At 42.4% G+C, this 1102496-nt stretch overlaps 27 protein-coding genes, 1 long non-coding RNA gene and 2 pseudogenes across 100 annotated transcripts; 17 read left to right on the top strand and 13 right to left on the bottom strand.

Annotated features, from left to right (window-relative positions):
• Positions 1 to 35005: 35005 nt before the first annotated feature.
• ATP2A2 (ATPase sarcoplasmic/endoplasmic reticulum Ca2+ transporting 2) lies at positions 35006 to 112611 on the top strand. 2 transcript variants are annotated; one of them, XR_012155176.2, is made up of 21 exons: positions 35006 to 35338; positions 36346 to 36363; positions 36464 to 36546; positions 46665 to 46769; positions 57643 to 57781; positions 75554 to 75634; positions 81352 to 81437; positions 83607 to 84071; positions 87460 to 87548; positions 92133 to 92235; positions 93304 to 93435; positions 93529 to 93651; positions 93860 to 94078; positions 95115 to 95450; positions 97635 to 97855; positions 99014 to 99216; positions 100415 to 100500; positions 100941 to 101074; positions 102185 to 102302; positions 102472 to 104026; positions 111495 to 112611. XR_012155176.2 is itself a non-coding variant. In XM_073313693.2 (20 exons), exons 1-20 carry the CDS (start codon positions 35221 to 35223, stop codon positions 102739 to 102741), a joined length of 3129 nt encoding a protein of 1042 aa, XP_073169794.1. In that variant the 5' UTR covers positions 35006 to 35220; the 3' UTR covers positions 102742 to 104126. The 2 variants fall into 2 exon arrangements, 1 of the variants encoding a protein (XP_073169794.1); XM_073313693.2 differs by lacking the exon at positions 111495 to 112611 and having other exon boundaries at positions 102472 to 104126.
• Positions 112612 to 124337: 11726 nt separating this feature from the next.
• Positions 124338 to 137102, bottom strand: ANAPC7 (anaphase promoting complex subunit 7). Of its 4 annotated transcripts, none has more exons than XM_073313694.2 (11): positions 136867 to 137102; positions 135739 to 135925; positions 135207 to 135326; positions 133566 to 133677; positions 133142 to 133295; positions 131610 to 131752; positions 130885 to 131002; positions 130245 to 130441; positions 129690 to 129914; positions 129069 to 129219; positions 124338 to 127609 (listed from the first exon to the last, which is right to left on the bottom strand). In XM_073313694.2, exons 1-11 carry the CDS (start codon positions 137091 to 137093, stop codon positions 127420 to 127422), a joined length of 1824 nt encoding a protein of 607 aa, XP_073169795.1. In that variant the 5' UTR covers positions 137094 to 137102; the 3' UTR covers positions 124338 to 127419. The 4 variants fall into 4 exon arrangements, with proteins under 4 accessions (XP_073169795.1, XP_073169796.1, XP_078705131.1 ...); XM_073313695.1 differs by lacking the exon at positions 136867 to 137102 and adding an exon at positions 136160 to 136690; XM_078849005.1 differs by lacking the exon at positions 136867 to 137102 and adding an exon at positions 136422 to 136690.
• Positions 137103 to 139896: 2794 nt separating this feature from the next.
• Positions 139897 to 151039, bottom strand: ARPC3 (actin related protein 2/3 complex subunit 3). Its single transcript, XM_073313699.1, has 7 exons — positions 150915 to 151039; positions 149342 to 149441; positions 146969 to 147045; positions 146597 to 146665; positions 143916 to 144042; positions 141372 to 141466; positions 139897 to 140168 (listed from the first exon to the last, which is right to left on the bottom strand). The coding sequence occupies exons 1-7, from the start codon at positions 150918 to 150920 to the stop codon at positions 140106 to 140108; spliced, it is 537 nt and encodes a 178-aa protein (XP_073169800.1). The 5' UTR covers positions 150921 to 151039; the 3' UTR covers positions 139897 to 140105.
• A 1401-nt stretch (positions 151040 to 152440) lies between these two features.
• GPN3 (GPN-loop GTPase 3) lies at positions 152441 to 163262 on the bottom strand. The gene is made up of 8 exons (XM_073313698.2): positions 163071 to 163262; positions 162453 to 162561; positions 161627 to 161794; positions 161162 to 161286; positions 159581 to 159696; positions 158610 to 158706; positions 157582 to 157710; positions 152441 to 156543 (listed from the first exon to the last, which is right to left on the bottom strand). The coding sequence occupies exons 1-8, from the start codon at positions 163116 to 163118 to the stop codon at positions 156481 to 156483; spliced, it is 855 nt and encodes a 284-aa protein (XP_073169799.1). The 5' UTR covers positions 163119 to 163262; the 3' UTR covers positions 152441 to 156480.
• A 2379-nt stretch (positions 163263 to 165641) lies between these two features.
• DENR (density regulated re-initiation and release factor) lies at positions 165642 to 178042 on the top strand. The gene is made up of 8 exons (XM_073313666.2): positions 165642 to 165815; positions 169940 to 170054; positions 172560 to 172579; positions 173380 to 173464; positions 174323 to 174406; positions 175537 to 175653; positions 176839 to 176978; positions 177753 to 178042. The coding sequence occupies exons 2-8, from the start codon at positions 169949 to 169951 to the stop codon at positions 177795 to 177797; spliced, it is 597 nt and encodes a 198-aa protein (XP_073169767.1). The 5' UTR covers positions 165642 to 165815; positions 169940 to 169948; the 3' UTR covers positions 177798 to 178042.
• A 3307-nt stretch (positions 178043 to 181349) lies between these two features.
• CCDC62 (coiled-coil domain containing 62) lies at positions 181350 to 202355 on the top strand. 9 transcript variants are annotated; one of them, XM_073313657.1, is made up of 14 exons: positions 181350 to 181437; positions 182542 to 182702; positions 184106 to 184298; positions 185742 to 185908; positions 187203 to 187304; positions 187650 to 187821; positions 187900 to 188001; positions 189228 to 189316; positions 190473 to 190573; positions 191936 to 192706; positions 196517 to 196697; positions 198287 to 198418; positions 199719 to 199811; positions 201545 to 202355. In XM_073313657.1, exons 2-13 carry the CDS (start codon positions 182667 to 182669, stop codon positions 199803 to 199805), a joined length of 2133 nt encoding a protein of 710 aa, XP_073169758.1. In that variant the 5' UTR covers positions 181350 to 181437; positions 182542 to 182666; the 3' UTR covers positions 199806 to 199811; positions 201545 to 202355. The 9 variants fall into 9 exon arrangements, with proteins under 9 accessions (XP_073169758.1, XP_073169761.1, XP_073169763.1 ...); XM_073313662.1 differs by lacking the exon at positions 181350 to 181437 and adding an exon at positions 181464 to 181796 and having other exon boundaries at positions 184093 to 184298; XM_073313656.1 differs by lacking the exon at positions 181350 to 181437 and adding an exon at positions 181465 to 181796.
• A 3309-nt stretch (positions 202356 to 205664) lies between these two features.
• Positions 205665 to 264551, top strand: HIP1R (huntingtin interacting protein 1 related). Its single transcript, XM_073313582.2, has 32 exons — positions 205665 to 206008; positions 232756 to 232819; positions 233567 to 233709; positions 235514 to 235570; positions 236420 to 236500; positions 236745 to 236821; positions 238478 to 238539; positions 240272 to 240412; positions 242366 to 242423; positions 242535 to 242610; positions 243559 to 243717; positions 244230 to 244288; positions 244371 to 244443; positions 244958 to 245141; positions 245580 to 245668; positions 246187 to 246303; positions 247212 to 247313; positions 248727 to 248921; positions 249882 to 250029; positions 250888 to 250974; positions 252019 to 252126; positions 253556 to 253692; positions 255519 to 255629; positions 255885 to 255943; positions 256372 to 256402; positions 256532 to 256594; positions 257260 to 257360; positions 258126 to 258231; positions 259324 to 259447; positions 260557 to 260618; positions 261212 to 261415; positions 262045 to 264551. The coding sequence occupies exons 1-32, from the start codon at positions 205916 to 205918 to the stop codon at positions 262093 to 262095; spliced, it is 3222 nt and encodes a 1073-aa protein (XP_073169683.1). The 5' UTR covers positions 205665 to 205915; the 3' UTR covers positions 262096 to 264551.
• A 975-nt stretch (positions 264552 to 265526) lies between these two features.
• On the bottom strand, positions 265527 to 294887 carry VPS37B (VPS37B subunit of ESCRT-I). Its single transcript, XM_073313583.2, has 4 exons — positions 294709 to 294887; positions 277732 to 277903; positions 276239 to 276321; positions 265527 to 274688 (listed from the first exon to the last, which is right to left on the bottom strand). The coding sequence occupies exons 1-4, from the start codon at positions 294811 to 294813 to the stop codon at positions 274185 to 274187; spliced, it is 864 nt and encodes a 287-aa protein (XP_073169684.1). The 5' UTR covers positions 294814 to 294887; the 3' UTR covers positions 265527 to 274184.
• Positions 294888 to 305998: 11111 nt separating this feature from the next.
• Positions 305999 to 340601, bottom strand: ABCB9 (ATP binding cassette subfamily B member 9). 7 transcript variants are annotated; one of them, XM_078848921.1, is made up of 13 exons: positions 340511 to 340601; positions 334048 to 336063; positions 331465 to 332148; positions 331053 to 331167; positions 329753 to 329883; positions 328294 to 328499; positions 325670 to 325867; positions 321730 to 321858; positions 319296 to 319484; positions 316386 to 316559; positions 314390 to 314549; positions 311395 to 311531; positions 305999 to 308125 (listed from the first exon to the last, which is right to left on the bottom strand). In XM_078848921.1, the coding sequence occupies exons 3-13, from the start codon at positions 332060 to 332062 to the stop codon at positions 307826 to 307828; spliced, it is 2337 nt and encodes a 778-aa protein (XP_078705047.1). In that variant the 5' UTR covers positions 332063 to 332148; positions 334048 to 336063; positions 340511 to 340601; the 3' UTR covers positions 305999 to 307825. The 7 variants fall into 7 exon arrangements, with proteins under 7 accessions (XP_078705047.1, XP_073168594.2, XP_073168589.2 ...); XM_073312493.2 differs by having other exon boundaries at positions 334048 to 334321; XM_073312488.2 differs by lacking the exon at positions 340511 to 340601 and having other exon boundaries at positions 334048 to 334321; positions 334727 to 337821.
• Positions 340602 to 357139: 16538 nt separating this feature from the next.
• Positions 357140 to 367254, top strand: OGFOD2 (2-oxoglutarate and iron dependent oxygenase domain containing 2). Of its 3 annotated transcripts, none has more exons than XM_073313014.2 (7): positions 357140 to 357397; positions 359290 to 359346; positions 360988 to 361098; positions 362327 to 362426; positions 363503 to 363627; positions 365336 to 365593; positions 366545 to 367254. In XM_073313014.2, exons 1-7 carry the CDS (start codon positions 357236 to 357238, stop codon positions 366818 to 366820), a joined length of 1089 nt encoding a protein of 362 aa, XP_073169115.2. In that variant the 5' UTR covers positions 357140 to 357235; the 3' UTR covers positions 366821 to 367254. The 3 variants fall into 3 exon arrangements, with proteins under 3 accessions (XP_073169115.2, XP_073169117.2, XP_073169118.2); XM_073313016.2 differs by lacking the exon at positions 357140 to 357397 and adding an exon at positions 357449 to 357739; XM_073313017.2 differs by lacking the exon at positions 357140 to 357397 and adding an exon at positions 357752 to 358119.
• Positions 367255 to 371004: 3750 nt separating this feature from the next.
• On the top strand, positions 371005 to 405753 carry ARL6IP4 (ARF like GTPase 6 interacting protein 4). 10 transcript variants are annotated; one of them, XR_012155076.2, is made up of 9 exons: positions 371005 to 371087; positions 374084 to 374289; positions 374913 to 375236; positions 376999 to 377116; positions 379765 to 379834; positions 380167 to 380252; positions 381959 to 382124; positions 399881 to 400151; positions 405284 to 405753. XR_012155076.2 is itself a non-coding variant. In XM_073313019.2 (7 exons), the coding sequence occupies exons 2-6, from the start codon at positions 374097 to 374099 to the stop codon at positions 380221 to 380223; spliced, it is 762 nt and encodes a 253-aa protein (XP_073169120.1). In that variant the 5' UTR covers positions 371005 to 371087; positions 374084 to 374096; the 3' UTR covers positions 380224 to 380252; positions 399881 to 401693. The 10 variants fall into 10 exon arrangements, 4 of the variants coding, with proteins under 4 accessions (XP_073169120.1, XP_073169123.1, XP_073169119.1 ...); XR_012155075.2 differs by lacking the exon at positions 405284 to 405753 and adding an exon at positions 401062 to 401391; XR_012155074.2 differs by lacking the exon at positions 405284 to 405753 and having other exon boundaries at positions 399881 to 401694.
• On the bottom strand, positions 382689 to 608279 carry PITPNM2 (phosphatidylinositol transfer protein membrane associated 2). Of its 8 annotated transcripts, none has more exons than XM_073313000.2 (27): positions 607951 to 608279; positions 586759 to 586858; positions 494497 to 494670; positions 457237 to 457451; positions 456131 to 456252; positions 454128 to 454361; positions 443765 to 444094; positions 437927 to 438022; positions 431417 to 431518; positions 430222 to 430292; positions 428700 to 428944; positions 427990 to 428179; positions 426903 to 427022; positions 425666 to 425877; positions 418065 to 418240; positions 417437 to 417607; positions 416195 to 416344; positions 407666 to 407830; positions 403379 to 403591; positions 400383 to 400531; positions 395557 to 395673; positions 394294 to 394410; positions 393853 to 394001; positions 391860 to 392009; positions 391570 to 391753; positions 388002 to 388142; positions 382689 to 387350 (listed from the first exon to the last, which is right to left on the bottom strand). In XM_073313000.2, the coding sequence occupies exons 3-27, from the start codon at positions 494572 to 494574 to the stop codon at positions 387006 to 387008; spliced, it is 4242 nt and encodes a 1413-aa protein (XP_073169101.1). In that variant the 5' UTR covers positions 494575 to 494670; positions 586759 to 586858; positions 607951 to 608279; the 3' UTR covers positions 382689 to 387005. The 8 variants fall into 8 exon arrangements, with proteins under 8 accessions (XP_073169101.1, XP_073169104.1, XP_073169107.1 ...); XM_073313003.2 differs by having other exon boundaries at positions 388014 to 388142; XM_073313006.2 differs by lacking the exon at positions 403379 to 403591 and having other exon boundaries at positions 388014 to 388142.
• LOC140899012 (U2 spliceosomal RNA) lies at positions 472984 to 473142 on the top strand (annotated as a pseudogene).
• A 5639-nt stretch (positions 608280 to 613918) lies between the features above and the next one.
• MPHOSPH9 (M-phase phosphoprotein 9) lies at positions 613919 to 656392 on the bottom strand. Of its 4 annotated transcripts, XM_073313008.2 has the most exons (24): positions 656131 to 656387; positions 652357 to 652495; positions 649395 to 649548; positions 645744 to 645833; positions 642126 to 642649; positions 640444 to 640570; positions 636930 to 637014; positions 635722 to 635828; positions 634026 to 634148; positions 632917 to 633368; positions 631566 to 631724; positions 631392 to 631479; positions 630165 to 630380; positions 627437 to 627484; positions 626809 to 626873; positions 623550 to 623651; positions 621763 to 621900; positions 620767 to 620942; positions 619635 to 619799; positions 619163 to 619283; positions 618176 to 618279; positions 616989 to 617239; positions 615736 to 615804; positions 613919 to 614577 (listed from the first exon to the last, which is right to left on the bottom strand). In XM_073313008.2, exons 2-24 carry the CDS (start codon positions 652461 to 652463, stop codon positions 614476 to 614478), a joined length of 3573 nt encoding a protein of 1190 aa, XP_073169109.1. In that variant the 5' UTR covers positions 652464 to 652495; positions 656131 to 656387; the 3' UTR covers positions 613919 to 614475. The 4 variants fall into 4 exon arrangements, with proteins under 4 accessions (XP_073169109.1, XP_073169112.1, XP_073169113.1 ...); XM_073313011.2 differs by lacking the exon at positions 631566 to 631724 and having other exon boundaries at positions 656131 to 656392; XM_073313012.2 differs by lacking the exon at positions 652357 to 652495 and having other exon boundaries at positions 656131 to 656383.
• A 168-nt stretch (positions 656393 to 656560) lies between these two features.
• MTRFR (mitochondrial translation release factor in rescue) lies at positions 656561 to 664671 on the top strand. Its single transcript, XM_073313023.1, is given in 4 exon segments — positions 656561 to 656608; positions 656611 to 656673; positions 662896 to 663213; positions 664459 to 664671. Coding segments are annotated over 4 exon segments (627 nt in total). The 5' UTR covers positions 656561 to 656575.
• A 766-nt stretch (positions 664672 to 665437) lies between these two features.
• LOC140898733 (E3 SUMO-protein ligase ZBED1-like) lies at positions 665438 to 667168 on the top strand (annotated as a pseudogene).
• Positions 667169 to 668527: 1359 nt separating this feature from the next.
• Positions 668528 to 702568, bottom strand: CDK2AP1 (cyclin dependent kinase 2 associated protein 1). Of its 3 annotated transcripts, none has more exons than XM_073312997.2 (4): positions 702092 to 702568; positions 673069 to 673175; positions 671921 to 672047; positions 668528 to 669087 (listed from the first exon to the last, which is right to left on the bottom strand). In XM_073312997.2, exons 1-4 carry the CDS (start codon positions 702402 to 702404, stop codon positions 669020 to 669022), a joined length of 615 nt encoding a protein of 204 aa, XP_073169098.1. In that variant the 5' UTR covers positions 702405 to 702568; the 3' UTR covers positions 668528 to 669019. The 3 variants fall into 3 exon arrangements, with proteins under 3 accessions (XP_073169098.1, XP_073169099.1, XP_073169100.1); XM_073312998.1 differs by lacking the exon at positions 702092 to 702568 and adding an exon at positions 686133 to 686361; XM_073312999.2 differs by lacking the exon at positions 702092 to 702568 and adding an exon at positions 684758 to 685567.
• A 10812-nt stretch (positions 702569 to 713380) lies between these two features.
• On the bottom strand, positions 713381 to 756709 carry SBNO1 (strawberry notch homolog 1). Of its 10 annotated transcripts, XM_078848904.1 has the most exons (35): positions 756457 to 756709; positions 754749 to 754783; positions 751250 to 751278; positions 747648 to 747734; positions 746412 to 746545; positions 745651 to 745755; positions 744394 to 744703; positions 741747 to 741847; positions 740094 to 740190; positions 737545 to 737705; positions 737232 to 737365; positions 736985 to 737075; positions 734349 to 734510; positions 733498 to 733633; positions 733313 to 733418; positions 731753 to 731906; positions 730407 to 730589; positions 730032 to 730129; positions 729717 to 729868; positions 729112 to 729309; positions 728579 to 728749; positions 728300 to 728469; positions 726767 to 726898; positions 723774 to 723909; positions 722904 to 723016; positions 722730 to 722801; positions 722026 to 722125; positions 721180 to 721254; positions 720698 to 720844; positions 720515 to 720609; positions 720166 to 720258; positions 719271 to 719408; positions 718276 to 718352; positions 717183 to 717376; positions 713381 to 715373 (listed from the first exon to the last, which is right to left on the bottom strand). In XM_078848904.1, the coding sequence occupies exons 5-35, from the start codon at positions 746541 to 746543 to the stop codon at positions 715231 to 715233; spliced, it is 4176 nt and encodes a 1391-aa protein (XP_078705030.1). In that variant the 5' UTR covers positions 746544 to 746545; positions 747648 to 747734; positions 751250 to 751278; positions 754749 to 754783; positions 756457 to 756709; the 3' UTR covers positions 713381 to 715230. The 10 variants fall into 10 exon arrangements, with proteins under 10 accessions (XP_078705030.1, XP_078705031.1, XP_078705034.1 ...); XM_078848905.1 differs by lacking the exons at positions 754749 to 754783; positions 756457 to 756709 and adding an exon at positions 751962 to 752022; XM_078848908.1 differs by lacking the exons at positions 747648 to 747734; positions 751250 to 751278; positions 754749 to 754783 and adding an exon at positions 753740 to 753802.
• On the top strand, positions 756627 to 758020 carry LOC140898738 (uncharacterized). Of its 2 annotated transcripts, none has more exons than XR_012155080.2 (2): positions 756627 to 756897; positions 757895 to 758020. It is a non-coding gene; the product is annotated as an uncharacterized LOC140898738 (long non-coding RNA). The 2 variants fall into 2 exon arrangements; XR_012155081.2 differs by having other exon boundaries at positions 756627 to 756918.
• A 7253-nt stretch (positions 758021 to 765273) lies between these two features.
• Positions 765274 to 777285, top strand: KMT5A (lysine methyltransferase 5A). Of its 9 annotated transcripts, none has more exons than XR_012155001.2 (8): positions 765274 to 765717; positions 766330 to 766427; positions 769248 to 769404; positions 771537 to 771756; positions 772564 to 772651; positions 773095 to 773154; positions 773743 to 773960; positions 774128 to 774160. XR_012155001.2 is itself a non-coding variant. In XM_073312334.2 (8 exons), exons 1-8 carry the CDS (start codon positions 765312 to 765314, stop codon positions 775751 to 775753), a joined length of 1431 nt encoding a protein of 476 aa, XP_073168435.1. In that variant the 5' UTR covers positions 765274 to 765311; the 3' UTR covers positions 775754 to 777285. The 9 variants fall into 9 exon arrangements, 8 of the variants coding, with proteins under 8 accessions (XP_073168435.1, XP_073168439.1, XP_073168436.1 ...); XM_073312334.2 differs by lacking the exon at positions 773743 to 773960 and adding an exon at positions 775543 to 777285 and having other exon boundaries at positions 774128 to 774318; XM_073312338.2 differs by having other exon boundaries at positions 773895 to 773960; positions 774128 to 774211.
• Positions 777286 to 782880: 5595 nt separating this feature from the next.
• Positions 782881 to 791802, bottom strand: RILPL2 (Rab interacting lysosomal protein like 2). The gene is made up of 4 exons (XM_073313180.2): positions 790175 to 791802; positions 788942 to 789093; positions 785397 to 785507; positions 782881 to 783724 (listed from the first exon to the last, which is right to left on the bottom strand). The coding sequence occupies exons 1-4, from the start codon at positions 790511 to 790513 to the stop codon at positions 783694 to 783696; spliced, it is 633 nt and encodes a 210-aa protein (XP_073169281.1). The 5' UTR covers positions 790514 to 791802; the 3' UTR covers positions 782881 to 783693.
• A 619-nt stretch (positions 791803 to 792421) lies between these two features.
• SNRNP35 (small nuclear ribonucleoprotein U11/U12 subunit 35) lies at positions 792422 to 795809 on the top strand. Its single transcript, XM_073313179.2, has 2 exons — positions 792422 to 792584; positions 793608 to 795809. The coding sequence occupies exon 2, from the start codon at positions 793611 to 793613 to the stop codon at positions 794418 to 794420; it is 810 nt and encodes a 269-aa protein (XP_073169280.1). The 5' UTR covers positions 792422 to 792584; positions 793608 to 793610; the 3' UTR covers positions 794421 to 795809.
• Positions 795810 to 802969: 7160 nt separating this feature from the next.
• On the bottom strand, positions 802970 to 843164 carry RILPL1 (Rab interacting lysosomal protein like 1). 4 transcript variants are annotated; one of them, XM_073313178.1, is made up of 8 exons: positions 842494 to 842575; positions 838772 to 838854; positions 838037 to 838187; positions 830607 to 830725; positions 828952 to 829170; positions 817951 to 818123; positions 816005 to 816097; positions 802970 to 803837 (listed from the first exon to the last, which is right to left on the bottom strand). In XM_073313178.1, exons 3-8 carry the CDS (start codon positions 838095 to 838097, stop codon positions 803693 to 803695), a joined length of 810 nt encoding a protein of 269 aa, XP_073169279.1. In that variant the 5' UTR covers positions 838098 to 838187; positions 838772 to 838854; positions 842494 to 842575; the 3' UTR covers positions 802970 to 803692. The 4 variants fall into 4 exon arrangements, with proteins under 4 accessions (XP_073169279.1, XP_073169276.1, XP_073169277.1 ...); XM_073313176.2 differs by lacking the exon at positions 838772 to 838854 and adding an exon at positions 806188 to 806275 and having other exon boundaries at positions 803750 to 803837; positions 842494 to 843164; XM_073313175.2 differs by lacking the exon at positions 838772 to 838854 and having other exon boundaries at positions 842494 to 842996.
• An 11055-nt stretch (positions 843165 to 854219) lies between these two features.
• TMED2 (transmembrane p24 trafficking protein 2) lies at positions 854220 to 862225 on the top strand. 2 transcript variants are annotated; one of them, XM_073313181.2, is made up of 5 exons: positions 854220 to 854476; positions 856710 to 856902; positions 857343 to 857363; positions 859531 to 859638; positions 861473 to 862225. In XM_073313181.2, the coding sequence occupies exons 1-5, from the start codon at positions 854297 to 854299 to the stop codon at positions 861595 to 861597; spliced, it is 627 nt and encodes a 208-aa protein (XP_073169282.1). In that variant the 5' UTR covers positions 854220 to 854296; the 3' UTR covers positions 861598 to 862225. The 2 variants fall into 2 exon arrangements, with proteins under 2 accessions (XP_073169282.1, XP_073169283.1); XM_073313182.2 differs by lacking the exon at positions 857343 to 857363 and having other exon boundaries at positions 854227 to 854476.
• Positions 862226 to 865284: 3059 nt separating this feature from the next.
• On the top strand, positions 865285 to 882919 carry DDX55 (DEAD-box helicase 55). Of its 3 annotated transcripts, none has more exons than XM_073313396.2 (14): positions 865285 to 865442; positions 866535 to 866585; positions 866675 to 866761; positions 867460 to 867551; positions 867637 to 867699; positions 870123 to 870272; positions 871301 to 871490; positions 872287 to 872369; positions 873734 to 873865; positions 874855 to 874947; positions 875714 to 875828; positions 876414 to 876582; positions 877816 to 878108; positions 879813 to 882919. In XM_073313396.2, the coding sequence occupies exons 1-14, from the start codon at positions 865335 to 865337 to the stop codon at positions 879972 to 879974; spliced, it is 1788 nt and encodes a 595-aa protein (XP_073169497.1). In that variant the 5' UTR covers positions 865285 to 865334; the 3' UTR covers positions 879975 to 882919. The 3 variants fall into 3 exon arrangements, with proteins under 3 accessions (XP_073169497.1, XP_073169499.1, XP_073169498.1); XM_073313397.2 differs by lacking the exon at positions 865285 to 865442 and adding an exon at positions 865600 to 865787; XM_073313398.2 differs by lacking the exon at positions 873734 to 873865.
• Positions 880614 to 889557, bottom strand: EIF2B1 (eukaryotic translation initiation factor 2B subunit alpha). The gene is made up of 9 exons (XM_073313403.2): positions 889395 to 889557; positions 889024 to 889125; positions 887283 to 887419; positions 887065 to 887181; positions 886346 to 886458; positions 884428 to 884496; positions 882996 to 883071; positions 881407 to 881532; positions 880614 to 880786 (listed from the first exon to the last, which is right to left on the bottom strand). The coding sequence occupies exons 1-9, from the start codon at positions 889405 to 889407 to the stop codon at positions 880631 to 880633; spliced, it is 909 nt and encodes a 302-aa protein (XP_073169504.1). The 5' UTR covers positions 889408 to 889557; the 3' UTR covers positions 880614 to 880630.
• On the top strand, positions 886597 to 899420 carry GTF2H3 (general transcription factor IIH subunit 3). Of its 4 annotated transcripts, XM_073313399.2 has the most exons (13): positions 886602 to 889691; positions 890737 to 890816; positions 891815 to 891921; positions 892551 to 892714; positions 893407 to 893469; positions 893795 to 893824; positions 894887 to 894915; positions 895009 to 895083; positions 895587 to 895640; positions 896546 to 896614; positions 897760 to 897895; positions 897991 to 898027; positions 898119 to 899419. In XM_073313399.2, exons 1-13 carry the CDS (start codon positions 889682 to 889684, stop codon positions 898186 to 898188), a joined length of 924 nt encoding a protein of 307 aa, XP_073169500.1. In that variant the 5' UTR covers positions 886602 to 889681; the 3' UTR covers positions 898189 to 899419. The 4 variants fall into 4 exon arrangements, with proteins under 4 accessions (XP_073169501.1, XP_073169503.1, XP_073169500.1 ...); XM_073313400.2 differs by lacking the exon at positions 896546 to 896614 and having other exon boundaries at positions 886597 to 889691; positions 898119 to 899420; XM_073313402.2 differs by lacking the exon at positions 890737 to 890816 and having other exon boundaries at positions 886600 to 889691.
• A 3770-nt stretch (positions 899421 to 903190) lies between these two features.
• Positions 903191 to 954755, top strand: LOC140898888 (V-type proton ATPase 116 kDa subunit a 2). Its single transcript, XM_073313414.1, has 38 exons — positions 903191 to 903357; positions 904691 to 904804; positions 906025 to 906101; positions 907535 to 907730; positions 908876 to 908976; positions 909505 to 909701; positions 909984 to 910107; positions 910751 to 910886; positions 911960 to 912025; positions 913845 to 913973; positions 914494 to 914571; positions 915537 to 915614; positions 916139 to 916250; positions 917213 to 917316; positions 917864 to 918020; positions 919198 to 919323; positions 920278 to 920366; positions 921200 to 921297; positions 925474 to 925620; positions 928158 to 928236; positions 929855 to 929952; positions 932532 to 932669; positions 933194 to 933294; positions 934231 to 934357; positions 935217 to 935299; positions 936604 to 936697; positions 938979 to 939191; positions 939944 to 940094; positions 941029 to 941168; positions 943702 to 943859; positions 946031 to 946121; positions 947085 to 947203; positions 947985 to 948195; positions 948893 to 949012; positions 950354 to 950473; positions 951937 to 952054; positions 953364 to 953535; positions 954653 to 954755. Exons 1-38 carry the CDS (start codon positions 903264 to 903266, stop codon positions 954753 to 954755), a joined length of 4659 nt encoding a protein of 1552 aa, XP_073169515.1. The 5' UTR covers positions 903191 to 903263.
• Positions 954756 to 958370: 3615 nt separating this feature from the next.
• DNAH10 (dynein axonemal heavy chain 10) lies at positions 958371 to 1060505 on the top strand. Its single transcript, XM_078848986.1, has 77 exons — positions 958371 to 958635; positions 960735 to 960836; positions 967292 to 967407; positions 969975 to 970206; positions 971683 to 971840; positions 975856 to 976086; positions 977065 to 977255; positions 977769 to 977967; positions 979498 to 979692; positions 980375 to 980545; positions 983767 to 983943; positions 984348 to 984524; positions 985404 to 985573; positions 987503 to 987654; positions 988115 to 988279; positions 989026 to 989233; positions 990639 to 990795; positions 991789 to 992265; positions 992553 to 992711; positions 993718 to 993834; positions 993915 to 994017; positions 994258 to 994436; positions 995086 to 995297; positions 996852 to 997008; positions 997803 to 998036; positions 998144 to 998266; positions 998813 to 999046; positions 999558 to 999781; positions 1002671 to 1002940; positions 1003018 to 1003201; positions 1003953 to 1004087; positions 1004498 to 1004650; positions 1005075 to 1005263; positions 1005369 to 1005515; positions 1006543 to 1006734; positions 1007143 to 1007261; positions 1007464 to 1007622; positions 1009058 to 1009193; positions 1009332 to 1009454; positions 1011278 to 1011412; positions 1011786 to 1012002; positions 1013115 to 1013234; positions 1015552 to 1015697; positions 1016227 to 1016379; positions 1017229 to 1017489; positions 1018725 to 1018897; positions 1020455 to 1020548; positions 1023964 to 1024131; positions 1025465 to 1025653; positions 1026337 to 1026508; positions 1028319 to 1028522; positions 1029209 to 1029289; positions 1031301 to 1031498; positions 1032216 to 1032377; positions 1033073 to 1033247; positions 1034928 to 1035109; positions 1035962 to 1036098; positions 1037030 to 1037247; positions 1037972 to 1038193; positions 1039834 to 1039981; positions 1041032 to 1041311; positions 1042242 to 1042471; positions 1043580 to 1043853; positions 1044377 to 1044481; positions 1045158 to 1045312; positions 1046321 to 1046475; positions 1048390 to 1048573; positions 1049516 to 1049716; positions 1050808 to 1051017; positions 1051396 to 1051491; positions 1052197 to 1052368; positions 1052717 to 1052848; positions 1053133 to 1053344; positions 1053438 to 1053605; positions 1053942 to 1054122; positions 1055384 to 1055529; positions 1056029 to 1060505. The coding sequence occupies exons 1-77, from the start codon at positions 958410 to 958412 to the stop codon at positions 1056173 to 1056175; spliced, it is 13656 nt and encodes a 4551-aa protein (XP_078705112.1). The 5' UTR covers positions 958371 to 958409; the 3' UTR covers positions 1056176 to 1060505.
• CCDC92 (coiled-coil domain containing 92) lies at positions 1057689 to 1081388 on the bottom strand. Of its 5 annotated transcripts, none has more exons than XM_073313066.1 (4): positions 1081281 to 1081388; positions 1062094 to 1062239; positions 1060607 to 1060648; positions 1057689 to 1059450 (listed from the first exon to the last, which is right to left on the bottom strand). In XM_073313066.1, exons 2-4 carry the CDS (start codon positions 1062221 to 1062223, stop codon positions 1058675 to 1058677), a joined length of 948 nt encoding a protein of 315 aa, XP_073169167.1. In that variant the 5' UTR covers positions 1062224 to 1062239; positions 1081281 to 1081388; the 3' UTR covers positions 1057689 to 1058674. The 5 variants fall into 5 exon arrangements, with proteins under 5 accessions (XP_073169167.1, XP_078705072.1, XP_073169173.1 ...); XM_078848946.1 differs by lacking the exon at positions 1081281 to 1081388 and adding an exon at positions 1081075 to 1081158; XM_073313072.2 differs by lacking the exon at positions 1081281 to 1081388 and adding an exon at positions 1079746 to 1079773.
• Positions 1081389 to 1102496: the final 21108 nt, after the last annotated feature.

Raw genomic sequence — 1102496 nt, 5'->3', positions numbered from 1 at the left:
TAAAAAGCAAGGTTATGTGCCAAGGCCTGTGTACATCTACTCTGGGACAGATCACTTGCTTTTCTTTCCTCAGTTGGCCAGTCTTACAGTTGTATCCGTAAATCTTGGTTGCATCCACTCAGTTAGGAGATTTAAACATTTTTGCACTTAATTTTATATCCAGTCAATACATTTGCATTTGTTTGTTAGTTTGTTGTTTCAGCCTAACCGTGTGTTATGAAGAAGTAGTAGCTTACTACAGTAATAATGCAGTTCATGGACTTTAAGATCAGAGGAGACCATCACGATCATCTAGTCTGACTTCCTGCTGGCTGCAGGCCACAGAACCTCACCCACCCACTCCTGTAATAGATCCCTAACCTCTGGCTGAGTTACTGAAGTCCTCAAATCATGATTTAAGGATTTCAAGTTACAGAGAATCCACTGTTTTACTGTTGTGAACTAAGTTCCCTGTAAGCTGTGTGGCCACATGGCCATGCAGCAGGCTCTCAAAGGCCATGCAGGTGGGGAGAGGTGCCCCTTCCCTGGCCCAGCCCAGGGCCACCGGAGCTGCCAGGGAGAGGAGCCCCTCTCCCAGCCCGGCCCAGCCCAGGCCTGCCGGAGCTGCCAGGGAGAAGAGCCCCCAGCCCAGGCCCATCAGAATTGTTGCGGCTGGGGAGAGGAGTCCCTCCCCTGGCCCAGCCCAGACACACCGGAGCTGCCAGGGAGAGGAGCCCCTCCCCTGGTCCAGCCTGGCCCGGCCCAGCCCAGCCCAGCCCCACTGGAACTACTCCGACTGGGGAGGGGCTTCTCTCATCCAGTGCTGAGCTGCTGCGGTGAGAGAGGGCTGGGGGGGTCCTCTCTCCCTGCCGCAGCTCTGGGCTGCCTGCACCCCAAACACTTCATCCCCAGCCCCACCCCAGAGCCTTCACCCCTAACTAGAGCCCTCATCTCCTGCACCCAACCCTGAGCCCCCTCCCACACCCCAATCCCCTCATCCCTGGCCCCACCACAGACCCCGCACCCCCACTCAGAGCCCTCGCACCCCTCCGCACTCCAACACTCTCTGCCCCAGCCTTGAACACTCTCCCACACTCTGAACCCCTCAGCCCCATCTCTACCACACATCACCTCCCTATTGGAGCACATAACAAAATTGGCACCTCCTCTTCTGAGCATTTTGTGCGGAGCGCCTAAGTCTTCTAAGAGGCACCTAAGCCACTTGGATTCACTAAGCAGAGCTAGGTGCCTCCCTACAGCATGGATTTAGGCACCTAGAGCAGAGAGAGGGCAAGGGCTTAACACACATCCTTCTCTTTGGCTTCTCCTATTGGCTAGTTTAGGCAGCTTCCTGCCTAGCATTCTGGCTTTTGTGGATAGCATTTTTCAGAGTCTGTCTCCCCCCATTCATTCTACAAGGAGCCTAACTCAGGCTTTGTGGACAACAGTGTTGTTCCTGTGATTTTCTAGGCACCTAAAAGCTAGGCGTCATGATGCTCAGCATTGCAATGCCTAAGTCCCTTCGGGGCTCCCACCTATGAACACTAGCCACAATTAATTGGACCTGTAAACATGGCAGCTGTTTTTAAATCAAGGTGCGTATACATGAGTATCCATGTGTGTGCTTGCATGTACTACTCACTAAGTTAGCTCAAAATCAATAATATTTGGCACTTATACAGGACCAAGCCTATGAACAACCATGTGAGATAGGTAAGTAAAAATTATTAACTTTATTTGTAGATAGGTAAATAAAGGCACAAAGAGATTAAGTAATTTATCCAGCTTCACAAAGTGAGTCAGAGGTATAACCAGGAATAGAATCCAGTACCAATGAGTCCTAACTTCTAGTATCCTGGTCTGACCTTTAGGCCGCCTACCACTCCATAAAAGGTAAATAATTTTAAAGGCTGACTCATCATCTGCAGATTAACAGGATGATACTTAATTTGGTAAAAACTTTCTATTGACTCCAATTACAAACTCAGACAAATATTAATATTAAGCCAATTTTTAACGGCATTGAGACTAAATCGTAACATTTGTGGAAGGAACATCAGTGCATAAGATATCACATCAGAACTACCTGCAGTGCTTTATATAGTAAAGCTATTTATTCAATTGCATGCAAAGACACCTGCTAGTTTTAGGCCAACCTCCTGGAGCCCTTACAAATTTAAGCAATTCTTATTTGTGACAATAATCCCACTGACGTCAACCAGACGATGGGCCTGATTCTCATTGTCACTAAGGCCCATGCATGCTCCCAGAGCAGTGTAAAGGTACCTAAAGCTGGGTATGAATTATACTTCCCTCACTTTAAGACTTCTTTAAACTGCTAAGCCTTAATCAGAAGCACTCTCTGTTCGTACAGGAACTATGCCTGTGAGTAAGGTTTGTAGAATTAGGCCTCTTTTTTGTAAAGGATGTATTTAACTTTATGGGACAGACAGTATTTTTGAGAGGAGTGTCTGTCCTGTGTACATTTCCATTCTTCTGTGAACATCTAACCGGTGCCATAGCTGAAGTGCACTAATTAAATAAGCAAGAGCAAATAGTAGCTAATCAACTGCAAAATCAACAGCAGAACTGACTTTTCCTGAAACCCTTCATTCCCTGCATTATTTGGTACTGTCTTTTCAAATGCTAAAGGAGTGTAATAGAAAAAGAGAAAACAAAAAGGGAAATTGGGTGGTTCAGAGCACTGGTAAAGGGACATGGAATTCCATTTTTGGTTTGTTTCCCTAGTCTGGAGTGACCAAAAGCTGTTATCTTCTAAGGCCTCCTTAGTGGGCCAAATGTGATTAATTTGGTGGTGTTCCGCCCTTTCCTGTGGCAGACCCTATCACAAAATCAACAGTACAATTGACACTAAAGGTCATACTCCGCTCTTATTTACATGGGCACAATCCAGGTTAGCCCCACTGAACTCAGTGGAGCTACCTTGTATGTACATTGGTGTTAAGAGCAGAATATGGCCTTAACTAGGAACTGTAAGTCTGACCCTGCAAACGTGCTACTGGTAGAGCTAGTCAGGTTTTTCTATTCTCCCTGTGGAAAATTTTGATGAAACCAAACAAAAATTTCTATATTTTTTTTTAGTTTATAACAAACAAAAAATATAACAATTTTTAGCCACAAACTCCAAGTTTTTGGTTTTCAACTGAAAATTTTTGATTTTTTTTTTTGGCCCAATGTTGACATTTTCCACTGAAAGCAGATACTTTCCCTGAAAATGTATGTTTACTGGAAAATCCGTTTTGATGGTAATGTTTTGACCAGCCCTCACTACAAGGCGTAAAGCTTATTACTGAGAGTAATTCCCCTAAAACAAGTGAAATTCAGAGCAGTAGGCCGTGATGTTTGTAGGATTGTGCCTTATGCAGAATGGGCATGGAGACTGAAGGCTTATCTACAATAGGGATTTTTGCTCCAATACAGGCTTAGCAGAGCAACCATCCAATGCAGACACTCTGCACAGGGTTCAGAGTAGCAGCCGTGTTAGTCTGTATTCGCAAAAAGAAAAGGAGGACTTGTGGCACCTTAGAGACTAACCAATTTATTTGAGCATGAGCTTTCGTGAGCTACAGCTCACTTCATCGGATGCATACCGTGGAAACTGCAGCAGACATTATATACACACAGAGATCATGAAACAATACCTCCTCCCACCCCACTGTCCTGCTGGTAATAGCTTATCTAAAGTGATCATGAAGTTGGGCCATTTCCAGCACAAATCCAGGTTTTCTCACCCTCCACCCCCCCACACACAAACTCACTCTCCTGCTGGTAATAGCCCATCCAAAGTGACCACTCTCTTCATAACTGCACTGGTGCAGTCACCCTTGGTTTGAAATTGAGGTGATATGTACTGGTGCAGTCACCTTTACGCAGATGCAAAAAAGGAAAAGAAAAAGAAAAGAGAGAGGTGAGCACACCTAACCTGGAACATTATACCTACCCACAAATAATCTGAATGAAATGAACACCACCGAGGTTGTTGTATTATTCAGGATTGAAGCATGCAGAACGTTTTGCAAATCTCTTTTAAACAAGAAATAATTTTTTAAAATGGCATGCAAATAAATCCTGCTTCATTATGTCTCAAACATCTGATAAGTTTATGTATAAACACGTGATTGATTTATGCATGAAAATAACATGCTTTTGACATACACCTTTTCAGTGTTTACAGTGCCCTGTGGTGAAGGACTCATGCACACTGGTCTATTTCTCTCTGATAAATATTTTCATCAACCTGAGGTTTATCATTAGAGTTTAATAATACACATACACATCCCCAAGCCACTGATGATAATATAATTAGAATATAAGAATGGCCATAGTGGTCAGACCAATGGTCCATCCAGTCCAGTATGCTGCCAACAGTGGCCAGTGCCAGAAGCTTCAGAGGGAATGAACAGAACAGGGCAATTATCTGGCAGTCAGAGGCTTAGGGACATCCAGAGCATGGAGCGGTGTCCCTGACCATCTTGGCTAATAGCCATTGATGGACCTAACCTCCATGAACTTATCTAATTATTTTTTGAACCCAGTTATAGTTTTGGCCTTCACATCACCTGGCAATGAGTTCCACAGGTTGACTGTGCTCTGTTTGAAGAAGGACTTCCTTTTGTTTGTTTTAAACCTGCTGCCTATTAATTTAATCAGGTGACCCCTAGTGCTTGTGTTATGTGAAGTATAAAAAGCATAATGCTTTTAAACCCACAAAATGTCCTGGGCAAATGAGAATTTGTATTCATAAGAAATATTACAATATTTTAATGAGAATGTAAAGTAGCCATAATTTTGTTCTGTGATCAAAGGGACTGATTCTCCTTTCAGTTACGGTGAATTATATAAATCAGAACTAAAGCCTTTGAAGTCAGTGTGGTCACACTGATGTAAATGAGAGAAGGCCCAAATAATCTATAATCAGATCATCAGCTGGTAACACCATCAATCTCCAGAATGACCTGAGCTGCCACCATTCTCCAGCTACAAAAAGAAGGATATATCACATTCTTGAAAGTGACTGAAAAATGTGGGGGGGGGGGAGAAAAACGATAATACAGTTGTACCTCTGTTTTCCTTGGCAGTAATCTAATTCCCTCATATGTTACCCACTCAAGAATCTGATTATGACCTAGTCAAACAGAAGAGCAATGATATTATTGCTTAAATAACATGAGAACAATTTTATTGTTTTTTATTGTGTTTTGAAGAAAAAACCAGGTGCTCTAGGAGTGTGTTTTTAAGGTTATACAATCAGGCTGACCTTTCTTGAAATCACTTCCTACAAGCCAAGATTCAAAATAATGTCTTACATCAATCTACTTTTAGAAGGACTGTATTGAATCAGTATTGAAGTTTATACATAACATGTCCCTGTAATACCCATACATATTAAGCTTTTATCTTTAATGTTACTTGCCTTTTAAGGTCTTGATGCTTTTGGAAGAATGCAGAGTGGTGCAGGGTGCTTCTAGTGTTTATTTTCCATTAGTCTACCTATAAATGTAATGCACAACATCTGTCTTTAATATTTCATATCAACTTGCCTATTAAAGTAAAAGAAAATGTTTCTCTTTTAGTAACTTACGCTTGAAATTAAAGTGGTTTGCATAGAAATTCTACTCTGATTTAGAATATCTGCCTAATTCACTAGATGGTGTTGATGACTTTTAGGACAGATGAAACGGAAAATCTTAGTGGCACAAAATAAGGACATACTAATTTTCTTTAAATGGACACTTTCAAATTCTATTATATTTACAGTATAACCTCAGAGTTACAAACACCTTGGGAATAGAAGTTGTAACTCTGAAATGTTCATAACTCTGAACAAAATGTTATAGTTGTTCTTTCAAGAGTTTGACATTGACTTAAAACAGCTTTGAAACTTTACTATGCAGAAGAAAAATGCATATCTTAATTTAAATGAAACAAGCACAGAAACAGTTTCCTTACCTTGTCACATCTTTTTTTTAACTTTCCCTTTATTTTTTTCAGTAATTTACACTTAACGCAGTACTGTGCTGTATAGTATTTGCTTTTTTTGGTGATCTCTGCTGCCTGATTGCGTACTTCTGGTTCCAAATAAGGTATATCGTTGACTGCTCAATTTGTAAGTCTGGTGTTCATAACTCTGAGGTTCTACTATATTAATGTACCTCAGTAACCTGTTGAGCCATGCAGGGTCCTTAAGAACCAAAGGCCCTTGCCCCAATTTTAGGCCTTTTTACTCCCGTTCTATGGTTTATGTTCTGCCAAATGTCATAGTAAAGAGAACCAAATGTAAGTGTCTAACTGAAGTTCTTTCTCAAGTCTAACTCAGCCAAAATATGTTAGAGTTAACAGTTGGGTTTGCTCTTAAATTGTAGAGAAGTTGCAACTTGGAGCATTGATATCTTTTTTGACTCAATAACTACAAACAGCATTAATTTCTCTGAACACTTGCAAACCATCTTGCAATGTCACTTATGGTGAGAGAGACAATAATTGGGAGCTAGTAAGCCCATATATCTTTCCATGATTTCTTATGTATTTTGTTTGAACTTCTTGACTGTTTACCAACCCAGAATAAGTTGCTTTTGTGATCTTGCTTGTTGTTTTCAGTACTGTCAGGCACAGAGGGTTCAGCGGACATGATGTGATATACTCCCTTCAGGACAGGTCTGGCTTCATGCACTGTACCATGGTATGTAATTCCATCTCTGACATGGTGGTTGGAGAGGAATAGAGTCCATGTAAGAATTACTCCTTCAGATTCCAGCCAGGATGATAATCAGGACAGGATTATGCCTCTGTCTAGTTGGTCTGGATGTCTAGATGCAAAAGAAATAGTGGAAGTTGGAAAAGAAGAGGATTTGGGGTGGGGGGGGTGAATGAGGAGGTTGAGTTTACAGCAATGAAGCTTACTTTGGCAGCTTTCCAAAAATAAAGCAAGGCAAATGTGTCATGATAATGACAGGCAGCTTGATAAGCGTGGTATGATTAGAGAAGCAAAGTCACAAGAAATCCATGATCATGTCATGAGCACAGAACAATCTTTTTTTTTAAAAGTTTCAGAGTAGCAGCCATGTTAGTCTGTATTCACAAAAAGAAAAGGAGGACTTGTGGCACCTTAGAGACTAACAAATTTATTTGAGCATAAGCTTTCGTGAGCTACAGCATCTGATGAAGTGAGCTGTAGCTCACAAAAGCTTATGCTGAAATAAATTTGTTAGTCTCTAAGGTGCCACAAGTCCTCCTTTTCTTTTTAAAAAAGAGCATTCCTCATTAAAAAGGTAAAGCTAGTTAAAACACGCAGTCAGAACAGGAATGTGTGTATGATCTCAACCAGGAAGTGCTTGCACATGGAATAGATTAATTTGGTACACTGAAAAGATTTATTTGCCACTAGATTAAATGTTTTATTCTCCAATGAAGGTATGTCCATGGATGCATGATCAGAGATTTGGCCAAGGAACTTAACACATCTTTCTTTAGATTCTCCTAGATGTGTCTCATTAGGGAAAAAAGATGTGTTTTTAACAACCATTAGTTTATGTGTTAAAATCCTATTGTTGACAGGTAAGTTGTAGGTTTAACGTCTGTTGGTTGATCAAGATAAACCCTAGTCTCCCTTACAGGGTTGACCTCTCTCAGTTAACACATATTAAAATTAAAATTGCCCTGTCTATACTTTGTTTTTAACATGTGTTAGTTAACATGTGAAAACGCCCTTTTCTACAGAAGAAAAGGCCCTAGTGTGAAGATAGAAAGGGAGAGAACTGAAGTATTTCTCATTGCCTCAACATGGTCCTAAACCCCACAGGTTTTGGACCTAACACAGCTGTGTAAAGTAGCTCTGAGACCTCTCATACATCCAGCTCCAGCTCCTTTGCTTTAGAAAAATGATGGTTGGAAGACAGATCTTATTAAAGAAATTAGACCTTCAGCGGGTCCCTCCTATTTCATCATACAGACCTACCTCCTCATAGGGCATATTCTAGAATGTGGTTACGGTTCAATTGAAGGAGCACTATAGCTGAAGGGCACTCCAAACTGGGATACTAATCAAAATGATTAATAAAAGATTTCTTGTTTCCTCTTTTTCTTTCAATTTTGAGTTCTTCTCCTCTTTACTTCCTGCTAGTGACAGATAGAGAAAAGAAAAAACAGGGAAGACATTTTCTTTTCTCTGTCTTAAATTATCCATCTAACATATCCACCATTTCTGACCACCCTATGTAAACAAAGGATTGACCAGGGTGGGGTTATGATGACCTTGTAAACTGGAGTAATAGTAATAGGATGAAATTTAATAGTGAGAAGTGCAAGGTCATGCATTTAGGGATTAATAAGAATTTTTGTTATAAACTGGGGACCCATCATTTGGAAGTAACAGAGGAGGAGAAGGACCTCGGAGTATTGGTTGATCACAGGATGACTATGAGCCACTAATGTCATATGGCCATGAAAAAAGCTAATACAGTCTTGGGATGCATCAGGCGAGGTATTTCCAGTAGAGATAAGGAGGTGTTAGTACCGTTATACAAGGCACTGGTGAGCTTGGCTTGTTTAGCCTAACCAAAAGAAGGCTGGGAGGAGATATGATTGCTCTCTATAAATATATCACGGGGATAAATACCACAGAGGGAGAAGAATTATTTAAGCTCAGTACCAATGTGGACACAAGAACAAATGGATATAAACTGGCCATCAGGAAGTTTAGACTTGAAATTAGAGGAAGGTTTCTAACCATCAGAGTGAAGTTCTGGAACAGCCTTCCAAGGGAAGCAGTGGGGGCAAAAGACATATCTGGCTTCAAGATTAAGCTTGATAAGTTTATGGGAGGGATGATATGATGGGATAGCCTAATTTTGGTAATTAATTGATCTTCAACTATTAGCGGTAGATATGCCCAATGGCTTGTGATTGGATGTTAGATAGGGTGGGATCTGAGTTACTACAGAGAATTCTTTCCTGGGTGTCTGGCTGGTGAGTCTTGCCCACATGCTCAGGGTTCAGCTGATTGCCATATTTGGGGTCAGGAAGGAATTTTCCTCCAGGGCAGATTGGCAGAGGCCCTGGGGGTTTTTCGCCTTCCTCTGCAGTGTGGGGCACGGGTCACTTGCTGGAGGATTCTCTCCACCTCGAAGTCTTTAAAGCACAATTTGAGGACTTCAATAGCTCAGACATAGGTTAGAGGTTTGTTACAGGAGTCGGTGGGTGAGATTCTGTCGCCTGCGTTGTGCAGGAGGTCAGACTACACTATCATAATGGTCCCCTCTGACCTTAAAGTCTATGATTCTATGAATAAGTATCTAAAATTGTCAGAGCTATAAAAAGTTCAAGTAAACACATATTTGTACTTCCATAGCTTTTGTCATCTATGGATTTCAAGGTGCTTTACAAACATTTGTTATCTCAACACCACTCTAAGAGCTCATTTACAGATGGACTTATTCAAGAAAAGCTAGTCCTGAATAATTCCACATGTGGACACTCTTGTTTCAGGACAAAAGTGCCTTGCTCCTGTTTAGTTGTTAAGCTACATGAACAAGGAAAATCTTGTTCCAGAATAAGAGTGTCCACACATGGAGTTGTTCAGGACTAGCTTCTTCTGAATAGTTGTTCCTGAATAACTCCATCTGTAGACAAGTCCCATGGTACGGGTAGGTTACCATTTTTATGCCCATGTTAGAGAGAGGGAAACAGTTATGGAAAGATCTAGAGTATGTCTTCACTGCAGAGGTAACTCAAGTTACCTGCACGTGAGTAACTCCTCTCGAGTTCGCCTAGTTTCAGTGTAACCTTCAAACTTGCTGTGTCTGCACTGGTGCTGCTGCACTCGTGCGTCTGTGTGGTGCTAGGCCAACTTGGGTTAAAAGCACGATCCCACTGGAGTTAAGGGTTTCTGTGTATGAAGGGACAATACTCAAGTCATAATCTGAGTTAACTTTGCCACGAAGACAAGCTTTTAGTGACTTACTGACAAGAGGACACTGTCAGTAGCAGACTGAGGAACAGAACCCAGCAGTAATGCCTTTCCGTTCCCTTCTCTCACCATCAGATCACATACCCTCCCAATGTACAGGTCATTACAATTTCAGAACTCTTTTCCTATCAGGAATTGGTTGGGGGAACTCTATTCAATCCCAATATCCTGAAGTGACAGTTCTGAATAGCTCCAGATCTGTGAGCAGAAGGAAAACAGCTTGCAACAGATGGGCAAACGGGTTAAGATACAGGGGAAAAAGTGGATATTTCATACTGTAACCAAATAACCTAAATGGGGAAAATGTCAAAGGAAAAATGCATCTTCCATCTGTTCAAGACACAGACCTTATTTTTAGTTTGAGGCATTTTCTATTGTAGTGAGATTGCCTTGCAACCTCTCACATGTAAGACATTAAACTATGTTGAGTTTATCATATCACCAACTGCAGTAGTCAATAGATACCGAATATAAACTTGGGTGTATACTTTCTCCAAGTCAATGCCTCAGTAATATCTTTAAACATAATAGTCCCTGCTTTTTGGCTTGATTTTTCATGGGGAGGGAGACAGAACATTTTGTGTTTGCTTATCTTCTACAGTGATGAAACAGGAGGAGCACCACAATGCGAAACCAAATCTACTGCTATTAATAAAACATTGCTTCCCAACCACAGAGAAGTAACTTGTTTATTTACCTAAGCTAGAGAGATGCCTTTCTCTCTGACCTTTCCACAACCTCTGTGTCTCAGCTAGGAGCAGATTTCTCAGACCTGGGCACCTTTTTGGATAAACTAAATTTCAAAGAAAAAATAACAGATCTAAGGCTGTGTCCTGAGGAATGTGGAATGTCACACTGAACATCAATATTCAGAAGAAAACCAGCCACTAATAGAGTCCATGATCAGCTTTCATCACTTGAAGTTGTTACTGTGCCCTGCACAGGGATTACTTAACCTCTCAGGGCCGATTTGCACTCCTTACTGACCACAGCCATACAGATTCTTCTTGCAGAATCAAAAGGCGAAGAAGGCTTTTTACTGTGTGTGGAATAAAGGGGAAGATTGGGTGAGGAGGATTTCCTTGCCTCTGGTGGTATTCATTCCCATCTATGATTCTCCTAAAGCATTCCTACTGGAGTAAGGAGGGAAAAAAGGAGCTTTGAAAAAAGGAGACTAAGGGGGGATATGATATAGGTATATAAAATCATGAGTGGTGTGGAGGAAGTGAATAAGGAAAAGTTATTTACTTGTTCCCATATTATAAGAACTAGGGGCCACCAAATGAAATTAATGGGCAGCAGGTTTAAAACAAATAAAAGGAAGTTCTTCTTCACACAGCGCACAGTCAACCTGCTGAACTCCTTGCCTGAGGAGCTTGTGAAGGCTAGGACTATAACAGGGTTTAAAAGAGAACTAGATAAATTCATGACATTTAAGTCCATTAATGGCTATTAGCCAGGATGGGTAAGGAATGGTGTCCTTAGCCTCTGTTTGTCAGAGGGTGGAGATGGATGGTGGGAGAGAGATCACTTGATCATTACCGGTTAGGTTCACTCCCTCTGGGGCACCTGGCACTGGCCACTGTCGGCAGACAGGATACTGGGCTGGATGGACCATTGGTCTGACCCAGTAAGGCTATTCTTATGTTCCTAGAGACATGATTTTTATCCCTGACTCATAAAGAGATTGTTTGACTTGGACGGCACTCCAAAACAAATTATATTCAAAATATTTCTCCAAAGGAGGCGACACCAAGCCCCATTAAAAGGCATCATTCTCACTAACACCTGCAGTTCATTCAGTTTGAACTCAGGCCAATCTATTCTACAGAAGTTCCAGTTGTTTAACTAGATCTAAACCAGTGCAAACCATAATGTAGATGTACTTAAATTTGTTAAACCGTCATTTAAATTGGTTTGGCTTAATTTGGTAATTTGCCAATGCCAGTTAAATTGATTTAAGTAAGGATTAATAGCCTCTAAAACAGCACTCACTGCTTTGCATGCTCAGTTGTTTGCATCTACAACTGCAAGAGAAAACTGGGAAATTAGGGCTTGTTTGTTTGCACAAAACATATTGGTACAATTTTAGAAGTTGGGTGGAGCCTGACTGGAAATTTGGAACATGGGGCAAATCTTTCTTTCTATGGACAAATTTCAAAGGGCATTACAAATCACCACAGTGATTTGGGAGGGAAGTGGAGGTGGAAGGGGGCGGGTTGGGGAGTGGATCTATAATTATATGGCTACAACAACAAAATTCCTAAGTGGCAGATGGGAAGCCCAATGGCTGAGGAGTCTACTGTGGTCCAGAGGTTGTTATAATGGCCACAGTGTGGCTACGCAGCTGCTCCTTGAGATTTGTCAAAGGAGTATCCCCACGCTGAGCCTTTTTATTCAGGTTGTATGCCAGAACTAGGTTTTGGTCCACAATGATGAATGTGATCTCACACACTGAATTTTCCATTGTAAAACTGGTTCTTTAGCAGAAGATGCCCAAACTGGGAAGCATATGGGAAGCTCCAGGATAAAGATGAGGGTTGACAATTCCACTCCTTCAACACAGTGGAACTTTCTACTATTCTAGGATAAAGCTCATCTGTGAAGGAGACAGAGCTTCCTCCAGGGCCAGTGCAAGATCAGGTGACTAGATCAGGGCCAGTGCAAGGCACACTTCTTCAACCTGCCTTTGCTAACATAAACATATAGTAGCATATACACCCCCACCCCAAATCCTACCAAAACAAAACACGGCACTGCAAATGTAAGTCTCACCCTCAGGAATGGATGAATGAAAGAATGAACCACACATGCCAGATGTGTATGCACTTAATGCACTACTGGAAGGACTGAGGGTAGAATAGAATAGAATGTGGATTTTCCTGGTTAGGATTTTGTGGTCTCAAAAAAAACCCAACTTGCTGCTCAGAGACTTTCTGGTGGCCTCTTGGCTGCCTCAAGCCCCAACCATGTGTTCATCTGGTATTGTGCCCACTCACAAGTTGTTCAGAACATTGAACTAGCTGGCAAGTGCCAGACAGAGATGATGCTTTTAGACAGAATAAGAACACTTGTGACGTAAACAGGCTCTAAATCGAGAGGGGGTGGATTAAGAATTAAATAGGGCACAGATCCAGCAAAATGTCAACATTCCCCCATGTCTGCTACCTGCACAAACTTCTCCAGCCAGCCCCTTCCCCTCCTCCTACTTCTGAGCTCATGATCTTCCTTCCAAGTGAGACTGCCCAGTGTACCTCAGCTCACAAAGAGTTATGACTGACTTTCTGAATGGGTTCTTTGGTTTAGCTGAAAATAATTACATGATTTTCTTTTGAAGGAGGTTGTAACTTTTTAACTGCACCTGGATTGAAACCTGAACATTTTATTTTTGGTCACAACAAAATGGGACAAACTCCTGGTACATTTCCAGTGAAGTTAGTAGAGTTATCTCCTGGCTGAATTTGGCCCAACATGCCTAAAGCATCCTTCGGGATTGTTCAGTTCTAAATATTAGGCAACTGGAAGCACTTGCAGTTGCCAAGTGTTGTGATGTTTGGCACTGGCACGTGGAGCATCCCAATGGATTTTTGAAATGAGCCAGGTCCGTTCTTAATAGATCTTATCGTTGTTTTCTTGGCTATTGCCAGGGCTATGAACTTCTGGATTAACTCCGAAAAGCCTGGGAACAAGCCATGTTTCAGTGTTGTCAAAATGTGTTGCTCAAGTCAGAGGAAAATTAATCTAGTGTCCTCAGTTTAGCATCTACAGATACGAGGAGGAAAGCATACAGTTCTTAAAACAAATAATTTGTTACCTAAGGATTTCCTGAATTTTTCTGCTTTATTTATACTATGTTCTGGCCTTTTTTAAAACCATTGTTTAAGTTCCAATATTATTTATGGAAGCCAGGCTGTTGCTGTTTCCAGATCTTACCACAAAAAATCATGTCACAGTTTCAATACCTGGTTTAAAACTCTGTCTCAAATTAATCAGCTAAAAAGGAAAAACATGCTATGGGTATTTACCCCTCTCCTACCAAATACTGAGCTGTGGACCAGATCCTCCACCCCAAGTCTCACAGCACAAAGGAGACAGAAATTTGTCCTAGAGGGGAAACTGAAGATTCCCCCAATACAGGGGAATCTTTGGCTAGTGTAGAGCTAATTATGCTTTCTTACCACCCACTACTGCATGGAGGACTAGAGGGGATGGGACCCAGTGGTTAGTGCTCCAGCTGATCCTCAGCTGGCATAGTAGTCCATATGAGACCACTGCAGCCAGCATAATTTGGAACTCCTTTAGGTGGCTCTAAGCTATCTGGCGGAAAACTTCAGCCTCCAGCCAGGCCATCATCAAGAGAGCAAAAAGGTGGGTTAGACTTTCCTTCCTTCCATTGTGCTAAGCTAATCCATAGGTCTGCTGAGGATTGAATCTTTTATTTTAATGTGGTGTAATATCATCACTGTGCAATTAAACCAGAAAGGTCCTGGTTCACTACTGCCTCACATCTTGGGCAGTCATTTACACCTGCACAATTAGGTGTAAAATGCCACTATTCAGATTTCATAGTGAATTACATCAAGGTGCAAGGCAGCGGAGAATCAGGTCCAGAGAAAGTAACCCACTGCTCCTATCTCTATATACAGCTTCACTTGCATGAGACCCAAAACATAAAACACTTCCTGCATGGAGATCCTCTATGAATCCTAACTAAGCTGTGCAGAATTTGAAGTGTGTTTTCTTAGGCTTTGTGAAAGGTCACTAAATAGCCAAAATGCATATTCCTCTTTGGTCTATGTTGTAGTAATTGAGTCTTTGAATCTGGAGAGGCGGTCAGTTTATTAACTCATCACAGACTCCTGGGTCCTCAAAGCATCTCTGTTGTGAACACTTAGATATAACCAAATCAAAGTGTAATCCTTATAGACAAACAGGACCTGATTCTCCACAGCCCTACACCTTGTGTTGCCTTTCACTACAGCACAAAGTGAGTGCAGAATGGTAATATTTTACACCCACTTTGCACAAGTCTGACCATGCAAAGTGCAAGGCAGTGCAGAATCAGGCTTACAATATTTACGTAACTGCTTTCTCATCTACCACTATGTGTCAGTTATGATGTTAACAACTGCACAGTATAAATACATGGATCCTTAACTGGGAGAGGGGAAAGGGAGCAGTAACAATAAATAGCATATTTAAAGCTGTGCTCAGTTGCTCCTTTCAATGCAGTCCCTCATCCTGCTACACGTATAGCTCACTGGAGGCAAATGTGGTCAATACATCCTTTCAACGTGGCTTTTCAAGTTTTTTTACAGTTATTGCAGCAGATGGGATGCCTTCTGGTGCTCCCCAGTCAATAAAAACTTGACAACCGCCTCAAGAGAATCCAAATGACCCAGCCTCAGTATATATAGCGTGGACCTTTGAGAACTTCCACTCTCTGGGCTGGACCTACCAGAATCATGCTATCAAAACAGAATGGCAATAATTTACATCCACTTTGGACTGGAGTAAATGACTACACAAGGTGCAGTGCAATGGAGAATCTGCCCCCGGACTCTATTCCTGGCTCCCACTGACTTGATGCAGGACCATGGATAAGTCACTTAACTTCTGTGTCCTATCTGTAACAGAGATAATACTTACTAGAGATTAGTCTGAACTGGAACACTAGACCCCATGCCCTGGTGAACCAAACACAGAATTGGATTGGAATTGAACTGAGACACTAGATTTAACCACACCCACTAAACTCCAGGGTCATTTGAATTCTGCGCCAAATTTTGCAATTTGGATCCATCTCTATTCTTTATCTACCCCCATAAGCTTGTGAAGCTTAATTAATGTTTGTAGAGTCCCTTGAGATTCACTGATGAGAGGTGCTATAGATGTGCAAAGTGTTACTATTTTAACAAACCCATGTTTCCCCGGATTGAACCTTATACACTGATGATCTTTTATAAACACTTACTTCAATATGTAAAAATAATACTATTAAGGTTGCAAAGTCAGGCACTCAAAAGTTAGAAAATGCCAGAATTGAGGCTGGGATCCTTTGGAAAAAACAGTATGTGATCATGTACATAAAGACTGTATCATAATACAGATGCACGGGGAGCCAAATTAAGGTTGCATAGGCAACCTTAATTCTGGTGTTTCCTAACTTTTTACTGCTTGACTTTGCAACCCTAATAATGTACTTCCTGCATCTTTCTTTGTGTGTAATATAGATATAGTGCCACATTCAACCCTGATATAACTCCAGTGAAATCAATAGATTTATACCAGGTATAAATTTGGTCCATAATATCTAGTTTCTCCTCATGTCACTATAACTGGTTCCTCTATCTTATTACCTATGACCAAAATTTTCATAATAAGCCACTGATTTGGGGTGTATCAATTTTGGATAATGACATTAAAACAATCTGGGCACCCAAAACTCCAACTGATCTCACTAGGAGCTCACAGGTACATTCTCAACACCTCTGAAATCAGGCCCAAGATGTCTGAAGTTGGGCACCCAAAAACTGAAGCATCCAAAATTAGAGGTCACTTTATTACATTCTAACATTAACAGAGACCATTCCATTACATGACCTTTTGTACTTTAATAGGCCACATATTTCTGAAAAAATGTTTCTCACCATTTTGAATAGGTTGTCCTTTTTCAGTGTATTTTTGCCCCCAAAATGCAACTTTCTGGGGTTTTTATCTGTTTTACTGTTAGAACCTACAACACTAATATATCTGTAATTTAGGTCTACTTGGTTTCTCGATAATCCAAAGGTTGGGAGAAGGAGTCGACCACAGCTAAATGGAGTCTGGATGCATCAAGAAACTTCAAACTTGCCCAACTCTATTTCTTCAAGCACCACCTCACAAGTCCCTGAGATGGACTATCTGACTGTCCTCAGATAAAGGGAGGCATGCACTCACTCCTACCTGCACATGGGGCTTGTATCTAGGTGCTCTAATAGTTCTTTCTTCATCTGCCACAAAGTGGGGAGCTCTAGATTTATGGTTGATGGAAGAAACATTTTATTATTAATTTTCATTCCTCATAATTGGCATTTTTTCAGAGGGACTGTAATGCAGAATATTTTCAGAAAGACTGTAATGCAGAGCCAAATCTTTTCTTGTAGACAAAGAGGTAGATCGAGCAGTGTTTTTTTTAGCAGGAACACAGCCAGTTTGTTCCAGTACAACAGAACATAGACAGGGTCCACAGAGAAGAGAAAGAGGGTAATCCCATGAATTGAAAGATGTTCTTAACATAGAAAAAGAAGACGGGGAAGGCTGAGACCCACTAATTCACCTTCTACTTGTGGATCACATGGATATGGGATATATCCATCTGATCCCGAACAGATTATCTTGATTTAGTTCTCCACAGGAAGGAGGGAAATCCAAATTCCCTGCCAATATGTCCAGGGGCAAAATTCCTTCCTGTCAACAACCATCATACACTGAGGAAAGTACATGTGTGATTTCCACTCTATTCTTATTCTGAGTTACAAATGTGGTTATAATCTGAACTTTCTGCTCCTGTTTCTTTAATATAAAAGTTCTGCAATAATAATGATACTTTTCCCTTCTCTACTGCATGCCATCCATGGATCTCAAAGAGGTTTGCAAACAAAGAATAAGCATCACAATGCCCCTGTGAAGTAAATATTGTCCCAATTTAACTCAAGGAGAAACTGAGGCACAGAGTGACTGATTTGTCAAATATCTGTGGCAAAGCTGAGAAGAGAACAGAGATCTCTTAACTCTGTCTTGTGTATTAACCACTAAACCTTGATCCCTCTTTCTAGTACGACATGAATGTACTCTCCTTTGAAAACCATATAAAAGAGCATACAGCACACTAAACATTAACTTACATCATTTTAGAGAACTAATCTATCATCACCTCAGATCAATCAAGTCACAGAAAACACATTTTCAAGATGCCAAGAGAACATTTAAGCTTTTGGCACTAGATGCTGGGATTTCCCAATGCTTAATTCTAGGACAAAACATATGAGTACTTAGTATCAGGAAATCCTGACTGCCAGTGTTGAGAGGTTAATGAGATAATTGTTTACATTAGCTGTTTATTACTCCAGTATCACTTCCTCACAATATTAATGGGTTATTTAATCCAGGAAGGTCAGTGAATGACTCTTTAATACCTTCCAAAACCCTTTGCAACAGTCTTGCTATTTTTTAAAATGAGTCTTATCAGTAAAGAACCGGTTCTACAGCTATAGGCTTCCACTGACCCTCATCCTGAAAACTTCATATGTCACTGTAAATTCCCGGAGATATCCCCCACTGGTTCCTGACCACAACCACTAAGTAGAGACTGCCCCAGAGAGTTAATTCACAATTGGCACTGAGACCAATGTGTGCTGGGCCAGGACTTTGGGATTTTAGTTATTGCTGTGTGAACACCCATGCAGTATAGATATGAGCAATAAATATCATATTTATGTATGTCACTATTAAATCTCAGTACCTTAATGTAAGGAGTGCCCAGAAACCTGAGACATAACATCCATCAACTTGAGAGGGAGATTCAGTTACATCAGTTCACAGGGGTTTGCACGAAGAGCCTATTCAGTATTGATCCACTACATCACTTGCAAATGGCATGATAGGAAGAATTAAGACCTAAACTGCATGAAAAAGTCAGATAAAAACATGCAGGGTATAGTGTAAACTGACATAGGCCCCAATCCTGAAAGCTGCTCTCCACAGGTAGACCCTTACAGCCATGGGGAGCCCCACTGAAATCAATGGGGCGCTGTATGTCTACAAGGATCAGCTTGCACAAAGCCGCTTGCATGACTGGGGCCATCGGCAGAATGGGCATGTAAACTGGCACAGCACTGGAAATCCTGGTATAGGCCCAGGATTTAACTTAGTGGGTAGTGGAATGTACAAACATGGCGCAGAGATAAGACTGGGGAATTAGGCTGCTGGCAACTAGCAGATGAGAGCTGATTGAATACAACAGATTGAGCTTTCACAACTGGACAGACGGGCAACAGACATTTAAATGGAATATTAACAGTTTTTTTGCTCCTAATTATTTCCAAACCTGTCGCTCATGCACACTCAGTATGAAGTGTATTTTGGCCCCAGTTAATTATTTTCTATTTTTATATGATCCCAGCTAAGAGAAAGCTAAATGGTTTGTTGGGAGTTTCAGCCTATTTTAAATTGTCTTCATTGTTTTTTTAACACTCAGTTTTCTTCAAACTGCCACTATTTAAAAAATAAATAAACTTCCCATACAAATGTTTACTTCTCCCCATCCCATGTAGAATTTAACCTCAAAAATTAAAGTGGCCTGAGGTCCAGAATGAGTAATATTCAGTCCTGGACCAGTGACAGCTGCAAAGCCCAATATCTCATGACATTGTAAAGCTAAAAATGGAAACTTTATGCCATCTGAAACGGGAGATTCCTATCTTCCCAATGAGACTTGTTTCTAGCCCTGCAAGGTCCTAAGATATCAGAGACTTTAAATCTATTACACTTTTATTATAGAAAAGCTTTTTTAGAAGTTTATAAAATTTTATTAGTTATAGATTTTCTTTACCACTGAACCTCATGCAGCTGGACTCATAATAACAAAAACACCTGGTCTGTAGCTGGAGGGATTAAAAAATTATCAATGAAAAATTTAAATCTCTCTAAAATATCTATTTTTTCTATAAAATGTGTGGTATGTACTTATTACATTATGTATGGTATAGATTGTATCGGTACACATATGCGATGACCTGCATAAATCATTTGTAGATTCCCCATGAATCAATAATGGAACCACCCCAGAATGATGCAGTTAAAATCTTTTTACCACACCTGTATTCCTTTATATAACAAGATTTGGCCCTGTGACATCCCCTCTGTATAAAGCACTGGAATGGGATTCAGTAATTCTGGATTTTATTATAGCGCATGCAACCAGTGGTCCCAATCCAACAAAAGACAAGCAAAGTTAAGCACATGCTTAAGTACTTTGCTGGATCATGGCCAATTACATCAGTGTCATTTCAATCAGAATCAATGGAAATTGCACTGGTCTGGCTGAGAGGATAATTTGGGCCTTAAATTCTCTGTGCCTTGTTTTCCCTGACTGTAAAATGCAGACAATATTACTTATTTGTTCTCAGTGTACCTGTGAAAATAATTGCTTTTAAAGAACTTTGAAACATTTCAGAGTAGCAGCCGTGTTAGTCTGTATCTGCAAAAAGAAAAGGAGGACTTGTGGCACCTTAGAGACTGACAAATTTATTTGAGCATAAGCTCACGAAAGCTTATGCTCAAATAAATTTGTTAGTCTCTAAGGTGCCACAAGTCCTCCTTTTTTAAAGAACTTTGAGATACTTGGATGAGGAAAAAATCAGAGAAAATAAAAAATGTTTCAGATATGTAAAAATAATCCTGACTCATGATTTGTTGAAAATAGTGATGATAAGATGATAGATTTCTATAAAAAGAAAAGGAGTACTTGTGGCACCTTAGAGACTAACCAATTTATTTGAGGATAAGCTTTCGTGAGCTACAGCTCACTTATGCTCAGATAAATTGGTTAGTCTCTAAGGTGCCACAAGTACTCCTTTTCTTTTTGCGAATACAGACTAACACGGCTGTTACTCTGAAACCTAGATTTCTATAATTTATCTTCTCAGAAGTCAATAGTAGAGAGATCTACAGCAATGCCAACTAATCTGACTGCATATGCAATGAGTATATCCTGACTGGCTGCAGCTATTAGTCATGTCTGAAAAGGTGAATAATAAGGCCTGGTTTTCCCCCTTAATCTCTAAGTATATCTCCCATTCAAAATGTTTTCTTAAGCAGAATAAATGTTATACTTTTGAAATTCATGACTATAATGGAAAAATGTGCAGATTTTTCTGATGAAAACATCCAAACATTTACAAAAATGCAGCTACAGACCCCCTATGTAATTTAGTATTTAACGAAGTAGTTATTGTCATTCAAACAATTTTGACCTAGGTTGTGTAGAACCCTTGTACCAGAGCTTAGCATAGTTCATGCAGATGGACAACATCATGATATTCAACCAGGCTGTGAGGATAGCAAAAGCCAATGATTCTGTTGGTAGATAGCATGATGTTTGTACAGCATCTAGAACAATAGAGTCCTGGTCCATGGCTAGAGCTCCTAGGTGCTATGACAATAATCATAATAATAATAATAATAATTAATAATAATAATGAGATTCAAGTTGGCCTGCAGGAAATAGCCACACTGATGTGAGATATTAGTATATTCTTAACATACAGAGAAAGACCAGCCTCTTGCAGCAGGAGATCAGTGAGTCTGCTCCAGGTATCCCCAGAAAGCAGAGTTCCTTGAGGATGCAGTGATGATGCACAGGCCAAGATCCATAAAGTGTAAACCTCAAAAGATGTTGTGTGCCATGGCCCTTATTAAAAATGACATTTCCAGGAACTGAAGTTCTGGGTTCTAGAACCCCAAACCTGGGCCAAGTCACTTAAAGGTGACCTGGAAACGAAAAAATAATTGGACTCATACCCCTTTTTTGGTTCTTTATGACGTATAAAGAGGGTTGGGAAGTTGATTTTGTTGTTGTATTTTAAAAGATATATTTTTCTGCTTGTTTTTACATTAGCAATTCTAGTTTTATCCACTCTGGAAGAATCTATGACAACTGGAGAACTAGTGAAATGATGACTTTGCAAGAGCAAAGACAGTGAAAATAAAGCAATTAGGAGAGGAAGGAATTATCAGTCAGACTTTTAAAAACGCTTTGTTTCTTGTTTGTTTTTGTTAATACCTACTTAACTTCAATGACAAGTGTACTGCAGAAAGAAGTCTTTACTATTTTTCACTCAACTTCTGTTAATATTGTATGTGAGAGCACACAATAAACAAACACCAAGACAATCAAGAGGTCCTCCAGCAAAACAGGTGGAAGATCAGACTTGACTTACCTGGTATTTCAAAGGAAAAAAAGCAAGCTTAATATTTTTAATATCCTTTGTAGGTTATATTTCAGTCTAAATTGTCTTCTCAGTGACTTTGGTGCAATTCCCACATAAGTCAAAAGAAGTTGCACCAAGGTAATTGAGGGGTTTATCAGCCTTTTATGTCCTTTTATGTCCTCTTCACACAAGGCAGAAATAATATATCCTTCCTTTGAGAAATCCCCAGGACCAAGGGATGCTTGGACCAAGAAACATAATCATCACGATGGACCCTGGAGCAACCTATTTTTGATATTCACCACAACAGAACTCAATATCTGCGTATTATTCCTTTGTTATCAAGACAGGAAGAAAATCCTCTGAAGAGAGGATGGAATTTAAACAAGAATGTTAAATAATTATAATAATTGAATTGATTCTTTCTTAATTCAAAATAGCAGAAAATGAAATTACCAGCACTGCCTTTGCCCAGCACTTGTATCCAAAGGAAGAGCTGCAGGCCAGTTATTTGGATGGCTCAGAAGGAATTAAAATGGACAGAAACAGTAACAAGACATGATTCAAAACAAATCACACAGAAGGAAATAAAGGAAAGACTTAACAGAAGAAGGCCATGCTTTTGGGTGACAATCACAACTCCTTAAGCAAAGAATGATCGACATTTTGCAGCTAAGTGATCCCATCAAAGAGTCTGCCTTTCTAGGAAGTATATTGCCACCTAGCATCTAGATAGGTGAATAGTAAACACATGTATGTGGTGTCTTTTAAGATACCAGTCACTCTTAAAAGACCAAATTCTTGGAATTGGAAATGGAGCACAACTTGAGTAAATGGGCTTTGTTCTGCATAAAAATGTTACAATGCTGAGGGATGGAAACTTCCCTCTCTCCCGCTAACCAGGGTGTCTGTGCCAGGCAGAAGTTGTTACTATGGAAGTACTACAAGATATGAGTGGACTAAGGAATGAATCTCACTGTAATCTTAATCTCCATGGTGAGTCATACAGAATAGCTGTGCAAGGGGCATTCAAGTTTTGAGATACTTTGGGGGCCTATAGACCCAAGTAGCATATCTCAGGATTTGGCTCAGCATCTGATGGAGACCAGTAGTGAGTATGTCATTGAGAAAACTTTTCTGGTGGAAGATAAGTATCCCTCACAGTCTCTAAGAGAACTTCTTTAAGGAAATATAAGTGATTGCTACACCTTGGGCTGTGCGTGGTCTGATGAAACTAGTACCTGAACCTGCTTGTTTCTGGATGGATAAAGCTAAGCCATGAGTGTCATTCAACAAAAAATACTGGGAGTGTTCTGTACTGTAAGTATGAAGTGGCTCGTACTCGCATCACATACTCCAGCTCTTGTGAACAGGTGCTGTAGGACAAGTCTTTATCATCCATAATGAAGGGAATTTCATTGTTTCTTTCTTTTTGTTCTTTTCTTTCCTGTTTACATAATGTGAAAACCCTGTGATGTGCAAAATAGTCACATTTGGGCATAGTATATGAACTCAACATATTGCCCTAAGGCTTGTGCCTGAAGGAAAGTCAACTTTGCCGATAGATGACTGAACATGAAGAAGCGAAGTCAGAAATGCGAGGAACTTGTTTACATGGCTAAATGTGAAAATAGATGGGGGTTATTAGGTTGATAAAAATAGCATTATGAGGTAGATGTAGATGTAAAATGATACCAAATCAGAATGGTGATGATTTACATTCACTTTTCACCGATGTCAATAACTACATGAGTACTGCACTAGTCTAGTGCTGTCACTAGACTCCCCAAGTGGAAAGCAGGATAAGCCCACAGCAACAGCCAATGCAGCTGAGTCAGCCTGCTGCACCCAGACAATGGGTGGGACTTCCAAGATGCTCTGGAGAAATCCTGTCTATTCTAGCTGACATGGCCAAAATTCCTCTTGGGGTACCCAGTGCTCCTTCTTCACTCCCTGTGTGGCCAAATGAAGCTACAATCTGGCCCTAATTTTGCAGCTCGTCTCAACAGGTGAAGAGTTAAGCGTCGTAAGCCTTCCTGGTGCAGTGGAACATACAGATAGCAAGATCTGTCTTTTGGGAGTTGTTTTCCAAGAGAGACAGAATAGCTTTTCCTAGGAAGACAAAAAGAAAAGGAGTACTTGTGGCACCTTAGAGACTAACCAATTTATTTGAGCATAAGCTTTTGTGAGCTACAGCTCACTTCATCGGATGCATACTGTGGAAAGTGTAGAAGATCTTTTTATACACACAAAGCATGAAAAAATACCTCCCCCCACCCCACTCTCCTGCTGGTAATAGCTTATCTAAAGTGATCACTCTCCTTACAATGTGTATGATAATCAAGTTGGGCCATTTCCAGCACAAATCCAGGTTTTCTCCCCCCTCCCCTCCCACAAACCCACTCTCCTGTTGGTAATAGCTTATCTAAAGTGACCACTCTCCTTACAATGTGTATGATAATCAAGGTGGGCCATTTCCAGCACAAATGCAGGGTTTAACAAGAACGTCTGGGGGGGGGGGAGTAGGAAAAAACAAGGGGAAATATGTTACCTTGCATAATGACTTAGTCATTTCCAGTCTCTATTCAAGCCTAAGTTAATTGTATCCAATTAACATACATACACATTGTAAGGAGAGCGGTCACTTTAGATAAGCTATTACCAACAGGGGGAGAGTGGGTTTGTGTGTGGGGGGGAGAAAACCTGGATTTGTGCTGGAAATGGCCCAACTTGATTATCATACACATTGTAAGGAGAGTGATCACTTTAGATAAGCTATTACCAGCAGGAGAGTGGGGTGGGGGGAGGTATTTTTTCATGCTTTGTGTGTATAAAAAGATCTTCTACACTTTCCACAGTATGCATCCGATGAAGTGAGCTGTAGCTCACGAAAGCTTATGCTCATAAATGCTTATGCTCATAAATAAATTGGTTAGTCTCTAAGGTGCCACAAGTACTCCTTTTCTTTTTGCGAATACAGACTAACACGGCTGTTACTCTGAAACCTGGGAAGACAGGCTGTCTGAATAGATCAGTAGCTTACAGCCAGGTGCACTTTCCATTTCAGCCAGAAATATGAAACATATCTCTGAACTTCCAGTCAGGATAAACCAGGACAATGTTTCCTAAGGCCTCTTGCTTTGTGTTTCCACATACAGGAAAACAAGACCTATTTTCTCTGCAATGAAGCAAATTCTACTCCTTCCTGCATTTTGCAATTCCATTGAAGTCAGTGATGTTGCACAGATGTAACCAGGAGCAGAATTTTGCATTGTCAGTTTACTCACATGCTTCTTCCACTACATATAATAGAATGAGATCATTGAATATCTCCATCCCCTTCAGCTTTTAATTTAATCATCCTGTACGATCTCTCCATATTTATCTGTCTGTCTGCCTATCAACATAATGTCTGTGAAGGCTATAGTGGACATACTCATATCAGCTCCTTTCATTAATAAAAACTGTCAACACTTGAAGAAGGAGCCATAATAATCTAGAAGGAGTCTGCATCTGCCATGCATTTGGACTTGTTATTTTGCCCATTTTAAAGGTAATTCATTATCTAGCTTGTTCACTTTTTCTAAGAGCTGTACAGTTACAGTACAAATGCACTCTGAAAATTTCCCATCTGAATTTTGTACGGATATCAGAGATATACAAAGATATACATGATACATCCAGAATGAGTGTCTAGGGAAATCACAGAACACCTCATTTCCATTACACTGTTGTACATTAATTATTTAGAAAATCTTTAACTCTGTTGATTATCTATTTTAAATGTATCTTGGGTCAGGATTAACTTGTGAAATATATGTTCTCTTGGCCTTGTCTGCATTCAGACTAAAAGCATTCTAGCAACAACTTGGTAGATTGGTGGTTGCTCAAACATGTTTTTTTAGCATAGTTTGCCTTACCATCATGGACAAGAATATTTTTTTGAAAACCATACAGTGAATGTATTACAAAACCATGCTTTAGAGTATTTAGGGTGAATGGTGAAGGCACAGGATGAAAAGCCAAGAGACCCAGTTTCTATTTCCAGTTCTGCCATAGATTGTGTGACCTTAGAGAAGTCACTTCATCTCTCTGTACCTCAGTTTCCCTTCTGTAAAATGGGGATGATAATAGTAGTAATCACCTTCACAGGGGTGTTGTGTAGCTTAATTAATTAAGGTTTGTAAAGTGCTTTGAGATCCTTGAGTAAAAGGCACTATGAATGCAAAGTATTTAGTATTTATATTATCATATTATAGCAATCTTACTAGCGTGGGTCTAATTTAAAAAAAAAGACTGTCTACAATAGGAAAACCATACTAGAATACTTCTAGTAACAAGAATGTTATTCGCATGGTTTCAACCCCAGTGTGGACAAAGCCTAGAGTTCTCAGACTAAGTGATTGTAGGTGGTGAAAATTGATGTCTTTTCAATAATGTTTTCTGACCTAGGAGTTACAAGTGGCTCCAGGAAAAGCTAAATTCAAGAGTTTTACAAGTGCCTCCAAAAAGAGTTAGGTATGACCCAACAGTGTGTTTTCCTCAAAAGATCTGAAAAAAGCAGGAGTAAGATAGTCTTTTGCAAACATAGATTCCTAAAATAGAAAGGGTACTGAAGGTCAGAATTCCAGTTAGGACCTAACTTCCATTGACATAGATTGGAACTATGCACAAGCAAAAGAAAAAAACATGTCCTATAGTCTGGAAGCCCTGAGCTCTGACAGATTCATGTTAAGAATTTTGTTCTTATGGGGACCAAAAACTTCTGCTGGTCACGTATAAGATGAAAGCCCCTGCAACCACCACTTGTTATGAAGCACCTATAATAGATTATAGTAGAAGGTAGAAAAAAAGTAGAAAATGGAAGCACAGAAGATCAAGGAATCAGTTTTTCCACTGAAGAAAGATGCCCTTAGGCTCGGCCTAGGAAGTTACATTATTAGAGGGGCATAGCAGCCCAACAGTTCCTTATTATTTTCTGACCTGAATCAAAATAGTTTGGAGACAGGTGCAATGCCCCCTGGAAAGACAGGGGAGGGTGACAGACATGAAGTAAGTGTGTCCATTAATCTTACTACAGAAATGTTCCCTTTTGAGAGCAAAAATCATGTGTTTCATTAAGCGTCAATAATTCTAGCAAGGATCTTTGATGGATCAAATTGTTAGAATTTAATTATCAAACCAAAAAGAACATTTGTGCTGTGATCTCTGACAAATTCTATCTTATTTCAGGGGAGGGTGAATGGAATAAAGCAGGATTTTTATCTTTTGCATAATTTTGTATTAAAGTATTTTAAAAATAGCCTGGAAGGTTTAATTAATAAATTCTGTTGCTAATAAAAGAGACTGTTTGATGACATAGGAGGATTTTGTCTACATGTGAAAACCCAAGAATGTCACTTAATTATGGATTTCATGATGCTGGTAAATAAATATGTATGAGTTTGGAGAAAATACTCCACAAAGTCCATATAAAATTATTCCAACTAGTGTCGTGCTACAACAATATAAAATAATAATAAATAATAATAATAATGTGCCATTAGTTCCCAATGAATGACTGAAAATTATGCAATCTCCAGTGCATAGAAAGGCTTTTAGATCCTGCATTTTGCTGTTTGCCTACATTAAGGGTATCTGCAAGTCCTTCTTTTGACCTGGAAAGCTCACAAGCAGTTTGAGTTTCCCATCTGATTTTCCCTATTAGGCCATTCTTTGTGGAGTGGGTTTGCTTGTTGTGTAGTACCATAAGACTATGACTGTAACCTCTGACTGGGGTAGACAGTTGCTTGACAAATCTTTTTAAGGGTAAGCAATTTTAGGTGGTTCCTTATACCCAAGGATCTACCCTTGAAAGGCTCAAATCTCTCTTACTACACAAAGTCTGTTTGCCAGAAGCTGGGAATGGGCAACACGGGATGGATCACTTGGTGATTACCTGTTCTGTTCATTCCCTCTGGGGCACCTGGCATTGGCCACTGTTGGAAGACAGGATACTCAGCTAGATGGACATTTGGTCTGACCCAGTATGGCCATTCTTATGTCCTTATGTCTGAGTAAACAGGCTGTATGCTCAACTGCTCTACAGGGGGTAAGGAGACAGAAACTTGCCATCCCAGAGCCACTCTCTGGCTGCTACAGCCACACAGGGACTACTGTAATCACCCCTATGAAGAAGCAGTTTGGCTGATAGATCTGTGAAGTCTCTCTTGGCTTGTCATAACTCCCTCTCCATGCTATCGTGGATGGAGCCGCACAAAGCATAGCCCAGAGAACATAGCCCCCGCATGAGTTCGCTCCTCCTTCACTTACAGTGGAATTGCATTGGATCTGCTGCCTTTTAAGCCCTCCACACCATATCTCCGTCTTGGATTTCTAGGATTTGCCCTTACCCTTCTAGGAATGGTACTAACTCATCTTAATGGGATGACTGTGCAAAGAACAAGATTTGCCCTATCTGTTTAAGAGATTCTGCTGTCCTGGTAAGGAATTCTGCACCATGTAATATAATAGCATTTCTATTAATAACATTGGTACAAACAACAAGAAATCCCCCAGAATAATATAATCTAAAGTTTTAATAATATAACAACAAACTGAAGTGGTTTGTGTGCATGTCTGTGTCCGCACTGGAAATGAGAACTGTTCAGCTGAGTATTACAGGCCCCACTGATAACAGCTAAAATAGTCTCTTTCAGCTTAAGTGGTAGTAGCCCCTGTTTCTGGAGTATGATGATCTAAGTTCTATTCCCCTTGTTGCCATGAAGTTCTATTGGGCTATGGTATGCAGCACCGTGACAAGTATGACATTCTAAATGGCCACGAAGTTTTTACAAAAATAATACTTTGCAGTTCTATAATCCCTTCCAATCAAGATCTCAAATCACTTTATAAACATGAATGAAGCCTCATACATCCCTACCAGGTAGGTAGGTATCACTACCCCTGTTTTATAGATTGTTAAACTAAGGCACAGAGGTGCTAAGGGGGAGCTTTTCAAAGGCACAAATGAGTTAGATGCCTATCTAATGAGAGTTAGGCACCTAACTGCCATTTGTGCCTTTGATAATCTTCTCATAAGTGATTTACCCCAATTCACATGGAAAGTTCTTGGCAGAGCCAAGAACAGAACTCAGATCTCCTGAGCCTTCCTTAGTCCTGAGTTTTTATCAAAAGACCATCCTACCCTCCATGGGCCAGTTTCTGGAGCTGTTGCACATTTTAAAGATAGCAATCAAGCTGATTTCCCTTTAAGAGAAATGACATGACCGCAAAGCAAGGGCAAAATTCTCTTCTCAGATGTGTGTGACAGGTCTCGGCTCCTATATGTGCAGATCTCCCTTTGACATCAGTGTTAGAATAGACAACAAGATTTTTCCAAAGAGGAACGCTGAGGTGGCTATGGCAGCTATTCCAATGGAGTCTTCGGTGACAAGCCACAAAAATAAATTAAGAAACCTATTGAGCCTGATTCTGATCCCTTACTCCCAGGTTCACTGATATTGGAATCTGGCCAACTGTCTCTCTTCTACTTACACTGTCAAGGAGGGAGACAGCTGCTAAGTGTAGGAACAATGATCCAGTTCTAGAAATCTCCTGACTGCAACTCTATCCTTTGTATTCACAGTCTTTGGGTCTCTGTGGTAGTGAAATCCTACCAGCTGCTGATCCAAGAATACGCACTGCCTACCAATAAAAATTATAAAGAAAGAAGTCAACTAACTTAATTATTCAAATTCAAAATCACATTTAATCACTGATAATTTTTCTACTGGGTTTATATAACTGTTTCATCTTAATATTTTAAGCATTTTGCTGTTTAAGCTATAAGCTACTTAAAGGGAGAGAAAAAAAATCCTTGACATATTCCATGAAATCAAAGAGCAAGCTAACTGGAAAAAAATAGTTACTATATTTAAACTGTATTATCCTATCAGAGAACTGCAGTTCTCAAACCATTCCACTTTGGTAAAGCATTTTTGTGGCATTTTAATATGTTTTGCAGATTTTAAGAGACTGTAACTGTACAACATTTTTAATAACAGTAATTTAAGAGGAATAAAGTAGTACAGTGTGGGGTCAATGCCCTTGTTTTTCACTCACTTGACTTTGAATCTAACCCACTAAACAAGTGAGATGAGTTTGGTGGTCTCTACCGAGGCTCTAGTGGGCAATTAGCCAGTCTGCAAAAATCATCACATAACTGGCATAGTTTAACACAGTGGTAAAACACTGCCTATGTCTGCTTAGGAGAGGCCCAGCCTAAAATAGAAAGGGTATTGCAGGTCATGATTCAGGTGCATTGGCTGAGCTCACTAGGGATTTGTGTAGTACCCTCCTGCTTTATGCTTAGCTCCAGCCAAAGCTATTAGTCTCTTTATTTGACATTTGAGCACCACAATGCACAATGGTTTTATGTATGGAAAGTACCATCCTTAATATAACCAGCAACATCACTGCAACTCTGCCTTGCAGCAATGTGGATGCGTGAATTTCAAGGGCCAGATCATGCAGTCCTCACTCAGGCCAAATTCCCATTTACTTAAATTAGTAAAGACTGCAGGAGTAGTTTTTGTGTTGCTGCCCTATTCCTAGGCTTCTTCTCCTAATATATAACCGTAAAAAAGATAGTGGGAAAAATTCATGCATGGTGTACTTCCATTAAATCAATGGAATTTCAACAAGGGTTAACAGCACATTTAGTTGTGTTCCTTTTTAAGGTATCACTCTGACTACACACTTTAACTTCACTTTTTGTACATGGTGAAATAAATCAGTTTCCCTTTACCTTCTAGATGGACGGTGTTTTGCTCTGCACCTGCTGGATGAATTAATCCGCTTGAAATCTTCACGTTTGCACTGCTTAGGGAGCGCTTAGGTGCCTCTCCACCGACTTGGGCTAAGATCATCTTCTACCATGTGAGGGGGATACATTTCTTGGGAAACTTCATGAGGTCCCAAAGTATCATCCTTTCAGAAGCTGCACCTCAAATGTGCAGCTATCCCAGGATCTCCATGGATTTGGGGTGATCTGCACAGACAGCCCCTCCATACTATTCTCTGGAACCCCCGGTGCTATTTGTTCCCTTGCCACATGTGTACCTTGCCCATCCCCCACACATGTAAAGGGGAAGACAGAGGGTGAATAGATTGGAAAGTTGGTCATTAAAGCTGCAGTGAACCACATTGAATTCAGTAGCTTTAGAGAAAGAGGATGACACACACAGCCACCATCAACCCATTCATGCCTCCCAAAACTCACAGAGCCCCAACAGCACACAGTTTGCACCATGGAACTTCCATTGGATCAAAGGAAGGCAGTATGAGGTGATGCCACTTGGGCTTTATTGTCAGTTTTACATATATCTGTTTCCCAAAGGTGCAAAAGAAATGGGGGCAGGGGACGAGGGGGAACGTCCTGCAGTCATGTTGAATGAGGGATATCAACAGGACAGGTTAGGGTGAGCAAATTATACTTGAAACTAGTGAGTCCTACAAGATTCAGCATCACCTAGCAGGGCTAACACCTGTTAACAGGTATGGTCCTCAGGAGCCCACTGCTATCCTGTTATACTGCCCTTGCCATGTTTCAGGTTCATTAACAGATGCTCACATGAGCTTTTTGGAGAAACAAACACACAAAAGGTAGTCTTATAACTATGTGTAGAGTTATTTAACAGGGAGGAATCATTATGAAGTATGATCTGATTTTATTTTTAATATTTGTTTATTGGGGACATTGTCACTGATGTTATCTTTTATTGGCTCACTTGAAAGGGAGGTAAGAAAATGAAGTGCAATCTTGTCAGAGGCTTTGAAGTGTTTCTGATGTGTGAAGGTGAGTGTTACATGTTTGTGTGTATATAGTGTTTGAGTGTACCTGTCATTTGTGTGTATATATATGACAGGTACACTCAACACACCAGATATATATAGTACTATATATAGAAAGTATTTGTGGTCTGCGCCATGTGTCAGATTGATATATGCTGGCATGCTGTGTTGGTGTGAGGTGTATTGTGTTGGTGAATTGGTCAGTGTGTTATGTGTGTCCCAGTTTGGAGTGTGTTTACACATGTGGTTGGTTTCACTGGTGTGTGTCAGTATGAGCTGTGTATATCATTAATTGTTTGTATCACTCCTTATCATGTATGCACATAACATTGGGAGCATATGTTGTGGTGTGTTTGGGTTCTATGTTGAATACAGGTGCGTTGGCCTGTATCACGTATGTGCATGTGTGTATCAATTGATATTGAATGGTGGAGTTTGTATCAGTTAGGTCTGTGTCATGTGTTGGTCAGTGTGTGTGTGTGTGTATTGGTGTAGGGTGCCGGTGCTGTGTGCTTTTTTTGTGTGTGCTGGTAAGTGTCAAGTGCATGTGTCAAGTGCATTGTGTTTTATGTATTTGTCTTGGCTGGTGTCATGTGTGCATAAAAAAATTGAGGCAAGTAATAAAGAACTGAATACAAGACAAAAAGTAAATTGTCAAGTTGACACATTCTATATCTCCCTGGACACTGTCTATTTACATTGAAAGCTTTTTGGGGAACAGCTACACTTCTGCAAACAATCTGGCACATTTCAGCATAGATGTAATGGCTAGAGGAAATGAGGGTGACATATCCCTTGCAACTTTTTATTCTCATGTTGACTTCTCCCTCAATGTGGCTGCAGGACTGAGGTATTTTCAGTGCAGGTCCCATACAACCTTTCTTATGTGGTTGCATCTCTGCACTTTGGGTGCTTCAGAATTAATAAATAATACTGTATTAGTGATGGTGCACATATTGTCTAAATTGGTGTAGAGTATGTGTGTACAACGTGCTGGTGTCAACTTGTGTGTAGCAGTTTTATGTATACACGTATGAGTCAATATATATGTACGTTATATTGGTTGGTGCTGAGTACTTGTAGGGTGTGTACATTGTGTGTGGTTGTGTGTTGTTCGGCATGTAAATTCACACTGTCAATATTGTGCGTCATTCATGGTATGTCTATACTGCAATCACCGGTTGTAATTGTAGCTTGTGTAGACATATCTGAGCCAGATTTAACTAGCTAGCTTGGATACCAGAGCAATGAACATGTGGCAGTGGAGGTTAGCCGCTGAATAATTACCCAGGGTTCTGTGCAAGCCTGTCCAGACCACGCTGAAGCCTGTGCGGCTGCAACTTCACTGCCCTTGATACCTGAGCTAGCTAGACTGAAGCTAGCTCACGTATGACTACACAAGCTGCAATCACACCCCGTGATTGCATTGTAGACATACCCCCAGATCAGCTGGAGTTGGTGTGCGTCAGTCAATGTCCTGTATTAAATGTTACTTGAAGTTTGTGAATTATGATGTGGTGTGGGTATCACTGTTGCCAGTTAGAGGTTGGTTGGTGGGTGTTGGTCATTGATATTGTGCATGAGATAGTTGGTGAGTGTTAGTTGGTGACACGTTGCACATGTGTGTCAGTTTTTAGGTCAGTCATTGTTATGTGTGTACATGTGAGCCACTGCGTGCATTAGTGTTGGGATGGGAATCGAGGCTCTGAAAGGGGTGTTGAGTGGGTCAGTGGGGACCTAGTTAATGTTGCGATAATGGCTGGGGAGAATCAAACTGGTGATGGGTTGGGAGCAGGGAGACACTTTTCCATCACACCTCCCTCTTTGCTCCACTGGTCCCCTTTCTCTCACCTGTGTTGCGCTCCACCCGAGCTGGGGATCCTGTCAGGATGGGAGCAGCCCACCCCCAACGTGCTGGGGCGGGGGGCAGCCAGAACAGGGGAGAGCCCCTGCGCCGGGTCGGGGGCCTGACAGAACAGGGGGCAGCTCCCTGCACTGGGCTGGGGGGAGCCTGTCAGGACGCAGGGGCCCGTCAAGACAAGGGGCAGCCCCCCCCATGCTGAGGGCCTGACAGAACAGGGGGCAGCCCACCCCTGCCGTGCTGGGGGGAGCTGTCAGCACAGGGGCCTGTCAGGACAGGGGGCAGCAGCCCCGTCCTACTCCCCGCTGGGGTCCGAGTCCAGTCAGAACAGGGGCATCCCGCACACCGTGCTGTGGGGCTGTCAGGCCAAGCCCCCCGTGCCGGGTCCCGGGTCCTATCAGGACATGAGGCCAGGACAGCCTTCCACCCGCCCCGACCGTAGTGAGGTTCACGTCAGGGCAGGGAGCTGCCCGGGGGTCACGCCGGGGCAGGCCGCCAGCCCACTGGAGGCTGCTCCCGCCTCACAGAGCAGTGGTCAAACGACGTTTCTCCACCCAGACCTTCTCTCCTGCGCCCGCCCGCATACGTGTACCAGCGGCGTGGAGTACGGCGCTCCGCAGAGTCGCGGCGCGGGCGGGCCCCTTTGCTTGTCGCGTTTCGGATCCGGGTTCGTGCGGGCGGGGCTGCTCCCTCCTCCCCGCTCCCTGCTCCCGGCCAATGAGCGGCGTCCACATGCTGCGGCCGCGAGAGGGGCAGCGGCGAGCTGGCTCCGATAAATTCTATTAGAGCAGCCGCCGCTGGCTCAGCTCGCGCTGGGGCGGGAACGGAGCAGGAGGCAAGCAGGGCACCGGCTAGCCGGAGACAGCGGCCTAGGCTACACCGCCCGGTGGAGAGCGCCGGGAGCGGATCCCACCCCGCCGGGCAATTCACGCTCTTCCCTAGAGGGACGAGTGGGCACGACCCCCAGGGCAGCTACGCCCCCAGAGGAGACAGGGCATTTCATACCCCTCAGAGGAGAGCGGGGGGTGATAAATTACTTTATTCCCCCTCGTAGCGGCGAAAGGGACAGTTACTCTCCGGCTGAGGAGACAAGAGGACCGCTCAATTCCCTCCACGCGCGCCCCACGGTGCCGGTGGGGGCGGTTGTTCGCCTAGCACCCCCCGCAGTACCTCTCGGAGCGGGGTGAGGGCAGGCACTGGCCTGACGTCTGAGAGAAGGGGGGGTGACTTTGTCTCGTGGGCCCCACACGGCTGCCGGAGAAGGGGGGGTGCAGCGGAGCCCCTGCTCTAGCTCCGTGAGAGGAAGGGGGGCGGGCGTGTTCCCGAGGGGGTGGGAGGGGGTGGGGGCGAGTCCCCCGCCAGTACGCAGCGAAGGGGGGGGGGCGTGCAGGTGCCGTGACCGGAGGGGAGCGCTCCTCGGATCCCTATTGTTGTCTAGGTCTATGGTGAGAATCACCCGGGGGCGGTTGGGGACCCATAGGGGGAGAGAGCGAGGCACCGAGCGGGCTGAGTGGAGGGTTTGCTGCTGTTCCTGCTGCTGCTGAGAAGAAGGAAGCGGGGGAGAGACACCATTTGCCGGCCCGGCCATGGAGAACGCTCACACCAAGACGGTGGAGGAAGTTTTGGCTTATTTCGGCGTGAACGAGAGCACTGGGCTCAGCCTGGAGCAAGTCAAGAAGCTCAAGGAGAGATGGGGCGCCAACGGTAGGTGAAGCAACCCCCCACGCCAGCCGCTGCCGGGGGGATGCTGCTGCGTGCTGGGATCCTCTTTCTCCCTCTCATCCTCCCTAGGGCCCTGTTTCAAGGCCTAACCTATGTGTGCAAAGCCGGCATCTGACTCAGGACCCGGAATAGGAGCGAGGGAGAGAGAAGATGGCTGACTTGAACTCCACCTCGTGGGTTTCTTTTATACCCTAAGCGGTCAGGGCTGCTTAAGCAAGGAGGGTGCCACCTCCGTTTCCTTTTACCTTGATGGGAAATAAGCTTCTATCATTAAAGAAAGCACATTATTTTTTTTAAAGAGCCCCTTTTATTATGTACTTGACCTTCATTTTCTTCGCTATTTCCAACCCTCCCACGCAAACCTCGTTCTTTTTCTTTTGAAAGAAGGTGGGCTTTTTTGGCTTAAAAAAATTGTTCAGAAAACAATGGGGCAGAGCTTTATTTTTATAGCTTTCTTTTGTGCCAATTGTATTGCAGAAACGGCTTACAGAGAGGAGTAATAAATAGCAGATGGGGAGACAGCAATTCCTAAATAGAAAGATGAGATTGTGAAGTATTTGGCTATACATCTTATGGTTTGGTAAAGTGGATGTAGAGGGAAATCAGTGTTCTGCTGGAGTCTGAAAAACGTTTGAAGCTTGTGATCCTTTGTATGCAGCAGCACCAGAAGTAACAGAGCAGGCATGAGTGATGACTTGGCTGAATTGTAACCTTAGTAGATTGCTGCTAAAATGTATTTGACATAAACTGTGGAATTAGCAAGGCCCGTTCCAATTCTTGTTGAAAGGAGGCACTTTAATTGCATTACTCAGCATTGCCTTAAAATCTGAATTTCATATATACATAAAATCGGGTAGAATTTAATTTTGTAGCATTTTAGCTAGCTCAGAAATGATCTTTAATTATGGATGCTTTAGTGTGGCTAATGTAGTTCTCTAACCGTCTTTTCTCTTTGACATGCTCCTTGGGAAAACCTATGCTTCCTGCAGAATTGCCAGCTGAAGAAGGTAAGCAAGCTTGTACAATCTTCTAATATTTTTTTATCCATACTTCACATCTTTCTGTGGATATGTAAGATGCAATATGTCTGCCTTTTATATCTTGCAGGAAAATCCTTACTTGAGCTTGTGATTGAACAATTTGAAGACTTATTAGTTAGAATTTTGTTGCTGGCAGCCTGTATATCTTTTGTAAGTATAAAATGTTTGGGTTTTTTTCAGACTTTTCCCACATGGACCAAATGAGACTACTGTACATTATTTATATATATGGACAGGGTTATTCCTTAAGTTATTTTCTTGCTTGCACTAGTTCTTTTTATGATGTGAAAAAATAAATTGCATGCAGAGTCTTAAATTGGTTATCTCGCTAAGGTTAACTTTTGCATGTTTTAGGCATTAATTTTCCATATTCACTTCATGTATGGTTTATATAATTCTCTTCTTTCTTGAATACAATTAAACTAGACACACAGAGACCTATAAAAAGCACACCTATAATCTATCATATTTTTTTGTATACCTACTTGAGTTGGGATTTCCCAACCCTTCTTTTTTTTCGTTGGCTTTTAAAACCAACCTCCATTATGAGTTTAACTGGTCATTCTTTTTGCTTTTGAGTTAATCCTTATCAAGCTAAATGAATGATCACTGGAAGTGGTTTTTGGATACAATGCAAACTGTAAATAGAATTTGCATGAGGAATATTTCAGTTGCCTTCCCTCCCTGATAATAGCAAGGTGACAGTTGTTGCTTTTGACAGTGACAAGAATGATGACAGCAGTGATGGCACCATTGTTGACCAAATTTGGTAACTGACCTTTGGATAGTCTTTCTGTAAAGTGGACCCCTCGTCTTGCATACAGGATTGAAAGGACAAGAAACACTAAATGACTCTGGTTTTTGTTTTGTTTTTAATTTATGTTTAATTGGATAGTTTCTTTATGCAGTGTGTATAGGATATATGGTTGCTAAGGAACTGGAGAAATGAATTGAAGACTAAGCACAGGAGGAAGGTGATGGGTCTGTTTTTGACAAGTTGGAGAACAGAATGATTGCTTTCTATTTATTTAAAAAAAAAAAGTGCAGAACATTAGAGATTGTTAGTGAAGTCTACCAAACAGACTTACTTCCACCTAAAGAATTGTAGCTTAACTCTGTCCAGAAAAACAGGCATTAGTCTTTTATAAGCTAAAAATAAAAAAATGGATTTTGTACTGATTTTCTAGTGTTCTTTCCATCTACCAAAGTTAAACTGATCATGACTATAGACTCAAGCAAATGATCAATCTTAAACTAAGACTATTCTTAAAAAAAAAAAAGAGGATGGTTCTCATCTGTTATGCCTGATGCAGGATACTGCGTTGTTGATTCTGGGCCAGTGAAGGCTTCTGATATCACAAAACTGACACTCAGTTTCAAAGAAGAGGGCCTCCGTTTTGGTATGTGTGTGTATATAATTGCCAGCTGGCCAGAGATTGGCATTGAGCTTGCCTGTGGAGACACACATTCTAGTCACTTTGATATGTCCTGGGAGAAAAATGGCTGGCAGTAGCAATTTTAAGAAATGGGTGAACATCTAGTTTTTCGGCAGGGGTTAGCATTTTGTAAAGGGTCTGAAAGTTGCATCCCTCATGAGGGTAGAGGGGGAAAGAATGATAGTAATAAAGGGTAGTGGCATTTTATAGTGCATGAGTTACTATTTCTAGAAATTTACATCCCACTTAATTTCCAACCAAATGGGTGAAGGTAAAGATCAAATTCAGCAAATTGGAAATTGTCTAGTGTGCTGACTCCATATTCAACACTGTGCTAAACTGACAGGTCAAATAATGTACATGACCAAATGTACTTTGCTAGTATGTTTACTGAACTTATTAAACAATTAGACTAGCCTCCATTTTCCAGTTTACTGAAATTATTCTGCCTAAATTAGGCAGTCAGTGTAATACAGGGTACACTACTGGGATATCTGGGTTCTCTCCTCGGTTCTACCACTGACCTGTTCGGACCTTGGGCAACTCAGTTCAGTTTTCTATGCCTCAAGTTTCCTCAGCTTTAAAAACGGGGATAATACTTATCCTCCTTCTTGAAAAACACGTTAAGCCCCTGGCTTGAAAATCATTAGCTAAAATAGAAATGCTGCTAATAATTTTTATTGGAGTTATTCTATGAGCAGTTCACTCTTGTTTTTGTTTGCTTTTGGGTTTTGAATTCGGATCAAAGATAACTTGTAATTTCTTCTGTTTTTTCACTTGCAGCTTGACATTTACTCTTTATAAAAGCTATATTAGACTTTCATTTAGTTCTGGTAATTTCAAGCAACTGTGCTAAGCTCGTACAAACATAGAAATATATTTGTTTCTATAAAATATTCAAGGTGATCGACATAATTTAAACTCCGATATTAGTTCTGAAAGCACTCATTTTCAGTTATATAGCAAGTGTGAAGCTTGTGGCCCATAACTGCCATCCAGAGAAATTTAAATGTTACATGGAAAGATAAATTGTGTATACAGCTGAGGTAAAATTAACCTTTAGCATTGGATTGCTGTATCATAAGGATGATTTAGCATAATTTATAATGTGTAATCATTGATAACTGGATTGGCTAAATCTTGAAAAGTTAATGAGGCTTTGTAATACTACAAAGACCACTACTTCAATAATATATGTGTAAATCACCAGATTTTTTTTTAAGATTACAAGGAGCGTACACAGAGCATATTAATTGATGTTTAGTTTTAAAATGAGGTGCATCAGGGTTGCTTTGGTCTTAAGTTAATGTGTAGGGCTTTGCTTTTTGGGATGTAATAATATAATTGGGGGGGTTGTTTTTAGCAATTTTTGAGCTATATCTATAAATCTCCAAAAATTTGATGGGGGGGGCACTTTCTCTTTGCATATAGAGTTCTGGGATGAGTAATCTGTTTGTGATGTTCCATATTGCTCTTTAACATAATACTGTATCAAACACCACTACTTTAAAACGCACTTGGGAACTTCTATTGCGCACAAGCAGAGTCTACATGAACCAATTAATATGCAACACATTAATGTGCTTTAGGAATCATGCCTTTGTAGTCTGCATTTCTGCTCCATGTAGGCAAGCCCTTAGATGCAAGGAACCATTTCTGGTGTTTTTCCAATGATTAGTGGGTAAACACAAATTTGTTTCTTGTGTTGGGGATGCTTTAGCAGTGTCTTTCGGTTAAAACTGAAAATCAGAAGCCCTGGTTATGTATAGTTTAATCTTTGGCAGCACTATAGGGCTTCTTTTGAAGTTAATGGATTTCAGCAGGAGTAAGAACAGAACCAAATTACACAAACTTGGATTCTGTGTTCCCAGTGACCCTAAAATATTTTCTGTAATCTTGTTGATCTGGGAGACTGTTACGACTATAGTAGTTGGATAACATAAGGCCTTGTATAGCAGTAGCAATAAGTATAGTTAAGGTTGCATAATATCTGCTGTTCTAATCCTTGTTTTCAGTTTGTAACTTTATGAAACTTTCACCTCAGCTGAAATTTTATGGACCTGGTCTTTGTCCAAAAATTAAATGTTCAGAAAGTTTTTGTAACAAAATTCTTCTTCCCTCACACATGTACTCAAAGGCATTAGAAGAATATACTTTGTAAAGACTTTTTTTGTTGTTTTAAATCTGAAGATTCTTGTTTGAATTGCATTAGTGCTGAATCACCTTAGAAGTTGAGTGTTGGAATTGGGCATGGAAATAGTCCTGATTGTGAAGTGTGTTTGAGTGTTCTGGTGAAAATCGGTATTGAGTTGGGTCTTTGAAAATCACACTGCCTTCAATGAGGCCTGGCAGGACATGTGTGCATAGCTAAATTACTTGCGCAGTAAAAACCGTAATGATGGCAACTTTTAATTGCGGCAGAGCTCCAGAGAAGCATTTGTTCATTCACTGCTCATCTTGTAAGGTTAAAAACAGCACAACTCCTAAGGTTCACCTGGTAGACCTTGCAAGGTAGATGGGATAGTGGGTTCCTTATGAAATATTTTCTTCTTTGAAGAGTGTATATTATATATTGCACATGTATGTGCATGCACACATTCCATTTTAAAACTCTATATATTAAGGTTGCATGTGTAAGCACTCAAGTAAGGAATTGAGAAAGTTAAGCTTGCCTATGACACCTTGCCTCTGCACCTTTATGTAGGTGCATTACATACCTTTTCTTCAATATCGTACAGTAACATTAGTGGTTTTCAAATTGTAGTTTGTACATCAACTGGTGGTATGTGTGCTGCAGTCAGGTAGTACACAGGGTGCTGTACAGTATTAACATCATAACCCGTTATATCTGTACTGATTTAAATTACTAAGATGGTATGCCAAGTACTTGAGCTGTATATGTGGTATGCTAGATCTCAAAGTCAGAGAATTGCTGTTCTACAGCCTTAGATGCACATACTTTTGTAACATTTCATTCTTGTATTCGTAGACCATTTTCATTGTCATATGCCTCCAGTATATCTCTAATGACTTAAAATACATGTCTTGGAGAGAAGAAAAGTTAAGTTATACTCTTGATCCTATAAAGGACTCTATAGGCATGAACCCTTCCTAAAATGTCTTATCAGAATTTTCTGTGCAAGGACTTTAGGGTTGTCCTAAAACATCCTGGGAACAACCTGACTCTTAGATCTGGAATAGTAATGACTACACGTTGCATAAGATAGGGATAGTGGTGGTATATTACACTGGCATTCTGTCAGCAAAATTCAGATTATGCAATGTCACCTAAAAGATCACCTGATGGGGAAAGATCGCAGAGATTTAAGAAGTAATTTATGTAGCTTTTAAAAATGTTCCCTTGTAGTAGGGTGCTATATAGCTAGGTAAGAACTTAAATTGCCAGATGCTTCTGTTTTTAGTTCTGCTACCATCAAGTATATAGCAAAGCAGTTGTATATTCAGAAACACTGAAATACTTGAGGTAGTTGCAGTCTGTTAACTCAATAACACCTCAATTTCCCTGTATAATCATCATTGAGTTTTATTTTTCAGTAACAATTAGCAAGGAGAGTTTTGATCTCATCATGAGTAATGGAACTAAATTTGGGAGAAATGAAAGAATCTTAATCTCTGGTTGGCAATTCCTTTGTGCTTGAAATAATTTCTTGTTAAGACCCTTAAAAAGGGATATTTTATTTGTTTAATTTTAAATTTAAACATGTCCTATCCAGTATAATAGACACATTTGCATAAAAACATGCATTTTTAACAGAGTCTAAACTGTACTCTAGAGAAATACAAAAAGGATAATGGGAGTCTGCACTGTTGGTTTGTCCAAAATATTCTAAATGTTAAAAATCTCAGTGGCCTGGGAGAACAAGCTTTTTATTCCAGGAAGATTGCACAGGTATAAGAACCCACTTTAATTGGTCTAAGACCTTTTATTGGTAGGATAACATTTGATTTTCATATTTTGCCTCTAAGCTGCCATTCTTAAGTAAAAAAACCTGCCTCTTGGTCACTGACAACATAATCTAGTTTGTCTAATGGATCATAGGTATAATCTCCCGAGCAATGGATTTCATCCCAGAACTTCCACTCTTTGTATACTGTATTCTATTTTTGTTGTCTTCAGAATGCTGTTCCCTCCATCTTTCCTAATAACATGATTGTCTCAAATGACTAATCTCTGTGCTCTGGTATAAAAATTATTGAAACAGTGAGGCTTTTTTAGGAGTACAAATACTTGCATAGTATTATTAATTTAATTCTGGTTTTTCTAACACTTTTGACCATTCTGTTTATTGCTGGCTAGCTTACTGGTGCAGCCTCTCTGCTTCTTTTAGTGACCCTGAGCCACAAGCACTCCTTGCTTGTCGTTGCATGTGTAATTTTTAGTCTTTGTGTATGTTTCTACTTTTAAAAGTCGCATGGCCCCATCCTTGTTAAACTTTGCTTAAGAGACTTCTGCCAACAGTTAAACCAATTAAATACAGCTTGAGCAATCAAATGAAATATTGTTGAATCAGAGTTGCCCTCTAGATTTGTTCTCGCCATTTAGGTGTCAGGGGAGCATTTGTATTAGATATTTCCCTTAGTCTCTGGACTTCCTTTCCACTTAAACAAAAAAAATGCAAAAGCACATTTTGCTTTTCTTTGCTTTTTAGCCTCTTAGGTATACAGAGAATTTTTTTTAGTTGAATTTTCTAATTTTATCAACAGTATTGTCTTAAAACAGTACCATGGTGGTTGATCTTAATCATGTTCGTGGTTATGAATGCTACAAAGATTTGATTACCAGATTTCTGTCAGTAAGGGGTCATTATATCACTGGACCCTTCAGTCTTTTTTATTTATTTATTTTAAATTGAATATCCCATGTGTTGTAAGACTCTGAGGTTTGCTGATGGAACTATTTGCCACTATAGCAAGGCATTTGTATAGTGCCTAGCACAAAGGTGTCCTGGTCTGTGACTAGGACCCTTAGGCAATACAATAAAACAAGTAATAAATAATTATGGATTCTATTATTTGCCAAACTTTGGTTTCTGTTGTTCCTCTATTTAGTAAAGCAAAAAAGATGTTGGTAATCTTTTTTTAGAAACCTAATGTGTTGCTATTTATCTGTTCATCCCTGTTCATTTGCTAGTGCTTATTAAATCTAGGCTACTATACAGTTGTTGTATCAAATGTACATGAAGTTATTTTGACATTCTCCCACAACCTGTTGTGACAAAAGATCAGACACTTGCAATTGAATGACTCCTGTTGTAACTTTGCACAGGTACAGTCACTAGAGTCGTCTTGACATACAGTAACTCCTCACTTAAAGTCGTCCTGCTTAACGTTGTTTCGTTGTTACATTGCTGATCAATTAGGGAACATGCTTGTTTAAAGTGTGCCTTTATAAGGTCGCTTGGCAGCTGCCTGTTTGTCCACTGCTTGCAGGAAGAGTATCCCGTTGCAGCTAGCTGGGAGCTTGGAACCAGGGTGGACCAGCAGCCCCCCATCAGCTCCGGTTCCCTTAAGTTCCCTGTGCAGCAGCCACCCAGCAGGCTATCATTTGCCCACAGTTCAGCTGTCCCTCCCCCCACTGCAATGTGCTGCTCCTGCCCTCTGCCTTGGAGTTGCTCTCCAGAGCCTCCTGCTTGCTGCGGGGAGAAGAGAAAGGGGGGGGGATAATGTCAGGGTGTCCCCCTGCACCCTGCTTACCCCATCTCCATAGAGCAGGGGGGACACATGACAGGGCTCAGGAGGGAGGGAACTTCCTGGCAGCAGTTGCTGTGTCTCAGCTTGCTGATTAACTTAACAAGGTAGTGTACTGTACTTAAGAGTGGCAGTGTACTTAAAGGGGAAATGCGCATCTCTCTCTCACACACTCACACAGTGTGTCTCTTTCTGTCTGCCATGCTGTCTCCCTTCCCTCCATTCATGCTGTCTTGTAGAGTGTGAGGCTACATTAACAACAATGAGTTAACCCTTGAGGGCTCAGCCAAGTGCTAGTTCATCATTTAGCAGTAAGGCATTCCCTGGGCAATATCCCACCCTCTGACTCCTCCACCTCAACCAAGCTTCACAATCATCGCTGTGTACAGTATTAAATTGTTTGTTTAGAACTTATAGTGTGTGTGTGTGTGTATATGTGTATGTATATATATAAATGGAGGGGGGGTTAGGTTCCAGGGAAAAAAATTTTTATCCCCAAAAAAAAAAAATCCCTGGAACGTAACCCCCCATTTAAAATAATTCTTATGGGGAAATTGGATTCGCTTAACATCGTTTTGCTTGTAGTCGCATTTTTCAGGAACATAACTACAGCATTAAGTGAGGAGTTACTGTATAGGAAAATTTTCTCATTTTTAGACCCCAAGAATTATTCTGCTAACAAGTCTCTTGTTAATTGTAGTTCGAATTAATAGGAACACTTAAATTTTACCCTTGTCAAATGTTTTTGAAAGGTTCATGTTTTGGGAACCGCAGTTGTTGGGCTTCTAAAACATCTTAAGGATTTTGATCTGGCTCTCGGCTTGATTTATGGTATTAGTACACCTGTGGTTAAGACTTAAAACAAGCTGTCACATTTGCTCTCTTATGATCTCTGTCTGAATTTCGGCTGGTCTCTTAGAGCAGAGGTTGGGGTAGGCCCACCTGGGGGTGTGGAATGTGTTCGGGGGGGGGGGGGGGGAGGGGAAGGAGGAGGAAGAGAGGCTTTAGAGAGGTGAAAAAAGTACTGCATACGTTTTACCCATAGCAATGGATAACTAGCAAAGCTGATTCCTCCAGACGTACCGGGTCCTCTGATGGCACTGTGCATTTGACTGTAGATGGCGCTGTGCATTTTGATGGATTTCTGTTAAGCTTGCACAGCATTATACAACATCATTGCCATCTGTATCTTAATCTGTTTGCTACGACATGGTGTGCACATTTAATTGTAAGCATCGGTCACAAGCGCAATTTTGCTTTTGCTCTTATTACAATGGGTCGTTGGCTTTGTTTGAATCAATGTCTTACTGTTAATATTGAATGAGAGTTGCATGGTGGTTTTTTTTTTTAATTTTTGTTTTTTTAATCAATATATGTACTTGTGTGGCGGGGCTGCTTAAACTACTACAGACACAAAAAAGGGGGGGCCACAATCAAATAAATGTGAGAACCACTGTCTTAGATACTTGATATTGAGCATCAGTGTACTGATACTGAGCCTAACACAATGCTGCCTTGCCTGTCACGATATTGGACATTTCCTCTATCCTAATAAAATCTGCTCTCATATTGGTCTTGCTTGGTGGTTCAGATTGTTTCTGTTCAAGGCTCTTGTGCTGTTGCTCCTTCATCCTTTTTAACATCCTGGAGTGTTTCACAATTGAGCAGTAGTTCTAGTGCAGCATGATAGCAGAATGATGGTGTCTTTAGTAACTGCTTGCTTTTTGGCCTATTTGGTAAGGTGCTTCTGAGTTGGTCAGTGACTCATACTGGTGTTGCCTGACTAGTGGCACTAATTATTTCTACACATTATTCCCATTTATTGTCATTTAACAGGCTTCCTGTTGCTCAACATGTTGCTTAAAGAATTAGACTGTCTCCTCAGTTATTGCAGAATTTTGCCTGAACTTATTCAGTGAATAGGCCTTTTCCATATGTTCCTGAAGTGCTTGAGACTAGTAAATGACAAAAGTCTAAAGAATCCCCAGACTTCATCTGAAGCCTTACAAGTATAGAATCATTAGGTGCCTTGTCCTCCTGCTTGGGAATGTATTAAAGCTGAGCTGAGGAAAAAGCCACATTGTTAGATCTTTACATAGACCTCCCCAAGTTGATTTAGCTCCCACCCCCACTTTTTAATTAAGAGTTTTTTGCTTCCGTGATCTGCCATTTTAATGTGACTGTTGGGTACCCTGACTGGAAAGCTTAAGAGGAGCACTATAGGCAGGCATCTAAGTTCCCTCTAAACTGCATGGCTGTGCAGCAGGCTATCAAGGGCTGCGCAGCAGGGGAGAGGCGTCTTTAGAATAAGTATTAGTATTAGTAGAAAATCCCCACCACAAACTGATATTTACAAATGGGGGGACAACTATTCGTTGATATCGTCAGTCGATGGCATGGTTCTGTGCCAGAATACAAACCAGTGGCCAGTCAGGAAAAAAGTCCAATCAGATTATAAGTATAAAGTTGCAGTAATCTTTTAAATATGTAAATACCTTGCAGTGCCTGTTACAAAAGTGCCATGTGATGCCTTTTCTCACTTTCAGGTGGCATTGTAAGTAAGAAGCGGGCAGCACTATCTCCCATAAATGTAAACAAACGTTTCTTAGTGATTGGCTGAACAAAAAGTAGGACTGAGTGGACTTGTAGGCTCTAAAGTTTTACATTTTGTTTTTGAGTGTAGTTTATGTTAAAAAAAATCTGCATTTGTAAGTTGATCTTTCACGATAAAGAGATCACGCTACAGTACTTGTATGAGGTGAATTGAAATACTTTCATTTATCACTAACAGTGCAAATATTTGGAATAAAAATAATATAAAGTGTGCACTGTATACTTTGTATTGTGTTTGTAATTGAAATCATTGTATTTGAAAATGTAGAAAAACATCCCAAAATATTTAATAAACTTCAATTGGTATTCTGTTGTTTAGCATGCAATTAAAACCACAATTGGGATTAATTTTTTTTAAAACATAATTAAATTTTTTGCATTAATCAAATGAGTTAACTACAATTTAATCTACAGCCCTAGTGATAACGTCATAGATATTTCTGTGAAAATTCTACCACTCCATGTTTTGTGTATCTGTTGTATTTAGATTAACTGTGATTTCTCTTGCAGGTTTTGGCCTGGTTTGAAGAAGGTGAAGAAACAATCACAGCATTTGTAGAACCTTTTGTAATCTTACTTATATTAGTTGCTAATGCAATTGTGGGTGTGTGGCAGGTAAGCAAACATTTTTGTAATACCAAACCTCAGAAACCCTTTAGGCTCTTGATTAGTAGCAGTAGATGTTTGTACAGTACAGATTTTATAAGTAGTATAGGCATATACTAAAAGTACTATATACATTGTTAACATTAAATTACTTGGAACCAAAATCATAACGTGAATTCTGTCCTGAAGTGTTGACCCAAAGCAAAAATGGAAGCTACAGAAATGTTAAACACATGGGTAGACTAAAACACACAACACAGAATACCTTATGGATGTGTTTGGCCATAGTCTTGCTTTCTGTATCTTTCAGCACTTTAGGAAAGAGGTTGTTCGTAGTAGAAACCATTCATTAAATTGATTCTGTTCTTGAATATTTTTTATTTGCTGTTGAAACAAATATTAATCACTTCAAAACCAGATAGCAAAACTAAAATCTTTAAAGTTGCAGTTGAATAAAGGATGGGGAAATTGTGTAACTAGCTTTTTGTAGCTGTCTTTCATTGAGAAAATGTTAGCTTTACTATGAAGCTCCTGTAATGTGTGTGCTAGTCCATATGGGTGACTACAGTATAACATGTTTTCCATCTTACACTGCTCATGGCAAAACAGCTTAAAAACTAAAGAAATTACTTTAAATCTTTGAATAGTTATTGGTTACTTACAGTGGTTCAGACTGGAATTCTGACTCCTAAAATCCTTTACAGTTTGCTTTATGACATTGCCAGTGGAGGTGGGTTGGATTAGGAAAAGAAGCCTTAATGACAAGGAGAATGTGGGGGGGGCAAGTGGGAGGAGAATGTATGCGAATACTGATGGCTGAAGGTGGCAGTGAATTAGTAAGGGACAGAATATTTTTAAAGAGGAGACTGTTATAGCTAAAATGAAATATTAAGTACAGAGGGTTTGATAAATTAGTTAACAGGAGCTTTACATTTATTTAAAGTGTTTGTTTACTCTTGCTAAATAATGGGATTACATTTTATTATGAAATCCTATTTTCAGATGATAAAACATGAATGTTATCCATGCAGAAACTTGACTGGAAGTTCCATCTGAAAATATACTAGAATTTCAAATAGAAACTTAAAATTGGTTCGGAACTTTAATTACAGACATGAACAACTTTTTTGAGACTTCAAAGGGTCTTTTTACAATAAAGACCTACCATTTTGTGCAGCTCAATCTAAAACCTGATAAGGTAAAAAGCCTTTCTTTCCAGGAATAAGATGTTTTTTCAAAATAAAGTTTAATTGCTGTTGACAGTTCTGAGCCTGCTTATGATAGAAGAAACCATGCTGTAAAATAAACTTTGTTACTGGCATTTTGGTGATGAAGACTTTACAATCACATCCTACTTCAATATTGGCTTAATCATAAATTTTAATATTTTTTAAAAAGTATTTAAATATTTTGCTCTAAAGTGACTTGTGATTAAGCCAACATAAAAACAACATAGAGATTTCAGTCTTGCCAGTTGATTACCACATTGCCAGTGACAAAAATACTTTTTTTTTTTTTTTTTACAGCAAGATGATTACTGTCCTGTAGACTTAGAAATAGCAGTAATTAATCTTTGTTTTTCAAAATAAGATTATCTATGTCAAGAAACAAATACCTTGCGTTACCTTATTTTATCAGCTTTGAGCCTATTTGCCTAACCAAAATGGATGCAGTTCTCTAAAATATTTAAGGAGTACTTGTGGCACCTTAGAGACTAACCAATTTATTTGAGCATGAGCTTTCGTGAGCTACAGCTCACTTCATCAGATGCTGTAGCTCACGAAAGCTCATGCTCAAATAAATTGGTTAGTCTCTAAGGTGCCACAAGTACTCCTTTTCTTTTTGCGAATACACACTAACACGGCTGTTACTCTGAAACCTAAAATATTTAGTATGTCTTTTGGTACGTCACTGATGTAATGGTGTGTAGAATCTAAAAAACAGAGCATAAAACATATCTTGTTTCAGTTATTTGATCTAAGTATTTTAGTACTTCTTGACTTGCCCACACCCAGTATTTTGGGTGTTAAAGCAGCTTGTGCTGTGATGTCACTTTAAAAATGGAATCTAAATACCAAGTGACTGAAGTTTCTACTTGTAAAGATAGTATTAGCACCTTATGAGAACTTGGAACACACAGAATAAGAAAATGCTACAAAGTGGTGTTGTTTTTGTTTTGTTTTAACTTAGTTTGGTAATTGTGGAGCAGTTAGAATTGTTACATGTACAACATACCTGATTCAAACCCACAAAAGAAAGGAAACGAAAAATTAAGTCATCAAACAGGACATACCCTCTTTACCACAGGAAAGCCTTACTAAAACTACAGTATACCACTAACCACACATCACAGCTTTAACTCTGACCCCCTCAACCTTTCCTTCTCCACATGCCCTTTTCCTAAACTACCCTTTCCTAATAGTATTACTTGTGGAGGTTTGCTGTGGTGTTGTATTGTCATGGGGTAGTGTAGTAAAGAGTGTGGTGGAACGATGGCATCCATAGCAGAGTCAAGGCTGAGGGGTATGGTAGCTGCAGTTATGGTAAAATGTGTGCGTGTGGACGAAGAAGCTATGTTCTGTTAGGTGGCTTAATTTTTCCTTTCTTTTATGGGTTTGAGTGAGGTTTACGTGTGTAACAACCCTAACTACTTCACAACAGTTTTGTATATTATCTTCCCAGTTCTCTAATGTTTTAGTGGGGGCTTGGTATTGGACAAAAGTGGGAGGTGGTTTTTATGGGGTGGGTGTAAAATGCAGCTGCTGACAGATTTTTATGCACCAATAGCTGCTGCACCAGTATCCTCACATGCCAGGAGCTATACATAAATTCTCTGTTGGCAACTGTTCGTGCTTAAACATTTGCTTAGTATGAACTGCCAGAAGTCACCTGAAATTAGAACTGGCTGGAAGAAGGGAATCCCTTTCAGGGGGGAGTTAAGTCCTCCCAAATCTGGACAAAATGTTGAAACTGACATTTTTTTATGGAAAGGAATTTAAAGAAAAACAATTTTTTGGTTTCCCAGCTGCCCCCCCAATAAAGCTTTTGTCAATTTCACTTACGGGAGCTGTGGGAAGGTGGAGCCCTGGTAGTGCTCTTCCTCTCCATCTCTGAGCTAGCCTGCCAGGAAAGTGAAATTGACAATTGCTGTCCTAAGTGGGCAGCCAGGGAACAGTTACTTCCATTTTCCCAGTCAAAAAATCAATTTCCTTTATAAAATCAATTTATTTGTGGGAAAACTCTGATTTTTGTGCAAAGTACATTTTTTATCAGCAAATATTCTGGCAAAAATTTTGACCAGCAGTATCTGAAATCCAAACTTTTTTCCATAGAAAAACTACATTCTACCAGATCTACTCAGGACCAACCCCTCTAACAAATTTTGTGTAGATACATAACGTTAGAGATCAGTTGACAATTGATGGTGTACTATGAAGGAAAAAACTCAGCCAGAACCACATTTCAAAATTTTTCTATTTAAGAGTATATATTATGAAGGAAAACCAAAACTACATAGACAATACAAAGGGCCTAAATATTAACCCTATATGAAATGTCATACTAAAAGGCTAGTGGCTTTTAGAGGAAAAACAAGATGTTTATGATCCACCTCAAGGTCATTTTAGAACAGTGGTGGCTAAGTTGCAGCCTGCGGGCTGCATGTGGCCGATCAGGGTAATCCATTGCTGGGCTGCGATACAGTGTTTACATAGACCGTCGGCATTATGGCCTCCCGCATTTCCCAGTGGCCATGGTTCACAACTCCCAGCCAATGGGAGTTGCAGGAAGCAGCAGCCAGCATGTTCCTGTAGCCTGCGCCGCTTTCTGCCGCTCCCATTGACCAGGAACGGTGAACCACTGCCACTGGGAGCTGAGGGCAGCTGTGCCTGCTGACAGTCAATGTAAACACTGTCTCGTGACCCGCCAGCAGATTACCCTGATGGGCCGCAGGTTGCCCACCACTGTTTTAGAACTTAACCTATCTATGGAGTCACCACCAGAGTGCTTCCATAATATAGTAGCTTAAAGCCCATGCAGTTGGACAGGTTTGGGACTTGGACTAGGTAAACTATTATCTAAGCAGTTTTTCTCATACAACCAATGAAATTGTTGCATGAAAACAAGATGTAGAGCGAAGTTGGGGATTGGTGGTTACCTCAGATATCACAATGATTTGGGACTCTTAGGCATATATCTGTGCCATGCTTACTTTAGCTGTATACCACACAGGTATAATTCATGAAGTCAAAATGGCTGAGAACTTAAAAATTGGGCTCTAACAGACTGCAAAACTTAGTGATTCAACCTATTGATATTCTGAACAAAGAACTTTCAGTCATGATTGTAGCAGTTTCCATCGCTTCACACTGACTCATATTCTAGACTGCCAATCCTGGAATCTTATTGTATGGATATTTGCTATCTGCATACTATTAAATATACAAGATTAAGTTTTATTATCTGATTCAGTGATCTTTCTAAATATAAAGAGTAATGTGAATCTGTATTCCATACTACGATGAAAACCTGAATCTTCACATTTGTATTTAGTAAAAAATACGGGTCCACTACACACAGTATGCATTTCTAAATTTGGTGTGTTGCTTCTCTGAAGTTAAGTAGGCAGTATTGTTTTACTTGGATTCAAATAGCCATACTAGTTTACTTTTTATTATCTAATTTTTATTTGGTTTTGATTTTAAGGCTTTGATGTGGAGATTTGAGTAGTTACAATTTCAAATTAATGGTAATAGCTGACTAATCTAAACTTTCAGGGTTTTTAACTAATGTCCAAATTTTAGTTGTAGATAATCAAATTTAACAGAGGCAAAAAACTTGACTTCTTAACCAGGGATTTCAGTTGGCAGCACAATTCTAATTTTCTGGTTAAATGCTGCCCAAAGCAATTTATCATCTTAAATTACAAATGGGTAAACTTTTATTGGGTACTTTTTTTATTTTAGAGGCATGCTCTTAATAATATAAAAATATTCAACACATTACTTTGCAGCTGAAAATGTTCAGGAATTCAGTGATTTTGACAGTTGAAGGGAAATATTGTATGGTGACATGCAAATGCTGCTGCAGATTTTACCTTTCATCCTTCAAACTTTTCCCTGCTAGATTAATTCTAAAGTTTTATAAAACCTACGTAGTTCAAATATTTTACAACTTTGAAGAGACACTGTAGTCAGCATGTCTCAGAAAATGCATAGTCTCATGTGTTGTACTGTAGCTATTTTTGTGATGTCAGATTTTTCAAAAATTTTAATATCACAGGTGTCTCAGTTGAATACATGAGTTATCTGATGTGGCATACTTATGTGGAACATACCAATAGAGCAGTTGTTTACACCTTTTCCTCTCACTCTCAAAGCTGAAGTGATGTTAGTGACATAGTACTTGTTGTTTTTGGAAGCTTTGTTCAAGTTTGTCAAAATCTAGGGTCTTTACTACTTTAATAACTAAGTTATCCAATTAGGTTTGTATAGGCACTGTACATCAAGGTAGACCAAATTCCTGCCACAAAGAACTTACAGTCCTAAAAGAGTTTTTTTCCTAAAAAAAAAAAATAAAAACAATTGCAAGGAATATAAAAGCTCTTCTTCTGGTGTTGGATTGGAATAAATTAATACTTAATGTTGGTTTAAAACTCTCCCCAACTAAAGCTAGTGAAGATGGGGGAATAAAGTTTACTGCAGGTTAGCAAGGCAACCATATTTATGCTTTGGGTTTTACCCCACTCTCGAATGAATGCACAAGTCTAATTTAGCAAGAGAAAAAGCTAATGTGTAAAATACCCTTGTTTATTGAAGCCTCCCTAATAGACCAGCTTTTTTCTGTTAGTATACATTGCAGCAAAGACTTTGCTGTTAACTACTCACCTGGAAAGCAAGTATGACAAAATTAATTCAAAGAAAAAGATCCAAAGTGTATAATGGGCACTCAGCTGAAGGCTGTAGATCAGAAACCTTCTGATTTCCATGCTGAAAGAATCAAAGGCATTCTTTGAACCATTTAGATAAATTTAAATGGTTACACTTGTGTGCTGATTTGTTTAAAGCTATTAAAACCCCAAGAGGCTTGCACTGAAGTCAGTGCACCTACATAATGCCTTTTGACTTAGATTTGTGAATAACTTGTACATTTGGAGAATTGTCCAAGAAAAATTTAAATTCTCTTAAATTCATATAATAAGATTTAAAATAGCTCTCCATCATGAGAGCGTTTACTCTAATGGAAAACAGCCAGGAAATTATAAACGGTTTGTCATTGCTGGTATATTCAAACTTTTCTTGCTGTGGCTTTTTTTTTAAATAAATAAAACTCTTGTGAATATCAAGTCTTTACATATATAGTTCAGTAGATATGTCCACTGAAATTAATGGAATGTGTGAGTAAATCCACTGCACTGCTTTGAAAAACTAAGCCTTCAAAGTTAAGATTGTAAGATCCTGCCCATTATCAGCCTGACTGTGTCACCACAACCTCCTAACAAAAAAGAAAACAACCTCTTCTGATCTGCTTTCTCTATAAAATTACTTTCCTCTAATCCCTACCAAAAATAGCATTTTTGGAAAATCAGTTAATATTTACAGATGACTTTTTAATTCACTCAATGCAAAAAACTTTTCAGTTAGAGCAGAACTATGAATGTATTAACTTCTGTGTGGCAGAGTAAATATTACAAACTCTGCGTCCTCTGCCTAATCTAAACCTTCTAAAATAAAATCAAACGCGCTTTCATGTGAAGAAATTGTCTTTAAAATATTTTTCACACTAAAATATGATGTCTCATCAGAGCCTCTGAGTTCTTGTTCTTGGCAGTTGGTATCTTTACACCTACATACCTCCCACTTTAATTTAAAAAAAAAAAAAAGTGTAGGATACATTATGACAGTCATTGTGCCACCTTCCTCCTCCCCTTCAATCCCCGCTCTTGACTGCAGTAGCTCCTTGCAGCAGCATCACTGGAAGAAGGTGACAGTCCCTCAACCTCCCATACCTGCTAAGGAAATAGTCCCTGTGAGTAAGGCAGTGGTCAGGATGGAAAGAGCTGTGTCCTGCAGGTACTCTTGTATGCTGAAAAGTGAGAATGGGGAGGGCTATGGAAGTTGCTTCATCAGAGCAGCTCCTTTGTCTTGGAGTAAATCCCAGTGAGGCTAATGTGGTTCTTCCGTGCAGAATCTCCATACCTCTCCTCCCAGTGTGGTCCTGAAATACTAGAATCTTCATCCCCATCCATGAAAAGGCAAGTGACAGAATAATCAACGCACATGCAATTGTAAGAGGGGGATAGGTAGTGATATCTTCTGACCAGCCGTGGTACTGGTACTTTCTATCCAGTAAGCTCAAGAGAAGGCCACTTTGAACTGCCCCCTGTCCCAAGTAAACCAGAAGGGAGAGTTGAAGAGGAGAGCTTTTTGAAAGTGAGCAGACTTTCAGAGTGATATAATGGAATTTTGATGAGAGGGAGCTGTTGTATTTTAGGGCTGAAACTTTCAAAGGTGCCTAATTGAAATTGGACATCCAATTCTTGTAATTTTAATGGTAACAGGGTCTCCAGATCTCTTAAGTAGTTTTGAAAATCTCTGCCTTGGCTTCCGCTTTTTGTTGGCAATTTATAGGGAAGCTAAAAATCCTCACTTACCCTTTAGGTGGGGTAAGGGTTACGGGGCGCATTTTTTGCCTTGCCTTTTTTTGTCCTTAAGGTCACAAGTGGGGAGCAAGAGAAGACTGCTATCCTCCATAAAAGTAGTTTGTTGCTTCTGCTAGATGCCATTTATAGGGGTAACTGGACTTTCAGCAACTTAATTTTTAAAAAGAACAACTTTGTGTACATTATATCTCTTGGAAATTCAATAAATATTTTCTTCCCCTTTGGAAAATTACTGCTGTGGGTAGGTGGATTATAATACTGTATTATTGATATGAATATTTACTCTAGAGGAATAACATTTGCAGTTTAACTTCAAGATTTCTTTTTCCAGTGCGTGTTTCTATGGTTTCTAGGTGCTAAAAGTCCAAAACCAGAAATCATTGGATCTGTTTGAGACCAAGATAAAGTCAGTGTAGGAAAAAACTTCATATGTGGGTGTGTCCTCTAAAGTCTGGCTTCCTGCTTCTCCATGTCTTCCTCCCCCACAAGCATTCTCCTCAAATGCAGAGAAAATTAATTGGTGGTGGATATCTTTTTCTCTGGAAGATGGAGGGATTATACTATATAATATATTTTAAAAGATTAAAAATGTTTATACTTTTTAGTGCCTGTATCTGATTCTAGGTGATTCATCTATTCAAAACCATTCATTTCATACAGTTTTAAAATCTACAATATACTCACTTACATGCACATATAATAAAAAGTATCCTATCCTAATGCAATAATCCCTACATCAAAACTTTTACTTGGTGATAGGGTGAAAAATTCAAAAAGTAAATGAACTTGTGCAGTCAGGAAAAACTGCAAAAAGATTGAGTTTTTAAAAGAGCAGAATAAAAAAGTAATTAAATAGCTTTAATTCATTATCTAATATTTGAACATTGTAATTCAACACAAAAAAAGAAATATGAGAGAATAACCTATCCTGGGTGTATTGGGTATAAAGAGATGTGACTTACCCAGTACTATGTTCTTCTTTGGAAGAAACTTTACATGTTTAAATTAATCTGTCTTTAATCAATTTCAAAAACATTTCCTCTTTCAGCCTTTAAAGTTTTTAAATAATACTAATGGAGAATCCAGGCAGGAGCTCTGTCTTGACTCTCATGAATCTCTGTCTTGTTCTCTTTTTTTTGTTTTGTGGGTGATGGAGATGCAATTGTTGACATACTAAACAAACATTCTGGATATTTCAGAGAGAACCAGTTTGGAGAAATGGATTTAAACTTTTGAAGGGCTGACTTTAGACCGTGAAGTAAAATTTCTTTTTGGCAATTTCAAATATTAGATTGGGGGGGAGGCTTGTTTTTCTGATGTGGCATTTATTTATGTCTGATGACCCATGGATCTTGTTCTCTAAGATGGAATTAATTTATTGAGCTGCTAACTCTGAAGACTGCATTAACTAAGATCTCCTATCAGATAGCTTCTATATTTGATTTGATAATTCTAATTTCTTTGGCCCTCAAATTTAATAAGGTCATTGAAATTTAGCAGACCTCAGGGCCTAATGGAAATTAAGATTCCAGTTACCTATCTGTATATGCAGAGTAACCTATACTAATGAGCAAGAGCTTAAATTCTGCTCTTCATCTAGTGGAGAGGAGAAATGCCATGGGTTTAGGCCATACTCCCCAGCTTCCTTATACCTAAGGTAGCTCGTAGCTGCTAGTATTTATGGCGTCCCCATCTCTTCCCCCTGCCAGTTATTTCACAACATTCACCAGATCAGCTGATGTAATGTGTGTAGTTTAAGATGTTTTGTTGCCTGCTGGAACTGGTACTACACAGAGACCTGGCCCTGAGCAATCAGTTATGTGTTACCTGCTGAAAAATTAGGCTCTAATGGCTCATGGTTTGAATTTCCAAAGATAATTGTCTGCCTTTATACAGTTTTGACATCTACTAGACTAGAGAACCTTTGGCAGCTGGTGTAAGTCTGGAAAAGTTTTGTATACGTAAAATGCATCCTCTTAAAATTTCTATACTCAACAGACTTAAAATGTCTGTACTAATATTGTTCTTAATTTCTCATCACAGTACTTCCCTGGTGGTAACAGCAGTAAATAAGCTGGTGGTGTTTTACTGGTTGGGTCATCTAAACTAGACAATACTATGTTTAAGGTGTTAGTGATCGATCTGTGCTACTGCTACCTCACTGCTATTTTCAGTGCACTAGGTTGGTCAAATCCAGGACATGTATATCTACTGAAGCTGGGAATTGCACCTCCCAGCTGCATTGTAGACATACCCATAGATGCTTTAAGAAAATAATAAAGTTTAAGGTCCAATCTGCTGTAACTCATTCTTAGCTTAATTATGGAAAGAAGATTCACGTTTGTGTTTTTGTGTATCGATGCTAAAAATAGTTACAATTTCTGTTTGTACTCTTAAGTGCGTTGCCTTCTTTTCTGGAGCTCTAGCTTTGGCACTATATCTGGGAAGTTGTAGGTACTTTGTTGGCAAGTAATGGGTGTGAAATGTCATGTAGTATCCTTACTTTACAAGTGCAAAGAAAAGAGCTTTTGGACAATAGTTATTTCCAAGCTAGATAACAAAGGAGCTGCTGTAAGTGGATATGTCCATGCCTCTTAATCTGACATGGTTCAAATGTGGCATAAAGACATAAAGGAGGGATACAAGAACAGTATTGGAGGAAGTTTAATGATTGGGTCTTTTTCACTATCTTAATTTCTATCAATAACTAGTGAAAACACCAGACTGATGTGGGATGGAGATATATTTGACTCTCAAAGGAGGTGTTCTATTTAGCAAAGCACAGCTGAACTAGGGTACAACCATTTAGTTTTAATAGATGTTTCTGCTGGAGTGTTGCTTTGCATCAAAACATAACTGTATGATCCCTTAAACTATAGTTCGTGTGAGCTCCAGCTACCAAAACATAATGGACGTTCTGGAGAGGTAACTGCAAATTTTAAGGCAATGGCTTCTAGATCTTTAAAGGCTCACTAATATCTGAATTCTATTGTCGTGCTTTCCAGACTGCAACTTCACCTTGAAGTTGCAACCACATAATGGGGTAGGTCGAATAATTATCTTCTATGTGAATGAACACTGAATAACTGAGTAAGTAGTATTCATGTAGTGCTATATGTAGAAAACTAGAAGGTGACTATTCTAGCTGTCAGAATTGGCAGGACCTCTAGCTTTTAAAACCTCACATCTTATTTTTCCTTTTTTCCTTTCCCACCCCTCCAGGAAAGAAATGCTGAAAACGCTATTGAAGCTCTTAAAGAATATGAACCTGAAATGGGCAAAGTATATCGACAAGACAGAAAAAGTGTACAAAGGATTAAAGCAAGAGACATTGTCCCTGGTGATATTGTGGAAGTAGCTGGTGAGATACCTTTTATTAATAATACAGGTTACATATGTCTAAAAGGCCTTGGTTAATTTTAATAGTTTGAGGCCCTGGGTGGGATTTTTAAAAAATGCAAGTTAGGCACCTCATTTATGCATTATTGAAAATTCAAGCTCCTCCTTTCATCTGTAATTACCTTACATTAAATGAGTATTTTTATCTTTGAATTGTCTTAAGTTACTATTACCTTCTAAATTGGTAGACAATAGTAGGAAGGACATCTTTTGCTTTAACTGGATTACAGATTTTTAGTATCTGTTATTTTTCCTTTTTGTTTGTATTTTTCACACAGCAATGGGGACAGGGAAAAAACCAAAACCAAAAACACAATGTGCAAAGTAAACTTAACAAAACCAAATTTTTCTTTAATCTTCCCAATGTCACCATGTTAAATGTTATTTTTAATAGTTGGTAATTTTCAATTTTTTTAATTGAGCATCCTTTTTAATGATTAAAAAAATGCCTGTAATAAAGCAAGATGGCTTCTATTGAAACACTGGTATTCAACTTCTAATCTTTCATCACTTCCTAAAAAATACAAGTAACATTCTCTTATACTTTGGAGAGACTGACATCTTGTAAGTGAAAATACATTGTTGTCTACTCCTAACTGGACTATCAGTGGTGGTTTCTTTCTTTTTTTCCCCCTTTGTTTTAAGGATTTTGCTACTTAGTTTCTGCGAAAAATTCATAGGTGGATCTTGTTGAAAATATGTCACAAATGGTTGTATTCACAATTTTGTAGGCCTTACTGGCAGTCAGATGGCTATCCTTTAAAATAATTTAAGCTGTACATCAATTTTTCTTCTGATCTTTCCTCCTACTTTGGATTTAGTTATTAGAGTAGCCATCCAGAGGAGAGATAACTATGTATCCTTAAAGTTGACTATCCTGCTATTTTTTAATATGCAGGGAAAGTATGCTCTCAAACTGAAGTAAGCATTGGCTCTTGGCCCAGGTTTTACTCATTCAGAAACTTTAAAATTCCTTAGCCCTGTCCTGAGCTTGTCTTGTACATGGTAGCATGCAGTTATAGTGACCTTAGTTAACAGTAATTGATGTTTCTTGGGTATGCTGGAATCCTCAGTCTTTAAGTGCTGTCTTTCTTTCTGAGACCCTATCACTGTTGATGGTTGACATTTTCGGTGCCTCTATTTGGGAGACACCCATATACCAGCCAAGTGTAAGATCATCTTCTCCTTCAAGAACAGATCTCATAAAAACAGTACCCCATCTACCTCCATGTCTTAGTCACCAAAATATTGAGGGATACAGACATTTCTTACATTTTGTGGTAGGCAGAGACCATTATCAGTATTGTGTCCTACCCTTCAGCCTCTCCGCCATGCCAAGGATCTTATCAAAATCCTCTCCGCTGTCACAACCCATCTTCGCCAGATGAGAGTACAGTTTTTCCCTACCTGGACAATTGGGTCCTGAAAGGTTACTTGTTCCTTGAGATATAAAGAGCAACTTGCATAAACCTATTGCTGTTGTACTCAGTGGGACCTCTGCCTCAATACTGAAAAGTCTACTTTCACTCCAGTTCAATTAATAGATTTTTATCGGGGTCACTCAGGACTCCTCCACCACATCAGAGCATACTTGTCCCTGGACAAATTTGCCACTATGTCCAGCCTCATCTCAACAATACTACAGAGCCCACAAACCAGAATATGGGCATGAACTTTCTACACCTCACCCTACCCCCCCAACAGACAAGGTCTATCCAAGGAGTATTTGTACTTCTGAGGGTCATTGGTTCTTTAAACTGGTAGAAGGCTCCACAAAAGGTGTGTGTGGGAGTTCTGTTCTTGGAGTCTCCTCCCACAAAGGTACTTGCTACAGACATCTCTCTGATAGGCCAGGGGACACACTTCCAAAACCTTTCAAGTCAGGGCAGATAGATCCTTCAGGAGGTAATCTTCCATATTGGTTTATTGTAACGAACCACTTGTCAGCACTTCCGACCCATCATAAGGGACCACCCAATCAGAATAATGCTGGACGACAGAGCAGCAACATAATAGATCAGCCTTCATGGAGGGGCAAGATCCCGGTCCTTTTGCACTAAATCCATAAAACTATGGAAGTAGTACATATCACGCTGCATACAGATCTCAGTAGTTTATCTACCAGGACTATAGAACACAGAGGCGGACTTCCTTGGCAGGTTTTTCAGCATCAACCATAAGTGTGAGCTGAATAATGAGGTATTCCAAGAGAGGTCTTACCTGGGGTCATATACAGATGGATCTCTTTGTGACATCATCCAATGTGGAGTACAGAGGCTTCTGCTCAAGAGGAGGGCATGATCACAACTCGATGGGAGATGCCCTGGTCATTCCTTGGCCTCGCATATTGCTGTACACTTCTCCCCAACTCCCTTCCTGCTCAAAGTTCTGAAGAAATTGAAACACCATCGTGGCCAGGACAGGTATGGTTCCCAGGGCAGGTTCGCATGTCTCTGTGACTCCACTCTCTCCATCTTCTCCTGACAGCAAATCTTCTCACTCAGGAATCAGGATCCATCACCATCCAAACTTCAGTGCTTCACCTCAAGGCGTAGATACTATATGGCTCTCTGGTATAGAGCAAGACTGCTCCCGAGGTACAGACGGTATTGCTTCATAGCAGAAAACCCTTGACAAGGAAAACTTACCTGCAGAAATGGAAACTCTTCCAGACTTGGTACAGTCCCTGATCTGTGCCGCCTCTAGTCTAATGCACGTTCTCAATTACCTGTTCAATTTAAAAATCATGGGATTATTGCAGAGTTTCACCTAGCTGCCATCACAGCTTTTCACTCCCCCATTGAGAGGTTTCGGTCTTCACCACTACCTCCCCCCCCCAACCACTATGAGGGATATCAAAGGCTTGTTCAACCTCTTCCCACATGTTAAGGAACCAGTTCTGCCATGGGACCTAAACTTAGTCCTCAATGTGCTGAGGAAATTCCTCATTTGAACCAATGAGGAACTGTTCCCTCCTTCATATATCCCTTAAGACCTCATTCCTCATAACCATCAACTCTGCCAGGAGGGTGGGGGATCTTGGAGTCTTTAGGACTTCACCCAGGCTTTTCATCTCATTTGCAGAATGTATGAAAGGACAGACTGTCTCAACCAAAAAACTGTTCAAATGTACCTTCTACAGTAACTGGAGTCCTTTGAGATGTGTCCCTGTGGGTGCCCCACTTCCTGCCTGCCTTCCTTTCTGCCTTGGAGTCTTTCACTGAACTTTTGTGGTTGAGAGAATTAACCTGGTGGCAGGTCTGCCTGCTCTCTATATACCCTCATATCTGAGCACAAGGATGTCTGGGATGCAGGGACAGACCCCCAGACACTACTGAGAATATCTCCAATCTCGAATGCACAGGCACGCACCTCCATGATGTGGAGTACCTATAGGGACACTTGGCCAAAAGCAGATATAAACATCAATTGCTGATTATATTAACTGCTTTAATAAACTATGAAGTGGCATACTGTCTATGCATTTCAGTTAGTGTCACACTTCTCTTATGTCACTTTCTGTAATTTCTGGTGTTCTACAGTCACACTCTGACTTAAACAGAGGCTTTTTTGCTGTTAACCTCCTATTTTACAAACTAATTGGGAATGAAAAGTTCATGAAGTTGAACATCTCAAAATTAGTGGGTATGGTGCAGAAGTGGCAATATGGTGCACTGCAAACTGACTTCCATTTCATTGACGTCATCGGAACATGAAAGAATGTTGATTTGTTCTTTGACACTGCTTTCCCGTTTTTTTAACTTTCATTAGGAAAAGTGATTTGTATAACTGGTCGTTCGTAAGATGGGTATTTGTAAAATCAAGGTTCTTCTATATGTATTTGTTTCAACAGCAAAAAGTCGCTGATTTTAATTGTTTTGTCTCGGGGGGGCACACAAAAGTGATGTAGGCTTTGGGGCTAGAAGCTTACTGCAGCAATTTTGGACCTGACTTGAAGTGCCAGAAATAGAATAGTAATCTCCGAAAGCAATTTGCTTTGTCAGGGGGACACATTACTTCGGTATTATACTATAAAGAATTATTAATAGAATTGCAAGTGGATAATCAGCCTGAGGGTATGTATTGTAGTTTGGCGCATCCAATTATAGGGAAATACTGACTGATTTAACTGTATTGCCAATTCACTGGAGTGCAGGTGAAACTGAATTGCTTGTTTTCAACTGAGCAACTTTTGTAAAATGGAGAAGACAGAGGGATCATATTACTTGACTCTCTTTTTGTCCCTGTGAGGGGGGACTCTCTGAAACTACACATGGAACACCTGAGGAGCCAGCAGGCTTTCTACAGCACTACAAGATCTCCTTTCTGTGCCTCATTGACTCTAGTGGGGGATTTCTCTTAATAGAAGGCAGTAGTTGCTCGATTTTTGCAGTTGGAACAAAATTAACTTTTCCGAATATGCCAACTGCTTGAGAATTCTTAAGGCCATAAACATGTTATAGTATGAAAGTATATATTGGTGGTTAAAGTGACAGACACTGATGTGCAACTTGAATTAAAAACAAAATGTTAAACTGTGCAATAATTAGTTTTATTCTAATTGTGGTCTAACTGATTCATCTAACGTTTGCAGGAAGGTTCACATCAGTTACAGGAAACAGACATCATTACAGGACACCAGAGTTATGGGAATGTTCTGAATGCATTAGACATAAAAAAAAAAAAAAAAGGCAAATAGTTTTGTACTTGTCCACTCTTCTCATGACATTTTGAGGTTTGTTGAAGATATATTTAAACAAAGGCATGCATCATCCAACTCTGACTACTCTGAGCATTTCGAACTTGAAGTGAAAGTAGTCTTGCTAAACTTGATGTTGCTTGTTTTCTTGGCAATGATTGATGCACTCATACTCTGTTTGTTACAAAAATCTGTCTAGAGATGTGAGGCTGGGCTGTAAGTGAAGCTCTCATTCAAGCCAAAATATCACAAATAATGGGAGTATGACAACTAGCCTTTTTTGAATCTCTTCTGTAGTGGAGGATGGACTAGAGCTTTTAAAGACCTTGCTTTCAAAAGACATGTGTGTGCACATCATGCATTTGCAAGCCTAGTTCATGTACACAGTTGCCACAAATGTGCAAATTGGGTTTTGTGGGCATAACCAGCTATGCAGTTAGGTTCATCTTGTCTAAAAGCATGCCTACTCAGTGACTCTGCTCTTGATAGGAGTTGCTGAGTGCTAGGCTCCCTTGAAAATCCAGCCCCACTTATGGAGGCTGCGCTCTTCTGAAAATCTAGCCATAATTGGCTAAATTTGTAATTGCAGGTGCAAACTAAGTGCTCAAGTACATACTCTTGCAATTGCAGTTGTGTGCCTGAACTGTTATACTTCTAGAGACCTATTTTTGCAGTAAACATGTTTATCAGAAAATATGGTCACTAAATTATTTGAGGCTTTTGCATGTATTCATGATACAAGATTACTGTGGTGAATGTTTGGGTAGGAGGTTGTCTTTTATATGGGAGGGTTTGATGGTGGGGTCTAGGTTTTGGTTTTTTTTCCTTTGTTTTTGCATATGCTGTCCCTTATAGTACAATTTAATCTACCCAATCAAGAATAGCAGATTGGATACTAAGTAACGTTTTAAAGCACTGATTTAAGGTGCTAGTTAACTTGAGTCCTTTTTTGTTTCTTATAATAGCTTTATTCCAACCTTTGATACCTAAATAAACATAATTTAACTTCAGAAGCATGTTTCCCCCCCCCCCCAACAATAAAAGCAAAGGGCATGATATAATTCAGAGTTTAGGAGTAGGATCATCTTTTTAAAAATTATAATCTATTCAATTTGTGTGTGTCACTTATGAGCATAATTGCACTAACTAGGCATAATTCGACCACTATTTCACATTGTTTATAGTTGCACATAATATTGATATTTGGCTTTTTATACATTGACGATCATTAAAAAGGAACTTAAAGAAGTGAGCTGGGAGAGTCAAGTACAGTAGCTGCAAATGTCAACAAATGTGATACCTTACTGCAGCTACTGAATAGCATGCATGTACAGGTACCAGCGGGAATACTGTTTTGTTGTGGTTTTTTTTTTAAAGTTTTTTTTTGTGCCCCGTTACTGTAGAAAACTCATGTTAAGCTTATTGGTAGTTGTTTACAGAACAGCATATTCAAATATTAGGAAACGTTTTAAAATTTAGTCACTTGTCGTATGATTATATTTACATCTGATTTGCAGAACAGTCCTCTTATAGATTGTGACTTAAGTACTCTGTTGGCCTCTCAACGTGTCATATTTTAAACTAAATGAACATCTAGGCATTAGATTCTGTGAACAGACTTTTTTGAGTAATACTGCTTTCAGCTGCTTTCCTTGGATATTAGCAAAAATTATTGAATACATTTTGAATTCAGGTGACTGCAGTAGTTATAATGAACATCCAAGATCTCTCCCCTTAGGACACAGGCTTAATACAAAAAGCTGTAAGAATAAATGCTTCAGCATAAATGAATTCAGATATGTAAGCTATATATTCTGTACTTTTTAAATGGCAGAAAACAATGCATTAAATTGTTTCAAACAAGGGAAAGCTCCTGGATGGGTAGAGAAGGGTAATATAATATACCATAGTGTCAAGACTTGGAGGTGAGAGAAACTGTCTGCATGCCTCTGTCTCAAGTGTAAGAGTATTTGGATGGCCTTTGACATGGTGTTTGCAAAAAGATGACCATGTAGGGAAGTGACCGAGCACTTCATACTGGGATACATATCTGGGCATGAAATTCTAGGCAGCGTGCCAATGACATTTGTGTGTCCAGGCAAGTGTCTCTCACCATTGAGTGGCGTAAATAACCAGGTGGTAGGTTTCGCTCTTATGTCAGTGGCATCTAAATTCGAGATACTTTCTGTAGGTTTTGACTAGCCCTACAATATCTTTCTGTCAAGAGGAGTTCTGACAGTTAGTTTGTATTTGGGCGTAACTTAGAAGTCTTGTCAGGAAGCTGTAGATTAAAATACCATTTTAAAAAAAAAAAGCTAAATACTTAATTTTCTGTATGAGAATGATTTGAAAAGAATTTTGTAGTACTGAGGTGTTTAAATGAACTGTTCTCTAGTGAAGTTTGTTGTGGGCTAGAAGGTTACCCTAAAGACAATGAATGATAGATTACGTGAAATAGACACACCTAGAAATAGATGATCGAGGAGCCAACTTCTTTACAATCATTGGGGAGGATGAAGAGGTCACTTACCTTTTCTTGTAATTTTTTTCTATATTGGTGGATTTCTGGAGTCACCTGGGTGTAAGTTTACAGTAGCTGAAATAGATGTTTGGTTTCTGATGAGAAGAGAGGGGGCTGAGACTATTTAATATCCTTTCAAAGTGAAATAAAGTGAGCTAAAAAAAAGGAAGGCAGCTGATTAAGTAAACTTAGAGGCTAAGTGAAGATGCTCTTGGCAGGTGAAACAGTGGAGCCCATGACCCACATGTTTATCTGGTTGAAGCCTCTATAAACATTAATTTTTTAAAGCAGTATCTGTTTCATGAAAACTACATCTTTCAGACATGGTTAAGCAGAGTTAGTGGAAAAAAGGCATAATTTTGTGAGACTGGATGCATTTATATGGGAGCCTTTTAAAAGCTCATTAAAAATAATACAATTTTATCTTGCTCTATTATCATAGTAACTGTATATCAGATATCTGGAGGACTGAGTTAATGTGTTTGGGACATATGCCTTAAGGTTTATTCACTGACTTCTGGTGGGCACAGTTCTCAGTACTCTAGTGTTGAAAATAAACTTGGTGTAGCTTAGTAACCAAAAGTTGATGAACAGAACAAATATCCAGATGTTATCCTCAAATGGCTTTTTAACTTTACTGCTCTGCTATAGAACTTGTTGGTTTTAAGACAGTCAAGCTTCCTGGAAATTGCATCCTTCTTACTGCGTAATTGCTGTCCATTTTAATAGACTAAAGTTTTTTGTTTTATTCAAAATGTTAAAATTAGTTTGGTTTCACTATGCCAAGTGATCATTCTAATGTTTAACAGGTGCATTTTGATACAACTACTTCAGTTGTTAGAGTTTGGGGTCCATCTGAGCAGTATCCTCCCAGAGGCTGCTCCGTGACTGCAGGAGCACAGTAGTCCCAGCCACCTCTTTTTGGTATGACCAGTGGACATCCACAGTGTTGCAAATCCACTCACGTCAAAGCCCCTGCATTCTCTCATGCATGGAGTCCTTGTGGTGTAGTCAGTCTGTCCATCTTCTTCCCCCACTTTTTGCTTAACAGATCCCTCTGTTTGCTGTTGGGGATGAGCAGGTTTTAGCCCTCAAAACTTATAGCAGAATCAGTGAAATGGTTGATGTTCTTATTCAGCTCTCTTAATCTTTTATCAAAATAAAGTGGACTATACAGAGAATACTACCGTGATGCATTGTATTTCTGTGCAACAAACATACCTTATCTATCTGTTCCAGCATATTAAACCAATCTTAATATTTAAATTAATCTTTAAGAAATGGCTATAAACTTGAATTGTATAGAAGTCCAATATTTTAAAAAGCAATTTCTAAAAATATCTATTCTGGAACAAATCAAATTACATTCTGCTATCTCAAATACTCAATTAGTGTGTTAACTCTTGAAAACTGATTACTGATTGTAGTGTATGTACTATTTAGTGTATGTTTTAAAGTGTGTTGTAAAAATGCCTGCTGTAATGAGTTCTCCTAAAAGCAGTCTCTAACCGGCTTTCCAGATGCATTCAACTGTAGTAATATGAAACAAATCCACCAATCTTTGTACAGTTGAGGGTATTTGGGAAAAGATTTGCAGTTCACCTTTTAATATTAGGGGTGCAAATAATCTAGGCTTTTGTGATAGAGCAGTTTGTTATAGCATTGGGGTTTTTCTTAAACCATTTATCTTACTTCCATAGAGCACTGATCTTAAGTCAAATACTTATTCTCAGAAGCTAAATATCTCTAAAATTGCAGACAATGAATACCCATAGTTGTCTGCACACCCTTCAACAGGGAATTTTGGCTGTGTCAAAGGCTGTTCTAATATTTATGGGGCTGTTTTGAGACATGGGGTTTGAACCTAACCTCATCGTACACTCTCGCTGAAATCAGTTGAATTGTATGAGATTGAAGCCATCCAGAAAGATTAGTGTCACTTCTAACACACATTCTTTAAGAATTTATAAAGGGAATATTGAATTTATATGCATTTTCTCGGTCTTGCAGCATTTCCCTTGTGAATTACTGAACTATTAAACAGAGCTAGAGAGAATGAGGCTGACTGATGAGATTCAGAACTTACCTGCTCTCGTATACCCTGAATAGAACTGAAGCTTCAACAGGGCACAAACAATACTAAACAAAATTCTTGAAAATCAAGGTAACTCTTAATACCATAGTGCCCTGGTACATTTTATTAGGGTGAAGAAAACTTGCTGTTCAAAACTAGAGTACACTGATAAAATATCAGTTGTTTACCTTTCATTTTCTGAACACATACAGTACTTTGCTAATAGATGTAACTACTGTTTGCTGCTGCTTCAGTACTGAGTTGTGCCAGTGTCATCCATTTATCTGGTCTGGCATAAGGTGAATCCGAATTGTTCTCCCCTTCCTTACTCTGTACTTTAGAGAAAATTAAGAGGTGACTTGTTTAGCCTATAACTACCTCCATGGGTAACAGAAATTTGATAATAGAAGGCTCTTCACTTTAGCAGACAAAAGTATAACAAGATCCAATAGCTGGAAACTGTTTCTTATTTGCAGTCTGAATGATCTAGATTCAAATTTTTCACTGAAATAGTCAGTAACTATTGAAACAACTCACCAATGGTGAAGAAAGGGGATTCTCCTTCACTGGAAAATTGAACTAGAGTATGTCTTTTAGGAAAAAAAATCCAGTCTCGATTTACAAACAGGAATTAATTCTGAGAAGCCCTCTGGGCGGTATACAGACGGTCAGACTAGATGACCACAGTGGTCCCTTCTGGCCTGATGCTCCTGAACAAACAAGCTGCTCTTCTGTCACTAGGCTATATTGATTGCTTTGGGGTTCCAGGTAACTTATAGGTGCGTTCTACCTTTGTTCCTTTCCCAAAAATCCCATCCCTTTTATATTAAAACACATACTCAAATATCATAATCAGACTTCTCTATGTATTGTATAAGTTTAATTGTAGTATAATTTATAAATAACACCGGTACAAAGCCAGTACAGATGGTACATTGAATATTATCATAAATGTAATAGAGCACCTACCTCTATATCTCTCAAACATATGATGTTTTTTATTTGTCTGCGTGGGTAGTAATTGCAAGCAATATTAGCATAGTTAGAACTGAAGGGACTGTCATTGTTCATTTTTATCATCTTCCTTCCTTCCTTCCCCAAAAGACCACATTTTTGGTGGGCTTATTACTTGATCATAAATAGTCCAGGTTAAGTCTTGATATTCCCTCTGCTCAGACCTTGCGTATTCATGAATGACTTTTCCCCTCGTTCATAAGAAGAAGAATTAAGTTCAGCCTCTTGTGAAAGGTTATTGTACAATAGTGGGCAAACTTAAGTTTTCTTGTTATGACAGTTTCTGCACTTTAATAGCATTCATTATTCTGTGTATAGGAAATATTTTGCAAACAGCTAGAATATGCAAACATGAGAAACTGAAGCTGTTCCCTGTAGCATGTAGGCATAGAATTGCTTTTATGCAGTAAAGACCATGAAGATTTTTTTACTTCTAAAAGCTTTAAAGATCCCCACATACATTCTATTATTGGCAGTTTTAGATGAAAACCTGTAAGAGGGACCAATTTTTTTTAATTGATACCATGGGCACTTAAACTGTCAGAATTAATATGGACCTAGAATTGTTAACACTGAGTATAAATAAAAAAAAGAAATATTTATGATGGTACTTGGCATATTTGAACTTCTCTGCAGAGACTGAAATGACTAAACTATTTACACTTAGCATTGTAAATAAGATATGTTCTTTTCAAAAGGCGTCTTTATTCCATAATGAAATCAGTGTTGCTGCAAGTTCAGGGATTCAGTATGCTATTTTGTCATTAGTGCACTCAAACTAACCGACCATTCAACTTTGAGGATTTGTGGGATTTTTTTTTTTTAATGTTGTGTGAAGTACGGAGGCATGCAAACCTTGACTCTCTTCTTGGCAAGCTTTCGTTTCAGGGGTAAGGGACATCTGGTTAATTGAACACATTAACAGCTCTGATGATGTATCTTAAAATTCACTAATGTGTTTGAAGATTGTCTCAATACATAAAACAACTTCTTTCTTGGGGGCCATTATGTTTTGTAATGGTGAAATGGCTGTTCCTAAGGCGTTCTGAATGTCCAATCCCTTTTCACTGTAAACCAACACTAAAAATAGAATGTCTGTCTGTTTAAAATATGCAGGATTTGGGAGTTAAGCAGGCTCCCCCACAGTCTAGTGAAAGTTTATTAGCTTGACTCCGCCTAACTCAGTGTGCACCCCAAAAGTGTAATGTGGGTCTGGAATTCAAACTACAGTTCAAAGTGTTAATATTACTTTTTTGGCCCCATCTATATTGAACTTTAAACCTGTTCAGACTAACTGTTAAATACATGGTTTGCTAGGTGATATTCTAGCTTAAAATGCTATTAGTCTCTGGTTTGAATAGACTGGAATTGGGAACTTTTTTTTATCCAAAGCATTGCATCAATGAAAAGAGTTTTTTCTGGGTAGAACATGAAAGTGTGGTGGTAGTGGGAACCCTCGACTGATGGGATATATAGCTCTTCAGTGTTGGTTTTACTGTAATCCAAATTCATAATGACCTACAGACGTTACAGTTAGTCATCTGGCCTATGTCTAATTGATTTGTGGTTTTAGTCCAGTTCTCAGAGGAGCCGTCACATTGACTGTGAACAAATATGCCAATTCTGAATGTTTGTGGAAACTGGAAAATCCTTCTCTTCCCACAGGTTGGTTCCTCAGGTTGAGGTACATTGGTGGGGACGTCAGTACACTCAATTGTGTTGTGCGTAGAGACATTCGCTCTCTAAGATGGCCAACCTGGCATCTTTAAGTTGTGTTAGTTGCGTACATCTTTTAATTGGTTGTTAAACAACACCCAAGACCTTTGGGGTTAAGGCTAAAAAACTTTGGGGATGTATCATGGTAAAATTCTATGTCCTGATTTGAAAATGTCTCTCAATGTAATAATGCTGCAGTTTTCAACCAGTATGGGCCTGACTGAAATTAATGGAATGTCTCCCATTTGACTTACAGGCTGCAATCCCATATCATTTATCTGTGATCATCCCCAAAGTACCTAGATATTGCAATTGATTATAGTTGTTACTGTTTATAGAGTCAACACTTTTTCTTCTGTCTCATAGAAAGTCCCTTCTCTAGGATCTCAAAATCAGAGATCCCAAGCCTACAAACACTTGTGTATGTTTAATTTGAAACATTAGTAGTCCCATTGACTATAATGCTTAAAGTTACATTTGTGTAAATCTTTGCAGTACAAGGCCCAAAGTTAATCAGACTATACACAGACCAAGCAAATGGAGGAATGAGGATGAGATGCAAAACAAATTAAGTAACCTGAAAACCAGTTTTAAACTTGGGAATAAAATACATCGAAAGCAAAATAGATGGCACTAGAAAAGGCAATCTTACCTTAATGAACTGAAATACTCAGTAGTTTCAGGTACTTACAAGTTAGAACCAGATTCTGATTAAAGCTCCAGGATCTGCATATCTGATGAATCAGTATTTTTAGTTGCAATATGAATTTGAAATTTAAAGTTGGCACAAAAGTTTTTTGTATTTAAATCTGAATGTCCTAAATTGTCCACTTCAGTTCAAAATACATCCACACTCAAATTGAGTTTAGAGCAGTACTTAAACCTCTTATTATTTTGGCTAATGATATGTAATAAAGAATCTGTTTTTAAAAACATATCAGGATTTATATTAAAACTTTACTGAAAAATATTTCATTTTTTTGGTGGCACAAAGAGGAATAAAGATTTCTGAGCAAAATCCTGCTTTCTTTACTTATAGAACCCATTTTTAAGTCAGTGGGACTGCTTGTATGAGGCAGAGAAGCAGGATTTGGGCCAATATCTATAAAGAAATGATGCATAAATCAGGGCACTGTCTAAAACCCCTATCTCTAGGACTAGGTAATCTTTCAGTCCTCAAGAGTGAGGCATTGTAATCCTACAATCTACTTTTGGAACTAAAAACCACACACAAGTGTAATTCTGTTTTGTCCCGTCCGTCCGTCCCCCCCCCGGGGTGGGGTGTGAGATAATCAAGTTAAATTTTAATAGTGGCTTTAGATGTTTGGAGGAAATATAGTGGAATTCCTCTCTCACAAACACTAAGCCTAGCCATTTCTATGGTATCTCACTTTGTGGCAGTTCTGTAGCAGCCAAAAACTGTTCCAAATATTTTAGTGTTCAGGTTCTTGTTGGCTTGCTTCAACCCTAGTTTGTGGCCTAGGGATATATCTTGGTCCTTCTGAAATACTTTTATGGTTTCTATGGATGATCTGAAACCAGCTGAAATATTAGAACTTGGTTTCTTTCCAGTGTTGAATGATATAGAGGATGGAAGCTACCAATGACGGAGACATTGTGTATACTAGACTTTTTTGCCAAAAAATTTCTTGTGATTACTACCAGAGTTTCAGTTGCACTGGTGGTAGTGTTCCATCAGTGCTCCAGGTGGCTACCAGTGTCTTAACCATCCTGTTGACTAGAACAGCTCAGAGGCAATGCCTTAAAAGCTTAATTTTATCATAAAAAGGTTTTGCATTAGTGTCATTATGTAAACTGGTTCGAACCTTGATTGTGGCCTTCACTGAAAGAAAGTGAGAATGGGTGAGTGGGAAATGCAGTCTTGTAACTTGTATGGGGCTGTCCATCGGACTAATTTTGTGTAAACTGCAATACATACTTAGAGATGTGACTGTGGTCTTAAAATGCAACAAGCTTTGAATCACTTCTGCTTGTAATCCAAACTTCCTATGTGACTGGCCATACAGGTGGATTCGAATAGATGGAGGAATGGACACCGGATTAGGAATTGAAGTCCTCTGAGTTTTAATGCTGGCTCTGCTACTACTGGGCTATGGCCTAGAGCAAGTTGCTCGTCTTTGTGCCTCCATTTTCCTGTCTGTAAAATGGCAATAATACTTACCTATCCCATGTGGATGTGTGCAGATTCCAAGTTCTGCACCATCTGTCATCAAAGAGCTATGTCAATTCTGTGTAATTTTTAAAATCTGTTAGCTTATTTGCAGAATAGAAAAGTTTGTGCTCTAAAGGAAGAGGAAGAATTGGAGGTTTAGGTTGTGACTATAGAGGAGGAAACCAAATTCTTCTAAATCTATGTACTGTATTGTGGCACTAGTATAACCTCAATGTTTGTGTATATGGTGTCTGTCTTAAATTTATTTGGACAGGCTGGCAAACTATAGAACAACAAAATGAATGTTAACTTGGTCACAATATCTTTTGCCTAAAACAATTGTTAGTGACTAGAAGTAAATATTAATTTCATGGATTATCAGGTCATTGGATATCATTAATCTAGCGGACAAAAGCTCTATCCTGAAGTTTAAATTTCATCAACTTTCTGCTTTCCATGACCAGTTTGCTGAACAATTTATAGAACTTCAAAAGCAGTAGATAAAGACACTTACTTAAGTATATTTTTCTAAATGTTCTTTTCAATTAAAAGAAAATGTGCGGTCTTGTTTTTTGTTTGTTTTTTAAGTGCTGCTTTAGGTGGTTATGTGTACACAGAAAGTCACTGTAAAGTTCTGGGTAAAGAGATCCAGTCTTCTAATATAGCCTTGTCAAATGTATTGGTACACTTGAGATACTAGTAGATGCTCAGCTGTTGAAAGTACAGCAATAGTGTGCGCATACAGATTGACAAGACCTGTACCACATTGTACTGAGGTATTAGCCTTCTGTTCTTGTGGAATTGTGATAGCTGAAAACCAGCTGCTATCATATGTCTACATATAAACCTCATCACGACATCCGGGGAGCATATTCAAATAGTTTTCCCATTTTTGGCCTTGGTCATTGTTTGTCTAATGCTATTTTCTCTCACTGCTCAAGGGCACTGTAGCTTAGATTAGTTTTCACATGCAATAATGGTACAAAATGGAAAATGAATTTAGCTGTTTATTGGCCTTTTTCATACAAAGATGTGATGGACATTTTGTAAATTAGTGTAGTTCTTCTGTTTGTCACCTGAAAGGAGAATTTTCCAATTAGTGTTATTTTTATCCTAGTGAGCAATCATGGAGAATATGGCACAGAATTCTTTTTTTTTTTTTAAATTGGCTTTTTACAGTTAAAAATAGTGTTCGTTTAATCCTCCTCCTCAGATCCCACTTCTCTCCACCACGGCCTTTCTGCTTATTAACTGGTATACACTGAATAAGGTTGTAACATTCTTGCTGGCTTATTTACACTGTTACTCTCTTTATGTTCACTATTGCTTCTAGTTGCATAAGCAGTTCCTGCAGGAATTGCAGCTTGCTTTTTTTTACTGCAGGGACATACTAGAGAGGGACTGTTGTAATGAATCCATCCACTGACAAGATCAGTTCTTACTAGCTACTGATCAAAGCATTCAGATTCTTTGTTTCCTTCAGAACTTGTATGCTTTATTTCACAATAATTGAAATTAGAGACTTTCCACACTAAGAATAGAAATGACTTTATACAGGGATTATACTAACCAATTAGAAATTGTTAGGTGCAGCATATAAAGAGATTAACAAGTTTCAACCAGCTTATTTGCCTCCACAAACCAATTTCTTGGGCTGATTCACCAAATGGTGGTGGTGACAGAGCAGCAGTTCATTTTGCTGTGACTTGAAAACCAGGAATAGCAGAATAAGAGGGAGTAGAAAGGGGAATGAATTTGGGATTAAAAAACCCACTGAAGATGCTGGAGAGGGGAAAAAAAACAATTAAGGTGCTAGAGAACAGCCAGCTACATAGCTCTGGGCACATGCTTATTACTCTGTAGCATCTTCAGGAGCATCTTCTCTACTTACTGTCCTCTCCAACTACATTTTTAGAAAACTGTTCCTGGCATTAGATGAAAAGGATTTTCTCAAATGTTTTCATTAATATCTAGTAGGTAGAATATATAAGGTCAATACCAGGACAGAAAATATCTAATGTGAATGTCATCACAATTGGGGATTCAGAACTTGGTATCTTAATGGTTAGCTGATCGTATTGTTTTGAGGCTATGGAAAAATTAAGCCAATATACTATTCAAATGTAAAATTGACCTCTGCACTGTATGACATTGTTTAGAACAGTGGTTCCCAAACTGGGGTTCATAGAATGTTACAGGGTGTTCGCCAGAAAAATTTCACTAATGGCAGCCAGAGGACCCCAAGCATTGGAGGCAGCAGGTGGGACCCAGTTGCAGGGCAAACAGCCCGAGCCCCAGGGAGAGTAGGGTGGGGCAGTTGGGGCTGGCAGCCTGAGCCCTGCCCCTGTGAGTGGGGGAGCCGGCAGCCCGAGCACCAGGGAGAGTGGGGCCGGACAGTTTGGGCTGGCAGCCCGAGCCCTGCCCCCATCACTGGGGGAGCCGGCTGCCCGAACCTGAACCCCAGCCCTCCACGCAGGGCCGGCAGCCTGAGCCCCAGGGAGAGTGGGGCTGGGCAGTTGGGGCTGGCAGCCCGAGCCCTGCCCCTGTCAGTGGGGGATCTGGCAGCCCCAACCCCAGCCCTCCGCGTGGGGCTGGCAGCCCCAACCCCAGGAAGAGCAGGGCCGGGCAGTTGGGGCTGGCAGTCCAAGCCCTGGTGGTCAGCGGGACCTGCAGCCCGAGCTCAGTTGACAGGGGCGGTCAGCGGGGTCCAGCAGCAGGAACCCCATAGAGTGTGGAGGAAATTTAAACTTAAATCCCTGGAAATATTAATTTTTTAGGAGGGGGTTCACGAGATTTCACAATTTAGTAAAAGGGGTTCTCAGGCTGTTAAAGTTTGGGAACCACTGGTTTAGAATATAGCATTAGAACTTCGCAATGGCTAGCACATTTCTAGAAGTGCATTACATTCACAGTTGGTCCCTAACAAGTGGGTACTGCAGCCTTTGTATTGAAGGAAAATATTTGAAGTTAACTTTGAAAATTCTCTGTATTTTTCCCATCTTTGGATAGCTGAGGACTAACTTTAGCTATTTTTTTTTGTGCCAAATAGGATTTTGCGTAAAAGAATTTCTAGAGAGGGGAAATTCAAAGCCAGTAGCCAATATCGGTGCCTGGAAACCACAGTAGTTTGTGGATTTTTTGATACATGGAAAAGATTTGAAATGTATATTCTCCAGTTGCTTCTAGTAGGCCATGCTCTGTCCATGTTACCTCAAGGTGTTCTGAGAAGTGACTTCATGGAAACATAAAATGTTTTCATTTCTGTTTTTCAGAGACTTGTAAACTTGTACCAGACAGACTTATTTATTAGTGCTTATACAGGTCTGAATTATTTTAGCAGCTCAAAGTGAATTTTATAACACTTTTGTAAAGAATATTGCAACTTACAAACGCTATAGGAAATGCTGATAGTATCATTAACTGAACACTTACTCAGCAGTTACCCAGCAAACATCTAAAAAGTTAATGATATAGTGTGATTGCGTATAAATCATCACTGAATAACTAAATTTTCTAACTTTTGTTTTGAATCCATAGTTGGTGACAAGGTTCCTGCTGATATAAGAATTACTTCTATCAAATCTACAACTCTAAGGGTAGACCAATCAATTCTGACAGGTAGGCTGTATCATTTTTGAGTTATGTACATATATGTTTGGAATTGGTTTTGATTCACTGTCTCTTTGAAAAGTCCACTGGAAACTAGGCCCAAGTCGCTTAAGTAATGTGGTTTGCTTGGTGACTGTATCACAATGGCTAATGATCCTGTTGAACAATATGATCTTGCAATCTCATATTGCAATGATGAACATATACTACTAAATACTAGATTATATAGGCTCAATTTGTGGGAGATTAACGAGTTTTCTTCTTTATGGGGTTTCTGAAGTTTTATTGGGATTGCTGACAGATGCATTTATGTAAAATGAAACTACATCAGAGAGGATACCATAATTAGGGCTATTGATTTGTGGCCAATTATCTATAAAAATATGAAGTACTGGGTTATACTAGCAATTGCTTTGTGCAGATGCAAAATCTGCGGATATACCTCCACTGCTACAATGATCAACACCCCGCAACACATAACACAGCTTTCAAGATCTATGGGTCCTACACATACTTATCACAATGTGTGATGTACTTTATCCAGTGCACTAAATGCCCCAGTAGCAGTTAGGTGGGTGAAACCAGACAATTATTATATTCTCAAATGAACTCACACAGGAAAACAATAAAAGACAAAAACACCCTATCACCTGTGGGTGAACATTTCTCACAAAGCAATCACTGTATCTGACCTATCCTCAAAGGAAACCTGCAAAATGCTTTCAAAAGACAAGCCTGGGATCTTAAATTCATAACTTTACTAGACAGTAAAAGTCATGAACTGAACAGACACACTGTTGTAATAAGCCATAAATCCAATCTGTAACCTGTTAACACCCTGCCCCCCCTTTCCTCTGGAGGAGTGTTAATAGGTCACTTCACCTTGAATGTTTCCTTGAGGTCTGTTAATTACTTATGCTAAACAATCTGTTCAAACCTTGTATTTAGCAGTGATACTTTATGCAAGGGTTTCCCAGACCTGAAGAAAAGCTCCATGTGTAAGCTCAAAAGCTTTTGTCTCTGTCCAACAGTAGTTGGTCCAATAAGATATTCCCTCATCCACCTTGTCTCACTAGCAATTGTTTGCCATTTATGGAGTTTGTGCAGACCAAGTGATCAAGCATTTTCTGTGTATTACCCAGATATAAGTAACAATTTTTTTAAAAGATAAGGAAGCTCATAATAAATGAAGTACATTATGCAACATGTGACACTGTAGTACTCTTAAATAGTGAGTCTCTGCCAAACATCAGTTTTCCTCTTTTATAAAAGGAAATTTGAATTTATATTTGACTTCAGGGGCCTGTCTTGTGCATGGTTTAACAAAATTGTCTTATTGAACTTATGATAGCAAGCAAACATACAAAAATTCAGAAAAATGTGATCAAACACCCTGAGTTCTGAAGATCCTATCACTTGTTTACACCTCTCCTTTTATGGCTACACTGTGGTCAAAACCCTTTGTTTGAGGTAGGGGGAGTTTTACATATAGATTAACTTTTTAAGACTTTATTAGCCAGATTGACCTAGGACAACGAGAAGCAGAAACTGGGGCTTAGTAGAACCTCTTGCTTAAGTTGTCTTCAAGAGACCCTATGTTTCAATAAAATGAATTTTTCCTGTCTGGGTGAATTTCAGACTACTGTGGTGTTTTCTTTTCTGGGTTTCTAATTTAGCAGAGCAGCCAGACTAAGAAATTTCACCCTGGTCAGGGAGATGAAGGGGAGTGTCTTAATTCAGTGGTACTGTAGTGTGTTTCTTCAGGATTCACACAAAGTGAGAAGCTCCTCCTCATTGTCCCAGCTGTCAGCCTTGTAACTGAAAGGGAAAGTGGTAAGCTTGGAAGTGCTGAAAGCTACGTAAACTAACTCTTTCAAAACTTGCTTTGATACTCAGTCCAAACAGTGGCTTGTAAAGATGTTTTTTCATTTTGAAAATGTGTACTGAACAAACCTTATATAGTAGGCTATAATCTGCTATTAATATGGCCCTGGAATCCAGATATTACACTCTACCACCTGAGGCTTGTGATAAACCAGAGTTAACACCTTTAAATCACAGGTAACTCACTAAATGCAGCAGCAACATGTGGCTTTTATGAGAGAGATTGACCTTGCAAAGAAGTGCATTCGGCCATGTGTAGATTTCAAGAACATACTGTCTAACTAAGGACACTGTACTCCTCCAAACCTTCCCTCCTCCCCCACGAAAGTACTGATTGCGTTCTGTGCTCTTACGCACCCTTAAAACTGCTTTAAAGTACTTGAAAACATACAAATTCTAATCTATAGCTTTTGTGGATTCATTTAAAAGTATTAAGTGGATAGAGGGGGGAAAGGAGGCTAGGGTGTTTCTGGCAGATGCCTAGACATCTGGACATGAGCTCTACTTGTCCATAGTCCATTCAAGGATGTGTAAAAATGATTGATTGGGTTGTCTTCTCTCAATAGCAGTTAATGATCAGACAAATTAATAGTCGGTCATTGTTTTTATTTTGGATTTCAGTTTTACCATGTTGTAAACCTAATGTCCCTCTTAATCCTTCCTCAATATTCATCGCTTCATTATCTAGGCCTCTGAAGTGGCTATCATCCTCTGAGGCTGTAATGTTTTTCTCTAGGCTGTTCCTTTTCCTCCTCACTCCCAACAAAGATGATAGGCTCTTTATGCTCAAGGACAAAGTCCTGGGCTATAATGAATAGCATTGGGCAGCCTGATAGTTTTGATTTGTAACACCATTAAGGGGGAGGGGAGAAGGGTACATCCTGGAATATAAATTGGCCCTTCCACTTATCTCTAACATATTTTATTTGATCAGTTTCTCAAATTTGAAGGCAACTAATAAAACTTCATACAGAAATTTGAAAATATGGACATTAGCCAGTCTGAAATATGGCGTAACACAAAGTTACTGTAATGCTAAACTGGCCTCTGAAATTTGGATGACTTTTTTCAGAAAACTCATTCTCCCTAATTATCATATTCCACCCAAAATAAATATAGAAAGAAAATGAAAGCTTTTTTTAAAAACAAAATATTAATAGTGTCAATCCTTAAAATGATCTGTTTATTTTAAGAGAAAGCAGGGAGCTAAAGAGCCTCACTTAAACTCTAAATGTTACTTAAAATCTAGTGGTACTTATTCCAAAAATATGAATAGCTTGCGTTATGTATGCTTTTTTAATGTGAATTCTCATGTCACTGAAGTAGACAGTATTCTATCTGTCTGTCTGGCTTTTGATTATATTCATCAGTCCAGTTAGTTTCCTGATGCCTTACAGGGAATTATTCTTAATTTTACAGAATTTTATATCAGAACAGCAGGCAAGAAATTTCAGTTAGTAGATCTTAGTTGAATCACTTTTGCAGTGTCCAAATTCAGTGTATACTTTTGATTTAAGGAAAAAACAAATGAATTTATTTATAAAGAGACCAACTGTTGCTCTTTCATAAGTAGAGGATTTATCTTAGAAATAAGATGCTAAATGTAACTACAAACCTCTCGTCATGAGGAAACTGTTCAGTACCTAAGTTTAGTTTATCATCTAGAATTTCTGGGCAGGAGATCAAAATGTACCTTTCAAAGATGGTAATGAATAATACAGTAGATTTATATGCCCTTTTCTAGTTGGTGTCTTAGATTTTTTCTTTGAAATTTTACATAGGCAAGAATAAGGTCAGATTAGACTGAACTGCTCTTGTTAAGAGAACCAGCAGAAAAGTGCATTCTTTACTGAACTTACAGAACCTTTAGGGCTAGGAGACTAGGAAGAGGAATTGAAGGAAAGAGAATGGACCTTAATCTAACAGTATCCTGTGTAGACTCCTACCTTCGAATGGAATTAATTTCTTATCAATATTTCCAGACTCCATCTGAAAAATCTTTTCTGGTAGTATTTGTTGTGTAAAACCCACATCAGGCATGGGGTCTGAATGTTTTATAATCTTAAAAATGGATGCTCCCCTGAAGGAAAACCTTGAACTCACTTGAGTATAAAATCTTTTCACTTCTAAAACAAAGTTTAAAAAATAAAATCAAAAGGAAAATATAACCAGCTCTATCTTTTGAACTGTCCTAGAGATAGAAACAAATGCATATCCGTGCTGCTTACGTGTGTGTGTGTGTGTGTGTGTGTGTGAGATATGTAGCAACCAACCCCAGCGCTCTCTCTCTCTCACACCCAATCTATAATATGGGAGATTACTTCATTACTGGCTTCTACCCTATGTTTACATCTTATTTGAAAATTATGCTTCTTGTTCAGTTTTCAGCAAACACACTATTACAATGTTTAAGTTGAGAGAACACTAAGACTGCAAATCTGTTTTAGTAGCATAAGCTGATCTAAGAATTTTCCAAAAACATGTAAAATAATAAATTACATGATTCAGCACGAACTTGGAATAGATACAAGGATAAGTGAGACCCAAAGATTCCTTGCTACAGTCCTGCATAACATAGGAAGAATTATTATTAAATTCTGAGTAAGATCCCAAGTCTTGTCCATACATCGCATAAGAAAACTACATCACATCCAGTGCTTGCTGTTGAGTAAGCTGATGTCATTGGTGCCCTCCAAATTATCAGGAAATATCTTTAAATCTTTTTATAGAGGACACTGAAATCTGTGCCTCTTGATTGTCAGTGACCAAATGTTAATATCAGGATAATCCAATAATGGACCACAAACAGAAACCTGAAATTCACATTTTAAATCTCCTTGATAAAGTTTTCTTAAACTTAATTTAGTAATAAGAAAAGTGACTCAAACCACTTGATTATCAAAGTTTAAGAGCAAGAGAGCATAAGGATCTTATGATTTTTAAATTTTAAGGAGGCAAACTCTTAATTTCTGCAATGATCAGGTTATTTTGTTCTGTTCTTCAAACCTTTGATCAACAGCTTTCCTCCCATTGATTTTAATGTGGCACAATCCCACTAACATCTGTTGCTTACAGAACAGGAACCTTTCCATTGCTAGGTGAACATGTAGATAAAAGTCAGTATATTCATATTTCAGCATTTGTATTTTTGCTTTGAGAAAACTATCTCTGATTTTTAATTTTTCCAACTAAGGGAGCGAATGTTATGCAATCTGCTACCAATTGTCAGACATCCAATGAATATGGTAGACTCCTGTCCAATGACAAAGCAGTGATAAGATCTAATTCTGTAAACAATAACATGATGGTCACTATTTAAAAGCGTAGAGGCAGCAGAAGTAAATACAATTCTACTGTACAGGAAATGCCATATAGCAAACAGTTTGAATTTGTTTACTGCCTTTTGGGAGGCAAAATACATGTGTTTTTATTTATTTATACACACACACCCCACACACACCCCACACACACCCCACACACACCCCACACACACCCCACACACACCCCACACCCACCCCACACCCACCCCACACCCACCCCACACCCACCCCACACCCACCCCACACCCACCCCACACCCACCCCTTTGTTCACGGTGTTAGCCAAGTTGTGCATTAATATCTGGTGCCCTAGGAATGACTTAATGCAAGATGGGATCTACAGTTGACATACCATTAAAACTTCATTGAAATGCTATAAGAAAAGTATATGCAAGTGCCATGACACAATATAAATACGGTATAAATTTACACTCCTTAAAATTGTATTTCCTATTAGATCAGTTTACAAGTAAAGTTAAAATTATACATAAAAATTCCCATTAACACTATAACCTTTATTTAGGTGAATCTGTATCTGTCATTAAGCATACTGATCCTGTTCCTGATCCTCGTGCTGTGAACCAAGACAAGAAGAACATGCTTTTCTCTGTAAGTAATATTTTTTAAAGTTATGACAGTTAGTGACTTACAGCAATATAGAACTTACTAAATGAACATTTGTGGAGCTTTTTAAGTCTTAGAACTTCAAGAGTTATGTAGGTTAAAGAACACTATAAATAATATGTACATGCTACCTTGCTGTACTCTACCAAACATAAACTGCTGGCTGCAGTCAAGCTCATCAGATTGATTAGAAACCCAGAGGAAATCCTGTCTGCTTTATTAAAATGAATCCTTAAGGAAAGGGTTTCTCAATCCAAATAAACTCGAGAAATGTAACTTCTACTTTGGTGCAGAATCTTAAGAACTAGCAATATTTCATAAAGAGGAATGATTTGAATTGAGCTTCCCTAATTTGTATATTGCGTCTGAATATTCAGTGAGAACTAGAAGCTTAATTTTAGTCTATGCGCCATTTCATTGCTTCATACAGACTGAAAAAAAAATTTGAATGCTTTAGGATGCTTAAGTATTAATTAGTAAATGAATGATTATTAGGTTATTGGTAAACTTTGCTTTTCAAGGTCTGATTCTGCCATTCTTACTCTCACTGAATATATTCATGAGGGCACCCATGTGAGCCCAGGAATATTCAGCGTGTGTACCAGGTGGCAGAAGTGGGCTCATAGTTAGCAAAATATGAAATTCTTTCCTTGCAGTTTAAGGGTGAAAGCTACCATGGCTGTAAGCCCATTGACTTGAGTGGAGTTGTTGCTTACCCAAGGACTGAATTTGGACATAGGTCTTAGAAGAATTTTGTCATGCTGCATGTTATGAGTCAATATTAAGAGATCTCCACTGGCCCATCCTTTAAGGAAAGTCTGCATATCTGGATTTATTGGGGAATGTTAAACTTAAAGAGAAATGTAGCTGAAACAAACTCCAAGCAGTCTGGACTTAGTAAGGTGGTTCTTATGAAATATAGAAAAATAGATATTGTAGGTATAAATGGCTAGTCTGGACATAAAAGTAGTTTTTGATTCACAAATCTTAAGTAGTTTTAAAATGCTAACATGGTTAAGGGTGGCAACATGTTTTAGTCTTGCCTACTTAAGGTTTTAGGACTTATTGAAGTTTCATGTAACACGTCAAAGTTTTTGTGCAAAGAATTTTTTCACTCACTTCCTACCTGCTGTTTTAATCTTCTTTCCTAACTTACGAAACAGTAAGGAAGCCACTCTGGTGCTAAGAGCACATTTGATTTACTGATGATCTCTTGATAAAGGTGACATTGCTGACATTAACTCTTATAACATTTTCACTCTGTATTTCCAATACTGTACTGCATGAACTAGATCTTACATTTACATGATAGTGATAGCAATTAATGTTTGTAGTAGGCTTTTTGTAGGTGTCTGTCTATCTTGTACTCAGAGCAGGTAGCAGTGAAAGCATTGGGGAATCTAGCTTAATTTTACTAGCAACTTGTCTAGAATCAAGCAGTGAACAGTTTAAAAATTAGAAAAGCAGGTGTTTTTCAAACTGATAGGATAATATATATATATACAGGTCTCATGCATTCCTCTCCTCATTTTTCCTTTTTCCACCACAGAGACTGTTTTGGCTTGTCTGTTTTTAGCTAAAAAACATCAAATTGTTATTAATGGAAAGCTCATTGACTACACAGTACTTTGGGTTTACTTTTAGTTTCAAGCTTAAATGAAAATCAGTAACTTTTTTAAAAATCCTACTTACTGGAAAAATTGTTACATGAAATGACTAAGATTTCTATAACTAAAAGAGTAAAAATTCTTCAGTTTATCCATTTTACTTCATACTGTGTTACTATTACTTACATAGTTAGCTTCCCCTTTTGTTTTATTTGGATCTTCCACAGGGTAATAAGGAACATAAATATTGGTAAGGGTACTCGTGCCCCTCTAAGGACTAATGTATACCACCTTACTGACCTCACAAAGAATGGCTGTCCAAATAGAATCCAAAATAACTTCTGAAGAACTGATAACAGTGAAATATGTGAACCACGTGAGCATTGCATCTTAAATTAGCCAAAATCAGAGAACAAACTTTCAAATAGAACTTAATGTCTTAGCAGAAAAGGTTATCTGTGAATCTGGTATGTAACAGGCCTACTTCAATGTTGTCACAGAACGACTTATGAATCTTTTTTCCCTTCTTTTTTCGATCCCAATTTAGGGTACTAACATTGCTGCTGGTAAAGCTATGGGAGTGGTTGTAGCAACAGGAGTGAACACTGAAATTGGCAAAATTCGTGATGAGATGGTAGCTACTGAACAAGAGAGAACACCACTCCAACAGAAACTGGATGAGTTTGGAGAGCAGCTGTCCAAAGTCATCTCACTCATTTGCATTGCTGTCTGGATAATCAACATAGGTCACTTCAATGATCCAGTTCATGGTGGCTCCTGGATTCGCGGCGCTATCTACTACTTTAAAATTGCTGTTGCTCTTGCTGTTGCTGCTATCCCTGAGGGTCTGCCTGCTGTTATTACCACATGCTTGGCCCTAGGAACCCGCAGAATGGCCAAGAAGAATGCTATTGTTAGAAGTCTGCCATCTGTTGAAACGCTGGGTTGCACATCTGTTATTTGTTCTGATAAGACTGGTACTCTCACAACCAACCAGATGTCAGTTTGCAGGGTATGGTGGATTGATTAATTTAGTCTGCATTTCCTCCTCTCCCCCCCCCCCCCCGGTTCTCTTATTAAACATTGTCTAAATTCTATTCCTATATGAAACAATGTGATCAGCTTTGCTTAGATGCCGTCAAAATCTTATTTTATTTGCTACAGTACTATTCCACTTTCAGTTCAGCGTTCCACCACATAATATTTAAGATTTTCATCTTTTCTGTATTTAGTTATGGCCAAAAATAGCTGTACCCGCACTTGATGGAACATTTTTCATTTGCAAATACCTTTAACTGTCTTATGCCACACAGTTTTAAAAACAGGGCCATTTTCCTTAGGACTATCTGTCCACAGGTCCAGAAGTATAGAACAGGTATATCAGAAGGAAAGTGAATAGATATCTTGCTTTATGAAGGTAGGCACTTGGAGACCTTCATAGAGTGAGAGAACGCTACAGACTATGAAGTGTTCAATATTATTTTACTGTCTTTGACTGTACGCTGTTGTTCCTTTTGATTTACTTCATACTGGGCATCATTGCTCCCAACCTTGTACTGACTCTCAAATGTCCACTCTAGCAGATAGTCAAAGAAGTGAAAAAAGGAAAGAGGCACCATCAGTGGGAGTATGACCAAATTACAGCAACTTCCATGTCCTATTAAACTGTCCCCTTCACCCCCCTTTCTAACTTTCACCTCAATTCTGTAATTCATCAGCTCTTCCTCATTGAGGTTGTCTGCACTAGCAAAAATGGGGTCCATAATTCACCCCATTGCAACTCCAAAGGTGGAAGCTGTTATGTAATAGATGGGGCTTAGGTGGGGACAGGAGTTTTCACCACCATATAGCATCAGATCCTATGAAAGGATGTACCTCCCTCTGTTTATCCCATCTTCTCTAGCTTTATACTTGCAATAATGCAGAGATTTGAAATATTCAGGTATGCTGTATTGTAAGATTAATTTGGTAGACCAGAATTCAGATCTGAGATGCCTTCAGATATGAAAATAATCATGTACTGACTCAATTGCCAGTGTCACTTTTGATACTAGACATAGGAGAGTAAAGCAACTGACTGATTTTGTTCTTCAAAAAATAGTTTCTAATGTTGATTTAAAGTAGTATACCATAACTGCGTACTATTGTGCTGCATGTTCCGTTTCCAATCTTTCGTGCAGCCCTGCCACTTGGAATTCTGAACAGGAATTTTCTGGAAACTGTATTTTCCAAGTTGATACATTTCTGATTCAGATGAAGATTTCTTTTCTTGAAGGGTAGTTAAGTGATTATCAGATATTAGAGCTACTGTGCTGGCTATGTTACATGACCTCAAATACTGTTCAAAATTACTGTACCAGACCAGAATTTTAAATGTATAAATGTGCTATTAAAGATTTGGGGAAGCCCCCCCAAACCCCCAAAAACCCAGAAACTCTTAAACATTATTCTCTTTATTTATTCTCACTTGATTAATGGCAGGTTTTTCTTCTTTCCTTTTTAACCAGATTGCTAGTCCTACACAGAGTTAAGTGTTGTTGTAGTGTTCCGACCTAAGAGAGACAAAGCAGCTGCTCATTAGTATTCTGCAGGAGGTTACTTGCAGTGGTATTGCATAACTGCCCAAACCTTTATAGGGATCATTTCATCACTCAGGTGCCAAAAAGCAGAGCGCTTCCTTGTTCAAGAACATCCAGATACTTTCAAATTCATTTATAAAGTTTTTTTTTGGAATGCAACATTGGTCCTTTCTTATATTTAGAAGGCTTGGTGTTTTGGATCCTATGCACCATGATTCATTCATGTTTTCAGAAGCGTCAAATCATTAAAATTTTGCAACTGAAACTCGTTTGCCATACTTTAATGTAGACAAGTGGTACAGCTACATCTGGCTTCACTTAAGGAGGCACTGTGCATAGCTTTTCAAGAAGCCTTTGACATGGTAATTCCATGTGAGATTTATATCTTCTATATAGTGTGCTGTTGCTGAATTGTAGCCTGTAAATGTTTGTAGGAATTTAAAGGTTTGTATGACAAAGATTTAGGACAAGAGTTACTGTCTCTTCAGTCTGATGCAGTTTCATATTCTCTGGAGAGACTTTTAAATTCACCCACCTGTCTGCCTTCTGAATTTTAACTATTTTGTATAATTTTCAGCCATCATAAAGAGCAGTTATTGACTCTCTTGTTATTAAGACTTCAGTTTTTTCTACCCATGGGATTAGAGGCTTAAAGTAAAAGTGAGGCATTACCGAAACATGACTGACTGCTTTACTGTTTTTAATCTAAAAAGTTAATGTCCTGTTTCTCTGTCATATATGTAACAGCATGACTTTGTGGGAATGTTGTGACTGGTTCATATAATGGTGCCAATTATGTAATATATTCTATAACCAATTACAATCACATTGCTATACTATTCCCACCATGACCACTCTGTCAGCTGGATAGTTTATCAAAAGGCATTTGTCATTTTGGAATATCAGAACTTCAGGCATTAGATTTTTGACCCCTTGTCTGATTTTGGTTCAGCCTGTGGCTCATCTGCTGTGGAAACAGAGGACTAAAGGATGAAGATGACTGAGTCGGGGGGAGTGTCTGCATCCCTCAAATACTAGTTTATTCTCTATTTTAGAAATTATACTCCATTGTATGTTGCAGGGGTACTTGAGCTATTTGAATGCCCTCCAACACAGTAATACACTGAAAACAAATTTCTTTAGTAAAAAACTAAAGATAGGAATGCTCTTACTCAAAGGCTCATAGGAAAAGGTCACTTCCCTGGAGTCAGACATTACCTACATTCTCTTGGTCTCTGATATCTAGAAGCAGACTTTACTGCTCTGAAGTACTTTGTGATTCTGTCTTACCTGATATGGTCTGTACAGATAAATCCATTCCGGACTTTCAATTGTTTGTTTTTCTTGCCTTGGGACTACTGTGCTTTTAACAGATTCATAGAAAATTGGTATCTGGATTTATGTTCCTGAAGCCTAGGAACATACCGCCAGAAAGATCTTCTGCTAGAATTAGAATTACCCCCTGGGCACATGACTAGGTTAGGCAGTTCAAGCTGAGCCAGTCACTTTTAGCCCTTTTGATCAACTTGCTCCACTGTTACCACAGTTGATGGACTAACAATCCTGACTTGCATAACAATAGTGTTACATGCACACATGGTTAAATATCTGGAGCAAATAAAAATTATGTAGTCAAGGATGAATTTTAAAATAGGTATCCTTTTTGCCTGTTTCTTAGCTTTTCTGTGAACTGACTGCTCCTTCTTAAATTTTGACTTGTGTGTATATATAATGTGACAAATTCAAACTGATTTTAGTCCATTTAACTTTAGTGTCCTGATTATACTAATTTAATATTTTAAAACACTTTTTTTCTTACAGATATTCATCCTGGAAAAAGTAGAAGGAGATACCTGTTTCCTGAATGAATTTACTGTAACAGGGTCAACATATGCTCCCATGGGAGAAGTGTAAGTACCTCATTCATGTTAAATGTCTGCCAATTTATCCATTGGTTGTACATGTACAGACTGATCGGCAGCTCAGTACATTGAAGTATCTGATAACATTTGTTAATGTATCAAAGTTTCTCAACCATTGTGTATATAAATTTGAGGTTAGAGATGACCTGTTTTAGCCTAGAATAGAACTTCCTAAAAGGAAGTTAAACTCTGCAAAGCCTAAATCTAATGAAGCATCTTTAAAATATAAATTTTTTTTTTTTTTTTACATTGTTCACTTGACAACTGATCTTCCAGAAATGAAGAATTAGGGTTGTGGGATTTATCTTGTTGAAAGCTTTTTAGATTTACGGTTTTTTGAAAGATTTTCATAGTTTAATAAGTATCTCTCAATGATGCTGCATGGGACCTACATTCCCATTCCTTTATGGAAATTATAGTCGCCTGTTTAAACCTAGATCTTAAATTCTTGTAATCTCTCTCAAATAGTATTGCCTCCTATGAGGACAGTTGAAAATTCATTGACTCTTTGGGTTGCACTCTGTTCTGGAATTCACCTTTTTTCAAGCCAAAATTGAATAGATGCTCAGGACATGCAATACCCTTTGAACTTTGTAGATCAGTGCTTAAGGATTGGTCCCTTACTTTGTATCTACAGTAGCTTTGGTTTTTATCTAAAGTTGTACGCTGTGAACCAGTGTTTCTCATCAACTTGTCCGTGGACTGGCTCTGGTCCCTGAGATCTCCCTGACACAGTTTAGGAAAGCAGCAAGCCTGTCCCTGTAACCTTATCAAAAAGGTTAAGAAACACTGCTCTAAATCACTGGCTTTTTTGAAAAGGTGAATAGCTTTATTGTCTCTAGTGGAAATATTAATAAACCTAAAGTTACACTACTAGGATGGAGATTTTTTTTTTTTGTTTTTCATCCTTACAATTCTGAGAATCCTAGGATCGTACCCCAGAGAGAAAATATCTTTCAGCAGAGAAGTTGAAAAAAGGAGCTGTGATAAATAACTCCTTCTTGGGGGGACGGGGTATGCTTTTTTGGATATATTTTAATTGATGAGGATTTTTTTACAAAATTTCCCTATGCAACGAGGTGAAATATATACTTCACCGTTTGAGGTTTGGCATACGTTGCTCCAAAAAGTCAATAGGTTTTAGCAATGTCCGTAGTGATAACCCTCACAGCAGTAAATAGAGTTTTCAATATTTAGAATGCTTAATTCTGTATATTTTATTTTTTGTTTAAAAGTTAATTGCAAATAAGACTTTGAATTTCCATGTCAAGAAATAGGTTATTTTGGGCCATCCGAAAGACTTTGTAGCAATTTCCTTTTTATATAAGGAATCTTCAGGTACATGTCTATTTACATTTACCCAATACCAGTCAGTGAATATGGAATGTTAACATAAATTGACTGATGTCAGGACTTATTAATAAAATAAAATATATATAGTCATCATTCAAGTAAACAAAATGTGGGAGTCCTTGAGAAAGCTCAGGTAGGATACTGTGCTTGTGCATTTCATAGTTCTACAGTATGTCACCTTGCCATAAAAAAAAATTCTGATAGTTGAATCTGCAGGTCCTTACTGCAGATTGATAATCTTCATCTTTGCTTGGAGAGGATTTTGTCATTCAGTCCACTGGGTTTTTTGTTTGCTTGTTTGTGGGGGTGTATGGTTTATAACCATTTGGAACAATAACTGACTTCACCTTGAATTTAAAATATTTTTAAAGCAAATAATTCTCCAGGACATCAAAATAATATCATTCCTATGTAAGTTAAGAAATAGTTTTTTGGGTGGTGGGTTTAAGGGCTAGGAAACCATTTTTTTCCATTTAGGTGAATGGAAGGAGGCACCTAAAGTCTTGGTACTTCATGAAGTTTCTCTAACTCAGGAAACACATTAGCGCTTTCTGAAAGCTGAAAAACTTTATAAAAATAAATGCATTGAGAGTATGAATTCAAAAGCATATAAGTTTTCTGTTGGAACAGTAGAACCAGTTTTTCTAATGAAATTGACTATGGAGCTGAAATATTAAAATGTAATAAGAAAAGGAGTACTTGTGGCACATTAGAGACTAACCAATTTATTAGAGCATAAGCTTTCGTGAGCTACAGCTCACTTCATCAGATGCATATCACGGCTGTTACTCTGAAACCTGTCATTAAAATGTAATACTCCTCTTGTCTCTGTTTGCCCCGTACCATTTCTGAAGAAACCTTATTCTGTACACTTTACTCTGCAGCAGTGTATATGACCTATGCACACCTTCACTATCCTGGAGGGAGTGATCACGCCAAAAACTGTCACTTTGACTCTGAACTTTAAATTTCTCTCTTTGAAATCTCCTTCACTAATGTAAGAGCCTAAAGTCAAAAGTGAGGAATTTAAAGTGCCCTAGACTCTGCATAGAGGCTACTTGTGCACACCATGACTGAGTCTCAGAAACACAGGGAAGAGTAAGGCAAGAAAAAAACAGTGCTGTTAAATGATAAGGTTCCAGAGGTTATCCAAACAAGTTATCCTCAGAAAATAGAAATCCTACCCAAATGAAGACATTAGAAAAGAGCATAACCTATGACAGGTAAAATGTGAGATGAAAATTAAGAGGGCTGAGAGAATTTGAAGTAATTAATAACACACATTCTTGTTGTATCTATACTAAATTCCCTATATTTTTATATCTTTGCCCGTAGCTGTAACTTAATATACAAAATATTTAACAAGGAATGACCCTTTACATTTAGATTCTATATATTTTACTTTATTTATTTAAGATTACTGTTTTTCAAATATGCACTTCTGGTTATTTATACGGTATACAGCAACAGGTTCCAGTATTTGTATAATTTATAGTACTACAAAATAACACTGGAAAAAAGCTTGCTATGTAGCTCGATTTGCTGTATGTTTACAAGATACGTTGTACAGACACTCCCCAGGTTACGGAAGACCCGATTTACGCAAATCCACACTTATGGGAAAAGTTCTATAAGCTAGAAATAGAAGTTGTTTTTTTGTTTTTTGGTTTTTTTTTTGTTTGCGCGTAATGGTCAGGTATACGTTTCCGACTTACGCAAAATTTGAGTTACGCAAAGCGTTCCGGAATGGAACAATTGCGTAAGTCAAGGAGCATCTGTACTATGTATCAGTAGTCTGTTTTCGAACTGAAGTACACAGCAGAAAAATGGACCCATGCTGATGGACAGCTTCTGTTTAGGGGGTAGACCGTATTCACTGGCTTATTTAAAAAAAAAAAAAAAAAAAAGTACCAGCAGCAGTTGTCATAATGGTTCGATTATTTCATGCTAACCAGAGGTATGCTAATGTTCTATAACATAAGTCTCTATAAGTAATACCATTCTAATGTGAATATCTAAGTGTGAAAAGTAAAGAGGGGATGTAGCTCTAATATATGGAATTAACATTTGCAAAATGTAATCTTATTAATGTCATATACCACTATGAAACTGTTTAAGCAGGTGCTAATGTTCATAATCAGGAGTGGGTCACTCCTGGAAAACAAATAATAATTTTCTCTCTACTGGAAACTAGAGAGAGAAAAGAGAATAGTCTTATGACTAAAGAACTGACAAGAGTGAGTCACAGTCCAATCTGTGTTCTGTTCCTAGCACTGCTATAGATTTCCTATGTTACCTCCTACAAATCACTTAAAACTCAGGTCCTCTATTTTCTTGCTGTAAAATGGGGATAATACTTGTAAAGGTAAATCCATTAATCTATATGAGGGGTTTAGATACTCCGAAAGCCATAATAAAACCTGTTAATAAAAATAATCATCCTCTTTTCCCACACTTGCTTATCTCCTTTTCAAACGCTCACCTTTTTTACTTTTTACTCTTTTTGCCCCTAAGCTTCAAATCTAGCACCCTCTCTTCTCCTTGAAGTTCTTCCCTAAAACAGTACTTCCAGGAATCCTTCCAACACTTGTTTTCATCAATACTCCCACACCTTCTTTTATCTGAACTTTTGATCCATAGCTGTTCTTGTCTTTGGTCTTGTTTGTCTTAAGCTGTGAACTCTTAGACCCATTCCTTGCTCCTATCTTATTTAGCACCATAAATGTAGATTGTATCTTAAAAACTGAGTGACACAGGGAAGAAACAACAACAACAAAAATCTGCTGCCATAGTTCCCACAAGAGCTCACATAAAATGGTGAAATATGTCTCTAAAACGTAAGTCCTTGTTGAAGAGGGGAGCACAAAGTAAAATCCAGAAATTTGTATCCATACTCCTTATTTAAAGCCCAGTTTAAAGGTACAGTGCTCCCATTTTTTAGCTCTACCTTGCATTTTGCGGGATAGAATGTTTCTTTGAAACAAATTCTGTAGTGCCACGTCTTATAGCTCAGAAAGAACCTCACCTTTAGAATCTTCACTAAACACTGAATTTGCATCGTTTTCTATCGTTTGGTATATTGAGGGATTAACTAAGGAAGAAATGGGTGAAATGTAAGAGCATAGATAAATGGCTCAGTAACTTTTCACTCCAGTCCTTGTATGTATGTTTTGTTTTTGTTTGTTTGTTTTTTATTTATTTATTTATTTATTTTGACAGGCATAAAGATGACAAACTTGTTAAATGTCATCAGTATGATGGCCTTGTAGAACTAGCAACGATCTGTGCACTTTGTAATGATTCTTCTTTGGATTACAATGAGGCAAGTCAATCTTTTTTACAATACAAGAGGAAACCAGAATGAAGTTAAATGCTTGTTTTTATCTAATTTTACTTTGTATCTTTCCCCAAAGTTGGGAGGTGCCTCACATTTTTGAGCAAACTCTCAGGGTGTTAGTGACTTTCTAGTCTATTTCCCTGTAAAGCACAATGTTATAACCACTATTCTTTTGGTTAAGGGAGACCACGTAGTCCCTTAAGAACCAGTTAATACTACTCCTTATTTGGCTAGAGAGGACATTGTTAAGCAACTTGAGTCAAAAGAGTGAGACTAATTTGTAACTCAGACCTGTCTCCTCCTCAGCAATGTAGAAAGCACTGCTGCTAGGCTTTCCTGCTTGTCCTAAATCACTATCTTGAAATGATAAATTGCAAATATAAATTAGGAAAATACAGTAAAAACTTTGTTATCCAGCATGCTGGGAGAATGGGGGGTACTGGTAACCAGATTCTCCCCCCCACACACTTATTTAAGCTTAACTAAGAGGTAGAGGGAGTTTGGGTGTGGGAGGGATGCTGGATCTGGATGGCACTCTCCTTGGGCAGCTCCCCACAAGCGGCGAAATGTCCCTCCCGCTCCTAGGTGAAGGCGCGGCTAGACAGGCCAATGGGAGCTGCAGAGCCAGCGCTCGAGATGGGGCGGGGCAGTGTGCAGAGCTGCCTAACTCCCTAACTGGGAGTTCTTTCAACTCCCAGTTAGGGACCCTGCCAGCCCCGCACTAACCAGAGTATAAACCGGACTGTAAACTGAACTTCCAATGAAGATCAGAAATGCTGGTTTATAGAGCTTTCCAGTTGGTAAAGTGCTGGATAACAGCTTTTACTGTAGCAAAAACAGTTTTCCTTTTAAGATGAGGATAAAAGGTTGGTGAAATCTGACATTTTGGAGAAACTTATTTCTTTGTATGTTTTTTTATTATGAACTGCAACAAGATCTGTTAAGTATGGTTTCCATTCATTGTGTCACTTGAAATTTCACTGTGGTGACTTGGCAAAGGCCAACGTTTTTATAGCAGTAATAATAATTCTCAATTTTTTAAATGACTTGAAGGCTAAGGCAGTGTATGAAAAGGTTGGAGAAGCTACAGAGACTGCACTCAGCTGCCTGGTTGAGAAGATGAATGTATTCGACACAGAATTAAAAGGGCTCTCCAGAATTGAACGTGCAACTGCTTGCAACTCGGTCAGTACTTCCAGAATACTGTAAACAGTATGTGATTTCAGTTATGTTGTTTGTTGCAATCTGAATGCAATGTTGTTAATGTCTTCTTTATAGGTCATAAAACAACTCATGAAGAAAGAGTTCACTCTGGAATTCTCAAGGGACAGAAAGTCCATGTCTGTCTACTGTACTCCAAACAAACCGAGCCGGACATCCATGAGCAAGATGTTTGTCAAGGCAAGTTCAGCATATGAGAAGTATAGTTTTGAAATGGCTACAAAGCAACATGACTCTTGAAGTTGTGCCTAGACTAATTGTAGCTGAACCATGAGCATAAATGTGCGACTAATGTTATCAGTTTTGGAGATGGACTGCTTTCTTATCTTGTGTGAAATGGTTCTGTGATGGAGAGCAAAGTTGCTCATTTCTTGCTTTGCTCCTGTAGGGTGCTCCTGAAGGTGTACTTGACAGGTGTACTCATGTTCGTGTTGGAAGCACTAAAGTACTATTAACTCCAGGAATTAAGCAGAAGATCATGTCTCTCATTCGAGAGTGGGGTACTGGTAGAGACACATTGCGTTGCTTGGCTTTAGCAACACATGACAATCCACCAAGAAGAGAAGAAATGAACCTTGAGGAGTCTGCAAACTTTATTAATTATGAGGTTAGTTTAGTAAAAAGCTTGACTCTCTCCTTTGTTTCAACAGTTTTTCTGTAAGAGTAGTGACGTCTATTAAGATTGAGTTAATTGCCTGTCCTGCAAACTCACCTTGAAATCTGAGGGTCAAGCTGGGTTCTTTCCCTTCTCTTGTATTTTCATTAGTAAAGATTCTGCCCTCAACTATCCGAACAACTCCATTATATTTCAATACAATTACATGTATAACTAGAACTTCATTTTTGAAGACAGTGGAAGTTGCAGATTATTTGGCTTGGAGAATCTCTTGCTAGCAGTAAGCATGAGAAGGAAAGACTAGACTCTGAGTGCAGGTGGAATCTGCAAGGCTGGCAATTAAATCACCTTTTAACTTGTGAACTGAGCACACTTAGAGCTGAAGGCAAAGAGAGATGATACATTTGGAAATGCAGAATGCCATTTTTATAGTCACTTCTCAGGGTAGGACCACACTTTAAGTTGCTCCATATGCTTAACCCATTGAGACTCTTCTCAGCGTTATGTTTCAGAACCAGAGGATGCTGCATAACATGCTGCACTAGCACAAAGTCAGGATTACAGAGACAAAACTTCCCAGTTCTGTTTCAGTTCCTTTCCTTCGTCAGTGTCTCTTGTAGTCTGCTTTTCAAAATGGTCTGGATTCAGACCATAGTACGAGAAATGAATATTTGAGGCAAGATACCATGAAGACTGAGTATGCTGAAATACAGAGATGAGTCTGGAAGAGCCCCATAAGTGGGGAAAAAAATCTGACTTGATATGCATGGCATACTTGTTGAACCTTGTCACATACTAGTTTTGAACAGTGAGGGAGGGTTGGTGGGGGGTGGCATGCAAGTTTATAGAGGCCTAAATTAAGTATAAAATTGTTGGATACTGTAGGATAAAAATGCTATTTTCCTTTTATAAACTAATGTTTGAGCTACTTTGGCTTGTGGTGAAAATTATTTGTGTACTGTCCTATCAAAGAAATAAAAGCATCTCCTAATATTTTGTGCTAAAGCTCAATGTCCTCTTGTCTCAGACCAATTTGACCTTTGTTGGCTGTGTGGGTATGCTGGATCCCCCAAGAACTGAAGTAGCCTCATCCATAAAGTTGTGTAAGAAAGCTGGTATTCGTGTTATTATGATTACTGGTGACAATAAGGGCACAGCAGTAGCCATCTGTCGTCGTATTGGTATCTTTGGAGAAGATGAGGATGTTTCTTCAAAAGCTTTTACTGGACGTGAGTTTGATGAACTTTCCCCAGCTGTCCAGAGAGATGCTTGCCTACATGCTCGTTGCTTTGCCCGTGTAGAGCCTTCCCATAAGTCTAAGATTGTTGAATTCCTCCAGTCTTTCGATGAGATCACGGCAATGGTAAGTAATTAGAAGATTGCATGGCTTGTAAGAGATTTTACTTTTAAAACAAATTATATCCCATCAAACTAATGCCTAAATCTGACAAATTTCAGTTACTTTTTTTAACCCTGGCAATTACAGGCTGGTAAGCCTGACTTCAGTACCAGGCAAGCTGGTTGAAACTATAATAAAGAACAAAATTGTCAGACACATAGGTGAACATAATTTGTTGGGGAATAGTCAACATGGTTTTTTTAAAGGGAAATCATGCCTCACCAATCTACTAGAATTCTTTGATGGGGTCAACAAGCATGTGGACAAGGGGGATCCAGTGTATTTAGATTTTCAGAAAGCCTTTGACAAGATCCCTCACCAAAGGCTTTTAAGTAAAGTAAGCAGTCATGGGAGGGAAGGTTCTCTCATGGATTGATAACTAGTTAAAAGATAGGAAACAAAGGGTTGGAATAAATGGTCAGTTTTCAGAATGGAGACAGGTAAATGGTGGTGTCCCTTAGGGGTTGTACTGGGCCCAGTCCTATTTAACATATTCTTAACTGATCTGGAAAAAGGGGTAAACAGTGAGGTGGCAAAATTTGTAGATACAAAATTACTCAAGATGGTTAAGTCCAGTCAGACTGCGAAGAGCTACAAAGGATCTCTCAAAGCGAACAAATGTTGGGAATCATTAAGAAAGAGAGATAAGACAGAAAATATCATATTGCCTCTATATAAATCCATGGTACACCTACATCTTGAATACTGCATGCTGATTTGGTCACCCCATCTCAAAAAGGATATACTGGAATTGGAAAAAGGCGACAAAAACTATTAGGGGTATGGAACAGTTGCCATATGAGGAGTGCTTAAGACTGGGACTTTTCAGCTTGGAAAAGAGATGACTAACTGAGGATATGATAGAGGTCTATAAAATCATGACTGGTGTGGAGAAAGTAAATAAGGAAGTGTTATTTACTCCTCCTCATAACACAAGAACTAGGGGCCACCAAATGAACTTAATAGGCAGCAGGTTTAAAACAAAGTATTTTTTCACACCATGTACAGTCAACCTGTGGAACTCCTTGCCAGTGGATGTTGTGAAGGTCAGGACTATAACAGAGTTCAAAAAAGAACTAGATAAATTCATGGGCCATCAATGGCTGTTAGCCAGGATGGGCGGGGATGATGGATGCCAGAAGTGGGGAATGGCTGTCAGGGATGGATCCACTTGATGATTATCTGTTCTGTTCATTCCCCCTGGGACACCTGGCATTGGCCACTGTCGGAAGACAGGATACTGGGCTAGAAGGACCTTTGGTCTGACCCAGTGTGGCCACTCTTATGCTCTTAACCTTGGAGATGGAGGGACCATCCCTTGTATTTTTCCTAGTACAATGGGTAAAATAATCGCAAGTATTGGCTCATGGGAAAAAAATTTAGCCTGAAAAATTGGAATCAGTTTTAGTGATAGCTTTAATCAATTGCTCTTTCCATTTTTAGGAATGTTGTTCAGCAGTGCATTGTTCAGAAAATTACTTCAAAAATAATGTATCATGTGGGCATAATTCAGCATCAGAAATATCTTACTGGTTCACACCAAAACCTTGACAAAATATGGTACTTGTAACTTACCAGTTGGTAAAACTGGGCTTTTTACTTCCCCGCAAGCATCTGAGCACATCTCTGATCTCTTAGGGAGATGGCAGTGCCTTTGATTTATAGCCCCAAGAGGTGGAAAATCAGCAAACTGTCTTTTGGTTTGGGCACTTAAGTGTATGGCCTGAAGAACTAAGATAGTTGATCTCAGAGTCAATTTTGTTAGACAAGCAAGGAATATTGTGTAATGGATTGTGGATGTATGGGTGGAGTAAATGGAGAGGTTTCTCTTGAACCCAGTTTCCTTGCACTTCAGCAATCAATGTCTCAACTAGTTACATTGTGTGTGTATTGTAATGTTCACATGTTGATTACAGGCATAATCGGAATAAGAGCACTGGAAACACTGTTGCTACTCAGGTCATCTTCTGTGTCTGTCAGTTCAATCAAGTTTAAACTTCCTCTCCTTCACCTTAAAGTCCCATCTCAATTCTGCACCTCCTTATTCACCCACTTTAGTTTTTTGCCTGCCCCCCCCCCCCCGTGTAAAATCCTCTTCCAGTAGCTGCATATAAGTTCCCATGTTTTCTATTAAACTTTGTATTTTAGACTGGTGATGGTGTAAATGATGCCCCTGCACTAAAGAAAGCAGAAATTGGGATTGCTATGGGGTCAGGTACTGCAGTAGCTAAAACTGCTTCTGAAATGGTATTGGCTGATGACAACTTCTCAACCATCGTAGCTGCTGTGGAAGAAGGGCGTGCAATCTACAACAACATGAAACAGTTTATCCGTTATCTCATCTCTTCGAATGTTGGAGAAGTTGTTTGGTAAGTTTTAAGAAGTGGTTGTTTTAATTTTGCGCTTCTGTAATGGAAGCTGGTCAATTTTAACTTCTAAATATTGCCAGATGCTATTTGGGGAACAGGTTTATTAGAAGTAATAACTGTGTTTAAAAGAGAGGAGCATTGCAACGCATATAAATACTTCACTGTTTTGAGAAACTTCTATTCAGATGTTAAATATTTCAAAGAAATAATTAATATTTCTCAAATTCTAGTTTTGAGACTGTAATGTCCACTAATATTGGTCCTTAATGCTTCATTGTGGCAAGACTCCTATGAAACAGACAAATCCCCATTCTACAGTTGGGAAATCTAACACAAAAGTTGACTCTTTCCCAAGACCACAGAGTGAGTTGGTGGCAGAGCCAGGAATAGAGCCCAGATCTCCCGAGTCCCATTTTTGTATTTAAGCCATAAGACTCTCCTTTTTCTGAGGGCTTAATGTAGTCCAGGTTTTATTTTAACTCTGATTTTGAATAGTGTAAAGTTCTCCTTCTGGTGGTGGTTGCTACAGATCCCTACTCCTGTAGATCTACTCTAAACCATGCTGACTCAAAGCCATAAAGGGAGGTTGCATGTATTCAAGGACTGGAGGATATCCAGTTCAATGGAACCTTGCCCCTCAGTTGTAGAATTACAGTACTTCTACAACAGTTGCAGGCTTTTAGGGAGGCACTGCAAGCCTCCCTTTATAGATGGCTTCAGGAAGTGGCTCCACTAGGGGAAAACTGCTTTTTAATGCTCCATCAGGTCCATTTGTTTTGCCACACAACTCAGAGACCATAGATCTGTAGAAGCAATATCCTCCAAGCACTCCAGAAAGCAGCCTAGTGCTTTGTGAGGGTTACTCCGGTAGAGAGTAATAAAACTCCTCAGTCTACCAAAACGAAATGCACGTACTTCAGAACTTTAAACATTATTCAATTATTGTTGGCTATAAAATGGCATGTACATTCCTAGCTATCTCAGTGTGAATATTTAGCTTCCAATATTAAATAGATGTTGCAATGAGAGACAGCATAAATTTTCCTTGCCATTTACTAAGGAACAGAATTATTTAACTACTAATCTACGATTACTTTATTTATAATATGTTCTGTTTAACATGGCCAAGGACAATTTTGTACTTGTTCCTTTTTGTAGTATCTTCTTGACTGCTGCTCTGGGTTTCCCTGAAGCTTTAATTCCCGTCCAGCTGTTATGGGTAAATCTTGTAACAGATGGTCTCCCTGCCACTGCTCTGGGCTTCAATCCTCCTGATTTGGACATAATGGATAAGCCGCCCCGTAATCCTAAAGAGCCCTTAATCAGTGGATGGCTCTTCTTCCGTTACCTGGCTATTGGATGTGAGTAGCTCACTAGCTTTTCTTTTCAACTGTTTGTGCATGCGGAATGACTTACAGTAACTTGATTTGGAACTTACATGGTCTTCAGTTATGTTTTAGGGCCTTGAAGGCTAGCACAGTGTACTGCTGAACTAGCATACTCCCTTCCATCTTTGTTCCAAGATGGTCACTTTTTTCATTGTTGATCAGTTATTCAACAGATGTACCAATATTTTTAGTACATCTCCTGTAGTCCTAGTGCCCTTGTTTTAAGTCTTATTGGTATCGGGCAAAGCAGTGCATGTATGGGCTCCTTAATACTGTCACATCATGTGTTACTGCTGGTTCAAACTTAAACCTTTTATAATCCGATCTCAGAATGTAGGAATTATTGTTACATTGGCTCAGACCTGAGGCCCGTCTAGTCCAATATCCTGTCTATGGCAGTGCCCAGTGCTACATGCTTCACAGGAAGGAACCCCGCAATAGACATATGTGCTCAAGCTAAATTAGGATTCTCTGTCCAGAACACTTGTTTCCACCTAGCTAGCACATGCTCTCCTCTCCTACAACATTCACTTCCCCTTCCTGTGACCCATTCCAATCTCTCCTTCTCCTCTCCACATACCCTCTTCCAGCTGAGGACAGGTTGGGATTGCTACTTAACTGTCTTCAGAGGTTGAGAAATGCAAGATGCTTGTTGACTTAGTAATGAAGAAGCCAGATCTGGAGTAGAAGGCTACCCACCTGGTATCTAGAACCTTTTTTCAATCAGCAAATGACAATGGTTTGGCCAAATCTGTCATGAACAGCTAACCAAATTGTTCTGCAGCACGTTCATATTTGCACTTTGTCTCTGTAGAACAGAGTTAATTACTCATACTTTTTTTTATTGGAAAGTGAGAAGTCAGGATTTATTTTCTGCTAAAGATATTAAATGTTTACTGATCACTTTCCAGAGCCATGACCATAGTTGAATTCTCTGTATGCCTTAAATTACCATAAACACATAAGATCTTTACAGTTGGACAGATGCCAATTACAGTGACGTGGCCATTTAAAAGCAGATTCCTTCTACAGGAAATGGGCAAAGGCTACTCTGTGTCTGTCTGTGCGCCCAAGTGATGGTAGAGGCGGAAGTTCAAGTGAGGTTAACAAGACCATGTCATATGTACAATTCGTAATATAGAAAACCAAGTTATCTTTTTTTTTCTTTAAGGTTACGTTGGAGCTGCGACAGTGGGTGCTGCTGCGTGGTGGTTCATTGCTGCTGATGGTGGCCCAAGAGTTACCTATTACCAGCTGGTATTATTCAGTTTAATTTACTTTAAAAAGCCTGCAAAAATATATAAACTCCTACTGAGTGTAATATAATATGTTGTTACTTACTGTATGCTCTACATTTTCATTTCAAAGAATAGCTGCAGAAGAACCGTCTTTAATTGTATTTAATAATCCTGCTTATTCAGAGTTTATAGCTATAAAAAGCTGAAAGAATACCAGACTTTCTCTAAACAGTTTTTGAAGGACCATAAGTGTCTTTTATGGGAAGATTTCTATACATATCAAATTAATGTGAATTGTTTGAATGAGATGAAGTCAAAAGTAATTCTTCCTGATGTTGGCCTCTACAGGCACAGGCTTGTATAATCCTAGTGCTGCACCATTCCACTTTAATTTTTTTGTAAATAGGTAATCATCACTGTTGGAAATAATGAGTGCTTGCTTGTTTTATTCTGTTGTAGAGTCATTTCCTGCAGTGCAATGAGGACAACCCAGATTTCACAGATGTAGACTGTGTGGTCTTTGAGTCGCCATATCCAATGACAATGGCACTTTCTGTTCTGGTCACCATAGAGATGTGTAATGCTCTCAACAGGTTAGTTATGTCTGAAGTAGAAAGCTGAGATTCACTTGGAGCTCTTTGCCTGAAATTATAAAGTTTTATATAGCATGTGTCCTTTCTTAATGCATGGACAGTTCAAGTAATAGACAACAGTGAGGCAATGGTGAATTCCTGAGTTTGTATATTGAAGGCCAGAGGATCGTTTTTCCTAGATCACATTTGAGATCTTACCCTATAAGCAAAGTGGTATCATTTTAAATCCTTCAATTCACTCTTGGGACTTTGGTATTAGACTGCTAGAATATTTTCCACTATTTAATTTAAGACTCCTCAATCAGATTATCCCTCATATTTCTACTATAAAGTGATATCAAGGAGACCTAAAATAAGACTGTTTAAATATATGGGAAATAGTTTTTCCTGCCCTAAGGGAGCATGCCTCAGCTAATTAATACTAAATTATAAATGGAAACCTCTAAATAGCACAATATGCCAAGGGTATTTGAACAAATTGGAGGTCAGTTAAATTTAAAAAATACATCGTAACTTGAAACTTAAGGATGGTGCATTAGTTCTACATTTAAAATACTCTACATCTGAGATTTCTCTTCCTAAACTCCTATATTGCAGCACAAAAACCTCCTCTGATATAGCCAAAACTTACATAGATTGAACCTGCACAGAAAACGGATTTAAACAAGAGTGTTAGCATTTGTTAGATACGTTAAATAGTACAAGTATATTAAAATGGGCCTAATTGTAATCCTATATAAACTCTGTGCTAATTGAGATGGACAGTAATTTTAATTTAAAATGCAGTGTAATATTCAAAGCCGTGGAACCCTGTTAGCTCTTCGAAGTACATAGTATATTGCTATTTTACACCATTAGTCTAATAAACTTGTTAGAGTTTAGTAGCATTGTGTAACATCTTTTTATTTAATACAGCAACTAGTTACTTTAAAAACAGCCTTTAATAATCTGAACACTGATTAATGACCAAAAGTGTCAGCAGCCCCCTAACTGTCTTGTTCTTAAATACTCTTACCTCACAGGCACAGAATTATGGCCTGCTAAGATGCCTAATGTGCCTTGTTGTATGTCCTATTCTGATGTCTTACGTATGCATTGTTTCTGTTACAGTTTATCAGAAAACCAGTCCTTAATGAGGATGCCTCCATGGGAAAATATCTGGCTTGTGGGTTCTATTTGCTTGTCCATGTCACTCCATTTTCTTATCCTTTATGTAGAACCACTGCCGGTAAGTAAACTTGTTAATTGGGTGCAAGCTATGTGAAGAGACAAGAGTGGCAAAACTACTTGCCTGTAATGATGTCTTAAATTTCAAAAAAGAAAAAACACTGAGATTTTTTATTTATTTATTTAGCGTGTATAAGTAAAAGGATCTAATATTGGCTTCTCTTCCACAGCTAATCTTCCAAATCACACCTCTGAATGTGACACAGTGGCTGATGGTGTTGAAAATCTCAGTACCTGTAATTCTGCTGGATGAGACACTTAAGTTTGCGGCCCGTAACTACCTGGAACCTGGTAAAGATTGCGAGAAGCCTGCCACCAAACCATGTTCTTTATCAGCATGCACCGAAGGGATTTCGTGGCCATTTGTGCTCATTACTATGCCCTTGCTTATCTGGCTTTACAGTACAGACACTAACTTTAGTGATATGTTCTGGTCTTGACTGACATAGTGATGATTTTACATAAAGATGTTTAACTTAATCAATTTTTTATGGTTTAAAGCAACTGTCGATTTCTGCTGAATTTTCACATGAACATATTTGCCGGTGATGGAGGTTTCATACTTTAGATTTTGTGTTTTTGCTTTTTCTGACTCCAGTGGGGGCAATATTTTCCTCTTTTATACACAACTAAAGTGTCCATTGACATGTACAGAGAACTAACACTATTTTATGCAAATATTTTTTTGTAGATGAAAAGCATGTACAGTGTTCTGTTTAATAGTCTATTCATCCTTGTAAAAAAAACAAAACAAAACTTTTTTTTGAGCCAGCGGACACTATCAAACTAAATTGGTAGCAGATTTTAGGGAGTGAATGTGTTTTCTAAAACTAAAAAAGCATGCAACTGTCTGTCTTTTGCATGATCATCTGAACTTAAGTTGATGTCAGTTTATTTTTTATTCATAAGCCGATTTTTCTGCACTGGGCAGAGAGTACTGCTACCTCAGTCAGTTTGTTTTGTTTTGTTTTTTGCCCCTCCTTGTGCCCCCTCATCTTAGGTTCCTGACTATCTTGTTTACACCAGTCTTTGTAAGAGGTAGAGTATGACTATTCATGCTTGTGCAGAAAATATAATTCCAGGTGGAACCTGCTGGGTTCTTCTGCCATCCCTTCAACACACGTAGTATTTTAAGGTTATTTATTTAAATGTCTAATGTATTTTATTGTAACAAACCTTGTTTTGCCAGTGTTGCCCACTTTACCGAGGGGGGGAGAGGGGGCACTACTTCAGTCTAGTTTAAACTTTTAAATGGACAAAGAAAATTCTATTTCTTTTTTTTAACTCTAAAAGATGGCTTAAGTTCCGTTTTTAATACCTTATTTACGTGTGTCAGATGTTTTTCAGTCTCTTAGATCAGGGCTTTTGTAATGTGACCTGGAAAAAATAACTTGCACTGCATAGTTAGAAATTGGATTTCTTACACTTTTAGTTAGGGCATTGATCAGTTACACATTTTATGAGTTACTCTGCTGGCCTTGTTCTAGCCTGACTTAGAGAAATAACAAGCTCGTGTGTGTTTTTGTAAAATCTGTAAATAGCACATGACCAAATGAACATATTGTATAGAACTATTTTTATTTTAATGTGGCACTAACCAGCTTCATTATATTATGATAAATGTTAGAGCATGTTTTCAAATTCAGTCCTGTATCAATGTGTAAGTCATTAACCGTCCTAACTGTGGTGTTTTTCTCCAATGCCTTCCAACATTCATCGACTAAAGTGAGTATTTCTCTTCCATTTCACCATCCCAGTGGTGACTTGCTGTAAAATGGCATATGCTGTATACATGTCAAAGAATAAATAGTAATTTCCTTCATTCCATGCTGCGTCTTGTCGGACTCTGCTGTGCTACATTATTATCACCATTTTAGACTATGCATCCTATAGTATGAGGCCCAAATTATTGAAGCAAGTTGCTTTACATTCAGGATCACAGTGCTTTTCGGGACCAGCAGCTTCAGTGCAGCAAGAAATTAGAGCTCTTGCCCCATTTTTACCCCATACTTAGGTCAAGTCAACTGTAAGCTTTTTCAAACCCATTGACAGCTGCTGTCTAAATTTGATAACCAAGCATTAATGCAAAATATATTGATGCTTATGATCAAACAATGCTTTTTTTATTCTGAAGACATACACCCACCACAGAAAATGTGAAATGCTGCTTCCAAGCAGACTGTATCCATTCCAATTATGTTCTCAGGTACCTAGCGTGCTCACTTTGTAACAGAACAATCCATTTATTGTTTCCATTGAATGGAAATGCTTTCTTTGTACAATGTTCATGTGAAAAGACAAAAAGGAACATTCCTGTTAACCTCAGCCAGATTAGTGCGGAGCCCTTGAGAGCAGCATGGGGGGCAGAGTGGCTTTGTAAAATGGCAGACAGTGTGTTGGTTTAAATCTGTTGAAAAGTAGTGCCCAACTGCTATTAAACTTACTTTGTTGAAGGTACCTGATCCATTAAATCAAGGCACCAAAGAACTCTTGAGCTGCTCCAGAGGGACATGGAGAATGTCGGTTCCAGGCTTTCACTTGGCTTCAGATACAGAAGCTCAAATGTCCCCAAAATACAATAAATATAAAACAAAACCTCTCTGAAATCACAGCACGAGTCCCACCTATTTGTTGTCCCTCCTATATGCAGACCAAGGGCTTGTCTACAGCGTGGCAACGTGCATCAGAGGGTATAAATTGCAGAGCGCTCTGTACTGTTACACGCTTAACTGCCAGCGTAGACCTTGCTGACGTCCTCAGAGTTTCCTAGTGCACAATGATTAGGGCCCTACCAAACTCCCAGCCTTGAAAAACATGTCCTGGACCATGAAATCTGATCTTTAGTGTGCTTTTACCTTATGCTGTACAGATTTCACAGGGGAGGTCTCTCTCAAATTGGGGGTCCTGACCCAAAAAGGAGTTGCAGGGGGGTTGCAAGGTTATTTTAGGGCGGTCATGGTATTGCCACCCTTACTCCTGCTCTGCGGCCTTGACAGCGGTGGCTGTTGGCCAGGTTCCCAGCTCTGAAGGCAGCGCCGCAGCAGCACAGAAGGAAGGCTGTCAGTACTATACCCAGGCCACCCGTACTTCTGCGCTGCTCTCTTCAGAAGTGGGCGTCCAGAGAGTGGTAGCTGCTGACTGGGAGCCCAGCTCTGAAGGCACAGCCGTCGCCAGCAGCCGCGCAGAGGTAAGGATGACCTGGTATTTCCACCTTTACTGCTGCCTGCAGAGCTGGGCCCTCAAAGGTGGCAGTACTGTACCAGGCCATCCGTACTTCTGCGCGGCTACTGGCGGCGGCTCTGCCTTCGGAGCTGGGCTCCCAGTCAGCAGCCACTGCTCTGGCCGCCCAGCTCTGAAGGCAGCACCGCTGCCAGCAGTAGCGTGGGTAGGAGTACTACAACTCCCCCTACGATACTCTTGTGGCCTGCCCCCTCACAACTCCTTTTTGGGTCAGGATCTCTACACCGGCATGAAATTTCAGATTTAAATAGCTGAAATGAAATTTTATGATTTTTTTAAAATCCTATGATCAAGAAATTGACCAAAATGGACCATGAACTTGGTAGGGCCTTAGCAATGATGTAGTCCTGTTTGAAATCGTACTAGTTAACATGCGCTAGGAACCTTTAAGGTGTGTCAGCAGAGGGTACATAGGGCAGTTAGACTGCAGCACTGTAGAGCACTCTACAGTTTACACTCTTCTGGTGTGCTCTGGTATGCCCTGTAGACACAGCTTCAGTGTGCCAGCAAAGCCTCTTCTTTTTAGTGTCAGTGGCTCACTGTGGGGTGTTACATCAGATCAGTGTCATCTGGTAGGAGAGTACAGGTCCCTGAACACTTAACTAATGTACTTTTTAGTTTGGGGCTGAATGCCCTTAGTGTGGCTGATGGAAGGATCTCTCCTTGCAGTGGGATGCACATCCTTCCCAAGAACTAGTGACTTACACTGCCCCCTGGATGTAGTTGTAAACCTAGAATGCCTTACCAGGACTCATGATTCAGAAGGGAGTAGTTGCTTCTTGGAAGACAGGGAACAATTTCCACAGCAACTTCCCTAATATAGGAGATGATATTCTCTGGATTGTGCCTTTAAGGCACACACTGTCACTAAAACCACTAATATGGACTGCCTTCTTATAATTAAAACTACAATTAATTAACTCCATTTGCTAAAGTTGAACTTGATGTTATAAAGGTATTTAGTTATAAAGACAGGGCCTGTTTCCAGAAATGTTATCTGCACCCAGAGCTTCAGGGGGAGCTATAGGTTTTAAACCTTTGGAATGTCAGATCCACAAATCCTGGAACAAGGGGCACACAAAATCCAAGCATTTTAAGTACAAGCCAGTGGCAGTGGGTTGTGGTTACATGTGTAACTTCAGGAATACTATCGATATTAAAACTTTGCTTTTGGGACTTTTCCATCTATTTCACTAAACCATCCGCTGAGCACATGACTTGCTTTTACAGAAATTAATAGGCCATGAAATTGTTCTGATCACTTAAAACTAAATCCATTTGAGGTTTGTGTGTGTGTGTTTTGGTGTGGGGGGGTAACAACATTTAAGATTTTCTGTAGTGTCAGCATCTTTAATATTTAGATGTTAATAGCAAAACTTGCCTTTTTCCTTTAAATATTGTGAATTTAAATAGTGCACCAACAGTGAACATTTTAAGGGCTGCAAAGATTGTCCAGTTCAAAACAAGGACTTTGAAAGGTTGGTTTGGTGGTTGTTTTTTGGAAGCTTCTGTCTCTGAAGCAGACCACCCACCATCTTAAGGGAGTTTTATGCATCTCCAAGGACCAACTTGCATGATTTTAGAACCAGAAACCCTGCTGCTGCACAGAGATCATATAAAACTAGGCACTTAAGGATGAAGGCAGGAAATCTGGATTGCAGGCTGAACAGAGGGGAAAAAAGCTGGGTAGACTTGAACTTTTTCTTTAAACCTGAGGCTCTAGCAATATAACTGTTAGGGACATCTAAAGTTGGAGCATGCAAGCACAATTCAATGAGTAGTAAGCATTAATTGTGAAAAATTATACTTGAGGCAAGTGCAGATTCTACCCCATCTCTGCTATTTCAAAGGCAGCTGCTATTAAAGCCTAAAGAATCTTACCCTCTATCCTTCCAAGAGTTGTCACCAGAGATGGACTTAAGCTGCTTGAGGCCTAGACCTGCCAAGCTTCAAGGTCCATCAGACTGATTCTTCTTTCTGCCGGATGAACGTTTGCCTTCATCCTCCTGAATGAGCCAGCTCAAGCAGATGCCCAACTTGGAGCTACTGTATGTCTCTACAGCCTCTGACCCTGGGCTTCAATTTTTAAGATGCTTCCTTAATCCACACTTGACAATGCAATCTTTAAAATAACTTTTGAGCAGCCTGAAATAACAGGATGGCTCAAAGCTGCTTGAATGCTGAATTAGAAAGAGAGACTTTAAGATACCATAGTGAACTATCCTGACCCACTGGCAGCCCAATTTCCCTTTGCAAGTGTTGCACAGGGAGCAAAAGTGTAGCGTAAGGAATCAGTGAGGAAGAAAGGAGGGACTCGCGTGACTACAGTGTTCCTCTCTAGCTAACTATAAAGTAGGGCTGTCAGGTGATTAAAAAAATTAATCACAATTCATTGCACTGTTAAACAGAATAAATATTTTTGGGTGTTTCCTACATTTTCAAATATATTGATTTCAATTACCACACAATACAAAGTGTACAGTGCTCATATGATATTTGTATTATATTTTTCAATTCACCTCCTACGAATACTGTAGTGCAATCTCTTTAGCATGAAGTGCAACTTATAAAGGTAGAATTATGTACAAAAAATAACTGCATTAAAAAATAAAACAATGTAAAACTTTAGCACCTACAAGTCAACTCAGTCCTACTTCTTCAGCCCATCGCTCAAACAAGTTTGTGTACATTTGCAAGGAGATAATGCTGCCCGCTTCTTGTTCAGGTTACCTGAAAGAGAGAACAGGCGTTCTCCTGGCACTGTTGTAGCTGGTGTTGCAAGATATTTACGTGCCAGATGCACTAAAGATTCATTTGTCCCTTCATGCTCCAACCACCATCGGGGGATATGCATCCATGCCGATGACGGCTTCTGCTCAATAACGATCCAAAGCAGTGCACACTGACGCATATTCATTTTCATCATGAGTCAGATGCCACGAGCAGAAGGTTGATTTTCTTTTTTGGTGGTTCGGTCCTATAGTTTCTGCACTGGAGTGTTGCTCTTTTTAGACTTCTGAAAGCATGCTCCATAACTCATCCCTCTCAGATTTTGGAAGGCACTTCAGATTCTTAAACCTTGGGTTGTGTGCTGTAGCTATTTTTAGAAATCTGACATTGGTACCTTCTTTGCATTTTGTCAGATCTGCAGTGTTCTTAAAAATGAACATGTACTAGGTCATCATCCAAGAGTGTTATAACATGAAATATATGGCAGAATGCAGGTAAAACAGAGCAGGAGACATAGAATTCTCCCCCAAGGAGTTCAGTCACAAATTTAATTAACACATTTTTTAATGAGCGTCATCAGCATTAAAGCATGTCCTCCGGAATGGTGGCCAAAGCATGATGTATGAATGGAAATATGAATGTTTAGCATATCTGGCACATAAATACCTTGCAATGCCAGTTACAAAAGTGCCATGCAAACACCTGTTCTCACTTTCAGGTGACATAAATAAGAAGCCAGCAGCATTATGTCCCATAAATGTAAACAAACTTGTTTGTCTTAGCAATTGGCTGAACAAGGAGGAGGACTGAGTGGGCTTGTAGGTGCTAAAGTTTTACATTTTGTTTTGGAGTGCAGTTATGTAACAATCTACATTTGTAAATTGCACTTTCATGATAGAGATTGCACTACAGTACTTGCATGAGGTGAATTGAAAAATACTATTTCTTTTTTACAGTGCAAATATTTGTAATAAAAATATAAAGTGAGCACTGTACACTTTGTATTGTGTTGTAATTAAAATCAATATTTGAAAATGTAGAAAAACGTCCAAAATATTTAATAAACTTCAATTGGTATTCTATTGTTTAACAGTGAGATTAAGAGTGATTAATCAATTAATTTTTTTGAGTTAATCGCATGAGTTAACTGCGATGAATTGACAGCCCTACTAAAAAGCAGCATTGATATGCTTGGATCTTGTCTCTAGCCGAAAGAATCATGCTAGACCTGCAGGAAGAGAAGTGGAAAGGGTTCTGACAACCACAACGGAATAGCTTAGGCAAAACTCTGAGAAGTAATGCAACTTAAAGTAGAATTTCTTGCCAAAATTTAAACTTTCATATTAAAAGAATTCCTTTTGAGTCCCAACTACCTGGGTTATCTTGGGGGAGCAGATCAACTGCACGTTTATTTTTCTGGAAGAGAAATTTCCACATTCTTTCTAACTGAATTTGGTAGATTTTGTAGTGGGGAGAGGGAAGGAAATAGGTACAGGTCTGTGAAGTGTTCACTCACAAGGGATCCATTTAACATATTTCATAATCCCATATACAAATATCTTGTTGACGCTTGTTAGTAGTTAGCTGCAAAGTAACTTGCATTTCCCCTTTCCAGGCTCTGCACGGGTGTTTCTTTGAACACTTCTGTGCTTTTTGATTCTGCTTCCATTTTCCTTTTCACACTTCTGAGCTTTCTCCATTGTCAGCTACTGTACCCTGGGTTCCTTAATGCTCTCCTTTGGTAATCTTAATTTTTTTGATCCCTGATGCATGAGGGGCATAGGGGAACCTAGGCTTGTAGCAGGCCAGGTGAAAGACAGCTGGATGAAAGATGTGCCTTTCTAAGGCTTATGCTGGAAAAAAGTTCATCAAAATCTGAAAGCAACCCCTTTGGTTAGGACAAGAGTACCCTCTGTGGGATGCTGAAAATCTTACTTAATGCTGCTTCTAGCTAGAGGGAAGATGCATCCGAACAAGTCACTTCACCAGCATCTAGTCTAGGGCTACTCTGATGTCTTGATAGTGTGGACTCTTCTCACTATTTCCTTTCAATAATATAGGCTATCCAAAGAGCGATTCCTGACCATATTTAAATGGGTGCTTTATTTTACCTACACAAATGCAAGATGAATGGTATCTGATTACTTTACTCCTAACACTTCAGGAGACCAAATGTGGAAGATACTGTATAAAACAATTCCATTTACAAAAATTGCTATATGGCTAATGTTTGTCGGATGGCTGTTGCATAAAAATGTAAATGTAAGAAAATGAGGTTTTAATCTGTGGTGATAAAATGCAGTACAGCAGTCCTCTAGCTTCTTCCAAGAACACAGCTGATAAGTGGTATATAATGGCAAACAGCTCAAACAAGAAGGATGGTGGAATTTGCTGAGATGGGAGGGGGAAAGAGGTAAATCTGATACAAAATTGTCTGTTTCTCTTGCACTAGTCTCATTTACCTTTTGCACTTCTAACCATTGTTTCCCTAATCTCTGCTAATCACAGCTTTAATTGCATTAATATGAAGCATACTCTGAAAAATCTTAGCAGCATAACCTATAATGTACAGGGGCTAAGTGCAGTCATAAGAACTCTGTAGGGAATTAGAGTATATACAGGGTAAAGCAGTCATTTTATCACAAACCCTCTTGCCTATATAGTTTAATGACTTCTTCCAGAATTAGTTGCATAACCTGGATAATTAAAGGGACATTTTGGTCAACTTTGAGCCAAAGCTTACTTAAAAAAAATATAATTTCAAAAAGTTGCTAGAGACATTTCCATGACAAACTTTAAAAACAAAAAAAAAACAACTTTAAAATTCATGCAGGGGTGGGTTCAGATATTAAAACCTTAAGTCAGTGCATAAGAACCTGAAAGTGAAAAGAGCCTTGTCTATTTCCATTGGCTAGACAGAGAAATAAAAACTACATGAAAGTAAATTAGGTTTTAATTATTTCACCTTCAATCTTTTGGTGACAAATGCTGGCTCTCTTGAAGTCCATGGGAGCTTTGTCACAGATTTCAATAAGGCCAGGATTTCACTCAAGGTGTTTAAGCTTAGGTTTTTTAAACCTGACAGTGTCCTTTCAATTAAAACATCAGTTATCCAACTTAACATTCTCTCTTCTCTCACTATTGATCTTACAAGTCTTGCTTTTATAATGATATAGCATTAGTCATCCTTTCACTAACTGATGCCTTTTTCTTTCCTTTTCAGCAATGCTGGAGTAATCACTTCCTAAACAATTTTGCAGAAATGTAAGGTTGTTTTGTTGCGTGCATGTGTCTTACCAACACATCTGGCAAAACCTCTGCATGTATCATGTAAAAAACAACAAAAACCTGCTTTCCCTAAAACAAAACTCATTGTGTGCTCTGTGGAGGAAATGTGTGGTACCATTAGGGCTTCAGTTATACAAATGTACAAATGTGCAATATAGCTTAACAAATCAGGAAAAAACTCTCCAGAGAAGTTTGGTTTCTTTGCTGCATGGAGAAGACTGTTTATTCTTAAACATTAGGCCAAAAGTAAGGATCTGTCAGCCAAGTTTCCATATTTCTCTGTATAAAATGTATAATAAACTAATGCATGCCTTCAGTTGTAAGTAGCCAAATCTTTCTGTATTGTATCATCTAAACATACTACTTTATGAACAGCTATGTACAATATGCTATACTATTTATAAATTCAGTAAAAAAATACTGATGTTGAATGTTTAAACTGTAAGCCTCCAGTTCATAACTTCAGATTTTTTATTTTTTGTGTGCAAAGATACCTCTCTTGCACTAATGTAACTTATTTAATTAAATCTAAAAGCAGTAGACAGATGTTGGTGCAATACAAGTGTTTGTGTGATGCATTTCTCTAAAAAAACCAAAGTGTCAGTTATAACAACTGCATGTGACCTTTAGAAGTTGTTAATAAGATCAATTGTCTATTTCAATGCTGACAGGAATAAGCATCACACCCAATTTCATTGTTCAGGTAAATAAATTTATTCTACAATACCTACTTGGCGTGTTATTTGATGCACTTTGTTTTCTGCAGGTATAAGTGTACATACTTCAGCACTGTCTTATACTAATGCCAGGATGACAATTACTAGCAGCAACAGCATTGCAATCTTTCCTACTAGAACTATGCAGATGCCAGCTGCTCTTCCTGCAGTATTGACCTCCTCGCTGGTGTGATTTTTTTTTTTCCCTCTGTGCAGGGGCTAGTGTGTAGTTAAGGGACACTGTCGAGTACTTTGATCACTTAATTTTTTTAAATGCTCTCCATTGTTTGTAAAAACCCTCTGAGAAACTTCAAAATAAATGTTTTTCCCAATGAATTTTTTACTTGTTGGTCCTTTTCTATCTTGCAAATAAGGATTATCCTTGGCCACTAATATTCCCCATGATCCACAGATTAAGGCCAAAAGGGTTCCTTGTGATCAATTGTACTTGCCCTCTAGCCACCAGCTGACTCTATGACCTATGAAACTCTTGCCTCAGCCAGCTGGATTCCTAGCTTCAATTTGTGTGCTCACACCAGCCATTATCTCAACTAGTCTTGGCCTCCACCAAACTAGGATTCAAGGCTATTAAAGAATCTAGCTCTCCCAAAATGTCCTAGAATGGCCTGCTGCCAAGACAACAAACCAGGCAACATTAGAAAGACCAAGGGGTAAAGGGAGAGTGTTTCCTTCTCTAAGGCAGTTTCCAAAATGAGCTTCAGTAACCTTTTAAATGTAATGCCCCCTAATCTCCATTGCTTGACACTCCAGCCCATCACTAGCAAGGCTAAACAAATGTGATTTTTATTATTTGGGATTTTTCAGTTCAAACAGTGCAGTGTTTAAAGCTTTACAACCCTGAGATCACACTGTTCCAATAATACTTGTTATAAAATTCTGCAAAACTCTTGGGTACATTTTTAATACATAGGGAGACTTTGAAATAAATTGTTAGCAGTCCCTCTGCTTATGGAAATATTTCCTACTATGGTAGTGTTGTTGTCAGTACATTGAGCACTATAATTCCAGTTCCTGGAGTTAGAAAACTGACAGTTCATCCCTCAGCTCTAATCTACAAACTGTCTGTCTTCACTCTCCTCTCCTGTATAAACTAATTTCAGAGCACACAGATATATCATTGCATCTAATAGATGCTTCCAAGTTGCTACATTTCTAATACATTGCAGTTACACAATGCCTTTCAATCAAGGATCCCCAAAGGTGAAACTAAAGCTAACTGGCTAGATTACTTGGTTAAGGTAACTCAAGATCTGACTGCTGTCTTGGCTGGACTAACTCCCAGGCTGATGTTAAACTCTAGATTGTTTCTTCCTTACCACTTAGTTCCAAAGACAAGGATCACAGTTTGTTAAATAAAAACGGCTGTAAGTGACATACGTGTGGTACCCCAGTGAGATGTATCCATTCAGGACTACCATCCCTGGATGGCTTGGACAGGACTGATCAGTAGGTGAGACGTGGCAGTCCCTTTTTACACCTGGGCCCTCTGACTAGTACCACACATAGACAGGACACACTTGAAAAGCTAGTTGCCAGTACTACAACGGGTGCCGCACACAAGAAGTCCTTATACTGAAGACAGCTGGTTCAAAATCTACACTGCTATTGTTATGGCAAGTTACATTCCAAACATCACATCAACATTCTTACAGACAGACACCAATCTGCTGACCAGAACAAGATTGTCAAACTTTTAAAATTAAATGCTTTTAAAACAAGTTAAAAATAAATGTTAGCTGTAGCCCTCATACTTTGAGTCCCATGTATTTTTAACTAGCTCTAACTCACGAAAAGTTATTCATATAAATGCAGAGAATGCACTGACACGTGCTATCAAAAGGCTAGCGAGGCGGCTGGATGCCTAGCACTCAGAGCCACAGTGAGCATGGTAAAAGATGCTTACATAACTCAGCCTGACTCATTCCAATAGTTGATCCCACCACATGCTGCCACTGGGCTGGGTTTTGGTCACATGAGACACAATAGAAGCTGAGCAATAATTAACTGTAAAACAGTCTGAAGGGGGTGAAGTTCATCTCAGTGCAAAGATCACACCACACTATATCCTAAGGGCTGAACAGCAGCCTGGTGTGTCCTCTCCACAGGGGTGAGTTTCACTTTATAGCACTGGCTCTCAACCAGGGGAACCTGTACCCCTGGGGTATGCAGAGATCTTCCAGGGAGCACATCAATTCATCTAGATACTTGCCTCATTTTTTCAACAGGCTACACAAAAAGCACTAACAAAGTCACTACAAACTAAAATGTCATACAATTAGTTATTTATATGGCTCTACATACTATACACTGAAATGTCAGTGCAGTATTTATATTCCAATTTTACAATTATATAGTAAAAATGAGAAAGTCAGCAATTTTTCAGAAACAGTGGGGCTATGACACTTTTGTATTTCTATGTCTGATTTTGCAAGCAAGTTGTTTTTTAGTGAGGTGAAACTTGAGGGTATGTAAGACAAAGACAGCTGAAAGGGGTAGAGTAGTCTGGAAAGGTTAAGAGTCACTGCTTTATAGAACTGAAAGTCACACGTGAACCTTGGATTGGGGGGCAGAGGGGAGGAGGAGGTAAAGTTTAGAGATTGTCTCAGGCCTCAGCCAACCAAAATGCAGCCAGAATTTCCCTGGAAAGTTGAAGGGAGGAGAGAGGCAGGAGGAAGCAGTACTCCCCTTTGGTGTGTTTAGCTTTGGTCAGGGTCTTAAACAAATTAGAAATCTTTAGCATTTTACCTATATTAACCGTTAAGTAGGACGCAAGAAAATCTAGCCCTGCTATATCAGCCTGGCCCAATGCAGGGTCCCCCATACATTACATCAGACTGCCTTACAGAGCAAAGATTCACCGTCTCTGATTATCAAGTGCCTACTACCATAGCATTTAAACCCCAAATAAGGTCTTCTCCAAATTATTTGCTCCCTGTGCTAGTTTCAGTCAAGGCTCTGTCCTCAGGCAACACTAGCAGTAATGTGGAACTGCCCCTTTCCGTTGGCATGAGGACTTTTGGAGAAACGATAACCAGCAGTTAAAACTAGAGCTTGGGGAAGTTCTTTTTTGGACAATTTGCGTAACGACATTTTTTGGCAACTAGACAAGCTGGGTGAGGTCATCATCGCTTCTGCTGGTGACAGAGACGAGCTTTATTGCAGGTCAGTAGCTCAAAAGCTTGTCTCTTTCACCAACAGAAGTTGGTTCAATAAAATATGACCTTACCCACCCCGTCTCTTGAATATCCAGGGTCCAACATGGCTTATACCACTGCAAATGAAAAATGCAGTTGTCAACCAAAACTACTCATGAATTCTACACAAATTCACCAGATATTTTCATCCAAAAATGTGGGAGAAGGGCTAGATTCAGAAGGGGAGTTACATGCCATTCACAAAACTGAGGCGAGGTGGTGGGGGTGCCCCCCTTCTATTCCAGTGGCTGGAGCACTCACCCCAGAGATGGGAGACCTGAGTTCAAGTCCCCATCGGTGTGAGCTGGAGCAAGGAGTTTTATTTGGGTTTTCCACAGCCTGGGGGAGTGCTCTAACCAACGGCCACACAGTCCTTAGGGGCAGGTCTCAGTCTCTCCTGTTGAAGCGGTTTGGTGTTGTATAAATAAATATTAATTGTAACAGCAACAGGAACCAGTGTATCCCCATCCACACAAGTGCCCTGCCACCAGGTTATAGTCTCTCTTAGTCCCCAATTAACTATTTCTATGGAACAGAACGGTTTCCACAGCAGTGATTAAGAACCCCACCCTAGACTACATTACAGCCCAGTGGGTAGGACACTCACTTGCAATAGGTAGTTCAAGTCCCTGCTCCCAAGGAGGCAGAGTGGGAATTTGAAGCTGAGTCTCCTACGTCCCTGGTCAGGAGCAGTATTGCAGTAGGACAGACAGGCAACACCTTCACTTGGACATGCCAGTCACAAAACTCAGAGTGTTCTTTGCTTTTCATACCAAACAAGAGAGGTTATTAAAAATGCCTGAAAACAAAAAGTGGAAAATCACTTTTGTTCTGACGTGCTGAGAAAAGCCAAAACGTTTTAATTGTGTGCCAATCTAATAATTTTTTTTCCAGTGCAGCCAGCAAACTGAAAAAATGATTCTTCACACAGCTTTAGTTAAGACCACAGAGGGGAGTCAAGGATTCTGACTAGAAAACTTGCACACAAGAGTTATTTGGACAAAAGGGACAGGTTCAAGACTGGCCACAGGGGAGATTAAATAAACCAAGTAGGTCACATCCGTAAGCCTGCTGAAAGTGATCTCATGCTTTGCTGGAGTTCACCTTAAAAAGAAGGGCTACAGCGTGTTCTATTTTAACACCCCATGCCAGCAAGATCTGTGCCGCACTGTGTCCTGGTTTGCTACTGCAGGAACAAACTGCAAAAGTAGTGCCAGATTCTGTCTCCTCTAGTCCTGTCCATTCCATGCTTGTGTCCAGGTAAGAGTTAGAACGGGGAAGGGGAACTGAATAGATCAGGGGATTTGGAACAGAACACTGGAGCTCTTCCCCCTCTAACTTGCCAGCTCAAACAAAGCCTGTCTTGGTACCGATCAGATGTTACCACGGAACCATAGGGCTGCTTAGCTGCCTTTGTGACATTAACATGGGAAGGTACAGCCAGTTCAGCTAACAGGTGCCTGCACCATAAATTGGCTCCCTTGGTATCAGTCTCTGTAGAGCTGCCGAGGATTGAACAAGTTGCGGTGACAGAACTATCCTCCCCTGCCCCCGACCAGAGTAGTTCAAGGTTAAAGGACAATAGCAGGAGAAAGTAGGGGAAGCTGGCATAGCCACAGCCTCTTTGGACCTGCTCTAAACAGAGGAGTTTTCCTTTCTGTAAAGGTAGTTCTCGGGAAGGCGAAGCTGCCCTCTGGAGCTGGTTAAAGGGCTGAATTTGAGAGAATTTTATTCTACTGCCTTTAGAAGCATAACAGCTGAGCCTGAGGGGCGGAAAGCTCATTGTACAGGCAACCTGAGCTCCTATGTCACATGTGCATAGGTCACAACTGTGAGCCTGCAGGAGTCATCTGTGCCCCTGTAAATTCAGGGCATAACTCTGAATGATGGACAGATAGGCCATTGCCAACAAAATGCTTCACATTGTCCAGTTCATTATAGTCTGTCTCTCTCTCGGGTTAGTTACTGGAGGCAAGTTGAGAGGCAACCCTAATAAATGGAAAACAAATTTGGGAACCACAACAAAAGCCGTAAGCCGCATGCTGTTGACGCAGGTGGCAGGCTCACTTTTTCCTACACAATGAAGTCAAAGAATATTGCTTAATAATGGAGCAAGATAATATCACAGGCAAGCCATAAAACACGCAGCAAGCTGGTGCTTTAGTATCCAAGTCATACAAATTCAACACGTTCGGATGGCAGAAGAGGGAACATGTCAGTCTCGCTCCTGTGCCCTGCCCAGCAATCATTGGGGCAGGACGCCCTCCACAGAGTTTATAAACTTTGAAGAACATTTTTTTTCCACGTGAATTGCATGCTGGTAAAAATCTCCAGATTACTGCTCCTAGTCCCTAAACACACCCACACACATAGGGAGCCTCCCCTGACCTCCATCTCTCTCTCAAACGTGCCTCCACCCTGACCAGGAAGGACTACCTCCGGTGGGAGCGAATAGTTCATTGGACATTGCCCTACTGAACCCTGGCACTAACCCAGCCATGGGGGTGGAGTTCTTTAACTTCCCAGGGAGTCCTGCCAAAGATTCTGTTTTGCCACATTTCCACTAGCAATTTTAGTACTGCATTTTTACAGTGGTCTCCTTGTTGTGGATGCAATTTAATTTTGGGCCTAAATTACAGGCACAAGTCTTACAATTAAGAAATCTCAGTCTCTGATTTGTGTGCACAATAGGCTGCTTTCGATATCTCAGTGGGAGGGTGTGCACCCATAATGATTGGCAGGGACAAAGCTACAATTGCACTTCATTGCAGACATAAACCTATGCCCACAAGAAAGGGGGCAGGTATTAGAAGCCTGGCCCTTAATCCAGAAGGCAGTGAATTACTGTGGGCAGATTTTTCTGCATTCACTTTTTGATCTTTCCTTGAGATCCAGTGACCTTTGCCCCTCCTAGTGCAGAAGAGTTTAGTGTAACCAGTGTCTTTACAAGCTATACATTGAGAGCCTCTATGCTTCAGTTTACAATACCAGCACTGGGCTCAAGCTATCGGCGTTTAAAAATTGCCCTAGCCCTTGCTCCTTGTACACACCTTGGGAGGTTTGTTATTAAAAGGTGCTAAACAAAGACTGCTTGTAGGTAAGGGAAGTAGCAATTCCAAAGCCCAAACTCCCCTTGTGTAAATGCGTCGTGGAAATCTTTCACTGTGCAAAAGAAATCTATCTGATCAGTGAAAAATTCCCTGCAGTTCAGACTCAGTCAACTTGTCAATACCTGGAGCAATAGGAGGTGCATAAAAATGAGGCCAAGTTTCCAAAGCTCCCAGATCCTGTTACAGCTTGTCCTCTAAGTTATAAATTTGCTGCAGCAGAACTATGGAGCTTTGCTTTAAGAGGCTGCACAATTACCAGCCACACCCAGGTGTTACATCACTCAGGCTCTGAAATAATGCAACAAAAGGCGAGGTGCACATGACTGAGCAGGCCCTGGAAATTCTGGGGTGTGAGTGGCTCAGAAACATTTCCCACTTAAATCATTTAACACTGAACCTCAGGGCCCATTTGAAGCAAACGTACACAGTGCTAGAGCTGAACAGACCTGACTTTCGGGGTGTGAAAGCCAGAGCCAAGTCTATACCTTTCCAAGTTCGGCGTGATTGGAGTGTTTCTGATTGGGCCCATTATAAAGGTAAGTTGGGCCAATAGACCTTGAACCCAACACCAAAGATAAATTTAGCCAATAAACTTGATTCATTGCTACCCTTCTCCTCCGGATTTCGGACCTTCACTGAAGTAAAGTAGAGGTTAATGTATTTACCTTAGTTTTTGTCAATTTAGCACCTGTGAAGAGCAGCACCTAGACAGCCTGGCAGCCTGAGGCTCTCTATCTACAGACCTGGTGCAGCATGGGGAGCTGCAGGGAGCATCTCCAGAGGGGAAAAGGATAATTCAATCTCTATGGTCTATTCAGCCCACAGCCTCTCTGAGGAGACTGCCAGCACATAGGGCAATTAGTGCCAGTGGGAGGACGACAGAGATTTGGACTAGAAGCTGGCCTAAGAACCCACCAACTCATTTCACAGACTGCCAAAGAGCTACTAGGCCTGGATTTGACCCTATAGCATCCAGCTGGAGGGTTCTATATCCCATCTCCAGTCTTTTCAGCCATCCAGTCCCAAAACACCACAACCAGTGTGAGGAGAAATGGATGACCCATGGCAACCTTTCAGGCTGACACCACTTCTGATCACCCCTTACCCTGCCACAATGAAATCTGGGCCTAGCTTGCTGCAGCATTTCCCGTGGGGAGAGCAACAAGTGCATTGAGGGTTGTTCAGTTGCAAATCCTGGAGTGTTGACAGTTTGGAGTATCCCAATCTCTCTACTGCTTGCTGGTGATGAGTGCAACCAACCCATGACGAGGGGAAGTTACACAGAGCAGAGGAAAAGGGGGAGTGGCTGCATCAGTGGGGAGCGATACCTCAATTGGGTTAATACTTACCTGCCCAGACATTTATCATCATAGTACCCTTCTGAGGCACCCACGCCCCATGACAACCACCATTATCTGGTCTTGTGGCCATCCTCGATAATATAACACAAAGCTATCCGTTAGTGGCATGTGTTATACAGCCCTGGGCTAGAGCGCTCATCACTGGTCTACAATGAGAATGGACTGGGCGGAGGTAGGTCACTCCCTTTTCCTTCTCCCCAGAGTGAGCATGGATCGAAGGCTCTTTGCCTGTGAGAGGGAATGTTTCGTTTCACATAATGGCCACATGCCCAAGAACACGATTTCCTATATGAGGCCAAGAATTCTAGTAGCAACAGCAGGGTTAGCCATCGTAAATGTCTCTTCCCCTATGTAAGGCCAGATGATGGATGATGTACCTTCTACTATGGAAAGGTTTTCTGAATTTACAGTCTGAACAGTAAATCACCAGGACTAAAACTAGGTTAATAGCTCACCCTGCTTCCTGCAGTCCTTTCCAAATGATGCTGCTGCCAGAAACAGTCTGGCAGCAATCAGGATGCAGCAGAAGAAGGGTTAAACCGGTCTGTCTCTCTCTCTCATGCACACACTCTCCCAGCATTCCCAGGGTTTGAGTGTTATTGGCAGAAGCATCCCAGTATGGAGATAAGCAAAGAAAATAAATCAGCATTGCCATTGGAGCAAGAGAAGAGTTAACATTCGACAATCTTCAAGCCACACCTGGCAGGCTAGATGTATTTATTGCTTTTTCACAGATGGGGAAACTAAGTCCAGAGGCTAGGTACCACCTTCAGTCACAGAACAGGTATGTGGCAGACCTGGGTTACAGTTCAGCCCACACATTGGACTACTTTGACTTTAAATGGAGACAAGGGGGGGGGGAGAAGCATAGTCAAAACTTTACAAACTTTAGCAGTGTGACATTCTCCTCTACAGAACAATCTTTGCAAGATTAATTGGAACTAGCTTCCCACACACCTATTAAAAACCCTACTGCAGAGCTGGAGAAAGGATCAGAGTACCATCTCCACATTCTGTTCTGCAGTTGATAATAGTTCTGGGCATTCAGTCAGCAGCAGGTCTGGAATTCAGATCCAGCTGTTCCAGGCCAGTTAGCACCTGCATTAATGGGTAATACCCAGAGTTATACCAGGGCTTATAGCTTCAATAAGCCTCCACCACCACCAGAGGGGCAACAGTCACTTCAACAGGCCTGACATGCTGGCAAGTAGATGTCACTGATACACACACACACACTTGGGCCAAGTTCAGCTTGGATCTTACACAACTCCATTGACTAGCGGATTGGTAGAGATAATTATGTGCCCTTAGATACTACAATCTTGTGCTCAGAAAAGAGAGCCCAACAGAGGTTAAGCCATGTTATCCCTCCAACCCAGTTTGACTATATATTGATAAAGGACCTTGTCAAGATTTGTAAGATGAAAAAATACTCAAGAGCAATTTCTTACCAGTTTTCCGATAAAAATTTGCAAAGCCCTTCTAATCTGCAGCTGGAACTACACTGACTGCAGTTTACACACAAGGAGGATATATGTTTGCAGTACTTTTCCTTGCTCTGAGAGCACAGTGCTGAAGTTTACAGGAACATTGCTGGGCTCTATCTTGCTCCTGAGTTATCAACTTCACCTCCTCAGCCAATCGAGTGTCTCAAGGGAAACTCTACCTACATTAAAAGAAAAGGAGGACTTGTGGCACCTTAGAGACTAACCAATTTGAGCATAAGCTTCCGTGAGCTACAGCTGAATGCATCCGATGAAGTGAGCTGTAGCTCACGAAAGCTTATGCTCAAATAAATTGGTTAGTCTCTAAGGTGCCATAAGTCCTCCTTTTCTTTTTGCAGATACAGACTAACACGGCTGCTACTCTGAAATCTACCTACATTATATGCTGAACGCTGGGAGGAAAAAAAAAAAATTAAATAGTTCAAATGAAAAGATGGCATTGTCACAGGCAGCATGGCAATGTACTGTACCTCAAGCCAAATTAGGAAGAGGGCCTTGGGTTGATACAGGCAGCATGAAGTTCTCGAATCAGCTGCCAACATAAGTATCTCACTTGTGCCAACTGTTAAGCTCTTCTCAGCTGGGAGCGTTTCAAGTTTCTAAACCCCAGTGAGCAAAGCAGAGCGCTGCTGCTACCTCCTGGTCAGGCCAGCTTTGATGTAAATAGGACTTTTTGTTCTTTGGCTCTATTTTAAGATTTAGATCAAGTCCTTATCTCAGGACAGGCTATTTTTCCTCTTCCCCCCCATGCTAGACACATTCTAACGCTCACTGGGGGCCTAGAATGCACAGCTGACAAAGTGGAAGAGTTCAAGACATTATCAGGGCAGAGTTTGAAACACAAGGTCATTGCTTCCTTTCATGCCACACACTGACCAAACAAACCTCTTACACTCTGCAAGAAAAATCACCTCCAGGACATCTTATTCAAAAGAAGTTATTCAATTCCTCTTTTTCTTTATAGAGAAGTGTTACTGCCTGTGAAAGGACTGACACTTATGGAGCACAAAGTCCTTTCAGTTCCACATATCGGGTACAACCGGGACAGTAGCAGAGCAAGCTCCAAACAGCATTCTACCAGCATTCCTCATTTCTTTGAGAGCACAACCTGGGGAGAATAAGATGGGCTTGGGAGAAGGAAGTTTGGTCTCGAAACCGTTTCAGTCCTTGGTCTCTCATGAGCTTACTAATGAAGCAGGGGAGCAGTTTTAATAGAGGATTTCACAATGTAAACATCTGTCAGTGGCTAACCTCACAAACTTCCAACACTAAAGCATTAGTGTTGAGGCTAGTGACAGAAGTAGAAGGGTCAGTACATCAAGTCCAAGTGCACAGACCTCCTAGACTCCCTATTTTATTACTATCAGGTATGTTAACAATAAGGGGAAGGATATGGACTAGCCAAAAACAATTCTATACATTTGAAATGCTTTTACAAACTGTCCCCATGCCTTTCTCCAACATTAACCTCTCTCATGCTTTTTACTGTGGGCTTCCACTATGCCCCAAACACATACCAGTTACCCCTCTCCCTTCTGGCAATAGCCAAACTGCAACTGACATTCTTAGTCTCCCATTTTCACAGCTGCACTAGTAAGTGCAACAGTTCGCCCACATCCAATTGGTGTTCTGGTACAGCATTGCCTCGATCTGCTCTGAGCAAGCGTAGGCCTGGTCTACACACACAGTTGTTCCAATTTAACTAAAGGCATGCTAAACTGATGAAAACAATGACATTAAACTGATTTAAATTTGGTTTATAGCTGGTTAGTTTGTGTTGGTAAATTTATAAACTCAAGTTAAGTGTCCACACAGGGGTTGGCACCAACAGATTTGAAATAAATTGTTGCAATTTAGGTTTTGACAAGGTGATTAAAATACTCCCACACTACAGCTACACACAAGGCCAGCGCAGATAGAGCTGATGGGATTCCCTTTGAGGCCACATCTAGGAGTTTTTGTGTAACAAAAACACTGCTACTACTCTGGCTGATTTAAACTTCAATGTCAGCTCCAGAGAGTCATGAAAAGGGAAGGCTCTAACCATCACTAAGTGAAACAAGCCTATGGAAGAAGCTGATTATTAAGGAGAAAGCTCCTAATCTGGAATGACAGGAAAGGAAGGGTAGAAAGAATATGACACTTTAATTGGGTAAACAGCACTTACATAGCACCTTATGGTTTTCTAATCATTGTATAATCTTTGCTTAAAATTCTCACATCCTTGTGCAGTAGGGAAATAAGCACTATCCCCGTTTTACAGACAGGGAAGTTTGGCAAGAGGTTCAGTAACTTGCTGCAGGACAGCTGTTATCTGGCAGCTCCAGGACTGCCCAATTCCTCCAACACACATTGCCTTAAGGTGCTGGCAAAACAGATTTGTAATGGTTACAGGACTTTGGGGGGAGCTGTAGGATTGAAGGAACTTTGGTCTCCTCACATCATAGCAGGGTCTTTCCACCATAGTAAAAGCTGAAGTTAATGAAGTTTGTGATTTAATGTCAAACAGCAAGGAAGTTAAGCAAATACGCAGATTTTGTCTTTGCCCTTTACCAGAGACTATCTACTCTTTCAGACCACCTGCAATTAATAATCTACCATTTGTACTGCAAAAAGCAGTTGGGTAGCTATGACATTCCAACCTCACCTATGAATTGCATCATGTTAGGGAGTTTACATCACGCTCTTGATATAGGTTGAGCTTTAGTTTTGGGTTTCATTATCTCTTTGAGCGTACACATCAAAAGATTAAGGTACAGAATGAGGACAACTACTTGTTATGGGCTAATTGCATTAGCTATATTCCCTAAACTATGAACCAACCACAGGATTCAGGAGCACAAGGTAGTAAAAACAGCTCATATTCTAAAATTAGATTGTTAATGAAGGGTCTTTAATAGACCAAGAATCCCCTTAGAATTGAGACAAACATTAAAATACTCTTTAAAATAATTCCATATCCAGCCACAGTACACTCATTAGCAAAAGCATACATGATATGATCAGTACAGCTCTAACATTATTACATACATGGATAGAGGTACCCATTACTGCAGAATCTGGCTGAGCTTTCTATAGTTTAGATAATGAACAAAGCACTCTCTCTCAAAAAACATACCACAATAAAACCGGGGCCATATTCTTGGACATTGATATTGTTTTATTCTTGGATGTAAAAAGGTGTCTAAATTAAGCTTTCCACAGCTGCCCATAAAGGAAATCTACAAGAAAGTTTCTTACAGCAGAAACTCTTCTTGAAATTTGGCCTCTATTCTTGTCAAAGAGACTGTCTTAACGGAAGTCTTACCCAATAACAATTTGCTTGCATACGGATACTAAGATCTTACTTTGAAATTAGCAAAAGTGCATTACAATTTTACCTCTCCCTAACATTTAATTGGGTTCTATCATTTACCAACGGGATTAGGGCTGGGCCTTGGGTGAAATGAAAGAAGGACCACCCTGCAGGAGCTGGTTTATGCTACTACAGGATAAAGGTTTTCAAAACTCTTCATCATTCATAGCCCTTGCTGTAGTGATTCAATAGTTAGGCTACCTCTAACCAAAGAGAGTGATCTAAGGTGAGAAAACTAACAGGCTTTCCTACCTGCAAACACACTGAACCATTCTATGACTGGGCTCTAGACTTCAGGTTTCTTGTGCCACGTCAACTTTGCTTTAGAGGAAAAGAAGTGTTGCAATGCATGGTGCTAACACAGCTGGAAGCTATAAGAACAGCTCTGATTAGGGGCATTTGAATGAGTCATTTGAAGTAAAAACCCTCAGCTGAGCAGCTGCCAATTTAAAACGTACACCATGTGTCTCCCACATACTCTCGTCAGCTTTTAAACACACAATGCCTTTTTGCTTTACTTCCTAAGGGAGCATTTAATACTTGTAATCTGATCTTCACAACTAGGGTCTGACATACAATTAAGAGACTTGAAACAGCCAACCTAGGTTAACCTTCAGAAGCAGCACCGATTTTGAGGCTTATTGCACAGAAAGGAAGAAATGGACAGATTGCAAAAGGAACAGTTTGGTTTTTACAGTTTCCTTCTGTAAAGAAGGAACAACATGCAAGGAGTTTAAACTTATCACCGTCCACTGCTGAATGACAAACAGCTGAATTCTTCATGAAGTAGACTAGAGCCAGGAAGGGACTGATCACAATCTCAGAGAGCAGATACCTAAATATGATTTGTTTTTAAGTTTAAATGTAGCCCATTTGGATTGCACAGTGTTTAGTGAAATGAGATAATAAGACTTCTTAATTAAGACCATCAATAATAGGACAGTAAGGCAGGCTATCTGCTTGCTTATTTTTCAGTTACTTTAGTGCAAATCAATTGACACCAGAGAAAAGCTAGTGGTTTCCCCCACCCTCAAACATAGCTAAAAGATTAGAAAGAGGAGACTATCCATTATGGGTAGCTGTCTGGCTATGTACAGGAAGAAGCTGTTCAGACTCTGTAATGCTTACACATGTTAAAAATTCCAAAACCAACAGGCTACAATATGTGTTCTAGGACTAAGTGTCCCCTCCTTTTAATATGTATTTTTATTTATGATTTTGGGACTGAAGATATTTCATGTATTTTATTCTTGTATGTGCTATGCTACTATAGTTAGTGAAAAGCTTGTTTTCTATTGTGTGTGTCAAGTATTTGCTCTAGAGTATCAAAAAATTCCAATACAAAAAACTGTCAACCTCTGCTTCAGCTGCTATGACAGCACTGAAGAGTACAATAGATTTGAGCAGCCACAGGCAGAATTACAAGGCTATGCATGATCATGGCCTGAAGACAATGTGAACTATAGCACCACTAGAAAGCGTTATAAAGACATATGTTTTAGCAAGAAGCAAGTAAATCAAGAGTGAAACACTAGGACAAGGGTAGTTCTTTTGCAAAATTTAAGTGCCACAGAAATAGTTTTGTTTGGTTTTCTGGTTTCAGTGAAAGATTTACTTTTAATAAGAGATGCCCACTGTGAGAATTTCTACCATGGACAACTCACTATAGTTTTAGTAGGTGATAGCACGAGATTCTATTTTCAATAGGTAAAGCTAAATTGTACATGTAAAATATAAAGAAAGCCAAGACAGCCATTCTAATTTAAAATTTCTACTAGTGATGCAATGGAGAAGTTAATTTTTTTTAAACTGACAGTGCCACACACAGGATATGAAGCGGCTTTATGTCACTACTGTTGTAATGCCTTTTAGTAACTTACCTAAATAAAACTGAACTCTATTTAGAAGAAAATGTTCACATATAGGCTAAGTAATTATAGGGCTTTGTATGGATTGGGGAAATTACTATAATTCTAACATCGTACTATTCTTCGTACCTAGAAACTGATTAGTTACAAAGTATCCTATAAGTCAAGGTTGCCGGAGATAAAATTCCACCTTTAAAGTTAGTGCAATGCCTTACATCAAACAGGTTAATTGGCTGAAGAGAGAGGAAAAATTGCTCCTTTCAAATACATAAAAGTGACTCCTACAAGCTTCCGCAAGAAATCATGCACGAGCCCAGACAAAAGAATAAAGCCTTTCACAAAGGAATAAAAAACTCTTGTATTTACATCTATAGCTAAGGATCAAGACTACTTAGTTTTGAACCCAATTTTGACATTTTAGTCACTAGCAATAGGTATATTATATGAAATGCTTTATATTCAAGATCCTAGCTTTAGCAAGAAAAGACTAAACGACTCTTACAAATAATCTCCAGCATAGTTCAGCTCAATCTTGTAATTGATAAATAGGAAGCATCACAAAAATGAACAGAACTGTGATGCAGAGAACTATTAAATGGTTTCAGAGTCGGTTGTTTTATAAAGTCCACTTTGTTAATACAAAAATTGCAGGTGACGTTCTTCCTTCAGAGAACAATGGACCTCATGGCAGATTCAAGAACTGAAACCCATATCAGTTTAAGTAAAATCTTCACTGCATGCCAAACCATTGTTCTTGATCTGCCCACTGTGCTGCTTCACTATCACTGCCCTCCAAATCCCCTTCTTCTCCACTTCCCTCCATGTCATCCACATCCTCCTCCTGGGTTGCATCTGTTGGACTCTCCTCTTTTTCCATTTTCTGCATTCCTTCTAAAGACTTCTGATCATTGGGATCCAAGCTGGGGGAGAAAAAAAGGATTAACTCAAACTTAAGGCAGTAAACATTAGAAAAAAGAAAAGGAGTACTTGTGGCACCTTAGAGACTAACCAATTTATTTGAGCGTAAGCTTTTGTGAGCTACAGCTCACTTCATCGGATGCTCACGAAAGCTTATGCTCAAATAAATTGGTTAGTCTCTAAGATGCCACAAGTACTCCTTTTCTTTTTGCGAATACAGACTAACACGGCTGCTACTCTGAAACCCAAACATTAGAAATATGTCTAATCAAAACATCTCCATCTTGCTTCCCCCACTTCCTGTTTACTGCTACTGATATTTAAACTCAAAGATGTTGCAACTTTACCTCAGACTGACGCAATAACCATTTGACAAAAGATGAAAGCGCACACTTAACACCAATTACATCATCTATATACAAATTCCTAACCTTTGAGAATGCACTTGTCTGAACTCCATGAGCCTCCCAACGAAGCTTACACAATTCTTCTAGGAAACACTAACTAAAGCAGCAGAAGACAGATAAATGCAATTTAAGCGACTAGCACTAAAAACACTGTTTCCCCCACCTCCATCCAGGCAAAAATAGCCAACCTACCAGACCTTACAGTTTACTGTGTGTATAACAAGGTCTTGCAGTCAAGATAGGTATTTAACTTTTAAAAATACAGAGAACATAAGATTTTTTATTAGGAAATATGGCATCTTATTCTGAAACATGCTAAATTTTACCCAAGTTTGAAATAATTCTTTTCTATTTGAGTTTGAGGGACCTGTTTTATTGTAAGAAGAAACGTTGATTCAGTTGAATTCAAAACCTTTCCATTTGAACTTAGTTAATCCCTTACATTTATATAGCACCTTCCAGCCTAAAGGTGGAGCCCAAGGTGCCTGACAGAGTATAGAACAGTTTAAGAAATTATAAACAAATCCATGCCTTAATCCTTCTTATTGGTCTAGCAATTGACTGCCTGGTAACATACTTAACATTAACACAAGTTTACGATCGTAAATTTTTGTCCTTGAGACTTTGAATTGGGAATTGCATTACATAAGACACAGAGTAAGACATGGTCTCCACTAGAAAAATCAAGTTGTCTTAACTATATTCCTCAGGTGGTGTGAAAAATGCACAGCCCTGAGCGGCGTAGTTAAGCTGACCTAATCCCTGTGTAGACAGTGGTAAGCTGATTGAAGAACCCCTCACATGTCAGCATCGGTAGTGTCTACACTGAAGTACTACAACAGTACAGCTAGAGCAGTGCAGTTGTGCCACTGTAGACAATCCCAAATTCACTGATAAGATGGTATGTGCTGGGAGGGGAGAAATCAAACAAACTAACCCACTGCCCCCCACACAAAAAGTGACTGAAGATGTGCCACTAAGCCATCTTTCAGCAGCCATGCAATTTTTAGTTTCTAAGAAGCATACAGCAAACTCAAGTGTCTACAAGTTTTACCTTAGGGCAATACTGTACTGGTCCATGGCTTCTTGATATTCACTGACTGCTACAAGAAAGTCACCCAGTATTCGATGCAGAACACAGTCACTCTGATTGGCCAGTGCATTCCTCAACAAAGCTATTCCATCTTCATATTTCTGTTCTCTACCTGTTGACACGCAGAGCTACAGCTCTATTAATGGTTTAGATAGATCTTCCACAAAATAACTTTAATATGTAATACACTAATCACAATCTTCATCTTTATTCCTAAAACCATCTGCAGTTGGTGATGATTAAATCTTCTAAAATGTAGTTCTTGCTCTTAGTGTTATATTTTAAACCAAATCAATGCACACATGATCATCTCTTAAATAATTAGCAAGTTATAATTTCTTCCATCTGAAGTATTACTATAGGGCCAATCATGGTAATATCTAAGCAATTCATATCTTATGGCATCCTGTGATTTCTCTTTTACACAGAACTGATTAGTCTTTGGCCGTAACATTTGTATAGTGTTTTTCATATTAGCGACTTTGTGGAACACTCACTTTCATGTAAGAAATTATTCAAATAAACTGGACAAGGAAGAGACATCTCAAAAGAAAAAAAAAAAAAAAAAAAAAAAAAACTTACTAAGAAGCTCTGCTTTTTTTACCACAGCTTTAATGTAATCTGGTCTCTGTGTCAGTGCCTTATCTAATAAGGTTTTTGCTTTCTCTTGTGTGACTGGATCTTCAAGACAGACTGTTGCTAACAGAGTAAGCGTCTGTGCATTTGCTCCCAGGGTTTTGTACACATTGTTAGCCATAACCATTGCTTCACGGATACTGTTGGATGCCAGATAACAATCAATGAGACCTGAAGACCAAAAAGAAGAAAATATTTACACACTGGCACACTACAGGGACTCTATCAGAATTTAAAAAGCATGCTTCTCCGTACATCAAATTCAGCTATTTTTGTTTAACAAGCACGCATTTAATGTCTAATATTTCCCCCTCTTCTCCCTATTTCCAGCTCTATTTAGTGGGTTTTTCAATATAATTAATTAACCTACTAGGTAATAAGCAATATTACTTCACCTGCAGGGAACTCTGGGAGGCAATTTATACTCTTCCTATACCATGACAACATCGTACACCAGAGCCCTATCAAAGTTGTATACAATAGTCATTGTACTTTACTTGCCTTCATAACAGTCAAGCCTGCAAGGTGCAAGGCGTATTGCTTCTCGGAAATGTATAATTGCCTCTTGTACTCGTCCCATATTTCTAAGAGCAGCCCCTTTCAGCAGCAAAGCTTGAACACTATTACTATTCAGCTGAATAGCTTTGGCTCCTAAATACAAGGCCCGGGAGTATCGCTTACTGTAGAAACTGTGACACCTACAAAAAGAAGAGCAATGGTGGTAAGTGTGCACTACCAAAAGTCATTCATGGAAAGCTGAAAAGAAAAGGAACTGATGGATTTACAGTATGCAAAGTTACTTTAAAAGACATTAACAAAATAGGATGCTTATTAGCCTTTAACAAAATTGGTGATTCAGGTACTTAGTTACAGCAACATTGGTTATCTGATAGACCCAACAACTCCAAGGTGTTTAACTACAGCCAGAAAAGGATTGAAAAATGTAATATGTATTTCTAGCAAGATATTTTAAAGTTAGACCAAGAACTAAATGTTTAAACAGAACAGCAGACTCACAAAATAAGTACAGCTTCCAAACTAATGAAACCTGAACACATTGCCCCAAACACGTTCAAGCTCCTAACACAGGTTAGCTAAGGAGCCCAGGGATGCGAGGAAGTGAAAAGTAAGTGGAAGTTACCCTGACACCACCCACGGTTCTGCATGCTGATCAGAAATATTGAAAAGACGGCAGCCCAAGTTCTCCACATCCTCCAGTCGACCATCACGTGCCAGTAAGTAGCCATATACGTCCATTCCTAAAAATGAAATACTTTGGGATCAGTTGTATTATTGCTGAGCTCCTAATTATGAAACTTAAAAGCTTTATGAAGATTTAAGGTCATAATGGAACTTGACCATAAGAGCCAGTGATTTCACAGCACTTGTATTGTAGCTACTCCTAGATCATACATGCTCTGGGACTAAGTTTGAGCACCAGACTCTGCACTTTCACCATAAAGGTGGAGGAGGAATCAAGAAACACAGGTATAAAATGAGAGCATGAAGAATTCTAGACAGCTTCCAATGAAGACATAGTTCATTTAGAAGGAAAAACAGAACACACCAGTTTCTTAAACTAAATTTATTAGTACTATGTTCCTCTTTGGAAAGCCTGATGTACAGCTATACTAACTTCTTGAAGTACTGTAATTTTTAACGAGATGTAAGACAAACACCCACTTTCTATTATGACTGCCACCAACTGCTTCTGGGTATGGACAGAAACTATGCACCTGCTGTGCTGATAAATATTTATGTAGCTGTTAAGTCTTTAGTGGAATGTGAACTGGATGCACCTGCTGTGCTAGTGACATTCAAGGGTTTAGCATGCTGGGGCAACTTTGAGAATTTACAATTACCTACCTTTTATCAGATAAGGATCCAGCATTTGTGCCTGCTCAAATTTCAGAATCGAGTTTTTATTATCTCCAGCTCGGAAATACAGGTCTGCTAAGCTACCCAATAGATCCACATTATCCCTCAGTAAAGACTTTTTCTCTAACGAGCTTTAAGAGAAAAGAAATGCCATTTAAACTAGCATCTTGTTATGTACTGGTTGAATGCTAAAACACTCTTTGGAACCTGTAAATTATTTCTCAAATACACCTGTAAAATTATGATTTTAAAATGTCATTCATTTAAAGACCTACAGTTACCACAAAATGTGGTATCACTCTTTACTGAGTGACCACACACCCACCATTTGAACATTCATCCAAAAAACTACTTGATGACATACATACAACTTACATTGCTCCTTGAAGGCTGCCAAACTGGGAGAGCGAGACAGTTCTTAAGCAAGGACCCTGTACTGAAGATATCTTGCTGCCAGCCCCGAAGTTTGATGCCAGAAATTAATAGCTGCACCCTAGATAATCTTCCCTGGCATGATAAACTGGGCAGGGGGGGGTCTCAAATACTGAGGTCTTAGACCCATCCAGGGCTTTACAGATAATCACCAGCAAGTTGAGCTGCACCCACAAGCAAGGTAGCTAGTTCACACCATTAACCCCAGGCAATGATCATTTAGGAGATAGGCACTAGGAATCTATATCAGCTGGACTTCAAACGCAGCTTCAAGTAAAGCACAATGCAACCGACATCCGAAAGGAAATATGTTTTTTTAAATGTAATGCCCTAGTTAAGTTTATCTGCACTGACTGAAACTTGTAGCTTTTATAAGAGCATCTGAGCAAAGAAATTGTACCAACAGCACAGCATCATCATGGGGTTCTCAGTTTCCATTCAAGTTCTAGAAATGTATAGTTAAGTCACAAAAACTTTAAAACTAGTTTCCAGCAGTCAGTTTTCAAAAGTAGCTGCACTGGTGTTTTCAGTCACAAAAAGATTGTAATTTAAGAAGCTTCTTTTCAATCCTGTAAATTAAAACAAGTTCGTATTTTAAAATTAAGCACTCTACTCTAAGGAGACTCAAGGCACCTTCTCTTCCCCATGAAAGTGTGTATAGCCTTTGCAGAACTATTTACTTTAACTGGGGCTTTCTTCACAGAATACCCAGATCTTGCAGAGATCTCAGACATTATTTAATTTATATGCTGTGGTACAATCCAAGACCAGTACGGAAAAATGTCATGATTTTTTAAGTTTGTCAGAACCTTAACATTTATCATAAAAATGGATAGCAAGTCTAAAAATATTGTTACGCTTTCTGTTTTAAAGTTTTCCAAATCAAGATTTTTCCTCAATCAGGAAAAAATCTTTAATATTATGTTCAGCATCTGACAAAATCCAAGCAATGTTTACAGATCAACTGCATGGTCCTCAAACAGCACAAAATAGGCATCATGCTGTGCCAAGCAGCATGTTTAAATCTATCACAACACTATGTGAAGTAGTGACTCAGGAACAGTAATTTAATTCACCTTGATTCTTACCAGATGGTGTTGATTGCTCTAGTATTATCTCCAGTGTGCACAAATGCATATGCTTTGATCCACACTGAAAGCCAGTCCAAGTTAGGGATGCTTTGAATAACATTCATCGTCATGGAAGCCACTTCTGCCCCTTTTACTGAAAGTGACAGCAAACCTATTCAGAAAAATACACTAGTCAAATCCAAGTATCCAATACAGTGTCATACAAATTCATTAAAATGTCTAAAAACAGAGAATCCCATGCCTTTGAATTTATACAGGCAGTTAGCTACAATGCTCCTGTACAACCTGTAGATTGCATGCAGTCTGTACTATATGCAAATGAGCTAGTTTACTAATATGTCTTACATATCTCATATTTTAGTGATAATGTTGCTTGATGTAATTTTTAATATTAGATACTTGGTGGGGAAAAAGTCTCTACCTAGTATGGCATCGAGTGCTAATGGACACTGTCTCAGCACTTCTTTGTAACTGGTAACAGATGAGCGTTCTTGACCTGCCTTCTTGTACAAATTTGCCAACATCATGTTAATCTGTAATCAAAAAAATCTGATTGTGAGAACAATCCAATCAAGAGTTATTAAAAGCAGAGTTCCTCACCAAAAAGTCATGTTTTCGTTATCAAGCATAGCCCCATCTTCCCAGCTCTCTGTACAGAGAATAGTTATGAGCCCTGCTTCTTAAGTCATCAACTCCTATAAAATGATAAGTGTTTCTCATTTCTGATTCAGAATACAGAAAAGTGGAGATATCCTAATATTATACACTAGTGTAGTGCCTCTGGGAATCTCAAAATGGTTTATGAACACTCATTCAAAAGATGGGCAAGTGTTTACGTAAGTAGAAGTGATGTCTGCAAAGGCCTATATATTACCTTATCGCTTCCTTTTACTTGCTCTCTCCACATACCAGTGGAAGTCTACCAGAGCAGTTGTATTTGGGAGGTGAAGAGTAGGTTTGCATTTAGATTCTGACTGAATTCACAGCTCATGAAAGGGCAGAAGTGGCTTGAGCAAACTTCCCCCCTCAATGCAGCTAGCTGTTCTAGTGCTTAAGCATTTTTGGTTTATTGGTTTGCAGGGGTAGAAGGCTGCTTTTCTTTTCCTCAATTTTCTTCCTTTTCTGTACAGCAAGCCTTGCTAAAGGTAGAACACCTTGCGGTTACCACTCGCTGGCCAAGATGGCATGCTGCTAACATGCAAGTTGTTATGCATGACGTGTAAATGGCCTAAGAGATTACCTAGATGACAGAACCAGCAAGCAAAGTCTCAGTAGTGTTCAGTGCCAAAAATACTAAGTGTCCTAAACATTAGCACTATGTAAATAATTAAAAAGTGCGAGAAGAATCTTAAGGAAAAAAAGAGTTCTCTCTTAAGAGACTCCCATTGGTAGAGTGACAATACAAGGGGACTGTTTTCAAGAACCGTCCATTGTTTTACTACCTCTGGTGGTAGCACCGGTGGGAGTATTAGCATAGTCAGAGCTAAGGCATTTTTATCACTTTTGTCTAGAGCAGCAGCTACTCTTTCCCAGAATTATAAAAACCTAGTTCTGCTACCTTCCAAAAACCTCAGAGTAGTCAGCTGGGGAGAGTAGAATTTTGCATAGCTAACAGAGACTTCAATCCTAAATAGGTTACGTATACATGCTCTCAATAGCTTATCAGCACATGTCAAGGTGTCTCTTGTTCCTCACGCGTAGGGAAGATTTTGTAATTCCCACTAGCATTAATAAAATTGCCCAGGTAATTTTCACAGAAATTACCTGTTAAAGACATCCAAAAACATTTAGCTCCCATTAGTTTGGTGAAATCTTTCAAACAAACAAAGAAACTCCATTTAGAGACTACCTGGTTTTAAAGAAGATATGCTTACTAAACTCAGATAATTTAGAAGTGTTTAGCCAGTGTTTCCAAATAACTCATTTAAATACTATAAGCACAAATGTCAAGGTTGAATCGTTTTACCGCTATATACTACATCTTCATTCTTGAGCAAATATGATTATATAACTTCAAAAACACCTAAACTACTGTTTGCCACAAATCAATTCCAGAACCTACCTTGGGGGTTCTCTGTCTTGAAGGAATTCCATCTAGTATAGCAATAGCATCTTTATCTTGCTTCAACATTGTGTAGCATTCAGCCATCTTGTATTTCACTTCAATTTCAGATGGCAGACACTAAAATAAAATTGATCACTAAAATGTAATCTCTCTCAAATGTTGTTCTAACTAAATAAAAACCAGAGTCTAAATTACTAAAATCTTATGAAAGGCTTGTATTTCCATTAACAAAGTCAAGATATAAAATGTAAAGATGACAGTAGGTTGTACTTTTATAATGCAGACTATTTTCTCTCTTGTTAATGAAAACTACAAATTAAATGGGCATTCTCTCTGACATTTGAGACCAAGTTAAGTTTTTCATTAGAAAGTAGCAGTCAGACACATTTTCAAAATTAAATAGCCACAAAATTCAGGCTTCTTTGTTGTGGTAATTTTGTAGTCCACCGCTACAAAATTAATTCACCAATACTTCATTTTACAGGGAGAATAAGAGTTATATGCAGTATGTTACTCTAGTTCCAAATACCTGACTTTGTGGAGTGGCTGCAGCATTCCCAGTAGAGGGTCTTACTTTTGAAGTTTTACTTAATGCTTTCTTCTGCTGCAAGGCCATTGTATACTTACTTACAGCATTCCTATATTCCTTGTCATGGAAGAGGGAATCTGCATGATATACAAGAAGCTGGTACTTTTGTGATGGCGAGAATAACTCACTAGAAGAGATTAAAAAAAGATATAAGCTTAAACTGGCTGATTACATAATAGGAGCAAAACTGTTAAATGCTATATTTTCAGTATTAGTGATTAAATCCCCTAGCTGTGCCTGAAATCTGGAAGAACTAAGAGTGCAATATTTGTACCCTTAAAAGATAAGCACAACTACAAGCAAGTTCCATCTTAAACACAGTAGCCCCAATTAGAACATCTGTTGGATAGTTGTTGATCACCTGTTAAGACCTTACAATGGGAACTGTTGTTAACCATCCTCTGCAACAGGCAGATTTGAGAGCCAAGAACTCAGTTTTAGGACCGTATTTTAATTTTTGTCAGTAACAATTATGATTCACAAACTACACTGAACACGAACGATGCACTGTAGCTTAAGTGCTGAAAGACGCTATGTCCGCTATCATCACTGTCAACAGGAGGAGAATGATGTGGGTGGCAGATCCTCAGGGATGATCCATCAGAAAGTGACGGGCAAGTCACCTTGTCTCTCGATTGCCCCGCCTGGGAAGCTGAAACTCTTAGCATCTATAGGGCTTTTCATACGCACACCTCAGCGTGCCTCATCCCGGAGCACACTGCTGGTCGCCTTTTACACAGCGGGGAACTGCGACGGCGAGAAACGACGGGGCCTGCTAATGATCCCACAGCAAGCCGTATGGCAGAGCCAGGGACAGACCACAAGCAGCTGCAGCCCCGATCTGCTCCCCCAGGACCTTCTCCCACGGGGGCTCCCGCAGGGCCCCACGAAGCGCTCAGCTCCTTATTTCATCCCCCTCCCCCCGGTCACCCCACAGAACCCCCCAGCCTCCTGCGTCAACCCCCGAGCCTCCCCCCCCCCCCACGCCACGCCAGGGGCGCCCTGGCCTCAGCCCCAAAGCCCCGGTCTCTTGCCGCCCCCACAGAGCCCCCTGCCGGCGGCACGCACGGGTTGTTGCCGCTCATGGTGAGCAGGAGCCCGCTGAGGAGCCGCACGTTGGAGTGGAGCCCGGCAGCCGCCATCTCCCGCACATGCTCCACCACGCTCATCCTGGAGGCCGGAGTGGAACGCGGGGCGCCGGCCGGGGCTGGGGTCGGAAGAGACAGCGGCTCCTCAGCCCGCGGCGACTCCAAAATGGCGGCGCCTAGGGGTCCTCGCAGGCAGGAGTCCATCATACCGCTCTAGCTGGCCCTCCCTCACGCCTCAGTTTAAAAACCTCTCCGTCGGGACCCCATGGAAATCCGCCCAGGTGCCAGCCTCGCCGCTCCTCCACCATTAAAATCGCTGCCGCTGAAGGTATAGGACACAAAGCGATGACATGTTCCAGCAGGCACCAAAATAGTCGCCCCCGCAGCTGAAACACACTCTACGCATGCGCCGCGGCTGTCTCGGCCACTCAGGGCCTCGTGTTGCCGAGGCGACGCGAGCGCTGGGCCCGCGGGCAGGTTGCGGGGCTCAGTCGCTGTGGAAGGGATGGAGCGGGCCCCTGGTGCCCTGGGCGGGCCCCGTGCAGCGGCCTCGCTCTTACGGTATCGATGGGCAGTGGGTGTTGTAGCAAATTAACCACGAAGTGACGTCACGGTGACTGTGGTGCCACGGTTCACACACGGGTCGGCTTCGCATTCCGTCACGAAACCCGCTCCCTGTTCCGATTCGCGGCGTTTGTTGGTTTTTCTCCCCTTTTGCTCCGTTGTGCGTTATTGTGGCCTCCCGTGCTTTTTGTACACTTAACACAGACAAACAGTACAATATTATCAGCCTTATTCTGTTCCTTCTGTAGCCACAACTCCCTCTGAAGTCAACGAGCCGGCTCTGTAAGGAATGCAGGATTAATGTCTGCTACACTTGGAGATGAAGAAGTTGTTAAAGTAACATGTTCATTTTACTCAATGTATGGGGGAAGTAAGTGCGATGTTACCACATAAGAAAAGGACAGTTCTGTAGGAGAACAAATTAGGTGCAGGCATCTCAGATGGTACTCCAAAAAATATAAACGGTTTCTTTCTTTTAAAATGAAGCATGCTTTTCATAATATTCTAACAACAGTATTTTCAAGTTTTTGTATTTCTTCCCTTTATACAGTATGGGTTTGATCCTGCAGTCCTTAGATGAACAGTCTCATCAATCAGGATGAGATTTAGGATTAATGCTGAGAGGCTGCTGAGTCCCTATTAAGGCTTTGCTCCTCAAGCTATAGGTTTAAAAACTGTTTGTTTGTTGGCTCTTTTTAAATAAATATTCAGAACATCTCTTCTTCTCTCCTTCCAACTAAATTGTTGGGCCTGACCTACCTTCTAGGCAGAGCAGCTAAGTTTTGCACAGCTTCAGGTTTTACTTTCATATTTCGGGGTGGGGCAGCTCCAGTCAGACCAATGGGGTCATGCGTGGGGGGGGAGAGGGGGGCAACTTCCATGCCTGCTTAAGGCTCGCAGTTTGGGGGGCAACGCTCCTCCCTGGGGCCCAGGGCCAACACCAGCCTTGGCGACCCCACTTTGAGGTCCTGATCCAGTTTGAGAACCCCTGCACCTAGTGTGAACAAGTCTATTTCCCCTCATGTTCCACATGTACACAGTCAAACCAGGAACTTATGCACTCCACTCTAGCCCTCAGAAACAGTGAGAGGGCAGAGGAGAGCCAAGGATACTGAATTGAACCTCGGGTGGTGTGAGGGGGTAGGAGCGTCAGGAGATCGTGAAGCAGACTCCTCTACTGTGCTCCTGTTTCTCATTAGCTCTCCCTGTCCCCTTCCAAATTCCCTTTCCAACCTATGCATGTGTCCCAACCATTCAGCTCCTTGTGCTGTTCCCTCACCCTTCCATAACCTGTCCCCCCTTCTCTGCCCCTCCCTGTTCCTTCCAGTAGGATACCAAATGTAGTCAGCCAGCCAACTCCTCCCCACCACCCAGATACCCCATGCTAAGCTTAGAGACCTGCAATTCTTTTGCCACAGCAGCACCCTGGTGGCAAAGAGGAGATCCTTTGAGGGTGGAGGGGATTTCCTGCAGCCCTGCCAGATGTGGGGCATTCCAGCAGAGATGGAGGAAGGGGCATGTGTATATTGAAGAGGAGAGGGGAACTGAGAGAGACACACAACACGTGGCTGCCATGTAAAATGTCCCTTTAACATCAAATCGAATTCCACATCTATATCACCAGTTACTATAATGCACCTTTCTAGTCACTGTGACAGCTTGCAGTCCATATTAGAATTACACCTTGTTCCACAGGGTGATATTATAGACACAGTAATCATTCTAGCAACATATTATCGTTTTTACTTAGGCAAAAGTCTCATTAAAGGGAGTGTAGCCTGAACAAACTTCAGGATCAGGCCCCATGTATCTTTAATTTTGTTTCCAATCAAGAAGAGAGACTTCTCAATGCAAGGCTGGCATTCTAGAGTGAGAAGTAGCATGGACTGGTGCCTAAGGTACTGGACTAGAATGCAGGGTGACATTCTGGCCTCATTCCCTGGAGTCAGGATTTCACCCTGGGATTCTACTTCCTGCTCCACTACGGACTTCCTACATGACCTTGGGCAAGTCACTTCACCCACCTGTGCTTCTTTCCCCTCTTACCCCATAGGTGTCTCGTCTATTTACATTGTGAGCTTTTCAGGCCAGAGAACATTTCTGACTATGAGTCTGTACAGTGCCTAGCATAATGGAGCCCCCGTCTCCATTTGGGTCTCTAGGCACTACTATATAAATAAAGTGTTGATTTTTGTTAAAGCTATCTACATACATAAGAGATAAAGCAGTTACCACTTGAAATGTAAGCTAAGTTTATTGATACAGTAAAATTCACTGTGCTTTACAATACAACATGAGTGGCCTATTGTCCAGGGACAAAGATATCAGTACTCTATCCAGTAGAGTACTTAGATGCTCCATTACACATCTCTCTTTAGGCTTAAGTCAAATCTTATTTTATACGTACCCACCAATAAATAAAGCAGCGTTGATCTGAAACAGCATGTTAGAAATAATTTTTTATTAAGCACCAGCTTAACATCATTTGTGTACAGTATTCAAATGGCTTTCTGTTCCATCTTCCCCCGCAGATTGACAGCTTTTCCTCATAAGCACTTATTCTTCCTTGGTATAAAATGTATATGAAACAAAGGCAGAATATTTATACATCTTGCTGCAAAATGCTTAACATTGTGACTGTATCTCATTGCCTCTTCATTGCCCAGGTCCTGACAGACTCTTATTCATGAACTGCCTCTTCACGAAGCAGATCCACCACTGAGGGAAAGAAATACAGTGGGATCAGAAGATATACTGTAGCAATTTCCAGGTAAGACATTTGAGGCAAAACAAAATAGGATTTAAAACCAACTCAGATGTAATGGACCTGATCCTGCATTAGTTGCACATCCAATTTTCTCCACTGGCTTCGACTGGAATTTTAGGTGTGCAGGAAAGGCAGGATTAGACCCAAAGTGTGGATTAAGTCAAGACACTGTAGAATAAGGTTGCAGTACCAGACTCATAGTTAAGGCTGAGGTGATCATTCCGATCTAAGCTTTTATTTTCCATTGGTTATAAAAAAACAAACTGATTAAGGGTCTCATTCTTGATCTCAGTCCAACTTTTTTTACAAACATTTAAGAAGTCATTTCAGTCACTTCTGAATTAAGTGAACATAAAAAAACCCACACAATATCTACTTTAAAAATTTATTCTCTTGCACTTGACTCAAAAGCAGATGAACTCAAGACTGTGGATATGGTATGTAGCTGAGTCCTCAGTGACTTGTAGGCAATAATTCTAAAAAATAAATTGGCTTAATCATTGTAAAGTTACTCTTACTTATGTGCAAATGTCTACCTAGCCAGTCAGGAACTGATGTATCAATTAGATATTTTTGCTACTCATATCTGTAGCAAAGGGCTTTCCCAAATAGGAGTGATCATATCAGACCCAACTTGAATGATGCTGAGTATTCTAAATGCCTGCTGAATTCAGTGCAAGGAATTGAGGGTTCTCAGCTCCCAGGAGGTGCTCATGACTTCATAGGATTGGACCAACAAGTGGGGACTGTTACAGCCCTGCTCTTTAACAGGATGCCTCTACCTATGCAACCTAAATGGCACTTGCTGCCATATCACATTACAGATGTTTGTCTAAATCGCTTTTCACTATTCCACTATCCCTTTAAGTCTCAGGATTCTTGCTTAACAGGTTCTCCCCCATCTCTCCCTGTTGTTTTTCCTTTTTCCCCTTTGTTGCCCTACCGCATTCCATAGCTATCCTTTCAACTCCTTGGTCTACACCTGACACACCTTTTAAATAGCAAACCAAGCCATGTTTGACACGATTTACTACATTATTTCTGGAGTTAACATTTTTAAGAAGGAGCATGCCTCAAGCATCCACCAATCAGAAAAGAAAAACAGCCTGTAATTGGGATAAATAATCACCCAGTCATTGAGGACGGCATCTTACCTTGCTAGGCTTGTCACTTTGGGGATCAAACACCTTTTCGCAAAGCCTAAGACCTGTTTCTTGTCTCAGCTGTTGCAAGTAGGCCCTCATCACCTCTAAAACAGAGCACATACCAATACAGAGTGAAATACACAGGGTTAGAACCAGGTCAGATTCTATCCAGCCAACTGTCTCACTGTGTGACCTTAGGCAAATCACTTAGGGTGGGATCCACAAAGGTACTTAGGTGTTGTAACACTGAGCGCTGTGATGCCTAACTTTCAGGTGCCTAGAAAACCACAGGAACAACACTGCAATCCAAAAAGCCCGCGTTAGGCGCCTAGCCTCCTCTACAGTGAATGGTCAGAGAAAGGAGTCTTAACAAATGTGATCCACAACAGCCACCATGCTAGGCAGGGAGCCATCTAAGCTAGCCAATGGGAGATACTGACCTGAAAGGTGTGGGCTAAACCCTGCCTCTCTCTCAGGTGCCTAAGTCTGGGATGCAGGGTAGTACCTAGGTCTGCTAGCGATCCACAAACCAGTGGAAGATAGGCACTTGGTCACCTACGCTGCATGGAGGACCCAAAACAAGACAAGGGGGGGGGCAGAAACTTTCCCTATAACTTTTATTCTAGTGGTTAGAACGCTCATCTGAAAGGTGGCAGGTCCCTGTTCAAATTCCTTCTCCCCCTCAGAAAGAGGAGAGACTTCAACCACATCCTGGGTGAGTACCCGCTCCACTAGGCCAAAGGTTATAAGGGAGGTCTTCCTCCTTCTCCTCCCCCAACCTCAGGTATTTTGTTTGAACTCGCCTGGGGGGCCTGATCCGGTACTGGTGCTCAGAGGCTGCCTACCAGATGGGGCCCCCATATCAGACACAGGCAGCCGAACGCCTGTCTTTCCCAGTTGGTGAATCGCTCTGGGTCTGTGGTGTCCGGATGCCTATCATGAGGCAGTAATGTGTCTGGCTGGAGAAAAAGAAAAAGAAAAAACCCCCACTTAGGGCAGGTCTACACTTAAAACGCTGCAGTGGCACAGCTGTACCGCTTCAGTGAAGATGCTACTACACCAAAAGAAGAGCTTCTCATCTCTGCATAGGAGGTGCTAGCTATGTCAACGGGAGGCAGTGAACACAGCGCTTTCTACACATGGGGTTAGGTCGGTATAACTGTTGCTCGGGGGGTGTGGATTTTTCACACCTCTGAGCGACACAGTTATACTGATGTAAGTTGATAGAGCAGATGCACCCTTAGGTGCTGAGTTTAGGGACCTACGAGGCTTGGTGGCAGCCAACTGGGAGTTTTATGGATTGCAGCGGTGCCTAAAAATGGGAGTTTTAGATGCCTAAGAACCTTTGTGGATCCCACCCTTAGCCTCCCTCTTGCTCGGTTTTTCCTCTGCCACAAAATGGGATAACAGTATTTACCTATTCAAAGGACTGTTGGGAGACTTAATTCATTAGTGTCTGGAAAGTGCTTTGAGATCCTCAGATGAAGGTGTTACAGAAGTGCCATGTATTATTATTCCTCAAATGGTTTTAACTGCTCAGTTTGAGAGAATTGAGAACATTTCTATGCATTGGAACTCATGTCAGTATTCTAGGAAAACATCTGCCTTCAAAAGTCAACGCAGTAGTATGATTGCACCTTGCTTTTCTGTTGTTAATATGTTTCCATTACAATTTTAATTGAAGATCACATATGAGATCTCTGTAAGCGTTTCTTTAGCTATAATCTGAACGCTACCAATTATTGCTCTTCTGCTTTGCTTAGCTGTGTTAGAATCAAAATGCATAGAAAGGAGCATTGTGGATTTCCACATTTATAGTCACTCCGTGACTGCAAGAGTAAATTTGCTCAATTTACAAGTGAAAAAGGTAACTCAACCTGGGATCTTTCTGGTTCATGCATTAGCAGTAAAGATTTTACAGGTTATGTCCAGCCTGCAATTACACCTCTGCATGTCTATGATCTTCTGTGGGACTGTCCAAGCATAAGGTCACAAGGGAGGTCTTCCTCCTTCTGTCACAAGGTCGGTGAGGTAATATCTTTTATTGGACCAACTTCTGTTGGTGAGAGAGACAAGCTTTCAAGATTACCCAGACCTGAAGAACAGCTCTTTTTAAGTTTGAAAGCTTGTCTCTCTCACTAAAAGATGTTGGTCCAATAGAAGATATTACCTCACCCGTCTTGTCGCTCTAATATCCTGGGACCAACATGGCTACAACAACACTGCGTACAAGCATAAGAGCAGAATTTGGCCCTATAAATGAAACTAAGCTAGCTATTCACCGTTGATAGAGCTAGAAGAGGGTCCAGCTCCCTCCTTCTTAGCTCTGTTGGCTCTACAGAGCTAGTAGAAGTGAAAAGTAGACACAGCCTATTTTTGTTTCTAAAGTCAGCAGATTTGAATCCAGATACACACAGGAGGCAGAACCATCAATTAAGAAGGTGCTGTTTTACATAGTAATTTTTCTGGCCTTAGCCACAAAATTAATCCAGGCTGTGAACTGCAGGCCAAAGCATGGCTTTAAGAGACACTTTTGGCTACTTTTATTCTTACCGTCCTCCTGTTTGTTGCCAGGTTTGGCATAGAGGGCATTGAGTGGAAAGCCCGGCTCGCCAGGGATTGGGAAGTTAGTGATTCCTAACGTGTACATTTCCTTCTCTCCTTGGCCTTTCGAATTACACTGGAAGAACCAAACAAGAGAAATCAATCACAAAACAAAAACAAAACACACACAAGCTGGTGCAGCCAAAATGTTATATTGATACATATCAGGGCTTCCCTGGTAGGAGAAAGTACTGAGGAGTCCTTCTGTATCTAATTAAATGAGAAAGGTCTTTATAGAGTATTGAGCCCCTGTACATTTGCTTCTATATAAAGAGGCTTTCTGGAATATCTGTGGCTCTGGCAGTTGGGACTGATGATTGATCCACCTGCAGTTTTTGGTGAGGGGGTTTGGGTTTTTTTGCGTTTTGTTTTAAACACTAACATAGTTATACCTGTACAACCCCTACTCCTTGGGGAATTCTGCTGCACTGCGCATGCACAGAATTCATGTCCCCCACAGATTTCTTTGCTTCCCCACAGAAAAATGATTTTCTGATGGGGAAGCAAAGGGAAGCCACAAAAGCAGTAATACAACCTTCCCTAGCAGTATGTTTTGGGTGCCCAGGGCAGCTGGCAGAGAGGTAAATCACTGTGGGGCAGGAGGTGAGACTGGGGAAGACCCAGCTGGTGGCTCCTACCCTGCGCCAGGCTCAGCTGCAAGTCCTGGCTGGGCTGGACAGGACTTCCTCTTCCCCTGCACAGCATCTAGGACTGGGTCAGACCCACCCCCAGAATTCTCCCCAGGCTGCAGGAAGCTCTGCAAACACCCCACCCATCGCTCTTCAGCTACCGGTGGAGGGATCACTGTATGGGGAGCTGTTTCCCAATCCCCCCAACCCCTTTGCAGCCAGACCCCCTCATACCCAGACCCTTCTGCTGAGCCTCACACACCCAGAACCTCCCCCCGCCAAGCCCCACTCCCTCTGCACCTGGACTATCCCGACGAGCCACCCACACCCGAATCCCCACCCCACTGAGCCCCAACCAGTTGCACCTGGATCCCCACCCTACTGAGCCCCAACCAGTTGCACCTGGATCCCCACCCCACTGAGCCCCACTCCCCCAACATCTGGACCCCCCACTGAACCACCCACACCTAGACCCCCTTGCCAAGCTCTATCCCCCCGACACCCAGACCTTGCCCCACTGAGCCCCAAACACTTTCACCTGGACCCCCCTGCAGAGTCCCATAACTGTTGCACCCAGAACCCCCACAACATGCCCCTGTGCATCCAGATCACCTCCCGTACCCAGATTGCCCCACACAGAACCCTCTCAACCCACACATGGATGCCCCCACACTTGGATCCTGCCAGGCTGAGCCTGTCTGCACACACCTGGTGCACCTGGCATGGAGGGGCAGGGCCCTGGAGTGTTTCTGGGGCAGGCCCAGTCCTTGCGCTGTCAGGGTTGGGTGCAGCCTCACTGCTGAGCCATGTCCCAGGTGGGGAGCTACAGAGTGATCTCCTACTTCTGTGCAGCCAGTGGCCTGTGCGCCCCAATACCATGCTGGAGCCCCCACATTTATTTGACAAATAAAATTTGCAGAATTTTAAAATATTTTAAAATATGCGCAGAATTTTTATTTTTTGGTGCAGAATGCCCTCAGGAGTAAACCCCTAGTGTGGACACAGTTATACTGGGATAAAGGTGCCTTACACCAGTATAGCTTATTTCCCTTCCTGTATAGGACCGGCTATACTGGAGTAAGCACTCGTATACCTGTATACCTGGGTCCACACTTGGCGGTTTGAACCCCTTTAGCTGTAGCAGTATAGTTAAAACAGTACAACTTGTGTGCATAGACAAGCCTTAAAATGTAATAAAGTAGCCAAATTCTTCTTCAGACATGAATGCACAACCCCCACCAGCTTCACTGGTATTGTGCATAGATATAATCAAAGGTCAAATGGGACACGCAGTAGGAAGAGAAAGTTAAAGAGCCTAGAGATTTAGGTAAGGGAAAGATTACGGTGATCTTGAATTGGGTGCTTTCAGATTTGAGGAGTGGGTGGGGAGCAGATGATGGAAAAGCTGGTAGAGGCTGATGACTAACAGTGGTATTTGGATAGGTGGGGAGGGACAGAAAGAGGCAAGAAGCAGAGAGGCCAGAAAGATGAAGATTATACAGTACTTCATGCTGCCTTTCATCCTGGCTACACCCCGGAAAAAGGGAGTGAGGAAAGAATTTTAAAAAAATAAAATAAGGTTTACAATGGAAATGCTGACAGGAGCTAAAACCATAGCAGTGCTGGCAGGCCCTGCTATAAACATACTGTCCAGGTGAGAATATTACAGACCCAAGAATTATCAACAGTACTGGGGGACGGAGGGCCTGGGAACAGTAAGAGGAGCACAGCGCTGGGTGTCAGGAATTCCTGCCGCTCTCTCACTATGGCCTTGGGCACGTCACTTACCCCTTTTTACACAGAGGTTAAAACTTAACTGCTTCAGAGATAGGGTGTGAGGGCCCAAGTTGTACAGTGCTTTGAAGCATTATGTTCTAAACAACACCATTTTTGCCTATCTGGGTTTCCACACTGCCTTGGCAAATCAGCAAAACTGGCACATTTTTGTTGCCATTTATTGTATTTTCTTCCTTCAGCTTAAATTCAACTACATTTTATTACCTTTTGCAGCTTTTTTAAGCATTCGGAAATGTAGAGAGTTATGTAGATCAAGGTTCTGTCAGCCTCATTCTGCAAAATAAAAGGAAGCAGAAGCCACAGCCATTTGTCAGCAGCTGTAAAAACGATCACATGTTCAGCCTATGGCTTCTCACAAAAGAGAGGCATTGACAGTACAGGAGACATTTCCCTTACTTAAAAAATAGTTTTAACTAGAAAAACGGTTTCTTTCATTATATACTACATACAAAATATACAAATTCTCAGAAACTTTAAGCTTATTGCCGTGAAGTAGTTCTACATTTCGACAGGGTACCAGACTCCAATAACTATTCTGTGCACAGAGTTTTAATATCTTAAATCATCATTTCTTACCTTAATTTCATAATTCTTGAAGAAGACATTTGCTTTGAAGTAGTAGATGGCTTCATCTATAATATCTGTGTCCTTTGCTAGCAAGAAAGGTAGGAAACGGGAAAATTAGGCAGCGCTTAAATATCACTAGCCATTAAAGATGGAAACAGATGAGCAATATTTGCTGAGACCTACAGCAAATAATACCACTATCTTTCATTTCACTCATTTGCAAAAACAATCATTCTTACAAAAAACAAAGCCACAGTGGTTTCGTGCCAGTTCCCAGCAAAGATTTAATAGGAAAGTAAGTGCTGTGGTAATATTCCATATGACCACGGCCTCATTACTTGCACACAGCAGCATGTAGTACAAGACACTTACTATAAGATGAAGTATCAATGAATTCAAGCTATACACTTGTCAAAATAAATTTTACAATCAAGCAGTTTTGATATTTTTACAATCATAATGGCTCACTCCATTATGGACAATAATCCAGTGATTCTCAATAGGTCTCCCAGTCATTAGTGGGAAATAACGAGGGTTCTGTTGTCATTAAAATGCCTTTTGAGACGAGTTCTGGAAAAATAAACTCCTCTGAAATACAACAGAAAATTAAAAAAAAAAAACCCTCACTTTCCTCTTTAAAAATGCACAGAGCAAATGATCTCATAACATTACATTCAGCAGGCTCTGGGCTTCCTTAATAGAGCTGTAAAATCATCTGAATCGACATGCATCTGTTGAAGTGAGCTGTAGCTTATGCTCAAAAACAAAAGCTTACACTCAAATAAATTTGTTAGTCTCTAAGGTGCCACAAGTACTCCTTTTCTTTTTGCGGATACAGACTAACATAGCTGCTACTCTGAAACCTGAATTGAATGTTTTCCCATTTCAAATTCAAATGTTGTAATGCTGCCAGGTGGTCATGAGACATTGTGAAAGACTTTACAGGAGGAAAAATATGGAAGCAGTATGCAATTATTATAACAGGCTCTAGGTAATGCCCCACCACCATTTTAAAACCTACTGAAACCCACAACCCACAGTTCTGAATCTTGATGGCTGCATGATGCAGCAGGAACTAGCCTGAAAATAGTGAATTTAGGCTTAATTTAAAAAAAAACAAAAAACCAAGAGAATTATGGAATGTAATTAAAACTACAACAAGGTTTCCTTAGTGGTTATAAGCTTATGCACTCTGGAGGCATTAAAGAGAAAACAAATCAAATGTGTTCACCATTGAAGGTAACACCAGGAGATACCACATTATTATTTATTATGGTAACACCTGGAAGCCCCAGTCAAGATCAGGGCAAATGTTTGATCACATCACGTTGTTCACTCTTCTTGCGTGTTATACCCCTTTCCCCTGCCCTTCATCTGTCCTGTCTGCTTAGACTGCAAGCTCTTGGGACTGTGGATTCAGTGTTTGTGTCTAGCACTATGGGACCCTGATCTTGGCTGGTTCCTAGACACTACTGTAATAAACACAATTAACAATAATGGCTCCATTCCACTAGATGTTGTGTAAACGCATATGAAAATATGGTCCCTGCTTCAAAAAGCTTACACACTAAGACCCCCATCGGGTCTGTGTAGGCAGACCTTTGCACCTATTGGGAGGCTAATTAAAATCAATGGGGCTCCACATGCATGCATGTGGATACAATTACAGGACTGGTGTCTTTGATTGCAAGTGACATATGAAGACCCAAGATGATAAAATGCCTAACAGAAGCAAGGGCTAGAGACAGAATATTATTTGGAGCTGGATAAAGCAACTCCCAGAGGCAGAAGGAGGGGAAACCAAGATGGAGTGAAAAGAAAAAACACAATTCAGAAGCAATAAAGCTACAAATAAGTTTGTACAAGAGTTACAGAAAGGGGAGAATTTCACAAGACAGTATTGAGTAGAGTTTGAAATCAGCTTAACAGGCTGTTTTTACACAGCAATTGAGAGAGACACATCATAAAAATTGGATCAGAGGATTCCTCTTCCTGAAGAGGCATTCAGAAGCTTGGATGAGGAAAGGTAAATTTTCCTTGTGCTGTGCTATGCTATTTATCTGGGAAAAGCAAACCCCAATGCAACTGCATCAACAATCATCTGAGAGCCATTTTCCTCCATCACCAGGAAGTGCCCCTGTTTCTAATCTGTCCCTTTTCTCCTCACTCTGAAAACTGGACACACACAAACTATTCAAAAGTCTCAGTTATATAATGTTTATACAACAGTCCTCTAACCATCTCCAGATCACCGATGTGAAACATCCATCAAAGAGTTGCCTAATGCTGCATTTTAGACTGGCTTTGAATGGACTGCAAAATAAAATAAATAAATAAATGTGAATATGGAAACAGTGCTTTTAAAGAGCGTTGGGAACCTACTTTCCCTTGGAGCTGGTCCTTTGAACTGACTTCTAATGGGTAACAAAGCCATGTTCCCAATTAACTTGATATCAGAGTCCATTAAAGTGGAGTGATAAGCCTGCAACAAAGAGGAAGGCTGATTGTGAGCGATAAAAAGAAAATAGGCATTTTTCTCCCCTGAAAGAACAAAGTTACACAAACTTCCCCCACATCTCCTCCAAACGACGGCTGCGCAGTTTATCCAGTTAACAATGATCCAGCAGCCATACCTTGCGTAAGTCCAGTGCTATTTTCTCACCTAGCTAATCAGGCCTAAGGAACGTTCTGGGGGGGAAAAGCTCATACCATGGAACTGCCATAGGCATAGTCTCACCAGGGGCAATAATGGTGAATGCTATAATGTAGACCAGGTGCATGGTTGTGTTTCATCACCATGTTGTCTAACTCAGAGCAGGTCTAAATGACTTGGTGGTAAAAATGCGCAGATCCTTCTCTATTTCCACTCCCAGTGAAGCTTAAACAGTGGATACTTTCCAAAAAAGTGTCAATGCACACACCTTAAGAGTCATATTATACTTTGGTGCATAAGCTTTTTCTTGACAATTGCAATATGAGCCAATGCTGTATAAAGGAGGCTTATTCCAAAATATACATGCACTTAAAATATATGTTTAAGATTCTCTAAAACCCCGGTGCTGCGGGGGGGTTGTTGCTTTGTTGTAGGGTTTTTAAATATTTTAATATAAAAATAAATTTTCACTTATAATTTCCCTATCTTATGAAACAAGAGTTTTTTTTCTTAATTTTTAAAAGAGTTTTAGTCACTGGAAAGGCTCACATGGTCCCTAGGTTTTGTAGTGGACTGGGGGGGATGGGGGAGGGGGCTTGAGTGAGGGCAATGATCATATATTCCTACTCTATTTCAGTATGATGCTAAGTGATGCAAGACAACAGTCCCAAGACAACAATTCTTTCAGTCTTAAGAATGCTGTGTAAAGAAAGTTACACAAGCTAAACTGGGGTGAAGTTGCAATATAAAGGCCTCAATGGTGCTACTGGCTCTCCGAGCACAGAAGACCCCTTCCTCCGCAGAGAGGCCCCACTTAAATCAACAAGGGCCTGACCACTCAATCTAATTGTAGAATCACAACCAAGTGATTTTGCATCCACAAGCCTATATGAAGCAAAATCCTTTGCACTGACCATTATTAGTGCTCTGGGGTTTTCAATGTCACTGACTATTGCCATAAAAGGAAGTTTCCCTTTTTTTCCAGTCGCGGTGACACTTCCCCCAGCAGCCGCTACAGTTTCACTCAGCTTCTTCCTATTTCTACACAGCGACAGAAACCCAGACATGTTGTTACATTTAATAATCGACCCGATTCCTTTAAACCGCACTGGGCTGCAGACTGCGAAGGGGGAAGAAGCAATTTATCACCCCGCGGCCTAGCATCCGCATAGCACTTTCCTGCCCTTCCCTGGCTAGCAGCAACCCAGAGCCACTGCCTGTTCTCAGTGGGCAGCAGGTTGCAACAGAAGCCAACACCAGAAGCCGGTGCATTGCAGAACTGCACGCGCCCCTTTCCCTTACCGGCATCTTTGGTGGCGACGGTTCAGTTTCACAGGAGACAGAGCAGGAAGCTGCTCGAGCCAGCAATGCAGGGCTTGCAAAAGAGGCAGCGCTTCCTGTCCCACCCAGGGCTGCTGCAAGCAGGAAGTGACTGGGCGGAGGGCAAGAGCTGGCCAGCAGAGGGAGTCAGAGCACTAAGGAGACACCTGAGCCTTTATGGGTAGAGACCCTGTATGTGCCCAACATACACCTAGGGGAGGATGCTTTTAACAGAGACCAATTTTCCCTTGGAGTCACCATCAGAACTTTGTCACCCGCACCTTCCTATCTGCTGGCCTTGGCAAATAAAAATCATCCTGAGTTCACAGCGACTCGGCTCCTGGAAGGGGCTCTGGCAAGATTCTCACATTCTAAATGCAATGGACCAAATTCTTCCCCGATGTAACATCACTGAAATGAACAGGCTTCAGACCCCTGAGCTCTGCTTGCGCTGCTCCAGATGGATTTGTTATTACCAGGGGCCTGCAAGCCTGGGAGTGAACTGAGCCCACAACATTTTAAAGAGAGATTCAGAGAGGGCAGCTCCACCAGTGCAAAGCACAACTCTCCTTGTCTGCACTAAGGTTTGCACTGTGCAGCTAAGTTGGTTCCTGGCTGCTGATTGCTGAATTCAAAGTACAGACATGTATAGACTGGGGCCCCAGTCCTGCATCAGCTCCAAATAGAAGCAAAAAGTCGCACCCCAAAATCATGAGATTGACTCAAAAATCATGATTTTTTAAAAATAACATTTAGTGCTTTTGTTTTCCTTTTGGGTTTTGAGCTCAGAAGGTTCAGCTTTTCTCCACCATCATGATGGTTAGAAACTTACTTTTTAAAAAATGGAAGTTGGGATTCTTACAGTCACTTAACTCCAGGAGCTGGGGTATTAAGAAAAACACCAAGTATCATGAGCCTCATGATAAAATCATGAGAGCTGGCACCACTGTGGATGCAAAGCCCCACTTGTGAGACTCCCAGTGCCAGATCAGGGCCTAAATCCCTGCCTGAATGTTTCATTTGTTCTAATAGAAACCCAAAGGGGGAAGATACATCAATGGCACTTTCTCTTTTACTTAGCAAGAGAACAAACATGTTCTTTGAAGACATTACTCACTTAAAACCAATGCAGAAATGGCACATCTTCAGGGTATTGTTTGAGACCAGGTTTTGTAGAAACGATTTCAATTTTCTAGCAATGTTTTGTTACCCTGCTGTTATTTGTTCCTGTTTGGACCACTCTGTGCAATCCTTAACCAGACACCAACCACTACCTAGATTATTTTTCTTTTTGAAGTGCAGTTCTCCCTTCTCCCTGCAATGATGCCACCCCCGCAGAAGACTTGAGGGGGTTGCACTCTCCCCCAGACAGAGATGATTTGCTCCTGAGATTCACCCCACCATTACCAGATTTGTCCCCCTTTGGACTTTCCCTGCAAGCCTGCTCTTGCTATCACCATCTTAGACAGATTCCTTGTTTGAAAGCAGAGGGCAGATCAACAACCAGATAAATTTATGGCTTTATTTTACCAAACTGAGAACAACCCCGCAGACTGAGAGTAAATTATACCTGTTGATGTAAAAAAACAAACCTAGAAACTGTGCTCAGCTGGTACTATACACTCAGGCTTACGTAGTTAAAATATCGACAGGCCTCACAGCTGCTCAGCCTTAAGTGTGGAACCCATTTCTTTGATTTGGTTTTTCCTTAATGAGGTATTCTCACACACAACCACATATAAACTAATCACGATACTTCTACAGATTGGGAAGGGAGACATTGTTTTCTATTTAAATAAATGAGTGATGCTCTGATATTATGGTGATAGGGACCATTATCAGTGCCTAGATACATACATTCTCCAATGTTAGGCATTTAATGAATGCAAAGCTCTATTAGAAAGTATTTGTACTTCACAGATTCAAACTTCCAGGGAGACGTTCATCTCAGTGGTTTAGAAATTCTGGGCATCTGGGCATGTTTCTATACCGTTTTCCTTTATAGTAAAGTGCTGTATTTTTCACCAAGGAATCCCTGGAGAAGATGGTGATTCAACACTTTGTATCAAACTGAGCACGTCAATGACATGCTCACTAGGTTCAAGAATAGGGATTTTAAATTCTATTGCAATCCTTTGAAAAGGCAAATTAAAAATACAGTCTTCAGCCAAAATATTTTTCTTGGTCCAGCTTTTAACGTGATACAGATGAGTCTGGCATTTATTCAAAAAATAAATCTACTTCATGCCTCATCAAAAGTCTCTGCAAGCAATCTAGTTTCTTAAGATTAAAGAAAAGGGAGTTTATGGGGACTTTGTCAGGTGTTTACATGTGATCAGCAGAAAAACCTAAGCAGAAACACAGATGAATATAAATATGGTGTTGTATTAGATGATCTAATTATCTCTTAAGGAAAGTGACAGAAAGCTCATCATTTGAACCATTTAGAACTCCAGAAGCAGATATTGAGACATAGTCACAAGATATGATCTAAATACAATCCTAAATTAAAGCATTAAACAATTATTTCCATAAAGATATTTTTAAGTATTTGTGATTAAAAATGTATGATGTGCAATGTTAATAAATGGATCACTACAAAGAATATAATTTAATAATGCTCGCATATAAAAAGCTAACAAATATTTGATAAGCCTATCAGTTAAATCCAAGAGTAGACTTGTATGACTTGCATACAATTAACACTTAGGGCCAAATCCTCCAAAGATACATGAGTAATTTACTCATGAGACGTCAGTGGGACTGCTTCCATATGCATGAAGTTACTTAAGGGTTAATATGCAAACAGGATTTTATGTCTGTACAAAAGCACCAAAGGTTTTATTGTATAAGTTTAATACAAGTTCCACTGAAATATGAATTATCTATGGAGAGAAACATTAGACACAATACAGTTGCCTTATTTGCTACCAAATTCTTGCCTGGACAGCATGCCCTCTGAAATTATTATTGGTAGATAATATGGACAACCCTGTATAATTCTTGGCAATTTTAATCTAATTTAGAAATGCTTTTCTTTCTTAAGTGGGCATCACTGTGTTTAAGTTTTATCAGCAGAAAAGTTACTTTAAGTAGCACATGAGAGGATTTTATTTTTTTCCTGTTCATGGAATCTTAGCTGGAGTAGGTTGCCTGAAAGCATGTATCATCACACAGAGCCAAATCCTGCAACACTTATTCAAGCAGTTCTCCCACCGAAGTCCATGAGAGTTTTGCCTCTAAAGACTGATTTGGTCCTTAGTGCATTGAAATAAGGTAATCAAAGGAGCAATATATAAATGAGCGTGCCCTGGCAACACATCACTTGTTGACAATATAATAGCGGTACAAGGGAAAGCACATGTATTTTAAAAGAAAACCAGCAATTACTCTACTTCTCCTCCTCAACTGAATTTTTAAAATGTCCTCTTGGAAGCATGAAGAATATAGGTGAAACCCTGTCTCTGTTGAAGTCAATAGCACAACTCCCAGTGACTTCAATAGGGTTAGGATTCCACTCTCTCTTCCTTTTTCAATTGTCCTTTTACAGTTGTCACATCCAATTCTCATTAATTCATCTGAATTTAGCTTGTTTGCTTTTATTTCTTTCTTTCTTTATAATCCAATGAGTCAAATATGTGAACACAGGCATTTTACCACCACTGTGATTACTGATGAAATGCCTATGTTTATGTAAACCACACATATGAAATGTTTATCAACATGCGTTTAGGCTGGCTGCATTATTCACGAGTGATAGTGTCACAAATGAGTTTTACAAGTCATTCCAAACAAGTGTCAAACCTTTATACCACACCGTATGACTGGTCATTCTGTATATGGCACATGTTGTACAACTCTTCAGGGTTTGCAGGGAGAGAAAAAAAATGACCTTAAAATCATGTCACTGTACTTTCAGGTCAAATATTTCACGATGAATCACAAACAGGTAGAAGTGATGTTGTGTCCCATTGCAAAGAGTTTGTTACCTCCAGTAGTGTAAAGCTTACTACCTGTGATAGGATCAAAATCCACTATCTCCAAGCTATGACTTTTCTGCTGCTAAGGGACGGGATTCACGTGCTGCAACCCAAACCAGTGTAATTAATTTTGGAGGAAAAAGTTATATCTCCCTGCGTTTGTTTTGTTGATTTTAAAGTGACAGCTCTTTGAAGCTGCTCAACAATTTGGAATGCTAGAAATAGTCCCTGGGGAGACAGATTAGCGGGCAGAATACAGATGAGGGAAGGATGAACTTTGTTACGTGAATATCACTACCATTCTCTCTGGTGTGCATATATGACCGTGGAGCAGTCATGTGACCGTCACATTTTTTTTTTTTTACACGCTTCGTCAAACAGTGTCAGACCTAAACAACCTAAGAGTGCCCCTTTAAAATATACCATGCAAGTGTTCTAGTCTGAAAGTTATGCTAAAATGAGGCAAAAACTCCTAAAATCAACAAATCTTCCAACTAGAAATCCCAAGGAAGTTAGAAGGATAAACAAGGGAATTGTTGGTTTTCCTGTACATACAATTTATTAAACATTGTGATAGTCAAGGAATGAAATATAAACATCTGAAAAAGTATTTTTTCATATTTAAATATTGTACAGAGTACTACAGCAATAGCCCCAGTTTCCTTCAAAGAACAGCTTTTCACACCTTTCTGAACAGTTGTGTGAATCTGAAGTATTAACTCAACGCTTAAAAGTCAGATTTCTCTTTCAGAGAACTTGCCATTGGCTAAGGATTTCAAAACATCTCTTGGAGGATAGATGGACACTGCCAGGTTGCATAGGTCTATGATGTAGGTTGTTTAAAATGAAATTAAATAATTGGTGAGCAGATTAACAAAAACCTAATGGACCAAATTCATACGTGGTATAACCAGGTACAATTGCATTGACTTCAAGAGAGCTACATCAATTTATAACAGGTATGAATTTGGTGATTGATATATCAATCACAACATTTTCATGAGATTTAAAAAAACATGTTATTGGGGGCTTTTAAACATTTTTCTGCAGTGCTGGGAACCAAAACCCAACAACACTAAATTAATACACAACTAACCAGAAAGTGAAAATGACTACTCCACCTTTAGTTGTCTAAGATGAATGAAATACAAAATATGAGCCAACAGCATAAAAAAATGGTAAATAAACTAGATTTTTTTAAAACTTTCTCCCTACTAATAAGCTACTAGTAATGGGGTAAGAAAAAAATATATCTGATTTTTATTTTGACAGTGCCCCTCTACAACCACCAGATTTTTCAAGCAATCTAGCATTTAAAGAAGAAATGTAATCATCTGCATGGAATTTAACTTATTGTGACTGTGGCTAAATATTTTATATACAATAACGACAGTTATTTCTTAAAGTAATAATGTGGAAATGCATGACTGGCTTCCTCTATCCAGTTATTCAAGTTTTAGTTTTGATATTTAAAAAAAAACAACACACAAATATTCAGAGAAGGATTCCTTAATTTGGCATATTTTACAACCAGGCTATTTTCTCTCTTCTTTTGGTATATACACCCTTTACTCATCCAGTTGGTCTTGAAAATATTCATCTAAGGTAGCAGGTTTATCTTCTTCATTTTCCTGCCACAAAATAAACGAAGTAAATATTGGTTCAATTTTTTTCTATGGTTACATCTATTCTATGGCATTTCTATTGCAACAGGAATCACAACATTCCTTAAAACAGGTAACAAGGAATACCAAGAAGCAATCTGGTTTCTGCAGTCCTTTTAGATACTATAGATCCAAGGATTAGAGTGTAACAAATCTGAATCCAGGCATACTGTATATTTTGTTACAGTGTGTATGGTAACACCCATTGTTTCATGTTCACTGTGTATATAAAATCTCCCCACTGTATTTTCCACTGCATGCGTCCGATGAAGTGAGCTGTAGCTCACGAAAGCTTATGCTCAAATAAATTTGTTAGTCTCTAAGGTGCCATAAGTACTCCTTTTCTTTTTGCGGATACAGAGTAACATGGCTGCTACTCTGAAACCTGTATATTTAAAGAGTACTGAACAACTGAATTTCAAAATGGAATAAGAAGGGCAGATATTTATTTCTTCAGGATTCATGAATATCTGAATAGTAATAAAACTAAGTATGGCTTTGATCTGAGTTTAATGCATCTGTCTCATTAGAGTCTATATTTTAGATATTATTCTATAGCTCAAACAAAAGGTATGGGCTTGATGCAGAAATTGTTGGGTGGGATCCTTTGGCCAGTGTCATGCAAGAAGTCAAACTAGAAGATCCCAAGGGTCACTTCCGGCTTTAAAATCTAGGATTCCATTAATTTGAAACCTAGTTTGATGAATAATGCAGCCCACAGAATGCATTTTTCAAACTTGCAGAACTATGCCAAGAGAGCTTTTCCGTACCCATCCATTTTCATTGCAGAGGTTAAATGTCACAGTTAATTCATAAACTAAACTCTGCCCTGCTCAGTGCTGAAAATGCTGGCCAGCTCCTCTTCTGCTGCACAAATCCTTCTCGGCAGTGTTAGTGCCCATGTTTCAAAGTAACACCAACCCTCTTAAACTCAAAGAATTACATTTAATTGGTTGGGTTGAGTTTTTTTTAAACTTTACATTTTAAAAGACAAAAGGGCTTTACCTTTGGTTCTTTAAATTCTAGATCTTCCCCGTACTGAATGGCGAAGTCTATGTGCTGCAGCACAATATTTATGCTTTCCTCATCAGAGTGATCATAAGGTAAAAATCGAACCATGCTGTAGTCATCAATCTGCAGGAAGGTTTTCAAAAGTATGACTCTTAGAGGATGTGTTAAATAAATAATAAAGAACACTCAATACTTCAAACAACAAGCATTAATCCACACGAACTCTAACAAGACAGGTATGCTAATAGATCAGTTGCTTTACCGATGGGGAAAGCAAGATAAAAGGCCACATAGCAAACCAGTGACAGAGTCAAGATTAGAATTCTGGAGCTCCTGGCTGCCTGTCCTCAGTTCAATCCACTACACTGCTTACACATCAGGATCACTTAGATGTTATCTTGACTATATGCTTAACTTATGAGAGAGTCTGAGTTTCAGTCTAGCATCCAGTGATGGTGAGAGACTAGGCTTAAAAAATCCAATTTGTCAGCATTTTCACTCATAAATCTGAGAATTCCCTAGGTCAGTGGTCTCCAATGTGGGGTCCCCGGACCTTTCGGGGTTCACCATGCATTATTCGGGGGTCAGTCCCTGAAGCTAAGGCTGGAATGCACCAAAATAGCATTCTGGCACTCTTGCAGCATGGAGGATGCCATTTTGTTCTCAAAATAGCATCCTCTGCACAGTGTAACCTCCCATGCAGTGTGTGAGAGAGGTCACGCTGGCAGGTGTGTTCCAGGAGCACTGAAAACGGAAGGGGTTGAGGACATTTAGGGTTGGATGCTAAAGAGGTCCTTGATGGAAAAAAGTTTGGGAACCACTGCTCTAGTTCCCAGCAATACTAGTAAATCAGTTGTATCACAACATCATTTTTGAGAAAGATCTAAATATTTTAGAAACTATAAAAAATAAGCGTGTTTAGAAAAATTAACCCTGATACTGTAATGTTTATAAATCATAAAGGATTGAATTTCAAAAAGTATATTGCACCAGTTAGGATAAAACACCAACATATCACTTACCAATCCACATATAGCTTTAGTCAGTTTCTTAAACATTGTGCTTTTTAGTATATTTGCAGAATCTTCGATCACAGAATACATATCGGGATCTAAATACCTGAAAAAAGTATTTGTTAACATTAGAAAAACATCTGTCAAGACTTTGAATAATGCATGGTACCTTCAAATCATTGCCACCATTGCTTGTGGTTTTGTACTTTTAATTAATTAATTTTAGGCGGGAACATATTTGCAGATGCTATTTTAAAAATAGAGTTTTCTTACATGTATAAACATGGCTTACAAGATTATGATTTCTAGTACCAAACTCACTGAAGTTTTAATTTTCTACTTATAGGTTAGATGAATATTTAAGTATTAGGGGGTAGCCGTGTTAGTCTGTATCCATAAAAACAACGAGGAGCCTGGTGGCACCTTAAAAGACTAGCAGATTTATTTGGGCATAAGCTTTTGTGAGTAAAAAACCCACTTCTTCAGATGCAACAGATTTATTTAGGCTAAAGAAGTGGGTTTTTCACCCATAAAAGCTCTATGAATATTTAAAACATTTTTGGAGAGACTATGGGAGAAATGTAGCTCTTGGTATTTGCATATAAAGAAAAGGGACTATATTTTCATTGCTATAAACAGTTACAATATGATGAAGCAGGAGGACCTCTAATTTAGGATTTGAACTACATAGGCAAAATCCTCTGTAAATGAATTCAGAAGGATCTTACATTTCTTCAAGACAATTCTCTATCCATGTGTATACACACATGGATACAGAAGATCATCCAACAAAGTTAGCTGCAAATTATCAGAGGCTACATGGTAAATGTCTCAACAATTTAACTCCTCCATCTGGCTTCCGCTCTCCACAAGCTGTCCCCAGAGATTCCATTTTCACTTTGGGAGGACATAAGATTGAATTTGTCCTGAATCTTGCCTCATGATGTCAAAACACAGAATACATATTTTTCAAAACTTACTTTTCAATTTCCGTTTTAGCTTTCTTGCTCAACAAATCCATTTTGGTCATGATGTTGATCTGTGGAATCTCTAACGATATCATTGCACTGAGGGCTGCCAAGACACCAGAAATAAACTGACAAAATAAGAAAAGTGACTAAATTAAATACAGACACACAAATATACAGCAATAACTTAAGAATTTTTAAAAGGTACCCAGTAAACACTGCAGTAAATATACTGCTACTGCATTGCAACAATGCACTAAACTTCATGATATAAGGAAGCAGGTAGTGATGCTGCCCTCATAGAGCTTTGGTGTCGCAACAAAACCGTAACAACCCCACCTTCCCCAGGTCTAGAATTTTTGAAATAGTTAATAAATGATGAGCACAGGTGTATGCTCTAAATGTTATTTATTTTTAAAAGGGCAAGCTCCTTTGTAAAGCACTTTAATACCTTCTGTCTGAAGTGCAGAATGTAAGTGGTATCCTAAGGACTTGAAAAAAATATAGCAGACACCTTCTAACCAGGATAAAACGACCCTTACTCCTCTAAGCCCCACATATAAAGTGACTATACTATGCTCTCTCCTTTTCCTTCCCTAGGATAGATAATTCTGTGTGTTTCCTCTTTTTCTTCTCTTTTCCTACACCCATTAGCCCTCTTTTCCTGCTTTGTATTCTTAGCCTCCTTCCCTATACTTTGGCTACATCTACACTATAAGCTAGGGATGTGATTCCCTTGCTCACATACACACGCTCACCCTAGTTCTCATCAAGCTAGCATGACTATGAACAGAGGCACAGCTGAACAGTGCCAAGTCTAAACCCACCTAAAATTGGTGAGTATGCACTCGGCATGGCTCAGCCATGTCTCCGCTGCTGCTACCTGTGCTACTGAGTTTACACTGCTATTTATACTGGCGTTAACTTGGGGAGAGCTAGCGCGAGTACGTGTACATGAGCAGGGGAATCACATCCTTAGCTTGTAGCGTAGAGATAGCCAGTGTCTCCACTCCCCAATCTCACTTCCCCCCCATTCTGCACTATACCTTTTTAACTTACCCTGTCAGTCTTTTCCACCCAACCCTATGCATCTCCACACAGCTCACCACTACACCCTCATTTACCGGAACTGGATATTTTTACCAGAGAGGCAAAACTAGCTACAGATACATATGAAACATAGGAGACATTTGTTTGTCCAAGAACATTGCCAGGTCAGAAGCCAACCCACTCCTGGAGGGGCAGGGGTTCGATTCCTATCTCGGTGTGTCCCTGAACCTTACTTCCAGAGCCTCATTTTTCCAAGTGCCAATTTTCCTCATTTTACAGGTTAAGCAAGTGACAGTGTCACACTACAAGCAATATGAGATCCGGGAAAAAAGACCCAGAATGCCTGACTCCCACTTCCCGCCCCACCCCCGAACCATTAGGCCATAAACAATATTCAGGTTTACAGAAATGTAACAATGGAGAGTTCCAGATAGGTGAAAAAAACATTATGATTGCTTTTGAATATAGTTATTCACTTCCCCAGATTAATTGTTCTTCTATAAATTATAAACTTCATTGTTACAATCGATTTAAAACGGATACCTTAAAAGATTCCACCATAAACTGAGAATCAACAAGAAAAACTCCACAGACACGGAATTCCCACTGCTGCAGCTGCTCCACCAGCTGTTTCATCACTGGCAAATGAGTATAGAGTTCAATCTGACCTAGGACACATCCATAATTAGTATGTAGGAATGTAAAGCTAATGCAGAGACAGTGCCAGTATGTTATAATGATATTTGATTATGAACTAACAGATAGACATGGGATATTGCTATTAAAATGAGTGAAATCTAGCACAGAATGTGTGATCTTTCTTTTTAGAGAATTCTACTTGATCTTGGATAGATTTATATCAAAATAATAAGTGACTTTTTGGCACTGAACAACACAACAGTACAAAAAAGACTTTATCTGCAAATTAGCATTACAAGCAAAAATCATCTAAGAGTTACACATCAGATAAGAAAAAATGAGGGCACCAGAGTACAGAATTTTGTTTACCTGGGCAATCAAAGAGTATGTAGTCATCCTCCACATGGCCAAGACAATCCTCAAGCCAGTCAAAGTTATTGGCAAAGTATTCCATGCAAAATACTAAACCACCATTGGGGCCAAACCTTAAGGAGTCATCTTCCATAACATCATCCACTTCAATTAATTCTCGAATGTCTACAATAAAAGATGCATGTTGTGTGTGTTTGTTTTTTCAACACTGGGTACATACGTTCCAGAGGTAAATTCCTACAACAAATGTAATTCTCAAAACAAACATGACCAACTAAATTTGTTTCAGGTGCTATACCAGCTCCCCCATCCCCACAAGCCTTTTCACAATTTTTGTGATTTTACAGTCACAAATTCCTACTTTTTTGTTTAAAAGGGTTTTTCTTTTCCCTTTTGCCATGTGAGAAACCCCTCAAACAAACAAGAGAAACTCACTGAATATACAGGGGAAACAGTAAAGCTGACTATTTCTAAGAAGTTTGTTAAATACTGCTGTAGATTCAGGAAGAGTATTTTTGTAGGTCCTACTAATACAGTCTCCAAATGCCTAAAATATGTATATATTGCTTCTTGACTTAGATTTAAAAAACAAACGAACAAACAGATTTAGATTCTGGAGAACGCTGTCAATAAAACCAGAACAGCTTTGATATCAAGACAGGTTAAAGTTAGACAACTAAATCTGTAAGTATCTTATTAAAAGGTAAGAAAACTCAATCTTCAAGCCTGATTCATCCTGAGTAAGAAGTGTTATATTCTTTACCTGTTTTCTGCAGTTCTGAGAGTATGGGAAATTAAGAAAGTGATCCCAAGCACAACTCACCAGCCATCAGAGGATAATTGAAGAATTCTGCTGCAGGGTCTAGGTTAACAACTTGCACAGAGCGGTTTATGGCTGCACAATGCTGGACCATGGTGGAACAGTAAGTGCTCTGCAATTTAAATAGAAACCTTAGTACACAGCTGAAAGTACCTAAAAGGTGTTGCAATTTTACACCTGAAAGGAGAGGCAACTGTATAGCAGTCAGAGCAAGGGTCTGGGAATCAGAACTCCCAGGTTCCACTCCCAACTCTGCCTGTCTTGCTGCGTATGTTGGAAAGTTACTGCCCCTCTATGCCTCAGTTTTCCTGGCTGTGAAATAGGGATAATACCTCCACTGTATAGCACCTTCCAGTCCTCAGAAGGAGCGATGCAAGTGCAATGCAAAGGGTTATTTGTAGGCTACTTCAAAGTATTATTTTATCTGAAGAGCCACCACCGCTTTACATCATTTTAAATTGCAACAATCTCCGACAATGGCACATGGCAACTTCCACTTCAGTTACCCCAAACCCCGTTACACCCATGCCCCCAATTACCCCAACTACCCCTTACCCCCACACTCCCCAGTTACACCCCCAAATACCCCACCGGTACAAGGCAGGGAGGGGCCGGTCTCACCTTCCCACTGCCCGCCGGACCCATGACCAGCTGAGCGAAGCGAGGCATGCCTGCCTGCTCCGTTCCCCGAGCCCAGCGCAACGCAGAGACAGCGACCGAGCGGCAGGAATTGGCTACTCCGCGATCCCGTAGCGTGGCGGACAGACGCTATACACACACGCAGTTCCTAGTGTACGGAGACACGCAGGGCTCAAGCTTCCTGCAGAGTCTGAATCGCGCTGCTCAGCCCAGTTCGCCCCTGCGGAGGAGCCCGAGGCCCGCTGAACTGATACCTTTGCTGGCAGAGAGGGATAGTTTGGTGACGTGCCTGGAAGGTGAAACAGCCCAGGCCTTTATGGCTGTTGGCAGAGCCAGCCTTAGCCTCTGAGCTCCTGGGTCCCCGGCTTGTGCTCAGCCCAGTGAGTCACAGGTTTGTTCAGCAAATGTCAGTGTAAACTGACTGCACAGCACTGTATGCTGGATTTGTGCTGGAAATGGCCCACCTTGATTATCATACACATTGTAAGGAGAGTGATCACTTTAGATAAGCTATTAGCAGCAGGAGAGTAGGGTGGGGGGAGAGAAAACCTTTTGTAGTGATAAACACCCATTTTTTTACGGTTTGTGTGTATAAAAACATCTTCTGTATTTTCCACAGTATGTATCCGATGAAGTGAGCTGTAGCTCACGAAAGCTTATGCTCAAATAAATTGGTAAGTCTCTAAGGTGCCACAAGTCCTCCTTTTCTTTTTGCGAATACAGACTAACACGGCTGTTACTCTGAAACCTATGCGAGACTGTACATCCCCCTAACTGGGAGTCACTGAACATCTACAGCCCAGGGCCACAGGGGATAGAGAGCAGGGGATTTCACCAGGTTCCTCTTATCAATATATCACTAAGTGGTTCCAGTAACTGTGTTATACTGGGGGTATTTGAATGTAGAGAATGGGCCAAATCCCATGGGCTGAGACTCATTGGCTTCAGCAGGACTGCTCACACGAGTTAGGCGAGCCGGATTTGGCTCAGTGTTTTGCCTTCCTTTGATGAATTTCTGATACATCCTTTGGGGAGCTCTCCATACCTGTCTTCTATATACACACTTGGGACCCAATCCCACAAGGTTTTACTCATCTAAGTAGTTTGTACAATGAAGCGAATTGCCTGGGTAAGGAATATTCGTGTGAGTAAAGATTTACAAGATCAGGACCCCTAAAACAGACACCTTGACTAGGAAGATCCTTATAGCCTCCTTTGTTCCCATTGGCAATTCTGCTGGGAGCTGGGTCTGCCATCTACCACCCTCCCTTTTAGCTCACGTGCACACTGCTACCGGAGGGAGCTCACTGAATAATCTAGCACGCCAAGCAAGCTTACCTCTGCCCCTTAACCACGCCCCACCCCGGCACATGCTATACATCTCTCCTATAAAAGAGAGTCAGAGATATACCTTAGTACAGTGGTCTGGTGACGCAGTTGAAGAAAATTGTTGATGTCCACGACCCAACAGAGCTGAGGCTGAGGGGCTTGGGGTGTGGGACGGGCTCTGGGCTGAGGCAGGGGGTTGGGGTGCGGGACGGGGTCAGGGCTCTGGACTGGGGGTACAGGAGGAGACTCCAGGTTTGGGGTGGTCTCAGGACTGGGGTAGGGGATTGGGGTGTGGGGCTGGGGCACAGGCTTACTTGCGGTGGCTCCCAATCAGTGGCACAGCGGGGGTGCTAAGGCAGATTTCTGCTTGTCCTGGCACCATGGACCAGGCTGTGCCCTGGCAGCAGCCAGCAGGTCTGGCTCCTAGGCAGAGGTACGCAAACGGCTCTCCTCTCCGCAGCTCTTGCCTGCAGGCACTGCCCCCCAGCTCCCATTGGCCAGGAACTGGCCATTGGGAGTGCAGAGCTGGTGCTCAGGGCAGGGGCTGTGCGCTGATTCCAGTGGCCCCCCACCTGGGAGCGGGACCTGCTGCTGGCCGCTTCCAGGGTGCTGTGTGGAATCAGAACAGGTATGGACTAGCCTTGCCTTAGCTAGACAGCACTGCCAAGGGGACTTTTAACGGCTTTGGGAAAGTCACTTCACCAGCCCCTGCCTCCTTCTGTAAAATGAGGATGACGATAATTTACCTGCTTCAAAAAAAGTGTATTGAGACCTGTGGACATAACGTGCCAGAGAGAAGTTTTTGTGTATTGTTTACTATGGCAACACTCTGCTTGACTTTTAAAAGTCTGAGTGGGTCAGACTGTAGTTATCCACACTCACAAGGGAACAGGAAGGTGCAGAGATCACAGGTATGCTGATCCTGTAGGGTGCTAGATCCCACTCTTACCCAAGGTGGGGGGCACAGCACACATCCCTTCTCCCGCCTTGCGGTGCCAATAGACCCAGCACTGAAAGAAGCGCCCCCAGCTGACTCTCTCTGGTATCAACAATTGTCTCCCCTCCAGGTGCCGAACCTAGAGAATGCACCTTAGCCTCCTACACCGCCCCCACCCAAGTTCACTCTACGGAGGCCCTAGTAGCTCAGTAACTTCCCATGGCGAGCGTCTCACCCCCACGTCGCCCCCTCCAAAACCAGGCTCCTCCCTTCCTTAACGTCACACAGAGCGAAGCTTGGCGGCGCCTCTCCCTCGAGCTCTCGCGATAAAGCGGCGGCGGCGCCCCGGGACGTTCTCGCGGTGCTGGTCGGGAAGCTGCATGTGCTGTTGGGGTCGGAGGCAGCAGCAGGAGGAGGAGCCGCCCCCTCCCCCCAAGACTGCGGCGTGAGGGGCCAACCGGGTAATGAGCCCTGCGAGGCGCGGGGGCTTCCCGCTGGGCCCTTCCCCCGGTCTGCACCGCACTCCTTCCTACCCCGCCCGATATCCGGCACCCTTCCCCGTCTGACCCCCCTCACCCCGTCAGACACCCCTCACCCCCCCGGCACCCCTTACTCCGTCTGACCCCTCTCCGCACCCCTCACCCCGTCAGACACCCCTCACCCCCCCGGCACCCCTTACTCCGTCTGACCCCTCTCCGCACCCCGTCAGACACCCCTCACCCTCCCGGCACCCCTCACTCCGTCTGACCCCTCCCGGCACCCCTCACTCCGTCTGACCCCTCTCCGCACCCCTCACCCCGTCAGACACCCCTCACCCCCCCGGCACCCATTACTCCGTCTGACCCCTCTCCGCACCCCTCACCCCGTCAGACACCCCTCACCCCCCCGGCACCCCTTACTCCGTCTGACCCCTCTCCGCACCCCGTCAGACACCCCTCACCTCCCCGGCACCCCTTACTCCGTCTGACCCCTCTCCGCACCCCGTCAGACACCCCTCACCCTCCCGGCACCCCTCACTCCGTCTGACCCCTCTCCGCACCCCTCACCCCGTCAGACACCCCTCACCCCCCCGGCACCCATTACTCCGTCTGATCCCTCTCCGCACCCCTCACCCCGTCAGACACCCCTCACCCCCCCGGCACCCCTTACTCCGTCTGACCCCTCTCCGCACCCCTCACCCCGTCAGACACCCCTCACCCTCCCGGCACCCCTTACTCCGTCTGACCCCTCTCCGCACCCCGTCAGACACCCCTCACCCTCCCGGCACCCCTCACTCCGTCTGACCCCTCCCGGCACCCCTCACTCCGTCTGACCCCTCTCCGCACCCCTCACCCCGTCAGACACCCCTCACCCCCCCGGCACCCATTACTCCGTCTGACCCCTCTCCGCACCCCTCACCCCGTCAGACACCCCTCACCCTCCCGGCACCCCTTACTCCGTCTGACCCCTCTCCGCACCCCTCACCCCGTCAGACACCCCTCACCCCCCCGGCACCCCTTACTCCGTCTGACCCCTCTCCGCACCCCTCACCCCGTCAGACACCCCTCACCCCCCCGGCACCCCTTACTCCGTCTGACCCCTCTCCGCACCCCTCACCCCGTCAGACACCCCTCACCCCCCCGGCACCCATTACTCCGTCTGACCCCTCTCCGCACCCCTCACCCCGTCAGACACCCCTCACCCTCCCGGCACCCCTTACTCCGTCTGACCCCTCTCCGCACCCCTCACCCCGTCAGACACCCCTCACCCCCCCGGCACCCCTTACTCCGTCTGACCCCTCTCCGCACCCCTCACCCCGTCAGACACCCCTCACCCCCCCGGCACCCCTTACTCCGTCTGACCCCTCTCCGCACCCCTCACCCCGTCAGACACCCCTCACCCTCCCGGCACCCCTTACTCCGTCTGACCCCTCTCCGCACCCCTCACCCCGTCAGACACCCCTCACCCTCCCGGCACCCCTTACTCCGTCTGACCCCTCTCCGCACCCCTCACCCCGTCAGACACCCCTCACCCCCCCGGCACCCCTTACTCCGTCTGACCCCTCTCCGCACCCCTCACCCCGTCAGACACCCCTCACCCTCCCGGCACCCCTTACTCCGTCTGACCCCTCTCCGCACCCCTCACCCCGTCAGACACCCCTCACCCCCCCGGCACCCCTTACTCCGTCTGACCCCTCTCCGCACCCCTCACCCCGTCAGACACCCCTCACCCTCCCGGCACCCCTTACTCCGTCTGACCCCTCTCCGCACCCCTCACCCCGTCAGACACCCCTCACCCTCCCGGCACCCCTTACTCCGTCTGACCCCTCTCCGCACCCCTCACCCCGTCAGACACCCCTCACCCCCCCGGCACCCCTTACTCCGTCTGACCCCTCTCCGCACCCCTCACCCCGTCAGACACCCCTCACCCCCCCGGCACCCCTTACTCCGTCTGACCCCTCTCCGCACCCCTCACCCCGTCAGACACCCCTCACCCTCCCGGCACCCCTTACTCCGTCTGACCCCTCTCCGCACCCCTCACCCCGTCAGACACCCCTCACCCTCCCGGCACCCCTTACTCCGTCTGACCCCTCTCCGCACCCCTCACCCCGTCAGACACCCCTCACCCCCCCGGCACCCCTTACTCCGTCTGACCCCTCTCCGCACCCCTCACCCCGTCAGACACCCCTCACCCTCCCGGCACCCCTTACTCCGTCTGACCCCTCTCCGCACCCCTCACCCCGTCAGACACCCCTCACCCCCCCGGCACCCCTTACTCCGTCTGACCCCTCTCCGCACCCCTCACCCCGTCAGACACCCCTCACCTCCCCGGCACCCCTTACTCCGTCTGACCCCTCTCCGCACCCCTCACCCCGTCAGACACCCCTCACCTCCCCGGCACCCCTTACTCCGTCTGACCCCTCTCCGCACCCCTCACCCCGTCAGACACCCCTCACCCTCCCGGCACCCCTTACTCCGTCTGACCCCTCTCCGCACCCCTCACCCCGTCAGACACCCCTCACCCTCCCGGCACCCCTTACTCCGTCTGACCCCTCTCTGCACCCCTTACTCCGTCTGACCCCTCTGAGGCACCCCTCACTCCCTCTGAGGCACCCCTCACTCCCTCTGAGGCACCCCTCACTCCCTCTGAGGCACCCCTCACTCCCTCTGACACCTCCCCCCACCACCCGGACTCCTCCCCATCAGGCACCGCTCGCTCCCTCTGACCCACCCGGCATCCCTCCTCACCCTGACTTCCTGTGAACCCCCCCCCCCCCCCGCACCACTTCCCTTCAGACGCCTCTGATCACCTCCTCCCGAGACCCCTCCCCTTCAGACACCCCTCTTACCTCCTCCTGGGACCCCTCCCCTTCAGACACCCCTCACCCCCACCAGCACCCCTCCCCTTCCCCCACCACCTCTCACTCCCTCTGACCCCTCCTCGCACCCCTCCCTTTCAGACACCCGTCACTCCCTCTGACCCCTCCCCTTCAGATACTCCTCACTCCCTTCAGACACCCCCCCGACACCCCTCCCTCTGAGACATCCCTTGCTTCCCTCCCTCTGACCCCCCCGGCACCTCCTCCCCACCCTGACTCTCACCCCTCCAGCATCCCTCTCCACCCTGACTTCCTGTGAGCCCCCAGCACCTTTGCCCCTTCAGATGCTCTTCACCCCCAGCCCCTTCCCACGCTGGTTCTATCTAACACTCCCCCTCCCCCTAGCACTCTCCACCACTGCCAGGTCTCCCCCCCCCGACTCCATCTCCACCCCCACCTTCATCTGATCTGATCCTGCTTCTGCCCTGTCAGTACCTGACCCTCGGTACTCTGCATCCTGATCTCTCTGATCCTCCCTCTACTGGCACTCCTCACCCCCCCACATTGGTTTGATCTCCCAAGTATGGCTCATCCTGTTTGCTTAGGGTGACCAGATAGCAAGTGTGAAAAATTGGGACAGGGTAGGGGGTAATAGGTGCCTATATAAGACAAAGCCCCGAATATTGGGACTGCTCCTATAAAATCAGGATATCGGGTCACCCTATGTCTGCTCCACCCTCCCTGGCATGTTCCACATTTCCACCAACGCGCCCAGGCCCCACATTGTTTTTCACTGCCCCTCTGACCCATATGCCTTCAATTCCTTCATGTTTCCTACAAGCACCCCAACATTTGTCCCAATCCCTCTAATGCTGACTATAACCACTCCATCTCTTGATGTACCTATAGTCCCCTCAACGCACCCACTATTATCTCAACTGTCACAGCACAACACCCCACATCTCACTTCACTCCACCCCAATCTGCATGTTTCACTTCCATACCCCTCCTTTATATGCTGTGTATCTATGTCCCTCCTTATATTTCATTCTCTGTGCACCCACAACCTCATGACACCGAGTCCCCATATGTTGTTTCTTGTCCCATTCCACTCTTTCCAATTGCTCCCTCCCCCATCCTTGTAGCTACATGAGCTTTAATCTCTGAGCCTCTGCAGCCCTCTAAAATGGGCACATTAGGGAAGATGACTTACTCTTCATCCTCCTATATTTCAGCAATTTAAAATAAGAATTTGTAGTTTATGTTTTTTCCTCTTGTGGCCTGCAGGTTTGTGAGATGGCAACGGATACAGCTGAGTCCACAGTCCCTGACTACAAAGGAGACCTAAGGAGCAACGCCAGGTCAGATGCAGACTATCCCCTCCGGGTCCTCTACTGTGGAGGCAAGTGCTGAGGAGGCACTTACATATGATGCCTCTGGTGCTGTATAAATGATGATAGCTCAGTGCAGGTGATGATAGAGAGATCCACTTCCAAGTCATAAGTCTCAGCTTGCAGAACTGGGGGAAGGGTCTGCTTTTTGCACTGTGCAGTCTCCTCTCTGTAATGCTTCATGCTACAGATATGTGTGTTTACTCTTAACCTAGCATTGGTATTCAAAGTATTGTTACCTGGTGTTTACCGAGAGCATTTGTGACGGTACTTTGAATTTGTGGTGGGTTAAACAGGACTTCTCAATTGGTATGGCTTCCTATTCAAGAAGAAGGAGTTGCTCTCTTAAATTAATGGGCATCACTCTTGGATTGTATACGCTTCTGGGCTGAGACCTTTTCTGTACAGAGTAAAGTGCCTATTGCAAAGCAGCTCTGATCCTGACTGGGGCATCTAGGTATTACTGTAATACTAGTAATAAAACTAGAACTAAGGGAAGGAAATTCTCTGTACAGTTGGGTCTGCCTGCTTTATCCACTGTTATATGAGATCAGAGTCAAATATTATGGCCAGATTTAAAAAGGAACTGAATAATTTTGAGTTTGTTTATACATATAATTAGCTCATCTTAATTAGTTAGTCTCTTACTCCACCTTTTCATATTTTCTCTGTGTGTGTGTGTATTTATATATATATATATATATATATATATATATACACACACACAGAAAACATGGAAAGGTGGAGTAAGAGACTAATTAAGATGAGCTATTTTTTATATATAGTGTATGTGTATGTATGTGTATACTACTTACTATATGTTCCATTCTATGCATCTGATGAAGTGGGCTTTAGCCCACGAAAGCTCATGCTCAAATAAATTTGTTAGTCTCTCAGGTGCCACAAGTACTCCTGTTCTTTTTGCAGATACAGACTAACACGGCTGCTACTCTGCTATATATATAATATAGATAAATTAAAATTAATTTAAAAAAAATAACCTAGTTGGCTAGGTATATTTTGGGTCTCTACCCTTCTCCTTGGATATTGGCTTCTCTTTGGGGCAGCAAAATTAAATAGATGATCCAGTAATCTCCTGTGGCAAATATCATCTGCCTCAAGGAGAAGTTGTGTCTCCGTATTTGCCTGAAAGATCTGGGCACCCTCTGCTCGCTCTTCTCCCTGGGCATAGAAATTACTCTCATGCTGAGCCTTGATTCTAATGCATAGTGTCTGAACAAATGACTAGTAAGAGAAAACTGAAACTCTGGTTGACCTCAACAAAATAAACATCATTTTTTGCGGCAAGGGCTTGGTGGTTATTTCACTGGCCTTTCATCCTCTGGATCTTGGGTTTAAAAGACGATTTAGTTCTGTAGCACTACAGATGTGTTTGACTTAACAGGAAAAAGCCCTGTTGAGGTGTTTCCATTTCAAGTAAATCTAAATGATGTCTAAATCTGGACTTTAGTCACAAATCAAAATGTGTTGGACTTCTTAGTTTTCACTCCTCTTGGAGTACCTCACAGAATCACTTCCTAGCTTGGCACAGCTCAGGAGGGCCAGAATTGCAATACTAGGTTGCTTCATGCTAGAGTGGCATTCTTATTGCTAAGCAAGTGAGAAGATTCAAAGTTGTGGTCACTCTGTGCACTCTTCAGTTAAGCAAGTTTTTTGTCCTCACGTGCAAACTTCCTGGCTTTTATCTTTTTATGTTACAGCCTCATAATATAGCTATAGGATTTTATATGTAAAGTATCAGATATTAAAGGCTATTAAAAATTGTAGTTGAGACACCAACTGTTCGACTGCAGTAGCTCCAAGAGATCCAACCTCGCAATTCTTGATTCTGTATTATGCAGACACCGACGTTATTACTTATTAGTATTAAGAGTGCATATGAAGAAAATGCATGGTGTGTATTCTTGAAAGCTGTGTATTATGATGGGCTCAAGGGGCAAACACCCACTGGATCACTTTGTCCATCCCTCTTGCTAGGGCAGGTTTGGTCTCTACAATGCATTGTGGTCTGCCTTTCCTGAAGTTTGAATTTAGGGCATTCAGGCTCAGACAAATGCATTGCCTTAGTGTAAAATAGATGCAGAATTATAGAATATAGATTGTGTATTCACAGTGGCATCTTCATTTTGTTGTTTCTGCATGTCCAGTACTAGGACTATAGGTAGGCAGCATGATCCAGTAGTAAAGAAAGGTAACCACTAGAATGTAATGGATAGGGAAAAACAATAGTGAGAATATTTTGGAGAGTTGATAAGACAGAGTATACTTTCTCTTGTTTTTAGGATATGATTTAGCAGAGAGGTACAACATTTTGGTACTTTTTCAGAACTCAGGGCTGGGTGCTGAGTTGCTAACAGAGCAATGTGGTTAATGGATGTCAACTTAATGGCATAAAAAGTCACCCAAAGATTAAAATGACAGATTGTTCTTGATATGAAATATTAATGGGTGAAGAATTTAAATTTCTTAATAATCTCCTTCTTTTCCTTCCCCAGTCTGTTCATTGCCAACAGAGGTGAGTTCATTTCACATTTGGATTTATTCTCCCTCCTCCAACCTGGTCCTCCATGTACCAACTATGGGGATTTTTGCTGCCCTTCTCTGCTTGCTATACTTCAACCTTTAAAGTTCTATGCTGCAGCCACTATCTGGCTGAAGAAGAATGTGCAGAGCTCCCTTGGAACCAGTCAGTGTTGATCTAGGAGACACCATTGAGCTATACAGGACGACTTTCCTCCAGCCTCCTGGGTAGCAAACGACAGTCTTCATAGTTTGTCTTGCCCAGCCCCTGTTGGTCTGAAGAATTGAACATGTCTCCTGTAAGGTGGTGCAGAGCACAGTCACTAATCAATTAGTCTGATCATAGAATATCGGGGTTGGAAGGAACCTCAGGAGGTCATCTAGTCCAACCCTGTGCTCAAAGCAGGACCAATCCCCAATTTTTGCCCCAGATCCCTAAATGGCCCCCTCAAGGATTGAACTCACAACCCTGGGTTTAGCAGGCCAATGCTCAAACCACTGAGCTATCCCTCCCCCCATGATCCTATGTTACTTGCTTCTGCTTTTTTTCCTGCACCCCATCCAAACTACTCCATAAATCCTGCTTATACACCAGCTCCATTTCACTCCATAATCCAGACCTAAAACTTTACTGCCAGTTAACAAATCAACTGAAGTGCATGTCCCCAAGCAAAATGAAGAAACAGCTTGCATTTTATCTTGCTGCTAATTTGCCTGTTAATCAGATTCTCACTGTGTATTAGTGGTATATTTTGTAATTTCTCAGATAATTTATATGTGGCCTTTCCCCACTAGTACTGTGAATACATGCCTGATGTGGCTAAATGCAGACAATGGTTAGAGAAGAATTTTCCAAATGAATTTGCAAAACTTACTGTAGGTAAGAATCTTTCTGTATTTTTCCAGTTAATCAGGGCTTGTGACCTAAAGACAGAGGGTTGCATGTGTAAACAAAACCCTACATCCTGTGAGAATTATATATTATGGTACACTGCTGAAATTGAACATTCTACTTCTGTCCATTCTCTGATCCATGTAATTGTACTGTAATAATCTTTACCACCCTACTATTCATCTCCCTTCTCTGGTCATGTCAAGTCTAAAATTTAGATTAAGCTGCTTAAGGGAGGTGGTATGATGTTTTACAGCTTCTGTGAAGGCCTTGTATACTTTTGGGTGCTGTAAAAGAATAAAAAGCTTGACAACATGTGAGAATACGCTATATTCTGTCAAATAATGTTTAACATGACACATACAGCTTCCTCCCAGGGCTACACGGAAATTTCCTATTGTATCCAGTCATCTGTTCAGTTAAGATTACATCTAGAATTGCTATTAACTTGACTGGTGAGTGAGTTCAATGTTAAACTACCCATAGGTGGAAAAGTAATAAATGCTATCTATTGGGATTCTAAACAAGAAGTATTACTGGTGAAAATAAATGTTTAGAGTGGAACACTAATGACAATGTTGATACTAATCTCTCTCCTAAAAACTATTATATGGAGAGGCTACTTTGGAAAGAATGTAGCCTGAGGCTAAGGTTTCTTAATGTTTGATGTCTTATTTGTGCAAATGTGGTGATATAATGCCATGCACAAAACAAATGTCTGCAGATCGGATACTGCATTGATAGAATACGCATTAAAGTAACATCTTACTAAGCCTGAGAATCACTTTGCAGATGCAATATGTGGGAGTCCTACTTATTAAACTTTTATTTTTTTTATGTAATAAGAAAATTCACCAAAACAGGAGACTGGATTTGGAGAAGGTCAAGGAACAGCAGGAGAAGAGGAGGAGAAGAAAAAGCAAAAGAGAGGCAAGGTCTAAATAGCTGATTGTGGTATTAATCTAGCCCATAAACTTAGAACCTGTCTTACATATGCAGTTTGTAGAATCTTTGTCTACTTTGGGACAGTGCACTCTAGCACAACTTCTCAACCTCTTGGATCATTTTATAAAACTAATTTATTAGCTTTTGAGGTAATGGTGCACAGAACAAATCCTGTATGTGAATATTCCTGCAAATTGGTGCAGATATATGGTGCACAGTGCTGAGAATGTCAGGCAGCCTGGCAAGAGTCAAGGTAGTAACGATACCAAATGCATATAAAAGATGCAAATTGTATTTCCTGGTCATTCAGATCATTGCTATGTCATCCAAAGGGCCCAGTCAACACTGGGGCTCCCTTGTGCTGGGTGCTGTACAAAGATGTACATGGCTGACGGCCTCTGGCCCAAATAACTTGGTCTAAAGGCTCCGTGTGTCTGCGTGAGATAAAAGGGCTTCAGTAAAGCTGAAAAAACAGGAAAATTTGTAGTCATGTATTAGACTGCAGGGTTGACTAAATCCACTGTGAGTACTAGGATAGTGAAAATGTTACCTGCTTATAACTATTAAAGGTTTGCTGTAAATGCTGCATTTTAATACAGGAATTAACTCTCTCTGATTGGCTAGGTGTGTGTGTATATAGTACACAAAACTATTTTAACACTGAGTACTGAAGTCCGGTTTCCTGCATCTGTAATGTTTTAATCCTTCTCAGACTTAATGTCCTTTGGTCAATACTGTTATAAGTAGGAATAAGAAATAAAAATTAATGTTTCACCCTTAGCTGACCGTGTATTAATGGTTCTTGTAATATTGTAACTTTATGGCATGATTAAGACAACTGTGAGAGATGCTATATTATCAATATAGCTACAACAACGCTGCAATGTTGTAGCTATATTGATATAACATATTAGGCAACATATGTAATGTTTATTATAATTTAAGTGTTGTATGGGAATGTATAGCTTTACAAATGGAGGTAAGGGTGATAAGCAACTTTTTCAAAATTACTAAGTGAAAATTTTTTTGCATATTTCAGGTTGTTTTTCTAACGTGCAAGCGCAGTATATGAAATGATTACTTAGATACTGATTTAATTTTGTCCTATCTCAAAGGTGGAAGGGGTCAGATAAAACAGAAGAAGAAGACTGTACCACAGAAAGTTACAATAGCTAAAATTCCTAGAGCAAAGAAGAAATATGTCACAAGAGTGTGTGGCCTTGCAACTTTTGGTGAGTTTGCCAAATGAACACTTCATTAGTCTAACTGCATTTGCTTTTGACCATTGAGTTATATTAACTCAACATTTTTGTTGGTTCATATTAGCAGGAAAAGTTTCAGCAACAAACTTCTTTTGACAGGTTTCAGAGTGGTAGCCGTGTTAGTCTGTTTCAGCAAAAACAATGAGGAGTCCTTGTGGCACCTTAGAGACTAACACATTTTGTTTGGGCATAAGCTTTCGTGGGCTAGAACCCACTTCATCAGATGCATGGAGTAGAAAATACAGTAGCAGATATATTTATACATAGTACATGAAAAGATGGGAGTTGCCTTACCAGGTGGGGGGTCAGTCTAATGAGACAATTCAATTAACAGTAGAATACCAAGGGAGGAAAAATCACTTTTGTAGTGGTAATGAGGGTGGCCCATTTCAAACAGTTGACAAGAAGGTGTGAGTAACAGTAGGGGGAAATTAGTATGGTAAAATTAGGTTTTGCAATGACTCATCCACTCCCAGTCTTTAGTCAGGCCTAATTTGATGGTGTCCAGTTTGCAAATTAATTCCAGTTCTGTAGTTCATGTAGGTGAACTGAACTTTGACTTTGTCCTCACCCACAACTATTTCAGATTTGGGGACAATTTATACCTTCAAGTCAGTGGGACCGCTATGGTAGCCCACAAAAGCTTATGCCCAAATAAATTTGTTAAACTTCTTTTGAGTCACTTTCTCTTCCTGCTTCTGATTTCACTCTACTGTCCTGCTATTTCTGTGCTCCTGTCTCTGCTTCTCCAGACCCCTCTCTCCTTAAAAATCAACTTCAAGCAATTTTTTTTCATCTCTAACCAGAGTTATTTGAGATGAGTTCTGCACAGTCCCACTTTTGGGATGCCCCAACCATGCAGCATTGCTTCATCCCAAGAGTGGGAACTTGTAGCGACCACTCAGAGAAGAAATATTAGAGAAAATTAAAATGTCCTCTGAAAAGTTATGCCAAATTCAGAGAATAAATGGTCCTGAAATGTTACACACTTACAGATCTGCTTTAACTAGAAACCTTGGCACAACCTTAACTATGATGAAACTAGTTGCTACTGATATCTTCCTAATTAAATCCAGGTTTAAATTTTGTATGTTTAAGCTAGAGAAGACCTTATGATACTGTCTTTAATTCTATAAATTTCTTCTATGTAAACAGAAATTGATCTGAAGGAAGCACAAAGGTTTTTTGCTCAGAAATTCTCTTGCGGTGCCTCAGTAACAGGAGAAGATGAAATCATAATTCAGGGGGACTTTACAGATGACATTATTGATGTAATCCAGGAGAAGTGGCCTGAGGTAAATGTGACTGATTTTTATCACGTCAGTCATGAAATTACTAGTTAAGTCATAAGGCTGTAGCCCATGCTCTTCTGATATGATTCTGAAAATTGTTTTAGTTTTTCATTTCCATCCTGGACACAAGTAGAAATGTAAGATGCCAAACTAAGAGGGCCAGTGGTCTACCTTGATATGTCCACTCCTAAACAGTACCTAATCCTTCATAAGAACCTGACACCCAAATATCCGTTTATCTTCCAAAAAATTACATAATCTGCTGCTAGGTGCTTGGATACTACAGTGATGAAAGACACAAATATCTCAATAGATATAAACATCTCCATGACTTCTTCCACTCTGTTCCTTGTATGTGGAATGTTTCCCCAACAAATCAAGTTCCTTCTCAACCATATGTCTGTTGCTACCTATGAGAAATTAGTTAATGTTTAAGTAGTTGGACTGAGATTCAGATGGTTCAGAAGTGGTTTGAGTTCTATTGATGTAATTATAACCAGACATTTTTATTGGCTTGTATCTGTCTCTCTCTCCTGCCATTGTATATTGACCATTTGTTGGTGCCCATTATGCAATGGATTCTGTGACTGGCCTTGTTGATTTCAGTGGGGCTCTATGGACCCAGAGATCCATTCACGTAAAATTCATCACAGGGTGAGAGCCTTAAATGGGAAGCTCGTCAGAGAGTGACTTTCTGTAAAGAACCTAGCACAGCAGGGCATAGTGAGGAATGCACACTTTTTTCCGCCCACTTAAAGTAATATCTGTTTGTTGTAGGTGGATGATGACAGCATTGAAGATCTTGGAGAAGTGAAGAAGTGATTTTGAAAGACTGCCTTTATTTAAATACATGGTTATAATTGACAGAGCCAAAGCCAGGCTTCTAAATGCATTTACTCTGCAGTAAACTGTAGGGTGTCCTTACCCATGGCATTATCACCATTCTATATAGGCTGCTTGGTTTGTTTTTGTTGTGACTTTTTTGCCAAAGTTCAACTGGGGGTTCTATCATGCTCATGCATGAAGGTAGGGATTTAATTAAATAAAGTTGTTCCTCACTTACCGAGGTTATTGTCTCTTTACAGCTGTTTTTATTTTTGTAACAGAATTTAAAGAGTTTTAAGACCTGATTCAGTAAAAATTAGGGCTGTCAAGCGATTAAAAAAATTAATCGCGATTAATTGCACTGTTAAAACAATAATAGAATACCATGTATTTAAATATTTTTGGATGTTCTCTACATTTTCAAATATTGATTTCAATTACAACTCGGAATACAAAGTGTACAGTGCTCACTTTATATTTTTATTACAAATACTTGCACTGTAAAAAACAAAAGAAATAATATTTTTCAGTTCACCTAATACAAGTACTGTCTCTTTATCATGAAAGTTGAACTTACAAATGTAGAATTATGTACAAAAAAAACCTGCATTCAAAAATATTTAAAACTTTAGAGCCTACAAGTCCAATCACTCAGACAAACAAGCAAGTTTGTTTACATTTGCAGGAGATAATGCTGCCTGCTTCTTGTTCACAATATCACCTGAAAGTGAGAACAGGTGTTCTCATGGCACTGTAACTGGTGTCGCAAGATATTTACATGCCAGATGTGCTAAAGAGTCATATGTCCCTTCATGCTTCAACCACCATTCTAGAGGACATGCATCCATGCTGATGACTGGTTCTGCTTGATAACAATCCAAAGCAGAACAGACCAACACATGTTCATTTTAATCATCTGAGTCAGATGCCACCAGCAGAAGGTTGATTTTCCTTTTTGGTGGTTTGGGGTCTGTAGTTTCCGCATTGGAGTGTTGCTCTTTTTAGACTTCTGAAAGCATGCTCCACAACTCATCCCTCTCAGATTTGGGAAGGCACTTCAGATTCTTAGACCTTGGGTCAAGAGCTGTAGCTATCTTTGGAAATCTCACATTGGTACCTTCTTTGTGTTTTGTCAAAACTGCAGTGAAAGTGTTCTTAAAATGAACAAGTCCTAAGTCGTCACCTGAGACTACTATAACATGAAATATATGGCAAAATGCAGGTAAAATAGAGCTGTAGACATACAATTCTCCCCCATGGAGTTCAGTCACAAAATTAACGCGTTATTTTTTTTTTAACAAGTGTCCTCAGCATGAAGCATGTCCTCTGGAATAGTGGTTGAAGCATAAAAGGGTATATGACACTCTCTAGCACATGTGGCATGTAAATACCTTGTGACGCCGGTTACAAAAGTCCCATATGAACGCCTGTTTTCACTTTCTGTAAATTGTAAATAAGTGGGCAGCATTACCTCCTGTAAATATAGACAAACAAGTTTGTCTTCATGATTGGCTGAACAAGAAGTAGGACTGAGTGGATTTGTAGGGTCTAAAGTTTTGCATTGTTTTGTTTTTGAGTGCAGTTATGTAACCAAAAAAATCTACATTTGTAAATTGTACTTTAATGGTAAAGATTGCACTACAGTACTTGTATGAGGTGAACTGAAAAATACTGTTTTTACAGTGCAAATATTTGTAATAACATAAGTAAGCAGAGTACACTCTCTATTCTGTGTTGTAATTGAAATCAATATATTTGAAAATGTAGAAAAAAATCCAAAAATATTTAATAAATTTCAATTGGTATTCTATTAAGTGTGATCATGAGTTAACTGCAATTAATTGACAGCCTAGTAAAACTGTATTCTCACTTGACCCTTCCCCCTTCCCCCCTTTTTAGATGATCCAAGTGGAAATCAGTTTGATGCACTTACACTTGTGTAACTCCTCTGACTTTAGTGGAGTTATTTAAATTGGTGTAAATTAAAAGTGAGATCAGAAATGGGCCTCAAGTTCCCAAGATCTGTTAATAGTTTCATATTAAAAGGGTTGATAGAGCAAGGAGCACTGAAAGAATGTAGGACAAGCTTTTTGCAACAAATACTGTAAGATAAGATTTGCATGACTCCTACCAGTCTCATGCTATACTGGCTCATATGGTTAGTTCACTTAATACGTACGAGTCTGGAATAAACAGTATCTGGAAATCTGACTTCTGGTTTGCTGCTAGTATAAAACTGATAGAGTTCAAACCAGGCCTATATGCTTAAAGATAAATGTTTGCTGAATTTAAATACAGTGCTAATTAAGAAACTGAATATTAGGAAAAAGTATTGTGAATAAATGTGTCAACCTGGCTGAACAACACACCCTAGCTCTTTTTTTCAGCTTTATACTATGAAACTGTAACTAGTTATGTCAATCATGTAATAAAGATAATTCATCTTTTAGAAAGACTTCAACTGATTTCTTAGTAGTATTATAATGTAACTGGCTTGAGAGAAATTCAAATTGTGGTTAAACCAAACCACCTCTAGGCCTAGGGCCCAAATTTCTTCAATGTAGGCATTATATTGATGTTGAAAGATATTGTTTCATCTGATTGTAGCCACACCTTTGTGACAAATAACTAAGTAACTTCATACCAAAGACTTTTCCTGCTAAATGTTTTAGCAGAGGTAGTCTGTAAATTGATGGGCCAGAACTGATGTTGGTACTTGAGTATTACGAAATTTCTCTTTGCAACTGTTACGTTCAAATTTTTAATAAAGGGGTGCTACTGTGATGACTTGCAATATATATACAGTAGCAGCTAAAGCTTCTCTGATAAAGTGGTTTTAAATACACCTAACTTCAGTCATCACAGCATATAAACTGATTAATTAAAACAATCTTATGCCCTGTATCTGACAAGCAACAACTGCCCTAAGATGTTCAGGATATTAGTCACCTTCATAGAAACACCCCTTCTTGTGGCACCTGCATCTACGTGCCAGGTTTTGTTAGATATGTCTTATGAATTCAGTTTCAAGCATATATGTTTTCTGTAATTTCACCTATTACACTACTGCATGACAGCAGAAAAGCTCAATCGTTCTAAATCCCTAAAGTGTATTAAAGTACAATAATTTTATCATGACAAGTTTCATGTAATCATAAAATTAGATAAAATGAAGTGCCCTTAGACTGCACAGAAGTACTTATAAGTGCACATAAGTAGCCACTTATACAGTACTTCTAAAAACTAAATACACTTCCTCTTCAAGCTGTGCAAAAACCAGATATTTCAACACTCTCTCCCCCTCCGCACTAACGAAGGGCAGAAATGGAGTAACTAACCCACTCCGTTCCCGTTCTCCAGGGCAAAAGAGTCTGCGTGTCCCCGAAAGGGGGAGAGCTGCACCCCCAGTAGCTGCCGAGCCAAGGGGCGGTCGCCGGCCGGGCAATTAACGCCTATTGGGGGGGGGGGGCTGGAAAAGTGGCCGGCAGGGGGCGGCCGTACCCTGGCCCCGCCCCGCTTCAGCGCTCCTTGGAGCCGGAGTTCCGAAACCCTCCCGCCCCGAGCTGGCGCGGAGAAGGTGGCGCTTGCTCGCGACCCAACGGCTTTAACCGCTCGCGCGGCGTTCGAACTGCTCCAGGTAACAGGTCCAGCGCGTGAGCCGAGTGACGCAACCCGATAGGTGGGGCTAATGGAGGCCGGAGGGAGGGGTCTGTGGGCCGGCTGAGGCGGGAGAGCTGCGATGGAGGCATCAGTTAAGCTAAGCGGGATCGCGGGGGATTCAGCCCCTGGATGGGAGACCACACGTCGGTTGAGGTCTGCGGCTTTGTGTGCTTCAGCTGACGATGGAGTGCAGCCAGGAGCTGCAAAACACGGCACGACCCGGCTGTGGAACTAGAGCCGGCGGGGAGCGGGATTAGGGTTTCCGATCGGCTGGGGCGGGGCCCTAAACTGGAGAGCTCAGGACTGGAGCGGCTGCACAGCGCGGACACCGACATGGTATAAAACTCGCCAGGTGCCCCCGATGCTTTCCCAGCAAGGTGGCGACCCTGCCCAGCAGCCTCCGAACGGGGGGCGCCTCTCGGGGAGGGGGCTGAGCTCCCAGCGGTTCCCTCGGATAACGGGCTACAGGCTCTGGACCGACCGCACGGAGCTCGGCGGCGGGCGCGGGTTTCCAAGCCGGGCTCCGGCGCGGCCAGGGGGCGCCCGGGCCTCCCCGCGCCTGAGGAGCAGCCCTGAGGGCGACTTGGGACGGAAGCGCTGCCGCGGGATGGCCAGGCGGCTCCCATCGGCCTGTGGGAGGCGGCAGCGCGAGCTTGGCCTGAGCCCCCGGGGGAGCGTTTCCCCTCAGCCCGCCTGGCACCCCCAGCTCTGGGGCTGAGCCCTTAGTGCCGGGGGAGGGGGGCGGCGAGTAGCCCCTTCAGTCCCGCTGCCCCTGCGGGGAGGCTGGGGTTCTAGACCTTGAAGTGTGATTTAGAGAGGAGAATGGAGGCCTGGCAAACTACCGGCAGGGAAGTGGTGCCAGGGACGGGAAGAGAGTTAAGGGTCCCTGTGCTACAGGACAGAGTTTATTGGCAGCCCGTAAACAGAGGTCTCTTACCTAGTGACAGGTTTCAGAGCGGTAGCTGTTAGTCTGTATCAGCAAAAACAAGAGGAGCCTCTTTTATGTTTCCTCTGTTTCACTGGATGACTTCAGAGTATGCTTATACCAGTATTCATTGATGTACTTTTTAAACTCTTTTAGCGACCTCATTGTACAAACATACCTGCCCACCACGACCTACAACGCTTCAAACTGAAACTTAAAATTGTAGAAAATATTTATCCAGACCCATTAGTAAGTGGTGAACACCTGATCGCAGAATACCTATGAATTCATCATTACCTCTCTCAGCTTCACCCCAGGTAAAAAAAACCAAACAAACAACACTTTAAATATGTAGCATATATACAAAAAGAAAAGGAGGACTTGTGGCACCTTAGAGACTAACCAATTTATTTGAGCATGAGCTTTCGTGAGCTACAGCTCACTCCATCGGATGCATAAAGTGGAAAATGAAGTGATCGCTCTCCTTACAATGTGTATGATAATCAAGGTGCTGGAAATGGCGAGTGAGTGTGATCACTTTAGATAAGCTATTACCAGCAGGAGAGTGGGGGGTGGGGGGAGAGAGAACCTTTTGGAGTGATAAGCTCCCATTTTTTCATGGTCTGTGTGTATAAAACATCCTCACTGCATTTTCCACTTTATGCATCCGATGGAGTGAGCTGTAGCTCACGAAAGCTTATGCTCAAATAAATTGGTTAGTCTCTAAGCTGCCACAAGTACTCCTTTTCTTTTTGCAAATAGAGACTAACACGGGTGCTACTCTGAAACGTAGCATATATAGTTTAACAGGAAAGCATTCATTGAAGTGCAGAGAGCTTCAATCAAAATGCTAGGTATTAGCTTTTCTTCAAGTCGTACGTCAAAGTAAGTTGGAGAATAGAATAAAGCATGCTCTCCTACTTTATACATCTTTGTAAAAAGAAACATTGTAATCTGCTCTAATTTAATGTTAGTAGAATCCTGGAAACCTGTAACGGTACAGCAAGCTGAATATCTCTGGGGATTGTTGTGTAGATTTAGGCCCTGGTCTTACAGACACTTACAATTTTTGTATAATTTCTTCAAGGAGATATCCTTAATTTTACTATCAGGAATAAAATTAAGCGTGTGTGTAAATGTTTGCAGGATTGAGGCCTGAGGTGGTATCAGAGGCTGAACTGTTGTTTTAAGTTACTTTATTCTTCATCAGATAGTTATCAAGAGTTAATAAATGTCAGTGTAACCAAATAAAAGAAATAAGGTTTGAATACTCCCCCCAAAATGCTAAACTATTTGTGTATTTATCAAAGTGTAAACAAGAAATCTCGGATTATCTGATTTCAGATGTGAAAAGATGTTTAATTTTAGATTAAATTTAAAGATGCTAACTAATTAGCGGGTGATTATTGCCACATTATCGATTCTTCTTTTAATGTTGGAATTTGGTTATTAAAAGTAAATTACTATTTAGCTTTAAGAGTAGGCTTTAATTGAGCTATAAAAATGCAATTTCTTTCTGATTTTTATATTGAAATTTAGGAAGACTCTAGTGCTCTCCTTGGGTTTATTTTTGGTGATTTTAAATGGCTTATTGAAATGTTTGTTTTAAAAATACAAGTAGCCACCTCACAGCATTATATAATGACATAACATGTTAATTAGATAGTTTTGTGATTAATTTCTTGTTGCTTGTATATGATGGAGCAGTTTCTTTCTGTAGAATCCTCGCACAGACCTTGAGAGCAGCACCATTCAGAAACAGAGGAAAGAACTCCAGCTGTTAATAGCAGAACTGAAAGATCGTGATAAGGAGCTCAATGACATGGTTGCAGTGCATCAGAGACAGCTACTAGCCTGGGAAGATGATCGACAAAAAATACTGACTCTGGCAGAACGATGCAGCAAGCTAGAAAGTAAGTACTGTACAATGTAAGGCCCTGGTCCTGTCAGCAGATTCTTATGGGTAGATGTTTGTGCCCTTGCAGAGCCCCCTCTGTGTGTAATAATGTTACAGCATGTAAAGGATGTTTTTGATTTTGATTTTTTTTTTCCATCTTTCCAAATGTAGTTGTCAGTATTCTTTCAGAGACAACAACTTCCTCAGTGGTACTAAAATGGTCTGATTATTGATTGGAAGGAGATGGACCTGATAATTTGATGATCTTTTCCTTCTCAAACCACATGCTGATTCCATGAATCCTTACTAATGAAAAGTATCATTTAAAAAAATTGCATCATAAAATATGTAGGAAAAAGCACATAATGTTGTAAATCATATCTTAGGAGTATTGTTTTAATGTAGCAATAAACTATAGCAGAGTGTCCTTAACTTGGCTATTTGGGATTTTTTTTTTTTTCTGAACCTCTCTTGTTTTTTAAACATTCCCTGGATTATTTGGATTTTACCATCTCCCTTTCTGTCCCACAGAAATCTAGCTGCTCTTCCTATGATATCCTTATAATTTAACAGCCACTTTTAACCTGATTATAAAAATTATTTGGTCTATGGAGTATTGTGGAGTTTAATTTTCAAGTCACATCCTGCTACTGAAAGGTCAATCTGGTTGAGGTGCCCCTTAAATTGTGACTGTCACTTTTTGTTGTTCATCCCTTTGCTGTCCCCTTATCCTCAGTGGTGTGTCTTCTTCTGTCAGCCCCACAGGGTACTTATTTTTTACCTCTTTCCTCACTAACTTTTTCCTCTACATTCTCTGAACATTAAGGGTGTAGGGATTTTTGTGTTATTTTAACAATGAGATTTTAGCTCTGTACCATCAGGAATTAGTGCACAGCTGTGACATCATCAGGAAGCCACTGCCAGCCAATCAGAATGAGACTTTGGGTGATCTGTCCCCTCAGCCATGTTTAAATGGTATCTCACAACAGAATGAATATTCCATGTGTCTTAGATTACCATGGAAATACTAGAATGTCATGGAGGGAAGGATCTCTTTAGAGCTTATTGAAAGATGATTTGTGTTAGAAACTCTGAAAGCAGCAAGATCCTTTGCACTTCTGAAAGAAACTATTACCTGAAAACAGTTATAATTTTTTGTTTTAAGGACTGTAAATTTACTTCATTATTATAACCTTTTAACCTGTGTAGAATTTATATAAAATACATATTGATAACTCTCTGCAAACTCAAAAATGTACAATTGAGTAGGGAGGAAATATGTCAGGTAAAAATCAATACGTCTACTTCAGGATTATGCCACTGTGCATCCATTTCTAGAAATTAACACAGCATTTTAAAGTACAAAAAACATGTAAAGTACTTCTACTTTTTAAAAGATGGTATGCGAAACATCATTTAAACTATTTGCTCACATTAGATACCTGATCTCTTTCCTCAGATGAACTACACAAAAGAAATGAGATGATAAGAACACTAACACAAAGATTAAAGCTCTTAGAATCTCAGCAGAATGATCGTAGGACAACACTTGAAAATACTCAACAGAAGCTTCAGGAGCTGTCTCAAAAAGCAACAGATACAACTCTTCATTGTCAGGCCCTGGAGGTAGGTATTGGTTGTGTTCATGCAACTCCCACTGAAGTCTGCAGGTATTTTCTGTATATAAGGACTGCAGATTTAGGCTTCTATATTGTTCTTGTCTTTGGGTCAAATAACACTAGGTTAAGGTATTACTCTAACAAGGTTTTGTGATTGCGGTCTCTATTTGATTGGTTTCTGGGGAGCGCCACTTACCAGTGAGGGGATGCCAAAACTGCAGCCATTAAACTGACCAACTGCAGTACTTGCCATTTTATTATGAACAGTTTTAGAAAGCCATTGCTATAAATTTAACTTGCTATCATGAATTATAAAATCTTGTCATCAGTTTAAAGATATGTAAGTAATTAAAACTGCAGATTTTTTTAAGGTCTTTTTGTTCATTTGGGAATTATAACTTTATCTATCTAAAACACAATTTAAAAATACTATTACAATATAGTTCAGTAATACTTTGCATTTTCTATGTCCTCTCTTACCTGATGATCTTTTAAACATTAAGTGTCACACAAGCTCTATAAGGCTGGTAGGTGGTAGCATAACCATTTTACAGCTGGATAAGAAGAGGCACGGATTGGGTAAGAGGCTTGGCTGTGATCATATGAAAGAGCTGGGAATAGTACCCAGGAGTTCTAACTCCTAATGCCCTGTTCTAACCAATAGACTATAATACAGAATGGGATATCCATAAGTTTAGCTCTGATATATACTAGCTGAACAATGCAGAGCTGCCTCTGCTGTCTCTTGTTTTATCCCCTCATTCTCTGTTCCCTTCTTGATCTAGAACTCTTTGGAATAGTGTTTCCCAAACTTGGTGTTTCAATACTTAGGAATTTCTGAACCTTGCTGTTAATTCTTTTTTTTTTTTTTTAAAGGTAAGAACAAAAACAAAGTGAGCTGTTAATGGTATTAAGATTTTTTTTTTTTAAAGAGTCCTATTTTATCCATCCAAAACTTGTTGCTATTTAAATAGTGATTTATGTCTTCAAAGCCATTTATAAATTCTTTCACCACCCCTCTTCATTTTACAGATGGATAATCTAATGCACAGAGAGGAGATATGACTTGTCAAAAGTAAGAGTGTAAATTGGAGGACAACCAGGATTAGAATTTAGGAACAACTGGCTCCCAAGCCCCAGTTTCTACTCTCTAAACTATGTTGCCTCCCTCTTGACATTTATTTAAAGTTGTGCATATATTTATCAGAAGAAAGAGCCCTTTGATGTTGAATTACTGAAAGTTTATTTAGTAACAGTGTAACTAGTCACTAGTTGATACTTTTTTCCTTCCTATTTATTAGGAGAAAAATCAAAGTCTCAACTGTTCAGTGTTGGAGCTGTCTGCTAAAATAGGCCAGTTACAAGCTAGAGAACAGGAACTCATTACGATGCTAAAGCTAAAGGTAACATCTATCATCTTCTCACTGCATGCCAAAGTATCTGAACAAAACTCCAATGCCATTACCTAATGTGGTGTGATCAGATTGCTGGATGGTTGACTTGACTGAAAGTGGAAAAATCTTCAACAAACCAGAAACCCATGTATTCAGAAAGTATAGTGGACTTCTGTAAACACATTTCTGATTGTCCAGAGTTCAGAGCAAGTCGTCTTCAATTCAGCATGAGACTGTTAGTAGAGTGGGAAGCTTTCACTATTGCCTCAGCATCTACCAGGCAAAATGAGAAGAACTAGAAAAGAAGATAAAAGAAAAAATATTTAAGTATGTTTTATTTTCTTATTTTTGTAGGACAAAGATATACTTGAAGCAACCAATCACATTACTGAATTTACGTCTAAATTTAAAAAGTTGGAAAGTGCATTGCGTGCAGCTAAGATGGGGGAATCCAGTATCAATAAAGAAAAGCAGGATTTCAAACTGAGACTGAAACAACTAACATTTGAAATGAATAAATTAAAAGGTAAGTAATATAACTGACACCTCCTCCACTGTAAATCTGAGTGTATACCTTTCACTCAAGAACACACTTTATTTTAAGATGACCTCAGTGAAAAGACAAAAGAAAATAATGAACAGCGGGAAGAAATCATACGCCTCAAACAAGAAAACAACTACCTGAAGAATGAGCTCGTACTTAATGGTGAGTGAAGGGCTTTAGTGCCCAATTCTTGATGAATCAGAGGTTTTCAGATTGTGGTCTTTGCAACACTTGCTGGTGGTCTAGAGAGAGCTATCTCATTGTATCCTTCCCTTTATTGGCCCCTGTTAAATTATATTAAAAGAAACTAAAAGTATATTCATAGTATTGCTTTTCTACTAAATCAATTTATGTAGTTGCCACAGGGATCTTATGTGAGCATGAATGGGAGGGAAGGTGGTTATTTGGATTGTGAATGGGGGGGATAGGTGGTACAGGGGTCAGTCTCTGTGTTAGTGTTTGAGAACCTCTGATATAATGTATTAGTAACATAGGTAAACATGAGTGACATTTTTCCCCTTCTTTCACCACTGCATAGAAAATGGTGAAACAATTAAAAACAAAAAAATGACTCTTAAACCTAGAGCTAATAAAAAGACAAGAGTCTGCAACATGGCTGAGGCTGAGCTTGTGAGGTGCTGAATACCTTCAGCTTCTACCATTAGCAGTAAACAAATGTTGGAAAGGAGGGAGAGTGTTCATTTGGCTGCTATTCTCCCATAATGAACTCTCTTGGTTTAAAATGCCCTAACATGAAGACCTGAATAGCAAAAAGGAGTGAGTGTATGTCTTGGCATGTGCACTTTGCATTTGTGTGTAGATATTGCTGTTACTGCAGCAAAATAGTACTAAGAGAATGGCAAATTGCTGCTCTTCCATACTTCAAAATGTACAATGGAGGTTGAAAAGACTAAATAAGAGATTCTATCCCCTGTTGCGGGGAGCTTTAAGCCAGTGACCTCCCCCATCTCATCTGCACCAAGCATTGACCCCTTGTGTTTAAAACCATACTTGCAGCTGTTTCCCCCACACAGACACAAAGTTGGAATTTATTTCTGAGTTTGCTTTTTCATAAAGGAATCTTAAAAATATAACAACAAAGATAAGCCAGTGAGTGATGGTAATATGAAATGTATTTTAAAAATATTGCTAAAAGTTGGGTGCATGTTGAGGTGAAAAACCATACCTGAATGTTTTATTTAGTTGGCCCATGAGTTATAGAAAGAGGTGTCTGTCTTGTTCATGAAAAAGCATTGTGTTGATCTTGAGACTTTTTAGGTTAATATTACTTTTTATGACATTCTCTCTTGTGTGTATTTGAGATTTCTCTTGGCTGTATTTCGTTTTGCACTTTGATTTCTATGGGGAAAATAATTGTTTTAAAACAGTTGAGAAAGCAAATAGACAAGATCAGCTTCTTCAATCTGCCAAGTCTAAACAAGTCCGGACCAACACAGAACTGTCCAATTTGCGGCAGGTATGATCCTCATTGCATTTCTTTTCTGTGTTTATGAAGGCAGTTTTCAGTAATAACATTTGTCTATATAGAACTATATACAAATAAATAGAATTAACAGTTCAATTAAGTAATAAATTTTGTTCACTATTGCTAAATCATGGACCCACTGTAGATCTTGAGCTGCTTATGACTAGTAACCTATGGTATAAATCCCTATTTTTTACATACTGATTATAGTAAGTAATGGTTAGAGCACTGATTTATGTCAAAATGTTTGGTGTTGTGACAAATAAGTTCCATACCCACACAGACTTAGGCATGTGCTCAGCTTCACCCAGTGGGAGGAGTCCCACCTTCCCAGTGTAAAGTTAAGCACATGCATGAGTTTTTGCAGAATTGGGGCCTGAGTCTAGGGGGGAAAATGACCATGAATTAAAATAAACAACTTTACCAAATATGCATTGCTTTGATATTTAATAAGATACATTTTCAGAATAACTTGTCATTATCTGTGGAATTAAATTGTAAAAATTTTGGGCCTTGTTTTCTGAGCACCCACACTTCCTATTAAAGCAAATGGGAGCTGTGAGTGTTCTGCACCTTGGAAAATCAGATCCTTTACGACTGAAGTGAATTCACTTGGTATTAAGGGGCACTGTGCTAGATGTGCTGTCCTTTTTCAGAAGAGAGTTAAAGCCAATGTCCTGATGACTTGGAATCTTTAAATGATCACATGGCACTTTTTGTAAGTGTAGCAGTGTTTAGTCTGTGTGTGTTTTGACCATAATCCAACTCTGGTAACTTTTATTCTGTCTATACGATTTCCACATAGTATTAATTGAATATAGTGTTCTGTACTTCTTGCCTTACAGTGTTGTGTGGTATTGTCCTATTTTGCTAAGCAGCTACTGTTTTTTTTCAATCAGGGATGGCTGCATTTTTAATAGGGTTTAAAGTAATTCCTAGGTAGAACCAAATCTTACATTCCCATTCCCCCCAAACTTCCATTGGAAATGCAGGATCAGACTTTTTTTTTTCTGTTTGAATATCAGTGTTCGATTGTAAAATGCTCTGGAGATCTTTTGAGATGAAAAGCAGTATATTAAAGTAAGATGGCATAATATTCCTTGTTCTTCAGCGTTTCACTAACTGTTTTATCACTGTCTGGAAGTAGATCTATGTAAAACAGCAGCATGATCTGCAATTTCTTCATTTCAACTTGGAGAGTTCTCAAGAATTGTGGCAGAAACACAAGGGGGAGGCACACGAAACAAAGTAAGCTTGGTGATGTGGCTTTCATAATTGTTTAAGGAGAGAATCAATCATGTATGACACATTTAGTATTCTAAAAAAATGTATAATACTTCAACACTTTTATACATTAAAATATGACACCTCTGGCCTGTGAGCCACAAATATGCAATACTGTTCTCATGTAGTTTTCGGTTATGTGGTCAAGAGACATAGTGTATGTTAGTCACAGACTAGAGCATCGGCTGAGTCAGACAACTACTACTACTGTGTAAGAAATAAAATTTTATAAAATCAAATTAGAGTAAACATAACAAATCTAGTCATAAACGTTTCTAGTAAAATAAGCCATAGTAAAAATTACTATTATTCACTATACTATCTCTTTATGCCTGCTTAATCGTTCTACCTTGTAACATTTCTTTAATGAATTTGATCCCTACTAGTGTTTCAGATTAAGTGCCTGTCAGGCTTCTGGGGCTTCCTTGTTTTTTTGTTTTTGTTTTTAATTAGTCAACATTAAGTTACTGTGCCTACAAAAAAGTAGCTGGGAGCACTTTAGATGAGTATTCTTCTAGTGGATGTACCTTACGCTATTCTTAGCCACATACTTTTAGCTGCATGCTTTTCCTCAAAAACGGTGTAGAATTCAAACAACTATTTTTTTTACACCAAATGACTTTTATTCCTAATGCCTGTTGTTTGTACATGTGGTTACATGTACAGTATAAAGCTTATATTTTCTCTCACCTTTAATATTTTTTGTTATTTATATTGAATGTTAGCAGTGGTTCTCAACCTGTGGTCTGCAGACCCCCGGTCTGCAGACTATATCTAAGATTTTTCAAAGGGGTCTGGCACCTCCATTTGAAATTTTTTCAGGTGTCCACGGATGAAAAATTTTTGTTGACCACTGTCCTAGATTAAACTTTCCTTGTTTCCCAGCATGAATTCAATCCTTAGACTGATACGTTGGTGTCCATTTCTCTCTCTTTTGTGAAACTGCTAAAGAGCGGTCTGGAGATATGGAGCATCATGAAACTGGCCTATTAATAGAGTGTCTAATTTTTAAAAATTCAAATGGCTTTTGTTTTCAGTCTGGAAAATCAGAGCACAATTTATAGATTCAAGTAGAATTCCTACAGTATATAATATGGGTAAAATATAAAAAGACTCTCTGTTCCTGATCCTGCAATGTACAATGCATGGATTGATAGCCCCTCCAGTGTGTCAGTGGGGTTCTGTGTGGGCACAGCTCTTTGCCTTTGTATTGTATATCTAGCACAGGATGAAGCCACAATCCTACAAAGTATGGTTTATTACCAAATACAATTCAAATATTAAATGCAGTATTTATAACTAGAGTTCTTTATCATGCCATTGTAGTATCGGTTTGGTATTATCAGACCTTGAAAGTAGCAACGAAAAAGACACAGTTAGCAGTGAAGGCACTCAGAAGATACCTAAGGAATATGGGACTACACAAACTCAGAAATGCAGTCTAAAAAAAATCTGTAATATGTGTGAAGCAAAGAATAGCCAGCTAATTAATGTGTCAGACATGGAGGAAAGTACCTTGGCTCACTTAAATCAGCTTCAGAAAATCTGTAAAGGTTTATCACATGGACAAAAGACTTTGTTTATGGAAGATGAAAAGCAGAATGCTTCAGTAAGCACAGATGAACTAGACAGCAGAACTGTATCTGATAGAAACAGTATGAGGTCTGTGGAAGGCAGGGAAACATCTCAAACTTCACAAGATGTATTTCTAAGCAGAGACCAACAAAACTTCAGAGCATCTTTACCTATACACGAGCATTGGCTCAACTTCAGTCCTCATTTAGATTCATTGAATTGCTGGCATCCTGGGTCAAAGCAGTCTGACAGAACTGATATTGAATGTAATGATCAGACAGAGACAGTGGGAATTTCATGTGACCGAAAAAGCAGAGCGTCTCCTGGTACACTTCCCATAGATGAATCTGGCTTCTGTACTCTTAACTCCATCATAGATAAAGCTGCATGTTATAAGCCACTAACAGATCTGGAATGGATGCAGATTTTCAGACCCATAGAAGGAGATGGAAATGTGTGGTGCAGAGCAATTTGCAACTGTCTCAAGACTGCACATGGAATAAAAAGTACCAGCTTAAAAAGGTTATGTATTGTTACATTTGAAAACCCAAATCTATAGATACAGCTATAATTATGTAGAGGCAAGTGGGATGGAGAATGAGTTTCTGCATATTAAGAAGTTTTAAAGAAATACTGGTATATTTTGCAGGCTTTGGGAGCCCCCTAAGGAAACATTTATGTACGTAGTGTTATGCTGACAATAGGCAAGGAAATTCAAAGCTCTGACTATTCTGATGGATATACCATGACAGCAGCTGTTCACTGAAGAGCACTTCGCTTCAGTTTCCCTCCTAGATTGCTTAATTTTTTTCAGTTATCAACATTATTATACAAGGACGTAATCCTTTGGATCACTTTACAAAGAATTCATCCCTGTTCCCACTTAGCTCTCCACTAGACACAGAAGAGGCCCATTTCTTCAGCTGGTGCAAATTAGCTAGCACAATTGATTGCAATAGATTTACACTGATTTACACTAGTTGAGGATCTTGCCCAGAGACTATTTTCCAACATCCAATTATATGAACTTTATGTAGGGGCACGTTTAAAGTACTGACTCTTCCTTGTTTGTTTAAAACAATACAACAACAAAAGTTGTATAGGTCCATCTCCGTTCAGGGACAAAAGCTTGATGAATAGGCATCCGTTTGAAATGGAATGCTGTTCCAGAGCATTCCCACATAGCTTAGTTTTTGCACTTGTAAACCAGCTTTTTCATTTGGTTAGAGTTACTTTGTACTGTCCATAAATCATCTCTCCCCCTCTACTCCCCTTTCTTCTACCTCCTCCATCCCACCCACCCCAAAAACCTTGCACCCTTTCCTAGAAACCCTACACTCCCATTCCAGTGAATTCCTGTTTGAGAATTAGTTATAAACTTTGTTAACTTAATCACTTTGCCTCTGCCCCCCAAAAGTCTCACTTGGGAACATTCAACCTTGGTAGTGCAGGGAAGAGTAGATGTCACTTCCTTCTGCCAGTGAAGGCCACTCTACCTTGCATGGGATTTGCTCTGTGAGGTGCTTCTACTGTTGCCTCCTGTGAGGATTTTTCTTCATAGGAGCCCAACTGATGGAAGATGTGCTGTCCTGGCCACATCCATTTCCCAGCCAGTGCTATCCTCTTTTGGAATCTGCACTATGCTTATTCGCTCCTTGGATGAGGGGAAGTTGAAGGTACCTTTTGCCACAAACCCGCTCAGTGTGAATTTACTGTTGCTTGGGCTCTTTGCTAGGGTTTGCACTCTTATCCAGGGCTTGACTCTTGATTCTGTAGTCTCTTGGTGATAGCTTAATTGGGTATTCAGTCGGCAAAGGAGGGTGCTTCCCTTGTCAGTCCATCTGACATTTTGGCATGAGTCATTGCCGTTTTTGTAATAACTGTCGAGGGATCTTAACTCAGCTGATGAATTGCCATATTTTTATCATGAGAGATTGTGAAATTTTATATTGATGGCATAATCTCTATTTTATATACTACAGTGACTCTTTCTGTTGTACTAACAGTTGCTGCATTTTGTTTAATGGACGTGAATGTGGGTTATATTTTTGAAGTTGGAGCACGAAACTGGCTGATCACTGTAGTGTTGCTGGCCTGCACTCCATTTGGTTTGAACAAGGCCCATTTGTATCTTGAACCAAACCACTCATGCCAAATTCAAGCCTGTTCATTTCCTTTTTCCATTCCGCACTCTGTCGTCTTCAAAGCTGGATCACTGTGTGGCGTGACCTCCTAAACCAAGAGTGGTAGGCCCTCAACTTCTCCTCATTCATATCCCTCCTAAAGGCTCACAAATGTTAGTACATGTCAATCAAATGCACTCTGGACCGTACCATTTTATAAGTGGGTAACTAAAATTAAACAAAACAGTTCTGAGAACCTCTTCCTTTGTGTCTTCCAAAGCATCTTTTTTAGATTGTAAATTCTTTGGGATAGGGAATGTCTGTATTGGCCCTGTAAAGTGTGGTGCTTAATGGTGGTCCTTAATGAATGTCGGGTTGCATGTAAAAATGCATTTGGTATTTGGTAATTCCCTATAGATGCAGAAATGTGTCCAAAAAGGTGCTTTTGCTTATTAGAGAGGGAGGATCATAGGAAAACATGCTGAGAGATGGTCAATTCTTAATTTTTAACTTTTTAAAATAAAAATAACACACAACATTTAAAAAGCTCCATTAAAGTGAAATTGATTCATTTAGCAGCTGGAAATAAACAAGTCGTTGCACAGCTAGAAACTACTAGTAAACCCCTGAACACACATGTAAACAACTGCGAATAAGCTGCAGACTACACTAGGCATTCTGTGTAAGCAGACCACAGGATGCAGGTGATCCTATTTATTGTTTAGAATCATTGCAACTTGCTGGCTTTCTAGCAATTATCCCAGTTCAGTGTCTCTAACATCTATTTAGAGCACTAGTACAGTGCGTTTCCTGTGCTGCCATATGTGAATAGACTGATTTCTGGTTGGCTGAAGTTTTTATTATTTTTTGGAAAACATCTAATTAGTATTAGTAAGTGGCTGGTCAAACTACAGAGCAGTCAGAGAGGTTGGCATAGATTCCATGTGGTGTATTGCGACAAGATGTTTATCTTCTTGAAGTAGTTTTCCCCCTATCCTTGAGCAATATTCTTATCAAGGGTAGAAAGTAAAATTAATTTTTATTAGAGAAAGAAAGAAAATGTGTAACATTCAGTTCCTTGGTGGGCATATTTTGGGAGTTCCTATTGTTGAACTGAAAGTAAGTGTGCTAGAGAGGGCTTTGTGATGCTATGGTTGAGTATCCTGATAGTAGTGGGTCAGTGTACTTGGACACTGGTATTGTGTTGGGTGTGACTATTACCTTAACTTACAATTCAATTGCTTTTTTAATATGTGGTGGTGTGAAGAAATATACTTGAACAACCTGAACCCTAAATTAATCTTTTTTTTTTTTTTTTTTTTTTTTTTGTATGCGGAATTATGTATAGGTTGAAGTCCTTTGGCATAAAAAAGCTTTACATACATATTAAAATATTAGCGATATCAACTTTGGAATTTTCTCTCTTCTGAGTATACTACCTGGTCTAAAGTTCAGCAGAGAAAGCTGAAGGTATAAAGAGATAATGCTGTATGTGAAGTCCCAGGCTGAACAGGTCTTGCATGCTGTTGGGTGTGTGTCCAAAGGTCAGGCCTGATCCTACACTGCCTGATGTTTACCTCCTGACATCTGAAACAATACACCTTTAGCTCCACACTCTGAAACCCTATCCAGGCAGTTGAGTTTTAGCTGTAGTTACAATTTTATGAAAAATAGTATTTAAATTCTGTCCCCCCTACCCACTCTCACCAAAAAAATCCAGTGTAGTGAAGGGTGGGAGGAAGCTGACCAGTGATGTCCAAAGTGCGCAAATAACTTTTAAACTCTTAATATTTTTGCTTTAATATTTAAAGCTACATTTTTAGACTTGTTTAAAGGAGGTTTTCAATAAGGGAATAGGTGGAGTCAGAGTATGAAAGCATGGGGTGCTGCCTTCATTTAGATATTTTGAGGAACCTTGATACTTTTTGTGCTGTCGTTTAAGGTAAACATGCTAAGCATATGGTAGTATATCTGCTTCTTCATGAAAGTATTTCAGGATTCCTCTCTTGTATTCAGAAAATAAGGCTGGATCCATCAAAGCACTTAAGCATGTAAATAACTTTAAGAGAGTAATGTCATTAACTTAGTTAGTCATGTGCTTGACTGCTTTGCTAGATCAAGGCCTAAGTGTATTTATATTGTATTATGACTTTTCTTAGTGAATTTACTGGTGATATTGTTTCAGAAAATATCTTAATTATATTGACAGTGAAGAACGTGTGGATCTGAATTCCTTTTACTCGGACTTTCCCTGTTGTTTGACGTCCACACAGAAGAGAGATGGGCCCCAGAAATGTGAGAAATTCTTCGATGCAGACCTCCCTTCAGAGATCAATAACTTATCAGTGATTCAGTCAGCAAATAAGTGCACCAGTCCTACTATCAACTATGTCAGTATCTAGCTTCATAATGTGGTACATTTAGTTTTAGGATGGCTAAAGTTAGAGTGAATTTACTTTCACAAAAGAGTGAGTTTGCGTCTGGTTTTTATTCTGTCTCCCTTCTATATATGAAGTAAATTAGACTTTTTAAAAGGGTTTTAAAGTGTATAGTCAAGTCACAAATCATGTTTAAAAAACCTGATTTATTTTTTTTACACTGAGTTATAGATTATTAAAACTGGAATCACTTTAAAAATCTCACTTGCTTGTCATGTCTTTGCCTTTTAAAAATATTTTAAAATAATAATTAATTTCACTTCCAGTTTCCCACCATGAGTTAGCATGATATTGCAATATTTAGGTCGCAAATGATGCAGGGCAAATGATGCTGGCCTTATTAATGGTGCCAGCATAGGGGGCAAAGCCAGAGGGTCTCCCCTTTGCATCAGGGGACCAGGTAATAGCAAGCATGCTTGCATAGCGCTAGTCACCATTACTCAATCCCAGTAAATCTTGGGATCTGAGATTAACTGGGTGTTACTATTAGAGGTTGATGGGCAGAGGTTGTTCCTTTGTTCTGCTTGCTGACTGGAAACTTCCCTCCTTCCCATCTCTCTATTCGTATTCTTCTTAGTCATTACAATATTGCTGTTGCGTGGTTATAATCTGCTTTTGCACTGTCTTGATTCCACTTGTTGCCAGTCTGTGTTTGCTTTTTGGGTTGTGCAGGTTGGATTTATTTATAGATTGCAGGAAATGTTGAGCAGATTTCTATTTGCACCTTTTGTGGGTTTTGTTCTGTCCACTGATGAGGATTGCAACTCAAGTTTGATCCTAGGAGCAGGAGGTTAGTTCACCATTCCCACATAGGAGACTTCAAATCAGTCATTAAAACTATTGGGGCAGGCATGAATTGTCTCTTGGTCCCTCTCTGATATGGTATATCCCCAAATTCCCATTCTTTACATTATTAGGCATCAACCCACCATTCTGTTTCAGTATCATTTGGGTCTGTGGGAACCCCGTTGTGTGAGGAAAATGAGCAATAACCCAGCACAGCACCTTTTGTGGTGTCATTTAGGCTAACTGAAGACCTAATAGGCCTAGGATTAGGATCTGGGCCTAAGAATTAAGCATGCCTCTCTAAATCTGGAGATATGCTGCTTGTCTATAAGTATAGAAATGGGGGAAGATCACATTTTCAGTTACCACCAGCTGTCTCTCCTTTCAGCAGCTGCCAGGACAAGTTGCTTTATTGAAGCTAGTAAGAAATTTGCTGCCTTTTCATCTATTTGAAACACTAGCTTTTGTTTCGTCACTGGCACCTGTCTTTAACAGTAATGGAGTGTGTATGTGTATATGCATAGCAAGATGCAAGCTGTTACCCTGCACAGACCTTTCAATGGAAACGTTAGCATTTAAATTTGTAACCATTACAGATTCTGGAATGGCATTGTATGGTACAATGTATTTTCAAAGTTAGGTTTTTTTTTGTTTTTTTTAAATAATGCCCAGTGGTAATTCTTCACATTTGCAATCAGTGAACATGTTTTAAAATGATCATTTAATAACTTTGGTTCAATTTCTGTTTCTTCTAGGACTCCTGTTCACCAACAAGTAAGCTCCAGCGTTTGCTGGCTGAGTCTCGACAGATGGTTGCTGATCTGGAGCTTAGCACGCTGCTCCACATTAACCCTTGTTGCAGTCCCAACAGCAGCAGTGTTAATATGGTATTTATCACTTTCATATGGCTAGATTTAGAATGTTGGGAAGAGTTACTGTGAACATTCTTTTCCTTTTGTTTGGCTTGTAATATGACATAGACAATGCACTCTTAACACTTTACCGATGGGAAAATGATTGGATATTTATGATAGTGTCTGAGCTAAACTTGGCTCAGTCTTGCACCCCTCTGTCTTCATATGATCAGGACAGAATTTGGCTTATGTGTCTAAACACAGAGAAGGAAGTTGTTGTTTTGGAGCAAGTTGTGGCAGGACAGCAGATAATGAACATAATTCTGATCTTAACTCATCCTTTTCTTATGCTTCGTATCGTTTGCCGGGAGGAAGGTGATATCAGAGATTTAATGTGTGGTATATATGATCTGTTCTGGTACAGGCATAAATACTCATTTTTAATAGGTTAATTTCTTTAGTTCTTTCATTACAAGATTAAAGATAATGTATTAAGTCTCAATGGAAGTGCATGAAAATAATCTGTATGCAGTTATCACAAAAGTAGAACTTATCAGTGTGCCCTATTAGGAAGATTCTGTACACAGAATATTGATATATTAAACTTTGAAGTATGAGCTGTCTTCAAATATGAAGATGAAAACTTCGATCTAGTTTCAAAATAGTTTTTAAAAACCATATTTAACAGGGTTTATCTAATCTACACTGGCCAACTAATTTGGTTTGAAACTGAGTTCACTGAGGCTGTTTTTAAATTGGGCTTTATACCATTTAAAGCTTGATTTTAAAGGATCCAACATAAGCCTTTGGCAGGTGTACGTTTGTCCCTGCTGGGTTATGCTCTCTCTTAATTTTAGTTATTTTCTGCTATCAGCTGGGGGGACAGTTATAGATGGATTATAATGATTGAGATTATTTTATTATTCTAGGTGTAAATGAAACTCTTCCCCTACCTCTTTGCCTTATGTACTCATCATCACATTTCAAATCTCATCTGAAAATTTATTTTTCTCCCTAGCCTATACCTATTAATTTCACGCTCCTGCTACAATTTTATTTTTACATCATAACTGTATTTTTTTGCATGAAAGACAATGCTATTTTGTAGAGACTATTAGGTGCTGTCTTAGTGGTAGATTGCTCAGTTAGGGCAGATAAATGCATATGCATATCCCTACTTCTCGGGTGAAAAGAAAAAGGTGGGAAAGAATGAGATGAGTTGGAGAGCACATAATTACTTTTCTCCAGTTTTGAACTCAGCAGCTGCATCAATTTTTATGATCTACTATGACATTCTTAAGTCTGTACTTAATCTTTTTATTTTGTATTATAGACAACAGAACTTACAGAAGCTCTTTGCAAAGCGCAGCTGCCAGCTATGGAAGAAAGTGAGACAAAACTTTCGCTGTTTTCTTTATGATCTTGAGTAAGTCTTCTTTTTTATTTTGTAATGTTTACAAATGCAGCAATAATATGTATTCTTTTACTTAAGATGGGCCTAGTACAAAGCTCTAAGTGCATCTACAATAAAACCCATATACATGAGACATATAGCAGCAAACCGATGTTAGCTAATGCAGCCAGTAACTCCTCAGACATCTCCCTCCAAAAACCCTTGGGCAGTTAAGCCTTGCAACTAAAGCCCTGATCCTGCAATTCAGTCCATGTATGTGATGGTCTGTGCCGCACAGAACCCCACTTAAATTAGTGGATCTCTGGGAGGGCACAGCAATTCTTTCCATGTGCAGCAGATTACAGGATGAAGGCCTGAAGCATTACTGGACCAAAGAAGTGGGGAGTGAATTCTGGAGTCAGGGGTCCTTTACTGAGAATGTTTTGTCCCCAGCTCCGAGAACTGCAAATCTATAGATGGTCATATGGAGCTGACCTCAAGCCTCAAGGAAATAAGGCTGACTCTAAAGTATTATTTGATAGTGTTTTTGTTGTTCCACGCCTCCCCCACCCCGCCAAAAAAAAATTCCCACTGTCCAGCACCACCAATTGGTGTAGACAAGGGACTACTAGTGTAGACAAGGGACTTGCAGCCAGCAATTTAAGCGCCATGTTGTCTAGACCTATTCTGAGCAGGGTGAGATGACATGGTTAAATGCTGCTTGGGTATGAATCAGAGTTAGTAACAAAGGAAAAATGCTGAATTAAAAAAAGCCCACGATAGATGCAGCCAAAGATGTATAGAATCTTTAAGCCATTGTGGGCTTTATATATCAATACCAACAGCCTGACTTGCATCTGGAAACCAGTCAGGCATGGAGTGCTGATGTGATATGCTCAGAGGCAACGCACTGCAAAATGCTGAGCAGCCTGAGCCTGATCCAGCAGAGCACTAAGAGACTGTTTAACTTTAAGCTTGCGAGTGATCTCATTTACTTCAGCCAAGAGAGAACTGAAGAAAGGCACTTGTCCACAATCACTCACTGCAAATCCTTAACAAATACTCCTAGAGACTGTTGCATAGTTCCTATTTAAACTCCCTTAAAAATTGATATAAATGAATCCAAAACAATCATCACAAAGTTTATAGCAGACCAGAAATAACTTTTAATGTATGTTTGTACATTTTTATTTAAAGGCATAATCAATTAATGTTAACTGCTTTGAAATCCTTAGCTGGAAGGTGCTCTGTCTTAATTTCCTATTTAATTGCCAAAGCTCTGGCCATCTTGGGCTTCATCAGTCTGTCATTTTTCCTCTAGAAAAGAGAGAATAATTTGGAGGGAGTCTAAAAGCCCTAAAACAGGTGAAAGCAATGAGAAAAATGATACTCTAAGCTCTTGGTAGCTATGGCATGCACCCCGGTTTGTAAATCCTGACTCTCGGGATTACATAGGGGAAAGAGGAGTAGTCCTTGTGCAATGAGAATTGCAGACCTGTTAAGTGTTTACACAGAAATGAAAAGAATCTATGTAGCGATTAACATCCAGTCATGTCCCTGCGGGAGACTGCTCATATGCACTTCACTCTATAAAATAACCTTTTTTTTTTTCCCCTTGACATTTCATGTCTTTACTGGTATTTCTATTTCTATTATGCCATGGAAAAAAAAATTTAGAGTCGTAGTTTCAGTTTGTACTATTAGTAGTAGTAGTTGTCACTTTTCAATATGTTTTTAACTGAGTTTTCCCCCCCTCCTTTAACTAGATTCCTTGCATGTTCTCTGGAAGAAACAAAGATGACATCCAGACTATCTGGCAGGAACAAAGACGATGTTGTTGTCCTTATTAATTAAAATACATTTTGAGAACTGAAGATCATTACCACATTTCCGCTACAATGGACAGTTACTAAACATTTTGGCTCTACCTCTCATGAATGTTTAAAAATTTTGCAAGTGCCAAAAAGATGTGACCGTATTCTAGAATGTATTCTATGTTTGTGAATAATAACTTAGAATTATGCTAAGATGAAAAACTGCTTTTTTTTATAGATCAGTACTCAGGTTAAATGCTAGGGTTTGTTTTTTTTTTTAAGTAATATAAAATGCATAATTCTTTACTCCATGAAGATGAGTATTTTTTAAAATATAGAACTATTATTATTACTACTTCCGTAGTTGTGCATAAATATTTGGTATTTACAGTGTATAACAGCAGAGTGTTCACTCTGTTTTAGTTCCGGACATTTTGCCATGTAAATAGATATGAATAATGTTTATAAGAAGTTGTTAATTAGTGAAGTAACAAGGATATACCTCCTACATTGCTGAAATTTATGAGACCCTTCATCCACAAGATGGGCAAAATAACTCTCCCCAGTCATGGGCTTGATATGGATGTTGATATGGATGTTTTTAGCAGTATATGACATGGATTTAATGTGTAGTCTTTTTAAATATTTTAACTATGCCTTTTGTATCTGTGATCTATTGGAAAAGTGGAAATGATCCATTATTGCATTTGAAAATATTTTTAACAAAAAAAGGCCATACAACCTAATAAATTCCATTTTTTCACTTCTGAATCTCTTCCTTACATCTTAGTTTTATGACATATAACCAGTTATTGACCACGAATGTACTAGGTCTCAAATTTAGCATCACAGCTCCTATCATGTATAAACCCTGGCTTGCTCTGTGGCACTGGTGGGAGGGAGGGATCCCTGCTCTGAGATTTGCATGACAAGAACTAGTATAAAACAAACTTTCAAAGTAATTTTTAAAGCAGCTGAGACTCAAATTCCCTACCTGCTAATGAGCACTGCGGTTAATATTCTCAAGGACTACTATTAAGTGTAGCATTGGAGTGCATACATGGTAAGATCATGATGCTAGCACTAAGGCCTGGTCTATCCTCCGTCTTTACACCAATTTAACTAAATTGGTACATTTAAAAAAGCTATTTTAAATTAAATCAGTGCAATCTCCTACTGTGGATGCATTTATCAGTTTAAAAGTATTCATATCTAACCAACTCAAGCTAAATAATATAAACTCTTTGAAACTTGTACATGTGTTCATACCAGAGGGGTTGTACTGATTTTCTTTTAATTAAATCAATACATAAAACTGAGTTTAGTTAAGGTGCAAAAACTGTGTAGGCAAGTATAAGAGTTAGTATCTTGGTCATATGCATGCTTTATTAGTGCTGCTGTATTTGTTTGGATTCATGTCTGGCATACTCACACACACCACTGTGTCTTAATCTTGTTCTGAATATGGTTTTCTTTAGGCATGAGATGATTTGGAAGATTGCAACTCTCAAACTGAAAGAGAGGTGAAATACTTGAGTGAATTTATTCATGAACTAACACACCTGCAAAACAAACAGATCATGCTCTGAGGCTTTCTATGGAGATTCAAACTAAATCAACTACCTAACAATAGGTTTCAGAGTAGCAGCCGTGTTAGTCTGTATTTGCAAAAAGAAAAGGAGTACTTGTGGCACCTTAAAGACTAACCAATTTATGCAACTCTTTGAACCTGCATCCGATGAAGTGAGCTGTAGCTCACGAAAGCTTATGCTCAAATAAATTAGTTAGTCTCTAAGGTGCCACAAGTACTCTTTTTCTTTTTTACCTAACAATAGGGATCTTTGGAAACATATACTATTAAAGGAAATTAGACTTTTATTTAACTGCTTTCAGATAGAGTGTAGGTGTTTCCAGCTACTTGGCCTTTCTAATTAGAGGTCTGAGAAACAGAAGAAGATAGCAATGAGCTTTTTGAACTAATTTATACGTTTTCTGTTAATGTAGTTTTGTATAGAGAAACAAGCTTGATTTTAAAATAAAACAAAAACACGCCTGGATTCAGGAAAAAGCTTCATCAAATAGAAAACCTGGAGAGAGTTAACAATTACACAGTACAGACAGAAAAATTAACATAATTGTCTCAAATATTTTCCTTTTCCCTTAACAGATAAACTGGAACTCTGCTAATTAGGGCAAATCCTGCTAAAGCCCTGAACGTAAAGTATCTCAACTCCTAAAGAAAGCTGGTATTTAGATGTCTATATTCAAATATCTTACAACACATAACTACGCTATTCTTGAACTAATCACAACAGATCATGGTTTCAAATAATTACTTTTTTTTTTTCTGTATGCATTTAGTTTTGGTGACTAATCTTATGAGAAAACGTGTATAGGATCATTCCAATTCAAATACTTTGTTCTATCTATAAATGTTGTAATAGCTTAATATATTATCAGTTAATTTACTCAGCAATTTTTCTATTATAGCTCACTTACAGCGCTTAAATGAACTAGTCTGCTGCAGGAAAAAAATCAATGTCTTAGGTAATGAAGAACTTTTAGTGAAACAAAAGAATAAGAAAAATTCCTCTTTTAACTCACTTCAGCTGAGCTGCCTATGAAACACTGCCAGTTGTTAAGACAAGTAGTAAGTTTGTATTAGTGTACATCTAGTCTATGTGAAAATGTGTTTGTGTTATTGATATCTCATTCTCCCAATCCCCCACTATTACCCTTTTGTTTGCCTCCCATACCTGTTAGATGTTGTGTTTAATCAAACTCTTTAGCAGAGGGACTCTTTTATGACGTGTTTGTACACTGCCTATCACATGGGGCCCTGATCACTGTTTGCATGCTCTATATGCTACAGTAGTATAAATATTTATATAGCTGCATACACAATCAAAGAATCCTAAATGACATCCACATGAATAGTACAGCAGCATTTAAGTTTTTCAAAAAGAATGGAAAAAGTGCAGTTTAAAGAACAAAATCTATTCAGGTGTGCCTGCAAAGGTTTTTTGGTTTTTACCAAAGCACAGGTTCTATGATGCATTACTATGCGCTGTAAAAGTGATTTAGTACCTTTTATATAGAGATGGGGGCAAGCACAAAAGTAGCCAAAGAATTTGATGGGTTTGAAATCAAACAGCAGTGGCTTCTTAAGCTTTTTCAGTGTGGCCCACTTCTTACTAGACAGAGCATCAAGACCATTCCATTGTTTGTCCTTGTCTGCATTTGCAATTAACTGTTCAGCAGTGATTCAGTTACTGTTTGTTGGTAGACAGGCTTCTGTGCACATGTGTCAAAATTGAAATGAACCACCTATACTTTTATTCATTACAACATTTTGTTAAAACCTTCAGACTTAAAATGATCTCTTGGTGTAATCAGTGTGGTAAGCTGTCCATCAGTATGCTCCAAGTAAGAGGATTCTATTGTATTTATAAGATCACTTTAGCTATTTTTGAGTTACACAAATAGAGACAAAATTGGCTTTAGGATAAACAGGGTGTACTACGGACTAGGGGAGGGTTGGAGTACTAATGCTTATCTTCTGTTTTAATAACAATTTGACATAAGTGAAGGTGGAGTGCTAAATGTTTAGAAACCTGCTTCCTGACCCAAAACCTTCTCCTGAAGTCAAGGAGGTTTGTCACTGATTTAAAGTAGATCAGGATTTGGGCCTCATTGCATAATTCACTCTAAGGAAATCAGAACAGTTACTGCAGTCTCCCTATGAACTCTGTATTACCCTAGTGGGGAAGAGGAGTAATTAAATACAAACAATCCTAGTTAGTAAACAGGCACTGATCCCCCTCAGCCTTTCCCCCTTGGTATCATTTCAGGATCTTCCACTACCCTGCCTTGGGCAGAAAGGGATGCTTCATTTCATACCCTGACTGTGATTCTAGAATTCAGACTAAGGCTGGGCCTAGGGGCTGCAGTGGGTGGAGGGAGAGATGGAGACACTACTTTGCAGGGGAGCCGCCGCTGCCTGGGCAAAGCAGGGGAGGATGCTGCCCGAGGAGGGAGGCGCGCAGCAGCTGCTGGTTGTGAGTGGCTGCCTGGGAGTTGAGAAGGGAGGATTCCCTCGCCTCTGAGTGGCTGCTGCTGCCCCAGCAGTGGCCCGGCCCGCCCGCTGGGGGCGCCCTTGCGCTCCCCGGCTGCCGTCTCGCCGGGATGCGAGCAGTTGCGAGGCTGAGTGTCTGGCCGCCGTGGCTGCGGGAGCAGAAGGTTCCGCGCTTCAGCCCTTAGCGGAGCGAGCCGCCGCTTCTCCCTGCCGCCCAGCGGGCTCCCCTGCCCGGCAGCAGCAGCAGCATGAACACCATCAAGAACGTGCCGGCCCGGGTGCTGAGCCGCCGGCCCGGGCACAGCCTGGAGGCGGAGCGGGAGCAGTTTGACAAGACACAGGCGAGGAGGGGACGGCACCGGGGCAGGAGGAGGGTGCTGCATGGCGCGGGGGCAGGGTCCACCCTGCACAGTTGGCGGGGGGGGGCAGCGGGATGGTAGCCGAGCGGGAGGGGGGAGCATGCAGCCCGCCTGCTGGGGGGACGCGGGGAGAGGAGCATCTCTAGGGCGGGGGGCGGCGTAAGGTGGAGGCGGGTCTGTGCTGGGGAAGGGGCGAGAGCGGGGTCCCGCCAAAGAACACCCCAGCGAGGGGGTGAGCAGCCGGTGGAGTTTGTTACAGGAAGTAAATCCATAAAGGGCTTGTGGGTTCACTGAGTTGTGCTGGACTCTGACAGAGAAAAGGGGGGTGGGGGGGTGTCAGTGGTTTATGGGATCTCCACTGCTTCTTCCCAGGGCAGGCCTGGGCTCTTTACGGCTCTGGGGACTTGTCGTCCCCTGGCTCAGGCATTTTATCTCTGGCTCTTTGCTCTTTAATTTTCGTGAATAAAATTCATTAAGTTTAAGACCAAGGGGGGGAAAAAAAGCAGACACATCTGGATGTGAAATGCCCCCTGTTGATTGCATCGATGCAATGTACACTTCCTGTAATAAGGAAACTGTGGCCTGTCTAAATCACAGACACCTTCAACCTTCTTCATTGGCTGGGCCAGCTGCCAACTCGGTTCTTTCCTTTTAGGGACTAAGGGGTGTAGTATGTGTTTGGGTGGGTGTCAAGAAGTGGTATTAGGAAAGATCTGATCAGGCTGGTTTGTTTTGTACAGGTAAAAGTGAATCAGTCTTACTACATTTCTCTCATTTCCTCTGCCTATAAGGGTTTTGTTTTGTTTTTTTAAAGAAACGTGTTGCAATGATTGTACTCTTTTTAGTTGTCCTAGTATATCCTGTTTGACACAGTTACAGAAGCCTGATGCAGGAGCAAACCTGTTTTTCTTTTCATGGGCAAAACAGGTCCATTATTATCTAGGAATCTGTGAGGTGAAAAGTTTCACATATAATTGACTCTGATAATGTTATGTGTATATTAAAACATACACCCTCTTGTTTAAATATCTGTGGTGTGGATTATTTTTAACTTTCTTTAGTATACCTGTTTCTCTGAAAATGAACGTGACTGTTTTTCTAGCAAATGGAAAAAATTGGCTTTTCCATGTGTTGTATACCTTTATAATAGATTTTAAAAATCAGGTGTAGAAATGTCTGTGGGTCTTAAGTTTTGGGAGTTAAAATATGGTATCAAGACGCTTTGAAATAACCTAAAATACAGATATTTAAAGAGGAGACTGAGGAATACAGAATTTGTGGGATGGTTGTTCATTTTATTATTATTTTTATTTGGCGTTCAAGCCCTTCCATAATTGAAAGTCTGTGTTACATTTTTTTAGGAGGCATAAGCAATTAACTGTTGTTTTCACATGGAATAGATAACTCAATTGTCAATTGGCATGAAGGTTAAAATAAGAATGTAGTCAAATAGTTTTCCACAATTTAATAACTTTAGGGAGATTTAAATGACTGTAATTTCTAATTCAGGTGTTTGCTAATATAATACACTAAATAGGCTAATCAAAATTCAGTATCTTGGCTAAATATCAAATACCAAATTATAAGCAAAGATGGAATAGATTCTCCATTAAACTGAAACAGAGACATCTGGAACAGATATTGTACAATAACACATTTTCAAAATATATTTTGACACTATCAATTTTTAGAAAGTTTTGAGGTTTGTATAGAAGTGTTTTACACTAAGATCTTAATTCTGCAAACACTTGCACGTACCCAGAAGAAGTAATTATTCTTTTATGTTCAAATATTTCTATGTAATAATATATTAAAGTAAAATATGTCTGTGCACTTCTAGATAGACTCATGGTGCTGCAAGGAAAAACCTCCTTTTTGTTCATGTTTATAAAGTAGTTTCTAATAAGTAGATCTCACTCTGTATTTTGAAAGGCTGAATAGAGAGGATACTGCCCCTGCTTCTAGCTTTATTTATTAAGTCTGATTTCAGTTCTTTGTAGGACATACTGACGATGAGGCAGCCATATTTCTATGGCTGACTAGATGTATTAGGTCACTTCCTCAAACAGCAAGTGAACTTAAATTCAAGCAATAGTCATGTGAAATAACAGCATTAATTGAGATCACGTCATTTTTCTACACTACTCAGCTCCCTTGCAGCAAAATTGAATAATCTCTCCTAATTTGGCCCACAAGATTGTGGAGTCTTTTCTACTTAGTCATGCAATTCCTATGCATGTGTATTTGGTTGTTTGGGGGAGTCTTAGTTTGGGAGGAGGGGCAGTGAATAAGTTACATAGGGTGCCTAAGGCATGATAAAATAAGTCTAAGCCAGTTTATCCAAGAGTTGTATATTGTGAGTTCACTGACATACCAGATACACAATTGCTGAAGTAATTGGTTTTATAGTTTTTCTTTGCTTCTTTCTTACCTGTGTATAAAATATGCACACAGGGTCTGCTTTTTTTCTTTTTCTTTTTCAAAGGTGTTAAGCACCTGCAGATCTCACTGACTTCAAATGGGTGCCCTGCATTCCTGAACATCAAGCCTCTAGCTCTTGAATTGCCTGAGACTGGTGCTGCAGGACTATCCCCTTTTAAATGATTGCACTAAAGAACAGTAATAAACCTTTAAGAAAAGGTTTTTTTCCCCACAGTGTTATCTTCTGTTTGAACACTCCAAATATTGGCAAGTTATTGAATAGAAAGTTTTATAACTCCGGGCTGATGGACATGAGGGTCCTGCAATCCTTTGGAATTCAGTGGTGCTGCTGAAGGTTAAAGGCATAGCAGCAACAAAGAATGCTGAACAAGTACTCTATCAACACAGAGTGCAGGCCAGGTAAACATGCTGCAAGCTGTTCTTTGCTGCCCTTCAAATGACTTTAAGTCTTGCAGTGATAACCTTTTTTAAAATAGAGGTGGTAAAGTCTGTTTGTCCTGGTCCCATATTATCTGCTGTAGATCACAGGCTGTTCTTGTGCATAGACTTAAAAACAAAAACCCAGGTCTGTTTCACTCATGACACTAGTGTAGGATGGACTCTGGGATTGAAAAGTTAAGTACATTAAGTTGACCCATTTGGCTATTGGCAAAGTGTAATAGAAGCAGATTCACGCCAGGTGCCAAAGCAAATGGAGGAGAGAGAAGAGGAAGAATAAAAATAGACATAGTTGACTGTCTTTTAAAAGGACAAAACACTTCTTCACCCAGAAGACAGCTAGAAATAAACACCTGTTTTTCTGATCGCTTACATGCAAGCGACTGCTATAGTTGCCCTAGAGATGTTATGTGCTCTCACATGAAAGGCATAGTGGCCTGCAGCACTGTGAATGGGAGCGCCGGTTGCTCAGGAATATCTTTCTATTTTGATATGGTCACCCTATGGAAAAAAGTGAAATATTTTGAAATGGATAACGCTGAACAAGTTTTTCATCTCTAATTTCTACTGCTATCACATACTGCAAACAGACTCTTATGTCTTGTGGCAATTCTAATGTTTAGTGCATGAAAATTTTCCCTTCCGCTCCCTACTATAAGAATATCTCAAGTGATCATTTGTTTCCCATCTTCTCCTGACAAAAGGGGCAGATAAGTTTCTTCTTGGAATAATACAAAGGGCATCTCCTGTGGCTTACAGTTGAAAGGCTGTGGGGGACCAAGTCTTTAACTCAACCTGCTAATTCAAACACCTGATCGCTTCTCCTGTCACATAGCTGTTGTCCCAGATGTTCTGAGTTCTTCCTCTCTGCAGAGGGACGGAATCTCACTCCATGTTGCCCTGTCCCACTGGCTAACTAATATGCCCACACTACAGTAATGGGAGCCATATATAGGTATCCAGGTTAGCTAGAACAAAGTGAATGAAAACAGGCCGAGTCTCAGTTTCCTTGTAAACACCACCAAACAGTATAAAAAATTGCTGACTTTACTGCTGCTTTATGTTCCTCTTTTTCAGTTTGTCCAGCTGTGCTGGGAAAGGCAGGTAGCTGATTAATGCCTTCCTGAAGTGCATTCTGTAGTATAACTGGCATTTACTGAGGAAACTCAGGCTGTCTTTTTGTTGGGAGAACCAAACTTGCAGTTCAGGTTCCCTTTGGACAAGTCAATATAGAAATTTGACAGGCTCTTACTTTAGAGAGAATCAAGGTGGGTGAGGTACTATATTTTATTGGACCAACTTCTGTTGGTGAGAGAGGCACCCACTTTGTGTCTTTATTATGGGACCAACACGGCTAGAATAGCACTGCAAGCAAAGTTCTTACTTTGTTAGATTTACCTGCTATTGTTACCAGTAACCCCTCTGAACAACTGAAAGGAGACTAGGGAGGAAATATTTCTCTATACTTTTTCAGTTTGCTTTGTGCATTTATCACATTGGGTGTAATTATTGTCAGTTTTTCCCATAGTCTCTGTGTGGGTCTTTCACGCAGCCACAGAAGGTAGAGAAATTTTTCTAAAATAGGAAAATAGAATTGCAAAAGCATGAATATCGTCAAGAGGTTAGTGTCCAAAACTAGTGTAACTTATTTGTTTTATATTGGGAAGATTTCAGATTGATATCTTTTTAAATTAAGTCTTGATCATGCACCTATTTATCTGTCCAAGACCAAATTTCTTAACATCTGGGCAAGTTAGATTGTTTAATATAAACAAATATCTCTCAAGAGCTTTCACTTTCATGAGCCTCATAGAAGAGTACAGAGTGTCACTTTTAGCGCTGTACATAACTAGGGTTTGGTGGGTGGGTGGGTATTCTAAAACAAGGTGTTTTTTTTTAATTTTTCAGCTCAAACTAAAATTATTTAAAAAAAAATTGGCAAATTGAAAAGTAAAAAAAAACATTGTTTCAGATAAAACTAAACAGTTTGTTCAACCTGAAACTAAACATTTTGTTTTGTTGAATTTTTTAAAACGTGTTTTAAATAAAATGGAAAGCAATTTTGAAATAAGTCATTATGAATCAGAAAAAATGTCTTGATTTTTTTTTTCTGATTTTATTTTAGGACTTTGACTGAAACAATTCAGCGAAATTGACTCGAATTCACAAAATGTTTGTCAACCCAAATCTGCATTTATCATCCGAAGGAAAAAAAAAAATTTTTAGCTGAAAAATTTCATCCAGCTCCCATAATTAGTGCCACAAACAGTCCAAATAGAAGTGAGAGGTTTTATTAAAGTTGTGGGTGCACCTTTAAATGTATTTGTGCTATAAATTACTGTGTGCCTGGGCTAGCTGGGGCAGGTGCCTGAATCAGTTCAATACATTTTAGTGAATTCCTGGCTAATAACAGTATGCCTTGTATGAAACAGACCTCTTTTCTTTTTGTACCATCCAAAGACACCTTTAATGTAAGACGGATTCTAATGACTGAGTTGTTGTACATTTTTGAAACCAACATCACTTTAAAAAACCCTTCAAAGTAGTCGTAAATTATATTGATGGGCATTTTCAATTTAATTAGAGCAGCCCCTTTGGTTGATACAAAGACAATAAGAGTGTATCACATTGAGGTCCAACTGATACCAGTGCAGAATGAGCACTATTCTCTGATGTATCACAGCTTTGTGATGGTGGTATCTTTACTGTGTGGTTGCTTAGGGCAATCTGTTGTACTTCACTGAAGAATATTGTTGTAAGAGTTGGCACTTCAGCCAAGAGACTGAAACTAACTTTACAAGTAGTTTCTATTTCCAAATAAAGCATCCCTCACCTGGAACGGTTCCCCTCCCATAGCCACCTTTATGCATCTAAAAAGACTTCCTCATCCACTCAGCCCAGCTGGGAGCAGATGCCAAGGGGGAGATGACACCATCCCAAAGGAAGTGATGCTTGTTGACATGCAGTCACAAAGAGGCCTGATTGTACATTCCATTCCCAAACAAGAATCGCCATTGAGCAAAGCAGGGCAATGCCTATCCACATTGCCTCATGACTGCCTCTGAATAAGCCTGACCTCTTCTTGAGTCACTTCCTTTGGAATGGTGTCAGTTTGCCTTGCCATCTGCTCCTGGCTGGGCTGGGTGACTGAGGAAGCCTGCTCAGAAGCAGGAAACCTTCTCTAGAGTATGGCACACCGTACCAGCTGAGGGACACTCAATTAATAGAACAAGTTGTCGGGAGCCATTGGAGAAAGGAGTATGATGGATTCAAGAAACATTTACTGGCCAACACCTTTTCTTGGCAGTAACCCTTGTGGAACTGTCTAGGGCTATTGTTGGAATACGTGATTGGAGAGCTTTAAAATCCTTATTCTGTGTTCACACTTTCATTTGGGTATTACAGCCTGATCCTGAGCTGCTGGGAGCTCTTAATTCCTGTTCTCAAAGTCAGTCGATTTTGACCATCAGCACCTTGCAGGATTGAGACTCCTCCTCCCCTCCCCCACACATGCTTGAGCACTCTTTGGAACTAGGAGCCAAATTGTGGCACAGCATGAAAATTGCTTCAGAATGACTGCAGTCCGGTTTCTGATCACCAGTAGCTTCATGCCCCCTCCAGCTTATCTTTCCCCATGTAGATCGTTTATAGAAATGTGAATAATCCTTTCTTTCATGCTGCTTGTTTTGCTACTTGTGTGTCTGTGTGGGTGCGTATATAAAATGTTCATTTAAATTATTTAAGCATGATTTAATAGGAACACTGGTCTTAAATTCTGTTGTGTCCCCTAACTCTACATTTTGGGGCTGAATTTACCCAGACCGTGTCCCTGTAAGCATACATACTGGAGGTGTTAGTGAATCCATGACAGATACAGGCATAGAACCCAGGAGCTGTAAAGTGTAGCTTGGAATAAAATCCTGCTGGGTTTTGCATTCCTTAGGCATTCAAAGATAAACATCTCCACCAGAAGATTCAAAGATCAAATGAACCAGGCAGATGCCCAGAATACAATGTATATTTCCACTTGGTATCACTTTCATATTGCATTTGGTTTGTTTAGAAGGCGGGGAAATGTTAGGAGGACACTTATCCTTTTAAATAGCCATTGGGAATTAGGCCAATTTGACAAGCCTTGGACCAATTACAGTAAAAGGTTTACAGTGCGCTGTTCTGCTACCAAAAATAAACCACAAGGGTGGCCTTACAGAGAGCATTATGCGCTGTCATGCAGGAGACTTGGTCCCACCTCTGTGATGGGGAAGATGGTGGCACTTTAGCATCACTGCCTCGTGCAAGACAGTTGGAAGAGCATTGGGTGGAAGTATCTAGCAGTAATTAATGTGGCCTGAAATGAAAGAGTGGGTGAAACACCAGTCTCTATCAGCCGGACTGTGTAATCATCAGGTTTAGTCACTGTATTGGTACGTAAGGGTTTTGAGTAGGAGACTATAGTCTGGCCTAATGGGGAAAAAAATCTGGCCACTTGTTGTCCCTTCATAACTCATCAAAAGTCCTGATTCTGGAAATAAATATAGGCAGGGTAGGTGGGTCTGGCTCCAATGAACTATGTATTCAGTGAACTGGAGTGCAGGTTACAGCTCAAGAAAGACATTGAAATGGTCTTAGTTATTCTTTCTCCCATAACATCATTTCAACCTACTTTGCCCTGCTAGACCATCTGCCATCCAAGTATCTCTCAAAGTGCTTTATAAAGACTAAAGCATGAAAAATGTCTGACGCAGGTATTTATTCTCCCCATTTCTCAGCTGGAGGAACTGAGGTGATTTCTTGCCCAGATGCACGCAGAAAATCTGTGGTAGAGTTGGGAGTAGAACCCAGGTGTCTTGACTCCTAGTGCTGTTGTAATGCCTACAGACCCTGGTTGGCGACAGGCGGGATTGAACCTGGGACCTCTGGAGCTTAGTGCATGAGCCTCTACGGCATGAGTTAAAAGCCAACTGTCTGTTAGCTAAGGCTGTAGAGCAAACTTCATATATAAAAAATCACACTCTTCCCGCCCCCGCACCCACCAGGACAGAAAACCACACCCAGGAGGTGTGTGGGTTACACTCTGCCTTACCCCAAGTCTTTCCTTCTAATATTACTTGATGTATAGTTGTGTCCAAAGTCACTAGAGCATTCACCCTGCCTCTCTATCTTCTTGGAGCACACAGGATACCAAGAGACTGTGAGGACCATTGCTGACTCTGTTGCATCTTGGTTATGCCTGGAACACAAGAGCCAATTTTCCTACATTCTGCACCATAAGTCTAGAGATACTGAAAATGGAGGATGTGGAATTATATGCATGAGGTTCATATATACAAGGTTCAGTGATATGATACAGCCCCCAATACTCTAAATTTTGGTCAAATATTTCCTACTTGGGCTCCAAACAAATCCCACTTTCATCTCTGTACATCTTGTTCTGTCAGACTGAGTGGCTTCCCTTGGGGGCCATTCTACCTAAGCACCATTCACCATCCCAGAGTAGCGGGAGTTTAAATGAGCAGCAGTGAAAGAGTTAATCATATTCATATTTAAATGGTCTCCACCGAGCTATGGAGCTAACATCCCAGTCAGATGAATGGGAGACAGTTCAGAACGTTCAGCGCTATTGCAAGGTTATACTCATAGGCATAAAAAATAAGAGTCTAAATTCAGTCAAAACAAATGGGGTCACTATGTCTGGCATGCCATACGATATTGGCTCAGGCAGAGCCTGACTGGCTCTAGAAATGCTAGAATGGGTACCGTCTGCTCTGTCGTATAGTCACTTCAGCATCTTTTTTTTAATTGCATAAAGGGATCCTTTAAAGAGTTGAGCAATCAGAGTTTGAACACCTATCGACCTCGGGATGTTTTTCCAATGAAGATCAGTCTAGGAATTGCCAGTCCTTACCACAATCCTCAGGAAAAATGAAGGGTGAGCCTTGGACTGGGTGATCATGAGTGTGAATGCGTCAAGGTGGATATTCCAACTGACCTATTTCAAAGACATCCTCCAATCCCTGTGTAGTCTGACTTTCCCAAGGCAGCTCAGTGAGTAATGGCCTCTTGCCATGGAAATTAGACATTGACAAGGGGATTGGCAGTACATCCAGATTTGATGATTTACGTCCAGTGGAGAACTGGGACTGAAGAGTCAGAAGGATGAATCTTGGCTGAACACAAGCGACTAGAACTCTGACCCTGCATTATTAGTAAATAGACAGGCATGCGCAGTTGGAGGGCGAGATCCACAGCTGGGGTAAATCAGACACTGAGATTTAAATTTAATAATGACAATTTAATAATACTAATTCCTAGCTTTTATATTGTGTGCTTCCGCCATAGATCTCAAAGCACTTCACAAAGGAGGTCAGTATCATCCCCATTTTACAAATGGGAAACTGAGGCACGGAGAGGCGACATGTCGTACCCAAGGTCACTAGCAGCCCAATAGCAGAGCTGGGAAGAGAACCCAGGTCTCCTGAGTCCCAGTGCAGTATTCTGTCCACAAAACAACACTGCCTCTTTCTACCAGCCGAGGGTCTGGCCCTCCATTTTTAATGCTTTTGTCTCCAGTCCACTTGAATAATTACAAATATTTCTTCTCTTGCTCTAAAGCATCTTAATTGATTCAGAGCTTTGACCTTTATAACTTGGGTTATAAGCCTGAGTGACTGTAAAATAAATGTAACACATGGATAATAGATCACTATTGACATTATAGTTCTGTACATAGACTTCAGTTTTTGTACCTCTTATGAGTAAGTTTTAAAAAAAAGCCAACAGCACTCCACAGAGTGGAAGGCTCGGGGAATTAGTAATAAAATACACAGCCTCTCCCCTCAGGTCCTTGGTCTGAAGCATCCGATGAAGTGAGCTGTAGCTCACGAAAGCTCATGCTCAAATAAATTGGTTAGTCTCTAAGGTGCCACAAGTCCTCCTTTTCTTTCACTACAATCTGAAGCTCACTATAGTCTGACACCTTCTTAGTGAGTTGCATCAAGAAGGTTTGCGTGTTTATGTTCCCAAGAGTCAGGTGTCCACATCCCAGTTAGCATCATGGTCTCAGCAGAGAGAGACCAAAGGCAGAGTGGATTTTGGAAGCTGAACTCCGCTTCTCACTGCTGTGGTCTCCCCATAGCCAGGGTGATGCACGTTGAGAGTAGCGTAGTTTGTGTGGCTACTCGCTATGTTCTACCAGTTCTGTGGACAGTAGGTTCCCAAGTTGTCAGTGTGGCCTCATGACAAGCAGTTCAATTATCTTCAACTTTAAATCAAAATCTATATAGTGAGGACTTTGAAGCAGGGAATCGATGGCCTGGGAAATGCGAGGTTCCCTAGTAATGTCATGTCAAAAGGAGAGAGGATTGACACATCAGAACGCCAAATGAAATCCTCTTCCACCCATATCTCTAGACTGAGTAATCTGAGAAGCCAGGATAAACTCCTCAGTTGATTCAGACTAGTGCCCAGCTTGGTAAATATCACCTCCCTTTCCGTTACAGTCTTGCTAAGGCAATGCATCTGGAAGAACAAGCGGCTACCGTTGCTACAGCTGCTTCCTGTGTTCTGGCTCAAGGAGGCTTCTCTGGCCAGCTTTCCTTAGAGCTTATCTACAACTGGAAATTACCAAGATAGCTGTTCTGGAATGACTCCATGACCCCGCTTACTCTGGAATAAGAGTGTGCATTCAGGGTCTCCTTTGGAAGACGTTATTCCAGAATAGCTATTTCAGTAAAGTTTCAAGTGTGGAGAGGTCCTTAATGCCCAGGCCCTGAGGTCTCACACTGCCCTTTGGTTTCAGAGTAACAGCCTTGTTAGTCTGTATTCGCAAAAAGAAAAGGAGTACCTGTGGCACCTTAGAGACTAACCAATTTATTTGAGCATGAGCTTTCGTGAGTTACAGCTCACTTCATCGGATGCATCCGATGAAGTGAGCTGTAGCTCACGAAAGCTCATGCTCAAATAAATTGGTTAGTCTCTAAGGTGCCACAAGTACTGCCCTTTGGGGCACTTTCCCCAGCCTGGCTGCAAAGTTGCACTAAATGCCAATCTCTGGTTATCCCTGCTACAGCGTAGAGTGGAAGCAGGAAGCCAGATGACCTGGAATCCTACTCAACTGCCTTTGGGGCTGGAGCCATCTCATGTGTCCCTGTGCCTTAATTAGTGGAGGCAGCATGACTGTTTGTCAATAGTGCTTGAATGAGTCTCTGTCTCATTGCCTTGTGGTCAGAGCCAATACCTCACATGTTCATCAGGGCTGGGCGACTTCCTGGACAGACAGAAGAGTGGTTGCTCAGGTCTTGAATCGAAGCAGAGAACGCAGCTTCCCTGGTTTAAAGCCTATAAATAAAGGAATGAGTTCACTGAACTGGGGAAAAGGGAAGTTCCTCACTGGTCAACATTTGCCAATCTAGCCCTGGGGCTAGCTCCTGCCTCCCTTGGTGTAAATAGAGCAGCCCATGGTCCATTATTAGTCATGGAGTTGCAGGTCCCAGAGGGACATGGTGTCATCAATGACAGCTGCTTGTGGGATGGGAGTCTCATCCTTGCTAGGGAGTAACTAGAAGGGTTCAGTGAGTTCCTTTTTAAAAAATGTATCCGCATCCTTGCGAATTGCCCTGGGCGCCATATACTCCCAGGGCCAAAGGTAGCTGTACTGTGAGCAGACAATGGCATAACTTCCTCCCTCCCTCAAATACCTGCTGGTCACCAAAAGAGGTGTCGGCCCTAGCACGTGTACAGGGTGTGTACAATGACCTGCTTGTCTATGCTGGCTAGAGACTGCTGCATTACATCCATCTCAGAGCTCTTCTCTGCTTCATTCCACGTTAGTTGTAAAGCAGCCTTACTATCAACCCCAGGACTGTTCTATTTAGTTTCTTTTTAAAAGAGAGTGAATTTAAAACTTGTAAAAAGAAAAGGAGTACTTGTGGCACCTTAGAGACTAACCAATTTATTTGAGCATGAGCTTTCGTGAGCTACAGAAGTGAGCTGTAGCTCACGAAAGCTCATGCTCAAATAAATTGCTTAGCCCCTAAGGTGCCACAAGTACTCCTTTTCTTTTTGTGAATACAGACTAACGCAGCTGTTACTCTGAGACCTTTAAAACTTGTGAAATTGATAGCCCTGGTGACCAAAGTTCCCTCTGTCACGCTGTCTGGAGTAGCTCACAACTTTGAGTGCCCACCTCAGGGCAGACACCCCAAACTGGGGTTATGTTCTATAACTGGATTTCACCAAGCCAGTAACTAACTGGATCACTATTCCAGTCTTACCATGGAGTCACAGGCAGTCCTCTTAGACTCTCCAGCCTATCTTGCCACCCACACAATCTGGATTTTGTGATAATGATCACTTAAACCAAAAATCACACCAGATCAGGTTTCTCCCAGTGTTACCCCAGATAAATTGGTATTCCAGATCTTACACCAAAGACAACATTGCCAGCCAATTCTATAGTTAACTATAGGTTTACCAGCTAAGAAAAGGAAATGAGAGTTATTGAGAGGTTAAAGCAGGTAAAATATATTAACAGGTGAGTCACAGTTTGTAAGTCCAAATGGTGGCAGGGATGTAATAAACTGCCAGTTTCCCAAGAAAAATTTCAAGGTGCCCAGAGGTGTCTCTGGGGATCTCTGCTTTGTATTTGGCCCACTACCCTGTAAGAGTCCAAACAATCTGAGATAAAGGATCTTTGAATCCATATTTATATCTTCTCACAGAAGATAAGCTGACAGTCTCTTTACCCAGTTTTGCTTTTTCTTTGATGATGAGGGGTGAGGAATGCACTTTGAGTCTCTGACCTCAGGTCACCACACACAGTGGCTGTTTGCTTTGAAATTAGCACCTTCTCTGATAAAGTCCTTCATTAGCCTTCCCCAAGTCACCTTTGATGTCTGATGAGTTATTTAGTTACAGGGGTATTTCCAATGGAAATGTTAGCTATTACATTATAATGGCAACAGATACGTGAAAACAACAGAAGTAACATTCCACTAGTTTTCATGAAGCTTAAACACCTGAATACACTCTTACATTTACACTCATTTTGACCTATACTAATACATAAGTGAATTGGCCCGAATACACTCTAGCATGACCAGGTCAGCCAGCATCACACACACTATCCACACAACTGGTATAGGATGGGCAGTACAAGCTTCCTTGAAGTGAGCACCCCCAGAAGTGAGAGTTTAAGTCTCTGTCTCCATGCCTGTTTAATCCTTACCCTCTCATCACACTGCCAGCAAAGATACCAGTTAGTGGTCAGTGAGGCAGTGATTTATGACATGGACACCTGTCCATTGGAAACTGCATTGAGACCCACCAAATTAAAACCACATTAGCACTGAATAGCCATCCATCAGTAGGCATTGTAGATCAGTGCTGGCCTAGGCTTACCTGCAGCACCTGAGCATAATTATTTGGAACTAGACTCCAGCTGTGGAACCACTGTCTTCCTTCATTGGCATGTGGGAGAGACTTAGATTTTAGCAATAGCTAAAGAAGTGATTTTTCTTGAACTCTTGGCTAAAGGGGAAAGCCTTTAGCGTATAGCGAGGGTGATCGATGTGTTTCCATGTCCGGTTTATTTAGTGATGTGAATTCTTACATCTAAATGAAACTCTCATATCAAAAAGTCAGTGAATGGATTCCATCAATCAGTGCAGAAGAAATGGCGTTTCTGGCTAGGACGTTTTTACATCACCTTTCCTCTACTCAAAATTACTAAGATCCAAAAGGATCTAACTTCTATTAAGAATCACTTGTTAAAAGTTGTTGCTTAAAACAGGCTTCTCTAGTTCTTCAGTGCTAATACTTTGAGCCTTACTTACAGAATTAGAAATGAGCTCAGTCTTCTGAGTAATAAAAAAAGAAAAATCATAATCATGCTCTAGTCTTATGAAAGACTGCCTGGGACACAGAGCCAACTCTCAGTGGAAGAGAACTGAAAAGCAAGCTCCCATCCCCCAGAGAAATTAAAACACAACAACTCCGCCCATGGGATCATAAAGGGCTCAAATCCTGCTCTCTTGTTTGTATACATGCATAGGCCCATTGACTTTCTCCTAATGCTTGGCTTCTCAGCAAAGAGGCTACTTATGGGAGTGAGTCACATGATTGTGCAATGAGACACAGAACTGATCTCATCCTCTCTATTCAGTATTGCAGGGTTGTCATAAATATAAAGGGAAGGGTAAACCCCTTTGAAATCCCTCCTGGCCAGGGGAAAGCTCCTCTCACCTGTAAAGGGTTAAGAAGCTAAAGGTAACCTCACTGGCACCTGACCAAAATGACCAATGAGGAGACAAGATACTTTCAAAAGCTGGGAGGAGGGAGAGAAACAAAGGGTCTGTGTCTGTCTGTATGCTGGTTTCTGCCAGGGATAGACCAGGAATGGAGCCTTAGAACTTTTAGTAAGTAATCTAGCTAGGTATGTGTTAGATTATGATTTCTTTAAATGGCTGAGAAAAGAATTGTGCTGAATAGAATAACTATTTCTGTCTGTGTATCTTTTTTGTAACTTAAGGTTTTGCCTAGAGGGGTTCTCTATGTTTTTGAATCTAATTACCCTGTAAGATATCTACCATCCTGATTTTACAGGGGGGATTTCTTTATTTCTATTTACTTCTATTTTTTATTAAAAGTCTTCTTGTAAAACACTGAATGCTTTTTCATTGTTCTCAGATCCAAGGGTTTGGGTCTGTAGTCACCTAGGCAAATTGGTGAGGCTTTTTACCAAACCTTGTCCAGGAAGTGGGGTGCAAGGTTTTGGGAAGTATTTTGGGGGGAAGGACGCGTCCAAACAGCTCTTCCCCAAGGTACAAAATATTACACCCGTTATCCTTGGACTGGCCGCTACCACCACCAAACTAATACTGGTTACTGGGGAAGAGCTGTTTGGATGCGTCCTTCCCCACAGCCTTCCCTACCCAGCCCGCCATATCGTTTCGCAACCCCAATGTGGCCCTCGGGCCAAAAAGTTTGCCCACCCCTGCCTTAGAGACTAACACATTTATTTGGGCGTAAGCTTTCGGGGACTGGCTACAGCAGGCTCTTGCAGAGATGGTTTTATGGAGGTGGAAAAACAGGTAGACCTTGAGCCCTTGGGTCTAAAAGACAGGCATGTTCTCATGGGAACACTACAGCACACTGTAATAATAATTAGATCTTTTCAGTGGCTCTTAAAGCACATCACAAAGGTTCTCAGTACCATTATCCCATTTTTACAGATGGGGAGATAAAGGCACAGAGAAGGGAAGCAACTTGCCCAGGGTCACCCAGCTGGCTAGTGGCCAAGCTGGGCATAGACCTTCATTTTCCTGAGTCCCAGTCCCATGCTCTATCCACTAGGCTACACTGTCTCCTTGTATCTGGAAGGGTTCCTAACACACTTCCTCCAGGCACACGGTAAACCACCTGTGTGGATATTATGAGACTTTACTGGCTGAATAAACCTAGGAAGAATGAAAATAAAATCCTTAGTGCCTGTTTGATCAGCACAGAAACATTGCTTCCTGCTGGCATAGGAATTGCTGATTTCTTGCATCAGTCTGTATCCTGCATTGTAAGTCTTGTTTTTATTAATAAACCATCCTTAATCAGATCATGACAGTTGGTGTATCTAAAATTAATTCCCAGTGACATTTGGTCACTTGCAAACCCCCATACTAAGAGCTAGAGTTTAAGGGGGCCTGAGCCTGCAATGTACTGCGAGGTGCTAACACCCTCTGTTCCGATAGGACTGAAATGGGGTTGAGGGTGCTCAGCCCTGTGAAAGATTAGGCCCTGGGTTAGCAGCTCTGTGAGGTACCTGTGAGTGCATTTTGCTATGCGTTTCAGACTGATCAACTTTAGGGGTTAAGAGGATTAGATCAAATTATTGGCTTAGCTACTTTACTACAATTACAGCCCAAATGTCAGTTTAAACCCACAGGACTTCATTAAATACACTGAAAATAAATCCTGCATCTCTTCTCTCCAAGCCCATAACCTGCCCCTACAGTAGATCCTTCCAGCCACGCAGGCTTGAGTGTGTCTGCACTGTACTGCTGAGCCTCAAATAATTAAGATCTTCTGCAAAAGTAAATTCCATGCTGAGCAAATAACCTGACAGACCTTTCTATAACCACACGCACTGGGCCTCAGACACCGCATCTACCTGTGTTTGGGGGAGCGGGGATTAATTCAAGTGGCCTCCAATAATGAGGGTGGCTGCCACCAGTGCTAAAATTTGTGGAAGTCTATTTTCATGCTTCTAGCCTACATTCGAGAGGGACAGTCAGGCTTCCTGACCTATTTTTTGTGTCACAGCCGCAGCATTGCATTGTATGAAGGAACAACTATTTGAGCAGACTGAGTTTAGGGCCTCCCTAAACCTAATATCATTGGGGTTCCCCTGACTCCTGAAGCCAGACCAATCCCAAACATCACACCTCCTCCCCATTTGGATGCACATGCAGACTGATCAGGTATAATCTGTTTAATTCCTACATTCATTCATTGCTACAGTCTGAATTGGGGTCTGGATCTTACTCAGGGGGATGGGCTCTGAGCGAATAGTTCTTCCGTTCTAAATTCTCCAACTGCTTCACTTCGGTAACTTTACACCTCCTCCTAATTTATCAGTGTTCAATAACTGTGCTCTCCTGCTCAGCTGGACGCAGCACCCACTACTTCAGATGTCTACTGGAGCCATTCTCCTCCTCACCAGTTCCTATTGGAAATAACTGCTGCCCATCTGTTTCTGCCACATGGCCACCGGCAGAACCCCAGAAATGAACAAACATCTAATGTCCAAGCGACTAATTCCTAGAGCCTTTGCTAGCTGGAGGCTCCCGACTAATTCCTAGAGCCTTTGCTAGCTGGAGGCTCCCGACTAATTCCTAGAGCCTTTGCTACCTGGAGGCTCACGACTGATTCCTAGAGCCTTTGCTAGCTGGAGGCATGAGCCTGACAAGTGCTAAATGAACAGGTGTCCTTGCCACGGGGGCTGACACTGATTGGAGGCTATGCCAGCAGCCGTAGAGGAGGGGCCAATCGTGGAGACTGAATACATGTCAGCGGAGCCCGTATTACTCTGCTCCTGTGCTGCACCTGAGAACGTCCGCTTCCAGGGCTGTTGAAACAGGGGAAAGAAACAATAGACAGTCTCTGCCCCCTGGAGAAGGCCTTGGCCCTGGAATGCTCTACTAAAGAAACCCAAAACTAACAAACAAAGCTGGTAATGGAGTCCTCAGCTTGTCAGACAGTGCGGCGGAAACTCCAAACAATTTACACGACCTTCTAAAATGGGTCAGCCTCAATGGGTTTTTTTTATAGCTGCATTAATAAGACTGGGTAATGCACCACACTGTTTCAGAGGCATTGGTTAGGAAGAGAAGTCATTAAATTGCTTGGTAACGGACACAACACCCCTACCCGGGGTAAGTTATCCCTGAAGCTTGCACACTGTTTGATGCTATGAAAAGCAAAGCAACTGGCAGATGCCAGTACAGTGTCTCTGTGAGACAACTCACTGAAGGGGCCTTAAGGCAAGTAGGAGACCATAAAAAGTCTTGCTCGGAGGGCTGGTATCTTTAGCATCAGAGAAGTCCGCATGTGTGTACACAAATTAAAATTGTAGAAGGAAGGCGCCGGTTGCTACTCCACTGGTTTTCAAAGTGCTGTCAAAGTATTAACCACTTAATACCAGCAGCTGGTTCTTGCACTCAGCTACAGCCTAGCTGAAGGCCTAATCCTGAAGGGTGCTGAGCGCCCTTTACTACCCATTTAAACCAGCACCTCCTGACTGCGCTCAGTTCCATTTTTAAGTGCAAACATGGATGATGAAGTGCAGTTTCTCAAAGCTAATGCTGACAAATCAAAGACAGCAGTGATCTAAGTTAAAATGTGTTGCCATTAGTGCCTACAGATGATGTGACGTTAATTGGCATTGGGCATTTATCTGGGTCTGTATAGATCTCCCCATTTTAGTAGCTGAAACAGAAGCTGCTTATTTACATCAGTTTTTTCTAGATGTGACCGTCCACTGGATTTTTGCTGTGCTCCAAAGGGAGTGGGGGATGGAACTGAAAAGTGTATTACAATCCCCAATGCACGACTCAGAAAGGCCTTTTAATAGCTCTGTAATTAACACCTGCAAAGGAGTCCCATTCTGCAGAAGAAAGATGCCGTTTCCCTGGTCAAGGAAAGCGAACTCACCCTCTCCTCCATCATGGAGGAAATCTTAACTCCAACCTTTGCCCGACAGTGGAGTTTCAGGTGTAGAGTCCAGTAAGCATCAGATCCAAGCGAACAACTAGACGTGTATGAAACGGCTGCATTATGTACGTGCTGATCGATAGGAAGCAAATCTTTTTTTTTTCTTTTAAATGCCAATTGTCTAAGATGTACAGCTGCATGATGGATGGCAGAAGCATGGGAGAAGCAGGGAATGAATTAAAAGGAGGACCACTTGCATGATGGGGTAAAGATGGCATTTCCTAAGCAGCCTCTCTCTCTCTCTCTCTCTCTCTCTCTCTGCCCAAATGTCTGGGCAGAGAATTATATCCTGGCCTCCAGCTTCAGGAGGAGTTTTGCAGAATGCATGTGAAAGCCTGAGTTGTACATCCCTGCCAGAGAAAGGGTGCTTGAGGAAAGCCACCAAAAAATAAAGTTCTCATTCACATGCTGACATTCCAGCTCTGATCACCAGGTTGACACTTTTCCAGAACTTCCTTGCTGCATACAACAGCCTGGTGCATCCCTAGCCTCTCATATATAGATCCTTCCATTATTCACACCTGTTCCCTTTAAAAACAAGCTCTTGTTAATTTTGCTGGTCACTCGTTGTGTGCATAGAAACTAGGTCACGGGAGAGAGAGTGAGATGAATTTGATACCTTCCCTTGCCCGGTGTGGAGGGAAGTAAGGTAGGTAGCTTGCTTGTGCTCTGTTTAACTCCTGCCATGCCATGCAGCTTTTCTCTGAGCAACAGTCCTGCACGGGGATGGATAGGACGGGTTGGTTTTGTAGAGAAGCAGTTATTCTACTGCAGTAGCACCCAGGGTCTCCAGTGAGGATTGGGGCCCATTTTGCTAGGCACTTTACAAACTGGTCCCTGCCCAAAGGAGCTTCTGACCCAGACCCATGTTAAAATGGTTATCCCACTCTGGACTGGGTCATAGATAACCAATGTGCTACTGAAGAGATTCTCTACTAGTGTTTCTATAAAGTCTCCCTGTTTCAGTACTGAATTCCTGTGCTTGCAATAAAGGCCAGTTCTTTTCCAGGCCTCTCTCTCCGGTGGAGATTCTAGCCCTGTTTGTCACTACAGAAGTGAGACTTGCGAGCTTGACAGAGCAGAATGTAATGAAGCCTCATTGCAGGCCGAAATGCCAATAATTGAATGAATCAAGGCGTTGGTCTCCCCAGGTGTGCCAGACATTTAAGGGCCAATGAGTTTAGAAATGATTATAAATAGCATGTAACCTATTAAATGCTTATCATGAAGTTGTGATTTCCCCCCAGCATCCTATGAAATGTAACAGAGTCTCACTATGCTCAGGACTGAGATGTGTTGTGTAAAGCTTTCGCTCAGGGGCTCTGGGAGTGCCACCTAGGCGTAATGTATGCTGAAGCTGAGCTTTGTTCAGTGCCTACTCTGAGCTTGCCCTGTTAAGTTTCCTTGCTGGCTGGCTCTGTGGTATTTGCACTGGCATCTGCTCATTAAACACACAGCCGTGTGTTTCTGTTCTGGAGATGGGTGACTGCCTAGGCAGGGCATGTCATGCTCCAGTGAACTCTCTTCCTCAGCCTGTCACTTGGACAAAGAGCTGAGTTTAGTAGGTGTAGTAACTTCAACTCCAGAGGGGCCGTGGCTTCTGGAGCTGGGTCTGAGCCAGCCCCATTCCCTCCCCACCTTCACAGCCAGACACCTCCCCTTTTTGGGTGGGTTCCAATACAAATCTGGACCTATCTTTGCAGTTGAGGCCCTCTGTCTGCCTTCCTAAAGCTGAGTAGGAAGATAAGCTATTAAATTAAATATCCTTGGTGGCTTGAACAAGCCAAGTTGAATCCTTAGCTGAAGTGCTTCCTTAGGAGTCCTGGACAGCTGGGTTTTAAGTGCCCCATTGCTAACCTCTCTGTTTCTAAATCAGTTAATGAATGTCTGTGTCCTGGGCGTGCCTGTCTAAGGAGGAGCTGAGCAGCAGCCTTTAATGGTCCTGTTCTGAAGGAGGACATGGGAGAGAAGCGGGGAGTCAGTGGTCAAATGAGCTTGTTTACGCAACACATCTCACCTTTATATCAGTTGTGGGGGCAGGGGGGATGCGGCCTCCTCCTGACATGGAACAATCCTGTGACAATCTGGACACTTCCCTAGTGAGCTACTTAACTTGGAGACGGGCCCTGACCCGAATGCCCCTGGACTCCGGTAAAATTCAGATCTTTGTGGTTGACTCTCATTTCGCTATTGGGCTGAACCAAAACCTCAGATCCAGAAACCCCCGAAAGTTGGGGAAGTTCTGATCTGGATCCAAACACTGTGGCTCATGCCTATCTGCTGAGCTGGCTCATTACTCTGGTCAATGTGGTGGAAGGATTGGGTTATACAATTGATATTTCCTTCCACATCAGACGTCCCAGTATGTCTGCCTGGGGCATTTGACTCATACGTCCATCCTGACTGCATTCTGGGCTCCCTCTGCTGCTCTTTGCTCTCACCTCTGGAGTCCTGCATGGCCCACTCCACTCCTGGGAGTAGCTGGACAACGCTACAGGCTCCACTGTCACCAGGACCCTGAGGAGTACCTGCCTGGTGTCCTCAAGCAGAGTCCAGGCCTTAGGCTGTTCAGCCTCGGCTGGGAGTAGAGAGGGAAAGGCCCTTCCCTGCCTCTTGGTTCTCTAAGGTGGGCAGGCCTTGGAGCCTGGCCTTTCCTGCTGGAATTGAACCCCTTGTCTCCCTGCTCTGGTGTGGAGTATGCACACCCCACTGTGTTCTCCAAGAGAGATGGATGGGAAAACAAGTGGCTGGATGGATGGAGTGTAACCCAGGGCATGCAGAAGGGGTGCTGGGAAGGCATCTGCCGCCTGCTTGTCGAAGTAGTGTCTGCAGCCTTGAGGTGGTGGAGGATTCATCTGTGCCCCTCGATAACCAGAGAGCAATAGCAATGTAGCCCTGTCCTGTAATGACAAATGGCCTCCACCACCTTCAGACGGTCAGAAGATATGGCCACTCCCCTTGCCCTAGTAGCCATTCCTTCCCTGCCTCAGGACACACACACTGTAATTCACTCTGCTTAGGCCTGCCAGTCGACAACTCCATGTTGGGCTGCCACATGCTGCACGTCTCCTGAGCACTCCTGTCACTGTGCCCTCCACTGACTACTACTGTTTGCTGCTGGGCCTAATCCACAGGCCTCAGAGTCACCTCTATGACCCACTAAGACAGCTGTGTTTATTGAGAACGCAGGAAGCAGGATGAAACGTTCACAGACCAGGCGTTCTTGGTGCTGCATCCTACCCTGTGGTTTTGAGGACTTCAATAGCACAGATATAGGTGTGAGGTTTTTTGCAGGAGTGGTGGGTGAAATTCTGTGGCCTGCGTTGTGCAGGAGGTCAGACTAGATGATCATAATGGTCCCTTCTGACCTAAATGTCTATGAATCTATATCCTGACAGGAGACTGGAATGAGCTCTAGTCCATCCGGCTTCTTGCCCTTTTGCAAAAGCTTTCCCCCTCGTGCCCAGATACTGTGGTGATGGGTACAGCACAAGAACTTGAATAGAACAAAACAGCTGGGCAGGAGGCAAACTCAGTTTCACTGGCTGAACTCCAGGATGACGAGCAGAATCCATTCTGATCCCTTTTTGTGCTGTGGTCTGCCCCTAGATACTAAGATAATTGGTGTCTATTAAAAACTTATATGAGAGAGATTTCCTCTTTTCTAGAAAAATAAACAGAGGTCCACCTTTTCTCCTTCAAAAGGATACCTTTTTGGTGTGTGCTCTGTAAGCAGAGAGATTCTCACTGTCTTGTCTTATGGTATGTGTACTCTTAAAGGCACTGGGATGAGAGGGTCATACCTATGTCCATGTCAATTTTCAGTGTAGAGCAGCCCTTCAACTCACTGGTTGCGTTGTATAGTGCGTGTTTGAAAGATCAGAGGCTGGGTTTCTCAGTCATTAGCAAAGAGCATTTTATAATCAAGAAAGAAAAGAAGTACTTGTGGCATTTTAGAGACTACTCTTAGTCCTCCTTTTCTTTTTGCGAATACAGACTAACACGGCTGCTACTCTGAAACGTTTTATAATCCAGGTTTCACAGGCAGGATGGAGTAGTGCATAGTGATACCGGACAAAGCAAAGCACAACTGTTTTCACTAAATGGAATATGTACAAATGAGATGTCTAGGATGACCATAACATCCAGGGATTTTTTTTTAATTGTATATGGAAGTCTTACAGGTTGTTGTACCATTAAACATGAGGAACAATTAACCAGTAGTATATCATTCTGAGTAGCGATGTCTTCATTTATTTATACAGTTCAGCTGCAGCACTGGTTCTTCAAATGTAAATGAATTGATGGCACAATAGACTTCTGTATGAAATGAGGTCAGGCATGTAGAAATTGAATGAGGACTCTGCATGGTGGGAGCTGTGGGACAATAATAACTTCAAACACCATATGTTTCCTGGAGACCCTCAAACGTGCAGATCCAACCGTACGGGGTGCGGAATATAACGTCACAGACTTACAGGTAGAGCCAGCTTTGGAGATGAATTCTGTTCCCCCTGGGAGGAAATTGTGTGCCCTGTGAGGGACATACAAAGATTAGTATTAGCAAGCCTCTAAAAGCATCCGAACAGTCAACTTGAATCTTCTCTTGGGTTCTGCAGCCTTTTGGGGAAGCTGGCCCATATTTGGGGTTTTTAACTAAGCTTGTTTAACCCGCTAGTCAGGGTCTGTGTGTGTACTTCTCCGCCCTCTGTGCCCCCTCCACAGGGGATACAGGTCTGTTATAGCACTTGGCTTGAAGGTCTGTTTTTTACCTCGAGCTGTAGACTCATGCTTTTAGCTCTGGAGTTCCCTGCTTCAGTTCCCAGGGTTGGCCAATATGGCACCCATCACATGACTGAGGTTCTTCTGGGATGTGAACTGTTGTGGGAAAGCATGGGGTGAGTTTCCTCCATCCAGAGGGGGTGTGTGACCCATGTCTGTTGCACATCTCCCTCTGTAGAGATGCGAAGGGTCTCATCTCTCTAGCTGAGCAGTAAGGTCACGTGCCACCTCTCAATGTATCACATTTGTCCTGTGGTTTTCTGGTTCTCCTTTCTGCATCATGTAATGGCCACTTTAGAGATCGAGTGTTTCTATGTGTTGTAGCAGGGCTACTCTCCTCTCTCAGTGCATTCTCCCAGCCCCCATTACAAGTAAGAGGCGGTGTGTGTGTCGGGGGCAGGGAGGTAGGGCTGTGTGTGTTGGGGGCAGGGAGGGTGTGTTTGTGTAGGCTTGGAGTGTGGTTTTAGGACTCTTAGAGCAGACTTTCTCTTACAACACTGATGTGAGAAACTTAAAGGTTGTCTTCACTGCAGAGTTAATTTGGACTTTTCCTTGGTTATTAACCCCTAGCCCCGCTCCTGTTCACACATAATGCTCTCTTACCTGAGTCTGGTGGTCCTTTTGAACCAGACTAGCTCGCCTGCCCTGGATTATAGGCTAACACTCAAATGCTGGTTACACTTGAGCTGGTAATCTGACAGCTGTGTGGTGAGGACACAGGCTAACCCATTTGAGAGCTGATATTCCTCCAGTGCCTTCCCGCAGTTCACCTCCCCACCCCGTGTGCCCAGAAAGATAGACACGTTCTCCCACAAGTCGCTGGGAAAGAATCACAGAGCTACCCACCTTACTACAGTGCTAAGAACCATGAGCTCTGACCCCAGAAATCCTAGGGCCTTGCACAGTGAGCGCAATGCCAGTGTGGACACAGTAATTCGAGTCTGGTTGGCAGCGTGGCCACTCGCACCCAGGCTAGACTTGAGCACAGATCACCTGACTGAACTCTGAGGGAAGACATGGCCTAAGGCTAGAAGCCAGTTAACAAGGACAGATCTTATCAGGTGTCTCTCCATGTCCTAGAAGTCATTGCCCCAGTTCACACAAACAAAAGTTCTTGTTGTCCATTTCAGCAGAGCCTAGAGACACAGAGGCTGCCCCCGTTCGGTCTCTCCAGGGCGGGAGAGAATCCAGTTGGTGGGATATTGCGGTGAAGCCTGTAGAGCTGCTCTTCCCGCACTTATATCTTGTCAGCCCCCAAATCTGCAGCACATTGAAATGTTTAACGTTGGGAGGCTGAGAAATAGGGTTTAGGACCAAACTAAATAGCTCAAGAAATGCTGTTCAGGGGGTGGGGTTGTGAGTGGGGCACTGGACTGAGCCTTGGCTTTGACTAGATTTCTCAAAGCTATGCTGAGTGTTTCAGGCTTTGCAGTGGATGGTGCATCTGATGCTTCTCCTGACAAGTGTTTCACCTCTTCATCTTGTTAGCCAGATTGCCCATTCACATTCCTTCTTCCCCAGACACAAAATAACCTTTTGCCTTTGCAGGGCAAAGGGCTGGAGAATGCAGTGTGTGTTGAGATGCCACTCTCTCATTTTGGGATCCTAGCTCAAGTTGTAGGTGTCTTGACGCTAGATCAATGCACCTCCTTTCCTGAAAATCCATCCGTGGTGCAAAACCACAGCCTAGCATTTACTGTTGTGTTGAAGCTCTGAGGCAACAGGCAGAAACTCCCAGAGTAAACAGGAGGAAACTCTGATAAGAATCAAAGTTACAGGAATGTTTTCAATCTGGCCGTTTGATTGCTGCTCTATTTATGACTAGAAAGCTTGTTCTTTATGTGATCCGCCCCTTAGGATCATAATGCATTTAAACTGCAACTCTCCCCTGACAATGTAAAATTGGCATCTTAATATTCACCAAGCCTACTCCTGGTGAGTCTTCAGTATCCTGTCTGCATACTGTGGATGGTATAACAAGGCTTTACCTCTGTTAGCCCTGCAAAGTTAATGTAGCATTGAGAGAGAGCAGGAGTCTGTTCTGGTATATGCACCATTGGGAAGATTGTTCACCAAGATCTAATTACAGGGTTGGGCGGTTACACCTATACAAATCCACTGAAGACAATGTGGACACAGATATGGTTGAGGCTGGAATTCAGCCTGCTGACCCTTTTATTGGTCATGCAAGAAGGAAGAAAGCCCAGGTTGCATGCTCGGACCCGTGGATGAGTTGCAGGACTAGGAATTAGGGGGGGAAAATCTTTAGTTGTAGACTGAGTATATCTTGATTTGGAGTCACTGAGACCCAGTGCAAATGGATGGCATTGTTTATAGGGTCAGTCTTCAGAGTAGAACTGTGTGATTTAGATTGGGGCATGATGAAAGTGTTTAGACCCTAAAGGTGTAGTTTATCCACCTAATAAAGATTGGTTTCAGAGGAACAGCCGTGTTAGTCTGTATTCGCAAAAAGAAAAGGAGTACTTGTGGCACCTTAGAGACTAACCAATTTATTTGAGCATGAGCTTTCGTGAGCTACAGCTCACTTCATCAGATGTTTACCGTGGAAACTGCAGCAGATAAAGTCTGCTGCAGTTTCCACGGTAAACATCTGATGAAGTGAGCTGTAGCTCACGAAAGCTCATGCTCAAATAAATTGGTTAGTCTCTAAGGTGCCACAAGTACTCCTTTTCTTTTTGCTAATAAAGATTGCAATCAGCATCACTCTCATAGCATTTTGCTGCTACTTTCATCATGTTGCCCTGTACTTTGAGTTCTTTTGAATGGGTGTGACAGAGGCTAATCCCATATTTATTTGTGGCCTCTTTTCTAAATTTTAGGAGTTCAAACTACAAAAGGAGGTCTGACGAGAGATTGATTTAAGGAGACATAAAGGCAAATGCCATCAAAGCTGTGAAAAGAAGAGCTTTGTGTAGCTCGAAAGCTTGTCTCTTTCACCAACAGAAGGTGATCCAATAAAATATCACCTACTGTGTGAAAAGAAATAAACATTTCAAAGGCTTGTTATGGTTAGATAAACAGCTCTGAAATTGGCATTTTGCTGTTATGCGTGTTTGCTCTGTAGACACCTCTCTGAGTTATTGCTGAGAAAATGCAGTCTGTGTATTTACTATGATCATAGCAGCCATGGTTGCTCTCGTCAACTTGACTCCCAAATTCAAAAGCTAGAATCTCTCTGGTCGGTGATGTACAAGGCAAGACTTAAGATGGTTGTCAGATACAAAGACAAGGCTGTATTGCTAGCAGGTACAAAAGAAATCATTTGATAGATGTCCTGAGCAATTCTTGACATCAAGTCATTGATAAAGGGAACACTGAGAACTTAGTGCTTGGATGTCAAGGCATGAGGCGTCTTGGGCTTCAGGTTTGAGAGACTAGCTTTTCAGACTGTAACCAAGGAACTCATTAAACGTGAGACCATACAGGAGTCTGAGCACTGGGTTGGGAGCCGGGAGCTGCTGAGTTCTAATCCTGGCTCTATCACTTAACATGGCCTGGGCCTTCGGACAAGTCACTTGCCTGCTCTGACCTTCCATCTCTCCATCTGTACAGTGGGGTGAGGATACTCCTTGCCCAGAGATAGTCTAAGGCTGAATAGTTGGAATGCAGGCTGTATAAACTGAGAGCATTATCAAATGCTCCATATGGCCAGGCAGTGCCTACTGAATGACAAGAAGGATCCAGAAACAGACCTGGTGCCTGAGTTTTTTATGGACTAACAATGTTTGGCAGTAAAGGATTGTGCTGATTCTGCCTCTGACATCTCCTCTTTTCTCCCCGCACAGGCTATGAGCATTAGCAAAGCCATCAATACACAAGAAGCGCCTGTGAAAGAGAAACATGTCCGCAGTATCCTTTTCCTTTGCAATGACGGTGACCCCTGCTTCTCATAGCCCAGTACTGTGGCCAGGTTTCAAAAGGAGCTTTGTAATCTCATGGTCAGATTTCCCTACACATCATCACACAATTCTCAATGAGATCTCATACTTCAGGGTGTCTTTCTTTTAATTGCCCCGGAGATCAGAAAGGAATTTGCCAATAGATAATGGGGTATTTTGGGGAGTGGGGCAGGTGGGGAGGAGATTTGCCTTCCTTTGAGTCATAGGTTGCAGCTGGGGGTAGGACACTGGACTTGACAGACCACTGGTTTGATGTGGGATGGCGTGTTGTATGTTCCAGTGTCTTTGCTGCGATCAGTAAATGTGCAGCACCAGGAGAAACATAACACAAAATAATTTTCAAACACTTGCTGACAAAGAGCAGGAGCTGGGTACAAAGTGGGGTGAGGCAGTTCTGCTCTTTCCGTTGCTTGCAGGGACATGGGGCTGTACTTGGATGTCCCACTGCTGGCAACACAGTCCATTCCCAGGCCATCATTTTGGTGTGCCGTCACACCAGAGTCCAGCTTGAGGCCTTTTGTAAAAAGTAAATGTAACATAAATTGGTGATTAGTCACCCGAACCCTGACTCTTTTGATGAGGCGAGAGTCGTAATGAGAAGCTGATTGCAATAAAGAAAACACAGATAATGAGCGTGTCAGATTGGAATGGCTGCCGTGAGTTTCTAGCTGTTCAATTAGCCTTGACGTCTGGAAAGGAATTATCTTGGGAACTCACCATGAGAAAGGAGCATTTACTTTCTGGTCCTACGCTATTGGCCTCCCCCTGCCCAGCAGCTCCATCCTCAGCTGGAAGTTCTGCCATGTTATGCACAAAGTCCTGAGAGATGGCCATCCCAATGTAAGTAGCTCCTTCCCTTCCGCTTAATAATCGTGTACTGTGCATTCATAGAGTGTGTCTCATCCGTAGCTTTCAAAGCCCGTCATAAAGGAGGCTCCCGCTTCCTGTTCCCCATCTGGCAGAGAGGGAAACTGAGGCACAGAAAGATGAAGTGACTTGCCTGAGGGCACGTGGCAAGTCAGTGGGAGATCCAGTAGTAGAACCCAGGACTCTTGGCTCCCAGTTGGTGGGGCTGTAGGGTAGACTCTGAGCATGTAGGAGAGGGTGACCGCTGCTCTCTGCTGCCTCTTGCTTGCTGATGGGAGGGAAATACTTCCCCAACTTCACCAACCTGGTGGAAAGATCCTGGAGAGGCATTTAAAAAGTCAGAGGGAAGAGAGGTATCGGAATAGGAGAAAGTGTGTCTGGCTGGCCCAGCAACATTTTACGATCTGGGCAGCAGGTGCAAGGTCTTCCGTGCTTAAGGAAGCCTTCGTGGGCTGCAGCATTTACTGGTGTGTTTCTGCTGCTGAACTCCCTTCATTTCCTCTGCTGTGTATTAACACACTCCTCCAGTGAGGATCATTAATGTTCACCTCACATATATTCCAGAGCTCTCCTCCCTCGCTGCTCCATGCGCCGCTTCCTGGAGATCGGCGCCTGGCCCTCCAGCGAATACAAGGCTACAATTCACTGGCGAGGCCTGGCTGCGATCAGCTGTGCCATCTGTGAATGCCGAGGGCCTTACTGGGGTCTCCTGTTCCAGTACCACCCCTCTGTTTTTAACGTTTAATGCAAGGGGTTTGGGACACAGCAGTGAGCTCGGGGAGGCTTCTTCCTGTCAGCTTGTAGACTAACCACAGAGGCTGATACAGACATTAGTGTTAGGCTGATTGTGTTGAGAGAGAGTCGAGCTTTGGGTTTTAAATACATAGATCACTAGCTCAGCACTTGGATACCAAGGTGAAAGGCACCTAGGAAAAGCCTTAGCTAGATAACAATTTAGTGAAGCTTCTAAAAATGTTAATTTTCACTACATTCAATTTAGTAAATACTGAGTAAAGCAGTCACCCAACTTAATGATTATACATAGGCACTTGCCTAGTGCTTTTAACCTGTAGATTTCAAAGCACTTCTTGAAAGTGGGTGTCATTTTTCTTGCCTCATAGTTGGGAAAACTGAGTCACAGTGAGTTTGTGACTGGCCCAAAGTCACAGAAGCAGAAGGGGGACTAACACCTGGTCTCCTGACTCCTAGTTCCCTACTCTAATTACTTAAGCTTATGCTCAAATAAATTGGTTAGTCTCTAAGGTGCCACAAGTACTCCTTTTCTTTTTGCGAATACAGACTAACATGGCTGTTACTCTGAAACTACTAGATCTGCTTCCCAAAATGCAACATTGTGTTTAAAGTGCTCTGTTCTAACACGTCCTTTAAGAATGTACACATCTCTTCTTGAACAGCCCCATTGTTTTTAGACTGAAACTTCAGCTCAGTCTCCACCTTCTGTGGACAAATGGGATCCATTTCTGGTTTCTGCTAGAGTACCAGGAACCATTAGATCAATCCCTCCATTCAAAAATCTTGTTGCCACTTTGAACCAGTTAAAATTTCCCCTTGGAATTTCCTTGTGTTGCTTCCTTGCAATAGGTCAGTAAAGGGGGAACTGACAAATCCAGATATGTACGGTGCAACAGACGGGGTTGTAGACTGAAGCTTGGGTGGGGCAGTTCAGGTCAGGCTTGTCTTGATCCTCTTTTTTCCCCCGCCCCCATACTCTTAAGCACACAGGTTGCATATCTGATCCCTCTGCCTTTTCCCCCAGGTTCTTCAAGACTGTCAAAGATATCGGAGTAATATCCGAGAGACAGGAGACCTGTGGGTGAGTTTCAGCAATGGACTGTGCTGGCCACTGAAAGCCTTGCATTGAAACGGGGGTAGAGCTGTCAGGCCTTTGGTGAAGTGCAGGGCGGGAGGGTGTTTGTTGGTGAATGCTTTGTTTCTGAGTGGGGTGTTGAAGGTTTCTGTGTTATGATAAGAAGGCTTTTGGGTGGTAGTTGGATACTATGGAAATCATTAACCATCACCTTAACGCCCAGCTGTAATCCCTAAGTAGCAAGGATCTGTTGAAGTGTGGCCATCTTGAGTGAATGGAGCGCAGGAGCTTTGTGTTACACAGCAACTCTAGGGGAGTTTAGGACAGGAGGTGGGAGAGACTGTTGCATCTAACTGACACTGCAAAGGGGGGTAGGAGGGGATGGGAGAGGGTAGATAGGCAATTACATTTATAGCCTAAACTGGAATTTGTCCATATTCTTCTCGTGTTTGGATCATGAATAAAAGGAAAGTCTTTTCCACCTTCGTCAGGGGACTGGAAGTGATTTACCCTTTGGAACTGAGCCAGCGATTTCTTCTTCCTGATGGGACTAGCAATGTGGTTCTGTGTTTGTGAATGAGAGCTGTATTTAGAGGCGTGTGAGGTCCCACCCTACTATGCCCACAATTACATTTTTCTTCCTGGTCCTTTGGAGGCCAGATCCTCGGGTGGCAGAAATCAGTGGCACTCCTTTGACTTTAGTGGAGCTGTGCCTACTTATACCAAGGGAAAGTCTGGGCCAGAGTTTGGAGACACTCCTCTCTTTGATGGCTGGGTCCTGTTCAGCTGGGTGGGAAGATGAATGTTTAGTGTCACCCAGAAGTTTTATAACGTTTCCCTGATATTCCTTGGCAGGGGCACTTGCACGACAGATATGGGCAGCTTGTGAATATTTATACCAAACTTCTACTCACCAAGATATCCTTTCACCTAAAGGTAATTCCATCTTCCCCCCTACCCCCCCTCTGAAATTTTGACAGATTTTTGCTACAAGCTGTTGTTCTTTTTCTCTTATTTGTTGAATTCACACTGTTCTGAGAGCGGGTGTGAATATTAGATTAGGAAGAGCCATGATTCAGCAGGGATCTTAGCCTGAAATGTACCTATGTGTCTGGAGTGGAGGTGTGGGACCTGCCATAAAAAAATGCTACTGAATTCATGAAGACTTTTCTTTTTGAAGCATCGTGACTTTCCCCCAGGCCTAGAAGTGACGGATGAGGTGCTAGAAAAGGCTGCTGGGACAGATGTGAATAACATGTAAGTTTCCTTTTAGGTATTTAAAACCTTCTACAAAGCATGACTCTCTTTGTCCTGAGCACCATTAATGTAAATGGTGCATCCTGCTAATGAAGTACCCCACATTAAAGTTCACGGTGCTCTGTGTGGGAGACAGAGGCCAGCTTATTTTATTAGATTAATATAGCCACAAAATGCATCATAAATCTGAGTGAGGCAAACAGCGTCTTTGCACAGAAGCACCTTTGCGGAGTGCTGCGTGAGCTGTGGGTGAGACTGTTGTTTATCGTTTATAAGTGGCAAGATGGTGCTGAGTGTAAAGGTAAGTGCACGCTGATGATACTCCTCCTGCAGGGAACTTCAGCCTGTAACCACATCAGCCGACCCTTCCAGCCATGGGCCAAAGTGCAAATAAGCAAAGGCCTGATTTTCAGAGGACCCGAGTACCTGCAGCTCTCATTGGAGTCCTGGGTGTTCGACACCTCTGAAAAGCGGGCCCCAAAGTTCTGTCACCTTCGCAGCACATCAGGAAACAGTCAGATCTGTTAGATTCTTTCCAAAGGGAGGTGGTGGAAGCCCCTTTCCTTGGCTCTTAAGACTGGACAGAGCTGTGGAGAAAACCCTGTCAGGAACAAGCTGGGTTGGGAGGGTTTGCCTAGATGGCCCAATAGGGACATTCCATCTATCTACCTCTGACTTCTGTGATCCCGATACCAAAGTCCATCTGTTAAGGAGATGGCAGCCAGGACCCCATGGTAAGAATGCCCAGATAGCTGCTTCCCAGAAGTCCCTAGGGGTCAATGGCTGACTTTCTCTTATTCTGAGTGCACCAGAATGCAACGAAAAATAGCCCAGTGGCTCCACTCCCAACCTCATCCCATTCTGTTTGGGAACCCTCAGAAAGTGACTTGCATACTGTAAGGAGGGAGCTGACCCTGTTGCATAGCAGGGGGTCTGATAGTCCAATCCACAAGCAGGATGGGGTAAGGGGGGAGAATCTGCTTCTCCCTCCGTGGACCTGTTGGCGCTCTGCAGCGTCTTGGGTCCTAATGGCAATGTCTAAAGGTGATAATAGAACAGGATTGTGCACCGATGCTGGGGGAAAGAGATGACAACGTTCTATGGTCCTGGCCCCAAACATGCACCTTCCGCTGCGTTACCACCGTGGTTGATAGCCTTTACTGTAGAGTGCTTTAGTATTTTTTGACGAAAGGGCACCCAGTGCCATAGTAATAACTGCTCCTCCAGGGATGAGGGAGGAAGAAAGTTTTGTGTGTAAGCACTGCAGGAATGCAATGACAAAACTGCAGTACTAAACATAAGACAGCACCCTACAGTCATGGCCCCCACACACAGTGGGAACCCAATGCAAGTATATTGCTTTGCACTGTTACTGCAGTATTACCAAGGGTATATCTAGTACTGTAGTAATCCTCTCACTTGCTGAGTGGCAGTTAGGTTTGTATTTATAGCCTGCTTGCTACCCCTGCCACCGTGTGCCGATGGTAAAAATAAATGACTGGAGCTGTGGTCTGAACAGTGCAGCTGACAGTGTTGTGAAGGTGTCTTACAATACTGTGCTGTACAGTACATCAGCATCTTTTTAAATAAGGGTTTCTATGTTGATCCTGACCTTGCTCTTCGTGTAACATGATGGGGGGGATTTTGTTTTTTCAGCTTTCAGCTCACAGTCGAGATGTTTGATTACATGGACTGTGAACTCAGACTCACAGAGTCAGGTAAGCAATGTGAAGCCGTCCCCTACTGTTTGGGGTATTTTCTCCAGGCCCCAGGCTGATAGATGTTAGGTTCTCATCTCAGTCAGTAATCTAGTTAAAATCTAGTCTTTCCTCATCTAATAATGAGATGCACAGGTTTTTAAAGTAGTCTTTCAGCTTTGTTTGCTTATAACCACAGCTGTCTAAACAGGCTAATTTGGGGAAGATATTTAACAATCTGACTGCTTGTAGCAAACCCATATTGGCTCTGAACGATCACAAACCATGTGCAGTAGTGCTGGGAAAGGATGTATTTTTATTGCTCATTGATACAGAGATGTTAATTACATGCATTACACAAGGCTTTTATTCCCATAAACCGGAGACTGCAGTCAGTAATGTATTCTTTTTAAATATTCATTTCCCTTTCTGAAATGTCCTCTTTGAAAGCTGAAGGACTCGGCCTGTGGAAACAGCAAGGCTGCTTTTAGTTACTTGACTAGTCTCATTCTGAAAGAATTTTTGATGATTTAAAATTTTTGTTTTTTATTTTTTTAACCAGCCAGGAACATGCAGCTGGAGAGGGGGCAGGAAACGTAATATATTCTAATGGTCTTCACTTCCCGAGTGACTAAAACACTTGATTCTCTTACTGTCTCCTCCAAGATGGCTGGGGGGGGATTAAAACTGCCATTTTATAGTCACAAATACTTGAATCTGAACACAGAGGAGGTGGAAGTTGAATATTCTGTAAAAGAAATGAATAATTTTCTGACCATTGATGACATGGAGTTACAAAATCGACAATAATGGCAATCCAGTTTCATGGTCAGGGCGTGAGACAATTCCAGCATGGAGCAGGAGGGAATCTTATACCCCCTTTGTCGTCATCACCCTTCACAATTGCTTACCTGCCCCCTCTTCCTTTTGTAGCATCAAGTATTGGCTGCTGCTTGAGGCGAGATATCTGAGCAGGTGGATCAGTGTGTGACAGAACAGGTGTCTTACATTGAGAATAAAAGCTAGGGAAGTTCCGCCCATCTCGGTCTCAGTCTCTTTAACCTCAAGTGCTCGGTGCCAGCCAGCCCCTGGAGAGAACCCAGGTAGTTCATAAGTGACTCTGACTAGCAGGAAGAACTCTGAAAGTTCTGATCACAAGGAGGGCGGCTGCTTTGCCCCACTGGTGTAGTTTAGCTGCACTGGCCTTGCATGTGAACCAAGAGTTCATTCCACTTGTGGTAGGTAGAGACATGGACTTCGTAGTTAATTATAAAGCTTTGTAATCCCGGTAGCACGCTCCACTCCACCCAATGGAAGTTAAGTAAACAAAGACAGTAGGGCTCCAGCTGCAGGCTCAGTCAGGGTTCCCGTATGCTGCTTCCCCAGAATGAAACCAAGTCTGTACCTATCTGATCCAAGATCTCGTTAGCCACCCCAGCTGCACTGAACTGGCTTTTAACTTGTCTCACTGTAACCTGACACTGGGTAAAGACTTCATTTGTGCAGGTCTCGCCCTCTGGTCCCGATTCTGCCCAGTAGCAGTAGATAGACGCAGGCAGGAGTTGTCTGTGATCGGCCCAGTATTAGAAGCCAGATCTCCTGTGTCCCAGGAGGCCGTTCTTCCTCTCTTGGGAGCAGCCTGTCAGTGAGACCCTTCCATCCTACCTGAACATGCCCCCGGGCAGCCTGTATTTAACTGCACCTCTTACCAGATGAAACCCTTGCAGAGTCCTAACCCCGTTTCCTCCTGCAGTTCTCAGACAGCTCAACACCGCCATGGCTGTGTCTCAGATGTCGTCTGTTCAGTGCAGGCTGGCTCCTCTCATCCAGGTGATCCAGGACTGCAGCCACCTCTATCACTACACTGTCCAGTTAATGTTCAAGCTCCACGCATGTGAGTCACCCCCCCCCCCCCCCCGCATGTGATTTCTTGAAGCTCTGCCCCTCTGGCGTCTGAACTCACGGTCGCGTCTGCCACTTGCAGCCACCACTGCACCTGCGGCAGTTCAGCTTCCCTGGGTGCCGGGTTAAAGCCATTAGCAGGTGCCAACCTGCAACAACTTCCTGTTTATACCACTGAGCTGGCTTTATCTGTGGCACTGAAATGTCTTCAGTAGCTTGGCACCCTTCACCTCACGACAGTGATAAACACTTTCAGGCCCCTGCTCCCTCCTCCGCCCCAGGCTTTCTGACTGTGCCGGACACTGTGTGGCTTAATATCTAATTCAGTGCACTACCCACGGGACAGGGGAGCCATGCGGCTGTGTAAGCAGAGGACATGGGTAACTGGGTGCAATTCTGTGGAGGTCAGACTAGGTGAGCTAACGGTCCCTTCTGCTCTTGGAATCTATGAATCTGTTCTTTCAATATCCAGTTGTTTCAGGGCCTGTCCATTGTGAGACCAGACCCAGGCTGGCTGACAGCCAAGGTGTTAGCAGGGCTCTCGCATGAATTTTCTGGCTGGTGGGGACAGGCACTTCTAGCAATGGCTGCATTTAAAAATGGTGCTAGGTTGGAGCGGACTCCGGTCCGTGCATGCTGCTGGTTGTCACTGAGTGTTGGTAGGTGATTGCTAATATACAATTCCTTACATGAGCCATTAATCTATCCTTTTATCCCCGTGTCTTGGTGCCAGCTACACTATTAAACCCCAAGTGTTGGCTTAAGATAACTAATGTGAGCCATGTGCATGGTGCCCCATGGTGCATTTTGCAAACGTCTCCCTTCATGATGGTCTCTCACCTGAGGCCATTTGCTTGATTTCAGGGGTCAAGCTTCACTTTCCTCTTGCTGGAAGAGTTAAAGCAGGGATCTGCATGTGACAGTGCTGAGCTGAGCAGTAATTCCTATGCCTGGGTTTCTGATGCCTTTTAAAGGCCCTTCCCCCACTGTAAAGATACACTTTAATCCCAGAGCACCTTCCCCTGCAATCAGCTTTCAGTTTTCATATCCCTGCAGCTCAGTAACACTATCAGGCTTGTCTGTGTGTACGGAAGGTTTATAAAGTATGCGCTCTGATTGTGGACTATAGTCCACTTGTTTCCATTGCTGACTTTTTGACTACTTCCCTTGTTTGCAGTACATGCTTTGTTACTGGTTCTCCAGGGAGCCGCGAGGAAGGGTTTGATTTCACCTGGAGGTTGGGAACCTGAGTACTCCACATTCCCAGGAAATGAGAGGGTCAAAGCCCCGTCTCCTTTCAGCATTATGCTTCCCACTTGGATTAAAAGATCAAACCAAGCTTGGCTGAAACACAAATGGCCGTCTCCCACCCTGCATTCCCAATTTCCAGGCCAAGCTTTTATGGACAAACTTAATGAAATGTACATTTCTTGAACACTTTGGACTCTGAGAGTAACTTCCCCCTGAATAGCGCAAAATGATTCACAAGCACTCACTAGCTAAGCCTTCCAGTGCCCCATGAGACGTAAAAGAGATATAGCAGCAGCTGCAGCCACAGCTGGGGTAGAACACAGTAGAATTCCTGTATCACTTTCATCTGACAGGCAATAGGTTGGATTCCCATTGAGGCACCAGTAACTAAACTGCATCTCCAAACGTGAAAACTTCTGGGGACTGGCTTTAGCACCTTGAGCCTACCTGGATTTTTTTTTAAAAGTAGTTTAGGGTCAGATCACATTTTAGTACATTTTCTCCGGAGTGTTCAGAGGTCTCTTTCTCACCCAGTGTTTCATGGGCAGTTTCTTCCAGCTAGCTGGATCAGGTGTATGGAAAGATCCTTTCCCAGCTGAAGCACTGGGTGGTACTGTGCTCTGTGCACCGCCTTAGCACCTGCTGTGTTTATCAGGCTGGGCTGGTAATTCCTTTATCTCCTCGACTGTTCTAGGTCTGCCAGCTGATACACTGCAAGGTCACCGAGACCGGTTCCATGAGCAGTTCCGCAGGTAACGAAGGGCGCGTTAGTGCGGGGTAGTGACTCGCAGCTGTTCCGAATGCTCCATTCACCAAGGCTCCCACTACTCCCATTTTAATGATTTCCGTTTTCTTCTCTCTAGCCTCAAAAACTTCTTTAAAAGGGCTTCAGACATGTTGTACTTCAAGCGGCTCATCCAGATCCCCAGGCTGCCAGAGGTACCATCCACTTTCCTTACTGCGTGCTGATGTCTTTAGCCACAGAACCAGAAACATACACTACACTTTACAGAATACCCTGCCCCAAAGGCCTTGCAGTCTATTAAGTGTGTGCAGTGCATGGAAAGCAGAGTGGTCTCTGAAACAAGAAGGTGTGACGGCAACCCAAGCCAGGCACTTCAGGGTAGAAAATGGGTAACCCTGTTGATCTCAGTTGCCATGGGGCAACTCATGGCTCTCCAGGTGTCCAAATGCACCTCAGAGTCCAAGAGCAAGGGAATTCAGAGCTAGAGGTGCCTCGCTTGAGCTTTAATTCTCCCTATAATGGCTGCCTATCGCACAGCAATGCAGGGAGTGTGTCCTGCAGTCTCTTTATTTCAATGGTCTGAAGTCTTCAGCTTCAGCAATGAATTTCCTTGATTGTTGCGATGGCCAGCTGGCTCCATGTTCAGAGAGAGGGAATGTTGGCTGATCCGATGGCCGGAACGATGCCAGACATTGAAAGTGAGTCTTGTTCCCATCAACTTTCAAAGGAAGGCAGCAGTGCAACAGGCACCGTGGACAATCAGCCGGGGGGAGGTTGGTTGTCCATGTCAGGGGTTCCCCCCTTTTTTCACTCTGCAGGCCACTCTGTCAGAGAGAGCAAAACGCTCGTTGGATCTGCCCCTGCTGCCTGGCTCTCAAAGTGTTCAATTCCAGAGGTCGCCAGGAATGGCTCTGTGGGTGCCAGTGGGCCAGGGGCCATAGTGTGAGAACCACTGGACTATCTTGTTCTCTCCCATACCCTGAGGTGCAGAAGGCCTAACAGAACATTATCATGATGGTACCCAATACCCTTCTGATCTAGCAATGTGCTCACCCCCCCCCGGGGCTGTACTCTGGGTGCTCTGTTCAGTTCATTTAACCACAACCAGGTGAAACATGTCTGGTTTTCTGTTGTCTTGACAGAGCCCCCCTAACTTCTTGCGGGCGTCTGCCCTGGCAGAACATGTGAAACCGGTGGTTGTCATCCCCGAGGAGGCCCCTGAAGACGAAGAACCAGAAAACTTAATTGAGATCAGTACGGCTCCTCCAGGGGACAGTATGGCTCCTCCAGGGGAACAGCAGGTGGGAGCTCAGAGATTCTTCTCAGGGGTGTGTTGGAAAGGCAAGAAAACCAAAGTCTGTCTAGGGCAGGGAAGTTGATGGCAGCATGGGATGCAGACCCAGTGATTTAGGAAGCTCCTTGCCTTCTAATTTGGAAGGACACTGACGTTTAACAATGTTTTCAAGGACCATGGTGGTAGAAAGGGGCTATTTTTTTCACATCATTGTAATCTGAGTGGCTGGCAGGAGGCTGAGAGCCTTGGTTTGTCATGGAGGCTGTTGGGGTGGATGAGCCCCAGTAGGGAGTAAGTGGCATGAATAGTGCTCTCTCCTATAGCCAGGGTATTGAGCTTCTTGCAACTGTTGTCTCTGGCTTTACTGACAGCTTGTGTGCAAAACAGATTAACCTGGCCGCCTTCCCAGTCTTTCTGTGATTGGTTTCCAGGCGATCGAGGCCCAATCAGACTTAGGCCAACCCCTGTAAGACACTTTGGAGGGCTGAGCCTAACTCGGGTGCCATTTTTCTTTTGCAGAACATGTCGGATATATTTGAACAGACTTTCGGCCCTCCCAATGGCGTTCGGGATGACAGGTGAGGGGGACCGCGGTCAGCTGACGTTAGGAGGGTGCTGCTGCTTTCTGGGCTAGTAATGAGGCTCATTGTTTATTCCCAGGGATCTCCAAATCGAAAACCTAAAGAAAGAAGTGGACTTGCTTCGAGCTGAGCTAGAGAAAATTAAACTGGAGGTAAAGCCTGGCACTGCGGTGAGCTGGGGTGGAGAAGGAACAGGATGGTGTGGCTTGTATCACATGATAGCTCAGAGCCTGACTTGCCCGAAGTCTCTCAGAGATGGGAACAGAACCCAGTTCCTGTCCTCTGTCACTGCTCCGTGTCCTCTCATGTTAGAACTTTCCGGATTACCACAGCTGGGTGACAGGCCTGAAATTATTCGCTGAATGTGTCACCAGTTGGGCGGCTCAGTGTACTGGGGAGAAGACAATTTTGCAGTTAGAAAAATATATTCCTCTCCAGTTGGATCTAGTGCCATTCCCAGAGATCCCGTGTCATATTGGGTGTGTTAGCATATTCGCTGGGGATTTCACAGGCCAATGTAGACTCTGGGGAATCCAGAGCAGGCCATTGTCAGAGTCTTTGTCGAAGCCACCCCTAGCACTCAGGAGTGCCTGGCCCCCAGCCCTGTGCTCACTCCGTGCAGGCTCGCTGAGTCGGGTGGGTAACTGCAGTTGGCTGTGTCTGTAGGCTCAGCGGTACATCACGCAGCTCAAGGCCCAGATCAACAGCCTGGAGGCTGAGCTGGAAGAGCAACGGAAACAAAAGCAGAAAGCTTTGGTGGATAACGAACAACTCCGGGATGAGGTGGAGCGACTGCAGAGGGCACAGCTGGAGAGCAGCCGGACGCAGGGGCTTTACGTTGAAGCTGAAAGTAGGTGACATCTTCAGGGACTTGAGAGAGAGAAGGAAAGCATGAACTGAGGGGCCTAGAACTAAAATAAACCTTTGGTGCCCATGGGTGGCTGAATCCAGGGCTGTCCCTTGTGGAGAGATGTTCCATGCAGCCATTCACTGTTTCGTCAGGAACAGCTCCAAACCTGCAGTATCGCTATTGGGAGCTGCAGTGTGTTTGACCAGATATTTTTAAGGGAAATGCCATTAGCTGCTTATGTCAAAGTGATGGGAACAAACTGGATCAAACTGCTTAAGAGGATGCCCCTGTGTTTAGCAACTAGTCTCTGCTGTTCTTTTCTCCTGTGTTTTCCCTGTGTGTGAGCAGCTGTGGGTTAGAGAAGGCTGGTTAGTACTGAATCGCTGGGGTGGAGTTCTTGGGTGTAACTAACACTGGGAATGTTCTCGCCTCTGCCAGAGAAAGCCAGCGCCACGGAAATGCGCTATGCCAAGCTGAAAGAGAAACACAGCGAGCTCATCAACACGCATGCAGAGCTGCTGCGAAAGGTGAGGGCTGGTTAGTGTGGCTACAGGCTGGCTGGGGCTTTAGCGGAACCAGAGGGTGTCACAGAAATCAGCTTGTATATTTTTCTCTCCCTGTTCCACTCCCCTGCTGCCACTGCCTTCTAACCCTGGCCTCTTTTCTATCCGTCCCTGCAGTCTCGGCACTGTTAATTCAAGAGTCCCTTCCTGCCATCTGCAGCCTTTCTATGTCTCTCCATGACCCCCTTTATCTTTGCCTAGGCCTGTCAATTTCTTTCTTTCTGTTACCCGCAGTATTTTGGGATATGTACTTTGTATGCAAAGTGCTGTCCAAAATACAGCTCCTGCCAGGGCTCATTGGCCTGACTAAAGAGGCGAAGGATCAAATGAGGAATTTGGAATTTGAATCGACTGGATTGAATGAGCCATGAAACGCTTTCAACCCTAGCAGTGGTGCTTGGATGTTCCACATCCCCACCCCTCACACACACGCCCCCCTGATATACTGAAACAACTCTCCAATCCTCCTCTCTTGTGCTCAGAATGCAGATACTGCTAAGCAACTGACAGTCACCCAGCAGAGCCAGGAAGAAGTAGCTCGTGTCAAAGAGCAGCTGGCGTTTCAGATGGAGCAGGTGAAGCGGGAGTCGGAGATGAAGGTATGTCTGCTGCTGCCCAAAGCTCCGCCTTGCTTTTGACCAAAATAGCCTCGAGGGCTGGCCTGGTTCCTGCAGGAATGCGTGTGCACGTGTTCGTACCTGAAAAAATGGTGCATAGAGCCGTGTTGCTCCTGCACACGCAGGTGTCTTCGCTGGTTTGGCAGCCACAAAATAAGAGGCTGCTTTGAGATCAAGTGATCATCTCTGGCCTGATTTCTCTGAGGTGCTGAGCACCTGCAGCACCAAGGCAGCCTTCCCTGAACATTGAGGTCAGTGGAAGCTGGGAGCGCTCAGCATCTCTGAAAAATCAGCCCTTGGCATTTGTGTTTTCCAGCACAGCTGCCTGAACGAATGGGACTGAAATTCTCCAAGCAGAGAGCAGTCCCCCGACTAGCCCATTGCGTGTGTGATCGAGACACAGTCTAGTACTCTTCCTTGTGTCCAGTACATAGCCTGCCCTCTGCCTTCAAGGGCAATTAGTGATTCAAACCCTTCCTAACGACCAGATTGTCGCTGCCCAGATTCCTCGGCAGTCAGGTGGTTTATAGGCACATTTCACCCACATCTCCTCCAGATTCATTGTCTGTCTGTCCATGAAATCTCCAGGGTGGGTCGACATTTTCAGACGTGACTAAAGATTATGGGAGCCTGGTATTCAGAATGTGCCGAGCACCCGCCTGCTGAAAATTGGGCCCTTTAAGGTGTCTCAAATAAAATCCCTAGTCACTTCTGGAAAATGTAAGCTCCTTTTTCTTTAAGCAGTTAGGCTGCCCTGCCCTGCCTTGCCTGTGGCCCCCTGGGTTGCAGAGCTGTAGAAAGCCATTGTGTAAATGGGCATAGAAGTAAAACTGGAGAGCTATCCTGATGCCTTCTCTGATTCCCATCTGTCTGTCTGTCTGCAAATGTAGCTTGAAGACCAGACCTTGCAGATGGAGCAGCTGAAGAGAGAACTGGAAGCCAAGAAAGAAGAGCTGACCCAGATTCAGAGTTCACTCAGCAATTCCAAGCAGGTACATGGCACAGATGGTACGAGCGCACCCACGAAGGGGATTGCTTTTTCGAGGTGCTAAGCAGTGGGCCAGGGCTGCTTAGCAGCTCTGGAAATTGGACTCCAGGCAGAATCCTGCCTGTAAGAGAGTTCCCGGTGATGCATTTCAACTGTGGGGGACTTTCTGGCATCCCTGTGACTTGCTGGAGAAGGAAATGAAGGATGCCCTGCCCCTGTGTGTTTGTGTAGATGGCCACACAATATGTTGGCAGACTTCCTGCTTTTCTTAGGCAGCATTTCAGACACACAGGGCGCCAGGCAACTGCTCCCACTCAGATCCTAGAGATCTCCTCTCCCACTCCCCACGCTCATTAAAACCAGGTTCTCTGAGTGCGCAATCCACCAGGTGGCAACCTGAATATACTGCAGAGACTGTGCAGGCTGTAGATGGACCTCAGCTTGGAGAACTGGAGTTATAAGGAACATGGGATAAACCCCGAGAGCGTCACCCTGGTGCCAACCCCTCTATTGCGAATAAAGGGGCTGGAATGGCATAAAGGGGCCCTGAAAGATCCCTCTCTCTCCAGGGGCGGGGTTCCACAGCACAGGTCCTGTGTAAGACAGCCGTACAGCTGCCTCGTGAGCCCCCCTTTGCAAGTCTCAGCAGAGAGGGCGTGGTTGGGGTACAGCAAGGAGCACTGCAGAGATTCCGGGCAGAGCTGTGGCTCATGAGGCAGCCCTGGGAGTCTGCTGTAACTTAGACAGACCGCCCGGCACCACCCCAAGCTACCGCGGAGGCCAGTCCAGCCCTGGAGCAGCCCAGGGTTCGGAGGTCACAGAGCCGGCTTAAAGCCACTGTAGGCCCACTCGCCCAGGGCTGGGAGTCCTGTGCTGCGCCTCTGAGATAAGCAGCACAGAATCTCACCCCAGATGCTGCATGGGGATGGGCTGTCTCAGGGGATTCATCATGGGCTGTAAATCTTTCATGTCTAGGGCACTGACTCCAGTGGCTGTGGCTGGCTGACCAACGGCTTGTGTGTAAATGAATTCGGTGGGTCCCAGGCCCGTTCCCACTTGGTGCATGTCCTCTTTGCAGAAGCCACCACTGGACTAGGTGCTAACTAGTTGAGAGGCCAAGGCCATGGTGATCTCATGCCACTCCCTGTGCTGGTCTCTCCAGGAGAACAGTCTGAGGGAAGCTTGCCCTGCTGCTGGATAACGGGAGGGGTCTCTGTGTCTGGGGCTGTCCCTCATCACTTTCTAAGAGCACTGAATTCCTTCCCAGATCTTTAGAAAGCCAAGAATCCCCCATGGCTGGCTGTCATGGGGGTTAGTTGGTACCTGGTGCATAGTGGAGCAGGCAGAGATTTATGCTGAGGGCTTGGATTGTGTGAGAGCAGTTTTGAGACCCTGGATCTTCCTGCTTTGTTTTCAGGCTGGCTCCGAGCTCCACTCCCAAGTGGAAGCCCTGCATGCTGAGAAGGACTCGCTGAGGAAGTCGGTGAGCGAGAAGGAGTGTGAGCTGCTGTCCATAAAGGGCCTGATTCAGGAGAAGGAGCTGCTGTTGAACCAGGAGGCAGAGAGGAGTGCTAAAGAAATCAGGGAGCTGCAGGGGAAACTCATGGAAAAGGTACTGGGGAGAAATGGTTAGGATCTCAGGGCAGAAGCCCCTTTCCCGAGCATCCCTCGGAACCTGCTGAGGCCCCAAGTGATGCGCAGGCAGAGAAAAGAGCCAGGCAGGAGGCTTAGCCAGTGTGGAATGAATTTACCTAACGCCAAAGAAACCACCTTTTTGGCCAGACTGCGAAGGTCACGTGGCTGGCATGGTGAACCCCTTACAACCTGAATGGTCACTCACAGTGACTCAGCTTCTCTCATGGGCAGATCTCCAGGTGATTTGCAGCCAGCAATAAACCAAGCCCCTCCACATCTCTGCCCTTCTGGGAGGGAGTATTGCCCAGTGGTCAGAGCAGTGAGCTGAGAATCTCTTCTTGACTCTGCCATTAATCTGGGCTTTGTATGATCTTGCAGCGAAAGGCCTCCTCAGTATCCCCAAGATTCACTCTGGCCTCGTGCTGGATAACCCCCTGGCTTGCCGAAGCCCGTTTCTCATTCCCTCTCCTGGACTGGAGTGTAGTGTGGCTGCGTGGTGAAGGCTGGCCTTGTGAGTGAGGCACAGGAGTGGGAGAGAAGAGGGGCTCCAGCCTGAGCCGAACGTCTACGCTGCAATTAAACAGCCCTGTAGCCTGAATCCTGTGAGCCCGAGTCAGCTGGCACGGGCCAGCCACGGGTTTTTAATTGCAGTGTAGACATACCCTAGATTCTCTTTTGGCTCTGCTAGAGACTCCCTATGTGGCTTTGGGCAAGTCACTTTACCTCTTCTCAGTTTCCCCATCTGTGAAATGGAGGTTATACTTCCCACCAGCCTCTGGAGCAATGTCTGTAGAGCCCACTGAGACCCTGGGAGGAAGGGCACTGCTGAGGGGAAATGATTATTGCAGAGGTGAAGAAAGCAGTTCCTGCAACTGCAGGCTGGGAGAGACTCTGAGACCCTACAGCATGTGTAATGTCTTTTGTTTACAACCTACAGAAAAACCAGGAGCAGAGCCTCCAGCAGAAGCTTCTGGATGACCAGTTCGGTATGCTCCAGGGGACGGTGAAGGAGTCAGAGAACATCATCCAAGATGCCATTGCCAAGCTAGATGACCCCTTGCACGTCCAATGCACCAGCTCTCCAGGTAGGGAGCTGTTCGGCTGATGGCTGTTGGCAGCCAGGGAAAGCCGAGCTTTGCAGATGAGAGCTGGCTCTGTGCCTTCTCCCTGGCAGTGGGTGACACTGCCCCATAAGCCTCCCTGACACCGTCTTCTTGGCTAAATATTGAGCCTGAGGGGTTCTGGGCTCCTTGGCTTTCCCTGAGGTGGATTATCTGCAACACAGAATTTTCCTCCTTTCGTGAGTCAGACCCTAATACTGCTTGAACCACCCTTTGGCTTAGTCAACTGGACACCTGATGCTGGAGTGCGAGGAGAGGGAAGATCCCCTCAGGCAGGGATAGGTAATGCTGATCCCACCCTCCGCCCCCATCTGGCCAGCCAAGCCTCGGCAGAACGTTTGTTAGATCCACTTTCCATGCTAATGTCTGTGCCCTTCTGGGTGCCCAGGCTTAGATGCCAGGCTCAGATGCAGGTCTGGAAATGGCTCTTGGTGCCGAATAGCTGCAGGGCCTTCCGAACCAGGGGTCTCAGGTCAGCAGCAGCTCGGTCACAGCTGAAGGAGTGTTGGGCTTCAGTAAAAAGGAGGCATCTCAAAATCACTGTAGCACTCAAAAGGGTTTGTGGCAAAATAAAGGCTCAGCCCCCGATTGGATTGCGACTCCTTGCTCAGTATGCGGAGGTATGATCTTACTAATGCAGTCAGGGTGGGACAGTGTGGCCCGTAAAGCCAGGAACAGGTTAATTCTCCTGATGTGGGGCCTAGCTGCAACATCCAGACCCTCCAAAGCATTGGACTGTTCAGGCAGGTACGTGGCCTAGTTCAGGCCCATGTCCCATGTAACCCCTTCCTCACCTTCACTTGACCCTTGGTGTCTTTGCAGATTACCTCATCAGCCAGGCGCAGGCAGCCCTGGAGTCCGTGAACTCCTTGGTGAATGGGCACGCGCAGTATATGACCAACATGACAGGTAAAGGTGCCTGGGTGCTGTGTGCCCAGATCGAAAGCTGGCACCGAGGCCAGTCCCGCGGGAGGGCGCGTCTGAGATGGGCAGACAAGGAAGTTTGGGCGTGGTCACTGCGATTTGGTCCAGACTTGAACAATTCCGTGTGCTTAATGTGTTTGTGAAATCCGTGAGGTGTAAATAAATCACACGGCAACGGGACACGTTCAGTACCCTACGTTCAATACCCTGTAACTTTGCCCCAGTGCTGAGAGGCTGGGCTCCCGCCGGGAAGCAGCAATAGTCATGCAGGGAGGAGGTGGGGATTTGGGCAGTGAGAGCGCTGGAAACTTCCTGGTTGTGGATGGGTTGGGGAGCATGGGGTGTGCTAGCCCTGGGCTGTCATTTCTATGGAGAGTGCCTGCAAGCCCAGAGCTCTGACGGGCACATTTTAATACATGCACGTGAATTAACTAATGAGGCTCTTCTTGTGTTCAGGGTATTCAAGTCCCAACCTCTCTATCTGGGAGCTAAGGATTATTGTTCCCAGGTGGGGGAACGCTGAGACTTGGAGGGATTAAGGCCAAAATAGTTCAGCCTCCTAAATCCATATTTAGGCTCCCACGGGTGGAATTTCCAAAGGGAGCCAAGTGACTTAAGTGCAGACGTCCCTTTGGCCTCAACATCAGGCTCCTGTTTGTGCAAAGGTTGTCCAGGGTGATTTTACTCAGGGTCGCCCAGTGAGTCAATGTTGGGGCTCGGACTAGGGTACAGGAGTCCCTGGCTCCCTGGCCTGTGCGTGGACAGCTCTGTGCTTGCCAGGCGGTTACTGATTCACCGTGTGTCCCAGCTCTGAGCATTGGTGCTTCAGACACTAGCCTTCGCTCTCTGCTCTGGGGGTCGCTGACAAACGTTTAGTATAGGGGAGGAAAAGAGTGAGCCAATGGCCACCAAGCAGGCAACTTCCCGCCTAGAATGGTCCCCGAAACGTTTCTGTGGTGCAGGGACCTTTGTGTGAGAGCATCGGTGTCCAGTGCTCACCCTGTGGCCTGTCTCTCTTTGTTTCGATAGATGCCACTGGGTTGGTAGCAGCCCTGGCCCAGTTTGCTCACTTGACCGCTGACACCATCGTGAATGGCAGTGCCACGTCCCACATGGCACCCACTGACCATGCTGACAGTGAGTAATTAACCCAAAGCCTGCTTTAGGCGCTTTCAAAAATCCTGGTGCAGTGAGGACTGGCATCAGCCAGGCAGCCCTGCGTCCTGTCCACTCCCAGGGCAGCCATGGTGTAGCCCGGGCCAGTGCAGGATCCCCCACACTACCCTGCTGAGGTGCCTCCAACCTGATGTGAGAGATCGCCCTGGTGGGAGCAGGGGACTTTGGTCTCAATGGTCCAGTCAGGCCTTGGTCTCTCTGCCAGCATGGTGCCCTTTAGTGCCAAAGGTGCTGGTAACCTGTGTGATGCAGACACTGGACTGAGACCCAACCAGCTAATACATCTAATGCCTTGTAGTGACTAGTTCATGGGCTCTCCCCTGCTCTCAAACATGCCCACATTCCAGCTCCATGTAATCAGCAGATGCCAGAGGTTGGTGCAGGTTTGAAAACAACCCGCCCTCCATTTGCCTAGTGCATTGGGCCTCTGGGAGCCTCCCAACCCACATGGAATGTGGGAGGGTGGCAGGACCCACTGTTGCTGTCGGCGCCTGGCTGATGGAAAGAGGACATGCACGTGCAGCCGGTACTTTCTCGTGCCGCTGCAGCCTTAGCCCCGCGAGGGGCGCATCTGATGATGAGCAGGAAGGTTCATGTCTGCTGGAGGGGTTTTGAGTGACTCGCTGCGTGTTGGTTAGGGCTGGGGAGGGCAGATCTGACTCAGGGCCTCTCTCCGGTTACTAAATGTGGTGCAGGCTTCAGCAGGTCTTCCTTTCTGTTGTCTGGACATGCACTAATTGAACGTTACGGGCAATCTTCCTTCTTTGCCAGGAATGAATGCAAAGCCGTCCCTGAAGCAGGCTCTCCTTTATTTTTTATGACACTAGCACCTTGCTGTATCAGCTAAGATCAGGGCTGCACTGTGCAAACACGTAGTGAGAGAGTCCCTGCCCCAGAGAGCTTCCATGTGAACTAGAGAAGATGGACAAAGGGTGGGCAGGGACACAGACCCGGAGAGACAATGTGACTTGCCGAAGGGCATGCAATGAGTTAATGCCACAGCCACCCATGTCTCCCAAGCGCCAGTCCAGTGCTCTGGCCACTAGACCACGCTGCCTCCCTATTTCTTGCCTCGTCTTGTTTGTTCACCTGACTCTCTCCTATGGCTGGGGGTCTTTCCTGTTGTTTAATTTCTCTCCTCAACTGTAATACGTGGCACCAAGATCACACTCTTCAAAGCATTTTACAAACATTGCTCAATCCACCCAATGTGTCTGAGGCCGATGCCACAGACAGAGTCTGTGTGTCAATGCCAGGGTTGGAACTCAGGGGCTCCTGGCCCCCAGTCCTGTGCTTGGTCCACTAGACCATACCCCCCTCGCACAAAGGAAACAAACTGCCTGCATTTTTTTTAATCCGTTGCTGTAACTGAGATTCTTTCTCCTGTCAGAATTAACTGAAACCTGCAGGGACTGTGGGCATCGGAGTCTGGAGTATCTGAACGAGCTGAAGGATAAGCAGTTGCTGAGACAGGCAAACCCGGACGATGTGAGGAGAACTCTACAGGGCATCCTTCAACTGGGCCAGGTAGGGAGCGATTCTTGGAAGTGGGGCTACTCTCGTGGAGGAGCACTTCATCTTAGACACACATCATTGTCTTGGGACAAATCCACCCTTGGTGTAACTCCATCCTCTCCCGAGAAGCCACACCAGGAATGGATTTAACCCACTGGGGCTGAGACATGCAAGTAAGAGGATGCTCAGATGATTCAGATGCAAACGAAATACAGTGTCTGCAAGTGGCGCCCCCTGGCTTCCTCTGTCATCGGTGACGTGCATGGCAGAGCCTGGTGGTTTCCTGCTTTCTAGTTATAGCGGCAAAGTTAAGCCTTTGCTCTGCAAGGATGTGGCTTCTGCTGGCTAGAGATGAATGCAGATTAGTGCTTAGCAGCAAGGAGCTTAACACCTTTCACTTTTTTCTCTTGCTGGAAAGTCTGTCGGATCCTTCCAGCTTGTTATACCCGAGGCTGGGGACTGGGTTGGGTTTTAGACATGGCATTTTTACCTTCTTCAGAAATGACTATTCCAGGTCCCAGAACATCTCCCTCCTTGAGTCTCGTCCTGATGGGCGTTTGCTCTTGGTACCACCAGCAGGCCCCCAAAGGACCCCACCATTGTGTCTTAGACTGGTAGGCAATGATGCATTCGCTGTGGTGAGTGCTAGCATGAGGGACTTGCTCCGCTTCCATCCATGGCTGCCCCTCCCTCCTCACTGTTCTACACCATAAATCCAGAGCTGTGATGTATTCCAGCCTCCCTTAGTCCGTCACCTCTTTCCTCTGCTCTGTATTTAAACCCCCCTCTAATTTCTTTTTCTTGCAATCACGGGGCAGGAGTTCTGTGTTTGTATTTGGTAACATTTTAAAATCTAAGTGTGTATTGAATTCTCATTCAGCATTCCAAGCCCCCGCTGGAAAAAGGAAACCTTCTTTTGGAATTGGTTTCATGTCTTATTCTTTATGATCTTGTCTAGATATTAATGTGGAGCAAATGCCTATTTTTTCTTTTTAGATTAAAAGAACAAACCCCAAATGAACGTAATATTGGTGAAGGCATCACTGAGAGCCTGGAGCCTTCACACATTAATTCTATTTGTATTTTTGTAGCACCCACCCTCCTTATGTAGGAGCAGGCTCCACTGTGCTGGGGGCTGTACAAGCGCAGATTGGGGGACAATCCTGAATCTCTCTCTCCCGTGCATTTGAGTTCTGCAGGAACCTGATCAAAGTCCAATATCTCAATTTTTGTATTTGGTGTTTTTTTTTAACTCCCCGTGTGCTTTGTTTTAATTCTAGGAGCCATTTATAGAGGTTGAAATAACATGATCTTAGGTAGCATTTCAGTGGAAATACCCTTAGACCAGATCAAGTTATTTTAGCCCAGTAAGTGGCTCCCTGAAACTGTGGAAAAACTTGCAAAGCCACATACACCCTCCTGCCCCCAAATCCCCACTAGCATTATACATTAATATGCTGCTAACTTATAGAACAATGAGCTGTTCTGCCTTCTGTGTACTCTGGAAAGCTATTGCAGCACTCCTGCTGGCTGAGAATGGCACCATTGTGAAGTGTAGTTCTGTCCCTGTTTTCGGAGTGTTTTCTTTAAATAGAAAACCAAACTTCCTTTATGACCCTTTGAATCTCTGTGAGCTTCCTCTGATATATTTACTGCAAGAATCTAGTTCATCTGGATCATTCCCAGCTCTTCATCTTTGTGGAGAGTTTTGTTCTTGAGGTTTTGCTCTTTCCAGGCCAAAGAGAGATTCTTGCTAGTTGTTTGTTTGAAATCTTTAGGAAAGTTTTTATCCTGGCACCTGATTTCACACTGGCTTGTCGCTTTCTTCCCTTTGCCAGGAGTTAAGACCTAAAAGCTTAGACATCAAGCAGGAAGAGCTGGGTGATATGGTTGATAAGGAAATGTCCTTCACCTCAGCAGCGATTGAAGATGCTGTCAGAAGAATAGAGGTGAGATGAAGACTGTGGACTCTGTGTCTAGCAGAGAAAAAATTGCAAATCTGTGTGACAGACTTCTGGCCTGAGTCCCAGTAAAGCTGAGTGTCTGTCAAGGCCCCCGAGGCAGACAGGGATCCAGAATTCTCAGACCTGACCACGTCAGTTCGTTTGGCAGGATCTCATGAAGGGAAACCCTCTTCCTTTATTTTTCCTACCACAGCCAATCAGGTGGCAGTTTTTAACCACCTCTTCCTGTCTTCTCAACAGGAAATGATGAATCAGGCCAGAAATAAAAGCTCTGGTGTTAAACTGGAAGTGAACGAGAGGTGAGTAAAAAGCATCAACTAAGGGAGAGTCAGCACTTGTGGAATCTGGAGCTTCTGTTTTTGAGGGGAAGAGCTATTAATGAGGACATAGCTCTCTTTAAATGAAGCCATCTGTGTAGTGGTGTCTCTATTGACAAGCCTGCCTTTCATGTGCCTAGTAGAATCACCACTTATTGTACAACAGCAATGTTGGATTCTTAGTTCAAGCAAAACGTTACCTCACGCAGAGTATATAAGATGCTGGGCTCAAATGTGTTTTACTGCAAAACTACACGTACTGTACATCGCTGCATCTGTTTTGAAGCTGTTTTCTGGGGTCCCTCAAACCGGGTTCCCCTTGATCCGGTTTCATTTCCATTTTATTTTAATCACCCGGAAGATGTTCCCTGAATCAAACTTGCTAAATATTTTCTCCTTGTTTCCGACAGAATTTTGAACTCCTGCACTGATCTGATGAAGGTCGGTACTTCTGATATTAAACCTATGTTAAAATTCCTGGAAATATGTGGTGTAACTTAAAATGGATGGCTGAGCAATTGCTCTTTATAAAATCCTTGTAAAACAATTGTCTGCTTTGATTTGTTTCAGGCAATTAGGCTTCTCGTAATAACATCTACCAACTTGCAGAAGGAGATTGTCGAAAGTGGAAGGGTAAGGCTCACTTTGGGACCATACAGAAACTCCTCTTTGTGGGTTGACATGAAATACTGGAGGAATTTTTTTCAAAAATTGCTCGACTTGTGCAAACATTAACCTAACGTCACAGTTTCTAAAGCAGACTGTACACCGTGAAATGTGGGGTGTTTATTGAAAAAGGCATCCATAACTTGTGCTTTTAGGAGATGTTTGCTCTCATCTTAACAAGCCTGGTCAAGGTACAGAGGATGGCAATGACTCAATCCGGTCTATTTTAAACAGAAGTCAAAATTTTCAATCCTGGGGGGGCTAGAATTATAGATTTAGATATTTAAGTGAATGTGACCTGATTTGTCAGAGATGTGGAGCGCCTGCAGCTCCCATTGACTTTGGGCACAGCACTTCTGCAAACTGGGCCACTTCTGGGTAGGTGCCTGGATATGGATTTAGGAGCCTCACAGGGTTGGGAAAATTTCACCTGCATGTTCTATGGTTTTGGTCGCATACGTTTGTTTGACCACGGTGCCCTGGGGCATGCTGTGTATGGTGTATTCAGGGGAGCTGAAACTTTGAAGAACAATTTGAAAATGTGACCTCTATTTTGATATGTTGATCGCTTATTTAGAAACTGGTGCAAAGTGTGTCCTATTAAATGCAACCTAACATTTTTGTGACAACAGGGGGCAGCAACAACACAAGAATTTTATGCCAAGAACTCCCGTTGGACAGAAGGCTTGATCTCTGCTTCCAAAGCTGTGGGATGGGGAGCCACGCAGCTTGTGTAGGTATCTGCAGTGCCTGTCGGTTTTAAATAGTCACCGATTGGAAATGGTTCTCATGCACTGCACAGGAAGTTACTCTCAGTAGGTGCTGCACTGTGGGTGTACAGAACCTCTGTATATGCTGTAACCTGTAATCAGTGTGAGCTCTGGTTTCCTAGCAACTGAATTTAGAGCTGACCAAATCGACTGTATGCCCTAGGAGCCCAGTTCTCTGTACCCAAGCCCCTCAATCAGTTGAACAGCTAGTGTTGTCTCCCTGTCTGCTGCCCCACCTGCCTCTGGTCACTGACCCCTAATAATACAGATGTTTTGTCCCATGGGGAAGGATTTTTGCTTCCTTTTGTTAGCAAATATTGAATACATTTTGGGTGTTACCACAATCAAAACAGTAGTAATAATGTAGGACTCAGTCCTGCCAGGAGCTGACCTCCATTCTGATTGGCGTAAATGGTAGGATTGAATCTGTGGGAGAATATTCCACAGCCTAATACATTTCACAGCAAGGAAGTTTCGTTTTCTGATAGCCTGAATCCAGGACCACTCTAATCATCCCCTTCCTCCTTGGTTTTTACACCCTTCAAGTACTTCTAGACTCTGGGGTTTTAGCATGTTTCCTCTATACATGAGCCCTTTCAAAGAAAAGCTTTGCAAGCAATTATTTAAAGCCACATGCAGAGTTCTAAGGATAAATAGCTTTGCACTTCCCTACTTTAAATTTATGTCAGGCTTCTCTAATCAGACTTCACTGTTGGTCTATATTCTAGGGAATCTGCAGACAGAGTGGTCCTGCATATGGGCAAATATGAAGAACTGATTGTCTGCTCCCGTGAGATTGCAGCCAGCACAGCCCAGTTGGTGGCTGCATCCAAGGTAAACTTTTGAACAGAAAGAGGTGTAAAGCTGTGACAAGTGTCTCTCTCCTCTGTTGTTCTGGTGGGGACACCTCTAGGTGTCAGTGTGGTGGGGGGATCTGCCTCCCCTTCAGAATCAGTGCAGGCTAAGCAAAACTCTCTCTTGGAGAGGAATTATTACTTTTCAATTTAACCATGGGTTTTTTTAAGAGAGATGTTGAATCCTTCATCTCCAGAAGCGCTGGCCTCTGAAAAGAAGATACAAAACCTTCTTGCCTCTCCTTGTGAGCTGACTCTGTAGCAAGATTTCTGATACCAACACAAAACCCCAGAATAAATAACTGTAGACATCTGTGTTGGAGATTATATATATTCCATTTTCTGCCACCTTTCCAATATATATGGACAAAAGAGGTTTTTAAAGATTAAAAATGATTGCTAGGTCGATAGATATTGGGTCCTTTTATCTGCCTTGCAACGTTAGTTGATTAAAACTAAAAGTATGTTAAAAGCTTATTTTATTTTTCACCACTGATGCTTTGTTAGTTCACTTATTTTGGTCACATTGGACAATGAAAATAAACTAGTCAGTTTCACGTTTGCTTCTAGTCCATTTAATCTTCAGGTTCTTATGGACTAGCAGCATGCTGCTGCAGTAATGTTTAGATTTAAAAAATTTAAAAAACATTTCTAATAACCTTTTAAAAACAAAACCTAGAGGTTGGGCCTAACCTGCTTGATGCCGTGTCTCTTAAAAATAACGAGATTCTTTCAAATAAAAGCAAATGATATCTTGCCCCATTTCTGGAGTTTAGCTGTGTCTCATTTAGCTCTGAGTAGAATCTAAAGAGTTCAGCTTTCCATTCACACAAACATTTGGAAGTGTTTCAGAGTAACAGCCGTGTTAGTCTGTATTCACAAAAAGAAAAGGAGTACTTGTGGCACCTTAGAGACTAACCAATTTATTAGAGCATAAGCTTTCGTGAGCTACAGCTCACTTCCTCAGATGCATATCGTGGAAACTGTGTTTACATATATACAAAAGACTGGCCTCTCTTTGCATTTCCTTTGTAGCTAAGTAACTCTGAAAGCACCTGGTTGATCTTTGCAGGTGAAAGCCGATAAGAACAGCAGGAACCTGGTCGAGCTCCAGGAGTGCTCACGCAATGTAAATGAAATGGCTGCCAATGTTGTGGCTTCCACTAAGTCCGGACAAGAGCAGATTGAAGACAAAGGTGAGGTGTAAACAGAGCCTTGTCTATTTCTGCACTGAAACCCCCATGACTCTCACACTGAACTTTAAGCTCTCCAAGTGTCAGTATATGTGCATTTCAAATGAGCAGATAATTTATATGCTTTCTGCTAAGCACGCATACAGGGTTTTTGGGAGGAGACTAGAGTCATAGAATCATAGAATATCAGGGTTGGAAGGGACCTCAGGAGGTCATCTAGTCCAACCCCCTGCTCAAAGCAGGACCGATCCCTGACTAAATCATAGACATGGAGTGATAGATCAGTGTTAAGTGCTTTGGGATTCCCACATTCTGAGGTTTTGGGCTTTTGGCCTGCAGCGTCCTATGCCTCTCTTTGGGCTCTGGGAAGCACAGTCAGTCATTTTTACCACACATCTACACCACTGCTCTTATTACAGCCTCCACAGGGCCATCTTAGGGACTTTGTCTAGGCACCAACCGTTCAGGCCTGCCTGAACTACAGACGGTGAATTACAGGACCAAATTGCAATGCAGCCAGGATGAGATGAGTGTCGTTATCCTGCAGTCTCACGCCAACTACCAGCTGCTCTTGTTTCTTACAACTTTTCAGCGATTGACTGTTAAAAGTAATTTTTAATAGTTTAGCATTCATTTAATGTGAAATATTCCATAATGGAGACACAATATAGGAAGGGATTTCTAATAACTTCCACAGGGACTAAGAGAAAATTAGCTGTTACAGGATCAGACTTTTCAGTCTTTTCCCATAAATATTTGGGTCCCTGTTTATAAGGTTTCCAGGGAAGTAGTGTGACAACGGCCATCCTCGCTGACACACCAGGGATCGAACAAGGGAACTCCAAAGCTAAAAGAGGTTGATCTAGCTAGAGTCATCATGGCTCTGCACCTGGGGTGGAGACATACTTGCATCACCGGTGGATTGGGCACAGAGAGAGGGTCAGTAACACACTCACCAGTGGGTTACACTAGCACTTTCCACACCTATTTGAAGTGAGTGTGTGTGTGAAAGATTGTGTGTGTCCAGCTGGCTCTGTTCTGTATTGTTGTTGGGACATGATCCTTGTAAGCTACAAGATAAATCCCCCTCTCTCTCCCTCTCCCCCCACAAGATACTATGGACTTCTCTGGCATGTCGCTAATCAAACTGAAGAAGGAAGAAATGGAGACACAGGTATGGCACCCCTTGCTGAGAATAGGCAAACAGGGCTGGGTTCATTTTACCATCTAGCAAACGGAGTACTCCCAGCCATCCTCTCAGAACTAGTCTCTGAGAATCTCTGGTATGGATTTAAGCAGACACTATTCTGTTTTGTTGCTGAGACTGGATACACAACATAAATGACCTTGTCCAGTTGTTGCCAAAGAGTTCAGTCTCCTAGAATAGGAGTATATGGCAGACTGTATTAGCCAAGATTGAATTTCGATGGGATACTGAAGCTGCCTAAAATTCAGCTTGTGGTTCAACAGCAGAAATGTCTTAGTCACATCCCCTCCTAAAGCTAACCTCAATGTATGGTGATCCTGGTGCAGAATGGCTGCCACGTTCTACCCCAGACATGGCTGCATTTCTGGGGTAGGAGATCCCTATGATACTGTTAAGTACTTTAGGCCCCATTACAGCCCTGGAAAAGAACATAGCCATGATCGAGAGCTTCATAAACCATAATGTGATGGGAGAACAGTCCCCGTCTATGACTAGAGGGATCATAGTGGTGTGCACCCAGCATATTGAGGTTAGAGAGTAAAGGGCTTCTTGTTATGCAGGTGAAGGTGCTAGAACTAGAGAAGAAGCTGGAGAATGAGCGAATTCGTCTTGGCGAGCTGAGGAAGAAGCATTACGCTTTGGCTGGGGTGTACGAAGACCCAGATGAGGGGGAGGGGAAACCAGCTATGGCTCCAAAACAGAGCATCTTGAAGAAGCCACCACTGGCTCAGAAACCTGCCTACGCCCTAAAACAGGACTGTGAGGTATTCTCTCTGATCCATTCCCCTTCAGCAGTGCTAACTAAACACCCCTGGTGGTTGCTGTGTCTTAATTATCCTTGTTTGATGGGGAAACCGAGGCACAGCGCAGTGAAGCAACAGGCTTGGGACTACACAGCGAGTCAGTGGCAGAACTGGAATTAGAACACGGGAATTGCAGTTCCCAGGGCTGAGCCCAGTCCAACCCCATGTCTGCTACATGCAGTCTGTTTTCAGCATGAATAGTCCCCAATACACTTCAATCAATAAACTGGGGGGATTTATACAAATGAAGGCCAGGGGGTGTCTGGTCACAGTCCTCCCACCCAGCCACGAATTCTTAAGCGGGGCGGGGGGGGGGGAGAGGAATGGAGGAGCAGTGCACCTGTCCTCTGGGGGCTAGGTAGGTCCCTGCCCCAAACAACCTACAGTCAAGTTCCAGACAAAGGGCAGGGAGTTCCCCTTGTGATGATGGTTACTGTGGTTCAGAGAATGGGGCAGGAGGGCACTTTGACAGCTTTCACCACTGCTTTGTTGAAAGGACCCAGCTGTGGCGGTTGCTGTTCGCGCTGGTGATGATGCTGCCTTTTACCAACGGAACTGATTAACGTTTTTTTTCCACATTGCATTTTTAGCTGGAGCAGCAGCAGGACGGCATTTTTCAGGCCCACCTCGTAAATTTCTAGGGGGCTACAGAAGTTGATTCAGCACAAAAAGGAAGAGGAGGAGTGGGCTGCTGCAGTCGCCTTCCAGCCACAGTACACTTCGTCTCGGTGGAGAGGGCTAGGATTCCTGCCCCTCCTATTCCTGCTGGGCTCGGACTGTGCAGGCGCGTACCATGATGTAGACATTCCAACGCTGTTATATCTGTGTTTAACAGATCCTAACTGGATTAACATGAGAATTGCCTTCAAGCTGGCACACCTGTGTTGTTCGGCTGGTTCTCCCGCTGGCCATGTGTGAAGAACACCATGACTTTACACTTCCTTCCTAGCACCAGACCAGTTGGGTTACTACAGCAACGCTAACGGTGCCATGTGGCACATCGGTTCTACGGAAAGAGATTGGAGCAGCTCATTGATTGACTTTTTATTTATCAGCAATAGGAATCTTACGTAAATGTAGGTGTGTCTCAGTACTGTCGTGCACAAACGTTAAGGAACTGTGAAACATTTTTAAAGTAGGAAGTTGATCTTTTCTTGCAGCCATTTGAGTTAAACAATAGGGCAGGCTGAGAAAGGGTAACTGATGTCTCTCCATGGGTAAGTACTCAAAGGAAGAGGCATAATTTAGTTTTAAACTGTCAATGTTTAGATGTCTGTAAAGGAACAGGGCTCATACATGGGAAAACTAGTTAATATATATGATGGCAATAAGGGTGCAAACTTTTTTCTTATTAATGGATCAACGTCAGGGGAATAGTTTCACTGTGTTTATAGTTAAGATAATTAAACAATCTTGGTGTACAATAACCATGTAATAATTATTGCTAAAACGTCTACAGCAATAAGAAATTTTGGGGAGATATTAATTAATTTAGAGAGAGACTTGGTTTAAATACTATAAAATTCCTTCTCCTGAGTCACTAGTAACATTTAAATTTGAGAACACTATTTAAATAATGTCTTTTTTCCCCTTTCTTGCTGTTTTTGGACAATAGTCACTTTCATTGTAGATCTCTTAAGTCCAGTCAGTTTCAGGTCCTAGGTCTCCCCTGCTGCACTGGTGGGAATGTTTTAGACCTAACACAGTCTCTCTCTGTCACTAGGAAGTGTAGTATATAGGAATATGTGACTGCTCTTCAGTACAGAATGCTTAGGGAACTGGCTCCAACTCCCCATCCTGTTTATTCTCTACTGCAGGGGGGGCAGGGCATTGGGCACACTGCCACATCAGGCTTTCAAACGGGAAGTGGGGTTGTCTTCAGACATTGTTTGATCAGCAGCCTTTTTTCCCCCTACACCAGTGATTTTGTACTTAGCCTCCTCCACTGCTGAGAGCATGGCACAGGCTATATACTGCAGGGGGAGCCAATAGGCAAACCACCAACCAAATCTGAACTGCCAGACACTTTTGAACAGACCTTGAAATCTTATTTCCTTGTTATGGTTATTGCAGTGTGAAAAAATGTGTCTCTGGAGTCTGACTATACTTCGACAAAAAATAATGGACTCCCCCTGCTGTATGTTAGAATGAATTGTCTGACGCTCAGAGCTTAAATTCAGCTGGAGCAGAGCAGCTCCTGTAAATATTTTCAGACCCAGCACCTCCCCCAGGGCTCCAGGCAATACTCTGTGAGAATTTAAGCCCTGCTCACTGTGCAAAGAGCCCTGTACTCAGCATTTCAAATGTGGATGCACAAGGTTAATTTATGCAGCAATACACCCCAGATTGAAAATGGTGGCTGATGTGTCTTCTGAAACCACATTTTGCTTCCGGGGTAGTGATTTTTGTCACTTCAGGATTTCAAATAAGAAATCTGGTACCTTTATTTTCTGACTGCTCAGAACCAAGATTTCTGTTAATTGAAGTGAATCCAGGTGACAACATAGCCTGTCACTGCACCCCTCCCCAGTTAATTGAAGGTATTTCCATGTAGACAACCACATCACAAATCACTTCTAAAACTAATACTGACAGGTAGTCTACAGCAGTTGCTTGCAATCAACTTTTCAGTGTGAAGACAAGACTACATGATGGATAACTGAAGACTTGTAACTGTTTTTATACTGAAATCTGTTTGTTATATTTTAGTAGCAGGAAAGCTTGGTTTTGTATTCTTTTGTAAATCTCAAACAAGCAATAAAATGTGTTCATGGGTCTAATAGCTTTATTATAGATTGTAGCCGGTAAGGGGAGACAATTTAACAAACAGGCAGGTTCTGCTAATGAGTCAAATTAATGCAGACAATAGCTAAGGTAAGGTTTTTTATGATTAAGGAAGTGTTCTTGAATGCCAAATTTTTGTTCACACTTTTCCCCACACTGTTCAATTTTTTTTAGCATTGGAAATGGAAATTGGCCTTTCTTAATAGTTGTATGCAGTGCTGTTGTAGCCATTTTGGTCCCGGGATATCAGAGCTTTGTGTAAGCTCAAAAGCTTCTCTCTCACCTACAGGACTTGGTCCAATAAAAGATTTTACCTCACCCACCTTGTCTCATAGCAGATTAGTAGCAGGGCCAGGATTAGAACTCAGGCCTTCAGTTCCCAACACCATGCTTATTCCCTTCACGCATTCAAATCCACATGTGTAGCCTGCAACACGGAAGGACCTTAGGAAAAGCAATTAAACATGCTGGAATTCAGATCATATCCACATCTCAAAATCTGTAATGTAAGGGGCCAGCCTTCAGACAGGCTTGTATAAATGACAAGTTACATTTTTACATCAGTGAAGAAAATGATCAAAGTTCAAGCCATTTAAGAAAACCCTTAAATGGAAAGCCTTTTAGCGCTTATGTCAGGGCTGGACTGGGCTGCAGCAGTTTGGTTACACCACCACTTGTAGAGCCAAAAAACAGTCGTAGCTACCATGAGAAATGTTTGGCAAAAAGAGTCTAGTTGAGGTAATGGGACCGACACAGCTATAACAACCCTGCATAGAGTAGACTATAACTATTCCTGTCTGAGGCATTGGTTCCTTTCCTTACCTGTGTCTGCAGGATTCAGCACTGGAAGGCAGGCAGAGAGCTATTGCCCCTGGTTTTATTTATTCAAATCATTCACAGAACCCTTCTGCAGGACTGAGCTGTATCCTGAAGCCACACATCAGGGATGAAAGCGAGTCAAGGAAAGACTGAACACATATTCCGAACAGCTTTTGGTTCCTGCAGAACTATCACAAAATTAGATGGATACAATAGAAGTGAATTTGCTTCACGTGTAAGAGGATATTGCACTCTTTCCTCTAATCATCTAAATTATTAATATTTTCACCGATTAAATTGTAATCCTATTTTTTTTCAGGAAAAAAATAATCACCCAACAAATACTCAAGTCATTAAAGGAGAAATTTGCACAAAGCAGAGCCCACTCTATTCATTTACTGAATGTACTCTTGAAACTGTTAACAATTACAGATTGCCAACTCCAAAGAAAAAGTAAACACCAAAGGAATTTGGTTTATCATTTATTGAAATGTACTAGTGGTCTCTTAACCACTAACAATTCCATTCTTATACAGCACAAATAAAACCGTTATAGTATTATGTTACATTAGAAACAAATACCACTGTAAGCGTAGTGAGAGTTTAGAGACTCTTCTGATTTCCAGCTGCCCCGGTCTGATTTCCCTGTATGAAATGCATACAGATTTTGAAGTAGGGGTTTTGGTGTTAATCTTGTGTGTCATTTGACAAAGCAAGTAACATGTCTAATGCATCAAGCTATACTGAGTACCCTCCACCCCGCCCGGAAGATTTACATCCTTCCTAACCTCTACATTAAAGTGCGCGTGGAGGGGGAGATATTTACATACCAGTTTATTATTTTAATACGCTAAGTAGTGTTGACAGATTAGTCATAATTATAGGGTTCTCAGCACTATGTCAGGTAAGTCCAATACCTCTTAGCTTTCTTCAGTTTCACTCCATCCTGAATTTCATCCTTTAAGGTCTGAGAAATAATACGTAGTGGACTTGTCACACTATGCACAAAAAGGGGAAGGTAGTTCTTCAGTTTCATTGAAGTTTCCAGCATAGCAAACAGTGCTAATGATTTATTCATAGGAAGAGCAAAGCCAATTAACACAGTGAGTTCCATGATGGAAGTTTACCTCCAAGGAATAAACACTTTGGCTAACGCAGAACTATAACCACTCACAACTCATCACCATTTGTCTATCCACAGCTCATTTAGCTGAATGTTTATAGAACGACGATAATGTATACAAATGAGATTTGTAAAGAACCCTATGGATAAACATGGCACGTCCATCTTCATCGCTGTGGTACTTTTATCTTTTTTTAAAAACCTCAACTACACAGTATAGGTAAAGTGAACCAGGTCACTGTTTACAAAGTTTCATACAAATGTCAGCAGAAGTAAAAACCATCCAAAACGGGCATTTTAAATGCTACCTACATTCTAAAATCAAGTTACACCTCTCAATTTAAGCTCAGTGCCCACTCTATGTTATAAAGACATTTCCTTAACTTAGATTATTTTTAGGAAGTATTTGCCATTTGTAACAAAAAAAAAAATCACACCACACTGTATATTAAAGAACATTTTGGCAAGTGAATTGAGCCATCCCTTTATATAGGATCCTACTTGCCAATGGTATTTTAATCTCTCTTTCATTATAAAGAGTACAGATTAGTATAGTTCTAAACAGCCTATGTACAACAAACTACTCATTTTTTAACAAAAATAGTTGGGAGCTGTCACATGGGGATAGGCCTGAAATATCACCTGCATCTCTCATCCCACCTAGACAGATTAATATGGTGTCAACTGGGTTTCTGAAAGCAGGATTCAACCTTCCAAAGCTCTCTTCCTCCTCCCGCCTCAAACATTGCTAACTGTCAAGCATATTAGTAACCACAAACCAGTCTGAACACACACTTTATGAAAGAACATTTTCCATGAACAGCTCGAGTTCAGTTACAAGATTGTTACAACTGACTTAATACAAGATTCCTTGACAGTGTATTTTAAAAAAAAAATCAAATCCATCATCTATTGAGGGCAATTAAGCATACAAATAGCAGATACCACCCTTTAAATCTTCTAGAGTACTAGCTGAAAAATCTTTTATAAAAAAGGATGCCTTTTAGAGCCCTTAATCAAAGGAGTTAAGCAATGGCCACTGATTTGAAAGGTATGTTCATAGTCTTACTGGCCCAATTGCAAATAGTGATTTTTAAGGCACATCAGCCACATACATATGTGATAACGCATTGTTTTCAGACAGCTAATTGCATCAGCTTAATTTGTATTTAATTTCCACAGTACAGGTTTGTTTTTTTACACAAAGTATCCCTGAATGGTCCTGTCATCGTTATACAAATTACTTTAAAGAGAGGAAAATTTAACAAGTAAAAATATTCTGGACTATTCTTAATAGAAATTTTTACTTGTATTTTACTTGGACTATTTCTTACTAGAAATAGTTGGGCAATACCACTCCCCCCATGAAGGTACGTAGATAGTATTCAGTACAAAATTCAGATCAGACCTTCTTATCTATCCCCTCCATCACTGAACCTTTCTTAGCTCAAAATAAATTGGCACTTGCTAAGTGTGCAATCTACCTGGTTGATTTTACTATCCTTTTCAAAATCTGATTAGGGACATATTTACCACACAAACCCCCTAAACTCCCTGTACACAACCTCTTGTGGCCTAGCTCATTTTCACTGCAGCTTTGTGCTTTGCATTCAGATACTACAATTAACATCCAAATGGCATCACCAAAAAAAAATTATTTTGAAACATTAGTAGTTCACAATTAACCATGCTTAAAGCGAGCCATAATGGGAACACAATACCAAGAAAAGAGTATGCTATTCTATTTTAAATCATTTACCATCAGCAAGAGTACTGAGACACCATACTTGCAAACATGTTCACCACACATTGTTTCATAACTTGCTAAGCTTACCAAGTCCCTTCTCATCACTTTCCAGGCTTTCAGGGAGCTGTTCAGATGCCTTTGATCTTCTAGGAGCAGAGTTAGCCCAACAGCCTTCCTTCCAGACTAGAAGCTATTATACTAATGTTAGCATGTAGCAACTACCAAATTCTAGGGGAGAAATAACTAGATGAGTTATGGTTTGTGTAGAGAAAAAATATTTTATATTGACCTTTAAGAGAAAGAAGTCCCTGGACCATTCTTGATGGAAAATTATTTCAACCACTTCTAAACAGTGGGAGATGGTAGTTTAAAGACCGGTGCCTCTAGATGAGAGATGGAAAAGATTTTGGGCCTTGCATTTTCGTGGGTGTCATTGTTTTAGGCTGCACTGGTGAGAGATCTGGGGTCAAAGGGAGTTTAGAATATGAGCTAGGCTGCCCAGCGGTGGATTAAAAATGTAGGCTTGTGACCTTGGCTCCAGTTTCTTGAATCACCACAATGAAATACAAGCTTCCAAAGTCATGTAAAAATACATCCTAACCCACATACTTAGACAAATTAAGCAAACACACAGTCTGCCCCTGCACAGCAAGTGTGGGAGAAAACCGAGATTGGGGTGGGAGGTGTTTTGAACTTTAAATTGATACTAGCAGTTTTCTTTACATAGGACAAAAGAATTGATCATCTAGTACCAAAAGTGGTGAATTTATAATAATTTCTGGTGAAAAAGGATATGGAGAGCTGAACAGTGCATACACACAAACTTCTCATGACTGAACATTCATGATAGATCACAACTCCTAGCTGGAAACAGAAGTTCTATAATATCCGCAGGGTTGCCAGTAGCCAATGACATGCTGATCTCAGTTTTAATGGTATTACACCTTTGTTTTATATTTAACACAACCCGAGTTAGGCAACCAATTTGTCTCCCCCCCACCTCCAGGAGTTAACATAAGGCATTTTTCACCATACTGAAAGGCTAAAGGTTACCACCATTTGGACAATAATCTACATAAGAAACATTTGCCCATGCAGAATAAATATCACTTTCAGCTTACCAAACATTTGACAACTTCCTGGATGGCCTATTTGGATCTCAGAGTAAATGCTTTTAACAGACTTCTTTAGAAGTTACATATGAACAGTCTTCAAACGCAGCCATTGTCCCAACTTCCTAGAAAACCAATGCTCAGGAACTGCAACTTCTTGATTCTGTCTTCCCCCACAGGCCACATCATTTAAAGGCACAGTAAGAAAGCCTTTTATATTCCCAGCTTTCAACATTGCCAGTTTCCAGCAACACAGGGGGAAGTGTGTTCAAATCCTGTCCCTAATCCTTGCACACCCAAGATGCAGCTAACGGAACAATATTATAGAGGAAAGATTTCTTAACCATAGCGGGTGATCAGTCTACTTATGCTCGAGTTTCTGCTTAATACTGCTTTTAAAGTGGCAGATATTTTTGGGGCGGATCCCCAGGTATCTCTTCTGCCCTTCCTATGGCTCAGGTGCTTAAGTAGACTTGGTAGTCTTATTTCTCCATATATAAATTGTCTTAACTACGTTCAGTGTAAAGTTTTTCTGCATGAAAACAGGAGCAATGTGTAAGTCTTTCTCCACACACTGTCAGCCTTCGAGAGTTTAGTATCTAGGATGTGCAAGCTCTATCTTCCTAGCCAGGTTATGTAGCAGGAAACTGAAACCAAAGGAAACAAACTTAAGAGCTCTTCTGTAAGTTGGCACTTGGTAAGTGTAAAATCTACCTGGTTGCTTTTTCTAAAACTTTAGAAAATCTAATGCAAGAGTTCAGAGTAGCAGCCGTGTTAGTCTGTATTTGCAAAAGAATGCATCCGATGAAGTGAGCTGTAGCTCAAGAAAACTTATGCTCAAATAAATTTGTTAGTCTAAGGTGCCACAAGTCCTCCTTTTCTTAATGCAAGAGTGTGTGTCTAGAGTTTGTGCACCTCTGATTCTAAGAGCAAATTTACTGTACACAACCACCAACACTGTGGCCTAGACTTGGGGTTAGTTTTTCAAGCAATGCACACTTCCATTGCAGATTTATGCTTACCATTCAAATACAGTTACCACACATCAAATACCAGCACAGATGGTATAGAACATTATTTTGAGACAAGTAGTTTACAATTGACCATGCTTAAATCAGGCTGCAATGGGAACATAATACTAAGACAAACAAATATGCTAGTTTATTAAAATCATGTACCACCACTAGATTACAGAGACACCATACTTATTGTGCAAACAAAAGTACTGCACATTGTTTCACAACCTGCTAGGCTTTTAAAATGACCCCTCTATTCGTGCTTTCAGGGCTTATCTAAGGAACTGTTCAGGTGCCAAGAACTTTGACCAATCTGCTGCCTCTGAACTCCTAGGGGGAGGGCTAGCCAAAAGTCCTATTTTTAGACCAAAGGATTTCCTGATAAGATTTCCTAGTAATTGCTAGCAACTACCAAGTGTTAGGAGGAAAACAGCCTGTTGAAAAATGGTGGTTTGGATAGAGAAAAACATTATTTTATGTTCTATATTCTATTATTCTAAAAAGTTCTATTATCACCTTTAGAGGAAGACAGCTCATGAATCATTCCAGCCAAAGAGAAATTACAGAAGCTTCAGGACACTGGGAGATGAGGGACTGAACACAGAAACCCCCAGACAAGAGAGAGAGAGACAGCGCGAGACAGACACATTTTGGACTCTGCTTCTATATCATTGATCCAGTTTGGAGTGGGCAGGTTCAGAAGGGATTGCGAATATGAGGTTGTGGTGCTTTAATTGGGCACCAAATGATATAGCTACCAAGGACTGGATTAAGACATAGGCTTGGGCTCAGTATCCTGCCTCCTGGAGTCACATGATGTAAGATTACTCTAAACAGTGACTCTATTTGTATCACAGGGACTGCCACGACAACCTTTCTAAACAACTGATTGGTTGGTCCCCTTGGAGATGGCTTTCCAGGGCAGCGAAACTGTTCAACACTAATTACCCACTACAGGTAAAGTGAATAAAGTCATCATTTAAAAGTTGCATACAAAAGGTTAGCAGACGCAAAAACCATTCAAAATGGGCATTTAAAATGCTACCTGCATTCTAAAACCATGTTACACCTCGCCATTTGAACTCCAAGTCCACTTTTATGTTATAAAAATGTTTCCTTAACTCTGATTCTTTTTAGGAAGTATTTGCCATTTGTAGCACACATTTCAAATCAAACCACACTGTATATTAAAGAACATTTTGGCAAGAGAATGGAGCTATCCCCTTATATAAGAGCCAACTTGCCAATAGCATTTTAACAACACTTTCAGTATACACAGTACAGATTTATATGTTTCTAAACATCCTTTCTATAGCACAGTTTACTCTTTACCTCTAACAGGTGTAGTTCGAAACAGTGTCAGCAAGTGGTAGGCATCAAACAGCCCCTGCATCTCTCACCCTACCCAGCCAGATTAGTGTGGTGTAATTTGTGTTTCTGAAAATAAGACTCAAAAAACTTTCCAAAGCTCTCTTCTTCCTCCACCCACCAAACATTGCCATCAAGCAAGCACATAAGTAACTAGAAACCAGTTTGCACATACACCAATACTCATTAATGGCCAAGCATTTTCCATGAACATCTGGAGTTCAGTTTTGAGACTGTTATAACAACTGAAACAGTCAGTCATTGTGACAGTGTCTAAAAACCAAACTAATCATCCACTGAGAGCAATTAAGCATACAAATAGCAGATACTGTCTTAGTCTAAAGTACTAGGTAAAAAAATCTTTCATAAAAGAGTGTCCTTACATCAAAAGGGTTAAGCAATGGCCATTGATTTGAAAGATATGCTAATAATCTAGTAAGAATATTACAATCACAAGTAGTGATCCTAAGGCACATCAGAGACATGCATATGTGATAATGCATTGTTCTCAGATAATTGCATCAAATTAATCTGTATTTAGTTTGCACAATACAGTGGGTTTTTTTTAAACAAAGTATCCCTGAATGATCCTGTTATCACTAAAGGTAGTGAAACCAGACAAATTTAACAAGTAATAAAAAATATTTTGGACTATTTCTCAGTAATACCAATAATGGGCTATACCATTCGAAAAAGAGTTAGGTACATAAAATGCAGTGTAAAGTTCAAAATACCCTTATCTCACCCCACCATAATTCTTTAACTCAGAAAATAAGTTGGCAATTGATAAGCATAAAATCTACCTGGTTATTTTTACAAAGCTTTAGCAAATCTAATCTGTGAGTGTCTGTTTAGAGTTTTTGTACCCATCTATCAATCTTGTAGCTCTAGAGCTGGCTTTATTATTTCTACAGCAGCTTTATGCTCAGCATTCAGAATGAACGGTTACTATCCAGATCCTAGCACTGGTAGCACAGAACTTATTTTGAAAGACTAACAGTTCACAATTAATCATGCATATACGAAGCCTCAATGGGAACACAATACCAAGAAAAGACACTTTAAAAAATCATGTACCACCACCTGATTACAGAGAGACCATACTTATGCAACCAAATCCACTGCACATTGTTTCACAACTTGCTAGGCTTACAAAATTCCCCCTCTTTCCAGATTTATGTAGGGGGAGCTATTCAGGTACCAATCTGCAGTCTCTGATCTTCAAATGGGAGAGTTAGCCATGTAGTCCTATTTTCAGACCAAAGGGTTTCCTGTTATGAGATTATTTATTATTAGCAACTACCAAACTTCAGGGGGAAATAACTAATTGGGAGTCAGAGGATTTACACAGAAGGGGGGGGAGGGCATCAAATAATCTGGTTTTGACCTTTATCAGAAAAAAGGCACTGGAGCCTTCCAGGAGTCACACAATGACATTGAAAGCTAAACTTGTGTAGAGATCCCCCTTCTGCCCCCAAATGGCATGGGAATGGGAGGACAAATTAAGCAAGATGCAAACAGCCATCCTAGAGTGTTTTGACTATTGGAGGGAAGGTTAATTGTACATTTCAGATTAAAAAGAATTTCAAACACTGCAGGACAGAAGATGATGATGTCTAGTGGCAAGGAGTGCCTCTAAATAAGAGAGAGCAGAGAGGTTGAGAATATGTGTTTGTCGACTTTGAATGGGCACCAAATGAGGTGACTGCCCAGTGCTGGATTAAGACAAAGTTAGGCCTAGCACTCTGGCTCCTAAAATCACAAGACAACGTCAAAAGTTACACTTGTGTAAAAAAAATTGCTTCTCAACCCCATGGCATGGGAAGAACAAATTAAGCAAAAAGTAAGCAGCTACCCTAACAGGCAAGGCAGGAAAGTGGGGAAAACAGAAGGAGGCTGGCGAGACTAGGTTCAAGAGGGTGTGGCCGGTGAAGTTTGTACAAAAATTTGAATTGGCACTACGAATAGTTTTCTTTACATGGCTTCCAGGATCAATCATCTAATAGAAAAAGATATTCGGTTACTTATTTCAAAAGACCAGGACTTTCAGGAAATTAACAATGTACAGAAGTGAAAGGTGTGCATATTTATTGTGAAAAACCCAAAGCAACAATAAATTTAGGAGTTAAAAATATTTTAAGAATTAATGGTTTTCAAAATAAGCTACTGAACATTTTCTGATTACCAGGCTCTGAGAACAAAGTTAGTGAACCCAGCCACCAATGTGGAGCCTTGGGTTTATTTCAAAGAATGCAGGTCATTTCCACTGCAGCTTTATGCTTAGCATTTAGATACAATGGTTACCATCCAAATACCAGAACTGACAGCACAGAAAATTCTTTTGAGATATAAATAGCTCACAATTAACCATGCTTAAAATCCAGTCGCAATGAGAACACAATACCACATCAGACAAGTATGCTATTTTCCTTAAAATCATTTACCATTACTGGAGTATTGAGTCTATACTTAGAATGCAAACAAATCCACTGCGTTGTTTCACAACTTGCCAGAGTTACAAAATTCAGCCCCACCATCTTCCTACAAAAAAATAGTTTACATAGTCACTGATTTTAAGAAACAGACAAGAAAAGGATTACATTTACTGAGTGCAATTTCACAACCCCATGTTGCAGCCCAAACTTTGTGTTCCATTGTGCAAAGCACAGAGGTTTGCCATTGCCTATATTAAGTCTCTGGGAGGGAGAGATAAAGAACAAAAATTTAAGCACCAATACATGAGTTAGGCGTACTGATGTATTCACTGTAGGATAAAGCCAGGATGTGGTGGAAGACGAGGTGGTGGTCTTTGGGGCAGTGCTGGAGGGTACTGTGATACAAACTGAGATGGGTATCCTGGCTGTGGCATTTGACCGGCAGATTGAACTCCCACTCGTGGGGGAAGGGGAGGGTATGGAGCTCCTGGATAAGGAAAAGCTGGTCCTGAATCCATTGCTGCAGTAAATGGAGTGGGGAGGCGTCCTGCTGGGACTGATGGAGGAGGTGGGGGTGGTATTCGCCGGGGCAAAACTGCAGGAGGAGTGTTTGCATCTGAAGAGTAGGAAGTTTGAGGTGCTGGTGTTGTCTCAGGTGCTTTTGGCTGAGGCTGCTGCTGAACCTGTGGAAGTCTCTGTCCCTTCAGCACCATCTCCTGGAGTTTCTCGATTTTTACACGTCGTAAGTGAGCCAGTTTACGTTTGCTCTGGTATTCATCAATGAATGAATCCAGGGATACTTCACCATCAAGAAACTTTTCTGCCATATTCTGTCAAACATTGAATAACCCTGTTAGAAAGTAATATGTTCTGAAGGAACCAGAAATAGCTTATATCCTAACAGCATTGTGTCTCCTTTCCTGTCATTTGTTCCAGCTTGGATATGGAAGACGGTATACTTTACAATTCCAAGCAATGTTTTTCTCAATTATTTCTCAGATGTATTTGAGTTCATCTCTGTTCAGCTATCATTTTGTACACAAGTCATGGTAGCAAGAAACATTTAAACCTAGCTCTTGCTTAGCAGGGCTCTCGTGTTTCCCTGACCTCTGGAAACATGTATGAATCACATTCAACAGTCTTCCAGATGGCTGGCCAAACCTGTCATTTTATGATTTAGCACTGTCAACACTGACCAGAAAACCACGTAGAACCCTGCAAGCAAGAACTGGTTCCAGCATCGGTAGAGAGTCAGAGATCAGTATTAAGCCATGTTTTTAGTCTACTCATTCGCACTGCTTGGACAAAGTGAGGCTTTGGTAAATGCTACTTTAATCAAGACAGGCAACAATACATTTCAATATAACCAATTATCATTTGCCCTGAAAATGACTTTTTGAGATTACAAGTCAGTTTTAAAAGGTTTGGTTATTACCCTTAACAAGCAATGTAGTAAAAACTAGCCAATGTCTCACACGCAATTCATAAATAGAGCCAACCACATCAATGCCTCTAAAAACTTGAGCACAGTGAGGGGTGACCAGAGACTAGACAGACATGGAAGGATCGTAATGGAATATTCCATTGCTGCTGAGGAGGCTTTCCTCCTACCCTAGAACACTGCACACTCTGTATCTTCATTACTGATATTACATTTTCAGTTTGAGCAAGACAGAATGGCTCACCTCTGTTTTTCATCTCGCCCAGACTCCAAGAGCGACTGACATTTTGTGTTAGATTAATACATGCACCTGGCAAACAACATTACACCTGGATGTTTATTTAAAGAGTTCTATACAGATATGCTATTAGGTTGAAAACAACCTGAGGGCACATCTACACTATGGGGACTATAGCAACACAGCTACAGCACCTTACCTATGCCAGCGTAACCCCATAGCACAGACAGTCTATAGTGATGGAAGGGGTTTTCCCATCGCTGTAGGAACACCACCTCCCTGAGTGATGGTAGCTAAGTCAACAGAAGGATTTTTCTGTTCACCTATCTGCATCTACACCAGGGATTAGGTTGACATGGCTACGGAACTCAAGGGTGTGAATTTTTCACACACACCCCCGAGGCCCGTAGCTATGTGCCTATGGCCTGAGCATGCTTTTCACATGCAGCTAGAGAAGAATTATAGTATTTATGTTAAAAATCTTTAAAGTAAGCATGCAATCCTTACTCAGACAAAATAATTCCCAGTGAACTCAACTTGCAAAAGTCTGAAGTGATGGTTTGGGCCCTATTCTTTGAAAATCCCTTAGATCTATGATATCTTTATTTAATAGTATGTTACAACTGTGTCTGTTCGAAGCCTCGTGTAACTGAGATGAGTAGCAGAATCCCTTATTTGCACTACATATGTACTGCCGTTACCTCAGTGTCTTCTTCAATCTTAGCCCCCTCTGTTTGAAGTAGTGCTAATAGTGTCTCCAGGGAAGCATTGCTGGATTGTTTATCTGTAATAATATGAAAAGAATAGTTAATGGAACAGCTGCTACAAGCGATAATTTCGGACTGAAATTATACAGTTCCGGTAAGTATAAGGCTTCTTTTAAAGGCCAAACATACTATTTGATTATTTAGTCTTTGTTCTACTCCAGACAGGAGGATTCTAAGTAGAAAATTTTAATGTGTTTTCTGAGAATTTCATTTAAAAATTACTCACTACAGTAAACTGAAAAAAAATCAAATGAACTTCAGTTGGTAAATGTGTTAAGATAAAATGCTTCATAACGAAGTATGACACAAGAATATAAATGCAATATTATATTCAGTCAGTCTGAATTGTCATTGGTTGGACAATCTCAGGAAAAAAAATTGTGGTATTTTTAAACATCAAGTGAAATTTGATCATATTCAGACAAAAGATCAACAGTAGTTAGATATGTATGTTCTTTTAATCATAGAAAGGAATGTGTATTCCAATAATACATGCTCGTCTCTTTAGTTCTTTTTACTAGGTGGCAGAATATGTACTTAATAATTAAGGCTATGTTTTAGTCATGGGTACGTTTAGTAAAAGTCATGGACAGGTCACGAGCTCTGCACACTGCCTCCACCCAGAGTGCTGGCTTTGCAGCTTCCATTGGCTGGTAACTGTGGCCAATGGGAACTGTGGGGGCGGTATCTGCAGGTGGAGGCCCGTGCCCCAACCCCCTGCCCCCTCCCACACCCAAACTCTGTTGCTGTTGGGGGGAAGGGGGAGCAGGTGGTGGCCCAAGACTGCCCCAGCAGTGGCTGGTACGACTGGCACAGGGGCTGTGTGAGCTGCTGCTGAGCCAGGCACACAGGCCACTGAAGAAGTCATGGAGGGAATCCGTGACTTCTGTGACAAACTCGCAGCCTTATTAATCATCTCTGAGAACAGTGGTATTTGCCAGATCTACTATCGACTGTGAGCTCGTCAGGGGCAAGGATGATTTTTTTTGTTCTGTGCTTGTAGAGTGCCTAACACAATGAAGTCCAGATCTATGACGAGGGCTCCTAAGTGCTATGGTAGTACACCGGACCCTCACTAGAACGTGGGATTTGGGATCCATGTGCAGGACCACGTTAAAATGAAATGCAATTAAAGTAATTAAATTGGGATCTATGGCCGCGACCACATTATATGTGAATTTGCACTATATCAATGCCCGTTCTAGTGAGGGTCCAGTGCACAAATAATAAATAATAATATAGAATGATCTATAATCCAAACATTACTATTTTGACACTTCAGTTCTTTTACACATACAGATACTCTATATGCACACAGCTAAGAATTAGGGACATGCATCAGAAAAGAGTATATCTATCCATATTTTAGAATAATAGAGAAAAGTACAGGAAAATAGGAGACATATAACCACAAGAACATGTTATACCTAGCTTGGTTTTCTTGATCTGATAGGCTTCAAAAAGAACCTGCAGCTCCTGATATTTTTGGGTCAAACTTGCTTTCAGAGTGTCCAATTTTGGTTGGTACAAAAGGTTGCCCTCAGCCAGACTACGGTTGCTGGCAAGAGTCATTTCCTTGCTAAGCTGAACATTTTGGGCCTGCAAAAGAAAGATGTGTAAGGTATAATGGGACAATGATATATTAGATAAATATTGATATATATGCACACAACACAAGACTTCTATAAATTCGACGGAGCAGCAAAATCCAAACTGAGTCATCCTCATCACCACTGAATCAGATCCTAAAACACATGCTGATATTTTTGGACAATGCATAGTAAGCCAAAAAACTAAAGATGGGAAAGACCTATTCGGTCATCTTGTACATCCCTTATTCCAACCATTGTAGATTTGTTTCCTACCATATCTTCTGTGCTCTGTCCAGTCTAGTATGAAAATCCGTTTAAAAAAACTGTGCTTTAGCCTTATGATAAAAAAAGTAACAAAGCAGCTCTAGAAGACACAGGTAAGATGTATATGGCAAGGAGCATATTAGAAATGCCTACAATAGAAAGGACTATTCTGGGAGAGGCACATGAATGCTGGAGACAAACTTAAAAGGAACTGGAGTACTTGTGGCACCTTAGAGACTAACAAATTTATTTGAGCAAAAGCTTCCGTGAGCTACAGCTCACTTCATCGGATGCATTCAGTGGAAAATTCAGTGGGGAGATTTATATACACAGAGAACATGAAATAATGGGTGTTACGATACACACTGTAACCAGAGTGATCACTTAAGGTGAGCTATTGCCAGCAGGACAGCGCGGGTGTGTGTGTGTGTGTGTGTGTATGTGTGTGTCTTTTTGTAGTGGTAATCAAGGTGGGCCATTTCCAGCAGTTGACAAGAATTTGCAAACTGGATACAATAAACTTAGGCTTGAATAGAGACTGGGAGTGGATGGGTCATTACACAAAGTAAATGTATTTCCCCATGTTTATTCCCCCTCTCCACCCCCCACTGTTCCTCAGCCATTCTTGTCAACTGCTGGAAATGGCCCACCTTGATTATCACTACAAAAGGTTTTTCCCCTCCCCACTCTCCTGCTGGTAATAGCTCACCTTAAGTGATCACTCTCATTACAGTGTGTATGGTAACACCCATTGTTTCATGTTCTCTATGTATATAAATCTCCCCACTGTATTTTCCACTGAATGCATCCGATGAAGTGAGCTGTAGCTCACGAAAGCTTATGCTCAGATAAATTTGTTAGTCTCCAAGGTGCCGCAAGTACTCCTTTTCTTTTTGTGAATACAGACTAACACGGCTGCTACTCTGAAACCTGTTAAAAGGAACTGTACCTCAACTATGGAAATCTCTACCACAGGAAATAAGAGTGGAATCAATCACTTTCAGAATGAAATTAAAGACTCATTTCTTTGATGTTGCTTTCATTTCCTTCACACATAAGCAGAAAGCTTATGAAATAGTTGTCTCTGGCACAAAGTGGAAATGATGCAAAAAACATCCCCCCTCTCCTCCCTCCAGTTTAATCCTTCCAGTTGACACATCCTAGTTTGAATGACACTGTTCTCAAAGAATGAATGGCCAGTTCTCAAAAAGCAAGAAACAAAGACCACTGTAGGAGATATTCCAAGTTTGCCCAAAAACAGTAATTTTTCAATAAAGTCTTCATGAGACTTTGGGAAATCAGAGCATTGTGGGAAAGGCTGCCTTGGCAGGATTTCAATTTAGACTTCAAAACAAGATTTAGACATCAAAGGGGAAAAATGTAAGAGATTTTATTTCAGCTGTTCAGTCTGAATCAACACCATGATACTATTTCCCCATGGCCTGCTAGGGGGACTGATTCTCTGAAGCTTGCCTTTATTATTTAATCCAATGAAAGATCTTTACAACTTTCAGTAGTTTGTGTTCTTTGCCTGCTGGACTAACACAGTGTCTACCCTCCCGCACTATGTAGTCTCACAAGAAATTTTATTTATTTCTTCATCCTCTTGTGTCTTTTCATAGGAAGATTTTGCGTGGTAAATTTGGGAGTACAGTGGTACACCAGTGTCCCTTGTGAAATGATCCCTGGTAACATGCCTCAAGGTGCATCACGCCTCACGCAAACACTGTAGGCAATTCAGGGCTAAGGCTCTATCAGCCTACGTCTGCTCTCCAACAGCTTTCAGCATTATGCTCCTCTTAGGGCCTGCCTCTGTGACCCCTCCTCCAACCACCACAGAACTGTGAGCTAGTTGCTCTACAGCATGAGGAGAAGAGCATTAGCAGATTCACCACACTGCACTTTGTTGACTAATCAATGCTCTAGGTGACTCTCCACACTATCAATGTGCTCCCTGATTAAATTCAAATGAACAATGATTAATTCCTCCCTCAAAAATCTCCAATCAGCTTTATACTAGAGAGAGTTGCACACTTTGTTACTTCTATAGGCTAAGTGTGAGCGCACTGCAAACACCAGGAGCTCCTTGCATCTCTGCATTCTCCCCACCCGACAAGTGACCTTTGTGCCACGCTCCTATCCCTTCTGTTTCAGACCCCCCTGCAGCCTTCACTCCCCCTCCCTCATACCACGGGATCTGTGCGCCCCAGCTGTCCCCTCCCCGTGTCAGGGGCTCTGTCTCCCCTCATTCACTCCACCAGATCATAGGTGCTCTGTCTCTCCCCATTCTCCATTCCCCCACCATGCCAGGAGCCCAATAAAGATAGATTTAATAAGCAAATTACAACTTCCACTTCTGTTACCTAAAAGGTCTAAATATATTAGCCCCCATTAGTGTCTGTGTTCCTAAAATGTTTGGTTAAGTCAAAACTGCCAAAAACTCTCTCTGCATACATGACTTCTGGTTTCCCTTCTCCTTGAATTAAATTCAATTGTAATTCACTGTCCCCAGAGTGACCTTATTACTGAATTATTTTTTTAATTATGCAAGTTTTTCCATTTTGTTTATTGTTCTCTCCCTAACCCTCCCTGTGTTATCAGTTTTACTCCTTAATATTTCCGCCTTGTCCACCCCCATCTGTTTATTTTAGCTGCTGCTTCCTTCCTCTCATCTGCCTTTTATATAGACTCTATGCCAACGTCTGCCCATTTCCTAGTTTAACATTTAATTCTCCAATATGCCAGTGTGCATGCAGATTAAAACTTGGTATTTTTGATTAAATTGGTAGAGGGACTAAATCTTTCAAGACCAACAAATACAATGCCAATGTTTTGTAAGGTGCTTTAGACACACCTACATGTAGTATTTTGTGCAGTCATGTTATACAGAGATAGACAGATACTTTTAACAGTCAGGCCAAAGGACTCCTTCCAGTACAGAATGTCAATGACTACTAAGAACATGTCATGCCCAGCACCAAGACCAAAACCACCTTTTATCATTAAAAAAACAGATTATACCAATATTATTCACGGATAGTAGTACCTTAATTAAGATGAATCCCATTTAATTCAGTAAGGACGCTTGTGGAGTACAATACTACTAAACATTAGAAAGGATGGAAGAATCTGGCCCACAGTACTTCGCATTTATATACCACTTTCTATCTTCAAAGCATTGTCTATATGTTAATGAATCCTCAGAAACATCTCTGAAGTTGGTATGTATGTATGAAATTCCCTATTTCTGAGCCGGGAAAGCTGGGAGTTCAAGTGACCTGTTCCATGCCACAGAGGGAGTGAGGATCAGAAGCCAAGTGTTCCTAGCTTCTAGTCCTGTGCTCAGACTGCATCAAAATAAAAATAATGTTTATTTGCAAAGTACTAAGGGCAGTGTCAACAATATCTTCAGAAGTAATGGTTACCTTTTGAAAGGTTCTGAATCGTGTGTAATGCTTTAATCTGCCAACTTCAAACACGGCCTAATGCTATATTTAAAATGCATATCATCCTTAGTACTTGAGGTAGAGTAAGAGCTTTATTTTGCCTTTGTTTTTTGTACTCCTCTACCTGACCCATCTCATCCACTCAGCACACCAGTAAGTCAACAGTGATATGGATCCAAAACTCAAGTTATTTCTTTCAATTTAGGACAAACTGAATTTGCTATTTTGTTTTACTTTCACAGGATTTTCCCCAGAATAAAGGGCAGCAAGAACCAACCACATATTTTCAACCTCATTCACTCCATTCCCTGAAGGGGAAAAAAAAAAATCACTCCTACCCAAATCCAATGCTATAAAGACTGTCTAATATTTCATGGTTGCTCCCATTTGTTCGTCCTCATCTTGCCATCTAAAGCACTGAAAAAAACTCCTGCAATGGTTTGTCATTCTTAAAAGCTTGAAAATAAGTTCTCTCCCGCAATTTTGCCAGATTCCATTTGCTCAACATCATTCCACCCTCTTTGCCCTTCCCTGGGTTTTGAATAGAACTGAAAAAACCATGCCTGTTCATAGTTAACAACCTAATTTATACATCACCAGCTTCCCATCAACACATCTACCATCAGCACAACTTTTAACAGCTTAGATATCTGCTGAAGAAACAGGAGATGCACATTGTATATACAGGGACCAAAAAAAAATCTAAAATGCTTCTGTCCCTCACCTCACCAATGGAATATTAGACAAAGGCTTTCCCCATCACACCAATTTACAATCAAATCTAAGGACTATAGATCTGTAAGGGTGGCTATAATTCTCAATTTATGAGTGGACTCTGATCTTCCTCAGGTTGGTCGAGCTGTTAAATACATATAACATAGCTAAGCAACACCTAATGGGATAAAGGAGACAAAAATCTACAAATAGCTGAGAAGTGTAAACACCAGGAGGAAAAGGGATTATTTAATGTAATAAAGGGTGTAAAATTAGGAAAAGGAAAAAACTTAGAAGGGAAGAAAACCTTCTTAGTGAGAGGAGATGTGAAACGGTTTCTCAAGGAGTAGAGGCTCCATCTTTGGCATGTTTAACCCTAGACAAAACTATAGTAAATGTACAAAAGGAAACAAACTGGTTTTGACACGCAGATGACAGATTGGATAACCTAACAGGTCTTTTCTAGCTCTATTCTATGATTTCATTACCTGAGCCTCACAGGCTGCCCTACCACTGTTGTGTAATGAAGGAATATTCCCTATTTCAAAACCTGCCCCATTCCCAACAACTGACACACAAGCCAATTAAAGTAACAGTAGTTTGGCAATTCAGTCAATTGACCAGTCAAATATTCCAACAACAGCACTCTGATGTAGGTGGCGGACTCCATTTCTGATTGCATCATGGTGTCATTGTTTCATCTTTTAGAGCTTCATTTCATTGTGCTTCATATTTTTCTGAGTTAAAATAACACGTTAAGTAACTTGGTTTTTGTGATTAGGCAGAAATATCTGAAGTTAAGCCTACTGGAGAACAAAAGTCTTCCTCGTTTTTGTCACTGTTCTCATAAATTAGTACTTTAAAATATTTGACCAATAATTTTTGGACAGGTCAAGTGCCCAACCCTGCAATAGCCTTTAAGTTACCTTGGAGAACACATTTAAATTATTATTGCTGGGAGGAAGCATGGTCTGAAGGAAGGAGTCAGGTGACAGAGCTGGAGGGCCCCCAGTTCTAATCCTGGCTTTGGCACCGATTCACTTAGAATATGTCTACACAGCCAATGGCAACAAGTTCCCAAGCCCAGGTCGACAGACTCAGACTTCCAGGGCTCACGCTATAGTGCTAAAAATAGCTATGAAAACATTGGGGCTTGGCCTTGAGGTCTGAAGTCCAGGGAGAGGGCTGGCTTCAGAGCCTAAGCTGCAAGTTAAAAGTGCATTTTTAGAGCAATAGCATGAGCCCCAAGAGCTTGAGTCAGTCAACCTGGGCTTGGAGGCTTGATGCTCTGGGCTGCCACTGGCTGTGTAGATGTACCCTGCGTGGCAACCTTAATTTTGTCCACCTCCAAAGAATGTAAAGTAAGTTAAACAATTTTACAATTAAGATTAAAAACATGGTTTTGGTCAAAATATTGCAATTTGTTATTTAAGGTTATTTTATTTAATTCAGAAGAAACAGATTCAAGAACTGCATTGTTCAGCATTATAAAAAATCAGGCCTCCAATATTACAATTAAGCTGTGAATGTTCTAAACTAACAACAGAACACTCTTCTTCTTCCAATTAGTCTTCACAATTAAGCTTTGTCTACACTAGAAAGGGTTTGCCAATATAGCTGTACTAGAAAAGTCTCCTCGATGGAGACAGTTATTGCCGCTACAGCTTATACTAGTTCCTCAAACAAAATAAGCTATACTACGCCCAGACTAGAACTTTTGGGGCATATCTAAGTAGGTCAGCGGTGTGATTTTTCCACACCCATAACGGACATAGGTAAGCCAGCAAAACTCAAGTATAGACCAAGCCTTAGTAAATCTAGATATGAAATCTAAACCAAAAACTGTCTCAAGCAATCTCCATCAGATCCCCTTCCAGCCAGCAGGGAGGAATGCTTTTTTCAGCTACTTGTATGTGAGCCTTCCCTCTGAGACTTGCTCAGAAGAGATCAAATCTGGAAATTAAAACACAAACTACAAGCATTAGTTTTCAAGTACATAATCGAAGTATAGACAAATAGTTAAATTCAAATGAAACAAACCAGCAGCTCATAAAACAATTGCAGAATTGCCCATGGGATTGGTAGAGTACCTTAATGAAAGTTAGATAAAAATTTCAACATGCAATTTGAAACACAGACGCAGAGCACTGGTCAGAATTGGCAACAAGACAGTGCCACCTTAGAGGGGGGATCTAAACTCCTCTAATTTAACTACTTGAGCTTTCACCAAAACCCACTGAATGTTCAATGCAACAATACTGAGCTAATCAGAAGAGGGACCTAATGACAGAGGGATTGCTTAACGCTGAGTGGGTCATTCTGAAACTAAATATATATAATTAAAAAGGCAAAAGACTATGCGGCAAGAAATTGAAACCATGGTCACACATACCTAGGCATATATTTTTTAAGAGAGCAAAACCCTGATTTTGCTGCCTTGCCAAAGAAGCTTGTTCAACACTTAAAAACACTGGTTTACATAAGAGATTCTCCAAGACTCATTTGTGTGGCGCAATGGTGGTCAGTTACTGTGTAGTTTAGTTTTAGAATGTGTGTTCCTAAGGGAACAATTCCAAACCAGATACCTATTGTAATGCAAGGTCTGAATGAGACTAACCCCAACTAGCCACAAAGTCTGGCAAATCCTACCATAATTATAATCTTGCATTGGCAGGCAATGCAGTAAACACTCTGTCAGCATTTCCATTAAAAATCCTTATTTTAAGTGAATTATAAATTCACAAAAAAATGTTCCAAGTTGCATCCCTTAACCTGCTTTAGATTTAACTCTCACACACACTAATTTCAGGCTTCCCTTCCCAACCCCACATACCCTAATACACTCACCTTTTGTCCTCTCTTTTCTTTTGCCACTGTTGTATAAACACAAAAGAAAACAGCCAAAATAAGAAGCTATGTTAAGACAGGGCTAAGTCTTCCTTAAAGCAGGACAGCAAATTTTTAATATTTGATTAGTAACATATTCTTACAGTAATTGTTTAAATGGTCAAGGAATTTTAGTGTCTGGAAATTTGGTTAAAACTTGGTTAAAAGGCAGTGTTTATACATACACAATGGTTCCTTGTGTTTTAAGTATGTTAGAAAACAAGAGATGCTTATCAAATAGGTATGTAGATTAAACTGTGTAAAAGAAAATTGCCCAAATGTGACAATTTCTTATTTGAAAATTATTTTTATTGCAACATACTTAACCTTAGATGCAAGGAGGTTCTGTCTACACTGGAGACATTTAGCAAAGTAACTCCCATTCTGCTACCTCCAGACCTGATATCACTGGTAGGAGATCTGGTGTAGACAAAACTCTAGCTGCTGCTGGCATTTTATTACCAGAGGGAAATTTTTGCAAAAATTCTTTAGTATAAACACAGGGAGTATTTCAGAAAAGCAAGAGCAAAGTGTGTACTTATGAACAAGTTGGTAGTCCACATTTCTAAGATACATGTTGGTACTTTGGCAGGTTTCCTTTATTTTTACAAACTGAAGTCCATTGAACCAGCACCGAATACCAGTTCTGCACCCTCTGTCTTTTCATAATACCAGTGTTTCAGTGCATGAGTACACTTGGGACTTGTGGCATAAAGTGAAACTGGTCAGCTCCCAGACTGCTGCGCTGGGCATCACAAAATGGGGAAGAGATGGCCAGCCCTCTGTGGAGATAGAGGTGGTTAGGGACTATTTAGAAAAGCTGGACGTGCACAAGTCCATGGGGCCGGACGAGTTGCATTCAAGAGTGCTGAAGGAATTGACGGCTGTGATTGCAGAGCCATTGGCCATTATCTTTGAAAACTCGTGGCGAACCGGGGAAGTCCCGGATGACTGGAAAAAGGCTAATGTAGTGCCAATCTTTAAAAAAGGGAAGAAGGAGGATCCTGGGAACTACAGGCCAGTCAGCCTCACTTCAGTCCCTGGAAAAATCATGGAGCAGGTCCTCAAAGAATCAATCCTGAAGCACTTGCATGAGAGGAAAGTGATCAGGAACAGCCAGCATGGATTCACCAAGGGAAGGTCATGCCTGACTAATCTAATCGCCTTTTATGATGAGATTACTGGTTCTGTGGATGAAGGGAAAGCAGTGGATGTATTGTTTCTTGACTTTAGCAAAGCTTTTGACACGGTCTCCCACAGTATTCTTGTCAGCAAGTTAAGGAAGTATGGGCTGGATGAATGCACTACAAGGTGGGTAGAAAGTTGGCTAGATTGTCGGGCTCAACGGGTAGTGATCAATGGCTCCATATCTAGTTGGCAGCCAGTATCAAGTGGAGTACCCCAAGGGTCGGTCCTGGGGCCAGTTTTGTTCAATATCTTCATAAATGATCTGGAGGATGGTGTGGATTGCACTCTCAGCAAATTTGCGGATGATACTAAACTGGGAGGAGTGGTAGATACGCTGGAGGGGAGGGATAGGATACAGAAAGACCTAGACAAATTGGAGGATTGGGCCAAAAGAAATCTGATGAGGTTCAATAAGGATAAGTGCAGGGTCCTGCACTTAGGACGGAAGAACCCAATGCACAGCTACAGACTAGGGACCGAATGGCTAGGCAGCAGTTCTGCAGAAAAGGACCTAGGGGTGACAGTGGACGAGAAGCTGGATATGAGTCAGCAGTGTGCCCTTGTTGCCAAGAAGGCCAATGGCATTTTGGGATGTATAAGTAGGGGCATAGCGAGCAGATCGAGGGACATGATCGTTCCCCTCTATTCGACATTGGTGAGGCCTCATCTGGAGTACTGTGTCCAGTTTTGGGCCCCACACTTCAAGAAGGATGTGGATAAATTGGAGAGAGTCCAGCGAAGGGCAACAAAAATGATTAGGGGACTGGAACACATGAGTTATGAGGAGAGGCTGAGGGAGCTGGGATTGTTTAGCCTGCAGAAGAGAAGAATGAGGGGGGATTTGATAGCTGCTTTCAACTACCTGAAAGGGGGTTCCAAAGAGGATGGCTCTAGACTGTTCTCAATGGTAGCAGATGACAGAACGAGGAGTAATGGTCTCAAGTTGCAGTGGGGGAGGTTTAGATTGGATATTAGGAAAAACTTTTTCACTAAGAGGGTGGTGAAACACTGGAATGCGTTACCTAGGGAGGTGGTAGAATCTCCTTCCTTAGAGGTTTTTAAGGTCAGGCTTGACAAAGCCCTGGCTGGGATGATTTAACTGGGAACTGGTCCTGCTTTGAGCAGGGGGTTGGACTAGATGACCTTCTGGGGTCCCTTCCAACCCTGATATTCTATGATTCTATGATTCTATGGTATGATCATAGTTTTACTTGCTCTAAAATGCTGCACGTGCAGCATACTGCAAGACTAACCATTATTACTCTCACTTTTCAAATTTGAACCTAAAAGATGAGGACTTTCCTCAATAGTTTTTCCTCCTCATTTTGTATCCCCCACTACTTTCACATCTACTAAGTGGAGTTCCAGAGAGTCTAGCTTTAGATAATCTACTGAAAGCAACAAATTAATATGTTCCTCTGAGTCCATGCTAAACAAAAACCCTTTGTCATGTATTCATTGTCAGGTGGAGGAAAAATGTTAACTTAAATTTACGCACTGAAATACATCACTGAAGTGCTTTTTTATTAAACTTGTTGATTAAGTTAATAGAAGGAGGCACATTTTCCCTTAACATCAGACTCAGATTTTATACTCTGCACATACTGTATTTAAAGCTACAACACCCCCCTCTTTTTATGCACTCAAAACCCTTGTTCCAAAAGATTGAATATATTAGATTTTAGGGTCTTGTGGGACAGACAGACTGAAGCTATCTCCCTCAGCTTCTACACATTACAACATTTATTCACTTTGTTTCAGTGGTAGTGTATGAACTCTATCATGTAGCACAGAATCCAAGTATTCACTCAAATACGTAGGATGGGATGAGATGCATGGATCAAAAACCTATAACAGCAGAGTCTGGCTGATTCAGTCCAAGTTCTTAATATTTAACATTTACACTGCTCCTGCACTGCGGGGCCAACCAGGTCAGGAACATATTGGGCTAGGTGCTGTAGAAATAGATAATAAATGGCAGTACCTGTCCCATAGAACTAAATCATCAGGTTATTGTGGATATTTAGCATAAATTTTCTCTGGGTTGTTTTTGACATCTTATTTAGATTTAGTACTGATTTATTTATAGTATATGGAACTATCCCAAAATATACCAATTTGAGTTTAAACTTTGATACCTCTCTCTCCAAAATTGCAAAGATTAGCTGTTGAAGAAACAGTGAGGCCATCTGATCTCCTGCCTCCTGTCTTTCAGGGTGGTATATTAAGGCCCAAGTTCTGCCGAAAGAGCAGTAACAGCAGCCTGAAGATATGAACCGGAAGGATGGCGTTGTTGGTTAAGGCACTGGACTAGAACTCAAGAGACCCAGGCTCAATTCCTGGCTCTGTCACTGACTTCCTGGGTGACCAAGAACAAATTACATAAACCCATCATTCTTTATGCATAGAGTGGGGATAACTACCTCATTGGAGTGTTGCAGGAGTTAAAATATATTTAAGACAATATTATGGCAATGAGCACCGTAAAGCAGACTATAAAGAAGTGCAGAGGCACGCCAGTCTTCCCTCCTGGCTAGTGTTTCGATGATCTCACGACAGTGGTAGAAATATCTGCTGCCAGTCTTCACTAGTGCTTCCACTGGCACAACTGCACTGATGACAGTACAGTGAAGAGCAGTACAAAGTCTTCAGGGCAAGTACACTATCTTATTTGTCTGTGATGCAACCAGCACATTTTGGGGTACACTATAACTGAATGAGAAAATTTATGAACTGCCTGTTAGCAGTTCTATAAACAAAACCCAGAACAAAAGAGAAAACTATTTTACTTAGCAACTGATAAACAGATTAACAGAAGCTGAAACCATTATTGTATTTGTGGACATTTTAATCCACTTTGCTTGAGCTTGTTGGTAGATTAATTTATGAATTTCAGGGGGGAAAAACATTATATAGTTATGAGAATTGGAACAGATTTACACACTATGTATATTTTAAAATTAGGAACAAAATGTACAGCAACAATGCAAGAGGTCAACCATCAGAGTGATGCTCAACAAACGTGGAGGGATGGATCAATCCTGGAACAGTAAAAGAGAGAACTAGAACAGAGGAGGAAAGGGTTCAGCCTTCTTACATAATAGCCTTTATAAGAGAGTCCATCAGTGTTGGTGAGTTATATGTACACTATAAAATTGGATGGTTTATAAAATATGTATTTATAATTAGAGCTGTTGATTAATGCAATTAACTCACGCGATTAACTCAAAAAAATTAATTGCGATTTTAAAAATTAATCTTGCGATGCCAGCTACAACAGTGCCATGAGAATACCTGTTCTCACTTTCAGGTGACGTAAACAAGAAGCGGGCAGCATTATCTCCTGCAAATGTAACCAAACTTGTTTGTTTGAGCGATTGGCTAGACAAGAAGTAGGACTAAGTGGACTTGTAGGCTCTAAAATTTTACATTGTTTTATTTTTGAATGCAGTTTTTTGGTACATAATTCTACATTCGCAAGTTCAACTTTCATGATAAAGAGATTGTACTACAGTACTTGTATTAGGTGAACTGAAAAATACTCTCTCGTTTTTTTACCATTGTGACAAAGTCAGGCTGGACGACTGCAAGAGTGTCTGGGAAGGCAGACATATTAGCCCTATAATGTTAAAGGCCCTCTTCCATATAAACTGAGAAGGGGTTACCTCAGGTCAATTAGGAACACCTGGACCCAGTTAAGGGCTGCCTGAGACCTTTTAAAACCAGGAGGGAGAGAGAGAGACAAGCTGCTACCAGGCTAGTGGCAGCAGGGAAGTAAGCTTCTCCAGGAGAGGAGGCTGTGCTCCTCCCCATAGGGGAAGCAGACAAGCCTGAGTGCCTACTCAGGGAAGGACTGACATCCCGGGACAGGCTACAGGGCGACACCCAGCCCCATTGAGGAGGCAGGGGAAGGTATCACCCTTTGTTTGTATGTGTATGGGACCATTCTGCTTTTTTCTGGTGGAGGATCACCCTGTAGGCCTACCCAGGAAATACAGCCGGGGGGGGGGGGGGGAGAGACCAACACTGCCCAGAATGGGGTTGGGCTGATTTACCCTAGGCCTGTCATCGCCAGAGGGGGAAGTTCTTCGTCTGGCGAGACGAAGGAGGTGCCTTGCCACACAGTGCAAATATTTATAATAGAAAATAAATATAAAATGAACACTGTACCCTTTGTATTCTGTGTTGTAACTGAAATCAGTATATTTGAAAAAGAAGAAAACATCCAAAAATATTTAAATAAATGGTATTCTATTATTAACAGTGCAATTAATCACACGATTGAGATTAATTTTTAATTGCTTGACAGCCCTCGATAACATGTAATTCACCTTTCAAAATAAGACCTTTAATAAAGTTTAAATTATTTATTTTCTTGTGGTAACTATAATTACATTAAAGATGACAATATACAGGGCAGTAATTATGGTATAAAGAAAACATTTTTACATCAGAAGAAAGCACAAAACAGTAATTTGTGCTTGTTAGATGTAGGCAATTTATTAACTTGACTCTTAAGAAAAAATAATCTGTAGTTGTAGGCATATTTAATTCCTAACATTGTAACTAAGTTTCATGTTGGCCAATCAGTACATAACCACATACACAATGTGGTTTTAAAACAGGATTACAGGTTTCAGAGTAGCAGCCGTGTTAGTCTGTATCCGCAAAAAGAAAAAGAGTGCTTGTGGCACCTTAGAGATTAACAAATTTATTTGAGCATATGCTTTTGTGAGCTACAGCTCACTTCATCGGATGCATGTCATGCAATAAATTTGTTAGTCTCTAAGGTGCCACAAGTAAAACAGGATTAGGGATCTAAGAAATCTGGGCATCTATTTACTTGGTTTAAGCTTGAGTTTTTAATCACCAGTTCTTTTCAAGCAGCTTTTGAGAAAAAGACTACACTTGAAAACTTTCCTGTGCTTACTGCTGTACTTTGAAGTCATGGGGATGATGAGGAAATTACATTTTTGGCTTCTTGATTTTACATATTTAAATGCATAGACAGTGTATGCTTTTGCCAGTTGTATTTTGTAACATTTTAAAGAACTGCAGAGTTCAATATCATGATGGTTCACTGTTACTAATGTATAGTTCCAACACATGTACCAAGGGAAAAATCCACATTCACATGAAACCTGAGAAGGTTTCTGGATCTTCTATTACTCAGATCACACATATACTGACATTAGCTGCTCAACTCAGTTCAGAATCTGTCACACTGAGATTCTCTGATTTATGTAAACACAGTACTATTATTCCATGAAGATTAATATTGTAGATTTCTTATGTACTAAAAGATTAAACCCAAAGGCTTATAAAATTCAGAAGAACTTTAACAGATTAGGAGCCCAGTTAGAAAATTGGCTTCCTTCCTCTTTCTAACAGATAAGATGTTCTCTGTTCAAGTGTTAAAAGCCTACAGGCTTCAAAAACAACCTTACAAAGGATATGTCTACACTGCCCACATTACAGCACGGCCACATTCCCTTTAATATAGAGGCTGGTTAATTTTAGCTTTCAGAAAAAAATCCAAAAGGCTTCCCAAATCTTTCTCCTTGTTGTGAGCAAAATATTGTTCTATGATGAGCTGGGTTCTTCTTACAATAAGGACAACAAAGGATTTGTCAATTGTGGAATAACTAGCTCCAGTCAATTTTGCCAGTGAAAAAACTAAGTGACCTCAAAATTATGTCCCTGGAAGCATGACTTATGAGCATGCTCAATTAAAATTATTCCTTGTAGGGACTTGGGGCTTAACCCAGCACTATGATGTATATGAATGGATCCCACCTGGTCTCCTCATGGGTACAGGGGTCCACTCATGTGCACAACATTGCTGGATCAGGTCTCTGTATTGCAAACGCAATTATACTCAAAAAAGTTTAAGTAAATAACTGGAGGAAGACAAATTTTACCTGAACACTAGAAAACTTTAAACAATATGATAGCTGGCACACAGTTAAATCCAAATTATTAAAATTTGTGATTTCACCATTTTTAGGACTGCACTGAGAACAGAGAAGGGACATCTCACAGCACTCATTAGTAAGAGTTAACCACTCCAGAATTGGGCAAATATGTTTTTAATTGAATGGACTCTGGTAAAGCCTCTATACACACAATTAAAAAAAGGACTATACTATAGCAGACAGTAACATAGTTGTGTTTTGGCCCAACACTGAATACCTTCAAACCTAGCCACACATTCCATACACCACAAAATATTCCCTCAGGCCTGAGGAACTTTACTCTACAATTTAAAACGTTTCTCTTGCCAACTAAAGAGGAAAACCATAGGATCAACTTTAGAATACCATCTAGTTCTACAGACTGAAAAGGGTTTCTACCATTTTTATCTTATGCTAGTCTCCCACAACACACATCCAGTTTTGACTTGTATACACATCCTGAAAAAAATTACACACCCTATGGGCCAGATCCTTAACTGGCACAGATTGTCAGATTCCACTGAAAGGTGCAACACCAATTTATGCCATCTGAGAATCTGGCCCATTATCTCAGACTGAAGAATAACCCTGTTGAATTCACTTCACATTTAGTAACAGGATTTCATTAGACTGTCAATGTTCTCATATGATCTATTACAATCTCTAAGTTCTCTGCACACCCAAGTTATTACAGCAATAAAGCTAATAAATAAATACTGTTTCTTTAACATTAAACTGACTGGCAAACCCACAGGAGAAACGAAATTCACTTATGTCTGGCACTCCCCAAATCACCTACTTATTTCCATATTTCGCATTTTGCAATATGTAATGCAACAGGTAATCACAAAAGGGTGCACTACAGTATTTATTGCAGACTCATCTTTGAACATGTTTCAATTTGTGTTACTTCCTTAACAGAATGATATAACAAGACTCAGTGTCAGCCCCGTATGATTGCATAAGGATAAGTGCATAAGGATATGAGTTCATGCAGATAAACTAAGAAAAACTTTAAGTTGTTTTCTTTAAAGCAGAACTCCCAACTGCCACCAACTTTCCTCCCATGGCTTTACACTGCATTTAAAAAAGCACTATCCTAAATCTAGTGAGGAACACAATGGTCTCTGGTACATCTATGCTTCTTTAATAATTTTATGTACGAAGAGGCTCTCTCTCATAATTGAAACATCTGTGAAATTTTGAGGGAGGACCTGTGATCTTGTAAAACTGAATTAGCCTTATATCAGACTACAGCATACAGTATTCACACAGATATTAACAATTAACAGACACTAATTTTAAGAGTATACCCAGTCCAAATTTACTAAGGATCTAATACACTAACAAAAGAAATATGTAACAAGCAGCATCAAAACTCAACTAATTTTTTCTTCTGCATTCAGCATACACACAGCACCACATGGAATTCTCTTTCCTGTCAGCTTGAAAAAACAGTTGCTCTTAGACTGAGAGCATAAACATGTTTTATTCTAGAGCACAATTTTTTTATGCCCAAGGCACAAAAACCATGGAAACAAGAGGTGTATTAATGGAAAGACTGATACAATCTCAGCTACAGTGGTGTCTCTATAGTTGAGTACAGTGATCTGTTCAGTACTTTCCACATTTCAAACCCATAGCCTAGGCTGGCTTTGCGCTTTATGTACTAGCCAGGAAGAACAGAGCAGAAACGCTCCCTTGTAGACAACCAACAAACAAAAGAGAATATGATAGGGAACAGAAAAGAGTCAACACCCAGAGGTACCTTCTTTGATCTGCTGTTGGGACACAGCAACTCAAATAAAGAGGAAAAAGGTCACCTGCTTTTAAGTGAAAATGGCGGGGGGCGGGGAGCTACACCCAAGACTGGAAGCTGTGACCCCAGGAGCTCATCACATTTACCAAGTTATAATGGAGAGCACCAAATGCAAAGGGGAGGTGGGACCCCGCAATCCCTGGGTCGCGGAGCGGGGCAGTAGGTTTCTTTAACCTGCCCCATCAATCACTCTCCTTGGTGGAGGAGCCTAACCCTTACCCCCCCCCCAATCAACCAGGAGCCAGAGTGAGCGCAGGGAGCTCCGAGCCGGTCCGGGGAGGGGGGGTCACTATCTCCCCTCGGCTGCGGGGAGGCCCGGGGCAGGCGCCCCCCAACAGGCGGGATTTCCTGGCGACAGGACGAGAAGTAGCCCGAAAAGGGCCCCCCCCACCCCGCACCAGGCCCGCGCCCCCCACCATCACGTCCCTTCCGCCCGCCCCACCCCCGCAGTGTCAGCCTCCCCCCCCCCCACCCACAAAGCCGGCTCGCGCCCACTGCCCCGGGCCCGTCGCCCCAGCCCCCGCCCCAGCGCCCCGCGCACCTCGTCCATCCCCAGGGCCATGCCCTGCAGCTGCTCCTCGTCCTCCAGCAGCTCGTTGAGCTGACACAGGGTCAGACCCTCCAGGAGCCGCGTGTCCACCGCCATCCCGGCCGCGCCGCTCCGAGCCGCCGCCTGCTCCGCCCGGGCCCTGCTCCGGCAGCCGCCACCAAACCGGAAGTGCCGCTGCGGTTGCTCCCCGTGCGGGTGGGTAGAGGGTGACGCCCCGCGACCCGCAGCGCCCCCTGCAGGAGAGGGACAGTTAGGGCGCGCGCGGGGGTGAGGGAGGGAGACTCTGGGGCTGGGGCTCACTGAGGGGGAGACGCTGGGAGGGGAGCTGGGGGTCAATGAGGGGGAGATATTAGATGGGGAGTTGGGGGGGTCACTGGGAAGGGTCACTGAGGGGAGACAGGAGGAGGGGAGCAGGGGGGGTCACTGAGGGGAGACAGGAGGAGGGGAGCAGGGGTCACTGAGGAGGAGACACTAGCAGGGGAGCTGGGGGGGGTCACTGAGCGGGAGATATGAGGAGGGGAGCAGGGGTCACTGAGGGGGAGACACTAGCAGGGGAGCTGGGGGGGTCACTGAGCGGGAGATATGAGGAGGGGAGCAGGGGTCACTGAGGGGGAGACACTAGCAGGGGAGCTGGGGGGGTCACTGAGCGGGAGATATGAGGAGGGGAGCAGGGGTCACTGAGGAGGAGACACTAGCAGGGGAGCTGGGGGGGTCACTGAGCAGGAGATATGAGGAGGGGAGCAGGGGTCACTGAGGAGGAGACACTAGCAGGGGAGCTGGGGGGGGTCACTGAGAGGGAGACAGGAGGAGGGGAGCAGGGGGTCCCTGGGAGGGGAGCAGGGGTCACTGAGGAGAGACACTAGGAGGGGAGCTGGGGTCACTGAGGAGAGACACTAGGAGGGGAGCAGGGGTCACTGAGGGGGAGACACTAGCAGGGGAGCTGGGGGGGTCACTGAGCGGGAGATATGAGGAGGGGAGCAGGGGTCACTGAGGAGGAGACACTAGCAGGGGAGCTGGGGGGGGTCACTGAGAGGGAGACAGGAGGAGGGGAGCAGGGGGTCCCTGGGAGGGGAGCAGGGGTCACTGAGGAGAGACACTAGGAGGGGAGCTGGGGTTCACTGAGGAGAGACACGAGGAGGGGAGCTGGGGTTCACTGAGCGGGAGATATGAGGAGGGGAGCTGGAGGGGTCACTGAGCAGGAGATATGAGGAGGGGAGCTGGAGGGGTCACTGAGAGGGAGACACGAGGAGGGGAGCAGGGGTCATTGAGGAGGAGACACTAGCAGGGGAGCTGGGGGGGTCACTGAGCGGGAGATATGAGGAGGGGAGCAGGGGTCACTGAGGAGGAGACACTAGCAGGGGAGCTGGGGGGGTCACTGAGCAGGAGATATGAGGAGGGGAGCAGGGGTCACTGAGGAGGAGACACTAGCAGGGGAGCTGGGGGGGGTCACTGAGCAGGAGATATGAGGAGGGGAGCAGGGGTCACTGAGGAGGAGACACTAGCAGGGGAGCTGGGGGGGTCACTGAGAGGGAGACAGGAGGAGGGGAGCAGGGGGTCCCTGGGAGGGGAGCAGGGGTCACTGAAGAGAGACACTAGGAGGGGAGCTGGGGTCACTGAGGAGAGACACTAGGAGGGGAGCAGGGGTCACTGAGGGGGAGACACTAGCAGGGGAGCTGGGGGGGTCACTGAGCGGGAGATATGAGGAGGGGAGCAGGGGTCACTGAGGAGGAGACACTAGCAGGGGAGCTGTGGGGGGTCACTGAGAGGGAGACAGGAGGAGGGGAGCAGGGGGGTCCCTGGGAGGGGAGCAGGGGTCACTGAGGAGAGACACTAGGAGGGGAGCTGGGGTTCACTGAGGAGAGACACTAGGAGGGGAGCAGGGGTCACTGAGCGGGAGATATGTGGAGGGGAGCTGGAGGGGTCACTGAGCAGGAGATATGAGGAGGGGAGCTGGAGGGGTCACTGAGAGGGAGACACGAGGAGGGGAGCAGGGGTCACTGAGGAGGAGACACTAGCAGGGGAGCTGGGGGTGTCACTGAGAGGGAGACAGGAGGAGGGGAGCAGGGGGTCCCTGGGAGAGGAGCTGGGGTCACTGAGGAGAGACACTAGGAGGGGAGCAGGGGTCACTGAGGGGGAGACACTAGGAGGGGAGCTGGGGTCGCTGAGGGGAGACATTAGGAGGCAAGCTGGGTGGGTCACTGGCAATGTTCCCTCTAATGTGCGCGGGGTTTAGGATCTGTGTGTGCGCACACACACGCACAGCTTAGAGGGAACAATGGTCACTGGGAGGGGAGACACCGGGAGGGGAGCAGAGGTCAGTGAGTGGAGACACTAGGGGGAAACTGGGAGGGTCACTGGGTGGGCAGCAGGAGTCACTATGGGAGACACAAGGAGGGGAGCTAGGGGTCACTGAGGGGAGACACTAGGAGAGGAACTGAGGGGAGCAGGGGTCACTGAGAGGGGAGTTGTGAGGACACTGATTGGAACTGGGAGGAGGGTGAAGAGACTACGGGAGAGAGTTGAAGGGGTGGATTCAGGGCAGCGTTGGGGGTTTTTTGGGAGAGTGTGGTTGGGTCTGGAGAAAGAGTCACTGGAGTATTGAGGACACAAGGAAGGTGAGCAGTGGAGTTGGACAGAGTGGATCATGGGGTTTGGGGTACTCTAGGGGAAGGACTAGGCAATGGAGACTGAATTCCCCTCTTCGCCCTACATATGGTTCCTTCAGGTCAGGGTTGAGGTATGCTGACAGGGAGGAAGAAGCTTGTATTTCCCCTTCTCAAGCTGTACCTGTTCTGTGGATAACAATCTGGCGCTTTCACCAGCACTAAACTATGCCCCCGCCCCCACCCCTGCACAAATAAAAGGTACTAAGCTTTCATATTTTCAACATTACTAACCATTTAGGTCCATAACCATTCCGTTCTACTCTGCGCTGATTAGGCCTCAACTTGAGTATTGTGTCCAGTTCTGGGTGCCACATTTCAGGAAAGATGTGGACAAATTGGAGAAAGTCCAGAGAAGAGCAACAAAAATGATTAAAGGCCTAGAAAGCATGACCTATGAGGGAAATTGAAAAAAATTGGTTTTGTTTAGTCTGGAGAAAAGAAGACTGAGAGGGGACATGATAATAGTCTTCAAGTACATAAAAGGTTGTTACAAGGAGGAGGGAGAAAAATTGTTCTTCTTAACTTCTTAGGATAGGTCAAGAACCAAGGGGCTTAAATTGCAGCAAGGGCAGTTTAGGTTGGACATTAAGAAAAATGTCAGAGTGGTTAACCACTGGAATAAATTGTCTAGGGAGGTTGTGGAATCTCCATCACTTGGGATTTTTAAGAGCAGGTTGGACAAACACCTGTCAGGGATGGTCTAGATAATACTTAGTCCTGCCTTGAGTGCAGGGGACTGGACTAGATGGCCTCTCGAGGTCCCTTCCAGTTCTATGATTCTATGATATTGTAACACAGATTTTCAAGCAGAAATTCCGGCTGCAAAGGCTTATGCACATGCTCAAAGCTAAACATGTGTGTAAATATTTAGAGGATTGGGGCCTTAGGATTTATATTTAATACTAAATGATATAATGTGACCCTTAGTGTTTACATTTTGTAAATAACAATACAGGGATGGAATCAATTTTTGCTTTATAATTTTTGTTTAGTACAAAATCACAGAGTAAAATTGAAATCTATCTATGAGATTTATACCGCTGCTTATCACCATAGCAGCTGAGCACTTGTGTAAAATCAATAGCAATAATTAATTCCCTAGTAGACTTCCTGGTGGCTTTTGTACTTCTCCTTTTTGAGGTCATAAATCTGCATGGCGTAGTTCTTGGGGTTTTTTGGCGGGGGGGGGGAGAGAGTTGGTAGAGGTGTGTGAATAAAAGGGATGTTTGAACTGTGACCATTACTTATGGTGGAAAGACCTTCTCAGTGAGAAAGGCTTTGCCACCCTTCCTAAAGATGATCAGACTCTGGATTTACTTGCTCTTTATTGGAGGATTGTTCCTTAGTCAGATCCCTTCAACAGAGAATGTTTTGTCTCCAGCTCTCACATACTTTGTCCTGAGCTTTGAGATCTACATTGTCCCAGAGGAGCTCAGCTGTCATGATGATTCATAGACTGAATTTGGTCTTTTATGTAGTTGGTTCTTGGTCCATTTGGTGCTTTGAAAATTAGGACCAAAACTGGCATTGGAAGCTGACTGGGAACCAGTTGAGGGACTTGAGTTCAGGTCCATGGAGAATGTGGGCACTGCATTCTGAACTAGCTGGAGCCTGTGCATCATTTTCATGTTTAGTTTCAGATACAATGAGTTACAGCAGTGGTTTTCATCCTGTGCTCTGCAGAACCCTAAGAGTTCCAAAGGGGTCTGCACCTCCATTTGAAATTTGTTAGGGTTCTGTAAATGAAAAAAGGTTGAAAACCACTGAGTTTCAATAATCCAGACTAACATAATTACATGTAAAAAGAAAAGGAGTACTTGTGGCACTTTAGAGACTAACCAATTTATTTGAGCATAAGCTTTCGTGAGCAACAGCTTATGCTCAAATAAATTGGTTAGTCTCTAAGGTGCCAGAAGTACTCCTTTTCTTTTTGTGAATACAGACTAACACGGCTGTTACTCTGAAACCTGTCATAATTACATGTATTTTTGTTCCCCTTTTGTTTATGGCTGTACATCTGTAAATTAGGAAGGAAAACTTTACTTTAGCCACACTTCTTTACTAATTTAGCTCTTGACTGCATAAAGTCTCAGAAGAATGACCAGATTATTGTTCTCAAATCTAGATTCAGTACTCACTCATATAAAAATAGCTAATATAATATCTTGCCAAACTCTTGTCGGTGTCTACGTATTTTCCTATTAAAGAGTGGAATCACAGAACATATCCAAAGCTCTTTCTTTCATATTAAATCCAAAATTATTTAGAGACTATTAATTCAGGAAAAACCTGAAGATTTAAAGATTCAGAACCACCACACCAAAAAGTTGTGGCTCAGGTTGGAGTGTCTGCTTTAATTTTAAAATTTGCTTATTTCTTCTGATTAATATCTGTTAAGTACATATGTTAAATATTTGTATAGCAGCAACATTCTGAAATGTTTTATACACTGTGGGCAAATGTATTCCTGGTGTAACTCCATTAACATCAATGGAGTTACACCAGGAATTAATAAAAAGAAAAGGAGTACTTGTGGCACCTTAGAGACTAACCAATTTATTAGAGCATAAGCTTTCGTGAGCTACAGCTCACTTCCTCAGATGCATATCATGGAGCCTGCTGCAGTTTCCATGATATGCATCTGAGGAAGTGAGCTGTAGCTCACGAAAGCTTATGCTCTAATAAATTGGTTAGTCTCTAAGGTGCCACAAGTACTCCCGTAAAGCCTGCTGCAGTTTCCATGATATGCATCTGAGGAAGTGAGCTGTAGCTCACGAAAGCTTATGCTCTAATAAATTGGTTAGTCTCTAAGGTGCCACAAGTACTCCTTTTCTTTTTGCGAATACAGACTAACACAGCTGTTACTCTGAAACCAGGAATTAATTTGGTCTAGTAATAATTTGACCCAGGAAATTTCCAATCACGATAGTACCTGATAAAATTATGCCTAAAAATCATTTACTGGATCAATATATTTTCCAGTCTGCATATTATGTAAGTTCTGACTTCTTGGAATGCTTAGATAGAATATTTGCAGCCAAGAGGAGGGGACAAGTAGTGGTCATAAGGTCATGATCCTGGTTTTTGCCACTTTTGATGTGATGGAAGAAATACAGTTACCATATTAGGTCAAGCTTATCTCTGGTGTATCTCCATTGAAGTGTAATAAAGTTGCATTTAAATTTATTGGAGTTATACCAAGGATGAAGTTGGCCCAAGATATCCTAGCAGACACCTGAATGTATAGATAAAAAAATTATGGTCTATCATCAGTCTAATAAACATACTCAGCTCCTTGATTTGAACAATCATTAGAGAGACAAGGTGGGTGAAGTAATATCTTTTATTGGACCGACTTCTGTTGGTGAGAGACAAGCTTTCAAGCTTACACAGAGCTCTTGTTCAGGTCTGAGAAACATCCTCATCCTGTCACAGCTAAATACAAGGTGGAACAGATTGTTTGACATAAGTAGTTAACACAAAGGACCATTCAAGGTGAAGTGGCCCATTAACTTCCCTCCAGTCACTGGGAAAAAAAGAAGGGAGGGGGGAAGAAAGCAGCTGGGCAGAGTTGGTAGCAGGTTATAGATTGTTGTAGTAAGCTACAAATCTAGTGTCTCAATTCACTCTATGATTTTTAGTGTCTAGCAAAGTTATGAATTTAAACTCCCAGGCTCAAATATACTGAACAATCATTGGTTTCAGAGTAGCAGCTGTGTTAGTCTGTATTCGCAAAAAGAAAAGGAGGACTTGTGGCATCTTAGAGACTAACCAATTTATTTGAGCATACACGAGCTACACGAAAGCTTATGCTCAAATAAATTGGTTAGTCTCTAAGGTGCCAAAAGTACTCCTTTTCTTTGAACAATCATTGTCATTACTATTTATAGGCAAACCACATAACCAGCATAGCTGTAGCTCACGAAAGCTTATGCTCAAATAAATTGGTTAGTCTCTAAGGTGCCACTAGTACTCCTTTTCTTTTTGCGAATATAGACTAACACGGCTGCTACTCTGAAACCAGCATACAACATGTATGTTGTGCTTTTTGAAGAATATCTCTGTTGTGTGTATATCCTCAACAGTGGGGGATGCTACAAAAAGGGTAAATAAATGTTACTCATGAGCAATTTTCACCTGTGTGTTTACAGCTGACTGACATGAGCTGTTGCAGTACGACCTTGTTATTCAAAACTAGCAGATAGTTGCTATGACAACACAATATCACATAACATTCACACACACACACCCATCATCATGGGAAAAATAACATTTTTTAAAAGACATTTGAGGAGAAATTAAATAGATGAGGGCTTAAAAGAGACCCTCCTTTATAAAGGTATAAAGTGGGTATAACTTTATCAGGGTCACTTTATAAGCAGTATTGGGCAATGGTGTGGTTTAAGAGCGTGGAACTCTGATGTGTAAACCCAATTTTGCCACTGACTCATTGTATGATCGTCAGGAAGTTTCTCAGACTTTGCCTATTTCCTCATTTATAAAATTGGGAATTTCTTCCTACTTCATAGGGGGATTGTAAGGAATAACAAATACTTGTAAAATGCTTTGAATTAATTGGGTGAAGCACTATCAATCATTTATTATTCACATTACAACTACCTGTTTAGGAAGACTCACTAGTTTAGTTATTTGGTTTACAGTGGCATAGCAAGGCCCCAGTCAGGATCAGCCCACTTCCCCTCCCCCAGACTGCTACACCAAGTGGGAGCTATGTGAAAATGGGGGTAGCTGTGAGTCTGGTAATCCAGCCATCAGTAAATCAGTTCTTCTAATTAGTCACACTTCACATTAGTAGCTTTTATTAAATTAAAGTTTATAACCTGCTGATACATAATAGTGAAGTCATGGCAAAATTTACAGAGGGACTTGAACGCACTCATTAATGCTTAAGTACAACCAGGGGTGAAAGTAACATTCAATACTTACCAGTACGGGGGCTGGCTCCGTAAGGGGCAGGGCTGGGGGGGTCAGCATCCCCCAGCCAGCTCATCCACGCTGCCTGTCCCATGCTGCCTGGGGCTCCGGCGGTGATTTAAAAGGCCTGGGGCTCTGGCTGGAGCCCCCAGCCCTTTTAAATCACAACACCGGGGCAGCTGCTCCTTTTGGCCCTCCTGCCCCCCCCCCAGCAACCCCGGGGGGTGCAAAAGAGGCAACAATGTTAAAGCATTGCCACGGCAGCACTTTAACATCACTGCCCCTTTTGTGCCCCCCATCGGTGGCTCTGATGGGTCCCTACCGGCAGCACTTTAATGTCAGCTGAGTACAGGCCTGAGTACTTTTTATCGGTATGCCGTATCAGCTTACTTTCAACCCCTGAGTACAACCCCTTTTGCCAATAACCTTTCTACCTTCTTCGTCAGACTTGTTTAAGAGCTATAGCTCTTGGGGTGGAGTTTCTGCTTATTGTAGCTTGCTGGGTGGCATTTTAGTCACCTACAGCCCTACCTTCTTGGACACAGTTTGTGTGTAATTTAGCTTCCTAGCCAGCTGGGAGAGGCAACTGAGGTTAAAAGAGAGGTGAAATGAGACAGCAGAGTGAAGCTGCATTTTGTATAAACATGTATTCTAATCTTGACAGTTATGTGCAATTCCATTCAGTCACATTAATGAGAGATATTGAAGCAGAATGGTCTCTTGGACTGAGCAGAGGGCTGGGTGTCAAGAACTCCAGAATCTGGCCTCTTTTGGGACACTGGGAGGTACGCCACACTTATCACGAACGGTGCATGTCATGCCATCAGACACTTAGGAGTGGTTCCTGTTTATCTTTACTGGCATTACTTTTATGCTGACAGCATTTTATGAACATTACATTTGCCAACATGCAAGTTATCGAAGACAGGCTCCTTTCCTTACAGCACTCAGTTATACAACCAAAACCCACAGGTGTAGTGAAGAGAATTTCTCCCATAGCCCTTGAAAAAATGGCCTGTATATCTACCAAAGTGCTTTCTTCTGGCAAGAGGAATTTCTTTTCAGTAGAAAGGAATGAAAAGGCTCAGGCTCAAAATGAAAATCATATTGCATAGCATTTAATAAAGAATCCAACATTAGTATTAAAAAGAATCAGCATCCAACCTATTTTATTAATATTTATATTGATGTATTTTTAAACATGATCCTGGATCTCCCTTTCTCCCCTTGTATCATTTCAAGGTTATTTCTGGTACCGGTGCATATTTATTAGGTGTATCCATGTTTTGCAAGTCACCTTTTTGACAGCTTGTTTTGCCTGGAAAAACTGGTTAGTTAGTAGAAACTGAATTTGCAAATCTAATCTTTGGAGCCTATTAACCCCTGCTCTGATGAAGTGGGTTTTAGCCCACGAAAGCTTATGCCTAAATAAATTTGTTAGTCTCTGAGGTGCCACAAGTACTCCTTTTTTTTTTTTTGAAACAAAGGTACATCATTCAAGCTACCCTGTGGCTTGTTAATTTCCTTTTGTATATTTAGGAAGAGGAGCCCCCTGGAGCTTCTCTTTAGACACTCCATTTTAGTCAAAGGCTGATTCTCTCATATATCAAAATGATGTGACCATCCAGCACACTGGGGTAGAGACAGTGGTCCCAATGCTAGTTAAGAAAGCAAGAGCTGATTGTCGTCAGTACCTTGCTTCTCAGACTAGAAAGGGCAGGGTATGCTACCGAGGCAATACAGTAAGAGCCTAGTCCTGGACACCCTGGTCATCATAAATTCCCAATGAAGTCAGTGCACAAAACTTAGAAGCTAAGGCGCTCAGCTCTGAAAAACAAAGATCTCTAGCAACTCAAATATTGAAATAGAGATGCTTTGTGGATCTGCAATGTCTTCCCATACCTGTGTAACCAAACACTCCAATGCCTAACCACTGAAATAAATACATGTTCTTATTTCGGCATAGTCAGATGTATTAGAATATACACATACTGAAATAAACACAGCTGGGTTGATTCACCACACTATGTTTCCATGGTGATGTCAACAGGACATCCGCATTCATTGTCAGCGTGAAGGTACAGATGTAACCATGTGTCACTGATGCGTGGCTAAGACCACAGTATCTCACCTTGAATAGATTTCTGGAGGGGTCCTTCAGCATTTACACCAAACACAGTTGTGTTTATGCCAGAATGACCACGGCTCTTGGAATGACATGAAATAGCCGTAGGAAGGAAAGTGCTACACATGATCAGCATAGCAATTGCAATCATTCTGAACTTCTTTCCAAACCTAATTTCTTCTAGCTCTCCAGCATGTGCCTTCAGTATCAAGGTCAACAGGTTAAGTTTTAAAACAAAGTCAGCTGAGTTATGTGTGTGGAAAATAAATACCCTTTATCTTAAAAGGAGAAAACTTTTTCTCCAGGATCACATAACTCAACCCGGTCTGAACAGACAGAGTGAGGAATGAATGAGGGGGTTTAGAATAGAACAGCTATTTCAAACCTCACTAGAGCAATAGTAGAGGCACAATAAGAATAAAATACTTTGCAGACATCTTCAAAGTGTTTTGAAATGTTAACTGATACAAACATCCCTGGGAGGCAGTTATACCCCATTTTATAGATGGGGAAACACTGGAAGTTGTGAGTTCATATGTTCGTGGAAGGCAGAATGTATTATACACTTGCAGTGAGCTGTAAATATTCATTATTTAAGTACTTGCCCAAGTCAAAAAAACAGAGTCAGTCATAGAGCTGCAATTAATATCCTGACTTTTAGTCTGGGCTCACTCCAAGGCACCAAAGCTACAAGGAAATCTTAGGGATCTTAGCATAAAGAAAGATCCAGCCCTACTTGTGGTTTGACAAGATAACTAAGGATATTCACAAACCCTAACATTTAACCCTATCCAGAAAATTTGCTTTGAGTTTTTCTACTGTATAGGAGGGAATTCAGCATCTGTGGCAATGAACACCTAGAAAAGTCAAAATCTGATATTAGGTCAGACTGTTGCCATTGAGATGCCCAGTTTTCAGTTTCCAATGCATTCTTAGGACCTAAGCATCTGGAGTATTAATAAAAATGAGATTATTATAATAAGCCTGGGAACCAAGAATCCTATCTGAGTGCATTTTAACAAAGCACTATGCAGGCTCAGGTTCAGTACAGTCTTTGAGAGTGCAGGCATTGCAATGAAACGTATGACCGTTTACATACCCCATTTAATTTTTATAGGACTCTCCAGCTCACCCACGTACCTCTAGCTCTGGTTTCCAGCATCCCATTTGTAGCTGGCACTTTATTTTCTTTACCTAGGATTGTTCTAACTAGCACTGCATAGGCAAAGGCAGTGTTCTCTAGGTCCATTAACCACATTTCTCAGACTTTGCAAAGGAGTAGAAATTTACTCCACTTTTAAGGATTATTGGCCACATTTTGGTCCTAGTTACATTGATGTAAATGCAGGGTTAACTCTTACCCCTTTCAGCTTCTACATGGGGTCCATACACTGTCACACCTATACAATAATCTTCTGCAATCAGGTATGTGCCTAGCTATTTACCTTTAACTATGGAAATGTCTGTAGAACGGTACAGATGACTCTCTAGAATGAGGCAGAATTTCACAAGCACAGGAAGATAAAACAAAAGATTGTACTAGGAATGGCATCACCCTTGGGTTACCTTTGAATTCCAGGGCCCAGACTTTTATCACATTACAAAGGCTGGATACTAAAGATCGAGCTGGTCATGGGGCACATTGCGTTGTGAAATGATGAGATAATATCACACAGAAGGGCAGACATACTAACCAAATGAGACACAGGACAAAAACAAATCGTGAAGCTGGTTACACCTACTGTTAGGCTTCAGTACGACTAGCTGACGTTCAGCCTAACCTGATCCTTGTAGGTATTGCCTCATTCCCAGTGACAGGACTAGAAAGGTATGTGGTTGTATTCACAAGTTGGCTTGTTAAAAAAAACCTGCAACTTATCTGTGAATTAATCAAGCCTTGAGACATTGGGTATGAAGTTGAATGGCAGAGGTAGTACTTTATTTTTAAAGTATCCCCTTTGAGGACACTAAACAGTTTGTAAAACGTCACTTTAAAAATAAAAAACAACAACATTGCAAACAAGAAAGCTGCCGCAAAGTATTACAGAGCAGCAGCCAAACCCTGGAAAGTAATTAACTCGAGAGCTAAAGTGCTTGAGGTTATTAAACAACTGCGCAACCTGAATCAATCTTCCCTGTATGAGATACAATTAATGCTATTTTTAAAATCGCACCTTGCGGGCTGCATAAACGTTCCTGCCAGTCTTTATGGAGTTGTAGTAAGATTGGGCCAGCTCCACCAGTGTTGTATGCAGTTAGAAATGGTATTTTTCTTTCTGCCCTCCTACTAATAAATAAATAATTTAAAAAAACATCAAAGAACTAAATGTGGAATTCAGGCAGTCGGAGTTAGATTTCAAGGAATGCGGCTGTATGGATTTCTCATGCACTGACATTGCTAGCATAGCCCACAGCTGAATGGGGCCTGGGTAGGGTTTATAAAGTGCCATTATTTATATTTTATGCCTGGTTTTAGGTAATATTTCTCAACCCAGGCACTGAAATTGTGAATTTAAAAACAAGCACATTTTGAAATAAGACTGACTGGCTTTCAATGGACGATGGAGCCAGACAGAAACCAGGCTGGTGCCCATAGAAATAGAGCCATTTAAAAAAATTAACCAAGCTATGGTAAAACTTTACATCCTTTAAAAACAAAAAAATCACCAGACTCCATCAGCGATTCAGAAGGCAGGATCTGCCGGTGGGCCCCTGGCTCACTGCAATGAAGCTAATAAAAGCTCTGCATGGTAATGTTTTAGACAGGAGCATGAACCTGCAGACACTCTGTGCAGAATTCTCATAGATTTGAATAAGAGTTTTGCACTTTGGGGCTGATCCAGCTTCCATTGAAGCCAATGGGAGTCTTTCCATTGACTTCACTGAGTATGGGATTGGCACCACAGAGTGACTGCAGGATCAAGATCTTACTTTATGTTCAATGTCTTCCTACCAATTCACAAAACTACCTCCTGAAGTTCCTTAAGGGGTTTCATTCTTCCCCTCCATGCATGTGTATAACACCCATTACAATTAACAGCAGTTAAACAGACATATCAGTGGGAGAACAGACCCCATCAACTGCCTTGGGAATTGCTGACTCTAAGAAAAGAAACCCAGTAGAAATACTGGGAACTGCTAAAGATCCAACTCCCCTTAATAAACTGGGCCCATTGTTTCCCTGTTTTACTAGTCTGCCTACTGGAAGCTTAGTGTGCGTGACTAGTAAACAGGCCTTGTTCTACAGTAATGTGTCCAAGTCTGGACTACGGTGGACTCCTGTTTCAGCATCCCAACAAGGATCTTTCAAGGAATCCTTGGTGCTCTCTCACTTGTGAGCTACAGGATTGTAACCATCCTGTCTCAATCCAGAGAGAGCACGTCACACCCTGAACTCTTCATCCAGTCCTCCCGGCGGCTTCATCGAATCTCCACTGGCAGCAGCTAAGCTAGTCTCCAGATGACAGCCGTCCCCTGTGCCAGTTTCGAGCCCGAGGATCTGTCTCTGCACCAGCTTAGAATAAAGGCCGCCTTCTTCCATGAGCTCCTTGTGTGTTCCTTGCTGCACTACTCGGCCTTTGTCTAAAACAATGATGTTGTGTGCCTTCTCGACAGTGCTCAGCCTGTGGGCTATGACAAGCACAGTGTGGTTCTGCAAGTCACCATAAATTGCTTGCTGAATCTGTTTGGGGGGAGGGGGTGGGGAAGGGAACAGATTAACATACAAACGTCATTGTTATCCATGGGGGCGGGGAGGTGTATCTTTTATGACTCCTTACTAAGAAATCTGCAATAACAGGTTTATTCTCCTCGGGATACACATGGATCTATGAACAGGATATCCCATTAGTATTAATGGGAAATAAGCATGAATATCACTGGACTACTTATCCCTAAGCACTCCCTCAAACCGCTCAAAATTCAACTCACAAATTCCATCCGTGAAATGCAGCAGCTCCTGCTGCAGCCACTAACTGGTCTGGTGGGTCTAGAGATTACAGCCCTGATCCTGCAAGGTGAACTCTCATTAGGACTGGGCCCTGAATTTAGAAGCCGCTCTATAGTGGCAGGGGCTGAAAGAAGCTTGCACCTCGTGAATGCACTGGTTTGGAAAAAAGGGGATATTGGCTGGCTGAGCAACAATAAAGGCAGCATCACAAAAAACAAGACATTTGTCTTAACATAGTGAGGCAGTTGGTGACTAGGTAGGTATGTGTCAAATGGACACACCTTCTACCTGCTCGGAAACAAAGATGGCTGTAGTCCCACAGCTGTCATCATTAATAAAGCATCTGGCTGTCAGCAGTACTAATCCTGAAATGCATTCATGTTACACAAATACAAACCTGTATTTCAGTTTGACTAGAGCCAGTGTCGGCCTTTTGTATATTTCAGTGGGACTTTCAGGCAGGCCCTTCCAAACGCCCAAGTCCCATCTGTTTGTGTGTGGACATTAATGAACTCATACACATTTTTTAAGAATTAAATTTTTCCTCAGTAACCGGACTCAAAACTTCCCCTCCATCCCATGGCTGTGGAGTGTAGCAGGTGCTGCACTCCATCCTAGAGGAGGCGGCATTTCAATGGTCAGAAGTTTGTACAATTCCACGGGATAAATGTAAAGTATATTATATTAAACACCCTTCCACTGCCAGCTTCAACATTTATGAGTCAGTTTCTCTTAACCGTAGGGATCATGCTGTTTTGGGACCGGCACTGTAGACTACACACCTTGCTATAGTGCCTCATATTAAGTTACATCGTGTACTGAGATGATAGTGTACAAGTTCAAAATACAATGTGTCTGACTGTTCCTAACAATGTCCCAGGCTCCATGTACTGCACAGTAGCATCATCATGAGATATGCCCTTAGGTCCTGCTGTGAGACTTCAGCTCCACAGTCTGACTCAGATGACTGCTACCGACTGAGTCATTCCAACATGAGGTATTCAAACCAGCTGCAGTCAACCATGGATCTCAAGTCCCCACGTTTTTGCTTTGAATTGTTCAGTAGATCTGCAGTCATATTACCTCCTCAAGCTGTGATGTCATCAGATCCCTGAAAGCAAAGCAAATCTGGGGGAAAATCACTACAGTAACGTCGTCCCAGTTAACGTTGTTTCGTCGCTGATCTAGTAGAGAACATGCTCGTTTAAAGTTGCGCAATGCTCCCTTATAACGTTGTTTGGCAGCCACCTGCTTTGTCCACTGCTTGCAGGAGAAGCAGCCCGTTGGAGCGAGCTGGTGGGAGCTTGGATCTAGGGTGGGCCGGCAGCCCCCACAAGTTCCCTGTGCGGCTGCCCCCCCAGCAGGCTATCAATTGCCAGGCAGTTCAGGTGTCCCTCCCCGCATTGCCATGTGCTTCTCCCGCCCTCTGCCTTTGGGCTGCTCCCGGGAGCCTCCTGTTTGCTGTGCGGGGGAAGGGGGGGAAGAGGGGTGCTGATGTCAGGTTGTCCCCCTCCCCCCACTCCTGCACCCCATCTCCACAGAGCAGGGGGACACACACAGGACTCAGGCTGGAGGGAGCTTGCTGGCAGCAGTTGCTGTTTCAACTTGCTGATCTACTTAAAAAGGCAGTGTACTTAGAGTGGGGGTAGCATACTTAAAGGGGCAATGCACCTCTCTCTCACATGCACGCACACACACACGGTGTGTGTCTCTGATACACATGGTGTGTGTGTGTGTGTGTGTGTCTCTCTCTCTCTCTCTCTCTCACACACACACACACGGTATGTATCTCTCATACAAACACACATGCACCCCCCGGCACTTTGGAAAGTGGAGGGAGTGGTGGGCTCCAGTGGGATAGCATGGGTTCATCATCATGTTCAGTTTCCGCAGGGAATGTTTGCAGCCACTGCCATGCATCTATTGTGTCTCCTCCCTCCATTTGTGTGGTCTTGTAGAGTGTGAGGCTACATTAACAACAATGTGTTAACCCTTGGGGGCTCAGCCAAGTGCTAGTTAATCATTTAGCAGCACGGCATTCCCTGGGAAATATCCCACCCTCTAACTCCACCACCTCAACAAAGCTTCCCAATCATCATTGCTGTGTATAGTATTAAATTGTTTGTTTAAAACTTATACTCTGTGTGTGTGTGTGTGTGTGTGTGTGTGTGTGTGTGTGTGTGTGTGTATGTATGTATGTGTGTGTATAGTCTTTTGTCTGGTGAAAAAAATTTCCCTGGAACCTAGCCCCCCTATTTACATTAATTATTATGGGGAAATTGGATTCGCTTAACATCGTTTTGCTTAAAGTCGCATTTTTCAGGAACAGAACTACAGCGTTAAGTGAGGCATTACTGTACTCAGATGGGAGATCTCTATGGAGAACGTAGCTGCTGCAGAAAGTGGTGCTGGCAATTCACCAATTTTCCTTCAAGATGGCGCCAAAGCCATATCCCAACACGGTGTTAGGGGGCGCTGTGGTACGAAGGTGTCATAAGAGACTAGACAAAGGCTTTGACTGCTCACTATCCCTAAAGGCTCCCTGGATACTTTTGGCAAGAGCGGAGAGGCTCATTCTGGTGTCCTGGCTACATTCCAGCTCAGGCAATTACATTCTGTCTTACTGCAATTTCACCAGGATACAGTTTTCTCCACTCCCTGTCCTAAGCTGTTGTGTAACCTTTCTGTGCATTGTTTAACTTCTTCCCTAGGCAAAGCGATTTGTATCTAACCTGAATTAGGCTTGGTATGTTACAGATGCCGGATCATTCCCTCTGTAATGGTTACAACGTTATGTTTGAAAGAAGATAAAGCGGAAATTAGTTTCTAATTCTCACCTGCTCATACAACAATTGCCAGATGTTAAGAAGGCAACACAGTATGTCCAGACTATGCAGGCCCACCATCTAGAAATTTCAGCTCAGGTCTCTGCCCATCTGTACCCCAAGTCCAGACTTTACTCCTATTTATTTCCTGGAATAAACTGAATTAGCCCTACTAACCGTGTGTTCACTCTCTGCATCCAGGGCACTTGTGGCTTCATCTAGGATTAGGATTGGGGGGGCTCGGATCAAAGCCCTTGCAATAGCCACTCTCTGCTTCTGGCCACCAGACAGCTGGGCTCCTTTTTCACCAGCTTCTGTTTGATGAAAGGGGGGGGAAAAAGTGAGACAAAAATCAAGATGTATCACTGGATTCAGATTTCTTTCAGTACACCCCCGTGAGGTAAGGCAGTGCGATTTTCCCTATGGGGAACTAAGCTGCAGAGAGATTCATAGATTCCAAGACCAGAAGGAACTACTGTGATCATCTAGTCTAAACTCCTGTATAACCCAGTTCAGAGAACTTCCCTAAAGTAACTCCTAGAGCAGATCTTTTAGTAAAACCATCCAATCTTGCTTAAAAATCATCATTGAAACAGAATCCACCATGACCCTTGAAAAACTGTTCCTATGGGGGGAGGGACAGCTCAGTGGTTTGAGCATTGGCTGCTAAAGCCAGGGTTGTGAGTTCAATCCTTGAGGGTGCCATTTAGAGATCTGGTGCAAAAATTGGGGATTGGTCCTGCTTTAAGTAGGGAGTTGGACTAGATGATCTCCTGAGGTCCCTTCTAACCCTGATATTCTATGATTCTAGGATACTCTAAGGTTAAGTGACTTGCCCAAGGTGACATAGGAGGTTGGTGGCAGAGCAGGGAATTGAACTGCAGTCTCTCAAGTGCTAGGCTAGTGCCCTAATGCACCTCATCTCTAAGCTGAAAGGACTGCATTAAGGGAACGGGGGTGGGGGGGCTCATTCAATCTCTATGGCCTGATCCTGTTCAGTCCTTGGGGCCTCTTCCCAGACCACAAACAGGGACACTAAGGATATGTCTACATGGTGAGTGGCAGTGAGTCCTCCAAGCCCAGGATGACAGACTCAGACTCACAGCGCTTGTGCCACCACACTAAAAATAATTGTGTTGATATTGCAGCTCCAGCTGGAGCTCAGGCTCTGAAATGCATCCCTCTCCCTCAGCTTCAGAGCCCAGGCTCCAGCCTGAGGTGCAACCATGTTGCAGCTATTTTTGGTGCAGTAGCACAAGTCCCGTGAGCTCCAGTCTGTCGGCCCTGGCTTGGAGGCTCACTACCATGGACTGTGTAGCGGTACCCTTAGTGTCAATCGTTATGGGGGGAGGGGGGTTAAATAGACACTAGAGCCCTGGAAACTGAACTGAGACCCACCACTCACGTAAACCACCAAACTGACAGATGGAGAATGAAGGGCGCAAGGTTCTTTGGCGGTTTTCCCTCCCTCACTTCCAGAATATATATTAAAATGCTTTGGATACAGATCAACTTTCCTTGTTCAATATTTTGTCTCTCCTACTCTGAAAACAGGAACCAAAAATATTTTGGTACAAGAAGAGAGGAGTGTTCTCGTCTCCCAGCAGCCATTCTAACTGTGCCCTCCTCTGAAATGCTGGTCTGGGTTTTTAAGGTCAATACTCCTCAATAAGGACCTGATCCCACTGCACTCAGTGGGAGTCTTTCAGGCCCTAAGTTACCAAAATAACCCTGTTCCCCTACAATAGTCATACCCTTAAAGGAATGCTATAGCCTCTCTCTGCAGCAGTGGATCACCACTGTCAACCTGGCATTTTAGGGGATTGACAAATGCTACAGTGATTCCAAGAGTCCTTGTTAGAATTATCATAGAATATCAGGGTTGGAAGGGACCTCAGGAGGTCATCAAGTCCAACCCCCTGCTCAAAGCAGGACTAATCCCCAATTTTTGCCCCAGATCCCTAAATGGCCCCCTCAAGGATTGAGCTTACAACTCTGGGTTTAGCAGGCCAGTGCTCAAACCACTTGTTCTTAGGATGAGAAATGCTACACGAGCCTGGAAGATCAACTATCCAAAACCTTCATTGACCAGTTCTTCAAAGGAAACCTCAGCACTGAAAGATAGTGCCAGTTATTGCTACTTCTGCACATTTACATATACTGTCAGTTACGTGCACTCTCTCCCTGGAGACCCATTCTGCAGATCTTCCAGTGAAGAGAGAAGGGAGGGGAAACAAACATTTCGGTTGCATTGTATAAGCCATTACTCTCATTGGTCCCAATGCAAAGTGCTTCTGTCACCAACACGTCAGCTCTTGTTCCTGCAGATTTATTGTCATTTTATTTTCTTGGTAAGTTGGAGCAGGTTGGTTTATGCCTCACTGCTTAGTTTTATTGCTATTGGGTTGTTAAGAGAATAAGCACACTGAAAAACTAAACGAGATAGGGTGTGTGTTCCATCCAGGACCTGGCCCTGGATGAACTACGAGTTAGGGATCCAGAGCCCAATCCTTTTCCTGCGGGAAACTGACTTAAAGCCCCCCGTAGCTACATAACAGATATACCAGGGGCAACAATAGCACAGAGTTCCACATAAAGCCTAATCAGGTGCCACAGGCCTGACTTGGAGAGACCACCTCTGTGGGGAGAAGATAGTTCAGTCTCCATAGCTCATTCAGTCCTTGTCCTCTCTGAGGAGCCTGTCAATAAGTGGGGGCGCGGGGGGGAGTGGGCAATTAGTGCTAACTCTGGTGAGGGTTTCTGTGATGTAGACACTTACCCAATAGGAAACTGGGCCTGAGACCAAACTAAGTTCACACACAGTAAGCCATGGAACATAAGAATGGCCACACTGGGTCAGACCAATGGTCCACCTAGCTCATAGCCTACCAACAGTGGGTGTTGCCAGATGCTTCAGTGGGAATGAACAGAACAGGGCAATTATTGAGTCATCCATCCTGTCGCCAGTCCCAATATCTGGTAGCCAGAGGCCATCTTGGCCAACAGCCATCAATTGCCAGTGAGTTTTGGTCACTGCTAACATGGGCTGAATTTAATCCCTTAATTTGAGAGGAGAGGCTCTGTATTTTACCACCAATCTCCAAGAACTGTTTTGGATATTTAAGTGTCATGCTTCTGCTGCAACTGGAGAAAACGAAATGGTCCGTACTACCTGTCTTGTAGCCATCTTGCAACTCTGTGATAAACGCATGGGCATTGGCCTTCTGAGCAGCTTGGACTACAGACTCGAACGAGACTGAAGTTAAACCGTATGAAATATTTTCCGCAATAGATCGAGCAAACAGCACTGGCTCTTGGCTCACTAAAGAGATCTGCAGAAAGGAAGGGAAGAGGCAGTCAGAACCAAAACAGAACAGTCACCGTTTAATGACTACACTCCTCTCGCAGATTATAATAATTGGTTCCAGTTGGTTTGTGAGTGTAGATGGCAGAGTTCCATCGTTAAACCTAGACCCAAAGTGCCTAAACCAGAGAGGATTTCAGCGAGGGTACTAATTACACTCTGTTGTAGGCTGCCCATGTGAACAATGCAGCTGTGCCCTCAGAAGTAGCTCTTAGCTGACTCATGGAAGCTGCAGGGCATTAGTCAGCACTGGAAGCACATTTTGCCAGATGCACCTGGTATTTAAGTGTGGGGAAGTGATTATGCGCCACCTTCATATTGAACCAAGAAACGAAACTGACGAACCATAGGAGCTAAGGGTAATAACACCTGCTAGTGCTTTGTGGTTTCTGGTTTCCGCTCTGTTTGAAAGCACAGTTCTTGGAGAACAAAAGTGAATCTGGCCTGTTTATCTCAGGGTATTACCCTATTAAGAATTGCAGCAATGGGACAGAACCCTGCAGCTTTCACTAGTGATATTGTTGCGTTTTGGTTATAACGCTGCAAGCTCAGGGCTGCCATTTCTTGTAGTCCACCGGGCAGTAACACGAAACCAAACCCAGTGCTGGCAACATGTGTCAGTCAGACTAGAGAGAACCTCCTGCTTCATCTATCCAGTCACCACAGTTAGGCATCTTGAACACAGCATGGAGATCGCCATCGATGCTGGCTGCAGCAACAGCCTAGCAACCAACACATAAACTCATGTCCAAAACCATTTAAGTCAATAGAAGCATGAAGTCAGTATAAAGGGCTCCAGGCCTACAGAGCACAGTGCACTGGTGGGGCGTCTGAGAATTAGACCATTCAGCCACACAGCAGTATTGGCTCTGCATGATTTTTCAATCCCCAAATTAGAAAGTTACAGAGCTGCCATTTTTGATTTCCTAAACAATGCCTTTTCCTTCCCATCCTGAAAGCAACCATTACAAACTGCAGAATGTAACCCCCTTTTGTAAACTCTCTTACATTTTAAAAATCAAATTTTCCAAATTCTCTCCCAGAAATTAACATGTAGAGCAACAGCAGATATTAAAAGCATATATAATAAAAAAATAACAGCCTTATTTGTGTTACTGACACCCCGACATCAGGCTATTTAAAGGGAAAGGATTTAAAAAATTTACTAATATACTTTTCACCATTTATGCCACTAGTCAATTTCATTTTTGGTTTAGAGTCAGTTTCTAATCCCTTATGTTTTCAGGTTCTCATGCAGAAGCTTAATGTTGTATATTCTGGGTTGTAACCACTGCAGAAGAATGTTTATTTGTGTAAGAAAGGAAGCCTGTGGACTTCCAGCATCATCTTAGGCAAGTCACTTAACCTTTCTGTCTCCTGGCTTCACCGATGGGGATTGTATACGTCACAGGGTGTTGGAAGATTTAACTAATTAATATTTGTAAAGTGCATGGATAGAAGGTGCTGTAGAAGTGCGAAGTATTAAAAAAAATCTGGTTTATACTAGAATTTTTAAAAACACCCTAACAATCATGGACATGGTTCTACTGGTCTTAGATAGAACTAGTCAAAACAAGGACAATTTTTTGGTGAAATTTTTTTGGGGGGGAAAAGTGCATTTCTTCCTCCGCACACCCCCATCAAAAAATTTTAACTAGCTCTAGACTCAGGCATTGAGGAAACATTTTAGAAAGACCTAAATTAAATGTTGGGCCCAAATTTGACCAGACAATATCCCCTGAATGATCTAAAACCCTTTGATCCATGGCAGAGTAGAGCTAGTAGGTTTATCAGTAACTCGTACCACTGAGTGCAGGTACTTGTGATCATACATGTTAATAGGCTGCCCGTCCAGCAGGACCTGCCCATCTTGAAGAGGGTAGAAATTCTCCAGAATATTGACGCAGGAGCTCTTCCCACTGCCCGAAGGACCCACGAGCGCAGTCACTTTGCCAGGATAGAGGGTGAAGGACACATTCTGTAACGTAAGAGGGGAGTGAGTGATAGCCTGTGTACCCGGCTTTTTAAAGCATCCATGTGTCTGATCTGCAGAGAGTACACTAGAAAAGGCAGCTGAAACAGAGTGAAAACAGCGATCAGGGTTTTCTTTAGTGCTCCTGTCCTACCACGGCTAGATTGGCTGCCTCCAGCTTCAACGCCAGGAGATGAGCATGTATGAGCTCCCACTAGATAATCTCCCAGTGCTGTATTATCATTTTCTGCCTCACTCCTCCCCTCCCCCACAACAAGCAGATGGGCCCAACATCTTTTCTTCAGACTCACCTGTCCATAGAACAGGCAGGTCCAAAAACCAGGAGAGAGACTGCAGATTGCACCTCTTTCCTCTGCTACTCTGACCCAATTTAACTTGGGAATGGTCAGTGGCCCCCCTCCAGTCCCCAATGATTTGGTGGCCACATCATAAAAGGCACAACCACAACTGGCAACTTTGTTGGTCATCTCAATAGAGAAGCTAAGGGCTGAATGGGCTAGATCTGGAGGGTCAGGATTGAGGCACACTGGCACCAGGCAGCACGGGGACGCTTTCTCTGCTGTCCCTGTGCTATACCTGTTCTGTGGCTCAGTCTCAAAGGCTGTCAGTCCAGCAATGTCCTGGTACCCATCCTCTGATCTCACCCCTGCTCTTTTTGATTTAATGGGCGGATCTTTTTCCAGAGCCCTCCCTACACCTACTGGAGGTCGAACAGGCCAACAGCTTTCATTAGCACGACACAAAACAGAACATGCCCGCAGTTTCACAAAACACCACCACTGCAAATGGGCAGCTCTACATAGACTGCTCTCAGTTTCCCTCCAGTGTTATATCTATAAACACTTGGAATCTAGCTGATTCTCCGAGACCACACCATTACTCATATATCCCACGCATCTGAGATCAGTATCTGGTTCGCTGTCTGCCAAGCCTCCAGAGTTACCTAGAAACAACCCTTCTGTCTCAGTGTTAAACAGCTACAAAAGGCTTTCTAGTAAGTGAGCTCACAAATGGACTTTTCCAGCTATGCAAAATCATAGGCATGAAAGACATGAAAAAACGGGGGGGGGGGGGGGGAGAGAAGAGGGACGACAGTGAGGAATCATCTAGTAAGTCCTCTGGCAGCCAGTTACAAAGAGGTCTGTATGTTAAGATGTGCGAAGTAACAAAAGTCCAACTCAGCCTGTTACATAAAATTGTTTATGAAAGTCAGCCAAAGTTGAATATGCAGTGACTGGTACAAACTGGATGGTTTAGGTTCAGAGAACTGGGAGAAGGGGGTCAAAGTTCCTGGTAAAGTCACAGGTTGGCATGAGAACAAGCTGAAAGGGTCTAGAAATGGGAGGGAACGTTGACAGTTGAAATCCCCAAAATGTGTTTCAACTGGACGTTGTTTATCTAGAGGTCACTCAATGGGAGCGGGGGAAAGGGTAGGCTAGGAGGAGCGAGTTTCATCGTCATGGCTGCCACCTGTCTCCTGGGCCCCTGTGATCACCAGGCCTGCACTGTCCTGATCCTCAAGTCAGGCCAGAGAGGGAACCAAAGACACAGTAACTGCCACCAGCTTCAGCTGAACAATACATGGGGCGGGAGACATGGGTTCCGGATCTTACCCACTCCTCATGTGTCCTTCCTCCCTTCCCACGTAATCTTTCCTCTTGCCTATCCTCTCCTTTGCCTTTTGTCTAATCAGAGTCTGGCTGAACCGGCCAAAACAACTCCACCTTTTGCACCGAGCCTGTGACCAGAAAGGCAGCTAGTAGCAATGCCTCAAACAGCCTGATACTGATAAAAGTTTGCCAGACCGTGAGTGGCTGAGAAGCAGGTGTGCTGGGCCTGTGTCCCTCCAGCAGCCAGTGAAAGTCAGCACCCGAGGCAGAAGCTGCATTTCCTGTCTTTGCTGTTCTTTTCTGTCCCTTTATCTGTCTGTGGGTGTCTTATTTAGTCTTCGTAGAAACAGGACTGGACTCCAATAACAGCAGCAATAGCTCCAAGCCACTAAAACTAACCTCGTCTCTCTTCCCCATCAAGGACAGGTAATAACATAGGCAATATCCTCTGTCAAACAGGGGCTTCTCCTATACAAAAATCTTAATACAGGGCAAGTAAGGGAAAGGAAATAAGGGGAATTACTACAACGAAAGCCTTACTTAACACTTTGTATTTCAAAGGCTTTAACTGTTTTGTTTTCTTTCTTTTTCTGTGTCTTTAATAAAAGAACAACAATTTAATGGTGGTCATTACAATGGGAGTTGCCAGCAATAACGTGACTCAAGACCCTGGACCACAATTAGCTCTTTAATGTTGTAAGAGTGAACAAGGGCTTTATTAACATAAGTATCCCTTGTTAGGCCCTAAATGCCCTCTTTTCACCACACCGCCATGTGGAATGGTTTCCCACAATCTATTTCCCAGTATTTTGTCCAGTCTCGTTTGAAAGGTCTCCAAGGATGGGGCTTCCAACATTTCCCTTGGAGGTTTTTAAGGAGGAGTTAGACAAATGAGTTAGTCAGTGATGGTGTAGGTACGGCCTCAGTTTGGGGAGCTGGACTAGATGACCCCTTGAGGTCCCCTCCAGTCCTCCATTTCTATGATTCATTGATTATGCCACAGTCTGCGACTAGTTAGTAATTGACCTGCTGGCGAAATATTGCACTTAACCTATTCCTATGGTGCTGTGTATTCAGGAAGGGAATGCTGAACACGTGCCAAGACCCTCACCTGTAGGACCTGTGTTGCAGACCGGGTAGCATAGGAAAAAGTAACATTTCTGAACTCCACTTTACCCTCCACATGGTCTGGTGCCAGGGTTCCATCGTTCACCATCATCGGCTTGCGATCTATAAACTCAAACACTTTCTCAGCAGCTCCTACTCCCTGCATTAATCCGCTGTAGACGGAACCAACAGACTAAATAGAAACACAAAACAGGCCTAGGTTACACATCTCCATGTGTCAGAGCTTAGTAGAGAGAGAAATAATGATCATTAAAATATATCACTCTCTTGTAAACGAAATAAACATGCACTACATGGTTATACATTGCAATAGAAAGTAACTTCCCAGATGACAGGGCGGCAGCTAAGCCCAAACTCCCAGGGAATGACACGAACGTAGTACCGTATGCAGAGCCACAAAAGGGTGGGTCGGGTGTGAAAGGGTCTATCTCCCCTCCCACCAATACCTGACGTAGCTTTTGAGTGACCCCTCTCTGGCAGATGCTTGCAGCAGCACTGACTGCTGGTCTAAGATACACTGTATACACCTGCAATTTCAGGATTTGGTCCAACATTCATTACACAGAAGCGTGCAATGGTGGAATGATGGTTATGGAGGTTGTAGAAGGTGTGCGTGTGACAGTGGAAGAAAAATAGAATGCAGGGAGGGGTCTCCCTGAAAACAAATCACCCAAACATGGATTGAAACCCTCCTGTCATTTTCCATGCAACCAAGACAAGCAGTTCCCATAACACCCGGATTCTGCAGCAATCCTATGAATATGGGGCAACCCCTCCCTCCTCTGAAATGTATTTCATCAGCGCCCCAATGGGAACCCAAAGCCCACTCCCAAACCCAGATCTACTGTGCAGCAGACGGTGGGGCCAATTAGAGTAAAACATCCCTTGAAACTCGGAGACTCTTCAGCCTCCAGCACCAAGCCCAAAGTTTCAGAACAGACAGTGCAAGGAACAGGCATCCCATAAAGAGGAAAGCAGGCTGGAAGCAGCACTGGATCCTGCAGTCCTATGAACAGATGGCTACTGCCACATGTGCTGTTCTTCATTCCAGGGGAGGCTGGAGCACCTAGGTGATCGCACCAGGCTAGGAGGAAGTTTGGAGCTGATCATTTCTGCCTGGATTAGCTGAGCTAATGAGACGAGACAACAGCAGACTTGTGCAGGCTCGGCAATCCCAGGGCTCTCCCGGACAGAATCCCATCTCACTAACACACTGCCAATTTAGCCGTTTATAACCAATTAAATAAAAGAATCCCACTAAGCTTTTAATGGGCCCTGAAATGTAACAAGCAGCCTCCAAACCCTTTCATCCTTCCCGCAAGAAAGCTTGCCCGGAAGACATCCAAGACTCTGTCCTTCAAGCAATGGACAGCTTTCCGCTCCACTTCCTGCAGCCGGCTGTCTCATCAGCAGATGAGCGACTTCTATTATTTTGAGAGAACAATGTGGTTCTCCCCACCCCGTGCTGTTCGCTGAGCAAGGCTGCCTCCCCAGCTCATCGTCACACCGGGGGCAATCGGACCTGGAGGCAAAGTCCCAGGTCTAATCCGAAGGACGTCCTGCAGGAGCTACTGCCAGCTGGTTCGTGGCAGAAGAGGCCAGGAAACTCGTAGGAATAACAAAAGCAACCAGAGGCAAATCCTCAGCTGGCATAAAATGGCACAGCCTCATTGGAGTCTTTGGAGCTGATTCACACCAGCTAAGGACCCGGCACTCAGCGTCATCTAGGGCCCGATTCTCTTGTGTTATTACTCGACGCGAGTCATACCCAAATCTGGCCCTTCTGAATCGAAAGAGCTTTTTAAGGAGACAAGAGTGACCATGAACCTACCCGCTTTCAGAACTAAATGCAAAACTAATTTCTATTTACAGCTATGTCTACATTACCGCAGTAAGTCGACTTACGCTATGCAACTCCAGCTACGTGAATAATGTAGCTGGAGTTGACGTATCTTAGGTCGAGCTCCCATGGGGTCTACACCACAGGAGGTCAACGGAAGAAACTCTCCCGTCAACTTACCTTACTCTTCTCCTCGGGGGTAGAGTACAGGGGTCGACTGGAGAGCGATCTGCTGGCGATTTGGCGGGTCTTCACTAGACCTGCTAAATCAACCGCTGGTGGATTGATCTCAGAGCGTTAATCCCGACTGTAGTGTAGACATAGCCTACATAACTTTCCTATAACACCCCTCCACACACAGCAAAACCCTATACTCTGAACCAGCTATTACTCCTATCAGGAGTGGGGGAGGAGAAAAAGAGTGATTGTCATTGTTTCCATTTTTAAATACCTGGGAGGTGATAAAATACTATGACGATGGTGACCTAGAGAAAAACAAAACACTTCTACTTCCCCTCCCACAGCTATCTAGCCTGGGATGTGAAAAAAACCTGGTGCATGGATAAACCACACTCACCTCCATGCAATCTCCCAAGACAAATTCATAGATAATAAAAGATATCAGGTTTCCGCTGGTCATTTGTCCAGAGATCACCAGATGGCCACCATAGTAAAGGATACTGACTTGCACCACAAGAAGAGTCAGCTGAAATCAAGCACAGACACATAAACAGACAACGCTGGTTGTTTCTCGGGCTCATGTTTATTCATTCACACAGCTATCCAGAATTCACCAGTGTAAGCTTTATTACTGGAGTGTCCCAACGGGGTGCTTGAGGTTGTGCAATAGATTGTAAACTCAAAGCAGGGACACTGATGTTGGAGGAACAAAATAGTTTAGAAGCCCAGGTTGATCTATGGGATTTCTGACTCATCTCTTTCATTAAGATTCATGGAAGATGTGTTTAATCCCCCTGTGCTACTCTGAAAGGCTCAACCATAAAGCATCTGATGCTCAGGAGATGGTCAGAGCAGTGGAAATTAAGTCCGATTTAAAAAGAGATCTGAACTAGAGGAGGGTTGAGAACTAGGGGGTCACCAAATGAAATTAATAGGTAGCAGGTTTAAAACAAACAAAAGGAAGTATTTATTCACACAACGCACAGTCAGTCTGTGGAACTCTTTGCCAGAGGATGTTGTGAAGGCCAAGACTATAAACAGGTTCAAAAAAGAACTAGATAAATTCATGGAGGATAGGTCCATCAATGGCTATTAGCCAGGATGGGCAGGGATGGTGTCCTTAGCCTTGTTTTGCCAGAAGCTGGAAATGGGCTACAGGGGATGGATCACTTGACGATTACCTGTTCTGTTCATTCCCTCTGGGGCATCTGGAATTGGCCACTGTCGGAAGAGAGGATGTGGGGCTAGATGGACCTTTGGTCTGACCCAGTATGGCTGTTCTTATGTTCTTATGCAGTTTGTCTTTGGATTATGTTAGACTTCAGGGTGGGGGTTGAATCAGTGCCAGGGTTTGGACTGGACAGCCCCAAAATCTCAAGATACCATAATGGATACTGTCAGCATTCAAAGCAGAAAACAGGGCCTTTCTGATATAGGATCCAACCCAGAAGCGGGATTCAGATCTGGGAATTCAAAGCCAAATGCTCTGCTCATCTCTTGAAACATGAAGGGTTTGGGATTTGGGATTCTGGGCTGCCTCTAATTCGACCTGAAATGTACTGCAAGGGGCAAGGAGAGACGAGCCATGCTGCAGGACTGTGGTGTTATGTCAGATATTGCGAAAAACATGTAACATCTAAACAATTGATTTGTATGGAAAATTAAAATGGGATGAACTGAGTTTAGGGATGAATATATGCAAGAGAGCGTGGGCTAAAGAGATAGGCCTGAAGCATAACTTTCAGATCCCAGTCCAAACTTCCTCAAGGATCATGGGCATTTGAAGGGGTACTCTTCTTTAATTCGGTAGCATGTTTCCTCAAGCAACGGGCTGTAATTAAAAGCTCTGATTCTGAAAAGCCCCAAGCAATGGAAGGAAGCATGATCTTGTAGTGAAAACACTGTCCGAGGACTCAGGAGATCCAAGTTCAGTTCCTGTCTCTGCCATAGACTCCCTGTGTGACCATGGGCAACTCCCTTCAATCTCCCTGTGACTCAGTCTCCAGTCTTTTGCTTATCTCTTTATACCACCCTTTGTCTTATCTATTGAGATTGCAAACTCTCACTGAGTGAGTGGCCAGTGCCAACTACAATTCAACCTTGATCCCAGCTGGGACCTCTAGGCACTGCTGGGATACTAATTCAAAAACAAGAAATAACAGTTTACAGATCCCATTAACCTCCCTGGGAGCTGCAGTGGTTCAGCACCTCTCTGTCCCCAAGTTAGTGCAGAAGTGTATAAATCACAGAAGTGTAGGACTAGAAGGGACCTCAAGAAGTCTAGTCCAGTCCCCTGCACTCAAGGCAGGACTATGTAATAACAAGACCAAAACAAATTGGTTTGTCTCCAAGGTGCCACTAGTACGTCTTTTCTTTTTAAGACCGAAACAATTAAAACAAAGAACTAAACTAAACATGACTCGCCTTAGAACGGGTTTCCCTGAGCAGATTAAATGTCCCATTTGGGACTAAAAGGGAACATTTTATCAGAGTTTTCACCTAGCCAAAAATGCTAGCTTTCCACTTCAAACTGAAGATGCCAGGAGAAGCCCATTTTCGCTATGCCCCTGGTAGGCAAAGCTGTTATTAACATTACTGGCATCCAAGCAGAGGAAGCCCTACGACCAGAAATCTGCCTGCATGTGGTTAAAGAATAAATAAATACATAAAAACCACTTAGGAGCATAGGCAGGGTCAGCAGTAGTTTACATTAAGGGGACAGATGAGAGGATGGAGTATATGGAAATTAACGAGTAACACACTAGTACCCCATGTGCCCCTGGTTCCACCCTGCAGCTGTTTGTTTCAAGGGTACTTAAGGTCAACCCTGAAATCCAGAAAGTACATTTGAAGTTCAGAGCAAACATTGGCACTGAAATGTACATGGAGCTCTGGCCTGGGGCCTAATATGCTAGACTGAGTTATAAATCACAATGGAATTACTTAAGTGTATTTCAGTGATGAATCCTGGTCATGTGCCACCTGAGGCATGTTGCGCATCTGCTAAGAAGTGCTGCCTTAAAGCCTGATCCAACTCTTACTTGATGTCAAAGGAGTTTTTCCACTGACTTCAGTGGGAGTTGGATCAGACCCTTGAAAGAGAACTGAAAAATAGAAGTGCTTTGCATTTATATAGCACTCGTCAGTCCAGGTTCTCAGGGGGGCAAGGCTCAATGATTTGCCCAAAGTCACATGAGTTAGTAGCAGAGTGTGGAATATGGAACACAGGAAACCTGACTCATCTACTCTTCCAGTGGCTAAGAGGTAAGAGTTAGCCAGTGAAAGCGGTCGACTACAAAGCCACGAATAAATCCATTCTACAAGCCAAACATAATGAAAACAAATTCCTCCTTTATTCATCTGCCAAGATCGGAGTTCAGGGCTCTGCACTTCCCTGAGAAAGAGGTTGTTAGAGCTGTGCTAAATTTGTCAGTTTCAGTTTGGACAGGTCTTCTCAATTTCCTGAGCCACCACAGGTCCATGCTGGGAACTTTGCTTTGGACGATCCCAAAAACTCAAATTCAAAATGGTCTAGTTTTGCATCCAAACTATGAGAAACCACAAATCTTGCAGGACTTTGGTAGAATGCCATGAGTCACCCCAGAGTTGGCTCACCAGGTTCACAAACCTTTCAACAAAGGAAATTTAGTGGAACCAGATCATTTGTGTGTGAAGATTTTGCACTACTTTGGTTACCAGTAGAAGCCCTGAAATCTAGGCTTGACTGGCAACAAAGTGCCTTTCAAAAAAGCAACTACACTGAAAATGGTTTTGTCAGTTTCTGAGCAGCAGATTGAATCTCATAAACATTGTTTTATAGTTTGGGATACCAAAAACTAGCTGGCCTAAGAACGTAATGCAGTAACGTGTGCACAGAGTGCTTCCAATGCCCTTGACTGATCTTAATTAGAGTGCTGCTTACTGCAGGAAACTGCTTGTTGGATGACACTATTCAAAATCCTTAACAGAAATGTATCTTTGTTTGGAGAGTTAAACATAAAGAATAGTTATCATGCATCCGATGAAGTGAGCTGTAGCTCACGAAAGCTCATGCTCAAATAAATTGGTTAGTCTCTAAGGTGCCACAAGTCCTCCTTTTCTTTTTGTGAATACAGACTAACACGGCTGTTACTCTGAAACCTGCCATAAAGAATAGGGGATTGTGAGCAGACCTTAATGTTTGTGTCTTTTGTTAACACCCCTGACCCCAAAACTTTTATGTACAATATATTACAAAGTTCATACAGCAGAGAATAAGCAGTATCAGAACATAACCCCTCCCTGCCCTCAGAATCATCACCGAGAGAACAGGTGGCTAATAGAAACAAGGCACATACCCCACTGGACCACACATAGTACGTATAGGCCAGGGCTTCCTTTTTGTTCAGTTTGTACACTTGCCGCAGTTTTTCCCAATAGACCTTTGCTTCCATGTCCTCACTTGCAAAGCTGCGCACAGTCTTCATGGCCGAAATGGTTTCTTCTGCTGTGTTGTTGGCCTTCGCCAAAGCATCCTGAACCTCCTTGGAGAGCTTCTGCAGTGAACAAAGGAAAGGCGGGAAGGGAAAGCAGGACTGTATTTACTAGAGGGCGCTATTGTTCCATTTCATCGTGCTCCCCCACAGAGGACACACCGCACACCCGATGGAAAGGGATTTAGAGACCATTGCTCATTTCACTGTCCCTTTGTCCCTGGACTGGTATGCCAGCCTAGAGCAGTGCTTCTCAAGCTATCTGATGTGGGGGACCGGCATATTTTTTTTCCTAATGTGTCTGTGTGCAGACCGGCAGCGAATGGCTCACAGACTGGCACCGGTCCGTGGACCACCACTTTGAGTAGCACTGGCCTAGAGGACTGAATCCCATAGAGGGGTTGTGGGAGGACAGGACTGAGAACCAGAGTCCTGACACTTGGTCTGACAGACTCCCTCAGTGGCTCTGGGCCAATCATTATTATTCTTTGTGTATGATGATAGCATTTAGAGCTCAAAGTCAAGACCTGGGCCCATTGTGCTAGGCACTGTATGTATGTACACACACACACACACAGAGTAAAAGAGAGTTCCTATTCTAAAGAACTTACCGTATAAATAGAGAAGACAGACAAAAGGAGGAGACAGGATGTGCTATTATCCCCATGTTACAGATGAGGAACTGAAGCACTGAGAGACAAAGTGACTTTTCCAAAGTTGCACAGGAAGTCTGCGGCAGAGCCAGGAAATGAACACAAGTCCCTGTACTGCTGGGATCTCTAAGCACATTGGGACAGCCAGCAGGTGCCTGTGACAGAAGCCACAAAGGGGTTCACCAGGTCAGAACCTAGGACTTGGGGGGCACAATCTGGTGTCTGTGCATATGCATACTCTGAGCAAGCAATGGCAACATGCAAACTTCCCCCACTTGCCAATTACACACTCCTAGCAAGAACAAGCCTGGGGAGAGGGCGGAGAATCTGTACAGGGGAACCACAGCTGGCCAGAATCCAGGCACAGCGCCTCTGCTTTTACAGCATGCCAGCATGTGCGTGTCACGTGGGCGGCACTATGCACACAGGCAGGATTTGCCCCATGGCACTGAGGTTGAGAGCGAGAAAGCTCTAAAAGCACAGCACACAGCCCACGGGCTGTACGGATTCACGTGCTCCACCCAACGGAGGAGCGGGCATGTCACTTCAGAGAGAGCAGTGCAATATGAGGGAGGCTCCTCGTGAGCAATGAGACTCTGCCAGGTGCGCACAGGCCCCAACTGGTATTACAGGTTCTGACAATGGAGCTGGCAGAGCTGTAGATTCAGAGGAGAAGATGTATTAGATCACCCCAGCCCCCCCGCCCCCCCGCCCTTGGGGACCAGGGCAGGATTCCTCCCTGCTGTACATTTTCTGTTGTTTTGTCCTTTTTCTAAAAGTCCCAAGCAATGGGGATTCCACAGACTAACAGAGCTCACATTGGGACTAAAGAGGGATAGGAATAGAGAAAGCAAAGGTCACATAGCACTGTGTATTGCACACACATACCGGGGGGGGGGGGGGAGAGAACGAATTAGACAGACAGACAGACAGACACCTTTCCCCGTAAAGAACACGTTCCTTTGATATCCCCATGATCATGCTACTAGAGAGCCTGTAACTCCATTAGATTGGCTAACAGAGAAATCCAGCATCAAGACAGAAGGTCTTTTTGAATACTGAGCAAATACTGTTTGTTTAATCTTACAAAAGTGACTCATTCCAGAAAGTGGAGGGTGAGGGCCAGCCGCAATTAGACTGATGGATCAGGGGGCTGTTAACAGCTAAAGCTCATTGTGGCGGATTTGTATTAACTGCTAGTTCTAGCCCACTCTTTCCACGTCAGCAGCAAATGAAGGGAGAGACCGCTGGCCTGGTCACACTCCCTGTCTTGGCGGACCTGCAGAACGGATTACTGGCCACTTCAGGCGGAAAGGAGAGAGAAACAGGGACCAGAGATTGGGAACTGGCCGGGGGAAAGCTTGTGATGCAACAGTACCCTAAAGAAATCCTCACCACTTACCTTGGAACCCACAGTATTCTAGACAATCACCCTGGGTGCTCAAGAGCTACAGCCAACGTTGCTCTCTGGACAGCCAGCAGGGGGCAGTACAACAGCACAGATTGCACCCTCCCCTGCTCATATACAGCATCCGTGATGTATCCGGCATCCTTCCCTGAATGCCACTGAGCCATCCTTAGGCACAAGCAAACCAAGGGAGTGTTTGGGTCCTGTGCTGCCACCACAACTCACAGGCTGGCCTGATCTCTTCCCATGGCAGCAGGACTCGAGGGGAGACGGTTCACTCGCCGCTCACCCCCAATCTCCGTGAGAAGCAGCCCACAGCTAGATCCCAGCCTTGCTCTGAGAGGTCACTTGGCCCACGGAAGTGCCCTGCTTTGTGAGGGAGACAGAGGGACTCGGCCTAAATTAAAGATGCAAACAATCTGCCTTACCTTGTAATATTTCCCGTAGAGGTCAGACACCAGCATGATGATGGGGAAGCCCATGAAGGTCACCAGAGAGAGCTGCCAGGAAAGGCTGAACATGAAGACAATCACGCCCGTCGCCTTCACTACGTTGCGCAGGAAGATGTTAATGTTCTGGGAAACTAGGTCGCTCACAATCGTTGTGTCTGAGGTCAGCCGGGAGATGACGTCCCCTGCAAGGCAAAGGGGAGTGGGGAAGAGCTCCGATCCATCAGTGCTTCAGGAATCACAGCCCCCACCGCCATACCAGCACAGGCAGGTAGTGATTGCACGTGCCATGAGCCAAACTGGAGGGTCATGGGGAAGCAAGAATGAAATGTACACAGATCAGGGGCTAAGGGGATGCAGCCATTCATGATGGGTCATAGAACCTTTCAGATCTAGGCTCCCAGTTCAAATCCAACCCACGTCAGGAGTGACTGGAAGCTGTTACCACTCGCTGGCAGTTCAGTGGGTGGCGTGAAATGAGTTTGGCAGGTCTCAGTCAAGGTGAGAACACCACAAAATCTACTACCACAATCAGGATCCTTGCTGGCAATCTCAGCAGAGCCCAAGTACTGAATGGGCCATGTCGACAGAACCACCCTCACATCCCGCAAGCCAGGGCCGAGGCACATTGCTAGGTACAAGTGTAAGTAGGATGTGTGCCAGCTGCTAAACATACCTACAGTTCTAATCCAGCTCAGGTCAGTAGCAACCTAAAGTTTTAACCCTTTGACAGCTATTTGGAGGCTTTCATGAAGTGAGCTAGTGGGCTCAGTCCAGTCAACAGTTGACATAGAACCATAGTCACAGCTGGAGAGCCCTGCTGGCATTCCCAGTTAAGAGATCAAGACTGAAAAGCTTGTGAAGTCCCCTCTCCCCACCTAGACATGGTTCTGCCAGGCCAGGGTTGAGGCACATGTAGGGTAGAGTGGTCAGAGGGAAGTCTGGGTAACACACTGGTTAAGTGAGTTGTATCTCCTTCAGCTGGCTAGTCCAGAGGGTAAGAGACTGATACCAGCTAATGGGGTTGCTCCTTCATCTCAAATGGTGGAGGCCTGTGAATTGGTGCTGCTGATCCTGGGTTCTGTCCCTACTGATCACCCATGTGACCCTTGCACTGCCCATGTTGTACCCATTATATGGATAAACTGGGGACTCTGATTTCCAGCAGGAGCAACCAAGCACCTCTGTTCACTTTAGATTGCAGGATTTATACAGATTTCCCTTAGGCTGTGATCTGACAGACACTGTTAGTAGGTACTGGGAAATCAGCGCGTTAGTGTTGCAGGTCAATCACTTACTCAAATGGTATTCTCATATCTTGAGACACCGAGGGAATGTGGCGTCCCAAGCACACTTGCCTCCCAGAGACCATCACCATGCGAGGATGAGGCTGGACCGCTGAAAGAGGAACTGATCTCATGGATGGAGAGATACCAACCTGTGCGATTCTCATCAAAGAAACTTGTCTCCTGAGCGACCAGCGACTTGAAGAGGCAGTTGCGGAGTCGAATATTCAGCCTGGCAAATATGAGCGTAAAAACGCCACCCCGGATACCTGCGGCAAATGAGCTAATTGCAGATAAGAGACGTTATATAACAGTGTGCACAAAATCCACTCCTTAGCACAACATACAAGCCCCATCACACCCCAGACAAATATATCGAAACAGGGGCCAATGATAACACTTTGTACTGACAGTGCCTTTTATCCCAGGATCTCAAAGAGCTGCTGAGACAACTAATTTAGCCTGACAACACCCCTCAACCCCAGAGATGGATCTCATTATCCCCACTTTACAGATCGGGAAAACTGACACACAAGTGTGAAAGTGGCATGGCCAAGTCAATGGCAGAGTCTCAGGTGTGTGCTGTCAGTACTAGACAACGCTTCCACTGTATATGAACACTGTGCATCCTGTTTTAGGCAACACCCAAGTGTCAGGAGTAGAAACAAGAGAAATTTTTGTTACAAAATCCAGAATCAGGCTGATTTAACCTGGTTCAGGTAGAAACTAATCTTAAACAAAGCAAAAAACAAAACGAAAAACCTTTCAGTTGAGCCCTGGCCCCTTTCACAGTTTCAGATGGAAACCATGAAAAACTCCATGTCATTTCTACTGGCAAGCAGGGATGCACATGGCCATTCAATCCGGGGCTCATTCACCTCTGAACTCCAAGTGACTTAGGGCCGCAAAGCTGTGTTAACCAAAACTAACCTACACATTGGCATGACATCTGGTCCCTCTGAAAACTGCAACTGCCTATTTTGTGCAGCTGCCACCAGGGAAGAGTCAGGGATGGGCTAAAGCCTTGCCTCTGAATCTCCTCGTCCTCTGCAAGGATGTTTGAAAGATAAAACTAAACCAAGTGTTTAAGATGTTTCTTTCCCTACTCCCTCTTGAGTCTGTAAATATTGTAACAAAGTCATGGCCATCTAAGGCTTCACAGTTGTCATTCTGCTGCCACACTGTGGGCACTCACAACTGCGCAGCAAGAGCAGGGATGACCTACATCTTATGGGTCCACAAGGACACATCCCCGCCACCTGAGATAAAGGAGAACTGCTGTTAGCAGCTTCCCACCTGCAACACACAGCTGAGCAGTTCCTAATCCATCGAGCAGAGGTACATATAAACACTAGCCAGTTCAGGACAATACTATGGAAGAAGGTTTAAACCTCAACATAATAAACTTCTTATAACTGAGGCACAAATAATCTCTCTGTCTATTGCAGTTACCTTCCTATAGCAAGAAGCGACATAATCACCACTGCAGTGGAAAACTGATCCATGCTTTTTTGGATGACTATGCCATCAATCGCCAAGCCAGTGTAATAAGGAAGGAATGTTTCCCCTGTATGGCAGAAGCATAAGAGAAGGTGGATTAGAACAAGAGACAGCGTTTCAAACACAGAGCTATTGGGTAAAGCAAAAGTTAGCAGTGGAGTTTAACTGGTTTCTGGGAACAGTAATATCTTTGAAGGTGTTTCTGGCCTTGATAATCTAGGCATGAGACCAAGATGAAAAGGTTGTTTAAGCCAAATATTTAGATTTCATCAGGGTGAACAGGTCTGATTTTTATAGAACTGATATTAATAGAAAATATGGAATTTTGATCTTGGCAATGTCCCTTTAAACTCTGTTCACCCACCCAAAGCAGCAACCAGGAGGAAGAAAGTGGCTATTCCGAGGAAGAGAGCATCTGGTTTGGTGTAAGACAGCAGCTTATGGATAGTGGCTCCTGACGCAGGAACAGGGCTGGGGTCACATATCTCCTCTGCTTCCGCCTGGGACTCTGAACTGACCCCCAAGGCCTCTCTGGAGGACGTCACGGAAGACAGCAGCTGCCACAGGCAGAAAGTTGCAGCCAGCGACACATACGTCCATGCAAACAAACTCCAAAACCAGGGGTCCCTAATGATCTTCCTGACCTCCGAGTAGAGCAGCAGTTTGACCAGGGCATAAATGCCCACCAGCAGGCAGACCGAGGTGATGAAGGTCTGGGATGCTTTCAGGCGCTTGGGGCCAGAGGTCGAGTTCTTGGAAACCCCAATGGCAGCACCAAGCAGCAAGCAGCTCCTGTACAGACATGCCCCCCACACGTCCAACATGGAATTAAAGACGTTGAAGTGCTTCAGATCCTGGACAATGTCCTTGCCGCTATGGCTGTACGCGTACAGCAGCGTGGTCACCAGCACGTCCACGCCGGCGAACGCTAGCGTGGCAGCCACAGCCTTCCAGACTCTCATCTTCAGCTGACCCTGGGGCGAGGTAGATTGCAGTTTGAGGTAGAGCAACTCCTAGTTCAAGGTAAAAGCTTCCATGTTAGTCCTTCCTGGGATGTGGAAAGGAACAACACAAGAATATTAGTGACCTTTATGAAATGGCAGAGAGGGGGACCAAGAGCTATGGAGCACTGTGGTTTAGTTTCATGTGAGAGCTCTGGTTTTCCCAGAGGCCAATTCCCTGCCATCCCCTCCCAGATCAGGATACCCCAAGGTGCTGGCAGAAGGGGAGCCCACAGCTGTACAACATGCCTTCATGCAGGCCTGAGTTTGATCCTGCTTTTCAGGCTGACCCCATTGTTCCAATTTTTAGGGCCGAGAATTATTTCTAGGCTACAGGTCGCATCACGGTGTGTTTTCAGCTACTCTCTTCAATGCCAGACCAGCCCAATTCTCAGCACCACGGTGTTAACAATAGGTTCCAGGAGGTCCCCAGAACATGTTGTCAAACAAATTGTTTTGAAATGTCTCTGCAATGCCTCTCCGTTTCCTCCATAGGAGCACTGTGTGGTAAAAGGAAACCATCAAGATGGACAGGCTCCAAGTTGACATGCACCATCCCTACCCCCAGAACCTATATTTATTCATGTTTGTTGGATGGATCAGGTCCCTGAAGCCAGAGTGGCCGCAGTTAAGACCCAGGTGACCCTCAGCTCTCCAAAGACATGGTGGGTGTGCGACAGGAAGCGTTCCCCCACGCCTCTGCTGCGAGCTCCCCACTGTGAGCCAGCAAGAGAGAGAGGGGGCCGGTTCTTTGTGCCAACACGAAAAGAGCTCTTTAATATGATTCAAGAGGGGATTTGCTGCAAGAGACAGAAGTGGGTGGCAGAGGCTAGAAATCAGACAGATGAATGGACCCCAGTTTCTAGACACTGAAGGGACAGCTTGCGCCACCAGGGCTGGTTATTGTCCAGGGCAGTGTGAAAGCGTAAGGTGTGTCCGAGCGGGAACGCAGCAGCCAACAAAAGCAAAGGTAGAAAACCTGCCCGAGGGCGCCAGCAGCCCAGTGGACTATTTAAGCCATGAGCAGGGCATTTCCTGGCGAGTAGAAGAATAAATAATACCGAGCTCTTCTCTGACGCTTTTTATCTCACACCTGCTTTCCAAAGGAGGGTCTGGAACATTATCCACATTTACAGGTGGACACTCAGGCCAAAAATATTTCCTTCCCTTGGTTGCTAATAGTACATTAGATTCAAACCAGGCAGCACCTGAAAAGTCTATTTTACTCTACACTACTGATGCTGTGTTTACTCCTGGCACTTCTCAACGAAAATAAACCGGTTAGTTCTGGTGTCCCTCTGCTCCCCACATCAGTTTCATTCCAAGTGTCCTGCACGACCCCAACCTGTTGTCTGTTCGGGTTGCAAAAACCGTCAGATCCTGACAAAACTAAGTTTTCACAGACAGCAAATGAACTAGTCAAAAAAGAGTTCAAATGCAATCTTTCAAGAGAAAGAAAACCTAAAGCCTGGACCTACATTAGCGCCTTCAAGGAATAGCTGGTGATGCTGAAAGCCATGTGCTCTGTTCTGATCATCGGGCCTGCAAATTTATCCTAATTGTGAGCTCAGCTACGAAAAGTACGTGAAAGGTCATCAAATGTCACAGTAACTTATAACAACAAATGTTAATGGAAAGAGGTATGAAAGGGAGACAAAAAGATTGAATTAGTCTAAACAAAAAGGCCATGTTGATAGAATCCAGTGATGCCACTGAAATCATGCTTGGTAAAGACAGAAGATGTGGAACCAAAAATTAATGAGCCAAGACTGGGATATCCAATATTAGACCTAATTGGTAGACAAAATAATGAAGGGCTGGGCTACTCCACCCACCACTCCTTCTGGGGGTCCTTCAAGAAAGAGACTTAGAGGGAAGGGGGGGAATAGAGAAGAACAGACGGTGTCTACTGGAGTGAGCTTTACCGTCATGGCTGCCACCCTCACCATGTCCTGGAACCCCAGTCCTTGTTGGCCTTGATCCCGAGAGATGTCCTGACTGGAATGGGCAAAGAAGAGGGGCCCAAATAAGACTTCCTTTCTGCCAGCTCCAGCTGAATCCCAGATACCACCTGGGATGAAATGGGATCGGACTTTAAGAGCAATCAGCCCATCTCAACTCACTGCTTCTCTTTCTCCCAAAAGGCCAGTTTTTACCATCTTCGATACCATCTAAGAGACTGTCAAGCGAGGGGCTTTTCCTTCTAAAAACTCTCTCCAGCTAAAGGGAAAGGGAACAAACAACGTTGTTAAAATGAAAGCCTTACTGAATGCTTCACATTTCAAATGCTTTAACGGCTTTTCCAGATCTTTAATAAAAGGCTAAAAAACGTAATGGCATGTTTGCCATGGTGTTAATCAGGCTGAGGTCTCTCTATACCGAACCCCGAACTTTGTTTAATGCTGTTTAACATTGAACAGTGAACAGTTCAGAACAGATGTTGAACAGTGACTGTGTTATATTAACATCTTCGGCCCATTCATTCTCTATCTAAATTAATACACCGGCTGTAAACACAGTCCCTCATTAAATGCCAGCATGTTCCTGACCCCAGAGGTCCTTACTATTTTCATTATAAACCATACCAATGCTTTACAAAATTCAAAGGGCAAATAAAGTAACAACCTGCTCACTTCAACGCCTCCGTCTGTTACTATGGAGATGGAGCACTGGGACAGAACCGGTCCTTCCCTAGCAGTTGGAGACCAGGACCAATAGGACAGCTTCATTCTCAGCGCTCCAGTGCGTGTGCGACCTGGCCCCTGGAGGTCAAGCTTGGTTTAGGTCTGAATTAGCTCAGTACCTTTCTGAGGAAAGTTTGGAGATGAAGGAAAGTTGTGGCTATTAAGCACCATCTACTATTAAGGTTGCCTGTTCATAAAATCTTTGGAGTCTGGAGCAACAGAACAAAAATACCTAATGTCTCAAGAGCCACAAACCCTATGTTTACTTTTCAGTCTAAAACCTAAAAAGTGGCCTAAAATGTTGCTAAATCCCAATTCCTTCCAGGCTAAGATGAAATTCATTTTTAGGCAACAAATTTCAAAACCCTTGAAGTTTCTGTTGGAGCTTTTCTATTGAAAATACCGATCCTACGGTGGCAAACCAGTCCTCTCTCACCCTTTTTCCAAAGGAATAAAATAGGCAATCAAATGCCTGAAATACTGGATTTCAAACAGTCAAGAGAGCAGGCAGTTTCAATCACCACTGTCCATAAAGAACACACTCCACAGTCTCAAAAACACTAGAAAGAAGATTAGATTACTTTCCCCTGCTGTGTAATACAAAATGGGGCGTAAGATCGAAGAATGAGGCTTCTCCCCCAAGACTGGGCAATGAGAAACCCAAAGCCAGAGCGATATTAACAAGAAGTAGGTGTTGGGGATACTCTGTCTTAAAATGTGTATTTATCCAAGCACAGGGTGCCATGTTTAATTTAACACCTTTAATTTAACACCTTTAATTTAACCAGCACCAGCCACTTCAGGGGTGTATTACTCAGTTGATTGGACTCCGAAGAATGCGGGGTCCGTTATTAAAATCTCACCGCACAAATGTGCACCACTGCTCTTTCCCCGGGTCCTGTTCGTGCCGATGCAGTCGATTGATCCAAAGACACGGATTGGCTCATGCTGTTGCACAAAAATAAACATTCAGGGTCCGATTTTCAGGAGAGCTCAGCATCCAACAGCTCCCATGTAGGCACCTAAATCAATAGCCAGAATTTCAAAGAGAACATTCATTAGGGGCCTAAATAGGAGCGCCGCTCTTTTGAAATTCTGGCCCGTGCTAACCATCTCTCATTAACCATCTGGCTCCGCCTACTGGATCTGCAGGAAAAGCACCGTAATGGCTTTCTAGCTTAACCACCATTGGAGTCCTCGGCTCAAGAGAACTAGCTCCAATTTGTGCCTACCTGATCCTAATGCAGGCTCTGCACCAGTCTGCGCCCAGAGCTAACACTGTGCGAGGGAGAGAACAGGAATGATCAATCACCAACCAGCAGATGAGGAATTTCAAATTGCACATGTCCTCCCACGTGTTTGTATCATGCCTAGCACAACGGGGCCCTGGTCACCATTGGGGTCTGTGGAGGCTAGAACACAAATAAATAATGAAGAGTAAATGCTGTTTACCAGGTGGGTAGAATAAGGAGCCTCACAAGAGGTAGCATGGCCATGCCCTGGGTTAGAGTAATCAGTGACTTGACTGAGACCACTGAAAGCATTATTTGTGTGAGAACCTTCTCCTATGCAGCTCTTGCAGGGGTCACAGAAATGCGGTCCCTTCTGTGTTCCAAAGAGGCTGGGGGAAACCTTTCCTCTAATGAAAGGTGCCTGTGACCTTTGATGCCCATTTGGAACAGACAGGGCCTTTGTACTAGAGGCCTCAGCCAACCTCATGGTTATCATCTTCATCTATTATTCAGAAAATAATTCTCTAATAGCTTGTCTAGCCGTGGAAATTGATCGGCAAAGCTATAGCAGAATAGTTATGAATGACCGGAATAACACTTACTCCGCTTTAGCTGTGTTGGTCAATTTTCTTGGGTAGACAAGCACTGAGGGGGGCATTTTTCTCAAAGGCACAAGGGAGAATTAAGCACCCAACTTCCTGGGGCAGTGAGTGGGAGTTGGGCACCTAACTGCCCTTTGTGCCTTTGAAAATCTCCCCCTAACTTATTCGATCTGTAGATTGCTGTCCACTACACATGCAGTGACCCATGCCTGCTGCCAGGGTCTGTTCCTGTAGGAACCGCTAACGATCCAACCAGCAAGAGCTGGGACGAGCAGAACAACTTCCAAATACCCCGGTGCCAGATCCCCATCTGCAGGGAAGTGCTCTGAACCCCCCCAGACATTGACAGCTGAGTAACCCCAGCACCAGCTCCACTTAATTGGTCTCTTGCTCTGTTTGGGCTTTGCCCCTTTTTGGTGCTAGCTGGTCTCAGGACCCCTACAGCTCTCTCCAATCCTGGCCATCTCCCTGGCTCAGCTCCCCAGGGCAAAGGCCTTTGTCACAAGCTTGGCATCATCAGCCTCTCAGGCTGGAACCCATCCAAAACCTCTCCCCAGCACACCCCACCCCCAGTGAGGAGGATCTGGAATTCAAAGGGAGCCCAATAGAGACACTTAGGTTAGGCCAACCTTGCAACACGCGTGAACCCTGGAGAATGGAGGGTTTCTAGTTCCTTTACAAATGTTCCTTCTATTTTCCTGGGCAAAGCAGTAAATGCTGTTTGTCTTTCCACCACCATTAAAATCTGCATTATACCCCAAATTGCAGCAGGGCTTCCTACAGAAGACAGCACCAAGGGCAAGCAAAGGAGAAGAAAACAAGCGGATGAAGGTCTGTGTGTGAAAACTTGAGGACATAAGCGTCCAGCAGCAGGGCTGGAGTGGCTGTTTCATGGCAGGATTGGGACCCAGTGGAGAAAGGGCATCAGACACTCCAATCAAAACTAAAGATTCTAACTAGGAACTCAGCCACAGACTCTCCTGTGTCCCAAATAACCTTCCAGAATAGAACTGGACTGACATGTTATCTATGGCATCCAATAGTATCTGGACTCCCTGTGTAACAGGTACCGGGTGCAGCTCCAGTAGTTGGAACCTTGATAGTTTAAATACTATTTCAAATAAACAAAAGTGACTGAATGTCCAGATCCTCCTAGAGCAGAGGTGGGCAAACTATGGCCTGCGGGACCATCCTGCCGGGCAGCGTGGCGGGCTTTGGCTGGGCGGTGGGGCTCTGCTGCTCTGAGCAGCTTGGGGGGAGGGGGGATTTGGATAAGGGGCAAGGGGTCCCGGGGGGCAGTCAGGGGACAGGGAGTGGTTGGATGGGGCAGAGGTTCTGGGGGGGGCAGTCAGGGGACGGGGGGTTTGGATAGGCGTGGGAGTCGCGGGGGGCCTCTCTGGGTGTGGGTGTGGATAGGGTCGGGGCAGTGAGGGGACAGGGAGCAGGGCAGGTTGGACAGGTGTGGGAGTCATGGGGGGGGCCTGTCTGGGGGCAGGGACAGGGGTCGGGGCAGTCAGGGGACAGGGAGAAGGGGGGGTTGGATGGGGGTGGTCAGGGGACAAGGAGCATTGGATGGGTCAGAGGTTCTGAGGGGGGCGGGAAGTGGGAGGGGGCGGGACCCAGGCTCTTTGGGGAGGCACAGCGTTCCCTACCCGGCCCTCCATACAGTTTTGCACCCCCAATGTGGCCCTTGGGCCAAAAAAAAGTTTGCCCACCCCCTCCTAGATGTTAGTTGCATTGGAGGCTCTACTACCGTGGATTTCCCAGCTTCTGTGCATTAAAACCACCTATTACGCTGAGACAGTTTAAAAAAAAAAACAAAAACAAGCAAATTGCAGTGCTTGTCAAGGATGTTGGATTGACAGCGCCTCCATCCAGCAGCTATGCAAACTCCTCCCCACTGCCCCACCAATGTGCTCCAGCCCTGCGGGGTGGGGATGGGGGGGATTCAGGTTCCATGCGCCACTCGGCCTTTCTGTTGAGAGAGTGTCCTCAGGGGTGCCAGTTAGTGCCAGCTGTAATGAGGACACCTCACAATTAGAGGAATTGGACTGAGACCCACAATCTCATTTCCTACGGGACACTAGGACAGGGATCCGCAGCCTTTGGCACACGGCCCGCCAGGGAAATCCGCTGGCGGGCCGGGATGGTTTGTTTACCAGCAGGGTCCGCAGGTTTGGCTGATCACAGCTCCCACTGGCTACGGTTTGCCGTCCCAGGCCAATTGGAGCTGCGGGAAACGGCGTGGGCTAAGGGATGTGCTGGCCGCCCCTCCCGCGGCCCCCATTGGTCTGGGACGGTGAACCGCAGCCAGTGGGAGCTGCGATCGGCTAAACCTGCGGACGCTGCAGGTAAACAAACCATCCCGGCCTGCCAGCGGATTTCCCCGACGGGCCGCGTTCCAAAGGTTGCTTATCCCCGCACTAGAACAACCATCCAGATATAAGGACTTTTGGTGACAGTCCGTGCTTGTTTCAAATCAGCGACAAATCCTAAGGCTAAAAACCTTCATATCCCCTCATCCATTCCTTTGGCCACATACAAACTCCAGGTGATGCAGAGTTTTATAAATATGATTTCTAACAAGTGCCCTGTCTCATCAGACTCAAAGAAAAGAGAATATATAGCAGATTAGGGAAAAGGCATTTGCCTTTTGGCTAAAGTGATAGAAATTAGAAACCAATTACAGTCTATTTGACCTTGCTTAGCCAAATCAAAAGAGGAAAACAATTGTAACAAATGAATTGCTTGATATGCCACATTAAACAGGTCTCAATAAAACAGTCTTGACTTGCACATCAGTTTTGGAACTCTACTGTTATGATGTTACTGTAATGAAAGGAATATAAGTTATGTTACTCTTTATGTGATCAACAAACTTTCGTTTTAAACTAGATTTTTATAATGAGCCCTCTGCAGAATTTTGTTTTGGCTAGAGCCAGAATGGTGCTTAGTATCATAATTCTAGTTCATGTTCCATTAATAAAGTTATTTCACAGTTATAGAAAATGTTGTAGAAGACTATCTAAATGTGAAATTAAATGTACTGGTGTCATTAAAGTGAGCTATCGCTCACGAAAGCTTATGCTCAAATAAATTTGTTAGTCTCCAAGGTGCCACAAGTCCTCCTTTTCTTTTTGCAGATACAGACTAACATGGCTGTTACTCTGAAACCTGTCATCGTTGCTGTTACTCCCTTTATACTCCCTAACGACAGACTCACTAGAAGATTTGTAGGAAGAAAAATGAACCTTTGAAATACCACACTGTGGCCCATAATGACTATAGCACCATGCCGTGAACTCAGAGCCGGGTGTCTACCTGTATTGTTTTGTTGCAATGTTAACGTGGGGGAGAGAAAAGGGGGTGTGTCTGAAGGGGGACCAGACCAAATAAATCCAATTGACAAGCTACACAATGCACAGCACTTATTGCAAACGGGAAAGCACAAGGGGCCCGATTCTGATCTGGCTCCTGACCCGGACTCGAGTTGCACCTGATTTGCACCATATTAAAGGAGGGCAGGATCAGACCCAGGGATACCCTCCCACCCGCTCATTCTGACAGCGGCCAGGGCGTCCGAGCTCCGATCTGCGCCAGCAGACGCAGGCAGAGTCAAGTCCCCAGTTGCCCTGGAGCAAAGGGAATTAAGTGCATGCTCCAGGTGCCCCGCAGATGCCCGCCTGGTCTGACCTTTCCAAACACACCGTCATCCTGCAGCAATCGGCAGCGAGACTCTGAGCCTCTTGCAGCCGGGGGAGGGGGAGCCCCAAACTCAGCCACCCCCCCCACCCCTTGGGGCAGGTACAGCGAGCTGCCCCTGCAGGCAGAGTCCCAGACCCGGGAGGCTGCAGCGCCGCGTGCTGCCCCCGGGGCCCCGGCGGCTCTTACCTGGCTGGGATCCTTGCGGAGCCGCCCGGCCCGCAGACCTGCAGGACAAGGTCGGAAGTGGGAGGAGCCTGTCCGCGTGACATCATCAGGACCCTCCCACCTCTGCAGCCGGGTGGGTGGGGGGGGAGGGCTGGTCGTTGTCCTAGGGTGGGGTCTGGAAGGGAGGCACCGCACCCAGGTTGCAGCCATGTGCCTGGCCTGACCTTAGAGCATCTGGGGCCCTTGGGGAGGGACCCTGCCCTGGCCCCTGGCTTGCACCGGCTGCTTGAGCGCAGGAGGAGCCGGGGCTGCAAGCTGGGGCTTGTGCAAATGCGTCCCCCTAGTCCTGGTGGGCTCCTGGCCCTACCCCTCCTGGCTGCCCCCCCTCTGCCCCACACAGGGCTTTGCACTAGGGTTGCCAGTTTAGGTTGGACGTGTTCCTGGAGGTTTCATCACATGACACTCTTTAATTCCTGGAGACTCCAGGACAATCCCGGAGGTTTGGCAACCCTGCAGTTTGCACTACGGGTTGCTAAACAGGGGACCCTGCTGCCATAGCCCTTGGCTGCAGCCTCCAGCCCTGCGCAGGGGTGGATGGGCAGGGTGAGGGTAACGTGCCCCTGGGGATCCACAGCTGCCAAGCTTGGCTGGAGCTGTAAACACAGGGTGCAGGGCTGGGGATCAATGCTGGGGACCTCCTGCTACGTCCCTTGAATTTTAACCCTGCACTAGCCAGGGCCTTCCAGCTTCCTGCTTAAGGAGGTGCCTGGGTTCAGCTGCCAGGGCCCTAGTGTTGTCCAGACTCTGTTCCTTTTAGGCTGAACGAACGAAATGGTGATGGTGATTTAAAGTGAAATGCGAAGCAGAGCAGCAGGCCGTGGGCATAATCAACGCAAGCACCTATGCCGTGTTCAGGGCCTTTGTACCAACCTCCCTACCCCCAACCACCCTTCTGTGCCTCTGTGCCGACCTGGCAACTCACAGCCCTCTCCAATCTTCCTTTCAGGAGCAAGGGCAGAGGGTGCGGAAACAGCACCCACTCCCCCGTGGCAGAGAGTAGGAGAGAAGGAAGAACTCATGGCTGCACTCCTCTTGTTTCAAGCTCTTGGGGCCCGCGGCTCCCCAGTCAAAAAGGCCTCACCTTGGTGTTTATCCTCCAGTGAAAGCTTCCTTCACTCCCCATTTTTATATGTCCTTTTCATGGGGTGAAAATGTTTCTGCAGCTGGCCCAAAGGGAAAGTTCAGATTGCTTTGTCCATCGTGAAATCAATCTGCTTTCCCTGCCACGGTAGGATCCAGGGATGATCTTGTTGTAAAGAGGCAAAATGAGTTAAACTAGGAGTGTAGAGAAAACAGGTGTAACAAACATGCACGTTGCCCTGGCAGAGTTACACAGCAGGTCAAGACTGGAATGAGCCCTGTTCTCCCATGCACATCTCGCCTTCTCCTGGGCGACTTGGGCAGTGTTACAGAGAAGAGAGAAGTTCACTAGCCAGCTGCACACGCCCCTCTTCCGGTCCAGCAACAAAAGTCTGATCTAAATTTACTCCAGACCACCACACAGGCAGCCCGGAAGGTACACAAATTAAAGAAGTTATCATCTACAAAAAATGTCCAAATGCTTTATTCTTTACAGTGCTTCCTTAGCCTCCAGCGACAGGAAAATACAAAATAGGAGTTAGATTTAAACAGTGAATCAGCTCACGAGGATTTTCAATTAAACCCCTAACCCTAGGTGAGAGTTGTGAGGGACCTAGTTTCAAGAAGTCCAAGAACTGACATAAATATTTCCTTTCAAAATCGGAATAGCCCACATATCTCAGAACTATGAGACTGTTGTAATCTCTTCCCCTGTATATGCCTTATCACAGGGCTCGGACGCAGTTACTTTATATACAAAACAATATTAACACCTAGGCTGTTTATTGTCACAAGTGCAGTGGTCAGCATTGCCCAGCACTTCCTGGACTTGCATGCTATACTGTATAACCCCAGACAATATGGGAACTGACTGCATAGGACTCCTAGAATTCATTCTGTTTTAGAGAAGAGTAGGATGTGAAAGCTAAGACCACAAGGCCAAGTCTCCCTCTGCCTAGACAATCAGAGAAAAACCCTTCTCATTTTCTGGGTTTTACCCCTCCAAGATGAATGTGTAGATTTCAGGCTATTTACACATCCAAAGGGACACACACGGACTGGGTGCAACAACGATCTAGGCTGATGGTAGGAGGGACGATTTTCAGGCGAAGGCAATGGCCTGGGATTCAGGAGATCTGGGTTAAATTTCCAACTCTGCCACAGCCCAGTGGCTCTGTCTCCTCTCATTTACCCCCATAAAATGTAATGGCGTTATTCCTGATTTACATCAACGTGAGAGCAATCCTAATCACGCTCACTGTGGGGCTTTTGGCCAGTCACTTCAACGCTTTTTGCTTCTGTGCCCTGTCTGTCAAGTGGGAATAACGACACCTCTCTGGGATGTGGTATGGAAAAATCCAGGAGGGGCTCTGGCACGACAGCTGGGGGGAGCATATAGATGCTCAGACACACCTGATCTTAATGTTAACCATCCCTTCCCACAGAGCTACCTAGGTCTGAGCATTCATCTTCCACACAGGTATCTTACGAGAACACTTCATGCTAAGGTTACCAAGACAACAGCAGGATGTCACGGAGTTAGACCCCGGAGTTTAGCTGGTTTTCTTCACCCCGGATATACTCTGCTCGGGCGTCAGCACAGTCTCAATTTGAAATGCCATAAACTGGCTCTTCTTCAGCTTCTTCAGGGATGCATTTGTGTTGCCACCGAACACGCCCTCTTCCACTTTAAAGGCGAGAGACGGCAGGCTCCTTGTTTTTCTTTTCACGCTCTTCTGCTCCCGCTTGTAAGCTGCGGCCACATTGGCTATCACCTGCAAAGGGGATCACGTCAGTTAATGGGGGGTTTCTGCGGCGCCGGTTAATTAAAACCTCTCTTCTCTCACGTGCAAGCAGTTTGCTTTAAGTTCATATGTCAGCATATGCCAATTCTCTCACCTACGCTGACCTAGAACAAGGCATTCCAGCAAAAAGCCAGTGAGTTGCAGGGCTGTAGTCCATGGGGATGCTGCTGGGGTGTGAATTACAGGTCTGTAACTAGGTATAAGGGGGTCTAAGTTGGTATAGTTTCCATGCTGAGGGAGGGGTGGGTATTATAACGGACTCTTCCTTAGACTTTCCTTTTGGTTGCTTTCCTTGCTATATCCCTCTCTTCCAGCCCATCGGAGGGTGAGTTTAGACTCAGATGGAGTCACTTACCAGTGTGAAGCTTACTCATCCCCTAAGTCTGGCTGTTAGAACTTGCCCTGCTTCACAACACATAACCAAACTGTTATCATTATTTTACAGAAGGGGGAAGCTGGGTCACAGAGCCATTCAATAACTCCCCCAAGGTCACACTACCTGGCAAAGTCAGGTGTAGAGCCCAGAGATCCAGGCTCTCAGCCCTCATCTCGTCACACTAGATTTTACTACAATTACTAGAGAATAAAGAGAATCAAAATCCTATTGGAATAAGAAAAAAGACAGTCTTACCAAGTCGACCAATTCAAATAACAATACCACCCAGCTCTTACATTGCACTATGCATCCATAGATCTCACAGTCCTTTACAGAAGAGGTCAATAGCATTATACCCCTTTTAGAGAGAGAGAAAAACTGAGGCACAGAGAGGTGAAGTGACTAGCTCAAGGTCACCCAGCAGGTCAGTAGCAGAGCTAGGAACCAAACCTAGCTCTCCCGAGTCCCAGTCTAGTGCTCGATCCACTAGGCCAGTGGTTCTCAGCCTTTTGGGACTTCGGACCCATCTGTAAAGCTTAATGGTCTGTCAATACTCAGTAAATAGCTTCAGTGCAAAAAATATCTGGCTTCCTAACTATTTCTTACCCATGCTATACAAGGTTCACATTAACATAATAAGCACTAGATAAGTATACCATGCATACCATAGCAGCGGCTCCTGGGACTCCTGTCCCATGGCACTGGCTGGGCTTAGCTCCCCACTCCAGGCAGTGTGACCTCCGGGGTCGCAGCACTGCTCAGCTTTGGGCCAGTTGCTCTGACTGGGGGCTTTGCAACTTGGTGCACAGGGGCCCAACACCACCCACTCAGATCTGGTTGGTCCCCATCATTAGGTCAGCAGAACAACAGCTGAGCCAAACCTGAGCAGGACTGTGACCCTCATGCGTCAGGTTGCAACTAGGACTAGAACTGCAAGAGCTGCCCCTGTGGGGTGAATGCGGGGTGGCTTCTGCACGCCTCCAAAACCTTCCCCTGACATCAGGCTTCCCATGCGACCCTTTGACACACCACCAAAGGATTCCCTGTGCTACTCCAGGCAATACGCATTATCCTGATATCACAGATGTGAGCCAGCGCACTGGCCAGGCCCAGCCATAGCTCCTGAGCATCCACAAGCCCCACTGATTTCAGTGGGGCTTGAGGGTGCTCAGCACTTCACAAGATGGGGCCCTGTAGGAGTCTCCTTATTCAGCTTCCACCTTGGTGCCATGCTGCAACATCCCTCCTGTGCTCATGCTGGTCAACGAGCAGACATATCGAATGATGCCAACCCTGGTGCATGGACAGTCCCTTCTTCCCCCTCACCCCCTTGTGTGGCAAATTCTCCACTCCACTCAGAGGATTCCAAAGCGCAATGTGACTTACAATCTCTTTCACTGCATTCTGCTGCTCCTGAACAGCCGCGGTGAATGGTGGAAGGCCATCCACTTTACCGGGAGCAGCACCCTGCTCTTTAGAGTCCTTGACAAACTCAACCTGAAAGGCATGGACGAGACCCAACGGTTTTTATTTGCATTAAGAGAGAACATCTGCATTGGCTTTTCTTTCTCGAAAAGTTACCTCCGACGAAAGACAGACATATCTGTTAAACATCAGGAAGAACGGGGTGTATTTAGTGACGGAGCTGACAGATGTGCGGAAGTCAAAGAGAATCGGGTCGAGATAGTCATCCCACTCGCTTGGCTTCTCATTCACCACATTTCGGATGGAGGATTTGAGCAACTCATTGGTGCAGTTGTCCAGGCCGGGGCAATGGGCAGGATCGGCAGGGGTCAGCGTCTGGGAGATATTCCAGCGCTCACATAAACACCGGCTCACCTGCAAAGAGCAGACGCTTGCATCAGTCGAACAACAATATTTAAAAAAAAATCAGTTGAACAACAAGGTTTAATACAACAAAAATCATTTCACAGCTTTCAGAGGGTAAAGATCACACTGGTCTGAGCTCCAAGATTGGCTATATTCAGCAGTGAACCAGCACTGTAAAAAGTGCCGTTGCCCCAAAAGTGGTGTGGAGGGACAAATTTAATGCCCATATCTCAGGTGTGCTTTCAAATGGCTTAAGGCATTGAATTCCAGCAGTTCATGAGACAGTGGCTGCCAAAATCAGATCAGAATTGAAGTGAGGGAGTCTGAAGGAAAATGGTAAATTTGCAGGATGAAATTAGATGAACCTGAGACCCACATTGCTTGACAACAGTGAGAAGTGTCAATTTTAGGGAGAAATCCTCCCTGTAGACTGAAAGGACTTGAGGGCAGGGAGGGAGACTTTAGCAGGGTGTGCAAAGCACCACATGAATGAATGATGCTGCATACGGCTTTTGAAATAAATAAATAGTAACTATGCTTGGGGCCATCTAGAACCATGTGTAGCCGGCAGGACTCCATTTTGTGGTAGGAGAGTTTATGGATAGGTCACCAGCTGGGACTCCTCACCCTCTGCCCATTGTGGAGAGGAGGAAGACTGCATGCATGGTCAACTTCGCAGAGCCATTGGTCAAGATCTCCCATAAGAGGATGTGCAGAGCACCAGTTGCTACCATAGTGCACCTGGGTCTCCTGCCCTCTGCCCCTGGGTCGGAGCCGGGAGAGGATCCTGTTGCCCCCCAAGCACCACTGAAATCCCCTGTACAAAACCCACGTACTGCACTTTGCACCTGGATCTGGGATAGAATGCTGCACAGAAGAACGCAACTTTCCCCCCTGGAGGCACTTTCACTGTTACACGCCTCACCCCAGCGTCTGACCCACCTCGTCGCAGAAGTCCCAGCTCTGACTGGAATAGATGTTCTTGGATGCTCCAAACCTGGACAAAAAGGAGGAAAGAAAATTATAGAACCCAACTTTATTTCATCAAACTCAAGCCTTCAGTTCCCCGCAAGCTGCTCTCACATTGCCTTATGGGACAAGGAAGGCTGACAAAGGCACTGATTTAGACACAGGGAAAGCTCTGCAGTGATCACCCACAAAAGGCCTCTCAGCCAAGGTCAGCAGGTATTTGGTTTTTTCATTATTAAATGGACAGTCACAAACTAACCTTCCCTTGGGGCAGGGAACGTTTGCTGTGTCCATCTTTTCAGTAACGAAAGAATCATCTGAAAGCAGATGGTTTGGCTGAGGGGGAAGAGATTTGGGATTAGAGGCACAAATCTCTCCATCTTCTCTAGTTACACCAGAGTTTCTGGGTTTCACATGCCTCCTCTACTCTTTAGGGCCCAATTCATATTGAATTGAGATCCGCGGCAACACTCCTCAAATGACTTCAGTGGGAGCAAGATCAGGCCCTATATCTATTCTAAAGAAGGAAGAATGGTCTTGTGGCTAATGCACAGGGATGGGAATCAGGGGACACCAGCTGTCATAGACTTCTGGCAACTCAAGTAACTGCTCTATGCCTCAGTTTCCCCATCTGGAAAACAGAGATACTAATGGGTATATGTCACAGGTGCCTTGTGAGGAAGAATTCATTACCATTTGAAAAGCACTCCCTAGCATCCATACCAGAATCTCAGAATGGGAAATATTACAGAGAGAAGTGTACATGTATCGTAAAAATGTACTGTGTCCACAAAACACATCAGAAGTGTCAGGAGCCAGAGCCAGAAGAGCCCACCTGTAAAAAATTGCAGCCAGTGCCTTGGCCACCGAGAAGGCATCTTTCTTCTGCACTGGGACAGCTTCAATCCATTTGGTGAAATAGTCCGTTACAGTCAGTATGTGCGTATTGTCCCGGCTTGTCTCTGGAAAAGGTCCTAAGAAAACAAGTGTCAATCGAAATCAATACCAGGCCATAATATTACACTAACGAGGAAGATAAGGAACAACACAGTGAAATGATCAGCGCAAAGAACGTCACGGCGAAATGACGACATCTGCAGTGCAATGGCATTGAGCTGTCAAATTTCAGTAACTTTTGTCAGCACAAAAATCTTCATTGCGGTCCCAATCCTGGGTGGCAGTGAGAGCCCAGAGCTCCTAATAAGTGTATAAAAGATGCTCAGCAAACTGCATGGACCAGGTTGTATTTTAGCAGGCAGAAAAATTCACCCTTAGTTCTCCCTCAGTGCAGAGTCTGGTAAATTTTGCTCCACACACAGTGATAGATTTTCTTTATCCACTGATTATAGGAAACCTGTGCAGACTAACAACAGAGGAAAAGCCTGTTTATTGGTGAAAGGCAGGGGGAGGACCTCATCCCAATGACTTACCATGAATGTCTAGTCCTAGCACTTCCCAGGGCGACTCCACTTTGACAGGCCTCACTTTCCGCGACATGTTCTTATTGTGTTCTGCGTTCTGGCAGGTTTCACACATTTTGATCTGAAAAGCAAACAGTGCGGCCCAATGACTTTCCAGAGAGGCTGTCAAACTCTGCTAGGCCCAGACCTGACCTACTGTGAAGCCATTAGTCATGGATGGAATGGCCCCAGGATTCTGAGCCCCTCTCTCAACACAAGATGTTCCCTAGAGTCGAGAAACTACAGTAAATAAATAAATTAGCACAGCTTGAACTGGTGTGGCATGTAATGACACCCGCCCCCCCTTCAATAATCTCCCTCGTCTGGCTTTACTGCAGATTTTCCCCCATTCCACAGGAGGCTTGAAAAATACCAGAACAAACTGGGATTCCACTGCATAGTGGGGACCAGGATGAAGGGAGCACAAGGGACGCAAGCTGGGTTGGTGTGCAGGCCAGAATTTATGAGAAGGTCATGCCTTTGGCAGCCACCTGCCAAACGTACTCCCCATGGAGAGTGGGCATATCTCCCTCAGAGGCTACAACAGCCCTGAGGCTGCAGCTGTCGCTGCTCCAAGACCTGGGGGATGCCCCCACCCTGAGATCGCATGACCCCATCAGAGCACCTGCCTGTGCTCAAGCTGCATCCTCAGGCTCTGCACAGGATCCTGGATTTGCACCCAACTAGTCAAAGCTGAAGCATGCTGCTTGGAAACATCCAGCATCTATGGATCAGGAACAGAGAGAATCCTGACAATGGTATTGGGCCACTACTAGATAGAAGTGGTAAAATTATCACTAATAATGCAGAGAAGGAAGAAGCGTTCGTTAAATATTTCTTTCCTGTATTTGGGGAAAAAACAGATGATATAGTCTCATCATATGGTGATGAGAAAATTCTTCCCATTCCACTAGTATCCCTGGAGGGAGTTAACCAGCAGCTACTAAAATTAGATGCTTTAAATGAGCAGGGCCAGAAGAGCTGTAGAAGGGCTGGCTGGGGAGCTGGTTTGACCGTTAATGTAGTGTTTTCATAAGCCTTGGAGCACTGGGGAAGCTCCAGAAGACTGGAAGAAAGCTGATGATGTGCCAATTTTTAAGAAGGGTAAACAGGGTGACCTGGGTTATTACAGGCCTGTCAGCATGACATTGATCCCCGAGCAAGATAAAGGAGCAGCTGATACAGGACGCCATTAATGAAGAATTAAAGGGTGATGTCATTAATCCATATCAACATGGGTTATATGGAAAATAGATCCCATCAAACTAACTTCATATCATTTTTGATGAGATCCCAAGTTTGGTTGATAAAGGTAATAATGCTGCTGTAATAGACTTCTGTAAAGCGTTTGACTTGGTACCACACATTTTGATTAAAAAACAAGAATGATATATAATTCCCATGGCACACATTACATGGATTAAAAACTGGCTAACTGATAGGTCTCAGAAGGTAACAGAGAATCATCATCTAGCAGGTGTTTCCAGTGGGGTCCTGCAGTGATTGCTTCTTGGCTCTATGCTATTTAACATTTTTATCAGTGACCTGGAAGAGACCATAAAATCATCACTGATAAAGTTTTCAGATGAGACAAAAATTGTTGGAGTGGTAAATAATGAAGAGGACAGGTCACTGACTCAGAGTGCTCTGGATCGCAAACAAACAACATGCATTTTAATATGGCTAAATGTAAACGTATACATCTAGCAACAAAGAATGTAGGTCCCACTTATATGGTGGGGGACCCTATTCTGGGAACAGTGATTCTGAAAACAATTTGGGCATTGTGGTGGTTAATCAACTGAAGAAGATGAACTCTCAATGTGACACGATGGCCAAAAGAGCAAATGGGATCCTGGGATGCATGAACAGGGGACTCTCGAGTAGGAGCAGACAGGTTATTTTACCTCTGTGTTTGGCACTGGTGCGACCGCTGCTGAAATCCTCTGTCCAGTTCTGGTGACTACCGTGATGGGGTGGTTACCCCACAAAGGCCCGACTGGGTAAAAAAGGCCAATTAGCCCTGTGACAGGCTGCACTTAGGGGAGAGTCAGGGCTGAAAAGGTAAGATGGGCGATGAAGCCCAGCTCAGCAGGGGCAGGCTGAGCTGGTATAAAACTAGGAGTGGAATGCAAGAATGGGCTGTAAAAGATACAAAGTACAGCGTAGGGAGATCATAGACTCAGGAAGCAAGTCTGCTAGGCTGCAAAATGGAAGCAGGAAAAGGGGATGCAGAAGGAACAGTGCACCACTCCCTAAAGAGGAGGGGAGAGGATAAGAGACATGGAGGAGTCTTGGGGGAGTGGTGAACCCTGGGATCCTGCGTGGAGATACAGACTCTGGCAAGAATCCAAGAAAGGGTGAAGTAGCCATAGGGAGCAGAGGAGGCTCCAGTGGTAACATGGGATGGGCTAGAAGACAGAGACAGGAAGGTAGGAAAGAGCCTAGGGAAACAGTGAAGCAGCTAGGATTACTTAGACTATAGTTGCTGGATATAGAGTCCCTGGGCTAGAACCTGGATTAATGGGTGGGCCCAGGTCCCCCTACTGGGGAAGTGGCATACTCTTGGCAGAGGAATGGAAGACTGCCTGAGACTTTGATACCTCGGAAGAGGAAGCCTACAGTGACCTGGACGGAGGGCCAAGCCACAAAGAGGGAGCACCCTGAGACACGAAGAGAGAGCACCTGAATCCAGAGAGACTGAAGGATGGGCATCAGACTGATCAAGAGTTCTTCCTTCCCCAGGCGCGGCCACAAGGAGGCGCCATAGTAGTGAACCCTGTTACACCCACAATTTAAGAAGTTAAGTTGATAAAGTTAGAAAGGGTTCAGAGAAGAACCATGAGAATGATTGTCACAGTTTTCTAATCCTTTAGACTCAAAGAACTCAATCTATTTAGCTTAACAAAGAGAAGGCTAAGAGGTCACTTGATTACATTGTATAAGTACCTACATGGGGAACAAATATTTAAGAATGGGCTCTTCAGTGTAACCGAGAAAGGTCTAACATGATCCAATGGCTGCAAGTTAGATAAATTCAGACTGGAAATAACATGTCAATTTTTAACAGTAAGGGTGATTAACCACTGGAAAACTTACCAAGGGTTGTGGCAGATTCTCCATCACTGATAATTTTTTAAATCAAGCCTGGATGTTTTTCTAACAGGTCTGCTCTAGGAGTTATTTTTGGGAAGTTCAATGGCCTGCAGTATACAGGAGGTCAGACTGGATGATCACAATGGTCCCTGCTGGCCTTGGAACCTATGAATTTAAACCTCTTGGGATACGTTTTGGGGTTTGCATATCACAACTGAAACCAAGAACCCTTTTCCCCTGGAGCAGCCGCACTCTAAAGTCCCCCTCACAGCGACCTGGCAAGCCCCCATACGACCATCTCTGACTCAGCTGGGAGTTACTGTCGGGGAGTCCTGGGGTGAGGTGAACACCCCCAAATGAAGATGGCCAAGCCCACGGTGCAAGGTCTGGTCCAGATCAGAATTTTCCAAGAGTTTGCAAGTGTTCCCCATCTTTGTTGATAATCTTCTGCTTTGGAGGAGCTGGAGTTGTTTGGATTGTGAGAAAGCATAAATCTTTTTTCAAATCATGCTTCAGCTTCCCCTAGTGGCTGGTTACAGACACTGCAGGGATTAAGGACAGGTTTCAGAGTAGCAGCCCTGTTAGTCTGTATTCGCAAAAAGAAAAGGAGTACTTGTGGCACCTTAGAGACTAACCAATTTATTTGAGCATAACCTTTTGTGAGCTATACTTGCTCACTTGCTATAGCTCATGAAAGCTTATGCTCAAATAAATTGGTTAGTCTCTAAGGTGCCACAAGTACTCCTTTTCTTTTTGCAGGGATTAAGGTGCATGTGAGTAGTGGTGGTGAGATAGTGGAGGTAGAAAACCAGCCATCCAAAATGTAGAGATGGGTGGAAGCTCCGGTCCCCCCTGGAGAAGGCAGGAAGCTCTGGCAGGAATCCAGGATGGTCAAGGCCAGGCACAGCCAAGGATACCTCCAATGAACCCAACATCAAATGAAAAACCCACCACCAAAGGGTTCAAAAGGAAAGAAGGATCCCAGAGAATCACCTGTTTCTGCCCCCTGGAGAAACAATTGCCCCTGAAAGAGATTTCTATTTGGCTGCCCTCTTCCCCCGTGAAAGCCACAATTCAGTGTGTGACCTTCTCCCAGCCACTTGCCCCAAACTGCTCCGCTGCAACAGCTGGGTGTGTTAGCTTCAGGGTGGGGAGGGCGCAGATGGGAACATATCCACAAATAGTGCATTTCTGGAGGAACTCAGGGGAGCTGCAAGTGAAGGTTTCCTGTTAAACAGGAGGGAAAACCAGTGACACACCAGTCAAGGGTGACATCAAGATTAGACCTCAACTGGAGTACTGTGTCCAGTTCTGGGCACCATGTTTCAGGAAGGATGTGGACAAATTGGAGAGAGTCCAGAGTACAGCAACAAAAATGATTAAAGGTTTAGAAAACATAACCTATGAGGGAAGATTAAAAAAAACCAATTTTTTCAGTCCGGAGAATAGAAGACTGAGAAGGAACATGATCACAATTTTCAAGTTTTATATAAAAGGTTGTTACAAGGAGGAGGAAGAAATTTATTTTTTCTTAACCTCTGAGGCTACGACAAGAAGCAATGGGCTTAAATTGCAACAAGGGAGGTTTAGGTTGGACATTAGGAAAAACTTCCTAACTGTCAGGGTGGTTAAGCACTGGAATAAATTGCCTAGGGAGGCTGTGGAATCTCCATCACTGGAGATTTTTAAGAGCAGGTTAGACAAACATTTGTCACGAATGGTCTAGATAATTAGTCCTGCCACAAGTCCAGGGGACTGGACTAGATGGCCCCTCGAGGTCTCTTCCAGTTCTATGATTCCCCTCATGACTCGGGCTATCCCCGCAGAGCTTCATCTGCAGAGAGTTTGCACAAGTGCCACATGGCATCTGTGCACAAGAGATCACATCACCCTGATGGAGGTGCAGGGGGAAGGAGGTGCCTTTGGAAGCATTGCCTGAACTGTCTCTGTGGGCGTGCATGACTCTGACATGGTTAAAACCCTGGCAACAGCTCTAGTACTTACCCAGTCTACTACATCCTTCACAATCCCCAGCCAATAGTACCGGCTCTGAATCCTGTGCACTGTCTTCTTCTGTCCCAGATGGTTCCCGATTTCTGTGAAGTGGCTTTCCAGGAAGACCTGCCGCCTCCTTTCAGGATCCACGACGACTTCACGCTTTTCCTCCTTCTTTGGTCCCACGTAATAGAGGCAGCCACCTGCAGCGGAACACGAAAGAGGATTAGCAACAGACAGCTCAAAGCCAGCACTTCACAGCACGCTGGCTAGCTCAGACTTTTTTTTTTTTTTTTTAAAAAGGCACACTCCCAAAACTTCCAGCTAGTGGATCCCAAATGAGAGGCCATTCTTCCATGCTGAGAAAACCGTAAGAAACATAATAGAGAATTGACCATGGACCCACTGAGACAGAATTAAACAAAATAAATCCAATAACCTATTTTCTGAATGTAGAACGCAGTAGAACTCTCCAGGCTAGGGAAGTCATTTTGTCCCAGGATAACTTCACTCTAAGCAGAGGTTTCCTATAACCAGAATTATAATTTATCCCTTGGAATGCATCAAAATTACTTTATTTTATTTTACTGCTCTCAGAGCTTTCCTCCCTCCAGAGTCACTAGAAGCCAATTCCATCAGAGAGCAACAGAAAAGGAATCTCATTAAGGGTTATATGAACTGGGCTGCTCTATTGAAACTCACCTTCTGCTTAGAACATAAGTGACCACATTCCTCTCTCTACTTTATGCGATATAGATTCTTATACCTACTAGTATAGTAGTTTACCTACAGTGAGCGGTAAACACATTACGCAAAGGTGCTCAGATGCTCTGGTGAGGAGTGTGGTATAAAAACCTCCAAAGAACAGAACAGACCCGTACACCTCTCCGCCCTCCCACTGAAAGCGTGCAGGAGTCAGCCCTGGCTGTGTACGTAGGAGCATGCTCCGCCTGGGCGAGTGTAGGTGCAGAGCTGTGGGCGTGGTGCAAGGGGGGTGCGTAGCATGCATGTGCCAGGAGTGTTTGGGGCAGGGAGGCAGCGAGCTGCAGGGGCAGTTCAGGGTTGCCAACTCTCATGATAACGAATTGTTTTCCTTAAAGCCCCAGCTCCTGGAGTCAGGTGGATATGTGATGATTTCAGCCTCCAGTCTTAGAGGAAAAAGTAAGTTTCTAGTCCTGGTGGCTGCAGAGAAAGCTTCCAGATGTGACCCCGGTTTGCCACCCAGGCTCGAAAATCAGAAGGCAAATAAAAAGAACCCCAAGCCTATTCATTTGACATGATTTCAAAGCCAATCTCGTGATTTTGGAGCCCTGGGGGTGGCAGTCGGGGCGGCTGCCGTGCCCCCCTCCTGCGCTAGGCTCCCCCCTCCCTCGCGTTACCTTCGATGATGAATTTCTGAGCGTAGCGCTTGAGGTTTTTCCTCTTGATGGAGCAGAAGCTGGGCGGGAAGCAGCCCTCGGACAGCAGGCGGTAGATGTCCTCGAACTTGCTGCTGGGGCTGCAGGACTCCACCACCTCCTCCTCGGCCACTTGCAGGGCGGAGTCCATGGTCAGCATGGGGGAGGCTGCGGGGCCCCCCGCCGGGGCTGGCGGCTCGGGGGGGCTGGAGGCCAGCAGCGCGGGAGGCTCTGCCGCCGCCCAGGCACGGCGCGCGCGTCCCCCCTCCCGCAGCTCAGGCCAGGCCGGGCTCTTTTCACAGGGACACCGGCAGCGCCGAGGCGGGGGCCCGCTAAGGGTCCGTGGATCAGTGTCGCTCGGCAGCGAGCGCCGCAGAGCGCCTCTCTCCGCAGCTCTGCCTGCGTTCCGTGTCCTCCCCCCCCCGCCGGCCCAGACCCGCAGAGGATCCCAGGTGCTGGGCCTGGGGGTGCTGCTGTGCTTGCCCCCCCCCCCGGCTTGAAGTGGTTTCCATCATATCCATGGTTTACTGTTTCAGAGTAACAGCCCTGTTGGTCTGTATTCGCAAAAAGAAAAGGAGGACTTGTGGCTCCTTAGAGACTAACCAATTTATTTGAGCATAAGCTTTCGTGAGCTACAGCTCGCTTCATCGGATGCATACTGAGTGTATATAATAAGATCTTCTACACTTTCCACGGTATGCATCCGATGAAGCGAGCTGTAGCTCACGAAAGCTTATGCTCAAATAATATGGTTTACTGTGCGGTTCAATGGCTCTTAGCACCCCCACTATGCCAATTGTTCCAGCCCCGCTGCAGAGGAAGGGAGTCTCTTATCATAGAGCTGGAGTCTAGGCCAGCCCCCTGCCTGGCCCCAGCTGCAGAGCCTGGCTGTGGGGAATGACAGTAGGCAGCACAGAAAACCCTCTCCCTTGGGACTGAGGCGCTTGGAGACTTCGTTGAGAATTACAGCACTGCAGAGTTCACTGGAGGCTTTAAAAACTAACGTGGTTTGTTTGAAGGGCAAGGTGTTCTCAGCAGCAACTGCCTTCAGAAAGTCTGCCTGAGAACAGAACTCGGCGTGGGTAGCAATTCCTCCAGTGACATCCACTGATTTTATAGCAGCCACACTCGATGCGTGAGTGTAAGAGAGCGAGGAGGGATTTTCCTGAACAAAATGAAACCAGGTGTTGAGAAAAAAAGTTACCCAGCTCCACGGGTCTGAGCCAGTTCCCCTTTAAATCAGAGGAAAGAATCCCATTGACTTAAATTGGCCTTGGATCAGGCCCTACAGTTAGGGCACTGCCTCAAACTTACCTTCCACTTCAAACTTGGTGGCGTATCTGCGGAGGCTCCTCTTCTGTAGTGCAGTGAGGTGCCTGGGATATCGGCCTTTGGCCAGGTATTTGTACACCTGCTTGTACCTCTCTAAGGATTCAGCCCTGGTCTCAGCCTGGATCCCTTCCACAGCTCGGACTTCTGTCTGGGTGCCGCGTTCCACCTCAGTCAGACCTGCCATTCCTGAAGAAAACACCAAATGGATTAATTACAGCTTCCAGGCTCTCCGGTAGTGTCTCGGTTTGGAGCTTTCAGCATATATAACACACTAATGCCCTCCTACACTGTGTATCTGTCACCATTGCCCTTGACTGGATAGAGCATCAGCACTGCTCAAGTGCGTAAGCAAGTGGGACCATGTTGTCTCTTCTAGCATCCACAGCCTACTGAGGAGGTTGGCTGGGCTCTAAATACTAATTCCACTTGTTTTGTTAGGTATATTGCATGCATATGCCTAGAGCGCTGGGTGGACAGTTCTCCACTCACCCCGTTCCAATATCATGATATCTCGCAGGATTACAGAAATTATAGATTAATAGCAATGCTCTTTATACTGCTTCAGTTAAAATTCAACCAAAGAGAATGAACTCAATCAGTGTAAACAGAATTGACTTTTCATCAGCAGGTTGCAAAGTGCTTTACAAAGGCGATCAGGACCATTATCTCCATTTTATAGATGGGAAACTGAGGCATGGGGCACCCACCCCTCCATTATTCTGTGATGACGTGGATGGGCACATTTTAAAATACATTATAAAACCTACACAAAGGTGAATGTCTGTGCTGGTAACAAGTGAAACATTGACATTTATTCAGCTTCTTGCAAAATAGTTCAAAAATTGGTCATTACAATCATCATCAATAGAGCATCAGCACAGGGTGATCAAGCCATGTCATCCCCAAAGAAAGATCCCAAACGCTTTCCAATCCATGCACAGGGGTCGCCCACCCAGAACTAAAATGCCCCTTTCCATCCCACTGTTCCACTAGGGCTCTTAATGTACCATGGGGCTGATTCAGGAGAGCCCAATGCGGGTGGAAGAGGAGAGGAGGAAGAGAAGGAAAATAGGACAGGAGAGAAGAAACAGGAGGGGAAGAGTCAGTAAATAGGGGTCTGGAGACCGAAGACTGAGAAACAGGCAAAAAGCTCCCTGTGTTCTCTTCGTTCCCTTTCCCCGAGTAATTTGTTGACGCTCCCTTGTGTGCACAGCGGCCACCGGAAGCAGGACCTGTTGGTTCTTGGCGGAGCCATTTGTTTGCCGGACCCGCTGCCCTTACAGCCATTCCCTGGTGACTATCTCAGCCCGAGGCGCCGCTCCGCCCTCCACAGTCCGGGTGGAAACATGTCCACGGGGTCCGCGGCCCCGGCTCGGGGCGACTCCCCCAGACCGGCCCGGGGCTTCTTGGCCTGCGCCTGCTTCCACACGGACAACCTGTTCCTGCGGCGCTACGGCCTGCACGTCAGCTACCGGGACGAGCCGCAGCTCCGCAGGGACTATGGGCTGGTAACCGCCCCCCGGCACCCACAGGGGATGGGGGAGATGGGGGCCAGGGGCGGGGGGAGATTCCCCTGGCTGGGGAAAGCAGATGGGGACCCCCTGCAAGCACCAATACCTGGTGTTCACATTGTACTGGTGGATCCCAGGTGCTGTATTGGGTGGTCACCCGCCCTCATCCCCCCCAATTCAGCTACATTTGGGGCTGGATCTTCCCTACAGCTGCAGGCAAAATAGGGTTTGAATAAACACTTATTGCACCATTTCATCCCACAGGATTCCAAAATGATTCACAAACTGTACATGGGCCTCTGGGCTGCCTCTGACATGCATCCACCTCTGGAGAAGGAGGTAGTAGCTATTTAACACAACAGTCTCCATCAAGAAGTGGATAAGTGGAAATGCAACATCCATTAATATTGCACTGCCATAGAGGATTTTAAGCCAGTCTGCAAAATTGGGAATGTCTTAGCCCTATTTTATAGATAGGAAAACTGAGGTCCATATTAAGGAGTTTAACGAAGGTCACAAATTTGTGGCAGAGCTGGAAGTAGAAACCAGATCTCCTAACTCATGGTTCCCTAGCCAACACTGCTTCTCTTTAAAATGTATATTCAGAACAGTTGCATGCTAAAAGAAAATACGTGCACAAGTCTAGTCACCTTCTGGAGTCTTTCCATTAAAGTTGTGTTGCAAATGCTGTTACTGGAAAACACAAACCTGCACTTGGGGTATGTGCTAAAGCAAGCTGTCGCGTTCAGCGCCTTTACTATAGAAATATTGTACTTTTCCCTAGGGAGGCAGCCATCTCTTATGCCCTATGCAAAGTATTGCCTTAACATATTATAGGTGATCTATGAACTCCATGTTCGATATACAAGTTTCCTATAAAGCTAGGATCATATTAGAAGGGAAAAAAATGATCAAAGAGTCACTAAAGCAAGACCTTCAACTGGGATACTGACCACTGGGGTAATGTGGGTCAATTTTCAGGTCTACCCATCTCTATAGTACCATTAAAAGCAGAATTGCATAATTCAAACTGTAAAACAAACATAGTAGATGTCCTTTAATGAGTTTTCTTTTAGGAACATGTTAAAAGACCATCTTGCCAGTGTCTGGGATTTCCTCCCAAATTGTCAAGTCTCAGTACAGATGAGGTGGGACTCAAATTGTAGTTCATCTAGCTATGTCAAAAAGCTGGCAGGTAATTGACAACCTTCTAGCACAACATTGCGGAGGATGTGCTGGAGCCTTTCCCTGCTGTGGGAGAAGAACTCCAGCAGCAGGACGCTATACTGCTAAAATTAGCTGTGTAGATAGGGAGGCATGGATTAGGTGAGTAGACAGCTAGTTTATCTTCTGGCCTGAGAATCTAGGAGACCTCCTGATTCCTCTGGCAACAGGTAGTGCTACTATGCAAAAGAATTGGGGATAAAGGAATTAGTGGGTATGGCCTACACCCCAACGGCCTGGTTGTGGAATGGGTATATCGGGATCAAGGAAAAAGCAGCCCAGAATAAAGAATCCGGGGAGAAAACCCAAACACCTTGCTCATAGTCTGTTTTGTGTTTTAATTCTGCTCCTAAAGCAAACTTTGGGTTGCAGTGTCAGAGCCCCAGACCCTTTCTTAAGGAGCTAGACTGCTGTGTCAATTGCTCTGCCTACTGTTAAATCTAAATAGATTTACATGACATAATTAGATTAGAGCTAGAAACATTTTTTTTTAAATTAAAGCTAAGAGTCTCTCAGAATTCCAGGAGCTGGGACTTGATGAAAGACACCAAATATCAGGAGACTCATTTGAAAATTGCAAGAGTTGACAACACTGCCCATGCCAGGTTGATGAGCACCATAAAAATCAGTGATACTTATCAACAGTTAATCTCTCTATATTACAGGTGTTAGGTGATCATGGCTGTAGGAGTGATGAAGACTTTAATGCAGTTCTGGAAGAGGTATACACAATTTCACCAATAAGTCATTTGTAAAGGTCCAGACAACTCCACATGGACCACCTGTTTTCATATGTATTGCTTATCTCGATTAATTACAATTTTCCGACCACAAGTTGCGGAATCTGCCTGTTTAAGTGGGAGTAGAGATCTAATCTAGAAGGCTTTCTTCAGAACAAATTTTTATTTACAGGAACTTTTATATATAGGGTTAACGCTACAGCATTTGGGGATATAGTTTGTATGAACAGTGAAGCAGAAAGGTCAAGTGATTTGCTGAAAGCCAGAGGGAGGCAATGTTACATATAGGATTGAAACACTCGGTCCTGGTTTCCCTCCTGGCCCCCAACACTCTCTTACACTTGGACATAAATGATGTGCTGGATTGATATAGAAGTTGAAAACTCCCTACTGGTGCCTGAGTACCAGGTTGGATATCCTGATGAGCTAATTTGTTGACAAAGTCCTGAAGTTAACACTGACATTTATTCCATGACAATGGGCCCCTTGCTCTCCTTCCTGTTGGTTTAACCAGTCTGCCCCATCTCTTTTCTAATTTTCCCCCATTCTCCTTTTTCGTAAAATATGTTTCAGAAGTTAGTTTAGTGCATTTAGATCATACCATTTCATCCCAAAGGATCCTGCAGCACTGTGTACAGGGATCACTCACATACCACTGAAATGCAGCCACTTCTAGGGTGAGGTATTCAGCAAAATAGATTAATATTAATTGCATCATTTAATCGGAAAGGATTCCTAAACAACTTAAAATCAGTATAACCCCCACAGCCTTCTTTGGCCATATGGAAACCAAGAGTCCTCCAGCATCAATATCCAGTTCAAGTCAAGACTGAAAAGAAAATCAATGTCTATATTAATATTAACCCGAAATACATGGGGTCTGCAGTACCCAGTTTCTGCCACTAGAAGATATTGTTAAGAGCAGGATCTCTCTCTACAGGGTACTTTCAAGGGAGTATTCCATCTCAAGGAGTATTCCATCTCTGGTTGCCAAATAGGCCCAAATAAAGGGAGATTTTTGAAAGTAAGTTACCCCTCTCTATGGTAAGTGCCTGGCTTTATAGGCCCAGGAGAATGGAGGAGCTCAGACATGGTGTCCGAACCCTCCAGATAATTCTTCTGCCTCCCACTTTCACAAGGGTAGCTCAAAATTAGTCTCCCAGGAGGTTTATGAAATTGGAAGAGCTGCCTGAGTTTAATGCTACTACGGGTTGCTTCCTCCTTAAGTGACAACAGCGCTTGGTAATGAGCTTACTCAAGAGTGAACATTCTGGCCTATCTAAAGTTAGGCAACTGAAACCACATGTAGGCACCTAATAAGGAGCCTGCTTTTTCAAGGTGCTGAAAGTTTGCAGTCTCAGTTAACTTCAATGGAATTCCTTTAGGTGTTGTTTTGTTTTTTAAACCCACCCTTCTGTCTTAATGGGAGTCTGACTCAGACCTCTCCTTGCCCTTTTAATGACCCATTGAAGGCACAGAAATACATTCAGAACTCCGGAAGGTGCACATGAGCAGATAATGCATTTAGCAAAAATTACCGTTTTGAATCAATGAATGAAACTTTTTTATTATTATTACTGCCAGCATTTGATCTCTTAACGAGATCGTGTCTCTTATTCCTAGATTCAGAAAGAAGTGCGAAGAAGACAGCAATTAGATCATCAGTCCATGGCAAGAAAAGCCATAATTTCACAATGTTACAAACCAAAGCATCCAGAAGTATACGTTCTACAGGTAAAATACATGCTGTTTTGAATCTGTAATGGTGTCGTCGTAACCACATGGAAATCTAGTTTGAAATAGGAAAGCCTCTTTTGTGCCCTTCAGAATCCTGTATAGTCTCAGGACTGTATTCATTTAAAAGTGGACTGACTTCCACAACTTGGACATCCTCATAAATTTCTATTGAAGTAGACAGAACACCCTCTGGATGTGATTCTCTTCTTACTCTCGGTTTATTCTGGGGTAACATAACTAAAGTCAGTAGTTACATTCCCATAGATGAGAATAGACTCAGAACCAGCTCAGACTGCTGTTGGTAATATTAGGTGTAAAGTGTTATCACGAAGACTGTTGGGCAGTACAGAGTTTAAGGAGCAGCCAATAGAAAGATTAATCTAATAACAAGTGCTACACTCTGCATCACGCTCTTCATTGTGTAATATTCATAGCACAGCCCGATTATTGTCCGGTGTTGAGATCCTGGCCCAAAGCAAGGTGGTAAAAAAAAAAATTAAAACAAAAAATCTATGGGGCATGACTGTTTGCACACTGATCTGCCAGGGGTTCTCAAACTTAATTCCACTACAACCTCCTTCTGACAACCAAAATTATTACATGACCCCAGGAGGGGGACTGAAGCCTGAGCCCCACCACCCCAGGTTGGGGGGGGGGGGGGCAAAGCCCGAGCTGCACTGCCCTATGGGGGTGGGGGGGCCAAAGCCCAAGGGCTTCAGCCCCCTGGCAGGGGGCCTGTAACCTGAGCCCTGCCATTCAGGCTGAAGCAACTCGGGCTTCGGCCCTGGACAGTGGGGCTCCTGCTTTGGCTCCGGGCCTCAGGAAGTCTAAGCCAGCCCACGCGACCCCATTAAAACAGGGTTGCGACCCACTTTGGGGTCCCAACCCACAGTTTGAGAACTGCTGTCAGCTAGGTTATGTGTGCCCATAGTGTGACCCGTGCAAAGATAAATCTGACCAGCTATAGCTTATAATTACAATTGAACCCCAGCAAGAAGTAATTTACATAAATCTACCAAGAAAAAAACAAGTGCAGATTACAGCTTTGTGCATTTCTTCACGATTTAAATATTTTATGTATGTTTATATCCAAGCTAGCTGTGGCCCCTAGATTCCACTTCCATTTCAGCTGCTGCCAGTGGCGTGGCTGTTTGAAGGTCAGAGATGAAGTCATGGTGTGTTTATTTTATTTTTTTCTGTGTCTTTCTCCCCATCTAACACCAAGGATTCATTTCTGGCTCCGGAGTTTTTAGAGACAGTTAAGTACTGCACGTCACAAGATGCTGATCTCCAAGGCCTCATGCGCCACATTGATTCTATATCAGGTAAAGTGAAAGGACCTATCAGCAATGTGGGTAGAGCCACACTCTGATACACACAAGTGGTTTCAGCGGTGAATTATTTGTTCTAAACCAGTTCTCTAATATTCTAATTTTGAAAAATGACTGACCACTGTTAGAATGTTTTCTTCTGTATGATCAAAGTTCTTGAAAGAAGCAGCGTAGTCTAGTTGTTAGAGATGGGGGAAATCTTGGCCCCTTTAAAGTCAATGGCACAACTCCCATTGGCCAGGATTTCACCACTGGGATCTACGTTGGCTGTACCACTGACTCAATGTTTGACCATGGGCAAGTCTGTTCAAGGGACGCTGTACACGTGGATTATTTTAAATGGGCTATTTCCCAAAGTTACCATTTTGTAGATCCCTCTTTAAATTAGGTCTTGAATATTTTTTTAGAAGTTCAGGGTTTTTCTGCTTGCTTGTTGATGTTCATGGGGCCTGTTCAGTATGGGAGAAGCTGACAGACCGAATATATAGGGGAAGCAATGAAAGTATAAAAAGTAAAATGGAAAATAGAGGGGTTTTTGCTTTCACACCCATTGTGGGTGTTGCCTATAAGAGGAATAATTTTCAGGCACAAGTGACTTTTTCAAGCTGTCGGTGTCCCAGCTCCCTCATTTGTAATACTCATCCACTTTGTATGCAGATCTCTAAGGCCCTGTGCTGGAAGTGTAATGTTGTTGTATTGTATTCCTAACAGAAAGGGCTAATTGATTGGCATGGAGAGTCTTAGAGAGATGATGTCCCACCTCCCACAAAATGCCATGCCTCAAGTAATTCTCCATCACCACCTGTTCACCTCATCATTCAAATGCTTTTAGCTATTGGCCTGGGAGGCTTTCAGTTTCCAGTCTGACCAATAAGTACCGTGCCCTAGAGTCCATCCGCCTTGTAGCAGTAACTCTTTAACAAACAGTAAAATATGCAGTGAGGCATATGGAGGCTGTGTTCTCTACTGTATTGCTGTCGAGTACTGTTTTCTGGCAAATAACGTTCTTGTTAAGGGTAGTCCTTACTGCTATTTTACCTAATAAGAGACACCTCCTTTTTCTTGGTCAGATAAGAGGATATATCGACTTCCAGTGTTCAGTGAGGAATTCTGCCGAGTCTTCATTGAAGAGCTGGAGAACTTCGAGCAATCTGAGATGCCCAAGGGCCGGCCAAACACTATGAATAACTATGGGGTAGGACTCAACTTTGTAGGGTTAACCTCTCATGTGCTATTACAGCCTTTAGGCTGAGTGACACATATCAGACCAACCTATCTGCATGCTTCAAGGTCCATTCCCCTCCAAGATCTGGGGGAATCCATTACACACACTGATGTGCAACCCCAAATGCAGAGACACTCATAAATTAAAAGGCAGAGGGGTGAGGAAGTTAATTTTATTTATACTTCTAACTTAGTACATGTGGGAGCGGGAGGAGGCTGCCAGGAAGGAGATGTGAGGTGAAATCTGCTTTAGTGGAATTTTGTATTTAAAATTTTATATTATATATAAAAATAAAACAATTACTGAAAAAGTTTGATGGTAAAATGTTAGCACCCCGCTTTTAAACAAACACTCAGAAAAGTAGCACAATGTACACTAGTTAACTGAGATGGCTGCTTTACTGGGCCATATTCCGCGGATCTATTTATTCTAGTGATAGTGAATGGCAATGATTGCTACTCAGTTGGGGCAGCATTAATATAAGTGGGGACACACTTGGATAGTGCCAAGGGGTTAACTGGTGTTTAACTGGGTGTTGATATGGTAGATGTAATTCTGCTCTGAGTACAAAAGCTGCCAAATAAAGTTTTTAAAAAGAAAGATGAAATACCATGCATAATATTTAATGCAATACTGTATTCAGTTCAAGTCTATTTTTAATAAGTGTCTTCATCTGATGTGGGAGATTAGCCATCCACCCGAGTGTCCCACTTAAGAGACTTCTGCTGTATAAATTGGGACATACCATGCAAAGAGTGGGTTAGTAGGTTTATTGTTCAGACTGGAGGTCCTGCTTTATTACAGAGAACATAAGCCAGTGTCTTTATTGTAGTCACTTGTGCATTGTAACTGTATTCTCTGAAAAGAGAAGAAATCTATTCAATATGAACTATAAACTGCAGTGTCCAAATGGACAAGGAAAGGTTGTAAAAGAAACTGTGGAAATACACAGGTCAGGCAGAGTTTGTGGCTCTGCACACAAACTTCAATAGTCCTGATCTCTAGCTCTTCCACAATGAAGTTCATTTCCCTCAGCCATCCGTGAGGCCGTCTGCTCTTAGCCTCTTCCTCTCCAAGGACTACAAGTCCCAGTTTCTCTTGCCTTTCTGCACTGCTGCAGCAAGTTTCTGGCGTCTACTGCCGTTGCTCTGGGATCCACTGACTCCCTCCTTTAGAAAGTCGCCTCAAAACAGAGTGACTGTACACTGACCACACCATTCCAAGTGTGGTCTCCGTGTCCTTGCTTTGACTGTATATATGCATACAACTGGGACTTGATACTTCAGGAATGTAGCATTTTATATGTTAACTTAGTGCTGGTGAAAGGGGTTGGATTAACAGCCTGAGACTGGAGTTCTCTTTAGCCACACAAGACAGGACTCCTCTATGTAAACAGCAGGGATAGCACAACATACCAGTAAAAATTGGCTTTGTATATGGCACTAGTCATGCTGGTTTTGATCCTACTGGCATTCTGCAGGACATCACTTTTCATTCTGAACTCATTGCCCCAGTTATAGCCTGTGTCTTTGCTCGCTAGTTCTTTATCCACGTAAGCAGCAAGGTTGGAAGGGAAGACTGCTACCAGGAGGCTCAGTAGCATATCTGAAAAATACCAGAAGTCACCATGTTGCTATTTGCTGATCGGTGTGTTCCATGTACTCTCTCTTTGGTGCAGGTTCTGTTAAATGAGCTTGGATTGTATGAAGCTTTCATTACACCTCTGCGTGAAAAATACCTGCAGCCCATAACATCTCTGCTTTACCCTGACTGTGGGGGAGGCTCCCTGGACAGCCACAAAGCATTCGTTGTCAAGTACTCGCTACATGAAGATCTGGATTTGAGCTCTCACTATGACAATGCAGAAGTCACATTAAATGTATCCCTAGGAAAAGAATATACCGAGGGCAACTTGTATTTTGGAGACCTCAGACAGGTACTGAGAATCTCTCTCTAACTTAGGCCTGATCCTGCTCCCCACAAAATTCACGTTGACTTTGGAGGTGCAGGATCAGGCCATTAACTTTGTTTCAGGAACTTTTTGAATAACTGAGTTAAAGGAGACACCATCAAGTAGCCTTATGCTTAAAATATAGGGTTAACGCTCACAGATCAAACCTGGCCATTTTCATTGATTGGTTTATTTGATGTTATGAACCTAACTAGAATAAGCTGTGGAGGAGGATTGGTGCTTGTAGGGAGCTGTACTTTAAAAAAGAAGATCATATAAAAAGTTGATTGACTAAAATTAATTGTCTGCTTCTGACCAAATCAGGACTATCTTGTTCACCAGTTTTCTATGTAAGAGGAGGTTATAGTAAAATTTTTACTGCTGTAAATTAATCATAAATATTGAAGTTAACAGGAGTCTATTCAAATAGACCACACAGATAATTCGTACATCAGAGGAGGGAGTAAAATGCTCTACCTCCTTCTACAATTAAAATAATGATCAGAAGGGCTCATTTTGGAGGAGTGGACAAAATGCTTTAAAGACTCAAGCTGTTTCAGTCTTTCACTTGAGAAAACTAAAGCCCTGATCATTTGCAGTTATTAGAATTTCTCTTTTAGCAAGAGAGGGTTAATAACTCCCATGTCCTGGCCAAATTGCTATTGGACTGTTACAGTCTGCCTCTCTGTGTGCCTCTATGTAGTTTGAGCTGTTTTACGATCTGTCCTTAACTGTCCGAACAGTTTAACAGCTGTAACATCTCATCCCAGAGGTGGCTGCATTTCAATTGTATGTGAAGTGATCCCTAGATATCATTGGTTAGTAAAACAGTCTGTGGTGAAAGGCACTAAAAGCAAGTTATAACAACTCTTTAGAAAGTCAGCAGCAAGAGATAGTTCATGTAACCTAGTGTCTGCTTTATTATCTATTTTCAAGGCCCCAACCCCAGTGCCAACGTATGTGGAGATTGAACATGTGATATCCCAAGGCTTGCTACACCGAGGAGGGCAGATTCATGGGGCACTGCCTGTCACTTCCGGGGAGCGCTGGAACCTCATTATATGGATGAGATCGTCTGCTGTCCGCAACCAGCTTTGCCCCATGTGCAACAAGAAACCTGAATTAGTGGATGCTGAGGGGTTTGGAGATGGGTTCACAAGAAGTTCTGAAGGTGACATGCCGAAGACTGTGGATTTATGCTCGTTAATATAGGAGATGGTAAGGAGTGAATTCTCCATTCTGAGCTGACTAAAACTGAGCTCCAAGCCCCAAGCCAGCAGAAATAAGCACAGTATCCCTTTGACAGAAACATGTCAGGTCAACAAATAGCTTCTTAGAAGGCAACTCAAAAACTGTTCTCTTGGGGCAAGGGAAAACAGCTTTTTGAGCAGCAGCTGCCATCTGGGGTCTACTGGAGAAGTTGGTGTCTGGGGTAGACAATGCCTGCACTCTGAGAATTTTTTATAAGCATATTTTGAAAATGTAAAAAGGCTTAACGTATTGATCTATACCATGAACTGCAGAGGTCATCTGAGTACAATCACACGTATAGAAAACAGAAGGACTGCTTACGTCTTATACAAAGAGAGCTGTTCTGACAGCCACTGTTACTGGTTGATGTATAAAGATAGCATATTATTGTATAATTCTTTTATGTCAGTCAGCATCCATTCACAATTACCACTGCCCTCTTCTGGATGCAGTATCAAACTTCACTAGGGTAAGAGCCTGCTGCTTCCCAGGGGATGGAAGGCAAGACCCACTCAGAATGTGACAGAGTTGTCCCCTAGGGGCTAAAACAAGCAACTTTGTGATCAAGTTGCTTCCAATGGCTGCATCTTACAAGACCAGCATAAACCCTGTTACTCTACAAGTGAGTGTAGTGAGTCACTTATTGTCTTACATTATAACCCCAGACTGAGAGCGCTAAAAATCACTTTTTAAAGATATTGTGGATTCCACATACACAAGCAGAAATCCGCTGTAGAGCCAAAGATTTGGGGGGCTGTTTGCAATTTATGACAACACGTCTCTCGGGTGTAAGGAAAGAGCATGCAGAAGTAGTCTAAACATTTGTAATCACCTTCCATTAGGTATGAGAATATCCTTCCAAGATGGGCAGACAGAATAAACTATCTTCAAGGGAAGAGTGGACATTCTAGTCTTACATGACCAATGCAATCTTTTGAATTCTTTAATTTGGCACGAAGATCCCGCTATGATGAGAGAGTGAGATTAGATAGTCACACACATTATCTGTCTCAGTGCCTGTTAGTCCATGACATTAATTCAAAACTTCAAGTCACAGACTCTAAAAATCTAGAAAACTGATATTCAAGAAGCCAAAATATCCTTTTGATTTTGTTGCCTCATATGACTCCCCAGAAAACTAGATGTCTATTAGCTACCCATACCACTGACTTTACTGGAGGCTTCTTCAGATCATTCATTTTAACTCTGGTAATTACTTGGTATGAGCTTTCTCATTTGCATAATTAACAATATGATGAAAGGCAGACTCTGAATATAACCACTGTAGTTTATGAAGAGTGTTAATTTTAAGCATTCCCAATAGATCCCGAAGTGCTTTGGGCTTGACATCTCATTAGCGTATGCTGCTGATTAGTTTGCATTTGAAAAACGCCTTCAAATTGCATTTTGAAAGTGAAATGGCCATTACACTTGTGCACAAAACCCCAGAATCAGCACCAAAGGATTTTGCTTCTGCTGTTTTCCATAACAACAAAATCAATCACGGAATCTGAATTTCTTCATCAGGAAATGTTTGTTTCATATTTGCATTTAAATTATACCAAGAAAATTAAATTAATGAAAGAAAAATGTGCCTGTCAATATGGCTGCTGCTGTCTGAATACTATTATAGTGAATTCAGATTGTAAATGACTGACTGTAAAGAAAAGGCTCCGGGATAGACAAGAATAATCTCTCTCCTCTGTCATCTAGGCATTAAAGCAGGAGCGTGGGAGTCTCTGGCACTCACTCACTGAGTCATCGTGGGTATGGCAACTCTGTGCCTCAGTTTCCCCATGTGTAAAATTACGATGATACTGTTCTTATCTAACATGTATTCAAAGCTAAATTCATTAATTCGTGTGAGGCACTTGCATGTTCTCTGGAGGAGGAAAATAAATCAGATCTCTGATGAGCTTTTAGCTGGTTAAGTCTTTGAGGTAGAACAGCAGAAAGCAGAATACAGGAGGACCCTCTAAGAGAGAAAGCAGTAGGCTGTGTATGTCAAGGACAGCCGTAACAATAGAGCAAGGGATCTCTACCTGGGCGTCATCAATGGATACTCCTCTTACTGACCTTGACCAGCAACCCACCTGAACGTCACTTCAATTCCAGAGATCATTCTGAATTGCACAGGGAAAACCAACCCCTTCAAGACAGCGATAGAGGAGAAGGAAAATTTTCTTTGGCTTTTGCTCCAATGCCTCTTCTTCAGTGAGACTTTTGCCTGCAACAGACTAACAAGACGAACTTGCCTAACCCAGCAGATAGGAATGCCTTGGTTATCAGATGCCTGACATACTAAACTCTGCTCCTCAAAGTTAAGGAGGAAAGCAATGCAGACCAGGGCAAATACATGCATTGTCCATATGACAAATACACCCTAATTCTAACAAATCAGAACCATTAAGCAAATGGGGATCATAAACTGCTATTCACCTACAGAAAGTGGAAGAGGGAAAATGGCAGTGTCATTAATTTCTGCTTCAGCAGAGTGTTCTAACACAAATTGCAGCCATCCATAACCAGTGTAACTTCCAGTGTCTGGAAAAGCCCAGAAGGGTTTTGGGCCCAAAACAAAAACAGTCAAGCTGCCAAAGAAGCTGCACGAGGCTGAGGCTGGAATTGTTCACCAGGAAGATGATGACATTGGAAATAGTTTGGAGTACTAGGAAAAATATAAGATCAGCACACGGCTGCTTGTTGAGAATTTTTTGTATTTTTGCTGCATCCGTTTCTTACAAGTTCACTCTGTCTCTGGATGGAACACAGAATTTGGGAGACACGAGGGAAAAAATAACTCGCCAAGAACCATGAGGGAGACTGTAAATGTCTCATTATTCAGAGTGTAAACTCTTCAAAGGGTCAGGGTCTGTCTACTACTCTGAACAGTGCGTAGCACAACAGGGCTCCACTCCCACTCCTTAGACACTACCTTATCTTAGTTCCTCTAGTGCCACTGACTCATCAGGCAGTCTGGTTCCTCCATTGATTATGATCACTCGCTAGTTGTGTACCGTGGAACCATAGCGTTATGAACACCAGAGTTATGAACTGACCAGTCAGCCACACACCTCATTTGGACTGGAAGTATGCAGTCAAACAGCAGCAGAGACCAAAAAAATACTCGCAAAAAGAAAAGGAGTACTTGTGGCACCTTAGAGACTAACAAATTTATTTGAGCATAAGCTTTCGTGAGCTACAGCTCACTTCATCGGATGCATTCAGTGGAAAATACAGGGGGGAGATTTATATTCATAGAGAAGTTTCAAAGCTGTATTAAGTCAATGTTCAGTTGTAAACTTTTGAAAGAACAACCATAACATTTTGATCAGTTACATTCCTGAGGTGTTCCTAACTCTGAGGTGCTTGTGTACTTCCCCCCTCCCGCCATTATGCCAGCGTATTCAATATCCTCTGTCATTGTCTTCTGCCAGTTCTTCCTTGCGTTCTCTTTCCTACCTCAGGTACCCAATTCAATGCTGGGTTAGCACCTTTCCAATCTTTCATATGGTCTACGTGTCACAACCACCTGAGCCGCCTTTATTTTTATGATAGTTTCTAGCGGGTCCTGCTGTGTCAGCTTCCCTACTTTCAGATTTGTTATTTTGTCTTTCCCTGAAATGCGTAGCCAAAGCTGGGGAAGAGAAGCCCGCGATCTGAGCGGCATGATGCGAAGAAAAGCTCTGTGTAGCTGGAAAGCTTCTCTCTCTCACCAACAAAAGTAGGTCCAATAAAAGATATTCCCTCACCCACCTGGTCTCATCGCCACAAAGCACAGGCAGCATGAGCCCCCAGCCCCGTCTCCTCCCTGCTGCAGCGCCCTGGTCCGCAGGGCACAGCCAGCCCGTCTCTCACCAACATGTGGGCTCCCCTATCACCCCGAGAGGGAGACTCTACACCCTGTCATGGGAAGAGGCCCTTCCCACTGCGGGCTGACCCCAGCCGGGCTCAGTGGGGCACAGCAGCCGGTAAACGCCTCCTTCGGGCTGAGCCCTGCTTCCCCAGCGCAGATACAGCTGGGGTAGGAACCAATATGCGCGGGGTCTGTGCTTTCCCACCGGACCCACAAAACCACGCACAAAATACCGGAAGTGGGCGAGGCAACGAACGGAAAGCAACCGAAGTGACCCGTTCCCGGGGTCGTTCAGCGACAGACGCCGGGGCTGGGCCTCCCCCTCCAGCGCGCGCGGGGCAGGCGGCTTGTTCGCGCCTCCCACCCCCGAGGGTGAGTCCCTTACCTGCGGCGGCCTGTCTCTGGGCGGGAGGGGGACGGACACTCGCGGGAGGAATAAGGGGCGAGATTGGGTCCGCAAAGCCGTCAGCGGCCGATATCGGGGCGCATGCGCGGTGCTGTCCGGGGACGGACTGTATCTAGCAGGAGTGGAGGAGAAGGGGGAGAGTCTTAAAGAGCCAGCCACCTGCTGTGTGTCTTAAAGGGCCATTACCCACTGTGTCAGAGTGTGGGTGGGTGGGTGGGGCAGGGTTTAGGCACCCCGTCTGTGAAATGGGCATAAAAGCACTTGCTCTGCCTTGTAAAGCACTGAGAGCTACTGATGAAAAGTATAGGCGGGGGGGTGTGAATGTAGGACTGCTGAGCTGTATGATCCTGCAGACCTTGCAGAGATAGTCCCCTTGACATCAGTGGAACTACGCTGGGAGTAAAGATTTCTCCCCACTAAAGGGTGCAGGAGTGGGCTTCTGTTCTTCACTCTGTCTTGCACACAAGCTGTATTGCCAGCTTTGCCGCGTTAAATGTAAAAGAGCTGAAAGAGAGAGAGAAATTAGGAAATGTGTACGGGGGGAAGAGAGATGATCTCAACTGATATGTGAAAGGAGTGGGCGAGTGGGTGGAGATATAGGAAGGGAGAGAGAAAAAAGTGATGTGTATATGCAGCTGTTTTAAGATACTGAATAGTTTGGACTAATCTACTTCTTCAACCTAAATCACTTCGAAATAAATCTGATTCCATTATTTTAGGCTGAGGTCTATGGGTGTGGTTAGTGTGTTGAACAAACACTAAAAGAGGGCACGAAACATTTTCACCATTGTAAAGTTGTGTCTGCCCATGCACCATTACAACTTGCTATTTTGGACTAGTGTCTAGGACAGTGATACTCAGACAGAGGCTCGGGAGCCACAAGTTGCTTTTCAGTGTGTCTCCTGCAGCTCTTTGCAGCACATATTAAAACACTGTGATTTAATTATTAACCAGTCTAAGTTATTAACCAATCAGGATGTTTTTACTGTGTTATTTTATCAGCTGGTTAATAATAATAACAATAACTGGTTAATAATACTTGGTCAGTCATTTTGCTGTGAGAATTTTGTGTGTGTGTGTATGAGAGAGAGAGTGTAAATGAAACAAGGAACTCATACTACTGTGGTGCTCTTGGGTAATGTTGATCAGTAATTTGGCTCCTGAACCACTGCGGTCTAAGTATCACTGGTCTAAGATCTAGTGACTTGTTCTCTAGCATGATGTGTCTAAACGATTCCACTCTGGCTTTTGAGACTGCTGAGACCTCTCTGCAGGTGGGAAAACATTGTCAGTCCTTATTGTAAACGTCATTAGCCTGATTCAGATTCCAAAACAAACACACATCCAGCTTCTCTAGCAGGCCCTGAAAAACTTGGCTCTTTATTTCCCCCCATTTATCTAAGGGCAAAATCAAATGCCTGTTTGGAAAGAAAAGGCATTGTTTAATGTCAGCTTTCATTTACATTCACACAGGCAATACAGAGAAAATGCACCTCAGGGAAATAACCATATACAGTCTGGCCTGAGCCATGAATCTGTGGACTTTATCACTGGAATTCTTGAAAAAACAGCTACTGCACTTTTGTCCACACTAGCTAATTGTACAGGATTGTGTATGTTGCGTATCTGAGATCAGAATAGTGCTTCTACGGCTATCTGTGTCTTCAAGGACCTAGTGAAAGAGATTTCTGTATTTTTGTATACATATGGACGCATATATTTGGTGTGTGTATTGATGGATCTGATTCTTTGCAGCTTTACTACTATGTGTCCTTAAAGCAAATCTTTTGTTGCTTTTTATTGAGGCTTTCATTTGTAAATCAATTTGAACTTGAGATTCACTTGTATGTATCTTGGATTATCTTGTTTTGAACTTGTGTGGTAGAGACAGGATTAATATATTAGCCACGAAATATCTGATATGCGAGAGCTTTTCCCAGCTACAATTATGCTGTTGATGCTAGGCTTTTGTTTTTCTTTTTAAACGAATGAGAGCTTGTCTCTTATCATAGATGGGTTTGCCCTTATATTCCACTGCCAGTGTTTTGGACTGATTGAAAAAGGTGCCAGTTTAGCATGTAATCTCTTTTATAAAAGTAAATTGAAATATTAAAAATTCATTATTTTCCCTTAGCTAGCGGCTGCTGTCAGTATTTTAAATAAACCGGTAATTGATTCTTCTTTGTTCAGTTCTGAATGGAATTTTTAATGCTGCTGACAGCTGTGGCAGTGTTCATCATACAATGTCTGGGTCCATGGGGCCATAAAGAGCATGTGACACTCCTGCTAACAGTAATGGGGCAATACAGAGGCACTGATTAGAAAGTAGAACCCTTAGCTCTTAAATCCTGAGAAGGATGAAAAATGATCAGAGAATATACAGTACTAAAGTGTGTTTATCACCACCCTCTGCTGAATCGTCACAGCTGTGAAACTGTGTGTAACAGTAGCTACTGCTGACATTTAAAAGAAAGGGGGAAGAGAGTGTGGTGGAAGTCTCATGCCAAATCTAATCAAAGAAGGCTGGTTGGGAGGCACAGAAGAGTTGCCTAAATGTTTTGTAGTGCAAAGAAAAACAGCATTTGAAAGATCCTCTCATGGAGCCATTCCCTTCAGCTCTCCCTGTTCCTCACACCTTCGTGCTTTATTTTGTGGACTACTGGGAAGGTCTCAGTGAACCCAGCCTGGCCACTGCTATGTAACAGAGTAACCCTCTATGCAGTTGTCAAAGTTTCACATATAGTTTGGGGAGAAAAGTTGGCTGTAAATTGAGTCTAATGTAATAAGCTAAACCTGTCTGCAGCAACTACTTAATGTGCAAAGGCCTGCCTCCTAATTATATGGAGCAGAATTGGAATTGCTGTGTTTAGGGATACTTTGGGACCGTCTCCTTACATGGAATTAAGTTTCACTGTCCTTTATTAATACCATTAATGAAAGAAAAATGAATTGTTTAAAATAGGAATCAAAGCACAATGGTTCACAGCCAATCCAGGAAACGCTCCCAAAGCAGGAGTGAAAGCGATTCTCAAAGCAGGCAGGACAAAAAGGATGAAAAGAAAAGAAGAAAAAGCAGTAAAGACTCAAAGAAGAGCAGCCAGTCTCCTCCAAGGAAGAAGGCAGCCAGGTCTCACAGATGCAGGTCGAGCTCAGCTTCTACTAAAGAAGGTAAGGGCAGGTGGGGGTGATAGCTACTGCTGAAGGCTGACTTCTCACATGGTCAGGGGGCATATGCACAGTGAGTACCATTGTGGGAATACACAATGCTTGCTTTTAGCAATTAACTTTATACAGTCATCTCAACACACACTTCATACTCATTACTCTTGTGTTCTGACATCTCTAGAGCCTTAAACATTTCCAGCATGCAGATCTTTTAGCATTGTGCCTGTCACAGATCCATTCAGGCACCCCTCGCTGACCATCCCCGTGAGGAAAATCCAAGCCGCCTCTGGGTTGTGTAGTCCCTGGGTAGGATGAGCCTCAAGGGCCTGAATGGAGTCCAGCCCCTGCCCCAGTCTTGGGATAACTAGGCATACAGGAGGGGTGCTGACTGGATCAGGGACAGTGCTCAGTTAGCCCCCTCCCACCATGATAATACAGAAGTATTAGCCCAGTGGGATTTTGCTGTGGCGTTAGTGTTTTGATTTGTTCAGTCTTCTGAGCAACCTAACAAAGAACAAAACCAGAACAGCAGACTGTTGTAGCTTGAAATGCAGAACATGACAGACTCTTTGGGTGCCATGGAGCAAATGTTCTCTCCAAACCACCCCATTCTTAATGTATTGCAGAGAAAAAGAAGGCCAAAGACAAGAAGAGGAAAAAGGCAAGTACCTCCTCCTCTGAGACGACAAGTTCGTCTTCTGGGACTTCCTCCTCCTCTAGCTGCTCTTCAGATGATTCCAGTGACAGTGAATCCAAACTGAAAAAGAGGAGACACAGCAAGAAGAAACGAACAAAACAGAAAGACAAAAAGAGAGAGAAGAAAAAAATAAAAAAGAAACTGAAAAAGAAATCGAAGGACCGGCCTAAAGAGGAGAGAGCCATGGTGGAAGGCGTGCCAGGCCCTTCACTGGAGCAGTGGCAGAAAGAATCTTTGGTGGAACCTGGCCCAGGTAATGTTCTTGTTTCCAGGTTTAAAAAACTCACACTTGCCCACTTAAAGAGTAGAGAAGTGATGCGCCATTTGAGAAAATCCATGCGACTCTCCTACTCATTAATGAAAAAGATTCTTTTAATGTCTCATCCAAGGATCATTAGAAATTGCATGATAAGAAACACTGATTGCTGAACCCTGGGTGCCTTTTCCCTCCTAACTTCAGTGGCCTAGCTTGAGCAACCATGAATAGATACAAGGACCCAAATTGATGGTTTTGTTTGTAAGCTTGTTAAAATTGCCTGTGATCTGGGAACAAAAGTTGAAAATGAAAGGATGGACCCACAGGCAATGAATTCATGAAGCACTTGGTATTGGCATTCAGGATGTGAAGTTGATAGTTCTCTGCATGTTCCTTTGCTCACAAAGGTGATATGTAAAGCCATGAGGAAGATAACACTACATTTGTGTTCATTCTTTATCTGTTGAGACTAGGTCCTCTATACAGTATCCACCACTGATTTAAGGTGCCCCCAGATCTTCCAGTGTATCTCATGGGTGAGCAGAGTGTGCAAGAAATACACAACCAGGGGACAAATTTTCAAAAAGTGCCCAAGTCTCACTGAAAGTCAGTGGGACTTCAGATACCTCAGTCACTTGGGTGTGTTGGGAAATTTTACCTCAGGCCTCAAATTTGAAATTTAAGGTCTATATGCTCTTTGAGTTTGTGACAGTAAGAAAAGCAGGTGAGGCTTTGATCCCTCAGTTGCAGACATACACAAATCCCTGTTTCAGTTCTTCTCAGTATCTATGATTTTTTTGGAAAGATCTTGTTCATGTCAAACTATTATTTGTCCATTCTTTGTGTGTTGTCTAAGCAGTAGGGGTTATAGTACGTGGTGTATGCTAGTGATGAAAGAGGATTGGTTTTAACAATAGGTAGTAATTCAGTTTTAATACGTGTGTAATTATATACATAAGGCAGGCCAGGTAGTCTCAGTCCCAGCAGCAGGCCAGGTGGCAAATGGATCTACACAGAGGAATTGTAATGGAGCCATTGTGGGGGAAGGTGCCAACTTATGAAGGTTTGCTGATAAGGGAGGAATCCAAAATCACCTGCTTTGGATAAATGCATTTTGTCCAGCCTTCCCCAGGGATTTCCCCTCTTCTGTCTTAAAGATATTTACAAAGTATCTAAATCCTTCTTACTGTTAAAGGGAAAGAGAGAGGATGAGGGGGGTAAATAAGGAGGTAAATAGAATTTGAAAGGAAAATGTTCCAAGCAGACAGGTGTAGGGTTAAATGTCTGTAGTGTAACAAAGGAGTGGGACTCAGGATGCCTGGGTTCTAGTCCCATCTCTGCATTTGGACGAGTGGTGAGATTTTCAGAAGTACTCAGCATTGGCCTAACTCTGCTCCCATTTAAATCAATGGGAATTTTATCACTGACAGAAACAGGAGGTGTGTCAGGTTAATGCTGAGTACTTCTAAAAATCTCACCCAATGTGGCTTTGGGAAAATCACTTAGCTGTTCTGTGGGCCTCAGTTCACCTGTTGGAAACAGAGCTAGCAATATCCTCCTCAGAGGAGCAGCGTGAGGCTTCAATAGTTCAAGCTTTTTGGGGTAGGTGGCTCTTTGGAACGAGTGTTTTCAGCAGTGCACTGCACAGAGCGGTGCTCCATAATAATTGTAAGGCCCTCTGCCTCATGGTCCTCTGACAGAAGACTAACCTGTGTGCGCACATTCTTATTCAACGAGCTCATTAAGGTTTGCATTCTAGTTTTGACAGATGAGCAAAAGTCCCGCATCCAGGCTATGAAACCAATGACGAAAGAAGAATGGGACGCAAGGCAAAGTGTCATCAGAAAAGTCGTGGACCCCGAAACGGGAAGAACAAGGTACAGTCCCATGGGTTAAAGAGGGTCCTGAAACAATAGCTTAGAAACAGTGCTGTTTGGGAGCATTTGGAGAGGCATGGTTTCCATGGTTACAAGAATTCTAGGGACCAGATCCTCAGCTGACGCACATAAGCATAGCGCTGTTAAAGTCTAGAGAGCTAGTTGACTTATACCAGCTGAGATGTAAGTGTCGTAGATAATGTTGAGATAAATAATCATAGTTAGTTCAGCATATCCACAAAGGAGCATATTTTAGGATGTATCACTTGGACTGCAATAGTGCCCAAAATGTGGTAGGTGCCGTACACTCACATAGGAAGTCATGGTCCCTGAAGAGCTTACAATCCGCAAAGCTTCTGAACAGTGGACAAGAATCCACTTCTTATTTTTAAACCAGGGAAACAAGTTGGCGAGCAGTGTATGAGGCTGGCTGAAGAGTGGAGAGAGATGGGGCAGCTGAATCTTTTTAGGCTTTTCCAAAGAGAGGCAGAAGCATATGCCAGTTTAGCAACAGATCCTTGCTGCTTGTAAAAGCAGGGTTCTCTCTAAATCCCTTTTAACCTCCCCTCCAGGGGCGGTCACTCTCAGCAGCAAGCTCTTGAGCCTTCATTGTCACCTTGCTGTTACTAGCCAGGCTCTTAGTATGAAAGGTGAACACTGTGACCCGTCAGGCCATCTTGAGATTAAAGCTTTCCGGCCCAGACAATAAAGGTATAAATCACTCTGGTCTCTGCTTGACTAGCAGAGATGCTTAGATCAGAGTACTAGGATTGACAGAGGGATGGAGAAAAAGGCTTGCTGTGTTTAGACAGACAGGCTGAGACTATTATTGTTAGAAGATGCCAAATAAGGGTCTGATCCTGCCAGGTGCTAAGCACCTCCTCTGTAGTGCTGAATGCTCTCTCTTGCTACTGAAATCAATGGGATTACAGAGCATGGACAGCCTCCCAGAGCTGAGTCATTGATGGCTTGTGCTCAGTATGAGGTGCAGAAGGCAGCCAAGAGCAGCAGCTATTGCAAGATCTGGTTGAAGCCTTGTTACTCAGGGTGGAGGGTTTTTTCCTCCTTCCACTGAGGGGGATATCAGTGTCCCCAGAGTAAATGCAATTCTAAGCTATGGTGTGAGGATAAAATCTGAACCGGCAGATCTGGTGGCAGTTCTGAGCTAGCTGTTTCCTGACCTGTTAGACATTGCTCTTTCAGGGGCAGCTGCTGTTTTGGATGCTTGCCTGTCACGTCTGAAGCATCCAGTCCCTATTATAGACAGATCCTCTGGCCAGAGGGGTTTATTTGCACAACCGGGGGCAATTGCTTCTCTGTTCTAGGAGGCCCACAGGCCTGTAACCAAACTAGCGTTCAAAACCAGAGGAGTAGGAATGACCCTGTTTTCACTAAACTGCATCTTTACAGTGAATAGAAAATTGTGTTGTGGCAAGCCAGCTCTTAAAATAGAAGGCAGCCAGCAATGCTCAGGAAAGATGTTTGCATGGATGTCAGTTACCCGTAAGGCACATGCTGAAGATGGTTAAATTCCTCTTCTGCATTCAGAGGCTGGGCACTGCTTATGGTTCTGCTGCTGGATTTGCTGGTTTGATACCACTCCCCTTCCCTAGGCCCACTGTGTCCTTTCCAGTTCTATTACCAAAGGTCAAATGCTTGTCTGATTACTAGATGATCCAGCAACTTTTATGTGCCCCAAGGGACTGGACTTAAACCTCTGCATTGCCCCATCTCAATCATAAAGGAAGCTGTCTGCACATCTTAAATTTGAGAGTGGGAACCAACCAACCCAGTTTCCCATTGCCGAGAAAATCCACTCGCAGAGTTATAGGGTAATGGGAGATCCTTTTTCCTTAGCATGGGTCTTCCCTGCAGCACACTAGCCTGGAAAGCTTGATTTGCAACATGCCTGATCTCTAGGGAATGCTCTGTGGGGCTGGGGATTGCCTAAATCATGGCAGATCCTACATCCTGGGAATGCTGGGAGAGGAAGGTTGTTCCCAATACATTCAGTACACAGCATCTTTCGAAGAAGTGCACTGAAGCGGGACCTTGTTGGTTTTAATCCTGCAGGCAACATAATGGAAAAGGCTGCAAAGGTTATTTACCCGAGGGTTGGCTAAAGCCTGACTCACAGTGTTCTATAATGGAGCTGCCCTCATCTTTAAACAGAGACTACAGAGTTACACCAGTCAGTGGAGTTGCTCCAGGTGTACACCAGATTGTCAGAGCAGTATCTGGCCCAAGCCCCAGCATATGATGAGAACTTTTTGCCACTCTCTTTGGCACTGCAAAGCTGCCACCCTCCCAGAGAGCGTGGGGGACACCGTGCTGCAGCCAGCCTGTGTTGGCAGAGGCCCCTGACTCTGTTCTAGAGCACATGCTCACACAGAAGGTGCTTCTGGTGTTACCCCTCAACAAGTCCAGCTTATTGGACATCTTCCCATGCAAAATACTGTCTCCCTCAGCATGAAACATTAGCCGTGTGGCTGCATAAGAGAGGTGATCTAGTCACTCCTCCAGTGGGGACAGAACCCTCATTGAATGATGCCTTCTGCTGCTGGGGAAACAAAGCAATGTGTTGCTTACAGTTGGTAACTGGATGGCTGGTAGACTTTACTGGGTGTGTTGATGTGCTTCTGTTACAGGCTTATTAAGGGAGATGGAGAAGTTCTAGAAGAAATTGTCACCAAAGAAAGACACAAAGAGATTAACAAGGTAGATGGTTTTTATAGTGAAGAGACATTCTGGAACCAGCAAGGCCCTAAGCTGGGTTTGTAAAGCATGGGCTAGTGGCTTGAACACAGGCCTGGGGGGCAGGAGAGCTGAGTTCTGCTTACTCACTGCATGGCCTTGTGGAAACTGCAGCCTCTCTCTTGGCTTTTCCCATCTGCAAAACTGGGATAAATCCTACTTAGCCAGGGTGGAAGTGGGTTTGATCACACACATTGGTAGAGGCCTTTCAGCCTCTCACAGGTAGGTGGTATGGAAGCACCAAGCATGATGGTTTGGGAAGACCAGCCTATAAGTGCCTGTTTGTTCCTTCACAGCAAGCCACCCGAGGAGACGGCCTGGCCTTCCAGATGAGGACAGGGATGCTTCAGTAACAGTCCAAATGTCAAGTACATCAGGAAAGGTGGTTTTCTTGTTCTGCTCACTGAGACACTACTCTGCCAAAGCAGGCAGCTCCCCATTCTCCCTGCACTGGCGAGATCTGTGTGTGACACAGCAGGATCTTTACCCTGTGGACATGTCCTGTTCTGCTGGGTCAATCTGTTGCCTGGAGGAGGGAGTGACTTTGATGGCACCTCCCCTTTAGCCATGGCTTCTCTCCTGCCAGTCCATGCAAAGTCTTTAAGACCTGACCAACATTGCTCTCAACTTGGTCGCTTTCTGAGGCTCCTCCCACTACTGCTCAATGATTGAGCAAATGATTCTTAGGCAGCAAGTAGCTGTCAGTCCACCAGGGCGCTCATGGGTGCCACCAGCACAACAATGCTGAGTCCCCAGAGGAGATAAACTCACCCAGTGACTAACACCATGTTATCTTTAATACACTTCCTTGATGGTGATTCAGATTCCAAACTCTAAGGCAAATGCCCAGGTACCAGGTGGCCATAACCCCGCTGATACTGGGGTGACTGCCACAGTGATCCCCTGAAATGAGGCTGCCGTAAATCATTTTTCACATGTGGTTGCTACGTGCCTGCTCTTTGAATTAATATTTGCCCTGTGTTTACTCCAGTGTTTGGTTGGATTGCTCAGTTACAGAGGGGTCCCTTTACAGCCCTCAGCTATACAGAGACCCATTTATACTTTGCCCCAGCTTTGTGCAGGCTGCAACATTAGGTCCACATCTTGCAAGGTGCCTTTTCTCACTGAGCCAATGAGAGGTGAAGGCACTTGGCATGGTACAGGTTCAAGCTTTTAATTAGCACTGGCTCCCTTGACGGCAGGCTGCACTGGGACAGTGGGTTAAGTGTAATGGACAGGGGCACATTTTGTTGGGGGTTTGCTCAGCCTTGCTCATATCCCTGCACCAAAGTGATGCCCCTTCCTTGCTCTTTATGACAATGCAAGGGGCAGTTTTGGTTTGTTAGTGAAATTGGCCTTTTCAGAAGCAGAGGAGCCCAGGAAAACTCAGTCTTCTGATTCTCCCCCCTCAAGCCCCACTTAACTTGGTGAATCTGAAAACTTGTAAAAAATAAACTGGTTAAATCAATCCAGCAGCCCAAGTTATTCTTTTATGTGCCAGTGTGAGTGAACGACAGGTAGCAATTATACAAACCAATCTGTTGCAAGGGGACAGGCAAGATTTTTGTGTGTTTGCGTGGGCGTGCTCAATTGTTTTGGCTAACACCCGAAGCTTTAAAATGAATGCTTGCCCCGTCCTCTGCACCCAGGGGCTTGCTAAGGAAATCACAGTAGGTCAGATTTTTGACAGCTGAGCAGCTACAGCTAGCAAAGTGCAAGACCTAGAAAGCCCAAAGTGCAATCAGTATGACACTGACTCCCCCTAGAGATGCCTGCTTACTTTGGTGACGTAGTAGTTTCCTTGGTCCCTTTATTCCACTCTATTTAACAGATCCCACCGCAGACTTCTTTGGTTACTTGGGTCTGATGGCTGTTGGTGGAAAGTCCTGTTCTGAACTGTAAAATCACTGCCTGTTTAACAAAATTTGTCCTTCTGTATGATTTGAACTAGTTTTCATGTGCCACTTTTCTAACCTCTTAGAAGGCCCTGAGGTGTTTGACTGTGGGAGGCTGGTCACGTATGTATGGATTCATCCTGTCTGCTGGCAGGTCTCCTATCAACGTATCTTCCTTTTCCCTTTAATGCAGGCCTCCTCCTCTAGTAGCTGGGTTTTAGGCACATGGGTCAGATGGAGACAACACACTTCCCTTTTATAAAGGAGCTAGTTATGGCACAAACCTCCCTGGGACCATACGTTTAACAAGGACACTGACAGCAGCCAGGATGAGAGGGGGACAAGCCGTGGACAAACAGGTAGGTGTCTGAGGAGGGCTGAGCCAGGCGAATCTCTGCCCTTACTGAACAGTAGAGGAAAGGGCCTGCTTGAGAGGGTGCAGCTCCCTTGAGATTCCCCCTTTGGAAGGGTCCGTGTAAGGCAGCAGCGCTGACAGCCCCTGAGCTAGCCAGACTTAGGCTTTACGGATTGTGCATTTATTGGCAGCCAGTTCAAAGGGAAGCTCCCACATGCTGTTGGGTGGCTCCCTGTTCTCTACTCTCACGCTCTGCTGTTGTTGATTCACTTACTGTCCCCCATCATTTCACTCTCTCACTGGCTGTAGAACATCATCTTCAATTCAGAGCACACAGTGCTTGTAATTGTCTCTCTCTTTTCCGTTTGGTTTCCATTTGCCTCATGTCAATGTTTTCAGCCCCTCTATTTTTCTGCTCAGCAGGTCACGTCTTTGCCATCTTTTTCTTTGGCATCTAATTCCATTGGACACTTTCATTAAACTGGATCATTTTCAGTTCCCAATTCCTAGCTTTTGTGATGCATTAACTGTCAGTTTGTAAGTCACCAAAAGAAGCAGACACAGAATGTAGCCTTCCCATTTCTTTAATCTGTGTAATGTACAAAGTTACTGTACACAAAGCACACCCAGGCATTAGAGCAATGCACTAACAGCAAAGAGGAGAAGGAAGTTGTACAGTAGTTATGGTTTGTTACATACAAGCAAATAGATCTTAACAGTATTTTACACACACAACATAATACACAAAATGAAAACCAGGAAGAGGCAGACTCAGATCTAAATCTCATTCCCTGGTGGGGTGCAGGTGTGTCTGTCAAATTAAGCCATGACATAGTTTTCCCCCCCATCTGTATCCCTAAAAGATTTTTTTATAAATAAAATAGAACATTATTGAATATAAAATTGACGGTCAAGGATATCGATATCCAGGGTTTTCATACAAGGGGAGGGAGAAAAATGTAAGGCTTCTAGAACTAATAGGAAAATGCAGCAAAGGTGAAGATACCTGAAGAGCAGGGGTACTACAAGAAGTGCAGGTTGCTTGTGGGAAGAGCAGGTTGTTCGTAACCCTTTGGTTAGCTATTGGTTTTCATTTAGCATATCTTCTAACACTATACACGTTCTTTTTGGTAGTAAAATTTTTCCTTTTTAATGATTTATCAAAAGAAGAAAACAAGGAATTAAAGTGACAGTTTGGATTTAAAAAAAAAGTGGAAAGGGACAGGGTCAGGTTTCTGTCCCAACGTTCAGATTATAGAAAAGCTGCTTTTTAGGAAAAAAAATCCACAGAAATGTTTCCTTGAATGTTTAATTCCAGTGGAAACAGATGTTGTTTTTTAAAAACCCAATAAATAAATATCTCTGTTCAGTGCTCACAATATAAACATTGCAGCTTTGTGCTGAGTGCATGAGAACCAGGAAGTGACAGTTACCAGAACCAACTAGTCTGTTTTCCTTGGCCTAATCTGATGAATGCAAAAAGGAACTAACCAGCATAACAGTGAAAAGTATAATAAACTTTTAATATTCCTTCTGTTTTAAACAACACAGAACTGTTATTTGTAACAAAGGTAAATAAGGTCTTTAACCTGACAGTGCCCCTTTAATAAGAATGGAAAATACATTCAGCTTTCCCTAACTGTATCCCAATGGAGCCTCTTTTGTGCATTTAGAAAGACATTTTGTTTCACATGCATCACTCCCTAGAACATTTCAGAGCAGTTTATAAACACAAAAGTTAAACTATTGCTATTGCTTTTAGAATGACAGAGTAATATACTGATCTTTGCTTCAGATAGACAATAAGAAGACAGGGATGTATGAGAAGATAGATTCACGGGGAACTATAGTGTACTTGTATGGGTGAAAAAAACCTATCCACATATGTCATGTTAATACATGGCCACATCGTCTGATATTATTGCAGTGATGAACAAAGATTCTGCACTACGATTGTTTCTCTGTATGGATTCTTACAATGGAAACAGATGGGGGAGAGGTTGAAAAATTCAAGAAGCTCAACAAAGGGTCAGAACACAGGTGCTACGATTGTCAGTCTCACTGATTATTATTGGTTTAAAATATGGAGTGATGATTATAATATTGCACTTCTGCGGTCATTGACAGTTACATTAAACTTGGTCCATAAAATAATTGCTTTGTACATAATGCCTGAAACAAAAAAAAGCTACATTTTAATATTAATAATCTCTGAAGGTTCTGTTGCCTCCGGACACTTTTTCTCTACACAAAATAAATAACTTTCACTTTGTATATACCCACTTTTGTTTTTTTCACATTTACATTATCCTCAGTTTTACACTATCTACACACAAGAAAATGTTAACAGCTCATCTGCATTTTGAAAAAAAATGTACATGTCATGCCTTGGTTTGTGGACTCTTCTTTCAGAGTAAGATTGAACTTTGTAAAGGCCATATCCAAATTTGCAAATACGCTTTGTGATCATGGTTTGGTTACTTTACAGAATGGACTGCGGCTTGCTTCTAAGTCAGATGGCAACAGTTTGGTACAATATTCAACTAGCAAAAAGCTATGACACAATTCACATTTTTAGCCAGTAGCTTTGGATATACATTCAAGGTAACTAGGCTGAGTTCAGCAGAAAGGGAAGTAATTTTTTCAGTAGTAAAAATCTGTACGGATGTTCTGTAATATAATTATCAAAGATGAATGGCGTAGTAGTTTGCAATGAGGCTAAGAGTAAATGAGATGCACTGTGTTTGCGGGTGGATCTATTAAAGCTCCATCAACATGGACATTCTCAGTAGTTAAACACTGTCCTCTTTAGATCACTGTAGGGATAGAGCACACATTCTAAGTTCGTTTTGAAACTTGAGGTCTAAGCCGTAGTCATGAAATAGATTTTTGATGTCTGGATGAGCGGCGTGTTTGCCTGCTGCAGCTCTGAGCCAGGTAGCAGAGCAGAGCTCACAGTGCTTTGCGTCTCGGTGCAGAGGTGCTACACTTAGTACTGAAACCGTTAATAAAATGAAGCAGTCTAAAAAATCGATTATAAATAAGATCCTTGTAAGTAGAAAGTGATATAAACATAGTATATTGTGGTGGAGGAAAGCAGGACAATACTTAGCCAATGAATGTGCTATGAATATAAAATCTTCATGTGAAATAGGCAGGTGGGAGCCCCAAATATCCACCCAGTTTGGATATTTCCCATACCCAAGTTGGTGTGTGCAAGCAGAAAACTGCGCCCTTCACTGAGGCTGAAAATTCAGAATCCTGGCTGGTTTGACCTGGGAGGGGGGCAGGGCTAAGGGGCTTTCAGGCAACCCCTCTGTTCTAGGCACTGTTCTCCTCTGCTCCTCGTTAAATTATGTCCTTCACCTTTGAATACCTTGTGGCTTACAATCTCCTTGTCGCTAGGGGGTGCTAGCAAGCAGCACAGCACATTATCCTGCAGACTGGAAATGTCACCTCTGCAATGCTCCCAGACCCTTGCATGCCCAGTGCAAGAGAGAGATTCAGGTCATGGCAGCGCATTAAACCATCAGCTCAGACACATCGACTGAAAGAGAGGCTAGGAAAATTAAGATATGGCCTTTTCTTAAGCTTGCACAACTTAGTTGGCACACTTCCTTACAGTCTCCTTACTGTTGAAAAACTTTTGCACAAATCTATATATATATATATATATATACATACATATACACACACACACCCCCACCCACCCTGGCTTAGAAATATTTAATTGTCATGCACTACAAACAGTTAGGTGTAGCTACATGAGATGGTAACAGGTCTCCATTCTAAAAATTATCAGTGCAAAAACAATGAGGTTTTACAGTTGAATAACTACAGTTAAAAAAAGCAAGTCTAATTCCCGTGAAAGCTGTTACTGATATTGGAGAGAACCTGGGAAGAAGAAATGTCTCTGAGTGGGGGATAGTGGTGAAATATTTGGACCCTGCATTTTGATGACAAGAAATGCAGTGCAATCTAGCTGTTGAGTACTTTCAGACACTTGCAAATATATGGTGGTTAGTTTCTGAAATAATATACAGCAATAATACTTGGAGAACTATACAGTAAAGTAAGTGGCTGATGTTGTTAACAGCTAAAACAAAACTCCTTGTTTTTTTAAATAGCTTAATACATTAAATTCCATCACCTTTCAAAATGTTTAAAGCAAAAACAAAAAACTAATGACCCCACTTTCTAGAGCATCAATCTGCTGACATACGGCTCCTATCAACAGCAGTTGATACTTCATTAATGCTTTGCTGATATACATCCTCCTGGGTACAAAGTGGATAAATTCTAAGCTCTCTGCACATGTAAAACACTTGATTGCTTCACCCAGTGCAGCAGAAGCCTCTCATTTCAGCCTCTCTGCACCTTGGAAATGACATGCTTAGTTTAAAAACACAAAAAAGTGCTGGTATCCAGCAGTCTCTCTCAGTCTGGCTAATGGAACAACCCAAGTGAAAGGTCTAACCAGACTTCTTCCCCTTCCACCACATGGCACTGAGGATCACACTCAGTCACGTGTATCTGATTGATGGCTAAGAAGGTGAGGGAGGCACATATTTACAGTCACTAAACCTGGATAAGAAAAGGAGGCAGAAGAGAGCATGGTCTTGATCTGGAAACTATTTGTTTTCCCCCTTGGTTCCCTAATTTCAAATGGTTTTTCGGACTAGTGCTCTGCAAACCCAACACGCCATTTTAAGGCCTGCAAATTCCATGTGGAAAATACACCAGCCTTTCCTCCTAGCATACCATGTTGTTGTTAGAGAGTAGCACCATATTTACCCTTCCATCTCACACTGCTGGCCTTGTCCTTTATTCCTTCTGTTTCCTCCTCCGGCGGCTGTGGCCGACTGTCACTGGCTCCTGGCTGGCTCTACTTCTGACCTGAAGTGCCAGAGTCCAGTTTTGAGGCTGCGCTCCGGCCCCAGCACCCAGTGGCAATGCTCATGCTCCTTTGGCTGCGCTCCCGCTCTCTCTCCCTATCGCTGTCTGACTGGCTTTGCGTTCGTTCAGGTCTGTGGCTGGCATTCCCGCTCGCCCCCGTGGGCTGTGAGGAGATGGTACGTAGCAAATGATTCCTCTTGCGCAGGAAATCTGGCTGGCTGGGGAGACCAAAGCTGCCTTTTCTCAGTGCCATCCGGGTCGTGTTTTTGGCAGGCCGGGAGCGATGATTATACTCCAGCTGGGCAAGGTGGGCTGCGTACCCCTCAGTAATGAACTGTGAAACAATAGGTCAGGGGGTTTTACAGGACAGAGTCAACTTGAAATCAAGCAACTTTAAAAAAAAAATGGAGTCACAGTCAGTTCAGATCCCACATATGTCTTCAAGTCCCTCTTTCAGTTGTGGTTTGACAATCACTTTCTTAAAATGTTTCTTTCCTCTGCTGCTTTATGAAAATCCCACAAAAACAACAGAGGGAACTGACTGACCCTGTACTGGGGAGGCAATCGACAGTGACACATGGTGCTGGTACATGCACAACAGAAACCAGCTCTACAGAGAACCCCCCTCCCCCCCTTCTGATCTTCAGCTTTACTCAGCCTGAGTAACAGCAGGGACAAGTTCAGACAAAAGGGGGATTTTTAAGTGGACAGGACTTCATTTAAAAGAAAATCTAATTATATAACACTACAAAGCACAATGCAGTGGAACAGCAACTGGTGTTTTCACTCTGTTATTTCCATAGCAGTGATGCATAAAGCAAGGAACCCTCACACCTCTCAGAGAGATGCAGAGGGATCCTGGTGTGTGGGAACTTCCTCTTTACAAAATAGTCTGATCTTGCTCCTGGTGAAGTTAGTGTCTGAACTCCCACTAACTCCAGTAGGGACAGCATCAGCCACTGGAGTGTTCTACAGACAAACTAACCTGGATTCCTACCTGACACTGGTGCTGTAATTTCTTGGTTGGTCGGCCAACAATATAGATGTGCGTGGGTGGCAAACTAATGGAGCTGTAGACCGAAATATCCTTAGTGGATCCGTATGCGGCGTGGATCCTCATGTGGAGCTGTGGGAAGAGGGAACGTTTATTCTATGACACTGCTCAGCACGCTTGGCTTTTTCACAGTGATTGTGGGAATATCCAGTCAAGAGTGCACTGCAAGTCCCACCTGGACAATGCTCTGCAGAGATATGTACTAATTAACCAACAGCAGTGCTGAGGGTTTGTACTATAGGCCGATTACTGTTCTAGCTGTTCTGCAGAATACAAGGGCAGAATGAAGTAGGAAGTACAATAGGAATGTAGCTATGTTTACCTAATGTCCTTCCTTTGTGTGGCACGCTCCACCGCTCTGTTCCAAGGAGTTTTGTAAACGCTAGCCAGGGAGGGAGCATTTTTCAATTATATTCAGTAACTGTTTATATGAAGAATTCCCTTCCACCGAGAGACCACAGCACACAGCACTAGTCTGGTGGCTGGGTTAGCCAGACTGCATATCTAATTTTGTTGGATTTTGCGGTGGTTTAGACAGACAACTATGCATATCACCTTGCATGATGCACTGGATTTTTCTACCCATTAGTAGTTACTGCTCTGTTCCCACAGAGCAGAAGATTTCATTTACTCTTTAGCCAGACATTTGAGAAGATCATTTTGCAGCTGTGGCGGTGGAATAAAACTGGTGGGGCTCTGCAGGAGGAGGTGCTTATCCTGGTGCCAAGCATGGATCCATCTGGTTCTGCCTGGAGAGCTGCAAGCTGGCCAAAGACCCATTGTAGCAAATCTGTGAACCTTTGTGCCCTCTGGAAAGGTCGATTTCCAACAAGGGATAATAATATGGCATCTTCTGTAACAAGGGGGTTCCAAAGACAGCTCGCTCTTGACATTCGGACTTAGATGTCAAGTTAAAGGCTGATTCCAACAGTCATTGCGTTCAGTATTTAATGATGGGCTTTCATTTTGTCAAGGTCTAGGGAGAATAAGGCACACTGGCCCTAGAATAATGGAAACTGTTTCACTATGCTAGACAATGGCATGTCTGATCCAGTGGGCTAGATAACCAAGATGGCCCCATTAATTAGGCCTGATTTATCACTGAAATAAAGGGGAAATTGGAACAACCTAGGTCTAAGACATGATAAAAGCCCATCAGTTACCAGGCTGAAATATGACATTATGGAAGTCTGTCCAAAGACTGCACTTCGCAGACGCATTGATATTAGAGCTCGAAAAGCCCTAGCAGTGACATCTACTCCCATCCCAGAGGCCAGGGTAGAATCAATCCCCTCAACATATTTTCTAGTATTCAGCTCAGTCCAGTTTTAAATGTCACAAGCTAAAAAGCTTACACCACTTCCGTTCCTACAACAAGTAGATCTCATGGTTAGGAAGTTTTTCTGATATTCAGACATAAATGTTCGCACTCTTAACTCTTTGAAGCCATTCCTCCTAGTTACATTCCTAAATAACTCCTTTCCCTCCTTGCAATTTACACCCTCCTCATGCAGTAGACATTTAGCACGTCCTATTCTGAGTCATCCTATACCCAAACTGCAGATATATGGCGCATGTGATCTTTCCTCCAGCTCGCTGATCATTCTTGTTGCTCTTTTCTGCACTCTCTCCACTTAGAGTCAGGTAATGTATGCAGTATGACCTTGGGGCGTCCCCACAGGCGAAGAGCGCACGGTGCTAGTCTTTAAAAACAGAGTCTGTGCAGTAGGTTTTATTTTGTACCTCATTTTCCACTCTCTATAACAACCTTTTGGATTGACTGGGTTTAACTGCATGCAGGCAAGTTGGTGCCTTTCTATTCCTTTTACATTTATTACACTCTGTCTGGTCTCCTTGGCACCAACAGCCTCTTTAAAACTGGGTGGTTAATTTCCATGCTGAGTGAGAGCCAGATCTTGTGAGGGGAACATTTGAACGGGGTTGTGGATACTCTGGGCCTTACAGAACCATGCCATTGATTTTGCTCCCTCACTCTTCACGTCGATAAGGGAGTACAAACCAAGAAGTTAACTCCTATTTACTTCCTTGGTTGTGCACTGCTACAAAGGGTGTGCTCAGTCTTTGCTGGAGAGAGGCAAAGTGATCTCATGGTTAGAGCAGAAAGCTAGGACTCCTGGGTTCTAAGACTGGCTCTTCAGATGATCCTCTCTGTGATGGGCAACTCAGCTCTGTGTCTCAGATTCTCTAGCTGTAAAAGGGGGATATTATTTACCTACATCAGAGGTGTTGTGAAGGATGGTTGATCAATAGCAATAAAGTGCTTTGAGATCCTCCAAGGGAAGGCGCTGTAGCAGTGCCATATCATCATCAGTTGGCTGCTGCCGGGCAAACTCACATGTTTTGATATGCCTGACAACATCAATCTCTTAGCAAGGCATGGACTGAAGTCCTGCCACCTCTTGTGACATTCACTGATCTGTCAAAGCCCCTCCCTAGCTGCTCTGCTGTCACGTGAACCAGCACTTTCTTCTCAGCACTACATGCATCACCCTATCCTACCACAATTCTCTACAATTCTCAAAGCAGTGGGAGATGGAGACCTAGAGGTCCTCTTAAGCCCTGCAAAGCACAGTCTTCAAAAGATAAAGGAAATTATATGGCACTTCTATAGAATCCTGCATCCAAGGATCTCAAAGGACTTCACTAACGGTCAACTACAGGAGGAATTTAGGGAGATTGAATGTAACTACCTCAACTGGCATCTGGCCATGACAACAAGGTGAACAAGCCTTCTCTTGCAAAAAGTGCTAAGGGATTTCTAATGACCATATTGGTTTTGTTTCAACTAAAGAATGGTATGCACCCTCAGCACGAGAGGGCATTCATTCATTCATTCCTGTCTGAGAGAAGATCCCCCACCACCAATCCTGCCTGGATGTTCCTTAAAGGTCTTTTCATCCAAGTGCTAACATAGCCCAACTCTCCAAGTAGAGATAAGTCCACCCCAAGCCCCTGAACTGGAACTTTGAATCTGAACTTTGCATCTATATAACGGACCTCACCCAAGCCCCAGATCTTAACGTTCACAAACATGGAGATTCCAGTCCAAATTTTCCCAGATATTGGGGTATTTGGATTCGGCCCAATATGGAGACAGGTTTGAATTCTGGGTTTTGGTTGGCTGCAAGTCACAATCTCTTTGACGGCCCTCTATCTGTAAAGCATCCCTTTATGTGCAGATATGACAGGCATCCAGAAATGCACTAAGCAGGTGGGGAAAAAGCACAAGAATCATGATTTCTTCTACAGCAATAGGCATTTCGTAATGGAAGCAGCAAGGATTGCAGCAAGACCGTGCAGAATGAAGTGAACACATTTTAACTGCACAGGCACCTTTGTGGAGTAAGAAAATAAAGAAAGGGGTGAGGGTGGCTAAAAATCAAATGAATGCAGGTTAATGTCCCACTGCAGGTCAGGACTTGAATAAGCTGTGGATGAACCCACGCTTTGATCACATCTCAGGACAGCTCATGCTTACGTCTGTAATGAGGGTTTTCAGGAAGTTGGCCTTGTGCCGCAGTGGGTCATGGACAAGCCCATCACAGAATGAGACTATCCCATGGGGGAAATTGTGCTGTGCTAACCATGCTACCACCCTTTGCTTCTGCATATCAGGTCGGCCTGTGACATAGATAATGAGGTAGCCAAGGTCTTGCCAGTGCCTAGTGGGGAAAAAAACAACAGTATTATGGACCTATATTTGCAATAGGGTTAAAATATTCATTTAATATTAAAGCATTTCCCCCAGCCCTCTCCCCTGCCACTGACCTTACAACATCAACTGCGCCAGCTCTGACTTTGGGGTCACTCCCCATTATAGACACGCTGGCTGCAAAGGAACCATCAATGCTGAAGACCACAAATTCTGTCCCCTTAGGTAGAACGGTGATATAGCTATCTGCATATGTGTGGTCACCCCTAAATGGAAAGGAATAGGGGGGTTAAGAACAGAGGACAAACCTGGCTGAGAGATTAAAGCTACAAGACCCATTTGCAATACCAATTCAGCAAGCATTGTAAATGACCAGGGAATGCAGAATTAAGGGCCAGATCTTGCCATCACTTCACACACACAATTCTGCTAAGGCCCTACACTTGCTGTGTCTTAAGGGTCAGATTGTCTCAGCTGAGGTAAATCATCACAGATTCACTGATTTCAGAAAGAAAAGGAGTACTTGTGGCACCTTAGAGACTAACCAATTTATTTGAGCATGAGCTTTCGTGAGCTACAGCTCACTTCATCGGATGCATACTGTGGAAACTGCAGAAGACATTATATATACACAGAGACCATGAAACAATACCTCCTCCCACCCCACTCTCCTGCTGGTAATAGCTTATCTAAAGTGATCATCAAGTTGGGCCATTTCCAGCACAAATCCAGGTTTTCTCACCCTCCGCGCCCCCCCCCCCCCCACAAACTCACTCTCCTGCTGGTAATAGCCCATCCAAAGTGACCACTCTCTTTAAAATGTGTATGATAATCAAGGTGGGCCATTTCCAGCACAAATCCAGGTTTTCTCATCCCCCACCCCCCTCGAAAAACCACACACACAAACTCACTCTCCTGCTGGTAATAGCTCATCCAAAGCGACCACTCTCCTCACTATGTGCATGATAATCAAGGTGGGCCATTTCCAGCACAAATACAGGATTTCAGAGTTACTCTGATTTATAACAGCTACAGATCTGGCCTGTTGTGTCTGTATCTCAGCACAAGTGGAGAAGACTATCCACTGGTCTGATAGGTATGTACTTGGAGAGGAAGGAAGGTCTTGTGGGTAAGGCACTGGAATAAGACTCGGGAGATATGGCTTCTATTCCTGATTTGGCAAGTCATGTTTCTGTGCCTCCGTTACCCATGTGTCAAATGGACGATGCTAATGATTTCCTACCTGGGAGCGTTATTGTAAGGATAAAGGGACATATTTTTAAAGGTATTTAGGCACCTAAATTTGCAGTAGCTGCCAAGCGGGAGTTTCAAAAGCACCTAACTTCCATTGAGAGGCAGTGCAGGGCCTTTCCCCAATGGTAGTTGGGCACTTATGAAAATCCCACCAGGTACCTATAAAATATCTTTAAAAATCTGCCCCAGTCATTAATGATACTACAGCGAGAGCCCCACAGAAAATGCCTATATGTTAGATGAATATAATTACAGTGACTTGGACTAGTGTTGTGGGGGGTTCCAGTTTTGGTGTGTTTCAATGCCTCTAGAGCAGATTTGCTCAGTTCACCAATGTCAAGACGCTTTTTGGCACTGCTCTCTCTGAAACCTGGTGATCCAAAAGTCAAGTGGGAGACTTTCTGCATTGTGCACCATCACTAATAACAAAGGCTCTGCCCTTAGGGGAACCTGGGCAAGTAGTTCCATTGAAGACAATGAAGTTGCACATCTGGAAAAGGAGGAAAAGTGGTCCAGCAATTGGAACTTAATTAATAATGCTGATGATGATGCAGGAGGCAAAACAGAATACAGCTCTTTGTCCCATCACTGGTGTTGCAGGGTAACAAGAGTAAAATTGTTTTGTCTGTCAAGTCAGCAGATCAGACTCTGACGACACAATAGGGAGAAGAGCGGTTGATGAGAACATGCCACTTTTTAAACACAATCGTTTTTCAGGTAGAATTGCACTTGACCTGTTAACATTTATGTGGATTGTCTATCATGCAATCAGAGTAACTGAGAAGTGTCTACAGTCATATTTCAGAGGTTCCTGTCAAACTGGGGGCTAAGCCAAATGAGCCTGAAGCATAGCACCTGACCACCATCTTGACGGGATATACGCCAATCCCCAGACGCTTGTTCTCAGGGATAACGTAGGAAATCCGGCCACTGCTGTTGCTGATTTCGGTGTCAAAGTAAATCCACACTCCAGATGGCGGCTGGGTCATGATGTGAATGTCCACCTGGAAGGCAAAGGAGGTTCAGGACTAAGGAAGTATTAAGTAACTTTCATACTAGACAGGATCCTAACCTGGCTCTGAACATGGTGTCCTCAAATCTCTCTCTAGCGTAATGCAATAGATAGGCTGGGCAGAGGGGGTTCTTAATGGACACAGGCAAAGGTGTTTGATTGTGTGGGTAACTGGACAGTTCTCTCTCTTAATGTTTACAGGTACAAAAGGAGCATTGACCAGCAACTACCACTGCCTACATCTTCTGCTGTTTATGGGCAATTCACACTTAAGACAAATGTACCTTTTCCCCAGTGAGCGTGACCATATCTAACGGCCCATACATAAACCTTCCTGTCAAGGTCTGGGGTCCGTCTTCATTAGCGATGGCATCATTTATTCTGTGGTTGGCTGTGACATTCTGCAGATGTCAGGGGAAAAACAGAACAAACCTAGTTAGATTCCCAGCAGAACCTCATGGTTAATGCAGAGTTTACAGGAAAAAGTTGCTATAGTGATAGTAATGCCGAACGCATGGACAACCAGGAGTTTTTGGAGGAGTAATTTTCTTCTTATGATATCCTTTCTCTCCCCACACTATTATATATCTATATCTGTATTAAACAACACATTTTTAAAGGAAAAAAAGTATTGTACATTTAGGACAAGACTTTTAAAGGGCCTTCTGCACTTGGTCTCCGTTTTAGCTACAGTAATTTATGACCACATGATTTGCACCCACAATCAATTGTGGGTGTGGATCCTAATGCATTTGGCCAAGCAGTTGATGTCTGGGTGCAGTTAATTACCTAGTCATCTAAATGGTAGAATTTGCACCTACAGTTAATTGATCCTGGGCATTTTTTGAGAAGGGACCTCTACTTGGTTTCCCTGCTGCCACTCCTTACAGGAAAAATTTGGGTCTGCAAAAACGACGATTGTCCTTTGAAATTCTGGGCCTTTATGCATGCATATGCCATGATATCACACAAGGATACTGTCACTCTCTAGTAATACTACTCCAGACCCTTTGGGCACAAATACTGTGTAGTCAGTGACACAGAACATCTTGAAAATCTGATCCCTTGTGGTGCAAAATTCTGTATGTTGCACCTTCAAATTAGGAGGAAAAATGACTGTCAGCAGATTATTGCTGGCTAAACAAACTTCCCGCTCATGGAAATCAGAAAAGTTTCTTATCCTCTGGATTCACGAACTCCAGGGCATGACAGTTACTGTACAGACAATTTAGGACACCAGGCTTTGAAACAATTCCGTCTCCTTTCTTGACCTACAGCCAACACTTAGTATTTTATATGGAGGAGACCTTGTTGCAGAGAGAGTGTCTGTCTCTTCCAGAAATCTATAACTGGGATATCTCACTGACACATACGATTACTGCAATGCAATCTCTCCACCCCCATGTAATTGTGGAGTCCATGGGCAGTAACAGAGTTGTACCCATACTGGTTAACTTTAATATTGTTTTTATTACAGGTCCAAATCTAGCCAAATCATATTTAACAGTAGTTTCCCTTGGAGAGACATGTAATAGAAACAGCATTACCCTTAGCTTCACATGCGTCCTCTTGCGCAGCCACTTCTCCCTGGGCTTTGAAGGAGTGAATACAGAGACCTCTTTTCCATCCAGTTCCAGAATGCTGGAGTTTTCGTGTCTCATCACCTAAGGAAAGAGCAGCCCTCATCAGCAACTCATGATGCACCTGGGCTAACACCCAAGAGCTACAGGAATTTCATAGTGAACACCACCCTCCCTCCAGCTTTAGTATTTATTCCGTTCTGCTGTGTTTGCAAAGCATGTGATGGAATCGCAGCGTTTGCTGGGCAGGTGGCTTTATAGAATTTTGCCTGCAGGAAATTTACATTGTTAGCCGACAAGATTTTTCTGGCCTTCTCGTAACGGTACAATGTTCGTGACCTTTAGAGCCAGGAAAAGTTGTTGCCAGAGCTGAGTTAATATCATGTGGGATGAAGATATAAAAGGGAACCTTAAACGGAGATCATAAGTAGGCACATAGGAGGGCAAGTGTGAAAGCGTTTATTGGTGAAGCATGGTTAGAATAGAATGAGAGAGAGATGAAAAAGAAGCCGGAGGAAGCTAGAATAAGCTGACGAGACAGGTGGAATGAGTCTGGGAAAAGTTAAGGAACAGAAAGAACTATAGGGGAGTTTAACAAGCTGTGAGTACAAAATGGAGCAAAGGCAACGAAGCACAGATGTTGATCACAGATACATAACTGCTAGGCTGCTAGTTTAACTCTCTTGGCTTCACTGGGCTTATACCAGGGATGGATTTTGTCCCAGATGTTCAATCAACACAAACTGAGAGGTTGTGGCACCCCAGACCCTGCTACTTCCTTGAGACCATGTCCAGAAAGATGCCCTTGGAAAATGCTCATTCAGCAAACACTGCAGGGGAAGAACTTTGGCACTCAGGTACTTATAGAAAACTGCCTCTTCTGCAGGGAATCCTACGATTTGCAGCCACCGTCTTGCCTCACTGTGCTCCAGCCTTGCCTGCCTTCTTGCCAGGTCTTCAAGTCACATGCGCATTTCCAGTCATCATTTGCTTGCCATTTCAGTAATTCAGATCCATCGCTACCTGTTCCAACTGTGCTCGCTTGTCGGCATGTGTCATTTCCTCAGGCTTGTTCTTCCGAAGTATTCTCATCATCCCCTCCACTCCTACTAAGTCTGCCCTTAACTACACTGAGCAAGCCAGACCCTATGAGGGCTAAGATCCCAGCAGGCTTCCTGATTGGGCTGGAGTCAATCCCAGTTGCCTGTCATTTAGAGTTTCTACTTAAATACATTACACATGGCATTCTCCTGTCTTGCTTCTTGTGCTCCTCTCATTTTGATGAAGACATTAGGTATTGAGCCAGGTTCAGCACTGGGCCAGCAGTGTTCTGTGACGTAGGAGACCAGAGTTCAGGAGAGGAATGGGGCTTTGGCTCTCTGGGTCCATGGAGAAGTTCAAGCACATCATAAAAGTGTGATGTTTCTGCACTGGAATGGGGATGAATGGACTGATACAATGAGATTTGCGAAGTGTACGAACATTTCCTACGGTAAGCTCACTAGCCAACATTCGGGGACATCTGCTGGCTGGACCAAACGGCAGAGGGAAATGGGGTTATGTCCTAGGTTCACATTGCAGCTAGACTGTTCTTAGGTCAGTTGCAGAAGAGGTGAATCTTACACAGAAAATAAAAAGGACTGGGCAGAGATATTGCACGGAGCATTTTGAATTGTACTATGATCAGATGTTTTTTTCCCCAGACCCTGCAAAGGTTGAAAGGGGCTCTGTCAAGTGAATAAACATATTTTAAAAACCTCACACATTCCCTTACGTGTTACCAGTAGTGCCATGTAGATTAAAACTGAAGCAATCTGATAGACCAGTTTACTTTGCAGAATTTAGACTGTTTCATTTTCCCATTTCACTCACAGCAAAACTAGACTGCTCAGTTTCACCTCCTGGTTCTCCTAATCCACCTGCCCACCTCCACCTCACCCCCAATGCTGTTGGGAATGAAAACCTAAGGGGATGAATAAAATAATGCCCTTCAGTGATGAGAAATTTAAATCATGAAAATGTTTCTGATCATATTTGGGTTTATTTGTTTTAATAAAGCCTCAGGGTTTGGGCCTAAATCTACTGATAGCTTCCTTTTAACTTTGTCTGGAATGCCTTTCAATGAGGAGTAAAATCATGTCCCTATTATTAGCTTTCCAATGCTGGCATTCTAGGCTGTTGAATAAGAAGAAAGGCAACACAGGGCCTTAAAAGAATAGGGAGGGGGGACTGAGGAAGATAGTGCTCTAGAAGCAGAGGTGGGGCAACAGAGAGAGACAAGGCTAAACAAACAGCCCTACAGAGACAGCCGCTGCTGAGCTCCAGGGGCTTTGAATGGATGGCAAGGATATTTTTCATGCCACAAGATGTAAAATCACACACTGCCTTATACAAACATGTTTTCGTTGCATTCTGAGTAACTGGCTGGGCTATTTCTAAAACAAGATATTTTGTGTGTTAGACTCTTTAAGGCTCTGACATACACACATCGTTTCCCTCCTGCAGCCACTTAGGCAAAAGTTCCACATTGGAGCCTACTGTTCAAAATGAGGAGACACAGCATGTGAGTGCAACATTGGCCCACTGGGTTGGAAACTAGAGACAGGTCAGGGAATAAAAGGTTGAGATCGATTAATACTAGGGTACTACAGCCATCAGTGCTAACATCCCCATGGTTATGGAACCTACAGACAAACTTGGATGACAGCAATGAAAAAGAGTTTGCCAATAGAAGGCTATAAATAATGGAGAGCTGCAGTCAGATGTGCTGTAACAGAGATGGGGTAATTTAAACAGCTGAGCTAATACACAGCAAACCCACGCCAATAGGCGGAGCTGGATCCTTCCCAGTGCTGAGGAGCTGCAGAGGGGAGGGTGCTAGTACTTCACTTATGCAGGTTCAAAGGTTTAGACTAAAAGGAGTCTAAGCATAAAATCAGGGTACTGGGATTAAATAATTATTCTCCATCCTTCAGCAGAGGGCTCCCTGGAATTTTTTCTGGCAGAAGGGACTAATGCAGCCAACACCAAAGTGGCCAGATCCCCTCTGAATGCTCCAGCACCATGCCACTGGCAATTCAGAATAAACAGGGGCAGAGCCAAAATGGATACAACTAGCTCGAGTTCAGCTAGTCTGTGGAGTGATGATCCTAGACTATCCCTTTGTACTGGGTGACCTGTTCTCTCGCTAGCGCCCGACAGAAGATGCACCAAATGAAAAGACGTTTCCAAATCCTTATCAGGGAAAGAACCTGGGGCAGGGAAAGGACGGAGAGAAGAGACTCCAGCCCACTGTGCATTTGGAAGGACAGGGCCAGCGGGTTGCAATCCACAGAAGCAGCCCCCTCTCCGCTGTGATGAAAACGACAGAACGCATCTCTGCTTGAGTTTGAGAAATGAATGATGTTGGGCCATGGCAACATGGTCACGAGAGCAGCCCTTTGGGTTGGTGTGTTTTTTCTCTGCGGACTGCAATGTTTGTGTTGCAGCAAGGGATCGTTATGCTCTGACAATGCTCTGTGCTTTAAAGTTACATTGTCAACTTAATAATCCTGGCAAGAGTTTTCAAACCCTCGGGGGCTAAAGTTGGGCTTCTAAATTTATATTGAGACAACCAAAATTCACAGGGTTTAAGCACTTGCAGCTCCCACTGACTTCAGGGGGACTTGGGGTATTTAGGGTCTCTAAAAAAATCAGGCTACATTAATTTAGCTGCCTAAGCATAAATCTAGGAGCCCAACTTTAGGCCCCTGATTTGAATATACTGGCCCATATGTCACAAGCTAGCAAGTTTCTTCTTTAACTATTTATGTTTCTTGTTTACTCTTTGCATTTCTCTCCAGGTGGACAACGGCAATCAAGAAGAATGTGTCTCCCTTTAGTTCATCTTTGTTTTCACCTCCAGGGTCTTAGTGCTGCTATTTTGGGGTTTCATGCACTTCTGGGAAAACAACTATTTTCAATGTCTGTTTGTTTTTTGTTTTAAAGGGAAATATACCCACTGGATTTTAGGAAAAAAAAAAAGTGATTTTGCAAAATTTAAACATGTGACCAAAGTTAAACAGACAGAATCCAAAATGTGAAGGTCCAGAAACCATCATTTGTTATTTACCTAACCCTTTGAGAAGTAATTTGAACTGTGGTACCAAGTTCTGGATCTTGAAGCAAAAATCCATAGTCCTCAGGGTGTTTAAGTGTTAATTTGAGAGCCCAAATGGAGGACTGAACACTAATTTTAGCAACCCAAGTCTGAAACTTGTACAAACTTTTCCTTCTGTTTTATTCCATGTAGGCTTTGCACAGAGAGCTTCCCTTTGAGCTTCAGGTTTGAAAGGATGTAAAAATTCAAAGTAAAGTTCAATCCAAACATCACATGGTTTTTGCCTCAAAATCATGCAATGCTGCAAGACTATGATATGAAATCGGCCCAGGTTGACTCCAAATGGTTCAGATCTTTAATGAACCTCTCTCCAAGAACCTGCTCCAGTAACAAAAGCCAGCACCAAGCAAGTCACGTGTGATTTGATAGTTTCCATGAAACATAGTGTTCCATGTGCATAGCAGTAAGTATTATTTCCAACGCAGCTGTATTTGACATAGCATGGGAAGGGAAAGAAGATGGAGTGGCAGTTGTGAAGCGTACATTTTTTCCTCCATTTGTATGGTGAGCCCCCATTAGTGTCAACAAAAGTTATTTTGGAGGGTGCAGCAAGGTGAAAATAGTCTCCAAAATATTTTCCAACAAAAGTTAGGCATAAGGGAGGAGAGAGAGAAGCATGAAATATTTATGGTACCTGTCTCAGCAGAAAGGAGACTACATCTGTCGATTCCCAGTAGCTTGCATGGAAGAGGTGTGGTAAGGCTACCGTCGGAAAGGCAGTCAGGGCATCAGGACAGTAAAGGGCATAGTCTATTCTTTTTGTTCCCCACCATCTGGCAGCAACTAATGAAAGAAAAGGCTTGTTAAAGAGAGAGGAGAGAGCTGTTTTAAATGTTAACCTTAGGCCATGGGTCCTTGCGCTGGGCAATTCCTTCCCCGTTGATTTTATTGTTAAGATGAAGCAAAATTTGAACAGGGCTCAAAAATATTAATGAGCCACCCAAGGATGGTACGAGGCACAGAGCACGACATCTCCTTTATTAAATCAAACAGGATGTCCCTGGAGGGGAGGCAGTAACTAGCCATTAATCCACACCCCAGGGGAATGTGAGACACAGATCAAAGGCTGGTGACTCCATGCCCAGCCAGGGTATTAGAGGCCATTATTAAATACCCTAGAGTCTCTTGTGAATACCAGAATAGCGATAATCAAAATAACTTTCAGATTAGACGGGGCATGTACATGTCATCAACCCTTCTGGGGAGGGCCAGTGGGTGTCCTCAGTGCAGGGTCACTGCCACTCACAGTGAGTTTGTGACAATGTGCTGATGCTGTGGTGATGGGGAACTAACAAATCTCTCCATCCGTACAGCAAAAATGAAATAGAAAGAGTCTCTGCTCTGGAGGTGGGACAGGGGAGAGCTATGGATGTGTCTACATACTGCAGCCATTCCCAGACCTGAAGAGCTCTGTGTAAGCTCAAAAGCTTGTCTCCCTCACCAACAGAAGTTGGTCCAATAAAAGCTGTTGTTTCACCCACCTTGTGTGTCTAATATCCTGGGACCGACACAGCCACAACAACACTGCACGCATATACCTGAGTCACTTTCAGCTCCATGGGCCTACTTTGAGCAGAGGCTAGCAGATGCTGCTAAAGGCAAAAAACTAAACAAACAGGATGTTTCCCTTTAACTTTCACGGAGGCACAAACCCTCTCAAACCCAGAGAGGTAAAATCCCATATTTTGTTATTAATATCAGAATCCGAAGTGAACAATATAAAGGCAATGGAGCCACAGGTTAGTTGCTATGGAAAGACACAAGCAAAACACTGGGAAGGCGAAAGAGACTGGATTATGAGAAAGGCCCATGGTGATGCATTCATAATCACCACCACCATTCTGCAGGCTGCCAGCCTCTGGAGTGCTATTGAAGCAACTTGCTCAGCCTCTGCAGGCGTGAGTGTCTTCACAACTAACCCCCCAGCCCAACAGGAGAACCAGCAAGGAGTCCGCAAACCCTGCAGCTCTCAGAACAGAGGCTCTGGTGAGCTTTGAGGACGGGGGCATTAAACGGTGGACGAATCTCCAGGCTTCATCAGCATCTACTGGGATGGGAGCTACAGAGGAAGCTGGGAGCTACAGGGTAATTTAAAAGCCAGCAGAAAAATCAAGGACCTTATTTTAATACCAAGTCATTCCCTCTTCTAGCAGCAGAGCCACACTGCAGGGATACCAATGGGAGTGAGGTGGTGAAGTGGATGTGCTCAGTGGGGGCAGTTTACACACAGACCACCACCAAAACACAAGAAACAGCCAGTGAGATCCTTCAGCTAGACCAGAGAGTTCCCAACGTCTTCCCTGTAAAATGGACCCACATTCCCTCCCATTCCCCACCCCCACTGCCCAGATCCCACTCCCTAGTTTTGCTCTTCAGAATATTTCCTTCTGCAAGACCACAGTTTGAGACTCATCAGCAGCCCACAAGTGACACCTGGGGGGTCTGGGGGGTGGTCAGGGGACAAGGAGTGGTGGATGGGGCGGGAGTCCCGGGGGAGCCATCGGGGGCAAGAAGCAGGTCAGATAGGAGGCGGGGGCCAGGCCACACCTGGCTGTTTGGGGAGACACAGCCTCCCCTAACCGTCCCTCCATACAATTTTGGAAACCCGATGTGGCCCTCAGGCCAAAAAGTTTGCCCACCCCTGTTCTAGATGCAGGCAGCCTTGAACTCCCATCTGCTTTGTGATGAAAAAGCAGCCACAGAAGGAGATAGAGACCCCAAAGCAGTGGTATTAGGAGGACTGGGGCTTGGACAAGGAGCTTGGGATTCTCTAAAATAGCTTTGCTGGTTCTCTTTAGACATTCTCCAATAAGGCACTAGACACAAAAATGAGACAGCCTGACATGGGAGGGGATGTGATAGCTGCCACCAAGCAGACACCTCATTTGAAATTCTGGGCCCAAGGGAAGAGTTGCCCACTCTTTCCACAAATGAGCAGACAACTTCTCTGCGGGATGTCCCAGCAGGAGCCAGAGCAGGATGATCTGAGCTATGGCGCTGGTATGTGCATACGCCCCTTGGTCCAGCAATGGCAGCTATGAACCATGCTTCCCCATGCCAACTAACCTGATTCTAGCAAGAATAATGGGCAGGAGGGGCTGCTGGCAGACAGAGTACAGGTGCTGCCTTTTCCAAGTATACGTGTGCCAGTTCGGTTACTCTGCTTTCCCTGCTCGGCACGGGATTTGACACGCAATGGCCACTTATACAGAGATTTTGACCTATCAGAAGACATGATATTTTGCTTGCTTTTCCAGCTATGGAATCACCAGTAAAGATCCAACTTTCCATTTCTCATGAAAGTCCTATTCTTGGTTAATTTCAGATTCTTTGTACAGAACAGCCAGGATTAATGCCTTTGTGTTAGGAAGAGATTGCAACAGGGGCTATGGGCCAGTGCGGTTGCTCCCACATCTCTCGTCTAAAAGAATTAGTGCCATCACCAGCTGTTGGCAGTGCTGCAGTTACTCTTTCAAGCAATATGAAAACAAGTATTTGTTAAATAGTGCTAAGTTTGCGAGGGCCTCTGGTGAAAGGAGAAAGCAAACAGATTTCCTCTGGAGAAGAGGACTGCCCTGGTTAGATGATGTAGGAGATTAGTTGGATGGATAAGTCCCCTCTCCAGAATACCTTTCTTGATGTCCAGATCTGGTATTTGTAGAATACAGTCCGGATCCCAACTTGATGGCCCTTCAAGCCTTCTTCCTAAATGATTCTGGGGTATTTCATGTTTACGTTGCCTATGTCTCTTGGGCGAGGCTTGGGTGGGGGATTTGTGAGGGAGGGCAAGTTGGGACAGAAAGCTAAATCCTCCTCTGGCATGGTTAAGATGATTTTTGTTTTCTAAAGGAACAAAATTAAAAAACAACAACACATACACACAAACAAAAATCCACACTTATTATCACAGCACGCACATGCAGAACACATCAGTTTTGTCCTCCAGCAATTAACATTGTGATGGAAAAGACACATGGATTAAAGAAACAAGATTGCGATCCCATGTGTAAGAACTATTATTTTGGAGTTGAAATTAAGCATTTACATCTATTTCCTTATAAAGAGATGAAGGCTGACCAACTGCCACCTTGAGTAGCCTGTCTTTATGGTGGAGATCTAAGGAGGTATACAGCTGGGAATCTTCTTTCCTCAACTCAATGGCTGCAAAGCTGCTGCCACAGTTGATAGGATGTTGCTTCTCCGTGGGGAGGAGAGGTTATGTCTGTGCATCCACAGACTTAGCTATCCTCCATCACTCTACAGTGCCATGCAGAGGGAACTCCCCAGGAAGCAGGGCTGTGGAATCCCATGTTGCAGATTCTCACTGGACTTCATGCAACGGAATCACAGTGGCTTGTTCCCAGCATCTGAAGCTGGCTCTGGAAGGGATATAGAGATGGAAATGCATTTGGGAGGCCTAACTCAAGTGCTTGCTGAGGACGGGCCCTTTCACAATGAGACAAAGTCAGAACCTTCAGTGCTACATTTCTGGCTCTAGAGGCCATCTGTGCAGGAAGACAAAAATCATGTTGCAAACAGAAGTCTTAATAATCAAATAAACAGGGGTGGGGAGGTCAACTCTTCTATTCAGCAACACATGCAGAAGTGCCCCTGAAATGAAGTAGGGAAGTTAGTTTTAAGAGCGGGTATTTCAGTCCAATACAAAAGCACCAGCTTTCATCTGATGAGCTAGATTCTGCTTTCTCCATTAAACTCCATCAATCCCACTGAGGTCAGTGGGGTTATGTAGGCAGGAGCAAGGGCACAAATTGTTCCCACCTTCATATAATGAAGGCAGCTGGCAGTCTGAAGAGAGCTTGCCAAATCTGATGGTGTAACTTCATCAGAGCTGGTGGCTTAATGAATTTGACCCACACTACCTGCACAGCTTCACGTCCTCAGGGAAGGGAAATGTTGGATATTTACCCTAAGGCTTTATTCAGCTTGTCAACGCCTGAGGGCGGCAATCACCTCCTTCTGTGTTTGTGTAGCCCCTAGTGCACTGGGGCCCTGATCCTGACGGGGCCCTTGGGGTGCAACCATAAGATACATATTTAATAATCAACACTTTACCTTCCTGACTGGCTGAGCTCAGCAATTACCCCGGGGTGTGAAATGTGCACAAAACAAACGCCCTATAAGGAACCTTCTACACAGACAGATTAACATGTAGCAAGGCAGAACACATTTTACTGTGCAATCCCACTGTGTATTTTGTGTATTTGCTCTGATACGATAAACAAAATATCCTCTCCTTAAGAAAGGAAAACCCCATTTGTTGAAGTGCAGGTAGTTTATTCTTGCCACACACTGACATCTGGCCAAAGAAAACAAGAAGCTACTCAACCCCATTGTGACATATGCACAAAAATATTACAGGGCATAAACACAGGGTGCAGGCAGAAATGCTAGTCCTAATAATACTAGGAACGTATATATACTGCTTTTCATGGTCGAAGTACTTTAGATGCATTAACTGATTCATTGTCAAAACATGCCCATGAGGAGGGTAATATTATTATCCCTCTTTTACAGATGGGGAAACTGAGGCAGAGTGGTTCCATGACTTGCCCAAAGCTACAGAGGGAGACAGTATCGGAGACAGTATCAGAAACAGGAGGAGGATTTGGGAATTCCTGGTTCCCAATCCTGCACACAGACCACGCACGGCACTTGGCCGAGGGCTCTGAGGCGGTACGTGCACATATCCAGAAGAGCAGGTGCCCCCCTTTGTTTGTTGTCTAAAGCTGGGATTGTCAAAGATGCAGAAGGGAGTTTGGCAGATTTCAACGGGAGTCAGGAATCTACAAGCCTTGGGCTCTGTTGAACGTCCCACCCTACAGATTTTATTTCACATTATGATTATCTCACCTATATTTACCTCAAGAGGAACTAAAAACCTTACTGTTTACTTATAAACGTAATAGTTCAAAGCCCAGTGGTCCACTAAAGGTGACATGCGCAAGGTATTTTTTAAAACTGGGATTGTGCCTTTAGGGTTTTTGGCTTCCTTCCAGGTTCTCAAAGTTTTTTTGTTTTTTAAAAATTCTGTGTGGGTTGTTGCCTTAGAAGTATCAGGGACATCAGTGTTGGGGTGGTCTAGCTGTTTTGGCTGATTTATTTGGGGTCTCAGAGAATGTCGATTGTTAACACTTACACCCTAATAGAGAGGAGGAAGAGAGTGAATTTTTAGCAAAGGCTGCCTTTTTCCAAAAGATTTCTTAGTCATTGAAGTTAAATGGCCCTTGACAAAAATGTTTTTTAACTCAATCTGACTAAAAACCACTTCCACAATCAGTTGCTCAGCTTTGGTTCTTGTAATGTCATCATTTTGCTAATTCTCTAGTCACCAGAGTCCTCCGGGCAAGATATGAGCTGAATTTCTAATGTGTAAACCAAACAAGAAAAACTTCAGTTTTTGTCCCCCAGACTTCTTTTAAAAAACAGAAAGCAGCCAAAACAAAGGGGAGGGGGACACACACCCATTTTTTTCTCCTTTGCACATTACCTTTAAATAATATGTGATGGGCCACCTGTCAGATCTTACATTATTTATCTAAAAGTGCTGATTATGTACCAGTTGCATAGACCACAATTATCAACTGAAGACTAGACGTACCATTTGATTCCTTAATGATGCACAGGGGCCAATGGTTGTTCAAGGTTATCAATTATCTTTTATACATGAACAACTTTTGCCCATAATCACTCCAACATGCATAATATAGTGGCAGCCCACTGTATTATAATTGTAGGCATCTGTTCTTCCTAAGGGTGCATTAACAATATGTCATTGACAATGATAAAATTGGGCTTAGGTGGAATAGTTTCAACTTCTTATTAATCATTGAAAACAACCTCAGACAAGCAACTACATTCATTATCCTCCCTCACTGCAAGGCTCCCAGCTACAAGCAGAGACTGACTCTTGCCATCAAATTCAGATATGGGATTTGAACAGCCCCAGACATTCTGGTTCAGCCCCACTTCCAGTGATAAAGTTAGCCTGTCTAAGTCTTCAGCAATGTTTGACTCCTCATTGCAGGAATTCATGTAAACCTTATAGGGCTCAAATCCTACCTATTCCAATCCGACCTGTGGAAGACCCTGTTAATGCGGGTGCACTGTATTTCAAGAGAATACATTTAAACAAAACATGCAACTATTGTAACGAGAAGTTAAGAGGACAAACAGCCCGATGATTCACCCATGAATATCTGGAATAAGGGACCTCCATTTCTGCAGACATCAGTTTCAAAGGTGCAAATTATATGAGTTTTCCTGGGGGGGGGGGAGTCTGTCAAACTATTGCATTCACACCCCAATTCCAAAGGACAGGTGAGTCTAACACAAATACAACAAGTTATTGCATTGATATAGATAAAAATAAACAGGAACACCAGACTCTGAGATGCAAGTATGTATATTCTTCTTGATATTCAGGCAGGGATCAGCTTTACAATGGATCAGAGAGCTACATCCTTTGCAATAGACAAAGAAGCGGTTTTCCTTTAACAAGGAGCAAAATGCTTTTCAAAGAAGACCCTTGGCCATGCAGTCTGATGTTCTGTGCTGCTATTATTAGACTTAATTAAGCAAGCAATAGGGGAGGACTGGCAGGTCTTATGGTTGACCCTGACCAGGAAACACTCTCAACAGCAGGAAATACCCTCAGTGTCCTGTTCTCCCCAACCCTTTGTATCTGACAACACTGCGCAGCATAGAGTTTGAAGGATCATAGAGCAATTCAGTGGCTAACTCCAAACCAGGCTATATATTAAACACACACACACGCAAAATAAAGACAGAGAGAAGAGTTCTATGGGTCTGTCCTATACATTGAGGTCAGCCTGGTGTGTGGTGCTGCTACTTTAGTTCTACAGTGAGAAGAAATCTCGGAGGGTGTGAAACACTTACTGTTAGCTATGTTGGAAGCAGTGTAACTGTCTGCCATTCCTGAGACCTGGCTGGCAATGCTGATCTCACTGGCCCTCCGGAATCCCCTGAACTGAGGGGTTGTAATGGGGGTGGAAAGGGACGCATTTTCCATGACGACTGCACCATGAGACTGAACAACATCTGCTATGAAGTCGAAACAGGGAAATCAAAATATTAGACCAACAGACAGAGACCAGGCAAGACGAAATCAAGAGGAGAAAAGGAGGCAAACAAGGCAAGGATTGGCTTTCAAATGCAAAACCTTTCAAACCAATTGGAAGGAAAACACATTTCATCTCAGCTCTATTTTGAAAAGAAAGAAAACACCAGAGCAGGCAAAAGGAGAGTTGGCATCTAGCATCTCATTGTCCGATTGAGAAAAGCAAAAGAATCAGTTTAAACCAAACCAAATCAGGATAGGTTTGCTTGAGCAGCAAGAATAGAAATGTGTCATGCAGACCCATATGAATATATACAGCTATATATATTCACATTTAGCCAGAACAATGGGGGGAAGGGGCGGAAGGTAAAAAACTTAATTTGGGAGATACTGGTTTTATAGCATCTTTTAAACTAAAGGGGAAAGTTTCAAGGAGAGATATTGTCATGCCAGGGTGGTCCTCATGTTGGACTTGTATTTAAGGTGCGTTTACATTGCAATCCAAGGTGTGATTGCAGCTCAGGCAGACATACCCAGGCTAGTTTCAACCTACATAGCCCGGCTAACAGCAACAAAGACACAGCGGCATGGGTTTGAACGTGGGCTGTACAAGCCCACCCGAAACCTAGGGTATGTACTAGCGTTGCTAGCCTGTGCCAGGATTTGTCCCACTGTTTCTGATATTTTTAGCTGTGCTAGCTAGATTAAAGCTAGTGTGGGGCTGCCTACTCACACTGCAATCACATCTCTGGCTGCAGTGTAGGCATACCCTTAGTTGCTGAAAAAATACAGCCACAGTTTGTGAAACTGAAGGCCTCCAGTTAGGCTCCTAACTCCATATTTAGCCTTCTCAGTAAAAGAAGCCTGGGTGTTGAGCACTCAAATTTCCCTTTAATTTAAATGAGATTTGGGGGCGTTCAGCCTGTTTGAAAATCAGGCCATTTTTATTTAGGTGCCTAAAATCTGGATTTAGGAGCCCAACTTTAGGCCCCCAGGCTTGAAAAGTTTGGCCTTATCCTTCAGGAAGTAAACACGAGGGGAACGAGGAGTAAAAATCACACTCAGATGGAGTGAGTGTGTGTGTACGTATGTATTATTAGTGGGAAATTAGTTCTATAATGCATGTAACTGAGAAACTGTGAGGTTTATGTGGATCTATTGGGCAATCCTGTTTTTCTGTGGGGAAAAACTATACATTAAAACCACATTTTAAAGCATGGGGAAGGTAGTGTTACCTAGTAGCTAGCACAACAGATTGGGAATGAAGGTGACTCCTGGGTTCTTTTCCCAGCTGTACCACTGATTTGCTGTGACTCACTCAAAGCCACACTCAGCTTTTGTGTCTGATTCTCCTACCTGATCATTTGCTTATAACAATACCTACCCACCCTACAGAGGTATTGCAAGGCAGAATTAATTAATGTCTGTGATGCACACGGAGATCCTCAATTTAAAGAAACTATGTCCTGTAAGTGCAAGATATCTAATGGAATGCAAAGCTGACATGGCAATCAAGCAGGCGAGTTTGCACTTTTATCTAAAGTTCTATACTGCTGCTCATCACTGTAGAATCAGAATATCGGCATCTGAACTTGATTCACATCTATCAACCGATTTTGTGCAAGCAGGCACAAAACACCAAAACAAGGAGGAAAATGCCTCTCTCTGGCAACAAAAGTCAGCTGTAAATTAGGGCTGTCAAGTGATTAGGGCTGTTAATCATGATTAATCACACCATTAAACAATAATAGAATACCATTTATTTAAATATTTTGATTTTTTCCACATTTTCAAATATATTGATTTTAATTACAACACAGAATACAAAGTGTACAGTGCTCACTTTATATTTATTTTTGGTTATAAATATTTGCACTGTAAAAAACAAAAGAAATAGCATTTTTAATTCACCTAATACAAGTACTGTAGTGCAATCTCTTTATCTTTACAGTTGAACTTACAAATGTAGACTTATGTACAAAAAAACCCTGCATTCAAAAATAAAACAATATAAAACTTTAGAAACTACTAGTCCACTCAGTCCTATCTCTTGTTCAGCCAATCGCTCAGACAAACAAGTTTGTTTTCATTTGTGGGAGATAATGCTGCCTGTTTCATGTGCTAAAGATTCATATGTCCCTTTATATTTCAACCACCATTCCAGAGGACATGCGTCCATGCTGATGATGGCTTCTGCTCGATAACAATCCAAAGCAATGAAGACTGATGCATGTTCAATTTCATCATCTGAGTCAGATGCCACCAGCAGAAGGTTGATTTTCTTTTTTGGTGGTTCGGGTTCTGTAGTTCCTACATCAGAATGTTGCTCTTTTAAGACTTCTGAAAGCAAGCTCCACATCTTGTCCCTCTCAGATTTTCGAAGGCACTTCCGATTCTTAAACCTTGGGTTGCGTGCTGTAGCTATCTTTAGAAATCTCACATTGGTACCTTCTTTGCGTTTTGTCAAATCTGCAGCGAAAGTGTTCTTAAAATGAACAACATGTGCTGAGTCATCATCTGAGACTACTGTAACATGAAATATATGGCAGAATGTGGGTAAAATAGAGCCGGAGACAAACAATTCTCTCCCAAGGAGTTGAGTCACAAATTTAATTAATGTATTCTTTTTTTAACTAGCGTCATCAGCATGGAAGTATGTCCTCTGGAATGGTGGCTGAAGCATGAAGGGGCATACGAATGTTTAGCTTATCTGGGACGTAATATCTTGCAATGCCGGCTATGAAAGTCCCGTGAGAATGCTTGTTCTCACTTTCTGGTGACATTGTAAATAAGAAGTGGGCAGCATTATCTCCTGTAAATGTAAACAAATCTGTTTGTCTTAGTGATTGGCTGAACAAGAAGTAGGACTGAGTGGACTTGTAGGCTCTAAAGTTTTGCATTGGTTTTGTTTTTGAGTGCAGTTATGTAACAAAAAAATCTACATTTGTAAGTTGCACTTTCACGATAAAGAGGTTGCACTACAGTACTTGTATGAGGTGAATTGAAAAATACTATTTCTTTTATCATTTTTACAATTCAAATATTTGTAATAAAAATAATATAAAGTGTGCAGTGTACACTTTGTATTCTGTGTTGTAACTGAAATCAATATATTTGAAAATGTAGAAAAACATTCAAAAATATTTAATAAATTTCAATTAGTATTCTTTTGTTTAACAGTGCAATTAAAAATTCGATTAATTGCAATTAATTTTTTAAATCGCGATTAATTTTTTTTAGTTAATCGCATGAGTTAACTGCTATCAATCAACAGCCCTACTGTAAATTATTTATTTCAGCTGTGTGGGAAATGATCTAACTGGAAATTAAATATCCTTGGATGAGGTCAGTCTGGCGTTGTATTAGCAAGTGCACAAATGAGTCATCTAAATATTGATCCAAGAAGCCCATATGCCTAGTGCTGCTGACTTGCTAACTGGAACTTCGAACATTTGTGCTTTCTTAGATACCTGTAGGCTCTGGCATACAAATGACGTGAACTATGCTGTTCTGACGGGAAAGAGAATGGCTGAAACCAGTAGAACCGTGGAGTTAAATGTTGGTAAAATCAGTTCAGTGCTCTTCAGGAAAAAAAGGCTACTAGCTGATCAACTTAAAGCCATATGGACTGCCAGTGCCTAGGGCCCAGTTGGAGTCTGACCCTGACACTTTGTGTTTCATACACTGTATGAGTTAAGCCTGAAAGGCCTCTGCTAGTGTCACCCTCTCCTCTGATGTATGCTCCCCTCACTTCCCTCCTCTTTCCATTTTCCCTTGAGCTGCCTGCTATCAAGATTGCTGCACAGCGTCTGTATTGCAGCATGTCTCACCGTGCCACGCTTTGCAGCAGTCTCATGCTCCTACTGGCACTTCCTTCAATAAAAGTTTTACAGAAAGGAAACACACTGAAGCCACATTCCAAAAAGGGGTACAAGTCAAGTGTGGGAGCTGATTACAGTTCCGAACTGAATGGAGATCTGGCGTGGTCCAGTGGACAGGGATGCTGAAGTGGGACACACGTGTCATGGGACACACAATCTAACAGATTACAATCTAATATTTCCAGCTCTGACACTAATCTGCTGTGTGAACCTGAGCACGTCACTTCCCCTTTCTGCACCGGTTTCTCCTCCTAGCTTTTGTCTGGCCTTATCTATTAGATTGTAAGTGCTCTGGGTCAGGGGCTGCCTCTTACCATGTGTTTCTACAGGGCCAACAGCCCTCCTATAACACAGAGTGATACAGTATCAGGGCCTGGATCTTGTGTGTTGGGAACAGCTCTCCATTAAGTCAGCAGACACACGGCAGGGCTCAGCTGTACGACCCCTCGGACTCAGAGACTTTATCCTGACTCGGAAAAGCGTAGAGTTTAGGTTGGGCTCAGCTAATGTGCTAGCTAAGCCTGACCTTTTGTCCTAGTGTAGATATAGTGTAACATCCTGAGTTCAATTGCTTGAGCTGCAGCCTAGCTAAATAATTTAATTTCAAGATCTTACCTTGCACCTACACTAGGGGGGAAAAGGTCGAGTTCAGTTTGGGCCTAGCTAGCACGTTTTAGCTACACCCAGCCTAAATTCAACCATTTTTCCTAGTGAACACCAGGCCAGAGAGGTGGATCCTATTAAAGTCTCCACACTCTATCCTCAGTGGCATTTGTACAGCTCCCTATTGAGCTACCTGCATGGTGAACCTCCATGCCTCACAGGATGAGGCCCACAATCAAAGGTGTGCGGAGAAAGCATGGACGGAAGAATATTTTCAGGAGGTTTTGCCAGGCTGTAAAAATTTACAGAATTGCTGCAGCAAAACAGACTACTGATCAGACTCATGATCCAGCATGTCTGATATCCTGACTCCTAAACCAATGACAGATGCCTCAAAGGAAATGACTTAACTCCCAAGGCACACACAAGAGGTTTGGGGGGCAGGGAGGCACTTTTCTTCCTATCCCAACTGCAGCCAGCAGCAATAGGGAGCAAGGACTAACTTCAACCGTGCCAGCACAAGAGCTCCACCTAGTGGTGACAGTGCTGCAGCGCTTGTGTAGCTCAAAAGCTACCTAGTAAGAATGCTCCAAAATGGCAGCCACTTGGCATTTGATGTTGCTGACTTTTACAATATCTGTTTTTTTTCTCAGAGCCCCAGCTGCTGGAATCAGAGATTGCAGGAGAATCTCATCTTTCATGTAACATAAAAAAGCAGGTATCAGAGGGGTAGCTGTGTTAATCTGGATCTGTAAAAGTGGTAGAGGGTCTTGCCGATAAAAAAGCAAGTATTCTCCACAACCAGGAGGGCAAGAAAGCTGGGAAACATGAAGTGAGGCCACACTAAAGGCTTACAAATCAGGATACAAATTTTAAAACAAATTATGAAAAGAAAAATTTCATGATATGTAAATCAATCATTATTTTTGGGATCTGACTCATGATTTTTTGAATGCTTGGAGGTTGGCAATACTGGGTCTGAAGCAGGAAGATCGACAGTCCTTTTGATATTGTCCTAGCTGATGTCACCACAGACTATTCTCATTCATATAAATATCTAAGTTTTTTTTAATGTTACACTACACTATTGAGCTTAACACTCTACATGCAGATAAAGGGAGTCTATTGGCTCTGACAGCAATGCTCCCTCACACAGCCTTAATTATATCTGCTTTCATATTTTCTTAAACCTCCAGAATCTCTCCCTTTTTAAGTGCACAGAGCCCCCCCTTTTCAAACCATGAGCCCTCAATTCTATAACAGAGAGCTGTTTCCAGGGAAAATACGGGACAGGAAACACAAGAGATGAAAATGTGTCTCCTGCTAATAATAGCCCACCTTGATTAATTGGTCTTGATTAATTGGTTAATTAATCAGTTGGTATGGCAACACCCATTTTTTCATGTTCTCTGTGTATATTATATCTTCCTACTGTATTTTCCACAGCATGCATCCAATGAAGTGGGTTTTAGCCCACGAAAGCTTATTCCCAAATAAATTTGTTAGTCTCTAAGGTGCCACAAGTACTCCTCGGTTTTTTTGCTGATACAGACTAACATGGCTACCACTCTGAAACCTAGAAAACATAGCCATCTCGATTTACCCCTTCTGTCAAGTATTCCAAAATCCCAAATCTATATCAAAAGTGATTTGCAAATTAAACCCTAGGCTGTTCAATATAGGACCTCATTTACTCACACAAATGACTGGGAGATTCACTGCATTACAAATCACTCAGTATAAATTATTAAAATTTTGCACACAGTTTTAAAAAAGTAAGGATAATGCAGCAACAAAAGGTCATACTTTAATTTAACTTGATGGGTGCAATTTATTTCTAAATAAAATAACTGTGTGCTAAGGCCAATGTTTTCAAACTGGGGAGTTTAAAATTAGATGCATAAGTAACTATAATGGGAGTAGTAGGTGACAAGCTCCTTGGAAAATCAGGCCACTTATTTAGGTCTCTAGATACAGATTTAGGTCCGTTTGACTATGCTGGCCTAAATGCACTTTGTGTGGGAAAGATTTGATAGTGCGTTTTGTTTGAGTAACGAAGACTTAGAAACTGGAGATCTCAAACTGTAGCACCATCTCTGCTAGTAGATCTTTGCTAAGAAGATGTGGAAAGTTACCTTTGTGTGTGTGAATTACAGAGTGTGTAGATCAATGCAGCGTGAATAAGTAAAGTTCTCATGTAGGTCCAAAATGATCAAAGGGTGGGGAGAGAAGAAAATCCTTTCCTCTCCCAACTCTGGAGCTTTAATACATATTCAAATGCCACACCTCTTCATTTTAAGGCTTATTTTTCAGTGCGTTCAGTTATTGCTTCCCACCAAATGACCAGCATCGGGCTATCTAATACATCAGTGGCATTGAGTTAAGCTCCTGGGGTGTCAGGGTTGCATGCCACCAGGCAACAGGCTGTTTCAATGCAGCATGGTACCCTGCAAAGGAATACATAGGCTGCATTGTGGCATTGAAGCAAGGAGCTCTTCAGCAGTTAAAACAAAAAATTGGGGTGGCATTTTAAATGCTCGGCATTGACCTAACTCTGCTCCCACTGAAGTCAGTGGCCAATGCCGAGAGCTTCAGAAAATCCCACCCTTAACTTCAACAGCAACAGAAAAAGAGGCTGAAATGCCTTTTTATTAGTCCTGAAAATTCGTCTGCAGCCCCACTGGCAGAGTCAGATATGGGCACAACTAGGCCACAGGACACTCTGGAGATGATGGGAGAAGAGTTTTTTGTATGCCTAGTCACGGTCAGTCAGCTAACATGGGATGAAGGCTAAGTGACCCTGCACCAGTGGAGTGGGAAGCAATGGTAGGAAATACCGTCATGTCCTTTCGCCCGCCCTTCCTAGAGAATACTCGGGGAGAGAATCTCAAAAGGCACAAGTGGCAATTGGGCACCTAACATCCATCTGTAGCTTTGAGAATCTCTCCCTGTGTCATCATCTATTCAGTGTAACCAATGGGAGGTGCTGCTGTTCCGAAATTACCAATCAGCACAATGGGGTTACTCAGACCAATAAGAGCTGACTGACATGAGTAAGGGCTGCAGGATCAGGCTCTCCAGGGGGCATATTTAAAAGGGGTGGGAAGAATAAAAAAAAATATATAGGAGAAAATAAATAAAGCTGAAAGTCTTATTAACTTGCAGATGTGGTATCAGCTATAATCGAGAAAAATATAGCCATGCAGCATTTTTGATAGCAACAAAAACTAAACTTGTTTTTTAAGCAGCAATTATTTGAGAAATCAAATAAAAAACACCTTTGGGTCATGAAAGCTTTGTCCACTGTGTTTAGATGATGCAAAATTAGTGACTAAATACAAGATGTGCACCTTTGATCTGGTCACTTTCGGGTACAGACATACAATGTAGAGTATGTTATTCTGTAGTTAGGTGCTGACTTGCACTGTCAAACTTTGTGTACTGCAAGCAAAAACCATGTGTCAGTTTCAGTGGCAGATTCTGTACACTGCATAAACTGTAACAGCACAGCAGGCCTCAAGCAAAAGCAAAGCAAGCATGGGGGCCCAGAGCCTTTCAGTCATTCGATGCCTCTCCAGTAGCTCGACAAGAGGAAAAGCAAACTCATTGTCTGGCCCCAATCTCCCCTTCCAGCATTAGCAGCAGAAGGGGAGACAACTCACAGCTCAGTTTCCACCACCCCCTGTCAGTGGCTTATGGTCCCATTCTTGCTTGGGGCCCAAAAATACATGGTTATGCAGGTACTTCACATGTCATATTCAGGTACACAGTGCAAAGCTTTCAGCCCCACGAGGTGGAAGACCATTCTCCAAGGAGCACCCCAAGTACACAACACAAGACACTAGAAAAGGGTAGGTTACACACACTCAGCAAAAACGGCATTTTTATTGGAAACATCTTGCCAATTCAGAACAGGAACAGGTATACTGGTTTCCATGAAGCTGTCCTGGTGCTGGAGAGCAACCAATGGGCTGCTTTCCACAAGGAGGATGGGGTTGTTCTGGACTGTCTCAACTAGAAGCAGATGGGGAAGAAAACAAAAGGACAAGAACAACCAACATGTGGCCACAAACTGTAAAACATACAAACAACTACAATCAAACACTCGCAACTACAGTTCAGGGTCTTCTATAAAGGACCAACCTTCAATTAGAGGAATAGAAGCTAATACAGATGGCCTTCCAAATAAGCCTAAATTCAGTGCCTTACTAGTTAAAACAGTTATAAAGTCAGAAGAAAGCACAGGAATGGCAATTTTGCAACAAAAGAAAAGGAAATCCTCCAATGTAGCTTTTCAAAATGATCACTGATCATAATTTTACGGTATATATAATGGAATCTTCTTAAAGTGAGAAAATTATTCCCCCAAACAAGTGGAGATTTACTTCAATAAGATTTTAAATTTGCACACTGAGATACACTGAGATAATCAGGGACTTGCATTTGATTTCACTATGAATGGAGTTCACTATAGACAAGTTTGTTAGGCTGAAAGAGGTCTCCAACTGCTGGCTTACATATGGGTAGATTACAAGAATTGAAAATGGGCTTTCTGAGCACTGCCCCCTTATTTGAGCCATTTGCATGGGCAAAATATGCAGCAGCAGTTCAACAGAATGTGCCGTGCATAGCTAATTGTATTCAGGCACCCAGTTGCCTCAGCTTGCTTCACCCATATTGATCATGTGCAACAAGGCAAACTGCATCCCTTATGTGGCTTTGCTCTGCTCCCTCCCAGCCCCTATCGACCCCCTGAAAGATCTAGTCCCTAAATCTCAGCCTAGCTGATCATGAATTTCATTCCTATGAAATGGTTCCAATCTCAAGCACTGCCTGGGATGTAAAATGGAGAACAACATACAGAGTACATTGCATATTGACTCACAGCAACTTGTGGGTCTTATTTAATAAATGACAACAATGGCATTTTGGATGTGAGGAGTTGAATTTGTAAAGAGAAATCCACTTGCCTGGGAACCTAGCTAAACACTAGGAGGTTAATCCTGTGCACCTCACTCACATGGTTAAAACACCCCCTCACTTCAGCAGCTATGCTGAAAGCACAGCCTTTGGGCATAGACAGATGATAGATAAAAACTGACGTACCCAGAAGAGCAGAACTGCCGTCACCTAATGGGAACCTCTGGTAGCGTGGAATACTGAAGGGAGGCAACACGTGGAATCTCTTTTCCAAAAGGGGCTCCAGGCGTGAGGCAGATGGGTCTGCAGGATGGAACAGGTTATAGACTTGTTGGCAGGCTGGCCTCAGCTGAAAGACTAAGGAGAAAAGGAGGGGGGAAAAAGAAACTCCCAAGTATTACAAAGTTATTTGTGAGGCTCGTATAAATCTATTTAAAAGGTGATATACTATTTGTAAAGCATGGGGGGAAAAAAGCCCTTTCAGAGTGCTTACTTCCATCACACTCCAGTTGTAAGTCAAGCAGGACAACTGATGTTTCTTTGGAACATAACTTTACGAAATTTTTTGCAGCATATTTTTAGATTTTTGTTGTCTAGGGTTCAATGACAAAAAATGTGTAATCAATATTTATAGGAGTAGCTAGTACTAACTTGTATGGTGGAACAACACATATATAATTTAGTTTTACAATATGTTCTACAGTTCATCTCATCCAAGTTATTGGATTTCTTCTTTGCAAGTCTGAAAGCTTTTTTTGTAGAAGGTATTTAAAATGCCCACTAAGTGGAACTACTGGTACATGCCAAAACCTACTGTCAAGAGCTGGGATGACGGTTTTTCTCAATGCAAGGACCAGGCCCAAGGGAGACCCAAACAGGAAGAAATCAGTGATCTCAAATTCAAATTTTCCAACATTTCCTCCATCCAACATTGTGGAGCTACTCGATCGTCTGGATCCTGGGTCATTTCTCAGAACACTAGAATGTAAACTAAAACAACAACAAATTCATAAATAAGAACAGGGTCAAAAGCCAAAATTTTGTTCACAAGGGTGTGGGGTTTTTTAGAAAAAATGAACACAGATTATAATGTGGCTAATCATGTAGACAATTCTTCTTATTTTAAGAAAAGGAAATGTATCCATTAATCACCTGTGCCTCTACATGCTAGTGAGCTACCCTATCAGAGCCGAGTCCCCTTGTTTCACTGATATGATCCAGTCCATAAATTCAAGCTCCAAGTGAGCTACAATCTCTAGGATTCCTGTTCCCACTCCTCCAATCTCTAATTCGCTCTTTGTGGGTTTGAGTAAAATGCTGGCTGCTGCTCCTGAAGTAGTAATTTGCATGCTAGCAAGAGCAAACAAAAATTACTATAGTACCATGCAAAAGGCAGCATTTACAATCAATTTTAACTTAACTCCAAGTACATGTATTGTTATTACCGTCTCTCTTCTCGTCAACATAATTCTTTTTATCATTTTTTCTTTTCATCACTCTATTTCTCAGTGCTACGGAAAGCAGTAAGCTGTGCTTACCCATTTCTTCTTCAAGGAAGTGGGACAAATGTTAGGGGATTACAAAGGAAAGAAAAAAGAAAATGGGAGGGGAAAGAGAAAAAGAAATATCAAAAACTGCAAGAGGGTTTCCTACATTCTTGTGCACTGACTTCACGCCAGAGTTTTCTAACAGCATAAACTTATATAAAAACACATACACATTTATACCCCATATACTATGGTGGTGATTTCCATGTGATGAACTGCATTTATCATGCACCAGCAATGTCCTTCCCTAGATTCTGCACAGTAATCCATGTGTATCATGACGACTCACATTTTAAACTCCCCTATTGCGCCATCCTGAGCCGCTTCAGAAAACTTCAATTAAAAAATATAAAGCCTGCCCCTAATTTGTTTCTCTTCCCCCTTCTAAAGTGTCTAATTTCCCTACAAAATTCAATGGGTCTGAAGTGCAGGGTGGCAATATGCAGATTTAAAGGACAAGTATAAAGTCCAATATTCCAGGAACTCCAATAGGGTTAGAAACACAAGCTGTCTTACATGGGTAAGCTGGGGATCACTCCAGCTTCCAACAGGATAAAGTGCTTGTTTTTATTCTAGAGCTGGTGGATTGTGAGCTATCAGATGCAAAATATCACAATGTATGAATTAGAAAGAGGTTATTTTAGGGAATAAAGAGGGTTGGGTTTTTTTCAGACTCTTTGAGTCTGAGTCTGAATTGTAATTTTCCAAGGCCTGCAGAGTTGGACCAAGACAATCTGGCTGTATTTAAAGCTCTCTGTAACATAGTTAAAAGAATTTTCCTGTAAAATAAGGGGGATGAATGAATTACATGACAGCTTGGTTTGAGAGAAAAGTTCTACTGGCCTGGAGTCAGGGATGACCCAAATAACACTGCCCTTCCCGGCTCTGGGGCAGAGTTCTAGAGGGGGTCACTGCAATTTGCCCTAGCTCTGCATGCACAAAGTGCTCATTCCTTAGGGGCACTTCTGAAAGTGTAGTGGCTGCCAGGCTGTGCAGTGAAGTCCTGCTACTTGCTGCTGCCTTGGAGCCCCCAGTGGAACATGGCTGTGTGCACTATGCCAACTGGGATACTGGAACAGCTGACCTTGCATGCATCCTTCATCTGAGAACGCCAGTCTGACAAATTAACAGCTGCGAATGACACACACAGTTGGGAAGGCGGCAAATTGGTTTCCCTCTGATTTTATTTTCCTCATTGTGCCTCCACTGGCTGCCAATCTAGACAGACACTAATAAAACCTTTGCACCATACCACACTGTCATGTATTTTCTGTAATACACACACAGCTCTATGTCTAGAGTTCTGGTTACCAATGAGAGCAAGTTATGATGCTTGCTTATACTATGCACACAAATCATTGAGAAAGTCAAAACAGTGGCAACAAGACAGTGAACAGCAATGACAGCTAAAATGAGCCTGTTTCCCTTCCTGTGATATGAACAATGCTCCAGGAGGTCATGCTGCTAGAACGCATGATGTTAGCATGCGTGTGCAAAAGAACAATCATCTGGTAAAATTAGAACCATTTTAGCTGTCAGGGCTGCAACACGTTGGTCTTATGTGTAACTAAGACAACTTGATAAGCAACGAGTTCACCCTTATAGAGAAGACCCAGTCCATTAGCTTGATTTAAATGAATACGCAAAATGACAGACAGCACATATATCAAATGTATTATGGCAGGAATGGATTTTCTAGATGGGTTCCAATTTCTGTTACATTCCAAGCGCCTTCCTCCTGCAGCCTCCCTCAGGTCAGGTATATGGGAAAGAAAACATACTCTAATAAGCCATTTGGTACAGTTTTTCTCATTTTAGTGGACATTCAACAGCCCTTTTGGGAATCAAAGGAAATGAGATCTGAGGGGGAATCACGATCCATCATGTCCCAAGCAATCCACATGGTCCTGCTTTTCCTTTATAATGCTACAGCTGCATTGATTAGACAGGATCAAACTGGGTTTAGTAGCAAGTCAACTAATTGACAGTAATATAAAACCAACACAACCAGAAATATTGTACCTGTGCAGAAGGATTGAATTTAAAAATAAAAGAGTGGTTCTCTCACCAGATGATGCTCCGACTTTGCTGGGCATTGTCCCAAAGTAGTGGATAAGTCTAACACATGAATGAAAATTAATCTGTCTTTGGCATGTGCTAAAGTCTGCATTGGGCACCAATGGAAAGATCACCATATGCCAGGCTGCCTGAATGACACACATTTGCTGTGCTCATTAGGAAAACTTGGGTCTCTCTCCTGCCAAGATCTCTGCACTAAGCCATGTAACCATGTTACATCATGTCTTGGTTTTCATAGCAAAAATTGATACTAGTGATAAAGTTATGTAGTGATAGGAAAGTGTACTGGTAACCCTGCTATTCATTAATCAATCATCATAAGCAGAGTGTAATGTAACACTCTGGTTATATGCAGTCATACAGGGGTAAACACAATGGACCTGCCAATATCCCTAGCCCACTCCGGGCCCACCACCCATTTTACAAAGAAAACAGGAAGCTGCTTGCCAGATACCAAATAAGGCCATGTTCCTTGGTTCAATCCAGGTACATCCCTCTCTGGCTTCTAGAGCAAGCAAGGAGGAGAAAACAGTATGTTTTGATTTGACCAGCATTTGCCTGTCTAATATGGGAGGTTGCCTTGCTAAGCTACGACAAGAGACTGATTGTCTTTTATTACCCTGGTGGAAAGAGCTTACTGGTTTTCCTAAATGCAGCCATCTTTTTTTTTAATATAGCAGTTCCATACCCCAATGCCATTCACTTTCATACCTTCCCTCTTGTATAGATCTTTTAGTAAAGGGCCCCTGACAGGTGAGTAGAGTCCAAGCCCCCAAGTTGGAATGGAAAGACAACTTTAGCTGGTGTAGGAGAATGAGGCTTGGAGTTGCATATAGTGTTCATCGCTTGTCAGGCAGTGAAAGGGAAGGATCAGTAGAAAATGTCTAGAACTCTCCTAATTCCACAAGCCGATAGAAATGCAGCAGTGAGGACATAAGCATCCTGCTTCAAAGAGGTGCTCCTTGAACAGTATCTAAGTGGTAACAGGACCTTCCTCTAGGAAAGTAATTCAATTAATAAATAATAAATTAAGTGATTTTTCTAGTGAACCATTTAAAAAGTTCATTATTATGCTACTTAAGGTTCTCAATACATATAAGAAACTGAAACAGACTTTTGATGTAACTGAACAGGCTCCATGCTTAGTAAAGGGTACACATTAATTTGGAGGAGGGGCTTAACAGGGCAGAGGCAGCTTTGGCTGCCTGTGCTGGCAATACTGTAAATATACAACACATGCCTCTGGCTGAGCCTATGCACTGGGAGATTCAGGAGTGTGTTATGAAAAAGATTTCCCAAAAGGGAAAATTCAGGGTGAAGAGCAAGAACAAAAACCTTCCTCATAGCAAACTCTGTTAGAGTGGGGAGCAGTATGCCAAAGGAAGTGATGGGGGGACCCAAATCTTACAACACTCAAATCTAATGCTGTGCTCAGTCTGAGCCCTGGTCTACACTACGAGTTTAGGTCAAATTTAGCAGCGTTAGGTCGATTTAACCCTGCACCCGTCCACATGATGAAGACGTTTTTGTCGACTTAAAGGGCTCTTAAAATTGACATCGCTGGGTCGAATTTGGGGTAGCATGGATGCAATTCAATGGTATTGGCCTCCGGGAGCTATCTCACAGTGCTCCATTGTGACCACTCTGGACAGCACTTTCAACTCAGGTGCACTAGTCAGGTACACAGGAAAAGCCCTGGGGAGCTTTTGAATTTCATTTCCTGTTTGGCCATCTTGGCGAGCTCATCATTACAAGTGACCATGCAGTCCCAGAATCGCAAAAGAGCTCCAGCATGGACCGAAAGGGAGGAACTGGATCTGATTGCTGTATGGGGAAACGAATCCATGCTAACAGAACTCTGTTCCAAAAGACATAATGCCAATATATATGTCAAAATTTCCAAGGGCAAATGTGAGGTGTTTACAATGCTCACAACTGCAGCAGTGACTGGAGTGGGCTCTCACTTGCAGTGTTATGGCGTATGCACAGGCAATCCAGGAAAAAGGGTGAGAAATGATTGTCTGCCATTGCTTTCCCGGAGGGAGGGAATGGTCACTGACGACATGTAACCAAAACCACCCACGGCTACCTTGTCCGTTATCTCAATTTTTTTTTAATTAATAAAGAAAGCATGCATGGTTTCAAAACAATAGTTACTTTATTTCAAAGTGGGGAGGTTGGTTGGCTTACAGGGAATTAAAATCAACAAAGAGGGCGGGTTTGCGTGAAGGAGAAATACACACAACTGTCACACCGTAGCCTGGCCAGTCATGAAACTGGTTTTCAAAGTCTCTGTGATGCGCAGCGCGCCTTGCTGTACTCTTCTAATTGGTGTCTGGCTGCTAAAAATCGGACACCAGGCAATTTGCCTCATCCTCCCACCCCACCATAACGTCTCCCCTTACTCTCACAGATATTATGGAGCACACAGCAAGCAGCAATAACAATGGGAATGTTGGTTGCGCTGAGGTCTGACCAACAGCGCCAGCGAGCTTTTAAACGTCCAAAGGCACATTCTACCACCATTCTGCACTTGCTCAGCCTATAGTTGAACTGCTCCTTACTACTGTCCAGGCTTCATGAGACATGGGAGCAAGGGGTAGGCTGAGGTAGATGCGACCGCGCGGTGCTGCCGGTTAGGAAAGCAGCCTGAGGCAGAAGCCTCCAGCTCGCAGGAGATCAGGATAGCAGAGTTGCAGCAGAAGCGGTGGAGCCGTTCACCATTGATGCGAAGGCACCCAGGAGCGGCTGCTGTGTGGCCAAGGCAAAAGAGCAAGAGCTCTGGAGCTGTTACATGTGGAATGTATGGCTGCAAGATTTCTTCACCAGCGACAAAGGACAGGAATATGATGCACCTAAAATCTAAAAAGGCCCGCACATTTCCCAGAGTCACTACCCTTGATAACAGAACGTCAATGATTGCATTGGCTACTTGGATCACAGCAGCCCCCACAGTAGACTTGCCCGCAACAGCAGTGGTGACGGTGAGATGAGCAGGCTCCAGCTTGCAGTGCTATGGCATCTGCGTGGTTAACCCAGAAAAAAAAGCCGCGAAACGATTGTCTGCCGTTGCTTTCACGGAGGGAGTGGGGGGACGACTGACGACATGTACCCAAAACCACCCGCAACAATGTTTTTGCCCCATCAGGCATTGGGAGCTCAACCCAGAATTCCAGTGGGCTGTGGAGACTGTGGGAACGCTACCCACAGTGCACAGCTCCGAAAGTCGACGCTAGCCACGGTACTGTGGACGCACTCCGCCAACTTACTGTGCTTTGTGGGGATGCATGCAATCTACTGTATAAAACCACTTCTGAAAAATCAACTTCTATAAAAATTGACCTAATTTTGTAGCACAGACATATCCTGAGTAACCTGTCAAGGACACTCCTGCATTAACTGGGGACATCCTGGATGGGAACTAATTGGTCTCTTCCATCTCTAATGCATAGGATTCTGTTCTTTTAGGACCCATGATCATCTCATTTCTTCTCCCAGGTTTCCACTGCATCTCTGGCAGATCCATGAGGATCCCTCATCTCCCTGCTTGACATGCGAGGCCCTGGGCTCCTCCCACTCACCTCCAGGCAAGAAGGCTTGGCTGGAACCACCCTTCAGACCAGTCAATGCTGCTCCTTAAACAAGGTCAGGGTCAGTATTGGACAAAGCTGAGCAATTCTGGGGACTGTAGTGCTGCACCTAGAGCATCCCAAACCCCATGGCCTGGGAGCAAGGGACTACTGCCCTGAACTTGTGTCTCCAGAATAGCAGCGAAGGGCCCTATGAACCTGGGAAGGGCCCAGGGTCAGCGTTCATATCCATCCTCAAATATCCCAGTGTTTAGGGATACTCATAACAGATGGCTCGGGCCCATCTCTCTGACCAACAGGCCAGCCAGGTCAGGATCAATTTTGATAGATGACTAAATTTAAAATGACATTTGACTCTAAGTTCTCTTGCCTTGTCCGTAGCTGCACTGGTTACAGACACTCTATTTCAGGAATGGCCAACCTGTGGCTCTGGAGCCACATGCGGCTCTTCAGAAGTTAATATGCGGCTCCGTGTATAGGCACCGACTCTGGGGCTGGAGCTACAGGTGCCAACTTTCCAATGTGCCACGGGGTGCTCACTGCTCATCCCCTGGCTCTGCCACAGGCCCTGCCCCCGCTCCATCCCTTCCTGCCCCCTCCCCTGAGCCTGCAGTGCCCTCATTTCCCGCCCCACCCCAGAGCCTCCTGCAAACCATCAGCGCCTCCCCCTCCTTCCCCGCACCTGATCGGGAGGTGCAGGGAAGGAGGGGGAGGCATTGATCGGCAGGATTGCCAGTGGGTAGGAAGTGCTGAGAACGGCGGGGGAAGCTGATGGGGGGCTGCTGACGTATTACTGTGGCTTTTTGGCAATGCACATTGTTAAATTCTGGCTTCTTCTCAGGCTCAGGTTGGCCACCCCTGCTCCATTTGCTCCATCCTGCTGCAGTAACATGGCAAAAAAATAACCACCAACCTCTTGCTACTCTTGTGTGGCCATTTTACCCTCACTGTAACATGGGTGCAGCACAGCAGCAACTCATGGGTAATTTTGTCCCCCCAATCACACAGTATCGTAGAATGCTGCTGGTAATTCCTCTGCAAAGCCCACACTTGCCAATGGAATCTGAACACCTCTGATATTCTTCAGCAACATTCCTCATCCTTGCCATCCCCGGGGTTACAAAACAACATTAAAACTGCACACGGGCGTCTCTCTTGCCCCCGGGGATTCCTGACTCACCTTTCCTTTGAAACCTTACCTTGAAAGGAATGCCTGATGTTGCTTTATTGTGTCCATTTCGTAGGTTGATGAATCACTCCTTTTTCGGGGTAGCTGCTTCTTTGGATCCTCTCCGTTGCTACGAGGAATATCAATGTTGCTTCTGCTGAGGTGTCTGCTAGCCTCCAGGTTGGAGCCACTGGAACAATAACTGTTGTTCACAATTATTCCAGGAGACAGGAGGTCAGTGTCCTAGGATTTGAAGTACACAGGCATCAGGCAACAAGTCAGAAGTGCAACCACATTAGACCCTCTCTCTTCAAATAACCGCACTGCCTCCTCATTTGTTCCAGTTCAAATCTACCTAATCTCTCCATTTCCTAACACACCTATCTAAGTGGACTCCAGGAATTTTTCTACTTTACCTACCTCGGAGTGCAACTGAAAAACTTAAAAAGGACACTAGCAACTTGAAGCTCCACTCACACCATCTGGGAGAATAGGAGGTTTGATGGTCCTGAGCAACATTACTCAGAACATCCTAGTCTGTGATGAATTTTCACTTGACAAGTATACTAAAAAAAACTAGCTTCATATGGGATTTCTGGTATTGAAACCTAAAACCAAACAACATTTCTATAGTCACTAGGCGGGTGTACAATACAAAACAGCAGGGTTGGGCAAAGCCTACCCCAAAAGTCGTGACACAAGCACACACCCCAGTGTGCACACTCCCTCCATGAAACTGGAAAATGGAGCTTTGTTCTTTCTGACGAAAGCCCTAAATACATTAGAAACAGTCCATGTTTTCTAAAATACATTCTTATGCTTTGACAACCACATTAGCAGTGAGAAGAAAAGGAGTACTTGTGGCACCTTAGAGACTAACCAATTTATTTGAGCATAAGCTTTCATGAGCTACAGCTCACTTCATCGGATGCATGCTGTAGCTCACGAAAGCTTATGCTCAAATAAATTGGTTAGTCTCTAAGGTGCCACATGTACTCCTTTTCTTTTTGCGAATACAGACTAACACGGCTGTTACTCTGAAACCTGACATTAGCAGTGGTGACTATTGCTGATATTAGGGCATCACTGACAGAGTCCTAACCAGTCCTCCTCCATAGTGCCTATGTCCTGGGCAGAGGGGGATGACTGGAGGTGGAAGAGGGAAGGATTAAACATGGAGCCCTCCCTTCCGTCTGGAGCTCTGGAAGGACAGGGAAGTTCTGTGGCCAACACAGTTATCCTGACTGGTTTCTAGTAGGCTGCATTACCTGCACACTCACAATACTCCCTCGTCGGCTGCTGTTTTGGCTCTCAGACACACTCTGATTGCTGTAACATAAGGCATCAAATCCCAGGATTCCTCCTACGCAGTCCCCTACCAAACAGACCTGAAAGAGAAACCAGAGGTGGGAAAAAAACCCAAAATGATCCCGCTCACTTTGAATTCACAGAAATACTAGCTAAAGGAATAAAGGATGTAAGCCCAGAAAATGGGGAACATGAGATCCTTCATGTATTTATCAGCATCACTGCTTAATCACATAATATGTACCTAGGAGTCCTCGCTAGCCCAAGCAGTTATGGAATTATTGACCATCATGTCTCAGATGGGTGAGTTCTGGGTCAGCAGTTACTCTATACCAGGCTATGAGGTACTCTGGAAGGTTTCCAGCTATGGAGCAGATCTGGCTTGAGGCAGGATCTGAGATAATTTCTTCCCATATGGGAGGTCGTGAAAACCCTGATTATAAAAGGTGGGGAGAGGCAGAAGCACTTGTGATACATGGCAAGGAAAGACAGTCCAGTGGTTAAGGCACCACCCTGGGTTTCAGGAGGCCCAGATTCAATTCTCACAAACTTTGTGTTCAACCTTGGGCAAAGTCACTTAGCCTCTCAGTGCCTCAGTTCCTTGTCTGGAGGCTGTAGAACTCCAGTGGGGACAACAGCACTGCCCTATCTCCTGGGGCGTTGTGAGGATAAATACATTAAAGACTGTGAGGAGCTCAGATGTTACGGTAATGGGGGCCAGAGGAGTACCTAAAACAGATAAAGAGCATTTCTTACACCTCATTTGGAGAGACACATCACACCTATGGTGTCTTTCGTTTAAGCTTCACATGTTTACAGTTAAATTTCTTAGCTCTAATTTGCATTTTCTTCTTATAAAAATGAATCTCCAATAAGAACAATGTAAAATAAGGGAAAATCTTTATCTTAAAAACAAAACAAGAAGCCCAAGAAAACATTTTCATAAATTAGCCCAGCATTGTCAAACTTTTCCAACTCTTCCAAGAGATTCAGAGGGAAATGGCCTTGTTTGCTCTTCATTTTATTGTTCTAAAACTGCTTACCCACCTGGCCAGTAAATGATGTGCCTTCTTCTGATTTAATGAACTCACTGTAGGCTTGATTGGCTCTCAAAATCACCGTGGCTACCGCCTCCTGATATTGTGGGGATGATGTTGCTAGCAGAGGAAGCGCAGCGAGTGGAATGTGATCCTGACTATTGGAGAGGCATCCTTCATCATAACTGTAAGGGCTGAGGCTGAATATAGGAGAGGAGATAAAAGACACAGAGGCTTGCAATATGAGTTCATCATTTGCAGCCAGCACAATCAATGTTTCAGATCATAAAAAAAAAAAAATCTCAAAGTACAAAAGCTGTGTGTTCTCTTGCTGGTAGAAATGCTCTTGGGCTGGGGGAAAATACACTTCTTTACCCCTTAAACCTAAACCTTCAGAGAACACACACAGTCAGAATGACCCTTGGACAACAACTCTGTAAATTCAAGTTTAAGTACTTATCTGACTAGTTTGAGTAAATCAATCACAGAACTCCAGCTGCACTGCTATTGTATTCATTACAGCCATGTATAAAATTGAGGCTTGAAGTCTTGCTAGTTAATTAATAAAGTGCGCTCTCAAAGTGTGTGGACAGCTCTCATCAATATTGAGCATCCTCAACAAGGACAGAGCATACCCCATAGTGTTGATTATAGATGCACTACAACAGAGTAAAATTTTACAAATGTACCCCTCTCCAAGATAAAGGAGCACTAACTTACTTGGATACCAGTGAAAAGGCTTCTGAGCAGATGGCTGGGCAAGAGACTAGCTTGACTGCAATGTGTCCAAGAGCAGCTGGGTAATGTACCCTCATGACTGTATCAAACACTGTTGTGATAGTATTGACATCTCCTTGTTTAGAATTCTGATCACCACTTCCTGTATCCAGGATGTTTCCTCCATGTAGTACCAAGATTAGGACGTGGATTTTGCTTGGCTGCATTAATGGCTGCACTGATTCATCCTAAAAGGAAATGAAACAAAATATAGTGAAAGTACTTGTTTCCCCCAAGCCTTTGGTATTTGCCCCAACAACACTATGTTTATTTAGCACCTTCTCTTCTACAGCCCTTCACAACATACTTACAACACTGCCCCTGAAATACAGGCACCTCCAGGGGACAGGCCAATTCCTACCCAATAGCAACAAAACACATACATTGTCCATACAACTGTAATTGGTGCACTTCAAGATACACAACTGTGGGGATTTCAAGCCCAAGAAGGACTCCCGTAGTGAGGGTATCTTTAAAGAAAATTGATTCTTTCTTCTTTCAGTAATAAATGTTTTATGTGTGTAGTTCTTCCCCGTGTAGTTCTGAGATGCCATGAATAACCCGGAGGCTTATCAGCAGTCACCTGTAAGCTCCTTTCCTGTCAAGTTCAATGACTTCTGGTCGTAAAGGTAAGGTAAGCACACCCAAGGAATTTCTGACTAGCTTAGGGGTGGAGAGGGCTCTTTGGATTCTTTAATCCGATCAAGCCCTAGAAAATTACTTCAAGACATGTTTCTGGAAATACAACTACACTTGGATAATTAAGACTTGTTAAACTTGTAAAATAAAAACATGGCTCCTCCCAATAAGGAACAATTAACAGATTTTAGAATTACTCTATTACACCCTCACTCGATTGGTTTTCCACCTCATTTCTGCGCATGTTAATTTTGGAACAAATCTAGAGGGTTTTTGGTGGGGGGTGGGGAGGATTTGTCCATAATGTGATTTGAGCTTGCATGTCTCTCTAGAGGGAGGAATAAAAATCCCTGCTCCACTTTGTGCTACAACGAAAGATGAGCCTGAATCACAAAGAGCTCACAACTTCTCAGTACATCAGGGCTGTTTGTATCTGGGGCTCAGATTTGGATCCATCTCTGTAACCAAGTTTGAAAATGATTTTCAAACAGGGTTTTGAACAGTGCATTGACAGCTACTTCTGAATATATTTGCTGCTAGGCTAGTTCAAGGGTACATCATTTGTTCTTTCAGCTGAGGAACTTATTGATTGCCATTCACAAGCTTTGTAGTTTTTTATGTGTGGTTAACAATATTCCATAGGTAGGTACCTTAATGAAGTAACTGTGTAAGCATGGTCATGAACTAGCTCCATGACACAGAGATGCCACAAGGGACACATAAAAAACATCTGCAGCAATGAAGTTCGCTATTTACTCCATCACTTCACCAGCTACATTCTCTAAACAAATAGGGGATTTTAATTTGATGCAATCTAAATGCTTACCTCTATGATGCTTAGCCTTTCCACACTGGAACCAACATGGTACTCTGTTGATGTTTCATGATACAAGTCATCTGGAATTAAAGAGGTTTCTAATATAAGTACAGCCAGACTCCATTCTATACAGCAGCTATATAAATGATGGCACTGGCTGTGGTTCTCAATTTTTTCAACATCAAGATCCACCTCCCACCTACTCAGATTACCTCTCCCATTTAGCAATTTGGGAAAGATGGGGTATGTGTGATCCCAACACTTTTTGGTCACCTCCCAAGCTGAGAACCCATGAGCTACGCCATCATTAAATGTCCTAGTAGTTCTCTCTTTTTTAACATGAAGGTTTTTCTAAAGGATATCCAGCTGTAGAACTGAGGACACAGCCCATATTTTGAAAAAAAGGGGCACAATTCAGATTTGGTGTGAGCAGGCAGGAGCCCACTGAAGGAAATGGAATTGCAAATTGCTAACAACAGTCTAAATTTGGCCACATGTCTCTTCATCAAGGAGATAACTGTTCTTCTCAAGCAACTAAAGAGCGGCAGTGGGAGATACCCTGGCACAGCTGTTAGAAACCATCAGCTGCACAGGAGCATGGAAGAGGCTATTTGAACTCTAACAAGGGAATGGGGTTTGACCTGCTCCTGCATGCGTGGATTTACTTGACTCAAGAAAGCCCAAGTGTAATCTTCACCACACCCATATCACTGGATGAATCAGTCTAACTTGATGAGTCAATTTCCTTTCAGCACTTCAAGAAGGCTTAAAGAGGAAGATGTTATCAGATGAGGAGGATACAGGTGAGAAGGCTAAACCTTCTCCTAACAGAAACCCCTGTTGTGTGGGGAGGGAGCAAGGAAGAAGAAGGGGTTAAGAAGTCTGAGGAATGTATGGGTGATTTAAGACCACACCACAGCATTTAATCATTTTATCAGATAATTGCTTTTGTTATAGTAAGAAATCAAACTGAAATGGAACGTGAGAGAGAGAGTCTGAAAGACAAGATCTCCCTATTCCTAACTCCTGCTTGGACACTGAATCTCTCCAGGGCCTTGGGCAAGTCACTTCTCTCTGCCTCAGTTTCTCCAGCTGTAAAATGGGGGTAACAAATTTTATCTTCTTTAGAGGCTGGTCATGAAGATTAAATTAAGTGACTGTAAGAAATGCTATGTACAGTGTGAAGTAAAAAGAAATAAATTACCCTGGACATCGCATTCAGAACTTCCAATTTTATCCATGAGATCGTTGGAACTCCATTTGGTGATTTCTTTCGGGAACCCCTCTTCGTTGTCAGAAAAGTCCTCTTTAAAGACAGAAAAAATATTTTTGATACACTTGTATATGTATGTGCAGACGTGTGTATGCACGCACATACACACATTACAAAAATACAGCATGTCTATAAATAAAAGAATACCTTTATTAATTCTGTGTAACCTCATTGCAATTTGAGGCAAGATAATGTTTAAATGTATTTGTATAATCTACTAATAGCTGAATGCTCGTGCTGTCACGTGGATCTGGCAGTTGGGCCACGAAACCCACCACCTGTGCAGTCTCCCTCATGTAACCATAAAATTGGTTAAATTTGCATAAAATTGCATAAAACATGCAAATTAGCTGCAGAGTAAGGATGGTGACTGGCTGAGTTACCTCTGGTATGACAATGGTCTAGGATTCTTGGCATGGCATAGATACATGTACTGTAGCTGTACGAAGCACAGATACAATTTGTAAAGTCAAAATGGCTGAAGACTTAAACACTGGATGGTAACATATCACAAATCTCAGTGATGATTGAACCTGGTGATATTCTAAACAAAAAGAGTTCTCAATCCTCTTCTAGCTGTCTCCATTGCTTCACATTGACTCAATAGACCTTCTAGGCTTCAGAGCGACACACAGAGAGTGACTATCCTGGAATCTTATACAGACACCAGCTCTCAGGACAGTGAGAGCAAAATGCATTTTAAATACAAAAGAAAAGATGTTTAAGTTAATCACCAGAGTATACAAGTAATCTGTGTATAGCTCTGAAATATGTATAAGTAGATTTAAATTCTTGTTAGTTGTTAGAATCCAAGTGTTGGTGTTTTCCTTGACACGTTTTCTGTCCTAAACTATATTGTAAACAGTGCTGTATGATTTTAAAAAGCCTCACTGATTTACCCCTACTACTTCAGACCTGTCTCCTTCTGTCCAAACTAAAACCTTGGCTTGTCTCGCTGACATCTCCTTGTGGTCATGTAGCCACCAGCTCAAGCTCAATGTGCCTAAAACAGAGCTCCTGATCCCCCCCTCTCCAGCCCTCCTTGCTATCTCCCTTCTCGATCACTGTGGACACCATCATCATACTGACTGACACTCACGCTTGTACAGCGGGCACCATCTTCAACTTGGATCTCTCTCTAGGTCCTCAAATACAGGGAGTGTCTAAATCTTGCCAATTTTTCCTGCATAACATCTCTAAGACACAGACTTTCTTATCCATCCACACAGTTAACTCTCTCATACAAGCCTTCACCATCTTGCGTCTTGAATACTGCAACATCCTTCTCTTTGGCCTTGACAAACGCAATCTTGCCCCCCTCTTATCCACTGAGAATGCTGTTGCAAACAGTTTTCTTAGCCCATTGTTTTGACCATGTCAACCTTCTCTTTGCATCCCTCCACTGACCCCCCTTGTCTGCTGCATCAAACATAAGCTCTGGTCTTCACTTTCAAGGCCCTTGATGGCCTATCCCCTCTTGGCCTACCACCTCTCTTTCACTATCACAACGTTGACTCTCATCTCTGATCAGCCTCCATTGCCCATTTGTTACATTTTCTAACAAGCACCTTCGTGCTTTCTCCCACGCCTGTACTCAAGCTTGGGAGGAGCTCCCCATAAACACCCACAAAACTAATTCACTATCATCCATCTAAACTCTCCTTTGCCATGATGCCTCCAAAAACAACCTGATGAGGGCTGGAGGGCTGAGACCACTGCCCATCGTACTGACTGACACAGACTCATCAGGTACGTCTACACAGACCAAATAAAGCTCATGCCAGCAAGTCTCAGAGCCCAGGTCAGCTGAATTAGTCTCAAGGGGCTGATACTGGGGGGCTAAAGATAGCAGTGTAGATGCTCAGGTGGGAGCCCAGGCTCTGAGACCCTCCCCCTCACTGGGTTTCAGAGCCTGGCCACCAGCCCGAGCTGGAATGTCTACACTGTTATTTTTAGCCCTGAAAGCCCAAGTCAGGTAACCCAGCCACGGAGACTCGCTGAAGTAAGTTTTTTTTCTGCCGTAGGGTAGTCATACCCATTGTTTCTTTGTGCTCCCTGTCTGCCTGTATCCATCTGTTGCTGTCTCTTGTCTTATACTAATATGGTTAGCACTTTGGAGCAAGGACCATCTTTTTTGTTCTGTGTTTGTACGGAATGTAATACAGTGGGAGTCCTGGCCCATGAGTAAGGCTCCTACGTGCTACAGAAATACAAATAATAAATAGGCACCATGATCCACTTCAGGAGTTGCTGCATTTCAGGAGTGGGTGCAGCAATCCCTACATTTGTCATACATATCTCCCAGAGGAGTTAGGAAGCTTAGCTGCCTTGTTTGTCTAGCTCTGAGATCTTTGGATTAAAGGGTGCTAAGTATCATTATTTTTAACACCAAAGTACCTAAAAGGAATAAAGCAAACTTAATTCCCTAGGCTATTTTGGGCATTAATAAATTTGAATAAATCTAAGCCTGAACCTGGTCACATTTAGGAAGAGCAACAAAACACCCACTTTGCACAGGCTTTCCACTTTATACTGACCATGGGCTAGAAATCCCGGGCACCAGGCCTAGTCTATACTAGAACAGATTTGCCAGGATAGCTATATTGACAAACTCACCTAGACTATACGCAGCTTATACTGGCAAAAGAGTGCTTATATCCCTGAATGAAATAAGCTATACAGGTAAAGCAATTATTTTTGCTGGTATAACTACTAGGGCTTTACCGATACAAACATGTTGTTAAAAAATTGCACCCCTTGCCAACATTCCTGTACTGGCAAAAGTTAAATGTGTAGACCCACCCAATGGTGTCACTCTGTTCTCTAGATTGTAAGCACGTGAGCTAAAAGAGGGAATAGTGCAATGGCTCCTCATTCCTGGACAAGGTCTTGGATGCAATTTTAAGCTGGGTAAAGTGCTCTCTGATAGTATGGTGTTAGGCTCCTATAAATGTTTGATGTATGTAATAATGACATCATAGTTTGCTCAGAACTCTGAGCTCATGTCTTAGCAAGTGAAAAATTATTTCAAATCACCTTTGAAAAATGCCAAGTCTGGCAAACAAACAGACTTAACTGTATAACACCCCTATTGACACACCTGCCTGACTGCTAGCCAGGAAGTTAAGTGATTTTTTCTTTTTTCAGTTTTGAGACTTGGAAGCTGGAGCATATTAAATATTTGTTTCTCCTACACTGCAGAGTGGAACTTAGTAAAAACCCACCAGCAAAATCTGCTCTATTAAAAGTATTAGAATTCTCAAATGGAAATGTATGAAAGACTATTGGATTTGCGGTGCACCAGTTATCTTCCTACGAGCTATCACCATTATTCAGTCAAGCACAGCTATCTGCAGGGACAGGTTTAATTAAACACAGTTATTAAGTGACTTCATTAGTATTTCTTGTCCAGACTCAGGAGACATAGCAGCAAAGCAAATGTGTCTTTGAAGAGCATTAGAATCTGTGTTACTAGAGAGTGTGTAACATTATGCCTCATACAACTTTCACCTTCATTAAATTACTATTTGTTAAGCATAGCGAGCTTGTCAGATGACAGGCACTGTATCAATATCATTACTCTAAAACTCTTCTTTCATCTAACAAAACCCCCTCCCTGTAGACTGCCCACAGTCAGAGGCCAATTCTTTAGCAGACCATCTCTGACTTTTGGGCACTCTTCCCTCTGACACTGCAGAGAAACCAATTAATGACCCCTCAAATCTGCACATAAAACACTGCTTTTGTTCAGCTTTTATGTAATCCTGATTTGAAATCATATTTATCACTGAAGGTTAATTGTGTTTTAATTGTATTTATCGTTCCAGGCTTAGCGATTTTTTTTCCTGAAGAGGTAAATTTAACGAAGAGTTATAAACATAAAAATGACTGCAATTTCAGCTATCTCCAAGATGTAAAAGCTATAACCTTCAGATTCACAGGCTAAGGTTCTCTTTTTTTTGTTGCTTTACAGCTACTAATAAGACCATTAGTTACAAGGTTCTTTGGATCAGGAACAAAAAGATTTTGAAACCCTATTCTTTTCAGAAAATCTGATAAATAGCTAAGAGTTATATAAAGGGGGTTGAATGCACTGCTGCGCAAAGACTGTTTATTTTTAGTGCTTTTAATAACACTTCAACCATAAAAGATAGCGACCTGGAAATGGTAATGTCAGCATGCCATTTAATTCTTCCAACCCGAATAAAACTTGAGTTGATCTGATTTCACTGCACAGAGAGAATGAACGAACAGGTAACACCACATGATACCTCTGCCAACGGGAATACACCAGAGAAATCGTGTGTGTCAAACAGACAGAACAAAAAGGGGGAGATTAAATTCAAAGCTTCTCCAGCAACTTAATCTAAATATTGAACTCATTTCCTTGAGAGGTTTAATTATAGGTCTTACTGCTGCTTAAATGATCACCAAATATGACATTACTCCTATTATAATTTATTACAGTATAGATATTACTGTATTTTTAACTCTCCTTACCAGAACATGCCAGTGACTGAGAACATGTGGAAAGTCTAACAAGATAAAAATCTTTATAGGCTCAGATTACACTCACTATTCAGCAAGGAAATCTGAATGTATACGGGAAGCACTCATGAGGAGCTGAATTCATCATTGACTCATACCCCAATTGACACTTTGTTTCCATGGTACTGGCCCAGCAAGCCTCTCTTACAGTATTTACTGTAAGAAACACTCATTCCATATTCACAAATCCAGTGCAGTTGGTGTCTAATGAGAGAGCTGTCTAGTCTGCAATAAAGGGTGTAGCAGATTGTCACTACCCAAAAAACCAGAGTAGCTTTAATATGCATTGTCAAGAACATCGATTTGTGAACAAAAAAAACAATCAAATTAAGCAAATTTCAACCTAGACTGAATAGGACGCAGTCAAAGCAGAATACGGAGGAATTTTTCATTTGCAGCAGATGAGCTAGACGATTTAAGCAAATGTTGTCCATCTCTAGATTCTATCAGTCAGCGATTAAAAGGTAAAATGCATGGTGGATAGCTATGAGTTTGTTTAGATGACTCACTTATATTCATATGTTTATATTGCTATCATAAAGCCCTGAGGTACAGTTGTTACAGGAACTATAGAAGTTAATAAATAAAGACACATAAAATAAGTTAGCCCTGGCTTCTGGGCCAGTGACACTTAGGACTTCAACCCTGAGCCAACCTGTACTCAAAGCAGCCTCTTAGCCTGCACAAACCTGCAGTCTTACTCTATAGCAGCGTGCTATTTCCCACAAGAAAACATTTGAAGGAAAGCCTGAGAATCTGGGGCATATTTGTAATATTTGATATCAAAACTTTTCTGGAGTACATCACTTCAGCTGTACTACTTGCTATGGTCAATAACGAACGAAATACTATTTACAAAATGGTACCAGCAACTCCATTTGCCAGCTCCGGCAGTGCAGGTTAGCCAGCTTGTTAGATGATCATTGGAAGGCTGTTTGGAGAAGGGTGTCTTGGTAGTTAGTGCTTTGTACCAGTGCTGAGCTCACCGTCAGTGCTTAACAAATATATACTGAATAAATATGTAAAATATACAATATGAGTCCTGTAGAGCAGAGCATCCTCCTTTTAGATACAAGCAGCGAACATAAAAATATGTGGAGAGAGCTACAGCACACTAAAACACTTCAGGTTTCAGAGTAATAGCCGTGTTAGTCTGTATTCGCAAAAAGAAAAGGAGTACTTGTGGCACCTTAGAGACTAACCAATTTATTTGAGCATAAGCTTTCGGGAGCTACAGCTCACTTCATCGGATGCATACTGATGAAGTGAGCTGTAGCTCACGAAAGCTTATGCTCAAATAAATTGGTTAGTCTCTAAGGTGCCACAAGTAAAACACTTCAGGAATTCTTACAGGAAAAAAAAAAACTTTCAATGCTGGTGAACTCTGACATCTCCCTTCTCTCCCTTTTGCATTTCTTCGTGCAGGCATACAAGGTGTTAAAAAGGACTATTACTAAAGACAGACTAGGGTCTCTTCTTACTTAGACAGGACTCTACTTGTTATGAGCTTTACCACTTGGCTATTTGAAAACAAACAAACTCAGTCATGCTGAATCAGAAATATTAAGAGTTACATCCACAGCTTGTGTAGAGAATTGCAGAACTTTACCCAGGTGCATTCGCACCAAAAAAACCCCAAAGTTCCATACATTAAAAGAACTCAAGATCATTTCATGTTAAAAAATAATCAGACAGATTACATTAAACTTTAAATATTGCCCAGCTAAATGAAATAGTCTGCTGGGTGCTGCTCTGAATTACATCAATGCTGCATAAAACCCTTAAATAGAAAATACAGTTTCAAGCAAGGCAGGTGGTCTCACTGCCTACTCCCCTCCCAATTCCACCCTTTAAGAAGATAAAACAACTGATCACCATTTTGGTTCCACATACCATGTGCATCAAAGAATTCATCATCTGAGCTGTCGTCTGAATCTCTGGCAATGCTCTGCATCCTCCACTCGGATATACTATGGCGGGAGGGGCTTGCTGGAAAAAACAAAAAAAAGGCATATGCGGAAAGCTACATAAACAAGGCAGAGTGTTCCTGACATGGTCTTCGCTACAGGAACATAGTCATGTGCACCTTGTGAAAGTCTATCACTGCAGTGTTAGATTAAGGCACAATATTCCAGTGATGCTGGTGTGATGTCAATGTACCACTTTACAAGTCCTGTTTGCTTACTGTGGTTATAACCTGCCCGCAAGCTGCCACATTAAAGCAAGCTGTTTGTATCACACTTACGCTATTTTGAACGGCAGCTATTTATAACCATTAGTAGGATGTGTAAAATCATTTTGTTTTTAAAGTTTGCAATTAAAAAGGAAACAGTCTGATTTGTAAGCCTTCTGCTACAGCTTCCACTAACTTTCAGATGGGAAACTATATGGAACAGCATGGAGAGAAATAATCTGTTTTCTAGAAGGAAATTGCTTCCATACCAATTGGAACAGAGATCTATTTGAACTTTAACTGGGGTGATTTAAATAAAATGTGATCAAACTATTTTTATGGAAGCTCTCAGTGTGCACTATGGACAGATTTACACTAATACAGTGAGAATAAGAGAACATGACAATTCCTTCAGCATCTGTTTGCCTCCCTTTTCTTACATCTACTTGATCCCTTTCATTTTCTATTTCAAAGATCATTGTGCTAAGTAAACCTTTTGTGGCGTTAGCTTTCAAAATGCAATTTAGAAACTAGCTACTGTGAACTCTTTTCAGCTGAGCTCTTCACAAGATACTAAGTCAGCTAAAGTGAAAATCATACACAAAGAAGCAAGAGAGACCAGCTCTCGCTCTCATTCTCTCAGTTTCACTCATGATTGTGGTGCACCAGTCAATGTTATAGAACAGGGAGCACACACAAAGTACCTGTAGCAGCAGCAGCAGCATTCTAATGTAACACAGCAGGGTTAAATGTTCATTTAGCACACAAAGGACATTGAATGGCTCATGTTATTGTAATGGCTGTATGAAAACTATTTATGCTATTGCTGTAACAGGGTTAAATATGTGAGTCAGATACTTCCGATTCTAATTTTACCTCCTAATTGTCATGTGATAAGACCACTGCGACCCTGAGCAGAGGCAGTTAATTACAGCTTAGTTGGTTCTGTAGCCCCCGACTATCCCACCATCCACCCCTCTGGGAATAGCGAGCAGTGTGATTGGCATAGCCGAGCTAAATCACACTGGAATGACGTCAAATGCACTCGCATGCTAGTTTCTAAAAATAGAGCACATAATAATATATGGGATGGTGACAAGAGCCCCACTCACACCAGGGGTCTTGCTTAGGCAGTGTAAAATGGATCAAATCTGCATACAAAGAGAGAGAGTTACTTTCTCGTCAAATATCAGGGGGTAACCGTGTTAGTCTGTATCCACAAAAACAACAAGGAGTCCGGTGGCACCTTAAAGACTAACAGATTTATTTGAGCATAAGCTTTCGTGGGTAAAAACCTCACTTCTTCAGATGCATGGCCTCCACGAGAGCTTATGCTCAAATAAATCTGTTAGTCTTTAAGGTGCCACCGGACTCTTTCTTGTCAAAGGCAGTTGTAAATCCAGACAGCTCTTCGCATTTATGTATGTGAATATGCTGCCGTTTCTTAAACCTAGCATGAAAGAGGATTAAAATATCTCCGTGACGTATTTCCCAGCTCATTGCAATTCACTCCTTTCATCAGTTTTTCCAGTAAAATCCATGCCAATCTGAAGTTTAAAAATCATGTTTTGCTACCAGTGAAAGCCGTTAAAGTGAAATCCTGAGAGATGCTGAAGAACTGCAATTTCCATTGGCCATGTCTACACCAGGGGACAAAAATGGTGTGTTTTTTACAAGGAGATAGCTAACAAGAGATGGCTCTGTCACTGTAAAATCCCAGCATAGCCAAGGCAAGTGGCAGTTTTATCTCCAGGTAAGTGTGTAGCAAGTGAAGCAATTGCTACTCACCTTGTGGAGTAACTGAGGTTCATCGAGATGGTTGTCCCTGTGGGTGCTCCACTTTAGGTGTCTTGGCGCCCTGCACTTCTAATCGGAAATTTGTAGTAGCAGTGCCCTGGTTGGCCATGCACGCAGCAGCCATCTCGCGCCACTCCGAGTGGTTACCCCATGTGTGTAGCCAACCATCCCCCAGTTCCTTCTCTACCCCAAAGGATCAACACGAAACTCCGAAGTGGGGGGGGCAGGGGGTAGTGGAGTACTCACAGGAACTACCATCTTGAAGAACCTCAGCTACTGCACAAGGTGAGTAACCTTTTCTTCTTCAAGGAGTGTTCCTATGGGTGCTCCACTTTAGGGGACTGTTGAGCGGTGCCCCTCGGCGGAGGGGAGGGGCTTTGGAGTTGATGTACGTACGGTGGAGAGCACCAAGAGTCCAAAGTGAGCGTCTGCGGCTGATTGTGCATCACAGCAACAGTGTTTGGTAAAGGTATGGGCTGATGCCCAGGTAGCTGCTTTACAAATGTCCGTGATGGATACGTTATTGAGAAAGGCTATCGACATGGACAGCACTCTAGTGGAATGTCTGCGAAGTCCAGAGGGAGCTTGCAGATCATAGTTTTGGTAACATAATTGGAGACAGGTAGATATCCACTTAGAAAATCTCTGCTTGGAGCTGGTTTGACCTTGGGAATGTCCTGTTGTAGATACAGTCTAGATGATTTTCTAAATGTTTTTGTTCTGTCTATATAGAACACTAGCGCTCTGCAGATATCCAGCGTGTGAAGGGATGCCGCTTGTTGTCAGCATGCGGTTTGAGGAAAATACAGGTAAGTAAATGGGCTGGTTGAGATGCAAGGGGGAGGCAACCTTGGGTAGGAACTTAGGATGTGGTCGTAGGATTACTCTGTCTTTGAGGAATGTGGTATAAGGTGGGTGAGCCATTAGGGCACCCAGCTCTCCCACCCTTCTTGTTGATGTGATAGCTACTAGGAAGGCGACCTTCATGGATAGGTGCAACAATGAGTAGGTCACTAGTGGTTCAAAGGGTTTGCCCATGAGGGCACAGAGAACGAGATTGAGATCCCACATGGGAGTCGGGTCCCATAATGTGGCATACCTATTCTCTAAGCCCTGGTGGAAGTGCTTAGTGGGTGAGTGAAGATGGTGACTCCGTCCACCTTAGTGTGGAAGGAGGTGATGGCTGCTAGATGCACTATGAATGAGCTAGTAGATAGTCACGATTATTTTTAGTGTCAGTATGTAATCAAGGATGATGGGTAGTGGGGCCGATTGTGGAATAATCTGCTTTTCCTGGCACCAGGTACAGAACCGTTTTCACTTCTGTGCGTATGTCTTTCGTGTGGTCAGCCGTCGGCTGTTCTGTAGTATGTCTTGTACTTCCTTGGAACAGTCTGTCTGAAGTTCTGTCCTCCACAGATCAGCCACGCCTTGCGATGGAGTATTGAAATGTTGGGGGTGATGGAGGTGTCCTGTGTCAGCAAACGAGGCATGAGGAAAAGGGTTCATGGTGGTGTCACAACCATCTGTTTCAGGTACGGGAACGACGTTTGTCTGGGCCATGTTGGTGCAGTGAGGATGACTCTGGATTTGTCTTGCTTGATCTTGTGAAGGACACGGCTCAGAAGGGGAATTGGGGGGAAGACATACAAAAGTGGGGCTTCCCATTTCACAAGAAAGGCGTCACCCAGAGAGTCGTGTCCCAGCCTGGCCCGGGAACAGTACTGCAGGCTCTTGGCATTGTGGGCCATTGCGAAAAGATCTATTGAGGGGAATCCGCATGGTTTGAATATAGTTTTTAGGATTGCGGGATCCATCTCCCACTCCTGCGTTTGTGAAAAGTTCCTGTTTAGCTGGTCTGCTGTGGCATTCTGGCAGGTAGAATGTCATGATGCCTATGTTGTTGTAGATGCACCATTGCCAGAGGCAACTGCTTTGGCACAGAGTGGATAAGATCAGGCCCCTCCTTGGCAATTTATATAAAACATAGTCGCCAAGTTGTCTGTGAGAATCTGGACAGTCCTGTTGCAGATTAGGGGAGACAGTGATGGCAGGCATTTCAGACTGCAAGTCAGACAGCATTTGAAACCTGGAGAGCCCGGCATGTCTGAGAGGCTATGTTGAAAGCAAGAATGGGAATAGTTCCATTCTTATGCCTCTTTTATTGCTGGGTAATTACCCGCATGAGGCGGGGGAAAGGGGAGGACTAGGAGAGGAAATATTTTTTTTGTTTTTTTAATGGTAAAGAAAAATTTAAGGAGAAATTAATAAAGAAAGGGTACTAACCGGGAAAGAACTGAAATAAGAAATATCGAAAGCTGAGAGGCGCTGCTGTCATTCTGGCCAAAGCCAAAGGAGGTAGAGAAGGAACTGGGGGACGGTTGGCTGCACAGGCAGGGTAACTGCTCAGAGTGGTGTGAGACGGCTGCCGCACATGTGTAGCCAACTGGGGCACTGCTACTATAAATCTCCAATTAGAAGCGCAGGGCACCAAGACACCTAAAGTGGAGCACCCACAGGGACACAACTCTAAGAAGAACTGTAGGTTGTCTTGTGTGGTTCACTTCGCCCAACTACATCAAAGGGATGAATTCTGGCCCCAAGAACTTCAATGGGCCACATTTTCACTCTAGGATTTTGCAGTGAGATAGCTAACCTACTGCAAAACACACACAACTTTTTTGCTACTGTAAACCCTGCCACTGTCTTCGATGTGACTTGTGCCTGACAGAAACACTGAGTTAAGATGTCAGGAGTCATCTTTTTCAAAGAGTGGCTCAAGAAAATGAGGAGTCTATAGTAAAGGACACTTGAGAGAATATGACTTCCTACTGCACAGGGGAGATTCATGGGTCTGAAGTGAGTCCTTCAGTTAGGTTCATTGGAGCCTCTTGGACATTTTTTCCTGCACGGCATTTAAAAGGTAACAAATATGATCCATGGTGGCATCTGATCTCCTTAGCCATGGATGATGGTTAGAGGACATCAACAGTAGCAAAATGCAACAGCTGTCATTCACCTCTTTCTTCACTGACAGTGATGACCTGCGTTATCTTCCCAAAAGGCCAATTATGGTGCTTAGCTGTGCAAACTACATTGCAGCAGCCTGGGAGCCAACCCCCTCCTTGGAAATGAACGACAAGCAGTAACATGTATCGCTGACCAGGGAGGATTATGCCTGTCACTAACTGTATTTCAGAGAAATCCAAAGCAGGAGACATGGAATCTAACAATTAATCAGATCAAGGCGTATTCAGTGATTCTCTCTCTGCATCTAGCATTTCACATCAGACAGGCACATGTCCAGAGAGAGATCATCGCCTGAGGAATTAAACCTTATAAAAACTTCCATGTCACTAACAACAGGGACTAATCCCCCCTCTGTGGTGCCCTGCTTGTTTTCTTTGACAACAATCACTGCCACCAGCTCTCACTGCCTTCCCTCATTTCCCCTTTTTGTAATTTATTTAACTGTGATGGAATTCATGGCAATGTCATTTCAGGAGCTGCTGTTGCAGCATGGGCATAACCCTCAACACAGTTCCATCAGAGGGGACTTTCACACCACATGCACAGGCTAAAGAAGCGACTCAGTCAGCTTGTAGCAATAAATAAGCTCTGACCCATCATATGGGCTAGCCACTAAAATGAGACATGATCACACTTACCCAGCATGTTACATCAGCACACTTTATGCTTGACCCAAAGCAAGAGTTGTATGTTTTTTCCTAATGCAATTAATCCCATTATGAACATCTCACCTCCTCTTTTTGAAGATCGCGAGGATTTGGAAGATGTGGACCACTGCTTGGTTATCCCTCTCCCAGACATGGCTTCACCAATATTACTAGCAGCGTCTGCCACGTCGTCAGAGGACATGGCCTTGCTTTCAGCATCGTTCTCGCCTGGGGAATCTTTGGCTCCATGTTGCTCTGCCTCATTTTCACTGTAGCTGAACTGGGCCATCTTCTGAGCCAGCATCAGCTGTGCCTCCTTCTCGAGCTGCCGGATGTCCTCGATGGTGAGCCCATACCATTCATCCTGCCAGCACCACGCCTGCCGGTGGGCTCTCACCATTACCTTCCGAAGGCCTGCAAAGCAACAACATGCCAGTTACCAGCAAAACTAACACACTACAGGAACGTTATTCATCTAGTAGAAGACTCTAAATCACCACTGAGTTGATTTTAGTGGCATTAATTACACAGAGCTAACCAATCTGCCATAAAGAGGTCTCTGGGATGTTACCAGGCATTTGAAATCTATAGAGACTGGTCAGTTCACTAATCCTTGACCACAGTGACCCAAAAACTGCACTGATGTTCAATGGGTCAAAGTCTGCACCACTAAAGACAATGCAAGTTTTGCCACTGATTTAAGTTGGGGATCGTTTCATATAATCCAAACTCAGAGCTGGATTTCATGACCGGCTCCCCTCTCTCTATAATGAACCTAACTAAAAAGCCAGACCCAGCTACAACTCACACTCCGAATTTTGGGAGGTTTGAAGTCTGGATCCAAATTGTGTGGGTCAGGTATTTATCCCTGGTCAAAGCTTTGTCTGGTTTCCTATCCAGGAGAGTTTCAAACGGTGCTATCAGGTTTTCCCATGAATATTGCATGCAGCTCTACTTGTGGGCAAAATGGAATAATGAATATGAACTTCCAAACTAGTGGCACAGGAGGAGAGAGAGAAAGAGGAAATATTTTATTTCACAACATACACGCTCTTTTTACTGACATATTAGAAACATCTAGTGAATAATGACATCATTTAGCATTTTATTCCAATGCACCACATTTCTGAAAGGGAGAGCCTTCCAAACATCCACAAACGAACAATATTTATGACTGTGCTCCAGACACTTTCTTCCAAAGTTAAACATGATGGCCACCATTACCAGGACATTCAACTTTAAAGCAGATGTCATTGCTTGGGATTTTCAATGAGGACCACTTAAAAATCTCATGGTCGATCATGCCCTTAAACTGGTGATTATCTCTGACGGATGCACAGGGCATACAAACAGCACATTCCAACTTTCAAGTCTTTTACAAACATTAACAAATTCATACTCACAAACCCTTCAAATAAACAACATTATCCACACTTTACATATTGGGATACGGAGGCAGAGATGAGTTAACGGACTTGCCCAAAACAACAGAGGTGAGATTGGAAGTCCAGAGTTACTGGCACTTCAATTATTGTATCGAGCCCCCACATTCTGAGTGGGAATGATACTACAGAGGAAAGCTCTGCAGACAGTCACCATTCCAATGAGGCCTCTGACCTAAGATCACTGGCCACAATTGTGCTTCTGATATAATGAGCCACAAAGAGGTCACTGAACTGCCCCAGGATTATTGAAGCCAATTAACAATTAATTAAGGGGAAAAAAGCAGTCGAGGCAGTGGGTAAAGACTGGCTCTCTCAGCCCCACAGAGAATAGAGATGGGACAGACCTAGTAAAGCAATCCTCCACGCCCTCTGCCCCGGCCAAGGCAGAACTGCTCCCCACAGAATATAGTTTTCAGTTGTTTGTATCACATGATATTCACAGCTTCCTTAGGAAAGCCATTCTTAGAAATCTAACTACCACAAAGATTTTCCAGATCTTCAGTCTAATGTTACTTTTGCTTAGTTATCTATTGTTTTGTAGCAGCCTAAAAATCATTTCTCTCCCTTCCCTGTCACTTGCACCCTTTAATTATTAGTAACATATTACCCAATACATCTTCCTCCTCCCCCCCGTGGTTGTTTTTATACATATATTTGATTCTTTCTTTCCATATAAGTCATTTCCTCCAGCCCATAGACAGTGTTGTTGCTATTCATTCTGGTGAGTTCTCTAGTCAGTCTGCCAAGCATCACGAAGTCATTTATTGCCCCTGATAGAATGACTCAAGACAAGAAGGAGGTATATTGGGTCATTGGTTCTTGTGTCAGATCAGTCTGAGCTCACCGTATGCTCAGGCTATGTTTGCAAAATACAATGTCGTGTATCAATATTTTGTGCGTGCTTGCCAGGCATCCACTGCCCTTTTTCATGAGGTAATTTCATGCAACACATACATCTCCTAGCCACCGCATTGTGACCTTTTGGGGCAGGGCAGCATCTCAATTCTGTTTAAATTCCCCCAGTCCAATTTGATTTTGTTTCACCAATCAGATTATTTATCATAGACTTGCTGGGGAACTCTTTAGCTACGGGTGTCATCGCCAATGCCTTTCCCAAGAACAGCCGGACATTCAGCAGCTACCAACAAGGCTTAAACTCCCAGTCACATGTCCCCCTTTTTTCTGTGGCTGAGACTCTAAAGCCAAGAAATTCTTTCACTAGTTTCAACTGTACTGTGCTCTGCTCTGCCACAGCTGTGGTTGAAATTTATTGTGGGTTGGAATTGGCACTTTTTAGGACGGTGGCAACACTCTGAAAAGTATTGCTTAAACGCCTTGAGAAAGGGTGTGTGCTTGGTCCGATCACAGTGACCCTTCCAGCTCCATCTCAATGCTGGAAGCCTGCTTCCTCTGCCTGCCCCTATTCCAGAACTCGGGAGGCTCGTTAACATGACAATCTCTGCTCATGCTACTGAATGCAGCATCCGACGAAGTGAGCTGTAGCTCCACTTATGCTCAAATAAATTTGTTAGTCTCTAAGGTGCCACAAGTCCTCCTTCAGTAATGCCTCAACTGCTCTGCTTCTCTCAGAAACTCTCTGTGTAAAGGCTTAGAGAGCTCTGATCACAGACCTTTGTTTTAATCATTAGGACCAAGAAAATCACATGGGATAAGCAGTCAGCCTCCTTTAATTCCTCTTCACCTTCCTGTCTCACTCCCCTTCCCTTAGATTATAGGAATTATATGTATAACCCCCATCCCAACAACAAGAGAGCAGTCCATCTCTTCTGTACTAGAACTGGATGAACGGTTTGGCCGGAAATCTAAATCACCTCTTCCTACAGCACTATTGTTTTGAAAATGGCATCATGGGGCTCCCTGTTTATTGTGTGCCTGTCATTCCAGACCAGAAGTTTTCATTTAACCAGTAAAGACATAGAATCATAGAATCATAGAATATCAGGGTTGGAAGGGACCCCAGAAGGTCATCTAGTCCAACCCCCTGCTCAAAGCAGGACCAATTCCCAGTTAAATCATCCCAGCCAGGGCTTTGTCAAGCCTGACCTTAAAAACCTCTAAGGAAGGAGATTCTACCACCTCCCTAGGTAACGCATTCCAGTGTTTCACCACATGTTTTTTTCTAACTGCCAGCCCCGCAGACTCAACCTGGGATATGACAATTAAGCTGGGCATGGCTCTTTCAGGCACAGGACAAGATCTGGAGAGGGAAAAAGAATGAGATTGCAGTGTACAATTTGGCCTCTAGAAAGAATCTTTCTTGCTGTCTATGATCTAAGTTCTTACCTTGCCCCCACTGCCGCAATATCTGAGCATATCACTAACATCACTGAATTTACCCTCAACGCCCCTCTGAAGTAGAAAAACAATATTGTGGCAGCTTGACAGATGGAGAACTGTAGCACAGAGGGACGGACCATGTAACCTTTCCAAAGTCACAAAGGAAGTCTGTGGCTCAACTGGGAATTGAACCCTGACTTTGAGTGTCTGTCCAGTGCCTTAATCACAAGACCATTCTCCCTGTACACGAAGGGATTCCCAGTTCCACTGCCAGATCCCAGGAGAACTTTCTGGGGCTGTCAGAACAAAAAGCATTTTACTTGTAAGCTGGGCAAATGTGATCTAGTGTCAATAAGAGCAAATAACCATGGAACTTCAGGATGCTATTTTTACAGAATAGAGCTGCAACAACCTGGAAAGTTGCAACAGACCCTGCTGAGCAAACCACTATCGCATGATAATATGGGTCAGGTTTGCTGAACTTGGTGGAACTAACCTTTACTGAATTGTGTTCTTTCACTTTTGACACTTTTAATGTCCATGTACATTGCAGTTGGCAGCATGTTTCCTAACTCAAGTAGACTTACATGCACTAGCCGGGCTTGAGCTAATGCACTAGAAATAACAGTGTAGCCGGGGTACCATGGATGGGCCAACTTGGGCTAGCCCTGTGAGTATGGACTCCTAGGGGGTATGTACTTAAGGACGGTCCTACTGGCTCAGACTAAAGGTCCATCTAGCCCAGTATCTTCCAACAGTGGCCAATGCTAGTGCCCCAGAAGGAATGAACAGAACAGGTAATCATCAAGTGATGCAACCCCTGTTGCCCATTCCCAGCTTCTGGCAAACAGAGGCTAAGGACACCATCCCTGGGCAGCTAACCCGAGCCACCACCATGCTAACCCCAGCTATACTGCTGTTTTTAGAGCATGGTAGCTTGATCCTGCCTAGTCAAGCTGGGAAGCACTCTCCCAGCCTCAGTATAGACATATCTATAGATTGGAATGCAACAGACTGGTCCAATAACATGAAGAAGAGCTAGTGTTACCTTGTAGTCTCCTAAAGAACTCTCTTTTGCTCATAAAAGAGACGAATAGTAAGGGAGAATCAGAATTGATTTTCATCTTGAGAAATTTATAGAGATCAAACTGTCACAAATCCCTGGCTTGTCTCATTCCCATTCTCACCTTCATTTATGGAATGAGCACAACCCTGTTTATCCTTATGCAGACAAGACACCCACTAAAGTCAATGTGAATTTGGCCTATGAAAGAAATGCAGGAACAGTCTCTTTATGGATAAGCACCAAATACCTCTTCAGCCTACATAATAATAATAGTTAGTGAAGAATGTGGTTTTATTAACTCTTCAGGGAGTGTAACATTTTGACTAAAACAAAAAATATTGCCGTATTTTTTGACTTAAGAAAAAACTAGTATCTCTGTGTTGATTTAACGGTAATATTTTCCACTGTTTTAGGAAAGATCATCCCTTGTGATTATCAGCAGGCAGTGGACATTTAATCACTTGTCTTTCAAACTTGTCATCCCAGCCAACCCTGTTACAGTCAAATTATAATAATACTTCTAGAAGTCAACCAGTGTGAAGCCATTGGAGGGCTCTGTCTGTAGCTAAAGATCTCTCTTTGCAGTTCAGGGTTTGCTTTTTCTATTTAAAGTAAAACCACAAATACAATCCAAGTATAACATAAAAACACTGCAGAATCTAAGTATATCTGGGCAGTTGTTTTTACACACAAGTGTGATGTGTCCCAAGCATTTTATAACACACTCGCAATTTCCTGGCTGCAGATAAAGGAAGTCTGATTTCCCTTGTGTGGCACTTTATTTCCTTGATAACCACAACAGATACCATAACCTTGTCCGAACAGTTCTAGTTGCTTGAACATTTCTGATAAAATGTAACCCTGAAGTTGTGTGTTTATTTCCCCCCCATTTCTCTTATTTAGGCTACTCACAAAGCAAAATGATATGGTTATGTCTGATCCTCCAGGTGCAATCTGTTAAAACACAAGCTTAGAGGAGATGCCAACACTTGTATATAGCACGCTGTAAGGGCTGGCCAATATATAGCAGTCCTTCCATAGACTGAATTGGGCATTGGATAAGACCTTACTAGATGAGTACTTTATGGAGAAAGTTTAAGTGAAGCAAAACTTCTCAGAAAAATATGGGCTTATCCAGAAAATTCTCAAGTTATCAGCACTGGCATACACATCAACTAAAATATACGCATGTACAAAGGGTACCAACTGAGTGGGAATGGCAAAAATCCGAAACTTGTGTAACATTGTGCACCATTAATGTAATTAAACTCTTTGGGGTTCACTCCAAAGCACATTCAATTAGCACAGCAGACTAGATTAATAGCCCACATTTTAAGTGAGTGTCTCAAGATGTCAGACAACAGCGCGACTGTCCAGTTAGTTCACAAATGACTTCTATGTTCAATGAGAGACTGAGAACATTTCAACAGCCTCTCTCAAAGCCATTCCCTTCCTTATCTTGCCTCTCAGTAAGTCAACCACATATTATAATTTTCCTATTTTTAACTAAACTAATGTTTTCTTCTCTTTCAACTCTTTCCCCAAACTTTCTATTGTACTTCATTAAGGGAACACAGTCTAAATAACTACATAGTGCAGAGAATTAGGAGTCTGAACTCCTTCACTCCACTCCCAGTTCTGCTGCTGACTTGTTGACCACGGACAAGTCACTTTGCTGTTCCATGTATAAGCTTCCCCCATCTGTAAAATGAGGATAATAGGGAGTTTGGGATGATAAAAGTCCTCAGATGAAAAAGACAAGAGAAGTGTGAGGTCTGAGTAAAGTTTAAAAAAACCCCCAAATTAGAGTTTACTAATGCATTGTGATTTCGCTATTACCAATGTGGCCTGAGATAACAAGCACATCCTCCAAACTGTTACCAGTACCAAGGAAATGTATTAACAAAAGGGAGACACTCTCTCACATGGCAAGTATTGCATCCAGGGCTGCTAAGCAAGGCTATCCATCTCCCACAAATACCCAACTTTTAATTTCCACTCTTTATTCAATTTTCTGTCTCTGCTCCAAAAACTTCTTCTATTTATGCAACTTAAAGTCACTTCAGATCAAAGATGTATTATTTATATCAATAAAACACAGTGGTAAGGAGCCCGAGTGGCAGACAATCAGATGATATGGCTCACTGCAACAGCTGGATCAACAAGAGACTGAATGAAGTCTTTTAGGAAATATACAAGGCCATCTTTCCGAAAGATCACAATTTAACTTATGCAAAGCTCCTTTTTTCCGAAAGATCACAATTTAACTTATGCAAAGTTCCTTTATGAATAGGACTAGAAAGATTACATTTTTATTGCTAAATGTCAGTAAACGTCAATTTCACCCAACACAAGCAAACCAATGAACAATATTTCCATCAATAATAATCGTAATTTACAGATAGGCAAAGAAAGAAAAATGCTGCTTGAGAAGTTACTAGCGTTTGATTTAAGGATATTTATTTTGTATATTTTGACTTGTGATGTTGACAATTTGTGTTTTAACAGTTATAAAGCTTTAATGTTTTGAATCTCAACCTCCACAGTCATTAAACAATTGCTGTCTGGCTCCACCCTACTGTCTGACACCTTCCATAATTTCACACAATGAAAATGTAAACTGATAAAAAAATTTAAAAAATGCTTAAAAATAAACATTGATACTATTTGTTGAAATCATGAAAAAAACAATTCTGCCAATCCTATTTATGAGTAATTGAAAGGGCCATATACTTCCTCTTCATTTTCCAGATAAAAAGGGCTCATTTTCTTTTGTTGCCATATTCTGTGACAGATGAAATTAACTCATTTCCCCAATATACTGAGGGGATTTGTTATAGCAGAAGAGCCATCTACAGTATGGTCTGTCAGGGAGGAACAATTTGTCCACACCAGACTGAAAGACTGGCCAACAACCTCAAGTTATGGAAAAAGTAAAACCAAAATGGCACTGGCAGAGCTCTCGATGCCTGCTCTCAAGGCTAGTGAATGGACTGTAACAGTGCTCCTGAGATAACGAATGCAGAATGATTTCAAACAATGGGACCAATACTCACTATTGTAAGCAGTACCACAGTCGTTCTGCATGAGCGGGCAGAATCAATTCAAAGAAGCTTTGCCAATAGGAAGGAACGACTGTGCAGATAACGTAGGAAAATGTAGCGTGAACAGAACCTGGGTGTCATTACTTAATGGAATCCAAGGGCTTTCAGTATATACATTTGAATTAGGACATTACATCTGGCATCTTCATTTCCATTTTAATGATTGTGTTTTAGTGTAATTACTAAAATCTTGGATTATCTGTCCTTTTTCCCAGCACTCACACACATATTTTCTGAGACATCTGTTGGTTAGCATGCACACATTCACTGCCCTCTACTTCCCTACCTTCTGTGAGCCAAGAATTTAGTGTGTTTTACATGGAGTTTTAAAGTAAGCAAGAGCTGAGGTTTAGTACAGTTTTGTTTCAGGTAGCTGGGAACTCTTAAAAGAACACTGAAACTTAACTTGATAACACAAGGTACTTAACTGTACGTGTCATTTACCACCTCTGCATTGCATGGGTAGCCACTTGGCACTCAGCAAACTCCCACAGCTCTCTCCCAACCTAGACTGGGCTCATTATAAAACCTGTGGTGGACTCCCCAACTGAATTTGCTTGCGCTAATGTAATTCTCTTCCCCAATTATTGCCCCAAACTGAGACCCAACGCAAATTAAACTTCTGAGCTTCAATAAATAAATAAAATAAATAAATAAAAACTTTTAAATGCTGAACTGTTTTCCAAAACCCTGTTTCTGTGGGGGTTCTCCCCCCCTCCCTATTGTTGGGAGCATTAATGCATATGGGTTTGGGCAGAGTCGGGAAGTTCCAAACTACTGCAAGAAAACCTGTTTTCACAAAGCATGATTTTGCAGACTCAAAGTTTTGGATAAGCAAACAAACTACAGGGTGTTCACCCAAACTGAACCAAATCTCCAAACCTTTAAAGGTCTTCTCTTCACTTCATCTAGCACAAACAGAAGTGCCTCCTCCTCTATAGAGACAAACTAATGAAGGGGTCTAAAATTTGAGATCGGCTGTTGGAAGAAAAAGTTAGAGATGTATTTTCCAAATGGATTACCTTATTCCACCTACTCCCTATAGTGCATGTCCCAATAATTGTCTCCGAAACTAGAGCAGTTGAAAGCAAGGAGGGAAAATGACCCATCTGAAAGTGTACCTACAGATGAGATACAATGGAATGACTCAGTCGCAGGTAGAGGGGGGCTTGTTTGATTTTTCTGCATTAGCTTTGCAATTTTCTAATGCAGATGAGAGGTTAGAAAGCAGTGTTAACCAGTACCAATGCGTTCACAATTCATTGTCAAAGTGCTAAAACTTGGCATTTGAGACCCTACAGTGACTAGAAATATCAGTAAAACCACAGGATCCCTACTAGAAAGAAGAAATTACGGGGCTGCACTGGCCATTCAGTTAGCACGGCAATCGATGACCAATGGCCTTATTTAACACGCATCAGTGCCATCGCTCTGTACTTAATGATAATGCATCTAATCAGTACAACATTTCTAGATCATTGAATGTGCATGTTCTGAGCAAGCAACCTTCTAGGCCCCCTATGTAGTAGGGCCCCCCGATAGCCTGGATTCTTGGGAAGGACACTTGGCAGATTTCACTGTTTTAAGGAACCATTTCATCTCTTTTCAGACCAGTTGTACATCCTGCCTATTGTGGCGTGGCACAAAAACTGTCTCAATTATGTTACAGATTTTTTGCAAAGCCAAAGCGCAAATTATTACCAACACTGCTGCCATTGTCCTGCTGTGTACAGCATCCAGTTAGCTAGTCCTCTGACATAAACACTAGTTGGCCTCCTTTAGAAGCACTGATCTAAGAATGCACATGCTAATCAGTGTGGTACCTTTACTGTACCTGACAATTGCCACTGATCCATATTTAATTATAATCACAAGAGGACGGAGAGCCTTCAGTAGTGCATCCTGGAGGGCTGAGAGATTTGTGACTATGGAGAGGCACTGGCCAACCTCCTCCCACTCAGAAGGGAAGCAGGGAGGCCAGAGAGAGAGCGGCTCTGAAAATGTGGGGCAGGGTGGAGACTCCCCACCTCCCTCCACTGAGCCCTGTGGCAGGGCCCTCTGCGAGGCTCATTTACTTGGGTTTGGGAGGCAGCTGAGGATTTGGCCCTTTATAAGGAAAGCCAACAGACCTTTGAAAGCGTTAGTTAGATTTGTGACAGAAGAATCCTTTTTCAGAGGATTAAGGCCCTGTCCAACATTTTCCAGGATACAGCTATGACCAAACATGGTTAGGGTCCCCACACAGTCTGACTGCAAACAATGGGAATGATGCTGACTACTCTGGTAAGTCCCACAGCCATCCTGCATGGCGCTGTCAAAATCAAACATGAGAATCTCTTTTTGGGCATCTCTTGTGTTATATGCACAGGATTCTGTACCAAGTATTAATCTGAGTAGCCCAGTGACCTCTTAAGGCATCCGCACATGAAAACTGGGCACATACTGTTTACGTAACATGCTGCTGCTCTCTGACTCAGAAATGCTAAAAACAATGTTAAAATTTTGACAGCAAGTACAAGACTACAATTACTCACCAACGTCATGGATAAACCTCTCGATTTTGGACTGCATCCCCCAGTATCTGAACTCCACTTTGCACAGTTTATATGCACACATGATTGGATATTTCCCAGGGTTGTTCTTGTACCCCTCAATCCAGTCCTCTGGCAATGGCCCTCTTTTAGTCTTCACAGATTTATAAACCTTTGGATCCTCTTCTGATTTGTATTCATGTGGTGGGATAGGATCTTTAACAATATCAATAGGATCTAAAGGCAGAAAACACAAATAGTTTTTTTTTAAAGTTTTCCCTTTCTGCATAACTATAAAACAACACTTTTAAAAATCGCTTTGGTGTCTATCAGAAACATTAAAGCAATTTAGCTCCTTTGTATTTTCCCTTAAACAACTTATATTTAAACTGTTTATACAATTCTGCTAGACAGTGATGTTGACAATGCCAGGAGAACTCACATGCACAGTCTTAGCAAATGGATATTTTTGCCCAAAGATTTTGTAAATCCAGGGTATTTTGGCAGATCGGTCTGTTACATCTTTTCAGCTGTAAGAAGAGGGTTTTTTATATTTCACCCTTCAGCTCCTCTCATGCCACCACAATGCTGTAGCTCTGCCTAAATTTAGAAGCTTATAATACAACAGTCCTTTTCTAACATCATCATAGAATAGAGACTAGCCACTGAATATGGTACCATTGCAGAACATCACAGTGATGTTACTGGTTTACTTCTCATTTGCTGATGTTGTGCTATGCACAATATGTAATCTGAATTTTCTGCCTTTGAAGTCTAAAGATTATTTAATGAACACTTTTGTGATAAGGGGGACCAAGCAAGTGTAGCTGAACTAATGAATATGTCTTAAAAAGTCTGTAAATAATCCTGAGATCGGAAAACATTGTTAGAGGATCTAAACTTCCATCTGAAGCAGTTATCTCTCAGTTATTCCCTCAGAATTGACAGGCCTTTCAGTAAGTTCTGTATGAAAGAACATGACTCAAATCATTCTTAAATAGAGTCAAATTAGTACACAAAGGCGGATCAGGAAGGTTTGACATTTAGTGACAAGAACACACTAATCCAGGCTGAAAATTAAAAAAAAAATGTCAAGCCTACAGAAGTTAAACACAGTAAAATTGCACCTTAGATACTAAGGTGCCCACTGATAGGCAGCATTTCAGGAGTGGCTAAGAAAAAAGGTACAGCAACCACTAGGTGTCCTTCTTTCCAGAACTAGGATACGGTGCTTGCTAATCTCACAGTTCCTAAAAGAAGGCCAGGCAGAACTCAAATCAATCCATGAGAGTCTCAGTAGTTTCATAAGCAAGTGATGCTTTAATGGTGTGTAACTATAATAATTAGTACTAACTCCGACACAATGGATCTACTGATTATGCCATAGGGACTGGCCAGTAGGAAATACAAATGACAGGAATCAGGATGACACTTGCCATTTTCGGCCTTTTCACAAAATGCCCCCTTTTGCCTTCTTCACATTAAAGTCCTTCGTTTGTAAGGCTCATTAAACTGATCTGCCAAAAAAGGTGCAAATGGGAATTTAATGCTGAAATGTTAGCCAGTGCTGCGATGATACTGGGGAGAAAGGGGGAAGAGCCTTCATGTGTTTTGAAAGTTTACATAGGAACAATGTTTTCCCATACAAAGAAAATATATTATTATATAATTATTTTAAAATAGCAATACTTTCCCCTTTGATAGCTCTTTCTATCTGGTATCTCAAAGCCCTTTAAGAAGCCTTAGTCCTCACAGCATCCAAATGAGACAGGGAAGTATTAGTCCCATTTACAGTTGGAAAAATTGAGATAGATGGAAAAAATTAAGTGATTTGCCTAGCTTCACTCATGGTCTGCAGCAGGGCCATGAACAGATCTCCTAGTTACCAGTTCTTTTTTGTAACCATTAGACAATGCTTCTTCTCCTAAGAAAAATTCTATAAAAACTTCTGTGTAGCAATCAATAGGCAGGATAGAAGAAAAAGTGAGGGAAAAAGTGATATTCACCAAGAATTGTCTGTCTTTTTTCTGCAGGAGAAAGGTTGAATACATTGACATGATCCCCTGGATCGGCTTTATAAAATGTTTCAATATCAATAGAGAATTTCTCCACAAAAGGACACGTATACCTGGAAGAGAAGAGTAATGAAGCTTAGATTAAAGCCTATTAGATTTGATGGAGTAGAGAGAAGTGCTTTCATAACAGACACCTAAACACCGGCTGCGAATCCAGGCCATTTCTCGCTCATGTTTTGCTTTAAGATGCAATCTGCATGTACAAAAAAGGAGCCAATGATTCTGCTTTGTTAACATTTTGTTCTTAAGGCTAGAGCATGGCCTGAGGATATGGCTTATATGGGAATGCTCTGCTACACTAAGACTCCAAGACCACAGACTATCTCCGATATTAGGCTAAAAGTGACTGGTGCCCATCACGCTAATATCTGAATGCCTTCCAAATACAGTGAATGGCAATGTCCCTAGGGGCCCCATGGAGTCTTTGGCTCGCTTCCCTTTTTGGGATAAAAAATCTACTAGTTGTAGGGTTATTTCTTTTTTTAAAAATAATAAATTAATAATAAATAATAACAACAACAATAAAGCCCCCACTATGTTAATATCTGAGAACCTCCAAAGTATCTATTATTTTTGTTCTATCCTTAAATCTCTCTCTCTCTCCCCCTTCTCCGACTCTCCAACTTAGAACAGGGTTGGGATGCAAATCCAATTTCACTTTTACTAGGCAGTGTTTGACATGCTGACCTTGCCATCTTCACATACATTTAAATATAATCTAAGTTAACTATCAGATATTTGCAACAATTAGTGAAACATGCAGTGTGACACACAAGACTCTGTGTAAAACATTAATGATTTTCCATACTTTGGTGCACAACTGGGCTTACACTTTTAGACAATGGGCCAAATCCTGAAGTTCTCACACAGCCTGCTCACACAAATCTCTGAGGACTCAGTAAGGATTTCAGGAGTTGGTGCCAATGTTTCTCTAAAGGTTCATGGAAACACAAGAGATGTCATTGTGACTCAGTCATGGCAAGTAAAGTGACATTCAGTTCCTTTCAAAATCTAGGGAGGGCTACATGGAATAATACCTTGTCCTTGTGTAAGGATATGCATTCCATGACTCCTCTTCAACTCTTAAAGCTGCCTTTGGCAGGATAGACCGAAACCAACTGGGTATATGCATACCAATATGGTATACTTTATGGGTATACTGCCCAATGCCACCAGGACCATCCGTGTATGGCCTATTCTCCAGGATCTCCACTCCACTGCCTTCTCCACATGTCTCTTCTCTGCTCTTTTTCTGAAAGGAAAAGACACCACTGTTTTTACTTGTACACATTTTACATACCACATGCTCAAAGCATGTTAACACGAGAGATGGCATTTCCCTTACATGAACTGACTGATATTCAACACCCGCCACTAACCACCAACACATAAGAACATAAGAATGGCCCTATTGGGTCAGACCAAAAATCCATCTAGCCCAGTAGCCTGTCTTCCAACAGTGGCCAGTGCCAGCTGCCTCAGAGGAAATGAACAGAACAGGTAATCATCAAGTGATCCATCCTTTGTCGCTCATTCCCAGCTTCTGGCAAACAGAGGCTAGGGACACCATCCCTGCGCAGAACTTCCTCACTGCAGAGCCACCCAATGGTCTAAGATTATCACATGCTACCCCCAGAATCAGAAAGATTATAAATGGAAGAGACCTACTGGGTCATCTTATTTATCCACTGACCAAAGCGGGAAGGCAGGTATGGTCTATTAGACAGCGGCTCAGGCCAAAAGCCTAGTGCAGGACAGCCTGGGAACTGTGAAGAAGTTAAATCAAGATCCAAACCCAAATGTCACAGGCAACTCCCCGATCTATAATGGGCTGAATCAAAGCTCTGCATTCAAACACCCTGAAGTCTGGATTCAGATCTGAATTGATCAGACCACACCACATAATCTTTTACATTACCAGAAGTAGCAGCAATAGGGTTTTGCCTGCTTTGACACGTATTTTTGCAATGTTACATCAGAGTGACTAATCAATAAATATTAGCTGCAACATCACAATGCAACATATAGGCAGAAAATGTAGCATTTAGTGGCATTTTCCTCTAATGATCCAGGAAGAGAACTCTTTAAGAACAGCCTGAAGACTACACCCTGATTAAAGATATTTAGAGAAGAAATATATTAAATTTGCCAGAACGCACACAGTGCCCTCTGGCAGCTTCCAAATCCTGGCTTATGTTGAGAACTGTCCCAAACCCTGGCAGCATTCCTTCCATAAGAAAACCTAAGTTCAATGCCTGCAAAGAAAGACAGAGATGCCCAAAATGTTCGTGAACTTCGAACACACATGCTGCAGCAGGTAGGATAATGCAGGGAGTTTGATATTTCAAAACACCTGTCTCATTTTCTTTGTTTTTTAAAGTGCATTGGAAAGGATAGCACTTTGGAAATTAACCAGTTGGAGTTAGTAGTACAAACTGACTGTAAAAGATACTGCAATACTCACCCTTTCTTTCTGGCAGAAAAACAACATGAAAGGAAACATGGTTTAACAAAAAGTGATTAATAAGATGTAGAAGATCAGAATCTGCGTCTGAGGACACAACAACAAGCAAAGAAGAGCTATTTACTTTCAAACCAATTCTTGAAGCATTTTAAATCTCCCCAGATAACAGACAAAAAAAAAATCAAAATATAAAAATGTTTTGGGTTTTTTTTTTGTAAATTGTGATATGCAGTTTAGAGAAGCACATTTGTAAAAATAATTTATAGAGAGAGCATTGACCTGGCTGTTCATTAAACACACATCCTCTTAAAACAAGTTACTGTCTTTCAGTGCTTATGTAAGTAGTGGCCAAGTCCTGCCCAAATATTTATGACAATAACATTAAATAATCTTGATGACCTGAACATTTTGTAATTTCATAACATCTCAGGTCTAAGAAAAGGCAGCAACCCAGCAGGCATGGCGAATGTGTCAGACAGAATAATAGTAGAGCATCTGGTCTGAAGTTATGGTGCTCTAGAGTTTCATTACATGGCGGTAGTACATGAAATCTGAAGCAGCAGGAGAAACATGGATGACATATTTAGTGCCAAATCACACCATGTAAAATCCTGCATTGGCTGCCTTGAGACCTACCACTAGAGATGATAAAGTCTCCAAGAACTGAGAATCAGATAACAGCTCCCTGCTCTGGGCTGAAACATGAAATGGCCTCAGCAAGCACCCTCAGTTCTCACTGAAATCAGCACCCAGGATCAAGCTTATTATAACACACACAGAACAATAACTGTGTGTAGATTTGCAGACCAACACTTGCACTGGATTTGGATGCTGATGACTTATGTGGCCCGTTTTTATAACCATAGCTGATACCAAGACAGGTAGGTGGAGAGGGAAAGAAATCTAGGCTTTATTCTTGACAAAAGCATGTAAATCCATACACTTTATATCATGGCTATAATTGAGTTAAGTCTGAGCACAGTAACTCCACTTTTGACTTTCTGCTAACAGTTTCTCATTTTCCTTATAGTCTTTACGAGAGCTATCCAGTGGGCCAACCACTTTGCTGGCCCAAGTTACAACCTTGGAGGCCCAACATCTGCATTTCTTACTGAGATGAGACTCCCATCGAATGGATCAGAAAGTTGTACCGCAGTAAAGGTCTATAGGTGACAACCGCCTACCATGTAGCAAGTTTGAGACAGGATGGAATCAGGCCCAGCTGTGATCATGGCAGAAGAGCTTTGCTTTCTCATGTTGTATTTACTGTCTATATAAACTGCATGAACTTCTGCAAGGCTTGAACTGGGGGAAAAAGTGTCTGTATTCTCCCAAGCTCCACCCACTAGACAAGCCACAGTGACATGCCACTCACAGCCCATTGCACAGATATTCAAAATAGGATCACGCAGGCTCTGCTGGGCTCCTCCCTTGCTCGGTTCAGAATCACCCTTGGGCAGGCTGGATTAAGGCACAGCAGGCACAACTAGCATGTACCTAGGGCCCCAGCTCTCAGAGCATTTAAAGAGAGTTATGTTTCTAGTCCTCATGCTTACAGCCGCCGTTAGCCAGGAAGACAGCCATCTGGCTCCACACCCACCATCAGCACAGACTTGTCCCTGACTGCCTGGAAGGCTGGGTAAAGGGCTGGTTGGCAGGGGGCTTGCTGGGCTCTGAAATATTTACTCCCCCTTGGTGGATCTCAAATGTACCCAACCTCTGCTCCTCCCGTCTGACATGGTGGCTCCATGGCTCAGAAAGGGGCAGGTGTGTGTGTGAATGGTGCTCCTCTCCCAAACACCAATCAATGAAATGAGACTCCACTCAGAGTACACTGTGCAGATCTGTGATCCTCCTCCTCCTCCTCCCAACAGCAGTGAAATAGCTAACAATGGGGACATTTAAAATACCATCACTGCGCATCTGAGTTGCTAGCCCACTGAGGCGAATGGGGCAGCCCACACCTCCCAGAGCTCCTGTTTCAGGCTCTCTGCAAATACAGGCAGGAATCAATGTCTCGGTTGAACTGTGCTCATGTTTTCAATGTAGGTGAAGAAGAGCTCTCTGTGGCTCAAAAGCTTGTCTCTCTCACTAACAGAACTTGGTCCCATAAATAGGGTGACCATATTTCTGAAAGTAAAAATGGGACGGCCCAGGGTTCACCCAAGCCACCCTGCCCCACCTCACCCCTATGCGCAGGGCTCGCCAGAGCTGCCCTCCCCGTACTGCCTGTGGCTGGGGCTGGGGCTGACCTGCTGAGCCCTGTACTGCCTGCGGCTGGGGCTGGGGCTGAGGCTGACCTGCTGAGCCCCGTACTGCCTGCGGCTGGGGCTGGGGCTGAGGCTGACCTGCTGAGCCCCGTACTGCCTGCGGCTGGGGCTGACCTGCTGAGCCCCGTACTGCCTGCGGCTGGGGCTGGGGCTGAGCTGCTGAGCCCCGTACTGCCTGCAGCTGGGGCTGGGGCTGACCACCCGAGCTCTGCACCGGCCGGGGGGCAGTCAGCTCTGAAGGCAGTGCTGCCCTCCAGCAGCAAATTTCTCTGCTCGCCTGATGGGGGGGCAGCGCTGCCTTCAGCTGACCCCGGGCAGCAGCCGCTGCTCTCCACTCTACCCTGCAGCTGTGACAAATGCCCAGTTTTGGCAAAAGTGTAGGGACAGCCAGGACAGAGCTGAAAAAGGGGTCTGTCACAGGCAAAACGGGACATAGGATCACCCTATGCATAAAAGATATTACCTCACCCACCTTGTCTCTCCCAAGTTTTCAAGGCTGTCTCCAAAACTATTAGGGCTGGAGACTCAGGCCATGGCTACACTACAGAGCTTACAGCTGTGCCACTGTAGCATTACTATGCAGATGCTCTAAGCCAGAGGTGGGCAAACTACGGCCCGCGGGCCACATAAAGCCCACGGGACCCTCCTGCCCAGCTCCTGGCCCGGAAGGCTCGCCCTCGGCCCCTCCCCTGCAGCCTCAGCTCACTGCGCAATGCTCTGGGCAGCGTGGCTGGCTCTGGGCAGCGTGGCTGGCTCTGGCCAGCGTGGCTGGCTCTGGCCAGGCAGCGTGGCTGCCTGTCCTAGTGCTCTGGGTGGCGAGGCTGTACTACCGCCAGCCACCAGTGCTCCATGCAGCACGGTAAAGGGTCAGGGAGCAGGGGGGGTTGGATAGCGGGCAGGGGAGTTCAGGGGGGTGGATGGGGTCGGGGCAGTCAGAGGGTGGGGAACAGGGGGGTTGAATGGGGGCAGGGGTCCCGGGGGGGGTTGGATGGGGTGGCGGGGAGCAGTCAGGGGCAGGGGGTCCAGAGACAGTCAGGGGCCAGGGAGGGGTTGATGGGGCCAGGATCCCAGGGGGCCAACAGGGAACAGGGGGGGTTGGATGGGGCAGGAGTCCCGGGGGGGGGCATCAGGGGGCGAGAATCATAGAATCATAGAATATCAGGGTTGGAAGGGACCCCAGAAGGTCATCTAGTCCAACCCCCTGCTCAAAGCAGGACCAATTCCCAGTTAAATCATCCCAGCCAGGGCTTTGTCAAGCCTGACCTTAAAAACCTCTAAGGAAGGAGATTCTACCACCTCCCTAGGTAACGCATTCCAGTGTTTCACCACCCTCTTAGTGAAAAAGTTTTTCCTAATATCCAATCTAAACCTCCCCCACTGCAACTTGAAACAGGGGGGTCAGATAGGGGGCGGGGACTGGGCCATGCCTGGCTGTTTGGGGAGGCACAGCCTCCCCTAACCAGCCCTCCACACAGTTTCAGAAACCCGATGTGGCCCTCAGGCCAAAAAGTTTGCCCGCCCCTGCTCTAAGCCAATGGGAGAGAGCTCTCCCATCGATGTAATTATTCCAGCCCCCACAAGCAGTGGTTTCCATGTCATCAGGAGAAGCTCTTCCGCCGGCATAGCACTGTCCACACCGATGCTTACGTTGCTGTAACTTATGTCACCCACGGGGGTGGCTTATTCACACCCCTGAGTGACATAAGTTATACCCATGTAAGCTGTAGTGTGTACAGAGCCTTAGCTTTCACTTAAAAACCTGCTATCTGCTATGCTTCACCAGCACCTTGTAAAACAGGCCTCTCCCCCCTTATCAGACAAAATTAACAATTCCCGAGAAGTAATTTGCATGCCTTTAGCTGAAAATGTTTCTGCTGAGTATCTATAAATGTTGTGATTCAGAAACTGTTGATTCTCTGCCAGGAAGAAATCTCTTACATTTGAGATTGCCCAGCGACCAGTTTCACTAGTCTTACTCCACCAAGCAACAAGTTGCTTACAAATAGTGGGGCCAGATCCATGCCTGGGGTCACTCACTCTACAGTGACACCAGGTGTGAGGTTAGCTCCAAGATGGTTTATACACACGTCACTGAAAATCAGAATCATCTTCTGACATTCAGAAACAGCTAATTAGTGACAGGCTGTTTGTCAAGAATAGACAATAGATGAACAACAATCCCCGTCTGCTTCGGACTCCAATGGTACCGCGATCATCACAATACACAGCCAAGACCAAAATCCTCTACTTTTTCTTTGCAATTAAGTTACTTTGTCACAATTGACTTGGTGTTAGAAAAAATTGTCTGGTTTGTGTTGTATGGTTGATACAATGGTGACCCTGTAATACTATCTGGTTTTGTCATTGACAAATAAATAGTTGCACGAGCATCTGTACTGTGATTGCTTATGCTCCCCTGTACTTGCAATAGGTAATACCTGTAAGCACACGTGCTGACTTTCCAAAGTGCTGGAGGGTGCTCGACCCCTGGCTCTGCCCCAGACCTCGCTTCAACTCCACTCCTTCCCCCAAGGCCCCACCCCAGCCCTTTCCTCCCCCACTCCACCCCACCCTGCCTCTTCCTGCCCCCGCTCCATCCCCATCCCACCTCTTCCCGCCCAGTTCCACCCCCTCCCCCCAACGCGTTGCATCCTCACTCCTCTCCCCTCCCCAAGCTTCCTGCATGCCATGAAACAGCTGATCAAGGTGGGCTGGAGGCATGGGGAGGCGCTGATTGGTGGGGCCCGCTGGCAGGCAGGAGGTGCTGAGGGGGTGAGAGGGAGAGCACACACCATTTTTTCCCTATGAGTGCTCCAGCCCCAGAGCACCCTTGGAGTTGGAGCCTACGTCTATAAGACTGTCAACAATGAGGTAAAATCATTTAGTTCTTCAAGGCAACTGACTGGTTTTTAAGGGTGATGGGACAGGTGGCATAAGGCCATGGCATAGCCTGGTCACGGGTGAAAGGGGTTTCTCTCTTTTGCTGCATAGGTACTCGGGGCAAGTTGTTGCCTGGAAAATGGGGTAGAATGCCTTTAGGAAGGCTGGGCTCCACATCCAGGGGTCATCAGGCTGGCTTGAGCTCAAGCAGGGGCACTTTTCACTGATCTACTGGGTGACCCCATCTAAGTCACTGCCCCTCTCTGTGCCTCAGTTTATCTGTCTTTAAAATGGGGTTAATGATACTGACCTCCTTTGTAAAACATTTTGAGATCAACTTGTTCTGAAAAGCTAAGCATTGTTATAATACTATATAATTTCCAATTCTTTTTCTGTTTCCATGAACTTGTTATGTTTTCTCCTTACAAACATTATCCCAGAGGAAAAGACTCTGGTCAGCTGTGACTGTGTGTTTTATGTGGAGTCATTAAAACAGCTTATGGGTGACCACTGTAAATCTAGCTGGAAACTGTGTAACTGTGCACAGATCAGGATTTACTATTTTACAGGTCAACCTTGCTACCTCTGGCATAGGTGTGCAATGGAAATATTGTATGGAAGATGGCGGGCCATGGAGGGATACAGACATGCTATGCCCCGTGACACATGCATGCCACAGAGTATTCCTTGTTGTGATCCCCTTTATGGCACCATGGAGAAGGGTTGGTGGTAAACAAGAGCTTTGGCCAGTGAATCCATGAGCTGCACAGAGCCAACAGCCAAAACACCTGGGTAGCGGGGCTTGTAGAGCACCACAGCCAGCTACTATAGCCCAGAGTCTGGACTAACAGCTCTAAAGTGACTGCCTAATTCACACCCAGCATACTGGGTGGAGGAGCTTTCAGACACACCAGCCCTTCCACCTAGCTTCTCTGTGTGGGCTTTGCAGCTGGATGAGAGTTTGGGTAGTGCATATCTGTTCTTCCTGCATGTAGGTTATTTGCACAAGCTGCGTTGATATGCAGTACGTACATTTTTCTATTAAATTTATATTAAAAATGTAGAGAAGCTTCATTTTGCTCAATCAAATTAAAGCTGGGCCTGAACCACAGAACTGAGATCTGGAACTGAACTTTCAGAGGAGTTTGGAGCCAGGATTCTGGGTTGGTCCAATGGGTACTAAAAATTCAAAACATAAGTTACTGTGCACCATCCAGTCAGGCACATTATAAGGACAGAACCATCACAAAAACAAAATAAAACAAAACCGTAACTGAAGTCCTTTAGCAGTATGCTGTCAAAAGCTCCTATGCTTTCCATTAGACTATAGGGAAAACCTATGAAACCACAATGGTTTGGCAAGGACAGATCCGGTTAGACTGAGAACAGTGCAATTCCCTAACTTGATTATAAACCAGTCACTTGAACAATAAGTGAATTCATCTCATGACTAAAGTAAAGGTATCAGCTCTGCTCTGACACAGCTAAGAAGATACCATATACCTGTGCTCAATTTACAAGTTTACAAGTTATACGGCATCCCTGGCTTTGATAATGAAAGAGCAACTTGCTTTTCAACTGTGTAGCCTTTTCATATCTGTTGTGACTCCTTTCCATATTCTGAAGAGATGTTTATTACGCGGAACAAGTCTGTAAACAACAATTAAAAAATAATCACTGATTAGGAAAATGTTTGGCTTGAGCAGCATCTGGCAAGCCTTTGCTGATGAACGTTAGGTTGCTGGGGTCTGCAGATGTGCAGGCATTTGAGGTTGGGGGCTCTTTAAATACTAATTTCACAGGACTTGTATCCTTACCAACTTCAACCTTTTAATGGTTTACTTTTGTGATTACTACCTAGAACTAACTGCTAACAACATTACATCTCTCCATACACATCTGGGGAAATGTCCCCAGCAAATTCAAATAGCAGCTAACAACCTTCAGATACAAGTTCATCTAAGCCATAATCACAGTAAGCCCTCTTATATTGTATTACAACAGGAAATCCAGTCATCCCTTTAGAACTCTCTCTCTTCTGCTGATGACACTCCATGTTCCATACAGCCCCATCAATAGCTTTCCAGGACAGATGGTGACACAGAGCCCTTCCAGCTAAAATAATAGCATTAAATTACTCGAAACAGGGAACCCAGAGAAGCAGATGCACCATGATTAGCAAGAATGCCAGTTACTTAAAGGCTTCTATGAAAATAAATCGCTTGGCACGGCAGCACAAACATGGGACACAGCACATGACCTCACAATAACCATTATGGAATGAGTAATTTCAATGAATGTCATTTAAATATTGGGCTAACCTAACCCTGTTTATCATGAGCCCTTCACAACACAAAATAAAGGTCTGTAAACAAAGAGTTCCACTCAAAGACGGGCTTTCAGATTTTCTGTCCCCTCCCCATATGAAAAAGTACGCCTCCCTACTAATTAACTGCCTGGGGTCCATTCTTGCAAACACTTATTTAGGCAAGTGGTCTCACTGGAGTTAACCAAGTCAGGGCTAGTTGGATCAAGCTCTTATGTTTTTCTCGCATGCTGCAATTCAGCAGAATTATGGTAATTATTGGCATTAGAAACCAATAGCGTGAAGAGCCTTAGACTACCTGGAACTGAATGTTTACTGTGGCTTCTTGAATAATAATGGAGGATAAGCAGGACAGGTGCATTACATCTTTTTTGTATCAGTGGGGGAATCAATCAGAAGCAAACCTTTTGGCAGGTACGCTTTTTCTTTTCTGTGCCTTTTTCCTTTGCACTGCCTCTCCACTTTAGTTGGCATGGTCACTCTGACTCATGCAGACTGGAAAAGGAAGCACTGAAATCGGGGTTCTATTCCCAGCTCTGCCACTGACTTTCTGTGGAACCTTGAGCAAGTCACTGAACCTCACAATACATCCATTTCTCCAAATTGTAAGCATACCACACCCTGGCCTGAAGCTGGGGTAAGAGGGATCCAGGTTATTGCCATCTGATAGGTAACATTCTCCCCTTCCAGCTTGCTTACAAAAGGGAGGGTGAGACAACCGTTAACGGTTCCTGACATCTCTAGTACTGAGTGACCATTTCTCTAGTACAGGATGGATTATTGCAGGTGTGAGGTTGGGTGGCAGATTCCCCACATGACAGAAGATGTTGAAGGTCTCCATTAGGAAAGGCTCCAGGTTCTCTCTACTTTCTTCTACCATCCAGTAAGGGAAGAGGTCAGAGTCAAAAGTGATGGAAGCATTGGTGGCACTCAGTCATGATTTCTACTTGAATTTATGAAGAGGCAGAGTTCTTGGGAGGATGGTGCACAGTTTTCCAGTCCCGATCTCAGTGGTGGCCTATGAGGCTCTCTCGGATATGAGCAATCTCCTTGGTGAAAGAAGATGCTAATTTCTCTTAACCCAGAACCTGGCATCTCTGGCCGAGTTGAGAGGCTCTCGGCTTACAAAGTAACTTATGATCCTACAAGTTCTGCAGGCCAGAACTTTGCAGTCCTGCAGAAGCTATCTTTGGACAAGTTACTACAACCACTGGTTCTATGGGAACAGCTGCCTCCCACCATGTGTCAAAGAGCAGCCATGTCACAGTTTGTCAGTACAGATGAACGCAGGCTGTTAAATCACAAAATTCAAAGTTAAAGATGACACATTACCCTTTAATTTCCCCCTCCTTGACTTACTAGAGCCCAGAGTTTGCAGTGTTACCTGAAAATTTCCAGGATTATCAGTTTCCCTGGATTCTTCCCCGGCTGCAGGGGGGTGAGTGATTGTAAAAGGGTATGGAAACTGTTGGGGTGCCATTTGTAGGTTTTTGGTCCAGTTTATATGATTTTCTTTTAATATTCTGTACATCTGTTCACAGCTTGAGGGCACAGTTTTAGTAAGTTTAACTAAAGTGTTATGAAGTACATAGATATTGTCTTTGTCCAACTGCATGAAGATGCAAACTCTGACATTTTTTAAAATGGTGGCCATAGAAACATTGAGAAGTGAATTTTCCATGTTTGTCTCATTTAACAGGATTAAGAGTTAGTGTATTTAAATTAAAGGCTGTATCATGTCCTATAAAACGGAATGATAATATAGCTTTTACGTACAGTTTTTTATTTTCAAAACTGTTTAAACATTAACTAATCCACAACCCAACTATGAGGTCATTATCATCACATGGGGAAACTGAGACACAGAGAAGTTAAGTGATTTGTCCAAGACCAAAGAGAGAGTCAATGTCAGAGCCAGGATTAGAGCTCAGAACTTCCTGAATATCAGAGTATCAGAGGGGTAGCCGTGTTAGTCTGGATCTGTAAAAGCAGCAGAGTCCTGTGGCACCTTATAGACTAACAGACGTATTGGAACATAAGCTTTCATGGGTGAATACCCACTTCGTCGAATGCACCAAGTGAGTATTCACCTACGAAAGTTTATGCTCCAATACGTCTTAGTCTATAAGGTGCCACAGGAATCTTTCCGCTTTTACTGAATATCAGAGTAATCCAAAAATCTTGAAAGTTAGCTACTAAATGGATAGATTCTCATTGCAGCAATGTATATAGGCAGCAGACAGATATAACAACCCTATTATTGTAAGAGTCCAAGACTAAGAACATATGGGAAAGCTACAAATACGGACAATTAAAGCACAGGTTTCAGAGTAACAGCCGTGTTAGTCTGTATTCCAAAAAAAAAAAAAGGGGGTGGGGTGGGGGGGGGTGAGAAAACCTGTATTTGTGCTGGAAATGGCCCACCTTGATTTTCATACACATTGTGAGGAGAGTGGTCACTTTGGATAAGCTATTACCAGCAGGAGAGTGAGTTTGTGTGTGTGGTTTTTGGAGGGGGGTGGGGGGGTGAGAAAACCTGGATTTGTGCTGGAAATGGCCCACCTTGATTTTCATACACATTGTGAGGAGAGTGGTCACTTTGGATAAGCTATTACCAGCAGGAGAGTGAGTTTGTGTGTGTGGTTTTTGGAGGGGGGTGGGGGGGTGAGAAAACCTGGATTTGTGCTGGAAATGGCCCACCTTGATTATCATACACATTTTAAAGAGAGTGGTCACTTTGGATGGGCTATTACCAGCAGGAGAGTGAGTTTGGGGGGGGGGGGCGGAGGGTGAGAAAACCTGGATTTGTGCTGGAAATGGCCCAACTTGATGATCACTTTAGATAAGCTATTACCAGCAGGAGAGTGGGGTGGGAGGAGGTATTGTTTTATGGTCTCTGTGCATATAATGTCTTCTGCAGTTTCCACAGTATGCATCCAATGAAGTGAGTTGTAGCTCACGAAAGCTCATGCTCAAATAAATTGGTTAGTCTCTAAGGTGCCACAAGTACTCCTTTTCTTTTTAATTAAAGCACAATGCACCTGCCCAAATTATTTTCTAGTTGTAGACATGTTCTGAAGGTGAGGGCTGCCTTTTTGGTTGACTCTGTGAAATCAAATAATCAGAGCATTATGAATCATGGGGGGAGACTTGATTAGGGTGCCCTATACTTAATGGTACAGATTCTATGTCTGTCACTGCTGTACTAACCAGCAGGCCAGTCTTGTTCACAACCTGATTCTGCAGTCCAGAGCTGGGGAGGTGGGTAATGACGTACAAGCAGGAGAAGAAGATAGTGATGTGTCTTCACTGCAGTTGCTCAAAAAACAGGCACTTCTCCTCACTCTTTGAAGGCAAATAAGGCCAAAGGCTCTCATGTCTTCGAAAGCGATTTATTCTGCTGATGAATTTCAGGATGGGTCTCTAGCCTCTGCTCCCAGAAGTTCAGAGAGTTTGTTTAAAATCCTACCTGGATAGTCACAGGGATTGCTCTCCTGGATCAGTGGAACAGAATGAACGCCCTCCCCTCACAGTCCACGAAGCACCTCTCTCCACAGAATACACCCTACCCAGAGCAGGTAGCAAGGATGTATTGAGGACCAGCAGAGATTAGGTAGCTTGGATTGTTAGCCAGAAATGTATATCAGCTGCTGATCTTCCCTAGGATGGAGGCTGGAAGGCCACAGAGCCTGCAGAAGTAGCTCATGTCCAAATTACCATTATTTTGCTTGCTGCCCTTAATGATTGTGAAAGACCCCCCCCAGCCTAAGGATACTAGACACAGGAATCCTCCTGGGGTTTTTCTGCTCCTTTTTAAGGCCTAATAAATGCAGCCCAAATCCCAAGCAGTGGGGAAGTTTTGCAGGCAAACAATACTGAGTGTCCAGCGTCTGTAAGGCAAGGAAAAGCAGGCCTACTACAGCATACTTACTCCAAAAGGGCACCAATAGAGAACAAATCCTGCCTACTAACTGGTAATTTCACCCCCAACAAGTGCCGTTCAGCATAGGTACTTTCCGGCCTCATTATCTAGTTCTGCACCATCGAATATAACAAGTATTCAACATAATCACAATCCTAATCACACTGAATCTTTTCTTCTTTCCTTATCCCTCTTCTTTCCTTAACACTCAAAATGCTTGACTCTCAGAGATGGGGTTAGATATGAGACAGTCAGATCTCAGCCATTTTCAGTTCTTGTGATCGCTGCATAGCAGCCTAGATCTGGAGGTAGAAATAACCATGCAACTCCGTTGTCATTACATGACATAGCTTTGGTGTGTAACTAGGGGTGCCAGTGGCATAAAGGAATAGGAACCCTGTAAAATGAGGCTGTATAACACCCTCTCATTTGCATCTCGACAATACAACACGTAATAGCACCGCATGGGGAGATTTGGAAAAATCCTAACCTCCTCAGTAAAATTTTTTGAACTAGAGGCCCCTTCTTTAGAGGCTGGTCTATAACCTCCTTCTTATTCAGACCAAAATGATTTAGCTGGTTATCAGTGTAAAATGTGTTGTGCTTTCAGAGCACATCCAAACCCAGGATCTCAAAGCACCTCAGATAAGGTATTAAGCATCACAACATTTGTATCAGGTAGACACATTAATTAGCCCCATTTTACAGATGGGGAATTGAGGCACAGCAGGGTGAAGTGACTTGCTCATGATCACACAGGAAGTCTGTGGCAGGCCTGAAATAGAACCCGTATCTCCCAATGCCCAGAAGAACTTTACCAGCAGAACTTGCTTGTTCTTCATTCCTTCAGAGTGAATTTAAATGGACAGTGTGCAGAACTCGCTTGTTATACCAATTCCAGTCTTCTAGGATCATGAAGATCTCGGTCTGCAGCATCGACTTTAACATGGCTTGTTATCTATCAAAAAGACTTCCACGAAGATCTATTTTAGGTCATTCAATTTACATAACTAATTTGCTTAATGGAAGCTTCCAGCAGTACGTTGTGCATGCAGATGACTTGGCAATCTACACTCCGTAGATGTATACATGATATTATTGTGTTTGCCATTTATATTTCAAAGTGAATCATGAGAGAGATTGATGATAGGATGATCCTAAACAAATCAATCCTATTCATCATGCTTTGCTTTCAGGGTAAAAATGTACCACATTTTGACTCTAAAAGCTGTAGATCCATAGAACAGTTTACAGTGAAACTGCCAATGAAGGAACAGATTTCTTAATGTTTGGCTTCATTTGAGGGTTGTTGTTTTTTTTGTTTGTTTTTGTTTGTTTTTTTAAGTATAATTTGCTACTTCTAGCAAAGCTATTGTGCGGCAGAGAACAGTAAGAAAAGTGTAAGCTGCATATTAATAATAGGAGTCCAAGACATTGTTCTAGCTTTTTAAAATAGATTATAAAGTTTTAACTTGTTTACCATTGATTATGGTTTACAGATGTAACCCTCAATCACATCTAAATAAATTAGACATTTATAACAGGCTGACATGGTTTTGTTTTACAATGAAGTTTCTTCATGCATGACTGTGACATTTACACAGGCTTGCTTTTCTTCGCCGAGATGGGGGCGACATCGCTTCGCTGTGGTCCCGCGCCCGCAATGCCACGCGCCGCCTGGGGAAACGCATCGGCTGCCGCTGGGAGTGGTGTGAGGAGCGCCAGGAGCTGGGTGTCCTGGTGCCACAGATCGGGTCCGAGGGCAACACCATCGTCACCCCGAGCGCCAGGGGCCTGCTGGAAAGGACCCTGAAGGCAGCCACCCACTCGCTGTACGTAGAAGCCCTGAAGCGCAAGCCGGACCAGGGAAAAGCCTTCGAACTGACCAGCAAGTGGGACGCCAGCAACCACTTCCTCGCCGGGGGCGGCTTCACCCGCTTCGCCGACTGGCGGTTCATCCACCGCGCCCGGCTCAACTGCGTCCCGCTCAACGGAGCCGTCCGCCACGGGAACCGAGACAAGCGTTGCAGGAAGTGCGGCTACTCCAACGAGACCCTGCCCCACGTCCTGTGCAGCTGCAAGCCCCACTCCAGAGCCTGGCAGCTGCGCCACAACGCCATCCAGAACCGCCTGGTGAAAGCCATCTCACCTAGCCTGGGGGAGGTCGCCATGAACTGCGCCATCTCCGGTACCGACAGCCCGCTACGACCCGACGTGGTCGTCACCAACGAAACCCAGAAAAAGATCATCCTCGTCGACATTACGGTCCCTTTCGAGAACAGGACCCCGGCCTTCCGAGAAGCTCGAGCTCGGAAACTGGAAAAATACGCCCCTCTGGCCGACACCCTGAGAGCGAAGGGCTACGAGGTGCAGCTGGACGCCCTGATTGTCGGAGCCCTGGGCGCTTGGGACCCCTGCAACGAGCGTGTGCTGCGGACCTGCGGGATCGGTAGACGCTACGCACGACTCATGCGGCGCCTCATGGTCTCGGACACCATCCGATGGTCCAGGGACATCTATATCGAGCACATCACCGGCCACCGACAGTACCAGGAGGAGTGAGCCGGTACGACACTGTGCACACACTGTGGGAAAGAGACTGAGAGGCCTTCCCCATCGGACCGTATGAACTGGAACCGTAAACCCGCTGAACATTAAACCCCACCATATGAGGGTAGACCCATCCCCACCCCCGTATTCACTCACTATACCCAGCATACCGAACGTAGCTGTTGTGTGGATAACTTACCCCATATCTCGATGTCTGTACTCTGACCGGTTAAACTTTTCCCCCAGTCGGGGAATTTGCAGATTATTATGTGATCCTTGCTCCACCAGCTCCTAAATCGCATTTTGCACCCCTCGATAATCTGTACCTTATCCCCTGACGACCAGAAACTCCTATGCTTGAACTCTGTACCGTTCCTTATTTCAACATTATCTCAAATAAAATTATTAAATCTGTTCTTATCAGTTTAATATCTGATACGTCCTCTATCTGAGGACTATATATTAAATGGATTTTTGAAACAGGGAGATGGAATAGGAGCTTGCTCCGTGTAACGTACAATGCAAAGATTGACAGTATTATACTTGATAAAACCAAGTGTCCAAAATAATGAAGACACAGTCTATTCTCTGAGAACAATAACCAAGCGGTTTCTGTAACTCCATAAGGTTTGTCTCCAGTTCGGTGACCGGAAGTTTTGATCCTTTGCTTCACTTTTATTGAAGAGTGCATCACAGCAACTGCTGGGATTTTTTAAAATTCTGTGTGAATTTAATGCTGGTGGAAGGTGCCAGAGCGACAGCCCTGGAGAATGAAGGCATCTATTTACCCACAGAACAAGAACAGCACAGGGAGCACTGGGGCAAACTTCCCCAGACTGACTTGCCAACACACTCAATCCTAACCCTAGTAAGGCAAAGTAGGAACTTATACTGCATGATGAATTCTATTCCTGATTTTTTGTTGTTTTGATTAGGCTAGCAGGAAGGATGCTAATTGGACTCCAATGTGGAGTAGTGTGTGTGATATGAGCACCTGTCCATTGGGAACTGCACTGAGATCAAACGCATCCTTCAGAGTCCACTGAACAACAAGATGGTAGCAACCATCAGTCACTAGTGGCTTAGACAGCTCTGAAATATCCTATCACCAATCAGACACTGATTCCTTCCTGTTTACAAATGCTGTCTCAGGCGGTGTGGGGGGGTGGGGATGGGGGGAGGAGAAGGATGAAGGATTTTTGGCCAATTCATCCAGAAGCTACAGGGAAAATATCCCGGTGGCCAGCCAAAAGGACAGAAAACATTCCTCGATGCCACTGTAACCTGTGTGCCCTGGGACCCCCCATGGAATCAAGCACAACTCCCACAGTAACTTCACACCAATTTGATTATTACCAGTTGAATGTCCTTAGTCAATGGTGAATTCAGTGTTCCAAACACTTTGCACAGTATTCCTCCTCTTCCCATCACTATCTGCCATGATAAGCGTAAGCCAACTGCCCTCCATCCATTCACTGTCTCTTCCAGACATGGAGCACTGTGCTTATGGTGGAGGTTGCTTGCGCAAAGAAGGGAACATTTTTCCAAAGGTTGCTGCTGGATTTCACAGTGTCTCACAATCTCTTCCAATGTCACGATCACATGTAGTACAATCTCCCTGGAATCCAGAATGGTCTTTTCCTGAGCCTTGGCAGTATTGCCAATCCCGAGCATGAGTCAGGCCCCCAACAAAGCACTATTTAAAATAATAGCAATAAAAAATTTAGGGTTATTTTTGTTTGCCTTTTGGTTACTGAGGTTTTAGTGTGCACTCAGCCCACATTTTCAAACTTTTCTCCACAACCATAAAGGCTAGAAACCAACTATTTATTTATAAATGAAATCTGAAATTCTCACATATTTTCATGATTCCAGGAGCTGGGGCTATAAGAAAAACACCAAATATTGCAAGACTCATGATAAAGTCACAACAATTCCCTTAAACTAATTAAACTTTATGATGAGGTCAACTTTTCACAACACTGAATAAGAGACCCGCCTTTCCAGACCTTAAATAATCCTTGTTTCCCCCATCTGCACCTTCTCCAAAGGCAGAATGAATGTCAGGGTACGAGGCATGGTCTAGTGGACAGACCACTGGACTGAAATAATAGGTTCTATCCCTGGCTCCATCGTCCGTTTGAATGTCAGGGTACGAGGCATGGTCTAGTGGACAGACCACTGGACTGAAATAATAGGTTCTATCCCTGGCTCCATCGTCCGTTTGCTGTATGACTTTGGGGAAGTCATTTCACTTCCCTGGGTGACTGTTTCTCCTCCCACCCTTTGTTTATTTAGACTGTAAGCTCATTGGTGCAAGGACTGTGTTCCCCACCCTGCTTGTATAGTGCCTAGCACAGTGGGGCCCCAATTTCAGTAGGGGCCACCCGATGCTACTGCATTCCAAAGAATAATCAGTGCTCAGACCAGCACACAGTGCTCCAAATGGGCTTTGAAAGAACCTTGTAAACAATGACCATTACCTTCCCTGACTTACAATTAATTCCCTGATAGATTGTGCCCTAGAATGCATCAGTCTTTTCCTCCCCTCTTGTGTTGCCAAGCACTGAGTCCCTAAATCTCAGAATATCACTCACTTATAATCTTAGTCCCTTTTCCACCTACGTGTCTTAAATAGTATCTATTTTGTACCATAATTTTGTTTGGTCAGAGAGTGATAACAGTCCAAGTGAAAAACCAGAGGGAATACAAGAAATTGCAGTCCACAAGAGACCAAATTTTAGTCTTACTGAACCTGACAATGTCCTTTTCACAATCATTTTTTTTTAAAGAAACAAAAAATAAATGCCTCCGCCCAAGCAAAACAATAGCCAAGCAGGGCCAAGATTCCTTCTTGATTACTGAGGTCCTTTGAGTTCAATTTCAAGCATTTATGCATTCAAGCATTCTTCCCTCCAGTGCTAGTAGAACTCCGAACCGTCTGATGCCAGGGTCTTTTCCACAACTCCTCCAACAGGCGAGTGCAGTAATCAAAGGAGACAGTTAAATACAGTTTATTATAACTGTTTGCACCCTGCTACTTACCACAACACTGTGTGTGGCCACTGATGAAACACAGAAGGGATGTACAACCCTATCTATGGTTTTACACAACTGGGGTTGCCCAAACTCTGCAATACCAAGGGATGCACTGGAAAATTGCCAAGGGGAGCAATGGCCATGCTTACGTTGCGTCCCAAAAAGGATTGATGTTTGAAATCAAATACAAGCCAGCCGCACATTAGCTGGTCCTTGCATCATCTGTGATTGTGGAATAAAAACTGTCTAAGTTCACTAAGGATGAACCCAACCTGATCAGGTTGGTCCCGACACTGCAGTGAGAGACAGAGTGTGTGGGTGAGCGGCCGTTAAGGCTCTTCGGCTGCACTGTGTTGTACTCCTAGCTTACAGACATAATCACAGTCATCGCCTTCTCTCCCATCATTTTTATTGTTTTGTAGCATTGTTCTCTATTACAGATGGGCAACACACATAACTACTGATCCTGCATGCTGATCTAGCTAAAGGACGCATTGTGGTTTGAAATGAAGTCTCCTCTCTCTCTCCTCTCTTTATAGCTTAAAAATTGCCTCTTCTCTCTTCCTTGATGAGTGTTCAATATCCTTTTACAGCTGCTCCCTGAAAAGCTGGGTCAAGTAATAGGTAGCACAGCCACTCAGCCTAACTCATGCATCTGGGCCTATTGCGACCACGCCATTTACAAAGACTAGCATCCAGGCGCCACAAATAAATGGAATGATGACAGACACAAGGGTCTGGGCATAGTTGCTGGGAGCCATAATTAAATGGAAACAGAAGCCCACTGATACAGTAATTGGAAAAATACCTGAAGGTCTTGCAACTAATGCAGTGTTTATTTTTAATACACTTTTCCAGGGTAAGATTTGTCGTTTCCTGACAACACATACTGCGATAATATGCGCACCCATGGGTGTATCATTTTTATCCTCAGCTGTCTCCTGCTGTGGTATGAGTCAGCCCTGTGTTTTGTTAACTATTCCTTTTTGATCATTTGATCTGACATCTAATTCATTATGAGCAATCTGCTTTCACCACCAGCACCTTCTGTCTGCTGGATACAGATACCTATTAGTCCAGGTATCATTCACAGCTGGCAGTTACCTAATGTCTGCTGGTTCCCCCAAAATCATGTAATTAAATAGGAGAACAAAATATAATTTTGCCCTAAAAATATACTTGGGCAGAGGGTAGGGGAATTATTTATATAAAACAATATTAAACTGGGTTTTTAAAACAAGGCATCCAGTATTCCAATGGTTCACAAAATGGGGGTTGGGACCCCACAAGGGGTCACGAGGTTATTACATGGGGGGTCATGAGCTATAAGCTTCCACCCCAAGCTCTGCTTTGCCTCCAGCATTTATAATGGTGTTAAATAAATTTTCAAAAAGTGTTTTTAATTTATAAGGGGGGTCCCACTCAGAGGCTTGCTATGTGAAAGAGGTCACCAGTACAAAAGTTTGAGAACCACTATTCCATCAAGGATCTGGAGTACCCAATTAAAATGTAAGCAAACTAATTAGACTAATATTGGAGGGAAAAAATCACCTCCAGAGTCAAAAGGGGAAGGAGTGGGGGAGATGCTAATAATTCCACTCTTATCTCAGCCAAGGAGATAAACTTCTTCTACGTTAGCGAGAAACCCACCTCTCAGTGAAGAGGAACCTTTCTGGAAGTAACTGAAATCAAAACCAAAACTGCAATTTTATCAGCACATAATGTGCTCTTTTGACTAGTTTAAAAAAACACAACATGAAGACCAAATTGCAATCCATATGAATAAGAAAGTTACATATACTGCTGTAAATGCATTAAAATTGATTGAATGCTGTGGTACATAATAATGACTAAATGTTTATTTATTGATGGGCTTCTCTATGGCACTCATCATCCTGGCATTCAATTACCTCTCAAACATTAGCAGATGTAGCCTCAACACAGAACGGGAATTACAATGGAGAATGTGTGGCACAGAAAATTCAAGAGATTTGAATACAGGGAGTCTGTGGCTAAACTGGGATTAGAACCCAGATTTTCCAAGTCCCAGTCCAGTGTTTTTACCACAAGGCCACCCTTTCTCCTCAGTACTGCCATGAGCTTATACAGGACCTTCACCAAATGACTGCAAGATATTTTACAAACATTAAGCTGCAAGCATTCTGGTGAAGTAAGCAAGTCTAATTATTCCTATTTTGTAGGTGGGTAAGCAGAGGCTTAATGGATTTACCCAAGGTCACTTGACAAGTCATTACTAAAGCTGGGATAGAGCACAGGAGGAGAGTGTCTCCCCATTACACCCTCCCCCCTTAGACAAAAAAAAACCGAACTCAGGGAGGTTTATCAGTATTTGTGAGCCTGCTCTATTAGTTGTACATTGATATTGTGCTCTGCACTGTACAAGACACACACACAAAAACAATTCATGCACTGTGCGGCTTATGCTCATTAAAAGTAACGTAGTTGGAGGTCAAGTCACAATTAAAAACCTGTGTTTTGTTATTTCTCCAAATACAGAGACCGCCATGAATTACTGTGCACTTATAACTAGAGATCCCTACATTATAATTATTTATAGTAGCTCACGGAAGCTACTAGATCGCATGCCCTGATTCTCATGGGTGACTTTAATTTTCCTGATATCTGCTGGGAGAGCAATACAGCGGTGCATAGACAATCCAGGAAGTTTTTGGAAAGCGTAGGGGACAATTTCCTGGCGCAAGTGCTAGAGGAGCCAACTAGGGGGGGCGCTTTTCTTGACCTGCTGCTCACAAACCGGGTAGAATTAGTGGGGGAAGCAAAAGTGGATGGGAATCTGGGAGGCAGTGACCATGAGTTGGTTGAGTTCAGGATCCTGACGCAGGGAAGAAAGGTAAGCAGCAGGATACGGACCATGGACTTCAGGAAAGCAGACTTCGACTCCCTCAGGGAATGGATGGCCAGGATCCCCTGGGGGACTAACTTGAAGGGGAAAGGAGTCCAGGAGAGCTGGCTGTATTTCAAGGAATCCCTGTGAGGTTACAGGGACAAACCATCCCGATGAGTCGAAAGAATAGTAAATATGGCAGGCGACCAGCTTGGCTTAATGGTGAAATCCTAGCGGATCTTAAACATAAAAAAGAAGCTTACAAGAAGTGGAAGGTTGGACATATGACCAGGGAAGAGTATAAAAATATTGCTCGGGCATGTAGGAATGTTATCAGGAGGGCCAAATCGCACCTGGAGCTGCAGCTAGCCAGAGATGTCAAGAGTAACAAGAAGGGTTTCTTCAGGTATGTTGGCAACAAGAAGAAAGCCAAGGAATGTGTGGGCCCCTTACTGAATGAGGGAGGCAACCTAGTGACAGAGGATGTGGAAAAAGCTAATGTACTCAATGCTTTTTTTGCCTCTGTTTTCACTAACAAGGTCAGCTCCCAGACTGCTGCGCTGGGCATCACAAAATGCGGAAGAGATGGCCAGCCCTCTGTGGAGATAGAGGCGGTTAGGGACTATTTAGAAAAGCTGGACGTGCACAAGTCCATGGGGCCGGACGAGTTGCATCCGAGAGTGCTGAAGGAATTGGCGGCTGTGATTGCAGAGCCACTGGCCATTATCTTTGAAAACTCGTGGCGAACCGGGGAAGTCCCGGATGACTGGAAAAAGGCTAATGTAGTGCCAATCTTTAAAAAAGGAAAGAAGGAAGATCCTGGGAACTACAGGCCAGTCAGCCTCACCTCAGTCCCTGGAAAAATCATGGAGTAGGTCCTCAAAGAATCAATCCTGAAGCACTTGCATGAGAGGAAAGTGATCAGGAACAGCCAGCATGGATTCACCAAGGGAAGGTCATGCCTGACTAATCTAATCGCCTTTTACGATGAGATTACTGGTTCTGTGGATGAAGGGAAAGCAGTGGATGTATTGTTTCTTGACTTTAGCAAAGCTTTTGACACGGTCTCCCATAGTATTCTTGTCAGCAAGTTAAGGAAGTATGGGCTGGATGAATGCACTATAAGGTGGGTAGAAAGCTGGCTAGATTGTCGGGCTCAACGGGTAGTGATCAATGGCTCCATGTCTAGTTGGCAGCCGGTATCAAGTGGAGTGCCCCAAGGGTCGGTCCTGGGGCCGGTTTTATTCAATATCTTCATAAATGATCTGGAGGATGGTGTGGATTGCACTCTCAGCAAATTTGCAGATGATACTAAACTGGGAGGAGTGGTAGATACGCTGGAGGGGAGGGATAGGATACAGAAGGACCTAGACCAATTGGAAGATTGGGCCAAAAGGAATCTGATGAGGTTCAATAAGGATAAGTGCAGGGTCCTGCACTTAGGACGGAAGAACCCAATGCACAGCTACAGACTAGGGACCGAATGGCTAGGCAGCAGTTCTGCGGAAAAGGACCTAGGGGTGACAGTGGACGAGAAGCTGGATATGAGTCAGCAGTGTGCCCTTGTTGCCAAGAAGGCCAATGGCATTTTGGGATGTATAAGTAGGGGCATAGCGAGCAGATCGAGGGACGTGATCGTTCCCCTCTATTCGACATTGGTGAGGCCTCATCTGGAGTACTGTGTCCAGTTTTGGGCCCCACACTTCAAGAAGGATGTGGATAAATTGGAGAGAGTCCAGCGAAGGGCAACAAAAATGATTAGGGGACTGGAACACATGAGTTATGAGGAGAGGCTGAGGGAGCTGGGATTGTTTAGTCTGCAGAAGAGAAGAATGAGGGGGGATTTGATAGCTGCTTTCAACTACCTGAAAGGGGGTTCCAAAGAGGATGGCTCTAGACTGTTCTCAATGGTAGCAGATGACAGAACGAGGAGTAATGGTCTCAAGTTGCAGTGGGGGAGGTTTAGATTGGATATTAGGAAAAACTTTTTCACTAAGAGGGTGGTGAAACACTGGAATGCGTTACCTAGGGAGGTGGTAGAATCTCCTTCCTTAGAGGTTTTTAAGGTCAGGCTTGACAAAGCCCTGGCTGGGATGATTTAACTGGGAATTGGTCCTGCTTTGAGCAGGGGGTTGGACTAGATGACCTTCTGGGGTCCCTTCCAACCCTGATATTCTATGATTCTATAAATCAAATCCCATTACAATTTCCCATTTTCTCCAGTAATCACACTCATATTCTTTTAAGGGTTATGGACACCACCAGACCATGCTTTTGTGTGCATGCCTCATGTTACAGATACAGGCAACCTTAAGCTGCAGCATCTGTTTCCATGGCAATGGGACTGCATCAGCAATCCAATGGGTTTAGTTTAGGCCACCTTCAGTCAGGCTTCTGAGCTACACACAAATCATTATTAATATCAAACTGAACGATGTCACCAGTAACCATGGTACCCACAGAGAAGGCCTCAGTGTGCCATTTGTGCTGTAACATGCATCCTTCATGCATGACACAAAATGATTTTAATCCAATTAGTGCTGTGAAAAATAATATATTTAGAGGCAGCATTAACACATATTCAGCAAAGGGAGGTTACTTTGAGTCACTCGAAGGAAGATCAGAACATGGTGCTTGACAAGGGTATTTTGAGTTCTAGTCTCAGCATATTGTAAGTTACTGAGGATCTGAAAATGTTCAATCACTGGGGGAGGAGGAAGTTACATACTCAACAAGTAGCTTATTAGTAAAGGCAAAAGGGGTTGCTGTTTTAAAGATCCCCCTTTTCTAGGTTTGATCACTCTCTGAGCAGCACACGGTGCATTGTTTCATCTGGACATTACCCCTCACCCACTGGCACTCGGCCAAATGTCTCAACTCTAAAGTCTGTGCAAACACTGCTACTCTTCAGGCAAAATGATGAAGAAATCTAAGAATGTTCAGGGAAGGATGTCTGCAAAGTGAGAGAATTAAAAATATACAGATAGGATGAAACCTGGTAACATCACCACCAAGAGAATTGCTATTTTTCAGGCTGCTACAACAGATGGTCACATAGTACAGTGCTATTAATATGAAGACTCTCATAAGGACTGAGATTTTAGTGGCCATTAAGTTAGAGGCCATTAGCACAGAGTTCACTGTATCTATTTGTATGTAAATCAAAACATCAGCCCAGTGGCTCAGAACACAAGAGTTTGAAAGTGACCTTGGGAAGTCAACAAAATGCAGACCTTCATTACACATGGTCTTATGATTAGGGCTCAGGACTAGGGGTCAGTGCTCTTGGGATCTATTCCCAGGTTGGCCATAGACCTCCCAAAGTATCCTTGGACAAATCACTTAGCTGCCCTATCCCAGAGTTTCCCTCAGCAGTAAAATGGGAGTGTGGGTATGCTGGAATAAACTACAGATCACATCGTGCATCTACTGTAAAATATATGAAGGATTTAAACAGCCAAACCTATTAAAACCTTAAATTGCTCCCAAAATCCCAGATATGTCCTGGACTGGAGCTTCAGTAAATTGGTTTCTTATGCCAAGACTGTATTTAATGTACTGCCCTCTTGTTATGACATTGAAGAGGTTGTCTAGTGACCACTTACAGCAGAGGTTCTCAAGCTTTTGTACTGGTGACCGCTTCCATATAGCAAGCCTCTGAGTGTGACCCGCCCCCCCTTATACATTAAAAACACTTTTTTATATATTTAACACCATTATAAATGCTGGAGGAAAAGCGGGATTTGGGGTGGAGGCTGACAGCTCACGACCCCCCATGTAATAACCTCACGACCCCCTAAGGGGTCCCGACCCCCAGTTTGAGAACCCCTGATTTACAGCTCTATGCTGAGGAATGGTGCTCATGTACATTAGTGCAGAGGGGCAACAAAATGGACAACATCTGAGCTAAAATGCAAGCTACGTGTTGGTAGTTTAAGAAAACAAAGTTAAATTTGAGTTCCTGATGCTGGCCCCTTCAGAAGCAAATTCAAAAGTCTGAACCAAGCAAGAGCTTAAACCGGAACAACGAAGACAGCACTCACTTCAGTCTGAAGTGTCATTCTTGCTTGGGCTTGTAAAAATATCCTGCTGTGCATCACTAGACCACAAGAACTTTCTCTCACTTGGTTTTCAGCACTCATCTGATGAAGGCTGTAATGAGATACCCAGATAGGAGCAGCAGCAGTACAGTGCTGATGGCACACAACCTCCTTGTCCCTTGAAGAAGAGACTGTTACTGCAGAAGCTCCTACAGCATGATGCACAGATGAATACCTCTGTCGCCTGAGGCTCCATTACTCTTTGCTGCTTTCACTGCAAATGTAAAATGGCCAGGTTGAAAGCAGCAGGCCTTCACAAAAGAGTACAGACCTGCATGCAAGCCCAATTTGTACAAATACTATTTGCACTGCATTATTTAGAACCAGGACTGGCTATTAATAGAGCTCTTAGTACAACGCACTATGTTATTTTGTGGGCAATCAGCTGTGCAAGTCTATAAATAATTAACAGTATTAAAAAAAGAACCATTCTTATACCTGATCATAAATCACTCTGCACTGCAAAGTCATACAACCACATGTTTGTTGGAGCTGGGCTGCCTGCCGCACAGGAATGCAAAATAGAAATAACTATTAAGACGACACCTCAAACCTGCTTGCCCTACATGTTACATCTTTTAATCTGGCTGTTAACATTTCAGCTTCCATTTCCTGCTTAGTTTTTTTTATTCTACTTGGCATTTATGTCCTGCTTTTTCTTCTTCAAAGATTTGCACAACATTAACTGCTCCACAAAGCATCATCTGTGAGAAATACTATCTCTATTTCACAGATGGAGTAACTGAGGTAGGTAGATGAAGCACATTGCCAAGTGCACACAATTCATCAGGGATGGGATGTGAAATCAAGAACTTCTGAATCTCAGTCTGACATTCAGACTACTCCCTTCTACTTTGCAAACCAAACATAACCAAATTTTACATTAAAATAAAATAAAAAAATGTGGCCCAGCTGAAAAGAAAAAGCTTTACTTATTTAAAAAGTACACACAGTATTGCCAATCCCAACCATTTAGTAACCATGAGCCAAGGCCCAAAATGTCATGGGATTCTCTTAAAAATCTTGAGATTTTAAGCAGTACTTGTGGCACCTTAGAGACTCTAAGGTGCCACAAGTACTCCTTTTCTTTTTGCGAATACAGACTAACACGGCTGTTACTCTGAAACTTGAGATTTTAAGAAAGTCAGAAATTCTGGGTTCTTTTTATTTGCCTTTGGTTTCTGAGCTTTGAGGGCTCATTCGGGTCACAGTTTCAAGCTTTTCTCCACAACCACAATAGCTAGAAAAAAGAAAAGGAGGACTTGTGGCACCTTAGAGACTAACAAATTTATTTGAGCATAAGCTTTCGTGAGCTACAGCTCACTTCATTGGATGCATTCAGTGGAAAATACAGTGGGGAGATTTATATACACAGAGAACATGAAACAATGGGTGTTACCATACACACTGTAACAAGAAAGTGATCAGGTAAGGGGAGTTATTACCAGCAGGAGAGTGGGGGGGGGGGGGGGGGGGGGCTTTTGTAGTGATACTCAAGGTGGGCCATTTCCAGCAGTTGACAAGAACGTCTGAGGAACAGCGGGGGGGGGGAGGATGGGAGGGGGAATAAACATGGGGAAATAGTTTTACTTTGCATAATGACCCATCCGCTCCCAGTCTTTATTCAAGCCTAAGTTAATTGTATCCAGTTTGCAAATTAATTCCAATTCAGCAGTCTCTCATTGGAGTCTGTTTTTGAAGTTTTTTTTGTTGCTAATAAACTATGGTCACATAAACACCACCCTATACCGGAAACCTACTGACCGCTATGCCCACCTACATGCCTCCACCTTTCATCCAGACCACACCACACGATCCATTGTCTACAGCCAAGCTCTACGATACATCCGCATTTGCTCCAACCCCTCAGACAGAGACAAACCCTAAAGGATCTCTATCAAGCGTTCTTACAACTACAATACCCACCTGCTGAAGTGAAGAAACAGATTGACAGAGCCAGAAGAGTACCCAGAAGTTACCTACTACAGGACAGGCCCAACAAAGACTCAAAAGACTCAGCAACCACACACCACACAACAGAACCACTAACCCAGGAACCTATCCTTGCAACAAAGCCCGTTGCCAACTGTGTCCACATATCTATTCAGGAGACACCATCATAGGGCCTAATCACATCAGCCACACTATCAGAGACTCATTCACCTGCATATCTTCCAATGTGATATATGCCACCACGTGCCAGCAATGCCCCTCTGCCATGTTCATTGGCCAAACTGGACAGTCTCTATATAAAAGAATAAATGGACACAATTCAGACGTCAAGAATTATAACATTCAAAAAACAGTCGGAGAACACTTCAATCTGTTTGGTCACTCAATTACAGACCTAAAAGTTGCAATTCTTCAGCAAAAAAACTTCAGAAACAGACTCCAACGAGAGATTGCTGAATCGGAATTAATTTGCAAACTGGATACAATTAACTTAGGCTTGAATAAAGACTGGGAGTGGATGGATCATTACACAAAGTAAAACTATTTCCCCATGTTTATCCCCCTCGCCCCCGGCTGTTCCTCAGACGTTCTTGTCAACTGCTGGAAATGGCCCACCTTGAGTATCACTACAAAAGGTCCCCGCCCCCCGCCGGTAATAGCTCCCCTTACCTGATCACTTTCTTGTTACAGTGTGTATGGTAACACCCATTGTTTCATGTTCTCTGTGTATATAAATCTCCCCACTGTATTTTCCACTGGATGCGTCCGATGAAGTGAGCTGTAGCTCACGAAAGCTTATGCTCAAATAAATTTGTTAGTCTCTAAGGTGCCACAAGTCCTCCTTTCTTTTTGTGGATACAGACTAACACGGCTGCTACTCTGAAACCTGTCAATAGCTAGAAAGTTTCATTAAAAACAACATACTGACATTCTTACAAAACATGACTCCAGAAGCTGGGGCTTTAAGAAAGACATCAAATACTGTGAGACTCCCAATAAACTTGGAAGAGTTACATCCTAACCCCAGTCTAACATCACATATTGTTTCCTGCTCTTAGTGCTAAAACCAAACCAGTTAATTACTATAAAATCAACCCTAATCTTCACCTTTTTGGAGCAAGGGACACAAACTGGTACTGATACAATGACTGCAAATAATACTACTTCATGTTTATGTAGCACTTTTCAAACACTACACGTAGACAATATTGCCAACTCTTGCAACTCTATTGTGAGTCTTTCGATATTTGGTGTTTTTCCCCATTTTCTGGAGTTAAGTGATTATGTGAGACTCTCAGCTTTCATTTTAAAATAGTATCTTTCTCACCCTTATAGCTGCACAGAAAATCTTGAAAACATGACCTGAGTACACCCTAATGGCCCGAAATAAACAAAACAAAAGACTTTTAAAAATTGCATGATTTTGGGAGACCGTACTCAGGATCTCTGAGCACTTCCGGTTGGCAATACTATGCAGATAGCAGGCTGAAAATGTGGATTTGGTTATGGGACCATTTTTTTTGCTCTGAGAAAGGGACCTCTATTTTTTCTGCTGCTGCTGCTGTTGTATAACAGTACTGATAAGTGGCAACTGCCTTCAAGACAGGAACATGCAAATTGTCCATCCTCCAAATGGCCATGTATGCAAACCAGATCAACTGCATCTTAATCAGTGGTGTAAAAAAAAAAAAAAAAAAAAACAGATTCAGAGAAAACAGAAGACTTTCACAGTCACTGTCAAATCTTGGGTGCTTTAATCTGTGCCATGCTAGAGACAGACTTTGAAAGACAACCCAACACTGGCATGGCATTGGAAGTCAGACAGATAACACAAACAGAAAGGGATCTGATTGACAGTATGAATATCAAGTGCTGGTTTGAGGCATAGGGTACATGGGGTAGCCCTGACAACTCAAAGATGTAGCATTAGTGAACAAGCCACACTGATAACAGGGAAAGCGTGTTCTCCTGTACATGAAACGCAACGTATGCACAGGTTTCACCCACACTGTTCCTGCCAGTGTTTCTTCCTGTTCTGCAGTGTCCAGAGATTTAAGAGTAGCTCATTCTCCAAACCCATTCCATCCTTTACCTACGTCTTGAGGCCGCCAGCAAAGAGGGCTGGCCAGTGCCAAATGCAGTGGAGGTTTTGTGGAGCTGGACTCCTGTCCACTAGAAATCAGACAGAATGCCAGGAATCCATTGCACAAACACACACTTAACTTCTTCAAATCCATTTTCAAGAACCAACAAGACTCTACTTGGCAGCTGCAAGCATCTGAGAGAAGAGCCCAGCCCAGATGATGAAGACTGCCAAGAAAAAAATGACAACTGAAGATTGACAGAATCCACAGTATATGTGGAGAAAGAAAAACAACAGAGTCAATACCAATCAAGCAGACAGGAGCAGCACAAGTGAGAGAAGATTCTCACCCTTGAAAGCACTGCCTGCTTTTCTGAGAACACAGCAAATTATAGACTTCGGAGGATCATTGCAGGTCAATGTGCAAAAGGGTCTGAGCAGAAGCCAAATTACAAATGAGCTAGCAAAAAGGAGCCTGCAGTGAGATGGAAAGAACGCCAAGACACATCTGACTCGGGATTTCCTTCCACGAATCCAGCAGAAAGCCCATGAGAACAGGTAAAGCCAAATGATTCCAACAGAACTAAAATATAGAACAAGGTCTGAGGTTTTCATAACTTAAATTTCCAGGACTGACTGCAAGTCTTGTCCAGATCATTCAAAAGGTGACACTGCAAAGACTTGCATCAACATAGGAAAAACTGTGATTGCCAAAGAATGACCTCAAATGAAATAGCAGATCGAGTATGAGGCTAGGAACTCTTAAATTCAATAACCATCTCAACTCTCTGGGGGCTTTGGACAAGTCATTTCCTCATTTGCAAAACAGGGATAATAATCCTTATTTATTGGTATTATCAGGATATGCTCTGAGGAGTTTTGTCCACACAATGCTGTGAAACTTTTCATTATTATTAACTGGTGAGAAGAACAACACTGCACTCCATGCCAGGGACAAGTTCTGGCACTTATTCTTTAATTCTATTTGGGAATTCTGGGTAAGTTGGGTTTTCACATGGGAAGGCCTTTCATTATTGCTAGGTATCAGGAACGGATAACAAATAATAGTGGCTGTTGTCTCAACTCAACAGCAAAATATACTGCATCACACTAGAAAGCAGTGGCCTGAATATTAAAGGCTGATGTCCCACTTCTGCTTTAGCTGAGCTGAGCCAAACCTGCTTCCTGACTAGCTTATTTAGTTCAGCCATAATCTTCTGTTTTCACTTTGTGGTTTTTTGTTTTTTAAACAGTTTTATACCACCACAATCTCAGCTGAACTTCCTGGCCAAGACACTAAGAGGGCCACTATTAGGCCACTTGGCCATGAGCAATGGTGGGGCTTCAGGCTACAGCTGCTTTTAGACTCTATAGAAGTGCACCTTGGAGAGTTATGAGGCTTAATTAGATAATATTTCCAAACTGCTTTGAGACTCTTGCATGAAAGGGCTGATTCTAAGAGAAGACAAGAGGCCGCAGAGTTCCTTGTGTTCTACACAATGTGCCTTGCAGGAACAGAGACTCTGGCCTCTAGGTGCTACAAATAATCATTGTCTCCTTAATGGTGCAAGATAAGGCCCATAAAATGCCAAAGAGAGTACCAAGTATTATGATTCTTAGTTTAAGGGATTCATGCATCAGCTTCAAATAACTTTCATCCTCAAAAGGCAACTGTCAAGGACCAGAAGATGAAGAGGGACTATTCTTCAAATATATGGTCTTCCAAGGAAGATCGCAACCATCCACAGGAAACTGCTTAGAGCTAGACAGGGCCATGGTTATTTACAAAGAAAGTAAGTTATGAACACTGATTTTAAAATAAAATTTAATATCAAATGAAAATATCTCCCTTCATCTAAGGGTCCCAAGAGTGAGGACCTCATGGAATCCCGGGGCATACGGGAACTCCAGTAACAACTGGCATGGAGATGATAAATGGACTGACCTTTACCCAATGATACAGTGATCTTTACGGTGAATGGGGTCAAGATACAGCTGAATACAAGCTTTTACGAAACAGCAAAAAAGACTCAAGATTAAAATGGTTGTTTGTTGAAGGCGGGTAACAATAACACTGTCAATTCCCTGATAAGGATTAGGGATGGCAAACTCCTGAGAAGATTGAAAAAGAGAATTAGAAAGATGTTTTAAACTAACAGCATAGTTTGAAGTGCCAACAAATGAAAACAGAATGTTTGTAACCCTCAGTTCAGATTTATTGTATTTTAAGCACAAGTATTGTGAGCATTTTGTGTTGAGGATCAAAGGAAGCTGCTTTAGACATTTTCTCACACTTGATGTCCTCTCTCCATGGAGAAACATCCACTTTGGGATTCAGAGCAGGAGTCTCCATAACCACTTGGTAGAGAGACCCTCACAGAGATGGTAGTTCTACTTTCCAGCCTTTGGCTTTTGAAGAGTTCTCTTGGGCTATATCCCTCTTTTGCCAGGATAGGAATGTGCACTTCCCCACACCAGACTGCAGTTCCCCAAGCTCATCATGGCCATTTGTGCAAACCTATTAGTCCTTGGTTACTGAGAGCAAATTCTACCGAGACAACCTTCACGTTTGGTAGTAGGAGGTAGTTTTGAATAAGCATGTACCACATTTCTGGTTTCTTAGCAGAGACATATGCTGGTAGCATACAAAAGAAGTGCTTGATATTATAGGAGACACGCGAGTCTTCAGTTTGAGGAGGCTTACACGCGAGTGCTGTAAGTTCCCCAGCAGGGGTGGGCACCGGCACCTGGACTGAGGCACCGCCCCCACTCCGCCTCTTCCCCCAAGTCTCGCCCACTTCTTGCTCCTCTCCACCTCTTCCCCCAAGTCCTGCCCACTCACTCCACTCTGTGGTGGTGAAAAGTGTGCAGGGGCCACCGAGGGAAGAGGCAGAGTGAGGGGGAGGCCTTGAGGGAAGAGGCTGAGTGGGAGTGGGGCCAGGGACCGGTGCCTCCCCCCACTTGTAGCGAGCTTCGCTTCCAGCGCTCCTCCAAAGGGTGGTGGACCCATGCTGCACCTGTGGCATTTGCCCTCCTGCATGGCCAGCATTTTTTGGCGAGGCTTAACCTCCCCAAGCCTCTTATATGTGCTGCTTATGCTTGATATCTACTCCCCGCAACCATCTTGTGGCTGGTTGGTGCGGCAACCAACCATTTATCATGGGGGGCGGGGGGGAATCACTATTGTGATCTCATTTAAAAACATATGGAGCGTGTTCCAGAGAGATGATCTGGTTAAATCAAAGAACAATGTGAAATCAATATGAAAATGACACGAATAAAATAATGTCTAGAAAAGAGGTTCTGAGAATATTTTCAGTATTTTGCACTATTTTCTCAATTCCCTGATTTATGCACCAGAATAAAGGAGATTATTGGTTAGAAGTCTAGACTAAACAACTGGAATTTTTTAATATGGAGAACAAATGAGAAAAATAAGACCATCATCAAGACAATGACGACAAGTGAAGATGAGAAGAGAGCTGTACATACAGCAGAGGATTACCCTACCTGCCCTATTACAGATGCAGCAAGACTTCCTGAACTGAACACGATGACAAGCATCATGCTAGAGATTCCCCGTGGAAATACTTATATTTATAGAGAGTCTCAAATCTAATTGAGAAAAAACAATTTGGTTCAGATCTTCTAGTCTGCAAGCAGGTCAAGGATCCATTAAGCTCATTGCTGTAATATAAAATTAACTTATTTATTGAAGAATCTAAGTGCTACTCTGTGTACTGAAACCGCTATCTCTGCAGAAAAGGATTCAGAAGCAGCAAAAGTGATGCTAAGGGGAAAATGACAAACCTCTAAGAAACTGGCCATTAATTCACTTCAGCCTTAGGAACTTTAAACATCCGCAGAAAATGTGGGAGATGCAAGATACTAAGGAGTATGGAAGAGATAATTTATTGCTGCCTTGGGCAGCCAATATCACAGAAAGAGCCAAGAACTAGGATGCCAAAATCTCATCCTGTACACTTTTATTGCTCCTATCCAGTGTACATTTACCACGCATCATTCCAAGCAGCAGTTGTGAGAATTTTTTGTTCTTTGTAGGAACCGATCCTGCTTGTAGCAAACTGAAGGGGAATCTTTCCAAAAGTTCCAACAGGCGCAGCTCCTTCAGAATGTAAAGTGTGGCCTCTCCACAAACTGTGTGAATAGGGGAGGGGTGGGGGGGGAGAGAAACAATGGACATTCCTCTCTTTAAAAAAAACTGTAACTATTTTGGGCCTGACTTTGCAAACCCTCACACAAGTAACGTCATGGGGTGAAAGTTTCAAAAGCACTTAAGTGACTTAGGAGCCTAGCTACCACACGATTTAGGCACTTTTGAAAACTTTGCCCATGGACTTCAACAGGCTACACTTTTGCACAAAGCTTTACTTTGCTCTTAAAAGACCTGACTTGCATTTGTTTCACTTCACGCTAATAAATAATCCCACCCCTATTCAGGAAAGCCCCAAATAACATGCTTAAAGTCAACCATGTATTTAAGTCTCACTGAAGCCAAATATACTCTTCATGAACAAAGTTTCCAATGAATTACTACATATTTCACTTCTGCAGTGCTGGAGATCTAGCTCCTCTCTTAACAACTGGTATGATTATCACACTAGTGCAGCATTTGTACAGTGCTCTGCATGACATATGAAATTTAAAACTAGGCTCTGTTCTCCTTAGGACACATTTTAATAAAAGGAAAGAAAAGAATAATCCCTTCTCAAAGAGAGATGTTCAATTTATTTTCGGAACACGGAAAAGTCTCCCTCTACATCATTCTGTCCTAAAAAATGGGTTTTACATTACTATATATTACATATAGACATCCCAGTTTGCTGCTCTCCCTGGAATATGCTCACCAACTAGATGTTATAACTCACACACAAAAAACTTCTCCTGTGGGCTACAGATTCCAAAGGAATGAAAGAAAAGAAAAATAGTGATTCCACTATAGCCAGACAAAAGGGTCTTATTAAAAATCACACTCTGAAAACATCTAGAAAAGTCTTTCATGCTCTTTCCTGCTCCTTCTGAGTTAACATTCCCTGATTTATCTCTCAAAGGATAAAGCAGTGTTCTTTTACAGAGGCAGTTAATGTCATGGGGACCATGCCAATTCCCACTGAAGTGTGTGGGAGTCTTTCCATTGACTTTCAAGGGCAGATGGAACAAGCTCTTACAGAACAAGATTAAAGAAAGGGGAATTTAACCCTAACATTTTATTTCAAGGGCCTTTCAAAATATTTTGAGCTAAGATAGGTATTTTCTCTCAGAAGTGCTTACGTTCATTCTTAGAGCTAGATTGTGTCTTGGACTAATTGTACCTTCAGGTATGTGGGAGTAAGAAACCTTCCCCCACCTTTATACTCTTCTGCAGGTTGGACCTTGGAGCTGGGACACAGGGTTAAACAAGCTCACTTACTGCCCTGCTGGAATGCATAGGCAGTGAATGGCTGAAGACTTGGCTCCAACCACCTTCCAACCCACCAGCCAGTACAGCTGGGCTAGTGCAGGGGAAATTGTAATTTGCTGATGGGGCACAGTCCAGCAGCAAATTATGTATGGCAAGAGGGCAGCAGGGGAGGGATGTTGCTGAGCTGGTGCATTTATACACCACCCCTTGCTCAAGGCAGTGCCAGAAGGTAGAATCTAGACCTTACACACATCACCCGATAGTGGTTTCAGGCAATTAAATGAAATCACATGCTCAGTAGTAACCTGATAAAATCTTGCTTGTGGCTTCTGAGAGAACACCAGCAGAATTCCACTAACTAAACATTCCACAGTCAAAAGGCATTAAACCTGGCAGCAACTCTGATTCAACAATATTGTTAACCTGAGGACGTATCCCATAAGAATGGCCATAATGGGTCAGATCAATGGTCCATCTAGCCCAGTATCCTCTCTTCCCACAGTGGCCAGATGCTGTAGAGGGATCAAACAGAATAGGAAAATTATCAAGTGATCCATTCCCCGTCGTCCAGTTCCAGCTTTGGTCAGTCAGAGGTTTAGAGATACCCAGACCATGGAGTTGTGTCCCTGACTATCCTGGCTAATAGCAATTGATGGACCTATCCTCCATGAACTTATCTTTTTGAACCCGGTTATACTTCTGGCCTTCACAACATCCCCTGGCAACGAGTTCTACAGGTTGACTGTGCATTGTGTGAAAGAAGAGCTACCTTTTGTTTTTAACCTGCTGCCTATTAATTTCAATGGGTGACTGCTGGTTTGTGTGTTATGTGAAGGGATACATAACACTTCCTTATTCACTGTCTCCACACCATTCATGATTTTATAGACCTCTATCATTGCCCTACAAGTCATCTCTCTTCTAAGCTGAACAGTTTCACTCTTTTTAATCTCTCCTCAGACGGAAGCTGTTCCATACACCAGATCATTTCTGTTGCCCTTTACCGGACTTTTTCCAGTTGTTGTGTATCTTTTTTGAGATGGGGAAACCAGAATTGCATGTGGTATTCAAGTATTCTCCCCAACGAAGAGCATGCTGAATCTCTCCCACTAATGAGAGCATTCTTCAACGGGTTCCTTAGCCTGCTGTTACATTTGCATAGCTAATATGTTTCCCCTCTTAGTACGATTTTTATTTAAGCATCTAATCCAAATGTGAAAGAAAAAGTCATGAGAAAATAATTATATGGCATTTTTCAAAACAATTTTAGCTTCAGGAGAAGCCATAGAGAAATTAAGCCCCCTGAGAAAATGTTTACTCACTTATGCTAATATTAAGTTACAAATCCATTTATCAATGTATATATGTACTCAAATATTTTTGCCAGAAAAGAGAAATCCTTTGGTAATACTTAAGAACATATATTATACTGTGCATACAGGTTAGTAACTTGTGCTTGGTAGTCGAGTCTAGCAATTAATTCTTCTTCTTTTTTTTTTTTTAAGGGGGCACTGTAAAAATTGAAATCACAGTATAATAAAAATAATTTCTCATATCTGGAATAATTTTTCACCATTTATGCTGTTCATTTTAGGTCCCAATACAGCAAAGCAGTTAAGCACATGCTTAACTACAAGCCTCTGGAGCAGTCCCACTCAAATAAAATGGAATTGCTCTGTGTGCTCAGAGTTCGGCATGTGTTTTGCTGGATTGAGGGCATTTTTGCATTTTCTTCAGTTCTGTGGGCAATGAAACTAGATGGACAATTTCATTTCCTTTTTAGTAAGTTTCACTGCTGGGTTTCTCATGTACCATCCTAAGGCCATTGTGTTTGGATTTCCATTTTTAGGAGGGGGAGCATGGAAGATTGAGATTACAAAAAGAAACATTTTGTTTTCTTTTTTAAAAGTTATGAAAACGTTTACATTAGATTTAATAAAAACTAGATTTTGTGCCTAAGCTAAGATGACAGGATCTGTGTGCTTACATACATACTATTTCTTTAATAATTGTAAGTCATGTGCTAAGCTATTTATTTAGTTTGCCTTTTGGAAGTTATAATGAATTAATTTTTCCACATAAAAATTAAGGTCCAGTGCCTTCCTACATAGGAATAACCTACCCAAGGTGTGATAATTCCCAAATTTGTACTATATCTGTTTACTTCCAATTCTTCTTTCAAGAGAGGAAGTTTTGCCAGTATAAGGACAGCAGGATCTAGCCTTTAACTGAAAGAAGATGGTCAAACACATTTTAAAAGAAAAACTGCATTTAAAAAAGTTAGCTGAAAAGTCTGTTGGAAACTCCAGGTTATTATGTTCTTCATCAAGACATCTCTTTTTGCACAGGAAGTGAAGACCAAAATACCATTTTTGTAAATCAGTCTGGGCCTATCAGTATGTCTCTTTGAACCATTACTAACCTGTATCATGTACAGCTGGGCAATCCGATACTCTTCCACACTCACTGGAATTGGAATACGATATTCCTTTATAAGCATCTTGAAGTCCAAGCCTTTTTGTCAGTTCAGAAATGCAATCCAGATATTTCTAGCAGAGGCGCCTTAAATAATGGTAAGTGAGTGCATTGAGGACCCCTGAAATAAAAGCAGAGCGATGCAATTATTTTCTGCACTCATTAGCGATTAAATTATTACATTTAGAGACATTAATTTTTCTTAAAACAAGAAAGAAAAATCCCTTGATTGTTACTCTGGAACCGGTATAAAGTTGAACAGACTCTTTTAGAAGAATTTTAATTTGCTACAGGGGACACCCTCAAAGCTATTGCCCTAGGGATCTTTGCCACCATATCAAACAGATTTGTATTTGTAATACATCTCCATGGCTGAGATATGACACAGCTGAAAATGAAAAAGTGAAGCTTTTGTTGTAGGACAATAATGTCTCTCTCCAATGTCAGTGACACATCAGAGATGCAGCCACTCAGAGGTGTCAGATCTTCTTATCCTCTCACATGGTTGCTCTCCAGCTAACAAGAGAGACTAATTAGGAGACTTCCACACCCTCGGTAACACCACATTGGAGAACTTCAATTGGACTCTAACAAAGAGGTCTGTAAAAACGTATTTTTCTTCCCACTATTATTATTAACAGCATCCATTCTCTTTTCCCTCCAATTGAAGTCCAGGGATGAAATCCTCTCTCCATTGAAGTCAATGGCAGAACTTGTCTTACACACCCATAGCATAAGTTAACAGCATTAGATCAAACTTCAAGTCAGAAAAGAAGTCCTACAACACACAGCTTCTGTGCAATTTAGAAGAAAATAGGACTGATTAATACAGAGGGCTACAAGAGCAACTTTTGAAGTACTGTCAAGACAGGGCAGCCGAGGGGTGGTGGCTGTGTAGCAGTACAAAACATAGAAACGGAGGGAGCATAGAACACTGAATCGTGACTGCAAAACTCCCTTTGGCAGTCAGACATGTAAATCTGTCTAGTAGTCCCATGGGCAGATTATCCAAGACAACACCGACCTCAGCAGCATTACGGGATAACATTGTCACCAGAATAAACGATTTTTAAAAACAGTTTCCCCAGCACATAAACCCCAAATGCATTTTCTTCTACAGCAAGCATACATGCCTCTTGTCACATCTGCTTAGTTAAACTGTTCCAATATAATTCTTGCAAAAAACAGAGAGAAAATCCCTTTATTGTGTTTTCAAGGAGGTAGAAAAAATGCTGCACAGGGGACCTTAAATCTTTTGAGTGATTGACTTTCTAACCTGAATAATGTTCTTTTAACCTAGATTTTTGTATCCGGTTACGTTATATATATATTTTCATAAAAGAATATCTAATGGAAAAGCAGAGAAAAATTGTTTAATGACTCATTCACAGGGTGGGCAATTTCAGGATCTTACACCTGCTTACAGAAGTAACAGGTTTCAGAGTGGTAGCCGTGTTCGTCTGTAACAGCAAAAACAACGAGGAGTCCTTGTGGCACCTTAGAGACTAACACATTTATTTGGGCATAAGCTTTCGTGGGCTAAAATCCACTTCATCAGATTCATGGAGTGAAAAAAATACAGTAAGCAGTATATATATATAGCACAGGAAAAGATGGCAGTTGCCTTACCAAGTGGGGGGGTCAGTGCTAATGAGGCCAATTCAATTAAAGTGGAAGTGGCCTATTCTCAACAGTTGACAAGAAGGGGTGACTACAAAGAGAGGGAAAATTACTTTTGTAGTGCTAATGGGGCCAATGCAATCAAGGTAGATGTCGACCATTTCCAACAGTTGAAAAGAAGGTTTGAGTATTAGTAGAGGGAAAATTACTTTTTGTAGTAATGGGTCACTACAAAAAGTAATTTTCCCTCTGCTGATGCTCACGCCTTCTTGTCAACTGTTAGAAATAGCTAACATCCATCTTGATTACACTGGCCTAGTTAGCACTACAAAAGTAGTTTTCCCTCTCTTGATAGTCACCCCTTCTTGTCAACTGTTGAGAATACGCCACTTCTACCTTAACTGAATTGGCCTCGTTAGCACTGCCCCTACTTGGTAAGGCAATTCCCATCTTTTCATGTGCTCTCTCTCTCCATACACTGCTTACTGTATTTTTCACTCCATGCATCTGATGAAGTGGGTTTTAGCCCATGAAAGCTTATGCCCCAATAAATTTGTTAGTCTCTAAGATGCCACAAGGACTCGTTGTTTTTACAGAAGTAAGATACTTTAATTATACAAAAGAAACAACATGCTTCTATAACGTGTACTTCCATTTCTCATTTCAAAATCAGGTGAACACTGGTTTGCATTATTTATTGTGTATACTAGAAAGTTAGAATAAGATGTCCTACCACTAGACAAGATTTTAACCCCCTCTTAAACAAAACAGAGGAAGTAAAAACCGTTAATGTTTCCATATCAAAGAACAAAACACGTACTTTCAATCTGAATGATTTTAGATTAATGAAAACAACAAGAACTCCATGTAAAGTCTCCATGAGAATGCACACTGTATGACTCCTGTAACAGCTGCTGTGACTGATGACAATCTGGCTGCTGTCCCTGCAGAGAGGCAGTCTTTAGAAATGCAAAGGTGCAGTACATGGTAAATAAAGGAATCCCAATTTGAAGATTGATACCACAGAAAAACAATGTACACCAGGGCAAAACATTTGGTTAACTTACTGTAATAACTATAAGAAAAGCGTGGCTGAGTTCTCCAACCTTGTCAAAGGATTCCACCCACACTAAACGTTAGCTTCCAAATTCATGTTTTTGCTAACAGAGGGCCAGAGCTGTTCAGTAGAGTGAAAGCACAGTCCACTAGCTCATTATCATAGAATATCAGGGTTGGAAGGGACCTCAGGAGGTCATCTAGTCCAACCCCCTGCTCAAAGCAGGACCAATCCCCAGTTTTTGCCCCAGAACCCTAAATGGCCCCCTCAAGGATTGAGTTTACAACCCTGGGTTTAACAGGCCAATGCTCAAACCACTGAGCTATCATTATACAGCAAGATGCCTGCCTAGCTTAATACAGATAATACATTAAATCCTAAAATTTGTTTTAGTGATAGTGATCCCACAAAAGCCACATGATCTAGAGAATTAAGCAGAGGGCAGGAAGCCTGGGAGCACTGAGTTACTCTCCCATCTCTCTCACTGAGGGCCCCTAATAATACTTGGCACTTACACCGCACATTATTGACATTAAATAAGTCTTGGCAATACTAAATGATATGCCCAAATCACAGAGTACATAAGCATCAGAACCCAGGCTCCTCCTCATTCCTGTCTTGTGCCTAAACCTCATTGTGCCATGCCAAGAAGCACTCTCGTATAAGCAAGTTTAGGTCCAATCCAGCAAACACCTACACACACCTGAGTTTATGCAATGGGAATATTAACACTTAACACACTTGCGTAAGTGTTAGCAGGATGGGGGTGGTAGGTTGCCGGGGTATTTACATGGGGACTCTAAGTCTTTTTTATTATTATTTTTATTATTATTAAGGGGAGGTAATAAAACAAAGTTATCTTGCTGCTCACTGACTTGCCCAGAATAATTATCTGTCTGGCATTGAATTTTAAATGATTTTTTTCCCCATTTTTAATTCTGTTTCATGCCATTTTATTGCTTTTAAATTATTATTATTATTATTATTCCTGTCAGCGCAACCCCAGGGAAAATTTCCCTGACACGACAGACCCTGCGGGGAACAGTTCTGTCAATACAACCCCTGACACACACACGTGTGTACACTCTACCAAAAGAATTCCTCTAGCAGGCTAATCCACTTGGAGAACATTCCAGAATGAGGTGTGAATAATCTTAAGAGGCTTTTAATTAATGTTATGGAACAAAGCAATAATATTTAATAGAGAGAGCAACACCCTCTGAACAACACCCTCCCCCCAAGAGCAGAACAGATCTGACCTTCCAAGGAGAAGCTGGCATCCGAACTCTTAAAACAGGAGTTCGCCTGAGATTTAACATAACATTTGCCTGCTTGTGTGGGGTGGAACAGTTCAGTCTACGTACGGATCTTTTAAAATTAAGTTAAAATCTTTTTCAGATGCTTTGAAACGGTGTCACACGCATGTTGGGTGCATCCGTCACCTGCCTGTCTTGGCTCACTTGCTAAAAACAGGGTTTTTCAGTTGATTATAAGAGATGAATAAAACAAAAGAGCAGCTTAGGAGCAATAAAATGGCAGGAAACAGGTACCGGGATGAAGAAAAAGTGTTTATAATTCAGTGCCAGACGGGTAATAAATAATAACTCAGACAGACTCAGGCAAGACACAAGATGGTTTATTTTACTACATCCTTTAAATAAAAAAAAGGGGGGGGGGGCCTGAGGGCCGCAAGCACATACAGTAGCAGCCGCCAGCAGCCTCAACTTGCATGTGGTCTTTGAGTGTCAGGCCCCCCTTGAATAGCCTGTCTTGGTTACAGAAATGGGCAGCAATCTAGCTCACATCTCCCTTTTTGAGAGAGATGAGCGAGCCCTTGCTGCAAAGCTCCCCTCCAGGTCTGGCCTTTCCAAAAGTTCAGTGCGTTCGTAGCCAAGGTTTTGGTTTGGCCCAATATGCGACTGATAAGTCTCCTGTTGCCTAGAACCACCAAGCACTCCACAAAAGAGCAGGACCAGAGGATCCACCCATCTGGACTGTACTTTTCTGAATTCTTCCTGTGGCTTTGTTCCACTGCTTGGGTCCCATCCTGAACATAAGGAAGCCTGCCATGGCAGTTACGTATACATCCTCCACAAAACATAGTCTAAAGAAGCAACTAACCTTCTGAAAGAAACTGAGCTGAAATGCCAGATTTCATTTTCAGCCTCAAGCTGTGCGTGCCAGTCAGCCAATGTACCCAGGATTAGGATCAGCAACTTGGTCCTGAGGGAGGACATCAAGCACTCAGCACACATAAAGCAAATTTTTAAGTCAGTGAGTTAATAACTCTGGAAAAATTTGGAGTCTGCGCTGCTTTTAACCTGAAAAATAGCAACCTGTGTCAAACATTGCAGTCTGACTTAGTGGCAACCCAGGAAAACGCATTGTATTGGGAAGGATAAAATACGGATATTGTCCAGATTCAGATCTGAGATACATCCATGCAAATTGGGAGTTAATGCACTGAATCAGGAGTGTTATTCCTGATTCACACTGATGGACAGCAGATGTTGTTGTAAAGACTTTTTGATGGTCACAGATAAGCAGATAGCATGACCTTGGTATTTGCAGTATTCCCAGTACCAAGTATAGTCAATACTGCAAATACTGCACAGAGGTAATATTATCTAAAGCAAAAACAAAGCTTTTAAGGGTGACCACCAGTGAGAGATCAGAATAGGGCTCTAGAGCAGGGCTGTCAACATTCTGTGAATTGGGACCAATGAAAGTTTATTTACAGTCTGTGGGCCAGGTCTACAGATATATAGACTAGCCCAATCCACTGCTGAATCCCCACTGCTAAAAGTGGGGGTTTGTGCAAAGATGTGGAATATGGCCATTAGATTGCAACTGAGGGCATCATTTCAAGAGGGGCTCTGGCTTTTGGCTGTCCACCTTCAGGCATGTTGGGCCTGATTTTCCAAGGCGCTGAGTACCTGAAGCTCCTGGAGGACACCAAAATCTGAGGAACTCAAAGCTAGTTAGTAACATTAAAAAGCTGTGCAGTGGAAGGAAATAGTGATACAGGGCATTTTTAGGCCCATTACTATTTGGCTATTCGTATACGCCGTTACTCCTTTGTACACAGAACTACGATAACTATTTGCATATATGCCAGGCGCATAATTTTATACTTCAGTTATTTTTAAAGTCAGGCTCTTAAAGTATCGTACTTGGGCTTCAGAGTTAATGCCCTACTGAGACGAGTCAAGTCAGTGCCACCTATGAACTATAATTTCAGGCTTTCTGAAGACACCCCCTCTCACTTCATTGAGTTCTGATTGTAAAGGTTTCCTTCACAACAAAAGGCTTAGAAACTTCCATTTAAAAAGAAAAAAAGATGAGATTCAGCAGAATCCAAATCCATCAGCAGATGCATCTAAACACCTCAATCCGGCCCACATATCAGTTGTTTGACACCAAAGGTTTGAGATGTGACTGCCACAGCCTCCTTGGCATTAAATGAAGCTTCGGGGACTGAAAAAGGGCTTTACTGAAGGACTGATGACAACTGAAACCTTGTAATTAGGGAATAAGAGCTAATGAGTGCTGAGACCATTAATGGCAGATACTTCAACATCAAAAGTCCTGAAGGCCAAACCCTGATCAAGCTGAAGGGATGACCCTAAAAGGTCTAGGTTGAGATTATAACCAAAAAAAACAAACAAACAAACAAAACACACCAGTAAAAAAAAATTTATTTATTTTTTTTTTACTATCTTCTGGCTGCTCAGCTTGTCAGTTGGGTCCAATGTGGGAAAACCAATCACTGTCCGGTAAATTCAAACTATAAATACCCATTATGGCTGTGCTCCCAGCTGTCACCTCAACAATTAATTTTTGATCAGCTAATATTTTCTGAGAGGTGCCTCTGCAGTACACAGAGCTGAGCTAGGACTGAAATGAGCTAAATAGCAGAAGCGACAGAGATGCCCCATGCTGAAACTAATATTAAACATATTCGTTAGCGGAGAAATAAAATCCTAAAAGCATAAAGCAATAGAAAATAGCTTTTTCTAGCTGCAGGTAGGAGCTTTATCCCACACAGTTAGAATTAAAAGGTATACATGTACACACACAGGTATACCCAAGATGTTTATTTTATTATTTACTATTAACACCTAGCTCTTACATAGCACTTTTCATCTGTAGAACTCAAAGCACTTCACAAACATGGTTAGTATCATTACCCCTATTTTACAGATGGGGAAACTGAGGCATACAGAGGGCAAGTGACTGATTCAAGTCACTCAGGAGCAGAGCTGGGAACTCAACCAGAGTCTCCGGAGTACTAGTACAGTGTCTTATCCACTAGGCTATACTACTCACTTACTCGGTTAAGAAATGGGAGTGACTGAATATCCCTCCCTTCCCTGCGAAAAAGCCCCCTCCCACGAAGATCCAACTATTTAAGGATATCAGTGTTCATAACTCAAATACCAATTAGTTTTCCTCAAAATATCTTCACATAATTATGAAATTAATGTTAGTTAACAAGGAAACAATTGTAATATGCAATAAAAACAAATCAACAAAATAATATTGAAGGGGTTTGTAAAGGTGTTACCTAGAGACCATTTAAAAATTCTATGTCCCTTGTGCTCTGAGCCCCTCTTTAGCTTCTGTATGGTTTCTTTATCCCCTGAAATGACCTCTTCTTGAAGAGACTGATATTTAGCATTTGGATCAGTCCTGTGTCCCCTCCCACCACCACCACAAAAAAAGTCTGTCCCAACTGCATTAGAATGTTCATTCTAAGAACCACATTTCAAAGAGCTGTCCCCTAAATTGTTTTTCTTTTAAAATCCTATCAATCCAGTAAGAGGTCCCTGAGGGGAGAGTGAGCAGGAAGGCAGACTGAACCACACCCCAGGCCAACTCTATGAAGACTGCAAACACTACAAGTGGTACACAGAGATACCAACACTGCTGAGAAAGATGGTGTAAGGGTCCTAAGGACAAAGTTAATTTTGCTAAGTGCTACTTTGTTCAGGGAAAAATACTGTTTACAAGGGTTTCCTGAAGAACAAGTGAACATTGTGCAATTTTTAAAAACATGTGACACGATATGCAGGATCAAGTAGATTTGTTCATGTAACTTTCACATTAGAAGTTGGAAAAAAACACCACATTTCTGCACATTAACTTTTTGACGACTAGGATCGTTATAAACAACACCTACTACCTGAAAGTAGTGAGAGAAAAATATTTTTCTCTATTTCTTCAGTTCGTCCACCTTGTGCATTTGACAGCACTTTTTGTACAGATAGTCTCAGTTTTCCTATATAGTTATATAGCAAAAAAACTAATTAACTGGAAATATTCATATAAACATCAGGGAGCAGAAAAATCCTTTAAATATGTATAATTCACACCATGCTGGTTTGAAGGGCTCTGTCTCAGCAAATGATATTTTTTGAAATTAGTTTGCAAACAATTCAGGTTGATAATGTCCCTTCAAAAAAAAAAAACAAAAAACCCTCAGTTTCAAAACTTGCTTTAGATCACATGTAAAAAATGAGTTGGGTCCCTACAGAACATTTGCCCACATCACAGATTCACCACACAATCTGACACAATCCAGTACCTCCCCGGAGTGGTATATTGAATGCAAGAATGGGTTAAGGTGCACTGGAAGAGCTGCGAGGGGGGAAAGGCTGCAGAGTGTCTGCCTACAGCATATCTGTCTCTAGCCTGCAGTACAATGAGTCCCACACTTTCAGGAATATAAAAGAGAAAAACAAAAGGAGGTGTGGGCATGTGTGGAAGGTGATGCTATTAAGATGCAAAGCTCAGAACAAATTCACTCAGATACCGAACGTGTAGATCAATGATGTAGATGTAGATACCGAACGTGTAGACTACTCAGATACCGAACGTGTAGATCCAAACTTTTTGGCTCGCGCACCCCCAGGGTGAAGACCGGAAGACCTGCCGCAGAAGCGCCGCCGACGGAAAAAGACCAGAAGACCAGCCGCAGGTGTGCCGCCAATGGAAGAAGACCGGAAGACCTGCCGCAGGTGAGCCACAGACAGAAGAAGACAGAAGACCACCGCCGGAGGGGAACACCAGCCGTGGACGTGCAGAGCTGCCGCCGAAGAAAAAAATGGCGGAGTGCTGTCCGGTGGCGCTCCTGCTGCCGCGCACCCCCTGGGATCATCTCGCGCACCCCAGTTTGGAGATCACTGGTGTAGATAATGGTGCACTAGGATGAGGACACAGATCAAGAAGACAACGCAAGACTTGAAGAAAACATTAAGAGAAAAAGCTCAGTTTACAGTACTTAATCTTTTTTTCCATTATTAGATGCAATTTGACGTCACTTGTAGAATTTAAGAGTCCATTGTAAAGCCAACGTTTATTACAACAGAAGGATGGAATCAGTCCAAATGCAATACAACTGCACTGTGGCTATTAAATCTTGTTATAGTTCACTGGGCAGCCAAATACTGGCTTGCAGCAAAAAATGATTCAAGAAACATTTTTTAATATGAAGCTACAATACAGTATCTTATAACCATTTCCATTGATGCTATTCCTGCGACATCTGGGTACAGGAATATTGCATTTCTTTCTTTCTATTGTATTAATGATGCTACTGTGTGAGCTCCCCAAAGTGCTCAGTTCAGCTTTTGGCATTCTAACTCCAAGGGGATTTAATAGCAGTGAAGTCCATTAGCCGAATGGTAGTTGGAAAATTAATGTTTAAGGTTACTCCGTGCCTGGAGGTTATGAAAAAATGAAATAAAGAGAGACATTGAAAACCTGCTATGAATAGTGAAGTCATGGATCAGTTTAGGGGAAAAAAAATAAAAAGCTATAATTCCCCCTCTGCTGCTGTTTAGAAAAAATGGATATAAAAAGGAACACATCTGAGATGAAATGATAAATGCTTCCAAAAATCTTTATTTGATGCACATTTCAAGCAACAGTCACAAAAATGTCATGAGCACCCTGATGGAAGGCTTGCAGCAGAGCGACTCTAGTCAGTCTCTTCCAGGCTCAGCTCTGCTGAAGAGAACTACGCAGACCCCACTCTCTCGGTATTGTTCCTAGCCCACTTCCCATTACTAAAAATAAGTGAATACAAAAATAAACATGAACAGCATTAAGAGAACGGTAACTGCAGGGGGTTGCTGTAAATAGACATCACAAACCTGAAGGGACGCAGTAGAGGGGGGCATTTTTGCATCTGTTCCATGGTAAATGCAATGGCTGTGGATTGTTAAGAAACTGCCATCTGGAAGCCTGTGCAATTTGTGAGCAGCACCTAGGGAGGTGTGACGCCTGGCCAAGAATGCTTAGCAATGGCTTTTCTGACTTTGGGTATGGCAGCACAACAGCTGCTAGTGTATTTCCCTATGCAGCCAGGCAAACATGTATTAGCTCTGCTTGAGCTAACACCTCACAATAGCAGTGTGACCTCGAGCCAGCTGCCCTACTACAATCCCACCGACCCCCTGGGTACGTACTCAGGTAGCTAGCCCGAGCTGCTGTCCATACCTCCACAGTCACACTGCTATTTTTCGGCACTAGCTTGAGCTGTCTGCCTGCACTGGGAATTGCACCTCTGAGCTGCTGTGAAGACATCCCTAAGATGGCTATGGAAGAATCTATAGCTCCTACACGCTTCAAGTCCAACAGCTTTTGTGGGAGCCTCTTGGAGGAGTTTAGGAAGAGACTGAGTATGATTGTGTTTAGCCAGCGCCCTTTGGGCCAATGAAGGCTTTGTCTTCACTACCAGACAAAGATGTGATTTACTGTGAGATAACTCACATGCAGTAGCCATCCCGCTGTAAAACCCTAGCGGAGACAAGGCACCTGTCATTTTTACCATGACATAGCTAGGTGAGGTCAACGCCATACCCATACCGCCCTATGTGGTTGACATCACCTGGCTACTGCACCATCAGAATTACTGGTGCCTTGTCTCCAGTAACACACTAACACTTTAGTGATCCCACCATCATAAAAAAGAAGAGCCCCTTTTATTTTTTTTGGCTGTGAAACAGCCAAATACTGTGAGGGAGCCTCATCTCACTCTACTTATTAGTTTGTATGAAAAAAGAGAGTTACCTTTTCCGTAACTGGTGTTCTTTGAGATGCTTTGCTCTGTTCCACAATAGGTGTGCGTGCTCGCCATGTGCACCGGTGCTGGTAGTTTTTCCCCTAGCAGCACCAGTATGGGGGGAGCGCCGCAGTGCGGTGTAAAGGGAGTTGCGCGCTCCCCTCACCCTCAGTTCCTTCTTGCCAGACAACTCCGACAGAGGGGAAGGAGGGCGGGATGTGGAATTGACATGAGCAACACATCTCGAAGAACACCAGTTACGAAAAAGGTAACTGTCTTTTCTTCTTCCAGTGATTGCTCATGTGTATTCCACAATAGGTGATACCAAGCTATATCTGATAGAGATGGGTAGGAGTTCTCAAGTTCCTGGGATGGAGGACAGCCCTGCCGAAACCGGCATCATCCCTGGTTTGGGAGACGATCGCATAGTGCGAGGTGAACGTGTGAACCAAAGACCAAGTGGCGGCCCTACAGATGTCCTGAATGGGGACATGGGCAAAAAAGGAAGCCGACGAGGCCTGCACTCGAGTCAAGTGTGCCCTCACAATGGGCAGCGGGGGGACACCCACTGGCTCATAACAGGTACAGATGCACGAAGTGATCCAATTAGAAAGCTGCTGAGTGGAAACTGGCTGGCCCCTCACGTGCTCAGCCGAGGCGACAAACAGTTGTGAGGACTTTCTGAACGGGTTGGTCCGCTCGAGGTAGAAAGCCAGAGCCCATCGCACATCGAGCGTGTGGAGACGGTGCTCCTCATTGGACGTGTGGGGCTTGGGGCAGAGGACTAGTAGAAAAATGTCCTGACCCATGTGGTAAGCAGAGACCACCTTCAAGAGGAATGCGGGGTGTGGGCAGAGCTGGACCTTATCTTTATGAAAAACTGTATATGGTGGCTCAGAAGTCAGGGCCCTGAGCTCCGCGAGTCACCTGGCCAACATGACTGCAACCAGGAAGGCCATCTTCCATGAGAGGTGGCCAGTGGTTCAAATGGGGGCCCCGTGAGACAAGCCAACACCAGGTTTAGGCCCCACTGCGGGACCAGGGGTCTAGAATACAGAAAAAGATGGTCCCAACCCCTTGAGGAACCGGCCAGTCATAGCATAGGAAAATACCATGTGCCCCTGCACTGGCGGATGGAAGGCCAATATGGCTGCCAGGTGTACCTTGACTGATGAAGGCGCCAGGCCCTGGGTTCTCAGGTGGAGGAGGTAGTCAAGAATAAGCTGGATCAGGGCGGTCATGAGAGAGACACCGTGGTCCGCTGCCCATCTAGAAAAATGGGAGCACTTCGCCAAATAAGCATGGCGAGTGGAGGGCCGTCTACTTTCAAGGACGACGCGCTGAATCTATTCTGAGCACATCCTCTCCTCTCTGACTAATCACTGAGCAGCCACATCGTGAGATGAAGAGCCGATAGGTTGGGATGGAGGAGGCGACCCTGGTCCTCAGAGAGCAGGTCCGGGCGGAGCGGTAACGGCCATAGCAGAGCAACCGCCAGGCCCGTGAGGGTCCCATACCAGTGTTGCCTGGGTCACACAGGGGCAATCAGGATGACCTGGGCCTTGTCTGTCTTTATCTTCTCCAGGACCCTGCTGATTAGAGGGAACGGGGGAAAGGTGTAGAGAAGCCAGCCTGACCAGGACAGGAGAAAGGCATCAGAGATAGCACCCCTCCCCAGACCCCCGGGAGCAGAACTGGGGACATTGATGGTTCTGCCGAGTCACAAATAGGTCCACTTGGGGAGTTTGGAAGAGCCGGTGGGCCACTTTCAGGGGGGAAGGACCACTCGTGTTACGAGGAAAAGTCCCTGCTCAAGCGATCCGCTCTCTCATTCCATGTGCCCAGTAGGTAGAAGGCCTTCAGGTGGATGTCATGGGCCACAGCCTGAGGGCTTCATGGCAGAGGATCGGGCCCCGCCTTGCCTGTTGATATAGAACATTGAGGCTGTGTTGTCCATGAGGACCCTGACTACCTTGCCCTCCAGGTGCGATTGGAAGGCCATACATGTGAGCCACACCGCCCTGAGTTCCTTGACGTTTATATGTAGGGTCAGGTCTTGGGCCAACCACAGGCCTTGGGTCTGAAAGTTCCCCACATGGGCCCCCCAACCCAGGTCCAACGTGTCGGACACCAGCTCCAACGACGGGGCCATGTCCCTGAACAGGACTCCTTGGAGCATGTTGTTTGCGGTGGACCACCACTGTAGGGAGGTGATGACAGACTCCGGCATGGTGAGAACCTTGTCCATCCTGTCAGTAGCCTGGGAGAACTTCGAGGCCAACCAGAGTTGAAGGGGCCTCATCCTGAGTCTGGCGTGATGGACCACGTATGTGTACACCAACATGTGACCCAGGAGCTGCAGGCAAACCCTGGCTGTTCTCACCGAGAACTTTGAGACTGAGTCGATGAGACCAGTCAGGGTTTCAAATCTGTCTGGCGGGAGAGAGGCTGTGGCCGATGCTGTGTCCAGGACCGCCCCAATAAACTCTATGCATTGGCCCGGGACTAACGTGGATTTGGTGCTGTTTACCAACAGGCCCAAGGCGGTGCATGTGGACAGGAGGAGCGCCACGTGATCCCTCACCTGTGACTGGGAGGTGCCCTTCACCAGCCAATCACCAAGACAGGGAAAAATCTGGACTCCCCGCCGGCTGTGGTAGGCCGCTACCACCATCATGCATTTCGTAAACACCCTGGGGGCAGTGGAGACCAAACAGGAGGACCATGAATTGGTAGTGATTCTGTTCCACCACGAAACAGAGAAAGCGCCTGTGCCCCTCGAATGTGCATGTGACGGGTTGGATCACAGAAACCCTATGAGAGCTGCCACCTGATGTGCCAAGACTACTTCTGCTCCTGCTTCCCTGCCCTGGCAGCTTAGGACTCCAGCACCATGCCTGGTTTGAGCCAGAACCGTTAGCCTGCTGCAAACCCAGACCAAGGTCTGAACCACGTCCCCTAACAACTGTAGGCTTAACTGAAAGCAGCTTACAGAAGTATTCCTGTCTTTAACACTCAGATGCCCAACTCCCAATGGGGTCCAAACCCCAAATAAATCCGTTTTACCCTGTATAAAGTTTATACAGGGTAAACTCATAAGTTGTTCACCCTCTACAACACTGATAGAGAGACATGCACAGCAGTTTGCCCCCCCAATAATTTGGATTAATTAATAAGTAAAAAGTGATTTTATTAAATACAGAAAGTAGGATTTAAGGGGTTCCAAATATAACAGACAGAAGTGAATTACCAAGCAAAATAAAATAAAACACACCAGTCTAAGTCTAGTACAGTAATAAAAACCGAATACAGATAAAATCTCACCCTTAGAGATGTTTCAGTACGTCTCTTTTAGACTGGAGCTGGACTACCTTCCTAGTCTGGGCCCAATCCTTTCCCCTGGTACAGCCCCTGTTCCAGCTCAGGTGGTAGCCAAGGAATTCCTCATGATGGCTGCTCTCCTTGTTCTGTTCCACCCACTTATATATCTTTTGCATAAGGTGGGAATCCTTTGTCCCTCTGGGTTCCCACCCCTCCTTCTCAGTGGAAAAGCACCAGGTTAAAGATGGATTCCAGTTCAGGTGACATGATCACATGTCCTATGAGACCCCGAAGCCTTCATTCTTCCCAGCCTGACTCACAGGAAGGCCTGCCTGCAAACAGAGACATCCACAGTCAATTGTCCTGGTTGATGGGAGCCATCAAGATTCCAAACCACCATTAATGGCCCACACTTTGCATAACTACAGTAGACCCTCAAGAGTTATATTTCATATTTCTAGTTTCAGATAAAAGAGTGATACATTTATACAAATAGGATGACCACACTCAGTAGATTATAAGCTTTGTAATGATACCTTACAAGAGACCTTATGCATGAAGCATATTTTAGTTACATTATATTCACACTCATACTTTTATAAAATATTTTTATAAAATCATATAGAGTGTCTCACAATGGGGATGTGGAAGTATGCGTCCTGCAGATTGAGGGCAGCGTACCAGTCCCCGGGATCTAGGGAGGGGATGATGGAGGCCAGGGAAACTATGCGGAACTTGAGTTTCACCATGTACTGGTTCAGACCTCACAGGTCCAGGATGGGTCTGAGCCCCCATTTGGCCTTTGGGATAAGGAAGTATCAGGAGTTGTCCATGAAGTCCCTGGGCACCGCCTCTACCTCTCCTAGTCCTAGGAGCCGCCCCACCTCCTGCTCGAGCAGAGCCTCGTGCGAGGTCCCCAATAGGGACGGGGGAGGCGGGTGGTTGGGTAGGGAGGAAGTAAACTGAAGGGTGTAACCCTGGGAGATGGTGTTGAGGACCCATTGGTCCGAGGTTAGTCGCGACCATTCCGGGAAGAAAGCACACAACTGGTTGGAGAAGGGGAGCTTTATTGAGGGTGGATCCCTGATGAGGACAGCAGGGTGCCCCCAAGCATCCGTCAAAAGCGCCTTTTCCCCACCTGCTTGCCCGTAGAGGAGCCACGCTGGGGGGCCAGCCGAGACTGCCTCTGAGGGCGTCTCTTATAGTCCTGCTGTTTCTTGTGGGCGGCCTCATACTTCAAGAGGGCAGCCTGGGCAGGAGTCTGCTGCGGCTTGAACTTAGATCTTGCTGGAGCCAGTACTTGTAGGCCCAGAGTCTAGATGATCGTGCGGGAGTCTTTCATACCATGCAGACTTGTATATGTCTCCTCCGCAAACAGGGCTTTCCCATCAAATGGGAAATCCTGCGTGGAGGACTGCGCCTCGCTAGAAAGCCCAGAGAGCAGGAGCCATGATGCCAGTCTCATGGTCACCGCAGAGGCCATGGATTGTGCAGCTGTATCCATAGTATCCGAGGCTGCCTGCAGGAATGCCTGAGCAGCTGCTGCCCCCTCCTCCACTAGCGCCTTGAACCCCTTTCTATCGCACTCCTGGAGGGAGTCCTCAAACTTGGGCAGGGAGCCCCACCGATTGAATTTGTACCGGCCCAGGAGAGCCTGATGATTTGCCACTCACAACTGGAAGCTCGAAGACAAATACATTTTCCTTCTGAAAGAGTCCCGTCTCCAAGAGTCTTTGTTCTTTGGGGTTGGGGTGGGCTGACCCTGCCATTTCCTGTGGTTGACCGACTCGACCACCAGGGAGTTGGGTACCGGGTGGATATACAAGTACTCATGCCTCTTGGTGGGTACAAAGTACTTGCATTCTGCCCTCTTAGAAATAGGGGCCAAAGAGGCCGGTGTCTGCCACAGGGCATTTGAAATTTTAGCTACCCCTTCATGGAGAAGCAAGGCCACTCTACCCGGTGCCGATGAGGACAACATGTTAAACAAGGAGGGGTTTAACTTCCACTCTCTTAAAGAGTTCTTGATGGGCCCTGAAGTCCTCCTGTGGGGCGGAGGGAGGCGAGGCTGCAATCGTCTCCTCCAGGCGGGGCGAGGAGGCTGGTGCAGTGGTCTGGGTATTGGCTGGCACCGGAGGGTCCATAGAATCATAGAATCATAGAATATCAGGGTTGGAAGGGACCCCAGAAGGTCATCTAGTCCAACCCCCTGCTCGAAGCAGGACCAATTCCCAGTTAAATCATCCCAGCCAGGGCTTTGTCAAGCCTGACCTTAAAAACCTCTAAGGAAGGAGATTCTACCACCTCCCTAGGTAACGCATTCCAGTGTTTCACCACCCTCTTAGTGAAAAAGTTTTTCCTAATATCCAATCTAAACCTCCCCCACTGCAACTTGAGACCATTACTCCTCGTTCTGTCATCTGCTACCATTGAGAACAGTCTAGAGCCATCCTCTTTGGAACCCCCTTTCAGGTAGTTGAAAGCAGCTATCAAATCCCCCCTCATTCTTCTCTTCTGCAGGCTAAACAATCCCAGCTCCCTCAGCCTCTCCTCATAACTCATGTGTTCCAGACCCCTAATCATTTTTGTTGCCCTTCGCTGGACTCTCTCCAATTTATCCACATCCTTCTTGAAGTGTGGGGCCCAAAACTGCACACAGTACTCCAGATGAGGCCTCACCAATGTCGAATAGAGGGGAACGATCACGTCCCTCGATCTGCTCGCTATGCCCCTACTTATACATCCCAAAATGCCATTGGCCTTCTTGGCAACAAGGGCACACTGCTGTCTCATATCCAGCTTCTTGTCCACTGTCACCCCTAGGTCCTTTTCTGCAGAACTGCTGCCTAGCCATTCGGTCCCTAGTCTGTAGCTGTGCATTGGGTTCTTCCGTCCTAAGTGCAGGACCCTGCACTTATCCTTATTGAACCTCATCAGATTCCTTTTGGCCCAATCTTCCAATTGGTCTAGGTCCTTCTGTATCCTATCCCTCCCCTCCAGCGTATCTACCACTCCTCCCAGTTTAGTATCATCCGCAAATTTGCTGAGGTGCAATCCACACCATCCTCCAGATCATTTATGAAGATATTGAATAAAACCGGCCCCAAGACCGACCCTTGGGGCACTCCACTTGATACCGGCTGCCAACTAGACATGGAGCCATTGATCACTACCCGTTGAGCCCGACAATTTAGCCAGCTTTCTACCCACCTTATAGTGCATTCATCCAGCCCATACTTCCTTAACTTGCTGACAAGAATACTATGGGAGACCGTGTCAAAAGCTTTGCTAAAGTCAAGAAACAATACATCCACTGCTTTCCCTTCATCCACAGAACCAGTAATCTCATCATAAAAGGCGATTAGATTAGTCAGGCATGACCTTCCCTTGGTGAATCCATGCTGGCTGTTCCTGATCACTTTCCTCTCATGCAAGTGCTTCAGGATTGATTCTTTGAGGACCTGCTCCATGATTTTTCCAGGGACTGAGGTGAGGCTGACTGGCCTGTAGTTCCCAGGATCTTCCTTCTTCCCTTTTTTAAAGATTGGCACTACATTAGCCTTTTTCCAGTCATCCGGGACTTCCCCGGTTCGCCACGAGTTTTCAAAGATAATGGCCAGTGGCTCTGCAATCACAGCCGCCAATTCCTTCAGCACTCTCGGATGCAACTCGTCCGGCCCCATGGACTTGTGCACGTCCAGCTTTTCTAAATAGTCCCTAACCGCCTCTATCTCCACAGAGGGCTGGCCATCTCTTCCGCATTTTGTGATGCCCAGCGCAGCAGTCTGGGAGCTGACCTTGTTAGTGAAAACAGAGGCAAAAAAAGCATTGAGTACATTAGCTTTTTCCACATCCTCTGTCACTAGGTTGCCTCCCTCATTCAGTAAGGGGCCCACACATTCCTTGGCTTTCTTCTTGTTGCCAACATACCTGAAGAAACCCTTCTTGTTACTCTTGACATCTCTGGCTAGCTGCAGCTCCAGGTGCGATTTGGCCCTCCTGATAACATTCCTACATGCCCGAGCAATATTTTTATACTCTTCCCTGGTCATATGTCCAACCTTCCACTTCTTGTAAGCTTCTTTTTTATGTTTAAGATCCGCTAGGATTTCACCATTAAGCCAAGTTGGTCGCCTGCCATATTTACTATTCTTTCGACTCATCGGGATGGTTTGTCCCTGTAACCTCAACAGGGATTCCTTGAAATACAGCCAGCTCTCCTGGACTCCTTTCCCCTTCAAGTTAGTCCCCCAGGGGATCCTGGCCATCCGTTCCCTGAGGGAGTCGAAGTCTGCTTTCCTGAAGTCCAGGGTCCGTATCCTGCTGCTTACCTTTGTTCCCTGCGTCAGGATCCTGAACTCAACCAACTCATGGTCACTGCCTCCCAGATTCCCATCCACTTTTGCTTCCCCCACTAATTCTACCCGGTTTGTGAGCAGCAGGTCAAGAAAAGCACCCCCCCTAGTTGGCTCCTCTAGCACTTGCGCCAGGAAATTGTCCCCTACGCTTTCCAAAAACTTCCTGGATTGTCTATGCACCGCTGTATTGCTCTCCCAGCAGATATCAGGAAAATTAAAGTCACCCATGAGAATCAGGGCATGCGATCTAGTAGCTTCCGTGAGCTGCCGGAAGAAAGCCTCATCCACCTCATCCCCCTGGTCCGGTGGTCGATAGCAGACTCCCACCACTACATCACTCTTGTTGCACACACTTCTAAACTTAATCCAGAGACACTCAGGTTTTTCTGCAGTTTCGTACCGGAGCTCTGAGCAGTCATACTGCTCCCTTACATACAGTGCTACTCCCCCACCTTTTCTGCCCTGCCTGTCCTTCCTGAACAGTTTATAACCATCCATGACAGTACTCCAGTCATATGAGTTATCCCACCAAGTCTCTGTTATTCCGATCACGTCATAGTTCCTTGACATCACCAGGACCTCCAGTTCTCCCTGCTTGTTTCCAAGGCTTTGTGCATTTGTATATAAGCACTTGAGATAACCTGTTGATCGCCCCTCATTGCCAGTATGAGGCCGGAGCCCTCCCCTCACAGACATTCCTGCCTGTGCTTCCTCCCGGTATCCCGCTTTCCCACTTACCTCAGGGCTTTGGTCTCCTTCCCCCGGTGAACCTAGTTTAAAGCCCTCCTCACTAGGTTAGCCAGCCTGCTGGCAAAGATGCTCTTCCCTCTCTTCGTAAGATGGAGCCCGTCTCTACCCAGCACTCCTCCTTCATGGAACACCATCCCATGGTCAAAGAAACCAAAGCCTTCTCTCCGACACCATCTGCGTAGCCATTCGTTGACTTCCACGATTCGATGCTCCCTACCTAGGCCTTTTCCTTCCATGGGGAGGATGGACGAGAACACCACTTGCGCCTCCAACTCCTTTATTCTTCTTCCTAGAGCCACATAGTCCGCAGTGATCCGCTCAAGGTCATTCTTGGCAGTATCATTGGTGCCCACGTGGAGAAGCAGGAAGGGGTAGCGATCCGAGGGCTTGATGAGTCTCGGCAGTCTCTCCGTCACATCACGAATCTTAGCCCCTGGCAAGCAGCAGACTTCTCGGTTTTCCCGGTCAGGGCGGCAGATAGATGACTCAGTCCCCCGGAGGAGAGAGTCCCCGACCACCACCACCCGCCTTCTCCTCTTGGGGGTGGTGGTCGTGGAACCCCCAACCTCAGGACAGCGCATCTCATGCCTTCCAACCAGCGGAGTCTCCTTCTGCTTTCTCGCCCCAGACATATCATCTGGTCCACTCTCCGCAACGATACCTGTGGAGAGAACACTATCTGGTCGGACTCCGGGAACGGTGCCAAGGATGTATGTCCCACCGACTCCTTCCTTGGGGGTCTGGAGAGGGAGGCCAATGGTGCTTCTGAAGCTCTGGCCACCGAGCAAGCCCCCACTGGGGGCTGTGCTGGAGGCCACAGAGCCCGCTGGTACCACTGGGCCGGCCACAACGCTCGGTGCCATTGCACCTGCTGCGGTACCAGTGGGGCCGGCTGTTCGACTTTGCTGGCCTGGCCCGGCCCATCGCAGGACAGCTACGAACGGAGGCCGGGTTGACGTACGATCTGTACGATCTGCTGCTGCCTCTGGACTGAGAGGATCAGCAGTGCCAGTATCGACGTTGGCCACGGGACCGCCATCTCAACGTGGAGGACCGGTACAGACGGTAGCAGCTGCTCCGCGAATGGCCTCGACGGGCGGACCTGCGACGGCGAGATGCCAGCAATCGATGCCCAGGGCTGTGATGTCTTGGTGGAGACTTGGAGCAGAAGTCCAAGTGGGAATGCTGTTGACGACCATGCCGTGACCGGCCACAGTACCCTCTCTGAGGCGAGGACCGTTGGTTGCGCCTGCCGTGGTCCCATGAATCATTCCTTGAGGACAAGCGGTGCCGAGAGTCCTGGTCAGACGGAACCCAGTCAGACAGTCTGGTCTGCGTCGAGGGCGATCCACCTGGACTCTGCCCCAAGCGGTTGTTGGGTAGTGAATGGCGTCGGGAACTTTCCCAAGACCGAGACCGAGCCAGAGGCTTACCTCTGGAGTGTGGGGCCTACATCGGCGGCACTCCTGGCACCAGCATGGACATAATGTCCCAGGCCACCTGGAGGGCTTCAGGCATGGAAGGCACCCGGACATCCAGAGAGGCCTGTTTCGAAGGGGCCAGGCTACTCCACTCAACGTGAGTCGGAGGCCTGGGGCCAGGTGAGGAGCGAGGACTGCCCGACAGGGGTCTAGCCTCTGTCCCAGATTTCCCTCGGTGCCGCTGCGAAGAGGGAGCCTTCCTAGCCCTTTTGACGTGCCCCGTGAACGGGAAGCAGTGCAGACTGGTCGATGGCACCAAAGGGTCGCCACGCTGGAGTCGGGATCAGCGCCAACTCCATTGGGATGGCCCAGAGCTTAATGTCCCTTTCTCTTTTGGTCCGAGGCTTCAATGATTTGAAAATTTTGCACCTTTCACTGATACGGGTTTCTCCCAAACAGCGGAAACAGTCTGTGTGCGGGTCACTTCTTGGCATAGAATGCCTACAAGAGCCTCACGACTTAAACCCTGGGGCAGGCCCTGGCCCGGGCTTGCTGACTAACCAAACTAACTAAAGAGCTAACTAACTACAGATACTAACGCTGAACGAACGAACAGTTCTGAGGACGAGCTACAGCAAAGCTGGATCAGAGTCGTTCCTTCACTGGCGGCGAGAAGGAACTGAGGGTGAGGGGAGTGCACAGCTCCCCTTATACCGCGCCAGGCTGGCGCCACTCCAGGGGTCACGGGGGGCGCTCCCCACCATGGGTACTGCTAGGGGAAAAACTTCCAGCACTGGTGCACAGGGCGAGCACGCACACCTACTGTGGAATACACATGAGCAATCTCTCGAAGAAGAACGTGAATCCACCTTATCTTCACTAGCATTTCACTGTGCATTAGCTAACTCGAGTTAAGAACAGTCTTTTTGAGAAGTGCAAATAAGACCTACGTTAACTGCACCAAGTGAGAGAACTAAGAGTGGTAAAAGGAAGGGCTAAGGGAGCAACAGCCCATCGTATACACCTGCCCTCTTTGCTAGATGGTGGTCCATTCGTCATTCGGAGTCTTCAGCCACCAGGCTGAGGAGGATGACACTAACCCTGCAGAGCTCCCAGGCTCAAAATCACACTTAAAACTGCGGGTTTCTGAACTTAAAACTGCAACAAAAAACCCTGTCTGCAATTGTGAAAGCACTGCCGAGTAAACAGGAGCGTTTCACCCTTTTCTCTGCTGCATAAACGCCAGGATTAAGGTAGCAAATCTGAACACTGCAGTTGTTAAAATGAACATTCAGAACTGGTTTAAAGATGGTCTTATAAAAGGAAAAAATATATTACACTCTCAACTATGGAGTCATCACCATGGCTTCACAATACTCCACATTAGACTCTCTCAGTGTGGAGTCTACCTTGCCTAAAGACCAATTAGGGACTGAGAAAGTGCACACTATCTATCCCACAGGAAAACTGCCCAGGTACCTTGAACTGCACACGAAGCAAAGGATGGGAGGAGAAAGACTAATTAGTGGGAGCTGATGACCAATATTGGAACTGAGATTCAAAGTTTGTGATACTTATGTCCTGAATGTTTAATATCTGCGTCTGTTGCTTCTTTCATCCATAACGCCAACAGATTAACAACAAGGTTTCACACGCTGCATAATGCCTTCAGAGTTTCAATCTTGAAAATAATTACTCTGAATATCTGATAAGTGCCTTTTACGGTGATTTTCCGAAAAAAGACTTATGTTTCCTCCCTTCAACACTGCACCAGAATAATGAAGGTACATGGATAATCAAGAACTTTTACATATTAATCAATCAATCAGTACATTTAGGGGGCTGATTTCCCAGACACCCTCCCCCCCCCCCGCCACATGAAGTGACGCAGCATTTTTACACGTCAGATCTTATTGCTGCTTCAAATTATTCCTAATACTGAATGCAACATGGAACCCAGCTTCCAATAACGCCTAAATAATATATGGGTTTCCAGGATATTTTCAGCTAAGCAGATTGCGAGCTGACGCAAAGGAGTCCAAATTGAGCTGCACTGGTAGATTGGTGGGATTTCTTCTTCTGGCTGTGTAACAAAACGTACTGCTCCTCTCTAACAACCCTCCCTGAACATGTGCACCTGCTGCTACTCTAGGCAATACTGGGTCCTTCAATGATTTACACACAAGGTATATAATTTCTGTTGACTCCCAGCTATTGCCCCTTGATTATTTAGGTTCAGAACAACAAAGAGGCAGATCGTCTTCTGGCTCAGCTATCACTAAGCCACTTTTACACCCCCTAATTCAAGTGCTGGCCAGGGGACCACTCTAGTTCCCGGCATAAGCAAGAGCAGCTATTCCAGTTTATCCCTGGCTGCCCATGACCCCACAGGCTGTTCAACAGTCAGGCTGAGTGGGTTATAAGGGTGCCTTGGCCATGATCCTTTCCCTCACACAGTTCCAGAACAGGAGGTGAATAGGTGGAACAGGTACTGCTATAAACGCTCTATGACACCCAATAATTCTCATCCACAACAGCATTACCAAGCAGGGCCCAGGATCTGGCCCAATATCTTTCAGAAAGAATAAATAAGCCCATCTTGTTGCTCTTCTGTTTTTATTGAAGGGAGCTGAGTTGAGTTGGTTGCTTCATGAACATGCGACAGCCGACAGTTCTGACTGGAGCCAAAATTAGTATTTTAATGCTGCACTGGAATGCCGCTACAATAGCGGCAGGGTGAGGTTCGGCAGTTTTTGGAAGTGGAAGAAAGACACTTCGGTCCCAACACAGACAACTGCCAGTCCCTGGTCACATCTCTGAGAATGTTCATGCACATACAACAGCTGCTGCTGATTCAAGTTTTAAATACTTAAAACTTTTATCTTCTTATAAAACTTTGTGAAAACTGCTGGCATTTCACAAAATGGAATGGTTGGCAGCAGTATTCTTCTCCAGCCCTACTAATGTATGGCACATTCTCTGTAATCATTCCTTTTTTTTTTTTTGCTTGTACCAATTCAAACCAAAAGTATTTTTTATTTTACATTTTTTTAAAATTTGATTTTTCTAAGTATTTTTTTTAAAGTTATTGAACATCAGTTTGATACTTTACCATTTCTTATTCTTGATATGTGGTTTTTAACTTTTTAACTGGTTACTTTTTCAGCCAATAGCATCTGCAAACAATGCCCTGGGTGCAGGAATATTAGGATTTTGAAATGAAGCCATTTCAAACCTCAAAGACCACGTTCTCTTTGGGATGGCTCAAGGAAAATGCCATATTGATTTTGCTCTGTTCTCTCTCACTGGAACTAAGGTTTTGCAGGTAGCTGGGGTCTTATGTGATCATCAGTCCAAATGAAGTACACAAAACTCAGATGTAGACTGATAACTAGAGATCAGCCAGGAGCTGGGAAGTCAGGATATGAATGTTCACAAGCCCAAGGATATTCAAATTCTAGTTCAAAGCCATCTTTACAAAGAACCTTTTTAAATCCTAATTCACAGCAGAGCAACCACTGACGTTTCCACCAGAGCTTGAACAATTTTTACCCAAAGACATTTCTAAAGAGCCAAAAACAGTATTGTATTTCTCATCCAGAGAACTATCCCATATGCAGGAAGCAAGTGCACCACAGGACTAATGCCACAAACCCCAGCACAAGTAAGCATGTTCCAGAACTGCACAACAAGTGAGTTTCAGTGGGGGACAACTCAGTTTCCAAAGTTCATTACTAATAATCCTGGTTGAACCAAAAACAACACTAAATAAATAAATTTTATTTAAATTTATATACATAAAATTGCTGAGCAATCCCTTTCATCAACCATAGTGGATTAGCAGCAATCCCATATACGGGCAGGAAAGCATTCCTTACTTACATGATCTGGCTCTCTTCATTACGAGAGAAACATTTCAGACACAAACAATGCCCCTCCAAAGGTCTGATCCTCCAATAACGCTATATTAACAGCCCCCAACTCTCATGTGGCTACTTACCTACAAGGTGGCTGGATGATAAATCAAAGTTTACATGTTAAAAAGTCATAGTAGCCACAATCTTGGTGCTTGGAATTTGACAAAAAGGGTAATAGTTTTAAGAAGACCAGTATAAAGCCAGATTTTAAAAAGTGTTTCCCATTCCATCAGCCATGGAAAACTCCCCAGTAAGTATGAAAATTCACTTAAAGCCAAATTCCATTCTCTGATCCACAGACATAAATCTGGTTCAACTCTACTCAAACAAAGACTCACTCCAGATTTGTGCCTCTAAAACAAGAGCAGAATTTGGCCCCTTCATTGTAAAATTCCAGAAGTACAGACTATCTATGCTTCCTTCCTTGATACTTTGAGGACAATGATGATGGTTCAAGAATAAACACAATTAGAATAGCAGTAAAGGCAACGGTTGAAGGTAATGAAGATAAACATTTAGTTCAAAGTAAACCAGTGTTTCCGAGAGGGCCTGATCTTTAAGGAGGTCACAGATCAATACGGGCTTAAACCAGCAACAGCAGTTACACCATCCAGAGTTCTGAAAACTGCCTGGAAACATTTGCTCCACTGTATGTAGTTTCAGAAGAGTCAGGCACCAGGCTGTCTTCTGGGACCCACTGAAGCCAATAGGAGTTTCTCCCTTGACATCTGTGGGAGTTGCATTGGGCCCTCTGTCTGGCTACCGTAATTGAAATAGCACTCTTATCCCAGCTGGCTGTAATGAAGTTCATATTATTTTATGTTTTTTGAAGGATGGTGGATCATGGCAGCACTGACAACTAGCACCCCGCATTTTCCCTGCCTACTGCCTGCAGTAACTTTACCTGCAGATTTTTATAGTACTTTAATCTGTCATACTGACTTAATCCAGTCTCTAGATAAATGTCTGTATAGGAAATAGCTACACAAAATTGATATCCAAGCCCCTGTGAAAAGGAAAGAGGCCCAATGCTATTTCTTTCTCATTAAGGTCTAAGCACAGGGACTTAGCAAGAAAGGTCTGGCGACAAGTTATTTTCCATTATACATCCTGGAGCAATAGGTCTACCTGGCAAAACTCCCACAGAGCTTGCGTAGCGACTGAGCACCATCCAGGGTGCTAATTTTCCCCATAACAGCATAACCACTCCTCTACAGTGTTCTGAGCAGAAGTATTTTCCTATCAAACATTACAGACTATCAATAAATGAGAAACAGCGCAGCTTGCAAAGCCAGTCAAGCATTGGACGAGCCCAGGAAATGCCAGAAAAACTGTAATTTCAGTGCATGAGTCACAGGAGAAGCAGACTTGCCTGCTGCAGAGGGAGCAAAGGGGCCATGAAGCAGTACAAAGGGTTGAGGGGGGGGGGTTATTTGCAGTATTCCCATTTGCAGCACTGGGATCCAAATTAAATGTAAAGAATAAAGAACTCCTAGAGCCCCTGTGGCAGCACAATGGATCCCACGCAGCACCTGTCAAGCCAGGGGTTAAGTCCCAGTTTCAGGCAGCCGCAGGCCCTGTAGCTGCTGCCAACAGTTAGGTTCTTCAGCATTCTCCCCACGCACGCTCCCAGGAAACTCCTGCTGGTTATCGAGGTGACTTGACAGCAGACCCCATTTCCCTTGGTGGGTGGGGATATAAACTCAGGCAGAAGAGACTGTCATGGGAGCCTGGAGAAGTCTAAACAGGTCTGAACCTTCAACTCATGTCCACAAGCAACTAATCACAGTAGGAAGCTTGACCCATTGGCTCTCTGCTGTAGGAAGCCTAACCCTGTGTTTGAACCCCAGTTATTGCAAGCCCTGGATTTATGTTTCATATCTAGCTGAAAGATGACTTTGTTTTGCACTGAGCGGTGCAAATTTGTTCATCTCTGTGTGCTAGTCGCACTCCTACTTGCGTACCCTCCAAGAATGTAACCCAACCTCAAATACTGATCAGGGAAAATGGAACAGCTTCCTGGGATCCTCTAACACTTGCTGGAGGCTTCAGCCCAACCCGCATCAATGAAGATCAATATTAAGGCTAATTAGCCACATTTACTATATCCAGTGCCATAATTCTGAGGATTGAAGTACTTTACAGACATTAGCATTCCTCATGATATCTTTAAGTAAGGAAAGATTATCCTAATTTTAAACATTGGTAAACTGAGGCAGAGAGTGGGTAAGGGATTCACCCAAGGTCACCCCCACCCAGGAGGACATGGGCAAAGGTAGGAATAGAACCCAAGGCTCCTGTTGCTCAGTACCCTGCCATTCTATCCAGTAAATCACATTCACTTGCCAAAGGACAGCAGAGCTGTGTGAAACAATGCCAATCCTCTCTCGGGAAATTCTTTTTACAAACTCTTGACGTTGTGGTTAAATTTGGGCCTGTGTGACATCTCACAATCCCCAAAACTGTCCTGAAATTGCCAGTATTTTCACAAAACCTTTGCTCATTTTGCAAGCTTTTGGTTGAACACCTGTTTTCTGCAGTCATTTTTGACATTCAAAATAGCTAAGTTTGCATGAGGAGAAAATGGAATTAGAGAAAAGGCATTTTAAATATACAATGCATAAAGTGAACTGGACATGCATTTTACACGTGCCGATATAAACTGGAGATACAAAGACAGTGGATGTAGGTTACTTAGCCATATTGTACTGGAGGGGAAGGAAAGCCAAATATATATTTTTTGGATGCAAGCAAACTCAGGAATCACAGCAAATATGTATTCATGCTGGATATCTGCAAAGCACTGAAGTGGTTAATGAAATACAGTTCTCCTTAATTGTTAGATTGGTTTTTAAAAGTCATCTCTCCCCCAGTTTCTTCTCACAATGCCCCAATCAACTTCCCACTGAACCCCCATATTTCTTCATTAGCCCAGTCATCTGATAATTCCCAATAGCAAAGCCGAGCTTTTGCAAACCTCAACTCAAAGAACACCTGCAGCGAAGTTGATCATAATAAAACCCAGGTGCAGAGACAGGCTACGGTCAGAGAAGGCTGATTATACTGTAGAAAAAGACCCTGCCAGTCCCAAGAGGGAAGCCAGCCACACCTTTGTATATTTAAACTTGTAGGAGCCATTTTGAATCAGAAGTACAGCATGTTTCAGCACAGTACTAATAAACCTTTTACAAGATTAAATTCAATCCCGCATTTGTTTAGTTTTCTTACTATAAAATAAAGAACATTCAAACTGTATACTGCAGCGGCAGCTGTAATAGGATGAGCTGGAGAAGAGAAAATAAACAACACCTCTTAATGGAATCTTAGCCCCTCCATGTGGTCAGTTCTAAAAACCCTGAGCAACATCACGAATTACTCTGAACTGCTTTCCTGCCCGTCATCCTAAGTGACTACTCTGCAAGGTGTTCCACTACCTGAACTGTAAAGAGGAGATCTATTGGCTTTTTTGTGTTATTTTAAAATTGTTGGTTCAGAAAACAGACTAAGAATGAGAAAAAAAAAACAACCCACAACAGCATTGAACACTGTCTGAAAATAGAAGACAGAGACCAAAGGTTAACTCGGGGGGAAAAGGGTTAAAATCTGAAGCATGCTTAGCACTCCCAACACTCTAGTATAGAAGAACAAAAATTTTGCAAAGCAGAGAAGGATAAAAGAGTGATGGTGATCAACAAGTGCTGTAAGAGTAATAAATAATACTTAGCTGCCCAGACCTAGTGAATTCCTTGCAAGAATCTCAAAGCACTTGAAAAACATTAGTGATTTAAGCCTTGCAGTACCCTTTTGAGTTAGGGTAGTGTCATTATCTCTAGTTTGCAGGTGGGGAAATGAGAGAGAGAGAGACAAAGTGCCTTGCCCAGGGTCACACAATGAATGGGTGATAGATCTGGGAACAGAACTGAGGACTTCCTGGCTCCCACTTCTAGGCTTCAGCCACAAAACCACCTTTCCCCTCTGTAAATGAATGAGGCTAAGTTGATCAGCATAATTCTGTATGGCCAAAGTAGATCCCTACATGCGGTTTACCAATAAAATCAGAAACAACATGGACTAAAGATGTGTTTAAAGTGACTCCTTAACACATGCTGCCTTAAAACTTGGAACTATTAACTTCCAGAGAAATGGATCATTCCTGGAAAGTGCCCCAGTTAAACGGATTCTCCTTTCAGAAATAAGAGTTTCTCCTTACATCCCTGTATAATCTTCCATACTCATTGGTTAGCCAAGCTACAAAAAGACTCCTCAACACCAGAAGGACTTTTTTTCCTTTAAAACTGCCATCATCAAAAGGCATCACCCTTGAGCTTGGGTCCCCTTTTAATATGGAACAGGCCCCTTCTCAATGGCAAGGATATTGAGGCCACTATTTATAGTGTAGGCAAGATAACTTTTGAAAATTTCCCTTACTCCTTGGAAATGTGACTTCAATAGCATGAATGGAAACAGGAAATTTGGCAGATCACCACAATATAACATGGCATCCATTGATGGACGTTCTACTCCTCTCCCCATGATACAAGTACCAAAAAATCTGTGGAGCAGCCCCTTCCTCCAATGTGTCATGGACATTTTTTCCTAAATACCAATGGCTTCAGGAGATTATCTAACCCTGATTAAAATGGGCTCCTCAAAGAAAGACTGGTGAAAATAATCCCTGCCACTGATAACACATTATCAGAAGTCGTTAACTTGAATCCAGAGCAGTCATTTTAGCATTAATATTTTGGGCATACAGGAATTAATTCATTTTCAAATGGTCAAATACACAAGCGCAAATTCAGGACCATATGTCAGCTTCATTTTTAGTACTTTATTTTGAGTTGTTTTGCTAAGACTGAGGTCCCCAGAAACATTTTTTCCTCCTGTTGGCTGCTCTAAAAATCTGAGATCAGATTTTGTTAAGATTGTGCTAGGTTTCGTCCCAGAAAAAAAAACTCTTAGAGGGGCAAGGTTGACCATTAACTATAATGATTTCAGTGCTATAATATATTAGAGATTTTCCCAAGAGTAGATTTCTTATAACAGTTGACAAATGCTCATGTAATTCCATGTATTTTTATTTCTCAAAACAAGCTGGACTTCCATACACATTTTTTCCTCTGTTAAACCAAAACAAAAGAAAAACCCAACACTCAAGGGCAGCTCTATAACAAAAAACCATTGTGCGCATGTGCAACAGAAAGCAATTAATAAAGATAGGAAACAGATTTCAGTTTCAGTCTTCCATGGCTAGTATAAACAATGAGCAAACCGTCTCCCCCCTCCCTCCCGAGAGTGTCCTTTTAAGAAAATCCTGTACAAACCAAATTAATTGACCTCAGTTTGCAAAGGTCATGGCACAAATTTATTTTTTGATTAGAACAGTTACAGGAAAGAATGAATTATTGTTTCAGTTTGAAAATAGCTGATGTATTCTAGACAGGCATGATGCTTCCGACAGAAGCACAGGTAGAATTAGAGAGCCCAATTCTACCATATTTGGTATCTGCGTAAGTTTTGTAGGATTTGGCCTCCCGTAGGACAGTGTTGTTTGTAAGTATTCTCGCCCTACACAATAAGAACCACCACCACTACACCCTTCTGCACCACCAGGCTGAGCTCTCTTTCTGTGAAATACATCTTCTGTTTCCGTCACTTGCGGTCTCCTGTCCATCCTTATCTGATTTACCTAGTACTTGTGTCTTGAGAATTTCTTTATTCTTGATATTTTGGCTTCAGCTGTCAGTATATCAGATAGGAGGTACACTGCATGATCTTTGTGAAAAATCATACACACTCTTCATACACTGGGGCATTACAGCTGTATACACAGCAGACATATGTTTGATGTAAACAGTGACCTAACCTGGGTTCTAGACTTTTAAAACATAATCTTAACATTAAGATTATTGCGTTGGCTTGTTTGAGGGTGTGTGAGTACTCCTGTCCTCTAATGGATTGAATCAGAACTGGTCAACTACCTGTCATAGTCCCTGTAATGTTAACAAATAACAGAGATTCCCCATTAACTCTACTAGTACTCTGTGCTTTTGGAGGAGGAGGATCTAGATGCTACACCTTTTATTGCCCTGAAGTTTTGAATACATCCATGAAGTCTTAAAAGCACCTTCCAGCTGAGCACTAAACTTCCTCATTTCATTTTGACTATTCCATTTGTTCCAAACACTTACAACAAACAGGCAACTAAATGTATGAGCAAACGATACCATGGACTGATTTTCTTACTGGTCTCAATCTTGTCTGCTTAATTTGAGTTGATCACCAAAAACTACTGAACCCACATGCTGTGGCTAAAAAACCTAATAAAACCTCTCCAGAGGTAACCCCAGACTATCCAGGATCACGTCACCATAGACACAAATAAATGTTTGCTTTTCAAAACTAATTACCATTTGAAAATGGATTAGAAGCCTGAGATTTTAAAGCAGGTTCTAGATTTAAATGAATATTTAAAGCTCACCAAATTGAGAAGAGTGTCTATTATACTCATAATACAACCATTTGATAATTCAGTTTCTCATGTCTGTTTTTATTAAAAGTTCAAACTCTATTTTTTTTTCAGTGGGAGATTTGAGATTCATTTGCCAGGCACGCTACAGCTTTGTTACACTAATATATTGATTTGTGTTCTGCTATTCCAGGAACTCTATGATTGCTCTTCCAGTTTTCTTCAGATCCTAACAGCAACAGAAATAGATATCACAAATATTATGACTGGCTTTTTGAAAAAAGGCTGTATACATTTTATGACCGATGACATCCATAGCTATGCAAGCTACAATAATAGAAATATAATTGCATGCTTTAGTGACAAGCTGAATGCAGTAGAGATCATGCAGGAAATTCCCTGTCTCCCAACATACAGTATTGCACAAAACTGCCGGATGCACGGTTTGCATCAGATATTGGCCATGGCAGGATAGCAGACTTGATACTCATTGTAGGAAATACTATGCTCTATGGTTTGTGACCTGAGAAGCCATTCAACAGCATACAGCTGCTTACAGATCCTTTCCTACAGTTTCAAAACTCACTGTCTGGGACATAGGTCCTGCCTGACAGTAACACACCCACCCACCCCCACAACTTTTATCCTTAGTAAGCTAAACATTGCCTTGTAGATCTCACTGAGCCACACTGACTGCTCCTGTCACCCTTTATATATATATGTACTATTCTGATGAGCACCATGGAACTACTCACAGTCTAGACTGTTTGGAATCAGAAGGTTCTATCACATGTCCTTTGATGGGAAATCTCCAAGTTTAGCCTAAGGTCTTAGATCGGATTTATAATCTTGACCTACTGAGGTATAAATTATCTCCATACAGGTGACACGTTTAGAAATACTATTTTTGCAAAGATAAACTCAATCTGCAGAACTCACTGTAGACAGTGACCTGAGCAGGCCCAGGCCCTACTGAGTTCTTGTCCAGGCTCTGTCCCGACTCACTAACGTATTTCTTCTGCCTCTGAGAATACACAGCATCTCGCCAATCTATTTTTCCATGTGCTTTAATTAAACCTGAATGAGGCTTTTTTCTGGTCATTGGCATTACTTGGCTCTAGTCTCCATGGGCAATAGCTTGCTATACATGCAGGGTGCTTAAAATATATTTACTGCTCCTCTATGTTGCCTGGGAAACTATCCTTTTATTTTAAAAAAATTGGTTGCTATAGTTTGCTGGATGTGAAATGAGAGGCACGTTCATTTAGGAGGCTTACCTGAGCGCAAACTGTGCAGAAGTGTTGAGACATTACTATTCAGCCTGTATCTTTGTGAACTACTGAAAAAAAGGCACCAGAAAAAACTAAGTCTCTCTGGGAGAAAAGAAAAGTCTCTGAAGAAAAGTAGAGCTTCTTAAGCCAGATCACAATCCTAAAAACTCATCTGAGCTCTGGTATACAGCCTAGTTTTCAAATGAACCTTTCCCCATTATGTGCATTACTGGTTTGGGTATATTGATCACATCCATCACTGAAGAGGTGATGCAAAGACCTCGCAATTTGTTCAACAAATGGTCCTGAAGAATAACGGTCCTGTTTTGCTCTTACAGCATTACAAATGCCATTGTGGGTAGATATAAACCCTCCAAAGACAAGGGTTTCTTTTCAAAGACGTGAAACTACTGTATGTTTATTTAATCAAAACTGAACCCAAGGAAAATAAAGCTCAGCTGCTCCAGTCATCTGATCCAACCCATTCCCAGAAGTGATTCTATCTTATCAAAGAGGGAAACATGCACCAACTAGTGTGACAACTGCTGGAAACAGAATCCATATTTTCCTCCACTTGGCATCTGGGTCATTCAGCTGCCCAACAGGCATTGTTTGCAACCACAGCTGCTTACTGATGGTGGTGACAGTGGGAGAGAAACAAGAGAGTTGAAATGATAAGACAGTCAGCATTTACAGAGACAGTAAAAGCATAAGCCGTCTGAGTTTCAGAACAAGGCCCATCATCTGTGAAATAACTGCAAGTTCCTGAGTTTGGGAGTTAAAGCAGGAAGGAAGGAAGGAAGGAAGGAATTGAGACAAGTCACTGGGTAAAGGCCCTGTGCACAATGAGCCCTTGTCAGACCCACAGACAACAATACCTCTGGGTAGAAATCTCCTTAGAGGCATCATTAAATCAGACAGGAGGCCTATATTTACAGAGAAATGCTTCAGCCATGGAAGCTCCAAAATTACAAGTCGGGCGAAGAAGTATCCAATGCCACCTTTTACATTTCTATAGTGCATCTCATCCCCAAGCACATTACTCACTATACGTAAAATGCCAATTGTGTGCAGCCACCCACAAGCAACTGGCACACAACAATGGGAGAAAGGGAGATTTTACTAAGCAACACTGGGGCAAACACCTTCTCTTATGGAAGACACCACAGGCTCCTTAATGTCAGTACAGAGTAAGCAGGATCTCTACTTCATGTTCTCATGCAAAGTCTTATGCACTGCCTGGTAGTGAATTTCTCTTTAGAAAGAGGAAGGGTTGAGATGACCTTTCTGGAATATGAATCTGCGATTCCAAGGAGGATATTCATGAATGTTCATTGAATATTCAGTTTCAGTTTCTCCTAAAGAGGAGTTTTACATCAGCACATACTAGCCGCATCAATGGCTACATGTTTCGAAATAAATTTGTTAGTCTTTAAGGTGCCACAAGTACTCCTTTTCTTTTTGACCTTTTCTTGTGTTCCTTGCAATACCTTAAAAAGGTACACAGTGCTCCAGCCATTATCAGACAAAGTCCAATATTAACTAAAGCCAGTGGGTATCTCTCTACTCAGTAAACTCAGGTGAATTCACAGCTCAATAGATCTCAAACACTAACTAAGATCCAAATGTGGGACAAAGCACCAAGTGAAGGGACACAAGAAGAGCAGCATTACAAAAGGCATGATGTCAGTGAGGTGGTAATCAGCTCTTTGCCATATACAAGACTGTTGTCAAGAGTCTCAGTTCCAGGAGTCAGGCATTTAGGACACAAATTAAGTCACTTCAAAAGAAGTGGAGCAACAGCATCCGGTTGGTTCAGGGCAGTTGGGTCTAATAAAGGAGGCAGTTGACAGGTTTGTGCCTGAGACTAGATTTATTTTAGGAGATTCAAGGCTAAGGTAAGGTTCAGAGACTGGGGCAGAGGATTTGCAGCTATGGGGAGGGAAACAGAATGTCCACTCTTACGGCGCCATGCAATATTTTGACCAGGGTTTGGGTACAAACAAGACGAGAAAGTGCAACCCAGGTTATTTTACTGAAAATACTGATCCAGTGCATGCAAGAATAGGTCACTGTGGGAGTTTAATTAATGCTAAAAATATACTCAAATAGGGGAAGCATGATCAATATAACTCAGTCTATGGTACTCACTACTGATACCTGATGTAACAAGAAATCATAGAAGTTAAAGCAGAGACCAGCTCAACAGGGAGAAGAGGGGATCATGCAGGAACTAAAAAAACCTGCTCGTATTTATTATGACCAAAGTCTCCATTGCTACAATGAAATCTGTGCAGACAGGGCTCTGCCTTGGTGAAGGGGTCTTTCTGCATTGATTTCGTTGCAGGATCAAGGTCCGGGGATGTGCATTTAAAGAATATCAGAAAAAGAAAGAGGCTATGATTGGGGCTGGTAATACAAAATAGCCAAAGACAACATTCCGATCCATGAGCCTAATTCATGAGGTCTATATGTGTACATATAAAAATAAAAACAAGCATGCTTTAAAAAAGATGACATGATTATATCAAGTACTGTTACCATAATGTTAAAGGAATAAAACCAGACCTCACCATGAAGGAAAGTTCAGGATGTGTGCGGTGTCTGTTTCTTGAGAGAACATTTCTCATGTCAGAGGAGACAAATGCTTGCATTTCTTTAGCCAATTTGGCAGGAAATATTGATATGTGGAAAAACTATCCTAAACCAGCCTTGCTAATTACAAGAGAAGCAAAGCAGCAGCAAGCCACAGAGCTACTAATACAGATCACTGATTTGGTTTTTTTAGCGAGACCCCTTTACTGTACAAGATTTCCAAAATATACTGGTAAGAACCTTTTTCTATACAGCCTCTGGGCTGTACAACAGAAGTTTTTAATTTTACATTGTGCAAAAATTAAATTATGAGCAGAGTTCATCCCAGACTGATTACTTACTGCTTCTTCAATGTGATTTACTGATACATTTGTCCTCCTACTGCTCTTTGCTTTTCACTATGCCACTATGAAGTTTCTGAACTCTGGAAGTCAACCATTCACAACACAAATGATTTTTAGGAGACAGATTTGGAACACTCTTGACTGCAAGTGAGGCAAGGAGCCAGTTTCGCACCATGGGGAGTTACTGGAAGGCATTTCAGCAATTGCCATATTGGATCATCCCAGTGGCCCATCTAGGCTTCTGTTCCCTCTGACAATAGCTAGTAGCAGATGCTTCAGAGAAAGGTGTGAAATTCCCATAATGGGCAATTATGCAGTACCTGCCCAAAGGGGAAGTTTCTTTCTAACCCCAGGCAGTCAGTGGCTGGTTTGTGTCCCAAGGACAACACCTGTAAAGAAAGTAAGAAAGAGGAAGTTTATTTGGAGTCAATACGGCTTGGAAAGAAGGAGAAAGAGCGATGCAGTCTCAATAACGGAAAAGACAGTCACCTTTTCCGTAACTGATGTTCTTTGAGATGTGTTGCTCATGTCCATTCAACTTAGGTGTGTGTGCTCGCCATATGCACCAGTGCTGGAAGTTTTCCCCTCAGCAGTATCCGTAGGGGACCGACTCCAGCACCCTTATCATGATCGCCCCAGCGTGGCCTTGCCAGCGGGGCACTATCAAGCTTGTCAGCGATCCCTCCCTGGCCCCTTCTGAACCAACTGGACATGCTGTCACAGGATCACAGCCAACTCTTTCACCCCAACCTCGCGTCCCTCCACCTCATGGTGTGGATGTTGCGTGGCTGAACCCAGATGAACAGGCCCATTCAGAAGGGGTCCAGAAGGTCCTCCTTGAGAGTAGAAAGCCCTAGACTAGGCAGACCTACCTGGCAAAGTGGATGAGGTTCTCCCGCTGTGCGGCCAAATGGAGCATATCCCCTTTGTATTCTTCGGTGCAGTCGATCTTAGACTACCTGCTTCATTTAAGGAACCGGGGCCTGGCGCACTCCTCTATCAGGGTGCATCTGGCAGCAGTTTCAGCCTTTCATATGCCAATCCAAGGGCAGGTGGTGTTCTCCCATGACATGATGGTCAGGTTCCTTAGAGGCCTTGAGAGACTCTTTCCTCAAGTCTGGTCCCCAGCCCCTCAGTGGGATCTCAACTTGGTTCTGTCCAGGCTCACAGGCTCACCCTTTGAGCTTTTGGCCTTATGCTCCCTGTCTCACCTATCATGGAAGGTAGCTTTCCTGGTGGCAGTGCCGTCGGCGAGTCTCTGAGCTGTGAGCCCTGACCTCAGAACCACTGTACACAGTCTTCTATAAAGACAAGGTCCAGCTCTGGCCCTACCCGGCCTTCCTTCCCCAGGTGGTGTCTGCTTTCCACATGAGCCAGGACATCTTCCTTCCAGTCTTCTGCCCTAAGCCCCATGAGACTAGTGAAGAGAGGCGGCTTCATGCTTTGGACGTAAGAAGGGCTCTGGCTTTCTACTTAGATCGGATAAAGCCTTTCTGTAAGTCGACTCAGCTTTTCATCTCTACAGCTGATAGGATAAAGGGCCTCCCAGTGACCATGCAGAAGACTTCTAACTGGATCACCTCTTGCATTCGGACCTGCTACGCTTTGGTGGGAGTCCCTCCACTAACGATCGTCAGAGCCCACTGGACCAGAGCACAGGCATCTTCGGCGGCCCTCCTGGCACATTTCTGATCCAGGACATCTGTCGAGCCGTGACATGGTCCTTGGGCATACGTTTACGGCCCACTACACCATCACTCAGGAGGCCAGGGACAACGCTGGGTTTGGCAGAGCTGTGTTGCAAGCTACACGTCCGTGAACTCCTGCCCACCTCCAAGGGGTACTGCCTGAGAGTCACCTAAGTTGAATGGACATGAGCAATCACTCAAAGAAGAAAAGACAGTTACTTTTTCCGTAATTCGTGTTCTTCAAGATGCGTTGCTCATGTCCATTCCACAACCAGTCCTCCTTCCCCACAGTCAGAGTTTCTGGCAAAAAGGAACTGAAAGTGGGGGGAAATTGGCGGAGCCTTATATACCACAGCATGTGCACGCCACTCCAGGGGACGCCGGAGCTGGTCCCCTACGGATACTTCTGAGGGAAAAATTTCCGGCACCGGTGCATGTGGCGAGCACACGCACCTAAAGTTGAATGGACATGAGCAATCACTCGAAGAAAAAGGACTAATTAAAAAAAAAAAAAAAGTGGCCAGATACTCAGCTAGGCACAAACTGGCATAGCTCCACTGAAGTCAAAGGAGCTATGATCATTTATTGATTCGCACCAGTTGAGGATCTGGCCCTCAGAGGACACCACTCAACCAGAATCTCTTGCAAGAATAAAGCACAGAATCCTTAGGTGGAGATAAGAGAGTGAAAGGTTTGCAATTGCAACTCAGAGTGGAGAAATGTTTGAAACCCATGACTGAGATACCAATATACCCAACATAAACCAAACAACCCTGCCTGTCCAGTCTTCAAGCACCTTCTGAAAACTCACTTTCACTAAGAACTATCCCCTCCTCCTGCTCTCAGGGCAGCATTATAGATGGGCAAAATCTTCTAAGTTGATTTGATAAGTTATATGAAAAATAAAAACAAACAAACCCCCCTAAAACAAACAAGAAGCCTGAGCTAAACAATCACAAGTCTGTGTCAGATCCCACCCACTTCCTTTGCTTATACATAGACTCACATAGGGCCCAAGCCTGCAAACTCTTACTCATGTGATTACAGTCTGCAAATCTATCTGCCAAGATATTTATTTGGCCCATCACTAGTATCTGAGCACATCATAAACTTTAATTTATCCTCAACAGCCTTGCCAGGTAGGGAAGATTTATCCCCATTTTACAGGAGGGGAACTGAGGTACAGGAAGATAGATCAGACAGGAATCTGTGAGCTAAATGAGACTACTCGCATTTGTGACGCTAAACACGTGCTTAAGTGTTTACAGGATTGGGGCCCTAGTTAACTCCCTTGATCATGCATGAGCCAGAACAGAATCCAGCTCACCCTCTTCTGATGACTAACAGGTCAGAAGCAGACAGTAGTGATAAAAATATTTTTACTAAAGTCAGAAAGGATGACTCAAAATACGCACAGGGAACAAATCTTCTAAATATGTTATTGTTATGTTGCCACTATTCATCCACTACTTTTCAAAAATACTTTGAGAGACAATAATAAAGTGATCATGTAAGAGCTGAAATAACAAATGCAATAGTGAACACTCCTGAGTTAAAAGAACGAAGAGTACTTGTGGCACCTTAGAGACTAATGCATTTATTTGGGCATAAGCTTTCATGGGCTAAAACCTACTTCATCAGATGCATCTGATGAAGTGGGTTCTAGCCCACAAAAGCTTATGTCCAAATAAATGTGTTAGTCTCTAAGGTGCCAGAAGTACTTCTCATTCTTTTTGCTGATACAGACTAATATGCTACCACTCTGACTCCTGAGTTAGAGAGCAAAGGCCAATAGCCCACATTCTCCATTAACATTAACCAGAGTTGCCATTTCCAAAAGACATTTGGAAAAACTACCCAGCTGCTCCATACTAGCCTCTTTAGATCAGGGGAGAAGGGGCACTGTCCAGTATAATCCCACCATGAAAAATTCTGGGTAGTCTGTCTTTAACAGAGAGTTCTGGTGTTATTTTTAGTAGCTCTAGAGCAGCAAAAGTGGTTGCCACTTAAAATAAATAAATCTGACTATATCAAAGCCAGACAAGCGACAGACAACCCATGCAATGTTCATTCAGTGAAAGCCTGAAAAAGGAAAGGAGGAGAATGAGGAAGAATGGTTTTAAAGAGACCATTGTCTACTTACAGGAGGCTCATCATTTACATTTTGTAAAATTTTCCATTTTTTTTTTTAAACACTCATGAAAACAGTTGTTTTTAAATTGCAAGTACATTCCCCTGTAGTGACTGGAAATCACCACGACACTAAGAATCTGAAGTGAAACGGACTTCATTGATTTTTATTGTCCAAGCAGAAAGAAAGGCAAAAAGTAAGAGCATAAACACTGACAAATAAATTGGATTTTTTTAAAAAAAACTCTCTTTCACTTTTGATAACCTAGGATGTTAGTAACCTGGGCAAAATAAATCGCATATTATCAACAAGTCAAGTTTACATCATTCCTCAGAACAGACATGGAGAGAAGAGCCATATTTGAAAGTCATACTGTACAGGTCACTTTCGATTAAAAAAGGTCAAGGGGGAGGAGGTGGGAAGACAAAAGATTAAGAGGCTTAAAGTGATTTGAGACCCTCAGACAGCAGAGGCCAGATAAGGTTGAAAAGAACTGAAATTACCAACAGGTTTCCTTACTGCTCTATTTCTTGTACTAGCAAATTGATGCCTTATCTCTCTGGTGTGTTTGAGCTTTGTGGATTAACACTGATCAGGATGAATTCATTAGCCAAACGCACTTTTAGAGACGTGAAATACAGTAATGGCTTTCTTATGCCAAATATATCTCACTGATTTTAGGAAGAAAAAGGAGATAGTAGAGATGATTTAATTAAAATCCCTAGATCAAGCCTCTCTGAATCTGAATCAAAGTCTGAATTTCACGGTCCTTTTCTCTCTTTTTAAAGACCAAGCTTCTTGGGGCAGGTCCCATACCTTCTATATATTTGTACAATGTCCATCACACTGAGGAACCTACAAATAAACAAACTGAAACAGTGCAGCAGACCTGAACACCTATGTGCTGCGGAGAGTCAAAATCCAGATCCAAATTTTGCCTGACTGTACAGAGCAGGCAGGTGCCCGTCCAAAATAGACACATTAAACTGTTTATGCTCAAGCATTTTTCATCCCATCATGCTTGTATACTTACACATACACTCTTCACTTCTGATATGCACTTTAACTAAGGCCATTGGGCTTTCTAACTAGGTTTGCAAGCATCTTTCACAGACTAGAGTAATTAGTCAAGATTTCATTACACTGGCATAAAACCTAGGAGCATCATTAAACATGTGTAGTGAGGAAGTATATTAAATGCATCACCTTGCCAGCAATGACCCAGAGTTGTGAGACAGTGATCTTTACAGTAATGGACAAAGACAAATTCTAGGTGGACTGTTGCTGCACTCAGCTCAGTATCACAAGCCACCAGTAATGTCGGTCAACAGAGAGAACGAATTTCTGAAAAGGGAGTGGTTTGCAATGCTCAACATGGAGGACTGTTTCTTTCTAAACTTAGCCAGTGCTTTTTTTATTGGGAAAAGATTAGGAGAAAACAACAGCATTAGCTTCCTATGCGTTAGCATGTCAATACAGAGCAAAACTTCAGAGAAGAGTTGAGAGTGAAGGCAATTAAAAGCCTGGATTGCTGCTCAGTTCTTCTACGTTTTTCATTTTATCTTGGACTTTATAAGGTTTCCATCTACCCATTTCTCTCTTCCAAACTCCACAGCATACGGGTGCATATAGCATTGTTGCGGCTCTCTCTTATGCATACAAGACAGCCATCTCCACCCCGCCCTCATTTTTATCCATTTGATTCCTAAGGGGGATCAAATCTTCAGGCCACACAGCACAAGCCTCTCTCATTAAATGGGCTATGACAAGAGGACCCTCGCACTGTGCCCTAGAAGACACAGGAATTCCACAGCCAAGAGCCTGCTCCAGAGAGCACCCCCCACCCTGAGAAGTTCGTACTATAGGAGCCTGAACTATAAATGCTCTCAGCTCTCACAGTGGGAAACCCTCTCTCATGAGCTATGGTAGCAAACCACAAATTGCATTTACTCATAACAACATGGGGCCCAATTCTGAAACCCTTGCTCAGACCAAGAACCACTTATATAACAATCCCCCCTCAACTTCAAGGTGACTATTCTTGAGAGTGAGTGGTACGAAACACAAAGACCCTTCATTAATAATCCCATCTAGTACCACAGGAAGTTCAGAACGAACTTTCCTGCATTAGACTACAAACTAGTCTCACATTAAACAACCCCCACTACTGAGCATGGACTCGTTAAACTGGGCCACCATAAGAAGGGGAGATCTGCTAGTCTACAGCCCAGTAGAGAACACACACAACTGTGCTGCTTTGGTCTCATTTCACAAGGTCATCACAACGTGCCAATGACTCCGGCAGCTACAATGCCAGGGCAGAGATTAATACAGGGGAACGCTTACCATCTGGGAAGGAAGCATCACTATTTTCCAATCATTTAAGAGGAGGCCTGTTACCATGGAGAAGCTGTGTCATTAATACACTGATGGGCAGTGCTTAGAGATAAGCTGAACCAAAGAGTCTGCCATTTTACACAACATCACCCAACAAACCAATTACTGGCAGTTTCCTCTGGTACATTAGTATTTTACACAGATCGTTCATGCTTAATTATTTGTATCAAAAGGGGAATTGAGGAAAACACCCTTTTATAAGGGAATTAGACAAGGTGGGTAAGGTAATATCTTTTATTGGACCAACTTCTGTAGGAGAGAGAGTTAAGCTTTTGAGCTACACAAAGCTCTTCTTTGGGTCTGTGAAAGGTAAAGTCACAGCTAAAAATAAGATTGAACAGATAAGTTTAGTATAAGCAGTTAGCACACAGTCTAAAGAAATATGCAAGATAAAGTGACTCATGGACAAGGTAACGGCCAATCTTAGGACAACCATTACTGTTTCTCAGAAGCATCACTAAAGCCTGCTTGAGTCCTTCGTTAAGAGAAAGGCCAATATCTTTCCTTTGAAGAGAAAATATATGTGGAAACTACTCTGCTTGATGGTCTCAGCTGGTAGTGCATGGAGTTTATTTTGAAGTATTTGCCAGATTTATAGTGACAAATGGGATTACAACCAGACTGTATCACAGAATTATTACTTATTTTTAGGTGCTCCTGTAAAGGGACAAAATAGGAAAAGCTAAACAAAAAGTTATAATACTCTTTTTCATATTATCCACTCCAGCACTGTACTTTCAAGGTACACTCTCATGATTCATTAACACGACAGGACACATTTTTTTTAGCCTGGTAATAACAGACAAACTCAGATAAGTCACATTCACCATTAGATGCCCCACAATGATCACCTGGCAATGAGCAGCAGCCTAGCTTTCTGAAGTTCCCCTCCTAAGGATTCAGAGTAGCAGCCATGTTAGTCTGTATTTGCAAAAAGAAAAGGAGTACTAGTGGCACCTTCCTTCTTCCTCCTAAGGATTATGGCTGAAGTTTTTAAAGGAGCCCAATGGTGTTAGGCACACAACTCACCCTGAATTTCAATAGGATTTGGGAGTCGAATTCTCTTAGGCTTTGAAAGTCCCAATTTATAGGATCGCATTTGTTGAAGGAGCAGGTTTTTCAAAGACTGGTCTTTTAAGAGTGGTAATTAATACCTTAAAGCTCTATAGATGTCCTTTGTGACACATTTTCAGAATTTTCATTGTGAATGGCCATAAAATAGTCTTGGGCAGTTATTCTCAGCCTGCTCTAGGCCCAACTGCTCTGTCTAGTGGGACAAAGGTCAGGCTAAAAAGGTAGTGATAAGGATAATATTTTACTTTTCTCTAGCATCTTTCCTCCCAGAGTAACCAAAGCTCTTCACTACTGAAATGCAGCCAAGTTTGGGATGGTAGGTAGCAAGCAAGCATATTACTAGCATCCATGAAGTGCAGATTACAGCTTGTTTTTTAAGGACTCATCCAAAAGGATTAAACACAGTGAACTATACAATAGACCACATGTATAAATGATGAATGGCTGAGATTACCCAGATGGAATTTCAATTTACACTTCTAGGGTGTCTCAAATCTGATGCTTGGTGAATATAAAAAAATTCAAGATTATTACTTTTAAAAAAAATTATACCAACTTTGTGCGGGTAAATTAAGCACCGGAAGCCCCATAATATCAAAAATTAAATTAAAAATTCAGGCCTTTTCAATTAACATTCAAAGCAGGTTTGGTGCTGCCCAGAAGCCAGGATGATGTCAGGATTATTTTTAAACAAATTAGGCATGTAATTGCTGTGGTAATGTCAGTCTGTGTGTGCAATCAACTATTTGCACATGCACTATGTGCACCTGGCCTGGTTTTTAAAAAAACAATAAATAAGGACTCGCACGTGTTTCTACCTGCCCAGGTGTTTCTGTATTCAAAACACAGCCACCAAGATCAGCTTCTTGGTCCCAGCCCTGACCCCATCTCCCTGCACTGGCTTCTCCCGCTTTCCTGAGTAACAATGGGAGATGGGGAGAGATGGGAGCTTCACTCTCTGCTCTGCCAAAGGGAAGTCCATCTGACTAGAACTACCAGTGGGGAATGGTGGGAATCCCCAGGAAGCCCAGATGCATGCCCTCACGCATCCCTCTACTCCACCACACGTTTCCACTGCACCTCCAGACCATGCTATAGCCGTGATTACACCCATCTACCTTGTGTACCCATGGCACAACACCCAGCAGGCTGGGAAGCCAAGTCTCTGCACACCTCAGATTTTGCTCCTCCCACCCCAACCATCTCCTTACAGATCCTGCCTTTCCCAAAGCCCCCAGCACACACAGCCCCACTCAGACCTCCCTGTCCCCTCAGACTCCATGCTGGGGAGACCTGATGATTAGGATAGCAGCATCTGAGAAACAAAACAGCAGCAGAACTTGACACTGCCACCAGTTTGTCCTGACACACACACACACACAGGGCTTGTGGTTCAGACAGAAGAGCGCATAGAAGAATTATAATCTCAATGAAAAGTTCAAAAAGGTTTCATGTATAAATGATTCCTCTGCCAAAGCTAGTAAATCTTTGACCTTACAAAAAGGGGTTAAATTCAGAGACTAAACTGAAAACCATAAAGTGCAAGGTAGCAGAATTTTATCCCTGCTTTAAGTGAAACTCTGAAGGCAACCTGAACTATGGAGCAGTTAAGGGGGTCTCCACAATTAATCGCTCAGGCGGTCAGGCAAGGCTAGGGTGGCAGACGCTTCTGTTAGATCACACCATAGCAAGCTGCTCTTATAAAATACCTGCGTAAATTTTTAAACAAGTGCAGGTCTGCTTTCTAATAGGGAAATCAATACGAGTGTTATTAAAATATCCATTCTGTCTAGTTCTCAGGAAGAAACTCATAAGCCATCACGCCAGAACGGAGCACACAGAGCCAGATAAATCAGGCAGGAGTAAAGACAGGTAAGGTTCACATACAGTACAGAGACCATTACTGTGCTACACTGCATTTCTAGATAAATCTCTAAAATAGCCAGGCAGAGGATACAGAGTATCTCATTTTTAAAGGTAAACTGAAAAGGTATTTGATTTGCCAAGTTCCAAGTTCAGGGTTCCTATAGGAGTTGTGTGACATTACTAACCCCATAAACCGAGCAGGGAGACAGCACGTCTGCACTGACCTGCAAAGTGTTTGTAATGTCAACTGCCGCAAGGAGAGCTCTGGAGGAGGGAGGCAGGAATGAGTTGTCAGCTGCTTTGATTTAAAAATGCATTTGCTGTTTAACTCCATGCATAGAGGTTCCAACCCAAACATCGTTAAGTCAACAGGAGTCTTTCTATTAGGGTCAGACCCTGAAAAGTGCTGCTCTCTCTCGGCTTCTTTACACATTTCAGTGGGACCCAAGCTCATGTGTGCAAAGGGTGAAGGGTCCAGCTGCAACCCATATTTCAGGTTGATGGTTGTGTTTCATCTTCCAAGGCTTGCTAGGCACAGTTGCAGTCAGGGTGTTTTTCAGTTTAATACCCATACTTGCTGGGGGTGGTACAGGTTCCTTGCATGGTTTTAATTTCTATAACTGAAGCTCCTAGTTGCTAAGGCAGTAGATGCTATAAAAATTAGCATGTCCACACACAAGGAAGGTCAGTCTCACGCTGCCCTAGGGTATCAAATACACTACACATAATTCACAAACTAAGGACTATGGGGGCAATTTTATTCGGCAGTTGTGAGAGTCACGAAGCTCCGCTTGTGCCAATGACGTGGTTTCTGTTGTAACTAAAGAGGGAAAGGAAAGTAGAGACACACTAAATAAAGGCACAAAAACCTAAAAATTCACAAAGACAAACATGGTAAAATATATAATTCCAGAGGAATGATCTTTTTGTATTGCCACTTGTTTCAGAAGGCCCTCTCCAATCCCCCCACCCCAAGCAGCTGAGACACTGATCAGTAATGTAGTCATGCCAAACTCCTGTCCATAAAAACTTTGTAGATGCCCTCAGCTCCATCACATAAGCCCTGTATACACAAAGGCCACACAGATACATAAACACAGAATATACACACCTACTTCCCACAAACTTTGACATTAAAAGCACCAGAGGACTCAGGAGATCTGGGTTCAAACTCATGCCTCAGCAACAGTGACTCCATTTAACCTTCAGAAAGTCACCAAATTTCTCTGTGCCTCTGATTATTCATCTGTGTAATGGGGATAATACCATTTACCTGATAGGAAAGTTTGTGAAGATTACTTCATTAACATTTATAAGCTGCTTTTTATCCAATGGTCTCAGACACCTAAAGACTACTATGATTGATGTTAATATGTTAACAACTGTAAGGTGTTTTCTGATAAATCTGGAGTTTTCCATAGGTTGGGTAAGGCCTTTTGGAGCAGGCATCTTCATCACTGGTATGATCAAGAGAGTAAAGAATTATTGGAACGCCTCTGGAAAGGAACTCATTGGATTCATTTGGCCAAAATCTGACCAGAACTTCAAAAAGCAAACAGTTCAGTTGCAAAAAAGTGAGCCACTCAAGATAGAATTCAGTTCAAACCTGTGTCCCATTAAAGATTCATACATCGCAAGTAATGTTTTTGCACAACGTCAAGAGACCTGTTAAAAATGCTAAGCAATGGTTCCAAAGTAATTAAAGATGCTCTACTTTTGTTTCAGATAACTAGCCATGTACTCATGTTTGGTAAGCCTACCTTATACTGACAATGCAGGCTCTTCCAGCAGAGAGAAACGCACACAAAAGAAGGTTGTTTGTTACAAAATTAATCATTTGGTGTGAAGTTTAATGTATCTTAAAAATCTTTCCCAGGAAATTGGTTCAGCTATAAAAAACAAGCTACACGCTATAGCAGCTTTCCTGCACTAGCCCAGACCAGAGACTGAGCCAAATCCCACAAAATTTGTATGCAAATCTGTATCTGAAATTTCCCCAAATTCAAAGATGTTTGGTTCAGTCCCATCAAACTCCAGGGCTCATGAACTGGAATAAAAGAAACTTGCAAAACTATTCAGAAATGTACCATGAAGAACAAATTCCTAATCAACACTGTCACCAGGGGCCCTACAAAACAAAGTCTCCACTTAAAATCACAGAGCTATCTGCCATAACAAAACATAAGGACATCTTTAAAGCCCAAAGACAAGACGGTTCATTAGAGCTGCTCACCTTGCAAATTAAAAACACTCACTTCAGCTGCACTCGCACTAAAATTAAATCAAAGTCACGCAGAGCAATTTATGTCATTGCATCTTTACTGTTCTAAGAGTGCAGCCCATACAGTTCTAAGAACAGGTGGTTCATCTAGCCATTTGAACTGAACAAACAGGAGTACAAAACAAACACATTACCTACTGAAGTTCATGATGTTATGAACTGATTTTTCCCCCCTTCTCTCAGTAAATTAAGCCCTAATAATAACAACCACCTTCATAAATAGCACATGATCTTCCATAAAGGAAAAAGATAATCACTTCGCTGGTCCTGAAAACTACCCTATCAGACAGAAATGTCTTTCTGGAATTAGCTTGTGAACATACAGTCCATACACCATTACGCTGAAAGGAGAGTTAGAAATATTAACACACTGACAGCAGAATTTTTAGCCTACAGCTTGGCAGATAGTTTACAGATAACTTAATAAAGAGTTTTGATAACTAGTGCCCACATACATTTATTGCTGTAAAAGAATCCTTTAAAAGCCTCCAGCATAATAGCATAATTTTTGCTTCCAACAGTATGAAAATTCCATGCTCCGATCAATACTACTATCTCTGAATAACTAGTAGGAGAGGAGCAATGGCTATGATATATACAGTATAATACATACATTCTGAGAACAGTTTTACTGCCATAACCATTTCAAAATTCCTGTTAAAAAAAAACAAAGAAAAATAAATCTACACAACAGCAGATCTGGACAAGATACAGAAAACAAATTTGTCCTGCAGAGAACATAAAGGATAACAAAAGCAGAGCTGTTGTCTAGAATTTGACCTTTAAATTCTCCACTCAGTGTTAAATACTGCTCGGAAAAGCAATTTTTTTTTAAACCGTCAATTTACATGAAGCAACCTGTAAGACAGACACACACACACACGCACGCACACTGCAACCAACTAAACATCAAAAAAGTTTAGTAACGCTCTGTCAATATAAATGAGCACTTAAAGATCCTACATATCTGTCTCTTACATTCATACTCAGCCTTTCAGCCTCAGAGAAAAGATAAAGTCTTTCACAGCACAAAACACACATTCCAAATCCAGCCCAACAAATGCAGATATATTGAAGTACAGAACAACACAGTTAATTGGCACTGCAAGAAGGTAAGCATTTCTTTATCCATTAAAACCAAAATGTAAAACAACCTACAAACAGACAACTAACCTGGACTGTGAACCTCCGCTTAGGGAGCCAGCCATTTGCCCTTTTAGCTCTATTTACTTTTAGTGACTTGTTGCTTAGTAAAGATGCTGAAGAGGAAGATCAATATTTTTACCCCACAAAGAATCCATTTTGTATTCTGGACTGAAAATGCCATGTGTTTATTGCTATAAACATGCACCCTATATGGACTCTCCAAAACTGACTAAAAGCCAGCATTTAGCAGAAGCCACATATTCCAACAATGCAATCGAAAGAGAGAAAAAAGGAGCAAAGAGAAAAAGCCTGAATTTCATATGAACTCATTATAATTACACCTCTACCCCGATATAACGCTGTCCTTGGGAGCCAAAATATCTTACTGCATTATAGGTGAAACCACATTATATCAGACTTGCTTTGATCCACCGGAGCACACAGCGCCGTCCCCCCAGAGCGCTGCTTTACTGCGTTATATCCGAATTCGAGTTATATTGGGTCGCGTTATATCGGGGTAGAGGTGTACTGTCAGTCGCAGATGAGGTGAAACAAACCACTGCTTTTTCTGGCTGTTTATATCACAAAGTCCTGATAAATCTGTTGGAAGTGCCTCATGAAACATATTTCTGTGCCCATTTGCTATTTAAAAGATCAGACATTTTATTCTCAAACAAAATTCAAAACAGCTGTTTCTAAGAGCTGACTGCTGAACTGCATCCCCGCAATGTCCTCTCTGTCACTACCTTGAGCACACGGCATTTGAAGACAGGGGGAATATTCTAACCCACAGTAAATAAATATCATAGCCGAGGTCTCTAAGGTGAAAATGGGGCAGACATACCGTCTTCCTGGCAGGTGAGGCACCCAGCACTAGTATGGCAAGAAGATCTCCTTTTATTAACCTTTTCCTGAATTAGGACTCTATTTTCAATGGAAATATCAGCAACAGTGATGAGAGGAGAGAGGGGGAAAAGGTATAAGGTAACTGAAGAATCAGACAGGTGCCAGAGTCTCGAAGGTGCCACAAGTACTACTGTTCTTAAAACAGGAAATGTTTGCAAGCAAGATTATGTTTTCAGACATCTGCCTGCTCGCATCAAAGTTGCTAACAAAATACTTCTGCCCTTAAGCCAGTCTTTAATATAACCTAACCCAATTTCTAATATGGAAAAGGATTTATTCTCAAATCAATACACAGTGAATAAAGAGTATTTCTCCATATTTCTATTTCCTTATCTATTTTTTAAAATACTATATTTGTAGCAGTACCATGCACTTCTATGTATTATTCCTGATCTTGATAAGTACACCTTGTATTTTTAAGTATGAATTAAATAGATAAAGCTGCCTGATTACTTCCTGCATAGCAGAATGAAACAAGCAGCACCCCCCAGGATTCTCCCAGGAAGAATAAACTATTCTGTACATCCACTTTCACAAAAAGAAAAGGAGTACTTGTGGCACCTTAGAAACTAACAAACTGATTTGAGCATAAGCTTTCGTGAGCTACAGCTCACTTCATCGGATGCATTCAGTATTTTCCACTGAATACATCCGATGAAGTGAGCTGTAGCTCACAAAAACTTAAGCTCAAATAAATCTGTTAGTCTCTAAGGTGCCACAAGTACTCCTTTTCTTTTCGTGAATACAGTCTAACACGGCTGCTACTCTGAAACCCATCCACTTTCAGTCTCTCTTTTGAAAATTCCAGCTAGTCTAGGAGAAAACAAGCTTGTGTGACAATCCTTCGCCTTACAAGCTGACAGAACCCCTGTATCACCACACTTCCAAAGAAACTGCAAAACTACCTTGGGCGGGGGAAACACAGTAAGCATTTGTTGGTCTGATACACTTTTGCAGAATCCTGAGGCATTCCCCTGTTCTGGCATCTTTAATGAATTGGCTGCCACCACTTCTTTTATGACATGCCATAAAACCAGAAGAGCAGAGTGATGCATTCATGTCAGTTGGACACAAAAGTCATGTTCAGGCAAAAAGAAAACAAAACAGATTCTCTCTTCTGCTGGAACTACTAAGCTAAGTTGCCATGGAGAAAAGGGGAGCTGTGAAGCAACTTGAAGTATGTGGTGAAAGGAGACAATACAGTGTAGCCAGAGGGAAAGTAAAAACAAATGGGCCATCAGTGGCACATTTCTAAGTGCACCCAATAATCTGAGGCTGAGAAGAAATGACTAGCAATTACTATTAATGTAACTTCCACGCAACACTCATGAGCATGAGCCAGTGCTACCCCCACAATAGCAAAACAAAAAACCATGCACCGTTGCCAAATTAGCCTATTAAGATAATTGCGTTTTGTTGAACCTTTGTAACCACTGAAATCAGACAATGTACAATCACAATTACAGTAAAACGTCCCTAATATTTTCTGTACACGGCAGATTAGACCCGTTGCCATCCCCCTTTCTGTGAAATTACCAGCTTTGAAATGTCTCTTTCAGGTAAACTATGGCTATTCCCGTTGGAGCACTGCTACCATACCTCCTTTTCTACAAGGCAGAGACTGCACGTAAGGAATTAAAAAGCAGTTAGCATATTTTGGAAATGTGACCTATTTAGAAAATATACTATAATACAGCTAACTAAATAAACTGGAGATAAAAACCACAGCCCTCGGAATATTAGTTTGCAAGGGAGGTGCCCACACCTCACACAACTGAAAGCTGTATTTACAGCTTGCTTGGAACCCAAAGGGTGCAGCTAATTTGCCTATGATGGAGCAGATTGCTTCTTCCCTCAGCCCTGGTCTACACTAGGACTTTAGGTTGAATTTAGCAGCGTTAAATCGATGTAAACCTGCACCCGTCCACACGATGAAGCCCTTTTTCTCGACTTAAAGGGCTCTTAAAATTGATTTCCTTACTCCACCCCTGACAAGTGGATTAACGCTTAAATTGGCCTTGCCAGGTCGAATTTGGGGGTACTGTGGACACAATTCGACGGTATTGGCCTCCGGGAGCTATCCCAGACTGCTCCATTGTGACCGCTCTGGACAGCACTCTCAACTCAGATGCACTGACCAGGTAGACAGGAAAAGAACCACGAACTTTTGAATCTCATTTCCTGTTTGGCCAGCGTGGCAAGCTGCAGGTGGCCATGCAGAGCTCATCGGCAGAGGTGACCATGCAGAGCTCATCAGCAGAGGTGACCATGATGGAGCCCCAGAATCACAAAAGAGCTCCAGCATGGACTGAACGGGAGGTACGGGATCTGATCACTGTATGGGGAGAGGAATCTGTGCTATCAGAACTCCGTTCCAGTTTTCAAAATGCCAAAGCCTTTGTCAAAATCTCCCAGGGCATGAAGGACAGAGGCCATAACAGAGACCCGAAGCAGTGCCGCGTGAAACTTAAGGAGCTGAGGCAAGCCTACTAGAAAACCAGAGAGGCGAACGGCTGCTGCATGCCATTTTAGGGGGTTCAGCCACCACTACCCCAGCCGTGTTGTTTGACTCCTTCAATGGAGATGGAGGTAACACGGAAGCAGGTTTTGGGGACGAAGATGATGATGATGAGGAGGAGGTTGTAGATAGCTCACAGCAAGCAAACAGAGAAACCGGTTTTCCCGACAGCCAGGAACTGTTTCTCACCCTGGACCTGGAGCCAGTACCCCCCAAATCCACCCAAGGTTGCCTCCTGGACCCGGCAGGCGGAGAAGGGACCTCCGGTGAGTGTATCTTTTAAAATACTATACATAGTTTAAAAGCAAGCATGTGAAAGGATTAATTTGTCCTGGCATTCGCGGCTCTCCTGGATGTACTCCCAAAGCCTTTGCAAAAGGTTTCTGGGGAGGGCAGCCTTATTGCGTCCTCCATGGTAGGACACTTTACCACTCCAGGCCAGTAACACGTACTCGGGAATCACTGTACAACAAAGCATTGCAGTATAAGTTTGCTGGCGTTCAAACATCATCAGTTCTTTATCTCTCTGTGTTATCCTCAGGAGAGTGAGATATCATTCATGGTCACCTGGTTGAAATAGGGTGCTTTTCTTCAGGGGACACTCAGAGGCGCCCGTTCCTGCTGGGCTGTTTGCCTGTGGCTGAACAGAAATGTTCCCCACTGTTAGCCACGGGGAGGAGGGAGGGTTGAGGGGGTAGCCACGTGGTGGGGGGAGGCAAAATGCAACCTTATAATGAAAGCACATGTGCCATGTATGTAATGTTAACAGCAAGGTTTACCCTGAAAGAGTGTAGCCACTGTTTTATAAAATGTCTCTTTAAATACCGCTGTCCCTTTTTTTTCTCCACCAGCTGCATGTGTTTCAATGATCACAGGATCTTCTCTTTCCCAGAGGCTAGTGAAGATTAGAAAGAAAAAAAATGCACTCGTGATGAAATGTTCTCTGAGCTCATGCTGTCCTCCCACACTGACAGAGCACAGACGAATGCGTGGAGGCAAATAATGTCAGAGTGCAGGAAAGCACAAAATGACCGGGAGGAGAGGTGGCGGGCTGAAGACATGGCTGAAGCTCAAATGTGGCGGCAGCATGATGAGAGGAGGCAGGATTCAATGCTGAGGCTGCTGGAGTATCAAACCAGTATGCTCCAGCGTATGGTTGAGCTGCAGCAAAGGCAGCTGGAGCACAGACTGCCACTACAGCCCCTGTGTAACCAACCGCCCTCCTCCCCAAGTTCCATAGCCTCCACGCCCAAGAACGCGATGGGGGGACCTCCGGCCAACCAGCCACTCCACCACAGAGGATTGCCCAAAAACCAGAAGGCTGGCATTCAATAAATTTTAAAGTTGTAAACTTTTAAAGTGCTGTGTAGCATTTTCCTTCCCTCCTCCACCACTGGGCTACCTTGGTAGTCATCCCCTTATTTGTGTGATGAATGAATAAAGAATGCATGAATGTGAAGCAACAATGACTTTATTGCCTCTGCAAGCGGTGATCGAAGGGAGGAGGGGAGGGTGGTTAGCTTACAGGGAAGTAGAGTGAACCAAGGGGCGGGGGGTTTCATCAAGGAGAAACAAAGAGAACTTTCACACCGTAGCCTGGCCAGTCATGAAACTGGTTTTCAAAGCTTCTCTGATGCGTACCGCGCCCTCCTGTGCTCTTCTAACCACCCTGGTGTCTGGCTACGCGTAAGCAGCAGCCAGGCGATTTCCCTCAACCTCCCACCCCGCCATAAACGTCTCCCCCTTACTTTCACAGATATTGTGGAGCGCACAGCAAGCAGTAATAACAGTGGGAATATTGGTTTTGCTGAGGTCTAAGCGAGTCAGTAAACTGCGCCAACGCACCTTTAGACATCCAAATGCACCTTCTACCACCATTCTGCACTTGCTCAGCCTGTAGTTGAACAGCTCCTGACTACTGACCAGGCTGCCTGTGTACGGCTTCATGAGCCATGGCATTAAGGGGTAGGCTGGGTCCCCAAGGATACATATAGGCATTTCAACATCCCCAACAGTTATTTTCTGGTCTGGGAATGAAGTCCCTTCCTGCAGCTTTTGAAACAGACCAGAGTTCCTGAAGATGCGAGCGTCATGTACCTTTCCCGGCCATCCCACGTTGATGTTGGTGAAACGTCCCCTGTGATCCACCAGAGCTTGCAGCACTATTGAAAAGTACCCCTGGAGGTTTATGTACTCGCCGGCTTGGTGCTCCAGTGCCAAGATAGGGATATGGGTTCCGTCTACAGCCCCACCACAGTTAGGGAATCCCATTGCAGCAAAGCCATCCACTATGACCTGCACATTTCCCAGGGTCACTACCCTTGATATCAGCAGATCTTTGATTGCGTGGGCTACTTGCATCACAGCAGCCCCCACAGTAGATTTGCCAACTCCAAATTGATTCCCAACTGGCCGGTAGCTGTCTGGCGTTGCAAGCTTCCACAGGGCTATCGCCACTCTCTTCTCAGCTGTGAGGGCTGCTCTCATCTTGGTATTCATGCGCTTCAGGGCAGTGGAAAGCAAGTCACAAAGTTCCATGAAAGTGCTCTTACGCATGCGAAAGTTTCGCAGCCACTGGGAATTGTCCCAGACCTGCAACACTATGCGGTCCCACCAGTCTGTGCTTGTTTCCAGAGCCCAGAATCGGCGTTCCACAGCATAAACCTGCCCCATTAGCACCACGATGCATGCATTGGCAGGGCCCATGCTTTGAGAGAAATCTGTGTCCATGTCCTGATCACTCATGTGACTGTGCTGATGTCGCCTCCTCGCCCAGTATCGCTCTGCCAGGTTCTGGTGCTGCATATATTGCTGGATAATGCGTGTTGTGTTTAATGTGCTCCTAATTGCCAAAGTGACCTGAGCGGCCTCCATGCTTGCCTTGGTATGGCGTCCGCACAGAAAAAAGGCATGGAACGATTGTCTGCTGTTGCTCTGACGGAGGGAGGGGCGACTGACGACATGGCTTACAGGGTTGGCTTACAGGGAATTAAAATCAACAAAGGGGGTGGCTTTACATCAATGAGTATTTCAGGCAGGACTTCACAGAGGGTTCCAATAAGAAGTGGTGCACCTAAGTAATTGTTCTTATTGGAACAAGCAGGTTGGTCTGGCCTCTGATTGATACATGGCTAGATTTACCTCGCTGCACCTTCTCTGTGAGTGATTGCAGTGTGACCTAGAGGAATGAGTCCCCTAGACGGGGAAGGGGGAGAAGCAAATGAGTACAAAACAAATCTGGTCTATTTCTTGTTTTGATCCATTCCATCTATCTTTTACATCTTTGGCTGGCAGCAGACGGTGCAGAAGGACTGCAAGCCATCCACATCTCATGGCTGCTCGGCAGAAGATGGTGCAGTAGGACTGCTAGCCATCCTCATCTCTTGCCTGCCTGGCAGAAGATGGTACAGTAGGACTGCTAGCAATCCGTATCGCTTGTCTGCTCACCATAAGATGGTTCAATAGGACTGACTACAGGACTAAAGAGAACGACCTGGTCAAGTCACTCCAAATTTAGTCCCTGCGCCCATGTCTGCCCACGCGCTCCTGATTGACCTCACAGAGGCGACCAGGAGCACCTCGGACATGATGATGACGGCTACCAGTCCTACTGTACCGTCTGCTGCCACAAGGCAATGGGTTGATGCTGCTGTGTAGCAATGCAGTACCACGTCTGCCAGCACCCAGGAGACATACAGTGACGGTTACCTGAGCGGGCTCCATGCTTGCCGTGGTATGGCGTCTGCACAGGTAACTCAAGAAAAAAGGCACGAAACAATTGTCTGCTGCTGCTGCTTTCACGGAGGGAGGGAGGGAACGGGGGCCTGACGATATGTACCCAGAACCACCCGCGACAATGTTTTAGCTTCATCAGGCATTGAGATCCCAACCCAGAATTCCAATGGGCAGTGGAGACTGCGGGAACTGTGGGATAGCTACCCACAGTGCAACACTCCAGAAGTCAATGCTTGTCTTGGTACTGTGGAAGCACTCCGCCGAGTTAATGCACTTAGAGCATTTTCTGTGGGGACACACACACTCAAATATATAAAAACGATTTCTAAAAACCCGACTTCTATAAATTCGACCTAATTTAGTAGTGTAGACATACCCTCAGATTACCCTCACATGAATGTGTGTCCCAAGAGGCAAAAGGCCCCAGCAGGATCAGATACTCATCTTTTTGTTAGTATCCTGAGTTGCCTGCAGCTGATGTTCACTGATTGCATAAAACACTGGCACTGTGGTGGACACGCAGCATTGGTGTCCTTGCTCAAGTTCATATACATACACTTCAGCTGCTAAGTGAAAAGTCTGCAGGGCCCTCTTATGCTGGGGGGGGTGCTGCAGGCCTGGCGAGGAGGATGCCACTGAGTCACTCACTGGCATGGTATGGCAAATGCAGAAAAGAGGAGACAGGATGCAGCTTGATGAAGAGGGGCCTCCATATCTTCTTTAGACCCTTTTACGCTGTCAGGGAGCAGGTAGAGGGGTCTATCGGAGCCAGTCAACCCAGAGTCCCTTAAGAGGACTGCAACTAGTTAGATAGCTGGAACATGTATTTAATGCACTGAATATTTGCCGCAGAGGTGGACACACAGCTAAGCAGAACAGCGAATAAGCATCCAAGATACTTATGAGTACCAAGAGCCTGTGTCAGTTTCCACAGAAGCAACAATAACCAGCCTGATGCCCCCAGCACCACAGAGAAGCAGCCTCACTGGGACACTCAACTTAATTTGTAAAGCTAAAATACCACTGTAATGAATTAACAATTGTGTTCCATTATGTCCATTCAGCTTCCAAAATCTGAACAATATCGTGATATGGTTACTGAAAGAGTAACTTCTAACGGAAAAGTATAGGGTGGGGTCTCACGAACACTGAAAAGTATAGGGTGGGGTCATACAAGGGGGGTCTCACGAACACTGCTCATGGCAGCAAGCAGGTTGCGAAGAAGAGAGATTCTGTCACTAGCTAGCACTGGAATTAGGGTCCCTATAATTCAGTTGGGAGCCCCCTTTGGGAGTGTGATGGGGTGTCTGCCTCACATTGGCAGAAAAGGGGTTAATAGCAGCCCTAGGGAGGCTGCGCAGGAGACAGCCAATCAAAGAAGGGCTGAGGGGAGCAGCCAATCAGGGCAAAACAGACCCATGTGTGACAGGTTGGATCACAGAAACCCCCTTGGGGCTACCACTTGATGTGTCAAGACTACTACTACTCCTGCTTTCCTTCCCTGGCAGCTTAGGACTCCAGCATCCTGCCTGGTTTGAGCCAGAACCGTTAGCCTGCTGCAAACCCAGACCAAGATCTGAACTACATCCCCTAACAGCTGTAGGCTTAACTGAAAGCAGCTTACAGAAGTGTTCCTGTCCTTGACACTCAGATGCCCAACTCCCAATAGGGTCCAAACCCTAAATAAATCTTTTTTACCCTGTATAAAGCTTATACAGGGTAAACTCAAATTGTTCGCCCTCTATAACACTGATAGAGAGATATGCACAGCTGTTTTCCCCTCCAAGTATTAATACATACTCTGGGTTAATTAATATGTAAAAAATGATTTTATTAAACACAGAAAGTAGGATTTAAGTGGTTCCAAATAGTAACAGACAGAACAAAGTAAATTACCAAGCAAAATAAAATAAAATACGCAAGTCTAAGTCTAGTACAGTAATAAAAACTGAATGCAGATAAAATCTCACCCTTAGAGATGTTTCAATAAGTTTCTTTCACAGACCGAACACCTTGCTAGTCTGGGGACAATCCTTTCCCCTGGTACAGCCCATGTTCCAGCTCAGATGGTAGCTGGGGGATTTCTCATGATGGCTGCCCCCTTGTTCTGTTCCACCCACTTATATATCTTTTGCATAAGGTTGGGAATCCTTTGTCCCTCTGGGTTCCCACCCCTTCTTCTCAATGGAAAAACACTAGGTTAAAGATGGATTCCAGTTCAGGTGACATGATTGCATGTCACTGTAAGACCCCAAGCCTTCATTCCTCCCAACCTGACTCACAGGAAGGCCTGCCTGCAAACAGAGCCATCCACAGTCAATTGTTCTGGTTGATGGGCGCCATCAAGATTTCAAACCATCATTAATGGTCCACACTTTGCATAATTACAATAGACCTTCACAGTTATATTTCATATTTCTAGTTTTGGATACAAGAGTGATACATTTATACAAACAGGATGACCACACTCAGTAGATTATTAGCTTTGTAATGATACCTTACAAGAGACCTTTTGCATGAAGCATATTTTAGTTACATTATATTCACACTCATCAGCATACTTTCATAAAATCATATAGAGTGCAACATCACACCATAGAAAAAGGGAGCTGCAGGGCAGAGGAGGGCAGTTCTCTGTTGAGAGCCCTGGGAGGAAAGACTGGGTCCCTGATGGGCTGAGAGAACTGCCAGCACCCTGGACAGAAAAGTGCTGCCAACAGGGGCCAAGGGAGCAAGAGAGAACTCCTGTCTGGCTGTTGGGGGTTGCAGACTGAGGCCCTGACACAAGGGCAATGAGGTAATGGAGCCATGTGGGAAGTGGACTGTGGACTGTAGACTGTGGACTGCAGTTTGCCACTGAAGGGAGCAGCCGGACAGGAGATTACAGGTCCCCCGGAAGGGGAGAACACAGAGTGTGCACGGCCAGAGGGCAGCATCATGAAAAGGACGCCATGGTCCTGGGAGTGACGTGTGTCCAGGAGCAGAGGTGACAGTGGGCGAGACACCACCAGAAGAGAGCACAGAGCTAATTCCCAAAACAGCCAGTAGGAAGTGCTGCAATGGCGAGTTGCACCACGTCACAAGGAGCCACGTATTTTAAAACAATTTGTCCAAAAGAGAAAGGTTTCATTTTTTTTGTTTTTTTAAATGAGTAGTAAAATCTTGGTTTGTTCTTTTTCCCCTGGGGTTGTAGTTATGGATCCCCTTACGCTGCAAATTCCCTCTCACCATGGTCATCAGCTAAGCCTCAGGCATACAAACCAGGCAATAAGACCTGGAGTTTATGGCTGCAAAAAATAATAATAAAAAAAACCACAGACATCTATCCTCTAACCTCCATGAACTGCTGTAGTATTAGGGCTTTTCTCAGCTGTAGACTGCAGCCACTAGAGATTGACCACACTCTCTCACACAGATGAGTTAGCCATTCATTCCAGTAGAGAGCAGTAATACATACGCAAGCATGTCTCCCATACCCACCACTTCACGTCAGTCTAGAGAGTTTCTTGTTTGTGCATCTCACAAGGTATTTTAAATGCAGAATGGATGTTCACAGGCCTTCAGCCAACTGAACATTTTCCAGTTGGTTTAACATCCCTAACTTAAAAAAAAAAAAAGGTTTAAGAGAGTCATTAAAATGTCAAGTTTAACAGAATCGAAGGGAGTGGGGGAAACACTTATCTGAAATCTATTTTTTAATTTATAAAGTGGCATCCAGAAATAGTCATGGAAACCAACTATAATTTTTGGGCACAGGAAAAATCCTTGTACCCATAGCTTACTCATTAAAATTAAAGATGCACCAGAGGATTCAGGTTTCGTTTGAATGGGGAGGGCAAGAAATCTAAGAAGCACGGTCTTAAATGAACTAGGTTTGGCATCACACAGCCATGTTTGCTGAAGGAATTTTCATGCTCTTGAAGGGAGATTTTTCACAGTGACAAATACTTTTATGTGATGGCTCAAATTCAGAAATTGTTGGCCCGTTTTAAAACTTCAGCCCATGCTTATTCACACTCTGGAACAGATCCTTAAAAGGGGAGTTAGTCGTTCTTTTGCATTGAGGAAAACTGTGCTAAAATGCTGTTCTCATTTCCAACAAAACAGAGAGCTAAACAGCAGCAAGCTGTATTTGAGGACCAGAATTTTTGGCAGATGGGTTAACAGCAGCAGCTGTATTCACAGAAAGTGTGCACATCTCAGCATACTTCGGGCTGCTGATTTGAAGAATGTCATGGGAGGCAGAGTTAGGAAAATTAGCCATTCTTGACAACATCTCCCCTGTACCTCTCAAAGGGTTATTGCAAATGATTGCCCCACTGGGACAGAGAGGGTCAACATTATTATTTAATATGTAATATCTATATTACAGTATCACCATTAGACTCTATACAAACTTAGAGGGAGACATATGCACTATCCCAAGGAGCTTGCAGTCTAAGGCTTTGTCTTTACTGTCAAAAAGGCGTGTTTTTACTGTGAGATAACGAATGCACATTACCCAGCCCACTGTAGAATTCTAGTGGAGACAAGACTCTGCAGTTTTACCACGAGGTAGCCTAGGCGAGATCAACTGTGGATGACTCGAAAGGTAGGTGAGGGAATTTATGTGTGAAAGTGTTACTAGCTACTCCGCAGTAAAAACTACAGGTGCCTTGCCTCCACTATGATTTTACAGCAGGACAGCTATTGTGCATTAGTTATCCCGCTGTAAAGAACCCACCTTTTCTGCAGCAAAGACAGCGCCTGAGAGATTCAATACAAGTTATAGCAAATAGTTCTAGATACGTAGTAGAAGGAACCATTGTGATCATCTAGACCTCCTGAATAGAGCTTCCTCACAATAATTCCTTTAGAAAATCTTTTAGAAAAACTTCCAACCTTGATTTAAAAATTATCAGAGATGGAGAATCCACAATGACCATTGGTAAATTGTTCCAATGGTTCATTACCATTACCAATGGATAGCTCAGTGGTTTGAGCCTTGCCTGCTAAACCCAGGGTTGTGAGTTCAATCCTTGAGGGGGCTATTTAGGGATCTGGGAAAAAAATTGGGGATTGGTCCTGCTTTGAGCAGGGGGTTGGACTAGATGACCTCTTAAGGTCCCTTCCAACCCTGATATTCTATGGTTCCTTCAAATTTGCCATCGATTACCCTCCCTGTCAAAAATGTATGCTTTATTTCCAGTCTGAATTTGTCTAGCTTCAACTTCCAGCCACTGAATCATGTTAGACTTTTCTCTGCTAGATTGAAGAGCCCATTGTGAAATATCTGTTCCCTGTAGTTAAGTCACCCCTTAACCTTTTTGTTGTCAAGTGAAATAAGTTAAGCTCTGAGTCTATCACTATAACAATCCTTTAATCATTCTCATGGCTCTTTTCTGAACCTTTCAAATGTGTTCCTACAAAATGTGTTGAACTGGTCTGACCATCCTGACCCCAGAAGGACAGTTGTTTAAAACATTTAGAGAAAGGCCTGGAGGAAGCCATTTTAATAACTGGTGTCAAAAGCTGCCCATTCTCTGCATGCAGGCAACGCCAGACAGAACTGTTACCAAAGCAACAAGTTTCCCAAATTCCACATATGAGTGATTCTAAGAACTCTGGCCTCACACATCCTGAATAATAAAAATAATTAAATAATAACTTTGTGCTTCTGGAATGCCTTTCCACAGAGTATCTCCAAATGCCTTATGAAGACTCAGTAAGCCACACAACAATCCTGTGAAGTGGCGAAGTGCAGTTATCCCCTTTTTATTGTGAGGTAACTGAGGCACAAAGAGGCAAATGGTATGATTTTTACTAGGAAAGAATAATAAGTAAAACCAAAACTTTCCAGAGAGAAGTGCAACTTCAGCTGACAGCATCCCTTTGAAATGTCAACACCTACAGACATGGAGGAACATGAGGAGGAGTGGTTTGCATGTTTGGTTTATTTTGGGTATGTCAGAACTAGAGTATGAAGAGGAAAAAGTATGAGAAGGAATGATTCCTAAAAGGAAAACTAAGTGCTAGTTCCCCAAAGTTTTCAGAGGTGAATGTGTCAAGGATTACTCTAGCTAGCCATTTCATTACAGCACACAGGCAGTGTAATATAGATGATAACCCAACCACCGAGGCTAACTGCAAAGAGGAAATAAATCATCATTTTATTACTAAGTGTCTTCAGTATAATTTTAAAAGATTGTCACATTGGAAGCCACCTACTTAGCCTGATAAGCTAAGGGAGGACTCAGAAATGCAGATTGCCCGAATGCCTGTCTGAACTGGCCACTCAGAATTGTTTTAAGTTCTATTAATTTGAAAGGATTTGTACACTTTAGCAGTGGCCCTTAATCAAAAAACCAACAGAACGTAAAAAGTTTGAAAGTGGTTTGCCTCGTCAAACGCTCAAATGGGCTCTGCATTTCCTAAGTCCTAGATGAATTTTTTGCTAGGCCCCCAGCCTGCAAAGATTCATTAATAACTTTACTTATGTGAGTAATTCTGTAGAACTCAACAGGATTATGCATACGTGTAAGCACGTGAAGGGTCAAGCCTTTAGACTGGACCTTTTGTATCCATAAATGGCAGAGCACAGAGAGAGAGAAACCAGCATTATTCAGTGTTATCCAGAGAGAAACCATAGCAGATGGAGAAAGAAAGAGATTTATATATTCAAATGTAGTCAATATTTCTCGGATGTCTCATCAGTTCTTCTTTAGGAAGATGATATAGCTGCAAAGGAAAGATTCCTACCAAAAGTGAGCAAATAGCTCTTCCTGTCTCGGTGGGAGTAGAGGGGGTAATTAAGTGCCATAAGAAAGAACAAGATTAGTGTTCTATCACAGAGGGAAAATATGGACAACTGAAAACAAATTAAATTAAAATTCAGCAATGAAGAGAAGTCCAGGATCTAGTTTACTGGTCCTGGATATTTTGCATCATGGACAAGAAAGGACCCATGAAATCCAATGAGCACAGAAGAGAGATTCCCTTTCATACTATGCTACTGCATGATCAAAACGAAATACGAAGGGTGTATAATTCATTGCTTCCATACTATGTCATCTTATTTACAGTTCTCTCTCTTTTTAGGCTTTGGCTGAAAGTTGGAAAAAATGCATAATCCTTGTTAATAAATGCTTTAATAAATCATGGGGGCACCTCATCATGGGGAAAAAACTATCACTATTAGAAGTGACACCTATAGTGAATATAATACCTAATACAAGGAAACACAAAAATATATCTAAACTGTTAAATCTTTGTAATTCTTCCCCTTATTAGTGCAATTATAATACTGGTTACTTTTTCTGTTCAATATTTTTTTTCTGTAAAAGGCACACTGCATATTTGTCCTATTAATGTTTCATTTATTATTTTATTTTCCTTACTTTCCAAGGCCTCAATCCTGCAAATACATACAAACATACATTTTTAATTTTACATACATGAATAGCTCCACTTCAGCTACTGAGACAATTCATGCACACAAAGTTTAACATCTGCAGCATTAGGGTTGTATTTTGTACCAGCACTTCCTTCAAGAAAAATGAAGAAAGCTATATTATGGAGAGGAACGTCATCCTTCCAACAATTATTGAAGCTAGCTTCTCATGACAAGAGCAAATCTGACATCCCACCAGAGCCTAACTTATACAAAATCAAACCAACCCACCTGAAATTTCACATCCTAGTTCAGGTAATTTTTTTTTTTAAATTACATCTTTTGTTAAAAAGATATGCTCTGAATTTTCATATTGGTCCTCATATGGACTCAGTAACGTCTCTTCCGGGTGAAAAAAAAATTTCTTTATGTATGCATAAAATACTGTTATAGATTCAAGAATATGTATGAACAGGCCAGATGAAGTTAACATTTATGGTATTTATTTTGTTGGTGAATTATCAGTTACAGAAACTAACACACAAGAATTAAGAGACAAAGCTTTTCCCTTTGATAATAAAACAAATGCTCAGAAGAGCAGACAGGAGAGCAGGGAAGGAACCCCAAATAACCCCTCATCACTTCTCTCTGGTCATTCTACAGCCAGGATGTTAAGTCCTTAAGTAACAAAGGCACAGGATCAAAAGGCACCACAACGCTAAAACAGAATGACAAACAAAATCACCTCCACCAAAGGGACAGAATCACTCGTGAGGTCCAGTTTGAGTGGCCTGTCATACCTTTAAAACTTTCAGACTAAGCATCAGAAAATATTTGTTCTTTGTGGCAGGGAAATAAAAAGCCTAGGAATTATTTTGTGTTAAGTCTCTCAAACATCAATTGTATTAAAAGTATGTTGTATTAAAAGTATGTTTTGTTCCCTTTCTTCTTCTTCCCCAGGTGTCCTTCTCTACAACAACCCACTGAGACCTCCTCAAACTTTTGCCATCTCCTCCACCACGATCTCAGTTTTGATCGAAGCCTTGTAGAACTGAGAAATCAGTCCCCCTGCTGGAGCCAGCCAGATCAAAATATTTTCTCTAGAGAAGACAGTGTTAAATTTGATGCTAGTGTTGCAGATTTGGGTGCTTAGAAAGATGGAGATCAGCGCACACACACAAGAAGTTGGATCTCAGGAGACCTTGAGGGAACTAAAGCTCTTCAAAAGGAGTGAAGTCACCAAGCACTAATCTCCTTACAAAATTGGATCAGCTGAATTGGGTTACTATAGCTGGGACAGGTATTCACCTATCAGCCTACACAGGACTTTCTTACTCCACTACTGGACTAGCTAGAGCTAGGGTAAAATTTTCAAGAGTGCCGAAGTGGCTTAGGTGCTTTTGAAAAAAAGAGAGACTTAAGCTGATGTCCTTTACGTGCTACTGATAATTTTATCCCATGTGTCTAAGAGTGTGTGGGGAGTCGCTAAGAAACACAAGTTGCAAAGAGATTCTGAGAGGTAAACTTCCCACTCCAGCACGTGGGAAATGGCTTGAGTTCTCCCAGCCAAACCCTCACAAAGCCAAGCCGGCAGGGTATATCATGCTCTTATTCAGAGGACAGCCAATCCTACTCCTGATTTATAAAAGATCACCCACTTGCAAACATGGCTTTCCTCCTGAGGGGGCAACCTTTCTAAATCTCTTTATCACTATTTAGATACAAACATTGTAAAGCACAAGCAACTTCCCTCTCTTTCTCCTCTCACTCCCCACCTCATCTTTTTAGAGCAATGGCTAAAGACAGATGCTTAATATAGATGCATAGATATTAAGGTCAGAAGGGACCATTATGATCATCTAGTCTGACCTCCTGCACAATGCAGGCCGCAGAATCTCACCCACCCACTCCTGCGATAAACCTCTCACCTATGTCTGAGCTACTGAAGTCCTCGGTCTGCATGATACATTTAGAGGTTGGTTCAAATACCCCAAACTACAGGGAAGTTCCACTTGAGGGTCTAAGCTTTGAAACAATACTAGTGATTTAGGGGACGCAAACGGAGACATTTTAAAAGGGCCTCATGTTCAGAAGGGCAAGTGTTCACATTTTGCCTTTAAGGCATCTCAGGTTGGGCACACAAGCAAAGCATCCACTAGTCCCTTTTGAAAAGACGGGTCCAGATCCTGACATGAACTTTGCATCTCAAATCTACTTGCAGATGACCACACAGCAATTAAGTAAACAAGTTTTACAAGATCAAACAGACTTCCACAGGTTCACTGGATAATTGTTTCCCTCCATGTTTTAAAATTAAAAGGGGAAAAAAAGAGAGAGAGAAAGACAAACATCTGGGTTATGTTCTAAATGTAATTAGAAGTCTGATAACAGGACAGAATAATGTCAAACAAATTACAAGCAATGTGCTTTCATTCACAGGGTGACAAGTCAACAGACAGTTAGTTAATTTTAAAACGGATTATGTACCAACTCCTTAAATAAAATGAACATGCACTCACACACATATAAAGCAACTGGGAGTCCAAATATACATTTTGTTTTCCCTTGGGCAGGGCTGAACAGCGTGTTTATATCTCAAGAGCCGACTGAGGAATAACTACCGCCAACATTTTTAGAAGTGCCCATTTATTTTGAGACACTTTAGTCCCCAATTCTTAGAAGTGCTGAGCACTCATAACTTCCATCAAAACCAACAGAGGTTGCTTGCAAACAAGGAGGAGAGTGTGTTTGGAAAGTAGGCAAAGAAGTTCCAGAGAGTTCAGCTTCTGCTCTCAGTTTTGTGTGATACGATCTACTGTTGTAGGTAAAGTCACAGAGCCCCAAACTCAGGTCTTGGGAGGCAAAAAGTTTTCCCTGGTGTCTCTCTCAGGTTCCTTATGCTGTTGGGTCACTTAGTGCAATGACATCTGCAGAATAACAGTGGGATCATCTCACAGTCAGAGGCCCAAATGCTGCCTGCATCAGAAAGACACAAAGAAGAGGGCAAAAGCAGCCGGAAAACTCTGCAGCATTTCCCCATCTCTCACTGGGGGATAGATTTACTGATTGTGAAAGGAGCCTGGGCCAGGAACTTCAGAGAACATAAGAATAAGAACGGCCATACTGGGTCAAACCAACGGTCCATCGAGCCCAGTATCCTGTCTGCTGACAGTGGCCAATGCCAGGTGCCCCCGAGGGAGTGAACCTAACAGGTAATGACCAAGTGATCTCTCTCCTGCCATCCATCTCCACCCTCTGACAAACAGAGGCTAGGGACACCATTCCTTACTCATCCTGGCTAATAGCCATTAATGGACTTAACCTCCATGAATTTATCTAGTTCTCTTTTAAACCCTGTTATAGTCCTAGCCTTCACAACCTCCTCAGGCAAGGAGTTCCACAGGTTGACTGTGCGCTGGGTGAAGAAGAACTTCCTTTTATTTGTTTTAAATCTGCTGCCCATTAATTTCATTTGGTGGCCCCTAGTTCTTATATTATGGGAACAAGTAAATAACCTTTCCTTATTCACTTTCTCCACACTACTCATGATTTTATATACCGCTATCATATCCCCCCTTAGTCTCCTCTTTTCCAAGCTGAAAAGTCCTAGCCTCTTTAATCTCTCCTCATATAGGACCCGTTCCAAACCCCTGATCATTTTAGTTGCCCTTCTCTGAACCTTTTCTAATGCCAGTATATCTTTCTTGAGATGAGGAAACCACATCTATACGCAGTATTCAAGATGTGGGCGTACCATGAATTTATATAAGGGCAATAAGATATTCTCCATCTTACTCTCTATCCCTTTTTTAATGATCCCTAACATCCTGTTTGCTTTTTTCTTTTTTTTTTTTGGACTGTCGTTGCACACTGCGGGGACGTCAAGGACCCTTGGGGAAATCTAGCTCCAGTCTCACAAGAGGCATCCATTGTTCCCTGGGGTGTCCATCGCCCCCATCCTGCTAGGCAGCGTATCCCTGAAGAGTTACACTGCTAATAGGTCTCACCCATGGCTATGCCCCAACCCTCTCCCCTCCACCCCCCATGGTGAAGAAATTACAGAAGGGGTGAATCCCACTTTCTATTAGTGCTTGAGGGAGCTTCAGTAGTGGAGCCCAGGTTTTGAGCAGATACAGAGCCAGGGGGTTGATGGGTTTCATTGGTGATGCCACCTTCAATTATACCTATTGGTTTGATATGGCACCACTAAAGGACAACAGGGGGAAGACTGCCCCTCCCACTTACCCCTGTCTCCCTATTAGCTCCACCATTGGAGCAGCTCACGCGCTGCATGGGCTCTCCATCTCCAACCCAATCTTACACAGTGCTAGCCAAGAAAGATTCTTCAGGGTTCTGAGGTGGGGGCTAGGAAAAGAGTAAATGCTGCGAACTCCCCCGCCGCACACTCCTATCAGAACACTTCTACCTCACTAACGTACCTTTTCTCTCCCCTTCACATCATCCAGCAGTGGAAAATATCTGGCCTATATAATCAGAAAGGGGAAGACGTAGCACCCTCAAACCAAGTCTCCTCAGGTGGGAGAGTTGCCATTTCCAAACATCATGCCCTCAAGACACCAGTACTTCCTCTCTCCTTGCAAAGCTTTTCCATTCATCTTAATAAAACCAATGCTGTGGTGATCCTCATGCAGCAAGTCTCTTAACTTTCTCATGTTAATAGGAATTCTCCATTTGTTTGAATGATAGCCGCTTCATGATAATGTCAATGCAAAACTAATGGAAACAGTGTTATGCTGTGAAGAAAGGGAAAAGCAAGCAGGAGAGACTGCAAAATATAAGACAGCAACAGAGTGATGTCAAAAAAGCACTGTCAACATAAGTCTGTGGAGACATTAGGCTGCAAGAAGAAGCACAACGTAACAAGACGGAACACCACACACTGTGCAAGTCTATGCCAAAGAGGAAAGCACAGGAAAAAGGAAAAAGTTATAAGTGTTACAAAAGCAAAGAGAATTTAAAAGAGCACTGTCATGATAAAATAAATCAGGTTTATTTTTAAAGCAAACGTCCTTCCCCATGTTTCTAGTACTGTAGTATCTGTAACAAAGCTGAAAGGCTTTTAAAAGTCTAGCTCACTTTTCACCATTTGTGCCACTTACTTTTGGCTTTTCGTTCAGTTTTGACAATGAAAAAACAGATCAATTTCACAGTCTGATTCTCATGCACTAATAAATGACTGAGTACCTAGATCAATGAACTGCAACTGGAGGTTTGAATACTAGAAGCAGTTAATGAAAACTGTTTTAATAGTTTACTTAACATATTTCTATTAATACATGTTTGTAATATACTCTCCCCAGCCCTCCATCTCCCAAATTCTAGTACTAAAACCTAGCCACCAGAGCCCTTTTAAATGAAAACATATCAACACAAATGTAGAAAGGCCCAACCATCCTCAAGGGTTAAAATTTTCCAGGATGGGAAGGGGATGTACTGTGCAACACTCACTAGATCTAATTCTGCTCTCACATTTGCTAGAGTAAAACCAGAGTAACCATAGTGAAGCCACTGCAGTTACTCCAGACCAACACCAATGTCACTCAGAGCAGATTTTAGTCCATTAAGCATAAATTCCTCCAGCCTTGAAGTTTACCTGAAATGGATTTTCATTCAGTTGTTCAGGTGGGCCAGTGCCAAGGAGGATCCCAGCCAGACATCAAACTGGAACCCAATCCACATCACACATTAGAGCGGGCAACTTCCTCCAAAGCTATAATTCCCACTCCCCAAAACATCTGCTCGGGTAAAGAGTAATGCATGTTAGGTTCTCTCCTATTACTATACTCACAGATCATTCCCACCCACCTCTCAACAGGGCATACAGATGAACTCTTCCTAGACCTTCAGGTCTAGCAAAGTAAACCTGCTCTCTGTCTGGCCCACAAGGAAGGCTCTGAGACATGGAGGCCCCTACCCACTCACCCTGTCCTGCAGCAACGGAACCAGAAAGGGATCCTGATTTATCTGGGCCCTCAACTCATTCTAGGGCTGTCTCACTGTTCTCAGATTTCTATGCTAACACATTTTAACCTAGTTTTATCATACCTTACCCTACAGGATACCGTATTATGCGGCATAATCATTCATAAGGCACCATCAGACATTCTTGGTGACATTATGTTATGTGGAATTTCTTTTAAACAATACAGGGCTGATAAAGCACATGGCTTGGTATTAAGCACAGCTTCATTTAACACGGTTATTAATGATCTGGAAGAGAAACTGTAATCAGCACGTTAATACCATTCACAGATGATGATATGAAATCAGATGATGTTTTGAAGACCACAGAGGATCAAGAAAACACACACACACACACAAAAGAAGATAAAGTACTTCTGTAGAGAGTTTAGAAATACAGGGCTGAAATAACAAAATGTGAGTTTCAGCTTGGAAAAATGCAAGCAAATACATTGGGGAAAGATAATCCAGGAGACCTGGGGATAGCAGTTGACAGTAAATTAGATATCAATTTGCATTGTGATATGACAACAAAAAATCCCCAATGATTCTGAGTGGAATACACAGAGGCATACAGAAGCAAACTATAGATCTAAGAGGTGAGGGTCTCTCTCTCCAGCACTGGTAAGAACCCAAGAGGACACAATGCATTGTAGAGAATTGTCAAGGGGCCTAAGGGAGACAGGAACCAACCCATAGACAGTAATAATATAGTTGCCTCAAGGAGGTGCTTGCGCAAAATAAGGCCCCGATCCTACAAAGTCAATGAGAGTTGGGTGCCCAATTTCCTTCAGTCACCATCCTGAAAATCCCAGCCTCAGCATCATAGGAAAAAAAAAATTAAGGGGGAAAGGGAAAATCACTGTTTATGGAAAGAGTATAGCTTAACTACGCAGTAACTAAGATGGAGGTATCACCTGCAAGCATTTGCAGGGTAGGGTGACCAGATGTCCTGATTTTTTGGGTCTTTTTCTTATATAGGCTCCTATTACCCCCCCATCACCATCCCAACTTTTCACACTTGCTGTCTGGTCACCCTATTGCAGGATGAAAACACCAAGGAAGATGATTCAGGATAGCTCAATGTCAGTATACAGCTGGAAGTGCCTGGAATAAATTAAAGCAAAAGTAAATTTATGAGTAACATCAGGGAAAACATATTGGCAATAAGATTTCACGTAGTGAAACCGTCCCTAAGTGAAGTGACAGAAGCCCCATCCATTCCTTAGGTCATTTAAAGCTGGACTGGAACAAGTACTGGAGAATCTATTGAAGAAACCAATTCTGTCTTGGCAGGAGGATGAATGAAGAGTAAATATAAAATGCCTTTCCCATCTTTAAAATTTCTACGGATTCTTCAAACAGCTCCTTGGTGCTTTCTTTTATGTCTCTTAGCTATTTACAGATTTACACTTGTAAACAATTTACTGGGTCAAATTACCCACTCATAAAAATAGATAATTTGTATTAATTTAAGCTATTAAACATCAACAGTAATTCTAAAACTATTCAGGGTCAGATATTCTACTCTGGACAGTATACTTAACAATTCTTTTTATGAACAGCAGTGACAGGGTTTAAGCGGCAGTGCTGTCATCCAGAAAACAAACAGTGCTCTATGTGTAATAATGTATACATGTTTTTTAAAAAGCCATCTAACACACAGCAGTTTATTAGGGTGAACATCAAACAGAGAAGTTTTACCTTTTGATAAATAATGAAAAATGCAGCAGCAGTGTGTCTGGAAGATTTCATGGACAGCTTCTTGTTAACATCTAAGGGAAATTGTTCTGAATGCTCACTAGCTGCTGCATCATTTAGGAGCCTTACACATTCGCCGTCACGTGAACCTCACAACTAATTAGCTCTTTTCTGCTCTGGAAAGGGTAGTTCAGGGAGAGAAAACTTGAAAATATACCAGATGTATCATTACTACAGCCACTCAAAGACATCAAGTAATCCTTCAACCTCCATACTGTGAATTATTACCCTATGGAGCTTAGGCAATAATATTTTCTACCACCAAAACCAACTTATCATGCCAGAAGTCAGAAAAAACATAGCCTTAAAACAGACGTAAAATGACTGAAATGGACAACTGGACAGACAATCTGAGAAAATAGGTCTTTTATACAATAATAAATCTTAGAACCTGCCATAGAGATTTAAGTTTCCCACTGACTGACACAGAAGGGCAGACCAACTATTATAATTATTTGTATTATCATCGTGCCCAAGAGCCCCAGTTGTGCTAGGTGCTGTACAAACACAGAACAAAAGGACGATCCCTCCCCCAAAGAGTTTGCAATCAAGTATAAGATAAGAGACAACCGATTGACACAGGCAGATGGGGCACTGTAAGGCAATTATGAGAGCATGTCAGCACGACAGGCAGTGACCTCTGCACACCAGGAACCTAACCATGGTCAAGTTTTTTTTGTTAGCATTATGGCAAAGGAGAGTCTTCCTCCAACATACTGAATGCAGCTTGAAATAATGTGCGAGACCCACCGGCTGAAAAAGTTGGACCCACCACACTGCACAGTCTCAGCCCAGGGGAGCTTACAGCAAGAAGCTTGCAACTCATTAACTTCAGAGCTGGGTGCTTAGCATCTCTCAGCATGAGGCACATACTGCATTTAGGCAACTCAAAGCTTATTGCAAATATGTGTGTGTGTGTGTTTGTTTGTGCTGGGGAGCATAAACGGCAACAGAGCAAAGCACTGATTTTGACAGAGGTGACCAAGAGTCCAAAGATTAAATTGAAGACAAGCTGTAGCCAATTTGAATCAAAAACACTGCAGATGGAATTGCAGGGCACTGGTCCAGACTAAGGCTTCCACTGACCACTCCTCTCATGTCACATTTGGAATTGTTTACAGAAGCTGCCTGCTTGAAAACACGAACAAATGATGTACATTTTATCCTGCCCGACAGCAGCGAAGGTCACATTTAGCCTTCTTGTTGGGGGGAGAAATATTGCATTAAATGGAGCAGCACAGCATTTATTTTAGGTTTAAGCAATGATACCATCACACAAGCTTTCTTGTACAATCCTCTGATTTACCACCTCATATGTACGTTTTCCAGGGTTTGTTCACTTTTGTTTTATTAAGTAAGATGTCAATATCCTACAGAGTATTGTGATATTGACAGCAGATGATGCTTAATAATGCATTACACTTCCATAGAAACATGCAGCCAGGAATCTCACATCAGAAGATAGACAGGATAAGAATCATTTGTGGAACAAAAGTATTGTTTCCCCTTCTGGAAAAAGCCTAGCCATGGAAATCGTCTACACTTTGTGAACAGGTTATTTTTATGTATTTGTAGGCATTTCCATGGTACTCATCATTGTAATATCTGAGTACCTATTGTCACCTTTTTACAGTTTAAAAGGAGAGAGAACAAAAGCAAGGGATTAGCCTATAAAACCAACCTAGAAAGCCTTCTATGTGCTTAAATCTTCAGAAATATAAGCACAACTTCAATAAGAGCTCAAACCACTGCTGCAGACCCTAACGGCTTCATATCAGTAATTAAGGCTTCGCCCTGACTTGATAAATACGCTATAACATATTGATCAAGAGCAGATTACAACATTATATGCATTCATTCCTTCCTTAGTATTTTGACAGCTCCCCCTAGACACTTCTGTCAATATATATAATCTCACATAGTCCATGTCCCATGGCAGGGCTTCTCAATAGCTTGCCAAGGCCTCACAGCCAGTGTCTCTTTTAGGCATGTTTTTATTAACCAAACATAACCAAAGAACAGTTCCTCAGCTCACCCTTTGCATCTCAGGCTTTCGCTGCCGCCCCTCCCAAGGGAGCTTGGCAGTCCTGCTTCCAGCAGCTTCCTGTCTCTCTCTGGTTCACTCTCCCTCATCCAATTTCTTCTCACTGGAACTCCCTCGAACCCCTTATAGCAACAAGTGCAGCCCCACCTTAATTGGCCCAACTGGGACCACCTGCTCTGCCACAGGGGAGCTGGACCTAGTTCAGTTATAGGGGCCAACGACTGTGTGACATACCCTGCCATGAACCTCCCTTCAGAAAAGCCTGTCTCTTTCACATACAGGTATTTACACTGGCCTGTGGAGCCCTATCTGGACCGCTCTGACCCCTAATCCAAAACACAAAGTCTCTACGTGAACTCATACATATACATTTATTTATATGTGTCTCCATATTCCCCAAGTTCCCCACAGGCCTTAACACCAATCGGACAATTCATATCTTCACCAGGGATTGTCTATAGAATTTTATCCTCTCTGGGGTTTTGAGGTCTCTGCATGCAGTCTCACTATTTCCCCCTCATGCTCACTGACCATCAGGATCAGGCAACCTCTCTCTTCCTGAGCAGCTGGATGTCCTGAAGCCAGCCGCTCTCTCTCTTTCTGGTCCAATGTTTTGTAGCTAACCTTCTGTGGCCTCCAGTCATTCCAGGAGCTCTCCAGTCCTCAGGACGGCAGCCATAAATCAGGTATCCCTGTTTCCCCTTCCACAAAAGGCCACTGTTTTTGCCCTTGACCTCTGGTCTGGCTCCCAGCACGCTGATGAAGCTCTGTCTGGGTCCCTACTGTACCCCGCTCACTTAGCTTCAGCCTCTAAGTCTCCACTATACTCTGCTCCCCCCCCCCCTCCCTGGAGCCTCGCCAACTCCTGCTCTAGTGTAAGCACTGCTGATTCTCACTCTCTGCCTCCACCCTAACCCAGGCTAATTGCTGTTCCAGTTCTACTGAATGATTGATAATCTTCTGCTGGGAAGCTGAAATCATCTTACCCATCTTTGGGCTCCCATCTGTAGTACTTCAAAACTTTTCCAGGATGACTTGGTCTATGATTTTCTCTTCTGAGCTGATATGGGAGCATAGCCACCAAGCTGTGAGGTCCTGTAATTTTTGAGCTATTACCCAGGGTCATGTCCCATGCTAGAAGGGTTCAACCCAACATTGGTGCATATGCACCTTCAGAGTCATTCCCAATCTATCTAAGATGGCAACCTTCATCACAGGATAGGAATCTTCCTGCTCATCACTTACAGCTCAGTAGGGTGCCTGTGCCTCACCAGTCAGAAACGGAGCTACATGGGCTGCTCAAATGGATTCCTACCAGTACTTGCCACTCTCTCAAAGGTCTGGAGGAAGGCCTCCAGGTCATCTTCTGGCCCTAGCTTTGCCAGGCTGGGGACCAGCCCGAGCTTCCCTCTCCAGCATCAATCACATTCCACTGAAACCCTTGGCCCAGAAGCTTCTGCAGCCACTCCTATTGCTGGAAGTGGGCCTCTTGCCTCCACTGTTGAGTGCCGAATTCTGCCTATTGTTGCTTCTGCAGGCTGTCCAACAGCTACCGGAGCACAGTCTGTGTTTGTTGCTGCTGTTCCTGCTGCCACTGTAATGTGGCTGTCTCCTGCTGCACTGTCACCAGTATACGGATGGCTTTTCCATCATCCTTAAACATTCAAATGAGGTGGGGGTTAGTCAATCTCAAAGGGAAACTTGAAGTCCCTTTCTTGGCTTTCACCAACAATCCTCATTTTCCCCTGGAATCAGAAGCTAATTGAGGCGCCTGCATTATTATGGGTCACATGACAGGGCTTCTCATCAGCTTATGGAGGCCTCAGTGACACAACCAGAGTCTCTTTTAGGCAGGTTTCTACGGTCCAAACTTAAACCACCAACCAAAACAAAGTTTCTCAGTTTACACTTTGCATCTCAAGGTTTCACTGCTTCCCCTCCCAGGGGACTCGAAGTCCTGCTTCCAACAGCTTCCTGTTTCTGCTTCACTCTCCCCCAGCCAGTTCCTTCTCAAAACTAGCCCTACACTGGAGCATTGGGAACTCCCTCAAACACTTTATAGCTGCAACTGCAACCCCACCCCCTTAATTAGCCCAACTAGGAGCACCTGCTTTGGCACAGGAGAGCTGGACCTACTTCAGTTACAAGAGCCAGCTACCCTGTGACCATTCAATTAAAGAGATCATAAAAACCAAATCATGTGCTATCACCACAACTACAGGTTTTTTAGTGCTCCAATAGGCAATGTGAAAGATGTACAAACACATTTTCAATACAATGAAGATGACATACTAAGAACAACTCTGGAAAATTGGAAGGGTGGGTTTTTTAAGCACCTGGGGGGGGGAAGTTATTCATGAGCTTCTTTGTTTCATTGCAAATGGAGGAGAGGTTTTGACAGTAGAGTTTCCCCATTGTCAAGTGCATTTTGGAATCTACTCAAGCTCCTGACTTGACAAACTGGATCTCAAAACAGCCCACACACACCAATGTGGAACATACAGCAGAGTTTTCCCAAATGCACAGGGCTTCTCAAAGTAGAAGGAAAAAATAGAGTTAATGAATTTCTTCCCCTTTCTTCCCTCAACCCACCTCTGATGGGCTGCAACAAGCACCACAAAGCAGCGCTTTTCAGAGGCTTGTCCCAGTATCTCATTTGTGTGTGTTTGTTCTCCCTCCTTTCCCCCACCATGCTGTGGCAAAAATGAATCGACACCACAGGTTCAACTGCACGACAAGTTGTGCGTAGGTGAAATTCACAGTATGATGATTGCTACTGGAAGTGCAAATCCAAGTGGGTGAATATTGGCATGAACTGTGCCGTATGTAACTAAGATTAGGACTAGCAATATGGAGAATCCATAACATCCTCTGCAGCCTGGGTAGTTCAATACATCTCTAGCCCAAACATGCTGTAATTACAGGAGGAGGGAGCAAAATACAGATGGCCTTCCTCCCCTATTTCCATCAGAAAAGGTGCCGGTGCTAAAACTCCATTATTCATCCTGCTGAAACAATAACTCATAGGCTTTTAGTGCTGGACATAGGACAGCAGGTTGCCAATGTGTCCAACACAAGGCAGAATAATTTTAAGTCATGGAGAGGGTTTACAATTTGGTACAGTCAGTGGTTCTCAAACTTTTTCAGACTGTAGACCAACCACTTCTAAAGAGAGGAAGATTTTCAAAGGTACCAACTCAACTCCCAGACTCTCAACCCTTGCCCTGAAGCAGCTTCTGTGCTTGGTTGTATAAAGAAATAATACTAGGCAGTATTAAAGATGACAAGAGTAAAATGAACTCATTTTACTGTGCAGAGCAGAAGGTACCTTCTACTCCCTAATTATTTTTTCCCTTTATCCACACTTTATTTCCTATGAGTGCACGGGTAGAGTTTTATTGGTTCTGAACCTCCCCTTGTAGCCTACTGCTCTGCAAAATGTGATCACAGTTGAACTTACCCCAAAAGGGATATGAAGCAGCCATGCAGGACAAAAAGGAGCATTTGGAAAAAAAATTTTAATTTGTCAGTAAAACCTCTAGGAGCCCTGACAGTGAAAAGAGTTCTAGGCTGGGCTATAGCTAAGAGACAGCATAACTTGAATCTACCAGTGTTGTTATTACTATAAATTCTTCCCCAACCTCAATACCCAATTTCATTGCTCCTGACCTTCCCTGATGGAATTAAGTCAGGATTCTCAAATTGAGCCCATTAACACCACTCCTGAAAGCAACGCTCTCCAAAAGAGTGCACACAAACAAATTCAGGGCCTCATATTCAAAAAGAAAGTGTTTCTGCTCTCTCTCTGCGGTTAATGTTCATAATGGTCTTTTCAGTTATCTTCTCTTGTGCTAACTGACCACGCAGGGAAACAGTGACGATGACTGAACACAAAGCTCTACCAAAAACACAGAGTAAATGGAGAGATTTAGAGGTTACTTTTAACGATAGTAGGTCCAAAGACTCCTGGCAAAACAAGTTTAAGAAGATGTCCCTTTAAGTTGACTGGCGGGGCAGCTGCTGAACAATGCAAGGTATTTTCCCTCAGAACCGCCTGCTCCGGGAGTGCCTCAGAGTGAGAGTGGTCTCCAATTCCCTCAATCTCCGACAGTTCCTACCTGCTCAGTAGGGTTGCCAACATTGCATTTCAAAAATACAGGACAAACCCATGGGCCACATAGGGATGATGGAGGGATGGCCAGGTAAAATCTGAGTGGTGTTTGGCATTGCAACCCTGTGCCCCAGGTCAAGTTGCCAACCAGAAGTACTTCCCTCATTGAAATACTGGATAAAAGGCATCCCGTACTAATTAAACACAGGATGGGCTATTTTTTATTTAAATAAGGGACATCTCTTGTAATACGGCACTGTTGGCAACCCTATTGCTCAGGCTGTTCCCCGCCAGGTCCATTTCTCTCACTCACTTGCAGGGAGCCAAGCACCACTTAGAGCAACACTACTTGCTTCCCTTACTGGCAGTCTGGCTATTTGTTTCAGGCAGAGCAAGGAGTGTTGATGATGATCGGACTGAGGCAAGAGAGTGTGCAAGCAGTGTAGGTTTCACCCTGCCAGCAGGCTGGAGGGAGTGGACGGGAATACAAAGGAAAGGTGCAGGTTCAGAGAGGGCAAGGAAGACAATGAGGGGGAAAGAAGGACAAGGAAATCCAAGAGTCCTTCCAGCCCAGTCTGCCTCTCATCTTGAGAGTCTCATTAGTCCCTTGAACTCTGCCAGGGACTTATCACACTGAGCCCCTAGCATTCCAATCCATGGCACTGAGAGAGAGGGACACAAAATATCTATTACAAACCTCAACTCTATGTGTCCAGTAGCACAAATCATGACACCAGCTCACGAGGCCTCACAGGCATAGGATCCCATTGACAGAGCAGAGTTCTAGAACCCTTCAAAATATGTGGGCTTATTTCTCACACAAGTAACATTGCTCACATGCTAGCTCCACTGAACTTTTATTGCTTCACATGTCTTTGAACAGCCTCCTACCAAGGCTTCACAGTCAATTGAAGTGAAATGAGAAACTGGATGTGATGCAATTTAAAAATTTCGCCCAACAAATGACAGCAATGACAACTGTTAAATAAATAGTCAAGATGCACCGTGCTTTGAAACGGAGGGGAAAAACACATCATTGTCCAGATACCTGTGTCTACAAACTGGCCATACCACCGAGCTGGCAAGAGATGTTTATAGCCCACAAGATGCTTCAGCCTAGATGGGAAAGAAATTGATCTCTCTGCCTCCTCACCTCAGGCACATATTTCAGAGAGGGAAGTCATCTATTTCAAGGCTGGACTATGTGATTATGTAGACAGTGCCTAGCAGATTGTGGGAGCCACGAGAACAGAGATAATAAATAGTGGAAAGAAGGTTTGGGGTTTTTTTAAATGAATTATAGAAAGACCTTTATGTGAAAAACAAGCACACCACTTTTTTATATTGAAATTTCACTTTCAGCACGTTCCACTAAGCCATCTGTTACTGAGCCAAAAACAACAAGGCACAAGGGACTCGTTCAATGAGTAGCAAACAGGAAAGACAAAGATGTGCACAGTGTTTAAAGCACAAATGGTACACACACCTTTGCATTTTGCAGAAGGTCATACACTGGGTCTTTATATTTAATGTATAAAATTATATTTGACTCAGCATTGGATACAGTACGTGCAGGAGCCTTGATTTTAAGATTCTCTAGGGAATGGCCAAGTTTCTGCATACATTTCCCCTCTCCTTCAAAAGAGAAATAAACAACATTTTCCATTTCTACAGAGATTTACATCTGAGGATCTCAAAGTGCTTCACAAAAAGTATGTCATAAATAGATATTGACACTCATTCTACAAGTGATCTATTGAGGCACAAGGAGGTTAAGAAACTTGCCCACAGTCACATAGCAAGTCAGTGGTAGTTCCCATAACAGAGCCCAGGTCTCTACTCACTCTAAAACCCCAGATATAAACACTAGAAATACTGTCTCCCCTGACAAGCAAGCTTTTTTATCCTACATTGTTCCAGTGTATTCACATCATAAAAACATTAGTGTTTACTCATGAGTAATTAGAGGAAAACCAATATGCTGCCACTATATGGTGGTAGAATTTATGCAGATCATCAAAGAACAGGACTGTGCATCTCTGTCAACTATCAGCACCATTTTAGCCTTTAACTCAAAGAACTCAGAGGCACGTGTGTTCCAATTGCATTATTCTGCCCAAATAAAATTATTTTTTCCTTTTCCAAGATATGAAACGACAGTATTATTATAGTCACAACCACAATGATTTAATAATTTAAACAAAGGCACACACAAGAGAAGCATTTTAAGAAGCGTTTCATTACTGCTAGAAACTGGATTTCTGATCCCTGAAACTACAAGTACTATTGAAAATTATATCCCAAAAATCCTTAGTTCAAAACTACAATTTAATCATATAAAATACTGTAACAGAGCTGTAAAAACCACTGACACCTTTTTACGTTAAATAAAACTTTCACAGTTAATGAGTTATCTGATATTATATGATTCCCACCAGTGGAAACAGATTACTCACAAAATAGGATATACAATGCAAACAGTGAATTAGGAAGCTATACACACCTTACCCTTCCTCATCCATCTTTAGCCAAGATTCTCTTACCAACTTGGCCAGGGTCTGAGGCTGGAGACTGAAAGAATACCCCACTTGCTCAATGCCCCATCTGTAAGACAGGGATGATACTATTTACAGGGCTATTTTAGGATTTAATTAAACTACACAGAGCCAGCACAAGATACATGCAGGTGCTTTAAAAACTCTAGACCTGGCTGTGGAGAGAAGTTATTATAGTAAAGACATTTTGGCACTCTCAGCTACAGCTGAAATCTAGTTATTAGCCAAGATCAAGGACTAACATGTTATTACCTAACATTTAATTATAAACCCATAAACATAAGCTTAGAGCATATAAGCATGTCTCTTTAGATCTACATTTATTGTTCTAATAGTCCCATTAAGAATTTAAAAAATAATTTTGTATACATTGTAATAGCACTGAACATGATTTATTTATCTGGCATTAACGTCAGTGTAATTTTATTTCCATTGGACTTTTGCTATTTCCATATTAATTAAATTATACCAACAAAACATAACATTAATAAAAAACCCAGTTGTAATATTTTATATGTTTAAAATCAGGAAGATTATTTTCAAGTAACAAAGCAAAATTTCATAGAACTAGTTATTTTCTCCCAACCTATTAAACAGAAATGTTTTTAGAAAAAGGGGAAGAGGATGGGGTGGGGGGAGAAACCTTAGTATTACAGTACTAACAGTTGCCTTAGATCAGATGAATCTCTCTCATAACCCAAGTAGAGAGAGAGAGAGAGCGCGCACAATGCAGCTCTTAGCATACAATACAACATATAGCCTATGTATTTTTCTTTTAATGCAGTTCTGCAACTAAAAACAAGTTGGAGACAGCAGCATGTGACCATCCAGCCTTCTGCAAACCACTGGCAACTGCTCTGTGGACCATGATGCTGGAATATCTGTACTAGATCATAATGAAGACACTGCCCCTGACAAGTTTCAAACTTCAGCCATGTTTACAGTGTTATAATAAAAACGTTTCTTTAACCTTATCTTTAAACAGGCACTACCAGGACACCACTATAACACTCAAAAGGGTAACATTTTAGCACTTATCAACAGAGAGTCACCAAGGCTGGAGGACATGCCATTACTACACGAGTAGAGGAGATGTGATCATACACCCAACATTGGCAATTTCAGTGAACTGTAAGGGGCTACTTAGAAGAAGTATTAGCTGAAAGCATATGTTTTGACTAAACATTCTGTGGATGTTTCCTCCCCTTCTCCCACATTATGAAATTAACACCAAAATGCTGTCTGAACAAGACGCCATCTTACCTCACCTGATGAATCTGCTTGTACTTTGATACCAAGCTTTCAGTTTCTATGGTAGAGCTGGGTAGTGTGTTTCTTTCTCAGAATCTTTTGTACGTAAGTGGATACAAACATTTCAGTATCTCTTCCCCCTCCTCACCCCACTTTAAGTGCGTGTCTACTGTAAGCTGGAGTAAAAACAGCAGACAATTTTAATGGAAGTGAAGGAATTAAATTAATAACATCTTTAAAGTCACTAGAAGCTACACTAATGGGTCACTCAGGACATGGAGGTTACTCATCTGTAACTGCAGGTTCTTCAAGCAGCATGGTCTCAATCTGTATTCCACATGTTGGATATGCATGCGCACTATGCTCTTCAGTCCAGAATTCTTGCAAACAACATGTATTGGCCCACACATGCGCCATCGCTCTTCCATGCTCCCAACCGAGGGCATAAAGGGTGGTGCAGGCTGACGCCTCTCCAGTTTCCTATTCTTACTGCAGTGTAATGAACCTCCAGCAGAAGGGATGGAGAGTGCGTAGTGGAATACAGATAGGAACCATACATCTTAAAGGACCTCCAGATACAGGTAAGTAACCTTAATTTCTTCCTCGAGCAATGGTCCTTACGTGTATTCCACACGTGAGATTAACGAGCAGTAGTCAAACAGGTGGTGCAAGGATGCAGAAGTGATGGCTGACCGTAGCATTGCTGTCCCCACAGCCGTATCCACAGCTGACGATTGTACCAGGGCGTACTGTCCCGTGAAAGTATGCAAAGAGCTCCAAGTGGCTGCCCTACATATCTCTACTATAGGCACGTCTCTCACAGATGCAGCTGAAGTAGCTTGCCTCCTGGTGAAATGAGCCTTTGCTCTTTTTTGGGGGATGAGGGGTGGGGAACTAGGTGGTAACAAAAGGTAATACAACCCAAGATCCATTTTGAAAGTCTCTGCACCATATAGGTTCACCTCTTGATCACTCTGCTATGAAACAAATATTTAGGTATCTTTCTACTGTCCTTTGCTCTTTGCAAATAGAAGGCCAAAGCCTTCCGAATGTTCAGAGAACATGCATATCCCACGTGTGGAATACAGATAGGGGCCATCACTCGAAAAAGAAATTAATCCATCTGAAAGTTTCCATGCACTACAATAAAGTACATTTTTTTTTGTAAAGACTTATTTATAGAAGGTATAAGTCAACTTAATTGGCAAAAGTACCACTTGATTTAGCTTAGCTCTCAACAAGCCCTCCTCAGTAGGATTTTGTATTTGTATGCAACAGATGTTAGGATCAGGGCTGATTCAAGAAAATTTGGCAGGTTCTGCAGAGCCGTTCATTTCAATCCAAAGCTGCAGAACCAAATAGTCAGTGTGCTATATGTTTCCACTCACCTGCCTCAATCCCCTCTTTTATAACAGATGGAGGATGGGGGGGTATTTCACAGACCAGGGAAGTCAATAGGTAGCATGTCCAGAACTGATGTGGGTATTTGTGGAGGGGCATATAGGGTTATTGGCTGGATGCTTTCCATTGAACAGAAGGAGGGGGCAATTATGACAGGCTGGCCTATGGGGCAGATACCCTAATCCCCTGCACAGCTCTCGCCTGGCATGAACCCACTCACCCCCCAAGTCAAGTGGCAAGAGCCCAGAAAACATCATGCTGCCATTTCAACATGTCCCTGGTGCACCGCATGACTTGAGGCCACTGTTGGCTGCAGGTTTAGCAAAAATGTCTGAGACTTGTTTCTCTTAGAATATGATTACTTTTAAAAAAATATGAAAAAAGATGTACTGCTACATTCTACAGCAACGGTCCCAGGCACTGCAGCTTATACTACCTGGTATGTTTTTTCATTGGTATAATTTAGTTGATATTGAGACAGAGGGAACCTCTTATGGAAATAGGTATGGAGGGTTTGGGATTTTTTTTCCCCATTTATAAAAAGGGAATGATTCCGAGAACACAATCAAGTGGAATAAGTTCCCTAAATTATATAAAATTTGCTGACACGGTCGCATGCGCAAACACCATACTCATTTCGCAATGATCACATATTTGCTAAAAGTGTGTTTCTAGATGTTTAGGGAAACAGATTTATGTCTAATGCCAACTGTAAAGGTCATGTTTTTATAATCTTCTGTACAATAAGAGTTAGGGACAGGGCCAAACCAAAACCCTGGGTCCAGACACCTCAGAACTTGGGACAAGTCTCGATCCAGACAAAAAAGCTTTTCATCTTGGCCTTTATCTCTACTCACAGCCATGGTGACGACCTAGGGTTAAGTGTAGCCGTCTAGCAAGACAAAGGGTAATGCACTGAGTACGCCAGGAAATGAAGTACAAATCCCACCAAAACAAAGCGAGCATAAATCTAAACCAGGATTGTATGCAGCCTGTGGTAACCCTGCATCATACTACTGCTTTCTGCTTTCCCACCTTCTGAACTTCTTGGCATCCTGTTTGGAGAACAGGTCTTTGTCCTTGAATAAAAACTGCTAAAGACAGCACGAAGAGCACAAGCACTTCAGTGTTCATTGTACTACAGGTGGCCCCTCCAGTACAATCAGAACGCTGGATTAACAGTCTGTTCATTTTGTTCCAACACAACTCGTGCTTTCAGGAGTTTAGTCACATGAGGTAGTAGTGCCCTTTACTCCTATGGACTTGACTGGGAGCCAGCGGCCCTCAGCAACTCACAGCACTGGGCTCTGTATTCACAGTAAAATGACTGGTGTACAGTCAATTTTAAAGTTACCTCAACTGCCCACACAGTGAGGATGCACCACCCTGATTCCCAGGAAGTTTAGATGTCTCCCAAGCCCTGCCCCATTGAATAAAACAATACATCTATCTCATGCCTCCACACCCTTCTGCCAAATTTTAACTCCCACTTGAATCCAAGGAAAGGAGGGGGTGTAATCATTGATTCAAGATGGCAGATAAGTCAAGAGTAGGAATGTAACAATGGGCTAGGGATTTAAGAGAAATGCCACATAAGTCTGCCTCCACAGGTGGGGGGAAACAGCCATGAGTAAAGGGGAAGTGGTTGAAAATACATCTGAGGGAAGATCTCAGGGCAAAAAGTCGTTAAAGGGCTGAGAGAGAGATCTTACAATCAATGCTTGAACTCTGTTGATAACTCTCACAATTTTATCACAAGTCTTGTAACATCTGGCATTTTTCTTAAGAGGCTTAGCTCCTGGAGTCATGTTATTACACTGCATAACGATCTCAGCTTTCATGTTAAAATGTTGTTTCTTGTCCTCATGGTTGCTGAGAAAACCTTGAAAAAAAATGAGATACCTAAAACTCATACACCAAAAAGGCAAATAAAAAAAATAATTTACTCTTTTCAAAATTCCCATCATCTTTTGGGGCCAGACTCATGATTTTTCAATGCTTGGGGTTGGGAATATTCTGAGAGAGGGCAGGTATCCGTTGAAGGACAGTACTTTGGCCACTATTTTTAAACCAAAAAAACCCACCCAAAGGCTTATTAATGTTTCAATAAATGTATCAGAGCAGCATTCTACCAGTGCCATTCTGTTTTCTTCAGCAGTAATCCAATGCTTATAACTCTTAGTCTATCTACGTTTGAATCTGCTATGATTTTAATTAATGCACCATTTCACATGGACACGATGTGACAAACCTACTGAGCAAAATTCAGATCTGTTTTAACTTCTCTATGGTCAAAAGTGTTACATCAGGGGGCTCTCTGTCCACAAGACCTATAAATTCATTGCAAACACCATCACAGTGAATGCTACAGCTAAAGAATTTATGGGCACTTTAAGCATCCTCTTTTTTTTGAAATAGGCAAGGGCAAATTTTTCAAAAGTGACTCAAGGCTCGTAAGACACTTTTGAAAATTTTGCCCTTTGTCTAATTTGATGCCATATAACATCGTCCAGCCACCCCAGAAGAAAGACAGGAGGCAATGATGTGGTATACTTGCCACAACTTTATTTTCTTGACATATCTGGGAGTGCCCAGCAACAAATTGTACAGTACAGGTCATCTCCCTTCCCCTAATGATTTCCACAAAACCCCAGCCTGGCCCCAGCCATCTGGTTGCTGGGACCCCATCGTCCCCGCCTTATAGGAGGTATAAGGGGCTAGAAAAGGAGGGGGTCAATTCTTTGCTGTACCAGATGGAGTCCCAACCCCCGACCCTTCCTCAAGCTAGAAAAAAGGGGTGGTATTTTCATATATAAAATGGATATGAAAAAAGCCTGCAAACTAAATGCCTTGTCTATCCTTGGTCCTACTGGAGCAAATGAGCCCATGCACAGGAGCAGAGATTAGAACAGTAGAAACACTCAAGATTAGGTTCTAGAACCTATCATCCTCACTAAGAGCTCCCTCCCACCATAAAGGAGTACACATTTTCCATTTGGAGTTAAGGAAGCTAACAAAATAAGTATGAAAATTAAAGTGGGGTGGGGAGAGAAAACAGACCATAAGAACATTAGAACAGCCATACTGGGTCAGACCAGTGGTCCATTTAGCCGTGTATATCCTCTCTTCCAACAATGGCCAGTGCTAGATGCATCCCTTGTCGTCCAGTTCCAGCTTCTGGCAGTTTTTTCACTGTTTATACTAGTCAATGGCACTTTCTGTAGTGCTCTACCAAAATGCTGAAAAGCCTGCCCGCTTGAATTCCCTTACAGTGCATGCACTCACATACACAGAAGGAAACACTGGCCCCTAAATCAGCACGGTATTTCTTTTGCAATCCAGTTGCTTTGCATGCTCGGAGAATTATTTCACCAAAAATGTGAAAACCATTTTCTTCATCATGGAGAATTACTTGTATGTCCAGGAATACTCACCTTGAAATGAATAATCTGCTGTTGTGCAAGAGGTCAAGAACGCTTTAAAAAAAGAAGTTGCTAACTAGATCTTGACCAGATATAGCTGTTGCCATCTAAAGTGCCAAGAACCCACAGCTTAATGAGTTCCCAATTACACAGCTACCCTATACAACAAAAATCAGCATTTCAAGAGCCGAATTGAACCCGTACTCTGAAATTTAATCAGTTACGACAGGCCTCACTTTTTCTAAAGATTTCTTCTCCTAAATATTGCCAATAGGTTCTGAACCAAAATAATCACTTTATGAATTAGTGGCACAATTTTCAGAAGTGCTGGGTATCTACAACTCCCTCAAAAGGAGCTGGGAGACGCTAATGACCAGCAACTCTTAAATGTCCATAGTACTTGTCCCAGTTTTCAATTTATGCTAAGCCTGCAAATACAGGAGGTTGTTTTGCTGGGTTTTTATTTTTGGTTGGGGAGACGGGGAGATTTAAGACAACTGTTATTTACATTTCTGTAGTGTTCAGTATTGTTTTTTGCCTTCAGTATTATCTATGCCTTCTCATTTCCACAGCAGGACAAAATTCTGGAAACAGGGCAAGTGGAAGCTATTGTGTCTTTGATTTCTAACCTGGTATACTTCAGCCACAACAGTTCTAGAAGGCAGTAGGGAAAAGGAAAACTTGGCATCTCAATAATAGACACAGTCTCTTCTCTAAAACGTGGTTCAAGATTACATGTCTCAGAATGTTGTTTCTTAAGAAAGAGGGATAACAGAATAAATTGCTCTACTGGGTCTTTCAACATGCAAAATGTAAACCTGTTGTAGGGGATACAACCCAGTTGACTTCCATGTACATGACTAGTTCTAAATTTGTCCCTTTAAAGTGGATATGCTCTGAACTGATTAACCTTTCGCTGGTGTCACTTGTGACACCTCCAGACTGCAAGTGCATGTTACACCCTTCCCTTCTGAAAGGGTCCTATCTAATTTCATAGATATGGAACCAAAACTGGTCATATAGAATTTAATAAAAAAATCAGATCCCTTTTATCCTGTCCCAGGGAAATCATTCTCTATAGGTCTTTTCCTTAAGGGTTTGCTCATCAGGTCTTACTTTTAAAGAAACTGGGCCAAATCATCCCTGCTGTAACTTTAGTGACGTCAATGGAGTTACAGCAGGGATAAAACTGGGCCATTATTTTTATGTCCATGAATTATGTGCCCACTAAGAACAAAATCAGGTTAAGTAAGTATCCAAAACCTGCCCTGCAGACACAAAATTAACGTCTATATGTAGAATGTATTTTCACCAAATCTATTTCCTGCTACACTTTTAGAGCTATATAAATTTTATGTCAAATTTGACTTCTCTAGCACTGAGCTACAATGCAAGATTCAAGTGACAAATGGCATTCACACTTTATATCCTGTTTTGATAAAGAAAAGCACCAAGAAAAATCTTTGCAGTTTTATTTAAAGACCTTTTCCCGGTAAATATCTAATAAAAGCAACAACAACAACAAACAGTGACACGAAATTGCTAGTAATTGTTAGTTACTCTAAAGAGATGAGGTAAGTGAAGTAATATCTTTTATGGGATCAACTTCTGCTGGTAGAAAAGAAGAGCTCGGTGTAGCTCAAAAGCGTGTACCTTCCACCACCAGAAGTTGGTCCCATAAAAGATATTACCTGACCTACCTTGCCTTTTTCATATCCTGGGACCAACACAGAGAAACTTGCAGTGCTGTAGCCAACATTAACATCACACGGCATATCAGCCAGTAATAAAGCCCCAATAGCCTTGTTGTGATCCCTTGTCTCTTAGTAAATCCTAACAGGATTAAATATAAATATCTAAACTAACAACATGAAATAGTAGTTTAAAGACCAACAATATTCTGTTGTGAATACTTATTACCAGAAAGTTTCAAACACCGACACAGAAGGGGGAGACAAAAAACAGGCAGATAGATGAAACAGGCATTTACTTCGATAACAAAAACAAATAAATCATGGCTCAGCACAAGAGAGTTTACATCTACTAGTAAAAACCAGCACAAGTTTTCAAAACACAAAATAGTACAGCTCTTACATAATGCATTCCCCCTGCACCCTCTACCCTAATCCCCTCAGCATTAGATATTGCTCACTACCTAAGGCAGGGTACTGGACTAAATGAACCACAGGATGTGTCATACCTGATAAGACCTATAACCAAAATTTTCCAAAACTCCATATTCAAAGGTCTGACTGACACACATTAATGCTTTTGAGTAAATTTACTCATGTGTTAGTGCCACTATGGGCATGGTTAGAGTTACTCACATACACAAATATTTGCAGAATTATGTCCTTATGCTCTCAAGGATAAATAGCTTACTTTTCAGAAGCATCCATAAATGCCAGTGAGGTCAGCAGGAGCTGCAGATGTTCATAACCTTTGGAAAATCAGGTCACTTTTCTTCAGCCTACCTTAGAATATTTCTGGCCTCATGTCCCTAGACGAAGCTCTTGTCAGAAAGGAATGGTCTTATTTGGGACGGTCTTTTTTCCATTGTTTTCCCATAATAATTATACTTTTCCCACAACAACCCAGAAGAGTTCAATTTAATTTCCGCCCCGCAGCCTTGGAATCAAAATAACTGTAGCTGGAAAACGTGCGACCTCCCCAAGCCTTTATTTACAATATCACAAACCACAAGGGAAGGATCAGGCCAAGTTTTCCAGCTGGAATGGGAATGGCAAAAGAGAGCATGCTCTAGTTTTTGCAACTGCGATATTTTACACATTAAGGAGGGGATGAAATGAATCTGTGGAAAGGGTGAAATCAGAGGCCCCAATCCTGTAATCAGATCCCCACAGGTATATCTTTATGACCACTGAGTCCCACTGAAACCAGTACGGCTTTGTGTGTGCAGATCTGATTGCAAAACTGGGGCCTGGCATGCTTTTTGGGAGGGGTTGTTTGTTGGCTTTGTTATTGTTATCTGTAAAAGAGAGGTGCAGATGTCTGTTTTCATGTTCTTAAATGTTTGATAGTAATGAGTTCTATAATTACCTCACCCTCAAAACACAAGTAGACAAAGGTGCAAAAAAATTAAAATAAAATAAAATAAAATAATTTAAAAAATGAAGAATACAACCATCCCTAAACAAAATTAACAGAACCTTAGCCAAAAATTAACAAATGAGAGAGAGACAAGCACACAGATGAAGAAAGTTCACATCTATAGGGAGTTACACCAGTAACAGGAAACTACTGTCAGTTGATGTTGCGGTTAGAACCACACCAGTGTCGTCAGCTCTTTCCTCCCCGTTACACTGGGTGTCCAAACAGCTCATCACGCCTAGTGCTTTTACTGCGACAATGAAATGGGGGGGAAAAGTTAAACACACTCTTATTTCCACTAGAGATTCAAAAACATCAGTGCAGGCTGAAGTCATAGTCTTTTAAAGAGAGGCACCCTGTACCCGATTGCCCACCTCTGCTGAGAGCTAATACCATACCCAATTCAATTTGCTCATAATCCACTTCCCTTACCACAAGTTATCCACACTCATGTCTCTCCTATTACCGACTCCTTTCTCCTCTCCCGTCACTGTAACTCAACAGCTGCCGTGCTAACACGCACCACTTTAAACGCTTTTAAAATTGCAGTTCTCTCCTATCTTGCTCAGCTGCATCTCCACACAGAGTCCAGTTCTCTGTCTTTTGGAGAGTGGCTGTCACCCAGCTCTCTGAAGTGTTATCACCTTGATCTAACTCTCCTCGTAAAATGGCTTGCGATACTTCATATCAAAGATTCTACATAAAAACAGATTGTGTTGTATTGATCCATTCATCTGCCTTTAGAGTCATCTTCTAAAGGGGCCTACATCTCATGCTATGGGTGATGCTCAGACCACTTTCCTCAGACCACATAACTGTAAGACTCTTGCTTAGTACAACATATGCCAAGGGTTAGATTCAGCCCTGGTTTACTCCCACATAGAGGCCCAGGGCTCTACAGGGGAAAGCTTGCTGCAGGGTTGGTTCAGGCAACCCAACTCAGCTGTGTCCACCTGCCTTACTGGGGGCTTAGGGCAACAGTGCAGCCCAAAGAAGTGGTGGTGCAGGCTGGAAAAGGGGGCACAACCAGGATATATGGGGAAGAGCCAATTCAGGTGTAATTTATACTTCCCTTTGCGGGGTGGTTCTATGCATTGTTGTTTTAAGACATGTGAATTGCCCAGAGGGGGCACAGCTTCTCCAGAGTACGAGAGCCCTGCCTCCAATTAGCCATTCCTGCCCTCCCTCATACCTCACTCCTGCTGCCCCTCCCCACATAACCCCCGACTCCTGGTCTGTCACCCCTCCACACTCCCTTCCTGTACACCAGCTCCCAACTGCCCTCCCACCCAACAGAGGTATAGGCAGAGACTAACTGACATGAGTATGAGGGAGGGGAACATTCTCGTTTCCTCCCCTCTGAGGCTCAGGGAAGGGTGGAAGGGCAATGAGGAAATTCTGTCCCTCAGAACAGGTAGGAGCAAGGGAGCAGGGGGGACCGGTTAGGCTGCTAGTGCAACAGGCACTCCGTACCAGCAACCTCTGTCTCCTAGCACGGGTGCTGCCTCCCAGCCTGCACACCCACAGGGTGGAGGCACCACACATGGACACTCAGCCTGCACACCCACAGGGTGGAGGCACCACACATGGACACTCAGCCTGCACACCCACAGGGCCAGCTCTGTTCTTGTGAATCAAGCCCAGTTCTTATATTTTAATTATAATGCCCCCATGGATGTGGGATATGGTTTCTCTCAGGTGCCGACCCTGTAAGGTGCTCAGGGCAGTGGGGGGTGGAAGATCCTCAGCACCTCAGAGGAGCAGCCTTAAGGGAGCTCCCTCTTCCCCCCACCCCCTCACATTATTTGCTCTGTTTGGCAGTCTGGTCACAAGTCCCTCAGGGACTGAATAACAGAATCTGGCACAGGGACAGTGGTAGAGCACAGTAGGAAAATTACCCAGCGCCTGCATCCAACTGCTCCTACTTCTGGCCAATGCCATTTAGACCTTTGTTTTCATGAGTGCTGCATTCACCATCATTTTAAAGCCAATTTTATTCCCTTACGTACTTACCCTGCCGAGCCATAGATATTCCTCACTCCTTGCAGCTTCCTAGCGACCCACACTGTGCAGCTTCATTTTGCTGCGTGTAAAGGTAGCATTTCCTTGCTCTCTAAGTAACTGACGACCAATTTTGTGTCTGTTTTACAGAGAAACACTCAAGCCTCTTGATACATTAATCTCTTCAGGTGAGTGAAAGGCATGGGGCTAAGCCCACAGGGCAAAGCTAACCCTGAAAATAGGATGACACTGCATTTGCCTTCCTTTGCTTGTCACTAGTTTACAGAGCACATTCTCCTCCATTACACAGCTCAGAGGTGAGCAAAGGAGCAGAAACTAGGACATAAAGCACCTTAAACCCATGGGAAGTGAGAGCAGAGCCTGCTCCTGCCGTTCCTCCAAGCAAGTGGAGGCCCTTCAATGCCTCCACCACACAGAGGAGGCTCAGGGGAGGCTCTTCTCAGGGCCCTGTGGATAGGAGTGAAAATTTGTGCTGCTAAGAGCATTAACCTTGCTGTTAAGCTGCTAACAGTAGTATTTACACCCAGAGAGACCCATCCATGGTTCCTACTGCACGGCTGCAGTAGGGAGGGATACTCCAATGGCAGCATGGCTCCCCCAGGAGAGAAGCTATGTCCCAAAGAGGCTCAAGCCGTCTGCAAGGTTAGGAACAGTTACCATACCAGTATCTGGGCCCCACAGACTTTCTGGGGAGTATCAGGAGGAGATGCTCCAAGGTGAATGCTGCTCAATTTCCTGGGCTCTCTGTCCCTCTCCCATGGGTTTTATGCCAGTACAATACTAAGGGTACCACGTGGCCCTTTGTCTTCAGCGACTTCTGCTTGAGGCACCCAAGTGCTAGTTCAAGGCCAGATTACGCTTTCACTCACAACTGTGAACATTCAGAATAACTACAGTGCCTTGAGGGTGTGAATCCAGAATCACTGAAAGCAACTTGTACTTCTCAGCCTTGGTGCTCTCACAGCTATACTTGTCCACCCTGTGCCTGCTTCCAGTTGCTCTTGAATTGAAGGTCAGCAGCCCCGAATTTTAGTATATAACAGCAGAATGCAAGATTGCAGCACCCTAGACATCATTCCAAAGGGAAACATTGACTAGAGATAAAAGTTAAACCATTGTTGGTACAAATTTTAATGGGGCTTGGGGAAATGGGGTAAGGGAAGTGGGAAAATACAACAGATTCAAGCAGAACAGTCATGAATAGTCAAAAGGGTATGCTGAGGCCACACCTACTTTCAAGTAAATTAGCTGCAGAACACCTGTACATTTGCTAGTTCCATAGGCAGTTTCAGAAATATGAGTCAGGACAGTAAAACTAACATGAAGGACATTTAATGAAAATCACCAAATATTTAAAACAAACATTAAAGGAATACACCACAAGGTTAAATCACAATGTAATTGCAATGTACTATGTCATTACAAAAGAAAAAAACGTCGCTTGTTACCTTTAATTATCCTAACAGAAAAAGAATTCCAACTTCTCACCATTTGTGCTGTTTGTTTTGGGGTGGGGGTGGGGAGGAATTGCAATTTCTGTCCACTTGGAAAATGAACATAAGCCTGTCAATTTCTACTTGCTTTCTGGATTACTTGCACTAACACAATATTACAGTATTCAGGTTCCAAACACTGCCTGGTGTAAATTAAAAACAAAATACTTATATTCACTGATTTTTTAAAAGAAGAAGAAAAATGAATACATTTGTATGAGTGGTTTTGGGGTTTTTTGTTTGTTTGTTTCTTTGTTTTTTAAATATATTAGGTCTAAATTTGGGGAGTAACCTATTTGGTAGTCCCTAAGGTGCCACAAGTACTCCTTTTCTTTTTGCGAATACAGACTAACACGGCTGTTACTCTGAAACCTATTTGGTAGCATCCCTTTAGTGAACCCACTTTACAAACCTAAGAGAGCTCTGGGTGTTGACTGAACAGAAACAAAAGCACAGGTACACTCAGCAAAAGTTTTCTTCAAAAGGAGGACAATTATAACCAGAAAATACACACAAGTTAACTCAGCACAGGACAACCTACTCCTGTGACCCTAAGCATGGAGTCTGACCTTCCCAAAGGCTACCCAAGCAGCCACTCTTTGAACTTCCATTGTATAGCCCTTCCACTGAGGAACCTGAGCTGAGGCTAACCACTTGTTCCCCAGAGATGGTTGCCATTCCCCACAGTAGTGTATGAATAATTTTTTTTTTAATAGAAAGAGAACTGAAATTCAATGGAACTGTCAGAACATACCTTATGTATGAAATCTCTCTGGATACTTCTGAATGCAGCAGGGAGTCAACGCAGCATTGCTGACGTAGGATGTCACTGTTGGTCCACATATGTCAACATCCTAGAGAAAATAAAAAACATGTACTTAACGACCATGCCGCTGGGAAATTAACAGCAAGAGTGAAGTTATGGCATGCTAATAGCTCCTGTACAAACAACATGAAGCTATAACCTTTTATAATTGTACATCATAGTTCTCTGCAGACATCCCTCCAGTATGTTAGAAATTCAATACATGATAGTAGGCGGTAACAAGCACCTTAGGGATTTCAGCTCATTCGAAGCCATGAGTCATCGTAATCTCTAACTCATGGAAATTTAAAGTAAGAAAAAAAATTATTGCACTGACCACTACCACATGCTCTCTTTGCATAACATAATCATAATCCCCCATGCAAGGTTACTAGTTCACGCAGGGTGCTGAATGATGTAAGATATTTAGCGTGGATGTTGCTGAAGAAAAAATTCACATAGCAGCAGTCTACTAAACAGCTCCCCTGAGATGAGGCAGGACCCGTTGCTTTAGGAGTGGGAAGAGAGCTGGAATTGTCTTTATAGAAGCTATTCGCTTCCATAGGCAGGGGAGGAGTAAGGAAAAATAGCACCTCCCAGTACTACTGCAGAGAGATGGTTCTTTCCCCCTAGTATTGCAAGAGGAGCAGCACAGTGAAAGGGGAGAGGGCTGGGCTACCAGGGGAAGTGAGAGTTTTCAGTGCCTCAAGCCAGGTAGATGTCGGCTCCCCTCCTGTACTGGGGCAGAGATGGGGAATTTATATCTGAGACACCACCCCTTCCACCTCCCTGCCCCCGCCTGTGGTTACTGGTATCCTGGCCCCGCAGGCTGCCTTTGCCCGGAGAGCTGAGAGATCTACAAGGAACATAATAGAACAATTATATCCTAAGTAGCTCATGGAGTTTAATAATGGCAAGTGGCCTATTACCTTTTTAAAGAGATTCCTTTGGGTGGACTCTCGCATTGCTTTTAACTACTGTAGATCATTTTTAATGCATTCTTTTAAAGTGCCTGATCAGTACATCAGGTCACACACACACACAACCCTCCCCAGTCCCACCAACCCTCACTCCACTTGCTTCTTGCCCCTTTCCCACATTAGAGTAAAGCTCCTCTATGTCTCTTCAAAGCCCTACAAAACTTTGGCCTCATCCACACCTCTGCTCCTGACTCCTTCCTTAATCCCTTTCTCCCAGAGGCAGCCAGCACAGACCCTGACAAAGGCTCCCAGCAGTGGGCAGTCCAGAGAGGGGAGGGAAGACAGCAATGACACCAGGCATCTGCATGCATCTGCCTTTGCCACCTGCATGCATCTGCCTTTGCCACCTGCATGCATCTGCCTTTGCCACCTGCATGCATCTGCCTTTGCCACCTGCATGCATCTGCCTTTGCCACCTGCATGCATCTGCCTTTGCCACAAGGCCAACAGCCAGCCAACACCATCTCAGAGGTGGGTGTGGTGATGAGGTGGCATAGCCAGGCATGCCAAGGGAGTGGTGATGCACCAATTCAATGCATCCACACGGCAGCCCCCATTAACTGGCCTCCTGTTAAAGCTGCCTTATCTCAGCAGAACCTCCGGGGGGCAGTGGAAACATCATCCCTTTGAGCTTGGGAGGTGTCCAACTATCCTTTCTGGCACTGGGAGCTGTAACTTGTGCCAGCGCAGGTGATCCTGGCCCCTATCCTGGACTCTACGCCCCTGCGTTACATAGCAGGAGAAAAACACTTCATGGCAGCACAAGCGTTTCCCCAGCACACACACTCACAGCAGAGATACATGGGCAGCCTCAACCCCTCCTTTCCCCCCTTCACCCTCCCCCACAAAGAAACCTCCTGTAGATCAAGCATAAAGTAAAACCTATCCTGGCAGGAGCTACCTTGGAACACACGCCTACCAGAACAGACTACACACATGCACAGCAACTCTGGGACTGGAACATGGATTATGAGCCAGAAGGCAGGACATACCGAGCCAGGCGTGGAATCACTACACTGTGCACTATTTAGCTGACCCTGCCATGGTTAATAGGATTGATTTATACCTTACCAAAATAGATTTTAATTGCAGTTTACTCTTGTACCTTCATACAAAGCTTGCACGGGTCACAGTCACACTGGAGAAAGAGCAAGCATGAGCAATGTTTCAGGTCCATTAGTTTCAGAGTCGTCACAGACAGCAAACAGCCAGACAGCTTAAAATATATTTAGTCCTCAAATGCTTATTAACTTCATCTGCCGATTCACAGCTCAGCCAATCGCATGGAGCCCAAACACCACTTCTGCTTTCCCAGCACAGATAAAAACGCTACAACAGTTCGACAGAAAGTTATTTAACCTATATACAAACCTTTGGTATTGTGACTATTATTAATGGATGCAATTTGACTTAGAAATTGAACTGCAACTCTGGCGACATGGCATAGTGATCAGACAACAGGAACAACAGTCAGGCAGTCCCAAACGCTAACCCTGGTGCCAACAAAGAAACATCTATTGATAGATTTCAGCTTCAGGCTTGCAAGAATCTGATACCAGACAAAAGTCAACAGGAATTACCTCCTACCCTCATCTAGGAGGCTTGATTTAAATTAAAAGTGATTTAAATAAGCAAGCAGGAAACCTTGATTTAAATCATTTTAATTTTGTTTTGCGTTTGTATATGGTCCAAAAGAAAAGTTTGTCCTGCTTGGCTGTCATGACCATTCAAATAAGTTGATTTGCAATGCAAATATAGCCTTTACACTAAATGTTGGTACTAATCAACATTTTTGCTAATCAAGTTTACACTGTATCTACACACATTTTATTTAAGGAATTATGTAGCTTAACATACATTTGTTCAGATTCTTAATTTTTACATTTTTTATCATGTTAAAAAATGTGTCATTCACCATTTTCTATTTACATGACTAGATGGTAATTTTTTTTACTCATGATTTCTTTCTCACTTGCATTAGGATGAAAATTTGAATTCAATTAAAAATGCACAAAAGCAGCGTTTTAAACTAGTTTTTATGAGTTAAATAAAACTACCTTAAATATGCTAGTTACATAAAAAACATTTATCAAATTATGCCTTGCATTTTAAACTAACCGATTTATTAAATAAAGGAAATATCATTTGCAGTTAGTGAACTGACTAACTTGTTTCTGGTCACCATGAGCCAGATTTTCAAAAGTGTTTAAGTGCCTGAAGGTGCAGCTAGGCTCCTAGTGGAATTTTCAAAAAGTGTCTAAATAGATTACGTGGCTAACTCCCATGGGAATCAATCACTTTTTGAAAATCCTATTAGGTGCCTCTCTGCCTAAATACCATTGAAAACCTGTTGCCATGTCCTTCACATTTTTAGAATTAGTAGACCTCATTCTCTCCCACCTGTTTTTTTATTCATAGATTGGATAAGGAAAATGAGCATTCCTGCTTTTTCAACTCCCTATCAGCTTCTCAAGTTTGAATTAACTAGTCTGCATGAAGAAAATATTCTCTCTGCACCTGCTAACTAAAATGAAACCAAAAGAAATTAAGGCAAAAGCTTTTCTGTACAAAAGAAAAGTACTTACATTGGAAAAATTTAAATACCAGCATTCCTTCCATTGTAAAGACTAAAAACAACAGAGATACTTACTTCATACAGTTTCAGAGTAGAGCCGTGTTAGTCTGTATTCGCAAAAAGAAAAGGAGTACTTGTGGCACCTTAGAGACTAACAAATTTATCTGAGCATAAGCTTTCGTAAGCTTTTCGTGAATGAATCCGATGAAGTGAGCTGTAGCTCATGAAAGCTTATGCTCAAATAAATTGGTTAGTCTCTAAGGTGCCACAAGTACTCCTTTTCTTTTTACTTAATACAGTACAGGACATTGTGACATAGCTTGAATTGTCCTCAAAAGTTAAAGATTCCCACACCCCTTTAATCTATATATAATTTAAAAAAGGAGCACCCTTTAATTCATTACATTTTGCAGAAGGGTGCTGCAATTTTTTGAAAAATTTAAACAATTAGTAGATTATATTAAGTTTAGACCTTTACATAGCTTGTGATAATTTCAAATTTAATTTTAAACATGTTTATTTTTTAAAAGATAAATGTATTTAATTTAAAAAACCCAAGTTCAATAAGAAAATGATTGTTATTTTAAATAAAAAAGAAAGCATCAACTTTTATCCACTGCATCTTCATTATAAAGACATACCATGATAGTGTCTTCTTAAACACATGGATCTAAATTCATTCTTGCTGCAACCATGAAGGCTTTAGTGGAGTTGCACCAGGGAGACATTTGGGTCAAGGTGGCTCACACCAGAAAAAACACATAAATGCTAATACATGATAGCATATTTACTGACCACCAATTAGGAGTCTGATCCAGAGAGGTACTGAGCAATCCCAACTCTCTCAGACTTCCATGGGAGTTGGGATTGCTCAGCACCTCTTAAGATTCTCCCTCGCACGCACACACACGTGCACACACACACACACAAAATTAGGTTCAAAAGCATCATGATACCATGCAGAACATGATCAAAGCAGCCGTAGCTATTAGTAGATAGATTCAGATGTAAATACATTTTGCAGTTAGGATGAGGTGCCACCCAGCAGGTGGTGAGTTGCTCATTTTTAGCACAAACGTTGAAAACGCTGCACTACACTAATAGAACTGGCATTTATCTTTCCATGGAAAGAGACTAATTATAACATTCTTTTGGCTGGCTTCTGAAGGCCTGTCTACTTAACTGATGTGTTGTGCTGCACTTCTCAGTTGTTCCCCCTAAGAGATATCGTAAGTGTCACACACAAGTACCTTTTTATTGGGGAATGGGTGGAGTTCCCACTGTGAACAGAACAAATACAACAGGGTATACTAGTGGCTCTGAACCTTTCCAGACTACTGTACCCCTTTCAGGAGCCTGATTTGTCTTGCGTACCCCCAAGTTTCACCTCACTTTAATACTACTTCCTTACAAAATCAGACATAAAAATACAAAAAAGTGTCACAGCACACTGCTACTGGAAAATTGCTGACTTTCTCATTTTTACCATATAATTATACAATAAATCGATTGGAATATAAATATTGCACTTACATTTCAGTGTATAGTATATAGAGCAGTATAAACAAGTCAGTCTGTATGAAATTTTAGTTTGTACTGACTTTACTAGTGCATTTTATGTAGCCTGTTGAAAAACTAGGCAAATATCTAGATGAGCTGATGTACCTCCGGAAGACCTCTACATACCCCTGGTTGACAGCCACTGGGGTATACCATGGACCAAATATTTATTTGGATTATGGTAGCGCTTACAGTCCCAAGCCAAAATCAGGGCCAAATGTAGTACAGACATACAACAAGAGACATAGTCCCTGCCCCAAGGAGCTTACAATTTAAATAGAGAAGACAAAGGGTGGGAGGGGAAACAGAAGCACAAAGAGGGGAAGTGACTCACCATGGTCAGGCAACAGATGACTGGCACAACCAAAGACTCCCAATTTCCATTCTAGTGCCTTATGTACAACACAACACTGCATCCCAAGTTTGGTCCCCACCTGACATTTGGCTTTATCATTAGTTTAAACAAATATAACAATACACCATAAGCCTCAGCCTTGTCCCTATGCTTGGCCATTCCTACGGTTTCCCTGCAGAAGCCTCTGTGCCCTAGTTCCCTGTGCCTAGAAGGGTACTTTCACCTTCTTTTAACCAGAGTTAACAAACCACACCTGCCACAATCAGTCAGTAGCTTTACGCAGGACTCTAGCATGTGATAACAGGGAGGGTCAACAGAAGAACACTGCCACACTGCTACTGAGAAAGGAGTGGGGAAGAGAGGAAAAAAGATCCTTGTTCTGTTTCTGCATCCCCATAAGAGTGGGCACAGTGCAATTTTCCAAGGGTAAATGAAATAGTTCCAAACAGCGCAGTTGTTATAGCCCAGTCTAATGATTTTGTACAATCTATAATAATATGTTACATCCTCATAGAGGTCAGCTGCTGCCCAATACTGTACATGCACAATTTGCAAGCAACATTCTCTGGCTGGGCATTCACAGTAGTTGCCTACCCTGAAATCAAAGGGTTTTTCCCTGTCTTATCAGACCTTTAATCGGTCCTAACAGGCCATATCCGGCTATAACTAGTTAAGCTGCTGCCAGCACTTTGGCTTTTTGTTTAAAGAAAAGGAATAAATAAATCCAAAACCAAAAAGCACCTTGTATTCAGATAAAACAGACAGCAGAACATGCCGGGGAACACGTGCAGTTAATAACAAGAAAGCTAAATGTGGCAATAAATGCAGAAATAATAGAAGGTGCACAGAAAGGGATGTTCCCAGCTCTTCCCTCCCCTCACTTGCATCTGGATCCTTTACTGTGCTGCAGTTACACATTTTAAGTAACAGAGAGATGCTTCTGGTTTCACCCACAAAGGACCTGAGCCAAGAGAAAATATATACAGGCTTCAGGAAAATGCTAGGTCTGAGAGGCTGAAGGTACTGGTTGGGCTGCAGGCTGATCCATCCAATGGAAAGGATGTGATGCTGCACAAGGCATAAAGGGAAAGGGGGATGGGGTAGAGAATGACAAAGCAGCTCGGGGAAGGGAAGAGGAGTTCACTGAGCCGCACACCTCACTTCACTGCAAAGCAACCCCATATGCTGGACCTCTGCACCCAACTACAGCTATTGAGCCCAAGAGTGTTACTCCACACCTGGGGATGGAGTAACACCCTGTATGTGGCCCTCAGAGAGGTAATACAAGTGGGCCCCCCAAGGCTCATGTGGTAAATTTGTTTACACAGTTAGGAGGATGAAGGTCTCTCTCTTCTTGGTGGAGTAAGATTATTCAGACTCACCCCACCCCCACCCAGGCAGGGATCCTCAGCCTACCATCCTCGCATGGAGTTTCCCCATCACTTTGTTTGGGAAAGGAAGCAGCTGTGTGAGGGTGAGGAGAGCTCTCTCCTTGGCCGAGCACCAGGGCAGAGATGTCATCCAGGGACAGCTCTTTGGACTATGCAGTGCCTACAATGACATTCATCATTCACATGGCATTTTCATTCTCAAAGCTCCTTGCAAACAGTAACCAGCCCAGTACCCTAGCAAGGTAGGCAAGTGGTTATCCCATTTTACTTATGGGAAAATGGAGGCCAAAAAGTTAGCGATGGGCCCAAGGTCAGTGATGGAGTCTGCATCAGAGCAAGGATCAGAACTCAGCAGTTCCTGTCTTCCAGACCTGTACTCAAAGCACTGTTCCAGGCCTCTCATAAAATTAATGGCAGAGAGCCAAACTTGTGCTAGACTGCACGGAGACAGACTAAAGATGCCATATCTATATCCCATTGACTTCAGCAATACTCAGCACCTCAAAGGAGGAGGCCCCACATACATCCTGACTTAACTCCCCTGGTCCTTGTGTTCTCATTACAGCAGGGAGAACTTGTATTTAATATTATGAGAGTCTGCTGTAAGCTGCAGCCAGTCTGTTCAGAACCCCACCTTCCAAAATGGACGATGGCCTTTGGGCCCCTCTGTTGCCATGCCCCTACTAGAACAATAGTAACTGTTCCACACAGGCCTAGTGAGGCAGCCAGTTACAGTCTCAGACTCTGGGGAGGATCTGCCATAGCTCCTAAATTAACATTAGACAGTTACCACAAAAGGGTGGAAAAAATCCTCCCAAGTGGAAGCATCCTCAATGGGGGTCACAGACACTGAGATTCTGAAGGGCCAAGCAATTGAAGAAGCTGCTTTCTGCTGGATAAGGGCTCCGGATTTGTTCTCACTGAGGGAACCTCATGTTTTATATATGAAAATGTTACTGCCCTTAGTACACATTTCTAAAAGGTTTGCTCTGGCTGATACATGCAGCTTCCTTTTAGGAAGGCTTTTTTACTTTTAAAATTTATTTTAATCTGCTGATTTTTAACTACTTTCTGATCACTCTCTCTAGCTGGGTATGTTTAACGCAAAGAACTCCTCAACAGCTCCAGTCTCTGCCCCTTTCCAAATACACGTGGCAATTAAAGCAGAAGTGGTAACTACTGCACAACATTTCAGTTGAAATGAGAAGTCTCAAAAAAAGAAAAAAGAAAAACCCACAACAACATCTGATCAGGACCTGACAGAGAGGAAATAAAGACTGTCTGGGTTTAAATAATATGCTTAAAGAGAGAATACAGAGAGCTTTTCCATCATGTTCTACAAATGAACTGTAGTCTCTCTGTATAGATGAAACCCACAATCCATAATAATATTCAGGCTTTCACCTTTATTCTCTGTTTTATCAGAGCTCATCTACTGATCACCCATGAGCTCCATGGAATAGCCTTAACATTTCAGTGTCAACACAGAAGTGCTCTGGTAATGATTGAAAATATTTACATATTGCCTCATTGATTGGTTCTTTTGACCATCTGGCTAGTCTGCATTTTAAAAGGGTTTTAAAAATACAGTATATATTATTTTTTAAGTGGATTCTTGCACACTGTTTAGATCAAGGTAGAGCATCACACATGAATCCATCCCTGCTGCAATTCTTAATCCTAAATATTTAAGACTGAAAATTTACAAATTTCATCCCGACTTTAGCTGAAATAATAATTTACTTATTTTCTTAACTGAAAATGAGTGCTCAACACCTAACAGAATGAACAAATATGCCAGTTCAGCAACGATGTCTCATTTTTAATGAGGCAAATGGTGTCATCTTTTGGACAACCGATGAGTCAAATGGAAACACATCTTTTAGGTTTGGCATAATTTGCTAGCTTTCATTATTTTACAGATTAAGAAATATTTTATAGAAAGGTTTTCTTCAAGATGCAATAGCTTGTAGTAGCTTAAGAACATTGGGCCCCAGTGCTGTCATTTGTATTACAATAGCATCTAGAGGCCCCAACTGAAAGGTAAGTCCCTTTGTGCTAGGCACTGTACAAATACATAACGAGAGACAGTCCATACCCAAAAGAGCTCACAATCTAAACAAACAAGACAAAGGAAGCATTACCCCCATTTTACAGCTGGGGGACGGGAGCACAGAGAAATCAAAAATTAAAACCTAAAAATAAAACAAATGCTACTGCCCTGAGCTACAGTAACTTTGTTATGATTAAGTTAAGTCGGCTTTCCAGTGTACTGTACAGTGCTTTGGATTTCCCTTCCCTCGTTGCTCCTATCTTTCCTTAGACCCCCATAAACTCAGAGATGTTGAGCTTATGCTTTTCATGCAGGATTAGTAGTGAGCTCAGCTACATTTCTCCCCTCTCCTAGATATAGTAGTAGCATATGGCCACAATTTAGGAGCCAGTCCCGCTGGCCTTCAGTGGTAGAGACCCCAAGTGACTTAAGTATGAACAGACTTAGGAAGCTGGCTTTAAATTGGATTTATCCCTGAATGCAAACAGCTTTGGTAGGATTTACATCAGAGTTTTAATCATATAAAAAAGCTAAATGTTTTGCTGCTGAAATCTTTGCTAGAAGAGCTTTAAATATTTACTCCAGCTATAGCTAGTCAGATTAACATATGTTGGCAGAAGGAATGTATTGCCAATTCAGCAACTGATTCTGGAGAAAAGGCATCTCACCCATTCCCCCCCCTCCCCAAGTTAGTGGTTTAACTTCACGCTGGTATTCAGTTACATAATCTACTGTACAACTCTGATCTTCAGTAGTCTATGAAAAATAAGTAAGTGCAATGTTAACATCTGCCTTACAGATACTACAGTAAAGGGTGTTAAATAACAACCTGACTAGAGTACACTGAGGGGGAAAAAAAATGAATGGACCTAGTTCATGCCCATCTACAAATAAAGTTTTTAAGAGTTTAACTCATTTATATTAGGTTTCATGGAGCGTTTCATAATAATATAACCAAATTATGCACAAAAGTTTAACAATTACAAGTTTACTGCAAGATCTCTTTCAAGTACTTAGTGGGAATACTAAAATGCAGTTCTCCTCTGAGAAGCAGCTGTAAAACGGACACCAGGGATTCCAAGTTTATCCTCTTGGTGACTTCAGTTTAAAACAGAAGATGCATATTCTAACTGCTGGTGCTGCAAACTCAACTTGAGGTCTAAAAGTCAAGGTCTGCCTCAGATCATCAGCAGTAAAAAAACTGCTAACGCAACTTAGATGAAAACGTTATTGATGATGCGCAAGATAAAAGATATTCCTGCCTGCTCTTTAAGCTCCGCACTGCTAGCAGGGAATCAAAACAGGGTTTTGTCACTAAAGCTATCAGGTATGGCTCAAAGACACGCAGATTGCAGACATTGTGAGTAGGTACTAGTAAAACTGTGCTCATTTTATTACAGCCATGTTTCGTACTATAAAAAACACTGACACAGGTCATTTTCATACTATTCCCGCAGGGTGTGTGTTAGGAAAGGTGGCCCCATTTTGAAAATCAAAAACCAAATTTGAAACTCTCCACAGCTTTTCTCTGAAGAAGAGCCTGCAACACAGAACAAGTCCAGTGCTTATATGGGGCACATTCTGCTCTCAGTTACATTTCTGCAGCCCTACCAAAATCAACAGGGTTGTATGGTTGTAACAGAGGGAGGGACTTGGCCTCACCAAGGCTTGGGGGGAGGGGAGGGAATTCCATTACTGCCAGTGAGGTAAGTATGCTCAAATAAATTTGCTAGTCTCTAAGGTGCCACAAGTACTCCTTTTCTTTTAACAATTGACAGTATCATCCCCTAATGCAGAGAAACCAGCAGAAGGAAGCTGATTCCACAGGAAATTCTTACTGTTCACTGAGGACAGACAGGGGTCCCCCTCCATAAACTTACAGGCATCCTGACACACATGCTGGACACAGGCTAGTTGCAGTGCTTCTATCCAGTGCTTCTATTCAGTTCCACATAGGGTGACCAGACAGCAAGTGTGAAAAATCAGGATGGGGGTGGAGGGTAATAGGCGCCTATATAAGACAAAACCCCAAATATCAGGACTGTCCCTATAAAATCAGGACATCTGGTCACCCTAGTTCCACAGTACTTCCCATGGACTCCCCACTGGCAGCTGCTGGAAATTCCCCTCCAGGGCATATCACATCATGCAGCATAAGAGGATGCTGATGATGTCAACGTTATCTTATGCAAGAGAATCTCCATGGGGGTGGGGGAAGAGACAAATGCCCTCACCATCTATAGAGCTCAAGCCCTTTGACAGGCCTACAGAAGAGCCTTCCATAGGGTCAAGGGAAAGGAGAAGCATGTAACAGAACTGGTGCATCTCTGTGGTAAAGTCCACTGTGTATGGCGATTAACTCAGAATGGGAAGCAATGTACGAGAGTAAAACATTTTAAGCAGTTTTCCTCACAGATTTGCAAAAATAATCAGCACTGTTAAAGATCAGCCCCTAATTCAATGTGGCTTTTTCCCCTCCAAGCAGTGATGATGTATTTCCAGTGCTCTGGTTCAAATAATATCATTATATGAATCTCTGGTCAAGTAGCCTGTCAAATAGAGCTAGCAAAGTATGCAGAGAGTCAAAAACTCATCCTGTTACGCTAAACAAACAAACAAACTGATAAAATACACATGAGGCTAGAACAGAGGCTTGCTACATAGGAGCTGCTGCCAAAAGGTTAATGCTTCAATTAGGCTTGCCCTAATATGCATTTCTACCTGGCAATTATTGTGTGTTAAATAAATTCTGTCCTTGAAAAGCCCATTTAGGGGAGTTTACAGAAGAGATGGTGAGCTTTAAGAGTCATTCTGGGTTCACAAAACAGATAGGACACATTGTAGCCATGCTAAATGTATATTTGGGAACCATTCCTCAAAGTGTTACTTTACAGTGGACACAATTAAAAACAAAACAAGTGTTTAACTTCTTCAATAGTTAAATTAGCTGCAGTATTTCATAGTCTAAGTAGGGGAAAAACAGCAGTAAATTCAAATACCGTTTTCAAACCTTTGTAAATGTGGCATCTAACACACACAAAACCCCTCAAAAACCCACACACCATGGTGCCTACTGTGCTTCTGTTCATATCATTTATTTAGGTGGGACTACACAATGCACAGGATAGGGGCCCAAATGAGTGATCTGTCAGAACGGCTCAACAGAAAAATAGTCTCAGCTTGGTTACATGGGAATATTCATGAGAGTTAGTGTGGACCAAAAGATAGGGCACTGGCTTAGGAGATAGGAGACCTGGGTTCTTTCCCTGGCTCTTTGGCTGCCTCACTGTGTGACTTGGACAAATGACTTTACACTTCGGTGCTTCAGTGTAAAGATCTGTAAAATGGAGATGATATTTCAACCTCCTTTGCAAAGAGCTTTGAGATAGTCAGACAAAGGGCGTTATAGAAGAGGTAAGGGTTATCTAGAGAGAGATAAGCCCTCTGTTTTTCCCACAGCATTTTAAATTCATGTTTTCAGAGGTATACACAGTTATTTAGACATTAAACTATCTCTGCCCTTGTTTCTCACACTTTAATTCACTTTATTTGCTACTAGAGAGGGGGCCAGCAACAAAGTTTGGGTATGTTCAGACTAGAACACTACGAGCCTGATGCCAGGTTGAGAGGGAAGTGTTTCCAGCTGCAGAGTCTGGCCAGGAAATATTGAAAAGAAATTAGGATCCATATTTCCATCATGCAGGGGGAAAAACCGACTCAGTGAAAGGGAAAATTTAACAGCTTGGAAACGCCTACAATTGGTTTTGAACCTGAGATACTGCAAGAAGATGTAAATATTTGGATTTCAATTTCATCTGACATGATAAACAAAAAACCATGTTCTATTTCCTTTAAAGAAAAGTGGCAGGGTGAAGAACAACACCACTGAAGTAAGTAAACCACCCACATAGAGAAAAATCATTCTATATTGTTCCTTTTCCCTAAAAGAAGACCTCTTAGATTACCTAAAACTATTGAGCTTTAAAAAAAAAATCACAACAGAAATTCACACCCCATTTTGTGCCTTTTTGTGACAGAAGGCAAAAAAGAAAAATTGTAATCTATTAATTCCCAACTCCTCGTGACTTTGTTGGAACCAGGAGTGGACCCGGAGCGTAAACTCACATACAAGGGCACAATGGTATTCTTTACCTCTTCGGAGATGGCAACAGCCCTGCCAGCTTTCCCAAGAAGTCATAATTCATAGACTTCAATTCAAAATGAGCAGACAGAAGAGTGACTCACTGAGCCCTAAACAGGTTTCAGAATAGCAGCCGTGTTAGTCTGTATTCACAAAAAGAAAAGGAGTACTTGTGGCACCTTAGAGACTAACCTAAACCAGATTCCTGATGACTAACCAATTCAGGACACATTGTGTAAGCTGAAGAGTAGTGACCCACAGCTGTACTATAAAACCTGCAATCCTCCCATATCCTTTTAAAGCACTTAAATAGAATTAAATCCTTATGATACTTCCAACATCTTGCAAGGACCTGACTCTTCCTATACATCCTGGGATAACAACGCCTATCTAGTGGCTCTCGACAGTGAAGTGCTCGGGTATGTCAAGGTCCTTCATATGCTTGTGCTGTTACACATGCCCACTTTCTAAGCAGGGCACTACACAATTAGAAGAGAATGCCTTTTGAGGACACGGTTGTATGGGTTAAATCAGATAATTTGCTTGAACTAGTAGCTAAGGATTAGTTATGTAAGCACCAGCAATCCAAACAAATTATAGTCAGCTTTTCTATCCATCAAATTAGTTGCACTCACCATGACAAATTAAAAACTTTAAACCATTAACTCACTATTGTCTTTTATAACCTCTCCAGACGGTACGAGAATGCTGAAGTGGGCTTTAGCCCAGGAAAGCTTATGCTCAAATAAATCTGTTAGTCTCTAAAGTGCCACAAGTACTCCTTGTTCTTTCTGCTGATACAGACAAACACGGCTACCACTCCGATTGCTACAGCACACCATTTAGGACATTAGCCAATTCTCTGCCCTTTTCCCCTGGTCACCTAGGCTTATAAACTGGCTATAAAAGTTCACTCCAAGCAGGAATCTGATGTACATGGTCTCAGCTAGGGAGCTAAGCTGCTAAGTCACTCTGGTGGGGGAAGAGTTAGTGGTGAATCACCATTGCTTATCTTATTCAAGGTCTCTCTCCAAGCTGCCTAAGTGCTGTTCCTTCCCTGTGCGCATAACAGTTATAAAGTCTCCTGTTAGTTTCATGGCCCTCGCTGAGCACAGCTGTCTAAACACCATGCAAGACCAAATGGAATCTGTGTAACTCTTCCAAAACTATCCAGGATACCCAACTCCTTACATTTTTCTCATTGGTGGGCATTTCACTGTTCACCAGGTTGAGGATTCCTGATCTTATAGTCTTGTCAGACACATCTGAGCAAAACATTTTGGCTGCTGCATCAAAGCTGGAATAAAGTCCAGAAGCAGTTCATTTGGAACCCCTGAGCTGCAACTGAGTTGGGAAGAGATACAAAAACTGAAGTCCTAATGACACATGGTCATTAAAAGATCCTACTGCTCTTCTATAAGAGCCCGGGTAACCCTGGCCTGCTGCTCATATTCCAACTCAGACAATTACATTCTACCCACAGTCTTGTTGGCTAAAATATTCTTTGTCAATTCCTGTCCTCAACTGTTTTGTTCCTGCACACTCTCAGGTGGCAACTGCAACTTAATGGCAGAGGAAGTAATACTCATGCATCCTGTTCTGAACATAAAGAGTATTGTGCAGTGGTTAGTCAACATTCATCAAATCCCTCAGGATCCTTAGATGAAAAGGCACCATATACCAGCAATGCCAGCTCTTACTGTTACACAGCATCCCTCCCTGCTCTCCTTTATGAAGATCTACAGATACCAGGATTCAGTAGCGCATTAGCCACTGGGCCAACGGGGCCCATGCTCAGGCAACCCAGCCAACTGGGGGACCCCAGAAAAATGGGTGTCCCTGTGCCCCGACCCACTCCGCCCACCAGGCACTCCAGCCGGTAAGCTGGGTCAGGGGGCTTGACCTGCTCCACCCAGCACTCCTGCCGGGGAGTGGGTCAGAGCGCATGGATTTCCTCAGGTATTCCCAAGTACTCTCCAGGGGTTGTTTGAGTTCTAAGATTATTGGATTCTTCCTACTTTTCATTGATGGAGCTTGCACACACATTTTCAAGCTCAGTTACCTTTTTCTCTGTGGCACATCCTCCACTATTTATCCTCTGACAAGGAAAATCCTTCCATGTTCCTCTCTGGGCAAAATCTGTCATTGTGCAGAGGGTGATCACAAGGGCTCCAAACCATTTAACCCTGTAGCCCTTTGTACCCCACAGAATGGAAAGGAGATTTGACTCTTGACACCTGTAGATCTTAGGTGACGCACCAGAAGCCAGGATCATCTATGATAAGACCTGGTGTATTTTCACACTGTTTCCCAGTTCCCTCAGTGCAACTCACTGAAGAGGCGCTATTCAGATAGTTACACGTATTAACCTCATTGCCCATGTTACTGATACTTTATAAGTAGAATTTTCAGGAGCTCTTTGCACTGACTTAACACCCCTATTGGGTAAAACTCCCAATAACTTTAAAGGGAGCCGAGCAAGGCTGATGCAAAGTATTTTTGAAAATCCCACCTTACGTTATTAAAATTTTAATAATTTTCCAAAAATTTATCGTTCACTATTTATGTTGTTTGTTTACAATTGGCACCACACTTAACTTGGACACTGAAACTGAACTAGCTAGAGACACTTTAGATTTATAGAAAGTTTCAATTTCAGATTCTCCTGCCCTAGTGCAATGTTGTTGTATTTGGATTCGCAACATTGCCTGGGAAAAGTTATAAACAAATGTGGTTTAATTTTATTCTCTCCACCCCAGCCCTCCTCAGTTTCACAACTACATTTCTATTCATATTGGGATTTGCAAAACCCTTGTTTGTTTACAAAACCTGAAATATGGGCCTGAAAAACACTCACTAATTTTTTGGTTTTTTTAAATAGAAACACTGATTGCTCTCCTTCTCTATACAAATCAGCTTCAAAATTAATTAGAAGAGGAAAAATTCAGAAATTAGAGAAAACGGTTAATTTAGGACTATTCAAATAAGAAAAATGCATTTTTGATAGAAAACTTAAAAGGGAAATGTTAAAAGGAAAAGTGACAGGTTAAGAAATATTTCCCAGTGGATTGTACTGGTCCTAGAACACATTATTGTATTCTCACAAATTCACAGTAATGAGTCATGCTAGATTCAAAAAAAATAAATAGCAGCTACCACTCTACACTAGAAAGAGCACCATTTCACTCTGCAGCTCTTGAATCAGGCCCTCACATAACAGTTTGTTAAAAAATATAGTGTGGCTAATTAGCTGTAATATTATGTGGATATCACAACAAATAGGACAGATTTTTTTTTTACTGAAGTCTGTAAATTCCAACAAAAAAAACTGTTTGGGGCCAGTTGAATGAGCCTTTTAAAAAATGAACTTACCTGGAAGATGTGATGCTACATTAGAGAAAAACTCTCAGAGGCGATACAGATTTCAAATTAAAAAGCAAATCAATAAAATAATTAAACCCCAAAACATCCCACTTTCACTTGCAACTTTTTAGCATTTCTCAACAGGCTAAAACACAGTCTTTCTAAATTGGTTGTTAACTAAATTAGCAGTCGCATAAAACTCCCACATACCAGATGGCAACCCACAATAAACGTCTGGGCTGTTCGATGCACAACACTGAAGACATTCAAATATGCTGTCCGAGGCAAATCCAAAACAACAGAGATATTGTATCAGAAACTATTGTTTTGGTGAAAGATGCCAATTAAATAAACAACAATCCAAAAATCACTCTCTGAGGTCTTCATTCTGCTCTCACTAACCAAGGTGTATATCAAGATTAACTCTACTGAAGTCATTAGAGTTACTCTAGTGAAAGGTTACTGTAACTAAGAGGAGATTTAGGATCAGAGTACATTAAGAAAGAACAATCCACCTCTACTCAGCAAAACAGTTAAAGCACATGCTTAAGTTCCAGTGGTTTCAGTGAGACTTAAGCACATAAATAAATGTTTTGCTGAACTGGAGCCCAACAGCTGATCCAAAGCCTACTGAAGTAAAAAAAAAAAGGCTCTCCATTAACCTCAGCTGGCATTGGATGAGGTCCTAAATTAGGCAACATTTTCTCATACACACACCTAGACATAAAGATACAAGATAGTTGTTTATTTATACAATTCTTGTTTCTTGAACACAGATGCAAAAAAGTTATATTAAAAAGATGAACAGCTGCTACCATATGCTGTTTAAATGGCCACCAAAAGCAACTCAGGGGCCATAAAGGGAATAGTAAGGGAATTAAAAAGAATTTTTATTCATGCAGATGGCCTAGCATACGTACATTCATTAAGCTGGTATCAACCATGCTTTAATTAAAAGTTAGTTATGGAAACTTAAATATGATTAATGCAAATTAACATCCTATCAGGAGTCTGCTCTATCAACGGTAAGACGTAACAAGCCACATTTTTAACCCCTAAGCCTCACATGTCTCTCCCTCTCTCTTTGAGATGCTATCATGATCAGAATACATCAACAGTATTGTAAAGAAGCATTGCAACATAGAACCGCAAGAGAGGACTGGTCTGTGGCCATTCTTCTGTCATGCTTAGCTGTTCTTCACTTTGTATTTCATGCTGAGGCTTTTCAGCCATCGAGCAACCCATGAACTGATCAACCATTAAAATAACTAGCTGTACAAAGGTCAATTGAACATATCAGGCATGAGCTCTGTGAAAGGACAGAATGGTGCATGCCCAAAAGCGGCAGCCTACTATTCGAGAGTGGAAAAATCACTTAGAAGCTATGATTGTGTTCTGTAACACAATCAATCTTCTTCTATTACTCAGGCACACAAAACAGACATGGCAGAAATAAACATGACAAAAATATTCCAGAGGATTGGGAGCAGAAAGGGGGGTTATCAAGCAATAAAGGGAGAGGCAATTTTATGAGTCCACTTTATTCAAATATGAAATCAAGACAGTGCATACTAATTACTAAACCCCTGTGCTTACAAAGACTGCACAGTCCCACTGACTTTAATGGGACTACTCACATACTTGGACTTGAGCACATGCATCAATTTACATTTTATTGCACTGTACTGCAAAACCAAGACACTTGGAATGGACTCTACAGAGTCAGAATCAGTGAACAGGATTTTTTTTCAATGCAACTATTACATATTTATAAAGTTTACATTAAAAAGTCACGAATAAGCCAAAGTAGAATGAAATAAAATCAGCCCATCTTCAGAAAGCAGCATGGGCCTCTGGAGAGGGCACTGAACTGGGAGAACAGAGACTTGGGTTCTATTCCCAGTCCTGCCATGGATGTGTGGCACAATCTTGAGCAAGTCAACTGTCCTCTATTTCCCTAACTATCGATAGTAATGCCTTAGCCTCCTTTGCGAGCTATGGATAAACAGCACTCTATAAAGCATCATTATTGATGCTGCCAGATCGTACCAGTGCAGTGCCTTGGGGAGGATATACACACGCAGCTCCAGAACGCAATCCAAAAGCTCTCCAGGCTGTGAGGAAATACTGCAAATTCAGTCCTTGCAGGTGGATGGAGGAGCACCAACAGGTTTCTTTAGAGCCCCTTTACAAAGAGTAGCATGGAGATGCTTTCCCCCTCCCTCCACGCAGGTGCTCCAACACCCAAATAACCAGAGAATCAGATCCCTGAAAGGGGAAAAAGCCCCTTCCACCTCTCTTCCCAGAGGGGTAAGCCAAGTCAGATTGCAGAGGGAATGGCTTGGGACAAAGCTGCCTGAAGTGCAGCAAGAGGAGATTTAGGTTAGATATTAGGAAAAACTTCCTGTCAGAGTAGTTAAGCACTGGAAAAATTACCTATGGATTTTGAATTATGAATTATTTTGTCATTGGAGATTTTTAAGGTTAGACAAACACTTGTCAGGAATGTCTAGATAATAATTAGTCTTTCCTCAGTGCAGGGGATTGGACAAGACCGACTGAGGTCCCTTCCAGTCCTACATTTCTATTATTCTTATCTGGTGACTCTTTTCTAGATTACGTCAGCAGTTCTCAAACTGTGGGTCAGGATGAGGGGGGTTGCGACCCCATTTTAATGAGGTCGCCGGGGCTGGCATTAGACTTACTGGGGCCCGGAGACGGGATTGACGTCCAAGCCCCATCACCTGGGGACAAAGACAAAGCCCGAGCTCCACCACCCAGGGCCATAGCGAAAGGGCTTCAGCCAAGGGTGGTGGGGCTCTGGTTACAGGCCCCCCAACTGGGGCTGAAGCCCTTGGACTTTGGCCTCTCCACCAGGGGCAGCGGGGCTCAGGAAGACTCTGGCTTCAGTTCCCTCTCCTGGGGTCATGGGTTTTTGTTGTCAGAAGGTGGTCACGGTGCAAAGAAGTTTGTGAACCCCTGGATTATGTAAACCCAGCCGGTGGTCACAGCTCCATTTCAATTTGAAAAGTGCCCTTGTCCTGAGAGTCTGCCCACTAGCTGGGAACCTTCAGCAGACAGGTTAGAATTGAAATGGGATTTAGACAGATCTGCCCTTCTATATCCCTTGAAGCGATCCAGCCAGGTCAGAGTTGACAAGTGCCACAGGGCAGCTTGAGGAAAGCCTGTGCTGTACCTGCTCTGGGGATGAGCAGAGTGAAATCTCCAGGGATGTCAAATCTGACACCTTTGGTAAGGCTAAATTCATTTACAAAAAAAAACAAACCAAAAACCTAACCTTCAAGTTACGAGTTTAAGATTATGGTCAAAGGTAAACAAATCACATGCTTATAATCAATTTTAGCATTAAAATTATATGACCCTTAAAGTCTAGCAGGGTGGTATCCCTGAAGCCCAGCAATATTTCATACACATCAAGTACATGAACTACCTAAAATGTTCCATTTGCTGGTTTGAAACAAGAGACAGGTACACCTGCTACCTCATATTTTCAAACACAAACATCTCCTCAGATTATATTCAAATTACAGCCTAAAATTAAGAGGAAAGCCACTCTGCACAAGTAGCTAGCAAACAAGACAACTACACATTTTAGGATATTTATGGGTTATTTTAACTAGATCATGAACAGTTCATCTTTTCTGTAAAACAGTATTGTTATTGCCGCAGCTCTTAAGACTATTTTTATTATATTACAAAAAAATCGGTCTTTCCTACTATACCACCTCATTTACATAGGAAACTTTTTGCTAGCAAAACACCCTGTTTGCCACGGTGGGGGTTAAAACACAGAAGAGTCCTAGCAATACTCAGTTGGAAACAGCAAGTGACTGGTATTACCTTACAGCCTGCTCTTACGGTGCATTACCAGCCCTGTGTTGCTAACTATAGCACCAGAAGAAATCCATATTAGAAAAAAGCTGTCAGTGCAAATAACAAAACAATGCTGTCTCTAGGACAGAAGTGTCCATGCGTCAAGAACATTTAAAAGAAACACACACACACACACACCCATCTCTCTGAAAGGTTTCTTTGTAGTAATCACGAGCACGAGACTGGACCTGTGGGCACAGAAGTGACCATTAATGCCCGAGTCTGTGCAGCAGCTTGATGAGGTTGTTTCTTAGCAACACAGGGGGTAGGTAGCTTTCCCATCCACAATTCGGCCATGCGAATCCAACAGACCTGACCAGCTTGAGAAAGGCGGCGGCGGCTGGGGGGGGGGGGGAGTTAAAATGAATCCCCCCCTCCTCCAAGAAACAGCTGGAGAAAGGTGAAACTCGCTCCCTCAGGGAGCCACCCTCACGCCCATGTAACTGAGCGGAAGGGGGGGGACCCTCATCCCTCCCCGCGCCCGGGGCAGTGGGGTTTGGCGCCCAGAGGAGACAGACGTTAATTCCCCGGGGAGCGATGCCCAGCAGCCGGGGGCCCGTCCAGCCACCTGCTGCCCCCCTGCGCTATCCCGCGGCTGGCCAGGCGGGGGGCTGAGCCCCCAGCCCCTGGAGACCCGCCCGGCTCCCAGCCCAGAGCCGGCCCGGCCCGGCCCCCCACGGCCAGGCCGGAGCGCCCCTCAGAACAGCCGCGTCGCCACGGGGCCGGCCGGCCGCCCCCTCCGGCTCCAGCGGCCTAGGCCGGCCCCGGCGCCTCCCCCCCGCCGGCCCCCGCGCTGCGGGAAGCGGCTTCTCCCCCCCGCCCCACGCACCGGCTGCGGCTCCTCCGCCGGTCGCGGCCCCAGCGCTCGCTCGGCGGCGGCGGCGGCGGCGGCTGCTCTCCCCGGCTACCAGGAGCGGGCTGCCGACCTGCCCGCTCCCCTCTCGCATAATCCCCGGCGAGGGCGGGCAGGGCAGCGGGGCTCCTCGGAGCCGCTGGCGCGGCAATCCCTGGGCGGCTGCCTGGCAGGGCTCTTGCCGCGGGGAGGGGCGCCCCGGCTCCCCCTCGGCAGCGACACGGACCCGGCTGGCAGCCGCCTCTCCCGGCGCGAGCCTTGCCCACTGCTGCAGAGCGCGGCCACTTCCTTCCCCGGCTCGCAGGCATTCCCTCACTCTGGGCGCCGGGAGCACGAGAGGAAAGCCAGGCGGGGTGCGCCCCCCTCCGGCCGCGGCGGGGTACGACAGCGCGGCTGCTCCGGCTGGGCAGGGGCCACCTGGGCGCTGCACCGCCGGGCTCTGAGCGGCTGCGGCTGGAAGGGGCTTGGGTGAGGCTGGCGGGAAAACCCCAGCACCGGCTCACGGGTGCTTTACAGAGGTGGGGCGAGAGGTAGTGAAATCTCTCCCTTCCAAACTAGCTGGGCCCTGGGACTAAACTCAAGAACTTCCCAGGCTCCGCCAGGGGATGTAGGCAGGTGCAATGGTCTAGGGTTAGCCTAAGAAATAATAATACACTGCCCTTGTACTCTTCAGGGTTAGATCTCCCCCTGCTTTACAAAGGGAGGACAGTGCAAAACGGAGGTATCAAGAAGTCAACTGACTTCCCCAAGGGGCCACAGTGAGTTAATAGGTTTCAGAGTGATAGCCCTGTTAGTGTGTATCAGCAAAAAGAACGAGGAGTACTTCTGGAATGGATCCGCCTCTCCTAACTCTCAGATCCATAAATGGAAGTTTGTCTTGCACAGTGTACACACAATAGCCCTGTTTCTCATGGCACATCTGTACAGGGAGCACCTCACACTAGTAATGCACACTAGTGTATTCAGAGACTTTCCCATAGTGCTATTGCTATGGTCATTGCAGGGATCAATGGCTTTAGGGCCATGGCCAAACGCAAGGCAGAGCGCATTGAGGGCTGGATGTAGGGGAAGCAGCTGCAGGGCTTGGGACTTCCCATCCACCATGAAAAGAAATCAGGTCAACTGGACTCAAGTGAAAGATCTCTGCTCATGCATTGCAACCCCCACCTAGCACAACAAATATTTGTAAAACTCCTCAGATGACTGCTGACTGTGGGTGCAAAGCACCAGTCAACATCACAAGCTCAAAGTATGAAGATAGGGCTTCACTAAGCCATGTTATCTCTGCCTCAAAATGTTCTCTCACTTCTTAGGCCAGGAAGGATCCCCCATTGACCCTTTTTAATTTGTTGCATTACCCCTTGATAAATATAATGCAACATGTTAATTACTTGGGTCTGCATCTAGACTTGTGCGTGGCTTTTCTAGAATTTCCAAATCAATGTTTTCAGGCTGGTTTGATGATGCTTGCCTATATCATCTGCACATTAATTTCCATCCCATTGGGACTTAAAATTAACTTGAAATAATTACAAGTAATTGATAAGCTCCATCCTATAAGCTTTCCTTTACTGATTTTTCTTTCACATTACCTTTTCATCATGCGCCAGGGTTGGAACTTAATGGCCAGAATTAGGAAGCCTAACATTTTCATTTAATTTGACCTCCCACCAGACCCGCCCTCCTTTAAATTCTCAGCACCCCAGCCCTGTTACAATTTCAACATAGTGATTGATTCTGAGATACATAGCAAGACTAGAGCAGCACTGACTACTCTTACATCTTTGCTCACTAACAAGATTGGATAAAGGCAAGAAAAATACAGTTATCTATGCTGGTGTAAAGCCTGAGAAGTAACCAGATTCCTTACATATTTTAAAAATAATGACATCATTAGTTATCCTAATTGGTTATTGAAAATATGTCCTGTGATTACTTTTCATATCACACAACTATACACTGTCAACAACCAATTTGCAGAGCTAGGAGACATACAATGAATTACAAATAAAGTCATTAGCCTTTTCCATATAATTGCACTATCAACACACTGAACTTTCTTCTTTATTGCAGCATGTTCAGGATCTTTGTCCCCACCTTCAAAACCTTTTATATATCTCACCACTGCTCTCTTATCCTCCAACTTTCATTCCCTACTAACATTCCTACCCTCTCTCCTTACTGCTCCTTTAATCTTTTCCACTAAATTCCCAAAATTTGTCTCCTACCCAAATGTAGTATCTACCAATTCTTGTCCACTGCCCTTCATCTCTTCCTTAAAACCCATTCCTCCAAAGAGCTCATCTGCTGCTTATATGCTTGAACTGTTGTGTTTTGTTTCTCAGTTAGATTATAAACACTTTAAAGCAGGGGCTGTGCCTCTTTATTTGCTTTGCAAAGTGCCTGTCCACAATTACACTATACACTGCTATATAAATAACCAAAACCAGCTAAGTGCAACATACTTAAGGAAGTACTACTAAAGTAACAAAACTCCTCATCTGAGGGTCAGGAAATAAGATAGACAACAGTTTTATACAACTCTGGACCTCTTGCTTTTGTTTTAATTTTTTTTCACCTGTTTATTTTTCAGCACATCTCAGGGATTTAGTTCAGAGAATAATCTTCCTTAACTATACTTATCAGAGCAGGGATGTTGATCAGTCAGTTGGTCTGGAGATAACTGATCTGCCTCTCTCTTCACTTTACCATAATGCTATAAATTTGGGCGACAAATTAAAGCAGGATCCAGCAATGGAAGAGATTTACACCGGAGAGCTGTCTACAAGAAAACTAACAGAAAAGACTGACACACAAATGTGGTGATTCCCAGTTAATTTCCCATCCCTCCGATGCTTAGAAGTGCCGTAGGAATGGGAGGAATTGCAAAGGGAAAAGAGCATACTTGGAAAGAGCATAAATATGTTCAAACCTGTTGAAAATATAATTTGGCCTTCAGCACAGAATCGGTGTTAAAGGAAAGCCATTTTAAAATTGTACATTTAAAAATCTCATTTAAAAGGACACCATTCAGAAACGTCAGCTGCAATAACAGATATAGTTTCAAAAGCAGCTACTGATTTTGGGTGCGCCTATTTCTTGGTTCCCAGCCCTTGGCCTGATTTTCAGAAGTGCTGAACATCTAGATTTCCCAGACATAATTTGGTGATGCAGGTTCTCAGCACTTCTGAAAATCAGGCATGAGGTGTCTTAAGTAGGGCACCCAAAATCAGTGATACTTTTTGAAAATGCTGGACCAACACCTAGTTTTTCTCAGCAGTATGACAACACAAACAGAAATAGCTCAGAAAGCCTGAGCTAATGGGAGGTAACTTTCAGACGGAAATAATATAAACTCACTTTAATGATTCTTCTTTCCTGATGTCAACAAATGACAGTAATAAAAAGAGAACAGTACCAAAGAGGGTAGGATGGAGGTAAATTTAGGTCTAAAATGAAGGGTAGTGGAGCGATAATGGAATAGCTGAAATGCGAAACCAGTAGGTATATCAATTATCCAAGGAAAATTGGTTCTTCTGGTAACTGAGGGAAGAGAACAGATTTGTAAACAAGAAAAAAAGCACTTAAGACAATGTGAAGATTGAAGCCCTGTCTTAATTCCCAAGTGTAAACGTATCCAGTAATGGACTCCTTGCGAGAAAACCCTCCAGGCTGAATTATACATTTGAAGGCATTAGCAAGCACACTATGCTAATTCAAAATTGTGGCAACACCATTCCTTGTGAGTGGCATTGCAGCTGTTTGGAGGCTGAGATTCTTATTCTATTTAGGTATTTTGAATCCAATATACAAATCAGAATATAAAATACCCAGAAGACTAGTCCTAGTCTATGTTAGATCAGAGGGAGAATGTTCCACTTCCTGAGCTCCCCCTCACTGACATTTTCAGTCCCCCTTCTAATCTTCCATTGGCAAAGTGAATGCTGGAGAGAGAGAGAGAGAGAGAGAGAGAGAGAGAGTGTGTGTGTGTGTGTGTGTGTGTGTGTGTGTGTATTTGGAGTGCCTGTATTCAGGGGCAAATAGGGAAGGTTCTTCACTGAATGCTTTAAAACCTAGTTCTATAATGTTAGAATCAAACTTGCACAAGCTTCCCTTATGCCAATGATCCTGCCCTTTCTGTTGCAAAGTAATCATATTGTTGATAGCTTGAACCATGACAGAATTTGAAACAGATGATATGGTTAAAACCTAGATCATCACTGGGTAATATCCCTGAACCTAGTATTATTCTTGGGCAGCAGGAAATAATCTAATTAAATGTTTAATACTAAAATACTAAACTGAAAAATTAGGTATGCACCTTTGTAATTCAGTAATGTCCAACCTAACAAATACATATTATTCACCACAACAAAATTTGTAAGTGTAAAAGGCAGATTTTATTTTTTAATGTGTGATGGGCAGATCATGTAGTCCACAGGCAAGACAATAGGTGAACAACCTGCACCAGTGACTGGATCCCCAGAGACCACAAGCGACCACTGGGGAGACTGAAAATGCGCTGGGCCGATCCCATGATAAAACTCTTTGGCCAGAAATGGAAAGAACGTGCTTGCAACAAAAAGGAATGGTGTGACGTCGACTTGGAGGGATGGACGAAGACAAGCTGGACAAAGGTAACAAATGTGAACATAACTGTGATTGGAATAGGGACAGCATGATGGTTAGTGCCTGGCATATTAAAAAAACCTGTGGTTAGATTTCCCAGGTCTTGGGAGTGTCATGGGGAGAGGAGAGGTGTGCTAGCACTCACTGTGATCCATTGTGTCCAAACTTTACAAACTAGAACTGTTGAGAAATAGCAAAACAGTACTAGAAATGATCTGCTAACATAGGCCAATGGCAATCAAGCTTGCAAAAAACATCACAATCTACAGTCATCCAGACATAATGCAAGTATTGCTTCTAGTTGCTAAAACTGTATAAAGAAAGCACTCGTTACAAAACTACTGAAGCAAAATCTCAAACTGGAATGATAAGTTTTATACAAACCCCTATACAAAAGCCACAATGAAACAGAACTCAACCCTCTTTCACTCGTATACAATGTACTTGCTGAAGCATAGTACAGAATGCATTTCTGTGTCAAGTATTATTTTCTAAGAGTCATTATACATCCCTTCATTGTGTGCAATTCTCTTTTGTGTGTGTGTGAAGGAGATAATCAGAAGTGAATTTTATCAAGACAAAGTAGAAACATTAAGTACACAGTTACTATAGCAAACTATTTCCTCAAGGGAAGATACCTGTGGAGATTTTTTGAGTGATTACATTGATCATTACATTTAATTACTCCTAATGATTACAAACAGACAGAATAGAGAACAAGAACTACTCTCCCAAAAGGCTAAGAGAGGGAAAACATATGGAACTCTTCAAGCGTCTAGGGCTTGCGCAGAGAGTGTGGCCTTTATCTCAGACTGTGAGGGGCATGAACAAGATTTCCATACATAGAAGGCCCTCTACCGATGCTGCCATGCATGTAGTTCTGCAGCGCTCTGCATCTTCAACACTCAACCCTCTTGTAACTTGAAAACCCCTTTTCAGCATTAATTTAGGCTCACAGTGAGAAGCTGCCCCTCACAGTCTGAGATAAAGGCCACACAGTTTGTGCAAGCCCTAAACACTTGAAGAGCTCCGTATACTTTTCCCTCTCCAAGCCTCTTGGGAGGGGAGTTCTTATTTACCAACACTGAGATATATGAGGACAAGACCAGATGGCATGGAACAGAATTTGGCCCTGGATATTTCCAACAGGATTCTAAATTAAATTAGTAAGTCTCAACACTAAAGAAATAATTTTTAATTCATGTGGCTCTGTAATATCCTCACCCATTCACACAAGAAATACAATTCTGAAAAAAAAATCTTCAGTTTGTATAACTACTTTCTATGCATTTATACAAATGGACATTTAATAGAATTCCAGTTTGCAGATATGCATTTATTTAAGATATGTCACAACAACAAATTAAAAACAAAGCTACAATATTTTAAATAAAAGGTGTTTACCATATGCTTGTATTTATATTCACCACAGAAGCTTTGTGTTGCTTTCTGCATAATATAAAAGTTCAAAATGTCATAGTATCTATTATTTACAATGTAGATATTAATCTCTATAAAAATGGTGAGCAAAATGAACTGCAAAAAGATTACAACATGATTTTGTTCAGAAAACAAGCTGCCTCACTTTACTTCCTTATTATAAACTGAATTCTTATACACTATTTAAAAATAATTCACATTTTTTTTAAATAGTAAAATACACGATTAACAGATTGATTTCTCAAGTGTAAGAAAATATGTTTAAATATATGTGGCTATTTGAAGTACAAAATATTGCTGTGTGTAAAGGATAACATGGTTGTAAAACTACTATTGAGGGTTTACAAAAATACAAAACAAATTGCATTTGCTGAGTGCATAATTATACATTAGTGCAAACAAAAGCATATCTGAATTTAATAGGTACAAGTCTCAAAGATTTGCAGAGGTACGTAAAACATTAAATCTTTTCAGTGTCATACGGATTGAGCCCAAATCTCTATTAATCCTTTCCAAGCGATCTTCCAAGGCTTCCTAAAGAAAACATTTGAAAAAGATAATACATTCAATATCATACAGTTACAAGTAATGGTCCTTCTAAAACTAATATGTTGGTACTGTCCCCATTTTCCATCAGTGTCTTTTCTGATACATTAACAGCTTTCCATTAGCACCAGGACGCTTGTCTACCTGAGTATGTACTCAGGCAGCTAGCCTGCACTGAAGTCTATGCTGCCACATCTTCACTACTATTGTTCCTTGTGCGAGTTAGATTCAAGCTAGCATGCGTGTGCCTACCTGAGCTACCACTATACTTTCATTTGTTGTGCAGATACACAGTAGAACCTCAGAGTTATGAACATCAGAGTTACAAACTGACCAGTCAACCACACACCTCATTTGGAACCAGAAGTATGCAATCAGGCAGCAGCAGCAGCAGCAGCAAGAGAGAGAGACAGACACACACACACACACAAAAGCAAATACAGTACAGTACTGTATTAAACGTAAACTACTAAAAAAAAGGGGAGGAAAGCAGCCTTTTTCTTCTGCATAATAGAGCTTCAAAGCTGTGTTAAGTCAATGTTCAGTTGTAAACTTTTGGAAGAACAACGATAACGTTTTGTTCAGAGTTACGAACAACCTCCATTCCTGAGGTGTTCATAACTGAGATTCTACTGTATTCTAACTCAGTGGTTTACAATCTGGGGTCTGTGGACTATGTCTAAGGATTCTGTGAAAGGTTGTCGTTGCCACAGAACAGTGGTTTTCAACTTGTGGTCCACAGAGCTGTGGGGGTCCGCAGACTATGTCTAAGATTTCCAAAGGGGTCCACACCTCCTTTTGAAATATTGTAGGGATCCGCAATTGAAAAAAAGGTTGAAAACCACTGCACTAACTTACAACAACTACACGTATCAGTAGTTCTAAGTGATTTTAACTTAATCTAATTTACACCCCATCATTTCTTGATTTAGTCCTAAGACATCACGATAACTGGCAAACAATTTCCATAAAAGCTAAAGATTCAAACCAATTCATGGGCACTGTAGAGTGGTATGGAAAAGCTCCTGTTACAATCCACTAAACCATACCTTATTCTGTAGCAAAACAGAGAATACAGATTGAACTTCCAGTATTGGGAGATTAACTGAAAAAAATAGTCAGATACACAGAAATAAGTGTTTTCACCTGGTTTAATCTTGCTTGTAAGGTTGTTCTTCCCCCACTACCAGGTATTCGACTCAATGCAGCCTCAATCTAGTAACACACAAAATATCGCAGCTGTAAATTAAAGAGCCAGTATAAAATTGCCTAATCTTTAATCTCCAAGAAAGTCAGGGATAGGTTAGAGATATATGTGCAGTGTAGTTGTTTAGATATTGTGCAACTATATAATATGTCCCATACTATGTTATTATGTGTACTCCTGCCCACCCTCACAAACATCCCTTTGAAGAAGAGCGCACTCTGATTTGATGCTGGAATGGTTTAATGCACAAACCTTTCATCTCTGAAAGGCTAGTTTAAATCTTGGCTTGTTGCAAAATAAATTCACCTCAGACCCTCTATCCCCATTTGTCTGCTCAATTGCAGAATATGACTTTGCGTAGAAGAGTCAAAGGACTGGAGTATCAGTATCACAAACAGTGAGTTTGTGTGTGGGGGGGGGGGGGGGGGAGAGTGAGAAAACCTGGATTTGTGCTGGAAATGGCCCACCTTGATTATCATGCACATTGTGAGGAGAGTGGTCGCTTTGGATAAGCTATTACCAGCAGGAGAGTGAGTTTGTGTGTGTGGTTTTTGGAGGGGAGTGGGGGGGTGAGAAAACCTGGATTTGTGCTGGAATAGCCCACCTTGATTATCATACACATTTTAAAGAGAGTGGTCACTTTGGATGGGCTATTACCAGCAGGAGAGTGAGTTGGGGGGGTGGGGGGGAGGCGCGGCAGAGGGTGAGAAAACCTGGATTTGTGCTGGAAATGGCCCAACTTGATGATCACTTTAGATAAGCTATTACCAGCAGGAGTGTGGGGTGGGAGGAGGTATTGTTTCATGGTCTCTGTGTATATAATGTCTTCTGCAGTTTCCACAGTATGTATCCAATGAAGTGAGCTGTAGCTCACGAAAGCTCATGCTCAAATAAATTGGTTAGTCTCTAAGGTGCCACAAGTACTCCTTTTCTTTTTGCAGAAGTTTACTGTATAAGGAAGACGATGCATTGTCAGAACAACTCTGGGAACTTTGAATTGGTTTGAGCCAGGCATAGTGCAGCTATATGGCTGTCTCACTAGCCTCTCTCTCTTATATAAAAAGAAAAGGAGTACTTGTGGCACCTTAGAGACTAACCAATTTATTTGAGCATAAACTCTCGTGAGCTACAGCTCACTTCATCGGATGGATTCAGCATTTATTCATAAATTTAGGGAAAAAACGGTTTTTACCTGTTGCTTTTCTTGTGTGAGTTCATCAAAAAGTCTCTCAGTTTCAGCCAATGTCTTAATTCTTGATGTATACTTGAAATCAGCATCATAAGGTACTACTGGTGGAGGAATACTTTGTTCATTTTTGTGTTGTATATTCCTCTCTTCCCAACCGGATGCCACAGTTCCTTTCTTCATTCCAGTGTGCAAAGATTCAGTGCAAGAACTATGTTTAACACAGCTGTCAATGCCTTTAGCTGAATGCTGCCTTCCTATGAAAAGATGAAAGTGCTGTTTATTTTTTTAAATTCTCCATTATATATAATGTATTATACATAACAGAACATAAAGTGAACCATAGGAAAAGCAATGAATCATTGTGATTCTGTAGGACACAGACAAAGGCACAAAAATTCACATGAGGCTTTCACTACTAAAACTTACTAATATATTTAATTATGCCTCATGATATTATCAGAATTCTTTCAAGATGAAGCTAAACTTGGCTAGAAGTTATGCAATATTGATTAGTTGCTGTTGATGAGTTAAGACCTTAGTAATCTCAGATTTACAACAAAATAATTTACTACAATATTAAACCAGAATATTTAATACAGGTAATGAAAAATATTTCACCGTAGCTTCAGACTCCTCTTTATATTATAGTTAAAGAATTAAAAACATGATTGAATATTAAAAATATTAAAAATTTAAAATGTAATATAAAATATCATACATTCAGTATTTTAATGAATGTGATTAAAAATAATGTTTTCATCCAACTATTTAAAAATGTAAATTAACTAGCTTTATTATTATAATTACCCTTAACTATTTGTATGCAACACTTAGAAACAGATCCTTCATTAAGGATATTGAATACATACAATGACATGGTTCCTCGTAATACATACATTGCTTAACTAAATTAGAAAATGTATTTCCTTTCTTATTTTTCAGTTGAATTATTTGTTATTCTATTGTTTGTGCATAAAAATTAAATATTTACTGTAATAATAGTAATTTTCTACAGCTACAAGCAATATTACTGTTGCATTTATTTATTGCAAAATAAAAGATAGAGCTTTATTAGAAAAATGTCATGATTCCTCCTATCTAGTCGGTGGAAGCTATGTGGAGAAAAAGAGTTCCCTTTAGGAGGATGAAAAAAACAAACAAACATAATTCTGCCCATTCTGACAAATTACCTTCTATATCATCTATTGAAAGAAACTGGAGTTGTTTTCTTGGATTGCTATGTTGTAATGTAGAGGTAGGAGCAGTTTCCAAATCATCCAGAAGTATATTGAATCTACAGAATGATGAGGGGAGGGGTGTAGAAGAGACAACTACTTGTTAGAGACAATTTTTTATAATTGGTATTTCTTTTTATACTTTTACATATTAAAAACAATTTCCTCTTCAATGGAAAATGTGATCCCTCTGGATTCTCCTAATTACAACCCCACCCTCAGGTTCTTTGGTTTCCATATATCAAAGGCCTTGAATCATGCAACGTGTTTCTTTCTAAAGGAAGAGGCCTGACTCCCATTCTCAAGAGCACTTTAATGTTACACTTAAGAGTGATGCTGTACTTTCCTTTTCCTCCTCCTTACGTATGCCTGCCCTGTACCCCACCTCCAGAATCAGAATGCTGCCTCTGCAGCTCTGCCAAACAGGATATCCAGCTTACTATAAAAAGAGAACCCTTTGTTTCAGTAGTAAATTTAGTCTCCACACAAGTTTCTTTGGGGGAGTGAAAAAGAGCTCTAAATGCTTACTTTCTTTTACCCATTCTTTAAGGCATCACTTGTATCCCTGCAAACTGACCCAGATTTACTCTGTGTAGACATAGGACAATGCCTCTACAGTCTTTTCCCTGTCAATATTATTCCATCAAATATGATATACCTGACATATCACCTTGGTGAATGCTAACTGGGGGGAATCCAAGGTTATTCTTCCTCTATTTCAAAAAGCAAACTTGACTTCAGATATATGTCCCAGTCATGCAAACCCTTACTTAAGTGACCAGGCCTCTCTCATATGAGTATTTCACATTAAATGTGATAAGACTACCGCGATGAGTAAGAACTATTCAGAAAAGTATGGGTATGCTGGATCAAGCCCATAAATTGTGTAACTACTATCAGAAAATAAACCCTGCTCCAAAATTAATATTTACAAATGTGTACCTAGTCACTGTGTTTTCGTTTTTGCCAAGCAAGTGGCTAAATCCTGGAGACAGGTTTTCTCTTGGAGATCGTTTTGGGCTGTATGTCACTGACACTGGTGCCAGCATTATTTCTCTTCTTGCTGCAGAGGAGAAAAGATTTAAGTGCCCAACACTTTTTCTACTTAAATAGTTTTTCTTAATACAATTTGATCCCAAGTCTTAAAGAATTAATTTTCAAAGTTCTTCATGAAGTATTGTCCTCTCAAATCATATAAAGTATGTGTCACACACTGACAAATGATAGTAAGGTTACAGCTTTCACATAGTCTGTAGCTCACGTATGCAATCCTTTTTTCAGAAAATCCATAACAGTGTGAGAATTGTAACTTTTAAATTTCCTACCTTCAGCTGTTTGTAACACAACCTTATGTTATTTAAATACATTGCATTTTGAAGTGAGACACAATAACCCTGTACACAAAAATGCTTACTTGGAGTGTTTGCCTTCCTGTTTGAAGGTGGGAGGGATGATGACCTCTGCCCACTAGGTGAGCTATATCTTTTTGATCTTTGTTGATCTCTGCATTTCTCTGGGGACTCATTGGCACTAAAAGTGCTTTCATTAAATCCAACAGTTTGACGTCGATTTGATGTTTCTGTAACAAAGCAAACATATAGAAGTTAACATTTATATTACACAGGATATTGAAGATTCTCCTTCACTCAGTCCCCATGTACCCTACTGTACTCAAACCGGTACTCGTTCCATCTCAGCTGTTTCCCATATCAGTAGGTTTGTGTTATACTAACCAGCTGTACATGCTTAAGTCCTGTTCCCACTAGAAATTGATCAATATTTGATATTCATTGAAGTAAGATGTTAACCTGACCTATGAGGAGAGCTGTTCTGCAGCACAGATATAGAAGAGAAGAACTGAGTTTAAAGTGAAGGTAAACAGGACAAGTCTGAGCTAGTGAGAAATAGTACAGACTTAATAGAAACAGAAGACAGAAAGCAGGGTAGCACAAGTATCTTGAGAGACAGGAGTTTGAACAGGACCTAAGTTTTCAAACCTAGATGCTTGAATTTAGGCTCCTAAATCCATATTTTTGGCTCCTGAGTAATAAAGGCCTGATGCGACGAGGTACTGAGCACCTGCAACTCCAGCACCATAGAGGAAGAGATTAAGTCTACTCAGTCATATAATACATGCCATCTTTCATGCCAACATTTAGATGTTACACTACAACAAAACAAAGGTGGATGCAAAGACAGCAGGAACTTTCTTAATCCTCAGTGTATATAAATTTCCCCTAGAGAAAGGACACTGAACTAGATGAACCAGTATGATGCTATAGAGAATTTTTTGCATTCCTACTATTTTAAACAAGTCAGCTAGCTTTATTATTTCAGGTTTTGTTTGGCAAACTACAGAGCATTGTTTTAGGATACACAAAGACACTTCACAAAGTTTGCAAAGCTATTAACTATTTTTACCCTTTTCACCTGAGCCAGACTAATTTTAATCCTTGAAAACAAAAGGGGGGGGGGGGGAGAGGATGGAGGACAGGTGATTTTGAGGATGCAAGTCAAGACAAATCCAAGAATATAAATAAATTTACTAGTTGAAGTGTCTTCTTTTTCGGTCTGTGTGCCCCAACTTTTAAATGCTTTTCCCTCTTCAAGTTCTTTAAAGGCTTTCATGATTGGTGTGTCTGGTGCCTCATTTTCTTTTTTTGCCATTACATTTGTTGAAGAGTCTTCTTGTGAAGGGTCCTTTTCAGGAGGAGAATGGTGCCTTAAATATATAAAAGCAGCATATGAGGAACCAAGGTTTTATACTGTAAGTAGGCGATACAAATGTCAACCGAGAGTTATACTCGCACAGAAATGAATTTAATACTTTACAGTTTGTTGGTGAAAAGTATTGTGTCATCCTGTAACAGTCCAAATGGAAATTCTTATCATGTTCTTTATTTCATCCAGAAACCTCTGACTTCTAAATATTAGTTACAGGAGGATTTGAGCCCCCAAATCTGAGCAATAGTGGAAATGAGTGAAGTTTGGTGAGCTAGAACTTTTCAAACATCAACTCTGCAAAATCTTAAAACCAAATATACCCTGACAGACTGAGGAACGTACGAGGAACAAGGCAAACTACTAAAAAGACAGAGTGACATCCTCATCAAAACTGAAGTCTGCAGAACCAGCAGAGCTGCAACCAACCATGCCAGTGCAATTCTGACAGAGAACTCCTTTGATGACCAAGGAACTGAAGTGGAACACTCCAGAGGGCATAAAGACAATGACAATTGGTCAGTGAACAAGATATACCGATTAGGTCCCTTCAAGGGCTAAAAGACCTTTAAGAGCTAAGAAAGTCCCTGCCTGTTTCACACTAGATTAGTAGGTTCTTTCAAAACATGCATAGCACTTCAGGCAATGGATAAATACTTTAGAACTTTAGTAAATAAATACAAGCACAAAACTCAAGAACAGTCAATTTTAGAGAAAATTATTTTTAAAATCAGAAATTGCATACATATTTCTTAAATACAACTGCTCTGATTCTCCACTACATCAGAGTGGAGGGTGGTGGTTACAGGAAGCTATCTTACCTAGAAGGAATGTAGGTTTCCTCAAGTCTATTATCCATAATGCTCTCTTGATTTTCTAACGGTTGGCCTGTGAAGATTGAATACTCTGCCCCTGGTATCAACCACTTCCGTCTGTTTACATTAGAAGCTGTCAGCTTGCTATTGGAGTGAAAAACTTCAGGATTATGAAATGCTTGAAGTTTTGGTTTTGAAATTAAAAAAACAAACAAACAAACAAACAAATAGCACTCATACTAGCCAAAGAGAGAAAAGATCTTACATTCCAACACACAATTACAAATTTGTAAATATTTGGAGAAATAAGTACCTTTTTAAAAAGTGAGTGTTTTAATTGAAAGAAAAACACACACACTCAAATTTCAGCAATTATTTATAATGTAGTTTTAGAAGGCAGTATTTTCCACAGATCTATACTTCCTTACAGAAACACTTGCTTTTCTGACTTCAAATGCCGGATACCAAGTTTGCTTCTTCTCAAAGATTATGAATGAATTTTACAAAACTAAGATATAACTGTACCTAAGGTGAATCTGTTGGTTTAAAGCCTCCAACTCTTTACTTCTCTTTTGTCTCATCCTATATATTTCTTAAAAAGAAAGAGCACAACTGATAATACAAAGGAGTGATGAATAGAGGCCACCAACTATTTTCAACTGAAAAATTACAGATTAGAAATACCAAAAAAAGTGATTTTATATATAGATTCACTAAAAAGTACCCAAAAATTAGAACAGCATATCATTCACACAATACCAAGAACAGTAATGATATTTCTTAAAATCTATCCTGCTGTTTGTTTAAATGGAATGATGCTTTCTCCAGGTGTGCTATCAATTTATAAGGCCTGATTTCATCCCCAGTTCTACATTGGCTTCAGTAAATTGCACCTCTTCCCTACACACCAGTGGGGGCAAATCTGTCTCATAATGTTTAAGTTTCTCCATTTTTCCTATTTTGGAGGCATCCCCATTTTCTAGCTATTCAACTAGTCCTCAATAGAAACTATCCCTCCAGTTGCTAATTGGTACATTTCTGAAGTTCCTGAATAGAAAAATTTTGAGATCCAAGAAAATACTGCTATCACTGATCACTTTGGCTCTCTGAAGTACTTCTATATCAGAATGTACATACCAATGGACAGTCCTAAAACATATGCATTAGATTAACATGCAGTGCATACCACAGCACCAATTAAAAGTATTAAATTGAAACAAACAGGAAGTCATGATCTAATATTTCTATTATTTAAAAAAAACGGATGAAGGTAAAACTTTTGAGGCCTGCTTTATACATCAAAGGAGCAAAGCAGGCACACCCCAATTTTTCTCTTCTTCTAGCAAAATTTACACTCTAATTTCCACATAAATGTAAGTGACACTTGTAAAATGTTATTTTAAAAAATTTAAAGAGTCACGTACACCTTTCTGATTCAAAGTGTTAAAGGTACAATAACATGGAGCCTTTACAGTCCAATTGCAGGTTCAGATCTTATGCTTCCTACTGTGTACCTTTACTGACAAGGGTAATCTCTACTCATTTAAGTAATCCCAATGAAGTAACTGAAACCACTTATGAGAGTAAGGATTGTACAGGTAAAGCTTGCAAAACTGGACACCAATATTTTTTATTTGATCTTTTAATCATTTCCTGGCATATAATATACTAGATTATGTAATGTCCTTCAACTGCTACAGTCTACCATTAGATAACCGATTTTTAGCCAAAACAGACAAACTGCTCAATAAAACACATCACCCACTTTTTCACAGGACAGAATATTCACTTACTGGGCATGAGATGTTCTTAAATGACTTGCAGTAGCGTGACGGAGTTCCAACATGTTTTCATGTTCCACCTGCTTGATCTGAGCTTCGAGTTTTGAAATTGTTCTAATGCAGAAGTAATGAAGACATATTGTAAGGAGGTTAAAAAGAAGTTTAAGATAGGGTTATTAGATCTTACCCAGTATTAAAATATAGGGATTTTTTAAAATATTTTTAAAATTTTTTAATGTCCTTAGTGGAGTTTAGGTGGAAGGAGCATAACCAGTATGTAAAGATACTTCACTGTACATGATTCCAAGCCCTGCCTAATCAGAAGTTAAACAACATGAATGGAGGGCAAGAAAAAAATATGTTTCCCTGGAATAATTCCATCCAAGTGTAAAACCATTTAAAAATACTAATAAGGTTACGTGGTTCTAGCTGAATGAAGTCTATTTTTTTAAAATTAGCTTCACCAAAAGGAAGAAAAAAAAATCTCTTTTCCTCCTTGAAAAGGTGGATTTCTATAAAGAGCTCCCCCATTCTGATCTTCATCTCACATGTCACTCAGGTAACTCACCCAGCCTGCTGTTCAGACTTTTCACATTATAGCTCTCCCTTTTCACCTGCCTTCCCCCACAAAGTAGCCCACCCCTTCAATTAACCAAACCTTAGCAAGAATTCTATTAAACCTGCAATCAGAGTTAAAGTGAAAAAGCCAAAACCTGGTGGGCTTCTAAATTGGGGGACTGTGACACAGACATGCCCAGGCATGTATATTACCTCTGTGTCCAACCATTTCTCAATATTTCATCAAAGAGCTTGTGTGTGGTCTCTGCTGAAAGCTAGGAACTAGCTGATTGTCATGATTACTGTGAAATGTTTGTAAGGGAAATAATTTAAGAGATACGTAAAATGCAGAATATTAGGTTTCAAAACTGCTGAATTTGTCACATGAGGCGAGGCAGGTTTCAGAGCTAACTCAATCAACACTGGGAACAATAGACATCTGTGAAGCCAGCCCCATGGTTACTATCTGGACCAGGTGCAGGCTTTGTAAAGACAAAAGAACTCCAGGAAGAGTCTCTGAATAAAGGAATCCCCTCGGGAAAGGGCACAACATTTGTTCTATTACAGAGGAGATACTCTGCCAGCGGAAGTGGGAGCTGTCTCATTAAAGGTGAATCGTAGCTTCCTGAACTGGACAAACGTGGCAAGGACTGACCATTGGGTGGGAAATATAGTATTAGACAGGAAAGTAACTTGTTAATAAGTATACTCTATAGATTTTGTATATGTTTTTCTTTTACTTGTATTCTTATGTTCCCAAACCTTTATACTTGCTTTTATTTGAATGCCTATCTCAAACTCTGTTAGACGTAAAACCAAAATGAATTTTATTTAAGTCCTTTGTGCTAAGGAGAATGATGAACTGAGGTGAACTGCTTCCATGGAGGCAGCGGATCAGTGTAGACTGTGGGTGTCCAATCAATAAAGGGTTGGGCACTCAAGTGTATCAAAGTGGGGTGTGTGAAATTGCTAGCCTGCATTGCGAGAGGGGGTTGTAGAGCCCAGAGCAGAAGACTTGTGTTGCCAACAGCCAGTAGTTGGGGAGGCTTTCCTAAAATCTAGGGGGCAAAGACAAGGCTCTCTCATGATGTAAGAAGGTGGTAGTTATCCACCTCAAGTAACTGCGAAAAGTGATACTGGGATCCATCAGAGAAATACAGTTTTCAGATAGGAAAACAAAATATCCTTTTCCATTAAGGTTCCCCCAATCTGGAATGGTCTATGCCCCAGCAGTTCACGGAACCAGATGAGAGAAACAGACAACGCAAAAGAAATACTAGACTGAACTGCCCCGACTCCTGCTCTCAGAACACAAGTATGGCAAAGGCTCCTCAATCTTCAGAGAAATACCTAAAAAAAGTGTAGATAGATGCCAGGTGAATGACCAGTAAGTTTCTTTTAGACAGGTGGACACCATGTCAGCTTGGGATGTCTCTACACCCTTTCTGGTCTTAAAACTCTCAAATGCTTAATAATGTATACTTTCTTGATTGAGGAGTAAATTCAAAGCTTAAGCAGGAGGCCTTCTTTCCCCCTTTTTTTTTGGACCCAGAACAAAATAAATAAGGATTTTGGCTTCCTAAAAACCTGCGAATTATACAAATATATAAAAGGGCCATGACAACACCCAAAATGGTCCCAAATTCTCTCTCTTTGGCTAGTCTGGCTTTAGACAAAGCAATGGAAGGTTAATGGCTTAGCAGCAATGAAATCTAGAATTGACTAGGAGATGAAACTGGTGACCATCCTAAGAGTAACACTGTGAAAAACAACAAACAAAAATGTACATGAAAAATTGTAATTTCCCGATCTCTCCTAATCTTTCTGATTTATGAACAGCGAGACTCCAGATGCTCAAATGGACATGGGGAGGGAAGGGATGACAGCACATACCCACAAAAGAGAAACACAGTGAGTCACACAACAAGAGAAGTCAGCTCAAAGAGATTCTGTGGGGCTTATACTAGAGCTTTCCCAGAGTAAAGTCCCTCTTCCCCTGCCAGCCTCCCTGAATGCTCTGTTTAGCCGGCTTGCAAGGGAACTGTTGAGAAATATGAGACAGACTTTCAGCAGTCTGTACCCATGCACAATACTGGCTGGACTTTGGCCCCAACATTCATCCTTTGATGGTCATGTGTCCTGCCTGATACATATCCAGAAAGTGTAAATTCAATGGATTGCAGTTCTATCAGCCAGGAGAGAGGTCTAGATAGCAGGAGGGACAGCCACAGGAGGTATTATTCCTGCTCTATACATGGAACACTTTCCTGTCCTTTATTTGTGCCTAGGTGCCATAATCTTGAACTGCAAATTCCTGTCAGCATCCACATTCCTGAAAACCAGAACAAAGACTGGTAGGCTGATGATGAGGGCTTTTGAGGAGAGAACTCTGGCATGAAAAGCTTGACAAGTGGATTGGCTGAACTGAGTGACAACAGAAAGAAGAGAGACAACCCATTCATTCCAGATTGGGAGGAGGTCCTGATGAGGCAAAAAATGTTTAAAGTGTTGTAAAATAAGTAGGCTCTTATAATTTGTGCAACGTAACATAAAATTATTCAATATCTGTACAAAGGTGCTTCATTAATTTTTTACAAATCGCAACTGCATCTAAATATCTGCAATAATTTTCATTATCAAGGATTAAATGCTAAATGCTTTATAACCTAGATTCACATTATTAAGATAGTACTAAGATGCTTTCACATTTTACCTTTTCAAATCAGAAATCTGGGTATTTGCATCAAGCAATTTATTTTCAGTTGCATTCAATGTATCCTATAAAATACACAAAGAAAAAAGTAACAAGTGCAGATACTTTATAAGGGAAAAAATGGGTAACTTCATCTATATTGAAAAATTACAATGTGTGTCACCTTTTTATTTGAAAGGGAGTTATATAAAAAAAAATCCTTAGACTTCAATTTGACTTTGCAATACCCTTGTTGCCTATGATTAGACTATCATATAAACAATAAGATTTCCTTCTTCATCTGATGTACTCTAAACTCCATGCTCTTCCTCCTTCTTTGACACTGCAAACATACTATGAAGCCATTCGTTAAAATATATGGATTCATCCCTGTAATCCTTTTTTAAATACTTAAAATATTCAATTAATATGCATTTCTGTGCCATGGTGATATATCTGGGCCTAATACTGTGGCTGTTCTAATTTTTCCCTGCCTTTAGTTCCCTTGATTCAAATATTATCCTCTCACCTATAATTGGATATCTGGACATTCCAGTACTGTCACTCCTTTAAAAATATATATATTAAAACTATACAAAGACTTTTTACTCAAAAGTTTTTAAAATATTATTAATCCATGCCTACTTACCTTTACTCTTTCATGTTCTTTTCCAAGAGATTCATATTCTCCCAGAAGCTAAAAGAAAAAAAAACTGCAAGTAGTAAAATTAAAACATAATGGAAAACTAAACTCTTATAATTTCATATGCATTTTAATTTCTTTTAAGTTATTGACCTAAAGCAAAAGACCAATTACAAAAACTAAGTTTAAGCCATTTAGCTACAAGCAAAATAAGAATTGTAGCATATTTGCTCCCTTACACTACGGTAAGGCTAGACTGTATTTTTCTGATTGTAAATGTAAGGTGAAGACACATGAGGGAATTGTGACTTAAGAGAGTTAAACTTCTCTCCTTGGCTGCCCATTTGCTCTGGTGAATTAGTACACCAGTTTGCTATCGGTCTATGTCTGTAGCAGACTATTTCAACCTCTGTGCCAGTGGGTGGCACACCGGAGGGATAAGCCAACCATTTCTTGGTTGCCTGCACCAGCCCACCTGCACATGAGTGGAGGAGAAGTACAAGTTGCAAGAAGGCTGTTTTCCTTCCAGCGCTGGGCCCCAGGAAGAGCATACAGAAATAAGGAGGCACCTTACATCCCCTCACCCTCTTTTTCAACTCATTGTCCCTTGCACTATCTTGACTATTAAGATTTAAACGTAGAAATTATTCGAACTGAAGAATAGTTTACTTGAGGCAAAAAGTTGAAAACATACTGCCAAATCAGTTAAGCCTGAACTTTAGGGTTTGTTAAACTTTTGTTTTATGAAGCTTTACGATCTATTGAAAATTTACACACACACAAAAAATCCAGTGGAAACAGGTTTTCTTAAGACACATAGTCCCTTCGAGTATTTGCAATCCAGATAATGTAATATTTGAGTCTGGGCCATAAAATTGACTAAAGGCTGAATAAAAATGAAAAACCTTTTTAATGTAAACTGAACAAAATTAATATGGAAAGAATTATGAGCCAGATCCTGCAGACCCATGAGCTTAACTGTGGGAGTCAGAGTTTGCAGGATGTGGACCCAAGTCATTTAACATAGAGCAATTTTCTGACTACAGCCACCATCCTGCAAACTATTTTGCACACAGGCACCTCTGCCTACCTATGGAGTTTCATGAAAGTCAATGGGGCTATGCACAAATGCAGCGTTGCAGAACAATTTGCAAGATTGGGACCAACAACACCTGAAAAATATTTAATATGGATCTCCTCATTCACAACGGGTGAAAAATCATCACTGAGCAGGATGCTTGCAAGAACATCTACACCATTTATGACATATTTAAGCCCTAAGATCCAGTGCTTTGCTGAGCTGAAGCTTTAAAAAGGGTTTGAGAGGTATCTTTCACCCTAGAAGAATATTACTGAACAATATAAAGAAATGATTTTGTGGAGTGGTTCTTAATGAATTCATGTTTATTGATCAATATAGTTGTCTCTATTCAGGAGTTACCCTTTTTATTGCTGACAGCTGTTTCAGTTTTAAATTCACTTTTTTCTTCCAATTCCCAATGGCAGACATACTTTTAAATATTCGGGGCATATGTATAACAGTACACAAACTGGATAAGTCCAGAAAGTCAGATTTTCCCTAGTAGGCTTTATTTCTAAAATATTTGCAGTCCTTTTTGTTTGCACAAATAATGTTAACAGTTTGTTGACTTATCTAATAAACCTTGTGTGCTTTAGCATTACCCTGCTTGGAGTATGTTAGATTTTTCTAAAATGAATTTTATTAAAAGTACAAAATATAAAAGAACTTCTTATAAAAGAAATGTCAAGAAAGTAGTCAGAAAAAAGGAAACAAAAATTACTTACCCAAAGATGGGATTTTCAAAGGTGCTCAATACTGGCTTTGCTCTGCTCCCAGTGAAGTCAATGGTCAAATTTCCCACTCACTTTAAAAGGAAAGATTTTGGCCAACACAGAGCACTTTTCAGAATCCCATCCTAAAAAGGGAGCTAAAGCTCCCAATACGTTTTCACACTGCTAACACCCATTCTGTAAAGACAGATTAATTTTAATATAAAGTAATAATGAAAAGCTAGAGAGCAAGGTTCTATTAATTTGGTCTGCAGTCGGACACAAAATCCAAACAAACCACAAAGAGTTACAATACAGAAAGTCAGCTCATCCCCAGTGAATTAAAAAAAAAAAAATCAATGAGAAACTTATTCTAAAATTAGTTCAGAAAATATTGCCTTACCAGACACACAGATGGTAAGCTAAGCTAGCACCACTATTTGACTGCTGGAGACAGAAAAGAAACTGAGTAGGCAGAGCCTTTAGAGATCTGTCTCCCTGCTGTTGCAAAACAACACCTAGCCATCTGGATTTGAAGGGTATAAATAATACTTAATTTGTCTATAATCTCAGTAAAATAATCTTAACAGTTTAAAAAGTAATAAAAATACAAGATGAGTTATACTATACATATTCTTTTCTTTTAGTATGTACAACAACAACAACAAAATAATCAAATCTGAACGAATGACCAATTTGAGTAAACAATTTGGTCTCTTAAATAACAATTTTAAAATATCTATTATATTTCTAGTATAATCTTGTTCAACCTTTATTTAACTGCCACCTCCACAGGACTGAATTTTCCTGGTCCCTTGGCTGATCACTTAAGACAGATTTTGCTGCAGTAAATTTTAAGCGTTATTCCAAAAGCACCTAGGACTTTTACAGTTTGTGGAATATTGTGCAGTTGTAAACCATTATTAATTATTTTCTCACTTACATCTTGAAACATTTTATTTTCTTCCTTTAACCTGGCATCTTTATTATCTGACAGCTTGTAAGCCTTTTCAAATGCTTCTTCTAGATCCTTAAGCCTAGATTTTAGTCGGCTGATACTGTTATCCTTCTCTTTATGACTTGCACGCATTTCTTCAATACGTTCTTGCAAAACTTTGGAAGTATTACTGACTGCATAAAAGTGTTCTCTCCAATCGGTCTACAAAAAAACCCAAGGTTCATTAAAACATTTACATAACATATTTTGTCTCTAAATATTAAAGTTATAATCTTAAATCTTACAAGGATAGAAAGCAGAAGTTAGTTTTTAGTAATGCACAGAAACTGAAAAAAGTTTAAGCTACTTTCTTTAGTGCAATGCATTGGACTATAAAACTAAGATTCAAGACAAGACACTCAATTTCCATCTCGTAAAAATATTTCCTATTCTTTAGCAAGGAACCAGTTTGCTGTATAGCCATGAAAGAACAGGCCCAGGCCTATCAGGAAAGCTGAGGGTCATAAAAGGAGGATTCGTATATTTTGACCCAGCTGGGCCTTTACCACCTACAGTAGCATAAATAAAGCTATAGGGATAGTTCTTTTTGCCTCAGTGCACAAGAAATTTGCCTCATCACCCAGGTGTAAAATAAGAAAAGGAAGTAATTACTGTATTTAGCCTTCTCCCCACCTTTTTTTTTTTGAGGGAGAGAGAGAGAGAGATCAGAAACACATGCCTTTAATATTTTATTGGTGAACTTTAGTTCTTGCTAAAATTGGAAGGAAGGTGGGGGATAGGGTTATTTACAAATAATAAAGTTTAAACATTTACAGAGGTCAAGGTTCTCAACCAAACCCCAAACAGAAATGTTAACAATCAGGGATAAGGAGGATCACATCTGTAGAGCACAGCTTGCCCATCATGCACTGGGAAGGGAGTGTGGGAATAAAATGGCAGAGAGAACTCACATGATGGCAAAATTTCTTTGCATGAGAATGGGCAGTGGATGGAATGGAATGACACTCAAAAGATGGGGATTTTGTAAATCAAGAGGTTCTAAAGGTGCAGAACGTAGTGTCTATGCAAATATGATCTGGCTGTTAATATTATGTGATATTGGATGAGGCCAATATAACTATCAATTTAAATCTATATTTTTAATAGTTGCACATTCTTACCTTTTCACTTAACAACCAACTTTAATCCATGTTACCCACAATATATACTTACCACTTGCATTTCTAGCATATTATTCTTATTTTCAAGGGTTCTCAGGCGAGTACTAGCTTCATTGAGAGCAGCATCTAACTGGTCACACCTAGAGGCATAAATTTTCTTTTAAATTACCAAAGAATTTATACAATAAAAAACTCTTTCCCTTATAGTCACAAAAACAAATATTACCTATCAACAAGATTTTGATTGATTTTCTTCAGCTCTTCAGATGAAGCAGTTTTATGGCTTGCCTCAAGTTGTTGTTTTAAGCTATGTATCTCTGAGTCATAATAAGCTCGTAGATCAGCTATGTGTCGGGCATGTTTTTTCCTCAAGTTCTGCCTAATCCTGATTTTAAAAATTAAGAACAAAAAAATATTGCTTTTTCCACATTACTGAATGTAAATCTTACCCTAGTCCACATTACCATCCACTGGCAACCTAACATTAAAACCATTGCCATATTTATTACTACATGGACTTCTCTCACACAGGACTATCTACTGCTCCTATTGAGGTCAATAGAGAAAGTTGGCTTTACTGGTCTAGGATCAAGCTCTCAGTGCTTGTATATACGTACATATGTATATTAACAAATTCAAGACTTTTTTTCTCTCTGCCCGCACAGACCAATAGAAGATATGCATGCTAAATTAAAATAGGGGGGATAAAACAGAAGAAAACTCCAAAACTACCTCCAAGCCATGATCCCTTAGAAAAGACACACACACACCCCTTATATAGACTGGGTCTCTTGGTCTCTGAGGAAAGCAATACAGCTTAAAAAGAGGGAGCGAAGGGATATTTGCTTTTCATTGGATAGTGTGGCTCTTTGCTCCTCTTAGCAGGGCGCCACAAATAATAATACATATATATTTTATCCCTTGAAATGTTTTATACATATTACTTCTCACGTTCACTCTGTGAAATAGGTATTATCATCTCCATTTTATAAATGGTGACAGAGGCACAGAGACGTTAGCAGTCATGTTACCTCCTGTGCAAGCTGTTTAATGTGCATGGGATGGGGTGACAGGGTTCTAATGGCTCTCACAACCAATAACGCGGTGTTGGACAAGTCACTTCACTTCTCTGAACCTCAGTTTTTCCTCATCTGTAAAATGAGGATAACAGTTCAAAAAAAGAACTAGATAAATTCATGGAGGACAGGTCCATCAATGGCTATAAGCCAGGATGGGCAGGCATGGTGTCTCTAGCCTCTGTTTGCCAGAAGCTGGGAATGGGCGATAAGGAATGGATCACTTGATGATTACCTGTTCTGTTCATTCCCTTTGGGGCACCTGGCCTTGGCCACTGTCGGAAGACAGAATATTGGGCTAGATGGATCTTTGGTCTGACCCAATGTGGCCATTCTTACGTTCTTAGTTACCTCAGAGAGGGTATGCACAAATCTGTATTACCCCAAAAAACTTTAAGTGACATTCTAGCAGTGTTTTTTTGAGCTAATCCAACCTCTCCCTCCATTCTGCTGAACTTTGAATTTTAAAATTTACATAAGACAAAAGCCAAAAATGCTTACTTTGACAACATCACCGGCTCTTCGAAGGAAGTCACGGAAATACTATATTCTGGTAAATTGTTGTCAGCACATGAAAGCTGGGACTGGATGATCGAAGATGGAGTTAAAGTTAAACTTTCTTCATCAGTGTTGATTAACAGATCATTACTAGTATCAGCATATGGCATCGGAAAAGAACAGCCAATCTTGGTTTCACTTTGGAATGCATTATTTTCCCAAGGGTCCAAATGTAAATCTTTAGTGCTGGAAGTATGTTTTGGAGAACCACCTAGTTGAGGTGAAGTTATATTGCTTGTATGTGAAAATGAATCAGTGTCGGAATGACTTGAAAAAGTGGGACCCACTATAGAGTCTGGAGAAAAAGGAGTCTTCTCACCAAAAGTACTGACAAAACAATGTCCTGGATTCTGCTCACCGGGTTTCATGTGCAATGTTGGATCTAGTGTTAAGACCTATGAAATAAATAATTACAATACTAATAAACTATGATTGGATTTTATGAATGAAGAATCATTTAACCCATTAGAAGGAGATACAAATCTACTGCAGAAACTATTAGAAGTAGTATTACAACAGTTATTTGGTAGCAATACACAAGGGTAGAACTGGGTGGACTTGCAACAGTTTAGTGAGCTGGCACTTTTTTTTGGTGGCAGCTACTTGTCTTCCTGGTTTTCATTTTAATAAAGGAGCGATCTCTGGAACTTGTAGTTGTGAAGAAAACTTTTAAAGTGTCAGCCAAATGTAATCAAATTCAGTGATATCTGCCCAAGACTGCAGAGAATGTGACAATATAACTGCAAGAAAGGTGTGCTGTCCCTAATCATCTCAAGGGATTTTGGTTCTGAAACTTAACAAGGTTGACTCTTAAAGAGTGATTAACTATTTTGTTGATGATTCAAGGAAGAAGAGGGAAAATCAGATATCATGGCATTTGCTACAGTTAGATAAGGTCATGAAGATCTGCACAACCTACATCTTGTCTTTGTTTCAAAAGTGGGAACTTGGTTTGTGAATGGAAAATGAGAGCGAATCACCAGTCTGAAACCTCAGAACATGCCAAATGTTTCTGTTCAAACGTGAGGCATTAATGTGCAAATAAATGTTACCTCTGGTGGGTGACTTGGCTGGGCTGGAGAAATGAGATTCCATTCTGGCGGCTGCTTGCTTTCCCTTTGTTTTTTATGATAAATATCCTTCAACGATGGTTTCATCTCATCACCAGAAGATGACTTAAAAAACAACAAAATTGCTAATTGTTTCCCAAATTAAAACAAATATGATATTTAAGCAATCTTCACCTAATACATTTCATTTAAAATGAAGAACTTAGGAAGGGCTTGTTTAATGCACCCATGGAAAATCACTGAGCTTTCAAAAATATATATAAATCCTTAGTAAACAGTAAGCCTCTCTCTCTATCTCTGAATGCCTGAAGTATTTAAACAAGATAAAAAGCAGGTGGTAATTTTAATTCTACTGTTCTCAGCTAAACCCATGTTAAAGGCAGATTAGTTTCCAGTAGACATTACAAGACTGAAGATAATGAGGAGCTCAATAAAACAATTATTCTGGTTGCTGCTCGTTCAAAACAATAATGGCTACACATTTAGGAGAAGCAATCTATAGTGAACGGCTGAAGAACAGCATTTCTGCCTTTTCCTCAATTTTACTACAATTTCTCCACCTGACAGCCCACAGGACCCCAACACAGCAGTTCATCAGATGCAAGTGAATAATGAAGAAGCAGAATTTGAAAGTGGGAGTTAATAGCAAAAAAGACATTTCCATGGGGAAGTTTACTTCTCTGTGTAATTGACAGGGCTAAATAACAGAAGCCCACCACTCAATCCAAATGAAAATGGATCATCTGAAGTATGATTGTTATGGTAAATTCATAATTGTCTATCCACCGTCTCATCTTCCCTTTAGGCACCAAAGCTTACATAAGACTTCCTAACATTGTAAATCACTGGAGTGACAAGACATTCAGGCCTGCAGGGTTTAAAGATATTTTAATTACTAATGAAGTTTGTATGCAATTGTTTTAGGAGGTATCTCTCAGTTACTTATTTTTTAAACTCTAGGCAAGTGTACAATATGATACATACAAACCTTACAAAATAACCTTTTATTAATTAGATATGTTCCCCACACATCCAAAATGTCAGGATTATCAATTACTAATCTCTTTTACTCACTTAGATCCTCATCAATGCACCCCGTCCCAAAAGCCTGCTGAGTGGAGGTCTTGCAGCATGCCTTAGGGTGGGGAACAAACTCGGAGCATGCTTCCCAGTCCAGGTAGACAGACATGTGCAAGCGCTGCTTGAGCCAGTGCATTTAAAAAAAAGCACAGTGTGGACATTGTAACACGGGCAGTGGCATGGGTGAGCCACCCAAGTACAGATCTAGGGGGTTGGGCGGGTTTGTACTGCTAGCTCAAGTAGAGGTAGCCCATGTCTGTTTATCCAGGCTGGGAGCCATGCACCAAGCTGCAGTGTAGACATACTCTAAAAGGTCTACAGATTCTGTTGCTGTCTTATTAAGAGTGGGAAAGGGGGAGATCCAGAGTTCAGGCTCCTTCATTGACCACACTAGCCTCTATCCCCCTCTCTTTAAAATAGGGGGCTGCTACTGGTAGCTTGAGCACCTCTATGACCTCAACAGCCACAGGATCACAAAAGAAATTAGATAGCCCCTATAGCAGGCAGACTGCAGAGATTGACTCTTTTGCGGACTATAAAGAGCAAATGGGAAACAATGAACAGTTATAGGATTTTCAAAGCAAGAACAAAAAGGTACCTGATCTGATGAAACTTTTGTGGCAAAAATACTAGAAAATTCATTTCTACAATTTTCAGGCAAAGAGTGATACATTTCCTTTTCATCTAGTTTCCAGTAGGTAAGTCCTAAGAAGCAAAAATAAAAGATGTATCACAATTTTAAAGTTCACTTCTGCATAACAAAAATAGTGAAGTCTGTTATGCAGCTGTTGTTTTCATAGCCAACATAGCCATTGTATTAAATACTAGTGTCTACTTAAGCATCTTCAAATCTTTGGCAGCAGCAACTGGTGTTTTGCATCAAGAGGTTTTAACAAAAGTATACTAGTATTACACTATACCACTCCAGAAACATAGTGCCAATAAATTAGTGAAAATATTTGGGCTTCCTCCTTGGACTCTAGTGGACAGATCCTCCACTACCGTACATTGTCATAGACCTATTTAAGTCAATGGAGCTATGAAAATGTACGCTAGAGCTGAGAATCTAGCCCTAGTCATAACTCTGAATTGCCTACTCCTTGGTTTGGATCAGCACTCTGGAGTAAGCTAATAAAATCCTCCAGAAGACCCAGCATCAATGGGATGAACAAACAGCTCCGAGTCCAAGTTGCTGCCTTAAATTCACAGTTCTGTCTCAGTAGGTTATGAGTGGGTGTAGTAAATTTGCATAAATGTACTTCTGTACTTGGTCTTGTTCCTAAAATGTATCTGCATTATGTTCTGATCAAAATATGTCAGTTGATTGTTTGGGTCTGACTGACAAAAACAGGTCTATGCAGTCTGCTCACATATTTGGGGAATGAGTATGGAAACATGCTGCAGGCTTACAGCAGTGGTGCTTCCAAGTTTCCACACCCCCTCTGATCACTGAACCAGGATTGACAACTGAAAATGTTTATTAATCCAGCATAGTGATTTTAGTCCTACTAGGTTTTGAAACATTGCCTTAGATCCTTTGATTTACAGCCTAACTCTAGCTGTAGTGAGATATTGGCTGTGAAAGTCATCAAGGGTTTGAAGGGGGAAAATAGCAAGATGATAATCAGAATTATGTGATTTTAAAAGGTTCAACAGCCTGCCAATGCTAGAAACAAATTTCCTAGAGAAAAATAAAAACAACAGAAGAGGTAACTGTAAAGGACTGAATTCTAAATACTGAGAATCTAAAAGAAAAAAGAATGGAATGTCAGGCTTTACTAGTAATAAACCGGTAATTAACTCTACCTGAAGCTTCAGAGGCTAAGGAATTCGGACTTTCATTTGGTTGGCTGAGGTAAAAAGTGTATGACGGTGAAGCAGCAACACTAGTCTAAAATTCCAAAGGGAAAAGAACATGGTTTATGGACTACAAAACATAAAAGCAGAAAAGGAGGAATAAAGGTGCACCAGTTCAAAATATTGCATTAGAACATTTTTTGTTACACAAACAATGAATTAAAAATTTAGTTTAATAACATGATTCATCTGCATTCAACTGAATTGATATTGAGGCCCAGACATTGTGTGTCCAATACGCTGCAGCCAACAAACACAGCATACTATATTTGTTAAAAAACAAAAAAAAGACCCACACACACATTTGGGAACCCACTTTTTTATTTAATTCAAGTGTGATACGTTTAGTTGAATGTGGTTTTGTGAAATTTCACAAAACTAAGAACTCTCCCATTGTCAGCTTGACAGTCATCTGAATTTTTGCTCCATAAAAGGTGCAATTATAGAGACGACTTACTTACCAATAAATGTGTTATTCTCTCTCCTCATCCTAAGACTGGAATTTCTTACATTCAGCTGTTATCATTATTATTATATTATATATGTTATTATTAACCCTACCAGGAATCAGGAGGTAAATACTCTCTATAATCTTAACTTTGTAATACACCACCAACACCCTTTTGTCATCACTCAAGACTATCTAATCAACCACCCCAACAAATACAAAGTGACACAAAACCTCAACAGAGGTGGGAAGTAGTATGGAGAAGACTACAGCAAATAATTTCAATTTTCATTTTGTCATAACTCTCTCCTCTTCCCTAATCAAAGGAAGAAATGCCTTTCACTAAGCTGATGTATAGGGTAGTTAAACTAGGTTGAGGTCTTACCTGCAGCACTCTGACAAAAATGAAGCATCCATAGAAAAAAGTAGTCCCATCTTTTAAGAAGGAACAGGAAAATATGGCAAATGAACCGGTATGGCTCTATACAAAGGTGTTTTATTGAAGCCTTCATCATCTCAACCCATGAAGTTGTCAAAACTCTAGTAAAATGACCTTTTTTGTGCATTGGTAATGTATTCTACGTGATTTCAAATTTAATTGCATCATCTTAAAAGCCCAGTGCTTGAAGCTTTCTGACCCTATTTAAGAGCCTGGAATCAAACAGAGCAAGCCTTGGGAATCTCAAAACTCCTTAGTACAACCTCGGGGAACCTTCAAAAATTGTTTTACGTTCAGTGAATGAAAACAGCTTTTGTAATGAAGAAACACTGCTAAAACAGAATACGACTAGGATATGACTAGGAACTTCATTCAATGAGGTGCCAAGTACTGCAACTCTCACCGAAGACCATCTCTGCAAGACTTTTGATGTAGTACGTTGATACACTAAACCTTTTGGGGGTAAAATTCAAGATGGGAGTCAGAAATCAACAGACAATGTCTCTAATTTACAAACCCACCTTTAATATTAAAAAATGAAGAGTTTTGGAAGGTATATAAAGCATCATTCTTGAGAGCACCATCCCACCTGCAGGGTTTTCTCAAACCTTCTGCTGAAGCAACTGGTACTGGCCACTGTCAGAAACAGGATACTAGACTAGATTGGCAATTCCTGTGTTCTTCAGAAATGCTGAACTTGCACTCTAATAACTCAAAGATATTTTCTTGTAAAGGAGTCAAACTCAGCATGTCTGTAGTCTTCGATGAAAAATACAATCTTACCTAAATTTCAATACATTTGATACCTATATAAAGTTGTTTTCTGAAAAGCATGTCCTGTATACATGCAGTATATTGCTTTCCTTAATAACCTGTACACATATTGGCATAAAACAAAGTTTTTACATTGCAGATATCCAATCATTTGCAAGTGATTCCAAGAGATTTCTTACTGGGAGAAAGTCCCTAGCGGCTGCAACTTCAAGTTTTGTACTTTCTAAGAATTACATCACACAATCCATTACTCCTCTTCCCCCTGCAGGACATACAAAACTGGATTTTACATTCAGGGTGCCCAAAGATTGAAAGACTAGCTAAGCTCCCTCCAATACCATCTGAAAAGTAAGGAAAAAGAGTCAGAAGCTATATATATATATATGGGGTTTGTTTTTTTTCCAGGAAAAAGCACCAACCGACAAAGGAGTAGAGTGGGAAGTACACCTCAAGAAGGTCTGCTAAGCAGAGCTGGGGAAAATCAAGACAGAAATACTATCCTGCAGTACATTCAAGTTTACTCAAGAGCATGCTAGGGTCTGAAGACATTCCAATCAACTAGGATAGCCCCCACCTCCCACCCTTTTGGCATACTGATGCTGCTCAGCCCCAAATGCAGGAAGCTATTGTTGCTCAGTAACTATGCTGCTTGGCAGAACTGAAAAGCTCAGTATAGCTCAGGACTGAAAAAGGGGAGGATTTGCTAAATGGGAAAGTGGGAACAAAAACCAAAACAAAGCAGAAAAACCTTCCCAAATCATTGCATCACATGTTCTCTCTCTCCCCCAAATTTTTTTTCTTATTTCTTAACTTCAGTTTTTTAAAATTTCTTTCTTCTGCTCTTCAGAGGCATGACAATGAAAAATGAAAAGGTCTCAACTGAGTGCTTCTAGAGCAGCAAAGAGACTAAAAGGAAAGTGAATAGGCAGCACCTTATAAAGCCAGGTGATAAGCAATCCTCAAGGCTGCTACTTCCTGGCAGGTGGAGTCATTAAACAGCTGTGTAGGATCTCTTCCTTAAGATGGTGTCAGGAGAGAGGTGTATGACAATTATTAGTACAATTACCATCGTTCTAAAGCATCATAGTTAGATGTTTGACCAGATTCTGAGATTAGCATGTAAATTATTATACTGCATATTGCTCCTTTAAGGTTAAAAACGTCATGCCAGCTGGCACTTTTATTCTATGGAAGGCAACACAAGAGTGAATGCATTCTGGGCAGACAACATAATGAACATTAAAAGAAAAGGCAACATTATACTTTTAGAGCTACAGCACAAAAACCATGAATACCAAGGCCACAACTATGTACATTACCGTAAGTGGTTTTGAACACCTAATCCAGTGTCCCAAATGTCTCTCATAGGTAGGGCTGATTGTGTGTTTTTAGCACCCTATACTGTAATTGGATTCATGGGGCAGGTTTTTAGTGAAAGCATATATGGGGAGGGACAAAGTTCCTTGTGCTTACATCAACCAATGCTTGAAAAAAGAAAAACCTGCCACGAGTTTTATTATAAAAGGCCAATAAAACTAGTCAGTGGTTCCCAGCTGCTTAAGGTTCCCGACCTGGAAGGGGTGTGCAGGGTCTCCGAGGAGATGCTAAGTGCCCTCAGCTCTGTAGGGCTTCACCTCACATTAGGCCCTATATTTTTTAGGAAGAGATTTCTGGATGTAATACAACACAGTTGCAAAGTATATGATCATTTATAAAAAGTACATACTGTAAAAAGTAACTCATAAAGCTTTATTTGAACATCTGTGTCGAAACATCCTAGGCAGGAGTAGTAGATCACTTACGTTCTCAAATGTTAATTTCTTAGCTTGCTCATTTCCTTGCACAGCGTTCATGTACCCTTCTTCTTCCAGATTTGTTCTTTTCGGCTGGTTTTGTTTCAGCTTTTGTGCCCATGATGTTAGATATTTACTACATGGAAAGAAGAGGGGAAAAAAACAACAACCACACACAACAGCTATTCCCTTTATAGTAACGTAAAAATAATTTCTACTGAAATTCATTTCTTGCTAAATTCATTTCATTCAATATGAAACACAGATATCAAAGTTTCATTGCCCATATGCATTTTTGAGAAAGAGTGAGAAATAACTGAAACCAAATTGATTTTCTGCGTTTTGACTTCCAACAAAAGCACTGATAAGGAAAATTATTGGCCCCGTAAACTTAGAATCAAACTTTCTATATTTTAACAAATCACAACAGAAACTTATATGTATAACAGAGGCACTACACATATTTAGACAAACATCATGTTTCCTGGTCAGTTCAAGTAACCACACAGTGGATTACAATAAGCCAAGTGAGCACTATGTTAATTCACAGAATTATGTTAACAGTGGCACACTGGTGACAGGCTGAAATTGACCAGAACCATGGAATCCTGGCTAGTTCCATAAGTGAAGTGTTTCAGTGCAGTGTGTCTGTTATCAGTCTGATTATGAATAAAAAGATAGCCAAATGTAAAGCAGTAATTTGACTGACTCAACAGCAATCAATGTTAATTTAGGAACAACAGACTCAATCACAACATTAAGCAGGGGCATGGCCACATAGCCTACTATTAGGGGTCCCTTCCAATCCAAGTGATTCTGTAACAGTAGGAGAGATGCAAACAGAGATACACAAAGAAAAGTTATACAGAGAGAGAGAGAGACTGAGACCTTTACTTATGATGAGTAGTACTCTGTGAGAGCCCCACTGACTTCAAGAGGACAACTCATGGAACTAAGATACTAGTCATCATGAACAAGGTTATCAGAATCTACCCCAATAAAAGAAGGATGAGGGAGAGAAACACTCACACCCAGAGGATATAAATATGGAGCAGAAATCACACATTCCCATTTCCATCTCACTGAAAGGGAAGAGTCAGCCACATATGTTATTATATGCTGTCAACCAGCCAAATTAATTTAAACATTTTGACATTCATTTCAGTTTATTGATGATGAAAAGTTCTTCTTACCCTTCGAACTTTCATTCTGCTGAGTACAGCAAAAAAAGAACAATTTTTGTTTTTTGTGATTCATGACAGTCTAACCTATACTACAATGCATGCACACGGGAAACGATGCCATTGCACAAGATAGCAGCATACTAATCACATACAGGCAGACATTCAAAACTTAAATACATGAAATTTGCCACCTATAAATGAAAACACTGCATAGCAACTATGTGTTTTTAGCTCATTTTTGTAATCAGAAATATATCACTGCATTTATCCCCCCATATCAATAAGAGACAAGCATTCCAAATATCATAAAAGGCAAGAAATGTATCATACATAAAAAGCTGAGATAAATTAACTTGACCATATGCCAAGCAGCACAGTACACTTACGCATGCCAGTAGTCTCATTAAATTCAATGGGATTACTTGTGTGCATAAAATTACTCGTGTGTGTTTGCAGGACTGGCGCCACACTGTACTAAATTTACTAATTGGAAAGTCTGTCACTTACCAGTTTGCTTTTCCACATTGACCTTCAGTAATCTCATGTTCAAGTTCAGCAGGAAAAACTAAAATACCATCTTTTAGTGATGGACAATATTTCTCAGTTTTTTGTATAAATTCTCTTTTAGTTTGTACATTGGCTGCAACTGAATCCTTCTTCGTCACAGGTGCATCACCCTGTCCTTTTGAAATCTTCTCTGGATACCCCATGCACTTCAGAATGTCTTTAGAATTCCTAGGATTCAGTTCTGATGCAGAAAGGGTACCATAACCACTGCTCATTGAAATACTATTTACACAACACTCTTGATGCTCAGCAGATGCTTTTGGCTGACTTTCAGCTTCATTAGATTTAAGTTGATTGACAATGCACCGAGTTTCTTCAAAGTTTTCAGAACAAAACCCCATTTGACTTTCTAGTGAAGACAAATTGTTTGCATGTTTAGTGGGAGAACTTTTGCTGTTGAAGGAATCCCATGAAGCATTACTGTTCTGCAATTTCACTAAGTGTCTTATCTCATTCTGTATACACTAAAAAAAAAGAAAAGATGAATAGATAAAATGCTTTTACCATACAATTGTGCCACAAATCCCATTAGTATTTTGATGCATATTACATTAACTTTCATTGTTAGGAATTAGTGAACTTATCTGAACTAATTTCTGGTTAAGGCTTTTCGATATATAGATATATTGTGCATAAAATAAAAACGTGTCCTATGCATAACAGTAAAATGTGTGTTAAAAAAAAATCTTAGTCTGAAGCAGTGAATGACGATCCTCAGCAATCACCTATAAATTTAAAAACATGCATGTGTGTATCCAATATGCCTTCAGAATTATTGTGATTTATCAGCTAAATACAGAGTTATAAATTGTATAAATTGTTTAATCATATCCTTTAAAATAGGCAAACAATTTGTCTCAGGGCAAAGAACATGTTTGCTAAATTTAGGTCTAAAGGAAATTTATATCCAAGTTATACATTTCTGACAATAGAAGGAGAGCTTTAATGGAAGTGGAAACTACAATTCAGCTTTAACTGTAATAGGAATAACATACCTCTGTAAGATTATTTTCTATGAACTCTTTGTTTTAAAATATCCCTTTTAGGTAATAAGTTTATATTATGCAGTTCATTTTGACACAGAGGTTTACTTTTTATGTGTTTGCCTTATGGTTGTACAACATTCTGTCATAAATATCCACACTAACTGGATTATCTATATAGATTTGCTAGAATTAGCAGAGTATGAATTAAAATATTTAATTTTCAGTCTGGATTGTCTCCAAAAGAGCCATTTCAGTATACTGGTAAACAATACACCATTTAAAAATTGTTTTATAATTGCTGATTTACTGGAACAGTTCCAAAGAGTAACCAAATGTTTTTATCAAGTTCTGTGTTGGTACCTATGGCCATGATCCTGCAATAAGATGCACTAGAATTGTAACCTATATCCCCACTGAAGTCAGTGAAGCTCTATGTGTACACAGGGGTCCGCTATGCATGCATTGCAACATCAGAATCTATAGTTGTTTTCCAGAAATGTAACATACTAAACTCCCATACACTTTAATAAGTTTTCTGTGCGCAGGAGTCAAATCTCCTTTAATGTTTCTGGAGAGCACAGATTAAAATATTAAACAAAAACCTTTCTGTCCAAAAATCTGAAAAATAAAAACAAGCCCTGATTCCAAGAGATAGTGAACACCAGCAAAACCCACTGATTTCAGTGGGAGTTGCAGGTGTAATGCACCTCTCAGGATCAGGCCCACTAGCTTTAATTAACTTGTGATAAAAATGAACTACTGAGGATTTTAACTCAGTCTTTTTCTCTCCCTCTCTGTCCACAAAGATTCAAGGATGGAGTTCCTGTCCTAAATTAAAATTTCCTTGGCCACTGGTGATTTGGATCACAAGACCAACAACATTTTCTGTTTTAATTTTCTTTGTGCGGGTGGGGAAGAACTAGACATAAATGGGTCAGATTCTCCATTGCCTTTCAATATGTGTAGGCATTTACATCTATGGAAAGTGTGTAAAACACTACTATTCTAACTGGGCAGCATTGTACACCCACTTTGCACAGATGTAAATGACTCCACAAGGTCAAAAGCAATGGAAAATATTACATAATATCTAGATATTGAATTATCTATTGCAAACGTTCAGACCTATAGTAAACATGTATTTTAGGTAGCTTTTCAAAGAATTTCATATATCAACTGAGGATCTGCCCCGTTGTGATTCCAAACCGAACTCAGGCTCTTTGTCCCTTGGAGTTAAAATGTCACTGACAGCACAGCAAACCAAATACCTCAGAGTGGTACTAAATATCAAAGAAGCTTCTTGCTACATGACAAGTTTTGTCTCCTTATTAAAAATGTGTTTTCTCCCCATATTTTTCCACTGATTCACTGGGCTAAAGTCTGTTCTCAGTTAACCTGTATAAATCTTGAGTAACTCCATTTACTTCATGATGGATTTAATTGAGTTACTCCTAATTTATACTGGAGTAATTGAGAAAAGCATTAGGGCCATTAGTTTTATATTCAACAGTGTGACCATTCATGCAGCTAGTCTCTGCTAATACCACAAAGTACAGAGTTAACTCTTGTAGAGGTAGGCCCTCCTATCAATAAAAGCAAGGCTGGTAAAGCCAACATAGTGTACTAGTCAAGGCTAGCAAGAGCAACAACAACTATAATTAACCTCTACAGCATGAGGAAGAAAATACAAGAGTGCAGGACATGGGTAGGACAAAAATGTTCAGACAAAAATATTTTAAAAAATAAGGAGGTAATAGGAGATAGGATAGAAGAAAAGGACAGTACCTCTTGTTAATTTTATCAATTCAGGAACTGTTGCTTACTACTAGCGTAGAGGGTATCAGGAAAGGGAAGGGAAAAAACAGCAACCAAAATGAAGATATTAAAATATTCTCTCTTTTACATGCTCACACATACATTTTCTTCTAATCTGATATTATTGTGAAACAAGAATGAGGGAGAATTTGAATCCTGACAACAAGATCTTAACATCTTGAATCTTTTTTCATTGTTAGAAAGGGAAGTTCTCCAAGTCAAGGGTAAAATATCTGTTCGAATATTACAATGAATGTTGTACTATGCGCAAAACTCCATAAAACTAAGACAATCATGTTTCAGATTATGTTTTCTGAACTAGAGCAAATATTATTTTAAAATTAGAAAAATATGTATTCCAACTGTTAACGTATAATGGTAGTTATCTATAAAAATCTCATTTGTTGTGTATTTGGTCAAAATACATGTTTATGAAAAAGAACAATTTGAGTCAAAAAACCCACTTTGTTTTTTCCTTTCTAAAAATGTACACTATTAAACAGCCAGGTGATAAGGTACTGCAGACGTCCATATTAAACATCAGAGGTCCAATTTTCCCCCGATATGAAAACACGCAACTCCCATTAACTAAATTTGAACATATGTAAGGACTATCAGGCCCTACATGTATTCACAGAACAAAAACAACAGCAGTGGATGATACAGTGCTGTACTGTTTTGTAAATATACAAAAATTTATCAAAACGTTAAAAAGCAGTCAGCCTAAAACTGCTGCATAAACAAATAAATGGCTTACTTGGATTTGGTGATGGAACTGCTCTTGCTGGGCAACTATCTGCTCTTGACACTGTTTCTCCACCAGTTTGAATAACTGTATCCACCTAGTCTATTAAACCAAAAAGTGAAATAATTAAAAATCATATTGCTTTTACTCTAGCAGCACAATGGGACCCCAATCTCAGTTAAGGCCCCTAGTTATAACTGCAATATAAATAATAATAGCAGCTAGAAAAACAACTACAGCAAAGGAAAAGAAGTGACACTCAAAGTAAACACAGAAAAATAAAAAAAGACACTTCTAGTTAATGTATTCATATCTAAGTTTTATTTAAAAAATAAAGGAGGAAAAAGTGTTCTCTACAAAATTAGACCACGATGGGATGGGGTAGAGATACCTTGACCACTTACATCATTTTGGTCTTCTAGTCAATTGGAAGAAGACCAAGCTTACTTGCATCTTTTGTAAATACATTCAGGGCACTGATGAGATTAATTCATGAGAATACAAGTACAGCCATGTCATCTGCATATTCCAGGTCTATTATGTCAAAAGTCACGCAGTACCACCCCGTGTGCAGCTAGTGATGGCTTCCAGTCAGTCAGTGAACAACAGTATTGAACAGATCAGAAACAGCCATGCACCCTTAAGAGATGCCTCTGTGGTACTCAAACCAGTTGGACACACTAGTACCTAAGCAAACAGCTTTCATTTTGGAAGTGCATATCTATGAAGATTGCAGAATTTGCCAAGCACACCAGCATCTTGCAGGCGGAGCCATAGGGAGCAATGATCCAGAGAGTCAAAAGCTGCTTTTATATTAATAAAAGCTATATACATCTCATCCTTCCCACACCAAAACTCTTGGGCTTTTTTAATCGTTTGTCTAATGGTAAAAATCTGTTCTGTGGTTAATCAGCCAGGCATAAACCTGGCTTGCTGTAGATGTCACAGATTCGTTACAGTGGGCTTAACATGCTCAAGAAGAACCAGCGTGAACAGTTGCTTGGAATGGAGCACAAAGTGATTCCATGGTGAGTAGAACACACCGGACAATCACCTTTCCCTTTTCAAAACAATTCTATGGTCCCAGTTTTTCGGTAGTTTCTCACAAACCCATACTTGGTTGATAATATGTGTCATCCACTCCAAGACAGAATACCAACCATGTTTGATCAGCTACACCACAAATACCAGCAGCACAACAATTCTTGGGCGTATAGGCTGCACTTCGAACCTCCTCAATAGTACATCCTCTACATGGTGGGGCGGTTACTGGATTCTTTGCATCCTCCTGAAGCTGCACATCAGCAGCTTTGATGGGGTTGTTCAGAAGCTCCTGAAAGTGTTCTTTCCATCCATTCAGACACTCTGCCTCGGTGTCCAGTATGTTATTGTGTCCATCTTTCACAATGGAGGATTTGTTCCGTGGACCAGTTTTTAAGGTGCACAGTTCTTTACAGACAAGCCATAATCATTTCTGGCCAATGAAGCTTCCATCAATTGAGCCTTATTTGCCCAAAACATTTCATGGTCCTGCTCTAAAGTTGTATTATGCAAGGCACTGAGTCATCAGTATTCTTAATAGTTCCCATTTAAGTGAGCCACATGCTGTTTTCCTATGATGTCCGGGCTCTGTTGATTGATTCATTAATGTTTAGGGCTGGTGCAACTTTTCCCCAGCACTTTGTTTGGGGCATCCATAACAGAAGGCTGGAAACAGTCGCACAAATTGTTGATTTCCTAATGTTCAGGGTTTTCACATGCAAGGATTAGAGTGTCAAATCATTTGAAGATTTCGGTCTGGTATTTCATTTTGACAGCAATGTCAGTCAGTCAGTCTAAATGACTAACGGAAGGCTTGGTTTGAGTTGCCTACAACTTTGGTTTCACCATGGCCACAGGCAACCTGCAGGCAGTATTCCCAACTTCAGTGCTACTTATCAACCAACAGAGGTGTATACAGATTCTCCATTGCTTGGATATGAGAATGTGATCTAGTGCTTTGTTGATTCTTCTTCCAGCATTCAAATACCAAGTCCAGGCATGTATGTTCTTCTGTTGGAAATCGGTGTCAGAAACATGGAGTCTGGTTGGAGCACAAAACCTGAGCAATCACTTACCGTTATCATTTGTGGTCGCATCCACAAACAAATGCCCAATGCTTTCCGGCCAAGCTGTTCTAGCATTGGCTACCAGCATAGCATTGACATCTCATCACACAATGAAAATGTCATGAACAGATACTCTGCTGATGACATCATACATGGCTGGTGCATATAGTTCCTTGTCCTCCTCATCATCAAGGTTAGCAGGTGCATAAGCAGTGATGATGTTGCCATTGCCATATCTATAAGAAAATCTTGCCACCATGGAACATACAGAGATAGGAGACCAGCTTCTGAGGGATTTATGAGCGTTCCTTGACAAGGTCAAGGCAACACTGTCAAGACTGATACAGATGACACCCTCACCACTGGGGGCTGACCATAGACAATTATAGCCATTAATAATCACCTTGGCAGCAACACTCCAACATGTCTCGCAGAGTCCTGCCATAAAAATCCTGCACTGGTTCCACTCTCATTGTCATTCACGTGACAAGAGAATAGGAGCACCAATGGTTCTCAGGGTGAGTATGTTCCAAAAAGCAAACATACATTATGTATGCAGGCCAAAATCCTGAGTCCCATCATTTGATGACAGGGTCGGTTCTAGTCAGAGTAATATTTGTCTAAAGTTCATACCATATCCCACTCTACCTACTTACTATCTCTTATTCACTATCAAGATGTTGACTTCTGCCTAGTGGTTTGGGGAAATTTATGTTAAAATGTCAAGTCATGAAACTCTGAAAAAGTACTGGATTTGCAAAGAAGCTACTTTTTTGTAAAACATTAATAGTATTTCAAGACATTTCCACCGCTACAAGGTGCTACTACAATGTCAATAACATTATTACAGATTTTAAAAAGACTAAAACAAATGCAAGTTAATAAAATGATGTAAAAGACTTCTAAAACATTAAGTGACTATCAAATTTATAAATAGCACCAGTGAGTTTGGTTTTATTTACATTATCTTATTTTTATACTTATATTTTAATCTAGAATGAGCTAAAGTGACCTGACACCTGTTGAAGAATGCAACACACACTGATGCCACAATTCAAAAACACTAATCGTTTCTTGAAAATAAAACTAATGACTCACACTAGTACTTTTCTAAGACTTTGGTTCTGATTCTGATTTCACGGTACCATACCGTACAGTACAAGTAACTCTGCTAACAACCGTGTAGTTACCCTGGTGTAATATTTTACATTGAATTTCAGTGCTTTTAAAGGTTTAAAAATTAGACTCAAAGTTATTGCAACATTTTAAAAAAATGTCTATTACATTTCAAACACATTTACATCTGTACTTTATATGTGCCATATTAAGATATACGAAGCCAAGCTAGGATTTCAATAAGGCACAGAAATGTAACTGATTACATTGTGGAATGTACTACATTCTAACTGTTATGTCACAACAGTTCCCTAAATACATGTCAAAACACACATTGTCACATCTTATTTCTAAATTATAGCACCATTAGACCTGTCCTCCATACTGCAACCTTTTTACATAATACAAACTTAAAAAAATAAAACTGAACATCAGATACCTCACAGTTCTTCAAAATTTCTGAGTCTGTCCTTCCACTCTTTTGTATATCTTGCATAAAGGAGGCCAGCACTTCAACAGAACCAGGAATTACAGAGGGGCTGGTCTTCCCTGAGAAACTGGAAACTCCATTCGGATTGGATGAAGGACTACTTCTGTTGAAACATGAAGAAAAACATTTGAATTATTTACTGTGCCAAATGTTGTCCAACAACAGTACTCAAAATAATACACTAGTAATACAAAACCCTTTTTATGTATTGATTTCTCATTCTGAAACCCAATATACTAAAAATCAGATTGATCTGATCACACAAACAAGGTTATTTTTCCCCTCAAAAAAGTGAGAAAATTCATAAAACATGTTGTGATAACTTAGGGAATCAATGTATAATTTATTAATTCTGTTTGAAATTATGAACTTTTTGCATATTTGAGTACTTATCACTATGAACTTTACTGTATTCTTGCCTCATATTCCTTGTCCTAAGGAGACAGAGAGAGATTCCTTAGTGTCCATCTCTGAGTAGGACAGTTGTTAAAGACCATCAACAAACCCAGACAGAAAAATGGGATGACTACATCCTAGGTGAAAGCAGTTTTCTCTTGCTTGGCTGCAGAGAGTAAAAGGGGTTTAAGGAGTGGAAAATCTCCAGAAGAGAACAAAGAGACAGAAGTGTCAGAACAGGGGGTTAAAAAACACAAACACTGAGAACTTTGGAGTGATTCAAAAAAGGCAGGTTTCTGACCAGACAAAGCTAAAGAAAGCGGGCAGAAAGGAGATTCAGAAGAGAAGCCTGAGCTGGAGGAGTGAAGTCTCAGAGAAGGGATTTGGATCCCTGAGAAGAAACAGATTCAAATCCTGAAGAATGCTCACAAGTGGTAATGAAGTGAGGGCAGGTAATGGTGTGTAGATGTGTATTCTTTTGTCTTGATCTGTGTATCTCTGGTGCTGTTTAAAGCAAAAAGTGATTGTTCTAAAAATCTTTTTGCAAAATCTGTGTCTATTTGCTTCAACTATAATATGTCCCCTGAAGGGGTAAATTATAAACCAGAGTGCCCACAAAAATGGAGCTCTGGGAAAGGGCATGTTTAAGTTACTGGGGACTCTTAGGGAGTTCAGCACTGGTCCTGGGAACTAGGGCAACTGGGCCCAGGGATCCCACTTCCAGAAAGGGTACCACACAGAATCTATGCCCAGGCAGAGTGCTAGAGAAGCCAGAGTCAAACAAAATCATCCAGTGTCGGGATTCAAACACAGCAGTTTAGTGAGTGAGATCAACCAGGGCTACAATTTAATCACAAATTATAAATCCCTGTTTTCCAGGGAAATGCATCCTTCCCTCTTTCTATTGGGAATCTGGTACAGTCCCAAAAAAATCTCTGTCCTAGCCTTAATTCCTACTTGGAAATTCTAACCTTCACAGGAGGTGAAAGTATAGGGTAAAGCCACAGAAAGCTTATGTGCTCACTAACCACTTGGGGTCCTTGCTGAACTAGTAATCACAGTCCTACACTTGATTAGCTACCTGGTAGGTTCACTAGCCCAGATTTAGCTTCCTGGCACAATGGAGTTATCTGCTTAAGTGGACAGCTTTTTGTATTCCTTTTCGTGTTTTGCACATTACAGTTGTCTTGCAGAATCCTATTTCATATCAGGATGTTTACAATATATTTTCTTTGTTTTTATGAAGTGTAAAGAAAAAGAAAAGAACTGCAGTGCCTCCTTCTGGATTGATAGATATTATGAGACCATCACAATTACAGAATTTTTAATTTTTCCTTCTTGTCTTTATAAAGATGTACCTATAGATAGAATAAGAATTGGTAAGAGTCAACAGGTATGTTCTGTTATTTTATAGCTTTATTTAACAAAATGCTCTGGATACAGACTGTCATTCTTGGCTCAACATTTATTGTGTCACCTGCCTGGAAATGGTGACTGTTAGCAGTTTGAGTGACAGACTAAAAGGTTGTCTAGTTTCATTCTAAGTACCTCTCTATCGTCTAAAGAAATGAGATTTTGTGGCTTTCAACAGCAATACTCATTAATCACAATAGATAGTCCTATCCCTCCTACAGCAACAGTATACTAAAGGAATAGAATTATCTTTATTCATTTCTCAATGCCAGAAAACACATCAGTATTACAAAAGGCTGTGCAAGATCACAACTGTCACTCACATGACACTGACATAACTGATCCCGGACTGAATGGACCTAATCCAAATCCCACTGAAGTCAATGGAAAGTATCACATCGACTTTATTGGGCTTTTATCAGGCCCAAAGCGCACAAGAAGAAAAAAAGTTCAACCTTGAAAGGAAGAAAGAGACAAGTTGGAAAAACAAGGAAGATGCATTTTAAGAACAATAAATAAATGTGAACTGTGATGCTTCCTCCTACATTACAAAATGTAAGTACAGGTAAATGAATACAATTACTATTTTAATAAGAAAAGGAGTACTTGTGGCACCTAAGGTGCCACAAGTACTCCTTTTCTTTTTGCGAATACAGACTAACACGGCTGCTACTCTGAAACCTATTTTAATAAGCAATTTTATCATAAAAGTGGTCTTATATTAGCTCCATTTAACATATGAAAGAACAAACTATTCACAATATTATATTTGGGTAGAAGTGGCCTATATACATTTACATACAGATTTAATAATACAGCTGCATTCTCTACAGATTTAAAATAATAAAGAAGTACATCAACAATTGAGGTATTATTTCACATGTATGCTTTGGCCCTTTTTTGTCACCTTTCTTTTTGTCCCAGCAGAAGCTAACAAAGCCGCATAATAAATTCTGAAGCTTCTACTTTAGTGAAACAAGACATCACTTCAAATGAGTTTAGGCACCATCCAAACAGAAAGAGACAAAAAAGAGCTGTAGTCCAATACATATTTCCTCTTTTAAAAATATACATATTAGTTTGTGCTATACATTATCATTACCTGTTAGTATTCAAGTTACAGCCAGAGTTGTAGGAACTTCTGATGTCAGATTCTATAGAAGAGTGAGAGAGTTCTTGCACAGTTTTCACCAAGTCCAAATTTTCCATATTTTATTCCCCAAAACGATACCGTTGTTATTCTTTGAAAATACAGAATTATCATACTTTCAATTCAAAAAGCAGTTTGGCTTCGTTGTTTGATTAAACAATTTGATTAATCTTTAGATCGGGGTGGGAAAACTGTGGCCCAAGGGCCGCATCCAGCCCTCCAGAAGTTTTAATCTGGTTCTCGAGCTCCCGCCAGGGAGCAGGGTTGGGGGCTTGTCCCACTCCGCGTGGCTCCTGGAAGCAGTGGCATGTCTCCCCTCCAGCTCCTAAACATAGGGGCAGTCAGGGGGTGCCGCGCACTGCCCCCACAGCTCCCATTGGCCGGAAACCGCAGCCAATGGGAGCTGCAGGGGCGGCGCCTGCGGACAGGGCAGTGTGCAAAGCTGCCCGGCCACACATCCGCATAGGAGCTGGAGGGAGGACATGCCGCTGCTTCTGGGAGCCACTTGAGGTAAACGACGCCCAGAGCCTGTACCCCTGACCCCCTCCTGTGCCCCGACCCCCTGCCCCAGCCTGATCCCTCTCCTGCCCTCCGAAACCCTCAGTCCCAGCCCGGAGCACCGTCCTGCTCCCCCCAAACCATCATCTTAAAGTTGCTTTTCCAAGCAGCAGCTGATGAAAATTAACTAGACTCTGTTTTTTTCATTGCTGGTATTTAATAATTCAGTAGGCAGCAGTGAAACTGAGAAAAGTCATGTCTGAAAAAGTTACTTCACAGGCAGGCACTGCAGCTATCTCCATGAGAGGAGGATCTAAAAAAACAGAAGCTGGGGAAAGGGTAGAATACTAAAGATGCACACCTCCCTAATAGTCAGAGGTGCTTAGAAAAAGAAAGCTCTTTCTCCCTTCTAGCAGCCAGAAAAGATGTGGAAAAGCTTCAAATTTATCAGACACCTAAAAGTGGATACAAAAAATAGAGGTCCCAACCAAAGTTCAGGGACAGCTTCTTAGCAAGAATCCCAGCATTCACCCATTTTCCATCAGCCTGAAGTCATGGATTATGTTCCTTAGCAGCAAATTGCTCCTGGTATTTGCTGGTGGCTCTCCTGACACCATTCTCTCATATTGGCTCTGTCTGGTAAGTTTAGTCTTTAAACTAATGGGTGTCTGGCAAATTTGCATCAAGCTCCATGTTAAAAGTTCCTGGATTGTGTCAACTGTTGATCCAGCCCAGGAAAGCCAGAATTTGCTCCCTCGGGAATCCATTAGTACTGCTCTACAAGTCAGCAAAAGAAATCATTATAGAACAATATGAGGTCCTTTTCTCCCTCAAGGCCTGAATAAACTGCCTTCACTGCACTCAGACTCAACCGCTGCCTCAAGAATAACAGTTCAGGACTGGTCCACTCTTGGTTATATAACAGCATCTGGAATAATTTTCAAACACAGTTGTCACATGATTTGCATCTACAAACAACACAAGAACAAACTATGCTACAAGTGTTCAGAACCTATGCCATGGACTTGCTGGAAGTGGAGAGGTGAACTACAGTGTGTGGTTTCTGTTGGTTGATCATTCCAAAAATAAATGGTCAATTGACTAATCAAATAATGTCAAAAATAGCCAAATATTGTAAAGCATTAATTGATCAGAACATTAACAACAGTAACAAAAAAGAGTATGACTTTATGGTGTCCAAAAATCTTAGATGGATACTTATACCTAAGTACAAAAAACGAGTTACTTAACTGAGTTATTTTAACTCAGAAAAATGCAAAACACTATTAAGTGGAGTTCTGAAAAAAATGATAGCATAATTATATTTTATAGCAATATTAGGTTAGCATTTAAATATGAAGTTACTCAAGACTTAACAGTTACAAAAGAAAAGAAACATGAAATTAAACAAAAACAAACACATGGCAACTATAAAAGAAAAAAAGTCATTTTTAAATGCACTTATGCGAGGCCAACTCTTCAAGCTTAATGGCTGTGCATCTAATTTTCTTTGGGTTAGGGAGAAGGTTTAATGACTGAACCCTCCTCTCAGTTTGTACATTTGTCTAGTCAGTTTAGATAGTAAACACTTTGGGACATGGACCATGTCTTTTAAGTTGTTTAACGTGCTTTGTAAGCTGCTACGTATATTGATGGTCTGGTATATGATGATATACATGCATACACAGAATGTTTGTTCTGAAGATTACACCCAGTTAAGATGCTCAACTTTCTATCAGTTCACCTTTTCCCCCCCAAACAGGTAGCGAAGTGAGCGACAAGACATTTAAGTAGGGTTGCTAATCGATAGCATGAGGATGCAAACAAAAGTAGGCTGCTGCTGAGCTCTGGGCGTTCTTGCTAGAATATCTGTTGACGATATTTGACATTGGTCAAATAATAGGTGACCAACTGGCCAGTCAATTGACCAGCTTGCCAAGCCTAGTCCTGTCCACATTACAAATTTTAACGTTATTGTAACAGGATCAGGAAATAACTCAGCTGTCATGGGGTCCCTTATTTTGGTTGTTCTTGCAGTACCGATCAGCCCTTACAGTCCCAAACACTGATCTTCCATTTAGTGTAGAAAGACACTAAATTAGACCAGTCTGCAAAACTAACCCTTATGTGTTTTCCCTCAGATGAACTGATGCAAGTTTTTTAATAGAAGTTAAATACCTGTGAGAGTAAAAATATGGAGAAGTCAAGTGCACATAAAATTGCATCTAGATTGCTCTGAACTTTCAGCATGCAGAAACTACATTTCAGACATTAAATGTTGGCTTTTTTTATCACTCTTAAAATAACTGGGCCATAAAAGAAACACATTTGATCACTAAATTTAATTTGGGAGAACTAAACCACTTCAATTACACCAGTGCTTAAAAGCGTGACGAGTAACCTCCAAACTCTTTTACAATTTTAGACTATTCTCACTTTTAATTAAACAGAAAAATGACAGGAAACATTTCCTGGACTCTATTCTTACAGGCCAAGGTACATCCCAGAACAAACTCTAGGACCAACTCAAAAAAACATGAACTAAACATGTATGCTGGTGAGCTGCTACACCTACACCAACACCAGCACATTTACAGTGGGGATTACCCCCCTCATTTAACAACCCCCACCTCTGAGCAGCATCTGGTCCCTTTGCCCTCAAGTACTTTCCTCCCCTCCCCTCCCACTTCAGGCCCTCTCTCTGTCCACTATCTCTCCCCTTTCAGGCCCCCATCCTCCCTCACGCCCCTTCCCTCGCATTGGGTCCTCCCCCACCCTCTCCTCACCTCCCACTAGTTCCTACCCCACCCTACTGGGTCCTCCCACTCCCTCCAGCCTCTTCTCCCATCTCTCCCTCACTCCTCCCAGCTATCTCCTCAGACGCTTGCTCTCCTCTCCCCCTCTAACCCCGCCTCCTTTCCGTGGGTTTCCTCTCCCCTAGAGCTCTCCGCCCCGCACCCCGTTCCAATTTCCCAGTCCAGGCTCCGCCCCTCTCCTCTCATTGGGCGGCTAACCACCGCGTTTTAGACTGTTGACAGGGCTGCTACCCCAGGATTGGTCAACAAGACCGCCACTCGCTGTTGGGGGCGGGGTCGAAGCTATAATTGAGGACGTCTCGCCTAACTGGGACTGAGGGGGGAGGGGGCTGAAAGCCGCGGCATGCTAAGGCCCGCGTCACTGGGTGTCTTCTGCTCCAGGGTCCCATGTCTGGGCTCGCTCCGCCCTTACCTGCATCTCTGCCTGTTCGGAGGGAAGGGTATCCTGGTTTCAGCACTGCTCCCCTCCGGCGACCGTTAGGCGGTAAACAAGCACCAGCCGCGATCTCCTTCCTCACGATTGGCGGCTGGGATTCGAACGTTCGGGGGGGGCAGAGGGCACGAGAGACTGGCCCCCTCGCGATGATTGGCTGTTCTGGCCGCGCGCCAGACCCAATCGTGCGTCGTTATTGGCTGAGGTGCGGGAAGTACAGGCGAGCCATATCGCCGCGTTCGGATTGGCAGGTGCGGCTGCGCGCCGCACGAGTACCCGGGACATGATTGGCTGATTGGTTTTTGCGCTCCGGCATAGTGTGCGGGAGGACCGGCTTGCCTGCGCATGCTCAGTGAGGGACGGTGAGGGATTCTTGCGGATTGGAGATGCGCAGAGCGCTCATACAGTAGGAAGTGTATTACGTATGCGCAGATGGATGTCTGTGGTACTGTCTTGGCGGGGGCGCATGCGCAAAACGGCCGATGCGGATGTTGTGGGACCTGTGCTGACCCTCCCTTGCCTGTAAGTAAGAAGGGCCCCGCCTGGCGCCTTAGAGCCGTTGGGCGCGCGCCTGACCCCGAGCCCCCTTTGATCTGGACTTCAGACTCCAGTTCTTCGCTGCGGGTTTGTCAGGCTACAGGCAGGGGCCCAGCTGGGGAGAGAACCCGGCTCCTATCCCTGCCCCCCCTTCCCCCCGCTCTAACCCTCCATCCCCCCTCTGCTCCCAGAGCTGGGGAGTGAACCCAGGAGTCCCGGCTCCTATCCCTACCGCCCACGCCCCCCCCTCCGGTCCCAGAGCTGGGGAGTGAACCCAGGAGTCCCGGCTCCTATCCCTTCCGCCCACCCCCCCCCTCCGGTCCCAGAGCTGGGGAGTGAACCCAGGAGTCCCGGCTCCTATCCCTACCGCCCACGCCCCCCCCCTCTGGTCCCAGAGCTGGGGAGTGAACCCAGGAGTCCCGGCTCCTATCCCTACCGCCCACGCCCCCCCCCTCTGGTCCCAGAGCTGGGGAGTGAACCCAGGAGTCCCGGCTCCTATCCCTACCGCCCACCCCCCCCTCTGCTCCCAGAGCTGGGGAGTGAACCCAGGAGTCCCGGCTCCTATCCCTACCGCCCACCCCCCCCTCCGGTCCCAGAGCTGGGGAGTGAACCCAGGAGTCCCGGCTCCTATCCCTACCGCCCACCCCCCCTCTGCTCCCAGAGCTGGGGAGTGAACCCAGGAGTCCCGGCTCCTATCCCTACCGCCCACCCCCCCCTCCGGTCCCAGAGCTGGGGAGTGAACCCAGGAGTCCCGGCTCCTATCCCTTCCGCCCACCGCCCCCTCCGGTCCCAGAGCTGGGGAGTGAACCCAGGAGTCCCGGCTCCTATCCCTACCGCCCACGCCCCCCCCTCTGGTCCCAGAGCTGGGGAGTGAACCCAGGAGTCCCGGCTCCTATCCCTACCGCCCACCCCCCCCCTCCGGTCCCAGAGCTGGGGAGTGAACCCAGGAGTCCCGGCTCCTATCCCTACCGCCCACGCCCCCCCCTCTGCTCCCAGAGCTGGGGAGTGAACCCAGGAGTCCCGGCTCCTATCCCTACCACCCACCCCCCCCTCCGGTCCCAGAGCTGGGGAGTGAACCCAGGAGTCCCGGCTCCTATCCCTACCGCCCACCCCCCCCTCCGGTCCCAGAGCTGGGGAGTGAACCCAGGAGTCCTGGCTCCTATCCCTACCGCCCACCCCCCCTCTGCTCCCAGAGCTGGGGAGTGAACCCAGGAGTCCCGGCTCCTATCCCTACCGCCCACCCCCCCCCTCCGGTCCCAGAGCTGGGGAGTGAACCCAGGAGTCCCGGCTCCTATCCCTACCGCCCACGCCCCCCCCCTCTGGTCCCAGAGCTGGGGAGTGAACCCAGGAGTCCCGGCTCCCATCCCTACCGCCCACCCCCCCTCTGCTCCCAGAGCTGGGGAGTGAACCCAGGAGTCCCGGCTCCTATCCCTACCGCCCACCCCCCCCCTCCGGTCCCAGAGCTGGGGAGTGAACCCAGGAGTCCCGGCTCCTATCCCTACCGCCCACGCCCCCCCCCTCTGCTCCCAGAGCTGGGGAGTGAACCCAGGAGTCCCGGCTCCTATCCCTACCGCCCACCCCCACTCTGCTCCCAGAGCTGGGGAGTGAACCCAGGAGTCCCGGCTCCTATCCCTACCGCCCACCCCCGCTCTGCTCCCAGAGCTGGGGAGTGAACCCAGGAGTCCCGGCTCCTATCCCTACCGCCCACCCCTCCCCCCCTCCGCTCCGGTCCCAGAGCTGGGGAGTGAACCCAGGAGTCCCGGCTCCTATCCCTACCGCCCACCCACCCCCCTCCGGTCCCAGAGCTGGGGAGTGAACCCAGGAGTCCCGGCTCCTATCCCTACCGCCCACCCCCGCTCTGCTCCCAGAGCTGGGGAGTGAACCCAGGAGTCCCGGCTCCTATCCCTACCGCCCACCCCTCCCCCCCTCCGCTCCGGTCCCAGAGCTGGGGAGTGAACCCAGGAGTCCCGGCTCCTATCCCTACCGCGCCCCCCACCCTCGCTCTGGTCCCAGAGCTGGGGAGTGAACCCAGGAGTCCCGGCTCCTATCCCTACCGCCCCACCCCCACCCCCGCTCTGGTCCCAGAGCTGGGGAGTGAACCCAGGAGTCCCGGCTCTCAGTCCCCCTTCCCACTTTGCTCCTAGAACTGGGGTGAGAAGTCAGTAGTCCTGGCCCCTATCCCTGCCTCCGCCCCCCCCCCCCCATTCTCTCTTTTCTCCTACAGCTGGGGAGGAAATCTAGGAATCCCAGCTCTTGTTCCTTACACACCCATCTTGACACCCCGCCCTCCTCCCCGAGCTGGGGAGAGAATCATAGAACTGGAAGGGACCTCGGTCCAGTCCCCTGCAGTCAAGCCAGGACTAAGTATTATCTAGACCAGTGGTTCTTAATCTTTACTGCAGCATGCACCCCTTTGGTTATCCAAATATGTTCTCGCACCTCTTATGAAAAACCTAGATATATTTTGTTTGTATATTACAGTAATTGTTAAAAAATGTATAATAAAAACCTAGGTTTGATGAAACAAAGTAGTTGTATTTACATGACTGTGCTTAATTTGTGTTTTCAATTATTTACTTTCTAAAAAAATCTGGCATGTCTCACACCCCAGTTTAAGAACCACTGATCTAGACCATCCCTGATAGGTGTTTATCCAACCTGCTCTTAAAAATCTAGGAGTCCTGGCTCCCACGCCCCCTTCCTCTGTTCTAGCCACCACTGCACAAACTCCTTTTCAAAATTGTCTGTTTTTCATGGACTTAGAACTGGGTTGTAGAACTTCACTTAAGGTCTTGATGGAGCCCCCAAAAATATGCCTGATGGGGACCAATATGGGAGTTCAGCCAGCAGGACAATGCATCGGCAATATTGAGCCTCCTGCTTTGTCCCTCAGCTGTCAAGGCCCTGGTGGTATCTCCAGTGACTGAGAGAGAGGACCCATCTCGCTCCCCATACACTGGAAACCCAGGCTGCAAACCAAACAGAGCAGGTGTTCAGACTTTTTATAAACTTGACCTCACATTCTACTACTTTTTTCTTCTGCTTCCCCAGGCTTGTGCTCACAACCTCAACTCTATCCTAGAATCCTTTATGCTGCTAATAGTGGGACAGGTGCTTGTTAGGGTGCTGCCAGTGTGTGAGGGAATGAAAGCAGACTTGCATGAACCACAGACTGAGAAGCACTGAAACAGTTTGTGCAGGCCTTACTTACTTAACTATTAACCCTAGTCAGTGACCTTAAGTGGATGGTACTCTTCTTAAGAAATAGATACAAGTTATTGCAAGTGATTATTTGCATTTCAAAATAAACACTGATGTTTTGGACTAGTTCTTAGTTGCCCCAACAGACATACATACATACAGTGTCAACAGGGTGCTAGTTGCTTTACAGACAAGTATGAAGATAAGGTGCCTGTTCCAAAGATACTATATTAGAAGGGGAAAAAACTCATCTCTTATCTATATGCCATAATTGCTTACCATGATGAATAATTTCCAATCTGTGTTTTAAATCAGATCATGGTCCCTTGCTGACCTCTTCCTAGCTGATCCTGCAGTAAAAGCATGATGCATTGTTTTTACTACCACAGTTATTTCCTTGACAACTGATATTGTAAGTACTGGATTGTGACTTCACTGCAGGATGAAGCAAAAGGAGAGGATGAGCTGTGAAGGAGAAAGCCATTAGTGAAAACACATCTTAAGTCACATAGGAAGTATTTATATTTTTAATGTATAAGGTGACCTGCAAATCAGTATGATAATGCTGATTCATTAAATAATGCTACTCACTTGGGTAGCACCTTAATAAGGCAGGTATTGCATGTCTTAGAGATGGGTGAAATAAGCTATCGGTAAGAGACTTGTTTAATGTCATACGGTGGGTCAGGGTAGAAGGAATAGGACACAGGTGTCCTAACACCCAAGTTGTCCACTACTCTTTTTGTAGGTGACACCCTTGCATTTAGGAATATGTGCTGACTGCTCCAATTAGGAAGGCTAGCAGGAGAATATTCAGCATATTAAAGTACTGACTGTTCTTCTTCCTAGCCTGACTGTTAAGGGCATTTTGCTAAAATTGATAGTTTTCTCAGTTTGAGTTGCAGGATATATTTAACCAAGAGATACCAAGACAGTTGACTATTTAGAAGCCTTTCATCAAAATGGAGTGATACTTCTGTGTCTTAAGTGTGTGTGGAGACTTCAATAATTAAAATCTCCAGTGTGCTGTTGGATGTTATAAATAGGATATAATAATTGCAGAGCTTTCAAACTGTACAAACCTCCTGATCTAAGGAATTCTGACAGACTTGACATTTCTAGGACTGTATAAAAAAACCCTGGGATGATACTGTTTTTATATACTAAAATGTTTCCCCTCATTAAGCTATATTAATGATAGCAAGGTACCACCCATTCTGAGTAGGACTATGGTTCACCATTATTTCCTTTCTCTCCTACACGCACAATATCTAACAACTGGGGGGGGGGGAGGGGGGGGGGTTAGACCCTGTTTTGTGTAAAGTGAAATCCTGGTAGGTCAGTCTTGCTCTGGACATATTTGTTTTAGTCATTTTTTATAGCTGTAGCATCAAGGAACAGTAGCAAATTCACATTAGTCTGCAAGCATTAAGCACTCCCCAAACCTTCTCTATTCATGTGTGATGAGTAGCTCAGACAGTTATCCTTTGTTTCAACTAAGGTTATATAAGCAACCAGTTACTGACAATAGTAACTGAGTTGGAGGAAGGGGAAAATTGTTACCATAACTCATTGCTTCTATGCTTTGAAGAATTAAATGTTGCTTTATGGTTTCTGCAATAAAACACTGCATTCCTATCTTTTAGTTTTTAGTGCCACCAAGTGGCCAGTTTTACTTGCTCATTAAAACTACTCAAAACTATTTCCGTTTTTCCCCCTTTCTTGTACCAGTGTAGATTTATTACTAGTTGAATGTTAACATTTTTCATCAACTGCATTCAGGACATACAGTTCATGTAGTCATTCTTTTGAGCCAAATAAGTAAATATTTAAAGCAAAACAAAGACATTTATTATCTTAACTTAGAGCCCAAGGAACAGTGCTGTTTGATAACACTAGAAATCTGGCCTCATTTGTGTAACCACAGAATAGGTGGTTGCAGTGCAAGCTTCCCTGCACTTTCAGGCCTGTAAGGATCAAAAACCCTGACTAGGAGGGATCACCTCCAGGTGTGAAGCATTCTGTCTTCATAGCCCATTTGCTCTTTCACCTGCTATCTTAAACTGTCAGTGTCCATTTTGATGTGGAAACAAACAGTTATGAAGGGAAAAATAGAACCGGAGGAGTGGGCACAAAAATCATGAATGAAATCACAAAGGTTTGATGACAGGAGCAACTTATGGCAAACAGCAGAGCACAAAAGATTCTTAATTTGAAATCAAGTTGATCAAGCTGGTATACTGATAAATTCAGTAAAGTCAGTGCAGCATGAAGTACCAGCAAGTAAAACACGTTACTTCCATTTATTTTAAAAATTAGAATGGGAACCAGGAATAGTCTCAAAACTATAGGAACTATTAAGCTAATGCAAGAATGAATCTGGACTTAAGGATATCAGGACTTGGTGGGAGTTTTGCCTGAGTAAGGACTTCCAAATAAGATTTTTATGTAGCCAGGTGCATAGCCTTCTCTTTCCATTAGGTCTTTACCCCCTCCTTTTCTGGTATATGGGATAATATTCGGACCGTTGCTTTCTTGGGACCAGCATTTCACCCAGAGTGTATAAACCAAAACTGCTTCCCTATTTGAATGCTGTTTTGAACCATTGTTTATATCAAATTTCCAAGACAAAGTAAACTTAAAAGAATGATGTGAGCGATTAGTTTATTTCACCAGAACTAACTGCATCCTAAAGCTCAAATTTGGACACTTATTGTGTGAGGCTTTTCTCTGTTAATAAGTGTTTTCAGGTGCCACTTAACACCTTGATTTTGAAATTTAGTCTGTTTTAATTTAGTGGCTATTTTACAGATGCAACAAAATAAGTGGCCAAAGTTGTTATTTCGTCTGTAAGGCAACTTCATAACATTCATTTGAAATATTTAGCATTCCAAATTTGACATATCTGTAACAATGTTACATAGCTAGTTTATAACATCTTTTAAAATGCATTGGTCATATTAGGCTAAACTAGATCATGTTAAAACAAGGCATTTTCTATTTCAGGTTCCAGTCAAGAGGAGTTTTTGTTTCCATTTCCTTATGAATGCTTCAAGTTTGTTTCATTCCTCAATCTTACTAACCAACATAAATACTTTGTCTTGGAGGCCATGGCTTTGGAGGCAGCAAAAGTTTTTATCCCCCCGACTGGCTGTACCTTTATTGCCGGTAGCAGGAAAGAAGAATTCTTGTGATCTTCTTGCACTAAGTGAAACAGACTTAGAAGAACAGTTTGTAAGAGGTGATGGCCCAGGAGGCCAAGCAACTAATAAGACAAGCAACTGTGTGGTCCTGAAGCATATTCCATCTGGGATTGTAGTCAAGGTAATTCATTTATTTGCTTCCATTAAATAATTGAAACCAGCCTGATTATATTGTGTTATTTTGACAAATAAAATATGCAGAATTTTAAAATATGGTGTGCAGAATTCTTAATTTTTGGTGCAGAATTCCCCCAGGAGTATAATAATTAGACTTTAAAGAGCTAAATGATAAGATTTTTTTTTGAGGCAATCCTTTCATTCATAGGAAAAGTAGGCAGCACCAAATTTGCATTCAAATCTTGCATCCAGTTAAAGGGATCCTGAAATTTTCCTCTTCAATAGCTCCTATATCTAAAGAACTCCAAAGTACTTTATAAACTTCAAGCTTTCCAACATGCTATGCCATAAGGAAATTTCTCCATTTTACAGATGGTAAAATGGAGGGACAGAGTTTAAGTGACTTTCCCAGGGTCCTAGAGCAGGGAACTAAAAGTCAGAAGGCTCTCCCTTCCCTATTACAAATGCAAGATGAGACTACAGATCCAACAAGCTTGGTACAAACTGAGCCTACCTATTGCTCCTCAAATTACTCATAAGTAAAAATAATTTATCAACTAGGGGCTGCCCATTGATCCTTATGAGACAAATTTTTGCTCACTAGCTGTAACTTAATATCTTCCTTTTACTCTGTATAATTTAAATTCAGAAGTAACTTCAAAAGAATGGAGGAGCAATTTTCAAGTCTACCAGTGAGAAAGGATTAAGACAAAAATCAGTAGGCAAAACTAGAAGAACCCTTAAACAATAAATGCTACTTCAAAACACTAACTTCATGTCATCTGATGGCTACCAAAAATGGTTTGCCGTTTACTGCTATTGCAGAAAGAGAGCGGCTAGCTCATTTAAAATGGATTTTTTTGAGCCATTAATTTAATTAATAGACTTCATAATTGTTCTAATCATTTCTTGAATGTTACCACATAAAGAGAACACTTTTCCTTTAGAAACTGTCATGACACAAATTTGGCTTCTTATTTCCTTGTGCACTTTCCCTTACTAGTCTGAAATTAAATCTCTTATCAGGGTTGCTTTTTTTCCTTTCAGCTAGTACATAAATAAAATCAAATTACAAGCCAAGTATTCTACTCCTTACTCATATAAACAGTTTTAAATTTTAGGATTAATTTATATTAATAAGGATTTTACAGGATGAGGCTCTGTAGTAGTACAACATGTTTAGTAAAAGGAAAAAATGTGTACGTGTAGAATGAACAGAATTAATTTACAATAACAAATTTTTTTTTAGTGTCATCAAACTAGATCAGTGGAGCTGAACCGACAGAGAGCCAGAGAAATCCTGCAGCAAAAAGTTGACCTCTTTTACAAAGGTGAAAATAGTGACATTTTCAAAGAGAAAAGAGCAGCTGAGAAGAAAAAGCAAGAAAAGAAAAAAAGAGCAAAGGAGAATCTAGAAAAGAAAAGGCATATTAAAGAAATGCAAGAATCAGATGCCAAATAAGTGTGAGAGAAAATACCGATTTGGCTTGTCAGGGAAAGAGGAGAGAGTTTGTTGCTACCCTTGAAACATGTGTTAGAAGTTTTCTGGCTTAATGCTGTTAAGACTTCATAATAAACACTATTAAATTGTTGAGTTTAGTGACCTGCTATTAGTGCAAGGCTAAAGTATTTAGCCCAATGTTAATAGCAGTCATATATTTCATCTACGGTGGGCATCCTGGTACACTCAGATTCAAGATAATCGTCAGTTCATTTGTGCCAAGTTTAGGACAGGTGTGATAAGAAAACAAGATCCATAAAACCTTAATTAAATGGATGTTACAGGAAAAGGCTATCCACTTTTGTTAATGGAGGGAAAAACTCAAATCAGCTGAGAATATTCTTCTCTCACGGTGAGAGGATTTAGACACAATCTCTAATGCTTTCATGCTTAAGTCACATAAAGATGAGGACTTCTCCTGAAACATAGTTGGCCTTATCCTATAGTCCGTACTCAGGCAACATTTCCATTTAAATCAGAATCCCCTTTATAACTTACAGTAGACAGATTGGATGAGCTATAAAAAAAAAACCTCTCATTTCTAGTAGGGTTGTCAATTAATTGCAGTTAATACAAGCAATTAATACAAAACAATGTTTTTTTAAATGAGTTACTCGCACAGCTTTGTTTTGACCTTCTTACTTACTGTACTACATTACTTGGTGGACACTGGCACAGTTCTACTGTATTCTCATGATCTGGAGTGATTAAATATCAGAAAAAGTTAATGGAGCAAAGCACCAAAAGTTTAGGTCTTTTGAATGGGAAGTTTATTTTTAAGAAACCTCTGGATAAAAAGACAGTTATCTGTAGCTATTGCAAGACTGAATTCCAGTACCATCGAAGTACTTAAAGTCTGCAGTACCACATACGTGCTAAACATGCTTTCACCTCCAGTTCTTGTGCTACAGATAACCCTCTGACAGCAAATGAATCCTGCCAGCTGCGACAGAGTACACTTATAGAGTTTCAGGATTGCTACAAGCCCATGGATCAAAGTACAACAGTTTAACCAGTACTATTGCAAAGTGCATAGCTATGGAGTGCAGACCACTCAACATTGTAAACAACAGAGGGCTAAGACGTTCTTCAAATAGCATCTTCTAATTAGTCGTATACCTTGCCCTCCCAAGAGACCATTGCCAAGTATTTGTGATGCCTATATCATGAGAAGACTACAAAGTTGGAGCTTCTGAAAAATGCACTAGCTGTTGCTTTGGGTGGTGATCACTGGACATCCTTGAGCAATCACAGCTGTGTTGGAGTCACAGCACACCTAATTGATGCTGCAATCATTTGCTTTAACGGTAACACACATTGAAGAGAGACATTATGCTGAAACATATGCAGAGTGCTTCTTGGATGTTGCGAAAGAATGGAATATTCAAGAAAAGGTAACAACAATTAGTACTGACAGTGCACACAGTATGATTGCAGCAGCCAGTCATTTGCCTTTTGAACACATGGCATGCATCACGCACAGTCTGCAGCGATCCATTACAAAAGTAGCACTCGATGGTGGTTTAGAAAACGTGCTGGCAAAATGTAGAAAACTTGTGGGCCATTTCAAGCACAATCCAGCTAACAGTACAGAGCTAGAAATACAACAAACTGCAAATGGACAGAAACAAAAACCTCTTGTACAAGATATTTCAACCAGATGGAACTCCACATTGGGTATGGTTCAGTTCATGCTTAGAAGTAAAGCTGCTATCACAGCCACATTAGCTCTTCAAAAGCCCAATCTATCAGTGCCACCAGATAATTTTGAAAAACTGCAAAAGCTAGAAACACTACTTGAGCCTTGCAGGGTTGTGACTGAACTCCTTGGGGGGAAATTGTATGTCTCGTGCTCCGTGGTTTTACCCGCATTCTGCCATTTATTTCGTGTTATGGCAGTCTCTGACAACCCAGCATATGTTGTTCGATTTTAAGAACACTTTCACTGTAGGTTTGACAAAATGCAAAGAAGGTACCAATATAAGATTTCTAAAGATAGCTACAGCATTCAATCCAAGGTTTAAGAATCTGAAGTGCCTTCCAAAACCCAAGAGGGAAGAGGTTTGGAACATGCCGTCAGAAGTCTTAATAGAGCAATGCTCTGATGCAGAAACTACAGAACCCGAACCACCAAAAAACAAAATCAACCTTTTGTTGGTGCCATCTGACTCAGATGATGAAAATGAAGGTCTGTCAGTCTGCACTGCTTTGGATTGTTATCAGGCAGAACCAGTCATCAGCATGGAAGCATGTACTCTGGAATGGTGGTCAAAGCATAAAGGGGCATACAAATGTTTAGCATATCTGGCACGTAAATACCTTGCAACGCTGGCTACAACAGTGCCTTGTGAACGCTTGTTACCACTTTCAGGTGACCTTCTGATAAGAAGCGGGCAGCATTATCTCTCAAAATGTAAACAAACTTGTTTTTCTTAGTAATTGGCTGAACAAGAAGTAGGACTGAGTGGACTTGTAGGCTCTAAAGTTTTACATAGTTTTGTTTTTGAGTGCAGGTATGTAAAAAAAAAAAATCTACATTTGTAAGTTGCACTTTCACGATAGAGATTGTATTACAGTACTTGTATGAGGTAAATTGAAAATACTGTTTTTTACAGTGCAAATATTTGTAATCAAAAATATAAAGTGAGCACTGTACACTTTGTATTCTGTGTTGTAAATGAAATCAGTATATTTGAAATTGTAGAAAAACATCCAAAAATATTTAATAAATTTAAATTGATATTCTATCATTTAACAGTGCAATTAAAACCGATTTTTTTTAAATCATTTGACAGCCTTAGTTTTTAGACATTACATCTTTGTCAATTGAAGAAATTATGTGAAAACTAACAGACAAAGATGTGGAGGATACAGTAGGTTGAAAGGAATGTCTGAGTTCACTCATCTGAACCATTTTTATGCAAAATTGTCCCTTTCCCAAAAATGTATTATCCTCCAACATCCATAGTTTGCACTGATAAGTCTCCCTTTCTTTGGGTTTCATTGTCCAGTTTCAGTAGACAGTTTTACTTAGTTTACCTTGCAGAATTTTGATGTGACTGAATACCAGTGTTATGCCATTGTCTTTACTATATCACAATACACTTGAATAGTTTCACCTCAGAAAGGGTCTTTATTCTGTTTTTAAAATTTCCCCAGCTTTATTTGAATAGGGAGCATCTGCTTAGTTTTATTAAAGATGTTGATTTAAAATCACAAGGGAAGAGGTGATCTTCCATCTTAATGGAGTGGTGATGGGTTTTTTTACAAGGTGTCAAATCACATCCCTAGAACTTTACGGTATCTTTCATTCTTACACATATCCCACACTTTGCTTTTTATAAGTAGCAATGGAGCCGGCAAGCAGCCTTACCTGCTTCCTCCAGAGACTGACTGCATCGGGCCAGTGCTATGGATGGAATGTCTCCAGCAGTCTGCAGCCCTATTCCTTAGTCTGTTCCTGGACTTGAGGCTCTTGCATGAAGGTTAAACATTGGCCTATCTACTGAGTTTTTGCACTTTTAACATAATGTTGATTAAAGTGACAGTACATACAGTTTTAATACAAATGGTTAATGAAAATAAGCTTTATTACATCAAGTAATAAATACATACAAAGATGCAAATAACAGTTTTAGTAACTTATCCAGAATTTTGTTTTTTGGCAAACTTACAATGAAATCTTCAGCCTTAGGGTGAAAATTAGTTTTCTGGGACCTTGTTATTGTTTGTTAGGTTGCTCTATCTTCTGTATTTATAACTCATGCACTTTAAATGGACTCCAAAGCACTAACAATCATGCAAATGCTTATGCAAAAAAAAAAAAAAAAAAGGATTATTTCTAAGCAGGGTCTATGCTGTATGGCAAACTGTGTGAGTATAGCCAACTACTAGGTAAAACATGCTACCAGTGCAGTTATTTTAAAAAAAAAATCCTTAGAGTTTATGTCAAAGGTTGAAAGATTGACCATGTGGGGTTAAGTGAATATAGTCAAAGAAATAAAAAGAATGAGACGGTGGCTGGATAAGAAAGGAACTTAAGTATAGGCTGTGGGAGAGAAAGCATTCCTCTGCATGCAGTTTTAGTCTTAACCTTTTAGAAAGAATTTGGGGAGTTTAACATCTAAAAAAATGCAAACCCTCAGTAAATTGAAAAATCTTCTTGTTCTTAACTGTACGTTTTCATAAGGGCAAAAAAAAAAAGGGTAAAACGCTCAAAATAAAAAGATTCATCTGCATGTTTCAAAAGGAATAAGTATTACATTTTTCTTCATAAAGAGCTGGAAAGTCTTGTAACTTAATTAGTAGGCTAGGATCTTGCATTCCGTTCAGTCTCAGCCAAGCATTCCCGAACTAATCCTCTAGCGTGAATGATGCCTGTAAAAGAACGGAAGACTTTTGAAGTATCAGGTTAGGTGACAGTCGAAATTCAACAAAGCGGTTTAATGTTTCTGTCCTAAACTAGCTAGCAAGGGTGCTGCAACGTACCATAACTAAGGCAGCGGTGGCAGCAGCATCCCACCTGCAGTTCAAGCAAGTGAGTTTGGTTCTCCTAACTGGCATCTTTTCACAGATGAACGCTGGAAGGGACCATTGTGTTAAACTTCAGTTAAATGTGTCCTAACCAAAACCCTGAATCCAAGCACCTGTGAAATTAAGTTCCACATTCAGAGAGAGATCTAAACTTTGCAGCGCAGGCTATTTTAAACTGCAAATCTTAATTTAAAAAACAAATTGGATCTTGCATAATTGTCATTTGAAAATTTGCTAAAAATAATTTAATCAAAAAACCTGATCTGTCCATCGAGTAACTTTTGCTTTGAGAGGAAAGGAGGACTTGTGGCACCTTAGAGACTAACAAATTTATTTGAGCATAAGCTTTCGTGAGCTACAGCTCCCTTCACTCCTTTTCTTTTTGCGGATACAGACTAACACGGCTGCTACTCTGAAACCCGCTTTGAGAGGGTGTCTCTCAACTCAGAGCCATAACTGTCACCCTGCCTTGAAAGTCAAAGTCTAAGCTCCACCAGTGGTAACAACCTTGAGAGTGCCAGCATAGACTGTCCACCATTGTAAGCACTATGTTGTGTAACCTTGCTCAGGTCTAGTTGACATGAACTAGAATTTTCAAAAGCACCGTTAAGTCCCAGCCTTAATACTTAAAACACTAGTGGCAGATCTAGACGAGTGCTACCGAAGTTCACAGCAGCCTGTGTTCAGTCCAAGGGAGATTTTGGCATGACTTTCCCCGTGCAGACAGGGCTACGCTCTGGCACCAAGGTTTCAGGGCAAGAGAGAATAGATTGGTTTCTGCTCAGAGCCCACCACTATTGCTCCTTAGCTGGGTGGAGGAGTTGCTGTTGAGCAGCAGGAGATGCTTAGCCTCATCCCACTCAAAGTACATTGCCTCTGAAGGACTGCCAGCCCGGAAGCTTCATGGTCACAGAGCAGCCAGTGATTGCACCCAAAGAAATAATTGTTCATTAAATAATTACACTAGAAAAGTTAGGGATACAAGGATTTTCAAAGGGTTAAATATATATGCACACTAGAAAATTGGTGCCTGTACCTATGGTATGCACAGATACAGACTCAAAGCAGAACATTAGACTTTATGTGGCAAGGTACCCAGTTTATGCAGCAGAGCTACCCTGAATTAGGTAGAAAACAGACTGTTAATTGATTTCAAAGCTTGACAGCCTGTGTGGCTTTTAAGTTGGTGGAGCACAAAGACAGAAGTCTCCTGCAGGAGGAATGATCCATATACCTTCCCGCTCCTGTGTGGGACACCTGCAAGATTCCCCCAGCCCCACCCCATCATACTACTGTATGCTCCCCGCACACACACTTAATTCCTCCTCATAGGAACCTCCTCCACTATCGAGTGGGCAAGTTTTTCAGTCAGAAGATGTCAGAAAAACTGGCTGATATCCATGAGCCCTATATAAATACATGCTGTAATGTAGGAAAGCACAACTTTAATTTAGCAACTCAACTGTTCAGCAAGCAATTGTTCATGCTGACAGTCTGAACTTTTCCAAGTTTCTTCTACGTCCTTCTCATTAGCCTATAGCCATTCTTGATCTATTTTGACACTGACTCAGCGAGTGCAATAAAGAGACTCCTGCAACATTGATTTTAGTCAGCCCAGATTCCACTTTACCACTCTTATCAGCAGACTTTATTACATCCCTTCCAAGAACAGCTACTATTCATTTTATTGCACATTGTGGTAGATATATTACTCTCCCCTTAATGGTTGGGCCTTACATACAGCTGGCTTAATGCCACCTTTGCACTACCCAGCTGCTGGGCTAACCAGAGACCATTTTAGCCTCTGGCACAGGATAGAGCAACTTGGGGAACTGCCTTGCACTGAGCTGCCCATGGCCCTTATGGGTCACTCCAGCAGCACTTCAGGAATGTCCTTGACATGCCTCCTGCAGGGGATGGTGTGGAGCTGGCTGCACCAGCTGTAGGGCATGCAGTGATTTCCCCAACGGAGAGAAAAGGAGACTCACTACCCTCTTTTGCTGGCCAAAAGGAACTATGGACCACGGATGAACTGGGCCCTTAGACTCTAGTAGCTTCAGGCTCCCTTAGATGTACTTACATCTGCTTACTGACGTATGAGGCAGTCTAAGCAGATGGAACTTAAACAGAGGAGCCAGGAGGAGTAGAAATACATGTGACAGAGGAAGATGCTGGCTAGTTCAATGTTAGCCTCCTGTTTGCTTTTCCCCCCTATACTCCTCTCTACAGGCCCCTCAATATGCAAGTTACCACAGCACAGAATCTCTTCAAGCAAAGATACATTCAGTTAAGATTAAGTGGACCAGCTGGAAAAGTGATGTATAAGTGATACTTTGGTACATGGTTTGGAATCTATGGAAGAGAATTTAGGCGATTCTAAGTAAGTCTTTTGGGAGCCTTCACTGATGTTATGTACACAGTGAGGGGGCTGAAAAAAGGTGCAAGTTACACTAACCTGTACTCCCCTCTGTACACATGAAATCCATTCAGTTGTTGGTTGGTCACGTAGAAAGTGAATGGGCTATTGCTAAGCTATGTTAAACCAGCAACTCATAACTAAACACACTAAGTCAAGCCAGCTGTAAGTTTCCCCATCTCTGAAATAAGGAATGTGGGGAAAAACGGTTTGGAAATAATGGATCCAAAACACTGTCCATTCTAATAAAAAAAAGATTACCTCGTTTTAGCCTCTCCATGGCACTTTTACTTCCAGCATATGTAGGTCTAATTTCTTTTCCTAATTCTTCTATGATAGCTAGAAGTTCTGCATATTTGCTTTGTGGTACTTGACTGCTGCTGGTACCCTACAGTTTGAAAGAAATTAATCTGAATTATATATAGCAAAAAATAGCAGATTAAAGAAATCATAAGAATCTATTTCATAATGTGCTCCCGTTGATCATGGTCACTTGCACTAAATGCATCAAGTTTATAGTTTTACAGGATTTTAAACACGATGCTGCTTTAGCCTCTGCTCCTGCCATCAGATACGATGAGGTACCATGCAGTTGCAAGGATCTATCAGGGCAGATCTGACTGCAGGGCTGGGACCTTTTAACATTTCATCCGAACAGTATTGCAAATCATTAACTAACCCAACGCTCACGTTCATCTCTCTCTCCCTCCATTTGTTCTAATTTTAAGTAGTAGTACAGGCAAAAACTAACCAGACATGTTTTCAGAGTATGTTAAAATAGGTGGGGAGTCAGTAAGAGAGAGAGAGAAGAAAGCTGTCCATATGCCACGAGAAGGCCTCCTTCTCCCTGTTAAATGGTAGAAGCCACTCCACAAAAGTTGACCAGTTAGATTCTTGTAGCAGCCAACAGGAAAGTTTGGATCATGCATTTTATAACATTGTTTTGCTGGTGTAAATCTTAATTTACAGTTAGAAATATATTTAATATTAAATATGATTTTGTATTTTAAAAGTCATACTAATAGAGTCCTGTTTGTTGCAGCCTTTACCATCAGATTATAATCTTTGATCATTTTATACCTGTGCCTTTGTCTTCAAACACAACTCACATCAAGGTTCACCGGTGGGCAGGGACTCGTGGTTAGTTATTAAATACCCTGCCTCAGCATGGGAGGATGGATTAGACGACCTCTTGAAGTCCCTTCCAGACTTACATATGATTCTATAACCCCCAGTGAGCACTACAGTTAGTCTAATATGAAACCAGGATGCATGTGATGAATCTGTCTGCCATTTGTATTTCATTTCAAAGCAAGGGAGGGTCACATCAGTCTCCATGCCACATGTGATTCATACTATCGCTCAAAACTCGTCACCAATACAATTTAAAAAAAAAATTGGAATTTTACCTGCATTCCTTGTGTATAGCCTAGAGACGGGGGTCCATAATCATTTATAAGCTGTCTGTATTGTGCAGAGGTTGCCATACTTGTGGAGGGAGAGTGAACACTTCCAGCTTTTGAGGAAGAAAAAATAGGAAAGCAAGATTTATTATCTAAGGATAAATTAGTCAATACCCATTGGGGCATAATTCAGTGAGGTGATGTTGTTTTTAAACAAACAGTAACCTGTCAACATTTTTTTCCAGATCACTAACTCAAGAGTCACACTGTTCACTGCAAACAGTACAGACAGTTAAAGTACAGTGTTCCCTACAGGATGATTACATGTGAAAGTAGTGCAGGCTAAAACATTACAGATATCTCTAGCCTTGGGAGGATTAGATTTTTGATCGGTAAATGTCGGTAAATGATCATGTAACCAAACACACACAAACCCATAAACTTGAGAACTTAAAGAGTTTGATTTAAGGATATTTACTTGGTATATTTTGACATGTGATGTTGGCAATTTGTGTTTTAAGGGTTATAAAGTTTAAATTTTCTGAATCTTAGCATCTACTGTCTGACCCACACCCCATCATTTTGCACAACTGTGAATATTTAAATCACTAATAGAAAAAAATGCTCAAAAATAAACACCGAAAAAGTAAAAATTTAGTTCTGCCACGCCTAGTTATATCATTTGTACTGTTAAAAATGCAACACTATATAAAATTAAATGTTCTGTATAGACTTACTGTAAATATGGCTATAATTTTACAACTCAAATTGTCATCACATTTGCAATGCAAATCACCCTAAAAGCTATTTTGAGCTAACCCCACAACTATTTATTGTGTGACGTCAGCAGTGAATATTGTTCATCACATTCATCTCTTGTGTGATGTCAAACATTTTTCACCAGTAGGATTGGGCTATGCAAATAAACCAAGGAAAGATATCACTAATATAACACCACTTTTTTTGTTACTAAGTCTGATATTTCACAAGATCATCAGACTTCTGTGTGAAGTTAAACTGCACTGACAGAACATTCTTATTATGAACATATATTTACTTTTGTCGTTATCAAACTTTATGGTCCCTTTAGGTAAATACTGACAGACATTACTTCTAGGGTCAATAAACCTTGCATGGATCGTAAAGTAATAGAAGTAATTATCTACTTAATGTTCCATCTTGATTATTTTAAAAAGAATAGGTTCCTCAAAAGATAGCTGCTATACTTGGCACTTTCTGAACGATTGCATCTTTTCCTGAAGGAGTTCAAGGTGAGTTACTCACACTGCACAGGAACATTCCTCCTACTCTCCCTGCAAATAAACCCAAAACCTTTTGTGTCCTTTATTATTATTCCATAAGTTAAGGTGGCTTTTTAAATTAAGCAAGAGTTACAGGACCTAATTTAATGGGTTTTGCCAGTGTTATCAGTCAAAGATCTGCTCCGGTAGAAGAGAATCTGAACAGATTCCTTAATCAGTTTCTAAAATTCAAAATTTTGGGGGGAAATGCACATGATAGACAGATCCAGTGTTGTGCACTGCTGATTTAAGGGCTCAACCTCTGTCCATGTGAGTCTGCTAATGGCACCTATTGATCTCATCTCGTCTGCCCACTGAAACAGCCTCCTCAGTCATCTTCTATATTCCTTTTCAGGAAAATGCACCATGAAAAATAAAAAGGCATGTAAGGGTCCCAATCCTGCTGCTTGTTTTCATAACCTTATTGGGAGTTCTGCCCAAGTAGGGATTGCAGAATCTGACCTAAGGGGGATTTATATCATCATGGCTAGCTGTTCTTTCTCTCCTCTTCCCCTTCAAACGTTCCTGCTCCTACTGTAACTTCCCTCTGTCCAGGCTTTCTCTGCAGCCACCCAGACACACCAACTCCCTTCTCTACAGACCTCTTCCCTGAAAATTCCAAGGCTTTTCCCACTCCCTTCCCATGTCCGTGGCCCTATTTGGAATTTAAATGAAATACAAATGAAAAGGATTTGACAGGAGAGTCATTTTGTTCCGTTTAGTGTTCTACTCCTGACTCTTATTTATTTTTGCAAGGACACCATCAGAGGAAGCAGAGATCACACTGTAAGAAGTACTGAGTGCATGATGGAACCATGAGTCTAATCTTCCTCATTTTGAAAGTATCATTGTGCTTCTGTAGCAATCACAGGGAACCATGATGGCCTGGTCTTCACTACAAAAAGAAAGGGTGTTCTTAACTTGAGTTAGCTAATGCGAGATAAAATCCTAGTGAAGACAAGGCGGTCTGTAGCTTTTTCATGAGTCAGTTGCTTGAGCTGAAGACTCATCTCCCCTTTAACCTTTAGCTCAATCTGCTAATTTTGTTTGAAAAATTACAGACTGCCTTGTCTTGAAAGGGTTGCTAACATGAAGTATAACACACCTTTTTCCTAGCGACAGTACACCTTAACATTCTCCATTCTTACACTCTGTAACGTGGATTGTCGTCTCAGGACACACTTACACCTGCAATATTTTTATATCCACATTTTACCCGACCTTTCCAAAATCTATAAGAATGATGTCGAACCGACATCCATGATGCTACTTTGCGGGAAGTAGCACCTTTCCTCCAAGGGTCTCATAACGCTTTACAACCATTAGTTAGCCCAGCACGCTGTAAGGAAGGGGAGTTTGGTTATGCCCATTTTACAGAAAACAAAACTGGGCATAGGTGGGTTAAGTGTCTTTCCCTCCAGTCACAAAGCATGGGCCCAATCCTGTGAATGCTTGCTACTAGGTGATTCTGAAAAGTCTAATGGAAGTCTGCGGAACGGTTTGCAGTAATAAGCCCACCACCTGGGCGGAAAGGCATTTACAGGGTCAATCAGTTTACAACAGGGATCGGCAACCTTTCAGAAGCGGTGTGCCGAGTCTTCATTTATTCATTCTAATTTAAGGTTTCGCGGGCCAGTGATAGACCTTCTAAAAACGTGAGAAGGTCTCTTTCTATAAGTCTGTAATATATAACTAAACTATTGCTGTATGTAAAGTAAATAAGGTTTTTAAAACGTTTAAGAAGCTTCATTTAAAATTAAATTAAAATGCAGAGCCCCCCCCGGACCAGTGGCCAGGACCAAGGCAGCGTGAGTGACACTGAAAATCAGCTCCCCTGCCGCCTTTGGCCCGCGGGCCATAGGTTGCCTATCCCTGGTTTACAAGGACAAGACATTCAGGAGTCCAGTCTCCAGTCACCTGTCCTAGCAACTAGCCAACACACCTTTCCTATTGGCTATGAAGGGGAAAAAAAAAGAAAGAAGAAGAAGTAGAAAACAACTAACATTATTTGTTTCCGCTGGCTGCTTTTAACAACAATACAGAACAGACATCTCATTGATCTCCTGCTTAGACCATGTTAATTGGAACTATGTCAGGTTCCCAGCCTGGATAGAAGTCAAGATTACAACACAAGGAGCGTACAGATAAGAACAAAAACCATCAGGTGCCTGATGCATTGAGACAAAGCAGTGAGGTGCTGCATGAGAAAGTTTCACAGATCTGGACACTGACAACAATATGGCATTGCAGTACAGAGTAGCTGCAGATTTTGACAGTGGCTGAAGGAGCATTAAAGGAAAAAGTGTACAACCAATAAGGAGAATTTGCTAAAAACCTGATCCTGTCAGAGAGCTATGGGAAAGGGATTGGCACTGGGATTTTAGTGACACCACGTGCATCACCTCTCAATAATCAGATCAATGGAATTTTGGCACTGGAGCAGCCAGGGACACTGTATTGTCTACTTTACCCACAGCATATGCAAAGCTGTGATGCAGACACTAGAGGCCATTACAGAGTAAAGAATGTCCTGCCGAATGACAAGTAGTGGTAACCATGGTGAGTTTACCTGTTTCTTTGCAGTCTGCATCAAAAATGTAATAAGACATAATGCCATGCGCCAACCACTTTATCAGTAGCAGCAGGCACAGGGAACAAAGAAAGGGATTTAGCTTGGCTGTGATACGAGTTCTTCATGCGCTGCAGGTGCCCATGTCAGACGCCTGCCAGTCATTCCCCGAGGGAGTGGGGGAGGGAGTGGGACTCGACAGAATAAACGGAAAATCAAATTTGTATTTATTTAAAACGCGGTTGTGATCCTAACGAGCTTGAGTGCAAGGTATGTCCTGAGAATTAATGTCTGGTGAGGGGTAATGGACCTTGGCCTTTTCTCACCCTCTCAACTCTCCCATTAATCCCCTAGAAGGGTCCTGGGTCTTAGATGTTTTTACTTAGTTAATCCAAAATACATTTGTGTATCTAAGCATTTAATAGATTTCAAATTACATTTGCTGGCTCCTGTCATTATAATGAGCAGCAAAACCAGGCCAGCGAGCCCTATATGGCATCATAAGTCATAGGAGACCAGGTCAAGATGTCAAAATGACTGTACTCCATAGAAGAGGGTGAAAGATCGATCATGGCATTCAGATGTCGTATTTCTCGGGCATCCTGTCTGCACCCTGGGCTGATCCAAAGTGCTGATGAGATCTGCAGAGCGCTATATGGCTTCTGTTCAGGCTACCTGAGCAGCTTCCTCCCTCTGCCAGCACCAGGGATGAGGCTAGCTGGAGTCAGACTCTAGACCTGAACATCTGGGACCTGGAGCAGTATGTTCTCACTGTAGACGTGGAGGGGAGAGTAGGAGGGGCAGCGACAACTCAAATTCACTCCCCAGTTTGATCCAACTGAGGTCAAGGCTGCTGACCTTCACCGCAGGGTGTAAGGTCTGATGGTGGCAATTTTGGGATACCCATGTTGCTTAACCCTAGGCTGGTAGCCAATCCATGCTGGTATTGATAAAGGAGGGGTGCAAGTATTGTTCTATCCAGGAAACTGGGGGACTAAATGATAGGCATGCTGATTTATCTATCTTTAGATGTAAACAGTGCTGACAACGCTCACGGATTTATCACGAGCCTTGCACTATTTGATGTTCTTCTTAATGCTCCAGATGCTGGAGGAAAGTGATCATATGAGAATCTCAGCTTGCATATTTTTTTAAAAAGAGAAGTTTTTAGCAATTTTTAGAGAAGTTTAAAAAGAGACATTTTTAAGTTCCAGTTTCTCTTGATAGCAGGAAAAAAAGCTTGAAAAAGTCATCTGAGTGCCCCCAAAGGTTCAAAAACCACAGGTCAAACAAGAACGCCAAATGTATATTTTCTCAATCTCATGATTTTATGGGACAATCTCATGATTTTGGGACCTGACTCATTACTTTTGAATGCTGGCAGTTAGCAATACCGCAAATAGAGAATAGAGATGAATGCTGGGGTACAACTGTCACCAGAGCCTCTGGAGGAATGACAGATGCTAGTTGCACTCCTCAGCCTCAAACATCCCCTCCCCTCAAGATTCAGTTGCACTCTTGGAACGACTGTTATAACATTTACTCCCAATCCTCCCTATTCCAGCCCCCCAACTTACCTCCAGCTGCTCTCTCTCAGCCTGATTCAACACACAGTGAAATTCAAGTAAATGGAAAGGTCCCATAGACTTCAGCGGGCCTGGAGTCAAGCCCTATATGCCCAACCCAGCTCCCACAGAAGGCAACAGGAACCTTTCCACTGACTTCAGTAGAAGCTGGATGGAGCTATATGCCTTCCATGCAGCTGCCCTGCCTTTAACTTCTCTTCCTTCCTGCAGAGCTGCTCCTCCAAGTCTCTGTGGTTTCACTCATGTGGTTGATGAGAATTTGCATTTTTAAATCTACTGCTGTTGCCAGCAAGTGAAGTGGATGGGAAGTCAGGTTGTGCTTGGAGAGCTCACAAAACCCTGTGCATCCTGCAAAGTAAACTGTATTTCTGTAGCCAGGTCAAGGCACTCTCATCTGATCTGCTTATAACACACACACAGACAGTTACAGACACATGGTGGCAGCTTTTGTCACCACACAACCATGTGGCATGTTTATCGCATCCAAACCTACTGTGCTGCTTACCTGTGCCCTTGTCTACACTCAGTATTTGTACTGCTTTAATTACACAGATGTAGTTAAAGTGGTACACGTTCCCACCTCCACTTGCATACAGTTACAGATGCTTCTAGCAGTATGGTTATTCCTGTATGGGAAGGGGAAAAAACTATACAAATTTAAGGAATTTATTCCAGTATAATTGTGTCCACACTAGGGGTCCTACAAGTATAACTATTTAGTTAGAGGGTTGATTTTATTATTTTAACTAAAGTATTTATACTGGTACAAAATCTGTGAATATTTTGGTGCTTTGTGGAGAAAATCCATGCAATTATCCCACAGTGCCTCTGCAGGAGGTCTGAATTTTTCACAAAGTGCTTTTATCCCAAGTGTTTGACGAGCACTTGAGCAAAAACGGGGAGTTAAAAAACACATCTTAAAGAGTCTGAATAAAAACCTGCTCCCCTCTCAATTGCTCAGCAGTCATCTTCTTGTGATGTAAATCCCCCACACACTTGTCTAGTCATCCATAGAATCCTCTGGCAATAAATAAATAAATAAAGGCAAAACCTGATATTTCTTAGAGCAGAAAAGAAAAGCTTTTTCTTAAAAACAAAACCCCACACACAACTCTCAGCCCTAAGAAAAAGCCAGTTCATCTTAAATTGCATTTTGAATACAAGTGGATTAATTGTGAGTTTAACACATTTGCCCAACTAAGATTGTGTAATGAACATATAGGCCTGATTCTACTCTCAAACCCATCCATGTAAATCAGAAATAATCCTATTGAACTTATTGGTGTCGCAGCCATGTAAACCTGGTTTAAGTAAGAGCAGAATTAAGCTCACTGGGTAAATTCCTCCACTGCCTTGTACTCTGGGCAAACTGCTGCCTTTTTGATTGGGTGGAATTCTACAGCTCCTGGGCACAGGTGGAAGTGACTACCCACAAGGAGAGAAATCAATGGGGCCAGGATTTCACCCCGGATGCTGGGCCCAATTTGTGGAATCTGGCCATTTTACAATCGCATCAGTCTGAATTGTGGTTTTAGTGTTCAAACTTAGAAGGAAAGAATGTGAGTTCTTAGCACTCAAAACATTTTGGCTTCATTTATACAAAATTTCACTGCAATCTCTTGGAGGACAGGTGGAGAAGGGCAAACATGGTACCTATCTTTAAAAAGGGGAACCAAGAGACCCAGGGAATTACAGACCAGTCAACCTAACTTTGATACCGGGAAAGATACTGGAACATTATTAAACAATCAAATGGTAAGTACCTACAGGATAATAGGTTTATAAGTAACAGCCAACACGGATTTGTCAAGAATGAATAACGCCACACCAGCCTAACTTCCTTCTCTGACAGGGTTACTAGCTTAGTGGATGGGGGGGAAGGTGTAGATGTGATGTATCTTGGTTTTAGTAAGGCTTTGGACAGTCCCACATAATGTTCTCAGAAGCAAACTAGGGAAATGTGGTCTAGATAAAATTATTATAAGGTGGGTGCAAAACTGATTGCTAGAGAGTAGTTATCAATGGTTCACTGTCAAACTGGGAGGGCATATCTAGTAGGGTCCAGTTCTGGGTCTGGCATTATTCTATATTTTCATTAATGACTTGGCTAATGAAATGGAGAGTATGCTTATAAAATGTGTGGATAACACCAGGCTGGGAGGGGTTACGAGCACTTAGGAAAAGAGGATTAAAACTCAAAACCATCTGGACAAACTGGAGAATTGGTCTGAAATCAACAAGATTAAATTTAATGAAGACAAGTGCAAAGTATGTTTCGTCTTCAGAAAAGAAGACTGAGAGGGGACCTGCTAATAGTCTTCAAATGTGTTAAGGGCTAGTATAAAAAGAGGATGGTGATCTATTGTTCTCCATGTCCACTGAAGGTAGGACAAGAAGTAATGGGCTTAATCTGCATCAAGGGAGATTTAGGTTAGTTATTAGGAAAAACTTTCTAACTATAAAGATAGTTAATCTTTGAAATACCTTCCAAGGGAGGTTGTGGTATCCCCATCATTGGAAGTTTCTAAGAACAGGTTGGACAAACACCTGTCAGGGATGGTCTGGGTTTACGTGGTCCTGCCTCAGTGTGGGGAGTTGGACTAGAAATTGATTCAAGGTCCCTTCCAGTCCTAAATGATTAGAATAATAGAAATGGAGATGCCACATGGGCATCAGTGTCTATGTAGGCAGATCCTATTTCAGCACCAGGGCAAAGCAGGACAGGCACTGCCAACCTCACAGTGAAACACTCTGTGTCCCATTACCAATTCCCCTAAACACTCCAGTCCCACTGAATATTTAAACAAATAAAAAAGCCATTTTAGTAGGAAATATTGGGACTGATCCCCTTTACAAAGTCCCCTTCACAGTGCTCTAGCTGTGTAAATGCAACGTGCATTATATCTATTTACTTTGTATTTACACACACTTTAAATCCCCTTTACACTGCCAGAGCCTGGAAAGGGGCTTTGGTGTCAATGAAAGGCAAATGAGACTCAGGCCATTTCCTTAAAAACAAAACCAAACAAAAAATGCTCGGGTTGTTCTTCTGCAACAGCCAAAGAACCTCTTTTAAGCTTTAACATTTTAGACACAGACAAAGGTAATTCATATTTGGTAATTCCACACCCCTTTTGGCTCAAACCAGCAAAAAAACACCCGTCAGTGTCCCCCTGCCATTATCCATTTCTATTGGGGGGGGGGAATTGGTGGGAGGGAGGCACTCACTTGAGAAGAGACCAGGTGAGTTACATCTGGAAAAAGTAAACTACTCAGCATGTTTAGCTCAGCTCTTTTCAGACTATTTTTAACGACTTGGACTTCCAGTGAATAGTGAGCAAGCGCTGTATTACATTTTAGCAAATTGAATTACAGTCATAAAAACAATGCCACTGCGAATCTTTGAAAAAGTGAATCCAAGACAAGAGAGAGTTTAAATATATATGTAAATCTGGAAAACGAATGTTAAATATAATGCCCACAAATTACTCCTTGTGTCTAGCATAGTTTAATATGTAAAAGCTTCCACAAACTGATATCTGAACAGAGTACTTCATTTTCTGCACTCCTGTGGCACAATCGACTCCCCCCTCCATAAAACCTGAATAAGGACAACAGGATCACGTTGAATATAATTACATAAAGAACATTAAGGAAGCAGTTTGTTCATGGAGCTGAGTCAGAACCTTAATGTTAATAATGTAACATATTATTGGACTTAAGAGACTAGCTAGCAGGTGCATATGTTCCACTGCCCTCTACTGGCTGGAATCAGAACTCTCAGTTGTGTTGGGCCCCTACTATACTGATACCAGATAATGGAGATTCTCTTTTGGCTCAAGTGGCGGGAGGTACCTGTGCTTCTGGAACAGGAGAATCTCAGTCACTGTAAAGTTTTGAGTGGTGACACTGCAAGCACAGTGAGAACTATGGAAGTCCTAGGTTACAATATTTTTTCTGTTTAAAGGGTTGCTGTTGAACAATGTGGATCCGGGATGCAGCCTGCTATCTTAACATCATTATAATCTGCTGGAACTTGATCCTACATATGGAAGTTTTAAAACTTCACTCTGATCTTCGCATTTTGTTGGGAAGGGGGGCAGTTTAAGCGGTCATTGCTGCGGGTTCAGAGCGAAAAAAAAAAGAGACGGATACAGTATGCGCCTTGCAAATACCATTCCCAGAGCTGTGCAGATTCCAGGTGAAATTATTAAAGATGCTGGTGCACAAACAAAATACAGCCATAATAGCTCTAACCCTGTTTAAACTAAACAAAACAAAAAAAGCGAGTGAGATAATAAAGAGGACCTTAAAAAACAGAAGGTTTAGTGTTTGAGATTAAGAACTTGTCTGTGAGGGGCTGGTTTATAAACACAGGACCAGCACTGAACGTTATACCACAAGAGCCCAGGCTCCAGAGTGGAAAGTCCCATGGGAAGACTACAGATACCTGGAAAAACACTGCAAGTTTAATCACCTGGGGCCTAAACCCCAACTGCCCTGAGCTTTGCATCATCACTCAAGTCTGGGCAAAGCAAGGTGTAAAATTCCCCTTTGGAAGCAAATTACTCTCTCTTTGAATGAGTGTAAATGACAAAGCTGCAAGGCAGTGGAGAATCAGGCCCCTGGAGTGCCCCCGGTATCATATAGCTGGGGAAGGGGTTTAAATTACCTGTGGAGTAGACAGACTTTCCTTACACAGCCATCCCAAGATCTGCAGGGAATCCCCACAGTCATCCCAAGATCTCCCATTCACCCTTTGCAGCCCTCCCTGCTCCTATGGCAACTCTCCTCTCTCTCAAGGCTTGCCTTCACTGCACAAGTAACTTGGTTTATAACCTGAGCATTGTCCCTAATTCGAGACCCATCCACACACAAAAACCCAGGGTGGTGGACCTTTTAACTGGAGTTGGCTGGCCTGCCTGGTGGGATAGTCTGCAGCTCAGGTTAGCAGAACTCATCAGCTGCTAATACAACCACCCCAGGTAGCTCACATGCTATTTTGTAGAGTGGCCACTCTCACTTGAGCTAGACTTAGTTGAGAGGAATTAACCAGAGCGTAGATAACACACGTTAGCTGTGCAGTGAAGACACAGACTTCAGAAACATGGCACCACAGCCCCTCTAGTCCCACTTGCACCAAAAACCCTGCAGCACAGAGCTTCGGCATTATTATATAGGTACCCCCAGCTGGCCGCATCCCCTCAAAGCCCTGAGCCCCAATCACTCCAAGTTTCCGCAGAGCAGCTTCTGCAGAGCCGATCTCAGGCCAAAGGGACAGATGTCCTGCTTTCAGCCCCTTCACAGAATACAAAGGAAAGGGATGCTCTAGCCCCGGGTTTGGAAGCAAACCCAGGATTTCCACTTCTAGCTGAGCTGGTGGCATTTAATTTAAACACAATAGAGAAGGAACCTCCTGAAACTCAGAATTAGGGTCCAGCAAGGAGGGAAGCCATTTGTAATCACATCACTGTGAATGCAATGTGTGCCCCTGCAAGGAATGCTTTGTCTAACTCCCTTGGCCTCAGGCCATCATGCTGGCATCGCCACTAGCTAGAGGAAGGGCTGGTGCATGAGGGATAATGGCAGGAGATGGAGAGAAAGAGAGAGCCCATTTTGGATACTGACTAAAATATTTTTCCTTGCAAAGAGTCTGTGGGTGTTAAGGACAACATGAATCAAACAAGCACAAGTTCGGGGATCACTGAAGCCTCACAGGGGACTGCTGAAAAGCCATTAAAAAAGGAGGACAAACTGAATGAAAGAAACGTACAGCCTGAATCATGGCATGGATCATTAGAGAGCATATAGACAGAACAATGATAGCGACAAAAATCACAGAAAGAACTTTCCAAGTTACTTAAACCAATAGTCTCAGTAACATGTTTGCCATGGTCTTAGCCGTTGCTTTCATCTGAAGTGCAGTTAGCCTTGTGTTTTCCTCTCGCTCCATGACGTAAGCCAAAAATCAAAACAAAAAGCTCAGTGTCCCTGCTCTTCTATGGAGGTATTTTAGAGAATGAGACACTGGCTGCAGTGAGACACAAAAAGGAACAGTTCCATCGCTTGGTTCTTTCTGGTGACATTGCTTTAGTATGTCACAAGAATCTGAAGTCAGGAACATGCCTTTTTCCTGGCTTTTTTTTAAAAAGTAGCACACTGATCTCAGGCCATGATCCTGCAAATACTTACATGCTTCATTGTACACACCTGAGTACCCATTTAAGTCAGCTACTCACATGCTTCAAGCTATTCTCATGTGTAGGTGTTTGCAGGATCAAGGCTGCAGTTCATTTCTTCTCTGTCAGCTGGTGACAATTCCTTACAGCAAAATGAGATCTGCTATAATTGCCGGTCATTGTCATCAGCTTCTTTGGGGTACATGTAATTAATCCCTTTAGCTCATCAATACCCCAGGAACAGAATGACAGACAGTGCTGCAAAACCACTGAAGTATATTTCCACCGCCTTCTAAAACATCAAAACTTCTCTCTCTGCCTTTTTTTTTTTTTAGTCACATTTCTTCCTGTTGATATTTTGATGTCAGACCTGTAGACACTATATGTGTGAGCGAGCTGTTAAAACCAGAACGGTTACAGACAACTTCTCCATTTTTTGTTTTAATATCCGTCTTGTGCAGATATACGGGATCGTCTGAAATATCCCACAGTGAATTGCAGCTGCTTTCTTCCGAATTTTCCAAATTACACACGCACCCCCATACACGCAGCAAAGTCCACCGCAGAATTTTTTTTTTTTTTAAATGACGGTTACCTTTGAAAATAAAAAAGTTCACTCCACCCCAGTAACTTTGCAGGGGGTGGAAAAGATGGGGAATAAAAACAAGCACTGACAGAAAAAATAAAATGAAATAAAAAGGAGGCCCTCGTTCACAAAAATTAAGCTCTCCAAAGCTCCTAACTGAGTCTCCTGCTGGTAGGGGGAGACTTATCCAGCCCAGGCTAATCTCCAGACTCCAGCACTTTGAGTGACTCTCCCCTGAGGGCAAACCCTGGTGGAGAGGGGGCCGTTTCGGGGCGGGGCGGAGGGGGCTGTTTCAAAGCGGCTCCGGGGCGCAGCCCTGCAGAAAGGGGGGGGGTCACTCGGGGCGCGAGCCCCCCAGCCCCGGAGAGCAGAGGGAAGCGGGGCTCCCGCACCGCGCGCGGCCAGGCACTTGCAGCGTCCCGCCAGCAGCGGTCGCGGCTGAGCCGCGCACAGAATATTCCTGATCCAGATCAATCAGCAGCCCTGGGGAGGCGATCATGGAGGAAAGCGAACGGCCGGATCCAAAGAGCCACCGACCGAGCGGCGCCGCGCGGAGGCGGCCGGCACCTGGGCGCCCGGCGGGGCGCGGGGCGCCGCGGGGCCCGGGGAGGGGCGGCGGCGGCGGGGGAGCCGAAGTTTGCTCCTCGGGCAGGGCAGCGCCGCGCCGCGGGTGATTAGTAATAATGGCGGATATGAATCAGCTCCGGGGAATCTGACCCTACGTCTAGAACTGGACAAAAACTACAGTCCGGGGCTTTCCCCAGGTATCCGCGCTGCACCGCGGCGCTCTGCTTGCGCCTCCGAAACGGGGCTGGGAAACTTGCCCTCCAGTTGCCGTCGGAGACTTACCCTGGTTGATGGAAGCCCCGGGGAGGTGGGCGTTCAGGTTGGGCTTGTAAGACATTCCTAGAGACATGGCAAAGGCAAGAAAGAGAAATGCCCCGACACTCCGTGGAGCGTCTCTGTGTCTCCCAGACACTTTGGGTTGTTTACAGCGGTAGCAGCACCGGCAAATATGGCCGTCACTTATATTGACACCCACAATGCAATATATCATCCATACATCATTAGGAGACATGCATCCAAAAACTTTAGGGGAGAAAAGGCATTCACACGTCTCTCCCAGCCAGGGTCCTCCTCGCCCAGAGCACTTTAGATTTTTATTGCTGGGGGGGGGATCATTTTGATTTTTAAAGAGCAAACAATAGCGCTCTGGGGGTTGTTATTGTTTTAAATAACATGGGGTTTTAAATTAACTTCAGAAACTTTTGGCAGAACTTTTGGGTTGAAAGCTTATCCTGTAACTTGTTCAAAGGGGGGGGTTCGGGGTGTGGGGAAGTGTTGAACGGGCTTTCTTTAAAGGATAAAAAGAGCTGGATTTGTTTTAGGGTGGCTGGGATGGGTTTTTGCGGGAGATTAGGCAATAATCTGTATTTTTAAAAATGTAATATTATAATCTTTCCAATTAATTTGAGTGGTGGGCAATATCTGCTAATAAGTTAGAAAACATTCTTTTCAATTCTCCTAATAAAGTGAAACAGGTGTTCTTTTCAGTTATTTTATATACTAAATACCGTTTCTGTCTGACCATCAGTTTGGTCTGATCAGAGGTTGAAGGTTAATATAGACTGCAGCAACTGAGAGTTTTAATAAAGACAAAACTAGATGATAATAATAATAATTAACTGGTTTTCTGTTTGCAAAGACGTGGTCATGAAAAATAAATTTCCACGCCAATTCAGAATGCTAAAGTTTACAAAATTTTAAAAAGTCTTAGAAACACCAATCTGTGACCCCAAAACTCATTCAGACGATGGGATTGATTTAATTGCAACAGTTATCCTCAGATTTATCCACAGTAAACCTGTGGGATATTCAGTTCAAATGATTCCAGATTTACCTGAGTGTAATTGATCAGAGTCTGGCTGACTGCCTTTTCTAGTGGGTTCTGCAACTGTAATTAAGCACCATGCTGGAACTTTCACATTACATGGCATTTCCATTGTACGAGTGTCACTCTGAGAAGGCTGTAACACTGTTATAATTTCTACTAATATTTTACAACCAGATGGGGCCCAATCCCGTTCCTTTTTAATGGCAGCCTCCCCTTGACTTACATGGCACAGAATTGGGCCTATATCATCTTCCATTTCATTAGTGCTTTACAAAGGAAGGTAGGTGTGATCTCCATTTTATAGGTGGAGAAACTGAGTCACAGAGGTTAAACAATTTGTGTAAGGTCACACAACAGGAACTGCAACTCAAGTCTCTGAGCTCCACTCCCCTGTTCTACCCACTAAACACTACAAAAGGGCACTGTCTAATAGGAATAATCATGGCTGATGCCTGATCTACTGTAAAATAAATCATCTGGATGTTCTGAAGTATCACTTTCAACTCCAAATGCATCTCAAGTTAGGGCAGTGGAGCCCAGAGTGGTGAGGACTATTGCTTAAACAACTGATGTGTGCTGTACTCTGTTATCACAGGGCCTGAAAGCCTAAGGCACAGAATTATATGCTTTTTACCCCATATTTTCAAAGTGGCGAGTAAAGCTTGGCAGCGCAATTCTCATCAAAGTCAACAGGAGTCACACAGCTAAACCCCCTAACCAGCACTTTGCAAATTGATGCCTGACTGTCCCTGAAACTTTGCTGCAGGATTTGGAAATAATTGTGTTTACAATGATCCCTCGAATGCTTGTAAAACTTTGCAGAAACACACAATTCTTGGCCTTGCTCTTTGTGGGCCTGATTCTCCATTGCCCTGACCCTGCTGCAGTCCTTTACACGTCTATGAAGTAGGTGTACAATGGTGCCTTTCCCAGTTAGTAGTATTCTACAGCCACTCTGCATTAGTGTAAACAACTGCAGGGCCTTGGAGAATTAGAGTCTGGGTGGTTTACCTGGTTCTTACACTGACAGCTTAAAAATATACAATGCTCCTATGCATTGTATATTTACATAATAATACATAATAAATGTCTTCAAAATAGCAAAGACCCTATGAAAACATCTCTCTTTAGAATACAGTAGTACAAGGTGTAGAGGGACCCTTCTACTTTTTTGAGCACTCCCTTTTTTTCTTTCTCCACTGATAGGAAGCTGTCAAGAATTTAGAGCCGGATTCTCCATCACTGACACCTGTGCAAAGTGGGTGTCTATTGATACCCTGTCAGAACAATAGGATTTTACATCAACTCTGCAACTCTCTTGGCTCAGCTGTAAATGACAACACAAGGTGCAAGACCACAGAAAATCAGACCCTTAAGTTTTGGCACCTGCAATACATGTCAACTTTGCTTGGCTTGACTGGCTACCTTTTGTTCTGACTTTTCACTCTGGGCAGCCCCCAGTGAAGTTGGCTTGGGTACAAAGTGACCAAAAGTTGTTCCCATCTGTCTAATGGTCTGTGGTCCATGTAAAAATAGTGGTCTCCGTTTAATCATTTGTGACTGCAACAAAAAACACCATCCCAACAATCTACCTTGTTGGCAATTGTAGCAAGGATACCAGAGCCGAATTCCCTCAGAGATACTGCCTTCAGGTGAGGGTCAGGTCATGTTGCTGGGGTCCACATTCTGCAAACAGAGGACATCACTTCCATTGTTCTCCATCCAGCACCTGTCAGGTGCAATAACCTCTATTCATGGGACACCCAGCAGAGATAGAAGCTGGGAACCTTCTGCACCAAAATCACGTCTCCACCACCTGAGCTGACTGTTAACTGGTAGCAGTAGTGGGCTTTTAATCCCTATGTAGGCCAGCCACTAGAAGGGGACATGTCCTACAGAACCAGTGTGTTACATGAGTTTGATGTTCTCTCCCAACACTCACACTCTGAAGGCAGGAGTGACTTAAAATAAGAATGTGTTCTTAATTTTTTTTAATCAAAGGAGAAAAGGCCATAAGTGGGGCTAGTCTCCACTAAATCATCTCCTCCTCTCTATACACCTTGTTTCTGGCCCCCTTACATGCAGTTACATTTCCAAATACTACTGCACTATCTGAAAGACATAAGCTGTGTGACCCCTCACCTGGTTCTTCTCCTTCTGTGTACTTTCTTTATTTCCATTATCAGTGTTTCTCAACCCCCTTCCTCCAAGGCCATTGGGCACCCTACAGAAATATACAGCATTAGTAAGGGCCCAGCTCTTTTTAGGCAAAAGCTTCTGCTGAGTTTTTCCTGAGAAAGTACTGCAGGACTGGATCCTACATCCCTCTAGCTTTTGGAAAGAAACACACACAAACTACATTTAAATGATGTTATAAGACTAAAACCCAAACCAAAGGAATTCAAAGTTCACCTGACATAAAACACGTCTGGTGCAGCACTCATAGGTGGTAACTCCTTTGTAGCTGTGATCTGTTAGATTGTGTATTGGGTTAGGGTGCCAGGACACCTGAGTTAATGTCTCACCTCTGCCAATGACTTCCTGTGTGACCTGTAGTCACAGTAGCAAACAGTAGTAAATATTTATATGATGGTAGTGCCCAAAGCCCCCAGTTGGGTTTGGTATCTTATTGTTCAGGTTGCTGTACAAACACAGAAAAAAGACCATCCCTGCTTTGATGGACTACAGTCTAAAGTCACAAGTGGCCTGATTTTCACAGGCGCTGAACATCCTTAGTTCCCACTGACCTCAGTGAGAGTTGTGTATGTTCACCAGTTGTGAAATGAGACTAGTAACCTCTCTATCATCTCTGAAAATAATGTAAAATAATAATAATTATGTAGATCTAGCTACATAAAGCACGTGGAGAGCTACAAATAGAAAGCAATAGCCGAGTGCAAAGTAGCCATGTTTATTATCCTATAGGGTTAAACCATTAAATTAGAAAAGGAGGACTTGTGGCACCTTAGAGACTAACCAATTTATTTGAGCATAAGCTTTCGTGAGCTGGATGAAGTGAGCTGTAGCTCACGAAAGCTTACACTCAAATAAATTGGTTAGTCTCTAAGGTGCCACAAGTCCTCCTTTTCTTTTTGCGAATACAGACTAACACGGCTGCTACTCTGAAACCTGTCATTAAATTAGAGGAATTAAAGGTGGAGCATCAAAAGCTCGGCATTTCTTTGCCACTGTGATTTGTGTAAAAAACTGCTAGTGGGTGTTAATATCAATTGAACTAATTTGGTTAATTTGAACTAATTAAGTTGTGTGTGTTTTAACATTAACGCTTTACCTGCTGGGGAAACATACATACCAGCTGGAAGTGAGGGGAAGAAATTAGAGCTTTGTCCCTTTTCTGGAAGGAATTTATATTCAATCATTTTTGTAAATATCCCCAAGATTTTAAGGACCTAGAAATACTTATAATCAAATAATCATATAGAATATATGCAAATAAATAATTATATGCAATATAATAATTACATAAATTGTATATGAGAGGTGGTAAAATGAGCTCTTGAGGTCTCATGTAAATATGTCTTTAGAGACTTTTCAAAGCACAAATTACTGAGCCACAAGTTGATGACAGCTCCTCCAGAGCTTTTATCGGCTATCTTTACAAACATACAACTGCTTCCAAGTCTGCTGGGTAAAAACATATTTAGGAACTTCCACAAATGGTGATCATTTGCCTAATAATCTCTAATGGCTCTTCAGTGGTGACTAGTGAAGGCATCTCTGGTGAAGACAGATCATCGTATTCCCTTTCTGTGCCTCCAGTGTGTGGGGCCTTGATATTCCACCCCAAACATAATTTTCCCAAAGCCTCCCAGCTTTCTTACACTCACAAGGCTTCTGTTCCACATACAGCTACCTCTCATTTCCTACCATCACCACTTATTGCTCCTATCCAACAAGATTTCCCTCCCCTTGCTGAAATCCCACGCCATGTGTCTTTAGTACTAGATGTAGTTTCTTTCTTTGTCATGCTTCTTGTTGCTTAAAGTGTGCAGCAGTCTGCAGAGCCTGTGCTGGTTATAGACAGAATGGAACCATTTGAGAAGCTAGGCAGTGGGAAACAAGAGGGTTGCAAGCAGAGGAGAATGCATGAGAGAATCTGTCTCTTGCAAGTTCTCTGGACATTAGTTAGGCTAGTGGCTTTTTTCTGAGGATCTTTGCTTAATGTCTTTTCTTAGATGTTGCATTGTGTAAAGTGTTGCTCAATACTCCGCATCTATCTGGTAGATTCACCCTTCTGATAACAACACTTGGCCCTTTTTTATAAAGCACCCAGAGATCTCAAAGCCTTTTACAAACAATAATGCATTAAATCTCACAACTCCCACTTCACAGAGTGGTGAATTCAGATACAGAGCGGTTACGCCACAAAACTAGCAGCAGCTGATGGGGAGTGAAGTCCAAGAGTCCTGATTCCCTGCTCCCCCAGACAGCCTTTCTCTCCTGATCCCCCTCTCTCCTGATCCCCCAGACAGCCTCTCTCTCCAAACTTCCCCAAAACAGACTTCTTCCCAACCCAGCCCTATCCCCTCACTAGCTCTGGGGAGACTGACTCTCCCTTCCAGCCCTAGGATAATCTTGTTTCTCTCCCATGCCTGAGTCCTTCATCTTCCTGCCAAGTGGAACAGTCCTGCCAGGCAGACAGTTGGGTGCTCCCTCCCTGTCTGCATCTCTGACTCCAGGTTCTCTCTGTTTATCAGGCCCATGTCCCCTGGATTCTGCCATAGAAGTGACCAGTAAAATAGAACACTGTCCAAAGGCCTCTTTCTGAATGTGTAACAAAAGCCTGAGGGGGTTAAAATAAAGGGGCCTTGCTGCTGCTGCTACTTGGAAATATTAGGAGTATCAAGTCTGGTCTTCTCTGGTTTGCTGGAGGTCTCCTTGGAGCACCAGAGAACTGAAGTGAGAGATTTCTTAAACCTCAGTCACGCAATTGTGTGTCTAGAATCTTGAACACAGAGCACATCTTCCCTTTCCCACCCCGCCCAGCTCTTTGCCTGGAATCTAAGTGACAGGTGTGAACAAAACCAGCTAAAGAGCCTGACTAAGAATCCTTTCCCCTCTTGTTCACTCAGCTCTGAGGCTCCTGGCGCTGTGGGATGCCAGCACTCTAACGGCTCTCCAGGATAGAGGGCAGACAAACCCTGGATGTCCAGCGCAAAATACAACAGAAAACAAGAACAGGGATGAACTTTTGGATTAGTTTGCTTTGTAACAGCAGGGGATCTGCCTATATCTACCCCTCCTGAAGACAGTGATGGGAAAGGATGGGACCAGCACTGCTGGGGCACAGACGCCAGGGACTGTAAGGAAGTGCTGGGGAGTTCTGGCCTGGCAGTAGAGTTGCCAACATTGTATTTTAAAAATAAGGGACTGTTTTCTTAGCACCCCCGCCACACTCCTGCTCCCAGTGTTAACATTAATAAAAGATAGTTACCTTTTCCCTAAATGGTGTTCTTCGAGATCATGGAATCATAGAATCGTAGAATATCAGGGTTGGAAGGGACCTCAGGAGATCATCTAGTCCAACCCCCTCCTCAAAGCAGAATCCCCAACTAAATCATCCCAGCTAGGGCTTTGTCAAGCCTGACCTTAAAAACTTCTAAGGAAGGAGATTCCACCACCTCCCTAGGTAACGCATTCCAGTGTTTCACCATCCTCCTAGTGAAAAAGTTTTTCCTAATATCCAACCTAAACTTCCCCCACTGCAACTTGAGACCATTACTCCTTGTTCTGTCATCTGCTACCTCTGAGAACAGTCTAGATCCATCCTCTTTGGAACTCCCTTTCAGGTAGTTGAAAGCAGCTATCAAATCCTCCCTCACTCTTCTCTTCCGCAGACTAAACAATCCCAGTTCCCTCAGCCTCTCCTCATAAGTCATATGTTCCAGTCCCCTAATCATTTTTGTTGCCCTCTGCTGGACGTTTTCCAATTTTTCCACATCCTTCTTGTAGTGTGGGGCCCAAAACTAGACACAGTACTCCAGATGAGGCCTCACCAATGTCTAATAGAGGGGAACGATCACGTCCCTCGATCTGAGGGCAATGCCCCTACTTATACATCCCAAAATGCCATTGGCCTTCTTGGCAACACTGGCACACTGTTGACTCATATCCAGCTTCTCGTCCGCTCTAACCCCTAGGTCCTTTTTTGCAGAACTGTTGCCTAGCCATTCGGTCCCTAGTCTGTAGCGGTGCATGGGATTCTTCCGTCCTAAGTGCAGGACTCTGCACTTCTCCTTGTTGAACCTCATCAGATTTCTTTTGGCCCAAGCCTCTAATTTGTCTAGGGCCCTCTGTATCCTATCCCTACCCTCCAGCATATCTACCTCTCCTCCGAGTGTAGTGTCATCTGCAAACGTGCTAAGGGTGCAATCCACACCATCCTCCAGATCATTAATGAAGATATTGAACAAAACCGGCCTGAGGACTGACCCTAGGAGCACTCCACTTGATACCGGCTACCAAATAGACATGGAGCCATTGATCACTACCCGCTGAGCCCGACAATCTAGCCAGCTTTCTATCCACCTTATAGTCCATTCATCCAGCCCATATTTCTTTAACTTGCTATCAAGAATACTGTGGGAGACCATGTCAAAAGCTTTGCTAAAGTCAAGGAACAACACGTCCACTGCTTTCCCCTCATCCACAGAGCCAGTTATCTCGTCATAGAAGGCAATTAGATTAGTCAGGCATGACTTGCCCTTGGTGAATCCATGCTGACTGTTCCTGATCACTTTCCTCTCCTCTAAGTGCTTCAGAATTGATTCCTTGAGGACCTGCTCCATGATTTTTCCAGGGACTGAGGTGAGGCTGACTGGCCTGTAGTTCCCAGGATTCTCCTTCTTCCCTTTTTTAAAGATGGGCACTACATTAGCCTTTTTCCAGTTGTCCGGGACCTTCCCCGATCACCATGAGTTTTCAAAGATAATGGCCAATGGCTCTGCAATCACATCCGCCAACTCCTTTAGCACTCTCGGATGCAGTGCATCCAGCCCCACTTGTGCTCGTCCAGCTTTTCTAAATAGTCCCGAACCACTTCTTTCTTCACAGAGGGCTGGTCACCTTCTCCCCATGCTGTGCTGCCCAGTGCAGCAGTCTGGGAGCTGACCTTGTTCGTGAAGACAGAGGCAAAAAAAGCATTGAGTACATTAGCTTTTTCCACATCCTCTGTCACTAGGTTGCCTCCCTCATTCAGTCAGGGGCCCACACTTTCCTTGACTTTCTTCTTGTTGCTAACATACCTGAAGAAACCCTTCTTGTTACTCTTAACATCTCTTGCTAGCTGCAACTCCAGGTGTGATTTGGCCTTCCTGATTTCACTCCTGCATGCCCGAGCAATATTTTTTTATACTCTTCCCTGGTCATTTGTCCAATCTTCCACTTCTTGTAAGCTTCTTTTTTGTGTTTAAGATCAGCAAGGATTTTACTGTTGAGCCAAGCTGGTCACCTGCCATATTTACTCTTCTTTCTACACATCGGGATGGTTTGTCCCTGTAACCTCAATAAGGATATTTTAAAATACAGCCAGCTCTCCTGGACGCCTTTCCCTCTCTTGTTATTCTCCCAGGGGATCCTGCCCATCAGTTCCCTGAGGGAGTCAAAGTCTGCTTTTCTGAAGTCCAGGGTCCATATTCTGCTGCTCTCCTTTCTTGCCTGTGTCAGGATCCTGAACTCAACCATCTCATGGTCACTGCTTCCCAGGTTCCCATCCACTTTTGCTTCCCCTACTAATTCTTCCTGGTTTGTGAGCAGCAGGTCAAGGTCTGCCCCTAGTTGGTTCCTCCAGCACTTGCACCAGGAAATTGTCCCCTACCCTTTCCAAAAACTTCCTGGATTGTCTGTGCACCGCTGTATTGCTCTCCCAGCAGATAGGGTGATTGAAGTCTCCCGTAAGAACCAGGGCCTGCGATCTAGTAACTTCCGTTAGTTGCCAGAAGAAAGCCTCATCCACCTCATCCCCCTGGTCTGGTGGTCTATAGCAGACTCCCACCACAACATCACCCTTGTTGCTCACGCTTCTAAACTTAATCCAGAGACACTCAGGTCTTTCTGCAGCTTCTTACCCGAGCTCTGAGCAGTCATACTGCTCCCTTACATACAGTGCAACTCCCCCACCTTTTCTGCCCTGCCTGTCCTTCCTGAACAGTTTATATCCATCCATGACAGTACTCCAGTCATGTGAGTTATCCCACCAAGTCTCTGTTATTCCAATCACATCATAATTCCTTGACTGTGCCAGGACTTCCAGTTCTCCCTGCTTGTTTCCCAGGCTTCTTGCATTTGTGTATAGGCACTTGAGATAACTTGCTGTTTGTCCTCCTTTCTTAGTATGAGGCAGGAACCCGCCCCTTTCGCGCTTTCTTGCTCTTGCTTCCTCCCAGTATCCCACATCCCCACTTACCTCAGGGCTTTGGTCTCCTTCCCCCGGTGAACCTAGGTTAAAGCCCTCCTCACTAGGTTAGCCAGCCTGCTTGCGAAGATGCTCTTCCCTCTCTTCGTTAGGTGGAGCCCATCTCTGCTAGCACTCCTCCTTCTTGGAACACCATCCCATGGTCAAAGAATCCAAAGTCTTCTCTCCGACACCACCTGCGTAGCCATTTGTTGACTTCCACGATTCGACGGTCTCTACCCAGGCCTTTTCCTTCCACGGGGAGGATGGATGAGAACACCACTTGCATCTCAAACTCCTTTATCCTTCTTCCCAGAGCCACGTAGTCTGCAGTGATCCGCTCAAGGTCATTCTTGGCAGTATCATTGGTGCCCACGTGGAGAAGCAGGAAGGGGTAGCAATCTGAGGGCTTGATGAGTCTCGGCAGTCTCTCTGTCACATCATGAATCCTAGCTCCTGGCAAACAGCAAACTTCTTGGTTTTCCTGGTCGGGGCGGCAGATAGATGACTCAGTCCCCCTGAGGAGAGAGTCCCCGACCACCACCACCCGCCTCCTCCTCTTGGGAGTGGTGGTCATGGAACCCCCATCCCTAGGACAGTGCATCTCATGCCTTCTAATCGGCGGAGTCTCTGCCAATGCGTTGCTCATGTCTATTCCACAATAGGTGTGCGTGCTCGCCATGTGCACCAGTGCCGGAAGTTTCCCCCACAGCAGTACCCATATGGGGGGAGCGCCCCCCGCAATTGCTGGAGTGGCACCTGCCTGGCGCGGTGTAAGGGGAGCTGCACACTACCCCCACCCTCAGTTCCTTCTTGCCAGACAACTCCGACAGAGGGGAAGGAGGGCGGGATGTGGAGTTGACATGAGCAACACATCTCGAAGAACACCAGTTATGAAAAAGGTAACTGTCTTTTCTTCTTCCAGCGATTGCTCACGTGTATTCCACAATAGGAAATTCCAAGCTATATCTGTTGGAGGTGGGTAGGAGTTCACAAGTTCCCAGGATGGAGGACAGCCCTGCCGAACCCAGCATCATCCCTGGTTTGGGAGACAATCGCATAGTGCGAGGTGAACGTGTGAACTGAAAACCATGTGGCAGCCCTACAGATGTCCTGAATGGGGACATGGGCAATAAAGGAAGCCGACGAGGCCTGCGCTTGAGTCGAGTGTGCCCTCACAATGGGCAGTGGGGGGACACCTGCCAGCTCATAACAGGAACGGATGCACAAAGTGATCCCATTGGAAAGCCACTGAGCGGAAATCGGCTGGCCCCTCATGCGATCGGCCGAGGCGACGAACAGTTGTGAGGGCTTTCCGAACGGCTTGGTCCGCTCGAGGTAGAAACCCAGAGCCCGTCGCACATGGAGCATGTGGAGACGGTGCTCCTCATCGGACATGTGGGGCTTGGGGCAGAGGACCGGTAGAAAAATGTCCTGACCCATGTTGGAAGCGGAGACCACCTTCGGGAGGAATGTGGGGTGTGGGCGGAGCTGGACCTTATCTTTATGAAAAACCATGTACGGCAGCTCAGAAGTTTGCAACCAGGATGGCCACCTTCCATGAGAGGTGAGACTAGGAGCACATGGCCACTGGTTCAAAAGGGGGCCCTGTGAGACAAGCCAACACCAGGTTCAGGTCCCCCTGCAGGACCGAGGGTCTAGAATATGGGGAAAGACAGTCCAACCCCTTGAGGAACCAGCCAGTCATAGCATGGGAAAATACCGTGTGCCCCTGCACTGGCAGATGGAAGGCCAATATGGCAGCCAGGTGCACCTTGACTGATGAAGGTGCCAGGCCCTGGGTTCTCAGGTGGAGGAGGTAGTCAAGAATAAGCTGGATAAGCTGAATAAGCTCCAATGATGGGGTCCTGTCCCTGAACGGAACCCCTTGGAGCATGTTGTTTGGGGTGGACCACCACCGTAGGGAGGTGATCACAGAGTCCGGCACGGTGAGAACCTTCTCCATCCTGTCTGTGGCCTGGGAGAACTTCGACGCCAACCAGAGTTGGAGGGGCCTCATCCTGAGTCTGGTGTGACAGACCACGTACGTGCACGCTGACATGTGACCCAAGAGCTGCAGGCAAACCCTGGCTGTTGTCACCAGGAACTTTGAAACCAAGTCAATGAGACCTTTCAGGGTCTCGAATCTGTCTGGCAGGAGAGAGGCTGTGGCCGACGCTGCGTCCAGGAGCGCCCTGATAAACTCTATGCGTTGGACCGGGACTAACGTGGATTTGGTGCTGTTTACCAACAGGCCCAAGGCAGTGCCTGTGGACAGTAGGAGCGCCACGTGATCCCTCACCTGTGACCGGGAGGTACCCTTGACCAGCCAATCATCCAGATATGGAAATATCTGGATCCCCCCTACCCCCGCCATCTGGGTAGGCTGCTACCACCGTCATGCATTTTGTAAATACCCTGGGGGAAGTGGACAGACCAAATGGGAGGACCATGAATTGCTAGTGATTCTGTCCCACCATGAAACAGAGGAAGTGCCTGAGCCCCTCGAATATGTGGATGTGGAAGTATGTGTCCTATGGATCAAGGGCAGTGTACCAGTCCCCGGACTCCAGGGCGGGGATGATGGAGGCCAGGAAAACCATGTGGAACTTGAGTTTCACCATGTACTGGTTCAGACCTCACAGGTCCAGATGGCTCTGAGCTCCCCCTTTGGCCTTCGGGATAAGGAAGTATCAGGAGTAATACCCCTTGCCCATGAACTCCTTGGGCACCGCCTCTACCTCTCCTAGTCCTAGGAGCCGCCCCACCTCCTGCTCGAGCAGAGCTTCGTGCGAGGGATTCCCCCAAGAGGGACAGAATTGGGGGGATTTTGAGTGGGGAGGAAGTAAACTGGAGGGTTTAACCCCAGGAGATGGTGTTGAGGACCCATTGGTCCAAGGTTAGCTGTGACCATTCTGGGAGGAAAGCACACAACGGGTTGGAGAAGGGGAGCTTTATTGAGGGTGGATCCCTGATGAGGACTGGCAGGGTGCCACCGAGTGGCCCGTCAAAAGCGCCTTTTCCCCGCCGGCTTGCCCTTAGAGGAGCCAGGCTGGGGGGCCGGCTGAGACTGCCTCTGAGGGCGTCTCTTATAGTCCCACTGTTTCTTGTGGGCAGTCTCATACTTCGGGAGGGCAGCCTGGGTGGGAGCCTGCTGCGACTTGAATTTAGGTTTTGCCAGAGCCGGTACATATAGGCCCAGAGTCTGGAGGGTTGTGTGGGAGTCTTTCATGCCGTGCAGCCTTGTATATGTCTCCTCCGCAAACAGGGCTTTCCCATCAAACAGGAAATCCTGCGTGGAGGACTGCGCCTCGCTGGAAAGCCCAGAGAGCAGGAGCCATGATGCCCATCTCATCGACACCACGGAGGCCATGGATTGTGCAGCCGTATCCACAGCATCCGAGGCTGCCTGCAGGAACGCCCGAGCGGCTGCTGCCCCCTCCTCCACTAGAACCTTGAACTCCTTTCTGTCGCACTCCTGGAGGGAGTCCTCAAACTTGGGCAGGGAGCCCCACCGATTGAATTCATACTGGCCCAGGAGAGCCTGATGATTTGCCACTCGCAACTGGAAGCTCTAGGATGAATAAATTTTCCTTCTGAAAGAGTCCAGTGTCCAAGAGTCTTTGTTCTTTGGGGTTGAGGCTGGTCGACCCTGCCATTTCCTGTGGTTGACCGACTCGACCACCGGGGAGTTGGACGCTGGGTGGGTATACAAGTACTCATGCCCTTTAGTGGGTACAAAGTACTTGCGTTCTGCCCTCTGAGAGATAGGGGCCAATGAGGCCAGTGTCTGCCACAGGGCATTTGAAATTTTAGCCACCCCTTCATGGAGAGGCAAGGCCACCCTGCCCGGTGCCGACGAGAACAGCACGTTAAACAGGGAGTCTGAGGGCTCCTCCATCTCCTCTGGCTGGAGGTGGAGGCTTGCTGCCACCCTCTTTAAGAGTTCTTCATGGGCCCTGAAGTCGTCCTGCGGGGAGGAGGGGAGCAGGGCTGCAATCGCTTCCTCCGGGCGGGGAGAAGAAGCCGGTGTGGTGCTCTGGGTATTGGCCGGCACCGGAGGGTCTGCCACCTGGTTGGACTCCAGGAACAGTGCCGAGGATGCACGTCCTACCGACTCCTTCCTTGGGGATCTGAAGAGGGAGGCCGATGGTGCTTCCAAAGCTCTGGCCACTGAGCGAGCCAGAGACCACAGTGCCCGCTGGTACCATTGGGCCAGCCACGACGCTCGGTGCCACTGCACCTGCTGCAGCCAGGGCCGGCTCTCGGCACCAGCAAAAGAAGCAGGTGCTTGGAGCAGCACATTTCTAGGGGCATCATTCCGGCGCCAGCCACGCCGCCCCTAGAAATGTGCCCCTGCCGCCCCAGCTCACCTCCGCTCTGCCTCTGCCTGCTCCCCGAGCGCGCCACCACTGCTCCGCTTCTCCCCCCTCCCTCCCAGGCTTGCTGCACGCCAAACAGCTGTTTCGTGCGGCAAGCCTGGGAGGGAGGGGGGAGAAGCCAAGTGGCGACGCGCTTGGGGGAGGCGGCGGTGGTGGAGCGGAAGTGAGCTGGGGCAGGGAGCGGTTCCTCAACCCCCCCCCCACATTACTTTCTGCACCCCCCCCACCCTTGCTCACCTCCGCTCTGCCTGCTCCCCTGAACGCTCTGCCTCTCCCTCGCCTGAGAGGGACGGGGGAGAAGCGGAGCGGCGGCTTGTTCAGGGGAGCAGGCGGAGCGGAGGTGAGCTAGGGTGGGGGGGTGCGGGGGTGGGGGAGCTGCAGGAAGCCATGGGGGGGGGGAAATGTGGCACGCCCGGGGGAGGAGGCAGGGCCAGGTATTTGGGGATGAGGCGGAGATGGGGGCTGAGGGCCACAAAAAAAAAGTGGAGGTGGCCAAAAATTTTTTTGCTTGGGGTGGCAAAAATCCTAGAGCCGGCCCTGGCTGCAGCACTGGCAGGGCCAGCTGTTCGACTTGGCTGGCCTGGCCCATCGAAGGACCGCTACGAATGGAGGCCGGGCTGGCATACAATCTGCTGCTGCCTCTGGACGAGGAGGAGCAGCAGTGCTGGGATCGACGTCGGCCATGGGACCGCGATCTCGAAGTGGAGGACCAGTACCGACGGTAGCAGCTGCTCCACGAACAGCCTTGACGGGCAGACCCACGACAGCGAGATGCTGGTGATTGACACCCAGGGCTGCAATGTTTTGGCGGAGACTTGGAGCGAGAGGCCGAGCAGGAATGGCTTGCCGACGACCATGCTGTGAGCGGCCGCGGTCCCCCCTCCGAGACAAGGACCGTTGGCAGTGCCTGCTGCGGTCCCATCGATAATTGCTCCTTGAGGACGAGCGGTGCCAAGAGTCCCGGCCGGACAGAACCCAGCCAGACAGTCTGGTCAGTATTGAGGGCGATCCACATGGACTCTGCGCCGAGCGGTCGCTGGGCGGTGAACGGCGTCAGGAACATTCCCAAGACCGAGACCGAGCCAGAGGCAACTGTGGAGATCCCGGCAGCGGCTTGCCTCTGGAGCATGGGGCCAACATCGGCGGTGCTCCTGGCACCGACATGGACATAACATCCTGGGCCGCCTGGAGGGCTTCAGACGTGGAAGGCATCCAGACATCCAGAGAGGCCTGTTCCAAAGGGGTCAGGCTACTCCACTCAATGTGACTCAGAGGTCTGGGGCCCGGTGGGGAGCGAGGACTGCCAGACATGGGCCTAGCCTCTGTCCCAGATTTCCCTCGGTGCCGCTGCGAAGAGGGAACCTTCCTGGCCCTCTTGGCATGCCCCGTGAACGCGGAGCGGTGCTGACTGGTCGATGGCACTGGAGGGTCACCGCGTACTGATGCCATGGTGCTGGGTACTGGTTCAGAGCGCCGTGCCGGAGTCGGGATCAGCGCTGACTCCATCAGGATGGCTTGGAGCCTAATGTCCCTTTCACTTTTGGTCCAAGGCTTAAAGGAATTGCACCTTTCGTTGATAAGGGTTTCTCCCAAACAGCACAAACAGTCTGCATGCGGGTCACTACAAGAGTCGCATAACTTAAACCCTGGGGCCCAGGGCATGCCCCAGCCTGGGCTTGCTGACTAGCTAAAGAGCTAACTAACTACAGGTACTAACACTGAACGAACGAACCGTTCTGGGGACAAGCTACAGCAAAGCTGGAGCAGAGCAGTTCTGACGCACCTTCACTGGCAGTAAGAAGGAACTGAGGGTGGGGGGAGCACGCAGCTCCCCTTATACCGCGGCAGGCAGGCGCCACTTCAGGGATCACGGGGGGGGCGCTCCCCCCGTATGGGTACAGCTAGGGGAAAAACTTCTGGCACCGATGCACATGGCGAGCATGCACACCTATTGTGGAATACACATGAGCAATCACTTGAAGAAAAATAAGCAGCACTCTCATTTGCCAGGGGGTATTTCGTGCTGCTTTTTGCGGCGCTCAGCAATTCCCGACCTTGTTGAAAAGAGATGAAAAAAGAAGGGATGTCCCTTGTAATAAGGGACTGTTGGGAACCCTACCTGGCAGTGAGTGAGATGAATCCCTCTGTGACAGTGCCGTGTTTCTAGGTCTCTTTCTTTGGTACGACCTTTTGCACAGGTGGATTAAAATCTCTCTCTGTTTCTCTGCTTCCCTGGGCAGATTTCTTCCCAGACTATGGCCCCATCCTAGACAAACTCTCATTCCTCCCAGCCCAACCCCTTCAGCTTCTCTGGATGGAATCTGTCTTCCAGCCCTCCAGGCAGTGGACTCTTGTTTTCCGCCCACTCCTGAGTCCTTGATCTTTCTGCCAAATGAGGAAGCCCAACCCAGCAAGTAGCTATCTGGCACCATTCAGCTGTCAGTCTGTATCACTGTGTATTGCTCTGTCTCTTACTGACTGCAGGCTGTGGTACAAGACCCCAGAGATCCTGTGTTACTTCACCTCTGCTCTCTGGAAGTAGAAGCACTGCCTTTCAGCTGCTGCAGATAGCAATCTGGGAGGTGGTGGGTTCTGAGTCGGAGACAAGGGACTTTGGGGCTTGCTTTCGGCCAGTCCTGCTTCAGGATCTATTGTACGGTTAATTGCAGGGCGCAAGCCTAAAGCAAAGCTCCATGCCTACTTTCCTGGCTCAGGCTGCTGCTACTGCCATTGCTCTAAAGCAGGGGTGTCAAACATACAGTCCACTCACTAGACCTGGCCTACATGATGTATTTATGGGGGTCACATGACAGAGAGAAATAGAAGAAGGAGGATGGGATGAAAGAGAAATGAAGGACAGGAACAGGACTCTCCCACTGACCAGTGAATGGGATAATGAGGCACTGAACAAATAATATCCAGACCTTAAATCACTATACATAGGCTGCATTCTCCTTTTGATCTCCGTGCAAACCTCCTGGCATCTGTGGGCACTCCCTGTGCATTGTGGGGGGCATTGGATGGGCAGGGATTGTGTCCCGAGGCTCTGTTTGCCAGAAGCTGGGAACGGGCGACAGGGGATGGATCACTGGATGATCCCCTGTTCTGTTCATTCCCTCTGGGGCACCTGGCATGGGCCACTGTCAGAAGACAGGATACTGGGCTAGACGGACCTTTAGGTCTGACCCAGTCTGGCCATTCTTATGTCTTATATAGTCCTGAATTTATACCCCAGGCCACCGCCTGCTGTTCCACACACAATTCAGCCCTTTCTCCAAAGGAGTTTGACATCCCTGCTCCCTCAGTGTCGGTGAGGCAAACTGGGCTGGAGACAAAAGCCCCCAAGCAGATGTTCCCTGTTAACTGAGAGCTGCATATATAAATCAGCACTGGGAAGGTCCACATGGGTAGGAGGCTGCCCAAGCTAGAAAGAGTGAACATAGAACGCTCTCTGAAACCTAGCGCAGCTGAGATACTGATCCAGCTCTTTCAAGTCCAAGATATGCTGGTCCTGCCTGTTCTCTTGGGGGGACTGAAATAAATAAGTGCTGGACAATTTCCCCGTGGAGAGTCACTGCCATGGCTTGAATAGCTTTTAAATGCTGCACAATATTAATGATTCCTTTTCTCTCCCTTTATTAATTGAAAAAGAGTAACGGGGGAGCCCCAGGAGCTCTCTGAATGTCTCTGGGGAGGTGGTCAAGGACTTGAGCTAAAAAGCCTCCACCACTCTAGAAATGCAGCAGATCCGACCTCTAGGACTGTTATGGCAGTAGCACCTAGAGGCCCCAACCAGACTCAGAGGCCCCTGGTTCTAGATGCTGTACACACAGGGTTCTCCTCCTACTATTGAAATACATGAGACAACCCGGCAGCAGTGCTAGCCCATTGGGGGCCTTAAGCAGGAATATTTTTGGAGGCTCCCCCAAATACTAAAACAGGCAAGTTCTTATGAAAAGAAGCGAATAGGGGAGACTCCCTGAGCTGCTCAGGCCCTAAGCAATTGCTTAGTCTGCTTATGCCTACCGCCAGCTCTGAGACAAACCCAGGAAGTATTATTAGCCTCATTTTTAGACATGGTGAGCTGAGGCTCAGAGACGTGCCCCCAAGGTCACACAGGGAGTCTGTGGCCAAGACAGCAGTTGGACCCAGCTCTTTGGAGTGGTACCTGAGTGCCCCAGCCACTGATTCTTCCCTTTCTCTCCTCCAACAATCTAGAAAAGTAGATGGTCCAAAGGCCTCTCAGAAAGGGCAGGCCAGATTACCTCAGCCCTCCCTCAGAACGAGCTGGCAGTAATGGAATAGTTACTCGGAGTACACACCTTCCTAGCCGATGAAAGGAGGAAACATGAACGTTAAATTTAAGTCAGTTATGAGAAGCGGATGAGGATCTACGTTTCTCCTGAGTGCCGAGTCTGCTTGCTGTGTTCTTGGCTGGGTACACAAGGGCCTGGTGTAAGATTGCCCCAAACTGGTCTGCAGCCAGCCACATACAGCTAAGCCACAATTTAGCAGAGTTCCCTCATGACCAGGATAATATACACAGCTCTGTGAGACTGAGAGCAGCCATATTACAGGCTGAGGGTCGTGAGCCAGCTTATGGTGTTCCCAGCTGTGTCCGCAGACTGCATGGATCTAGCCCTGCTTTACACTTACGAATTAAACCGAGCCAGCTATGTTGCTCTGGGCCGTGAAAAATATGGCATCCTGTGTGCCGTAGTTAGGTCAAACTAACCCACAGCACTGATGCGGTTAGGTGAAAGGAAGGATTCTTCCATCAACATAATCCACCTCTCTGAGAGGGGAGCTAACTACACCGACGGAAGAACCCATTCTGTCCAAGTAGGAAGCATCTACACTACCGCTGCACTGCCGTAGCATCAACATGACCCTAGAGGCCACTGTGGATGGGAAAGGACAGAGCAGCCCTAAAGGCACTTAACCTGTGTGAAAGGCAAGGAGAGATGGAGGCAGGCAGGAGTCTGCCATCTTCCCGACCCTTCCCGCTGCAACTATGGCAACAGCGAACAGCATTCTAAGTGTCAGGAGTCTCATTAACACTGAATCCAGGGGATCCTGGCAAAGAGCCTAGAATGGTGCATTGGCTGTAAAACTTAAAGAGGGAACAATGTCCTTGATAAGGGACGCTGCCCTAAATGCAGCAGGGAAGGGGAATTTGTGCAAACTAGCGGTGGCTGCTCAGAGGTTCTTTGCAAGGTCTTATAGCCGCAGGGGAGGTTGTAGAGCTGGGCAGAAGTGTTGGACAGGGCCAATTTTAGTAGGAAACGGTGTTCAGGTGTCACAAACACATTGACTGGTAGGAGAAAGGGAAGGCTCCCATGGGAAATAAAGCTGGAGGGGTTCCCTGTAAGCATCTTGGCAATACGCTTGAAGAGGGAGCAGCAGGCTTGCGTGAAGACAGTTAAGGGAAATGCTGCATGAGGTGGTCAGAGCTGCAGGAAGAGGTCAGGGTAAAAATAACCTTCTTAGCCAGTGCAGCTGGGTTGCCTATCTTCGGAGGAGATGGAAGATTTGAAGGTTCCACTTGTAATCTTGGTATTAAAGAAAGTCTGGTTAAAATTAGTGTCTTTTAACATCCTTCTCTCTTCTTACCACTGACACAGACATTTCCCTGCCTCTTTATGTTTTTTTTCCCTGCCTCTTTTTTGTTTTCTTGCATTTCATTGAGTTTGACCCAATGAAAACGGACTCTGGCCCTCAATGGAATTTTGGTCTCCTACCTGCCTATTCAGCCTCTGGGAGGGTTCCAGGCTGGAAGCCACTGTGTCTGCAGCGAGCTAGGCTTGTTGGATTAAAGCCTCTATTCCTGAGACCTAGTGGGCTGAGGCAGCTCCATGTCCTCTCAAAATCAGGTTCTCTGGCAAAAGAACTGGGCAGAGAGGGGAGAAGGATCAGAATTTGGAGGAAGTGTCAGTATGTGTCTCCCCTCTGCTCTTCCCTGCACTCATTCACCTGCTGTTGCAGGCTCAAACAGATGTCATTTCATTGCTCATTTAGACATACACGCAATTTTTATTCACTCCCAAATAACTGCAGTGAAGATCAAATCTAGGAGTAATTAAATCCCTCTCGGTTCTAGGGTGGATGATTTAAAAGAAACGACAACAACTCTGCCTGATCGGACATACATCTCTCAGTTTCATGCCCTCTAGAACCCATCATAAATTTAGCTGAGTCACATAAATTCTGCATATGTCTACTTGCAGCAGGGTCTCAAAGAAAGAAAAAAATTATCTACATTTGGATTTCAAAGGGGTGCTGCAGGTAGAGGACTTCAGTTTGCTAGTTGCCAGTTTGATATCCTCTCTCCTGCCCCAATTCCTTTCAGAATTCCACCCCTGCTCCCAGACAAAAGAGAAAAAAAAGGTCAATAAAAATGAAGAATGCAGCTCTAATACATGAGCGTCTTCATTAGTCACAAAGAATTACCGGCATCACAGAAGCATTAGAATCTGAGTGCACAGTTTTGGGGAAACAGTAAAACAAAGAAAAAAGAATCAGACAGAAAATTTAAAGCAATTCATCCACATGGGAACGGAGAAAAGAGTGGTCTGTCTCCGATGGTAACTCTTTGGGTTAAGCGAAGCAAAAGCGAAGTTTCTGAGCTCTGTTACACAGGGCAGCCAGCCCTGTTTTTTCACTTTGGTTAAGGAATCCTACAACTAATTTTTAAGTAGGACTGGTAACTCCCTATTCTTATTTAATAATTGTTTAAATTCTTGGGAGCCTCTAATAGGTACTAAAAGTGTCAAGTATTTTAGTTTACTAAATGAAATGAAAGGGAAATATTTTTGTGCTACACCAAAATAATCTTTAAGAGTCTAAAGGTTCCTAGAAGTGAGGCAACAATGAGCATCTTCAGTGTATGCAAGTATGGCTTGAAGGTAACTCTCAGAAGTAACAGTTGTGTATCTAAATGTTACAGTAGATAAGCAAAGAAAAATAATCAGAGTAACAGCCAGTTTAATTTATTTAAGAATTTTTACAAAAAAGAAAATTTTTACAAAATTACAAAATTCATAACGTTCCACAGTTTGACATTTTGACTTGAGTATAAAACCTGCTAATTCATGCAGCCATTAAAATTTTACTGCACGACACCCCAAAATCTTCTGCCACCTTGACTCGAAACTGTTGGTGCTTATGTATACTTGGTATTATTGCTAACACAGGAAAGGCAGGGAGATGTAGTGCAGTACCGTACCAGCATAAGTTGAAGTCTTTAATGGAGTCAGAAAATCCAAATTAGGGTTAGCCATATATATATATAAACATACAATTCACTTTCATTTTAAGCGTCTTTGGAATCCATCATGTACTGTTAAGATGTACAGGGAGAGAACATCAATAGTGAAGTTCTACCTATACAAGCAACATCTTTTGCTCAGAGGTATTCATATGGCAAAAGTTATTTCAGGGCAAAAATCCACAGGATTCGATCGGAGGAACACTCACCTAAAATAAAACGCAGTAGTTTGTGGGATTCTATATAAATTGCTAATGGGTCTGATGACTTTACATACAGCAATACTGTGATGGGCTTATCATGAACATGCTATTTTATTAGAGTGATCTTCTCCAACTGGGTTTGTGGAGATTGTTTTTACAAACAAAACATTAGTAGTAAAAACTCTTTATCCTTTCCAGTGCAAATGTCAAATATAGCAAGAGACTGGTCCCAGACAGGTAACTCAGCCCATTAAAGTTTGCTTAAAGTTAAAACTGAAACTTGACATTCAGAACCTCAGATCAGAAGTGGATTTAGTTATTAGAAAATACAATTTAAAGCAAACTGATATGAGGATTTAAATGAGTCTTAACCCCACTATCAATTAAACTTAAAAAAACCCCATGGTTCTAGATTTGGTCAGGAATGACAATCTGGCTGTAAGTGCAGCTACCACTATTTCTATTTTATCTTCACCCCAGGAAAGGGTCTCTTTCTCTTTGAAAATGACCACTGATTTTTAAGAGTATATTATACAATATTATGAAACGATGCTGTAGTAGACCTGGACGACACAGTAGCTCCTGAACAGGTTGTAACAGTTTAGGCTTGCCCAGGACCTATCTATACTCCTGAAACATCCTCTATCTTAGGGATTTTGTGGACTGTCATATGATTTGAAGATCAGAGTCAATATTAAACTTTTGGGTTATGCAGGTCAAACTAGAAAACAATGGACCCTCTGGCATTAAAAATCCACAAGACCACAATACTATTACAAGACCAAAGTGTGTTTTAAGAGCATCTGTCACTACTGGTCATAACCATGTGCTGCAAGCCAGGAGCATTTCAGGCATTTCTTTCCTTTTTTAAAACAGAAAAGCAGGTAGTGTTCAATTTCAGTGGGTCTCATAATTAGCAAGTTATGCTATCAGTTGCACTCTGGATTTACTTTTACACTCTATTCTTTGGCACCAGAGATGAACCTGGTTTACCTCCAGATGCATTCATATGGGTAGTTGCTTTTTCAGTCTCTGGCATGAGGTTGTTCTGAGGACTCATACTGTAGCTGGTGCTTCACTGGAGAAATGGTTTAAATATTTCCTAAGGCTCAGAGTTTCTTAGTGAAGCATCCAACAGTAATAGAATTAGCACAGAGATTAATTTTGTCTCATGTGCAGTGAGATTCTTCCTTTGATGATATTCCAGTCTGTGGAATATACAGTTCAGTAACAAGGGTGCTCAATAAATCCTTCTCAAAGATAAGAGGTGATGGGGAGCAGTGCCTTTAGGTTTGGATGGCCTCTAGTTTAACAGCTGAGTAAGGCACAAACTAAAAAAATTACTTTAATTTTATTCATTTCTTTTCCAATCCCACACTGCCTTGGAATTACCTATGAAACAAAACTTCCCCCACCACCCATAATAATGGGGTTTTAAAAATTACACCAGAATTTAAGTAACTTCCACAGGTATATGGGTGGTCTCCCTGTGACGAAAGTTTAATGGTTTCCCCATGAGTTCTGACCTAAATTTAAATGTGGATCATTTGCATTTGCCACTTGCTCTGCAGGCACTTAATTTCTGATTAATTCTCAGTCTGCACTTCCTGTTCATGAATCAATGCATTAAAATAAAGCTTAAGTTCCTCTCTAGGAGGACACAATTGCAGCAGCATCTTCTCCCTTCAACTTACCCACCTTTGTAGAGCACTTTGAAGAGCCAGATCCATGGTAAGTATTGATCACCATAACTTTGTGCTTTAGGACTGAGGACAATGCTGTTGTTTAGGTCACCAGCTGTATCTGTAGAGCTTGTGCTTGCAATCATGTCCCAGTTGTAGGAGTTCACAGTGCACTGGTTGGAGATATTCTCTTCCCACCCTACACTAAGATGAATTTACTTAGCAGTAAGAAAAGGAGTACTTGTGGCACCTTAGAGACTAACCAATTTATTTGAGCATGAGCTTTCGTGAGCTACAGCTCACTTCATCAGATGTTTACCGTGGAAACTGCAGCAGACTTTATATACACACAGAAATCATGAAACAATACCTCCTCCCACCCCACTGTCCTGCTGGTAATAGTCGCAAAAAGAAAAGGAGTACTTGTGGCACCTTAGAGACTAACCAATTTATTTGAGCACAGTGGGGTGGGAGGAGGTATTGTTTCATGATTTCTGTGTGTATATAAAGTCTGCTGCAGTTTCCACGGTAAACATCTGATGAAGTGAGCTGTAGCTCACGAAAGCTCATGCTCAAATAAATTGGTTAGTCTCTAAGGTGCCACAAGTACTCCTTTTCTTTTTGCGAATACAGACTAACACGGCTGTTCCTCTGAAACCTGTTACTTAGCAGTGTATGCTAGAGCATCAAGTATGCACTGAAAAGGCTAAGGAGACTGATATCAAAAGGTATGAGCATAAGCTGAATCAAAATTCAAACTATTGCTTCCCTCTGATACAAGCAATAAAAACCGAGTGGTACTAATCAAAGGACATCATCAGGAATCCGTTTCTTTCAAGACAATGCATTGCACACTAAAAATATGGAATTAAAAATACATAATACACTTTGAAAAAATTATAGAAGACAAGACAATTGATAGTTGTGAAAACACGACTGTGAAATAGAATTATCTAGTGTATGATACCCGTGGAACATTTTGTATATATTTTAATGTACACACAAATGCCGTGTGTGGCAAGTAAAGAAAATGGGAATAAAACTCTTGGGACATCTGAAAGGGAAAAAGACTAAGAACAAGATCACTCGAGTAGCTTTACAGGAGATATTTACATTAATGAACTCAGTTGTCTTTCAGATCTCTATATACACGTTCTGTCTACATATGTACATAACATACTATGGGATTTAAGCAAGATTTATCCCAATAGTAAAAGCAAAATTCCAGAACAACTCATTTCACAAAATGTTTACAGGTTGCAGAATTTTCTTTATTTATATAAAACAGTTCAAGACATTGACTAAACAACTGGCATCTTTGGAGGACTTCAACTCCATCTTATGTAGAGTCGGGTATGTTGCTGCTAGAGCAGGGGTCTCAAACTCAATTTACCTTAGGGCCAGTGCCAGTCCCCAAATCCTCCCAGCGGGCCAATGATGTCACTGAAGACGGTGTTCGGAAAAGAAAACGTTTCTATTGTATTTTTTATTTTGAATTTCTCAGAAATCATAAAACTGTCATATAACATTATCCAATTCTTCACCTGCCTGAGAGTTTTTAGTGTTTGCCAGACACCTGGCAACGCCTCAGTTCTGTCAGTTTGTTGATGTTTGGCCTCACTGGCTGAGCAGCGGTACCTTCAGGAGTGCAGCAAGGTGGGTGTCAGAGAGGTGTGTTCGATCCACTTTCCCACACTCCACGCTCCGCTGACAGCAGGACCTTGGCCTCCTTGGGCACAAAAGCGGCTGGAGGAGGAGGCACAGTCGTGGTCTGCCCACTGGTCAGATGCAGGGGGTGAGGCGCATGGCTACTACCCTCAAATCATGGGGCAGTGGGTGGTTCAAACCCTTCCTGTGTGACTGGGATTATCCTCCCATCAGGGTCAGTGCCTCCTGGTGCTCCTGCTGAGATGGCCCTCTCCTTAGGGTGACCAGATGTCCCGATTTTATAGGGACAGTCCTGATATTTGGGGCTTTGTCTTATATAGGTGCCAATTACCCCTACCCCCATCCCGATTTCTCACCCTTGCTATCTAGTCACCTTACCTCTCCTACACAACCAACCAACATTATATGGGACAGTAAATAAAGGGCCCCATTTCATTACACCAACCTGCAGTGCCAACAGCTAGAAAGAACTACTTTCCTTTCTTATCTTCACCTCTTCTTATCTGCAGGCGCCAGGCACATCGCTCTGTGCAGGCGCCGTCCCCTGGAGCTCCCATTGGCCACGGAGTCAGTGGTTGGGGTGGGAGGGTGGAGGCAGGATGCCCCCTCATGCTGTCATTGGAGCCTCACTAGTCACGCCACCTCCCAAGCCATTTCCCACCCTTTTCCCTCACTCCCTTGGCCTCATGCCACCCCGGCTGACTCTACCCAATGACTAGTGATGCTGCCTCCATAGCTGATTCTGCCTGGCAACTAGTGATGGTATCTCTGTCCCTCTTCCCTAGCCAATGGGAGCTGCAGGGGGCGGTACCTGCAGCAGCCAGCCAGCAGCATAGCTGCATCTCTCCTGCAGCCAGCCAGCAGCCACTAGGGTTGGATGAAAAAATTTTTAAAAAGTTTCCGGGGGCCACAGCGGGGAGGTTCAGGGGCCACAGATGGCTCGTGGGCCGGGACTTTGAGACCCCTGTGCTAGAGAATCATAAGCTGACTGCAAAAGTTTCGAGACTTACTGGACAAGACAGTTTCCGCAAGAGTTAGAGATGTATGTGTAGTGTATTTGAGCATACTAGTAGACACAACTGAAATAAGCGAATAAGGTCAGTGGATTTTGACTCAGACATGTAAAACTAGCTGATCCCTTCTCTAACTCCAGGCCAAGGCACTTCAAACACTTCTACATTGCGTGCTCCTACAGAGTCATTTTATATAGCATGCCTCTGGGACCTGTGCATTATTGGAATGATGGGTGAAACAAACGAGACTGAACAATTAATCTTATAAATGACCTCTATATCCAGCTTTAGTTTTACACATGTATTTTGTTACTATTTGTCTAAGTGGAACAATGATCCGTAAGAGACAAAAATAGGGATCAAGTGATAAGTAGGGTCTTGCCTCCCTTTTAGCTTACATTATGGGATCTGAGTCTCTTACTGCCCCCTCCACTGCCTGACACCTGAATTTACTAGAGGTGCTGTGAGGGGATAGCCACCCTATCTTTGCAGTTGCATTAGGTCTTCCCTCCTCCTGTCTTGATGACTGATCTATTTCCCAAGCCATTCTACTTATACCTACACTCACAGGCCACTCCTCCCATGAGCATCTAGCATTAGGAGTTAACACTTCCAGCATCGAATGGTAAAAACAATACAAATTAATCACTGCAAAAAGAAGCGTTAATACTTCTTATATGCAAAGTGAATAGCACTAAGGCTACCCAGGGGACAAACATGCCATGATGTCCCAGGGCGCATGCACATAAAAATCAAGACTACCAGAGTTGTTTACATAGGGAGCAAGAGATTGAAGAAAAGACCTTTGTTAAAACAGAAGTTTATAACAGCCTATCGGGATACTCCCTCTGGAGCTGGGGTCTAGATTCATTAGCAAGTTGCATCAGGAAATCACTGGCATAAGGCTAGAAAAGTATCTGGGTCGCAAAAACAATGATATAGCAGTATGGAAACAGCTCTTGTACATCTGCAACCAAACGATGGGGGTGGAAATAGCTTTGTGGCAGACGAAAGTGTGTATAGTTACTGGTTTGATTGTTTCAACCCATTAAAAATATTTCTATCCTGAAACAAAACAGAACCAATTAGAAAATGGAAAATTACATTTTTGGGGAAGTTTCTCGACCAGACTCTGCAATTGCATTGCAGATAGGAGCATTCGGGTTTCCAACCCAGGAACACATTGAAGATGATGTTTTGCTCAACACAACAATTTTAGGGCTGAGAGTAAGCTGCCTCTCCACAGAATAATGAAATGAAGTATATTTCACCTTTATTAGGATGTTGAATGCACCTACTAACAAGGCAATGATGACCATGCAACTCACACCACGCTTGCTACTTTTATGGTCCACAATGTCCAGCCTGCCTGGCTCACCAGCATCTGCTGATGACCTCGCAGGAGTCAAATAACTCCTTGCCCGCACCAGAACAAAGTACGGGGGTGGGTGAGGTCAGGTCAATGCTGTCTTGCAATTTCACACAGTTAGAAATGGAACTGCACCCACTATTACCTGGGTTAGAAATACTTTCTCACAGTATAGCTGCTGCCAGCATTAGCCTCAGACACATCAATTGTAGTTACAAGTCTTTATTTCAAAATGCATTTCAGTTTGTTCAATTGCTGGCTGAATAAAACATGGAACTTCCTGCACACACACAATTCCCCCCAGATTCATGAGCTCTTCCTATATTAGTGCTGCATGTGTAATACTAGTGCAATAACGGGACTTCACACTGATCATTTACCTAATGGAGTTAAAAATAAGGTTATTAGATCTATTTCCGATCTCAGTTCCATAGTTATCCCAGATTTACATCACTGAGACATCAGAATCTGGTCCACTGAGTAAATGTTTAAGGAAATGAGACAGGCACTACAATGGATCACAGCACTAAGTCTCCATCAGGTCAACCCTTTACCCTTGTCTTTACTGTACTTACAGCACAATCTTTACTTGTAAAATATATACTGAAGTTCAGTATAGAGTTTATCGCTGGTCTCAGATACTAACTAGTTCAACTTAAAGACTGATATGGACCATAAGACAGAAGACTAGCTTAAGTAGGCTGGACCATTCAAGTCTTGTTGAATGCCAAACTAGACTTGTTAGTTTTTTGGAATACAGTGATTGCCTAAACAAGACTCCAGTTTTGTTAGTACAATAACGTTTTATTTGACATCTACAAGATTCTGGTATCTTGCAGTTTTTTGGACAGGTTTATACAATCTCAATTTTTCAATAGTGCAACCTGTGCAAGCAAGAAATGACAAACATTGTCCTTCACTTTCTTATAAACATCTACTATTATAGGCAAAACAAAACTTACCCATATTATAGATAAGTGACTATTCACATTTGTACATTACAATTTCTTTTAAACAGCTCCAGATAAACTCTACAATGTCTTACAACATATTAAACAGTATTCAAGTTACTGGGTAACAGAAACAGCACATATAGCGGAACCCTCAAGAGTTTCCCCATTGTCTAATTTACAGCTCAAGTAAGGTTTCAACTTACAAATGACAAATTAAATTACATTAATGAAGTAAAAAATATAAGATTGCATGAGAGGTGGAAGTGAATTTGCACTTAGTTTCCATAGTCACCTCGGATTAAGGAAATATTTTAATTTTAAAGGAAAGGCTTTTAGCCATCTTTGCATTACACATTAGGAATACCATTAATACATTAAAATGAAGTAACTTTTTAATTTAAGATGCTTATCACAAAAAACATGTTGCAGACTCAAATATATAACCTCCAGGAGAGAACCAGAAAAAATGCAATACTTGGGTATAAACACTATAAAAATGCAAAAACCAATGCTGTACAACTAAGATGGTTTCTCTCGGAATTCTTGACTGGGGTGTTTATCCTGTTCATGCCTGTTTCCAAAGACATGCACTGTCAAACAGAAACTGGGAAGGAACCTGAATGAATGCATGATGTGCAATCTCTAGTTTTCATGCGTATATAAACTTACAAGTTGAAGAGAAAAAACCCAATATATATTTTCTATATATACTCAATACATGCATTCGAGGTTATCTCCCACAGCAATGGCATTGATGTACTGCGTTAAACCCTGAGCACTGTATGACAAGATAAAAATAAAGCCTGTTTGGGAATTTTCAAGCATTTTCAAACAAAAATTGTGGTTTGTGGCTTAAAAGGCCAAAAGTAAAAGCAAACAGGAAGCTCTACAAAGAGCATAGACAGATGCACCACCATAAGCAACTGCTGGCTTTCAGTTCTACCATCCTTTATGTATCTCTTTATTCCCAAAGTACTTCTGAGACCACACAACTGAACTGAAAAAATTATATTTCTTTGGAATCTGTCCCTGATTTTTATGCAAGTGATATGCTTTTACAGCCTTTTCTCAAACACCAAAGTCAACACCTGTAGTCTGTCCTCTTAAGCATTGTTGAAGTTGGTGATGCTCTGTGGGTGATGCTGCTGCCATATCTGCTGCTGTTGTACTGCAAGCTGTTGAGACTGGTCTGATGTTGACAGGAGGTTTACAAGGGGTGATACACAATTTGCAGGAATGAGCAAACCTGTAATTAGCAACAAGTCAGCTGTACTTCTTAAAATGTTTGTATAATTAAGAACTTAGGCCAATGGTTCCAAGTTCCTTAAATGTCAGCAGCAGCTTTTGCATAAAAAGATTTAATTTTCAATGTCAAGGCTTTAAGAACTTATCGAGCGCTAAAACAGGTTCTATTCCCAACTAAAAGTAGTACATTCAAAAGTCATCTGATCCTTCAGTCACAGACTAGCAGGAAAAAATGCAAATTGTCTTTAGGGAAGTACAGCTTCAACTACTCTTGCTGTATTTTCAACTAAATGCACAAGGCAGCAATTGGCTGTTTATTCACTCTCCTGGTTGGATAGAAGAGGTCACAAAACTACAGACGTTCAGGGATGAAGAGAAAAAAATCCAGTTTACACCCCTTTTAAATGTCACTAAACTCAGTGGAGTTAAGCTGTAAGGCAGGGGTGGGCAAACTATGACCCGCGTCTGGCCCATCAGACCTTTTAATCTGGCCCTGAAGCTCCCACTGAGGAGCGGGCCTTGCCCCGCGCATGCCATGGCTCCACGCGGCTCCTGGAAGCGGCAGAATGTCCCCCCTCCAGCTCCTACACGTAGGGGCATACAGGGGGCCCCTGTCCCAAGCGCCGCACCCACAGCTCCCACTGGCCATGAACTGCGGCCAAGGGGAGCTGCAGGGGCCGTGCCTGTGGATGGCGCAGCACGCATAGCCACCTGACCGCACCTCTGCATAGGAGCCAGAGAGGAGGACATGCTGCTGCTACTGAGAGCAGCTTGAGGTAAGCGCCACCTGGGGACTGCACCCCTCACCTCCTCCCATGCCACACGCACCAACCCCCTGCCCCAGCCCTGATCCCCCTTCTGCCCTCCGAATCCCTCATCCCTGGCCCCACCCCAGAGCCCACACCTCCAGCTGGAGCTCTCACCCCCTCCTGCACTCCAATCCCCTGCCTCAGCCCAGAGCCCCTTCCAGCACCCTGACCTCCTCATTTCTGGTCCTATCCCAGAGCCCGCATCCTGAGCTGGAGCCCTCACCTCCTCCCGCAATCCAATTCCCAATTTCATGAGCGTTCATGGCCTGCCATACTATTTCCACACCCAGATATGGCCCTCAGGCCAAAAAGTTTGCCCACCCCTGTGCTAAGGCCTATGATCTCCACGCTTGAGCCACTCCACTCATACTTTTCAGCCATGGCTTCAACAGCCCACAAACACTGCAGGAGTGAGTATTTTAATGGTTGAATTAAGGGTTTGCAACCCCTCTTCAAGGCTGAAAAGTTGAGTGGCTTTGGTTTTAAAGATAGCTGGCTGGAAAAAATGGAGTCTAACCCTTCTGGGTGGCCGAGAGAACCACAGGTGTATTGGGACATAAGTGGATCTTGCCTTTGTTGGGAAATATGCATCAAGTGATAAACAGGAGGGGGAAAGTGCAACACTTTGTCCAGTAGTGTAGGGGTGCAACAACCCTAACTTTTACAACAATGAGCCTGCTGTTTAGCCTGAAGTGACTCACCCCTATTCCTTCCCCCCCACCTTTTTTTTTTGAGGCGGGGGGGGTCTCTTCAGCTCTAGCCGGGAGAAGTTTTCAGCAGAAGGCTGGTTTGGAATAGTTCCTCCCCCTTAACCTCATGCAAACAACTCATAATACAGAAATCAAAATACTTATAGTAAGGCACAAAGGCCTATTCTCTGTGTGTACGTGTATACCTCCTACACAAACTCAGAATATAACTTCAGTCTATACACCCCAAGTTTAACTGACTGCTATGTGGTCCAGCAGAAACAAGTTAAAATAACGGACAAACTTACTTACCTACAATCCTCTGTCCATCTTCTGCTCTTAGCCGAACTATTTGCATTTTCACATTTGTACCACTCACAGAGGCTAGAACTCCTTCCACTTTTGTCCAGACACTTAGTACTGAACCACACAAGACGAAGTAAGTTCGACAGCGGAGGCCCACTTCACAAACTAATCCAAGGCTTGCTTTCTTACAATTGCCTCTCCTGGAGGAGGAAGAGAGTTTAACACATTAAAGAACAAGGGAGGGTAATTTACAATTCAAATGAACTTTTTTTTAAAATGAAAAATCTTTACTTGTGTAAGTAAACACTAAAGGAGGAGAAAGTTAAGATGGTCATGATGGATAGTGAGATGGGGACATGGATAAAGCTACTCCACAAAATGGCTTTTAAAGTTGTGAAAGACTATTAGTACATCTCGGGCTAGATCCTCAGCAGGCGTAAACTGACAAAGCTGCATTAAAGTCAACAGAGCTACACTAACTCACACCAGCTGAGGCTCTGACCAATAATGTCCATTAGCAAGAGGGTAAGTGCTCTAAAAACAAATTCAGATGTTGGGGTATTAATACACGGACATTCTTCATCAGTGGTTAGCACTGAGAAGTCAAGGCATGATGTTGAGGGTTTAACAGCATACTGCTAGGAGAATCAGCATTAAAACTAATGTTCTTTAGTTCAACCATCTAAACTCTGAATCTAGCTAAAGTTACTGGGTTTACATTTTTTCAAGTTAGTTATATCCAATACATCTCAACAGATCAATACGTTTACCAAAGCATGAGACACTTTTAGTCCCTCTGCGTTATTACGAAAGTTCTTCATTATGCCCACTCTGAACTAAAAAATGAAATCTGAAAACAAGTTCATATTTTCATCTCTCTCTTGTAAGGTAAGAAGTTGCAGATTACCACTTGGACTGTTGACTTTGAGACTCCTTCAGAAATTACATGAAGTGACCAATATTGGCTCTTGGAATTTTTATGAAGATGTGGATGAAAAGTTGATTAATTAAACTGTAGACTCCTGGTCCAAGTGATAAATTAACAGATTTAGTCAAACACCTTGGTAGAAAACCTGTTTATATACATACAAATACTAACCAATAAGCATGGGTACAGGTATCTGCCGATGAATTGTACTGCTCTAGCCAATGTGGTAGAGCATCTTCAGAAGGTACCTGAAAAGCCATTTAAAAGTTGTATTAAAATATAAACGTGGCCTCTGAAAACTACAGAACAGCGCACACAGTATTTTGCTTGTAGCAATGGGACGACAGATAACACTGATACAACTTTGGTTTTGTTTTTCGTTTGTTTTTTTTAAGTACTAATATGAACAATCCAAGTTATATTGCTCTGTAAGCATTTTGGTAAATCCATGCTACAAGTAGAAATCCTGCTAAGGATGTAAATAAAGGTTTAGGTATAGTAGAATCTCACTGATTGAGAGGTCTGTAGATCCAAGAACCTCGTTTATAAAGCGATAAATTCAAAGACATTGTCACACTTGAGTGCTCTTCGTTCACTTATTCTTACAAGCATCATGTAAATTCTTAACAGTTCACAGTCAGTCAACTTGCCTAGGAAAACATTGGCTACTAAAGCAATTGTGTTGCTGTGATATGATCTTGAGGGACAAACGAAAAGATTAATTTTAGTATTTTAGAAACACTAGCAGGGAAACACCCGGAAGTTCAGAATCATGTATGGTTAGAGTATATTGTACGTAGTGTTCAAACATGTTTGGGATAAAGCATCTTCTGCAAGTTTAATTGCAGCTGAACCTTCTCCCTAGTTGACGTTTGGAAAGCTACTCCTAGATTATGGAAAATCTTAATGGAACGATTGATATTTTGATAAGTTTTTGCAGATACAAAACACTGTTTAGGCAGGCTTGCAAAGCCCTAGAGATCTCTTTGGATAAAGATAACTATAGGCTTGTACTGGACGAAGTTTACTTCATAAACAGCATTAGTTAAGTGTTTCTATAACTTGCCACCATACTGTGTATGGACAGACATGGGTTTTGAAAAATCCTGCATTGTCTTTTACCACAAAGAAACTGCTTTTTAAGTAATGTTGATTTAAAAGGTTACCTTCTTATATTTCTTTTTCAGGTCTGCAAACGTTTCCAATTTGAGTTGTTTCCCAGTGTTAGGTCTGTATACTAAGAAAAGCTTCTTTTTGGGATTCACTTCCTTTACCAAGATGGCAGTTTTCTTATTATTTCTTATCTGAAAAAAATGATTTTATAAGTTGAAACATGGACAGTGTCTTTCCTAAATAATTATGCATACAATAAATGTGTTGAATAGCTATCCAGATCCTAATTATAATGAATCATTTCTCCAAGTATACTTTAACTAGCCACATGTATTACAATTTTTTCTATATACATATTGGTCCACAACTAGAAAGAGTACACAATTAACCAATATGACATAACAGGATGTGTCATAATTATGGTCCAGTAACGACATGTCTTAATGGTAGTTTGGCACGAGGTGAAAGATAGTGGCACTGGCTTCCAAGAGGTGTGTCATGATTACCATAATTCACACCCTAGTGTCTGAGATTATACACGGTTTACCTTGCATATAGCATGAGCACACAGATTTTAAAATGAATACCACTTAAAACTAAGTGTATGGTTACATTTGATACCTGTCCTAAATGTCTTAAAAAGTAGTGTTTTGTCATCAGTGCTTGATGATTAAACAAAGTTACATAAACCACAAAATCATTTTTAAAATCAATTTGCTTAAAAATTTGAAAGCATTTTGCTAAACTAAATAAAAAATAAGAGATTGTACTGGATTGAAAATAAATTAAATTTTTAAAGTTTTGAATATATTCACTTTACACATTTAATGTGAAAGAAATTAAGTTAGTGGAGTTTATTGGGACAGCCAAAAAATTGTTCTGTTCTACTAAAAAATGCATCTGAGAAATATGGAAAAAAAACAACACCACATTTTAACAGATTCTCACTTGCGAAGATAAATAAAATCCATCATCTGGTCCAGTTTGCTCAGCCCAAATCTTAGTTGCTTCTTCCCAAGACATTCCTCTTTCTACACTGATCTAGAAAAGACATTAAAACAAGGATGTTTAAACACCACATTTTGGAACAATTACTGAGATTACATACAAACAATTAAGTCACAACAGTTAACAGTGGTCTTTACAAGATGACAAGGAACTTCATTCTTTCAGTAACAGGTTTACAAGCCTCCATAGTGGAATACCAAGTTTCAATTTAAGAACTGAAGTTTCAAATTAAGGATTTTCAAGGGCAACTAAAGTTTTGGCAGTTTGAAGAAACACGGAATTAACTTACTGTGTATAATTCTACATGTCCAGAGGTAGAGTATCCCGGAGTTAAAAACTTCTTAGTATCTGCCTTTCTGACCTTCTCATCTCCAGAGCCCAGATCTTAAAGAAACCCAAGAACAAACAATAATTTATGTACGAGAAGCAGATTAAGGAGCAGAAAAAACATTAAGAAATTTGATTTACTTACCTAAAATACCCATGTCATATCTTCCATTCTTTTTAGCATTTTGTATAACTGCATTTAACGTATCAGAGAAATACTGAAATAAAGCATTCTGCTGATGAACCTCCATACCCAGAATTCTATTCAGGAATTTTCCTATATTGTTGTAATCTAAAAAGAATCACAAATAATGTATAAAGTGCACAGTTTAGGAGAGAGAATGCTGGTATAAGTGAAGTCCTAAACTAGAATTCATACGTTTTAAAAATTAACTAAAATCAAACTTTTCAAACTATCAAAGCAAAACATGTTTTTGAAATAAAGCATACATTTCTTAAAGAGATTAACTTCAAATCTAGACATAAATAAGAGAAGTTTCAGGTGCCACTGTTGCCTCCAAATCTCCCTGCCAGGTCTGTGGTTTTATAATCACAGAAGTGATTTCTGATTTGACAATAAAATTATACATCAGCTATCAACATTGACAGATACACCAAAAACAATACCTTTATCAAGTGTCAGAATTCCTGATCTGTCTTCTACATTTATTAGGCCCACACCAATTAATCCTTGCCGAACATCTAGGGAAAGAAAAAGTTACAAGGACTGAAGCCATCTTTGTCCTGCCCTCTGAATAACCATATAATTGCCAAGAAAACGAAAATAGCTAGGAAAACAATATTTGCGTTACCTCTGGAGCAGCAGATAATCCCCACTCCTGCCCCAAAAATCCAATTCCAAATCTTTGCACACCCCATATATATATAATTTGTGACTGATCCATATGCTAGGAAGTCACGATACAAAGCCTTCGCTTCTGGTCGAGTCGAAACATGGGTAGGGAGGAATACCAATATTACTACATTTTTGATCAACAGAAGAGCAATATAAGCTTCTTTTAAAAAAAAAAAAAGGGTGACAACCAGGCAAGGTTTTTAAACAGTTTTTAGTACTGTGGTTAAATAGCCATAACTAGACAAGACTGTAGCATTCTCTGAAATTGGTACCCATAGGAAAACAGAATTTAAAGAGAATTTAACTCCAAATTTTCCTATGCATACAATAACTATCTATGTTCCCTTAAACATTTTTATGGGAATTATATTCAGCTGTATTTATCATGGGGGAATAGATCTCATGTTTGGGCTAAGAACTAGTATATAAAATTCACAAGTTAATTTAAACAATTAGAAGAATTGTACTGGTAATATGAACAGAATTAAGCCACCTGATATCAAGAATAATTCTTTACATTTAAACCTAACTCACTACCATTCAGAAAAACAGAAGTAAGTGTTTTCGAGAAAGGATGACCAAAAACTAGGGGTTAGAAAACAGTGAATTACAATTACCTTTAAAGAATTCTCCAGGATAGTCAGCAGGTGGGGACACCATTGGGGAATCTAAATTCACAATGGATTTCATAACTATCTCCAAAGCATTTCTGCCATACTGTGTTAAGAAAAAAAATTAAGTTACAGTACTGTGAAAATTTTGCATATGGGGTTAAGCCTCAGAATTCTAGTATGCATGCTGGTATACACCATGGGTTAAAGAACTAATTTTTAATCCTTGCCTGAAAACAGTTTTTCCATTCACAATCCAAATTACAAACAACTAAATTAGAGCATGGAAGAAAATGGGAAAATGCTGATGAATTTTTCAGTTTAACAAAATGCATTGTATGGTAATAGCCCAGTCTGTTAATTTCTCCTTAACACGGTCATTTCCCCAGGTTCAGGACGCTCAACAGATTGATTGAAAGACAGCCAACTGCTTAGGGTTAAAACATGGAACTTTACCTGGTAGATTAAGTCATCTATATATGCTGTAATTTTACATGGCACTTTATAAGCAGAGTACAACATTCCCTCCCCAAACAGTGGGCAGAGAAAGAAGCAAAATACAACAGTTCAAAAAGGAAGAATGAGAGGGAATTCCTCCACAGGCACCTTTTCATTTTGCCTAGTATAAGTATTGTTGCAATCTGTTTTTATTTAAAAAAAACAAACAAACAAAAAAACAAAACAAAAACAATAAACTAAGGAGATGTCACCTTGTTGTCAAAGTTGAACCTGCTAAGGTCTCGAGTTTCTGTTGCTCTTCTGTCACCGTGAGTGAGAGCTCCCTGTCAAGACAATACCTTTGTAATTAAAACATACAAGAGGTCTCTGTACTGAAAAATAGACTATGTACAGTGCTTTAACTGAGTTATACATAACAGTCTTACCAAGCTCTCTAATCTTTTGGCAACTATAGATGCAAATCTTTGCTCTCCTGCCAATTCGGAAATTAGGAACACATACTCTGGTGCAGTAACTTGGTTTGATCTGTGAGTTCTTCCTGTGTATTTAAAAGTGAAAAAAAGAGTTACAAAAACCAAACAGGAACTCCACAGAACATTTGATGGGAAAGTAGAAAGAAGTCTCCAGAATCATAAACAAGCAATTGGGAGACACTGATACTTTTGCCACACACAGACTTAATACATTCTTAAGCAAAGAGTCAATGTGATAGGAACTAAAAAAAATTCAGAACACCCATCCTATTTATATACCAGTTGTAGATAAATCTTGTAAAGAGAAACAACTGCTATGCACAAAGGGGGAATGTTTGTGGATGCACATACTATGAAACAAGGTATAATACCAGTTTTGCTTAGACTTTTTACACTAAGCCTACAGGCAAAATTTCTACTGAGGGGCACAGACAGTTGGCCTTACTATGGGATGGGAAGAGGGGTGGAGCTTAAATATAACTAAACCTAGCAATCCTGCTGCTCCACGAGCAAGACAATTAGAAAGTTGTTGATTCTGCTGTAAATTCTACTGTAAAACTATGTGCAGATGAACATTACCAAATGCAACACTCCAAGTTTCTGATTACTTCATGAAGATGCACAGAACACGCAAAACAACTAATTCTAACATTTACAAATCTCTGTATACACCACCATTTTTATTCACCAGAATTAATGAGACATAACTCACAGCATCTAACGAACAGAATACTCCACATTATACCAAAACTAACCATGGACATGCCTAGTGCAGTAGATTATTTCTGAACTTGATGAATTAAAATACAGCCATTAACTCACCAAATTGCTGTATTGCTCTATCTGCACTCCATGGTAACTCCAAAGTCATGTGCACTCTCCGCCTCTGATTTTTAGCTCTACGGTCGGCTTGTAATGAAATACCTGAGCTGGCAGCTTCTGAGATGATGGCAATGTTCTTTTACATAGAAGAAAAATTAGCAGTGAATTTGAGACCAAACCTTAGTTTCCAGATTTGTGAAAAAACAGCTGATTTTGGAATTACCAATTGCTACGTGACTGGAGCTACATCACTAGCTTTGGTACTTGGGTGTGGGTGGGGATGAGCTTTAATCTTCTTGCGTTTAGGCTAAACAAATGCTACAGAGACACAGAGGCCTTGAGAGAGGAAAGGGGGTCATCACTTTACTGTCCCAGCAACTCCCTCTTGCAACTGGAGAACAGCAGAGATCGGCATCCGGTCCTGCCATGTCAGAGGAGAGGCTCCTGTGACGTAGGCCAGCCCCTCATGAAAGAAAGGGAGAAAGACTCCTATAGCAACTAAAGCTCTTTTCCTACAAGGTGGCAGCTGACCACGAGCAATATAAATTATAAGGCTGCTGCACTGGAGAAGGGTACCTTGATAGCCAAGTATAAAACCATTTTGGCATTTGATCCTCAGGTGAAAATACTCAGGTATTTATAAAATAGAATAAAAGATTTAAATATTTACATGCAACTTGTAACAGAACTGCAACAGCAAAGTTAAGTTACAACTCACTCAAGCGATTTCGTGAGAGATCATAAGATAACCAAGCTAAAAAAAAAAGCTCTGTAGTCTGAGGAGTTACTTTTAACAGTCGTCAGCGTAAAACTTTCAGATGGACAACATGGATTTCTCAAGTTGGTCTGTGTGCATCTCACAGGACTGTGGGTATAGGCAATATGGAGCAGCTCTAACTTATGAATATTGTAGGAGACCATTAATTAGAACATTTACTGTATGAATATATTGATTTAGTTTACCAGCAGGCTGTTGGAAAAACAAGCAGGAAGGCAAGACAGTGGCTCCATATTAGACACCTCCAGTCAAACACTTTGAGGGGAATAAAAAGACAATGCCTGAACTATTAAATGGGAAGATCTTACCTCCTTGGCTCCAGCCAAGTAACAGCTTGTTTTGCAAAGGCCAGGAACCAAAAGGTCTATCAGAGAGACAAGGCAGGTAAGAAAATATTTTATTGGACCTACTTCGGTTGATGGAAGGTACAAGCTTTCGAACTAGATCGAGTATTTCAGGTCTGGGGGGTGTTCTTAGAAGGTTTGTACATTCCCATCAACAGAAGTTGGTCCAATAAAATATACTGCCTTAACTACCTTGTCTTTCTCATACCCTGGGACCAATACGACAACAACACTGCAAAAGGCCTAACAACAGTTAAAGTTGCTCAATCTAGAGTGGAAACAGTAGTTGGCAGCTATTCATGACAGGTCAGACACCAACCTGTGGGTCTGAAGAAGCTAGGCCTTCCTAAGCTTCCAGGAAGTAAGACAGACAGACATTTGGAACTTTAGCTTTAAAGCCTCTTTTGTTGTTCCTACTGTTAAATACTTTGATTTAAGAAGGCTGTTTTGAGTCACTGTAATGCACTGATCAGAAGCTCTCCGAGGCAAGAACTGCAGGTACATGAACCCAGCCAGATCTGATGGAGTAAGTACGGTTGAGCCATAGTGTATTGCAGTGCAGAACCCAGTCTAAGACCCAGAGACTTGCATGATTCCATCGCAGGAGAGGTGAGGTCATAAGGCCTGAAACATGAGTGGGTGCACTCAATGAACTCAGCAAGGGGTCAGAGGTGCAGCTAGTCCTGTAGATGTTTCCCTGTTTAGCTGAGGGTCAGCTATATCACTCAAGGCACCACAGGCTCTACAAGAGGGTTTTACCAGTACTACCAGAAAAACTGAAACTGACAACAGAACAGGCAGACGGGTGAACAGAGAGAAAAGGGAAGAGGGACAGGCCGAAGCATGCCTCATGGTGATGCTCTCAGACTCCTCAAGAAGTATGGAACATAGGAATTGTTATACTGAGTCAGACGCGTGGTCCACCCAGTCTTTGACAGTGGGCAGTACCAGATACTTCAGAGGAAGGTACAAGAAACATCACTGTTGGTAGATATAGGATAATTGTTTTTATATCCTTTCCAAAATATCTTAGTATTAACTATAACAATTCTAGATATTCTTGTTATCCATAAAAATATCCAATCCCTATTTGAATGTTGCTAAGTGTTTGGTTTCAACAACATCCTGTGGGAATGAATTCCAGCCAAATTACATAGTGTGTAAAGAAGTATTTTCTTATCAGTTTTGAATTAGCCACATTTCATTGAATCTCTGCTGGTTGTTTTATTATGAGACAAGGAGGACAGAAGCCCCTCTCTCTCTCCTCTATACCATTATTTTACACTTTTATTATGTCTCTTATCAGTCTCCTTTCTAAGGGATATAATCCCAATTTTTTCAAAATCTTTTTAGCCTTTCTTCGTGAGTTTTTCCATGACAAGTCACTCATGCATTTTCCCTATATACCTCTATCACTGCAAAATCATTTTTGAAATGGAGGTGTCAAGTACTGCCTACTATTCCAGATGAGGTATTTATAAGCAGCTGGGGAGCAAAAGCCTTGGATTTATTTATTTTCTTTAAATGAGTGCTGTATCAGAAGATTGAGTTTTTAGAAGTGTCCACTTGAATTTGAGTCTCTCCTTTTAAATAGAAAGGACTTATTAAAACTAATGGTTCAATTCCCATTCCCAGCTGAAAAAGCCTGTTGACCTTCAGGACATTCCATAAAAGTCATGTATTTGACAGAGCTTTTAGGAGCAAAATGGGTATATGATTCTGTAGATCAGTTAATTTCTATTATACTGTGCTGCTAAGACTGTGGTTGGAACTGCACATTTTAACAGTCTAGTGCCTACTGCTTGTGGACAGACCTGCTATAATTTCTCCAACATAAAACAATTCCTTGAAGTTACATAGAAGTAGTTTACCTTGTCTCCATCCATGAATCTCTGCTTTTCTGTGATATTTAGAATTTCAACAGGCACATCAAGTTCAGACCTTGACTCATAAGATATACTGCCATCATCATTGCTTACAACTCTCCCTTTGCGGCCTGTCATCTTTAAAACAAAGGAATATTTTTAACCTTATCGTAGAGGTGCTGAAATGATGGAACATGAAATTACTTCAAACATCAGTGCTATTTATTCACACACTGTCCTTAGAAGACAGCAAACAATTCACTGCAAGTATCCAAAGACCAAGATACATTTTATACCTGAAGCTGCCTGACTGATGCAATACTGAGCAGCGCACAATACTCCTATTTTGGAATAACCTTGGGAATCAAAAAGGCAATCCAATAAAGCAGAGGTTATGTGGAAGGGATGGAGGACCACCAATCTTAGTGTTTTTTATTGTCTGATAATGAAGGCATCATTAGTAACTAGAGAATTTCACTGTTACTGTAGTCAAGTCATGGAACTCGTAAGTCTAAGACCTTACCTACAAAACCAATTCAGCAGCAACAAGTGCAGTGTAAATTTACCCTGCAATAGCCTGCCATGGTCTGTGTGCACCCTCCTCACGCATAGAATCCCAGAATCATAAGACTGGAAGGGACCTCGAGAGGTCATCTAGTCCAGTCCAACTGCACTCATAGCAGAACTAAGCATGTTAACAGAGTGCTTTGATCTGGATTGGTCCCCTCTGAAACAGAACTAGCTCAAAACATGTTAACAAAACACTCTGCTGATGTGCATTGTCCGTGGACAGCTAGACTGCGACTGGCTAGTAGTGCAAGGTAGATTCACACACTAGCTTGCCGTGATCTAATTGTTCATGTAGACAAGCCATAGTATTTAGTAAATGGAAGTATGGAAAGCTGTGAAGGGAAAGAAAGGAACTAGAACTCCAAAGAAATTCACTGAAAGTAACAGGGTCTCTTCTGAACTAAGGGAACAAAGAATGTTTCTGCTGGACAGACAGCCTACAGGAGAAATGTTCTTAGTGCTGGTGGGTAAAAGTGTTGTCCCTTATGTGAAGCTTTACACACATGCCCTCCCTGGTCCTCAACTCCACTCCAGGTCTTCCCTGCCTGGACTTCGGGAGAGAAACCTGGAGTTAAAAGGAGAATGGCACAATCATACATTGCTACACACAGCATATCAGCTTTAGCTAACTAGTCAGGAAATTAAGAAACAGTACAGACAGACAGACAAGCCAGCATTTCTCACCCAACGAAAAAAACAGAAAAATCAAATCATAGACAGTTTTTCCCAGTCCTTATCTATTCAGATCCCTTCTCTTCTTTACATTTCTTTCTATAGCGTTTGGAGTTATAAGGACCTGCAAGACTAATGGACTTACTTATCAGCTTAAACCTCTAATATGCAGCTCACATCACTACATATCTTGAAAAATAGTAATACCACAACCAGATTTCTAAAATACATGTAAATATTGAGCGAAATGGAGGGAAACAAAAAATTCTTCACTTGCAATAGTTACACTGGACCTACCTCAGCCACATTCTCAGGACCACCTAGTTCATCTATAAGTTCATCCAAAGTATTAGGAGGAAGGTCTTCGGCTAGTTTTTCCAGTTTATCAAGCAATTCTTTTTTCATCTGCTGGGCTCTTTCAACAGCATCTTGACTTGTTACAAAGCTGCTGTTAGTATTACTGTTAGCTGAAATGTAAAGACAAAAACAATTCCTTAAGAAATTACGCTTTTTTAAATGCTTTGCAATTGTTGGGAAAAAGTAGAGACTCCGAAGAATTCCAAACCTCATTCATACCTGATGTATTGGTACTAGAAGCAGTGGTAACAGCAACGGAAGAAAAACTGCTAGGTCGTTTTGATCCAAGACCAGAAGCTAATAAGGCACTCTGAATGGAATCTGGGTCTATACTTTTCTTCTTTTTCTTGTCTTTATTTTTCTTATGATCTTTTCTAATTAACCAGGGGTCTGAAGTTAAAGAAAATATTAAGTAACTAGTCAAGACACTTCCCCATTTTCAAAAAATTAACTTTCCTAAGGACAATCACAAATTCTGTATCTCTTCCAGTTAGTTAAATTCTAGGTCAAAAAAGCAGTTTAAAAATGCTTTTAAAAGATATGGTCAAGTACAGCTATCATAGGTAAACCACTAAGCATAAAACGACAACTTTAGAGCTATTTAATTTCAGGACCTACTTCTTCAGATTATACATTTATAACAAATGTCCTCTATTTTGTCTCACACTGAAGTGTTAAATAAAATTATATTTGACATGTAATATTCAGAAATACAGCTAAATACTTAAGGAAGAGTATCCACATTATCTTACCATCTTCATCGTCCTCACTAGATTCATCTCTGAATGGGTTGAAGTCATCATCATCTCCAGAACTCAAAAATTTAGAGCTCTCATTGTCACTTTCTTCATTGTCTGAGGCATCAGAGTCGCTTTCACTCTCATCGGAACTGCTCCCAGCTAGGCCACTTATTTTACGAGCTTTCTTGGTTTCTCTAGTTATTTCCTCACCTATTTTCCCCCAAAATAAGAACATTGATTTAGAGATCTGTAGTCTATTTTTCACAATCTGTTTTCATACCTCTGCAGTGATTAGGAAAAAAACAGAGCCTTAGTACTGAAATGGGGCTTTTCAGTGAATCGTAACTGAAAGCACATGAATTTAACATTTTAGATCTTTCAGTTTTTTCGTGAGTCACAAAGGTTGCAACTTTCCTGCATATCTATAGTATCAAACAGATAGAAGGTGCAAGATTTGGTCCTCCAATAACCAGATTCCATTAGCTGTCCCAATCGTTTCCATTTGCCACCCACAAAAAGATTATTCTACAAAGAATCTTATTCTGTGCAATTCTCTTAAGTGCTGCCATTACCTCAATAGTATAGCAAATATATAAAAATAGCAGCTTACACTTTACCTTTCCGTTTCTTTATTTTGTTCTCCTTGCAAGGACTGTCCCTAGGTGAATTGTTATTACTTTGAGCAGTCAAATCTATTCCCAGCAAACTAAAAAGCTTCTTCCTGTCAGGAGCTGGGAAGTGCTTCTCAATGAGAGACTGCAATACTCCTCTGTGTTTAAGAAAAAAACAAAATTAAGAATGAATGTTCCTCTACCAAATTTTCATCTGTTAAGGAAAAAAATGGTTATATAGTGACTTCAGTTTTTCCCCATTCTTTGGCACTAAAATTCACTCAAACCCACTGATAAGGTGGCAAAAAAAGGAAGACTTACTTTGCTGTGGAAACAAAGTCATTCAATTCTCCACCACCCTCCTCTAAGGCTTCTAATGTTCTTGCTTCTCCTGTAGACTGTAGTCCAATAACAACACACTGGGGGCGGGGGAGGGAGGAAGAAGAACCACAAATACAATTAACACAAAGCCCTGAGATTCTGATTAAAAAAAAACATATTTTTACTTCTCGTAAGTTAGACAAACAGGGATTCACAATCAAGAAGAACCTCAGAAAGCTGAAAAGCATGTCATCACACACCTTCAAAACACATTAGTACTAGAAACAAAGCCATTTGAACAAGTAATATGGATGGTACTACACTTAGAGAGGTTTCCAAAACATTCTGAACTACTACCAGACTTAAACAACTTACTTTCCCATTCTTGATTTCTTCTCTAGCTAGCTGTACCACCCTTTTGACTTTGGATGCTATGCAGAGGTACTTGAAAAATCTCTGGTGGGCTGACCAAAACTGACCCCACATAGACTTTTTCATGCGTTGCTCTGCATCAATAAGATCAGCTGCTTGTTGAAATTTCTCTCTGGCATTCACCCACTGAAGAAGAAATCAAAAATTTTACAAATCACACCTTTCAAAGTAGGCAGATATGTAACTAATGACAGTGGAAGGTAACAGACAAAGAAGGAAACATGTGCGGTCTTTTACAAACTTATTAGAATTGAAAAGCAATGGTGGACAAGAGTATACAACAAGAAATGGTCACCTGACAGAAGATCCAACACCAAATAAGTATATAGCAAAATATTTCATGTGAGTGAGCTAGAGAGACACTGTTTGTTCTCAAAACATAAATAATTGCCTGCCTGCCAGAAACTAGGGACAAACTATGAAAAGTAGCTGTTATAATCAGGATAGTTTTGTGCAGCAGAATTAATGCTGTGAAGTTTTGAAAGCTTACCAAGAAGGTTGGCTCAAGATAAGTACTTCAGAAATCAAACTTGAAGATAGACCTCAGAAAGCATTAAACATGCCTTAATTGCAAATTTAAATACAACAATATCTCAACATAGATCTTGGTTTTTTACACATACAATTATGTACACTATTTGTTCCATCCAATTATCCAATATAAGGTATTAATTTCTACTGTTTTTCTATGTAGAAAAATTGTATTAGTGTATATAAGCCAAGTAACCAGAAAAGACCATTAAAATAGCCAAGAGTTAAGTGAATTATAGAAACTGCAACTTCCCTTGTTTGTAAAGATGGCTCATTAAAATTAAGAGTAATTTTGTGTATTTTTATTACAATTCAACTCCATTTGAACTAAATTTTCATTAGAAGTTTACACAGTTTTATATGAGAGTTCCTTCTGAAGATTAAGTAGTCTGAATTTTATAGTGATAAATCATTCAGACTTGTTATGCACAAGACTAGGAATAAGTAATGGAACATAAATCTTGAACCCTGTTGTGATTTTGTAATGACTCATTTAAAAACGTCTCTGAAGTAAATTCTTTTAGTCTTTTTTATTCCAGAGTAAGAGCAACTCCCTGCTCCAAAGAAAAGCCAAATGTAATGGAACCTTCATACTAAAGCGAAGCTAATGGATTTAATTCTTTTCCTATAACAGCAGCATACGTTGTATAATTAGGACACTATGCCTAGCCTGACAGCAAATTATCTCCACCCATTAAGTTCTCAGCTTCTACCAGTTCAAACTGTCATGAAGATTTAAAAACTGAATAAATTCTTACCAGTTTCACAGATTTATTATACATTTTAATGTAGTTCTGTGAAAGCAGAACTTCTTCAATTTTGAAGGTCACACCTGAAAAGCTTAACTGTCTTGCTATATACATTCCTCTCAGTTTCATATCCATGGCAACTATTTCCATGGCACCCACGCCTCTGAATAAAACAAAAATAAAACAAAAATACCAAGTATTAAGTGGTTTAGAAGTAAATAGCATATTAAAAAGTACACTATGAAAAATAATAAACGAATATGTATTCCATACAACCAATGTGCGTGAGCATTAGAGTTGTATAATTAAACACAAATCAGAAAATATTAGAGATCAGGCTGCACGTACAACCATAACTCTGCCTTCTTTTGAATATGCCCTGTAACACGATCGTTTAGATAATTCTCACACAGCCTACCTTTCGAATGACCTAACACATACATGGGTAGCCATCCTGTAATTTTTTTCCCATTTTTATGCTTACACTAATTTCATGCCAAAGTTACAGTTATCTGACAGATTTTTTTAATACACATTTCTCAAGAGTGTATTAAATGAGTGCATTTTCTGTTCATTCAGTTACTCTGATTTATACTGGCATAAGAGCCAAATTTGGCTCTTAAGCAGCCAGGTATTCTAAATTATTTTCAATCAGCAGCACAGCTTTTGGTGCAGGCGGGGGCTAAGGTAGTCAACTATGAAGTTAATTTAGCTGAAAATTTAGGTCTATATATATTTAGTTTCACTTTTGTTGCATACTTAACACATAGTATGTTTGTACTAGTATAGTCCCTATAGAGAACAATGTCTGTTATACGCAATACAAGATGATACACAAAGAGGATCTAAGATTTAGAAAAAATGTATGAAATGTATTTTTCAAATACTATAACCACGTGAATGGGAATTAAATGGTTAGAGAATGTTACATTTGCATTCTTTTGTATGGCACTTTCCAGATTTTTTTTTTATTATTTGAAAGTTCTGGGGAATGGCGTGCCCATTTTCTTTAAAAGGTATTCCGGTTTTCATTAAACGAGGAACAGTGTAAATTCCATAATCTGGAACTAACCGGCTAAGGACCACCAGAAAGCCCCAAGAAGCAGGACTTCTGTTGACCTTATACACCGTGCACCAGACCTCCAGAATCAGCTTGCCCCTTCACTACACTTTTTACTTTGTAGCTAAATCTATCCTGTATGAAGCATACTGGGTATGTGCATTATGTACTTTTCATGAGGATCAATTAAATCAAAAACATTTCACCACAACACCCAATTGCGCTTCTCTAACTTAAAACCACTGTACCTCAACCTTTTTCAATTGTAGGTTTTAGAAAGTTAATTAGCTTTTTTTTTTTAAACTAAGTATATCCCTACCCAAGCTCCATCTACTTCATTTTTTGCTAAAAAAATTAAGAAAGGTTCATTTTTAGACACAGAACAAGCTTGAAAGAATTTCAGGAGAACTATAAGTGACTGAAAACAGGGCTGAAATGGAAAACTGGAAACCATAATGCAGCCACAACTATAGCTGTTCTTACTATAATTCTTTAACGCATTACATTACCTTCTTTCAACAGCCTGAATAAAGTCACTGAATTCCCTAAATGGGGTTCCTTCACCCCATATTCCCAGACGGTTCATGTATGCCATATTTCGCGGCTCAGATGCACCTGAAAGGAATAGCACACACTGTACCAATGCCAATAAAAAGTCAGTTTTCTCTAAACATCTGTATTAAGTAATACTTACCTGTGGCACTAGCATAAACAACTCTAGCCTTCGGAAGTTTATTCTGAAGCTCCAATACAGCTAAGCCTGTCTTTGTTGGTTTTGAAGAACCAACAGGACACAGATTCTTAGCTTTGTGACATTCATCAAATACTATCTGAATATTAATTAAGGAATAATTATGCATCCTACAATCAATATAGTACAGGGCACTTAGAATGCAGAGGGTTTTGGTTTTTTTTAATTGATTTTTGCAGTGAACTCTATACTTTCATTAGCTATCAGTTTTAATTAGTAAATGTTCTACACAGACTTCAGTCAGAAACAATTTGACTTTTTTTTTTAAAGCAATGTCAAGACATTCAATTTTAAACGATTCAAATATACACTTAGTATAATGTTTTCATGTATTTTTGGAATGAATTTTCTTGAAGTACTATGCATTTTCCAGGAAAAAGCCATAAAAGAACTAGAAAGAAATTATGTACAATTTAACCAAGAGGTAAGGTTTCTGATGACCATATTCCAGGCTCAACCTGCCTATTTAAAGACCAAAGCCTTGATTCTGATCTCATTCTGGTTTACATCAATGTAACTTCATTAACTCTATTGAAGTCAATCCCTGATTTACACCAACATAGGACCAGAATCAGGCTGCTAGTTGGTCACATGTACAGTGTGCTACATGTTTTGAATAAAGCATTTAGAAAACGTCTGTGGTGGCTGACAAATTGTATAGTTTCAAATTAATGAAAAACATCCTTCCTAAAATAACTGTAAATAAAATGTACAAGGTTGCCTTCCAACAAAAGAGGTGTGTTTTATATTATGGTTCAATTATTTCTGTTGCAGACTAAGAAATGAAAGGATACAACTCCATCAAAGTCATCGCCACACCAGTGGAGAAGCTGCTTTAACCTGGTTTTGTATTTACCACCAGATTGACTTTCACCAATAAGAGAAGAGTATGTGGCAAAAATTACACCTTTCTTTACACTCCCATTATGTTTGGAAGAAATTTTTCCATATTTGAACTGCAAAAAAAGAGATAAAGTTACATTTTAGTAAGTTACAAAAATTGGTCTGTCTGCATCTTAGTCAAGAAGAGACACCTCACAACTCAAGTTTCAGAGTAGCAGCCGTGTTAGTCTGTATTCACAAAAAGAAAAGGAGTACCTGTGGCACCTTAGAGACTAACCAATTTATTTGAGCATAAGCTTTCGTGAGCTACAGCTCACTTCATCGGATGCATCTAGTGAATGCTCAAAGAGTGACACTGATTGAAGCACTGATTCGGCATTCCTTACATAACAGTGAAGTCACCAGTGATTTCAATTTATAGGATTAGGTCCCAATTTGCAGCTGGGAACATGGTTAAGATGATAGTATGGTGGTGCTCTCGTAAGTGCATCCTGGAAGGTATAATCTTCCATGGCTTCAGATTTTACAGGTTAGGCCCCCCCTTTAGGGGTTTCCCTGAGTGTAAAGCCAAGATGTGTCATCATGAGTCAACAGGTACTCAGACCTTTTTTTTTTTTTAAAGTTGAATACAGCATTTAGCCAAGAGATCAAATTTATTTATAGTGGCTACTAAGTGAATTGTCTTAACGTTCTAAAAAACAATGATTTACTCATCTGTTTCCTAGTCATTGGTCTGACAGACTTTAAAAAGAGGAAGCAAAATCATTTTTAGTCAGACAGTGAATATGACCAGTAACAGCATTTAGCTCTTACATAGTAAGGCATCTGCTTTAGCTATCCATTTATCATTAAAAAGAAAAATAAGCAGTAAAAACGCCAAACTCAAAAAAAAAAAAAAAAAAAGGAAGCAATATTCCCTGCCCAGCTCTAAAAGGACTTCAAGCATAAATAGTGCCCTTAACTTCTGACTAGAAGTTAGGTGTATATGGGTAATTATTTGCAGGTTTAGAGTCAAACTGAAAAAAACCCCATCTACATGTCACTTGGAATTATAAAAAATGTAGGGCTGGAAGGGACCTCAAGGAGTCCAACTCCAGCCTCCTGCGCTGAGGCAGGACCAAGTAAACCTAGACCATCCCTGTTTTTAAAAACCCTCCAATGTTCAGGATTCCACAACCACTCCTGGAAGCCGATTCCAGAGTTTAACTACTCTTAGAAAGTTAGAAAGGTTTTCCTAATATCTAACCAAAATCTCCCTTGCTGCAGATTAAGCCCATTACTTCTTATCCTAGCTTCTGTGGACATGGTGAACAATTGTTCACCATCTTTATAACAGACCTTAGCATATTTGGAGATTTTTAGCAAAGTCCCCCCTCAGTCATCGTCTCTCAAGATTAAAACATGCCCAGTTCTTTTAACCTTTCCTATAGGTCAGGTTTTCTAAAACATTTTTGTTGTTCTCCTCTGGACTCTCTCCAGCTTGTCCACATCTTCCTTAAAATGTGGCACACACCATTGCACACTGCTCTCCAGCTGTGGCCTCACCAGTGCCAAGTAGAGTGGGACAATTACCTCATGTGTCTTACAACACTCCTGTTAATACACCCCAGAATATTAGCCTTTTTTGCCAGTAAGTCACATTGCTGATTCATTCAATTTGTGATCCACTTCAACCCCCAAATCCTTTTCAGCAGTTCTACCACAGCCAGCGACTCCCCCATTTTGTAGTTGTGCATTTGATTTTTGCTTCCTAAGTGAAGTACTTTGCACTGATATTTATTGACTTTAATCTTGTTGAATTCAGACCAATTCTCCAATTTGTCAAGCTTCTTTTGAATTCTAATCTTGTCCTCCAAAATGCTTGTAAAGCCTCCCAGGTTGGAGTCATCTGCAAACTATATACATATACTCTCTACTCCATTATCTAAGTCACTAATAAAAGTACTACAGTACCAGACCTGAGGCTGATCTGAGACATCCCACTCGATACATCCTCTCAGTTTGACAGCAAAACATTGACAATTACTATGAGTACGGTCTTTCCACCTGTTGTGCACCCACTTTATAGTAATTTTATCTAGACCACATTTCCCCAGTTTTCTTGTGCGAGAGACATGTTATGACTGTGTCAAAAACCTTACTAACATCAAGCTATATCACTTCTATTGTTTCCCTCCTATCCACTAAGCTTGTAAACCTGTCAAAAAAAAGAAGGAAATTAGGCTGGTTTTGCATGATCTGTTCTGGACAAATCCATGCTGGCTACTTCTTATAACCACATTATCCTCCAGGTCCTTACAAACTGATTGTTTAATCATTTGTTCCAGTATCTTTCCAGATATTTAAGTTAGACTGACTGGTCTATAATTCCCTAGGTCTTCTGTTCCCCCTTTTAAAGATAGGTATTTGGCTTGCATTCCTTTCCCCTTATTGTTAATAATTGTGTTGAGTATCTGGTCACCATTAATCCTGTTTGTTTCAACATAAAACTTAAGAATGGTATTAATTTTAAACAGTAACATGTATGTCATCACACAAGCGTACCTAAAGGTTTGCCTCAATTGTACATAGTAAAAAGTTTCCACACCTTGTTTAATGAATGAACCAAAATATTTTTTGCTCCAATGTCCCTCAAGTCTCTTTCAGCATCATATTTCAGATCATTTGACACACTAAACCTGGATACAAAACAAAAAAAAAAGCATATAATCTGTAAAATTATTGAAGCAAAAGACTAAAAGAGCAACAATCCAAGATTTTTGTCCAAAAAAGCTTACACTAACTTTAAATACTGTAATAACTACAAAATTTACCATCACAAATCGTTAACTTACCATACAGCTCTTTTTCTACCCAACAGATAATTTTCATAGATTATTCCAGCTATGGTTCTTCCTTTTCCTACACCAGCACCATCACCTATCAAGAATCCAGCTCTGTCTCCATTAGGCAGGAATGTTTCATGTTGCTGTGAAAGAAAACAAGTTTTCAAAAGTGCATCATTTATAGATTCCAGCAGGAACAGACAAGTTCACACTATCCCCTCCCCCCTTTCACAAGCTGATCCTGAAAGGCAATACTTAGTCCTTCAGTGGACCTTTGTATTCTGAAAATAAAGTATTTAAAAAATACTATAGTGCAACATACCTGAGCTGCATAAGTAATTGCTTCAAGTTGCAATGCCGACAGCCAACCATTATCAATACTTTCTTCAGATATTGATGTCTGATACCATACTTCAGGAGGGGTTACACTGGATAACGAACTTGTTTCGACTACTGGATCAGGATGACGTAGACCAATTTTTACTAGTTTGGGGGAAAAAAACAGTAGTTCTAAACATAATTCAGAACAGTTTCACTCGTTACATTAGTTATTTCAGAAGTGGATAAAACCCCATAACAATTTCCAAGACTAGGTGTTTTTGATTCACGATTAAGGTTAAATGCAGGACAACTCTAAATTCCTATGCGCTTTTGAATCCAGCTTCTGCTCTTAATATATGAAATGGTGTCCCTTTAAGAAAAAGGAATGCATTAATCCACGATTTCATTAATGAAAGTAATTTAAAGGTGACCTGCGAAGCTTTTGAGTTTGTTCACTTTCAGCTTGTAAGACTCATGGTCCATGAAGATCCACTTCTGCTTTCTCAAAATCCCCTTTTAAGTTAAAACTAATGGCTCTGAGTTCTGCCTTCCCTCACAGAAAAGTCCCCTGAAGGACTTAAGCTCTGCTCTCTGACGACATCACTGCTGTTTTCATATCAAGAACATATAAATAGCTTTCCTCAACCAGTCTTTATTTACACATTGCTAGATTGTGTACGTGGTCAAACTATCTTATAGCACAGAGTGTGGGAAGAGAAAAGAGTCTGACTAGGAGCAGCTCAGATTAGTCAGTGATTAGCACACAGTTCCACTGGGTTTGTGATGTCACTAATCCACAAAAAAATGAAGTTACATGAACTGAGAGAAAAGGCACTTCCAAGACACACACTCCAAGGAATACAAGATTGAAAAAGAATTTTTAAAATGTTACGAGAACTTAAACAAATGCTGTCATATGAGGACTCTTAGAAAAAATCCAAAAAGCTTTGCAGGTCACTTAAATAGACTTAATGTTCTCAAAAGTATTGTACCATTTGGTTACAAATAGCAGTTGAGACTACAGCAATGTCATCAATATGGGAGCTTACGGGCATTTGAAAACCAGTTTCTGTTTTGTGACATGTTGAATTGCTTAAACTAAACTCCTGTATTTCACTCATGTTGAGCTGTAATAAAAGATGAATAAAGATTTACAATCTTACATTCCTTGGGTTCCCACAAAATCTGTTACATACGTTTCAGTAAGGTAATACACGTAGGAGTGCAATTTTACATTAACTGCTCAGAAAAAGTGTCATATGTCTTTCCAACACACTGACCATAATGGGTGTAGCTCTTAAATCTTTTTATTCCAATGAGCGAACTCTTCAACTGAAAGCAGCAGTGAAAGCAAGAATAAAAGGAGAAGCCTTAGGAGCAGTGGGTTACTACAGTGCTGCTGAAAAGGACAAGGTTTACTTTTTTGGTAAGACCAGGGGAGGAAACTGGTGCCACATCCTGCTGTGGAAAAATAAAAGGCAACCAGGATGAAGTGACAGTGGAAAGCAAAACATTTTTTGGACGCATATGGAAAAGAACTATCAGTTTTAAAGTTACAACATGTGGTGAAATTCTATTGCTTGTGTATCTTGGAGTTCTACAGAGACAATCTTATTGGTAACTTTTGCCCTTAAAAGTATGAACATTTTAGTGGGGGTCTGCCTTCAACAGATCTATATTTGTATGCAGTATGAACCAAGGGATTCAAACACTGCTTAAAATCATGCTGTAATTTTTTTTAAACCTGTTAGGAACACCATGAGCTATTAAAAGTTAAATTTTTAGCAATTTAATGTCATTATTTATGTTCTATTTACATGTCAGATTGGACAGTGAAACAAATCAATTAAGTCAGTTACTTCCATATTCTTAGTGCTGCAAAGTTTAAGTATACATCTGCAGAGTAATGCTCATTTGTTTTAAAGATAATTTATTTCTGAAATAAGATAAACTGTGGAAATACTTTTACTAATATTTAGTTCTATAACAGCTGCTAAAAAAAATAAAATTTAGGCCATGCACTTAAATTACATACACGTAAACACTTCCCCAGCCATGCTTAGATTGAGGCTAGTGACTGCTCAGTAATCAAGTTACTGAAATGCTGTACTTGGCCAGTAAGACAAAGCCCCCTAATATGAAGACAACAGTTCAGGCCTGAGCAGTCAGGAACAACTGTTTATTTTAAAATTATGTGCATAGATGGACACAATTCTAAAGACCATGGGCAAGCCAAAGTTTTGGCTTACCAACTATGTTATTGTAAAAACTTACCATTGTTCATGAAGTACTGACAGAAAGTTAAACCAAAAAAGTATCAGACCTGTCCAAGGCCAAGTTCAAGTTCAAATATCTTAGCCTCTTTCAAAAGTTGACCGTTGCAGGAGAAGGCAATTTTCTCCACAAAGAGCAAAATCTGGTCCCCTTTTAGTTATTTGATTTTGATGCATTATAAAGCATTACTATTCTCTCTCTACATATTCTGTTAGGAATTTGGGCATTAAACCATTTAAAAAGCTTCAGTTTTTGGATGCAACCAGAGAGTCATACATTTTATTGGCATATACTCTGCATATGTCTCTGCATGACCCATTTCTTCTTCATCCTCCTCCTCAGGTTCCTCTTCCTCTTTTATTACTGGCACTTTCTACAATACAAATATATCTGCATTAGTCAAATAATATATTGCTGATGTTCAACATCCTAGAAGTGTACAGGAACATTGAGTGGAAGCTAGAATACAGACATTGACATTAGTAGTGTTTTCATAATAGTGCATTACCTGAACCAGAGAGCAATAGGAACATCAATTACAAGATTCCAGAAGGCTTCAACAGCCATATTCTTTTTGTAGGGACTCCCTTCACAGACAGTGGCATTCCACTGGATGCCAGTATCACTGGAAAGTGAGTTAAATGATACTAGCATAGGAAATGTGAGCCAAAAAAATTAAAATCTGCAAAGTAGCGTGAGCACTGCAACTAAGCCAGTGGACCAACTGTTTTATAAAGTTTTTAAAGCTGACTTTATGTACCAGTTGGTATAAATTTTAATTGAACTTCAATTATCCAAATGTAATGAGAACCAATGGGAAGCTATTTGTTTGCCTTGCCATGAATTCAAAACTTCAGGGCATAAGTCTACATAACCAGGGACACACAGGGGACATAACTCATGTTTAGATAAAGGGGTGCTAAAAAGGAGTACAATTTTATTTTACTGCAGTCAGTCAGTGTGCCACGGATTAAATGTAGGTTCACAGACGTGCATTTGAGAGTGTATCTCAACATATACACCTGTAAAGTAACTTAGAAAGGAAAAGACCTTCAAGTAAATATTTCTGTGAAATCTGTTGCAGATTTCCATTGGTTAAAGATTCAAATGACTTTGAAGTATTGGACAGTATGCATATGTAATGCACCCACCACTGTGGTGCCCAATATTACTCACCAAGAGATGACAATAGCCCATTATCATCCCGTGGCCTAGGCTACTATACAACAGATGCCTGAAGCACTTTTTTTTTTTAAAGCAGAAAAGAAACATCCTCCATCCCTGAAGACAAAACCCTTCAGCATCAGATAGCTCTTTTAATATTAAAGATCTAGACAGCTTCCAGGTGCCATACTGGAGATCACACACTAGACTCATTTGAATCTAGTTCCCATTGAAGTACGATTTAAGCGCGTTTCAATGGTATCAGTGCTAGTTATTCACTAAACACCCAGCATATCAATGGGAGAAGAAACGGAGTCTTATGGTCATACAACCCAAGGCTGGTCCAATTTGCTGCAGAAACATTAAAAGCCCCAAACTGTGGAGAGCTGTGTATCTGGCTGCATGGAAGGGAAATTTATACAGAGGAAGTTTCCAAAAGCAGAGTGAGAGAGCTGCACATCAGCTTCGGTCAGGTAGGATTACCCATCAGCATGCACAGTGGGTTCTTGTGAAAGATGCCTGACCTTCATATGACTCCCACCCTAGCTCACATGGAAACTGCTCTGGAGATATGGTCTGCCTGGACCAACCACTCCACAACTACTGCAGCCAGGGAAAATTCTCCTTCAGAATCAGATGTGCTAAGTGGTTATGGAAACCTAGGAAACTTACAGGAGCAACTGCTGAAACTAGATAAAGACAGTTGGGACCATTTATATATAAAACTCATTTAAGAAACTATATCCATTCATTCTTACTACTCACCATAGTAGGTGAATAACTTCTCATTTTTACATCATTTACCCATATTCTTGTTACTTCTTTTGTAGATGCCTCCTTCTTTACAGCACCATTGCTTAGATCAGCTACAAGAAAATTACATTTTACAGAAATTAATAATTTTCCTTACATTTTCTCTGTTGTATTGATTTACACATCACACAGTCAAGGTAGCTGGAAATGAAGATCTGAAATCTTTGATAGTACACTGACTTCCTCAAGAACAATAGCCAAATATATTTATCTATAGAACTCTGAATGTGCCTGAAATTAGTCCTGTTGCCTCCTTCTGAGGGAGCCACATGTACTTAAATCTTTAGTTTAACCAGTACCATCGTATCTGAGAGAGATGCGTGAGTCTATTAAATGTAACTTAAAGAGAAGACACCTTCACCAAATCCCTATATAGGCCATTTAATAGTGAGAGCTAAGGCAGTTTAATAGGAAACCACAAACCCAGTTTTATCGAGAGATGTGATCTTACCTGGTTTGGTGGTGTTTACCACCTTTGGAGACACTACAATTATTTCTGCAAGAAAGTTAACATGTTGGACTGAATTGTTTTAAATGCTACAAATGGACAACAAGACATTTGTTCACTTTCCTCCCTTTAGAATTTAATGGTGATGAGAGTCACAGTACAGATCTAAGACAAATAGTTATACAAGGATGGATACAGTGAATGTTTTAGTTAAGGAGCTATCTTTCAAGCTTCCAGTATGTGAAAGCAAAAGTATAAGTTAAATGTAAGACTTGCAGAGGTTACTTTTGTAAGAAGAGTTAAATAAAAATACAAAAAGCTAAAAATTGTATATTATATACTAAGACAGCATTTAAATGCTCTGTTGTAAAGCGTCATTCTTCCAAGTTCTATTAAGCGTTTCTGCAAAGATGTCATCAGGGAAGAGAAAAAAAGAGTCTGCTTTCTGTAGACCCTGGGCTGTTTTAAAAAAAACCTTCCCTTTCATAGGACAGCTGAATTATACGTTCAGCAGTTGCGTGTTACAAAACCAATGTCACCTTCCCGAATTTGGAATATCATCCAGATATTCCATAATATCTTCCATCAGGTATACAGCCTTCCATTAAGCACAAATGAGATAAGGGAACGGAGTTAAAGCTTTATAGCATCACTGACTTGTTTTTCCGGATTAAGCACCTCAACCTTTAGCTAGTTTTAGTCACCTATAATCTTGGTGGAGACTGGGAAAACAGTTGGAACAAAGATGGGACATGCGACTGTGTTCCTGTTCTAGTCTTCACAGCCAGCCTCATCTATACTATATCCTACTTGTTTATTTTTTTAAAAAATAAAGAAATTCTCAAGCTACTGAAAGTTATATTGGACTCAACTCTACTTCAGCAACTGACAAAATACATCAAGAAGTTACTACTATATTGGAGACAATGACATGCCCTGTAAAAAGACTAGGCACATAATCATTACGCTAAGGCAACAAAAATTCTCCCTCTGATTCCATGTTAATGTTTAAAGGGGTGCATTGTGAACTTGAAAGTTAAAATTTCAGGTACCACATGTCAGGAGTTTATTTTTTAAGTCCTTATTTGCCTGTATGGAAAGATCAACACAATAGGGAAAGTTCTCTACATAGTGAAAGAAAACTGTGAAACTATCTATACCCAAAGTGCTGCTTAAAGTAAACTAATTATAAATGGTTTTGGAAGTCTTCTATGTGGGGGTAGGGGGTGGGTGCGTGCGTACACACACACACACACACACACACACACACACACACACACACACACACACACACACACACACACGACTTGCAAAAACTTCCGCAGTACGGCATCAACTATATTTAAGGTGAAGCTGGTAGCTAAGTTTCTGGGCTTGATCCTGCCACAGGATCTCAGATGTTTTACAAATATTGGGAGATCTAATATGTATACTTACCATTTAACTATTCCTGTAACAATTTCCCCCTAAATATGGAGTATTGGAGAAGCACTAAATTGTCTATAAAAAGATTAGCCACCACCCACAATAGATTTTAACATTACAACACAAAAGAGGGGGGTTTTTTTGTTTTGTTTTTTGGTTTTTTTTAAGTGCACAGATTTCTGTTTATTCCCTCCCCAATGGATGCTTTAGAGAAACATGGCTAGAAGTCAAAAATACTAGCTTGCTCTAAAGTTCTTTTTGGGAAGGAGAGAGAAAGGGTTGTGACTATCATTTAAGAACAATACTCCCCTAGCACGCGTGCACACACGAGATTAGACAATGGCATAGGTTCAAATAATGCAACTTCAACAAGATTAACAAATTGCTATATACAAAACATTACTAACGTCAGTCATTTACCAGCTTCCTATTTAAAAATTTATCTTCAGTTTGTCTCAATTCTTAAAAGGACATATCAAAGGGTTCTTGAGTTTTTAAAAATTCAGTCATTTTGTGCCGCTTCCAACTTCTCAACATTCCAAAAATAAAGTATGGAGTCCAACATATGCCAGGTTTTCTAGGCTCAATTTTAATGTTACTGTGCTATTCTATTCTCTTACTCCATGGAGAGCCAAAAAGACCACCATCAAGATCTCTTTATTAGATTATTTCAGTATCACATTTCTGAAACAAAATGCACATGATGAAGGGGAAAGAACCACTTACTAGCTGCTGTTGCAACTGGCTGGGCAATGTTCGGAGGTGGCTTCAATTTCATTAGTTCATTAAGACTATTGTTTTTGAGCAGATCTTTCAGCTGGACCTGGTCCTTTGAAGGTGCAGTGGTCAAGGCATTGCGTACTGCTGGTGCTGCAACCGATGGTCGAGTCGTTGTGCTGGTCTGAATGATTTTTGCTACAGTGATGGTCTGCCTAGTAGTTGTCACAGGTGTGGTTTTTGTCATTACTATTGTAGTCCCCAAAGTTGGAAGCTGATTTATTTGATTCAGCACAAAGGTTGTGGTTGATGGTGGCTGCTAGAAAAGAAAAACAAAAATGTGAGATTTTCCTGTTTTGGAAATATCATGATGATTCTCAAAAGTGACAATACTCGGAAAGCAAAACTTCTGTTATATGCCTTTCAGCTAGAGGACAGGAGGTATCAATTTAAGCAGTGTGAGGGGTTTTTTTTGCTCTTAAGTTGGTGGACTGTCAATATTATCTTTCCATAGCACAACCAACTGATGATAGAATGCCATTTTATCTCAGGATGTGGAAGCCTGAGAAAGAAGCTTCTTCCAAAATGCATGAGTGTTGCTTCATGGGAGGATCCAGATTCACAGGTTTCTTTTCCAAAGAGAAGAGGAAAGAACAGGTAAGAAAAAAGGATTTCACCGTTCAGACACAAAGTACATCCGCTGTGTGGAGAAGCTTGGGTTGTAAAGAAATCTTACACACTGCACAACATGGTTTTACCATTAGTTTATAAATCAACTAATGTCTATTTTAGAACTCCTTTTTCTGTGGAGATTCTTTGTTAACCCTACCCTCAAGATATTGATCTACTTCTACTTTATGTTATCTTTAGAAAAATAAAGATTATCTTGTTCATAACTTCTATGTTAACTGATATTCCGCATAATACATCCAGAATTCTCAGTCTCCCAATTTAGGATAATATATGGTACCTAAAAGCATCAGGTTTAATGGCATCCTTATTCTAAATGTACTCATAAGAAATGAAACTGGGCTCTTCCTTAAACAATTTTTCCCTTTAAATCTGGCTTGATCTAACACATGGCATCTCTTACACATCAGGCCAACCCTTCAAAAGTGAGTGTTACTGAAAAAGCAGGGAAAGAATTTTTATCTGTATTACAAACTATACTGAAGGGATGGCTAAGAGCCAACAATTTTTAGGCCTTCCTCACTTTTTCACTTCACTATTTTACACATACAAAACTCTAAACATGTCAGCTCTTACCCTGACATTTAACAGTGCTGGAGTAGATACAGTCTCTGGTTCTTGTTTAACAGCAACTGTTGCCTCAGTCTCCAAGCCTAGTTCTAATGCACTAAGTGGCACTGACTAGAGAGAAAGAAAGCAAGCACGATCAGGTACTAGTTTTAGTAGGAAAAAAAGAATGAAAACCTTTACTACTATCCCCGCCCCCCCCATTTTAAAACTAATGACCAACTTTGCCTGTTAATAATCCTGGTTTCATTAGAAATCAAGATGGTAGCACACCAAGCCATTGACTTTGCCTCCAAAATTGATTCAAGCATAAAGCCTTTCCAGTTAACGGCTGCGAAAACTGAGCGAGTTTTGCAATTTCATTTCTGTTGACAGACTATTGTTTTCCGGTCCATGTCCAAAAATGTGTTCCATTCTTGGGGTGTGTAAGCTGTCCTAGAGATTAAATCAATTCTCTCTCTTGCTTCGAAGGAGAGAAAAGCCACCCAAGACATATCAATGGAAGTTCTATGTGTGGATACATGACATTGTGGCCCTAGAAAGTATATATAACTCATATTAATACAAGTTCAGTCAATAACGTACATAATTTTGATTTCTAAAATACATATTTAAGACAGGTGATTACCATCTCAATTTTTTCCATACACAAGCCCAGCATAGCAATGAAAACATACAACAATTCCATTCTTTCACAACCGTTAACAAAAAAAGTCTATGATTCTATATTATGCAATATTGGTTAATTTTAAAAAGCTCTCATTTTTAACCTGCTGAACAGCTGGCGCTGGTGCTGGGGTTGCAAGGCCCATGTCCGCAGGGTCAATATCAAATAGATCATTTGGACTGATTCCACTCTCACTCAAAGCAGCAAGCAACAGATCTTGTCCTGGCTCCACCATCTCTAAAACAAAAATAAATAAGACCACAAGTTACAATTGTAATCATTGTTTATCCTGCAAAACCTTTAGCATTTTATATTTCTTTATCTGATTTCTAAGGGCACAGTCAAATTAGTCAGTCACTTTCATAAAACAAGTTTCAGGATCTAAATGTGCCCAGAGTCTCTTGACAATGCCTGTGGTTTTGTGCTCAATTTTTCAAAATTAAAAAATATTTCTCACTTACGTACAAGATCTACATAAAAAGGGGATCCAATGAAAACCTAACTATTCACAAGATGCTATCAAATGCATAAAGTAAACAAAGTTTAAAAAGCTTTCTTCTAGCCTTTGTTTTGGTAATTGTAGGAGTTTCAAGTAATACTAGTAGGCAAAAGTGGTGAGATGGAAGTGCCATTTATGTTGTGTCCCTTTAAGAACAGCCCCTAAAGCACATTGCCTAAGCAGGGAGAAGTACTTAGCTACTAGTTAAAAATAATTGGTTTGTTTAGCCTATAACAATTCAGTACCTGCTTAATGAGACAAGAATTTAGGAAAAGTCCGTTAAAATTAAGTAGTTCTAGAAATACTTGTTTTATATTAAACTAAAAATCTTTTAGTTTTTGTACCATAAATGAATTTGAGATAATTTTTCACATAGTGAGCAGGATAGATGGTCAACTGCTGTATTTAATGTATTAAGTCAGCATTGGGACACTCAGAGCAAAAGGTAGGCCATGGGCTTTTCATGTATAGGATAGCTGTTAAAATTAAAAAGAAAAGGAGGACTTGTGGCACCTTAGAGACTAACCAATTTATTTGAGCATAAGCTTTCGTGAGCTACAGCTCACTTCATCGCTCACAAAAGCTTATGCTCAAATAAATTGGTTAGTCTCTAAGGTGCCACAAATACTCCTTTTCTTTTTCCGAATACAGACTAACACGGCTGTTACTCTGAAACCTGTTAAAATTAAGTTTTAATACTGTCTTGGAGTAAATTAAGAAGTCAAATATTCCATGTTTTTGGGGGAGAGGGGAAGCCCAGTTATTACAAATCATAATACAAATATCCGCTTTTATTCCACAAAGGGACTCAGTTTTTGCTCAAACATTACAGTTACTCACTTTTCTGTATAGCCTTGCTTGAATTCCTAGAGTTTACTCACTGTTGACTACAGGTGTCTGCACTCTGTGTAGATGAACTCTGTTTAGCTGTAAGCATAGAAAAGGACAAAACATTCAGCATTGTTTCAGAAACATGGTTTTATCCAAAGTTTTCAAAACAATGCTAAGCAGTTTATCCTTGTCTGCACTCATAGCTAAGATATGTTCAACACTTGGTTATCAGCACCTACACTGCTGACAATTGCCGGAACAGGTAACAAACAAAGCTCAAAGATCCAAAATTCTTGTGCTCCCTAGTTCTACACTGCCCATTGTTGAGGAGATACCTGCTCTCTTCTAGTAATAGAAGAGGTACTGGCAAAGATTGAGGTGTCAAAAGAAAAACATGCTGGAACGGATAATGTAAATTCAGTAAATCAGTTTAAGAATGAAGTTAGTAGCTATTACCATAGTGTCTAGGAGCCCTAGTCAAGGATAAGGACCCCACTGCTAGATGCTGTACAAACAGAACAAAAAGATGGCCCTCAAGAGACAACAGATGGACACATATGGGGGAGCACAAGGAAACAATGAGGAAATGTTGGTCAATACGACAGGCAGTGATTTCACCACACCAACAGCCTGTTAATTTTTTTTGTAGCATCATGGCAAAAGAGAGCTTTAGGGGGGTTTTGGAGTTGCATAATGAGATGGCTTTGTAGATTTTTACAGGGAAACTTCCCAAGCAAATGGGCAGCATGGGGGAAGACAGGAATGTGCTTGTTTGAAAATATAACAAGTAGACAAGCAGAAGCTGGCACTGACTGCTCAACAGCAAATGAGATAATAGGTAGGATGGGGACTGACTGACGGGCCTTGGAAGTAAAAAGAAAAGGAGTACTTGTGGCACCTTAGAGACTAACCAATTTATTTGAGCATAAGCTTTCGTGAGCTACAGCTCTGGGCCTTGGAAGTGAATACAAGTAGCTTATGTTTGATACGATCGAGAAAGAGAAGCCAGTGGAGGAATCTGAAGAGAGGGTGACGCTGGATTGGATTGTAAAAGCCAAAAAGAAGGATGTTGCAGTCAGTAATCAAGATGCGAGCTGAGAGCTTACTTGATAGTTTTAATTGTAGGGATGAAGATGAAAAGCTGCATCTTAGAGATGTTATGCAGAAAAAAAAAAAGACAAGACTTAGACACGGCCAAGATGTGAGGACAGAGAGAGCCCCAAATCGAAGAGGACACATCCAGATTTAACTGTCAGTAAAACATATAATCCCATTAAAGCCAGATATTATATCAAAGTATTATAGGGTAACAAATATTGTACTTTTTTCTTTAAGGCATTCAGAGTGACCTTACTTCTGTACTTGGTTGAATTAAATATAAGATACCTAGAACATCATGATGAGGAGATCTAGTTGCACTGCTGCTTCCTCAAAGAAAAACCATCTCACTAGTCTTTTAGAATTATCTGAATAAGTCAATAAACAAATAAAAGAAAAAGGTGACAATTTAAACTTTCATAAGGCCTTTGACCATCCCCCAAAAGAGGCTACTAAAAAAACTAGTCAGTTGAGAAACTGGATTAAGGCAAAAATCAAAGTAGGAAAAAATGATTAATTTTCATCCTGAGAAAAGGTTAACAGTGGGATGCCACAAGGTTCCAGACTTGGCAGTGATCGGTACATTTATAAATTAACTGGAAAAGGGTGGGAGTAGCAAGACAACAAAATTTGCAGAAGACATGGTTTAGTCAATACTGGAGAAGTTCCAGGAACTTCAGAAAGAACTTCATAGTGGAAGTAGTAGTTCTATGTGGACATATGCAAAGTAATGCAGATTATTCCCTTCAATGTGAAGTACGCACACGCTTTTCTGAATTGATAGTTTACTTAGAACCCAGTAAAGAAACCTGCATATCACTGTTACTAGCTCAATGAAGACTTTTGCTCAATGTGGCCAAAAGAGCACACAGTGTAAAGGTGAATGGGGAGAGACTAAATGAGGAAATCATAATGGAATTCTACAAATCAACAAGATGTCCCCACCTGGAATACTGTGTTTAGTTTTGGTCACCCCATCTCTATCAGGAGATGGCGGAAATAAAGTAAGCTTAGAGACAGGTGACTAGAATGATTAAGCACAGGGAAAATCTCATGAAAGGCAACGGAAAAGATTGGGACTGTCTATCAAAATGGAGTTGAGTGAGGGGGCATGATAAAAGTATGCAAAAACAATGAATGGGGTGAACAGAAGTTTTCAATCTATCTTCTCCCATAATATAGCAATAAGGGGTGATTTAGAGAACAGAGATGGGACAAATCCAAAACTGGGGTGAAAAAAGACTTTCCTACAAAATGGACAATTAGTCTGTGGAACTCAAAGCAAGACACTTAAAAGTTTAGCGTATATATTAAGAATATCCCGGGTTATAAATATTAACAAACAAGAGATAAATACTCATGCTTGAGTATAAGCCAACAACTAAAAGGGGTAGGAAGAAGCTTTCCGTGGGGGCAAGTTATCTCATACCTGCCTACTGCAGGGTCTACAAAGGATGACCACTAGTTGGAACTAGTATAGCAATTCATATGTTCCTACAACAGTGGCTCTCAAACTTTTTTACGGGTGACCCCTTTCACATAGCAAGCCTCTGAGCGCGACCCCCCCTTATAAATTAAAAACACTTTTTTATACATTTAACACCATTATAAATGCTGGAGGCAAAGTGATGTTTGGGGTGGAGGTTGACAGCTCGCGACCCCCAGTTTGAGAACCCCTGTCCTAGAATAACCAAGTTTAGTTTTATACTCACCCTTATAAAATTTAAGCACTCCAGCTGTATGATCACAATAATCTCCAGAAGACATCCCAATTGCCACTCTCCCTCATATAAGTCCCTCCACTTTTAAATTCCCTTAAAAAATATCTATTGCTAACAATTTAGATTAAATAAAAGAACTGCAACGGTTTACTTACATAGCATTCAGTTTGGATGACTCTGGACTAGTTAGTTTCAGGAATCTGGTTTCTGAATAATCTGAACAAAGCTATAGTGTTCTGGTTGCAAACACTAGGGGAATACTGAACTCCTGACACTGTCACTGAAGTTAAAAACATTCAATAAATAATAGCTAATCTTATGTTTTGTGAAACTTAACCCACATAACTAAGCCCAACATATAAGTTTCAACTACTCAGTTTTGCTTTAATTTAGAATCCAAAAACACAACAGAAGTACATCAGAAAAAAAGCTACATCTTAATACCTTATTGTTTATATTCTTACATTCAGGTAGTCAAACCTAAAACTAAGCTAATCAAGTCAAGATACAACTCCATAATTTTTTCAAAGTATAAGGCTTTTTAGTTAGCATAAGCAAAAGTTACTTTATCAAAAGCCGCTATTTCTTGCATCCCGAGATCCCCACAAAAGTTGCTTTAAAAAGAGTTGACAATATTACAAGCTGTTCCCTAAAATTCTCATTGTTGAATTTTTTTTTAAAGTCATCTGTAAACTGTCCCAATACTACTAAGCAACAAGACCCAACCTGTTAGAAGAGTCACAAAAAAAGCTGAAGTACAAAACAAAAAATTGTTATACAACTAATAGATACCTTGACAGCAACGGTACAACTCACTTTTTCTAGAAAGCAGAAAGAAAAATCCAAGTTACTGTCATAACAAAAAAGATGGTACAAAAATGGCTCAGAACACATTTTGTATGATGCCACTACAAAGCTATTTTTTCAAGGTAAAAGAGATTAACATTATGTATTACATAAACCCATTTCTTCTCAAATCACGCAAAATAAGCTTCTGATTTAAGAACAAAACACAACTGCCAATATTCTCAATGCCGTTTTTATTACGGCATGTATCCGTGCCAACCTGCCAATCTTTGTCTCGCACCTTCCCTGTTTTAGCCCTGGTGGAAAGTGCAAAAGCAGGAGCATAAATCTAAAATATTCAGAAACAGATGTCCAGCCTACTTTTTTCCCCAAAAGGAAAGAAGGGTGGTAATAACTTCAAGCCCAGAAAGATTTTCCGTTTTAAAAAAAGCCCCCCACCAGGTCACACAACACTAAATATACCATGACATTTTTAGAACTTCTCTATTCATAAATTGCATTTAACTGTGTGTTTGCAATTGCCACAGTCAGTCAATCTGCAGTGGCTTCCACCAAACCCTCCAAGCCACTGGCTAATATGTAAAGAATTGATACCTATGGCATAGCCCCTGTGAACCTAATGTCTCACACCATGTGGAATGCTAAAAACCCAAGGTAACACATCTTATTGTCAAGAGTGCTAAAAGCCTTTGCTCACCCTTTACCACTAAAATCCTTGCTGTAGCTTCCATGCAAACATTTTCCCTCTCCACCTCCAGTTGCTACCATACACTGCAAAAAAAAAATGCAATAAACCATACACAACATAAAAATGCAACGAGCAGTCTAAATAAAACAGGTTTCAGAGTAACAGCCGTGTTAGTCTGTATTCGCAAAAAGAAAAGGAGTACTCGTGGCACCTTAGAGACTAACCAATTTATTTGAGCATAAGCTTTCATGAGCTACAGCTCACTTCATCAGATGCATGCTCAAATAAATTGGTTAGTCTCTAAGGTGTCACAAGTACTCCTTTTCTTTTTCCTAAATAAAACAGTGAAAGATAAATCAGGTTTGTAAATTTGTCAGATACTTTTAAACTGTTTCCCTTTACATTTCAACTGATTAGCACAGTGGTTTTCAAAAACTTTTTTTTTCCTGGCAACCCAGTTGAAGAAAATTGTTGATGCCCGCTTCTCAACAAAGCTGGGGATGAGGAGCTCAGGGTGTGGGAGGGGCTCAGGGTTGGGGCAGAGGTTTGGGGTGCGAGGGTGCTGGCTCTGGGGTGGGGCCAGGGATGAGCGGTTTAGAGTGCAGGAGAGGGCTCTGGGTTGGGGGGGGGGCCTCAGGGCGGGGGACTGGGGTGCAGGCTAACCTCAGGCAGCTCTCAGTTAGCAGCGTGGTATCAGAACAGGTGGGGACTAGCCTGCCTTAGCCAGGCAGCACCACCGACAGGACTTTTAACAGCCTGGTCGGTGGTGCTCACCAGAACTGCCGTGACCCATTGCCTTACATTCCGTGACCCAGTACTGGGTCACGACCCGCAATTTGAAAACCACTAGCTTAGCCCATTCTTTAACAGGATCCATGACCTTCTAAGAATGTATCTATTTCAGAAAGAACTTTTTAACAGACGTAACGTCCCCCTCAAATAAAAAGGTTGGGATCTTATATTTTTTTTTTTTTAAATTCATAGTGACTGAAAAAGGTGCTGCCTCTCTTCTCAACAAAGTTTAAGAGCATTTCCTTGTTAAGTGATTACTCTCCTTAGCAACCTTTGTGGTGTGCTGTCAGAGTGAACTGGACCTCGAGGCTCATTCGTTAATCGTTACTGTTTGTGGCATTCAATCCCAACATTGATCCCAGTTGGTCGCAAGGACCCTTGAGCACTTTGCTCACTATTCACACAACTATTAACGAACAGGTTCCTCTCACTAAAGGGTCAGCGACCCTCAGCCTCCTAACCTTGCCCACAAACACGTGTTCAGGACATAAACTTCCGGGTTGGGTTAGAATTGGCTGCGTAATTGCGTCCCATAAACTACTTTTGTTTTCAGACCTCCAGCACCTTAAGAATTCCCTGAACAACAGCATTAAGCTTACGGAGATGAAAGGAGGTCCTATAAAAAGAACATTTAAAGCCAGTGAAGCACCAAGGACCAAACATCTTTTCCAGCTAATCTTCTCCCATCACTAGAGAGGCTCTATTTGTAACAATTAGCATTCTCCCTCTCCACCTCCAATTATTACCATACACGGCATAGTAATCTGTCCTGAGATAATTTCTTACATTACCCCAAGTGATCTGAAATGCCTTGTCAAAAAATAAGATCATAGTAAAATTTACTTGAGATTATTAGCAAGGATTCTGCTAGGACGACAAGACATACAGAACTCAAACTGGAAAAAGCACTGGTCTCACAAGCTCTGCCTCCTTCAGAAACCAAAATGAGATGCCACACATATTAAACTGTGCAGATATTCAAAACATCACCATACAAGATCTGATGGATTCCTTAGGCTTGGCTCCTCTGCAATGGGTTCAGATATCCCCAGGCAAGTCTGGAATAAGGCAAAGGAAAAATAGGCACACGCCTAGCACTCTGGCTCTTAGTGTCGTGCAATGACATCAGAATCTAAGTTTTCAATTTAAAAAAATATATATATTACTAGTCATCATAGCTGCAAAGAAAATCCTGAAAGCAACCCAAGTTTAGTTAATACAGCAATGTCTGCTCAAGCCTGCAGACAGCCTCCAGCACAGGGAGGAGCCACCTTTCCAGAAAAAAAAGCAATCCCCAACCATGGAGGAGGAGAAGCTCAGATGTGTCACTGGATGGGGGAAAAAATTGGTGTCTCCCTCCCAAGCAACATTTAATTGTTGAGTCAAAAAGAAATTAGTGCCTCAGACTGTGCAGATTTTCATCCCTCTCCTTTCTTTCCTTACATGCAGTTATCATCATGACCATGTTTAAATTGTAATTGGGAATTTAAGTTAGCACCTCCATTGAAATGAATGAGTCAGTTCACAGTTCTCAATAACAATTGTTCCCTAAGAGCTAGATACTTGGAAAAAAACAAACAAACAAACAAACAAAAAACACCTTGAAAAGTAAGATTCTGGAGAATGAGAGTGTCTCCAATAAAGTATTGGGGGTCACCAACCTCTCTCTACTTCAGTCCAGAAGACAGTACTAGTATAGACTGAGTTACGCAAGACAGTTCTTTTCAATTATCTGTCTGCCCCTGGAACCCTCCTCAAGCACCTACAGTTAATGTCAATCTCTCACACCATTTTAGCACCAGATGAGAAAAGAACTTATTCTAGAAAACAAGGGATAGATTGTGGGAAGGAAGAAGGTGGGAGAGATATATCCTATTTTCATTTTTCAGAAGTGTCATTTTTAGATTCAGGTAAATTTATGGCCCTTTAAGCATGCAGTGTACCTCTGAAACCCGTCAATACGAATACTGTATCACAACACAATATACACCATTGTATACATACATCAATTTCCATCAGGCAGATCAAGCCCCAAAAATCTAGAAGTAATAAAAAAAGTTGTGAAACTTTAATAGTTTCATTTTTAAAAAAAGTAAATGAAAATTGTTGAAGTCTAAACATCTATAAAAACTTTAAATACTGTCCCACTGTATTAGTTAATGAAAACTAAGTGAAACTTATTAAGCAACATAAAATGCAATGAGTAGCCTAAAAACAGTGAAAAATAAATAAGATTTGTAAATTTGTCATATAATTTTAAACTGTATCCCTTTACACTTCAACTGATTAGCCCATTCTTTAAACACCATACATGACCTGCTAAGAATGTATCTATTTCAGAGAGAACTTTTAAACAGACGTAACCTCCCCCTCAAATAAAAAGGCTGGGATATCATCTTTTTTTAAAAAAATTCATAGTGACTGAAAAAGACAAGGCCTCTCTTCTCAATAAAGTTTAGGAGCATTTCCTTGTTAAGTGATTACTCTCCCCAGCAACCTTTGTGGTGTGCTGTCAGAGTTAACCGGACCTTGAGGCTCATTCGTTAATCGTTACTGTTTGTGGCATTCAATCCCAACACTGATCCCAGTTGACTGCAGGGACCCTTGAGCACTTTGCTCGCTATTCACACAAACGTTAACGAACAGATTCCTCTCACTAAAGGGTCAGCGACCCTCAGCCTCCTAACCTTGCCCACAAACACGTGTTCAGGACATAAACTTCCGGGTTGGGTTAGAATTGGCTGCGTAATTGCGTCCCATAAACTACTTTTGTTTTCAGATCTCCAACACCTTAAGAATTCCCTTAACAACAGCATTAAGTTTACAGAGATCGTAGGAGGTTCTACAAATACAATATTTAAAGCCAGTGAAGCACCAAAGGCCAAACCTCTTTTAAAGCTAGTCTTCTCCCGTCGCTAGGGAGTCTCTATTTGCAACAATTAACCAAGCGATTAAGTAGACACAAACGACAGTGGTTAGAAATATTAGATAATGAGGCGATTTTGCTTAACCAACCAGAAAACGGGGGGGGGGGAGGGGGGACTCGCCCCGCCACGTTATAAGGGCCACAAGTTCTCTCTGCCGTTATCCACCGGATCCTACAAGACAATTTCAATAAACCCAGGAGCTGAAACTTCGCCGTACAGATACGTGCGACCAGCCAACGGCAGGAAAGTTCGCTCTCTTCTGGGGCAGTGACCCCCGCAGGTGTAACGTGTCAGCCGGCCCCACACCGCCTAGCCAACCCCCATCCCCCCACGCTGCAGCGATTAGCGCCCTCCACTCAACAAGACTTCAGAAGGGTATGGGGCGTGGGGGGGCACGTCTCTGCCGACAAGGGGACACTCTGGGGGAGGCAGTCACTGCGGGGCCGGCTGCTCGGGTTGGGGGGTCACGCTTAGAGGAAGGGGCTGCACGGGCGATCGACATCCCCCTGCCCACCGAGTCCCCACCTCCAGACAATGCCCATGCACCGGCCGCCCCCCACCCCGCGTGGCTCTCGCCAAGGGCCTCCTACCCGCACTGTCTGGGGCCAGAGTGGGGCAGGCCGTGGGACAATGCCTGGCCCCGCTTGGTGCGTGGCTGCCCAGACCGGGAGCTGAGGGGGGGGGATCCCCGCGACTGCCGCGGCCCCGTCGAGCAGGGACCGCCTGAGGCGGCCGGGGAGCCCTCCAGCCCGCGGCGTCGGGCAAGAAGGCAGGGCAGGACTCACTCGCTCTCGATCCCTCCACGGCCGCTCCTGGAAGTATCCGCCGCCAGCCCCGCCGTCCGACGCTTTCTAACTCACCGCCGCCATGTTTGCCCGCCCTGCCTCCCCTCTCATGGAGGAGGGGCCTAGGGCCGGCGCCGCCGCCGCAACACGTGACCTCACCGCTTGGCGCCCCTCCTCCCGCCGGACGCCGCGCGCCACATCCACGGGACACCAGTATGTCGCGTCGCGGCTGGGCGCGCGCTCTGCACCACCTGACTTGTTCTCACTGCCCCTCCCATCAGAGGAGTGGCCATCTCTTCTTCTCTCCGCGTTCTCTCCCATCACGTGACGCGGTGCCTTTAGCGTCCGCGGGTTGAGGGTGAAGGAAGAAATTCCTGGACCGCTCGACGGAGCTCCCCGACCGCCCTGGGGCCCGACTTCTTCTGTCGGGACTAGCCCATGGTAGTTGCCGTAGACGAGAATGTCAGTGCAGGCCCAGTTTTCGGTGGGTGGGGGAGGGGAGAGCGAGAAGTCGGCTGCTGGGAGTCACGTGATCCCGTACGCTGGCGGTCGTTGGCGTGCGTGCGTACGCAAGACGGGAGGCGCCGTCGTCTTCTGCGCGTGGCACGATGGGAGAAGGGTCTGAACCAGAGCCATGGTGATGAGGTCACGGTTGTAGGGTTACGCGCGTGCGCAAGGTTTAGCGTCAGTGAGGGCCTCAGAGAGGACGAGCGCAGGCGCGGGCTCGCCCCGCTTGCTGCGTCTTCTTCCGCCGGGTCCTGGGCTCGTGCGCCTCACAGGTTCCTTGCCTGGGCGGCCTTGAGTGCTGCGGCGGCCGGGCCTGGCAGAGCTGCGGCGGGGCGACAGTCCCTGAGCGGGCCTGCGGGTGCAGCCTGCTAAGCTGCAGAGGCGGCGCTAGCCCGCTGGGGGCCCTGCACAGGAATATTTGCCCCCCACCCACCCACCCACCCTCAAATAGCGAATAGCCCTCCCCCGTTGAGCTGCTCAGGGCCCTCACCAGCTGTTTAGTCTGCTTATAGCAGGTGCTGCTAAACTGAGGAGGCGAGAGGTGCGTGGGACAGTGGGCAGTCGGCTGCCTTCCCGTGCCCCTCCCTGCCAGTTGCTATTCTTGCAGCCTCTGCTCCTGCTTGGCACATGCCTGGCACCATGCATGTCCAGTGAACACTAAATCGGTGCAAGTTAGGCCCCTCTTCGGTACCCACCCCATGGCTAAGGGGTACCATTGATTATGTGGTTACTAAACCAGGCCTCTCGTGTATTCTTTAGGTGCATAACACCTCGTGTTAGGTGCTCTTTACCTCTAGAGGCATAAAACTTTCAGCAGTCGAGTAGGGTCTGTGACAAGATCCAACTGAACTACTTCCCAACACTGAGATCACCTGAACTACAGACTTCCTGGCTTAAGTCCACAGTTCTCACTGCTGTTTTTTTCTCTTAGGAAGTGTCTTCTCATGAATTGGAGGACTCCTGCCCAGCTCAAGGGCTCTGCGATGACAGCCGTCTCTGCTACTCCATCACGGACCTTAAGAGCCTGCACTGTAAAAAAAATAAAATAAAAACTATAGGCTTGGTGCATTAAGTTTTCTCTACAGACAGCGACAAGCCTGATGCATAAAATAGTCTACATAAACTACAAAGAGCCCAGTATGCTTGAAAACTTTATGTGCTAACATGTCGTTTTATGACATCTTTATTTTAGTTTTCAGGGCTCCTTTTATTTAAAAAAAAGTAGGCACCACAAAGCTTTGTTACCTTACAGGTAAGATTGCTACAATGAATAATGATGTTTATCCAAATTATGAAACAAAAATATTGTAATTTAAACTTTGAACATTTAAGAAGGATGCAAGTTATTTATCTTTAATGTGAACTGAGGAGCCATAAAATATATTGTTAAAATCTTTATATAGGCATTGGTATAAAATGACTAAAAATATTCAGTGATGCTCGCTCCTTCATTATATGTAGGTATTCCATTTTTACACAATAGAAATGAGAATAAAAAGGATGAAAATGACTAGTTAGGGTAAATTGTATAAATATTAATCTTACACTTCACACATTTGATTAGCTACATTACTGATATGAAAAAAATCATTTTACCCATTCCAAAAATAACCTTAACTCTGACCACAAGACATACTTTTAAACTTTCAGCATAAACAGCACTTAATTTTATAGTTAAAGTTATCCATATATTAGTGTTATGTCTTATGTATTGCAGCTTGTTATAAAATTTATTAAGCTTCACATTTGAACAGAAAATATTATGTATGTGCAATATGACTGAGTTAACATTGCTTAACTTTTGCATATTGAAAATTGTATGTGATAAGGTAATGAAAGACTGAATATTAGTTTATATCATTAAGATTGCATGTTTGTCCCTGGCAGATGCAATATTAATAGTGTATTAATAAAGTTTCAAGCATTTGTTTTCCTAGGGAGTTTTATAAAAGTATCTCTAATGCTCAGCATCTTTGGAGATCAGGAACTCAGGAGCAGAGCTCCACAGGCCTGACACTCTATTTCTGCAGAGCTACAAATCTCTGCAGGCTGATGCTTAGGTCCTGCAGAGCACTTAAATTCTGCAGAGCCAGAGCATCTCTGTAGGGTATAAGTGGGGTGTAAATTAGATCAATCTAGTTACCATGCTTGAAGTAAGGCAGATCAGGCTTATCACTTAGGCCTCAAACATTTAGGGGGAAGGAAATCTGGCCAGAGGTGACAGGAATGTGTAAAATGCAGCTACCTAATGCCTGACTATTGCCTCTTAACCACTTTGAATAAAAGCATACTTAACTAGCTGTGCACAGTCTATGTGCACCATATGTAACATTAAGTGCACCTGTGTAAATGTAAAAATTTCTGCCATGAAATATAAAATGTTTTAATGCTGTTGTATAATTCCTGCATTCAAGCCCTGATTCAGAAAGATACATAGGCTCCTGTCAGTCTGCAAGGAGTAATGGATGTGCTTAACTTTATGCGCTGTGAGTAGACTGGAATGGAACTACTTGCCGTATGTAAAATTAAGCACATGCATAAGTCTTGGCAGGACTGGGTCCTTCATCATGTACCTAACTTTAAGATACTCCTGTGCTTAAGTATCTTGCTGAATTGGGCCACATTGGGTACTGGTATTTAAATGCCTAAATCCCATTGAAATCAATGGGAGTTAGGCACCCAAACACCTTTAAGGATTTGGGCCTGACACTTTTCATTTTCAGCAGCTGCTGTCCTGGATGCTGTCAACCATTTCCCACCCCCGTCCCCCAATATAGGAAATGTAATTAGTCATATCCTGCTATTATAATTAAAATGTTAACTAGTAATATATGGTCTTCTATCAAATCATTCTACATAACGTAACATCACACTGCCAGGCTTTTATTGGTCAGGCATTATTTTTTCCATCACTACATTTTTTTTTTATAAGTGAGTGAGTTATCTTTAGGGGTGAGACTGATGGATTGTTGAGTCAACACTTCATCTTGTAAGGAAATACTTGTGTAAAATTTATGAAAAGTGCTTATCTATAAATGTGATGCCTGCTAGATAAGTCAAAGAATACATAATAAGAACTAACACAATCAGTTGCAAATGTGTGAGTTGATTAGAAGGGAAAAATGTGTTTTAATTCAGCACTGCTAAAAGATCAGAACTTTAAAACACAAATCTATATTAAAAGCTTATTTTGTGCTGAAGAGTTTCACACTAAGTGCTTTCTTCCCTTTTTAAGCAAATCTAATGTTTTGCCTTAACTTTGCCCACATAAAATGTATTAATAGTCATCTGCAGTGTTTTTTTGTGGCTGCTATTACAAATACTAAAAGAGATTATGCTTAGGTGACTGGGTTTTGAAGCTGGCACTAGTAACAACCATGGTGCTCTCTATGGAGACTGAGTAAACGAACAACTCCCATGTGTGCTAAGTGCGCTGAATCATGGTGACTGGCTGCAACAGACAAACCGACTCCTTGGGGTTATAAACTCATGCATGATGAAATACAATTACCCCCATATTAGCCTTTTCATCTCTGTCTTTTCTCTTAGTTCTCATTAGGGAGCTAGTGTTTTTTGTCATTTAATAGTGGTGATAAAACATACCAAAAAAATTGTACCTACACTGTCCAGAGCAGCAGACTGTTTTAGATTACACTGTTTTCTTTGTTGTTCTGGAGATGATGGCTACTTAGTTTGTTTTTGCCCCCTAGTGGCTGCCCGTGGACCCACAATTTCAAATTCAAATTTTATTTTCACAGAAAACTTTTTAAAATGTCCAAGATTTGACTTTACAAGAAAAAAGTTAAATACAGACAAGCTAATGTGTTGATCTCATCACCAAAGCAACTTGAAACTTTAGGTATAGCAACCTCAAATTGGCTTAGGGAGAGATTAGTTAAAGGTGATCTGTAAAACTTTGTTTCTCTGAAGTGTAGAAAGAGGGCCTGCATTTTTAAGACTTTTTTTTCTTACTTGTTCTGTACATAGGAATCTGAACTATTGTCTTCCCTGTTTTTCCTGGAGAATCAATTGGAGGTCTCATTGAAGGGGAAGTGGGTGAAGGGAGATGAATTTTAACAAATACATTCACTTTCCTAAATGTTCATTAGGCATTGCAGTTAAATAGTTGTTAACAAAAGGAAGAGTTTTGAAGTCTGACTAAAATCCCTAGTGTGCCAGGCTAAACAGGAACTGAAATTCTAATGGTAAAAAATTATCAGGAAAAACCCCTTTTATAATTAAACAAACAACCAACCAACAAACAAAAAAAAGTTCAGGCCTTCTTTATACTGTACATCATAAAGAGGCACCAAAGTACACAGGCCCAATTTGCTTTTTCCAATGTAGGTCACCTTTAACCAAAAAAAAGAGTGCAAGGATACCCCCCTGCATGGATCCGAGTGTTGGATAGTGATTTTCCAACCCTAACCTTCACTTTCTGTTTGGAGGTTTGGCATGGGGGCGTTAATCTCATGGTATAAGCAGCAGCAGAACTGAGAGCAGCATCAAGAGCAGTCAGGCTCAGGCACTGTCCCAGCCTATGAAATGTCTACCTTATAGATTTTTGCATTGGTGTACTACACCAGCGCAACCCTCTTGTATAGATTCACTGCACCAGTGGAAAAAGAGAGCTTGCAACATTTGTGCAAAAATCCCTGAAGTAGACAAGCCTACAAATGTAAAAAGGGGTTTACGGTGTTTTCATGCAAATGTGTAGAATCCACCCTCTATGATGTTGCTCCGTTTGGCTGTCTGACATTCTATTACATTTTTTGTTACATATTTTGTAGGGTGTAAAATACTACTGATAATTTACTATTCTACTTGAAGGTCAGAACTGTGTCCCAGATAGTATAGTGGAACTGCAGGAGGTGCTTCAAAGCACTGTGATCTCTCTCCACTCAACTTACTCTTGTGTCTTTGTCCCATTGATTTGTTATAATTAGGTTTTCGATTTTGTTAAGTGTAGGTAAAAAAATGGGTGAAACGGTGCAGTAAAAATGGGGGGGGGGTAGGTTAAAATAGTTTTAACTATAGAGTTGTCCTTTGAGGGTTTTATGTAAAAGGCTGTACTTTTATGTGGGTTTTGATATTTCTCTGATGAGCACAATATAAAATCTATTTCTAATTCATATGAGATGACATACATTGTCAGTTGCATCTTCCGTGGATGTTCCATCATTTTGCTTTGTACAAAGTCTGTGCTAAAATTTAAACAATGTTTACATCAAGTGTCAGGAATGGCCATCTCAGCCTTAATTATGGCATCTAACATATATTAAATAGTATCTGCAGATGCACAAGCTAAAATGCCAAGGTAGTAGCAGTTTGAGAGCCATAATTTGAAGGTGGTTTATTTATATTAAAGAATCTTTCCTGTGTGTGTGTTAAATTTATGCTTGTAACAGCTGCAGGTTTAACACCTCTGGAAATTGCAGTTCTTTATTCACAGAACAGATACACTGCAGGGAACAGCAGTAAAACTTCCAACACGCTGTCCCAACATCAGCCCTGATTGTGAGTTTATTCTGAAGTTTCTCTGACTTAGCTTACCCACAACCCTACTACTAATATTTCACAAAATAAAAATCAGCTCTGTCTAAGATATACACAGAAAATTAGACCTTGAAAACTATGTTTCTATTTTGGGCTTTATTCTCAAAAGATTTAGAATATATTAACAAATCATTACCCTGTAAAACTGAAACCCTTGATGCAACCTTAACTATGGTCTTACTATCACTCCTCCATAATAGAAAGGCAACACAAACAAAATATAACCGCTGAGAAGCAGAGAGAAAGAAATTTGCTATTGTTGTGTTTAGTTGTAAAGCATCCGTGCTGATTCCATAACTCGTGGTGAAATATTAGCTTACATGGTAAGTGATTTCAGAAGTAGAGTGTGAGTTTGAATAGCAAAATCAGACCCAGAATCTGTAAAGAGCTCAGATACCCTGCTGATCCGCTTGGTATAAATGCTTAAATAGATAACGTTGGTCAACACTAAACCTTACCACTACCTATGGCTGACCTTACTTAGCTACCTTGGGGTAAAATATACAGAGCCTCATTTACAGTAGAATTTTACAACAAGATAACTAGATAACGCTGGTTGCTGTAAAACCCCACCATTTTGGGGCAGTGACGAGATAGACTTTGAGGAACTACCTCTAAAATGGAGAAGATAGTTCAGACTCCACTGCCCAATCACATCTTGACCTCTCTGCTAGGACTGCCAACAAGACTTGACATTGATGCCAGTTGTTGTGATGTTGACATGTGAAGTGGCTGGGTGACCAGTGGGAGCTAGATTTAGGCCACCAAACTCATTTTATATAGGCTACCAAACTGTCATTGTATAATAACTTCCATTCGTTATCAAAAGTAGTTGAATTTATACTAAAAACTTGGAGGTTAAAAGCTCAGTACTGTATGCCATTGACAGTCCCATGTGGCATCCAACCTCATTGTTTCTACAAGCTTCTTGGTGATATTTTTTTCTGACTTTGAGGTACAATGTAACCAGGGCCAGATTAATGCAGGGACTTTAGGGGCTGCAGCCCAGAGCCTCGGGCTGAGGGGGGCCCTGCAAAAATAAATCTATAATTATATACAGTTCAGTGGTCACCAACCTGTCGATTGCAGTGCACAGAGACATGCTGTTCCCCTCCCCCCAGGGGTGCGCAGAGATGTGCCAGCAGTCAGCCACTTCCGGGAGTGGCATGGGGCTATGGCAGGCAGGCAGCCTACCTGAGCCCTGCTGCACCGACAGCCAGGAGCCACCTGTGGTAAGCGCCTCCTGGCTGGAGCCTGCACCTCACTCCCCCTCCTGCACCCCAACCCTCTGCCCCAGGTCAGAATCCCCTCCTGCACCCAAACTCCCTCTCAGATCCCGCACCCCCTCGTACACCACAACTGCCTGTCCCAGGTCAGAATGCCCTCCTGCACCAAACTCCCTCCCAGAAAGAAACTAGTATAACAGCTGTTCTAAAGTCAGAAGTAGGCTATTTTGAATTAACTATATTTATATTCTATGTTTTAAGACTGAAATGTAATCACCGAACAGCTTTATGTTAATGAAAAGGCAAGTTTAGTATAGCTTTAATAGCCTCGATGCCATAATTGTGATCATTTTGTTTTAAATTAGGAATCCAGCCCTGAATGTAACCCTGCAACCATGATGTATGGGTTAGGGCAGGGGTGGCCAACCTATGGCTCCGAAGCCACATGCGGCTCTTCAGAAGTTAATATGCGGCTCCTTGTTTAGGCACCGACTCTGGGGCTGGAGCTACAGGCGCCAACTTTCCAATGTGCTGGGGGGTGCTCACTGCTCAACCCCTGGCTCTGCCACAGGGCCTGCCCCCACTCCACCCCTTCCCACCCCCTCCCTTGAGCCTGCCATGCCCTCACTCCTTCCCTCTCCCCCCAGAGCCTCCTGCATGCCACGCAACAGCTGATTAGGAGGTGTGGGGAGGCGCGGGGGGGCGGCGGCCCTGGGAGCAGGGTGGGGGGAGCTGATGGGGTGCTGCCACATATTACTGTGGCTCTTTGGCAATGTACATTGGTAAATTCTGCCTCCTTCTCAGGCTCAGGTTGGCCACCCCAGGTTTAGTGGATAGGGCTCCAGGCCTGTACTTCCTGGTGTTGGGAGGTACAATGCAGAAACTATAACCATGCTCTTTCAGTTCCTGGGAGCTGAATGCTTTGTTTAAAATGAAATGTGCAAGGTCTGTGTTCATCATATTTGTCAATTCACAGGCACTTTTTAAATGTCACACCCTCACATGTAATCCCATCCCAAAGTGCATACGTGCACATAGCCAAACCTCTTGGGACTGGCTCTAGTTAGCAGGATACACAGAGGTCAGCAGAAGAGTTTTGCGGTCTCAGGGGAGTAAGCGTTGTCTTTGCAGGGCTCCAAATATAATTTAGCTCAAGCAGGAAAAATTGCCGGTTGGATCTACTTTTCTTGAGCATGTTGGAGGCAGGAGGGATAGCTCAGTGGTTTGAGCATTGGCCTGCTAAATCCAGGGTTGTGAGTCCAACCCTTAAGGGGGCCATTTAGGGATCTGGGGCAAAAATTGGGGATTGGTCCTGCTTTTTGAGCAGGGGGTTGGACTAGATGACCTCCTGAGGTCCCTTCCAACCCTGATATTCTATAAGACTTGGTGGGAGGGAGATGCCGGGAAAGGAATAGTATGGAGCCAAAGATTTGGCCAGGTGGGGAGAGATTTGTGTATGTTGGGTATTCTGCACTGTTCCCTATAGAACTCGTATGTACAACCAACTTGAACCCCACACTAGGGGTACGTGAGGCTATTGTCAAGCGATCCAGAACTCTCACCCACATGGCGCAGCCTAGCAAAGGAGGGAGAACTTCTGGTCTGGCCTCCAATCACAGGCCCCTTGTTCTTCGCACTGGCCAATCAGCGACCAGGGGACGCACATTTAAACACCCTTACGTGGAGGCAGCTGCGCTGACTTGGATGGCCCACCGTGGAATAGGGGAAGGCGGGACGTTTGCCTGCCCACCAATCAAAGATCGGGGGTGGTGTGATAGGCACGTGGGAGCGCCACTCAGGCAGCGGAGAGCGGCTCAGTGTATCTCTTTGGAGCAGTTCGGCGACACTGAGAACCCTGAAGGTTCTCGGGGGGAGGGGAGGGTCTCCTGCTGCGACAGCTCTGAGCCGGGCTTGGCTCCGCTCTCGGAGCCATGGCTAAAGGTACCGGCCCTGACAGGTGCTGGGGGGGAGGGTAAGTTATGGAAGGGCCTGAGCGGGCGTGTGTAGGGGCTGGAGGCTGGGCGCCTATGGGGGCAGAGAGAAGGGGGCAGGGAGTGAGTGGGCTGGCGGAGGCACGTGGGGTGCGAGGGGCGCTGCGGCCTGGGTGGGTGTGAATGGAGCTGGGCTTCTTGAGGGGTGGGGGTACATAGAGGGTAGGTGTGACGTGGGGGCGGCGGTATGGGGCTATATGGGGGGCTGGGTCCCGGTCGGGGCGATTGAGGGGTGTATGTCTTACGGAGGGCGGCGTGAGTGGGTAGATTGGGGGTATATTGTGGGGGTCTAGGAGGCGTGTGTTGCGGGGCGGGGGGTGTGTGTGTCAGACACCTGCTCCCTCAGCCCAGGCTGGTTTGCTCTCTCTCCTGCTGCTCTGGGCTCCCCTGGGGGGCAGCGCGCCCTCGGCAGCGCAGGGGTGGAGGGGGGGGCTCGGCGGCGCTCCTCCCCCGTGCGGGGTGCGCGCTGGGCCGGCCTGTCCCTGCACCGAGCCCTTGAAACATGGCGCAGGTGGCGGCGGCTCCGGCCGCTGCCGGGGACTGAAGCGGCTCCGGGCATGGCTCTGACGCCCCCACCCCCTGCTCTCCCCTAGGCAAGACCATGCCCAAGCCCCGGGAAGGCAAAGCGGAGGCGGCGACGGCTCCGGAGAGCACCGAGAGGAGGGGGCCCGGCCGCCCCAGGATGAACGGGGTAAGCGCCGTGCCCGCCCCACACCGGGGCGCCGGGGTCTGGGCCCTGGCCGGCAAGGTTATTTCCTGCCACTCCCGAGCCCGGGCTGCTGAGGGGCGGCTGGAGCGGGCCCGGGGAAGCGCGGACGGGGGAGGAAGGCGAACGCCCCGGCTGCTCCCGGGGCAGGGCGAGGCTCCAGGAGCGCGGGGAGGAGGAGTCGGGGTGTGGGGAAAGGGCCGCCCCTTGCAGCCAGCCTGGGCCCGTCGCCGCGCTCCCCGCGGCCAACCCCGGCTAAGGGGCGCCCGGAGCTGCTCTCCGCCCAGGCAGACGTGGCCATGCAGCTGCCCCGCGGGGCGCTCCACGGGCCTGGCCCCGCCGCTGCTTCCCCCCGGGAGGAACTCGCCGCACTGAAGTCAATGGGTCTGCTCACGTGAGTAAAGTTACGCGTGTAAGTGCTGGCAGGACGACGTTACTGCAGCAGCCTTGCAAGCCCTAGGCAGGATCAGAGCTTCACTGGAGCCCCAGTCTCGCAAGCTGATCCCCATTCATTGCGGCTTTAGCTGGTCCTAAGGATCTGTCTGTGGGAGTCAGGTGGCAGCAGAAGGGCTTATGGTAGCTGTGTGAACACATACAATGACTGTCCCCTTCCCTGCCTGGAAGAATTTGCAGTCTTAAAGCCTGGGTCTTCCAAATACTTTTAGCATGTCATTAGTTGCACTGAAGTTAGCGAATCCGTAAGTGCCCACAAAATTGTGACCTAAATGCTACAGAAAGAAGAAGAAAAATATTTATAGACTTGTGAAGGGGGTTGACTTCTGGGGGGGGACACAGTACCCTACGGTTATAACAATAAGCAGTTTATCAGTTTTTAAGCTTAAAACATATGTATGTTCCACAATAGGCTCCCTTTAATTTTCAGTGCTTTTGCACCTATATGTTGGAATATGTGGTACATTTCATGCTTTAGTGTAAGGTTCCTTTTTTAGTGAAAATATATATTTTTTTATTTGTTACATCTTAAAATCAGTTTTTTGTGTAGGAAATATAGCCAAGGCAATCTTGGTTCTGGCTAAATTACTTCAACACATCATGACACCATGGGGTTGAACAATCACATTCGCTAGATAGACACCTAGGAGTTAAACTGGGAGAAGGGGGAGAAGGTGGTTGTACTCTTCTAAGCTCCCAACATAAGCCCTTCCCACACAAGTACAGAAGCTGGGACTGGATGATGGGGGTGGATCACTCGATAAATAACCCTGTTCTGTTCACTTTCTCTGAAGCGTCTGGCACTGGCCAGTGTTGGAAGACAGGATACTGGGCTAGTCAGACCATTGGTCTGACACAGTATGGCCATTCTTGTGCTCTTACATCACAGGAAAGAGGCACCACTCATGGTAGATTGTGCATGTTCTCTAAATATGTCCATGGGCTCCTGGAGCTTGGCTGACTCTAAATATGCCTGTGAGATCCTTAATGGGGCTAAGTGCTCTTCTGGGCTCTGCTGTGTTCCTGAGCTCATTCTTGATTGAGCAGATGGAGGAAAATTTAATAGATGTTCTCTCCCAAACACCATCTATTCATGATGCCAAAATGAGTGCGCAGATCTGTGATTTCCCCCCCCCCTTCATTGCTCATATAAACAATGATGACACTTAAATGTCATCACTCAGCATCTGAGTTCACACCTCCTGAGATGTGTGGGTAAATTCACACCTCTCAGAGCTATTGTTCCAGACCCAGACAAATCTTCCCTGCATTGGTTATGCTTGGCTCACATTTTTCAGATTAGGTTTTTTTATAATCCTAACAAGCAGAGACTTTAAAATTAAAAGCTAAGATTCTGAGCCACAACGCTTGAGATAAGTACTGTTATGTCATACTACAATATACCTGCCCAATCTGAATACTGTAGATACTATCTTTGAGGGACAGTAATTTCACATGAGGCAGTGTGTCATGGAGAACAAACTTCAGAGTCCAACTTCATTCATCAGATTCTACATTATCAGAGTACAGTTAGCATCATTCAGTACCTACCTCATAAGTAGCAGATTCTGGAGTGCTTTCTAACCTGTTCATACAATGCACTAGAAACAATGCTGATTAATTTTAAAATTGGTTAGACAGTTCTTTCTGATGTCATTGGTACCTCTGCATACTATAGGTATTGATGTGTGTTCTAGAGTTGATTTTTGGAACGGGGGTGGGAAGAGAAACTGCAAAGAATTACCAAAACTGAGTTTATAAAAAAACTAGCCTTAGATCAATTTTGTTGCTTGTTTTTCTTAATGCAATTTCAGGAGGAATATCCGCTCCCTAAATAATGGAATATACTTGTCTCTGGTCTGTAGTACTGTAGAGAAAAATTATCAAAAATTAAATATTCTATTAAAAATAAGAAGCATTTGAGAGAGCACCTTAAGTATACGTAGGTCCATGGAAAAAAATATTGGCACCAAATGCTGCTCTCAGAGACCAGGATTGCACCTTGTCTTTAAGTCATTAGGAGCTATGTACGCATTCAAGAAAAGCATTTAGGCCTGTATTCTAACACTTAATTCAACTAACCTGATGCATTTAGTTTGTTTTTGAGGAAGTGTCTCTGTGCTGAGAATTTGCATGGTAAGTTTTGTTCAAGCTATTACCAGCCAGAGAGATACGGTTTTGAACATAGATGGTTTTATAGACAGATGGATATAGATGCATCCTCTGCTATTAGCAAAATATGCTGCAGTAATGTAGGTGTTGGCCTATGTAGCATGATCCAGATACCAACTGGAGACTTGAGATTAATGAGATTTCTTTGATGTAATGAGCTTTATTGGCTCTCTGTTTTAGGAGAACGTATTTCTTGGCCAGTCCAAAATCTACACCTACCTAAGTCCTAACAAATCTCCTGGGGCTCGTCCGCCCCTTCAAGAGGAAAACTCAGTCATGCATCATGAGGTGAAATGTCAAGGCAAAACACTAAATGAAACATGCAAAAGAGGAGACGGTAAGATTGACCTTACAACAGCTTGCCAATGGGTTAGAAAACATGCCTTGTCTGGCCCTGTGACTTTTTCCTCAACCTTTCAAATTGGGTACAACTTAAGATCCCTTTTGTATAGACCCCCTGCCTTCCCAGCAAATAGTTAGAATATATGGAATTTCAACTCTCTTGCTAATACTGATCTCTTTACCAATTTCACTTAAATTAAATGATGTAGCTGCTTGGTTAAAATTTCCCTCTTGTTTTGTCTCTTGGCTTATTTTCTTTTCCTGGTGTAGGACTTAAATAGTTAATTCTCAATATTCCCTAAATTGCCTGCATCCCCCATTTGTATTTAATCTCTGTGGGTCACTTTGCAGTTTGGCTTGTCCTCCTTTCCATGTTTATTACCCAGAGTTGGTTTTCTCCACAAATTGGATTACTGTTGAATTAATGCCAAGGAAACACCAAGCCAAGAAAGGTTTGAAGCAGCCATGTAGTGTGAAGAGAGGTGCCAGTATTTAAGTTTAGTGTCTGTATAGATAGCTACGGGTGCGGTAGGGGAAACAATCTTTTGAAAACTGATTCTTGGGCTCGACCACCAGTGCTTGAAAACTGGTAGCTGCTTTTTCATTGTGACAGAAGTAGCTCTGGACACCAAAAGGGAATGTTTCATAGATAGTTTGAGAGTCATTGATCTGTTAAACCTTCGGCTCTCAACAATTTTAGCACTTCTTATTAAAAACATTTTTACTTAGTTAACCAGGATACAAATCTTATCTGAAAATTTGTATGTACAAGACACTGGGTTGCATGCAGTTAACATCTCCTCTTCCTGTGTTCATGGAATTAGTCTGACCCTAACTAGTTTTACTGCTGCTTGTTTATTACAAGGATTTCTTAAGCACCAGTTGCTGTGGAACCTGGGTGCCATTTTAAAAAAAAACCGTTCACATTTCCATTAAACAGAAAAAAATGGCTTCAGCCTTAAGCCACATCAACCTAGCTGCAAACCCAGCAACAAAGAAAAAGCCAATAAAATAAAAGCGTGTCCTTTTGTAAAAGTGGCTTGGATGGGCCAATAGAAAATGTTTCAGAAATAAAGAACCTTCCCCCATCCAAAGTGAGGGCACTGAGGATAGATGGTAAGAGTACTTGGATTTCAATTTGACAGTGACTGGGGGGGTTGGGGGGGGGGTCCTGTTCCAATCTTTATTGAAATCAGAGGAAAGACTTGCATTGATGTAAGTGGTGACTGCATGAGGCCCCCTAGAGGTTTCTGATAAAGACTCCAATTCAGCAAAGTACTGAAGTCTGTACTCAACTTTAAGCATGTGAGTAATCTCATCCCTATTCAGCAAGGCTCTTAAAACTAATTTAAAATTAAGCACATGTTTTGCTGAATCTAGGCCATAATGAGGTCAGTGTAGGCCAGGTGAAGGTCTAGAATGTTGTATCTGTTTTTTTTTTTTTTTTTTTTTTGAGCCATTTACCTTGAATCTACCAGGAATCCTAGAGACTATCACCCACATTCTGAGTCTGCATTTACTGATTGTACCAGCAGCAGCATGTACATTTGTTACAATGTGTATAATAAGAACAGCAATTTTGATTCCTCTTCTGTTTCTATTGCGTGTTTTTTGATGGCATTGGCCTCTTGATACCAATAGCTGCTGCCACAAAGTATGGAACTACAGTACCCCAGCAGACTCCTGTAGTCACTCTTTCCTGGCAGAATATTCATCTAGGTGTCATGCTAGTTTTAGAGTTCAATATGGCAAACTTGCTGGCTTGGACAATTGTGCAATTGTTACAGAACTCCCTTTGTAGTGTCTGCGATGTTGAGACTTCGGAAATTCTTTGTCTGGCTAACATCTTTAACTAGACAAAATGCTTGGGTTCAGATCCTTTCCTCCACCCTTTAGAACTTGTAGGAATTAGACTCATGATGCATAACAGATAACTTGGTCCTTATGACTACTTATTTTGCTGTGTAACAGAAGAAATACAATATGTTTCCCCTTCCCTCCCCGTAACTTTTTTACAGATAAAATACAGGTTAGAAATCTTTAAGAGTTTAGGGCGCTTTGTGATGTAGAAGAAAGGAAAGCTAGAAGACACCTTATGTTAGTCTGTCCTACATTTTCCATCCACAGGGAAAAAAAGGACTGTTAATACAATAGAAGGTGCTATAAAACCAGAAGATCAGAATGATAAAGAAAGTGGGTGTAATTCTTCAGCGTCTCTTCCTAATCAAAAACAAGAAGCCGCAGAAACACAGAAAAGCATGCCTCTGCCTTCTGATTCTACTGATGCAGCAAATGCAAAGCAAGCTCAGAAGAAGGTGGTAAAAGCAAAACCTGGACCAAGGAGAAAGTAGGTGACGTGGGAGCAAAGGCAGCCATATGCCATATTTTGGAATTTTTTAAGCAAATGAGCCAGACATATTTTCTGCTATAGAGGCTTAGAGATTTTCTTCTGAAACCTACCCTAAAGAACAACTTGATGTAAATTCTGTACTGTGATGTAAGCACTGATATGTGCCTTGCAAAGGATTTTTTTCTTGAACCTACTGCTTTCTAGCTTGTGTATAAATTGGTGAGCATTTCCACTAATCTTAACTAATGGGAACTAACAAAAGTGGTTAAGACCTCATTTTTGAGGGGGGCAAAACAAGAAGTTCTTTGGCCAGACCCAGGATATTGCCTTTATAGCTAGTGGTCTGATGGCTGAGCTGGTATCTAAGCTCACTTTTGCATGAGTAGCATAAGCCAAGGTTTCACCGTGTGATGGATGCTTCCATCTCCCACTGCAGCCAACCATGGAGCAGCTTTAATGATGGAAATTCTAGAGCATCTTAGGTTGAGACACACACAGTATAATATAATAGTATATTATAATAGTAATTTGAGCTAATTCTCTACACTTCTAGAAATACCTGCTTTTTTTCCTCATCTCAAGAGTTTGAGCTGAAGTACTGGTAATGAGGCCAGGTGGGGAAGTATGGAGGTGTACAAGGTGTTGTATCAGAATGAAGGGTGCAGATTAAAAAAAAAATCTTTAGTTCTGACCAGCCATCTCTCAAATCACTGTCTTGGAAGGAAAAGCTTCTTGACCTTTTTGGGTTAGGACAGTGAGGCCAGAAAAGCTGAAGTATTTATGTATCTTTTCCTTATCCCTCAGAGCGCAAGGAAAAACATCACAGAATCGAAAAGTGACAGACTATTACCCTGTTAGAAGAAGTTCCCGGAAGAGCAAAACTGAATTGCAGGTAGTGCTTTTTGTATAACCCATCGAATCCTGGCAGTTTTCCATACTGCTAGTCAAATGAAAACTTTGTAGGATGAATGCAGGTACTTGTAATCTCCAAAGTACTATCTAGGATAGATCTCAGGTAAAGAGCAAACAACAAATGCACAGTATAACTATGTAAAGTAACACTTCTTCATAAACAGCAAAACCTAAATTTGGATTTCTTTATGATGCCTTCCAGCTGCTCATATAGGAAAAACTGCACATTCCTGGAGTGCAATTTGAAATTTTCTTTGCAATGTTGTAATATTTCTGACAAAACTGACATGCTTGAACTCTAAATAGAGCAGCACAGAGTGCTTAGAAAAGTGAGATTACCGGATAAACACCTTCCTAAAACACTTAGCTTAAAAAACCCTGCAGAAATCCTAGTAGCAATACTATGGGTTTTTCTTTTTGCAGACTGAGGAAAAGAGGAGAATAGATGAATTAATTGAAAGTGGGAAAGAAGAAGGAATGAAGGTAACTGCAACACCAGCTTAAATAGCATGACGCGGTATCTGTATGGTAAAAGTTTATTGGTATGTCACTGAACAGCATACGTAGGCTTTTCCATGTGGCATTGAATGGGAGTGTCCTGATAGGAGAGCCACTATCCGTTTATTAGCTAGTATCACAATTACTGAAGTTAAGTCTACTCACTGCTTGCGGGGTCTTGTTGCTGTTTTTCCCTTTCAGAAGTAAGAGTGTACTTCTTGTCCCTGCTAAACTGGTGTGTGTGGGGGAAACTAAAACTTAATTTCTAGACTTCATATTATCTGATCAGAACTCCTGAGGCTGCTCAGTCTTTAATGTTTGAAAAAATCATTTAGGGTATTTGAAAGGCTACATCGAAAAGTGATGTGTTCGAATTAATAAGGAAACTTCTGTGCTAGTAGCAGAAAAACTTCCCTTGTTTGTGTTAGGCAGTGGAATAGTGATCCAATGAAGTGATGGATTAGATAATAAAATAGAGAATATGTTGTAGGGAACAAGACTGTATTGGCTCTGGACTAGACTAGCTTCCATGATAGACCTTTCTGCATCTCTAACTGTTATTTTGTGTTGCAGCCAAATTGGACACTGAGGGTATCTCCTAGTCTGCAATGGAAAGACTAACTCCACCCCCACTGCTCAAAGAAAACAAATAATTGCTATAAAAAGAGGACTAATCCCACTTTTCTGCATTTACTGTCCGGTTGACATTGGTCTTTTTTATCTAGGAAACAGTCTATCTAAATATCTGGTGATCTGCATCCCTAAGTTCATCCCATGTATCTCCCCTAAAGGTGTGCAATATGTTGCCATATCTTGCTATCTAAAATACTTGTTCATATGTGCCACACTCTAATATTGGTGCTAACGTCTCAACGACAAATCCTTGTAGGTTCCCTTTCCCCCAGATAGGTAGGAAATAGATTTACTTTGCTAACTGAGCTCCTTTTCTCCTTGACAGATTGATTTCATTGATGGTAAAGGGAGAGGGGTAATTGCTACCAGACACTTCAGTCGAGGAGAATTTGTGGTAGAATATCATGGGGATCTCATAGAGATCATGGATGCTAAAAAGCGAGAAGCTGTGTATGCCCAAGATCCATCCACAGGCTGCTATATGTACTATTTTCAGTATTTAAGCAAAATGTACTGGTAAGCTTTTGATTGTGTTTTTTTAAAGTTCTTTTTATATAAGGAATATAATAATGGAATAAGTGGATGAAGCTTTGAAGGTGCCAGATCTTTCAGTTTTCCTGCAAAGTGTAAAAGTTCCAAGCTCAAGATTTACCTTGAGATATTTGCTTTTTATTTGAATACATTTTTTCACTCCTATTGCTTAAACATTCAAAACTACATGCTGGGCATCATCTCTTCTGGTTATAATGAGTGAAATTGGAATTAAGAGACCATATGTTTTAGTGGATAGATCTGGGATTTGAGGTTCATAGACCAGCAGCAGAGCTAAGAATCTGGCTTTCTGACTAGCTTTATTTACCTCTATATGTTAACCTTCCTCACCAGGCTGGATTTTTGCTTGTAAAAACAGGTCAAGAATTGAAGAGAGTAGTAATATACCATGATTTACTTAAAATTGCTGCAGCTGATTAAATCAGTAACTAGGATCTATTAAATATTGGAATTTAAGTAGTCTTGTAACAGTCCTCATATTTAATATGTTTGACAATTCTAGATTGTAACAGTCTGACTTCTACTATGCTGTCCCAGTGACACCTAAGTTGAGATGCTATAGTGATAGGCACTATACATCTTCAGGTAGATGCTGTGGCATAGCAACGTGTGGACCAACTTTGGGAATATTCCCAGGTCAGTGGAGACTGAGCATGTGTTGGACACTTAAGTGTATCCAGTCTTAAAGGAGCAGGGGTCTTTATTGGTAGCTGTGCATCCTTTTCCTGGCTGGCACAATACATACCTTCCACCTTATCTTCTGAGGAAGCTGTGTAAGACTGCAGGCCCTTCTGGGTGGTTGCTTGATGGCTGCTAATGGGGAGGAAGCAACATCTAGAGAAGAAAGGGCTCCACAAAAAGCTCAGTAAATGACTCTAAGATGTCAGTTCTAGAAGAAATCCATGGTTGAGTTGAAAGACGTAAAGTTGTGATGAACGTATGCCATGGGGGGTTGACTTGTGGTAATTAGATTTGCAAGAGCAGTTTGGCTAAGCTTGTTCTGCCTATCAGGGCAGTAGTGGCATCAGGATCTTTAGTATTTTTTTTTTCTGTTTTCAAGCCTTGTGCTGACTGCACACAATTTCTTTCATTTCTTGATTTTCAGTGCAGATTTAACCTCTTCTAGTAGTGAGTGTGACTTTTGTGTGTGCTGTGCAGAAATCTTACAATCTGTGTTTGTTCTTTCAGTGTCGATGCTACAAAAGAGACTAATCGTCTGGGAAGGCTGATTAATCACAGCAAATGTGGCAATTGTCAAACAAAGCTTCATGATATTGACGGCGTACCTCATCTCATACTGATAGCCTCGCGAGACATTAAAGTGGGTGAAGAACTATTGTATGATTATGGAGACAGGAGCAAAGCTTCCATTGAAGCTCATCCATGGCTGAAACACTAATCCATCCTTCTTCGGACTGAGCACCGTTGAAGAGAGTTGGTGGTTTTTTTTTTTTATAAAAACACGGCTATCTTAATGGATTGCTTCTGGTGTTTTAAAATTGTTTAAACACCTTTTGTGCTGTAGTATTTAAATATCTGTTACAGGTTTCCAGACAGGCTTGAACAGATGGTCGCAGATTACTGAAACTTTTTTATTGTTCAGTTTTGTACATTTTTGCAAATAGATTGATCAGTGCTTCCTGAGCATGCAGTCAAAGACTTATGCATATTTTATAAGGGGGGAGGGAAGAAATCAAATCTGAATCTCTTGGGTTGTGCTCCTGCTTTTGCAATGAAATTTCATATCCTGTTTTAAAGGGGGAGATATCAACTCTTTAGCTTGAAAGTGACAGATGTGTCATATGTTCTAACTCTCAAGTCATGATTCGACTACTTGTCAGCCTTTTTAAACCTAGTACTGACTGACCAAGGACCTTTTCATGAATGAAGCATTGCTAGTATCATTAACTAGTCTGTGCTAGGAGTCGTTTTTCCAGCGCAATGCCCCTTGTTGGCAACAAAAGCACCAAAATACACTGTAATAATGGGATTGAATGATCAATCTGGCTGTCTTCTTCAGAGAGACATAACTCCAATCCAAATGGAGCTGGATTTTTATGAATTGGGTTGGTGCTTATTAGAAATGTGAAGATAAAACGTGCAAGTCATCAAAATGAGGAATTGCTTTTTGGGCGTTACTCTGTTTTCTAAAGTTTGAGATCGTACCTTTTTTATAGGTAGTGGCTGATTTGTGGGAGTTTTGTTAGATGGCTTTTTAGAAAACAAAACAAAAAAGGCCCCTCTCTACAAATTGGCCACATCAGAAACAGAATTATTTATTTTACTGTGAATGCTGGAAGTGGATTAGAGTGTTTCCAAAATTAGGAGTCTTGTCTTCATGTGCATCTTCAATTTTGCTTTTGGAGTTATGCAAATGCATTGAAGAGAGTAGATTCCTTGGGGTCTGATCCTGTAAGCTGTCATGCACTGTCTGGTCCCATTGACTTCAGTGGGAGTTGAGGGTGCTTAGCACCTTGCAGAAGATGCTCAGTACATCACAGGTTCAGGCTCGTTATTGGGGGAACCAAATCCATGGTATGGGAAGGCTATACAATGGAGATCCAGACAGTGAATATGAACTCTTATCAATTGAAATGTTTGCCAAGGCATGCTTGGCATGTGTGTAGCTGAAAGATGGCCTTAGGCCACCAGCCACGCTTGTTGATGGGAAATGTGTCAGCAAGAGGTCTGTGGCTTTATTAATGTCCTCTGCTCCTCCATGTTCTCAAAGCTGCTCCTCCTGGGCATACCACCCCAGGCAGTCGTGTTCACTTGTGTGATAGCCAGGGTAATACAGTCCAACCTACGTGTTTCAGCAGCAAGAGAGCTGGTTTAGTGATGTATTTTAAAAACAAAAACTTGAAGAAAATGTGTCTGTAAAATAAAAAAAATATATTTATTAACAATGAATTGGCTGTTATGCCTGCCTCTGTCTCAGATATTTTTAAGCAAGCTGTGAAAAGAGTTAACCCTTAAATGCCTGTCTCCTCTATCCAATGAAAGCTCAGGAGGGAGGATATGTGTATATCAAGTCTCTGAAGCTTGATAACTCACTAACCATCAACTATATATTTTGTGTGCAAGCTACTTTGGGGATTTGAATTAGATGTCGGCACAGTAGAGTTCCTTCTCTCTCTAATAGAGAAGCCAAAAATGTGTGCAGATTCCCTTGTTCTGAAAGAGCTTCTCCCCCCTGCAGCGTCAGCTAGTGGCTAGAGCACAGACTTGGGAACTGGGACAAACCTGTGCTTTACTCTACCACTGGCTCACTGCGATCTTGGGCAAGTGACTCTTCACCTCTGTTCCTCAGTTTCCCCTTTTTGTAAAACAAGGTCTAACGATACCTACCTGCCTTGTATATGAAAATACACTCATGCCTTGTTTGTAATTGACAGTTGGATGCTGCTGCATTGAAACACAGCAATAAAGCTAGTGGGACACCGAGAATGGAGTTTTCTGCTTTCCTATTGTACGGTCTTTCAGCAGTTAGACCAATATCCTAAGCAGAATACCACCTCATACCAACATGCAGTTTGGCTTTAGCATGTTATCATGTAGAAGAATCCCTATCTTACTCTCCCACAAACTCCCTGTCCCCCGACTCATGTTGATGATATTCCAATGGCGTCATAACTGAGTCAGGGATTCCTTGGGTTGGGGCCAAACTGTCCTATGTACTAACTCTATAAATACAAGCTGAAAAGGCTGGCTCTAGTCTTGAACACTTCTTTTAAAAAAACAAAAAACCAAAGATTTAGCTTTTTCAGTCAATCCCCCAGCCATGGAGCCTGCTCATACTGTATTAGGAACCAGTTTTTAAATGGGGAATTGTAGGCAGTTTAAGCTAATGGACCTCAATTGTACACCTTCTAGCCTGGTCCTGTGTACCTTGTAATTGGCCTGGAATTCTGCAGCAAGACTGGCAATAGCATGGCAGCTTCGGGTAATCATATGGAAGTGAATGCATTAATTAGGGAATCAAGTAACACAACGGTACAGCATTCCTTATTTATATACGCCATTCATTACGCCCCACAAATATCACCATATTGTATGGTCTTGTGTTGACATGCAATAGCATTGCAGATATTGGCCATGGTATGCTGGAGGTCTTGGCTGATGGAAAGGGAGTGTTTGGGGAATTTGGCAGCTGGTAAGGGTTGGAAGGTGGATTGGGATCATGGGGGGAAATGTTCTAGATGTATTCTACTGCTAAAATTCCATGTGAAAGATATTAATATTTAAGGTTTCAGAGGAACAGCCGTGTTAGTCTGTATTCGCAAAAAGAAAAGGAGTACTTGTGGCACCTTAGAGACTAACCAATTTATTTGAGCATGAGCTTTCGTGAGCTACAGCTCACTTCATCAGATGTTTACCGTGGAAACTGCAGCAGACTTTATATACACACAGAAATCATGAAACAATACCTCCTCCCACCCCACTGTCCTGCTGGTAATAGCTTATCTAAAGTGATCAACAGGTGGGCCATTTCCAGCACAAATCCAGGTTTTCTCACCCTCCACCCCCCCACACAAATTCACTCTCCTGCTGGTGCTAGCCCATCCAAAGTGACAACTCTTAACATAATCAAGTCGGGCTATTTCCTGCATAGATCAAGGTTTTCTCACATCCCCCCCGCCCCCATACACACACAAACTCACTCTCCTGCTGGTAATAGCTCATCTAAACTGACCATTCTCCAGGTTTAAATCCAAGTTAAACCAGAGCATCTGGGGGGGGGGTAGGAAAAAACAAGAGGAAACAGGCTACCTTGCATAATGACTTAGCCACTCCCAGTCTCTATTTAAGCCTAAATTAATAGTATCCAATTTGCAAATGAATTCCAATTCAGCAGTTTCTCGCTGGAGTCTGGATTTGAAGTTTTTTTGTTTTAAGATAGCGACCTTCATGTCTGTGATTGCGTGACCAGAGAGATTGAAGTGTTCTCCGACTGGTTTATGAATGTTATAATTCTTGACATCTGATTTGTGTCCATTTATTCTTTTACGTAGAGACTGTCCAGTTTGACCAATGTACATGGCAGAGGGGCATTGCTGGCACATGATGGCATAGATCACATTGGTGGATGTGCAGGTGAACGAGCCTCTGATAGTGTGGCTGATGTTATTAGGCCCTGTGATGGTGTCCCCTGAATAGATATGTGGGCACAATTGGCAACGGGCTTTGTTGCAAGGATAAGTTCCTGGGTTAGTGGTTCTGTTGTGTATGTGGTTGTTGGTGAGTATTTGCTTCAGGTTGCGGGGCTGTCTGTAGGCAAGGACTGGCCTGTCTCCCAAGACTTGTGAGAGTGTTGGGTCATCCTTTAGGATAGGTTGTAGATCCTTAATAATGCGTTGGAGGGGTTTTAGTTGGGGGCTGAAGGTGACGGCTAGTGGCGTTCTGTTATTTTCTTTGTTAGGCCTGTCCTGTAGTAGGTAACTTCTGGGAACTCTTCTGGCTCTATCAATCTGTTTCTTTACTTCTGCAGGTGGGTATTGTAGTTGTAAGAAAGCTTGACAGAGATCTTGTAGGTGTTTGTCTCTGTCTGAGGGGTTGGAGCAAATGCGGTTGTATCGCAGAGCTTGGCTGTAGACGATGGATCGTGTGGTGTGGTCAGGGTGAAAGCTGGAGGCATGCAGGTAGGAATAGCGGTCAGTAGGTTTACGGTATAGGGTGGTGTTTATGTGGCCATTGTTTATTAGCACTGTAGTGTCCAGGAAGTGGATCTCTTGTGTGGACTGGACCAGGCTGAGGTTGGTGGTGGGATGGAAATTGTTGAAATCATGGTGGAATTCCTCAAGGGCTTCTTTTCCATGGGTCCAGATGATGAAGATGTCATCAATATAGCGCAAGTAGAGTAGGGGCTTTAGGGGACGAGAGCTGAGGAAGCGTTGTTCTAAATCAGCCATAAAAATGTTGGCATACTGTGGGGCCATGCGGGTACCCATAGCAGTGCCGCTGATCTGAAGGTATACATTGTCCCCAAATGTGAAATAGTTATGGGTAAGGACAAAGTCACAAAGTTCAGCCACCAGGTTAGCTGTGACATTATCGGGGATAGTGTTCTTGACGGCTTGTAGTCCATCTTTGTGTGGAATGTTGGTGTAGAGGGCTTCTACATCCATAGTAGCCAGGATGGTGTTATCAGGAAGATCACCGATGGATTGAAGTTTCCTCAGGAAGTCAGTGGTGTCTCGAAGGTAGCTGGGAGTGCTGGTAGCGTAGGGCCTGAGGAGGGAGTCTACATAGCCAGACAATCCTGCTGTCAGGGTGCCAATGCCTGAGATGATGGGGCGCCCAGGATTTCCAGGTTTATGGATCTTGGGTAGTAGATAGAATATCCCAGGTCGGGGTTCCAGGGGTGGCAATGACAAGGCTTTGGTGTCAACATTCCATTGAAATGAATGGAAGAGCTAACATCTTTTAGCTGCGGTTTCAGGCTCAAGGCAGATATTCTTGTATCGGCTCCTTTAACTGTAAGGACTAGATGGACGTGGTGGTGGTGAACTGGTCAGTTTGCCAGATGCAGGTTATTGGAGGCTTTGAGACTGTCCATAGACTGAGGAACTCATCTACTTCTTACATGGGCTGATTGCAACCACTTACTCTATTCTGAATGCTGCATTGTCTCCCTGTTCCTTACAGGCTCCACTTCAGATGGTCTGGAGTTCATCTTTAATGGTCCAGACCTCTCTCTGAGGGGCTGCCCTTTCATTTAACTCAGTGGGGATAACTACTTTCCTCAGGAATGCTGGAGCTGTCGGTTTTCTCATAGCTATCCCTCCTGCGCAGTGCTAGCCTATAAGAAACTCAGAACCTGAGTAGATCTTACCACCTCTTCTCCCTCCCACCCCCTCACCCAAATTGCTTTCCTAATAGCAGCATGCCTCAGTACTGAATTAGAAATATTCATGAACACTCCCTCCCAGTAACAGGAAGGCGTGGTGGAGTACACAGACCTTTGCGGGAGAGTTATGCTTTAATTTTGTTAGCACCAACTGCTGATGTGATGGCTGCGTTCCAAAAATAAATAGTCTAATTCTGTTTGTATGTGTTGGCCCAATAGACTCTTTCATACTTGATAGAATGACTCTCAGTTTAATTAGCCCTCAGACCCAGGAGGGTTATACAAGAAGCATCCCCAATGTTGGGGTGTAATAATGTTTTGAAGATGGCAAGCCCTGTGTTCCAGTTCTCTGCAATGGATGGATATAGACAAATCTTTCCAAGTTAGGCATCTTAGATATTGTTTTACTAACATTCCATTGCTTGTGAACACATTTGAAAACGACACTGCTGGTTTTTCTACCTTCTGAGCAGCCATATTACCAGGCATGCTTTGTTACTAAGTATAGATATGCAGTATCATCAACTGACCTATATTCTGTCTACTGCTAGTATATAAAAGGGAATCAAAGGAGATCTTAGAATTCACTTCCCTTTTGAAAGGCAATAAGATTATATTCTTGAGTCTTTTAATTTTTTCTACTGTTTACAAGTCTAATCAGCCTCGTATCTAATGCTGCTAAAATAACTGTGTCTTTCTAGATGTAGATGATAGCACAAACCTCAGATACTAATTATCTCCCCTACACCTACCTTCCATCTGTTTGACCTAAATTCATTTAGTAGTGGATTGCAGCTAAATAATTAACATTCCTGTCTCTTATCTGTTCTGTATATGCAGCTCATTTAATGTATGCTTTTTTTACTCTGATTATTTTCCCAGAACTAGAATTCTCAATTTGTAGTGTTTTTCTTCCCATTCACTACCTATGAGGAGTCAGTGTAGAATGTGCTATAGCTCAAGAATATATTTATTGTCTCTGAAAGGTTTCACTACTAACTGAAGTTCTATATATCCACTGAGCAGGATGAATGCGTGTAGTAACAGTGTTAATACTCTGCTACAACTTGCTTTACTTTTGACCTGAAGGATCACCCATAGCCATGAGAGTTCTATATCCATGGTCTAGCCCAAGGGTGGGCAAACTACAGCCCGGGGGCCACATCCGGACCTCCAGACATTTTAATTCAGCCCTTGAGCTCCTGCTGGGAAGTGGGGTCCGGGGCTTGCCCCGCTCTGGCGCTCCAGCGGTGGAGCGCGGTCGGGGTCTTGCTCTACTCCACAGGGCTCCCAGAAGCAGCAGCATGTCCCCTCTACAGCTCCTACATATAGGGGCAGCCAGAGGGCTCCACATGCTGCCCCTGCCCCAAGTGCTGCCTCTACAGTCCCATTGGTTGGGAACCACAGCCAATGGGAGTTACAGGATTGGCGCCTACAGACAGGGCAGTGCACAGAACCACCTGGCTGCACTTCTGGGTAGGAGCCGGAGGGAGGACATGCTGCTGTTTCTGGGAGTTGCTTGAGGTAAGCACTGCCTGGAGCCTGCCCCCCAACCCTTCCTGTGCCCCAACTCCCTTCCCCAGCCCTGATCCCCCTCCAAACCCCTCAGTCCCAGCCTGGAACCCCCAAACCCTCAGCCCCACCCCAGAGCCTGCATCCCCAGCTGGAGCCCTCCTGCCCCCTAACCCCCAATTTCATGAGCATTCATGGCCCACCATACGAGTTTCCATAATCATAGGTAGCCCTCAGGCCAAAAAGTTTGCCCACCCCTAGTCTAGCCAATGCTTGGCTTGTGTGTCTACCGCTAAAGGTGTCAGTTACTCCCAATTATAGTAGCCTCAGTGGTAGGCATTAGGCTGCTGAACAGAGGACATCAAACTAATTTAATACAAACTACAAGACAGCCACTATCTGGGCAACTTCCAGTTTGCTTCAGCTTCTGGGTTGCTTTAAGAGAGAGACATTTCTGGTGTCAGATCACTGACAACAAAACACACACTAAATTTAAATGCAAACATATTTTTCAGTCTTGGTAATTAGTTTTATGAATACTTTTGCAGACAGTGTAACTAGCAAAATATCAGCAAGATCATTCTAGCCTTTGAAAATCCCCTAGCCCAGACAGTGAGATGTGAGTGGAAAAATTAATATTCTCTCTTCTGTAGGCTACATTTTGGTATGGTTCTTCGAAAGACTGAAAATAGCTATATAGAAAAGGTTTATTCCACACTCCATCTGCTTGGATATGTCTAGAGGAAATATGCCATTCTTTACAAGAGGAGAAATTAACACTTACACCGTAATACAAACATTGTAAGAAATGTTATTTTATAAAGCAAAATCTTAAAGTAGTATACAAATACATGTTCTTGAGATGTGGCCTGTTCTCTACAGTGAAACTGCTGCTTTTCCTTCAAATGCTTCTTCTCTTAATTCCTTTTCAAGGGCTTTATATGCTGCAACTTTCTGAGCAGAAGTGGCTAAATTCTCAGTCATATTCGTTTTCCGTATTTAAAAGAGAACCTGGAGCAAAAAGGGGAGGGGGGGGGAAGTGTCTTACAAAAAGGAAAAGCTACAACCACCAGCTGAGCCTGTTCTGCTTGCACACTGGGCTGCTCTCAGGAGCTATAAACGCAGGGCTTGCGCAGGCTCCCGCTGCATGCAGCTACTTGAATCCCATCACAAACAAACCTTGGTGGATAGTCAGTAAACAACACAATGTGGAGATTCTTAGTGTACTCACAGGGGAGGCAATGGCCTTCTACAGGGTAGGACAGCTTAATGATTAGCTCTGAAAGGCTGGAAATTCTTGGACCAAGAAGGCTAACTCCAAGACAATAAATAAATGCCATGCAATTTCATGTGTCCCTGGGGCTGAGCCCTTAATTGAAAGCTTGTTTGTGTAGCAAGGATGATCTGGCCTCATAGGGTGCTTTTCATAGGCACGGGGCAAAATCACTCCTCCCTTTGCTGTTGTGCTAGTATGTGAAGCAAGCAGCACTGTCCAGGGGATAGATTATGGGGCTGGTATGTAGGAGAACTGGGTTCTCTCCCTGTCTCTGCTGCTGACATGCTGTGACCTCAGGCAAGTCACTTCATCCGTGCCTCAGTTTCCCCTCACTCAAATTCTGATGCCCACCTTTATAAAGCACTTTGAGTTCTACACCTCAAAGGTACCATAGTTTACTGTTATTTTGATGCAGTGTTTCAGGGGTGCTGCACTGATATAGTTTATAAAGTGGTCTAAAACGTAAGTACCTCTAGGAATATGAAACAGTGAGAACTGAAAGCTGGGCCATGTCATTTAAGTGGTAATTTCCCTCTAATTTTGCAAGAAGTACTCAAGCATTTGACCTGGGCCCGTTCTTAAGAAACCCTTTCCTCATACAGGCACTGCTACTAGTTAGAGATTGTGCCCGATACCTTTTAGTTAACATTGTTTACACAAAGCATCATCCTGTCTGGGTCTAATTCAGACTATCCCTGTCATGAGATTAACTCACATAAAAGTTAACTAAAGCAGCTATTATTTTTACCAGTTTATCAGAGAGGAGCTATGCACAGCTGCAGTTTGAACCAGTCAGCCTCAGACATCAAAGCAGAAGCATTCGCAGTTGAGCTACAAGATCATTGTCACTATTTCTAATGCTCGTGTCATCTTTCCAGGCTTCCTGTCACTAATATCATTGCAATACATGTTACAAAAAGAGTTAACTGTCCTTGTTATCAATGGAAGGTATTGTCTTTCAGTAGTTTGGAAACACTACAATGTAAGAATCTGGGTTTTACTGTAGCCCCTTGATCCCTTACTGTGCTAGGTGGGGTACAAATACACAGTAAAAGACAGTTCCTGCACTGAAAACGAGACAAGAGGTGGGAAAGGAAGTAGAAGCACAGAAAGGTGAAGTGATTTACCCAAGATCCAAAAGCACCTCAGTAGCAGAGCTGGGAATAGAACCCACGTTGCTGAACTCCCCAGGCAGGTCACTATTCACCAGCCCACGCTGCATCTTGGTGGTAGACTCCTGATGCTACCAAATTCTGGTTGGCTTCAGGAGGTTTGCTGGCTTCAGGATTCCAGTAACAGCCCTAACTTTTTATAACGAGGAAGGGGGGCGTTTGTGAGGGGAGAACAAGTATCCAGTCAAGTCAGCCCACCACTATAAAGTGCTTCAAGAGAAGTGACGATACTTACAGACGCTTTATGATTGTTTTCTCTTCGTTAGACTTGCTTGAGCCAGAAGGTCTGCAGACAGTGGATTCCTCTTCCATTGGCCCAGCCTGGTCCTCCCTCTGTGAAATGCCACTAGCAAAGGAGGGAGATGGGAATTTTTTAAAATCTGTGCTACACTTCTCCCCCGCCACACCCCCATGGTGCATACTGAACCCTTTCTTCATTCTGGCAGCACGTGCCGTCTGAGCAGATGATGTCCATATACCCTGCTAACGTCACTGTCACGTTTGCTGGGTGTGGTGTCTTTGCACCTTTCCTTTGTGGGTAGGCATGTTGTACCAGTTGTAGTTTGTGAAAAAATGCTACCAGGAACTGTTCTGTGCTGGTCTGGAAAGCGAGGGTTTGCACAATACAGCCACTATGATATCTATGAATGCAGACAGCGATTCAGAAAGCTCTTCATTTGTGCACAAAGTCCCACTGAAGTCAAGTGGTGTGTAAATGGTTTCCTGAATAGGAGCTCTAATTTCTCTGGACACAGCTAACCTGGACTAATGCTAATAGTGAATCACTCTTATTTTAATTGTGCCCAGTAATTTAGCTTAGATGTAGTACAGGCATAGCCGTGCCAGTCCCAGGATATTAGAGAGAGAAAGTGGGTGAGGTAATATCTTCTATTGGAACAACTTCTGTTGGCTGCATCATGGTTCCCTATCCCGTTAATGGTGAGAGAGACAAGTTTTCGAGACAGACGGAGCTCTTTTCCAGCCTTGAAGATGAGCTCAGTGTGGCTTGAAAACTTATCTCTTGCACCAACAGAAGTTGGTCCAATAACAGAAGTTACCTCACACACCTCGTCTCTCTAATTTAGCTTAGAATATTTTTATAAGAACCCCATTGATAATTGTTAGAAGCTTAAATAGCTACAGATGGAGTGTTATGTAACGATTTAATACTCAGTGAGAACTGATTTTAATCCTGTGTTGCATTTGTAAAGCACCTTCCATCCGAAGATCTCAAAGCACTAAATTCCAAGCTTGGTTACATTGGTGCAGATCCAGGGTATCTCCAGCACAGTCACTCAGATTTACACAGGTGTAACAGCAGATTCTGGCCTGAGTCAGTGAAGGTCCACAAGACCCCTGTGAGGTAAATAAGTGTCACCTTCCCTGTGCCACTTCCCTACACAGGAAATGTCCACTGGTTACAGCCTTAAGGGATATAGCTGCACCAGTGCAAACCCCGACTATAAACAGGCAAAGCTAGAATTTGAACCAAGGCTATTTCCCCTCCTTGGGACTGGGATAAGCTTCACCAGTGCAAGCCATGACTACAAGCTTTGCTGGCCTGTATTAGGGCTTTGTATAGCCAGGCAGAGGGTGCTTAGGACTACACCTTCACAGCCATCACCACTGCACTGACCTAGCCTGACTCTGCTTATCTTGAGATCTGAGGGGAATCAAAGCCCACAATATGCAGATAAGCAGTGCTGTTCAACGTGGGCATTGAACCATACTCCTTCAAAAACACCTGAGACAAACTCATGTCTTTAATAATATGTTATCCGGCCACTAAAACATTGTCTGTGAATCTTAAATTTAGGACATGACATTTTGTGCTATCTGCATGCTATATAGCCACATATATAGAAATATATTCATGACATTCTAAAACACAATTTTTATTTCAAAGGTCCCATATTTATACTACTTTGTTTTATATCTGATGCCATCAATTGAGTTTTTCAACACCCTAGGCACCTTATTAGGAGGTTATCATGTAAATCAAATTATTGTTTTTCCTTTGATTTGCTTGGATTGAAATCCAGTACTAGTTGGTAATTAGAGCCTCACAGCTCATGATCCACTTATGAATTAAACATTCACATCGTTAATTTGTAACTTGGATTCCAATGAGCTGTGTTAGGCAATTGGAGAGTCAAGGGCCAACTGAACCATTAATGGGTGACTGAGCTAACTTAGTACAGCCTGTCCGCTGAGCTGGGGGAGTGGATCCTTAACTGCATTGTTGGCAAAACTGCTGTTTGAGTGGGCAGGTTTGAAACTAGCTTCTCAGCTATAGCTTGCATTATGCATGCCTGTTATAGAAGTGTACTCAGGGTGGATTTATTATTATTTGTATTATGGTATCACATGGGGACCTCAACTGAGATCAGGGCCCCATTGTGCCAGACACTTTGCAAGGAGAGTAAAAGTCAGTCCCTGTCCCCAACAGCTTATGGTTTAATTAGTCAAGCCAGACAAAGGGTGGGAGGTGAAAACAGAACCAAAGAGGTGATGTGATTTGCCCAAAATCACACAATAGATCAGTGGCAGTGCTAGGAACAGAACCCAGGTCATCTAAATCAGGGCCCATCCTAGGGCAAATGGTGCCCCAGGCGAGGAGCATCTTCGGTGGCCCCCCTTTGTTAAACTTTTGAATATCTTATTTTTTATTGCATTTTAGCCCATTTCACGACTTTGCATGATTTGCATGCATGATTTATCCCTGTCATATAAGACAATAAATGTGCATGCTAGGATCTGTAAATCTGTATTTATTCATGCCATATATAAGCAAATATGGAATATCTGAGCCATGTTACTTCAAACATTCTATGTTCCCTTTTGTCACTAACAACAAAAACAGCACCCCGAGCCCGGTGCCCCCCATGCCTGGCACTCCAGGAAGTCACCTGGGTCACCTGCCTTGAACTGAATCCTTATCCCTGGGTGAGATTTTTGTTGTATATGCCTTACTCAGTCTTCAGCTGGAGGGTCTCACAAAATATGCATTTTCATCCTGAAGGATGCTAAAGTGCTTTACAGCTATACATACAGCATCACTGAAATGCACACATCTCTGAGATGAAGGGTGGTAAATAAACTCGCATGTATCAGTCTGCACAACAGGAGAAGGGAAATTTTAACTAAGGCAAGCACAGAAACCTCCCTGCTCTTATGACACGTGGCATGGGATACGTAGAGCCCGGTTTTCATTAAAAATGCATGTGTGCAGTTACTATGATTGCATGTGCGAATGAGGTACTTGCACTCACACGTGGCCAGCCAGGCATACCTACCCACTGGATTTGTGTGCCCGAATTCCTACTTTGCACACACAGTTGAAGTAACTGCCTGCAGATGTTGATGTGTGCTATTACACGTGTTTGTAACTCACCTAGAGCCGGCAGGAGTTCAGTTTTAAGGTTGATTTATATCAAAAATTCCTTTTGAAACCCCCCTCCCTGACCCCTCTCTGCTTGTCTGTTTATCCTTACACCGTAAGCTTTTAGGGGCAGGGATGTCCCTTCTTTTGTTATTAATATTATTAATAATAATAATATTTATTGTTGTAGTGTCAAAGGGGGCCAACCAAGAATAAGGCCCATTTTGTGAGGCACTCTATACCCACAGAGAGCCAAAGAGTTACCGTCTTGTATATCTGGGCAGTGCCTAGCACACGGTGGGTGCTACAGCAAACAAATAATAATACTAATCTCCCCTGACATGATCCCCACATAATAAACAGGTGCTCTCTGCTGACTGGATGACCTAGTGATCTACCTCTTATAGCACTGTAGCTCCTCTTGTGTAATAAGAAGTTGTGCTTTCAGCCGGTTACGTTCCTGCAGCACATCTCTCAACTCCTGCAACGTGAACCGTGGACGATTTGGATCTGTGAGATCTATTATCATTTTGTCTGGTCCAAGGCTCAGCTGTAGAACAAAGGGCAACAGTTTAAAAACCAAACAACTGTAAGGACGCAACATGCTCAGATAGCCCCTGAGCAGCTGTCAGGCCGTACCTTAGACAAAGAATCAGGTTTATCAAACAATAGTAATTTCCATGCTTTACAGACTTTACAATCTTGATTTTTCATACCATTTAGGTGCAAAATAATTATTTGTATTTCAGTAGCGCCTGTGGGCCCCCTTGTCCCAGGCGCTGTATGCACATAGTAAGACAGTCCCCACCCCAAAGAGTTTACCTCTAAACTTGCAAAGGAAGTGCTATTATCCGCATTGTCACAGACAGGAACTGAGGCCCAGAGAGATTAAGGGACTCGCCTGAGGTTACAGAGATAATTTGAGTAGAGCTCAGAACTAAACCTAGCTTTCCTGAGTCCCAGCCAAGGGCCTAAACCACAAGGTCATTCCTCCTCTGATACACCTAATTTGCACAAACACAAGGATTTCACGTGTGTGCAAATGGCAAATTAGGTGCTTTTGTGAGAGCAGTTGTATGTAAAAGACAGATGTGCAATTGTACATCTACACTACATGAAAATCAGGGCCTGAATGTCTGAACTTCTCTCTTTCAGCATATTGACTCTGTCCAACCAAAACCATGCCCTGGCACATACAGGACATTGGCTCAACAACCTACAATGTTACAGTACAGAGCCGGTCTCTGCTTGGACAGCTGGGCCAGGATCTTCAACAGGGATGAAAAGTCAACTTCTCCAATAGGGCCTGTCCACACAATGGCTTGGATCATGTGAGCAAATGCGTTTTCCAGTGTTTTGTGCTAGAATGGGCTCCCATCAGGCAGGGATTTTTGACGCTGAGAATTCTGCTCGCCTCAAACCGTGCCTACGCTCATGAGGTTGCCAGCAGCAGTTTCTCAACAGAGCTGTAACTCTGTCAATGTGCAAAAGGTGGGCCAAACGGATGGAGATGCTTCGCTGGACATCACTAGTGTTGTTAATAAAACCCCATGCCTCCATATTGTTTCCCAAACTGTATGTTGCACAATAAGCAGATCAGTTCCTGAGGTTGCACCTGCCCTTATACCTACCTGCTCTGCATTCCCTGGAGGGCCCTCCTTTCTGAGTCCCTCCACCTCCTTTTTGAGATTGTCTCTCTCCATCTTCAGCTCCTCCACTGTCAGGTTACTCTCATTCACCAAAGCCTCCAGCATTTCCAGAATCCTCACTATCTTGAACTGCAGCTGGGCGACCCTGGTGGGCACCTCCCCCTGGGGCTCGCTGCTTATTTTCAGGATCTCCCTGCCCACCACGTAGGAAATGTCATAGACATCCTCTGCTGTCAGCTGGAAGGGGCTCTTCTCAAAGGCGTTTTCAGGGCCAAGCTCCTCCTTCTCCTCTCCCTCCCCTGGGTGCTGATGACCCTGCATGGCAAGCCCCAGTGGCCAGTCAAGCTCCTTCACGGGGGAGAGGGCTGGTTTCAGACCAGCTGCTGCAGTTGCCGCCCGCTTCGGCCACCACTCTCAACAACTTCCTTCCTCCTCCTCCGTGAAACTTGTGACCAAGTCCTCTCCTCGGCCTCCAGGGGAAGCTCCTGGGGGCCAATCAGATAACCAGGCTGGGAGGCCGGGGTGGGGCTACAAGGGTTACAATGTAGCCCTGTGGGAAGGGAGGCCGGCCGGGTGACACGGGGCAGCTTCCCTTCTAGTGAAGGGGCCCCTGCTCCCATTCTCAGGCAGCGTCCAGGAGACAGAGATGGGCGGCAGGGTGATAGGCTGGGGGCGCAGACAAAACCACCCCGCAGACTCAGTCTCTGTCGCCAGAGGCAGGGCCGCGGCTGGCATGGGAGTGATCGGTGTTGAAGTAATGGGTGGGGGGCTTTTGCAGGCTCTGAGGGCAGCTGGACATTGCCCATTGCATTTTGCAGAGAGAACGAGGATGACAAAGCAAGCCCTGGCCAGGGTGGAGCGGCTGCCCCACCCCCGGGTAACGTTTGCAGTTTCCATGGAGACGCCTCCGGAGGGGGAGGGACTCTGAAACACTCCTGGGTAGGGCCAGTTCCCCACCCACGTGCCTCAGGGTGGCGGGGGGGCCCCTTGTCACAGAACCAGATACTCAGCTCAGCCTCCAAAAGCAGGGTCCAGAGCTGCCCTTGGGATTTAAACGCCCCAGCGCTTAGCTGCTTTGCGTTGTGCACCCTCTCGGGTCAATACAGCTCGATTCGGATTGGAAGGTGAATTCCGCGCTCCGGATCCCTAGCTTGGCGCCAGCGCCGCCCGTGCCACAGCTAAGCCAGGCGGGGATTTGCTGTGCTGCTCGCAAGCCCCGGCAAACCCATCTGCAGCCAGCCCCCTCCAGCAGGGAGGGCAGCCACGCAAATGCATCTGCAGCCAGCCCCCTCCAGCAAGGGGTCAGATATTAAACTGATAAGAACGGATAGAACTTATAAGATAATATTTGTACTTCATGGTCCAGGAGACACAGCCAAGGTTTTCATTGCAGGGCCAAAAGACCAGAAACGTCAAGACACTTGATCGCACTTTGATAGGCCGAGAGACTACTTATGCTTGACCTTAGCTCTGAGGAACCAAGAAGCGATATGCATCTGCAGCCAGCGTCCCCGCAGCAGGGGGGGGGGTCAGCAAGGCGAGCCCCCCCGCGGCCAGCGTCCCCGCAGCGGGGGGGGGGTCAGCAAGGCGAGCGTCCCCGCGGCCAGCGTCCCCGCAGCGGGGGGGGGGGGGTCAGCAAGGCGAGCCCCCCCGCGGCCAGCGTCCCCGCAGCAGGGGGGGGTCAGCAAGGCGAGCCCCCCCGCGGCCAGCGTCCCCGCAGCAGGGGGGGGGTCAGCAAGGCGAGCCCCCCCGCGGCCAGCGTCCCCGCAGCAGGGGGGGGTCAGCAAGGCGAGCCCCCCCGCGGCCAGCGTCCCCGCAGCAGGGGGGGGGTCAGCAAGGCGAGCTTCCCCGCAGCAGGGGGGGTCAGCAAGGCGAGCCCCCCCGCAGCCAGCGTCCCCGCAGCAGGGGGGGGGGGTCAGCAAGGCGAGCCCCCCCGCGGCCAGCGTCCCCGCAGCAGGGGGGGGGTCAGCAAGGCGAGCCCCCCCGCGGCCAGCGTCCCCGCAGCAGGGGGGGGGGTCAGCAAGGCGAGCCCCCCCGCGGCCAGCCCGCTCAGGTTAGCGAGGAAAATGCATCTGCAGCCCGCTTCCCTCCACCAGGGGCCGGGGATTAGGAAGGCAAACGCGTCTGCCTTTCTGGAGCGCCACGTTCCCCGGGCTCGGCCCGGCCGGGGCGCGGAACGCGCTGCCCTCGCACGATGCCCGCCCCCGGCCGCGGAGCTGCGCTTTGCGCACGGCGCCCCGCCCCGCCCCGCGCGGGATTTTGCCAAGCGGCGGCTTCTGGGGTTTGCGCGCGCGAAGCGGCCCCCGCCGACGGGAAGCCGGGGCCGCGGGCTGCCGCCGGTGGGCGGGGCGGGGCGGAGAGGAGAGAAGCGGGCCGCGGCGGGGGAGAGGCGGTGAGTGGGCGGGCGGGCGGGTACAGCGCCCGGGGATTGGGCCCGGGCCGTGCACCAGGGACGCCTGCAGTAAAGCGGGGGGGGCGGGTAGATTTGTATGTGGCCGCCCCGGCCGGCTGGACAGAGGGGCTGGGTGTGGGCTGCTCGGGGAAGCCGCCCAAGAGCTGGGGATTATGTGCGAGGCCTGCGTTGTGCTGAAGGTGGGGGGAGGGGTGTGTTGACTAATTTCGGGGACCCTCGGCGGGGAGCGTCCCCCGGGTTCTCGGCAGCGCGTGAGACCCCGAGGGCAAAGCTAGGGAGGCGCCGAGCTGGCTGCTGGGTTGCGCACGCTGCAGCGGGCAAAGGGGGGAAGGCTGCAAAGCCCAGCTGGGGGCTGAGATGGGCTGAGAAGCACGTGGCCTGTGGCCGCCACCGAGCGGCCTGTGGGAGGCATCTGGCCTCTTCTTACACGCGCTTAAATACACCCAGTACCAGGCCCTAGGCAGGATATTCCCCTAAAATACATCCAGATAATGCAACGCTTCCTCCCACATCAGGAAGCAAATGTTCCCCACCTCCATAGCGAGCAAATCGCCTTCCCCAGGGGGCTGGAGCTTGAGGGAGTCTAGCTGAAAAAAGGATTCCAGTGGAGTTTGTTTTAATTAATCTTATAAGGGGATTCTTTGTCATTTCTGCAAAGTCTAAGGGGGTTTGCTAGCAAGGATGCAGGATGTGTCGAGGGTTTTCTGTGCCCCTCGCGGCCTATCCAGGAGGCGTTCTAGCAGACAGATCTGTGCTAAAAACTGAAAACCTCTCTGCATCCAAGTTTTTCTGTCTGTAACATGGGAATCAACCTGCAGGGTGGAGTGTTTTAAGTTTGTTCGTGTTTGTAAAGTGCTTTTGAGATCCTGGGATGGAAAGTGCTATAGGCAAATGCCAAGTATCCTCATTAACTGTATGTTCCAATTCACCTGTAATGGTGAACGTTTATACAGAATGTTAGCAGTGACACTGGAGTGTGTTTGATGTTTGTGTTCCCTCTAGAAAATGAACGAGTGGGCGCCCATAGCAAAAGAGTATGACCCCCTCAAAGCAGGGAGCATTGATGGCACAGATGAAGAGCCCCATGACCGTGCCATCTGGAGGGCCATGTTGGCACGGTATGTACCCAATAAGGGGGTTACGGGAGATCCCCACCTCACTCTGTTTGTAGCGAGACTGAATCTACAAACCACAGAGGAGAAGCTGAGGGAAGCCTTTTCCAGGTATGGCGACATTAGGAAGATTCGTCTGGTTAGAGACTTAGTCACAGGCTTTTCCAAGGGCTATGCGTTTATAGAGTACAAAGAGGAACGGGCGCTCTTGAAAGCCCATAGAGATGCCAACAGGCTGGTTATTGACCAGCATGAGATATTTGTGGACTTTGAGCTGGAAAGGACCCTCAAAGGATGGATCCCTCGGAGACTTGGAGGTGGTTTTGGAGGCAAGAAGGAATCCGGGCAGCTGCGGTTTGGAGGGCGGGACAGGCCTTTCCGAAAGCCCATCAATTTGCCAACTATGAAAAGTGACCTTTATGGAGAGGGGCCTGTGGAGAAAAGGGAGAGGAGCTGGTCTCGAGAGGGAGTGAGGGACTGGAGAGCGAGGGACCGAGACCCTGAAAGGAACCGAGAGAAGAGATGGCTGGAAAGGGAGCGATCGTGGGCTTGGGGTGAAAGCAACCGGGAGAGAGAGCGGGATTCCAAAGAGGAAAGGAGCAGAGGAAGAGAGAGGAAGGACAGAGAGAGAAAAGACAGGGAAAGAGACCGGAGCAGGGAGAGGGACCCAAAGAAGCAGAGAGATGACGACAAACATCGGTAGAAGAAAGTGTCTTTGTTACAGATAAGCTGAACACCTGTGTACTGTGGGGAAGTTTACAGCCAGACCCCTCCAAAACCTACTGATTCAAACAACCCTGAACTGTGGTCAGGTTCTAATCGAGGCCTGGGCCTGCCTCCCAAGAAAACGATGGGAACAGATTCGGTCATTGGGACGCAACCTGTGGCTTTGCTGTGTGCTTCCAGCCTGCAAGGAGCCCTGCTAATTTCCTGGAACTAGATCCTCAGCTGGTGTAAAGTGGGACAGAGCCACTGTCTTCAGCAGAACTGCCCCAGCCAAGCAGCTGGCCCATTGTCTCTGGTTTATTGTCCTTTAGGTAATTTCTATGGTGGTTTTGCCAGAAAGAGGGGACAATGACTCCTGCAGTAACCTGTACCTGTGTTGAATTGTGGATCTCTCATTTACAGAGCTTTTGTTCTTTGTCTCCTGTATTATGTGGTATCTGCTCTTTCTTTGGTTTGATTCCCCACCCCCACCTTATTAAATGTAAAATGTTCTTTATGTGGAAGCAAATCTTCCTGTGGATGTATTCTAACCATGCAGTGATTTTCTCCTTTCCTTCTGGAGGTCAGGACTGTAGCAGGATTCCTTAACATGGTTCAAACCATTCTATATAGGCAAGGCCAACATCGGTTATAAACAGGACAGAGCCCCAGTTCTGTTATGACATGATCCCCCTTACCCAGTAGTTTACCTCTATAGATGGGCCCTTATACTGCCTTACATTCAGCGTAGCCCTCCCCCACTCACTCAGCTTGGAGCTGAGAGAGCTGCAGCTGGGATTGGTATCACAGTCCCAGCCCTCCAGAGACTGACAGGAGTCCTACAGGAAAAAGAGGAGAGCCAGAACTGGGCATTCACAGCAAAAGTTTTTTTTTAATTATTATTATTTATTGTGAATGTTGAAATGTCATGTAGTTTAACCTAAAGATGAACTGATTAGACAGAGAAGTCAGATAACTGGAAGACCCTTCCTGGACAATTATTTACAGCAAAGCAGTTCAAACAAGAAAATGCAGCTTGGGGAGAGAGAGAGAGAGAAACAAGTTTAGTCAATGTTAGAAGGCAGATCTTAAGACAGCCAGTTATTTTATTTGTTGCTCTTCAGATGTTTTCTTTACGCAAAGTCTCACTCTTGTGTTTTATAGAGCGGGGTGGAGGGGTAGCAGGATCTGGGAAGTAAAAGCATTGGAAAGCACAGAGTATTTCATTTACTGCATCTGATTCTATGTAGTTCCATTTCTAAGAACGTTAAGGAACCAGTAATCACTGTTTGCTGTGGTTTCTCTATTATACTATGCTGCAGGGAGACCCAATGGAATGTACAAGTTGTGTGTACCTATGGAAATAAAAAGGAAATGTTTAAAAAAATTTTAAGCACACCATACTTGTTAGCATTCTGTAAGGAATACCAGACTTACAGATGTGCCTGCATTCCCACCTAATTCAGTGAGATGTAAAATGAAACGTGTGCCCAGGCTTCTTGGCTATTCAGAGAACGGCTTGTTTGTATATGAGAGAGCCCAGTCCCTAAATATTTCCTATATATGCCATGTGCTCACGTGACATACTAATGAAGTCACCTATTGAAGAAATATCTATAAAATCATCATCTTTGGCTTTTGCAAATGTTTCACACAATTTAAAAAAGATAGGAAATGATTCAGCTGCTTGAGAGATATAGGGATAGACATGATGTTTAGAAATAGTGTTTTTGACTGGTGTTGGGTGCAATGGGGAAACATGCCTTAGGAAATCTCTTTTCATGGAGAGCTGCTTCCCTCCTTCATTCAGTCTTTCCCTTTAATTAGCAGAACTTGTATGTTCTAGACATAGAGATACATGAGGGTGGATTGCAGATCACGTGACTTCTCAGGTTAATTTCCAGCAGCTGTTGTTGCTATGGCACATCTCAATGTAAAGTCTATGGAGAGCTCCCAATCAAAGCAAAGTGACCAGACTTTCATCTGTGTATCCCTTTGTTTTGAAACTCCTGCTCTAGCTTTGAGAATGATGTCCCGGGACCCGTCAGTGGGACAGTTATGCAATGTAATACAACAGCCACATAACCTGTTGTCTACCCTTTGTACCTCCACAGCTGCTGTTGGGTGCTGCTCCCATGTGGGTGCAAGAATGATGTAGTTTATAATTTTGTTATTGTCCCTCCTTGTCTCCTGCTCCTTTTGCACCTCACTTGCTCTTTCTTGCCTAGAGAGCACAACTCTGAGGTTACGCCTACCCCAGCTATTTCGCAAAGCAGCAAAATTCTTTTCTGGGTCAGTCCGTCCCCCTTGACAGCTGAGCTGGCTATAACATGGTTAAAAGTTGTAATGGAGATGGAACCGAACCATGGCCTCCTAACAAGAGTAAAGCCCAACCCATCCAGGATTTTAATCTGCTTCTGGGGATGGGTTGGTTGCTGTGTGCACTACGGCTGTTAGTTGTAACTGACTCCCCCACCTCTGTTACAAGTGTAGGGCAGATAAAGGCGTTTTGTGCTAGAACTGGTGAAGTTTCGCTTCTAGCGAGCTCAGCATATTCGTGTTTAGTAGGGAGAGGCCCTATTGAAAGCCGGGCAGCAGCAACTATGTCAACATTCTGACCAGAACTGTTCCAAATGTTATCTTGCCAGGGCCTCTGAATAAAGTCACTAATTGTTTACACTCTGGCCTAGATCTCCCTATGGTTACTGCTCAATCTTGAGGCTAGTTCAGTCCCTAGTGCAGTGGTTCTCAAACTGTGGGTTGGGAGTCAGGACCCCAAAGTGGGTCGTGACCCCATTTTAATGGGGTCCCCAGGGCCAGTGTTAGACTTGCTGAGGCCCAAGCTGAAGCCAAAGCCTGAGCCCCACCACTGAAGGCTGAAGCCAAAGCTTGAGGGGGCGAGGGGTCATGTAGTAATTTTTGTTGTCAGAAGGGGGTTGTGGTGCAATGAAGTTTAAGAATCTCTGCCTTAGTGTAAATTAGGGCAGCGTAGAGGCCCTAACTTATGCCCAGCTGTCCAGGGCTCCAAGGGCCACTCTGGCACCTGGGGATTGGGGTGGTACAGGGACACCAGCCAAGGGTCAGAATAGGAGTGACATTGGAGCTTTTACGCAGCTCCTGCATCAACCAAGGATTTTCCTTCACAGTGAGAAGCTGGGGTGTGTGAGTGTGTGTGGTGAGAGGGGGAGGGGGATCCAGCATCTGATCCATTGTCTCAAAGTCCTTATTTCAGTGGTGAAAGTTTGTTTTAGAGGCAGGAACAATAGAAATCTCCTATAGTAGCTTCCCCTTCAAACCTGCACTATTTCCCCCTCCAGGCTTTCCCCTCCACTGATCTGCCAGCCTCTCACTTTAGTTCAAGGAGACTTAGTTTGCATGAGGAGCAGTACAAGCTTTGTGAATGTGTAAAGAAAAGATAAACCCCTCAGCAGTGTGCCAAAAGAGTACAACCCACTCAGGATCACGTTACACACGGTCTTTCAACACCCAATAACCTAAGACACGCACACAGCAAGTCCGTCAGAAATATTTATTAGATTATTAAGATTTACTTTTGGACCAAAGAAACCTCAAAAGATTCTGCACAGTGAATACAGGACTGCTGTGCCTCTTAGCTGACTTTTAAAAGAAGAGCATTTACTTGAATCTGTCAAGAAGCTACATGGTAGATATTCAACTCTCTGTCTATTCAAAGAGAGTAGCTCTTCCCCCAGCAACATCCTTTCAGAGGACTGCTCCATCTGAGGGCGTTAGCTGAAAGCATGAGAAGCAGGAAGCCTGCCAAACAAGCAGTGGGGCCACTGTAGGATTGAGGTGATAAAGGAGCACTCAAGACAAGGCCCTTGCGGAGAAGCTAAATGAATTCTTTGCATCAGTTTTCGCTACAGAGGATGTAAGGAAGATTCCACAGCTGAGCCCTTATCTTTAGGTGACAAATCTGAGGAACCATCTCAGATTTAGGTGTCAAAGGTTGAGGTTTTGGAACAAGTTGATAAATTAAACAGTAATAAATGGCCAGGACTAGATGGTAATCACCCAAGTGTTCTGAAGGAACTCAGATATGAAATGGCAGAACTTCTAGCTGTGGTATGTAACCTATTGCTTAAATCAGCCTTTGTGCCAGATGACTGGTAGATAGGTAATGTGACACTAATTTTTAAAAAAGGCTCCAGAGACAATCCTGGAAATTGTAGGCCAGTAAGCCAAACTTCAGTACTAGGCACACTGGCTGAAACGATAGTAAAGAACAGAATTACCACACATAGATAACACAGTATGTTGGGGAAGAGTCAACGCTGCCTTTGTAAAAGGAAATCATGCCTCACTAGTCTATTAGAATTCTTTGAGGTGGTCTACAAGCATGTGTACCAGGGTGCTCTAGTTGATATAGTGTACCTGGACTTTCAGAAAGCCTTTGACCAACCAGGTCCCACACCAAAGGGTCTTAAGCAAAGTCAGCAGTCATGGGATAAGAGTGAGGGTCCTTTCATGGATCACTAACAGGTTAAAAGATAGGAAACAAAGAGTAGGAATAAATGGTCAGTTTTCAGAAGGGAGAGAGGTAAATAGTGTGGTCCCTCAGGGATCTGTACCGGGACCAGAGCTTTTCATCATATTCATAAATGACCTGGAAAAGTGGGTAATCACTGAAGTGGAAAAGTTTGCAGATTATACAAAACTATTCAAAATAATGAAGTCCAAAACTGACTGCAAAGAGTTACAAAGGGCTCTCACTAAACTGGGTCACTAGACCACAAAATGGCAGATGAAATTAAATGTTAATAAATGCAAATTAATGCACACATAATCTCATGGGGGTCTAAATTAGCTGTTACCACCCAAGAAAAAGTTCTTGAAGTCGTTATGGATAGTTCTCTGAAAACATCCAGTCAATGTGCAGTGGCGATCAAAAACAAAAAGCTAAGAACCATTAGGAAAGTGATAAGATCAAAAAGATCATAATGCCATTATAGAAATCCATGGAAGACCCACACCTTAAATGCCATGTGCAGTTCTGGTTGTCCCATCTCAAAAAAAGATATATTAGAGTTGGGAAAAGTACAAAAAGGGCAACAAAAATGATTAGGGGTATAGAACAGCTTCCACATGAAGAGAGATTAAAAGCACTGGGACTCTTCATCTTAGAAAAGAGATGACTAAGTAGGGATATGATAGAGGTCTGTAAAATCATGAGTGATGAAGAAAGTGAATAAGGAAGTGTTATATACTTTTGCACATAACAAAGAAGCAGAGGTCACCCAATGAAATTAGTAGGTTTAAAACAAACAAGGAAGTAGTGCTTCACACAACACACAGTCAACATATAGAACTCGTTGTCATGGGATGTTTTGACTGCCAAAAGTATAACAGGGTTCAAAAAAGAATTGGATACGTTCATGGAGGATGGGCCTATCAATGGCTCTTATCCAAGATGGTCAGGGATGCAACTCCATGCTCTGGCTGTCCCTAAATGTCTGACTGCCAGAAGCTGGGACTGGCCAACGGGGGACAGATTTCCTGATAAATTGCCTTGTTCTGTTCATTCCCTCTGAAGCATCTGGCACTGGCCCCTGCTGGAAGACAGGATACTGGGCTAGATGGACCATTGGTCTGAATTGCTGTAGCAAATCTTATGTTCTTACTGTTTGTGGAGTCAGGAATGAAATGGTTAATGTTATGTTTCAGTAGTAATTAGATTTTCAAGGTAGCAGCCCACAGAGATGAATGGGGGACGTTCAAACTGCTTAGTGACGTTGTTTCAGATGGGCTGCAGCTTTGGCCCAATAGTAGTGCAGTGGTGTCCAGACTGTGGGGCTAGCTTGACACACGGAGCTAGAAACTTCCTCTTTTAAGATCAGCACTTAGATATAGAGCTAAGTATTAGTTTATGTATCATTATTGTCCCAGGTCACAGCTCTTAAAACAGTTTTGAAAGTGGTTTGCTGGTTCAGTTTGTAAACCTACTACATTCTTGCAGTGCTTAATGTTGCTATAGTGCTGTTAAAGTGCCAGACAAACTGTGCTATAAAGAGGATTTACAGGAACATCACAGTGAATTTCACAGCAGGATACAGTACAAACTTGGTTTATAAAGAGCAGCAATGGTCTGGTGTGTTATCGCCGTAATTGTCCAAAATAATGTATGCAAGTGCTGCCTCCACCCTATAGCACTTCCCTACTAGGGGGAACTCCGAACAGTTTGGGAAGCTGCTTTTTTTCCTTTTGAAGCTGAGGAACAAAAGTACGATAGAGAGTAATATATTAAAGGGTCATTATCCAGATTTCATAGACCTTAAATGCATCATACAATAGCAGTACCTTCCTGATTTCATTTACATTTATTTTCCCAACTTATCCTAGAAACTTGGAAAGTATTATTGTTCCCACATTTTGTGTAAGGGCCTAAGCATAAACAAAGTGTATGCCCAATCCACATTTTAAATAGGTAGTGGAGATACTTTCTGTAGGTGTGGCTTCTCTTAAAAGATGACAAATATAGGTCATAAGTTATGTTAGTGTGTCTAAATCTGGTTCTGTTTTCATTGAACTGCCTTCATAAAATGCTAGTGTTGGACGCTGCTATCAGCATCTCAAATGGGGATGTGTTTCAAGTACCAGACCCCTCCCCCTCTGCCTCTGGGAGCGAGCCTGCCAGGCCAGATAGATTCATGCTCCTGGGGCTTGTGCTAGTGTGCTAAAAATGGCAGCATGGACATTGCAGTTCCAGTGGGGACTCAGGTTAGTCACTCCAGTTCATACCCAGCAGCTAGGGTTGGCTTCGCTTGAATGCCTGAGCTGCCGCCCAAGCAGCATAAGCCACCCTGCTATTTAGAAAAGGAGAACTTGTGGCACCTTAGAGACTAACCAATTTATTTGAGCATGAGCTTTCGTGAGCTACAGCTCGCTTCATCGGATGCTGTAGCTCACGAAAGCTCATGCTCAAATAAATTGGTTAGTCTCTAAGGTGCCACAAGTTCTCCTTTTCTTTTTGCGAATACAGACTAACATGGCTGTTACTCTGAAACCTGCTATTTACTGCACCAGTTTGAGCCCTGCCAGCACAAGTCTGTCTACCAGGGCTAGGAGACTTGGTCCCAGCTGCAGTGTGGACATGGCCTTACAGGCTAAAGCATAACCAACCACCCAGTTATTGGAATAGTTCTACAGAACTAATCTGAGGGGTTCTTAAGGAATTATGTACTTGAATGTGTCAGGATGAGACATCACTGGGAATTTGCAAAATCAGGGTAGGTCTGCACTTAACACTGCAGCTGTAGCACTTCACTGAAGATGCTACTACACTGACAGGAGAGCTTCTCCCATTGGTGTAATTAGTACATCTCTGCGAGAGGCAGCAGCAATGTCGACGGGAGAAGCTCTGCTGTCTCCACGGGGAGTTAGGTTGCTAGGGCTGTGTTACACGGCAGTGTGGATTCTTCACATTCCTGAGTGATGTAGTTATAAGGATACAAGATACAGAGCAGGCCTGCCCTTGACCTCATTTAGAGCTGCGAGTGCATGCAGGCCCCTCACTGAAAAGCCCAACCCTGGCAGGGGTCGATGTGGGGAACAGTGACATTATCCTGCAGAGGGGAAAGGGCCCGTGGTCATAGCACAGTTCGCTCCCATTTAGAGTACAAAACAGAAGAGCATTTGAACCATGCTGCAACAGGTTTCCCAGCTCTGCTGAATTATAGATGGATTCTAGCACAGTTTCCCTGGCCTGTATGTACAGGGATTTTTTTTAAAATCCACGAACAGTAGTATTAAACCAGTCTGTAGGGTCAGAAGACAAGTCTGCAGTCACAATAAGGAAGAGTGTTTGACAAACTCTCTAAAGCTTATTTTCTGCTGACACGTTTCCTCGCGGGTTCAGAGGCAGCAGCGGCAGCAGCTTTAGTATACACAGGGTGTTGATTGCTGCTGTAGTTTAGCATGGGCTCCTGTCCAACCACTATGCTGTTAAAAGGGCGGCAGCAGCAGCTACAGGTCCTGTTAGGATATATATATTTTTTTAAATAAAAGAATGTTACTCTAGGGCAGACAAGCCTATAGGCAAATATATGCAGCTGTGTCTCACCTGTGGCAGAACTGTGCGGTAGCATGACTCTTTTGCTAGTACAGCTGAGCCCATAGAATGGCTTGAACTCCATTGTAACAGAACAGTTCTCTCCCTGGGTCCATACAGAGCACCCCTGCAGTATAATGTGTGTTAGCTTAGGGAATAGCCTGCATGATTGAGGTTTTAGAGTCTATCATCCCTATGGTCCCAACAGAATTTTGGGGCGGTGCGGAGGAGAGATGGGGGTTGGGATTGTTTCTACCTAGAACAAAGGCGGTAACATCTGACTTAAAACCTCCACTATAGGTGTGTTAAAATGGTTTTCAGCTAGGGAATAAGAACTTGTAAAAGTGCTGCCTGGGGCTTTTTTCGAAGCCTTTGGTGGGAAAGTGATCTATTTCCTGTACGGCAGAGGTCTGCTACTACAGAGAGAGAGAGAGGGTGGAGGGAAAAAGGGCACGGTACAAAGAAGAAAACAAAATGCAGAGTGTTTAGAATTCCTCTGTGTGAGCAATTCATTTGCTGCTAATACTGCATAACTCAGAGCAAAAGGCAAGGCACACTCACCTTGTACATCAGTATCTACATGCTTTAGGCACTATAAACAACAAGGGGGGATATACAATCACAGTTCCTCACAGCTGCTCCAGTTTCTGTACTGTTATCAATTGACATTCCAAGTAGTTTCTCTGCAACCTGGGAGTTTGACAGGATACAGCTGTGGTAGGACCTGCCCTGGAAATAGTGTATACACTGCAACCTCTCTATTTTTGAAAGTGTCATTAACAAAACTAAGAAAAATTCCCCTTCCCTCCCCCCAGTTAACATAAACATGGTATCAGGGTCTTTACTAATAGATGTAGTTCAATGCAAATAAACTTCTAATGGCACAGGGTTTTTTTGGTTTAAAGAAGCGTGTGTTACTGTAGTTAAATGCAAGAGTCAGACAGACTTGTTATTCAGCACACAACCTAGAAGCTTTGATACCCCCAGAGTATAAATAACCCTTACTACAGAGCCTGGATTCTGTTTTCAGAGAGCAGTCACCAAGTAAACATTGAGGAATCCCTTTGGAAAAAGTACGTCTGAAACAGGCAACGTGTGCCAGGCAAATAAAAAACGATGAGCTGCCAGATTTGGTTACGGAAGCTTCTTGTTACTAGAATGTTCAGATCTACTGTGGTAAGCAACGCGGCTTGGAGTGTTAATCACAGATGCTGAAGAGCCTCTTGGCCTTGTTCAGTGTAGGAGTCATCTTTGTTTGAATCTGCCCATTCGCCAAAAGTATCCTGGAAGTGAACGTTTTTCTGGGTCGTCTGCATGCGTTTTTTATCACGAGAGAAGAAACTAAACCTTCCAGAAAGAAAGACAGACAAATTAGGATCCAGTGGTTGGAGACACGTGAGATAACTGACATGATACACAGTGCAACAAAACTTAAAGAGCAAAAAACTGTCTGACAAATGGTCTATCAGGCTTCGCTGCCTTCATTTTGCAGATGCAAACGTTATTCAAGATGAAGTCACTGCCATCTCCAGCTGCTTTGTTACTGAAGCTTCAAAAGAAGCTTTAAATGCTGTGACCTCTACACACATGCAGTCTTAGTTTGGGTGTAGTGGTTATTTAAAACAAAAACAAAAAACCCAAAGAAACAAAAGGATTAGTTTCATGCCATAAACAAAAGAAATTGGCAGTGTGTCTTTTTGGCATGAAAAGACTACAATATGCTTTTAAAACAGAAAAATTAGAGGGGGGGGAAAGAAGAGGGAAATAAGTACAATAAGTCACTAAAAATTTAAAGAAATGTTAAAGTGTATACTTTTAATACCTTAGGCCCAGTTCCAGCACACACCTAAACACGTAGATAAGTGTTTGCAGGATCAGAGCCTTAATTAATACATTAAATGTGCATATCATGTACCCACACAGTGTGTGGGTGCTCAATGGTGTGTATGAACTGATAAGCTATTTTAATAAGCCTGTGATCTGCAATTAAATGCAAAGCTGATACTACATAAAAATAATTATTAATTTTTCTTGTTTGTATGGTAGAGAAGTTATCAGCTTAAGCAAAATAATGTTATTCTTATAGTGAACCATATATTAAACAAAATGCAAAAAAGGGTTCGGGCAATGTTAAAATATAATTAATGTTTGTTGGGAAATGCAAAAGTTAAGGTACCATCTTAGCATTAACCACAATGCATATCCTTCTGCTTTTATGGTGCTCTTTTTTTTTAGGACTTTTTGTTCTGTTTGTATAGTACCTAGCACAATGTGGTCCTGGTCTAGGAGTCGAGTCCTTAGATTCTACTGCAATACAAATAATAATGCAAGAGTACTACATTAAGCTACTTTTAAGTACAGGATAGATACTACTACATGAGTGCAGTTCAAGCAAGTTAACATTGCTGGTAGGACCCAAATGTTTGCATTTCCTAACTTTTTGATTTAAAGTCTGCAGCCTTAACATTGCAGTGTCTTGCATTTAATTTTCAGTTTGTTTTAAGGAAGTATATATGTCAGCACTACCTGCCACCTTCACCTCAGAGCTTGTAAATTCATTATGCAGCATCTGGTTTTGGTTGGTTGGATTTTTTTTTTTTTTTTTTTAAAAAAGGCCAGATTCCAAGTCCTCCTGGCATAAGTGCACTGCTAACTAGGGCTTTCCCCTGTGCATATTTGTTCCTGCATTTTCAAATGTTCATAACTAATGTTTTTCAAGTTTAGTAAAGCACACTCTTCAGTGACGACAGCTGCATTTACATGCTAAGTTTCAAGGGTTAAAGTTTAGCCATTTGAGTTACTCTCAAATTATGATGTAGGAAAATGGATATTTTATATATAAACTACTTATTCTAAATCCAGCTGAAGAAATTTTGGTAAACTTGGAGTGTCATTGTTGGGCCAAGAAAGCATGGAAATTCTCAGTCTAAAAGTTGGATGTTTCAAAAGATTACAAGTTTCTGTGTGGGAAGGGAAGGAATTTAGAATGAAAACGGTTTTGCAGCCTGCAGTAGAATGGTCACTTCACATGACCACCATAAGATCAAATCAAAATTCAACAAGAGCTTGCATTAGCAGTAATCAATGCCCTCTTTTGACATAGCCAAGAACATAGTTGTAGAACTTGTTTTAAGTACAAATAATCTGGATAGTGTGGAGCACACAATAGAAGACCAAAACCCACAATGAACATATACTCAGACATGTAAATAACAACCTATAAGTAAACACTAGGAGTTAGCACAGATATCAGCTGTTATATTCTGTAGAATTAATTTGTAGCAGGTCAATAAAATTACAGTTTTTAAAAAGCACTTGTCATGGTAGATCTAAAACAAACAGGTTTAGTAAGCAAAATTAACAAATGGTTAAAATGTTCTTATTGAATTAATTTCTTAATGGTTAATGGACAAATTGGTTTAGCATGGTAACTAAGACAAAGTGATGGAACAGAATATTCAAAACTGAGCATTCAGATATTGAAATGAATATGTACTGATTGATCATTCTGATTGGCAGCTTTTGAGTTTGTGATCCTATAGTCAGCCAATAAGAATGCAGCCAGCAGTTTATATTAAAAATACATGAGGGTCATGCAAAAAAACCAAACCAAACCAAAAAAGAACACCCCCCCCCAAAAAACCCCCACAAAAACAAAAAAACCCCACGTACAAAACATTTAAAAAAAAATTCCTACAAGGGACACAAGTCTTCTTATTGGCTGCAATGTGGGATCATCTGGAATCAATCCAGCTGCTACCATGGGCATTATGGCTGTAAAGATCCTGGTCAGAAAAGTACAGGCACAGAGATAAGACTGGAGTAATAAATAAGACATTCCATAAAAGATACATAGGGTTACTTTGAATTATCACACATGGGATTAGTTAGAGAGAAAAATGTGCATCACCCAAGACAGCTGCTCACTGGCACTTCTGGGTTAGAGAAATTAGTAATTAAGATCTGGTTGTTATACCATCTTAAAAATATTGATAACGGAGAGCTCAAATTTCTACAGTGATGCAGCACACAGCCTTGGTGTAACTTCACCAAGGGATTATAATCTCTAGCAATGCAGAGCATGAGAACACATTGGTTTTCCAGTTACAGGTTTGTAAAAGAAACAGGCACAGACATAATGGTGAAGTGAGGGATGAAGGTGGATGTTAAGAAATACGAACAGTGTTCTATCAACAGCTACTGCTTTCCCATGGATTATCTGCATAGGAAATAGGGTTAGAAATGATCCATTTTACAGTTTTAAGGGTATTGCAAGTGACAAAACTGATACTGTCAAGTTAAAAACAAACAAACAAACCCCATTGCATTCTACTTGGTTAAAAGGGGCCCATGTCTCTCTTCTGAGAGGTTCTGCATCAATACACCTGCAGAAATGCTAACCACAGGCAGCTAGAATACTGGTTTCAAAGCCTTGCAACTATGCTACAAGAAACATTCTTTTAGCTGACTTGCTGTGACGTAGTTTCTTTGTAAGCGTTCAGCCCTTTTACTGCGCATCATACAATTCATGCAACTTGGAGGTAACGCTCTGGTGCTCAAAAAACCTGAACATGAGAGCACTTTGGCTAGTATGAAAGCATCTTCATCCATACCTGCAACACCCTCTGCTGTTCTAAGGATTCTCCTCTGCAGATACTGTCAATTGTGGCCAATTTATTTTTGTGCTGTGGACTAATGTCAGTTAAGGATAAAGTTGAGATCACCAGAGTCATTTCACTTGTGACCTAATGCAGCTTGGAAGCCTTCCTAACACAGCTGCTGTAGCTGCTATTCTTGGATTCAAACAAAACAAACATTGTTATATTATTCATCATAGCTCAGACTTCTAGTTTTACACGCCATGGCCCACTCAGTTAGCTGCAGAGCTCAGATATCAGATCAAGATGTAAGACTACTTCAGGCACTATACTGAACAAACAAGTGTGGTACTCAAAGGAAAGAAAAAAAGTCTTTGCAGTACAGCATACAAACAAAATAGAGCCAGCATGTTTAATTCCAGTGCTGGTGCTTTTTCCGCACAAGTATCCCCTTTTAGCTGACGACAGATATTCTCTCCTCACATTTGGCCATAGAGGAGTAGACACACACTTACTAGTAAATCAAGGTGATCTCAGGAGATCAGTGCCCCTTTAAATTTGTAGAGAATCTAGAAATCAAGCTGTAATTCCAGGGAGGAAAAATTATATATAGAGATTTCAGAACTTCTATTTCCCTTAGCTGTTTGCAAATGCAGCAACTCACCAGTTGTATGAGCAAATCCAAGATGGCAGAGACTATGCCTGGTGTCCTTATAATACTGTATTCACAGTGAAGGGAAAGGTGTGTTTTAAAGAGGCGGACATACAGCTGTTCCTAAGAGAATGGCAATAAATCTGTATGTTTGTAGTTAAGCTTTGTTGAGAGAGGGAGAGACAGTCTGAAAACAGGAGTGACAGCTAAGAATGTCAGAGTTCTAATCCTGGCTCTGTTCCAAAGGATACTAAGGTAGCATTTTTAATCTATTAGATCTTATCCCAGTGCTACTGCAAGTTTGGAGAGCTTACACTAGAATATTGTAGTTACAGTGTCCCTCTATGGTTTTAAGCAAGTGACTTGGGGCCTGATCTTAGAAGGTGCTGAGCAGTTCTAGTGCCCAAAACTTCCACTGGCAAGGAGACCTGGAGCACAGGAGAGACTCAGCACCTTGCAGGATCAGATCCTAAATCTGACTAAGGCTCCCTCAGCCACAGTTGCATCTCCCAGCCCTGCATCATCACTAGGGTAAAGCTGTGGTATTTTGGTCTATTACTTTGGCTGCATCTTCTTTTTGCCTCCACTTCCCCATCTGTAAAATGGGGATAATGGGATTTATTTACTATTTTGGTAATTAAATGGCTATAGTCTCAGGGTGCTGAAAGTCTGCCTGGAGCAGGAGAGATCTGTCAGCTCAAGGGATAAACTGTATCCTTAACTCTCACCTGGCCAAGAAGCAGCTGGCTACCTGGGCTGTGTTACATCTCCTTCTGGTACTTGGGGGGTGGGGGCTGTAAAGTGGCAGCTGCAGGAGAAGACACTGAAATGGGGGCCTTTTTCTTTCCCAGCCATTCGGTTTCCTTTCATTTCAGGCAATCACATATTCCCCCACCACGAAACCTTGGCCTATATGGGGACTGCTGAAGTCCTGGAGTGCCCCCCAACTCGGGACTGCAGACAGTGCCCCAGCCACGGAGGACTGCTGGTGCCATGAGAGAGATCATGAGGACAGATGGGTTATGTCTAGGGAGGCTGCAAAAAAGTTCAAGTACCATTGTCGTCTTGGTTAAATTACGATAAGGAAAGAATTCTCCCCAATTTAACCAAAATACAAATAAAAAAAGGATCCCATTTCCCCCCACCTACCCCTGCAAGAGGCAGGGGCGGGAAAACAAAAAAAACAAAAACAAACAACACACACACATGATGCGAGTGCCAGTTGACAAGAAAGCCAGTTCCCATGGATAGCAGGTTTGGTATACAGTTCCATATCCTGGCAAGAATAGGCAGGAGAGCTCTATGCTCAAGATGACAGTATGTGAATTTATTAAAATGTGAAAGGAGTTTTTGAAACAAGGGAACAAGTCAAAACAATGGGTTTAACTTTTACTAATATTTAGATATGGGTGATAAATTAAAGGGCAAGATGATTAAAAAAAATCTGAATATTTGTCTAGAAGTTTTCCACTTGATTAAGTGGCCAGCTGCCCAACATATGTTCCAGAGCACTCCAGAAAAATCATAAAGGAAGAACCCAGCGAGACAGCCACTCCAAATATCCATGCTCTCCTGCCATGACTCCCTATGCTGCCTATGTATATTAGAACCAGAGAGAGCCAGAAGCAAATAACATCCAGTTAGCATTGCAACAAAATGTGGTCAGTTTACAATTTTGTTCTGCCTTTGCTCAAAATAAACCCAACCCATAAGTTCCAGTCACCATTGTATTGGTTATGGGGCCATTCCCCACAAATGGGGAATCAAGCTAAATAAAGTGAAGGACTAAACAGTAGTACAGGAACAGAACATCTATGATGGAGATGAACATACAAGATAAACCCATAGTTCAAACAGGACATGCTCTTCTCATAAGTGTTATAAAAGTAGGGCATCAGAACCATAATCATGAGGAAAAGTAATCCAAATGCCAAACTCAAAGTATAATTTTCAAATACAAAATAAAGCGTCAAAGTAACAAGTCTGACCCATTCTTACGCACTTAGCCCTGGTCTACACTAGGACTTTAGGTCGAACTTAGCAGCGTTAAATCGATTTAAACCTGCACCCGTCCACACAATGAAGCCCTTTATTTCGACTTAAAGGGCTCTTAAAATCGATTTCCTTACTCCACCCCTGACAAGTGGATTAGCACTTAAATCGACGTTGCCGGCTCGAATTTGGGGTACTGTGGACACAATTCGATGGTATTGGCCTCCGGGAGCTATCCCAGAGTGCTCCATTCTGACCGCTCTGGACAGCACTCTCAACTCAGATGCACTGGCCAGGTAGACAGGAAAAGAACCGCGAACTTTTGAATCTCATTTCCTGTTTGGCCAGCGTGGCAAGTTGCAGGTGACCATGCAGAGCTCATCAGCACAGGTGACCATGATGGAGTCCCAGAATCGCAAAAGAGCTCCAGCATGGACCGAACGGGAGGTACGGGATCTGATCGCTGTATGGGGAGAGGAATCCGTGCTATCAGAACTCCGTTCCAGTTTTCGAAATGCCAAAACCTTTGTGAAAATCTCCCAGGGCATGAAGGACAGAGGCCATAACAGGGACCCGAAGCAGTGTCACGTGAAACTGAAGGAGCTGAGGCAAGCCTACCAGAAAACCAGAGAGGCGAACAGCCGCTCTGGGTCAGAGCCCCAAACATGCCGCTTCTATGATGAGCTGCATGCCATTTTAGGGGGTTCAGCCACCACTACCCCAGCCGTGTTGTTTGACTCCTTCAATGGAGATGGAGGCAATACGGAAGTAGGTTTTGGGGACGAAGATGATGATGATGAGGAGGAGGTTGTAGATAGCTCACAGCAAGCAAGCGGAGAAACCGGTTTTCCTGACAGCCAGGAACTGTTTCTCACCCTAGACCTGGAGCCAGTACCCCCCGAACCCACCCAAGGCTGCCTCCTGGACCCAGCAGGCGGAGAAGGGACCTCTGGTGAGTGTACCTTTTAAAATGCTATACATGGTTTAAAAGCAAGCATGTGAAAGGATTACTTTGCCCTGGCATTTGCGGTTCTCCTAGATGTAGTCCTAAAGCCTTTGCAAAAGGTTTCTGGGGAGGGCAGCCTTATTTCGTCCTTCATGGTAGGACACTTTACCACTCCAGGCCAGTAACACGTACTCGGGAATCACTGTAGAACAAAGCATTGCAGTGTATGTTTGCTGGCATTCAACCTAAATCCGTTCTTTATCTCTCTGTGTTATCCTTAGGAGAGTGAGATATAATTCATGGTCACCTGGTTGAAATAGAGTGCTTTTCTTCAGGGGACACTCAGAGGAGCCCATTCCTGCTGGGCTGTTTGCCTGTGGCTAAACAGAAATGTTCCCCGCTGTTAGCCACAGGGAGGGGGAAAGGTTGAGGGGGTAGTCACGCGGTGGGAGGAGGCAAAATGCGACCTTGTAACGAAAGCACATGTGCTATGTATGTAATGTTAACAGCAAGGTTTACCCTGAAAGAGTGTAGCGACTGTTTTATAAAATGTGTCTTTTTAAATACCGCTGTCCCTTTTTTTCTCCACCAGCTGCATGTGTTTCAATGATCACAGGATCTTCTCCTTCCCAGAGGCTAGTGAAGCTTAGAAAGAAAAAAAAAAAACGCACTCGCGATGAAATGTTCTCCGAGCTCATGCTGTCCTCCCACACTGACAGAGCACAGACGAATGCGTGGAGGCAAATAATGTCAGAGTGCAGGAAACCACAAAATGACCGGGAGGAGAGGTGGAGGGCTGAAGAGAGTAAGTGGCGGGCTGAAGAGAGGGCTGAAGCTCAAATGTGGCGGCAGCGTGATGAGAGGAGGCAGGATTCAATGCTGAGGCTGCTGCAGGACCAAACCAGTATGCTCCAGTGTATGGTTGAGCTGCAGCAAAGGCAGCTGGAGCCCAGACTGCCACTGCTGCCCCTCTGTAACCAACCGCCCTCCTCCCCAAGTTCCATAGCCTCCACACCCAGACGCCCAAGAACGTGGTGGGGGGGCCTCCGGCCAACCAGCCACTCCACCACAGAAGATTGCCCCAAAAAAAAAAGAAGGCGGTCATTCAATAAATTTTAAAGTTGTAAACTTTTAAAGTGCTGTGCTTAAAGTGCTGTGTGGCATTTTCCTTCCCTCCTCCACCACCCCTCCTGGGCTACCTTGGTAGTCATCTCCCTATTTGTGTGATGAATGAATAACGAATGCATGACTGTGAAGCAGCAATGACTTTATTGCCTCTGCAAGCAATGATTAAAGGGAGGAGGGGAGGGTGGTTAGCTTACAGGGAAGTAGAGTGAATCAAGGGGCGGGGGGGTTTCATCAAGGAGAAACAAACAGAACTTTCACACCGTAGCCTGGCCAGTCATGAAACTGGTTTTCAAAGCTTCTCTGATGCGTACCGCGCCCTCCTGTGCTCTTCTAACCGCCCTGGTGTCTGGCTGCGCGTAACCAGCAGCTAGGCTATTTGCCTCAACCTCCCACCCCGCCATAAACGTCTCCCCCTTACTCTCACAGATATTGTGGAGCACACAGCAAGCAGTAACAACAGTGGGAATATTGGTTTCGCTGAGGTCTAAGCGAGTCAGTAAACTGCGCCAGCGCGCCTTTAAACGTCCAAATGCACATTCTACCACCATTCTGCACTTGCTCAGCCTGTAGTTGAACAGCTCCTGACTACTGTCCAGGCTGCCTGTGTACGGCTTCATGAGCCATGGCATTAAGGGGTAGGCTGGGTCCCCAAGGATACATATAGGCATTTCAACATCCCCAACAGTTATTTTCTGGTCTAGGAATAAAGTCCCTTCCTGCAGCTTTTGAAACAGACCAGAGTTCCTGAAGATGCGAGCATCATGCACCTTTCCCGGCCATCCCATGTTGATGTTGGTGAAACGTCCCTTGTGATCCACCAGAGCTTGCAGCACTATCGAAAAGTACCCCTTGCGGTTTATGTACTTGGCGGCTTGGTGCTCCGGTGCCAAGATAGGGATATGGGTTCCGTCTACAGCCCCACCACAGTTAGGGAATCCCATTGCAGCAAAGCCGTCCACTATGACCTGCACATTTCCCAGGGTCACTACCCTTGATATCAGCAGATCTTTGATTGCGTGAGCTACTTGCATCACAGCAGCCCCCACAGTAGATTTGCCCACTCCAAATTGATTCCCAACTGACCGGTAGCTGTCTGGCGTTGCAAGCTTCCACAGGGCTATCGCCACTCGCTTCTCAACTGTGAGGGCTGCTCTCATCTTGGTATTCATGCGCTTCAGGGCAGGGGAAAGCAAGTCACAAAGTTCCATGAAAGTGCCCCTACGCATGCGAAAGTTTCGCAGCCACTGGGAATCGTCCCAGACCTGCAACACTATGCGGTCCCACCAGTCTGTGCTTGTTTCCCGAGCCCAGAATCGGCGTTCCACAGCATGAACCTGCCCCATTAGCACCATGATGCATGCATTGTCAGGGCCCATGCTTTCAGAGAAATCTGTGTCCATGTCCTGATCACTCACGGGACCGCGCTGACGTCGCCTCCTCGCCCGGTATCGCGTTGCCATGTTCTGGTGCTGCATATACTGCTGGATAATGCGTGTGGTGGTTAATGTGCTCCTAATTGCCAAAGTGAGCTGAGCGGCCTCCATGCTTGCCTTGGTATGGCGTCCGCACAGAAAAAAGGCGCGGAACGATTGTCTGCCGTTGCTCTGACGGAGGGAGGGGCGACTGACGACACGGCTTACAGGGTTGGCTTCAGGGAGCTAAAATCAACAAAGGGTGTGCCTGTACATCAAGGAGTATTTCAGGCAGGAATGCACGGAGGGTTCCAATAAGAAATGGTGCACCTAAGTTATCGTTGTTATTGGAACAAGGAGGTTAGCCTGGCCTCTGATTGATACATGGCTAGATTTACCTCGCTGCACCTTCTCTGTGAGTGAGTGCAGTGTGATCTAGACAGGGGAGGAGGCAAATGAGTACAAAACAAATCTGGTCTATTTCTTGTTCTGACCCACTCCATCTATCTTTTACATCTTTGGCTGGCAGCAGACGGTGCAGAAGGACTGCATGCCATCCACATCTCATGGCTGCTCGGCAGAAGATGGTACAGTACGACTGCTAGCCATCTTCATCTCTTGCCTGCCTGGCATAAGATGGTACAATACGACTGCTAGCAATCCTCATCTCTTGCCTGCCTGGCAGAAGATGGTACAGTACGACTGCTAGCAGTCCGTATCGCCTGCCCGCTCACCATAAGACGGTTCAATAGGACTGCAGGACTAAAGAGAATGACCTGGTCAAGTCACTCCAAATTTAGTCCCTGCGCCCATGTCTGCCCAGGCGCTCCCAGCCGACGTGGCCAGGAGCACCTCGGACACGACGAGGACGACTACCAATCGTATTGCACCGTCTGCTGCCAGAAGGCAATGGGTTGCTGCTACTGTGCAGCAAAGCCGTACCGCGTCTGCCAGCACCCAGGAGACATAGGGTGACGGTTACCTGAGCTGGCTCCATGCTTGCCGTGGTATGGCGTCTGCACAGGTAACTCAGGAAAAAAGGCGCGAAATGATTGAGGGAACGGGGGCCTGACGATATGTACCCAGAACCACCCGCGACAATGTTTTAGCCCCATCAGGCATTGGGATCTCAACCCAGAATTCCAATGGGCAGCGGAGACTGCAGGAACTGTGGGATAGCTACCCACAGTGCAACGCTCCGGAAGTCGACGCTTGCCTCGGTACTGTGGAAGCGCTCCGCCGAGTTAATGCACTTAGAGCATTTTCTGTGGGGACACACACACTCGAATATATAAAACCGGATTTCTAAAAAACCGACTTCTATAAATTCGACCTAATTTCGTAGTGTAGACATACCCTAAATAGCATGAGCCAAAGCCTACTGGAGTCAATGGAAACACTCCAGGTACCTTTACTGGAGTTCGGATCAGCCCCCAAGATCATCCAGTGGGGGGCACTATGTAAGTGCAGGCACCATTTTTATATGGAGCTGAAGGTTATAGGCATATAGGGACAGGATGGGAGAGTTTTGCAATTAAATACAAAAGTGGCATATCCAAATAGTTTATGTATTGTTAAAATAGTTACACTATTCACAAAACATGAAAACCTCTTAGTGGGTTCAAAAGCTAGTATTTGGAATAAAAAGGTGAGGGAGTGAGCTGACAATAGATAAACTGAAAAATGAAGTGATTCTATAATTTGGTTTTCTAATCCTGTCCGCACAGTATTATTACTTACACCCCACTATAGGGGGCATGGAGCTTTACAGGTCAGAAAAATAATAGATACAGGGTACAGAGGAGCAAAGAGTTAACTCTATGCTTAGACCTAATGCAAGTGTTCTGTATACAGGTAGGTGCATACAGGGAAATGGCAAGGCTTGAGCCTGAAGGCTCAGATTCTCAGGATGTAGGAATCTATAAACAGAGCTACTTAGCCGTGGGAAGGGAAGGAGACTGAACTCCAGACCCAGCTGTTAAGTGCTTGAGATTTTGTTTCTTTTGTAACAAACACATTCTACAGCTCTCAGGTGTAAGACCTAGGGGAGGAAGCTTGCTGACATGTTCCTGTTGCTGAGTCTGCTGTCTCTGCCCCAAGGAGTTTACTATCTAAATGTAAGCAAGCATATACGTGGAAAAGTGCCCAATTTTACATTCCTAGCGCACCCAGATCTTACATTGTGCTCAGATGCAATTTGGGGTGCCCAAGGAATGCAGGATCAGGCTTGAAATAGGACCACAGCCCATGGTGAGAGACCAGCAGTACACATTCATATGCAGACATGAACATCCTCAGAGCCTGAATAGGCTGACAAGATGGTTCCAAATAAGAGCAGGAATTTCTGTGGCTGACAGCTTGTTAACTCATACGCTGTTACAATCCATAGCAACATATGCTATTCTACTCAAGCTGAGTATTATGAACAGTACTCAAGAAGGGAATATTAGAATTTCACAAACCATAGGAGCTCAGTTTATCTGTACCATAAATAGAAGTGCACAGAACACTTATTCCTCTCTCTATTAAGTGTGTGAAGGGAACCTGTCAGAGATAGGAAGTCACTGAGAATTAAATCAGCACTATGTTCTGTTTTGTTTAATAAAACCTATAAAATGTGTTTTTATAATACTGATTTTTATAGGATTATTTCCAAACACATGTGCATGTGATATCACTAAATGAAGATTAATGGGGGTGGGGAACCAGAACTAAAACCAACCCAATTACCCCCTCCCCCAAGAAACATGCCCAGTTCAAGATCTTTGGAAGAGAATGCTACTTACAGTCGTTTGATTCCAGATTCTGGCTGAGTTGAGGTTTTTGAATTAATTATGGGTGTAGGTTGAGGGGATCTAGTTTCTTCTTCTGTTTCCTCACTTTGAGAAAAAAAATATGGTTAAGTTTTAGTTCTTTCATTATTTTGAAGAAATTTAAAATAAAATTTGAGGGAGTTTTGTAAATTAAAAGAAACCAAGGGCCTGATCCATGACAGATGAAAAGATCCCTCTAACTTTAGTGGGTTTGGATCACACCCCGAGTTTCATGAATCTGAACAAGCTTTGTAAACTAAAAGGAACTGGAGGGGCCGATTCAAACCCATTAAAGTCAGTGGCAATCTTTTCATCAGCAGTGGATAAGGCCCTTAGTTTCTTTTAATTTACAATACTCTTTCAAATTCAAGTCACCCATGTTAAAAGAGGAGTTCTAGAATGGTCACGTGAGGAGGATTTGTAGAGTTAATTATATGCAGTGATTAAAAGTGTCAGACTTCTGTGTAAGTCTGTCTCACTCATCAACAGAAATGGGAACAGTAAAAGATATTACCTCACCCACCTGGTCTCTCTAATATCCTGGGATTGACATGGCTACAATATTGCCTGCATTAAAAAAAAAACTTCAACATTCAAGTAACCCAAGTACCTGCAGTAGCTTTTTAAACTCAGAACAGGACAGAATATTGCTGTGCAGTGTACAGCAATCCCTGGAGAGCGACAGGCTGAGTTTAATGGATCCCACTGTTTATGAGAGGAAAACTGACTGACTATGTGATTTTTTTTTTTTTTTTTTAAATGTTGATGCATAAGTGCTGGCTTGACAGCTCAGGAGTCCCTGGTTTAGTCAAAGAACAGGTGGAGCATAGGGAGCAGCAAGACAGTCTTCCCCCTACTGATATACTCAAATGATGGTATCAGCAGAGCTCCTGTAAGGGGAGGCTAAGCTCTTCTGTCTTAAGGGCCCATTCAGTCTTTGGCCTCTATGAGGAGACTGGAATCACTGGCATGCTAATGGCAATGGTTACGATAGTTTTATGATTTTGGCACTTCTCCACTGGGTGCTGAACTGCGACCAACACCTCGCTGCCCTTGGGCCACAGAACAGGCATCAGATGGCAATACGTTTTGGGCAGTCGCCACGTGCTGAGGAGTAGATTTTAGCTAGTGACTAGAAGTGAAATGCTCTGCATCCTGTCCCAGGGGCATATAGACCCTATATAGCTTTGCTGAGAATGTTAAATGAGTGTAAGTAAATAATATGTCCCTACATGAAAGTTTAAAAAAAAAACCAAAAAAACCCACAAACAAAAACACAAAAAAAACAAACAAAGAGCTGATCAAAAGAGTTAGGGTGTGTGGTTGTTTTTTGTTGTAATTTCAAGCCAGATCTTGTTCTGCAGGTATGGAAAGGAGTGATTTGTTGCTCATTTGAAAAAAAAAAAAATTAAACTAAGATTTTTGGTTGTTGGAGTTTTCAATTCCGTTCCCCAGATTCTTTTCCTCCATTTTGCCACTAAAAAAAGAAAGGGAGGAAAGAAAATGAAGAAAAAAAATTGCAAATATTTCCATCTCTCTCAAAAGGCCATTTTCTGTTTTTTTAAAAAATATTTATTTATTTTTAAACAGGCGCTAACAATCTCTCTCCCTTTTAAAAGTATGCATTTGTTTGAAATTTTCACTATTGAGAGGTCACAAGTTTTGGGGAATATTAAAATTAGGGATGATCCTGAACCAAACTCCTCCCAAAACTTGGTGAGAATTCAAATATGAACCAGATTTTGGAGCCATCTTTACTTTGTCTTAGGGAAGCCAAGAATCTGCTGCCATTTCTTAGAGACTAAGCAGACACTCAGTTTTGAGATCCAACCTCTGTTTTCTCTCTATTCTGTGCCTCTCCAGGAGTAGCACAATGGAGAAGGCAGAGGTAGCAATACCAACAGTGGGATCCAACACACCTCTTATAATATAAAAGCTCCTCCTGCAACAAAAACACTCTAGACTTCAGTTCATTCCGCTCATGCAAGACATCCCGTAGCTCTTGTAGAGTAAATCTTGGACGGTTTGGATCTTTTAAATCCATAGCCATTTTCTCCGATTCAGAGAGATAGTCATCATTGTTAGGTTCTGTCTGGAGGAGGAAATACAAGCTTTAATTAATTCATTGTGCACTCAATAAAGGCTTAACTTTTCCTTAGAGATGCAATCAAATCATCCATCTCTATTCTTAATATTATAAGAGCCATCAACAACGTTAGGGGAGTGCTATGGAAAACCAACTACCTTTGCTTCATTGCTCAGGTTTAATAAGATTCCCCAGCAAGAATAATTCAATGGTAGGAGATCGCAGCGTTCCTCACTGTGCTGGAAACTGCTGGAGGCTAACAACGCAGGGGTTGATTTGGGTTTTTTAGGCCTCAAAGATAGAAGGTGAGATAAAGGCTTACCCCACAGATGGGGGGAGTCAGGAGTGGGTGCCAACAGCAAGGAGGCCCTAAATCAAGGGGCTGGCAGTTAGTGCCCCTGCCCAGGAGAACTTTGTTTTCTACTTTATCCACCCAGCGGCCTGTATTTTCAGAAGTGACTAGTGATTTGGAGTGCCAACCTGAGATACCTTAAAGGGGCCTGATTTTGAGGGTCCAGGTGTTCAACCAATCAGCCTCCCCAAAACAAACTAGTCATTTTTGAAAACGTAGGGCCTGTGTTTTGACAGGGCCCTACTTTCCACAGTTTCTTAAAGATAGTTAATCAAACCTTTTAAAATAAATGACCCTTGCTGTGTGGCTTGTTTAGTGTATTTTCAGTCATAAAGATATGCTTCTTTAGAAGATGTTGCAAGTTTCCCTGAATATATAATAACCTACTACATTAATGCCCTTGCTTAATTAACACCTCTTTGATGTCAACATCAGTGAACCTGAACAGCTGCAAAGAGGAGATCTACAGATGTGTGCAGAGCACCCCATATTCCCTGTGAGTAACAATAGGGTTGGCTTTTTTTTTTTTTTTTTTTTTTTTTAAATAGACCAGTTACTCCCATCCTTCTATATAGTAATTCTATGTAAGATTCACTCAAAGTTAGGAGATTTCTCCAGTTTTGGTCCTGGAGCCTGCAGATGTTCTGTCTCTTGCATCCTAATTTCTGCAGAACTTGGACCCTTATCTACACAGATGGTTTCTCACACCTGTGTGGAGCCCTACCAAAGTCCATGAGATCCTGCATGGCTCTGTTTGCAGGGATGTGGCCCAAGGGACTGCAGAGAAGGAGAAAAATGTCACCATACACGATACTGCTGCTGTAGTCAGTGACATCGGGTGGCCATATAAAGCAGAGTAAGCAATACGGAGAAAATACAAGTCTGTTGGAAGCGTGTGCTTGGAATCAGGATGTTCTGCAACACAACTGAGAACGCTACGAGATCTGGGACACTTCCAGCTGTAAAATAAATGTTGGAACCGTGCGTGCAGCAAAGTACATTTGAAACTCAATACTTGTTGCAAGTGCTGATGGGGTGCCAGCTCATGGAAGCAGTATCACTGAATGAGCTGAGAGAGACAGATGATTTACATATTTGTGCATGATGAAGATAAGCAGGGAAGAAAGCAAGCTGCCCACCTCCAAAACTGGATTTTAAAGAGGTACCAAGAGAGTCCAAGAGTTTCCTGGCTGTGTCACTGAAGTCAGGAGTCTGTTGGTGTTCCAGTGGCATAGAGGCTCTTAACTAGGTATTTTATATTCATAGTATAGCCACCTAAATAGATATGTTCCTTTCAACACTCCAAACAGAAAAAGGTAGATTGAGATCTCATTTCCCAAAGAAAGCGTCTAAGTAAGATGCACCCTCATTTAGGGCCAGTATAATAAAAATAAATATTGAGCACTTCTATTCTAAAGTATGGCACTACAGATCTGACATTGAATTGATCCCAAAGGCGCTACAGGGTAGGTCAGTATTACCACCTCCATTTCACAGACAGGAAAACTAAGGGTATGTCTACACTGTGCACCTTACAGCCGCACAGCTGTGCGGCTACGAAGTACCACTGTAAGGTACGCAGTGTACCTGCTTTTTGTCGGCAGGAGAGACTTCTCCTGCTGACAAAATAAAACCACCCCCAACGAGGGGTGGTAGCTTTGTTGGCGAGAGAGCATCTCCTGTTGATAAAGCACTGTCCACTCTGGCACTTTGTCGGTAAAACTTTTGTTGGCTATGGTGTGTTGTTTCATGCCCCTGACTGAAAAAAGTTTTACCAGCGAAAGTGCAACGTAGACCTTTGGTACAAGAAGAGGCAGTGACTTGTTCACAGAGTGAGTCCATGTAGAGAGTCAGGATTAGAACTCAGGAATTGCTGGCTCCAGTCTGATACTCTATCCACTGAATTGCACTGCTTGTCCATGTCAGTCCTACAGGTGATCCATAGTAATAGAAAGTAGAGTCTCTAGTAGAGCTAGCTGGAAAATTAAATCTAAACTATTTTTGCAGAAAGTTTTATATATTAAACTTTTCCAACCAGCTCTAGTTCCCAGGAAACTACCTGTGGTTTTAATTGGCATTAAACTTATTTGATTAAAAAGGGGAAAGGCCATTTATATAACAATTCAGAAAAACTACTGGCTTCTAGAGCTTGCCCTCTAGTTATGAAAACCTATCTATTTATAGCACATTTAAAAACAAGGTAGTAGCAATTTTTCCTCTGAAAAACACTATAGAGTGAGATTGATTAGAATGAGGGAGATGACAACAGCAGGTATATACACCGCTGAAAGCAGATAGCCTACGTGTTAGGAGCATGATCTACATGCTCCTATTACTGAGAATCCCTGGAGTGCTAGAAAATGGCAATATGCAACTTAGGCAAATGGCAATATCCAATCCTGTAAACACTTAACTTTAAGCATCTGCGTAGTGCTAGAGAGTTCAATGGGATTTCTCACGTATTTAAAGTTCAACACGTGTGTACCTGTTTGCAGGATCAGGGTCAAAGTCTCCCCATGGTCATTGTTATATCGATGGAAATAACATTCTCTCCATTGGGAGGGAAGGGGTCTAGTGGTTGGAGCAGAGAAAGGGAAGTCAGGACTCCATTCCCACCTCTTGCTCTAACTCACTGTGTGACTGTGTAAGACACACAAGGTGACTTTTCCAGTAGTGGCCTCCAGTTTGGGGTACCTGATTTTAGACACCAAGGGCCTGATTCTTCACAGGTCCAGAGGTCTCATAAGCTTCACTTTGGAATGGTGGGTGCTCAGCACTTCACAGGGAAAGGCCTTAAGAAGCTAAATCTGGGGACCCAAGTACTGGGGCATCCAAACAAGCCACTTTTGAAAGTATGGGCCTGACTGTCTCCATCCCTCTGCTCACCCATTAGCAAAATAACCTTCACCCTCCTCCCAGGGCTGTTGGGAGGGTTAGTTAATGGATGTTTGTAGAAGTGCAAACTATTGCAGCAGAGTATTCTATCCAATGTCCTGCAAGGATGGAATAGCAGCTTGAATGATGGCTGGTCTCGGTTTGTCAGAATCTTACTATTCAGTTAGGTTTTTTTCTTATTGCAACCTAATGTCATAAGATGGATACTATGGAACACAAAACGTTCAGAGGAAATCATAATTAAGTGCTTTTCCCTACAATTACACCCATCTTGGTCACATGCATAATTTCAGAGCCCATTTTAGTTCTGTTTCCTTCCCATCCCCTTCCCCAGATCTCATCTAAGTCAGCAGAGACTGACACACACACATAGCCAATGCAGCTAAGTTTACTCAGCCCAAGCCAACAACCGATGCTAGTTCCAGAGCAGGCAGTTATTCCAGCGTTCTGCTTGCCACTGCAATTACTGCTTAACCTTCACCCTGGCAGAAAGAATGGGGAACGGCTGTAATTAGAAGAGATGCCACTGCCATGAAACTGATGAGTTACAGCAATGAGAAGAAAGCATCTTTTCTCTCCAGAGACTGTAGACACTTTCACGCTTGCTGGCTCAGGGCCTAGGCCTGTTTACAAATCTGGGTCTCCCAGCTGAATTAACAATGAAGTCATCCCTTAAACTATTAGCACCAAGCTCATTCAATTCATTAGTAAAACACTGACAGTCACTGTCACTTTTCGGGGGGGGGGGGGGAGGAGGAGAGCCAGGACACCCCAAGCATCCTCACATGCCCCTGTTCACCTCTGTTTTCTCACTTATTTTCCTACTTACTTCTCCGCTGCTTTCAGTTCCCCCCCCCTCTGGCTGCAGTCTTCTGCAAAGGCAGTTATACCATGCTCGTGACCTGACATGTTTGCGCCACCTTAGAGGAGAAGCCAATATTTTAGCGGGCTCAATACTCAATAGGAAAATTCTTTAGAACATTGATTCTCAAATTGCTTCAGACCATGGATTACTTAAAACAAACAAACTGCTCCTGCGTACACCTCCCCACCCAGGCCCAGCTCTGCCCTACAGCAAATGGAGAACTTAGTTATATGGTAAAGTTCCATCAGGACACCAGTAAGGAGACAAGATGAAAGTATATTTCCTCTAATGGGATGGATGTTGCCGCTTGATCCTTCATCCCCACTGCACGTCTTTGTTGTTTATTTCCTCTGTGCCACTATGTAGGACTTCACCTTGAGTCAGAATTACTCTCCTCTCATTGTCTGCATCCCCCATTGCTCTAATCTCACCAGGTCACTTTATAGTTTGGTGCTTTGCACGTTTCTGCAAATATCTGGTCACATAAGCTCAAATTTACTTTCCATGAGCGTCTGTGCAAGTAACACTCCATTGCACAAATGTTAACAGGAAGCTAACGCATGAATAGGGCCAATGCAAATTAATTTAAAACATGCCTACAAATATTTGCAGATTTGTTTAGCAGCATTATCCCTGGTGTGGTCTTGACAGGTCAGTTGACCAATACCATAGCCACTTTAAGGACTCAGTCTTGCTCCCATTAGCATCAATGGTGCAGGTTCACAGCCTCTCCCCAATTTTATGCGTTTGTAATCAACCCTGAGCATTGTTCATTCATGCTTTAATTCTGAACATTCACAATTAGTTTAGTGAATGGGAAGATGGCCAGTTGTTAGAGCAATGATGTACCAACAAAAAGCCCAGAAAAATCTCATTAATCCCTAGAATGCTGGCATCTTCCAAATGGTCAGTGAAATGAATGGGACATTCACTGGAATAAAATGATTATTAGATATAGGTAATCTTTTAAAAGTCATAGTGAGTGTCTCAGTTATGTCATGATCAATCTGGACTTTTTATATAATATAATGAGTTATGATCATTATGCTTCATGGTACAAGATAGTCACCCGTTGGGTGTCAGGAAAAAGATTTTGCCCAAGAGATAGTAAATTGCTAATTGAACAGCACTATCTTGTGCATGCCTGTCTAGTACAAAGATTTTAACAGCATGAATTTGGGATGAGGACACCATTAACCAGTGGCAAAAATCACTATGTTGTTATTCAGGTCATCCCAAATGAGTACTGCTAAAACGTATACCTCCCCATTTCATCCCTCTTTATTTTCTATATGCCATGTACATTACAAAAATACAGCTTTTAGGAATGGGATAGTGAGCTTCGCAATTGTTTTTTTACTTGGGACTGTATTTTGTATTCCTCCGCCTGTAAGACCAGGTGCTTTGTGACCTGGAGTCCCACTGTACAGGGTTCAGATTAAACTATAACAACTCTTAAGAGTGACCCACAAAAACAATTCTGTGCAGAATAATGTGACAATTTCAAGTCAGTATCTCAGGTCCTACCAGAGCTAGAAGCGTTGTAAATAGGGGCGTCTCCCTTGCCAGTGGTATTATGCTCAGCACAGGACTGGCCTGAGTCTCTGACAGGGGAAACATTTAAAAGGAGTTCAATTTGGTGCAGTAAAATCATGGTGGAAACAATTGTCTTGACAAGCTGTTATTTATAAATGGCAGCTGACGCAAGCTGCTTAGAGGTTTAGACAGTTCTGCGGAAAAGGACCTAGGGGTGACAGTGGATGAGAAGCTGGATAGGAGTCAGCAGTGTGCCCTTGTTGCCAAGAAGGCCAATGGCATTTTGGGACGTATAAGTAGGGGCATAGCGAGCAGATCGAGGGACGTGATCGTTCCCCTCTATTCGACATTGGTGAGGCCTCATCTGGAGTACTGTGTCCAGTTTTGGGCCCCACACTACAAGAAGGATGTGGATAAATTGGAGAGAGTCCAGCGAAGGGCAACAAAAATGATTAGGGGTCTAGAACACATGACTTATGAAGAGAGGCTGAGGGAACTGGGATTGTTTAGCCTGCAGAAGAGAAGAATGAGGGGGGATTTGATAGCTGCTTTCAACTACCTGAAAGGGGGTTCCAAAGAGGATGGCTCTAGACTGTTCTCAATGGTAGCAGATGACAGAACGAGGAGTAATGGTCTCAAGTTGCAGTGGGGGAGGTTTAGATTGGATATTAGGAAAAACTTTTTCACTAGGAGGGTGGTGAAACACTGGAATGCGTTACCTAGGGAGGTGGTAGAATCTCCTTCCTTAGAGGTTTTTAAGGTCAGGCTTGACAAAGCCCTGGCTGGGATGATTTAACTGGGAATTGGTCCTGCTTCGAGCAGGGGGTTGGACTAGATGACCCTCTGGGGTCCCTTCCAACCCTGATATTCTATGATTCTATGTAGGAAATATTCCCCGGAGGGCTGGATTAGGGGACAGAGTGCACATGAGGCAGTCAAAGATGCATGATATGATCTCCATGGGATAAATATATCCCTATAGTGTGTGCATGTGCACAACACACACACACACACACACTCCTTTATTTTATATTTGTGGTCTCCCAGGGGTTAACTTGTGTGTCCGTCAGAAGTGACCATTCCTATTTGTTCAAGATACATGGTTCAGCCCCTACTTTCAGTCATAGATGTAAACACAAGTGGCAGGTGAGTTTCCCCAAAGCTTGTAACCTCTCCAAGAGCAAAAAGGGTCAAGTACATCAAGTGCTTGGATAGGTTTATAAACATTTTGCTGCAGGGCAGCCTATCTCTCCAGCTTTGTACCTGGAAAGCTGTGTGCTACTCCATTTCAGAGGGCATGTGCCAGTTATCTGCTGAGATGTTGCCAAACACCACACAGTAGTGTGAGCAAGAAGTTACCCAGGGAACAACAGACCCAAACAGAAACGTTAAGGTATCCGGTATAGAGAATGCAGGCAGGCAGTACATTTCAGGGATCTCTCACAGATTTGCAGTTTGGAGAGATCTCTATGCCAATAATTTACATGGTTTACTGGAAAGTGCTGTACTTGTTAGATAACAGCAGCACAGAGCCCACAACTGAGACCGGGACCCTACTCTGCTAGGTGCTGTATAGAGACAATTTACAAATAGTTAGATTTACTGTGAGAAACCCCTCCCCCTCAAATCTGTAGCAAGATGACACAATTAAGTTTTAAAGGTATGTGTTAACAAGGACTAACAGGCCATGTGCACTGTAAATCCAGGAGGTATGTTTGAAGTGGTTTTATATTATTCAGGTTTTTTTTGTTTGTTTTTTTTAAAAGGACAAAAATGTTTATTTCTCCTCAGTCAACTGTTCTGTTGGGGTTTCTATTCTAATATAGATAGAGAGGTAAATATTCTATGCTCAACTTCAGTAGTGGTGACTAATAACTACACTGCCCCTCTGTAGGGTAACAGGCCCCATAATGGTCATTATTAGGACTGCAAGATTCATCTGCCTGCAATAATTGGATACTGAAAATTGAAGCAATACATTACAGTCAAGCCAACAAAGAACGACTTGAAGCATCCATGCAGGGTATTCAGAGGGCCCATCTACAATCAAGCTACAGCCAAGTCAAGGGGCTGATTTACAATGTGCTTCTAATCTGTGACAAACATGGTCATCTACATTACTTATGTAAACCAGGTCCTCCATCCCTGCCTCTCTCCCCCATAACTGAGCTGTAGACAGGTTAAGTGATTTGCCCAAGGTCACCAAGAAGTCTGTAGTAGAAAATGAAATAGAATCCAAGTCATCTTACTCCCAATCCTACATTTTAGTAACAGCTTCATCTCCCTTTAAAGCCAATAAACTGATGTTCTTCAGACACACAGATTCTTTTTCCTTCCTGTGAAGGCTGTGAAATGAGCCAAGTTTGGAGTTTCTAGACAGTCAACTGTTTAAGTTATGTAAGTGCAAAAGATACAGGGCCCAATTCTCCGCTTCCTTACACCAGTTTTAGACTGGTAACTCCACTGACTTACAATCCTAGAATATCAGGGTTGGAAGGGACCTCAGGAGGTCATCTAGTCCAACCTCCTACTCAAAGCAGGACCAATCCCCAATGTTTGCCCCAGATCCCTAAATGGCCCCCCTCAAGGACTGAACTCACAACCCTGGGTTTAGCAGGCCAATGCTCAAACCACTGAGTTATCCCTCTCCCCTTCAGTGGGGTTATTCATGGTTTATACCAGTAGAAGTAGTGAAAGGAAAGTTAGGCTCTAAGTACAGTACATTCCTTCCACCCTCCCCCATACACACACTCAGAAAAAGGCAGACCAATGGGAAGTTTCTTCCCAAAAAGAGGAATTGTTTTAAAAACATGGGGGGGGGGAGAGGGGGGAGAGCTTTAGAATGGAAACTGGAACTCAACCATAACTATATATAAACACTTCTGCTTCCTCGCCACAAACGCTGTAACACACAGGAGATTTTTAACTCACTCAGATTTTACTGCAGATTTTCAGTACAATAACTTGCAGGCCTATGAAGGTGGATTGGGGAAGCCTGGGCAGTGATCATTGATGCTGCTTTATACAGAGCGGTCATCTGTAGGAACTAGATATGGGGAAAACCCAAATCATAACACCTCCCACAAAATTTGGGAGGATTCAGAGCCACAGAACTATTAGAGAAAACCCTGAGCCGTAAAGAAATAGAAGTCTCTAACCCTCAGTAAAACAAAGTGAAAGCCAGGGACCAGAAAAGAAAGTCAGACCATCATTTACATCTCCATAGCACCTTTCCACTCCAATGTGCATGACAGTCACACAGCACCTTTGATGTGGGGTGGAGGGAAGATGCCTTCTGACACACTGCACACAAGTGGAGTGGATGGGGAAAAGAAATTCTAAGCCAAGGACACCAGGATAAACCCTATGTCTTAGGCATCCTCTTCCTAATGAGGCCAGCAGAAATTCCCATTTCACTTCAGTGAGACTAGGCATAGGTTTCAAGCCTCGATGTCAGTAGCCAGCTTCTCCTACTTCTACTTGTAGGCCCACGTACAAGTCCTGGGAGCCTAAAATTTCCACCTGTCCTGCAGGGGGGCGGGAGGGAAAAGAGGAGATTTAATGTTCCAGCAGGCTGAATTCCACTGAACAGTGATGTGTCTGTAAAATGAAGAGAGACCTCGCCTACTGCAGAACATGGGGACTGCTACTGCTCCAATACCATAAACTTTTTAATGACCAATAACAGTATCGCCTGGGGGACCCATTAGAATTTACAGCTGTATAGACAGGGCGAAGATTAAAACCGCTCAGCTGCTGCATTTTGGAACACTAAATATTTTAAGGGGGGGGGGGGGAGGAGAACAAAAACCAAGAACAACAAAATACCGGCCGCCTTGAATATAAGCCAACAGCTGACACTAGAGATATTTTGGCTTGCCCGAGGCACATTTAATACTGCTCTCCCAAATCAACTATTTGTCACTGTATCTGGAGAATTCTGTGATCTGTCATGCAATCAGAAAGTCACACTTCCTGTGATGCATATGACAGCAGCTCGACAGGTTGCTAAATGCATAGATGAGATTTTCTTATTCAATATAGAACTATTCCATCACTGAAGAGTGCCATCAACACAGTATTTGAATGAACAGCTGCCACATCTATAGGACAATAGGACTGGCTACCTCCGGGCTGCAGTTATTCCCGGCTGGCTACCCTATGAAGTTATAAACACATGGTATTACTACTTATTGTGTTAACTGGAAATAAGACATCCTAACACAGGCCCTGCCATGGCCTGGATGCCTCAAATGCACATCAAGCGTTTACACTGCAAAGAATGAATAAAACTTTATAGGGCCTCCCCAGTTCTTCAAGTGCCTTACTAAAGCTGGGTAAGTATTATCATCCCCCACTTTATATATAGCAAGACAGAGGCCAAGAGTTAAGGGTGCCAGCTTTAATCTAGCTAGTACAGATAGTATTATAGATGTGGAAGCATGGGCTAGCCACCTTAGTACAAGCCACCACGGAACTTGGACACATTCAGGTTGCCAGCCCATGCCACCCATCTTCACTACTATTACCTGTGCCAACTAGATTAAAGCTAGCTCAGGTGTGCCTACCCCCACTACAGTCACACTTTCACCTGCAGTGTAGATGTAGCAAAAAAGTTACTTTATCAAAACTATGCAGCTCTCTATGCCATTAGAATTGAGGAATTCCTGGCTCCCACCCCATGCTCTATCCACTAGACCACACTGCCTCTCACTACACTAACAGTCCAAAGATACTATAGCTTACAACAGCATTACATCATCACTTTGTAATTATCTATGGGAACGGATGGGTGGACCTTTGATTCTTTCTAGCTGAATGTCCACCTTTCTTAATGTGACTCTGCTGAAGCTTGCAGCCGGGTGTTTTGGGAGGGACGTGAATAGTTGGAGGTTCACCACATTTGGAGGGCAGTACTAATTTTGAGAGTTTCTGCACTGCTGTTCAAACTGATGCCCATAAATTCCAGAGAATGTTTTGGTCACTAAGCAACAGATCTTTAATCCAAATTGCTACTTTTCCCAGGGTCCAGTCTCACAGCTGTATCAGGCCATCTGATCAGAATTCCCATTGAAATCAGAGGGGATCTACACTCCAAATCCGATGGCACAATATACCCCTGGATATGCAGTTGTCCCACAGGATGATGGGAGTCACTTGCCCAGGGAGAATCAAGTGCCTCTTACCTTTATTTCTTCTCCATTTTGGCTGTGCTCCCCTGGTTGCTTCTCTCTCAGCTTCCCAAGCTCTGCCCTCAAAGTGCCCATCTCCTGTTCCTTGGTTTGCAGATAGGCTTCCAGTTCCACCTTCTGCTCAATCAGCGCTTTCCCTTGAGCCTCAACTACTGTGATTCTGTGCCGAAGGTCATGATTAATTTTCATTAGCCTGTTCTGTTGCTGTTGCAGCTGCCATAAAGTGACACAATAAGTATGCCTCCATTAAACCAGGGTAAATTAAATCACAAGTATTAAATTAAAGAACTAGCAATATGTTCCTGTTGTATTTATCTTGAAAGATCTCCTTTATTTCCCCATTCATTTTTAATCAATTAATCTGCTACAGTTGGCTTTCAGGGTAAATGGAGTTTGTTCCTCCCCCCCGCAGCACAGAACATTATCCTCCAGACATATCCAGCTTTTCAAATGCGACATTTCTCTTTGGAATCTATTTCAGCAAAGCAAGGTTCAGGGACTGGATGGCTCATGGGATACTGGATCAAGCTTTGACCTAGACTGGAAGTGATCAAGGTTATTACTGTCTGATAATCATCAATCTACGTAAGAAGATGCCAGGATTGTCACTCTGAAGCCTAACATTTCTGTTGAGTCAGTGTGACGTGATGGAAACAGCTACAAGCGTGGTGTTAGCAGGAGAGCTTGTTTTGTTTAGAATATCACCAGTTTCAGTCATCACTGGGTTTTGCAGTCTCTCACTGTCCAGTTTTTAAGTTCAGAGCCATTGTTGGCCTTTTTACACTTTATGAATTAGACCTGCATGACAGCACAAGCTTTCACCTAGTTACTTGTATGACGGTAGTGTTTGGAGGACCCCAACCAACATCAGAGCCACATTGTGCCAGACGCTGTACATACATGTAGTCCCTGCCCTACAGCGCTTACCATCTCAATAGATGGGACAGCTATAAGATGGGATGGGGAACTGCGGTAAAGGAGACATTACGTGACTTACTCAAGGACACCGTTTGTGGCAGAGTCAGGAACTGAATGCAGGTCTCCCGAGTCCTGTCCAGAGTCTGAGTCACAAGCCCATCCATCCTCTCCTTGATGATGGTGTATGTGAAATGACATAGTGGTTTCACTCCCTGTTTCTAGGGAGCAGGTGTCTGCATCACAAATAGCACCCCAGTGGGGCTTCCTTGTGGACAGGCTCAGCAGAGAAAAGTAAAGCTTAATGGGCCATGCAGCCATCTCCTGTCTAGAGCTGATGCCTCCAAGGGCGAAGCTGGGCCATGTGAGCCGTGTGGAAAAGTTTGCATTGCCTAAGTGGAGATTTTCTAAAGCCTTTAGGGGAGTTAGGTGCCCCGTTCACACTGAAAGTCAATAGGAGTTCGGCACCCAATTCCCCTTTGGGCCTGTGAAAAATCTGCTCCCTTATCATTCTTGGTTTCTAGTCATGCCCGCAATGTGCGAGGTTCTTTCCAGACACAGAAGAGGGTTTGGTGCCTGCCCTGAAGAGCTCACAATCTCTTCTACAGATACACAGACGACTTGACTCTTCAGGGATAATAATCTGGCCTTCACAAGCACTAAATTAATTTAAAACTTGTCATAAACATCTGTGTGGTTCCTTCAAGGGGGGGAAAAGGGCAAGGAACACTTACTGCCTCCACATCCTCATTTTTAAGTCCCAGTTCCCGGTCCTTGGCTCTGATCTCATCTCTTTGTTTATCTACCACTTCCTTCAGCTTCTTCATCACTTGCCTCTCCCTCTCGGACATTCCTGGTTTAAAGAAAACAACACAAAGAAAATAAACTGAGAATGATCATGACATTTGGGAAAGACACTGGACATAGTCTGATTCAGCCAACAAAGGAGGAGAGGTTGTTGGTTAAATACCTTGGATAAAGAAAGAACGGTTATTTAGCCAACACACTGGATTCACAGATGATGGGAAAACAGGCTATGCAGTTTACAGGGTGTAGCACAACACTGAAAAGTGATGAATATGCTTCTGATATATTTATAAACAAATGTATGTAATACCATTACTGTGCTTCTATAGGACATATCCAATGGTGATATTTATGTACTGGTCCAATGGATGAATGATGTGTAATCTAATTAGCACTCCCTACAAAGTTTTCTATTTAATGAAGGAAAAGGTTCTCTCTCTGGAGTGGGAGATGGTATTTTGCATTGGCAAGATCTAGTCTGATTTTATACACATGTCACTATACTGGGGCCTGAACTAACATTCTGCATCTCCATTTCTAGTTTCTTAGATCCTGCAGTCCAAAGTCAGAGCAAATTTAACAGGCGTTTAATCCGAGTTAGGATCATTCCATATATGTTTTTTTTCCATTCTAACTTCCTCTCTCTCATTGTAGTGATTCAGATTTAAAATAATTACACTTTACAGGGGGGGGGGGGATGATAGAATTTCCTTGTAAAGCCTGTTTGAAGTGTTGTCAAAAATCTTTCCATCAATACTGTTTAAAAGATTAACAAGGGATTAAATTAACCTGTAGTTTGACCAACAATTCATTAGGATAATATCAAAATCACAAAACTGGAAACTCTCCCCCATTAACAACCAGTATGGAGGGAAGATCGAGCACCTAAGAACTGCAGTTGTGGGCAGTATAGCAACAAAGAACAATACCATACTGTCCTGCTAATGTAACCAAGTGTTTAAAATAGGGAGATTATAAATTCATTGCAATTGCTTCACAGCTAATAATCATTCTACAGAGACCTATAGTTTGATATTCTTAACAGATCAAGTAAGATAACTTAACTGTATCTAATATAGATACATAATTCTGTGCCAGTGAAAGGGTGGCCTGGAGCTAATGGGCTATCAACAAGGCCACTAGAGATGCCCTGGCCAAAGTGCAATTTAGTGGTTAAAGCAAGAATCTGGGATTCAGAATCCAGGGTTCTTTGCCTAGTCCTGCCACTGACTGGCTGTGTGACCTTAAGCAAGGCACTTAACCTCTCTGTTCCTTAACCTTCCCCTCTATTAACTAGAGATAATAATAATTTACTTACCACAATGGGGTAATTATGAGGCCAAATTCAAAGCCCTTTTTAAACACACTTTGGCAATTCTCAGCTGCAATGTGCTGTATAAGCAGATTTACCCACCTTGGATTTGCAGTGTCTGTTCTTTGCTCTGTATTGTGAGCTGACTCATTCCTTACTGTTTTTCTTTTGTCACTTGGGGTGTGGATAGACCCCAATCCCAGGTGATAAAAACTCCCTCACCCCAAGTCAGAGTAGAACCCTTTTAAGAGTCCTGCCCTCAAGAGCACTGATGTTAACAGTGCATGAAGAGCAAGCAAGACAAATAGGTGGGAGAGAGTGAATAATTCCACGCCCCTACAGGGAGCCTGCCTTTGACTGCCAGTTTTTCTACAGCTTGCAATTTGGAACAGGTGCAGGTTCCTTATGAGTTGCAAAAGCACATGACTGCAGAGGGGGAGAGTAGTAATTCCCATCTGCTACTGCAAAGGAAGTCAGGGAGCTACCTGAGCTATGCAAAAGCAGAAGAAAGGGAACCTCTACCAGGGTGTTGGAGGGAGGAGTGGTATACAGGAAAAGCTGTTGTTTTGGGGGGGGTGTTACTGTCAAAATCTATGAAGCCTCTGGAGTGACTCAGATGTTCCTGGTGAGCTTATTTGTCTTATATTTATTTTCTTTTATTTCTCAGCAAACTGCTTAAACCTGCCAGCCCTACTTCTGGGGCCTGATTTTCTCTCTCTCTCTCTCTCTCTCTCTCCAGTCTCTACTGCTTTGCAAGAGACCCATGATTCTCATTCACTTCAGTGGGTGTTACTGGTCTCCTGTGGGGAAGAGAAATGGGCTCCTGGACTACAAACTGGTTTCCTTTTCACTGTGTCTGCACTCTCCTGTTGAAGCACACACCTGGGAAGCTAGGACTTTGTGATCCTATTCCCAGTGCTGCTGCTGACTCACTGTACGATCTTGGGCAAGTTACTGCACCTTTGTGTTTCTGTTTCCCGATTTGTAAAACAGGAATGGTAATACAATGGACCCCTGCTAACTCTTACAAAGGAGCGAGAGTCCCATTACAAATGAGTACATGAACAAGCCAGCATAGCTGAGCACTGTGTGCCTTTACACAGGTATCTTGTCAACAGTAGTTCCATTTTTATGGATAATGCTTTATTGTCTGCTAGCAAATATCAGTTTGGCTCTGTGTGGGCACTGGGACCCACCCATGCGGAGCCAGTTGCAAGATCAGGGCCTAAAACACCTGCCTTTAAAAAACTTTCCTTCAAAGTACAGAAGGACTAGCATGTTCTAAAAAGTATGCGGATTAGCAAGTTTCTCCCATACCTTACTCATGAGGAAAGTGTTTGAGATTCATAGCTAGCAGGTGCTATTTAAGGAGTAAAGTCTCATTCTAATTTTCAGTTAACTCTTTCCCCCCTCCTCTCTTGTTTTCCTCTTTAACTCTTGGTGAATATTGAAGATTTCAAATGTATAAACAGATCACTGGGCTTTTTTCCGGGACAAGGGTGGGTGGGGATGTTTTTGTTCCCCAATCATTTTGCTCCTCTACATTTTCTTAACCATGCATTGCATGTTTAAGTGTGAAATAATTAATCCTAAATGATTCAAAGTTGTGTATCTGCAAGATCTTAAAATGGCACACCCGGCTGGTTTCCCTAAGCACATCCCATCAGCAATTTCCTCTGGATTGGCGTGGTCAATGCATTGTTCCATGGGATGGTAAGAAAGCAAGCAGTTTAAAAAAAATCTTGACTGTTTATGGTCAGGGACTCTGATGTATTTGTAGAGCAGGGCACAGGGCCCACAATATAAATACTTTAATTTAAGTATAATGCTTGCCCCTACATTTGCAAGAGGATTTTAATAGGAACTGTCTAGATCATGGTTAAGGGTTCTTGACTTATCCCCTGTCAGGAAAATTATGAAGTCTTAAGGGCTTGATTCTACTTACTTCCTTGGGAGCAGGTTCAGGCCCTGCCTGAGTTTTCATCAAAGGGATTAAGGATCATGGAAATTAAAGATGTGGGACAAGGCTTATGAGATCGTTGAGGATGTCTCCATGCAAGTGCAGGCTACAGTCTCCAAGAAGGAGTTGTCTGATGTTACAATATGACACTTGAAGTCAGACTAAAGATCCAAATATGGGGTAGGACAGGTTACAGGATAAGCAGATGCAAAATCTCATCTCCTCCCTGGCGATTGTAGGCTCTGATCCACAGGGCAGCCCTCAACTCCCATTGCCTTACTAGACTGAGCTGAGGTTGCTCTGCACATTCCAGGATTTGGCCCATAGGCCATATCTCTAGGCAGAAGAGTTAACTTGACTCAGTAATGCTTTCTTTAAGACTCTAGACTGTCTCTTACCTGAAACTGGCCTAAGTAATGGAACCAAACCAAGTCTGATTCAGGATCTGATGAGAAGTGGGGAGTAACAGAGTGTCTTTAGAACACATACTTCAGAGGTTTTTGTGATTCTTGTTTGTTGGGATCTCCTGCTTATTGTACCCATCACAATGCTGATCCTACCTGAGATGGCAGGATGTGTGACCTCCTGTCATGTTATCTGTGCTGCTCTATAAGCTGAGAAGTATATCTCTATGCCCTCTCTGACATGCCTTGGGCCAGCTCCTTGGATCAGTGGGGGTTACACCAGGGATATATTCTGTTCAGTCACTGGCATTACACCAGGTATTAATTTGGTCTCATGAGTAGGAGTGACATTTTTAACATTGCAGCTGTAGCCCAAGATCCTGCTGTATTTACTTAGAATTCTGTTTTCTCCCACACAGTTTTCATATTAACCTTGCTCTGCTTCTTGAAGGCCTCTGCTCAACTCCCAAAGACCAGGGGCTCACGCTTACTGCTGTTCTGTCCTGCATACCTAAGGATGAGTTGCTACAGGCCATTCTTCAAGCTAAAAGAGCTGTCTTATGGAACAAGGCCACTAGAAGTATTTCACTAGGTTGCCCTTTAATTGTGTGAGCACAGCGAGTGTGTTTATTCAAAGTACAGAAGTCCTTGCTCCAAAGGACACCAGTCTATATAGATGCAGAGTACTGGCTAAACATTATTATACATATATGATACACAGGTTCACATGTCTACCTTTCTGTTGCTGCTGCATATTTCCTTTAAATACACTCGGTACATGGAGGTGGGTTATTATTAATACTGCATTTGTCATAGATTCTGTGATTTTCCTAGAATATCCATGATGCTGAGACAATGGGAGTTTTGCAGGTGCTGTGACAGTTGACGACAACTTGAACCAATTTCCCTGAGAAACTTGAGAGCTGCCTGTATAAAATCTGAGCTGTGTGGGAGACTGAGATGCGTCAGGAATGCTCAGAATTAGGGCTACTGGTTTCTCCTGTGGTCCCAGGGGTGGGGAATCAAATTCTGTGATTTCTTTGGGTTTGGAGGGTAGCAGAGCTCAGACAGCTGGGTTGAGACCCACTGCAGTTCCTACTGCCTTTGCTGAGAGAGGGGGTTTGATCCTCTTCACATTGAAGTCCCTGGCAAAAATCCCGTTGACTTCCATGGTGCAGAATCAGGCTCAGAAATAGGAAAGCAGCATTGGAGAAGGGATAGCAGCCTCTCTCTCCTGCCTGTCGCCCTACACAGCAGCTGCAGAGATGAACCCTGCTTGTCAGGATAGGGGTTCGGGACTACTATAAAGTGGCTTTAAGCCATTGTTGTGGCAAAGGAAATGCTGATTTTGATGACAATACTGCAGGACACCCATGTGTTACAGGTTGTGCAATCACCAAGCAAAGAGTCAGTCCCTGCCCCAAAGAGCTTACCATCTAACTATATGACAAGAGAAGCCAGATGCAGCCAGAATAGTGCAAGGAAACAGTGACACACTATTGGGCAGTGGTCTCATTATCAGCAACCACAAGCTCTCATTATCACTGAAAGACCACACAGAAGAATTGTTTTCAGGGGGGATATGAATGCAGTGGGGTGCAGGAGTTTCAAGTGTAGTAAACTGAGGCTACGTACATTCAGATACCACAGTCATTGGTGGGGATTGAACCTGAGTTCTTAACACCAAAGCCACAGGCCTCTGCTCCTTGAGCTAGAGAGGACTTCTGTAGTTATCTGCTGATTAAGCATCAGACTATTAGTCCCTGAGGCCAGCCACTAGGAGCCATGATCACGCCTACTAAGTAATGCTAGGGTATAAAGATTAGAACCTGATTACAGCTACATGAACTGAGCTTTGGGACTTGGAAAGCTGCATTCAGCAACTCACTGTGTGTCTGGTTATTTTTTTTTCTACTCTGTCAATCAGTTGCCCTTAAAATCAAGCATCTGTTTCAGTGTTTCCTACCAGAACAAATTAAAACTTTAATATGATGTGCAGTCCAGTCCTGGTCCCAATTGTTAACAAGCAAAATTCTCCAGTGGGAATAGGCATCAGTAACTCCCGATGTCAGACATAAGGGAATCCCAGTTAGGATCATTGTTAATCTATATCCGTTTGAGTCAAATTCTGCTCTCACTGAAGTAAATGAGATGTTGGCCCTTAGAGTATTTGTGTTCTCATAGTTTTTTTCTGTCTCTCTACCACACAAAGTAAAAATAACATTGAAAAGCATGTCTGGCACCTGCTTGGCTATCTAAATTCAAGAGTTATTACTGTATTTAAATACAAGCATGCAGACAACACTGAGCTGGGTCACCCATTGACATGTTTTTTTTCTAATTTTTTTTTTTTATAGTCTGACTCCTCTTTATTTATTTCGTATTCTGACCCTTTTCATGGAATCAATATTCCATTAAATTCTAAGGAAATTGTGAAAACTAGCTCAAATACAGCCTGTTAAATTGGAAGAGCTAAAGAAATATTCTAAAGAAATAGTGATCTTGAGAGGGTAAGAGATCCTCCTTTGTAATATGACATTAACACTCTCTGCAGATCAAGTACAAGGGTACTCAAGTCTAAGCTTTGAATTCAGCCCTGGTGAAGCAGGTGCATTGCGGAGGCAAAGGGTTAAGTGCCATTAGTCACTAGTAAGTGCCCGGCTTTTTTAAGGTCTCTAGATGAAGTGCTGTTACTTTTAAAAAATTTTTAAATGAGCTGAATGTTTACTCTGATCTTTGATCTGAGCAGTTGTACTAATACGCTGTGATCCTGCAAGTGGATGTCTCTGTCTGTGCAGAGACCCAGTGAAGTCAGCATGGCTGCAGATGGGCACTAGCATCTGTCCACACAGAACCAACTGCAGTATTGGATTGTGGTTCAGGACTATGATCAGCTAATCAGATTTCTGCCCATTTAATACTATGTGAGACAAAACCTCCCAGCTAGCTTTCGAACTTGAGAACTGAGATGAAGCAAATGCTTAAAGTTACTGGCTCTCTCTCCTTGGTGCTTACGCACTGTCCTGATTATAAATTTAGCCTCTCTCCCAAAATAAAACTCATTATGAGGCCTGAATTAGTGTTTAATTCCTTCCTGTAACCACTTCCCCCTCTTTGTGCAATTTATTGAGATGGTTTCTGAAGTTCTGGCAAGACATCTGAGACCACATGGTGATTTTTTAAAATATGAATTCCCCCATCCCTGAACACTGCCTGTTGTGGATTAATTAGTATTCTGACAATTCAGCAGAAGGGAGCCTGAATAATTGCTTTACGATCAGTTATGCTGAACTAAATGCCCAAGTGTGAATGCTGATTTGTATATTTCCGCACTATCCTACATATACAATTATTAAGTGGTTAGATCTATCTGTATTAAAAAAACTCATTAAAGGAAATTTTTAACAAGTTGCTATCCTCAAAAAATCTTATGTTAAACCAAAAGAAAACTAGGTTTTGCTTTTTAAAATTGTTTCTCATCCAAACAAGTGAATAACTCTGTTCCAATCTTTATTTTGTTTCCAGAATTTATTCACAGCTTTTGTATCCTGATAAAACAGACCTGCAACAATCTACAGGAACAAGCTGAAATGTACAATCAAGACACTTTGATCAGGAATGACTTAAAAAAAAAAAAACAACCCAAAGATACCATCACTGAATTTCAAATGTTAAACTTGCCTTCATGTTTCTGAAATTCCTCTTCTGTGAAATTGATGTCTTTGTGTGACAGGTTTGTCATCAGTTGTTTGTTCTCTTCCTGAAGCTGAGCAATTTGGGTAAGAAGATCCTGTGCTTCCCCTCTCCATACATCCTCCACCAGTTCTAATTCCTAAAGTAAAGCCGGATCATGACAGAACATTAATGCTGTAATATATAAAATCAATAGCCTTTGCCCAAAACTATTTGGAGAATACACTAGCAATTCTCCTCTAAAGCTATCCTTTTATAATAATACTCTGAACTTCTAGCCGAGGACCTCAATTATTACTCCCCTTTCACAGACAGCCACGTAATCTCTGTATGGCTCAGTTGCCTTTCTCAAGGTCACATCAGAAGTCCATATAAGAGGCACGAATTGAGTCCAGGTCCCCTGATTTCTAGGCAGCAGCCTTAAAGTGTAGTATAAACACACAGCTCACAATACTTGTGAGGTCAGTCAGTGGCAGAGATGGACATGCTATTTTTTAAAGAGCACAATGTTCCATAACAGTACAGTTTAGATTCGTGATGGTGCTATGTATGATACTGTAGAACATAGAGGAGTTTTTTCATGTTGGAACCCAGAGCTCCTGTTACCCAGGCTTGTTTTAACCATTAGCTTATGCTTGCTTTTTCTTATTCTAATATACTGTAATCACATTTTGCAGTGTCAACTACACAGAGAACAGCAAAACTATTCAAAATAGTAACTACCTTTATTCAGGCCACTTTGTGTCAAGTGCAGCTGTTACCAATTCCAGGACAGGTCAAATCAGGATACTAAGTATAAAGGCCTCCTGGAACAGTGGAGACCATATTTATATCTTTATTTTGAAAGCTTCATCCCAAATATCAGCATTTCTCCCTGTGGGCAATCTATGCTCCACTTTAAAGTATGTGCTGTGATTAACAAGAAAGCCATGCTCAGAACATGGAATCCTAGGCTGAGCTACTTGCTCATTTTTCCACATGTAATTCTACGGGAGCGAGTTGTAACTACGTGAAACTTCAAAATCAAAGCACAGTTCTAACACAGAGCTACAGTTAACTTTGCTGAAACTTTGAATGATAAATAGGCTTGGCAGAATTAATTTTTTAAATAATTTTGATGGATAATATCAATTTTTAAGCAATTATTTTAAATTTGTATAAATTTAAATGTTCACAGTTGTGCAAACTATGGGTTTAAAAAAAATCAGGAAAAATACTTCAGTTTTAAATTTTCAAAGTTGTAGGAAGTTATGGGGGGGAGTCAGCTAAGGGAGAGTTCAGACAATAATTATTTAATAACAGTAGACTTTGAGATTCAAAAAGTTAGTTTTATAACTGTTAAAATACAAATTGTCAACAACACATGTCAAAATATATAAAGTAAATATCCTTAAATCAAACTCTAAGAAGTTCTCAACAAGCATTTTCCTTCCTTTGCTTGTCTATAAGTTTTGATTATTATTGATGGAAATATTTTTTGTCCGTTTGCGTGTGTGCCATGAAACCAATGTTTATCAATAAAAATCAGATCCTTCCATCCCCTAATGATAGATCTAAATAAAAACTCTTTATTACAAAATTAGAAGACTATGTTGGCATAAGAACACCTGGGTATAAACTAGCCATGAATAAATTTAGGCTGGAAACTAGAAAAAGGTTTCTAAGCATAAGAAGAATGAGGTTCTAAAAGAGCCTTCCACTGGAAGTTGTAGAGACAAACAACCTGAATCGTTTTAAGGAGAAACTTAATAGACTTATGATGGATTTTATGATGGGGATGCCGGAGACAGCATGGGATTGGATCTGATGGCCGAGGTGGTCCCTCCTAGTCCTATGTGTCTATGAAACCACACTGCCATCCATTTTCAGGCCCAATTACACAGTCATTTTAGTCCAAAATTCAGCCTCATGTAGTTGTTACTTTATAGTTTCCAAGAATGTGCTTGGTGCTTCACAGAATAGACAGAGATGGAATGATCTCTGTTGGGGGCTGAACTGTTGGAGAAGCACAGGGGAATGACAAACTGATCCCCATGTTACAGATATTAATGTGTATTACCATTCTCTCTACCCTGAAATATTTATGTCTATGGGAAAAACTTACATCTGTGCTTAAACTTTTTGCCAGACACAAAGCATGCAGAGATCCCACACACTGTGTAGCCCCTAGAATGACATGTGATGATCACATATATAAGTAAACTTTTCTTTTTTAAAAACATGCACTGACTTTTAGAAGTGTCCACACTGAATATCAACTAATATTAAAGTTTCTGGTGCTGCTACCCATTATAGCATTCTCTTTTATAGGTAGCATTCTCTTTTAATAGTGAAAAAGTGATTTTTACCACCTCAATCTTTGATGGCCCCTGTAAAATAAGCTGGTGGGTCTCAAATCACAGTAGTTTTTACCAGACAGGTGCTCTGGTCACAAAAATGCCATGAGAGTTAGGTGTCAAGGGATACAGTCCCATTCTAGCAGAGGGACCAAGGATTGAAGAGGGCTGGAGAATGAGTTACCTGCTCATGCAGAGATAGTTCTCTAGATCAGGTGGGGGGCAAGGAAAGAGGAGTGGGAAGAGAATCTGCTCATGCCCGTATTGTGTCTGTTATGTGGATCAAAAGAGACGAGATCACTCTCTAGGGATTTACCAGTACTTTTTTTCTCCTTCACTTCTAAAGGCACTATTGCACACAATTCCTATCTGTAAAATGTTAGTTGAGAAGTCTCTAGCCCAGCACTGGGCTTTTTAATATATTTAGCTAAATTTCTACCTGATATCTTTGCAGGGTTTGGGGAAGTTTTGTATTTAACTATATGTGTTGAGTTTGTGGGGTTAGCTTTGAGAAATTCTATAAATATCTTTATTTTGTATCTGTGTCAGCAACTAGCAATACAAGAAGACATGAGTGATGACAAAGGAGTGAGTTTGCTAAAAGAAGCAATTTTTATCCAAATCACAGTCCTTTGGATAGTTTTCTAAATAAACCCCATCACTTCTAGTACAATAATCAAAGCAGCTCATGCTGACCTGCTGCCACATTAGGGTAACAGGGTTTGAGAAAGGATGTCTGTCTCTGGCATCCAGGTGAGCAGGAGTGGGAGCACTTTATTGGTAGCAGCTTAGTCCAAATATTGCATTGCTCCTCAGAGAGGCCACACCATTTTCAGATCTGGGAGAGGTGGGCCTAGGCCCACCCAATATTAAAGGCCCACGCCCTCAGCTAAGCCTGAGGAACCACTAAGTGCAGGCTACAAGTGAGTGAGTGTGTGGGACAGTGAAGGAAAAAACAGGGATGGAAGTGAGGTCAAAGGTTGAAAATCAGGGGACCAGAAGAGGGCACTGAACAGACGACCCCAGGCAGTGCCCACTGCTCCTCAAAGGTGTCTTAAGGGTATGTCTACACTGCAATTAAAAACCCGCGGCTGGCTCGTGCCAGCTGACTCGGACTCAAGGCTCAGGCCAAGGGGCTGCTTAATTGCAGTGCAGAGGTTCCAGCTGGGGCTGCAGCCTGGGCTCTAGAACCCTGCAAGGTGGGAGGCTCCAAGCTCGAGCTGGACTTTCTACGCCGCAGTTAAACAGCCCCTTAGCCCAAGCCCCATGAGCTCCAGTCAGCGGGCACAGGCCAGCTGCAGGTGTCTAATTACAGGGTAGCCAGACCCTAAGGAGTCACTGGACACCGCACAGAGGGAACGGAAATAGGCCCCACAGCCCAGAGCACCCCCTGTCCTGGACGGACAGATGGCCAGCCCCAGAGCGCCTTAGTGGACTGAGCAGGAGTCTGGGAGCCAGACCCGCTGAAGTTCTGCTCGGCTCCGGCTTTCTACCTCTTGGTCTTTCCCCGTCGGGCTAAGGAGCAGGCTGTTTACCCGCCCCAGGGCATTGTCCTCAGAGTTCCCACGGAGCGCTGCGGCACGAGCCGCCTTCTCTGGCCGGGGATTCTGCTCGGCTCCCGGGAGGGCCGCTGCCTGCAGGGCGAGGCGGGCTAAGCAGGAGGCAAGGGGACACGGGCGGCGGATCTCCCCGGGGAAAAGTCCCTACGTGAAGCGGTTTGTACCTGGCACACCCCCGCTCCCTAGCACTCAGAGCCGGGCCCGTTCCCACCTCCATCCCCATGTCCTCTGGCGCCCCGGACCCGCCCCCGGCCCGGCGGCTCCCCTCGCTCTTTGTGTTCGAATCCGCCGAGCGCAGAAAGTCTGCAAAGGCCGGGGAGGGACGACAGCGGCGGGAAGTCCCAGGACTTAGGGGGGCGGCAGCCCCGCCCCAGAGCCGGGCGGTGGGTCCCTCCAGGAGTTTGCAGAGGAGTCCGAGCACTTCTCCCCCAAGGCAAAGCGGGCGGGACAAGTTTAGCATTGCGCCCCCCCCTTCCGTTGTGAATGCACAAGAGCCCCCCCCTTTCCGCTGTGAATGCACAAGAGCCCCCCCCCCCAAAAAATCCCCCACCTTCTGGTGCTTCTTCTCCTTCTCGATCCGGTCCATCCTCTCCAGCCGGAGCCGATCCAGCTCCAGCCGCAGCTCCTCCATTTCGGGGTGGATGTGATTGCGGCTCACCAGCACCTCCAGGATCTCCAGCACCCGCACCACCTTGGGCATGAGGCGGGCGATGGCCTCGCAGCCGTGCTGGTCAATGACCCGCTCGAACTCCTGCCCCACCAGCGAGGCGATGTCGTACACGTCCATGACCGTCAGCTCCGCCACGTTCTTCTCCAGGGCCGAGGAGGAGACACCCCCACCCCCGTCCATGGCTCGCCCGTCCCTGCGGCGCCCGGGAGTCCCTCATAGGCCGCCGCCGCCGCCCCCCCCAGCGCTGGAGCCGCCGGCCCTTCCCCAGGAGCGACTTGCCAACTTCTGCCCGCTGCCTCGCCCGTTAAGCGGGGCTGCTGCCGGCTGCGCGCTGGCCTGGCATGTGGGTCGGAACAGCTGGAGCCAGAGAGCGCCCCCGCCAATCCCACCCCCCCTGCCTGCCTCCTCCTCTCCGCCCCGCTCGGTGCCAATAACGCGAGCCTGTCACCATGCGAGGAGGAGGACACCACGCATGCCTGCTGCCTTCCGAGCTGGGATATCAGGAGTTGGGGATGCGAGATTTGGGGAGCACGTGATGCACCAGGCTGCTTCCCCCCCTCCCCGCCTTGTTCCCCGCACTAGGAAATACTTCCTGCGTGTCTGAGGCTCACCAGTGTCTTCCTGCTGGTCGATCTTGGGTTTACACTTCTCCACACCGGCCTCTCAAAACACGGCAGCCGCACTGAAAATCAGTGTGGTGCATCAGACAGCACGTCTGTGTAAAGTGTAAGTATTGATCCCGCGGGGGGGGGGGGGGGGGGGGAGAAGCTGGAGAAACGTGATGTCAATAGTAAAAGTTCACTTAAAACTGTTAGCTTGATATCTCTGCGCTATTATTTCTCCTGGATAAATATTGGACAGATTTACATATTCTTGATTTCATTTCCCCCTCTCCTCAAGAGCAGGTATGATTTCATCGGAGTGACAAGATTTGTCTTTTGCCACAGTTGTTTGCTATACAGCAAACAAAGAAAATAGCTACATCAAAATACGTAATACAGTTTTATTATGCTGATGTAACAAATAATTACGTAGTATAAAATTATGGTGTGATAGCATGTTACTTAGGATACAAAAATAACACAGAGATTTTTAAATCTGTGTTGGATTAAAAAGATTTAATATTTTATTAATATCTAGCTCATATTTTTTCTCATAAGTGGATCTCAAAGCACCTTAAAAAGGAGGCAGCAAAAATTTTGAGAATTCTTTCTTAAGTGAATAGAAAAATTTTAAACATGAACTTTAAAAGTCTTTTGCAGTGGGAACACAGGACCTGATCCTACAAACTAGTTACTACCATCATTAGAAGTCACTTTGTCGTTAGTGGCATTACCTAGGATAGAAAACATCTGAGTCCCATCCTGTAAACATGAAAGTCAGTGTGTCTACTCAGGTGTACAGGGTCCACCGAGCACTGATCCAGTTGCAGGATTTGAATCCTAATATTGGAGTAAATTGATTTTGCTGGCTTAATTGTTCATTGTTTTTATCTTTGGGCCTGATCCTGCAAACACTACCAGGCATAATGTTATAAGAAGTCTCATTGACATTGGTAATAACTGTCTGTAGAATTGGACTTTGCTCTGGAAATAGAATTTTTATTTAATGTAAATAGTTTTTTTTATATAGTAAACTATGTATATAAATTAATTGAAATTTAATAGTGGGTTTTTTTGCTTATGCTCATAAATGTATATAATTTATTATTTATATGGAACACAAAAATGTATTAGATACTTTGCAGATAAATAAAAAAATCACATTATCTGCCCTGAAGTGATTAGTTTAGACCCTTATCCTGCAATCCAATCCATGCACTGCAAGATCAGGGCCCTAATTTTAGACAATGAATGACAGCAACAAACAATGGGATTGGAATAAGGGGAAAAGTTACAATAAATAAATTAATAAAGACGTGACTTACTGTAATATCTTATATACTGTGATTTTGGACCTGATCCTGCATTTCTTTCATACACACAAAATGTCCATTGACATGCGTGGGAGCTTTGAATGCACAGAAGCTTTGCAACATTGGGCTGAGTATGCAGTGAAACTGGTTCACTTCGGCTGTCAGGATCACATTAACATTCCATCATAAGTGGTAAAATTACTAACTTCCCCATATTGGCCAAGAGCAGGAGGCATTCATGTTCATTTAATTGTGTGGTTCTATTTGGGTTGAACGCTCTACTTCCCTGCTTAGCATTAGTCACAAAGCATCCAGGTTATCCAGTAAAAATTGACTTTCATACTTTTTGTTAACTAACTTTTTAGTGGCAAAAATGTTCCAGTGTAGAAGGGATGAGAGTGAATAACAGCAAAGTCATCACTTCATGGAAAACATGGTCTAAGGGGGCATGAAAAGCTATGGGAGTATAATGAGAATACATGAAAGGCCACACCAGGGTACCTTAGAGGAACAAATGTGCTGTGAACTGAATATCTTGTCTGGGTTAAATAAAGATGAAAAAAGAATCCACGTGACCACAGACTCAATCAGGAAAAATTGCCCAGCCTTACATACGAATGTGGATGGGACAAAAAAGAATAATAAATTGGATAGGATAGCAAAAACCAAGGCTAGATACAGCTGTAGGGAGATAGCTGTAAAGGGAAGTACAGTAGAACATCACTAATTCACCCTAAAGATTGGAAGAGACAGCGTAAATTAGAGCCTGGCCAAAGTCCATTGAAGCCAATGGGGGTTTTTTCATTGACTTCAATGGACTTTTGATCAGGCCCTTAGGGGAAAGGGGCCTGATCCTTTGAAGAGCTGGGTGTTCCCTTTCACTGGAAGTTGAAGGTGTCTAGCGTACTGCAGGATTGGACCTTTAGGTCCTAATCCTGCAGGTGCATAAGAGTTGGCAGGATCAGACCATTAGCAAACAAACTAAAAAAAGCAAGGCTTATCTGATCACAAAATGCATCATGTGACTTCATTTTAATTATTTGATACCTCATAAGTAGGACTGCCAACTTTGAAAGGCACAAAACCAAACACCCCTGCCCTGCCCCTTTGAGGCCCCACCCCTGCTCGCTCCATCACTTGCTCTCCTTCACCCTCACTCACTTTCACCGAGCTGGGGCAGGGGGTTGGGGTGCGTGGGGGGTGAGGACTCTGGCTGGGGGTGTGGGCTCTGGGATGGGGTTGGGGATAAGGGGTTTGAGGTGCAAGAGGGGGCTCAGGGAAGCTGTTGGGGGGGCTCTGGAAGGGAGTTTGGGTGCAGGAGGGGACTTCAGACTGGGGCAGGAGGTTGGGGTATGGGAGGGGGTTCAGGATGCAGGGCCCTGGTGGCATGTAACGCAGCTCCCAAGAAGCGGCTGCCAAGTACCTGCAGTCCCTAGGCTCATGGGTGGCCAGAGAGGCTCCGTGCACTGCCCTTGCGCCCGCAGATGCTGCCCCTGCAGCTCCCATTGGTCGCAGTTCCTGACCAATGGGAGCTGCAGAGCCAACACTAGGAGCAGGGGCAGCGCGTGGAGCCTCCCTGGCTGCCCATGTGCCTAGGGGCCACAAGGACCTGGCGGCTCCTTCTGGGAGCCGCACAGAGCTAGGGCAGACAGGGGCCTCCCGCTGCTGACCGGAGCAGCCAGGGTCCCTTTTCGACTGGGCATTCTGGTCGAAAACCGGATGCCCGGCAACCCTACTCAGAAGCATACTTGTAAAGATAGTGTAGTATTTTTTGTTACAAATTCTTAGTGATATGAGATCTTACTACAGGGATGCCTCTGCTATTAAACCTTTACTGAAAAGTGGGAAGAAAATGTTATTTTGTGACTTACAAAATGTGTGGATTAACTGTTTTGGTTTCTTACTCTTGACTAATTCAAATGAACTATCAGTTTCAATTCATTTTGGAGTCTTCATCTTAAGTACCCTGCTTTTAATTAGAAAAGCTATTTCAGCTCTTACTATAAAAGTATGTAAAATATGATTGAAAACATCTCCCCTGCTATTCTGCTAATACGTGAAAGATCTCTAAATGTTTGGCTCCATTTATTTTGTCTATTATGAAGCATCATCCATACATTGTGGTTTGGGACTTAATCAAAATAAGCAACCTGAATGTTTAATCAAAATGTCCCATACTGCCAGTATCACAGTTTTAGTAAGACAAGCACGGCTAACAGTTGTTTTGTTTTGGGAAAAGATTTTATTTGTTGATATTTTGAGTAATTAACAATAAGAAATTACGATTACATTGTCTTGACACAGATAGACCCATATCTCAATACAAAATTAACATTTTAAGCAACATTGTATATTTACCATATCATGTTATACCATTAATATTTTCTTCCCGTCGCCCCAAACCTACTTAAACACAACCTTAGCATGGTTCATATGTATATGTGTAATCATTCCTATTACTTTTGGGGGGGGGAGCTGAATGTTTTTTGGGGGGGCAAGTCTCAAGAAGATACAAAGGAAAGCTAATGGTGGAAGGGGGAGGAGATGTAATTCAGTTATTATCCTCTGCGTATATTCTTCTTGACTATCCTCAAAATACAGGAGTGTCTCTCTCTCAAAGCATATCGATGACTTAATTCTTTCTGTTGTTTTCCTGTGCAAGGCATACTACTTCTTTTATCTGGGTTTTTTTCAGAATTTGTCTGGGACTGTTCTCACATAATTTAAACCTTCCTTGATAAGATATTCTGTTAATAGTTTTTCCAGTCATCTAAAGTAGCAATCGTTGCCCGTGTCCACAAATTTAAGATTTTTTTTTTGCTATAAAGAGCAAGAATAGGAGTAACTTCTTTATTCCTTGTTTGAATCATTTTAATGGTCCAACTCCCAATATACATGTCTTTAAGTCCTGTTCAAGTTCTATCTCTGTTTTTTTTTATTTCTTTCAAGATGGTTTTCTAATTTTATTTTTTACTATCCAACAGCTGCATATCGTATGTGAAAGAGGGTCTGGTTGTTTTGCATTTCATACAAATATCTGGGGCAATACTATGCATTTTATTATATAGAGATGGAGAAATATACATTGTGTAAACTAAAAAGTACTGAATTTGCACTACTTGGTTAGTATTAGAGACAATAACTATCATCTGCATTATCTCATTCTATTATTTTACTGTTGTTTCAGATTTAGTCTGCACTCCATGACAATAGCTTTATGTGATTTGTTCTTTAAAAACATAGTCATGAGATTATACATTCTACACGTAATCTTGATCGCTGAAATTTGAAGACCACATATACAATTGTAAAATACAGATAGTTTTGTCTGTTCCTTTCTTCTCTGAAAGTATTTTTAATAAATAAAAGATAAGCAATCTGTGTAAACTCATATTGTGCATACTTTTCTTTTTTTAATATATCAGCTACATCTGTTTGTTTGAAGGGTTGTCCATACCTAAATAAATCCTTCCATTTATCATAGTAATATTTGCCCCAACATCATTCAGCTGGGGTTTGAAAGCAAATTTTTTTTTTTATGTTGATATTACTGAGATCTGCTCTTTTTGTTTGGTTTTATGCCTCATGTATGCCAATTAGTAAGTGCACTTTTAAGTAGCAAGTGGTATTTCTGGGTGCCAGAATAATAGGATATGATCCAGCTGAGCACATAATTATATAATGAGATTGGGTTTGTCAGTGTCTGTTGCTTCTGTATCCATGATGTACTCTCAGTATTAGAGAGCCATTCCAGTACCTGTCTAATTTGTGCTTCCTTATAGTATCTCTTGAAGTTTCATAATGCCAGGCCTCCCATTTCAACTGGACATTCCAGCCATTCCATTTTGATACTTGGATTCTGATTTGACCATAAGAATCTCTGAATAAGTTTGTTTAATTTCTTGAAGATTTTTTTCAGAGATGTAAAGGGAATAATGGAAAAAAGGATACAAGACCTGGGCAGGATATGAATTTTAAGTACATGAAATCTACCTATCAAAGTCTTTGGTAATAATACCCAATTTTCTAGGTCATTGTAAATAATTGTCATTAATGGCTCAGTATTTAATTTAAACAGCTCCCCCACGTTAGTGATACATTAATGCCTAAATATATAATGTCATTACCCACTGCTTTCCATGGGTATATATCATTTATTGGGATCATATGAAGCCAAGGTTTAGTATTGCTGATGTAGAGTAGTTTAATCTGTATCCCAATTCCTGACCAAAATCTTTAACTATTTCATGTAATACTGGCCTACTTTCATTTATGACTTGTAAAAAAAGCATAAGGTCATTCGTATGTAATGAAACTTTGTTTTCTATTCCCAATACACTTATTCCCTGCATTTCTGCAGTGTCCCTGATCTTTTATTCTAATGGTTCAATAATTAAATCAAATAATAAGGGTGGTAAAGCACACCCGTGTCTTGTTCCACTTTATAATGGTATTGGCTCAGCTTTTGTGATCTTTCCCCAAATACATGTTATAGGATTTTGGTAGATTATTTTAATCCACTTCTGAAAGTGTTCCCCAAAACCGTATGTCTCCAACATTCTCAATAAAGGCCACTGGTCATAGTTGGGTCAGAAATGCAATTAAATGCATTTCAGAATTTATTCAGGGTAAGAAATATTATTAAAATAATCTTTTCAACTTTGACAAGGCTAACCTTGTAGGTACTTGAAACACATAATTAGATAAGATAAAGAACTGTAGGGCATAATCTGAAGAAAGAAGTGGTTCGGGACTATTTAGAAAAGCTAGACGAGCACAAGTCCATGGGGCCAGATGCGCTGCATCCAAGAGTGCTAAAGGAGCTGGCGGATGTGATTGTAGAGCCATTGGCCATTATCTTTGAAAACTCATGGTGATTGGGGGAGGTCCCGGACAACTGGAAAAAGGCTAATTTAGTGCCCATCTTTAAAAAAGGGAAGAAGGAGGATCCTGGGAACTACAGGCCAGTCAGCCTCACCTCAGTCCCTGGAAAAATCATGGAACAGGTCCTCAAGGAATTAATTCTGAAGCACTTAGAGGAGAGGAAAGTGATCAGGAACAATCAGCATGAATTCACCAAGGGCAAGTCATGCCTGACTAATCTAATTGCCTTCCATGATGAGATAACTGGCTCTGTGGATGAGGGGAAAGCAGTGGATGTGTTATTCCTTGACTTTAGCAAAGCTTTTGACACGGTCTCCCACAGTATTCTTGCAAGCAAGTTAAAGAAGTATGGGCTGGATGAATGGACTATAAGGTGGATAGAAAGCTGGCTAGATTGTCGGGCTCAACGGGTAGTGATCAATGGCTCCACGTCTAGTTGGCAGCCGGTATCAAGTGGAGTGCTCCTAGGGTCAGTCCTCGGGCCAGTTTTGTTCAATATCTTCATAAATGATCTGGAGGATGTTGTGGATTGCACCCTCAGCAAGTCTGCAGATGACACTAAACTTGGAGGAGAGGTAGATACGCTGGAGGGTAGGGATAGGATACAGAGGGCCCTAGACAAATTAGAGGCTTGGGCCAAAAGAAATCTGATGAGGTTCAACAAGGACAAGAGTCCTGCACTTAGGATGGAAGAATCCCATGCATTGCTACAGACTAGGGACCGAATGGCTAGGCAGCAGTTCTGCAGAAAAGGACCTAGGGGTTAGAGTAGACGAGAAGCTGGATATGAGTCAACAATGTGCTGTTGTTGCCAAGAAGGCCAATGGCATTTTGGGATGTATAAGTAGGGGCATTGCCAGCAGATCGAGGGACGTGATCGTTCCCCTCTATTGGACATTGGTGAGGCCTCATCTGGAGTACTGTTTCCAGTTTTGGGCCCCACACTACAAGAAGGATATGGAAAAATTGGAAAATGTCCAGTGGAGGGCAACAAAAATGATTAGGGGACTGGAACACATGACTTATGAGGAGAGGCTGAGGGAACTGGGATTGTTTAGTCTGCGGAAGAGAAGAATGAGGGGAGATTTGATAGCTGCTTTCAACTACCTGAAAGGGGGTTCCAAAGAGGATGGATCTAGACTGTTCTCAGTGGCAGCTGATGACAGAACGAGGAGTAATGGTCTCAAGTTGCAGTGGGGGAGGTTTAGGTTGGATATTAGGAAAAACTTTTTCACTAGGAGGGTGGTGAAACACTGGAATGCGTTACCTAGGGAGGTGGTGGAATCTCCTTCCTTAGAAGTTTTTAAGGTCAGGCTTGACAAAGCCCTGGCTGGAATGATTTAGTTGGGGATTGGTCCTGCTTTGAGCAGGGGGTTGGACTAGATGACCGCCTGAGGTCCCTTCCAACCCTGATATTCTATGATTCTATGATCTTGCCCTCAAAAGGAATGAACTCAATGATTGAATAGGCAGTTTCCATATCTTACTTCTATGATACAGCAGTGATTTAAGAATTATGGCCTGATCCTGCTGCACTAATATACCTCAAACTCTTAATGACCTCTGTGGGAATTTTTCTTGCGTTGAGTCCTGCAACTTGCAGTAGATCCAAGAAAATCATCTGTCTGTGATTGAAACAAACCTGGTCACCTCTGAAAACAAGACAAAACAAACAAATCATCCCACGCAAACAAACATTTTATTGATGCCAACAACAACAAAGTATAATTCCAAAGCTATCATCTAAGGGACACTACTTTAGCTCTAATCCCAGCTCTGATGCTGATTTGCTATGTGATTTTAGACATCATGAAACTACTTTGTATCTCAGTTTCCCCTTCTGTAACATGGGGATAATAATATCTTTCATGCCTAATGTATAGGTGTGTTGTGGGGTTTAATCAATGTTTGTAAAGCACTTTGAGATCCTTGGATGGAAGGTACAACCGTATAAGTATCATACAGACAAGTAAAACTGAATTATGTGAGGATATAAAGTCACCTCCTTTCAGAGACTGAAATTGCTCCACTCCTGAGATACTTTGCTTCTGTCTTCAAACAATCAGGAGCTATTAATAAGTTGCCCCGCACTCTGATGTTCATTTTGTGTGAAATTATCTGCTCTCTCTATGTGCTTGAAGTTCCCTTAATTTAGGGAGAACAGATTACTTGAGTCAAGATTCACTATGCAAATTTAATATGGGAATTTACCCGTATTGCTTAGCTCTCTCTTAAATTAGAAATCATTTTGTTACAGCATTGTTCAAAAGTGGGTTTGGCAAAGCCTCATCTAGTCTTAGTGCCCAATATGTATTTCAACAAGTTCTCCTAAAATGCCGAAAATCCTAATTCATGATCAAGACAGTAATTTAGACAGTTATAATGTTCCTTTTGTTAATAAATGAAGGTTTTGAGCTCACTGTGCCCTTACTTCATTTCAATCATCATAATTAATGATGATGTTATTGCTTATGTTAAATGCTGTCTCTCTCTTTGTCCATAGGTCCTGATTCTGCAAAGACAACATTGAAGTCAATGGGATTCTGCACACGCACAGGGGTCTATACAGTTCTCTTTGCAGGATCAGGGCCATACTTTGTCCAACCATTCTGTTGGCTAGTCCAAACCATTTGTGATGTGGTATCATACTGTTTTGCTGAACAGATTTAAGGAGATTGATGTTAGTTTACAGTGTTTGGGTTTGTTCCCGAGCTATCTGTCGCAACATAAACCATGGTAAATTGGATGGTTTTACTTCCCAGCCAACTTATACTTAAAAGAGTTCTGCATGAATCTATTTTAAAAGTTACTACTTAAAGGAGTCCTGCATGAATATGTTTTAATCTCACTTTTATATTCCATTTAAATTTACCTTATCAACATGTTGCAGGGAGCTGGAAGCTCCTCAATTCATTCAGCGTTTTTTTTTTTGTTATTCTGTAGGTACTTGTAACCTGAGCCTGAAACTCTGACTAATAAAGCTAGCTCAGCTGACTTCAGATGAACTACTTTGGTGAATAAGGAACAGTCAAGAAAGAGATGTAGCATGAGTCTTACTTGTCATTAGTTGCAAGTGAGCTGTAGCAGAGCTTTAACTACATGCAGCAAATATTCTTATTAACTGGTTACAAAATGCAAGTGAAACGAGGCTTATGAGTTTTAGCCGAAATAATACATGTGATGTTGACACACACATCTTACCTCAGATGATGGTTAATCACAATGGTTCTTTGGCAAGTCTCGGCTTATGAACATTTGGGTAGATGGCTCAACCTTTACTCTAGCTTTAAAAACTCTTCTGTTGGTTTGGTGCAACAACAACAAAAATTAAATCAAACATGACTCTTTGTTTCTGTGACTGGCAGTGTTGATTATTTTCCTCCCATATTAACGTTGAAAAGTGTACACAAAAGAGGTCCCAGTTAACAAATGGAAAGCACCTACCATCTGACTAGAAACATACATATGTGATGCAATATCATATGTATATCCATCACATTTTAATGCAGTGCCTGAGATATCTAATTTTACATTTCTATTCTCTCTACAGTTCCCCATTGCTTAATTTTCTTGCTCAACTAGTCCTATTTCTAGTGGCCTTATAATACTTTGTATTTATGTAGCACCTTTCACTTAAGAATCTCAAAGTGCTTTTTATCAACATAAATCCTAGTAAAGTAAGTAAACATTGTCTCAGTTTTGGTGAGTAGTATCATTAATTAGTATACGTTATTCAGCTTTAGAGCTCACTTTTGTCAAATTCAGACCCTGCAGTTTCTGCTTCCTGATCATGGCAGGAAAAGTGGCTGTAAAGGATTGTCTTAAGCACAAACCAGACAACACAGAACAAATATTTTTTACAGCGTTGTAGCCACGTTGGGGCTGAGATACTTGAGAGACAAGGTGGGTGAGGGAATAGCTTTTAGTGACCCGACAGCTGTGTGAAAGAGACAAGCTTTCAGGTGACACAGAGCTCTTCTTCGGGTCCTGCACCCCTGTGTAGCTCGAAAACGTGTCTCTTTCACCAACACAAGTTGGTCCAATAAAAGAAATAATATTGACAGGTAAGGGGAAATATTTACTTGACTGGACAAATGCTAGGTCCACCTTGCAATGGGAGTGTTTGTCAGCACAGGTCACAGGCTGGGGGACCCTATCGGGCATTTCCAGAGGACGGGTGCAGTGGAAGAACCAGGTCAGAGAGAGCGGAGCCCTTGTTATGCCTGGCTTTGCTGGAAGCCTTGGCAATTCTTCACCGCAGCGATCCCAACCCGGTGAACCTCACCACTGTGCCCGTAACGAGCCCAGCTCGGGGTAACCCGTGACAGGAACCTGCAGCTGCTGCAACCTGCTCCATGGTGGGCTCTGGCTACCTGAACTCCCCTCTGTCTCTTAACGGCCCCCTCCCGGCCCGGCCCGGCCCGGCCCGGCCCCTCCCCCACTGGCCTCAGGGGTTCCCCCCCGGGAGGCTCCTGCCCCGTCCCGCGGGGCCCCTTTGTGCGCTGACATCCCCATCCGGGTCTCACAGATCCCTGATCCAGACTCGCTCCTCATAGACCTCTGACGGGCCCTTTCTAATCCCGCTGCGCGGATTGTCCCCTTCCGGCCCCCGGCCGTTCCCCACGCTGCGCGGATTGGCCCTGTCGGGTACCGTACCGCCCCCTGCGCAGCGCGGATTCCGCTTACCTCCCCCCCAAACTCTGCACCTCACGGATTGGCACCGCCCACCGTGGCGTGTCCCTCGGTGGCCACCGTAGCGCAGCCTATACGTGGCAGTGGGTCTGTCCTGGCCTATGAGCGGCGGCCCCGTGCCCCGGAAGGGGCGGGCTGTGAGCAGGAAGAGTCCCCCTTCTGCCGCGCCGCTCGGTCCCCCTTGGCTCCGCCATGTCGCCGGTGAGGGCGGTGCTGGCGCTGCTGGCCGCGCTCTCAGCCCCGGCTGCCGGCTACTTCGTGAGCATCGACGCGCACGCGGAGGAGTGTTTCCTGGAGCGGGTCCCGTCTGGCACCAAGATGGGGCTCATCTTCGAGGTGGCCGAGGGGGGCTTCCTGGACATCGACGTGGAGGTGAGGCGGGGGAGGGCGGGCAGGCCGGGGGCGGGTAAAGAGAGGGGGGGAACCGGGGGTCTCGGCCCCGTGAGGAGAGAGGGGACGAGAGCGGGACGTGGGGAGCGGATCTGCAGGGAGAGCTGGGGCTGTGGACTGACCTTGGCGGGGGGAGTGGGGGGGGTAGGCCGAGGCAGGCCATGCCATGGAGGGGGTGATCCGTGCTGTAGGTGAGAGCGATGGGCTCTCATCATGGCTGGCGGCCAGGGGCGGCGTTTTTGGCCATTGCCTTGAGCTTGTGGGGCTGTTGGTTTCTAAAGTGTAAGGGGGGCTAGCCATGGCTGGGGGTGGGGGGGCGGCGCAGCTGTTCAGGTGGGATGAGGGTTCAGCTTCTGGTATTGGCTCACTCCAGGGCGCATGGAATGTCTTGAGCAGAGCCCAGCCTAGCTTCCCATCTGCCCGTGCTGAAGAGAGGATGATAAACTAATGCCTTGATGAGGCAAAGTGAAGCTTTTTGGCATCAGGGAGCAGAGCTGTATCAGGCTCTATCTTATCAAGGGTAAAAGCAGGATCCTTTAAGGGCCAGGGCAGTGTATGGATGTGCCCTATTGTGGTGTGAGGGGATTCTGAGTGTAACCATTGGGTGGGGGTAGGCGGGTGAGAGCAAGGATGTGAAGCTACTGACAGCCCGGGGTGGGGGGGAATGGAAGAGAGTTTGCACCCTGAGCAGTTAGTAGCCTAATGGCTAGTAATGGGGAGAGCTCAGAGCTATGAAGGTAGGGAGAGTGATGATGGGAGTTGCCCTGGTGGAGATAAATCCGAAGACAGATATGTATTAATCACAATTGGCTGGAATGTTCATATAGCTCTCTCTTTGGTCACTGGCATTTCTTTATATGCCAGGCTTACCTGCCAAATTTCTACTTGGCAGAAGCACTATCACACTCACGCTAGGTCATGGTCTCTGCTGCTGGTAACTTGAGATGTCCAAATTCCCCCAGAAGAGGCTAAATTACATCTGCAGATCAAGTTGCCCAAGGCCAACTGCTCTCTATTGTCAATATAACTGCAGAAAGCACCTGGAAAAGGCACTACTATGTCTAGTAACTGCACTTTCAAAACCACCCTCTTAAAACCTTCCTTCCTTTCTCTATCCCACATCCTCTTTTGAAAGCTTTCAAAATAAGCAGGGGATGTGGTAGGGGATGTTTCTTACAGAATAGTGCTGATTAGTTTGGGGGGCCCACAGCAGTTTCCTAGTTTTGATGCATGAATTTGGACTTAACTTAGTTGGATTTGACTGACATGTTATGAATCGTGGGCTGTTAATTTTTTTAACACCTTCCCCCTCTTGCCCTCCCCCCAAAGAAATCCAGGTCAGTAGGAGAATAATGTACACACTTCATCTCAAAGAATCCCAAAGACACTTCAGTCTACAAATGGAATCTCTTAACCAACCACAGATGCAGTCAGCTTTGAAGTAGAACATGGCAAATATTAGGCTTATCTTGAGCGCTTTCTCAAGAGGATGTGAGATATAATAAAGAAGGACAATACTGAGGGTGATTTTGTGAGTGGAATGACTAGATGTAGCAATACCTCTTCTTGGTGCTTTTTGCAGTTATGCAGTGACATTATACAATAGATAGGAGAGGTATTGAGGAAAAGTATTAAATGCAGTTTAAACTCACGATATCTAGGGCAGCAGAATGTAATGAAACAAGGCCAAGACGCAAGTTTCAACACTCTACTTTTGGCAAACAAGAGCCTTAACATCTTAATGACCACAAGTTGTCAGTACACTGGTTCAGTTATATCCTAAAAATGGCACCTACAGCAGCACAGAATCGTATACTTAAACAATAGTGATTTGTCAAAACAAGTAAGTTAGTTTCTCATTTACTTTCCTGACAGAAATGGAGGTTAGGGTTCTGTGTTTAGCATCCAAAAGTAAACATAAGATAATGTTCATCTTGACCGTTGAAAGATAATGCAAGTCTTGGCAGTTAAAAAGCCATTTGCATCACGTTACAGAGGTGTTTTCTGAAAGGTTCTAATGCAGATAGAAAAATGTCATACTGCTTTTTGGTTGTGGGACGTAAGAGATTATATAGATTCTGTTGGTATTGCATATCAATTGTAGGAGTGCTGTGTCCAGATAGAATATCATGAGTTTAGTTTAAATTTGCTTTTTCTAAATGCATGATTTCAAGACACACACACAGAGTAGTGAAATTTCTTTTTTTGCCCCCAGATTACAGGGCCTGATAATAAAGGGATTTATAAAGGAGACCGAGAGTCCAGTGGAAAATACACATTTGCTGCTCATATGGATGGAACTTACAAGTTTTGCTTTAGCAACAGAATGTCCACCATGACTCCTAAGATAGTGATGTTCACTATTGATATTGGAGAAGCTCCAAAAGGGCAAGACATGGAGACAGAAGGTGAGAAGAACTTCTGGAAGGAAAATGGTTCTGATTTGTGACCTTGAAACACTAAACTTAGAAGCTTTTCTCTGCACACATCCTTCCGAAGTACTGTACAAGAAATCTCAGAATTCTTATCTCATTTAGTCACTTTAGTTTGTCATTTTCTTGAGCAGCTACAACTGGGTCTAAATATTTTTAGACACTACTATACAACATAATGCAAAATGACTGGGAATCGTTCTGCTGCCTGCAGGAACTAATGCTTTCATTCTTTAGTCTTTTCCTAAGTTTCACACTTCCAGTTGAGGTGCTCAGCGCTGTGTAGATTACTACATGCATTAATTGAATTCTTTGATAAGTGTGCTAATATGTAATTTTCTCCTAGCCATGTAAATTACTGGTTTATCTGCAGCTTTTTGTCCTGTACTCTGTTCATCTCTTACACTTTTCCCTAGGTGGTGGAGATACCTGGGATGGTATGTGTACTGCTTTTTGAAAGCTCATTAGCATCTTGTCTTTTGCATATGTTTATTTACTAACATCTAACTTGTGCTTTTCCTCTTCTCTAACATCTGTTTGTTAGCATGAGAATGTCTTTTTAATAAACTACACAAAATGAAGGTCTGATCTTGATAGATGCTGGGCACCTGCAGCTTCTATTGTGAGGTCTGGGTGCTTAGCATCTCTCAGGATCAGGCCCTTAAACTGTTAATGAAGATTTGTCTTCAGGGGGTTATTTATGGCTAGCAGGAGACATAATCAGGAGTTTTTGTTAAATAGAATTCAATTTAAAATACTGAACACCTAGTAACTTTAGATATTTCATGGTTGTTGTTTTGCTTTCTGGTATTAAAGTGGGCATGGGGAATTGAGAGCATTTTGGAGGGGAATGAACCATATTATATTCCTTGTAATATAATCTTACAGCTAATGCATAACCTGTAAGTGAAAAATTACAACAGATGTCATTTACTGTAGAATTCAATTAAGGTTTTGGGAAACAGACTGAATCATAAAATTTAGAAAATCATGCTACAGTACAGTAATTAGCAAGAAGACAGTATTACCTTTTGTCTTCTATTATAGCAGATATGTAACCCATGTGTGAAGTGAGTGCTTGACGTTTTCTTGAAATATTTAACAATTTTCTAACTGAGTTCTTATTCATAAGAGATAGTTAAAAGATTCTCTCAAGTCTGTGAATAGCACACCTATCATGCAGAATACTGACACAAGTCTAGTTTCTTCAGCTTAAGGCAGATGTTTGCCTGTAAGCAAGTATCTTTTCAGCATGTTTAAACAATCCATACAGTAGTGATCTTTGTTCTTACTAATAAGCTACCCATATTGCAGTAGCCAGCTGGCCATGAGAATGGGTGGTGTATCTTGATATCTGTAAGGTAAGGTCAGTATTGCTCAGGCAACTATAAAGGGTTTTTTTGGTGACAGAATTCATAACTCATGAGTTATTTCCTCCTTCCTAAAAAAAGTGTGGCTTTTGAACAGCCTTCTTCTTTCTCTTATTGCTGAAAGAAAAAGGTCCTTCATGTAGCATTTAAGGCTGCATCTAAAATATCTGCCATTTACAAGCAAAGGTAATAGTATGGTGGCTCCCAAGTATTGTCCTTAAATGTCCCATGAATTGTCCTGAACTTGTAGATAATTCCTGCAAGATATCTGAACTGTTAGTAGCAGAGGTCAACGTTTGGGGGAGTGACTTGAAGTTCTTGGTGCTAGAGAATTCTGATAAGTACACTTTATTAATCTAAATGTTACAGAGTTGCACATTGCTCTCAGCACTGAAGGCAGTAAACTGTATCCTACTGTCATCTGACATCCAAACTAAATACTAGCTGTCTTGCTCCCAGCATCTGGTGAGCCACCTCAAGCCATTGTTCTATGATAATCATCTGGTGTTGTTTTCCTCTTCCATTATCAGGCCACTGTCATGTCATGCCAGTACTTGGAAGGAAAGGTGTCTTCCTTCAGAACTTGTTTTATCCCATATGTCAACTACAAAGGAAGGTCACAAGAGGAGTAGCCAAACACATCTCTTCAGAAACTTATCTTGTTTAGCCAACATCACAAGTTTAAACTAAATTCTCAGTTGCTGTGCTGTTGGCAAATTAGCATTAAAGCTCTGTACTATTTAAGAGAATGTGTTTGAAGGACGTATAGTGAAGGTAATCCTAGCAGGACAGGCATTAGCACAATATTGTACTGATTTGATATGATCAGATAAATTTTGCACCCTGCTTCTCTGGAAAAGTGTGTGTGTATATATATGTTGAATGTCACTGATCTGTGTTGACTATAAAATTGGTCAGCCCTGCCCTGGCCTCCAAGTTAGATACCATGGAGAAGGAGGCCTACCCAAATGTAAAATAAAATTGTAAAGGAAGAAACCTGTGAACCTGACTCTGAGATTCTTAGAAATATTGTTCCCATCATTGTCAATATCAGATTTACTTATCGAACAATCTTTTCCGACAAGGTTGAAAAGTTTTCAGCTGTATAGACTACATTTTACAAAACTAACCATAGTATGGAATTAAATATAACTATTCATCCACTTTCAGGAGAAGCTGTTTTTGATATGTCAGTAATACAGCCTTTCTGACATCTTTTAAAATTATTCTGCAGCTCATCAGAACAAGCTAGAAGAGATGATTAATGAGTTAGCAGTGGCCATGACAGCTGTAAAGCATGAACAGGAGTACATGGAAGTTCGTGAGAGAATACACAGAGCAAGTATGTGGCTTTCTTTGACTTGCATGCTGTTTTTTTCTTAAATGTTGGATATTTTGAGCTTTAGGGAAAGTATCTAGAAACTACATTTGGTTATTTGAGAATTTTAAAACTCTCAAGTTCTGCTAGCATGATAGGATCTCAATGTCATATCACTTCATTTCTTTCTTTAAACCTGGTTGTCCCTAGTGTAACTAAAAAATTCTGTTATGCAAAATGTATATCTGCTTTGCCAGTGTAAAATTTGAAAGATAAAGCAGGAACTATTTGTAATTAGTAAATGGTATGTTCATGAATGTCTCAAGGTCAGTGATACATTTTCTGGTGGTAGATGGATGCATTATTTCATTCATAAAATAAGTCTGGCTTGCTTTGCTGTAATTGAGCCTAATTCACCTTGTCTTCCTTATGCAGAGATAGGCCTTTGGACATTAGTGGAACTATTGCTGCTCATGTGAGGAAGGTGAACAGGGTCTAAGACGCAATCCCCACTACTTAAATAGAATTGGCAGATAGAATAAATACAGTACAAATAAAGGGAAAATCTGTTTTCCTGTGAAACACATAACTGTACGTTAGAACTTTCTGTATAGGAACTTAATTTTTAAAAAGATTCAATACATATAATTTTCCACTACTTTAGGGCTGAATTTATAAATGTACATTAACATCAATGTCTCCTTATCCTCATGGATTCAAAATTACCTTGATAGTTTTTCATAAAGAGAAACATAATCAAAGGCTTGGGGAAAATGAGGCAGATTCCTGAGGGGACATCCATCAAACAAAATCCAATTATTAAATTCTTCCATTGCTGCATTTCATTACACTGGTTCTAGCAGTTGTGGTCCGTGTTCATAATTTCACATCCAGGAAGAATGTGTCTTCATGCTTTCTTCAAGCAATAATGATTACTGCAAAAGAATTGACCTAACGTTTTGTGAACTAGATATCCATATCCAGTTTCTGTCTTCCTAACAGTGTCTATTATGCTGTTTTTTTTTTTTAAAGGATATAGAAGATATGATGGTATAACATTAGGCTCTAGGAGAGAGTGTTTTAAATGCAGTGGCAAACTAGTTGTCACATGACTCAAACAGTTTGCTGCTGTTACTACCAGCATTATTCTAGAATTTTACCTGAGAGTAACAGCTCATTCTTGACATGCCAGTGAACTCTTTAAATGTTTACAGTACAAATGCTTTGCAGTATGTGTAAACTAACCAGTTTTAGTGGTAGTTGGCTGTATTTTTGTTTTATCAATATTGGAAATGGTACTGACTCTGTAGAACAGTGGATTGATAGACTTGATATTGTGAAGTTAGGAAATGCAATTGTTGCACTAAAGGGGAAAAAAGCAGGGGAGTAAATCTGGAGTAAGGTACCAGGTGCGGCCATCAAACTTAGTCTGGGTTAGTAAGCATTCTCATGGAGATGGGATAGGGCATTGAAAGGTGCTGCAACTCATGACTGAGATTGAAAGAGCTTCTGGTGTCTGAAATAATTCCAGTAGGAAAATTGCCCCTTGGATTGGAAAAATGGACATGTAACTGGCAAATTCTGCTTGGACCTTTAGATCTTATAACCCTTTTGTAGCTGTAATTTTAGAGTGATGTGTCCTGTCTGTCAGCTTTATTGACCTTTTAGAGAGTAACACAGTCATCCTAGACCACTTGGCTGTGACTGCAGAGTACGCCAGCATTCTAAGGGTTGTATGGATGAATGTACAGATGTGTATAGTGCTTGCCGTCATAACCATATAGACCTTATTTAATACCTTACGCCATACTTATTTAAATATTTTAGTAATCATATACTTCTGTTTTTTCTCCAACAGTTAATGACAACACAAACAGCAGAGTGGTCCTCTGGTCATTCTTTGAAGCACTTGTACTAGTTGCCATGACACTGGGACAAATCTACTACCTGAAGAGATTTTTTGAAGTCCGAAGAGTTGTTTAAGAACTTTTCCTCATGATCCCAAACACTCACTTTACTATCTACCAAACATCTTGGTCACAAAACAATATCATTTAGTTTCTAAACCCTAATTTCTGAACTATAAAACTTATTTGCTTAAGTTCCTAGTTAAAATGAAATGTTTTTATATATCTTCTGTAGCAAAAGCTGTGTTAAAATATCTTGTCACTTAATTGGCATAATTTTTTCACTTGAAATCTGCCTAGTCTTTATGCTAAGCGAGGTCTAAACAGACTGCAAATGCTATAATTCAAACGTAGTAATAAGCAACGTTACTGTCTTTTTCTAATTTTTTTCTGTTTTCATAATTAATTGCAATTCTGTTTAGGGAAACAGTGAAAGGTCCTAAAGTGACTATTTGCATTCTTCACATCTTTAATCCTGCAGTAGACATTATGGAATGAAAATAATCCCCTCTTCACTTTCATGTACTGCCCAGAAGGGCAAATGAAGCAGAACTTCATTCTAATATGACTGATAATGAATAGAAGACAGCTGGCATTTCCATTGTAGTATGCATACTTGGTCACAAAAAAAATCCACCGTAATGATCTTAATTACATTGATTTGTTCCCTACATTCTTTTTAATTAAACATTGATATTAAAATACATGCTTTCCTTTTATTACCAGACAATTATGTGGCTTCAGTTTCACAGGTTTATAACTATCAAAGCCAGTTGTGTGCAGTGTCTTGGCAAACAGTAGTTATTAACCTCATAGTGCTTGCAGGTCTGAAGCTCATACTGTTGGCACTATTGCAGAATGCACCAGTGTTCAGGAAATCTGGATTTCTGATGCCAAAGGGTTAATGGTTCTTGGGGTTTATTGCAATGCTATGCAGCCCTTATTTTAAGTGGTATTTTCTGCCATTATCTGGTCCTAATTAGCATAATGCTAGGTACTGGTGTGTTTTTTCTTTATTTCAGGCACATGTGGATTTCATTTTTTGTATAAACAATTACTTTATTTTCTTGGTATCTGATGCTGGGTTTAAAAAATTTAAAGACTCGTTTATGGTGTGGGTGCTGATCCAGGATTATGTTGTGACTGATGTATATTAGTTGTAATCTTTTTCTTTTTTTTTCTTTTTTTTTTTTTTTTGGAATGGGATGGGGTCTTTTCAAGAGGGGGGGGGGGGGAAGGTCTACAAGTAACACACAACCGTTTTGTACAATTAATTTAAAATTTGTTACAGGTTTTCATGTTCCAAGTAAACTTTTTCAACCTTGGGCAAACACTTGCAGCAGTTCTTCAAAAAGGGTGGCTGTTACACCTTAATGCAACTGTTGTGTGCCAATATTTTTGTGTGAAACACTTCAAAATTGAATTCTAAGATGTACATTTAAAATTGCTTGTGAATCTAAATATGACCCAGGTTCAATAAATAAATTCTTAAAAAAATGGTTTTGTCTTTTGACCGTTAACTAGGACATTCTCTACCTTTTCATGTTTGAGATTTTGCTTTTTAAAATATTTTTAGAAAAAGAGTGCAAAGAAAAATACACCTTAGTTGGAATATCCTACTCTGTTTATGGGGTAAAAGAAATTTTGGACAATACTAAATATACAGCTTTTACTAATAACGTGCAGCCACACTTGTATTTGAATTTTATTAGTTTTCTTATCAACCTGTGGAAAGTTTTTGAACTAAATATACAGTCAAATGAGTACAAACTATTTGGCCTGATTTTTGCAGGGAAAGCTAGTTGGGCACTAGTTGCTTTAGCATTAAGTCCAAAACAGTTTGATTAGAGTTGGGTATTTGAGGGCATGTAAAGAAAATGTTTAAAATGGGATGTTTAGCAAAGAGTAGATGCTTGATGGAAAATGCTTATTTTATTTTTGTAGGGAGGCTTTTTTATGTTTAAAACAGCAGGATAATAGTTGCATTTCACTAATACCCTATAGTGTTCATGCAAAACTAAATAAAAACAACTGTAAAAATTGAGACATCTGACTCAGCAGAAGAGGAGATAGGGAATCTTTTTCTTATTTCAAGCTGGTACAGGTGAAAGCACCTGGACTGCTTGTGAAAGAGTATCCACATAGGTTTCAGAGTAGCAGCCGTGTTAGTCTGTATTCGCAAAAAGAAAAGGAGTACTTGTGGCACCTTAGAGACTAACCAATTTATTTGAGCATAAGCTTTCGTGAGCTACAGCTCACTTCGCTGGATGTATCCACATAGGAGCCTGAAGAACTTCATGGGCTTTCCAAGCACCAGTACAACTATCTGCTGTCCATCTTCTAGCTGCTGTGCAATTATGTTGCTGACTAGTGCTTTCTGATTCAGGTCTAATCTACCCACCAAAGTGACAAGCACATTTCTGTATCATCATCAAGATCTGGATTTTACCATGCATATCCAGGTAGTATCCACATAACTAGTGCTGCTGCTTTCCTAGCACATCTACAATCTGTCCTTGGTTGAGCCGCCATTAAGTATAATGGGCTCTTAGTTCACCATAAACATAAATTTCTAGTGCATTTTATAAAATGCCTGGTCTGTAAGCTCCTAGACTATTATGTGGAATATTCAAAGCTGATCCCTTTAAAATGTAATCTTACTGTGTGTTCAGTAACACCTCAAATTTTATGCCTTTGAGCTAGATGCCATAAGTTGTCCATTGAATATATTGCTTCCTTGATACCTTCAATATTATAAAGTTTTTATATAGGAAAAATTAAGGCTTTAGGGTACCTTAATACTGTATCTATATGGACTGACCTCAATCTTGTTAATCAGAGGTACAGCTGGCTGAAGCTAGCCAGCATATCCACTGTTACCTGGTTAAGTGTGAAGGGCATTTGTATACCAATTACTATGTATTTCAGTTTGGAACTTCAAGATTTCACAGAAGCTACTGAAGAGCAGTTATTCACCAAATGTTGACCTCTTCCCATAGTGACTTGTGTTGTGAAAGGTACATTTCTATGGTCTCTACTTATCTAATGGAAGGAGAGAAGAAAAAAAAAAAATCTCAGGCCTAATAAAGCAAAGTCAGTGGCAGAGAAACTCACCAGTATCCCACCGCTCATACCCATCATGCCTTCAGGCTTGCCTATTAAGATGTAAACAGATGTGCTTTGGTACATGATAAGCAAGAACTTCCTAAATGCATAGGACCTGATTCTTGTCTTTTATAAGTTTTACACAGACATGTTCCTTCCTTAGTGCGGCTGCAAGGAAGGTCAGAACTGGATCCGTATCTCTTAGCTAGAGGAAATACTTACCTGCCTGTCAGTTTGAGGTTATGGGGTGGAAAGTTCAGCACGTTCGTCTGTGGCAATCTTGAGTGATGTAAAAATGCTCAAATAACTTGGTTAGTCTCTAAGGTGCCACCAGTCCACCTTTTCTTTTTGCGAATGCAGACTCACACGGCTGCTACTCTGTAGAAGGAACTGGTGATGGTTGAAAGGTCTGGAAGCTAGAAATCACCTCTGAAGCGCTAACTCAGAACGTGCTCAAACATTTACCCTGGGGAGTGTGGAATAAAAGCCTCGAGAGAGTGTAGAAGGACGTGGCTTAGCCCAGAAGCAGCCGCGGAGCAGTTCCTCACGCTACTGTTCGCCTCAGCAGCGCGGGACCGGCACCCTGCTGCAAAGCGGAACGCATCTGCGCCCGGCCGCTGTTTTCCCACGGACTCATTGACGACGGGACCCAGCCGGGCCGGGGCCAGCCTGAGCGGGCGGGCAGCGGCACAAGGGAGCCTGTTCAAGATGGAGGGGGTGACCGAGGGGCGGTGGGAGTGTCTGCCCGTCACGCTCAGCCCGGGCGTCCTGCGGACCCTGCGGGAGCTGGGCTTCCCCCACATGACCCCCGTGCAGGTAGGGGGCGGGAGCCGCCCCGCTTGCTGGGCCGTGGCGGGTGGCTCTGCGGTGCGGACCGTGCTCAGTCCAGGGGGCCCCCCTGCCCTTCCCCCGAGCCGGTGCTCGCCGCCATCCCCTTTCATACGGCGTGGGGGAGAGCTCGGCCGTCTGTCCCCCGGAAGATACCACGGGGGTGGCACCCCGTGGTATCCCTCAAGGCGGGCTGCGCCCCTCCCCTCTTAATACGGGGGGGAGGGGGCTGTGAGCGACCCCCTCAGGGCTCCACTGGGCAGTTGTACCTGCTGGGCCCTTTAATAGGAGGGAGGCTCTGCCCCCCTCCCCCCGCGTGCAGCGGAGGCTCCTGTGAGTATTTTTATGCTGCTTGTCTGCCCCTCCGGCCAATGCAAAAGGGGGGAGCCCATCATAAAGCGTCCATGGGGTGACCTGTGGGCGCTGCCTTTTTTTTTTTTTTTTAATGTGAAGGGGGAGGGCCCCTTCGGTGCAGTTTGTCTCTGTGTATAGTGCATAGGGGATGGCAAGCCCCAAAGGAAGATGCTCCGTTATGTAATGAGTAGCGCCTGAGAAGGCAATAGGTGCTAGTGTGTGCTGCTCTAGTGATCTGATGGAAAGGACAAGTTGGTTCAAGTCCTCTGCTTTAGATGAGGGGCTGGTGCTTAGAATAGAGTCAGAACTCCTGGGTTTTCTATTCCCAGGTCAGTCACCGCTCAAACCCGCCCTCCCCAGGTCTCTCTATTCCTGCCCCCTCACCCCAAACCCCTCCAAACACACTTCTCCAATTATTGCCACCGTGTCAAGCTTCCCATCTGTTATCCCCACCCTGCCAGGTTCTCCTTCCTAGCCACCCTGGGGCCCTCTCAAGACCCCCATTTCTCTTGGGGCAGGTCCCTATCTCTGTTTCCCCCTGCACTTCCTCTGTGACCTAGAACAATCACTTAACCTCTCTGGGATTCATTTTCCCATCTGTAAAATGGGGTTGATGACACTTACGTGCTTTTGTAAAGCACTTTTAGATTTTTGGGTGAATTGAGTTACATAAGAGTTGTTTAAACCAGTGAGGATGTAATTGTGCCATATTTCTGTCTCCTTTAGTCTGCAACCATACCTTTGTTTATGAACAATAAAGATGTTGCTGCAGAAGCGGTGAGTATTTGTGAATTGAATTCTCTGTTTATTTTTTCTTACAAGTATTTGCACTCGTGAAAAAACTAACTTTGCTTCAATTTTCACAGGTAACAGGCAGTGGCAAAACATTAGCTTTTGTAATTCCCATATTAGAAATTCTCCTCAGACGGGAAGAGAAGTTAAAGAAAATGCAGGTAAGACTGAATTGAGGGATTCTGAATATATAAATAAATATATAGCTGTAACTTAAGATTGAAGACTTATAGGACTACTTAAGAGTCAAGTTACACATGTGATTAAAGGTTTGCAGGATCAGCCCCTCATTACATTCATAACCAGGAATAAATTGAAAACACTTTTTTTTAAAGTTCTGTGCTGCTTTTTATAGATTTGTTTAAATGTGTTCCTGAATAGCTTGTGAAATTGATTAGTAATAATTTGTACTTTGTATATTGCTTTTTGTTTACCAAGAACAAAAGATGTCTGTAAACTGTCAGAGAACAAGATATCTCAGGGACTATGACCTTTTAGTTTTTTATTGTACTGTCTCTTGACTTCTGAACAAATTTGAATTCACTTCACTGCTACTTGTCACTAAAGATCTTTGTATTGCCTTAAAAAAATGTTGTGCACCCAATTAAAAAAAAAAGAGGGGCATTTCAAAGGGATTTTGTGTTACTGTACTGTGTGGCCAGCTGTGTAATGCATCCCATTTTGACATGTTTCAGGACATGACAATTGAATTGGATCACTTGTTTATTTCTCAGCACTTTAACAAAAATGGTGTTTGCCCATGGAAACTTTAGCATCATAATTTCATAGTCACAGCAAATAGTAAATGTCTTTTGGGGCATTTGTCTATTTCTGTCTTTCCTTTTGTTCTAATGAGCAGGTTGGAGCCATAGTCATCACACCCACAAGAGAGTTAGCTGTTCAGATTGATGAAGTGCTATTACATTTCACAAAACACTTCCCCCAATTTAGGTAGGTATGCTTAGGTTTGTAATGAAAACAGACTTTTCTTTGGCTTTTGTTTGCAAATTTGTGAGTGACATGTTTCTTGTTTCAGCCAGATTCTTTTGATCGGTGGTAGGAATCCAATAGAAGATATTGAAAAATTCAAAGAACATGGGTGAGTTGACTGATAATGTGTTTCTATTGGTGCCTCTCAGAGCAGAAATGAAGCATAATCCCTGCCCCAAGGAGTTTACAAATTAGGGTGCCAATCCTGCACATATTTAAGGATGTATTTAACCCATTGCCTTCTATAAATCAAGTTATTTATGTGCTTGTGTTTGCGGGATCTGTCTCCTGAATTAGACACGGATAATGAGGGACTAACAAAACAGTAGGAAGGGATCAAATGTAAAATCTGTGTTACTGACCAAGGGCTTGTTGACCTGAATTTTATGGGTTAGTTGTTCTGGCTCGCCACTGATCACATCCGACGAGAAGATTTATAGGTTCTTGTCCAATTCAGACTACAGGGTCCGAGAACTCACAGAGTTCTATATCGGGAGAGGACTCTCGAGGTGGTTGACAAAACCACTTACACTGAGGACAGTACCAAATTGATAAAAGCTTTATTGAGATTAACAAAAGAATAATAAATGCTATGATTCTTCTGACTGCAAAACAGTAAAAGAATGCCAGAACTCCTGGTGGTAACATTCCTATTATAAGTACCTTAACTTAACATACCTTGAGGCCTTGGTAATAGGAGGTGAAGGACCAGCTTACTCCTGGCATGCCCGATAACAGGATGGTTCTGGTTTCCCCAATAGTTAGGAATGTTGAGCACTACACAAGCTGAGCTGATAGCATGATAGAAGATAGGAGAACAAAGAAAAGAAAGCTGAAGTTCCCTATGATATCTTTACAAGGTATTTTATAGGATCCTGACACTATATAATTCAGATCCAACCTACTATGCCCAAATCTTATTTCCATACCCTAAGAAATTTATGGGTACTCTTAGCCTATAGGTTAGTGGATTATGACACTTACTCTCTCCATATTATCTCACTCCAAAAACTGCCATCCTAGGCTCTCTTGGCAACTGACAAGTCTGTGGTATACCCTGTGGTTACCAACCGGTTGCAGATGCCGGATAAACCTGTTCAATGTTGTGTGTAGTTCCTCCCTTTGGTTCCCCACAATTCAAGGACCATTCCTATCTGTGCCACAGGTTGCCAGCTTTTATGCTGACTTACTCTTAACTGATTATACTTTTACCTATTTAGCGGATCTTACTGGATACAGGCTGGTAGGCTTTTGCATTTCAGCAAAACTTATTCTATGTATAATTATTAGGAAACACACATTGTATGCCTCAACACATCCTAATTTCATAGGAATTAATACTGATAAAATATAAGAAACATATATAAAATGGATTAATTCATAAAGAAAAACATACTATTTGATACGGATGGCTGAATGAGTAGGATATAATAGCTAGAAAAGTAATCCTATGGGCTACAGCTAGTGCATAGCCTAAATTAAAGTGTTGGTGTTTTGTTTTGTTTTTTTAACTAAAGAGATATTTTAATTGGCTTACTTAGTGTAAAATGTCACAGCAGGGGTAAGTGCCAAAGAGGATCTTAAATAAATGGCCTTGTGGTTCAGCTTGGGAAGGGTGGGGTTGAAAAAAGTATGTAAAAAATTAATGGATCTTTTAAAAAATACTCTGCATTCACTTAATTTTGAGAGACCAATCTGTGGCCTTGTAACACAGGCTCCTGGATCCTGTGCTTTGTTCCTGTCTACAAACTACTCTGAGACCCTTCTGCTGGTCCAACACCTTGTGCAGTTTATTTACAAATGGATTCCTACCACCTTCATAACATATACAGCTCCTATAACAAGCAAGGGAGATCAATCTCTCTCTCCCCCCTTACTGCCTGCTTTTCCCCTTTCCACTTCCTTCCTGGCTAATGGCTTAATTAGCCTTTCTGTGCTGCCCCACCAACAAATTAGGCACAGCTCTGCTTAGTCAGCTCCATTCTGCCTTGCTTGATTGGAGCTGCTGTGAACAGTGCTGACTCAGCCTTCCTTGCTTGGCACTCTGTCAGAGGCCTGAACTGGGAATACCAGAATATTGTCTAAGTAATTTGATACGTAATTTTCATAAACTGCTTTCTGTGGTGATACGTATATGGAAATTCTGAAATAAAGTGGCATAGACTTGGTGGTCTTGTTTGCATGCCAGTACACTTTTCAGTTTACAGCTATTTTATAGCTATGTAAGCTCTAGGATCAATATAAGTAGCTGCGGAGCTTTTGTATGCACAAGTTATTTATCTTTAGGGTTTTGTTCTTTTACCCTTCAGCATAATATCTGAGCACATTATATGTTAATAAGACAGACAATAGCAAAGTCTTTAGTGGACTGAGCTCTCTTCCATTGTCAGAAGTGCACAGGTCAGTCCCCACTTGAAGATTCCAGACTGTGTTTTGAGTGGAGGTTTGTGGTATGATGAGATTCTGGGGTGGTGTTGACATCCAAGTACAATTAAAATATAACCTAAGCTGTATACTCCCTGTCACCGATAGTGGGAACATCATTATAGCCACACCAGGCCGTCTAGAGGATTTGTTCAGAAGAAAAGCAGATGGGCTGGATTTAGCAAGTTGTGTGAAATCACTTGATGTGCTGGTATTGGATGAAGCAGACAGACTTCTAGATATGGGATTCGAAGCAAGGTATTTTTTTAATATAATTCTAGTAGTACTTGCCATTCCTATAATGCTATCCATCTAGGGCTCTCAAAGCATTTTAGAACCATTAATGTGCTCAAGATGTTTATTATTCCTGTGCTACCGATGAAGAACTGAGTCACAGAAAGGTTACATGACTTGTACAAGGTCACACAGTGAGACTAAAATTTAGGAGTCCCAGGTCCCAATTTTTCTATCCAGGTGTTTGTGATACCCATCAAGATAGTATATGAGAACCTCACAAACCATGAATGTGTCCTTACAATACTCCTTTCAAGTAGGGAAGTATTATCCCTGTTTTTACAGATGGGTAGCCGAGGCACAAATAAATTAATGTCCTTGTCTATGTTAAGGGAATTTGCAAGGCTTAAGTGACTTGTCGCACTGGGAATTAAACCTGTTTCTCCTGAGTCTCAGTCAAGTGATTTAACCACAAGATCCTTCTGATTTTGACCACTGCACAATGCCTCCTTTTTTAACTTTATGATGGGTGGGGAAATGCATGTGAAGCTTATTTATACCCTTCTGCTTTTAATGGCACCATTGCACTAAACAATTTGGTATTTCAAATATGACATGAAAATTGATCATACACTAATGTAAACTGAAGAGGAAGACATATCAAACTATAGTATGTATCAAGGATCCACTCTTTTCTGATCTTGTCTTCTTTTTGAGCTTCCTTGTACGTTTTTATCATTCTCTGCAGAGCTTGGAGGAAAAAGAGAAGAGCCAAGGGAAGGGGGCAACATAACAAGGCTAATAATCAAAACCATAGTTATTCATAGGCCTAGTATGTTCAAGTAAATATCATCTGACCGCCTATTTAAAACCTCAGGTGCAAACACACATGAAGTATAATCAGTCAAGCAAACACATGATTGTTAGTGCAACAGCCGGTGTTGTGCACAGCACCCTTTTGTAAAAATCATTCTGTTTTAAAAACTGATTATAAAACTTCCTCTTGATGGAACTCTGGAGCTATTTTCTTTTTAAATTGTGTTTACTTGCAGTTTAAATACCATTCTGGACTTTTTGCCCAAGCAGAGACGAACAGGTCTGTTCTCAGCAACTCAGACTCAAGAAGTAGAGAACCTGGTGAGAGCAGGTCTCCGAAATCCTGTCCGCATCTCAGTGAAAGAGAAGGGAGTGGCAGCGAGTAGCACTCAGAAAACACCCACACGGCTTGAAAATTACTATATGGTGAGGCTCCCTGCTCCCCACGTTTGTTGTTTCTCTTTTAAACATAATGATGAACTCAGAATGTTGCACTCCGGTGCACTGCAGTTTGACAGTCATGTTGCCTTCAGAAACAATGCAACAGTGAGTATTCTAAGACTGCAGCAAAAACAGCTAGCAACATTATTGCAGTAAACAAAAATTGAAATAGGAGCTGCCCTCAGAAGGATTCATGCTGATAAATCAACTACTAAAGCAAGCCTAAGGCCTTTCAAATTCCTCTGAAGCAGTATTGTCAAGTAGCTTGAGTTGGAGACACTAAGTCAGAATTGCTGGCCTTAATTCCTTGCTCTGCCATTGATTCACTTTCTATAACCTTGGGGAACTTGCTCAATTTTTCTGTGCCTCATTTTTCCCTGTCTCTGAAATGGGGATAATATGTAACACTCCCCAATCCTTGAGGTCATTCTGTATTTATTCACTGAGGAAATAATTTCAACCAAGATTTGTAATTAGGTCAATAGTTCATCTTCAGAACTATTATAACTATATACCAATAATAGGTAACTTTAAAGCTGAATTCCAGCTTAATGTTTATTTCTTTTTAATTAAGTAAGCACCAATATACATAAAGGACCATGTTCCCACACTGATGTATGTGGAATACGTTTCAGCAAGCATTAACTTGTGTAAAATGCCTCCTCTATTAGTGCACGAATCAATCGCAAAGGCTCTGTACTGAGGTGAATTGAAGAAACAAGCAAATCAGCTCATCTTGAACCCACTGTTTTATTTTCCGTATGTTTTTGATGTTGTGTAGATATGCAAAGCGGATGAAAAATTTAATCAGTTGGTGCATTTTCTTCGACGACACAAGCAGGAAAAACATCTAGTCTTTTTCAGGTAATTAATTTGGGGTTCTTTGTGAAAACAGTGCAACGATTATTTGTGTGCTCAGTGCTGCATGAGACATATGCTAAAGGTGATCTACTAGGGAGCATATTAACCACTTTCTGTGTAGACTACAATGCACAATAAAGGAGGGCAGATCATTGCTTCACATTAAAATTGTCTTATACTTTGTCATAATCAAAGAACTGCTCAGGACATATGAACTTTCTGTGTTTATTTCTTAACCACAATAAGGTATTATCATAGACAGCTGTACATTAGTCATTAAAATAATGCTCATACTTTTAGTAATAAAAATAGCCAATTGGTATAGCACCTTTCAGAAGGATCCTCGAGCCCTTTCCACCTGTAAGGCTAGATCTTACATTCCCAAAATTAATTCAGAGTGATTTTGTGTGTGCAAGGAATTCAGAATCAGATCTTTAAATTGACAGGTAAATTATAGTAGGTAAAGCAATTTCTGTACTTACAAAATGGGATGGAATATAGCTGGTGTTTAACATCAACACTGTTTGATAGTTAAAAACAGGAAGTTATGAAAAATATTGTCTGACACTTCAGGGGGTATTTAGTGAGACAGAATGTAATTGTAACCCTTTTTAGAATTTGGCCAGGGTACTGAGAACCAGTGTTCCTACTCAAGTGAAAAACAGCCTGGGATATTTGGAGACCAGAAGTGGCAGGACCTCAATTTTAGGTCTCATATGAAAGGCCTGTGCTGTCACAAAACAAATTAAGCTGGTTATAAAGACATCTTTATATCTTGGAGGAGTTTATAGAACTGTTAGTGCTTTAAGGGACCCATAGGAAGCCATTTAGTCTAACATCCTGCATTGCTTTTCTTCAGACTCACAATATCTCTCTCCTCAAGAATATATCCAGTAGAAATAGTTGAGTCTAGAAAATGTATTGTAAAAGCTCTTCAGCTACATTCCCATTTTTCATAGTAACAAATTTTCCTAGCAAGAGACTAGATGGCTCAGAGTGCTAGTAATGGGGATGTCATTTGCTTTCAGCTTAGCTGTTCAAATCCAGCACAAGTTGTTAATGACTGAAACTCATCATCTGATGGCAGTCCTATGTGAAATGGGTTGACCATCTCAATCCAGTTCCCTATGGATAGCTGTGTCACTCATACCACAAGCATGATTAGTAACTTCAGCAGTGTGGAGGAAGTTTGCACTGTCCTGTCATGTTGTACCTGTTCTGTGGCTAAGCAGAGCACTCCAAGACTGCAGGGCTTTTGAGGCAGGATCTTTCACCAGCACTAAATCCACATGCAATTGTAACATTAAAAATACAACTTACAAACAAAAGTTGATGCCGACTTTTTGTGGTTTTCATTGTCTCCTCAGTACCTGTGCCTGTGTGGAATATTATGGGAAAGCTCTGGAATCCTTAGTTAAAAATGTGAAAATAATGTGCATTCATGGGAAAATGAAACATAAACGTAACAAGATTTTTACCGAGTTTCGGAAACTCCCAAGGTAGGAGCGTTTGAATAGACTACTCCAGCGAAAGGTGTAAATGCTAAGAAATGTAAAACTTCATCTTCAGCATGGGGAAGTACACACCACATGGGAATAGAAATGTGGCTTTCGTGTTGAGCAGGCTGCCAGCCAGGCTACTGAAGCAGCTGGGATAATGTGGATGATATAAATCACACTCACTTTTACGTGTGTATAGGTGTACCGAATGAGGAAAAAATTCAGATTAATTGGTAAAACAATAACACAAACTGTTCTCGGGTAACTCCCATTTGAAAGAGAAGGATGGTGAAAATTCCCCTCTGTCTGATAAAAGGAGTTGAAACCCATGATACCCATTTATTAGTATATGAACAAAAAGAATGTGGGTTTATCGCCAACAAAATGCTTTTTCATTTCCATTAAAGTTATCTGCTTTTGTCAGTTTTGCAATATGTGCAGTCATTAGGGCCCAACAATATTTGTCTCTCATTGGAAAAAGGCTGGAATTCTTGCCCTGTGATGTTCTTTTTATTGCCATCCAAGCATTAGGACTTCAGTTTTAGCTTCCTATGTGAAACAGAATCATTTCCCCAGTCTCCTATTGATAGTTTAAAAACTGCAGTTAGATCATTTGATCTTTCTTTAATATGTTTATAGTATTTAGAAGCAGGGGAAATAATTTAAATATGAAACTTGTAAAGGGAAGAGTTGATTATTCAGTTTCAATTAGTGGTATGTAGGAAAGAATACAAAATACATTCCTTCTCCTAAATACTTAGTGGAATTTTCATTCAATGTGAATTTTAGTTCGTCTGTAATATGTCCTCTAATTCTGATAGTCATATTTTTAAAAAACTTAAGACCAAATATTCTGCCTTGACATGCACCCCCACAGCCTCCAATTGGGATGCATGATTTATAAATCAGGGCAGAAGTTGGGAGCTGTTGGCTGGCACTTCTCAAATGACTATTTAATCAGAAATTTGCATTTTTTTCCAACTTTCTAGTGGCATTTTAGTTTGCACTGATGTGATGGCCCGTGGCATAGACATTCCAGAAGTAAACTGGGTTTTACAATATGATCCACCTAGCAGTGCAAGGTACAACTTCAATTCTTCATAAGAACTTTAATCCCACTTCTGTTCCTGTAAATGTACTATTTAAGTGCAGAGTGAGCTCAGTACTGTACAAAACACAGTGGAAGACCTACTCCCTGCCCAAGATTTAGTTTGAATGGATAGACAAAACAATGTAGTTGTCCCACATGCCCAAAGGAAGATTGGAGTACTGCAGTTTTTGTTAAAACTGACATTTGAACAGCACTTATGGATGTATAATCGCACTTATAGGTTAGGTGGGTTAACATTAATAAAATGATGGTGGACATTTACATGAGTATGGAAGAGAGTTCCTAGCATAAGGGGTGGCAGGAGAGAATACCAAAGAGGCAATAAGGTGGGAGACATTCAGGGAATGAAAGAAGTAAATCAGCAGAGATGTAGGTAGGGGCAGAGCTGTTCAGGAAGTGCTGTAATGAGGGTTAAAAATAAAGCTAATTAAAGTAACTATTTCCTTATCTGACAGCTACCAGTGTCATCATTTTACCATAACACACACACACAAATATTTGACAAATCTCCTTTTAACATGAACATTTAAATTCTTATCTTCCGAATAAAAGGATTATATGTTGCTTGCACTGAATTCAGGTAACGCCTGTTGTTGGTAGTTACTCACCTACATCAAGAGTACAGTAGCCCTAGATCTTCCCTTCCATAAACCTGCCATTCCACTCATTGTCTTGTATTACTTTAAAAGCAATTAAACATCTCATCCTGTTAAAACAACTTTCTGTTGTGTTTTTAGCGCCTTTGTGCATCGCTGTGGTCGAACAGCTCGAATTGGCCATTTAGGCAGTGCGCTTGTGTTTTTGCTTCCCATGGAAGAATCTTACGTTAATTTTCTCTCAATAAACCAAAAGGTGAGTTGGCTTTTATTTCCTAACAGCAGAAATGAATTAAAATGAAAACTAATTCATCAGACCTAAAACCAGTTTTTTGAAATCAGACTTCATAAATTTTAAAACATGTATATGAGTTGTTTTAACCTAGCCGAGTAACAAAAAACAGATGTGAGAGCTCTTTATTAATTAAACTAATTCATCTCCCTGTTAAAGCAGGATTGTTCCCTGCATTGTGTAATTATCTATTTAATCTATAATAGAAAAAGTGTATACCTTTGTAGTGACATCCTTCTCATTTTGGGGCTGAAAGTAAAACAATGGTCTTAATTCCACCAGATTAGCAGTGGAGATTGGTGAGATCTAGTAATTGGAGTTGAGTGAGGATTCATGCATTCTGTTCCCTGTTCTCTCACAATTCAATGTGTGAACTTGGTTAGGCCCCTTAACTTTGCCTCGCTTTCTTCATCAGTAAAAAACATGAGGCAGGTAAATATCCTCCATGTGTTGAGGCTTAATTGATGTTGAATTATGTGTTTGAAGTTCCAATGCTTATTTTAAGCCATTACATTTACCTCTTTATGTTTTTTTCTTTTTTTGGTTTAGTGCCCCATGCAGGAAATGAAACCACTGAAAAATGTGGTAGATGTTCTTCCAAAACTGAAGTCTCTGGCTCTGGCTGACAGAGCCATGTTTGAGAAAGGGATGAAAGCATTTGTATCTTGTGTGCAGGCCTATGCCAAACATGAGTGCAATCTTATCTTCCGAATAAAAGGTAATTCCCAGCAGCAGCTGCTATTTTTACTTTACTTCAAAGACTATATTCAGTTTGGCAAAAGTTACAATGTTGTTGCACAAGCATTACAGGCTCATCCACTTGCCAAGTTCCCATACACATTGTTACCTTCGGTTAAGTTAAATATTGATACCATTTTGAAGATGTAAAATGCTACATAATCATGAATTACTGACTCCTGAAGTTCTGTTGAGGGAAGGTGTAATCCTATTTCATAGTGGGGTAAACTGAAGCACAGAGGTTGTGATTTTGTCAAAGCCACAGGGGAGCCAGAGTCAAAGTTGCAGATAAGAGCCCAGCCCATGCCATTTTGACAAAGCAAGAAAGCAAATCTTAGAGAGACATAGACCACTGCTTACAATGCGCAGAGATCCTTGTCTGACTTAATGAAAACAGTAAAAGATGCATTACTTCTTGGTGACAGATTTTTCTAAAGACATCTAACAGTGGGCTGACTTTGCAGAAAAATGCATTACTTTAAGGACTGTTTATATGATGAGCGTGGTGACTGAATAACTTAGCTCTGGGTCTGTGAGGTAAAGCTGGGCAAGGAATGATTTTTCTGTCTCATGAAAGTTTGAGATTTTGAATCTTTTTCCTGTCCTGAAATCGGATGAAAAGTTTGTCTTGAAAATTTTTGCAAACCGGTAAGATGAATTTTTTTGATTGGGTCAATCAAAGTTTAGAAACGTTTAGTTTTTACCCTTATTTTACTTTTTTAAAAAAAATTTTTAGAATTACTTGTTAAACATTGCAGTGGGACATTCTGACAACTTCAAAACTTGTTCCCTACAATTATTTTGAATTGGGAGATTTGTGGAAACTGGCCCTATCTTGTAAATAATTTCCATTTGGACAAACTGACATTTTTTGATTAAAAAAAAATATTTTGTTGGACAATTTCCCACTGATAGGCACAGACTTCCAGAAACCGCTAAATAAAGAAGCAATTGTGTATCAGGATGCAAGCAGTATGTCAGGGAAGGAAGGGGTTTTACATACATAAACTCTGTCTGCGTTTAACCCTATGCAAATATTAAGATATGTACCCCCTTCTTCACAACCCAACATAACTTAGCCCCCAACCCAGCAAAGTACTTAAACATGAGTAGTCCCATTGAAATCAGTGGAACTACTCATGTATTTAAGTACTTTGGTGGATTAGGTCTATTACTTTGTCACATGCTAATATCCTAATCATTATTTTAACAGATCTGGACTTTGCTAGTTTTGCTCGAGGTTTTGCCCTGCTAAGGATGCCAAAGATGCCTGAACTAAAAGGAAAGTGTTTTTCAGACTTTGTTCCTGTCAGTATTGATACAGACTCCATTCCATTCAAAGATAAAAATAGAGAAAAACAAAGGCAAAAACTGTTAGAGCAACAAAGAAAGGAAAGACAAGAAAATGAAGGAAAAAGAAAATTCATAAGGAATAAAGCCTGGTCAAAGCAGAAAGCCAAAAAGGAGAAGAAGAAGAAAATTACAACGAAACGGAGAAGAGACGAGGTAAATTAAGTTCCTCAAACTCACATGTGACTACTTCAGTATAGTCACAGCCAGGTTAGAATGTAACATTCCCAAAAAGCAAGGGGGTATAAGGACTTCAGTCTGGCAGAAAGTTAGAGAACTGTCTGTCCGCACTGCCTGCCTGCTACCCCCGAAGACAGAACTTGATGAATTCAAAAGCAAGTTCCATCCATTCCTCCTCTGCCAGTGACTGGATTGCTTAAGTTTCACTCCTCAGAGCTGTAAACAATATGAAATGAAGGGAGCTGCAGTACCTGAGTTTCTTGCATTCTCAAAAGGGTGCGTAAGAAAAAAATTGAGCCGTCAGCCCACTATAGAGAGGGATGAGGCTCTACTCCTTGCCTGGCTTCTGTCAGCAGAACCCTGTTGTAAGCCTCCAGTAGCAGAAAGTCAAGTTGGGCCATGAAAGCTATGGAGGCCTGAGCTCTCCAGGTATAGTCCAAAATGGGCAGCATGTAGGAAATACATTGGTTCACACCTTCCTTAGCCAGCCTCCTCTAGAGCAGGGGTCTCAAACTCAAATGACCACAAGGGCCACATGAGGACTAGTGCATTGGCCTGGGGGCCGCATCCTCCCCTGATTTCCCCCGCCCCTCCCCCTGCCCCACCTCTTCCCACTCCTTCCCCGAAGTCTCCCTCCTTCCCTGCCCCCAGGGGGTGCAGGAGGGGTGTGGGGTGTGGCAGGAGGCTCAGAACATGGGGTTGGGGTGCAGGAGGGGGCTCAAGGCAGGGAGTTGGGGTGTGGGATGCAGGCGGGCTCCGGGATGTGGGCTCCGGGGTGGCAGCGGCGCACACGGGGGCCAGGGCAGGCTCCCTGCTTGCCCTGGCCCCCACGCTGTTCCGGGAAGCAGCTGGAACCATGTCCCTGCTCCCCGGGGTAGGGGGGGCAAGGGCACAGGGCTCTGTGTGTTGCCTTTCTGCTCCTCCAGGTACCTCCCCTGAAGCTCCCATTGGCCGCGGTTCCCGGCTAATGGGAGATGCGGGGGGCAGTGCCTGGAAGCCATGGCAATACATGCCCTCTGCCCCCCCCTCCCTGGGCCACAGGGACAGCCGCTTCAGGGAGCAGCGCGGGATAATCACGCGGGCCGTAGTTTGCCCACCCCTGGCCTGGAGGTAGGCTGGGGGTGGGGCGTGGGCTGCTTGGCGGGCCGCAGGAAATAGCTCTGCGGGCCATGTGTTTGAGACCCCCTGCTCTAGAGCAAGATGTGAGGCTGCCCTCTCCTTGCAAGTGGCTCAAACTCACTATATTCCATGCAGTTTTTATGCAAATGTAATGTTACTTTTAGCAAAGCAAAGCTCTTTGTATTAACTTTAACCCCCCCCCTCTTTTTCAGTTGGCAAGTTTAATCTTATCTGGGGTTTCCTTTAATAGGGTCAGGGTTGAGTAAGCAGGAAAAAGAGGACTTAAGATTTAAATAGTATTTTGAATGTTAATAGAAGGGAATCCACTGTTCCCCATGTCCCCTTCTGTTGCTAAAGCGTCTTTAACCCTTATTGCTGCCTTGTGTGTTGCCGCACATATAAGGGACAGCCTAATATGGCTATGCAATGGATGGCAGCAGCACAATACATGTAACAAAGCATCAGCAGTAAAAAATGAATAGGGTTATTTCTAGTCTGTTCAAATATATAGAACATAAGCATTTAAGTACAGGAGTAAATCACTGTTTCAACTATCTGCAGGGCTCAGATATTGAAGATGAGGAAATGGAGGAGCTGCTGAATGACACACGACTTTTGAAAAGGTTAAAAAAGGGTAAAATTAGTGAGGAAGAGTTTGAGAAGAGGCTGCTGAGCAGTGAGAGAAAAGTCAAAGCTGTGGTTGACTCAGAGTCTGAAGATTGACAATCATGCTTCAACCATCTCTCCGTGAAGATGTCTCTTTTGTTTTAGTAAAGCCGTACTTTTACACAAGGCTGCTTCATGCCGTGCTCTGCATTGTTAGTTACCTACAAAACCGCCTTGGCTTCCATAAGTACTATGTGCATCTAGTAGAATCTCGACAGTCTCTACAGGGGGCACAAGCATAGCTGCAACTTTGAAGACAGAACTAAATCAGACGACTGTTCCAAAACTGAATGCTTCGGGTAAGAAATGTAGAATTCAGTTATCAGGTGCCTGGTGGATTCTTTTTGTTCAGATGTGTACCTAACATATCTGGAATTATTAAGTAATTTTTCAACCTGTTCAGAGGTTGTATGTGGGGAAAGGCAGTTTAGGTGTCAGGCTCATAATGCTGCACCCCTCTACAAAAATTTATTTTAGAGCGTCAGACCCTCAATGACTTACACTTCTGTTTGCACACTGGTCCATTTATATGTAATAAATGAATTCAAAACTTGCTGCTTCACTGTAAAAATCAGAAGGCTGCTGGTAATGAAGCTAATCCTTATACAGTTTCCTTTCTACAACATGTTGGGATAGTTTATATCTGTCAAACTCTGCAACTGTGAAGAGATAGTCATTGAACAACAGAACACAACGTGAGTGAATCTGCTCTATTACAGATAAAGTTTAATAAGTTCATCGCTGACAGCTGATGGAGTTAACACACCTAGGTCTGTAAACAGCAATGTAATTAGTGATGGTGAGGTGTAGTCAATCCAGGGGTGCTCCTCAGTTAGACTTCGGTTTGTTTTCAGGGTGTCTGCTTTGTACTGGGGGAGGGGGAGAAGAAAACCATGAGTGGTCACAAAATGATAGGCCATAATCTTTTTTGAGCTTGAATAATAATATGGCCTTAACCAAACTTTATCGACACAAGCTGTAGCTGAAGGAACCCACAGCTCTAACCACAGCATAGACTGGTGCCACCTAGTACAGCCACTTCATCATCTACACAGTAATACATAAGGTTTATTGTTCTGGAAAGAGTTTCCCTTGATCCAGCCATTCTGCTGCCAGCTGCTTGTCCTGTGTACTGAGTGAGCTGCTTCAGGAACAGTATGTTGGTAGCACTGAGGGGAAGTGCTGCTGCTTCTGGCAGTTTGGTTGAGTGTACACAGAGCAGGAAGCTTTTCAATATTATAAAATACTAGTAAAGTGCGTGAGGGTGGGAAAATCTAAATTGGCAAACACACTTTTGTTTAAGCTATACTGTATGTTATTACAGGTTGGGTGTGGCTTTGACTTACCCTAGATAGAAAAATGTAAACTACATTTTCAGTGCATTAGGTGTAAATTTATTGTTAAGGTCTTAAATCTATGGCATTATTTGCTCATAGAACCAATTTACATGCAGCTCTGCGGGTTAGAAAGTATTCTGAATTTCCCTTACCTTAAACTTATCTGGGACATCCTGTTGATTTAGAGGGAAGAGTCTTACAAACTTGAAGCTTTCTGCTACCACATAAAACGGTTTATTCTGCGCTTTGGCGCACACAGCCATTTGATTTGTACCAATCTGTGGAGACAGTTAAATGGAAAACAGTATATACGCTCAGTGCTAGAGTGACAGTAAACTTCCATGGTTCCAACCTGTAGACTCTTCAAGTGTACTTAACATCTAAACTAAAAGCACTTCTGAAAAGGCTGGAACTCATCCTAGAAATAAAGCTTAAGAAACAGTATGCTCTTTTAAAAGAGAGTTTTGTCTGTGCACCATTATGGGTCACAACACCCCTGTGATGTAGACAAGTATTATCCTCATTTTACAAAGCAGGAGACTGATGCACAGAGGAAGCAGTAGTACAAAAGGGAACAGCAGCCAGGAGTCCTGACTTCCACTCCCTATTCTGACAAAATGAAGAATACTACCTGTTAGTGTGTTTCAGGTCAGGAAAGTTTCATCTTTGTTTATTCTAACCAGCTTTCATGTGTAATGTACTCCTCCTTCAAGCCAAAAAGTTATCTTTCTATCTGCAAACTCTAACTAGTCTTTAGGCCATATTCTGTTTTGCATATCAATATGAAAGTTGCAGACAGAATATGGCTATTTTTAAACAGTAGTGTAAGCAAAATAAATCTGTTGCCTTAGATATAGACTTATTGATGCTGACAACTGTGTAAAACTGAAACTGATTGGACTCTGAAGCAAAACAGATTCTAGCTTAAACTTTAAGTATATTGTAACCATGAAGACTATTCAGTTGCAACGGACTGTAGAAGGTGGCAATTTATTGTAATAGTCTTAATCATGACACTAATACACGGGGGTTATTCACAAATAATTAGCAGCAGCAATCTGAGTTTCATAGAATCATAGAATATCAGGGTTGGAAGGGACCCCAGAAGGTCATCTAGTCCAACCCCCTGCTCAAAGCAGGACCAATTCCCAGTTAAATCATCCCAGCCAGGGCTTTGTCAAGCCTGACCTTAAACCTCTAAGGAAGGAGATTCTACCACCTCCCTAGGTAACGCATTCCAGTGTTTCACCACCCTCTTAGTGAAAAAGTTTTTCCTAATATCCAATCTAAACCTCCCCCACTGCAACTTGAGACCATTACTCCTCGTTCTGTCATCTGCTACCATTGAGAACAGTCTAGAGCCATCCTCTTTGGAACCCCCTTTCAGGTAGTTGAAAGCAGCTATCAAATCCCCCCTCATTCTTCTCTTCTGCAGGCTAAACAATCCCAGCTCCCTCAGCCTCTCCTCATAACTCATGTGTTCCAGTCCCCTAATCATTTTTGTTGCCCTTCGCTGGACTCTCTCCAATTTATCCACATCCTTCTTGAAGTGTGGGGCCCAAAACTGGACACAGTTTTCTGAATTAACCTCCCCCTGCATCATCTAGAAGGAGCCCATTAAGCTCTAGTGAGTAAAAATCTATTAGAAATACAATGCAAACATTGCTCACATTTTCAAAATCTATCAACACGCACAGTCTGCTCCAGGTATATGAAGAATCACTAATTTAGCACCTCTTACCTTGTTAATAATTCCTCCGCTTTCAACCACACCTTCAGCACCAACTATTACCAGGTTCACTTTCTCCATGATGTAGCTGTTTAAGAAAAAAAGTTAAATTGTATAGTATAGTACTAGAAATGTGACTTAAAAACAATTTTGTTAATACCTCATGATCATTTTGCTTTTCCAGTAGACTAGTCATTCTTGCAACTATCCAGATATACGCATGCAGCCTCTTCATATGTCCTTGGAATTATCCTTCCTTGATCTCCCCAAACAGGAATATAAAATAACCAATGCTTCGCCAAACATACTTGAGGCATTAACCTCAAAAGTTCCTGAGGATATTTTGGCTGAAGTCTAGTAGTTACTAGTAATCAGTTACAGAAATTTAGTTAATATTCAATATTAACTTCATAATAGTCTATCTTAGCTCCATATTTCAAGATGGTCACAACCAAAATATACTTTTAAATAATTCCAAATGCCTTTAATTCTGTGTTTTCCCTTCTTTTGATGCCGCCTCATGTCTGTTTTTCCCTTATATTGATAGAAAGAAGATACTTTTTGGATGAGAGGTGCTCTATAAAAGTATAGAGATAGCATGTATCCTAGTGCATGAAGGAAATGCAACACCAACTAAAATGCTCATAAGGAGAGAAGTTCTATTTTTTCAGTTCTGTCTCTAAGAGTTATCTGGCCAGATACTATGAAATCAGTGACCTGACTGATTAAGTTAACTACGTTGTAAAATATAGCAAGTTAGAGTGGTGTGTATCTTCTTGACAATTGGCTCTCAGGCAATTGGATAGAGAATTAAGTTTTAATAATGCACTGTTCATAACATAAACTTAAGAACGGCCATACTGGGTCAGACCAAAGGTCCATCTAGCCCAGTACCCTATCTTCCGACAGTGACCAATGCCAGGTGCCCCAGAATGAACAGATGATCTGTCCCCCATCGCCCATTCCCAGCTTCTGGCAAACAGAGGCTAGGGACGTGATCCCTGTTCCACTCTCATGCATTTAGGACTCAAATTCTGGTATCTAGTAAGCAATTATTAGCTTTTTTTAAAAAATCCAGTCACAGCACTTGTGTACATATAAAGCATCTGACTTTAAAAAAAAAACCCTTAACTATAGCATCTCAGCTCCTTTTCTCCCCCATATCCCTAAATGCTACACTTAAGTTTAATTATCTTTTTCAATTTAATATCTAAACATTATCAAATACTTCTGCTTGATTTATGGCAATCACATTATCCTGTTAAAAGATTTAGCTTGTACAGTAGCTGTGCCAGTTGGTACTACAGTGAAAGGTTAAATTAGCTAAACCATCTATTCCAATTTGAACAAATTTTTGGGAAGTTCATATATACTTTAGTTAAAATGAAAACCAGAGGACAATGAAAGGCTTGTTAACATCTAAGAATTTAATTAATATACTTACCCAACTGCAGCATCTAGAATCACAGTCACAGGAACGTTGAGCTTGCTAAGGGCCTTTGCCATTTTTTGCCTATTAAAATAACATTTATGAAGTTTTGAAATCTTCCTTTAAATAGGTCAGTGAAATTCATAGATGTGATACAACTATTTTTTTTCAGTATGTATGAATAAAGCCTGATAGTTAGGGCCCTACCAAAATGGACCATGAATCAATTTCATGGTCATAGTATTTTTAAAATAGTAAATGTCATGATTTCAGCTATTTAAATCTGAAATTTCATGGTGTTGTAATTGTAGGGGTCCTGACCCCAAAAAAGTGTTGTGGGGTGGTCACAAGGTTTTTGTAGGAGGGGGTTACAGTACTGCTACCCTTACTTCTGCGCTGCTGCTGCTGGCGGCGCTGCCTTCAGAGCTGGGCAGCTGGAGAGTGGTGGCTGCTTGGCGGGAGCCCAGCTCTGAAGGCAGAGCCGCCACCAGCAGCAGCGCAGGGCCCTCAGTCAGGAGCTGCCACTCTCTGGCCACCCAACTCTGAAGACAGCAGTGCAGAAGTAAGGGCGGCAATACGATACCATGCCATCCTTACTTCTGCGCTGCTGATGGTGGGGTGCTGCCTTCAGAGCTGGGCACCTGATCAACAGCCACCGCTATCTGGCTGCCCAGCTCTGAAAGCAGCGCAGAAATAAGGGTGGCAATACTGCAACCCCCCTAAAATAACCTTATGACCCCCTTGCAACTCTATTTTGGGTCAGGACCCCCAATGTGAGAAATGCTGGTCTCCCCTATGAAATCTGTATAGTATAGGGTAAAAGCACACAAAAGACCAGATCTCACGGGAGTAAACCAGATTTCATGGTCTGTGACGCGTTTTTCATGGCTGTGAATTTGGTACTGATAGTAGAGCCCACACATATCTGCATCTCCCTATTGGTAATTGTGGTTTTGCAATCGCTCCTTTTTTTGGTTTCTCCCTGTTGTATGAAAAACTCACACAAATAAAGGGGAAACAAGCTGACTATCAGGGAAATAGTGAAATTGACAATACAAGGAGTAAAACTGAAGATTCCCCTCTAATCATTCAGTATAGAAATCATAGGTATGACTTGTAACTATATAAGGTAAAAGACTCAGACAAATGTGATTAAATTGACAGTTTACTGTACATTTAATGCTCAGCTTTTTCATCTGCTTGGTGTTAGATATAAGATACTATGAACAGAGCGTACTGTGAAATGTTACTTTCGTGAAGTGGATAAATCACAGTTTATCTGGCCGATCTTCGGATATTTCAGTTGTCATTAGAAATGAAACTGCCCAGTTGGGTGGCCAGAGAGTGGCAGCTACCTGGTTGTTATACAGCATGTATGGTTTGCTATTTTCCTTACTTCCCTCACACTACGTTGTATCCTTTGGAGACTGATCGTGCTGTACAGATCTGTCAGTAATTTATACTATGTAGTGTGTCAAAGGGAACTCATACTTTTTTTTTTAAAAAAACCCAAACACAAAAACCACCACATTTTTGGTGAACATTTTTATCCTCCTATTGTTACGAGTAACACTCGCAACTAGTAGCTTATTTTAAAAAATACTTCAAGTTGACTGGCCTTTTAAGCAATCCTTCTTAGAGGAAAAATGGGTTGCCTAGCATGGGTTGGTCATTAAAGTTTTGTTACACCTTAGCTGGAAAGCTTGGGAATGCTGTAATGTGTTTACTTAGTACAGGGAATTGCCTGCTGATAGTGGTTCTTTAGAAGGGCGTTGCTGTAGACTGTCAAGAGGGATGTGATGTTTAGCAATGAAATAGTTACCTTTCAATCATTCAAACAGGAAAAAGCTGTTCTTAAAATATGACTCCACTGATAGACATTAGCTCTACAGCATCTTACTAAATCAAGAAGATAAAATTGACATATACTTGCCCAGCTTGATCGGGCTGTGATTCAGTAATATAAACACTGAAACGCTTCTTTGATTCAGCAGCTGCCTTTAACACTCTGAGGACCACTCTCGAATAGGCATGCGTTAATATTCGCTGTTAAAGTAACAGACATTTTACTGCGTTAGCAAGTTTCAGGAAAACTTTGTTATTGTCATGATCTCTTGTAGTTGTTTACCATGCACAAGTGTTTTAAACATGATCGTCAGTTACTTTAGATGATATCCCAATTTCAAAAAAATGTAACATTTTAAGAGTTGTAGATACTTTTGGTGACCTGTCCAATGTTAAACTCCTGTATTTTTACAAAGCATGGGATGTCAAGCCATCAGGAAAATTGGACTTTATAGGACACTTAATTACTGAAGCCCTGACACTGACAGGGGCTGAGAACCCACAACTTCCATTTAAGCCAGTAGTTGTGGGTGCTCAGTACCACTTAGAACGGGGCCACAGGCTTAATGTCAGTTTGTATGGAAACAAAGGTGGAGGGAGGGAAGGAAAAGGGAGTGTTAAAAAATATTTGAATATGTAGCATAAACAAATGTGATGACTAATAAGTAGGAACAACATCTTTAGTTAGGAAAGCCAACATCAGATAATGTAGTCTCCTTAACAGATGAGGATAAAACCTTCCTATTTCCTTCATCACTTGAAATAATGGAACACCCACAACAGATTCATCAGTCCTGACATACTTACAGCACCATCTTTGATAAATGTATGGCAGAGTTTTGCAATTTTGTTTCTTGAAAGAGAGATTCTCCTAAGGAAAAGTTCCCCTCGTTCAATCATGATTTCTTTACACTTTGAATAGTCCTGGAAAAAGCAATAAGAACAAAAATTAAGGCCCAGGATTACTTTTGTGAGTGGTGTTACTTTATGGATGAGTGAAGCATTACAGTTGGTGACAAACTCACCGAGTACTCCAGTGAGGTGAGACTGATAAACCTTAGAAAGAGCTCTCCGCCTGAAGAGACTGCCACTGAAGAGTCAACACCAGATAGAGTTTCAATGGCATTTTTGAGATTTACTCTCAAACCCTGAATGGTCTCACCTGAGAGAGAGAAAAATGCAAACTTTATTTCAAAACAGGATACTCATTACAAGCTATCAGCCTCCACTCCAAACCCCGCTTTGTATCCAGGATTTATAATAGCGTTAAATATATTAAAAAGTGTTTTTAATTTGGGGGGGAGGTCACACTCAGAGGCTTGCTATGTGAAAGAGGTCACCAGTACAAAAGTTTGAGAACTACTGTGCTAGACAGAAGTTTAGGTGTATTCTGGTGTGGCACTAATGGGTGTATTTTAAACACTTCCAAATGACTAACTTGGTATTTCTCCTTCAGTGTATTGGGATTACAGTGGAAGCTTATTACACCATGTGAAAGTTTTTCAACTGGTTCCATAAATTTGAGTACAAAATCTATAGTCTTGTAAGCCCTACCTGCAGCATGCCCTCCATCCACCTTTCTCTAGAATAACAGTCATCTAAAAAGAGAATAAGCACTCCTGAAACTTGCATCGCTGCCAGGAATGAAAACTGATGAAATACTACTACATAGTCAACAGCAGTGTTGACTACTCCTGCCTGCCCATCAATGTGCTTTGACTGTAACCTGAAGGAACAAGTTCTTGCCATTAATGCAGTAATTCAGCACCCATGCTCAGTCAAGACTTAGCCACTCTGTGAGTAGAAGAGCACATATCCAATGAAGCAGATTATACTTAATGAAACAAACACCAAATACATTTTGAAAACCTTTCTTGTACTACTTCTGTTTCCCAGATTTTGATTAGTAATGCACGCTTCTCACAGCATGTGCTCATTTCTGTACAATGTCCACCAGACAACTTTCTTATTTCTAACTTTGGATGGAGTGTAGCCTGCTTTTTTATTTTTCTCCTCAAAGACCTCCATGTTTAACTCTTTTCTGAACTTTTAAAAACAGTATGACGTTCAGGTTCAAAATACAGGGCTTGCCTTTTACTGCAATGCAGGAACTGGACTGTTAGTTTTGCTTGTGGAAAAATAAAAAGCAGGATCTTGGAAGCAGAGATGAACTGCAGTATAGGTTGCTTCTTGAGAAAGCAAAAATTAAATGATCACCTGAAATGCAACAAAGCTCTGAATTCCAGTCCCCTGAAACACCATGATCGCAATTAGGTGTGCGTCATAAATGTTTAGGATTGGCAGAATTTGTTTTTTTTAAAAGAATTTGGATGGCTAATATCAATAGTTATTTGCGAGCATTATTTAAGTTGCATTGATTTGCATTTCACAGTTCTGCAAAATTTTGGGGTTTCAGCATCTTTTCAGTTTTTATCAACTAACAGTTTTCACAGTTGCAGGCAATTACAGGGGCGTCAAACAATAATTTATCAGAGAGCCTCGTTCAATAACGACCAGGCAGCATCTTCTGTCGGTCTGCGCGCGGGCGGTGACATCGATGTTTATAAAAACGGGACCCGTCCACGCCTATAAATACGGCAAGGTGGGCGGTGAGGTGTGTTACCACTGCCCTCTACAGGACGGACTCAGGACTGCTCGTCCTAGGGGACCATCTTCCGTTGGCCCTGGGGCAGGGTCTGCGGGTTCTCGTCTCGCTCTGCAGCGGGGCGCGGGCCGGGCCGGCGCGGGCCGCCGGGGCCCCTGTACCTTTGTCTCTCTTCAGGAACTCCAGCAGCGCGCGGATGGCGGCCACGGCCGAGGCCACGTCAGGATCCTCCCTCATCTGGGCTTTGAAGGCCTCGATCAGCTCTGCAAGGCAAACGGGGCCCGTCAGCCGCAGGGACCCGCCCGGCAAGCCCCCACCTCGGGCTGGCCGAGCCTGGTCCCCCCCCCCGCCCGGGGCCGGGGAGCGGCTGGGCAGCCGGGATCTCGTCGCGCCCCCGCCGGCAGGGAGCAGCCCCAGGCCGCGAGGGAGGCTAGTGCACGTACGCCGCGGCGTATACACCCGCTTCCAGGGGCGGCTCTGGCGAGGGGCCGGTTAATCTGCCACCCCCGGATCGGGCCCGGGCCCCTCTTACCTGCTTCGTTCATGGCTGCAGCTGCAGGCGGGACCGGGCCTCTGGGAACAGCAAGAGCCGGGTCCGTTTCCCTCTCGCACGCGCAGGGAGCAGCTGTCCCCGGCCGGCCCCTTTTCGTGGTGACACCGGACCTGGCTTGCACCAGCGCCTTGGCCACAGGCCGGCTCCTGCCGCATCACGCATGACGTACTGGTGCAGTGCGACTCGTGAGGGGGGACCTCATCTCCAGGCGCCGGAAGTGGCGGCCAAGCCGGTGTCTGCTCTCCGCCTGCCTGGGGCTGGGCACTATGAGCGCAGGTGAGTCCTGGCCAGGCGCCTCTGTTCTGTCGCCCGGGGGCCGCGCCGGAAGTGTGTGTGTGTGTGTGTGTGTGTGTGGGGGGGGGTCCTCTCATCTCCCCCGCGCTTTCCTCAGGGTCCGGGCCGAGGCCTCTCTCTACTGTCACCTCTCCCCGCCGCGGGTTTTGCCGCTGGGAGCCCTCGGCCCCGTCCTGTCTCCTTCTCCAGCCCTCTACTGACAGCCCGGGGGCTGCGCGCCCGTTGGGGGCGGAGAGCGCCGCCGTCCGGCGGGTGGGAGAGAAGGGGCGGCGGGTTGCCCCCTCCCTCGCCCCCCAGCGGATGCAACTGCTGCCTGCGAGGCCCCCACCTGTTTGCAATCGGGGGCCGCTGAGTTAAGAGACAGCTGGGGTTTGTAAGCAGCCAACACCTCTTTTCCCTCTTGCCATTCACATGCAGCCACAGTAATTCTATCTCTTCCCCCCATTTGTTTTAAATCATTGTTCCTGCGCTGGGATCTGTGACTCCCAGAGAGGCTGATAAAAATCCTGAAAAGCAGACGGGTGTAAGCAAAACACTAGAATCGAATTAGCTCGGGAATAGCCCCTGACACTGTCTCTGCATTTCTAAAGTGTGTCTTCCCCCCATATCTGGGTTCAAAAATACATAATGCTTCATTATGCATAACATAATACATTCTACTCCCCTTCCATGTTTTATGCCGTTCATGGAATTTTTGGTAATAAATTTATGGAATAACTGCAGTTATGCTGAATCTTAGCGTGTTTGTTTGATCACACATTCTTGCTAACATTTTTTTTTTTTTTTGCTATTGTGTGTGAAACTGAAAAGTGTTCCTAAAGAAAAATGTGTCTAATAGTAGTAGAATATACAGCCCTGATCCTGCAAACAGTTATGCACACTCAACTAAATGGGCAACAAACCAAATATGGATCTAGCTTATGGATTTTTAAGTTTTGGCCTTCCTATATTTCTAAAGGAGCTGTTGATGCCATAGTGTCAGTGTGTTGTCTTTTCTCAAATATATGTGTTGTTATTGCTTTTCTAGATGATGAGCTAAATCTCTTAGTCATCATTGTTGACACCAACCCTATCTGGTGGGGGAAGAAAGTGCTAGGGGAATCAGAGGTAAGGCTTCCTGACTAGCATGGGGTCACAATGAAGTTTTCCAAAAGACTTTTTCTGTAACTTTTCGACAACTCTGTTTTATTTTAAATGCATGACGATCCAAATTGAACTGCATTTGCTGGGGAGAAATTGTGAAATACTCTTTGGATTCAAAATTATGTCAATATTACATGATGATAAAAGAGTTGCAATAATATCTTGTCATGTCTAATGCCCCTTTAAACAAATGATATGCTGGATTGGTTTGCGCTGCAGCAGTTTATCTGACTGAGTACAGGATGGAGAGTCAGGTACTCTTGAGCTCTAATCCCAGTTGTTGTCACTGACTTGCTCTGGAGTCTTGGCCAAGTAAATTAGTTGGAAATTTTCAAAATTGGCCACTAATTTTAAGAGCTCGACTTGAAGCATCTTGGGTCTTGAAATCAGTAGAAGTTGTCGGTGCTCAGCACCTCTGAAAACCAGGCTGTTGGTTTCTCAGGTTGGACATGCACAGTTGATTAGGAGACACTTGAAAATTGTAAAATCTCTATTCCTTGGTTTCTTCATCTTTAAAACTGGGATAATAATACCCACATCAGAGTTCTTGTAAGGATTAACTAGTTAATCTTTCTACTGTGCTTTGAAGGTGCTGAACCATATATAAATGGTATTCCAAGGCCAAACATGTTCTGGAGCATGACTATCATTATTAGCGGTTCTGGGGTGTCAGTCTATCATATATAATATTTATTTTAATTTCCATTTCTGTCTCTGTATGCACATACATAGAAGTGGGAAAAACACTTTCACAGACACTTTCCCACCTACTACAGAGAGGATTATCTGCCTCTTGAATTTCATGTTCATTCCCTTTGTAAATTCCAAACCCTAATGAAAATATTACCTGTATGTGCAGATTTTTTAAAAGTTCTTTTATTTAAATGCAGTGACTCTTATGGTACATCTATTTTTCTGAGATTTTCATACGTATCCTTTCTTGATTTTTCTTTTTTCAATAGTTTACATTATCAAAATGCCTGGATGCAGTCATGGTGTTGGGAAATTCACATCTATTTATGAATCGCAGCAACAAACTTGCTGTAATAGCAAGTCATACACAAGAAAGGTACAATAACTTCCTTATATCAGTATCATTTTTATTTATAAAACTTCCCTTCATATCTTCCTCTTTTGAATATCTCAGTGTGCTGAAGAGAATAATTCAAACCAAGGTTAAAATACATGATCTATTAGATACCATTTAAAAAAAACAAACTAATAAAAACAACGAGGGGAGGGGATTCTGGGTTGGTGATGATTGAATGCAAAAGAAAACAAGAGAAATGGATTGTAAGAAGAAAGAGGTGAAGAAAAATAGCTTTTGAAATTAAAAATAAAAACCTTGACTTTTAAATCTTGACTGATAACAAAAGAGGTGCAAATTCCCTTCCTGGAGATTGTCAGAATAACAGGGTGCTTGCTTGCTGAGCTAAGAAATGATGGGGAGTTCCTTAAAGGCAGATGGTATCTGAATGCCAGTGCCCATTAGGATGAGTGTCAAAGCGAAAGTATTTAATGTTGGTGGGGCTTCTGCCGTTTAGGGCTTTGTAAACACACTCCTTACATAGTTATTAGTGTCCTAGGTACTAAGAATTGTTTGGAATGAAATTTTGTCATGGTGGTTGAATTTGTGGCTCTTCACTTATTTCCTTAAAAAAAAAAGATTAATAGTGTGTTGCTGTTTCTTGCTTTTAGTCGTTTCTTGTACCCTGGAAAGCACTGGGCATTTGCAGATCTCTTTGGAGATGGTGGTAGTTTCGTAGAATCTAATTGCTCTGGCAGCAAAGATGGAAAATATGAATTATTAACTGCAATAAATGAAGTAATCGCAGAGGAGCTTAAAGACCTGATGACAAAAAGTAAGATTTTTTTTTTTAAAAGAATATAGCCATCTTGGTTAATTTGGTTCCACATTCTTAGTTTTTTTAAATGCTGTTTAAAGTAAGAAAAATAATACTTTGAGATGTTATGTGAAAAGGACATAGGTAAAATGTGGAACTTAATCTCCTTAACAATCTTTATAATGATTATAATATACTTGGGAGCTGGGTTGCAAAAACAACTGTACAACTGTTTAGAACACACCTGAAATATTTTGTCCCATTCTAAGCAGCTCAGTACCAGAAAGCTGTAATCAAGCTGGAGGGAATTCAGAGAAAAGCAAAAAACCTAAGGGGCTGACTTAATAAAGACTGAAATATAGACAGTTGGCTAAATGGTAACTAAGGATATGATGGCTGTCTACAGGTCTGGATGAAGTAAAGGAAATTCCTAAGCTTAATATGAATAACTACAAAACAGCTGGAAAGAGCCCTAGGAACTGATGGAAAGCTCCTTTGCATTTGTCTTCCGAAGCTTATTCTCCATCGCTCCATATTTTGTTAATGTGCAATTATTTGTTTCAGGCCAATGGGATACTGAATTATCGGACCTTTATTAGAGCCTATGTTTTCATGTTATTTGCCCAAGACACAATTCAAATGAAATGTTTTTAGTATTCAAATACTTTTAATTTGTACAAAGGTCAATTCTGTGTATTTTTGGATTACAGCTGACATGAAGGGCCAGCAAACGGAAACTTTGTTGGCAGGATCACTTGCTAAAGCACTTTGTTGTATCCTTTTTAATACTGGAATGTTCAAACTCTCTCTCTCTCTCTCTCTCTACCTACCTTATGCTGTTCACACTGTTATTGTAGGGAATCTTGAACTCTTCTGTGGTAGCATTCTGTGTTAGAATATTGCCAGTTTATTATGCTAAAGTTATGACTTATGAGTATAATACCATCAGATTAGAAACTTCAGTAAAGTGTGTGTTGGTAAAAGAGGGTAAAATTGTTTAGTACAGGTAGTACACTTCCTTTCTGTTTTGGAAGGTTTATAGATCTGTTTCTCAGACGTTCCTAGAATAAAATGTTTCCTGAATACCAAGTGGAATAGATATTCACAGGATGAACAAGGAAGTAAAAGGTATTGTCTTTTCTTCTACTTGAGTATTTACCTGAGTTTTAGAACTGGGGGGGATGCTGAACTTTTTTCAACTGGCAGCAGTGGGCAGTACTGGTTGTCCTAATAATCTAAACTGCCCAATTTGAGCACTGATTGAAGATCGGCAGTATAGGGGTTGACATGTGTAACAGGGTGTGCTGAGTCAGGAGCTAAATCAGCACCCTGTCACTGTAATACCCACCAGTATATGTTAAGTGGGACTTAACTGGAAGACAGGTAGTTGACAGAGGGTGTCAATTAACTGAATAGCACTACAACTGAAAGGCTAATGGAAGCAGAAGCAACCCCAGCAGGTGGGATTATATAAATTGACAGGAAGGAAGAGTGGGAATCTTGAAGGAAGGCTGAAGAAGGCAGAACTAGGTGCTGCTTGTACTGCTCTCTTCCTAGAGGCAAGTGGGGCAGCTGGCTATGGAATGTAAATACATGTAAATAACACTGCAGGCTGTGGCCTGCTGAAAGACTATAATAAAGTCTGGTGTTGGTGAAGGAGACCTGGAGTGGTTGTAGTCTGTGATTAAGGCCTGAAAGGACTCTTGGGGCATCACCTCATGACACTGTATGTAATTTGATCTTTATGACAGCAAATTAATACAGCCATTTGTGTTGGTGGTTTTGTGATGTGAACATTTATGCGTTGGACTGAAATTACAACCCGAAAGTCATTATGATGACTGTCACACGCTTGTGACTTGGTCTGTGTTTGAATTAGTGAATTGTCAATGAGAGACTGAAATTCCCTTGCTTTTTACCATCCAGTTGCTTTTTGAGAATGAATGAATGTGGTGGTATCTGCTTTCACACCAATGCTGAATTAAGTTTGCTGGTATTTGTCAGATTTTTCTGTCTTGCTCTTTTCATGATACTTGGTCGTCTCAGTATACCAATAAAGCAGTCTCTCATGTACCTGCTGCAAGTGAAGTGTATGATCATACTCCATACATTAGCCTCCAATATTTTTTCTTTGAAATTGTGTAGTAACTGTGAAACACTAATTCATGTTTCTTTGTCTCCAATATGTAGCCAGCCAAGAAATTAAATCAAGAATTTTGGTAAGAGCTTCTTCTGTATTAAATTTTCTTAATGAGCTGTGATATCCAGTAGTAGTAGTGTGTAGGCTAACAGGTGTCAATTGCTTTACCTAGGTCATAAAAGCTGCAGAAGACAGTGCATTGCAGTATATGAATTTCATGAATGTGATCTTTGCAGCACAGAAACAGGTGAAGTTAATGTTTTATTATGATAAATATTCAATTATTTCAATATCAACATGGAAACATAAAGATTGTCTCTCCCTGTTATGTATGTGCTTCTAATTAAGGGGTGCTTGGGGATGTCTGAGCATCTTCTTGCCACGGGAGGAGGCAGCTAAGCTAAAATGTAGATCCAGGTCACCACACTGTAACAGAAAATGGCCAAAATTACTACTGAGCCTTACCCCCTACACCTTAGAATTAGATACTGTATATTAGGTAAGCTTCATCTGTGGTCCTTCCCATATTGCCAATTATTGGACAGGGAAGGGTGGATGATGTGGTACATGCTATGGCTAAAGTAAAAGACTTGTTTTGGTGCCGAAGACCCATAGCCTCAGCAGTCTGTTCATATGTATGTAATGTGACTTACAGCTAAAATAGATCTCAGCAGTAATGCTAATGGAGAGTTATAGTTATTGTACTATTGTAATTTCCATTTTCTGTAAGCCTCATTGTTTTGCTTTCAGAATATTTTGATTGATGCCTGTGTTTTGGACTCTGATTCAGGACTCCTACAGCAGGTATAATATACTTTTATTACTCATTTATTATGTTGGTTCTTAGATGAAGAATTGAAAATAGCTATTTTGTGACCGCTTGTTTGACACATTTGAAATCACTCTTCTCTCAAACTTTTTGCACCCTTTGATTGGAGATGGAAAGATCAGAACTGCGCAAATCAAGCATCAGTCTTGTGCGATAATGAACAGGCTCCCATTTGCTTCCTGTTATGTGACAAAATCTTAAATCCAGCTCTCTCCACTTTATCTCCTGGATACTCTGTCACATCAGAATTTTTTTTTATCAGTTCCTCTCCCCCTGTTATTGGAACATGCTGTCCTGAATCTGAACTGTTCTCTATTTAACAGACACTGATTGCTGGAAACTATTGCCCTCCTTCCAGGGATAAAAATTTGTTGAGTAAGCACTGGTTTTGGTGGCATATATGAATCAAGAATCTTAATGTAGGATAGTACAAGAAACAATTGAAGATTCTTTCAGTTTTAAAATTTCAACTGGGAATCCAGCAAAAAAAAAAAAAAATGTTCAGGTGTATAAGCAATGTAAGAACTCTGATTTTAAGAAACTTAATTAAAAAATAAAGTTGGCTCTGTGTCTAAGTTTGAGGTCCATTGACATCTACTTATTTCTAACGTCTGTCCTTTACTGCAGTACCAAAGAGAGGGGAGACACTTTCTTGCTCATGTCTCTCTCCATGGACAATCCTCCCCCTTTAAGCTTCCCCGAGGCTGTTCAAAAGCCAGGGATGGACATATCTGGGGCAACTGACTTTTTTAGAATCTGAAATCTGTGGGACTTGAAAAATGTGTGACTTTTTTAACCTTTCTGTAGCATATAGCAATTTCTGTTCAGGTTTGTGTCAAAATTGTTCCTATGTTAAGTGCTTGAAACGTGTGCTTTCCAGGCTTGTGACATTACAGGAGGCAAATACTTGAAAGTGCCCCGGATGCCATCCCTTTTGCAGTATTTGCTGGTAAGTTAACTTGAAAAAACACTTGAGGGCTGCTCTTACTGCTGTTGAAGTCGGTTGCAAAATTCTTCTTGACTTCATTGGGAGCAGAAGCAGACCCTTTGAGCTGACATGGAAGTTGGGAACCCTGACTGCTCGAAGGGATTCAGCTGTGTGATATGCTTCAGTAGATGCTGCAGTGGGAGGTCATGGGAGGGTATGGACCAGCATCACAAGGGACAGGCTTTGCAGGAGGGCTGTCACACTTGGCTGGCATAGTCATGTGTGACGCTTCACTGTGGTGAGGGGATATCGTGAAAGAAGACTGGGAAACTGAACAAGGGGAAATCTCTCCAAGTATCTAAAAATATCACTTACCTGAAGCGCTTGTGCATAACATTGATTTTGCCTGGGGAGACTTGGAGGAAAATGACAATATGATATAAGCTTGTACTACTGGGTTGCTGGTTTCAATCCAGGCCAGGCTGGTAATGACTGAAAGTAGGTATTATGTGATGGCTGTTCATTGGTCTATTTGAAATGAATTGGTCTAATCCAGTTCCTAGCGGACAAGTGCCTATGATGCAGAACCCACCAAAATTGACAGCAACTGACAATCTGGTTGGCATTTGCTGTATAGTGCTCAGTGAGTGGATGGGCCATGACAACTGAAGTACGCTCTTACCTGCAGAGGTGTTTGCAGCAGGTTAGAATTTGAGGCGTCGTGGTAGTGGTAGGAGGGAATGAGGGGTAGCAAACCTTCCATCGTTGTTCTTTGTTCTTTATGGATTCTGTGGATAAACTTGTGATGTGTCTCCGGGGTATCATTCTGGCACCTCTAACCCCCACTAAACTCACTCATGCTTAAAATTGATGTTGAATGAAGGTTGAATTAAAGTTATGTCTTAAAATGACTTGATTTTTAAAAGGCCATCTTTTATTTATTGCGGTATTAGCATCAAAACATTTCCTGGAAGGTGAATGAGGACAAAATTCCCTTCTTTCTCAAATTACTTAATGACCAATGCAGACATAGAGGTGAATTTCTTTGGCGGGTGGGAGGGTAACTTTCTTCTCTGCAATAGTTTTGGTGTACATAGCAAAGTTGTTTAACACAGTAGTTTCCTCCCAGATTCTAAAATACCCTCCCCTTTTTTAAATTTATACAGTGGGTATTTCTTCCTGATCAAGAGCAAAGATCCCAACTAATCCTTCCACCCCCCATTCATGTTGACTATCGAGCGGCTTGCTTCTGTCATCGAAATCTCATTGAAATAGGTTATGTCTGCTCTGTGTGTTTGTCAAGTAAGTTTTACAAATATATTTAACAGAACTGACCTAATTTCTCTTGTTTCAAGGTAACTATTTTAGTGAAACTGGCCTATTCTTTTATTTTCCAGTATTCTGCAACTTCAGCCCTATTTGTAGCACGTGCGAGTAAGTACGCTTCTTGACTTTTGTTTGCTTGTGTAGGCTTGGCTTAGAAATGTATTCAGCATACCTTATTTTTTTTCTTGTATTATTTCAGGACTGCTTTTAAGATTTCATTACCACCTGTCATGAAGGCCAAGAAAAAGAAACTAAAACTAGCTATATAGCAACATTATAGAAACACACCAACCATTACCTCCTGCATGTAATTCCATGAAACAGCATGTAGCTGAGAAGGTGGCATTTTTTTATAGGTGTGAAAGAAATAGTTGTTCAAAGTGTTCAAATCTATGTTGCTAAACATTTAAAAACATCACAAATGTTGTATGCATCATCCCTATAAGCAACAAATGGTTGTATTGGTGCATGCTCTGTATTATTCTAAAATCAAATCTCCTATTTGTGACTATCAGGAGCCAGAAACTGCTTGTATAAAGCAGAGGGTGCACTTACCTCGTAGAACAACATAATAGCATCCCCGAGTCTGTTTACCGTTAGAGACAGAATGCACATATTTAGGCCCTGATCCTGCATGCATGTCGAAGTAAAGGTAAGCATGGCTGTGTATGTTTGCAGGATCCAGGCTGTAGTGTTATGGATGGATTCTATAGTTCTTTTCAACACGGTTTGTAGTTCAATTTCATTTGTGAAGAGGCAAGTTTGAAATATATTTTTTCCTTTTCCCCCCACTAAATTCCCTTTTAGTGGGTATTATCTGCTTTAAGTGTGTTTTATTCTTTTCTCACTTTGATATCTTCTCCCCAAAACGAAAGTAGTCTGAAAATTATTCACCTGAATAATGTATTACCAGGTAATACAGAGATGAGTAATTTTCCTTTTGAAGTTCAGCAACAGAAGCATCTGTGTATTTTTTTTTTTCTTTCATGTGCAGGGATTTGTTTTATGATATTTTGAAACTGGAAAACAGTTTGTCTGAAATCTGATCACAAGTTTATTTTTTAGATTGACTAGCACCGAAGAAAGATAATGTAGGAAGGCCTCTGTTATGAATTTTTTTTCCCTGTATCTCAGCAGGTGAACGCATGATGCATGTTCTCAGTTTTCCAAACGTTTTGTGTTTAAACCAAACAAAAAATGTAATTCCCTATTTTTAATTCCCTATTTTTAATCTGTAACTGTATCTTTTGGTGTTTTAATCTATATTAATTGTTGTACTATTCAGAGGCAATATGGGAATAATTGTTTTCTAGGTAGAAAACAGGACTGTAGATAAAGTTCTCTTTGTAATGGTATACGCAGGAGATGATGATTTATAATATTTTCATCAGGTTTTTGCCTGTGTAACCCTTTTATTGAAAAAGCCAGTCTTTTACTGGCTTGTTTATTAGCTAAATGCAATTTTATATGAACACTGTATTTATAGTTTGCTTTATATACATTTTTGTAATAAAGTGATTTTTTTAAAAAAATAAGCCTTTTTTCCCCTTCCTTTTATAACCTTAAAGGCAAAATCATCAAAGTTTAATTTAGTATGAGGGTCCACATCAGACAAAGCATCTTGCATACTGCTGAGTATCTTGATTAATATTTTAGCCTTAAACATGTGCGATAAAGAAGGCAATATGGGCCCTTGTAATGTAAAATTAGGTGTGGTTTGTAAACTCTGTTGGTACATACTGTTACTCCTGAGGACATTCTGCGCCTAAAAATTCTGTGCACAATATTTTAAAATTCTGCAAATTTTATTTGTCGAATAAATATGGAGGCTCCAGCATGACACTGGGGAGCACAGGTCACTGGCTGCACAGAGGTGGGAGATCACTGTGCAGCTCCCCCCTGGATACGGACTCAGTGGTGAAGCTGCACCTAACCCTGACATAGCGCAAGGACTGGGCCTGCCCCAGAAACACCCCAGAGCCCTGTCACTCCATGCCAGGTGAACCAGGTGTGGGCAGGCAGGCTCAGCAAGGCAGGATCCAAGTGTATAGGGGCTTAGTGTGGGGATATCCAGCTGTGCGTAGAGAGGGCTCTCTGTGGGGCAATCTGGGTGTGGGTGGCTCAGTGAGGGATACGGGTGCAGGGGGCATCTGGGTGCAGTGGTAATGGGACTCTGCCAGGGGGTCCGGATGAAGGTGGTTGGGGCTCCGGGAGGGGACTGTGTGGGGTTAGAGCTTGGTGGGGGGGTCTGGGAGGGCTCAGTCGGGGGGGCGGTCTAGATGCTGGGGGAGTGGGGCAGGGATCCGGGTGTGGGTGGCTCATCGTGGTGGTGCAGGGGGAGTGGGGCTCATCGAGGGGTTCTGAGTGCAGGGGAGTGAGGCTCTGGGAGGGATTGGGTATGAGTGGGTCTGGATGCACATGGGTTAGGTGGATGGTGGAGCAGCTCCCTGTACAGGGATCGTTCCCTCTGCAGCTGAGGAGCTATGGGTGTAGGAAGTGGGGTGAGGGGAGTATGCAGAGATTCCTGCAGCTGGGGAGAATTCTGGGGGTGGGGTCTGACCTGGCTGTGCAGGGGAAGAGGAAGTCCTGTCCTCCCCATCCCCAGCCCAGCCAGGACTAGCAGCTGAACCCAGCGCAGGGTAGGAGCCACCAGCTGGGTCTTTCCCAGCCACAGTGATTTACCTCTCTGCCGGCTGCTGGCACCTGAAACATACTGCTGGGGAGCATTGCATGGCCGCTCTTGTGGCTTCCCTTTGCTTCCCCGTCAGAAAGTCATTTTTCTTCAGGGAAGCAAAGAAATCTGGGGTGGGGTGGGGTGGTGGGGGGACGATATAAATTCTGCACATGCTCCCACAGGAGTAATACTGTATATGTATTTATTTAGATTTAAGAAAGATGCCTTTACAAGAGCTCTAGATATCCTGACAATTATACAACAGCACAAAACATTCACTAGCAAGGCCACTGCTGTGAAGACATTGGCCTGCCCCAGGGAAATGGCCTGGAATAGCTACTGCAGAGGGAGCTGTTTTGCAAGAGCTGGGCCAGAATAGCCCCCATGTGGACGCTATTCCAGAAGAAAAGACAGTGGGTCTAGACCAGCGGTTCTCAAACTTCATTGCACCGTGACCCCCTTTTGACAACAAAAATTACTACACTACCTACTCCTTGGCGAATTCTGTGCCAAAAAAATAAAAAATTCTGTGTACAATATTGCTGAAAAATTTGCATATTTTTGTCAAAATAAGGCAATATAATCATGGTTTCAATTATTTTTGTAATTTATTTAAACTACGCTACAGTGGATGGAGAATGGGAGTGGGGAGCACTGGAGGAAAACACCAAACCCCTCTAATAGTAATGTAGCTAGTATTGACCCTTTACTTCTAGTTATTAGTCAACAGATATATGCAGCTATATGCTCAGTGTTACATCATAGGCAACTGAAGAGCAAGTGAGGGCTGGGGACCTAAATTCACAATTTATATTGAAAAAACAATGAGGAGTCCTTGTGGCACCTTAGAGACTAACAAATTTATTTGGGCATAAGCTTTTGTGGGCTATAACCCACTTCATCAGATTCATGGAGTGAAAACTATAGTAAGTAGGTATAAATATACAGCCATTAAAACATGGGAGTTGCCTTACCAAGTTGGGGATCAGGGCTAACGAGGCCAATTCAGGCATGGTGGATGTGGCCCATTGGTGGATGTGGACCTGTTGACAAGAAGGGGTGAGTATCAACAGAGGGAAAATTATTTTTTGTTGTGACCTAGCCACTCCCAGTCTTTATTCAGGCCTAATCTGATGGTGTCAAGTTTGCAAATTAATTCCAGTTCTGCAGTTTCTCATTGAAGTCTGTTTTTGAAGTTTTTTTTGTTGAAGAATGTCCACTTTTAAGTCTGTTATCGAATGTCCAGGGAGATTGAAGTGCTCTCCTACTGGTTTTTGAATGTTACAATTCTTGATGTCTGATTTGTGTCCATTTATTCTTTTGTGTAGAGACTGTCCAGTTTGGCCAATGTACAGAGCAGAGAGGCATTGCTAGCACATGATGGCATATATCACATTGGTAGATGTGCAGGTGAATGAGCCCCTGATGGTGTGGCTGATGTGGTTAGGTCCTGTGATGGTGTCCCTCGAATAGATATGCGGACAGAGTTGGCAACGGGGTTTGTTTCAGGGATTGGTTCCTGGGTGGGTGTGTAAGGACTCCTCCTTGTTTTTGCTGATACAGACTAACATGGCTACCCCTCTGAAATTTATATTGACCATCTCCAAAAAGGTCAGTTCATGAAGCACATGCTGACAAGAAATGTTTTCAGTCCAAAAATTTAGACCAGTTCTAGTCACTAAAGCACCATAAGCATTTATAAGGCCATACTGTCCTTTACAATAAGGCTCCTTTACACCATTCTGGCAATGTAAAGGAGCTTTAAAATTTTTACACTGGCTTTATACTCCTGGGGGAATTCACTAAGGACAATGGGAACAATTCACTAAGCAGGCAGGCAGGCTGCTACATTTTGCTCTGCCTGAGGGAACAGAGCCTGCCCCATGCCTGCGTCTTCAGAAACACCCCAAAGCCCTGCCCATCCCCATCGAGCATGCTGCAATAGTGAGCCAGAGGGACAGTGTCTCCCCCCCCCCTCACATGCACAACTACCCAGCCCCGGTGGTGATTTACGTCTCTACCGGCTGCTCTGGGTGCCCAATCCAATCTGCCTGCAGTGCCAGGGCGAGGGCGCCTGACCACTCTTGCAACTAACCCAGAAGTCCTTTTTCTGTGGGGAAGCAAAGAAATCTGCGGGGGCCGTGAATTCTACACAAGCGCAGTGGCGCAGAATTCCCCCAGCACGGGGGGACCAAAGCCTGAGCCCCGTTGCCCCAGGCGGCCGAAGCTGAAGCCCAAGGGCTTCTGCCCTGGGCCGTGGGGCTTGGGCTTGCTGAGGCCTAGGGCCGACACCACCCTTGGTGACCCCCTTAAAATGTCTGAGAACCCCCGGTTGACTCGTGCGCTGCCCCTGGCGACTAGTTATTGGGGGGGAGCGCCCATGCCGGGAGCCAGGCCGAGGCCATTCCCGGCGGTAGACAAGGACATCCCCACCCCACACGTTCTTGGCAGCATTAGCTACGGGCGAGGGGCGCTCAGGGGAGAGCGGCTGCAGCCCGCCGAGCCCTCACCCTGGTAGAAGGCTGAAGCCAGCCCCCCATGGCCTCGCCAGCCCCGCCCTCCTCCCTCTGAGCCGCGGGCCGCCGTTTCCATAGCGACCAAGGCCCGCCGCAAGATGGCGGCTGAGCTGAGGCGGCCTCCGCCGCGTTTCTCGGGCAGCCGCTGCCCGCCATGATCCCTACTGTTCTCTGGGTGCTGCTGCTGCTGCCGGGGTCTGAGCCCCCCACGGGGCGGGCCCAGACCCCGGCCCCGCCAGGGAACCCCGGTGGGTGCTGTTGGGATCCTGGCAACTGTGGGGCGGGGGTCTCCAGGTTTGGGAGGGGCCCGTCTGGCTGCCATCCTCGGGTCTGCGGGGCGCTGTTCAGTTCAAACCCGGGGCAGGCTTGGCAGCGGACGAAGCGCAGACACCTGTGTGGGAGAGGCGGCCAGAGACCATTGGGTGGGGGTGGGGGTGGGGGTGGGGAGGGGCAGGCAGTGACCCCTGTGAGAAGTGGGGGAGGGGGACACAGGTACATGTTGTGGGGGAGGGTTACCAGTTTTGGTTGGACGTATTCCTAGGGATTTAATCACATGACAATCTTTAATTAAAGATTAATCTGTAGTTCCTGGAGACTCCAGGCCAATCCTGGAGGGTTGGCAACCGTAATGGGGGACTGTGGGACAGCCCAGAGCCCTGTGAGGGAGGCCAGAGAGACCGACGGGGGATAGGGTTGGGGGGGGGCGAGGAGGATGGGATAATGGGGAGGGGCAGAGAGATCTCTGAGGGGGCAGGGGTTAGGACAGTGGAGTGGGGTTACATAGATTTTAGAGAGTGGGGTGTACAGATTGAGGATTAATCAATCCCATAGGAGAAGCAGGAGGGGAGGGACACACTGACCTATGGCAGGGGGCTTGTACGGTCAGGTGCTGGACAGGTCAGGGTCTTGTGGCTCATGAGAGAAGTAGTGAGAGTTAACCAATGACTATGACTAGTGGGTGTTTATAGATTTTTGGAGACGGATTGCATGGGGCTATTTGGTCATAGAGAATGGGGGACAAGGAAGGGTCAGAGAAAGCCATAGGTCTCTCGTTATGGGTGTACTCTGGTAATCTGGCTTTCAGAAGTGAGTCTTCAGTGTGTGAAACCAAAGGTGTTAGTCCTGCTTGGAATATGCAGACATCAGTAAATGTTCCTGGATACTAGAGGTTTATTTTGTGGGAGGAGTAATCATCATTTTTTAGGATATCAGAACTTTGTTTTTAATTTTTAGCAAAGGCTGCAGACAAGACTCCATAAAACACAAGGTGCGTGTGTCCAGAAGAGTAAGAGAAATTTAGAAATAGCCTTCAGACGATCCTTTAGGGTTTTTTGTTTGTTTCTTTGGGCTAAGTTTAAATGACCTGTTGAGGCTGTCACAGAGATTTGAGTGTAGAAAACAAAAATCTGGTGGGCTACTATTCTTTTGGGCTCTATGAGAAATTGGTCTTTGTTTATTTTTAATTATTTAAATTAAACTTAGAATGCCAGAAAAAAAATCAAGCCGTGTCCACCCCATTTTGTAATAAATATAAGATTTTGCGGATATTCTGAATATTAATACAATTTGTTTTCTTTTTAGTCTTTCAGCCTTCTTTTATCCACATGTCTGGGCCCACGGTCAGTTCATTTTTAGTTGGGAATTCAGCAGATGTTGCTCTGGCTATAAATGTAATTCATGTGAACACTGAGACAGGTGAGATCACTTAAAACCATTACTTTTAAAAACTACAGTCAAACAAATATTAGTTGAAATCTTAATTCACTTTCTGTTCCTAAGATGATTGGAAGGAAAATTGTATACCTTGTTTTACAATTGTCTCTGTACTGGGTGCTCCAGAGTACTCCTACTGATCAAATAAGGCCTTGATCCTACAACCAGCACTGCACAGAGCCCCATTGTCTCCACTGAGGCTTCATGTGGACATGGGAGTCTGCCAATGAGGCAAGGTGGATTGATTTATACTAAGGTGATTTAAATCACCAAATTAAAAGCCTCAATTTAAATAATTGATTTTCATCAACTTTTCCATTTGTACTTCAGTAATTTTCTAAAGAAAGGTGTATTCTCAGTATTTCATATAACCTTTAAAACATGTTGATTTACAACTAAAGAGAGTCTTTACACTAGATTTGGTACATGTGTTTGCTACCTACAGAAGGGTACAGTGTAACTATACATTTATTTAAGCAGCTATGTAGCTCAGGGGTTCTCAAACTGGGGGTCGGGACCCCTCAGGGGGTTGTGAGGTTATTACATTGGGGCTTGCGAGCTGTCAACCTTCACCCCAACCCTGCTTTGCCTCCAGCATTTTTAATGGTGTTAAATATATAAAAAAGTGTTTTTAATTTATAAGGGGGGGGGTCGCACACAGAGGCTTGCTATGTGAAAGGGGTCACCAGTACAAAAGTTTGAGAACCACTGGATTGTAGCTTAATATTTTCAGATTCTTAATTGTACATTTTTAGTATGTTACAAAATGGTGAATAATATATTGCTTATTTACTAATATTGTGCCATATTGGTAAAGCTTCACTTTCAAAAGTTAGATGGTTTTCCTCTGCTTATTTCTTTATAGAGAAAAGCAGCCTTTAATGGAAAGTTTTTGACAGAGGCTTATGGTTTCAGCATATTTATTTTTTATTTCAATGTTTTAAGAGATTATAAATCTAGGCCTTAACATATTTTGTATGAAATTAAGTTTTTCTTTTTAAAAATATATGTTTTTAAAATTAAATCTGATTATAATTTAAATAACAAAATTAAAACAAATCCAATTTAAATAAATCCATGATTTTTATCTATTCTGCCATATGGAGCCAGTTGCAGGATCGGGGTTTAACTTTGCTCCAAGTGTAGATGAGAATGACGTAAAGCAGCAAAACAAATTTTACCGTTTTTTCTTTTAAATTTAGGAATGTTGCCTACCGTTGCCTACTGCAGTGGGAGTAACAGATATGGTGAATGGAGTTTGAATGTTTCTTATGGTATGGTACGTAAAATACTGATTCTTCACTCTAAAGGTAGGGAGTAGAAGTTTGGTGTATTAAAAGTTAATGTGAAGCTAATTTAATGGTAGCATAAAGAATACCCATGTTTGATTTCTTGTCTTGATCTCTTACTTCTTGGAATAATCATTCTTGTGGACACTGAAGATCCCACCACACTTCTGATAAGAATAGGGATTTAGGGGTGTAGTTTAGCCAAAATTCAGCTCTGTCATAAGAACATAAGAATGGCCATACTGGGTCAGACCAAAGGTCCATCCAGCCCAGTATCCTGTGTACCGACAGTGGCCAATGCCAGGTGCCCCAGAGGGAGTGAACCTAACAGATTATGATCTAGTGATCTCTCTCCTGCCATCCATCTCCACCCTCTGACAAACAGAGGCTAGGGACACCATTCCTTACCCATCCTGGCTAATAGGCCCTAACCTCCATTAATTTATTCAGTTCTCTTTTAAACCCTGTTATAGTCCTAGCCTTCACAACCTCCTCAGGCAAGAAGTTCCACAGGTTGACTGTGTGCTGAGTGAAGAAGAACTTCCTTTTATTTATTTTAAACCTGCTGCCCATTAATTTCACTTTGTGGTCCCTAGTTGTTATATTATGGGAACAAGTAAATAACTTTTCCTTGTTCACTTTCTCCACACCACTCATGATTTTATATACCTCTATCATATCCCCCCTTAATCTCCTCTTTTCCAAGCTGAAAAGTCCTAGCCTCTTTAATCTCACCTCATATGGGACCCGTTCCAAACCCCTAATCATTTTAGTTGCCCTTTTCTGAACCTTTTCTCATGCCAATATGTCATGGTGGTTGACTGCTGCCTGCCTCTCCAGAAGTAGATGCACTTGCTATCTGTCTGTAGTTTGTGAAGGGGATTGAGATCTTTTGAAAGGTGTTATATAAGAATGAAAGGTGCTACGTAAATGCTAGACTATCACTTTTATTTATTATTATGAATTCTAGAATTTCTGTGGGATACCATGATTTTCATGGCTTGTGGTCATCCAGAAGTGTTTGCTAAGTTGAGGCTTTGATGGACAGCAAAATCAGTCCAAACCACAGCTGGCAGGACTTTATGAGGAACCAAAAATGAATCCTTTTGCTTGTTTTAGGTTTGTGCATGTAAGTTTTGAGGTAGTATAATTCATTTAAGTGTGAGCAAACATCTGTGTAGATATGTTAATAAATTCTGCATACATTTCACAGCTTTGTTTACTTGCAAATCTCAATGCAGACATTTCAAGTTTGTCCCAAAACAAGTATTATTTTTGATACAATAATATACAGAGGCTTCAATTATAACACAGGTAGCAGAAGGGATACACTGTCAATGATGCTTGCCCTGCACAAAGGTGATGCAGGGTACAATCTAGTAAATTTAAAAATAGCTGTCAAACTTTAACTGATGTTTTTCAGAATGTTTCCAAAGTGACTGTAACCTTGATGAGAAACCTGCAATTGTGTTTGTCTAATGCAACTGATTGCTGCATGGAGCCACTTTGCGTTGTTGAGACTCTTCAAGTTTCTGCTTGCCGTGGTTCAAAAACATTGGCAAATCTCCTGATTCAAGCTGAAATATATGCCAACTCTTCCTTTACGGGAAATGTGTCAGGTAAGTGTTTAGGTAGTTAAAAAGAAATCAATATTTTGTCTGGTTCCAGTTTCATTTTTGAATATTTGTATGTCTTCCTTGGCATTTCCCAGTGTGCTAACTCTTGTTGCTCCAAATTTAATTTATTTATAATTTATAGTCAAAGGATTAAATCAAATCAAAACACTCATTAACATCAGTTGCACCAGCCAGCATTGTACCCCATATTTTTGGGGGGCTACAGTTGTGTCTTTTGGGCATTTGCAAAATTGATTTAATAAGGTAATTACAAGCTAAACTCCCTTTGCAGTTCCATTGCTTGTGAGGCAGACTAGTAGTAATTGTTTTATTTTTTTCAATTAATGATCATTATTTTTTTTAAACAGAAGAGAAGTGATGATTAAAATATAGTGATGTGTGTGACGGTGCCCCCCATAGGGGTTTATGGAGATATGCTTATGAATGTATATATGACATAACTAGACTATGTTTAAGCTTTATACAGGGTAAAACGGATTTATTCAGGGTTTGGACCCCATTGGGAGTTGGGCATCTGAGTGTTAAAAACAGGCACACTGCTGCATGCAGCTTTCAGTTAAGCCTACAGCTGTTACAGGATGTGGTTCAGACCTGGGTCTGAGTTTGCAGCAGGCTAGCGGGTCTAGCTCAAACCAAGCAGGGCACTGAAGTCCTTAGCTGACTGGGCAGGAAAGCAGGGACAGAAGTAGTCTGGGAACATCAGATGGTAGCTCCCAGGGGGTTTCTGTGATCCAACCTGTCACAATGTGGATATGTAACATCTAATTTATTTTAGTAGTCACTTTCCATCTGTTCAGTCTTAATGCAAACAGGATTCTTCTAATCTTTTAGGTTAGACATCTGAGATGTGAAGTTGCCTGTTAGAGGGGAGTCCTTAGTGAGTTCGGTTGGGTTGGGTTTGGCCCAAAATGTAAGGTAATTGGAGATAGGGCAGCAATAAAAGAACCTTGGTACTATTTGTCAATATTTTAAAAAATAAAATGTATAAGGTAGGAATTACCTTTAGTGCATACTTTTTCTTTTTCTTTTTTAAAAGAATGTTGTCTCAAATCTGATTAGTGGGACTGCAATGCGAATGAAAATGTTAATTTTATGGCCTAACTTTATTTTATATTACCCTTTTATAGAAAATGCAACCGTCATCCCTAACCAAGTGTTTCAGCCCCTTGGCTCTTGTCCTTGTAACCTGACAGCTGGAATTTGTGATATTCGTTGTTGCTGTGATCTGGTACTTATTATACATATAATTTTTAAGTTATTCCCTTTAAAGTATTATGTTACCAGTACTCTTAGGGAAATACAGCAAAGTCCACTAAAATACCTGAGAAATTATTTGTTAAAATATTGTACATTAGTATCGACTGTCTGTCTTAGAAGAGTAAGTACATAACTTTAAAACACTATAAATAGGGGACTTCACTAGAAGTGTCCCAAGCACTAAATTTCACTGGAAACACTGTTTCTGTTATTGTCCTCTGGTTTTTAATTAATAAATTTTAAAAAGGGAAACTTGATATAGTGAAAACACTTTAAAGGCCATACTCTGCTCAAATGTTATGACTCTGCTAAATGTGTTATGGAATACAACATTTGTGTCAGTATTTCCATTTTAATCTTAACTCTGAGTAGTGCTAGGAGCTCCCTTTTAAATAATCCTGGTATGTATATCATCACAGGCAATGAGAGAGCATCCTTGGTGAAGCAGAAAAAAAGCCCTGTCATGTTAAACAGCTTCCGTTTTCTTTTTTATTTCAAGGAATGCACGCCAGATTTGAAGCAATTGTTCAGTGGATCATGTTTTGCTGGAGTGTTTGGTGGGAATGTAAACCTGCCTTTTGACCAGTTGTGCTCTGTTCAGACAACGAACAGTGCTCCTGACTGGTTTCCCTTCTTGTGTGTACAGACTCCTCTTAACAATTCACCATTTCTTGGCTACTTCTACCATGGGTCTGTGTAAGTTTTAATAAAAAAAAGTCATAGTGAATGTATCGAATAGTTATCATACGCCAAAGAAGTTGTTATACCACTTCTATAATGCGAATAATGTTGTTTACAGGAACTATCCAGAACCAACATTTTAAAATATATGCATTATTTAAGTTTTATAGTGAAATGTAACTGTGTGTATGGATTTAGAGGTAATATGAAAGAGGGAGATTTGAAAGAGATAATGAGTAATTATTTGTATTGGATAGGTGATACACTAATCATTTATTTTTTAACATTTGTTTGCAGTTCTTCATCTCTAGTTTCTTCATTTAAGATTCCTTTGCAAACTGTTCCAGAAAAACCTTTAAGTGGTTACAAACAAGGAGATCCAATTATGACAACAGAGAATGAGTATTTTACAATTCATCAGGTAATAGCTTCATGTTAGCAGTATTTGGGTTTTGTTTTTTCTTTCTTTTCCTTATTTGTCTGTCTCACTGTATAGGAACAAAGACAGATACAAGCAATTCTGTGAGTAGCTGTTTTGAACTGGTGAAATACACTTTTCAACTAGCAGAACATTCACATTAAAAAAAATAATCATCTCTCTACCATCAATATTTTCCCATATAAATTAATATTTTGAATTTAACCAAGAAGAATACACTCAAGAAATATAAACAAATTTGGCATAACTTAACATTTTTAGGGGTTCTTTACATATTTTTGTATTTTTTATAATCCCTGCTCTTTAACTGAAAACTTTATTTTCTATTAGCTCCATCCTCAACTACTCAGGCTTTTTCTAATTTTCTTTACATTTTAGAATTTTCATTTTAGAATCACTGATTGTAGTTGGTCTAGCAAATCACAGTGAAACCTTGAATTATGTTTTAAAATCTGATTTTTTTTAAATATAAATTTTGGTCTAATGGCTTGCTTGTTTTGAGATAAGTGTAGGTGGGCATAGTACAGACACCATGTGCAATGAAATGGCTGTGTGCTTTTTAGCTTGAACAGTAGAACTAGAATAAATTCCATCTTCATATTCTTTTCTTTTGAACTGCATGCAGCGATCCATGGCTGGGCAGTGTGTTGGAAACGCCCCAGTAGCATTCCTTCAGAATTTTGATGTTAAATGTGTTACTAGTCTGTCAGCTTACAAGGAAGGATTGTCTCATAATGTGATGATAAACAGTGGTACTGGAGGTATGTTGTGTTTGCTTTGAGAAAATGTACTGATATTGATTTAAGAATAGATATAGTGATCTTAAAGTCCTAAGACTGATAATATGGTAGCTATTTATGGACAATATGATATCCTATATTGTTTTTGTTATGATCTAACAAAACTTCTCACTTGCAAGGCATTTCAGCCATTCAACTGTTGACTGACTGGTTCTTGTGGCAAGCCTCCTGCTTTAGGGTCCCCAGATTCAGGATATGAGACTTTGAGCTTGGATTATGACTTCCTCAGTTTCCCCTCTCCCACCGAATACAAATTTTGGCCAACAGGGTTTAAATACTAGCCCCCATCGAGAGCATCCCTTTCCTGTATTCAGACTGTTGTAAGAACTTTTTTTCCTCAGCCAAGGGCGGACACTATCCTCCCTTTAGAGTTAGTCATAAGTGGCTTCTCTGTAACACTTTGTTCTCCTAGTGTACGAAGCATTATCTCCTGGGTCTCAGTTATAGAGTTACATTACCCCCTGGCCATTGTGCCAGCATGAGGACAACATATCTTAAGTTGTTTGCCAATGAAATTTCCAAAGTAAGACATTCTCTTTACGCTGTAAAATACTCCCCTCACCTCACTTCTTGTCACACATTGCACTTTTGTGGGAGCATATTAATCCTTCAAAATACCATACATTATCATTTAATAAGAAAGATCTGATTATAATTAGAAAATAGTGTTGGTATCATTACTGCTCTTCTGAAAATGTGTATTTGTACAACTAGAGGCTTAAAGTGTCTGGGCCTAATTCAGTCTTCCTGTTGTACCTGTGTGTCTGAGGGCATTGCTTGGGTCCGTTTTATCGCTCGCATCTTAATACAGCGACTCAGCAAAAATAGCTTATTTTGTTGTGTCATATAAAGCATGCTTTTTCAGAGGAACCTGTTGTGTTGTAATGACTGTCTAGTCTTTTACTTTTGCTTGTTTATTTTCTAACTCATTTTTTTTATAGTTTAATAAATCCTCTACCTTGGATGAGGAAACAGTATGAGGCTGTGTCTCATTTGCTAGTTAGATTTGCTGCATTTACTGTTTTTCTTGTCAGACACCATCCAACAAAATGTGATCTATGGGAGTGTAACTGATGTACGTAACTTCATCACTAAACCAGGTATGTGTCTTTTCTGTACTCATATTATTCTTACCATCCTTAAAGAGACAAGGAGTTGATGATTAAGTTAAGATGTTAAGAGATCTTTGCAATTACCTGAAACTAAAACAAAACAAAACTTAGTGCTATGCAAATTGAAAAATCTTAAAGTCTAATCCATCTCCCTTTGAAGTCTATGTAAAGAAGTCTATTGACTTCAGTGGGAGTTGGATCAGACCTCTAGTCCTTCTATATCTTAGCCAGTAGCAAAAGTAATTGAACAGTTGTAATGGAGTTAAGATGTACGGATTCCTTTGGCTATATTTAAAGTTTACACTCAAGTATAATAGTTGAACCCCACCCACATGCAGATGTATAGATTGGTATTTTGAAAAACCTCCTTTCTCATTAAATGCATCTTACAACCACACCACACGATCCATCGTCTATAGCCAAGCTCTGTGATAAAACCGCATTTGCTCCAACCCCTCAGACAAACACCTACAAGATCTCTATCAAGCATTCTTACAACTACAGTACCCACCTGCGGAAGTGAAGAAACAGATTGATAGAGCCAGAAGAGTTCCCAGAAGTCACCTACTACAGGACAGGCCTAACAAAGAAAATAACAGAACGCCACTAGCCGTCACCTTCAGCCCCCAACTAAAACCCCTCCAACGCATTATTAAGGATCTACAACCTATCCTGAAGGATGACCCAACACTCTCACAAATCTTGGGAGAAAGGCCAGTCCTTGCCTACAGACAGCCCCCCAACCTGAAGCAAATACTCACCAGCAACCACATACCACACAACAGAACCGCTAACCCAGGAACCTATCCTTGCAACAAAGCCCGTTGCCAACTGTGCCCACATATCTATTCAGGGGACACCATCACAGGGCCTAATAACATGAGCCACACTATCAGAGGCTCGTTCACCTGCACATCCACCAATGTGATATATGCCATCATGTGCCAGCAATGCCCGTCTGCCATGTACATTGGTCAGACTGGACAGTCTCTAAGTAAAAGAGTAAATGGACACAAATCAGATGTCAAGAATTATAACATTCATAAACCAGTCGGAGAACATTTCAATCTCTCTGGTCACGCGATTACAGACATGAAAGTTGCTATTTTACAACAAAAAAACTTCAAATCCAGACTCCAGCGAGAAACTGCTGAATTGGAATTCATTTGCAAATTGGATACTATTAATTTAGGCTTAAATAGAGACTGGGAGTGGCTAAGTCATTATGCAAGGTAGCCTATTGCCCCTTGTTTTTTCCTACACCCTCCCCCCCCGCCCCCCCTTAGACGTTCTTGTTAAACCCTGGATTTGTGCTGGAAATGGCCCACCTTGATTATCATACACATTGTAAGGAGAGTGGTCACTTTAGATAAGCTATTACCAGCAGGAGAGGGGGTGGGAGAAGGTATTTTTTCATGCTTTGTGTGTATATAATAAGATCTTCTGCACTTTCCACAGTATGCATCCGATGAAGTGAGCTGTAGCTCACAAAAGCTTATGCTCAAATAAATTGGTTAGTCTCTAAGGTGCCACAAGTACTCCTTTTCTATCTTACAGCCAGTTGATCTGCACTTTCATGTAGAAGATCTCCAGGCTAGAAGAGTGCATCTTAGATGCTCTGCATTGGTATGGTATCATAGTAACTAAACACTAAAACGGAGGTGTTTTTGTTTTTCAGAAAAAGTTAGAATGAAGGCTGTTATAGTTTTTTTTTTTAAATTGCATTTTATAGAAAATCTTCCTTAAGATGTAATGACCTCTTTCATTAGTATGGTTTCCATCAAATGAACTGTTCTTTTCTTTGCAGAAGACATTCAGCATACTGACGTTTTATGTATAAATGTGACCTTTGCAGAATATTATATGTTCATATGGAAAGGCAAGACAATAGAGGAAATAAATGTCACAGTCCTCATTGGAGAACTATGTGATGGAGGTACTATAATGCATCTCTACAAAATAGTTTATTCAGAAATAGTTTTTTTTCTCAGCATAGAAGTTTTGTGAAAAATACTTTTAATCAAACATCAGAAGACAATGCAGTTTGAAATAGAATTTTCCATTGGGCTAAGAAGAGCCAAGTGGTGTGTCTGGTTGGTATATTGTTAGTTTTAGGGTAGTTATTTATTAATCAATGATTGGAGGTTGATATTCTATGTACTGTTTACACAAAAAAAGGCATGTGTCAGTGGCCTGCATTGCTGGATTTGAGAGGCTTCATAGAAGCTGTTAATCAGCTTCTGAAATCCTATATGAGCATGCACAATCCAAGAGCGTGGGTCTACATGGCAGCTGCTGGTTGATGTATATGTTAGTTAACAAGACTTTGGTGACTGTGAGGGTGGGGGGAGAGGGAGTTTAATTGTTGATGCACTTGCTTTTTTACGTAACAAAAGTATTGCAATGGACTACTTTTTTTCTAAGAAATTTCTAAGAAATTTTTTTTCTTTTAATAGAAATACTGACACAGAGATTTTCAGTAAACTTTGTAAGCTTCAATAGTACTAATACAACAGAACTATCTGGGAATCCAGGTAATAATACTCTGTTTTACTTTAGCTTCTGCTGGCTGATTTGGCGGGGGGGAACAACTTTTTTATTGATAGCCATAACCAGTTATGCCCAATTTTATTTTTTATCCCTCTCATTTTCATCTTAATGTTGATAATCACAGCCTCTCCATTTTCTACCCTGCTACTGATAATATTGATGATGCTGAAAAGTATCATCAGATATTGTAGAACTAAAATATTAGGATCTGATCATGAAAACACTAACAGGCATAGTGCTTGCTACTGTAAGTATTCCCATTGAAATGATGCATTAGCAGTTTTCATCCTAATGCTCCCTTGAATGTTGAATTTGAATGTTGCTCTGTGGCTGCATAGGAAGATAGAAGAGAAGAGGCTTTCTTTGCCCTCTTTCCTCTCTTCCATAGTGCAGCCAGCTAACACAAGGTAGAATTTGGCTCTTACTGTTTTCTGAAAGTCGTTAATACTCTTTTGTTTGAAGTGAAACCATTCTTGCTATAATGAAAAGTTCTGTTTAGATGTGAAACTAAGCACCTCATCAGTCAATTAGGGTTTCCCAACACGTTCAGAACTGTAGGAGACAATACTTCTAGCAAAATGAGAAGGCTTCATGATTATACTACTAGGCACTTTTAGACAGTACAGTATTTTACAAACATTAACTAATCCTTACAGCTCTCTTTTGTGAGAGTAACTGAGACTAACTATAATACCTAGCTCTTATACAGTGCTTTTCAGCAGTAGATCTCAAAGCACTTTACAAAGGAGGTCCGTATCATTATCCCCAAGGTCACAGAGTAGTTAGTGAGCCAAGATTAGAATCCAGTAGTTCCTAGCCTTCATTTCTGAACTCAGTTCTCTAGACCATGGCATTTTTAAGAACTTGGGGAGTTTTATGTATTATAAAAATGTTTGTCAGTGCTGATGAATCCTTATAAAACTTTCTCAGTTTCTCTTTCTGTGTTTAGGTTACCAAGTTGGCAAACCTGTTAGAGCCGTAAATATTTCTTCTGAGACTGTTACCATTCTAAAACTTTGGCAGCCAGGTACTACCTTTTGATATGCTGTTTTAATCACAACTTGCAATATAAACCAAAAATACTCTAATTTTATTATGTGTTTTGCTACATCTTTTTTTATTTTGGCCTTCCCAGACTGCTCTGGGTTGCTAATCTAGTGTTTCTTGGAGTTTAGATAAATTTATTATAGAAACTCCAAATACAATGAAATACACATGTATAAATCAGACTTTCCTGTATCATAATTTTATTTTGTATATAGTGCTCTCTTGAATAAAAGACCACTCCTGAAATACTGGAAAAATACACTAACAGGTAATATGAAGTATTGTCATTTATATGGAAGTGCAAGACATACACAATAAAACAAAGTACTGAAGAATCTGTAATTTTTAAGATGCTACAAATGAAAATGGATGGACACTTAAGATAAATAGAATTTTAGTAGTATTTGTTTTAGCATTCTAAATCAAAGTAGCTTTCTACAAATTTGCAAGCTAGAGACTGAAAAGTTTCTATGAGAAACGCAAATAAATGTTTTCATTTTGTAGTTGGCAGTGGTTTGTGTACATCAGCAACTTTCTCACCAGTTCTGTTTGGATTAAATTCACTATCTGGATGCATTTTAGAAGTTAATATTAATGAAGATTGCGGTCAGTTAAGGTGAGGTATATATGGGTTATCCTGTCCTCCCCTCCCCTGTATTCATTTGTGGCTTTAAATATTTATAGAACTCTTATGTTAGTATTCAAAATAAGAAACTGATGCACTTTAACTAATTTGATGATATTATAGTGGTGGGTTTTTGTTTTGACTTACGATAGCCCGTGCTGCAAAACACTTCCCATACAAGCCTCTTATATCCACACATTCATATTTCTCTAATTATGTAACTTTTGTGTTTGAAAATGGCTATTTTTAGTGCCTTTTTAAAGGGGAATTTTTTAGTAGTTTCAGCAAAATCTTTAAAGTAGTTTTGGACTTGGGAGAATGTCAATAAATTTTTCCCCATTTAAAAAAAAGACCTATTTTTTTCACTGGAATAACTCAAATAGCTGAAATTTGTTTAAGAGCATGCACTGAGAATTTTGAAACTTCAAACTACTAATAAATGTCTCGTTAAAATCCCTATAGGCCCCCATTTCTATAATCTCTAAGGACTCCACAAACTTGAATGTATTTATCCTCACAACATTGCTAGGGCAATGCTTTTATCCCCATTTTACCGATGGGAAACGGAAGCACACAGGAAATCTGTGAGAGAGTTGGGAATCAAACCTAGGTCTCCAAAGTCCCACGCTAGTGTTTGAAGCATTGGACTGGCCTTCCTCTCTAGGGATGGGTACTTAATGACAACAAATGCTGAATACCCTTGTTTTACATCTCATCCACAAAATGGCCCCTCCAGTAGCATAGCAATCCATTTTATTATGCCTGGGCATGGAGTTTACTGGTTCAAAAGGAAGTGTGTCACCTTACTGAGTCATCCACATCAATTCCAGCAGCACTTGGGTTTTCATATTGGATCTCCTGTACAAGTACTGACAAGATCTAATAAAATCACAGCCCAGAGTGGTATAGATATAGGTTTATTTGTAATGTATTACAACATGAGTGTTTTGCAGGGAGGATGTAACTGACAGACTTAATTCATTAATACAAGCTACTCATGTTGGGAAGAGAGGCAACTCAAGTTACAGTGATCTAAATGATTTGGTGGAAATAATACGTAAGTCAAAGCTTCATCTGTATTTTAGATTAATATAGATTTTAGTTTTACTTTACAATATGATTAGAAAATTTTAGTTTCTCTTATAAAACCATAGTAAAGGTGTATGGTAACAGTGTTTTAATGTCAAATTATGAGAAATCCTCTTAAATTGGTTAGTCTCTAAGGTGCCACAAGTACTCCTTTTCTTTTTGCGAATACAGACTTAACACGGCTGTTACTCTGAAACCTCTTCTTCTGTGTATATGCAATACCATTCCCCCAATCCCCCCACAAATTAAATATAAATACTGATACTCTGAACATTTTTTATGACAATGAGGAAATAAAAATGTCAATTTATGTCATGTGTACAGTTTGACAGTAAAAATAAAATTTTATCAATCTCAGTATTTCATGTGGAACCTCTCTTTTCTCCAAGGAAGAAAAGACATTTTTGTTTTATTCCTATGCAGTTTTTATTAGTATCTCACTGTATCGTGATAATGTTTAAAATATGTTTTTAATATATATTTTTTTCAAATCTAAACTCTGTTTTCCTGAATAGGTTTAGATCCACCTAATTCTAGTGCAAATGCAAGTGCTGGAAATTTGAACGGCATCTGCTCAGATATTCCTGCTAACCTGAATATTCACATAATCACTGCTGTCGTGGGTGCAGTAGAAGGGATTGCACAGGAAGAGATACTCGGTGTACAGATCAGGTACAACAGAATCATGGCACTTGTTATATTTGGTGAATATTGTGTTCAAGTATAGTTGGACACTGTTGGGTAAATGAAGCCAAAAATATGTAGTTTAAAAAAAAAGTTGCTTACAGGTTTTTCATGATTATCTAGGGTTTTGCTTGGGTTTCTTCTCCGCAGTGTTTGCAACCCAAATCCAGCTGCTCTAGTCCATAATCACTTTCACTTTCTGGTTAGCTTGTTTTCCTTTCCAAGGTAAGATGTGCAAAAAGTAAATTATTGGTGAAAGATAAAATAGACTTATTAAAACTGAAACAATTTTAAAAAAGTCTCCTCCAATGTTGCTAGCAACAGCAGTAAGGAAATGTATTATTTTAACCTGAAAGTCTCTCTTTTATTAGCCACCATGTTTCTCTCTGCTTGTAAATAACTTTGTTACTTGTGTAGTTTCACTTGACACACACATAAGTAGCAAGCTATATATTTGAAAGCATAAGTGGAAAAATTCCAGAAGAAAATAACCCAAAACTCATAAGTTTCAAGTGTCAAAAGCTCACGTTAGCAGTAAGTTTTATACATTCCATCTCATTAGATGTAGATAATATAAACCTTTATAGGTAAAATTTTCTATTTTGTGTATGCCAAAGTTGTGTCAGCAAAAAAGCAAAACAAAACAAAAACATTTACCCACTGTCCATGCAAAATGAGCATTTGTTTGGACTGGCAAATGTGCATTGTTGCTTAGGGATCTTACCTGACTGCTATTCTGAGTACTGGTCATAGCTCTGATACTGACTGGCTGGGTTACCCAGGGCAAGCCACTTAACTTCTCTGCAATTCAATTTACTGCTAGGTAACATTGGCATGATACTTACCTGAATCACAGTGTGATGTGAGGCTTCCATCAATGTTTATTAAATGCTTTGTTAGCCATGATGAAAAGACAATATAAAAGTGAAAAGCATTTGTATTAAACTCAGTGTATTGAAATTTTAATTAGGATCGAGGAGAATGATATTGCCCAGCTCTGATTAAAATAGAGAATAACTAGTAAAATTATGAAAGTGCAGTGCAAGAATACAGCAACAGGTACACTGTAAATATTATTAAAAAACCCTTTATAAGATATTCTCTTTGATATCCATTTGATATTTCCCATATAAATTACACTGATTGTATGTTTATTTTCTTTCAGTTTTTCAACAGTGATATGGCAATTCCAATGTGGGATTATCTGCGAAAATAAGTCCAGTTCTCTTCCTATCACTTCTTCAGTCCAATTTATTAAAGTACCAGCTCAACCACCCATTCCAATGACGAGGTAACTTTTTATAGAAAGCAGATATCTATCATCAACTATGAAGAAATACCAAATTAAAATAGCAATAATAAAATAGTAAATTTGGTTTGCCAGAAAATAGTCATTAGGTTTGAGGCTTGGTTAGACTGCACTGAATCACAGATCTTCTACCAGTTCAGTGTCTGTTTCTGTAAAGTGTCTTAAATCCCACTAAATCAGAGGAATCTCAGTGAGAGTTGAAGGGTACTCTGCATCTCGGCCTCATCCTGCGATGTTTACTCGTGTGACAAGTCCCTCAGTAGAATTATTTGTGAGATTCACTTAAATGGATAACGGGTGCTGGATCAGCCCCTAAACTGACACTTGCCTTGTAGGTACATTCAAACAATTGTTGTTATTTCTAAAGCATAGTATTTGTTCTTTTGCTACTAGAACCGTAGAATTATGTATGGAAAGGTCTGTTAGGTCAGCCCCAGCAAGGCAAGCTTGTTTCCTATAGTAAACTTTATATTGCTTTGTCCAGTCTAGTTTTAAGTTTCTCAAGAGATGAGACTTTCTTTCAGGAAACTATGTTATGGACTAAAAATTCTTACCATAAATAAGTTTTTTTTTTTTCCATTATATTCAACCTAAATTTTCCTATCTCAGTTTCATCCCAGTTCTTCTGGTTTAAAACCCTGGTACTACCCCCAAAAGAATCCTCTTCCTTGGTGTAAACCTGTGCTCATCAGAAGAAGGAACATTCCCTTAAATCATCCCATGGCTAAAAATGAGAGATTGATTGATTAGAAAGGAAGTCGTCAGGTTAATGCTCCTGTTTTAATTGATCTTTCATGCAAAAATAATTTAATAAAGAAACAGCTGCAAGATTATTTACTCCAAACATCTTTCTAATTTGTTTTTCCCTGCATTTGCACTGGCGACTGGTTGTACCATAGTTGCAATTTAAGGTTTTTTTTAAAATTGTGTTTGTAGATTTCAGATGAACTATACAGAATACGACTGCAATCGAAATGAAGTTTGCTGGCCACAACTCTTTTATCCATTGACGTGGTATTACACAGGTAAAAAAGTAGTGTGTGTGGAGTACAATGTATTATCAAGATTATCAGTAAAATTACATGATGCTTTGTAATATGGAAGTGAAGTCTTCCTGTCTTTTGGAAATTGTGAGCTGCAAAGTATGTTTGTTTATTAAATTGTTCTTTACTGTCCATGACTGGATTTATATTGTATCTTGGCAGATAAGTGGGGAAAAAATGAAGAATAGTTACCAGACTCAGTACTTTGTCAGTTCTCTTGAGGTTTTATTGCTATTTTTATAATGTTGTTTTAGGGAGAGTAAGGTTCTTTTTTTAGCCCCTTTCAAAACTCTCTATCTCCCATTCTGTTTACTTTTCTTTCTGGCCAACCTACTTTATAAGACGAATGCATGGCTTGCTCTATAATATTGGCCTATTAGTCTGTCAAGTTCTGTATTATGCCTTTGCCTGTAGCATTTGGCAACTTTCAGCTAATTGAGTTAGGAACTCCTGTACTCCAGTCCAAGCTTTGCCATTCGTAAATCAGTTAACTTTTCAGTTTTTCCATTTGTAAAAGATGAGTATGATCTGATTATTGGGGGGTTGTGAGGATTAAATAGCTGATGTTTGTAAAGCACACTAAGGCACTGCTCCTGCAATGAGAACTGCAAGGGTACAGAGGACTGCCCCTACTGTTCTCAGCACGAGGTTGAGGCCTCAAGTTATTCTGTACTACATTATTTTATTTAGGTCCATGTTCAGTTGTAGTCTGTAGCTTTTTATCTTTGCCTGATTTTTAATTCAATATAAAAATAAAACTTTAGGGCCAGGGTTTTCATATCCTTATATTTATTTAGATTTTTGTTTTCTTTCAGGAGAACCATACTCTCAGTGTCTTGCAAAAGGCTTGATACTGGCATTTTTCTTTCTACTCGCAGTTGTTCTGAATAATCCTTGGAGCAGAACCCTTAAAGTGTGAAATAATACTACAGTTTAAAATTTGAGAGTATAAAGAGAACCATTTTATTAATGCATTTTTTTACACTTTTGTATTCAACCAATGTTTCGATAAGTAGTACTTTTATTATAAAGCTTTTGAAAAAAGTAATTTCTGGATTTTGTGTATTTTTATATAAATACTCAGAGATGTAAAATTAATGTGTGTTCTATATAGAATATGGTTGTATTAGGTTTTTAAAAAAAGATAATCTGTTAATGGCTAGATCCTGTAAATGGATCTGCCAGAGTGCATTCCTGTTACATTGATTTTTGAGGTGCACTGCATGGGTTCAGAAATGTACTTGGGTGGATTCATACCTAAACTGTAAGACATTTGAGTATTTACCAACAAAAGATATAAACTTCAGTTAATGATTAATTCAAGCACACAACTAGTGTTCTCTAAGCAATTTAAGACTGAGCTTTACAGTTAATTTAGGTTTTCCATTTTGCTGGATCACTCTGGAAAGAAATAATTTGGAATAGTAGCAATAATCACAATGGAGTTGGTTTCCCATTTTAAAAAGCATCATCTAAAAAGTTGCTATAAATGCCTTATTTGACTTCAGTAGTAGTCACTGTGTTTATTTTCATTTGTGATGCTAATTGTTGTTTAAAAATATATCTGCAAAGGAAAACAATTTCTCCTTCTGTACGTGTTAACAAGAAGTTATGTTTTAAAGAAAAGAATTGGCTGTTTTAATTTTTCTTAAGATCAAGTCTTGCCTTCCTTGCTTTTGCTGGATGGCTCTGTGCATAACTAGTGTGGGAATGTGATGTTCTCAACTTGCCCAGGACTGAGAGTCACCTTTACCCCACTGCCTCCAGGGAGAGAGAGACTTGCTTGTGCTTAACTGGGGGTCAGTGCCTTGACACCACCAGTCTGTTAGTCATCCGGAGAATCTTCTCGGAGTCATACTAGCCCTTACTCTTTTTTACAGGTTAACCTTGGTGCATTCCAGTTCTCAAGCCCCTCTGAAGAGTTCCCATGTAGTGTTCAGCCCTTTATACACTGAATACTCGCAGGGAACAGTATACACACCAGCTTCAATGATTCAACTCAGGATCCACTCCTTGTACAATACCTCAGCACTGAGATATATTTGTAGTGAAAACAATTATAAGTTTATTATCAAAGATCAAGATTCAAGAAATTTTGAGTAAGGATAATGGAAACAGAAGGGTTACATATAAAACAAAATTAATACATGATTTCTAGAGACTAGACTTAAAGGCTAAAATCTTGGCTAGAAGAGTTTTCTTATCCAAAACTTTTTGCAGACATAAATTCAACCTTTTTCCCCCCTTCACAGGTGACCGCTTTACAAAAATATGTATGTTCTGTATGTTGTGGTTTGAAGTAGATACATTTAGAAATATGCAGTTACTGCATAAAAGTAGGAATTAAGTTTAGATTTTTTTTTTAAAGTGAGATACATTAAAAATTGCCAGGAACAAGCCTATTTTACTGACCAAAGGCGCCATCTAGCCTGGTATCTTGTCTTAAACAGTGGCCTAACACCAGTGCTGCAGCAGGTGACTCACCTCTGCACAATCCACGTGGCCAATTATGCACTACACTGCCTGAGAATGGAGTGGTGGGTGGTAGTTCCAACTGATTACCTGCCTTGAATAAAGATTAATAGATCTTGTAACTTTTAGTCTATTTTTTACTCATTAATTAAAACTGATCTCTTTAGTTTAGTATCTTGTAACTTTGTGTTCTATAGGATAGTTATGAGGTATATAAAGCATGTATTTCCTTTTATCCATTTTAAATTTAAGTGCTCTTATATTGTGGGACAAGGTAAAAAATAACAGCTTACTTGTCTCATCTATCTATCTAAAAGTACATAGTCTTTATAATTTCTCCCCACTCTTTCTAAGCAAAAATATTTTGCTCTTCTAAATCTGTTCTTGTATGGAAGTTTTGCCCTCTGTCATAGCTACTCGATCACTTTAGAGGCAGAGTTGGGGGCATCTGTCTCATGCTTGGACAATTTGAATGAGATTTCAAAGAGAAATGATTGAGTAAAGGGTATGACTGTAAATGTCTCATGAATAATAGTAATTCCCATTAAAACGCATGGCTCTTAGTCTCATTTTCATAAGGGAGAAGCTTTAAAAATGACTGAATTTTCCCAGTTAAGGAGTTTCCTTACTTCCAATGGATGAGACTTAGAGCAGGCCTGAGACGTAAAGACAATCCAAGATTATGAGGAAAGAAGGGGACAGTTTACTTCTTTGCTGCTGAAGCAGATTTTATGTCCTTGCCTATCCCCTCCAAAGGGCCTGGGGATTTATTTTAATGCTAGTTTCAAAGTCCTCCCCTTTGGGGTGAAGGAAAGTGTTTTGTAGTTTGCTGAGTACTGGATCCATTTGTCCTATGCTTGGGGATGAATCATGCCTACAACCATCCCTGATTTACATTTTGCAAAACCCAAAGCTGCCCAATGAGGGGGAGGGGTTAGATAAAATGTGACCCAGATGGGAACTGCCTCTGGGTCTGGTGAAACTTTCCATGTCGGTGGTCTCAATTGAGGGTGCCTTTAGTAGGGAGAAAAGGTGTGCTCTTACCAACATCCACATACCACACAACAGAACCACTAACTCAGGAACCTATCCTTGCAACAAAGCCCGTTGCTAACTGTGCCTACATATCTATTCAGGGGACACCATCACAGGGCCTAATAACATCAGCCACACTATCAGAGGCTCGTTCACCTGCACATCCACCAATGTGATATATGCCATCATGTGCCAGCAATGCCCCTCTGCCATGTACATTGGTCAAACTGGACAGTCTCTACGTAAAAGAATAAATGGACACAAATCAGATGTCAAGAATTATAACATTCATAAACCAGTCAGAGAACACTTCAATCTCTCTGGTCACGCAAGCACAGACATGAAGGTTGTTATCTTAAAACAAAAAAACTTCAAATCCAGACTCCAGCGAGAAACTGCTGAATTGGAATTCATTTGCAAATTGGAAAATATTAAATTAGGCTTAAATAGAGACTGGGAGTGGCTAAGTCATTATGCAAGGTAGCCTATTTCCCCTTGTTTTTTCCTACCCCCCCCCCCCCCCCCCGACGTTCTGGTTAAACTTGGATTTATGCTGGAAAAGGCCCACCTTGATTATTATACACATTGTAAGGAGAGTGGTCAGTCTGGACCAGCAGGAGAGTGAGTTTGGGGGTGGGAGGGGGGGTGAGAAAACCTGGATTTGTGCTGGAAATGGCCCAACTTGATTATCATACACATTGTAAGGAGAGTGGTCACTTTAGATAAGCTATTACCAGCAGGAGAGTGGGGTGGGAGGAGGTATTTTTTCATGCTTTGTGTGTATATAAAAAGATCTTCTACACTTTCCACAGTACGCATCCGATGAAGTGAGCTGTAGCTCACGAAAGCTCATGCTCAGATAAATTGGTTAGTCTCTAAGGTGCCACAAGTACTCCTTTTCTTTTTGCAAATACAGACTAACACGGCTGCTACTCTGAAACCTGTCTTAACTCGAGGTAACTCATACAAGGTAAACACCTAGCGAAGACAGGATAGTTTGTAGTTTTCACACAAGTTAGCAGGCTCTACAGTTTTTAAGGCTCTCTGCCAAAATCTTTGGGGTTTTATGAGATAACTGACCCGGCTCAGCTGTGTGGCTGTAAATCCTGAGAGGAGACAAGGCTCAGTAGTTTATCAGGCTCTAGCTAAGGGCCATCAACCCCATGCGCCGAACGAGACCGCCCTCAGCTCTGCCGGAGCCCCGGCCCGGCGTGCGCCCCCGCAGGCAGCCCGCTGGGCCGCTCTCCCGAGCCCTGCTGCTCCGAGAGGCGCCTGCGGCCTAGCTCCGCGCCCTGGCCCCTTTCCCGGCGCGCTCTGCCGCTCGAGCCGGGGGCGGGGCGGGGCGGAGCGGAGCGGAGGAGCGCACGGCTCGCCGCAGCCCGGCCGGCGGTTCCGCGGCCTGCTGAGGAGACGGGTTAGACACCGGCAGCGCCTGGAGTTGTTGCTCGCGGACGCTGGAGCTGAGCTCCCCCCATGGCCCCGGGGAGGGGAGAGCCCGCCGGGCCCCGCGGGAGGCGGTCGCGATACAGGGCCCGGTGACCCTCGTCAGCCCGCTTGGCGTGTGGGTGCCGGGTGACCACAGCCTCCACCCCACTGCGGCCCAGGGCTCATCATGGGCTCCCTGTTCCGCAGCGAGAGTATGTGCCTGGCCCAGCTCTTCCTGCAGGCGGGCTCGGCCTATGAGTGCCTCAGCGAGCTGGGCGAGAGGGGCCTGGCCGAGTTCAGAGACGTGAGTATGGGGGGGCTTCCTGCCCCATCTGCTCCGCCCGAGACACCCCCCGATTCCTCCTCCTGCCCCATCCACTTCGAGCCTCCCCACCCAACTCCTGTCCCCTTCCTTCTCCTGCCCCATCCCCTCTCTGCGAGACTCCGCCATCCCCTTTCCCTTTAGCCTCCCCGCCCAACTCCTGCCTCTAGTTCCCCCCTTCTTTCTCCTGCCTCATCCCCTTCCCCCTGAGACTCCCCTCCTGACTCCTGCCCCATTCAGCCCCCAGATTCCTCTTCCTACCCCATCTTCCCCCCCCCGAGATTCCCCCATCCCCTCACCCTGAGACTCTCCTCCTGACTCCCCACTATTCCTTCTCTTGCCCCATCCCCTTGATTTTTGTAATCGGATCTAGGTGGTTGAACCCACACATCCATGTGGAGCCTCCTTTGACTTCAGTCTTGGAGTATATGGTCTCAATTATTATGCCTGCACATCCAAGTGGTAGGCCAGTGGAAGTATCTAAACTGTTTAAAAAGATGCAGAGTTCATTTTCTGATCACATCAATCTTCCTGACTCTCTTTTTCTGGCAGTTTTAAAGCATACCTGTTTCTGGAGGTATAGGCAGAATAAGTACTCCTTTTCTTTTTTCCTTAGTAGGTGAAACCAAGTCCCTGTCTAATGTAAAATAGGGGTGGTCAATAGCTATTTGTTGTTTGTGTGATTCGTTGGGATTATCTGGGTGATCTCTGCTTACTGGCTGAAACTTCAGAATTTCTTCCAACTTCCTTTCAGATGTTTTAATTAGAAGTAACTTCTGAAGGGAAACTGGAAAGTAAGTATGGTAGATTAGAAGAAATGATTGTTAAAAATAATAATTAACACTAAAACTGTGTTTAAAGACAATTTATGTCCTGTTGTCCAAACACCATTTTAGGGTCTGATTCTGCAACTCTTGCTTTTGTGAGTAGTACCATTTGAAGTCAATGGGATTAATCCTGAAAGGACTGCTTGCATGATTAAGGGTATTATTGTCAGTGCTGCAGAGAAAAGGAAAATAGTGGAATATACTATACATACATATTTTCAAGCTGATAATACAAAAACCATGATGAAAATTCCCTAAAGTTGAATACACATTCATGAACACTGCACATACAATTTATGACATTGGGAGAGTCGCTTTGTAGTAAAATGAAATTTTTGTACTTGAATTCACTTTCAGATTTCACTGAAGTTCAGTGACAAAGCTCCCATTCACTGCAGTGGGTGAAGGATTGAATCCTAAATCTGTGTCTTTAATTTGGAGTCATAAGGGCACTACATTTAAAATAAAATAAAATAAAAATAAAATTGGAATGGTTTCTCTATGGGATGTAATTATTTTTACAGTTTGCTGAAAAAGAGGCAGAAGGTTTTGATCTGTTTTAATTGAATTTGTTGTCTGAAATCCCTTTACATCTTCCTAAATGAAGAGTTTCAGAGTAACAGCCGTGTTAGTCTGTATTTGCAAAAAGAAAAGGAGTACTTGTGGCACCTTAGAGACTAACCAATTTATTTGAGCATAAGCTTTCGTGAGCTACAGCTCACTTCATCAGTGAGCTGTAGCTCACGAAAGCTTATGCTCAAATAAATTGGTTAGTCTCTAAGGTGCCACAAGTACTTCTTTTCTTTTTTCTAAATGAAGAGGAGCACCTGCTGGGAGGAGTTACCTTTTGTTCAGCACAGATGTGGTTCTGATTCCAGGCTACTCAGTTTTAGTATCACAGCAACAGACTTCAGCTGAAACAGTGCTGGTTGACATTTATAAGCCCTAATCCTGCAAACTCTTACACATGTTATTAGGTTTCAGAGTAGCAGCTGTGTTGGTCTGTATTCGCAAAAAGAAAAGGAGTAATTGTGGCACCTTAGAGACTAACCAATTTATTTGAGCATAAGCTTTTGTGAGCTACAGGTCACTTCATCGGATACATTCAGTGGAAAATACAGCGGGGAGATTTATATACACACAGAACATGAAAAAATAGGTGTTATCATACACACTATAAGGAGAGTGATCACTTAAGATGAGCTGTTACCAGCGGGGAAAGAAAACCTTTTGTAGTGATAATCAAGGTGGGCCATTTCCAGCAGTTAACAAGAACGTCTGAGGAACAGTGGGGGCACTGTGCCCCCCCCCGTGCCGCTCTCCCGCTGGTAATAGCTCATCTTAAGCGATCACTCTCCTTACAGTGTGTATGATAACACCCATTTTTTCATGTTCTGTGTGTATATAAATCTCCCCGCTGTATTTTCCGCTGAATGCATCTGATGAAGTGAGCTGTAGCTCATGAAAGCTCATGCTCAAATAAATTGGTTAGTCTCTAAGGTGCCACAAGTCCTCCTTTTCTTTTTACATGTTTTTAGTTTCACTGAGTCCATTTAGACTGTTCATGTTTGTAAAATTGTTGAGCACAAGTGTTTGTAAGATTGGGGTTCTAAAGTCGATGAACCAGTTGTGTTTGGAGAAATTACTGCTTAGATAAATATTTAGTGAGTATTTTTTCTCCTTCACCCTCAGCTCAACCCCAGTGTAAGTGTATTTCAGAGAAAATTTGTGGGTGAAGTGAAGAAGTGTGAAGAAATGGAAAGGATACTTGGTAAGCTTTGTTGTAATATTTTTCTTTCTCTAAACTAATCTCTTAAGCGATGTCATTACTTAATTAAAGTTTACACAATCAGAGTACTACTACATTGGAGATCTTATTTATCTGTGTTCTTTTATTATGCTGATCAGAACAGAATCTGAGCACTTTGAAATCTGAGACTTTCTTTTACATATTCTATAGAGTCTAGGATGTTTAGAAATTTGGGAGTCAGTGATTAGGTCACTGTTCTGAGAGTGAAAACAAATAGATGTTTCTTAGCCTGAGTGTATGCTACGAGGACACAGCTACTGTGCTACAGCTGTGCCACTGAAGTGTATCACATTAGATGCTTCCTAAATGGGCAGAAGGGTTTTTCCCATTGGTGTGGTTAATCTCTCTCTCTGAGAGATCAACAGAAGCTTTCTTCTGTCGACTGAGATGCATCTACATTGGGGGTTAGGTCAACCTACGTACGTTGCTCAGGGTTTGAAATTTTTTACTGGCCTGAGTAACATAGTTAGGTCAACCTAATTTTTAGGTGTTGACCAGGCCTTGTTTTGATATTGACACTTTGTGTTACCTTGTGCAAGTCACTTAACCTCTCTGTGCCTCCATTTGTCCAGCTGTAAAATGAGTTTAGTGATGTCTGTTTACCTTTGTAAAACATTATTTAAGTGCCCAGTAAATATTTTTAATAAAAAACTTCAGGTGTAGAAGAGTTACTAAACACTATTGCTGATAAATTACTGCAACTGTTTCAACATAAATTCTGTTTAAAATTCTGGTTAGGAAAATGGAACTTTCTCTCTAGAATGAATTCCTTAGGAATTAAGTATATTAGTGCACAAGGTGACCTTCAGCTATTGAACTTTCAAGCAGTCCTGAAAAATAGCCTTCTGTGCCCATAATTACATTCACATGCTAGTAGATTAGTGGTAATTAGATTTTTTTAATTGCATTTCAACTTGCTTCCATATGTTGTTGGAAAAATATCGTAAATTCTCTTTATGGAAATGTTTTTGGTACCCTCTTATGAGCTATTTGTTTAGGTCATGTAAAACCCACATCCTTTTCATACTCTTAGCAGCTGTCTCAGCTCTTCCATTGCTCTGCATGTGTTGCATTTATTGTCAAGGCTACCCTTGCCCCCTGCTTTGAAGAATCTTTATTGCACACGTGGATCAGTGAGCAGGACATCAGTTTTTGCAGAAGACATGAATAGGGGAAGGAAGTCACTTGAAGAGGTATCATGAAATGTTAAGTTTCTCAAGGTCCTTGTGGCTGAAAGTTTTCTGCAAAGACTTCATGGCTGAAAATATTTAATTCCACAAATACTTAAAAGAAAAATATGCCTTGTATTTTAAATGACCTCCCCCTGCAAAAAACTCCATCACCTTAAAGGTCCTTAGTGCTCAGTACCTCTAAAGACTATATCAGAATCAGAAAAAGAGAAGATCTCTAGAGCCTGATTTTGCAATATACTTAGTGCCCTCAATGACCGCTGACAGGGTACTCAGCAGCTTTCAGGGGTGTTCAGGCATGTTTGGACCCCTAAATAAGTTATCTAGGCAATATGTTCTGAAAAATGTTGCATAATACAATTCTTTTTTCAATTCTGTTCTTACTCCAGGATTTCTAGTGCAAGAAATTAAGAAAGCTGATATTGCTCTTCCTGAAGGAGATACTTCTCCTGCTGCACCTCATCTTAAACACATGTTAGAAATACAGGTAACTCTTCAAAGAATTTTGCAGAAATGAAAGGGTAGGATTGGATCTTGGAACTGAATTTTACTTTCCTTCATTTTGGAACAAATCCTGAGAATTTGCTGTTCTCCTTTATTAAACTGAATGCTGCAGGTGCTCAGCGCCTTTTGGTATTTGACCTTTAATTGTGTTTAACCTAACAGTTCTGCGCTTAACTCTGCTATCAGGTTGGCATAACTTAGAAAAAAATATTTCTTGACTTCGTGCTCAAGCTTTCCCCTCTGTAGCTTTTTTCCTTTCAGCCAGTGATATGCTAGAGACTGGAGTGAAGATGCAGTATTGATGTGGGCTTTTCTGTGGCAGAGCTAAAGTTAACTGTTAATTTTTTGTCTGTTTAACTCAGAGCTTGTTTGCATCTCTTTTTTTTTTTTTTTTTTTTTTGACATACTAAGTATGCTGGTTTACCTGGCTTGTCAGGTTTCCCAGACAAATTAACTACTGTGACTGTAATCTTTTAGTCTTGTAGGTCACTTTGGGAATTTACCCAGTATTGCAGTTCTTTAGCACATATAACTCCAAAGGAGGCCAGTGGCAGTTGTGAATGTGAAAGCTGAGTAGGCACTGAATGCATAGAAAGCAGGCAGCTGTTTTGTGTAGATGCTGTTGAATTGATTTCTATTTACAGTATCTCGGTAGAAACAATTGTTTGTAAAATGCACGATGAGTTGAATAATATATGTCAGTGGTGGCCAAACTTACCTGGCCCTCTGAGCCACATATGAAAATCTTCAGAAGTTTGAGAGCGGGGCAGGCCTGCTGGGGTTGGGGCGTCAGCTCTACAGGAGGCACCTGCTGGGGCTGAAGCCCCGAGCCCCTGCAGGTGCGCCTCGCAGGGCTGAAGCCCTGCCACCTCACTGCAGGGCAGAAGCTCTGAGCTCCTCCCTCCCCAAGTCTGGTAGGCAGAGAATGAGGGGAGGGGCAAAGGGCTCTGCGAACTGCACTTTAACTGTAAAAGAGCTGCATGCATCTTGTGAGCTGCAGTTTGGCCACCCCGGTATATGTTTTATAACCTCCTCATTCAAAATTCAGTCATTCGTATTGTGAAACCTTTTAGGCCCTAATCCTGATTAAGAGCTGGCTGTCCAGCTCTGGTACAAGCTAAGGATGCACAGAGGCAGCCCTAATTTATGATACTGATGCCAATGATGTATCAAGCTTACACAATGCAGAGTGGCATAGGCAGACTGAAGGATCCAACCCTTAGTGCTTAATAATTAAAAAACTGGGAATCTCTTGCATCAGTGAGGCAAACTAACTTTTATAAAGTTTTCAAAATTTCTTGTTGTGTGAATATAGATGTTAGATCATTTTAGTGAAAAAAGCTAGTAAAATATGGGATTGTCTTATCTTTCCTTGCAAGCTAAGTAGGGATTTAATTAAGGACTCTTCAAGCGTCTAAACATGCAGAGTTTGCATTGAGAAATCTGGGAATTGAAAGCATTCAGGACTTTGTATAGATAAAACAAAACAAAAGAGATCCTGGGCTAGAAAAAAATAGCTGGCCAGATTCTCTGTTGGTGTAACTCCAGTCAGGGCTGGATTTAGGGGCAGGAGACCGCCTTAGGTGCTGGGCTTGGGGTACTGTTTTTGTTGTTAGCGTCTTATATGACAGGGATAAATCATGCATACAAATCGTGCTTCAAAGTAGTGAAATGGTCTAAAAATGCAATAAAAAGTAAGATATTTAAAAGTTTAACAAATGGAGCAGGACAGGGGGAGCTGAAGATGCTCCTCGTCTATGGCATCATTTGGTCTAGGACAGCCTTTGACTCCAGTGACAAAGGCCCTGATCCTGTAAACATTTAAGTACGTGTGTAATGTTACTCACTTGGTTTTGGTGGGAATACTCATGAGTAAAGTTATGCATGGGTGTATTTACAGGATCTGGGTATAACATTAAATTTTTTTTGAAAAGGAGCCCCAGACTATGTAATATAAAAAAGGGTGGTTGGATAACAGGTTAGAAATTGATGGATCGTGAATGTGGGAGAAAAGGAAGGAGAATAAAGGATGTGTCTTTATATTTATTCTGCAACTGAAAATAACTTTTTTCTTTGAGGATTTAAATAATTTTCAGCAGAGATGGAAGTTATTCTGATTTCAGTATCTTGTCATCATTTTCTGCCAAATGTACTAATAGGCATTTTTCACAGATGATTTAGATTACAAGATTTATTGTAGCTCTTACTTAAATTAAAATATATAACCAGTAGAAAATAGTTTTTGGAATGTTTCCCTTGATCTTACTTTCAAATGAATTAATTGGGATGCCAAAATTTCAGTTCTAGAACCAGCTGTAAAAAATAGACTGCTAGTTGACCGTATTTATTATCAGAATAAATGGTTAAACATTCCCTATTTTAGGTACATATATTGTTTAATTTGACCAGATTGAAGAATTAACTGTCTCTGATGCTCTACTTGATTTTTTTTTTTTTTTTTAAATGATCATGTTTGGTAAAAAGCATTCAATAATTAGAAATAACTATCCCTAACTTTCAATGGAGAGGGAAAGTAATACAGTGTCTTTTTCCATTTTTTAGGAACAGTTGCAGAAGCTGGAGACAGAATTGAGGGAGGTGACTAAAAACAAAGAAAAGTTGAAGAAAAACCTGCTTGAGTTGACAGAGTATACACACATGTTGCGGGTCACACAAGCCTTTGTCAAAAGACCCGTTGAGGTACTGAGTGTACTACATAGGGAAGATTGTATTTTTAATGTACAATTTTGTCTTATAAGTATGTTAGTAATTATATAACTTGGCAGTCTTTACAACAACATGCAGTGTCTTGTCCTTTATTATTTCTATTGTGTAGCTCCTGTAGATCCCACTCAGGGATTGGGAACCTATTGTGCTAGGCTCTGTATACACATACACAATGAAAAGGCAGCCCCTGCTCTAAAGAATTAACAGGCTAAGGATCCAGTCATTTAAATGCTTTTATTGCAACCTAGTAGAAATTGGATGAATGAACTATTTGACTTTTTATGTACACGAGTTGCAGTTACAATACTGTCATAGAATCTTTGCAACAGTATTTTTGAATGCTGACAAAAGGCAGTTCACCTGAGATCCTGAAACCTCGCTTGTCTGAAATCCTATGTGGGACATTTTTTTTCATTGAATTTTTAGTTGGTTTTATGATATCAAATTGACTAAAATATTGAACTTCCTGAAAGTTATCTGTATCTTTTGTTTGTCAGTATGAATCCTGTTTACATGCCAATTATGAGGAATTCCCATCTTTAGAAAATGATCCTTTGGTGGACTACACTTGTATGCATAGGCTGGGTGCCAAGCTAGGGTAGGTAATGTTAAAATATATGAACAGAAATTTTATTGGTCAAGTCTGGCAGATCAAGCCTTGATGCACTGTTGTAAAACTACTCTAAATATTGGGCCAGATCCTCAGCTGGTGTAAATCGTTGTAGCTCCATTTACTTCAAGTGAGCAATGCCAATTTATAATAGCTGAGAATCTGTCCCACTATGTCTTAGACTTACTGGGCCAGATTTTGTCATTAACTTAATAGCAGAATGACTGGCCCCAAAATATTACCAAAAATCTTCATTAAACTGATAAAGCATTTGTATTAGGCACAATGTATGCTTATAATAATAGAATGTAATGATCTGGTGTGGGGCCTTTTTTTATCCCAAGGTAATTATGTAGCATTTTAATGAACTAGTAATAATAACATGAAAGTTGTAAAGATGATAAAATGTTTAATACTTAACACATACATATTTTCAAAGTGATGTACAAACACAAATCCTCACCACACCTCTGTGAAGTATATATCACATTTTGCAAATGGGAAATCTATGAGGTGCAGAACAATTGAGTAATTTGCCCCTGGGTTCAGAGGGAATTTGTCGAGCTGGTTCGCATATGTGTGCTCAGACCAGTACTCTACATTTTTTTCTTCTCGATGTAGAATGTACTATTTGCGTGTTGGTTTCAGAGGGGTAGCTGTGTTAGTCTGTATCAGTAAAAACAACGAGGAGTCCTTGTGGCACCTTAAAGACAGACAAATTTATTTAGGCATAAGCTTGCGTATTATACATTGTAGAGTGGAAATAAAAGAAAATTGATCAGCATTTGCTTGGTATGACATTTTGTTCTATAAAAATTCTGATGCTAAACTATTATAATTAGTCTTCTTAGAGAAAATATATTGTTAGGTTTTGACTTTTCCTATGGGCTTTGGTTTACTCTTATGACGTCTGTTTTTATATAGATTTATATCTGGTTTAGTTCACCAAGCAAAAATTGAAGCATTTGAAAAAATGCTATGGAGAGTCTGCAAAGGATATACCATTCTTACTTATGCAGAGCTGGATGAATGTCTGGAAGATCCAGATACAGTGAGTAAACATCATAGATACTGTTTCATTATGTTTACTCATCATACAATTAGATAAGATGATTCTCGGGGGAAGAGAAATTGGTCATCCGGCAGCAGATAAAAAAGGGAAAGTTAATGAGTTCTCAATATCCTTGGGAATTAAAACAAAACAGATGTTGGTCCTGATCCTGTTATCACTGCAGGAGTAAAAATCAGCAGTTTCTGTAGTTCAGCTTGACATATGTGGAGTCTCATGGAATGGTGATGGTTTTATGGCAGGATATCTTGAGTAAGGTACATGGCGTTAATGACTACTCAGGTATTTATTAACCAGTCACATACAGTACTTAAAATGAATATATAATATTTAATCTGCTATTGCAATAATAAAGGAATGTTTGATCATCTACAAAGATTTTTTTCCTAAACTTTAAACATTAAAAGATTCTAAAACAGTTAAGACTGCCTCACACTGCTGTACTCTGTGTCTGCTATTGAAAATATTGCTATGTATCTAATTTGTAACACTATAGTTCTTAAAGGGTGAGCTTTTCTTGTACTACAGATATTTCTAAGGTGAATAAGAAAAAGAGTAAAAAAAAATTGATTTCTCTTATTCCCTCCCAAAAGGTGTGTGTTAATCTAACATAAAGAAGAAAAAAGGGCACTAACACATTTTCCTTTTTAGGTGTCTTTTAAGATGATGTGAATTTTATGCTGCTAATGGTGTTTCTCCTGTTATCAAAATGCATTATTTTGCTTCAGAAATTTTGCCTTTTAGACCAATAAGAGTAACGGGCGACCAAATATTGTCAAATTGTGGTGGAATTATAAATCATAATTCAAATGAACAACATCAATGTATTTGTTTATTTTAGGGTGAAATCAGAAAATGGTTCGTGTTTTTAATATCCTTTTGGGGTGAACAGATTGGCCAGAAGGTTAAGAAGATATGTGACTGGTGAGAAATAAAACTAATATCATTTTTACTGAATATTGAATAATGTTGTTTAGTTTTTGCTTATGGTGACTATTTCATTACTTGGGTATGCTGACTTCACGGGACATTTTTGAAGATTTAATTTTCATTATTTCTGCTTGTTATTTTTTCAGTTGTAATCTAGTTTTATAATTATGTAATGTACAAAGAAATACACAAATCCTTCTATCTAAGATCTCTACTCAAGTATTTAGTTTAAGTATGCAACTAAAGAGTGACCCTATCAACTGGATATATGCTAACATTTCTATTGTTTCCATTTGAATTTTGACTAAAGGACTTCGGGCCAGTCCACTTTCCATTGAGGTCAAATGCCAGTCTTTCCATTGACTTCAGTGGGAGTTGAATTAGGCCTTTAATGGGTCAAATTGTATACTGTTTAGTGTTTTTGTAAGTCCTGTTTATTTTTTTCTTTGTCAAATGTAAGCAGCAGTCTTTTGATTATTTTTGCAGTTTCCTGTTTTAGTTTTAAAACCATTCGCTGGCAGTACTTTGGTTCAGTATCTCTGCCTTTGTTAAGCAGGCCAAGAAACAATAGAGGGGGAACAAATAATACCTAAGGCTTTTTCCTTTGTAGTTCTCAAAGAACTTTACAAAGGAGGATAAGTACATTAGTTTCCCCATCTGTAAAATGGAAACAGAAGCACAGAGAGGTTTAGTGATTTGACCAAGGTCATACATGGTCTGGGGCAGAGTTCTGAAGAGAACCTAGGTCACTGTACTCCCAGTCCGGAGAACTATCGACTAGACTATGATTAAATCAAACATACAGAGAGCTGTTTTAAAACCCTCAGTAAAATAGGTTGAGTGATTTGTCTGAAATTAATAAAAATATTCAGGTGATTTGGATAGTTGAATGGAGTGAATTCTGAGAATGAGGGAGGGAGTCACTACAATGGCATGTCGAAGTTCTCTGCAGGTGATCCAAAACCACAACAATCCTTAGCCTTTACCTGCAGTGCCCTTCTCTAGTTCTGGCAGTCACTGCCCTGAAGAGGGCCAATCATGTCACATTATGTGGTGTAGTGCACATGGGGACTGAGACCAAACTTCTTGTGACCTAAGATAGATTTTGATCCAAGATCTGTGAAAGGGAAAGGTGGTGAGTACAGCAACCCAATTAATCACCTATCTATGGCCTCTCAATGTTTTTCACGTGTTTGCTTGGTGAGGTAAGACTCACACCCATAAAGGCTGATCTACACCTTACAGATCTTTTTCAAGTGCTTGGATGTTTAATTCAGGCATCTATTTTTTTCCTTCAGCTATCATTGTCATGTATACCCCTATCCCAATACCACTGAGGAGCGCAGAGATGTTATTGAAGGACTGAACGTTCGCATTCAGGATCTTCACGTTGTGAGTAAAATGTAACTAGTACCTTTTTCATTGAAGATATTGGAGCATAGATAACCACTTAGCCCATAGTTGCAGTATTAATTATGTTGATACATCTGTAACTTGATGCTATGAACTTTTTTTTTTTTTTTTTCAAGTGCCCAAACTTTTGTTGGTAAAAGGTTCTGGAGGTTTTTAGATATGTAGTAGTTGTGTGGTAAAGCAGTCAGAACAAAGGACTATGAGACAGTAGGATGTGACCAGGAGCAAGTCACTTGAAAAGCATGACTTGGTTCAAAACTAGATATTGTACCTGAGTTGAGTTGACCTACATAAATACCTTCTCAGAAAAAGGACAATGATTGTAACAGGGTTATAGAAGGAGAAACGTGGGCTAGTTGTCAGATCCCAGGGTTTGAGCCAGGGATTCCTAAATTCTTACCTATGTTCTTGCGCTGGCTGTGTCCTTTAGCAGGAAACTTAACCGCTTCATCAAATTCCCTTTCTGTAAAATGGAGATGTTAATACTTATGTACTATAATAGGATGTTAGAGATTAAATTTTTTAATGTTGTACTGTGCTTCGATGGTTGATAAATATTTAATAGCAAATTACATATATCCAGAGTGCTTTGCAAAACTTTAAATACTATTTAAATACTAGACTCTTACTGAAAATGACAAATATACTTCAAGAATTAAGCCTACATTTTCAAAAACCTTCCTTTATCTTTTAATTCTTTTGTAATGAGTTGTTTTTATGAATTAATTACATTGTGACTTATTTATTTTGATGTGTTAAATAAAGGGAGTAAAGGAAAAAGGTCAGTGATGAAGCCTTTCTCGAGGCTCTTTTCTCTCTTTTTTTTTTTTTTTGCAAAATAGCTAGCTTTCCATAGTACTATGAAAGACTGAGTTGATGTTGTCATGCTTGGAAAAAAAAAACCACACTTTTCCAAGGCCTTGCATGAGCTTCTGTAAATTGGGCTTCACTTTCAGAATGTTCAGCACAAGGAGGATGAGGAAATAAAACTTAGACTCTACTAATTTATGCTGCTTTGTCTGATCTTACTGTTATGCCAGTGTGGTGCTCTGCTAAGTTCGCTGAAGTTTCACATGGGTGCCAATGTCCCACACATGCAGATCTACCTGTAGAGCAGGGGTGGGCAAACTATTTGGCCTGAGGGCCCCATTGGGGTTGTGAAACGGTATGGAGGGCCAGGTAGGGAAGGCTGTGCCTCTCCAAACAGCCTGGCCCCTCCCCCCATCTGCCCTCTCCCACTTCGCTCCCTATGCAACCCCCCCTGGTCCTTGTCCCCTGACCGTCCCCTCCCAGGACCCCGCACCCCTAACCACCCCTCCGGACCCCACATCCTATCCAACCCCCCCGTTCCCTGACTGCTCCGACCCCATCCACCCCCTCGACCCTTAACAGGTCCCCCGGAACCCCACGCCTATCCAACCCCCCGTCCCCTATCCACACCCCTGCACCCTGCCCAACCCCCCGGGACTCCCACGCCTATCCAACCTCCCCATCTCCCTGTCCCCTGACTGCCCCCCCAGGACCCCACCCCCTATCCAACCCCCCCCGTCTCCTTACTCCCCTCCCCCCCCAAACCTGCGCCCCGTCCTACTGCTCCCTGGGGCCTCCTGCCCCTTATCCAACCCTCCTGCCCCCTTACCATTACCCTTACCCTTACCATGCCGCTCAGAGCGGCAGGCCAGGCTTATTTCAAAGCCTGGGAGGTGGGTGGGCGCAAGCTGCGCTGTCTGCACAGCGGTGTTGCTGCAGGGGAGGGGCCGGGTGTGAGCCTCCTTGGTTGGGAGCTCAGGGGCTGGGCAGGATGGTCCCGCGGGCCATAGTTTGCCCACCCCTGCTGTAGAGGAAGAACCTTAATCTTGGTGGTTCAGTTTATTGTAGTTCAAGGGCAGCCATAATAATATTAACTACCACTTTCAGCAGCAATTCCATTGTGACTTGCAACTGGCCACCTCTTCTACATAAGTGTGATCTGTGCAGATGACAAGTTCAACCATACAATGCTGCATCTTGATCCAAGTGATGGATTGCTTGGATCAAGAATCGCACATTATTTGGTAAGAACTATAGTCTCTGTGGTCTGCATCTCTGTATTAAAATCAAGGCAGCTGCAATTCCTTCCACTTTATGTAGGTTAGGTCTGCCCTTGGGGCTCCTAGCAAGTTAAGAATATGACCCATAGTTGGGCAAAGTTTTGGTGCTCCTCCTATAGTTAAACTTTCATCTACATTTTCAGTTACCACTAATTTTTCCTTTGACAAAGGTGCTGCATAAAACTGAGGATTACTTACGACAAGTATTATGTAAAGCATCAGAATCCATCTATACCTGGGTTATCCAAGTGAAGAAGATGAAAGCCATTCATCATGTACTAAACCAATGCAGTTTTGATGTCACAAATAAATGTTTAATTGCTGAGGTTTGGTGCCCAGTAGCTGATCTGCCAAACTTGCGTCGAGCACTCGAGGAAGGATCAGTAAGTCATTTTATGTGGTTGGTGTGCACACAAATTCGAAACTTTGAATGTTTTGAGCCAACAATAAAGATAAGGAAAGAAATAAAACAATGTTACTTGAGAGGGAAAAGAGCTGGACATAGGTAACTCCCTACAGAGGTTAAAGGGCCCTTGTGGGCCCTCTCCAACACTGTAATTGGGTAGAACCCCTGTTGGTATCAGTTGGAGTTTTTTTGAGAGTATGGACTGCAGGATTGGGCTTAAGGAATGAGTTGGCTCACAAGGCCATGTGAAATCACCCTAGACTGGTGATAGACTGGAAGGCACTAATTTGGCCCTATTATAAAAATGATAAAATTAGCTTTATCAGAATAAGCTTGGTGTTACAGTAAATTAGACTATTTGTAATAGCAAATCTTGTCTTTGTTTCATAAGTGTCTGTTACTTATCTAATTTCATATTCTGTAACTGTTCACTCTCTTTCTGTGAAAAGATTTAAGTATAAAATTGTCATTGTGGATATTTTTAGTAGAAAGAGAGGCAAATGTTAGACTTAGTGCACTTGAAGATTGTTGCAGATCTGAAAGTTACTCGAACTGCAGTGTACTTCAGATATAAGAAAGTAAGTTTCTGTTATGAAGATAAGTCCCTTACAATTTCTGTTTCAGTGGACATTGTCAAAATCAAAATTATTTCTCTTCTGGGTTAGCAAAGTACATGTTCAGTATGATTTAATATAATTTATCTTTTGTCCCTTTTCATTCTATAACTAGAGAAAGAGTGGAGCTGCGATCTCTTCATTCATGAACACCATACAAACAACAGAAACGCCTCCAACTTTAATACGTACCAATAAGTTCACTTCAGGGTTCCAAAACATTGTTGATGCTTATGGAGTTGGGAATTACAGAGAAGTTAATCCAGGTTTGTGTCAACTGACAGTTGATGAAATCTTGCACTGCATTAATTATTTATTCATTTCTCCCTGCCTCAGTAAAAGGGCATATGCTTAAGTATCTTGCTGAATCAAGCCCTTAGTAAAGGGGGAAATGGTGACTTCTACATTCTATTGTTAATGGCCATTTTTAATTTTCAGTATTTTATCAAGAATGCAAATAGTGCTCTGAGGAACAAGGAAAGATCTGATTTCCAATGTATTCTCTCAGCACCGCGAATGGTGACAGTAGTTAATTATGGTATCTCCACCCATTATCTTGGTAATTTATTTGCTTTTGTGAGAGAAGAATTGGGAAGAAAAGATAATCATGAAAATGGGAAACCTTAGTTATGGTATTGATCTTACACAAGTATGGAGCCGGTCATCCAGAGGGATTCCAAAGTACTTTAATAACTGTACAGAGTCTGTGTATGCATTGCTGCAGCCATCTCTGGCATGACAATGAGGATAAGATTCTACTAGCTTTACAGATTAAAAACAAATCTTTATTTTTTGCTCATGTTAGCCGTGAGGAGTCAATACAACAATGGGGAGAGAGCTGGATTCTCTTCTTGCTCATGCATCATTATAATCAGAATTGTTAACTAATTTCCAATTGCAGAATCCTCATTAGTGGTGGTCCTGCATGAGTCAGAACCAACCCAGTTTAAGTGTGTGGGGCTGGGAGCTCGAGCATCTTTGAATATGTAAACTCAACAAACTTGATATGGAGTGTCTGTGAGATGATAAAAATAGAACTCCATCATACCATTTTTAGGATTACATTACAGAATGTAACCGCTTCTTTGTATTAATTTAGTATAACTGCATTCGGCAAAATTAAGATAATTGTAATATCACAATAAATATGATTGCAATTAACCATTGTGCTGCTTTTTTTTTTTTTCTTTTCCCCCCCAGCTCTCTACACCATCATCACCTTTCCCTTCTTATTTGCTGTTATGTTTGGAGACTTTGGACATGGTCTCCTAATGTTTATCTTTGCCCTCTTGATGGTACTTTATGAAAACCACCCTAGACTAATGCGATCACAAGATGAGGTAAGCCCCCACTCCCCTTCCCCCAAATCCCAAACAAAACAGTATTTAGATAATTTTAATAGGACAGTTGTTGTTTTTCTGAAAACTCTGTTCTTTGCGCACATATAAGATACTAATTTTGGTTGATAAGGCTACTATTCACTCTGGTCCATCTGGATAAAGAAACATGGTCAGAATCTAGCTACAAGAGGAGAGTTTATTTCCTTTTAAAAATTTGTAGTGGTACTGATGGCAGTAGTGATAATTAGTCTTGGGATTTCCTAGCTTGCACGTTGTGATAATCTCCTTCTAGAGGCGCATATCTTTTCAAAATATAGTTGTTTAAATGGTAATATAAATAAATAATAAACACATTTTAATTGACAGGGTAGGACTAAATGGTCAGTTTTCACAATGGAGAGAGGTAAATAGTGGTGTCTCCCAGGGGTCTGTACTGGGACCAGTGCTTTTCAACATATTCATAAATGACCTGGAAAAAGGGGTAAACTGGTGGCAAAATTTACAGACAGTACAAAATTAATCAGGATAGTCAAGTCTAAAGCAGACTGCAAAGAGATACAAAGGGATCTCACAAAATTGGGTGACTGGGCAACAAGATGGCAGATGAAATTCAGTGTTGATAAATGCAAAGTAATGCACCCTGGAAAACATAATCTCAACTATACATACAAAATGATGGGGTCTAAATTAGTTGTTACTACTCAAAAAAGAGATCTTGGCGTCACTGGATAGTTCGCTGAAAACATCTGCTGAATGTGCAACGGCAGTCAAAATAACAATGTTAGGAGGCATTAGAAAAGGGATAGGTAATAAGACAGAAAATATAAGGCCTCTATATAAATCCATGGTAGGCCCACATCTTGAACTCTGTGTCCAGATCTGGTTCCCCCATTTCAAAAATGATATATTCGAATTGGAAAAGGTACTGAGAAGAGCAACAAAAAAGATTAGGGGTCTGGAACAGCTTCTGTATGAGGAGAGATTAAAGACTGGGACTTTTCAGCTTGGAAAAGAGACAACTAAGAGGAGATATGATAGAGGTCTATAAAATCTTGACTGATGTGAAGAAAGTGAATAAGGCAACGTTATTTTCTCCTTCACATAACACAAGAACTAGGGGATACCCAATGAAACCAAAAGCAGGCACATTTAAAACAAACAAAAGGAAGTATTACTTCACACAATACACAGCTAACCTGTGGACTTGTTGCCAGGCTATGTGAAGGCCAAAACTATGACAGAGTTCAAAAAAGGACTAGATAGGTTCATGGAGGATAGGTCCATCAATGGCTATTAGCTAGGATGGTCAGGGATTCAACACCATCCTCTGCCTCTAGCCTCTTTTTGTCAGAAGCTGGGTGCGAACGATGGGATGGATCACTCGATGATAGCCTGTTCTGTTTGTTCCCTCGGAAGCACCTGGCGTTGGCCACTGTCACAAGAGAGGATACTGGGCTCAAGGTACCATTGGTCTCCCCCAGTATGGCCGTTCTTATGACAAGAGCTGAGCCAAGCAAATTGTGAATTAAAGACTACTGCTACATCTCTAACTCATTCAGCCATAGCAGAATGTTGTGAAATATTAAATATCCTATTATGGGTCAAATTCTGCTCTGCTATACTTGTGCAAAAGTTCATTGGCTTTAGAGGAATTGCGGTCACTTTCAGTTGCATTGATTTTTTTTCAATGTGTGCTGGTGCACCTAGTCACAGTGGGCTGACTTGAGGACAGAATGAAAACTTTAAATGCTAATTTCTTCCATTGTTTTTGTAAATTTTCATTACACATAAATGAAACTTGCTGCAGGATAGTTTTAAAGAGACTGTCAACTTGAAATCTAATTAATTTAACAAAAATTGTCCTCAAAAATATGAAGCCAGTTTGCACGTATAGTGTTGACTCACTTTTTTTGTGTATGGAGAGTGCATGCCTTGTCAGAGACAGACTTAGTCCAGAGTAAGGCATGGACTTGATATGGCCTGCAAGATATTAGGGTGATATTAAATGAATGCCAACCACAAAAAATGAACACATTAGCATTTTGAAAAATGGTCATAGCAATAACCTAAGCTCTTAGTAGAGTATTTGGTGGTATAATGACTCCAGGATAGAGAGAAGGTCTAGGTTTGTATTCTGTGAGTCTGTGTAGAATCTGTATGTGTCAAATATACAGGTTTAGTTTAAAGCAAAAATGTGACTTTCAGACTGCATTTATTGTAAAAATCTTAGGTAATGATAGTGACAAAACTCTTGCAAATCTATCACTTGATATTAAAGGCATGAAAGGTGAGCTACAAATCGGGTATCTTTAAAGAGAGGCACTAATTTATGAAACGATGTCTTCAATCCAGATTGTCTGATTTTTTTTTTTTGTTGGTTTTGTCTTAGTTTTCTTTATACCCTGTAATAATTCTTCATATGGATTTTTAACTTATAGTAACTTTAATGTGTTCATGTGCTCCTTTTGGATATGTGCAGATAATGAAAGTTCACACATCTCTCGCTAACAATGCTGTACCTCAATATTTACAGATCATGAAAACATTCTTTGAAGGGAGATACATAATTTTGTTGATGGGTCTGTTTTCTGTGTACACTGGCCTGATCTATAATGACTGTTTTTCAAAGTCATTAAATATATTTGGTTCTGGATGGAAAATTTCTGCAATGTTTGAACAAAATATCTGGCGGTGAGTGACATGCTTTGTTTACTATACCCTTAAAACAAATATACAATGTTTAGAAAAGACTCTAATTCTCTTCTGTTTTGCCTTCTTAAATAGACTGGTTTAATTCCTTCATAAAATGTTATCATTAAGAGGTTCTAAATCCTTCCCAAAGGAGTAAAATGCCCTTACTTTGAACGATAGTACTTGAGAAATTATTTGGGGGCAGACGCACATTATTTTGTCTGTAAAGCACCATGCGCAATTATGGTGCCGTATAAACAATAATTCTAGTCATTTGGGATCATTTCAGTATTTTATACTGCATTCAAGTTTATTTTTCCCTCCTGGAAAATGTTTCTTGACCAATCCCGCCTCTTTCTTTGTTTGCAAAATTTGTGTAACTGCTGGGAGACTCGTCTCTTTCCCTTGAGAAGAAATACATCTGTGCTTATTGTCTTAAAAATACATGCATCTGTACCAATGACCGCAACCCAACATTTACGAGTAACCCGAGAGTAACAAAACAGCAGTAGGAACCAAAGAGTAATTTAGTGGGGATCTGATTACACTCCTTTTGGGTCAGCTGATCCACTAGGATTTTTAATGGTTCTGGCCCAGTTGTTTATTGAAAGAAATATGACTTGGTATACTTTTTATAAAAGTTTATTAAAAGCCATAAGCAAACAAAATTAAAACCAACAAAAATGTAACTAAGGCTACACTATTACACATTCTACTAACTAAGGGTTAAACAATACAGTGATCAAATTAAGATCAAAATAGGGTCAAAGAAAAAAATTGACAACAGTGGATTAAAACTACTCCATCAGTTAGTAAAATCGATTCTTATAGACCCTAAAATAAGAAATCTGTAGAAGAGATTGTTTTCTTATAAACCCCAGGTAGGATTTTGCCCATGGCAGTGCAGTCAGTTTAGCAGGTTGAATATTTTGATTATCAAAGCCAAATTACTGTTACTTTTAAGTCATGACCTTGAATAAATTGGAATTTCCACTTTAGATTTCAACAGTGGTTGCTCTGTTTCCTTTCTGAACACAGACGTTAACATCGCTCTTCTAATATGCAATAGTTAGCAACTTTTGATAAGCAAGAATTATGGATGACAGTTTGTAAATGCTGTTATCAAAATTAGGAACGCACGCAGGCTCTGGTTTTTTTTTTTTTTTTTTTACAAAGCAGAATTCCTAGGGTAACTTCAGTCTGGTGATTATTCTTCGGTGCCTCACCGTGTGGTTAATATTCATAAAATGCTAGTAAACAAATATTCATAAATACACTCAGCACACATTCACAAACTTAAAATAGAAAAAAACAAACCAGGGACGTCTCCTTGTTGTCAAAAACAAAAAAGGAAAAAGGGGAAAATGAAATGCTTAAGATAAAATGGAGTTTAAACTCTTCAGCTCTTGTAGTCTTCAAACTCATGTGGTCTTAGAACTGTCACTGCAGTCAAGATGCCAGGTAATGACGGAGTTGTGAAGCACCTTATGCTAGCAGGGTCTTTTAGTGCTAGGAGACTGGTTAGGCTAATATGGCCACAGTCATTGTAGTTTTCTCCTCTTCAGATGGCTATGGGATTGGAAATGAAATATGGAACCTTTCCTATCTAGATCACCAGTATGAGTCCACTCAGGTTGAGAGTGATCATAAGTTGTTGCAATGTAATATCTGTTTGGAGGGTTATGTGAAATAAATTGGTAGCTTTAGCAAAATTTCTTGGGCACATTTAGCCATATTAAACAAACACCACCACAACCAGCTGCTTTGTTGACAGTTTCAACAGAGGCCAAGAACTGAATGGTTATTGAACTACATATATCTCACCTATAGTGGTGTCCTTTCTGATCAGAGCTGACCTATATTGTATGAGGGAACTTATGCTGACACTGCACGTGTTTTGTGGATAAATAGAAAAGCGTTTTCGAGGGTTGCCATTCTTGCAATTATCATCAGTACTTAATTTACCTGGGAACAATTTGATATGTTGGCTGTTTATCTTACTATTATTGTGCTTAGAAATCCCTTTATGCTTCCCTCAACCCTTGGATCAGCCATTTATTTTCTCTCTTTCTGCTAAACAAGAAAGTAGGAAGGACATTCTGCAGAGCTGAAAGTAATACATGCTTACTATTTTTAAGCAACAGGATCTGATTGTGTTTCTTTTGCCACAGTCTTGACGATTTGAAGTCTAATCAATATTTGACATTGGATCCAAATGTTACTGGCGTGTTCAGTGGAATTTATCCCTTTGGCATAGATCCGGTTGGTGCTTTTTCTTTAAATTTACCCATTTGTGATGATCAATGCTTTACAGCTCATAAGTTAAAAGTTTGACACTGCTTATTATACAGGCAAAACATAAGGGTACATTTTATGAGTAAATGCAGATTTCCATTTCCCCTTTCTCCACTGAGGATGATATCCTCTTCTAGTGATTCAGAGAGAGATTTAACTAGTTTCTTCAAACTCATTTTTGCTTGGGATCTTAGCTGGACTTAGAAGCCAGGGGTATGTCTACACTGCAGTTAAATACCCTTGGATGGCCTGTGTCAACTGACTCAGGCTTGGGCTTGCGGGGCTGTTGAATTGAGATATAGACAAGCCCAAACATCTACACCATAATTAAATAATCCCTTAGCCTGAAAGAAAAGGAGTACTTATGGCACCTTATAGACTAACCAATTTATTTGAGCATAAGCTTTCGTGAGCTACAGCTCACTTCATCGGATGCGTACTGTGGAAAGTGTAGAAGACCTTTTTATACACACAAAGCATGAAAAAATACCTCCCCCCACCCCACTCTCCTGCTGGTAATAGCTTATCTAAAGTGATCAATCACTTTAGATAAGCTATTACCAGCAGGAGAGTGGGGTGGGGGGAGGTATTTTTTCATGCTTTGTGTGTATAAAAAGGTCTTCTACACTTTCCACAGTACGCATCCGATGAAGTGAGCTGTAGCTCACGAAAGCTTATGCTCAAATAAATTGGTTAGTCTCTAAGGTGCCACAAGTACTCCTTTTCTTTTTGCGAATACAGACTAACACGGCTGTTGTTCTGAACCCTTAGCCTGAGTCAGCTGACATGGGTCAGCTGCAGGTTTTTAATTACAGTGTAGACGTATCCCAGGTTTCCTGAGGAGAGATTGTGTTACACCCCAAACTAGTCATTTTAGGAAAGTCTATTTCATCTTATTCATTTCTCTCTTATTTTTTATTTTCCCTTCAGATTTGGAACCTGGCAAGCAACCGTCTCAGTTTTTTAAATTCTTTCAAAATGAAAATGTCTGTGATTTTTGGAGTGACTCACATGACTTTTGGAGTTATTCTGGGGGTCTTTAACCACTTGTAAGTATGGGAAGTTAAAGCTAAATGAATGTGGCAATAAACACATGCAAGCAAATAAATGTGACACTTTCTGATCAATGTTTATCTGAGATTGGAAGAAACTGGAATGTTTTTGAGGACTGAGCAAAGGCAATGTGAATTCACAATGAAAATTGCTTTACAAAAACAAGTCAGTTTTTCCTTGAGATCCTGATTTCCTTGGAAAAATATAGAAAGGCCAGAGTTATACAGAAAAATCTGCAGCCTTTGAGAAGTGAGATTTTTTTGTATTGTGCTTCTAGAGAAGGGTGGGTTTGGAGCTGCCACTTTTGGGCCCCTCCTAACCTCTTCTGTGTAACATTGTTAATGCCTTGGTTTTATCTGAAACATTAATGTTCTTTTTGTTACTTGGGCCCCAATCCTACAAATATGCATATGCTAAACTAAAGTCATGAGTAGTCTCATTGAAATCAATGGGATGATTCAGTTCTTTAAAATTAACTAGTTGCATAAGTGTGTGCAGGATTCAGGCCCGTTTGCAATAATTTTTGTTTTCTTTTATTTGAAAAGACTTTAGCTTCTTCTCTTAAGGCTCTGAGATCACTGACATCCATGGTAAAATTTCTGTTGAGTTCAAAGAATCAGGATGTGGCTCATAACTTCTATTTCTGAACACTCTCAACTTCCATTGATGCCACAGGGGTTGAGGGCTCTCAGCACCTTATAGAATTGGACAGTATATGTGATCTTTCTGTGTAAAGGTTGTTCGTCATTAATTCTTTTTCCTTTTTTATTTTTTTAGGTATTTCAGGAAGAAGCACAATATTTATTTGGTTTTCCTTCCTGAACTTTTATTCATGCTGTGCATCTTCGGGTATCTTGTATTTATGATAATCTTTAAGTGGCTAGCTTATTCTGCAGAAAACTCCAGATCTGCTCCCAGTATTCTGATTCAATTTATTAACATGTTTCTATTTCCCACTAGTGGAATGGACACCTTTTATACAGGACAGGTTAGTACTACTCTTATAAACTGAAAAGAGGTTGATAGAATTCAGAAGATCATGTTCTTTAATAGCGTGATTGAACAAAAAGTATTATCTGAATGTTAAATTAAGCTAATGTCTGACTCTAGTGTAGGGACAGTAAAGAGGTTGTATCAGGATTATTTTAAAAGATAAATGAATAAAAAGCACATCCATTATGGCTGACTGAGCATTTTGCTCTTCAACTTCATCTAAGCTTTTCATGTAGATTAAAAAAAAACCCGAACACACTTGCTATTTCTAGAACAAAATCCTGTACTCCTTACTCAGGCTAGTTTTGATTCTCTTTAATAAAAGGGATGCAGAACAGAGCACAGACTCTCTCTCTTCTTTTTTAGTTTTTAATGCTATTCTGTGTACCAAAAGAATCTTTTTAAGCTTGGAAATTGGCAAGCTTGCCTGTCTTTTGGGGCCAATCCAGAAGATGAACTCCCACAACTGCTATTTAAGGCCCTGAATCAGCAAAACACCTAAGTGCATGCTTAACTTTAAGCATGTCTTTAAGATCCACTGAAATCAGGTGTGACTTCTCAATGCTGAATCAGGGCCTTAAAGGAAATCAGTTGCTTCTTCCTCATTAATAAAAAATTGATTTAAGTACTTGAGGGGAGGTTGTCTGAACTCCTCTTTAAACACCTTTTCTTTTTTCCCCTCCCACAAACAGGTTATTTTACAGAGATTTTTATTTATTGTTGCTATGCTTTCTGTTCCTGTAATGCTTTTTGGAAAACCACTTTATTTGTATTGGTTGCACAATGGAGGCCGAGGCATTGGAATGTACAGAGTACGTATTGAAAGAACTATATATCTGTAGCATGCATTTTCTAAATTGACAAGCAGTGTATTAAAGGGTATTTTATTATAAATCCTTTTGGCTAAAATTAATTTTTTTAAAAAAGCTTTATTGACTATACTGGGGAAGCTTTAAAAAGGCATTATTGAGTAACTTTTTCATTTTACTCATTGCTTGTAGTAGCCTTTAGAAACCTGAACATGGAATTTCTTTTCCTTATGATTTTGGCCACCTTTCCCTTTCTAACAAATAGATTTCCTAAACGTTTAAAAAACAGCAAAGTTAATTTAATCGGACTACAACAATTTCAACTTGCATAACACTTTGTCATTCCAAACTATAGGCTCAATGCTACAAACACTTGCATGCATGATTTGAGAGTATTTGCAGAATTGGGCCTTTTCTGCGTTTGTGAGCTAGCTGCACTGCATCCAATGAAGTGAGCTGTAGCTCACGAAAGCTTACGCTCAGATAAATTGGTTAGTCTCTAAGGTGCCACAAGTACTCCTTTTCTTACTGCAGATATTAGTGCAGTTCTGGGAACTGCACTTAGCTAGTGCTGCAAAATCAGTACAGGAAACACTTTGTGGCTATATTTGTTGGCTGTTTCTGTAACACTTCCTTGGTCGTAGATGTGTGAATAAAACTTTTACTGATAGTTTACAATAAAGTTTTAAAACCACAGTGGGAAACTCACTAATTAGATATTTTCACAAGTTACATTTGTCAAAATTCTTTTAACTACATTAGATGTAAGATCCATTTAAATTTGTTAATATGGGTAAAGAAAATAATTCTCTTAGATTAAGAAACTATGTAGAAGCATTGAGCTCTTAAATGTCCTATAGCTTGATATGACCATGCAAATAAGAAAAATTGATGCCTATTTTTGCATAATAGGGCCTTTCCACTTCAGCTTTCTCAGTTTCTATGGCCCCGAGGGTGTTTCTACATTTCAGACAGACACCCGGCTCAGGATCGTGGATCTTGTGCTGCAGAGCTGTTTAATTGCACTGTAGACTTCTGAGCTTCGCCTGGGCTCTGGGACCGTCTCACCTCACAGAGTCCCACTTCACAGGGTCCCAGAGGCTGGGCTCCAGGCCAAGCTCAGAAGTCTATACTGTAATTAAACAGCTCCACAGCCCAAGCCCCACAAGCCTGAGTCAGCTGGCACGGGCTAGCTGTGCGGTTTTTAATTGCCGTGTAGACACGCCCTGAGAATTTTAATTTTTTTGCAATGTCTGCTTTAAATAAATACAAACAGAGCTGCAACTTTCACAGTGACATCAATAATTCTTGTTAGTGAACTGACACTGTTTTCATTTTGTGCAGAGTGGCTACAGACTCGTTCGAAAAGAAAGTGAAGAGGAACTTTCTCTATTGAGATCACATGATGTGGAGGAAGGAAACAGCCCTTCAGGCAGTGGGCACAGAGAAGAGGATGGAGAAGAGGTAACACTTTCAGCTACTGCCTGTAATAAGAATGGCCTAAAAGCAAGTTATCAGTGGGAAATTGTATGGGGTGATACTCGGAAAATTGCCATACACTAAACCAGGTTGAGTTCCTGGAACCTCTAAAAATGCCATCTAGGGGACTTTTATAAAGATGGCCTGATTGGTTGGCTGCATACAATTTACATTCTGTTATTTGTGATTGTTCTGCGCTGCATTTCTTATCACAAAAATGTATCAGTTCAGCTTACTAGAGTTCCTGGGTTTTGATATAATGGGAAATAGACAAAGTGCCTCATGCAGCTGAGACTACAGTCATTCCTTTTAAAGTACAATTAATCAAGCAGCATCAAAGCTCCCTTGCATAGTTTTATGGGTACTTGATTTTGGGTGCCTTTAGTCAAGACAAAGAGGAGAGTATACTCTAACTTTCTCCTTTTCTTTTCATGGGCTCTTCTCTAAAGGAAAGGCTCTTGATTTAAATTTTTTGAATAGTATGTTATGTAGTTTGACAGTGGGAAGGCAAGGTGCTCTTGTCATTAGTGGGAACTGGAAATCTGGAGTCTTGAGCTGTACTCCAAGTTCCTGACGCTGATGCAATATAATCTTGGGCAAATCACTTAAGACCTTATCTGAATGCCTTTGACTTTAGTAGGAGTTGATTAACACTCCTAAACTCTGTCCCTCAATTTACTCTTCTGCAAAATTAGTATAATACTTACCTCACTGGGAGATTTGAGACTTATCCTCTGTAGGGCTAATATGGATAGGAAATAGGAGAGCGCTACTGAAAGACATTTCACAAATTGTACCACAGTTTCATAAGAAATGGTATCAGGATTTACAGCAAAAATTACTGGTCTTGGGTGGGTTTGTTTTTGTTTGTTAGTAACTAGCCAACATAACTCAAGATTACTACATTAATAATTATCCTTTACCATTATGTAGCTCTCTTCATCTGAGGATCTCGGAGTGCTTTACAAAGGTTGATACTAATAATTATCCCCCTTTTAGAGATGGGAAAAGCTGAGGCAGAGAGAGTCTGTGATTTGTCCAAACTTAACACAGTAAATGAACAGCCCAGCTGGGATTAGAACTCAGGTCTCCAATAGACCACATTATAGTACAGCAGAACTGTATGTTCATATAAGATGCATTCAGCGTAATTGACATGCCTACTTGCATTTTCAGAATATTATTTGGTCATATAAGTAGAGAACCTGCTAGAAAACTACACCTTCCTTTATTTTTATTTTTATTTTATCATCCGTGCAATCAGCATGTAAGCTTTCAGAGTTAATACAATGGTTTAATTATATAAAAACTTATTTGACCTTTAAATAGATTTTTGTTTTAATGGTCTAAAACCTACAGTGGATTTGCAAATGCATGTTGTACGTTGTCGCACTCCACAGTATGGATTTAATGTATACAAGTGTATTTACATATATATGTGTTGTTAGTTTAACTTTGCAGATGTTTTTATGAATCAGACTATTCATACCATTGAATACTGTCTAGGATGCATCTCCAACACTGCTTCATACCTGAGACTCTGGGCACTAAGTCTTGCTCATGCACGTAAGTCTTTGTATTCCAATGTAACTTTAATATTGTATGGGGTTTTTGTTTGTTTGATCATTTAGAATATCCTAGCTATGAAATTATCTGGTTGGTCATTTAAAAAAATCCCTAGTGAACTGACCTGGACTAATAGAAAGCACATGATACTGAAAAGTGGAATTGTGACTTTGCGTGCTGCATGTGGCATATGGCTTCATTGTTCACTCCTGATTATCTGAAGGCTGTCAGCTAGTAACTCTTAAAATGGTTCTGTAGATGTATTATGTCATGTGATATTTAAAGTCTTTCCCTTAGTGGCCAGGAATCGGGAAAGCACTTAAGCATGTACTTAAGTCCATCTGTATTCAGGACAATATTTAAGGATGGGCTTAAAGTTAAGTATGTGCTTAAGAGCTGTCCTAAATAGGGATGCTTTCCTGAATCAGGACTAGTATATTTCCGAATTTGTGTCATTATAAATTAGAACCTGGGCATTTATGTTCCAAATACACTGCCCATTTCCCTTTAATTATTCATTGAGAGACCATGAGAGAGTATCACAAAAACCACTAACCTTTTCATATTTTATATTCTTGTTCTGATTTCAGGAATGTGTCTCACAGCCAAATTATATAGGTATTTTATGCTACACTGAATGAATACAGATGAAGTAGTGGTGCGTTGTATGCATGTGAGCTTATTAAAATCTTATTGAGTGTGATATTGTTTCTAAACATTTTTTTAAAATACCCTTGTCTGAAAAGGTGTGCTGGCTTTGCAGTGTGAAATTAAAGCGGCTAGAAAACTAACTATGTGATCACTGTGTATCTCGGTACTCAAATCTTAATGTAGTGAACACTGGTCTGTGTTAGGTTCACCTGCAATAGTAACTATTAAGTATTGGTTAGTGGATTTGTGGTTTTAATAAATTAGATGTCGTAAGCAGTAGATTTTATTCTGAGACTGTTTGTAATACATAATTTTATATTAGCTATTTCCTGAGAGAACAAAACAGCATATGCAGCTCTAGATAATCCTGCCCTGATTACATATGTTTATACAGTAAACAGACTATTCATTCAGTGTTCTGGTGAATGCAAATTACCTGTTACAAAAATATTAATTATTGTGCAGTGTTTCGTTTCTTGAGCACCTTGTGATATACACTAGATTCCCTCAAAGGGGAACATTTTTTGCTCCATTTTCTGATCCAGAAGATTCTAGCACAATAACATAATTGAAAATGGAGTGCAGACTGGTTAAAACAGACTCCCTGGGTATGTATATATGTTTCCAAAGGTAATTTTGGAAACCATTTGTTTTGTAGAGTTATCAGAAGTGCTGTGGGCAATGATAATGAGAGTGGGCCTTCGTGTGGATGCAGCATATGGAATCTTGCTGTTAGTTCCAGTTTTAGCCTTCTTTGCTGTGTTAACAGTATTCATTCTTTTGGTCATGGAAGGTCTTTCTGCTTTTCTACATGCTGTACGACTTCATTGGTGAGTGCTAACTTTTAATTTTTAAAAACTGCCCTTTTTTAATTTTATTTTTATTAAACTCTGCATTGGTTTGTTAAAGGGATATTGTTGGGTATGATAGGCCCAAAATTTAGAATGCGTATTTTGAAAATGAAAGTGTAGAGTTTAATAACTTAATAGTGATACAATCATTTAATTACATTAAATAAATTTAATTGAAATCAGCTTTCTGTGTAATTTAATTTTTCCCTTGCACTGTTTGTATTCATTGTAGGAGTAGGTTGGTTCATATGTGAAACTGATTTGTTACTTTCAAAGATGAATTCAGTGCAAAATATAACTAAGTAAATTGGATTTTTAAAACTTTTGGTTTTGATAACTATAGGGAATTAGTAACTCGGGTAGAAAAAATTAATTTTTAATCCAGTAGTATTACTTTAAACATCTTCAGTCCATCATTGTGGCCCCAGTTCAACAAAGCACTTAAACATGCAAGTCCATCCCTGTTCAGCAAAGTATGTACGCGAATGCCTAAGTGCTTTGCTGAATTAAGCCTATATTCCTTATATTTCTTAATCATATCTTAACCCTCAACATCATGATTCTTACAAATTTAACCTAATTCAGAGAGAATTTTTAATATTAAATGTATTGGCTGGTGTTCATAGTATGAAAGGGGTAGGAGACAGAAATATACTGTACATATTTGTATGCAGAAGCATACACATCATATTGTCCTGTCAGTGCTATACTGTAGGTTCCCACTATAATAAACATATTACCTTTAAAACAAACTACAACAGAAAATAGGAAGCGAGAAATGGACTGGCATAGTAGAATGTTTCTGTATTTGGGCCTCCTTATAAATGTCAGGCCAATCAATGATTCTGGCAGAAAAACGACAGGTTTCAGAGTAGCAGCCGTGTTGGTCTTTATTCGCAAAAAGAAAAGGAGTACTTGTTAGTCTCTAAGGTGCCACAAGTACTCCTTTTCTTTCCGGAAGAAAAGTTAAGTAACTAGCCCAAAGGCATCAGTGTTAGAGCCAGAATTAGATCTCATGAATTCCTGGCTCCTAGTCTTGTTCTCTGAGGAGTTGTGTATTAATATGTGGATTTTTTTTTTTTTCCCCTCATTACAGGGTGGAATTTCAGAGCAAGTTCTACACTGGTGGAGGTTACAAGTTTACTCCTTTTTCCTTTAAGCACATTTTTTTACATTTTAATAGAGATGATATTGCATAATTTTATTGGCATAAGCAGAGGTGTTCAGAGTTGTCTGCAAATCATGTAATTAGATCTCACTGATGTACAGTTCGTAGAAAAATGTTTTTCACTGATTGCCTTATAATGTAGCCAAATAATTCTGTAACATACCTCCTTCATACAAATACATTGCAGATCTGGAGCCTCTTGTAAAATATATAAGCATAAAATATACATTTTTTTTCATGATAAACTAATGTTGTAAATTAATTTTAAAATAATTCTAAAAATAATCTTATTGCTTGTTCTAAAAATAAGAAAGGTATTTTATTTCCAGAAGAGACTGTTTATGTTCTTTAATGATTACTTTTAAATGATCTTAAAGACCTTAATTTCCTTTTCGTCATATAAAATACACAGTAAGATTACTCTGTATTACTCATGTGATCACACCCTCATTAACTTAAATTACCATCTAATGGAATCTGGAAGCAGTTAAGATTAAATAGTGTATGTTTTCAGTAGTTATTCCTAGGAGAATACCAAAAATAGTATAAACTGGTAAATACTAATATAAAATACTTTTTTGGGGCTATTTTTAAAAGTACACAGATTTTTTTTCCTTTTTTTTTTAAACCTTATGTCTTGAATTCTGCCCAGAATTATTACTTTAATCTTTGCAAGTGCACATCCATTTGATAAAAGAAAAATTAAGGGCAGGTAGGGGAAACCCAACTATGGTTCTTTTTATCTCCCTTCATTGAGGAGTTTATAGTCTTATGCCCCAGTTTTGCTAAATGATCTGTGTATGTGGATTCCTATACCTCTGTGGAACTGCACTGGGTGCAGGGATTGCCCATCCAGACCATTTTGCAGGATCAGGGCCTTAATGATGTCTTTAACGGGTGACTCAAATTATATAGCAGAATATGTTCTATTAAATGCTCATTCTACAGACCTTTCACATATAAAGTTCCCATTAATAGGAATTATATTTTTATGACGAGTGCAGAATCAGGCCTTAAATTTATTCTGTATATATTTGGGTTTAAAGACATTTATGGATATAACTTGACTGGAGTGACTGGTTTATCTGATGTTATTGAACCAAAGTTGTTTATACTGAGTTAAGAAATTTTACTTAAAAGGGTGTATCTGAGGGGAAGAGACTGTGCTTTTGTATTTTTTTATATCAGAATGAAAATTGGGATATTTTACCGTAATAGTTTGACATTTGTGCCATAAGAACAGCATAAGTTAACTTTTACATTTTTCTTTCATACTGATTCCAAATAAAATCTAATTGCCATTTGCAGAATTAATATTCTGCAGTGTTTGGTTGTATTTAATCGTTTAAAATGAACTCCTGTAGCTCTTAAATTATACCACTAAAATGTTGTCCTATGTAATATTTCAATTTCTTATTTACAGTATTTTAAGAGGTTCCCACTATTGTAAAAAGTTGCATTGGTTATTGAATCTTGGGTCTTTTCATTTCTTACCTCTTAGACCAGATCTTGTGCAACCCCAAGCAGGCCATTTGGCCTCTTCTAAGAATAAAGCTTCACTTAGTGAGAGCCTGCATATGTATTATGTTCTATCTCTAAATTTTATTTTAATTGAGAATATTTTCATATTTTTGACTAAAGATCTACTTTTTTTGTTAAATTCAGAATTGTTGGAGTGGAGACATAAGATCACATAGGTAAATGCTACACAGGATTTTTGCTTTAACTTGAATTGTACGGTCTGGACTTTCATTGAGCAGCCTATCTGAAAACATTCTGCGATTCAACAAGACACTTAAAGGCTTGAAGTTATATGTGTGTTTGAGTAGTTTGCTTGACTTCAGTGGGACTATTCAGTGCTTGAAGTGAAGGACATATTTAAAGTCCTTGCTCCATCAGGGTGTCTGTCAGGGCCCAGTCCTGCAAACTTCAGTTTCTTTTACAGGAAAGGCTGACCTCTTTGCAGGATTAAGAAAATACACTCTGGAATTAGTAATAGATTGTTAGTTTTCTAAATTCCAGGTTATGACACTGAAGGTTTAAGGAATCTACTAAAAGAATAAAAATGTAAACTAACACCACCCTCCCCCCCATTAGTGCTATGAAACAAAAATGACTTGAGGGTTAAAGACCTGTAAGCTGAAAGCATTTTTATGGGGAACTTTGTTGACATTTTGTACTAATTCAGGTTGTTTTGAGAACCAAGTAAAATAGTGAAGGAAACAAATTGTTCTTGAGGAATTAGTGTTCATCACTAATAAAGTGTGAAAAGACTCTAAACAGCACAGGGAGGATTTTTTGGGGGGGGAACTAGAATGTGCTGTGGTAGGTTATGGGGCTCCTGTCAGTCTACTTTAGCTGATCACGCTGCCTGCTGCTGGGTCTGTGAGACAAAAGCTTGGTTTTCTATAAACTGTCCTGTTCCCTTTGCTCTTTCTCTCCCTCCTCCACCCCCCTTGCCTCTCTTCTGATATTGTGTCTTCTACAGGCACAGTTGCTTCTAACTGCTTGCTTTGGAGGGCACCAGGCAAGTACAGCATGGGAATAGGCTGGCTCTAACGCTGCTATTCCCTATGGGAGCAGCGGCCTCTAGTGAGCCGAAGTAAAAATAATCACGTCTGATCTATCCCCGTTCTTAGGCGCGCACACATCCAGCACCGAGACACAACCACAGGATTGGCCCGCTCCGTAAAAGGGACAATTGACAAATGTTGCGGAGGCTAGTGGGAACGAGGCTGGTTCTGTACAGGGTCATCCTTCCCCTGCACGCTGCCAGCCCGCCCCAGGTCAGCCAGGGAACGCCAGCGCGCTGCGGGCTGCATGGGCCAAGCTTCGCGCTGCTGCCCGCTCCCCCCCACTCCACGTGCGGCTGCTGCTCCTCCAGCCCCTTTCAGCCCTGTTTCTTCCTTGCTCCTGGGGGCAGGCTTTTTGCGGGGGGATGGACACGACTGGCGAGTGGCACTATTCATGGATCCCGTGCAGTTAAACTGAACCTCAGGGGATAGCCTTCCCTCAAAGGGGGAGGGGGGAAGGTGCGGAATGGGAGGGCGAGTGAGGAAGGGGTGGGGGTGGGAGGGCGAATGGGGAAGGTGCGGGGTGGGGGCGGTGGGGTGGGGGTGGGAGGGCGAGTGGGGAAGGTGCGGGGTGGGGGCGGTGGGGTGGGGGTGGGAGGGCGAGTGGGGAAGGTGCGGGGTGGGGGCGGTGGGGTGGGGGTGGGAGGGCGAGTGGGGAAGGTGCGGGCTGGGGGCGGTGGGGTGGGGGTGGGAGGGCGAGTGGGGAAGGTGCGGGCTGGGGGCGGTGGGGTGGGGGTGGGGGTGGGGAAGGTGCTGGCTGGGGGCGGTGGGGGTGGGAGGGCGAGTGGGGAAGGTGCGGGGTGGGGGCGGTAGGGTGGGGGTGGGAGGGCGAGTGGGGAAGGTGCGGGCTGGGGGCGGTGGGGTGGGGGTGGGAGGGCGAGTGGGGAAGGTGCTGGCTGGTGGGGGCGGGGCCGCTGCAATCACCCTCAGCCCTGCGCCGCCCGGCTCTGCGGGCACCACGGGGCGCGCGCTGGGAGGGAAAAGAGGCGGGGTCCGGGAAGCGCGGGGCTCGCGCCGCGGCCAGTCCCGCCCCGAGCCGTTGCCATGGGCACCGAGTAGCGTCCGTTGAGGTCGGCGGCTCGGCTGCCCGCGGCTGCCCGCCCCGCCCCGCCATGAGCCTGGACGATGTCCGCGTGCAGTGGCTGCGGGACCGGGTGCTCAGCACCCTGGGGCTCTCCGACCCGGCGCCCTTCGAGGAGCTGCTGAACCGGGGCGATGGCGAGGAGGGCGAGACCGTGCTGCGCTTCCTCAACCAGCGCGCGGCCGCCGAGGAGGGGGAGGTGGCGGGGGCCGCGCTGCTGCTGCGGGCCGAGCTGCGCCAGGAGGAGATCGAGATCGGTCCGTCCCAGCGCCGCGCCTGCCCGCCCCGCGCGTCCCTCCGTCCGTGTGACGCGGGGTCTGCCCAGCCCCACTGCTGCTTGGTGGCCCTGCCCGGCGCCCCGGCCCGCCCCTCCCCGGCGCCCCCCCCCCGCGCGCCGCCCCTCCCCGGCGCTCCTCCTGCCCCTGTGCCCCCCCGCCCCTCCTCGGCGCCCCCCTCTGCGCTCCGCTCCGCCTGCCCGTCCTGTCCCTGTGCCCCCCCGTCCCTCCCCGGCGCTCCGCCTGCCCCTGTAGCCCCCACGTCGTCCTCTGCACGCTGCCCTCCCTGGCGCTCCCCCTGCCCGTCCTGCCCCTGTGCCCCCCCCACGTCCTCTGCGCGCCGCCGCTCCCCGGCGCTCCCCCTGCCCATCCTGCCCCTGTGCCCCCCCCCACGTCCTCTGCGCGCCGCCGCTCCCCGGCACTCCCCCTGCCCGTCCTGCCCCTGTGCCCCCCCCCACGTCCTCTGCGCGCCGCCGCTCCCCGGCGCTCCCCCTGCCCGTCCTGCCCCTGTGCCCCCCCCCACGTCCTCTGCGCGCCGCCGCTCCCCGGCGCTCCCCCTGCCCGTCCTGCCCCTGTGCCCCCCCCCACGTCCTCTGCGCGCCGGCGCTCCCCCTGCCCGTCCTGCCCCTGTGGCCCCCCGCGCGCCGCCGCTCCCCGGCGCTCCGCCTGCCCGTCCTGCCCCTGTGCCCCCCCCACGTCCTCTGCATGCCACCCCTTCCTGGCGCTCCCCCTGCCCGTCCTGCCCCTGTGCCTCCCCCCGCGTCCTCTGCGCGCCGGCGCTCCCCCTGCCCGTCCTGCCCTTGTGTCCCCCCCACGTCCTCTGCGCGCCGCCGCTCCCTGGCACTCCCCCTGCCCGTCCTGCCCCTGTGCCCCCCCCACGTCCTCTGCGCGCCACCCCTCCCTGGCGCTCCGCCTGCCCGTCCTGCCCCCGTGGTCCCTCCGTCCTCTGCGCGCAGCCAGCTTGTTCCAAGCCCGGCGCCTGTCCCTTGTGCCCACCCAGCCCACCCAACCTGTGTCCCTCCGTCCCCCATCCTTTCCTTGCCCACCAACTGTCTGTCTGCCTTTCCCCTATGTGCCCCCTCTATCCTGTGTCTCCTGTCTGGCCCTCTGACTGAGGGTAACCACACAGCAAGTGTGAAAAATTGGGATGGGGTGAGGGGTAATAGGTGCCTAGGTAAGACAAAGCCCCAAATATTGGGACTGTCCCTATAAAATCGAGACATCTGGTCACCCTTCTCTGACTATCCTCTGTGTCCCTCCATTTACGCCTTGTGCTCCAGTCTGTCCACCCATCCACCTCACTTGTCCATGTGGCTGGCCATCTCTTGTGTTTTTCCTTCCATCTGTCAATCCTCTGTATCCTGTTTCCTTCCTCAGTGTCCTGTCTACCTGTATATCCATCCCCTCTGTGTCCATCTCCATGTCCATCCCTTGGGGTGCTGGAACAATTTTTATAGGGGGCGGGGTGTTGAGAGCCATTGAACCAAACTGTAAATCCTGTCTATAATAACCACTTCCAGCCAGGGGGTGCGGTGGCAGAAACCTAAGTTCCAGCACCTATGCCCCGTGTCCGCCAACTGTCTGTCCATCCCGTGTCTCCTTGTCAACCTCACTTGGGATGTGTCCAGCCATCGTCCATCCTCATTATCCCCCTTGTCTTCTATGCCCCTCTTTTCTGTCCACCCCACATTTCCATCTCCTGTGATCCATCACATATGCCCCCTGCCACTCCACCCCTGGGACCGTCTCCTGTGTCCTCTCTCTGTCTACCTGCCCATTCCATGTCCCTCTGTCCATTTCGTGTGTCCATGTGTCTCATGTCAGTGTGCCTGTGCGCTGTCCACATCCAGCCATATGGGCATATATCCATATGTTCCCTGCATCTATGTATCTCCATATCAGTGTACTTTTGTGACCCCCCTGTCCATACACAGGGCTCTGCATCTATGCAGCCCATGTGTCTGTCTCATCTCTGTCGGTGTGACTGCATCTCAGATTTTTGGGGTCCCCTTTTGTGGTACAGTAGTACTTGAGTAAATCGCATTTGTTTTGTACATGTGTGTCATTTTGATCCTGGACAGAAGAAACAGAGGAGCTTACCATATCTGAAAATGACGTGAAGGAGGAAGATCCAGATAACCCTCGTCAGGAGGAGTTGGCTGAGACCGCCTCAGCAGAAGGAAGTATGTGTGATCAGTAGATCTTGCAAGTAGCTTGAAGGTTCATTGCTGGGGATAAATACGTCAGGATTATGCTTCACCCGGTATGGCATAAGTAAGGAAGATTGTTTGTTATACCCTAAAAACCTTAATATAAAGGAGTGTGGTGGCACCTTATTAGTCTTTAAGGTGCCACCGGACTCCTTGTTGTTTTTGTGGATACAGATTAACACGGCTACCCCCTGATACTTAATATAAAGGAACACTGTAAACCTGAAATAAAAAAATTAAAATAATTAAAAATAGTTGAACTTACTACACCAGATCTAGAATCCCTTTATTGACTTTTGTTTGATGTGTTTCTTTAAATCACACTTTTCTCTCTTGCTTTGTGACGGGTCCACACAAACAAAACTACCTAACTAACTGATTATGCACAAAGTGCTGTCAAATGCACAAAGTAAATAACGGGAAAACTGATCATAGTGAAACACTGCAACCAACTATAAACAAAGGGAAGTCAAATGCACAAAGTTACCAAATGAAAAATAGATTTTTTTCTAATTTCAGATTTAGTAATAGTAGGTGTTACTTTATCAATAGTTGGTAAAAACTTTTCAGACAGAAATGTAATTAACAATAAAATTGACAGTGTTGCATTAAACACAAAGGCAGAGAGCTACTCACACAAACTGTTTGTTTTAGAAGTGTCCTGTTTGAGGCATCATTTATCTCAGGGGTTCTCAAACTATTTTTGCTGGGCCCCTCTTGGAAAATATTTCAGGCTGTGATGTACTCACCAAAAAGTGATAGTAAATTAACGTACATACTCATAGAAGCGTACTCATGGTATTGCCACCCTTACGTCTGCATTGCCTTCAGAGATGTCTGGCCAAAGAGTGGCAGGTGTTGGCCTGCCACCCAGCTCTGAAGGCAGCACCGCCATCAGCAGCAGTGCAGAAGTAAGGGTGGCATGGTATGGTATTGCATTCCTTCTCTGCTGCTGCTGTTTGTGGTACTGCCTTCAGAGATGGGTGGCCAGAGAGCTGTGGCTGCTGTACCGACCCTTCCAGCTCCCCTTTCTCCCAGCAATATTGTTGTGATTTCATGGCCCCTCTACAATAGCCTTGTGATCCCCTTTTGGGTCAGGGTCCCCAGGTTAAGAAACGCTGATCTGTCTCATGTCCATATGTGAAGTTTAACTGAGAATACCAACTACACTGAATCCTGATATTGTGGGTATATAATGTACATATAAGGAACGAGTGGAACTCTTGTTATAATATTGCTTGTTATGAAAATACTTCACTCAAAATGTTTTTCTTCCCAAATTGACGCATTTTGGTGCACTAGCTTAGAATGACTTTGGGCCTTGTAATTTCTGTGCTGAGATACTCTTCGTACGAAAGGTGAAGGTTTCACATTGCACGGGAAAGAGACTAAGCAATTAAAAACTGGAGGTTGGCCTATGCCAGCTGATTTGTACTTGCGAGGCTTGGGCTAAGGGGCTGTTTAATTGCGATAGACATTTGGACTTGGGCTGGCATCCAGGCTCTAGAACCCTGTGGGAGGATCCAAGAGCTCGGGCTGTAGCCTGAGTCCAAACGTCTATCGCAATTAAACAGCCCCTTAGCCTCAGCCCTGCGAGCCCAAGTCATCTGGAATGGGCCAGCTGCAGGTGTCTAATTGCAGTTTAGACATACCCTAGGAAGCTGCAGTGAAGAAATTCAGAGGGACATATTCAGTCTTGGTAAACTCCACTGACTACAGTGGCATTACTCCCACATACACCAGGACAGGGATTCTCAAACTGGGGTGTCAGGAGGTTATTACATGGGCAGGTCGCGAGCTGTCAGCCTGCACCCCATACTCCGCTTTGCCTCCAGCATTTATGATGGTGGTAAATATATAAACAAGTATTTTTAATTTATTAGGGGGGTCATACTCAGAGGCTTGCTGTGTGAAAAACCAGTACAAAAGTTTGAGAACCACTGCACTAAGACTTAACTTAACCTGTGATATTTATTCCGAGAACAGACTTCTTCAGCAGAGATCTGAGGCTATTTAAAGTCTATTTTCCCCAGGCCTGTAAATCTGATTTTACAGTGTGAAATAGATTTTGTCTAGAGTAGATGGCAAACCAATATCTGATATGGTTTTTCAGGAGTTCTGCTTCAGTACTTTCCTTAAAAGACATCACTTGATTTGGCTTGTTTCTTCATCTTATCAGCTGCTGTGTTGTTTCTCTAACTGAGTGACTGGGAAAGAAAAACCAAAACTCTTCACCCAGCACATTTATAGCAGTTACTTAAACTGATCTGTCTTTGAAGAGGTGATTCTTTCAGAGTCCCAGAGACCTGTCACTATCTTTATATACTGAAACAATCAAGACTGAGATGGATTAAATGTAGATCCCTTCAGTAGGGTTTAAGAGAACCATAATGTAGTCACGCTGGATATGAAGCCTTGCTTTTATTCCATTTTAACTAGTTCAGAATAAAAGTAAACAAGTGCAGAATTTTTCCCAGTAAATTTTTAATATTATGGCACAACAGGCTTTCACAAAAAAGGAGGAAAGAAAAGTAAAAGTGATTAAAAAGCCAGCAAGAGAAATGTTATGGCTATTCCTTTGTTATGTAGGCATAATGTCTTCAGCCCCCACGGCTTGAACACTTCCCACCAGCACGTTTCTACCTGTGAAAGCCATGACTGAGTCATAAATCTTTGCGTAGTCAAATGCACCTATGACTTTTGAAATACGTTGATCTATCTTTTCATCACAGTTCAATTGTAGGCATTAGAAATTGTAAAACCCTAGTTACTATGTAAGAGCAGCAGGGGCACATGCATATTTAGGAATACATTGAGATTCTGTTCTGCAGAAATGGAACAGTGTGAATCACAGAAATGTATGATTAATGCATAGCTTGGATGGCTACTTTGCAAAAGAGACCAGCAAAGCTGTTCTTTCATTTATTTCAGGACTGTAATTTGAGTTTGATGAGTTGGTTTGAAAGATTGGAATAGGTGAGCTTCATTGATTTCCTCTTCTGTGTATTTCTTTATTAGAGAGGGATCGGAAAAGCAAAGCATCTGTTTCAGAATTTCTAGACTCTAAATCTTCACGAGAACATGTATCGCATCTATCTATTGTATCGGGGTTGAGTGAGCTAACCCAAGGATTTGCAGGTGAAAGCAGAGAGCAGATATTCAAAGTAAGTCCATTGCATTTTACTTTTGTTTTCTTGGAGGAATCTGTTTGTGATAAGAATATTTAAAAATGTATGAATGTTTCAATAAATCTTATGTAGAATTAAAGATGTAAAACTGCATACTGTGGTCCTAGAGCAAGATAAAACATATGCTATGAGCATATGATTTTCCATCTGAGACAGAATGTAATAGGATACACTCCCTGCAGGCCATAGAGGGGGCTCCCTCATGGCTGGGAATTACCTCTGCCTGGTCTGATGGCAAGCAAGGGGGCCAGGGCCCCTCTCCCTCTCTAGGAGTCACAGTGTTTCCTCTTCATGGCTTGGCCCTCCGGCCAGTTCACTGTATAGTTTTCCTGTTCTATGGTTAACAAAGTCTCACCAGACCAGCTGTCCAGGTACTATTCCAGGCAGTCTTCCCATTCAAGACTGTGTCACTTTCCTATTGTCTGTTAGGGGAACTCAGGTTCACCTACTACTCCAGGTTCCAGCCTAGGGACCCTACCATCAGCAGCCAAGATCTGCATGGTCTCAACCCTTGCTGCTGTTTCCCTGGGCTTCTTCCTACTCTGCAGGCTTCTTTCTCCATCACCCCTCTGGGGAAAAAACCCTGGTCAGGGTCCCAGGGCTTCTGCTCGCCCCCTGGTTTTCCCTCATCTCTCCTTACTAGTCACAGAGCATGACTGCAGTCCTCCACACAGGAGCCCCCTTCTAGTCTCACTTCCTGCCTTTATATGAGTCCCTCCTATTCCTGCCCAGATGGTCTCCATCTTCAGTTAGTATTGTCAGTTAGTCCTAAGTCTTCCTCCAGGTGCAGCCTGTTAGGTTAATTAGCCACTTCTGAGCCACCTTAGCCCCTTCAGGGGTGGTGTGGGGTGAACAGAACATCGCATTGAGGTGTCCTCTGGCAGTGGCCTGTGCCTGATGCTTCAGAGAAAGGTGAAAACCCCTATAATTCAACTTTGCCTGTCGTGCAATGCTGTACAGGCTCTCTGAATCACCATCCCTGACATAGGTTTTCAATACTTATGGTTACAGTGAATATAGCAATGGGTTGTTTGTGTACCACGTACTACACCACCAACCTCCAGATTTGTTTGCATCAAACAGCTAGCAAAGTTCACAATTAGCTAGAACCAATAAGTAATAATACTGTACGAAGGAGGTGGGGAAGGAGACTAGGCCCTTGGCCACAGGTTACTTGTCACTTACTGTTCATGTAAGGGTGCATGCTAACAGGGCTCTTGCCTCTTCAAGGCTGTCAGGATGTAGTCATTTAATTAATCTCATTGTATGACTGGTGTCATTTTCTGAATCCCCAGTCTTTTCTCCTTCCACCGGAGTAGCGGGATATGTGTTTATGTGTTCCTTTGAGGGTGCCATCAATGGCATTGTGGGCTGTACCTCTCTCTCATTTGAAACTGACAGTGCTCATCTCTTGATACTCTTAGCTTCCATAGGCTTGGGAGGCAAAAATCTTAGGTTGCTCCCAAAGCTGAATATTTGTACTGTTAGGTGTGTAATATTTTTTTTTAATTTTGTTGTTGTGTTAGTGGGGAGGGATAGTTCAGTGATGGGGGGAGAGATAGCTCAGTGGTTTGAGCATTGGCCTGTTAAACTCAGGGTTGTGAGTTCAATCCTTGAGGGGGCCATTTAGGGATCTGGGGTAAAAATTGGGGATTGGCCCTGCTTTGAGCAGGGGGTTGGACTAGGTGACCTCCTGTGCTCCTTTCTGACCCTGATATTCTATGATTAGTGGTTTATGTGGCACAATAACATAAACATAGTGGAGTAAGAGATGGAATTGATTCTGTCCTACTGCTGGTAACTGACAGAACTCTAAATCTGTTGTAGGATTTGTTTAAGAAATGTGGCAGCAAATAATCAGATTCATCATTGATTTCCATCTTTCTTATGTTTCAGATCATAAAACAGACAGTTTACAACCTATATTTTCATGTGGCTTTTAATGACATTTCTGAAGAATTTGTTCATGATGATATTATGTTCTTTCTCAGAGATACAAGAGGTATTTTTCATGGATAAATTATGACTGAACATTTTCAATGTTTATATTAAAAAGCACTTTAGACTAAGAAATTATGATGACTGGGATTTAGGACAATGTGTATTCAGGATGAATAGACAAATGTGGTCTCAGAACAGGCCTGGGAGCCAGAAACTTCTGAGTTTTAATCTGTCTTTGGCATTCACTTTGTTGAAAGTCACCTAAGCTGTCTGCCTTCATTTCCCCATTTACAGATGGGGATAAGACTTGCATACCTCCCTCAGAGGAAGTATTGAGGTTTAATTGCTGAATGTCTACAAGAAGCTTTGAAAATTAAAAGTTGTATATGATGCTAGGCAGTAGGGTGATGATGAAGATAACTGAGCTATACTTTAGTGTCTCAAACCTGTTACATGGACAAGGGTGGTTTACATAGCTCGAATTCTGATATACAGTCCTAGTACATAAAACACAAATCTTGTTTTAACAGTTAATAATTGTCCTGAAAACAGTGACAATGTCTGCTGCAGGCTATAGTAACTTTAACCTCGAACTGCTGTCCAGACCCAATCCTTAACCCTATCCTGGTGCCATCTCACTGTAATCCTAGACAGGGGCTATCAAATAGTCTCAGCCTGAGCTTGGCAGTACTAATCAGCCTAGGGTGATTAAATGTCCTGATTTTATAGGGGCAGTCCTGATATTTGGGGCTTTGTCTTATATAGGCACCTATTACACCTGTCCCGATTTTTCACACTTGCTGTCTGGTCACCCTAAACCAGCCCCAACCCAGACTCTAGCCTTGGCCACTAACTGGCCCCAACCCTAACCCTGGCCTGGGACCACCAAACAGCTCTAACTAGTTTAGGGCCACCAGTACCAGTTCTTTGATGATTTTCCCATTATCTCTGAAGAGTGAGAAGCTAGAAATTAAAACAGGATTTCCAATATGACAGAGGAAAGAACCACCACTAAGCCATCAAGCTGGCATATAAAACTTATAGTAGAATGATCCATCTGATCTCGTTTTGCTTGCTTACAACCTGCATTAGAGCATTTGAGAGTCCAGGCAGGTTTCATTTATAAGTGGCTGAGTGAATTCTCTCATGTCATACCCAGTTTATTAGCAGATATATTTTACTTTTTAGATTTATTAACATTTAATTGCTCCTTACACAGGAACACATCAGCACTGGTTTTAATTACTGCTTTCTATACCAAATCGCTAAACTTAACACTTATTATTTATTACTGTCTAGAAACAGTTAGTGAACCTAATGATGTGAACGAAGCTAATGAAATTCTGCCTGAATTGCTAGAGTGTGGCATTCTGAATGGTCACACACTTTTGATGCTGAAGAATATTTTCTCACAGGTAAGTGTTACCATTTCTGTGTATGGACCCCTGAAGTTTTTGTTAGAGTCTAATCCAGGGGTGGGCAAACTTTTTGGCCTGAGGGCCACATCGAGTTTCCAAAATTGTATGGAGGGCCGGTTAGGGGAGGCTGTGTCTCCCCAAACACCCACGTGTGGCCTGGCCCCTGCCTCCTATCCGACCCACTTCCCGCTTCTCGCCCCCTGACGGCTCCTCCGGGACTCCTGTCCCATTCAACCCACCCTGTTCCCTGATGGCTCCCCCCGGGACTCCTACCCCATCCACTACCCCCTGCTCCCTGTCCCCTGACCGCCCCCGGGCCTCCCATCCCTGATTGCCCCCTGCTGCCCCATCCAACCCCTCCCTCTCATTCCTGACTTGCCCCCCAGGACCCCTGCCCCATCCAACCACCCTTTCTCCCTGTCCCCTGACTGGCCCTGGAACCTCTGCCCTTGACTGCCTCCTGCCGCCTCCTCTAAGCCCTCCTCTCCTTTCTGACTGCCCCCCGCGACACCTGCCCCATCCACCCCCCTGTTCCCTGCCCTCTGCTACCCCGCCCTCATCCATCCCCTGCCCTCTATCCAACCCCCCCGCTCCGTGCCCTCTTACCGCACTGCCTGGAGCACCCGTGGCTGGCGGCGGCTCTGTAACTGCGCTGCCTGGCCGCCCAGAGCATTGTGGCGTGGCACGTTGAGGCTGCGGGGGGACGGACGGACGACGACAACAGGAGAAGGGCCGGGGGCAAGCATCCCGGGCCAGGAGCTCAGGGGCTGGGCCGGAGGGTCCCGCGGGCTGGATATGGCCTGCGGGCTGTAGTTTGCCCACCTCTGGTCTAATCCATTTAGTACCAGGTTGATATTGTCAGTACACAGTAAATACTAATAGTTGCTGAGCTAATCTGATTTACCCGCTTAAAATTTATATATATTTAATTTGAATCCCCCCATGTGTTTAGGGAAGGGGGTGGAGAGAGCTGATATTTGATCTCATTGCATGTTCCAAGTGTGGGGGGAGTCTGCGAATGTAATAACACATGCCTTTATTTATACATGAGACTCAGGTGAGGCTGAAGGAAGCTTTCAGAATGGGTGTGAAGACAGAATAAAAGAATGACTGGGTTATTACCCTATAAGATTTTAGGAGAAAATCATGCCGATAAAGAGACGAAATGAATTATAGTTAGTCATGTGCAATAGAGCCAAAGGTTTGTTAAATGAATAGTTATGTAACCCTTCTGCCCGTCAGAGCTGGCAGCAACAAGGGCTGGGTTCAGTATCTAGGAGTTCCGTTTCAATAACACAATGCAAAACTGGCTCGAGCCCCCACCCAGTGACCTGGGACAATTACATACCACCCCCCTAGGTGCCTCTAAGAGGCCATACTTCCCCTCTCGCAAGCACAGAGTCTGAGTGTAGCAAAAGCCTTTTAATAAAGGAGGGAAACAATGTGGCATTATGTTGGGGAAACACCACAAACAGGATTCACAACACCAAGTATGAGCAAAAGACACATCCCCAAGTGAGTTTGGCAGTGTCCTTTTCCCCTCAGGATCTTAAGTCCAGCAACCCAATAGTCACCCTCCCATCCCCCAGTTTCTGTCCTTGGTCACTGCAGCCCCCCAGAGTTCAGAAGTTCATCTGCAGAATTTACCTCCCAGCCTGGGTGGAAGTGGAGGGAGGTATGGGGGGCATCTTACATGCTCCACTGCAGAGGTCTCCATGGGGTTCTGCTGCAGTCTTCACCACCAGCCATGCCTCTCCGCCAGCTGCTCTGCTATCTGCTCCACTCTGCTCTCTATGCCTCTCCACTAGCTGTACTGCTGTCCGCTCCTCTCTGCCAGCCACCCAGGTATCCGCTCTGCTCTCTGCAGTAGCCATCCTGCTGTCTGCTCACCAACTTGTCTTCAGGCCCCCCCTACTTAACACAGGTCGCAGCAACCTCAGCTCTTTAGTGATTTCAGCTCTCAGAAATTTTTAGCTGGTAGTAGGGGAAGCCTTAGTGCTGGTACACCATTAGCCCAAAGTAGGTCTAATACTTAGACCTAAGCATCAGTGATTTCAGCTTTGCAGCATGCAACAAGACTCCTAAGGGAGCCAAAATTAGGTCTGTTATTTACACCAGTAGTGTTTAGAACCCACACTATCAAATACCCATACCTATCCCCAACCTCTCTCAATACACTGGGTTTTTGAACCCATGTCCCTTGCCTAGCGAGTGCTACTTAGTTGAGGGCGAGTCCCTCCATCATAAAAAGCCAAGTACAGTTCTACTGTCCTTGATTCACATAACCAGGAAAACAACTCTTTATTAATCCTGCCCCAATAACAGAGAGACTGGGGATCCCACAGCAGCCAAAGTGACCATTTGGGCAAGCAGTCCATCATGCTAGGCAGGGTGGGTGTGCCCATGCAAACGAGATCAGCCCCATGAAATCCTTTTCCACACCTCACCACCAGATGTCAGGGCAGAGCTCATTCTGACTCTGCTTACAAAGTTAGAAATTTGACTGGATGTTGATCTTTCAAAATCATTAACAGTCTAATTTGTGGTACATGTCTGCATTTCAGGTTTTTTTGCCTGCTTTGTCCCATAATCAGCACAAGGCTGAGGAACCTGCCTTTCATCCAGACACCGAAAAGCCAGAGGCTGAAGACAGGCGTTTAGCTGAAGCTGAGTCTCTTGAAAAAAAGAAAGAGCAGTCTGTGGAATTTCACAGTTTTCACATAATAAGGAATGAGTTCTTAATGAACTTGCAGAAATTCCTAAGCCATATTCAAAGGACTATACAACAGATTGAAGGCAAGTATCTCCCCCTGCCTCACACTTGATATTTACATTACATGACAGTAGAAAGAAATTCATTCAGGTTTGGCTTTGTTTCAAATAGTGATACTCAACCTATAGTTGTAGAATTGCATGCAGCTCCTGGGGAGTCTCCAGATTTGATCAGAGGTCCTCTTCTGTGATTATAAGAGCATTACATGCAGGTTTATACATGCAAGGGAGCATGGAGCAAATGGAACAGAGCTGCAATAAATATCCTGCCAAGGAGCCAGGAATAGGAGTGGGGGAGATGCTAAACGCCCCTAACTGCCTTCCAGCAGTCATGTGGAGGGAGAATGAGGGAGGGGAACACAGGAATATAGGAATTGCATACTGGGTCAGGCTTTTGGTCTCTCCAGTCCAGAATCATGTCTCTGACAATGGCCATCACCAGATGCTTTAGAGCAGAGGTGGGCAAACTACGGCCCGTGGGTCACATCCGGCCCGTGGGACCCTCCTGCCTGGCCCCTGAGCTCCTGGCCCGGGAGGCTTTCCCCTGGCCCCTCCCCTGCTGTCCCCCCTCCCCCGCACCTCAGTGTGTCACACCGCTGGCGCAACGCTCTGGGCAGCTGGGCAGCACAGTTACAGAACGGCGGCCTGACCACCAGCCACCAGTGCTCCAGGCAGTGCGGTGAGGGGGCAGGGAGCAGGGGGCTGGATAGAGGGCAGGGGAATTGGGGGTGGTGGGCAGGGGGCTGGGGTGTGGATAGGGGGGCGGGGCGGTTAGAGGGCAGGGAACTGGGGGGTTGGATGGGGCAGGGGTCGCGGGGGGCAGTCAGGAAGGAGAAGAGGGGTTGGATGGCAGAGGGCAGTCAGGGTGGGGGGTCCGGGGGGGTAAGAGGACAGGGAGCAGGGGGTTGGTGGATGGGATAGGAGTCCCAGGGGGGCCGTGAGGGGACAGGGGGGGTTGGATGGGGCAGGAGTCCTGGGGGAGCCATCAGGGGGCGAGAAGTGGTGGTGGGGGGGTTGGATAGGAGGCGGGGGCCTGGCCACGCCTGGCTGTTTGGGGAGACACAGCCTCCCCTAACCGGCCCTCCATACAATTTTGGAAACCCGATGTGACCCTCAGGCCAAAAAGTTTGCCCGCCCCTGCTTTAGAGGACGGTGCAAGAACCCCAGCATAGGTAGATGTGGGATAATCTGCCTCAATGATGTCTCAGCCTAATTCCTAATAGTTAGAGATTGTCTTAAACCCTGAAATGTGAGAGGTGGGGGGGGGGGGGTTACACTTCCAAAAATCTTTGCATTCATTAAATATTATAACTCTGGAGAGAGAGGAAACTTTTGGCCAAAATCACTGATAGAATGAGCAGAAGGTTAACTAGCTGTCCTCAGATAGATACTTAGATGGAAGGTTTGTGCTTTTTTCATTGTATTATTCAAATGGTGTTGATGAAGCATACAGTGGAAATAAAATGGCTAACTGAATCTAACTGCATTTTGTTCCAACAGGAGAGATTAAATTGGAGATGCCAACTATAAATCTAGATGCAGAAGTGAGTGAACTTGCCGCAGATCCAGAAGTGATTGAAACATTGGAGCACTGTGGAATGACCTGGCTAACATTAATATCCTCAGCTGTTGAGGAACAACTCAGAAAGGTCCCACAGGTAACATTGCTAATAACTACTCAGCATGCCAAAACTGATCTCTCCATTACTGGTTTGTGCTCAGTGTTATTCTCTGTTTGATTGCCCAAAAGGGTGGGGTTTCCATCTGCTAACTAATATAAAGCAAAACAAAGGTAGTGGGGAACTGGGTGTCTTCTGGGTAATGGAGTATAAAGCAATTCACTTCCAAGTTGTCTGTGCAAACCCTGATTATTATTAGTTATGGAAAGTTGTTTCCGACTGATGGCTGTTCAGTGCTCTGTATAAAATGAGTGTGGTGGTCTCAACCCAGCTGCCAACGATCAAGTGTCCACATCACAAAAATTATCACCACAATTGGCTTTAATGGCTATTTTCATGGCAATCTCTGCAGGGAGTCAAGGTACTAAATGGGTTTGGAGACTGACGTTTCCTTTCCTAGGGGTGGGATCATGGGGAAGGAGCAAGGTGTATTGGCAGGACAGTGTGTGGGAGCTTGCTGCAGCTGCCTGTTCTGAGGCTAGAGGAATTCAATGTTCTGGGCTGCCATCAGGTTCCTTTCACTAGAACTAATTTCACAGAGAATCATAGAAAAGAAGGGCAGGACGGGACCTCAAGAAGTCATCTAGTTCAGAACCCTGCGCTGAGGCAGGGCCAAGTAAACCTAGACCATCCCTGACAGATGTTTGTCTAACTTATTCTTTAAAATGTCCAATGATGGGGATTCCACAGCTTTCCTTGGAAGCCTATTCCAGTACCTATCCTTATAGTTAGAAAGTTTTTTCTAATATCTAGCCTAAATCTCCCTTGCTGAAGATTAAGTTGATAACTTCTTGTTCAGTGGATACGGAGAACAATTGATCAGAGTCCTCTTTATAACAATCCTTAGCGTATTTGAAGACTGTTATCAGGTCTCCCCTCAGTCTTCTTTTCTCAAGACTAAAGTTGCCCATTTTTTTTCCATGTCTTCATAAGTCAGGTTTTCTAAACCTTTTAGCATTTTTGTTGCTCTCCTGTGGATTCTCTCCAGTTTGTCCACATCACAATGCAAAGTAATGTACACTGGAAAACATAATCCCAACTATACATGTAAAACGATGCAGTCTAAATTAGCTGTTACCACTCAACCTCTACACCAACATTCCACACAAAGATGGACTACAAGCCGTCAAGAACACTATCCCAGATAATGTCACGGCTAACCTGGTGGCTGAACTTTGTGACTTTGTCCTTACCCATAACTATTTTACATTTGGGGACAATGTATACCTTCAGATCAGCGGCACTGCTATGGGTACCCCCATGGCCCCACAGTATGCCAACATTTTTATGGCTGACTTAGAACAACGCTTCTTCAGCTCTCGTCCCCGAACGCCCCTACTCTACTTGTGCTATATTGATGACATCTTCATCATCTGGACCCATGGAAAAGAAGCCCTTGAGGAATTCCACCGTGATTTCAACAATTTCCATTCCACCATCAACCTCAGCCTGGTCCAGTCCACACAAGAGATCCACTTCCTGGACACTACAGTGCTAATAAACGATGGTCACATAAACACCACCCTATACCGGAAACCTACTGACCGCTATTCCTACCTACATGCCTCCAGCTTTCACCCTGACCACACCACACGATCCATCGTCTACAGCCAAGCTCTGCGATACAACTGCATTTGCTCCAACCCCTCAGACAGAGACAAACACCTACAAGATCTCTATCAAGCATTCTTACAACTACAATACCCACCTGCGGAAGTGAAGAAACAGATTGATAGAGCCAGAAGAGTTCCCAGAAGTCTCCTACTACAGGACAGGCCTAACAAAGAAAATAAGAGAACGCCACTAGCCGTCACCTTCAGCCCCCAACTAAAACCCCTCCAACGCATTATTAAAGATCTACAACCGATCCTGAAGGATGACCCAACACTCTCACAAATCTTGGGAGACAGGCCAGTCTTTGCCTACAGACAGCCCCCCAACCTGAAGCAAATACTCACCAGCAACCACATACCACACAACAGAACCACTAACCCAGGAACCTATCCTTGCAACAAAGCCCGTTGCCAACTGTGCCCACATATCTATTCAGGGGACACCATCAGAGGGCCTAATAACATGAGCCACACTATCAGAGGCTCGTTCACCTGCACATCCACCTATGTGATATATGCCATCATGTGCCAGCAATGCCCCTCTGCCATGTACATTGGTCAAACTGGACAGTCTCTACGTAAAAGAATAAATGGACATAAATCAGATGTCAAGAATTATAACATTCATAAACCAGTCGGAGAACACTTCAATCTCTCTGGTCACGCGATTACAGACATGAAAGTTGCTATTTTACAACAAAAAAACTTCAAATCCAGACTCCAGCGAGAAACTGTTGAATTGGAATTCATTTGCAAATTTGATACAATTAACTTAGGCTTGAATAGAGACTGGGAGTGGCTAAGTCATTATGCAAGGTAACCTATTTCCCCTTGTTTTTTCCTCCCCCCTCCCCCCCAGACGTTCTTGTTAAACCCTGGATTTGTGCAGGAAATGGCCCACCTTGATTATCATACACATTGTAAGGAGAGTGGTCACTTTAGATAAGCTATTACCAGCAGGAGAGTGGGTTTGTGTGTGTGGTGGGGGGGGTGGTGTGGTGGGAACCTGGATTTGTGCTGGAAATGGCCCAACTTGATTATCATACACATTGTAAGGAGAGTGATCACTTTAGATAAGCTATTACCAGCAGGAGAGTGGGGTGGGAGGAGGTATTTTTTCATGCTTTGTGTGTATATAAAAAGATCTTCTACACTTTCCACAGTATGCATCCGATGAAGTGAGCTGTAGCTCACGAAAGCTTATGCTCAAATAAATTGGTTAGTCTCTAAGGTGCCACAAGTACTTCTTTTCTTTTCACTCAAGAAGGAGACCTTGGTGTCATTGTGGATAGTTCTCTGAAAACATCCACTCAATGTGCAGCGTCAGTCAAAAAAGCGAACAGAATGTTGGGAATCATTAAGAAAGGGATAGATAATAAGACAGAAAATATCATATTGCCTCTATATAAATCCATGGTATACCCACATATTGAATACTGTGTGCAGATGTGGTCACCCCATCTCAAAAAATATATACTGGAATTGGAAAAGGTTCAGAAAAGGGCAACAAAAATTATTAGGGATATGGAACGGCTGCCATAGGAGGAGAGATTAATAAGACTAGGACTTTTCTGCTTGGAAAAGAGATGACTAAGGGGGGATATGATAGAGGTCTATAAAATCATGACTGGTGTGGAGAAAGTAAATAAGGAAGTGTTATTTACTCCTTCTCATAACACAAGAACTAGGGGCCATCAAATGAAATTAATAGAAGCAGGTTTAAAACAAACAAAAATAAGTATTTTTTCATACAACGCACAACTTGTGGAACTCCTTGCCAGACGATGTTGTGAAGGCCAAGACTATAACGGGTTCAAAAAAGAACTAGATAAATTCATGGAGGATAGGTCCATCAATGGCTATTAGCCAGGATGGGCAGGGATGGAAATCTTCATGACTATTCAAAAATTCTCACTATAAGGACCTGATTCTGCCAATAGTTATACACACAAGTAATTTTATGGAAGTGAGTAAGCCCATTACGGTCAACCTGACTATGCATATCTACGCAGTTATTCATATGCATAAGTGTTTGCAGAACTGGGGCCTAAAGCCCCAATCCTGCAGTTAGTTCCATATGGCAGACCCCACTGCCTGTGTGAAGCCCCATTGACTTCAGGCGTCTGCTTGTGTGGGGCTTATCTCATGATTGGAGCCTAAATTTGCAAATATTTCTTCCTCTAGGAAGTGCTCAGTGTTTCAGAAATATCTTATGGCCATATTATGCAGGTGTAGCCATATAAATATCTTTATTGATGCAGCCTTGTTTAGTGTACTGAACATGTTGCAAATACAAGCTTAAGAAATGTCAGCATGGTTATAATTTCCCCCCCGTCATAAAGAGAATTCTAATGCCTTTTCTTGTTTCCTCTCATCCTCAGGGTAATGGTCCACTAGCAGAAATTGACCTGTGGCGTGAAAGAAATGCTACTTTAAGTGCTCTGACTGAACAGATAAAGCTCCCATTAGTGAAAAAAATCTTAGCAATACTAAAGGAAGCTGAATCTGGATTTCTTGAAAATTTGCAGATAGTCATAAGTGATCTTAGCAGGCACCATGTGGAAGCTGTAGATAATGTTAGGTTTCTTTCAACTCTGGAGCGCCATTTGAAGGTATGTTTATCTAATGATACTTTGGGAAGATTTGTTAGTGTTTAATTCAGTCATGTCTTTCGTTTGATATAACCCTAGCTGTTCTTTTTTATTTTTCCTATCATTCTTTTATCAATAATAAAAATACACTGTGATTTGCTTAAATAGTAAAAAAGAAGAAAATGCTCGTTTAGCTTCTCTTCCTAGGTAAAGAGTTGTTTGGATGGCAGTGATCAATAGAAAGGAGAGCGTATTCTCTCTCATAGATAAGTGGTTTGTAACCTTTTTAGGCAGCTGTACAAGTTTACTGAATTAATGCCTGATTCAACTCTTATTGACAATGGGAGTTGGATCAGGGTCCTAAGATCTTGGTTGCTTTATCTACTGCATGCCAACTCTCATTCACTTCTGTGCCCACTAGACCTTGATGGAATATGGGGTGCTTCAAACCCCAGTTTTGGAACCGACTTTACTGGGAGTTGTATTTGCGAATAGTAACTGAAAGTAGAATTAGGTCTGAGATTTTAGTCACTTAACGTAGGAAGTGCTCACTATTATGCAACAGCCTTGGGGGAGTCACTTAACAAGGGTAATAAAATGAGTGAATAAACAAAACCAGAGATTTGTTGTTACTCCATTTTTGGGCCAGTTTCTGACGCTGAGTCTCCCATGCACTCATGAGTCTCCTGTTAAAGGAGATAGGACTCATTCAAGCATTCGGAGGTAGATTTGGGCAATAAGTACTGGCAGTCTTTAATGAAAACTAGAATTTTAATGAGACAGCAAATTGCCAAAACCTGAATATTCACATCTGTAGGCCCAGTCCTGCAAACACTTAGGCACATTAGTAACTTTAAAGTTACTGACATGTAGGTTTGCTAGATTTGGCCATGTTTGTTAGTCTCATAAATTGTCTTGAGCCCAAGTATTTAGTTAATAGAATAGGTATCTGTTTTTTCATGGCAATCTTATTCACAATATTTATCCTCTATTTAAAAGAATTTAACTCATGGCACTGGATTTAATATTGTCTTGGATACAATTCCTTCAATGATGAACGCACTGAGAATGGTGTGGATTATCTCACGGCATTACAACAAAGATGAGCGGATGATACCCCTCATGGAAAGAATTGCATGGGAAATTACAGCAAGGGTCTGCAAAGTTGTGGACTTACGGACTTTGTTTAAGTAAGCAGTAGATTCTTATTTAACTAGGTCATAACTATTAGTAGCTTTGAGTATCTTGCGTATGATAGGTGCCAATCTTACCAAGTGTGTTTTACTTATTTTCAGAAGCTTTCGTTAGCAAATTTAAAGGCAAATTTGAGAAGTTCATATATACACTGTCATATATTATTGAAGCAGCTTTAAAGATGGGAGTTCTGGTTCCCTTTTGACATGGGCTGGTATAAATTCGTAGTAACTCTATTGAAATCAATGGAATTCTAGTGGTACAAATATGATGTAAGTGCTATCAGAATCAGCCCTGAAATCTTTCTTCCTTTTGAAGTTTTCAAAAACCAAAGTCATAAAATATTCTTGAGAGCGAGACAGTATTGTGAAATTTTAAGTTTTAGCTAGATTTCATTAAAATAGAAGACTTTATTGAACCAAGATATTCTAGCTCAATGAAAGCGTAATTTCATATTAAACCTTTAAGGGTTCTTGTCAGTCTTCTAATGGCTTTGTTTTGTTTAATAGAGAAGATAGAAGCATTGCAAAAACTAAATTGTTGGAAGCCAAAGGCACCCTTGAAATGTGGAAAACATCCTATTTTGATATTCGTGCCCAAATTGAAGCCTCGGGAAGAGATCAACGATGGGAATTTGACCGAAAGCGTCTATTTGAAAAAACAGATTATATGGCTTCAATCTGTCAAGATCTGTATGATATTGTGCAGGTAGTAATGTGTGTGGTTTTAAATAGAAGGATTGTGTATCTAGATTCCCCAGCTGTGAGAGATTGTTTTGCATTGTATTGTATTTTCTGAATTGAATGAAATGTTAGTAACCTTTAAGAAATTTGCTAATGGGCTCACCTGGCAGATTCTTCGTAATATTGTTGTAGTAGAAATGTATATCTCCTGCCTCCCAGGTTGTTGGACTCTACACACCTTTTCTAATATACATAAGGCTTCAGAGGAGGGAAGGCAGATGGTTTCTGCCTGCTTGAGCACTTATTATCTGATCTTGGAATACTATTGGCCTTGGCCTCAGTGTGGGCCAAGTAAGTTGGAGGAAAAGGAAAAGGATCAAACTGAAGAAGGAAGTTCAAAAGGGATAAAATTATAGGGGTGTAATAATTATCGACCCAAGTCTTCAATGGGATCCATGCGGATAGATTCTGATGCCTGCAGAGTCTCATTGGTTTCTGTAGGACAGTGTGAGCATAAGGCTCTGCTCACCAGTACCCCATTATGGAATGGGTTCCTATATCTGAGTCAACCTGTGTAGGACCAGAAATGGATGCTGACTTTAATCCAAATTGGGCTCTTTATTTGGAGATGGATAACGTGATTCATCACCAAATTTACTCATTATTATATTATCATTAAAATAATTTAAATATTTTAAGAGGTCTTGTATTTTAAATGTGTACTTTTAACATGAAGAATAAATGTAATGTTTTAAAAAAAAATTCAGAGACATAAATAGAGAAACAGTTATCCAAAACTACAACCAAATCTTGCAGATATTTATGCTTGTGCTTAACTTGAGACAATGGACAGTGGGACCACTTGTTTGATGTCAGTGGGACTACTTATGTGTGTGTGTAGTTAAGTACATGCTTAAGTCTTCTCAGGATCAGGGCCCTAGTCCAGAAAAGATATATTGTAATAGGTTTATGTTATTGCTAACTCTATACATATTTAAAACAATCAAATATTTTTATATATTAGTCATTTTTAGGATTTAGTAGCTTATCAGAATTATACTAAATACCAGTAAACATACTTCGTTTGGGGGAAAAATAATCCCTAAAACTGTGGGAGTTTTCCATGTACAGTCTTTTGGAAAATTTGACACACATAAGAAAGGTCAGTATGTCAAATGCAAGATAATTGATCAGAATTATGGAAATTCGTGTTTGATGCCATTGACATAATAAATATAAATGTTTGTGGATAAGTGAGTTTTTGATCAGAAAGTGGGGGTAAGAGAAAGGATATAAACTTTGTAGTAACTATCAATATATTCCTACCAGCAGGAATTGGAATTTTGTCTGAATAAGAACTGTGATATTGGGCACCTAGATTTTTATATGGAATTGTACAGTCTTTTATGGGAATATACAAACTGTATGTCAGTGTAAGGATTATTTATTTCCTCTGTAAAAGTTATTTATTAAAGGAAAGAATAACCAAAAATATTGTTGTGGCAGAAAGCTAGTTAAAAATAATTCCTTCTTGTCTGTTTGTCTGAACAAACAGGTTATTGAAGAGTTCTACAATATATTTGGTCCTGAACTGAAAGCTGTCACTGGAGATCCAAAGCGCATAGATGACGTATTGCGAAGGGTTGATGGGCTGATTAGTCCTATGGAAATGCTGACTTTTGACCCTTTTAGTATCAAATGTGCCTCTCAGTGGAAATTTGTTATGGAAGATTTTAAATCAGAAGTGCTGGTAGGTAGCAGATCCTGTGCTGGTTATTTCTATAACACTGTCCATCTTCCTTCGAGAATTTAAAAATTTAAACTTAAAATAAATGCAAGCCTGAAAAGTAATAAATAAATAAATAATAAAATAAAAATTAGATAAACATTGCCAAACATTTTAATTTGAAGTTTTGGGAGGAAGCCAAAGGTTATTTTTGTTTGTTTGTTTTACACTTTGCATGTGAACGTAGAGCTGGCGAAAGGTGCTGGTTCATTCACAGCCCTGGAGTCTGAAGCTCTTTTTTTATTGTGCAGTGGCAGAGTTTGCCTTCCTGACACTCACCTGCTAACATGCCTTTCCTGTGATCTCAATGGGAGTTAAGGCTCACACTCCTGGACTCCTTCAGTCTCTCACCTCTCTGCTGAGAAGGCCAGCAATGGTACCAGTTGGGATGGTGCTTATTGTGATGTAGACTCTTGCCCTGTAGGTATTGGGTTGAGATCCAGCGCACTCATTTCCCTTAGGCCACTGAACAGGCATCAGTTGTTTTAAAAAAAAAATCAAATAAAGAGAAGCAAAATTATACTTTAATGTTAGCCCAACGTTACGTGTTTTACACCTAGGCCACTCTCTCTTCCTCCCTTTGTCTCCGCAAGGTTAATCCATAAGCAGTTTTGTTTCTTGACTTGCTGTCTTTTTCTTTGTCTAGGTTATAGAAAAAGAGGCCAAGAACTTTATCGATGAGTCCTTTAAGACCCTTCGATCAGCAGAGGCTGCTTTTGACATGCTCTTAAACTTTAAACACATCCGCTCTCGGGATGCCATCAATAGACAGATGATGATGAAATTTAATGATATTTTGGCACAGTATTGTAAAGAGGTATTTCACTTAAGAATTTCTTAAGAAACACATAAAATTCTCTACCAAGTAGAAGTATCCCTTCTTGAACAATAAATTTATATATCTGTCTAGGGACTTATACGGCACCTGTCACCATAGTGTTTGAGAGTCTCCCAAGTATTTAGAAATAACCATAACAATCTCTCTCTTTTCTTCGCAGCCTGAAGGAGAAATAGCAAGATTAGTATGTAGATATTTGTGTATGTGGTTGTCTGTGTCAGGATACTTATTGTGGGTCAAAGGGAGACAAGGTTTGCATTTAGTACTGTATGCAGTGGGGCTTGTGGTCATTTTTATTTCTTGTGGGCATAAGTTCTACAGCAGATTCTCAAACTGTGGTCCGTGGACCACCAGTGGTCCGCAAGCTCCATTCAGGTGGTCCACAGCGGCCGCACATGAGAGAATGAAGGTCCATCCACCTAATTAGTGAAGCCCGCACAGGCATGGCTCCACTGATTAGGTGCCTGGACCCTGGAGAAGACGCACATGTAAGGTGAGGTGATGGGCTTGCAGGGAACAGGGGGTAGCTAGGAGGGGGCAGAGGGGTGAAAAGAGGGGGTGGGGGGAATTTTGGATATGCAGGGCTGCAGCGGCCAGAGAAAGAGGCAACTTTCCCGAGCCCCAGGGCTGTGGCTGCCGGGGAGAGATCCCCCCTCCTTCCCAGCCTCGGCTCGGGGACTGCCATGGTGGGGGAGAGAGGGAGAGACCCCCCCCTTTCCCAGCCCCAGCTCAGAGGCTGTCGTGGCTGGAGAGAGAGGGCACATCCATCGCATTAGAAAGGTAAGACTACTGATATTAAAATATGAGTTGTGTGCTTTTATTTGTAGAACAAAAAATATTTATTATTAAGGTTTTTTTATATAGTGCTTTTATCCAAAGTACTTTACAATAGTTAGTTAACGTACAAACAACATTTGGAAAGAAACCAGAAGTGGTCTACCGAGACCCTTAGCAATTTTCAAGTGGTCCATGAAAAAAAAGTTTGAGAACCACTGTTCTACAGTGAAAATTATGTCTCCTACACTCATGAGCCTCCTTGTGCTGGGTGATAGTTCGATAGGAACATATCAGTTATGGGAGATCAGGGCAATAAAGGGAGCAGTGGGGGGAGGGATAGCTCAGAGGTTTGAGCATTGGCCTGCTAAACCCTGGCTTGTGAGTTCAATCCTTGAGGGGGCCATTTAGGGATCTGGGGCAAAAATTGGAGATTGGTGCTGCTTTGAGCAGGGGGTTAGACTAGATGACCTCCCGTGGTCCCTTCCAACTCTGGTATTCTATGATTTCTAAGGTAGTCCAGGCCAGTCCCATGGAGAGCTTTGAATATCAGAGTAACTCCATTCTATAATCTTTGGGGAGCCATTGCTGAGGGGAGGGCATCAGGGTAATGCCTTCAGAGTGAACTGTGTTGCTAAGCAGAGAGGCTGCTGCATTTTGTCCAGTTGAAGTTTTTTCAGGGCATATGTCTTCACTCCAAGAGTATAAATTAGTGGAGGATACATTTAAAGAACTATGAAAGGTACTCTTTATCAGGTCTAAGAGATTTCTCCTGGGATAAACAACCTCAGTTTACTACTTACTGATACTTTAGATGTTTTTCTTCCCCTGCTTCTGTGGCACCTAATAAAGCATTTGATCTTGAGAGGTCCTGTGTAACTGCAGCCCCCATTGAAATCAGTAGGAACTGCAGGTGATCAGCACCTTTCTGGATCAGGTTCCATCTCCCCAAATCCTGCCATTTATAAACTCCTTCTAGGGTCAAAATCCCAGCATCAAATGCTCTCCCAACAGGGTCATTTTCCTATAGTATTCGGTTTTAGGAATTGGTTCTGCCACCACTCCATGAGGCATTCTCAGTGATTTTGAAGGGAATTTCACACATGGACCAGTTGCACAATAGTATCCTTAATGTCAGATCCTGCAGTTGTAGACAAATATCTGTGTAGCATATTCATCTTGGCCATTCATCCTGCCTGAGACTTCCTACCATCTCCTTGCCAGCAGTAATATGCACAATAAAACTCATGCCTGCCATTGTGTGCTGATGGTGGCAGAATATGTGCTTGCCAGCTCATGGACTCCCTCTTTGACCAGATAGCACGCCATATTTTATTCAGCAGCTGTAGCTGCCATGATAAGATCATGGCTCTCCTCATGCATTATGTGCACACAACACTACTGCACATGTAATTCCACCTCATCACAGGTGGGGGCTGTTTCATAGCACCTCCTGTGGGGTCAAGTGAGGTACTGCCAGAGCTCTCTGCCTTAGTCCGCAAGCCGTGGCCACCTGCCTGGAGCAGAGCGGCCCATGCTGAAAGCTTGGTGTCAGTCTCTAAACAGTTGGCCATATTCTGAATTTGTTATCTTTGTTTATCTGTTCCCTTAAATAAACAAACCTCAAAGGCAAGTGGTAAGTTGCAGTGCTTGAAAGCAAGGCCCTGACCTCGCCCATTAGGTTCTGAGCTGGCACTGAGGTGCACCTCCTCTATACCCGTCTTGCCTAGCACTCTTTCAGTAGAAGCCTGCAAGCCTTCTTAACTGGTTTGCTGGCTCCCAATCGGTCAGTGTCTCCTTAGGGCCCTTCTAGTCCTCTGGCGGGTTGAGTCTTATTGGTAGCCTGGCTTAAGTGGGTTTTCCTTGAGAAGAGGGGTGTCAGGGTGCTGATGCCTCTAGCAGGGGCAGAGAAGGCCTGATAGATCCTGTCACACACCTTTTTCCACCTTCCAGGTGAAGTCAGGATTGATCCCTTGGTATTGAAAGCTTGTTTTTCTTTTTGTATGAATAATATTAGGATGACCATTTGAGATTGCTTATATGATTGAAACCAAAATATGACCACATGTATGTATGGGTGTGCATGTGTGTGTAATATATAATAAATAATATAATAATATAAAGTTATATCCTTTTAATAAAAAAATGCAAGAACATCAAAAGGACATTATGTTTAAAATGAAGTGCCATCTGACTGGGAAAATCAAAAGTGAAATGAGCACCTATTGGTGAAAATGCAGAAGGGCAAATAATTCTAATTAGCTTAATCCAAAATAAAGATGCCATGGAAGTTTTTAACAAACTGTTAGTGTTCTGCTGCTGGAATTAGCTATTGATCCTTGTAATATGTGCTAGCATGTGCTAGAGATAGTGGAGATGAAAGGTGATGTTTCTGATAACTCTATACTGTTTCGATTCTTTTATAGATTGAGATAGTTAATAATATCTTCATCCAAAACCTCAGTAATCCACCTCTGTACAAGAATCATCCTCCAATGGCTGGAGCAATATATTGGTCACGATCCCTTTTTCATCGTATCAAACACACTATTATTCGGTTTCAAGAAGTAGAGGAGTTGCTGGCTAGTGAGCGTGGCAAGGAGGTATGTTGGTTTCATTGGTATTTAATAAAGAAAGTAGTACTTTGCACTTCAATAGCACTGTTCATCCAAATATATACAAGTGCTTTACATGCATTAATTAAGATTCATGGCATGTTTGTCTACATAAGTATTGTGATACAAAACATATTACAAATGGGGAAACTGAGGCACGGATTGATTGTGACATCTCTGGGTGTGTCTCAAAGAGGCAGTAGCAGAGTTGGCAATGGACCTTAGGAGTCTACAGTCTCAACCCCTTGCATTAACCACTAGACTATACTTGCTCCCTTATTTAATAAAAACAAATATTAAAAACTATTTTAAGTAGCCCTGTTCAGACAAGAAAATGTTGGCTCTGTCTCTATTATAGAGTAAGATGAATGGAGCTGAATTCTTTCTTACAGGTAAAACAAAAGTATCTGGAAGTGGCTAAGAGAATGAAAGAATATGAAGATCTGAAATATGATAATTGGAGGGACTGGACTGAACAGATGCTCCCAGTACTATTGAAAAAAACCCTGCTTGCTAAAGTCCATCCTTCTGGGACCATAGTCCAAGCTAATTTGGAGCCCTCTGATCAGGTGAGGGGAGGAAGGGTCAGGTGTTAATCTTCTGCTTATTCACTGATTTGTAGCCAAGTTACTGATCAGGTGAGATTTTCTCAGAGTGGTTTCTTAAAGAGAGGAACTGAGTTGTTTGCGGGAAATGTCGATACTTCTGAATTCAGAATTATTTGGGGATCTGACATGGGCTGTCATATTTGTCACAATTGTTGAATGACCTGGCAGAAGCATAAATTATAATGTGCTTTGTGCCACCATTCCTGGCAGTTCTATGTAGGACATGCCAGTACTTTGTCTTAATATCTCTGTCTTGCTCTGAGCACATTATTCAGGTGCTGTAAAAAATAGTAAGTATTTTCCAACAGCCCCATCTTTACTATATAGAGATTTGTGCTGTGCTCACTGCAGGATACTCCACTTAAAAGGGCAACTTGTTTCCCATGTACTTCTGGGTGCAATCCAAAAAAATCATGAAATTAACATGAGTTTGTTGCCATCACATTGTTCACTCTGCTTGTGTGTTATGTGTCTTCCCCCACCCTGTGTCTGCCTTGTCTATTTAGGTTGTAAACTCTTTGGGACTAAAACACTGGGTTTTCCATTATGGATCGTTGGGACAGCATATAGGGGGGAGTATTTGTTCTATCTCTTATGGTCCATTTTAAATTAAGAGATAGTTGCATTTAATTCATGAAAAGAAAGTGCTGAGTGTGGCAGCCAGTCTGAAACGCATTTCCACAGCTAGCCCTGAATACCAAGCCTGCTGTGCTATATGACACAATTGAATCAGTCTGTTTGCCTTGAAAATGCCCCTTGCAGGTAATCGTTTCTTTGATTTTTAGCTGTCTGACATGTCCTCTCCCTCCTTCATGCTGCTGTTTCTCTTCTGTGCTGTAGAGCCTGCATTCTGAAGAGGTTGACACCGGGGAGAAGTGGAGCCGTTTCGCAGTCAATTTTTCTCCCAACCTCCAAGAGGTTATCAATGAAACAAAATACATGGAGCAGCTGGGATTTCCAGTACCTGAAATAGCAAGGAATGTGGCCCTGCAAGAGGACAAATTTCTTAGGTAAGGGTATAAAATTTGAACATGCTCTATGTTCTGACTGAACTTAATGGCAATACTCCTATTGACTTCACCCAGAACAGGAATGGGCCCTTTGTCATCAAATTTTAAAAACACGAGACCCTGTAGTCATTGTTATGTTTTCTTGGAACTTTGCACAAATAATCTTTCCTTTGGTGCTGTCTGCTTTCTGAATTATGTATGATGAAATCAAGCAAACAAAACACGTGGTAACCCCCCAAGAAAAATATGAAGTAAAGAAAAACATATACTATACTGCTGTGCACTGTAACATTCCTCAGCCACTAGAAGACCTCAGTTTAATGCCTGACTCTGCCACCAACTTCCTGTGTGACCTTGGGCAAGTCACCTAGGGCAGATTTTCAAAGGTATTAAGGCACTAATGATGCAGATAGGTGCCTACTGGGATTCTCAAAAGCCCCTGACACCCATTGATTTCACTCATGTGCTTTGAGTTGAGCATGTTTTAAATGCTTTTTCTGGATTGGCACTATAGGAGCCAACCCAATGCCTGTTGAAATCAGTGGAGTCTTTCCATTGACTTCATAGAATCATAGAACTAGAAGGGACCTTGAGAGGTCATCTAGTTCAGTCCCCTGCACTCAAGGCAGGACTAAGTATTAACTAGACCATCCCTGACAGGTGTTTGTCCAACCTGCTCTTAAAAATCCCCAATGATGGAGATTCCATAACCTCCCTAGGCAATTTATTCCAGTGCTTAATCACTCTGACAGTTAGGAATTTTTTTCTAATGTCCAACCTAAACTGCCCTTACTACAATTTAAGCCCATTGCTTCTTGTCCAGAGGTTAAGAAGAACAATTTTTCTCCCTCCTCCTTGTAATAAACTTTTATGTACTTGAAACCTGTTATCATGTCCCCTCTCAGTCTCGTCTTCTCCAGACTAAACATACCCAATTTTTTCAATCTTCCTTCATAGGTCATGTTTTCTAGACCTTTAATAATTTTTGTTGCTTTTCTGTGGACTTTCTCCAGTTTGTCCACATCTTTCCTGAAATGTGGTGCCCAGAACTGGACACAGTACTCCAGTTGAGGCCTAATCAGCACAGAGTAGCACAGAAGAATTACTTCTCATGTCTTGCTTACAATACTCCTGCTAATACATCCCAGAATTATATTTGCTTTTTTTGCAACAGCATTACACTGTTGACTCATATTTAGTTTGTGATCCACTATGACCCCCAGCTCCCTTTCCACAGTACTCCTTCCTAGGCAGTCATTTCCCATTTTGTATGTGTGCAACTGATTGTTCCTTCCTAAATGGAGTACTTTACATTTGTCCGTATTGAATTTCATCCTATTTACTTCAGACCATTTCTCCAGTTTGTCCAGATCATTTTGAATTTTAATCCTATCCTCCAAAGCACTTGCAGCGCCTCCCAGCTTGGTATCATCCGCAAACTTTATAAGTGTACTCTCTATGCCATTATCTAAATCACTGAAGATATTGAACAGAACCGGACCCAGAACCGATTCCTGCGGGACCCCACTCATTATGCCCTTCCAGCATGATTGTGAACCACTGATAACTACTCTCTGAGAACAATTTTCCAACCAGTTATGCACTCACCTTATTAGTAGCTCCATCTAGGTTGTATTTCCCTAGTTTGTTTATGAGAAGGTCATGCAAGACAGTGCCAAAAGCCTTACTAAAGTCAAGATATACCATATCTACCGCTTCCCCCTATCCACAAGGCTTCAATAGCATTGATGTGTAAAGAGGATGACAGAGAGGTGATGTGCCAGTAGTCTCTAAAATTGTAACTAAATTGTTAACCTTGGGAAAACTTCCAGTGTAGCATTCCATATCTGGGTTCAAAATTAGGTTTTCAGATCTTCTAGGCAATACCCTTATTGTAATGTTTTGCATTATGCTTGTGACTCTCTTTAGATACACAAATGGGATGAAACAGATGTTGGATCACTATCACAAATTAATGGGAACACTAAATGAAGCAGAAATCCAGCTTCTTGATGATCACATTCAAGAGCTTTGGAGAGTATTTAGATCAGGGTACAAGAGACTCAATTGGAACTCCTTAGGTAATAGAGATGATATTTTTAAAATGTCCTTTAGATATTAATTTTCACTAAAACATCTCCCAGGCTATACATTTTTTTTCTCTTGTCAACTTATAGCAGTTTGTTATATCTAAAATGCTGAGCAGAAGTGAATACAGCTCAAGATCAAGGATGTCATAAATTGCTAATAGCTTTGGTGCACAGTCCAGATTTAGGAATACAGACTGTTACCCTGTGGAAAATATGGTGTAGTCCGTTGGCCTGACCCAGTCCTTGTTAAAGAAGTACATACTAGTCTTCCCCAATGAATATGGAATTGAATCCCCTATACATGACATGTTAATGCAGTTACCTTTTGGTCTTAGAAGGAATGTGTATTGCACTGCCTACATTGCTCTTTTAGAAGCTTAGATTGGCTAATTAATAAAATGGGGGTGTAAGATATGTTGAAGGAGAATAAAATGGACACGTTATTTTCAAGGTATTGGTGACTATATTGTTCGGTGCACCCAAGCCATTGGGAAGTTTGAATCGCTTGTACATCAGATTCATAAGAATGCCGAAGATATAAACAACAAGCTTTTATTAATAGAGTCAACAAATCTATTTAAATCCCCACCTTTGAAAAATGAGGATGAACTTCCTGGTAGGTCTTATATTTTGTATTCTCATTTCTCAGCTTTGTGAAGTGTCTTACTGAAGTGGTGTGCTTGCTACACCTCTTTTATTGTTGCCAAGAGAACACGATATTAAGTACTTCCCAAGGCTAATTTACAGTACAGTGTCATAGTACAGTGAAGGGAGTACAAGCATAGCTTCAATATCCCCTCTGGTGGTGGTGAGACATGAAGATCTACATAGCAGTGGATCTTTTAACCGGTAACTGCCTTTCTTCTGGTCATCCGTGTCCTGGCCTTTCCCCTACCTCCACCATGTGCTGCTGTGTGGGGGCTTCCTTGGTGCTGGAGTCCCCTATATACAGTCTCTCCTGCCCTCTTGTGCAGCTGTACTGCACAAGTTCTGTCAGGGAGACTGCAGTTATACAGGGTGGGGCTGGAGCGGCTTCTACTCATTTGTGAAATTCAGTCATCACAGCAGGTCTTCCAGTCGTTAATGTGCACTAGTGGAGTTTAGCTATTTCAGAATGTCTCTGATAATTAAAAATGTTACCGCCATATGTAAAAATCTCGGTCTGAGTCAAGTTTGGGATTCTTGAATCTGTACCCACCAAAAGGTCTGAGGTATTGATATAATAATGAAGATATTCTAAATTAACTTGCAAGATGAATTTACTGTTCAAAGATAAATCACAACTAATTATTTTGTTAATCTACTGTTACTATTACAACTAAATAGTGATAAATAATAATTTTCTTTCATAAACTTTTACAGGAGTGAAGGAATTCTTTGAGTATATTAAGCGCGAAAGATCTAAAGACGTGGAACACATTGTTAGAAAGTATGTTGCCATTGGACCTTTGCTAACAAAAATGGAAGGGCTGGTTGCCAACACAAACACTGGCAAAGCTTCAAAACTAGCACCCTATTATGCATTTTGGGAAAATAAAATTTATCATACATTGACACAGTTAGTTCTGAAGTAAGTCTAGTGGATTTACTGTCTTGCATTTGTTTAATAGATTTCCTGTCTTGCATCTGTTTATTTTTTTCAAATCAGTTGTTTTTAAATTCATAGATGCTAAAATGTAATCCATCCCCCCTGTGATTAGGTGTTCATTTATTCTTTTGCGTAGAGACTGTCCAGTTTGGCCAATGTACATGGCAGAGGGGCTAATTGCTGCATCTACAAGCTAATTAGGTCACATGGTTAGATTTCTAATAGGATGCATGTAGACATAGACATATTTAGCATTTACTCTTTGGCTCTCTAACACTACAGGTAAACAGGTTAATAATTCTAGTCTACTTAACGTAGCTTTGATAGCTATCTACAAGGAATGGCCCTGTTTACCATTGCAATACCCTTTTGGTATGTTCTTAAGGGTTGCTTACAGGTCAACCAGCTTGCTGATTTTTTTACCCTTCACTGGCCCAGCTTTACACCCCAGATTCACTTAAAGCACCCAGTCCATACACTGCTTGAAACATGAGTGCTTTAGCTTTTACTCAAGGGCTCAAGAAATGTTTAGAAGGGTACTATAGAGAACTCTAATTCTGTATAAATGGGTATTATTGTGTTCTTGATAGAAGAAGGGTTAAGGTACAATTTCTGCAGGATGAAAAGGCTGCATTCAGCATATATCAGACATAGTGTCTGGGAGTTTGAACACTGCAGGCCAGATTCATCCCTGCGAGGCTACCCATGTCAGCAAAGGGTGAGAAGAATGCAGGCTTGCATCTTCTCTATTCTGGGGCTGCTAGGGGCCAGTGTGAACCCCAATGCAGGCTAACTTGAATGCCTTTTACAGTTGCCCCTTGGGCCATTTTAGGGGTTCAGAATCACTGGGTGTAAAAGCACACTGGCTATACCTCCTCCAATCCTTGATCCACACTATTCCTCTTATTCCACACGCTCAGCCTGCTCCAGAGTGTGCCCCCTGTGGTGGAGAGCAGCTGTGGAGCTGACTAACCACCTGGTTTTAGAGGCATACTGCACCGGGGCGCTCAGAGAGTGGATTATGCGTTTGCTATAGCCCCATTGTGCCAGTTAGGCTGGGCCAAAGGGCAGTTCTGCTGTATTCTGGGAATGTTTGTGAAATCAGTTTACCAGAGTTCAATTTCTTGCCTGTTTTCTTGCAGACCCCTAAGAGTTTACCAATCAAACCAGTCTATACATGGCAGTCTGGGACAAGTTCTGTCCTCAGATGCATATGTGGGCCTCCCACTGAAGTCAGCATTGAATGGCTTAATTGGGAGCGACTTGCATATCCGACGGGAGAGTTTGACCTCATGCCTGCAATTCTTGCTATTTATTGTCACATATCTGTGCCTATCTATGAAGCTATAAAATGCAGGATTAAGATTGTCCAACTTTTTTTTTGCAGGAATTTGCAGGCTTTTAATGCAGCTGTTCTTCGGGATGTCCCACTATTCCAAACAGAAACTATTTTATCTGCTCCTGAGATAATCCTGCATCCTAATGCCAGTGAAATTGACAAAATGAGTGTTCATTGTATCAGAGACTGTGTTGAAGTCACTAAGGTGATTATTGATAAAGATTATTCAGGGCTTGCTTGTTGACACAATGAGTTATTCTTGCTTTATGTTTGGATTGGCACAAATGTCAAGGGGAAGATTTCAGTTATATTGGTTGGAATAAGAAAATTCAGTATATTGTTTTATTTTACAAACTGTGCTAATGACAAAAGACCAAACTCAGATCTTCATACTGTTTTTATTCAGGCAAAACTCCCATTGACTTCATCAGGAGTTTTGCTTGGGTAAGAACTTTAGGATTTGGCCCTATACATTCATAAATACCAGCAGGGAAATAGCATCCAAATGTAATTAAGACTGGATCCTACCCTCCGGTGCATGTGTGTGCAAGGAGGAAAAGAGGTGTAGGTAACCTTTCTTATAACCACTGACCTCCTCACAAGCAGCAGGGCAGGCTGCTTACCTAGCACTCAGGAAGGGGCATAACTCCTATACTAGCCCAAGGGAATAAGGTATCCGGCCAGGGGTCTGTTCACAATCGTAGGATGCGCATTGCTTCTTTTCAGAAAAGAAACACAATGTTCTAGGAGGAACCCTACCCTGCACTGATGAACAGACAACCCCCCCCTCCCCCCAAATATAAATACAGGTCAGTCCTGCCTTCCACCTTCCCACTCCAAAACTCACTGCTCATGCTCTACCTTCTTGCTGAGCCTGGCTGACCTGTACCTGCTCCTCTGACCTAGCTTATGACATCCTCAGGCGACAGACTTGAAAAACAGACCAAATAACAATGCCTGGAAGAATGCATTTGGTACTGTAGGGTACTCTGAATTCAGTTCTGATCTCAGATACATAGGCCTCCTGTTTTGTCAAATGCCCAACAGCTAACTTTAAAAGTCCAACATGCCTGCATACTTAAGATCAGAATTAAGCCTTGAGATTTTAGTACAGCAATCTCCTACTTAAAGGCTAACAACCGTCACTAATTTCACCCACCCCCATTAATACATTATTTTTTTAATACTAAAACTCTAGCATTTTGTACGGTGGATGCACGGCACCTGTATTGACTGCCCCCCTCAGCGCGCTGAAGAAGACGAACTCATCACCTTGAGTTTTTTTAATGACATCTCTCAGAATCCACTAATAATCGAACAGGCTGTTCTCATCACTCAAAACATACACAAGCTCCTGAATTCTCTCACCAAGTACTTGAATCGATGGAAGAGATATCGCCCTCTGTGGAAATTAGATAAAGCCATTGTTATGGAGAAGTTTGCTGCAAAGAAACCAGCTTGTGTCACCTTTGATGAAAAGTTGCAGTTCTATATTAAGATAGCTCAAGAAGTGACTCAACAGCCCTTGATTAAAGATGAACAGTGCATTAGGCTTAACCTGGGCCCTTTAGCCTACACAGTACAGGAAAATGCAAAAGGCTGGGTGACTTCTCTTGGAAAACTTCTCAATGAGTCTGCAAAAGAGGAACTCTTCAGTCTTCAGGAAGATATTGAGGTAGATGTTTTCTCTGCTCACTGATAATCAGTCTTTCTAACCAGCTCTGAGTGGTGCTGCACAGTTGGATGACCTAAGCCTCCTATTTTATGAGGGAAAAAGAAATCTCGATCAGACATTGTTGGGTTCATCTTTATCATCAATTAACTAACTGCTAACTAAAAAAATACATACAGATTGTTTAATTGTTTTACATGGTCTGACTTAATATAATTGTATTTAATTGTCTATGTTTTTGCCTAATTATTCTCTTACTGCTATTTCTCAAAAGTAATTTTCTTTTATAGAGATTATCACAGAACCTTAGGAAAGCGCCTGATTCTTTGGAAGATCTCAAATTTGTTCTTGGCACAATTGCAGAGATCAAAGATATTTCTTTACAGGTGGAATTGAAATATTTAGACATTCAGGAGAGATACCGTACCCTTGCAGTATATAACATTCCTGTAAGTGAATTTATATCTAATCCCATAGATATTTTATACTTGTGCTTCAGATACAAACACCTTTCATGTAAACGAATGAAGTTTAGTTAAACTATTTTGTCTTAATAGAATCAAAAAGTAATATTTTCACATTGTTACTCCCAGATTGACATTTACTAGATTGCTGTACATTTGTTTAGCTCAGTTTCAGGTTATTTAAATAATGTTTTGTATATTTCATAACTGAAGGCCTGATCATGTAACCCTTACTTTCCTGTGAATAATTCCTACTTGTGAGGGTATTCCCACAGAAGTCAGTGGTACCATTTTATTGGGGAAATCCACTCCGCTCACATAGAGCCTAAGTGACTGGGCTTTATGCAGAATGGAGGCCTGATTCAAAGCTCACTGAAATCAGTGGAATTTGTGTAGATGTATACATACATGGTGCATAATTTATCCATCATAATCCATGAAAAATGTTTGTCTAGAAGACTTTCCTTCTCTTTACAGGATTGAAGCTCTTAGATATTTTTGATAAAGAGTTGGAAAAACATGACTTCAATAGGCTTTGGATCAAGCCATGAGTGCAGTAAGGTTTGGGAGGTGAAATCCACCACTCTAACTCAGGGTCAGTGAGCAGGGCTGCTGTGCACTTCGCCCCCATATCTTCTTTTCCTGCCCTGTGAGCTGGAATAGGAGCTGCAGCTCTCTGTGCTAGCTGTGTGGGTGTTGAAACCACAAGATCTGCAAAAATGTCCATCTCATGATCCCTGTGCTGGTGCACTCACCTCATGGCCATCTACCCTAGCCTGTGTCGTTTGGTGAGAAGATCCTTTCCGTGGTGTGCATGTACTGCCTTATTCAAGGGTACTCACTGTACTGATGAAAGGCTTTCATGATGTGGAAGGTCTTGTTCTGCCTTTGCACCATGGATCAGTTTCATCCTCTGTCAGGATCCTTCATGTGCGTTTGAGTTGCAGGATTTGGCTCACATACTTTGTATTCATACGTGTGTTCTCTTTAGACAACTGAAGAAGAGAGAGAGTTGGTCGACAAGATTAAGCAAATGTGGGAGATTCTCTTATTTGATGCATCGGAAGTTGATCACAGCCTTGGAAGCATCAAAAAGACATTCACGGAGGTTATATTTTTACCTTACATGTTTAAAATACATTTAGAAAAGGAAGGAAAAAACCCTAATTCAAACAATATTCCCTTTAGATTACAAGGGAGCAGATTGGAGACTACAGTAGCCAAATAGCAGATTTTTTCCACAGATTTACTACTGAGGGGCCTGGTGCTGTTGGGGAGAATCTTGACAAAGGTAAGAAGACTTATGTCTCTGTAGTTACATCCTAAAGTAGTCTGAAGACTAATACACTTGAAAACAGAAACCTATGTACTTTCAGAATGTTTTTCCCTCTTAAGATACAAGCTGAACAATTCACCGTATGACATTTGAAGAAATATAGTTTGTGTATATGTGTATACAAAAATGATGCATTATTTACCCATCATAACCCATGAAAAATTTTTGTCTAGCAGACTTTCCTTCTCTTTACAGGACTGGAGCTCTTAGATATTTTTGATAAGGAATTGGAAAAACATGAGAAAAATCGTCAGGAGTTGGCTAATGCTGAGAAACTTTTTGACATTCCAATCACAATGTACCCTGACTTATTAAAAGTGCAGAAGGATATGAGGGGTCTAAAGCAGATCTATGCAATTTATAAGTTGCAAAGAGTAAGTGTTCTATAAAAATATGTATAATATAGAACTTTCCTTTAATTGCAGTCAAGTCTTTTCCTATCCATTTGACTGAAATAAGTTGTGATTGTTTTATCCTTCTGACTACCAGAATGTAGATCGCCTGAATAGTGCTTTAGTTATACTCACTGGTCCAGGAAGTATAATGTTGTAGTTAGGGCTAGATTCTGATACTCTTTTTAATGCTGGTTAGCATCTTACTCCCCAAGTAGTCTCATTGACTTCAGTGGGACTGCTCCTGTGGTTAGGTGCAGTGCTCATTGTGAGTAGAGGGATCTCAGGCTGGCCATACGTGACCTTAGTTGGTCTTTGAATGAGTTTTTTTTTTTTAAGGGATTTTGGAATAATTAAGATGTCCTCATATTAAAAGCCAGACTGTGACTCTGTAAAGCGGGTTCTTATTACTGCTTCCCCTGCTGTGTCTTGTCTTAAATCAGACTATAAGATCATTGAGGCAGGGGACTGCCTTTTATGCTGTTTGTGCAGCGTCTTTCACATTTGGGCCCGGATGCTGACTGGGCCTCTGAATGCTATTGCAGGAGAAATAATAAATATTTTTGTCACATTCCTTTCATAGTAACTTAAAAGGAAATGTTATGAATGTTTGCATCTATCTTGTTTCCAGGCTGCTAAAGAGGAATGGTCGCAGACCCTCTGGGTAAATCTCAATGTGCAGTTTCTCCAAGAAGGAATTGAAGGATTTCTTAAAAGCCTCCGAAAGCTGCCCAAGCAAATGCGCAGTGTGCCGGTGGCTTATCACCTGGAAACAAAGATGAAGGCATTCAAGGACTCCATTCCTTTGCTGCTTGATTTGAAAAATGAAGCATTGAGAGACAGGTTTGATCCAGTTTGTTTAAGGAATTTTCTATATGTGCAAGGACATTTATTTTTATTTGTTATAACTGTTAATTCCAGATGTTGAAATCATGCAAACATTTTGCATATTATGGACCATAATAGTTGATATCCAATTACTAAGATTGCACAAGATGATGCAGTATGTGTAAATATTGTGTGTATTTTATGTAAAATATGAAGTCTCATTCTAAATATGAAATATAATTATAAATATAATTCTAGACTGTATTGAGCACAGGACCATTATTATACATTCGTTGATAGTTATTTTCACATTTACTGTGTCATAGTGCTTGACAAAATGAACAAAACCAAAATCATAGACACATAGGCTCAGTATCTCAGACCAGCCACTAAATTCATGCATGCAAAATGTGGCCATGTCGTTATCTCACTTGTACTGGCTGCTAGGCACTTGATCATATAAATGACAGGTTTCAGAGTAACAGCCGTGTTAGTCTGTATTCGCAAAAAGAAAAGGAGTACTTGTGGCACCTTAGAGACTAACCAATTTATTTGAGCATGAGCTTTCGTGAGCTACAGCTCACTTCACCGGATGCATACCGTGGAAACTGCAGCAGATATTATATACACACAGAGATCATGAAACATGTTCCTGGATCCACAACCTGGATTTGTGCAGGAAATGGCCCACCTTGATTATCATGCACATTGTGAAGAGAGTTGTCACTTTGGATGGGCTATTACCAGCAGGAGAGTGAGTTTGTGTGTAGGGGGGTGGAGGGTGAGAAAACCTGGATTTGTGCTGGAAATGGCCCAACTTGATGATCACTTTAGATAAGCTATTACCAGCAGGACAGTGGGGTGGGAGGAGGTATTGTTTCATGATCTCTGTGTGTATATAATATCTGCTACAGTTTCCACGGTATGCATCCGATGAAGTGAGCTGTAGCTCACGAAAGCTCATGCTCAAATAAATTGGTTGATCATATAAATGTGATAGTACCATGTAATTACCTATTCTGTGCACTCAAATGAACATATACTACTACATATTATACATATTATAGCTACTGGTCTAGCGTCTAATGCTAGTAGTTCTAGTCTGGAATTCTAGAAACACTGCTGGAATCTGATAACCACTGGTTGTGCTTAGTTCAAAGCTGGCTGCTGATTGATGTTTTGCTCCTTATGTTTGATCTCAAACAGAGGTAGCTGAGACCTGATCAAGTCAATGCTCCTCCTTCCTTTCACCAGCTCTCCTAACATTCAGACCACCCTTTCTCTGCTACAACAGCTTGACAGCTCAAAGCTACCAGTTCATCTCTCTTACCTGCATCACATGGAACTGCCAAAACCACACCCCCACCGAGTGGTGGGAAGTAAAGAATGAGCTGCTGAGCTAACCTCCAACGTGTGTTTGGCTGGGATGAGAAGATGGAATGTCTAGGAAATGAATGTTCCCTCCAATTTGTCTTCATTTGATAGTATTATTCCCTGCACTTTAAGCTGATCCCTATTGATAATATCTGGTCTTGTTTATAACGTGTTGATTTACTGAAACTCTTCCAGGCATTGGAATGATCTTATGGAGAGAACTGGCACTAGTTTTGAAATGACAACAGCAACTTTTACCTTGGAGAATATGTTTGCTATGGAGCTGCATAAGTACTCAGATGTTATCAATGAGATAGTGGGATCTGCTGTTAAAGAGCTTAGCATTGAGAAGGTAAAGTTTTTAAATAATACCTAGCTTGTTTCAAAGACATGTATGACAACAGAGGTTTTTATTTTCATCATTGTTTTTGATCTTTCAGTTTTAGTTATCAAATGGTATTTAGAATAGCAATAAATAGTTTAACCGTTAGTTGCCAAAAAAGGTTATGTTAGCCATTTGTGTGATCCTTGTTTGGATTAGATGGGTTTTAAAGTGCGAGTCTACTTTGAAAAGTGATTGTAAAAGAGTCAGGGTAGTTTTCCATGTTTATTGTCTATCAGAAAGCTTACTTGACACAAAAATCAGTTTACAATTAAAAATATTTTCTTTCCTAACTGCCAGCCCTGCACATTTGACCTGGGATCTGATAGTCAAGCAGGATGCTTTCCGTTTTCTGCATCACTGCTAGTAATAAAGGTTCTGCAGCTCAGATTAGTCCTTCAGTGATACTAGTATAACTGGATTATTTTCACTGGAGCTGCAATGGAGGTAACTGAGACGATAGCTCTGCTAATGAGGCACTAGATGGAACCAAATCCATCTCTCTCTGAGCTGTGTTGGCTCTATAGTGATAAAAAGCAGAAAGAACTTATTTCTCTCATTGAGATTAGCAGATAAAACTCATAATGCACACTAAGAAGAGATCTGATGGATACATTGTCCTCGTTCAGAGAAGACCTGCCCTTTAGAGCTAGAAAAATCTGTGTAAAGGCCATCCTAAATGAGCGATTTTCATTTTGATGTTAGAATGACTGTCCTCTAGTTTTACAGGACTGAAACAGGCTTCTTTTTATCTTCACATGCAGGGTGTTAAGGAGATAGTGGAAACTTGGGAGAACATGAAGTTCACTGTAGTGAGGTATTTCAAAGGCATTCAAGAGCGAGGCTTTATTTTGGGATCGGTCGATGAAATTACTCAGATTCTTGATGACAATGCTGTCAATCTTCAGAGTATCTCAGGCAGTCGATTTGTAGGTCCTTTTCTATCAACAGTCCACCACTGGGAAAAAACTCTGTCCTTGATTGGTGAAGTTATTGAGGTAGGGAAGAAACTGAATGATTAATTTGTCTCTAGCTTTTGTTTTTCATGATCAAGATTTTCCATCGAACTTGTTTCTTTGATCGTAACACTTGACTCTTCTTCTAGGTCTGGATGGTGGTTCAGAGGAAATGGATGTACCTGGAGAGCATCTTTATTGGTGGGGATATAAGATCACAGCTTCCAGAGGAAGCAAAAAAATTTGACAACATAGACAGGATATTTAAAAGGGCAAGTAACTGACCTGTTTCGTAACAGCTTGTGATTGAGAGAATTACGTGATATGTTTTGCTTTTAGCTCCATATTGAACTGCAATCCTCCATTTATAGATGTCAGTGCCCTAACATTTTTCTTCTCGTGATGACTAAGCGAGTACTTCTCTCTAGTGATACTCCCAGCTATTCAAATTGATTGTAAAAATGTCAACGTGACAGTGAGCTTACTTGGCACAGAAATCAGTTTACAAGTAAAAATATTTTTTCCTAATTGCCAGACATACACATTTAAGCTGGGATCTGATTGTCAGGTTGGATCCTTTCCATTTCTTGCATCATGGTCAGTAATAAAGGTTCTGCAGCTGCAAGCGCTTCACGACTTATCTGTCTAAGGCATCATGCATTCCGCAGTATTGTAGAAATAGTAAATAATAATAAAGATTATGACTATATATAATAATATCCTATATTGTTTCAGTATTGTCACAAGAGAAATCTAACTCAATTTGCTCCTCAGCGTCACCTTTAGTAGTTTCTAAAGATTCTTTTCTATGTCTGTAGATAATGGGTGACACCGTAAAAGACCCAGTGATAAAAAAATGCTGTGAAGCCCCAAATCGACTCACAGACCTCCAGCAGATAAGTGATGGTCTAGAGAAATGTCAGAAAAGCTTGAACGATTATCTGGATTCAAAGCGGAATGCTTTCCCCCGATTTTTCTTTATATCTGATGATGAGTTGCTCAGCATCCTTGGTAGTAGTGACCCACTCTGTGTTCAGGAACACATGATAAAGGTAAAGCACCCTGCTTATGAGAATGTCCCATGCGCACTATGATTTTCAGGTGGAAGATTCTATACTATACATATTATTAAGAGCCTGCTAGTGTTTCTTTCAAACTAAACTTGCTGTAATAGCAACACAGGAAACACTGGACCAGACTAGTGATCCATGCAGTATGGTGTCCTGTCAGTGCCAATGGCTGGTACCAGTGGCTTCGGAGGAAGATTCAACATACCCCATAGTGAACTACTATGGAATAACCATCTCTATAACACTTGATAAATTTGTATTTTCTCAAAAATCTTAATGGGGCCAAATTCTGTGCTCATTTACACTCTCTGCAATTGGGTTAATGGGATATAAATCAGTGCAAAATCTGGCTGTCAATATTTAAAAATAATTTGTCTGCTATATTTGATTGGTCAGAGCCTGATTCTGAACTCTAATGGGGGTTAAGTGAGGTACCAGATCTTAGGAACCTAGTACAGATAGTACAAAGTGTTCCTCTGCTGGCATGTTTCAGATGTATGATAACATAGCATCCCTGAGATTTCAGGAGGGTGATAGTGGTGAAAAAATTGCAACAGCCATGATTTCAGCCGAAGGAGAAGTGATGGAGTTCCGGCGGGCCATTGCAGCAGAAGGCCGAGTCGAGAACTGGATGACAGCTGTTCTGGTTGAAATGAGAAGAACAAACAGACTCATTACTAAAGAAGCCATTTTTCGATACTGTGAAGATAGAAGCAGGTGAAGTAATCAAAGTGATAAAGATAACAATTGGAGCATAATAAACCATTAATAGTTTGAAGTCTATATAAACCATACAGAAAGTGTTGTAGAGACTTCCTTTTTTATTTAAATATAGTTCCCTTCTCTTACTCTGTATGGTAAGGGTCCATTAAAAATTGATTGCCACCCAGTTCACATACACAGACAGTTAAACAGAAAAATATCTCAGTGCCCAGCATCTAAACAACTTTAACTCTGTCCCTGTAGTTCTGTTTCTCTGTAAAAATTTTATCTTTATCTTTAAAAATGCTTTTAAAGTGTTACATTTGAAGAACAAAATCTAATTCTATAAGTTCCAAATGAATAACTGGAAATGTAATTTACAGGCTTGATTATGTATTGGGGATTATTCTGTAGCCCAAGTGTTCTGACACTAACAGTTGCTTTTCAGTATAAAGAATAATTTTATGAACTTGCTTAGGAGTTTAGGGTCCGTTCACCCACTAGCTTTGTGTCCTTTGACACGTGTCCACTTGTAAGTGGAATTATTTTGCTCAGGAGAAAAAGACTGGATGAGTATTTGGATGTGCTTATGCACTTCAGTGATAGGCACTATAGATATACATAGATAAATATGTTCTTCAATAATATAGATGATAAATCAATAGATACAATAGATTATGTTAATGTACTCTTGAATTTGTAAAGTATTTCTGATATTATGCTTGTCTGAGGCTGCATGTCATATAACCTTTGTGCAGATAGGAATACAGTGTTAAATTGTTATGGACAGTTCAGAGTGAAGCTGTGTGCTGAATGGATAAGGTTCATTTAGACTTATTGTAAGGAGAGAGCTAAGGTTGCTTGGGTGCTGGGCCATGAACATTTTTTTGTTTAAACATCTGTGTGCATAACTGTGAGTTAAGGTTGTTGTCAGCACTGTGTACATAACCAGAGCCTGTGATTTCCTTAGTTTTTAATAGTTTTTAGTTGGGTTGTCAAGCGATTAAAAAAAATAATTGTGATTAATCGCCCGATTAAAAAAATTAATCGTGATTAATCACACTGTTAAACAATAAATATGATTTAGTTAAATATTTTTGGATGTTTTCTGTGTTTTCAAATATATTGATTTCAATTATAACACAGAATACAAAGTGTACAGTGCTCACTTTATTTTTGGTTAATATTTGCACTGTAAAAAACAAAAGAAATAGTATTTTTCAGTTCACCTAAGATAAGTACTGTAGTGCAATCTCTTTATCATGAAAGTTGAACTTACAAATGTAGAATTATGTACAAAAATAACTGCATTCAAAAATAAAACAATGTAAAACTTTAGAGCCTACAAGTTCACTCAGTCCTATTGTTCAGCCAGTCACTCAGACAAACAAGTTTGTTTACATTTGCAGGAGATAATGCTGCCCGCTTCTTGTTCATAATGTCACCTGAAAGTGAGAACAGGTGTTCTCATGGCACTGTTATAGCCAGTGTTGCAAGATATTTACATGCCAGATGCGCTAAAAATTCATGCTCCAACCACCATTCCAGAGGACCTGCGTCCATGCTGATGACGGGTTCTGCTCGATAACAATTCAAAGCAGTGCGGTCCGACACATGTTCATTTTCATCATCTGAGTCAGATACCACCAGCAGAAGGTTGATTTTCTCTTTTGGTGGTTTGGGTTCTGTAGTTTCCGCATCGGCATGTTGCTCTTTTAAGACTTCTGAGAGCATGCTCCACACCTCATCTCGCTCAGATTTTGGAAGGCACTTCAGATTCTTAAATCTTGGTTCGAGTGCTGTAGCTATCTTTAGAAATCTCACACTGATATCTTCTTTGTGTTTTGTAAAATCTGCAGCGAAAATGTTCTTAAAATGAACAACATGTGCTGAGTCATCATCCGAGATTACTATAACACAAAATATACGGCAGAATGCGGGTAAAATAGAGCCTGAGACATACAATTGTCCCGCAAGAAGTTCAGTCACAAATTTAATTAATGCATTATTTTTTTAATCAGCATCATCAGCATGGAAGCATGTCCTCTGGAACGGTGGCCAAAGCATGAAAGGGTATATGAATGTTTAGCATATCTGTCACGTAAATGTATTGCAGTGCCGGCTACAAAAGTCCAATGGGAATACCTATTCTCACTTTCAGGTGACATTGTAAAGAAGAAGCTGGCAGCATTATCTCCTGTAAATGTAAACAAACTTGTTTGTCTTAGTGATTGGCTGAATGAGAAGTAGGACTGAGTGGACTTACAGGCACTAAAGTTTTGCATTATTTTGTTTCTGAGTGCAGTTATGTAACAAAAAAGTCTATATTTGTAAATTGCACTTTCATGATAAAGAGATTGCACTACAATACTTGTATGAGGTGAATTGAAAAATACTGTTTGTTTTATCATTTTTACAGTGCAAATATTTGAAATAAAAAATAATAATATAAAGTGAGCAGTGTACACTTTGTATTCTGTGTTGTAATTGAAATCAATATATTTGAAAATGTAGAAAAACATCTGAAAATATTTAATAAATTTCAATTGGTATTCTATTGTTTAACAATGCAATTAAAACAGCGATTAATCACAATTCATTTTTTTAATCGGGATTAATTTTTTTGAGTTGATCGCATGAGTTAACTGCAATTAATTGACAGCCCTAGTTTTTAGTGTTGATGATTTGTGTAATGGTATTTCTTGTCTTGTTATTAATTGCACTAAGTAACCTTTAACTACAAGTTAGTTTTGTTGTGGGGGAATTTCCTAGTTTTTTTAAAATAGTATTAGACACCTTTACAGAGTGCTCTCTTGTCTCTAGAAAGACAGATTTGTGTCATAGTTGTTCCAAACATTCAGGGTAGAACTGTTTTTTCAAATATATCATCCATATTTTCCATAGAGTTGACTGGATGTTGATGTATCAAGGCATGATGGTGCTGGCTGCTAATCAGGTCTGGTGGACCTGGGAGATGGAAGACGTCTTTCACCAAGTAAAGAAAGGAGAAAAACAGGCAATGAAACTTTATGCTAAGAGAATGCACGAGCAGATTGATGCCGTGGTTACCCGAATCACAAAGCCGTTAAATAGAAATGACAGAAAAAAATACAATACTGTTCTCATCATTGATGTCCATGCCAGAGATATTGTTGATACATTTGTAAGAGACAGGTAATCCACTGACCCGCTGAGATAATTCCAGAGAGATTGTATTCTGTACTCACAATCTTTTGCTTTCTCCTTTATAGCATCATGGAAGCTCGAGAGTTTGAATGGGAAAGCCAGCTGCGTTTTTACTGGGATCGAGAGCCGGATGACCTGAATGTGCGTCAGTGCACTGGCACCTTTTCCTATGGTTATGAATATATGGGCTTGAATGGAAGACTAGTCATCACTCCCCTTACAGATCGTATCTATCTAACGCTCACACAGGTATATATTAAAGGGATTTTGTCATATGATATTCTGCTGAAATATATTTCTTGGGGTTCACAACATGATTATTTTATTGCCCCTTTCTGTTTCCGCAACTGATCACATTATATAAAAGTATATTTAAACTCAGTTAAAATCCCATGTGATTTGAAATTTTTAAAGACTATGTAAAAGGCTAGATCAGCTTCAAGGCTAGTTGTTTTCTTAAAATCGTGGCTGAAAGCTGATCATTTTAAGGCATTATTACAGTGATGGTGGAGCCACTTTGTGAGATCTCCAGTTCCTCTGCTGTTGGCTGCTAAAAACTCCGACATCAGCCAGTATTTTCAGTTCTGATTTCTGGTGCCCATCTTCTGTCTGCCTAATCCTCTGCTGACTTTCCATGCTTATGGATCAATCTTTGCTGGAGAGGCTGTTGAGGTGCATGCAATGTAAAAGCTGACTGGCAGGAGCCAGAACTGGAAATGCTAGGAGAGAGGCACTCTGGCAGCTGTGGGAGGTGAAGGAAGAGCACAAATGGGGATGACGCAGAAATAAATCATGAAATTCATGAGTGCGATGCAGTCTCTGACTGACTTGCTCTTCTAATTAGTATATTTGCTAAACAACCCAAACCCAGGCTCAGGTGTAACAGTTTATATGATATCCACATCGGTAAACTATATTGTACTGTAGGAAGCCTTTGAGCTGAATTGCAGTGTGTTACCCTGCTCCATTCAGCCTTGCTTTTGTGGTTTATTTCCAAAAGGCTCTATCCATGTTTTTGGGAGGAGCACCTGCAGGGCCAGCAGGTACAGGGAAAACTGAGACAACCAAGGATCTGGCCAAAGCCCTGGGCTTGCTGTGTGTTGTAACAAACTGCGGCGAAGGCATGGATTTCAAAGTAAGAGTTGGAAGGCTGTGTTCTCTGGTAACATGATATTAGCACCATTATGCACAAAGACCAGGCTAAATGACTTGTCCTTAGCTTTTGCAGAAGACCTATTCTAATTACAAACAAATCCCATGCAGTTGAAAATTAAATATAGTAAAAAGATGTTGTTTCTTGTTTAAGTTCCTGAGATGGCTGGAGCTCAGGATTCTGGCTTTGCCTTGTAACAGTGAGAATCAGTGGCAAGATGATAAGATTCTAAGCTCATTGTGGGCCACCAGCATAGAGTGAATAAGCCTAGCAATAGATTGTGGAGTGGGAAGGCAGACAAGTAACCATAGGCTTTGTTAAGTCCTTTACAGGTGTACTATATGCCAAAATGTGCTGAATGTTTTTTTGGGCTGTTTTTGTTTTGTTTTCAGGCAGTTGGTAAAATTTTCTCCGGTCTTGCCCAGTGTGGGGCATGGGGATGCTTTGATGAATTTAATCGTATAGATGCTTCTGTGCTTTCAGTCATCTCTTCTCAGATCCAGACAATCCGAAATGCTCTAATGAATCAGTTGAAAACATTTCAGGTAAACACCCACACCTACCCACCCAAAACCTCTTGAGAAAGAAGGCTAGTCTTGTATTTAAGGCATGGGATTCGGGGAGCCTATCGTAAGATGCAGTTTACCTGTGCAAATATATTACACATGGGTATTAAGAGTTAGGTATTTAAGTGCATATTTAAGCACTTAAATAAGTGGCCTGATTTTCAGAGATGATGAGCCCTTCCCTTTAACCGCTCCCTGTCTCAGTTTCCCCATCTGTAAAACGGGGATAATAACACCTACCTACCTACCTACCTGATGTGGCAGTTATGAGGCTTAATTTATTATTTATTGTAAAGTTTTGAGATCCTCAGGTAACAGGTATAGTAGAGAAGTGCAAAGAATTTTTGCCATTTTATCTTTTTATGTCAGAGTCAGTATAGTCTGACATTTGTTCATGTTTTAGTTTGAAGGGCAGGAAATTTCCCTCGATGCACGAATGGGCATTTTTATCACCATGAATCCTGGGTATGCTGGCCGTACTGAGCTCCCTGAATCTGTAAAAGCTTTATTCAGGCCTGTGGTTGTGATTGTACCAGATCTCCAGCAAATCTGTGAAATCATGCTCTTTTCTGAAGGTTTTCTTTTGGCAAAGGTAGGGAAAGTTTATTTCAAAGTAAAGTAAAATAAAAACATGTGCATGAGTGGTGTGTGGATTGGGACTTCTTTCTTATGATTCTCTGTTTTCACTCTCTAATAGGCCCTTGCCAAAAAGATGACAGTGTTATACAAGTTGGCAAGAGAGCAACTTTCTAAACAGCATCATTATGACTTTGGACTGCGTGCTCTCAAGTCAGTACTAGTGATGGCTGGAGAACTGAAGAGAGGATCACCTGATATTAATGAGGTAGACTTACTGTGTTCAGCTGAGGAACTGCCCCAGTATGACTGGTGTAAATTCTCATAGGTTCATTGAAATTATCACTGTCTGAGGATCTGACCCACTGTATGTAGCAGTTCATTCATGGTATCTTTGGTTGTATCGAGAATGCCGTTTGTACATCTGCTACAGAAATAGGGATGCTTTCCTGTCTGTGGCATTTGTCTTCCCACTTAATGATTTACTTACTGAGCAGCATCATTCCTTGCACAACGTTCAGGTACCACCTCCTTACATGCAGTGCTTACAGAAAGGGTATGTAAATATGGGTAGCCACGTTATCAACAAAATGCAGATAAAAGGAAGTGTGTATGGCTGTTTTAACCCTTAGTTTGTATATACTTCGTAGATATGTTTGAAGGTCTTAGGGCAAGGTCCTTAAAGGTATTTAGGCACCTAACTGCCATTAGGCACCTGTGTATTTTTGAGGATCTGGGCCTTAATATTTATATCTAGGATGCAAAGGTTAGATGAATATAGAGAGTAAAATTTTCCAATGTAACACCTAAATTATGCTCACCAAAAATGCTTATATGCCAGTTGTATAATCAAAACCCATATTTGCACATGCAAAGCTGCTAATTGTACCATACCTTCCAGTACATTTGTATACCCAAATGTGGGTTTTGCAGAGTTTTCTAAAGGAAATAAGTACGTTAACAGTGAGCCTGTGTGAATTAATTCAAGAAACAACCAGTAATTTGGGACATTCCAGCACCAGTGTTTGGAAATTTGGGTCATATAATGAAAAATTGCAATTTAAAATCCCAGTTGAAACTGATCAGCTTCACCATGATGAAATGGCTTTTATTTCCAATAGTAATTTGTGCCAAGATAATTATCTAAAGGTATCAGGAGTGCATGTAGTAAAAATTGCTAACACTGTGTTAAAATAATTGTATAGTGGTATTATACAAATATTTTCTAGGCTATTTACACTTTTGAAAATTGGTTGAATATTTGGGGATTCTCTATTCTTTTGTGTTTTGTCTAGGATGTGGTTTTGATGAGAGCTCTCCGAGATATGAATCTTCCTAAGTTTGTGTTTGAAGATGTACCGCTTTTCCTTGGCCTGATCTCTGACCTGTTTCCTGGCCTGGATTGTCCTCGAGTCCGCTACCCTAACTTTAACGATGCTGTAGAACACGTGCTGGAAGAAGGTGGTTATGTCGTTTTACCAATCCAGGTAGAAAAAATGCTGAATTGTTTAACATTATTGTTGTAAACAGTGGGTAAAATCCTGATGTGGTGTATATTGGAGTGGCATCACTGAAGTCAGTGGAGCAACACTGATATACGCCAACTGAAAATCTGGCCCATATGAGTTTTGTATACACAGTTATCTAAAAAAAGGAGTACTTGTGGCACCTTAGAGACTAACAAATTTATTTCAGCATAAGCTTTCGTGAGCTACAGCTCACTTCCTCGGATGCATCACATGCATCCGATGAAGTGAGCTTTAGCTCACAAAAGCTTATGCTGGAATAAATTTGTTAGTCTCTAAGGTGCCACAAGTTCTCCTTTTCTTTTTGCGGATACAGACTAACACGGATGCTACTCTGAAACAATTATCTAAGTTCATGTTATTTTTCAGGTGGATAAAGTAGTTCAAATGTATGAGACAATGTTAACTCGTCATACTACTATGGTGGTTGGACCTACTGGAGGTGGCAAGTCTGTTGTCATTAATACTTTGTGCCAGGCCCAAACCAGGTGAGCACAGAAGTAGATGTAAGGGAATCAGAATTTGAAAAAGGGCATAGTCTACAGGACAAATGTACTGCAGCAGTCCTATGTGGTCATGCTTGGATCTTCCCTAAAACTTTATCCTACTGTAGTGTTTGCTTAGTGTGAAGTTCAGCTTGGGCTGTGGTGTGTTTGGTAATATTGTTCTTTCTGTTATCTCTCTGCTTAGGCTAGGATTAGTGACAAAGGTTTATATGCTGAACCCTAAAGCCATGAGTGTGATTGAGCTGTATGGTATTCTTGACCCTACCACGCGAGATTGGACAGATGGAGTTCTATCAAACATCTTCAGGGAAATCAACAAACCTACTGATAAGAAAGAGCGAAGGTAACCACCTAAGAATTAGAAAATATATTAGTAACTTTTAGGTATTCTGAATTTTACAGTCACTTTATTTTATGTTTAATACAAATTAGATTAACAGTCCTAAGGAAAAATGAAGGGAACATACCCAGAGGATAGGAACCAAACAAAGATATTGTCCTAAGAGTTTGGTGTCCCAATCTGATTCTGTAGGGACAATAGCTTCTGCTAAAAATGTTACCTGTATTTGACAGTTCTTCTTTGAGTCTTTGTCCATGTGGATCCCAGTCTTGGTGCACATGTGCCTCATACATATGAGATCTTGCATGCATTAGATGCAGGTGCAATATGAGCGGATCCATGTGGACAAATCATCTTGAAGAACCACAGGTTCTGATAGGTAAGGAATCATTCTCTTAAGTTTATTTTGAATTACTAGAGTGATTTTAAGCTACATAAGATACTATCTTTTCCCTTTCCATTGAATTACCTTAAACTGGGCAATAGTCATGGCCTTTCATCAGACGCAAATTTAACATATTATTAGTTCTGCAATTGCAGCCCTGTGCATTGCACATTTGTGGGCCTTGTGCACTGTACATGTGAAGAAGGGAACTAACAGTATTGCTTAGTTCTTAAATAGAGTTTTCTGGTTGAAAGCACTTGAAAACAGCATCTAATACACACCCCTTTGAATGAGATATGTAATGATATTTCAGTTTTACAGATGGGGAAACTAAAGCTGAGGAGTTCAGTGACTCTTATGAGGCCATAAAGGTGGGAGAGGAATTGTGGAGCTGTTTGAGGCAGGTTGGGGAGATCTGCCTATGAGCTCTCTACCTCTGCCCTATTGTATACCATAACTTCCAAGTGGCGACTCAGTCCTCTCCCCCTCACATGTGGTGCCACACATTTGGTGATTTTTTTCCCCACCACTAGGCAGCTTTTTCCAAGGTGGATATACTGTAAAGTCAGTGGACTTTGGGTCAGGCCCAAGGAGAACATCTTCCTCTCGTACTTCGGCAGGAGAATGCTTGAGCCTCAGCAGGCAAGCAATCTCAAAAGCAAATTTGTATGAATTGAGCCTGTAGATGTGTAGCAGTCTGTTAATGTGAGCTCAGCATTCCTAGTAAGGTGAATGGGAACTAGGCAGGTAGATGGAAAGGGCAAGAGAGCCTTTAAATCTCTTCCATTAGGGTTAATTCATATGCTTATCCTAAAATTGAGCTAACATCTTTGATGATGATGATAGTACTTAAAAAAGGAAATAAATCTATAGACTGTGCCCTGTTAATTTCAAAACATGAGGGGAGTATTGAAGATGAATCACTGTTTATTCTACAGGTTTCAGAGTAGCAGCCGTGTTAGTCTGTATCCGCAAAAAGATAGTCTCTAAGGTGCCACAAGTACTCCTTTTCTTTTTGTTTATTCAAGGTCCCTTTGTCTGACATGTCTACAGGTACATTTTATTTGATGGAGATGTGGATGCTCTCTGGGTGGAAAATATGAATTCTGTAATGGATGATAACAAGTTGTTAACCTTGGCCAACGGGGAGCGCATCAGGCTGCAGACTCACTGTGCTCTGTTATTTGAGGTGAGTAATGACCACATCATTTAACAACAAATAAAGGGTTAACTACATCTGCCTCTGCAGATTCTGAAAAGCAGGAGCCACAAGTGCTCTTCATGGTTTCAAGTTATTTATGGCCATCATTGCAACTTTGTTTTCTAGGTTGGAGACTTACAATATGCATCTCCTGCTACCGTATCCCGTTGTGGGATGGTCTTTGTAGATCCTAAAAACTTGAAATATAAGCCCTACTGGGAGAAATGGCTTAACCAGAGAGGAAACAAGGTAGAAAATTGCTGGTTTTGATAAGATAATGATTTCAGAAACTATCTGAATTAAATATAGAATTGTGGCACCTTCATTGGCTGAGTTTCTTTAGAATTCATTTGTCATATAGATAGATCACTATTACCAAGTTTGATTAGAGCTGTAAGAAAATGAGCATGTTAACCTTTAATTCTTTGGTGTGGAAACAAATAATATAAAAACAGATCAGCAGGAGGTGCTTGATTTCCAGAATAAAAGCCAAAAACTGTCATAAGAATGACCCGATTCATATTATAAAGTAGTGAATCCATGACCCCTGCTTATGTAATATGCTGCATGTTGCTTTGAAGAGGCTTTTTGTTATACCAAGGCCTAGATTATACTAGGAATTTACTGTGGTATAACTACGCCTCTCAGGCTGGTGAAAAATCCACAGCTCTGCAATACTGACCTAACCCCGGTGTAGAGCAGCACTAGTCGATAGAATATTCCCATTAACCTAGCTACCACCTCTTAGAGAGGTGGATTATCTACCCCAATGGAAGAACCCCTCCTGTTGGTGTACGGAATGTCTTCACTGAAGCACTACAGTGATGCAGCTGCAGCTTTTTAAGTGTAGACAAATCCCAAGATAAAAGGAAATGAAAATGAACTAACATAGAATAATATACTTTAGTAAAAGAGTTCCACTGCTGGTATGGGATCTTGATGTTCCAGCCATTCACTTCACAGGTGATATGTGAGCCAATAAAGTTCAGGAACCACTGCTCTAGAGTAACTCCCATGCCCTGGCTTCAACCAATTTTATCAGCAATAAATAAATATAATCCTGTAATAAATCCAAGAAACCATGTTCACCACCGCTGATTTTTCATAAAATGCCAAATAAAAGGTAATAATCTTCCAGTATACCAATAATTCATTAGGGTACTTTAAAACAAAATAGTAGGCATCATGATGTATCTGTTCAGTGTATACCACCATGTCTGTTACTATGTTAAAAATAAGGTTACCTGTACAGAAAAAAGAATAATCTATTTAAAGTGTATTTATAACAAGTATCCCTGTATTATGTACAAACAAATATGTGTCATCCATTCATACAGCTGATAAGAGTTGTAGTGTGAGCAGAAAGACACCAGACTCCAAGTTTTATAGCAGAGATCTAGAGAATGGCCTCCTATACCTGGAAGTTCCTCACTTGATTAAGTTCTTCCTGCAACATGTCCTGATCTCTCTGGAAACTGGAGAAGCAAGAATTCTGTGAATTCAGCTCAGTTCTACAAGAGTTAACCCTTGGGCTGGCTCAGTGTTCTCAGTTGATTTGGATTCAAAGGACCAGATGCATAGTGGGTTTTAGTTGGCATAGCTCTACTGCCTTCAGCTGGCTGATTCAGATCTATTCCTGCTGAGAATCTGGCCCATAGAATGATGTTGCACCTCTTGAGGGAACCATACCCAGACCTCCTCTGGTACAGGGAACATCTCTATGGCTATGTCTAAACTGTGTCACAATGTGGACTATAGGGGTGGAAATTGCAGTGTCCCAAATTGTTGTGCTCTGCCCCATGTGGATGCTGCTGGCACAGACTAGAAGGTACCTAGTTCATGTTAACAAAGTCATCTTTCAAACAGACCTAGATACCTTCTCATTCACACCCGCAGCATCCACACAGGGCAGTTAGACCGCAGGATGCTAGTGTGTGTGGAATTTCATACCCTCATAGTCCAAATTATGGGGCTGCTTAGACAAGTCCTAAGACTACTTACAGTTGGTTAGACAGGTAGCAAACTGGCTTTTAATGTTTCTATGTGGCTATGTCCTATCTCTTTTTTCTCAGCAAGAACAAGTTGAATTAAATCGTCTCTTTGAAAAATACGTACCATACCTTATTGATATGATTGTAGAAGGAATTGTGGATGGCAAGCAAGGAGAGAAGCTGAAAACCATTGTTCCCCAAACAGATTTAAATATGGTAAGATATAAAGAGTATTGATTAAGACGCTTCTACAGAAGGGGAAACTGAGGCACAGAGGGGCTACATAACTTCTCTAAGTTTACACAGCAAGCCAATGATAGCGGTGAAACCAAAGTGTTCCTCAGTATGACCTCTAGACAAAATACGCCTCTATTTCCACTAAAATAAAGACAGTCAGTTGCTAACACTATTATTTTACTTTAATGAATACCTATATTAGAAGAAACACACCTATATGCACACAAATCATCACAACACATTTGGATATATTGCCTTGCCCCAAAGGCATGAAAAGAAAAGAAGGCATATTAAAAGTCATCATAATTCTGAACTTCATCTGAAGCTGTTGTTTCTCAATTTTTTATCACAGGTGATGCAGTTGACTATGATGCTGGAAGCCGTAGTAGTGCTGGAACCCGATGATCCTGATGTTCTGGAATGCTACTTCCTGGAAGCTTTGTATTCCTCTTTAGGTGCTACCCTCCTTGATACTGGAAGAATTAAATTTGATGAAAGTATTAAACGTATTTCCTCAATGTCAATGGTTCAAGATGATAATGTCATGGCTAAACCAGGGGAACTGCCAGGTAGGATTTTGTCATTTATAATTTAATCTGGGACATTTCCCTTGTTTTAAAAAAAAACAGCTGTGACAGAGTGGGATATGCCTGTATCAAACAGTTTGTATTGTATGTTGTATGCAGGATATTAGAGAGACAAGGTGGCTGAGGTAATATCTTTTATTGGACCAACTTCTGTTGGTGGGAGAGACAAGCTTTTAAGCTACACAGAGCTCTGCTTCAGGTCTGGGAAATGTACTCAGAGTCTCACAGTTAAATACAAGATGTGTTGAACATCATGTCTAAACTTGCCTGAGGGCAGCGTGTTGTTCTGCACTCCAGACATTTGTCTTGTGCTACAAAGGTGTTTTTGACACCTCTTTGAAGGACTGTCACTGAGAGCCATCTGCTACTATTGACTTTGAATGACTCTCAAGTACTGACCCACTCTCTGAGAAGAGTTCCACCCAGGGGAGGATTGCCCAGGCAGGAAACACTGTGGAAGACAGCCACAAGACTGCTCCTGAGGGTCCCCCTTGCAAGTCCTGGGATAGCGGTGGTCTGGGGGCTGGGGTGGGAATGGCATGTCGGGGAGGCCTCAGCACTCAGCGCTGCATAGACTCTAGGCAGCGCTCACTATGGCCTTGGGAAGTCTGGGGAGACTGCCATAATGTAGACATGCAGCGTTGTTGTAGCCATATCGGTCCCAGGATATTAGAGACAAGGTGGGTGAGGTAATACCTTTTGTTGGACTAAATTCTGTTGGAGAGAGAAACAAGTTTTCAAGCTTACAGAGAGGTGACCTGAAGCAGAGCTCTGTATAAGCTTGAGAGCTTGTCTCTCTCACCAACGGAAGTTGGTCCAATAAAAGATATAACCTCACCCACCTTGTCTCTCAGATGACTTAGACAGGCTGTCAGGGCCTCTCTAGCCCCTGGAGTAACCCAAGATTGAGAGGGCACCAAAGTGACTTAAAGATACCATAGGATACTCCCCCAGGCTGCGAGTTCTGTGCTGCACCTCTTATTACAAAATCTCACCCTGCACATTTATCTTAGTCAAATGATGTTTCTCCTGAAATATTTCAATGTCCCAGATGATCTTTAGTTGTTAAACGAGAACCACATTGTGGATTGCAGGTCAGCTTCCAACTTTGTATGACTTTCATTTTGATGGGCGTCAAAAAAAGTGGATACCTTGGAGCAAACTAGTTCCTCAATACTTTCATAAGCTTGATGTGAAATTTATTGACATTCTAGGTAAGTGTTAGTATCCTTTAATCTAAAATGTGCTATCTATAGCCCTCTAGTAATAAATAACCTGTGCAGTGCAGGATTCCATTCTGGGATGTTTCATTCAGGAACTGAAGATGAATGACAAGGCAAAAAAAAAAATTTTTGCTCTTTACTGCTCCTTTGTGATATACAGCAATAGCCTTAAAGTTTACTGCAAGGGGTTTTTCTTTTTTTGCCCTTTTTTCCAATTAGAAATATTGGGCTTTGATAGCCTTCTTCATGCTGGAGGACTCCAGCAAGGTCTTAGGAGGGTTTGAATGGTGCCATCATAATAGACTGTTACCTTAGACAGCTGGGCTAGTCTACACATTTGCATGTCGCTCAGGATTGTGAATAATCCACACCCTGCTGAGCGACATAGTTAAGCCAACCTACGTCCCCGAGTAGACAGCACTAGGTCAATGGAAGAATTCTTCAGTCCAACTAACTACTGCCTCTTGGGTAGGTGGGTTAACTACTGCGACGGGAGAACCCCTCCCATTGCTGTAGTAACTTTTTTTACATTTAAGTGCTGCATTGGTGCAGCTGCAGCTGTGGGGCTGTAGAATTTTAAGTGTAGACATAGCCTTAGACTCAACACTCCTTCCCTCTCAGTGGCAGAGATCAACTGTTCAGGTCCAGCCTTGTGGGATGTCACCCTTCAAGTTCTTCAAGGATCTTGTCAAAACCTTTCAGGGGAATGTGGAAAACTGATATTCATGATACATCTTAATGTAAAGGACAAGGAAAAAAAGAACAGTCAGGCCATCTTTATATATAATAAAGAAGCAGTTGGAGTTGGATAAAAAATGAGTTAGTTCACAGTTCATCTTTTAAGGATTGTTAGGAACCATGTTTTACATAACTACTAAGGTAAAAAGTAGGGAGTTGCTAAACCAGTGAAAAAGACCAACCCACAGTCTCCCAGGGTAGACAAGCCAGGAAAATCACAGATCCTGGCTTAATTGCCTAGTCAGAGTAAAAATTAACATGTCATGAAATCCCATAATACAATATATGCTTCCGCCGACGTGCATGGGCTGAAATTGTGGAAAAGCAGCATCACTTGCCCCATAACTTCAGCCGTGCAGAACACAATGCCATCCACAGCCTCAGAAACAACTCTGACATCATAATCAAAAAGGCTGACAAAGGAGGTGCTGTTGTCATCATGAATAGGTCAGAATATGAACAAGAGGCTGCTCGGCAGCTCTCCAACACCACTTTCTACAAGCCATTACCCTCTGATCCCACTGAGGGTTACCAAAAGAAACTACAGCATTTGCTCAAGAAACTCCCTGAAAAAGCACAAGAACAAATCTGCACAGACACACCCCTGGAACCCCGACCTGGGGTATTCTATCTGCTACCCAAGATCCATAAACCTGGAAATCCTGGGCACCCCATCATCTCAGGCATTGGCACCCTGACAGCAGGATTGTCTGGCTATGTAGACTCCCTCCTCAGGCCCTACGCTACCAGCACTCCCAGCTATCTTCGAGACACCACTGACTTCCTGAGGAAACTACAATCCATCGGTGATCTTCCTGAAAACATCATCCTGGCCACTATGGATGTAGAAGCCCTCTACACCAACAGTCCACACGAAGATGGCCTACAAGTCATCAGGAACACTATCCCCGATAATGTCACGGCAAACCTGGTGGCTGAACTTTGTGACTTTGTCCTCACCCATAACTATTTCACATTTGGGGACAATGTATACCTTCAAATCAGACTAACACGGCTGCTACTCTGAAACCTGACAATATAAGTTGTTATGTGAGCATAATAAAATAGTGACAAGTGAGTTGTACAGTTATGACAAAGTAATGCATATAATTTTATAGTAACAATTCAGCAAGTACATGTCAACTTCACTGAAAACACAAATAAATTATATGGCCACTAAAGTTATCCCTAATTGCTTCAATCTAGTCACACAGTGCATAATTCACCTCTGCAGAGCTCCAGTAAAAGGCCTTCATAAATCCCAGTTAAATCCTCAAAATAGCGGTTAAGTGGGGCTTAAATGGTGCACAAGCTTTTGCTGGATCTGTGCATGGGGTGAATGTAATCTATTTCAACACACATAAATAAAGTTTCCACAATAAATATTGAAAAGAGAGGGTTGTGCAATTAAGATTGTTCTTAAATATGGTTACTTATCTGCTGTTTCAGATTACTCTTTTTATACAACTGTATATTAACACAGTATGGGTTTGCACCAGCAGTGCTTACATATGCAAAACCTCCAGCTCTGCTGCATTTTAAATTGATCTTTTACTCTTTTTTTTAATAGTTCCTACTGTGGATACAACACGCACTACATGGTTGTTAGAACAGATGGTAAAAATCAAACACCCTGTTGTTCTTGTTGGTGAATCTGGTACTTCTAAGACTGCAACTACACAAACATTTCTAAAAAACCTAAACCAAGACACTAATGTATGTACTCGTGGGTTCTGTTCTGTTTATAAAACCTGTGTTTTCCTCTTTCTCATGTTGTATGTTGTTAAATAGTTGCATTTCACCCCAGAGGTGGCTGCATTTCCGTGGTGGGTGAAATAATACCTCCAGTTTAAAACCCCAATTCAACAACTGGATTTGCACTGGTAGAGCCCTGAGTCTGTGCACAGCTCCCTTGACTTTGATGAGGCTGCACTTGGATGCAGGGTTCTGATTGCAAGGTCCTAAGTATCTAAAATATTTTTGGATTAATGTAGTTATTCGTAAATAGGGATTCAGTTTTTTATAAGATAAAAATGTATTTATCAAATGACCATCTTGGTGTCTTATTGAACCCCCAGAGTGATACTGGCTATATTCTACATGAATAGCCAGACCAGAATGGTGTTTAATTCACAGCTGGTGTGCTATTTTGTTCATATTGTCAAATGTGAAAAACATTGTCTAAAAAGTGCCATTTAAAATATTTTTAAAAACCGTTTTGATCAAGTTTTTTCTTCCTGTGTAGGTGCTGCTAATAATTAACTTTTCTTCTCGCACAACATCAATGGACATTCAGAGAAACTTAGAAGCAAATGTAGAGAAACGTACTAAGGATACTTATGGACCCCCTATGGGAAAGCGGCTCCTGGTTTTCATGGATGATATGAACATGCCAAGGGTAAGCTACAATCCTGTTCGCAATATAACATAAGAAGATGATAGGCTGCATTCTTGTGGTCCATTAATGCACAGGTCCAACTGGGTTAATTATACATGCTTGGACTTCAGCTTTGTACCTTCCAATTTCTAAGGTTTGGACCTCTGAGCACCCTGGCATATTTCAGTGCTATTACAATATCACTCTTAAACTTTAAAAATGTATCTTTTTTGGTGGATAGGCTGCCATCCCGGGGTCGCTCTATCTATAGTCAAACTAGGCAGCTGCCTAGAGCCCCCCATGACAGAGGGGTGGCCGGGCCAAATTTGAGAGGCATTGTGACTCAGTGTGCGAGGTTGCAATGCCACTCACCCAAATTTGGCCCAGCAACTCCTTCATCATGACAGAGGGATGGCTGGGCCAAATTTGCTGCCCTAGGCCTATAAGAAGGAGAGCATCACACTGAAGTGTTGCCAATGGTGGCAGATTGTCTTGAGTGGCCTCTTTTGCCATCAGGATCCACCATCAGGATCCTCCTTTCTTCTTGCCCTTAAAATTCCTGTGATACACTGACCCTCCCTCTGGTTGATATTGGCGCCGTGAGACGTGACTTCCTTAGAATCCATCCATATCTCTCCAAGAGCTGGGTAGGGGTGTACCTGTGTGTCTCTCATCAGCAACATGAGGTGCTTTCCCCACCTGAGACAATCAGAATGAGTGAGGACAATCAGTGCCCAAAGCCCTACAAAATGTTACTTAGACATGCTAATAGTCTATTGAATATGGAGCTAATGATTTCTTGCTCAAAGTAGTTACAGGTGACTCAGACATGCTGTGATTGAAATATGTTGGCTCTTTCATTTTACAAAGGTTGATGAATATGGCACACAGCAACCAATTGCCTTGTTGAAGTTGCTCTTGGAAAAAGGTTCCTTATATGACCGTGGTAAGGAGATGAATTGTAAGAGTCTTCGAGACCTTGGCTTTATTGCTGCCATGGGCAAAGCTGGAGGAGGTCGTAATGAAGTTGACCCTCGATTCATTTCACTCTTCAGTGTTTTCAATGTACCTTTTCCTTCTGAGGAATCTTTGCATTTGATTTATGCCTCCATCTTGAAAGGTCACACTGAGGTAATTTTAATTTATTTAAAAGGCTTAATAGGGTTGTTATTTTTAATTAGTTTTATCTTCCATGAAACTACAGAACCTGAAAGTGTTTCTTTTAATGATTTCCCCTCTTCCCGTTTGTGGCCAGTCTTTCCCTTACAGCTTGGTGACTGTTATTAGTGGGCATTCAGATACTTTCCTGGGTCTTCATTCAAGTTGGGAGAGCCTCATACATTTATCCAAGGGAAGAATTTGGCTGCAAATAGGGAACAACTTGCCTGGGAAGGCAAAGTGTTGTGAAGTAGTAGCAAACAATAACGCCACACTTCAGATTGGCAGTATTGCAATCACTCTACTAAGAGATTTTGTTACCCATTATGGTCCTTTTCTACAGACGCACTGAAATCATGAGAGTCTTTCCGTTGACTTCAATGTAGACTTTTGGATCAGGCCCCACATTGCTGCTGACAAACAGTTTTGCAAATCATTTTCACTTCCCCACATTAATCATTCTGATTCATTTTAGAACCTTACATGCTTTTCTCTTCTTCTTTCCCTCCTCTTTCCTTTCTCCTTGTAATGGGATTTTTTAATGTGTTTATTGGTCTTCAGATAGTATAAATACTAAAGTATTATTAAGATCAGAAAAGAAAACCCACCATAAAGTAAGTGTTTTTTGTAGCTGTTCAAAGAATATTTCTAATAAAAAATTAGTAGAGTGGTCATCTTGTGCTGAATTGATACATATTGAGCAATAGACTTTTAAGCCAGAAGACACTTCGTAAATTGATGTTTTTCATAGCTGCCTATAGCCAGTTACTGTAAATGCACAAAGATCTACAAAATATTGACTTGAAAAGAAACACAGAAAATTAAATATAATGCATTAAACTGCATCACTGAGCACATGAAATTGCAATTTTATATATGAGAATATTATTTATTATCCATATTGCAGTAGTGCCTAGGAGCACCAGTCATGGGAGCAGAACCCCATTGTGGTAGGTGCTGTACAAACACAGAACAAAAAGATGTCCCCTGCACCAAAGAGTTTACAATCTAAATAATAAAATAGCCAGACTAAATGTCAGATGCACACGTTACATTATACACTGAATTTCTGAAGAACATGACTTGCACTGACTTATTTTAAATCTGTCAAGTAGGGGTAGAAGAGTAGGAAAGTGAAGTATGTTTGATGAAATGCATTTCTCCCCAATCAGTCTCGTGAAGAACTCTTGCCTTTCTCATGTTTGCAGATTTTTAATGACTCTATAGCAGCGATCACTGACAAGATGACGTTCTGTACTTTGGAACTTTATAAAGCAATTGTCCGGGATCTACCACCAACTCCTTCCAAATTCCATTATATTTTTAATCTGCGTGATCTCTCCAGGGTCTACAATGGACTTGTTCTTACAACCCCAGAGCGGTAAGTGAAAAAATATTTAGAAATATTGACTTCAGTGGAACTACACTCATTTATGATCTGGCCCAGTGCGAGGCAGTTTTGCTATCTGGAAAACACCCATATGTAAAAAGAAAAGGAGTACTTGTGGTACCTTAGAGACTAACAAATTTAGTCTCTAAGGTGCCACAAGTAATCCTTTTCTTTTCACAAATACAGACTAACATGGCTGCTACTCTGAAACCCATATGTAGCAGTCACATAAATAGGAGATAATAAGGGGTAGCTTTTCTCCTGCAGCTGAGCTGTGCTTTGCTCAGGAGAATTGGGCATCAGGGAGTCAGATACAGCTTCTTGATAGTAAGGGGGTGTCTGGACCATTCTAAGCTGTGGTGTGAGTTAGAGAAGTCTAGAGCTTCTCTGATTTACTTCCAGCAGCATATAGTCCCTAAAGAACCATATACCAGCTGAGGATCACTGTGCTCTGATATACCACCTCCTTTTCCTGACACACACTCCATGCCAGGATCAGGGGGGCACTTGGTGCAGGCGTCTGTTCTGCCAGCTTTACCCCAGGTGAGAGTTCCTCGCTCTAGCATAATTCTCAGCTGTTCAGTTATCACCTGTTTAAGACTGACATTTAAGTCAACCCATGTCAATATGCCTTTGCCTATCTGTAATGGCATAGGTTAGGGATGCTGTGTCTATACTTACTTTCAGCTACCCGGCTTCTGCTATGCCACAGCTTTGATCTTAATTTTGATTGCAATGCCTTTTTCTTATTTCAGTCAAGTTGCTTCCTATTGTTTTGAGTAAATTAATGGTTTATCTTGTTATTCACCTGACCTCCAGGTTGCATAGTGCATGGCAGTGCTAATGAAGTCAGTAACAAATATCTGTAAAGCATCTTTTAATATCATTACTTGTTTTTCTTCTGTCCCATTAAGTGTTGTGGCCTTTTCTTTAATTATTAAGGCCCCGATTCAGCCGTCCAACACAGTTCAGCAAAGTACTTAAGCACAAAACTTTAGGCCTGTACTTCAGTCAGTGGGGTTTAAGCACATGCATGTGCTTAAGTGCTTTGTTGACTTGGACAAATTGAAGCATATGATTAAATGTTTTGCTGAATTGGGGACCTAAATGGGAACTTTTTATAGCCAAATTAACCAGTACTTTTGCCTGAACAGCATTGCTGAGAATGAAGGGTAAAAGTGTTTGATTACTGAGGTTTTAATCAAATTAAATTGAAGATAAAATTAATCAGTGATTGGGCTATGTGAATAGCTATGTAGATTTCTTTTTTTATCCAGGTAGGTAAAAAAGGAACCTATGCATAGATGCAGTTGTCTCTGTTTTGCCTTTCATTGTAGATACATCACTTAGGGGAGGAAAGGAGTTTAGAAAATCCTGAATTGTAATATTGTTCCTGATGACAAGAACTGTAAAATATGATCTCTGCAGATAAAGTTACTCTTTCCAGTGAAAAAGGAAACAAATCCTGATTTGATAACAGCGCTATTAACCACCTTATTTGTTGTGTCCACTGATTTGGTAAAGTCTGATTCTTTAACTTTGATATAGGTTCCAAACAGTCACACAGATGTTGCGAGTCTGGAGAAATGAGTGCCTGAGAGTTTTCCATGATAGATTGATCAATGAAGTAGACAAGACATTGGTAAGTAACTTCTTCCATTTACTAGTAATCCTTTATATTAATATGGGAATTAGTTCAAAACAGTAAAGATAACAACTGTTGTACTACAGTCTTGAAATCAAACTGTGGCCCTGATTCACCACTGCGTCACTCCAGTTTTACACCAGTGTAATTTATTTAAACATAGGCCTGTTCTGCACTACGGGGTTAGGTTGAATTTAGCCGTGTTAGGTCGATTTATAAATGACTGCGACCACACAACCAACCCTGTTCCGTCGACCTAAAGGGCTCTTAAAATCGCCTTCTGTACTCCTCCCCAATGAAGGAAGTAGCGCTAAAATCGACCTTGCTGGGTCGAATTTGGGGTAGTGCGGATGCAAATCAACGGTATTGGCCTCCAGGAGCTATCCCAGAGTGCTACATTGTGACCACTCTGGACAACATTTTGAACTCCGATGCGCTAGCCAGGTACACAGGAAAAGCCCCGGGAACTTTTGAATTTCATTTCCTGTTTGGTCAGCATGGCGAACTCAGCAACACAGGTGATCATGCAGTCCCCCCAGAATTGTAGAGTGTAGAATGTTTCTATGCTTCCCCTATCATCTCTGTCCCTGGGGTTATCGCAGATTAGAAGGCGAAAAAAACGCACTCGCGATGACATGTTTTCCGAGCACATGCAGTCCTCCCATACTGATAGGGCACAGCTTAATGCATGGAGGCATTCAGTGGCAGAGGCCAGGAAAGAATTAAGTGAGTGTGAAGAGTGGAGGCAGGACGCGATGCTGAGGCTAATGGGGGAGCAAACAGAAATAATGAAGCGTCTGTTGGGGAAGCAAAAGGATGTGATGAAGTGTCTGTTGGAGCTGCAGGAAAGCCAACAAGAGCACAGACCCCCACTGCATCCACTGTATAACCGCCTCCCCTCCTCCCCATGTTCCATAGCCTCCTCATCCAGATGCCCAAGAACACGGAGGGGGAGGCTCTGGGCACCCAGCCACTCCACTCCAGGGGATGGCCCAAGCAACAGAAGGCTGTCATTCAAACAGTTTGATTTTTAGTGTGGCTACAATAAGCAATGTGACCTTGTCCTTCCCTCCTCCCCCACCCCACCCAGGCTACCTTGTCCGTTATCTCATTTTTTTTTAATTAATAAAGAAAGAATGCATGGTTTCAAAACAATAGTTACTTTATTTCGAAGGGAGGAGGGTGGTTGGCTTACAGGGAATTAAAATCAACAAAGAGGGCAGGTTTGCATGAAGGAGAAACACACACAACTGTCACACCGAAGCCTGGCCAGTCATGAAACTGGTTTTCAAAGCCTCTCTGATGCACAGCGCGCCTTGCTGTGCTCTTCTAATCGCCCCGGTGTCCGGCTACTCAAAATCGGACTCCAGGCGATTTGCCTCAACCTCCCACCACACCATAAACGTCTCCCCCTTACTCTCACAGATATTATGGAGCACACAGCAAGCAGCAATAACAATGGGAATGTTGGTTGCGCTGAGATCTGACCTAGTCAGCAAACAGCACCAGCGAGCTTTTAAACGTCCAAAGGCACATTCTACCACCATTCTGCACTTGCTCAGCCTATAGTTGAACTGCTCCTTTCTACTGTCCAGGCTTCATGAGCCATGGGAGCAAGGGGTAGGCTGAGGTAGGTGAACTGTGCAGTGCTGCCGGCTGGGAGAGCAGCCTGAGGAAGAAGCCTCCAGCTCCCATGATATTCCGGGCAGGACTGAATCTCCATGAGATGAAACTTAAAGAAGAGAATGACCTGGAGTCTCTGGCTCCCATTCGGTGCTCTAAGAGGAGAATAGCCATGTCTGTTCAGGCGCCCTGATAGACCTCAACGAGGTCTGCCAGGAGCACCCAGGAGACGTACGACGGCTGTCAGTCCTACTGCACCGTCTGCCGCGAAGGCAAGGAGCTGCTGCTGTGTAGCAATGCAGTACCGCGTCTGCCAGCAGCACCCAGGAGGCGAACGGTGACGGTGAGCTGAGTGGGCTCCATGCTTGCCGTGGTATGGCATCTGCATGGGTAACCCAGGAAAAAGGGCGCGAAACGATTGTCTACCGTTGCTTTCATGGAGGGAGGGATGGAGGGAGGGGGGCCTGAGGACATGTACCCAAAACCACCCGCAACAATGTTTTTGCCTCATCAGGCATTGGGAGCTTAACCCAGAATTCCAATGGGCAGAGACTGCGGGAACTGTGGGATAGGTACCCAGAGTGCACTGCTCTGTAAGTCAATGCTAGCCACAGTAGTGAGGACGCACTCACCGACTTAAGCGCTTAGTGTGGACATACGCAATCGACTGTATAAAATCGGTTTCTAAAAATTGACTTCTATAAAATCGACCTAATTTCACAGTGTAGACATACCCATAGCCCACTGATGTAAAAACCATGAAAAAGGTTAGTAACTGGCTACAACAGAATAAGTGAACAAACCCACAAACGGACAAAAGGTCATTTAAGCTGTGATTTTACTGTGATATCACAAACTTCTGGGCATTACAGGCATCAGATATATAAAATATAGCACTGGAAAGCTGAATGAGGTGCTGCATGCGTGTTAGGCTTCTGCTGACTCCGTGAACTACTCATGCATCTACAAGAGGTCATCCTAGGTGACCTTCTGGCCTTAAACTCTGTGACTCTATGCTTCATTGCCATGGTTACCATCATCTCAATATAGCTCTGCAGTATTGAGTCCTGAAGCTTACCAGTCCCAATCATGTGAGTTTTACCCGATTAAGGGTTAGCATCAGGCCCTGAGATAAACTGATGACAATCAGTATTAAAAACTATGAATTTAGGCAGCTATACACTGGCCGAATGGAAATTTTGTCTCTGTAAAGGCTGCAGGATGGGGAGCTCACAATTTCTTGTGTAGTACCATAAAATATTTGAATAACAAAAAACATTTTGATGTGCTAAATCTCCTTACACTTTGATATGTTTGCATCCAATACTATATAATGTATATATGAGTGTATGAATGCATTTATATTTATGTGCATATGTGTGTGCTGTATACAATATGTGTCTACATTATGTATTACAAGAGTGAATGAAGTGTGGGCGACACTGGTGGCAAGACATCAGAACTAACTATAAGAGTGAAGGGTGGTATGTCATTTTACTAGAATAATGGTCGTGTTTTTTATAATGGGCATATTCTGCTCTCTGTTAAACCTGTGCAGCTCACTGGCATCAGTAGTGCCTGGGCTGCTTGTATATATTGCAGGGTTTTAGAGGATAAACACACAATGCTAGTAGAGTCCAATCCTGCAGCTGTTGTATTTGTGCCAGTAGCCTCATTGAAATCAATCAAATAGCTCATGAATAAGAGTTTGCAGGATCAGGCCCTTCTAGTGTTCCTGAATTCAGAACTCCTTGCATCATTTTAACTATTTGCTCTTATATACTTCAAGGTACAAGGGCATATACAAGGCTTGATTCAAGAGTATTACAAAGATGATTTAGAGCAGGTCATGAGAGACCCTATTCTTTTTGGAGACTTCAGAATGGCACTGAATGAAGGGGAACCTCGTGTTTATGAAGACATCCAGGACTATGATGCAGCAAAAGCTCTCTTTCAGGTATAGTGCTTTAACCAGCATCTGTGTATGAGTTTGTCTGTATAAACTTATAGGGTATATCTATAAAAACCCACACTGGCCTGTGCCAACTGATTCGTACTAGCAGGGCTCTGGTTTGCGGGGCTGTTTAATTGCAATATAGGCATTCGGGCTCCGGTATGGAGCCTGGGCTCTAGAACCCTGCGAGGTGGGAGGTCCCAGAGCTGGGACTCCAGTCCAAGTCCAAACATCTACACCACAGTTAAACCGCCCTTTAGCCCAAGCCCTGTGAGCCTCAGTCAGCTGGCACAGGCCAGCTTGGGTTTGTATTTACAGTGTAGCCATACCCATAGTTGACAACAGTTTGCCCTTCAGGTGGGTGTGGCTATTAACATAGATGGATGGATTAGCTGACCTCTCCAAGCTCCTCCCAGGTCTACATTTCTATGATTTCATGCCACCTGCGGTACATTCAGACTTTGACAAGTTTCCAGACTAAAAGCTACAGAAAAATAGCATTCACTTCATTTAATCTTTATGTTTCTGACATTTAACTAAAACCTAAGTTGGAGACATTCTGGGCTCGAAGTAAGTAATTCAAGTTTTATAAACATGAGTTTGGGGTTTTTTTTATAAGGGATGCTGTCAACAGAAAAGTCATATTTCAGTCTGAATTTTTCCCCCTTTTGTGACTAATAACAACTGAGAGCACTCAAATGGAAAAGGATTAGAGAGAGAAAAGCATTTCCCCCTTATTTTATCAGTTCATTTACTTTGTGCATGTGACAGTGCTTTGCATATAGTCATTTTCACTCTTTCCTCATTGAGTTGTACTTTCCCTTGCTGTTTGTGTGAAAAACATTTTACAAACAGGAAAATACTGATTATAAAGCAAGAAAAATGGTTAGGGGGGTTCAAGGACAGGTGTCGGTAACTCATTTTAACTCAGTTTTGGATTAGATTTTAAACAGATTTATCCATGAAATTGAAACATTTCCAAAGTAAATAAATAGTGCCCATTTTTCATAATATTCTAGTTCAGGCTTTTGTTTGTTCTTTGTGTGAAGTAAACTTGTTTGGAACCATTAAGGAGTCTATTAGCCCCTTGTTATGCACATATAGTTTCCATTGGCAGTAGGTTTGGGTATGAAATAATAGAAATCAGTGAACATCTATCTATTCCATGAGCTGAAGAAATCCTAAATGCTAAATTCTTTCTGATAATCTGTTTTTTCTCAATGTCCTTTTGTGTAATAACGCTTCTAAATAAATTGTTATTACATTACGTTTGTTTATTAACCTTTTCAGCATTTCCCATTTCTGTTGTTAACTGTCTAACAAATTGGCTTTAAAGGAGATTCTTGAAGAGTACAATGAAGTTAATACAAAAATGAATCTGGTGCTTTTTGATGATGCCTTGGAGCATTTAACCCGCGTGCATCGCATCATACGGATGGATCGTGGCCATGCGCTGCTTGTAGGAGTGGGAGGCTCAGGAAAACAGTCCCTTGCAAGACTGGCTGCATATACAGCTGGATGTGAGGTCTGTGGGATTGCACATTTTCACTAAAAGGTGGTGAGGATAGATAAATGGTGGGTGGTCCCTAAATTGAGTAGAGCCTTGAAAGGGACATCACAGAAATTAAGCCTGATGCAGACAATGATGGAAAATGAGTGAAGTCAAAATCAGGGTAATGGCTGCTCTCTGGAGAGATTGAAATGGGTGAGGTGAGCATTTGGAGGCTGGAGATAGGAGATTACAGTCATTTGGCATGGAAGATTATGAGGTCTTGAACCTGGGTGTTTGTGGGTGGGAACAGAGAATACAGGGTGGGTTTTGGAGATCTAAGTGAAAAATCAGTAGCCTTTAACTGCCACTGTTTTTATTTATCTGTAGTGCCGTAGTTCTCGGAGGCACCAGTGAGGCCTCATCGTGCCCAGTGATGTACAAATATCTAAATAAGATAGTGGGGAAACAAAGGAGAGGGAGAAGTCCAAAATGATTTTGAGGTTCTGAGCCTGGAGGATTGTGGGGATGGAATAGTTTAAAGAGAATACAGAGCAGTAAATATTTTGTCACCATTTTACTTTCACATTATATGTTTACTAGTTATGGGACCAAACCAGAACCCTGGGGAAGTTGCGTTCCAGATTCAAAATCATGTTGTTGGCCCATCTCTACAATATTCTGTGTCTTTCAAGTGTATTTTTATGTTACATTATTAGGTGTTTGAAATTGTTCTGAGTCGAGGATATGGAGAAAATAATTTCCGGGAAGACTTAAAAACACTGTATGTAAAGCTTGGTATTGAGAACAGGTCGATGATTTTCCTGTTTACAGATGCCCATGTGGCAGAAGAAGGTTTCCTGGAACTCATCAACAATATGTTAACTTCAGGTGATGCAGGAACATTGGTTGCTAATCCATAAATACTTGCAATGCACAATCAAAAATGCACCTTTGCTTGAGCCACCAGACAAATGTAGCTTTTAAATATTAATGTTTCCTATTCGTACTGTGTCCTCTGATGCTGGAGTTCATGTTTCAGTCTGAGGGCAAAAACACTGTTTCTTTAAATATTACCTGAAATAACCTTGGCTTTGGTTATAGCTTTTCTGCATCCCCACATGGTCATATGCATATGTCTGGGTAGGTTTAGTGGGCTAGAATGGTTATTTTGCCCTGGCCATGGTGCTTGACCCAGAATTCTCAAACTATTCCTTAATGTGGACTATATCTTAATCGAGATTGTCTCATGTAAATCTTTGATTCCATTCATGATCCAGAGGACACGTCCTCTCTCATTGGCAATTGAATAACATCCAATCGCCATATTTGGGGTTGGGAAGGAATTTTCCTCCAGGGCAGATTGAAAGAGGCCCTGGAGGTTTTTCGCCTTTCTTTGTAGCATGGGGCGCGGGTCACTTTCTGGAGAATTCTCTTCTCCTTGAAGTCTTTAAACCATAATTTGAGGACTTCAATAGCTCAGACATAGGTGAGATGTTTATCGCAGGAGTGGGTGGGTGAGACTCTGTGGCCTGCATTGCGCAGGAGGTCAGACTAGATGATCATAATGGTCCCTTCTGACCTTAATATCTATGAATCCCCATGGAAACTACAGCACGAGCTTGCATAGGTAACCTCCACAGATCACCACCAAGTGCTTTGTGACCCACCAGTGCTCCACAGCCCACAATTTCAGAATCTCTATTACACAGATCACACTTACTCTCTTTGTTGTAAGAAAAGGAGTACTTGTGGCACCTTAGAGACTAACCAATTTATTAGAGCATAAGCTTTCGTGAGCTACAGTAGCTCACGAAAGCTTATGCTCTAATAAATTGGTTAGTCTCTAAGGTGCCACAAGTACTCCTTTTCTTTTTGCGAATACAGACTAACACGGCTGTTACTCTGAAACCTCTCTTTGTTGTGTTCTCTTTCCTTGTCTCCCTTGTGTGTATCTCTGTGTCTGTCTATTTGTCTGTCCAACCCTGTCATGATGTCTGTCTGTATCAGTTGTTAAATACATAGAGTAGCCATTTGTTTGTGACAGTTAAAATGTAGATTGATTATGATATTCACTAGTTACGTTTTATGTACAAATCTGATGAAGCATGCGTTTTAATTTTTCATATGCATGTGATCAAAATAATTTTTAAATATATTTTATTTTACATTATTATAAGCACCGATAAATTACTTAGCACCTATATGTTGTTTGCAGTGTTGTTGTAGCCCTGTTGGTCCCTGTTGTAGCCCTGTTGGTCCCAGGATATCAGAGAGACAAGGTGTGGGAGGTAATATCTTTTATTGAACCAACTTCTGCTGGTGAAAGAGACAAGCTTTCAGGATACACAGAGAGCTCTGTGTAAGCTCGACCCAACTTCTGTTGGTGAAAGAGACAATCTTTTGAGCTATGATGTTTTATATGTTTGAAACCTAAACAAAAATGAAGTAATTATTCCTCACAACACCCTTGTAAGATATGAAGGTACCATAAATATTGCCCGCATTTCCTAGATAGGGACAGTGAAACACAGAGAGGTTAATTAAGTGATTTGTCCACAGCTATTAAGAGTAACTTTTGCTGAGCCAATTTTAGAAGTCAGGAATTTCCTGACTTCTGGGCCCATGCTTATTCCCTACGCCCTGCTGCCTCTTTGCCATACTGATGACTTTCTGTGACTCCTCTGTCTTTATATGGTAGGAATTGTACCAGCACTTTTTCCAGACGATGAAAAAGACTCCATACTCAGTCAGATTGGAGATGAAGCTATTAAAGCTGGAATGGGACCTGCTAAAGAAAGTGTCTGGCAGTATTTTGTAAATAAGAGTGCAAACAACCTTCACATTGTACTTGGGATGTCACCAGTTGGTGATACCCTGAGAACGCGTTGCAGAAATTTCCCAGGTCTGTATATTAAATCTAACACTTTAGTGTTTAGCCCCTGTGTACGTATGGGATGCAGGTCGGCAGTTGCCTTTTATGTACTCCAGTGGGTGTGTGCAGATATCAGACACACAGGCAGTTAAACTGCATCAAGGCAAACATACAGCATAGTGCGTTTCATTATTAAGAACTTGCACAGTTACTTACCACACATAAGTGGAGATTATTGATTGACATTTACAAGGTCAGTTTATATTTGGGTCAGACAGTTAACAATCAGTTGATTAACTTCTTTGAGCCAGGAATGTACAGTAAATGGCCTGCCTGTTTTGCAGCATTTAGTCTCTGTGTTAGAGTAACTCTCGAATTGTTTCCATCCGCTGGTTTGGTATTTACAGAGAAAAGTGGATTTGTGAGTGGCTGTGAAAATAAGAGAAGTTTTATTGCATCCCATACTAAAGAACAATGCACTGAGTTAGAAGAGGGATAGGCCTGGACACTGGGCACTTTCTTCATTATTTGATATTGAAATAGAGGGATTGGCTTATGTGTAAGCACCTTTGCTAAAAGTACCAGACAACTGTACTAATTAAGGTTTTGATCCAGCAAACACACACATGAGTAAAGTTAAGCATAAGCATGTTTTCAGGATCAGGGGTTACTACTGAAGATGGACTGTTTTGTTGACAATATTCATTTTTTTAAAGGTCTTGTTAACAATACTGGTATTGACTGGTTCTTGCCCTGGCCCCCACAAGCCTTGTACGCAGTTGCCAAGTGCTTTTTAGGTAAGTAAAATGTCAGGCGTTTTTAACCTTCAAATTCATGGTGTATTCTGTGGTATCAAGAAACACGCTCCTTACTTTAAGATATTGTAAGGCTCTTTATTTGCTCTTACATTAAGGATGCTTCTTGGGTCTAAACTAACGGTGTAATGACTAAAAAACATTCAAAAATGGTTACTGAGATATCATAGAATCATAGAATATCAGGGTTGGAAGGGACCTCAGGAGGTCATCTAGTCCAACCCCCTGCTCAAAGCAGGACCAATCCCCAACTAAATCATCCAGCCAGGGCTTTGTCAAGCCTGACCTTAAAAACCTATAAGGAAGGAGATTCCACCATCTCGCTAGGGAACCCATTCCAATGCTTTACCACCCTCCTAATTAAAAAGTTTTTCCTAATATCCAACCTAAACCTCCCCCACTGCAACTTGAGACCATTACTCCTTGATCTGTCACCTGCTACCACTGAGAACAGTCTAGACCCATCCTTTTTGGAACCCCCTTTCAGGTAGTTGAAAACAGCTATCAAATCACCCCTCATTCTTCTCTTCTAAAGACTAAATAATCCCAGTTCCCTCAGCCTCTCCTCATAAATTATGTGCTCCAGCCCTCTAATCATTTTTGTTGCCCTCCGCTGGACTCTTTCCAATTTTTCCACATTCTTCTTGTAGTGTGGGGCCCAAAACTGGACACAGTACTCCAGATGAGGCCTCACCAATGCCAAATAGAGGGGAATGATTATGTTCCTTGATCTGCTGGCAATGCTCCTACTTATACAGCCCAAAATGCTGTTAGCCTTCTTGGCAACAAGGGCACACTGTTGACTCATAAAAGCACAGGTGTCTGAGCTGAGCCTTAGCTGCTTACAGTTGCTCAGACTGTATAAATCCTGACAGGTGTGAAATCCTCCCTTCTCAGACTATAGGTCTTTTAATATGTCTCTTCCCCAAATATTTTTTTAAGTTTTCTAAAATTCAAATTGAAACAACAAAGCTGACGGTTCTGCATTTCCAAGAAGTTAGATCATCTTATGGCCAGGTAAGTGAAATAAAGCATCCTGACAAACATTGGCAGGATGTTTCCAGTCCTCTGCACAAGGTTCAGTGCCAAAGAGCAGGTTTTCACTTCTAGACAGATCCCTTTCGGGGTTCTTAAATGAACGTGGTTTAGAGATTGAGGATGGGATTTTGAGAAGCACAGATCCCGGACTTGCTTTCTGGAGGCACTTAAGCCCTTCTGAAAATCCCACCCAGAGGCAGTAAAAAGTAATAGATGCACAAGGGATTACAGGGAGCTGGCTGCAAGGAGAATGGAAAGGGACTTGGGAGCTTTAGTTATGAAACAGTATTACTCTCACTCCCTCCTTTCTGCTAAGAAGGTAGACATCAAAGCTGTATCTAAACACAGCTCTCAAATCATTCCAGCTTCCCATAGGGTGTCCACAGGAAATGTTTGATTCTTAAACTTGCACAGACCCTGGTTTTTAAACCTCTGCAGATCTGGTTGTGTTGGTCTTGAACTGCAGTGGACTATCTGCTCTAATCTTACACTTTCACATCTACAACTTCTTGTCCTTTGTTGTTTAAATGGTGAGTTGAGTTAGGCTAGAAAAGAATTGGTGGCTGGAAAATAGTACATTGTACTATAATGCAAATACCTGAGCTCAATCTGACAGTGGGTGCTTATATCCCAGACCCCACAGAACTCAAATTTGCGGCCTTCTTCAGGGGGGTGTGGGGGTGTGCAGGGAAAGAACCTTTTTTACATATACTGGTAAAGTTAAGAGAGAACTCCCAAGCCTAGAGGCAGCATGGTTTAGTGCTCTGAGCAGGAGACCAGCTGTTAGGACTCCTGGGTTCTATTCTTAACTCTGCCACTGACTTTTCTTTGTCCTAGGGCAAGTCATTTAATTTCTCTGTGCCTTAGTTTCCCTATCTGTAAAATGGGGATAAATGAAATTTAGCATCCTTTTAAATGCCTTTGAGATGTTTTATTTTTCATATCCTCTTTTCAGGAGAAAATCCATTGATCCCGGCAGAGCATGCAGAGTTTGTGATTGAGCACATTGTCATGGTGCACGAATCTGTAGGAAATTTCAGTAAAAAATTCCTACAAAAGCTGAGACGCAGCAACTATGTTACACCAAAGAATTATCTTGATTTCATTAATACTTACTCAAAATTGCTGGAAGAGAAAAATCAGTTCATTTTAGGTAAGGTTTTCTCTTTTTAAGACTGTATGTGATTGAAATGTTTTAAACAGACTCATTTCGCTCAGCAAGTCTGTTGAAAAGCAATAAAATAAATACAACCCAAATGAATGTTACCTGAATAATGGGCTATTCCCTGAGTGACACTTCTTCTTTATCTGGACCCGAGCCTGAACCTCCTATCCAAACATCCCTGAGCTTTGGGAGAGTCTGGATATGGATTTGAACTTGGTGTCTCAGACTCAGCTCAGGGTTTTATAGAGATGCCTGTGTGACATGTGCTTTTTCCTCTTGGCAGTTAGCTGTATTCTGGTGGATACTGAAATGTGCCTAATGCATTGAAATGTGATTGATGTACAGTCAGAGCTGGTCTTCTGCAGAAGCACAGAAAATGTGCCACAGGAGGAGAGGGGACGTGGTTCAGCCAAGTTCTGCGACTCCTGAGCTGATGCTGTAGCACTGGGATTGAAAGGGGGAAAACTCTCTTGCTGGACTCCTTACCATTTTACACTCTCAACAACAGGCCTGACCAAGGAACCTGGGCTCTTGGAAGCTCCATAACAACTTGTGACCCTGCAGAAACGGCAAGGGAGGCCTGCTGCAGTTTTAAGAAAAGGACTGATTTCTTTGACTACAGAACAGGACACATTTTAAATAATGGTGTCTGTCACTGTATGATAGCTCATGAATCACTAATATTTCTCCCTCTTTTTCACTAAGCACAATGCAAACGTCTGGAAGGAGGATTAGCTAAACTGAAGGAAGCTGCTGTTCAGTTGGATGAACTAAATGAGAAACTTGCAGAGCAGAAGATTGTACTGGCTGAAAAATCAGCTGCCTGTGAGGCCTTGTTACAAGAGATAGCAACCAACACAGCAATAGGCAAGTATTTAAAACTCCTGTCATATCGCACAAGCTAAGCTGGGTTGGGCCAGGTCAGTATTAGGCTGGGAGATTCTTAAAGAATGCAGGGTTGATGATTCAGTAAGTGATACTCTTGTTCTGTCAGTATTGACCGAAGGTCCCACCATGGTGTCATTAATGGTCATATAGTACTTCGCACAAGAGTACGACTGTTGACTGTTTGTTTCCTGACCAAATTCCAACCTGTACAATTGCAATCTGCCCATAGAAACATCCATTGCAGTTTCAAGTAGATACAGTGTTCTTCTTCACATCCCATCCCAAACTGTTGGGGAGCAAATTGTGAGAGAAGACACTAGCGGCAAGGGGAGTTTTGTGAGGCAAAGGCATGGCAGCATGTGGGAAGGCAATGGGAGTGAATGGGCCGGGGATCAGAAGGGGATTTGTAAGCTGTTTCCTCTCTGAAAGAGGAGACACAAACAGGAAGAAGAGAGTAGAAAAGGAGATGGTGTTCTGTTGTTCCTAGCATTCCAGAACTTATCTGTGATGGGAAGAGTACTGTGAACAGCGGTGACCTAGCACCAAATGAGTTAATAGTGATCTAGAGATAGTGGTAGTTTCTGATTTTAGGCCATGTGCACTTCTACTGGTTTGTTAGCGAGATACAAATCTTAGTAAGCCATTTACTATGTACTGCCTTTTGCACTTCTTAGCTGAGGAGAAGAAAAAATTGGCAGAAGAAAAAGCAGTGGAGATAGAAGAACAGAATAAAGTCATTGCTGTTGAAAAGAAGGATGCTGAGACGGCCCTGGCTGAGGCCATGCCTATTTTAGAAGCTGCTAAACTGGAGCTGCAGAAGCTGGACAAGTCTGATGTCACAGAGATTAGGTGATTAATTCTGATTTGTAAGAGCATAAACTCTTAGAAATTCGATTCCACGGTGCCTTTGCTGTAGTCTAAGTACCTGACAAGCACCAGCACCCTCAGCCTCACACATTGCTGTGAGGTAAGGATGCATGATCATCCCTGTTAGACAGATGCGGGGATTGAGGCTAGAGAGGTCAAGGTCTCATCGGGAGTCTGAGGCAGAGCTTGGGGATCTCCAAGTCCTGTGTGTCAACCGCAAGCCTGTCCTTCCTTCCAGGAAAGCAATCCAATATTTGACGTCTTTCTAATTATTCTGTAATACATTTCTGCCACCCTGAGTACTGCTGAAGTCTATGTGGGGGTCACTCAAGCAGTAGCTATCCTAGCCCTTTCACTCTGGGGTGGTGATTTTATTCTGCACTAGATGTGGGATACACAGCACTTGAGTTTCAAAGATTTTTAATGGTATGAATGTGTATTTCTCTTTTTATATACCTTCTTCTTTTTGTGTTTTAATAATAGCTTCTGTAAAGGTGGCTTTAAAGCTATACCCAAACTTCAGCTCCCCTCAAAATTCTGCCATTCCTTCTCCCTTCAGACTCTTCCAGCCCCCACCACACTTCTTAATTGTCCTCCTCCCACTAGGCCTCTAGACACTCTTCCTCCCTGTTCCCCTTGCAATGGGCAACTTGACCTTCCTCTGCCACTCAATGGAGCTATGCCGATTTACACCAATGGAGCATCTGGCTGTTGTTAAACACCATTGCTTTTCGCCAGACCTGGAGCAGGCAGGAATGCAGGGCTCAGGAGTCAGGCAGGCAGGAGGGGTCTCATAGTAGCAGCCAGCCAGGGGTTGCTCAGACAACTTCTTGTGTTGTGTTTATATAGAGCGTGTTTATATAGAGCGCCTCAGCCAATAAAGGGTGCTGGATGTTTCCCCCAATTGGGAGCTTCAGGGGTGGGGCCCTCTGCATGCTAGCACTCACTGGTTCCCTTTCTCTGGTTGTTTAGGTGATCTGCTGGTGGTGGTTGTGGCCTGATGCTGCCTGTGGGTCCGGGTTCAAGGCCTGTCATCCCTCACAGTTGTTAAATAATGTTGAATAGGAAAGCACACTTACATTTAATACACCTAATATAATAAAGACCTTTAAACAGGAGATAGATGAGTACCCAGAAGAAAATATTGTACGATGGGATACAACTGCTACTGTAATTCAAAGGAAAGATCAGAGTATCAGACTTTGATGAGTTTCTTCTCACCTTTCCATCCTAAAATCTCCTTTGTTCCCCTAGTAGATTACGCTAGTTTAGCCAGGAGTCCCGAGGATTATTTCCAAAACCAGCTCAGCACAGCTGCTGCCTGTGTTCTGTCACTGTTACTGCAGGCTGATGCAGCTTTAAGCTCCAGTAAAAACATGGTTAAGGGTTTTATTTCTCTGATGGTTGAACTCCTTTAGAAACCTTGAGGAAGTTGTTGTATGAATGTAATATTTAGTTTTTAGGCCTCTGTTTATAAATCTTTCCTTGTTTGGATTGGATTGTATTTCTCACTTGGATGAGGAGGTATCTTGGGGAATTGCTATATTATATCACCCCTTGCACTAAACACCACTGGTTGGAAAAAAAACTCTTCCAACAAGAGTTATGTATTTATAGCATCATGCACTTTATTTCCCCCCTTTCCCCATGTTTATTTTCTAGGTCCTTTGCTAAGCCCCCTAAACAGGTGCAGACTGTTTGTGAATGTATCCTCATAATGAGAGGATACAAAGAATTAAACTGGAAGATGGCCAAAGGAATGATGTCTGACCCAAATTTCCTGCGATCCCTTATGGAGATAGATTTTGATGGAATTACTCAGACCCAAGTTAAATCCGTCCGAGGTAAATTGTTCAGCTAATGAATCAGGCACTTGGAATTTAATGTAGAGTTTTATTAATATTATTTGAGATGTTAGCTGCTATGCTGGATGCTTTCTTCTCTTCAGGTGAAATTTACCCTGGCGCCGAGGGCAAGCGTGAGGCTTCTGCCCAACTTGTTTTGCACTGTGGGCTTAACCAGGTCTTTCCTGGCACAAAGGCCTTGTGCTTGCTCTCTGCACAGGGTTATGCCTTAACTTGCATTGTAATCTTGGTTGACTTTTGCTCAGAGAAGGTTAGACATAAACTGAACAGTGGAGCAGGGCCTTTGTTTGTTTTTTAGCTACTTGGAAAGTATAATTGTCACATCATTTTCACGATGAACATTAAAGATACAACACACATGTGTCACAGAAAGGCAGTGGGCTGCAACTCAAACTAATTGGACCAAATTCTGCTCATGCTTACACCAACGTAAATCCAGAGTAACTCCAGTGGAGTTACACTGGGGTCAGTGAGAAGAGAATTTGGTCCATTGAGCATAATAACCTTTGACTGCCGTTTAGCAAGCAAAGGGCTAGATTTTGAGAAATGCTGAGCAATCCCTGTGAAGTGCTGTTCTCACTCAGCTTCCCTTGGAGTCAGCTGGCCTAAAGTCCTTGAATATCTGACAATATCTTGCTTGTTTTATTATTGTCCAGCAGCATAACCTTATACTGTAAAATTGTTTTGCATTGGTTATCACATCCTTGTTCCAATACATACCACAGAGCTAGAGAGCTAGCTGAGATTTGATTCACAAGGAAAGCTATTGCTCTTGTGATTTATGCATTGTTATTAAACTGACTTGCAGTGTTTTTGTGTGTTAACGTTTAGCTCTGTTAAAGACTCTTAACACGACATTTGAAGAAATGGAAGCTGTTAGCAGAGCAGGATTGGGAATGTTAAAATTTGTCGAGGCAGTAATGAGCTACTGTGATGTAGCTAAGGAAATCAGGCCAAAGAGAGAAAAGGTACAGTGTGCAAATATGAACATAAATGACTATGAAGAGTGTTTGTTGCCACAAAAATAACACTTGGGAATTTTATGTACTGCAGTGTTTCTCCGCGTCAAAGTGTCAACAGCTATGAAAGTGGTGTTTGCTAGAACCACTGTAATAATAATACCTAGCTCTTATATAGCACTTTTCCTCAGTAAACCTCAAAGCACTTTAGGAAGCCAGGCTTTCAATTGCAAGCTGCTGTTTTCATTGTATTATAGGTCTGTGATACCAGTTTCTATTTGCATTAAAACATGAAGTAAAAGGAGGAGTTTTGTAATGTAATATTGAGGGGGGAGAATGGAGAAGGAAGTTATAGATGCCTACTGAAAACTCACTTAAAATAATACCCAGGGCATTTGAGCATAGAGGGACTCAATGGTATGTCGAATCCATTTCCTTGGTTTAAGCAGGAACCATTTTTATGGCCTGTTTAAAAAGGGCTAGCAATGTAATTCTTTTATAAAATTAAAGTATAAATCCTACCAGTACGACTACGAAACATCTCTGCTCACCAAGGAAGGTTTTCTGCTGGCCAATGGGCAAGTGCATTTGTCAAGTCCTGGCTCTAAATGTTCTTTTAGGCCCTAATCCCTTTTTCCTTAGGCAGCCAGTACTCTTATGGATGTCTGTGGGACTGCTCATGTGCTTAAGTACCTGGCTAGATCAAGGCTAAGAGTTTTGTCAGTGTCAGGACTGGAGAATCAGACCATATTATACGTGTATTGGGTGAGAGGAGTTGGGTGAAAAACAGTGCCTATTTTTTCTTCTTACACTATTTATTACCAGATTGTCTTAAACATATATGAAATAGCTAATTGAAGGTTGAAAACCAATGATTTTGCACCAAAAAATAAAACTCCTCTCTCCTCAGACATGACACATGATGTCTTTCATAATGTAGGTGGCTAGGTTGGAACGGAACTACTATTTAAGTAAACGTGATCTGGAAAAGATACAGACAGAGCTGGCGACAATTCAGAGGGAGCTCAAAGCTTTGGGTGACAAGTATGAAGCTGCAATAAGGGAAAAACAACAGTTACAAGAAGAAGCAGAGATCATGGAAAGGAGACTTATCGCTGCTGACAAGCTCATCTCTGGCTTGGGATCTGAAAATATAAGGTTAAGTCTAGTGCCAGAAGAGAGATTTTTTGCATTAAAATGTAAGCTCAGAAACCACGCATAAAATTTTCAAAAGCACCTAAGTGATGTAGGAGTTTGTCCCGTTTTCAAAAGTGATTTAGGCACTTAGGAGCCTAAGTTTCAATGAAAGTCACTTTTGAAAATGGGAATTAGAATCATAGAAGATTAGGGTTGGAAGAGACCTGAGGAGGTCATCTAGTCCAACCCCCTGCTCAGAGCAGGACCAACCCCAACTAAATCATGCCAGCCAAGGCTTTGTCAAGCTGGGCCTTGAAGACCTCTAAGGATGGAGATTCCACCACCTCCCTAAGTGCTTTTGAAAATTGCACCCTGTGTGTTTTGTTTGTTTCTGTGAAGCAACTAACATACTTTGGCCCCTGAAAAATAATAAAAACAAATAATATGATTTTTCAATCCAGAAGTCTTTACTGGGTATATTTGAGACTCACAGTTAATCTTTTAAATTGAAATGGAAAAAGCAAAATGTAGCTGCAGTTAAGTACTGTTTAAAGGCATGATGCAAATCCAGGTCAAATTGAACTTTCTGCTGCCATTACTGCTGTGCTATGTGGTTGGTTGTAGGTTTGGGGCTCTTCTCAACCTGAAGCTAAAACATAAGCAGCTTTAGAAATGCTGGAGTTCTCTGACCCCTGCTGCAGAAAAGATCTCAGACTGACCCAGAATTCATTAATTTTTCTATCAGATGGACAAATGATTTAGAGGAGTTAAAAATACGAAAAGTGAAGCTGCTAGGTGACTGTCTACTTTGCGCTGCTTTTCTGAGCTATGAAGGGGCATTCAATTGGGATTTCCGTAATGAGATGATCTACCATGAGTGGCAAGAAGATATCCAATCACGAGAGATTCCTCTCAGCCAGCCTTTTAGATTGGAAAACCTCCTGACTGATGACGTAGAGATTAGCAGGTATGTGAAATCACTGAGCTTTAAAAAAGCAGCCCAGCTGCTACTGAGTGTAGAGAAGGGCTGAAGTCACACAGTTTGGATCTGAATCTGGATCCAGGATTGGAGATTGTTGGGTTCGGGGGCAGAGGAGGGGGTTGGGTTTGGCCCATCTCTGTTTTTGCACTAAATCAGGAAAATCAGAAAAACGCCATCAGCGTACAGTCGCCTCTGAAAAGTGACTGTTTGAAAATGGGATCATCTTTCTCAATAGAGAATAATAATTTTATAGTCCTTTTCATCCGAGAATCTCAAAGTGCCTTGCAAAGAGATCTTCCCCCTGTGTATTTGGAGTCCTGTCTGCTTACTCCAATGACAAAATTAAATTTGAACTACTTTTTACTCCTGTTAGCCAAGCATAACCAATACAGCTATTGTCTAATCTTGACCCCTCTCCAATATGAAATATACTGTATTCTGCTCACACTGATCAAGGGTGGGAGGGATAGCTCAGTGGTTTGAGCTTGAGCATTAGCCTGCTAAACCCAGGGTTGTGAGTTCAATCCTTGAGGGGGCCATTTAGGGATCTGGGGCAAAAATTGGGGATTGGTCCTGCTTTGAGCAGGGGGTTGGACTAGATGACCTCCTGAGGTCCCTTCCAACCCTGATATTCTATGATCAACAGAGTTTTTAACTAAATTCCAGTCTGGAGCTCTGTTCCTGCTCTCTGTTACCCTTAGGCTACCAACTGAAGACCCCTAAATCCTATACAGTGATTGGTGCTCTGGAAGTACCTGATAGAGATTAGATAGATAAGTGTAAGAAAGGTCAGAATGTCAATGCAGTGGGCTTTTACCGGGGTGAGCAATGGCTGAATTCGTAGAGTATAATCTTTACTACTCATGATGCACAAGCATCCCAGGAAGAATTTCAGATTCCACGGCTGGCAGAGAGACAAAACATCTTTCTTCTTGTGAACTGAGCACCTGGAATCTAATAAATCGTACTTTGTACATCTATAGCACTCAGTATAGCTGGTACCACATGATGCCATTGAAAAATTTGTTTCACAAAGTAGATCCAGACTATGAGTGGGATGCAAAGATCAGTGGGAGTCCTTTCATTGACTTCAGTGGATCTGGGTCAGGACCTGTCTCATTTAAACCAGTTTCTGTCTAGTTCAGGATTATTCACCATAGTACATTAATTAGTGCTTTAACCAGGCTAGTTATAAGTAACTCAATGATGCTTTCATTGTTTCCCTTGGGAGCCTATGGTTATGTCTACATGGCAAAAAGAAAACCCATGGCAGCAAGTCTTAGAGACTGTGTCTACAGACTCAGGCTCATGCTGTGGCACTAAAAATAGCTGTGTAGATGTTTGGGCTGAGGCTGGAGCTTGGGCTCTGAAACCCACTCCTCTCCCTGGGCTTCAGAGCCTGAGCCCAAACATCGGCATGGCTATTTTCAGCACTGTAGTGGAATTCTGTAGACCCAGGCTCTGACTCGCTGCTGTGAGGTTGTTTTTGCCATGATACACTGTATGTTCTAGGGTGTTGTAATAGAATGCTCAGTAGAATAGCACTGGTTTACCCGTAAGTGAAGCATGCTGCTGTACCATAAAGAATAAAATACACCGCAATCTTTACTCTGTTTCCTTCCCAGGTGGGGCTCCCAAGGTTTGCCTCCAGATGAGCTCTCTGTTCAGAATGGCATTCTGACAACACGTGCTAGCCGATTCCCCTTGTGCATAGACCCCCAGCAGCAGGCATTAAATTGGATCAGGAGAAAAGAAGAAAAAAATAATCTGCGGGTGAAGCTAAATTTTCATTTTATTTTTATATTTATTGTTTTGAAAGATGCATAAATATCTGTCCTTGGCCAAGGCGCCAGTTACTAGTGGGAATTGGCAGTCATGATGGTTGAGCCTCAACAGGATGGAAGTGCAGTGCCATTAAGCATCTAAACATAAAGTCAATTATCCAGATGGATAGTGACCCCGCCCTGCATCCAGCCTGTGGAGGATTGAAGCAGGATATTTGAAACACCAGAAGCCAAGCTGCCATGTCAGAGACCTCCAATTTTGGGAACAAAGAATGCTGGGCTCCAATTTCCTTCTACCCTCAGCAGGGGAGCAACAGCTTACATCCTGCTTCTGTCTCTTTTAGTGCTATGTGACATTGGAAGACCAGAGGCAGATGCCACCAAGACGCCTCTTCTCCAGTGATAAAGCATGTTGTCAAAAATTCAGGAGTTCATCTGGAAGGGGTGTCTGTTTGGGGAGGTGAAATGCTGTTGTATCGAAGAACTATTTAGTCTTAATCCCCCCGGGCCATGACCCTCCCATGATCCTCAATTCCCTCACTGTTCCAGTTCTCCAAGCTCACTCTAAACCATTGTTTTCCCCTCCTTGCTCCATTGCCTAGCCATCTAAACCCCTACCTTTTCAGTTCTGGGTACCCAACAATGTGATGCTCGTTCTGCATGGCACCTGCAAACTCACTTGAACTTTGGGCGTGCCTTGTTACTCATGCTGCAAGGTGCATGACTTGCATCTCACAGAAAGCCCCAGTGCTTGCAAGAACAGGATAGATAAAAGTTTAGGCCACATTGTGTTTAGGGATGCAGTTGCAGCAGGAAATAATTGTTTTCCAAGCGGATAGTTTTTCTCAGTGGATCAGAATCAAGAATGTGCTTTCTTTGATCTCTCCCAATCAGGGTTATATCATCTGTAGGATGAAAGGCAGAGATGCATAGACAAACAGCAAGCTTAATGAATACTGGTAATTATTGTAAAATAGAAATATTCAGTGAACTCAATATTAACTGTTCCAAATCTTTCCATTTTTCTGTTCTCTTTCAGATGGCTTCCTTTAATGACCCTGATTTCCTTAAACAACTAGAAATGGCCATAAAGTATGGGAGTCCTTTCTTGTTCCATGATGTAGATGAATACATAGATCCTGTGATTGACAACGTCTTAGAAAAGAATATAAAAGTTGCCCAGGGGCGAATATTTATCGTACTGGGTGATAAGGAGGTAGACTATGACAATAACTTCAAATTGTACTTGAACACCAAGCTAGCTAACCCTAAATATTCACCATCGGTGTTTGGAAAAGCCATGGTTATCAACTATACAGGTGAGCATATGCATGCTGTTAGAGACAGAGTATTAACTGCTCAGTAGTGCAAATATAGGGCATAAACTAGGCTCAGATGAGCTATTGCTCCAAAAAGCTGAGATCCTTTCTCTTGTATCAGAAACCACAGCACATGAGTTTGGATGAGTTCAACTGCAAAATGCAAGCATTTTCAGCCAGGGGATATTGAGCCCAGCTGCAGATTCATTAGTCTGAAACCAATGAATCCAGGCAGTTACTCTGCTTTTCGGCTGGATTAAGTGCTGGTTGTGTACCTGCGCAAATCCAGGTCTGGCCTGAGTGAAAGGCAGATTCTGACATCCTTACTCATGTTGTCTGACACCTTTCTCCACTAGTCCCATTGACATCTCATGGGGCAAACTGCTTCTCAGTAGCAGTAAGGGGGTCAAAATCTGGCCCTAGATGAGTTAGAAAACAGAGAACAACTGCTGTAAATAATGGCTAGCCCTCTGACCACATCAGAAGAGGGAGACAGAAATGTCCTGGCTCTCTGGCAGTGGAATTTGCAGTGCCTGTTAACTATGTATAATACTATAATGTATGTTATATTGTTTATACTCCTCCTTGTATTCAGCCTCTGATAATACTGAGTCCTACCTTGAGGGCAGGGGACTGGACTTGAAGACCTCTTGAGGTCCCTTCCAATCCTACGATTCTCTGATTCTATGATTTAATGTTAAATTTTTCCACTTCCTGCTGTTAGTCTAAAAGGAAACTAAACTACATGCTGCTTATTAGATGTGTCAGGTGAGAACCAATATAGAAGAACAAAACTCAATGCTGTTAACTAAACCTGTCTTTTCAGCACAGTTATATAAGATCATATAGCCTGAAGGAACTGTATGAAAGCTAACCTTGTGTTTTAAGAAGATTGTGCTGAGGACATGGTTCTTCATTTTCCATCCATAGTTACACTAAAAGGCCTTGAGGATCAGCTGCTCAGTGTTATTGTGGGGTTTGAAAGAAGAGAGCTAGAAGAGCAGAGAGAACATCTCATCCAGGAAACCAGCGAGAACAAAAACTTGCTGAAAGATCTGGAAGATTCTCTCCTCCGGGAACTGGCAACTTCCACAGGAAACATGTTGGATAATGTGGACTTGGTGCACACCCTGGAGGAGACAAAAGCCAAAGCTACTGAGGTACCTATAAGAGCCTTATCTCATGGTTGTTCTACGTAGGAATCCCTGTCTTTCCTTTGGGATTTGTTTCATCCTCCTTTATTCCTTAAGTTAGGATGTAAGTTGAAAAGGAGCTGAGAGTTACATGGTGAGCAGTTGTCTATGAGAACTCCATACATGCACAGATCTAGCACTTGTGTCCAGAGACAGAAATCTTAATTCTTTAAGAATTTGTTTGCTCCGAGTTGCCCACTTGATCCAGGAATGTTTATCCATAATCAGAAATATATTATCTTTAGGTATGGGGCCAGACAGCATGATATTTCCTGAGGAAATCCCTTAGTGTGCAGAAGTCTCAAAGTCAATCTTGGGCCTATGAAACACCATCACTTTACAATGTTCTGCTTGATGTGATGGTGGTGAGTCAGAAGGTCTTCATCTGGATCATGAATTCATGATGTAACATCATGACATATTTCAGTGCCATGGGGAGGATTTTATTCCATCAGACAAATAGCAAGCCTACCTTCAGAGAAGACTTCCTTATAATAGGGATCTTTTAGTTAAAAAAAAAAAAAAAGCATGTATCTATCTCTGTTATCTTTGGTAACATGTTATTCCAACTCTGAAACAATCTTTGCATGGTTTTATTAGAACTGAAGGTTCACTGAAATTTGTAAATCTTTTCCAGTATTTCTTACAAACATACAGTGCTCTGTATCACAGATATTCCAACTTTATCATCTGGAAATTTAATAAACTGAACTAAAGCATTTTTGGAGAGGGAAAAGAATGTTTATTAATATGATTTTTTTCTTTAAAAAAGGCTACTTGAATTTTTAGCTATTCAATGTGGGATTGTTTCAAGGAAATGTTCTTGGTTCTGTGGCAGCAACTGGCTTTTGATGGCACACCTGCCAGTGTTCATACGATTTTTTATAAATGCTGATACTTGTTTACTGCTTGATATATTTTTAAATCCTGGAAGGGTTGTTCATAGTATTTCAAAATGCTGTTTCAATATTGTTTAGCCACAGATTAGCTCAGCATATCATTAACCATGTAGTTCTGTGTAGTAGTTATACATGGATAAAATTAATGCTTGGGAGCCACATTTCTCACTTGCTAGGTATCAGAGAAACTCAAACTGGCTGAGAAGACAGCAGTGGACATTGACAAGCTGCGAGATGGCTACCGACCTGCTGCTAAGAGGGGCGCCATTTTGTTCTTTGTTTTATCTGAAATGGCCCTTGTCAACACCATGTATCAATACTCCTTGGCCTCCTTCCTAGATGTGTTTGGGTTTTCGCTTCGGAAATCCATGCCCAACTCAATTCTTCCAAAGAGGCTAAAAAATATCATGGATACATTGACATTCAACATATATAACTATGGCTGCACAGGTTAGTGTGATTAAGCACTGGGATGGCATTGTGTATGTTTGAATGACTGTAATGGGAATTCCTTCAGTCAGTTGTGCAAAGCAATGTAATTTTGTGCTGTCAAAGGAATTTCAACAAATATTGAATTCAGTAAATATTCTGTTTGCTGCTAATGCTTCTGCATTCTCTACCCCTTCTTCCCTCATGTTAAGGTCGCTCTGAGACACAGGGAAGTGCTGTATTCCATCCCCTGGATATTTAAGAAGTACTTCTACTTTTAATAAACAATCAGTTACAAATAGCAGTGGTTCCAAACCAGAAAGATTGATCTCAACCTCTCTGAGCTTTGGAAGGGAGATGGTTTGGAATCTGAAGCTAGATCTGGATGTGAATGTTGTAGCAGGCTCAGATCTCTACAGCGGGCTGAACCAAAATTCACCACCTTGAACTTGGGGTGATCAGAGTCAAGATCTGGATCTGAAATTTGTCCCAAGCCCAAATTCTTAAGAAGCAGACTGATGAGAATATTATGTTCTTATTTCAGGCTTGTTTGAGAGACACAAGTTATTATTTTCCTTTAATATGACTATCAAAATAGAACAAGCTGATGGTAGAGTCCCACAAGAAGAACTGGACTTCTTTTTAAAAGGTAACTTGGATACTTAGTACCTTCTAGTAGTTATATGCTCTTCCAGAATTAAAATCAAGATTTTTGACTACATATATTTGACTATCAAAGTTAGCTCCTTAGTAAAATTTCCATAAGCACCTAAGTCCCATTTACTTTCAATGGGATGTGGGCTCCTAAATCATATAGATCCTAAAATTTAGCATGCTGAGCCTGAGCCCCGAAGAATATTTTAAAATAGATGTTCAACAAAAATACCTGGCATATGTTCAACTAAAGACAAAGTAGTAGTTTACCTACTTCTATTAACGGGTTATAGCACATTGTAACTGACACAGTGGATCCTCAGCTGATGTAAATTGGCATAGCTTAGTTTAATTCAATAGGCCTAGGCTCATTTACACCAGTAGAGGATGTGGTCCCTTGCATTTGTTTCCAGCTTGTTTGATGGCAGAAAGGCCAACAGTGAAATTCTGACTCCAGTGAAGTCAATGACAAAGCTCCCATTGACTTCAGAGGGGCCAGGATTTTACACCAAGAGTCCATCTTTAGTTAAATGCATAAATAGTGGCAAAAATACAAACTTGGCATGCAAATATTTGCAAAGTAGTAACTTGTTCTCCAGCAGACTAATTAAAAGTCAGTGTGCTCCCTTTTATGATAGTGATATTTATTTAGTTTTCTGAATTGTGACTAGGCAATATTTCCCTGGAGAAGAGTACACGAAAGAAACCATGTACTTGGCTTTTGGATCAAGGCTGGGAGGACATAATTCGCCTATCTGAACTATTTCCTGAGGAGTTTGGGTCTCTTCCAGATGACGTGGAAAAAAATCTTGAAGTATGGAAAGAAGTAAGTGATTTTCTTAGTCTAGTTTCTATTCCCTCCCTCTTCAATTAAATGTTCAAACATGATCCAACTTGTTAAAAATGTTTGAGCGATCACTGGCTTTTCCCTTTAATTCCCTGACTGGATGTTTCTTTAGAAGCTGGGGGTAATTGCATGATCTACATAGAAACATGGAAATGGCCATAGTCAGACCAGTCAGCCATTTAGTCTGCTGTTCTGTCTCCAACACTGGCCAGTACCAGATCCTTCTGGGGAAGGTTCAAGAAACTGATAATGAAAAATCTGGAATAACCTACGCCTGGGGAACTTTCTTCCTGACCCTGGGCAGTTTGTGACTGGCTTATGTCTTGAAGCATGAGGGTTTTAAATGTTTTAAAGCATCTTATCTTATGTAACTGTGGATGTTCTTGTTTTCCAGTTGAAAGTCTAACATGAGATCCCTGCCCCAATGAAGTCAATGACAGTTTTGCCATTGGCTTCAGTAGAGTCAGGATTTTACCTCTAATCATTTTTTAAATCCTATTAAATTATTAGCTTTTATCATCTTGTGGGAGTGAGTTCCACAGAGTACTTACATGTTGTATAAAAAAGTATTTCCTTTTATCAGTTTTAAATTTGCTGCCTTTCAATTTCATTGAATGTTCATTTGTTCTTGCATTATGCGGGAAAGTAAATAGGAATCTCCGATTCACCTTCTCTAGACCATCCATTATTGTCTTGAGCTTGTGACCTCATTTAGTTGTATACGGCTGTTACTCTGAAACCTGTCATAAAATGAAAGTATGACAATGGCATTGGATAGACACGTTTTATACTGAAAAAGTTGATTTTTGGCATTTATTTAGTATTTTTTTCTAGTTTAGTTTCAATTTTCTCTGATTCTTCTCTGTTTCCCCATGTCTGTATCTCTTGTTGCAGTCCTGTTATCAGATTGACTTTATCTTTCCTAATAAACTTGGTTGATTTATCCATCTGATCAACTCATGTTCTCTACTGTATTTCCTTTCTCAGTGGTATGATCTGGATGCCCTGGAACAATCACCATTTCCCATGCAATACCAAAATAGTCTCACACATTTTCAGAAGCTGCTGCTTTTACGTTGTTTCCGAGTAGACCGCATATATCGGGCAGTAACTGACTACGTTACTCTGACAATGGATGAGAAGTAAGTTGCTGTCATATTTTTTTTTTTTATCCAGAATCTTTCTAAGTTTTAAAAGAACCAAAGAAAGTCGGAGGTAACCTGAATCAATTGCTAAGCATTTACTGCAGATTGATATTTCATAGACACAAACCTAAATGTGAATGAAAAATGAATTGTGTTAGATTCTCACAAGCTTTTTTGACTTGAGAGCTTTGAAAAGTAAACAAAAAGCAGGTGGTAATTAATTGAAAAATCAGTGTAAAGTGGGGAAAAAAGTATACAAAAGGTCTCCTGTCCAGTGCTTCCTTACATGTGGGGAAGATTTGCTCACAGGAGAGCAAAGGAGTAACTGATGATCCCCTGCTTTTCTCCAGAGCCTTCCTCAGCTAATTCTAGTGCATATCCATGTACATTTCTCCTTTCATTTAGCCTCTTAATGCATAGTTAAAGGTTCTGTATCAGACTGGATGGATTTTATTTTTCAAGAATTGCAAGTGTCCTATTTTAGCTGGTATTTATAACTTCGAGGACATAAGCATTTTTGGAGCTGCAGCTGTTTTAGGGGCAGTGTGATAACCCCTAGCTACTCTACCTGAAGATGTTAGCCCTTTGCTCATTTCACTTTACCAGAAATTAGCTGTCCCTCTCATTATGCAAATCTTTGCCATTCGCTCTTCCTCCCACCAAAACACCGTACCCTCCCTAAACTGACAAGTATCATTATTTTGAACATCTATACTTCCCATATATACAGTGCACAATGTATGTGACATCAGTAGATTTAACAAGAAAAGCATCAATAGAAGTTTTAAAAATTCCTTGCCATTAAAAGTATACATAAAATGGGCTGAGATCAGTTATAATTAGACCTGCTTGAAAAAAATTTGATGGAACAGTTTTCTGTCACAAAATGCAGCTTTATCAGAACCTTTGACAGGAATGTGTCAATTTTGACAAAATTTGGAGGGGGAGGGAGTTGAAACAAATCGTTTTGAATTTCTTGGTTTGTTTTGATGATGTTGACACATTTTGTTTTTATAAAGGTAAAAATATTTTGCTTCAAATTTATCATTTTGATTAATTTCATTTTTATAATAATTTTACTGTAAGATTATATATATATTTAATATATTATATTATTATTTATATTATATTGTTTTAACATAATGAAACATTTCATTGACCCTCATATCAAAAATTTTAAAATATTTTATTCTGCAGGAAATTCTGACTCTTTGTTTGGTTTCAGAATGAAAACAGATTTTTGGAATGTTGGAATTTCTTACAGAATAGAAATTCTATCTTCTGACCAGCTCTGGTTGTAATGTTTACAAGACTCGGGTACAGTACCCAGCACTGACGGTGTATCACTTTGATGATTAAGGATCATGCCGCACTTTTCATTAGGTCCGGTGTTAACCCTTTGTCTGAGCCAATTTCCAGCTTCAGTGGTGATGTTCATTCTCTGTAAATTCTCCCCATGGTTTCAGTTGAACACAGTATTCCACTTACCATCTTGTCCTAAGGTACATACTGTTAAATAACTGCCAAATTCCACACCACAGGTCGCTGTACTTCAGTCGTGTGTGATGTGATCCATAGATATAGTAAGTGTTTCAGTTAAAGGGCTCAATCCCGCAATCTCACTCCTCCTACATATAGTCCCATAGATTGCATGTGAGGCAAACACTGCATTGGATGATGGGTTTGCAGGTTCAGCCCCTAAATTTGTACTGAACTTTGAGATCCTTTGAATTGAAGGGACTGCAGCAAAGTATTATCATTAATTTCCGTTCATGTATTTCCATAATTTGCCTAAACAGGTAACTGAGATTAATAGCCCTTTGTCCCATTTAACGCTCCTAACAGATGGCATTTTAAATATTTTGTGCAAATTAATGTACCAATTTATTGTACTTCTCCCCAACCCCCCAGATATGTTCAGCCTCCTGTGATCAGCTTTGAAGCTATCTTCGAGCAGAGCACACCTAACTCGCCCATTGTTTTTATCCTAAGTCCTGGCTCTGACCCTGCCAGTGACCTCATGAAACTGGCTGATCGGACGGGCTTTGGAGGGAATCGACTCAAGTTCCTCGCCATGGGACAAGGACAAGAAAAGGTATCTTTGTTGTGACAAAGCACAGTTCAGCGGGATGGTGTGTGAGCTGCCTTCAGTACATTATTTTGTGACTGCTGCAGATCTCATTTCTGACATTACGGGGCTGTCCAGGCATCTGTCCCAACAACCCCCTGCTTTTGGGAAAGCCATGCTCTGTGCATTAAAAACAAAGCAATCTGGGTGGGAACTGGCATACAGCTTACCGCCCTAGAAGCAATCACTTTCTGTAAAATAAGAGCAGACATTTGTCTGGTCAGTTAATTTGCTATTTGAGTCAAGACAGGTTCAGAATTGCTTCCTCACCTGTACCAAAAAAACTGTTGAGGTTGAAAAGATGCAGATATGCAGGCTGTCAGATTTCAGTCAATGTCCCTGCCGCTCCATCACTTGATATGAATGTAGGGAACGTCATCACTGCGTATTGGTATTTGCAAGCAAAAAAACCCTCATCTGTGCTCTGTTTGTACCTTCGCTTGTTTCCCTGCTCTAACATGGTGGGGGGATTTTCAAAAACACTCAGCATTTGGCTACTCTGTTATCATTTGAAATCAGTGGCAAAGCTCCCATTGGTGTCAGTGAGAGCTGAGTTAGACCAATACTAAGCTCTTTTGAAAACCGCACTCTAATGAGCTAAGCTTACTTCATTACTGTTTTCAAGTGTTTGAAAGCTTTGTGCTGTTTTTATTTTTAAAGCAATTAATGAAATAGAAGAGCACAAGGTATTCCTGGGAGGCGCTGCGAATTGGAACAATGGCTTAATTGCACATTTTTATTTCCCTCAGAGTGTGCCAAGAGAATTCTGCTTCAAAAGAAAGAAGGAAAATGCTCTGTTTTCTTGCTATGAGGAAGCAGTTGGAGACACTAAACCATTCAGAAGCCCTGCACTTTCAGGGTCAAAGCAAGCTTTACTCATAGGCAGCTATTTCCATCTCATTGACACAGGTTGCACTGCAGTTGCTGGAGAATGCAGTGGCTCGTGGACAGTGGTTAATGTTGCAGAACTGTCATCTTTTGGTGAAATGGCTGATTGATTTGGAGAAAGCATTGGAGAGAATTACTAAACCTCATCCAGACTTCCGCCTGTGGCTGACTACTGACCCTACTCAGGGCTTTCCCATTGGAATACTTCAGAAGTCTTTAAAGGTACAGTACAGGGATGAAACACCAGCAGAGGGCATGACACACCACTCTTACGCATGACATGCCACTCTTATTCAGGCAAAACCAATTGACCTTGGTGGGAGTGTGGCCTGCATGCAGGATTGGGCCCTAAATGCTGTCTTTTTTCTTTGTAAGCAAGATCCTATTGTCATCCTCTGGTTTTCCAGCAGGTGAGGTTTCACTGATGTGAAATAAGTTTAATAGACGTGTTCATCTGATACTACCCTTAGGCACATACTTCTTAATCAATCCATCAGTAAAAGTGAACTTGTAAATGCCCTTTAGATCCAAACACCATGGTGATGAGTGGGTTAGAAATACCCAGCTACACCTCCTGTCATTTCTCTAATGCTGAAAATGTAGAGCCGAGGTCTGTGTCTAGCTGGGCAACAGTGTCAATAGGGCAAATGTTCTTATAGGACAGTTGTTTCCAGCTGCTACGTAAGGCTGAAGCATTTATCACAAGCAAGATGAGCTGATTATTTATAAATGGCAAGCCAGAGATGCTGTACTAATCTTCTTTTTGTGGTGACTATTTCTGTGGTTGTAAATCATTGCTGTGACAATTATCATTTTATCTGACAGATGTTAACACAGCAGAGTGACAGTTAGTCCTTGATTCAGATATGTATTTTAGTGTATCAATGACATCTTTAAAATATTCACCACCGGCATGCTTCATCCCAGATCTGCAAAACATAGTTATGTGTATATCTTCCATTTAAGACTACAAAAACCCAATCTGTGAGCACAGCTGTGACCGTTGCAAGCACAAATTAGCGCTTTTGTGACATTTGAAAATCAAGCTAAGAAGTTGTCTGTGCCTCAGTTTCACCATCTGCAAAATAGGGTTAATAAGCCTTACCTTTCTCAGAAGGATGATGTAAGGCAACATAATTAAAATGTGTAATTCAAAATATTTGAAATTGATTTCAAAATATAATTAAGTATACTTAATAAAGTATTATTGTTGTTATATAACTGCTCTTTATATTTTTAGTATGAAGCAAAAGTGTAAAGTTCATAACTTTAATAGTTTGCCAGCTAATTGAGAGGTTTTTATCTTTTGCTAGGTTGTAACAGAACCACCGAATGGGCTGAAACTGAATATGAGAGCCACCTACTTCAAAATTCCCCATGAAGCCCTTGAGCAATGCCCCCATGGCGCATTTAAATCACTGGTCTATGTCTTAGCATTTTTCCATGCAGTGGTTCAGGAGAGAAGGAAGTTTGGGAAGATTGGCTGGAATGTACCATATGATTTTAATGAATCTGATTTCCAGGTAAGAAGCTAAAGCTAATGGCCCTTGAGTTTGCACAGGTTACCTTTGCAAATATGCTCTGTCTGTCCATCTTCCTTTTCACAGTAAGTTAGTGTTCCTCCTTTCCCTGTCATCACAGACCCTGTAGACCCCTGAGTCTATAAAGTTACTTTTAGCCAGTATCAGGATTGCTGAGAATAACAAGTCAGGTTCCTGATCCAGCCTCTTTACATTTTGCCCCTGCTGGCTGTTTCTTGTGAGATTTATTTTTCATTTTCTTTTGAGGAAGACATGATGATTAATGTACGAATTAGAATTTTGTGAAAACTAAATGTCTGTATCCTTGCCTGACAAATTTGTGACTCTTCTCATCCAACATGTTGTAATAACTGTTATTAGGTGTGCATGGAAATCCTGAATACATACTTGACCAAAGCCTACCAGCAAAATGATGACAAAATCCCATGGGGCAGTCTCAAGTATCTCATTGGAGAGGTAAATCTGATTGTTAAGTAGCTCTGATGGTAAAATGAAATCATGTAAATAAGGACAGCACTTGCAAAAAGATCAATCTTATCTTCAAGCAAAGTGGGCTAAGAGTCTTTCCTGGTTCTTTCAAGTAATTGCTGTATGGCCCTGAGTAAGTCACTTCACCTCTTTGTCTCAGTGAAATAGGGACATAACATTTACCTACACCACGGAGAAGCTGGGATTCTTAATTAATTCTTGACTAGAAAGCCCTTGGGATCCTTTGATGAAAAGCACTACACAGAATAACTGCAAAGAATTATCATTACAATAGGCCTGTGCTGGAGTGTGAACTATACGAAGGGATATTTACAAAGCTCCTGTTGCAACATTTCAGAGCTCTCGCTACACACTACATATTTCAGTAAAGCGGCAGAAGAAACTGAAATTTTGCATCTTAGTGAGCTCTTGACCCTTTGTGGTCCCTGCAGTAATCAAGCTTGAGAGGACCAGCTCTGCCATGGTCTTCACAATCTGGCAGCCATCTCTAGACTCCCCCTAGTGTCCAAGCACATGCTTTTGCCCCATAAGGAGGTGTTACCAGAGAAGCACAGGGTTTCCTCTTGGAGGGGCAGTATGCAACAGCCAAACATACTTTGATGTTTCCAAAAGTTTTAAAATCTACTTGTTGCAAGTAAGCATGTTATATAAAATAGTTTCACCAATTTCTAGGTCATGTACGGTGGGCGTGCAATTGACAGCTTTGATCGTCGCATTCTGACCATATATATGGATGAGTATTTAGGGGATTTCATATTTGACACATTTCAGCCATTCCATTTTTATAAAAATGAAGAGGTTGATTATAAAATCCCAGCAGGGAACTCAAAGGATGAGTTTGTTGGTAAGAAATGCATTTCCTTCTAGACAAGTTACTATTTAAAAATTCTACCTACAATCTGTTTTCCTTTCTGTATTTCTATTGTTATATAAGGGCTGTCTCAAACTTCAGCCATCCACTGTGTGCACTGATTGAAATGCTTTTGTTCCCTTGGTTAATAAGGTCAGACGTGTGTAAATCTGCGAGCGTCTAGTGGTCAGCTCATCACACTTCTCTTTATAAAATCTTTAGTTTACAATTTTAATACATTCTTTACTTTTTAAACATTAAACACCCTTGACACAAATAGATCTGGTAGCTGTATCTTAATACACTGCATTTGGATAAGCCTCATGTATTTTTGTGTTATAGAGGAGCTAGAGTCTCTACCACTTGCTAATACCCCAGAGGTGTTTGGTCTTCATCCCAATGCCGAAATCGGATACTATACACAAGCTGCTCGAGATATGTGGTCTCATCTTCTTGAGCTGCAACCTCAAACAGGTATGATTCTGTCACCTAGAATACAGTTCTTGCAAACAAAAAGTAAATCATGAATGCCTAAGACCTTGGTCTTGTAACTTCTTGCACATGGGCAGTCTGTTGTGTTTACATTGCCATTGACTTCAGCATGGCTCCATATGGGCACAGAAGGGTGCCCATGTGCAAGATGTTGCAGGAGAGGAACAAGAATCCGCTAGTATTAAAAATCTATAGGAAATGTTTGAATTTAGACTAATAGAAAACATAAAAGTTATTTAGCACTCGCTAAACTGTTCTAATTACAGGGGAATCTGGCAGTGGAATTGGTCGAGATGAATATATTGGACAGGTTGCAAAGGACATAGAAAACAAGATGCCTCAAATATTTGATCTTGACCAGATAAGAAAGACTTTTGGAATAGAAATTTCACCAACAACAGTCGTGCTATTGCAGGAATTGGAACGGTTTAACAAACTGATCATTCGTATGTCCAGATCCCTGGCTGAACTACAAAGAGTAAGACTATTCAGTTTCAAAGGGAATCCTCCTCATTTCAATCTGTTGGGCTTTGAAATTCTTAAGTTCTGTCTCTGCAAATTCTCTCCCCAGGCCTTGGCTGGGGAAGTTGGAATGAGCAGTGAACTGGATGAAGTGGCTCGGGCTCTCTTTAATGGACAGATCCCGAGCATCTGGAGAAAGCTGGCAGCTGACACGCTAAAAACACTTGGAAATTGGATGATTTACTTTAGGAATAGGTATAACCAGTACACGTCCTGGGTGAGTAAGAGAACAGAGAAACCCTCTGCTGTCTCTGCATTATTTACTGCCCAAATTAGAGTCCATCTGTAGGATTCAACACCTAACGCTGTCACCAAAAGCTGTTTGAAACGAACCCATTCCGTTACAGTAGGGACACCGGCATTACTGAACCCTTGCAGTGGGCTGATCGGCCAGTCTTTAGAGATGCTTCATACCTGCAGCTTCCACTTAAACTGAGTGACAGTTGCAGGGCTTTAGCACTGAACCCCTTGGTTTTGAACGAGGAGCAGGCAGGTCCCTCATGAGACGGAGCAGTTCGGAATTGAAAGAGGTCTCTCTTGTGATTGATTCCAGGTTAATGAGGGTGAACCAAATGTTATGTGGCTCTCAGGACTACAGATTCCCGAGTCTTATCTCACAGCTCTTGTTCAAGCCACCTGTAGGAAAAATGGCTGGCCACTGGATCGCTCCACCCTGTACACACAAGTGACCCAGTATGGTACTGCAGAGGAAGTCACCGAGCGCCCTGGGCAAGGTAGCACTTTCCAGTGCAGAGTTTGAGAAAGCGGTTGTTAATTAGGCTGCAAACACAATGGTCATTTTACAAAGGTAATGAGTGTTAGTTTGTTTTAACTTACACCTTTGCAGCCAAGAACTCGGAGTTGTTTGTCACGCAGGACCGTTCATGGAAGGAACTGATGCCAAGGTATTCAGTGGGAATGGGAGTTAGGCTCTGTCCATATTTAAAATGCTACATCTACACTGCTGTAGTGCTTCATTGTGGACACTACAGCAAAGGGAGAGGTTCTCCTGGCACTGGAGTAAATCTGCCTCCGAGAGGTGGTAGCTAGGGAATGGAAGAATTTTTCTGTCAACCTATCACTGTCTGCCTGGGGACTTAGGTCAGCTTAACTACAGTACTGAGGGGCATGGATTTTTCACACCCCTGAGCAATGTCACTGGGTTGTTCCAATTTTCCTGGGTCTTTCAGGTGAGTGCCTTACCTACCAGGCTCATATGCTTTGGCCCATTTTGCCTCTTTCATTATTTATATGTAGTGGAACTGCTTCGACAGGAGCAATTGAGGGATTCCCACACTGGACTAGCTCACTGGTTAGGGCACTCATCTGAGAGGTGGCAGATCTCTGGTCAAATCCCTTCTCCCGGGGTGGGGCGGGGGCAGCTGTTAACTTGACTTGAAGTCAGGGGGGTCTCTGATATCCCAGCTGAGTATCCTAATCACTGGGCTACAACTTATGAGGCAGATCCTCCTCCCCCACCATGGTGTGTGGCATTAGGTAGCCTCTGAGCTTGCCTAGCTCAGGCCCTGCAGGCAAGATCAGTGGATTTTCTGGCTCACATGGGGGCTTAGGCATGTGGACACCTAGAGGGACACAGCAATGCATGGGCCCAGGGGTGGAAACAGGCACTTTTACAGGAAAATCTTGGGCACTGAGTGAGTTTAGGCAAGCAGCTGAGCAAGGGTTTAGTGAATCTGGGATTCTAGAACCTAAGTGCCTTTGCAAATGTAGCTCTTAAGATTGAGCTCCTTTAAAAATGTTTACCCTAGATAGTGTAATTAAAGGTATTTTTAATTTTAAAAACTGCATGAAATTGGCTTGTGCCTGATTCATAATAAGTAAACACATGAGTCATTTACAGTATTTCAATGCGCTGAGGTTGCTGTAAACCCATACTAACAAGGTCTGGCTAGTCCAGAGAGAATGAGCCTTACAAAAAAAGAATCCTTTTTAAATGGATTCATTTACAAGATGTTGCTTTTCTACTTGCTGCAGGATGCTTTGTTTCCGGTCTATATCTGGAAGGAGCAGACTGGGACATTGAGAATTGCTGTCTTGCCCGAAGCAAGCCCAAAGTCTTGACGGTAGATTTACCTATTCTAAAGATAATTCCTATCGAATCACACCGGCTCAAACTACAGGTATGAAGATCTTCCCTCAAGGACAGACTGACAGGCTCTTTCCTATTACCACAGGCAGAGCACATACCGATGTGATCGTTTTAACAACAAAATTGGTTTAGAGATGACTGTGTCTGAAATAGACAAGGCATAATTTTTTGCCTTCCTTAATTAGATTTCTCTGCTGTTAGTTGCTATCACTTGGTGACACATTTAGTTTTGGCCAATTAGGATTATTGAATGAAATGAAAATTGGGGAAGCTGATACATCCCTGTCCCCCTATCTGCCCCAACCCGGGATTTAAATTAAGGCTGTCTTAATAGTATTCTAATAGTGAAGGCAAGGTTCTTATAGCACCTTTACTAAAGGCGTAAGGGTTCAATCCTGCAAACCCTAATCCTTGTTAAGGATCCTTATTCATGTGATTAGTTCCACAGCAGTCAGATGCATGAGCAGGTTTGCAGCGTCATGAGCCCCCTGTTGTACTTCAAACAATACCTGCCTTTCTCTTGCCTTTAGAACACATTCCGGACACCTGTGTACACAACCTCCATGAGAAGAAATGCCATGGGCATTGGCTTAGTTTTTGAAGCTGATCTTTCAACCACAAAGCATATTTCCCATTGGGTGCTGCAAGGGGTCTGTCTCACTTTGAACTCTGACTGACACCTTAAACTGTTGATTTCCCACACCCAAAGTGTATTGGTGGATATCTGAGAACGACTTATGAAGTCAAATTAAGCCAAGAAGCACGGGATCAAGTTTTTTTTGCCCTGCATTTTCAAGAGAATTCTACTGATTTTAAACTGGCCCGGAGACATTTTCAAAATAAGTATTTGCAGCAATTTTTCCTAAAACATTAAGATTTAGTAAATACAAAGCACTATGCAGTTAACTTATATTTAATTCTGTCTGCATATTTAAAGAAGGATTTTAGCTATTTATTTCAATTTAATCTTTTCTGTACTTTTGAAAAAATAAAGGTTTTAGCCTTTTAGGTTGGAGAGTTCTTAAAACAAAATAATCTGATCAGAGAGCAAAGAGAGGGGTTGTTCAGTCATGCCACAGACATGTTTTGATTTAATTTTCATATAATTGTAGCTTCTCTCTTACACTTTTCTGTAAACTTTAGACACAGGCACAGATGGGAAGTTGGATTACTTTCCAGAGCACTAGCTGATCTATAATGTCCTTAGTCTAAAGGATAAGTACCTACTTCCAACCTCTAAGAAGTTGTTTCTTTTATTAGCTTAAACAAGTATTGTATTTCAAATTGGTAAAGGCACATCATGGACCTACCAGCATTTTGGAATCATCATATGCACAATTCTATTTGTTGTGCTTTATCGGACAGCAGACTCCTACCACAGCAAGAATGAGTGTTGAGGCTAACTCCCAGAAATTTAGGAGTTAAAGGAATATGCTTACACAAAATCTGCATTTGCATTGTGTGTTGTGTGTATTTAGGGTAGAGGAAAGGAAGGAGGAGGGAAACGGGCAAGCAGCTGGTATGTTACTGGGAGAGATGAAGTATTGTTGAGAGCATAGGAATCACATAGACCACACTGTTCCTCCCATCCTTTGAGTGCCAGCATGACAATGTCCTGAGGAAAGCCAAGTTCTCTAGCACTGACTTCCTGTGGTCTCTTGGGTAAGTCATTTCAAAACATGGGTTAAAATGAGTATGAGATTTATCCACTGCTGTAAAGTACCTTGACATCTATGGCTGAAGTGTGCTATAGAACTGGAAACTAGTGCCATCTTCCAAACATCTGGAATGAGGAGCTTAAGGATAAACTACTTAAATAATTCTGTTTGCTACTAGAGATGACTAACCCAAAACAGTTTTTAAAATAGTGGGTTAAATGAAAACATTCCCCTTTTTTGTCTCGCAGGTTAGTAACTCATTTCTCCTTTGAACTGTAGATCCCCATCCTCTAAAAAAACCTAAAAGAATATTTGTACTTTGCTAATAATTGACATTTTTAGTAATGGAATTCTCCAAACCACTTAAAACATTGAGAATGGGTTGAAAGGCTCCCAAGGTTAACATTGCCAGATAACTCTGGAAATACCATCTGGGTTTTGCATCCTTCCGTGAGCGTGCCTCAAAAAAGAATGAGCCTGGTGTCTCCATAAAGTTGTTTCAAACTTAAAACAAAAACAAATAAATCATTGGTTAGGTCTGATGGTTTTTATGTTGTTGTACAGTATACAGACTAAGTATAAAAACAAACATTTCAATAGTGCACTTTTTGTGCAGTGTATTATTTTTACACCTTAGTAAGGCGTTTTAAGAGCCTTGTACAAAAGGCACCATAGTGCAAAGTATTAATTAGTGTAAGATTAATATTAATCATTCAATTTCTAAACACCAAAACAGGAGCCTGCTTTCCATTAGGACAGTATTCGTACTCTTTCCATGAAGACTTACACAATAGTTTTTCAATTGGTGTTCTCTTTCCTACACTCCCACCAGAGTCAGTTATATATTATGACCATTTGAAACTGTTAAAAAGAATGAAGAAAAGGACACAAATCAAAATACAGGATTAATAAAATAAAGTTTGTTGGGAATTTTGTAAAAGTGGAAAGAAATGTAACAAAAATATGAACACAGTTTGATCAGGACCACTGAAAAAAAGTTCTCTCGTAGGTTATCTTAACACATGTGCACATCTGCATTATTTTCAATGCTGCCATAAGAAAGGCTTTGTCATGAAAGTTAAGAGTCTGTGTATGAAACGCTACATACACACCATCAAGACTCCAAAGGAACATTGACATTTTAAACATTAACAGCCAATACATATTGCTGGAGGTTTATAATTAGTATCTTTTTTCATTAATGTTGATTAATAATGCAGACTGTAGCCTGTGCTTTTGTCCACTTATGCAGTTATAGTAAATGGAGTAGTACTTAGAAGCAAGCAGTCAGGTACACCTAGATTTGGCCACAGCATTTAGTAATTATATACTTTGCAATATGAACAGAGAGTCTCATTTGTGTTTCATTGAAGTAGGATAATTATTAATGACAGATCTGGAAAAAATTTGGCATGCATGGGGCATTAAAAGAAACTTTACTGCAGGTGAGATTTATCCTATTTGATCACAGTGCATAAACAGCAACAGAATAATAGAGCATCACATCAATCATTTCACTTAAACAGTTCTGTCTGTCCCTGAATGCTTTCGGACCACTTTACTTCCATTGACCTGATCCACTGCTAATGTTTCAACCTCAGGCTGAGGCTGGGATGTTGTTACATGGTGAATTCGATGTGCCACACCAATATGCGCCTTGTGCTGCTTCTCTTTTGCTGGACTATGTGATTCGCCTGATGTGCGTTCTGAAGCAATGGGTGGAATAACTAAAGGCCTTTCTTTGATCAGGTGGATCTCTGCAGTTTCCCTGGCCAGTAAAAATGGAGTGGGATCAGGCATAGCATCAACAGGCTCTCGCAACAGCAGCTTTCGGCTATCCGATCCTAATCTATAGGCCTCTTCAAACTCCGGGTTTAGTGGTGTTGACAGACTCTTTTTCATTCTGCGTCGTGGAGTCTCAGGTAGCTTATCTTTGGGAGGGGCTGGCTTGTAGTTGGACAATACTGGACTTCCAGATGGGGTGGCGTCCGAAGTCCCACTTGAACTCATAAGCTTTTTCTTGGTAGCATGCAGTTGTGAAGTTAGATATGCAATAGTGCTTGCTCGCTGCTCTAGTTCACTTGACAGCATATTTAGCTTATGGCTTTTCATTTTTAACTCTTCTAAATACTTCTTTTCTCTTTCTTTAATGGTGTTTTCCAGCACCATTATCATTGCAGTTTTTTGTTCCAGTTCCTTTAATAATTCATTATTTTCAGCCTCTTTGACTTTCAGCTGAGCTTCAAGTGCTTCACATTTTCTTTTGAGTTCATCACTTCTTGAATTACCATTTTCTAGAACAGGAAAAGTAAATTGTTTCAAGCTAATTATAGCCGCTAAGTAAAAAACGAGCAATGCAACTCCTTTCTTTAAAATTAATTCTCAGAATGTAAGAACATCCCAAAGGCTAACTTCTGGAAGTACACTGACCACTTCTTAGTTTAAGAGCTAACACGATAGCTCTTAGTTAAATAAAAAAATAGATACAAGACAATGCCACATTCAGCAGCTTCGGATGGGGAGGGAACCCAGTTGATGATACCAAGTTTAAGTAAAAATGAAGATAGCTCAGTTGCTCTAGGAAAGTAGCCAGAAATTATAGTAAATTTTGGTTGCTGAATGCTCCCAAATTTAAGTCATTTTGCAAATCCTGCTAGACCCCCAAGAGTAACAAGAACTCATTGACATGGCTAGGAGAATGCCTGGCTGTACCACATTAGAAAGTCTATAAATGTAATGGTGAGCTAATGGTTAGAAGAATGCTCTTCAAGTCAGAACTCTTGGGCACTATTCCACTGCCATGGCACGACACCTCGGGCAAATCACTTAATCTTTTCATACTTCATCTTATCCTTCTGTAAAATATGTACAATCAAATACTTAACACAGAGCCGTGTTGTGAGGCCTAACTGTCTGTACCCTTTCCCTAGTCTCGGGGTTATCCCCAGCAAGCATTATGCTCTTAAGTATCAGCAGCTGAAGCCCAGCACAGCTGAAATGCCTGGCAGTTTTCTCCAGATCTGTGATGCAGTGACAGTATTCGCACAGTTTCAAGAATGTGATTTATGGGCAGAGTGAGAGTATTTATAGTTTCTGTCTTCCTGTACTGAGTAGAAGGAAATGCTGGTCTGGTGGTTAAAACAAAGAAATGGGAGTCAGCAGTTCTGGGTTCTATTCCTGGTCCTTCCATAGGCTTCTGTGTGACCCTGGGATAGGAACTCTTCAAAAGCATTCAGAAATTAAGCCTAGCAAGCAAGAAAGCATTTTGGGATCCTTGGTTGGAAGGCACTGAACATTCTAAGTGTTATTACATACTTGTGATGTGTTTAAAATAAATAATAATAATAAATGGATGCCCACACCTCTCACTCACACGCACTCACAAACACACCAAAAGATGGAAGACATTAACCAGAACATGAAAAGCATCACCTGCACGGCATTTCTTACCTGCCAGGTCTGAACTTTTCAGAGTCAGCTCATAGGTCAAATCTAAAAAAGAAACAGGTTTTATTTTTTGGACATTACGTATGATTAAAATAGAGCACATCTGTAAAGAGGTTGGAACTGTGTTTTGCATTCATAGATGTTTCTAGTAGCAAAAGTCTGTTTCAACAGATTTAAGTCAGTGCCTTAAAGAAAGCTATAGAAAATGCTCCCCAAACTACCCCTGTATCCTGCAGCTGCACATGTTAAGTTTTGGGTTTAATTTGATTGAATTAAGTGTTCTGACATGTTTATTGTGTAAATACTTAAAATGATTTTCATGACTAAAATTGAAGAGTAAAATCTGTTCTGTCCGTTTTTTCACTTATTAGCATTGTTTGCCATTGATTAGTTTAATAGGCTATTTTGCTTGAGCCCAGTGCACACCTGTACATGAATACTGTGAAATATTCTCTCAAAAGTTGTTGACTAGACAAAGCTTTGGAGAATATACCATAGGGGAAAATCCTGCATTAGCTGGGACCTAAGAGGGTTTCTACGTTCATTTGGTGCTGGTACAGTAATTCACATTAGATGCAGCCAGTAGAAATATAAGAGTGATCTTTGCTACTACATCAAAATCAGTTATCAACACATTAGACCTGAGTGCAAATTATTTTTGCTAGACCATACAGACATATTTTGCACTACAAACATTTTTATAAGCCCTTAAAACATGTAGAACCTCAGCTGCAAACATCTCGGGAATGGAGGTTGTTCGTAACTCTGAACAAAACATTAGGGTGGTTCTTTCAAAAATTTATAACTGAACACTGACTTACTACAGCTTTGAAACTTTACTATGCAGAAGAAAAATGCTCCTTTGCTTTTATTCTTTTCGTAGTTTATTTTTAACACAGTACTGTACTGCTTTTTTGGGAGGGAGGGAGTGTCTCTGCTACTGCCTGATTGTGTACTTCCAGTTTCAATTGAGGAGTGTGGTTGACGGGTCAGTTCATAACTCTGACGTTCTACTGTACATTATTATTTGCTATAATAAATTATAGCAGAACCTTTCTACTCTGAACTAAGGGATCCACTGCAGATTACCATATTAGCAAGAAAGCCAATGTACATGAAATAAATATGAGAGAACACTTCACAAAACAGGCTTTTCAGTTATTTTAACAATTGTACTTTATTTATTACAATAGTTTGTGTACTCAGAAATGTACGTTGTTTGAGCTAAGTACGAAACAGGAGATGATGGTTTATGGAGATTTCAATACTGAGAAATGGCATGAACCTGCAGGTTTTTATGCAATTACTAAAATATAATATAATACCAAGCTTCTTCTGGAAGTGCAACTGGTCAAATAATATTTGAATACTATTGTGAAATAGTATTTCAAATGGCTTCAGGAAGGAGAGGACTTGGGAGTGAAGCTTTTCGCAAAGCTGAGCCTGCTGAGTGATCATAGCAACACTGCTGGAAGTATTTATGTAATTACCTGTGCAATGTTGTTGCAGTCGTCGAATCTCAGCATGCAAGCCTTTGAGTGTGTTGGCATGTTCCCGCTGGAGAAACAACAGATTCTTCTGGGCACTGTGCAACTGGTTCTCCAGGTTTGAAGCTGCCATCCTGACATCGAGGAACCTGTTATTAAAGAGAGTCAGAGTTATAGCACACAGTTACCTTGCAGATATAAAGAGTCCAGCTCTAGCCTTGGGTGAATCAGAGCAACTCCAATAATGTCAGTAGAGTTACACTCATGTAGAACCAGTACAAAAGCAGAATCAGGCCCACAAAGAGTAAGAGGCATTTCACATTACCTGTTTAAAGCATTTAATTACACCTATTATTGGAACTGGTCATTAACATTCATAGAAAGTCTGAGTGCATTCTAGGCAGCAGCCTCCATGCTGAGAGCCAGGGGCGGGGGACACAGGGTGTTCATTTGTTTGTAGTTAACACATTAAAGCATTAGCTCCAGACAGGCTTTTAGGCACTAATCCCTTAACAAGATAAAAGTGGAGTTCCAAGAAAACAGAATAGTAGATGTCTGTTTTACTGTGGACTTTGATTCACCTCTTGAAGCACAGGAAATTAGGCACACACAGTAACTCCCCCTATATAGGGCAAGGAAACAAAGCACTGAAGTGTATTGTACCCAAGTATGGTGAAACCTTACGTGAACATCCAAGAGACCAGCAAATCATTTGCCTTTAACTAAAGGTTGAGCCAAATGTGCTGGAAACATCCGGGGCTGGGATACTTTGAAACTGTTGTTAAGATTACCTAATGGAAGTTGACTTTTGCTCAAATGGATACAATGGAACCTGCACTAAGAGAAGGTTGCTTGAGGAGAACTATACGTTGTGTTGCGCTATTCTGTCTCTGATAGCATTTTCTACTGCACTGTAATACAAATCCTTGCAACTTCTTGCAGGATTCTCAGTACTGGAGAACAGCCTCACGACATCTCCATACAAGACAGAATGTCCAAGATTCTGTGATGACATACTATAGAACAAGACAATGGACCAATGGGATGTGTCATTTAAAGAGAATATGGCTCTGTTTCTGGTACTCATAAAATATTGGTACAAACAGAAACATTAAGGCATTGGATTCTACAGACTGTAAGGCAGTAGTTATCTAGGTCTTAGATCTGCCCTGTGGCACTCAAGAAATGGAAATGGCTAACGGACTAGATGACCACAGTGGTGTCTTCTGGCTTTATAATCTATGAATAGGACAACATTGCGTGAGAGAGCTACACAACACTAAAGACACCGTTCCACTGCACTACCATAATAACTGCAGCTCATGGGATGACAATAATGATTCTAAGTGTGACCACAGGGACTCTACTGAGCATGGTGTAATCAAGGACAAAAGCAAGATGGGACCCTGTGGCAAGGGCAGTAATATTCTCCTTTTGGAGGAAGGCATTACAGTAGTGGTCAGGGTCTGATTCTTGAGATTATTTTAAAAGGGCATTTTGGAGTGTTCTAGTCCCAGGGTGATCTGCACAGAGTATTGCCAGAAATCCAGAAGTGATAGTATGCAATTGATACAGTTGCCATACCTCCATTTTATGTGAGGTATTATGTAACCTCAGCCCCTGTGTTTCTAACTGTACCTTCATCACTTTAAAATCTCTTGGAGAGACTGCAGGGAAGGGGGAACATTTTTGCACATGTGGAAGTTGTGTCCAGGAATTAGATGATTTTGGGAGGAAATTATGACAGAATACCAGCTTCCCTGATTACTTAATGCTCCACTAAAGAATCCAGTAAAGAAAGCTGTAATATCAGTAATGCCAGTCTCCAAGCCAACCAAGAAGAAGGGGTATCCAGTGCTGCTGTACTTATTGATGCATTCTGATTTGGTAGTAATCTCTATATTTAGGTTGCCTAACATTTTTTTTTTTTTTTTTTTGAGAAGCTCTAACACCTCCACTGTTTGCCCAGGTCTTTGAAATTCTGCAGGAAGAAAGCCCTCAGGCTAGGGAAGTGCCATTTGTTGGTCCCATGAAGTTGTTGAGGTTTGATAAAGTTATGAACGTTTGAAAATCACTATTTCCCTTCTCTTCCTTGCATGCCTCAGGAAAGTTTTGGCACCACATCAAAATAATAATTGACAACAAACATTCTAACGAGCTGGGTGCATGCTGACAAAGCGACATCATCAGCACACGCTATACCGGAAACACGTGGAGCTGTTGCAGCAGCTGGTGTGTGAGAGCATGAACCAGGCTCCCCTCATACTGGCATATGCTTATGGGGCCCATCCCCCTTCTGAGGGCACCGCAAGGGGCAGGAGCTCCCTCAAACTCCAAGAAAGGGTGAAGACAGATGTGTGCCAAGCTACTCCTGAACATTCCCTGGCTCCAGTAGCCCATACCCCTGCTGGGACAACAGCCTTCTCCTACTGCCAGCTATTGTAGTTAGCCCTGTAGCTCAGTGGCAGAAGTCTGTCCTGCAGGTTCAGGGTACAAACACTGATGACACACGATGAGGAGTATCACAGTTTTTCATAACCATTTGTTTAAACTTTAAAAGAAGGACAAAAGTATGTACAAGAGACTGTTAAGAGAAAAAAGAAAAAGGAGTAACTTGCGGCACCTTAGAGACCAACCAATTTATTTGAGCATAAGCTTTCGTGAGCTACAGCTCACTTCATCGGATGCATCTTATGATGCAGCTCATGCTCAAATAAATTGGTTAGTCTCTAAGGTGCCACAAGTACTCCTTTTCTTTTTGCAAATACAGACTAACACGGCTGCTACTCTGAAACCTGTCATGTTAAGAGAATTAACATTAAGGTGGCAAAGTCAAGTACTCAAGCATTAGGAAGTGCCAGATTTACGGTTGCCCATGCAATCTTGTTTCCTTCCTCTTGTGCATATGCATTACGATACATTATTTAATTACATGACTTCTCCCCTCCCCCCAGGATCCCTGACGCATTCAGGGCATAGGATGGACAAACAAGGGGGAAGAATTAAGGTCACACTGGCAATCTTAAATGCTTGAACTTAAAACATAAAAGATGTTTTTAGGTATGTAATTACATTTGGTAAAACATCTTTATTTGGAAACATTAACAGCAAATTAAGTTAATGAAATTGAAAAATGTTTCTAAAAATACACACACTACTTTCCAACTTCAACCCCTCACCCCAAAGTGAGAACCAGAGGTTTCTGTGGCCTCTTGAATCTAGCTGATAGTTAAAAAACAGGGTCTTGCTGATCTTACTTGGTAGCCAGAGCTGAAATATACAGTTCTGATGAGTCAGCTAGAGGCTGCTATTCCCATGGAAACAAGAGTTGGCTTGTCAAAAATGGGGTAAAGGGGCTTTTTGGGAATCAGTTTCCATGGAAGTGTAGCATGGAGCTTTCAGCTGATTTGCAGAAAAAAGCTCACGGATTAAATGATTGTTTTACAAAAAGAATTCTAAATTAACACTGCTTGTTCAGTCTTTGCTGGGGTGGGCGGTAGCCTTGCCAGCATTGTGCTGACAACGTACAAAGCTAGTTAGTAGGCAATTAAATCACCATAATCATAATACATAAAGCAATGGAAAGTTATAGTCCAACAGAGCTCTAAGCAAAAGACTACTGGGTTGGACAAGTAACAAAAAAGCTTTGGGCGGATGGTCTGCTATAACCTGGATTTCAGTAAAACAGGATTGGTTCAGAACAGTCATAACTGCTTTGCAAGTGAGGGAGGAGGCTTTGCTGAGAGCCACTCTGTTGCCACCATAACTGTATTTTGTCAGAGCCCACAAGGCCAGATGATAATTTTTAAATGGACTTTTCAGCTGTATGAATGACCTTGGGGCACCATTAATTTTAAGCATTGTCAATATTTCTGTTGCATTACCTTTTCAGAATGATGTAGCCTTCTCTGCAAAGCCAAGTTCAGCCATATAAAAGCTTTACAGCATCATCTGATTCTTAAGGGCTCATTGTATTCTCACTGACTGAATGCAACAGCAGAATGAAATCTGCATTAGAGACCATTCCCCAAACATGGTAGGATTTTCAGATATGGTTACAGTGCTTTACCCTCTTAAAAGAGCTGCACTGGCAGATGGGAGCTCAAATAGGATTTTTGTTAATATCAGCAATTGATTTCTTTGGTTAATTTCAGTGTATAAAAATAAACTTTTTTTGTGAAAGAGGTCTATAAATAATATCTGGAAACCTTTCCTATCACGGTCATTATTGACAGCAGCTTTGTGCCTGTAGGTTAAAGTGAGGTGAAAAGTTTTAAGAAAAAATTAAAAGCCTTAAAGACACAAAGAAGTAACAGAAAAGATGTTCAGAATATATAAACCTTCCAAATAAATATATTCAACAAAATAATATGTCAGAAAACAAGACAACCTGTATAATAATCTACTATTATACAGTAGTATTACTCCACACCAGGGGTTATTTTTTTCACATAAGACCTAAGGATCACATTGGGATTAACTAGTCTTTGAAGGAAAAAATAAAACAGATTAGTTTTATGAGGCTGGCAGGAAAATGTGACATCAGAAATTGACAATATGGACCTAGGACTCTCTCCCTTGCAGAAGTTAATCAGGGAAATCTATGGAATTTAATTCACAAGTGTTTCTGTGGTAGCAGCCCCTCTCAGGTAAGCAGTTTTCTCCTTCCTCTGGACGATATAGGGAGCACAGCCCTCCAATCCTGAGAATGTCCTGTGGGGTCTTCCTGTGTTTTTACTTTGCACTACAGCAAATCCCAGGGGATGCCTTGTGGTCATGCCTGCACCTTACCTCTTCCTCTGAGAAAAACAGAAGGTGAAGGGCAATGATAAAAGATAATGCTCCACAAAGCAGCATTCACTTCTGCTGAAGTTTCCTTGGGTATGTGGGCATCCCCCAATTCCACCGTTAGCCTGCCCAGCCATATTACCCTCTTCCAAGACAGGTGGAAACAACTCTATATAGTCTCTGTGGAAGAAGTTGTGCATTTTCTTGGAAATGGGGGAAAATATCACTCCATACAAATAAGAGGGAACTTTATATCTATGGAAGACAGTCATTGTATTGACATATAATAGCTGCCTGCCTTTTTGAATTCTATGCTTTTGCAGTGCAGAAATGTCACTGAATCCTAATCTCGATGACTTTTCCTAGAGCAAGGGGTGGATCGGGAGAAGAACTGGAAAAACTCAAGACAACTGACAGTTGAACAGCTTCTCAGATGCTAGCTGATCAATCATCATCATTCAGCTGGCTCTAATTCTGCAATATGTTTTTTTGCTAGACATCTATTAGCTAATGCACTATCCATCTGGTAGTATAGGAAGAGAGGAAGGGCTGAATACATTATTATTTACTCATCTGGGAAAAGAATAAAAAAATCTTCACTTGAGCTATCTAGTAGAAGCCAGTTAAATAAAAAGTATAAATTATTATTTTCCTGGGTTGATAGCAAATTGTTTTGTACTGCTAGGCACACAGTAACTGAACAAGATGCAAACTTAACTTGAAATGGATGGTTATGGATGATAATTCCAAAGATTCTGAAACTGATGTTCCAAAGCACAAATCATATGAGCATAAGAAAGGATCAATCTGAATAAACCTGGCTGTGTAACAAGCTGGACCTCTATTACTGATTCACTTAGTCTGTGGTTGGGCTACATTTTCTAGGGCAAGATGATCAGAAACTAGGAATATATTAAACATTTCCAACGCACTTCCCCAAGAGTATCACAAGCATGGATTTAAGCGGGAAATAGAGGGAGAGGTTTGAAAGATCTGGGCCCAACACCCCAGAAGAGTGCAGACCGAAGGAGGATTTAGAAAAGAATGGGAGATACCTTAAGCTTTCCTGGTGTTTCTAGTATTTACAAAGCACACTATGTCTAGAAACAATCAAAGTTTCTTTTTGCTGCCTTTGAAGCAGCTCATTCTCTATGTTGCGTACACAGCTTGCTCTTTACACTTTAGCTCTTTGTCCTCGCTCAATAGGGTTTTGTTCTTTGCTTTGCCGGGGAATGCTTGTGATCTGGGAATTATTTCATGCACTAAAGGTATTAATGAACAGGATAATGCTGCCATTAATGCTTTTAATGAGGAGTTCCCCCATGGTCAACAGAAATGAACTAAACTACTGTCCCGTACTGAGAGCACTGTCACTACTACATGAAGACAGCTCTTTGACTGTTATTTTGCTTTGTGTCAGGCATGAGCCAAAGAACTACAAATGGTATTGAAACAAAAAGACTATGTTTACCTTAATGAGATTAGGTACTACATGTCTAGACAGTTTGGACAAGCTTCTGAGAGTTCAGTTCCTCGCATTTTACAATGGTGTAACTGAGGGCAGAACTGGTCGCACTCAACCACAGCCTTTGGAGACTGATGCAAAAGCCACTAAAAAGGACGGTGCATGGCCCTCCCTTATGTGCTCAGAAAGGTTATTTTGCTCCCTTGGGAGGATGCTTCATGGTCTGGGGAATGCAGGTAGGCAGCTGAGCACACATGTACAAACAGAATTGTATTTTGTTTTTCTGGATGCATCAATTGTACTTTTGAAAATAATTTAAGTTTTTGCACAAACACTTTGATAGAACTTTAATGCTTCACCTCTCCTACAGGACGAGAAAGAGGATATTGCTTTGTTTTCACAGGAACTCAGTGCTATTCAATGGGATGCACTCAGCATGGTTGGCGGAATTTTAAAATTTGTAACCCCCTTTTGTATGTATGTATGTATGAGATGTATGGATGAAGAGAGCACTAGACTGGTGCACAATTAGAAACAATGGCAGTGTCCTGAAAATACACACGTCACCAATGGGAACTCATTATAACACAGTCAGTCCTTGAACAAAAGGCAGCTAACTTTGAACTTTATGATTTAGAATATTACTTTTTGTAATTAGTTCAGATGACTTACAGGGATACTGCCAACTTAAAAATTACACTTTTGTGTGAAATTTTTTTTTTTAATTACTGTTAGAAATAACATGCAGACTACAAGCGAAAAGCTAGAGGAAATAAAAACCTGTTCAGATGTCAGATGGCCTAAAGTAAGCAACCACCTTACATCTAGTAAGTTTCACTGTTTCCATGTACAATCGGTTTCCCTATTTGTGTCAGTCTTTCACATAGCAACAGGGGATTGTTTCTTAAAGTCACAAAAAAATGACAGGAGTGGACTTTGGAGCAAGCTCAGTATCTGAAACTATTTTTAACTTTTTTTTAAAACCTGACTCAATTTCAAGTTGATAGCATCCCTTTCCTAGAGTATGCAAAACTAAACAAGTGCAAAGTATTACTGCTACGTTAAGGGAAAAAACTTCATAGCAAGGCGATTGTTTTAAGGTGATCACATTCCATCATGTCTTCTAGGCTGCTAAAGATTCAAGTGACATCTGAACAGTTGCTAAATACTTCTACAATTAATGTAATAACCTCTACATCATTTTTTATAAGTATGAGATTTACTGATAAAACAAGGGTAATCAAATCATAGAATTAATCCTATCACTTAGTATAAAAAAACAGAACACCCTACAAAAAACCAAAGCTGCAAAAAAACCCAGTCAGCATTGTAAAATAAACACTGAATCTAAAGTGTAGTTCGGAACAGTATTTCATCTAGTTGCTTTGCATTCATTATAAAGGCTCTACTCTTGAATGCATGTATGGATTCACCTTAGAATTTATATGTATTTTATATGTGCGGTTCTGAATCAGTGTCCTTCCATGCAACTTGTCTGACAATTGTTTTCATAAACTCAGGTTAGTTGATGCATGACACAAGGGACCTGTCTACAAAGCGAGATCCAGACTCAAGAACTACTTGCATGGGAATCTGAGGTTTTTCCGAGCAGGTAGGATAGCAGTAACTTTTTATAAGCTGAACCCTGAAATCCTTACTTGGGCACAACTCCCATTGACTCCAATAGAAAATCCAAAGGAGAAAGCCCTATACCCGATGTTTTCTTCTGGCTTTGGGATGGTATTGAAGTAAGTTACCTTCTGCCTTCCCAGAAAAGAAAGAACGTGCCAATTGCTGTCAAGAGTGAGACTAGTACGAAGTAGGGGGAAAGAGAAGGTTTCTCACCAGACTGACGGCAGCTGAATCCATCTGGGCTATTTAAGGACCCAGGCCTTCAACTCTTATGCATATGAGTAGCATTATTGAAGTCAGCATGATGATTCGCATGAGTAAGGCCAACAGTCAAAAGAAAACTAAAAGTTATAGATACCATAAAATGTTTAAAAAGAAAAAGGAGTACTTGTGGCACCTTAGAGACTAACAAACGCACTGAATGCACCTGATGAAGTGAGCTGTAGCTCACAAAAGCTTATGCTCAAATAAATTGGTTAGTCTAAGGTGCCGCAAGTACTCCTTTTTCTTTTTGCGGATACAGACTAACACGGCTGCTACTCTGAAACCTGTCATAAAATATTTAGTTTTTCAACTATTTAAAGAAAAAAAAAAGTCTTTCAACCTTTCCAAATATTTAAGAAGTGATACGAATTGAGAGGGGAAGGTATTTACAAGTCAAACTCCGCCGATTACAAACAACAGTGAGCATGACAGCTGTTTTACAGCTACAATACTGCTAGTTATTTAGGGTATGTCTACACTTCAGCTGGGAGTGAACATCCATTCTGAGTAGACAGACTTATGCTAGTTCAGCTCAATCTAACATACTAAAACTAGCTACGTGGATGGTGTGGATCAAGTAGCAGTATGGATTCTCAAGCCCACCCAGCCCCCTGGATCTGAGCTCTGTACTGCTATTTTTAGAGTGCTAACCAAGTCTACCCAGGCTGGGGGGCTTTCTCCCAGCTACAGCGTAGATATACCCTTACAGTTTTCATACTGGCATTAGCACAATGAGCGTGTCGGCACGGTTGTGCAAGTTCTTTTATCTAGACAAACATACAATGTTTCACCCTCCCACCCAAACCTAGGAGATGTAGACGAGGTGGTGGTCTCAATGGAGGCCAAAAGGAAAAGTATGTAAATAGAATAAGAAATTCAGGATCAAGCCCCAACCTGCCCATAAAGATTTATGGACATACACAGATTCTCAATTTCCTTTTTCCTAGAGACAGAGGAACAGATAAATTTAATCAAACAACGTTCCTTCAGGTGCACCAAATGCAACATGCAAGTAGATTTGTTTGTGTAAGAATCAGTCCAAGACTTCACTCACCTTCTAGCATGAAGTCTTAAATAAATGTTAAAATTCTTCTACCCACCCCAAGAAGTGAATGTTTTCCTGGCTCCTCTCAGTGTCAGCATGGCTGTGTGTGGATGATGCAGCGTTACCTGCCAAAATGAACTACATTATGCAAGATGAAATCTTGATACAAGTCAAAAGCCGACATATTCAGCAGCTCTTAGAGGGCAAATCCCACTCTACTGTGGCATACCAGAAAAAAACGCTTCATGGTAGATCTGTCTCAGTCCTACAGAGTATTTTTTCTTATTTCTTAAAATATATATATATATATATATATATATATATATATAATGTATTCTTAAACCAAAAAGTAAAATAAATTAAACTGAAATAGTTGACAAAAGTAGGAATCTTGCTTCACAAATGATAGGCAGGGCTGAGAGAAGGGCCCCTTCCGATCTGAAGTGTTTGGATGTAGTTCAAAATATTTCTGAGGTAGTCAGAAGCCCTTTCTGGCTGTGTATCAGGCTCCTGTGGACAAACTGGAATGCCTTCATATAACACACACATCCTAAGATAAGAGCAGAGAGATGGTGGTTTAGAATCCAGGAGGGAGACAATGCTGGAATGAAGCTAACTAGCCATTTTGATAAGGTTTTATTTTTGACTGAGGGAGATCAGTTAAACAAGAAAGTCATCTATTTCCAGATGGTACCCATTCCATCCATCTCCAGACATAACAAGCACTTGAGCACCCTCCAGACATGCATTCAGATCTTATGCTGGAATACGCTATTTATCCAGGCAGACAACTAACTTCCTCTCAGCTGAGAACCAATTCCTTACTTCATCAATACATACCACAAGCTGACAGAATATTTTCTTATGTGTTGTAGCAAATTCAGTTTCAAGAAGTCACCTAAAGAAAGCAGGGGCACAGAGTATCTTTTGAAGACTCTTTCCTGTCAGCTTCGGTTTCACAGATGACAAAAGTGTTCCTGTCAAACTGACTTTTTATATTACTGGAAAAACATGAAACTCAAAGGATAAAATAATAAAATATGACAGACATGCACAAGTTTCTCCTTTTGATTAAAAATTGCAATGTAGAAGCCTTCACTATATAACAGGACCACACAATCTCCTTCCTACAGTCTATGGTAAATATTTTCCTTTCCCTGGTTGCTACAGAAAATATAAGACTCTTACTATTAAGCCAACATCTCTCATGATTCAGATATACAAGTCTGCCTAAACTGCCATCTCTTTACCACCAATGATTCGTGTATCATTGCCCTCACATTTTTCAAAGCTTTATTTGATATTTCAAGCATAATTATAGTCTCTGGAGAGGAAAGAGAAATTTAACATGTCTTTCCCTCCCCTCAGAATGAGAATATAGTCCTATATTTGTTAAGAAATCACTTCTAACATTTTTCCTGGTTATTTTACAAGGTGATTTTCCCCTGCTGTTTTCCAGACAGACATATGTTGCCTCCCCAGCATAGTAGCAGGAAGATCAATTAAGAGGAGATAGTCTTGACAGCAACAATTTAAAGTTCCCAGATGTTCAGAAAATGAACAAGATAAGCCACCTTGTACTCTTTACAGATGCCTCAGTAACTTCCTGTAAATTTGACACAATCTACCTTAAAATCATAAGTATTGGCAAGAATGATTAAAATGAAGATCATACAATCCTTCTCACCCCCTGAGACTACACAAGTCCCATAGATGCCACAATTAAATCAGAACAGACTGAAGCAAGCTTCTATTAGGTCAGAGAAATAATGTGGCATTATACATAAAGAGATCACCAGCACTGGAGTGATTCACAGATGGTATTAGACAATATCATCAGGGGCAAACGATTCTGTACAATGTCAGGAGTGCCAGAGATCGTATAAATACCTATGCAGATAGGCTGTGACCCACGTCCATTACTACAGGATCCCAGTGCCTTGCATATAGAGCTGGTCAGGAAAAAAAAAAAAAAAGAACTCTGACATTTTCATTTCAAAGTGTTAAAAAACAGACCCATTTTGGAGGAAAACGTCAGTAATCATTTTGATAAAAAAATTCATAAAAAATTGAGAATAAAAAAAAACTGTTGAATTTCAACTAGCTTTTGTGTACAGATTTGAGTTTTCTCTTCCTTTTGTCAGTAGCAGGGCCCCCCCTTGAAAGCATCACTTCATTTCTCTCTCCTCCATTTTGAGATCAGACAGTAGTTTATTACTTAATATAATTTCCATCAGGGAAGGGAAAGCCATAGTAAAAGGGTGGGCTCTGCCTTCTGCCCTGAATACAGTTAGATTTGTGGACAGCGATGCAATATTACAACTAGCTACCATATGTCATTTTCACTAATAGAGACAATTCCATAGTCAGTGAAAAAGAAAGAAAAGTTCCATCCTCTTCTAGGTAGAGAAACAGTTTTAATATCACTTAATAAATGTAACAGAATTTGTAATCAGCTACAAGAAGTTCATTAGAAAGGGTCTTGAAAATGGAAGCAAAAAAATCAAAAGCAGGATCAGGCCCTAAATTATTTACAAGACAAAGAATTTTTCCTACAAGGACATATTCTGAGTGTTGTGTATTCTGTACATAAATCTGGAGCTATAATGGTGTTTAAATTAGAAATATGGTTCTAAAATATAGAGGAAACCAAATCTCTTGGATTTTTCAAGTGTTCAGTAATTCCCTCATGAACTCAGAGCCAATATTTTCATGTTATTTTAAAGGAAAAGTTTATACGGACAATATTGTGAGAATCCCAAGAGAGATTCAGAGGAAAGGATTTGCCATCATTTTTGGAATGGCCTGATTCTGAACACTTGACTTTTCAACTTTCATGTTTCATTAATACTAGTTCTTTGGATTTAATTTCCATGGTTTTAGATTTGCCCCTTTTTTATAGGAAAAGGACGCCTTCCCCATATGATCTGGAGCTATTTCCCTATTCAACCAAATTACAAGTCCAAATGCCTTCATCCATTTATTTGCACATAGTGATCAACAGTTTACTTGGAACAGCAATGCATAAATCTCAAACTATATCTAGTATATATGTAAAACATATCTGGGCAAAACAAGATGGAGTCTTTCAGCACCAAAAAGAGAATCGTCCTTCCTGGAAAATCCATTTACAAAGAAAGCGTCTGCACATCCAAATCAGAACACAACTGACAACAATTCCATACCTATGTTCAATTGCTTCACTTTGATGGTAACTTGCAGGCAGCAAGCCCTCTAACATACTTAATGGTATTTTTTGTGTAAAATACTGAAATAGTGTAAAACAGTGAAAAATTTCACTACCTGTTCATCTACCTCCTGTTATACTGTTTCATAAATGTACGCTCCATTGTTTTAGGATAATGACTTAGAACTACAAACATGTTCAAATTTTTGCTTCCCTTACTCTGCTCAAAATAAGATTTTTAAGAGCAAAAGGTCCACATGACAAACAATGGTTGTATTATTTGAAAAATGCAATTAAGGAATAGCATATGAATAATAGGTTTTTGGGTTTGTTAGTTTTTTTTAACAGAAGAGTAAACACAAACACTCACAGATGTCTTATTAATACTACACCCAGCTATTGTATACTCCTAAATTATGCAGACTAGAAATATAATAGGGGATGGACAATTTGAACGAAACCTTTAAAAGTAATGGGAAACAAAACAACATATTCTGTTTTTAATTGCTTTGGGCTTACTCTGGTTCCCACCTAAAATGGAGTTTGCTTTTCAATAATTAAGACAGCAAGAGAAAGTGCTACGTTTGTAGGGTTTACATGCAAAAACATTATTTCACAGATTTTCACAGGAAAACTGCCTACCCACTGTCTACAAGCAGCTGATAGAAAGTAAACAGGATTTTTCTTTAAAAAAAGAAGGTTAATTTGAAAACAGCTTATAGAATGTCTGTCATAGTTCTGAGCACAGTATGTTTCACTTTAAAGGCCTATTTTGCAAACGATGTGCATCTTCAGCATGAGCTGTACCAGAGAACAGATGCTTTGCACTGGGTTAGATCTACCATTGCAGAAACAGTGTTGTGCTTACTTTATCTGCAAGTGAAAAATCTGTTGTCTAAAGGAGTAACAAGCAACATGAAAGAAAAAGTTATGCAGTTAATGTTAAATGTTTGCCTCTTTCTGTTAACTAAAAATACATTTCATATAAGATCAGTGCTTGTGGACCAATCTTCAGGATCCTAAGACTCTCAGTGCTCTAATACTAATCTTCTAGCATTTTACAGGCCTGATTCCGACCGCAGTAAAGTCAATGAGAATTTTACAACTGAATTCACTGAATGGAAGACTGTCCCCAAAATATAACGGTAGAAATGTATTTGCAATATTTTCTTATATTGTTGCTTTATGAACATATTATGTGAAGGAGGGGAAGTGTATTTAAGTACAATAGTTCTCAAGTGTTTATCCTACATTCAGAACTATCAATCTAGTTAGCTGACTTCTCCAACTAGCTGAGATACAATACTGATATAATACTAACATTACCCTGCAAAGTAATTTCTTCAGTCAATGGTGACAAAGATTCTGAGAAATACAGATAGAACTATGGGTATTGATCTATATCCTCTTGTAAGTAGAGGAACAGTTTTAATATTGCCTAATAAACGTAACAGTTCTTGTACTCAGCTACGAGAAGTTCATTAGAGAGGCAAACACTGGCCCTTGCAAAGGGAAACAAAGACATTCAAAGCATGGCAATCTTACTCTAACATTCGAACAAAAATGTTAAAATACAGCACTAAAACAAGAATGGGCTAGGGAATGTCCCAGAAATTTTATTTTGGCATATCGTAGATGCAAAAGGAATCAACAAGTTCTAGTTATATAGTTGTAGTAAGTTTTTTTCTACAAACAAACAATGTGCAACCTCTCCAGTTTAACTCCTTCCACTCTCCTGGGCTGCATCATTCAGCACAGTTATTTCAAAGGGTATTGTAGGAGCTGCTGGAAAACTAGTTTATTGTACAATATTCAATATTAATTTAGCTTGTACAATTAATTTATAGTAAAATATTCTCATCCCTTAAAGCAGAATCTACAAAAGGTATGTATAGGTGTTTTTGTCTGTAAATACAATAAGGGTGTTGCTGTGAAACAAATGCATGGTTTTACTATGCACTACAGTAAACAGACATGAAAAAGCCGGAATAAAGAGCCAGACCTCAAATGAGAGTCACTTAGTACAATCATCTCATAAAACCTTTATTTTTCCCTTTCTAGGTCTTCCCTTTTTTCAGATCTTAGATTCCTAAACCCCTTTTAGAATCAAGAAAGGGAGAACAGGAAAAGACTGTGAAACAAGACAGCTACAGACACTGTTCTCTGGCCAGTACATGCCTACGCATTCCCATAGAGCATCCAATACTACAATTAAGTCATCTGAGTCACTGATCTTACAATACCTCATCCCACTGCAAAGAAATGCTATTATTAGTTACTGACAAACTGATCAGTTAAGTCACTTTTGTTAGCTGGTGGTGCAAAAGGTTTCAAAGCATTATAGAAACAGCACTTCAGGAGTATGACAGATCAAAGTTATATACAACATGGTGAAATAAGACTAATTTGGTTCTAAAAATTAGTCATTTAGAATATTTTACTATTAAAAATAATGAGACAACATATCTGCAAGACCTCAGGCAGAAAGATGGATTATTTTATATTTGTCCACTTACATACATACAAAGTATACACTGGAGATACTGATGCTATAAAAATAATCCCTAGATACCACTTTACATTTGGCTTTAAATATTCCTTAGACATCTTTCACTATTTTTAAAATTCTAAATAAAGTAAATGCTAGACTAAATATGACATCAAGAGCAAAGCTTGCAAGCTAGTTTATTCCACCTGCAATCCTAATCCTTCTACTATACTATATACAATCTTCAAAAAGTGCATTTTTTACAGGAAAAACACCAGAGGGGAATTTTCTTTCTGCCCACTGATGACAAAGGCTTACTGATGATTCCTCCAAACAAATACACAGTAATTCTCAAAAGGTTTTAGATTTTAATAATGAGCCACATTGAAAAAAGTTTTTAATTTTACAAATTATGCCAAAGAAAAATGCAATTTGATAATTTGAAAACTGCTGTTCGAAAGGATAACATTTTTAAAATTTGAAATCAAATGTATGAATTGTAAAGTTTTTTAAAAATTACTTGTTTACAATTTTAATTTTCAACTCAGTTATTATGAATCTTGTATACAGCATTTAGCTTGGCTGTCACAGTTCATCCTGCAACAATGTTTTTAACATATATTACACAGTACACATAGTAATAGGCTACAGCAGTTATGCACCAGTTTGTCCAATTACTCATTTTATATATTCTTTTAGGCATGCAATGTCTTCCTGAATCATGATCTCCCCACCTTTGAATTGAAAATTCAATGAAACAACAAAACACCACTGAAATCTCAATATACCTCATACAGTCGATGTACAGCTTTAATATTCAACAGAACAGATAACATAAATGGAATTTAATGGATAGATTTCTTTATTTTTATCATTTTATTAGCTGTTCCAGTATATCAATAGTTTTAAATAGTCAAACGAACCTAGGGATAAGTATAGTTTTATGAATGCAAAAACGTGTATCTATATTAAACTAAGACAAGATCATAATTCTCTTACTAGTTCACAGTCATGCTACTGTACCACCCTAACGGACTATATTTACTAGTGAACAAGCAATATGTAAGGAGGGACTGCACTATAGCCACACGGATATGAAATTAATTTTTAAAATATTAAGAGAGAATTACTACTGTATAAACATCAACAAAGGCACATTTTAGCTCAAGTGTTTACCCATCCAAACAAAGTCTCCTGGATATTTCTTATGCACCTGCAATGCAGCTCAGAACTCTACAATCCCACCGTCGGGCTGCCACAGCCCCGTGTTCTTCAATCTTATCGTCCCTACTTCAGTTTTTGACAGTTTAATATATATTAACAAAGCATATTATTATAATTTACAGTGCCAATGTACAAACATCAAGGACTCTCTCTCTCTCCCCTCTCCAACCTCCTCTTTGTCCCACCTTAGTTCTTGGGTTTGGAGATAAACAGACAGCAGCTAGGTGGCTGGAAAACACTCCATTTCCAAAGGCAAGCTTTATACTCCTTGCTACTATTTCCACAAATGATGGGCTCACTCTTTACATAAAATACCTCCTTGGCTTGAATAAAGATTCCACCCTTACCCTCCCCGCACACAGTCCTTCCATCTTTTCTTTCTTCACCCACCCTACAGATTCACTGCAACGGAAGAGGAGGAGAATAATGTCACTTCCCTAAAACTCAAAGGCAACACAGTCCTTCAGGTTTCCTTTTTTATTAGGTACCCCCATGGCATACCTTATGATCTAAGACAAGCAGTTATGCCACCACCCCTTCCAGGGAAGAATTCAGTCAATCCACTGAAATGTATTTGTGTTTTCTAAATAGGAACAGGGAATTAAAGAAACGCTCCTGTCAGTAAGTTAGCCAGGGAGTAACAGGGCAGAAGAATAACCCCCCCTGCCCGCCTCCTATTGCCCAGCGGACTGCAGCAGGGGCTGCAAAGACTCACAGAAGTGGAAGGCAATTGTTTTGCTACAATCCTGCAGTACCCGCACATACACATTCATGGAGAAGAAAGCCTTTGCCCTGCACACCCAGCTTTATTCTCTGCTAGGCGTGGGCAGGAGGAAATGTTTTAATGCAGTGATTCTCAACCTTATTTCATTTACAGACCCCTAAAACTTTCATACGGCGGTGAGGACCCCTATGGAAATCTAAACAGTCTGCAGACCCCGAGGTGTCCAGACCACAGGTTGAAAACCACTTTTCTTTGGTAACAAACACCTTTTGCAGACCCCTTAGACAAGGTCTGTGGACGCCCAGGGGTCTGCAGACCACTGATTGAGAGCCACTGCCTTAGTGAAAGTGGTAAGGGAGGGCAGGAAAAAAGTCTTTATCTCACCCATAGACGTGGGGAGAAAGGGGTGAGACGTCCCCGGCCTCAGGCTGCCCCCAACCTATGTGTGTGGGGGGAGGCGACACACTTTGGCCCCTCAGGGTGCCCCTGACCTGTCTGTGCAGCGGGTGGGGAAACGCGAGACACCAGGGCCCCTCAGGCTGCCCCCCCCACCTGTCCATGTAGGGGGGGAATGCAAGGCACCCTGCCCCCCCCGTCCATGTAGGGGGGGACGGGGACGCGAGACACCCAGCCCCCAAACCAGTCTTTGCAGGGGGGGGAGTGAGACGCCCCAGGCTGCCCCCCCACCTGCTGTGTAGAAGGAGGACGCGAGACACCCAGACCCCCACCTATCTGTGGGGGGATGGGTGGAGGCAAGACACCCCAGGCTGCCCCCCACCTGTCTGTGCGGGGGAGGAGGGGAACGCGAGACACCCAGCCCCCCGGGGCTGCCCCCCACCTGTCTGTGCGGGGGGCCGGACGCGAGACACCCAGCCCCCGGGGCTACCCCCCACCTGTCTGTGCGGGGATGGGGGGAACGCGAGACACCCAGCCCCCGGGGCTACCCCCCACCTGTCTGTGCGGGGATGGGGGGAACGCGAGACACCCAGCCCCCGGGGCTGCCCCCCACCTGTCTGTGCGGGGATGGGGGGAACGCGAGACACCCAGCCCCCGGGGCTGCCCCCCACCTGTCTGTGCGGGGGAGGAGGGGAACGCGAGACACCCAGCCCCCGGGGCTGCCCCCCACCTGTCTGTGCGGGGATGGGGGGAACGCGAGACACCCAGCCCCCCGGGGCTGCCCCCCACCTGTCTGTGCGGGGGGCCGGACGCGAGACACCCAGCCCCCCGGGGCTGCCCCCCACCTGTCTGTGCGGGGGGCCGGACGCGAGACACCCAGCCCCCCGGGGCTGCCCCCCACCTGTCTGTGCGGGGGAGGAGGGGAATGTGAGACACCCAGCCCCCCGGGGCTGCCCCCCACCTGTCTGTGCGGGGGAGGAGGGGAATGTGAGACACCCAGCCCCCCGGGGCTGCCCCCCACCTGTCTGTGCGGGGGGCCGGACGCGAGACACCCAGCCCCCCGGGGCTGCCCCCCACCTGTCTGTGCGGGGGAGGAGGGGAATGTGAGACACCCAGCCCCCCGGGGCTGCCCCCCACCTGTCTGTGCGGGGGGCCGGACGCGAGACACCCAGCCCCCCCGGGGCTGCCCCCCACCTGTCTGTGGGGGGATGGGGGGAACGCGAGACACCCAGCCCCCCGGGGCTGCCCCCCACCTGTCTGTGCGGGGATGGGGGGAACGCGAGACACCCAGCCCTCCGGGGCTGCCCCCCACCTGTCTGTGCGGGGATGGGGGGAACGCGAGACACCCAGCCCCCGGGGCTGCCCCCCACCTGTCTGTGCGGGGATGGGGGGAACGCGAGACACCCAGCCCCCCGGGGCTGCCCCCCACCTGCCTGTGCGGGGGGCCGGACGCGAGACACCCAGCCCCCCGGGGCTGCCCCCCACCTGTCTGTGGGGGGATGGGGGGAACGCGAGACACCCAGCCCCCCGGGGCTGCCCCCCACCTGTCTGTGCGGGGGGCCGGACGCGAGACACCCAGCCCCCCGGGGCTGCCCCCCACCTGCCTGTGCGGGGGGCCGGACGCGAGACACCCAGCCCCCCGGGGCTGCCCCCCACCTGTCTGTGCGGGGATGGGGGGAACGCGAGACACCCAGCCCCCCGGGGCTGCCCCCCACCTGTCTGTGCGGGGGGCCGGACGCGAGACACCCAGCCCCCCGGGGCTGCCCCCCACCTGCCTGTGCGGGGGGCCGGACGCGAGACACCCCGGCCTCTCGGGGCGCTTCTGGGGGCAGCTCCTTCTCCCCCGCGGCAGCCGCCGCCGGCCCCACACGGAGATGGGGGGGGGGCGCGGGGCGGGGCCGGGCCGGGCCAGGCCAGGCCAGCCCCCGGCAGGGCCCCTCTGTGCCCAGAGCTACCCGCCCCCGCGCGGAGACTTACCCGGCTGCGGGTCGCCTCCCCGGGCCGGGCGGGGCACTGGCGGGGGGCGAAGCCAGACGGCTCCCCCGGGGCGGGGGCGGGGGCGGGGGCGCGGCGCAGGCGCAGAGCTCAGGTGCGGCTGCGGCGACCGCAGTTCCGTTGCCATGGCAACAAGGTCACCGCTTTCATCCCCCGCCGCCGCCGCCGCCCGCTGACCCGGAGGGGCCGGACCTGCCCCCGTGCGCCTGAGCGCGCGCCCCCCCTTCCCCCCCCCAGTGTGCCGGCCCCTGAGTGGGTGTGTCCGCCCCTGCAACTGTGCGGGAGAGCTGGGCTGGCACCTGCGTGTGCACAATGGTGTGCGAGTGTGAGGCGCGTGCCCGTGAGTGGGTCTGTGCGTGCGAGGGCAGCCGACCCAGGTGTCCCGATGTCCTAGGCACAGTCCGGGTAGTAGGGGCTGCGTCTGCTCCAGGCCCCTCTGCACCCCCCACCCCCTAGCCTGATTTTTCACACTTCCCCTCTGGTCACCCTCGTGTGCATCGGAGCTTGGCAAGCGTGTGCCGAAGGGCGCATGAGAGCTGGGGTGAGATGGGCTGTCGCTGCGTGTGTGTAACCTGGGAAGGCAGCTGGGGCTGCTGTGCACGCAGCTGTGTGTGCATCTTCCTGGTTGTGCAGATGTCTTCAGCTGGGTAGGGACCTGTGCAAACAGGCGTGGATATAAGTGTGAGCGCAGCTTATTCCCCGGGGAATTCTGCGCCTGGGCAGCATTTATGTCCCCCGCAGATTTCGTGGCTTCCCGGCAGAAAATGACTTCCTGATGGGGAAGCAAAGAGAAGCCACAAGAGCGGTCATGTGACCCTCCCCAGCAGGGTGTTTCGGGTGCCCAGGGCAGCCGGCAGAGAGGTAAATCGCGGTGGGGGCGGGGAGACCCAGCTGATGGCTCCTACCTTGCACCAGGCACAGCTGCTAGTCCCGACTGGGCTGGGGAGGACAGAACTTCCTCTTCCCCTGCACGGCATACAGGGCCAGGTCAGAGCCACCCCCAGATTTCTCCACCAGCTGTAAGGTCTGCAAACTTCCCCCTCAGTCTGATTCCTGCACCCATCATTCCTCAGCTGCAGGGGGAAGGATCCCTGTACGGGGAGCTGCTCCTCCATCTGCCCAACCCCTGTGCATCCAGACCTCCTTATACCTAGACCCTCCCACTGAGCCTCACCGCCTTACACTCAGGGGCCCCCCCCATGAGCCCCACTTTCCCTGCACCTGGACCACCCTGATGAGCCACCCACACCTGGACCCCCACCCCATCAAGCCCCAATCAGTTGCACCTGGATCCCCACCCCACTGAGCCCCACTCCCCCAATATCTGGATCTCCCACTGAGCCCCCCCCCCCCAGACCCCCCAAGCTGAACCCCAATCACCTTCACCTGGACTCCCCTGCAGAGTCCCATTACCGTTGCATCAGAACCCCACAACAAGACTCTATGCATCCAGATCCCGCCACACGTCCCGGATTCCCCACTGAGCTGCCTACCTCTATTTTGCCCCACACAGAACCCTCTCAACCCATACTTGGATTCCCCAACAATAAGCCCCTCCACACTTGGATTCTGCCTTGCTGAGCCTGCCCGCCCACACGGAGGGGCAGGGTCCTGGGGTGTTTGTAAGGCAGGCCCCCTTCTTGCGCTGTGTAAGAGTTGGGTGCAGCCTCACCGCTGAGTCCATATCCCAGGGGGAACTGCACAGTGATCTCCCTCCTCGGTGCAGCCAGTGACCAGTGCTCCCCAATGCCACACTGGAGCCTCCATATTTGATAAATAAAATTTTCAGAATTTTGCAGAATTTTAAAATATTGTGCGCAGAATTTTTTTTTTCGGCACAGAGTGCCCTTAGAAGTAACAACTGTGCATTCATCTGGGTTCATGTATCTGGGTTCACGTGTCTGTACTCATGCTTTGTGCGCACATATGTGTGAATGTACGAGATGTGTGAATGTGCACAGAGATGTGTTTGTCACAGATGCACAAAAGTTCAGACATACATGCATGCTAATATCTGTACACATGGCAGTGCAAACATCCTAGTGTGTACCATGCAATTAGGCAACTCAATATAACTGAACCCACTCCACCATCATCTGGGATCAGTCAAACAAGATAGCATGTTATATATTCCTGTAATGTGTGGAAAGAAAAATAGCATTGTTTTGGGGAACTTCAATTAGGGAGTCACCTGCTGGAGAGCTCTTGCAACCAGTAGTAAATCTATGGCCAATAAAGAATTTTTAAAGTATATTGGGAACAAAGGAAATCCTAACAATGGTATAGGCCCCTTACTAGATGGTAATGATAAAATTGTTAATGATGCACAAAAGACAGCAGTGTTCAATAAATATTTCTGTTCTGTATTTGGAATGAAGCAGACAATGTACTCTTATATGAGGATTACATACTTTCCAGTCCATTAGTAACTGAGGAGGATATTAGACAACATTTACTAGGGATGAACATTTTAAAATCAGCAGGCCTAGAGAAGTTGCATCCAAGAGTCCTAAAAGAATTGGCTGAGGAGGTTTCTGCCAGCTAGTGTTAATTTTTACTACATCTTGGAATACCAGGGAAATTCTATAAAACTGAAGGAGTGCTAATGTTCTGCCAATATTCAAAAAGGACTGAGCAAAGTATGATACTAAAAAGATAGACCATTTTGTGACTCTCCTCAATCATAAGTTGAGTGCAAATGATCAAGTAGTAGACTCAATAGAGCAAAGACCAGTTCAATTTGAACTCTACAATCCACCAACTTTGGAGGAGACTAAGAATGCACTTATGAAAATGGCAAACGGAAAGGCAGCTGGAGATGATGAAATCCCAGCTGAAGTGCTAAAACATGGTGGTCCTATACTTCACAAAGCTTTTCTAGACCTATTTACTTTCTGCTTGGAGAAAATGAGGTTTTACCCCATGATTTCAAAGATGCCAAATAGTAACAATCTATATGCATAAAGGGGACAGACATGATTGCGGCAATTATTGTGGCATTTCGCTTCTCTCCATCGCTGGTAAGATCCTCGGTAAGCTGTTGCTGAAAAGGCTTCAGTTACAGGAGAAAGCTGCTGAAGAACTGCCCCTGTAAATTGCCTTTGTTGACCTCAGTAAGGTGTTCGACTCCGTCAGATGCTTTGCAGTCTGGTGCCTTCTTGCAAAGTTTGGCTGCCCAGGCAAACTAATAAACCTTATACACTGCTTCCCTGACAACATGCAGGCCCTTGTATCAGTGGGTGCCGATTCCTCTGATCCCTTTTCTGTAGCCCCTGGAGTCAAAAAGGGCTATGTGCTTATTTACGTTGTTCCTGGCTGGAGTGGTAGAAGTCACCGCATGTTCAACCACTGCGGGTGACACTTTAACACCACAATTCAATGGCAGACTTCGAAACTTCCATCGATTCAAGGCTGGAAGCCAATCCCAGGAAAGTGAAATAAAGGATCTCCTGGGTGCTGACGACTTAGTGTTTGCCACCCTTTCCAAGAACGACCTGCAACATTTGCTGAATTCCATTGTCCACGCTGTGTCCCTTTTTGGCTTTTGTATTAATGTGAAGAAAACAGAAGTTCTGTATCAACCATCTCCTGGCAGAAACCCATAAGTTCCATCACCACCAGAATTAAAATTGAACAGTTACCAATTAAACAATGTCAAGTCCTTCTGCTACATAGACAGCACAGTTACCAATGACACCAGCATTGATAAAGAATTTTCAACATGCTTAAAGTCAGCTGCCTAAGTTTTCGGTCATCTACAAAAAGACTTTGGACAAGACGAGGGGCCAAAACCTCCACAAAATGCCAAGTTTACAGAGCTGTTGTGCTCCCTTGTCTTCTATACTTGTTTATCGTGGCCATATTCAAAAACTGAATGGCCTGCAACAACGCCACCTACGCAGCACAACGAGAATCAAGTGGTCTCACAAAATCGCCAACATTGAAGTACTTACAGCTGGCAGCCATGCTAAGTGTGAAAGCCATGCTAGCACGGAGGCCAATGGCCTGGGTCATACATATGGATAACAAATCACCTGCCTAAGAGAGTTCTGTACAATGAATTTAAAAAAAGACAGTAGGAAGCCTGGCCGTCCCAAACTCTGCTACAAGGATTGCATCAAGTGGGACATACAGTCTGCCAAGCTGGATTTAATGACCTGGGAGTCTACGTCCCTTGACAGGCGATCCTGGCACTCTGCTACGATGGAAACAGAACATGCAACAGAATATCGTTTCACTACCTCTGCCGACAGTAGGAGGGAACTTAGACACCACCATGTCCTGGCACGTCTCCTTAACCATATACGTGGACACTGATTTCCAGTCGTAGTCTTACTCCAGTACAAATGACGGTCATTATATATTATATTATTATTATTCAAAAAGTACTAGTGGGATGACCTGGGTAACTATAGGCCAGTTAGCCTGATATTAATCCCTGGCAACATAATGAAAAAGCTGATACAGGATTCAGGTGATAAAGAATTAAAAGATAGGAATATAATTAATGTCAGTCAACATGGTTTTATAGAAAAACACGTCTTGTCAAATAAACCTGATTTCAATCTTTGATGTGATTACAAGTTTGGCTGATAAAGGTAACTGTGTAGATGTAATAGACTTTCGTAAGGCATGTGTAGGAGGAGGCCTGTGAGCACAGAAGACAGAACTTTCATAGGATCTGGACCTAGACTATGGGAACTCACTCCCACAAGAGAAAGAGGACCATGGATCTTGCTGCCTTTAGAATTAAGTACAAAACTCATTTCTTCAGCTGAGTATTCCTATGACGTGCATGCACCCACTAATAACTTTAATCCTCATCAAGCATGTTATCCTATTTACTGGGGAGGAAGAGAGACATATTATTTCTCCGTCTTTGCTTAAATACTGCTCAGATGCTAAGGCAGTATGCTCCAAGAGAAGAACTGGATGGCTAGATAGCAACACTGTATCAGGCAGATACAGATTTGAACTTGACTTTTCCCCCATTTGTACCCTTCTATTGCGCAAATGATATTTTCCCAGAAAAGGCAAAGCCAAAACACTTTATTCCACCTCTTGCAGACTTAACTGTGGGGGCTGAATTCATCCCTGTTGTAAGTTCCGTTGCCCTGACTGCACATTTGTCCCACAACTAATTTCGTTTTTGAACAGCCTCCTAATTTGTCATCATTGCATAGCTAATAGGTGACTGAGAACCCAGCAAGAGGGCTGGTGCAGAGGAAGGGAACCACTGAGTAGGTCTAATTCTTCATTAATTGTGAGGGATTGCAGTGGGAGTTAGGTGCCTAACCTGCTTAGGCGCTTTTGAAAAGCCCACTAGGCACCTAAATACCTTTGTAAGTCTGACCCTGTGTGCTCTTCAGCAAATCAGAATATCTTAGTCATTGGGGTAATAATCATCCTAGTTCTCACTTCTCTTGCATTTTCCATCTTTAAGGCATTTCAAAAACATTAACTGATTAATTCTCCCAACATCCCTGTGAGACAGCAAAATATTAGTTCTTCCCTACTGCACATAGGAAAACTGAAGCTCAGAGAAGAGACTTAACTCGCTAAAGGTGATAAAGTGAGTCAGTGTCAGAGCCAGGAATTGACCCCAGAGGCCTGAAAACCACTCTATTAGAGCACACTTCCTTTTCTGTTTTATCTCAGATCTTTGTAAGCAGCTTCACTGTTGGTTGGACTCAATTTAGGAATGTTAGCGGAATGGGCCAGGAAGCTGACTCTCCTGGAACTCCTGCCAGAAGGTAAATGTACTGATGTTTGAATCATCCTGCAGCAAATGCAGGAGCATTGTTAAATTCAGTGTTACTCCCTAATAATGTAGCACAAATTAAAAGGCAAAAACAGCTGTACAGTTGAAAAAGGAAATATGGTCAATTGTGCCGTTGATCCTGAAATGTAAATTCATTGTAGTCCAGGTAATGGAAATCCCTTTGGATGTAGAAAGGGAGGATTCAGCACAGACACATTCTGGCTAGAGCTGGTTAAAAAAACCAGAAAGTTTCATGTAAATGTTTACATATTTTCCCTATTTTTATAACTTTTCAAATTAGTTTCCACCTGCTGTGTAGCCAAATGAAAAAATGAAGGAAACAAATTAAAAACAAAGAAGTGAAAATTGTTGTTTTTTCCAGTTTTGACCCACTTAAACTTTAGGTGTTATCTTCTGCAGCCCCCTGACAATGACTGATAAGCCAAAAAACCCCAAATGACTGTTTCTGAATTATTTGGAAAGACTATCTTAACCTCTCTATGCCTCAGTTTCCCCATGTGTAAAGTGGGACTAAAACATCTCACAAGGTGCTGAGAAACTTCAGTCCTCAATGCCTGCAAAGCTCTTTTGGGAGGTGTTACGTAATGACTACAAAGCACTACTATCTACAGCCAGTTAAATTCTCTTTGCACACAGAGCTGGACTCCTGGCAGTGATGGCCCCCCATCACAACACAAAACGCTGGAGGTGTTCAGCATCTCATCCTTAATCTGGACCCAGCCCCTAGCACTGCAACATTCAAAATCCAGATCCAGGTCAGAATGCTGAGGTGTGAGCCTCTGTAACTGCTGGGGAACAACTGTAAAATCTTAGAGCCTAATTCATTCCACCCAAACTGTAGATGCCAAAAGAATGCCTTGGCATATAGCCATTTACCTTCACTGCTCTCTGAGTGTGGAAACCAAAATGGCTCTGATGTAGAATGTCAGTGACTGTCCTTGCAGTGGTGGTAATCCCGTGCATCTTTTTACATTCAAATTGCAGGCTTCCTTCTTTCAAAGTTTGTCTCCAAGTGATTTGCCCAAGGTCACATAGGAGTCCGGGCACTGGGAACACATCCCAGGATCTACTGCTTCCTAGTCCTAGGCTTTAGCTCCAGGACCAGCATTCCTCTATTGCAGGTAGGGTGACGAGACAGCAAGTGTGAAAAATTGGGAGGGGGGTGGGGGGTAATAGGGGCCAATATAAGACAAAACCAGGCTCCCTGCCTGCCTGCCTGCCCGCCCAGGCCCAGGCCCCGCGCCGTGTCACTCCGGGAAGCGGCTGGCACCACGTCCCTGCGGCCCCCCGGGGGTAGGGGGCGCAGAGGTCTCTGCGCAGAGGTCTCTGGTCTACCCTCGCCTGTGGGTACCTGCTCCGAAGCTCCCATTGGCCATGGTACCCCATTCCTGGCCAATGGGAGCTTTGGGTGAGGTACCCACAGGCAAGATCAGTGTGCGGAGCTCTCTGTCCCCACAACCCCCACACCCAACGGCTGCAGGGACGTGTTGTGGCCACATCCCAGAGCGGCGCGGAGCCCGTGGCGGTAGCCATCCCGTGGGCCGAATCCAGCCCTCACTTTGCCCACCTCTGCTCTATTGCTTGTTCCGTGGTCTTATGTTTGAGGTCTGTGGATCTAGAAACATCTCTCAAATAGAGATTTACAGAATACTTTTGATTGGCACTACCTTGATCACAGGCAGAGAGCCACAGGCCGGGTGATCTGCCTGTGGATCTACTTGGTGGCACACATGAGCCGTATTCCTGCACGCCTTCCCTAGGTTTGTGTGACAGCATTGTAGAAAGGATTGTGCTGTGCATCACCCGTGTGAAGGCTGCCAAAAGTTTTACACAGAAACAAATAGAATAAAAAATCCTCACTAGATTGTTTTTTTTTCAGACCTCCTCACTCTTCATAAAACTAACTCAGTACAAGTGCAGTAGTTTGGTTTCCCTGGTAAACAGTAGGTGGCACAAATGTTACATGAAGGCCTTTTAGGTGTTGGACTAGTTTTACTTGTAGAGGGGGGATGGAACCTGGCATGGTGCTTGGGGAGGGGGCTGCGTGGTTTCAAGGATCAACTAATTACAGGGCTGGACGGTGGATACAGTGGGAAGGTTTGGGGCAGCGGGGGTGATGATCTCTTTGTCTTGCAGATGTCTCAGGTTATCAGCTTCTGGCCCAGCATTCATGTGTTCCGTAGACAGGGCCGGCTCTAAAAAAAGCGCAAAAAAAAAAAAAAAAAAAAAAGGGCCAGAGTGCCACTCCTTGAAAAGTGCCGCCCCCAAGCATGTGCTTGGTTTGCTGGTGCCTAGAGCCGGCCCTGTCTGTAGAGCCCTGAGCTCTATGTTCGTGCTCAACTAACAGGAATACAAGAGGATATTTTCAAAGTCACAAAGGGCAGTGAAACACCCAACGCCCATTGACTCTCTAAGTGCCTTTGAAAAATCACCCCCTAATAAACAGTGATCAATGCAACTGCCTCTTTCTCCTTATCCCCTTTGCAATTTAATACATTGTGAACAATAACAAAGTCAGAAGACAGAGCAGCTGATCATGAAGCTGGGAGGGGGATGCTGCAGCAGGGTTGGGGATGTGAAGAGGGACCATTATCCACCCAATTCAGTATGAAGAATGTTTCTGCTGCAAAATCTGTGGTGACAATACACACATCGGGCCTATTTCTGTTCCCTGCTACACCCAGGTAAATCCAGAATACTCATCAGTGAAGTCAACCCAGTTATTTCCTATTTAAACCCATCTCACTGAGATTAGAATGTGGCTCAGTGGAGTTTTTACATATTCACAGCGGTGTAAATGAGAACAGAATTTGGACTGGTATAACCACAATAATACAACCTACAACTGGTGTCACCTACTTGAAGTACATTTTCATTTAATGATTATTAATAGTGCACCCCTCACTGATCGATAACAGCCATGTAGCCGCCCTGGGTCCTGTGTAACCCCACTGTGATTGAGATGAGATATAGAACTACATCAGGTATGAACTGGAATGTTAAAAATTGCAATCAAGACCATTCCCTTTTGGTTTAACATTTTTGCTATCTGGTAGCAATACTGAAAATCATTCATTAGAAGATCATGGGGCTAAATTCTGCTCTCAGTTAAACTCATTCAAGCCATCGGCTTCAATGCAGGGTTACAGCTGAGGGCAGGATTTGGGCCCTGCACTGTACAGTAAGTGGGTTAGTAGCTGGCAGATGTAAACTAATTGCTAACAAACTGTTCACAGCATGGGAGGGGAAGGAGAGAGCTCTGAAAATGCCAGAAGTCCATTTCATGGAGCGAGGTTGGTTTCTTTGTACTGTCCTTGAAAAAATGGTGATGTGTCCAAGGATTTATTTACAGAAGAGATGATAAAGATAAAGGAGAAACTATAAGCTCCTTGGGGCAGGGACCGACTTTTTGGTCTTTGTTCATACCATGACTAGCCCAGGGCCTCGGCCAGAAATAGGGCTCCTAGGCACGACAGCAACATGAATAATAAAGATGGAAGATTGAAGAACTGTAACGTGTAGCATGATGAGTGTGTAAGCAAGGTCTGAATGAGTGCTACCTTCCCAGCTAGCCTGGGTGGGAGATGAACTCACACAGATGCCTGGATCCTCACTGAGCAAGGACAGTCACTGTGAGTGGGGTGTGGAGAGGGGCGCAGAAAAGGAGCTTTTGGTTGTAGGACCCAAGAACATGAGGCAGAAGGCACTGCCCCACGCACTCTGGGGGGGGGGGGGGGATCCTGCTCACATTTTTATGATTTTGAACCCTGCTTGTGGCATTTTCCCAAATGAATGTCAGGTGACTTCCCTCCTTTCATTAAAAGTTTCTTTTCTACACTCAGACTCTGTGCTTGCGAGTGGGCAAGTATTGCCTCCAGGGGTGCAAGTGAGCCGCTATGGCCGGTACTGCATACCGGTCAGAACCCGCACCGGCCCATACCCAGCCCACATGAAAGCGCTGCCGCGGCAAAGGACCCTGCAGCGCTTTAACGTCCCTGCCCCTTTTGCTCCCCCCGGCTGCTGACGGGCGGGGTGGGGGGGCAAAGGGAGCAGCTGCCCTGGGGCCGGTGATTTAAAAGGGCCTGGGGCTCCGGATGCTGCTACCGCAGCAGCAGCGTCCAGAGCCCCGGGCCCTTTAAATCAACACGAGAGCCCCGGGTGGCACGGGCCACGGCATGGAAGGGCTGGCTGGGGGATGCTGACCCCCCAGCCCCGCCCCTTCCGCCTGAGGCCTCACCCCTTCCAGAGGCCAGAGCCCCCCGCCCCGTACCGGTAAGTGTCCTCAGTTACTTTTACCCCTGATTGTCTAGAGGCGCCCAGGGGTGATGTGTAATTTTCCAAGGTTCCTGGGTGGGGATTCGAGCCAGTTCTATGTTGTATTGTTGAAAAAGAAGCTCTAGATATCAAACCCAACCCTGCTTGCTGCTGACTCCACCTGACAGAAGGGTTACAAATGGAACTGGAGAAAAGGGGTCAGGTTTTAGGAGCGAGCTAGTTTGGTGCAACATCAGGCCTGAGGCTCAAGAAAGGAAGCTGGGGCAAGTTTGCTAGGAGACAGACACAGACTTTTCAGCATGTAACACTGGCCTCTAGGCATGCACAGAAAAGATCTCTTTCCTACAACTCTGCTTGCTGTATCTCTTATTGCTAATGAAACAGTACCAAGCAGAATGTGGTTTCCAAGCACAGGGCCAAGGATAGCACATTGGCACAAGCCGCCCGAGCAGCTATTTGCCTTGCAGCGGGATATTTGAGAACATCAGCATCATTTGTTTTTCGTACAGCAACATCTCCAAATAGGTCTGCTTGACCTTGCTCTGAATTTGCACATGGGGGCCACCTGGCAGGAGCTCTATGCATCCATAACATCTCATGCTTCCCAGAAAGCTCATTTACTGTAAGCAAATCATATCTCACCCCTTACGTATGCAAGCGAGTTGACCTAACTCTCTCAACGTAAAACATTGCAGGATCCGGCCCATAGTTTGTGGCCAAGGTGCTGAGCATCTTTGGCTCCCACTGCTTGTTGAGAGAGTCCAGGGTGCTCCGCTCACTGCAGGATGCGCTCAGCACCTTGCCAGATCAGTTCCCATAACATTCAGTCATCTTTACCAACAATATACTTAGCAAATCCATTACTTTTCAGTATTAATTTATGAAATGGCCTTTAGCCAGGATCCCATGACTGGGCAAGTCACCTCTTGTTTATACTGGTTGGGATTTTTAAAAGGAGCCTCAGGTAGTTAGGTGCCTTTGTCCCAGTACATTTCAATGGGAATTGTGTGCCTATGAATTAGGGTCCTTTGAAAATCCCAGCTGCTAGACTTAAACAACATGACTGCAAAGACAAAGACTGGAATATTTACAAGTCACAGGGGAAGGCTATAGACTTTCCAGGGCAAAACAAAAAGGTTTCAGACATGGGCCAGAAACCCATCACAATTTTTAAAGATCTTTTATTTAAAATCCTCTTTGTGCAGGGACATGAGTCACTGATCTGTCCACATACATGTGCCTATGGGTATGCCTACACTACGAAATTAGGTCGAATTTATAGAAGTCGGTTTTTTAGAAATCAGTTTTATATATTCGAGTGTGTGTGTCCCCACAGAAAATGCTCTAAGTGCATTAAGTGCATTAACTAGGTGGCATGCTTCCACAGTACCGAGGCAAGCGTCGACTTCCGGAGTGTTGCACTGTGGGTAGCTATCCCACAGTTTCCGGAAATGAGATTCAAAAGTTCGCGGTTCTTTTCCTGTCTACCTGGCCAGTGCATCTGAGTTCAGAGTGCTGTCCAGAGCAGTCACAATAGAGCACTCTGGGATAGCTCCCGGAGGTCAATACCGTCGAATTGTGTCCACAGTACCCCAAATTCGACCCAGCAAGGCCGATTTAAGCGCTAATCCACTTGTCGGGGTGGAGTAAGGAAATCGATTTTAAGAGCCCTTTAAGTCGAAAAAAAGGGCTTCATCGTGTGGACGGGTGCAGGTTTACATCGATTTAACGCTGCTAAATTCGACCTAAAGTCCTAGTGTAGACCAGGGCTATGTTCTGTTCACTACTTCTTATTAAAGATCAAGAAAAAGGTCAGAGGACCCAGTGTTTGGAGAGCAAAATATACATGAAGAACTGTGCCTATTTTGTCCACTGCATGGGCTACGGGTTGAGAACCACTGCTCTAGTGCAATTTCCATTGGAAGAATGGCATGATGTTGACAGAGTTACATTAGGAACAACTCCTACAGCCCTTAGTCACCCAAATCTTCCATTTAAATCAATGGGAGTTTTGCAAGAGAAGACTGCAAAGCTTTGGTTCAATGTGTACTGGAATGTACTGGCTACAGGTACAGCCGCCTCTTCTCGATAGGTTGTCACAGCTGCTCAAGTGTATGTGTGGCCATGTCACCCTTCTAATGACAACAGAAGCTATAAGTCATAAGACGACTGAAAACCAATGGGAAATTTCCTAGAGGTCAGGTGGTAGGTTTCTGTTTTGGAGCTGAAATCCCAAGATCTTTCCCTACTGTGTATAACAGCTGACTGCTGTGTAGTCTTGGCAGCTAAAACATCAAGACACTATGTCTCTATGATGTTCTGTTCTGGCTGAGACCAAGTGAAGGAAATGAAGTGAACTGCATTTCTTGTAAATCGATTGTTTTTCCTTGTTTTAAGCAAATGAGTGAAAAAAGGGAATTGTGCTGAAGTTGCAACATGCTTTGTGCATTATTTTAAAGTAAAACACTCTGGCTATGTCCATGGCATGCTGGGATCTAAGCTGTATAGAGTATACATACTGGCCCTCTCCCCAGTTCTTCTCTTTATTAAAAACAGACACCTTTTAAAATTACAACATGGGGTGACACATATTTTAAAACTCTACTAAAGGCTTGATTGTCCCCATTCCACGTGTAGTTGCACAAGATAGATAGGGTGGAAAGACACAAGGAGTCTTCCACATTTTGCACAAGAGTTAGGCACAATCTTATGCCCCTGATCCTGCAAAATTGTATGCACATGATTAAGAATGTGCACTATGAGCAGTCCATTGTAACATGCTGGATGGTTGACATCAATGGACTCCTCACAGTGCATAAAGTTAAGCACCTGCAAAAGGATTTTCAGAATCAGTCTTTGTGTTCCCCTAAGCACAAAGACTATTGGAATCTAGATCTGTTGCCACACTAGACTCCCTAACTGAGCCCCCATGTATAATAAATGGCATAAGACAAAGTCTCCAGTAATTCACACCATTTTTGTGTCAGTAGACATTGCGGCTCAGATAAATGAGATAATTCTTTAGGAGGACACATGGATATATTCTCATTTAAACCATCACTAGGTTTGGTCAAGAGAAAGAAAAACAGATGTCTCCAGCTCTTGGAGTAATAGAAAAAATGCTGATTAGTTTAACTGAAACCTATAAGGTGCTTCTAACCTGCTTTTGGGCTGGAAGGACGGCACTCTGGAGGGCTTCAACAAGCTATATATAAAGGAGGGAGCAATATTTTGCCCCCTAACCTATGACTAATGCTAAAGCTAAGTACTATGTAGTGAAGTAAAGATGCACTGTCATTTGGCTAACACAGAAAGAAAGAGTATTGATTCTTCACTGCACCTAGTCAGGGGAATGCTTTAAACTCTCAGCATTCTGCCTTGAAGATATATAACTGGTTTCCATTAGCTTGCTGGAAAGGACTACAGAAGCCCATAGGAACCTGCAGGCACAAAATTGACGATCAGGCTGTAAATGATAATCTCAGCTCACATCTTTTTACTGGGTTCATTTTAAGAGCCTTTGAAGAACTTGGCAACCATGGAGGAGTTGGTGGCAATGTTGTAAAATATGTGGCAGCCTCTTGAAAGCATCTGCTTCAATCTTTGGGAAAGAATGCCAGATTCCATTTACGGTACAACCAGCTACCAACACTAAAACCTAGTGATTGATAGGGTGGTGATGGGGAGAGATTAGAAGTTGATAGTTTTAGATCCTGGGAGTAATTTTGTATTATTAAATATCAAAGATGGATGCACCCAGGCAACTGGCCATGGCATGGGTCTCAGACTCTAATTATCCACAAGTGCTCTGAAAACGCTATTTATCATGTACTCAACTTTTTTCACACGGGCCACAGAAAAGCTGTGAGATAATAGCAAGACGTCCAATGGCTAGGACACCAGACTGGGACTGAGGAGAGCTGGGATCTCTCTTCTTGGCTCTGCCACTGATCTGTCGTGTGACCTTCAGCAAGTCACTTCCTCCCTCAGGGCCTCCATTTTCCACCTCCCACCTTTCATCTGTCTGGTCTATTTAGATTGTCAGCTCTTTAGGGGCCAGGGATTGTCTCTTACGCTTTGGACGTTCAGCACCTAGAATAATGGGATCCTGGTTGAGGCCTCTAGCCGCTTAATAACACAAGCAATTTGTTATTATCACAACTGTGGGTGTTACTGCCCTCAGCCACTTTTGAACAAATGACCTTCCAGCTACAAGTCTCTCCATTATAGAGTTACAGGGTGAAATTCAATGGCCCGTGTTAGGCAGGAGGTCAGGTTCGAGTGGTCCCTTCTGGGCCTAAAAAGGCAAGAATCTATGAGTGAGGCAAGCAGGATTGGGCCTTCAGAGGTTTAAAATCTGCTGTGACAATTGGTCTATCCCAGTGGTTCTCAAAGCCGGTCCGCCGCTTGTTCAGAGAAAGCCCCTGGCGCTCTGGGCTGGTTTGTTTATCTGCCGCGTCCGCAGGTTCGGTTGATCGTGGCTCCCACTGGCAGTGGTTTGCCACTCCAGGCCAATGGGGACTGGGGGAAGGGTGGCCAGCATGTCCCTTGGCCCATGCCGCTTCCCACAGCCCCTGTTGGCCTGGAGCGGTGAACCATGGCCAGTGGGAGCCGCGATCGGCTGAACCTGCGGACGTGGCAGGTAAACAAACCGGTTCGGCGCGCTAGGGGCTTTCCCTGAACAAGCGGCGGACTGGTTTTGAGAACCATTGGACTGTACAGCGTTTGCCTACTTAGAAATTAACCATGAAAAATAGGTCAAGTTGTTGTCAATAATTAATGTTATATACAAGTACAAGCAAATCAGACAGAGATTAAATTGGTCCAAACAAAAAGGCCACACTGGTATAATCCAAGGAATATGTTGAAATCACGCCTAGTGAAAACAGAAGATGTGGAACCGGAAATTCATGAATCAAAACGGGTGTATTGGAAATTAGGCCTAATTGATGGACAAAATAATGAGGGGCTGGGCTATCCCACTCACCACTCTTTTTGGGGGTCCTTGGAGAAAGAGACTTTGGGAAGAGAGCACAGAAATAACAGATGGAGGGTATCAGAGCGAGCATCACCATTCTGGCTGCTAGCGTCTCTGTTTCCTGAGCCCCACCCTTGTCACCCTGATCCTGAGACATCCTGACCAGCATGGACCCACATAACATCATCATCTCTACTGGCTCCGGCTGAATCCCAAACAACACCTAGGATGAAATGAGATCAGACTTCAACAGCAATCACAATGGCTCCAGACCATCTCAACTCCCTTATCCTGTACCCAGAACGACAGTTATTACCATCTTTAATACCATCCAAGAGACCGCCAAACAAGGGACTTTTCCCTCTAAAATCTCTCTTCATCTAAAAAAAGAAAAGGAGGACTTGTGGCACCTCAGAGACTAAAAGGTGGCACAAGTCCTCCTTTTCTTTTTGCGGATACGGACTAACACGGCTGCTACTCTGAAACTCTTCAGCTAAAAGGAAAGGGAACAAGAACTTTTGTGAAAAATGAAACCCTTACGTAATACTTTACATTTCAGATGCTTTAACTCCATGCCTCTGAAGACGTGGGTTTTTTACGCACGGAAGCTTATGCCCAAATAAATCTGTTAGTCTTTAAGGTGCCACCAGACTCCTCGTTGTTTTTTTGTAAATGCTTTAACTGTTTTTCCTTCTTCTTTGTATCTTTAATACTAGGTTCATATGAATTTTAATAGCGTGTTTGCCTTGGCACTAAGCAGGCTGAGGCCTCTGTATACCAAACCCTGAACTGTTTTTAACACTGTGCAACACGGGACAATGACTGGGTTATGTTAACACCTTTGGCCCATTTATTCCATCTAAATTAAGACGACAGATCCCAACACCAATCCGTCACTTGCACCACCTGCTGGTCACACAACTGGATCTGAGCTAATGTGAACTCGTTATTTTTGAAGTCCCATTTCAAAAGTGCCTTATGCTCCTAAGTGCCTAGGTCACTTCTGGAAATCGGATCTGGGCTCATAAGTCACTTAGAGTTATTTGAAAATTTGATGCTAAATATGTAATACATTTTTGTTTTAAATTAAATGCAGTTTGGGCAGGTTTGTGCCCATCAGAGCCTAGGGCAGCGTTTCACAAATGTGGCCACCAGGGGTTTTTCTTGCGGCCACAGCCTCCTGGGTAGTTATTGGGGTGGGGGCGGGCACAGCGGCAAAGCATTCACCCCTTCCCCGGGGCCACCAGTAGGTGTTTGGCCCTGCCCCCCTCTGGAGCCACAAACACCAGAGGAGCAGGCAGCCAGTATGAGTTTCCCTCTTTCCCAGGGACAGTGGGGCTCAGACTTCCAGCTTCAGCCCTGGGGTGTTGGGTGGCTGGCTCTGGCCATGGGGCTTTGGGTTCCAGCTGCAGGGCTTTGGGCTCCATCCCCTGGCCCCGGGGCTTCGAGCTCCAGGCTCCAGTGCCGGGCTCACCCTCCGCCCCACCCCCGCTAGCGCTCATGGCCCCTGCTGCCTTCCCCAGCCCTCCATTGCCCCTAGCCCCCACTGCCTCCCAACTCGCCTCTCCATTCAGAGCTTAATTTGTCCCCCGCCTTGCCTGGGCTGAGTAAGTCTGCTGTGAAAAGTGATATTAACAAACCTACAAATATCAGTTTTCACAGGAGCAGACTTACTAGCTAGCAAGGCTAAATAAAAAAAACCAGCAACCAAAAAAAAGAAAAAAAGAAAAAACAACCAAAAAAGAGAAGAACGAGCAAATATTTTGTTTCTGTTCTGTTTAGGTCCAGTGAAGAATAGAGACAACTGTACATGGTTTTTATTATTGAGTCTGAAAAAAAACCCCTAAATAAATAAATTACAATGATTTGGACATGGATATGTGCACATATATTTGTTTTTCCTGAAGTTAATTAAATATTTTAGGACAAATTGTCAAAGTGGTCACCCGCAAGAGTTGGTGGATGCACTCTAAGGCTGCCAAAAATTTTATTGTGAGAACCCCTGGCCTAGGGAGGGATAAGAGGCTCTCCCCAAGCCAGTGGATTCTAGAAAAAAAGAAAATTGACATATGCAGGCTAAGCCTTCTCCACAGTAAACCAGCTTTACGCAGCAGTTCAGCAGAGGGCAGAATTCTCCTTCTGCAGAACACAGTCAAGCCACTCCGCAAGCACTCAGTCTATCCAGCCACTCCCAGGGACTGGCTGGTGAATCTGGGTAGTCAAGGATCTGTTTGTCCCACCACCTCAGCCAAACCCTGTTGTGCTCCCAACTCCCTTTATTATGCTATTATGGCTGGAACCCCTGAGAGCTCAGTTCTACAGATTTCAGAGTAACAGCCGTGTTAGTCTGTATTCGCAAAAAGAAAAGGAGTACTTGTGGCACCTTAGAGACTAACCAATTTATTAGAGCATAAGCTTTCGTGAGCTACAGCTCACTTCATCAGATGCATATCGTGGAAACTGCAGCAGACTTTATATATACACAGAGAATATGAACCAATACCTCCTCCCACCCCACTGTCCTGCTGGTAATAGCTTATCTAAAGTGATCATCAGGTGGGCCATTTCCAGCACAAATCCAGGTTTTCTCACCCTCCACCCCCCCACACAAATTCACTCTCCTGCTGGTGATAGCCCATCCAAAGTGACAACTCTTTACACAATGTGCCTGACAATCAAGTTGGGCTATTTCCTGCACAAATCCAGGTTTTCTCACATCCCCCCCACCCCCATACACACACAAACTCACTCTCGAGTTGAGTGAGTTTGTGTGTGTATGGGGGTGGGGGGGATGTGAGAAAACCTGGATTTGTGCAGGAAATAGCCCAACTTGATTGTCAGGCACATTGTGTAAAGAGTTGTCACTTTGGATGGGCTATCACCAGCAGGAGAGTGAATTTGTGTGGGGGGGTGGAGGGTGAGAAAACCTGGATTTGTGCTGGAAATGGCCCACCTGATGATCACTTTAGATAAGCTATTACCAGCAGGACAGTGGGGTGGGAGGAGGTATTGGTTCATATTCTCTGTGTATATATAAAGTCTGCTGCAGTTTCCACGATATGCATCTGATGAAGTGAGCTGTAGCTCACGAAAGCTTATGCTCTAATAAATTGGTTAGTCTCTAAGGTGCCACAAGTACTCCAGTTCTACAGAGTAACTCTCCCTTCCCTGCCCCTTGAAGGTTCTCCAGGCATCCCACACGCGCTGTCCTTGCTTGTGTCCCACACAGCAGGAGGTGTGTGTGTGGGGGGAGGGGGGGAGGGAATGCAGGCACGGAACCATAGTATGTGTTGTATTTTTGAACTATAGGAGATAGAGTTTTTCCATATGGGTGTTGCGGTTTGGCATATGCAAAATTCACAGATTAGTAACAGATGGGAAAAGATGCAAAATCCCCATTGATCTCCGAGGGGTTGAGACGTAACAGATTTCTAAAAGACAGACAGACTGTAGATAGTGACCTTGGGCCAGACTCTGACCTGCACCCTGGTCCCTATACACAACTCTGGGAGTGTCTAGTGACCTCAAAAGAGCTGCAAGGGGCTGGCAGAGAATTCTCCCAATGCAGGAACATTACTACTACACCACTCCTACCCTCCCAAGCCCCAACACATAGCGCATGCCAGTGATGGGAAAGGACAGAGTGGGGGCATTCTCATGGCACTTAGGGCAATGGGACTTCTGGGCTGCAAGGCGGCCCAGGAAGGAGTGTTCCAAATTATAGCAGCCTCCAGGGCAGCTCTATATTACACTGCATTTTTCTGTCCCTGCAGCAGCCCAGAATCCAGGCAGCACACAGATGACAGAGAGCCACCGCTGTCCCCCTCCTCCAAAGGGGATGCTTCCTGCATCCTATGTGACAACATGTGCCAATTTAGTATTCCTTAAAGGCAGCCGTTTTTAAGAACCAGCTGAGTTTATATCTATATCTATAGTTCAGCTCTGCAGCATAGTTAAACCACAACCTCTCTGAACATAAGAACACCCCGCAAGAGCTAACAAGTTTTGTTATGTTTTCGACTTTCTACAGAACGCTTGCGGGGGGGGGGGCGGGGGAGATATACTACGCCTTTCCCACTTGCAACCAGCAGAAGGCGCTTGCGTTCTTTGTCATGAAGGAGCTGTGTACAGAGCAACAAGTGAAAAGATTCAAGCCTAGCGCACATGTGGGGGTACTGTAAGTGTTTCACAGAAATGGTGATCAGGTAGATTGGACAGTTACATTTTCTATTTAACTGCTTTAATAGCTGCCTTTGAGACTTTAATAAGACATTCACATTGTGTGTATGATCCACCTAAAGTGTTGCACATAGAAAACATGCAGGCCAGTTTAGGTTGTCTCCTGGATTAAAGTGTTAATTGGGTCATGCTGGCAGCTGTCTTCCTGTGAATTTGTAATTTAGCAGATGGGATATAACAGGGGATTGTTCTTGCTTGGTGGCTCTGTGTAACTCCAAGGAAGGGGGTGGGAGTCAGGAGAGCAGATGTCTAAGAGGGAGTATAAAGGACACAGGACTAAAAGGTATGGGCCAGATATTGGCCTCTCTTAAGGCCCCTTTGTGGTGCTCTGGTGGCATAAAGAAGCCTTAAAGTTGCCCTAAATGGGTGGTAGAGGATTGCACTGGCATGAGTGACAAGCAGTATGCCAGGATGGGAGAGGTATGACCAGAGCAAGCTTCATTCTGGTGATTCCTGCCTGGCATAAGTTACAAGAGAGCCTAATGGTAGTTTCCCCCCATTCCAGTCATGCTGAGCAGGGCTTTGGTACTGCTGGGGGGACTGGGGCCTCTACAGCTAAAGCCTAGGCCGAGGGTGGAAGTTTTGCTTAGTTGTTACAGCAGGGAGTGCAGAATTCTGTACCCAGCTTTGCCATTGAGCTGCTGGGTTCTCTCTTAGCCAAATCATTTATTAAACTGCTTTGGGCCAAAACGGGTTTAATGTTATTTCTGTACTTTACAGGGAGTATGTGAGGCTGAAACCTGAATAACACTATTTATGAAGTGCTGTCTGCAATTCTATAGCACCTTTTATCCAAGGATCAAAGTAATCCCTCCCCACCCGCTAGAGGGAGAAAGCACTTTTGCTTTATACCTTGCATCGGCCTTGAGCACTGATCCAAATATCTGTACTCAAAACAAACACCCACAGACTTTGAATGAATAGAGCTATTTCTACAGGGGAGCAAATGATGGCCTCAATCCTGTAAACATTTAGGCATGTAAATTGTCCCGTTGATTTCAGTGGGTCTACGCATGTGTGGAAAGTTCAGCACATGAAGGAGTGTTCGCCCTATTCAGAACCAGGCAATACCCTGGTCCTAGCTCTTGGAGAGAAAAAGTGCAAGGGCTGGCTTTTAGACAGTCTGGCTTGTTGGAGACATCACAGTCTAAGGCAGGGGGCTTTGGAGCCTTAAAATTCACAGTTAGGAGGGAGTGGTACATGGGTGTCTACCCAAAAGAGGGGTGACAGCTAGGAGCTGGAAGCCCAAAGTGGGTGACCTTACAAGACCATGGAGGGCAAATACAGGTGCCGTTGCCCTGAAACTCTGACGTATGCTTTTAAATGGCTGGCAAACTGTGGCTGAAGAATGGGATTGTCTGGCAGTCAAGAGATCTAGGTTCTATTCCTGGCTTTGGCACAGGCTTCAGGTGTCTGGGCCAGTCAATTCATCTCTTTGTGCCTCAGTGTCCCCATCTGTAAAATGGGAGTACTACTTCTCTACCGCATGGGAGTATTGTGAGGCTACCTGTGTTAATGCTCGCAAGGCACTCTGAGCTCCTCACTGGGAAGATGCTACAGAAGTATATCACAGAAGTATTTATTGTGGATTACTTTTTAATGAACATTTGTAAGGTTATTCACCCATCCAAAACAACCATGTATTTTCCACTCACTGACTTACCTTATATCAAGGGAAACAACATAACTGGAAAGAACAAAAGTAAAGTCTCCATAGGAGAACACAGTGTGCATGTATGCACACATCTTTGTAACCTGCTGCACCAGCTCTGCTGTGCAACATTGCAATCGCCCTGTCGAACAAGCAGAGCCCTTAAGTATTTAAAGGTGAAGATAAGGCCAGAGCAGTTGCATAGCTTCATATACCACATCTAGTTTCTCCAGGAAATAAATCAATGGCTTAGACAGTGACAGCTTGAGATTT

The sequence above is a fragment of the Lepidochelys kempii genome, chromosome 15, assembly GCF_965140285.1.
Source record: "Lepidochelys kempii isolate rLepKem1 chromosome 15, rLepKem1.hap1, whole genome shotgun sequence".
NCBI classification, from domain to species: Eukaryota; Metazoa; Chordata; order Testudines; family Cheloniidae; genus Lepidochelys; species Lepidochelys kempii.
The sequence above is the reverse complement of the archived record's forward strand: the minus strand, read 5'-3'. Positions and strand labels throughout refer to the sequence as shown.

Excerpts from the sequence above, each read along its gene's own strand:
- ATP2A2 (XM_073313693.2), top strand. The coding sequence starts at position 35,221 with ATGGAGAACGCTCACACCAAGACGGTGGAGGAAGTTTTGGCTTATTTC. Across the intron at positions 94,079-95,114 it reads CAAACTTTATTAATTATGAG|ACCAATTTGACCTTTGTTGG; the intron begins GTTAGTTTAGTA and ends CTCTTGTCTCAG. Across the intron at positions 101,075-102,184 it reads ATGTGTAATGCTCTCAACAG|TTTATCAGAAAACCAGTCCT; the intron begins GTTAGTTATGTC and ends TTTCTGTTACAG.
- ANAPC7 (XM_073313694.2), bottom strand. The coding sequence starts at position 137,093 with ATGATGGACTCCTGCCTGCGAGGACCCCTAGGCGCCGCCATTTTGGAG. Across the intron at positions 133,296-133,565 it reads AGCACTCGATGCCATACTAG|GTTTGCTGTCACTTTCAGTA; the intron begins GTAGAGACTTTT and ends TTTTCTGAATAG. Across the intron at positions 130,442-130,884 it reads GAACCGTGGGTGGTGTCAGG|GTGTCACAGTTTCTACAGTA; the intron begins GTAACTTCCACT and ends TTCTTTTTGTAG.
- ARPC3 (XM_073313699.1), bottom strand. Across the intron at positions 147,046-149,341 it reads AGGACCAGCTCCAAGGGAAA|CAAAGGACACAGATATTATA; the intron begins GTAGGTTCCCAA and ends CTTTCTTGCTAG. Across the intron at positions 140,169-141,371 it reads AAAGTGACAAGCCTAGCAAG|TGGTGGATCTGCTTCGTGAA; the intron begins GTAAGATGCCGT and ends TCTTTCCCTCAG.
- GPN3 (XM_073313698.2), bottom strand. The coding sequence starts at position 163,118 with ATGCCTCGCTTCGCTCAGCTGGTCATGGGTCCGGCGGGCAGTGGGAAG. Across the intron at positions 162,562-163,070 it reads GTCCGGCGGGCAGTGGGAAG|AGCACTTACTGTTCCACCAT; the intron begins GTGAGACCGGCC and ends TTTAAATTGCAG. Across the intron at positions 159,697-161,161 it reads TTATGGTGGAATCTTTTAAG|TTTATTTCTGGTGTCTTGGC; the intron begins GTATCCGTTTTA and ends TTATTTTGTCAG.
- DENR (XM_073313666.2), top strand. The coding sequence starts at position 169,949 with ATGGCAACGGATACAGCTGAGTCCACAGTCCCTGACTACAAAGGAGAC. Across the intron at positions 172,580-173,379 it reads TCTGTTCATTGCCAACAGAG|TACTGTGAATACATGCCTGA; the intron begins GTGAGTTCATTT and ends TTTCCCCACTAG. Across the intron at positions 176,979-177,752 it reads TCCAGGAGAAGTGGCCTGAG|GTGGATGATGACAGCATTGA; the intron begins GTAAATGTGACT and ends TGTTTGTTGTAG.
- CCDC62 (XM_073313657.1), top strand. The coding sequence starts at position 182,667 with ATGAATTCATCATTACCTCTCTCAGCTTCACCCCAG. Across the intron at positions 188,002-189,227 it reads GAATGAGCTCGTACTTAATG|TTGAGAAAGCAAATAGACAA; the intron begins GTGAGTGAAGGG and ends GTTTTAAAACAG. Across the intron at positions 198,419-199,718 it reads ACAGCAGCAGTGTTAATATG|ACAACAGAACTTACAGAAGC; the intron begins GTATTTATCACT and ends TTTGTATTATAG.
- HIP1R (XM_073313582.2), top strand. The coding sequence starts at position 205,916 with ATGAACACCATCAAGAACGTGCCGGCCCGGGTGCTGAGCCGCCGGCCC. Across the intron at positions 233,710-235,513 it reads TGAGAGATGGCCATCCCAAT|GTTCTTCAAGACTGTCAAAG; the intron begins GTAAGTAGCTCC and ends CTTTTCCCCCAG. Across the intron at positions 238,540-240,271 it reads ACTCAGACTCACAGAGTCAG|TTCTCAGACAGCTCAACACC; the intron begins GTAAGCAATGTG and ends TTCCTCCTGCAG.
- VPS37B (XM_073313583.2), bottom strand. The coding sequence starts at position 294,813 with ATGGCGGTGGACACGCGGCTCCTGGAGGGTCTGACCCTGTGTCAGCTC. Across the intron at positions 276,322-277,731 it reads GATCAAGAAAACCAAGCTAG|ATAAACAATCCAGCAATGCT; the intron begins GTATAACATGTT and ends ATATTATTACAG. Across the intron at positions 274,689-276,238 it reads AGATTGAAGAAGACACTGAG|AATATGGCAGAAAAGTTTCT; the intron begins GTAACGGCAGTA and ends AATGTTTGACAG.
- ABCB9 (XM_078848921.1), bottom strand. The coding sequence starts at position 332,062 with ATGAGAGTCTGGAAGGCTGTGGCTGCCACGCTAGCGTTCGCCGGCGTG. Across the intron at positions 331,168-331,464 it reads CCTCCTGGTTGCTGCTTTGG|GGGAAACATTCCTTCCTTAT; the intron begins GTGGGTGAACAG and ends TCTGCCATACAG. Across the intron at positions 314,550-316,385 it reads ACAAGTACCTGCACTCAGTG|ATCTCTTTAGTGAGCCAAGA; the intron begins GTACGAGTTACT and ends TCCTTTCTGCAG.
- OGFOD2 (XM_073313014.2), top strand. The coding sequence starts at position 357,236 with ATGTCCACGGGGTCCGCGGCCCCGGCTCGGGGCGACTCCCCCAGACCG. Across the intron at positions 361,099-362,326 it reads CAGAAGTATACGTTCTACAG|GATTCATTTCTGGCTCCGGA; the intron begins GTAAAATACATG and ends TCTAACACCAAG. Across the intron at positions 363,628-365,335 it reads ACACTATGAATAACTATGGG|GTTCTGTTAAATGAGCTTGG; the intron begins GTAGGACTCAAC and ends TCTTTGGTGCAG.
- ARL6IP4 (XM_073313019.2), top strand. The coding sequence starts at position 374,097 with ATGGTTCACAGCCAATCCAGGAAACGCTCCCAAAGCAGGAGTGAAAGC. Across the intron at positions 374,290-374,912 it reads CTCAGCTTCTACTAAAGAAG|AGAAAAAGAAGGCCAAAGAC; the intron begins GTAAGGGCAGGT and ends AATGTATTGCAG. Across the intron at positions 379,835-380,166 it reads GACACAAAGAGATTAACAAG|CAAGCCACCCGAGGAGACGG; the intron begins GTAGATGGTTTT and ends GTTCCTTCACAG.
- PITPNM2 (XM_073313000.2), bottom strand. The coding sequence starts at position 494,574 with ATGCTTATAAAGGAATATCGTATTCCAATTCCAGTGAGTGTGGAAGAG. Across the intron at positions 428,180-428,699 it reads GCCTTTTCACTGGTATCCAA|CCTCAGCCCTTACAGTTATG; the intron begins GTAAGTTAGTGC and ends TCCTATATTCAG. Across the intron at positions 403,592-407,665 it reads TGCTTCCAACATAGCTAACA|AAAACAAAAATCATCTTAAC; the intron begins GTAAGTGTTTCA and ends TTGTTCCTTTAG.
- MPHOSPH9 (XM_073313008.2), bottom strand. The coding sequence starts at position 652,463 with ATGGAAAATTTGGACTTGGTGAAAACTGTGCAAGAACTCTCTCACTCT. Across the intron at positions 633,369-634,025 it reads AGCCAAGTCACCCACCAGAG|GTCTTAACACTAGATCCAAC; the intron begins GTAACATTTATT and ends TTTATTTCATAG. Across the intron at positions 618,280-619,162 it reads AACGAAAACACAGTGACTAG|ATTCAATATACTTCTGGATG; the intron begins GTACACATTTGT and ends ATCATTCTGTAG.
- CDK2AP1 (XM_073312997.2), bottom strand. The coding sequence starts at position 702,404 with ATGGTGCCAGATAGCTACTTGCTGGGTTGGGCTTCCTCATTTGGCAGA. Across the intron at positions 673,176-702,091 it reads TTCATCTCACTCACTGCCAG|CTGGAAGTGTTCACTCTCCC; the intron begins GTAGGGTTCCCA and ends CTTCCTCAAAAG. Across the intron at positions 672,048-673,068 it reads GCTATACACAAGGAATGCAG|GGTACCAGCAGCAGTCAAGT; the intron begins GTAAAATTCCAA and ends TTCAAACTGTAG.
- SBNO1 (XM_078848904.1), bottom strand. The coding sequence starts at position 746,543 with ATGGTGGAGCCAGGACAAGATCTGTTGCTTGCTGCTTTGAGTGAGAGT. Across the intron at positions 733,634-734,348 it reads GCGATGACTTTGATGGAGTT|ATAGTATTTGATGAATGTCA; the intron begins GTATCCTTTCAT and ends ATTAATATTCAG. Across the intron at positions 729,310-729,716 it reads CAAAATAAAGAAACGGAAAG|GTGAGGAAATAACTAGAGAA; the intron begins GTAAAGTGTAAG and ends GGGGGAAAATAG.
- KMT5A (XM_073312334.2), top strand. The coding sequence starts at position 765,312 with ATGGCGCAGCCTAGCAAAGGAGGGAGAACTTCTGGTCTGGCCTCCAAT. Across the intron at positions 769,405-771,536 it reads AACATGCAAAAGAGGAGACG|GGAAAAAAAGGACTGTTAAT; the intron begins GTAAGATTGACC and ends TTCCATCCACAG. Across the intron at positions 772,652-773,094 it reads AGAGCAAAACTGAATTGCAG|ACTGAGGAAAAGAGGAGAAT; the intron begins GTAGTGCTTTTT and ends TTCTTTTTGCAG.
- RILPL2 (XM_073313180.2), bottom strand. The coding sequence starts at position 790,513 with ATGCAGGGTCATCAGCACCCAGGGGAGGGAGAGGAGAAGGAGGAGCTT. Across the intron at positions 789,094-790,174 it reads CTCCAGGGAATGCAGAGCAG|CTGAGCCTTGGACCAGACAA; the intron begins GTAGGTATAAGG and ends TTTGTTCTACAG. Across the intron at positions 785,508-788,941 it reads GAGCTACAGTGCTATAAGAG|TGGCATTTCACAGAGGGAGG; the intron begins GTAGATCACTAG and ends CTCCTTTGCTAG.
- SNRNP35 (XM_073313179.2), top strand. The coding sequence starts at position 793,611 with ATGAACGAGTGGGCGCCCATAGCAAAAGAGTATGACCCCCTCAAAGCA.
- RILPL1 (XM_073313175.2), bottom strand. The coding sequence starts at position 842,793 with ATGGACGGGGGTGGGGGTGTCTCCTCCTCGGCCCTGGAGAAGAACGTG. Across the intron at positions 829,171-830,606 it reads AAAATGAGGATGTGGAGGCA|CTGCAACAGCAACAGAACAG; the intron begins GTAAGTGTTCCT and ends ACTTTATGGCAG. Across the intron at positions 818,124-828,951 it reads AAAATGGAGAAGAAATAAAG|ACAGAACCTAACAATGATGA; the intron begins GTAAGAGGCACT and ends TTCCTCCTCCAG.
- TMED2 (XM_073313181.2), top strand. The coding sequence starts at position 854,297 with ATGTCGCCGGTGAGGGCGGTGCTGGCGCTGCTGGCCGCGCTCTCAGCC. Across the intron at positions 856,903-857,342 it reads GCAAGACATGGAGACAGAAG|GTGGTGGAGATACCTGGGAT; the intron begins GTGAGAAGAACT and ends ACTTTTCCCTAG. Across the intron at positions 859,639-861,472 it reads TGAGAGAATACACAGAGCAA|TTAATGACAACACAAACAGC; the intron begins GTATGTGGCTTT and ends TTTCTCCAACAG.
- DDX55 (XM_073313396.2), top strand. The coding sequence starts at position 865,335 with ATGGAGGGGGTGACCGAGGGGCGGTGGGAGTGTCTGCCCGTCACGCTC. Across the intron at positions 866,762-867,459 it reads AGAAGTTAAAGAAAATGCAG|GTTGGAGCCATAGTCATCAC; the intron begins GTAAGACTGAAT and ends TCTAATGAGCAG. Across the intron at positions 875,829-876,413 it reads TTCTCTCAATAAACCAAAAG|TGCCCCATGCAGGAAATGAA; the intron begins GTGAGTTGGCTT and ends TTTTTGGTTTAG.
- EIF2B1 (XM_073313403.2), bottom strand. Across the intron at positions 884,497-886,345 it reads TCACAGCCCGATCAAGCTGG|GCAAAAAATGGCAAAGGCCC; the intron begins GCAAGTATATGT and ends TTATTTTAATAG. Across the intron at positions 880,787-881,406 it reads ATGTCCCAGATAAGTTTAAG|TACAAAGCAGACACCCTGAA; the intron begins GTAAGGGAAATT and ends CCCCTCCCCCAG.
- GTF2H3 (XM_073313399.2), top strand. Across the intron at positions 894,916-895,008 it reads AAATTAAATCAAGAATTTTG|GTCATAAAAGCTGCAGAAGA; the intron begins GTAAGAGCTTCT and ends TGCTTTACCTAG. Across the intron at positions 897,896-897,990 it reads CTGCTCTGTGTGTTTGTCAA|TATTCTGCAACTTCAGCCCT; the intron begins GTAAGTTTTACA and ends TTTATTTTCCAG.
- LOC140898888 (XM_073313414.1), top strand. The coding sequence starts at position 903,264 with ATGATCCCTACTGTTCTCTGGGTGCTGCTGCTGCTGCCGGGGTCTGAG. Across the intron at positions 907,731-908,875 it reads CTTTACGGGAAATGTGTCAG|AAAATGCAACCGTCATCCCT; the intron begins GTAAGTGTTTAG and ends ACCCTTTTATAG. Across the intron at positions 946,122-947,084 it reads ATCCCTTTGGCATAGATCCG|ATTTGGAACCTGGCAAGCAA; the intron begins GTTGGTGCTTTT and ends TTTTCCCTTCAG.
- DNAH10 (XM_078848986.1), top strand. The coding sequence starts at position 958,410 with ATGAGCCTGGACGATGTCCGCGTGCAGTGGCTGCGGGACCGGGTGCTC. Across the intron at positions 976,087-977,064 it reads CTCTGGAGCGCCATTTGAAG|AATTTAACTCATGGCACTGG; the intron begins GTATGTTTATCT and ends TCTATTTAAAAG. Across the intron at positions 1,039,982-1,041,031 it reads AAGAAAAAAATAATCTGCGG|ATGGCTTCCTTTAATGACCC; the intron begins GTGAAGCTAAAT and ends GTTCTCTTTCAG.
- CCDC92 (XM_073313066.1), bottom strand. The coding sequence starts at position 1,062,223 with ATGGCAGCTTCAAACCTGGAGAACCAGTTGCACAGTGCCCAGAAGAAT. Across the intron at positions 1,060,649-1,062,093 it reads ACTGCAACAACATTGCACAG|ATTTGACCTATGAGCTGACT; the intron begins GTAATTACATAA and ends TTTCTTTTTTAG. Across the intron at positions 1,059,451-1,060,606 it reads GAAAAGTTCAGACCTGGCAG|AAAATGGTAATTCAAGAAGT; the intron begins GTAAGAAATGCC and ends TTCCTGTTCTAG.